The 1,153,433-nt window shown below is 42.9% G+C and overlaps 5 protein-coding genes across 12 annotated transcripts; 4 read left to right on the top strand and 1 right to left on the bottom strand.

Annotated features, from left to right (window-relative positions):
• Positions 1 to 53,890: 53,890 nt before the first annotated feature.
• On the top strand, positions 53,891 to 56,645 carry FADD (Fas associated via death domain). The gene is given in 4 exon segments (XM_054970254.1): positions 53,891 to 53,950; positions 54,298 to 54,605; positions 56,381 to 56,416; positions 56,419 to 56,645. Coding segments are annotated over 3 exon segments (561 nt in total). The 5' UTR covers positions 53,891 to 53,950; positions 54,298 to 54,307.
• A 31,641-nt stretch (positions 56,646 to 88,286) lies between these two features.
• On the top strand, positions 88,287 to 212,387 carry PPFIA1 (PTPRF interacting protein alpha 1). Of its 3 annotated transcripts, XM_054970190.1 has the most exons (30): positions 88,287 to 89,375; positions 90,735 to 90,998; positions 120,349 to 120,450; positions 123,796 to 123,960; positions 127,523 to 127,597; positions 128,686 to 128,787; positions 129,721 to 129,942; positions 132,575 to 132,721; positions 133,634 to 133,768; positions 134,617 to 134,700; positions 136,454 to 136,585; positions 136,950 to 137,012; positions 137,661 to 137,740; positions 137,965 to 138,112; positions 144,600 to 144,823; positions 147,846 to 148,080; positions 159,158 to 159,309; positions 168,070 to 168,242; positions 169,626 to 169,719; positions 186,187 to 186,268; positions 186,355 to 186,555; positions 188,446 to 188,508; positions 189,203 to 189,229; positions 190,045 to 190,220; positions 190,340 to 190,437; positions 191,430 to 191,605; positions 192,985 to 193,053; positions 202,115 to 202,280; positions 203,861 to 203,931; positions 210,805 to 212,387. In XM_054970190.1, exons 2-29 carry the CDS (start codon positions 90,735 to 90,737, stop codon positions 203,917 to 203,919), a joined length of 3,714 nt encoding a protein of 1,237 aa, XP_054826165.1. In that variant the 5' UTR covers positions 88,287 to 89,375; the 3' UTR covers positions 203,920 to 203,931; positions 210,805 to 212,387. The 3 variants fall into 3 exon arrangements, with proteins under 3 accessions (XP_054826165.1, XP_054826163.1, XP_054826164.1); XM_054970188.1 differs by lacking the exon at positions 189,203 to 189,229; XM_054970189.1 differs by lacking the exons at positions 188,446 to 188,508; positions 189,203 to 189,229.
• A 15,402-nt stretch (positions 212,388 to 227,789) lies between these two features.
• Positions 227,790 to 274,023, top strand: CTTN (cortactin). 4 transcript variants are annotated; one of them, XM_054971271.1, is made up of 17 exons: positions 227,790 to 227,808; positions 234,798 to 234,881; positions 235,290 to 235,363; positions 238,733 to 238,862; positions 244,364 to 244,474; positions 246,110 to 246,164; positions 250,005 to 250,115; positions 253,129 to 253,239; positions 254,346 to 254,456; positions 257,933 to 258,043; positions 259,927 to 259,982; positions 260,608 to 260,677; positions 262,264 to 262,412; positions 268,315 to 268,404; positions 269,550 to 269,733; positions 270,492 to 270,560; positions 272,242 to 274,023. In XM_054971271.1, the coding sequence occupies exons 2-17, from the start codon at positions 234,798 to 234,800 to the stop codon at positions 272,376 to 272,378; spliced, it is 1,653 nt and encodes a 550-aa protein (XP_054827246.1). In that variant the 5' UTR covers positions 227,790 to 227,808; the 3' UTR covers positions 272,379 to 274,023. The 4 variants fall into 4 exon arrangements, with proteins under 4 accessions (XP_054827246.1, XP_054827247.1, XP_054827244.1 ...); XM_054971269.1 differs by lacking the exon at positions 227,790 to 227,808 and adding an exon at positions 228,772 to 228,852; XM_054971270.1 differs by lacking the exon at positions 227,790 to 227,808 and adding an exon at positions 228,858 to 228,925.
• Positions 274,024 to 281,807: 7,784 nt separating this feature from the next.
• On the bottom strand, positions 281,808 to 1,110,979 carry SHANK2 (SH3 and multiple ankyrin repeat domains 2). Of its 3 annotated transcripts, none has more exons than XM_054971067.1 (22): positions 1,110,916 to 1,110,979; positions 1,031,091 to 1,031,319; positions 1,020,924 to 1,021,127; positions 1,000,135 to 1,000,206; positions 997,464 to 997,572; positions 997,115 to 997,266; positions 988,290 to 988,457; positions 931,595 to 931,711; positions 918,835 to 918,912; positions 887,371 to 887,437; positions 797,616 to 797,922; positions 764,329 to 764,498; positions 745,653 to 745,766; positions 630,139 to 630,214; positions 551,083 to 551,165; positions 549,455 to 549,579; positions 389,802 to 389,937; positions 386,464 to 386,544; positions 354,813 to 354,943; positions 328,024 to 328,135; positions 318,338 to 320,750; positions 281,808 to 287,837 (listed from the first exon to the last, which is right to left on the bottom strand). In XM_054971067.1, the coding sequence occupies exons 2-22, from the start codon at positions 1,031,292 to 1,031,294 to the stop codon at positions 287,264 to 287,266; spliced, it is 5,493 nt and encodes a 1,830-aa protein (XP_054827042.1). In that variant the 5' UTR covers positions 1,031,295 to 1,031,319; positions 1,110,916 to 1,110,979; the 3' UTR covers positions 281,808 to 287,263. The 3 variants fall into 3 exon arrangements, with proteins under 3 accessions (XP_054827042.1, XP_054827040.1, XP_054827043.1); XM_054971065.1 differs by lacking the exon at positions 1,110,916 to 1,110,979 and adding an exon at positions 1,100,087 to 1,100,193; XM_054971068.1 differs by lacking the exons at positions 1,031,091 to 1,031,319; positions 1,110,916 to 1,110,979 and having other exon boundaries at positions 1,000,135 to 1,000,201; positions 1,020,924 to 1,021,017.
• LOC129324076 (NADH dehydrogenase [ubiquinone] 1 alpha subcomplex subunit 3-like) lies at positions 443,166 to 443,554 on the top strand. The gene has a single exon (XM_054971069.1). The coding sequence runs from the start codon at positions 443,166 to 443,168 to the stop codon at positions 443,424 to 443,426; it is 261 nt and encodes an 86-aa protein (XP_054827044.1). The 3' UTR covers positions 443,427 to 443,554.
• Positions 1,110,980 to 1,153,433: the final 42,454 nt, after the last annotated feature.

Raw genomic sequence — 1,153,433 nt, 5'->3', positions numbered from 1 at the left:
AGAGCCCAGTCATCTTTAATGTCAGGTATGGTGCTTTGGATTGCTGCACAAATGTGGCATGACAAATAGATAACTGTTGTGATGCAGGTGGAAACCTAGAATCAACATGGATGGCCTAGAATAATAATCTTATATATGTATGGACTAGTAATATTTACACCCTGAGCACATCTCCTACTTTTTGGCATTTACTTATATTATTTCTGTGTCCTTGCATCAATTGCTGTTTCATTAGCCACCTTTGCCCTGAGGAGATAAAGCAGCAAATATATATAAATCAATACACACAGAAGTTTGGGGCAGATGTGCATTCCTGATGTGCATGACCTATATCTTCCCAGCATCGTCTATGCAGCTACAACCTGGGCAAAAATGCATCAAAGTTTATATACAGTATATTGTTAGTTTAGGTTCTTCTTAGTATCATACATTGAATTATTGATATGTTATATAAGTTGCAAATTAAAATTTATTTTAAGCAAAAGAAAACTTCATTCACAATCGGCCACATCTGGCAATATATTGCAAGTTAACTTACTGAATAATTTGTTACCAAACCAAATGTCTAAGACTGTTATATTTCAATACCAGTGGTTCCTTTCTGTGCAAAATAACTTAAAATGAATCCAAAATCATGACATAGTTGTATAATATTTATTAATTCCAATACAAAGTTTCTGATGAATTCATTTTTATGATTTATCCAAAAATCTCTTTATGTGGATTATGTTAATCAAATATTGTCCAAATGTTTAAAATCTAACCAAAGATTGTTCTTAATAAAGGGCTTATTTTTATTTTTAGCTGCTTTTTATATTTTGAGTTGCAAGAATGTTACTTAAAAGATTTCTTAAAAGTCTTTCATTGTAATAATAGTCGTGTTGCCCATTCCAGACATGAGATTCACAAAAACCAATAAAGATTATTCTTATCTGACTTGATCCAGCAATCGCCTTGAGCAGTGACCCGAGTCTTGCACATGTGGGACAGCATGTACATGTAGGCTGACAGTAGATCCTGTCAACAAGCTAAATGTAAGCTATGTGTATAAATACTCAGGGCTTGAGCATGCAGATGTATTCTGTCCAAGAAGAAATATAGTGTGGATCAAAAGTCCACGTTCCCACTGCATCTCAATACAGATGGAAGAGTTCTTATGCTATTTGGGAGACTGCATGAAATATTTTTTATATACTACTAGTTAAACACATCGTCTGAATTGGATCCAAAGTGTTTTTGGATTGGGTTATAAAGCCTCCTGTGCAATCATCAGAGTTATTCTGTTGTGGCCTGTAAAGTGTTGATGTAAATGGGACCTTGCCTAAATACTCACCCAGGTATTATACTACAGGTTATGCTAGCCAAAACATTCCTAATCCAGAATCTTTGCATACAGCTCTGTACACAAAACTTCTTGCCAAACAATTAACCAGTGGTTTCAGCTTTGATGGTGTTCATCACCTGTTGAGTTGGGAAATGGTTTGTGGGAAACAGTTCTACCAGTGCCCAACAAGTGACCAATATTTTAGGAGTTTATATCACTGACTAGCCATCTAGCCAGTGATATAAACTCTGGAGTTCTCTCTGGAGTTCTCTCGGCCCCACTCACCTCACAGGGTGTTTTGTTGTGGGGATAATAGTGACATACTTTGTAAACTGCTCTGAGTGGGCAATAAGTTGTCCTGAAGGGTGGTATATAAATCGAATACTATTATTATTATTATATTCTGAAAACAAAAAACAGGACATAAAGAAATTGTAAAGCATTATCTAAAAAACGTTGGCTGAACACAGACATTCCTGTAAATATTAAGGCTATATACTCATAAATGTTCCTTATTTGCTGAAATCATTAAATAGAAAAAAATGCTTATACTGGTTTTATAGTTTCTTCTGTACTGCATTTTTTGAAAAGAGTTTTGTATATAATACTGTATTAATACATAGAAAATTATGTAATGCTCCTTTTCATGGAATTTTTCTTTTTTAAAAAAGTAAACGCTTATAAATTTGCTCTAGTTTTTTTGTGTTGAATGTTTATTCAAATAACTAATAACCATTCATTCACACTTTTTGGACAAATACCATTCCACTCTACCAATTCTATTTGAGAAAAAATAATTGGTGAACTTGAGACATGAAACAAGTAATTGAAACAGTGTTTACATTTTAAGTTTGGCTATGCTAGATTAATAATGAATTAATAATAATAACTGCACTTACATACTGTTCTTCTAGACAGAATTGGTGCCCCACTCAGAGCGGTGAACAAAGTCAATGTTACTGTCCCTACAATGCACCTGTGGGGTTGAGGCTGAGATGAGTGACTTACCCAAGACCACCTACAGAGCTCACAGCACTAATGGGATTCAAATAATCAGAGTGCTGATTTTCATCCCAACCACTTAACCACTATTTGCTTTGGGCTCTGTAATTAGTAGTGAGGAGCAGGAGAATTTCCGTCATTACACAGTGGAGGATCTGAACAAAGTCTTCTGAAGAAAATTCTCCAAAGTATAAACATGTCTGGACCAATGTAACATATTTTCATTCATTTCTGTTTTTCTGCTGCACACATTTGTAAGGTCCCTCATCAGATGAGCTTCCAGAATGAGAAGTGTAGGTCTTGTTAGTTTTGGAAGGCAGATAGGCCATACTACACTGTATAACCCTTGTTCTCATAGTTCCAGCACCTTGTACATGTGAAAATGGACCTGCATACTGTATCAACTGGCACCAGTTTCCTAGGGTGTTAGGATATTTCCCTTTATCATTTCTAACAATATCAGCTTCTCAGTATTCCATCAGGCATTAACTGCTATACCACCCAGTTTATTTAGTGTCGGCTTTCAGACCTTATCAGGCAGGAACACCTGAGGGCCCATCTATTACCAACCACTGGCAACTTGAAGGTGGAGACGAGAGGGAAGAACTAACATCTGAGATGTTCCCCGCACCGTCAGCCATATCAAAAGGCAGTCTCAGCTTCTCATTCTTCTGTCAGGTCCCAGTGGATGCTGCAGTACTTGCGAAAGCTGCTTTCATGTATAGAAAAAAACATGCATTCTAGCAACTGGCTTAAATTCAAACTAGATGTATTAAACTGTAAGCTGCTTTGGAAGCCAATGTGGCTGAAAGGCAACATATGCATGCATTAACTGATCATAACAATTAATTCATTAGCAACACACAGTGGATTTCCATATCTTCAAGGCAGAGTAATGAATATTCGCTTAACTGTCACAACAGGTTCCCATGTGTAGTGCACCTGTTTCCTGTGGAAAACATCCCTTACCATGCACAGAAAATAACTTCTAGATTAAGGCAGTTTTGCTTGATCTGGTAATGTCTTAAATGCTAAGATCTCCTAGGCCTTCAAAGCTTCTTTATACAAAATGGGTATTAAGAAAAACACTGCAAGCTAGTCAACACCTTTGCACCATTTTATGGTATTGCCAAGAGGAGCAATTAATTGTGGACATAATTTCATACAATCAGATAAAGTGCTGATTATTGGGTGGTTGTGTTGACACAGTTGCTGTTAGACTGATGACAAAGCAGTAGAAAATGTTCTTCTGATACGAGGTTTCAGTTAATATTCCCCATGCAAGTGGAAGCATGTTGTGGTGTTGTGCCTTCCTGATGCTAGTCTGAAGAAACGTTCATTGAATAAAAGATTAGCCAATAAATTTAACTGAGACCAATTCAGCATTAAAAAAAACAGCAGTGATCATAAAAGAGGAAGGGCAAAATTATACAATGAGAAGTTTTAACTTCTGCAGTAGTTAAATGTTACAATATGGCCTAGAGCCAATGTGTAATGTTTAATGCAGTCCTTTCAACGGCACTGACTTAACAGAGTAAGGGTCATAGGATGGCAGCCAAATGGCAGTATTTACTGTCTTTGCCTCCTTAATAAGATATTCATAGGTTGAACACACTTTTTAAAGAAGACTTTTTAAAGAAGACACTCTGCCTACAGAGTGATTCTAATGCAATAACCAGATAATTGAAATGCCAAACAAAAACTGCATGTATGCAATGGAAAGGATGAAGGAGGTTTTTTGGAAGAGCAGTCAAACCACGCAGAACTGGAAAATGAGGCACTGGATGGAAATATCTAGCCAGAACATCTGACTTGGCACATATTTTATGTCTTTTGCTATGCTAGCCAGCATTGTGGGAAAGGCACTGAATTCTGCTTGAATGTTAAACACTGAAATCACTCACACCCTATTCTGTTAGCACTTGCTTGACTAACCCTATTTGATTTCCATACCACTGGGTTTCCAAGATACGCCACTACAAATAGTTGACAGTCTGAAATGGTTACAAAGTAAATAAGTCAACATTCCATTTTTAACCCTCCTGTCCATTACAGTATATTATTTGTTTGATGAAAAATATCCCTCCCAGAATCGCTAAGCGTAAGGGGCTCTGTCAACGTTGTACCATCTAAAAAGGAAAATATATAATACAAAATATTTTAGAACAATTTTAAATTGCTATTGTCTAGCAAGTTATTTCATGTTACTTATTCCAACTTCACTAGAATAAATGGTGAAACCCCCATGAATTTTAAGAAATTCACCCTGTAAACAAACAAAAATTTAGTTCTTCCAGTCTGAAAATATTTTTAGATTTTCCTTTTCCTTTTAGTTTCTCAATGGAGTTTCCTAAGAAAGTCTTTCTTCTTGTCTTATACTTTTGAAAACAATTTATATTGTTTAATACCTGCTTACAAATTCACAACCCTCCATGTCATTCTTACTTTGTTATTTAGACATGAAATTATTTTATTTTCCCATGATTATATGCCAAATTAGTAAAGAGTTGAAATAAATATTTTTTAAAACCCATAATTTACACTGCGGAAACACTTTTGTGGGACTTATTTAAAAAAACTAAAAGGCCATTCTTGCAATTTTTTTTCAACTTTCAGTATACTGATACAGTGGTTGGACCATCTAACAGGGAGCTTGTGTGACAGATTGGAAAGGGGAAATTGTTGCAGGCATAAGTAACTCCTTTTACTGCTAAAGGTCATTTTTTATGGCACATGCAAGACTAGAATCTGACTGCGATGTAGTTTTTTGGGAGCTATGTACAAGTTACTATTTCTTACCCTAACCTACTGTTTAAGTTGTGACACTGGTAAGCTCTTGACTATGGAAACAATAACCTACAAGTGCATCTGAAAGTTTTTTTTAAAATTTCTCTTATTGATGTTATTTATAGTCCACCTTTGCCCCCCAGTTGGAATAAAGAGGTAGACACAAGACTTGGGTAATAAAGGGCCACTTTTTATTTTTGGCAACATGAACTGCAACAACTAAAACCCTGGCAAGGGCCTAACCAGCGGTACAGGTCAAGCCCTGGGGTCACTACTCCTGGACCCCGCCTTGACCTGTCTGGGCGAGACCCGCTGCCCCGGATGCAAGCTATCCAAATGCATGGCTGGGATCTGGCCAGCCTGGCAGTTGGTTTCCCCCGTAAAGCTCCAATCACCCCGCCATGGAACATGAGGGAAGGACTTGTCCAGTGGATCCCACCAGGCAGCCTGCCCTCTCAATTGGCCGCTGTAAAGCATGACAGCCAATCCTAACAGTCCTCTAATATCCCCACCAATTAGGATCTGCCAAGGGTACTCACCGGCCCGCTAACATCCCCCCAACTAAATCCTGCCAGTGATGGCTCATACAGCACCACAGTAGCCAATAGCCACAGCTCCAACAAGCAGTACAAGGTAGGCAAAAAACTTCCTTCCCAGGTCCAATCAGGGAAAAAAGAAAAAATTCCTACCTGGCCCCCAAAAGGCGACTGGTTAAAACATGCACTGCCACTGGGCGGGCAGGTGGGCTGCACATGAGGTGGCAAGTGCTAATATGGGGACAGGGCTGTCCTGTTAAGGCAATTAGCCCCGCTCCCAACTATGTGCCCCAAAGAGGCTGGGGAATGCTGCTGCTTTTCCTCCACAGTGGCAAATGCGGTCCCCCAGCCTCAAGCCGCTGGCTGCCGGCCGGGTGGGGGCCGAATGGCCTCCCCAATCAGAATAAAGAGGCAGACACACGGCTTGGGTAATAAAAGGCTACTTTTTATTTTTGGCAACAACATGAACTGCAACAACTAAAACCCTGGCAGGGGCGTAACCATTCCCCCAACTAAATCCTGCCAACAATAAGGCTGAATCTTTGCTCAGGCCTTCGCGCCCTATAGGTGACTTACTGTAAGTCGTAGCCCTTGCCTCAGATCCTCTAAAAATATGTTTTTGCCTGCCACAGAAAGATGGACCCCATCTCCTGTCACAACAGAAGTGCATGGTGTGCTTGGCAGCCGCTCCCTCCGGGGGCCCCCGGCCCGCTGCGCGGCGGGCCGGGTGTCTTCGTCTTCGGATGGGGATGGGGATGGGGAAATTTATTTTTGGCAACCTCTTCTACATGCAAAACAAAACTTTTGTGGTACAAAGTTGTAATGTTACAAAATGGTAAAAATTTCATAAAATTGTAATTTTACTAACAAGCCAACTCAAATAAGTATATAGATAATTCAAACAGTATAGCTTCTATAATCATATTAGGCATAAATATTAAACATAACTTTTAAACATTAAGTAAAAACTATTAAATACTCAGTAGAGATGGGTTGAAGGTTTTATCTTAAATCCTGAGCAGCTTGAAACCTTCAATTGAGAACTGAAAACACATTTCTCTGTTTTAGAGAAACTGTTTGTCAGTACAAAATAAATGGGATGGATGTTTTTGTTGCACTCTCCCAACCAGGAGACAGACTCCTCCTAAGAGTTTAATGGCTTCTTTCATTAACAAACGCTAGTCTTTTTCATTAAGTGAGGTATCAAAATATAAATGTTTATTTAAATAAAACATAGAAAAATAGAACAGATGAACACAACAAGAATTAAGTTTCCTAACATTTCTTAATGAAATCTAACTCAGTCAGATTAACAATGAAATGCATTCAAGTTACCGTAGCACATATTACAAGGGTAACTTTCCTGCCTAGATCTTCATGAGATTTCTTTTGGCTAAAACCCCGATCTGCTATTTGGATTACCATTTTTATATATTATCTTATGCAGAAATCTAAGATCTTTTCATATGATAACATAGATAAATATCAAACCAATCATAATTTAATTCTTTTTTACTATTTCCAATCATGTGACATTCTACCTAGCCAAAAGTACCACTATGCCCAGCTGCAAGATAAGAGAGATGGGTAGTAAAAATGACAGGAAAAGTTACATGACCAGATCATCCTTGGTCTCTGCTAACAATTACAGAACATTTATCTGATACAGTTCACTATTTTTAATTGGCTGTCAAAGATAAAGAAGCACCTGTTATACACCATACTAGAAAAAGAACTACTTTGAAGTTCATACAGCGTTATTTAGAATGCATATGTTTCACTAAGTATGTGTTCTAAACCATAATCAGCAGTCTACTGGTTTGAATCCCACTACTGACATGAGCTCAGTAGGTGGCCTTGGGTCAGCCACTCCTCTCAGCCCCAGCTCCATTGTGGGGATAAGAATAACACTAACTTGTTTACTGCTCTGGGTGAGGCACTAATATGTGTAGAAGAGCGGTATATAAACACAGTTATTATTATTATTTATATTTCCATGACACCATCCCTTGACCTGTGAAATTAAGTATTTTGATAAATATGAAAGTGATACAAAATATAAATGCATTGCATAATGTGTGAGTGTACATATACAAACTTTAAAAATTGTATTGGATAATACCGCAAAGCATGATTACTGAGAAAGCTGCTTTCACTGCTTTCAGTGTGGAGAGCTGCTTGTAGATCAAAACAACCTGGCGAGCTGTCTTCATGCAGAGTGCACTTGATTCTCTTGGCTTTCAATTCTGCTTTCGTTCAGCATGGGTAAATCAATGTGTCAGCAGTAAACATTTGTATCACTCCTCTCTGAATGACCTTTTAAATTTTACTGCCTATCGTGTCAAAGCAATTAAAATTAACAATACAGTTACTAAGCTGTTAAGATCAATTAATGGCTCTTAGGCTTTATCTATTGATCTAGTGACATCTTCAAAACCCACTGATAACAGACTATACATACTTCTCTTCTATCCACAATATATACGCAAGGATTGATTACATATTCTTATCTTCTAAATAACGTATTTAAATGACATATTCTTATCTCCTAAATTAATTAGTCAAACTCTTTACATCAAGGATTTGTGAAAAGTTGTGGAAAGACTATGCTTGGACAGAATGTACACTGAGAGTAAGTGACATCAAACAAATTGGAAACTAAATAAATCACTTTTATTTAACAAAAATTTCTTCTGAAGTCTCTTTAGAAATTAAACAATAGAAACAAATAAACTATGTGGCATTCCTCAAATCCACGTGTAGGATGCTATGGAAGTGGTACTTAGAGGGAAATTAATCTCCATTGCCTCCTGTCATGAAGAGCAAAAAGAAAACATTAGAAATGAAATGATATCTAGAATAAGAAAACTAGAAGATGAACACAAAAAAGGCCGCCCAATCTATAAACTTACTTGCTTGAAAATTAAAGGAAAAAACCTCCTCACATTCTATACAAGCTATTAAAGGCACCCAGGAAAAACTAATTCTGTAAAATTAGCCGATGTATTTGCTGAATACTACCAAACCATTTGTACATCAGACAATCCTGACACTAATCATATTTTAAATTATTTATCATCACAGGAAATTATTTGTAAAAAAACTCACAAGAACATAAGCAATATCTGGACCAACCAATCACAACAGAAGATGTTACAGTCACTATCAAATCCTTGAAAAAAATAATAAAGCTTCAGACAGGGATGGATTCCCTGCCAAATTTTTACAAAAAAATACATTCACCTACTTTCAACTCCACTAAATGCCACATGCAACTCTGTTATGATAGGAGGTAGCATCCCTCTATCTTGGTCAGAGGCTGAAATAGTAGTTACTCCAAAAAAGGACAACGATATTACAAATACTAAATCTTCTCAACCAATACCCTTACTGAATCAAGACCAAAAGATCTTTACAAGTATATTTGCCAAAAGATTTTCTAAATTTAAATAACCAACTACATTCACCTTGACCAGACTGGCTTTATGCCAATAAGGAATCTTTTTGACAATACACGTAACAATTTAACTATAATTAATTTCTGTGAAGCATACAAAACCCCTGCATTACTTCTGGCCTTTGATATAGAGAAGGCATTTGATTAAGTGGAAATACCATATCTAAAACTTTTACTTCAAAAAATGGGTTTTGGTGACCAATTCTAAAATGATATTAATGCTCTTTATCTTTCTCCAAAAGCTACAGTTAGGACTAACAATGTACATTCGATAGATATCCATATAGCAAGGGGAACTAGACAAGGCTGTCCCCTTTCTCCATTGCTGTTTGCCATAACTATAGACATAGTTTGCCATAACTATAGACTAGGCAGCCGCCTTGGGCACAGACCTCAAGAGAGGCATAGTTTTATACAGATTACTTTCTTGAAAAAAATGCAACTAAGAAAACCTATTGAGCACCCCCTAAATGGTCCTGTCCACAAACATCAAGCAGCTCAAAAGCTCACCGTAACTTACTTACTTACTTACTTATTTATTTATTTATTTATTTATTTATTTATTTATTTATTTATTTATTTATTTATTTATTTATTTATTTATTTGATGTATACCCTGCCCTCCTCACAGATGGGCTAAGGGTGGCTAACAACATTAAAAAATACATTAAAATCACAGAAACATAAAATCAATAATATTTTTTTAAAATAATTAAAATAGTCCAGGAGCAGGCTATTTAAACAAATATTGGGAGTCCGTATACAGGCATGGCAGATGGCTGAGGGCAGCTCCGTAAGAAATGGTGGTCTTAGATGGAAGAAGAAGGACACTTGCTGGCACTCAGCCAAAGGCCCAGCAGAACATCTCCGTTTTACAAGCCCTGCAAAACTGTAACAGGTCACACAGGGCCCAGATCTCCAGCGGGAGAGCATTCCACCAGGCCAGGGCCAGGGCAGAAAAAGCCCTCACCCTGGTTGAGGCCAGATGGATGTCCTTTGGGCCAGGGACCACCAGGAGTTGCTTGTCTGCAGAGCGCAACACCCTGCAGGGGACGTAATGGAAGAGGCGGTCCCGCAGGTATGGAGGTCCCAGTCCATGAAGGGCTTTAAATACCAAGGTTAACACCTTGAACCGGATCTGGAACTCCACTGGAACCCAGTGCAGCTGGCACAGCACATGATGAATGTGCGCTTGGATGGGCGTTCCGGTAAGGACACATGCCGCTGCATTCTGGATCAGCTGTAACTTCCGGGTCAGACCCAAGGATAGTCCAGGATACAGTGAGTTGCAATAGTCTAGCCTGGAGGTGACCGTTGCATGGATTACTGTAGCCAGGTCCTGTGGTGAAAGATAGGGCGCCAGTTGCCTGCCCTGTCGAAGATGAAAAAAGGCAGACCTGGCAACAGTCATGACCTGGGCCTCCATTGAAAGTGTAGCATCCAAGGTCACACCCAGACTCCTCACCATCAGGGAAGGTTTCAATTGTACCCCATCAACAGCTGGGAGCCGGTTCCCAGCTCGATTGTCCCATGATCCAGACACAGAACCTCTGTCTTCAGGGGATTCAATTTCAGGTGACTCTGATGTAACCATACCGTCACAGCCTCAAGACCCTTGACCAAAGAATCCAAAGCAAGATCAGACTGGCCATCTGTAATGATTCCAAGTAAATGTGTGCACGTATCTTTAAATGCTTGATGAGATAGGTGAAGAGTGGGGGGTGAAGGAGATGGATGAGTGAGTGATATGTGTCAGGCTATGGCATTCCAGACTTGATAGTCTGTTTCACTCCCTTCTGCAAGAAGACGAGGTCTTTTGATTTCAAAAGGTTTATTGTGAAAGACAGCATTCAAGCCCAGATGTGCATATTCCAGGATTAGAGATCCTGGCTGAGCAAATCGTTGCTAGGAATGAATCATAGAGCAAAGGTTGTTACATTTCACACTCCCGGAGCCCAGCCTTCCCCCCAAGTTCATACAGCAAAACTTCTCAGAGGTGCGCTGAGCTGGCCAAGGTCGAAACAGCAGATAAGACAGGATCCTTTCCCATGGAATCGGCTCCTTGCAGGTGTTGCCTGGAGGGAAAGAAGTCTAAACACTACACGATTAAATATGGCGTTACTTAGGTTAAAACAGTTTCTGACAATATGATTGGTTGAGGACTGAGAGGGTGGGTGGAGTGAATGCAGTTTGAGACGGAGAGTAGAGAGAAAATTTTTAGTCAGAAGAAAGCAGGCTAGCTGTGTGCTGCCTGAATATGTTGAAGTGTTTATGAGAGAAATATAACCTGTGTGGAACCTGAACTGAGCATGTTTGTGAAAGGACACTCAGTCAGGGAAAGAGAGGCCAGCTGTGTGAATGAGAGTAAATGAAGTAACTTTAAGAACCGAGAACTACGTTTATGAAACCGATACGCTTCTCGACTAAATAAAAGTTTATTTTTGTTTTGCTATATCCCAGTATAGCTGTCATTGCTATATCCCATTCTTATCTTCAGGGCCACATAGAACCACGAAGGAGCCTGACGCTTAGGAACGTTACCAAAGGGAAAATTTAAATAAAATATCTTGGAATAAAATATTCCTGGTGGCAGCAGACTACCCAGAGAGTTAAGGGATAGATTAAAAGAAAAATCTACCCTAAAGAAAGTAAAGGTCATAACACCATCCATCAGCAGATAGAACTGAGTGTCATCCGCATACCAGTGACAACCTAGCCCAAAGCTGCAGGCTAACAGGGCAAGGGGGCACATATAGATGTTAAATAGCATCGGGGAAAGAATCGCCCCGAGGGATGCCACATACCAAAGAATGGTAAGCAGACATCTGTTCCCTGAGTGCCACTTTGTGTCCTAGATTGTGAAGGAAGGAGTTCAGCCACTGCAGGGCTGTTCCACGAATCCCCACATTGGCAAGGGAATGGGTCAGAAGATTATGATTGACCATGTCAAATGCTGCTGTAAGATCTAAAAGTATCAGCAGTGCCGACCCACTCCGGTCCAGGTGTCGCCGCAGATCATCTGTGAGGGCAACCAGAGCCGTCTCTGTACCATGGCCACGCCTGAAGCTGGACTGGAATGGATCCAGGATAGAGGCATCACCCAGGCATACCTGCAGCTGTTCCGCTACCGCCCTCTCAATTACCTTACCCAGGAACAGAATATTCGAAACTGGGCGATAATTGGCTAGATCAGCAGGATCCAGTGATGGTTTCTTTAAGAAGGACTGCACCACTGCCTCTTTCAGTGAGTCTGTAAAAAACCCAGAACTCAGAAAAAGATTAATGATGTCAGCTAACGGTGCCCAAATCCCATCACCACCACTTTTCACCAGCCATGATGGGCATGGGTCCAGTGAGCTCGTGGTAGGTTTCACAGCATGAAGGACCCTGCCCACCTCCTCCTGGGAGAGTGGCCTGAATTGATCTAATATCAACCCTGAGGACGACCAAGGGGCCTCCAGTACACATACTGTATCAACTGTGGTGGACAGATCCCAGCGGAGTGACAAGATATTATTCGCAAAATAGTCTCCAAAAGCCTCACAGCTTATTACCAAATTTACATTTTTATTTTTCCCATGTGTGAGGGACGTTAAAGACCAAATCACTCTGGAAAGTTGTGCTGGGCAAGAACTAGTGGACGCAGTGGAAGCTGCATAGTAGTCTCTCTTTGCAGCTTTCAGTGCCATCTCATAGGCCTTCATAAACGTCCTATAAGATGTTCTTGTCACTTCATCATGGAGTCGCCGCCACACTCGCTCTAGCTGTTTCAGCTCCCATTTGATTTGTCGTAGCTCATCAGTATACCAAGGAGCTACTCTAGTTCGGGGGCGGAGAGAGCGATCTCATCAATAGCTTCAGAGAAACGGACATTCCAGTCCTCTATCAGCTCATCCAATGAGCCACCAGGGGGCATCGGATCCTGCAGAGCGTTCTGCAATTCAATTGGATCCATTTGACTCCACGGGTGAGCATAAATCAGCTCGTCGCCCAAGCAGGAGGGGGTCATGGTGCCCAGACAAGCCCTCAGGATGAGGTGGTCTGACCATGGCACTGCTATAGCTTCATCCAGATCCACCTGTATCCCGAACCCAAAGATCAAATCCTGTGTGTGTCCTGCTCGATGTGTGGGCATTGATACAAACTGGGAGAGTCCTAATGCTGCCATGGAGGCTATCATGTCCATGGCCTGTGAGGAGGTAGCATCATCGGCATGGACATTGATGTCCCCTAAGACCAGAAGCCTGGGGTACTCCAAGGCCCCACCAGCCACCGCCTCTAACAGGCCAGGCAAAGCATCTGCTGGTGCGCTGGGCAATCGGTACACCAGACAGATGGCTATACTCTCCTCGGCATCCCACACCAGGCCCACACAATCAATGCCAGCAATCTTTGGCAAAGGGAGCAGCCTGATGGAGAAAGACTTGAATGAGCACCACTACCTCAACAAGACATTTCCCAATATGTAAAACAAATATGAGAAACCTGTACGATAAATGTGTTGGAATATATGTGTGTTGCAAGGTCTGAGATTCACTCATTATGGGGTTAATGTGTTTACCTACCATGCTATTGTTTAGATTGACCTGGAAGGGGAACCTGGCTCAAAGCCAATAATCTGCAAGCCCAGAAAACTTGAGTGTTTGTAAACTGTTATTGGTCAACAGGTCAGGTGATTTTCTTTCAGGGTCAAGAAGACAGAGGAAGAAGAAGATTCTCCATTCAGTTATCCCAGCTCTTTGTTTGTAACCAGTAGTGAGAATGTAGCTCCAGGCATTTGTTATTTTGTAGGCAATCCTGTTAACCTTTCTTCCTTTAGAAGTAAATGATTTTAAAAGCTAAACTCGTGTGCTGACTCTCTATTGATTCAAGATCCATTGCACCTCTGAAGAAAAGCTATTTTTTAACCTTTTCCCCCCAACAAAGTGGACCAGTTGAAGTAATTATTAAGGTGAAAAAGATGCTAGCGATTCGTGTATATTGTTCTTTGAATAACAGCAGTATGGTATGGCTTTGGATAGGCAATATGAGATCATTAACTCTCAAAAAAGGAAAACCTTATGAGTTATATCATCCTGCTTTCAGATAATACTGCCAGTCATTGCTGCATCTCAAAATAGTCTAGGAGACTCAAAATTATCTCAGAAGTCTCAGTCAACTTGAGAGGAACAATCCTTACTGAAACTACTCCTTTTTAGCTCTCCAGAGAGCCAGCTATAAAGAAGAAAGCAAACAAAGCAACTGCAGACAAAAGTATCTCCTTTTCAAGCACAACATAATTCTCTCTCTCATTGTCTCACAGCAAACATGAGAAGGGGGTGGGAGTAGAAGACAGTCTGTTGTGCCAGCCAGGAAAAAGGTGGGGAAATAGCTTCCAATGCTACAAAAAGAAACTTTTCAGCAACTTGAGGAAGCCAAGCAAGAAGTGAGAAGGAAAACAAAAGGGAAAAGGTGGGAAACTGTCTCCAGAGCTAAGAAAAAAACCCACTTCTTAGAGCAAACTGTATCCCAGCAACACCAAGAGAAGAGGCAGAATGGAAAACACTAAAATCTTCACAGCTATTCTGCTGTGTCTGGAAAGAAACGGGCAGAAAGTCAGCTTCATGGCTGCAATAAAAGGGAGGAAAGTAGGGAAATTCTGCTGTAGCAATGCACAGAGCATACTTGCTGCAGAGGAACAAGTGCAGGGAAAAATACCTCTGCACTAGAACCTACAACTATATAGTCAAGCTTTTAAGGTTTCCTCAAAATCTGAAAAACCTTTAAAGAGTTATGATGACCTCATCCAATCCTTAAGGCCACTTTTGGTAGGTGCTCGAGAGGGAAAACTGGTCAAGACCAATTTGTCATCTAAACCTGGGTTTGATCAGAGCTGTATTTGTGCTAAAAATGCTTTAATCTATGCCTATAAGTTAGTACTGAGAGCTGATGAAAAGACCAGACAAGATGCATATCGTTCTCTTTCATTTTTTAAAAAGAAATATAAATCACTGGTTGCCCGCTGTAAGAAAGAACATACCAGAAACCTGTGGGCCAATATAATTGAAGCAGCTACGAGCAAAAACTCAGTGGTGTTCTAGAAACTAGTGTCAAACCGTGCCTCCACAGCCGCCTCCCCCTTGGCTTCCTCTATCCCCCCCAGATAAATGGACTTCTTTTTTCGAAAAAATGTATGATGATCCTATTCAACCCCCTCCTGCCCTAACAATAGAAAATCTGGCCAAATGCCCCCCAGTTCATGCCGAAGAAGTAAAAGCTTATATTAGCCAGTTAAAGAATGCAAAAGCCCCTGGGCTTGATGGAATCTCTCCAGAATTACTAAAAACAAATAAGGACTGGTGGGAAACTTTCCTAGCCTCCCCATTTACTTATATTGATGAAACTGGCTACATCCCCAATGATTGGGGAATGGCTATAGTAGTCCCCTTCCATAAGAAGGGAAAGAAGGAGGATCCATCCAATTATAGACCAATCAGCTTACTAAGCATTGTAAGCAAGTTGTCTACGAAACATCTGCTGAAGAAATTTTTAGACTGGCTAGAACAGGAGGAAATAATTGCTGATGAGCAAGCTGGGTTTAGAGCTGGCAGGTCAACAATAGATCACTGCCTAGTAATGCAAAACCTTGTAGAGAAATACGCTACAGGAGACCAAGCATCACTTTACCAGGCATTTGTTGATTTAAAAGCAGCTTTTGACACAGTCTCTAGAAATAGACTTTGGAGGAAACTGCAGGCCTCCTCTATTGATAGGCGACTGCTGTCCCTTTTGGGGGCTATGCACAAGCAAACTGCCTTGAGTAAGGTGCAGCCGAATTGGGCATTTGACTGACCCCATTCAAACTTACAGGCAGGTGTGCCTTCTAGCCCCCTTTCTGTTTATCTTCTACATCAACAATTTGGTAAACCTTTTGAATGACCCTGGATTGCACCCTCCCAAATTAGCAAATAGGCACATTCACCTACGGCTCTATGCAGATGATGCTGTATTACTTTCTAGGACCCCCATAGGGCTGAAACGAGCCCTAAAAAAATTCTCCCAATTCTGTGATACTGAACACCTTCTAACTAATTACCAAAAAACTAAGATCCTGGCTTTCGGTAAAAATCCAAAGATCAGACGATGGGAGCTTCAGGGGCATCAGTTAGAACAATTTACCAGCTTCAAATATTTGGGTGTAGTTTTGCAAGCCTCAGGTACCAAAACAACACATAGCAGCTTAATTGCTGATGTGGGAGAAAAAACAGCACACGGTATACTGAAATTCTATCGATCACAAGGGGGGCAGTATGTACTGGCTGCGCTCAGATTGTTTAAAGCCAAACCATTGGCCCAATTAGTATACGGATCATTCTTGGGGCTGCCATCCTCCTCTTTCTCTCAACTTGAGAGAGTGCAGTCCAAATTCCTTAGAGCTCTATTACAAGTGCCCAAATGCATGCCTAACTCATGGTTTAGACTGGAAACAGGAATGTTAAGGGTAGAGGCCAGAATCACCATCCTTTCAATTTTCAAATGGCTGTCAGGGTGTCTAAACCCGCAACGTCTGCTCCCTCTGTTATTCCAAGACAAATTTCAATCTAATTGGCAAAAGGCAACTCTGAAATCCAACGTAAAAATACACTAAGAGATCCCAAAGGCAGATTCATATTTATTAAAGGCACTATAGAAAACCAAACTTACACATTTGGCTCAATTTATGCACAAAAACAAGACAGCCTAATGAAATTCTAAAACAAAGTTCATTAGAATACACGTATCACTTAGTATAATTTGCTCTAAACCATATTTTCATGACAAACCCACAGAAACAGCAGCAACATAATCTAAGAGTATAATGGAGAGCAACAAATAGAAACAGAAGGATTAAAAATAGCATGCTCACTAGGTTGGAGGCAAGTTCTGACGACAACAGGGCCAACAACAAAGATTCTCAGGTCAAACTCCATGGTCAAGTAACAGATTCCAAAATCAAAGACTGTGACCCACCAAGGCTCAGGCAGCCAGAGCCTAAGAGCTCACCAACAGCCAAGTCCAGAATGCCACAGTTCTGACTAGCTAATCCCATGCTAGCTGCGGCCTTATAAAGGGAGTTTCTCCTACAGGTGAGGCTGGGTTCATTAAGCTTCTTTCTCCAAGCTGGCTCATCTCTGCTACTCAGGAGGAGTAAATCAGATCCTGTACTGGCTCTCCTGACATTTCCTCAGCAGGGGGAAGGCCGTGGGCTGCCAGGCATGCACTCCTGTGCTTGGTCCATGCCTCTGCCCTTACCCTCAGCCTTCGCTGCTCCTGGGGTTCTTTGGGAGACAGTGGCAGTTCTGGCAGCAGGCAGGTTCATACTAAGGCCACCTGGCTTGATGACACTGTGGTTGTCAACCCTCCTGGAGATCCCCACAAATTACAACTGATCTCCAAATGACAGGTTTTAACATTCTCCGAAACATGGAGGCTTCTTAGGCTGGCCCATGTGGAATTATACCCCACATAGGTACTACCTGACAATTGATGCTAACCCACCTAGAGAACTCCAAGAGTTACAAATTATACCCCACTGAGGACCCTCCATATCTCCTTCCATTTCAGCTGAACTCCATATGTCCTATTTTACCTAAATTGGAGACAATGGTGGTATTGGCACCAGCACATGTGCTTGGTGTCAGGCCACAATCTTTGGCTGCGAATGTGGCGTGTCTCCAAGCACCCAGTATTAGACATGGCTTTGAATAAGGAAGTGGTGAAAATATAAGCCCTCTGAAACCCAAAACAATCTTTGGATCACCCCAAATCACACACCCCTGAACTCCAGAGACTGTCCCCTACAAGAGGACATGTGCTGGTGCTGATCCAGTCTCTGGTTCTGGACCTAAGGCCTCGAATGTGGCCTGTTTCCAAACACCCGGTATTAGACATGGCTTTGAATAAGCAAGTGGTGAAAATATAAGCCCCCTGAAACCCAAATAATCTTAGGATCACCCCAAATCACACACCCCTGAACTCCAGAGACTGTCCCCTAAAAGAGGACATGTGCTGGTGCTGATCCAGTCTCTGGTTCTGGACCTAAGGCCTTGAATGTGGCCTCCCTCCAAGCACCCTATATTAGACTTGGCTTTGAATAAGGAAGTGGTGAAAATATAAGCCCCCTGAAACCCCAAGTTGGCAACTATTGTAAGGAGGTGCTTCAGACACCCAGTTGCCAATACCCAATACCACCATTGTCTCCAATTTAGGTAAAATAGGACATATGGAGTTCAGCTGAAATGGAAGGAGATCTCCAGGTACGGCATGTCCAGGGTCAGCAGCCCAGCCCCCGGACTTGCTGACAGACAACGGCAGGGGGCAGCCGGGAGACAGCAGTTCAACTGCTCTGTCTGGCAAACAGAGCCAGAACCTGCCTACTCCAGGGGGAAGGGGCGAAAGGCCAAAGCCTCAGAAGGCTGGAGGGAGCAGGGAGAAGCCAGCTAGTCCCACCCCACATGGGGAAGAGAGGGGGCTAAGAAAGCTAGAGGAAAAGGGCCAAGGCAAGGGGAATAAGAACACAGCAACAGCCCAAACAGAGCCCTTACCTTCCAAGGAGGAGAAGCAGCCACCACAGCCCAGAGCCACACCCTGGCTAGAGGACAGCAGCCTGGCTCAGGAGGTGCTAGGAGCCAAGCCCCTCCAGGTGGAGCTGCCACAGGCATTCTGGGGGAGGAGATGGGTAGCCCCGCCCAGCATCAATGAACAGGCAGCACAGAAGCTGGCCAGGGCAGCTCCTCGCAAGCAAGGCCAGGCAGGCTCAGCAGCATGGAAGCCGTCTGGGGCAGCTCCTCGTGAGCAAGGCCAGGCAGGCTCAGCAGCACAGAAGCCGGCTGGGGCAGCTCCTCGTGAGCAAGGCCAAGGAGACCTCAGCTGGGGATGGCTCACATTCAACCCCACCCTGCCAGCAAGGCAAGGAAGCCAAGAAGGGATTAGTGGTAGGAGGGAAACACCTGAGGGAAGGCACAGCTGGGCCAAGTCAGGAGAGGGCACAAGCCTAGAAGGAGGGCGGGGCGGGGCGGGGAAAGGAAGCCCTATATAAGGTGGCTAGGAAGAGCTCTGAGGTGGTGGGTGTGAGTGAGGAGTGATGATGTGGAGGGAGAGCAGTAGGATGCAAGGGTGGAGGTTTGGAGGAGAGTTCTGGAAGGAGGAGATGAAGGAGGACACAGAGGGTGAGCAGGCCAGGTTGAGCAGGCTAGCGAGTGGACTGCGAGGGAGTCTGGGTGAGGTATACCGCTCCTCCTTCCACAGAGCAGGGTCCTGCAGAGTCCCTGGCCCCCCTGTGACGTCAGGAGCAGACCGCCCAGTGCCACGCCCAGCGGCAGCCGCGGCAAGCCCTGACACGGCAATCATAATATGGAGGGTCCTCAGTGGGGTATAATTTGTAACTCTCGGAGTTCTCTAGGTGGGTTGGCATCAATTGTCAGGTAGTACCTATGTGGGGTATAATTCCACATAGGCCAGCCTAAGAAGCCTCCATGTTTTGGACAATGTTAAAACCTGTCATTTGGAGATCAGTTGTAATTTGTGGGGATCTCCAGGAGGGTTGACAACCACAGTGTCATCAAGCCAGGTGGCCTTAGCATGGACCTGCCTGCTGCCAGAACTGCCACTGTCTCCCAAAGAACCCCAGGAGCAGCGAAGGCTGAGGGTAAGGGCGGAGGCATGGACCAAGCATAGGAGCGCATGCCTGGCAGCCCACGGCCTTCCCCCTGCTGAGGAAATGTCAGGAGAGCCAGTACAGGATCTGATCTACTCCTCCTGAGTAGCAGAGATGAGCCAGCTTGGAGAAAGAAGCTTAATGAACCCAGCCTCACCTGTAGGAGAAACTCCCTTTATAAGGCCGCAGCTAGCATGGGATTAGCTAGTCACAATTGTGGTATTCTGGACTTGGCTTTTGGTGAGCTCTTCGGTTCTGGCTGCCTGAGCCTTGGTGGGTCACAGTCTTTGATTTTGGAATCTGTTACTTGACCATGGAGTTTGACCTGAGAATCTTTGTTGTTGGCCCTGTTGTTGTCAGAACTTGCCTCCAACCTAGTGAGCAGGATACTTTTAATCCTTCTATTTGTTGCTCTCCATTATACTCTTAGATTATGTTGCTGCTGTTTCTGTGGGTTTGTCATGAAAATATGGTTTAGAGCAAATTATACTGATACGTGTATTCTAATGAACTTTGTTTTAGAATTTCATTAGGCTGTCTTGTTTTTGGGCATAAATTGAGCCAAATGTGTAAGTTTGGTTTTCTATAGTGCCTTTAATACATATGAATCTGCCTTTGGGATCTCTTAGTGTATTTTTACGTTGGAAGGGTAAATATTTTTACTTTACCTTTTCAACATAAGTTTTAAATTTCAGGCATGGGAGAGACGGAGCTCTTTCAAAGTGCTATCATTCTCTTCAACACCGACACCAAACCCTCCGCTTTTCTCCATTTCTCAGCTTCTTCTGGTGGTAGCTAGGATATTTCACCCCATGAAGTAGGTTCAGGTATTTCTGCTGTTCTTAGTGCAGAGGTAGTCAAGTCAAGTTTATTATTACAGTCTGCGACCAGTACATATAAAACCATTTGCAAATCAGTTTAAAAGCAGTTGAGACTGGATACCGGGGAAGAACAATGAATAAATATAAAAGTAAAAAAATAAGATCATCATAAATTAGTTGTTTAAGCTGCCTTATGTGATTTACGTTGCTTGTAGACCTGGGCACAGAATCTTGCTACTTGACATGGTGTCTGGTGATTCTGATCAGACAAAAGATAATCAAGTTTGATTTTATTTGAACTTCCAGGGAATCTTTCTACTAATGGACTGATGGTTTCCGCTCTAATTTTACTATGACTTGGGCAGTTGAAGAAGATGTGCTCCATTGAGTCAGTTTCTCTTAGGGGATAGGAGCAAAGCCTAAGAGTGTAATGGACAGCTTTAAACTTTCCTTCCAGAACGGCAGAGGGTAGAGTTGAACTTCTAGCTAAAGCAAATGCCCTTTTGGAGTTACTGGATTGAAGAAAGTAAAAATAGGCTGCAGGAGCGGCAATATATTTAGTAGTATCTGAAGAAATAAAACCTGGTGCTCTAAGAAAATGTTTGTCTTTCAATGTCTGTCACTCTCTGCTTAATGAGTGATTTTGCTCGGTCTAACCCCATGACTAGCAAACTTTGAGGGGAAAGACCCAATTTTCCCAGGGATTTCAGAGTCGCCTTTTGCCAATTAGATTGTCTTGGAATAATAGAGGGAGCAGACCTTGTGGGTTTAGACGTCCTGACAGCCATTTGAAAATTGAAAGGATGGTGATTCTGGCCTCTACCCTTAACATTCCTGTTTCCAGTCTAACCCATGAGTTAGGCATGCATTTGGGCACTTGTAATAGAGCTCTAAGGAATTTGGAGCGCACTCTCTCAAGTTGAGAGAAAGAGGAGGATGGCAGCCCCAAGAATGATCCGTATACTAATTGGGCCAATGGTTTGCCTTGCACACCGTTTGGCTTTACATACTGCCCCCCTTGTGATCAATAGAATTTCAGTATACCGTGTGCTGTTTTTTCTCCCACATCAGCAATGAAGCTGCTATGTGTTGTTTTGGTACCTGAGGCTTGCAAAACTACACCCAAATATTTGAAGCTGGTAAGTTGTTCTAACTGATGCCCCTGAAGCTCCCATCGTCTGATCTTTGGATTTTTACCGAAAGCCAGGATCTTAGTTTTTTGGTAATTAGTTAGAAGGTGTTCAGTATCACAGAATTGGGAGAATTTTTTTAGGGCTCGTTTCAGCCCTATGGGGGTCCTAGAAAGTAATACAGCATCATCTGCATAGAGCCGTAGGTGAATGTGCCTATTTGCTAATTTGGGAGGGTGCAATCCAGGGTCATTCAAAAGGTTTACCAAATTGTTGATGTAGAAGATAAACAGAAAGGGGGCTAGAAGGCACACCTGCCTGTAAGTTTGAATGGGGTCAGTCAAATGCCCAATTCGGCTGCACCTTACTCAAGGCAGTTTGCTTGTGCATAGCCCCCAAAAGGGACAGCAGTCGCCTATCAATAGAGGAGGCCTGCAGTTTCCTCCAAAGTCTATTTCTAGAGACTGTGTCAAAAGCTGCTTTTAAATCAACAAATGCCTGGTAAAGTGATGCTTGGTCTCCTGTAGCGTATTTCTCTACAAGGTTTTGCATTACTAGGCAGTGATCTATTGTTGACCTGCCAGCTCTAAACCCAGCTTGCTCATCAGCAATTATTTCCTCCTGTTCTAGCCAGTCTAAAAATTTCTTCAGCAGATGTTTCGTAGACAACTTGCTTACAATGCTTAGTAAGCTGATTGGTCTATAATTGGATGGATCCTCCTTCTTTCCCTTCTTATGGAAGGGGACTACTATAGCCATTCCCCAATCATTGGGGATGTAGCCAGTTTCATCAATATAAGTAAATGGGGAGGCTAGGAAAGTTTCCCACCAGTCCTTATTTGTTTTTAGTAATTCTGGAGAGATTCCATCAAGCCCAGGGGCTTTTGCATTCTTTAACTGGCTAATATAAGCTTTTACTTCTTCGGCATGAACTGGGGGGCATTTGGCCAGATTTTCTATTGTTAGGGCAGGAGGGGGTTGAATAGGATCATCATACATTTTTTCGAAAAAAGAAGTCCATTTATCTGGGGGGATAGAGGAAGCCAAGGGGGAGGCGGCTGTGGAGGCGCGGTTTGACACTAGTTTCCAGAACACCACTGAGTTTTTGCTCGTAGCTGCTTCAATTATATTGGCCCACAGTTTTCTGGTATGTTCTTTCTTACAGCGGGCAACCAGTGATTTATACTTTAAAAATGAAAGAGAACGATATGCATCTTGTCTGGTCTTTTCATCAGCTCTCAGTGCTAGCTTATAGGCATAGATTAAAGCATTTTTAGCACAAATACAGCTTTGATCAAACCAAGGTTTAGATGACAAATTGGTCTTGACCAGTTTTCCCTCTCGAGCACCTACCAAAAGTGGCCTTAAGGATTGGACGAGGTCATCATAACTCTTTAAAGGTTTTTCAGATTTTGAGGAAACCGTAAAAGCTTGACTATATAGTTGTAGGTTCTAGTGCAGAGGTATTTTTCCCTGCACTTGTTCCTCTGCAGCAAGTATGCTCTGCGCATTGCTACAGTAGAATTTCCCTACTTTCCTCCCTTTTATTGCAGCCATGAAGCTGACTTTCTGCCCATTTCTTTCCAGACACAGCAGAATAGCTGTGAAGATTTTAGTGTTTTCCACTCTGCCTCTTCTCTTGGTGTTGCTGGGATACAGTTTGCTCTAAGAAGTGGGTTTTTTTCTTAGCTCTGGAGACAGTTTCCCACCTTTTCCCTTTTGTTTTCCTTCTCACTTCTTGCTTGGCTTCCTCAAGTTGCTGAAAAGTTTCTTTTTCTAGCATTGGAAGCTATTTCCCCACCTTTTTCCTGGCTGGCACAACAGAGTGTCTTCTACTCCCACCCCCTTCTCATGTTTGCTGTGAGACAATGAGAGAGAGAATTGTGTTGTACTTGAAAAGGAGCTACTTTTGTCTGCAGTTACTTAATTTGTTTGCTTTCTTGTTTTTAGCTGGCTCTCTGGCCAGCTAAAAAGGAGTAGTTTCACTAAGGATTGTTCCTCTCAAGTTGACTGAGACTTCTGAGATAACTTTGAGTAATTGAGAGGGTGGTAGCAGAACAGCTGCAGGTATACCTGGGTGATGCCTCTATCCTGGATCCATTCCAGTCCAGCTTCAGGCCTGGCCATGGTACAGAGACGGCTCTGGTTTCCCTCACAGATGATCTGCGGCGACACCTGGACCGGAGTGGGTCGGCACTGCTGATACTTTTAGATCTTATAGCAGCATTTGACATGGTCAATCATAATCTTCTGACCCATTGCCTTGCCGATGTGGGGATTCGTGGAACAGCCCTGCAATGGCTGAACTCCTTCCTTCACAATCTAGGACAGAGGGTGGCACTCAGGGAACAGATGTCTGCTTACCATTCTTTGGTATGTGGCATCCCTCAGGGGGCGATTCTTTCCCCGATGCTATTTAACATCTATATGGGCCCCCTTGCCCCGTTAGCCCGCAGCTTTGAGCTAGGTTGTCACTGGTATGCGGATGACACTCAGCTCTATCTGCTGATGGATGGTGTTATGACCTTTACTTTCTTTAGGGTAGATTTTTCTTTTAATCTATCCCTTAACCCTCTGGGTAGTCTGCTGCCACCCAGAATATTTTATTCCAAGATATTTTATTTAAATTTTCCCTTTGGTAATGTTCCTAAGCGTCAGGCTCCTTCGTGGTTCTATGTGGCCCTGAAGATAGGAATGGGATATAGCAATGACAGCTACACTGGGATATAGCAAAACAAAAATAAGCTTTTATTTATTCGAGAAGCGTATCGGTTTCATAAACGTAGTTCTCGGTTCTTAAAGTTACTTCATTTACTCTCATTCACACAGCTGGCCTCTCTTTCCCTGATTGAGTGTCCTTTCACAAACATGCTCAGTTCAGGTTCCACACAGGTTATATTTCTCTCATAAACACTTCAACATATTCAGGCAGCACACAGCTAGCCTTTCTTCTGACTAAAAATTTTCTCTCTACTCTCAGTCTCAAACTGTATTCACTCCACCCACCCTCTCAGTCCTCAACCAATCATATTGTCAGAAACTGTTTTAACCTAAGTAACGCCATATTTAATCGTGTAGTGTTTAGACTTCTTTCCCTCCAGGCAACACCTGCAAGGAGCCGATTCCATGGGAAAGGATCCTGTCTTATCTGCTGTTTCGACCTTGGCCAGCTCAGCGCACCTCTGAGAAGTTTTGCTGTATGAACTTGGGGGGGAGGCTGGGCTCCGGGAGTGTGAAATGTAACAACCTTTGCTCTATGATTCATTCCTAGCAACGCTTTGCTCGGCCAGGATCTCTAATCCTGGAATATGCACATCTGGGCTTGAATGCTGTCTTTCACAATAAACCTTTTGAAATCAAAAGACCTCGTCTTCTTGCAGAAGGGAGTGAAACAGACTATCAAGTCAGGAATGCCATAGCCTGACACATATCACTCACTCATCCATCTCCTTCACCCCCCACTCTTCACCTATCTCATCAAGCATTTAAAGATACATGCACACAATTACTTGGAATCATTACAGATGGCCAGTCCGATCTTGCTTTGGATTCCTTGGTCAAGGGTCTTGATGCTGTGACGGTATGGTTACATCAGAGTCGCCTGAAATGGAATCCCCTGAAGACAGAGGTTCTGTGTCTGGATCATGGGGCAATCGAGCTGGGAACCGGCTCCCAGCTGTTGATGGGGTACAATTGAAACCTTCCCTGACGGTGAGGAGTCTGGGTGTGACCTTGAATGCTACACTTTCAATGGAGGCCCAGGTCATGACTGTTGCCAGGTCTGCCTTTTTTCATCTTCGACAGGGCAGGCAACTGGCGCCCTATCTTTCACCACAGGACCTGGCTACAGTAATCCATGCAACGGTCACCTCCAGGCTAGACTACTGCAACTCACTCTATCCTGGATTGCCCTTGGGTCTGACCCGGAAGTTACAGCTGATCCAGAATGCAGCGGCACGCATCCTTACCGGAACGCCCATCCAAGCGCACATTCATCATGTGCTGTGCCAGCTGCACTGGCTTCCAGTGGAGTTCCAGAACTGGTTCAAGGTGTTAACCTTGGTATTTAAAGCCCTTCATGGACTGGGACCTCCATACCTGCGGGACCGCCTCTTCCATTACGTCCCCTGCAGGGTGTTGCGCTCTGCAGACAAGCAACTCCTGGTGGTCCCTGGCCCAAAGGACATCCATCTGGCCTCAACCAGGGTGAGGGCTTTTTCTGCCCTGGCCCTGGCCTGGTGGAATGCTCTCCCGCTGGAGATCTGGGCCCTGTGTGACCTGTTACAGTTTTGCAGGGCTTGTAAAACGGAGATGTTCTGCTGGGCCTTTGGCTGAGTGCCAGCAAGTGTCCTTCTTCTTCCATCTAAGACCACCATTTCTTACGGAGCTGCCCTCAGCCATCTGCCATGCCTGTATACGGACTCCCAATATTTGTTTAAATAGCCTGCTCCTGGACTATTTTAATTATTTTAAAAAAATATTATTGATTTTATGTTTCTGTGATTTTAATGTATTTTTTAATGTTGTTAGCCACCCTTAGCCCATCTGTGAGGAGGGCAGGGTATACATCAAATAAATAAATAAATAAATAAATAAATAAGTTACGGTGAGCTTTTGAGCTGCTTGATGTCTGTGGACAGGACCATTTAGGGGGTGCTCAATAGGTTTTCTCAGTTGCATTTTTTCAAGAAAGTAATCTGTTTAAAACTATGCCCCTCTTGAGGTCTGTGCCCAAGGCGGCTGCCTAGTTGGTCTAATGGTAGCATTGGCCCTGTCTATAGTAATGGCAAACAGAAATGGGGAAAGGGGACAGCCTTGTCTAGTTCCCCTTGCTATATGGATATCTATTGAATGTACATTGTTAGTCCTAACTGTAGCTTTTGGAGAAAGATAAAGAGCATTAATGGCATTTTAGAATTGGTCGCCAAAACCCATTTTTTGAAGTAAAAGTTTTAGATATGGTATTTCCACTTAATCAAATGCCTTCTCTATATCAAAGGCCAGAAGTAATGCAGGGGTTTTGTATGCTTCACAGAAATTAATTATAGTTAAAGTGTTACGTGTATTGTCTGGTCAAGGTGAATGTAGTTGGTTATTTAAATTTAGACAATGTTTTGGCAAATATGCTTGTAAAGATCTTTTGGTCTTGATTCAGTAAGGGTATTGGTTGAGAAGATTTAGTATTTGTAATATGGTTGTCCTTTTTTGGAGTAACTACTATTTCAGCCTCTGACCAAGATAGAGGGATGCTACCTCCTAACATAACAGAGTTGCATGTGGCAGTTAGTGGAGTTGAAAGTAGGTGAATGTATTTTTTTGTAAAAATTTGGCAGGGAATCCATCCCTTTCTGAAGCTTTGTTATTTTTTTCAAGGATTTGATAGTGACTGTAACATCTTCTGTTGTGACTGGTTGGTCCAGATATTGTTTATGTTCTTGTGAGTTTTTTTCCCAAATTTCCTGTGATGATAAATAATTTAAAATATGATTAGTGTCAGGATTGTCTGATGTACAAATGGTTTGGTAGTATTCAGCAAATACATCGGCTAATTTTACAGAATTAGTGTGAGTTTTTCCTGGGTGCCTTTAATAGCTTGTATAGAATGTGAGGAGGTTTTTTCCTCTAATTTTCATGCAAGCAAGTTTATAGATTGGGTGGCCTTTTTTGTGTTCATCTTCTAGTTTTCTTATTCTAGATATCATTTCATTTCTAATGTTTTCTTTTTGCTCTTCATGACAGGAGGCAACAGAGATTAATTTCCCTCTAAGTCCCACTTCCATAGCATCCTACACGTGGATTTGAGGAATGCCACATAGTTTGTTTCTATTGTTTAATTTCTAAAGAGACTTCAGAAGAAATTTATTTGTTAAATAAAAGTGATTTATTTAGTTTCCAATTTGTTTGTCATTTATTCTCAGTGTACGTTCTGTCCAAGCATAGTCTGTCCACAACTTGTCACAAATCCTTGATGTAAGAGTTTGACTAATTAATTTAGGAGATAAGAATATGTCATTTAAATACGTAATTTATAAGATAAGAATATGTAATCAATCCTTGTGTATATATTGTGGATAGAAGAGAAGTATGTATAGTCTGTCACCAGTGGGTTTTGAAGATGTCACTAGATCAATAGATAAAGCCTAAGAGCCATTAATTGATCTTAGCAGCTTAGTAACTGTATTGTTAATTTTAATTGCTTTGACATGATAGGCAGTAAAATTTAAAAGGTCATTCAGAGAGGAGTGATACAAATGTTTACTGCTGACACATTGATTTACCCATGCTGAACGAAAGCAGAATTGAAAGCCAAGAGAATCAAGTGTACTCTGCATGAAGACAACTCGTCAGGTTGTTTTGATCTACAAGCAGCTCTCCACACTGAAAGCAGTGAAAGCAGCTTTCTCAGTAATCATGCTTTGCGGTATTATCCAATACATTTTTTAAAGTTTGTATATGTACACTCACACATTATGCAATGCATTTATATTTGGTATCACTTTCATATTTATCAAAATACTTATGGTTTAGAACACATACTTCTGCTGATTGTGGTTTAGAACACATACTTCGTGAAACATATGCATTCTAAATAACGCTGTATGAACATCACTGTAGTTCTTTTTCTAGTATGGTGTATAACTGGTGCTTTATCTTTGACAGCCAATTAAAAATAGTGAACTGTATCAGATACATGTTCTGTAATTGTTAGCAGAGACCAAGGATGATCTGGTCATGTAACTTTTCTTGTCATTTTTACTATCCATATCTCTTATCTTGCAGCTGGGCATAGTGGTACTTTTGGCTAGGTAGAATGTCACATGATTGGAAATAGTAAAAAAGAATTAAATTATGATTGGTTTGATATTTATCTTTGTTATCAGATGAAAAGATCTTAGATTTCTGCATAAGATAATATATAAAAATGGTAATCCAAATAGCAGATCAGGGTTTTGGCCAAAAGAAATCTCATGAAGATCTAGGCAGGAAACTTACCCTTGTAATATGTGCTACGGTAACTTGAACGCAGTTCATCGTTAATCTGACTGAGTTAGATTTCATTAAGAAATGTTAGGAAACTTAATTCTTGTTGTGTTCATCTGTTCTATTTTTCTATGTTTTATTTAAATAAACATTTATATTTTGATACCTCACGTAATGAAAATGACTAGCGTTTGTTAATGAAAGAAGCCATTAAACTCTTAGGAGGAGTCTGTCTCCTGCTTGGGAGAGTGCAACAAAAACATACATCCCGTTTATTTTGTACTGAAAAGCAGTTTCTCTAAAACAGAGAAACGTGTTTTCAGTTCTCATTTGAAGGTTTCAAGCTGCTCAGGATTTAAGATAAAACCTTCAACCCATCTCTACCGAGTATTTAATACTTTTTACTTAATGTTTAAAAGTTATGTTTAATATTTATGCCTAATATGATTACAGAAACAATACTGTTTGAATTATCTATAAACTTATTTGAGTTGGATTGTTAGTAAAATTACAATTTTATGAAATTTTTACCATTTTATAACATTACAACTTTGTACCAAAAACGTTTTGCATGTAGAAGAGGTTGCCAAAAATAAAATTCCCCATCCCCATCCCCAGACAGACAAAGACAAAGACAGCCGGGCCCCCGGGGGTCGCGGCTGCGCTGCTCCCCCCGACGCCCCCCGCCCCTCCTCCGCCATCAGTTATCAAACTCAGTTCAAGGTCTTGACTGTGACATGGCCTTGGCCTGGCATATTGGTAGGACACCCTGTTCCTCTATGTTCCACCACAGCAGCTTTGCTCACCTGATCAGGGCTGTCTTCAGATACCGTCGCGGAGGGAGGGAGAAAGCTGCCATTTGTCTACTGAATGTAAAGCCTTTGTCCTTCACATATGTGAGAAGCTGTTCTCTTCCACATATGTGACAGGGGGAGGTAAAACCCCACCACCAATCCTTGCCTTTTGAGTGCTGACGTCTACAATGCATGCCCTGGCTCCATTTTTTGGGGTTCACCAACCCACACTTTACAAACCAGTGGGTGAAGAAGACATCATTTGTGCATGTTATCTACCTACCTCTTTGTGGCTGCATGGCAGACAGATGTTTGGGATATAAACTTCCCTGTGTCCCAAATACCTGGTTCCAGGTCACAGCATTAGCAAATATGAATACTGTGCTGTCACAGGATGGCATTGTCAACGATATCAAAAGGCACTAAGAAGTACAGGAAAACAAACAAGGATGCAGTTTCCAAATAAGAGGATCAGGGTAGGGCATTCATCAGGGCAACAAATGATCTTAGTCTGCCATGATGAGGGCAACAATCAGACTGAAATGGATCATCTTTATGACGTGGCAACGGGGGTGGACAGGGTTGCCAAAGAAGCCATGGAAAATGGTTCTTCACCATTGGTCCCATCCCTCTTCCATCAACACTGCCTCATCTGGAGGAGATCCAACAGATAATGGGCTAATATGCAAGTACAAGCCAGCAGCAGGAGGCAGCACCACAGTGAAGCCAAGGACTATTGCTGCCTGTCTCCCTCAGCTCATCTTTGCCTCACTTGCCTCATCATTGGTCGTCTGTGGCTGATGTCTCTGATCAAGAGGGATCACTCATGGGGCAACTGAGGCAAAGGCAAGCCAAGTGAGGAGGATAGGCAGCAGCTGCAGCACCAGGCTTTTCTGCACCACTAGACCACTGGCTGATTCTTGCCTAGCCAGCCTTATTGGCCCTCCTGGCTGCCTGGGCACTGACGTGTGTGTGTGTGTTGTGTGCAGACAAGTGGTACCCCAGACCACCATCCCATAGGAAATTTTCTCCTAGAGGCCATAATGGCAAACCTGATCTTGCTTAGAAGCCCTTTATCTGTTACATTCTAGAGTATGATATTTGCTGCTTCACCATCCTCAGCCTCCCCATTCTTACAGTTACTGACTCCTGCTTGTGCCAGCAGATTTAGGGGTAATATCAGAGGATGGTGTGGTTTAGGAAGGAAAGGAACCTCGGTGGCATATAATGTCATAGAGTCCTCCCTCCAAAGCAGCTATTCCAGGGGAGTTGATCTCTCTTATCTGGAGATCAGCTGTAATTCCAGGAGAACTCCAGGCTGTATCTGGAGGTTGCAACCTTACCCAGTCTCCTTCTCTTCAAATCACCTCTGCTGTTCCCTCCTGTAGGCTTGAACCGTCTCTCCAAGCACCTGCTGACACTTTAGTCAAAACCCTCTTCAGATACCAATACTTCATGCAGCTTTCCAACCAAGCTGTCACGAATTTTTGCATCACTGATTTTGTTCACATTAATCCACTGTTCACTGTACAAACACACACACCCTTTGCATCATTTTTGCACTCACCTTCATTTTGACCCTCTAACTGAATTGGTCTATGGGAAGCAATCCTTAAAGTGGATTCCTTTTTTTGGTTTATTATATATATTAATCGGACATCTCTTGATTTTTTTTCAAATAAATAAACAAATAAATAACTGAAAAAACAGGACATATTTTTTATTGTTACTTGGAGCATCCAGCCAGGTAACTCCTCTTCGCCTGAGGCTAAGTCCCAGGCTACCAACAGATAATTGTTGGGGTGGAGGGAAGCGAAAAACATGGTCTGGGTGTGCTTTCAGTCCCGAGTCTGCAGAAAACTGCAGTCTGTTTTGTGCTGTTCCGTGAGCATATTGGCATAGAAAGGGTTAATTGAAGGGTGCCAGTCCAGAGTTTTCATTTCTAAAATATTGTTCTGGAGTGTCTCTAACACATCCCACTGTTTTTTGTAGCACTGGCCTTTCTTTAGTGCCCGTTCCGGGCTGTTTTGTGCTGTTCCGGGAGCTTTATGGCATGGAAAGGGTTAATTGAAGGGTGCCAGTCCAGAGTTTTCATTTCTAAAATATTGTTCTGGAGTGTCTCTAACACATCCCACTGTTTTTTGCGGCACTGGCCTTTCTTTAGTGCCCGTTCCGGGCTGTTTTGTGCTGTTCCGGAAACTTTTTGGCATGGAACAGGTTAATAAAAGCGGGGCAGTCCAGAGTTTCATTTCTAAAATATAGTTCTGGAGTGTCTCTAACACATCCCACTGTTTTTTGTAGCACTGGCATTTCTTTAGTGCCCGTTCCGGGCTGTTTTATGCTGTTCCGGAAACTTTTTGGCATGGAACAGGTTAATAAAAGCGGGGCAGTCCAGAGTTTCATTTCTAAAATATAGTTCTGGAGTGTCTCTAACACATGCCACTGTTTTTTGTGGCACTGGCGTTTCTTTAGTGCCCGTTCCGGGCTGTTTTGTGCTGTTCCGGGAGCTTTTTGGCATGGAAAGGGTTAATTGAAGGGTGCCAGTCCAGAGTTTTTATTTCTAAAATATTGTTCTGGAGTGTCTCTAACACATCCCACTGTCTTTTGCGGCACTGGCCTTTCTTTAGTGCCCGTTCCGGGCTGTTTTTTGCTGTTCCGGAAACTTTTTGCCATGGAACGGGTTAATAAAAGCGGGGCAGTCCAGAGTTTTCATTTCTAAAATATAATTCTGGAGTGTCTCTAACACATCCCACTGTTTTTTGTGGCACTGGCATTTCTTTAGTGCCCGTTCCGGGCTGTTTTGTGCTGTTCCGGGAGCTTTTTGGCATGGAAAGGGTTAATTGAAGGGTGCCAGTCCAGAGTTTTCATTTCTAAAATATTGTTCTGGAGTGTCTCTAACACATCCCACTGTTTTTTGTGGCACTGGCATTTCTGTAGTGCCCGTTCCGGGCTGTTTTGTGCTGTTCCGGGAGCTTTTTGGCATGGAACGGGTTAATAAAAGCGGGGCAGTCCAGAGTTTTCATTTCTAAAATATTGTTCTGGAGTGTCTCTAACACATGCCACTGTTTTTTGTGGCACTGGCCTTTCTTTAGTGCCCATTCTGGGCTGTTTTGTGCTGTTCCGGGAGCTTTTTGGCATGGAAAGGGTTAATAAAAGTGGCACTGGCATTTCTTTAGTGCCCGTTCCGGCCTGTTCCGTCTCGTTCCAGCTTTTACCCTGTCCCGTTTATTCAGGAACTACAACTTTGACAGAGAGAAGAGAAACAAAATAAATACTACCTCAGTAAACAGGGAGGAGGGACTTCCGGGAAGAAAAAGGAAGCAGGAAGTAGCCTAAGAATACCAGTCTGGAGACATGCAAGAAGGACAGAAGAGAGGAGGAAGGAAGGATCCCACTCTGCCAACTGTCTGTCAGACCCGTAGCCCCTTACAGGTATTCCTTGTCTTCTGCCTTCACTGTACACAAGACATTGTATTTCCAACACAGGGGCCACGATAGAGAATACACATTTATGGGCAGCTGTTGATTTTGCACAACTGCAGGGAAGCACCTGCAGAAGGCTCTGTTTAGATGAGCAAAGTGTCATGGCAGAGTGTAGGGAGAGAAGTGATCCCGTAGATATGAGGGGCCAAGGCCATAATGGGCTTTGTATGTGATAGCCAAAACCTTGAATTAAGCCCAGTAACTGATGGTTAGCCAATGGAGTGACTGCAGAGTGGGAGTAATATGTATGCTCCATCCAGATCCAGATAATAACCAAGCTGCAGCATTCTGCACAAACTGGAGTCTCCAAGTAGACTTTGAGGGGAGATCTCTGTACAGTACATTACAGTAAGTTGAGCCTCGGTGTTTCCATATCATAGTTCCAGGTGGCCAGATCAGCTGTGTCAAGGTAGGGGGACCATCTTCCAGGCTAGACTGAGTTTGTAGAAGCACTTTTTGCTGCTGTGTTAACTTGCTTTTCTTGTAGCCTGTTCCGTCTTGTTCCGGCTTTTACCCTGTCCCTGAGTAAACTCTCTTCATTCACTCCTTAATCAGGATCAAGATCATTCCTAAGATATACCAGAGCCTACAGCCCCCACTTTATGAAAGAGCCTGCCTGAACAAGTCAGGAAATCCCTCTCCATCCCACCCCGGACTTTCTGCAAACTGCAAAACTGAATTATTCAGGAGAGTCTTCATGCATCTGCTAAAGAAGCTTTCCTGGTGGGTACTCAAGAGAGGGCCTTTACTGTGACAGTCCCACGATTATGGAACAGCATCCCCAGGGAGGTGCACTTGGCCCCCTCACTGCTGATTTTCAGGAAGCAGCTGAAGACATTTTTATTTAGGACTGTTTGTATTTAACTGTATGTTTATGTTCCTTGGCAGTCCTAAACTGTGTTTTTAAACTTTGTTTTTATTCATTTTATTATTATTTCATTTATATTGTAAACTATCTTGAGTTTCTGCAAGGTAGAATGGTGGCTAAAATGTTTTAATCAAACAAGCAAGTAAACAAACAGTTCAGAGAGATGTAGTATACCATTGTGTACTGCCTGTTGCAGCAAGTATGCTCCTACTGGATAGTGTCCATGCTGTTAAGAGATCATATTTTATGCTGCTGATATAAATTGTGTATCAATAATTGGGTTTTTATATTATTTATAATGTTTATTTATTTATATTATTTATTTATATTATTTAACATATTTGTTGACAAAGCTGAAGTTGGTTCCCAGTTCCCAGATCCTTATTCGTAGTTCCTTATTCTTTATTCGCAAAGCCAAAGAAAAATATTGTGGGAAAACTGAAAAGCTTTAACCCCAAAATGAAGTTTGCAGGGGCACATATTATACATCTCCATATTCAGAAGACTCAGCACTCTAAGTGGACCTATACTGGGTCATCCTACAAAACCCAGATCTTGAGTAAACAGCATCAAAATAGGATGCCCCCAGAACAATTCAATAAGAAGAAAGGGGCGGCAGCTGCAGCAGAAAAATACTTTGGATCGCCCCAAATCACACAGATCTGAACTCCAGAGATTGTCACCTACAAGAGGACATGTGCTGGTGCTGATCCAGTCTCTGGTTCTGGACCTAAGGCCTCCTACGTGGCCTGCCTGGAAAAAAATTGTATTAGGCATTGCTGTGAATAAGGAAGTGGGGAACTATAAGCCCTCTGAAACCCAAAACAATCTATGAATGGTTTTTCCTAGAGGTTTACATAAAAGCCAAGTAACATGGGGGATAAGTTTGCACCCTGTGCAAGGTAATTCTCGCCCTGAAGATATCTGGTTTCCAACAGCAAACTTTTGAATCCATTACAGAAGGAACTATCTAAACCAGTCCAAGGCACATCCCTGATACCCACTTCTGCTTCCAAATGCCTCAACAGGATGGCATGGTCTACTGTGTCAAAGGCTGCAGTTAAATCCAGGAGGAGCAACAGAAACACATTGCTTGTCTATGGAGGTCATCCACTAAAGCCTCCAAGAGCCATCTCAGTCCCATAGCCTTGCATGAAACCTGACTGAGAAGGGTCCAGAGCACTACAGTTATCCAAGAAAACAACAAATTGGACTGCTATTGCTCTCTCAATCACTTTGTCCAGAAAGAGCAGATTAAATACTGGGTGGTAATTGGCCACATTATTTTCGTTCTGGGATGGTCTTTTTAAGTAGCGGGTTGATAACCACTTCTTTGAGTGGTTGGAGGAAGGAGCCTTGAGTTATTGACTGATTTATGGGAAGCTGTGTTAGCCTGTTCGTAACAGTAGAAAAGAGCAAGAGTCCAGTAGCATAGTGTCTGGAGGTGCAAGACCCACTCCCCCCACTCCCCAGACTTACCTTCGCCAAGGGAGGGCAATGAGGGAGACTTTTCGCACCCCAGCAGCCTGGCTGACACTTCCCGGCCTGAAGGGAGGCTGAAGGAGCCCAACAGAACAGCGGGGGAAGCCAGTCACACTGCAGCGTTTTGCACCAATTGGAGTCTCCTAGTTAATTTGGAGGGAGACCTATGTATAGTGTGTTACAATAGTCTAGCCTTGATGTTACTATAGCATGGATCCAGGTGGCCATGTCGGCCATGTCGAGGTACGAAGCCATCTTCCAGGCTAGAGTGAGGTTGTAAAAGTGTTTTTTGTAGCTGCCTTGTTTTTCTAGTAGTAGCACTGGATCCAATATAACCCCTACACTCTTAACTGCGTCTGCAAGGGCCAGATGAACTCCACCGAAAGTGGAGATTACAATGTCCTTCAAGATTTCTGCCTTCCAACAAGCATCATTTCTGTCTTGTCTGGGTTCAGTTTCAATTTATTTGTTTTTAGCCATTTCACTACAGCTGTCAGACAACGATCCAAGATTTCTACTGCATCCTGAGGGGACCTGGAAAGTGAGATATAGAATTGGGTGTCATATGCATATTGGTGACATCCAACTCCATAGCTGTGAATGAGTTCTTTACATAGAAGTTGAATAACATGGGAGATAAGACTGTGCCCTGCAAAACCCCGCAAGATAGCTCCCATTGTGGAGATAGCTGATCTCTTCAACTAAAGAGGCACTTTTTGATTTCTTCAGTATATTGAGTTAATCATAGAGGGGAACTGGGTGTTGCTTGATAGCTGATCTCTAACAGCAATCCGTCCCATGAGAAATGATTTAAACCAGTCCAAGGCACATCCTTTGATGCCCACTTCTGTATCTAGATGTTTCAACAGGATGGCATGGTCTACTGTGTCAAAGGCTGCAGACAGATCCAGGAGGAGCAATAAGGAGGCATGGCCTTTGTCTATCATCCACTAATGATCTCTGGCCAGTTTGGTGCAGTGGTTAAGAGCACGGGACTCTAATCTGGAGAACCGGGTTTGATTCCCCACTCCTCCACATGAAGCTAGCTGGGTGACCTTGGGTCAGTCACAGCTTATAGGAGCTCAGCCCCACCCACCTCACAGGTGTTTGTAGTGGGGATAATATCATACTTTGTAAATCACTCTGAGTAGCTGTTAAGTCGTCCTGAAGGGTGGTATATAAATCGAATGTTTGTTGTTGTTGTTGTGATGATGATGATGATGATGAAGATGATGAATGCTACTAGTGCTGTCTCTGTCCCATGCCCTGGTCTGAATCCAGATTGGAAAGGGTCTAGAGTGCTTGCATTTTCTAAGAAGATCTGGAGTTGGTCAGCTACTGCTTTTTCAATTACTTTGCCCAGAAAGGGCAGAGTAGAGACTGTGTGATAATTGGCAACATCATTTTTGTCAAGGGATTTTTTTTTTAATTGATGGATGAATAACCACCTATTTGAGCAGCTGGGGGAAGATGCCCTGAGTTAGTGATTGATTTACAAAGGACTTCAGTGATTCACTTATGTGGACCTTACTTGATTTTAACAGCCAAGACGGACACACAAGTAGTGGCTTTCTGTTAAGATCTATCATTGTAATTGGTTCAACATAGTCCAAATGTAAGCCAGATAGTGGATATCTTAAACAACTGAGATGGTTGTGAACTCGCTGATGCAATGGTTGCTGAGAAATAACATTTCTTTGCAGCTTTCATTTCCACTTCATAGGCCCTCCAGTGGGTTCTATAGCATGCTCTATCTGCTTCCATGCGGGTTTTCCGCGAACATCTTTCTAGACGTCTTCCAACCCTCTTTAAGTCAGCCAGCTCCATGGTAAACCATGGGGCTGGTTTCCAGCCCAAGGGCTGGAGGGATTGGCATGGTGCAATGGTATCAATAGTTTCAAGGAGCTTCGCATTCCATGCTCCCACAGTAGCTGCCATGGAGCATGTGTCTGGGATTCTAAAATCCCTCAAGGCATTTTGGAATCTAGAAGGGTCCATGAGCCTTTGTGGACAGATCATTTTAACTGGACCCCTTATTTTGTGGGGTGTTTGGGGCCATATTCACTTTTGCCCTCAGCAGATGATGGTCTGACCACAGTTCAGGCCAAATCTCTAATGCTGAAGCAAGAAGCAAGACTTTCCCTCAAAGACTCAGTGCAAAATATTAAGTCCAAGGTGTGACTTGTTCATGCATAGGGCCTGTCAGTGTTTGAGAGAGGACCAGGGTTGTCAGGGAAGCTATAAATTCCTGAGCTGCTCCAGACTTGGGACACTCAGGATGGATGTTGAAGTCCTTCTGAACAATAAGTTTGGGTGTCTCTAATACCATATCTGCTAGCAGCTCTGCCAACTCAGAAAGGGTGCTTATAGGGGAGCTGTGTGGTCTGTAAACAAGCAGGATACCCAGTCTATCTTTAGTTCCCAAAGACGGGAATATACAGTCAATACCCGCTATAGCTTCTGCCGGTAGTCTATGGAAGTTGAAGGACTCATGGAGGATAATAGCAACTCCTCCTTCCCAACTATCATAGTGAGGTTGAGGTAGGACCACATAACCAGGGGGAGTTAGTTGGGACAGATATGGCATTTTCTCTATGGTGGCTCCTACCCTGTGGAACAGCCGGCCTGAGGAGGTCAGGAGAGCCCCCACTCTCCCAGCTTTCTGCAAACGATGCAAAACCAAATTATTCAAAAAGGCTTTTGTATTGTAGGGAGGGGCTCTCAGATGCTTCACTAATGAGTTAGGGACCATAGACTTCACCACTATGTTGCCTTATGTACTACCTGTTGTCTTAAACATGTGCTTCTATGAGCTACTTGTGCTTCATGTGGTCTAATGTCAGCCCTAGACTTGCTTATGTTCTGTTTCAGCATTTCTTCAACTCTGTATTGGATTCTTACAAATGCTATGTCTTTGTAAACTTGTTTTTATTTATCCTATGACATTGTTTATGGAAATGTTGTTGAAATTGGCTGTACTGACCTCACACTGTGTAATCCACCTTAAGTCTCAGCGAGAAAGGCAGACTGCAAATAAATAAATAAATAAATAATATCCATCATTGTAATTAGGTCAAAATGATCTAATAAGTATTTATTTGCCCTCACCTAAATTTAAGATTCCCAATCTCCTGGTGGGTGCAGGGGATCCCCTGCTCTCAGCTTCTTCCCCTCACCATCACTTACCTGGCTGATTGGGGGAAAGGCATGGGAACAGAGTTCTTGGGGTACAATCCTGGTGTGGTGCAATGATGTCACTCCCAGGAGTGATGTCATCGCGCAGGCTCTGGGAGTGCTCTTCGGCTTCATGCTGGTCTGATTCAGCCTGTTTGGAGGCCCAAATTGGCCCGGCATGAAGCCCGGGAGCAGACCTCCAACAAAGACCAGGGTTGCAGAGGCAGGCAATGGCAAACCACCTCTGTTAGTCTCTTGCCATGAAAACCCCTCCAGGGGTCTCCATAAATCAGCTCTGATTTGAGGGCAGTCTCCACCATTCCAGGATAAGCTGCAAATGCCTCTGTATCAAAGCAACAATGAGAGCCACATGGAAAATGTCACCAGGTAGGTGCAGCCTCAGTAAACAGGAAGTGGTTAGCATAGTGGCAATGAAGTTGCCAGTTCAAACCTTGTCTCTGCTTTGAACTCATTAGGTGGCCTAAAAAAAGGCAATCTCAGCCCTTCCATCTACAATTTGGGAATAATAATGCTGCCCTCTAGTAATCTGTACAAAATGGTGTAATGTCATGTGCTCTGAGTACTTGGGATGTCGCCTTACGCACTTCCCTTAGTGCCTGTAGCAGTCCTTTCTGTTCAGAGGCAGAGAGATTGTTGAACCAGAAAAGAGAAAGCTTGTAATTCTGTGTAATAATTGTGACATGCATTTTGCATCATATAGGAGATAATATCCTAATCCTTGACTTTCCTCTTTTGCCATGAGTCATGAAGGGGAAAGTTCAAATGTTTGTTAGAAGTCTGTTAGAAAGGGAGTTGCCCATGCCTATTCAAATATAGGAGTCTAATCTTCCAGGCTGTCAATAAATGGCACAGGATATGAATACTAGGTTGGTCATTCATACTGAGTAAGAATGAATAAGAGAGCAAGTCATTTTTAATACTGCATTTCCTTTTTTAAAAAGCAGAAACAATTTCCTATTTTTCCAGTGAACCCAAAATCTAGTATGAAGTATGAAGTCTGTTTTCCAAGCAGCTAAGTTCCCATACTAATATTTCAATACAACTATTTATAGTTGTAAAGTTAGTGTATATATTGTCGAATGCAATGCAATGATAAGTGAAAGAAACAGTAGAGGATATAATAATGTAAGTACCATTTTATTATATGCAGTATATATCTGTCTTTAGAGAACAAACAGTACCTTTGTTATATCTAGTCTATATTTCTAGTCTTCATTTACTACTCTATTACTCCCATCCAACTACTAACTTAGGCCAACCCTGCTTAGCTTCTGAGATCTGGCAAGATCAGGGTCTCCTGGGCTGTCCAGCTCAGGATGCCCTGGAGTGTCCACATAGAATTTTTTGCACTTTCCTTGCCTCAGCCCCCCATGCCACCATAGTGCCTTTTCCAGTCTATTAAAAAAATCAATAATAGCTAAATTTCTGTTATAACAATCTACTGCAACCATCTACTAGTTTGTCTGAACTTCCAGCTTTCCTTTTAAAAATTATCTAGCCCTTTTCATTATGGAGATATAAGGGAAGAGGTGGAGACCCCTTGGCTGTCTTCTGGTCCAATTTTAGATCACTTCAGTCTGGTCTCCCAGGAGGATGTTGACAGGATCCTGCGGCTGGTGAGACCCACTACGTGCTCCTTGGACACCTGCCCCTCGTGGCTGGTTAAGGCCAGTATTGATGGGGTGAGGGCCCCGTTGGAGGCCATTATTAATCTATCACTGAGCTCTGGGGTTTTCCCCAGGGCATTAAAGGAAGCCGTAGTGAGACCCCACCGATCTGTCCAGTTAGCACCCAGTCTCAAACCTCCCGTTTCTGGGTAAGGTGATTGAGCGAGCAGTGATGGAGCAGCTGCAGGGTTTCCTGGAAGATATGTCGGTCCTGGACCCATTCCAGTCCGGTTTCCGCCCAGGTCACAGGACTGAGACAGTGTTGGTCGCCCTCACAGATGATCTCCGTAGGCATCTGGATCAAGGCAGGTCAGCGCTTCTGGTGTTGCTAGATCTCTCAGCAGCGTTCAACATGGTTGACCATGAATTGTTGACCCACCACCTTACTGATGTGGGGATCCGAGGGACTACCTTGCAGTGGCTTGTCTCTTTTCTCCATGGTCGGGGACAGAGAGTGGCACTGGGGGAGAGGTTATCAGCGCGCCAATCTTTGGTGTGTGGCATCCCGCAGGGGGTGTTACTCTCTCCGTTGTTGTTTAATCTCTACATGCACCCTCTCACCCAGCTGGCATGGAGTTTTGGACTGGGTTACCATCAATATGCAGATGACACCCAGTTGTACCTGTTGATGAATGGATGGCCTGGCTCTGCTCCCGAGGCCCTAATTAGAGCATTGGGGGCTCTGTCTGGATGGGTGAAGCAGAGCAGACTGAAGTTGAACCCCACAAAGACGGAGGTCCTATACTTGGGCCATGAGGGGGTAGATTTGGGGATTCAGTTCCCGGCCTTTGAGGGGGCACCACTTGTGCCCGTTTCATTGGTCAGGAGCCTTGGTGTGACGCTGGACTCCTCCTTGTCAATGGAGGCCCAGGTCAAGGCAGCTGCCAAAACTGCCTTTTTCCATCTCCGGTAGGCCAGGCAGTTTGCCCCCTATCTCTCAACCCATGACCTAATGACAGTGATCCATGCAACGGTCACCTCCAGATTAGATTACTGTAACTCGTTCTATTCAGGGCTTCCCTTGGGTCTGACCTGGAAACTGCAGCGGGTCCAAAATGCTGCTGCTCGTGTCCTGACAGGAATTTAATTCAGGGCACATGTGACTCCAATTCTGCAGCAGCGGCACTGGCTCCCCATGGAATTCCAGATCAGGTTCAAGGTTCTGGTTCTGACCTTATAAAGCCCTAAACGGACTGGGACCAGCATACCTGAGGGACCACATCTCCCCTTATGTACCTTGGGGGGCTCTTAGATCTGCAGGTAAACACCTTCTGGTGGTTCCTGGCCCCAGGGAGGCTCAGCTGGCCTTGACCAGGGCCAGGGCATTTTCTGTCCTGGCCCCAACCTGGTGGAACTCTCTGTTGGAAGACACTCGGGCCTGCCAAGATCTTGTATCTTTTTAGCAGGCCTATAAGACGGAGATGTTCCGCCTGGCATATGGTTGAGGCCAGCACTGGATCCATCTAATTAGCCTCCCTGCCGGTCTCCTGCCAGTGGGGGAGGAGAGCATATGGTCCATCTGCCTCCCCATGCCTGAGAAGTTAGAGTTTCACCAACCCACACCTCCACCCTTTTCTTCCCTTGCGTATGGTGGGCAGGGACGGGGAAGGGTGCACCATGTGGAATACTGAAATCCATGTTGGTACTGAGATGTATTTTATTGGTTTTATTTATTGTAATGTATTTATGATTGTAACCCACCCTGAACCTGCTTGCGGAGAGGGCGGGCTAAAAATCTAATCAATCAATCAATCAATCAATCAATCAATCAATCAATCAATGAAAAGGGGTAGCTGCTTGTTTTTTAAAAGGGAAGGCTGGGAATTTAGAGGAACCTAATCTATTGTTGCATTGTGCTATAATCAATATGATGCTATTACTGAAAAAAGCCCTGCAGTGACAAAGCAGGGAAGATGGTGGGACCTTGAAGGGGTTTTGAATAATGTACACTTTACTGTCCAGAATGCTTGCTAATGTGTTTGAACTGCACTCTTCTTAAAAAGGTAAGAGAAAAGCAAGTTTGGGAAGAGGGCCAATTGAAGCATGATGAGACCACATATTGTAAGATGCTTCTCTTTGTAGATATGCCTTGTAAACTTGTATTATTTACCCATGGCATTGTTTATGGAAACGTCCTTGATACTGACGGTACCAATTTCACACTGTGTAATCCACCTTGAGTCTCAATGGGAAAGGCAGCTTATAAATGACATAAATAAATAAATGCTTGCTTAGTAGTAGAAGTGGAGAAAAATGTCCACATAGAAGAAGCCCAAGGAAGCATTTCTAAGCAAACTTACTCAGAAGTAAATCCCATTGTATTCATTAGGGTTACCTCTCAATTATGTATTCTTAGGTCTGCAGCCTAAATATGCCAAATGGTATATTTAGTACTTCATGCATAGTTTCACAACAAATTCCAGGGATGACCAGTCACAAGTGTGTTTTGTGTGCACATAGGTAGACTGATGGTTGTTGCTATGATCAGCAAAAGACAGTAGAGACCCCCTCACCTATGCAGGAGTATACCGTATACCCTGCAGCTGTGGACAAGTTTACATTGGGACCACAAAGTGTAGCATCCAGACAAGAATAAAAGAACATGAAAGACACTGCAGACTTGGACAACCTGAAAAATCAGCAGCGGCTGAACATAGCCTAACTCAAACAGGGCACAGTATCTTATTCCAGGACACCAAAATATTGGACAACACTTCCAATACTTTGTCAGACTGCACAGGGAAGCCATTGAAATTCACAAGCATAAGCAAAACTTCAACAGGAAAGAAGAAACCTTAAGAATGAACAGAGCATGGTTTCCAGTTCTGAAAAACACCAGGCTAACAAAACACTCTATACCCGACAATAGCCCTGCAGAGAAGATTAGCACATCAAGCACCAATCCATATGCAAAAGAACCTCCTCAGGATACAGTGAAGCCTCCCGCCATTAGCATTCCACACCCTGGGAAACTCTTACAGGATGACTCAGCTCAACCCCACCCCTCCTGAGTAGATATAAATGACCTGCCAACATCTTTTCCACACTGTGACACTGAGAGATCTCTGTCTTTTGGTGCTACACCTCTGAAGATGCCAGCCACAGCTGCTGGCGAAACGTCAGGAACTACAATGCCAAGACCACGGCAATACAGCCCGGAAAACCCACAACAACCATTGTTCTCCGGCCGTGAAAGCCTTCGACAATACATAGGTAGACTGTTTAGTAAAATCTAAGTTCTATGCAATAAAAATATACAATACCCAACGAAAGATCTGATGTAACATTGGATCTCTCTCTCACAGCCAAATGGGCTCTGAGAGGGAGCAGGAAAGAGAGCTGCTGGAGCGGTGAGTCTTTTTCTGTTGCTTTCCTTAACTACTGGGAGGAATTGGCTGAGGTTACTGTATGGGAGGACAGTATTTGGGGGTTATTGTTGCTAATTCGAGAGTGTCTGTTTTGCCTGGGGCAGACTGCTGGCCCTGCCCTCTGCTGGATGAGGCTTGAATTGAATTAAGCTCCTCCCCAGAGGATCTTGCCCGATTGCTCTTAGCCTGTGGGTCTGGCCTGTGCGCCCTGTTAGAAGCTAAGTATCTCTTACATCTTATAGGTGTTAGGCTTTCCCCCCCCCCCTTCTGCCAACCTTTCACAAGTTGTCTTCTAAGGCAGTTTGGCAGGGGTGTTATCAGGGAAGTACCATAAAACCTGAACTACCTCTGAAATGGATTGCAGCAGCATGGCTAGGAGAGAGCTGAGGCAGTGACATGTACAGTTTGTAGCATGTTTGTATTCTTACCTGAGGGTAACAGCAACTACACTTGCAGCAAGTGTACGTTGGTAGCCATACTGGAGGATAAAGGGACTTGATGCACACTTGTCTATGCTCAGTTTAATAAGGGAAAGTGAAGAGTACATGGACAGCGCATGAAGCACTTTTCAGAGGGCAACATGAAGAGGGGGGGAAAGTATCTTAGGATTTGGAGGAGCACCCAATACAAGAGGCAGGCACATGGAAGAAAGTAACCCACAGGAGCAGCATTACCAGGAGACATTCTGAGCCTCTGATGCTAAGTAATCAGTTCCAGGATCTCCCCATAGATATTGATTCTGGACTACTGGATCAAGAGCTACTTCCCCAGACTCCTCAAATTTTGAAAGAAATTTCTCAGGCCCCTGTGGATGAGAGGACTCGAACTTCCATTCCTCAATGTAGGAGAAGGCGTGTACTGGTAATTGAGGACACTTTACTGAGAGGGGTAGAGCATAAAGTGTGCCAACCAGACTTGTTGTCTCGAGAGGTATGTTGACTATCAGGTACATGCATCCAGGTTGTGACAGAAAGGGTAGGAAGACTTATCAAACACACAGATTATTATCCCTTCTTCCTGATACATGTGGGAACAAATAATATTGATACATGTGGAAACAAATGATATTCTACTTTCGGTAGAATTAAAATGTATTATACTTTTTCTCCCCTTTTTAATATTTTTAACAAATACATACATATCATACATTGTATACACATCATCCACAATTAACAAATTCAATTTCTAGAAAATTCTACAGATATGCATGACTATATAATGTTATTGAAGAAAGGAAGAGGGAAGAGCGAACAAAAAAGAAAGAACAGAAGCTATAATATATAACTGAATACATTCAAATACATCCTTCTTTACTGTATTGAATGGATTACAAAATTTCTAAAAATTTACAAAATTAGACCAATTCCCAATGAATTTCAACAAAGTTCTCATTTTCATTCTCCAGAGATTTTCACCATACTAACTATGGTAATGTGCCACGGGAAATACCATTTCAGGTGATTTTATCTAATGCTCACGTTAAGATACCTGTTAGAGATTTTCCTAACTAGTTTCCTAACTAGTTTTCCCATTTATCAATGTGAATAGATATAGCAAGATCTCTCTTTCAGGTTTGCTTATAATCCTAGTGTATCTCTTCCATTTCTGAATATTAAAGTACATTTTGGCCAAAGACCTTATATGTTCCAATAAATTGTCAAATTTATTTAAAGTTCTAAATATATTGTGCATTCCAAGTATAGCTTGTATTCCATGTTTAACCTGAAAATACTGATAACTAAAGTGCCACAAAGCTCATTTTTGCTGTGACAGAATAACCCCATTGCTCCTCTGAAATTAGTAGGCTTTGCTGTGATTATTCTGAAGGTAACTATTTCCTGTCATTTCAAATTATTTGAGCTCCCTCTGCTGGAATTCAGTATATCTTGCTTCTTGAAAGTTGACAAGGTCACTCTAGAGCTTTAAGAGCAGGATTCAGGTCCAGTAGCACATTAAATCTTAAATTTTCATTTTCATTAAATCCAGTCTCATTCATTCAGAGAATCATAGGGTTGGAAGGTACCTTTAGGGTCATCTAGTCCAATCCCCTGCACAGTGACGAAATTCACAACTACCTCCGCTCCCCACACCCCCAGTGACCCCTGGTCCATGCCCAGAAGCAAAACATTCATTCATTTATTCATTCATACCCCACCTTTCTCCCAAATGGGGATCCAATGTGGCTTACATTATTTTTCCTCTATTTAATCCCACAACAACCTTGTGAGGTAGATGTATTGTCGAAGGCTATCATGGCCGGAGAACAATCAATCTTGTGAGGTAGGTTAGGCTGAGTGAGAATGGCTGGCCCAAGTTCAGCTCCAGCAAGCCCATGCCAAAGTGGGGATTCGAACTGGGTTCTCCCAGATCCTTGTCTAACACTGTAACTACAACACACTGATTTTCCCAAACATTCTGGGAAAACATGTATTCTTATCCAAAAAGAATGATTGAAGCGTCCAGGCCATTCTTTGCTTGTTTTCTGCAGGATGAAACAACAACAGCAAAACCAAGCATTTTTAGCACTGGATTGCTACAACTACTTTCTTTTCAAATGTTTACATATTATTAAGACCCTGTTAAACAAAAAAAGCAGCCACTTGAATCTGAATTCCAGCAAGAGGTCGCTATTAAATTTGAATGATTTGGGGAACTATATTTTTCTATTTTTCCTATAAAAAGTTGCATAAATATGAACATTTTTGGTGTTTGATTTTATGGATGATCACTGCCTTTCCCCATTCAAATCTATTCTCAAAACTCACATTTTCTATGAAAAGTTAGCCTTTATTATTGGTTTATTATTTTATGTATTTACAAAAATTATATGCCTTTTCTCCAGAGACCTGCTCCAAGTAGGGTTCCCATCCCACCTCTCAGGGCAGGGGATCTCCCGATCCCACCCTCCCTCCCCCGCGCCCACTTACCTGGCTGGCAGGGGGGTGCGCTCCCTGGGGCGGCCCCTCCCCAGGTGGCATGGTGCACCCCTGGGTGCAGGGCGTGCTACCATGCCACAGGAGCAGGCGGTGGCAGAGAGAAAGCAGGCGGCGTTTGCAAAAGCACATCACTCTCACTGCTGCCACTGCCACCTGCTTTCTTGCCACAGCCACCGCCGGCGCTCTGCAGTCAGCGCCGGCAGGGTCAAGGGGTGCAGTGGCAGCGGCAGCGGCAGCGGTGAGACAGAGCAAGCTGCCCGCTCTCTCTGCCCTTCCTCCCTGCGTGATGACGTCAGAAGTGACGTCATCACGCACAGTGGGTGTGTGTGCTTTGTGCGCGCAGGCACAACTATGACAACTATGAGGTAGGAGCCAGCGTCCCAGTCTCCCGCTGGGAGACTTGAGGGACCTGGCAACCCTAGCTCCAAGTAGCTTACAACCAGGGCCAGGGCAAGCATTTCTGGTGCCTGAGGCAGCTTCAGGGGTGTTGGTTCCCGCGCACATATCTGGACTGCATGATGACGTCACTGTGTGTGATGTTATCATGCGGGGCTGGGACAGTGCACGGGTGGCGTCCCAGCCCTCCCGTTCAGTTACTCCATGCCGCCCTGGCCACCTGCTGTGCCTGGCCCACAGCTGTATGCTGGTGGCAGTGGCGGCAGCGGCAGCAGCACAGAGCAACTGAGTGGGAGGGCTGGGAGGTTGCTCAATCAGCTGCCCCATGCTGCTGCCGCCAGCATGCGCTCCTGGCCAGGCGCAGCAGCTGCGGGCCAGGCACAGCAGGTGGCTAGGGTGGCATGCATGCATCCTCCCAGTCCTCCAGCTCAGTTGCTCTGCTCACTGCCCTGGCCACCTGCCGTGCCTGGCCTGCAGCTGCTGCACCCAGTGGTGGCAGCAGTGGCAGCAGCACCACAGAGCAACTGGGAGGCTTGCCCTGCGCTGCCACTGCTCACCGTGCATCCTCCCAGCCCTTCGGCTCAGTTGCTCCGTATGCCACCCCAGCTGCCAGCACACACTCCTGGCCGGGAGCAGCAGCATGGGGCAATTGAGCTCCATGACGTGCGCCCCTGCCCCTGGTGCCCCCTCCGGCACCTTAGCGCTTGAGGCGGCTGCCAGCCTGGCCTCAATGGGCGCACCAGCCCTGCTTACAACCAAGTTATTAAAACAATTAAAAATAAAGCCATTAAAATATTATAATAAAGAACATAGCCATTAAACACACACCCATGAAAAAAGGCAATGCCATTAAAACAAGCTAGGGCATAACAACAGCATAAATACACACTGAGCAGCCTAAAATGATGTAAATAAAAAAATCCTTGAGCCAGAAGTATTTATTTATTGATTTGATTTGATTTGATTTGATTTGATTTGATTTGATTTGATTTGATTTGATTTGATTTGATTTGATTTGATTTGATTTGATTTGATTTGATTTATACCCCGCCCTCCCCACAAATGGACTCAGGGTGGCTAACAACCTTCATAAAACAGTGAATCAATTAAAACCATAAAATCAATAATAATCTTTAAAAGGCTTTTTTGGGGGGAGTCCATATATGGGCATAGCAGACGGCCGAGGGCAGCTCCAGAAAAAGTGGTGGTCTTTGATGGAAGAAGGGGGACACATGCTGGCACTCAGCCAAAGGAGGAACATCTCCGTTTTACAGGCCCTGCGGAACTGTAACAGGTCCTGCAGGGCCCGGATCTCCAAAGGGAGAGCATTCCACCAGGCCAGGGCCAGGGCAGAAAATGCCCTGGCCCTGGTTGAGGCCAGATGGATGTCCTTCGGACTGGGGACCACCAGGAGTTGCTTGTCTGCAGAGCGCAACGCCCTGCAGGGGACGTAATGGAAAAGGCAGTCCCACAAGTATGCAGGTTCCAGTCTATGAAGGGCTTTAAACACCAAGGTTAACACCTTGAACCGGATCCGGAACTCCACTGGGAGCCAGTGCAGCTGGCACAGCACAGGATGAATGTGCACTAGGATTGGGGTTCCAGTAAGAACGCGTGCTGCTGCGTTCTGGACCAGCTGTAACTTCCGGGTCAGGCCCAAGGGCAGCCCAGCGTAGAGTGAGTTGCAATAGTCCAGCCAGGAGGTGACCATTGCATGGATTACTGTGGCCAGGTTCCGGGGTGAAAGATAGGGTGCCAGTTGCCTGGCCCGTTGAAGATGAAAAAAGGCAGACCTGGCAACATTCGCGACCTGGACCTCCATTGAAAGTGTGGCATTCAAGGTCACACCCAGGCTCCTCATCATTGGTGAAAGTTTCAATTGTACCCCGTCAAGGGTTGGGAGCTGTGTCCCCAACTCAATTGCCCCACAACCCAGACACAGAACCTCCGTCTTTAGGGGATTCAATTTCAGGCGACTCTGATGTAACCATACCGTCACAGCCTCAAGACCTTTGGCCAAGGAATCCAGAGCGAGAGCAGACTGGCCATCCATCAGCAGATAGAGCTGGACGTCATCCGCATACTGGTGACAACCCAGCCCAAAGCTGCGATCTAACTAGGCAAGGGGGCGCATTTAGATGTTAAATAGCATCGGGGAAAGAATCGCCCCCTGAGGACACCGCATACCAAAGAATGGCGAGCGGACATCTGTTCCCCGAGTGCCACCCTCTGTCCCCGATTATGAAGGAAGGAGTTCAGCCATTGCAGGGCTGTCCCACGAATCCCCACATCATCAAGGCGGTGGGTTTAAAGATTATGATTGACCGTGTCGAATGCTGCTGTAAGATCTAAAAGTATCAGCAGTGCCAACCCGCCATGATCCAGGTGTCGCCGCAGATCATCTGTGAGGGCAACCAGAGCTGTCTCCGTACCATGGCCAGGCCTGAAGCCAGACTGGAATGGATCCCAGATAGAGGCATAATCCAGGTATACCTGCAGCTGTTCTGCTACCGCCCTCTCAATTACCTTACCCATGAATGGAAGATTCGAAACTGGGCAGTAATTGGCTGGATCAATAGGATCCAGTGATGGTTTCTTTAATAAGGGCCGCACCACTGCCTCCTTCAGTGAATCTGGGAAAATCCCAGAACTCAGAAAAAGATTAATGATGTCAGCTAATGGTGCCCAAATCCCATCACCACTAGTTTTCACCAGCCGTGATGGGCACGGGTCCAGTGGACATGTGGTAGGTTTCACAGTACACAGGACCCTGCCTACCTCCAGGGAGAGTGGCCTGAATTAATCTAATATCAACCCTGTAGATTACCAAGGGGCCCCCAGTTCACATACTGCATCAACCATGGTGGACAGGTCCCAGCAGAGTGACAAGACCTTATCCGCAAAATAGTCTCCAAAAGCCTCATAGCTTATTACCAAATTTACATTTTTATTTGTCCCATGTGTGAGGAACATTATAGACTGAATCACTCTGTAAAGTTGTGCTGGGCGAGAACTAGTAGACGCAATGGAAGCTGCATAGTAGATCATAACATTTAAAAGATAAAATCCCTTATTTAAAAGCATGGGTTAAAATGAATGTTTTGGCGTGATACCTAAAAGAAAGGTCAGCACCACATAAGCCTGTGTGGTGCAGTGATTAGAGTGTCCGAGTAGGATCTGGCATAACTGGGTTCGAATCCCCACTCTACCATGAAAGCTTGCTGGGTGACTTTGAGCCAATCACACACTGGCCCAAACCCCCATAGGGTTGTTGTTGGGGATAAAATGTGAAGGCGAGGAGAATTGTGTAAGCCACCTTAGGTCCTCATTGTGGAGAAAGGTGGGAAATAAATGAAGTAAAATAAAAATAAATAATAAGGCTTGTGGGAGAGGACATTCCAAAGACGAGACACAACAGCCAAAAAAGCCCTGCCTCTTGTCACCGCTAGAGATGGACACAAACAGCAATATGAACTAAAAAAAAGCCACGAACAGTCCAATCAGCTGTTCGTGAACAAGCTGTTCGTGAGGCCCCATTCTAAACGAACAGGTGGTCATTGCAAGCCTCGCTCATTGCTGTTCGTTGCTATTCGTCAAGCCAGACAATCTGGCACCTGCAATCAATTCCCTTGGCAACCGGAGGCAGGGACTGCCTGAACTCTGTCTGAACTCCTGCTGTTGCCCTGGAAACCCCAATCTAAGCCCAATTTAGCTTGATAGGCAGGTCTTCCTTTCAAGTGTGGAGCTCCAAATTTGTTACAAGGAAGCAAAGAGCAGGGGGGAGGGGGGCTCCCAGCTCTGGTTTTGCAGACAGTGAGGGAGAGATAGTTGCTGTTGGCATTTTGAGAGAGAGACAGGGAGAGTGCATTGGAGCTTGAATTTTCTTTGTGTGTGGTGGGATAGGGTCTACCCCTTCAAGTTCCAGGGCTGCTGCCAGGCTCTGGGCCAAGCTATTATTTATTACTGATACCTTTCCTGCTGCCTGCTCAGGTAAGGTTTCTGGGAGTGGTGCGGCAGGGATCTACATGTTCCATGGCTGCTGCCAGGATCTGGGGCCAAGCTATTATTTATTATTGGTACATTTCCTGCTGCCTGCTCAGGTAGGGTTTCTAGGAGTGGTGCGGTAGGGATCTTGATGGCTGGAGGAGAGCCTGCTGGCCCCCACAAACAACGAACAACGAACATGTTCGTGAACAGGTCATGTTCGTCAAAGTTTGTTGTTCGTTGTTCATGGATGGCAACGAACAATGAACACCATGTTCGTGTTTTTTTCTGTTCGTGCCCATGTCTAGTCAACCACCCACATCACTGTTGATCCTAACAGAAATAAAGTTGGGTACTTCCAGTGGCTTACATTTATCTCGTTTCCTTGCATCTCCTTTCCTACTTAGTCCTCTTGTTGCCTTCCTTGCATCAAAGTCTAGATTGTCATCTTCTTGAGGCAGGGATTTCCCCATTTTTAAAATGTTATTCTGCAAGGCATCCACTACACTGAAGAAGCTGCATAAATAATAAACTATGGTTCTAAGCTTAAGGTGTATTCATTATGTTCTGTTATTTTATGCTTCTTGAATGATTTCATAGGTTTTCTGTGCATAGCTGTGCAATACATAATGGTTCATTTTTACATTGCTCATTATGTCTTCTACTGTGAACTGTTAACAAGGCTGAAGCAGAAGTTTATTCCCTATCTGTTTATAGGTCAGGGTTTTTTTTCTAGAAAAAGAGGTGGTGGAACTCTCAGGGAAATGAGGAAGAAATACACGAGATTCTTTGAAATAATATTATTTTCAAGCACTATTACCAAGTATTTTCAAGATGTTCTGGAACTCCATTCCACTGCGTTCCCCCTGGAAAAAAGCCCTGTCTAAGTACTATGAGAGAGAGAGAGTAATGTAAATTTAAAGTGTGCCTATACTTTTATAGGCAAGTGCTGAAGGCACTATGGGGCTAGCAACATCTGTCTCAAACTTGGTGAGTACCCACAATATAGCAACAAGAAGAAGAATTTTAGTGCGGTAAGTATACAGGGAGGCTTCATTTAAAAGGTAGGAAATAATTACTAAGGATGAGTCTTCAATTAAATCTTATGTGTTTGCCAGTTAAATGCCAAACTAAATGTTATTTGTTACATAAATCCAGACCAGTGCCTGACCCAACTCAGTGGCACACAGCAGAACTGGGTGAGTTGCCCTGAAAGCACTCCATTGCTCCATTCAACTCAGGAGTACTTCAAGGGGGGAAGAGGGGCTTTTGGCTTCCCATGCTGTTTTCAGCAGTGAAGATGGTAATGTTTGCCCCCTTCTCTGGCTCCACATCAGAGAAATGAGAAAACAGGAATAGGACTACAGAAATCTGAAACAAAGCATACAGTAATAGACATTAAACAATGCAGAAAATAAATAGGAAACAATGCACTAAGACCAGGATAATACATACAACAAACAGATAAAATATACTGTACACAGCAGTATACTCCATAGTCCCATTCCCTTTATTACAGCACCTTGTTATAATATAGCATTATTTTCTTTATAAAGATGCCCTCCTGAACAATTCTGTTTTATTTAATTGGCATGTCAGGCAGTGACTCAAGACCTCAAGACCTCTATCACATCACCAGGAGACTTAGAAAGAGAGAGAGAGAGAGCTGGGTGTGATCGCCATGGCATCCAATTCCAGTACTACGAATGATTTATCCCAAGGACATTACATAGAGATTAAATTGCATGGGAGAAGGATTCCCCCCTATGAACCCTCTGTAACCTCCCAGAGTGCCCTTCCAGCTCTCATTGCTGCACTTCCTTCCCCCCCCCCTCTCTTTCTCTTTTCTCTCCCTCCTCTCAGCAAAAAAGCAACACATCAGAGATAAGGACTGTTAGGAAATGAGGTCCCTCAAAATTTCATTGAGATAGATCTTTATTTTTCTTATTTGTTTGCTTTTCATCATTCGTATTCTGTTGCTTTTGTAGTACATTATTTACACTGCCATAATTAACCGTTTAACTTGTATCAATTAAGACTTTTGAGTCTCTGTTTTATTACTGACAAGCATCTTCACCTTTTGGGGACCCAAGTCAATGAGCTGTAAGAAATAAGAAGCTATCTGGCTGTTTTGATACCTCAATTAATTGGTAACATTTTCTCTTCTTCAAACTAGCTCAGGGACGGACGATTAGCAGTACCTTGGAAGTTTTTACTTAATATTCCTGTATGAAGACCAAAGGCTTGCTCCTGGCTTCTCTTCGCTGCAATTGCACACACACTTTGGCTGTGTCCTTATTATGCACCTCAATCTGATACGTGGACTCAGAAGAAAGTCCCACTTTGTCTTATGTAGCTTACTCCCAGTAAACTGTGATAGGGGTGCAACATTAAATTGCTTGTGAATGTTTTCTAGTGTCTGTGGATTAAAGTTATGTGTCAGAATGAAAAGGAACATGGCTTCATTACATGCAAGCAATCGAGAGTTACTGAAAATAGCCCAATATTATGGCAAAGCATTTGGAGCATCATCCTTGAATTCTGAGAGGAGAGGCATAAATGTTTTCCTTGTTTATTGTTGTTCCATTTATTAGCACATGCTTAAACCTCTTGCACTGAACTCAATTGGACTCAACAATGTCTAGCTTTGGAACTTTTACCCATTATAGTAATTTACACCATTTTTAATTGATTTATCGTATTTATTCTCAGTATTTATTCTAACTCTTCTCAACAGTGGCAAAAAAGAGTAACTAGAATCTGCAATGCAAACTCTTTAAAAGTAACGAGGTATGTGATATACATTTATCTTTGTGCGTAAGGATTTTCTATAGATGCATTTGCAAAAAAAGCAATACATTTATTGTATTTGTGCTCTAGCGCATTGAAAATGGCTTTTGCTGTAAAAGTTGAACAACACTGCCCTCTGCCGTGTGCTCTGCAGTTTTGTCGTGCCTTACATGTGATTACATGTGATTTTCGGTAAGAGACTAGCACTAGAGGAGGAGCGTTCTCGAGGCGGACGAGGAGAGTTTGCAGACCGGCTCATACTTTAAATCTGGAAGTATGTAGTGAGTTTTTGAAAAGTTATTTATTTTCTTCCTTTAGGATTTCTAGCAACTTTTTGGCTTCGTTCAGAGACTTATTTGGAGTTGGTCTTAAGTTTGGAAGGAGAGAAAGACTAGTTAACGTGAAGCACTCGGGCCTGCTGTAAAAGTGGAAGTAAGACTTTTACGAAAGTTGTAATTCCTATCCGGAGGAAACCGTTCTGAAATTTAATAGCACTTGTGACATTTCCACACACACACACACACACACACGGCCTATTGGTGGGAATGTGTATATTTAGAAAGAGGAAAAAAATGTGAAAATCGTCTGTGAGTATTCTAATGCCTCCCCTCCCTTCCCTAGGTTCTGGAGGATGGACCCATTTTTGGTTTTACTGAATTCATTTTCGAGCAGCATCTCTCCAGATGAGCTTTCTGATCTCAAGTTTCTATGCCAGTCAAAAATTGGTTAAAAAAAGTTAACAGCTATGGAAAGGGGCACTGAGCTATTCAACGTTCTTCTTGAACAGAATGTCATTACACCTTACAATGTAGAATTCTTAAGAGTGATGCTCCAAAGTCTGAAAAGAGAAGATTTGCTAATTCAACTGGAGCAGTTTGAAGAAAGTATAGAAGGTGATCCTGCTGATCAACTGGATATAGAAGAAAAACGTAGGTGGACAGGTGCTGCTTTTTTGTGATAGTGTTGGGTGAGATCCAGAAAGCTGATTGTGGACCTGGTTTGGTTTGCATAGATTTTCCTCTGCCACTATGTCCTTATGCTATATCCTATGGAATTCCAGAGTCTCAGCTGACCATCAGGAGCAGCTTTTCAGGGGCACCAGGGCTGCAATAGGATGGCAGTGCTGTCTGAATGGACCTCCATTTACCATTCTCTGGGTCCTGGATATCTTGATGTGTGCTGATGTCCACCAGAAAACTTTTCATAAAAGAAATAAAAGCTGGGGCCCACAAGGAATCACCTCGGAGTGGGGCAAATTTGGAACTCCCCTAATCCCACCACACCCCCATACATCAATTTACCCCCTCAAACACTTGTGACTAAGTTCAAAAAGCTTAGTGCAGCAGCTGAGTGTCCTTTAACGGAAAAAGATGAGCAGGTGGACTGGTCAGCCTGCTCAAATCTTTACCAGACCTGTTTTTAGGTCATTCTCCATACCTGGAGAGTCTCTTGAGTATTTCTGCATGGCCTGGTCTATGTTATAGTTGGGGAGGGGACATAGTTGGGGAGCCTGACATTCTGATTTGGTTTGAGAAGGATCAAGCTGCTCTTACAGCACAAGAGCCAGTAAAAAAGATTCCCACCTTTCTGGTGAAGATTAATATGCCTAGAACAAATATGACAGAAATAAGCATTGGAGCATTCTGAGGGTTGCCAATCTCCAGGTGGAGTCTGGAGATGTCCTAGAATTACAGATCGGTTCCCTGGAGTAAATGGCTTCCTTGGGGGGGTGGGGGTAGGATAAACTCTATTGCATCACATGCCACTCTCCATAAGTTTCACTCCAAAATTTCCAGGAATGTCCCAACTCTGAGTTGGCAACCCTAAGTTTTACCACAATTTCAACCCTATTAAAAACATAAAAAGCCAAAACTTTGTGCAGTTTCTGCAGGTGTTTATGAAACTATTGTTGAGGAAACAGTGGCTGCTGCAGAGGGTTTTTTTTTGTTATTTACTTCATTCAGACCCCACTTTTCTCCCCTATGGTTACCCAAAGTGGCTGACATCCTTCTCTCCTCATTTTATCCTCACAACAATAATGTGAAGTATATTATGCTGAGAGTGAGTGATTGGCCCAAGGTCACATAGCAAGCTTTCATGACAGAGTGCGGATTCAGAACTGGATCTCTCAGATACCACAACAAAAGATCACAAATTAAATAGCAGTTAAAACACTTCTTGATGTTAACTTCTGAACTTTCTTAGAGAAATGGATGAATATGTGAACAAGAGGAGGATTTTTTATTGTACTGTAATTTTGCTGCTGCTGCTGTTTTTCCCCTCATCCACAACTAACAAAATTGTATGGGAAGAAAGACTGGGAAAATATGTGCAGGTTGGAAAGTAATCCCAGTGTGGTCCACTCTGTACCTTGTTTTTTTCTGGTGCTTCTCCCTTTTGATGTGTTTCTTCAGTGGGGGGGGGGAGGAGAAAGGTTGAGGCCAGTTAATACAACTCATTTGTGAATGCCCAGAAACTGTCTAGCCAGTGTGAATAAAGAAATTGGAAAGTGGCAGATATCAGAAGCTCTCAGACTAGAGTCGTGCTGCAATCAGATAAGGGTTTAAGAACCACAAGCAGTTCAGAGAGTGACAGACAGGAGGGGTAATCACTCAGTGTTCTTTGACTTTGACTGAACATTTAAGTAACTTAAATGTTCTTTTGTGAATCAGTGATTTGACATGAGCCATAATTTCCTTTCTAGGTAAGGTGGAGAGAGCGTTTGAAATCATATGTGATAATGTTGGAAAATGCTGATTCGAAAACTTGAAATTTCAGGTACCAAAACTGATCGAATTACGGCTGCCCATCCATACAACTTAGAGGAACAATTGATGCAATCCCTTCTTGTGTGGAAGAAATTAAAAGGAAAAGATGCTAAGGCTGATGACTTAATAAAAGCCCTTAGGGCCTGTAAAATGAACCTAGTGGCAGACAAAATCAAAGATGCTTTACATCTGGTTGTCTAAAATGCAAAAAGAAAACAACAGTGGGAAGAAAACATTACTGAGATATTAAATGAAAAATAATCAGGAAAACAGCTGTTTGATCATTCTTTGATCATCATTGAATTAAAACTACTTTAGCTCTCTCGCTCCCAGAATGGCAGAGTTGGACCCCTGTGGAATTTTAGTTGCAAATCTTATACATGTTAAGGTAAAAATACACCTTACAGTATTTATAGTTCTGTTAAAAGTCAGTTTTATGGGAAATCCTCTATTAGTCCTCTTGGAGGACAGATTTATTACAACTGAGTGAAATGCAACCAAAATGAGTGAGTGAGTGGTTTTATTGTGGTCAAAGGCCAATTAAAGATAAATAACCAAAAGATGAAAAAAGATTGTAAGTATTATATGAATGGTAATGGACTGGAAGAAACTGTTCTGTAAAATCTTGCTCTTTTTTTTAAATGTATGAGGTCATGAATGACTACCTAGTTTTATACAAGCATTGGTGAAAGTTGCCTTCTTTGGACTTTTGATGAATTTGGAGCTTGAATGGTGTGGTACTGTTTTGATCTTTGTAAAACTAATAATGTGCTTGACAGACAGCTGCAAAAATATTTCCCATTTATGTTTGAAAATTTAATTCAACATTATTTTTCTATCAATAGAAGTCAACCTGTCTTTTTACATATTCTTCTTCTGTATTGATAATAATTTATATGATATAAATCCTGTGAATTGTGACTTTAAAAAGACTATTTTTAGTTGATCATAAATTTTACCATTGCTTTGAGTTCTAAGAATCACAGTCCTGTTTTGACAATAACCATTGTAGGACTCTCAGAACCAACATGAAGGATCATGACTTTGTCATCAAACAAGTATTACTTTGTATAAACCTCTGAAAACTTTTAGGGCAGCTGTTTCTTCAGTCATAATCAAATGTTATTGTTACTTACTAATTCTGATGTATTTATTGGGGGAGGAGGGAAGCGGGTTGACTTCATCTACTACGTTACATGCCTTCTAGGCCTGGCCGTATTTGCCCTGTGAAATAAGCCATTTTTAAAGGGAAAAGTGGTGCTTTACATGGAAAATGTAGCAGAGCTTCTGAGCTGCTGAACAAGCAAGTATGTATCCAGTTCAGGTAGTTAAGATCTTGCCTTTGCTATAAAATCGCTTGCTAACTTGTCTCTCTCTTTCTCTCTCTCTCTCTCTCTCTCTCTCTCTCTCTCAGTCTGTGCACCCCCTCCATCTTCAAGTGAAGATTTTTGCTATAAAATCGCTTGCTAACTTGTCTGTCTGTCTGTCTCTCAGACTGTGCACCCCCTCCATCTTCAATATTACTGACTTGCATTATGGGATTGTTGCAAGGAGAGCCAGTTTGGGGTAGTGGTCAAGAGTGCGGGACTCTAATCTGGAAAGCTGGGTTTGATTCCCCACTCCTCCACTTGAAGCCAGCTGGGTGATCTTGGGTCAGTCACAGCTTCTAGCTCTCTCACCCCCACCCACCTCACAGGGTGTTTTGTTGTGGGGATAATAATGGCATAGTTTGTAAACCACTCTGAGTGGGTGTTAAGTCATCCTGAAGGGCGGTATATAAATCGAATGTTGTTGTTATTATTATTCTGAGATAATGTACACTCATATAAACTATAGCATAATCTAAACTCTAAATATTACTGTAGTTTTTCTATATGGGTATGAACTGCCCTTTTTTAAAAAAACAGCAACAGTGTTGTCTGAATTTGCTGCATCATTTTCCTTTTAAAGGGCTACATTGCACTTTCATAGGATAGAGTAAGGAAGAGCTCAGCATGATCAACTTTACAATAACATAACCTATACATGCAGGGACACATTATTTTGTCCTTAGTGGCTTCACAGGAATTATCCGATGAGTGGCTGCAACAGTCTCATAACTGTTCTTTAATACAAGATGTCAATAACAATACGGGCGCTTAAAGGACTTGGGAATTACAGCATAGCTAGCAATAGCTGATTGCAGTTTGAAGGCTGGGTACCCTGAAATGGAGACCTGCATTGAAGGTGTGTGTGGCCCGGGCAACAAAGGAATGTACAGTTGCATTGTCTGAATAAAAATGAGGTGTCTGAACAAGAGCTAAGCATCTGTCCTTGTTCACAAGGCTGCTTCCCTCCACCTGTAGCGTCAGTCTCTCAAACACCTCTACAGCCCAGTCATTACAAGAGTAAGAATCAAAATAGTAATTATTTATTAGGCAGGGTGATCTTTGCCCCAAGGTGCTGGTGTCTTGTATGGATCAAATGGCTGTCTGGTTTGTGTATTATTAATGCTGTCCAAGCCTGCACATTTGAAATAAAGCCAGAAAAAGTTGTGATTCTTTTCTACATAAGTTGTAAGTTCTAATTCACCTCATTGGACCTTAGTTTATAATAGCAATAGTAGCTGTAATGTCAAGCGCGAAACTTTTCTTAAGGCAGGCAGCTGCTAAAGATTCAAAATGTTGTTTGAGGCATTTTGAGTGAAAAAGACTAGACTGACCATCAAAGATTGGATGGGAAACAAAGCCATTCGCCAGCATTTCAAAGCCTGAGCTAGCGTGAAGAAGTCAGTGGTGGTGTTGTGTTCACCTGTTACAGCACATTGTTAGTTTTTAAGACACTGTCAAGCTCCTTTTTAAAACTAGACTAGAACTATGTAATTGTCACAACAGAGAAATGCACCCAATGCTAACAATCTGTTCCAGGCCCTGGAGCTTCAGTGCATGCATGAAGCTCACTTTCATGCCTCTGCTTCCATAGAGGGAGCATATCCACATCCACAATTAGCAGTTTGTTATTTGTTCATTTAAATGAATGAGGTCATGTGCACAGAAGGGAGAGTTTGTGGAGTGATATGGAGTATTTTAGTATTCCAAGGGGTTCATGTTAAAATAGTTTTCTTTTTGATCTAAATGCACATGCCCCTAATGTAAAAAAAAAGTCTGACAAACAGATGAAGAGGAACTCCTGTAGCCTTGCACATTACATGCTAATGCTTTTTCTATACATTTTTAATTTTAAAAAGCCAAAGCCACTATAGAAGGAAGGAATTTAGAATGGAGAAGCAGGGAATGGGAAGATGTTTGGACAATATTTGGAGCAGGAACATCATATGCAGACCCTGTCTTCTTTCTATATCCAGTAGTATAGCAGCTGGCCCTTGTGTGCACAATGAAAGGTGTACAACAGAGCCACCTGCAGGCCTGGTAGAGTATCTAAATATTCAGGATCCCCCCCCCGCCCCAGAATTCAATAAAATATAACTTTGAACATTAACCAAAAAAGAGTGAGGTGGGACCTACTCTAATAAGGACTAAATATTCTTCAAACAGGATATAATATTGAGGCTGGCTAAATGCCAGTAAAAGGATAACGTAGGTGGGGAAGTGATACAAGCTTTTGAGAGCTTAGAGAATATTGGAGAGGAAGAGTACAGGGAGGTAACTGTCAGTCTTTATCTAGCCATGCAGTTCCAAAGACGTAAGGTATATCATTCCTGCTGCAGTCCATTGATCCCTCCCTCATAATTTTTTCCTGGGAGCAGTCCGAGGACCCACAGGAACAACACAGGGAGTAGAGGGGCGGGGGGGGGGGGGAGTCTGCAATGAGAAGGCAGAAATATAGAACTAGCAGCACCCTTTTTAAAGGAAATTTGAGTGCCCTTCGCTCTTTGAAACTAGGGTTACCAACTCTGGGTTGGGAAATTCCAGGATATTTGGGGGTGGATCCTGGGGAAGACAAAGTTCAGGGGAGGGGAGGGACCATACAGTAGTTGTCCAAGGGACCTGATCTCTGTGGAGAAGTTATTGATTAGTGTTGTGTACATCAGGTTAGCCTAGAATGCTGCCACAGTGGAATCAGAGATAGTGAAATGCTGCTTGCACTGGTGCTTCCTTTGCCAAATGGTGCTGCCACAAGCATCCTCCTATCATCTGTGTCCCAATCCTGCCCCCCCACCCCCCAATGAGCAGCCCAGCCATCATCTGGCACTGTTTCCATGCCAGTCTCTGTTGGGCTGGGGTGAGATGAGTAAAGAAGGGACTGGGGGAAGGAGGAGGGAGAGGGGAGGGCGGGAATACATGCTGCATCTCCAGTAAGGCTAACTCAGTATGACCAAGATGAGGCAATTTTACTGATTCTTGACCCCTTGGCAAAGACTAGGATTGGCCCACTCCTTTATTTCCGCCACATGTACTATCTCATGCCATCTGAGTAGCATTTACAGCTTGCTTATTACTTACTTACTTACAACAGTCCACTAGAAGCTGGCATTATTGACTTGATGGTCAGTCAAGAGGAATGGTTTACACCTGACCCAGGTGGATGGGTAACCCCGTGATATTGCCCTGCAGGAAGGATGCAGCTACTACAGCAGGGAGAAGGATCCAGATGAGGAAAGCTGTCCTAGCATTGAAGGGTAAACGGATGGAAGTGAGGAGTTGGGAGGTGGCTGGGCCACAGTGTGTTGGTTAACCTCTGAAGCTGGGAATTAAAGGAATCAAGGCATTAAAGTATATGCTTCACATTTCTAATGTTTGGCCTCATCTCTGACAATGTGTGGAAAAGATGGCCCTTCCCAGGGGAACATGGCCCCTGGCCTTGGCCTTGGGGGCTTCACACTCGCTAACATTCCTTTAAGATTTGATTGGGTTGAGCTAAGTGGGGAAGAAAAGAGGGTGGAATCTTCTCCTGTCCCTCATAGATGGTAGTAAAGGAGGCAGCAAGAATTCAGGCCCCTTGTGCCCTGGACTGGCAGAAATTCCTGCCACCTGTGGGGCACTAGTACTGTAGGCTGGCCACACACATGAATGCTGAAAATATGCTATATAAATATTATTATTGTAAACGATTGAATTGACTGATGCAATTTATTTAATTAATTTAGAAAAATTTATATCCTGCCTCTGAAGACAGGGTGAACTAAGGGCCTGGGGTTTAGAAGTAGCTCTGTAGTCTAAATTGTCTGAATCAATTTATTTTAATACATGTGAAGAAGGACGTAACATAAAGAACACATTTTCAAGTGTTACTTAACTTTGCCTTTGCTCTTCAAGTTTGCACATTTTGACTAATTGAGAGTTAACTGGCACAATTATTATATTCAGACTGAGAAATTGGCAGACCCTGAAACCGGTGTATAATTTATAAAAAACAGTATTACATGTAGCTGGCATACTTTCCATTAACTGCACATTCGGCTAGCTTTGTTGTCTGTAAACTCAACAAGCTAACACTTGACTGCAGCTACAAAGAAACTTTCACTTAATATGTACTCAGGGTATCTATGCCATGTTTTAATGACTAGGTTACTAAAGGGTAGAAAATGAGCAGAGAATTTCACATGAATCATGTGAATATTCTCTGAAGTACAAAAAGAACCCAAGAAAAGAAACATCCTATGGCTTATTTTTTGAAGATATTTTTTTAACAGTTTCCATTAATTGAGCTGAACCACTATGGAATATGAAATAAAATAGCAAGTGATCTGTGTACCTGAAAAAACAAAAATGAAAGCTGAACAGACATCATAGTTGTTATTCTTTAGAATTTATGTTGTTAATTTGTAAACTAGAAAGGATTCTAAAATACAGCTCCTTACGGTTTTAAAGGCTTGCATGAAATAATAATAGTGGTACCTCTTGCTCTGAACCATCAGCATGAAATCATAACTACTATTCCCCCCAAAAAGTTAAGCCACCAGAACTAAGATGTTAGTAGTCAGTGTCCAGGCCAGATTCTTCTCTGAATGTATGCCAACATTCATAACTGGCATACCTAACATACCTGAGAGGTTGGCTTGTCAACTTTTTTGTGGTTTTCTTTTTTTAAAAATCATGTTAATTATTGTAAACATATAGCAGTATCTTCTTATCAAAGCAATGTCTAATACAAAAATTTGTACAGAACCCATTTGGTTCAACAGTTACATAACACAAGTAAATTCAAAATGGGAAGCTTTTTTCCTTTGTTGCCTTGGAAAGCTGGATAGTTTCAACTGCTGAACTTCTGCTTGTCAGATGAGTTTTAGATGCCCAGGAATCCTATGAGAGAAAGTTACTTGACTTAATGGCTTAACTACACAGGGATCTCCTGTTCCCACCTCCTCCTCCCGACCCCACTTACCTGGCCAGGGCAGCGTGCCCTGGGCGGTGCAGCATGCCCCCGCGCCCTGCAATGGGCCCATTTGGGGCTGAATCGGGCTTGTGAGGGGCGATTCAACTCTTCAGCGAGTGCAGGAGTGCAAACTGGGCTGCCCTTTGACCTACGTGATGACATCACTTCCTGGAAGTGACATCATCACGCACACCAGAAGAGCACACACATAGAAGGAATGCTGGACACCGCAGATGGTGCGTGCCATGTTCCCAGTCCCCCACTAGGGGACTAAAGGGATCTGGCAACCCTAATTTGACCTATGAAGTCTAAAACAGCTTTTTCCAAGGTACGCAAAAGACCAGATTCTCCCGTAGATTTTTAAGACCAACCCAAGTGCCTTCTTAAGAAGATCATTTGTGTGTCCTAGGTCTGGACTACAAAGGTACCCACAGAGGAGTTTTTGATGGCTGTTAAGATTGTAGAATAATCCTTCCCTTAGAGATTTGCCTAAGATGGAATGTTTTTGATTTCTTGCTTGTCTTTGAAAACAACTGTTTTTCATTTGGACTGAATTAAACTAAGATTTTTTAAAAAATCTGACATATTGCTATTGGATGTTGTCTATGTCTGCCTGAATTTACTCCAGCCATTGAGAAGGTGGAGGGAAGACATGTCAATGAATAATTTTTTTAAAAACAGAAAATGTTAGCATATTGCATGCGAGAGAACTGTTTGCATAGGTGTCCCATTAACTGTAATAGCAGCACCTGTTCTTCCATATTTGCTGATTTTAAGCTGTGCTGTCCATATGTATCACAGTGCTGCATCATTCCTTTTGTGTGGGCAACAATTAGTTTGGACAGTGGAATAAAGGATCTGTAAGGATGACAGGCAACTCTCAAGAGGCTTCACTTCATGAGTAAAAGTTCTTTATTGATAAGATGCATCGTACACTTACACCATCCTTGCTAGGACTGGTGGCTACAGACAAGCATCAAGCAGATATAGGTTCCCCAAGGCTGCTCCTAATTCCCCCCTCCTTTCTCCTAACAGTCCTCTAACTCTGCAGACAGGAAAACAGGCTGTGTGATTCATGGACTGCTCAAGGTCAAGCAAGCTCCAAGGCTTGGGAGAGATTACAACAGGAACAAACACCTCCTGTTCCCAGTTTCCCACCCCAGGTTCAAATAACAGAATCACCCCAACAGCATCAGCTTCAGGATATTGAATATGACAGGTGATCCTGAGCACCTGACATGATCTTTTTCTTGCGATGTTTGTGAATGGATTTGAAACAGTATTTCTTGCTATGTTTGTGAGTGTATTTGAAGACAGCATCCACGCTCTTCATGTAAGCCAAATATTGAGCATAAAAAGTGCATGTTTCTGCTTCTGAGTGCTATGTAGATGCACATCTCTTTAAAATGGAACTAAATATTCTGAACTGTATGGTATACCTTAAGGCTCTTTGCAGTGCTGTATATCACACTGTTAATTACATAAGATCATTTCTTGGCTGTGATACGTTATTTTTATATAAACACTTTAATCAGCAACATCCTGCCTGGAACCTCTGATCCAGCAGAAGGTTCTACATGTTGGCAACCCTGTACGACCCACAAATCAAGGGCAGCCTCACTGAGCAGGCTGGTGAGCTCATTAGCTGGAGACATGAGCTGTCTCAGCAGGTTCAGCATTTTCAGGCCATGAGGGGGACACTGCCTCCAACAGAGGAAGAGGAGAGAAAGCACATCTGCTGCTCCCTCTGCCTCCCCTTCTAGGCAGAGTCTCCCCATTGCCACTCCTGAGATGTTTATGGAGATGGAGACAGACAGCCCCTCTGAAGCTCAAAAACCAGGCTTCAAGTGGATGCAGTGGTGAAGGACCTACCTGATCCTTACAAGTTGCATTCCACCAATCCACTGAGCTACTGTGCCAGGAAACAGTCTGGCTGGACATCTCTCTTGTGGCTCAAAGGATCTTGTCAGGCCCTCTGATGAGCTTGCAGTGAGTGCATTTTCCCCCATATGGGTGACATTGTCAGGCTACATCACTCATATTTGCTCCCCTGGAGAGCTGAACGATTGGTCTTTCCAAAGGTCAACTTGCCATCCTTCAACTATCCAGTCCTTTGACAGCCAGTCAACATGTGTTCACAAGCAAGTGAACACATGCTTGTGCCTGTATCCTTTCAGTCTGTGTTGGGGAGGTGGGAGGGATGTGCTTCCTCAAATTTAAAACTCACAAGTAGAAAGAATGGCAAGCAATCTATCTAAATTGATTGGCACTATATAAATTCCACATTCCAAACGGTGTCCCCAATATATATATATAAACTCTCAACGGAACCCCAGCACCTCTTGGCAGAGTTTGGTGCAGAAATTAAATACAGTGCCAAAAATGTTGTTCTTGCCACTCTCAAAAAGAAAAGAAAAAACAACCTACAAATATCATTGGAATGAGAAATGTTAGGAAAGTAGACAAAACAAGCAGAACGCACAGAAGCATCTGCAATGAAACTCATGAACACTGAGAGCCAATGTCATGTAGTGGTTAGTGTCAGACGAGGATCTGGGAGACCCAGGGTCAAATCCTCACTCTGTGATGTAAGTTCACTGGGTGATCTTGGGCCAGTCACACACTCTCAGCCTAATCTACCTTGCACTGTTGTTGTGAGCCAGTTTGGGTTCCCATTGGAGAAAAACACAAGGTATAAATGAAGAAAATAAATATTGTGGTGTTTCTTCTTTACAGGGGTGGAAGGGAACAAGAGTGCCAGTGATGAAGGGGAGTTGTAGCTGTGCATCTAGGCTACTCCAAGCCAACTACAATGTAGGCAGCACACTGCAGAAAGAGAACTTGGGTGCCCCACCCCCTCACTTTCTGAGGCCTTCCTTGGGGAAGTGATGTTGCTATGTGTATGTCTGCATGAGTGTCTTGCAAGGCCTAGCTGCCTTCCTACTGACTTGTCTGGTTGGTTTGGCTTGGATTCTCTTGTTTGACATTGGTTCTGTTGGGCTTGCCACATTGACCCTGGTTTTTCCTTGGCTTCGGTAGTTTGACATTGGATTTATTGGGTTGGAAACCAGAAATGGATTCTCTCATTTGACATTGTGTTAGGCTTTCCACATTGGCTCATGTTCTGCTAGGATTCTCATTTGAGATTGGTTCTGTTGGGTTTGTTGCTTCTGTTAGCATTTGTAGGTTTTTAACCAGTGGTTGCTCTTGTGTGTTTGGCTACTGGCATTTTTGCCCTGGAGAAAGCATGGAAGACGCCTTGTTCAGGGGCCCATAGAACTGAACCCTTTGATCCAATTCGCTTGAAATTTGCAGGTCTTTAGTGGGCAGGCAACACTGAATTCCCTGCAATTTTGGTGTTATTTGCTTGAAAAACAGCTGCCACTGCAGCCCCTCAACCCAAATAACTCCAGAATCCCGCCCTCCTATCCTATCATGACTCCCTTTTTCCAGCCCAGTGATTCTGATTCCAAGTGCTCGTAAGAAGAGCCTGAGGAGCCAAGGGCAAGAAACCTGGAGGACCAATGGGATCAGGGAGAGCCGGACAGTGCAGGGGCACCTGCTGACCATGCTCCAGCAGCACCAAAGGCCACTCTGCCAGAACCTACAAGAAGGACCTTGCCACTAGATCTCTGCCAGGTAGGATGTGAATCCAGGCCCACAGCCCCACCCTGCAAGAGCAGTGTTGGCCAAAGGCCCGAACCAAGACAGCATGAGGGAGGAGAAGTGCCAGACTGGCTGCACACAACCTCATCCTGGATGCAGAAAAGTGCTTTGAGAGTAATATCTCTTTGCAGGATCCTGCCCCCCCCCCAAACACCAGAGTCTTAGGAGCTTCAACGCCTGTCAGCGAGTGTAGCTATGCCAAATCAACTCTGATTATTTAGGCTGAAGCTTGAGAAGGCTTCCTTACTGGACCAACTGGTTTGCTAGATATAAGCCCTGTGCTGTAGTTCCAGGCTTCTATCTCCAGTGGAGCCTCCCAGGTCTTACCAATCAAGCCTGAGATTCTGCTCCTAAGGAAATTAGACCAGGAACTGGATTCCTTCCCCCTGCCCCCAAACCCCAACCTGAATCCTGAAATGGTATGAATAAATCTGAATATCCCTGAGTACTGATATGTATGTTTCCCCCAAAATAATTTTTTAAAAATTTCTGCCAGATACACATCCCTTGAGAACATCACCTGAACATACTAATTTAATTGGGGAGAGAACATACCTTTGGCTCTGTTCTTCAATTACTGCTGATACCAAGGAAAATTCAGGTTAAAAGCATTTGGTTCTTACAGCCAGGTTTATGGCTTTGGAACTGCCCTCAGTCTTGACCTATTAAGGGTGCTACATGAAAATTAGATTTTAAAATGAACTGCTGGCTTTGTTTGCTGTTTAAAATTAGGAGTACAACCACTGTTGTCAAAACACCTGCTTTCAGAACAGAGTTAATCTTGTTTTGGAACTATTATTGTCCCCAGCACTACAAAGAAAAACACTCTCCCTTAACTTTTCCTGTCCATTCCAGGAAATTCGATTGGAAAACTGGGAGGGGGTTAACAAAATGATAGTTTTGTGTATTGTGCCACAGAGGCATTATAGAGGGATGAAAAAAATTAAACTCGTGCATTTAAAAATGAACCTAGACATTTAAAACGTTACCCTAGAAGGGGAGTAGAGAAACTGTGCAATCCTAGATACCTACATCCTTCCAAGTCCATTGATTTCAATGGTCTTAGAAGAATATAACTTTGCTTAGACTTGCACTGAAATTCAATTACAGTATTCTGAATGTTTCCCTTTTATTTGTTGAATGCTTGTAGTATGCACATCTTCAACTGTTCAACTCTGGTAAAGAGGAAATTTTACATTCTTGACTCTCCGGAACAGGGCTAGAGCAACAGTGGAGAAAGACTCAGGATAAATCCAAAAAGGCATGGGCTAGAATTCATTTTCATGCATACTCCATAGTAGTGTTGCAGATGAAGAAACTATATTTCTCTGCCACCAGTGCATCAGCACTGTGTAGACTTGTGGAACTCTTCAGGGTGGTCAGGGGCCTATAGGAGGATGTAGACTGCTTTGCTGCCTGCTGCGATAATTTTGCTAATCATTTTGCAGATAAAATCTCTCAAATACATTACAACATAGACTCTACATTAGCAGTGAAAGGACCAGATTGTCCCAGGGACTCATTCCTCCAGTTGTGTGGGATACCTTTCAGCTTGTCCAGTCTGAAGAGAACAGGGAGTTTGAGACCAAGGCTGGCGCTTCCATTGAGGCAGAGCCAGCCCCCACCTCGGGCACTGAACTCTGAAGGAGGCGCTGTGCTGGCCCCCCAACGACTGGCATTCCCTGCAGTGCGTGCGCTCCCATGTTCTCGCACAGGAATTCTCCTCTCTTGGTGAAAGGCATTTCTTCTGGAGTGCAGAAGGACAGCCCTGTCTTCCCGCTCAGCCAGCGCCTGAGGAACTTCGAGTTCAGCCCCACCAGCGGGGACATTACTCTCTCTGCCCTTTTCCCCCTTCTCCACTTTCTCTCAATTTAAGCCTTGGGTGAAGCTTCCGCGAGCAAGGGACACTCTAGCTGGCTGGGGAGCAGCGAGCTCCCGTCTGACTTTTTGTCCCTCTTGCTCCCTCCTTTCTTTCTTGCTCCCCCCTCCCCATGTACTAAAAGGAATGACAGGACGATTGCCCATTGGAAATAATAGAAGAGGCTTGAAGGCCCATTGAAGGTAATGGGAGCCAGAGATGCCAATTTACTTGCCTGGGCTCCACTGAAATGCATCATAACACAAAAAAAGTTGCAAAGAAAATGTGGAATGGATTTTCCATAAAGGTCTCTGGGACCAGATGGAATACTCTGGGAGTGCAATGACAGCCCCCAGTGTGCAATGACAGAACCTAGCTATAGAGTTTGTGCTCCAGGACCAGGACAGATTTCAGAGTGGAATGACAGTCCTTGGAATAGGCTCACTGCTCTGGGACTGGAAGGACAGCCCCCAAAGTGCAGTGCAATGACAGCCCCTGGGAGTAGAAGCAGCATTCTGGGACTGGAATGACAGGCACCAGACTGGAATGACAGCCCCTGGGAGGAGCAGAAGTGTTCTGGGACTGGAATAACAACTCCCAGAGTGCAATGACAGCCCCTCAGAGCAGAATCTGTGCTCTGGGAATGACAGGTTGCACAGTGGAATGACAGCCCCTGGTAGTAGAGAAACATTCTTGGAGTAGAATTACAGGCACCACAATGGAATGACAGGCCCTGGGAGTAGCAGAAGTGTTCTTGGACTGGAATGACAGCCCCAGAGTGGAATGACAGCCCCTAGGAAAAGAACCTATGCTCAGGGACTGGAATGACAGGTCGAAGAGTGGAACAACTGCTCCTGGGAATAGGGTCAGGGCTCTGGGACTGGAATGACACCCGTCATTCCACACCCACTGCCATTCCAGTCCCAGACCACTGATTCTTCTCCCTGGGACTGTCATTCCACTCTGGGGCCTGTGTTGATAGATCAAGATGGGTAGCCATGTTTGTCTGTAGCAGTAGAAAAAAAGCAAGAGTCCAGTAGCACCTATAAGACTAACAAAATTTGTGGTAGGGCATGAGCTTTCATGAGCCGCAGCTCACTTCTTCACTACTGGATTCTTGCTCTTTTTTTGTGTTGTAATGCATTTCAATGGAGCCCATGCAAGTAAATTGGCATTCCTGGCTCCCATTTTCTCCAATGAGCCTTCAAGCCTCTCCCATTATTTCCAATGAGCAATCCTGCCATTCCTTTTAGTACATCCCTTTCCCCCTCCCTGGCTGGCATCAATTCTACTGCTCACCTTTCCTCAGGCTTTGGGGGGGGGGGGGCTGCTTTTGGTGGAAAGAGTGGCTGGTTGTGTGTGTACCGCCACAGAGGAAGTAGGAAGTGAGGTGAGACACACACAATTCCCTTTCAGTCCCTGTGCGACAGGTAGGAGCAAATCACTGTTGTTGGGTTTAAAGTTGTTGTTTTAAATTCTATTTTCCTCCCCCATCTCCCTTTCGTTCTCTCTCCCCCATGCTATTCTCCGATCTCAATGCTGCTCCCCCTTCACTCCAGTAGAGCAGCGCCCCGCACTGCACCCCCTTTATCACCTTCTAATTCCCTAGTTTAAATATATCACCCCACCTTCCCCCTCTCCCCCAATAGTTTATTTCAATATTTATACACCACATGCTTAGCTATCAGATGCTGTTCACTTCAAACCCAAGGCGGGGGGGGGGGGAGAAGGATGAGCATGGAGGGTAGTTCCCAAAAAGGATCTCTGACAAAGGTTATCAATATGTTAAGGCTTGGAGAGGGTCAGAGAGAAACAGCTCAGTCTCCCCCTTCCAAATATCTCTCTCCTCCAAGCAGGCCCTGTCAGAGAAGCCCTCCTTCTACTGCCAAGAGTCTCTGGGTTCAGAGAGAGGTGGGAGGAGGGAAACTTTTTTACACTCTCTCTCTCTCTCTCTCTCTCTCTCTCACACACACACACACACACACACACACAAAAGGAGGTGTGCTCAAAACTTCAATGCAAGTTGCTGTTTCTGCTCACAAAATAGATTTTTGGCTCACAATAAGAAAAACAAAGATTGCTGTTATTCTCTCACTTACATAAAAAAAATTAAAATTTAAATTAAGAAATAAAAATTAAATTAAAAATGTAAAAAGTTTCAAGTTTTCTGCTTTTCATTTTCCCTACATTTCTCCTGTTTTTTAAAAATTGGTTAGTGGGCGGGGGGGCACAAGTAGGTATCTTGCCTCAGGCGCCAGAAACCCTGGCACTGGCCCTGTTTGAGACCTACTACCTGCTTGTATGACTCTTTGCTTTCCAGGCTGCTTAAATCTCTGGGAGAGGGAAGCTGTTGGACTGGGTCCAAGAGACAATAAATGTATCCCTGAGAGAGGGGCTGGTTGCAGTTGTAGTCTCAGAAATAGGTAGTTCATTTTAAGAAGAGGACTGAACACTGTCCCTTAAGTTTCAAACTAGAGTTAGATAAAGAGGTCAGGGATCTTTCCCTTTTCTTTTTACTACCCTGGCGCTATCCTTTGATGTGCAGAATGCTATTCTTAGGGGCTTCCTCATCTTCCTCTCTTTGTCACACTCTCTATTCTCTTTTCCATCTTGACATCATGGATGCAGGGCTTCCTGTTCTACCATTCACTGGAATCCTTAGACTAGATAGCTAGAAAGAGCTCTATCTCTCATCTTTCCGATCATGTATGGCATTCCTACAATAAAAAAGTCTTATTTCCTTTCTAAAGCTTAAGACTCTCAGTGTAAGTCTGTTTCTCTCTTCAGTGTAGGCGCTACACCCCATGTTTCTCTGCTTACTATGCATCTCTGATAATGGCAACAATTGCCATAGATATTAGTGACAGAATTCCTTCTGAGAGTTGCAGTATTTTGCTTTGGGACAGAAAAAGACCCCTGCCTGTGCTACAAGGAGGGCATTCCTCAGTGGCTGCTGTGTTCAAAATGGAGAACAGATTGTTAAAGGAGGTGGCTGCCTCATTCCATTGTGTTGTGTTCTATATAGTGAAGTTTCACTAATTAAAACCACAGTTGCAAAATGACTTGTGCTGCAGCTACTCCTGTGTTTGACAAATATATCTTATTATGATAACTCCAGTTCAGTTATATAATATTTGGTGCATACCACTGCACTGATGTAGTTTGTTTCAGATCACTGTACCTATGTTTATTATTCATGGCACTCTGAAAACAAAGTTCTGTACAATAAATAACTTTTAAGAGAACTCCCACTCTCAAGGTAATACACAAAAATGCTTACTGCTCAGGGGATTGCAAATCTCATGAGGAGTTAACTTGGTCACATTCCCTCTCTGCAGTTTCATTTTGTTTATTTATAAACAAACAGGAAAACAAATAGTATAATACTCCACATTCTGAGGCTAGAATTATGAGTTCATGTGGCCCACTTAGGGCTCAGACCATCTCGGCTCTGGCCATCTCTGGTTCTCGCCTCTGGCTTCAGTTAAATACCTGAAATTGCTTGGAACTTTATTTCATCTGCTTCCACCAGCATAGAAAAATTATCCACATTGCTACTATGGTATTTTATTCAGCTGAGCTGAGCTGAAGGGGGAGTGATTTGAAATACTTGTCCCTTCTTACTCTAGTGCCCCCTCCCCCAACCAGCATGGCTGCTCCTCCACACTGGTCCTGCTCTGTAGGAATCATTCCTCTAGGGGTTGGAAAGAGTCACAGCAACTATCCACATACACAATGGAACAATACTGCTCATTACTAATCTATAAACTTGATAATTTCCATTTTCTTAAAAAAATTATTTTTGCCTGAGGATGTTGAAAATCCTCAGGCAAACCTCATATAAATACAGCAGTCTTGCCTTGATTTTTAAAAAGCTTTACTGTACCACATTTATTTTTTTTAATTCCATCATGTTCTTCAACACTAGAAAATATCTTGCAAAAGAAAAATAGTAAAACCACAATATGCCGTTAAAAACCCATCCCACCTAAATTAACCCAAAGAAACTACTGCCCCCTCAAATACTGGAAACTGCTTCCCAGTCCTAATTATCACACTAATTTACCTGTCAAATTAATAAGTCCCCAAAGAAGCAGTCAAGGGGCTTCATATTTTCAATGCTTCTGTGCATGGAAATATAGCACAGCAGAAATGTTCTATCTAGCCCAGTTCCTCCCTTGTGTGCCACATTTTTTTTCCAAAGGAACTTTGTATATTGGGATAGTTTCAGTTGGGTAGCCATGTTGGTCTGTAGTAGAACAGCAAGATTCAGGTCCAGTAGAACTTTAAAGACCAACCAGGTATCTGATGAAGGGAGCTTTGACTCTCGATAGCTCATACCTTGGAAATCTAGTTGGTCTTTAAAGTGCTACTGGACCCAAATCATGCACATTGGGAAGCATTAAAAATTATATCCTCACCCCCACCTGTAGCCTGATCACAGTCTATTCTACCAACTCAGGATTCTACCTTTCCATTCAGAGACAGGCCTTCAATTTCCTAATTTAGTACTGTACCAATTATTCAGTTATTCTTTTCCTGCCTGAATTTTCACATCCTTCCATATGCTGCTTTTTACTTTCCCCTCACAATTTGACATAATCCTGGTATGTGCTGAGTTTAATGGTTTTTAAGATTTTTAAAGTATCACACGTGTGCCTGTTTATTATATAACTATCACCTCCTTGTGGCATCTCTTTAAACATTTATTTTATTCGATTTATACCCCACCCTCCCCACAGATGGGCCCAGGGCGGCTAACATTAAAAATATATTAAAATAACAAAAACATAAAATCAATAGTAATTTTTAAAAAATCATTAAAATAGTCCAGGAGCAGGCTATTTGAACAAATATTGGGAGTCTGTATATGGGCATAGCAGATGGCCAAGGGCAGCCCCAGAAGAAGTGGTGGTCTTAGATGAAAAAAGGAGGACACCCGCCGGCACTCAGCCGAAGGCCCGGTGGAACACCTCCTTTTTACAGGCCCTGTGAAACTGTAACAGGGCCCACAGGGCCCGGATCTCCAGTGGGAGATCCATGCTACAATCTAACAAAGTAAAATTTCCACAGAAGTATGTTTTAGAAGTTTTGCAGGGTGACAAGGTAAAGGCCAGATGTTGTTGTCTAGAAATAAACCAAGTTTCCAGAGGCATGAAACATTCTATTCAAATCATATTTTGAAATATAACAGTGCAGTCGTAAACAGTTACACAGTTCCATGTTAATTGAAGTCAATGAGCTCAGAAGGGTGTAACTCTGCATAGGATAAAAATTAGTCTCAGTCCCAATTCTTGGTGGCATTTGACACAACGAGGGTAGCATTTGACACAATGGAGATAGAGCACTTAGAAGCAGCTCTATCTGTTGCCTCTTTCCAACAGGAAGTGTTTGCAGATTAATATTATTGCTGGTAGAAATATTCAAGACATTGCCTTTGATTGGGCAACATATATGATGAGGGGTTTTAAAGTGTTACACCTGCAGCATGCATTCCTGAAAGACTTTTTACATTTAAATCAGCAGAGCACATTTAATCAGTCTGTGGTTGGATTCCAACAAGCCAACTCAATGGTTATGCTAACAGGGCTGAGATAATCCTGTTTGGGAGGCTTTGTATCCTGGAGGGCAGCAATGGTACCCCCATTGTTTAGGTTATGCATCTTGTTAGTTCCTTGGAACTTGTACGGACATTTCCAGTGAAGTGTTCCCCATGTCCAGTAAAAAAAAATTGTTACTCAGAATATGGATTTTTAGAAATGCTTCAGTCAAAAGCAATTCCACTTTAACATGTCAGACTTTCCATCCCCAGATGAAATACAATATCCCCAGTATTTGGTATTAATACACTTAATACAAAAGTGTATTTGGTATTAAGAATTTTTTCACACAGATAATGTTCAACTCTTCCTGATCATTTAAAGGTAAAGATAGACATTACTGACCCATGGGGGACGTCACATCACAACTCAGGTCGTGAGCAGAGCTTGGGTTGTGGTACTGCAGCTTGCCACTCTGTGCCACGGGGCTCTTCCTGATCATTTAAAGTGTGTAGTTTTGCAACCTAACCCAGTAATGGTGTGCATGCATCCAGTACTCAGTCTTCTTAGCCTTTGACTGGAACTGCTTGCCTGTTCTTTTCAATGGAGGATTCTACTCTGTAGGAACATACTTTTCTTTACAGAGTTGCCTCCCTCAGTTAAATGAATGTGGACTGTTCATAAGCAGACATATATAGCTCTAAATCCTGGCAAAATAGGGTTGCCAGCACTGCTTCAACAAATACCAGATTTTGAGGGTGGTGCCTAAGGAGGGTGGAATTTATGTAGGATGCAACATCACTTCTGGAGTACACACTTAAGAATTTCCTTTTATCTCTTATGGTAAAGATCATACAGACATGGGGAAATTCCTGTCCTGTCACTATGGAAGCCATTTTCTAGCTATTTTTTCTTCCTCTTCTCAATTTCTTGAGGGGATTGGGGCGGAGAGCAGGGGTTTACCCATTGCAGGCGGGCAAATAGTAAGCCTATGGCAATAGAAAAATCAAGTGAACGTGCCTGTGTAGGCATGTAGTAGTCATGGGAAGAGCGCTTGAAACTCCCACAAACTTGTTCTGCCTTGTGCAGTATTCAGCCCCTCCCCTCCCAGCTATTGCTGGAAGTGCTTGAAAAGCAATGCTGGCTGTTTAAGCCTGTGTGTGGTGGTAGGCGCACATGGTCAACTGATGAGAGTAACACACTGAGGAATTTCCTGTGGCTACCATGTGGTTAGGTTGTTACATTTCAACTTTGCAAAAGCTGCATTTCCTTCATGTCTCTCTCCTTCTCTTTTCATACTTGTTTCAGATTTATGTAACAGTTCCCAGAGAGCTTGTTCTCTTCTGCCGCTGATAGTGAATCTGTTCTTTCTGCAATTTCAATTGCTGTCTTTGCATGTTCTAACCTGGTTTTAACTCTTTGAAAGGTGTGACATTACTGCTTGGGGCAAGTGTCTGAAGGACCTGTTAATTTCATAGAGATGTCATTCATATTCATTAGTCATGTCAGATCCTGACACCTTACTCTTTTTTTGTTCAAATGCCCAAGGGAAAAGTACAAATGTAAAGGCACTACCTATAACTTAGCCCACCCAAAATAGAATTGCTATTGATCAGAACAATATAATAATCCAAGGAAGACGTAAGCATGGAAATAAGACAAATCATTTTGGCAGCTAATTTTATTAGGAAACTTAAGAGAAACTGAGGAGTCAAAGATCATTTACGGAAAAGCACATTACAAATGTTGGAAATTACGTTATTCGTTGGTTTTTGCTGGGGTATGTCCCTTTTAATTATGTCACAGAGACTGTATAAACATTGCTCAGTGGGTGTGTGCTCGTTAAGATGTTAGGAAATCAAGTAACTACAGTCAAAGGTATGACCCACAAACCATAATTTATTTATGCCAGTTACCATTTTATTTGTTTCACCAAAATCAATGATAGTTTAATAGAAAATATACTAAAATAAGCAATTTGTGTCTGCGTTTGAGTAGGCATATTCCTTTAGTATTAAAGGCATATCACTGTTATGCCATGCATATTTACTTGGGAGTGAGTTTCTGTTGAATTCAGTGGGACTTACTTCTAAGTAAACATTCTTAGGATCAGGCTGTAAGGCAGACAGAGATAAAAATCCAGACAATCACATAAGGCATGTCTGCATGGCAGCTTCCCTTGTTCCTGGGACTTCAGCATAGAATCAGAAGTGGAGGAAGCGTACTTGAAAAATTAACTCACCAAAATGTCAAATACCCTATGCAGACCTGAACAAACACAGAGAGACAATTGAACACACAGAGTTCAGGCTCAGAAAGAAAGAAAAATGGTATAGAGAGACTGCAGTAGCAAATAGTCACCATTCTTCCAAGGGAGGCACCTGCATGAGAGAGCTGGACTGCCACATCCCACCATAAATAAGTACTTGGGATTTTTTAGTCATTATAGTGATCTTAGTAAAACCTTTAATCTGTTTTAGCTAAACTAGGGAAATGGCACATTGCTGTTATGGTCTCTGACCTTCCTATTGGAATTTTTATAAAATTACAATGCAAATAAGTAAGTTTTACTCTGCATTTCATATGCCTTCGGGCTTTTTGTTTAATATCTTTAAACAAGTCTAAGTATCTGCCAAGCGAACTACTACTTTGAATCGGAGCAAGTAGGCACCCCTCTTGAAAATAAATTCTAGCATAAAATTTTGACCTTAGGCCAGTAAGATATTCTAACCTACCTCATAGGGTTGTTGTAAGGATAAAATGCAAGAAAGGGGTACCCACTGATAAGAATAGTGGGATATAAACGAATATATATATATATATATATATATATATATATATATATATATATATTTAGTAACAGTAACTTAATGCTAAGGCATGATCCAGTAGTTAAGCACATTGAAGTTCCATGCATTTCACTGGGAAATCTTAAGATACACAGATCTCTCCAATGGGCAGCTCAATCCTATGCCCCGAGGCAGCATCGTTGCTTGTGCGTCAATGTAAAAAGGGCACCGCTCCATGGCTCCCTACGGACTTTTGCAGAAGTCCCACCGGCGCCCAAGCACAGCAAGACGCAGCCGCTGCCAGGAGCACCCGCCCGCCATTCCCCTGGCAACCCTGCTCACACCAGCCAATGACCACACCCATCCTCTGACCAGCAGGTGAGGGGCAAGCAGCGGCGCAGCCAATGGGGAGGCCGCGATTCCCTCTGCCGCCAATAGGGCCCCCCTTGGAGAGTAGGCATCCCTGCCAGGGAGGCAGGCAGAGGTGACAGTGAAGGTCTGGACTGAATGCCCATCCAGCCCCCATTTCCGATGAGGGCCAGGCCATGGCTGCAGCTTGGTGCACCTACAAATCTACACCGCTGCCATCATGAGAAACAGGTTCCCCCTCCCTGAATAGTAGGATCAGAAAGCCTTTGGGATCTGGAGAGGCGGGGGGGGGCAGGTTCTACAACGAGCGACAGGAATGCCCGTTGGAAACCACACGAGAGGCCAGCTCCCTGGGCCAGATTTTCCAAGCAAACAGCGAAATGGAGGGTGGTCCATCCTTCTGTAGGTGGAGGAGATCCGATGATGTCGCTTCACAGCCCCCACCTCCCTGCAGTAACTTCTGCCTTCCTCTCTGCCTGGCTGCTTATCAGACGGCAGCAGCTCAGTCCGAGAATGAACGTCCTCAGTGGAGCATCCCCCCACTCCACCCTGCCAGACATTCATGGGCCACAGTTCAATTTCTACCCCACTGCCTGAAATTACATTGAGGGGAGGAAGGGGGCAGGGAGCCTGGATGGGGCGCCACTTGAAACATTTGCAGGGACGTGTTCCGACAGGGAGTTGAGAGGCCAGCTACTGGAAATGTCAGGCAAGCATGCAAACACAGCAGTTTGTTGTTTTTCAACACGTTTTATTAAACTGGAAAAAGTGCCAATGTCCCTTGGCTGGAAAGGGAGATGCGGTCTGCCTTGGGATATTGCTCCCTGGTCTGGATCCGAATGGTGCTCGTGGAGGATGGGGGGGGGGTGAAGCAGACCTGCTCTGTTGTCTCCCGGACAAGTCACAACGTGCCTGCAAGAGAAAGAGACACATGTGCTGCAAGTAACCCAGCCCAATCCATGGCCGAGGCAAAGCCCACACTCTAACATTTGGGAAGATGGACATAGTAGAGAGCAGCAGCAGCCGCCCCACAAGTGCAGCTAGCGACCAGGTGATGCATGACCCTTTGGCGAGGAAGCACTCTGCCTTGGGGTGATTTTACCTTTAAGGGAGAAAGTCAACAGGTAGTTACAAACACCCAGTCAAGAGTAATTCTCTGGGCAACTGCCTCTGGGGCAGGCAGGGGCTGCTGCCATCATCCCCTCCCCTGCCAAGCCTCATCTGAAGAGGATAGCGGTTAGGAGAGTTCAGGTGATGGGGCAGCTGGCACAAATCAGTGAGCCGGGGTAGCCCCAGCCCCATCTCCTTCTCACCTGTAAGTGCTCCCTCGCTCCTTACTGAGCTGGAACTTCAGAGTCAGATAACCTGCAAGGAGACTAGAGTGGTTATTGTTAGTTAGCCAAACATTCTGGACTTTGCCCTTCTTCCCTTGGGCGAGTGCAAAGTCCCCCCAGTGCACTCAGTGCCCGCCACCGTATCCTCTCTCCCACCTCGTGCACAAAGCACCCACAGCAGACGGCTGACGGGCAGAGCCTTTGGCCGTGTGTTCACCTACCTGAGTTCATGAGCAGCGTAGCTGGACGTTTTGTAGGGTGCATGAGCAGGTGACTGGGTGCGGGGAGGGGGGCTCGCCCACCCTGGAAGCAGACGCGGATTGGCCCCTGTGGTAGTTCCCATCCCATGCTCCTTCGGGCCGCGGGGGCAGGGCTGAGCGGTGAGAGAGGGGGTTGAGTTTTCCCTTTCAATGGGTGCCTATGAGCTATGCCTCCTTTTTTCCTGGCGTAACTCTGCCGCGGGAGGGGGGGTGTTCCCAGGGCTGGCGTGGCTTAGGAAGCGGACTAACTTGCCCCTGCCCCCCCTCCATGCTGGCGTGGGGAGTTGCGCCAGACTTGCGCCTCCACCCAGCTGCCAAGCATGCCCACTGGCGGCAACCCATCTACGGTAATGTGCCTCGGGCGAGCGCTAGCAGAGAGAGGTTTATGTCCACATAAGCGCCACTTACGCCCATGCAAGGCTTAGTTCTCTCCCTATGTGGTTTCCACCCTGCTGCTTAGGATTGCACTGTCAAACCAGTAGGATTTATAGCCTATCAGTTGTATCATCTTATCTGTACTAATCAAACTTATGCTAGACCAACAGTCTTAAAAATAGCTTTTAAATTGCATTTTCTAAAAGTATAATCCACTGTTAATTTCTGTTGTCAAAGTGTAGTTCTGTGAATGGAATAATTTTTTTTTTTACATAAGCTGTTTTACACAAATTATGCTTTGATGCCTTAACCAATAACATTATTCAGAACTTTAAAAACAAAACATTCAGAATTTCTGTAAAAAAGCATTATTAATTAATCCAATACTGTTTGGGACTTTTGGGGAGGGGAGTCAAATATAAGAAAAACAGTTTTCAGTCTGTTCCCCTTTCTGCTGTACCTCATTGTGTAAGATAAGAAACAAACCCACTATATTCCACAATAAATTGCAAGGCTGATAATGGCTAGAAATTTTAACTTCCATTACTAAGATATCAGAATGCACATACCTAATGCATAGGCATTAGCGTGAGATACATCCCAGCGGTAGCTTAGCCTCAGGGTTCTCTTCTACCTCTGATCTCTTTCTCAACCTGCATCTTCTAGGGAAAGGCTACCTCATTGTACCAGAAAAAAGGGGGGTTGCTAGCGGCACAAAAAATACTTTGCTTCTCAAATCTTTCAAGGGACACTTTGCAGAGCACAGTCACAATGCATAGTCTTCTAACCAGCGCCCAAACTATACGCTTTATAATTTTTAACATAAAAAAAAAAGATTTGGCCCATGAGGGGCAGCATATATACTGATGGGCAATATGTGTAGCCCACTTCACAGGGTAAAACGCATCCCACATACCAGTTTTGGATTGGAAAATGGCACTGGGGAAAGGATGAAGCCCTTCTCCCCTTGCATTGTGGTCCCAGTCCAAATTGAGGCTTCACAAGCTTCCATAAGGAGTTCCCCTGCAGCTCACATAAGACTGTTAGAATTGAAGTCAGCTCTGGGGAACCCAGATGCAACAAACTGAAAATTGTAGTTTGGGTCCCAAATGACAAAATGAAAATAAGGTGTTTGGAGCAGGGCAGAGAATGGAAAAACTATGACAGCAAGTTGATTTTTCAGTACAAATTTTACACAATGGCTAGGGTAGCTTTAAGAATTAAAAAAGTATTAAGTAATATAGAACCAAAAAAATTTACACTAAAAGCATCTAAACCAATAAATAGATGCAATGGTATAATGACTCTAAACATGTATGTAGTACTTTATAGTATTCAGTTTCACATAATCTTTGTCATACCTGTGTATAATTATATAATCCTGTGAAAAGGTTTTTGTTTGAGACATCAGCAGATTCCCTAAGGTCACCCTAGGGGTGTTGAAAAAAATAATCTGAACAGGGATATCACAGCTTGTGGGGAAACGTCTTGTGTCCTGGAATTCATATCAAAGTTTACAATAATCAAATTTGCACTCTGTATATACTCAGAGAGTGCCAAGTACCTTTTATAGTCTAACAGGTATACAAGTGAAAAGGGGCATGGGTATGACTCATCTACCAGCATGAGAACCACCTACCTCCATAGACATGCAGATAGCCCAGTCAGGGAAGACCTAAGGTTAGAAAAGTCTCACTTAAACCATAGAGCCTAGGAGGCCAAAAGGGAAAGAACAAATGTTCCTTTTGGGAAAGGAAAAGAAAAAGATGTTCCACAAGGGGTGAGCAAGAGTGAGATTATAAATCCCCTCACCATGAGGAAGAAACTCTTTTAGCCAGGCCATTTTTTCTAGTGGCATGTGCTGTATGTAGTACCGGCACCTCTTTCCGCAGTATTGGCATTTCTTTTGGCTGGCAGACTTGGGCCTCCAAGGTAGTGAACATCATGAGTACTGCACCTTTTTTATGAAAAAGCACTGCCATTAGCCATCTTGCCTTCTTACCGGAAGCTATACCAGAGCTCCATTGCAATAGCAGCCATGACCATGAACTGCTGATCAAAAGTGGAAACCCACGTTATGAGACTAAGGTAATGGATCATTTCTGAAACTTACAACTTTAAAAATAGCCTATCCTTATTCTAACCATCTTTAGGATGCGTAGTGTTTGGGTTGGGAAACTGCAGTTTTGTCACCTTTCATTTGATCCTTGCTCAGTTTTGCTGCATACAAAGACCATGTGTTCTCTTATTAAACTTCTATTATGTTTGTGGTAGTTTGATCTCTGTACCCACGTGAAGCCCATTCAGACACACTCATCAAGGAGAAGTTGATCCCTTCATCCCTAGAGTGTATTAGTCCCCGCATTAGCTGGTGCAAGTGAAACAAGAAATGCAGAAATAAGGCAGAGCCTGAATTAGAATTGTGGTAGAGTGCTGAAATACCAGAGTCTTTAAGACTAGGTGGTGTAGGTTACATGACAGTAAGGAAGAAAAGGACCTCGCCAGGCAGAGACCTGGGACAGCTGTGGAGTTCCCAAGCTCCCATGTGGGCAGAAGTGGGGGCTTGCAAGACCATTTCCCCACACAGACAGCTCATTGCTCACACTCTTCATTATCAAATTGTTCTCAACTGTATAATGGTAAATGTTTTCCTTCAGATTTTGAAATAAATTTAGAATTAACAAGTAGAGACCTACAAAACTCAGGGGGGAAAGAAATGCCATCTGCTCCCAATTTCCTCTTTTGCTCCCTTTTCTCACCTCTTTCAGCACTTTTGCTCCGTGTTCCCACCCCATCACCACTTTTGTCCCCCTTTCCCATCCGTTACTGCTTCCTCTCTCTTTTTCTGCTCCTATCACCACTGATTTTCCTTTTCCCTTTGCCTGCACCTTAACAGCCACTTCCAGTCATTTCTCTTCCTTCTCTATGCCAGTTTAGCTTGGCAACCTCAGAATGCCATTTGTGATCTTGGTCAACATTCTCCGTTTTGGGGAAATCTTATCCCCACCCTTTTTAGTTATTGTTTGGGGATTTTTCTGTAAATTGAAGGTTCCCCTAGGTTTTTAGACATACACACCTAGTATCCGTACATGGTCCCATTGTGAGGATTTTTTGATCTGCGCTTCAGACCCTTTGTTCAGAATTAGAAATATTGACCCCCTGTCTTTAACAAGTAAGAACAAAGGAACAGCTCTGCTGGATCAGACCAGTGGTCCATCTAGTTCAGCATTCTGTTTCATACAGAAGCCAACTAGCAACCCTGGAGAGTTAACAAACTACCTGCCCTCTTATGTCCTATTTGCCAAAGATAAAAAGCAGGATTTTTGAGGTGTTGTGTATAAATATGTGCAAAGATGAATGAAGAAGTAGCCAGGATCAGTTCAATCCAAGGACAGTATTAAACAAAATAAGCAATAAGCAAAATAAGCAATAAGCAATAAATGTAAATATGAAACAATGTAAAAGGTTGGGCTTCCCCCCCACCAAGCTTTAAGAATCCCTGAGATCAACTGGCAAGTGCTAAAGAAAAAGAAGTTTTTGTCTTGTTCACTTTCTTTGAACTGCATCCTATGATTGCTTTGTTGCCTTAGATATTTAAGACAATGGAGCTTGTTGTGCTGATGATTGCTACCTACTGACATGTAGCATAGTTTCATGTGATCACAGCTAAAAATACCTTATAAACCAAATACAATGCACAATCTGTATAAAACAGCAATCTCTTAATGAACTTGCACAGCAGGCAGGAAAAAAAATAACAAAGCATTGAGAAACCTCTTATCAGTCAGGAAGTTATTACTAAACATCCTTCCATATAAAGTTTAATACTAAAAATGGGGGGAAATCACTTCCACAAAAAAGTAAATGAAATAATCTTGTTATATTTTATTACAGATGCACAACCATATTAAGGTATGGAGTATCTTATAAATGTGCCGTATTTTCCTCTGAACACCTATAAATATGCCACTGCTGACATTTTCAAGAACATTGTTCCCCATTCCTACTTCATTTGTACAAATGTTTAAGGTGGATAACATTCCATTGTCTACACATATTTATTTTGTAAACTGGCAATTCCACTAAACTGAGCTACTGTAATTGTGACATCCTTTGCATAGCAGGGAGGCCAAGTCAGCCACTCTGTTCTCCGATTCTCGCCACAGAGCCAAAAGACTTCAAGATGTCACATTTGAGAGCCATAAGCCCATGCCATCACTAGTTCCAGCAAGCTGGTAGAGGGATTCTACACTACTAACAACCATTTTGAGTCCTATCGGGAGAAGGCCAGGATAGAAATGACATAAATAATTTGCATAATGCAAAAGGAAAAACAAGCTATGTACCATCTGAGATTTTGCTTTTACACACCAAGTTCATATCTAGTTAACACACTGACTGACATAACCTTACAAATTAATACTAAATTGCTATTCATTGGTCAGGGCAAAAGTGTCTGTTGCCCTCCTGGGTCCCTGCTTGGTTAATGGCTTCCAGACCTGTCAAACTTTCCTTACCACCCACCGAGTTCCTCCTACTCCAGTTTCTTTATGGGCAGAGATTGCCCCCCCACCCGAAGGCTTTCCCCTGCCCCTGTTCTTTTAAGGGGGGAAATTGTGCATGTGATTCTTTGTAGTGAGGATCTTGTCTGCCAAGTTCTAGAAAGATAAGAGTGAAAGTGATTAAGACAGGAGCTAGTATCTCTCTAGAGCAGCGGTAAGTAAGGTGGCAGGCCAAGAGGGCGCTGAGGGCAACTGAGCCTGGCAGGAGCATTTCTTCTTCACCCAAGCAGGGCCAACCTCCTCTGCCAGCAGCATACTATATTATATGTTCTGCCATACCAGAACAACCTCCAGCACTGTTCCACTAACAAGAGCTTATGTAAAAACTAGGAATACCCTCACTGGCAACTGCTAGAAGGTAACACTTGTTATTTGATCATTGTAAACAAAAATTATTCCCAACGTATTTAGTTCTACTGAATGAAAACAAAAAATAGAAAGGTGTACACAAAATGTAAAGTGCACATGGTAAGTAGACATGCTAAGCAAAACATCTATAGCATGAACTGACATTTAAAGGATGCATGGGGACATTCTCTGGACCACAGCACAGCTTTGACTAGTCTCAGCCCAGTACAGCTACAGCCCAGGCTATAATGCTTTAGGAAACAGCAGTTTCAAAGTATAGCCTGTACATTTGTAAAAAGAACAGAGGCACAGGATATTTTACTGGTCTGCATGACAAAGCAAAAGAGACTGGAGGGTCACCAGGATGAGTAATATGTAGATGCTGTCTCGCACCTGTCTCATAGGCGATGCAAGAATCAGGTTATGGCCTGATTTAGCAATTCTTCAGTACACCTAACTCCTGTAGTACACAAATGCTGTATCATGGGTCGAGCAACAGAATGCCACTGGATCAGAACAAAGTACAAGTACCACAAGTGCTATTCCTTGAAAAAATATATTGCAGCGATTTCCATCACTGTTATGTTCACTCAGGAAATGACAGTAATTATAATCCATAAATCTTTCAGCAGTGTTACTTATCCCTTCCCATTGGTATTTCTACTATGCAGTACTTCTTGAATGTAATATTACTGTTCCCTCCCTTATTTCTCCAAGATGGTTGAATTTGTTTCTCTTCTTTTATTTAACATTTGCAGTTTTTCTTGGCTTTGCTGGTTCTGCTAAATAAATCAGTATACTAGCCATAACTTCATGCAAGTCATACTGAAAATGCTGAACAGCACATGGACTAATTTTGAATACCCCTTGATTTGTCCTCAGGTTTTGACAAGTCATCCAGGGACTCCTTGTGCGTGCAGCTCTGATACACATACTTTTTCTATGTACATAAAAACTTGAATATTGAGGCAGCTCCATGTTGCATATCCCCTACCCTTAATCTAAGAGCAGGAAATAAGGCTGCAGTATTAAAGATGATCTCCTGTGAATAAGCCCCATTGACTGACATGAGACTTACTTCTAAGTAGACCTGCCTAGGCTTGTTCCCAAAGCTTATTTGTGAAAGAACATTGTATATGGTTCCAAAACACACTCTGAGCTTTGGATCAAATCCTTCAGTCACAATGTTTCAATAAGCTGGGCAACACTATAAATGGACTGTCTGCTATATATACTTGTAAGAATTTCACTTGGAACTGTGACAACAAAAGGCTTTCTTTAAATATTTCAGTAATGGTGTAGCCTGCTGTTTCCTGTAGGTTTCCTTTCTAGTTTTCAGGACATCCGACAGCTCCTTATTCATCCAGTTATATTTCTTATGAGTCCTCTTTATCTTTCCTTTTCATCAGAATAGCCTGAAGTTGTGTTACTGATAAACCTCCTTCTACACTGACTGTTGGTGTGTAGACACATTTTCCCTTAGATTTTTTTTTCCAGCTGTGAAAATCTCTCCAGGTTAAAATATGTTGTTAAAGACATTTCTGTCCAGCTGTTCTTAGGTGGTTGGTTCAAACTTCAAGTGATCAACCAATTCCTCCTTTGTCATACCAAAACTAAAATTCTTTCTCACACAACTCACACACCCAATTTCCAGTGCAACACATTGTCAAACACGTAACGTATAGGTTAACTTTAAAGAAAGACTGTCTTTTATCCATTGTGTAAATAAAATTATTAGTCTAAACACTTTGTGTGATTTTGATATTCTTGACATCCTCAGTTGGAGTCTCCCCTTCTGCAGGGGCCCACTTTCTTAACTGTTGGCTAGTGAGAGGTCATTGCTGCAAAGAAGAACAGGAGCCATTGCCTCTCCCTTAGGTCAATAGTGGATCCTGTCCCCATCACCACACACAGAGAGGGGCCAGGCTAGTGAAGAGCAGTGTTCATTTCGACATTCTGGACCAAAGGAGAGGGTTGGTGGAAAGTGGAAGTAAGTGGAAAGACTGAAGAAGAGGAGCAACCTGCACACATTGCAAGTGATGCTGGGCACTCTGTTCTTTATGAAGGATGTCAACCAATACTTATTTAGATATTTATGCCCCTGCTCTTCTCCCCAATGGGGACAGAAAGCAGCTTCCAACGTCGTTTTTTCCATCACACCAACCCTGTAGTAGGCTAGGCTGAGAGTTTGACTGGCCCTCTGCTTTCATGGAAGGGAGGGAATTTGACCCTTGATCTCCCAGTGCCTAGCCCAGCACTAACTACTACATCACATTGTCTCTCTATTTATCTCCTTGCTCTGAAAAAATGCCAGTTTTATGCCATCTCAAGACCCCAGGTGCCTATTAAAATAGGCTAAAACACCTTATACCCCTCATCAGTGAGTATTTCTTCTCTACCAAAGCTCAAACCAAAGAACAGCTCTGTTTTGCAATCCCCTTAGAAAACCAGGAGGGTGAGTCTGCTTCCAGGATTTCCAAAATTATTGACCAGCAACCCCCTCCCACCCTCACTTGGATAGCCCAGGCAAGCCAGATCATATCAGATCTCCGAAGCTAAACAGGGTTGACCTTGGTAGTAACTGGATGGGAGACCTCCAATGAAGAGCAGGGATGAAGAGGCAGGCAATGGCAAACCACCTGTTAGTCTCTTGCCATGAAACCCCCACCAGGAGTTGCCATGTCAGCTATGACTTGACAGCACTTTCCACCACCATCCTCCTCCCATCTGTTTCTCCTAACTGGGTGGTCTGTAACAAACTCCCCACCATTGTATCAGCTTGTTTCTGCTTTTATGTTTACCTGGACACTTCCAACAGATATGTCACTTGCAACATTCCTTGCTGTTTCTTTTTTAGAAAGTCCTGTACTCATCATCTGTGAGGGGTATTCTGACCTTGAGAACGCCTCCATTAAGTAACTAGTATTTTGGTGTAATATTTTGTTTTCTCCATGTCTTTAGCATTCCTTACTTCCTGGCAATTTTTTCAGAGCAAGGAGATAAATAGAGAGCCAGTTTGGTGTAGTGGTTAAGAGTGTGGGACTCTAATCTGGAGAGCAGGGCTTGATTCCTCACTCCTCCACTTGAAGCCAGCTGGGTGACCTTGGGTCAGTCACAGCTCTCTGGAGCTGTCTCAGCCCCACCTACCTCACAGGGTGTTTGTTGTTGTGGGGATAACAACAGCATACTTTGTAAACTGCTCTGAGTTGGCATTAAGTTGTCCTGAAAGGCGGTATATACATCAAATATTATTTTTCTTTGTTTCTACTTGATTGTCCATTATAAAAATAATGCCTATGCTTACTTCTCAGTTGCTGAGAATTTTGCTACGTTTTGTTTTTTATTAGACTATTAAAATGTTGAGATTATACAGAAAATGGGGAGATAGGTCTAATAAACAAATTTTGTATTAAAATTAGGCGACATGAAGAAAGTTGCTTCATTTTGTAGCTAGTTTCTCTACATAAACAAGGAACAAATGGGGACAGGATCTTTCCCCCCTTAGTCTTGCCTATCTAATCTCGACTGGCACCCGCTCTGGCAAGAGGAGGAGCACTGCTGAGTTCTAAACGACACCCCACACGCACTAGCGGCATGTTCAAAAGCCACAGCAGCAACGTGTATTTTTCTTGTATAAACATTACCCACTAAAAAGTCCAGTAAAGGCCCAGTGCTGTTTCCATGGGGAAATATTTCGGAGAATTGTTGACGAACAAAGCACCAAGCGGACTCATGGGGCCACAAACCGTTGAAGCTGGAGTTATTTGGTCACGCAGCCTATGTATATTTACTTGGGAGGGAATCCTATTGCATTAGGCGGAGTTTAATCTCGAGTAAGGGCGCAAAGCATCGCAGCCTTAATCAGTATCTGTTCTTCTATCCTTTATCCCCGTCGCTCTTTCTGGATGCTTTTGAGCTCGCGCGCACAACACCTTAACGTCCATCGCTTCTACCCCAATGGCGAAAGCGGAGCAGGAGTACACCGCGCCCTCTGCGCCGTTACCTGCCCGTCTCCGTACCCTTCCGCAAACCGTCAATCCCTTCGCCTAAGAGCCTTTTTGTCACCTTTCCTCTGGCGTCTCGCCGCTTGCCACCTCTCCGGGTCCTTTTCTGGCTCACAAGAAGCAGATTTAGTGGTAGGAGACCGTGTGCACTCCGACTACGCTTATCAAAGAACGATAACGAGCAACGGATCACAGTCGTCACTACCCCCACAGCGGGATACGTGAACTCCCTTTGCCTCCATGAGGAAGAAACGCTCCTCGCCTCAGCCCAGTTTCTTGTTTTGAAAACAACGCGCGCCCGGGGCGGCTCCGTCGAGACCGCCCAAGTGCCGGAGGAAGGGGGGGAAGAGAGAGCTCCGTACGCGGTGCATTGTGGGCCACACTCTAGTTCATGCAAAAGCCGCAGAGGCTGCCGGGTAAAAACGAGCGGCGGCGACGGAACTGCGAGCGGCGACTGGGGGCCCGGCTGGAGGGAAGGGAGGGCTGGAGGGAGAGAGAGAGAACAGCTGAACCCTTGAGTTACCGTCTCCGTAGCGCCGCGGGGGACGCTACGGGCCCAGGCCGCTGCCGCCGCGAGATACAGCAGACTCCAGTGAGCCGCCTCGGAGCAACCTCGGATGTGCCACACCGGCAGCGGGAGCCGGGCTGGGCGGGCCGAGCAAGAGGGTGAGAAGCGGAGAGGAGGCCCCCTGTTCTTGCCGCGTCTCCCGTAAACCTTCTGGTGGGGGAGTCGCCCCTGCCCTCCTCGTTCGGTTCTCCGGGGAGAGGAAAGTCCACGGCCACCCCCACCTCCCTTTCGCTGCTTCTGACTTACCTCCGCCTCGGGGGAGGGGAATGGGTGGGCTGCTTCTGTAGGCTCGCTTGCTTTTCAAGGGGGGGCGGGCGGGCGGCTCCGTAACCCCAGAGAGAATCTCTGTAGCCCCCACGCCTCCTAAAGCGTCCCCGCCCCCATCAGCTAGCAGCAAAACCTCCACTGAGCAAGAATTATAAATACGCGAGAGAAGACCTGAGAGGCTCAAGGAAGGAGAAGACTGCACGCGGACTTAACGGGAGAGGAGGAGACGCCTCACGGCTCCTCCGGTAAGAGAGCGACCCCCTCAACTTTCTTTATGTCGGTGTCCCTTTAAAGACATGCCCTCGTGACTCGCAGTGAAGTTACTGTGCTGTGCACTCTTGTTTGTCGGTCTTTTCTCCCCTGCTCATGCGTCTCCCACCCGAACCCCTGAAAGACCTGTGGGCCAGGATAAGAAAGAGAGGGAGCTGAAGAGTATCTGTTCTGCTGCTCTGGAGAACTTGACTGGTTGCTGATAAGTTTCTCAATGCGATAATGTATTACCTTGGGTGAGTTTCTGTGCTGGAGACTTTTTAATGAATGGACATTGTGGTCAAGCTGGATGGCTGCTCTGCTGTTTGAAAGGTTTTTGGAAATCATCATGCCAAGTTGCTGAAAACAGCTGATATTGCTGAAAAACGTTGGCCTCTGGCAAAGCCACTTTGTTTCATCAAACAAAGTAAGTGAAGCAATGGGTGCTGTAAAAGTTTTTTTTAATTACAGCTGTAAAATATGACAGATCAATAGAGGATTCGATATATTACACCAGTTTTCTTGGGTAAGCTCTGATTATGTTGCTACATGTTTAGAATTAATTTTATTTTCATTATGTTCTTTATAATATAATTTTTAACGTATGGTGAGGCGAATTGTTCCCGTTGCGCAGCCCTTGAGCAAATTGCTTGCTTATGTTTAAGTGAATCATTACTGGCATCTAAAAAAAGAGCTTTGTTAGAAGAATTATTTAAATAAGTTAGTTGGTTTAATAGAAAATATCTGTTTTGTGGCCCAGTTAAGGGAAGTCTTAATTATTTTAAGCTATTCTGAAATCCTTGAAATACTGTATCACATAGAAATCCATATATCTTGTATTAATCCATATATCTTTTGTATTGAGAGAGACTCATTCTATAGCTTTCCTAAAGTGCTGGTAAATATCAACTAGTGTTTATTGGGGCATTCTATAGTCAGTTGCTTGTAAAACATGCTCTGCAAAGAGGGGATTTGTGTTTTTGTGGGGGTTTCTTTTTATGTTTTCAGGAGCCTCCTCCATAAGTGATGGCTGCATCTAGTTACAAAATGTTCTAATGCTTGCTCTGTGGTAGCAAACGTCTGCTACAGAGACTATGTGGCCAGCACAGTGAGCTCTAATTGAATGGCCCACATCCAGTCCTTTTAGCTGGTTTTCATGATGGCAGCAAGCAGCTCTAAGAATTTTGGGGTACTTTAATCTTTTCCAAATAAATGGTTGTACTGGAACCGTGGCTTATCATTTGGTTTATACACATCACATCAATATATCTTCCTGCTTGTTGCTGTTCTTTTAGTTCTAGTGTTGCAGCATCAAATGTGTGTACTCTGAATAAACAAAGTTATGTTAGCTACTGCCCCCTGGTTTTGTGTATGCTGTCACTAATGCAGATTGGAATTCCTATTCTTATCCATAAACATGTTTGAAAGGAATAGGACTAAATAGTTAAAATATAACAAATCCATGTTAAAAAAAATCTTGAGCAAAGGATTCTAGATGCTTTGTCTAGTTACATATATGTTGTTACATATAGTTTCCTGAACTGTGCTACAAGTGTACTATTCTGCAAGCAAACATGTTTGTTTTCTTAATTGTAGATAACAACTGTGATGTAATATGGTTGTAGAGGCTCTTGTCTTCTACTGCTTCAGCAGCATGTTCAGATAAGAGATGATTTGGAAGCCCTTGTTTTAAAACTTGGTATAGCCATTGCATGTAAAACTACTCTGGATTTGTAATTTTTTTGCGTTTTCAGTAGTATAACTAAGTCTGAAACTTCATTTCAAGATGATGTGCGAGGTGATGCCAACCATCAGTGAAGCAGAGATTCCCTCAGGGGGAGGTGGAAGCCATGGCTCAGGCTCCCCCCTACAGTCTGATGCAGATTCCCATTTTGAGCAATTAATGGTATCCATGTTGGAGGAACGTGACCGCCTGCTGGACACACTACGAGAGACTCAAGAGACACTAACATTAACACAGGGTAAACTGCATGAAGTTGGTCATGAGAGGGACTCTTTACAACGACAGCTAAATACTGCACTTCCCCAGGTATGTTTTAAATGAGCTGTCTTTTCAGAGTTCAGGTTTAGATCACTTCAGCAGTAATTGGGAGATGAAATAAAACATTGTTGAGATCATAAAATATTTATTCTAAACAGATCTCTGCTCATTGAAATTTTCTATGAAGTATAAAATGAAATGTTTATGGTGGATTTTCAGTCTTTGAAGTAGTGGCTCATCATCAATAATCACCCCTTTTCCTATATCATCCAGCCTGCCAGTTAAGATATGCCTCACAAGCCCTGCCTTCAGAGGTGAGATGGGAAGCCACCAGAGACAGGGTTTTTTTTAGTAATGGCACCTTGCTTGTTGAATGTCCTTCCCCTTGAGGCGTGCCTGGCACCTATACTGCTTTTTAAAGGTGCCAGGCTAAAATGTTTTCATTAACAGAATATTTTTAATGCTATTTTAGCTGGGAAACCAATGTTGTAAGCTGTCTGGATTTGTTTTTGTGTTTTATATTTTTATGCTGGGCAGGGGCTTTTTTAATGAGCTGGGGCTTTTAATTAATATCTTTAAATGTTTTATTTTATTTTGTAAGATGTCTTGGGTAGGTTACTAAAGAGGCAGCATTAAAATGTTCTAATTACATTTTAAATTAAAATGTTCTAATTACATTGGACGAAAGCATTGCTCATTGAAGGAAAATATGGTAATTGTTTCTTACACAATGGTAAAAAAGGTAAAGATGCAAGCACCGAGTCATTACTGACCCATGGGGGGACATCGTATCATGACATTTTCTTGGCAGACTTTTGTTACAGGGTGGTTTGCCATTGCCTTCCCCAGTCATCCACACTTTACCCCCAGGAAACTGAGTACTCATTTTACCAATTTCGGAAGGATGGAAGGCTGAGTCAACCTCGAGCTGGTTATTTGAAACCCAGCTTCCGCCAGGATCGAACTCAAGTCATGAGCAGAGCTTGGGCTGCAGTACTGCAGCTTACCACTCTGCGCCACGGGGTTCTTCCTCTTTTTACACAATGAAATAGTGTAAAATGAACAAAATTGACTTGCCTTTAAATATAGTTGTACCATAATCATAAATGTATCACACCTAGAATGTTTGGATTGAAAACATCAAACCAACCATCTAGGGGGCTGTAATTTTTTTTTTGAAATAATTATTACAAGATAGGGACTGCAGAAGCAGCAGCCATAGTGCCCTGCTTTGTTTTCCTCTCATGAGAAAATGCAGCAGAGCTCTGTTGCTGCAGCCAGTTTAAATAGTCTTTCTCTGCCAGGAAAGAGAGAGAAGTTGGTATCAAATATAGTATGGTGCTGTGTTTGTACACATGGGAAAATGTGGCATGTTGAAGTCACTCCTCCATTGGGCTGAAGAGAGTGCACCCATACATGGTACTTTATTCTGCTTCCTTGGTAGGGAAAATATTAGGGTAGTCGAGTCTCTGCAAACATTCGTGTTCTTGGAGTAAAGAGGTTTATCACAATGTGATATATGGAAGGTAAAAGGCATTCTAGCACATCAGAGGGTTGGCAACCGAATCTAGAGTATGTACTTTCTCAGCTTGTTACTTGATCTTTGTATGAAGCAAACAAATGCTGTATGCTAAATGTCCCTTGTTGACTAGGAATGTTAGAATACAAAATAGGGCTGCGCTAGAAAAATAGAACATACTTCAGTTTTTAAATTTGTTGTAGAATTCAGACTGGGGAAGTGGCCTTTGTATTGAGATAGCAAAGCAGAAAATGGTAACCATTCAATAAACTCTTTCTATATCCCCCTGCCAGTTATCAGGTAAATGATGTGTGCACAAGTCTGTACATGGACCATGTGTGAACTGTGGTGGTGAAAAACAGTTCTTACTGTCTCATGCCACATTCATTTCAAAAAACCGTGCCTGTTCACTACCATCAGCATATATAGTTTCCCTACTCTCTGATCTCGGCACAGTCCTTACTTTGGCATAATGAGTGACTCTGAAGTTTGGAAGGATGGGATGTGTATTTTTGAGAGGTGACTATGGTTAATTGCTTATTTCCCTAGTAGTGCCTTAGTATTAGGTCTCTTCAAAGTAGCATTTTAAAAAAGCATTTCTCTTAAATAACAACATGTGTGTCATGAGCTTTAATAGGCTACAGGGCTTATGGAAAACTCCTTATTTTGGCAGTAGGCTTAAATGTGAACATACTCAATAATTGTAGAAGTAGATCTCAGACAGTTTTTCATTTTTTAAAATGAGATGGGCGGAATGAGTATGTCATTCTTAGGAACCTGCCTCAAGTTTTATCTGGAAGAATGGCAGTATATAACCCTAAATAATGAAGGAAGCAGACCAATGAAGACCTGTCTTTTTGTATAAGATGGTGTCTCTTTAATAGAGTAATTGAGACTACACCATGGGCTGAATTATTCCGGATATTGGGGTTCATGCTTGGTTCTCCTGATATTTAACCTCAGAAAACAGCCAGAGTGCCCATTTGATGGATTGAAGCTAGGGAGGTTAATGTTTAGCTCTTCTTCCCCCTATTGTTTTCCAGTTGAAATTGGCTGCTCTGAGATTTTGTTTAGGTCTAGTTTAGGGGACAAAAGATAAGTGCAAACATGTGCCCCCCCCCAAATAAAAACAGCCCAGTGAGACCAGTTTCAGTTGAAAAAATGGCTTGGGAAGGAAGAGTTAAAACCCAGCTTCTTCAAGTACCACGGACTCAATTCATAAGAAGGTGGAACATGGCTGCTTTTTTAAAGCTAAATTACACGAGGTGGTGGTGGTGGTGGTGATGATAATGATGATGATGATTGACTCAATTTATATATAATCTGCTCTCCCCACGAGTAGACTCAGAGCAGATGACAACAAAATTTAAATCTACATCAAAATTTCCATTTAAAACCATAGAAAACATACAATTCAGCAGTAAAAAGCAGCACTAAGCAGCAGTCCTTAATACCCAGCCCCAATAAAACATTTCTAAAACGTTTCTATGAGTGGGAGGTAAGGGACAGCAATGGTCCTGCAGATGGAAAAGAAAACCAGGAAGGGGTTACACTCCCATTTCTCCAGATGGCCAGCCAGAAAGCTCATCTATGGCCCAGCCTCAGCCATATGCCTGGTGGAACATCTTTGTCTTGCACGCCCAGCAAAAAGATAATAAATCTTGTTGGGCCCAGGTCTCAACATGCAGAGAGTTCCACCAGGTTGGTGCCAGGACCGAAAAGGCCCTGGCTATAGTCAAGGCCAGGCGAGCCTAGGGCCAGGGTCCACCAGCAAGTTTTTATCTGCTGATTGGAACACCCTCTGGGGCACATATGGGGAGAGGCATGCTAGTCCCAGTCTGCTAAGGGCTTTATAGGTTAACCAAAACCTTGAATCTGATCTAGAGCTCCATGGGGAGCCAGTGTATCTGCCAAAGAATTAGTTATATGCACTCTATATGGTGTGTCCGTAAGGATGTGTGTGGCTGCATTCTGGACCCATTATAATTTCCGGATCCGGACCAAGGGAAGCCCTGTGTAGAGCGAGTAACAGTAGTCCAATCTGGAGGTGACCATTACCTGAATCACTGTCATTAGGTCATGGGTTGAAAGGTAGGGGGGCAAGCTGCCTGACATGCTACAGGTGGAAAAAGGCAGACCTGGCAATTGCTGTGATCTGGGTCTCCATCCATGAGACATTCAGAATCGCCCCCAGACTTCTAACTGTTGGTATGGGCATAAGTAATATCCCATCGAGGGTCAGGAGCTGGATCCTGGAACCCAGGGATCCATGACCCAAGTACAGGACCTCCGTCTTTGTGGGATTCAGTCGACTCTGTTTCAACCATCCAGACACAGCTTCCAAAGCTCTAGCCAAGGCATCTAGGGCAGAGTCAGACCATCGGCCCATCAACAGATACAACTGGGTGTCATCCGCTTACTGGTGACAACCCAGTCTGAAAACTCGCATGAACTGGGCAAGATTCAGGCAGTTCCAGTGTCATGTATTGTTCAGCTGTAATGTATTTCCTAGAATAACGCTGTTACTGAGTTCAGTAATCAGTAACTGGAACATTGTTAGTGAGTTTAATTATCAGTAACTGGAAACAGTAACTGGAAGAGGTAGGGGAACATATAGTTTCCTCTTATCCTGGGTATAGGGTGTAAAATCCAGTACCATTTATACTAACTACATGTTGAATATCGGTCTTAGTCTTAGTGCTTTCTTCAAATATATTTTAAATGTAATGATGACTGAATCCGAGAAAATGATTTCCTGGTACCCCATAGGTTTCTGAAGGATTGTAGAATTGCTTTCTGTAATGATACTGAGATGACAAGTAAGTAATTGTAAAATTAATAACATTATGTTTAGGACTCTGGTGTACAGTTTTCCAAGCTTCTAATATTTGGAATTCTCTCTTTGCACATGTTGAATTGAAATCAAACTTGAAATTGTCGAAGGCTTTCACGGCCGGAGAACGATGGTTGTTGGGGGTTTTCCGGGCTGTATTGCCGTGGTCTTGGCATTGTAGTTCCTGACGTTTCGCCAGCAGCTGTGGCTGGCATCTTCAGAGGTGTAGCACCAAAAGACAGAGATCTCTCATCTTTTCCACACTGTGACACTGAGAGATCTCTGTCTTTTGGTGCTACACCTCTGAAGATGCCAGCCACAGCTGCTGGCGAAACGTCAGGAACTACAATGCCAAGACCACGGCAATACAGCCCGGAAAACCCCCAACAACCATCAAACTTGAAACTTTATAAAAATTCATATTTATCTCAACTACTCCCACCTTCACCACAAGTTCTGCTTATAAGTACGTTATTGCCTTTTCTCATCAAAGTATACAGAGACCTGCTAGAGTCTGTTCATTTCCTTTATTGAAATTACACTCTCATTTTTTAATGAAGCAAGATATAGATAATCAATAATATAAATCCTACAAAAACAGAACACAGAAAAGCAATAAGAATTAGGTTTGCTAACATTTCCTAATTCACTCTGATTTTAAAACAATCAAAGTTTCTGTGAAATGCGTTGATTCCCATAGCAATGGTAAAATTCTCACCTAGATTCTCATGAGATTTCTTCCAATCAGAACTCTAATATACTATCTGAATATCTAAGATCTTTTCATGTGATAGCATAAACAAACTATGATTGGTTTAATGCTTAATATTCATATTTTCTATTGTATAACCTAATTAGCCAAAAAGTGATGTTATATCTAGTTTGCAAAACAAAACTATAAATCTGTGAGAAATGACAGTTAAGTTGGTAGATCACCATTGGTCCATTCAGCAATTGGAGAATATTAATCTAGATAGAGTCCACTATTTTTAATTGGCGGTCAAAGATGAAAGCGACACGTGTTTTAGTTATACAACATTCTGAAAAAACTCAAGACAGTTCATACAAAGTGCAGAAGGTCACCTAGAATACATGTGTATTGCTTAGTGCAATGTGTTTTTTAATCTATATTACTGCAACAGTTTGTTATGATAATCCAGAATACAAACTGCCTTTTGTCTGAACTGGAAATTTATGGTTAAATTAGATTATATTGGTCTACAGAAGAGACTGAAATCTTGGAATGTCTCTGATACTAATTATGATAAGTTTAGTTAATGTAGTGCAAGTGAAATATTAAACAATCCAAGGTAAGAAAAAACATTGGAACAGAAGCATGTTACAACTATTAAGTTTGGTATTAAAGACCTTCAGAGTTGTGTGTGTGAACATTTTTGATTTCACTGAAATGTTGCCTTAAATTACACAATGCTTCAATTCCTGAAAATCCTTTGACTAATAGGTTTTAAAAGGAGCAGAACTTTGAGAGAACTTGAAATCAGAAATGATTTGACAATACAACTCAGAAAACGTTTATTATGCACTTTAATCCTGTTCGACTCTCTTCTACTTTCAGTGAATAAAATACACCGAGTTGGCTCTAGAAGTATGTCAGCTGAAGGTGCTGATGGCCATGAATCCTTCCCGTGTTCTGCTCCCCCAGTCCAAACCCAGCTGTTCTTTCTGACCTCTGGAAAACATAGTACCAAGGTTATGGTACCTGTATGGACTGGTAGGTCAGGAGGTGCAGGAGAGAGAGTGAAGGGATGAAATCTTCCGTCATTACAGTTCATGGGATCTAACCCTTTAACTGCTTTGTGAAACTAGGACAGTGAGCCCATGTTTGAGTTTGCATGGGGCATTTGGTACTCTAGCCTTGTTTCCTGTGTTAATGCTAATGTCTTTTGAATAGGTAAGCTGTCTAAGCACACAACTATCTAAAGTCATGGGGGAAGAAGGGGTAGGCTGCAAACATTGTGAAGGATGTTCTAGGGTGAAATTATTTCTTTCTCTGGTCTTGGCTTGTGGCATTCACAAAAAACTTGTTAAATGCAAGGGAAATAATGTTGATGATTCAGTCAATGTTATACATTGGTAATACTGATTTAGAAGATGCACTTTCTTGATATGTTATATGATTATAATTCTTGCAGTAAACCAGGTGTTAATGTCTTTATTATACAGCAAAAAATGTTAACTTAGGCATAAGTTAATGGAATAAGTTAATTTTGTTCTTTTGACTTAACCTGTTTTCAGACTCAACATAATGTAGCATTTAATTATGCCAAAAAAAAGAACGGAACAGTATGTAGTGCTGAATAATTTGCAGTGCTAAAATTGAAACTTTCTGCTTTCAAATTGTAAATAGTAAAAATCTGGTCTTTAGTTTGAACATTTTCAGCTGTGTCAAACATGTGTATATCTGATTTTTGTTGGATTCTTAGCCGAAATTTAAAATAGTTTTTATGGGTGTGGCTCTACAATTCTGTGTCTTAACACTGAAGAGATTTTATTAAATCTCAGAGTAAAAGGTAAATCAGAGTAAAAGGTGAAAATATTCAGTGACTGACCAAGGACTTTTTGAATTAGTGAAATGTTTCATTTTAATTGTCAGACAAATATAACAAGTTGCAGTTAAAATCACAGCATGAATAAGCATGAGGAATACTAATGGTTATAAAAGAAATTGCCTTACTTGCTGTTAAGATGGCTGATTATAGTGATTTAGCTTATACAGAGCATGAACTGCGTGGAAAAGAATGTGAATATGTAAAGGGCTTGTTTTTTAAAAAACAAGGTTCATTGTATAGTTTTGCAAATAAAAGTGGAAAATAGTTTGTCCAATTAACTAATACCTCTAATAAACCATAATGCTATAAACAGTTCTTACTGCTAGACCTAAAGCAGGCAGCTTTTGCAGACATTTAAGCTATTTCCTGCATGACTGGATTTAGAATTTCAGGTTATTAAAATGCATGGCAAAACCTGCGTGGAGAAAAAGGGATACTTGAACCATTGTAAACAAAGTTTGTGGATAATCTTATTGGTCTATTGGTACAAGTCTTCCAAAACCAAGTTGTAGTACAACTTTAATAGTACCAACCTAATATCCCAAAATTGTGTGCAAGTTCTTGAATTTCCTGGAATTCATCATCAGGCTGGATATTCAGTCCCTCCTCCATATTATAGTAAGTGTCTGTGTTGCCAGGGGCAATGGTTCTTTTAGATTTGATGACTGATAGAATCATAGAATAGAATCATAGAGTTTGAAGGGGTCTTATAGACCATCTAGTCCAACCCCCCTGCCTAGTGCAGGAACAGCCTAAAGCGTCACTGACAAATATTTGTCCAGCTGTTCCTTAAAGACTGCCAATGAGGGAGAACCCACCACATTCTTAGGCAGCTGATTCCACTGTTGAGTTACTCTTAACGAGAAGTTCTTCCTAATGTCTAGCTGGTACCTTCCCTCCTTTATTTTGAACCCACTATTTTGAATTCTATCTTCTAGCAGTTGGTCTCTCAGCACATATCAGGGAAGTTGAAGCCTTCCATAACTACAAGCTCGTGTTCCTTGGATACCCTATTAAGCTGTTCACGGAGGGCATAATCCACCTTATCTCCTTGGTTAGATGGTCTGTATCAGACCTCAACTACAATGCTGCTTGTCCTTCTCTCCCTTATCTTCATCCAGATGGTTGTCACTCTCCTCTTCCAGTATTTCCTGATAATCAGTCCCTTTCCTCACATACATCATCACTCCACTTCCTCTACAACACTTCCTGTTCTTGTTGAATAACTCATAATAATAACATTCAGGACAACTTAACGCCCACTCAGAGAAGTTTACTAAGCGTGTTGTTGTTATCCTCATGACAATCGCCTTTTGAGGTGGATGTGGCTCAGAGAGCTCCAGGAATCTGTGACTGACCCAAGGTCACCCAGCTGGCTTCAAGCAGAGGAGTGAGGAATCAAACCTGGTTCTCCAGAGGATAGTCCAGCTGCTTTTAACCACTACGCCAAATGGGCTCCCATCATATCCATCCACATTCCCCCTATTTGACCTGGCCTTTCCAAGAAGGCCTTTGCTATTTGCTTTCCTTCTCTGAAACTCCTATGCCAGTTGTCTTCATTCCTCTATGATGTCAGTTTAAAGCCCTCCCAAGAAATCTCCCGAAGTCCCTTCCAAATACATTCTTCCCTATCCTTGACAGCTGGAGTCCATCGTGTGCAAGCAGGCCACCTTCAAGAAAACTTGGTCCATGGTCCCAGAATCCTAATCGCTCCTGCTGGCACCGTGAATGCAGCCACTGGCTGCATTCATAATCTTGTTGCCTTCATCTTCCTCTGACTGGCAGGATTGAAGAGAATACCACCTGTACCCCCATTCCTTTCCGTTGCCTCCCGACGGCTTCATAGTCAGCTCTAATGTGTTCAGTGGTGTTCATGGCAATGTCGTTTATTCTCACATGGACCATCACAAATAGGTAATAGTCTGTTGGTTTGACTAGCTTGGCCATCTGGTCTGTGGTATACTTGAGATTTACCCCGGCAAGCAACATATCTCTTGGACCATGGAGTCAGGCCTAGACAAATGATGTTCATACCCCTCAGTATTCACAAATCACCAAGTCTCTCCTTTTCCTTCTGATGGTATTTGTTTATACTTCTCTGGTGTCCCTACTTGTTCTTTCAGATCCTTCTTGTTGTACATCTGCCAGTGATTCGGTCATGTCAGCTTGAAATCATTTGCATAAATACTCCTTTGTTTTCATCCTAGAGTATTTCCCAGGTTCCTTTTTTCAGTTAAGCTGTGAGAAGAAGGAGAAAGAGCTGGTGGGGTCAAACTCAGCTCTGTCCTCTTAACTTTGTTCTTTTATCTTTTTTTTTTTAACTTTGAAGCTAAAAGCCCAGAAAGAGAAGAGAACTCTTTCTAGGCTTAATATAATCTAAAGTGGAGTTCATTCAAAGACCTTATTCGCTGTATCATCACTGTCACAGTGGACCAGTAGGACAGAACTACAGAGGGAAGTGACTCCCTGGTGTAGTGGCACAATTTCATCTATGCTCCTGCGGATCTTCTAAAGTTTTTAGTCTCACATTTTTTGACCAAAGAGTAGACCACAACTTTGCATACCATGATGCTTTACATTGGGCCCTCGATCTGTTCCTCTTGACTTTATGATGGGGCCATAATGAATCATTTCATGCCATACCCTAAAAATGGCCATGAGGTCAGGGCTGGACACATGATATTCCATACCCCTCAGCATAGAGTCACCAAGACTTTCCTTTGCCTTCTGATGTTATTTGTTTCTAACTCCATGGTGTCCTTACTTGTTCTTTTAGATCTTTGTTGTTGTACATCTGCCGGTGATTCTGTCACGTCAGCAAGGGACTGGAATCGATTTTTCAGCTCCAGTGGCACTGAGTGCTGTCTTGTTCTGCGCCTTCTGGCTCGTGCTCTAAGAATTAGGAGAATATTCTGTTTTATTGTTGCTTCTGCCGCTCTTCCCAGCCCCTTGCAGTGCCTGAAGACTTTTGTTGATGAAATTCTTTTTATTTGATCTCTTGAAGGGTACCAATCCATTCCTCCAGGCTTTTCACTTTTTCTTCTAGTAACACTATTAGCTTGCAATTATGACAAATGAAGTCCTTCTTGTCCTCAGAGAGGAAGACGAACATAGCAGACCCCCCCCAAAAGAATAAACCAAGAGTTGAAGGAAAAGAGAAGAAGCTAGCCAGCTTCTGTGTAAGCTCAGAGAACCACTACACAATAGAAACCTCAGCTCTGGTTGAACTGCAGGGTGGCGCTGTGCAACTGACCAGAACCAGGGGTCCATCTATTGTCATTTCTTGGGGTTCTGGGCAGCAGTATAGGGGCATAAGCATATTCTCTGTTCTGAAGTTGTTTATTTCTGTAATCTTCTTTAATAAATGTTTTCCTTCAACCCTTGTGTGTTTATTGTCATCAGATCTAAAAACCATTGCTCTTTGGCAACAGTGTCTTAAAGCTTGTGACATGTATTGAAGTTTGACTTCTGTGGCTTCAGCTCATAAACCTTTTGATTTGTCCTTTCCCGCACTTCAAACCATTGTAAACTCTTATGAGAGATGGCCTTCATCTCAGGGCTCTCACAAGGAAGTTGACAAGTACTTTAAGGTTTACTTAAGTAACAGCAAGCCATGGTTTGCCATTATGTCTGAACCATGCCTGTCCTTTAATATCCATATCCTTTAATCTGCAAAGACAGGGGTCATGTCAGGAATCATTTTTATACTGAGCCACACAGGCTAGAGTAATAGGCTAATGCTACGTTAAATATATATTGAATAGGATTGATGGCTCATCTTTGTCATGCCCAAGGCCTAGAGGCATTGCTGGTTAATATATGTTATGGCCACTGCTGCTTGTCTCTATCTTGGGCATATTTGTTGTAGAGGAAGAATTTGAAAGAAACCCTTCAAAAAGGTGCAGAAAACACATTTGAGTTTACAGCACTCTCTTCTGCAAGAGCCGTCAATCGTAAAAAAGATCTTGATGGAGATACCCTTTTAACAAGCCAACGGAGACAGCCAGTGCTGTCATGACTACACACCTCTGACATCAGGCTGCGGCCACCTATAGGCAAAATGCATCAGTGGAGGGGATAATGGTAACACCGTGCTCTCCATGGGCAAGAGCACTGCAGAGTGTTGGGGGGGGGGTCTCTGAAGGAAGCTATATAGTTGTGGTCTTGAGTCCTCTTCTGCATCCATGTCAGCTTTTATCAGGTGTACATAAAGGGAAGGAAACATGGTCCTCTAGCCATAGTACTAGCATGCCCAACAGCTCACTGTTAAAAGACACCCACATTTATTTTGGTCTTGATTTTGTATACCATTAAAGGGGGATGAAGCAAGTTCCCCTGTTGGCAAGCAGCTGGCCAAAATAGAAGGAACAAGCCATTTTTGAAACACTGAGCATCTTTGGAATTCTGATACAGTGGGGTGGGCACAACCCCAAAATGACTACCTGAGAAGATATAGCCAACCACAGAACTACATGCACCCCTACACACTTACTTATATGTAGGGGTGCGCGATTTGGGATTCTGATTTGGGGAACCCCCCCCCCCAAATTGTTCCTGATTCGGAAAGATTCGGAATTCCCAAATTGGGCCCAGCATTGCTGGCCGAATTTGGAAATACTGAGTCAAAGATTTCCGAAGCGGTTCGGATCACTTTGGAAAGCTTCAGGTCAAGTAGGAGCAGCCCACAGCACTTTTCTGGTTGTTTGCATTTGCAAACAGCCAGAAAGTGCTGTTTGCTTTGAAATTCCTTCCTCCCCTTCCCATAGGGGAAAAACATGGCAGGAGGGAGTTGGAAAGCCACTCTCCTTCCCCGCCCGTCAGCTGAAGCAAGCGGGCACGGGGTTTTAAATTTAAAGCATTCCGGCTGGGGTGCTTTCAACCCCCATGCCCTTTTGCTTCAGCTGACAAGCTGGGAAGGATCCTCCTTCCCCACCTGTCAGCTGAAGCAAGCAGGCACAGGGTTTGAAATGTAAAGCATCCTGGGGCGTGTGCTTGCTTCAGCTGTCTGGTGGGGCAGCCTCCTCCCTGCCTGTCAGCTGAAGCAAATGGCACAGGGTTTGAAAGTTAGTGTCCTGCTGCTTACTTCACCTGATGGAAGGGGAATGACGTGATTCTCTTGTCCCCCTCCCATTGGGTGAAATAAGCGGTGGGGCAGTACGTTTAAAACCTACACTTTTCTAGCTGCTTGCAAGTGTCTAGAAAAGTGCAAGAATCTTTTTTTGTTGCACATCCCTACTTATGTGTACTGTTTTATTTAAAATATTTTCACTTTACCATCTTTCTATGATTCCAACTACTCTTGAATTCCCCCTTCCAAACACATGATCAGCCAGCTTTCTTCTTGTCCAGAATTTGCATTATCTTGAAAAACAGAGCCTGCAGGGACAGGAACCTTTGCAGCTCCCTTCCTTTTTAGCTCAGCAAGCTTGCATTTGTTCGAGCCAGGGTGCTCAGGACAAAAAAGGCTTGCAGCATTGGGACCAGAGTAGGAAGAGGAGGTCTTTGCTCTCCCCTGTCCCACCAGGCCAGCCAGCTTGCTTTCCTTCGACAGCTGGGCATCTTTATGCTGTGGTTGCTGATTGCAGCTGCTGTAGAAGCAGAGTTTCCAATGTCCAATCAGAAGCCCTGCTTTACAAAAGCTCCACCTGGCCCCACCCACTTCTGGAAAACACTCAGTGGACACTATGGAACCCATGGGTCCTGTTCTGGGAGCCTGTGGGTTAGAATATGGAACTAAAATTGGGGGAGACATATTTAAACCACTGCTTACCATGAAACTCACTGGGTGAACTTGAAACAGTTGTATTGTTGCACCCTAACTTATTGGGCATTTGTGTGGATAAAACAGGCAGGGAAGTATGTATTGTGCCCTTCCTTACCTCCATAGAAGTGTTGGATAAAAACAGTTTTTTAAAATCAATAGTTCTCAAAAATGCTTGGGGCGGGGGGAACAAGACAAAAAACCTGATACCCAAGGATATCTTCTACCATCACTCCAACTATGGATAAACCTATTGCAGAAACTACGATCTTCCATATGGCTGTGCTCCATAAAATAACCGTGCTTTGCATATTCTAGTGGTTTACATTTGATTTTCAGAAGCAAAAATTTGGATTTCTCATTAAGATAATTTTCACAGCTCTCAAATCAAGTCTAATAGTCTCCCAGACTGTGAAGGAAAGTTCCCAAGCTTTCACAATAAGAACACTCAGACTCTCCTATGATTTGTTTTATTTGATAGTAGGTGATGTAGGGAAGGCTGTGAGGCATTTATCTATAGAACTTAAAATGGGTGTGAGAGAGAGGGGAGCTTTTCCTTTAGTAATTTCTCTTCCTAATTCACAATTGGAAAAGGTAGGTACATTAGTTAAAGGAAAACCCCAGTGCTTCAACTCTTAACAGATATCAGAATTAGAGAGACCTAGTTTTCAGTGAATTAAAAGTGTTAACTGCATTTTGCTTCTGGACAACCAAACAGAAATCAAATGTTCTAGGCTGGCATGTGCTGGTGACTCATGGTCTCTCTTTCACCCTTTTCTCCCTGCACAAGTAATTTCAGCATTAATTTATTCAGATTTAATTAGAAACAGCATTTTCCACAAGGCTGTGAACAAAATCTATGGATATTGAAGACTAAATTCTTTTGAGGCAAAGGTGGTTGAACTATAAGCTTCTTTGGGCAAGAACTGAGGGTTTTTTTTAGAAAGGCAAGTACACAGTTTAATAATGCTAACTGGCACTTCTGGAATTAAGCTTTTAGGCACAGTGCAAAAGTAAGTCTTGCAAGCACAAGACGTTATGTGTTTGGGCAGTATTTATTATTTCTGCTTATACTTCTTTTCCTTTACATGTTCTAAACATCACTAAGTATCACACTCATGAAGCCGAATCTACAGGAGTAAACCAAAATTTGTTAAAGGGAGTGCCAGATTTCTTGTTAATTATATATTTGTTAAAACAAATATATAATTAACAAGGAATCTGGGACTACTATCAAAGTAGTATGTGAAAGCATCAACTAAACTGTTGACAAGAGTAAACTGTCAAAAATTTAATATCCATAGAGCAAGGGTCTAAATAAATTGAAAGGTTTAAACCGTTTACAAGCGGCTCATAATTACTCCAAAAACTAATCGAACAATTTACAGTACAGTCCTAAACAGAATTACTCCAGTCTAAGCTCTCCGAAATCAATGGGTTTAGACTGGAATAACTTTTAAACGTGCAGATGAATTCTTTACAACCTCCAGTTTCATAAAAAAGATCCTTGTATGGTGAAATCCTTAAACTTCATATCTGAAGGTCTTAGAGCCAAGCTACAAGTGATGCCTGACACAAGGAGGACACATGTCAGATTCCTACAGGTTTTGACGGGAAGTGTAGGCATCTTGTCTGACTGCTGCTTCCAGCTCAGCCATGCATAATTTCCCGTCTTAAAACAGCTCCACAGAACTGCAGTTTGCTTCATTTTGGGAAAGATGAAAGCAAGGGGAGCTTGATTGGTGGAAAAGGAGGGCTTCCCTGGGATCCCCCGCCAGCCTCTTTCCTGTTCTTCCTGCCCATGCAGGAATCTGGAGGCATTGGTGCTTTTATTGGATTTAGTCTTGTTATAGTCAAAATTGTATCTCTCGTGTTTATATTATCAAAAATTACTGTGATACTTTTCTATGTCACACAATATCCATTAATTTTAAATGCCTTGTCTATAGCTACATTGTCTCAAATTTAGTACTGAGCAACCCAGTAAATAAATTTTCAAGATATTATATAAGATCATCTCTGTTTTTTTTCTTTTAGCATCCTTAATTTTATACATGTTCTTCTATTTTTATTATCTAAATCCTCAACTTTGTTTACTAAATCAGAGTCTATCATCATTTTTACACCTATTATTAATTTTCTATTAATTTTTAAACATTTTTCCTAATAACTCCTGAAAAATTCTTTCTTTAGTGTCAGATGTTATTTTATTTTTTCTCATCTTTGTTCACTTTTCTGCAGTCATAGTTCTATTGAACCTATTTTATTGTTAGTTCGACTGTATTTTCTTCTAAGTTTAACAAAAAAAATTCTTCAAAATGTTCTAAAGTAAAAATAGCCCTAATGTTCTCTAGAGAAAAATAGGTGATTCCATACTTGAGGCAACTGTAGTCTTTTCCCCTTTAGTCATTATCTCAATGTGGTCCTGTAAGCCTGTCAGTTCAGCTTGCTTGAGGCCCAGGAGCCTTGCTAGAAAAAAGAACTGGCAACCACATTCATATAACTTGTGTTCATATATAACTTGTGTTCATGATGCTGTTCAACAAGCATGTGGATTGCTGTACAGCCTTGTGTTTTGTTGGGGTTTTGTGGATAGGAATTGATTTCCACCCTCTGCTTGTTACTGATCTCAGATGTCTTCAGCATGCAGTTCACACAGGGAGGCAACAAAGAGGGGTGGTCCTGTGTTTGCACAGTTATGCTCTTGGGGAATGCACCCTCCTCCAGATCACTGCTGGCATCTGATAAGCCATTAAGGTGCATAACTGTAAGGAGGGGTGAGAGCAAGGATGGACTGCTCCAGAATGGAAGTGGCTGGTTACTAATGAGTCAGTGCACTGAGTGCCAGCCAAAATGGTGCATGTGTGACACAGCCAGTGGGCTTTCCAGAAATCTCAACCTCACTTGGAACTCCTGCTTGGGATTCTTAGCCATATGCAGGACTTGAACAAACAGCTGTGGGTACTCTATGCCAGTGCCTCCCCACTTCACTATGCTTTTCTATTCTGTCCATCCTGCTTGGTATTTATGGCTGGTGTCAGTATCAGGAAGGGTAGGGATTCCTGATACCCTACATCAGGGTTCTGCAGTGTGGTGCCTACCAAACTTTACAGAAAGCAGAGGTTGTGTGCGCGTGTGTGTGTGCATTGTAAGGCAGGATTTGTTATTGGATGACCTCATTCAAATGAAAAGCGTTTCCATGGCTGCAGTAACAGCCAGCCACTGGAAGATCAGGAGGGCTGATAAGCACCTGTGCTTTCCTTAGTGGATTCTATTCCCCCTTCAGATTTTCCCTCTCCAGAGGTGTTAAGTAGGTTTGCCAGGTCCCTATGCCATCCAGGGGCGGGGGTGGGGGTGGGGAGAGGGCCTGGCACTTATCTAGTGGTTTTTCACCCGTGCACGCTCTCTTGGAAATAAGTAATAAATATAGGTGAAGATGGGGGCAGATGAAAGCTAAGTTGTTTAGTAGGAAGGACATAGAGAAATGTGGGCATATGGGTGCTACCAGATAGAGAGAACGAGTAAATAGTGTGGGAAAGGGGATGTGGGGGAAGTGACATACCTCTAGCAAGTCCTTGCAGGTTCCTCATCACTCAGCTGGGCCTGGCTCAGCTGCACCATGCAACTGGGCCATAAAGGTGAGGCTGCCCGGGGTGGGGGTAGAGGGCAGACAGAGGTGGGTAAGAAGAAAAGGGAAAAGAGAGGCTATACAGGGAATGGAAAGAGAATGTGATGGGAGAGGAAGAAAGGAGTGTAGAATTCAGGTCCCCCACTTGTTAATATATCTAATTCTCAGCATTGGCAAGTCTGTGAACAGACCAAAACAAATCTTTCTATAAACCCTAGACAAGTCCCAGGTTTGCAGAAAACTCTGAAATCTAAAAAACACTGGGTTGCTAAAACCCTCCAAAATAATAGAAGCAGGACATGTATCTTTAAGAAAGAAATGCCTCTGTGGCCATCGCCAAGCAACCACAACAGTATTGCTGACCTTCAACACTTGGTTTCTGTCAGTACAGAGCAGGGGGATGGTGGCAGGTCCCTTTCCAGAGCTGTTTTGACCTTTGAGGGAGGAGCCAGGCCCACCAGTAACCACCAGGTTACTTGCTACAACCCAATTTGCTTGATTCAGCCAGGCCTGACTACTGTTCAGTAGCAGCAACTTCACAAGAAAAGGCCTTGTGTGATGGTTAGAGTTTCAAAGTAGGATCTGGGAGACCCACGTTTGAATCCCTATTCTGTGGAAGCTCACTAACCACTCACACATTCTAAGCCTAACCTACCTTATAGAGTTGTTGTGAGAATAAAATGGAGAGGAGACCGATGTAAGATGCTTTGTGACCTTCCCTTCCCAATTTGGCATTTTTCAAATATTTTACATCCTGTTTCTTAATATGAGTCTCTTGTAGACAAATTATATTACAATGCTGTTTAGATAGCCAATGGAAAATATTTACGTTTGAAAGGTGAATTAAGTCCATTTACATTCCAAGATATAATTTTGCCAATTTCTTTAAAAAAAAAAGGATTTGCAGGGGCATTTCATTTCCCCATGTATCCACTTAGCAACCCCCATATCTTAACCTTTCCTTGCTTCCTTCTCTCCTTCCCACCCACCAACCAATCTACTTTCATCAGTCCCCCACCCCCATCTTTAGCTATTTTCTTTACTTCTTTCTTTATAGCCCACCTTTCTCCACAATGGGGTCTCAAAGGGGGGAGGGAAAGGGGGGGAATTGATATCTAGGTTTAATAATTGAAATAATGTTTGTAAATGTGTACTCACCTAATAAAACAGCCAAAAAAACAATCAGGTCTAGTCATGAGATGGAGAGGTTTTTTATGGACAATGAAAAAGACTTACCTAAAAGATCTAGAATATGACCATGGAGTGCAAAATTCAAAACTCAAACCCTCTGGTATTTCCCATCTGTATCTGATATTCAAATCCTTCAACATTTGAACCAGTTCTCTGTATTTCTTCCTCTCCAACAAGACTCCTCTAGGTAGCTCTTTCATTATTCGTACTCTTTCCAGCAATTTCCAGAGGGTTTTGAAACTGTTTACTCACAATATCTTCTCTTGTTCTTTTCGTTGTGAATTGCACTATCATATCTCTTGGTAGATTTTTTTGAGCTGCATATTTTGAATTGATTCTGTACACCACATCCAGTAAAACCACAATTTCTTCCACTTCTTTATCCAAAAATTCTGCAAGTATTTCTGATATCTGCTCTTGGGCTGACTTTCCCTCTGCGTCTGGGACCCCGCGAAATCTAAGTTGTCTTTCCATGTGTTTACATTCCATCACGACCATTCTTCCTTGCAAACCCTTAGTTTCTGTTTTGAAAGAAACAGACAATTTGTCCACTTCATCCTCCATTACCTTCACTTTCAACTGCGTCGTTTGTAACTCCTTCTTGACCTCATCAATACTCTTAGTTACTTCCGCCACCTCCGATTTAAGTGTCTCTTTAAAGTCTTTCACCATGTCTCTTATCATATCTTTAATCTCCTTATTTCCATCCGCCACTTTCTTGTCCAAACTCTCCAACGCCGACTGCCACTCCTTCTTCAACATCGTGGGGCTGGCTTTACCTTGCTCCCACGAGTCCGCTCTCTTCCCCAACTCTGTGGCGAATGTAACTTATTTTTAAAATTAAATCCTTTATTTAAAACAAATTCTTCTCCAATTAAACAATTCCGGTATGCAAAATGGCGGGCATCTTTTCTCTATGGTTTTAACTTGAAGCTTCTGCCCTTAACCTTCTCCAAGATGTCCCACTTCCGCTTGAATTGAGGTCTTGCCCTTTCCCTTTTTCAAAATGGTGCTCTTCCTTTTCCGGGTTTCCCTTAACCGCCGCTTCCAGCCTGTTACTCTATTGCTTTGACGCACTTCCTGCTCCGTTATGCTTTTTCATAAGCTTTCCCATCTGAAAAAGCATAACCTTCAAGCAGTATTCAGACCCACCCAAAAAATACAACAGATACTACGATCAGCAAAAGACAGTAGAGACCCCCTCACCTCTGGAGGAGTATACCGTATACCCTGCAGCTGTGGACAAGTTTACATCGGGACCACAAAGCGTAGCATCCAGACAAGAATAAAAGAACATGAAAGACACTGCAGACTTGGACAACCTGAAAAATCAGCAGTGGCTGAACATAGCCTAACTCAAACAGGGCACAGTATCTTATTCCAGGACACCAAAATACTGGACAACACTTCCAACTACTTTGTCAGACTGCACAGGGAAGCCATTGAAATTCACAAGCATAAGCAAAACTTCAACAGGAAAGAAGAAACCTTAAGAATGAACAGAGCATGGTTTCCAGTTCTGAAAAACACCGGGCTAACAAAACACTCTATACTCGACAATAGCCCTGCAGAGAAGATTAGCACATCAAGCACCAATCCATATGCAAAAGAACCTCCTAAGGATACAGTGAAGCCTCCCGCCATTAGCATTCCACACCCTGGGAAACTCTTACAGGATGACTCAGCTCAACCCCACCCCTCCTGAGTAGATACAAATGACCTGCCAACATCTTTTCCACACTGTGACACTGAGAGATCTCTGTCTTTTGGTGCTACACCTCTGAAGATGCCAACCATAGCTGCTGGCGAAACGTCAGGAACTACAATGCCAAGACCACGGCAATATAGCCCGGAAAACCCACAACAACCATTGTTCTCCGGCCGTGAAAGCCTTCGACAATCAGTTTTGAAGATAGGCTAAAATCAACACAAGAAAGACTGAGAAATTAAATTCAAAATCCAAACTACTAAAACGAAAAAAGTAGTGAGCACAGTCTATTGCAGAACTCACCAACTTTTTTGAGCCTGTGGACTCCTTAGGAATTCTGACACAGGTGGTGGCTGCAACCATATGACCACTGCAGAAGGCAGAGCCAAACACAAAATGACAGGGAGTGAGGTTATGCATGACTAATAGTAACTCTTCAATATTTCTGGCAGAAATAAGGATTAGAACAGAATGGTTTGTGCAATTCTCTTGGCCCTCTAAGATAGGTGGTGGTAGAGAGTTCCATCAAGTCATAGCTGTCTTATGGAGACCCTTAGTGGGGTTTTCAAAGCAAGAGACTGACAGGTGGTTTGCCATTGCCTGCCTCTACAACCCTGGTCTTTGATGGAGGTCTCCCATCCAGTTACTAAGGAAGCTTGGCTCTGCTTAGCTTCTGAGAGCTGACAAAATCAAGCTTGCCCGGGCTACCCCAGTGAGGGCCCAAAGTTATATATGTTTTGAACACTTTAGTTCAGGTAAATCCACACTGTACTGCATGCTTAAAATTACTTATTGATGCATATTTGTATACTTGGGCATTTCCCCTCAGTGTTCATATGTTTCTGTGGAAGCCCTTACTCTTTTTTCTTTGTTTAATCAAAAAGCATTTTCTGCTGTGTGATAAAAAAGTGCATACAAATAATATCAATTGAATTTTAATCCTATATTCTTACATCCTCCCCTTGTTATTGTAAGCATGTTTCTAAATTCTGGAAAAATAAAAATGACACATTTTTCATTTGTGTTCTGATTGCTATATGTGCATTTTTATGTTTCCATTTGAAAATCCCAGTTTATAATGGTACAGTTTTGTTTATGCAATATTTTGCTAATTGAAGAGGACACAGAAGTGGTACAGTGTTTGCTGGGGGGGCGGTTCCCATATTTTGATGGTGGTTAATAATTTTGTAGACAGATACAGTATGATAAGACGCTGCTGAACAACAAGGACCTTCTGAAGCTCTGGTACTCCTATGAAAGTATGGCTCAGTAATAGTAAGATCTCTGTGAATTTGTCTGCAAACTTTAGGGCCAGAAATGCCTTTCACCAACTTTGATTAGCTAGTCAGCTGCAGCCTTCCCTGGACAGAAAAGATCTGGCCACTGTAGTGCACACCCTGGTTACAGCTAGATTAGATTACTGCACGCAGCTGCTCTTGAAAAGTATGCAGATAGAAACTTCAATTGGTGCAGAATATTGCATCCAGGATGTCGACTGGTGTGGGTTGTAGGGAATATGTTGCTCCAGTCTTGTCTCATCTTCACTAGTTCCCAATCTGTTTCAGAGCAGAATTCAAGGATCTGATGTCTAACTTTTAAAGCCTTGTATGTTTGAGACCAGCATACTTGAAAGATTGTTTATTCCCTTATGAACCTACCCAACCTCTACATCTTCTGAGGTTCGGTTTCATATGCCCTTGCCTTCTGAGATTAGGTGGATAGCCACCTGGGAAAGGACCTTCTCAGTCATGGCACCTGTGAAACTCTGCAGATAGCTTTTCATGCTCCTTTTTTTGCTATCTTCTGCCAGCAGGTAAAGTCTTTTTTCTTTCGTTTGGTGTTCCCTAAGCGATCCTTTCTTACTGCTTTTGTAGGTATATATTAGCTTGGTTTTAATTGCTTTAATGATGTGTTTTTGTTTGGTTTTAATGATTTTTAAGAAGTGTTTTTATTAATGTTTTTAATCTGTTAGTTGCCTTGGTGGCTCTGATGAAGGCAGAAAGAGGGAGCATACATTTTGTAAATAAATAAGTAGGGGAAACATACTGTTAGAATCTTATAGATAGAATAGACCATGTATCAATCTGTTAATTAATTTATTGACTGTGCAAATTTTCACATAGCCTTTCCCTTCCCCTAAACTATATTGACTATAAGTCTTGAATAGAATATGATATGCTACTTTATAAGTAACAAAAATAGTAACAAACATTTTCCTTTTGCAGCATTGAAACTTCACCAGAGAAGTGGAAGTCTAGCCTAAGCTGCTGTTTAACGTAGCTGTCTGGATGTTGGCATCCCCAAATACACCCCACATAAGTCCATAACTAGGAGTGTGGGCTGAGAAAATTTGCATTATAATTTCTGATCTGCACTTCAGAGGAAAATTTTTTACCGTGATTGCTTATTTCTGGATAGGATATTACTAGTTTAAGAGCCAAATCTGTGGTCCCCTCCCTTTTTGGGACTGTTATTTTCAATGGGAAATCTATTCAAGAGTCTGAGGCAGCTGTTTATAAAGCTAATGGCACCAAATTTGCACAGACCACAGTCCTCCCTCTATTCTAAAGTCCTGCTAAGTTTCAGGCAGATTGAACAAAGGGGGTCAGTTTTACAGATCCCCAAAGTAGATCCCTCTGTACAAGTGTACTTATTTCTGCTGATTTCTAAAATGTTGACAGCCCAGCAGGAAAGCTCCAGACCAGCCATTGTCATAACTTCCCCCTCTGCATTAATTTCATTTTCCTGCTCTTACAGTGACTGATTGACTTTTTCCTTTCTGCTGAAATCTATCTGTTTTCATACTTCCTTGTGGTTGTTTGTTTAACCAAGTAAGGTATGAAAATTGCAGTTTTTCCATTATTCCTTATAGGGAACTTTTTAGGGGGCTGGAGTAGTCGTTTTTCAACCAAATATCACCAAAATTATAGTGGTGTGTCTTCTCCCTGTCCTTCAAAGCACCCCCAAGTTTCAAGAATATTGAACAAAGGGTTAAAATTCTACAGGCCCCTGAACAAGCCTAGGCTTTCTGTTTTCAGAGGGAAAGAAACTCAAAGGTGGGGATGGCAGCTCTCTGCAACTTGGGATTGGCTTGGAGTTCTCTGTGCTCCTCCCTTCCAAGGGTCTGATTGGAAGGGAGAGATGCTATTTCCCAGAAATCAGTACAGTCAGAGAAAAACGTGCTCATGCTGCATGGTTGGTAAGCTTCGGAACTTGGAAAAAACAGATTTGGGGGTGAGGATTTTGTTATTCTCAAGTATCTTGAATATTGTGTTACTGTACCAGAGATTCGATTCAGAACAGTGATTTCCGTATATATCTTCAGCTTGGAAATTTCATTTTGCACACCCATATATATTACCTCATCCTTGGGGCTGTTAATAGAGGATTTTCAGGAAACTTGCCCCTTATTTTCAAGGGAGTCTGGCAGTTTGAAGTAGAGATGTTCACTGAAAAAAAAAATTGGCTGATTCGGTATGGTAATACTGAACTGGAAAAAAACTTGAGTATTCCCCAAATACCGAATTCATTCTCCAGTTCGGATTCAGTAAAGCAAAACAACTATCCCCCAAGTTTCAGGGAGATTGAACAATGGAGGTCCATTTTATGGCACCCCCAAAGAAGATGCTCCCAGCCACCTTGAATCTCCATTATTCCCTATGGGGAAAACTATGGGCACTATCTAGAAGACTGTGGTAGCATTTTGCAAGCAAAATCCAACAAATTTCAGGGGACCTATTCCTCACTGTCCTCTCAAGGTCCCCCAAGTGTTAGGGAGATTGCATCCTTGGGGGCCACCTTATAGCCCCTGAAAAGGTGCCCCAGTCACTCCATTTGTTTCTATTGTGAGGAAATACTCCAAGGTGAGTCGAGTCCCACTGCAGAAATATATGGACCAAAGCTGACATGGCCAGAGGCACACTCCCAAATACAACATCTGCACCAGATAGAACCTATCTGAAGCCCCTTAAAAAAACTCAAGAACCTGCTGAGCAGGCTGACCAGTCACACACTATTGTTCCCAATGTTGAGAGAACTTTTTAAAGTGCTTCCCCAAGGAGGGTCAATCTCGCAACCAGAGGCACACCCAAGCAAGGAAATGGAACCTCCATAACAAAACTGATGCAGAGAGGAAAGTTAAAGTAAACATTAAAACAGCATAATAGCATAGTACATGGTTTTTAAACCTTCCCACCCCTGCAGTGAGTAAAATTCTGTTTACTTAACAACAGTAGCATGCTTCATTTGAGTGTTTCTCTGGGTTTCCTCTGTTTCTCTGGGTTTCCCCTGCTTTCCCTAACAGCTCTCTCTGACTTTTCCCATCCTAGTGGCAATACAACATTTCTGGGGTCTCTGTTCTCAAATATCTGCAATTTGGGCAAACACGGGTTGCTGGTTTTGCAATGTGTACGTGTGTTCCGGGGTGGGGGGTGGGGTGCATTGTGCATTTGATGTGCCACTGAATCAGCTGTTCTTCTCCTGCTGGTTTTGCACTTAAGTTTTAAGTTTTGGGAAGAGCATTTTTCCTCAGCTCATAGACCCCCAGAGGATGTAGGCCACAAGTTTTGGGAAGAGCATTTTTCCTCAGCTCATAGACTCCCAGAGGATGTAGGCCGCAAGGAGGTCTCACTCCATTCACTTTGAGAAATTGAAGAGCCGCATGTTGGCCTTCAGGAAGAGCAACTGCTCAACTCTCCAGAGATATTGAAACAGAGAGTATCATGATTAGTATGCTTATCAATAGAGAAAAAACAATCGTGAAAACGTACTAAGTTAACCAGTCCAATATGATCGATCATTTAATAAAGCATTTAATAATAATATGTTTATTGCTTTTCCGGCCGAAGCCATAAGCCATACAAACACCAACAAAATATGAACTGTACACTTGAACATACCCAATTCACATAGACATAACTCGTCATTATCACTTTAAACTATAACCCATGAAAATCTTGTTTCTTTATCACCGTGGCTAAAAAGGAAGCCACTATAGCAGAGGTTTGATTGTCAGGAAAGTTATCAGACAATAACACTGAGATTGCCCAAGGAAGGAAGGGAAGCTTCTCTTTTAACATAGTAGGAATAATAAATCTCTCTCTTTCCTTACTCCACTTAGGGCAAAAAACTATTATATGATCCAAGGTCTCTAACTTTCCTTGTCCACAGTCACAAACTCGTTCAGAATAAGGGAGTCCAGAGAAACGACCAGAAAGCACTTTAGAGGGGAAGGAGTTAAGTCTAGCCAATGTGAAGGCTCTGCGTTGAGCTGGAATCTTTAAAGAATAGCAATAAGATGGAATAGCCTCTGGGGGTGAAATAAAGCATTTAAATCATAACTATGTCAAAATCATATGCTTTTGTCAAATATCAAGAATTACACACGTGTAGGGGACGTCTGAAAAGATGGATGCCTGAGAGCTGAGCTCTGTCCTACCCCACTCCAAATTCCTCTAAAATCCACATCTTAATGAAAATCACTCCCAGACCTGGGGAAGCACAATGAGAAGACTAAGAAGCAAAACAGCACAGTTGCAAAGCGTCTGCAGGACTTTTCCCCTCCAACCCAGGCTGTGACGGTTGAGCAAGCAATTGCAAGTAACGCAAGCAAAATGCAGCCAATGGGAAGCTAGGTAGGAGCTTTAATGAATACCCCTCCTGACTCTGATCTAGCAACTTTGTTTGCAAGCATGGGACTTAATATCTTAAATAAAAGGACAGATCTTATAAAGCCACTCTCTGATCAGATAGCTGACCTTCAAGCAAAAATGAATAATGTTATTTAAAAGACTAATAATGCGTTAGATATTTCTAACTCTTTGCTATCTGAAATTGCACTCTGCTGCAAGAGAAAGAAGAGATGCATGAAAGAATTATAAGCTTGGAATTAATAGTGTGCCAGCAGAATCTTAAATTTAGGGGGGGGGGGGTGAATGAGGAATTTACATCAAAACTAATTCTATCTTCGTTCTTAGCTAAATGGCTAGCCAGTTTTTTGCAGCCAAACAAAAGCACTCCAGTAATTTCCAAAGCTTATCGGGTGGGACCCCTAAAAGCAAACAGGAAAACTCCAAGGGATATTATAGCTACGTTCCCAGATTGGGAAACAAGAAAAAGAATTCTGGAGATTGCAAGAGAACAAAAACCGCTTGAGTGTAATGAAGCCCAAATCCAGATTTTTATAGATCTTCCCAAGGAGATATTAAACAAGAGAAGAGATCTCAAACTGACTACCGAGGCATTACGTGCAGCAAAAATAAAATATAAATGGATCAAATACTCTACACTTTACGTCCAATTAAAAGACAAATGTCTTTATGCATCAGACCATGAATCAGGACAAGCTTTAGTACAGAAACTGGACATTACCTTAACTGACTCATCAAAATCTGCACAAAAAACAAAACTCGCTCAGCCACCTACTCCTTATAAAGGAGCAAAATTCCAGTTAGAAACAACTGAGCAACAAAAATGGAAAGCATTCCAGAGTCAAGAAACACTGATCTTTTTTCTTTCCTTAAAAGCTGTATAAGTGGGGAAGGGGGGATAATCAAAACTTAGAAATCGTAGTTTAAAATGTAACAAGTAGTTCGTACTGCTCCAGCAGTACTGAGGTTTGGGGCGGGGGGGGGGGAGCCAGTTTTCTCTTGCTCCCAATAATGACAGCCCCTTGACATTGTACTTTTGTTCAACAGACCCAAAGGAGGATACTTCCCATAGGGTCTCTCAGAGGCTGTACATATATTCTATGTTTAGCATTTGGTATGTAAATTGCCAGCAATTTGTTGTTAATTTGAGTTGAGTCATTTTTGTGGGGTGAAAAGGGGGGAGGGAGGTATAAGCATATGTTTATTAATATTATATAGCCTTTTAGATGGGTGGTGGGTAGGGGATAAAGTTTTTACTGTTATTTTGTGTGTGTGTGTATGTGCGTGCGTGCGTAAGAATGTAGAAATTCCTTTTTCATAGGACTACTAATTTAAGAGAGATAGTCGCAAATTTATAAGCCCTACTAAATGTTGCACTGTTGCTATTTGTATTACTCAGTTATTTACTCTGGCTTCGTGTATCTTCTGGAAAACTAAGCAATCTTTATACTGCTAGTATAATCTATCAAGTTTAATAGGAATTGATCACTAATATTATACTATCACAAAATTAATAATCTGTTATTTTAGTACATTCACGGTTTAAATACATTTGTTTATGAAAAATGAATAAAAATAATAACAAAAAAAAGAATTACACGTGTAGAAATATACATTGAGTCAACCTCTAGAACAGTATGAAAGTCACCTTTAACAAATCTTTCTGTAATAATAAAGTGCTAGTGCTGGCAACATCCTACATATACAATTCATAAATACATTTCATAAATATGTAAATACATCCATAAATAGTTGAGTATTACACTAGTCCATATATTGTCACAGTCCCAAGGTCCAAAACAGCATGCTGAGGAATACAAGTATTAAAAGGTAAAGGTAGTCCCCTGTGCAAGCCCCAAGTCATTACTGACAAATGGGGGACGTGCATCACGACGTTTTCTTGGCAGACTTTTTATGGGGTGGTTTGCCATTGCCTTCCCCAGTCATCTACACTTTACCCCCAGGAAACTAGGTACTCATTTTACTGACCTTGGAAGGATGGCAGGCTGAGTCAACCTTGAGCCAGCTACCTGAACCTGGCTTCTGCCAGAATTGAACTCAGGTTGTGAGCAGAGCTTAGACTGCAGTACTGCAGCCTACCACTCTGTGCCACGGGGCTCTTAGATGACTGGGGAAGGCAATGGCAAACCATCCCATAAAAAATCTGCCAAGAAAAACGTAGTGATGCAAAATCCCCCATGTGTCAGTAATGACTTGGGTCTTGCACAGCGGACTACCTTTACCTTTTAATACTTGTATTCCTCAGCATGCTGTTTTGGACCTTGGGACTGTGACAATATATGGACTAGTGTAGTACTCAACTACCTTTACCTTTAATACAAGTATTAGAAATCCTTATTTCTAAATCTATTCAGAGATTCAATTCTAGATCCAAGCTGCTATTGTATGTTTAGAGCCACTTAGAGCCAAAACACACGAGAAGAAATACCTAGATTCAGCACGTGTTCTCTTACCTCAAGGTTTACCGGGATCTGTAGGCGTCCTGGAAGCTTAAAGTTTAGCATTTACAGAGCAGCAGGAAGGGAAATACAGGCGCCTGTATTTCCCTTCCCCTTCCTGCTGCTCTGTAAATGTTAAACTTGTTCTCTTACCTCAAGGTTTGTTGGGAAGTGTAGGTGTCTTGGCAGCTTAAAGTTTAGCATTTACAGAGCAGCAGGAAGGGGAAGGGAAATACAGGTGCCTGTATTTCCCTTCCTGCTGCTCTGTAAATGCTAAACTTTAAGCTTCCAGGACGCCTACAGAACCCGGCAAACCTTGAGGTAAGAGAACACGTGCTGAACCTAGGCATTTCTTCTCGTGTGTTTTGGCTCTTAATTCTTTCTTTATAGAGCCCAAAAATCAATCCTATGTGACTGGCTAGTCACCTTTAACAAATCATTCTGTAACAATAAAGTGCTAGTACTTAGAACATCCCACATGTACAATTCATAAATACATTTCATAAATACATAAGTACATTCATAACCCTGTGAGTCAAACAACTCTCAAACCAGTCTTCCAGGTGCAGTCAGTAAGGTCCAGAAGTCAGCAGCAGGAGAATCACCAATAACAAGGAATCCACGCATGCAGTCCAGAAGTCCCAGTAGGCCAGCCAAGTCACAGCCCAGAGTCCATTGAGAGAGGCAGGCCTGGCAGCCTTCTCTATCACCACCAGGCCACAGCAAAATGGAGGCTTACAAACCAGCAAGCCTCCAATCTAACTCCTTGCAGCAGTTTTAAAAAGGCACTCTCTTTCTTGAGAATCCCTTTGGCCAGAGAAGGAGAGCTGATACTAGGGTTGGCCACTTATTACTCCCCCTCCCTTCCTTGTTTCCCCTCCTCATTCCCCCTTCTGCCTCTGAATCACTCCAACTCCCTCCTCTCGCCTCCACTGGGTTAAAGAAAGGTGGGAAGCAGTGATTCTCTTGCTGTTGCAAAGGAATAGCAAGAAAAGAGAGTTGCCACGCCTTTCACATTTCACACCCAGAATTGGGTCCATAAAAATCAAGCTGTTCACCAGTGGGGAGGTGAGAGAATAACTTGGTATTCTGGTAACTTTTTCTCTTTTGCTCACCATAATAAATTAATAGTAAATATATGAAGTACTTTATGTTAAAAGCAGGTGCAAAACACACAGTTCACTGCCCCTGTATGTGGTTATGGTCACTTTAAAAGAAGATTAGACAAAACCATGAGAGCTAGATGTATTACTTTCTATAGTAATGATAAACAAAATTCATAAGATACCCTGTATTATCACAAATCAGTTTGGTTGCAGCATGTGTCATTTTGGTTCTTCTTAATTTACATAGATACTGTGGATTTTCTTTGGACCAACACTTGTAACGTCTTCTGTTAGCTCTAATATCTAGAGAGAGCTACTGTAGCATTATGGTTGGGCTGCAAATCAGCACTTTGCTGATTCAAATCCCATCACTGCCATGATTTCATTAGTAGCCTTGGGTAAGCCACTCTTGTCAGCCCAAGCTCCCCAAGTGTATTGTGCAGATAATAAGACACTGACTTTACCACTCTGAGTGGGGCACTAATTTGTCTAGAAAAGTGGTATATAAGTGAGTAGTAGTTATTGTAGTAATTATTAAATGGAACCCCAGGTTCAGAGGCAGTTTGGTAATGGACACTAGGTGGTGGTGTGTATGGTAGTGGAGGAGGTGGTATTTGCTATATTACCTTGGTCATTAGCTTCCTGAAAGTAGGCTGCTGGACTCAGTGTACCTTTGGGCTCAAGTTATATTTTCTGTCTTTGAAGGCAATTAAAAGTGAAGTATAAAGTTCCGTTCTAACAAGTTCACACCATGATGCCATTAATAAACAAGGCTGTATATGGACCAGTATGACTTGCTTAGTATAATAAACTTGTTTTATTGTCACAGTGCTATCTTGAGTGGGAAATGCAACAAAATTTCAAGGGGTAATGGTGCATTGTATATTTTCTTGTCTTTAGTCAAGATTACTATGTGACCTTGTGTGTAGTGCATATGGTTGGTGCCTCTATAACGAATGCATTATTGTCTTTCAGGAGTTTGCAGCACTTACTAAAGAGCTCAATGTATGCAGAGAACAACTGCTTGAAAGGGAAGAAGAAATTGCAGAACTGAAAGCAGAAAGAAACAATACAAGGGTTGGTTTGCTTTCTTCTGTGTGACCATGCACCCTTTAGATAGCTTGTATTACGTAGTATGCAAAGCAGAGAGGGATTGTTTGTCTTAAGCGTTACTTTCATTTGATATACCACCACAGCTAATGTTTGGGTAGTGATGCACTCAAATCTAAAAATGGCAGGCAATGAAATATCTTCCTAAGCAGAAATAATTATAGCCAGTTCACACTTGATGGTAGCATGTGAGTATCCCACAGTTCTCTGTGTTTTCATTACTATCTTTGATGGAGACTTCACATCTCCAATGATAGGTATCAGTTTGTACCAGGCATGGTCAGATGTGTAGTGAAACAACCATGAGAGTTTATACATGGTAATATGTTTAAAACTTTATAACTACACATTATGAAAGCTATTTTAATACCAACACCTGGTTTTTAATCCATTTTTAATTCAACTTTAATTATTATTGGAATAATTAATTCCTGGATATGTGTTGCTGTACTTAGAATTTTAATGACCACTGAGGAAGGCTGATATGGGCCGAAACGCGTCTGGTCAATTCATTTTTAGATATTATTCATGATATACTATTTGTTTGATGTATATATATGGTCATTGGCTTTTCCATCAATTTTTATGGAATTTTCAACTTCGTGTGTATTTTATAGGAGTTCTGATATTTAAACTTTTATACTTTTATTTTATGGTGTTTGTGTACACAATTTGTAATATTAAATTTTTATACTTTTATAGGTTAGCTTGACCCTCTTAGTTCATACTCTGTGTTTTCTCTACAGGAAACATAGGTGAAAAGTATGAATATGACGTTCTGGACTGGAACACACATATGTTCCTGGGAACACTGGCATAAATATAGCAAATATACATGATCTTAAAGCATGCATTAGACCTTACAGTTCAACATTTTCTTTCTAATTTAATTTAGAGTTCCAGAGTGCATTCTCAGAAGTTTCCAGCAGGCGTAACGATGACTTACCTATTTGACGCCTGATTTAACGCTAACATTATTAGAGAAATACAATAATGGAAATCCCCAAAAGTGCAGTCAGAAACCTGTACATTTAAACTGGTACCTCCTAAAAACACGGTTATTTTACTCCTCAAGGCATTGTTTTGCAAGTTTTTATATTTAATAGTTGCTTACCTGCTAGTTGGCTTTTTTAGCTGTAGAGGATTTCCCCTATTTGTGTTCAGAAAGATGGCTGAAGTATAATTCTAAAGTACTGAATTTTTTACAGTTCAAAAGTTCAACTCCTTAAAGGGTTGAGAAGAAATTTTTGTTTTTTAAAAAATCTATTTTTCTTTCATTAAGCCAAGTGAAGCATGACTTCAAATGGTCTTAGGGACAATTGTATTATCTTTTCACTATAGAAAAACGAATCATGTCAAAAAGGAAAAATACCTATAAGTTCTTGTCTGTTTAATGAGTTAATGGTGTATAATCAAATTAAGCAACTTAGGATAATGCATTAATTAGCTAGATGCACATAAGTTTAGATCTCTCACACCCATATATTCTTTATGGACTGACTTACCAACTACAGGACTACATAAGTTCAGTGCTTTGATCCTATGAACCCAAAATGGAAGGCGCTCATGACATGGAACTCTTTCCGTTCCTGCCACTGCTTTCTTTGTTCCCCCCAAAGCAGCTCCAGACCCTTGAACAGAGTTCGATGTGGAATGGGTTTGGAACAGTAATGCTGCTACAGACCCCATCTCCCAAAAACACTTGCTGTATTCTTGGAAGAGCCTGTGCAAGATAGGAAAGAATGACTTCCTGCTGAATTTTCTTCCTTACCAGCTGCAACCCCTCGTACTATATCTTCCTCTGACTTGCATCTAGACTAGCATTTCCACAGGCACAAGAATGGAGCATGACTTTCTGACTCCCTCCCCCTGGCTTAGCTGCCTGAAATGTCCTTCTGAGTTCTGATCTTGGGGAACAGGGAACCCTAAATAGCAGAACTGAGGGACTTTTCTGGATCCCATAGGAGGAGGGAGGTGGAAAAGTCATATTCTGCAGACTAGTCCTTATGTCTGTGGAAACGCTAGTCTGGAACTGAGTCTTTGTGCGTAAGAGTAGCTTGATCCTCAGGAGCAGCTTTTTTAGGGATAAGGGGGAGAGATTCAATCCACGAAACACTTCCTTTCATGGTTTGTAGAACTGAACCCATTGTCTCAATGGCATTTAAATTTAATGCTAAAAAATCTGGATTCTTCTGTGTAAATTATGTTAAGTAAGCAGTTTTTTAAATTGGAATAATTCAGTGTCTGGAAATATCGCAAAGAGTCAAGAAGTTAGTAGGGTAGTGAGGCCATGTAAATGAGCCCTTCTTTAGCTTAGGAGATTTGACCAGATGTTGCCCATGTCATTTCAGTTCTGTGAATACAAAAGATAAGCTCTCAGAAAAAGTGGGTTCAAACAAACACTGGGCTTGGGAAGCATACAGAAATTTGAAAAAAAATTGCTGACTAGTATCTAGAATAAGTAGGTTCTTACGTTTTTTCTTTTTCTTTTGATGTTGTTTCTTTCTTTACAATAAATAAAATTTGAACTAAACTGATACAGTGTTTTCTTTTAGATAAGAGTTCCTTCTCAGTTAGATTAGGTTCTCAGTTAGGTTAGGTGCCACCTCCTGGGAATGGTAGGCAGGGCAAAGTAACTGCCTGGTACTTGCTGTTCTCTCTCTGCCAAGGTATTGTGAGGTAGGATTAGCAGAAGCTCTCTTGAGTTCCATTTTTAAAAAGAGACACAGAGAGAAGGAAAAAAAGGGCAACAAATAGCAACAGCAAAAAGAGGGAGTTTGAGACAACAGCTCTGTCCCAACAGTAACAATAGTACCTCTTAGCTACTTAGCGACTGCACCACTTCCCACTGCACTTTACGCAGGACACTTTCCTCAGAAACCTTACCCCACTAGTAAGGTTTCAGGCTTTGTCTGTTGCAAGAAGGTAGAGAAGCACAGCTAACATGGTGTAGTGTTTCCAGTGTCTTACTTAGACCTGGGACAATAGGTTTGGGATCTCTGTTATGTCTTATAAGCTCACTGGGTGACCCTGGGCCCATCACAGTCTCTCAACCTAACCTATTTCATAAGGTGGTGGTTGGGAGACTAAAGTGGAGATGGGAAGAATGATGTGATAAGCTGGTTTGGGTCCTAATTAGGGAGAAAAGCAGAATATAAATTTAAAAATAAGCATAAGAACCATGGGAAGTGGCAAAGATAAACTGTAGGCATAAGAGTTGTTTCAGATAGCATGCTCTTCCCTGAGGAAATTTTCTTCCATACTATTTCCAAAAGCGTCTAGAGAAGGCCATTGATTGTTCTTGTTTTCCAGCTGCTGCTTGAACATTTGGAATGTCTTGTCTCGCGGCATGAGCGGTCTCTTAGAATGACAGTTGTAAAACGACAGGCTCAGTCTCCAGCAGGAGTTTCCAGTGAAGTTGAAGTTCTGAAGGCACTAAAGTCCCTATTTGAACATCATAAAGCCCTTGATGAAAAGGTAATGAAAGGTAGTTGCCGAGGTACTGATTATACAAGTTATTTATGAATTCGTTATGAAGCAATAACTAATAATTAGTATGATTGTAGATGAATAGAAATACGTTATTGTCTTGTCTCTGAGCTAATGATTTGATATTGCAGGAGGCATGTGGATTATGACTGGGATCCAAAAGGAAGTATAAGTTGTTTCTGCTCAGTGTTAGGGGAGTCCTTCATTTTCATCATTTCCTTCATGCTTCTGTAACCTCATGTGCCACATGTCATACTGTTCCAGTGGGTCTCCCAATCCTCAGGATCACAGAATGATCACAGAGGAATGCAGAGGGAAGAGGGATGTGCAGTTCGGGTTTCCAATTAGGAAAAATACCCGAATCAGACCCGCCTCGCAAAGGTTTGGGATTTCTGAAACTGCCCCAGCGTGATAGGTCCGTTTCAGAAATCCCGAATCAAAGATTCCCGAAGCTGTTTGTATAGCTTTGGGAAGCTTCGGGTCAAGGAGTTTAAATACCCATTTCAGGAAAGGGGCATTTAAACCCCTGAATCAGAGATTGTTCCAGTTACCCCGAAAACTCCCTTGCCTCACCTAAATTCTCCAGAGTGGTCTTTCTCTGAAGGCGAGACCGAGCTCTGTGACTTAGGGATCCCCCAAAGATCCATGGCACCAATGCTGGATCGAAGAACTTCCACCAGGGTGCAGATGGAGACTTCTCGATCTTACTCCTCTTTGAGTCTGAGAGATTGTAGCCATCATCAGTTGGATCCACGCCCTTAGTCAGAACTGGCACCATTATCTTATGCTCATCAGCATTGCTGCTCATGAGCATCAGATAGTGTTGGATCCATCACCTGATGACAATGTGGGCCAAACTTCAGGTTTCACATCTTTGAATCTTCTCAGAACACATGTCCAGGATGGCTAAAGCATTAGACCTGAATGTCTTCGTTAGATCCAGAGACAAAAGATAAGATTCTTAGATGCCCATTCACCCTCAGTTATAGTATTCCCCATTCTTGAATGCTTAAAGGAGCTGATTACTTACATAAGAGATAAGCCGACAGAGCTCCTTACTACATCGAAAAAGATTGAACTCATGAATAAGGTGAAAAGCAACACCTGGCCATCCCTGGTGAAGCACCCACCACCTTCTTCACTTGCTACTGAAGAGTGCAGCATCACTGTGTGGGTGTACACTCTGCTCCCCTTGATAGGGAGGGCAGGAAACTTGATGGTATGGGCAGAAAGCAATACTCTGTGTTTGCTTTAATAATAATAATAACATTCAATTTATATACCGCCCTTCAGGACAACTTAAAACCACTTAGAGCAGTTTACAAAGTGTTATTATCCTCACAACAATCACCCTGTGAGGTGGGTGGGGCTGAGAGAGCTCTGGAAGATCTGTGACTGACCCAAGGTCACCCAACTGGCTTCAAGTGGAGGAGTGAGGAATCAAACCTGGTTCTCCAGATTAGAGTCCTTCTGCTCTTAACCACTACACCAAACCTCTGCATTGATAACTTCCATACCGTTATGGGTGCTTACCAGCTGTACCTTTAGGAAAAATGGTCATCCTACATCTCTGATCTCTGAGGACAAGATATCCCTTGTCAACCTGCTGCAAACAGAGGTTATTAGACTGTCAAAGCAGCAGATGAACATGGGCAGTATAGGTGCAGAGTAATGACACTACAGAAAAAAGTTGCCCATTACCCTTAATATTTGAGTACTTATATAACTTGAAGTCAGAGTGTTTGACTACCACATCCCTAAATGTCCACCTGGCAGCCATATCTGCCTTCCATGGTCAAGTCAAAGGCAAGTCTGTTTTCTCCCATCAAAAATCCTGCCAGTTTCTCAAAGGAATGCTTAATCTTTATCTCCCAAGGGTGCCACTGAGTCCACAGTGGTCCTTGTCTTTAGTGCCGTCACATCTAATATTAGCACCCTTTGAACCCCTAGCCACTTTCACTTTGGAGCTACTGTCATTGAAAGTGAACTTCATGGTAGCAGTCATCTCAGCTAGGAGAGTAAGTGAGTTGTTAGTGCTCAAGGCTGACTCACCATTTCTCAAATGTCATGAAAACAGGGTGGTCTTCCATCTAAGTCTCCAGTTCCTACCAAAGGTTTTGTCTCCCACCTGTCTCACGATATCACCTTGCCTGTATTTTTCCCAAGCCCACAGCCCAGGGCAGAAAGAGCACTACACTCATTAAATATCAAAAGAGCGTTGTCATTTATTTGGATAGGACAAAGGAGTTTTGTACTGATCTGTATTTATTTGTGTGCTTTGGGGGCATGAATGCGGGAAAACAGGTTTCAGCTCAGACCATTTCTAGATGGATTGTTTCTGCCATCCAGTTGACATACCAACATGCTGCTGTCCAGAGCCCTCTTCATCTGAAGGCTCATTCTACCAGATCTAAAGCATCTTCTTCAGCCTTTTTGCAAGGCGTGCCGATATCAGACATTTGCAAAGCAGCTACCTGGGCCTCATCAGACACCTTTGTTAAGCGCTATGCTGTAGATGTCAATTCCACACAGTGGCCAGAGCAGTGTTACAATCTCTGTTTGCCGAAGAAGAGGAGGAGGAGAAAAAGGTTATAAATTCTGTTTGCCCTACTGGCACAACTTGCAGATGCTTCTTCAGTTTTTTATATATGTGCGTGTGTTTATGTATGTGTATATATACACACACACACTGTTACTGCTGCTCATTCTGATGTTAATAAAATATGCCTTGGAGAAATTCATCCTGCCTCCTCATTATTATATTATGTGTAGCTTGATAATCTCCCAGTGTGGGATTGCACAAAAGAACGAAGATGAAATAAGGTTGTACTTACCTATAACCATTGTTCATTGAGTTCTTCTGTGCAGGCACGCTCCCCCTACCCTGCTGTGAACTCTCTGGCAAGGTCCAGTATGAGGTCATGGCTACTCAGGAGAACTGAGGGGAAGGGGTAATTTCTCCTGGGTAGTCACATGGCCCTTTAGGTGTGACTGGGAGAAGTGGCCCCCTAATGGAGCTCTTTGGAAATGACAGAAACTTCTCCAGTTGGCAGGTCTGTGCACGTGCAGTCTCAGTGTGTGCCTACACAGAACTTGATGAACAATGGTTGCAGGTAACTACAACTCTATTTTTCATGAGCAGAATTAGATCCATTCCCCTATATGAAAGCTTTAGATTATTATCCTAGGTAGTAGAAAGGCTCTATTTATTCACAAACCAGTGTGAATTAATTGTAATTGTAATTTTAAGAAATGAAATTACAAGATAAAAAAAAGATTTACATAATCTTAATCAATCCACTGTGTCTAATTGACCACATTGTCATCTCAGATAACTAATGATTAGTGTAATGTTTTTGTCTTTGCCTTGTATGATCCAGAAGATAATCATATGTCAGTGAGTACTTTATTGCATTTAGGAATGCAAAAATAATGTGTTTTTTCCCATTATCAGAATTTTAAAAAACTGAGTTTGCAATCAAAACATCTGCATACATACTTTTCACTAATGCTGGTAGAATTTCTTGATGCTCACCTTTACTTTTTTCAGGTAAGGGAAAGATTGCGAGTAGCACTTGAAAGATGTAGCTTGTTGGAAGAAGAACTAGGTACTACACACAAGGAGGTACGTTAAAACAAAAATCCAACTTATTAACTCTGAGGAGTCCCCCGATTGTCTGTAATATAATGAACTGTGATGGGAAGGGGAAGCTTTGTTGTGTACATGGAAGTTCCTGTATAAAAGCACTGGTGCGTTTCATTCTTTCCAGAATTGTAAGGGCTGATTCAAATTTACTGCATAAGTGATATGATGAATGTGGTCATGTCAGTTGGCTCCATGCAGGTATGGTTATGCTAGGAATCAAATTCCTATGGGGTTTATCTGGATTCACTTGCCTGTGCAAGTAGCTTTCAATAGCAATGTTGCTACAGAAATGTTCCTGTTGGCTCAAAGAACTAGTTGACACTGCCATGTACTTAATATTATTTGATAAATATGGCTGTCATAAATCAGTCATCATGAATAGAAAAACATAGCACAAAAAAACTCTACTTTGAGTATACCTCAAGTATTTGATTGATAAATATCCTGTAAACATACTGTGGGAATTAATGTTAATTGTACTTTAATACTGTAGTGTTATATAGTTTGTCATGATGGCTTTTTGTCAGTTTTAGAAATACTGTTGCTGTAAATCATTAACGTTTTAAAAGATTTTCCTCCATATCCTCCTAGCACAAGGCATCCATGGTGGTTTACAAATAAACAACTAAAACCACAGTACAAACAATAATTTACATTTGCTTGCCATACCACGCAGCAGGTTCAGTAAGCCAGCACAGGCCCTTACCTTCCGTAATTCCACAAAACTCAGGCTGCAAGGGAAAAAAATCCATACCAAAAGGAATATAGAAGTTGACAAATTAAACCAAAACCATGAGAGAATAGAAGTGTTCACAGGTGCCTGAAACTAAAAAAACTAGGTGCCAATTAAGTAGCTGTGGGAGAGGGTTCCACAGTTAAGGTGGTGCTGTACAGAAGACCTTTCTGCACCTATGTGTACAGGGCCAGACTGAAGATCTCAGCTGCTAAGCAGGTTCACCTGGAAGTCTCTTAAATATCATGGCCCCAGAAAAGTTCCTTTTCTCTTTCAAAATGAATATCCTTCTGAATTATGTAAACTGATACAACATTCTCATTTCATATTTCAGTTAATGATTTTGAAAGAACAAAACAATCAGAAAAGAACGCAAGCTGATGGGATGCCTAATGTTAATCATGATCAGGAAAATACACCTAGCACTAATGGAAAGGTAGGTAGAAAATCGTTTATCCCAGTACCTCTTCATCCATTCCTTTCTGTGAAGAAATCTGAACACAGTACTGCTCTTAGATGTTACTTCCAGAACAAAGTAATGACTGAATATATACAACATTTATTTAAATGTTACCTCTTTTGTGTGTGTTGTGTGTGTTATGTACCATCACGCCATTTCCAATTTATAATGACCTTATAAATGAAGGTCCTATGAATTAAATGTCCTATCATTAACAGCCTTGTTCAGATCTTGCAAACTGGAGGACGTGGCTTTCTTTATTGAGCCAAGCCATCTCATTTTGAGTCTTCCTATTTTCCCTATTGCCTTCCACCTTTCCTAGCATTATTGTCTTTTCCAGTGAGTTTTTTCTTATGATGGGCTCAAAGTGCAAACGCCTTAGTTTTGTCATTTTAGCTTCTTGGCAGAATTCAGGTTTGATTTGATCTAGAACCCACCTATTTGTCTTTTTGACCATCCATAATATCCGTAAAACTCTATTCAGCACCACATTTCAAAAGATTCAACTTTCTTCCTGTCAGCTTTCTTCATTGCCCAACTTTCACATGCATACGTAGTAATAGGGAGTACCATAGTATGAATTATCTTGGTCCCCAGCTACACATCCTTATCCTTAAGGATCTTTTCTAGTTCCTTCTTGGCTGCCCTTCAGGTCTCAGTCTCTTCTGATTTATTGGTTGCAGTTTCCCTTTATCTCCTTTACCTGCCCTTATTTTCATCTTACGGGGAGGGTCATTTGAGAACCTGGAACTACTTCTCCCTGGAAAGTAGAGTGTGAATATACTTTCAGTTTTAATTTTTTATCCAGACTTGAATCATAATACCTTAACTTGGAAAAATTATTAGTGTTCAGTTAAATGTATTGTGCTGAAGTTTTAAAGAATAAAAATAGCTTCCCACCTCCCACAGAGATCTTCCAATGGTTCTCTGAGTCATGATGAAGACCTTGCTAAAGTAATAGAACTTCAAGATATCATTGAGAAGCAAACTAAGGAGCAAGCTCAAATGAAAGAACGTATCACTGCCCTTTCTAACAGAGTAGCAGAACTGGAAGAAGATCTTGACACTGCTAGAAAAGATTTAATAAAATCTGAAGAAATGAATACAAAGCTGCAAAGAGATGTACGAGAGGTGAGAAATTGTCAGTCTTAACTAATTAGTAGTCAGTGTTCTGGGACCTTGATTGCCCCTTGGCCTAAATTATTTGTGGTTTGGAAAGATGAAGATAATGTGTTGCTGTATGTGACATTTATTTAGCTATAAGCGCTGAAGTGCTTAACTTGCATTTAGAGTTGATTGCATTCCTTATAATTAAAAAATCTATTGTGTAGGCTTTGAAAACACTAAATCTTAAAAGTTTTGCTGCTGAAAAAATTACTTAATACAAGTTTCTGATAATTTTTTATTTTCATGTCTGATGAGGTTACTTCAGTGTGGGCTTATAATTCAGTAAAATAAATACTGATGGATATTAAAATAAAGAGGTCATTCTATGAACAAAGGACTAGAATTCCATCAGCACATAGGCCAGGATTCAAAGACCAACCTACAGTGCAATCCTATGTATGTCTGCTCAGAAGTAAGTCCCATTTTGTTCAGTTATGCTTACTCCCAGGTAATAGTGCATAGGATTAAATCCTTAAAGTTTACATAGTTTTATACCAGCTCTGTGGAATTCCTGACATTTTTCCTTTGAACAGCATGCCATATCACAAACTGCTTTTCAAAATTTAACATTACAGTTGTTTGCCGCAGCTCTTAACCTCAGGCAGATGCTAATGTTGAACTACTTGAGATAAAATAATAATTCTTTAACCAACAGCTTGTTTTATCACAATATCTTGTCATAGAAGTGTGGACCCTGTCATCATCCAGAGTGGGAGTGGGTGGCATCATCCACAGAACCCCTTTCTTGTGTAGCAAACTCCATTACCCCTTTTCTGCTTCCTTTCCGCCCAACAGACTTAGCCACTGTGTGCATGGAGGTTTGGTAAACCACTGCCACCCACCTGGCATTTGAGAGTTTCCTTTTACTTAAGGGAGCCCAGATTACCCCACCTTCCCCCTTGAATTCCCCTGCCTGAGCTGCTTGTATTGCAAGGGGAAGCTATCTGGGGGTGTACAAAACACCCCAGCAGATTTCAGATGTTCTATTAAAAGATCGCAGTCAAAATAGAAAAAGTCAAAAAATGAATACAAAACTGCTAGTAACTCTTCTCAGAAAAAGAAAGGCTTCCCAAATGGGAGGCTTTAGCAAAAAAGAAAACAAAAAAATATGCACTCGTAACTGAAGATAACCAGACAAAGGAGAGCAGTAAAAGGTTTCCTAATGGATCAGAAATTAACGTATTCCTTAACGCAACTTACATGTCCCTTACTCCTTTTATAGAACTGCCTGTTATGGTCCATGTTTTCCCAGCATGAGGGCACACATCCCACCAACAGCAGCCAACTGCTAACTAATCCAATGGAAAAGGTTATGGAACTTTAGAGATGGAGGGTTTTATAAATTCCTCATAGATCTTGTCCCATTATTCAGGTTTGGTTACCATTTCCCCAGAAATGGCCAATCCTGGACTTCTGTGGAACTCTAGGCAGGAAGAGAAGGATTACCCACTAAGGGAAAAATCCTCCATTAAACAAATATGAAAAGGCAAGCCTGAGAGCCTGGTAAGACACAGTTCATAACATCTGAGAGTCAGTTTGGTGTAGTGGTTAAGAGTGGCAGGACTCTAATCTGGAGAACTGGGTTTGATTCCCCACTAGACATGGGCACAAATCGAAATATGAATCAAATTTTGTGATGAATGAGGCCGATTCACTTATCGTGAAAATGCATTTTGTGGGGCTGTGTTCTTCACGAAATCCACAACTTTTGGGGCCGATTAGTTCGATTCATGAATGCCCGACAGGCTGCTGCTGATCCATTGATTCCCTAGGCAACATAGGCTTGGAATGTCTGCAGACCTTTTGTTGCCATGGAAATCCCAATCTTAGTCCACATAACCTTGATAGGCAGCTCTCCCTGCCAACCTGAGAGCTGAGCAATGCGGGTCTGCACAAGTTTACCTGGGAACTGTAGTCGGAGACTCCTTCCCTTCTCTGTTTCCCTTCTCCATTTTTAAGAACGGGATGGCGGAGTAGCGGCGGTGGCAGCAGCCGCAGCAGCTTCTTCTGCTGCTGCTTGCCAGCTTCAGGAACCCTTCCTTCAAGAACTTGGAGGTGGGTGGGGGGTAGAGGGCATGTCAGAGCGGCAGGAGGACGGGAAGGAAAAGTGAGCAAATAGAACCTGAAGAGAGGAAAACCCAAGCAGATCTGCTCTGCTTGACTTTTCTTCCAGCAGCAGCAGAAAGCAGGAGGATGGGAGGGAAAAGTCAGCAAAGAGAGCCTGAAGAGAGCTACTTGGAGGGTGGCTGGAGGAGAGCCTGCTGAAGTCTCCTGTGAGTTTGGCATCTCTGAGTATGAAGGGGGCCGTTATAGAGCCCCAGGATCTGACAGATCATGAGCCTAATGAATTGTTTTGCGAAACGGTACAATTTTGTGAAAGTTCGTGGTTCATGTTTCATGGAACGTGACAAACCACGAAACTCAGGGTTTGTTTTCCCCCGTTTCGTGCCCATCTCTAGTCCCCGCTCTTCCACTTGAAGTCAGCTAGGTGACCTTGGGTCTATATCCAACTTTCAAGACTTCCTATTAAAAATACAGTAATGGAAACCAGATGCCAAAAAAATTAGGAATTGCTGACAAATGCTTTCAATTTTAGGCCATGGCTCAAAAGGAAGATATGGAAGAACGTATCACAACTCTTGAAAAACGCTACCTCGCTGCACAACGTGAAGCTACATCTGTGCATGACCTCAATGATAAACTTGAAAATGAAATTGCTAATAAAGATTCTCTACACCGACAGGTAGTTACTTATGGTGTAAATGAATAGTGTAAAGCTTTTCCAAGTTATGATAGCATCCTATTCTATACTGAGTATACTTGATACAGGACAGTGTTAGAGACCCCTTTGTAGAAGTGCAAGTAATGTGGCAGCCACTTTTTCAGAGCCATGTTAATGTACTGACCTAAGTGTGATACCTAGCGAGGATTCCTAGCGAGGACTGACATCAGATCCTGGTCCCCAGAAGTAACATCAGTCCTCTTTAGGAATCTCCAGAAACTATGGTTTTACCATAGAGTTTCCAGCGATTTCTAAAGAATTGTGACAACACATGAGTTTTCCCAGAAGTGATGTCACAACATCACTGATAGCCATCCTTCTCCCCCATCCAAATCACTGCTCTGCCTGGTCTCTTGGCAACCCTAAGTTAGATGCTGGCATAACTAATAATTTACTCGGAGGCTTTGTTCATAGCTGGGCATGAGCCAAAGAATGAAGCTGCTTGTAATGGTATCAGCATTACGATCCACAATGATGATCCATGTCAGCGTCATGATCCAGAACAGCGTTTTAAAGAGCTTATTTTAATTATAAAAGTTTAATCTAGGTGTTCCGTTCTTGCTTTTGTAGTATGTCTTCAATGGTAGAAAAATTGTCCTGTGTTCTCAGAATTTTTTCATGTTTGCCCTTAGAAATAGACTGTGTGAGCAGTAGTTAGGTGTGAGCTGAGCAGTTTAATGTATGAGGCATCCCTGAAACTCACAACAGATTTTACCTTGCAAAATCTGTACTCTACAGTACTTGCATATTTTGGTGTTTGCTCACAATATGACTCAACCGGAGAAAAAAACTGGTGAAAGGAACATCTGACATAGATCACTATTTTACCTGCAGCAGTGATTATATGCAAACATCCTATATTCTTGTCCTTAGAGTGAGGATAAGAATAGACAGTTGCAAGAACGACTGGAACTAGCTGAGCAAAAATTACAGCAGACTTTGAGAAAAGCTGAAACTCTGCCAGAGGTTGAGGCTGAATTGGCTCAAAGAGTTGCTGCACTTACTAAGGTAGGAATACAATATGTAATATAGTGAAAAACTTTCTTCTCTTCAACTGAAATAGCTTGCTCTCTTACACAGTAATTTTTCCCTTGTTTCATGTTCTTGGGTTTTTTTGTTCTGGGTTAATAAAAACCCAGATAACTGTACACTGAGTTACCTTGTTGTTTAGCTCTGTGATATATGAACAATTCATGCTTTTAAATGTTTGGATATTGCTTGTGCAGCTCCTGTCAGCTCTGTTATAAAGTTGTCCTCTGACTTCTGTTGGATGTAGATTTGTATCCTGAAGCAGTGTTATATTGAATAGTTACAAATGGGTTCTCAGTGTCTTTTTCAGTCTTCATTCTTGTTTCTTCTGTTACTTTTCCTGTTCTTTATTGGCTTTTTAGCCTGACCGTTTGTCTTCTGGGATCTCTGCAGCTAAAGATACTAAACTGTTGGAACATACTTCCAAGCTTAGGAAGGTAGAATTTGCACAAAGGACAAACGTCCTTATTTCTGCTTGCTGCTTCTTGCTCCCCCCCCCCCTTTAGTACTAAAATTAGAGGCAATGGGGTGGGGGCAATATAGAGAAGAAACAATGCAAATGCATTTTCTTTTGTTGTAAGAAATGTGAATGCTAAGTCTCTTATGCTGAGACTTTCAGTTACCATCAGTCACCAAAGCAAGATGTTCCGGAGTGCAAGGGTTAATTGCTCATTGATACATGAATCCATCCCTTGTTTGCTGGGAATTGGCAATTAAACATCTTGCTGTGTGTGAACAAAACTGCATAAAGCATGATACGCTTGCTTGCTAATTTTTTTCTCTAGTACATTGAGATTCTCACTACAGTATGATTTTTAAAATGACAGGCTGAAGAAAGGCATGGTAACATTGAAGAACGATTGAGGCAGATGGAAGCACAGCTGGAGGAGAAGAACCAGGAATTGCTAAGGGTATGTACTGGAGTGACAACCAGTGTCTGTCTTTTAATTTTTGTTTGTTTGCCTAACTTTATGGTAACATTTATAGTGACAAGTAGGGGTGTGCACTGCTAAAAAAATTCAGGTTTACCAGAATAAAAGATCCGGAATTACCAGAATCCCAAAGCAGCAAGCTGTTTCGAGATTCTGGTATTTATCACACTTCAGTATGCTCTGTAAAGATTCGAAGCATACTGAAGTGAGGGGGAGCAAAAAACCCCACCCCCCTGGGGGAGACCCCCACCCCACCCCCACCCCACTTACCTGGCAGTCAGGGAGAGGGGAGGCCAATCAGCTGGGCAGCAGGGAAGCACAGAGCCGGCTCCATGACACCTCCTCTGCTGCCACAGCAACCACCTGGCTGGAGGCACGGGGGAAGAACTTAAAGGGTAGAAGGCTCAGCACCTCGTTTGCGAACGGGGTGCGGAGCCTTCTAGCCTTTAAGCGCTTCCCTTCTCCAGCTGGCTGGAGGCATGGTGGAAGAGCTTAAAGGGTAGAAGGCTCCGCGCCTCGTTTGTGAACGGGGCGTGGAGCCTTCTAGCCTTTAAGCTCTTCCCCTCTCCAGCTGGCTGGAGGGAGGGGGGAGAACTTAAAGGGTAGAAGGCTCCCCATGCCATTTGCAAATGGCGTGGGGAGCGTTTTTCCCTTTAAACTCCCCGCCTTCAGCATGCCCAGGAGGCCCTTTAATCTTCAGCTGACCCATGGGCCAGCTGAAGTTTAAAGGGCTCCAAAGCTTCCCAAAGCAACCTGAATCGCTTCGGGAAGCTTTGATTTGGATGTTCCGAAACAGGGACAGCATGCTGACCCCAATTCTGAAAACCTGAATCTTTACAGATCGGGTCCGATTCGTGCGTTTTTTCTGAATCGGGAACCTGGAGTGCACACCCCTAGTGACAAGTATAGCTTGTATTCCATGTACAATTAAACTAAATGGTTAGATAAGCTTTACCTGATAGGTGATTAACTGATTTATTTCAATGTTTATATCCCACTTTTCTCTCCAGTGGTACCCAAAACAATTTGCAACATCAAGAAAAAACAATATAAATTAACTCAGGCCCAGTGCAAACTTTTACACCTGGCTCTTTCAAAGGCAGTAGCTACACACTTCAGAACAAGTTCTCTTGGCTCATGCTCAAGCAACTGCTCAAGAAGGTGTTGCAGCTGGCCTTGTTTTAAATAAAAAAGTAGAAAAAATACATTAATGACTAGAATTGCTATCAACATACTGTAACATCTCCAAATAAATCCTTTCTTCACACATTCCTGTGGAAAGTTCCTCTTCCAGAATGTAACAAAAGGAAACTACCACAGAGCAAATAAACATTGTTCTTGTGTTTTTCCGCCCCTCTTAGAACAGTCAGCCACTTATAACTAAAATAGCTTATTTTATAACATTTTTAATGGAAAGAACCTCTTTCATCGTTTGACAAAATAACCAGTAACTGGGACTCCTGAGAGACTTCAAAATACCACACGGGACTGCTATTTTTTTCCTTGGACAGGCCCAATCTTAATTCTCATTGGGTAGTGGAAAACGTGTAGGCTTTGGAAAACCTTATACATTATGCTGTAGAAAACCAAGGAAATAAATGCAACATGATTATTTTGTTTTCTTTACTATATCTGTAAGTGAGACTATTTGAAATCATTGATTGTTCTATGTATATAAAAATAGTAGGAAGGTTAAATGTATGAACTATTTTTTCTTACTGTGTCCTTCTAGGCTCGACAAAGAGAGAAAATGAATGAGGAACATAATAAACGTTTATCAGATACTGTTGACAAACTTCTGTCTGAATCTAATGAGAGACTTCAGCTTCATCTTAAAGAAAGAATGGCTGCTCTAGAAGATAAAGTAATCACAAATGCTATATTTATTATTTGGAATGTAGTAATTTCCTGTAACAATGTATGTTTTTAAATAGATATTTATCCACCTTTTTAATAATGAGACCAATAACCAGTTGGAGAATGATATAAATAGCAGGAAGAACTGCACATTAGTGCTAGATTGTAAATCAAAACCAGATAGAGAACCTTATCTATTAAATATTCTGGAATCTTGCCTTAAGAAAGGAGCCAGACAGTTTAATAAAGTAAGCCAATGTATTTCAGAAGTAGCTATATATATATCTTTGTAGTAAAACTTCTGAACTTGAAAATGGCAAGAATTGAAGCCCTTAACTAGTAATGATGTTGTGAATTAATGGTTTTTTCAGAATGCCCTTCTTCGTGAAGTTGAAAATGTTAAGAAACAAGTTGAGGAACTTCAAAATGAGAAGGTATTGGCTGAAAATAAAACTTCTATAAAATAATATAGCTGTCATGTAATTAAAATGCATTCGTTTATAAAGTTTTTACATTTTATAAATGATTACTAATACTAACATTAAGAACACACATGGGAGATATTTTTATTTCACTATTTATTTGTGTTAAAGCTAGGCAAGAATTCAGAACTCGATTTTGCTGTTGAATCTTATGCTGACCTAGTGCATAAGGATAATACATGCTTATTTAAAATTACTAAATTAGAATAAATAAGAATGATACATACACAGTAGCTTTTTATTGTGTTTAGAACTGCTCCCAGAATTTTGGGCTTTACCCACCTTGCAGCAATGAAAATAGAACCCACTTTTTTGTATTCTCTAAGATAATCCTTGTTCACTAGCGTTTCCTCAAAATTATGCTTACAAATCAGAGGTATTAGTGCATTTATTCAGAGCCATTCTAGAAATAAATGAAGAATAAAGGGTAGCTGTTTTTTCAAGAGTATTTTGAAGTTCTGTTTTTTCATTGAAGTGGTGGTTAGACAAGGGAATTTGAAACTGCTTTGATGCTAAGTGTATGTTCTCATCAAATGTGCGTGCTTATGTTGGAGAAAACATAGTAAAATGAATTTATTTGGAACTTCTTTTTCTTTGCAGGATCAGCTAATATTAAACATTGAAGCAGTGAGGACTGAAAATGATCAAATGAGAATCAGGGGCCCTTCCCTTCACCATAGGTATAGGTTTTAATGAAGATATTTCTATGCTAGATTATTAAATTAATGAATAAATTTACTCCCTTTTTAAAATCTCTAACAGTGAAACCCTAAGGGTAGTTACTCCAATCTAAGCCCATTGATTTCAGTGAGCTTAGACTGGAGTAACTCTGCTCAGGATATCACTGTAAAACACTTAACAGTGTGTCCAGTAACGCTCAAGATGCTATCTACTTTTCTTTCAGTCGATCACATTTGGGCAGTGTTCCAGATTTTAGATATCCACTAGCACCTGCAGCCATTGTTGACAGCCAAACAGATTCTTACAGCACATCTGTGTTAAGACGTCCACAGAAAGGACGTTTGGCAGCTTTGCGAGATGAGCCTTCAAAGGTAGGAAAGCATTTAAAAATACTGTTAGAGTAACATTGTTAAAAGCCACTCTTGTCCTTTCGGAAAATCTTCCATGCCTTTGTGCAAGATGAGTTCATCTACGGTCTTCCTGTGCAGTCCCACATGGGACTGCGCACGCGCAGGCCTGCCGATACCGGAGATTTTTATAGCTCTAAACCACTAGGGGACGCTCTCGCCTCTAAACGCACATGCACGGCCTCTTTCCCGCCGAAACGGCTCCTAAGAGGCGGAGCGCCCCTCACATACCCTCAGTTTCTCTTTCGCCGCCGATCGTTGAGGTTTACAGCTCTTCCTTTGTACGCGATGTCGGAGACAGCCTTGTTCAAGCGATGTGAGACCTGAGATCACAAAATGACAAGGTCAGATGGTCATTCTGTTTGTTTATACTGCCTTAGAGAAACGCACAATACTCAAGCGTGCAAACATTGCCAAGCGTTTACCTCCAAGGCCAGGGCGGAACGACCGGATCGCCTGCATGCCTCCCTCTGGCAGCGTGTGATGTCTGTTGAGGATTCCCCACCGAAATCCTGTTCTGCTCCGTCTGCACCCTCTCATCCTCCCCGAGAGGCGTCGGGTTCCAAGACTCCGCGCTCCCAACCGTCCCCGAGTCGATCGGAGTCGAGATCCGGGAAAACAGCCACAGCACGGAGTTCGTTGGAACCGACCGCTTCGGTTCTGAGACCTTCTCGGAGTCGACCTCCTTCGACCTCTTCGACCGTTCAGACTTCACCTAGCCGTGGAGCCCGTGGAAGTAAGACTTCCTCGGTTCCGAGGATGACCCCACCGGCTTCTCAGGAGACATCGGATCCGAAGTCGAAAACAGGAACCGATGCTGAAACGAAAAAGAAGAAACGTAAACACTCCAACAAGTATGACAGGGCGGTGTTGGAGAGCCTGATTGCTGCTCCCCCGTCGGTTCCGATTGAATCCGTTTCTGCCCCTTCGGAGAGGCGTGAGGAGTCGACTGACCGCCCTTCTTCTAAGACCCCTCCTGCAAGGGTGACCCAGGAGGAAGATGTGACTCCGATCAAGAAGCCCCCTACACCATCAGGTCGGCCTCGATCAGCTTCTTACGGATTGGGCTCGGTTCGTTCTGTGAGGAGTCAATGGAGTCGGTCTGATCGTCGGAGCAGCCCTTGCTCCTTCCAGAGCCGTTCCAAGGATAGTCGGCGTTGAGATGAGCCAGTTACCCACTACAGAGAGGGCTCGTACTATTCGGACCGACAGTACAGAGGGGTCTCGTTGTCCCCCTCTTTTAGAGCCGGTTCCTACACTGGATATGATCGAACACCTCGTCCGTCAGAGGTGGTGTCTCCTCGGATCTGTGCTCGATACAGCGAATCCCCGCTATCAGATTCACCTGAGAGGGAGATTGGGCCCTCGGAGGAGGCTTCGCCCACTGATGATTATCGGGCCTATAACGAACTTCTGCAAAGAATGGCTAAGCCTTTGGACTTGGAAGTTACGTCAACTGAGTCAAATTCACTGATAAAATACTGCAACGTATTTATTCGGGTTCGACGCCCTCGATTGCTTTTCCCCTTATTGAGGGTTTCGCTGATCTTTGGAAGAAGTTGCACACTAGACCTCCGTCTGCTACGGCCACTAATAGGAAAGTGGAGAGTCTTTATAGAACCAAGGATGATGTACACTCGTTCCTTGCAGTGCACCCGCCCCCATCCTCACTTGTGACTGAGGAAATCCAGGCTCGACCTCGTCAGGGCTCGATGTCGGCTTCGGCTGACAGGGATAGCAGAAGAATCGACGCCATGGGCAGGAAGCTGTACACTTCTGCAACGATTGGCATCAAGGTTGCGAATTACACAGCTATGATGGCAGCCTACCAGCTTTTTCTATGGAAGAAGGTGGTGTCTTTCCTCCTGAGGATTCCCGAGGAACAGCATACTCTACTTCGAGTTATACAAGAGGAGGCTGTTCTCCTGTCTAGGCATCAGATCAATGCTGGTAGGAGTATGGCGGACACTTCCGCCAGATCGCTTCTCTCAGCTGTGGTGTTGCACAGGTATGCTTGGCTTCGCACGACTGCCCTTCCTGCAGAGACGAGAAATAAGGTGGAGGATTTACCCTTCGAGTACACCACACTGTTTTCTGAAAAGACTGTTGAATATCTGTCCAAAAAGAGGACTGATCGCCTGACTGCCCGCTCGTATGGGGTCCTGCACCAGGCCCCGTAACAGTCTTCTCGTCCATACTACCGCTCCTTCCAGCATGGCAGACAACACCGCTACCAGCCCTATCAAGGGTATGCTTACCAGCCTCACAGAAACTATCAGAGCCCGCAGTCTGCTTTTCCTAGACGGAGGCAGGGCCAGCGTCCTAAGCCTGGTTCCCAACAGCATCAGGCCAAGGACCAAAATCAATTGCACAAGCGATTCTGACAATCACAGGGACCTGACCCCACGTTTGGGGACAGGCTTAGTGCATTCTTGAGTTCGTGGTGTTTGATTTGTTCAGATGTTTGGGTTCTTTCTATAATCCAGTTTGGTTATAAAGTTGAATTTGTTGATTTACCTTATTTACATCTCCCTGTCTTTTCTTCGGACGTTCCACGATCCGAGATCTTAGGAGAGCTTTCTGCTCTATTACAGAAAGGGGCAATAGAGGAGATTCCTGTTGACTCAGCTGGGTTGGGATTGTATTCCAGCCTGTTTCTGGCGGAAAAGAAGGATGGTGGGCTACGACCTATCCTGGACCTTAGGGGCTTGAACAAGTTTATACGAATCTGTAAATTTAAGATGGTTACCCTACAAATGGTATTGACCTTACTGCCCTTGCAGTCTTGGTTTGCAGTCCTGAATTTGAAGGACGCATACTTTCATATTTCTATTTTCCCTGAACATAGGAAGTTTTTACGCTTTGTCTATGACCAACGAGTTTTTCAATATAGGGTTTTACCCTTTGGGCTAGCCACTGCACCTAGGGTATTTACTAAGTGCATGGCAGTGGTTGTGGCTCACTTGCGCCTTCAGGGCTGTCGCATATTTCCATATTTGGATTATTGGCTCCTGGTTGGCGACTCTGAGACGGATGTGTCTAATCAAGTGTCTCTCACGCTGACTTTATGTCTGCATTTGGGTCTTTTTGTTAATCAAAAAAAGTCTAAACTGATTCCTGTACGCTCCATTCAGTTCATAGGTGTAATCTTAGATGGTGTAAGAAATGCGGGCTTCTTGCCTGTGGATCGTGTATCTAAGATCAAGAGACTCATTTCTACCCTTAAAAGGTGTCGTTTTCAGTCTGTCCGGTTTATCCAGACACTGTTGGGCTGCATACCTCTACAACTGCGGTGGTCCCACTGGCCAGGTTATTTATGCGGCCTCTCCAACTATGGTTCAATTCAGTTTTTTCACCGGGCCGTGGTGGTGTCCTCTTTAGACTGGTGGTTGGAGGATGCTAACCTGTTTAGAGGTGTGGAGTTCGGACATCGACAAACTCACCTGTCTGTCACTTCGGATGCCTCCCTGTTTGGCTGGGGGGCTCACTGTGCAGGATCTTATGCTCATGGTTTGTGGGCTGAGTCTGAACGTAAGGAGCATATTAATATTCTTGAGTTGAGGGCAATTTTATATGCCCTGATCTCCTTTTCAGATGTCGTGCAGGACAAGTCCGTCCAAGTCATGACAGACAACACGACGGCGATGTTCTATGTCAACAAACAAGGTGGCACTGCATCTGTGGCGCTCTGCACCGAGGCGATGAGGCTCTGGAAGTAGGCCATAGATCACGCTGTGTGGCTGCATGCAGTACACATTCCAGGGGTGGAGAATTCCATGGCGGATCACCTGAGCAGGCTCCACAGGGACAACCACGAGTGGTCCCTCCAGGACAAGTATCTCACCCCAATCTTCTCCAGATGGGGGACCCCGGAGATGGACCTCTTTGCGACAGTGGAGAATCGCAAGGCCCCATGTTATTGCTCCAGAGGAGGCGTAGGCCCAGAATCACGTGGGGACGCGTTTCAACTAGGTTGGTTGAGTCCCCTGTGTTATGCCTTTCCCCTGTTCCCACTTCTGGCCAGGGTCCTCAGCAAGATCCAGAGAGACAGGGTGTCAGTCTTCTTGGTGGCCCCGTATTGGCCGAGGCAACCCTGGTTCCATTCTCTCCTGAGTCTACAGACTCAATCGATCAGTCTCCCGGTGGTTCCAGACCTCCTGTCCTGCGAGGGGGTGCTTCACCACGACACCGGGAGACTCAAACTGACAGCTTGGCTGCTCAGACCGGGGGTGCCTTTTCCTTGGCTGTGACTCACGTTTTACTAAATGCTTGGCGTCTGTCTACGAGGCAGTCCTATGCCCTTAAGTGGGATACGTTTTCTGCCTGGTGTCGGCAGAGGGATTTGGACCCTTTTCTGTCCTCCCTTTCTGATATATTGGAATTTTTGTGGGAGGTGAAACAGAAGGGATTGGCCAATACTTCAGTGAAGGTTTATCTGGCAGCTATTTCTGCCTTTCACCCTTCGATTGACAGGAAATCTGTATTCTCCCACTATTCTGCTAAATTATTTTTACGAGGGTTGAATAATTTGTTCCCCCCAATTTGGGCTCTGGTTCCACAATGGTCTTTACCCCTGGTTCTGACTCGTTTAATGTCCAAGCCGTTTGAGCCATTGGCCTCCTGTCCGTTACGTTTTTTGTCTATGAAGGTGGCCTTTCTGGTTGCGGCCACTTCGGCTTGGAGGGTGGGGGAGTTAGCGTTATCTTGCGAGCCTCCTTATCTGAATCTGCACCCTGAAAAGGTTGTTCTTCGAACCAAGGTTGAATTCTTACCTAAAGTGGTGTCTCGTTTTCACCTGTCTCGAACTGGTGCTGCCAGTTTTCTTTCCGGTCCCGACCTCAGAAGCAGAGAAAGCTCTCCATTCCTTAGATGTCCGCAGGGCCATTCTGTTCTATTTAGATAGGGTGAAACTTTCTAGACTTGATTCTAATCTATTCATCTGTTTTGCGGGACAGAATAAGGGCAAAAGGGCCACGTCTCAGACTATCTCAAGATGGGTGGTCCAGACTATACTAACTTGTTACACTGCTGCTAACTTGCCTTGTCCTTTGGAGGTGCATGCCCAATCTACCAGGTCCCAGGCGTCGTCAGCGGCTCTCCTCAGAGGTGTTCCTCTTCATGACATCTGCAGAGCGGTGACGTGGGCCTCGGCGGATACCTTTGTGATCATGGTGTCTCTCCTGCCAGGTAAGTATACCTTTGTGAGGCATTACGCGCTGGACATCCTAGATAGAACGGAGACAGCGGTGGGCACGGCAGTTCTACATTCCTTCTTTGAGTGATGCTTTGCCGTCACCTCCACCCAAGTATTAAGCTTTGTAATCTTCCCATGTGGGACTGCACAGGAAGACCGTAGATGAAAAACAGGTTTTACTTACCATAACTGTTGTTCATCTAGGTCTTCCGTGCAGGCACACATGCCCTCCTTCCTCGCTGACTCTCTTGGTACTTACCTTGTAGGGGGCGGCGAAAGAGGAACTGAGGGTATGTGAGGGGTGCTTCGCCTCTTAGGAGCCGTTTTGGCGGGAAAGCGGCCGCGCATGCGTGTTTAGAGGTGAGAGCGCCCCCTAGTGGTTTAGAGCTATAAAAATCTCCGGTATCGGCAGGCCTGCTCGTGCGCAGTCCCATGTGTGCCTGCACGGAAGACCTAGATGAACAACAGTTATGGTAAGTAAAATCTGTTTTTCTGCAGTAAAATAAGGGTTTGAAGACATTTACATCCATTATGTAGTTCGTGATCTTACGTATACCTTCCTAGGAATAAGCTCCATTGAACTTAGTGGAACTTACTCTGGAGTAGACATAACTTGAGCTGTAAGCTGTTGGGCAGCTCAGAAGTACTAATTGCTGAATGTGTTTCAACTGTACCCTAAGGCTCTGCATCTGGGATTTTGGGCACAGTACTAAACAGGTGACAGGGTTGGCTTTAGTGCTAAGATTTGTGTGACCCCAAAGGCAACTATTGAGTAGGTTTACATAGTCCACTGTAGCATGTATAAATCTGTGGAATAAAGTCTTTTCTCTACCTAGATTGCACTGATAAAAATACTCAAAATCTTGCTCTAGATACTGAAGTGACAGTTATTTCTGTCATGCAATTACAATGTTGAATTTATGCAGTAGTGCATACTTTGAATAAATATAGATCCAGATGGGTAGCTGTATTAGTCTGTAGCAGTGGAAAAAGCAAGAGTCCAGTAGCACCTATGACTAACAAAATTAGTGGTAGGGTATGAGCTTTCATGAGCCACAGCTCACTTCAGATGTATAAATATGTTAGGTTCATATCACTACACTAGTAATGTTTGGTGTTTTGGTTTTATTGCATTCTAAACATTGATTTCTTGATGGATAACCTACAGCATGTAAATGAAGTCAGATTAATTTTATATTTCTTTTAGTTAGTAGAAAAAATTGGTATTTCAAACAGAGGTCATGTGTGTTTAAACAGGTTCAAACTCTTAATGAACAAGATTGGGAGCGTGCACAACAAGCAAGCGTGTTGGCAAATGTTGCACAAGCCTTTGAGAGTGACGTTGACATCTCTGATAGTGAAGATGACAGAGAAACAGTATTCAGTTCAGTTGATCTCCTATCACCTAGTGGTCAGGCAGATGCCCAGACTTTAGCCATGATGCTTCAGGAACAACTGGATGCCATCAACAAAGAAATTAGGTATGACTTACATTTTTATCACTTTTTATTTTATCTTTATTTGCAATTATTTAGTACTTATTTTTATTATTAACATTTGATAATAACATTCAGTTTATATACTGCCCTTCAGGACAACTTAATGCCCACTCAGAGTGGTTTATAAAGTGTGTTATTATTCTCACCACAATCACCCTGTGAGGTGGGTGGGGCTGAGAGAGTTCCAAGAAGCTGTGACTGCCCCAGGGTCACCCAGCTGGCTTCAAGTGGAGGAGTGAGGAATCAAACCTGGTTCTCCAGATTAGAGTCCTGCTGCTCTTAACCACTACACCAAACTGGCTGTCATTGTAGCTTAGATTCCTTTCTCTTAATGTATAAAAATTATAGCCTACACACCTTTTTATTTTGTATATATATGTGATTATTGCACTTCGTCAGTTGGCCAAAACTTGAAAAAATAGTTCTAGGTTTAACTGCTTTGTATCTGCCATAATTCAGTTGTTGTCTTTTACTGGTGTTAATTCATTAGGCCTAAATACAGTTAGCAAAGAAGAGAAGCTTGTAGGAGACTCAGTCCTGTTATTTGTAACATAAGTTACAGGGTCACTTATCTACTTTGCTGCCTGCATTTTTCTCAGTGGTTTTTAAGATACATTTTTAGAACGCTGATGTCCATTTTAGGCTGCTCTTTAATTCACCTTTATATATATATATATATATTGGGAAACTTAAAAAAAAAGAGATGCACAGGACCTAAGAACAGATTGAAAAGCTACATAGCACACCAGCAGCTACCCTGTCGAGCCTGTTGGAGGTGGTAGCGGGATGGCCCCTGGAGCACTCCAGGCTGCTGGTCTTGGTTGACTTCAATGTCCATGTCGATGGTGCCACCTCTTCACAGGCTGCGGACCTAGTGTCTTCCATGGCAGCACTAGGGCTCTCCCAAATTGTTTCAGCTCCTATACATCAAGCGGGCCACACACTGGATTTGATCTTTGGGATGGGGATTAATGCCATAAAAAGGGTGCCATGGTCAGACCACTTTGTCCTGAAGGCTGGTCTGGGAATGCCAACCCCTTCCTGCATAGGTGGCGAGCTGATTTATGCTCGCCCGTGGAGACTAATGGATCCAATTGGGTTCCAGAATGATCTGCAGGATCTGATGCCCCCTGGCAGTTCGTTAGAGGAGCTGGTGGAGGACTGGTATGACTGTCTCTCAGAAGTCATCGACGAAATTGCTCCCCGTTGCCCTCTCCGTTCCCATGCCAGACTGGCTCCCTGGTATACAGAGAAGCTGTGACGGATGAAGTGGGAACAGACGGTTTGAGCGAGTGTGGTGGCAGAACTGGGACGGAGAGGCAAGAGCATCTTATAGAGCGTTTATGAAGGCCTATGTGGTGGCTGTGAAGATGGCAAAAAAGGATTATTATGCCACCTCCATAGCATCTGCAGGCTCACACTTGGCAAAATTGTTTCAGGTGGTTTGGACTTTGGTCTCCCTTTCGCGGGAAGACTGTCAAAATAAAAATTGGGCCATTAGCTGTGAGGCTTTTGGGAGCTATTTTGCAGATAAAATCTTGTCACTCCGCCATGACCTGCCAGCCACGGTTGATACAGTAAGGGAACTGGAGACCCCTTGGCCGTCTTCTGGTCCGATTTTAGATCACTTCAGTCTGGTCTCCCAGGAGGATGTTGACAGGATCCTGCGGCTAGTGAGGCCCACTACATGTTCCTTGGACCCCTGCCCTTCGTGGCCAGGTGGGCCAGCACAGATGGGCTGCAGGGCCCATTGGAGGAAATTATCACCTTATCATTGAGCTCCGGGTTTTTCCCCGGGGCATTAAAGGAAGCCATAGTGCAGCCTATTTTGAAGAAGCCAACTCTGGACCCCACTGACCCATCCAATTATCACCCAGTCTCGAAGCTCCCGTTTCTAGGTAAGGTGATTGAATGGGCGGTGGTGGAGCAGCTGCAGGTTTTCCTGGAAGATGCATCAGTCCTGGACCCATTCCAGTCTGGGTTCCGTTCGGGCCTCAGGACTGAGTCAGTGCTGGTCGCCCTCACAGACGATCTCTGTAGGCAGCTGGATCGGGGCGGGGCGGTGCTGCTGGTGTTGCTAGATCTTTCAGCAGCATTCAACACGGTTGACTGTGAATTGTTGGCCCACTGCTTCACCTATGTAGGGATTCAAGGGACAGCCTTGCAGTGGCTTGTCTCTTTTCTCCATGGTCGGGGACAGAGGGTGGCGCTCTGTCAGCATGCCAGTTGTTGGTGTGTGGTGTCCCTCAAGGGTTGGTACTTTCCCGTTATTTAATCTTTATATGTGCCCCCTCACTCAGCTGGTATGGAGTTTCGGACTGGGTTGTCACCGGTATGCAGATGACACCCAGTTGTATCTGTTGATGGACGGCCGGCCTGGCTCTGCTCCCGATGCCCTAAGTAGAGCTTTGGAGGCCATATCTGGATGAGTACAGCAGAGCAGACTGAAGCTGAACCCTACGAAGACAGAGGTCCTGTACTTGGGTCGTGGGGCTGCGGATATAGGGATCCAGCTCCCGGCCTTTGATGAGGCACCACTTGTGCCCATGCCATCGGTCAGGAGCTTGGGAGTGACGCTGGATTCCTCCTTATCAATGGAGGTCTAGGTCACGGCAGTTGCCCAATCTGCCTTTTTCCATCTTCAGCAGGCCAGGCAGCTTGCACTCTATCTATCAACCCACGACCTAGCAACAGTGATCCATGCAATGATCACCTCCAGATTGGATTGGGTTGCAAGATTGTGGAATTGTTGATGCCGCTGAAACTGGATTTTATGAAACTCTGATTTTATGGATTTTATTTTATTTATTACTGTATTTTATCCGTTTGTTGTAATCCACCCTGAGCCCACTTGCGGGGAGGGCGGACTAGAAATTCAGTAAATAATAAGAATAACAACAACATGCAACTGCTCTGTTGGTTATTTTGTTAGTTCGTAACTCGTGTTCATCTTGGTGTTATATCTCCTTGCTTAAATGAACAGAATGATTTCTTAATTCTTTAGACTTATACAAGAAGAAAAGGAAAACACTGAGCAGCGAGCAGAAGAAATTGAAAGTCGTGTTGGTAGTGGGAGTTTAGACAATCTTGGTCACTTTCGATCTATGAGTTCTCTTCCTCCTCCCTTTACCGGTGGCTCCCTTTCTGGTTCTTCTCCACCTGGCAGTGGCCGCTCTACACCACGACGAATGCCACACAGTCCTGCTCGAGAAGTAGATAGACTAGGTATCATGACACTAGTAAGTATTTCTTTCCCACCTTCCCCTTTATATTAATATGGGGGAATTTCCAGGGGAAAGCTATTAAAAGGTTTTTTTTGTTCTCCTGTCTTCTTTCTTGTTGTCTATGTACTGCTAATACCTACTGTGGAGCTGAAACATTTTTGTGGTTCTGCATCTGTATGTGGAGTGTTCCAGCTGTTGATTTCATTTTTTACCAAAACCTTTATCTGGAGGCTCTGCCTGGATCTTCTTGGCTTATTAGCTATTTGTGTGAGGTCTTTCCCCCCTCCCACCCCCAAAAAAAGGTTAAAAGATTTTTTTTTTGTATTTAATCTTTCTAGGGCTTTCCCCCAATTCACACCTCTGTTTGTGTTCTGATCTGACAACATATCATGCTAATGATAATCACTTCCTTCTCAACCCATCAGAAATTCTTCTACAGTGTACTTAAGCTAATTTTGCATATTTTGCATGAATGTCTATGTGTCATTTTTCAAATTTAAAATGATCATTCTATAGATAATCTTTGAGACCATTTTTGGTAACACAAATTATAATCAACTAGTCACAAAGCCTGTTGTGGGGAAAAACACAACGGGCTCTATAAAGGGGAGAGCGGGCGGGCAGGTATTGCCTCCTCCTCTGTGATTGATCCTGGCTGGGTGAAGGTGGGGGCGGGCATTGCCACCTGCTCTGCTCCTGGTCCCGGCCGGGTGAAGGGGGAGCAGGCATTGCCTCCTGCTCCACACCTGATTCCAGCTGGGTGAAGGGGGTTAGGCATTGCTGCCTGCTCTGTGCCTAATCCCAGCTTGGGCTTCCTGCTGCGGCGCACTCTCTGGAGGGATGGGCTGCCTCGTCTGGGCTTCCCTCCATAGCAGTGCCCTCTGGAGGTGCACCAGGGTAGGAGATAAGTTGTCAGGAATACAGTTTGCCTTTTATATAGTAGGATATGATTTCTGCCTCAAAATTCAGACTGCATACTTTTTCTGTGTAGTCATGCTTGCATATTGATTTTTACACTTTTGAATTTAAAAGATGTCCTGTAGTTAAGAAAGATATGTAAAAGAAGCCACCTTTATTGAGCAGTAGCATGTTTACCATATTATAAATTTTGTACTGTTTCATAGAGTACACTAAAAACAGACAAGCCTACAATAAAACTTCTGTTTCTGTAACTTTAAAACTGAAACTGTAGCTTCTTCTCCTGTAGCTATAAAATGTTTGTCAGATAGAGGGCAGTGTAACCTTCCATCATATCAAAGGGCTGAACTACACATTTTATTGTACTTGGAGCTATATGTGCAGTACTTTTTGTACATCTAGTTCCAAAATGGGGCAAATAACTCCCCCCCCCTTTCTGGATCAGGAAAATGGCCTGGAGGGCAAAGCCTAAGCTGAATTGATTTCCTGCATTCTTTAAAAGACCAGTTCCCTGCATTTGCTTTGTGGCTGTAGGGAAAGAGAGTTGGCTCAGAATGTCATGTGTTCACTGAAATGCTTTATTAGTATGAAGAATCCAAATATATGTTTGTGTGGTAACAAATGCATTGATGTATCAAACATATGTAAAGGGAATTGACATTCCAGAGTGGAGAGGAGAGCTCTTAGTCTGCTACTGATCTCATAACAGTGTTTAAAATATTCCCACTGTTATTTCTGCCCTGGACTTAATAACTGGTTTAGTTACTATGAAGCACCTCCTTAGGGACTCATACAACACGTTCAAGAAGCACTCTTATTTATACACGTAGGGTAATATTTAAAAGTACAAATGAATGTCTAGTGCTATTGTTAAATAATGAAGGAAGATCTATCAAATTAACCATTATTGAAGAAGGATCCTGGCCTCTTGAAGAGGCTTGATAGAAAGTGGTATACTAACTTCATACATGAATGAACAGTTCTGCAAACAGAGCCCTCTGATCATGCTAATGCTTTTAGGATAGAAGTATATTTTATTCTTCATAATGCGTTCACAGACAGTCTAACTGGAAAATGTTTCTTGGCTTTCCCCAAAGAATGTTATGACTGTTGCAGTCTTGTTTCATGTTGTATTAATGCTTTCTACTTTCTAGTAATCAGCAAATGTGCTTTATCCTTAATTTCTCTTCTTTGCATGCATCTGTCAGCCTAGTGATTTAAGGAAACACCGTAGAAAGGTAAATCTTAAGCCATTAACTTCTGCATCATTTCTGTTTTTTTTTTTAAGATTTTTATTGGGTGAGTAAAATTTAATATTACAAATTTTTTTATTAATACCCTCATTTCCATATTCCCCCACCCTTTTTCCTCCCCCCTTTATCTCAGACTTCCAACAGTTTTCCAACCCGCTGTCTAAATCTACTGCTTATATCTCTTTTTCTTTTCTTATTCATTCTAATATACTACTAAAATAGATATTATATGTTAAACTATAAAAAACCTAATAGCAAATTAACAATTACATCATGTTTCTAACTTATCTCTTCTCCTCTTGTAAAGATCGCCCTCTCTTCCCTTCTGCCAAATTAATAGTTATCTAGCCCCCACATTTCTCCCTTTACGTCCCACTTCTTTTCCAAATACTGTTTTAGTTTCCTCCAATCATTAAAGAATTCCTCTGGATTCTGTTCTCTCAGCTTTCTTGTCATTTTGTCCATTTCTGCCATGTACAGCAATTTTTGTATCCAATTTTCAATAGATGGTACTTCTTTTGTCTTCCACTTCTGGGCGTATAAAATTCTCGCCGCTGTTGTCATGTAAAATAGTAATGTTCTATATTGCCTGGGAATCCCCTCCATATTCAAATTCAACAACAGCAGTTCTGGGTTCTTATTTATTTGAATTTGTAAAATTGCAGTCATAGCTTCTGTAATATCTCCCCAGAACTGCTTTGCTACCTCACAGGTCCACCACATATGATATAATGAACCTTCATGGTTTTTACATTTCCAGCACTTACCTGACATTTTGTTATTCCCATATGCTATTTTCTTCGGCGTTAAGTACCATCTATATATCATCTTGTAAACATTTTCTTTAATATTAGCACAAGTTGATATCTTCAGTGTATTTTTCCATAAGTATTCCCATGCCTCCGTTGTTATGTCTCTATTGCAGTTTATAGCCCACTTCACCATCTGGACTTTAACAGTTTCATCTTCTGTATACCATTTTAACAAGATCTTATAAACTTTAGAAATCTTTTTCTTGCCTTCTTGTAGTATACATTCTTCCAGTTCCGAGTTTTTCCATTTAAATCCCGATTTTATACGATCCGAATCATATATAAGTCTTTAATCTGCCTATATTGGAACCATCCGTAATAAGATACATCTTCTGTTTTAAGCTTAATCATATTCTGCTCCATTTTCAACACCTCTTTATATGACACACAGTGTTCCCTATTATAAATTATCCTCGGGTCAATGGCTTCCATTAGCACCACCCACGTCGGGATACCTTCATCCAAATATTTTTTATATTTTTGCCAGACCGTGAAGAGACTTCGCCTAATATAATGATGCAGAAACGTAGAGTCCGCTTTAATTTTATCGTACCATAAGTACGTATGCCAACCAAAAATTTTTTATATCCTTCGAGAGTTAAGAGTTTAAGATTCTCTAACAACATCCATTCTTTAAGCCACACCAAACATATTGCTTCATGGTATATAGTCTTATATTTGGTAATTGTAGCCCCCCTCTTTCTTTGGCATCACATATAACTTTCATCTTCACTCGAGGCTTCTTCCCTGCCCATACAAAGTCCGATATTTTCCTTTGCCATTTGTCAAATTGCTTGTTGTCTCTTATTATTGGTATTGTTTGCAGTAAAAACATAATTCGTGGAAGTACATTCATTTTAATTACTGCTATTCTTCCTAGCCACGACAAAGTCAACTTATTCCATTTGATTAAGTCTCTATCAATTTGTTGCCACAGCTTTTCATAATTATTCTTGAATAAGTCAATATTTTTAGCAGTAAGCTCTATTCCTAAATATTTTACTTTATGTGTTACCTCACAGTTGGTAATTTCCGTTAATTCTTGTTGTCTTTGTTTCACCATATTCTTACATAATATCTTAGATTTTCTTTTGTTAACATAAAATCCAGCCGAATCACCAAATTCTTTTATCTTATCCAACACTCTTGGCATATTTTGGATTGGATCCTCTACAATAGCCATCACATCATCCGCAAAAGCTCTGACTTTGTATGTAAATCCCTTAATCTTCAAACCTCTTATGGCGTCGTCTTCTTGTATCTGCATCAATAAAATTTCCAATATCAAGACAAACAACAGTGGAGACAATGGGCAACCTTGCCTTATACCCTTCCGTATTTCCAGTCTCTTAGTTAATTCGTCATTTACTACGATTGCTGCACACTGGTCTTTATATATAGTTCTTACCGCTTGAATGAACTCTTTTCCCATCTGTAATTCTCCATTGTGGCGAACGTAAAATTCCAATTTAAATTGTCAACCACAAAAAAGAAACCAACTTCCTTTTCACAGTGTCTGTCATAGTATTCTATTGCATTTATTACAGTCCTTAGATTGTCTTTAATCTGTCTGTTTGGTAAAAATCCTGCTTGCTCTTCTGCAATAAATTCAGCCAGCCATTCCTTCAGCCTTTCCGCCAATATTTTCGCAAAAATCTTGTAGTCATTATTTAACAGTGATATAGGTCGATAATTTTGTACATTACATAGGTCCTGTTCTTCTTTTGGAATCAGTGATATATTAGCCTCATTCCAGGTTTCCGGAATCTTTTGTCCCTTTAAGATCCCATTCATCACTTTTTTCAGGAAAGGCACCACCTCTTTTGCCATAACTTTATAAAATTTAGCCGTTATTCCATCAGGTCCTGGTGCCTTCCCCAATTTAGTCGACTGTATTGCATCCATAATTTCTGTTTCTGTTATTTCAGCATTTAGTTTTCACTTCCACTTCTCAGATAGTTTTGGTAAGTCAATTTTGCTCAAATATTAATCAATACTATCCTCCTTTACCACTTTACTCTGATATAATTTGGCATAAAATTTATAAAATGCTCTACTTATGGCTGATTGATCCATTAACGTCTTATCTTCTTCTATAATCTTAGTTATCACTCTTTTTTCCCTCCTCTTCTTTAATTGCCAAGCTAAATATTTCCCCGGCTTGTTGGCACCCTCAAATGTTTTTTGTTTTAGTTTCTTCAATTCCCATTCCAATTCTTTGTTGTCCATTGCTTTTAATTGTTCTTGCAGAATCTTTATCTCCAAGTGTAGTTTCTTTTTTCCCGGTCTTTTCTTTAATTGAGTCTCTTTGATTTTTATCTTTTCCTGAATTTCTTTCCTTTTTTCTTCTTTTCTTTTTTTGTCTCTCGCATTTAAGTCCATTAAGACACCTCTCATTACAGCTTTGTACGTATCCCATACTTTATACATTGGTACAGATTTATCCAAATTATATTGTATAAAAAATCTGGTTTCTTTCTGTAACAAATCTAAATTGCCCTCCTGTTGCAGTAAATCTTCGTTAATTCTCCATCTAAATTTTTAATACATTTCCCAAATCTCCACATAACTGGATTGTGATCTGAGCTTACTTTGGGCATAATTTCAACCTCTTTAGTCCATGTTGCCAATTCCTTAGAGGCTCAGATCATATCAATTCTCGATAGCGACGAGTGCCTTGCCCAATAATAAGTAAATTGCTTGGCTTTGGAGTTATTTCTTCTCCACACATCCTCCAAATTTTCTTGTTTTTGTATTTCAAAAAAAGATTTTGGCAGTAAACCCCGTTTCTTTTGAGTCCCCTTTGTTTTCTTGTCTTCCTGTAAGTTTACCACTCCATTAAAATCCCCTGCCAGGATTATTTGTGAATAAATCATTCCGTCTAATTGGTTCTGTAATTCTTTAAAAAAATTGTCTTTAGCTCCATTTGGTGCATAAATCCCTACTATTAGTGTCTTTTGGGAGTTCCAAATAATTTCCACCACAATATATCTGGCTTCAGAGTCACTAAATATCATTTAGGTTGCAGCACCTCCTTGATATATAACACAACTCCCCTTCTGTTTTGCTGCAGCGACAAATTCTTTTCCTAATTTGTAATTTTTAAGTACTTTTGATCTTGTTTTTTAACATGGGTCTCTTGTAAACAAATTATATTACAACGTTGCTTGGATAGCCAATGAAAAAAAGTTTTACGCTTGGAAGGTGAGTTAAGTCCGTTTACATTCCATGATATTACTTTACACTCCATAATCAAATTCTGGGTCTTTTAGGTAAGTCTTTATCATTGTCCAACAAGAACATCTCCATCTCATGCCGCGATCTGATAGTTCTCCTAATTGCTTGAAATTCAAAACTCAGACCCTATGGAATCTCCCATCTATATCTTATATTCAACTCTTTCAAAATCTGAGTCAGATCTCTATATTTTTTCCTTTCTATTAGGATTTTTTTAGGTAACTCCTTCATTATTCTCACCTTTTTTCCTTCCATTACCAGTGGGTTTTGAAATTGCTTGCTCACAATGTCTAGTAAACTGCACAATCATATCTCTAGGCAGATTTTTTGAGCTGCATATCTTGAATTAATTCTGTACGCCACGTCCACATGTCTTACGAACTCTTCCATGGTTTTATTCAAGAATTCTGCTAATATTTCCGATATCTGTTCTTGGGCTACCTTCCCCTCCTTCTCCGGAACGCCACGAAACCTAAGTCATCTCTCCATATATTTACATTCCATCACCGCCACTCTTTCATTCAATCCTGTGGTTTCTGCTTTAAATGTAGTGGTTAGCTTCTCTGTCTTTTCTTCCACCTCGTTAACTTTTTGCCACGTCATCTGTAGTTCCTTCTTGACCTCGTTGATACTCTTTGTTAACTCCGACACTTCAGATTTAATTGTCTCCTTGAGATCCTTCATCATCTCTTGTATTACATCTTTTAGTTCTTTGTTGCCTTCAGCCACTTTCTTATCCAAATTATCAAATGCCGACTGCCAGTCCTTTTTTGACATCGTGGGGCTCGATATACTCCGCTCCCACGAGTCTGCTCTCTTTCGCAATTCCGTGGCTTAAATATTTAAGTTCCCAAATTAAATTTCTTGTTTTACTAGTATTTTGTCCAAAAGTTAGCGCTTTAACTGTCCAAAATGGCAGGCATCTTTTCTCTATGGTTTTAAATCAAAGCTTTGCCCTTACCCTTCTCCAAGATGGCCCACTTCCGGTTGCAATGAGGGCTTGCCCTTATCCTCTTTCAAAATGGAGCGCTTCTGCTTCCGCCTTTTCCTTCACAGCCGCTCTAGCCTCGCATCTCGATGTTTATGATGCACTTCCTGTTCCTTCCCCGTCATCGCACCGCCACTTTCTCTCGCGATGTTTCTCCGTTCCCACAGTTCGCTATCTCTTTAAACCATAGGTATGTAAATAATAATCCTTTCTTCGCCTCTAATTCTTCTCTAAAAGCTTCTTTTCATACAATTCTTTTACCAGGGTGAGCTTAATTAGTCCTTTTAAACTTTCTACTTCAGCTTTCTGCTTGAAATTAAATCCTCTAGTCCAATTTCAAACTCTTAGAAGAGATAACGATCTTTACCTTGCCGGGTCTTTTCTGGGTTGTAATCACTGTTTCAGATGTTCAGATTAGTCCAAATTAGTTACTGAAGCTTGGGTACGGCGATCCTATGCCAACTAAATGACTCCCAAGCTGCTGCAGAGATTTCTGCCACCCTTCTTTAGAGTGGGACCTCAAGGCTGGGAGGGGATCCTTTGCGTAGAACCCCCCCTCAGCCGAGATCTACATGCCCTCGGGGTCTCAAGCGTTCTTGCCTGCTCTACGCCTGAGAGCAGGGGGCCATGGGCGATCTAGCACCCCACCACCCTTGACAAACAGCAACTTGGACAGCTCAGCTCCCCGAACTGCGTCAGACCACCATGATTCCCAAGCCAGAAGTCCCTGCATCATTTCTGTTTTTGATATCAAAAAGAATTTTGGTGACTTTGGTCAGTGTGATCAAACCCGTCACAGCAGTATTACAATCTTTGTGCCACTTTGTACTGGTTGCTTGCTCTCAAAGCAAGCACTTTCCCTTCTGCTCTTCTTGTGACAACAGTTTCTCTTCGAAGAACAAAGGCAGGGAGGAAAGAATCACTGAATAGATAGGGCCTGTCGTTCTGATTTGAGAACTGCATGAGCTGAAACTCTGCATGCCTAGTAAGAGTATACTTATGTCCCACCCTGATGTGGAAAGATCCTCCATTGCTCATCCCATCAATTCTGCTGGCAGGGCTTTTTGCTAAATAGAAATACGCTGCAAAATGTTATTCGTGTGTATTGGATCACTAAAGTGGGGGCTGGGGGACAGTTGCATCTTCAGTGAAGATGCTTATGCAATGCATGCATATTAAAGATACCATGTGAGTCTGCTCTTTGCCTGGCTTTCTGTTTTAGTGGTTTCAGTTTATGCGGGGACATTATACCACAGAAAATACCTTTACCTGTATAAAATGGTAAAGAGTCCAGTAGCACCTTTAAGACTAACCAACTTTATTGTAACATAAGCTTTCAAGAACCACAGCTCTCGTCAGATGCATGGAGAGCTGTGGTTCTTGAAAGCTTGTGCTACAATAAAGTTGGCTAGTCTTAAAGGTGCTACTGGACTCTTTACTATTTTGCTACTATAGACTAAACGGCTAACTCCTTTGGATCTATGACCTGTATGAAATGTCTTTTAAATGGATAGTAGTAGATAAAACTGAATGAAAACAGTGAGTGAGTGAAAGACCTGGCACATATGTGTTTCTGATCCCAATGCTAACATATTGTTACAACTCATGTACCCCTCAAGACTTTGGGATCCAGTAGGAAGTGCACCATTTTTCCCAGTTACTCTGGGAATATTCTGCTCCATTCTTAATCTAGAAATTATTCCTTAAATTCTCAAAAGTACCAAAAAAGGGTTTGGTCTTCGGGATGCAATTAAAAGGAAAATTAGGGAAATGGCATTTGTATTCCAGCAGCATTTTCTTTTGAAAAATATTCACTCCAAATCTATTGTTTTGTTTTAAAAACAATTTTAGAGCAGTTTGGGGATTTTGGAGGCTGCTTATTAACCCTGTTTCATGAAAACCATTTCAAATAAATATGTTATTAATTGCAAGAAGCATTAGCTTCCTATAAACTATCACACCGTCTACTAACTTAAGCAAAAGAAGAAACATTTCTTGTTGCATATCTTAAGTTGCATGGTCTGTGTATTGTTTGAATTGAGAACTGCATATAGAAATGGCAATTGTTGGAATTATATAATTTGTAGTACTTCAAACTGTTTACAGAATGTTCTACCCTTAGTTGGAGATCAAGTAATTCTCAAATAATTGTTTTCTTTTAAAAGGTGATCAGGATGTTTATTCTTACTGCTGAATTAAATATGCTTAGCTATATAATAGATAAAAGTTATTTTCCTGCCAGAGTGCAGGCAAGCCTAATCTCATCAGATCTTGGAAACTAAGCAGGGTTGGTCTTGGTTAATAATTGGATGAGAGACCTCCAAAGAAGACCATGGTCACTATGCAGAGGCAGACAATGACAAAACACCTCTGTTAAGTCTCTTACCATGAAAACCCCCCAGCAGGGATCACCATAAGTCATAGAATCATAAAGCTGGAAGTTATCCAAGGGGTCATCTAGTCTAACCCCCTGCACAGTGCAGGAAATTCACAGCTACCTTTTCCTCTAGTGACCCCTGCTCTATGCCTAGAGGAAGGCAAAAACCTCCAGGTTCTTGGCCAACCTTTAAGTGGCAATCTGCATTACGCTGGGCATATAAGAAGGGCCACGAGAGTCAAGCACCGGCTCATTCTTTCATGTTCTCCCTCTCCTGATCTGCATACATTCATATTGAGTCATAGAATCATCATGGCTTTCAGATGGCCATCTAGCTTCTTCTTAAATACTTCCAGGGAAGGGGAGCCTACTACCTCCCAAGGAAGCCTGTTCCACTGAGAAACTGTTCTTTCAGGAGGAAGTTCTTACTAATATTTAGCCAAAAACTCTTTCGCTTTATTTTTAACTCATTGTTTCTATGACTTAACAGCACTCTTCTCCACTTAGACTGGAGCTGGTAGGATATCAGACTAAGAGAGATCCCCATTATAACATGAAGTGTTCACATGGGTATCTTTGGCCAGTTGTTCCACCTCTTTGTGTAGATTCCATGAAACTTCACAGGCTATTTTTTAAATAGCTTTTTATTAGTTTTCTCATATAGGAATAGGGGGGGACAGGGGGAAAGGTAGGTAGGTGATATCCAATATATATCATATAGAGTCTGCTCAAGTTAGAATTCTACTTATCTATATCCTTTCATCATAACATTTCATCAAACATTTAACTGTGATTATTAATAATGCATTACAGTAGTGTCTTCATATAGTTACTACATTCAAGTCACTATATTTGTTTTTTATCCATTCATAAAATGGTGTCCATGGGGCTGCAAAATCTTCTATTTGTCCTTTCATTAATGAAGTTAGTTTGTCCATTTCTGCATTTTCCATTATCTTCGCTTTCAATTCTTCTTCTCGGGGTATTATTGCTCTTTTCCAGAAGGATGCCAATAGAGTTCTTGCTGCTGTTACTCCATGGATTATAAAATATTTCTGATCTTTTCCAGTTTCTTCTGGTACACAATTTAACAAAAATATCTCAGGTTTAAAAGGAATTGTGCATTGTAAAATTTGTTGTAACAGATTATGCACCATTATCCAGAATTTGTGGACTTCTTTACATGTCCACCACATATGATAGAATGTTCCTTTCACAGGCTATTTTAAAGGTAAAATTAAAGAAGCCATTTTAGGCCTGTAGCTCTTGGGAAAGTGACAGAAAGTAAAAATGTGACAGAAGTGTGGTTGGTACTGTCTGTAAAGAAATGCCTGTGTTTTGTTGATGCATCGTTAGTAAGAAGATACCTAAGAAAAAAATACGTATTTATAAACTTTGTTAAATGTCAGAGAGGCAAAAAGAGAAAAATGAAAGATCAAGAATAGAACATTTTTAACTGTATAATTGAATGATTTGCACTAAACTTTTTGTATGTTTTTGTTGTTAGTCTCCAGTATCTAGAGATGAAGTTAGAGATGACAAGGCCACGATAAAGTGTGAGACGTCACCACCCTCTTCACCTCGATCCCTGCATTTGGATAGGGCCTATAAAGGAACCTTGCACACAGTGAGCCATGAAGATATAAGAGATCTCAGAAAGTAAGCAAATTCTTATAAATATTATTAAAACTAGAAATGTGTGACAAAGAGTGGTCAGTCTACCTGTCTTTCTTTAAAATCAATACATGAAGTCTCTTTGGATGTAGACTTCCAGCTTTCAGTTGTCTTCCCAAGCTACTCCCTGGAGTGCACTCTCCCCAATTTCCCTTGTTTCTTTGACTCTCCCTTCTTCCAACACTGTCTCCTTAAGCCTTTACTTTCTTCCACAGCTCTTTCCTCATATTCTTATTTCATAGCCTTCAACTCTTCTGCCTCTGAGCACCTTAGCTCTGTTTTCCCTTCTATGCCTCTAAGATTGTATTCCTGCTTAGCTTCCCAGCCTTTAACCTCTTGATATTTTTAAGATTCTGGCCTGTCACATAACCTTTCATCCCTAGGTTATATGAAAAGATTTTATCTAAAACTGCACAACCGGCTTGTCAATGTTCTGTGGCTAGCTTGTTTACCTTGAACAACTAGATTTGAATCCAGAAGTAGCTTTCTTTCAACAGAAAGATCCTTGCTTTTGGATTCAACATATTGTAAAATTTAATGAGATTACAGTCCCAAAACCTGTTTTTAAAAATACCATTCCAAAGAAATACTTACTCCTAAAGATGCTTATTCTGGTATTTACTACCATTACATACAGTGCATTTCTAATTGGGTCAATGAGTGGCACAAAATAACTCCAAAATTCTGACCTCTTCAGTTATACTAATATATTACCCATTTTTTAAAAAACTGCTAGTTCTTTAAAATTCAGATAGTGTTTAATCAGTACCAGTCATAGGTTTTGGATATTAGTCAAGTATTATGTTGGAGATCAAGGCTATTCAAACAGAGAATTCACTAGCCAAGACAAGTCATGCAAATTAGTACACCTTGTGGAAGTCTGCACGTTTGAAATCTCAATGCTTTTATAAAACATTGTGGGTATATGTTAAGTGACTGGAAGAACAGATTGTTATGTAGTGGTTAGAGCCTTGTATCTGAGAGATTCAGGTTTGATTCCTCACTCTGTCAGGGAAGCTTACTGGCTGACCCTGGGGCGGTCGCACCCTCTTACCCGAACCTACTTTGTTGTTCCTGTGAGGATAAATGCAGGAAGGGAGGACAATGTTATAAGAAACTTTGGGTCCCCATTCCCCAGTAAGAGGAAAATGTGTGTTATAAATATTTAAATAAGTAGAAGACTATTTTAAATATCGATTTCACTGGAAGTCAATGAGGTGTAGTTGTTAAAGTGTCAAACTAGGATCTGGGAGACCCCAGGTTCAAATTTCCATTTTGCCATGGAAATTCACTGAAGACAGCTGGACATAAATACTTTAAAAACCACCTGATAAGGAAATCCCTTATGACAATATGGGAAAAAATTGCAGCGCAAATATATGAGAAGACCCCTCAATGGGTCTCCCCATTAGGAGCATTCATTCAACCAAATGTATGTTCGGCAAGTAAAATTATTAGATATAAAGAGCTGCTAGATGATAAAGGACTACTAAAAAAAAAAAGAAGAATTACAAAACCAAGATGTTAATTTAGACTGGTGGTCAAGAGTGCAGATTGAATCCAGATACAATAAAGATTTAAAAATGGGGGGCTTTTATCTAGAACAAAAAGAGTGTGCTGGCGGCCTTAAAATTGTTTAGGGCCAAATCACTAACTCAGATGTTATACAGGTCACTTCTTGGACCACGAACTTCTTGTTTTGCACCTTTAGAGTTAGTTCAATCGAAATTTTTGAGAGCAGTCCTTCAAGTTCCAAAGTGTGTTTCTAATGCAATGGTTCGCCTTGAGACTGGCATGCAAAAAGTTGAAGCAAAGATCACCCTGCATTCCATTTTCCTATGGATAAGGATAAATTTAAATCCTTGTGGTTTATTATCCCTAATCTTAACTGATGATTTTCAGTCTAAGTGGATGATTGCCACTAGACAGATAGATATCGACAAGTAAAATGATAACTGTCTCATGTTTGTATGTATGTGTTGGAAAACAATAAAAAATATTTGCTCCCTCAGTCGGAATGAAAGGCAGACACAGTATTTGGGTTCTAAAATGGGCCGCTTTATTAAAATGACAACAATTAAATATAAACTACGGCAAGGTCCTAACTAGCGGTACAGGTCAGGCCCTGGGATCACTGCTGGACACCCTGACCTGTCTGGGCGAGCACCCGCTGCCCCGGGTGCGAGCCATCCACCAAATGGCTGGGACCCAGCCTGGCCAGGCGGAGTGGTTCACCCCTGTAAAGCTCCCCCACCCAGCCGTACGGCAGCGGGGGGAGACGGGCTTGTCCAGGAGTTCCCCACCCAGGGCATCTGACCTCGCAGCTGGGCCGTACGGCAGCCAGCCACTCCTGAAAGACCCCAATTCCCCACCAATGGGAAGGTGCCAAGGGTGCTCACCGGCCCGCTACAGATTTTCCCTAACTAAAATCCTGCCACCAGGGAATTACCTCAGTCCCACCATGCCAATTACCTTCCTCTTCTCACACTGCAAGGTAGGCGAAAAAACTCTATTCCCAAGTGCCAATCAGGGACAAGGAGAGAAAAATTCCTACCTAGCCCAAAAGGCGACCGGCTAATCCTGCACTGCAATAGGGTGAGGTGGGTGGGCCGAGCATGAGGCACAACTGAAGGCAATGGGGCGGAGAAGCCAGCGAAGGCTACAGGCTCCGCCCCCAATGCTAAGCCCTGGATGCCAGGGTGTGCCTTCTGCTTTCCTCCTTCCGAGGAAGCAAAGAGCGGCCACCAGCCTGAGTGGCCATTGCCACTGGCCGGGATGGCCGAATTGCTCCCTCAGTCGGAATGAAAGGCAGACACAGTATTTGGGACCCCAATTCCCCACCAATGGGGAGGTGGCAAGGGTGCTCACCGGCCCGCTACAGATTTTCCTTAATTAGAATCCTGCCACTGCAGAGGCCAAGCCTCTGCTTAGGCCTCAGTGCCCCACAAATGGCTTAAAGCCAGCCTAAGCCCCTGCCGCAGATTGTTCAGAAAAATGCTGTTGCCTCTGGAAGAGAGGTGCACACCATCCCCTTGGTAGAGGTCTGCAAACTTGGCCTGAATTTGCGGATGGAGCAAATAAATCCCCAACCCCTCTGTCCTAGCCTTGAATAGGGCGCTGTTGGCCATTCGCCTAGCCCGTTCTAAAGCGTTCTGGTCCAATACATCCTGCCACACCCGGCACAGAAGCATTGCAGACCAACAAATCAGGATGCCGGGTCAACACTTGCTATTCTCCAGCAAGTCATCCTGCACCTGCCAAGACAGGGCCATGTCCTTCATCAAACCCAGGTCATCATCTCCCAAATGAACAACCAGGATGTGTGAGCCAAGATCATTACCACGCGATAAATGACCAACGTGAGGCGGAGGTCCGCACCTCCCATCAAACCATCAGGCCACTACTTGCCTGGGTGGTGCAAGCCTGCGTGCGCCTGTAAGGAAGCAGCCATGCCTGTGAGCCAAGGTCATTACCACGTGGTGAATGACCAATGTGAGGTGGAGGTCCGCACCTCCCATCAAACCATCAGGCCGCTGCTTGCCTGGGCACTGCAAGCCTGTGTGAGCCTGTAAGGAAAGAGCATGCCCTGTGAGACAAGGTCAACACCACGCGGTGAATGACCAGCATGTGAGGAGGAGGCACGCACCTCCCCACTACCATCAGGCCACTACTTGCCTGGGCGTTGCAAGCCTGTGTAAGCCTGTAAGGAAAGGGCCATGCCCTGCGAGACAAGGTCAACACCACACGGTGAATGACCAGGACATGAGGTGGATGGAACCTCCCCTCAAACCCTCAGGCCACTACTCGCCTGGGTGCTGCAAGCCTGTGTGAGCCAAGGTCATTACCACGTGGTGAATGACCAATGTGAGGTGGAGGCACGCACCTCCCCTCTACCATCAGGCCACTACTTGCCTGGGTGTTGCAAGCCTGTGTGAGCCTTTAAGGAAAGGGCCATGCCCTGTGAGACAAGGTCAACACCACGTGGTGAATGACCAGCATGTGAGGTGGAGGCACACACCTCCCCTCAAACCATCAGGCCACTACTTGCCTGGGCGCTGCTAGCCTGTGTGAGCCTGTAAGGAAAGGTCCCTGCCCTGTGAGCCAGGTCAACACCACGCGGTGAATGACCAGGACATGAGGTGGATGGAACCTCCCCTCAAACCCTCAGGCCACTACTCGCCTGGGTGCTGCAAGCCTGTGTGAGCCTGTAAGGAAAGAGCCATGCCATGCCCTGTGAGCCATGCCCTGTGAGACAAGGTCATTACCACACAGTGAATGACCAACGTGAGTTGGAGGACCACACCTATATGACCAGGAGGTGAGGCAGAGAACTACATCTCCCTTCCAGCCACCAGGCCACTCAGGCTCTGAGATGGGGGTGTGCCATGCATGTCAGAACAGTCGCATCCTATCGCTGGACCTCCATGTACAGGCCAAGGGGACCCCTGGGCATAGCTCCCAGCCACCCTGGGGCCCAATAGCCTCCTAAGCCCCATTGCCGTTGGCTCATTTGCAAACGTGACACCTGTAAGATTTGTGTCATGAGCCATAAAGGCTCCTCATGACCCATCCTTAAGGGATTAGGCCACAACAAGGCAGAACAGCTGAAAGAAGTGTCACATCAAAGCTGGGAGGCATGCTAAACCAAAGTTGCCATGCCTCCCCTCGACCTAAACAGGTGTTCAGCAGTATTGAAAGCCCATTGAGTGCTGAGTAAAATGGCAAACTAGATTGCCCTGTACACCTCTGCTTTCCAAGCTGGGGAGGGGGGAAATCCTGAGGAATCCAGGCCAGGGATCCATCGGCCTCAAGGGCAAGCTAACTAGGGCTGCCATCAAAGACCTTCAAGCAGACATCGGAGAAGGCCTAAAGCACACCAACTAACAACAGGCCTCCCTCTATAAAGTGACTCAGTTAAAGGAGTTGAGAACCCCCCATACTTAGAGGTCCTCCCACATGCCTGCTGTAATCCTAAAACTGGGATATGGAAACCGTGGGATAATCATGGCCATGTTAAAGCTGCAGGTGAGTGTTACATGCCCCCTCAAGAAAAGAGCTGAAGCAGCCAAAAGCCACACCTGAGACAGAGCACCCAGTTGGCAGAGCCTTGCCCGTATAGGGATGGTCCTTGAATGACAACCCAAAAGCAAAGAGTCTGCAGGCAGGCCCCGGAGGAGGCAAAATGCCAACTCCGTGTCACCTTTCTGTGCAGCTGTGCACTGCTGATAACCTGATGGCCAGTCGAAGCATGTGTCCGCACAGGCATCATTTACTGGTCTTCTTTGGGTGGGAAGGGTGATGAATGGAATGAACTACAGCAGGCTGACTGGTACCTGACCAAAAAGTGGAGGAGACCAGCCAGAAAGGAGGGAGTTTCCCATCCCTAGGAACATTCTTCCCCAAAACAAGGCATTGGCACGTTTGGGAGATGCTCCATGCTGCCGAGGTACCTTCAGTTGTATAGGGCTGGGTCCTCATACCAGACTACTTCTGGGCTTCCCACAGATCCTCCAGCACCTGGCACCCACACTTAGCCACCTAGGGCAGGATATGGTGGACTGAAGCCATCCCTGAGGGACCTGGATAGGCATGACATAGCCAGTCCGTGCTTCAATGAAGGGTGTGTGTGTGTGTGCTGATAGGAACTTGAGTGGACAGCACCTAAGCTACCCCACCATATAAGCCCATTCACATAACCAGTCAGGACTAACCCTGGAATGTGCTAGCCAGGCCATGTTGGGTGGAAAGAGCCATGAGGTAAGGAGGCAGGGACTGACCCACAAGGCCCCCAATGGCCAAGCATACCCCAGCCAGGGCCAAATGGACCTACCATCACTGACCACCGGATACCTGCCATAGATACCGCCTCACAGCCATGCACTCTACAGTCTGGAATCCACTTCCCTGACTGCCAGCATGGCCGATGCTCCCATTACCTCCTTATTAGGTGGCTTCACTGCCACTGCTACCAGCCTCCTTCAACCATATCCATGTTGTTTTTCACATTTCGCCAGTCTCATCGCTGCCAGGGGTGCTGAACAATCCTCCTAGGCCATATGGACCCAGCTTTGTCACTCGGTTCACTGCCATGCAACCGGATTGGGTTAAGGCAGGCTAGCTCAGATCAGCTACCGTCCATCAGTTGCACTAAACTGTCAGAAAGGACAGATAACATCTTAGACTTCTGTGCCCCACATGACAACTTCTCAGTTTTCTGCACTCCCCCCTCCCCAGAAGATTCCCCACCTAGCTTCCTCTTCTGGGCCCAGGCCTTTCCTGGCATCTAGATGTGCCACTAGGTCCCTGATGCCACTAGTACTCAGCAGAGGAAGAAACTTGCCTCAGGGGTCTCCTGGTTGTGGGGCACATACATGCTTCCCCTTTCTTTGGAGACGCTTTGGATAGCTTTCTTTGGTGGCAGTCCACCGTGCTCTTACAGCAACCTACAAAGCCTGACAACCATGATGATTGTTCTCCAACATCAATTTGTTCTGTTTCTTATAAATGAAATGTTATTCATCAAATCCCACACACTGCCAATCAAATGGTTAACCTCCTCTCACCCTTCAGTGCCTCTTTCTTTGCACAGAAACCCAGTACTTGCTAAAACAGATGCAATAACACAATATGCCATTGGTGGCATGAGTAAGAAAGTAATAATGTGTGCTGCCAGCCCAGGTGTGAAACAATCTGCCCCTCAGATGGCTGCAATCCACCTCTGTTGCTGTAAGTACTCTCACCAGTATAGTAAAACAATGGGGTGGAGGAGGCCTAGATAGGCTGGAGGCCTGAGGGGGGCTGGACCTAACTCTGCCTCAGCCCTCCTGACTGATGGACACTGATAGCCCAGTATTTCCCTCATTCCTTTGGTCTCTTCATCATTCTCAAAGGATGAGTCTGCAGGTAGCTGCACAAGCCCCACCAAAATGACTGCAACTGCGAGTAAGCAGGAGGCAAATCAGGCCACACAAATGCCACACTCAAAATGGCCACTCTTGGAGCTGTGCATATTGTAGATGCCTTCATAACATGGCTGCACTGCCAGGCTAAGAAGGTCACTGGGTGCCCCTCTCAAAATGGCTGCACCCACTGAATAAACTGCAAAATGGCTCCAGCTGCCTGCAGGCCAAGGCTGAGCTATTGCTTCTAGAAATACTCCCTCCCGAGTAAGTGTAAATGGCGAGGGGGGATAAAGCTTAGGTGGAAGGAAGGGGGGGGACTACTAGAATCCACCCTGCTAGGCCAGTAGCAATAAAGTATGAACTAATCCACCCCTTAAATGGCTGCAACTCACCCCTGTGGCCTACAGCAAAGCCTATTGCTGCTGCTGCAAGTATTCTCTCTCAACGAAGTAAAACAGTGTTGGGGGGAGGGGGAAGGAGCCTAGGTAGGCCAGAGGCCTCAAGGGCTGGGCATAATCCTGCTTTATCCCTCCTGACTGATAGACAACAGGCCCCAAATGTAAATAAGGAGAAAAAAGTCTCTGCCAAACCAGTGAGCCTGGCGCTGGGCCCTGGCTCTCCTCATGAGGTCCAAAGGTAGCAAGCAGGGGAATAGCACAGCTTCTCTAAGGCAGCTGCTGCTGCCAAGCCCTGAGGCCCCTCAGTAAAACCAGCCTCAGAGGAGCTCGGCTGAGAGAGCTTGAAGTGAGCTCTGCTCAGGCCGAGCATGAGGCACAACTGAAGGCAATGGGGCGGAGAAGCCAGCTAAGGCTACAGGCTCCGCCCCCAATGCTAAGCCCTGGATGCCAGGGTGTGCCTTCTGCTTTCCTCCTTCCAAGGAAGCAAAGAGCGGCCACCAGCCTGAGTGGCCATTGCCACTGGCCGGGATGGCCGAATTTTTTTTAAAAAGAAAGAAATTTACTGGGTGACCTTGGGCCAGTCACATCCTCTCCTCCTAACCTACCTCATAGGGTTCTTGTGAGGATAAATGGAAGAGAGAAGGATGATGGGTCTCCATTGGAGAGAAAGCAGGGTATAAATGAAGTAAATAAAATAAAATTCAGGCAACATGGTAAATCATGGTTTGTGCAAACCATAGTTTCGAACTACAACAATGATTTGAACTTTCAAGGCAAAGCTGGTTTAGACCTGTTTATTAGCTCTTGTTTTCTTGTTTCACAGCACTCAAATTTGTAAGTTCACTGCTAGATTATAGAGACAGGAATCTCAGAAAATGGAATGATGGGTTGTAACTATGGTTTGTTAACTCAGCCATAAAGTCAAGATAGGGTTTCTGATTTTTCTTGCAAATTATGGCTTACCAGTTCAGACATTTATGTCCAACCAACCCTAATTGTTTCCTTAACCATCATTTGACATGATATTTGAATTGGCCAGTATCTTAAAGGCTAGAATATTTCTTGAATCAAAAATAGTAATTCTCAGGAATATGAACATTGTCAGATGCATATTGGTATAACAATATAATGACATTCAGTTGCAGATTTTTTAAAAAAAAAGTTGAAAAGAACCAGGGAAGAGAGATGGCTGCTACTGGAGGACTGGGGCAAGGAAACTGGGGGGAAACCTGCAAGGAAACCTGCAGTGTTTGGGCTTCAGAAACTTTATAGATTATTAACCAACATGTCAGTTACCAGTAACGTTAACTTGTATAGTTTCAGTTATGCAAACAGGCTTTCTTGTACTGCTTTTTGTTCATCTCTTGTCCTGAATGTTGGCATAGTTTGCTTTTTAATTTCAAAATAGTTGCAGACCACTGACTTAGAGTCATCTGTTCTTGTAGTTCTACAGGTTCCCAGGATGGACAAGTAAGCAATCCCAGCAGCAGTAATAGTAGCCAAGATTCCCTTCACAAAGCACCTAAAAAGAAGGGAATCAAGTCCTCAATTGGGCGCCTATTTGGTAAGAAAGAAAAGGGTCGTCCTGGACAGATCAGCAAAGAGAGCTTGGGTCAAGGTTGGTAACTTGTCAGCCAGAGTGGTTGTTTGCAGTTCACACCTGCAGTGTTCTGGTTTGTTGTCCTAGGTAGCAGAGCTATAGCAAGAATAACCATTAGGTATATAGTTTGATATTTCTTACCAAAGTAATGGATAACATACTATTAACAATATACTGAATATCTTGACTTGAGTGGAAAGCACAAATGTATGTGATGACAGGTTTGAAGCAAGCTAGGCTGTAGATCCTTTCATAACCAAACTCTCTGTAAACACACATTAGTTAGTATTTATGCTCAGTGGTAAGTATAGCAGAAGTGCATTTTGGCATGCTAACCATCATATAAACCTAGGTTAAAGTTTATGTCCTGACTAGGGGTATGCACCCGAAAAATATTCAGGTTTCACGCGTCGGGTTTACCTGAAGTGGGAAAACAATCTGGAATGACCAGAATCCCAAAGCATAAAGCTGCTTTGGGATTCGGGTGTTTAAAAGCTTCGGTATGCTCTGTAAAGATTTGGAGCACACCAAAGCTCAAAGCCACCCTTCTTGTGCCATCGTGCATCTGGTGAAGCCAGGCGCGGGGCGTTTGCAACTGATAGCACCCCTTCTCCACCTGTCAGCTGAAGCAACGCCCTGGGGGAAGCGCCCGTTTCTATGCTCCCGTTTGACCTGAAGCTTGCCAAAGTGATCCAAATCGCTTCAGAAAGCTTTGATTCGGTATTTCCAAATCGGGCCTGCAATGCTGGGGCCGATTCAGAAATCCCGAATCTTTACAGATCGGGCCTGATTTGGCTGTTTATTCCAAACCAGAATCCTGAATTGCACACCCCTAGTTCTGACCTCTCAATAACTTACTTGGTTTTGTGTAAAGTTAGATACTTTTCTCATTCAAAATATAAAGACTTACCTGTATTGCTGTGTAAGCTACTTCTGTATTTTGATACTTCTCTTGCAAACCTTTCAGCCATACTCTGCTTTATGAAGGGGAGTAGAAAGTATATAAATGTATTCTCAAATCTTGTAAGATTTCAGAATCTTCTGAACTACACATTTATATAAATTATCTAAAAGACCTGTTTGGCTGCATGAAATTTTCAAATCAACAAATAAATAGGGAACCTTGTATATGTTTGATTGCAATAGGAAATACCAGTGTTAAACCAGAGCTTCCTGCCATGGTGGTAGCACCAGGAGCTATCCTGACTGTGAAGGTTCTGTTCATTAGCTGTTGGTAATTGACCAGACCATTGGGCAGATCTAAATCATTCACTGTTTTACTTCAAATAAGGCCTAAGTGTGAACAAACTGTAGATAAAACAATATAAAATATTAATTACTTTCATTAGACTACATACTAAAACTCCAACAAGTACATGGTAGCTTTTTGAATTGTTGCAGTTAATGTAATGGAAGCAGAGAATTCAACTCAGGATGGTCTGGGGCTTGGCAAACTGGGAGGACAAGCAGAAAAAAATAGGAAACTACAAAAAAAGTAAGTATTAACACTATTTTCTCATCAGTTCTGATCGTGTCGCAATGTGTTGCTTTCAACTGTAGTTAAATTTCCATGTTACCAAGCATCCCACAATGATAACTTGAATATATGCCATACTCTTCCATAGCTCCACACTTTTCCTAGTTCTGTATCTTTCAGTGAAATCCTAAGCTGAGTTACTCCAGTCTAAGCCTAGGATTTCACTGTTTATTACTGAACCATGGGAACAGGTATGAATGTAAAATGGCTATAATGTGATTGTCTTCCTAGCCTTTATATCTGTGGTAATGTATATATATTGGTGCTTCCAGTGCATTTCTTCAGTTCACAGTTGTTCTATTATGTCATAATGTTTGGCTTGTATTAAGAAAGGAGTCAGTATTTCCTCACTTTCACATGCTTTACTCTTGAAAATGTCTTAGAAATGTCAGGTAGTCCAGTTGTTTGAGCCTTGATGAAATGAATGTGAGCTCCACAGTCACTGACTTTGTAGACCAAATTCAGGGTGCTTTTTATAGCCTTGTAAAAACTTCAGAGACTAGGGGTATACGATCTGGGTCCAGGAATCAGGAAAACCCCCTGAATTTATGCCTGTCTAGCTTTCCCAGATCAGATTAGAGAATCCTGGATTATCGGGCGCTAAGAGGAGCATGAATATTATTCAGTCACTCCATTGGCTACCCATCCATTACTGGGCTCAGTTCAAGGTATTGGCTATCACATAAAAAACTCTTCATGGTTTTGGTCCATCATATCCACGAGACCACCTCTCTCTATGTTCCACCACAACAGCTTTGGTCATCTGAGCAGTGCAGTTGCCACCTTACACATGGGGCAAAATCAAAAGCTGCACATATATGTGCATTCTCTGTGGTGGCCCTACTTTATGGAATGGTCTACCTGAGAGGTTAGGAAAGCTGCCACTCTCCTGGCTTTCTAGAAATGATACAAAACTGAATTATTCAAGAGGGCTTTTTACTCAGATAGGAGGGCTTTACTGTAAGGAAGTGGTTTTACAGAGATTCATCAGTAACGGGATAGGGAGGACTATAGACTTTACTGTCATTGCTGTAAGTATGATCCTGCTCAGTAGTTCTTATGCTGTTTAATATGTCGGTCTTAGAATTCCTTATGCTCTGTTTCAGCATTTCTTCAGCTCTGTATTGGATTTCCTACAATACAGGGCACACCGGTAACAAGGCTGTAGATACAACCAAAAACGCTGGTGTATAGGAACTACACGGTCACAATTTTCAATAAAGGATTTTGAATAAATTTTTTGGTATTTATATTAATTCAAAGTGCAACAGTGCTTAGTACTATACAAATAATTCCTATAACATATTAATGAACAACTGTAGCCAAGTCCTCAAGCACAAAGATAGATGAGTCCATGAGAATTGATATTCAAGTATATTGCACAATGGCCCAAAGGTGGCCTCCAAATCCAGCATGCTGGAGCCCAATAGATTCTGTAGCCTTCAGCTACGGGTTTTAGCCAGCAATTTTCAGTACCCGTTTCGTAAAGTGTTACTTCATCGGGCAATAATGTCTATCCGGATGGTCACTATAATTTGTTTAAACACTCATGACTCCATCAAGCTGTTCACAGAACAATGTCACACTGTGTAATCCGTCTTGAGTTTCAGTGAGAAAGGCAGACTTTAAATAACATGAATAAATAAATCTGAGTTAATCTGGAAAATGGTGTTTCAGCGTCTTGGCTGGCTGGTTCCCGGGGTTCTCCTGTATTTTTTTCCAAGAGGGAAGCGGTTTCACAGACCCCGCGCTGGGTTCAACTGGCACGGGGTCTGTGAAACTCTGAACCCGGCCACAGAACGGCTGGAAAAATTCGTTTGTTCTGTAAACACACATTCCCACGGAACGTGTTTTTCAGTGCAAACAAACCAGCCATTCCATACGGAGTTTCGTTCTGTGGTTTGTTTTGTACCCATTTCTAATGGAGAGCTGCTGGGTGCACCTTGTTCAGTGGCCCATAGAATTGGACTCCGGTGTCCAATATTCCTGAGACTTGGGGGAAGTCTTTAGTGGACAGTCAGGAGTAGGATCCCTGCAAATTTGGTGGAGTTTGCTTGAAAAATACCACCCTTCCCACCCACACCTCAGCTACCTGGGTAGATTTCCCCATAGGGAATAATGGCCCGATAAATTTGTGATTCTTTAATCTTGCCAAACTGGAGACTCTTACTTGGATTTCAGGGATCCTGAATCTTTTTGGTATCCTTGAAACCCGGAGCCAGATTAACCATTGGGGGGTGGGAGGTACACTCCTCTACCAAAAACCCTTGGTCCAAGAATTTAGACATGAGGCCCTATTACCGATTCTATCAAGGTGGTAAGAATCATATCAACTGGAAGGCACTGTTTTGTGGAATTTTCTCATGTGGAAGCCTTGTTGGATCTACACTCTTAGTATTTTTTTAAAAAATTCTGCCGGGCCTTTTTTGTGCTGGTTTTTGCTTTTAAACAAATTTTATTCTATCGGTAGTTAGATTTTATTGACTAAAATGCTCTGGAGAGTTGAAAGCAACTCTTTTAGGGAAGGAAAGGCGCAATAGTGAGAGAGTGGAAAAAGAGAGGCCTTCTGCAAGCCCTTGTGGGTTCTCTGTTTAATAGTGTTCTATTCTCAAGGCAAGCCTTGTTATCTGTTCAGAACACTGAGCTCAAAAATAATCTCATGTATGTGACCCTTATCAGGGGGAGCAAGGAACAGGTTAATTGAACTGTACTATATTAATTTTAACAGTATCTCCATGGCCATTCAACCCGCCACCAAACCTAGGTTTCATTGCATTGCCAGTGAGGTATGGACTCCAGTATGAGCAGCACATTCCATTAATTATGTCCCTTTTGTACGGGACAGCCCAAGATGTACATCAAAATGATAATTTGCTTTGGATCATAACACTTAACTGGTTGCTTTCAGACATAATATAAACCATATCCTGTTACTAAAATAAGTCTTGAAAGTTATTGGACTTGCAGGGCTGTCACCCTTCTCCCTTTACACTTGGTTTGGGAATTGAAGATACCCTGTTTTGCAACATAGTTTGTTCATCATCATTCTTCTGTGCAGTCCCACATTGGAACTGCATATGCGCACTGGCCTGCCACTTGGAAGATTTTCCATAGCTTTTAAAAAGCTCCATTAGGGGCCACTTCTCCCAAGTCACATAGATACCCGTTTTCCTGCCTGAATGGCCACGTGACTAATGGGAGGAGCGACCCCTTCCCTCAGTTCTCTCTGAGCCACTGCAAGGAGAGGAACCTAGCTTTTTTTAAAAAAAAATTTATTGGTGAGTACATAGTTATTACATACATTCCCCATCATACCTAATTTATTTCAACCCCCACCCTTTCCCTCCCCCCTCCTTATAGACTTCCAACAGCTTTCCAACCCTTAACCTATCTTATTACTTAACTTATTTTCCATTAAATTCTTCTAAATCATATATGTATTATATCTCTTACTCTAAGCATATTCAAATTCTCTTATATATACTATCAGATCCACTAATATATCCATTCTCCACATCACTATTTAAACTGTATATTTTTGATAAAATCTCTTAATGGTAATACTAGCTTAGGTTAATTAATAGCTAAATTTCCCCATTAGTGGTAAAGTTACTTCTCTCTTCTATTTAAGAAATCACAAATTAATAGTTCTCAAACTGCCACAGTCCTCCTTTCACATCCCATTTTTTTTCTAGATATTGTTTCAATTTCCCCCAGTCTGCAATGTATTCTCCTGGATCAAGGTCTTTTGAGTTTTCTCGTCATTTTATCCATCTCAGCCATGTACAGCAATTTGTAAATCCAATCTTCTGTAGTTGGTATTTCTTGTACTTTCCATTTCTACGCATATAAAAGTCTTGCTGCTGTAGTCATGTAAAATAACAATGTTCTGTACTGCATTGGAACATTTTCCATTCCCAAGTTCAGTAGCAGCAATTATGGGTTCTTATCTATTTGGGTTTGCAAAACCTCATTAATTACTTTAATTATATCTCCCCAGTATTGCTTAGCTACCTCACAAGTCCACCACATATGGTATAATGATCCTTCATGCTTTTTACATTTCCAACATCTGTCTGACATATTAGTATTTCCTCGCGCAATTTTCTTTGGTGTTAGATACCACCTGTACATCATTTTATATACATTCTCTTTAATATTTGTAAAAGTTGAAATCTTCAGTGTATTTTTCCACAAATGCCCCCAAGCTTCCATTGTTATTTCTTTATGAAAATTTATTGCCCATTTCACCATCTGGACTTTCTTCCGAGAGAGAGGAACCTAGCTTGTTTGCTCTGTTCATCTGTGATCTTTCTCCTGATTTTATATGGCTTCTTGGATCTATTTGGACTGTTTCTAACTATTCTCTGGATTATGTACTGGCTATTGTTGCTCTTGGTACTGTGTGAGTGATTTTTATTCCCTCATCATGTCTCAGACCCAGGCTCTTTTTAAAAAATGTGCCCCAGTGCTACACTAAAATGACACACTCAGACCGACGTGAATTCTGTCTCCTCTGCCCTGGTGAAGGCCATGAGGTTGGGGCCTGCTCTATTTGCCAACAATTAACACCCAAGGCAAGGAATGAGAGGGCCGTACGGTTTAAAGCTTTCCTGTGGGAACGAGTGTTCTCTGAAGCTGACTCCGTGGCAATGAAATCACCTGCTGATAAGGAGCAGGCATCACCAGATCTAAACAAGGCACGGCCTTTACTATCGCTGACAGACATTCTTGGGCTGGCTCTGTAGCAATTCAGTGGCAAGATCAGACCCAACTTTGGCAAAATCTAGTGCTTCCCGTGCTTTTTTGGATCTGAGGCATTCCTCCAAACCCCTGGTTAAAAAGCCTTAAAAAAAAAAAGCCAAACATACATCCCGATTGGAGTCAAAGTCAAGGCCAGAGTCGAGATCCACTTGGGATCAACCTCTGCAACATCCTGTGGAACTGGGGGAAGGATCTGAGACCAACAGGACCCAACTCTCCGGCTCTCATGGATCCGATAGCCAGCACTTCCCAGATTTGAGGCACTCGATGGGTGAACAACGTCAACATGCCTGTTGTGTACCTCCTCCATATCACTGCCATTGGCCAGGAGGCCCAACAGCGTTTCAGTATCCGGATCCGAGACCTTCAACGTCCTCAGGACGGGCATGGCTCCCTCCTCCATCACCTCCCCAATTACAGATTTATGATTCCGATGAGGAAGATAAACCGGAACCGGTGCCATCTGAAGTTGGATCCGAAATGGCATTGGATCCGTCACCAGATGAAAATGTGGCCCCTTCTGCTGGATCACTATTTGAAGATCTGAGGATCTACACCAAACAAATAACGAGAATGGCCCAAGCCTTAGAGCTAGATGTCGCCTCTATTGAATCTGCGGCTTCAGGCAAACTTCTTAGCAAGTTGTAAAATGATGCCCCTGCATTGGAAATGTTTCCTGTACTGGATGGACTGGACAAAATCATCCTTAAAACTTAGGAAAGACCTGCTGAATTGCCTGCAACATCCAAGCATGTGGAGTCCATGTATAAAAAAAACCAGGATATGTACCCTTCCCTGTTTAAACATCCAGCACCTTCCTCCCTAGTAACTAAAGAAGTTCAGCAACAGCATCCGGGGTCACATTCTGCACTCCCTAACAAGGAAGGCAGAAAACTTGATTCCCTAGGCAGACGCCAATATTTTGTCTTCGCCCTCAACTCCACGTTTGGGAGAAGCTTTATGACTACATTACTGGCCTCCCAGAAGATAAAAAGGCAATGGTGAAACTACTGCAGATTGGAGCCTTGCGGCTCTCAAAGCAGCAAATGAATGCAGGCCATCACACAGTGGAAACATCTGCTAAGGTGGCGCCATCTTGATGCAAAGACACTCTTGGTTGCAGTCAGCAACTCTATCATCCGAAACAAAGGCTAAGGTGGAAGAGATGCCATTCGAGGGCTCATCCTTGTTCACAGCAGGCACGTATGACTTGTCACAGAAGGAGAACCGACAGCAAAGTTGTTGGGTATAGTGCCCATGGAGCAACGTACCTACAAACCCAGGTACTTCTCAGGACAAGGATATCATCCTTACCAGCCACATGACAGGCCTTATAGGCAGACCCAGCAGCATCAGAGATCTTTCTACTGACTGTACCATCCTCCTCGACAAAACAGGAGATGTGGGCCTTATAGACTGAAACAACAACAGCAGCAAGCCCAAAGGAAGAGCAACCAGGGTCCTTCAAAACAATTTTGACTTGTTGCTGCCACTTCTAGCCCTGACTGTTCCTTTCGAAATTGGCTGTTGGCTTATCTACTGGAATGGAGTCGATAACATCTGACTCTTGAGTCTTAACCATTGTATAAAAAGGTTATGAGTTAGAGTTTGTGGCACCATCCAATGATGTAAACAATGTATTGAGGGAACTGGGAGATGAAATTCAAAACTTTCTTAGCAAGGGACAATTGTAGAGGTCCAGGATGCAAATCTTAAACCTGGTTTTTTTTTCCTATGTTCTTCGTTGTGCCAAAGAAGGATGGGGGGCCTTCGGCCCATTCTTAATTTGAGAGGTTTCAATTGGTACCTCAAGACTTCGAAATTTAAAATTGTCATGTTGGCTGCTGTCTTGCCATTTCTGAACCCTAATGATTGTTTTGCTGTCCTGGATCTCAAGCATGCGTATTTTCATGTAGCCATCAGAGAGGATCACAGAAAATACCTTTCCTTTAAATACCTTGATAGGGTTTTTCAATATACAGTACTGCCCTTTGGCCTTTCTACAGCACCCAGGGTATTTACCAAGTGTATGACTCCTGTTGTAGCACACCTAAGGGAGCAAGGTTGCTCCATTTTTCCATACTTGGATTATTGGCGCTGTCTAAAGAGCAGCTCCTAGAAAACATTTCTCTAGTTGTGAACACTTGTTTGCATTTGGGATTGGCTGTCAGTTTTAATAAATTTAAATTAGAACCCTCCTAAAACATAACTTATACTGGGGCAGTCTTTGACTGTGTACAAAAGGACCTATCTACCACTTGATAGGGCTCAGACCATCAAATCACTGGTATCAGTAGACTCCAAGAATCATTTTCAGCCTGTATGGAGAATACAGAGATTGTTAGGCCATTTGGCAGCATCTACAACTGTGGTTCCATTTGCACGCCTTAATATGAGGGTCTTACAAAACTGGTTCGTGAGACGGTACCAAGCTACGTCAGATTGACCACTAGTCAATTGAAGGCCAATCATTACACATTAATGTATTAGAACTTAAGGCCATCCACTTTGCTGTTGGCTCTTTCATAGCTGTATGTACAAATCCAGTCTGACAATACCACTGCCAGAGGCTACTGTGTGGAGGCTACTGCCATCTGGAACTGGACCACTGGCAACAATAACTCTTTACAGGCCATCCATATTGCTGGTTTGGACAATTCCAGAGCTGATGTCCTGAGCAGGGCCCTAGGGGCCAATCACAAGTGGTCACTAAACAAAACCTACCTCAACCACATTTTTGCCCGGTGAGGTGTTCCAGATGTGGACCTGTATGCTACGGCTGCCAATGCCAAGTCCCCAGTGTTTTGTTCCATGGCAGGGAGCGATCCCCAGTCCATAGGGGACGCTTTACAGCACACATGGACAGGGCAGCTGTTTTATATGTTCATGCCAATCCCCCTAATACCCAGGCTGCTACAGCAAGACAACACGGATTGCATTCTGATAGCCCCATTTTGGCCCAGGCAAATTTGGTGACCAAAGTTACGAGAACTATCCAAACAGACTTACATACAACTGCCATTGGCCCTGGACATACTCAGCTGCGGGGAGGTGTACCGCTACAACCCCAGCGCACTGCTCCTGAGAGCATGGTGCATTCACACAGGGACCTAACTCTGTCTTTGGAGGTCCAAAGAGTTCTGCTTAATGCAAGGAGACCATCAACAAGGCTGTCCTACAAGGCCAAATAGAAATGCTTTCTCCATTGGGCTCAGGCGTATATTTCTCCTTACATAATATCATGGAGTACTTATGCATGTTGAAGTCTGAGGGTTTAGCCTCAATGTTCACTTAGTGGCCATTTCGGCCTTTCACAAACAGGTTGAAGGGAAAACTGTGTTCTCGCATCAAACCTGTCATCAGTTTCTGAAAGGAATATTTAACCTGCACTCACCTGTGTCACCCCCTGTCCCACAGTGGTCCCTCTCACTTGTCCTGTCCCACTTATGCTGCTCACATTTGAACCTCTGGCAGCTTATTCTCTAGAATTATTGTTGCTCAAAGTGATCTTCCTAAAGGCTATCACTTCAGCCAGGCAAGTTAAGTGAATTGTCAGCACTAAGGTCTGACCCTCCCTACCTTAAAATTCATAGTAACAGGGTGGTCCTTAGACCCATTTCTTACTCAAGGTCTTACTGTGCTTCCATTTAAGCCAAGATACTTCATTACCTGTGTTTTTCCGTAACCCAGGGTCAAAAGCAGAAAGCGCTTCACTCTCTGAACCTTAAAAGAGTGTTGTCATTTTATTTACACAGAACAAAAGAGTTTCATATTGATCTTCACTTGTTTGTGTGCCTTGGGGGTCCAAATAAGGGTAAGCATGCATCTGCGCAAACAGTCTCTAGGTGGATTGTGTCTGCTATTCAAACTGCATATCAGGAGGTGGTGTAGAATGTCCATTGCCGGTCAGGGCACATTCAACTAGGTCTCAAGCATCCTCTTCAGCCTTCTTGAGGGGTGTGCCTGTATCCCAAATTTGTAAGGCAGCTACATGGTCTTCCTCAGACACTTTTGTAAGGGACTATGCAGTAAATGCTGACACATCACAAGATGTAGCAGTGGCAAGAGCTGTATTGCTGTCATTGTTTACATGAAAGAAAGAATATAAGTTAACTGTATACTGCAAGATGGTTGCATAAGGTTTTTTAGCATTTTAGGGTGTACATATGCATATATGCCTTTAACTAAATGTTTCTGACTATGATGCAATGTGTTTCATGTCCAATCTTGGTTCGTCATACTTTTGTAGTTGTTTGAGAGATTCTCCTTGCCTCCTTATTGTGTGTAGCTTGGAAATTTCCTCCAATGTGGACAGTAGAAGAGAACGACGATGAAAACAGGGTTGTATATACCTGTAACTATTTTTCATCGAATTCTTCTGTGCAGGCCCATATCCCTCCCTCCTGCCCTGCTGTGAACTCTCTGGCTGAACCAGTTGTAGTTCACAGCAGGTAAGGAGAACCAAGGGAAGGGGTCACTGCTCTCATTAGTCATGTAGTCATTTAGGCAGGAAAATAGGTATCTTTGTGACTTGGGAGAAGTGGCCCCTAATGGAGCTTTTAAAAAGCTATAGAAATCTCCTGAGCAGCAGGCCTATGCACATGTGCAGTCCCAATATGTGCCTGCACAGAAGAACCTGATGAACAACAGTTACAGGTTTTGTATCCACATGACAACTGGCCTATGATTAGCCTACAGGATTAATCTGTGGCAACAGAGGAAGAATGCATGTAAGCCTGTTTGGTATAATGTTAAATCTGACTTATGATTAAATCTGGATGCAGCTAAAGTGGCTTCTATATTTAAATGTTTACTATCTCTTCTAAAAAGTATCAAAATACTGTCTACCTCTGTAGAACGTATATTTTCTTTCATTAAAAGGATTTAGTCTCTTTTCTTGCTTGAATTCATCCTGCTTTCCTTCTCATCTCCTTTGTGTCCTTGATGCTAATAATCTGTTTCCTCAACATATTGCTAGTTTCAGGTGGGTAGCCATGTTCATCTGGGAGCTCTGGGACCAATAGTTGGTCTTTAAGGTGCTATTGAACTTGTATCTTGCTCCTCAATATATTACCTATACTTTTAAGATTTTCTACACAAAAACTATTAGAATTTTTAAAATTAATGCTGATTATATTATATCAAAAATGCTTGCCACTCCAGTAAAACTCTTTTGAGTTGCTATAGTAAATAGGTACAGCTATATGCTCATATCTCTTCTGAAGTTTATTTTTTGAAAATGTTACGGAGGCATTCTTGCTCTTTTCAATGGCTTGAATTCTAATTCTTCCATTTCCACATCATGTTCCTCCACTGCTAAGCACTTTTTACTCATGCAGACTAGCATCTATCAATGAGTTAGAAAGCACCTAGCATCAGAGGAACATGCTGTGCAGCAGAGAACCATCTGTGCTTTGGAGGACAGCATGGTGGAAACTGAAGAAAGGGTGAGGATCCAAGCCAAGTTCAGTAATTATCTTCCTTATTAGTGCACGTTTTCCCCCATTTTTGTCCATAGTGAATGCTAGTTTTTAAAAAATCTTTCTTTTACATTTTATTTCATTCATTGCTTTGTTCCTTTTTAATTTACCATTTGGTGTGGTAGTGCAAAATCAGGGTAAGTTTATTTTAATTAACTTGCACAGACTATGGATGTGTGATGTGTTGGGGAAATATTTTTAGGTAAAGATAGACTTGTATTAAATGTTAGTAGTACTATTGAAAGGATGCTGTTTCTTGCAACATAAACATTAACAGCATTTACTAAAGAGTATGGTGTAATGGTTAGCATGAGACCCTTCCAGGGGAAATTTAAATTTAAATCCCTGCTTGTGCCATACATTCTGTGATTTTTTGGGCCAGTCATTCTGTCATTTTTTTCTCAACCTAACCCACTTTACAGAGTTTGGTTTCTATGTGTGTATGTATGTATGTGTATGAGAGAGAGAAAAATTGGGAGCATTCCATGTGGATGCCATCTTGATCTCCTAAGGAGGTTGAGTATTAATGAAATAAAAGAATGAAATAAAGTTGTTAACATTTTCATAAGACGTAAAAGCAAGACTTTCTCGTTGAGAACATCAATAATGGTAGGCTCAGATCATAATCCAATCATGTGGAAATTAGGGAAAAGGAGAAAAAGGAAAGCATGGAGAATAAATGAGGACTTGCTACAGGAAGGAGAGAATATGGAGATGTTGAGAAGAGATACAAAGTTCTTCATACAATACAACGTAAATAAAGAAGTACCAACTGATAAAGTTTGGGACGCTTATAAGGCGGTTATAAGGGGCATACTAATGGACTTAAATGGTAAAGTAAGAAAAAAGAAAGAGGAGAAAAGACAAGAGATTGAGGAGAAAATAAAAGCCAAAGAAATACAGTTAAAAAAGAGACCAGGGAAAAAGAAACTATATCAGGAAATTAAAATACTTCAAGAACAGTTAACAGCAATGAATAATAAGGAATTGGAGTGGAATCTTAAAAGATTGAATCAGAAAGCGTTTGAAGGTGCAAATAAACCTGGGAAGTATCTGGCATGGCAATTGAAGAAGAGAAGGGAAAAGAAAATAATAAACAGAATTTGTGAAGATAATAAAACGTATTTGGAACAGACTACCATTAGTAGAGCCTTTTACAAATTCTACGCTAAGTTGTATAATAAGAAAGAGGTAAATAAAGAGTCAATAGCGTTGTATTTGGAGAAAATGAAACTTCCAGTAATTTCGGAAGCTTGGAGAAATAAACTGAACAGTGAAGTAACAGATGAGGAACTAAACAACGCAATACAATCTGCAAATCTAGGAAAGGCGCCAGGGCCAGATGGACTTACAGCGAAATTTTATAAGGTAATGGCCAATGAACTGGCACCATTCCTAAAAGAGATGATCAATGGAGTTTTAAAGGACCAGCGGATTCCAGATACCTGGAATGAAGCGAATATATCATTGATCCCCAAAGAGGGCCAAGACTTGACTAATGTGAAAAATTACAGACCTATATCGTTACTTAATAATGATTATAAAATCTTTGCGAAGATACTGGCGGAGAGACTGAAGGGGTGGCTTTCGGAAGTCATTGAGGAGGAACAAGCAGGCTTTTTGCCAGACAGACAAATCAGAGACAATTTAAGGACAGTGATTAATGCTATTGAATATTATGACAAGCGTTGTGACAAAGAGGTTGGTTTCTTCTTTGTTGATGCTGAAAAGGCGTTTGATAATTTAAACTGGGACTTTATGTTTGCCACTATGGAAAAGCTACAATTGGGAGAAAGATTCATTAGAGCAATTAAGGAAATTTACAGAGACCAGACTGCAGCAATTGTGGTGAATGATGAAGCGACTAAGAAACTGATTATAAGTAAAGGAACAAGACAAGGTTGCCCGTTGTCTCCACTGCTGTTCATTTTGGTATTGGAGATCCTGATGATACAAATACGACAAGACGAAGAAATTCGAGGAATTAAAATAAAGGACTATTCATACAAGGTCAGAGCATTTGCGGATGACATAATGTTAATTGTAGAAGACCCATTGGAGAACATGCCAAAAGTGATAGATAAGATTAAGGAGTTCGGAGACTTGGCAGGTTTTTATATCAATAAAAAGAAGTCAAAGATACTATGCAAAAATATGACTAAGCAGAAACAACAATTGTTAACGGAAATAACGGATTGTGAAGTAACAAGCAAGGTGAAATATTTGGGAATCGAACTGACTGCTAAGAATATAGACTTATTTAAAAACAACTATGAAAAACTATGGACTCAGATAGAGAGAGATTTGATTAAATGGAACAGACTAAATTTGTCATGGCTGGGAAGGATTGCAGCAGTTAAGATGAATGTGTTACCAAGAGTAATGTTTTTGCTACAGACAATACCAATCATCAGTGACTCTAAGCAATTTGAAAAATGGCAGAGGAAAATGTCAGACTTTGTATGGGCAGGCAAGAAGCCTCGAGTGAAAATGAAAGTTTTACAAGATGCAAAGGAAAGAGGCGGAATGCAACTGCCCAATCTAAGACTTTACCATGACGCAATTTGCTTGGTGTGGTTGAAGGAGTGGATGACGCTAAAGAACAAGAAATTACTAGCCCTAGAGGGATATAAAAAAATATTTGGATGGCACCCATACTTATGGCATGACAAAGTAAAGGCGAACTCGATGTTCCTGCATCACTATATACGGAGAAGTTTATATATAATCTGGAAGAAGTATAGAATTTATTTGGAAGAAGGAACCCCTTTGTGGGTAGTTCCTTATGAGGTGATAGATCCGAGAGCTGTTGATAATGAGCAACAATGTTTAACTTATAAAGAAATAACTAGAACTGAAGAATCCAAACTCAGAATTAAGACTCAGGAGGAACTATCACCGTATTATGATTGGTTCCAGTATAGACAGATCAGAGATTTATATAACTCAGACTCTGTAAAGGGAGGTATACGAACAGAAAACTCGGAACTAGAGCAGACCCTTTTTAAAGAGGACAAGAAAAGAATATCTAAGGTATACCAAGCACTGCTGAAATGGTATACTGAGGATGAAATAGTTAAAGGACAAATGGTGAAATGGGCCATAAATTTCAATAAAGAAATAACAATGGAGGCATGGGAATACTTGTGGAAGACTACAATGAAGACAACGACATGTACTAGTATTAAAGAGAACATTTACAAAATGATTTACCGTTGGTACATGACACCAAAGAAGATTGCGCTAGGGAATTTGAATACTTCTAATAAATGCTGGAAATGTAGGAAGCATGAGGGCTCCCTCTACCATATGTGGTGGACGTGTGAGGTAGCTAGGCAGTTCTGGGGGGAAATAATAAGAGAAATGAGTGAGATTTTACAATTTCAAATTAATAAGAACCCAGAACTCCTGCTACTAAACTTGGGAATGGAGGGAATTCCAGCCCATCACAGGACGTTGATATTTTATATGACGGCAGCAGCTAGACTTTTGTATGCGCAAAAATGGAAAATACAAGAAGTGCCAACCATTGAAGATTGGATCCACAAATTGCTGTATATGGCAGAAATGGACAAAATGACAAGAAAATTGAGAAACCTGGACTCAGGACAGTTTAACACAGACTGGGAGAAGCTGAAACAATATTTGGAGAAGAAATGGGAGGTGGGAGGAGAACTGTGGCAGTTTGAGAACTACTGAAGTACAATAAAATGTAGAGGGGGGTGACTTTACCGGGGAGGAGAAGAGGTAAAAGAGAATTTCTAAGCAGTTATGATATTAGATTGATATATATAGAATAATAAATAGAATATTGATAGAAAACAATTAATCATAAGGGTTAACTATAAGGATTGATTAACTAATAATATTTTCTTTTTGATTCCGTACAGTGTACCAAACCGAATATGTTTATATGAAGCTGTATATGAGTCAAATTGATTGATATCATATATAGACTTATGATTGAAGGGGAAGAGAAATACTAATGTAAACAAATATAACTAAAATAGAAAGAAGAAGATAGAATGAATAACATATAGAGTATAAGTTAAATTGGTTGATTTATATGAATGTATGGTTTACATAGTTTATGATATATAGAAATATTTGAAAGTGGAATAATGAGAAATGGGATAAATTGTTTATCCATTATAGAAAAAGGGACTCATAGTCAGGGTACAGAGTATCAAAAATAGTTAAAGAAGTCTTGCTTAGAATAAAGGGAGAATATATATTTGTTAGATAGAGGAATATATAAAGAGTAAGGGAAAAGGGATAAAGGGTTGGAAAACTGTTGGAAGTCAACAAAATGGGGGGGGGAAAGGGAGGGGGTTAGAAATTGGGAAATGGGAATATTGACTGTAATGTGTAAACATTTGATCCTAATCCAATAAAAAAATTTTCAAAAAAAAAAATAATGTTCTTCAAGATGAAGACACATTATCTTCCCTAAAAATCAGCTTTCTGGCAACTACTGATCCTCCTCTGCCATGCATAGCACCAGGAAGTGGTAGAGCACCTGCTTTGCATGCTAAAGATCCCAGGCTCAGTCCTTGGCATGTTCAGTTAACAGGGTGTCCAGAGACTCGGCCCACCCTATGGTTCCATTCTTCTCCGAAGGAACATGGATGACCACACTGCCTCAAGGTATGGCTCTTCATGCTGCTTGTCCTTCTCCTGAGAAGGTTGCAGCCCAATGCAGTGCCTCCCAGGGCGGCCTCCCTTGCTGCACAGCTCTGCTTTCTTCCAAGGAGGCTGCAGCCCACCATGGCATTTTCATGAATGTTTTCCTGTCACTGCTCTGGTTGCCCTCTTTCTGAAGAGGCTGCAGCCCACTGCAGCACCCGTTTGGGGGTCTCCTGGCACCACCCCACATATCTTTTCGTTCTGCATTTCTCCTCCAATGGAAGAAGGCAGGGAGGGGTGACTTGAAACCCCTCTCCATAACTGAAGTCAAGTCCAGGGCATGCAGCTTTGTGCCCCCTGACTGCTCCCCCCTCATATGTTGTTGCCTCCTTATTGGTGGTCCTTCAGCAGTTACTCCACAGCTTCTACCACCAACCTTCCCATGCCAAAGAGGACAGGGTGTTGGATTTCATCATCCTCATCCCCAGAAAGGATCCGTTAGTAGGTGATATACAAGACCCTGGGGAGCTGTTGCCAGAACAGATGACCTTGATAGACCAGTGGTCTGACTCAGAATATGGCAGATTCATGTGTTTATGTTTCATGTTGTTCCAAGGAATACACTTTTTTTAGTCAAAGAGGTCCTGCTATTTTGGGAAGCATTCTGTGTGAATCTGTGCAAGTTATTGTGCGCCAAAGAAAACTTTTCAAAATCTCCTGCAAGGGGTTACTCACTAGAAAAGTTGCAATGAAAAGGCTCCTTTTAAGCTCAGAGTTTTAGAAAAATGGAACAAGTAACATCAGCTGTACTGGCTACAGACTTTCCTTAGCCTGCATACATGGAACATAAGTTCATGCAAAAGATGCATAATGCAGTAATGAAAAAATGTGTGTACTAGTCTAAATGTTTTTAATAGAATGGAAATTAAAGTGAGAAAATCACTGAAAAAGTAAGCATGGCAGAGGAGTGCTTGCTGGTTACGGTGTAGTAGTGGTGAGGCTTTGTCTTATGAGTGGCTTTCTTTTCCTTGTGAGATTCAATATCACTGCATGTGCACAGTGGAGAGTTTTTTAAAAAATCAACTTTGTTATGGAATTGAATTGGAGTTTCATATATCTTTTGATGTTTAATAAAGTGAAATAACCCAAATATGTGTTCTGAAACAGTTCAGTATAAGAAATCAGTGCTAAGCTTACAAACCATTAATGGTGTTTATTTAAAATTGCATTCCAATATCTCAGAGTTGGTAAACTTAAACCATTTATACTGAAGAATTGTTCTCTGCTGCATCATGCTGTTATAGCACAGCTGTGCACAATAAATATTTTAAACTGAGAATTTCAGAAATGTGATGGAATTTGCTTTCAAAGGGAAGAGCTCTGTTCATTATACTAATGAGCTTAAAGATGTATTCACCTCATGCAGTGTGCTTTCCATGGCTCTGTAGCACCTATAAATATTGTGCTGTGCTTGTCTTATTGCTGTAGATGATCAGCAAAGGCAAATATGCTGAAGTATACCTTACTAAAAGTTAAATTTTGTTCTCATTTTTAGGCATGAGCTGCTTGAAGAAGCCAGGAGACAAGGGCTGCCCTTTGCACAGTGGGATGGCCCCACTGTGGTTGTCTGGTTAGAAGTAAGGATTCTTTTTACTGTATTGGTCACTACACAACAAAGTTTCCCATCTGTAGATAATGCTCAACACATTTTTCTCATTGCCAGTTATGGGTTGGGATGCCCGCCTGGTACGTAGCTGCTTGCCGCGCAAATGTGAAAAGTGGTGCTATTATGTCAGCCTTATCCGATACTGAAATACAGCGTGAAATTGGAATCAGCAATCCTCTACATAGGTTAAAGCTGCGACTTGCCATTCAAGAAATCATGTCACTAACAAGTCCATCTGCTCCTCCTACATCAAGAACGGTAAGAAATGCTGGAAGATATTGATGATATTTTATAGAACGCTAATTAATTCACTAGTTTCTCATTTATTTTAATATGTAGGCCTTCATCAGGAAAGCCAAATATTGTATCATAAAAAGTAAGATCAAGAAAAGCAAACTGACTGTTCCATAAAGTAAAACCAGCGGTCTAAAACGCTTTGCAAATAGGACATTTTTAAAAAATTAAGTAGCTAAACACTTTAATGTGGACACACAGCAAGTGTCAAATTGAAGGAAAGACGTACCAGTCTGCAAAGAACCATTGGAGTCCTGTGGTGGATCCATCATTATGAGCATGCTGAGAATGTTATCCAAAAATAAAACCTTTTAAACACTGATTTATTTTTTTGCTTGACAAGGAAGCTATTTAAGAAAATATTTTTGCCTAAGTTTCAAATACGGAAGTAGTTCTCCTTAAATTGGTAGACTAATGAGGCTACCATTGTACTTGTATATTGTGGGGGAGGGTAAAAAGATTTATCATTCAGGTTGTTTGCTCACTATATTCTTTTGCCCACTTTATTATTTTGCCTGCTAAAAGTGATAAGCTCCAGAGTAGTAGCAGTATTGTGACATTTAAAGAATAACAGACTCGCTGTTACATAAATTTCCATGGGCCAGAGCTTATTTGTCAGATGCAAGACACTGGCTCACAGAAGATTATGTTGCAATAACATTTCCCAGCCTTTAAAGTGCTACCAAGTTCTTTGTTAAGTTTTCTTAAAGTTCAGAATATAGATTATTGTTAAAATAAGAGCATGCTCCTAGCTGTAGTTACATACAACTGGTAGTGACCCTAGATTGGAATAGGCATCCCATCTGCATAAAGATAGGCATCTACCAGGTCCATTGAGGCCTGTATCAGTACTGCAATGTAGATGTACAGACTGATGCAAATCTCTGTCTAGATCTCACTTGTTGAATTGGAGAGAAGGAATATGGTGACTGTCTCTTGGGAATACTTTGTTGTATTTGTAGACTAGTTAGAAAGAAAGGTGACTGAAAAAGAACTTGGAAGGATCAAGGAAACTTGTATTTATGAAATAAGTTTAGGATCCTGGGGACCATTTTAAACCAAACCAGTATTGTTACCTATGTTATGGTTTTATAATAAGGTTATATTTTATTTGAGAAGTAATGTAGTCTTGAAAGGCGGTTCCCTAATTTGCTTTAGGCAAGGACATAAGAAATTAAGTTGTGTGTCATTAGAAGAATAGATTATATAGATCAAAATGATGTTATTGGATAAAAGCAAATGAAGTGCCTCAAAAGAATCTTCTTTGGAGTTGCTCAGTATATGTCTAAGCCATATTGCAAGCAGTAGTTTCCAATTTTGCTTAACCTATAACTTTGTACACTGAAGCATGGTTCAAAAGTAGTGACAACCGTGGCTTGGTGTTATGTGAAAAAGCTTGGAAGGAACCTCTCTCATGTACTCCTTTTTTTTGCATGTCATGGGCTAATTAATTATATTGCAGGTTTTCAAGAAATGGCTGATATATATAGTTCAGCAAATTTTGGTTTTGCTGAAAGCCAGCAGACATGTAAATAGGTCATGGCATGCAAGTAGAGGAGGGAAATGGAAGAAAGAATGCCATAAGCCCAAAATTCCTTCAAAGCTCGTTTGGTAGCATCAAAAGCATGATTTGGCTGTGCATCTGAACCATGGTTAAATTAGTTTTAGATGGGAATTATGTTTGCTAGTAGGTATACATCTTACATCAGTCTGTATTTAACAATCTAGAAACCATTGCTTTTGCCCATGCCTGCTCCTTATATGTACCTGTTGCTTATATATTCTGCAACCTTTCCTCTTTGTTACTGCTTTCCTTTCATTGGATGTGATTGGTTCACTATGGGGTCATATTAGACGACAGGAAATGTCTGGGTAACACATGAAGAAATGGAAAATCTTACATCTACTCCACAAACGGTTAGTTATAGCACTGAAGCTTCTGTTTTTGCAGTGCATTTCCCATTTCTTGAGTGCTTGTATCATGTGCCTCTGAAAAGAGTGGTATTAACGTAATCAATTTGGGGGCGGGGGTTATGACTGACTTTAATTACTAACCCTCTCTGAAACTTATAAATCGTACTATAAAATGCTTTTCCACAAAGAGGGAAGGGGGGGGGGTCAGGTGGGACAATTGTATTGTAGGCAAAGCCTATGCATTAATTTCTGAGTTGTGTGAAAATACTTTAATCTTTCACTTGAATTTATAACTAACAGCTGCTTCTTGTGTGGAAAAAGCAAATAGTACGTTGTTTACTTTCTATGATTATAAATGCATCCGTACAGAACTTTGAACGCATGATGCTTGCATTCTTAAATTATTAGTATGTCATTGTTGTGTCTTTGCAATATGGCTGTAATCTCAGAAAAGGCTACGTACAATGTTGAATGCTGTGATAAATTTACTAAAGGTTCCACAATCCAGGCAGCCATAAAACTGATATTGAGAAGTCTGTCTAGTGCATATTTAACAGGGTTTGCAGCCTTATTCTGTTTGATTAAGTGCCTCTTTCTGTGCACTAGATTATGGCCTTATTACCTTGAACTTGCACTACTAATCTTATAAGTACTAATATTTGTGTGTTCTTTTGCTTTTCTAATTACATAACATCAGGAAGATGAGGAAGGAAGCTGGGCTCAGGTTGGAGACTTTTTTCTCTTAAAATGATCTAGCTTAGAAGTTGACATCCTAACTTACTCTTAAAGCATATTCTTTGGAAATTTGTCACAATTATGTCAAGAAACTGTCCTTTGATGCTAGAATACAAAATCAGAGGTCCTGTTCCAATGTAACGTAGCTCCTTGGATTATTTTTATTTTAAAACATTTACCCAGTACCTGTCACCATGGGGTCAAAGTAGATTGCAGCCAGAGTATGGTCGGCAATGTTCAGAAACTTAACCAACGATGCTTGTGCAAACTAGTATTACAGAGAAGACAAATATTTTGTGAAAAATCAGCAATATGCTTAATCCACGCCTAAAATGCGTACCTACAACTTTTTTTACTTTCTCTGTATTCAGTTCCTGGCTAATCCATTCAGAATCAAATATTTTTGATTGAAATCTTCCTCATAGCAGCCACTTCCTTCTTCATGTGACAGCTGCTCTGTATACAAGAGTTTCATTGGTGTCTGCTATTGTAACCATGTCAACTATGAAAGGGTGGCAAATTTCTAGAAGATAAATAGAAAGGAACCAGGAAGCTACAGCTGATAATTACTGCCTCACACAGTCCCTAAGTATTTGGAAAACTGGCGTCTACTCCCTTCAAAGTTCACATATTTAGCAAACATCTGTGTACTCCAGCTGCTCTCTGAAGTGGCTCTAAGCTTTTAAGACACTGGTTTTCAGTAGTATAAACCCTACTCAGTGTGAAACAAGGCACAGGCTAATGGCTATAGTTAAAAGTTCCTTATTTTAAATTGCACTATAACTTTTTTCCATCTTCAAATAGACCTTAGCCTATGGTGATATGAACCATGAATGGATTGGCAACGAATGGCTTCCCAGCTTAGGACTGCCTCAGTATCGCAGTTACTTTATGGAATGTCTTGTTGATGCAAGAATGTTGGACCACTTAACTAAAAAAGACCTTCGTGGGCAACTTAAAATGGTTGACAGTTTTCACAGGTAAGTGGATGTAAATCTTATTGTTAATAGTGGGAAAGGCAGACTATAAATAAATGAATAAATAAATAGTAAGCATGTCAGGTGTACTTCCTAATGGCAATTTAAAAATATGTCAACAGAAATAGCTTCCAGTGTGGCATTATGTGTCTGCGGAGATTAAATTATGACCGAAAAGAACTTGAAAGGAGAAGAGAAGAAAGTCAGAATGAAGTTAAAGGTAATCATTTACTTGCCTCATTTTGGCTCTGTTTACTAACAGTATAATGAAATTGTAGCCTACTGTAGAAAAATAAACTGATGTATGGCTAGAAATCCTTTCTACTTGAATGCAGGGTCTTTGTGTCCCAGCTCCAGCCCTTGTCTGCTGAGCATAAGTGTCTCTTCTCACACTTGCTTCAGTACAGAAAGCTGCTGTGTTTCTATTTAAGCACTTACAAAAACAAAGGCTGAACTATGAAAGGCGTATCTTTTCAGTGTTCTGGCTGACGCAGCACTGCAATAAATGCTAATTATGAATATTCCTGACTCTTTATAAATGCATTTAATAGATTCCAAAATGTTTTTATATTTCTTTGAAATTCAAAAATAAGTTACTCTTCTTTTATATTAAATCTATATTAAGGGCTGTAAAAATTTCATAACATCCATCTAACAATATCAACTATGATCAATACAAAATTGGTTTAATTGATTCATGCTCAATTAAGTACTATGGCTTGGATCTTACGAAGTGTCAGTGGGGCAGACATTAGAGTTCTCCCTGCCCCCCCCCAATTGAGCTACTCTAAAAGCCACATAGGGCAGCGAGGGGGCGGGCAAAGCTAGGAGTAGGAAATAGAGTAAAATATACCCTCTCTCATACAGTCTTCGGGGGAACCAAAAAAGCGCTTGGTGGGGGCGGGGGGTGGTGATCTTCCCATTCTGCATATTCTTGTGCAGTTTCTGAAGGTCCTCATTCAAGATTCATTACGGTCTATGACAGAGTGTAAAGTTGACAGTTTATAGACTTCATGCTTCCTCAGTATGGGCTAGATCCAAAAAACTGCAAGCCGCTCTGCAAATGGAACGAGAGTTCACACAAGGGGGGATTACTCTGTTCTCGAAAGTAGCTCAAAAAGTAGCTCAAGTTCTCACAACTTTTGTCTTCTACTTTTACAAATTGTTGGTTATTTTGTGACTTCTTAGCATTTAATTTTCCCCCCTCTTTAGATGTCCTTGTCTGGAGCAATGACAGAATGATACACTGGGTGGTGTCAATTGGTCTGAAAGAATATGCAAATAATCTTATAGAAAGTGGAGTTCATGGAGCACTTCTGGCCTTAGATGAAACTTTTGATCACAATGCACTAGCTCTTTCATTACAAATACCCACTCAGAATACACAGGTAACATTAAATGAATTGAGGTTGGATGTTTTTCTTGTAGACATAATTAGATCACTGTGGTATCTAAAATAGGAGCAAAGAATAAGCTTTTATAAATTGTCCACTTTTTAACACTGAAAGATTTTTTTTGGAGTCATTGACGTTCTCAGGGAAACAGCTGCTGGCGAAATGTCAGGAACGACAATGCCAAGACCACGGCCATACAGCCCAGAAAATCTACAACAACTAAAATTGTCAGGGAAACTTTTCACATTTTCTCAGATATGTCATTGTCTGACACATCTGTTTAGATTGACTTTTCTCTATTAAACTTAATTGTTAAGATACACAATGATGAATTTGTGTCCAAGTGTATCAGCCACAGAAAGCATCCAAAACAATGGATTGGATACTAGGGACCACAAAGATAGCATGGAATCCGTTTTAAAAACTTTAAATTTTCAGAAAGCAAAGCCGATCGAAAGGTGGATAATGCTATAGTATTATACAGCCTAAATGTGTGGCCATTAGGGCTGTGCTATTCGGGTTTCGCTTTGGGTAAAGATACCCAAAACGGACCTGATTTGGAAAGCTTCAGTATTCCCAAAGTGGGGCCAGCATGCTGGCCCCGCTTCGGAATACCGTAGCAAAGCTTTCCGAAGCATTCGGAAATGCTTCGGAAAGCTTTGGGGCTTGTTTAAACATCACCCCCCGTACCTTGCGGTGGCTCCGGGCCAGCTCCTCTGCCGCCGCCCGAGCCTGCAGGGTGGTGGGGAAGGCCAGAGCCGCCGCCTCCAGCTCTTCCTGCCCTCAAATGGCCGCGGTGTGCTGGTGGCTGGCAGCCATTTGAGGGGCAGGAAGGGCCAGAGGAGGCGGAGAAAGCCCTTCCTGCCCCTCAAATGGCTGCCAGCCACCAGCATGCCACGGCCATTTGAGGGGCAGGAAGAGCCGGAGGAGGTGGCTCCGGCCTTCCCCACCACCACACAGGCTCGAGTGGCGGCGGGGGGCAGCAGAGGAGCCGGCTGGCTCCAGTCCGCGCTGCTTTGTGCCGCCGCCACCACCACCATGGTGGTGGCAGTGGCCCGCTGCCTAGCTGATGACCCTCCCGCCGCCAGGTAAGTTGGTGGGGGTTGGAGGGGTCTCCCCAGGGTTGGGTGGGGGGTGGAGAGGTCTCCCCAGGGGGGTGGGGTAGAGGGGTTGCCCCTGGGAGGGTGGGTGGTGGTGGTGGGGAGTTCCCCCCCTCGCTTCAGTATGCCCCGAATCTTTACAGAGCATACCGAAGCGATTCCCGAACCCCGAATCTGAAGCGGCTTGCCCTAGTGGCCATTGTTAAACTTTAATTTATAAATTTGATTTTCAAATGGTATTCCAAGTATTTTCATTTATTATTTTTCATTTAGGCTCGTGCTGTGTTGGAAAGGGAATTCAATAACCTTCTAGTTATCGGCACAGACAGAAGGTTTGATGAAGTGAGTTTTATTTATTTTTGTTGTTTTGTTTTAAGCTACATTTCTCCCAACCACTAAAAGTTAGTTGTACAGATCATAAGATAACGGTATCCTGAAGCATATCTTGGCTTTGATTACACAAAGCTTTTAAAAGTGAACAGTATATAAGATATGCCCTTCCCACATACACAGAGTGCAAAAAGATGCAGCAGTGGGCTTGCCACATAACTGAGCATCTCATCTCTTTATCGCTCTGCTATTAAAGCACCTAGGATTAAAAACAATCTCCCTTTTATAGACACGGTTGATTCAATGAGATCAAAGGTATTTATACTTGTATCTCTTTAGTGGTTTCTGTATCTTGATTTGTAAGGCGGGAATTCAGCATAAGATCTAATGTGGATAGAACATTTCTATTTCTCAGAGAATCCTCCATTAGTTAACTTTTTCATACATACTGGTTATGAATCTAATTAACAAAGGAAATTTAAATAGCTTTTTATTCTTGAAATCAGGGGTCATTTTGTAGAAAAAGAACTGTAGGAACTCATTAGCATAACTCATTAGCATATCTCATTCACATATGCCACACCCCCTAATATCACCGGAAGTGTGTCAGAAGGCAACAACCACCCCTCAGGCCCCTTTCCCCCAAAATCTCCAGGTATAAAATAAAGCAGAATGAACTCAAAGCAGTTTACCCTCCTCTGGAGAGCCAGCGCCAGCAGTAACTGCTTGATCGTCTTCGTCCTTCTGTGCAGCCCCACATTGGGACTGCGCAGGCGCAGGCCAGCCGCGGAAAAGATTTTTCTAGCTTTTAGAGATGTGAAGGGGACGTTCGGATCCACCGCGCATGCGCGCCGGTGTTCCCGCCAATTTTGAATGCATATATATCCGAACGTCCCCGGCATTCCCTCAGTTCCTTTTTCGCCGCCGTCGAAAAGGTTCTTCTTCTCTAGCGTTATTTGTCTCTCAGCGTCTCTTCGGAGTTTCTTGGTCTTTTTCCTGTGCTGTTCGGTATTTTCTTGTGTCCATCTGTCGGGGAATACTGTTCAAAATGTCTCAGACGTCCTTATTTAAAAAGTGTCTGAAGTGCGGAACGAAAATGACACACTCGGATGGCCATGAGCTCTGTCTCATCTGCCTGGGCGAGGGGCACGTCGTGGAGCGTTGTGCGGTGTGCATGTCTTTCACCCCGAAAGCGAGGAGCGATAGGAAGGCCAGGCTCCGTGCCTTCTTGTGGGATGCCAACCTTCTCCCCCCCAAGCCATCGGGCTCTTCGGGAGATAGGCCCCGCTCCGCCGCTCCGTCACCGGCGCCGTCTCGTAAGTCGCCAGAGCCGCTTCCATCGGAACCGACGGGGCAACCCGTTCCGGAGGCCCGATCTGACTCCGGTTCCGGGGATCGTCCTTCGAGTCGGAAGGCCAAGAAACGTCCGTCATCCAAATCGAAGCCCTCGTCCAAAACTTCGGCCACAGAGGCTTCTTCGGAGCCCCCGCCTAAAAAGGCCAAGGCCAAGTCAAAGGCCAAGGGCCGTGCTCCGTCCCCGGCTCCAACTGTGCTTCCCGGTACTCCGCCCAGACCGGTCCTGATAGCTGACGATGTGGTGAGTCTCCACACCCCGTCACCTCCTTGCACGCCTCCTCCGTCGGTTCCGGAGGAATTCCTGTCGTTCCCGCCTTTTTCGGAACCATATCAGCCATTCGAGCGTTCCCTGCCGTCTGCCCCGGCGCCTTCGGAATCCTCCGTTCCGATGCCGTCCGCCTCGTCGGTTCCGGCAACATTCCGCTGGCCTGCCCCGGTACCTGCTCCTCTACCTCCTTGCCAGTCTGTCCCAGGAGTGGGGAATATGGCCTCCTGGCAGGATTTTGTGGCCTGGTTCCAGCAGTCCGTGCCCTTCCTGCAGCATCCTTCGGTTCCGCAGCCTTCCGTTCTGGCTCAGCCGATTGTGCACCCTGCGCCTGCTCCTCCTGCGGCTAGCGTGCTGGTCCATTCCTCGGTTCCTATGCCTCGTCCTTCAGCCCCAGTTGATCGCCGGACTTCGGTTCCGACGCAAACGCCGGCAGAATTTTCAGATTCCGAGGATGAGGAGGGCCTGGCTTCCCCGTCAGAATACTCTTCGGATGCGGCTTCTGACCCTTCCCCGGATGACACCGTAGGTGGGTCCCGTTCGTCGTCCCCGAATGACGACTACAGGCTGTTCTCCGAGCAAATGATGCGGATGGCCGCCGCGCTGGAGATAGACGTCTCCTCCACGACCTCCAAGCCCAAGAGTAAGCTGCTGGAGGCACTGTATTCCGGGTCCCCCGCGTCGGTGGCGTTTCCCCCTGTGGAGGATTTCGTTGACAGCGCTCTCGCGCTCTGGCAAACACCGGCGTCCGTGTCCGCAACGGCAAAGAAGGTAGAGAGGTACTACCGTTTAAAGCAGGATGATTGCCCGTACCTCTTCAGTCATCCGAAACCCTCGTCCATCGTGGCTGAGGAAGGTCAGGCTCGGTTCCGTTCCGGTTCCTCGTCGGCCCCGGCGGACTGAGAAGGCAGAAAGCTGGATGGCATGGGCAGGAAAGTCTACTCGTCCGCGTCTTTGGGATTCCGTATTGCCAACTTCCAGGCCATAATGGGGTCCTACAATCTGTTCCTCTGGAAGCGGCTGTCCTCTTACCTTTCCGATCTCCCCGAGGATCGCCGCCACTTGGTGAAGGCCCTTCAGGCAGAAGCCGATTCCGCGGCGCGCTCGATGGCGACTTCGGTGGTCCTGCGTCGACACGCCTGGCTCCGGTCCACTGCCCTGCCGCCAGAGAAGAAGGCGAAAGTGGAGGATTTCCCATTCGAGGGGCCCCAGCTCTTCTCGGAGAAGACGGATGAGTCCCTCTCCCTGATGAAAAAGAATCAGCAGACGGCCAAGTCCCTCGGAGTCGCCCCCTCAGCTCAGTCGTCGGGTCCGAGGTATCGTTATGGTCGGTTCCGGTCCTACCAGACCCCTTACCAGCCTTACCAGCAGCGTCAAGGGCGCTTCTTTTCGGGCCAGTCCTACGGTCACCGATCCTATTCAGCCCAGCAGCGTCACTCTTCCAGGCGCTCCGGCCGGTCCAAGGGCAGGCAACAGCCCTCTTCACCCAAGCCTTCGACCTCGGTGCAGAAGCCCTCGGTCTTCTGACTAAGCCTGAACGCTCCCCTGTTGGCCTCTGAGGACACTCCCTCTACTGCCCGGTTCTTGGACAGGCTTCGGCCTTTTTTGCCCTGTTGGCAACTTGTTACATCTGACACTTGGGTCCTGTCTATTGTGGCCCATGGTTACAAATTGTTATTCGTTGATGCACCTCCCCTTTCTCTCCCTCCCCGTTGTTCTCCATGTTGTGATATTGTGTTACACAATAATGTTATAGAGTTGGTGAACAAAGGTGCTGTCCGACTGGTCAATGTCGCTACTTCCCCTTGGGGATTTTACTCGAGGTATTTCCTGGTGGATAAGAAGGATGGAGGTTCCCGGCCCATTTTGGACCTTAGGGGCCTCAACAGTTATTTGAGGGTTGAGAAATTTCGGATGTTGACCCTGGCACGGGTTATAGAGCTCCTGGAGGTTGGCGTTTGGTTAGCTATTCTGGACTTGAAAGACGCCTACTTCCACATCTCCATTTTCGAGGGCCACAGGAAGTACCTGCGGTTTGTCTATGGGGATTCTGTGTATGAATATACGGTGTTGCCCTTTGGGCTGGCCTCTGCACCCAGGGTCTTCACGAAGTGCATGGCCACCGTGGTGGCATACCTACGGTCCAGGGGATGCTTTATCTACCCATACCTGGATGACTGGCTCCTGGTGGGACCCTCAGCTGACTCTCTCCAGGCCCATATTGCCCTCACTTTGTCTGTACTGGCTAGGTTGGGCTTGGTGGTTAATGGGGATAAGTCCGTCCTTACTCCAGGCACGGCCATTAGGTTTATTGGGGTTCATCTCGACTCTCCCCGGGGCAGAGCCTTCCTGCCCCCCGATCGCCTGACCAGGCTTTCCTCCTTAGCCCGTCACTTCCTGCATAACCGTTTCCAGACTGCCCTTTTGATCCAAACGTTGTTGGGCCTTATGGCCTCCTCCACAGGGGTAGTTTTTTTCGCACGCCTGCATATGAGGCCTCTGCAAAACTGGTTCGTCCGGAGGTACAACCCCCTCACTATGGGCCAGCATCAGAAATTCTCCATCCCCAGGGTGGTGCAGCGCTCCCTGGCCTGGTGGACTGTCCCTGAGAACCTGTCCGAAGGTTGTCCCTTTGGCCCTTTCCTGGCAGAGGTCACCGTCTTTACTGACGCCTCCAACTTGGGATGGGGAGGGCGCTGTGGGCAGCTCTCAGCCCAAGGTGTCTGGTCCCCAACTGAGGCATCCATGCACATAAACCTTTTGGAGCTTAGAGCGATCCGTTACTCCCTTGCTTGTTTTGCAGATATCATTCGGAACAGGAGGGTTCAGGTCCTGTCGGACAATACCACAGCCTGCTATTACCTCAACAAGCAGGGAGGAACGGTCTCGCTCAAGCTCTGCAGGGAAGCAACGACTCTCTGGACGTGGGCCATGGTCAACAACGTCCTTCCCAGGGCCGTTCACATTGCCGGGGAGCTCAACACCGCAGCAGACACACTGAGCAGGGTGTTTCTACCTCAGCACGAGTGGTCCCTCAACAGGGTTTACCTCCACCAGGTCTTCCGATCATGGGGCACACCACTCATCGACCTCTTCGCCACGGCCCACAACAAGCAGGCCCCGCTGTTCTGCTCCCGGGCCGGAGTTGGCCGTCACTCCCTAGGGGATGCTTTTCAGATACCCTGGTCCCCGGGGCTCTTTTATGCCTTCCCGCCCTTTCCACTCCTGCACAAGGTCCTCTCCAGGATAAGGGCCTTCAACACCCACTGTATCCTGATTGCCCCACGGTGGCCCCGCCAGGATTGGTTCCCGCTCTTACTCTCCCTTTCACGGGGACGGTGCCTAGCACTTCCGCCGGCCCCGGACCTATTGACCAGGGACGGGGTCAGACACCACAATGTGGCAGTTCTGAGCCTGGCTGCCTGGCTCCTGTGCGCTCCGGAGTAGGCCTCTCCTCGGAGGTTCTTAAAGTCATTCTGAATGCCCGGAAGCCATCCACCAGGCTATCCTACCAGAGGAAGTGGTCACGTTTTTCCCAATGGCTGGCCTCAAAAGGGGTCTCTCCCTTTGATTGCCCTTTGCCTGTGATTCTCGACTACCTCCTATATTTGTGCTCACAGGGTCTTGCCTTCTCCAGCATTAAGGTCCACATGGCTGCGATCTCTGCTTTTCATGAGCAGATTGATGGAAAGACCGTTTTCACTCACTGGCTTTCCAAGCAGTTCCTAAAGGGCCTGTTTAAGACCTTCCCTCCTAGGGCCCCCGCCGATTCCTCAGTGGAGTCTGTCCCTGGTACTCTCCCAACTGATGCTCCGGCCCTTCGAGCCCCTATCCACCTGTCCCCTGCCCTTGCTCACACAAAAGGTGGCCTTTCTGGTGGCGGTCACGTCCTCTAGGCGTGTTGGGGAGTTGTCTGCTCTGAGGTGTGACCCTCCCTTCCTGCAGTTTTTCCCTGGTACGGTCATGCTCCACACTAGCATGGAATTTCTGCCCAAAGTGGTCTCCAAATTTCACCTACAGCAAAAGGTGGTCCTCCCTTCCTTTTTTCCAACGCCCTCATCCCCAGGGGAACGAGCACTACACACATTGGATGTAAAGCGTGCTTTATTGTTTTATTTACATCGCACCAAATGCTTCAGGAAGTCTCCTGCCCTGTTTTTATGTTACTCTGGCCCTCGCAAGGGCTCACCTGCTTCTGCCCAGTCCATCTCTCGCTGGATTGTGTCTACGATTAAACTTTGCTATCAGCATGCTGGAGTCCAGTGTCCCTTGTTGGTTACCGCTCATTCCACTCGAGCGCAAGCTGCTTCTGCTGCCTTCCTGCGAGGAGTGCCGCTCCGGGACGTCTGCCAAGCTGTGACATGGTCCACTGCAGACACTTTCATCAAACACTATTCTGTGGACGTGAATGCACGGCGTGAATCAGCTGTTGGCACGGCTGTCCTGCATTCTTTGTTCCAGTAGACACTCACACCCGCCCCCATTGGTGAGATGCTAATTATTCTCCCAATGTGGGGCTGCACAGAAGGACGAAGACGATAAACAGGGTTTCTCACCTGTAACTGTTGATCGTCGAGTCTCTTCTGTGCAGACACACATTCCCTCCCACCTACCCCGCTGTGAGTGCTTGGTTTCTGAGTTTCTCCGGCGGCTCAGGTGAACTGAGGGAATGCCGGGGACGTTCGGATATATATGCATTCAAAATTGGCGGGAACACCGGCGCGCATGCGCGGTGGATCCGAACGTCCCCTTCACATCTCTAAAAGCTAGAAAAATCTTTTCCGCGGCTGGCCTGCGCCTGCGCAGTCCCAATGTGTGTCTGCACAGAAGAGACTCGACGATCAACAGTTACAGGTGAGAAACCCTGTTTTTCTCTCTCACACACACACACACGTCATGAATGAAGCAGAATGAACTCAAAGCAGCTTACCCGCCTCTGCACAGGCCTCACCACTTGCAGGCCTGGAGGATGGGCCACATGGCCTCTCTTTCCCCCCATGCTCCCCCCACACGGCTGCGCCCACCCCAGGTTCCTACCACGGAATCCAGGAGGTGGTGATGGGTGGTGGTGATGCTGCTGCTGCCTCTGCCTCTACCTGCAGCTAAAGACACGGGCAGTGGGGAGGAAAAGGAATCATGTGGACGGGGCCAAAACCCACGTGACCTCTTTTCAGATGTTATGGAACGCCATTCCGGCGCGTTCCCCCTCCAAATGAGCTCTGCTTGAAATGTACATTATGACCCTGCATTATCCATGCCACGTCAGCCAGAGGTTTTAGAAAATGTTACAGAATGGGCTTATTTTGTTCCCTGTTTTGGATGAGAGACAAAGGGGATTTCAGTAGTAGTAGTAGTAGTAGTTGTTGTAAAATTCGATTTATATACCACCCTTTAGGATGACTTATCATCTGCTCAGAGCGGTCTACAAAGTATACTGTCATTATCCCCACAACAACAATCACCCTGTGAGGTGTGTGGGCTGAGAGAGCTCTGAGAAGCTGTAACTGACCCAAGGTCACCCAGCGGGCTACAAGTGGAGGAGTGGGAAATCAAACCCAGTTCTCCAGATTAGATTCCCGTGCTCTTAACCACTACACGAAACTAGCTAAGTAACAACACCGCATTATTCTTGAAATTAACTTCCCTCTTAGGAATTGACTCATTACATGCTGGTGGGTACTGGCTAGGGGTGTGCACTGAGAAAAATTCAGTTTTTCCGCTTCGGGTAAACCCGATCTATAATACCCCGAAAGACAAAGTAGCAAGCCTATTTTAATAGGCTTTAAATAGCTTCGGTATGCTCCGTAAAGATTCAGAGCATACTGAAGTGAGAGGGAAGCTGCCTGTTTCCCAACCCCCCAACCCCCCCATTATGCCTCCGTCCGCCACATCCCCACCACACACACCCCACTTACCTGGCTGTGGAGCCAGGAAGAAGACCACCTGGGCAGCGGGAAACCTGGAGCCGCCTTCTTTGCCACCTTAGCTGCCAGCTGGGCGGTGGGGAAGCCTGGAGCTGGCTCCTGCGCCACCTTTTCTGCTGCAGCAGTGGCCAGCTGGGCAGCGGGGAAGCTTGGAGCTGGTTCCTGTGTGGCCTGTGCCACCTTCTTCGCTGCCACAGCAGCCAGCTGGGCAACAATGAAGCCCGGAGCCAGCTCCTCGGTGGTGACCCGCACCGCCTTCTCCACCACTGCAGCGCCACGGCAGCCTTTTGAGGGCCAGGAAAGGCCACCACTGCCACCATTTGAGGGGCAGGAAGGGCCAGAGCTGGCTACTCTGCTGTGCCGCCGCTGCCGCCTCCAGGGCCTGCAGAGGCCAGCTGCCTGGTGGGGAAGGCCAGAGCTGCCTCCTCCGACCCTTCCTGCCTTCCATGGCGACCGTTTCAGGGGTAGGAAGTGCCTCCTCCTCCGCCATGGTGGCCATTTGAGGGGTGGGAAGGGCCAGAGCCAGCTGCTCTGCTGTCGCATCGCCGCCTCCAGGGCTACAGCGGCCAGCTGGCCGGCGGGGAAGGCCATAACCCCTCCAGCCTCCGCCTCCGGCTGGAAGTGGGGGGAGGTTGAGCGAAGTTTAAAGGGCTCTGCCGCTTGCAAGCGACAGGGAAAGGGCCCTTTAAACTTCAGCTGACATGCAGTGGGGATCCCCCTGCCTCCAGCTGAAGTTTAAAGGGCCCTGCTGCTTGCAAGCAGCAGGGAAAGGGCCCTTTAAACTTCAGCTGGCAGGCGGGGGGATCCCCACTGCCTGCCAACTGAAGCCAGCTCCAGCCTGAAGCTTCCCAAAGGTACCCAAATAATTCGGGAAGCTTTAATTCAGGATTTCCGAATCGTGGCCAGCATGCTGGCTCCTATTCGTAAATCCCGAATCTTTACAGATCAAGTCCAATTTGGGTATTTTTTCCAAATCAGAAACCCGAAGCACACACCCCTAGTCCTGGCTACAAAATGTCTTTTTCACACAAAAATTAGGGCCTTGAATTCTTGGCACTTTCAAGCATTGTTAAGAGTCATGGCTTCTTACCCACATTCTAGTTCAGAATATTGTGGTGCTATAATTGTTGAATGGTTGCTGAAAGCGCAAGTCGTGTTTCATGACATGGGTAGCAAAAGCATTGCTGACTTCCAGAATGACTGACATGACATCTGCTTAAAGTTGTTTTTAAATCTCCCTTATAAAGATGGGAAAACGTAATCCTTTAGGAACTAGGGAGAGACCTCTGAAGTTGTTTTCTTTGAGGAGAGATGTGATGTCAGGTTTTTAAAAGATCTTACGCAAAATGTTGGGAACTTCATCAGTTGAATGGCTGAGGTATGAAGTGCATATAATGCCTACAAAATCTGTACTTACTGTGATACTCTCTTGAATATTCTACTTATATTGTACATTGGATCTTAAAATGCATTGCTAGGATTAAAAATAAGCTGTCGTATTGATTTGCTATGCTTGTTTATTTGTCAGGATGATGATAAAAGCTTTAGACGAGCACCTTCATGGAGAAAGAAGTTTAGACCAAAGGATGTAAGAGGTTTAGCTGCTGGATCAGCAGAGACTCTCCCTGCAAACTTCAGAGTTACCTCCTCAATGTCTTCACCTTCTATGCAGCCAAAAAAGATGCAAATTGATGGTAATTTTTTTAAAGGCTGGTGGTTATGTTTGCCTGACAGTTGTAAATGAACTAGCTAAAGCATCTGCCTTCTTTGTGTGAAAGAAGACTTGTTTTGTGCATGATTTATAATGCCTTGGTCTGTGTTTGTTGAAGGAAGTCTTTCTCTGCTGTAGGAAGACTTGGTAGAATGGAGCCATAGGATGCAATCCATGAAACTATATAGTACCAATCCAGAAAGGACTGCTGCTGTTCATAATCCAGTTTTAGTGAAATTTCTAGGGGAAACTCCTCTAGCCTGTTGGATACAGACAGGGGTTATTCAGTAGCAGTTACTGTTTACTCTTTGGCTTGGCAGATTGTAATTATTACTTCCTCCTGATTCCTTAACCCTTCCATCAACTTCAGTTCTCTGCCACATCCCTTTTTTCCTTCTCTGCCCCATGGCTCCATTCTCTGTGCTTTCAAATACTGTCATGTCTTTTTTTAAAAATTATATTTTATTCAACATTTTCAGTATTTTTTTAAACAACAATAACAAACAACGTAGAATATTACATACAACAATCAGAAAAGTACACCTGTTACATGGTTCAGTATTCCTTATTCGGTTATTTGAGTGGCTGTTATGTAACAAAGATATATAGGAAAACGCTCTGTTAAACAAAATTTTTCCAAGTTTGATTACTGCTTAGTGATGTTCATATTAATATACCAACCAGTATCATAAGTATGCTAGGGAATAGTAGAGGTCATGTTTCCTGCTTGCATTTGTCATATTTTCATCTTTTGTTAAGTAATCTAGAACTGGGGACCATTGCTCCAGAAGTCGTATCTTATCTTTTAAAAAAACCTCCACTTTGAATTTCCCTTCTCCTTCTAGCTGCATTCCTATCATCTTCTCTTTTTCAAGTACAAAACTCCTATTTTATACATACTGCCTTCTCTACTTATACTCCAGCTTTCTGCTTTATCACCTACAGTTATGTTTTATTAGTATTTCTGCATTGAAACTTCTGTCTTCTGCAAGTAGCTGATAGCTTTGGTAGGTTACTGTATTTTTGTTTTGACAAATATGGAACCTCTTCTCACTTTTTTGGATGAGTCAGCCTACAAAATAGAAATATATCTGTCATTTCCCTTCCCCAGCCCCTTACATCTTCTCTATAAAATCTTTTAAGTCTCCTCTTCTTCTTCCTGGATTTTGTTCATATCTCCATTCCTTATCAGTGTGTCAGCTGGGGATATAGGCAGCAACTGGCTCAACGTTGTTTTGCATAGTGGTAAGAGACCCCTGAGTAAGACAGTGTTACATGAACTCATTGCAATATTCCAAGGGCCCAACTGTGAGTGCTCTTGGAGATGAGGTTGTTCATATACGGATTTATTTTGCCTACTGAGAATGGAAATTACATGCTGCTGTATGTCATGGGATGGTGTGTCTGGTTGTGATTTCCCCATCTCCCATAAAGTTATAGTGTGTCTTTAGTCAATATAGCCATGTATTTGAGTTTTGTGTGGCTAACTTCAATGTGTGTATTGAACTTGATTCTAACTAAACGCATGCTCTGTTCTGCATGTTTTCCTGATTGTTGACATAGGCAATGTATCTGCAACACAAAGACTGGATTCTGCTACAGTAAGGACTTATTCATGTTAAAGCCTTTCATTGGTAAGTAAGAGTGATAGCTTAATAGGATTTACTAGTAGGGGTGTGCAGCAAAAAAAATTTGGGGAAAAAATTCATAAATAAGGATTTCCGAAGCATCAAGCTGCTTTGGGAATTGTTATTTAACCTGCTTCGGTGTGCTCCGTAAAGATTTGGAGCACACCGACAAACTTCCCTGCCCAGCTGCTTATTTCACCCAATGAGAGGAGGAGGAGGGAGTAGTTTAAATCCCACTGGCTTCAGCTGCCTGGTGGGGAACTTCCTGCCAAGCAACTGATTTGGGTGTTAAAATGCCCCTTTCTGTGCCACTGCGCAGCAGCATGGAAAGAGGCATTTTAACCCCGCCAGCTTGACTCAGCTGCTTGGTGGGGACCTTCCCACCAAGCAGCTGATTCGGGGGTTAAAATGCCCCTTTCCATGGCACTGTGCAGCACCATGGAAAGGGGCATTTTAACCCCTTGACCCAAAGCTTCCCAAAGCAATATAAATCGCTTCGGGAATCTTTGATTTGGGGTTTCCGAAACAGACACAGCACGCTGGGGCCGATTCAAAAATCCCGAAGCTTTGCAAATCGAGTCTGATTCGGGTATTTTCCCCAAATCGGAAACCCGAATTGCACAGCCCTATTTACTATCACTAATATTCTAAGGTGCCTGTCTTCATACACATAACATTTAGAAAGTTCTTTTCTTGAGGAAAGTTTGCCTTCACAAAATGGAAAACCAGCAGGTGATTCTCCTGTGCTTCAGAAATGATGGTTGTGCAAAACCAGGTTGTAGGGAGGAGTTCTGCAGCCTGCTTTTTGTATCTGATGCAGGGGCCTTGAGGGCCAAGTTTGGGAAGACTCAACACTCCCCAGTAGCGTATCAGTGCTATGAAATTACAAGCTAATGCTTTTACAGTCTTAGTTCATCTTTATCCTTCTGAGCATACATTGGGACTGCACATTTGCAGGCCAGGTGCTCAAAAAAGTTTCTTTTACTTCTTTAAAACTCTGTTAGGGGTCACTTCTCCCCAAGCATGTAGGAGCCCACTTTTCCACCTAAATGGTCACATGCTCTGATGGAGAAGCAACCTCTCAGTTCTCTCTTAGCCGCTGTGAAGAGAAAATTCTTCGCTAGCTCTGCTCGTTCCCTGTCCTTCAGGTCATTTGGTGAGTTTCATCAATCAGAGATCTCACTGCTAACTCTGATAATTCACCATCACTTGTTCATGAGTTTTTGCTCTGAACACTGTCCCATAAGGCATTATTCAAAAAGTGCTCTAAATGCAGGGCAAAAATTATCCACACAGAATGTCATCATCGGCAATGGTGTCAGATCTCCTAAACCACCAACATACATCATTGAGTATGTTACCAAATCCATGGCAGGAAGCTCATAGTCATCACTGTGTATATTACTTACCCCCTCCATGCCACTGTCAATGGCCAGAAGATCCAGAGAAACACCTAGTGCCATTCACTTCTACTAGGCAAACCTAAATGCCTCTACCTCACTATTCGCAGCTGGAATATCACTTGGTAGTCAACTCAAGAGGAAGACCAACTTCCTGTGCATTATGAGGCTGGTTCTAAAACAGCCTCAGATCCATCCCCTGACAATATGGTTGGGTGTTAAGATCTGGTACTACTTATGAAGACCTTTGGATGTTTGCCTTCTTCACTGGTGACCAAAGATGTTCAGACCAAGCACTAGCCTGGTGCATGCTTGGCTTCTACTGATAAGGAAGGGAGGAAGATAGACTCCCTGGGCAGGAGGCAATATTCAGTCTGAGCCCTCAACCTCAGGATAGGCAACTATCAGACTATCATGGGGGCTTGTCAGCAGTACCTGTAGGAGAAACTTTCATCCCATGCTGATTCCCTGCCAGAAGTAAAAAAAGCACTAGAGAAGCTTTTGCATTCGGAGGCAGTGCATCTGTCAGAGCAGCAAATGAATGTGGGACATCACACTGTTGATAGATCTGTTGCCATCTAGGAACAACATGGCCGTTCAAAACAGTGCTGACTAGAGCTTGAACTCCCTACTGATCCTGTTATCTGGATAGATTATCACCTTAAGCCTCCAATTGGGAGGCTATAACATTTGTCACTTGGGTTTTAGACATAGTGAAATATAGCTACAGGCTGGAGTTTAAACAGGTACCTTAATGTCAATTGACTGAGGCTGCTGTTAATAATACAGTGCCCCAATTAGCATCTGAGATTCAGCCCTTATTGCTAAAGGAACAATTGAAGTGGTTCAGGATGGAGAGCCATAATGTGTTTTTTTCCCTAGTTTTTTCCTAGTTCCCAAAAAAGATGGTGACCCAAACAGTAACCTACATAGGTACTATGTTAGATTCTTCTGCAGGTTAAGCTACATTACCCCTTGACAGGGCCAAAGTGCTCAAGTCTATGGCATCAACTTTTTACAAAAACAATGTTTTCAATTAGTATTATGCATTCAGAGGCTGTTGGATCTAATGGCATCCACAACTTCTGTGGTTCCATTCGTACCTTACAGAATTAATTTATCTGGTCATTCAAGGTATCCATTCCCAAAATCACAGGTTATCTGTTCCATAAACAGTAATAAGGTTCTTAGCATGGTGGGGGAGTGATGACAATTCCTTTAATTGGGTCTCCACATCATGAAATCAGCCTTACCACTGATGTGTCACTAGAAGGTTGGAGTACACATTGCAGTGAGGCGGCCATATAAAATGTGTGGTCATCATCTGAAAAAGGTCTGCACATTAATGTTCTAGAACTAAGAAACAGGGGCGACCAGACTTACCTGGCGCCCGGTTGCTGCCGGCGGGCCGGGAGGGAGACGGGGAGCTGCAACGGCTGGGTGCCGGCTCGCCTGGGACGCCTGGGCGGGCCGGCGCCCAATCAGATTCAAACCTGGGGCCGGCCAATCCCGGCGGCCCAGGCCGGCCCCGGGAGGGGCGGGGATTGGCCGCGGACCTCAGGGCCGCGGTTTTCACCCAGGTCCGGCAGCTGGGTATTTACCCGGCTGCCGTCCCCGCCCTCCTCACTTTGGCTCGGACGGCGGTCTCCCACCCACCTCTCCCTCTTCTTCAGGTTTTTTATTTCTGTCACAACTTTGGCAGTGGGCATTGGGTCAGATCCTTTTTGGGGGGAGCTGGGGGCCTCCGGGCCCCAGGCTCCTCGGTAAGGAGATTCCCATAAGGAGTCTTGGGAGTGAGGCATGGGGATGCATGCCCAGCTCGGGGGCTGCCACGGCATCCTCACTCCCAGGTGGCAGGGGAATCACCCAGGGGTGTACACCCAGGTGATCTCCCCTTAAATGTCACTCCTTGGGTTCCCTCCCCCAGCCTGGGTCTGGGGGGGGGGTTGAGGCTCATCGGCTGTCAGGCGGGTCAGCCGATGCTTTTGCGGATCTGACCCACATGCGGCGCCAATACTCCTGGTTTCATTGCTGTCAATAAAGTTGTGGCCATGTTTTATCCAAATCTGTGTGTGGTCTCGGTTTGTTGTGGGTCCCCCCTGCTCCCTCCACTCGGCCTAGGCAGCAACCATACATTACGTTCTTAGATCTTTTGCAGTTATGCTTCAGGGCAAAGAGGTGGTGGTACGAACAGACATCACCACAGCAATGTATTACATCAACAAACAGGGTGATATTGCTTCTCTGACCCTTTCTGAAGAGGTCACTACTATCTGGAATTGGACAATTCCCAACTACGTCAATCTTCAGGCCGTTAGTATAGCTGGCTCAGACAACATCAGAGCTGACATTTTGATTAGAGGAATGAATTCTAACCACAAGTCGGCTTTGCAGGATGTATATATACAACCTGCATTCCTGGAATGGTGTTTCCCAGATGTGGATCCAGGTGAATGCACTCCCCAAAAAATCCGGGAAATCTGGATCTAGGGTTCTGGGTTCCCCCAAAAATCTGGGATTCCTGAGATCTGGAAAAGATTCTCTGATCTGGTTAAGACATCAGAGAATCCTGGATTATTTGGCAATTATTCCCTATAGGGAAAACCATCTGGAGGCTATTCGGAGGGGTGGGGGCTTAGGAGGCATTTTTCACTCAAACGCCACCAAATTTGCAAGGATCCTATTCCTGACTGTCCTCTAAAGATCATCTAAATTTCAGGAAGATTGGATCTCAGAGTCCAATTCTATGGGGCCCTGAATAAGGTGCCCCCAGCCACTTTCCATTGTTTCCTACGGGGGAAAACATTTCCAAGCAGGCTGTCAGGCAGAAACACACAGGGGCAAGGCTGCCAGTAGCCAAAGGCACATTTCCAAATGCAAGATGAAGTCCATCAGAGCAAAACTGAAGCAAGGGAATGGATGGAATCCCCCCAGAACCAAAGTAAATCAAGGGGCCCATCATCAAACCAGAGAATCATGACCAACAGAGAATTCCACCCAAACCAAACTGAAGCAAGAACCAACGTGAATCAAGGGAGCCAACATCAAACCAGAGAATCATGTCAAAACAGAGAATTCCACCCAAACTAAATGAAGCAAGGGATACTGTTTCAGCCAGTGTCACTCACAGAAGCCAGACACATAAGGAGAGCTCCTGTTCTGAATAGATTGGCCACCCACTTCCCCTCTTGGAAAAAAGTGGGAGAAGCCTAGGAAAGAATCAGCCAGAGGCTAAAGCCAGATTTCCCAGATTTACCTGGATTTATCCACAGGTCTGCATCTGGGTTCCCAGATCATATTCAGGATTCTCTGGTTTTGATTTGGGAAAGCTGGATTTAGCCAGATCAGCAAAATCTTGTCTTTTTTTCCTTATCCAGATTGCTTACCCCATATGGATCTGTTTGCAGCCGTGGACAATACCAAAGCACAGGTCTTTTGCTCCATGGCAGGAAGCAATCCACAGTCCATAGGGAATGCTTTCCAACATGTTTGGATAGGCTCCTTATTTTATGTATTCCCACCAAATCCACTCCTTGCAAAAATTATTCTTTTTGCAATCAAGAAGGACAGCACAAACTGTATTTTAATAGCAGCATTTTGGCCAAGACAAATTTGGTTCCCAAAACTTCTCAGGCTGTCCAAACAGAATTACACCACTGTCCCTCAGGTTCTCGACCTTTACAAGGGCAGGGTACTTCACCAGGACCACTAACATTACACCTCACAGCATGGCATATTCACGCTTAACGTTCGTGTTTTCTGACCATGTCCAAAATGTGCTGCTGAACACCAGAAAACCCTCCACTTAAAGGTCTTACTCTTCAAAATGGACATGCTTTACTGAGTGTGTCACTAAGAAGGCTTTTAAGTGACAGGCCTTCCCTCTAGCCCTCATTCTTGAATTTCTCTGTGAACTTGAAGCAAGTGGCTTGGCCACATCTTCCCTTAAACTGCATTTGGCCACTATTTCTGCCTTTCACGAACAGGTAGAGGGCAGATTGGTATCCCACCAAGCCTCTGATCAGTTTATTGAGGGGATGTATAATTTATGTCCCCTGATCTCACCTGTCACCCACAGTGTTTTTTGTCGCTGATGCTATCCTGCCTTATGTTGGCACCTTTTGAACAATTGACAACCTTTCTTTTAGATGTACTATTTAAAGCAAGTTTCCTTTTTGCTGTCTCATCAGCTAGAAGGGTCAGTGAGTTAGCAGCCCTTAAGGCAGATCCCCCCTATATCAAATATTGTGAGGAAAAGACGTCCTTCAGCCCAGCTTGGAACTTTGGTGTAAAGTGATCTCCCACTTTCACTTAGCTCAGCATATTACACTACTTGTATTCTTCCACAAACCAGAGTCAGAAGCTGAGAAGGCATTACACACACTGGATGTTTATTTGCTCAGAAGACGCTTGTTTCGTATATAGATCTCCATCTCTTTTTCCATTGTGGCCCAAATAAAGGTAAACTGGTCTCAGCCCAAATTGTGTCCAGGTGGATTGTTTCAGCTATCCAGTTGGCATACCAACAAGCTCCAGTTCTCTGCCCTCTCCGACCAAGGGTGCATTCAACAAGGTCTCAAGCTTCGTCTTTGGCTGTCCTTCACAGTGTTCTTCTGGACATTTGTAAGGCAGCCACATGGTCCTCTACAGACACTTTTGTCAAACATTTTGCTGTAGAAGTTAATTCCAGATGAGAAGCCACAGTTGGAAAGGCAGTCCTGCATTCCCTGTTTACAAAAAGTACAGACCAGTATATGGTTATTTGATTCTTCTATGCTCTAAGTAGGCACTGCTTCTTAAGATTGTTAAGAACAGTTTCTTAAGGTGTTTACTACAGTTCGGATTGTGATTTGCTTCTTATTGCATGTTTTAAATAAAATTATGTATTTGAGAGGGAGGGCAGATTCACCCAACCTTCTTTGTGTATAGCTTGGTAATTTCCCAGTGTGGGACTGTACAGACAAATAAAGATGAAAACAGGGTTGCACTTACCTGTAACCATTATTCATCAGGACTATCTGTGCAGGCACACATTCCATCCCTCCTGCTCCACTGTGAACTCTCCTGTATGAATTATCCAGTTTGAGCTTGCAGCATCTCAGAAGAACTAAGGGAAGGGGGTCACTTCACCACAGCACTTGACCATTTAGGTGGGATAGCAGGCTCCTATATGTGTTCAGGGAGAAGTGACCCCTAACAGAGCTTTAAGGAAGTGGGCCTGCACAGAAGCACTCGATGAACAATGGTTACTGGTAAGTGCAACCCTGTTATGTATACTGGAAAAAGAGAATCTGGACTACTGGCTGCCCCTCTCTTTGCCAAAGACCAGGAGGTTCTAAGAGAGGTTTTTGTTGGCCACCTTTGAATTGAGTGTAAAACTGAGTAGAGCATCATTCACCACTCTGCTTTGCTTGTAGCTTTCTGTATAGAAATCCAGTGCTGCTTAGAGCTGAACTAACATTTTTGTTTTTCTTTCCAGTTTATCCTCACTATTTCTACAGATGATCTGAAACATTTTGAACGCCTCAAAGACCATATTTTGGAAACATGAATCTGTTAATAATTGTTAAATCAATACTTTGAAATATTTTATTACAGAGTTTTTAATTAGCAAACAAATTTGTGAGTTCTATAGAAAAAGTATTTTAGAATTAAATGTTTCCTTATATTTATGTAAGGGTCTGTAAGTCTCATAATTACTTAACTGTTAGCATTCAGTCTATAAATCAAAATATTGCTAATTTTAGTCTTTTCAACTGAATGTACTCTAATGCTTTTATGTATATGTCCCTATAAGCAATATAGGGTTTTTGTAAATGATGCAGTTATTGTAATTATCAATAATGGTTTTTAATAAACGTGGAAGTGAAAAGAATTTTACTATCTTTGTAAAGGTATCATGACACCAAACAGTATATATATTTTGCCACTTGGAAAATGCTAGCTAGCTAGCTCTAAAATTCTTTTTTCTTCCCAGAGAAACATATGTATGTTAAAATAGGCATGGTACCTGATTCTGTTTCTGTTCATAAACTGTATCTTTTCCACATAGCATACAATTTTAGCGTGGATTTATTTAAGTCTTTTGTTCAGTATATCTAACTTTTCATAAAGTCCTAAAATGTGGGAATCATTGGGAACTATGGATCACACGTGAGCCCTAGTGAGCTCTTTTGTAATTGCTTTTCCTTGCTGTATTTGTACAGTCTGTGTTCATTGACTGAGCATAAGCCATAAATGAAAATATTTTCTATTAACTAAGAGTAGCTCCTAATAGTTAACAGGCAACAAGAAGTGATCTCCTTCTGTATTTTGGTGTGAAAGTGTTTGCAAAAAGATACTGATGCAATTCTTCTAAGCGGACCAATCATGCTGCACTGCAGTTTCATGACAAAGATGCTGATAGTGCAATATGTCTGAAGCATGAAGTACTGCAACTTTTAAAAGGCCTTACTTTTATTATGTCATCATTTGCATATATTTATAAACTTGTTTTAAATTCTGGACAACACTTTTAGTTGTTAATAATTTTAGCTATGTCAGGCAATATAAGTAGAAAATGCATAATTCATTTTTAAATAGCACATGAAGAAGCCAGCAAAGAGTAAGTTCAGATCATGGTGCATTATTTATTTGCAATAATATATACAGCATGTGTCTCTCTGTTTTGTTTTTGGCTCTTTTTAATTGTACAACTGAAATTTGTGTTACTGTTCTGTTTTTTTCTATTAACCTTTTCTGTGTACTTCTGATTATGTAACAAATTATGTACAGTCTAAATACTTTTGAACTATTTTTATCACAGTATTATTTATTGCTTTCTTTCAATAAAGTACTGAAGCATTTTTCACTGCCAGTAAAGTGCTGTTTATATTGTGATAGGGCTTGAATACTTCAAAGTTGAGATTTCAATAATTAATGCATTGTCATAAATGGCTTATGAAAATACCCATTCCTGGTTTCCTTGGTTTAAGCCAAGTGAACTTTGAAGGAACGCAGTCTGCTGTCTGTATTAGTTTATAGTGTAGCCCATGTGATTGTACATAATTGATTTCAAAAATCATATTTCATGCTAAAGATAAAAATATGACAAAAAATATAAAAGTTCCATGCATTTTGTAACTCATCTCTCCTAAATTCCAAGCCTGTTTGAAAAACAAGTGGCTGAAGACTTTCAACAGCATTTGGTTAGCAATCATCAGTGGAAGAGGTAGTGAATAGTAAGCCAGATATTGGGTGGAGGGGCAATTTTCAATAAACTAGAAAGGCCAGACTAACTGCAACCATACAGTTCATGATACTTCTAAGCACGCTTGTTTATTTTGCAATAACAGTCATTTTACATGTTTTCAAGAGACAAAGCACAAAATAAAGTGAGGTGAAATAGGGAACAAATTGATTAAAATTAAGATGTAGTGTTGGGTTTATTTACTTGAAAGAGAAATGTGAACAAAACAAAATGGTGGATTAGCAGGCAAAAGTAGATGTTGTATGATTTTTCCTTATCAAGTATGTGGCTGAAGTACTTTTTAAATTCCTTGTGTATGTAGAGATGATGTCTTGTCATAGTCAGGGTCATAAAGGATGGTTTACCTTAGTTGCTACAGTACAGTTATTTAATGTATACAGATAGTTAATATAACTATTTCTAGAGTTCTGTTGGTTTATATGACACTTTAAACAATAATGTGAAAAAAGACTGGCTCCAGACCCAAGCAGTTTACAGTTTAAATTTCAGAGGGCTAGAGGGGAAGAGTAGTGGAGAAAGAGAATAAACAAAGGGAAAGTCAAATTAACCAAGGATGAATGTAAGCCAATGCTGTGAGGCACACTTAAACCTTAATTTTAGCTTTGTTTTGAAGTCTATTGGAAATGAGTGAAACGAAGTTCATAGATAATTTCAACTAGTGTCACAATCCCAAATGGTTTTAAATATTGTTTGGTTGGTTGTTACTGTGGAGCTAAATAGAAAGAGACAGTTTCTTAGAGAGAGCTAGTGTGGTAAAGCACTTAGAATGTTGGACTAGGGTTTGAGTGACCTTGGTTTGAATCCCATTCTGCCATGGAAGCTTGCTGGGTGACCTTGGTCACACTATCTCAGCTTAAGCTACTTCACAGAGTTGTTGAGAGAATAAAATGGCAGAGAGGAGAACAATGTAAGCTGTCTTGGGTCTCCATTGACATGAAAGATAAAATAGAGTCGTGGATGAAAACTTTCAGTACCCGTCCTAAAATTTTAAATCAATGGTAACTGTAGAGATGAATATGTTGTGGTATATGTAACAGAATTTGTCGGTTGGTACACTAGATATACATTTTAGTAGCTCCATATCAGAAGTATGTGTGATCTGGCATAAAATGAGGGGTCTGTTCATGTTATTTCTGTGCATGCTCTCTATGATGATGCATGTCCAAAAACAGCATATGCCCTACATTGTTTTTAAAAAAATGTAGCTCTGCTGCATTTTTTGTTTCTTAAAAACAGTTTAAATACAGGACTGAAGTTCTTAGACTGCTATCTCACTGTTTTCAACAACTGCTTGAGGGTGCAAAACGTGTAATTAAGGCCCATGGAATGAATAGAATTACTGTTTCAAATGCCTTGTATTTCTGTGGAGGTTATTATGCTGCCAAATAAGAGGGCTTTAGCAATTGCTAGTTTGTGTTCAAAAGGGACAGAAGAAGGGGACATACTAAAACTAAGGACACCAATTGCCCATAGACAATACATGATTACCAACAGAGAATGCATGATTGCTCATAGGGAATAATGGAAACCATGCTTGCCTATAGAGAATAATGGAGAACACGCTTGCCCATAGGCAATAATGGAGAACACTCTTGCCCTTAGAGAATAATGGAGTCTACACTTGCCTGTAGGGAATAATGGAGACCATGCTTGCCCGTACGTAATAACGGAGCCCACATTTGCCCATAGAGGAAGGGGTGTTTGTGCGTTGTTATAGGCTTTGTAACTACTTTCTGCCTCCAATGTTGATGTAATTTTGGCTTGTTTCTTTTGTTTCTCTTTAAAAAGAAAAGATAATGGCCAGGGCACCTGGTTTGGGTGTTCACAATTTTGGACCCAATGGTAACTGCCTTACATCTCTTTTGCCAACCTCTCTTATTTGTGTCAATCAGGTTAGCCTTCCATCGTTTAAAGGAAGTCTTTTACTATTTATTGCTTTGACTTTATATATTAACCACACTGGCCTGCTCTTAGATTTGGCCAATCCCTTTCTAGTCTGTGATATACATTCTGTCTGTGCTTACATTATTATAGATTTAAATCCAAGCCTCATGGAGGGATTAGACCCTCCTGACCTTCCTTATAAATTTCCTTTTGACTACCTCCCCTTAATTTTTGAGAACTTTGGCTGTCTAAAATGAAATATTTAAAATTGGGTTTTGGTTGGGTTTTTTGGTCAACCTTTCAATAAGTTGGACTCCACTGAATTGTGATCACTGTTCCCAATGGGCACAATCAGCTCTACATCTCGCACCAGGTTCTGAGCATTACTTAGGACTTTCTGAATCACCTCTCCATTAGTTGGTTCCATGTCCATCTGTTCCAAGGAACAATCATTTAGATTTGCCTCTATGCTTGAGAGGAGACAGATGACAGGGTCTCAGTTAATGGCCTCAATCAATTACTCTCAGCATTTCACAATTAAGGATACATCAATCTCCAGTTTTGACACACTTATTTCCTTCACAGTTTTTCCTCTGGAATTGAACCCAAACAAATGAAAACCATATAAACTAAGCTTATTTGACCCATGAATCTGTTAAACATCTTTATTATGCTGTATAATAATTTACTGTGCCCCTTAGCTGAAGGATAAATGGACACAAAACTGACATCAAGAACCACAAAACTGAGAAACCTGTAGGGTAACATTTCAACCTCCCAGGGCGCTCAATGGTGGATGCTGGCCTTGTTGCCCACCTCGCCTTCTCTTTTCACAGGTACCACTTGCTATTTAACTGGGGTTCTGTGCAAGAGGTTTTCTTGCTTATGAGGAGGCTGTTGTGAGGGTAAGATGGAAGCTTGCTCACGAGGAGCTCATGGTGCTTCTCTTTGATCTGCAGCTGGACCATTTGGTGGATGCTGGCCTTGTTCCCCACCCTGCCTTCTCTTTTCACAGGTACCGCTTGCTATTTAACTGGGGCTCTGTGCAAGAGGCTTGCTTACTTACGAGGAGTCTGTTGTGAGGCCGAGATGGAAGCTTGCTCACGAGGAGCTCATGGTGCTTCTCTTTGATCTGCAGCTGGGGCCATTTGGTGGATGCCGGCCTTGTTGACCACTCCGCCTTCTCCTTTCACAGGTACCACTGGCTATTTAACTGGAGCTCTGTGCATGAGGCTCAAGCCTCTTGGCGTGAGCTGAAGGCTGGCCTGGGGCAGGCAGTCCAGGAGCAATCATCAACTACACAAAGTGGAGGACATGAGAGGATAGGAAGAACATCACTGTTATGAACTGTTCCTGAGATGCTTGTAACACCAACTCGATGCTGTTTGCTTAACTATACCATGATTGTAGCCCTAGTCTGTTACTTGAATTGATACCACCAGTATGCTTAATACTCCAGTATGTTGTTGTGGAGTCCAATCCTAAGCTTCTTACTACTTACTTCCTCTGTGGAAATGTCTGGCAAATTTCCTATTCAAGTAAAGTTGGGAGCTGGTAAATATGGGAGTAGGACTTACCAAAGGCACCCAACACAGTGCAGTAATGCTTGCTGCTTATCCAACCTCTCTAGTATTCCCTCTACTGACAATGGGGCCACTTTTACCCCTCCTGCTACAATAATACTATGCAATACCAGATCTGTTAGGAGCAAGGTTGCATGCATTGCTGGCATGTTGCAGGATGAGAAAATTGATGTGGCTTGCCTAACAGAGACTTGGCTGCAGGAAACTGACAAGATGTGTTTTTCCCAACTAACTCCCCCTGGTATGCAATCCTACACCAGCCTCACTATGGAAGCTGGGGCGGAGGAGTTGCTATTATTCTTCATGAGATCTCCAGTACAAGCTGTAGCTGGTATTGGTTGCATGCTCCTGTCTTTAGGAATTAAAGATAGACTGGGTATCCTGCTTGTTTACAGACCACCCAACTCCCCTATAAGCACCCTTTCTGAGTTGGCAGAGCTGCTAGCAGACATAGTGTTGGAGATACAAAGACTTACTGTTCTGGGAGACTTCAACATCCATGCTGATAGTTCAAAGTCAGGCCCAGCTCAGGAATTTATAGCTTCCCTGGTGGGACTTGGCGCCGGGAGGAGCTGTCAGTCCACGCTGTTTCCCTGTTCAATGGGCACCTGTGGGCTACGCCTGCTTTTTTTGTGGCGTAACTTTCCGCCACTGCAGGGGGTGTTCCTGTGCCTGGAGTGGCTTTGGAAGCGAACTAACTCGCCCCCTGCCCCTCGCCCTGCCCCCTTCCACACCGGCATGGGGACTTGCACCATACTTGTGCCTCCGCCTGGTTGCCAAGCATGCTGGCCGGCAGCAACCCATCTGCAGTAATGCACCTCGGGCGGGTGCCAGCAGAGAGGGGTTTACGTCAACATAAGAGCCATTTATGCCCCCGCAAGCCTCAGTTCTCTCCCTATGCACTCCCCCCTTTAGGATTGAGCTGCCCAAGTGATGAGATCAAGTCTTGTATTATTTGTGCTAGTGAGTACTCTCGCCATATAGCCAAAAAGATACATTTTGGCTTAAACGGCATTTCATAATTCGTTATTGAAGTAATATGTTGTCCTATTTGTTTCCAAAATGATTCTGTATAAATACATTGCTGCCAGCAGCATGCGTATGTTCCTGTTTTGCCAAGTTTTTTCCAGCATAGTACCAAGTTGTTTGAAGTTATTTTAGATATTTTCTGTGGGGTAAGGTACCAATAGTGAATTATATGTTTGTACATTTGTATTAATAACTGGGGAATTAATTAATCTTGATGACCAAACTTTTCCCCATTCTTTTGCAGATATTAATGTGTTGCAATGCTGCTGCAGATATTAATGTGTTGCAATCCTGCTGCCATTTTGTATGCAAAGACGTGTTACTTTTTCTATTTATTTGCATGGGTATATTGTATATTTTTGCTATTAAACCTTTCTTTCGTCAAATTTTGTCTTTGGTTCTTTCATTATATCTTTTATTTTAATCTGATTCATGAAATACCTTATTTGCAGATACACATACCACGGAATTGTTTGTTGTGATTTAGCTTCTAGTTTAGATTTTTCAATAATACCTTTCTCTGAAGCCATATCATTTAGCTATAAATCTTTTGTTATGTTACTGGTTATATGATTTACTGGGAAGTTCTCATACATGGTTAACAAGGAGTATCATGATATAGTTGGCAACAACTTTTGTTTATATTTATCCCATATTTTGATGATATTGCTAACAATGAAATTATTTTTGCACTCCTTAGGTCTGCATGTATTTTTAAACCATATTACTTCTTGTAGTGTTTTCAGAAGCCAAAGTGGTTGCAGCATGTTTATCCAGTCAGGTTTAGCTTTGGTTTGTAATATATGCACTACATTAGATATCATTATATAACTGGATGTCCGGATAGCTGATCATAGAAAATATTCTTGGTTGTTTATATTGCTATAAAAAGCTATTTACAATTGATTGCCATTTTTAAGGAGATTTATAGGAATGTCAATGGGGAGTGTTCTAAACAAAAAAATTAGTTTAGGAAGTATAAAGGATTTTATTATATGACATCTTTCATACCAAGCTAGATTAAGCTTGTTCCATCTATCTATATCTGATTTTATTTCCTTGATTTTTGAAGATGATTAATTCTTAGTCTATCTAAATTATTTGAAATAAGCGTCTCCAAATAAGGTATTTGTGATGTGGCACTTCCTCCTGATTATTAATGTTTAATGATAGAATTTGCGATTTTGAGTGATTTATTTTTAGCCCTGCTATCTGCCCAAATGAAGTCAATGTTTTTTGTAGTTCTGTTAGAGATGTTAGTGAATGTGATATATACAGTAGCATATCATCTGTGAACAGACATATTGTATAAGTGTTATTGCCAATTGTTATACCTCTGATTTTTTTGTTTTGCCAAACTAATTCAGCTAGAGGCTCTAAAGCCAACACAAATAAGATTGGTGATAATGGGCAACCTTGTCTTGTTCCTCTAGTAAGATTAAAAATATCTGATGTAACTCCATTCATACTTATTTTAGCACATGGTTGGGAACATATAGAATCTATTGCCCTCAAAAATTTGTTGCCAAAATTCATGTTTTGTAGTAATGTTTTTAAATAAGGTATTTCTACTTAATCAAATGCCTTTTCCACATCTAAGGAAAGAATGAGAGCTTCCGTTTTTAGTGTGATATATTTAGTGTTTTATAAAGATTATCTGTAAGGTCTTTTTTGGGTATAAATCCTACTTGATCTTGCTTTATATAGTTCTCTATAAATAAGTTAAGGTGTTTAGCTAAAATTGATGTGAATATTTTATAGTCTACATTCAAAAGCGATATCGGTCTATATGATCCCGGTTTTGTTCAATCTTTGCCTTGTTTTGGTATTATTATTATTGTAGCTGCAGATGCCAATTTTGGTAAAGTGCCTGTCTCTAAAATGCTGTTACATACTTCGCCAATAGGTTTGGCTAGAATATCTGGATATCTTTTATAAAACTCCGAGGGGAAACCATCAGGTCCTGCCACTTTATTGTCCTTCAGATTTTGTATTGCGTCCTTCACTTCTTGTATAGTAATAGGATTTTCCATTGTTTGCCTATATTCTTTAGATATTTTTTCAATTTCTTTTATGTTTGGTGAATCTGTATATAGGTATCCTGACTGACTCATCAATGCCCAGCCCAAACCCCTGGACCTAGAAATGTGAAATTTGGGGAGAATGTTCCTTTTGTGATGTAGAGGCTCACTAAGAAGGGATTTTAAGAAATTCGCCCCCTAAGGGGGTAAAAAGGCATAAAATGTGTTTTCCCATAGGGATACAGCTTCCCTGTGTGGCTGGGAGGCTGCTCACCCCCCCCCCCGCCAACTGCCAACTCAGCCTCCCTGAGGAAATTTGCATTTGCGGCCTTGATTGGTCATCATCCCAACATTCTAAACAGTATGCAGGACACATGCAGTACCTCAGGACACATTCAATGACTCCCAGTCATTGAATGTGTCCTGAGGTATAAATACAACTCCCAGTCTGCCCCTCTAGGGTTGCCAATCTCCCTGTGGGGCCTGGCTTTCCTGTGTAGCTGGCAGGATGATGGGTCAGCTGTGGAACTCTGTGTTCAGAGGTAAAAATCAGGCAAAGGAAACTGCAGACAGTTGAAGAAAGGCAGTACAAGACTCCTGAACAGGGATTTTATAAAAGTCTGTATGGCAGATGTCATGCAAGATCCCATGTCCCAGAGGTAGCTATGTTGGTCTGAAGGTATAACAGCAGGATTTGAGTCCTTAGAGGCCATCAAGATTTTCAGGGTATAAGCTTTGGGAGTCAAAGCTTCCCTTTTCAGAAGGAAGCTCTGAATCAGATTTCTGCTTTTTTTCAAATTCCAGTAATACATACCCTGTTGTGTTGTTTATTGAATGCCCCAGCTGTTGATTATATTGAATTACACTGTGTAATCCACCATGAGCCTCAGTGAGAAAGGTGGGCTATAAATTACACAAATAAAATAAAAACAAGGCTGCCATATACATCAGCGCTGAGTGCAAAGGGGGAAATATCAATTGAGGAAACTAGTTGTTGCAGTCATAAAACTGGTGGCTGGGACAGGGGAGACACTGACAAGTCCCAATAAACCTCAGCACAAAGCAACGCGAACAGAACGGATGCCTCTCTTTAAACAGCAGTTATTTTAATAATGACTCCAAGATTCCTACAGCTGGATCTAAGGATATCTTGAGAAACAAAGATTATATTCAGATTAAATTAATTGTATTAGTATGTAATCATGACAGAACAATTTTGCTTAGAATTATTTTAAAATTAACATTTGAATAAGGAAAAATACCTCAAAATACTTCATATTACAGAAGATGAGAAACATTAATTTTATTTATCTATTAGAAAATGCATAACCTGCCTTCTTTATTTGAGGTAACTTACAAGTTAAAACTGTAATCATGCACAATGATACCACAAAAATTACGAGGAAGAGTCATAAGTGCCTCAACAACATTAGCAAGGACTCATTGCCCTTGTCTAGTTCTTGCCACAGATCAGATAACTGATTCCATCTCTGTCTAACCAGGCTGAAGAGTACCATGGGAGTTGCTCCGGCAATACCTGCTCAGTTATTTTGCTAATGTAGTGGTTAACAGCAGCAGGACTCTAATCCGGATAACTGGGTTTGATTCCCCACTCCTCCACTTAAAACCAGCTGGGTGACCTTGGGTCAGTCACAGCTCTCCAGAGCTCTCTCAGCCCCACTTACCTAACAAGGTAATTGTTGTGAGGATGATAATACACTTGTAAACTGCTCTGAGTGTGGCATTAAGTTGTCTTGAAGGGCTGTATATAAATAAAATGTTGTTGTTGTTGTTAGCCTATAATTTACCAGATCTGCCTGGTCAGAGAAGATTTTTATGAGTAACAGTTGAACTACTACCTCCTTTAGTTCTTTTGGTAATTGTATCAAAAAGCTGTTGACTGTTCTGATTAGAAGAGGAGGTATGATCTCATAGTTGCTTTTAATCAACCATGATGAGCAAGGATCAAGTTTACATGTAGTGGCCTTTACAACCCCTGGAGCTATCCACTTCAGTGAGGAAGATCAATCCATACATTGATAAACAGTTGCTTCCAGAACTTCTGGTAAGGGATATATAACTAAAGAGACATCTAGGTCAGAATGGATGAGGGAAATTTAATTGCTAAAGAATCTGACAAAAATAGAGGTCCTCGTTTTGGGTTCAATAAACTTCTATTCATATTAAATCTTACATTTTGATGAAATTTGGCTTACTTGATAGTTATGATGAAGAATGCTTCATCTACTTCAAATGGGTTCTATGGCATGTTCCGTGACACTGCATAAGTATTCTACCAGTGATGTACTAGATGTTTCCCAACTTGATTCAGAAAACATTTCCTTAAGAAACAGGGCAAAGCATCTGTGAGATAATGGGAGGAGGTATCTGGGTCTTTAGTCAGTCGAATCCATGTTCAAACACATCAGATTTCAGGATATTAGAGAATCCAATCGTATCTTAGGTTATTTCTAAGGGTGTGCATTGAAAAAAATTCAGTTTCAAATATGGGAGTTCCAAATCAACTATGCACTGTTCATTTTTTTTCTGAGGCAAGGCTGGTTTGGTTCAAATCTGTTTGGTTTTTTTGTTATCATGAATTACAATGAGGGCTTCAAGGCTCTTTGGGGAAGCTGTTTTTGCAGTTAATGGCATCAAAATCACACAGAACACAGTCCTTCCTCTAAAGCATTGACCCATCAAGTTTGAGCACACTCAATGGGGTTCATTGTCTACAGACCCCAAAGAATGCTTGGGAAAGGCATCACGGCAAGTGTTGGACAGCTGCACATGCACACACTGTTCTTTTCAATGAGAGTGGGGAATTGAGGCTCTGGGGCAGCTGTTTTAATGTTTAACCAAAAACTGCATCAACCATTAGTCTCCCTCCTAGTCTAAACCATTTATCCACTTGAGTTTTTCCTCAAGCTCAATAATGCACACATACAACAAAGGACCTGTAGAAGTGAGTATCATCAGGTGGGGCAGTGGTGGCAGGGTGGCTCCCAAGCAGGAGAGTGCTCCAACCAGTGCAGTGCAACAACATTTTAAAAAATCCTGCTTCATGGTCACTTTTTTCTTTTTCTATACTGCCTGATCTCGTCAGATCTCAGAAGCTAAGCAGGATTGACTTGGTTAGTAATTGGATGGGAGACCTCCAATTAAGACCAGGGCTATAGAGGAAGGCAATGGCAAACCACCCCTGTTAGTCTCTTGCCTTAAAAACCCCACTATGAGTCACCATGTCAGCTATGACTTGATAGCACTCTCCACCACCACATACTGCCAATAAATTATTAGTTTTGCATTCTTCTGTTGCCTGTTGCTGTTACGTTTCTTTGTGCGTTGTAGTTTTGTTCCCACAATAAGGGGCGAATCCAAATCCTTCCTTTTGACGCTCAACATTCTACTGCAAAATGGGGCACTCTCACTGCCCTTCTTCTCCAACATCCAAGTGCAAGCAGGAAGGCTAGGGTTCCCATTCCTCTGTTGGAGGTAGGGGATCCCCCGCTCCCAGCCTCCGCCCATGCCACTTCTCACCTGGCTGGTAGGGTGGAAAGGCATGGGAACAGGCCTGCGAGCCCTGTACAGCACCTCTACTGGCATTCCAGACATGAGGAAGTGATGGATACAGGCCAATTTGATAAAAATCAGCTCCTAATCTAGTGTTTTGGAGCTGTTGCTTCCTTGTCACGTTCATGTTGCACTGGGAATGATGTCATTCCTGGCGTGACAAAGAAGTGCTCCAGAGCATGCGCATGAGGTGAGCCCTCCAGGTATGCACCCCCAACTCTTCCCCCCCCTTTTCAAGCTCAGGGGACCTGGTATTTCTCAGGCAGGCAGAATGATTGAATTCCCCTCTTCAACCTAAACGCACCTTATGTTTTCCCCATTCTCCTTTTGCTGTGGGGGCAGTCAGGATTGTTTTGAAAGGGTGGAGTAGGTACGTTTTCCATTTGATTCAGAAAAACAGAGAGGCCTGAAAGACTATGGAAGCAATCCTAAACAGTTCTGCTCAGATATGTCCCATGTTTTTCAAGAGTGCATACTCCCAGGGAAATGTCTTTAGAATTGCAGCCTATGATTGAAGTCCGTGCATCCCCTCTTTCAAAAGTTTCCAAATCTGTGAGGACCTGATTGGCAGGGACACAGTGCCATTTCCCAGGTACTGATGGGCGGGGGGGAAGATGCACTCGTACACATTGCACTAATGCACCCTTCCCACCAACAGAGATCATGAGGGCTTTCTCTCCTTGGGATACTGATATCCACCAGGACTATATTTTCAAGAGTTTCTAACACTCAGGCTGCAATCCTGAAGACACCTTCCTGGAAATAAGCTCCATTGAATAACATAGGACTTACTTCCAAGCAGACCTGCTTAGGATTACTCTCTAAGTCTCAGATCATCTCTCTCAGTTCAGCCAGGGCATACCCTGGTGATCTAAGGCCGTAACTATGTTACGGCAGCCATAGGTTTGACTGTCGATACCATTTTACAGAATTATTATTATTATTTATTTATTTATTTATTAAATTTATAGCCCGCCCTCCCCACAAGCGGGCTCAGGGTAGGTTACAGCAATAAAGAATACAAAAGATAAAAACACTAAAATCACACGTCTATGGATATACAGCCTATAATCAGGCTCAACAAACATAAATTCCAGTATACCAAATGGGCCCACTTCACCTTTCCTGCACACCATATAAGAAAGGTGGAAGTGTGGGCTGGTATTCTATAACTACTTGTCCATGAGGGGCAGATGACCATATACCCCCCCACACACACTAGTAGGAGACTGGCAGGGAGGCGGATTAGGTGGATCCCATGCTGGCCTCAACCATATGCCTGGCAAAACAACTTTGTCTTGCAGGCCTGCCAAAAAGATAAAAGATCTTGGCAGGCCCAAGTATCTTCTGACAGAGATCCACCAGATCAAGACCAGAATGGAGAATGCCCTGGCCCTGGTCGAGGCCAGTCAAGCCTCCTTGGGGCCTGGGACCACCAATAGGTGTTTACCTGCAGATCTAAGTGCTCTCCAGGGTACATAAGGGGAGAGGCAGTCCCTCAGGTATGCTGGTCCCAGTCTGTTTAGGGCTTTATAGGTTAAAACCAAAACCTTGAACCTGATCCGGAACTTCACAGGGAGCCAGTGTAGTTGCTGCAGGATTGGAGTTACAGGGGTGCCTGTCAGGACACGTGCAGCAGCATTCTGGACCTGCTGCAATTTCCAGGTCAGACCCAAGGAAAGCCCTGTGTAGAGCAAGTTACAGTAATCCAATCTGGAGGTAACCATTGCATGGATCACTGTCATTAGGTCATGGGTTGAGAGGGAGCAAAGTGCCTGGCTTGCCAAAGATGGAAAAAGGCAGACCGGGCAACTGCCACAATCTGGTCCTCCGTTGATAAAGAGGAGTCCAGCATCACTCCAAGACTCCTAACCGATGAAATGGGCACAAGTGGTGCCCCATCAAAGGCCGGGAGCTGGATTCCCACATCTATCGTCCCACGACCCAAGTACAGGACCTCTTTCTTTGTAGGGTTCAATTTCAGTCTGCTCTGCTTCACCCATCCAGACACAGCCTCTAAAGCTCTAATTAGGGCATCAGGAGCAGAGTCAGGCCATCCACCCATCAACAGATACAACTGGGTGTCATCCATATACTGGTGACAGCCCAGTCCGAAACTCCATACCAGCAGGATGAGGAGGCACATGTAATGGTTGAACAGCAAAGGGGCGAGTATCACCTCCTGTGGGATGCTGCACACCAATGGATGGCGTGCTGAGAACCTCTCTCCAAGTGCCACCCTCTGTCCTTGACCGTGGAGAAAGGAGACAAGCCACTGCAAGGCAGTCCCTCAAATCCCCACGTTGGCAAGGCAGTGGATCAACAATTCATAGTCTACTGCAAAAAAAATCCTTCAGCATTTTGGTCTTATTGTTAATGGACCTGGCATTATACAACAACAGTGCTGTAGGGAGGCAATTCATCCTCCTAGCCCCACAACCAGCATGCCTCGGGATGGGACACAGATTGGAAATACACTGAGCCCTACCACGTCTCCATGGCCTTCCGTTCCAAAACCACGTCCCACCACCATAACTCTCTCAACCCCAGAGCACTGGGATTCCAAGCTCCACTCTGGTCTCCTCCCTCACAACTCCCCCCCCAACCTCCACCCCATAACATAACCCACACCAATACAACACAAGATAACTCAGCTACCCTCACTTTACACCAGTATAAGTTTCAGTATACTCATAAAATTACCCCATAACCCCAATCATATTTATTGGGTGTAACATAACAGTCCCAGTTCAATTACATCACCCCTTTCAACTGGTTCACATCCACATACAATTAAGTAAGTCAACCCCCAGTACAAGAATTCCAAATGATCCCAGAAGATTTCCAAACTGCAGCCAATAATAAATCCACGACCTCTCAGCCAGTTTGGAGAACAACCCACAGTTCCAGCTCTTGGCCATCCAGCGCGATGAAACAGCTTGATTTCCCAAGTCAGCCTCCGATAGTTTCTCAGGCCACCTGTCTCCAAGTCGATACAGAGATATTCCAGCTTCCCAAATGGGAGGCAGGCAAGGCACAGAAATGCACCATGCCCACTGCATGAGCCCAGCACGTATCCCGAACTGCTCTCCCCAAATCTTCTCTTACTGTCCTCACTTCCAGTCGAGTTTGCGGCCCAGTTCCAGCAGCTGAAGCAGCATACTCTCTCTCCTCCGCTCCACCTTGCCGAACACCCAAGGTGCCTCTCCCAGGCACCATCCTCTGGCTCCTCCACACACCAGCTCCCAAACCTCCAGAACTGCCTGGGAGGACCTCATGCCTCCCAGTGTCCAGGCAATTGAGTAGCTGGTGGCGACTGAATGGGCGGCTGCACTGCCACTTGGCTCGGTTTGGCTCTTTGTTGAGGCATCGGTGTTGGGCTCGGCTCGGCTGCTCAGCTCAGCCTAGCATCTAGCTCAGCTCAGGTCAGCCACCCAGCTCTGCATTGGGTCATTTGCGTCAGGCTAGGCTCTGCCACTCACTCAGCGTTGGGGCGTCTGCATCAGAGCTCAGCTCAGCTAATGTTACCCCAATCTTTAAGAAAAGGAAGAAGGATGACCCGGGAAACTACAGGCCAGTCAGTCTGACGTCTGTTCCTAGGAAGATATTAGAACAGATTTTAAAGGGATCAATCTGTAAGCATCTGAAGGACCGCTCAGTGATCCGGGGAAGTCAGCATGGTTTTGTCCCTAACAGATCTTGCCAGACCAACCTGGTTTTCTTCTTCGATCGAGTGACCAGCTTACTGGATTGGGGGAACTCTGTTGACGTGATTTATCTGGATTTCAGTTAAGCTTTTGATAAGGTCCCCCATGACATTCTGATGGGCAAACTGGAAGACTGTGGACTGGACTATAGGACAGTTTGGTGGACAGGGAACTGGTTAGAGGACCGCACCCAAAGAGTGGTGGTCAACAGTGTTTCATCAGATTGGAGGGAGGTGTCCAGTGGGGTGCCGCAGGGCTCGGTTTTGGGCCCGGTACTTTTCAATATTTTTATCAATGATCTGGATGAAGGAGTGGAAGGGCTGTTCATTAAATTTGCTGATGATACCAAATTGAGAGGAGTAGCAAACACCCAAGAAGATAGAATTAAAATTCAACAAGACCTGAATACTCTGGAGAAGTGGGCAGCTGTGAATAGGATACAATTCAACAAAGACAAGTGCACAATATTACATCTGGGCCACAAAAATGGGAAGCACAAATACTGGATGGGGGAGACACTTCTGGGCAGTAGTATATGTGAAAGGGATCTTGGGGTAAGAGTGGACTGTAAACTAAATATGAGCAGTCAGTGTGATGCGGTGGCACAAAAGGTTAATTCAATCTTGGATTGTATCCAGGGGGCCATAGCGTTGAAATCGCAGGAGGTCATAGCCCCTCTCTATACTGCCTTGGTCAGGCCACACCTGGAGTATTGTGTGCAGTTCTGGAGGCCTCACTTCAAAAAGGATGTGGACAAAATCGAGAGGGTGCAGAGGAGAGCGACGAGGATGATCAGGGGTCTGGAGACTGAGCCCTACGAGGAAAGGCTGAGGGCCTTGGGAATGTTTAGTTTGGAGGAGATTGAGGGGGGGGACATGATTGCTCTCTTTAAATATTTGAAAGGCTGTCATTTGGTGGAGGGCAAGGAGCTGTTCCAGTTGGCAGCAGAGGGTAGGAACCGAAGCAATGGGCTTAAATTACATGCAGAAAGGTACTGGCTAGATATTAGGAAAAACTTTTTCACGGTCAAGAGTAGTTCAAAAGTGGAATCAGCTGCCGAGGGAGGTGGTGAGCTCCCCCTCACTGGCAGTTTTCAAGAAAAGGCTGGATGAATATTTGTCAGAGATGCTTTAGGCTGATCCTGCACTGGGCAGGGGTTGGACTAGATCAGTGATGGCGAACCTATGGCACACGTGCCACAGCTGGCACGCAGATCCCTCTCTGTGGGCAGGCAAGCCAAGTCGCCGATTGCTAGGTCCAGGGCTCGTTTGGAGGGGGAATGCCTGCAACGTTCCAGTAGCTCTGAGCAGAGATCACATGGGTTTTCGCCCTGCCCACGATTCCTTTTCCTCAAGGCTGCCTCCCTGCTGCCCATCTCTTTGGCAGCAGGAAGTGGAGGCAGCAGAGAGGCTGCTGGGGCTGGCTTTCTAAAGAAGAGTAAGCTGCTTTGATTTAACTTGCTTTACTTTCAGTTGTGGCTCTTGAGAGAGAGAGTGCTTGCAAGCAGGGCTGCTGGTCTAAAGAAGAGCAAACTGCTTTGATTTAACTTGCTTTACTTTCATTTGTGGGGCCTGAGTGAGTGAGTGAGAGATGTTAATTAGTTGGGACAACTGTATGAGTTGTTTTCTCTTAACTAAAACCTCAGTATTCAGGTTTAATTGCAGTGCTGGCACTTTGAAATAAGTAAGTTGGTTTTGTGTTGCAGTTTGGGCACTTGGGCTCAAAAAGGTTCATCATCACTGGACTAGATGGTCTGTATGGCCCCTTCCAACTCTTATGATTCTATGAAGCAAATATCCAATTTTTAAAGTGCTAGAACCAACACTTTATTTCTGACACGTGGGTTCACAGCGTTAATCAGACTTCTTTCCGGCTCGGGCAATCAGGATAGACAGGAGTCCAAGGCAGAAAAGAGAGGCGACCCTTCTTCGAGCGTTGGCAGAAGCGGTGAATTCACCTAGTCCTTTCTGCTCATTCATGACGGCTCTATTCGATGTGCCCGAACAGAAACGACAAAGAGCTGAAGGGCTGAACAGCTTCGCCTCCTCACTAAAGAAACGGGTTTTTAAGTTGCGCACAGAGAAAAGGGATGACTGGATGCCGTTCGGCCAGAAAGGCAGTTCGAAGAGCGTCATTCTAGCTGAGCGGTATCCCTTGAATCCGCGCATCGCCCGAGCAGGCGCACGAAGGTGTAGCCGAAACGGCCGAGCACTTTTGCACCGGGACAAGAATGTGCCAACCCCGCAGGTTCCTGGGCCAGTTTGTGGCGCAAGGTCCCAACCTCTCTCCGACGCCGCGCAGGAGCGGCAGTGCCTGCGGTTAGCAGCTCGCCCTAGCCATATCCCACCTGATGACGCGCCGCGATCAAAAACAGGAAATGGGAGCCTGGGAGAGGCGGAAATTGCAGCAGAAGCAGGCGCTGCGTCGCGAAGGGAAGGGGAGCCGCCTGGGCAGCCGGGAAGAGGGCTGGGAGGGAGCAAAGTAAGTGGCAGGAGCGCGGCTGCTGTGGCGCCCGGCCGGGAGGCAAGCTGCTTGAGCCTCGGCTTCCTTGCAGGTCGGGGTGCTCGCGTGGCCCTTTTCGCCGGCGGAGCTGCGAGAGTCGCGGCTTTCTGCGGAAGAGCGCAGGCGGGCCGGAGGGAGGCTGCCCCGGCTTTGATGCCAGTTCCTTCAGTCGTCAGGCTGGCGCACCCGGCTGGGGCGACGCCTTGAGGGCGTCGGCAGCGGAAGGGCGGGGGGGCTGGGAGTGGGCGCCTTGGACCCCAGCAAACCCGATGAGGGCTGGGATAGACTGACTCCCTCTCATTTGACTGCTCTTTGTTCTCCTAGTAACGCGGCAGTAGGTCAAAGGACTCGAGTTGTCCTTCCTTCCTTGTCTAGGATGCCCGCTTCAGGAGGAGGCGATCTGCCCCGCAGTCCTGCGTTCCCGTGCATCGCGACCCCTTCAGCAGCCATTCGGGGCAGGTGCTGGAGTGAACATTCTAGCGAATCTAGTGATTGGAGAGGGAGAATGGATTAGCCGGGACTAGTAGAAAAGTGCCGCGTGCGTGCGATTGCCTCTTTAAGGGATATGGACAGCTTCGTTACTGAGACGCCTCCCTAGGTTGTGATGGGCGAGCGTGTGCGCGTGCGTGCGTGTGTGTGTGTGTGTGTGTGTGTCGCACCCTTAAAGTTAGTTGGCAGCCTGTGGTTGCTGCCAAAGGACCCTCAAGAGTCTGTCTTTGTGATTGACTCCCTCTGTTTCTTAGCTGTGTGCTCTGAAGGCATCCTATGACAACACAGTGGTAGGAAATTCTATTGAAGCTGAAAATGAATTATTAGTAGTGAGAGATGTGAAGCAAGAGTTGGTTTAGAACTCAAGAGATAATTGTTGCGATGTGTTAGGGTGTCTTGTGCATATATTAGTGGCACCGTTGTGTCTACATTCAAAGAACACAGCAGGAAAGCTGTTGATGTCAGCGAAGGGAACTTTTGTGATACCAGTCAAGCTTTTAAAGCATGTTTTATGTCATAGATAATGGCAAAATATAAATCTTCAGTTCAAGCTACTGGATCACATTTTGTTACTTGTGTGAATGTAGATGCAAGGATGATGTGTGTCAAACCTGATCCTCTATAAATGAGAGGACCAGCCTTGGAGTCCAGTCAGGAATCGTGTTGCAGAAGTGGATGCTGTTTAGCAATGAATTGTCTAAGGGCCAAGCTACACATGACGAATGACACTTGAATGGCAAGTGTATTTCTCCCTGTTCACTTGCCCTCCACTCAATCCACTTGCCGTTCAAGTGTCATTCGTCATGTGTAGCTTGGCCCTAAGACTTGAAATTGGCTGTAACTTGGGTAAAATTTCTGAAGGAAAGTGTTTATTTCTGAAATGGCTGTTGTCTTGACTTCTTGGAGAAAGGGCTGTTTATAACTGGCTGTAGATCTGTACAAAGTTTATTTGTGCTTATTCTTCCACGACCAGTATAACTTATGAATTCACTTCCTCATCCCAAAATTGCTCACTGCAGCTATTCTCTTCCTCTCCCTGTCTCCTTGTAGTTATTTCCATCTGATCTTTATATGGAAGGTTAGGTTATCTTCAGATGACTCTTCATTGGCATATTATATGTTTGTGAGTGTATGTTTTTGAGGCCTGCTTTTCCACATAATTTCCCAGTGCAGCTTTCAGAAAAAATAAAAACAATAATTAATTATTTTCACTAAAATTGATAGCATTGTCAACGTAAACAGTAAAACCTAGATGAACACAAACACTAGGTTTTGCCAAAGGCAGATAGAAATAGAACAGCCATTATTGGGTCACTAGTAAATAGTAAGGCAGAGCACCAGGAGAAATCAAAGAAGGGGTCTTTGCTAATGGTCAGTTTGTGGGCAGGCTTTTATGGGAAAGACTCAGACATTTAGGACATTGTGGGCCCAAGCCAGCACTTCTTTCTTGGATATTAACATTAGTTACTCACTGGTCTGGTGCTGACATAATGCCGCCCAACTATCAAACCATGCTTTAGTAACTGGAAGTGCCCTGTGGACTTGTATTTCATTATCCTTTTCATCGCCATTCTCCTTCCAACTGAGGAAGTAAATCTGGTTAGCATTATGTCTGCACTAGTGTATTTATTTATTGTAATGCTGTGTCAGAGTATGAAATTATCATCCAAAGTGGGTTGGAAACTGATTTGGGCTAATTGAAAATGTCAGTGCAGATGTAACACTAATCATAATTATCTCCCAATCAGAAGGAGGTGTGTGCATAGGCGTGCATGTGTGCAAGAGCAGAGCACACAAGCCATGGTTTAATGTATCATTGTGTGATGAAAGGGCATAGGTTGGATCTTATGAACCCTAAGAGCTAGGATACTCTTCTTCCAGCAGTCTCCTGAGACCTCTAAATAGCTGATGCTCGCAGTGGAGCACATGGGACTGCTGTGAAGAGGGACAGTTGGGTGCCATTGTTCCTCCGTTGTCCCATTTTCTTTCTGAAGATGCATCTGTCTACATGGAGTCCCAATTAGAAAGGAGGACTATAAATAATTCAAAGAAATAAGAGAAGTAGGGGCAGTGTTGTCTGATTTTCCCTTCTTCTTGGTCTTTTTTTTGGCAATCTGTCCACAGTGTTCTGGTGATTCTGAACATCATCTTTTCAGGGGTCTTGGATGCTGTTGGAGGAAATGTCCAGGACTATGGGTGCCTTTTGGTTGCATCTATGGGATCCAACCCCTTGCTAATTACCCAGTGTTTCATCCGTCTGTATAAAATGAACAGAATACTCTGAAGTGACTTAATTGCTGCTGCTCAGATTTTTTGTTATCTTGCCTTCAGTAGCAGCCTGATGCATAAGAATGAGGAAGTGAAGCTGTTTCTGGCATGGGTAAAGCTTCACTGGCATAACTTCTGCCATGTCAAACTGCTGTTAAAGGCACATAAGCAGGGCTGACTTAAACAAAACTGCCAGCATTGTAATTAAAACATCCATCTCTGGGAATTTTCAAACCCAAATGAAGTATGAGTGCTTCTGTAGCAATCTTGCAATGAAATGTACAGTCCCAAATATCGCTGTTGTTTATAAAGTTTGTACTTGGCTCCCTTGGGGAGTGGGGTTTCTGTATGAAGGCAACCACTTTCCTTCCCTTTCCTAGCGCAAACCTGTAGGAATTCCTATGAGCTGTGGATGGATAGTGTGAAATAATTGTAGGTGGATTTTGCAACACCATCTATTGTGCTGGCTGCATGAAAAACACTATACACACTATGCACCATCTTCTGTTCTTAAGAAGAGAAGATAATGGCTGAAATCAAAAATTCTGTGGTTTCTGCTGAATCAGTAGAAAAAAGTAGCCAGAGGTCTCGAGCTGCCTTTCTTTCTCTCTTTTTCCAGAAATTGCTGTGTGAGTCAATGACTCATGGATATGGCATGGATAATGTTTCTCTCCTGCCTAGTCTGAAAGAAATCAGCCAGAACAGCAAACTGTACTGGAAATGTAAATCTGCTCTGCTGCTAGCCATGCCCTGTGGAAAACTAGAAAGGTTACAGCTGGAATGAAAAATGTAATATCTCTTCAGAACAAGTCTGAAAAGAGGCTAAAAGGTTTCTAGCATGGCAGCTCTAATCTTTTACTTAGGATCTTCCATTGGCAAGGCCATTTGTTGTTGTCCGCTGATTTGGGGGGAGGGTATATGGTGTTTGTGAAGCTGAAGTGACACTGGAGATAAAGGCTTTCAAACTCTCAGGTGGGGGGGGGGGAGCAAGAACATGCACCAGATAAGCCATGTGGCATTTATTTATTTATGCCATTTATGGTTCGCCTTTCTCATTGAGACTCAAGGTGGCTTACATAGTGTGAGATTAGAACAGTCAGTATCAAGGACATTTCAATAAACAATGCCATAGGGTAAATAAATGCAATTTACAAAGACATAGCATTAGTAAGAATCCAATACAGAGTTGATATGATTACAGCTTTCTGTCTTGGATGAAGCCCATTTTATGAAAAATACATTGAACAAGCTGTTTTAGTGATCATTTTCCATAATCATAATTCATACTGGTAGACACTAATTAAAAAAACAACAACCTGAAAAGTGTGCAAACGTGAGCTGGCTAAACTGCAATGCTTGTGTGAAGTCTTCTTTGAACAGTTTTCTCTTTTGTGGTTCGCAATGTGTTTTGAATGAATGAACCAAGCTTATGCATGCTGACTCTTAGCAGAAAGAACTTCCTCCTTTCCTTTGAAATGATGCCAGTGACTATTTCTAACTGTTGAATAATAGTAAAAAGACTTTTGAAAAAACAAACCTTGAATTGATCACATTAGTCTGAGGACTCAGCTTGCAATAATTAGGGGGAGGCTGAAGATATAACTACTGCCATTGTTAGCGGTATCTAACTTCAGTGAAACTACTGACAAACTTTTCAGTGTGCTGAATGGGAGAAACCCACAGTGGGGATGGGTTTGCCCCAGTGGGGTGGGTGCCCCCACCCACCCCACTTACCTGGCCGGCAGGGAGAGGGGAGGCCGATCCACTGGGTGGCGGGGAAGCGCAGAGCCAGCTCCTGTGGGGACCCTGCCACCTCCTCCGCCGCCTTAGTGGCCAGCTGGACAGCAGCGAAGCATGGAGCCGGCTCCTGCAGGGCCCCCACCGCCTCCTCCGCTGTCTTAGCGGCCAGCTGGGTGGCGGGGAAGGCTGGAGCCAGCTCCTGCAGGGCTCCCGCCACTTCCTCTGCTGGCGCCACAGCAATCAGCTGGGCAGCGGGGAAGGCCCGGATCAGCTGCTTGGTGGGGATCTCTCCGCCAAACAGCTGATCTGCAGGTTTAAATGCCCCTTTCTGTGCTGCTTCGCTGGCTGGATCAGCTGCTTGGCAGCAGCATGGAAAGGGACATTTAAATCCCTTGACCTGAAGTTTCCCGAAGTGATACGAATCGCTTTGGGAAACTTTGATTCGGGGTTTCCGAATTGATTTGGAAATCCTAAATCATTGCAAATCGCGTCTCATTTGGGTACTTTACCCAAATCTGAAACCCGAATCGCACACCCCTAGTCAGATTCTCTAATCTGGTTAGAGAATCCTGAATTTATCTGGCCATGATTCCCTATGGGGAAAACCATCTGGCGAAGGGGGCATGAGGTTGCATTTTTTGAGCTAACCACCAAATTTTCAGGGAATCTACCCCTGACTGTCCACTAAAGATCCCCTTTCCCCAATTTCAGGAAGATTGGCCCATGAGGTCCATTTCTGTGGGCCCCTGAACAAGGTGTCCCAAGCCACTCTCTGTTGTTTCCTATGGGGGAAACATTTCCAGGGCTGTCGAGGCAAATAAAGACCTCAAGCAAACCCTGGTGAAAAGCCATTTGCAAATGCAAGTCCCACTTCCAATGCAAGCTGAACCCTCAAATCCCAGCAGAACCAAACTACAGCAAGGAAACTTACATCAAACCAGAGAACCCCAGTGCCAAACCAGAGAATCCTCCCAAATTGAAGTGAGACAGGGGAGGGAGGTGATGCTTGCTGGAGCTGCAAAGTTTAAAAGGTGGTCTGAAGGGCTCTTTTTGAGCTTGGGCAGGAGTGGAGGGGCAGGGTGGGAATCCATTCACTCTGCCTGCTGCGTTCTGTCCCCTGCCTGCCCCGCACCACTCTCCTGCCATGGCATGAAGCTTGCCTCCACTTCACACCACCCACTTCTTGCTCATTCCCTGGCTGCTCTGCGGACTGCCTGCTTTTTCTCTATATAGGCAATGTAGCCGAATAATCTGGCCTGTCACAATTCAGCTCCCTGGATCTGACTTGGGACTCTGCGAAGTGATCCGACATAGCCGGATTATGCCAGATTGGCATAAATCCAATATTTTGCATGTTCACGAATCCTGGATCTCATACCCCTAGATGCAAATTCCTATCTAATGTAAGGCTGCTTCTCATATTTCAGATGTGGAAAGCAACTGCAGGCCACACCATCTCTGTCAACCAGGATGATGGTGCTGATGACTGGGAGACAGATCCTGATTTTGTGGTATGGTTTGTTTTGTTTAAACTGTTAACATTGCTACAGAGACATGTAAAAACTAGTAGTGACTTGACGCATTCAAATGGGAGCAATGCTTAATCAAAGCTTGAGGGACTCTATGTGGGTGTCTGTGTGTGAGTGAATGAGAAGGAGAATGAATGAATAGATAGATAATTCAGCTCTCTGCTGGACATTTTTACCTAAGGGACTTGCTTGAATGTTGTGATGTGAATGTGAAATTAGTTAAATTCAGTGGTAGCAGAGAAAAGGGGACTTATGAGCTCAAGGCAAATAAATATTTAAGACATGCTTGATCAATATTCTGCAGTCAATTGGGATTTTAAAGACCTCTTTACTCTCTCTATTGTGGTTAACATGTTGCTGTTGTGTAATCTTTATCAACGTCCTTTACAGAATGATGTGAGTGAAAAAGAACAACGTTGGGGTGCTAAAACTGTGCAAGGATCTGGTCATCAGGAACACATCAAGTAAACTACTTCTTTAATTGTCTTAAAACTGTGATTTTGTTGCTCTATAGTGCTTTATACATCATTTTTCTAGAGGAATAGTTTACAGGGGCAGTATACATGTAATCGGTTGGTATTTTAACCAAGATCGAAAACTTGTTAAGAGTTCTTTGTTAAGTGAGGAACCAATTTAACTTTAACTGCAGTTAACATAGGTGCATACTGTATCTCTTTAAGAGTAGAAGAAATGTTCATACAGATCTGTGAGCATCTGATCTCACCACACATGTTCCTGGTCTATTAATCATGGTTATGCGCCCTGTCCCTGTTTATATGTGCCCCAGCTGAGTGGATGTCTGTGGCTGCCCCTGTTTTTTTAGACAGCAAGGGCCAAACTAGATAACATTGTGCCCCCAGGTCCACCAGGGGAATACAGTGCAATTTTAGAGCTTTTTCTCAACTTAACTTTGCAAAATACTGCAGGGACCTGATCCAGCTGGAGACTGTGGCATGGGGTGGGGGGATGAAGGGCTCCTATATCCCCATTATGCCATTTTGGTGCCTGAAACAGCAGAGGAGTAGAGAGACAGAAGCCCCTTATCCCCGCAGCAGAATCAAGCCCCTGAAAAGTTAAAAAACAAGTTCTGAAATGGTCCTGTGTACTCCTGGGGTATATGGGATCATGTAGTTTGGCCCTCTCTTCTCCCCCCCCCCCCCCGTCTCCTTGACAAGGAGGGCAGAAATTACCCTTCAGCTGCATGAGAGAGAACTCTTCAGAGACACGAGAGCAAAATTAACAAGGTGTTTACAGTTTGTGAAGTATTAGTTCATGTTGAGTCTTAGGTTGAGACTCTGGCTAAAAACATTGCAGGCCCCAAATTCTTCCAGGCTTTTGATTTACCTGAATAGCTGGCTTCAGGGTTGTCTTCAAGGGCAGCTACTAGAGAGCAGTGCTGCAATAAAGTTTCAGTGTTATGAAGGCATAGTTGCTAGAGGTAAAAATTGAAAGGATGTTGCTTAGGAGTATGAAGCAGCTGAAGAACCGGTTTTCCTACTGTGCTCAACTTACTGTGCTTCAAAACATAGGAAAATTTTGAGGCAGTTACCTTCTCCTTAAGGGCCTGTGAAAATACTAACATTAAATATGTAACTGCATAACTACCTACATCTATCCCAGGAAGAGAGCTCTCCCAAGTATAGTCCAAAGTATAAGGGAAGGCACTTAAAAGAGAAAAGCAAATTATTTCTGTTACCAGGTGAAAGGATCAGTTGACTGTAAGATCTTAGGGTTTTGATTGGTCACAGAATTACTGGGAACCAATATGATGCAACTTCAAAGAGGGCGCATTCAGTTCTTGGATGCTTTGGATAAGGCATTTCTGGGTAAAGGTAAGGGAAAGTCTTGTATGTGCACAATTTGTTGCTCAGGCCACATGTAAAAAATACCCTGCTTATATTTTCCCATGTTCAAGAGGTCACACTAAAGTTAGAAACTAGAGATGGGCAGGAAATGGGAAAAAACCGAACCAAGTTTTGTGGTTCGTCGCGTTCCACGAAACATAAACCACAAACTTTCATGAAATTTCTCATTTCGCGAAACGATTCATTAGGTTCGTGATACGTCAGATCCCGAGCCCCTACAATGACCCCCTTCATACCCAGAGATGCCAAACTTCCAGGGAGACTTCATCAGGCTCTCCTCCAGCCACCCTCCAAGTAGCTCTCTTCAGGCTCTCTTTGCTGACTTTTCCTTCCCAGCCTCCTGGCCTCCTGCTTTCTGCTGCTGCTGGAAAGAAAAGTCAAGTGGAGCAGATCTGCTTGGGTTTTCCTCTCTTCAGGTTCTCTTTACTGCCTTTTCCTTCTCATCCTCCTACTGCTCTGACATTCTGTCCCCCCCCCCCTCCCTGCCTCTGAGTTCTCAAAGGAAAAGCCGAGCAGAGCAGATCCGCTCAGGATCTGCTCCAGGGACCTTAGGGGCAGAGGTTTGGAAGGCATGTCAGAGCAGCAGGAAGATGGGAGGTCGAGTGTCAGGGAAGGGTTCCTGAAGCTGGCAAGCACCGAGCAGTGGCAGAAGGAGCTGCTGAGGCTGCCGCTGGCACCACTACTCCACCATCCTGTTCTTAAAAATGGAGAAGGGAAACAGAAAGGGGAAGGAGTCTCTGACTACAGTTCCCAGGTAAACTTGTGCAGACTCGCATTGCTCAGATCTCAGGTTGATAGGGAGAGCTGCCTATCAAGGTTATGTGAGCTAAGACTGGGGTTTCCACAGCAACAGAAGGTCTGCAGATATTCCGGGCCTGTGTTGCCTAGGGAATCAATGAATGGGCGCCAGCCTGTCTGGCATCACGAAGCATTCATGAATCGAACGAATCGGCCCCCAAAGTCATGGATTTCGTGAAAAACACAACCCCACAAAACGCATTTTCGCAATATACAAATTGGCCCGATTCTCACAAAATTTGATTTGTATTTTGATTCGTGCCCATGTCTATTAGAAACATGAAACAAGAGCTAAAAAGTCACAGTAGCTCAACTGACTCAAGACAGCATGAAATAAATTTATGAAGGATAACAATGTTTGATCATTGTAATCCTCCCCACTTCCTCCTGGGCCATCGTATCACAAACCAAATTGTTCTGCAAAGTTTTGGGTTTGTGCTATAGTGGTTAAGAGTGCGGGACTCTAATCTGGAGAACTCGGTTTGATTCCCCACTTCTCCACTTGAAGCCAGCTGGGTGACCTTGGGCTAGTCACAGTTCTCTGGAGCTCTCTCAGCCTCACCTACCTCACAGGGTGTTTTGTTGTGGGGATAATAGTAACATACTTTGTAAACGGCTCTGAGTGGGTGTTAAGTCATCCTGAAGGGCAGTATATAAATCGAATGTTATTATTATTATTCTTTAGGAGATTTTAGCATTGTTTATTGGTTTTAATTTGTATCTGAGGGGGTTTTTTTTTGGAAAAGCAGTACATAAATCAGTAACAGGATACTCTGTGATAAATAGATGCACCCAGTCAATATTCTCTTGTGACTGCCTTTCCTTGCCTCAGCAAGAACTATGTAAACATGTGACGAGGCCAAGATGTTCTGCTTGAGAGCAAGAGAACTGCTGTGTGGAGTGCCAATAGTAGCTGTTATACTGGAACCTGGTCTCAGTAGTAGCAGAAGGGAACTAATATGCCTTAACAGCAGCTCATAGCTGGTAATGTTTTATGAATATAGTTCTTCTTCACTCCATCTGCACAAGCAAGGAAAGACCTGTAAATAGTTTGCATGAGTTTCTTGTGTGCTTTTAGTGATTCCTCTCTTGTATTCCATAGTGTAATTGAAAATATTTTTAAGGAGGGAAGCTGTAGTTCTAGTGCATTTTGTTTTTTGACTTTGAAAGCATTCATCAGTTGAGAGAGAATGTATTCCAAGAGCATCAGTCCCTCAAGGAAAAGGAACTTCAAACAGGACCAAAAGCATCTCATGGCTATGGTGGGAAGTTTGGTGTGGAACAAGACCGAATGGACAAGGTAAGCTGGCCCATGTAGGTTTCATTTGTAAATTTGTTAAGATTGCTATTGGGCATTCTTAGATCATGCCTTGTTGTGTTATCTGCAAATCTCTCATGCTTTTGTATGCTCTCTTGAAGGGGCCATTATTGAAGAAGGATAGTGGGCTAACAGGATGGTTTGATCTGGCAAATCAGCCATCTGCTTTCATTTCATCTAAGCATAAACCAGTGATGTTCATTTTTGTGCCATGTAGTGTTCTTTCATTCTTCCTGCTTGTGTAGCATATTAAAATTTTCAGTTCTTTCTAAATTGAGAGCACACCTAGATTGTAGAAAAGTCAGAAAACATTTTAGTATGAATGGAATTATTGGGATAAATCAATATTTCTACCAGTACCATATTGTTGGTTAAAAGCAGAAACAGTAAACATAGAAGAATTTTCTGTTCTGTAACAGTCCCTTAAATACAAGCTTAATAAACTGCAAGTTGTCAACATAATATTATTGATAAGTTTGCAATTTTCTTCTTTTCACTTACAATATGTGCTCAATTATGAATACAGTAAATCTCAACAATTTAAGCCTTACTGATTTCAGCTTGCGGGGAGAGGGGCTTAAGAATATATTTAAGTGGAATCATTGAGATGTAAATATGCTAAACTTTGCCATCTTACACTCTATATTTATTTTGTAAAGGTTTTCTAGTGAGTTGTTTAGTAGTTGATCAAAATCTCATTGTAGAGCCTCCTTCATAATGTTCTAATAGAACTAAAATAATTAAGTTTCATAAGGTTGCCTTTTGGCATATCACATCTGTAGCTGGAAACCAAGTTATTGAATGCTCTGAATTCCAGAGAGCTATGAACAAACTGCAAACATTGGAGAAGCTGCAAATATACAAAACTTTCCAGAGGCTGGTGTGTGCGTGTGTGTGCGGGTTTCCTCAAGAGTGCAATCACATTTTCCATATGCATATTATAGCTACTACAGAATTCCACAAAGATATGAATCCCCTCAAAATTCTGAATTTGATGTGTCATCTAGGGAACTCCCAAGTTTTGTCCTTTAGAACTCATTTAAGAATTAAACAGCTTTTGCTGCTTGTGCCAGAAGCTCTAATTGAATTTCCGTCTTTTGTGATCAGGCTTAAGGACTACACAACTCCCTTCCATATATTCCCAAAAAAGATCACTTGTGTTTCCGTACAAATGTACTCCCAAAAATTAAGAAGTCATCATTCTATGCAATTCAAGAATTTAGTTCTATACATATATCAGAGGCAAACTTGCTACACTAAAAGTTTGCCTTCCCCTAAAAGCAGAAATAGTGCATTTAGTTCCACCACCACCCTCACATGTTGTTAAACATACCCATGACCTGATGCCACAGCAATTTATCTTTCCCTACCCCTGTTCCATGTCCATCACTGCTATTGGTTTGGGGTTTGTGGAAAAAACTAAAATGTTATGATTTCAGGTCATGGGCAAGTTCAATTAGATATTAATTAGGGGTGTGCAGTTTAGGTTTTGGAAACCCGAAAAAAACCCGAATCACCCCGATTCGGGTTGATTCGGGGAAACCCGAATCGATTTGGGAAACCCGAATCGAGTCGGATTTTCCGAATCGCCATAACCCGATTCAATTCAGGTTGATTCGGGTTTTTCAATGGGAAAATGCCTCCATCTTCCCGGATGCCTGGGGGAGGCATTTTCCCACCGAATCAACCCAAAATTGGTGGGGACCTTCCTCTAACTCCCCTCTAACAACCCACCAAGTTTCAGACCGATTGGACTTTGGGGGGCCATGTTATGGCCCCCCCAAACCAGGTCCCCCCATCCTCGCCAAAGAGAGGGAAAAGTGAGCGTCTTTTTAGCTTGCTGCTGCTAATCTTCTTCATTATTTCCTATGGGGGGAAAATGAAGAGGCAGGCTTCCTTTGCCAGGGGTGGCATTTTGCATGCAAAATGCCACCCCTGGCAAAGGAAGCCTGCCTCTTCATTTTCCCCCCAGGGGCCCCAGGGGCCCTTCTCCCACCTCTACTCCCACCCACCACCAAGGCTCAGCCTGCTCCCACTTGGGGGGGGCATTTCATGGCCTCCCCAAGTAGGTGCTCTTTTCTCTACCACTGACAGCTGGGGGAGGCTTGTCTTGCCAGGGGTGGCATTTTGCATGCAAAATTCCCCCCAACCCTCAGGGGCCCTTCTCCCACCTCTACTCCCACCCACCACCAAGGCTCAGCCAGCTCCCACTTGGGGGGGCATTTCATGGCCTCCCCAAGTAGGTGCTCTCAGCCCCCAAAGTCCACCCCCTACAGCCCCACACAAACCCAATTCCCCCCCCAGCTGCCACACACAGACCCAAATCCCCACATTAGCCCCTCACAGACCCAAATCCACCCCCCAGCAGCCCCACACCCATAACCCCAGGAACAGGCTGGCAAAGGCCAGCCCTCTCCCTTTGTTCCCTATGCTGGGAACTTCTAAACTCTCTTTCCCTGGGCAATTCTGCACAGCCCAGGGGTGCCACAATGGTGGGCACACTTCTGAGTGCCAGCTGGTCCCTGTGAAAGAGCACCTGAACCACAGACACCCTCCCTCAAATTCCCCCACCACCTACAGAGATGGCTGGCCACCAAGCCCCATTGTTCCCTATGATGGGAACCAACTGCACAAAAAAGAATAAAACACGAACAGCACAAAATAAAGTTTTTAAAAAATTATTTTCTCCCTTTCAAAGTACAAGTAGGCAAAGCATTATGACACATTACACCAGCAGTCCCCCACACAGAAAAATAACACAACTCTCACTCAACATCAGAGAATCACAAAAGCACAATTCCTGTCAAAAACACTTTATTTCTTGAACAGCTTTAGGTTACACAGCAGGGGGGCACACCAAAGGGCATTCCAGCATTCCACCTCACAAAAATAACACAACTCACTTAACATCAGAGAATCACAAAAACACAATTCCTGTCAAAAACACTTCATTTCTTGAACAGCTTTAGGTTACACAGTAGGAAGGCACAACAGGGCATGAAAGCAGTGTACTACACAAAAATAACACAACTCACTTAACATCAGAGAATCACCCAAACACAATTGCTGTCAAAAACGGTGAAGTGGGTTGTATTATTTTGTGTAGTACACTGCTTTCATGCCCTGTTGTGCCTTCCTACTGTGTAACCTAAAGCAGTTAAAGAAATAAAGTGCTTTTGACAGCAATTTTTTGGGGTGATTCTTTAATGTGAAGTGAGTTGTGTTATTTTTGTGTAAGATACTGCTTTCATGCCCTTTGGTGTGCCCCCCTGCTGTGTAACCTAAAGCTGTTCAAGAAATAAAGTGTTTTTGACAGGAATTGTGTTTTTGTGATTCTCTGATGTTAAGTGAGTTGTGTTATTTTTGTGAGGTGGAATGCTGGAATGCCCTTTGGTGTGTCCCCCTGCTGTGTAACCTAAAGCTGGGTCAAAATCTAAATTCCATTTGAAAGTAGCAGAAAAAGGTAACTATTATAATTGATGGTACATTACTTTAGCAACAAACATCTTCCAGTTAGAAGTGCTCACAGCTAACTACTGCTTCTTGTAGGAATATTATGTTGCTATTCTACAGGAAGCCACCAGCCACTCCTCCTTTTTCTAAGTTTCCATTGAGTCTTAATAACTTCCTCCACATTTGGTTTGCACATTTCTTGTTGCTGCAGAACCGAGGAGACAGCATGAGCATATAATAGCCTTTTCTGGTGCCTGGTTTATCATTTCTGGATTTAACTTGTTTGCTCATAGGAAAAAGTGGTGGTGGTGGAGGAAGGAGTAGGCTTCCATTCCAAACTATAACTGAAATGGAAGGAAATCTACTTGATTATGGCACGGATGCTACGCTGCACCTGGATTATAAAAGTTAATCTTCATATCAAAATTTTTAAAGGATAATGCTACATACTAGAGGGGGGGGAGACAATCAGCTGAGAAGACCCCTGTTCTATACATGAGCTAGTTTCTCAAACCCTGTGTTCAGAGTTTACTTGTGTTAGTGCAGCAAGGAAAATATTCCTTTAACAATGTGTATCTCACTCTCAAACATACTTGGCTTTTGAAGGGGTTTACAATAATTTTTTTTAAAAAGCATGTTAATCTATCAGCATCACCATTCAAAACAGCAACAAAATCCTTAACATGGAGCAAGGCCTCAAAAGATGACCTCAGATGATTTATATGAGAGCAGGTAGTCCCTTTAGGTATCCAGTTCCAAACAATTTAGAGCTTTAAAGATAATAACAAGCACTCTGAATTGTGCATGGAAACAAATGGACAGCCATTGTAACGCATTTTTTAAAAATGGAGATGTATTTTCTGTACAATTAACACCAGTCAGAAATATGACTCCCCTCCTTCATTAATTCTATGCTGAAGTAACTACCATACTCTTTGGCTGCTATAGCACCTTCCATATCCATTAACACAGCTCTCCTTCATTAATTGTTAAGGATCAGAACCCATTTGATGCGTGCCACTACACAAAGCTGGAGATATGTCCTTAGTGGTCCTATTCTGTTTCACAGAAATCTACTCACAGGAGTGGGTGTATTAAAAAGAATCCCAGAGGGAACAAACCACCTAGTACATTTAACAAAGATTTTTTGCAATCTTTATTCTACTCCTTTCCCCAAATGATTAATAATAATCCTCTTCAGCAGCAGGAAGCAAAGCTGCTTTACCCATCCTTGAAGAAAGGGCTAATTACTGATGGAATGTTGTCATTATTTAACTAGGAAGAGGAGGGGTGCCAGCCATTCAATTTTTTTTTAAGTATCTGTCTAGCTCAGTCCAAGTGGAAAACTGCTGAAACAGAATCGGACAACAGGAAGTGAAATCTGCATCTGAAGTTTGCTTAAATAGTGGGGACTTTGACTCCTCACCACTTACCAGCCGGGGCTCTTACATACTAGTGGTAGTGCAGGAATATCTGTTCCTCTTGTTGACCTACATCTCTAGGTTGGTTATGTGCAGGAATGTGACCATTACTGTAACTTCCCTCGCCATAGATAATAGTTACATTCACATATGTCAAACAAAACATTATCCTGGTATGGCAGCTTGTCATTGAGTTAGAATTGGCTCCTTTAACAAACTGCGGTTTGTTTCTTGTCTTCAAACCTGGATTCTAAACTAGTTTTTAATGTTTAAATCCACAACAACCAGTGTTTAATGTTGACTTATAGTCCTGGGCCACAGGCATTTAAGACAAATGCAGGTTTTTAAAGAACCCTCTTCACATGTCACACAACGCGTTGTGGTTTGTTACAAAACCAGGAGGTTGACTGTCTTCAAGTTGCACATGAAAATAGGAGGGTGGGGGTCAACGTCTTCCGTGGTTTCTTCTTGGAACAAACATGGTTGATTTGGTTCTCTCAGTGTAGCCATTGGTTGACCTGGTAAATGTGCTGACCTCTAGAAGCTGAAGGGCAGCATATCTAAAGGATATTGTTATACTTACTTTAACCTATGTGTGTGTTTTTTCAGTCAGCTGTCGGTCATGAATATCAATCTAAGCTTTCTAAGCACTGTTCCCAAGTGGACTCAGTTAAAGGTTTTGGCGGGAAGTTTGGTGTGCAGGTTGATAGGGTTGACCAGGTGAGTTCCATGTACACTTCTAAAATTGCCATCAGTAGCTGCCTTTGATATTTAATACAAGTGTACTAACTGACTTTTCTGCAGTTAATGTGTAATTATCTTTCCCACTCATTCTCTTTTGCTTTATTTATATTTTTCTTGAAAATAAAGATAAGAACAGGCAAGCCTGATTTAAAAGAGAAGCTTTAAGGGGAAAACCCCAAATTGTGTGGACTGACTTGAGAATACATTGACAACAAGGAAGAAAAAGGATGTGTGGTGGAAGGTCCCCACAAACTCAACCCAAACAAGCAACAAAATAGAGGGGTCAAGTTACAACCTAAAATAAAATGTATTTATAAAGTATTTATAATAAATGTGTACAAATATAGATTATAAACAAGTTTAAAACATAAGGCCTGAATGGCAGGCTACATGTCACAATTGTGGCAGCAGACTCAGGACTGCACTCACACAATGTTATTGTACTGTATAGAAAAAAAATATACCAAATCAAATAATTATTCCATTACAAACTCTTAAAGCCCCCCCCCCCCGCCCCCCAAGTTCTCAAAACTCAATTACAAACTAACCTGTGGCTTGATTTCCAATGTATAAGGGTGTGTTACATCAATCCGCAATAGACATAGAGTGGCACTTTAACCTCAAAAAGCTCAGCTATATGGAAAGGTAGAAGGGTGATGCAATATCTGCTGCCACCATTGTATTTTATCACACAATACTAGAGGTAAATTTTTATTTGGTATTTTACCTAAAATAATTCTAGAACATAATGGTTGACTACAATATATTTAAAAAAATCTGCCCCCCCCCCTCTTCTTTTGTTGCAGCTTTGGATAAAACACCCGGGAGCATTTTATGATTGGTTTCTGTATGTGTGGGTGTGTTTGATTATAAATAGTTTACATTGAGGAAGGCCTTAGGGCCGAAACGCGTCTGGTTGGGTTTTGTACTGTACCATGGTCTGTTTGTATTGGTCATTGCACTGTACCATCATCTGTACATTGGGAATGTTCTAGCAAGTTTTAGCATATGTATGGAGCCTGCCATTCAGGCCTTATGTTTTAAACTTCTTTTTAATTTATATGTGTGCACATTTATTGTAAATACTTTATAAATATATTTTATTTTAGGTTGATCCCTCTATTTTGTTTCCTTGAGAATACATTGATCTAATGTAGATGGTTAGAATGAACATTATTCCAAACTTGAAACAAATTTGAGTAGTCCTTGTGTAATTAAAATAAACTTGAACCACACAGTTGATCGATCCTAGATGGTCAGATGTCTATGAAACTTGAGAATATATGTGGGAAATACGTTGTGCTAAATTTTTGATTGACTAAAATTTGTAATGCACAATATACAGTGATTATCTGGTATTTGTGTTTTGTTTTTTATTTTGTTCTGTAAACTACCTTAGGCATGTTGCTGCTGAAGTGTCATAAATGTTTTCTAAATAATTATAGTAATATTAATGATTTTACAGTTTCTTGAGTATATTGTAGAAGTTGATGCATCACAATAAAGGTGGCTGGTAAACACTTCAAAGCCAGTTTTTATTATTCTTTATTTAGCAATCTCCTTATACTCTTAATTTAGCAATACTCTTATACTCTTTTTTTTCCCCTGCAGTCTGCTGTGGGATTTGAATACCAGGGGAAAACAGAGAAACATGCTTCTCAGAAAGGTAAAACATTCTGAGGAATGTGCGTGCAAATCTTTTTACACAACTCATTACTGCAGGAGTGTTCTCTAGTTTTGTTTTATTTTTTACATGAAGGCTTATGGAACAGCCTGTCAGGTCTGTCACTTAGTGCTTTGATTAGCAGCTATTTTGGATTAAATTGTTTACCTCCGTGATAACAGAGGCTAACTCTCCCCCACCTCTTTTGAGATGTTAGATTATACAGGATCTCTTGTTCAAGAGGTGCTTTGTAATTTTGTTGCTCTAGACTTGGCTATCAATTCTACTGATCTAGTTCATTGCTGCTTAGACAATTGTCACATTCTTTGTCCATACTTTTCAGCTCCTAACATTCAGTTACCTGTCTGGTAGAGTACCTTTAGGTCTCTTACAGCAGAAGTGGACATGGTATAATTTCCATCAACAATAAGCTATTTTGCAGGAGTACTGATGGGAGGGGAGAGAACAAGACTTCTTCCATTGCTTTCAGCTGTTTGTAGTTAGTTGCCTTGAGTTTTTCTTCTGGAAAAAATGGGATATAAATGTAAAATAAAAAGTGGTAGATCTATTACAGAGGTTTGGGAACTCTATTCTTAAGGGCAATTTGTCTTAAGGGCAAATTCACACATGATATTTTAAAGAAATAAGGGATTTATTTTTTTGTGTTTGGAGGCAGATTTTACACTGTTGGGTCAAAATTCAGCAAGGCTATTCTTGGATTTAAAGTTACTTTGCAAAAAAGTAATAATAGAATCATTGTATTTCATTATTTTTAAAATTGACTACAACAGCTTTAACAACATCAGTTAAACAGTCTCCTTTTTATTCACCTTTTCGGAAGCAAGAATTCTTTGGCATGCATGGGTAGTGTATAGGCCAGTATAACTGCTTATCACCAGTAAGTTAGGTAGAGATAAGTGCTTCTCAAGAATAAAGACATGTATGTCCTGCGAAGGGAGCAGGACTGGCCTTTCCGTATTGCTAAATAGCGCTTTTTCATAGTTATGGGCAATCAGAATTTGTAAAACTGTTAGCATTGATCATACCCACTAGTATGTGGTGTACTGCAGGGGGCAATACTCTCTTCACTATTGTTCAACATCTATATGTGCCCCCTCACCCAGCTGGTGTGAAGTTTTGGACTTGGGTGTCATCAGTATGCTGATGACGCCCAGCTATATCTGCTGATGGACGGCCAGCCTGGAACGGCCCCGGATGCCTTGGAGCATGCTTTTGAAGCCATGGTTGGATGGCTGTGGCAGAGTCAGCTGAAATTAAACCCCTCGAAGACAGAGATCCTGTACTTGAGTCGCGGGAACGTGGATTTGGGACTCTGGCTCCCTGTACTCAATGGGGCGGTGCTTACACTGGCCCCAAGAGTTAGGAGCCTGGGGGTGATTCTGGATGCCTCCTTGCAAATGGAGGCCCAGATCATGGTGGTTGCCAGGTCGTCATTTTTCTGTCTTCGACAGGCCAGGTAACTCGCCCCCTATCTCTCAACTTGCGACTTAACTACAGTGGTCCAGGCAATGGTCACCTCTAGGCTAGACTACTGTAACCGGCTCTATGCAGGGCTTCCCCTGAATCTGATTCAGTGGTTACAACTGGTACAAAATGTGGTGGCACGGGTCATCACCGGAGTGCCTTGCACTGCACATAAAACACCGGTATTACTCCAGCTGCATTGGTTACCGGTGGAGTACCGGATCAGATTCAAGGTTTTGGTACTAACCTATAAAGCCCTATGCGGACTGGGACCGGCGTATCTACGGGACCATCTCTCCCTGTATGAGCCCCAGAGGATGCTTCGATCCAGTGATAAACAGCTGCTACTGGCCTCTGGCCCCAGGGAAGTCTGTTTAGCATCAACCAGAGCCAGGACCTTTAATAACAACAACAGCATTTGATTTATATACCGCCCTTCAGGACAATTTAATGCCCAATCAGAGCGGTTTACAAAGTATGTTATTATTATCCCCACAACACCCCCTGTGAGGTGGGTGGGGCTGAGAGAGCTCCAGAGAGCTGTGACTGAGTCAAGGTCACCCAGCTGGCTTCAAGTGGAGAAGTGGGGAATCAAACCCGGCTCTCCAGATTAGAGTTCCGCGCTCTTAACCACTACAGCAAACTTTTCGGTCCTGGCTCCAACCTGGTGGAACGCTCTGTCTAAAGAGATCAGGGCCCAGCTGGATAATTTGCTATCCTTCCGCCGGGCCTGTAAGATAGAGCTGTTCCACCAGGTATATGGTTGATGCTCTGGGCCTCCTTGCCAGCCACCTAGAGATAGCTGGGCCCCTACAAAGGGTATCTACCACCTAGCCATTGCCATATATTTCTGAAGGTGGTTGGGTGGCGGTTGCTGATGAAATCTGCTGCCCTGTGTCTTTTAAAATCTGCTGCTGTATTGCTTGTTGTGTGTGTTCTTTTTTAAATATTTAAGATGTTTTATTGGTTTTAAAGGTATTTGTATTTTACATTATTGTATTAATTGGAATCCACCCTGAACCTGCTGATGTGGGGAGGGCGGAATATAAATCGAATAAATAAATAATAAATACTGTACAGTAAGGCCACACAGATCACGGTGCCATTCTCCCTGAGGTACAAATACTTCAAAATGAAGTTGTAAGATACTGTGATCCATGGAGACTGAATGTGAAGTAACTGGGAACTATTAGCTTTAGGTCAAACATCAGAGAGCTCAAACAAATCCAAGGGCTTCTGTAAGCCCAGTAGGGTTTCTGACTGTATCACAAATGACATTTGAAAGCCCTCCAGGTTTAAAAAGTGGCTTGCCGCATGGTACGAAGGGCTGCTAAGTCCAAAGCCATGCTGCATGTACAGAATTGATTGAGTAGTTATCTAGATATGTGACCTTGAGGATTTGATCTCTCTAGTCTAATAGAGACAAGAAGCGGAATAGAGGGGTCAAGAGAAGCCAAAGAGATAGTTGAGGCTTTTCCCTATGTAACACTGGGCTCTAATTGACACTTCTAATGCATTTCCTTAGGGAAGTGCTACAGGGAGATTCAACATGCACAAAAAGTATGTATCCGCGAGTAAGTTCCAACATAAAGTGATCTGTTTAGCAATACATCCAGGAAATGTTTATGACCCCTATGCTTCCAGATGGAAAGCTGCATAACAGATGCTTTAAAAAGCATCTTTTATATCAAATTACATACATCATAAATGTAAAAGGTCTGTGCTTGTGCTTTTAGAAATTCAGCCATCCAGCAGAAACTATGTGAAAGAATCTTAAGCATTGTTCATCACTAATTCATTAGAAGAGCTTTGCTTTTAACAAGTCAGTGCATATTTTATCCTGCAGAAATGTTCCTGTAACTTTACTGACACAATGCCAAATGATTACCCTTTACTGTAGTTTAATTATTTTCTCATTCAGAATCATGTATATTCACTATAGCTGAAGAAATTAATATTTCCAACTCTTTCAATTCCTATTTGCATTTCAGTGTGGGAAACCTGAGATGATATGAACTTCAATACAGTAATGTGGCAATCCATATCTGTTCTTGTGAGTTAGATGTCATCAAAGAAAAGGTACTAGTTCTCTCCCTGTTTTTGAAGGGCTTTTATGGGAGAACATATCTTCATATTCAGATGGTCCCAGGTTCAATCCCTGTCATCTACAGTTTAAAGGATCTAGCAACAAGTGAAGTGAAAGATCACAGCCTGAGACCCAGGAGAGCCACTGTCAGCCCGAGTAGGCAGCCCTGACCTTGACGGATCCAGCGTAAAGCAGCTCTGTGTGTTCAGTTGTTCTGTTGGGCAGTAGCAATTTTGGTTACACTTTTATCATGCCTTGTTTCTCTTTCTCAGACTACACAAGTGGATTTGGTGGTAAATATGGAGTACAGGCCGACAGGGTAGACAAGAGTGCAGTGGGATTTGATTACCAAGGGAAAACTGAGAAGCATGAATCGCAGAAAGGTCGGTTGCATCATTTTGTTATCTTTTCATTTTGATCTGATATACTGTGATAATTTCACATATTCATAAAATAGCCCTTTTTTCTTAGATTTGTTTTTGCATTAATCCATCAGTTAATTTGTCTTTCTTGTCTTTGTTGAGCTCAAGTCTCACATTTTAGCTAATCCAGAGAAGATTTCCGATCAGAATTTTCTTACAATAAGTGTGTTAGAGAAACCTATCAAGTAGATTTTATAGAAAACATTAATATCTGTTGGAGATGGATCCCACAAGTTGTGATTGGAGCTCTAGTCATAGAAGAAATCTTTCCTCTGACAGTCTCCATTTGTCTCCCTTCCATCCTGTCCTAGGTGTCTTGATATCTGGATATGGCATTAGAGGGAATTGCTAGGACAAAGGAGAATTGGGGGGAATTGTTTCCCTTCACTTGCATGAGTGGAAGTGCCATTGCATTGGAGATGGGTAGTGGGTGGGAGGTTTTGATACAACTCATAGAGATCTGGCTTCTGGCTGCAACTGTCAAACACCAAGCAAAAGAATGTATAAAAAAGAACTGTTTTTATTATTTCGGTAACAGTAATATGAAGTGTTCAGGAACCTCCTAGGATTAATAGTTCATACTGTTGTTGTAATCCTGGCTCTGCTGAGCAGATTAAATTCCTTATTTAATGTATTCTGCTGCTTCTCAACAGAATGTTTCTATTGCTGTGTACAATAAAATGGCCACCAACACTTACACCTGGCATGATGAAAAAGCCATTATCTAAACATAATAAGAACACCACATCATAAAATCAAGCCCTAGAACCTTGAAAACATTTTGAGGGAGGGGGAACCACAATTATTTTCAAAAGACCAGGAAATCTAAAAGCACTTTCACCAGTCACAGTTTTTAAAAAACAGATGCTAGGCAAACAAATAGATGGAGGGGGAATTCTGGAGGCGAGGAGCCAAGATGGAGAAGTCCTAGTAGCTGGAAGCTTCATTTCTGAAGGTGGAGGATGCAGAGCACTGTTTCATTTCAAAGTTTTTATGGGTTTAGTTGGATGCACTTCAGCTATCCTGGTCCCAGACTATTTTGGGGTTTAATGGTAAGAACTAACTCGTTGAATTTTGCCCAGAGAAGTGTTTGAAGTTAGGGATGTTATTTCAGTACTTGAGAGAGGTCTTTTCAATATCCTACTCCGTTTTGCAACAACCAAAGTTCCTGAAGGGTCTTCAGATACAGCCTGACATTGAGGGGACTGCAGGAGTCTAATTTGTGTATGATGAAAGCATAGATAACCATGGCTAGGTCTTTTTTCAGGAAGAGGTGTAGCTGGAAAGCCAACAGAAGTTTGTTAATGGTGGTATGCAGCTGGGGTGAAACCTGAGCCTTCATTTGTCAACAGAGATGCATTAGCACTGCCCCCTACCCCCAGCTGCTTCAAGAAGACTGCAACTCCATTTAAAACAGACTGACGTCTCAGTCTTATCTGGACAGAGTTTCAACTTGTCCATTGTCATCTACTATGTTTCTTCATTTAATAATCTAGATCCAGAGGAGTTAGCTGTGTTAGTCTGTAGTAGCAAAATAGTAGAGTCCCGTAGCACTTTTAAGACTAACCAATTACAGTGTAGGTGGTTAGTCTTAAAGGTGCTATTGGACTCTTTACTATTTTAATAATCTAAGCAGAGCATCACTTTGTCTCACCAAGATTAGCCAAAAAGGATAACTTGAGTTGAGATGTCATCAGTATGTGGTTGACACTCTCTTCTCTGCATGAGCTAAATTTGACCCATCCCACAAGTCACCATTGAATCTTACATTTCTTTCTTTTTGCATCTTCAATCCAATGAAAAGAAAAATTGTTTCTTAATCCATGATGGTTTCTTAATCCATGATGGGAGCCAGTTTGGTGTAGTGGTTAAAAGTGCGGGACTCTAATCTGGAGAGCCGGGTTTGATTCCATGCTCCTGCACTTGAAGCCAGATGGGTGACCTTGGGCTAGTCACATCTCTGAAGCTCTCTCAGCCCCACCCACCTCACAGGATGTTTTGTAAACCTCTCTGAGTGGGCATTAAGTTGTCCTGAAGGGCCATATACAAATTGAATGTTGTTGTTATTATTCTTTTGAAAAAAAATCAAAGATGCATCTATGAATGCTAAATGAAAATAAGTTTCATAGCAGTAATAAAATGAAATGCATTGGACAAATCAGATGAAAGTTTAAGCTTGTGGTATTAAAGAGAGAATGCTGTGTGATAAACACTAAACACATCCTTGTTGTGCCATCAGACTTCCAGACTATCCCATGTCCCAAATCTTGTAGAGAGCTTTTAGTAAAATCTTAAGAAATAAGAAATGCAGGATAGACTGGCCTTAGGGAGGATGTTTTTCTGCTTCTAGATGAGGCAAGGTTCATCTTGCATTGATGTCATCTTGCATCAGTTGAATTCTAAATTGCATTTGCAATTTCTATAATTTGAGTGAAAGCTCTTTGTTCTGGAGTCCTCTGTAAATTTCCATGGACCTTGCAGTCTTCTGTCTCAATATGCTGACAGTGCTCTTCTATTCAACTTGGGTGATTTCTGTTACCACTTTTGGTCATGGAAAAGGATTGTGGTTCACTGAAGTCTAAAACTGTGATCCTCGAGACAAATTATTTGGTGGCATTGTGCTCATTTTCAGATAGTAGAACTTGTTCCAGTTTTCATTCCAGTTACCATACATGCTCCACATTTTTAAAAAAATGCACAGAGCTTTGTAGTTACTGCAGTAGACCAAATATAGTGGATTCTTCCCTAGCATTGAATATTTCAGTTTGTGATTGGACACTAAATGTTTGGTTGCCTCTATTTAACATACTATGTTCAGCTGATTCCCAATCAGATGACAACTTGATTTGATGTCTTTGATTTGTGATGGCTCTTTTGAGCTTTTAAAGTGGTGAACTAATTCTTCTAGTTTGGCCAGAAATAGTCAAGTATCTTGTTGTGCACAGTTATGAATGTTATTTTTTTTTACTTCCAGATTATTCCAAAGGTTTTGGTGGTAAATATGGTGTTGACAAGGACAAAGTGGACAAAAGTGCTGTTGGCTTTGAGTACCAAGGCAAAACTGAAAAACATGAATCGCAGAAAGGTTTTTGATTTTAATTTTATTCAGTGAAGTTCTCGGATTAATCTTTGTTAAACTTGACTTATAATCAATATAACGGATGCGTTAAACTTTGTTTTTGGAAACTCTCCCTTGGTTTCAAAAAGTCTTCAATCTTGAAACTATTTATCATATCCTAAATAGGTGGTTAAGGAGGACCTGCATTGTATCAGGGAGCCCTATTGAATGATAAAGCTACAGAATTAATTTCACAGCATATTTATTTATCTATCAGTTATTGTCCCCCTTTCTTACTGAGATTTAAGGTGGATTACACAGTACGAGTCAGTAAAGTCAATTTCAAAGACATATTTCACATAATGTCCTCCTTACTCTGTGCAGTTGTCAAAGAGACACTGACTTCTTGTGTCCAGAAAAAAAGATGCAAAAATCCCTGCTCTAGCTGCTGCTATGGCAAATGGCTACTACTCTTTGTTTTCTGATACAAACAACTATCCTCAGTAAGCCACATGTTTTAAAATAATCTGGGCTTCCTTGTCTCCTTGACTGCTGCTTCTAACACAGTCAGGTGGATCGCTGTTGGGTGATCTTTTCTATGTAGCTCACTGGTTTCAGCCATGCAGTTGCAAAAACACACTTGCCCCAAAAGAGGCTTGCAATAGCATAGTTGAGCTTGACCAAATTGATTGGAGATTTATAAAGCACAATGAGCCTTGTGCATAACCCATGGGCTTAGCAGTTGCCGTTGTTGTAGAATGCTGCTTTGTATGAATTGGACCATTGAGAACTGCTGAGATACATACACCATGATATCGAGAAATCTATGGAGCCAAGTAGCAGAAATTGCAAAATAAATTGAAGACCTTGTTTCTTTGACAGAAATTCTACTGAATTCAATGGGACTTAGCAAGTGTGCTGAAGATTTCAGCCTTGGTATACTAATATTTTCCTTACATTTCTGTTAAGTCTTCCTAATATGTTTACTTGCATTTTGCAAGAGGGTATGGACTCGTTGCTGTATTTCTTTCTTTTGTAGACCTAAAGTGGTTCCACTGCCACTTCAACTTCTTAAAAATTTCTGAGATCAAAATGAGATCACAGTAACCACTTGTGAATTTTTTTGTATATAGATTACACAAGAGGTTTTGGTGGAAAGTTTGGGGTACAGACGGACAGACAGGACAAGTGTGCACTCGGTTGGGATCATCAGGAGAAAGTACAGCTTCATGACTCTCAGAAAGGTGTGTGTAGATGTGTGCTGTAAGATGACACATAACATATGTTAGAATATGATAACAGTGTGGTTGGTATCAATTTTAGAAGCAGGGTATACACTTTTGTTTTGAGGTGGGTCAGTTAAAATATATACTTTAAAAATCCAACATCTAGGAAGATTATGAAACAGACATAGCATGTATGACATATACCCATAGGCATACATGAGTGGAGTCGAGTCCCTGTTTTCCCTCACCTCCTGGCTGCAGCCCCTTGTGGCATATGGCATGCTACTTCAGAGCTGCTACCCTCCCCCCACCCGTCTTCTGAGAATTGCAGTGAGTCAGGAGAGATGAAGCATAGCTGACTTGTACTTCTTCTCCTATTGTTCTTTCAGAATATGTGAGGCCACTGAGCAGTGCATGTCATACTTGCCTGCTTCTGCTGGCTTTGCCTTTTGAATATATCCATTGGTAACTTGACTCATCCAAAGAGTTAATTTACTTGCAAGCCCTCTTTCTGCCACTGGGCACTCATTACTCATTAGTGTGGGCATTCTCTACTCATGGTATTTATGACTAGAGATTCTACAAGGTTATTCTTTTCATATACCAGTGCTATGCTGTCTCAAGTGGCTTGATAATGCCAATTAAATGTGTGGCAGATTGTGATGAAGCAGTTGTTAACAATTTTGCCATGAGCTAGAATGTAAGAAGGGCCCTGCTGGATCAGTAGTCTATCTAGTCTAGTATCCTGTCTCGTGGCCACCTAGTTACTCTGGAGGGCCAACAATGGGGGCCGTGATGGAATGCACTTTAAAGAAGGTTTCCTAAGTGCAACAGTCAGAGAGCTGGAAGGAACGGAGTTAACAATTTCCTGGAATATGAACTTGATTGACAGGTTATTCCCTCCTTTCAAATTGGCCAGTCCAAACCAGCCTTCAGGATGCAATTGCTTGCTGACTGGATGTTTTAGAGAGAGCAATAGTGTGTGAGAGTCTTACAGGGAAGATCAGACAGGTTCCCCTCTGGCACAAGGGAAAATAAATCCTTTGCCTGAACTGTAACATCATTGTTTTGAGGGGAAATTCTAGTTAAGAATTCAAACTATAAAAGTCAGCACAAGCTGAAATCTATTTACACAGCCACAATAGAACTGAGGGTGTGTTTTTGGCAAAGAGTGAGTGGAGACTCCCATTCAAGCAAAGTGAAAAAGGTTAATTCTTCTTAGGAGGAGAAGATTAATTCCTGCCTAGCGTCTAAAGGGGATTTGGCTCTGAGGAGGGCCCCAGGTCTATTGTAAAGGGAAAATAGTTTTGAACTAATGTCAGGAAACTTGAGTTGTAAAAGGGAACATTGTGAAGAAACATTGTTGCTGTAACCAAAGTATTAAACAAAATACCTCTCAATATTAAGGATTAAGAACGTAGAAACTAAGCTTCAAGAAAACTATTTTGCTTGTGACTTAAAGAATATTCTGTTCCACCACAAATTTTACCTCAGCACTTTCATTCCCTATTGTTCTTATCCCATCCCTAAACAGAAGAATCTTCGAATCAATATTAAAGTATTTTTTATAAATATTATGTAAAGTTTTATATACAGTGAAAAAGTGCTCTGTTCAGATGATAAATAGTAATAAATACAATAAATAATTTAAATACAAAATTCATCTATCCCATCCATACATTTACAGCATAATAGCTCATATCCAATGATAGTACAATCTGTGTCAATGACAACAGTTCTTATATGATAAATTGAACAGTCAGTCCACCACAGGAAGATCATATAGCTGCCTGGAAAGCTCCTGAGGCTCCCACCGAAACTACAATGTATAAAGTGCGAAGTGCAAGAACAATATTCAATTCATTCTTTAAGGCGCCTTCTGTGTAGGTGTGGGATGCTGTCAGGGCTAGCTCTGCCCAACAATCTGCTAGCCGCGATTGTTTCAGTCCCAGAGCTTTTTCAAGGGCAACTATCTACAAACCAGACGACGATAGAACCAATGATAGCATATGTAGTTGTAAACAAGTACAATAAACATATTGAATATAAGTTACTTGGTGGTGACTCTCATTCATACATCGGATGTTCCTCTTCCTCCAGGGACGGATGTAATTTCCGTGAGGCAACGAGGCACTGCCTTGCTAATATATCTTAAAGGAGACCATACTACACACAAATTAAAGCTGTATACACATAAAATTGCACCCACCAATACAAATGGTTATATAAAACAAGTCCCAATCCACATTCAACCCAGATGGTGATCTCGAACCCAATTCAAATATCCAAAATGACTCCCGCTACAGAAGCAAACTCCCTGTTACCACTAAGTAAATTATATTCTACTTGTTTCCACATGGCTATATGCTCTTCCTGTTGTGGATTGACTGTTCAATTTACTATATAAGGACTATTGCCATCGATATGGATTGTACTACCATTGGATATGAGCTATTATGCTGTAAATGGATGGATAGGATAGATGAATTTTGTATTTAAATTATTTATTGTATTTATTACTATTTATCATCTGCACAGAGCACTTTTTCACTGTACATAAAACTTTACATAATATTTATTAAAAAATACTTTAATATTGATTGGGAGATTCTTCTGTTTGGCTTGCTATTGTATCTCCCAATAGGGCTTCTCTGTTGTTGTTGCTTATCCTATCCCTGCTTGTTCTATAAAATTGTTACTTCTTTGGAACGTTATACAGTCTCCAGTGCCATATCAGACACAGGAAGAGGGCTCCTGCTTTTCCTCCATTAAGTTTCTGGGCTGGACTAGAAAGCCAAAATTATAACTGCTTATCAGGGTGGGACACAAAAGAACTTTAAAACCGCAAATAGAGACATGGTATTTGGGGCTGCTCAGACAAAGCAGGCAAACTTGGATTTTAGCGGGGAAATCTGCCTCCGAGTAGGGGAGTGAAGGGGGAGTCCATCATAGGGACTTTAAGGCCGAGGCCTTCCCCTCATGTTGCCTCCTGTCACTGTCATTCAGAGGTTCACTGCCTTTGAATGTGGAAGAGAAGGAAGAAGGGGATTCAGACATATGACTTTTCCTAGCCGCAGTCTGAAGAACTAAAATGCTGGAAGGGCTGTACCCTGGACCCAAACAGGGAAGAGAAAATAAGCTTTACTAGGTATATTGTGGCCTGCCCTATTACTAAGGTATGGTTTGTCATTTCAGAAATAAAATAGGAATGTTACTTTCTTTGCTAATTGTGGGTGGGAAGGTGGTCATGATGGTAAGTTATAACCCTACATTGGGTCCAGAGAAATAATGCTTTTGGTATGCATAATGCAGTTCTTAATCAAAGCCTTTTGTTAAGTATGAGAGGTAAATAAGTGCATTGATTTTTAGTATTGCTGTTTAAAAGTGTTTTATGTTTTTGGCTTATTTGTTTTGTATCTAAATATGTTCCTCTCTCTTTTCCTTCCTTTCTTTCCTCTTGGTTCCCTTTCCTTATTATGCCCTGGATTTCTCAGACTATAAGAGTGGTTTCGGAGGGAAATTCGGTGTTCAAACAGAGAGGCAGGACCCATCTGCTGTGGGGTTTGACTACAAGGAGAAACTAGCGAAGCACGAGTCGCAACAAGGCATAGTTTCCAGTTGTAACTCTTCCTCAGTGCAGCCACTTCTAGCACAGGCTTAAGTTGCTTGCTTTGAAAGATTATTTGGTCAGCACACACCACAGAAAATTTAAGGCAACATTTCTTCTCATTTAAATTCATTTCACCTTAAATTGAACTTGAGTAGTTCAAACTAGGGATGGCCAACTTTTTTGATGAGTGTCTCAAACCACTATATGAAATAATTACTCTCCTGTGCACCAATGTCTTTCCCATAGGCTGGCCAGTGGACTGTCCTGTCCAGGAGTGCCAGTTGGCACTTACGATTTCAGCAACTGAACTGAGGTTTTGATTTCTTTAGCCATGTTTGAGAAGCTAAAATGTTAGATCTTCAGTATGGTCTACATACGTTGTGTTACTGTTTAAAAAGGAAATTATAAAAGATCTTAGGTTTGATCCAAACTTCTGCAAACTGAGTAAGAGTACAGAATTAGTTTTCAGTATCTTCACTCTCCCTCAGCATCCCCTTCTTCAAGAATGCTGTGGTGGGGTTTCAGCTGGTTTCTCTGTCCATAACTCCCTCCCACAAGTGCTTCATATCATATTCTGTAAGGATAGCAGTGAAAAAAGGAGGCAGTATACTCGCTCCATTTCTGAAAACCTTTAACCCAACCCCCACTCCCTTTAAATGTAGCTACTAAAACAGCATAAAAGCAGCATCATGCAATTCAGTGCTGATCACCTGCTGTGACATAGACTTTGCCACATCTCACTAGTTTTGCCTCTTTTGAAAGAGATCTGTGCGTGCTTTCCCCATGAAATATGATATAATTAGAATTCAGTTGCAATAGATGATAACCAGTAAGACCCTAGGTTGGTTCTGACAGAAAATGTATCTTGAGCTGACAGTTAAGGCTGCTGTTGTTAAAAAAAATAAAGTGATTACTGCATCATGCAGTCTCTGTTGATATTAAAATGGGGAACGCAGCATCCAGTGAATCTTAGGTCAGGATTTCTTCATACAATTTTTAATTCTCTAGCCATGTGTAGACTTCTTACTGAATATAAGATGAGGTAACCATGAGGAAAAAATGTTAGAAGGAACATTTTAAAGTTTATTTCTACTCTGTGTGTGTCTCTTATAGAAACTTGTCTGTCCTGCATTTAATTGTGCAGTTGTTGGGCAGTATATGGCCAATTGTTATGTTGTACGGGGTGAGCCCAACGTGCTATGAACCGAGTGAGTTCATGGAAGGCTTCTGTTGCCTTCCCCTTCCTGCTTTGGCTCTCCTGATTTTTACCATAGATCCCTCCTTGCATTCTAAGCTGTTGCCAGAGGTCCTTGATCCTCAGGAGTGTCTTTGGGCCCAAAAGGCTGCAGCAGGAAGGAAGCAAAGGCAGCTTTTACAAGCTCTCTCTGTTTGCAGTGTGTAAGATCTAGCTTGAGTTTTTATATCTCTTTATGAGTTGTTCTTCAAATGAATGAATTCTGGCAGTGGCAATTGATGCTCTAAAGTATCTCTGAGAGTACAGTGTCATGATTTACAAAACCTATAACAATATGGTGGAGTAATCCAAGGCTGTGCTGTAGAAGTGGTGTGTTACAGGGATGGCGCGAGCTGGGAGAGATCATTTTTTCCTTTGCTTCGCTGCTGACAACATCCATTTACTTTCAACCAATGAATGTGGAAGCATGACTATGACCCAATGTATCTTGCACATCTGCTCATGATTCTCTTGATGCCTTAAAAAGTATATAGCCTTGTTTTGCATCTAATTTGTTTTTCATTTTTCCTTGGCTGCAATCACTGGGAATTCTATGCATGCAGCTCCTCCTATTAGCCTTCTGTGTTTGATAACAGAAGAATTGACAACCACCTACAATAATAAACTTTTTGTCCTACTTCTAGACTACTCTAAAGGATTTGGCGGAAAATATGGTGTGCAGAAAGATCGAATGGATAAGGTATGACTTTAATTTGAAGTTTGCTTATGGGTTTAAAATGTTAAACTTATGTAGTTCCGCTCTTAGAAATTATTGTCTTTGAATGCAACCTCCTTACTGCAGTCCACTGACCAATGGGGCTGTTATTCCTCATGTGTCCTATAAACCTGGGAATTAGTTTCTCCACAAACCGAATGACTGCTCGGAGTGGGGAACATCTGTGACAGTTAGCACCTTCTGCTGGTGGATTGCACTTAGTCAAAATCCATAATGAATTTTTATTTGTTGCTTGAACTGGATGGATCAAATCAGTATCTGCTATTAGATCACAAGTATTCCATGAAGCCAGGAATGCCACTACAAAGGTGGCAGCAGAGCTTTTTATTTTGTTATGCTGTCTTTCTTAGCAAGGGTGGGGGCAAGGGCCACATATTTCCTAGCTCTGCTGCAGCTGGGGATTCTCCTACTTGCTGCCTGCAATGCGTGCATTCATTTCCTGTAACAGTTGACCAGTATCAAATCTCTGGTTCGCTACAGTCTCTTCTTGTTGTAATGATGATAATGATTGTCTTTTAATTGTCCAACCAAATACCTAAAGACTTTTGAAGCAAAACCTAACCCAATTACATTTGCCCTTTACTGATAGAATGCATCAACTTTTGAAGATATTGAGAAACTCTCATCAACTTATCAGAAGACCAAGCCAGTAGAAGCTGGTAAGATTATGTTTTGAAGCAATGTATTAATAAGTCATGAACAAATTCTGTAGTGGAAAATTTTAAAAAGGAAGGAGTGGGATAGACATGCAACCCACTAACCCCCTCCCAATAAAACATTGAGAAAAAATTGGTAGACGTTTATTAAAACTTGTGTGTCATTTCTTTTTAAGAATAGGTTTACCTATGCCCATTGTTCCTCAACATTTTTTTGGATTTTTTTCAGATTGTAATTTGTTCATGTCCAGCCTGGTTTGTTCTTGGGCTTGCATGCATCCTCTCCATCTTGTGCATGGAACAGAAATTGAAGGCTTCCTTGTTTGAAAGAATCAAGTTTTTCAGTTTGAGCTGAAACTAATCCTGATTAAGCATCCTGATTTGTAGACAAGAAACTAAGTGCAGTTTGTTAAAACAGCTGATTTGAATGTTAAACTGTATGGGGTTCTTTTTCCAAACCACGATATCTTCAATCTCGGCTCTATATGGGAGGGGAGGAGGGAAAGCGACAGGACATATAGGCCTGAAAAGATCACTGGGCTCCCATTTTGTCAACATAGAAGTATTAAGAACACCTAGGAGTCATTAGCTCTTTATTCTTGTGATAATTAAAGCAATAGTCAGTAATTAAATTTGCACTTTTTCTAGCTTGTGATTAGAGATGGGCACAATCCGCATTATGAACAAAAAACCCCACGATAATGGCGATCGCGCGATCGTGACCTGGCGGATTGTGATCATCCACGGCCAACAATCCAGCGGTCAGGAGAGGCCTGGATCGGAGTGTTCGGGCTCGATTCAGGGATCCAGACACTCAGGCACCAGCAATCTATTCCCCTGGCAACGGAGCCAGGGGAATGCCTGAGCTCTGTTTGCCCTCCTTCTGTCGCCCCCCGAATGGAAGCCCAGCTTTCCTTGATCAGCAGGGCTTCCTTCCAACCACGGAGCAGCAAAGCAGTCACAAGTTGGGAGAAGACACCCAGGGGAGGGAGGGGGAAGGGGGTGTTCTGTAGCCATGGGCACTCCAATCTGATCCCTGCAAACCCTGATAGGCAGCTCTGACGGCCAAACACAGACCTCCTGTGTTGCTGAATGGGACCCATGCTTATAAATAGCCGTGGTCTCCCAGGCTGGGTTTCACTTTCTGTGAGCAGTGGAGTGGGACACAGCTCTTGCTTGCTACTTACTAGACTTTGGAGAGAGAGAGAGAGACTGAGAGAGTCGGCCGCCGCCACAACTCACCTTCCCACATAGCTGGGAATATCAGCGTGCCCCACTTTGGCATCCACAATCCACTGTTCGGGAACGGGAGATGATCGGTGTGGATCATTAATTTGGGATTGGTGCCGGCGCCGAACCACAATCCGCTGGCTCATTAATCTTTTTTGGATCGTGCCCATCTCTACTTGTGATGTTTCTGGTTTAGAAAGGAGAACAAACAGTATTCCTTGGGGGAGTTAAATTACTTGTGATCTCAAACTGATGCTCGGTTTGAACTCTGATTACAGATCAGTCCTGGAATTTGGTTTGGAGATTTGTGTAAGAGAATGCCCTGTGAAATAAATGTTTCAATATTTCTAATGTTACAGTGAATTCTAAAACAAGCAACATCAGAGCTAACTTTGAAAATATTGCTAAAGAAAAGGAACAGGAAGATAGAAAGAAGGCAGAAGCTGAAAGAGCTCAGAGAATGGCCCAAGAGAAACAAGAACAAGAAGAAGCTAAGAAGAAACTAGAAGTTAGTAAAATTTTATTCATTTTCTTCCCTCTCCTCCAACTTTTTGAGTGAACTGCAGAAGTTATGGACAGATTCCAGAGTTTGGATGAAATTTAAGAATTTATAAAAATCACACCTGTTGAAAGATTTGTTAGCTTCCGTAAATTTTACGTCTTGCTAGAATTAATCTCAAAGTGGAAATTCCTCTAAGACTGACAGCTAGAGGGAATGAGACTCTAATGCTCCTAAAATCCATGCTTCCAGGCTGTCTCCTCAATATAGATAGTAATCACTGCTCTTCAGAAGAAGAAAATATTTAATGTGCTCCAATGAAGTATAAGCAAAAGGACCAGCTTGGCTTTTGTATGTTTGGGTAACTAAATTGATGAGACGAGAACACTGCTGGAAATTAGTTCAGATTTATTTAGTGGAATACTAATATCTATGCCAAAGAGTTCAAATAGTGGATTACAAGATGGATCTGAATGAACCACCTTCCCTCATGTGTTACTTGAAATGGAGACTAATCAGATTAGCATAACCTTCCGTTTTTATATGCATCGAAGTAGCAAGTTGCCATTTCAACCCTCCTACCCCTTTTAAGAACATGTCAGTATGAAATGTAAGCCCTAATTAAAGGTAGATTTTGGGTTCTGCTTTGGGTGCATCTCATATAAACTGGACTTATTAGAATTTTTTGGAGCATCCAGCCAATTCTGAAATGTTTCTTGGTTGGATTAGGTCTTTATGCACATGTCCTTTAACCTTTAGCACATAATATCTGATGTGCTAGAGGCCTTGTGGCCATTCTGACTTGAGGTTTTTTAGTCGCATGTAGTTATTTCAAAATCTAATTGATTGTCTGAAAGTAGTAGAATCCATACAGAGATATCAGATTCCAGAATGCCTTTCTAATAACACTACTAAAAATCATTTTTATCATAGAACAAAAGGTCTTAAATGATTCAGCTACCCTAGTGACAGTTTTTTTTGTAGTGCACCATCTAAGTTACTCAGCTTGACAAGTTGCCTTTGTAAAGCATTTTTGTGTGTAGAATGTGGAAGGTGGGGGAGGAGCATGCCAATCTGTAGTAAGAACTACCAGTTCAGCTATGCAGTGCTTATCTGTTCAGGATGATGGTCAAGCTTTTGATCACTTGGCCAATAAATCATCAGCGTGTAAACTGACCCATAGCCGCACTTAGTTTCCTCCATTTACAGTATTAAATCCTAGTCCAATTTAGAAAAAAACTCTTTTTCACTGACTGTCCCCTAATTTCTTATATATGGTTGCCTTCTGGACTGCATAACTATGTAATTGCATGCCCGTGTTTCATAGCAGTTTAAGATGTGCTCTCCTATCATCTAGTACTACTGCTGCTTTCGCTAATGGATGTGTTGATTGACTTCATTTTCAAATTGTTTATTTAAATTTACTGATGATTTGAGCTTACGTGCTCTTTTGCTTCTGAAGTCATGTTCTGCTGTCTGTTCAGACCTCAACCTGTTTTGCATGAGCAGAGTGCTTAGAGGGTCAAGTGTCAGTTTCCTCTGTTTGTGACAAACCATCTTGTCATCACTTTTTGATCAAGCCTTATAAGGCTAAGCACTTTTCAGTGAAGATTTGAGGTTGCCCTTAAGTATTTGAATTGTTCAGAGAAGCGATAGGTATGTTGGGAGACCAAAAATGTAAACTGCAGTTTGATGTGCATGCAGTGTTGGTCTTAGCTATGGGACAGCTGGCCTATCACCCAGGGCCACATGGGGGTGGTGGGAGAAGGGAGAAACTATACAGCCATGCCATACTGCACAGCTGCCTTCTTTTGCAGCTGTTGCTCAGTCAGCTGAGCGAGACCTGTGCTGCACAGCCACCCTTACCCTCTCATCACTGGCTGCTGCCTACAACTCCACAGGCCAAGCATGCGGGAAGGGGTGCACTGTGGATCCTGCTGTTGTGTGAACAAAGGGATTGTTGGGGGACACCAAGCTTGACTTTTCCCAAGGGCCTTTAATCACTAAGACTGTCCCTGGGTACATAGAGCAATTTTAAGTGACTATTTAATTCCAAAAGGAACAGATTTGAGAGGCTGGAATGGTTTATAGTTAAGAAAGTGTGAAGAGTTGGTCTCAGTGTTGTTTAACTAAGGAAGCCAAATTATTTATTTTCGTGAGAGAATATTGGTACCCATTCCTATATTTTTAAAAAAATTATTGTAAATGAAACTGATTTATTAAATGAAACTGGTTTATTATTAGTTGAATTTTTTTTGTTCCGTAAACAACTTTGATTTTTTTGTTATTTTTGTGCTTGAGTATTAGCCCATTTGTAAGCCTTTCCTGAAAAATCAGTGCAAGTTGCATCAACCTAACTAGTGAAGAGGGACTGCTGTTAGCCTCGGGGCAGGGGGGTCACTGAGTGTGTGTGGAAGGGGGGAGGTAGGTAGCTGTGAATTTCCTGCACTGTGCAAGGGATTGGAATAGATGACCCTGGGGTCCTTTCCAACAAGGTTTGCCAGGTCCCTCTGTCCTCCCACTGGGAGGGTTGGGAACTGGCACTTACTGCACATGCTCTGGCACCAACATGATGATGTCACTTCCATAAGTGACATCACCACGCCGGCCGCACAGCAACGCCTCTTCCGTAAGTGATGTTGTCAGGCCAGCTACAGGAGTGCTCCTGCGCTCGGCATGGAGCCAATTAGGCCCATTTGAGACCCAATTCAGCCCCAAACGAAGCACAATGATGTTCCTGTGGCTGGCACGAGGACGTCACTTACGGAAGTGATGTTGCTGCGCTGGGTGGGAGCGTGTGTACAGCGCGCACTCCTGAAGTGCCTGCTGGTGGTGGGCAAGCTCCAGGAAGGTTGCTAACCTTAAACGGGCTCCACCGGGAATAACGAACTATTAGCTAAACCAAAGAATCACCTGGAGGTTAAACAACAAAATCCTATATATCCTATGAATCTTGTATAAATATTTTAGTTTTTAATATTTTTTGTTTCTTATATATTAAAATGCAAAAGTGCTATGAACATGCAATAAATGTATATACATATACAAAATACAATAAATTTATGTACCTAATAATGAAACCATTCAATTATACACAATAATAAATAGTAATAAATAGCTATGAAAATGTTAAGTCACAATCTAACTGGTGAACAGTCAGTAGACAAAACTGGTAAATATCCGTTGTTTCACTGAAAACTCTCAAATATTTTGTAGGTCGTTGTTGCTGATGTAGACTGCAAGTAGACCGCATTGTCCCGTCAGCACTAACCAACATAGTGATGAGCTATTGTATTGTCTGTGACCGTTAATTTAAAAGCCTACGAAGAAGTTTTGATACAAAATGGGAATTTGACTTGAAAATATGCTGGCAAAACCCATTGGCTTTTTGATGTAGCATTTGGCTCTGGTGCTCTCCTATTTTGCAGCGGACTGTGGAGGTCACTTCTATTTGCAGTTTATATCAGCAACAATGACCTACAAAATTTTTGAGAGATTTCATTGATTCCACCAGCTTGTAACTTGGCTCTTTATTAAGAAGCTATATAACGGATATTGTGATACAACCTTAATCACTAAGATCCTACAATCTGCTTGCTGGCTTGCAGCAAGCACATTATATCTCCCCCCCCCAACCCCACCCCGGATACTGAATTCTTGTGCAGAATTTCTGAGTTGCAGCCTACATCTGGAACAAACTGGGGCTTAATATGAAACAGCAGCTTTGTTTGCTTTGCTTTGCTTTGCTTGATTCTGCAAGTTACTGGTCCCAAAAAAAAGGGTTACAGGACTGGGCTGCATGGAGCCGATTTGGCAAAAGACTTCCCCAGTGTTTCTTCTCTATGATGTTTAACTTATGTAGAGACAGTTCCTCTCTGAAATACTGAGCTAGCTGGTATGGGTGTACTATACAAGCATGGGTTTTGGAATACATTGTTATTTTAGTGTTCTTGTTAGTGAAACAAAACTGGACTATAGGCTTGCACTAGAGAGACTTTTGTTCTAGGTATGCTAAATACCCTTTAAATTTAAGAAAGAGAAGGGGCAATTTATTTATTTATATCTCTCCTTTCTCCTCAGTGGGAACGGAAAGCAGCTTATATTGTTTTCTTCTCCTTTTTATCCTCACAGTGACCCTGTGAGTGTGTGTGATTGGCCCAAGGTCACGCAGCAAGCTCACATGGCAGGGTGGGGATTTGAACCTGAGTCTCCCAGATCCTAGTTTGACACTCTGACTACTACACAACACTGGTGTAGTGTCTCTTTGTATTGAATTACAATTACAGGTGATTGCTTGTTGATGTCTGTAGTGTTGCTTTTAGCTCCTTGCAGAAATCTAGAGAAAGGTACAGGCCATACAGGCCAATACAGGACTATCTGGTGCCACCCACTTTGATTCCTGACTTATGCCATTTTTTTTACTTCAGTCACTTGTCTGTCTGCTACAAACCCTGTTGCCTCTCCAAAACAAAATGCATCACTACTATAACACTTGTCTCCACCACATATGGCAACAATTAAATATTGGAAACCACAGCCTGGGGACTACAAATGGAAATCAGTTCTGTCTCTTCCCTGCTCTGCCTGCTCTGTAGTGTGTCTGGCCTTGTTAGTGAGATATAAAGGGAAACCTTAAAGTTTTGTTCTTCTATAGAGATGATTATATTATTATTTCCCTACAGAAAACATTTGCTTATTTTACAGACAACACATTTTATTTACAGCAAAATTGATTTCATAGTCAAGGTAATGTTCAACTCATAGGTGTGACTACCAAGCATTTTCCTCATATTATAACAACTGGTTCAGTGCTATTATCCAACACTGAAAGACTGGATATGTTTCGTATTTTGAATATATGAACACTGTACACCTTACCTCTCTTCACATTGGCTCAAATGTGCAGAGAGAGGGGGGGCGGGCACAAGTGTGCCGGCCACCCCACCCCCACCCCCACATGATTGCTGGCCTTTGAGCATGGTGCTGTGCTAGCAGTCAGGCAGTGGTGGGGGCAGGGCCAGCGTGTTCATGCCACTTTCCCTCTCCATGCATTCAGTCAGTGTGAGAAGGGGTCATGTGCACAGGGCTATATACTAGAAACCTGGTCTATGAAAGAAACTGAATACTGAAGAGCAAAACTTCATCTCTAAAAATGAATGAAGGAAGCACTTTTGAGAGTTAAGTTTATGTAGTTTGTGATTTTTCATGCAAAGAGATCTCATGAAGTCATGTAGACAAATGCTGCTTCGTGGAGCCAGTGCTAAAAGTGCTGCCACAGTCATACAACTCATCCTTTGAAAGTGTCAGTAAATTGAGTCCAGCAAAGTGTTACTTGCAACATAGTTGTGTTGTTCCTGGGGCTGATCCTTCTGGAGGACTTGAAGGCATGTGAATAGCCCACAGTGTAGCAGTCTTCTTCTTCAGTTATTCTCTCAACTTGGCTGCCTTCAGTATTGTCCTTGTTTGTACTGCAGCACAGAGAGGAGTTACTTCCCCATTTTTGTTGCTTCTTGTGCACAGAATACTCCATGTGGAGCACTGAAAATCGGGAAATAACCCTCCTGCACTGTTTCTACCCAGGCTGGGGTGAAGGAGGCAGGAGCATTCCAAGCCTTTTATAAAAGAAGCCATTCCCCGCAGCTGCTGTGTGGCTGCAGAGAACATGTGTTGGTTCTGAGGTGAACTTGAGAAAAAGGTAACATCTAGTTTGGATCATAGTGTGAATCCACAAGTAGCCGTGACTGGGTTAATTGGTCTTATGCAGCTGGGTAAATCTACCCACAAATTTCCATTAAAAATATAAAGGTACTAGCATTGTTTTACATATGTTGCTGATTTGGCAAATTTCCTCTTGTGCTTGTATGTGATACTGTTCTAGTTGTAATATATACTTGGTGCTTTTTTGTCAAAGGAGCAAGCCAAAGCCAAGAAACAAACTCCTCCTCCATCTCCCACCCCACAGCCAGTGGAAGAGAAACTGCCTTCAAGTCCAGTCTATGAGGTTAGTTTGAAGAACGGAAAGAGAATGCTTCCGGCCGTTGCTTGCAGAGTGCAGTTTTCTCACTTCTTCCTTCTGTTGCAGCTTGAAATGCCACCCCCCTACTAGTCCTGCTCCTGTTACTTTCTGAAAACAATAGTTATAAGAATTAGTGATTGGGGTTTTTTTTCAAATTATGAACTATTCACATTATATTTACTGTTTAAGGCATTTATATAATTTTTCCCCAATTTCTGTAAGTAAGAAAATAATGGGAGAGAATAATTTTAAAAGGAAGCATAGAAGCAATGGCAAAGAATGAAATATGAGAATTACACATCTACAGTGGGAACCCGCAAGGACTTGAGGGGGGGGGGTGTTTCATTTTTTCCTCCTCTACCATGTCATCTTTTCCTTCCCTGCCCCCATAGCTTTTCCCCGTTTTTTTCTCTTCTCTCCTTCCCACCCACCTTTGACTGCCCCAATCTTTACCTTTCCCCCTTTCTTCCCTCTGTCGCCCAGTTGCATGGTGTGGAACCTGTAATGACTTGCTGGGGTATTTCACTTTCCCCTATATTCCCTTTTCCACACTGTTTCCTCTTTTCCTTCTCCTGGCAGCTTCCATACACTCATCTTCTCCTCTCTCTCCTTCAAACCCACCAAACAAACAACTTTTATCTGTCTCCATCTTCATCTATATTTACTTCATTTATTCTTTATTCACAATGGGGATGCAAAGCAGCTTACGTCATTCTCCTTGCCTTCGTATTAACATCACAGCAACCCTGAGAGATAGGTTAGCTGAGTTTGTGTGACTGGATTAAAGCCACCCAAGTGAGCTTCCACAGCAGACTGTGATTTTGAACCTGGTTCTCTTAGATCCTACTCTGAAACTCTACCCAATACACTACACTAGATTTTAGGGGATGGTGGTGGCCACTGTTGAACAGAAGCAAGCAGAGATACGGAGAGGAAACACACAGAACAGACGTATTAATCATTGCCACTCGCGTGGTCACAGCTGTTTTCATTGTGGTATGAATAATATAATGTAGACAATGGGAAACACTCCCACTCAGCAGTAGTGACACCCAGCTTGAAAATCTGAAGCTGTGTTTGAGATGCTGGCAGAGGGTACTTGTGTTCATTGCTGCCTTTCCCTCCTTTAGGATGCTGTTTCCTTCGAATCCAGCTACAAGAACTCAGATACAAATTATTCTGCAGTACATGAGTCAGAAAGCAATGGCAAAGCTGAAGAGTCTGACTACCAAGAAGCAATCTGTCAGCAGGAGCCAGAGTATGAATCTGAGACTGTTTATGAAGTGACTGGGGCACAAAGCCAGTATCCCGCAGGTTTGATAACTTCTATTTCTGACCAGGTCTCTTTGGTAGTCAGTCTATGGCAATAGTTTGGCTAATTGCACTCCTAGAGCTGCTGCTGTGAGATGCTGGTGTTAGGAAAACTGAGCAAATGATGAGGTAGCTTTATAAGTAGCTGATTTCTTGTATTGTCGAAGGCTTTCACGGCCAGAGAACGATGGTTGTTGTGGGTTTTCCGGGCTGTATTGCCGTGGTCTTGGCATTGTAGTTCCTGACGTTTCGCCAGCAGCTGTGGCTGGCATCTTCAGAGGTGTAGCACCAAAAGACAGAGATCTCTCAGTGTCACAGCTGATTTCTTACCTTCTAAAGCTAAGTAGGTCTGGGTTTGGCCAAAACTGGATGTGAGACTTATTGAGAAATCTCTTTGCTGTGTTCAGGTTCTTGGAGGAGGGGAGATACAACTGTAATACCTGAAATATTCTGGAACATTGCTCTTAGCATAAGGAAATTAAGAGAAATGCATGCTAATTTGCCTTGCAAGGCTTTTCTTGTTAGTAGTGCTGTAGGTAGGTGAATCTTGTCTTCAGATATATGTAAACTACCAATTCATGCTATAAAGATGACCATAAGTACTTGAAATCTGTATTAATGACTGACTAGGGATGATCTGATTACTGGGGAGACCAATTTTAAGTGCCAGGCTATATTGTAAGTGAATGAATTAAAGAAACCATTTCTCTCTCCCTTGTGTAATGTACTATAGTCATGCTGCTCTTCTTGTTTCTCTTTAGATGAAAATACATATGAGTATGAAAATGACCTTGGAATCACAGCTATAGCCCTGTATGATTATCAAGCTGGTAAGCTCTGCTTTTGCTTAGTCCTATAGTTCTGTTTGTTTGTGTGTTTCTGTGAAGAAACCAAACACTTCCAGGCTGTTCATTTTCTGCAGTTTCCCCAAATATAGGAAGCAAACATAACAATTGGCTGTGGATGCTGAGTCCAGCACTGGAGAAGTTCAGCTTTTCTCTCTTTTTTTCTTAACACATTTAGTCTTTCAATTCTAAACTGCTTCTAAGCATGTGGGTAATGTCTGGTGAAAAACCTCAGAGGTCAGGGCAGGTATGAAAAAAATTATGACATTTGCAAACGAAAGCATTTTATTTAGCTTACATGTGAATATCATTTTGAAGATTGTGTTCTTTTGCAGCCCTTCTAGCATCCATTTGGGGCCACAGCTGGCCTCCAAGATGTTGATTACATCTTTCAGATCCTTGCCCATCAAAGATATCCTGATGTACTACTAGATTCCTAATCCACCTTTTAAAATTTTCTTTGAAGATATTTCCTTGTCCTAATGGCATCACTGCAGGATTGCCAAGCAGTATAGCCTGAAGAGCCAGTTTGGTGTAGTGGTTAAGAGCATGGGACTCTAATCTGGAGAGCTGGGTTTGATTCTCCACTCCTCTGCTTGAAGCCAGCTGGGTGACGTTGGGTCAGTCACAGCTCTCCGGAGCTCTCTCAGCCCCACCCACATACTTCGTAAACCACTCTGAGTGGGCATTAAGTTGTCCTGAAGGACAGTATATAAATCAAATGTTGTTGTTCTTATTAAAATGTGTCTTGGGAAGCTACCTGTAGCTGTAACCCTCAGAGGTTGAATTGAGGCCGTAGTGCTGAACCAGGAACTGTGTGATACATAGAAGGGGACCTTAAGAAAGAGCTTCCAAATAGTTTGCCACTTTTGTGCAGCAATCCCTTTCCTCAGTTGTATCCTACTAGATCCTAGTCTAAAAGCCCTCTGCATGGAAACACTTCTTGGTGACAGCCCAAAATGGCACATGTATTACAAAAACGTTTGGTGCCAATAAATCTTGTATTTCTGCTAGCTTCTGCCTCTTGATGAAAACGATGAATAATATTTTACATGAATTATATAGACAACATAGTATAGGTTCAGATCTCCTCTCTGTTACAGAAGCTCACTGACCTTGGGTCAGTTGTACTCTCTTACCCCTATCTCTCAGGGTTGTTGTGAGATAAATCAGAGAAGGGGAGAATGGTGATGTAAGCTGCTTTGTGTCCTCATGTTAGGAAGAAAAGCATAAGCATGTAAGAGCCCTGATGGATCAGACCAGTGGTCCATCTAGTCCAGCATCCTGTCTTACACAGTTGCCAACCATTACCCTGGAGGGCAAGACATACTGAGCAAAGAGGCAGAGGCCTTTCCCTGAAGTTACTTCCTGCCACTGGTAGTCAAAGGTTCACTGCCTCTGTATGTGGATTTTCCCTTTAGTTACTATGGCTAGTAGCTACTGATAGGACCTATCCTCCATAATAGCATGGTATATCTAAATAAAATAGTCATACAGTAGTCAAACACCATCTGTGTTGCATCCCCCATTTTGGATCTAATCCAAGCGCCGTGTTGAATGAGGAGCTGTGACTTGCAATCTGAGTTTCTTTATTCTTTTGATTAAGTTTGGGGAGTTAATTTTATATGAGACACTGACCTGATAGTTGCTTATGCTCTCTCCACAGCTGGTGATGATGAGATTTCCTTTGATCCTGATGACATTATCACAAACATTGAAATGATCGATGATGGCTGGTGGAGAGGAGTATGCAAAGGCAGATACGGGCTCTTCCCAGCAAATTACGTTGAGCTGAGGCAATAGGAAACCATGTCTACCATTTATGCCTTAATGCTGTGATCATTCATCTGATTTTTACACTACAAATCATGTGACATTGTGGGGAAGAGAAAAAAAGGAGGTGTCTATACATTTTCCTTTTTATATTTAAATACTTTGCTGATGCTTTTACCAATGTTTACGGCTCAGAAATTGCTAATATATTGTAACTCTTATGTTCCCCACCACAGTATGTTCTCATAATTTTTTAACGTGTTCTGAAATGGGGCTTTTCCTTCTTCTTTGCCAAATCAGTGATGGTCATAAATTTTTTCCAGGAATTTTAGCTCTTTCTGACAATAATGCATGTTTCATTTGTATCTGTCCATGTACTGGATTACGAAGTCATTATGTCCAGCTATTCATGTACTGAACTCTGTTAGCTTTCCAGACCTTGGCTGTGCAAGATATAACATTTCCATATAAGGAACACCACTGGTATAAAAAGATAGGAAAAGGACCTGAGACTTGCAACTGTGGCAGTGATTCAATAGGAAAACTTTTTTTATAACATTGCAAGTAGGAAGGGTCCAGTGTAGAGAGTTTTAGTTTCTTGAGAACCAAGTGCAAAGTCCAGTAAAAAGCTTTCTTTTACAGTTCACCCTTCACTTCAGTGGTGCTTGTGCAAGAGAACTTCTTGAAGGTTATGGTATAAGTCTTTCCCTCTACAGGAGACTTCTAGCATCTTAACATAGCTTCCAGTTTGTTTTATGCTTTCTCTGTTGGGCCCAAAGCAGCATTTAAGCCCTTCACATCAACTTTTAAGTAAGTCTCTTCTTTGGGTGATGCCTGGGAAGATATCTGTGTGTTTTCAAGAGCCTTCTGCTTGCATTTGTATGCAAGCTTCCAGATAATTGCTTCCAGATAATTGCCTTACAGATAATGTGTGTAGAGACTTCGTTGCAGACTCAGATACTCATTTGTATGACTTAGCGGGGGCGATAAGGCCTGCCTGGCACTCAGTCTGTTTTGCAACCGCATGTCACTCAAGGAATGACAGTACAAATAGTTGGAAACCTTGGAGGTAATCTGTATTTCTAAGCTATGTATGGAAAGCTACCATGTTTTGTATGTTCAGCTGAAACTGCCAATAACTAACTAAATAGTAAAGGTGTGTCTGCCTTTTGCCAAATACTAAGCTGAAATTCTTTCCACTATTTCGATGGAATAATGAGTTAAAATTTGGTGAATTTACCACTCTTAACTATATAAGTATCCCTACCAAAGAGGATACATACATATGCTCAGTGTGCGTCCTGGCTTTTTTTTTTTAATTTGAAATGAGAAATTCAGGGAGGAACTGACCAAGCAAAAACCCTCTTACAATAAGGCCTAATGGAATATAGAAAATATTTGTATAAAATGGCAGTGTACAGTGTATCTAGAAGTAAAGCTCTTGGGATAGGAGGGAGGGATGATGTGTGGGGGGATGGGAATTGGCAGGTTGGGACAATCTTTAATATGAATGTCACCTTTTCATCTCCCAGAGGCTGCTTTCTGTCTCTCATTTTCACTACAACCACTACATTGGGTTTTATATGCTGTTTTATCCAGTCTTGCATAGGACATCTCATAGGATACATGTTTTTTTTTGTAAATTTAAGTATACAAATAAACTTTTGCAACCATTTGCACAGGATATTTATGTGTGTTAACTGTACTGAGGTATATGGTGTGGTCTGTGGCACAAATGTAGTTGTACTTAATGTTTCCAACTGGAATATATTGGCCCCTGTGTGGATAAAGAAAGCTGCAAAACTGAGCCATTTACACACAAGGTAGAAGTTTTCATATAGTTAGGAGACTCTGTGCTGAAAAGTGACTTCAAAAATTAAACAAAAGTGGGATGGGATTATGCTCCATAAGGATGAACACATTTGTCATCTAAATGGGGGTGGTGAAGATTGGGCAATTATATGCCTGTATTTCCAGATTATTTATCTGCCCCTTTACCCTAACTCAGGCCCATTGGGGGCAAAATTGGGCTGCACCTAACACACAGGGCCCGAGCCTGTCACATCTAACAGTGAAGAGATTGGCCTCCATTGTAATGAAAGCAGGAGTGTGCACCAGAAAAAAAAATCCAGAAATCTGGATCCAGGCAAGATTTATTTGACCATTATTCCCTATGGGGTGGAGCGTGGGGGCGGGGGGGAGAAGCAAGCAAACTACACCTGATTTGCCTAGATCCTTCTGACCTCTAAAGTCCATCCATGTTTCAGGAAGATTGGACCCTGGGGTCTAATTGGTGGGCTCCCAGACAAGCTGCCCCCAGCCATTCTCCATGGTTTTCTATGGGGGAAAACATTTCCAAGCAGGCTATCACGCAGAAAAACACAGGGGCAAGGCTGCCAGTGGCCCAAGGCACACTCCCAAATACAAGAAGAAGCCAAACAGAATCAAATTGAAGCAAAGGAACTGATGGAATCAATTTATGTTCTGCATAAATGTTCAGAAGTGGACTTTAATATATCTTATACTCAACATGGCCAAATCTATGGATGCTAAATGTCAGACTGGGGCTATGGACAAACAAGACAGATCTTTTTACAAATCTGAGAAATATCCCGTGTTTTCAGGAAAAAAATTAAATCTAAAAAAATAAAGCAAAATTGGGATGGTATCCTTCTCCATGATAGTAATGCCTGTAGCTTTAAGAAACACATGAGTTTTTTAGTGGGTGTGCTTAAGATTCATACAAGTTTTGTATAAATATATTGACTTCTGATATTTTATGTAATTTTATAGTGACTTGTTTGCTGTCTTAGATCTTTGTATGCCATTAAAGGTATTTGAATTGAATTGAGAAACATGCCCTCAGTGGCCGCTGCAACCACAACACTATTGCCAGTCTTCAAGCCTTGGTCTCTGTATATGAAGGGCTGTTTTGGCTTTTGAGGGGAGGACTCATCAGGCCCAGCAGCAATTACAGAACTTTCATGCCTCGCTAAGGCCTGGCAACTCGTTTCTATTCAATAGCAGCAATCTCAAGGAACCCAGTGTGGTATAGTTGTTAAGAGTTTCAGATTCAGAGCTTGGGAACCCTCATTTGAATCCTCTGTGGCCAGTCACATCAATCGAACCTACTTCACAGGGTTGTTGTGAAGATAAAATGAATGGAGTGAGGTAAGCTGCTCTGGGTTCCAATTGAGGGAAAAGGCAGGGTATAAAAAAGTAAAATAATAAATAGAGCTGAAGGGGCAGGGGGTGAAGGAATCAGGGAAAGGTGATGATATGGGTCTGCCAGGGGGAAGAAAAGAGTAGTAGAGGGAGGGAGATACAGGGGAAAGTGAGTTGTCCCCTGTAAGTCCTTGCAGGTTCCCCACAGTGTAACTGGGTCCAGCAGGTGGCACCACACAACTAAGTTTGGCAGATCAGCCTGCGTTGGGCAACTGAGGCCAGCCTAGGTCACCTTACCTCCAAAGCAGGGGCTGGGGGTGTCTGCAGGCAGGAAGCATCCCAGTTCTGAGTCCTGTTTTGCACATGTTTCAGACAGATGACAACACTTCCAAACAGAAGTGTAATTGGGGCATATGGAGCATGTACATTTCGCTGTGTGCTCTGGTAGCTCCAGGCATGCCTCTCCCCACTTTCCCCTTTGCAAACCAAGTGAGTGGGGCTGGGGGGGGGTAAAAAGTGAGGGCAGAGATCCCTCAGCTGCAACAACCCAGGGTTTTCTCAGGGAGACTACCAGGGAAGGAGGAAATGCTGAAGATAGGGCAATAAAGGTAGCATGGCTGGTAGACAGAAAGGAGAGAAGGAAGCAGGAAAAGGCAAGAGGTTGTGGGGGTTTTCATGGAAATTGATGAAGAAATAGTATGTGAGGAGAAAATGTGACACCCCCTACAAGTTCTTGCAGGTTCCCCATGTGTAAATGTATCTAATACTCAACATGGCCCCATCTGCAGAAACTTGTGGTCATGTATAGAGAACAGACTTGCAGGGGTGGGGGGTGGGGGGTGGGGGTAAGAGGACTTTAAAAAGCCCCCTAACTTCAATTTCTCAGGGAAAAGCTGTGACTTCTCAACACTATATTGCAAGATTTCACCAGCTATTTTACAGAATCAAGAGTGTGATGCTGCTATGAAGGCAACTGAGCAAATGGGCAGGCAGGAAGTTGGGAAGATAAGAGAGGCACCTCTGCAACCAAGGAGGCAGGCAAGCAAGCAAGCAAGCAGTAGGGAAGTCAAGAGAGCCAGTGTTGCTGCCGTGGAAGGCAACTGAGCTGACAGGCAGGCAGGAAGCTGACAGGTGCTGCCTCTGCCAGGGAGGCAACTGACTCTGCAGGCAGTCAGGTAGGTGGCTGAGAACCAGAGCATGGCACCACCATAGCTAGGGAGGCAACTAAGCAGGCAGGCAGCTGAAAGGAGGTTATGGTACTGTGAGAGAAGGGGGGGGGAGATAGACGGAGTGAGCTTGATAAGTGGGGGGAGAGGGGAGGCAGCAGGGGGAGGATGGGATGTTCCTCCTGCAAGATGTCATGGGTTCCTGTTTGTAATACACGCCCCTCAAGTGTACCAAATCACTTGCAAGTGGGAAGTATACAGGACTAAGTAGGGTTGCAAACTCTTTATTTTATTTTATTAAACTTCTATTCCACCCTCCCTGCAAGCAGGCTCAGGGTGGATTACATTTAAAAACAAATATAATTTCACAATATCTATAAAAATTTCATTCTGGGTTGGGAAATTACTGGAGGTCTTGAGAATGGAGCCTGGGGACAGCAGGGCTTGGGGAAGGGAGCAAGCTCAGCAGAGATGTAATGCCATAGGGTACACCTTCCAAAGCAGCTATTTTCTCTAGGGGAACTGATCTCTGTTGTTTGAAGATCAGTTGTAATTCTTGGAGATCTCCAGGCATTACCTGGAGGTTGGCAGCTTTAGGACTAAGGCATACACTTCTATAAATCTTGGGTAACCACTATGCTTATAGAAACAGCAATATCTGTGCAGATGTCATGAGGAAAACATCCAACACTCCAATAAAAAATGGTACCAGATCTTAGTTGGCTGTGGGAGGGAGGCGTTCTCTTCAGTCATTGCTTTGGGCTGAAAGCTCAACAGCTGTCCTTTCAACCTCACACTGCACTGATAACCTGACCAGTGGGTCTGCATGGTGAGCGGCAAAGGGCTGATCTAGGTGAGGAGATGGTGATTTCTCTCTGGGATGGGTCCTTGCAGCACTTAAACTCTATTCTATCAGGCTTCTTTCAAAGCCATTCTTGTTCAAGTTAAATAGGGAGAAAATGAACTAATTAAGCAGAATAAATGAACTGAACTTTAACAGGAAAACTGCAAATAAGCAACATAATCTAGGCTGTGGAAAGGAAAAGTAACTAGTGTTGGTTTGGAAGAACTGTTTTCTCTTTCTACCTTGTTATATGCCAAGAGCAGAACTATTTCTTCATAGTGTAATTGAAGGTTACTTAATTCCTTTGTGAGTGCTAGTTTAAAATATGTTCTCTTAATTTAATTTGAAACATGGGTTTATTGCCCTGAAACCACCAAGCTTTTAGCCATCATGAAGTTTATGAGGTGAGCTGAGTGAGGAGAACTTGAATATTGAAAGTTGGGGTATATCAAATTTTAATAATCTGATGCTTTGTAAAATAGAGTAATATGAAGATAGCTGAGTATGGCTGTAGGTGTCGGAAGTGCCCCATCCAAAGATCTCTGGAAAATACAGAATGCAGCTGCGTTTAAACTTCTCATTACCCACCCCTGCATATCTGACTGCCTTGTCACTACCAATTTGTCCTTAAATCCTCACAGGTGGATTGCAATAATGGCCGTTTCCCCACATCTTAAAATAGCGCCCCACTCACTGAATGCTTGTGGCTTTTCCATGCGATTTCTGACATCACTGTTTCCAAAAAGGGTGCAGGCAGTTATGATTCCATTTTCCAAAATCACGCAGAAAAGCCGCCAGCATTCAGCAAGTGGGGCACTATTTTTAGGACATGGGGAAATGGCCAATAACTCTTCTGTTAACTAGGCATTAGCTATGGATATAAGCAATTAGATGTAGGCAGCTATGATTCACCTTGATTTTATGCAGCATTAAACATGTCATCCATTTCCATTGGTGCATTTGTGCAGGAACCGCCTGATTTGTAATCCTATTCCCCATATAATTATGTTTTCTATTATTATTGCTGCCATACAGATGTTAAGCATTTCTTATCCCTTTGATCCATTTATGAATAATTTTTACAGAGTGATTATGAAATCTTCCAGCCAGAAACTGGGAAAAGATGGCAATAATTATTCAGCTATCCCACTCTCAGATCTAGGGGAGATGCAAGATCCAGGTTGCATCACCATAGGACGGAGTCCATGCCTGTAGACAGTGTCCTGGCCTTTAAGATATTATTGCTATAAGATGAAATTATCTTGTTGAAATAGGCAGTTTTTTAAAAAAAATTATTCTAAACATTTTCCCTTACAATCTCATAGAGAAAAAAACTTGGGGCTGGATATGGATAAAAAAATTACTATGGAATTTTATATGGAATTAGTTTAAATTATGTAGTTAAAATATAACCATGTGTTAACTTCTATGTAAATATGTGTTGACTTCCTAGAATGCATGCCTATAAAATTAGTGCATGCGAACAGTATAGGCTTATAGGAACATTATTTGATTTCCCCCCCATCTTTTTTGCCCGGGAGCATAGTGTGCTATACATGACACATACCCACACCCATAGGTATCTCAATCTAGCTAGGTGTGTGCCCTTCCAAGGTCACTGTGTGAAGCTGAGCGATAACTGGCCCAAGGTCACACATCTAGATGGCTCTAGGTGACCGTAGCAGAATAAGACACTATGTGCACATACATTGTGCATGTTTTTACATTCATTTACATAAAAACTATTTTCCGTGCTAATAATTGAATATATTCTCATGTTGTTTAAATGACTTTTAAATTTGGAGATGAATATTTGTAACTAAGATTTCATGGTTAGCATGTAGGTGCTTGTGATGGGTAGGTCTAGTTTTTCCATTAGGCCAATATAAGTTTCTCAAAATAAACAGATAAACAAACCCCCCTAACATGGGTTTCTCCTACACAGTAAGGGCAGATCCACTTCCAAGGGCTTGTTTGGTGTCCCCTAGAGGACTCTAAATTTGTTTTCCTTGAACAACTAGTACCCCTATGCCTCATGGTAAGCTTGGCCCAAAATGGAAGGCACTTTCAAAAGCAGTAAGTAATCAGGCATGTGGATCTCTAGTTCAAACAAAAGTCAAAATTGTACTCACTCCAGCCATTTTTCTTGTAGTTCCCGCTCCAAAATCTATTGTTCATAGTACAACCAACCTGCTAACAAATGATCTAGTCTACCTCTTTCTGGTGTTTGCACCCTTGTTAGCACATGCCTCCTCCCCCTCCTCCACAGGAAAAGGTAGTGTAGCTCATGCATATACAACTCAGGGCCAAAGTACAAGTGACAAATGACACAGGTTGGACACTTGTCAGCTTCCCTCAAGTTTTGATGGGAAATGTAGGCAGCTTGGTGGAATGTTGGACAAGAGACAGTAGAAAAGTCCATTGGACAGCAGTCGGAGAGCTAAGCTGCAAGACCAGGATTCCTACGTTTCCCATCAAAACTTGAGGGAAGCTGACAAGTGTCCAACCTGTGTCATTTGTCACTTGTAGCTTGGCCCTCAGTTTAGCATTTCTATTTACATTTTAGTTCAGGTGTGTGGGGAGGAGACGGACACATACATGAACACAACAGTCTCCCCAGCACATGAAGCAAGTGCTAGCCAGGTACTAATGGCCTTTTAGAGTTAACTTTAAAGCAAATTAACCTTGGAAAATATACCTTCTGTAGAGCATTGTTTGAGTGCTGATGCCATGTCTTTAAGAGTCTCTCTACTCAAGGCATCTAACACAAGGGTGCCCAAGTGCAGGGAAACACAATGTTAGATGGCAAGCATAGTTCAAAAAGACAGAGCCAAAGGCTCTGTCAATTTTGGCGGAGATTGCTCCTTAGCGGGTTTGTTAATTTCATCTTCGCCTCTCCAAAGCCTCTGTGAATTTCAACTCCCCTTCAGGGAGGTGAAGATGAAATTAACAAACCCTCTGAAGAGAGATTCCCCACCTGCTCCTGTAGAGAAGTGAAATTGACACCTTTTAAAACTATGCTTCCTGGCTAACATTGCACTCCCTACACTTGAGCGTCCTTGTATAAGATGCCTCGTGTAGAAAGACTCTAAGTAATCCATCTAAGGTTGCCAGCTCTGGGTTGGGAAATTCTTGGAAATTTTGGGGGTGGATCCAGAGTATGGTGAGGTTTGGAGACGGAGGGACCACAGCTAGCTTACTAGTCAGCATTATATATTTTTATATGGGCTATGGGTTTTTGCACCTAAAGCCTGTATTGTAAGAAGGCTCTAACTCTGTGAGCCATTTATATTCTATGGAGCATGTTGATAGAGTGGTCACATAGCCATACCCAGACATTCCCACTGATGGTACTCCTTTTCTGGGTGGGGTGCAGCAGGCAAAGGTCCTATGGCATTGCCAGATGTTCCTATTGGTTGCTGATGTCCTGCTGAGTTTGCAGATAGGTCTGGCCTGCCACTGCCATTTTTTTCAAACACATCATATCATGCAGAATTCTAAATCCAGTCCTATTAGCTGCCTCAATGGGATAAAATGGGGTGGAAATGGTAGCCTGTGGCTGCCATTTCTACCACATCATTTCCAGCTTCTTGTTACATCACAGTTGGGTGGAGGTTGTGGGCAATCCGAGTTGGAACTTCCAAAAGAAGAACTTCTGCCTCATCAATCATCTGAAAATGGGTAAGGCTTTGCAATGTTGACACTTAATATACATCCAAAACTATTCCTGTTTTCCAGACAAGAAATCATAACACATATTCAATTTTTTACAAAATGGAAACGATAGAGACAGTTGCTCACTGTGAGTCTTTCTACAATTTTAAGAGATGTTTAATTTGAGGTTTATAGTTTAGCAAGCATGTTTTAAAATTTAGGGCACAATCCAGTCAAAGATTAAGTACGGTGCCGCTGATTTCAAGGGAAGAGTTTTAATGTATTTATTTAACACAAATTGTGCCTTTCTCCAAGGGAGACAAGGTAAATTAACACTGTGCTTAATTCTACTACTGAAATCAATGGGACATTATGTTGCAAATGAAAATATCTTTCTAGTCAAAGAACATATATATAAGTAAAGTCTTACAAGGAAATTCAAAAAGGTGTAATTTTGAAATAGTTGATACCTTTATTTTAAACTATACTATGAAATATTCTCTACCAAATGCCAATAGGAGTCAGCAAGCGCACACTGTTAAATTTGTCTCAACAAAGTGCATTATTCTTACATGGTATCTTTATATACTGAACAGATGTTGTACAAATAAATTTGTTTCTGGGAAACAACTGAAACACAATTTTATTTAAATTTCTTTATTTTGCTTCAGTGACTAGTCAAGTCATAGATGTATTGAGTGAAGACTGCAAAATATTTAATTTTTTTCATCATTTAGTGCTTTAATACTTCTCTTAGCTGTGCACTGATGGAGTTCTTGGTTCAGAAAACAAGGCACTGTAACTACATTACATTGATGTTGAAATGATCCTTTTCATTAAAAGTACATCATTTTGTTACAACATAATTTATATACATCAGGTTTGTTCAATGCATCCAATGCACGTATTTTCCTTCTTGTACATTACTGTGCTCTGCTGCGCCAATTCAGTGTATGACTTACTGTTCGATGCTGGTATTCTTCTTGAGTACTATACCTGTTGATGCAGTCAACATCAAATTGACAAGTTGGGGATGGGGAAGGAACTACCAGTACAATATGTTTAAACAAATTTTGTTAAAGCTTGTTTATTCAAGAAACTGGTTAAGTTACTACAATTGAATACAACCTAGCTATAGAAGTTTTGAAGCATGGTGGATGCCCATCACCCTTTAAAAATCCCTCTTTTAATATGTTTGCAAGTATGGCAAAATATAGCTATAAGATACCCATATTTGTTTGTTAAAATATTACATTTTTTCCAGGTACTTGAAGATAACAAAATTACTGAGAATACAATCCTATGGAGAATTAAATGGGCATGGACTGGAGCAAATCTGCATAAAATTGCACTGCGAGTTTCTTAAATATTAGAAACAAGGGCCTTATCACAAAAATAGGCATGGAATCAAAAATAAGTCCCCAAATAAATCAAGTTATTCATTGTGGAATGTGAAACATAATTTTTTTAACCGATCCACTGAAGAATAAGTATTATGGATGAATCAACTAATAATATACAATATTCAACAATGTTTTTCTCAATGGAAAAGAAAATGAAACCCATTTGTAAGTATCAATGATCTCTAATGTCAGACTTATATTAGCTAAAACTGTAACTCTGATAATGGTGTTTGCCTTCCCTGCATCCATTCTTAGTATCTGTAAACATGTATTCTGTCTACTTATTCCTAATTTGGATGTGGACACAAATATACAAAATATTACTGAGTGGAGAGTGGGAACAGCCCCTCATCCTGCTCTGTGAGAGTGCATTATGCTCCTGCCTATACTCTGTCAAGACACTGGTCTTTATCCGTCTTTCATCAAATAGGCAAGCAACCCCCTTTTTTTCCAGCAAATGATCAGCACTGCCAGAGGCAACAATCATCTGGTGCCAGAGATTGTTGTGTGCAATTTGGTGATACACATGAGGATCTCTGGGATAGGCCCTTGTTTATCCTTTGTCATGTGCATTCTCCTCCAACAACATTTTAACAGTTCATCAGAGTAAACATTTAATATCTAGAATGGCAATTAACACCCTTTTAGGAAGCTCAGTACACAAAACCCTCACCCTTAGAAAAATGCTTAATAAAATAGCCCTCTGAGAAATCAAATCAGCCCACCTTAAATCAATGTTATCACAATATATCTTAAATTTCCCACAATGATAAAATAAGAAATTTAGAACAATAAATCCAATGTGCTTTTGCTCTGAGTCTAGCAGTTAGATGCAAAACTATTCATCTGGGTAGGTGCAGTTAAAGCATTTAAAACTGTTTCATACTATTATATAGCAAGTTTGGCAACTCTTTTTAAAAACAAAGGATTGAGACTGTTTATACTGTTTTGGAATCAGAACCACAACCTTAGTGCAATATGATATTTATTTCTTACAGTAATTTTGGTTGCCATACAAGAGTATTAAGGATTAGGGAAAGTGCAAGTTACAAGAGCTTGATTTTTTAAAAATCAATTTGAAATAAGAGGAATTAAAGCACAAAAATTACAGCAACATAGATAACGTGAACACAAGTTGTTACACAAACCATAGCAGAAAACATTTCTATCTAGAAAACGGAAAAAAATGTAATGGGAAAATTATTAGTATTAGAGGCTCATACACAGAGTCATTGCCAGATCAACTGGGTAATGCTTGTTTGTAAAGAAACGCAGAAAATCACCGTTTTTATTAACTTAAGTACCACAAATAACTAGCTTTTGTGATATGTAAATTTTGAAAATCAACAGTCACATATAGTCATTGTATAATATATGAATTAAAACTTAAATGTTCCCAGACTCCTAAAGAAAGGAGTCTGTGCAGTTATACACAATTTACATCTTGTGTGATTTTGGTATTGTATACACAAATATTACAGAAACTAGGCATGTAAATGCAATTTATTTAAATTACAGTATATAAACAAAATTTGTTCCTAAACCTGGAATATCATTACAAGATTATCTCTAACACCTTATTTTGCACCATCATAGTAGCAGGAGATTTAAAGGGCCATTCCTGCCCCCAACATTTTCAAAGTGGGTAATAATGCTAGGAGGCAACCCTGCATCCATTTCTATTGCTTTCTGTGATCAAACCATCAAACAGCGCTAAAGACTACTTCATCTTGGCAAAGGTGTATTTTATTGATAAAAGCAGTTCCTCACAGGCCCCGTTACTCTTAAGATCAATAAGACACAATGTAAAAATAAACTATTTCATTAGCTCTTTGATGTTTAAATCTCTTTTCTACTCATTATATTGTACCTACTATTTAAGTGCCTGAAAAAGATACATATGCAGGAGAGACCCCTTTTAAGAAAGGGATTAACCGTCACCTGTAACTTCTGTATATATCATCATAAATTTTAAACAGTAAAAGGTTAAGATTAACAGCAGCTTAAAAGTAACACCCCCCCCCCATTTTCTTTCACAATCATTTTTTAATTTCCTGGCACATATTATAGAGGTAACACCAACTGCATTCAAAGAAACAAAAAGGAGCATGGCGATTATGGTTTCTTTACTGAATTCTGCAATATCACCAAATGGAAGACAACGATGGCTGAATTCTTTTTTTTTCTTTTTTATATTTTTTCCAAAATATTTGATGGCTTTTTGTAGCCACTGAATATTTCAATGTTGTCCTACACATAAAAACCCAGGTAATTATGGAAATTTGAATACTTTTGCATTTAAGCTAGATTTTAATTACAAGGTTACTAGGAAGTTTCAAATGTAAATAGAAACCTGTGAAGAGTACAACAACAGATGTTAAGTCAAAAGACCAGTTTTTGCAGAATAGGGGGAGGGGAGAAAAGAGAGAAACATGAATATTCGTTTTTATAATTAACCACTGCATTGTTAATTGTAACCATGTTTGAAGAAACACTCATCTTCTGAAGAAGTTCTAGCAAAGATAGAAAATATAACACAGCTCTGCTGGTTCAGATGCATCCAAATGAGGTTGATTTTAAAAAGGTCAAGACTTAATAATTATTCCACAGAAATAGTAATAAACCACAAAAGTTTTTATTTTTTTTAAATTTCTAGCATTGAAGTGGCACAAAGGCTGCCCAGTAGACCAGCCACTTGTATTCTTAAAATATTGTGCTTATAAACTATCTGTACAACTATTTAAACTTGAAGTAAAGAAATATTGAAATTGCTAATCTTCATGTACTAATGTTAGGGCTGTTGCAGACCTAATTAGACACTTGGTTGTGAGGAAATAAAATTATAATTAGAGATAGGCTGGAACACATATTAAGGAAAGAATTAGATGCCTTCTAAAACTTGGGGCCTATTAAAAGTGTGGTAGTTTGAGAAGCTGCAGACTATTTCACTAGTACAGGCTAAACTGGTTCAATAACCTAGGAACTTCAAAACTTTTAATGTGCACTCTTTACAGTAGGGGAGAAGGTAAATTGAGAGAATACTGTTAATCTACAAAAATGTCATCAAATCCAAAATGCATAATGCTGAAAAAGCTGAGGTTTCTAAGATGTTCTCTGAACTACATAATCAGTTTTGAATACTTATCTCAAGTGAATTATCCTTTCCCGTTTATCAGTTTCAAAAATGAGCAGATTCACCTAAAATTCTACCATTCCTCATTTCCAATGATAGTTCACATAACAATAAACAACCAAACTGCAGAACTGTTAAACTTAAAAAAGTGCCTAATATATGTTGACTTAAATTGAAGCACCTTGAATCAGTTCCAATTAAGTGCTTGCAGAAGGTATTTTCTGATGCATATGTGACCAGGTCCCAGTTCATGAGATTACTCTTAGCTAGCAAAATATACACATGAAAAAAAAATTTAATTTTTTTTTCACACGTTTTGCTCATTTAGATTTGGACTTAGATGCACTATATGGTGGTAGTGGTGGTGGTGGTGGTGGTGGTGGTGCTGGGGAACCTGATCACCTCTTCAATAGTGACAAACTCTTGGAGGTCCCTCTCTGTGTCCAACAGGTTATACAACAGCATTGATTTGGTGTAGCAGGTGCACAAATCCCACTTTTATGACAGGATCTCTGGATTTGAGCCAATAGTTAAAATTCTGACCTTTTCACATCTTAAAGGCAGCTTCTTTTTATCTAGTATCCTGGGCTTTAGAGGAATTAAATATAGAAAGGGAGAAGGAAAGAGATTTGATGGTGCTTGAAAATTTCACAATAAAAGTCTTGTTAAACATGTTGTTCAGGGCATCATCCAAACCCTGTACACAAAAAAAAACCCTTTGACAAAGAGATTTGGATCAATTACACAAGTTTAAAAGAACTGCCATTTAATTGTTAACATCTCCAACTGAGAGAAATCTTTAAAAACATTTTAATGCAAATTCCTTATTATGCAGCTGGGGATATGAGCTGCATAGCTTCCACACATTCTACTGCATCAGATGTGAAAAAAGCATATAGGAATGCTGGCAACTTGAAAAGGCACTAAATATGAACAAAAAATAAAAGTCAGACAGAACACAGTTATGCTGAATGACCCAAACTAGCTTTACTGTTCACAAACAAGAAATAGAATAGCAAGGTCAGAAAGCTGTCACAAAGAAAATGTTGACGTCTTTGTTCTGAAAACCCTATGAATGCTGGGATGTGCAGATACTACAAAAGGTAGTTGGATAATAATACTTTCTGGAGAAAGGAAAAACACCTGTGGTTTTTACAGCAAAAAGAAACCATTCCAACAGAAAGATATTTTTAAGGGCACAGTTCATGGATATAAAAGAATAAATACCTCCCCTCTTATTGACAGAAATGGGAATGTTATTAACAATTGTGATATAGTAAGAACTTATGCAATTCTAAGTTAGAAATGTTTTCTTTATTTTTATTCTCTCCTCCCACCTTCTTCCTTCCTTCCTTTTGAAGTATATGGTCCCATTAATGTAACTCTGGGTTTTCTCCTGGGCATTAACCTCTATGCTGCCAAGTACCAGAAGCTATAGGGATGGATGCTTTAACTTTGTGGTACTTGTGAGTAGCAAAGGCAATTGGGGTGTTTCAGTACCAGCCCATCTCTATTTATAACAAAAGTTAGTGAGGCAAGAATAGCCAATCTTATCTGTCCAAAAGCTGTTTCAAAGCTCTTTCTATGTTCATTCTGTGACCAACTCTAGTCACTCCAAGGTCTATCAAGTCTTCCTTCTGAAGGTTTGGTAAGTGAGTGCCATCTATTTCATTATCCATAAAGGTCTCTTTATGTTCACCTAAGTTTAAACTTTCCAACCAATCTGCCACATCAGGTTTAGTCCACAGGTGGACAGGCTTAGTTGTAAAAGGCTTATTTGAGATTGGCTGTTGCAATATTGAGGGAGAAGGAGACCTGCTGCGCCCTGTGTTCAAAGCAAAGAGGTCCCCAGAAGGAGGCTGGCTGGGTAGGCTAAAAACATCAGAAAGAGTTGGAGAGGGAGATGCAACTGGAGCAGCAGCAGTCAGAGGAGCTGGTATGATGTCTTTACTTATCTCGGTTGGTGAAACCACTGGGCTTGGAGCATTTCTTGCTCCTGATGTCCTACTATCATAGTCTGGGGATCTGCTCTGCAGTGTGATTGGTTGGCTAGTTCCAGGCCGGATAGTAAAAGTGATGGTTGAACTTCGAGTACCTGAGACAGTGCTCATGACTTCTGTGCTCCTGAAATCACAAATAAATAAAATATTCAGAATCTCCAGAAATGGCATTGCAACTATGTAATTCATGATGCATAAATGCCATATTTAAAAAGTTATATGCATCCTTTGAATACCATACAACTTTATAAAAACCCAAATACTAGCAGAAAAAAGTAAACATTTTAAAATCCAAAGGCAACCTAAGATATACTATTAATATCTATCTAATTAATTATTGGCCAGTACATTTATGTCAAAACAAAAGCATTACCATGTCTCTAGAAGATGCTCATGCATAGATACGGATGAAGTTGAGAAGGAAGAGAGATTCTAGACTGGAAGCAATCACTAAGAATTTGTCTTGTTGTGCTCTTATTATTCTAATTTGTTGTGTAGATGATAAGCTTAAGTAGTTATTAGTTCATTTAGATAATGGCATGATAGTGAAGATAAGGTAGACCCTAAGATATATAGACCCCAAACTGTTATAGGTTTTAGTTATCAAAATCAGTGCTTTAAGGCTAGCCCAAAATACTAAAGGGTGCCCAGTAGAGATTCTGGAAGTGATTTGCCAGCTTTAGGAGGTAGGTTATTGTGTTTTGCACCCGCTGAAGCTTCTTAACAGTCACCAAGCGTAGCTCTACATACAGCACATTACCATGTTCTCACATACAAAAGTATGTGAAATCCATCACAGAGCCCAAACAACAACAACAAAAGCTGACAACTTCTGTTCAGGTGGAGCTGCCCCCCGCCAGCTTTGGGTAGTTACTGGGGAACTACAGGTGATGGCTTCCCTGGGTCTGCTGAGTCCATTTTAATGAATTTGTAGTTTTGAACACATAGCCACAAGGCACCCTCCAAAACAGGCATGCAGCAGGGTAGCCCTAGTTACATGAGCTTGCTTTCCTCCTGCTCTTGCCTCTTGGCTGGCAAGCCCTGCCACTGTCTCTGTGCTGTTAACTACACCCACCAAACGTGTTCAAAGTGCAAGAGGCAGCTGGGCTGTTAGTTGCGCCCAAGTGTGTCAATTGGTAGTCCTCACAGTATACAAAAATGAACAGATTTTGTATTATGAGCTGCCTTGTATCTTTCTTTTGAAAAGCATGGTTGAAGTGTTCCTCAGGAATAGCACTTAACTATCCTGGAAGGGGTGGGTGGGATTGCATTGTGAAAGCACCCAAATGAAACCACAGATTCTGCCCAGCTTACAGACCCTGCACAGGGTCCTGTAAGTGCTGATGGCATTTATGACTAGTCAACCAGCGCACTCAACTAGGACCACCCAGCTGCAAACCTATTCTGCAGGGGGGCAGCTCCTGGCTGTGTGTTAAATAATTACAAATCAATTAAAAATGTATTCAGCAGGCATAGGTTTAAAACCAAGGGAACTTGTAACTTGTAGTTAACCTGTCATTTATAGTCCCCCCCAGGTCATCCATGTAATTCAATAGATTCAAGAGGACCCCAGGACAAAAAGCCTGAATGACCAAAGAGGCAGCACACTACAATGACATGTCTTAATCTACACTGAGATGAAAAAAAGAAAAGACGAATGCTGAGAGTGCAGTGGGAAAGTGAAATTTATTGATGGAATACTAAAAAAGCTATCAAGCAACGGAGGCTCTTGCTAAAAACCCATATTGCAGAATATAAAAATAACACCCAACATTAAAATGCAGGTACTCCCCTGGTTAATCACTTTATTGAGCATAATAGTCATCCCACAGGAAGCAAAAGGTGTCTGTTCCACCCAACAACCAGGGCCAGCATAGGGTGAGATGTGTGCCCTCCCCTTAGGACGTTTCTGGACGAAACAACAGGCAACATTGCTGGCCCTGGTTGTTGGGCGGAACAGACACATCTTTGGGACGTTTTGCTTCCTGCAACACTCTTCACACCTGTTGAAGGAACAGGAAGACCTATTTGTGTTGACTAACATTGATTGAGACTTTTTCTTACCGTGCTGTTTATTCCTGGACTTGTTTCTGCTAGATTAGACTCCACTTTCGACTTCTTTGTTTTTTGGAATGGCTTTATTTGTGTGAATGTATGCTTTGGATACGTTTTTGATTGGTTTTTGTGACTTTCCATTTTGATTGTATTTAAATACATTATAATTTAGTAGTTTCATATATTTGATTGGCTATTTACTATTATTAATCTCCTTCACATACGGTTTGTTCTGTTCAAGTAGTTTTGATAAACTGCAGTGGCAATGGGGCTTCCACATAGCAGGCTTTCCTGCAGTTTCCCTGCTCCAGTGTCCAAGCAGGGGCCAAACTCACCCCTCTCCTGGGCCACCAGGGCTTTTGGAAGTTTGTTTTTCAAATGTCTGCACTAGATTCTGTAAAAAATAGTTCTTCAGAGGAGCTTTTCTATAAAGGTAGTAGGACTACACAGTAACAGAACTGTTCAGGAAGTTGCTCTATAAAGAGAAAGGGGCTATAGATTGTACCACTGTGTAGGGTTCCCAGGTGCCTGCCAGTGACGGGCAACCTGCCAAGGATTCCTTCCTCTTGTCTGCTGATTGCTGGTGATGACATTGCTTCAGGTAACACTGAAAGTGAAGTCCTTGAGGTGTGCTGAGGAAGGGAATGGTAAATGCTTGCACATACCCCACCTCCCACCAGTTGCCATTGTGTATAGGATGTATTATCAGTTCACAGCAAGTCTTAACCAGTGACTGTTTCATTATTTTTACTTATTTAATACCATTTTTTCTCATTATACTCACTCTTCATATCATGCCTAAATGCTGTGCTTATTCATATTTTGCTAATCCTAACCCTAGTACATTGCTCATTAGACATCTCCTCATACTGACTGAATTGGCCCACACTGTGCTTATTATATGTCTCTTTCTATGGACTGTTATCAACTTATGCTGTATATCCACTTTGAGACTCAGTGACAAAGGTTCACTAAAGAGTAAATAAATAAAAGTATTAATATAACATTATACCAATATGTACCATGTTTTCTGAATTACCAGCTTCCATTAAAAAAATCTAGCCCCTTCTGTCACAGAGATATGCCTTTGATCTTATATCTTCACAAGGGAAGGGGCATTTTTTTTTAAAAAAAAGGAAAGCTGGGAAGTCAAAGAACCTGGCACACATATTACTACAACATTATGTGTGTGACACACATAATAGAAACATGGAATGTAAGAAGTATGAAGCCAGGTAAGCTAGAAATCATAAAACAAGAAATGGAACATTCAAACATTTTAAGTCAGAAAACCACAAAGTGTTTTACTTTGGAATTACAAACTCAAAAGAAACGGTGTTGCTCTAATAGCGAGGCGAGACATAGCACAAGCAGTCAAGAGCTACAATGCAGTCTGACCAAGTAATATCAATCAGACTTCAGGGAAGGCCTGTTAATATAACCATCATTCAAGTTTGTTCCAATTACAGCTGCTGAGGAGGAAGAAATCAAAAACTTGTATGCAAGTGTCCAAGAAGAAATTGATCATACACCTAAACAAGATATGCTGGTAATCATATGTGACTGGAATGCAAAAGTAGGAGACAATGCAGAATCGAACATGGTTGGAAAATTTGGACTAGGATCACAAAAAGAAGCAGGAGAGCAACTCATAGAATTTTGTTACGCCAACAACCTGTTTATTGCTAATACATGCTTCTGGCAACCAAAAAGATGACTGTATACATGAAACTCACTGGGTGACCAATACAGGAACCAAATAGATTACATAATTGGAAGCAGAAAATGGAGAAACTCTATTTTCTCTGCTAAAACAAGACTAGAAACTGATTGTGATCAAGATCATGAGTTGCTAATATCAAAAATTAGAATAAAGCTGAAGAGAAACACTAACAAAATCATAGTGTCAAAATATAATCTAAATAATGTTACTGAAAAATTTAAAGACCACGTAAAGAACAGATTTGCAATACTAAGTTTAATTGATCATGAGCCAGAAGAACTATGGACTGAAACCAGAGATATTATCAAAGAAGAATGTGCAAAGACTATTCCTGAAGCCAAAAGAAAGGAGAAGTCTAAATGGATGACTGAGGCAACTCTTAAAATTTCTAAAGACAGATGAGAAACAAAAGCAAAAGGTAACAGAAATAGGGTCAAAATTCTAAATTTGCACAGAGTGTCATATATGCCTGCCTGCATATCTGACATGTATGTATTCTGTGTTATGCACTGATCCTCTGAGGGCATGGGACGTTTCTTATTGATGCTAAGCCAGTCGGTTATCTTGCAGGTATTTACTTTCTCTTTCCCTGCCTCTTCAAGCAAGTATCTTTGAATGCTAGCTATGGCCGGCTCGAGATGTATCCTTCTTGGGAACTGAAATTATTTCATTCTTTGCTCTGTCTAGCCTAAACCTATCTTCTCCCCTTCAACCCTCCTGGCTCCTTCGTGCCAGAACTTTAATGGTCACTGTCCTGAGGGTGGGAATCTTCCTTATAACTAGCACTACCAACCCCATTTATGTCACTTCTGCCAATACAGTTGTTTGAGCACCTTGAACTTGATGGATCTCTAATAAAGTTACTTCAACCAATACACCTGTGTGGTTGCTGTGGAGAACTTGGGGGATCTACCTACCAGGGACTGACACAGAGACAAAGAAATAAATTATAACCAATGCAAAGAAATAGAAGACAACAACAAAAAAGGAAGAACAAGAGATGTTCCAAAGATCCAAGAAATCAAATGGAAATTCAAGCCATGGCTTGGGATGCTGAAAGATCAACATGGAACTACAGTATTTCATCAGGACAAAATAAAGGAAAGATGGAAACAATACACTGAAGAACTAAACAATAGTGATGGAAGGATGACAGATACTTTTGACGAAGAATCTTTTGATAAGGAACTAGAAATCATAGAAAGTAAAAGCTGCACTCAAAGCAATTGGGAGAAAAAAAGCACCTGAAGTAGATGAAATACTGATACAGCTATTTCATGCTACAGAAATGGAGTCCATCAGAATCTTAACAAGAATCTATCGACAAAACAATGACCCACGGACTGGAAACGCTCAGTCTACAGTCAATTTTTTTTTAAAAAGGGGATGCCAAATAGAGCAGCAACTATCAGACTACTGTGTTAATTTCCCATGCAAGCAAAGTGATGCTCAAAATTATACAGCAAAGACTCTTACAATATATATAGAATGAGAAATGGCAGACTTTCAAGCTGGATTCAGAAAGAGAAGAGGCACTAGAGATCACATTGCAAATTAACCATGGCTAATGGAACATACAAGGGAATTTCTGAAGAAAAGCAACCCATGTTTTATAGATTACAGCAAAGCTTTTGATTGTGTGAATCATGAAAAGCTATGGAGAGTCTTAAAAGAAATGGAGGTGCCACAACATCTGATTGTTTGATGCACAACCTGTACTCAGGACAAGAGGCTACTGTCAGGACAGAATATGGGGAAACAGAATGGTTTCCAATTGGCAGAGGTGTCAGACAAGGATACATATTATCTCCCTACCTGTTCAACCTCTATGCAGAATATATCATAAGAAAAACTGGATTAGATTTAGAAGGAGGTGGAGTGAAAATTGGTGGAAGGAACATTAACAGTTTGTGATATGCAGATGACACTGGCAGAAAATAGTGAAGACTTGAAATTTCTACTGATGAAGGTTAAAGAAGAAAGCGCCAAAGCAGGATTACAGCTGAACATCAAGAAGACAAAAGTAATGACTACTGAGGAATTACACAATTTTAAAACTGACAATGAGGAAACTGAAATTGTTCAAGATTTTCTATTCCTTCGCTCAATCATCAACCAAAAGGGGGACTGCAATAAAGAAATCAGAAGAAGACTGAGACTTGGAAGAGCAACTGCGAGGGAGCTAGAAAATATCCTTAAAGATGAGGAGCTGCTGTTCCACGCTGCTTCTCTGATCGCATTTCCCAGCTTGGTCTCAGCCAGTGGGCCACTGTTGAGTGGCAGGGCAGAAGAGGCCTGCGCTGGTCTAGGTTGCTGCCGCTGTTGTTTGAGGGGAGAAGTGCCCCTCCGCCTCACATCCTGGTCGTGCATTTGGGAGGTAACGACCTGGGTTTGATTAAGGGCGTGGCCCTTTCTTGGCAGGTGCAGGACGACTTCCTGGAGATTCGGAAGTGATGGCCCGGCATCCTGACTTTTTGGTCGGTAATGCTTCTGCGCTGGGTGTGGCAGGATGCATTGGAACACAATGCTTTAGAAAGGGCTAGACGGATGGTTAATAGAGCCCTATTCAAGGCATTGACAGGTGGTTTGGGGATTTATTTGCCCCATCCGCAAATTTGGGCTGAGTTTGCAGACCTCTGCCAAGGGGATGGCATACACCTCTCTACAAGAGGTAATAGTATATTCCTGAACAACCTGCGGCAAGGGCTTAGGTTGGCCTTAAGCCATTTATGGGGCGCCGAGGCCTAAGCAGAGGCTTGGCCTCTGAGGTGGCAGGATTTCAATTAGGGGAAATCTGTAGCGGGCTAGTGAGCACCCTTGGCACCTCCCCATTGGTGGGGAATTGGGGCCTGTCAGGAGCGGCTGGCTGTAGTACGGCCCAGTTGCGAGGACAGACACCCTGGGTAGGGAACCCCTGGACAAGCCAGTCTCCCCCTGCTGCCGTACGGCCAGGTGGGGGAGCTTTACAGGGGTGAACTACTTTGCCTGGCCAGGCCGGGTCGCAGCCATTTGATGGATGGCTCGTACCCGGGGCAGCTGGTGTCTCACCCAGACAGGTCAGGGCAGGGTCCATGAGTGACCCCAGGGCGTGACCTGTACCGCTAGTTAGGCCCTTGCCATAGTTGATGTTTGCTTGTTGTGAGTTTAATAAAGCGGCCCATTTTTAGAACCCAAATACTGTGTCTGCCTTTCATTTCGACTGAGGGGGCAAAAGTAATGACTACTGAGGAATTACACAATTTTAAAACTGACAATGAGGAAACTGAAATTGTTCAAGATTTTCTATTCCTTTGCTCAATCATCAACCAAAAGGGGGACTGCAATAAAGAAATCAGAAGAAGACTGAGACTTGGAAGAGCAACTGTGAGGGAGCTAGAAAATATTCTTAAAGATGTCTCTCTGGGAACCAAAATCCAGATAATCTAAACTATGGTATCCCTCATTACTATGTATGGATGTGAAAGATAGACAGTGAAGAAAGCTGTCAGGAAGAAAATTGATTCATTTGAAATGTGGCACTGGAGGAGAGTTTTGCGGATACCATGGATGGCCAAAAAGACAAATAAGTGGTTACTAGATCAAATCAAGTCTGTATGCTCCCTACAAGCTAAAATGATAAAACTAAGGCTATTGTACTGTGGTCACGTCAGGAGAAAACAAGATTCTTTGGAAAAAATGCTTGGAAAAGTGGAAGGCAGTGTCAGGATGTCTCCTGTTATATTCTGCAGGCCTGTTTGATTCTGTGTGGCTCTGATGTTAGAAGCTGTTCTCTGCCTGGAATGTGGCAGCCTGCTGTTATCTCTTTCTCAGCCTGCAGTTTCTCTTTTGCCTGGGGAGCTGGGCCTCATGGCCTTGGAGTTTCTATCACATCATCTCTGCTTTGTCCTGTTGGTCATCTATTAAACTTAGCTGTTTCCTGAAGGGGGGTGGGAACTCTGGGGCTGGGCTTAGAATCCTATGTATGTTATGTGCTTATAGAGAAACACCATTCCTGGCAAGGAATGTGATAGAGAATGAACTAGTAGCTTATCAAATAAAATGCTTTCTTGCAGTTCCTGGACTCATATAGTAAAGTCTTTGAGAATTACTTGGCAGAACTTTATAGGCAGTAGGAAAAAAGGAAGACCTAAAACTAGATGGCTTGACTCAATAAAAGAAGCGACATCCTCCAGCTGGCAGGATCTGAGCAAGTCTGTTATTGATAGGACATTTTGGAGGTCTTTCAGTCATAGGGTCCTCATAGGTCAGAAGCAACTTGACGGTACATAATATACACACACTGCTGAATTTTTTTTAAAAAAACAAACAAAAAGGTCCTTAGGGAAGAAATGGCTACCACAGAGTCAGGGAAAAGGGCAGTATACAGATAGGAAATCCCCATTTCCCCACCTACCCACCCAGGAGCCATCCATGCTTTATTGCAATCTTTCTCAAAACTTTGGAGCAAAACAATTTGAGAAAGATCAGAGAAAAACCAAGGATGCAGAACAATGTTGGGAGAAAGCAGAAACATCTCTTGTGTCCTAACAGCATTGAACTCAGGCCACAGTTAACATGCGGTAGGACTGGAATGCAATCTAATGTAGGATGGTAAAAGTAGCTTGAATACAGAAAAATGCACATTAAAATGCACCCAAAGGCTACTATGGCTATGATCCAAAGATTTATTTTGGTACATGAGAAGAAAAAGAATGCAAAATTAAAGTTATTGCTCCTCCTTGGCTATCAGTGCTACTGCAGAGGGGAAGAAACTTCAGAGAAAACACGACTAATGGTTGTGGCTCCACACATACCTAAATAGATTCATTAGATTTTAGCTTAAATTATAAATACAGGATTGTCACTGGGAAGAAAACATTGTACAAAAAGAATAAATGAGCCATTTGATTACATGTGTCCTGGTGATTTACACAAAAAAATTATTTAGCAAAAATCATCATATTAAATGACATCCAGAGTGAAGTACTTTATCTTTAACAGAGCAACTGTTGGTTAAAAAATAAAATTGACTGTGAGCAGTTGAAATACAAGATTCTCTTCTAGGATGTTCAAATAAAGCTGAATTCATAGTTGTGAGTGAAAAGGAACTATTATAATAATGAAGGTAAACATCTTCTGACTGTGGCCTATTGAGTAAATTATCAATCAGCTGTCAATAGGTTTGTGAGGGGCATTGTTTTAGCCAAATTAACATTTGTGTTATGGCTGCTTATGTCAGGAACTATTTCACCTGTGAGCCTTATAAATCGAATGTTATTATTATTATTGAATCAGTGTAGAGTAGTATTTTATTATAAACATTCACTTCCTTTTACTACCCTGTACATAATATTATCTTAGATTAAAGTTAAAGTTTCTAGTTCCAGGTTAGGAAATTGCTAGAGATTTTGGGGTGGAGCCTAAGGAGTAGAGGTGGGCACAGTCCAGAAAATGGACCAACATTTTGCACAGTCCAGCCTGGTTTGTGGTTCGTGAACAGACAGTTTGTGGGACTCACCTTTTTCACCAATTTTGGTCCATTTGGGCTGGTCTGTTTGTCCATGGTCCGTGAGTCCAGACATCCTGGCGCCAATTTATCAATTCCTTAGGCAATAGACAGGACGTCCGCAGACCTTTTGCAGTCCTTAAAAACTTCATAGGCAGCTCTGCCTGTGAGCAAAGAATTCCCAATCTGCTCTATGCGAGCAAGGAGGAAGAATTAATTCCCTAGGCAACAGAGGGGTGGACATTCTGCAGCTAATCTTAGCCCTCAAAACCTTGATAGGCAGCTCTGCCTGTCAACCAGAGAGCTCCCATTCTGCTCTATGGAGCAAGGAGCAAGAATGAATTCCCTAGGCAACAGAGGGGTGGACATTCTACAGCTAATCTTAGCCCTCAAAACCTTGATAGGCAGCTCTGCCTTCTAAACAGAGAGCTCCCATTCTGCTCTATGTGAGCAAGTTAGAAGAATAAATTCCCTAGGCAACAGAGGAGTGAACGTTCAGCAGCCATGGCAACACTAATCTTAGCCCTCAAAACATAGATACACAGCTCTGCCTACCAACCAGAGAGCTCCCATTCTTCTCTTTGCGAGGAAGGAGCAAGAATTAATTGCCTAGGCCACAGTTGAGAAGGTGTCTGTGTGGTGAGTGAGGGGGCTCTTTCCCCACCCTTTTCCTGTTTAATTTTGCCTCATTGCAACTTTTTGGTGCTGCTAGCCAATGCAAGTTAATTGGCATTTGCGACTCCATTATCTACTGGAAGTTTCCTGGGGGTAGCTGCTTTGGGGGTCTGTAACTCGGACATCTGAAAGACAATCTTGACCAAACTTGGAGGATGGCTAGAGGAGAGGCTGCTGGAGATTCTCTGTGAGTTTGAGCTCTCTGGGTATGAAGGGGGGAGCCAGGGCTGCTGGAAGTGATGGACCATGGACTGACAAACTGGTTCGCAAACTGGGCTGGTCCATGAAAGGTTCGTGATCTGTGGTCCGTGAAAATTGATGGACCATGGACTGGTTGTCCATGGGGTTTTCCTGGTCCATGCCCACCTTTACTAAAGAGCATACAGTTTGAGGAGGCAAGGGACATCAGTGGGATATAATGCCATTGCCATAGCATCCATCTTCCAAAACAGCGATTTTCTCCAGGGGAACAGATCTATGTCACCTGGAGATCACTTGTAATTCTGCAAGATCTTCAGTGACCACTTGGAGGTTGGCAACCCTACAAAAAGTCAATGTGTTCAACTGACCTATTTATATATTGAGTTTACTGTCTCAAATCTGTTTTTGCAGCAAAGCATTTCTGTGGTGTTTTAAGAAGTGTAGCATTTTCTCTTAATTACATCCCACAGGGTCTAAAATAAGACTGATTCCCAAGTTAGTGAAGTTGGGAGTGCAAGCAAGTCATATTAACATGGGCGATTCCAGACAGCCCTCCCCATCCCGAAACGTTGCGCGTCGTTGCGCGGAAAACGCAAAATATCGCGTTTTCTCACACGAGTTTTGCACAACGTTGCGCAAAACTCACGCGAGAAAACACGATATTTCGCGTTTTCCACGCGACGACGCGTGACGTTTCGGGATGGGGAGGGCCGTCTGGAATCGGCCATGGATACATAACCATGACAGTTTCTCTGCTGATTTTCTTGCAGGTATGTGATGGGCCCAACCAGGAAGAAATTAAATTGCTTCAAACATGCGAATAGCCACACTGTGAGGTCTGAGACCAAAGGTAGGTGACTATACCTACAGCTGACTAGCAGAAGCAACTGTTAAAACCATCGTTGACGAGGCAAGAAGGGTGCCACCATTATGCACGTGGTGTTTTCCACTTGAATCTTGCTGAGTGCTCTGGGAATTAATGGAAGAGGTACAAATGCATAAAATACCTGATTTGACCATCTGATTTGAAATGCATCTCCTACAGATTTCTGCTCTGTCCCTCCCTGGGAGCATAACACTGAGGCCTTGTTGTTGCCTTTTGTGGAAAACAGATTTATTTCAGGTAGCTTCCTGTGGTTGAACATCAGTCTGATGTAACAGTTCTTTAACGATCACTTCTGATTGGTGGATCCTAGCCTGTGTAACCTGTCTGCTATGGTGTTGGAAGATCCAGGTATGTGAACAGCTTGGAGAGTCACACCACATCCAGGGCTCATTTTGAGGGGGAACGCGCAGGAACACTGTTCTGGCAGTTCCCCAAAGAGGTCACATGTCAGGTGGCCCCGCCCACCTGACTCTCGGCCATTTTGGGCCCATTTCAGCCTGGATTGGGGCCAAAATGGCCCGGATCGGGACGCTGACGGGTGGTGGATCACTCTCCCACTCAAAAGCAGCCCAATCCTGACTATTTTGGGTCCCTTTTTGGCCATTTTCAGCCTCTTTTTGCCATTTTGGGCCCAATTTTGGCCCTGAATGGCCAGGATTGGGTCCAAAACAGCCAGGATAGGTGATGTCAGGGGGTGTGGCATATGTAAATCAGTTATGCCAATGACACACTTCCGGTGATGGCAGGGGTGTGGCATATGCTAATGAGTTATCCTAATGAGTTCCTCCTGCTCTTTTTCTACGAAATGACTCCTGACCACATCAAACAACACAGTTCCAGATCTGAAGAGCTTCTTTGCATGGTGCCATGATTCAGTACCCCCCTGCCACTTGTTTAGATAAAACTTGGGGACAAGCTACAAGTGACAAATGACACATGAACAGCAAGTGGATTGAGTGGAATGCAAGTGAACAGGGAGAAATACACTTGCCGTTCAAGTGTCATTCGTCACTTGTAGCTTCGCCCTTGGTTGTACAGTTGTTTGTGTGAATTTGGACCGCTCTGTCACTTACCAAATCTGCAAAGGAGATAAGGGCATAACATATAGCACATACTTCCAGTACATGGATATGTAAACCTTTTTCTTTCTCTAGCCAGGTACTATATACTGAGATATGTTGGCAGTACACTCCTCATCCCTCAAGGGACACATCTGTGGTGACTGTCACATTGATTTTAGGAGAACAAAATACAACCTCTTTGAGTAGACGAGTGTCCTCTAACCACCATCTAATGACCTCACTATTGCCTGTGGGATAAAATGCATCTTGGCTTGAGAACACACAAGGGACCTTCAAAAACTAGAACTGAAGTGGTCTTATATACAGTCTTGCTAAAGGCATCACTGCTGTGTTTACAGCCATCAGGTCGAGCAACGTCTGTATCTTTACGGCTGACTGAAACCTTCTACATGACAGAGCATACTATCGTCTTTATCCTTCTTGGTCTCTCAAGAGGAAGATATGCTTTGTTTTAGACTGAATCTAACATGGTTCCTATGAGCTATATTCTGCGGGAAGGAATCATCAGCCAGTTGTCGAGATATGGATAGATAGAACTGCCAACTATCTGTAAATATGCTGCTACTACCGCAATGTATATTGTAGGTGCTGTAGCCAGACTGAAAAGGTAACACCTGGTACTTGTAGAGCTCTCCCCTGAATTGGAATCTAAGGAACGTTCTACATGAAGGATGGATGGATATATGAAAATATGCATCCTGGAGGTCCAGGATGGCAAACCAGGAACCTGGAGAAGTAGTTAAGTGACTATGGGGAGTGTGACCACCCTAAATTTCCATACCTTAACCCATTTGCTAAGGTCCTTAAGGTAGAAGATTGGCCTGAAGCCTCCACCTTTTTATTGATCAAGAAAAATCTGGACTAGTACATGTCCTGGATTCACCTTCCAGGACACGTACTGCCCCTTTGTTCAGTAATGTTAGGAGCTCTTTAGCTAGCTCTCGCAAAGTGTTACCAGTAGTGTTATGAGGGAGCAGCAGGCATGGGTATTCATTGAATTCTGTTTTATAGTCATATTGAACTACTTTTAGAACCCAGGAGTTTTATGTGACTGCTTGCCATACAGGAAAGTCTCTCTCCAAAGACTACTGGTTACTTCTCCTGTCAGAAGATTTGCTTCTGACCTTGGTTTTGTTCTTTGGAAAGGTGGGCATGTTGACCCTCCCTTGGTTAGTTAGCTTTTCTTCTGTGTTGCTGTGATGGTGGAACTTGGTATGAACAGTGATGATAGTTGATATTGCAGATATGGCTGGTACCTAAATTGCCAACCTGTGTATTGCTGGTGCTTTCCATATGGTCTAGTAGTAATTGGCTGGTGAGTAGAGAGCAGGATTCTGAAATATCTGGTGGTCTGATGGTATTTTCTCTTTTGCAACAGGAACTCATTGGTCATTTGAGAGAACAATATCTGCCCTTCAAATGGCTATCTTCCACTCCATCCCTCATCTCTATCGGGAGTGCTGTTGAGGACAACCAAGCATGTTTCCTAAGGACCACTTAAGAGGCCAGATCTCTCATGGAGGAATCTGCAATGTGGTGGCCAGCATTAATCTGCGGTTTGGACAGATGGAGCACCTCTTCCTGTAAAAAAATGATTAAGGGTCTCTGTTCTTCTTGTAAGTATTCATTAATATTGCCATTTTATTACATAGGAATATTTGATAGGCCTTCATTACAGCTATTTAATTTGCAATGTTTATGTTGAGTGCTGAAGACGTATAGATCTTTCTGCCTGCAGCATTCAATTTCTTGCCCTCTTTGCCGGCAGTGGTTGAGTATCCCTTCGTATTGCTTGGATTGCATCACCTCTGCAATCAGAGACGATGGGGAGGATATGTAAACAGGAAAGAGCAGTGGTCTTCCTTGGTTTTGTAAAATCCCTCAAACTTTCTCGATGTCAGTGAAATCAAGGCAGGTTGCTCACATAGATTTGACATCAGATAGACAAGATCCTTTATCATAGGGAGCACAATTGCTGAAGGGTTCCCAGAGTACATGTGTTGCAGAATCTTGTCCTTGGGTTTAGTTTCGGAAGAAGGTACATCAATATCTAATGACTGCCATCTGTAGCATCCATTCAGTATGTAGCCTGAAGTCATCTGTAGGAGAAATAGTCACCCTATCCCCTGCATTCTTATCTGGGGATGGATCCCATGGTGTACTTCGAGTCTGATCTGAGCCTCCTATGTCAACTTCCAAGTCCAAGAGATGAAATGACATTGAAGACCAAAGTGGAATCTGGTAGGGAGGATGACGTCGGTAGATCCTTGAGTGTATTGAATCCAAAACAGAACTGACAGACTCTGGGCGATAGACTTCTCCCCAGTCAGTGTTGGTTGGTGAAGGTGGGCAATGTTTGTACCACACCAGACACTGGTGAGAGCAGCAATCTCAGTGGGAACGTTGCTTATGACTCCAAACAATCAGCTATAGTCAAGGTTGAATTATTTTGCCTTCCTTCTCTGCAGATGATGGGGACGGTGACCTGGAGCACACTGATGGAGTGTGAGGGACCTCAATGATCTCTAGGTTGTCTGTTAGCACCTCAGGTTCGGTAACTTTCAGATGTTTTAACCTCGCTTTCTTAGTTGGAGGTTCCAAGGAACTTCAAGTGAGTCCTCTAGCCCCTGGAGAATCTGGAATGAGGATCTGAGTGAGCATCAGTGTGCCCTGGTGTTGAGGCAGGGGTCCTTGCTGTCGGCTCTGAGGATTCCCTGGATGTCGACTGCTGTTAGATCTGACTTGGAACTGTCAGATCCCATGTTTCTATAGTGCCTGGATGTGGGGTTCCCAAAGATATGAGATCCAACTGTTCAGTGAGCTCTGCCAAGGCAGATGACTTTGCTGCCGGGCTGTTAGAGCATGAGAGGGCTCTTTTCCATAGCACTGAGTTGAGTAGCTGTCTCTGAATGAGCTTTTGGCATGAAAACCTGGCAGTGCTTGCACACCCCAATGTTGTGTCCCTCTCCCAAGCAAAGAAGACATAGAGAATGTCTGTTTGTCCTGGTCATCTTAGTGCCACATTGTCAACACTTTACAATACCTTGAAAAGAGTGAGCATGCTACAATCATGCATGCTTCGATTGGCAGTGAAAGAGAAACTGAAGGGAAGGGCACTGCTTCTCCCAAGCACAGGCTGTTTGAGCAGTAAACAGCAGCACAGGCACTCTGGGAGTAGTGGGTGCCCCTTTTACAAGATTTAAAGCTACAGGACCTACTGATTGACAGGCCTCCACATATGCAGTCCCATGTGAGACTGCACAGAAAACTGACAATGAATTGAGTGTGCATCCTAAAACAGAATCTTTTACATTGCATGGTGGGCATGCAGGGGTTTCATAGCATGGGCTTGTAAATGGTCACTCATCCAATCACCTCCAGCAAGGAAGATTTACTGTCAAGGAAGATAGAAAAGGAAACCTTTGTGGACTGGAAGAAATGTGACTTTCTTATACTTTCAAGCAGTCAATGTGTCACAAATAACTAACATAGTGATGGGGTTATTTGTGAACCCATCTCAGTAATGTGAAGGAGTCTCCCACCAGTGCATCCAAATACTATTCCTTTACAGATAAAGTGGTTACATCTATTTTACATACTGTAGGGTCTCAAAAACAAATAAAAATCACTCTGTGAAGGCCCAAGTAAATATCTCATATACTTGCTATCTTTTATTCTGTTGAGAAAACTGAACTTTCTTTTTTTCTTCAAGGTGGCAAGATAAAATATAATTGGAATTCCAGATCAGAGAGGTGAAATAATACATGTTGTTGAAGGGAAGAGCATGGTGGCAGCAAACACCTCTCAAGCAAGGTATTTTGGTCGTTGTTCCTTAGTATGGAAAAAGTAGTTCAGGGTAGCCTGACGATATCAGAAGCTAAGCAGGGTTGGCCTTGATTAGTACTTGGATGGGAAACCACCACTGCTATGCAGAGGCAGGCAATGGCAAACCACATCTGAACACCTGTTGTCTTGAAAAACCCCGTAGGGGTCACCATAAGTCAGCTACAGCTTGATGACATATTCTACCACCACCATGGAAACACTTTTACACAATCATGTTAACATGGTTTATAACGGAGAAAAAAATACCTTGATGGGCAAGTGAATCAACTAGTCTGCATTGTAACACAGAAAGTACCAGTAGTAATTGCAAATCCTTTCATGGTGTATACAGATTCAAGTGGTAAATCCCAAATTAAATGACATCAAGGCAAGGTAATATTTTGGCCATTTTGGAAATAGAGTTATGGAATTATTAATGCTGAGTAATTCTAAGAGAATGTCCTGAATTGAACTACATAAGGATTGCGGTGAAAGAAGGATTAAATAAAGTTTTCTGTAGATTTCACTCTCTTGGATACAAACAACTGGAAATAGAACAACGTTTGCAAAAGGTATTTTTCCGATACCGCTTTTAATCTTAAAGGTGTGGACTGCAAGAGAAAACAGCAGTTAGCATAAACACCCCCCCCCCCCAGTATGAGTGCTTGCCCCTCTTGTTAAAGTGTATGTAGGGGAGCAATTTCTTCTAATTCTCTTATCCTCTGCAGCCCCCCCCCCCCTTTGGTATCGTTTCTGAGGGTTCCTAACTCTCAGGAACAGCTGGGGGTGCAGTTGATGAAGTTGGAAGGGGTGATTGGCAAATAACCTTTCCAGGAACTCTGCTCTTTATGACTCTTCTTAAGTTTGAAAAACTCATTTGTAGATGAGAAAGCACATTTGTATAACCAACCAACCTTCATCATTAGCCAATTTATAAGACTGAAAATTACAATTAAGCTAATAAACTAAACCTGCTCACCTGTTAAGCTAAACTGCTAATATTTCCTGTATATAAAGTTTTCATTCAAAGAGCAAAATTCTCCCAAACATTCTTTTGCACCAGCTCATTGACATGAGTTAGTTAAAAACATAATGAATTGTGGCATGATTCTATCAGGCTGCATAGCTTACCACCATGCAGTATCATGGAAGATGCCCAACAACATGACTTATCATCCCTTGCTTTTAGTTGCTGTTACAATGCAGGTGAAACAAAAAGATACGGAATGGAGAACTCCATGGCTCTTGTAATGCACAGTTCAGCTGAAATCAGCTGTCTGTCAAAAACCAGACACCCGGGTGAAATTCAGCTATTCTGTATCCTTGTTTCTTCTTAAGAGTTTCAGGTGATTACTGCAGCAATTGTAGACACCCCTTCTATGCAACTTGATAGCTGCAACTCAGAAGAACAACCTTAATAGTCTACCTGCTCCTAAAGTCTGGTTGCTCTGTAGATCTTCCATCTCTCCTCCTACCATCGACAATCAGGTCCTTGCTTTTAGACCTCTTTGTACTTTCTTTAGCCCACTGTCCTTTGGCAAGACTACCTCAAATTCCTGTCTCCCAAATTTCCCATAGCATATACCACTCTTGTCACCTCCCCTGGACACTGGAAGATTTCTCCAGAGCTTGCTTTCTCCTCAGTTTCTAGATTTCTCCATGAACATTTTGATGACAGTTTCCTAGGCAGATGGGAACATTTGTTCATTAATTAGAATGTTTGCAGTAGCTCAACCAGTGACAGACACATCATTACCACAATTCAGTTACAGACTGTAAGCAAAAGAACTGACTGATCAGTTCTTCCTTCCACCTTTACACTCTGCTTCCTAGAAATTATTGTTCATTTAAGAGTTAAAATTATAGTGTTTCAGGAATAACAGAAACCACAACTGGCATAATTCCTCTTGCAAACCAAGACCCGCAAAAGCTGTTTTGTGCTACTTTCATGATCAGTTGTAAGTGAAATGATAATGAGAGTTCCCCATGACACTTAATATAATGCTATATTCTCCATAAAACTTTGTTCACATGGGAAATATTCTACTACATGACTGAAGATCAAAAAATATGTGCTTCTGCTAGTATTTTTCTTTTGTCTTCAGCCAATTAATTACTTCCTGTTTTTACACCTGACTAAATTTTAATTACTAATTTTTGTCCCCTTGGAGAGGAGGAGGAAGGCTTAAATATTACTTTTCACCTTGTTACCAATTAAAATCACTGTTTCTATTTTTTAACAAGAAATATATTGATCAAAAACAATCCTAAAATCTCAAGAGTAACATAAATTTATCTCCTTGAATTTCAGGAGAGTTTGGAGGAGCCCAGGAGTAGGGAGGGAGAAAGAAGAATCGAGTCATGCTAAAAAGCTATCTTCTATAGGACACATGACCAGGGCTCATTTTGAGGGGGAACACGCAGGAACGCAGTTCCCAAAAGGTCACATGACAGGTGGCCCCGCCCACCTGACCCAGCCATTTGGGGCCTGTTTTGGCCTGAATTGGGGCTGAAATGGCCTGGATCAGGCCTCTGATGGGTGGTGGATCACTCTCCCGCTCAGCAGCGGCCTGATCCTGACCATTTTGGGCCCCTTTTCAGCCATTTTCAGCCCCTTTTTGCCATTTTGGGCCCAGTTTCGGCCCTGAATGGCTAGGATCGGGTCCAAAACAGCCAGGATAGGTGATGTCAGGAGGTGTGGCATATGCAAATCAGTTATGCTAATGATACATTTCTGGTGATGTCAAGGGGCATGGGATATGTTAATGAGTTGTGCGAATAAGTTATACTAATGAGTTCCTCCAGCTCTTTTTCTATGAAATGACCCCTGACAATGACTATCAGCTGTTAGTTGGCACTTTTGGTCCCTTTAAATTTTAAAGGGTTATTGTTTTTTATGGGAGTAGATCTGACTTTGGAACTAATACATAAAGGCCCTTGAAACTGTAAAGGGACGAGAAATGTTTACTAATCGCTGTTTGCCAGGAACCTCCCCCCTCCCTTCTTGATCCTGCTGCCTCTTGGGGGAGTGGGATTAAAAAATGGGTCCAAAATTCCAGAAAGAACACCCACTGCAATACCAATAAAGACACTTCCCAAATTTGGAATAATTGAACCTAGCACCCTCCTCAAATTCTGGATCTTAATACGATTTTTTAAAGGGAACAGCCATACGTATGGGTCAATGGGCGAGTGAGGAGGGAGAAGGGAATGAAATAGACCCCTTTCTCAGGGGAGATGCACTTGAGGAAGAGGAAGGAGAATTGATTTCATCTCCTTGTCCTTCTTCACCCTGCCTCCCCAACCCCTCTCTGTGAGTACCACAAACCTGGGGGGTGGGGGGAGAGCGAGCGAGCTGCAGAAGCTGAAAGAATGTGGGGAAATTGTGTGATCTCTGTGCAAATTAGTAAGAGACTGTCCTGTAAGATTTTAAAATAATGAAAATAATCTTTAAACAAAAATGACTAGCGTCTCTGGCTGAAGTGAAAAAAATTATACTTATTCACACATACACCCAGCTGATAATTTATTTATGAATAGCGCAACAGAACTAGACAGCTATAAAAGAACAAAAATTAATGGACTAACCTGTAAGGAAGGAAGGGGGTTAACATTAGCTCTGGAAACCCTTAATAGCATTTTTACAGTCTATACTGTACAGTGTGATACTACATTTTAATTTTTTTTTAAAAAAACCTCAAATCAGTTTCAAAAGATGGAGAAACAATCTAGAAAACACTAGACTGAGAGCCAAGCTACAAGTGACGAATGACAGTTGCCTGGCAAGTGAACAGACTCACATGTATTCCTCCCTGTTCACTTGCCATTCACTTGCACTCTACTTGATCAAGCAGAGAGCAAGTGAATGGCAAGGGAACAGGGAGGAATACACGTGAGTCTGTTCACTTGCCAGGCAAGTGTCATTCGTCACTTGTAGCTTGGTTCTGACAATGTTGTTTTCTATATCCTCCATAAAAACTGAGTGAATGAATGAATGATGGTCATATCAGACAAGCATGGAACTATGCTACGTAGCACACAATTCTTTTAACCACCAAGTCTCTTGACCACTCTTACCCCTTCTCTCTCCACAGCATATAGTCTCTGGAGAAATGCTTTTATTTGTGTCAAAACTTTCAATCCCGGTTTTAAAAGGATCTCTTAGCTAAGAACAAGTAGGAGAGAGGAGGGAAAGCCAGAAGCCTTTTAAGCCGCACCCAGTCATGGGCTTTAGTCATTCAGATGTGGCCAGAAGGCTTTCTGCTAAAAGCTGACCCTTCCAGGTGTGTGTGTGTGGGGGGGGGGAAGAGGTGTGGAGGATGAAAATGCCAGAAGGGATTATTCCTAGAACCTCCAAGAAAAGCCCCTTTGACCTGCACAGAGGTGAGCAATGAGAGAGAATAAAACCTCCTGGCACAAGGAGAGGGATCTCTTTAGCTGACTTGAGCTGGAAGCTAAAGAAGCTGGCTCTTTGTAGGCAGCAGCCATTGGCCATGTGGAGGCTGGAGGCCTAAGCCATGAAAGGTATGAGAACTTCTCAATATGCTTGCCTAAACAGAAAATCTAAATTAGGCATGAACTAAGGAAGGAAAAGAGGAAATGTGTTTTTATGCATTTCTTTTTGAGTTCCCTTGCTTGCTGTATTTAAAGTGTGGCTATTTTTTCTCTTTTCTTTAATAAATACTTTTTAAAAATTCTAAAATGCTGTTCTCAGTACTACATAGACTTCCACTGCTCAACCACACTATTTAAAACTGTTGCCACAGGAAGGGAGTGGTCTGTTGGTGCCCAATTGCAGTAAACAATCCCTGTAGTAACCAAGTGTCCGGGGTCTGGGTCCCAGCCCCCAGACTTGCCAGGAGGGAGCAGTGGGAGGCAACCGGGAGGCAGTGGCCCTACCACCCCAGCCAGCAACCAGGTCCAGAACCTGCCCACTCCAGGGGGAAGAGGCGAAAGGCCCAAGCCTCAAAGGGCTGGGGGGAGCAGGGGGAGACCAGCCAGTCCCACCCTCCAGAGGGAAGAGAGGGGGCTAAGCAGGACAGAGGCAAAGGGCCAAGGCAGGGGGAACAGGGGCCCAGCAACACCCCAAACAGAGCCCTTACCTGCCAAGGACGAGAAGCAGCCACTACAGCCCAGAGCCACACCCCAGCTAGAGGACAGCAGCCTGGCTCAGGAGGTGCTAGGAGCCAAGCCCCTCCAGGTGGAGCTGTCACAGGCATTCTGGGGGAGGAGATGGGTAGCCCCGCCCGGCATCAATGAGCAGGCAGCCCAGAAGCTGGCCAGGGCAGCTCCTCGCAAGCAAAGCCAGGCATGCTCAGCAGCACAGAAGCCGGCTGGGGCAGCTCCTCGCGAGCAAGGCCAGGCATGCTCAGCAGCACAGAAGCCAGCTGGGGCAGCTCCTCGTGAGCAAGGCCAAGGAGACCTCAGCTGGGGATGGCTCGCATTCAACCCCACCCTGCCAGCAAGGCAAGGAAGCCAAGAAGGGATTAGTGGTAGGAGGGAAACACCTGAGGGAAGGCACAGCTGAGCCAAGTCAGGGGAGGGAACAAGCCTAGAAGGAGGGCAGGGCGGGGAAAGGAAACCCTATATAAGGTGGCTAGGAAGAGCTCTGAGGTGGTGGGTGTGAGTAAGGAGTGATGGTGTGGAAGCAGAGCAGTGTGAGAGTGGAGGCTTGGAGGAGATGATGGAGGATGCAGAGGGTAAGTAGGCCAGGTTGAGCGGGCCAGTGAGTGGACTGGGAGGGAGTCTGGGTGATGTATACTGCCCCTCCTTCCACAGAGCAGGGTCCTGCAGTATCCCTGGTGCCCCTCTGATGTCAGTGCTGGCCCAGCTGGGGCCCCACCCAGCAGTGGCAGCGACAAGCCCTGACACCAAGGTAGCAGGTGATGGGACACAAAGCAGGGGTCAGAGTGGCAAGCCTGCACAGGGGGAATGGACACTCTTTGCCCCATAGGCAATTCCCTCAAAGGCCAAATAGTGGCAGCAGGCACAAGAGAGAAGGAATGAAAGCCCCTCTGAGGGTTGGTGGGGGGCACCAACTGCTACTGGTTACCCATAGACACCCCAGAGAGCAAGAAGGGGCAGTTCTCATGGGTCAGTGGGACTGTTCTGCCACATTTCCTCCTGATTTTAAGCACTGTCAAGTTTCTTCACAACCCCTTTTTACTGTGTGTTTTCTACCGGTTTCCTCAACCCTCTTTCTTGACTTAGGTTATCTTCCTCAGTCCATTGCTAACTCTGAAGCTTTACTTTAGTCTCCTTTCCTCTGGGTTCCCTGTCCTTTAGCTTTGGTACATTCCCAGCCAATGTGACATCTTTCTTCTTTCCTCACAGAAGCTGGACTGCAAAGTTTTTTTAATTAATTGAACTACTGGATATTCTGTACTACTCCATACTCTCAATCAACTAGTGGTTGCACCTTTACTCCCAACAAATACAACTCAATACAATACAGATAAAGCATTTAACCGTAGCATTGCTTTCAGTGGAGTCTGAACATACCTAATTTTTGCTTTCATCCTGTGGCTGTATTCCCTATATTTTAGTTTGCATCTTCTGTACATGTGAAGGAATGGAGTCAACCTACACAGTGCTACTAAAGTTTATGAACACAGCATTTCATGTTGAAAGCCAGACCTCTTTCCAAATATTAGAGTTTGCTTCTGACTGGCTAACAGTTTTGAATTAGGAAAAAGATCTATATATCCAATTCTGAAGTCCTGGTCTCTGTGTGGATATTCAAAGAAGGACAATGGGGCCAGCCATAATAAAGAAGGAAGATGCCTGCAGATAAGAAGGGAACCCCAAAGCATGCATAAAAATATTACTTTTCTCCATGACCATCATTGGGGGAAAAACCCTCCCTCAAACTGGTTGTAAAGGACTGTAAATCACACTGCTATAGGCACCAGGTAGCAGGTAGCATGAGCACCAGGGCACCAGGTAGCATGAGGAGAAAGTGCAGGTGCAAGACATTCTGAGAGAAATCCATTTCCTTACCTTGTGATGCTGGATCATGTCATATTAAATGCAAAGGCTATCCATCTGCCCCTCCTGAACCTGGGGTGCTTTTGATGTTGCTGAGGAGGAGACAAAGAGGTGCTTTGCACCTCCTATTGCTTCTAAATCCACCCAGATCCTGCAAATAGCCAAAGTTGCCTGAGCTTGGGAGGCAGCCAGACAGATGCATTTCTTCCTCCTCTGGGCCCCACAACCTTAGGAACCATCTTTTGAGTAAAGAGTTATGACTTTAAAGCACTTCTATCTAGGGGGCAGGAAAGTAGGTGGCCTACATCTTCCCTGGAGGGCCAAAAACAAAGCAGTATCCATGCTCAGTCTTCTGGCGGGCCTGCAAGACTGAGATGTTCCGCCAGGCATATTTTTATTTATTCAATTTATATACCGCCCATCCCCAGGGGCTCTGGGCGGTGAGGTTGAGGCCGGTCCAGTAGTCATCGGAAAGCCTCCCAACCAGACTTCTGTCGGTGCCGTATGATCATCTGCCCCCCCCATATGAGTTACAGTGACTGAAACGTCTGTTCCCCCTACTTTTTGCCCACCCCTTTGTGCATTATTGGCAGGGATGGGGTGTAAGGCTGCTGTCTGGGAGTGGTTTTAATTCTGCGGTTTTACTGAAGTTTTTAATGTAAATTATGTTTTACTGTTGTAACCTGCCCTGAGTCTGCTTGTGGGGAGGGCAGGATAAGTTTAATAATAAAATAAATAAAATGCTCAATGACCAGAAGAAGGAGAATAAGGTAGGAAGGCAGGTCTGTGTGAATACTTTATCAGACTACCACAATAGTGGTACCATATAGTTCCAAGGCTGTAGAAAATTCAGGGCCTTTGTTAAAATCAGCAAGTAGCTCAAGGAGTGAGGAAAATCCAAGGCCAAAGAGGACTTTTGATGAGGGGATTGTGCACAATGATCATCGTCTCCCCACCCAGCTCGGTAGGTTTTACCTATACAAGCGGAAGGAATTAGAGGATGATTCTCCGCTATGATTCCTCAAGGGACTCCTACTTATTTAATATGAATCACAAACAAAAGCAAAAAATAACAAATGTGATACAATGCATGGATTTAAAAAAACAGAAGGTACAGCATAGAATAATCTATGCCTTTTGTCAGACACTTACTTTATGGTACTTCAGCCATGACCCTCTTCTGTTAACAGCAATCATGAGAGCAAATAAAATGACAAAATGGAATGACTGAGACACCTTAAAAATTACAAGCAAAAGCATCTGCAAAATTTGCTGGCAAACAGTTAACAAGATGAAGTGACACTAAGGGACACAATAAAGTTCAATTTGTTCTTTTTTTAAAAAATCTCTCTTTTTTTAAAAATGATACTCTAAGGTCATGAAGTTCAAAACTGAAACCTCTACAACATCCTAATTTATAATAACATCTTGATTGACTTCTGACTTACCTGACTGTGACACAGTTATGGTGACCCTGAGGCATTCACAGTTCAGTACATCAGTGAAAGAGAACAGACCCCCTGGGTTCAGCAAGGACCCTGGCTTCAGCCAGGATATGTTATATGGTAAAGAATCCCCAGCATATGCCAACAACAGTCAGAACAGAATCTACCTTGAATACAATAATCAATAACAGTTTCATGTAGATGACAGTTTAACTATTGCTAAACCTCATATTAGCTCCATTGTTACAGCAGCAATGGCATGCTGAATTAGAATGAAGCAATAAAGTTACAGAACAAATTCTTCCCTGAACTATGTAACTTATTTTTTTCTCCTGACATCAAAGCTGCTTAATTTATTCTAGTGATACTATCATTATTCACTGGATCCTTAATCATTATAATGCCAAGCAACTACCTAGTTCAGAGACAGAATAAAAGCTGATTTATTTATCTGCTTATGGGGTGTTTGTGTACAGAGCTGATAATCAAAGGGAGGGGAAGAACTCAGAGAGATGATCAGTGGCAAATGCTTTTGCTAGGAATCATACTCTTCTGTTTAAATTAATTAATTTGATATGGTAAGGAAGTTTGATATGGTAAGGAAATGAGACTTTCCCTCTTAAGGAGCTTAAAGTAGTTTCTGAAAAAGAAATAGAGTGTTGCAGGGCAGTGAGGAGTAGAGATGGGCACGATCGGCATTACGATAGAAAAATACCCACGATAATGGTGTCCGCGCAATCGGGACCCGGTGGATTGGTTCCGTCCACGGCGACCGATCCAGCATTCAGGGGGGCTTCATAGGGGCTTGATTCGGGTCGATCGGTATCTGATCGTGATCCAGACACTCTGGTGCCAGCAATCTATTGCCCTGGCAACGGAGCCAGTGGAATGCCTGAGCTGTGTTTCCCCTCCTTCTGTCGCCCTGGAAATCCGAATGGAAGCCCAGCTTTCCTTGATCAGCAGGGCTTCCTTCCAACCACGGAGCAGCAACGCACTCACCAGTTGGGAGAAGAGACCCAGGGGAGGGAGGGGGAAGGGGGTGTTCTGTAGCCATGGGCACTCCAAACGTTTTTTGCTTTTTAAAAAAACGGGGCTTTGTAGGAGGAATGGCTGTTTTTCTGTCTGTCACTCTCTGTTTTTAACCTGCTTTTAAAACACTGTATTTTGTGGGAAAACCTCATTCATGGCTCTGTGTGTGTGTTTAAAATATGCTTTTGGAAGACTGGCTGCTTGCTTGCTTTTAAAATCAGGTGGGGAGGAATGGAGGATTCTGTCCCTGCTTTTTTTAAAAAGCTGGTTGAAACATGTTGACGGGGTGTGTCTCTCTATTTGGGTGTCTCTCTCTATCTGCTCTAAGTGTGTGTGTGTGTGTGTGAATGTCCCCTCCTTGAGGGGAGGCGGCTTGTTGCCGGGTTAAAAACTCCCCCCCCTCTGCTCTAAGTGTGTGTGTGTGAACGTCCCCTCCCTGAGGGGAGGCGGCTCGTCGCCGCCTCCCCGTGCCCGCCGTGCCCGGCGGTTGCCGCCACCACCCACCTTCCCACATAGCTGGGAACAGTGGGGCACCCCTCTGCTTTGGCCTCCCTGATCTGATCCACGGATCAGAAACGGGAGATGATCGGTGTGGATCAGTGATTTGGGGTCGTTGCCAGCGCTTATCCCCAATCAGCTTGATAGGTAATTTTTTTTTATTGTGCCCACCTCTAGTGAGGAGTCCCCGGGGCCCCCAGGCAAAGACTCAACCGAAACATCAGGCAGAAACAAATTATGTGACTTACCTGGGGTCATGAACCTTCCAGAGGTCTTTTGAAATTCTACACATACCCTAAACCCAATCTCAACAGCCCAGCACTTGTGGCACTTCATAGCCTAAAGGCCAGGACTAACTTACGTGGCCAGAGACTGTTTTATTCTCATCTCAGTTAGTGTCTCTATATCCAAGAATTTTACACAAGGCCACTAAAGTGAAGGGAGACGCAATGTTAGCTGGGAAGGGTAATTTGAAAAGACAAAGTGGGCAGATTGCTCCTCAGAGGGCTTGTTAATGTCATCTTATCTCCCCAAGGGGGAGGTGAAATTGACAGAGCCTTCAAGTACATTGGTGCATGCGTGTGTGCCTGATGGCAGTGGGGAGCTGCAAATGACTCAACCGCCCTCCATCCTCCTCCTCTACCAGTCTTCTGCAACCAGCCACATTGCAAGGGCTCGATCACATCACTGTTTGCTCAAAAGTCAGCTCTCCCATTTTCAATGAGATTTCCCCCCTTTCCGAAATGCACACCAGATTCATTGCAACTTTGAACAAAGCTTTGGTTGCTTGCAAGACAGAGGACACAAGACTGCAATCCTAATGATTTTTATGTTTTTTCAGAAGTAAGCTCCACTGATTTCAATAGGACTTAGTTCTGAGTAGGCGTGCACAGGACTGTAGCAGCCTTACAACCTGCTCCTCATGACCTTAGGCAGAGTTAGCCTGCCTTTAAGCAGTCTATACTGGGATGAGGCTGCATAAGATCCACACCTATCTTTCTCTTTCCCCCCTCTCTCTCGGAGAGCAATCCAAGTCATGATTACTTGGGAACCACTTACTGCCGAAGTGGCATCAGCTGGCTTGTTCCAAAGCAGAACCCCAAAACAGAAGACCAACCAAAGTAGCATGAAACTAACATACAATCTTTTGAGCTCTTCAGAAATCTTCACCCATGAATGGGGGAATGTTGACAAACTGATTTTACAAGCCATTTAAACTCCTACAGACTCTCGCTGCTGCTCTGGCCAGCCTGTGCTCATTTACTGGGGAACAAGTGTTAACACGAGAGTGACCGCTCTCCTTCTTCCTCCTCCTCTGCACACCTGAGAATAAATCCCATAGAACTCATCAAGACTTGCTTCAAAGCAACCCCGCAGGACGTCAGTGCTGCAGATCTCCGCCATCCTTTGCAACATTTACTTAAAAGTCTTGCATTTAGAGGGACTTGCAGGCAGCAGGCTCAGAGCAGAAAGGAGAAGGATGGTTGAGGCATTTGCAGCTCCCCACTGCCACTGACTGGGGAAGGCAATGGCAAACCACCCCGTAACAAAAGATCTGCCAAGAAAACGTCATGATGCATGATGCATCACTGGGTCAGTAATGATTCGGTGCTTGCACAGGGGACTATCTTTACCTATTGCCACCAGGTGCACATGCACGCACCAACACACTCAAAGGCTCTGTCAATTTCACCTCCCCTTGAGTCTCCCTTCACTTGCGCATCCTCATTTAAGATGTCTAGTGTATAGAGACTCTTGGTTACAGGTGTAACTATAACAGCCAAAATGTCACCCATTTTGGCTTTTATAGACAAGAAGTACAATCTCAAAAAAAATTGAAAAATTATATCTCTCCATCATTGTTGACAGAAGATTAATGCTGAAAGAAGTAGAAATCCAAAATTTATCCAATCTCTGAAGTATATAGGTGGCTGCAGTAGCAGTGCATTTTATGTTCTTTATTAGAAATAGCAGTAATAGTAGCAGCCATAATTGAGAAAAGGAGTGGCCACAAAAAGAGTGGAAAGTGGTTGTCTAGCGTGGGTGGCTATGACAAAGTGGTACCAAAAGTTGTGGGAAAGGACACTGGGGAGAGTTGTGTGTGAGGGGAAACCACAAGGTAAGCGAAAGCTCCCCTCCAAAGCCATGCAGTAGCCTTTTAGGAAGGTGGAGTTTTTGTACAGCATATCCCCTTTACCCTGGGAAAAAATTCTAGAACACAAAACTGGCAATATATCCACTGTATACAAAATTTGACCCCCCCTCCATTTGTTATATATATTGGTGTTAAATCTATGCTATAAAAGACAATGCCAATAAAAGAGGAAACAATTGTATTTAAACAAAAACTCACTATAAGAGTATTCTGATTTTTATGTGGCACTGATTTTATGCAGCACTCCAACAATTCAGAATTTTTGTTTTAAGTTTTTTTTAATGAGTTCTGTATTGGAATGAGTCTGACTGCATTTTAAAATCAGCGTATGCTTGTAAAATTGACAAGTTGATAGGGAATGTCACAGCATTTCAAAACAAATATTTAATCTATTTTTGGTTAATTCACATATTTTTTAGTTATGCCATGCTTTCTATGTCTCATAAGAACAGCTACTAAAAAGATAGGTGAATTGACTTCATAAAATGGTAAATCAGATTCACTGTAACACACCACAGAATTCAAATTCAGCTTATAATTGATGCTTTAACTGCCAGAAATGGAAGAAATAACCTTAATTTCAAATGAAATCTCTCTCTCTGTATATGTGTCACACATTGTGAACTTCATCTACAACAAACTCAAAATTATGTTACAGACTGCAGATCTCTATTACGAGACTGAGCATGTAGGAAGATATGAACTATACAATAAATCTAACTGTAGAACAGTGTTAAGTTTGTTGCCTCACCTTACTTAAAGCCACACATTTAGTTACCTGACTACACACTATCCATTCTTTACAGTATTACAAGCTGGAAATACTCCTGAAGTACACAAACACTAAGCAAAAAACATACTGTTTGCATCTTTAGAATAAGCTAGGCTAGAATGATTATTTAATCATCCTGATCCAGCAATCTCTTCATGACATGGTTGTTCCGACGAGTAAATGGATTTGTTCCACACCATACCACCCAAAATGGAATGTGCTTGCACGCAAACTTTGGGTATGCAAATCTGTTCCTCCACTCAAGTTAATGGAAGCCTCAGTACTGGGGAATTCTATGGGATTAATAACAAAATTCACACATAAAAACAGTTTGCAGAACTGGATGTTCTCTGGCTTCCTCCTTCCCCAACGGCTCCCTGATGTGGGGGCTGATACAAGAAATGGAGGATATTTATTTCCATGAACTCCTGTTCATGAGAGAGTGGATTCAATCATGTGTACTCACTGTCCCATATGTGTCATCTACTCCTGTTTTGAGATGGAAGAACCAAAGAGTTGAAGATGACTTAAGAATGCATGGCAGAAGAAAGGGGCTATTGTATCATTTCTGTTTCACAGGAAGCCACTTACTATTTAGCAAAAAGCTGAACTGGCTAGGGCCGAGCAATTATATTGTCCTTGACAAGCTGAGGATTTTTTGCTTTCATAAAGAAGAGTAATAATTCCTCTGTCCCAAGTTGCTATCATCTTAATGTGGAAGTTCTGTTATCTGCCATCATCTACCCAGTAATAATCCAGTACAGAGACACAATAGTATTTCAGTGATGTTATCTGCAGGGCACATTGGTTGAACACAGAGCCTACCCCCACATACTCCACCTTGCAGAGAAACAATTGGCTCTTCTATCCTTGCTCCTTTATCATGGATAATTTTTTAATAGGAGAGATGCATTATTATTATTAGCCAGAACATGTTTGGGTGTTGATGAGGAGGATTATCTTCAATAATTGCAGAAGGAGCAGCTTTGGCAGGTGCAGTTTTTTCGCCTCTGCCTCACAAGCTGCACCTACCACATTCCATTTCCTATACAATTTTTAGAGATAAAAGTACCCCATTTTCATTTGTCTGGTCACTCTAGGGAAGGTTAAAAGGCAGATTTCATTGATTTTCTTTCCCAATCAATTCAAGCTGAATTTATGTAAAGTGAAATGTTGTACTCCGCCCTGAGCCTGCCTGGCAGGGAGGGCTAAAAATCTAATATAATAAATAATAATAAATAAATAAATTCTAATATCCAAATAATGTATATATATATTGCTGACTCTACCTGAACTGGATATATTCAGACACCCTCTTAAACAAAAAAGAAGGTTGTGGTTTATTTGTGTGTGCCTTACTTTTCAAATACCCCCCCCCCCCCATATTAAAGATGTGATATTTCAAACATGGCAAATTGCAGTAAATATTTTGTAACAAACTAAAGTTATTCTGAATGGGATCCAAAGATCCCCATACATGGAACACAGCAGAAAAGGGGAAAGTCCTGATACATACATGGTACACCGCATACAACCTTTGGATTCTGGCTTCTACTTTATAAATTAAACTGTGTTTAAATAATCAGAAAAAGAAAGCAACAGAAGTTAACTACTGCATTATTCATTTAACTTCAGTAGATTTTTAAGAATATAAAAAACTAATACTGGAATATTAGGGCCATGCATTTTTTTGCAGAAATTTAGTAGATATTTAGTATATTTATCATATTCAATGCTTAATAAATGAAAAGCAAATTTAAACTTAAAAGTGGTATAAATTCCTTAGAAAATGTTAACTGCATTTACCTTGTACTAAGACTTGCAGGTTTTGTTCCAGTAGGTGACTCCAGTCCTTCCCCTGGCTTTGAGGATTTGTCTCTGTTCATTTGCTGGAGTATGGAATTCAATTCACTAATGACATTAGCCTTTGGGCCTGAGAGAACTGGGCTTTTAACCTCTGTTACATCACCCCATAGCTTAGAGGTCCTTTGCTGTACAATTTTAGTCATGTTAGGTTGTGCGCTGATAGGAGGTGGGGGTGGAGCAGGTGGAGGAATAACAAAACTATCTACAGTTTCTTCAATTAGCGCATCCTTGTAAAGTGCATTGCTTTTGTTGATTATGGGCTTCATTTTTGGCTTAGGAGGTACTGGGGGTTTGTCCACCAGAAATGTTTGCCCATCTGCATAGACTGTACAAGTATCCAAATTCTCGCCACCTTCTGAGGACAAGGTAGAGATGCTGGACACAGTTGAGATAGTGCTGGTTGTCTCTAGGTGATGGTCACTACTGCTTCGACTGTCCACCTCTTCAATCCCAGAGTCGGCAACATTATCAAAATTTTCAGGGGGTGGTAAAAATGAAGCAGGCAAACAGTTCGAAAGACCCACTGATTTCTTACCATCTATTGAATTTGTGGATTGAAGTGGGTTAAATGAAGCAGGCGGAGTTCCATTTTTTCTCTGTTTGAGCAAGTCTGTTAGCGCAGAACCTGGAACTGAACGGTCATCAGGGATATCAAAACTGTTAGCAAATTCCAAAGGAGGTGGTAATGGCTCAGTAAAGATAAAATCTTCATCAAGATCAACTGATGCTAAAGGGGGTGGAGGGATACGAAAAGGCAAAATGATAGGATCATCTACAGAGCCAACTGCTACAATAGTCTTGCAGGGAGAGGCAGGTTGCTCTGACATGCCAGCATCATCTAGTCTACTTTCTGCTGTATCTGTATTTTGCTGTGCATCTGGAGGAGGCTGTTCAATATTCACATCAATCTCAACTCTTTCCTCTTCATTTTCAGTGGTATCATTGGGCTGGGCTGTGTCTACTGTATGAACCATGAGCAAGCCAGCTGACTTCTGTTGTGAGGTATCAACAATATTTATCAGCATATTCTTCTTTTCTTCAGGCCTCCTCTCTTTCACCATATCTATTTCATATTTGTTTTCTGTTTCCTGCCTCCTTAGTGGACCACGCGTATTTTGCCTGGCGATTGTAGCTGTTACTGGAAAAGCGGTTTCAGTATTGGACCTCATCTTTGTATCTATATAAAGAGGTTTGTTAAGGTCCGCTTTACCAGATTCTCCTTTCCCAGGAATTTGTTGGGTTTGCTCTTTCATGGCTCTATCTCTGGCAGAAAGGGCAAGGGCTAAAGGTGAATTTGGATCCAGTAATTTTCCTGTAAGTGGATGAACATAGTTATCCAAACTGGACATACCAGCATTCTGAGTTGCCAGCACATTGTTTTCTGAAGCTACTGTTGTTGGGGCAGAAGAGTTTGGCATCCTTGCATCACTTTGATTACTCAGTTCATTACTATTACAAATATTTTCAGACTCTCTAGGTGCTGGTATGGGAGATGGTGATACAAATTGCCTAAAGTTGTCTTCATTACTAAACATTCCTTCATCAGTAAACTTAGATTGTCTCATACGTGGTGTTGGAGGTGTTAGCCCAACATCTTCATCTCCAAGATCCGTGGAAAGGAAAGCTGGAGAGTTACGCCTGGCTTCTAATCTTTTCTCCCTGTCCCTTACTGCCCCAGCAATAGCTGCTGCAAATGGACTACTGACAGTTAAGTTATCTTCAGGTCTGAGCTGCCCTGGTTGTTCTGAAGACTGTGGGTCAATTTCCATGCTGCTCCCTTGGCTACTTTTCCCACTACTACTGGTAGATGGCTCTTTAACAATGATGGTTGGAATTGGAATAGAGCAAGTTTTTTCTGGGCTATCCTCAACGTTAGACTGTTTAACTAGCATTCCCTTTCGTCTTGCTGGTTTGGCAGGGACATAAACTGCTTTGTTTGCTATTTTTCCAACTTCAGAGTATGGGTTTTCTGGCATCTGACCTCTCTTGTTTCTGAAGCTTGCCTGAGTTGCGGCATTTCTGCTATATAAGTCTTCAGAATCTAGAGAATAGCGGTCCAGTTCTCTTCGGTAATATATCCCTTTGTCCCTTATTGCCGTTCCCATATTTTCAGATCTACCTGAAACAGCTACCTTTGCACCTGAATTCTGACTGAATGCAGGCTTTATTGTTCCATAGATTCTAGACACTGGAGATTTGGGGGAGTTGTAAAGTGAGGGAGAAGGAGGTGGTGGTGATGGAGGTAAAGACTGTGGTGGTGGAGGGATATCTTCAGAGGTATCTGGCATAGATAGACTTCTAGTAAATTTCAGCATGGGAGGAGCCAAAAATTGCCGTTCTTCCTCTGTTATACCTTTAAAAAAATTAGAGGCTACAATTTTAAAATACTCCTTAACATCTATTATCACTGAAGACATAGTAAACAAGGTACAACATGTACTGTTTATATGCAATCTGCACCATATGGTTTTAGAATATGTTTGTACTCATGTCTAGTTTATACTTTGACTTGTTTCTCAATGTCCCTGTGCTGCTCATGGAGAATTTTCTTTTATATATATATATACACACACATAGACAGCTGTGTTTCCTTATAAACATTAGTGATTTTCTGAAGTGCGCATAAGAGAGGGAAAGAGTAGATAAGGATATGAAGTGGGAAAGATGGAAAAAATAACTCTATTTGTGGAAAGTAATAAAAATTAAAAAATTAAAACATTTATATATAAAGAACATCAGTTGAGAGGTATCACAAAATTTTCATGCTGAAAATTATAAAAGGAGTATTAATCATAATAGAATATGGCAATACGTGGATTTTATAAATACATGTAGTATTTTCTGTTTCAAGTGGTAAAAAAACATGTACCCAGGATATCCTCCTTATATAGACAATATTTGAAATCATGGATATAGCTCACTATCTGATTTATGCTTATAATTAGACTATGCCCAAAAGGGAACTATTTAGCGAAGGATCTCCCATCTATATTCAGATATTTTTACTAGATTACTTTCTTTTAATCAAATTATATAAGGAGGATTTTTAAAAAAATCAAGTGACAAAATTTAATCAAGGCAAGGAAGAAAAGAGAAAAAAGTGTGTTTCCCTCTGAGCTTAATTGCATTTCTAGCCCGCTTTCCCTGTAAGTGGGTTCACAGCAGGTAACAATATTAGTAATATTACAATGACAAAATACATTATGAAATCAACAATACAGTACAAGATATAAAATTAAAACCAAATCCAAGCAGTAATGCGAGATGTTAATACACCTCATCAGGAATTCATTAGGATAGAGATGGCAGGCTGCAGTTGTCTCAGCTAAACTGCGGACTAAGGCCCCAGCAGAGAGGCTGACCAAGTAGCTCACCCAAACCTCAACCACTACCATAGACCTCTCCACTACCATCTCCATCTTACAGGCCTGGTAGAACTGTAACAAGTTCCGCAAGGCCCTCCTCTCAATGGAGAGGGAGTTCCACCAGGCTGGCGCTAGGGCAGAAAAGGTCCTGGCCCTGGTCAAGGCTAGGCAAACATCCTTGGGGCCAGGGACCACCAAAAGATATTGGTCTGCCAAATGGGGAACATATGGTGAGAGGTGGTCCCATAGGTATGTAGGTCCTAGTCCATTTAGGGCTTTGAATGTCATTGTCAAAACCTTAAACTTGATCCAGAATTCAATTGGTAATCAGTGCAGCTGGCCCGGGACAGGTCGTATATATGCCCAAACTGATGTCCCAGTGAGGATGCATGCTGCTGCATTCTGGACCAACTGTAACTTCCAGATCAGCCTCAAGGGCAGCCCTGCATAGAGCAAGTTACCATAGCCTAATCTGAAGATGACCATTGCTTGGATCACTGTAGCCATGTCTCGGGTTGAGAGGTAGGGAACAAGCTGCTTGATTTGCTGAAGGTAGAAAAATGCAGATCTGGCAACCGCCGTGACCTGGGCCTCCATTGACAAGAAAGCATCCAGGACCTCGCCCAGGCTTCTTAACACCAGCATAAGTGACACTGATGCCCCGTCAAGGCTGGGAGCCATACTCTCAACCCTACCGATCCATGGCTCAGATACAGGACCTCCATTTTTGTAGGGTTCAGCTTCAGTCAACTCTGCTTCAATCACCCAGTCACGGCCGCCAAAGCCCTGGCCAAAGTATATGGCACAGCATCTGGTTCCCCATCTAACAGTAGATATAACTGGGTGTCATCCACATATTAATGACACCTGGACTGAAACTCTGAGCCAGCTGGGCAAGGGTGCATTTATATGTTGAATAACATCAGGGAGAGTATTTCCCCCTGGGCATACCAGTAGGTAGTGTGGTGAATTCTGCTCCCCAAGCTCCACCCTCTGTCCCCGATTGTGGAGAAAAAAGATCAGCCACTGTAAGGCCATCTCACATACCCTACATCAGCGAGGTGGTGGGTCAACAACTTATATCGGCTATCTGCATGGTGTACCAACTGCCTAGCGCACCAGCAGCTACCCTGCTGAGCTTATTGGGGGCGGTGGCGGGATGGGCCTTGGAGCACCCTAGGTTGTTGGTCCTGGGTGACTTCAACCTCCACGTCAATGATGCTGCCTCTTCACAAACTGCGGACCTAGTGTCTTCCATGGCACCACTAGGACTTTCCCAAGTTGTTTCAGCCCCCACGCATAATGCGGGCCACACGCTGGATTTGATCTTTGGAATGGGGATTCATGTGGATCTTGATGCTATAAAAGCAGTGCCGTGGTCGGACCACTCTGTCCTGAAGGCTCATCTGGGAATACCAGCTCCCCCCTGCATAGGCGGCGAGCAAATTTATGCTCGCCCGCAGAGACTAATGGATCCAATTGGGTTCCAGAATGTGCTGCCGGATCCAATGCCCCCTGGCGGTTTGTTAGATGAGTTGGTAGAGGACTGGCATGGCCGTCTCTCTGAAGCCATTGACGAAATTGCTCCCCGTCGCCCTCTTCGCCCCCATACCAGACTAGCTCCTTGGTATATGGAGGAGCTATGATGGATGAAGCGGGAGCTGAGATGGCTTGAGTGAGGGTGGCGGCGAAGCCGTGACGAAGAAGAAATATCATCTTATAGAGCATTTATGAAGTGGCTGTGAAAGTGGCAAAGAAGGATTACTATGCCACCTCCATAGCGTCTGCAAGCTCACACCCGGCAAAATTGTTTCAAGTAGTTTGGTCCCTGGTCTCCCTCTCAGAGGGAGACCACCAAATTGATAATTCGATTATTAGCTGTGAGGCTTTTGGGAGCTTTTTTGCAGATAAAGTCTTGTCTCTCCACTGCGACCTGCCTGCCACGGTTGATATAGTAAGGGAACTGGAGACCCCTTGGCTGTCCTCTGGGCCGATCTTAGATCACTCTAGTCTGGTCTCCCAGGAGGATGTTGACAGGATTCTGCAGCGGGTGAGGCCCACTATGTGCTCCTTGGACCCTTGCCCTTCGTGGCTGATGAAAACCAGCGTGGATGGGCTGAGGGCTTCACTGGAGGCCATTATCAACTTCTCTTTGAGCTCTGGGGTTTTTCCCGGGGCATTAAAGGAAGCCGTGGTGAAGCCTTTCCTGAAAAAACCAACTTTGGACCCCATCGACCCGTCCACCTACCGCTCAGTCTCGAACCTCCCATTTCTGGGTAAGGTGATTGAACGGGCGGTGGTGGAGCAGCTGCAGGCTTTCTTGGAAGATGCATCGATCCTGGACCCATTCCAGTCTGGCTTCTGCCTGGGCCATGGGACTGAGACAGTGTTAGTCGCCCTTGCAGATGATCTCCATAGACAACTGGATCGCGGCGGGTCAGGGCTGCTGGTGTTATTGGATCTTTTGGCAGCATTTGACACGGTTGACTATGAATTGTTGACCCACCGCCTTGCTGATGTGGGGATACGAGGGACTGCCTTAAAGTGGTTTGTCTCTTTTCTCCACGGTCGGCGACAGAGGGTGGCGCTAGGGGAGAGGGTGTCTGTATGCCAACCATTGGTATGCAGCGTCCCCCAGGGGGCAATTCTCTCCCCATTGTTGTTCAATCTGTATATGCACCCCCTCACCCAGCTGGCATGGAGTTTTGGACTGGGTTGCCACCAGTACGCTGATGACACCCAGTTGTATCTGTTGTTGGACGGCTGGCCTGACTTGGCTCCAGAACCCCTGATTAGAGCTTTGGATGTCCTGTCTGGTTGGGTGAAGCAGAGCAGACTGAAGTTAAATCCCACGAAGACGGAGGTCCTGTACTTAGGTCATGGGACGTTGGAGGGGGGGATCCAGCTTCTGGCCTTCAATGGCACACCATTTGTACCCGTTTCGCTGGTTAGAAGCCTTGGCGTGATGCTGGATTTCTCTTTATCAATGGAGGACCAGGTCGCGGCAATTGCCCGGTCTGCTTTTTTCCATCTTCGGCAGGCTGGGAAGCTTGCTCCCTATCTCTCGATCTGTGACCTGGAAACAGTGATCCATGCAACGGTCATCTACAGATTGGATTACTGTAACTCGCTCTACGCAGGGCTTCCCTTGAGTCTGACCTGAAAATTACAATGAGTCTAGAATGCTGCTGCCTGTGTCTTGATGGGTGTGCCTTTCAGGACGCATGTAACTCCAGTTCTGCAGCAGCTACACTGGCTTCCCATGGAGTTCCGGATCAGGTTCAAGGTTTTGGTATTAACCTATGAAGCCCTAAACGGACTGGGACCATCATACCACCTCTTCTCATATACTCCCCAGAGGGTACTGAGATCAGCCGGTAAGCACCTACTGGTGATCCCTGGCCCCAGGGAGGCTCGATTGGCCTCAACCAGGGCCAGGGCCTTTTTGGTCCTGGCCCCGACCTGGTGGAACTCTCTGTCTGAGGACACCTGAGCCCGCCAAGATCTTGACTCCTTCAGGCGGGTCTGTAAGACGGAGATGTTCCACCAGGCGTATGATTGAGCCATCAGGGTTTCCACCAAATGAGCCTTTCTCCCAGTCTCCTCTATGTCTGTAGGGGGTATTGACCATCTAATCCCCATATATGAGTGACCACACATGGTTAAGCCGCACCTCCACCTCCATCAGATGTTATATGGTTTTTATATGGTGAGCAGGTGTTTTATTAGAAAGCTGTATTAATTTATTGTGATTTTATCTCGTATATTTTATCTTCTGTTGTAACCCGCCCTGAGCCCGCTAGCGGGGAGGGCAGGATATAAATATAATAAATAATAATAATAGTTGACTGTGTTGAATGCTGCCATGAGATCTAAAAACAGTAGCAGTGCTGACCCACCCTGATCCAGATGTCTACGAAGATCATCCATTAGGGCAACCAGTGCCATCTCCATCCTATGTTCTGGGCGAAAACTGGAATGGAATGGATACAGGATGGAGGCATCCTCCAGGAATACTTGCAATATAGCCACTTTGGTGTAGTGGTTAAGAGCGACAGGACTCTAATCTGGAGAACTGGGTTTGATTCCCCACTCCTCCACTTGAAGCCAGCTGGGTGACCTTGGGTCAGTCACAGCTCTCCAGAGCTCTCTCAGCCCCACCCACCTCACAAGGTGATTGTTGTGGGGATAATAAATAACATAGTTTGTAAACTGCTCTGAATAGGTATTAAGTTGTCCTAAAGAGCGATATATAAATCAAACATTATTATTATTAATTGTTCTGCCATCACCTGCTCAATCACCTTACCCAGGAATGGGAGGTTCGATACTGGGCAATAACTGGACGAGGTGGTGGGGTCCAAGGATGTTTTTTCAGGAGAGGCCTTACTACTGCCTCCCAGTGATAAATTAACAATGGCCTCCAACAGGGGTTTCACCAACCATGATGGACAGGGGTCCAGGTGGTAAGTGGCAGGTCTCACAGCCTGCAGGACCCTGTCAATGTCTTTCAGGGTGGGTTAACTTAAGTGATTTAAAACGAGCCCAGAAGATGGCTAAGGGGGTCTCCAGTTCCATCATTGTATCAACTGTGGCTGGAAGGTCACAACAAAGGGATAGGATCATATCCAAAAAAATAGCTCCCCAAAACCTCACAGCTAATAACCAAATTGATAATTTGGTGATCTCCCTATGAAAGGGAGACTAAGGATTGAACTTTTTGAAATAATTGTGCTGAGTGTCTAAGCTCCTGTTCATCCCATCGTAGCTCCTCAGTATACTAGGGAGCCAGTCTAGTATGGGAATGGAGAGGGCAACGGGGGGGGGGGGGAATTTCGTCAATGGTTTTGGAGAGACGGACATTCCAATCTTCCACCAGCACATCCAGCAAGTTGCCAGGGGGGCATTGGATCCTGTAGAGCATTTTAGAAACCAATTGGATCCCTTAGTTTCCATGGGCGAGCATAAATCAGCTCGCCGCCTCTGGAGGGGGAGACGGCACACCCAGGAGAGTCTTCAGGACAAAGTGGTCAGACGATAGCACCACATCAATCATGTCTAGGTCCACATGAATCTCAATCCTGAAGATCAAGTCCAGCGTATGGTCCGCTTGATGTGTGGGAGCTGATACAAACTGAGAGAGTCCCAGTGCTGCCATGGAAGACAGGTCCACAGCCTGTACAGAGGCGGCAGAAGCTTGAGCTTCTGCATTGCAATCAGATCTAATTAAAAGGTTTTATTAAATTTATTTTCTTCAGAGCATACGTAGTTTTGTAGAAAAAAACCTTTCATCAAACAAAGTATTATTTAGTTAATTTTGCTATTTATTGTACTGTCAAGCTGCTTATCATATGAGCAAATACATTTAACATAATGTGGATCAATAGTAACAGCATATAGTATATAGAAGTGGGGAACTTGCAAGATCTTACTTGGGGCATCTCATATTTCCCTATATCTCTTCCCCACTTTCTCTTCCTTAGCAGCTGCCTAGGATTACCACTTTGAGTTTGGAAATTCCTGGAGATTTGGTGATGGAGCCTGAGGAGGGCAGAGTTTGGGGAGAGAGGGATCTTAATGGGCTGTAGTAATATAGAGGCCACCTCCCCCTCCCCACTGCCACCTGAGCATAAAATGAAGATGCTAAGCAGTGCTCAGCATAGAAGCAACTGTTGAAATGCATCATCTGCCACCCCCTGCAACCAGCAGTTCCATGCCTGGAAGCCTGAGCCCCTGCCTTGTACCTTCTCTCCCCTAGATTGCGGGGGGAAATGATGTCATTTTCTGGTGCCGTGGGGGAGCGCAGTAAGTACATTTTGGCCCCAGGGCCCCTGGCACTCCTACTCACTACCCACACTAATTGGTTTGGCCTGGTAGTAGCTATTGTTTAACTTGGCCTGGCCCAGCCCAGCCCAGCCCAGCAGCTGCCACTGTGCAATGGGCCTGATCTCTGCACTGCCTGGCCTAGCACCAGTCACAATACAGCAAAGCCAGACTTTTCCTGGGGTTGTGGGATTGTAAGCAAACAATGGTTTGCTTCTGCTAAGTGAAAACTGCAGAGGAAGTGAAGACACTGGAGGAAGACTCCTTTGGTTTCCTCAATTTGTGTTTGTTTAATAGCAATTTGTTGTAGACAATTTGAACTTGGCTCAAAGGTAAATCATGATTAATTTCATTTGAAGCAACACTGGTGAAGATATTTTAAGTAACAACAATAAAATCAGCATCTACCCAATACACATGTAGAGAGTGTTAGCTTACCTATTGATTTTTGTCTTCTCACTGTACCTCGAGGAACACCCAGAAATGGGCCTTGAAGGCTCCCCGGTACTGTTGGTGGCATCACAGCAATCCCTTGTCTTTCATATATTGACTATAAAAACAAAACACAGTATATATGTCATTTGCAAGTTTTCTTGGAGCAGCATGGTTGGCACCATTTCTTTGGTTGAACTTTTAGCATGCTAGTAACAGGTATATTTCTGTTCACATCATTTAGGGTGGATTGCATTGTTAAATTCTATGCTAGTGGTTCTTGCACTGGGCCAGATATAATCGACACAGTAGATAACCATGTAATTTGCCCAAGATGCATGGCCTGGATGGAAGAGTACATGGGAACCTGCAGAGGGCAGTAGCAGCCATTCAACACAAAATAATGTAGTAAGTCACTTTGAAATTCACATAAAATGATTGATTGCAATATGGAAAAATATAAGTGGTACACTGTTGAATCTCATAAGACATTCAAGATATTTTATCTGTCAAATTATAGGGAAACTGGAACTGTTTTCCCATGAGCACCCCCCCCCCCGGAGATTTTTACATGAGAAATACCAAGTGAATTAAGGCAGTCATTAATATGAATAATTGCTTACAAAATTGCAAACAATAAAAATAGTTTTTCAAAGGAACCTTTTTATTATTAGTAGGAGATGAGGGTTGTACTTAGCCAGACACATATGGTGCAAGCCAAGCCCCAGAGATGCTGCAAGGATCTCTGGAATTTGTCTCAGATTCAGATGGGGGCTATGTAGATCTGGGAGGTGATGGTGGGCATAAGCCAGGTCTGTTGCCCTCTCCTTAACCACAGACCATAGCAGTGCTGCCAGTGCTTTGGTTGTTTGAGCAGAGAGCAAAATGATATGGTATAAAGCTGTTTCCTATTCCTGCCTCTGTACATCTCCTTGCCCCTTGATACACAAGTGACATTTGGCATTAATATACCATAAAGTATATAAAGACAAAGATGCTTCCAGTGTGGCATAGTGATTAGAGTGTCAGACCAGGATCAGGGAGAAAATCCCTACTCTTCCAGAGAAGTAACAACCGCTCAGCCTAACCTACTTCACAGGGTTGTTGTGAGGATAAAATGGAGGAGAGAAGAACAATATATGCCCCTTTGGGTGCACATTGGGGAGAAAGGTGGGGTATAGGTACATTAAATACATTTTTAAAAATGGATCTAGGATAGGCTTAGCAGTGAAAAAATGGGCAGTAAAAGTGGGAGAGGGACGTGTGGGGATGGGGAAAATGACAGCAATGTCACTTATGGCACAAACCCAGAGGTTTGCATCAGCACGACACTCTAGCATTCTCCCAATCTTCTATGGTTTTACATCCCAGAGTGTCGTGTCAATGTGATAAACCTGGATAGGATGTTATTTATTTAAGCTATTCATATGCTGCTTTGTCAGCTTGATAGCTGCTCAAGATGGCTTACACTCAGTGTAATGCCACACAGCCATAATTATGAAATAATTTTAAACAACACAAGAGATTAAGAAGTTTGCAATAATAAAATCATAATTTAATACCATGGTAGGAATTTATTTTATAAGGCCTTCTGGAATATAATGTGTCATGCTTCAGATGACCCGTAATGAGGAGACCAGATACATTTCATGGGGTAAGGAATTCTGAAGATTTTGGGACAGTGTCTATAGATCAAAATCAGACATCTACATTCAGCTCTGGTAGCAAAATATCTTGGCAGCTGTTCTGATTCTGTGGATTTATTTAGATGTTACCACATTATTTAGATATAACATGGGTATTAACATCCTCTTATTTTTTGTTTAAACAATATAAAATTATATAATTTATTTATGGCATGCAGTCTGTTTTTTGTCGTGCCTGAATATTCCACCAATTTTTCTACTGTTTTCTGTTAAATGTTATTTTGTAACTTTTCCTTAATAAACTATAAAAGAAAAAGTAGCAAGAGGAAATTCATGCCCATCCTGATGCGACAAAATGCCTACTGTGTCCTATACCTGCTGCAGCCTCCAAACAGTCTTTCAGAGCAGACTGAAATGGAATGCATTATGTAACCAAAATCTATTATCACAAATAATTTTTTATGGATTATACCTACTTTGGGAGCTCAGACTATAAGTAGCACAAAACCTAATGTGGAGAAAATCTGTCACTACTTAGAAGGCAGAATTGCATGTTGGAATGAACTTCAACCAGTTCTTTGAGTTTCCAGAAATATGGAAGGGCTTTTCAAGGAAAGTATACTTTCTACAAAAAGAATAAGGGTAAGTTGTTTTATTCTTTAAAAAAGCATAGTTTGTTGTTATGCCTGCTGTGAAAACTAACACTGTTGTGTAAGATAATATGGAGATACAATGATCATAGGATATTAATGACCCATTTTCCAACACAACATTTAATACCTAGAAATAATTTAAAATGATATGACTGAAGTTTATACTGTGATCATTGGAGGAGATCACTAGCACTTTATTAGTTTGAAATTAGAAATCTCTAGTCCAAATGGTTTGTTGATGCATATGGCACTTTAAGAGGTGTTTTCCTTGTTAGTATGAATTTTGAAATCGGATTAATTGTATTAGTTAATATAGGAGTGCAAGTTATGTTGTTGTGAGTAAAAAACCAAATACTACTTTGACTTGTTTATAACACTTGTATTTATTGTTGACATCAAAAGGAACACATTGTAAGTTTCAGACCCATGGCTTCCAAACAAACTGCATTCCATCATTGGTTTGTTCCTTGAGGGCCAGTGCTGGTTGGATCTAATCCATTTGGGGTTTGCAGCACCAGCTTGAGGGGAGAGGGCAAGGGCGGAGAACAGAAAGCACAGAGACTATGATTGGAGTTAAAAAGCTCACAACTTTTATTGCTTATAGCTTACAAGAGTTTTGGCACCACGTGGGGCACAAATTTCAGATCAGCTAACCCGCCTGCCAGCCAATGACCCCTTCACCCCCTCAGACCGCCAACTGAGGGGGGGCACCATGAGATGGCAGAAAGTGGGACCCACCTGGGTGTATGCCTCTGTGTGGTTCCTTTGTCACCTGGGAGCAAGCATGCCCCAACAGCCCCCCAAACTGGGGTTGTCACTGGCCAGCACTGTCCCCAGGATCCTATAAGGGGATCCTTTGCTATGGAGAAACAGAGCACACAGGCTGTGTTTTCCCCCAATAGATCCGTGCCCAATTCCAGACTGCCACAAGAGCCCCCAAATGGCTCTTACCAAAGCTCCTAAAGCTGCAAGCCATCCTGAATGTCCTGTAACCAAATATCCTGTCCCCAATTGGACAGTTGCACCCCCTTCGGATGGTACAAAGCCTCCAGCTGGAAGGAGATGTCTGGGTGGAAGAAAATGTGACCTCTTGTCACTTTCACAAAATGTGCAACAGCCTTAGATGTCCACCACCTGGCCAAGTCCACTTTCTTGCGTGAAGCAGCACCCTGCCATGAGTGTCTCTTGAGTAAGCTCAACCAAAGTAACTGCCTCGCCAAAAAATGCTGCTGCACCAATCCCAAGTCTTCAATGATAGCATGCAATACGTCCAAGCCAGGCTGGGGGCCCAAATCATTCTCCCCAGCTGAATCATCAAGGTGTTCAGCAGCCCCAAGTCCTGCACACATTGGAGCACTGTGGGAAGGCATTTTATTGCATCCCTTGCACACTGATCCATCCCACCATGATAGCCCCATGAAGTCCAAGATGCTGGCTCCATCCTGAGCTGAGGCAAGAGCACATGGTGGAGAGCTGAAGCTAGAAGGTAAGGGTTTGTTGTCTTTCTGCCTTTTGCCTTTCCTAGCTACTGTGTGAGAAGCTGAGGGGGAGTGGGTTCTGTGTAGCTTGTTAGAGAGTGGTTCTGGTTAAGTTCTGTGTGAGGCTGTTGGGGGCTGAGTGAATTGCTGTTGTTTGCTGCTGGTTGCTGTTGCTCTTGGTTACAAGCCCCGCCCCCTAGTGTCCTGGGGCCCTGCTGGGCTAGGCAGGAAGGCACCTTTTGAAACAAAAGGCTCCTCCTCGCCAGAGGTGCGAGCCTTTGGCGAGAGCTAAAGGGCTCTTGCCCTGTGGCTCTTAGCCTGGGGATCTGCCTGGGGGACCTGAAACTCTGCTAGTATACTGGTTCTGCTAGTACTCTAGTATATTTGGAAGGCAATCATGTCTACTGAAGCCCCCTTCGCAGTCACCTGCATGGAGTGTGCCATGTTTGTTTTCCTCCCAGAAGAGAAGACAGAGTTCACTTGCCAGAAGTGTAAGCTGGTCAGAGTTTTGGAAGAAAAGGTTCAGAGCCTGGAGGAGAGGATCACCACCCTTCAGGAGATCAAGGAGGGAGAGGATTTTATTGACAACAGCCTGGGGGCTCCGCACAGCCAAGAAGAGGAAAGTCAAGGAGGAGGAGAAAGAGTCGATCTCCCTTCTGAGCCTCCTCTCAGATCTACAGTACAAACCCGAAGGCGTAAACGAAGAAGATGCTCTGGTCCACTTGAGCTCAAGAATCGCTTTGAAGTGCTAGAGATGGTGACAGAGGTGACAGTGGAAGGAGAACCGCAAAGATCTGGAAGAGGGAGTGCGGAAGACATGGGGCCACATGGAAGTGGAAAAAAACGGAAGGTGGTAGTCGTCGGGGACTCCTTGCTCAGGGGTATGGAATGCCACGTCTCTGGGCCAGATACCCTATTCCGAGAGATGTGTTGCTTGTCGGGAGCCAGAATTCAGGATATTACCGACTGGCTGCCAAAACTCATCAAGCCTGCTGATAAGTACCCGTTTGTGCTGATTCATGTGGGAACGAATGACACGGCTTCGAATACTGTTGCAAGAATTAAAGAGGATTATGAAGCCCTTGGAAGGCAGTTGAAGACATTGGGGGCTCAGGTGGTATTCTCTTCTATCCTTCCAGTCACAGGAAGAGGAGCACGCAGGGAGCGGACCATACTTGAGGTGAATCGCTGGCTGAGATGGTGGTGCCGGCAGGAGCGCTTTGGGTTCTGGGACCATGGGATAGGTTTTCTTAGAGAAGGCCTTCTAGCACATGATGAGCTTCACCTCTCAAGGGCAGGGAAGAAAACGTTTGGAACGAACCTGGAGAACTTCATCAGGAGAGCTGTAAACTGATGCCGCAAGCGGCAGAGGACGATCCACATGGCGACTCCAATGATGAAGTGAACACAGTGGGGACCCACCTGGGTAGGAAAGGTCAAACAAAGGTACAAGGCTACAAGTGTCTATATACCAATGCCCAAAGTATGGGCAATAAGAAAGAAGAGCTTGAGCTTCTATTGCAAACAGAGGGCTATGATATAGTAGGAATTACTGAGACTTGGTGGGATGTTTCCCATGACTGGAATGTGCTAGTGGATGGGTATGAGTTGTTCAAGAAAAACCGGAAGAGTAGAAGAGGAGGTGGAGTGGTGTTGTATGTGAGGAGAGGGCTTGATTGTCAAGAAGTTATGGAGAATGGGGCGGACAGCCCGGTGGAAAGTATATGGGTAGAAATAAGGGGAGGAAGGACAAAGGGTATTATTGTTGGAGTCTGCTACAGACCACCTGACCAGCGAGAAGAAATGGATGCTGCCCTCTTTGAACAGATTGGCAGAGTATCCAGCCATCAGAACCTTGTAATTAAGGGTGACTTCAACTTCCCTGATGTGTGCTGGGAGACAGGCTCAGCAAAGCATCATGAATCACGCAATTTCCTGACCTGCCTGGCCGATAACTTCCTTTTCTAAAAGGTGGAGGAAGCTACAAGGGGCTCGGCCATACTAGACTTGATATTAACCAACAGGGAAGAATTGGTAGATGAGATGAAGGTGGTGGGGACCTTAGGGGGAAGTGACCATGTCCTTCTTGAATTCCAGTTGCTGTGGGGAGCCAAGGAAGTTCATAGCCAGATTCGTAGGTTAGATTTTCATAGGGCCAACTTCAATGAACTCAGAGGCTTGATGAGAGTCATTCCGTGCGGGAGTGTGCTGGAAGGGAAAGGAGCGAGTGAAGGGTGGGCCATTCTCAAACACGAGCTGTTGCAAGCTCAAGCCCTCACTATCCCAGCAAGACGGAAACATGGTAAGGGCTCCAAGAAACCGATGTGGATGCACAGAGAGCTCCAGAATAAGCTAAAGGAGAAAAAGGAAATGTTCAGGAAATGGAGAGAAGGACAGACCTCTAAAGAGGAGTATATGAGGGTTACTAGGTACTGCAGATCAGCCATCAGAGATGCCAAAGCTCAGTACGAGCTGGGTCTGGCCAGGAGGGCTCGCTACAATAAGAAAAACTTCTACAGATATGTGACAAGCAAACGCAAGGTAAAAGAGGCAATTAGACCGCTGTTGGGAGTAGATGGAGAAACTCTGATGCAGGACAGAGAAAAAGCAGACAGGCTTAATGACTTTTTTGCCTCTGTTTTCTCCCTGAAGAACTCAGGCACATCTAGAGATAGTAGAAAATGTGGCAGGACACCTGAGTGGCTAATTGACATTGACAGAGAGGTAGTGGAGAGGCATCTGGCTGCACTGGATGAATACAAATCCCCTGGGCCGGATGGGGTGCACCCAAGAGTGCTGAAAGAACTTTCCAGAGAACTTGCAGAACCCCTGTCCATCATCTTCAAGGCCTCCTGGAGGACTGGGGATGTGCCACAAGATTGGAGAAGAGCGAATGTTATCCCAATCTTTAAGAAAGGGAGGAAGGATGACCCGGGAAACTACACGCTGGTCAGTCTGACTTCTGTGGCTGGGAAGATATTAGAACAGATTTTTTTTTAAACTATTTATTTTTCATTTTACAATTTACAATATTCATAAATACATATAACAATAATACAAGAAACAAACCTTGGAACGGTCAATAACAATAACAAAGCCAATGTAATAGACTACAAAAACAGTGCAAGGGGGAACAGTGAGGAGATATTCTCATAATATAGCTAAGAAGCTAAAAGTATTGATGTCAGCATTAGGCAGTTGATTAGTATTGTATAAGTAATTCAAAAAGGGCAACTATTGCGTAAAGAATGATGACTGATACTGTGGTTTATCAATAGAATGAAGGTGGTCTGCTATTTTTTCCATAATAAAAATATCCCATACTTTCTGAACCCACTGTTGTAGCTTCGGAAGCTTGTCTGATTTCCAGTGTGCTGCTAGAAGTATTTTTGCAGCAGCAAGTAACATAAATATTAAATTTTTCCGCACCTTTGGTATGACAGGGTCTTCCCAAAGACCCAGCAAAATTGATTCTGGAGTCATGAGCAGTTCATAATCTGTAATCTCCTTAATTTTCCTTGAAATTAAGTCCCAGAATGATTGGATCTTGGGGCAAGACCACCACAAATGGATATAGTCACCAATTTGACCACACTTTTTCCAACAGAGCGGTGTTAAATTGGGATTAATTTGGTGTAGTAATTGAGGAGTCATGTACCATCTCGACAACAATTTAAAAGAAGACATTTTGATATTGATTGCGTTCGAATTTAGAGGCTTGCCAGACCATATTGTGGACCATTGCTCCTCTGTTAAGGGGGTACTGCAGTCCGTATTCCATTTCAATTGGTACCTTAATGAGGATTGATCATTCTGTGAGTTTAAATTAGAATAGATGCTAGCTATGAGGCCTTTACGATGAGGTTCTATTTTTTTTAATAAACGTTCAAAATCAGAACAGATTTTAAAGGGATCAATCTGTAAGCATCTGAAGGACCACTCAGTGATCTGGGAAAGTCAGCATGGTTTTGTTCCTAACAGATCTTGCCAGACCAACCTGGTTTCCTTCTTTGATCGAGTGACCAGCTTACTGGATCGGGGGAACTCTGTTGACGTGATTTATCTGGATTTCAGTAAAGCTTTTGATAAGGTCCCCCATGACATTCTGATGGGCAAACTGGAAGACTGTGGAGTAGACTATAAGACAGTTCGGTGGATAGGGAACTGGTTGGAAGACCGCACTCAAAGAGTGGTGGTCAACGGCATTTCATCAGATTGGAGGGAGGTGTCCAGTGGGGTGCTGCAGGGCTAGGTTTTGGGCCCGATACTTTTCAATATTTTTATCAATGATCTGGATGAAGGAGTGGAAGGGCTGCTCATTAAATTTGCTGATGATACCAAATTGGGAGCGGTAGCAAACACCCAAGAAGATAGAATTAAAAGTCAACAAGACCTGAATACTCTGGAGAAGTGGGCAGCTGTGAATAGGATGCAATTCAACAAAGACAAGTGCACAGTATTACATCTGGGCCACAAAAATGGGAAGCACAAATACTGGATGGGGGATACACTACTGGGCAGTAGTATATGTGAAAGGGATCTTGGGGTAAGAATGGACTGTAAACTGAATATGAGCAGTCAGTGTGATGCGGTGGCAAAAAAGGTTAATTCAATCCATCGAAATCACAGGAGGTCATAGCCCCTCTCTATACTGCCTTGGTCAGGCCACACCTGGAGTATTGTGTGCAGTTCTGGAGACCTCACTTCAAAAAGGATGTGGACAAAATCGAGAGGGTGCAGAGGAGAGCAACGAGAATGATCAGGGGTCTGGAGACTGAGCCCTACGAGGAAAGGCTGAGGGCCTTGGGAATGTTTAGTTTGGAGAAGAGGAGGTTGAGGGGGGACATGATTGCTCTCTTTAAATATTTGAAAGGCTGTCATTTGGAGGAGGGCAAAGAGTTGTTCCAGTTGGCAGCAGAGGGTAGGACGCGAAGCAATGGGCTAAAACTACATGCACAAAGGTACCGGCTGGATATTAGGAAAACCTTTTTCACAGTCAGAGTAGTTCAAAAGTGGAATCAGCTGCCTAGGGAGGTGGTGAGCTCCCCTTCACTGGCAGTTTTCAAGAAGAGGCTGGATGAATACTTGTCAGAGATGCTTTAGGCTGATCCTGCACTGGGCAGGGGGTTGGACTAGATGGTCTGTATGGCCCCTTCCAACTCTATGATTTTATGACTCTGCTGCATGTTGACCAGCCCAATGGATGATGCTATGCCTGCAGATTCACACTGTCCACTGCCACCCTGTGGGAACTACAAACAAGAGGGGGTGAGTGAGATCGGGATGTATATAGGTCTTGTGCATGCCCGACTTCCATCTGCCTACTGACTGGATCTAAGAAGGGGGAAGGCCCAGGTCTGAGGCAACCATAACCACTCAGATCCTGAAGGAGTGGGATCTGAACCTGAAGGAGTGAGTGCTGAACTCGCTGGCAGGGAAGCTCGCTGCTGTCAAGGAGGAACTGAAGAAACTGAAAAACTAGAATTGGGCGAGGAGAGAACCGTTGGCATGGACCAGTAAGGGTCTGTCACCAGCCAGGCAGGCCTGGAGGTAGGCCCATAGTATCCACACTGGGCAAAGCAATGCCTTGGTGGGCCCCAAGGAAAAGTGCATACCTTACCCTGTCTGGTCAATCTTGGACTGGTGTAGATGAATGTAGGCCCGCTGACCCCAGACAGCCATGTCCCTGTGTTGCAAGGCATATCCGGATGTGTTATGCCAAGAACCTGCCACCAACTTCCCAAAGGCCTATTCCTCCAGCCATCTCTGAGCACATCACCACCCCTGTTAGTAGACGCCAAGGCCCATGCTGCCAGCCACTTCAGAGTGCACTTGTAGCTTGGCCCCCAGATCCCAGCCCTCCTGCCAGAGCAAAACCCCACTGTAGCTCTCCAAAAATGTGAGCCAGATCTGGAGATTGTCCCAGGTGCCCTTAGAAACTCAAACATAGTGGGGATGCAGAGGCTCCAGCTGTGGACCTTGTGAGGTGGGGTAGAAGGCCTGTCCTGCAGCCACTACCCAGCAGGCAAAGTTGAGGTGCTCGATTAAAGATTGGATTTCCCTGAGTATAGCCTTGGGACAAGACAGCGTGCACTGCAGGAGCTCCCCGAGGGCTAGAAGCTTGTCTGCAGGAAGGCAGGAACACTCGCCTTGAAGTGCCCGATTACAGACCCTTTTGAAATTACAAATGTTGAGGTGCCCGATTAAAGCATGGATTTCCCTTGACGAAGCCATGCCCAAGGGTTGCTCCATAGCTTGCACAACTGTCAAGGCCTTCAGCAACTTCTTGAAGTGGGTAGCTAAGGGCCAGATAGGGTGCCCTGCCCTCACATCACACACTACATGGATGACTTTCTGATAGTGGGCCCAGCAGGTGGCATGCCTGTGCTGATCATTTGGCTTCCTTCAAGGCTCTAGTTATGCAACTGGGTGTTCCACTTGCCCAGTAAAAGATGGAGGGCCCAGCCACCCACCTCATATACCTATAAATAGATCTTGACTCCGTGGCAGAGTGTTCCTGCCTTCCTCCAACAAGCTTCTGGCCTTCAGGGAGCTCCAGCAGTGCACTCTGTCCTGTCCCAAGGCTATACTCAGGGAAATCCATTCTTTAATCAGGCACCTCAACATTTGTCAGGTAGGCAGGCTGTACAACTTGTCAACTTGAGCAGGCTGTACAACTTGTCAGATCCTGTGAGGCAGGGATGCTCATGGCCAAGTGTGATGTGTAGTCAGCCTTCCACCTGCTACCAGTCTACTCTGATGATTTTTCTCTCTTGGGCTTCAAATTCAATAGAGCCTAGCACCTTGAACCTGATTCGGTACTCCACTGGCAGCCAATGCAGCTGGCGTAGCACCGGTGTAATATGCTCCCACACCAGTGCTCCAGCAATGACCTGCACTGCTGCATTCTGTACCAGCTGTAACCGCCGTATCAGTCCCATGGGAAGCCCAGCGTAGAGCGCGTTACAGTAATCCAATCTAGAGGTGACCATTGCTTGGACCACTGTAGTCAAGTCACGGGGAGACAAATAAGGGGCAAGCTGCCTGGCCTGCCGAAGATAATAAAAGGAAGACCTGGCAACTGCAGTGATCTGGTCCTCCATCTTCAGGGAGGAATCCAGAATCACCCCCAGGCTCCTAACTGTCGGGGCCAGTGTAAGTGCTGCCCCATCAAGTGTAGGAAGCCGGGGTCCCAAAGCCATCTCCCCACGACCCACATACAGGACCTCCGTCTTCGTGGGATTCAATTTCAGCCGACTTTGTCTCAACCAACCAGCCACAGCCTCAAAAGCACACTCCAGGGCATCAGGGGCCGATCCAGCCCGCCCGTCCAACAACAGATAAAGCTGGGTGTCATCCGCATATTGGTGACACCCAAGCCCGAAACTCCGCACCAGCCAGGCGAGGGGGCGCATATAGGTATTAAATAATAATGGAGAGAGTATCGCTCCCTGTGGCACACCACATACCAGTGGCCTACGAGATGACACTCTCTCCCCAAGCGCCACCCTCTGTCCCTGATCATGGAGAAGGGAGACCAGCCACTGCAGTGCTGTCCCCTGAATCCCCACATCGGCAAGGCGGTGGGTCAAAAGCTCATGATCGACCGTATCAAATGCTGCTGACAGATCCAGCAAAATCAGCAGTGCTGATCCGCCCTGATCCAGATGTCTGCGGAGATCGTCTGTGAGGGTGACCAGCATGTCCTGGGCGGAAACCAGACTGGAAGGGGTCTAGGGCCGAGGTCTCCTTCAGGAAATTCTGCAGTTGCTTCTCTGCCGCCCGCTCAATCACCCTCCCCAAAAATGGAAGGTTGGAAACCGGTCGGTAATTGAGCAGGTCAGCAGGATCTAATGATGATTTCTTCAGAAGAGGCTGTACCACAGCTTCCTTCAGCGCCTTGGGAAAAACCCCAGAGCTCAAGGACAGGTTTATAATCGCCTCCAAGGAATCCCAAAGCCCGTCAACACTGGCTTTCACCAGCCATGACAGGCACGGGTCCAAGGGGCACGTGGTAGGCCGTACCACCTGCAGAATCCTGTCCACCTCTTCCCCAAAAAGAGGGCTGAAATGATCTAATATGGGTCCCGAAGATGGCCAAGGGGCCTCTAGTTCATTATGAGACACCCGTTTGCGGAATGCCTCATTATAGTCAATAGGTGCATGGTCCCTGACAAGCGCCTGTACACACAGTATATTCACTAGGTGGTTGGAAAGGTGCCAGCCCGTCCCTAGGTAGGCCACCTGCACAACCCCCATAAAGACAGTATAGCCCTCCAACTAATTAGTGAAGGTGCGACCCACCTCCTCCCTCTATAGTCCCTTCTTATTCCATTCAGAGGAGGGTATGTTACACTCATCCTCTGCAAGCTGGATTGGCGTGGCTGCCCTTGCTCACCTGTGGGAGAGCTGCCCCTGCTGGAGGTTGCTGGCATTGGATCCTGAGCTGAGAGCTAGCCCCAGCTGACCCCTTGGATGGCACGGCCAACATCAGGTCTCCCTGGATTGTGCAGCTGGGAAAGTGCCTATACTCTGAGGAGGGAAGGCTGCAAGGCCAGAGCATCTGATGCTTTCCCCTGCTCTCTCACCATAAAGAGGGACTATACCCTGGCCCTTGGGCCCTGCTGTGAGCCCATTAAACTAAGGGGAAGTTGCTGCCATAGGGCCATGATGCCATGTTTCTTTGTGCTTCGCAGTTACGCTTCCACAAATCCTTTATTTTGATACTGAGGAGCCGCCTGCCAGAGTTGATGTGATTGGATCTGACTGACCTCCATAGTCAGCTCTGATCTTTGAACTCCAAAACCAAAAAGCTCAGAGAGAGCATTGTAGAGCTCTTCCCAGGTTTCAAAATTAAGAGCAAAATGTTCTCATAAAGGCCTTTATCTTAGCATCAGATTGTTTGCCACAGTGGACCTGCTGTCAAGTGGAGATACCTGCTGGAACTGTAACTAGCACTTATTTTGATGCTCTCTGCCTCTGAGTATCTGGTGTTCTTCAAAAGTTACTGTGACCTGAGTAGACCATGCATACCACATTACCATGATCCTTTGTGTTTGGCCCTCCATCTGTCTTGACTTGACACTCAGCCATAATGTTGTTTCATGCCATACCAAATACGTGATAAAGCACTAGCAGAAAAATGTCGGCAGGTGCTGCCATGCTGTCAACATGACAGCAGAACCAGTATCATTCACAGCAGCCAGGCAATGGGTTCAGCCAGTGTGGAAACACCACAGAACAGAACCGAGCAGTATCCATCCACAAGCACAAAGCATTCCGTTGCTTCAGTTTGCTCCTGAGCTAATTTGCAACAGTGTCCCTTGCTTCATTTTGGTTTTAGGGGGACTCATTTCTGTGCTTCAGTTTGCTTCAGTTGGGCTAAGTTGCACAGTGTCCTTTGCTTCAGTTTGCTTTGGGTGGAATGGATGAGATTTTTTGATGTGGTGCTGGTCCCCTTCCTTCACTTTGGTTCTGGAGGGATTCCATTCCTGTGCTTAAGCTTGGTTCTGTTGAGCTTTCTCTCGGATGAGCTCAGCTTGCATTTGGGAGTGTGCCTTGGCCATGGCGACCTTGCTCCAGTGTGTTTCTGCAATGGGAGACAGCTTTGACTTTTTCCCCATAGGAAACAATAGAGTGGCTAGGGGCGCCTAGTTCAGGGGCTCACAGAATTGGCTCCTGGGTCCAAACTTCCTGAAACTTGGGGCGTGATAAGAGGACAGTAAGTAGTAGGTCCCTGAAAATTTGTTGGAGTTCTCATGAAAAATGCCACCTCCAGCCCCCCTGGATAGTCCCTAGATACTTTTCCTCATAGGGAATAATGGAGAGTGGGTGTGGACACCTTCTTTGTGGACCCATAAAATTGGCCCTCAGGATCCAATCTTCATGAAACTTGGGAGGTCTTTAGAGGACAGTTAGGAGTAGATTCCCTCCAAATTTGGTGAAGTTTGGTTGAAAAATGATCCCTCCAGCCCATGGGATAGCTCTATACAAAACAATGGCCAAATTTTTTGGAAATATCCGAATGGAATTGGAGAATCAATTTGCATTTGGGGGGATTCCAGATTATTTCTAAGGGTCGGTAAAAAAAAAATCTGGATTTACTAAAAAAAATTTTGGTACACACCCCTAGTCAACAGTTTTAATTAGGACCCAGAAAAGATGAAGAAGCATATCCTGGTGCTTCTTGACCCATAGTTGGCTAGTTGTGGTGGCATCTAAGTAAAGGACAGCAACAGAAGGGAACTAAATGTGCAACCTGGTCCACACATGCCTGGGTCCTCCTTGGGGTGGCTCGCTTTGAACAACTGTTTATTATTTCTAATTTTCACCCAAACCTGCATAACATGAGCCTTTGCAGCAGCTGGGGACTGGGAGATTGAAGGAGACCCCTCCCTCCTCAAACCTGTGTATGCACACCCATAGGGATGTTGGTTGATTGCTGGTATTTCATTGCATTGTGCATAAAAGTGCACAGAAAGGGACTGGCAAGGCAATGCTGTCAGTGCTGTGCCGTCTGCTGCTCACCTTCCCAGTGCAAAGCAAGCCTGTTGCAAATTGATCCCTATGCGGATGAGCCACACAATAGCAAAGTCAATGCCATTGCCTGGCACAAAATGCACTCATGCACAATGTGCAGATTCTGCTTCCCACCAATGGAGCTATGCTATGGTTGTTGTGGGTTTTCCGGGCTGTATTGCCGTGGTCTTGGCATTGTAGTTCCTGACGTTTCGCCAGCAGCTGTGGCTGGCATCTTCAGAGGTGTAGCACCAAAAGACAGAGATCTCTCAGTGTCACAGTGTGGAAAAGATGTTGGCAGGTCATTTGTATCTACTCAGGAGGGGTGGGGTTGAGCTGAGTCATCCTGTAAGAGTTTCCCAGGGTGTGGAATGCTAATGGCGGGAGGCTTCACTGTATCCTGAGGAGGTTCTTTTGCATATGGATTGGTGCTTGATGTGCTAATCTTCTCTGCAGGGCTATTGTCGAGTATAGAGTGTTTTGTTAGCCTGGTGTTTTTCAGAACCGGAAACCATGCTCTGTTCATTCTTAAGGTTTCTTCTTTCCTGTTGAAGTTTTGCTTATGCTTGTGAATTTCAATGGCTTCCCTGTGCAGTCTGACAAAGTAGTTGGAAGTGTTGTCCAGTATTTTGGTGTCCTGGAATAAGATACTGTGCCCTGTTTGAGTTAGGCTATGTTCAGCCACTGCTGATTTTTCAGGTTGTCCAAGTCTGCAGTGTCTTTCGTGTTCTTTTATTCTTGTCTGGATGCTACGCTTTGTGGTCCCGATGTAAACTTGTCCACAGCTGCAGGGTATACGGTATACTCCTGCAGAGGTGAGGGGGTCTCTACTGTCTTTTGCTGATCGTAGCATCTGTTGTATTTTTCGGGTGGGTCTGAATACTGCTTGAAGGTTATGCTTTTTCATAAGCTTTCCCATCTGATCAGTAATTCCTTTGATATATGGCAAAAACACTTTTCCTGTAGGAGACTGTTTTTCCTTGGTTGTTTGATTCATCCTGGGTTTGATTGCTCTTCGGATTTCATTTCTGGAGTAGCCATTTGCCTGAAGTGTGTGGTTTAGATGATTGATTTCCTCATTGAGAAAGTGCGGCTCACATATCCGTCTTGTGCGATCCACTAATGTTTTCATTATGCCTCTTTTCTGTCGGGGGTAGTGATTGGAGTTTTTGTGTAAGTACCGATCAGTGTGAGTTGGTTTCCTGTAGACCTTGTGACCTAACTGAAAGTTTGCTTTGCGGATGACCAAGGTATCCAGAAATGGGAGTTTTCCCTCGATTTCTTTCTCCATTGTGAATTGTATGTTCCGGTGGATGTTGTTGAGATGATTCAAAAACCCCATCAATTCTTCCTCCCCATGGCTCCAAATGATAAATGTATCATCCACAGTAGAGACCCCCTCACCTCTGCAGGAGTATACCGTATACCCTGCAGCTGTGGACAAGTTTACATCGGGACCACAAAGCGTAGCATCCAGACAAGAATAAAAGAACACGAAAGACACTGCAGACTTGGACAACCTGAAAAATCAGCAGTGGCTGAACATAGCCTAACTCAAACAGGGCACAGTATCTTATTCCAGGACACCAAAATACTGGACAACACTTCCAACTACTTTGTCAGACTGCACAGGGAAGCCATTGAAATTCACAAGCATAAGCAAAACTTCAACAGGAAAGAAGAAACCTTAAGAATGAACAGAGCATGGTTTCCGGTTCTGAAAAACACCAGGCTAACAAAACACTCTATACTCGACAATAGCCCTGCAGAGAAGATTAGCACATCAAGCACCAATCCATATGCAAAAGAACCTCCTCAGGATACAGTGAAGCCTCCCGCCATTAACATTCCACACCCTGCGAAACTCTTACAGGATGACTCAGCTCAACCCCACCCCTCCTGAGTAGATACAAATGACCTGCCAACATCTTTTCCACACTGTGACACTGAGAGATCTCTGTCTTTTGGTGCTACACCTCTGAAGATGCCAGCCACAGCTGCTGGCGAAACGTCAGGAACTACAATGCCAAGACCACGGCAATACAGCCCGGAAAACCCACAACAACCATCGTTCTCCGGCCGTGAAAGCCTTCGACAATACATCGAGCTATGCTATGCTAGGGCTTCCGATTGGTTTATTGCCATTAAGAAAAACAGTTACAGATGCTGCCTCCTTTCACTGCTGGCCCTGCCTGTGCTGCCACTGCATGGCAAGAACTGAACCAAAACACACACACTTTGGGGTGAGGAAGGTGTTGTTATAGCTTTGTCTCCTGAATTTGTTTCACTGTTCCAGAAGTGACTTTAATGAACTGAAACTGCAATTTCCAGGTGTATTTCCATCACATTTTACATTTGTTTTACATACCCCTAGTGGTCAGATAAAGCTTTGAATGTTTACTAATGTTTACAATACTCTTATTGTGCTAGAATAGAGGGTTGAACTGTTATTGTACTGGATATTTACTTATTGTATTTATTGTACATGTACTTATTGTACTTGCACTGGAGTAGAATTGTTTGCTTAAAAGATCAAAGGAATAAACTGCTAGACGTGTTGATTGGGCAGAACAGGGACAGAAGTAGTAAGCTTTTTTTGTCAATAGAAGCTGATAAAAGACATTCTAGGAATAACTACAATAGAGTAAGTCATAAATCCAGGATTATTTCAGAAGAAGTATAGGAAACTGGAACTTATCAAATAAACCTACCAATACCAAGTCTTTCTTTAAATCAGTTTTAATTGTCTTGCCCATATCAACTCCTTAGTCATATTTAAATACTGAATAAGAACCTTATAAAATATGGGACTGGGTGAGTTAAGATGTGAACAAGTAAACTTGGTTGTCATTGGTAAATCATTCCTGTCTTCTTACAAGGCTGCAGTATCAACCATTCTGAAAAACAATGAAGAAGGCCATGAAAATATCTTCAAGGTCCCACAATGAAAGTTGTAATGCACTCCCCTCACCTCACTGTCCTTCTAAGAATAGACAAAACTGATAAAGAATGGTTCTGTAAGTATCTCTTGCAAAAAAGAAGGGAGCTCTGACTCTTGAAAGCTTATACCCTGAAAATCTTGTTGGTCTCTTAGGTGCCACTGATCCAAATCCTGCTGTATCTCCTGCAAGTAACTTAAAAATTGTAGACTCCTGAAATGTGTGCTATGTGTGCTGTGAAGTCGCTTCTGACATTTGGCAACTGTATGTATTAATGACTGCCAATCTTTAACAGCCTTGTTCAGATCTTTCTGTGGCTTCTTTTATTGAATCAAGCCATTTCATATTGGGTGGTCTTCTTTTTCCACTGCCTTCAACTTTTCCTAGCATTGTTGTCTTTTCAAGTGAGTCAAAGCAGCCCTTGCCACTTTTCGTGTGAGAACATTTTGCATGCCCCCTTCCTCTTCTGAAGTTAACAACAGTCTCTAACGGGAAGGGTGCCTCCTTCCCCCACACTTTAGTCCATGCATGCCTTGCACAACAATCACCTTTGAAGACTACCATCCCGGTGGACCATTTAATGTATGGATCATGGTCCCATAGCCAACGACTTCCCAGTACTGAGGGGTATTTGGCTACATCACTGACTATATATGTTCGATTCTCCCAATGGTCTCCCATTCCCGTAGCCGTAGGTTCTGTTTGATGTTGTGTGGGTTGCATACTGGACCCATCCATTTGTTCAAATACTATAGGGTCTTTGAGTTCAGTTACTTCTAAGCCCAGTCCATTTATTAGCGCTGGCGAGATTAAATCCCGTGAACATCCAGAGTCTATCAGCGCTTGCATCCGCACACGAGTCCCCCTTTTTGAGTTTAGTAAAGTCACTGGCATAAACAGTATGGCCCCTCTTTCCCTCACCTTCGGTGGTTCCTCTTTATTTTGGATCTGCTGGCAGGGACTTCTTATGGCAGGTCTTCCTCGTTTCCCGACGGTGGGATGAAATCCTCCTCCACCTCTGTGTGGGTTCTTCCGTATACCCTGGGCCTTCATCGGCATCCAAGCCAGCCTCTGGTTTTCCACGTTTTAGACCCTGGGTTCATCCCAGCAGTTTAGGGGTCCTGGTGGGTTCAGGTAGGAATTTGCTTTGTCCCCCCGTGCCCATTTTTTGGGGCATTGCGCTGCGAAATGACCCATGCCCCCACAAGTCAGACACAATCCTTGTGCTTTTCTTCCAAGTACTGAGACAGGGTTTTTTTAATTCAGTGGGCTGCAGCTCCTATTTGCGGTGGTAGGTTTCTTTGCCCCTCCTTGTTGTTGCATTCTAACAAGCTGCCCTACGTGGGTTCTATTTTCAACCTCACAGGCTAATCGAATCCATCCTAACAATGTTTGTGGATCATCTTGCATTAATACATGATCTAGTAGATTAGCATTTAGACTGTTTCGAAAGAGTTCAATTTTTACTCCCTCATGATAGTTTGGTATTTTGGTGGCTAAGTGCCTAAATTTGGCCGCGTATTCCCTGGTGGTCCTGGACCCCTGCTTGATGGTTCTGAGCTGGGTTTTGGCTCTTTCCCCCTCTAATGGGTCATCAAACTGGGCTTTGAGTGCATTTGCAAAAGTGTTTAAGTCCATTAGCTCAGGGGCTCCCAGGTTGTATAGGGTTACGTACCACTTGGCTGCCGCTCCTACCAGTCAAGATCTCAGGTGGTTTACTCAACTGTATTCCGATGGAAACAAATGTCCCCAATCCCAGAAAAATTCCATGGCTTGTACTATAAAAAATCCCAGGTTTTTGGGGTTTCCATCAAACATGGCTTCCAATCTGCACCAACTTTGCGGCAACCCCGCTGCAAGAGCTCCTGTTCCTTGTTGCCCCCCGCCTGTTGAATCGGGGCTGCTCCCATGGGGGGGGGGTTGCAAATGTCCTTGTGCCATGTGAGGTATCTGGTAGGCTCCATTTGCGCCCCAGTTTATCGGAGCAACTTGCGGAACCCCTCCATATTGCGGTTGCAGAATTTGTGCAAAATCCCTTGGAGCAGCGTGCGGACTCCCTCCACATTGTGGCTGAAGAACTTGTGCCTGGGTTCCTTGTGCTCCCTGCTGGATACTCCCTGGGGGACTCCCCCTTGGGCATGTCCATATTGTACTCCTGCCCCCGTTGGGACAAAACTAGGGGTTCTTTGTGGGTGGCCTGGTTGGAGCATCCCACTGGTTGCAACCAATGCTCCTGTGTTTGCTTGAGCTTGCATGGTTAGGGTCCTTGACACTCTCATCCCCATTGTAGTGCCAGGCGCTCCTGCGCCTCCCACAATTGGAGTTATGGTCATGAGGTGTAGGGCCCCGCTTGGGTCCATTCCCTCTCCCCAAGAGAGTGTGTTGGGGACTATTGCTACAGCGTATGGTGGAACCAATCCTGCCATCATTGTAGCTATAGGAAACTGTACCGGGGGGGGAATTACTTGAGTTCCCATGAAATGTTCTGGAGTTACGAAAATTGCCCCCCATTCCATACTTCCTTGTTCTAGTTGCAGAGCTCTCCCCTGCTCCTCTGGCAGTAGTTGTGTACTATATCCCACTGGCAAGTTCATCATGTTGTTCATTAGCTGGGCGGTTTGCTCTGTCCTCCTTGCCATTTGGGCCTCGAGGATTTGGTACCTTTCTTCCACCTCTCTTGGTTGCAGCATCTGGCCCCCAAATGGGACTGATGGCCCGGCCGCACTCCAAACCAGGGGATAGGTACCCTCATTGCCCATATAATCCTGGGAACTTTGCCAGTTGCCAGGGGTTAATCCATGGCCCCCCTGTATTTGTACATCCTCCAACAACAACTGTGTTGTCACCGCTTGAAGCATAGGTAGCTGCAGCGTCTGGTCCCATTCCTGGTTGTGTGGCCCAGCCACAGCTCCCATTTGTACATCCCCCAACACCAATTGTGTTGTCGCCTCCCGTGGCATAGGTAGCTGTGTCTGGCCCCATTCCTGGTTGCTTGGCCCAGCCGCAGCTCCCGTTCCCCACCAATTTGGTGGGTCACTTATAAATCCACCGCACTCTGCAGCAATCCTCGGGGTTAATCCAAGGTCCCCTGTTACTTGTAAATCCACTGGGGCTAGGGTACGTTGAGCATCCGCTGCGCTCCTCATCCAACCCTGGTTAAGTCCTGTTAACGCCAACAGGTCATATCTCATCACCTGGAGCTGTTCACTGAGGTAATCCAGATGATCCTCTTCTTTCAACTCCACCCCATCCACTGGCTCGGGAGAGTCCCAGGCGAGGAACAAGCTCCCCTGACAAATGTTTTTCCATCGCTGGTAATCCCTTCACGATTCTGGGTCTCGGTCTGGAGGGAGATCTGGAGGGGGCTCCAAACCTCATGGTACATAACTCTCCTTCTCCAAGGGGAGGCTTACATACTGTCCCAGTTCATTATCCCACCAAAATTCTGCTGCGTTTGTGGCTGTATTTTCCACTCCCCTCTCTGGAGTGGTCTGGGATGTTTCAATGGAAAGGTCTCCCATGGGCTCGATCCTCTGCTCATTCTCCGGGATGGAGGTTAAATGCGAAGCCCTGGAGCTGTCAGGTGCTCCCGTCTCACTCAGGCAGGAACCAAGCAGTGCTCCTCTCCACCTCTCCTTTTTCTCCCAGTTCTGAGGTGCCCATTGTCTGGGAGTTGGTAAGGTAGTCCATGTAAGATGGGTGACCCCTCTCCTAGGGATTGCCCCCAGTTCTATAGGAGTTCTTCCAGCAGCTGCACCTGATCCCAGATGCAGGGCTGGGTAGGAATTAGGGTCGCATGGCCCTGTTAATCCTGGGCCTGGCTCAAACGGCTGGAACCCAGTAGCCATTCTCCAGAGGTCACAGGTACAGAAGAAAAAGATGATTCTGGTCAAAATGTCAGGCTCTGCATGAGATCCCTTGGATCATTATAGCAAGACACAGGTCCTTGGTTAAATGACTTTTCCATATTCAGGTCCAAAGGTCTACTTAGGAGTAAGGTAAGCACCTAAGTAGGTCAAGTAGACGTTTGACCAGAATGGCAACATGGGAAAAATACATCTCTTTTCTACCCTGCTTGTCTTCCCCCTCCTAATTCCCAAACAATCCCTTGCCGCTTTTCCAGTGTGAGGACATTTTGCATATTTGTGCTATCATGCTGCGCCACTAAGAAGAAAGATGCATCGTAGTCTGAGGGAAAGTCCAAGTCGTAATTGTTGAGTTCAACAGATAGCCACCTGTGAAAGCCTGAGAAACCATTAGAATACTAGCAACAGGGAAATGAGTTACACCAGGATTATGGTTACAATAACTGGCATTAGAACATAAGCATCAGAATTAACATTGGCATGAATGAATGGGTACAGTCATACCTGACCCTCATGATGTGGCTGAAGTACAATAGCTTCAATTTTGTCATTTGAGCTTCTAGGGAGAATTCAGGCTTCTAGGGAGAATTCAGGCTTAATTTGATCTAGAAAAAGTTAGGTCCTCTTGGTGAAAAGTCCCATCAAGCCACAGACAACTTAGGGCAACCCTTTGAGGTTTTCAAGGCAAGAGAGGAACAGAAGTAATTTGCCATTGCCTGCCTCTGCATAGTGACCCTGGATTCCCTTGGTGGTCTCTCACCTGGGGACAATTCTGCTTAGCAGTCAAGATATGATGAGATCAGGCTAGCCTATACCATCTTACCTGGTTGGAAAAACACATTTGTGTGGATATGTACAGGTATCTTACAAAGTATGTGAATGCTCATTTTACAAAACAGTCCTCTTCTGCTCACCTGGTGTCAGAAAGTGTTGGGAAAGGAGGGAGGCAGGCAGAGTGATTATGTTATTTCCACTGCAACCTGTTGCTTCTGCTCACCTGGTGTCGGAAAGTGTCGGGAAAGGAGGGAGGCAGGCAGAGTGATTATGTTATTTCCACTGCAACCTGTTGCTTCTGGGTCATGATGGAAATGACACAACCACGGGAAGACATGGGCATGCATACATGGGAGAGTACCTGTTGCCCCTGTGCCCCCTGCCCCACCCATTTTGACTTGGGTCTGGCAACCCTGTTGGGAATCTATGGAAAGGTGGCATAGAAATGTTACAAACAAACAAACAAACAAACAAACAAACAAACAAACAAACAAACAAACAAACAAACAAACAAACAAACAAACAAACAAACAAACAAACAAACAAACAAACAAATGTTGGGTCACTTCCCAGATGAGCAGAAATGAGCGGAGAGCCTAAGCCAGCTGCTCTTTTAGCTGAGAGGTTGCAGAATAAGGGGTTTCTTCCTTACACTGAGGGTCTAAGTACAAAACAAAACATAGAACCTCACGGAAACCGAAATTAAGGTCCTGGACAAGGGGTTGGGGTTTGTCCCCACCCCACAGTACAATAGCTTCAGAACAAGGGTGGACCTCTTTAAGCTCATCAGGCTAATAAAATTAAGGAAACTGTTTGGTGATCAGCAGGTTTCCAAGAGGATGGGGGGTATTATATACCTGTCAACGTTTATCCCTAAAGTAAATGATAACCTCATTGAAACTTTCGAACGTCTGGTGGGCTTGGATATTGAGAAACTGGAACAACAACAGAAAAAACCTTGACAGAACTTAACTTTGTCAGAACGTAAGGCATTGGCATCTTTGGATGGGGATAGTTCCATAATATTAAAACCAGCGGACAAAGGTGGTAGAGTAGTGATTCTTAACACTGCAGACTACCTTAAGGAAGTGGAGTCTCAATTGAACAATGTGGAGAATTATAGTCCCATTGATAAGGATCCCCTAGCTGATATACAAAGGGTGATAAAGGTTGTGCTAGAGGAAGCACTATTAGCAGGAGAAATAGATGATAGCTCCTTTAAGGCTTTGATAAAAAAACTCTCCACGAACTCCAGTGTTTTACACACTTCCCAAAATACATAAAAAGAAGTACCCACCACCAGGACGCCCCATTGTGTCAGGTACCAATTCAGTTTTGGAACCTCTATCCTTTTTTTATAGATTATGCCTTGCAGCCTATTGTGCAGGGCACTGACACATATATTAAGGACACTACCTCTCTGATTAAATCTACTGAACAGTTATGGATTCCGTCCTGGGCTTGTCTAATGACAATGGATGTAGAAGCACTTTATACTTCAATTTCACACGAGGGAGCCAGGATGGTAATAGAAAATGTTCTCCATTCCAGACCCGTCAATAGTCCCCCAACCCATTTACTGTTGCAACTTGTTGACATTGTGCTAGAAAGGAATTATTTCCGATTTGTGGACACGTTTTACTACCAACGTAAAGGGGTTGCCATGGGGTGCCCGGCAGCACCCAGTATTGAAAATCTTTATATGGCGGACCTGGAAATGAAATCATATAGGAACACAGACATGAATCCTTTCCATCACAAAATTATATATTTCAAGCAGTACATTGATGATCTGGTCCTGGTCCTGACAGGGAGTGAACATGTTGAAGGGTTGGTGAATTGGATGAACTCCGTGGACAATAACATTAAGTTCACTTGGCAGATGCATTTGCAATGCATAAATTTTTTGGATGTGGTCATTTATAAGAAATCTCAGAATAGCTTGGGGGTAAGACCCTTTAGAAAGACAGCAGATAGGTGGTCTTATTTACATCACACCTCTTTTCATAAAACCAATCTACAACATAACATTCCTTATGGACAATGTTTGAGGATTAAGTGAAACTCCACTGGTGCTAGAGATTTTAATAGAGAAATGTGGAGAAAGCGAGAGGCGATCATTAGTAGGGGCTACCCACCCAGGGTGGGGGAACAAGCCAGGTTACGTACCATGGGGGTGTCTAGGGACTCCCTTTTGACTCCCACCATTAGGGAGACCTCTAAGAATATTATATGGTCTTTGGAATATTCTGCCTTGGCTCCCTGTATAGTGAATATCATTAAACGAAATTGGCATGTGGTAAGTAGCATTACTGGATGTGAAAACTCACCAGTAGTTGGCTTCAGGAGGACTAAAAACATAAAAGATATTGTAACACACTCTGATTTCAGGAGAGGGTGTCCACCAAGGTTAGCACCGGTTGGGCACTTCCCCTGTGGCCACTGCAATGTATGCCCTCTATCAGTGAGCATTGACACGGTTAAACATCCGGTGACCAAAAAGAACCTGTATACAAGGGATTTCTCCACAGGTATAACACCATTTGTGATCTATGTTATTGTATGTCCATGTGGGTTACTGTATGTAGGTAGTATGACCAGACCAGTCAAGCTCCGCATTCAAGAACATCTGTCAAAGGTTAGGAATAGAGTTACAGAGGCACCACTTACACAGCATTTCATCCAGTTCCACCAGAGTGCACGGGAAATGAAGTTTTCTTTACTCAGAGTACTAAATAATAAATGAGTCCCAGACGCCCGTAGAGCACTCTTACAGTTGGAGGCAGAGTGGAGTTTTAGACTTAACACTATGGCTCCTAGGGGCCTGAATCAGGAGATGGATTTCACTCCTTTTTTGTAAAGGTGTAGGTCCCTTTAAGACCGTTGGGTGCAAATAATTGAATGACTTGGTTTTTTAGATTTTAGTGGTAAAGGAGTAGGTTTCTTTAAGACTGTTAGGTGTAATTGCATGACTTGACAGTTTGTGTAATTGAATGACTTGACATTTTGTATTTAAACCCTGAGTTTAAGGGCTACGTCACACTGTGAGATAATGCAAAAGAAGATGCATTGAATTTGAAAGGAAACGAGGGTACTGTAAGTAGTTTTGCCATGATATGCACTAAGTGCCTGTGATCCGTGTGACCATTGATGTTGTATTGAGCATTTAAAATGGTTCTATGTACTGAATTTATATGTACATATATGTAATTGATTGCAAGCACTGATATGCTTCAATATGAGGAATTGCATGTTGGTGCAAACTTTCTGATTAGAATTGTATATCCTTCAGGCACACAGTAAAGGCTGGTGAAGAAGCAAGGTGCTGCGAAACGGGAAAACACCAAGGCCGGCAAACCCGTTGCCATCTTCCCACCGGGAGCTCACCCCCTCAGGGGTAGCTCGCTGGTTGGGAAACTGCACCGAAGGGGTGTTGCGGTAATGAAGATCATGTGCACACCGCAAAAATATAATGGAATACAATGTAATTTCTACTGCTGCAATTTAATCGTTGAGAAAGATTCTAGGAATGTACATTGGTTGATATAAATTATCTTACATGGTCTTCTTGGAGTGGGTTCTCCTTTCTTTGATGTTATTCAACTGAAGACCATTCCCTCTTGATACAGCGACTTAGGAAAATGGTATGACAGGAAGGCTTAAACTTCATCTTCCCATAAGCCATGGTTCCTGTCTGAATCAGACAGACTTAACCAAACTATTCACTCAATGCAAAGCTGTTGGTAGGGTTGCTAATTTCAAATTGGGAAATTCCTGAAGTTTTGGGGGGCCCTAAATATAGCAGGAGGCCAGAGTTTGGGGAGGAGAGGGAGCCAAGGGGGTATAATGCCGTAGAGTCCATCCTGAAAAGCAGTCATTTTCAGGAGATCAGCTGTAATTCTAGGAGATCTCCATGCCCCACCTGGAGGTTGGTAACACTAGCTGCTGGTGTTGCTTGGATGAAGGAAGAGACAAGACTTCATACTGTAACAAATTAAGATCAAATCTAGGAAGACTGTGACAAAAAGGGTCTGTGACAAAATTTGAATTAATATTTGGATATTCCATATATCTAGACATAATTCTGCAGCACAATACAGTAGCTCCTTGCCATTGTGGATTCATGAGTAATGATTTAACTTATTCTTGGTCTGGAGAGCACTCACACAATGTGGTCCCTGGCCTGTTTTTACTCCTGTCATGCCATCACTGTAATTGTTGTATTGTTAAAGTTTGCAGAAGAACCTTGCCTTTTCCATTTGCGCTGACACCAGGAACATATTCCCCTATGAATGGTGAGAGTTTAACTGTACAAGAAATGAGGAGCATGGATTTGAATTTGTTTATTTGCTTATTTCATTTCTACCCCACTTTGTCTCCAATGGGGACCCAAAGAAGTTTACACTCTCCCCGATTTTATCTTCACAACAGGCCTCTGAGGAGGTAGGCTAGGCTGAATGTGTGTGACAGGCCCAAAGTCACCTAGCAAATTTCCATGGCAGATCAGGTATTCAAACCTGAGTCTCCAAGATCCTTCTCTGACACTCTAACTGCTATACCACATTGGCTCAACACTTAATTTCATGACAAAATTTACTTCAAAAGTCAACCTCTAATGAGAATTTGAATCTTAATACTGTTACTCAGTGCAAGCATGTTATATCATAAAAGCCTAATCCTACAAGAAATAATTCCCATGGCTTGCAGCCAGACTCAATTTCATTAGAATCTGTAGTATAGTAGCTTTAACTCCTTTCTGTAAGGAGTCTCACTGTAGAAGGAGTTCATAGGCATGTGGGAATAGAAAAAGACCATAAAACAAAAAACACCTGAAAGTTATCCACTGCTATAAAGAATGTGAAAACTTCTTTAATTAACAAATAATCAAATTCTAAGCACAGTTATTGCAGTCAATACTCACATTCATATCTGTAGCAGGGGGAAAGCATCTACTAGAAGGTCGCTGTTTAATGGTTGCCACTCTTGAGTCCATAGCTGCATTGTCTGGAATTCTTGATGGCTTGGAAACTGGTACTATTTCATCTACTTTATCTGTAACATAGAAATATTTGCTAAAATAAATCTAATTTGTCCAAAAACTGAAACTCTAAATATTGCAATATTAAATAAGGAATTTAACTTTTTAAAAAGATGCAAAGAAAAAGGAGATTTTGGCATTTTAACAAGGCAATGCTTGAGCATCGTAAGTCGTGCAAGCCGAGCACTTTCATTGCTGCTGCGTCACATGCATGCTTTAGTTTTGTGCCTGCATGCATTTAATGTTTACTTAGTGTGACTCGAAAAACAATCCTCTTCTTCAAACCTTCAAAATGTGAAGGGAAAATATCTATATAGAAACGGAAAGAAGACCTTTAGAAATAGTATACCTGCAGAGCACTGTTCCATACAGCAGTCACCAGAATTTTAGCGATATTTTAGACAACAACAGGAATGGTTTTGAGTGCTCTTACCCTTTTAATTATTTTTGAAATATCTCCTGCTGTTAGCTTATTAGACAAAACGACCTAACATTACTAAACCAGCACTTTTTAATAGATTACAAATATACAAGTGCTTCATAATTTAGTATTTGCACAGACTTCTGAACATTAACTGCATTTTATTTAGGTCTAAGGAGGGAAAATTAACATCTCCAATATTACTTCCTCATATGCCTGGTAATTAGTATCTCAGGGCTAATTCTCATAGCCACATGGCTAGTACTGAACCATTTTCTTTCAGCCAATTACAGTTTCCCTGCATTTAGCCTCTGAGGAATTGGTCATACCAGACTTTCATCATGGGCTCACATGCAGCAAAATCTTTAAAGGATATATTAGTTGATGGATACCAAATTAAATTCTGTGATTACGATAAAAGTTAAGGTATGACCACTTCACTATGGGCAAAGGAAGGCAAATTAATGTAGGCTGGAGAAAACAACTCCACATGAACAAAGTTGAAGAAAGAATAGGCCCTCATCTTTAAATGACAAGGCAAAATAGAGGCCAGCAACATACATTTTATGTATGAATGTTATGGTTTAAGAAAAGTGTTTTCCAATAGCAACGATGTGGGACATCCTAATTGCAACCACAAAGCAAAATAAATGTAACTGATACTTTTTTTTAAGTCGCAAGATTTTTAAAATAAAAAATTAGACTGTAACTAGATTATAGCATTACAATGTGCATAACTATCTTAATCTTCAAAATAAGGCACTCCTTTAATCTAAGATCACATCAATTCAATCTGCACTTGGAGTAAAACTCAATCCCATCCTATAATAAAGTCATTAATTCTGTCTTTGCCACATTTTCTGTATTAACTTCTAGACCATGAAACTTGTTCATTATTTATCAACTACATACAGTACATCTGTCCCAATTTTCTACACGTATTTCCACCCATGCAGAGTGTTTTACTTAGATATCTGTTCTCAGTTCCTCACTGCTGAACAGCATATTCAACACCTAAGAATGTGGTTTGGAATGGGACACAGGCAAAGGGATTCTTAAGTAGCTCATCTAGTTAAATGCAGAGATGCATCCCAGTCCAGAGCCTCATATATGCTGCAGGTTGCATAAGCAGTTCCTGCATGTGTGGGCTTTTGCAGATGTAGCACCAGGATGCCTCTGCTACTGAACGGAATGAAGAAGATCGTGTAGCTGGGGAGAGTTCTGTGCATGCATCAGAGCCCTCAAGATCACAAAACAACAACAACCACAACAACAACCACAACAACCACAACAACAGGATCAGGGCAATGGTTAAAGAAGAGGAACCACACTTCTCTAGCTGAAAACATAACTGTCATGGGAAACAACATTCTCTGTTATCAGGAAGGCTCAATATAAACTGATGATGCCATAGAACTGGACAATGTAAGAGAGTGGCTTACTACTAAACATCAATATCTGCTCCCTATATTCTATATTTTTACTTGATTATTTAAAATTGAAAATATTGCATAAAATTTATACTGAATTTAACAATAATCCAAACTGTGTTCCCAACTATGACTGAAGCTTTCTGGTATGCAGCAAAACACAAACCTCAGTGATTTCATATTTGACATGTGGATATGCTGACATATCTACCAGCAGGAGATTTCATTGTAAGCCTCTTCAGCCCTGTTAATGATTTAGGTTCATTTGTGAAAGATTTTGAAGATGGAAATATTTGTTACTCAATGTCTGCAAACAATGTAAAATTCCACATAAAAACTCATCACCTTTATAACAGGACAGGTACACATAACTATATACCTAGCCGGACAATGAAAACTACAGGGACAGAATGAAGAGGCTTTGATAGACACTTGAAAAAACATGGACATATTCACTTAGAAGATGGAAAAACCATGCATACCTCTGACTACTGTTCTTGTAAGACACTGCTGGAAGACTGATCCCAGCAATGGACCTGACTACAATATCAGTCTTTTCTAACAAAATCTGACATTGATACCGTATATCCATTTGTGGGAAACTCTGTAGCTTGTTGATCTTAAAATTTTATTTCGGTTAGTTCCTTATTTCTCCTTACTCTGCAGTTTTCTCAATTCAAATTGTAGTTACTCTGTTCTTTTCCAATCATAGATGAGGATAGCTGATCAAGTTGGAATGGGGAAGGGAAAATGGGCCTTTGCTTAATAGAATAAAGAGGTATCTCAACTGAGCAGAAATTGTAACACTTAGAACTACTATGTGCCTGCCTGTAGGCTTGACACTTTGTTCTGGTTTTAAAATCAGCATACAGAAACAATAAAATGGGATGCATTAAATCCCAATAATGTAAATTTAGAAAACAAATCCAATATTTCCCTGTAATTTTATATTATGTATGAAGTCACTGGAGAAAAACTCAAACATATAAGTATTTGATAAGTTCTGCAGTATTTGCCAAATTATTAATATGCCACCCAATTCCAGCACACTCTTAGAGTGATGTAATACAAATAAATACATTTTCATTATATTGCAGAGTGAAGCTGCAAGGCCCTCTGGCCTTTTTGCTGAAGACTATCTTTTCAAACATACACAACGTAAGATTTAGGGCTAACTTTCAAAAAGCTGTGCAACTTGTGTTTGTGTAGGAGTTTTAAAACTAGGAACCTTAACAAAAGCTGTCAAACTGGACTTGATCATCAGGCTTGCTAGACGACATTTCGCTCTTGTCTTTAATACCATGTAATTTTGTTCGAATGTGTTTTCTTGCAGCAGCGAGAATGACTCTTACATGCTTGAATTTGAAATGTATTTATTTATAAAAGGTATCTGTAACATGTCAAACAAACAAACAAAAATAAAACAGGCACAGATGGGGCGCAACTGGGACACAGGTGCAAAAGGTCACACCTGACAGGGTGCATTTAAGGATACGGTCAAGACAGTACACCCATGGAAGTATTCTTAGTAAGAGTACATCTAACTCTAGTTTGTCTGAAGACATACATTTCAACCACAAATTGCGCCTGCAAAGTGCCTGCATCAGGGGTTAGCCCACACCAGCTGCATTTCAACATTAGCTCAGTCATTTAGCAAAAAGCAGCCACAAGCAAATCTTTCACTAAGGAACACATTATGGCTGGTTTGTACTGCAGCAAAATGCTTCCTGCTCCTATTTTGACCACCTTCAAATCTCAAAGAGGGTGGGGAGGAGAAAGACAGTCCAGAGATAGTTTGGATATATCCACAAACTTAGATTTAGGTATGGATTTGATAAATGTGCTTTCCTGACTCTTTAGGAAAGTTAGCTTATAGAAGCAGAACTGGGATGTCAAACAGGGTAGCAACCACTGTACACTTGGTTGCTAAAATTAGTGGCCTATATCCAAACACATTAAGAAAACTTAGGTGCTTAAGTTTTTGTAAGAGCAGCAGCAATTTTAGCCAATGCTCCCATCCTTCTGCAGATCACTGTATCTTCTTGAGGGTCTGCAAACCCTCACGTTTTGTTTAGGAAGATCCATAGACTGCAAAGGGAGGGGGAATCAGCAAAAATAACCATCCCCTCTTAAGAAAACTAAAGGACACTTTAAGTTTTCTCAGTTGCATTACTGGATATAGCCAAGATGTTTAAGCAATAATCTGGGATACCATTCATGGAAGTCAGTTTGCACTCCCCACATGCATATAAATATTTGTTTAATCCCACTGTGTCAAGCATCCCATAGAGAGGCAGTACCAACAGTAACAATAATAATTTCCCATAGTTCATTGTTCATTTGCCTTGCGTACTATGTTCACTATAGTTCCACTCAGACCACTCCAGCATCTGTAAATGAGGTGGTCTAAAGGGAGAGGGAAAAGTTCATATATTATCAGTGCACAGGTAATCTGTGATGCAAAGCTGCTTTTAAGACATTGTGGCACAGTACCCAACAGCATGTCATGACTCTTAAATTCTCAGGAGGTCTGGCTATGAGGAAGGTGGTAGCTTTGGCGTATACAATTAATGTCTGTGATACTACCAGGGATAGTTTCTCCCATGAATAATACTTCATTATGCAGGGAAAAAATTATATACAATAAACACATTGCTATTTTTAATCTTGTTCTTAGTCTTCAAACTCTCTCACAGGACAACTATGTTACCCACAAAACTGCCAGTTCACCCCCCCCCAAAGGAAAAAAAAGAAAAAAGAAAAAAAGAGGAGCTTTTGAAAGTGTAGTCTGTTCATGCGCCTACATAGGTCTTCTGGCACATTATTACACAGGTCACAAATGCTGAAATATAAGTACAGGCATGTTGCATATTATACAACTCTGCCAAGACATGTTATTTCCAAACAAGGGGCTAGAGATTAATCTGGTCAGACCCACAGAGGATAAGAATGATCATGATCCAAAAAGGCACTTACAGGCTAACCCCAACACCTCAGGCCAGCATGCCAGAAACACCAGGCAAATACTGATTGAACACAAACTTCTGAGGTGAATATTGCCAAGACCCACATACTTACCAAGAACTCCAGAATGCTTGCTCAGAGGGAATGGGGAGGGTAATGGAAAAAGAAAACTCAAAAAGCAGCTGTGTCCAGAAATGATTTGTATTTGTAAGAAAAGCAATGAATGTCTGGCACAGTGTAAAAAAATGCTCTCATGAAGCTAAAGTGAAAGAACAGAAGCAAATGTTCTTCAAATACCAGCAGCACACATTGTTAACAATGCAAATATAAACTACAAAATGTTAGACTAATCTAGTCAGCCAGAATACAATGTTAGCCAAATGTAGAAATGGTCAAGTTCTGCCACTCATGGCCTTATGGCTAAGAATTAAAAGGACAGGCACATTTAAAAAAAACCCTTAAAGTCCTATCACTAGTGTGATAAATTATTTCTTCTTCCCTCCCCCCTTTGTCTGACGCATGGGCATGGGCAACGAGGCCCGCTCTGTTATGGCTCTCTGCATTCGGCCACTGCGACGAGGCACTGTGGCTTGTGGTGTTTCTTGAGAGTCATTAATACCTTCATCCCCTGGTAAGTATGCAGTGGGCATTGCCACTGCATCCTCACCAGTCCATGTTGAGGCACTGGTTAACTCAACATGAGGGGCTGCTCTTTGGGAGATACGTGTTTCAAGGACCTGAGTCCTTGGCTGTTTTAGGAAAGCTAAAATCTCAGACAGGTAGTTATGAATGGCTCTTGTGGATGTAGCCACAATGCCTAGCTGCAATTCCATCCGGCCCATGGACTGTGACATGAGACCCATGGACTGTGCATGCTCCCTCTTGATATTTTCAAGCAGCTGCACAATCCTACTGTTGGTTTCCATCAATAACCTCTCCCCCTCGGTTAGCTGAGTCTGCCCTCTCCAACCCCGATCCCTAGGGACAGGCTGAACACCATGGTGCTCTTCGTTCATTCCATCATTTCCCTCCTCAGGAGAGTCACTTTCATACTGGGGAGTCCTACTGAGACACTGATCCCCTGGAGATTGTATGTCCATTGTACACTGTGGAGTCCTCTCTGGTGTTGGAAATCCCTCAAAATCTTCTCCAACATTGCTGTGCGTTTCAGATGATGACAATGGCCATGGCCAACTCTCTGTAGTTCTGGCTGGTGAGTCTTCATCAGAAGCTGGCACTGAGGATTCTTGCTCTTCTACAGGTGTGGATGGTGAGCTTCCTCTCTGGTGCCTGGGTTGTCCCGAAGATCCAGGAACCTCCCCATCTTGATCCCCAGTGACATCTGGCAATCAAATAGAGGAGCAACAACCACTGTATCTGAGGCCAGGAAGATGGAGGAATCTACATACATTGGACAACACACAGAAAGAAGCCAGTTGGGAAACCAGAGTGTTTGTGTTTGGGCAAAGAGTAGGGCAGTCTAAAGTTTAGAGACTGAATGGGGCAAGTAGCAGATGAAATTATTAACCACTATATATAATGCACACAGTCCTGCACCCACACACACAACTATGCTGGATCCCAAGGCATAACTTTCAATACACCTTATTGTGATTCTGAGAGTAAATGTCTGTGAACCTATCAAAAAGCTCACCTATGCATTGTAGTGATGTCACAGTCAGAAATCTCTGTGATGAACTTTGGGTCAATTTTCCAAGCGACCTGAGCTTCCTGTGGTGTCAGATGTGCTCCACCACTGGCTTGTGTGGCAGCCCTTGAAGCACTGCTTGCTATCTTCTCTTTTGTCCGGCGTTTCATCTCACCCTAAATCCCTTCCAGAATCATTGCCACAAAATCTATGTGACAATCCATCAAATATATCCTGTGAACAATGTCTCTGAGGTCTTTCCTATTTGACACATTTATTTCCTTTCTGTTATGTCTCCACCCCCTTCTGCTATTTCTAAATTGAAAATAATTATATAGTAGAGCATTGTTCACCAGGATGCTTTTTTATTGTTTGAAGATAATCTTTGCCATGTGCTTCCCCTGCTGACTTCTTGCCTGAGTACATTTAAGGGAAATATAAAACATGTGCTTCTGTATGTACAATGTAGTTTACAAAGAAAGGTTAAGTATTCCAAAGGGCATTTATCCAAGTATGTGGTTTAAGTACATATTTAGACTGAACCAGTTATGCACTAGAACACTTGAAAAATTATATAATTGATTAACTTTCTAATTAAACTGTCGTGTTCTGCACTCAGTGGATTGGATCCAGACTAAATATTCCAATAGCAGAATGGAATTTTCTGCCTCCCCCTTCACTGCAGCCTACTGATCACCACAACATGCTGCTCCTGAGAGACAGGGAACCCTGATGAATGACATGAGAGGAATCTGCAGAAGGGGGGATATGGTAGAAATCTGGATCCAACCCTATATATTTTTGTAGCCTTAGTGAGGAACATGAACAATCTTAAAATGGAAAAATTAAAACAAACCTTCTGCCTCTGAGAAAATTTAGCCATTTACATTTATCTGAAATGTCCACTGGAATGATGATGATAATCACTGCCTCAAGAAACCATATATCCCATTCTCAAGATGACATGTATGAACAGCATTATTCTCATTAAGGCTGTCTGTTCAACAACAATGAATACTGCTATTTACTACACTGGTGAACTGGTTGCTTTGTGTGGTTAATGCTAGGATGCTTCCTTCCACTTTACTGAAACTCAAACTGTATTTGTATTTTGTTAAGTGTAACTCCTGCTCATTGACACACACCACATGCTGCTCTTATGAACTTGATTTGGAGATATGTACTTGCGTCAGAGGGACATGGGTGTATGTATGTGCCAGATTAAGAAAACTTTTTCTTTTATGGATCATTTTTGATATAGTATCACATATTTTAGAGGTGGAGAGAGAGATGTTCCAGGTGATTCCCAGAGACAACTCTTTGCTCCAAAGTCTGAACCCCATCACCATAAGTCCATCAAAAATACACTGTACATTTCATAATTCAATATAACTTAAAATTTAACCCCAATAATTATTATGCTGTGAGCATCGATACAATCTCTCCATCTAGTAATTAAAGTATTCACATTCAAAGTATTCTTGTTTTGCTTGTGTTGGGATAGACTGTCCAGTTGCATGTTTATGGAAAGTGAGGATGACACTGTATTTGTACATAATGTATGGTCCTTATGAAAATGGATGTGGGGACAAAGTGGCATGCAAGCCTTTGATATTCTACTGCATGGATATTCTGAAAGGGAATTAATGAGGTAGTGTCAATGTAATACCCGCTGCTCTGGAATTTTTATTCACACCTTTGTTCCACCAGTACAGCAAGAGCTGTGACCAGTGATTCCAAACAGAGGTTATGATGTAAGATATTGAAATCCATTCCCCACAATTCGCTGTTAGGATACATATATCTGGGATCTCTTTTAATTAAGATGAGTAAAGAGCAGATTAAAAACTTTGACTGACTTTCCAGTGTATTGATGGCCTACTAATCACTTGTGAGCAAAATGGCCCAAGAATTTACCTGCCTTCTCTTCCGTCTTATTGGTCTAGAAAATTTCATTAGGGTGTCATAAAATATTTATATTGAGGAAATAAGTATTTTAAAATGGTTGTACATTATGGCGGCGGGGGGGGGGGATCTTCCACATTGTTATGCTAATGCTATCTGTTTTTAATGTAATGCCTCCAGTCATGCCCCAGCATGTAATAACTGTGAAGTCCTGACTGCTACATCACATTGAAATTATAGAGTCTGACTTCCTATGAAAGAATAACACTGGACAGCAAAATTAAATTCTGGCCCCAACAACCTTGATGAGACAATGACTCCTCACAATACAGCCATTGGCCACCCCTGCTTTAGAGATGGGACTTGTTATGTCATTGCATATACTAAGGCAGGCATTTCCCACATATGGAAATTTCCTTTTTCTGATATGAGCATTTAGAACAGACCCAGAAAAGTAAATAGTGGAACTGATGAAATAATAAACAAAACGTAACCCAACCCCAAATGATTTGTGAATATTGCAAGATAAGTAAAGTTTTAACATTCTGTGTGTACCTTGTAATTATTTGTTATTCATATTCATGGTTCACCTGCCAGTAGCGTCTGAATCCAATTTCACAAATTTTAAATATAAGTTTATCATCCAGAAACTGTTTGAATGTCTGCAGAAACATTTTTCCATTAAAATATTTCAGCTTCTTAAGTACAGACAAGAATCAATATTATCTGGCATGGTGGCCAACAACACAAATAACAAATACAGAAAATGTGTAGTTTGTAAAAAAAAAAAAAAAGACCTAAAAGCATTTTCTGACACTACTGTTGAATACTTATGAATCATGAATACATTCTAAGATATTGAAATTGATTTGTTTAACCTGACATTAACCAAGAAGGGGTTGAATCAAGAGATAACATTATTAACAACAAAAAGTTCAACAACCTCCCATTTTCAATTTTTATTTACATGGGGCACAGGGAAGAAAAATAATGTTGTAAGCATGACAAACTGATTTTCATTCAATCCATAATAGTCAAGGCAACTTAGGATAATGGTAGTCATCCATCTGTAGAATCCTTTTCTTGCTGTCTATAGGTTGACCTGATAAAGGTCAGGGCTGGAACTTGTTAAGATGATAACACCAGCTGCTATGTTGGTGGTGTGGAAAAAGTGTATTTGGTAGAATGGAGGCAATGGAAATTGGATATGCCTAGACACTATAGTACGGCTCAACAGCAGGACTGGATGGTTTGCTTCACTGATAATTAAGTCGATTTCTCTCCTAAATTAGGTGCCTCATAATGCAATCTTTATTTCATAAGTTTGCCAAGAGGCTTGTTGCCTTTGTATGAGGAGCATAAAAACATGGTGAACTACAGGGATCTAATGTCAATAAAAATATATTATGTTAATTAGCTTACACATTTTTCTTCTTCAAATTTAGTTTCACTACTACATTAACTTGTGGCCATGCTCAATGGGATGACAAATGAGAAGAGACTAGGGAACAACTTATGCCTAGTGCAGATATAACACTGCTGCTTTCTTCATCATGGGCAGTGCTAGTAGAGATAATAATTGTTATTTATTAGTAGTAATAATAATAAAATCAGCTGCCTTTATAAAAACCTGAAATAGTTGAACCATACAATAAAAAAACTCATTATCAATGCAAAATCAAAACATAATATTCTAAATGGAATTAAAATATTAAAGAAGGAAATTAAACTGGATGTAACACTAAAATACAGTTAAAGCCAATATGCAAAGAGAAAGGAAGAATTAATGCCAAAGACAGGACGAGAAAGGTGCATCTGCTCATGGTTCACCCCTCAATCTCTTACCTATGGTTAAGAGATCAGCAGCATTATATCTACACTGAGCCTCAGACCCCCATCTCTCTTATTATTGCCACTTGAATAATCAATATCTTTTCCAGTAGGTGCAAACACAATAGTATATTTCTTTGAAAGGAATATGGCTTTACGGCTTTATAAATATGGGCTCATGAATATTTCATAGTTTCAGTTTGTTCCAGCATGCAGAGTTCTCTACTATAAAGTAGTATTTGAGGGGAAAGACAGGTCTGTATCGAGAACCTGGTAGTTTAGGACCTTTTGATCTTTTAGTTTTCATCCCATTTTTTTAAAAATTCAAAACAAAAATTCCAGACAGTGATTTTGGTTTCTCTCAATCAGTCTAATGACATAATTTTATTTGAAACCAAGTGGACTGTTAAAGGGGCACATGCAAAGTGGCAGTGTTAGAATTCACATAATCCCTCTCCTCTGTGTAATCAGATGCATCGTTTATATCTCTGGTGAAGTAAACAACTGGAGCATTCATCTGGGCATGCTGTAATGACAACTTCATATACATGATGCACCCTCCTGCCTTTTCTGATGTGGTGGTTTGCATCAAAAGTTGTAACTTCTTCAGGGAAGCAAAACGATAGCCTTTATATATCTTTTTTACATTTGTTCATTATCTGTAGTTTGATCTTTCCCTGCTCTGCTGAATAATCTGTTCTGGACGTTCTGGATAGGATGTCTGTCAAATGTTGTCAATAGAACTATACCAGCTCCACAGATGTATGATTAGGACCATGGTGTTGGAATGCTGTTGGCTCCTTGTATCACAAAATATCATTATCACATTCACATGGCTATAGCACCCTGAGATTGTCAGTAAATGCAGAACACAATGCTTGATTTATTTTTGGTTTTAAATCCACATTTCTAGTTGTAGAAATCATGAACTTGTGGAAAGAGTACAGACTACACTGTACTTTTCATAATAAGAAATGTTTGTTAAAGAAAAAGTACTTAATTTGATTCATTGAGAATACTTGAGTTGTATGCCCATGTTCAGTCTTACCTGTCACTTGTATTGGAACCTCATCCCTACCCCAAGGTGTGCTGCTCTCAGAAGGTTCATCCTTTTAAGATTCCACCAGATTTTTCACTTCCACTATTGAATCACTTTGTTTCCTTATATATTCTTCCTCTCCCACATGAAAAGTAGGAGGAATGTGTCTTCTTGCTGCCAGATACGTAGATAGTTCTTTGGGCACAACAAATGTAGTTAGAAACAAAACAGCTGCAGCAGCACACTTGAGGAACTTCTTGGATCCTGGAACTGCACCTCTGCATTTGGGCCCATGTTTGCAATTGACCCCTTCATGCTGGTATACTGTTCAAGTTGCTTAGAACAGCTAAAAGTTTTTAAATACCTAGAACAGATACAGACAGAAACTGTGCCAGAACCAGTAATTTGTACAAAAACTGGGTGCAATATTCATTGCACCTTCATGTTGTAGCTTTATCCATGTTATCTTCATAAATGAACTATATTCACTTATTTGCAAGTGCATTTTTCACACTCTTTCCTCAGTGCACCTACTTAATGTGCTATAGACAACCAAGGACAAGCTATACATATAGACATCCTGGGCCTTTGAGGCTTGCTGACTACACAATGTAAAGTTCTGTAGAATTCCTTCACAACCTAAAGTTCTATATAAATCCTACAATACTAAGTGTAAAAATCAATCTGCTGAAGTAATCAGCAGGTTCTAGCTCTCATATCTCATGTCAGAGTAAGACTGCAGAATCCAAAATAGATTATTTTCTCAGTAGTATAAATTCAGCATAGTAAATTTATTCAACACAGTAAAAATGAGTAAACCAGTAAAATATCCCATGGTATCTCCTATGTGCTAGGAAACAAGGAACAACTTTTAAAAACCCCTGCTGTTGACAAAGTACTCAGTTATGTCTAAATATCAGAACACAAGTACACACTTAAAAGTCATCTAAAATTCTGTGCATTTCTTAAAAACATTGTCAGTTTCCTCTACAGGTAGACATTGTAGTGACAGTAGGCAAAAGCATTTATTTCACTTCGTCCCAGAGTAAAAAAGCCATTTTTAACAGATAAATAGGAGGAAGTGCATGGTGAGGAAAGGGAAGAGTGGACTGGGAATATGATGAAGAAAATCAAACTTCATTGATTTCAACTGGGGAAACTTAAGTCAATGCTTATCTTTCCCAATGAAATCAAAGGAAAGCATTTTTGCTGCTTCTACTCATGATGTTTCAATGACAGTTTAAATGTATGATGACTTTGATATTTTTCTTATTTCTTATAAAGGAATAGGAAAAATAAAGATCTCTTCCACAATACTGAAATACCTTCTTAATAAAAGACACTGACAGTGCCATCCTAAACATAGTTATATCCTTCTAAATCCACTTACATCACTGAGTTTAGAATGGGGTAATGTTGCTTAGAATGAAATTGCTTAGGATGGAACTGGTTCCCAAATGGTACATGTAATATTTCAAACTCTGGCTAATATTTTTATTTTTGAAATGACAGTATCTGGGATCCAAAGAGTACACATGGAATAAATTCCTCCACAAGTAAGTAGGACACTGTTGAGCTCTATTCCCAGCTGCAGTCTGTGCTGTGTGTTGGATGCTGACTAGCAGGTCACCTGGACTTCCTAAAAGGCTTTTTGGAAGATACAAATGGCTGCTGCAGGGACAGGAAGCTCAAAATGTCCTGGAGTACGCATGGTAGACACTTTGCAGTCCTTAAGACCTCATTCCAAACATACAATTTTAAACATGAATGCTTCTCATGTTTAGGACATTGTGCATGAATTTTAATTAAAGCTTCAAAAATAAGTCACTTTCATTTGGCTGGTATTTTTACTTGCCTTTTGGCTATTAAAAATAACTAGGCATAGTAAAGCAATTTCTTATCATGTAATAACTTAAGAGATAATTTTAAAAGACATGGCAACATGTGGCTATCCAAGTTCTTAAAGACTGAATCTATAAATCAATTTAACTGAGGTAGAGGTTTGCTGTCTGGTATGATTCTGTTCCAAATCTAATTTCCAAATATGTTTTTGGATTGCAGACTGCATATTCAAGTTTAATTTTAAATCCAAACAAATAACACAAAATGTAAACAACACAGGATATTAGGCATATATGTACACTGTGCAGCCACACTGTTTTAAATATTTATAATACTTATGTGATTTTAATTCTGTTTTTAAGTGTATGTATATCTTCATGTTTTATATCGTATGTAATCCGCCCTGAGCCTGCTATTACAGGGAGGGCGGAATATAAATCAAATCAAATCAAATCAATCAATAAATAAAAACAGCTCTTAAACAGAATTATATCAAGCTGTTCATTTCAAATGCAGAGCAGGCATTTTATAGCTTGACCCATAACCCAATAAAGTCTAAGTACTGGGATTTAAGACAATATGGTTCCACTGATAAATCAAAAAGATTGTATCAGCTTAAAATGAGGTGTTTCATTTTTGGTAGATATGTCAGATGGTTAATCACATTTACTCAGCAATATCCATTGATAGTAATTAAATGTGTGGATTACTTGGCTAATTTATTTAACATGTATATGTCAAAACAAATTATGTGAGATTATTTATTTATTTATACTTTTAGACCCCACTTTTCCATGTGGCTCAAGATGGCTTACAATAATAGTTTTAAAAATTCCAAATTGAAACCAAGATAAAATAACAGACCCCAAATATCTCCCCCCTTAAAAGATGCCTGCCATTCACACCCCATCAAAAGCCCTGGCAAATAAGCATGCCTTGCAGCACATCCTGAACATCTTTGAGGAGGGGCTCCCCTCAGCTCCTCAGGGAGCCCATTCCACAGAACAGGAGCCACAATGGAAAAGGCCCAGGTGCTGGTCAATGTCAGACTGGTCACCCTAAGAGATGAGATAACCAGCAAATAGCTACCTGAGGACCAGAGTTGGTACACTGGAACATATGGAAGGAGATATGTGGGTCCCAGATCACAAAGAGCTTTAAAGGTCATGGCCAGCACCTTGAATTGAACTCTTTATTGCTCTATAGAGCATTTTAGCTATAAAACATGGATTCTCTCCATACGTGAAATGTAAATGTGTTTGAACATGTGTAATCTGTAGTGAATTTGGACCAGGAATGGATTGTAAAGTTGAAATGGCCCATGAGGAAGCTAAGCTGAGTGTCCATTGAGCTGTGAACCAGAACTGCATGAGCCAACTGAATCCTGGCCAGTGGCTCCGCTTGCTCATGGCTGCCAGGGGCCTTCAGAGCAGCAGCCTACTGAGAATATTCCCAGCATGTTAAATGGCCAGTCTGCCCCTGATCTGGGTTTTAGTCATGAGAAATATTTAGATAAGAAGCATACACTGGCAGACAAACTTATGGAATAGGGATCTAAAACTGACCCCCTCCCTCCAGTTTCCACATAACATTAATGAGGCCACGAGAGTGTGGAGAAACAACAATGAGGCAACTGTCTATCATATCAAGATTCAGCTCCAGTTACGAAGAGTTCACTTATACGCTCTTGTATGTCAACTTACATATTTTAAGATATTTTAATTGTTTTACCTTTTATGTAAATCATTTTGAAGATGATTGTGTTGAGCTATGACATATAAATACAATAAACAAACAAGTAAAAATCATCTCAGTATGGAATCAGAAATGTAGCTGTAATTCAAGTTAACCTATGGTTACCTGCTATACAAAAGTAGGCAAACAGTTCTAAATCATAGTTTACCAGCATACTTGGAAGCCCAAACCATGTAAACTATGCTTGGCACAAAATGCACATTTGGTATGTCTACACACTAAGCTGAACTGTAGCACAGAATGCATTGTAAATGATGCAGTCATAAAGTAGATGACAATTTTAGCATTATCTAAGCAACATCTTTTTAAGAGAACTGGAAATAAATGTATGTATTCCTTGCTATATACTATACTAGACTGCGACTGTAAGAGATAAAATGATGATTGACTTATATCCAATGGCTGCTTTGTGCTGATGGTGGGCACTTCTGCCAATGGGGAGGGCAATTTCAGCTGATCCTTTGAACCTTTGGGGCAGCATTGGGGATGTGTGCCCCAATGAGAGGGAAAGAACAGCAATGTCTTCTCCTGCAAACTATATTCTGAGTGTAGCTTTTATTGGAAACAAGCCAGTATATATAAATACTAATACAAACACCAATACTAAAATAAGAGGTTGGATCCAAAGTTCTACATCCCCCTTCCTGCTGCAGCTCATTATGCCCCTAAAATGTTGGTGTTGGGGGCTAGGGGACTCTGGAACAGCATGGAGGGCAATATGGGGTCTATATTAGGAAGGAGGAATCAGTAAAATTATCTATCCCATTTTTTATCCTAACCTTCCTCTCATGAGCTTAAAACAGTGTATATGAATTGTCCCTCTTCCTTTCTATCCTCACAACTTATGATGTAGTTTGGGCTGAGAGGTTGTGACTGGCCCGCAATCACACACTGAGCTTCATGGCTTAATAAGAATTTGAATCTAGGTCCCCAGCTTTCTAACACCAGCACCACTAGATCTCTATACCTCCCCACTTCCGCTAGCAAAATTATCCTATCAGCAGAAGGCAATCCAATAGTTTTACCAAACTTCTGTGCTACCACTTTAAACACCTACTAATATAATCATATGACTCATAAAATTATTCTGCATACTAAAAAGGGCTCTGGCAATTACCATGTAAGCTTGAGTAACACAGTTTCACTCCATTGCATATTCACATATTAGTAAAATATCATACAACTCAAGGATAGAAAACTGACAGATATTCTTTTTAGCATGCTAGATAACCCAATTTTTCTTAAACATTTTTTTTTACTAAGCCTTAAGATAGCACCAAGGCCTCTTGGGCTGGATTCTCACATTTCTGCACTTAACACTAATTTGAACACTATCCAGTAGTCCCTCCCTACATCCTCTTCTAACCAAATTTAACATGGGAATGTTTGAAATTACTTCCTTTTGATTCCACTCTACTGGTGAGTTTAGGATCATGTTATTCAAAGATTTCAGCTGTCATTTTTTGTTACGACTTTTCTACTTTCTTAAAGAAAACGTCACAATAAATAAGTAAATTATATTTTTAAAACCCGTGCACAGTAAAAAAAAAGTCATGGTAAAATAACACTATTCTTGTTTTCTACTGCTGGATTATACTCCTATGTGATGTCTACCTTCAAATTAGGGTTGCCAGCTCCACATTGGGGTGTGAAACCTGGAGAAACCTGGAGAAAGTGGGGTTTGAGGAGGGAAAGGACCTTGGCATGGCATAATTCCATAGAGTCTACCCCCAAAAGTAGCCATTTTCTCCAGGTGAACTGATCTCTGTGGCCTGGAGGCCAGTTGTAATTCCGGGAGATCTCCAGCCACTACCTAGAGGCTGGCAACCCTACTCCAAATGCAGATTCCCAGAGGCAGATGAAATTCATAAAATAATGTGATGTGTGAATATATCCTTAAATGTGCCATACACTTGAAGGTTCATAATGCAAAAAATATTTTGCACAGCATAAGGAATAGTTATTAAAAAATTTAAAATTTCAAGAAAAATATTAAAAGGAAAAATGAAAATAGGATGGGAGAGGATAAGGAAATATACTTTTCCATCCTGGAAACAAGATGGTTTTGAAAAATAACAGCCATGGGTGGCAGCAAAGCATGTGGCATTTCAAAGAGCATATGAAGAGATGCATTTGGAAATGGTGTATCATGTTTTCAAACAGTGCCATTAAGTAATGTATTCATTAATTAAAATATGTATATCTCGCCTTTCCATTGGAAAAGATTCCAAGGTGGCTACAAATTAAAACTATTAGAACTAATTAAAATGTAATATAAAAAGAAGCCAGTTAAAGCAAATCAATCACACTAAATAACCAATTATCCAATCGCCACCCAAATAGAAGACAAGAATGAAGACATATTGGTCCCCCAAACATTCTTAATACCCACATTTTCACTGGTGACTGAAAGGCACTGAGGAGGATGGATGAATGGACTTCCTCTGAAAGGACATTCCATAGATGCAGTGGCACACTTGATAAGGCTCTGTCTCATAAGCCAACCTGCTACACCAGACAGCAGAGAGAGACAGAGCAAAGCCTCAGAGGTTAGGTTCATACAGCAGTTAACAGGAGGCAGTCCCTAAAATATCCTGGTTCCAGGCTATTTAGAGCTTTAAGCACAAGCACTTCAAACTGGGCCCAGAAACAAATAGACAGTAAACAAAGCTATTTTACATTTCACATGCCTTACAAAACTGGGCAAGCAAATAAAACAATCCACAAGATACCAAGAGATATTTATTTTAAAATTTTCATCACAAATGAACATGGAATTACTAACAAAAATAATAAGAAATGGCAGGAACGAGAGAACGCTGTTCACCTCCCTGGTACCTGAAAGAGAGAAAGGTGTTAAAAGCTTTGAAAATGCATTCGTTATGCAGCCCTTACACTCTGAATATATATTTTAAAAAATGCATTGTATTGACCGAGCTGCTCTTTTTTCAGCCAACAATTCCAGGAGTTCTTGCTGAAAAATGGCCACAAAAATATGACTTTGTTGAACACTTACGATTCCATTGCTTTATTTTCTCCTGCATGGCTTCTTCACTTGGATGGCAATGTCACCCTCAATAACTGTTCTGCAGTGAAGAAAGACAACTAAGTACTTTACATGTAGTGATGTAAAGCTAATTATAATTGTATGAATATTTGGGTCATTATAAACAGCAGTAAGAATGCCATCACAGAAGCGTGAAAAGCCCATGAATATTCACTACTGCTGACATTTCAACAACATTCCTGATTTTCAGCACCCAGTTTTGAAAATTTTGGATTTAGAGACACTTGGTACCTGTACCTATATCTCTTTGAGGTAGACCCGGAATTTCTCAGATAGTATTAGACATATTTAAAGATTTCTTCTCACAACAGTTATTTCATAGTTGATAGTTAATATTCTCATATATTAGAAAAATGAGTGAAATGTTTATTTGCTATGTCCATATAAATCTTGCTTTATCGTTATATAATCTCTTTAATAAATTACCAAAAGAGGGCAGAATAGTGACCCATGTAATATTTCAGTAAACATGTACTCTGTATATCTCCATAAAAATTTAATATTTCATATCCTAGCAAAGCTGAGATGTGTGAACTTAATTTTAAAAATGTCATTTGGTGTCACCAATTAGCACTTACTTACACAAATATCCTTCAGATTTTCCTTGTCAAACCAGTAGCTTCAGTATTTATCCATATTGTCCACTGTAAGATATTTGATGACGAAGACTTCCACGCAAAACCATGTGACATTATCCACAGATTTGAAGGTATGAGCTCTATTGAACTGGCGCTGTATTCATTATTTCTGTTCTGAAAGCTCTGTCATCTATTCCATGGGGTTGAAATAATAGGAACTGCCTTGTACAGTGTTTTCAAATATGAGGTGACATGTTAGTCTCAAATATATTTAGAAGTCAAGTACTTGATTTACTCTGTCTTCATTGTTCCAAATGCAATTATTTCACAAACTTTTTCCCTTGAAACAATGTAAACAGTATGACTGTGAACGTTCTCTCTTTTCAGTGCCACTAGTTTCTCTAAAAATAGCATTATCAGGTACTCTTCTGTTTGAGTACATCATGCTTCTTATTTAAAACTAGACCGTAATTCAGTTTTATATAAGAAGCATGATCCAATATTGTTCCATCCATAATCGATACCTTAACCATTTTTGCAGAATTAATATTTATATCCTGAAGGGTAACATGAACAAAATCAGAACGTTTTTAATTGGAAACAGTTGAAAACATTCCTGTTTAAGACATAAAAATCTTTGGTCAGCGCTAATCCAGATTTTTAAAAATGAACATGGGTTCATCTTTAGCTGGTAATTCTACACACTGATGTCTAGGAGTGCTGACAAATGGAGAGTAGAACTCTTTTAAGACTATAGTTGCATCTGCCAAGAAACTCTGAGATGAATACATAGTTATCCCCTGTCCTTCACAACGATTCCTGAGAGACAAGAGAAGTTGAGTGTATGTGATTGACTGACAGTCATCTAACGATTTGAGTTTGAACTTGAATCTCCTCACTCCTAGTTTAGCACTATACCATATTGACTCTCATGTCAGCTACAGGACTGCATCAACGTTTAAAGTTTCATTTATGGCTTCAAGAAATCTGACTTTGTGTAACAACGCAAATTATTTGCTATAATACACTTTGGAACCAATACAACTATAGAAATAAAAATATAAATAATTTAAAGGGTAGTATGAAAACTCACAAAGGCTAAAATCAGATAGTCATTGATATCAGTGGTAGTTTCTCATTGCCCAAGGAATTCATTTTATAGTCTGTACATAAATTGACCTGTTCTGTTGTTTTCCATCAAGATTTTGAAACTATTCCACTTAAACATTCTAGTAGCCTTACTATGATCACATCATCACCTGTTTAACTTTTTGGACTCAGTGCTGACTCAACAGATATTCTGTTAATACCTACACTGATTTAAAAAAACCCAAACACTTGGTTTTCAGCCACATGGAGTCAATTATTTGATGGAAGAATCCTATCCACACATGTATTTATTTGTGAATGCAGACTGGCTCATCCATGTCAATGAATAGGGAAGATCTGTACATTGGGAAACTCCACAAATGCAGACCAGTGGACCTTTCTAGATCTTTGACCCACCATTATCCCCAGATGGCAGCATGAGATGCTGTGAGCAGCAGTCATGTGACAAGAGAAGGAGGATCTTCTCTGGTCTCCAAACCTGCCTGTACTAAAAAAGAATTGTTTCCAGTGCTAAGTGAACTTGCCATCTTGTTGTTCTCTTGCATGCACAGAAGGGCAGAAGCCATGAAGCCTTTGCTCTGAATGTATACACACTAACAGCAAGGCCTTCCTAAAAGCAACAGAAGTGTCAGCTTTATCGAAGCTTTTGACCCAGAAGATATGGTTCTGCAACCTACCTATGGATCCTGATCCATGGGTGGAAGACCCCTGATACAGAGGACCTACTATGACTACTACTATAACCCTTGGTTCAAGGAAGGATATATAGGTATTGGACAGAGAAAATATATCAGTATGCAATTTATTCTACTCAAATTGTGTGTGAGAGACAACAATTACAAATGTTTTATCAGAACCTTCCTTTTCATTTATATTCTTTGCTTGATTTTAACCCCCCCCCCCTACTGCTCAGGAGTACAGTACAGAGCCTTATTCCTCATTTCATTTAACTATGGCTTTTATAAAAGAATGTAGCACTCCTGGCTGGCAGCAACAGCTGCTGTGGCCGGGGGCCATGAGTTGCCTCCCCGGAGGAGGGGGAGGCAGACGGTACTTTCCCAGCCATCTGGGAATGTGGTGGGAGGTGAAGTCGGAGGCCTTGTAAGGATGCTCTGTCCCTGACACCTCAGTTGCACCTTGTTCTCGACTTGAGAGAAGATGCTCAGTGTTTTTATCCTGGCACAAGGAGCGGTGTAAGCAGCATCTCTGCTCTGCAGCGCCGGCCTTTTGATGCACAGCTGTGAGAGTGAAGCTTGGGAGTGCAGTTTAGCTTGCATTAGCAGCGGCTCCACTCTGCAGCACCACTCCACTCTGCCCCCTTGCTGGCTTTTCAGTGTGCGGCTGCAAGAGTTGAGGCTTGTGTGTGTGGCAGTGGAGAGGTGCCACAGAAAGTGCGATCTGTCCCTGCTGGGGCTGTCAGGTGACACCGTTTTGTCCTCGAGTGTGGTGTTTTTGCCATGACAGTGCTACCACATGGGGTGCTTTAAGGGGTGGTGGGAACAGCTAGCGTAGCTTCTGTCACTGTGGCCTACTTTGGGCCCCTGTGAAGATTCTCTCCATCCCCCCCCCCCATAGGCCAGGCCGCAGAGGGTCGCTGTTGTCTCTCCTGGGCGGGCACCTTGGGTTGCTGGTGAGGCGTGCCTTGGCATTTGGGATTCCTGCCCACACTGTCTATCCATGAAGGGACCTGCGCTGTGGCTTCTGCTGATGGCTCCTGCTGGACGCACCTTTGCGGTGGCAGATGCGGATTCTGCTGTGGCTACATTGCTCCCCCCTCCTTCTTTGGTGCTTGGCAGTGGTTTTGCAGGCAGTTTGCAGCTGACCCCTCCCTTCTTCTTTGACAGCACTTTGAGGGCTGGTTGCACCAGACAAGGGAAGGGCCTGGTACCATAACCCCCCATTTCACTCATAGGGGGACCGTATCGGTTTGCAGCCCTGCCTGCCCCATTGGCCTGCCTTTAGGCCTGAATCAGGGCCAAGCAAAGGCCTGGTGGCCATTTTGTAGAGGCTGTGAGGGCCATCTTGTTTGCAGAGCACCAGTGGCCATTTTGTAGAGGCCTGTGAGGGCCATCTTATTTGAAGAGTGGCACTGGCCATTTTGTAGAGGCCTGGTTGTTATTTTATTGGGCAGAGCACAGGCACACACACACACCCTGGAGCAGGGGCCAGGCATGCCTTGCCGTTCTGCCTGTCCCCTTTGGCAAAGGGTCAACTTCGCCTGTATTCACTCTTGCCTCCTGGGTGGTTCTGCCCCCTGCTGGCCAAGCCATCAGGTCTAGTGGTCAAAAGTGGCAGGACACGACTCTGGCTGAAAAGGACATCCTAATGTGAGTTATAATGCCTCCCAAGAACGGCTCTGGTACCTCAAAGGGCAAGCAGCCCATGAAGCAGCCTGCCCCTGGGTGGCCCACGGTAGCAGTATCATCCTCAGATGAGGATGAAATGGGGCCTAGCTGGCAGGAATTGCTGAACCATATATCAGCATTGTAGCAAGCCCAGGATGCCTCTAGCATTATTCCAGGGACCAAATGGAAGAGGCTAATAAGGGCTGCGTTGCATGCAGGTTTTATTAATGATGTCTTGTCTCGCATTTCTGCCTGTGGGGGTTCGTCCGGCACAGGAGGGCCATCCAGTGCATCTGATGGTGTGGGACCTGGCAATCAACTTCCAGAGGTCTCGGCAGCTGATGCTGGTGGGTTGGAGGGCAATGCAGGTTGGACAATGGAGTCCAGACAAGTGGTAGTGGTGGTTCAGCCTCTGGAGTTGGATGGTAAGCTTTCTGGGCCCAGGCCACAATTGGGGTCTGTGTGACCATGGGGGCCCTGGGGTCAGGCAGTTGCCGCTGTGCCCCTATGCGCATCTCAGGCTGCATATGTGCAGCTGAGTATGTCACAAAACCTTAAGCTCAGGCAGTGCATGGCTGCAGTGGGGGCAGCCTTCCTTCATGGGGCAGCTGCCTGGGATGGCCAGATGGCCGGCTTTGCCATCACAGACCCAAAGGGGTATGGATCTAGTGGTGCCTTAGGGTTCCTTGTATGGGTATCCCTGGGCTAGCTATGAGTCAGTGTCCTTTAGGGCCTTGCCCTTTGAGGACACAGCAATGCCTCTTGGAGACCATCTGACGCCAGCAACCAGGGAAAAGATCCTTAAAGGGGAATATGTGGATGTCTTTACCCTTCTCTTCAGGGAAGTCGAGAAGATGGATAAAGAGGACCTAGATGAGCAGGATAATGGCTTAAGTGTCGCAAAGTGGATAGGATCTGGGCCAACTGGATTCCCGGGTTTCTAATTTATGCGGGTGTCATTGCTCATGTGCAACTTTAGAGGGTGGCTCCACTATTCCAGTACATGGACATAATATACAATGGGTATTCGGACTTCATTGGGGCAGCATGGCTGCAATATGACGAAGAATTCCGAATGTGCACCGCCCTTAACCTTTCCCTGCTCTGGGATCAAGATCACCAGCAGCTTTGCAGGTGATGTCCCCAGGATGGTCCAATGCAGGCGACTGCTCTGACAGTGGCAACTTGGTGCAACATTCCTCCATATCAGCTGGCACTTGCCCTTTAGGGGAGCCGGCAGCCCAGCCGCATATGCTCTGCTGGGAGTTTGCCTCACAGGGGGTATGCTCTAGGGAGACTTGTAAGTTCCACCATGCATGCCCAATTTGTGTGGGTCCTCCTGCCTTCACAGCATGTAAGTGCTAAGGACAAGACAGAAGGTGTGGAGCAGATGGAGCTGGGGCCGCCCAGATGCAGGTGGGCAAAGCAGAGGCTTGGCCTTAGTGGTGGCAGGTTAGAAATTGTGGGAAAGGAGCGGGCCAGTGACTATCCTTGGCACATCCCCATTGGTGGGGAATTGGGGTCTGCCAGGAATGGCTGGCTGCTTTATGGCCCATTTGCTAGGAGGACAGATGCCCTGGTGGGGAACCCCTGGACTAACTAGTCCTTCCCCAGCTTTACAGCCAGGTAGGGGAGCTTTAAGGTGGTGAACCACTTCGCCTGGCCAGGCCAGGTCCCGGCCATACGATGGATGGTTCACACATGGGGCAACGGTTCAGAGCGGAGGTCCAAGAGTGACCCCAAGGCCTGTACCACTAGTTAGGACCCTTGCTGTGTTGACAGATATGTTGTAGTAATTTTAATAAAGCTGCCCTTTACTTCCCAACTTTGGTATCTGTCTCTTCATTCTGACTGGGAGGGTGGCAAAGCTACTGTAACTCATATCGACTTATTAAGTTATAGACTACTATGTGTGCATGCCTTAATTCTTTAAAATATTGTCAGTCAAAAGAACAAAAGTCTTTTCCCGTCTACCAATATGATTTTAAAGACTGACAGCCTATGTGTTGGGCAAAAATGATGAAGGGAAAATATCAGCATAATAAATAGTAGTGCTGTATAAATATTGTTTTGAGAAGATGAACATTAAGTAAAGCAAAATGCCACATTTGGATTTTAATTTCTTAAAGACCTCTATAGCTCAGAGAGATGCCTTGGTAGGGAAGGGGACTAAACACTATGCTATTTGGTACTGTCTGCTGATGTGGATATGCACCTACTAGCAAATTTCCATGCTGCTAAACATGTCATGGAAATTAGTTATGCTTTGTTTCAGATAGATTTAATCTCTGTGCTCAGCTTTATGCTTGTTTAATTTTTTCTGCTACCATTCCCTATTATATCTGTTACCCTGAATGTCTTAACTGTTCTTTATTATTGTACTTTGCTCACTGAATGTCCTAGCTGTTGATTATATTGTATTTTCACTTGCACTGTGTAATCTACCTTGCAGCTCAGTGAGAAAGGTGGAGTATAAATAACAACAACAACAACTAGGTTATAGCTCTGATCCAGTGGTATGTACACAAGGCTCTGATTTATATATAAACTTACATTCAAGAAAGGGCCTCCTTATTCATTTTAATATCAAGCTTTCTATGTAATTGATAGCAGCAGTGACAGTGTGTGCAGCACATGAAGCTATACCTGTCACTGAACTGAAAGGGAACACCCCTGCCTAATCGTAGTTTCATGTAAAAGAGAGCAGAATTTTATGTAAGGAGGTCTATTATAAGTAGTATGGGGCTTGCTTTAAACTTCATGGGTTAAAATTTTGTTTTTAAAAACATATTCGTGTGTAAGGTTGCAAGGCTGAGCCTGGCAACCTGTGGGAAGGTTGGGGAGGGGGTGAAGGGACCTAGATGGTATGTGATATTGGCAATGTCACTATATCGCTACTGGGTACAACACAGATGTGACATTTGGTAACTCTAAGAATCACCACACCTTTATGGTAAAACTCTATTGTTTTACAATAGAATTATTGGGAGTTCTTAGTGCTACCCGTTGTCACTTACAGATTGGCCTTTCCACATGTTGTTAAAGCACCGGCCTACTTACTCAGTGCAGGTGGGTTTTTTTTCACAGATTCCAGATGCCTCCGATTTCAAAGTGGAAGCAGGCAGTTTGTCTTTCGTCTGATCAGCGTCCTTGACCCGGCACAGGAAAGAGTGGGAAATCCCGGTCTCAGAAAAGACGCTGATCAGACGAAAGACAAACTGCCTGCTTCCGCTTTGAAATCGGAGGCATCTAGAATCTGTAAAAAAAACCTGCCAACACTGAGTAAGTAGCCCGTTGCTTTAACAGCATGTGGAAACGGCCGTAGTATCTAGAAGTGACGTGCCTGTGTGAGTCACTAGACCAGAGCCTTTTTCTCCCTTTACTTTTCTCCCATCTCTGCTCAGAGCAGTGGTGGGCAACAGAGCAAATCACTGGGAGATTTTCTGTTATAAGCGGGCACATGGTAAGCCTATTCATGTGGCATGGACTAATTACCTGGCACACACCAATATTTTATATCAACATCTACATCTTTCAAAAACATATGTTAGTTCTCATAGATGTTAGAGCTGTAGAATGTGCACACGACATAAAAACGCTAAAACTGTTAATATGTGAAATGGCCCTGGGTTTGTGTGTGTCAATATGGTCTCTTGCTTCAAGAAATGTGTCAAGGGCATTTACTGTTCTTTTAAAAAAATCCAAACAAACAAAAACAAACTCCATTTATTGGCTAACTCATCCACATGGAAAACACTTCAGTTGCTGACACTAACAACTGGTTAAGACATTTTATTCTGTCATTGTTTCTATAGAACAGTTTCTAAGTGATAATGCACTGAAGGAAAAGCTGTGATGGGAACTCTTGTCCACCATTAACATGATTAGAAAAGAAAGATGGCTAGGAGAAGATTGAAACATTAAAGAAAAACTAAAAAATATACTTCAGCCAATTTACTTCATCTTTGTAAGATTACAGAGTAGTCCATGCTTTTGCACAAAACTATTATCTATATATTTCCTGTACTGAATTTCTTCTACCACTGTGACATCTAAAAGGATTAGTGGTACACTGTGCAAACCACTTAAAAATCAGGTTCCTTGTCTTAAAAAAGCAAGTAACATATAAAGGATGGGGTAGAAAAAATGATGCAGCTAAATATATGCCACCATTGTATACATATATTTATATTTAATATTACTACAAAATTTCAATCCCCATCTGTCTTTTCACTTAGCAATCAGCCATTGCAAGTTGTGAAACAGGCTCAGGAGGCATTGCAGCAGAGGTGGGTCTCAAGGAGATAAAGGAGAGGAGAGCTGTGACCTTATGGATCAGTTTAGGGAAGGCATTCCATGCATACGGGACAGTGTGGATTATGCTATGTGAAACCTGAAATTATGCAGAGCAGCAGTTCTCCAGGTAAAGAGTCAAGGTGTGTGTTTGAGATACCTACATTTGAGACAGAGGCAGTGTGGTTCTGTGTGAGTAACAGTTGGCCATTAAGGAGGCAAGTGAAATAAGTGATGCAAGACTACACCAAACTCCTGTTACTTGCCACTGTTTCTGAAGGGGTTGCTTCACATGTGACATTATTCCCACACTAAGGAAATTTCAGTGTAAGAAGAAGATGTATACACTCATGTACGACATATTTATTTTACCTTGATTACAAATGTTCTGAAGCTGTAGCAGAAGGTGCCAAATATATGTAATCATAGCAAAATAATCACAAAACGTTTGCAAGTGACATGAGCGCACATATTCTTTCCTTACATGGACGTTCTTTTATACAGGAAAACTGTCACATACAAAACAGCCTTCAGTGGTTGCCAGTTAGCACAGTAACTTTGAGGTAATGATCAGGGGACGACTGGGAAAGGATCTTAGACAGAAAAAGGAAAGGGAAGTGGGAATGAGAGGCAAGACAAAAGGAAGAAATGGGGTCAGTTATTTCAAATGTGCTTTCTCAGGAAATCAGTTATTTTTCTGTGTTTACAATTCATTATATAAATATCTAAAGTATAGCAATCATTATATGATTGACTAATTGAACCATTTACAACTGTGTTACTCCTTTAACATGAAAAGGTATAGGAAAAAACAAGTTAAAACAAGAGACAAAATGCTTCCCCTTACCCTTCTTCTTCCGTACTGAAGCTTGGAAATAGAAAGGGAATGAATGGTAAATCAAATCTGAAGAGAAGCCCCTTTTAAATGTAAGTCCCTGTATAAGTTGGTAGCACCAGTATTGAATATTTTAAAAGCTACGTCCTTTATCAAACTGTCTGTAGCATAAGCCATTCTGGCATTGCCCAAATTCCAACTCTTACTATGAAGTCAGTTTGTAGTAAAAGAAAGGATCATTTGGCTATCCATAACAAGAAGACTTAGTTTCAAAAATTAAACAACTTGTTCCCAATTTTAGACACCTGGAATTTGGGAACAAACTGTGGTCACTGGATAGGTCATTAGCCTGTGAGACTTGCTGCATATTCTTAAGGGTATAGAAATGCCTAACAATGAAGAGAATATCATATAAGAGAGAGAGGGGTGTGTGTGTGTGTGCTAAGGGCATAAACTAGTACCCAAAGAACTATGAAACTAGTTCTGCAAACTCAAGACTATATGTTACTTTCTATCAAAAAGCACCCCTCCATATCAAATTGGAAGCTGGTTTTGAAATGAAAAGGACTTTCAAAAACAGTTTATCATTAAGCACACGGTTTAAATGCCTCCCCTGAAGGAAGTCAACGATACCAGTGAACCACTGCAAGCCACTTGTTTGATCTTAAGCAGCTGTTTGAATCCCTATTATAATTATCAAATAGTGGGATTAAGAGGCAGGTCATAAAAATTATTGGACATTTACATGAACAAGAAAGGAAGAAATTAATATGAAGAGGCAGGCTATACATATACTGTGAATAATATATAACAGTCTTTCCTACACCCTTTCTTATAAAGAACCAAAGTTTAAATTACAAAATAAGATGTTTATTTGTACAATATATTCAGCTAATTGAACTATTTTTCAGCAGATGTTACTGATGAAACACACTTCATAAATTTAGTTTGGTAAGACAGTTTCTGTCATGCTGATCCAAGAGAATGAAAAATACAAAGGAACTAAGTATGTATCTTTTGTTGGATCAACTTCTGCTGATGAAAGAATATTCAAACCATTATCTGAATGACAAAGAACTCATTATTAGACAGAACAAGAGTAATCTTGATTTCTTGATCTATCACAACTGTCTACAACCCTGTTCTGGTTCATGTATATTATATTACATTATTGAAGTGTGATGTACTATATAATCTGAATATCCAAAATTAATCTCACTATCATTACAAATCAATTGATGGGATTTCTGCATTTTTGAAATTTCAGAAATGCCTTGTGTTGGTGAGCAATTATAGCAGATCAATCACAATAATTCTAGGGACAGACCAACTCTACCACTCTTAGCACTTGGCTGAGATGTTTAAAATATTTTCATGAACATAAAATTATACTCCCTGTGTAAGGTTCATGCTTGTATACTCTTACCAACAGAAGGCCTACTAAAAAGGTACTACTTTACTTATTCTAGCTAGCTTTTTCAGTCTAATTCTATGCATGTTTACTCAGGTGTATACACCTGTGAGTTCAGCTGCACTTACTACCAAGTAAGAGTGTATAGAACTGCAGCTTTAGTATAGTTAGCAGCTCTGGTAGGCATGCAAATGCATTCAATGAGCAGATTTTCCCAGCATGATTAGGACTGCCCTCGTCACTTCACATCAAGGAAAACTCCTTGAAATGAGCATATGATGAAAGTGAAATGGACAGCTCCAACAAGCTCCCTGGGAACATCCATGGAACTCTGGAACACAGCAAATATGAATATCCAAAACTGCTGGACAGGAGGAGTTCACAGTTTCAGTCTCTCATGTTATATAAACAAACCAATAGATAAACAATTTTTCTCTATGCTAAACCCCTATTAAGTTTCCTGCACTTTCATTTAAGGTCCTTCAGTTCTAGCTTCCATTTCCCCAGATGTTAGGTATTTGTGACAACTAGTCCTAAAAGCCCATTAACATTTTGTTTTTATGAGAACACTTTTAAGCTAACTAGGAACTTCAGCTGAGCAGAGGGGAGTAATCACCAGGCTGACCTGTTTAAACTAGTTAGTGCAATTGATTCCCACTTAGCTACCTTTATAGGTCTTCTACCTACTTAAGGAACAATTTTGAAACTTAGGAAACTGTCACATCTGAATCTTCATGCTGAACAAAATTAATATCCTCCCAACAAAAATCATAGTAATTCATTTTTGCTATAAAATTAAAAACATTTATCGTTGATGCTCAACATGGATAATTAAAGAAGATCCATTGTTTTTAATTTTGTAGGCAAAAAAAGAATTGTATTACTTTGTATCCAGATGATTTCCTTCAGAATGAAATGAGTTCCACATGGGGTGACTGGTGTGGCCTTAGGAAAACTATGTCCTGAGTCTCCAAATAGTTCCTGAGTAGGATGTTAAGAAAGTTATAAGGCAGCTATGTGAGGAATTAATTACATTAAGTACTACACATTGCAGTAGATAAAATAGGTCAAGCTTGGCAATGACGCCTCTCTGCCCAGGTAGAGGCTCAGAAATAGCTTAGAGTTGTCCTGCTAGAAGAAAAATTCACATTCTCAAAGATGGCAGGAAGAGTTTATTTTAAATGCACCACAAATATTAGTTCAGCCACTTAAAGGACTATTATTTTTATGGCTCTTGAGTGACTTCTCTTTGTTTTTCCTATAGACAAAAAGGTCTGTGCTATGATACAGGAACATGTTAAGAAGAATAATTTCACAATATTCTCAGTCATGCAGGAATTCTGAAGATTGAGCAGTTTCAGGGAGAAATGGCAGAATATTTTAATAAATGAAGTACAAAAAATGTAATAATAAAGCAATATGTGGCATAAAGCAAAAGCATCTTTCTGAGGAAAAGTATTTGTAATTAATTATTTAAATTTAAACAACAAATGGCAAAATAAGTTCTGCATCTGAGGGACTTCTACAGTTCATACCATCAAACAGTTTATCATTATTTGAATGTGCAGATTTAATATCCAGAAGCCTTGGTTTCCTCCTATAGACTTTTAACTCAATGAGTATTTCCATGTTTACAGGTTAGAAACCTGTGCTGGCTTCAAGTGAAAAGTTTCTATTATAAAACTGATTAATTTACTTGACCAGTAAGAGGTAATGGATCTCTGTATGAAACTATCAGATTTTAGGTCAGTGATGTGCTCCAAGCTATTCAGATACCTAATTTTTAAAGCTGATTATCATGCAATGGTTTTTCAGTTACCAAGGTATGAAAAAGCCAATTTATTCTTAATATCAAATATGTGTCTATTGGAATATTGTACCAAGAAATTTTGTTACATAGCCAGGGCTTTTTTTTCAGGGGGAACGCGGGGGAACGGAGTTCCGGAACCTCTTGAAAATGGTCACGTGGCTGGTGGCCCCGCCCCCTGATCTCCAGACAGAGGGGAGTTTAGATTGCCCTCCACGCTGCTGAGCGGCGCGGAGGGCAATCTAAACTCCCCTCTGTCTGGAGATCAGGGGGTGGGGCCTCCAGCCATGTGACCATTTTCTCCGAAGGCAACCCACTGAGTTCCGCCACCTCTTTTCCCAGAAAAAAGCCCTGTACACAGCTATACATTTTGCATTAAAAATGAGCAAACTGAAAGAATGTTATTGTTCATGCAACTACTCCAAAGATTTAGTTCTAATTAAATGTATAGATAATATTAGTTATAAATATATACATAATATTTGGAATGAAGGGCCTGACCCCAGAAACCATGAGTACTACAGCTAGCTGCTGCAGTCCTTGAAGTTTTCTTAACCAATTACTTGCTCTGCTAGTATTAAGTACTGGATGAAGGATGGTCCCTGAAATAAGCACAGGTCCCAACTGTAACCCCTACTTAAAAGGAGATTGGGACTATCAGAGATGGTAGTACTGATCTACATTAGTGTTCCTGTACCACACACAGACAGTCTGTATACACATCCTAGATGCTAGATGTGCATTCCCCCTGCAGTACCCTTTTGAGTTGATGACTGAACAGATCTGAGAGCAGAAACTTGTTTCCATATATGGATGGTTCTTGTTGAAAACTAGGTAGCTTACAAGTACAAAGCTCTAATTCTTGTCAGCTTTTAAATAATAAAGGCTAGCAGCTTACCTTTGTCCACTAATGAGAGGCCACAGAAATTTAAAATAAAACAATATTAGATAAACAGGTATTTTAAAAACAAAAAGCAAACTAATAAAATATACTATAGCTTGTAGTTGATGTGTAAAATAATGATGCATATAAAGTAGAAACACATTCTCTCGCAGAGCTGGAAACACAAAAAACATAAAAACCAAAATCATTCATGCTCATCATGCATACTTGGAAATCTCCAGAAATGCAACATTCCCATGTAATCTTTTCAATACCACATACTTTACAGGGTGCAATTCAATTTCAAACAATCTAACATTGTCTTTACATCTGCACTATTTCAGCATGCTAATTAAAAAACGCTTTCTTACCAAGCTCTTCAAGCTCTGAGGTCATTGACTTAGACCGCAAGGTCAGTGCAGTGGTTGGAGCCCGTTTTGGAGGTGGTGGGGCTTTGCATTAAACAGAAGGACATATATGTAAGTAAATGCATTTAAATTACTGCATGTTTCAATAGGCAAGATTCGTATTCAATCTCAAAATACATTACTAATAAAATAAAAATACATTTGTCTCAATGTATCTAAAACAGTCAGTTTTTGGAAACAAATATGTACTAGCTATTTACAGTAATTTCTAAGCATGGAAATATAAAAACAGCGCCATGATATGTATTTTGTTTTAAGAGATTTTCATGTTTTGTGTAGTCAGCTAAGTTGATGCACTTATCTGATAAATCTGCAAACATGAGATAGGATACAACAGAAGCCTGTAAATTATATAGTTCAATATCACACAGAGAACCCCTTCAGCACGACTAAAAGCAAATTAAATGACTTACAATTATCTGGTTTTGACCATGGTGGGACACAAAAAATGAACCAGAGAACCAAAGACACTCTTGAATAATTTTGCTTCCAAGACTGAAAAGCCATAGACTAATATTCTTAATATTGTAAATGCTGAAATTAAGTGAGGATGATGCAAACTATATTGAATGAAGGCTTGAACTAAACATATAAGCAAACACTTAAAATAAGAATTTAGATCCTTTGAACCATGAGTAAAAACCTTCAAGGTGAAGTGTATCTACATCCATTTCCACTTTCCCACAACAGCCTTCCATGACCTCCAAAAAGCATTACTGGGTGACAAGAGATCCCTATGGACAAGGAACTCCTTGGCACAGGGTGTTGAAGTGAGATGGGGCAATCAGGCAAAATCTCAGTCTTCCTCATCTATCCTTGCTGTACTCTGCTGGGTAGTTTTTGTTCAAGGGAATGCCTTTGTGGAAGCCATAGAGGATTGCTGTGGAAAGATGTGGAATATAAAATTCTGTGACCGTCTAGTGCTCACACTTTACAGGATCTAGCACAAGGATGCAATTTTCCATCCATACCTAATTCTCATCCAAAATGATTACCATTCAGAGCTAGATATACCTAAAAGTTTTTCAAAGATATCTGTGCTGCACTGAACCATTCAGAAGATAGGACCAGAGAAAAATGCTCACTGTTATATCATGTCAAAAGTGTATACTTCTGCAGAAGGTTTCCTTCTGCACTGCCAACATCCCTTTGTCTCAAATAACCTTCACTTGTGTGGTTATTATAATTCCTGTGTATAAAGTTGGCAGCAAGTTGAAAAGCAAGATACGCTTGGCATAATAAACAAGGTCTATGTGAAATATAGGCACAGAAAGGCATGTACACTGTGATCAAGAGGAAGTAATCAATTCATAAAAGCCACTAACCAAGATGCAGTTGCTAAAAATGCCACTGCTACCTGGCTTCTGCGTGACTTCAATAATCATATTCTCAAACTTCAAAGGAAGATGTCTATTAGCAACTATTACTAGCGCTGAGAAACTGGAAGACTTTGAAAGGCCTGAGAAAAAATATGATCTCATCTCAAAACAATCACAACAGGAATTTTTCAAATGTTCATGCTATTTGGATAAATGCTGTATTTCTAGGACTCTCTACTAATGATCAAGTTTGCAAAATTCAGAAAGATGTCTCTAACAAAAGTAGCTTTAGCTTTAAACCCTCTCAGATTTAATGCATTATAGCTAATATTTCATAATAATTTACAATTTATTTTCTTATCAACAATGAAATGGAATTTCCAAAAGCATGAAATTCTCACTGATTCCAGTAGAATCAAATTTAGGCTTAGTCTGAAGACCTTCTTATGTTCTAAAGCTATGTTGAAGATTTAAGACTCACAAGAAGTAGAGCCTTAAGCAACTCAGTTAGCATTAGTATTAAAATAGAATCATGGAAATTACTTCACAGCAGTATCAAATTTTGTTATTAGGAAAATTTGCAACATTGCCATGAAGGATGTATGACACCTGCATATATCTTATAACCAATACCAGGTTTGATATGTGTGTCAGAAGCAACCTGAGCTTCTGGGGGAAAACACTGTTACCTTTCCATGTCTTTGAGATAACTGTCAGTTTAGAGAAGCACACACAAACAAATTCTCTACATGTTACTGCAAAAAAAAAAAGAGAAACAAACTTCATACTAAAGTACTGTGCTTTTAATGCCCCTGATACACACTCAGCAGCATGAGAACATCAACTGTTGGTGCAATCCCATGCAGCTGGAGAATGATATATTACTCATAAGGGAGGTGCCAAATGAGCTTTTTCTCCCTGGTTATTTCTTTAATTCGTTTATACCCCCATTTTTCTCCCTTATGGGGACACAAAGTAGCTTACAATGTTCTTCCTTCTTCCATTTTTATCCTCGCGATAACCCTTTGAGGTAGGTTAGGCTGAGGGTTTGTGACAGCCCCAAGGCCACCCAATACACTGCCATGGCAGAGTGGGGATTCAAATCTGACATGCAATCCTATTGCAAGTTACTCCAGTCTAAGCCCACTGAAGTCAATGGACTTAGACTGGAGTAACTCTCTATAGGATTGTATTGTCGAAGGCATTCACGGCCGGAGAACGATGGTTGTTGTGGATTTTCCGGGCTGTATAGCCGTGGTCTTGGCGTTGTAACCAGTCACAGCTGCTGGCAAAACGTCAGGAACTACAACGCCAAGACCACGGCTATACAGCCCGGAAAATCCACAACAACCATCTCTACAGGATCGTACTGCCAGTCTGTCCGATCCTAGTCTGACAGTCTAATCATTACACCATGCTGGCTCTCAGATTGAGTCCCTGCCAAGAGGTAGGGTATTAAACCCATTCAAACTGACCCAACCTATTTGGTTACAATATTCACACACTTCTTAGCAGCTGAGCAGTTCAGGATTACACCACAAAAAGATGGAACCCATGTGATTGGGTGTGTATTTCAACGTCTCAGCGTTCTTGCAAATCAGTCCCTTTCTTCAGTATATATAATGTTATCAGACATGTATATATATAATGTTATCATTATATGTATATATATAATGTTATCATTATATGTGTGTATGTATATATATATATATATATATATATATATATATATATATATATATATATATATATATATATATATATATATATATATATATATATATATATATATATATATATATATATATATATATATATATATATATATAAAATGTTATTAGACATATTTGATAGTAGAATGAGGCACATATTTTACAACATGAATTCTAAACAGTTGCTCACTTAGGCTATTTTCTCTCTGGAAGAACATGAAAAACAGTTCAAACAATGAAGAGAATGTACCTTTCTTTCTGGCTGTATCATCTGGATCGAGATTCCTGGTTACTGTGACAACTTTAAGAACTAAGTGATTGCCTCCTTGCCGAATCATGTTCACTACCTGTCTGTGTCCAACTTTTACTACATTTTCATTATTAACCTGGAGGGGGGAAAAAACAGGATTAACTCAAACATATGCAAAATAACTAATTTAAAAAAATGATTGATTTAAAATATCCAGGAAATTAGAATATAGGCATTGGGTTGCTTTTTTTTTGCTAAACACTTAACATCATTATGTTTTCTACCACATATTTAACATAATTAACATAATTTAACATAATTAACAGCAAACTACTGAAATTCTTAAAGAAAGTTGCACATCTTGATTCTGGCCAGCCATACCTAAGCAAAGTGAAAGATGAGGATTGTTCAAGGACTGATGCAAGAACTGTTCAACTTTCTGGTTTTGTAGAAAATTATGATGTTAATTCTTGAATTTTAACTTCAGTGTTCTTTTCAATATAGTACTTAACTTTTATACTCCCTGCAAGTATGCAAGGATAAAGAAAGAAAGAATGCTAGTTTATCACTTAATTTTAATTTTTTAGGTGGTACAGCCATCACCTTTATGGAATTCCTGAAATATAGAACTTAAAGCAGCTAACCAAATCTACACACACTGCATATTTCTTTTTAATGTAAGAATTAGTAAAAACTAGTTATTACAGTACATTCCTAATTTTTTCAGGAAAAACACAGTTGTACAACAGATTAATAGGCTACTAATCACACATATGCACCATTTCCTATAAAAATGACAAATAGCTTAAGCGGCGCACCATCTGTTGGCATCATTATGTACAATTATGTTATTTAGCATTTGAACTAAGAACAAATTGATACAATTTCTCATGTTTTCTTCCAAAACATCTGAAAAATCCGTCTTTTGCTGAACGTGAAAAATGAGTCTGTTAAAAAATGATAGTTGTCATGAATTAGAAATATATAACAAGAATTTGGTAACACTCAGATTATGACTAGAGATGGGCACAAACAGCAATACGAACAAAAAAAAGCCACGAACAGCCCAATCTGCTGTTCATGAGCAAGCTGTTCATGAGGCCCTGTTCCCAGAGAACGTGTTCATTCCAAGCCCTCTTTGTGGCATTCGTCAGCTGTTCGTAAAGCCAGTCTGGTGCCTTTCAATCAATTCCCCTGGCAACATAGGCATGGACTGTCTGAACTCTGTCTGAACTCCTTCTGGCTTTCCTTCTGGCTTGTAACCCCTCAAAGTAGCTTCCAGCGGACAGTCCAGTTTTTGCCACTGTGAAAAGAAAATGACAGGAAACAGAGGGACCCATGGATCATGGCTTTCCCAGGGTCCAATTTCTCTGAAACTTGGGTGGGTGGGTCTTCAGAAGACAGTGAGAACTATGTCCCCTGCAAATTGGTGGGCATTGGACACTGGGAAGGTCAGTTTGTAACCCCTCAAAGTAGCTTCCAGCGGACAGTCCAGTTTTTGCCACTGTGACGAGAAAATGACATGAAAGGGGGAGACCCATGGATCAGCTTTTCTCAGGGTGCAATCTCTCTGAAACTTGGGGGGTCTTCAGAGGACAGTGAGGACTATTTCCCCTGCAAATCTGGTGGGCATTGGACATTGGGAAGGTCAGTATGTAACTCCTCAATTAGCTTCCAGCAGACAGTCCAGTTTTTGCCACTGTGAAGAGAAAATGACATGAAAGGGGGAGACCCATGGATCACACCTTTCCCAGCTCAAGTTCAGCTAAGTCCCAAGGGGGCTGTTCTGGCTCCCACAAACCTCCAACTACGAACATGTTCGTGAACATTTCATGTCCGTTGATGTTCATGAATCCCTGTTCGTGGATGGCAACAAACAACGAACATCGTGTTTGTTTTTTTTCCTGTTCGTGCCCATCTATAATTATGACCTGAAACCAAAGTATCACAAAGGGCCTGGGATATAATAGACAAAAGGGGAGGGGTGGCATTGCAGAGGCCTTGTGAGAGCAACTCTCTCTCTCACACACACACATACATGCAAATCTGCAATCTTTGATACAGCTAGGCTTGCCAGATTTCAGTCCTCACCTGCCGCGCCCACCCCAGAGAAAGGCAGCAGGGGTGATAAGTGCATGTGTGCAGACTTCTGGACTCCCATGTCACACTGGAAAATGACATTGTTTTCTGGCACAATGGGGGAGCTACAGGTCGCATTGAAGTAGGGTTACTAGTCCCCCTGCTCAGGGCTCCCACCCTCTGCCCCTCACTACCGTTTACCTAGAGGAAAAGGAGGTGAAACACATCTCCCGGGGCGTGCTCCCGGGTAGAGTAGTGTGCTCCTGTGCACCGCAGTCAGCTGATTTGGGCCCCAAAGGGCCAAATCAGCCCCATTTGGGGCCTAAATTGACTTGCTGTGAAACACAGAAGCACTCCAGGGCCCTCCCAGCAGTGCTCCTGTGCTCTGCAGCTGGCCAAAACAGGCCCATTTGGGGCCACAATTGGCCCACTGTGAAGTGCAGAGTACTCCAGGGCTCTGCATGATGATATCAAGCCATGGAGCGCTTCCAGGCATGGGCGCAGACTTCCCAATTTCCTGAGTGAGAGACTGGGGCTGAGCCAGATGGGTTGCTATGCTAGGTCCTTAAAAGAACCAGGTGACATTATAGGGAGGGGAATCTACTATATATGAAGGCAGGGCAATTGGGGATTTAGGGAGGGGGTCCCTACAAAATTAGGGGAACCCAGGCAATCCCTAACAACACTCTTGGGCTGGGTCAAACCTAGGAAAAAGTGGGAGTTGGCCAGTGGTTATAGTGGTATTTCACCGATCTCCTGCCGTGTCCTGTTTTTGAAATTTGCTTTTAGGATAGTCACTTTAAGATCTACAAATATACATACCTTGTGCCTAGGACAAATTAATGGTCACAAATTTGACACTAAGAAAGGCAACACAGAAAAGCCTGTAGGGGACCATTTTTAAAGTTTTTCTGGACATTCATTTACAGGAGTCTTGTTTGTGCCTTATTCAGAACTTAGTACTGAAATTTACTAAATAATGGCATCGCAGATGCCTTCATTTGGTAAATGCATGAAGTCTCTGAGCCAGGGCAGAACACAAAACAGTTGTTGCGCACTCAATTTCTGAGCAATGTACAGAGTTTAGACTAGTAGCAATCCTCACTTGAAACTCATAACTGAGTAGAAGCACATTTTGAGACAATTCAGAACATCACCCATAGCCATGACCCCAAAGAAACTCACAATTATGCCACTTAGGATTTTAAACTACACTGAATGTGTTTGATCTAAGTGATGTTCTTTGAATCAACTCATTAGCTATAACATTAAGATCAATTTCCTGAAAGATTGTTTATATTCATGAAGAAGTGTCATTTGTTTGAGCCTGTCTCATGCTTGACCGTAGAAAGGTCTTTATTCTATGAAGACATGAGAATTACCTTTCTGAGGTGTAGAAAGAAACAGGTATGGTAAGGCCTATTCTGATAAGTTTAGCTAATTCTGGTAGTAGCTGACGCAGACATTTCCCTTTGTCTGAATATTCTGGCCTGTATACAGTAGATGTTATATTTTGGTCCTTGGCAAATATGTGTGCATGTCTGCTGGGACAGGCTTGCCTGGGTTGTGCAGGCTGGGTGTAATCCCTGGAGCGTCTAACTTTTTGTAATAGTATTTCAAATTTGCCAAAGTGTTTTATAGCTTTTAATCTAAACAACAACCAGGCAAAGTAAGCCACAGTGAAATAATATTATTATATGCTTGAAACCAGTTAATGTTAGCTGTTGCTGCCTAGGTGGTGAACAATTGTCAATACACATCTACTTGACCAACTTTAGAGTATAGACATTTTTAAAAAAATGCCTAACAGACTTGCTTGGGCCATTAATTAACTTAAAAAAGGAACTCATTCAGCATCCACTTCAGCAAACACAGGAAATCATAGGCTTGAAGAAGACACAAAATATCTATTTACCAAAAGAATCCCCAAATCCTGCAGCAATACTTTTTAAAATTTCTATTTCTTCTCTAAGCATTAGCTAGTTGGTTGCCCCTTTGAAACTGTACCATATCATTTTAGGTAACAGCAAAATGAAGAGAATGAACATGTAAAGAGTGCACATTCTTGCCACTGTTCTCTCTGAGCTGCACTCAGGGCAAAAGGAAATTTTAAAAAGGCTCTGCTCTGCACACACACACACACCCTGTCTTGTTCATGCAGATGGGCTTTCTCATTGCTTCAGAGAGACAGCACCCGGGCTGTCATTTTAGGAATTGTCCTTTTCTTCAATAGATACCACCTCACCATTTAAAAATAGAATAGAAATTGAAAGAGGAGCTTAGGAGTGGCTGAAGCACCTCCCCCATGCACACACTACCATGAAAAAACTAACTGTTCTCAATTAATATTATATAGACCCATCCCACACCCAGCAAAAACCATAGCAGCAGCAAGCAAGCAAACAAACAAAACTATTTTAACAAGGAAACATAGGCCCTCCCCTTCCCCAGTGTTACAATTCTAAAATATAATGTAACAATAGTGCAACTGAAAAGTAAAATAAAATAGAGACTCACTTTTTCCCTATTAAAAGTTATAGAAACTGGTCCTTAACAGAGTAGCATAGATTGCAGAGAAAATGTGATGTGCGGATGGAGCATAGTGGCTAGTTTAAATGTGAGAGAGAAAGTAATAAACTTATACTTGCCTTAGGTTTAGAAAATAAGTAAGAATTCTTTATTATAGAAACTCCATAATTTGACAGAAAAGTGGAGAGATATATTCCTATCTACCTAAGTCTAAGAATGGGCATGGATGGCAGGACAAGTCCTGTATCCATGGTGCAAGATGGAGAAAAAAGGTAGAAGTGTGATAAAGGAGGAAGAGAAGGATGTCATGAGTAGGAAGTCCTGAGATTAGCAATCTACACATCAAAGCATAGTTCAGGGCAGTAAAGGAGAAAACAGTAAACAGATGCCCTAACCTTTCTGTCTTTCTAACTTTTTAGTTTGTCCTCTGCTGAAACCTGAGGAAAACGGCCCGTTCGGCTGCCGGCTCTGGCCGTGCCCACCGCAGGCCATTCTTTGCCTCCTCAGATGGAGGAGGAGACGATGCTTTCCCAGCTATCCGGGTCTTTGCTGGGGGGGGGGGAGCCTTTAGCCTGTTTAGGCGGCACCGCCTGCCCCAGCCGGTCGTTGCAAGTGCTCAGATAAGCAGGACGTGCACCTGCAGCGACAAGCGTAGGCTTCGCGGCGGCATCAGCGGCGAGCACAGTGTTGGCGGTGCTGCCTGGCCAGCCGACAAGCAAAGAGGAGGCTTGATCGCGGCAGCGCTCCACAGCGTTGCGGCAGTGGCTGCAGTGGAGGCGGGCTACGGAGCAAGCGTACAGAGGCTTCTGATGCTTGGTGCTCCGAGCTGCCTGTGGGCCAGGGGAGCGCGACTTCCGCACGCTGCATTAGCAGTGGTGGGGATCTTATTCCGGCCTGCCGGCGGTCCTTCTCTCCCGTTTTTTGGGGTGTTTGTGGGCCCTGGTATCGGGCAAGTGGGGGTGGCATGTAGCGTGGCGGTTCCCCCAGTGGGGACTTGAGGGTGGTTGGGGTGTTTTCTGGCCGGTAGGCATATGGCTTTGCTGGGCATGTTTGTGGCTACAGAGTGCCTGGTGGGAAGTGGTCATCCCCTCCCCACCCACCCATTGTATTTTTTGTAGCTGGGGTTTGGGTGATTTACATAGCCCAGCGCAGGCCCTGCTACCTTGTGTGTACCTCATTGTGGGGTAGCGGCCATTTTGTGGCGGGCTTTGCATGTTGAGACCTTTTCACAGAGGGGCCATTTTATAGATGGCAGCCATTTTGTGTCTGCCCCCCTCCCCCTCTGGAGTGCCTGCAGCCCCCCTTCTTTCCCTCTGGTAGTTGTCCTCTTCAGGGCATTGGGCTTGTATTAGGGATCATGCCACCCAAGAAGGGTATGGGCTCTTCAGAGGGGAAGCAGCCATGCAAGAGGACCCAGTCTAAGGGGCCCCCACCAGCCCTGTCCTCTTCTGAGGATGAAGATGGGGGTGTTAGCCAGCAAGAGATTTTGCAGCGCTTGACTGCTTTGAAGCGGGCAAAAGGAGTGCCTGGGCCTGCCTCCCAGAGTGCCAGCAAGAAGAGGCCAATTAGGTGGGTGTCTTGGGATGCCCTTAACAGAGATATATTAATGAGGTTATCTGCTCTTGAAGGTTGGGTGGGAGCTGTGGCTGACAAAGCCAGTGGTGCTCATTTCAGCTTCAGCCAAGGAGTGGTGGTGCCCATAGTGGAAGAGGAGCAGGTGGATATGGCAGAGGAGCCTCCTGTTGCAGTGGCAGTCGACCCAGTGAAGCCAGTGGGTAAGGATGGGTCAGCTCACCCTGGTTTTTTGTGGCCATGGGGACACCTGGGTCAGGGGGCTGCAGATGGGGCTCAGGGAGTGGCTACAGCTGCAGGTCTGCAATTCCCTGTGCCATGGCCCCAGGCTGGTCAAGCTCCTTGGGTTGGTCAGAGCATGGGTGCACATCTGTTGAGCATGGGTGCTTCCTCGACATGGGTGTGTGTGTGAAGCTACAGCTTTTCCAAGTTGCTATGGGGGATGGTCAAGGTTCCCGACTGCTGCTTGGGCCTGTTATCCATATCCTTACTTGAACTATGGCAATGTGCCATTTAATGCCTTACCATTTGGGGACACAGCCCTACCCCTTGTTGACCATCTAACGCAGGCTACAAGGGATAAGATACTTAAGGGAGAGTATGTGGATGTCTTTTCTGTTCTCTTTTGGGAGTTGGAAAAGAAATACAAGGATGAATTAGATGACAGGGACAAGGAGAGGCTAAAACGGAGGCGAGTGGACAGGACATGGGCCAACTGGCTGCCCAGATTCCTTATATATGCGGAAGTTTTGGCAAGGGCTCAGCCCCAGCGGGCTACGCCTCTGTTTCAATATTTAGATATTATTTATAAAGGTTATACTGGCTTCTCGGGTGCTGCTTGGATGCAGTACGACAAGGAGTTCAGGATGAGGGCTGCTTTAAATCCAGGCCTTCCATGGACCATATTCAACAGCAGCTTTGGCTGCGGATGATGTCCCCAGCGAAACCAAGTCCGGGGGACCCGTCAGACAGTGGCCATACTGTCCAGCGATCTTCTACAGCTACCATTTCCTGCAATATGGCGGGGCAGCAGGTTCAACCCCAGCTGCTCCGCTGGGAGTTCGCCTTCAAGGGAGGGTGTGCCCGTAAGTCCTGTAGGTTCAGACATGAATGCCCTTCTTGTGCCAGGCCTCATCCCTACAATGCCTGCCCCAAGGTCAGGCAAGGAGGGGGTGGCAAGAAGCCCGGGGGAGGTGGTGCTAGTAGCCAACAAGGGTTTGGAAAACGGTCCCAGCCCAGTAAGGCTGAGGGTACTTGAATGCCTGTTACGTTCATACCCCAAGGGAGAGGATGCCCTTTTCCTGTTAAGTGGGTTTACAGTTGGGTTTAGGATCCCAATTCAGGGACCGTGTTCCCCATTCATGTCTGATAATTTACGTTCGGTTGTTGGTAAGGAGGACATAGTTTGTCAGAAAATTGCTAAGGAGTGTGCAGAAGATAGGGTGCTAGGCCCCTTTGACAACCCTCCAATCCCCAAACTGAGGGTGTCTCCTTTAGGGGTGGTTCCCAAGAAGGCGGAAGGGGAGTTCTGCCTCATTTATCATCTGTCATTCCTCAAAGGGAATTCAGTCAATGATGCTATTCTGGAGCACCTGTGCTCGGTTAAGTAAACGTCATTTGATCAAGTGGTCTCAGTTGTGCACAGGTGTGGGGTGGGGGCAGAAATGGCGAAATGTGACATTAAGTCTGCATTTCGCCTACTCCTGGTACACCCTGAGGACTTTAAGCTCCTTGGATTCTCATTTGAGGGGAAGTTCTACATGGATCGTGCCCTCCCCATGGGGTGTTCCATTTCTTGTGCTGCCTTTGAGAGCTTCAGCTCCTTTCTGGAATGGGAATTGAGGCACCGGTCGCATTGTCGCAACACGGCGCATTATTTAGATGATTTTTTGATGGTGGGGGCAGCAGGATCTGGGCAATGTGCCCAGTTGCTGGCCACCTTTATGAAGCTTGTAGAGGAGCTGGGGGTCCCTTTGGTGCATGAGAAAATGGAAGGGCCTTCCCAGGTGTTAACCTTCTTGGGCATAGAGTTGGATACAGTCCAACAATTATTTCGGCTTCCCCAAGCGAAGGTGGACAATCTCAGGGCTAGGCTCCAGGAGTTTCAGTTTAAGTGCAAGGCATCCCTCCTAGAGCAACAGCAATTGGTGGGCCATCTTAATTTTGCCTGTAAGGCGATTGCCCCGGGAAGGGCCTTCTTGAGGCAGCTCTGTGATGCTATGTTATCACTGCACGCTCCTCATCATTGTATTCAAGTTACTAAGGATATGCAGGTGAATTTGGCTGTTTGAGCCGACTTCCTCAGGAATTATAAAGCGGTTACTTTTTGGCGTGAGGACTTGTTGCTTGAAGCTGAATTGCAGGTCACATCGGATGCTTCTGGCTCTACTGGTTTTGGAATGTACTTCCGAAGGCACTGGTGCACAGAACAGTGGCCGCCGGATTGGCTGGCACTGAGGTTACATAGGGATTTGACCTTTTTGGAATTTTTTCCAATTCTGGTAGCTGTGCACCTTTGGGGTGAGGAGTTGTCCAACCACTCTGTCCACTTTTGGTGTGACAATCAGGCAGTGGTGCATGTGATAAACTCCCTGACTTCCAGATCCTCCAGGGTCATGAGGCTGGTTAGGGCCTTTACATTGTTGTGCCTCCGGTAGAACATTTTATTTAAGGCCAGACATGTTCCTGGAATTAATAATGGTGTGGTAGATGCTTTGTCCCGCCAACAGATGGAGCATTTCTGGCAGCTTGCCGCGGAGGACGACCCGGAACCTGCACAGATGCCCCAAGAGCAAATTGAGCTAGTGAGTCAAGAAGCATGTCTGTGTCTTGCTGTGTGCATCTGTCATGTCATGTTACTGTAGATGTAAAAGATCTATTTGACAGGTCCTGGATGATGCAAGAACATCACCTGACTAAGGAGCAGAGATACTACCTACGTCACCTCACCTGATGTGCTGTGATTGGACACTGGGGGGTGCTACTGGGGGATATAAGCCAGCAGTGTCTTGTGCTGGAGTGGACCTTGTTCCATCAGGTGGCTAAATAAGGCACTCTCTACAGGGTTCCCTTTAGAGGCAAACACAAGTCCAGTGTCTGGAAAAGGAAACTTTATTGCAGAAAAGGTCCATTATAGTCCACTGTCCTGAATAGGAGACTCAGGATGGTACATGATCATTGTTACCAATGAAGGGTAAGCATAAGGTACAGAGTAACAATACCCATCTGGAGCAGCCTCCCCCCACAGTTCTCAAAACAACATCTCTCAGTCCTGGGAAGCTGCTTTCCCTCAAGGCCAATGCTTGGTGGAACGGCGTTAGACAAAACAGTCTCCATGGTGGGAATGCTGCCTGGGAACTGGTGCACCTAGGAGGAAAACACTCAAACACTAGAAGCATTAGAAAATGGAGTCAGTACAGTTTAGGTATACACTGGACCTGACATTCTGCCCCCCTTAAAATAAATCCCCCCCTGGTTTATATGGGTAGCGAATATGAAAAGCTTTGGTTAATCTAGGAGCATGAACATGTGCAGAGTTCACCCATTCATCGTAACCAGAATCAAAGTCCTTCCACCTAATGAGGTAAAAAAGCTGATTTCGTTTGAGTTTAGAGTCCAAGATTTGTTGTACCTCATAGTGTATTTGGTCGTCAATCAAAGTTGGAATGGGTGGAGCTTTGATGTGCCATTTGTTGTCGGTGGGAGCTTTCTTTAGAAGACTGACATGGAACGTATCATGCACATGGCGCAGATTCTTGGGCAAAGTTACAGCAACAGTCACTTTATTTATTATCTTGCGCACAGGAAAAGGTCCTAGGAATTTCAGAGCGAGTTTGCGGCTTGTCTGAGCTATTTTCAGATTTTTTGTGGAAATATACACATGATCTCCGGGTTGCAATTCCCATTCGGCCACACGATGGCGGTCTGCGTATTTTTTGTAATCCAGTTTGGCTTTTTCGAGGTGTTTCTTAATAAGAGTCCATTGCTGGGCCGCCTCCCCCCACCATGAAGATACATCTGGCAATTTGGAGGAATGGAGAGGGGGTGCGTCCAACGGGAAGGGATTGAAGTGGGCTCCGTAGACAATTTTGAAGGGGGCCTCCCCCGTTGAAGCGTGTACACTGTTGTTATATGAGAACTCGGCCAAAGGGAGGAGGTCCACCCAATTGGTTCGGAGGTGGTAAGACGGGCTGGTCCTGAGGCTGCTGCCCCGGTATGAGCTGCGGTCGAGGTAAGAGGGGCTGCAGCGGCGAGGGTTGGTTAGGTGGAAGGCCGCGCGGGCTTGCCCCTCCGGGCGTTGTTAATCTGGGAAGCAGCGGCTGGCCTCTGGGCGCTATTGGACCTTCTCCCGTAGGTTGCCCGACGGGGACAGTGTCTGGCGGTTGACGAGGGGCTCCCCCTTGGTCCGGCCGGACCTCAATAGGAGACGTAAGAGGGGGTATCACCGGTGTATCACTGGGCCTTTCTTCGCCTTCTGTAGGCCTTTCAGCGGGAGTCTCATCTGGCGGCGCATCCCCTTCCTGGTTAGGTTGTTCGGTGGGGGTTTCTCCGGGTGGCTCAACCGGGTCATCCCTTCTCGGTGGAATTTCCTGCTGCGCGGGAAGTTCCTCGGGTTGCTCTCCCGATTCGCCCGGATAGGTGGCCCCTTCGCCGGTAGGTGACGGCTGCTGCTGGGCATCCTCCACCGGATAGGAGATGACACTTTGAAGGGTAGCTATCTGTATCGCCATCTCTTCAGGGGATAATCTTTCCCCTGCTCCCATTGCCGAAATTAAATGGATGGCATGAGCCAAACTTTCTTCCATATCTATTAGTTTAGCTTCTAACTGTTGCATTCGACTTGCCCCCGGTTGCTCGCTTATGGAAGCTTCATTCGTTGCACTCACCGGGGACAAGGGGCCCCAAGGAGGAGGGTCCCCTTGGACGACTCTCGATCTCGCGGCTAGAATTCCCTTGGCCATACCCGTCACAGCCGAGATGCTGGTATCCACCGCATAGGTGCGACCTTGTATTTGCTCCCAACTTTGTTCAGGGACCTCCGTTGGCTCTTTCCACGGAGCAAGTTCGGAGTAATCCCAACTCAGGGCGCCGCGGCGAGACGTGTCCCCCTCCGTCTGCTCGAACGTCCTGTTCCAATAGCTCCATGATTGGCTGCTGTCTAGCTCCAGGACTGTTCCTAGGCTTCGGCGCCTTTCCATAGAAACTCGAGGATGGAGCCCACCTACCCGACGCTCTCTGGTTTCTCGGGGTCTGGCACCCCACTCCGACGGGGTAGGTACCGAAATCAAGGGGAGAGCGGTCGCTTTCAGCCTTGCCCCGAGATCGGCTTCGGTCTCGGCCCGAGTACTGAGGTCGATGAGAGGCGGGGTGGAAGTGGAGACTCCGTTTCCATTCCCGGCTGCTCCCAGCTCCTGGGAGTCTTGGGCTTGCACGGGTTGCACAGGTTGATTGTCGGGAGACACATACGGCTCAAACAAAGGATCCCTGTCCGGGACAGCCTTGGATTCCGCTGGGCCCGACTCAGCCATGATTGGTAACAAAATGTCAGACTGTGGCTAAATAAGGCACTCTCTACAGGGTTCCCTTTAGAGGCAAACACAAGTCCAGTGTCTGGAAAAGGAAACTTTATTGCAGAAAAGGTCCATTATAGTCCACTGTCCTGAATAGGAGACTCAGGATGGTACATGATCATTGTTACCAATGAAGGGTAAGCATAAGGTACAGAGTAACAATACCCATCTGGAGCAGCCTCCCCCCACAGTTCTCAAAACAACATCTCTCAGTCCTGGGAAGCTGCTTTCCCTCAAGGCCAATGCTTGGTGGAACGGCGTTAGACAAAACAGTCTCCTCCGGTGGGAATGCTGCCTGGGAACTGGTGCACCTAGGAGGAAAACACTCAAACACTAGAAGCATTAGAAAATGGAGTCAGTACAGTTTAGGTATACACTGGACCTGACAGGCGAAGCACTTTGACGCTGGGAACAAGAACCTGTAAATAAGTCACTGTAAAATAAACTGTACATACACCTGAGTGCTACTCGTGTGTGGAAGCCTCATTCTTAGCTCAGCCACAGTTCTAACCACGCTGCGCCAACAGGGTTATGGGCCCAGCACCGCGTGGCGAGTGTTGCAGGTTCGAGGAACTGTGAGCCGTGAAGTCCTGTGTGGCTTGGAGCTGGAGGCTACGGACGGTGAAGTCCAGGAGTGAATGTTCTGACTTGGTGAGGAGGAGTGCCCGGCAAGCTGTCCTCGCAGGGAAGCAGTGCGGAAGCAGGGAAGCAGTGCTTGGCGAAGCACTGTGACGCTGGGAACAAGAACCTGTAAATAAGTAACTGTAAAATAAACTGTACATACACCTGAGTGCTCCTCGTGTGTGGAAGCCTCATTCTTAGCTCAGCCACAGTTCTAACCACGCTGCACCAACAGAGCTATGGAGGCTTGGGAGTCAGAAGCGCTCAGGGCCATCTGGCTCCAGCACGTGGAGAGCCTACGTCAGAGCGGTAGGGCAGTTGGCGGAGTTCAGGTGGGAGGTCGGACTGCAGCAGTAGTGGCCCATCCTGGTGCACCATATTATGCAATTTTGCGTACATCAGAAGAGTTGGGGACTGGCTATAAAAACAATCGGGGGACAGTTGGCCGCATTGGCCTTCGTTAGCAAGGCTCGGGGATAGCCTGAGGCCACGGGTGACTTCCAAGTGAGAAAAATGTTGGAGGGGTGGTCCCGTAAGGGTGGGACTCACCCTGATTGCAGGGAGCTGATTTCTCCAGCGGTTTTGCGGGGGCTTTGCACAGCCTGGGCTGATATCTGTAGCTCTGATTTTGAGGCTAGGTTGTTCCATGCGGCTGCATTGGCGGCCTTCTTGGGGGCACTGCCCATTAGTGAGCTGGTGGCCCAGTCTGGTGCGGATGCATTGGGCCGAGCCCTTATGGCAAGGGATGTTAAGTTGGAGGGAGACATTGTTTCCCTCACGATCTGTAGGTTCAAGACAGATCAGAGACAGAGAGGAGCGACCATCACATTGGGGTCTTGTGCCAAGCATGAGTTGTGTCTGGTTTGGGCTCTGCGCAGGTACCTTAGAGTGCGGGGGGATGACCAGGGGATACTGTTTAGGCATGGGGATGGTCGGCCCTTGACCCATTACCAATTTTGGGCAGTGAGAGAGAAGGCTTTGGCTAAATTGGGTTTGGCGGGCATCAAATTCGGCACCCATTCCTTTCGGATTGGGGCGGCTTCGACAGCTGCGGCCATGGGGTACCCAGTCCAGTCAATTCAGAGGGTGGGCAGATGGAAGTCCTCTGCTTATTGAGCTTATGTTCAACCTTTGTTGCAGTTTTGAATGTGTTACTAATCGATTTTTCCTAGGAGCTGTGTCTCACCGAAAGTAACGAAGGATTTTGATCTGCGGGCACAGTATGGTATTTTGGGTGGCCCATCAAGTGAGGAGGATGCGGATCGGCTCCCAGCTTGACTTGAGCGAATGGGCAATGGTTGAATGGCTGGGCCACTGTGGCCTTAGGTGGCAGGGGCTGTTGCAGTTGTTATTCAGGGGCAGGAGTGGTCTTGGTCATTCACCTCGGAGGTAATGACTTGGGGCTTGTGCAAGGCAGTGCCTTGTCTATACAGGTGAGAATGGATCTGCAGGATATAGGTCAACACTGTCCAGATGTGTTGATCATGTGGTAGGCAATGTTACCTAGAAGGTAACATTGAGGCTGAGGACCGGCAGGCTATTGAGAAGGCCTGACTGAAGGCCAATTGGGCCATTCAGAAGGCCCTCACAGTGGGGCTGGGTATTTATTTACCCCACCCCTGGATCAGGGCCAAATTTGCCAACTTCTACAGAGGTGATGGGGTTCACCTGTCAGAGACTGGCAATGACATTTTCTTGGATGATTTGTGGCAAGGGCTCTGGTTGGCTTTAAGCCACCTGTGGGGTGCCAGGGCCTAAGCAGAGGCTTGGCCCTGGTGATGGCAGGATATATTTTGGGAATAGGGAGCGGTCTGGTAAGCACCCTTGGCACTTCTCCATGAATGGGGAAGAGGGGTCAGCCAGGAGCGGATGGTACTGCTTGAGACAGCTGCCATGCTGCGTGGGCAGACTGCCTTGGGGAACCCCATGTGCAAGTCCTTCCCTCACTGCTGTATGGCTAAGGTTTAGGAACTTGAACGGGGGGATCCAATTTGCCTGGCTGTCTGGGTTGCAGCCATCCACTAGGATGGCTCACACCTGGGGCTTCAGGGCTTGCACAGACAGGTTAAGGCGGAGGTCCAGTGGGTGACCACGTGACTTGATCTGTACCGCTAGTTGGCCCTTGCCGCAGTTATTAGTTGTTACAGGTTAATGTTAATTAATAAAGTGGCCCTTAGATTCAAGCTTGGTATCTGTCTCTTCATTCCGACTGGGGTGGCAAAAGGACAGCATCAAGTCCTCCTCTTCTAACATTCCCCAAATGTAAATTGGAGCCAAGCAAGTATGTAGGGCCCAACAGAGGCCTTGCAGCCTGAATGTTGCTACAGTGAAAATGGGTGGAAGTTGCTGCAGAGCGTGGAAGTGCTCCCAGGGGCAGCACAAGGCCCTGTGTACTTATGGAATAGTTCTGTGTAGTTTAATATGTCATGTTAAATTGCTTATGCTTTCTTTCAAAAAAAAATTCCCGTTCTATATGGGATTCTGCTTTTATTCAAATTTCTGCAATCCATAGTCCATTGCACTGTTTTTGAATGCATGATCATATTGACCTAACACTGTAATCTGCCTTGAGTCCCAGTGAGAAAGGCAGACTACTGCAAAGGCAGACTACCCTTGTTTCCCTGGCAACCTCTAATCCAAGGCAAAATATACAAGAGTTCTTCATCTCACCTTAAAATCTGAGCCAAAGCATACTTCTTTCCCTCCACACCCCAACTTAACTATCTGCTGATGTGGCTACGGTGACACAGAACAAAGGAGGATTTGTTTTATATTATTATTTATTATGTACATTATTTATAGTTTGCCTTTTGCACTGTTTTTGAATGCATGATCATATTGACCTAACACTGTGTAATCTGCCTTGAGTCCCAGTGAGAAAGGCAGATTGAACCTACGACCTTCTGCATGCATAACAGATGCTCTACCACTGTGGCACACCCCTCACTATGATAAGGAGGGTATACATAAGCCTGAAGCAAGTTCCTAATCCTCCTGGAAGGTGAGAAATATTATGTTTGAAATAATCAGCAGCACTTATGGTCCCATTTCATATCTCTCTATTTCCATTCCCAGACTGCAAAGTGGTAAGAGGAATGCAGAACAGTTAGCTAGATTAGTAGAGACTGGTGGTAGAAGAACACAGAAAAGAAGCAAAGGACAGAGAAAAATGATGGTCACTACTACATAAATGAGCAGGAAAGAGGGATCATTGTATCATTTTTTTAAATTGCTAGAGCTGTGCTGTGGTGTACTTTAAGTCTGTTGTGATCCGCCCTGAGCCCACTTGTGTGGGGAGGGCAGACTATATATTAAGGAAAATAAATAAATAAATAAATCCTAGACAAAGTGATGATTTACGGCCAAAGTAGATGAGATTCTGGGATTTCCATATATGAGCCCCAAAGATTTTTTTTTCTTTTAATAATATATTTGGGGACCTCCCTGACACTGCCCTTGATGATGAGAAAAGATTTCCTATAAACAGACAAACTTCCTAAATTAGCGTTCTGTCCATGAATAACAGCAACAACAACAACAACAGGGCTTATATACCACCCTTCTGGACAAATTAGTGCCACAATGAGAGCAGTGAATAAAGTCAATGTTATTATTATCCTCACATGAGAGGAGACACCAACACAGGAAGATGATCCCCAAAGAAGTAGGCATTTCCTGAACCAAAGCTACCATGTGCAAACAGTGAGGAGAATGTGAAAAATGGCCACTTCAGTTTCATGGGGAGCAGGCAGGGTGATCTGGTTTGTTAGAGCAGATGAAGTGGGTGAAATTTAACTGATATAACAAGTTCCATCTAATTCCTGTCAGAGAGAGGGCAGGAAGCTGTAATTTGATACAGAGCAGATACATTTAGAAAACTCATACAGACAGACACTAAGAAAGTAGCAGTGTACGAGAAGAATCATTATGGTTGGAAGGTGTGAGAATGTGATTGTGGGGATATTTTCCAGGCTAGCTGGGGAGTTTTGATTAATACATTAATGCATCAACCCACACATAAAGTGGCTGCTATTACAGTTGCATTTGACTTTCTCCCCCTCACCAACAAGATTAGCTGTAAATGGCTCCCTGATTCTGTGTACAGCTACTGCATTTACATATGTATGCAGATATGGTAAAAGAACTGTTACAAAAGGAAATGCTATAAGGTTCATAGAAAAATGATTTTAATTGATATCCTGTTGCTATTGATGTAGATTTTCTGACACAGCCAGTAGCAATTCAAAGTTTTCCTTTGATATGGCCAATTTTGAAAAGACCTCAAAAGAGAAAGATTCCAGCATATGAATTATTAAAAGGCAATAGATGTATATTCACAAAAGCAGCTTTCCTTCAGGAAGATGAAAAAAGCACATACTGTGAAGAAAACTTCTGTAGAACTTGTTCTGCACAATTGTCTTGAACAACTGATTGTGTGAGAAGCATCAAATGAATGAGAAAAAAATAGACAAAATTTACACTTTACAAACAATCAGCCATAGTTTCAGTTAAGCGGTCAACTCATCTCTCAGACATGGAAAGAGCCCCATCCCTCTCCCTGCCTTTTATTGACAGAAATCAAGGCTTGATGGCTGTCAGTACTATTATGGTTGCCTAGCAATGGAGTTATGGTCATAGAGAAGGTAAAATTGTTGTGGTTATCTAGCTACCCCACTCTGGCCAAAGCAGAAGACATTTGTTTCTTAAAGGTACAGATGCTGCTTCTATTATTGAGTGTGCATGTTAGCCACCCCATCCTTTTTTTTTAGGTTTCAGAATTTTCTGCAAACATGGGGCTTTTCTCAGGTTTGTAGAATAAACTGTCTTGGCTTCAAAGTCTGGATATAATATCTATTGATAGGCTTTATTGAGAATTAGATATATTAATGAGACAGATAAAAATATAGGCAAGTGATTAAAAGAATGAAGAAACCTGCTGAATAGGCACCACCGATTATTACTTGTTCTGAATGACTGTTTTGAATATAGTTTTTGATTTGGTGCTGAGAATATGCCAATGGATATAAATCAGCCAACATTTATTTTAGAAATTTTATTGCCTTTTCAGGGGACACTTAACTCCAACAGCAGTACAATCTCATAGCTTTCACTTAAAACACTGGGGGCATATCCTTTTTGTGGAAGGAAAATATATAGCAATGTGACTTTGTGAATAGTAGAAGGTTCATGGAAGGGAGGGCTTGTACAATATTTTGCTAAGAGAAGTCGCTTGAATTCTCTACACAAGACAATATTAGAGTTCAGTAGCACCTTAAAAGCCAACAAGATTTCCAAAGTGTAAGCTTTCAAGAGTCAAAGCGTCTTTTGGCCTTTCCCTTCTCTATACAAGAAACTGATCACCAAATCTTTGGCTGAACTAGCATATTTCTTGCCATTTCCTTTCAACAATTTGGCAAGATAATGAAAATGTTCTATGTCAGTGTTTCCCAACTTCTGGGCTGGCGCTCAAAAGTGGATCGCAAAGCCTCTGAAAGTGGGTCACAGGCCAGCCATTCCTAATGGTGACTCCTGTCCTTTGTACCTTTCTCCTTCTCTCCTTCTCTTCCTTTCTAGTGTCTCACATTCTTGCCTCACTTTCCTCCTTAATGACAATAAAGAGGAGAAAAAAGCTATCTGGTAACTAGTAACATTACAATAGTACCTGGAAGAAGTGCCTGGCGGGGGGGCTCCTTCAGCAGCCCAGCTTTTCCCAACTCCCTGTAGTACCTCACTGCCTTCTACCTGCTGTGGGAGATATACTTCACTGACAGTGCAATCCTGAGCAGAGTTATTTGCGTCTAAGCCCATTGGTTGCCCATCCAAGTCTTTACTCTGTTTAAGCTTCTGATCTGATTAAATTAGACTATACTATGCTGCCTTCCCTCCCATGTAAATACTTAAATAAGATAATGATGAGTAGCTGGTTGAATTCAGTACTGTGTTGTTAAACAGATGGGCTTAGACTGAAGTAATGCTGTTTAGGATTGCATTGTGAGTCACTTGCCACCCACCTCTTTGCTAACAACTGCCATCTTCCTGCATCTCCTCAACATGCCCCCCCCCAGCACCTTCTCAGTCTCTTGAGCCAGCCCTGGATGGGTCACCTTATGAAGTACATTTGGACTTGTGGGTCACCAATGCACTATGAACCACTACTTTATCTGCCTGCCCATTCTTTTTCTTCTTGTTTGCATAGAATCTGAGAATGCTAAAGCAGTAACAAAGTAAATATACCAAAAAGAAGCTTCTATCCCACCTCCCCCTCCCAAATGTCACAACTATTTTCAATTTTCACTTAAACTTCACCGCAGAAATTGACTTTGGAATCTTAAGTTCAAACCCAATATACTAACAACTGGGGCTTTTTTTCTGGGAAAAGAGGTGGTGGAACTCAGTGTGTTGCCCTCAGAGAAAATGGTCACATGGCTGGTGGCTCTTCCCCCTGATCTCCAGACAGAGGGGAGTTGAGATTGCGCTTCTTGCAGCTTGGCGGCACGGAGGGCAATCTTAACTCCCCTCTGTCTGGAGATCAGGGGGCAGGGCCACTAGCCATGTGACCATTTTCAAGAGGTTCAACTCCGTTCCACTGTGTTCCTGCTGAAAAAAAGCCCTGCTAACAACCAAATGGCAAAGATCTGAGGATACTTAAATCTAGAGACTGAAGCCATGAATGGACAAGACAGATATTCCTATACACCTGAAAAATCCCCCAGGTTCGGGTAAAAATCTGAAATCTTAAAAAAAAATACACTGAGAGGTTTTAAAAAACCCCAAATGATAAAAGGAATGCCTGTAGCTTTAATCAGATGCCTTCAGTGGCTGTGACTAGGCAACCACAACAATTTAGCCAGCATTTCAGGATTGATTGCTGTCAGTAAAAGGCAGAGGGCGGAGGGCAAGGCCTTTTTCAGGCCTTTTTTGGCCTTTGAGGGAGGACTCATTGGGGCCAAAACCACCAGCAACCATCGGGCGATTTCATATCACATGGCTTGCATTACTCACCCAGGCCTGGCTGCTTGCTACTTTTCAACAGCAGCCCCCCCCCCAAGCCAGTGAGTGTAGTGGTTAGAGTTTCAGAGTAAGATGTGGAAGACCCAGGTTCAAATCATTGCTGTACTTGGGAAGCTCACTAGGTGACTGATCTAGTCACACTCAGCCTAATCTACCTCTCAAGATTGTTGTGAAGATAATATGGAAGCAAGGAGAATGATGTAAGCTGCTTTGGATTCCCATTGGGAAAAAAGGCAGCATATGAATTAAGTAAATTGAGAAATATAGATGAAAATGGTGGTGGTGGGGAGATAAAAGTTTAGTGAATTTGAAGCAGAGAAGGATGTACGGAAAGATAAGCATATGGAAGCTGCCAGGAGGAGGGAAGATGAAATTGTGTGGGGAAGGGGATAGAGGGAAAAGTGAAATACTACCTACTAGTCAATAGTATTTCTTGACCAACTTAAGCAAGAGTTGGCCTCAGTTATCTGTACATTCTAAACTGTATTCAACTGAGAAGGGGGATAAAAAATCTTACAGCTGTAAAGTCTCCAATTTGATCCTCTTACAGCAATATTAACTTACGTTTTATTTGAAGGTCAGCAGTAATGAGTTATTGCTGCTTTTGAAATGAACTGTTTTTCACACAATTTAATTGCCCAGAATTTCAACTCTTTTGTTTCTGTATGATACGTGATACCATTTCACTCATGGCTCCTGTTCAGAAACGGAACTTAACTGAGATATTCATGATATATCTGTCTCTTGATCTGCAGGAACAATTCTACTTTCCATGTACAGTTTTTATTCTCTTACTAGCATTCCAGAAATGTGCTGTGCTGTTCAAATCTACCATGACAGCCTGAATCCAAAAAGCAAATTAGAAAAAACCCCAAACCTCAATTGGCTCAATATGCATATCATACAATGACAAATCAACAAAATCCTGCCAGGGCAAATATTACTCAAATCATTTTATATGATGTGATGTGCCTAGTCCTAGCTGCAGCCAATAACAGCATAAGACTGTTTCCCAGATCTCTGCCTATTTGCAATAAACCAAGTAGCCATATACATTCTAAAAGTTACAGGCCACTTATTTTTGTATCACTTTATTCATTGAACAATCCCCTAAACAGTTTAAATTTGAATGAAATTGATTTTCCAAGGATATATATTAATATTTTGAGTTGCTCACACTGAGTCCCTGTTGATAACATAGGCTGCATGATTAAATCATTCCCAAACTCCTGGAGAAAATTTTGGAATTTTCAGGCAAAACCCAAATCCCTTTTAATGCATAGGGCCATCCTATCTGCTAAGCAAATGAGAACTTGAACCCACAAGAATGATAGAAATAGCCCACAGTCCCCTTAATCTTCTTGGATGTGACCCAATTGGATTTATTCACAGCCTGCAAAAATCTCTCATTCTACGGGCATGGAAGCTTCATCAGAAACATCCATCTATAGTCTGCTTTGATGCCTTCTAAAAACTTGCTTGGGCCATAACATTTTAATTAATTATGAAGGATTGCAGAAATACAGGCATTGATACTACAAGAAACTGAAATTACTGTAATGGTTCTTGCCCATTGCTATGGTTATCTATAACTAAATCATGGTTGTTGTGGATTTTTCCGGGCTGTATAGCCGTGGTCTTGGCATTGTAGTTCCTGACGTTTCGCCAGCAGCTGTGACTGGCATCTTCAGAGGAGTCGCACAAAAAGACAGAGATCTCTCAGTGTCACTGAGACACTGAGTGACACTGAGAGATCTCTGTCTTTTGGTGCTACACCTATGAAGATGCCAGTCACAGCTGCTGGCGAAACGTCAGGAACTACAATGCCAAGACCACGGCTATACAGCCCGGAAAATCCACAACAACCATCGTTCTCCGGCTGTGAAAGCCTTCGACAATACATATAACTAAATCAGTTTAAATCTGAGATATATCTTGACCAGATTTTTCAGATGTATTAGCAGTTATTCAAACAAAAAATCAACAAAAATTGCCTGCTTTGACAACTGTCTACATTCATGCAAACCAAACTGCAATGGTACCTGGGATCTACTGAGGTATAACTGCTTACATAGATCACCAGATTAGCTCAGCAGCTGTCTACATTGGGCTGGCTTTTTATTGAATGTAGTGAAGTGAACCTCTGATGCGCGTCACAGTAGGGTTCATCCAGAGGCAAATCTTTTGTTATGTCTGATTCTACTTGTAGAAATGCTATTTTAACAAGGATGTCATGAACCACAAAACATGATGCATTGTGGTTGCCTTAGTGTAACCTTAGCTAGTTTATGAGAAAACATTTTCCTGTCGTATTTTTAGAAGCAGCTGTCAAACATGAAAGTCTGTAACATACTTGGGCTTTTTGTTTCTTTAATTTGTGTGCTTGTGAATCTAATGCCTCACTTAACAAGACCAATATGATGTTAGAATTTGCCCTCAGGGAAATTTGTTCCATAGCAACATATTTGAGCTACATATTTATGAAGCAAATGTATTTATGCAGTTTTTGAGTGTGGCACAAAGGGAAAGCAAAAAATCTGCTGCTGCTTTTTTCCCTTCCCTTATGATAAAGAAAACTACTGAACTGTCTGCAACACAAAATAAAGGTTATATTAAAAATCAGATTTGCCATTAATTGATAATTCATTGTCGAAGGCTTTCACGGCCAGAGAACGATGGTTGTTGTGGGTTTTCCGGGCTGTATTGCCGTGGCCTTGGCATTGTAGTTCCTGACGTTTCGCCAGCAGCTGTGGCTGGCATCTTCAGACGTGCAGCACCAAAAGACAGAGATCTCTCAGTGTCACAGTCCTCAACAACCAATTGATAATTTATTTTTTTTCTTTTAAAAAGTCATTTATCCTGAAATCTAGGAAGCTTAACATCAGCTGATTGTTTTCCTAACAATAAAACAAAATAATCATTTACACAATACAGTTTTCTTATGTAGCAATCAGTTTAGAGAAATTGCATTGTGATGGTTTAGACGGATTAATTGATAATTTATGATGGCTGTGTTTTCACTGACATTTCTGCTTCCTGTCCCATTCTGGCTGGTTGCCATCTGAGTAGTTTTTTTCATGTAATGGAGGAAATAAAAGAGAGGTTCATTTTTAACTTTCTTTTAAAAATTTAAACTGGAACCCAATTTTACATTCATTTTCATTTGAGGCTTTTTGAGCTCCAAAAGCAGTTTCTCTGAACACTGCAGCTGTCCTTGAATGCCATTTCTGCCTTCCTTTCCTTCCTCTTATTCTAATCAGCCAGAATTAATTCTATGACTTAGTGTTTTCTGCTGGCTCTGCCTTTTGACCCCTAGATCTGACCCAGGGAACATGAGTACTTCCCCTTGACCACACCACAAGCCTTCCATTGACTTCCTTAGTTCCCCCTCTCAGGTCAGTAGGCCCTGGGCCAGACTCCACCCCTTGGTGGAATATGTTTTTTCCATATTTGTAGCATTTCATGGCAACTCTAGTAGCACACCATTCTTTTGAATAATTTTCTATGGAATGTATATAATTTCTTAATTGTCTATTTAGTAGAGAAAAATTGTGATTAGAAATGGTAAGGGTAGTGGAAAGCTGAGGCTCCGATCCTAGCCCTGACCTAACTGTCTTGTTAAACATCAAAAACTTATGAAAGCCATGGGAAAGACGGGCAAGCAAGATAAAGCCCCCCTCCTCGCAAAACTCATCTGTAAAAGCCTTTTTTTGCCAGATGAGATGAAATCAAAACCAGAATCGCCATCTGGTAAGAACCCCAAAGTAGCGTCCTCGATCACAAGCAATGCATTGACAAAGCAAGATCATCCCTCCAAGTAACGGAAAACAACTTAACAGAAAGCTTACTGAAAAAATCCAAAAGTGCATAGATCCTCTTATAAGCCAACTTGGAGAAATATGGGAATCTTTAAATGCTGAGACTCAGACTGCAGAGACAGCGCTTGAATTGGGGGATTACCATGCAAAAGAAGGTGAGACAACTGCAAACTGTGGAAAACCAGCTGACAGAAAAGATTACACACCTTGATACTAAATTTAAAGCTAAAAATTTGAAATTTAGACGATTTAATGAAAACAAAAAAAAGGACAACTGATCTCTCTATCTTTATTTCATCATGGCTTACTTCTGCACTACAACTAGAAGATGGGGTTGCCACCAGCATCGATTCTGCATACAGGCTTGGATTGCTTGCTGCATCCAGATCCCAACCTCAAAGTGATATTCTAGTATGCTTTCGAGATATAGAACAAAAGGAAAAATTCTACAAGAGGCAGCAGGGCATTTGCTTTATCAAAATGAAAAAATATACATCTATCAAGATCTTCTAGCGGAAATATTCAGAAGATTCTAATGGCTAATGCATTAAGCAAGGCTAATATAAAATATAGATGGGTAGGATCCTCAGCTAAACTACATGTTCTTTATAATGGCTCCATACTCCAGGCATCGGATCTAGAAGAAGGATGCACACTCCTGAAAATGCTGAAATTGGATCTTCCAGAGGAAGCCCTTTCCACGACTCCTCCCAAGGACTTCAAAGAGTAGGAAATGGGGCAAAATCTCTGCTAAAAATCCTGAAAAATCATAGTTATACTGTGTCTTATGTATTTTTTTACTATCTTATCTGGGAACCAAGATCAAGATAATCCAAACTATGGTATTCCCCATTGCCATGTATGGATGTGAAAGTTGGACGGTAAAGAAAGCTGACAGGAAAAAAATTGATTCATTTGAAATGTGGTGCTGGAGGAGAGTTTTGCAGATACCATGGACAGCCAAAAAGACAAAGTGGGTACTAGATCAAATCAAGCTGGAATTCTCCTTAGAAGCTAAAAGGACAAGACAAAAGCTATCGTACTTTGGTCACATCATGAGAAGACCAAATTCTCTGGAAAAGTCAATAATGCTAGGAAAAGTGGAAGGCTGCAGGAAAAGAGGAAGACCTAAAGCGAGGTGGCTTGACTCAATAAAAGAAGCCACGTCCTCCAGTTTGCAAGATCTGAGTAGGTCTGTTAGAGATAGAACGTTTTGGAGGTCCTTCTTTCATAGGGTCGCCATAGGCCAGAAACAACTTGACGGCACATAACACACACACACACACACAGTGTAATTGGTATTGCATAGTCTGGTTAAACCCAGCGGTTGGGTTGCGGGAAGAGAGTTTGGAGGTTTCAGTCTATTTCCCCCTATATTAGTTAATACTGAAGTTCCCAAGCACAGGGCATATTTAGTGCCATACTATTCCAGTAGTTAAATTTTTAATTTTTACCGTATTGAACTGGGTCTTAGGCATTCCTAAACAGTTCTCTTTTTTATTTTTTTTATTATAAACACACTTGGGCTTACTCTTAATTGAGCAATGCATGCTTTTTTTCCTACATAGAGACGGAGGGAGGAGGGATATGGAATGGTTGCTTTTTTATTTTGGTTGAGATAGGATTGATGTTAAAGAAGGACTTATTCCCCTTCTAGTTTTGTGGGTTTGGTTTTTGATTTATTATTGGATATGCACTAAACTCTTCTGGGTCTCAAATTTTCAAGAAACATAGTTTAAATAGTGGCCTATTTTGAAGGCCTGAGTAGGCTAGATTTTAGCAGCGTGGTTTCATTTATAGTTGATGTTAAGCTGTTTGTCTCTATCTTTACCCTTTTTTATATCAACAATGAATCAAGATTAAAAAGTAGTTCCAATTAATTGCAGGGGTCTAAACAATAAAATCAAGGCCAAAAGAGTGCAACAGCCCTAACTCTACACAGACCTGCCATATTATTCCTCCAGGAAACATATCTAAAAAAACAGCATCTTAGATCAAATTGGTTTACACAGCAGTATCAAACTCCAGGCTCCTCTAAATCAAGGAAATAGTAATTGGCGGTGATTTTAACCTTATTATAGACCTAGAATTAGACAGAACTTAAAAATAAATAAATAAATAAAAAATCTGAACAGGCTCATCTTACAGATACATTTGAGCTTCATGACATCTGGTGTTACCAATGTCCAATAGATAGAAATTATACCTACGTATTACTCACATACTCATAAGATCCATACAAGAATTGACTATGGCTGAATCCACACGTCTCAAGTTTTCCACTTTTCCCCCGCCCATTATTCGCTTCTCAGAGAGCTGTTCACATACTCTTACCTCAATCCCACCATTCTCTCGTGTCTTTCGCGTTGCGCCTCAGACGAATTTGTCATGCATTCAAATGCTTCTCTTGCGTGGTTCTCACCATGGATGTGAACAAATAGAAGCATTTCACAAGGAGACTGCCCCCTTCAAACCACCCCACTTCCGTGTTTGCAGCCTTTCCGGAACACCATCCCTCTTTGCCGTGCAATTATCAAGCTTTTCCACTCTCTCCACAGCATGCCTGCCTGCCCGTCCTTTCCCTTTTTTTTAAAAAAAAGGGGACTTTCCCAGCATTGGTGCACAATCCCGGCCATAAATCTTAATCGAGGTGCTCCAAAATCCCCGCGGAGACATCAAGGGGTGGCGTCATTTCCATTTCCGTGTAATTTTTAGGATGCTGAACAGTCAGAAATATTGGTGGCTGTTAAAAAAATTTTTTTTTAACTGTTGAAATTCCCGTTATAGAGGAAATCCGTCATTCTAACATTACATTCAAGCACCAAATAATTAGTCTGCCCGTTTGGAGAGTTTGGATCACCCCCACCTTAAACATCAGTTCAAATTAGCCCACCAGAATAATGGTCCAATGGATTTCAAAGAAGAAGGCATTGAATAACATTAACCAACCACAGGCATCATAGGGGTGTGGCCTCACTATAGCAATTTAGCAAAAAAATGCTATAGCGGAAATCTGATGAAAAAATGGGGAAAAAAATGAACGCGATGTTGTCATAGGCGACGTCAGATCTAAACCTGCCCCATATTGCGCGATTCTACCAGGGATGTGGACGAAGTATAGCGTGAGGCAGCGGCAGTAAGAGAAGGGATGTGAACACAGACTGGGATATTGCGGGAATGAATCCAGCGCGATTAATGCACATGAAAAGCGGAAGGTAGGGAAGTGTGGATTCGGCCTATATTTTCTTATCCTATAACTTAGTAACTGGACAAAATTTTCACAAATTGATAAACTATGGACAGATCATGCCTGGACTAAATGTATGTTAACAGTAAATGACACAACTAAAAAACAAATGAATTGGAAATTAAATAAATCATTTTTATTAAACAAAACAGTCCATTCTGAAATCTTGCAGGAACTTAAATGATATTTTGAAATCAATTCACAATGTGGAGCCTCCCAATCCTCAGCTATGAAAGCTGTTATAAGGGGGAAATTGATTTCTATCCACTCCTATAACAAAAAGCAAAAAAGAAAACATTAAAGAGGAAGTTATAATTAGAAACAGGAAACTAGAAACTGAACAGAAAAAATGTAGTAAGAATTTATTGGCAACATCTGGCGGAAGGAAAAGTTTAGAAAATCTAGAAACTTCTCAAATCCAAAAAGATTTAATGTATTTGAAAAAGAAATACTGGTATATATCTTCAAAATCCTTGAAACTCTGTCATGGAAAGTTAAGAAAAACATTTCATCTAGAAGCATTAATTATGTCAAAGATTCTCAGGGGAAAACTCAGAGTAGCACTGATAAAATCATAGCCTCTTTTATAGAATACTACAAAAACCTCTATAAATCCGATAGCCCAGATAAAAAACAAATAATTATTTATCATCACATAAATCCATCAAAACAATTTCAGCAGAACATAAAAAATTATGGAAAATCCCATTACAATCCAGGAAGTAAAAGACACCATCAAAACACTGTGAAACAATACAGCAGCTGGCAGGGATGGACTCTCTGCCAAATTCTACAATCTCTACAGTCTCTACAGATTAGAGATGGGTATGAACCAGGAAAATGATGGTTCATGGCAGTTCATGGTTCATCACATTTCATGAACCAAGAACTTTCATGAACTTGCCCAGTTCGTGAACCGGTTCATTTGGTTTGTGCGGTTCATCACTTCTGGAGGCCATACAACACACACACACCCTTGACAGTCAGAGATGCCAAATTCACAGGTTGTCTTCAGTAGGCTCTCTTCCAGACACCCTCCAAGTTTGGTGAAAATTGGATTTTGGATGTCTGCGTTATAGACCCCAAAAAGTGAGTGTCCTCAGGAAAGTTCCATTAGATATAATGGGTGCCACGAATGCCAATTGGCCTGTACTGGCTCCATTGAAATACATTGCAGCACCAAAAAGTTGCAATGAAAACATAGAATGGAGTTAGAGAATCTTCCTGAGAATGGAATGATGGCTCCCCAGAGTGGAATGATGGTCCCTGGGACCAGCTAAACTGCTCTGGGACTGAAGGCCCCCAGAGTGAAATGACAGTCCCCAGGAGCAGCTAAAATGCTCTGGGGTTTGAATGATGGCCACTAGAGTGGAATGACGGTCCCTGGGGTTTGAATGATGGCCACTAGAGTGGAATGACGGTCCCTGGGAACAGATAAACTGACTGGGGCTGGAATGCTGGCCCCTGGAGTGGAATGATGGTCCCTTGGAGCAGCTAAACTGCTCTGGGGCTGGAATGATGGTCCCCATAGTGGAATGATGGTCCCTGTGACCAGCTAAACTGTTCTGGACCTGGAATGATGGTTCCCAGAGTGGAATGTCAGTCACAAGAGGGAAATCTCCTAATATAGACTACTCAAGGAGATCAAAACTGGGATTACAATAAAGCACCCAGAGAACCATATACATCTATTATTAATTTACCTCCAAGTTTTAAGATAATTTTTACATACACTTCATTTAATTACATGTACTAATTCACAATTCCATTCCCAATATTTTGTGTACAGTCCCTTGTGAAGTCCTCAAATGATTAATCCTTTTTATTTCCTGTTGCCTTTCCAGACCGCTCCGAGTAGATGGTATGGAGTTTACACACAACGTGTGTTCCCCCCGATGGGTAGACTGAAACGCTCTGCCGACTCATTTACTAAAGGCTCGTTTTGAGTATCATCTTCAGGCCACTCATTAGTTTCTTCCAATAATTCTTTTTCTTATCAAAGCTGCAAAGTAATCATGAATGGGGTCCCCATTCATGAAGAAGATGAAACTCGAAACGAGCCTTTAGTAAATGAGCCGGCAGAGCTCGTAGCCAAGTGAAGCGACAGTTTGGAACGCTGCATTTGATTGCCAAGTAACATTTTGGAACGCCGCATTTCATTCTACCCATCGGGGGGAACAAACGTCGTGTGTAAACTCCATACCATCTTCTTGGAGCGGTCTGGAAAGGCAACAGGAAATAAAACGGATTAATCATTTGAGGACTTCACAAGGGACTGTACCCAAAATATTGGGAATGGAATTGTGAATTAGTACATGTAATTAAATGAAGTGTATGTAAAAATTATCTTAAAACTTGGAGGTAAATTTAATAATAGATGTATATGGTTCTCTGGGCGCTTTATTGTAATCCCAGTTTTGATCTCCTTGAGCGTTGGCCCCCAGAGTGGAATGACAATCCCTGGGAACAGATAAACTGCTCTGGGCCTGGAATGATGGCCCCCAGAGTGGAATGAGTGGAATGGGGGGGCATCACTCACATCACAGCCATCTGGGCTCTGGGAAGGAGCAGGAAAGGGAGCTGCTAGAGTGGTAAGTCTTTTTCTGTTGCCTTCCTTAACTGCTAGGGGAATTTGCTGAGGTTACTGTGTAGGAGGACAGTGTTTGGGGTTGTGTGAGTGTGTGGAGCCTGCTGTAAAGTGGTACCAGTTGGAATGTTTCTGTTTGTCTTTTTTGCCTGAGTTGGAACTGATTGCAGAGGGGGATTGTTCCTGGGAGAGAGCAGGAAGGGGAGCTGTTGCCGCTGCTGCTGAGCTGGTGAGTTTTGCCTTTTCTTAACTGTTTAACTTTTCTTAACTGCTGGGGAGAATTGGCTGAGTTGCTATGCGTGGAAGGAGGAAGTCTGAGGAGTGAGGAACCAAGGGGCAAAGGCCTAGTCTCCTAGTGCTCCCAATAAGGTAAGTATACCAGCAGGGGATTGGGGGCTATCCTGTGTTTTGCACTGAGTGTCACATGTACGACTATCTGCCCACTGGGCAGAAGTCTTGAGTGTGTGCTTGGTGCAAGGAGCTCCTGGTTCTCAGGGAGCGAGTTCACACCATTGAGGCTGAGGTGGCTAATCTGGAGAAGCAGACACAGTCAGTCAGACACATGGAGAAGACTCTTGGAGACTTGTTAGATGTCTCCCACTCTGAGAATGGCTGCCCCACTATTGCATGAGAGTCAAGAAGAGACTGGGCACCATGCTGAGGATATGGTGAATATGCCCTCAGGAGGGACCTCTTTTTCAGTTGGTGAACAAGTATCCTTTCACACCAAGGAACCATCGCTGGGCAGAGAGGGAGGGGGGCTCTTGGTAGTTGGTGATTCGATCCTTAGGTGAGTAGACAGCCGGGTGGCAAACCCGCGTACTGACCGTATGGTGACTTGCCTGCCTGGTGCAAAGGTAGAGGACATCACGTGGGTTCTAGATAGGTTGGTAGGCAGTGCTGGGGAGGAGCCAGTGGTCATGGTACATGTTGGTACCAACAAATGTGGGGAAATGCAATTGTGAGGTCCTGGAGGGAAAATTTAAGCTGCTAGGCAGGAAACTCAAGGCCAGGGCCTCCAAGGTAGCCTTCTCAGAAGTACTACCTGTCCCATGCGCAGGGCCAGAGAGACAGGCTCAGATCAGGAGTCTCAATGGGTGGATGAGACGATGGTGTGGGGAGGAAGAGTTCAAGTTTGTGAGGCACTGGGATGCTTTTTGGAACAAGCGGGAGCTGTACAAAAGAGACGGTCTCCACTTGTCCTGAGAAGGAACCAGGCTGCTGGCACTTAAAATCAAAAAGGTGGCAAAACAGTTTTTAAACTGAATCTTGGGGGAAGGCCGACAGGAGATGAAATGTCTTTGGTTCGGGATGGTTCATCTCAAAGAGATGAAGGGTTAGCTGTTACTATTCTACAGGGAAATGGATTAGAGTTGTCCACTGAGACGGTGACAAACAATATGGACTGCCTGACAAGGTCTCGAGGCAGCAGGAGGAAGGTTGCAGGCTGAACATGCCTGGGAAATTATAGATGTTTATATACGAATGCTAGAAGTGCCCAAGGTCAAATCGTGGAGTTGGAATGCTTAGTGTTGGGGGGAAACATAGACATTGTGGGCATTACAGAAACTTGGTGGGATGAGGAAAGCCAGTGTGATATGGCAATTCCTGGATATAAATTATATCATAAGGATAGGAAGAGAAGGGTTGGAGGTGGGGTGGCCCTGTATGTCAGAGAGGGTATACAGTCCAGTAAGACTGAGAAGGTAAGAGAATTAGATTAGCTTCTGGAAATGCTATAGATTAGAATAATGGGCCCAAAAGGAAACTTAACTCTAGGAGTTTGTTATTGCCTACTGGATCAAAAGGTAGAGGATGATTATAACATAATGAAAGAAATAAGGATAGTGGCTAGATGAAATAACTGTGTAGTAATAGGTGATTTCAATTACCCATACATTGATTGGGTCAACATGTGTTCAAGTTGGGAGACAGAGACTGAGTTTCTAGGCACTCTCAATGGTTGTGCTATGGAGCAGATGGTTGCAGAACCTACCAGGGGAGAGGCAATCCTGGACTTGGTCCTAAGTAATGCCCAAGATCTGGTGAGACATGTAAAAGTGGTTGCACCGCTTGGGAACAGTAATCATAATGCTATTGAGTTCAGCATTTGCATAAATAGGGAGTTGCCCAAAATGACCAACACAACCACTTTTAACTTTAATAGGGGCAACTTCTCTGAGATGAGGGGGCATGTGAAGAAGAAACTGAAAGGAAAGGTCAAAACCCTTGTGGAAGCTTAGAGACTGTTTAAAACTACAATCCTAGCAGATAAAATATATACCACAGGTTAGGAAAGGCAGAGATAGGTATTAAAAAAGTCCTGCATGGTTAACAAACAAAGTAAAGGAAGCTATAAAAGGTAAGAAGGTTTCCTTTAAAAGGTGGAAAGCTGTCAGGTTCAGAATGCTTCTCTATATGTTGTAACCAAAGAAACTCCATTTTAATTCTTTTAGTGTTCTAAGTGCTTTCTTCACAGGTGCCAAGATGTTCCCTAGCAGCTATCTCTCAGAAGAGGAATGTTTTGGCTACAGCTTTTCCAGTCCTGGGAAACTTTCACTCTCTCAGCTTCAAAGGGATTGTTTTGAGAACTGTGGGGGGAGGCTGGGCCTACTGAGTCTTGATACTTCGTACTGTATTCTTTACCTCTCATTCGTAACAATACACGTGTACCAGCCCAGATATTGCATCTGGGCCAGTGGACTATAATAATAACAACAACAACAACAACAACAACAACAACAACAACAACAACAACAACAACATTAGATTTATATACCACCCTTCAGGACAACTTAATGCCCACTCAGAGCGGTTTACAAAGTATGTTATTATTACCCCCACAACAACAAACACCCTGTGAGGTGGGTGGGGCTGAGAGAGCGCCAGAGAACTGTGACTGACCCAAGGTCACCCAGCTGGCTTCAAGCGGAGGAGTGGGGAATCAAACCTGGCTCTCCAGATTAGAGTCCCGTGCTCTTAACCACTACACCAAACTGGTTGTCTTTTTCAGTAAATCTTTTGAAAACAACAGACTCTTGTCTGATTGCAGAAGGTAGTCTGGATACAACTGTTATTTAGCCACAGATCTGACATTTTGTTACGAATCACCTTTTTCCAATGCCTAAGCCGGAGCAGACGGATTCCAAAGCCATACCCGACAGGGACCCTTTGTTTGATCCATATGCCTCCCCCGGCTCTCAAGGACTGGAACCTCAAGGACCCGTTCAAAGAGGAACAGGGTCCTCTGTTACTACAATCTATACCCTCGCTCCCAGTAGGACTGATACTCGGCCCATAGCCGCCGCCGACCCGCTGATTTCCTTGCCGACGCCAACACAGTGGGGATCGAGGCCAAGGGACGTGAGGGAAAGGAGAGTAAGTACTGTGTTCAGGCAACCCCCGATGGAAGGCCGACGGAGTCTGGGAGTAATTGCAGAGCACACCAGTAGTCAGCCCTGGTATTACTGGGGATTCAGTTTCGTTTTCCCGGCCATGTCGGACGTTCCTCTCCGCAGGTCCGGGGAGAACTGTCTGAGCAGCCTGACTGGGCGGTTGACCCGTGAGGGTTAACCTCCAGGACTCCCAGTGAGGGAGCCTGGATCCGGGGCACTGCGGGAAGAACCCTCTGGAAGTAATGCAGGGGGTAAATTGCCCACTTGCTCCAATGGAGGCCGGCAGACTTGCGCAGCACCGCGTGTGCTGCCGGGCCATGGAGAATGGCAATAAGCAGATTTAAGGTGAAAGCCTGTAAGTAAGCGAATCCCTTCTGATTCTTAAGCGTATGCGAAGGATTGGTGGGAGCTGAAGCTAAGAAGGCGCGGATTTCTTCCCCCTTTACTGAGTTTCGGAACTCAGTTGGCGTCCCCCCCCAAGATGGCGATGAAAAAGCAGAGCCCAGCAATGAGTAAATCGGTGATGGCGACGCTATAGGGGAAGGGGGAAACTTTGGAAGAGTTGGTGAGACGAGCAGTTTTCGATGCTGTGCAGCCCTTTGTAGCGAAACTGAATGAAATGGGGCAAAAGGTTGATTCAGTGGAGAGCGAGGTGAAAGCCATTAAAGAAACAGCGACCGGAGCAGAGCAGTCTGCGCACGAGAACGCAGTACTCATGAAAGCAACAAGTAAGGAAGTGAAGCTTTTTGGAGAATTAATAGGATTGCAAGTGGACCGTGCCCAAACGGTATTGCGTCTTCAGAATGTAAAAGAGGAGGAAAATGAAAATTTAAAAGATGTGGTGTCTGGACTTTTGGCGACATTCGCAGAGGCAACTAAAGAAGAGTTAAAAAGCGACATCTTGGAGGTCCGGCGGACGTCTTCAAAGTATGTAATGAAGCGGCAGCTGCCTTACGAGATTATTATTGACTTTTCATCTAGGAAGACTCGGGACACCATTTTATATAATTCGTACAATGTGGACTTGGATTATTTGGGCAACAAGGTTAAAATTTTGAAGGATGTTCCATTTTTGGCTCGTAAAAGAAGATTCAAGTATAAAGGACTTGCGGCTTTCTTGAGGAAATGTGATGTGAAATATAAATGGTTGTTTCCAGAAGGCGTTTTGTTTAGTTATAAGGATCAAATTTATAAGATTACATCGGAATCCCAGCTGACAGACTTTTTGTCCAATCATCAGGAGTTCCATCAAGACGAACGTCCAAAGTCTGAAGGGGAAGGTGGGGGGGAGGAGAGAGCGGGCACAGCTGCTCCAGCTGCGCAGAGAGAATTGAGACCAAGACGCAAGGGGGGGGGAGAAGATCTGATCCTGAATATGGCTTGTACTGTATAAGATCTACTAATCTGATCGCATGTTAGAAAGTTAACTTTTAAGAAAAATTGCAGCATGAAGGGAATACAAGAGATGTAGTGTAGTGTTTATTGTTTGTATGTTGCTCTTCCCCTTTTCCCAGCCCCCCTCCGCTTCCCCCCCCCCTCTTTCTTTCCCTTGTATTTTTGTAGTTTTTTGTAGTTTTCCATGTTAGATATTAAAAAAATAAAAAAAAATTTCAACCCCCCCCCCGGTATTACTGGAATCGAGAGGCCGACCAGTTGGAATGGGATGGAAAATCGGGAGGCGCCTGCAGGTATGCAGAATATCAGTCAGAGCCTGTCAAATTTACAGAAAATCATCCCGCGGACAGAGACTGAGGGGCCGAGCCAGCTACCCCCTATAACCGAGGATCCGCCAGCGACCTGAGCAGCCACCGAATCCTACTCCGGATCTAGTTGATGACAATTCGACTGAAACCGAAAGAAGAGGAGGAAGAAGAAGTAGAAGAAGAAGGGGCTGGAGGGGGGCAACCACCAGAGGGGCCTCCGACAACCCCGTCTCAACCTGGGGGTACACCTCAGCGTCCACCAGACGAAGTTCCGGTCCTCACGCCGACAACGATTCAGCCGCAAGGACCGCCACACCTCCCTCCAACAACGTCCAAGGCGGGAGGACAACCATTTCTGCCAAGACTTTTGGCGCCGATACCGAGAGGCACCATTCCTCGTCAAACTCCGCTGCCGGGACCTATAGGACGGGGAACCACGCCTCGGCCTCTACTAACGCCCGGACTGAGAGGGACCCCCATACCAATGCAGCCGATTCTGAGAGGGCCTCCGCCGCCGCTGCAACCAGTGCCGAGAGGACCCCCTCCGCCAGCGCTACCCGTGCCGAGGACCCCCCCACCCGTTCAGCCCGTGCCAAGAGGACCCCCTCCGCCGCTACAGCCAGTACCGAGAGGACCTCCTCCATGGCTTCCTCAACCGAGGCCCCAACAACCTCCAGCACAACCTCTTCCTCAGTACCCCGATGGGGGACCTCATCAAGTGCCAGTTGAATATTACCCACTGCCTGCGCCGGTAAATAGGCCACCGGAGTTACCAATGGGGTGGGTAAAGCTAGAAGCCACATTTGATGGAGATCCTTCCAAGTTAGGATTCTTCCTCGTGCATGCCTTGCAATTCTTTAACCGGTGGGGACATTTATTTGGAGATGAAGCCAGCCAAATAGAGCATTTGGGATCTTGTCTACAAGGAAAAGCGACAGAATGGTATGTATCCCTTTATGAATTAGGGCCCCCTGAATTAAACACTCTACAAGGACTAGTAGATGCACTTCGAGCCCAATACGAAGATCCCTTAGAGGAGAGGAGAGCCAGGACTGAATTGCAGTCCATTAGACAAGGCAGCATGTCGGCTAGAGACTATGTTACAAAATTCTGACAGCTGGCCGCCAAATGCCCAAGGTGTGAGGAGTCCACCAAAATAATTCTATTCAAACAGGGCATGAATCCCAAGTTGTTGGACAGAGCTCTTATGCAAGATAATCCCCCCACCCTTTTGGGGTGGATTCAGCTAACTTATGAAGTGGAAAATCATATGCAGGAAGTACGCTTAGTCGAACAACAGCAAACTACTGGGCAAAGATGCTCTTCAATACTGGTGAGGGGAAGTAGGGGTGCTGGGTACGCTACCAGAGGAGCGAGAGATGCTAGATGTCAACAAGGATTGTGTCTGCAGTGTGGACAAAGTGGTCACTTTGCGGCGCAATGTCCGTACCGGCCTGTGCAAAGAACTCCGTTCCCACCAAGGCATCCAGCCCCCACCGCTCTACCCGCGCCAACCCGCCCAACACCCGCTCCAAGAGCAACGAGAGGCAGAGGGACTTTCCGTAGAAATCCTCCCGAGAGAGAGTTAGAGCTAGAAGAAATTATGGACTATGATTCAACAGCTCTAATCGGGGAGGAAAACCCTGAGAGTCCGGCCTCAGGAAACGAGATGGATCTATCGTAAAAGGACCCAAACGGCAGATCAAAGAGCAGTCAGTTCCTACTCCGAACAGATCTCATGGGTCCATACTCTTCATACCAGTAACGTTAGTTAATCCAGAAAGAAAAATGCATGTTCGTGTTCAAGCTCTCATAGACTCGGGCTGCTCTAGAGACATTATTTCACCGGCCCTAGTAAATGGACTAGTACTATCCATAAAAGAGCTGGAAACTCCAGTCATCTTTGAACAAATGGATGGCACTAATATGAATCCTGTCACTACCGAAACCGTGCCGGTTATCACAGGCATGGGACAGCATTGGGAGACAAGATCATTTGTAATTAGTGCTACCACCAAATATCCATTGATTCTAGGAAGCAGGTGGTTGTGAGATCACAACCCTTATATAGACTGGGCAGTTGGAAGTATCACCTTTTCCCATGATACATGTAAAAATCATCGCTGGAACCAAAATTGGGGCAACAACCCTACCCTCGTTGAGCAAGCTCTCCTAACTCAAGAAGAAATTAACCAAATACCTAAACAGTACCGAGCCTATATTCAAGCTTTCACCGAAGAAGAAGCCAATTCTCTACCTCCTCACAGGAGGACGGATTGTGCAGTAGAAATTTTACCGGGTGCATCTTTACCCAAAGGCCGACTGTATCCCATGAGTCCTAACGAGCGAGAGGAGCTCCGCAAATTCATTGACACAAATCTTCAAAGAGGATTCATCCGACCCGCTAATAGCCCGCATGCTGCTCCAGTACTTTTTGTTAAGAAAAAGGATGGTGGATTGAGACTTTGCACGGACTTTAGAGGACTTAATGCAGTCTCCTCCAGCAACGCATACCCCATCCCACTCATCCGAGATCTACTCAACGTCGTGGCACAAGGTAAGATCTTTACAAAATTGGATTTAAAAGATGCTTACTTCCACGTTCGTATAAGGGAAGGCGATGAATGGAAAACCGCATTTAATACGCCCCTCAGCCAGTATGAATACTTAGTTATGCCTTTTGGCCTGGCTGGGGCCCCTTCGGTTTTCATGTCCATGATCAATGAAGTATTGCATGAATTTTTATACAAAGGAGTAGTAGCGTACCTAGATGACGTCTTGATTTATTCAGAATCTGAAGAAGAACACATAGAGCTCGTAAAAAAAGTTTTAACTACTCTAATGTGTAACAAATTGCCTATTAAACTGTTCGAATGTGAATTTCATAAAACAGAACTCACTTATTTGGGATATTGCATCTCCAAAGATGGTTTAAAAATGGACCCGGGCAAAGTACAAGCCGTACAAGACTGGCAAACGCCCACTACCCGCAAAGAACTACAATCCTTCTTGGGCTTTGCCAACTTCTATAGAGAATTTATAGCGAACTTTGCTCAAATAACACTCCCCCTGACCGAACTGTTAAAAACCAAAGACAAAGGGGACCAAGCCAAAAAACCAAGTGCTAAATTGTCCTGGACGCCCGAATACCAAGCAGCGTTCAACCACCTCAAAACCCAGTTCGTTTCTGAACCAGTTCTGCAACACCCTGATGAAAATCGCCCCTTTGTAGTGCAGGTTGACGCCAGCAATACTGCAATTGGAGGCGTCCTCTTACAGCGGGGAGAGGACGATGTACTTAAACCCTGTGCCTTCCTATCCCGAAAATTTTCTGAACCAGAAAGAAATTGGAATGTTTGGGAAAAGGAGGCGTTTGCTGTAAAAGCGGCACTCTCTGCCTGGAGGCATTGGCAAGAAGGAGCCCGTTATCCATTTGAAGTATGGACGGACCACAAAAATTTAGAAGCCTTACGCAGCCCCAGGAGACTGAATGCCAAACAACTGCGATGGGTGGAATATTTCTCTAAATTCAATTTCACTTTAAACTTTTTGCCTGGCAAAACTAACTTCCTTGCCGATGCCCTATCGCGCATGCCTCAACACAGGAGCAAGAGGGAGGAGACAATAGACACCGTCTTTTCGCCTACGCAATTAGGGGGCGTAGTAACAATGCGCAGCCGCGCAGCCCAACCTCCTCAACCTGATCAAGGGTGGAGACTCAAACTAAAAGCTGAGGTGGAAAAGGAGGGGGGAACATACCCAAAGAAAAATTGCAACAATCTGAACAAGGAGAATGGCTTTGGGGAGACCGCTCTTATGTACCCAGCTGTTTAAGAAAAGAAGTATTACAACGCTGTCACGACTCCCCTACGGCTGGACACTATGGGTACTTAAAAACTCTCCATTTAGTGCAACGGCAGTTTTGGTGGCCGGGCATGCGCAAAGACATTTCCCAATATGTAGCGTCATGCCCCATCTGTCTTAGTGCCAAGTCCCACAAAGGAAAGCCACCAGGACTTTTACAGCCTTTAGAAACACCAAGCAGACCATGGGAAACAATATCCATGGATTTTATCACAGATCTTCCCCCCTCCAAGGGGCACAATTGCATTTTGGTCGTAGTGGATCTATTCTCCAAACAAGCTCATTTTATACCTTGCACCACTATACCTTCGGCCCGAAAACTAGCAGATATCTTCCTAAAACACATTGTAAAACTGCATTCTTTCCCGTCAAAGGTGATTTCGGACCGCGTCGGACAATTCGTTGCCAACTTTTGGTGGGAGCTTCTACAAATTATGGGAATTGAACAAGGTTTAAGTTCAAGCCATCATCCTCAAAGCGACGGACAGTCCGAGAAAACTAATCAAATATTGGAACAATTCCTCCACTGTTATATTAATTTTCAACAAGACAACTGGGTCGATTTGCTTCCCCTAGCAGAATTCTCATATAATAACAGTGTGCATGCCTCCACTGGAGAAACTCCCTTCAAAGTCGTTTATGGCTTCCACTTCAAACCCTTCCCGTTTGAAGCGCTTCCCCCTCCTACTTCAGCATCCAAAGACATTTCAGACTGGTGGGGGGAGGCAGCTCAACAATGGACTCTTATTAAAAAGCATCTCGACAAAGCCAAACAGGATTACAAAAAGTATGCTGATCGCCATCGTGTGGCCGAATGGGACTTACAACCTGGAGATCTTGTTTATCTATCTACAAAAAATTTAAAAGTGACTCAAACCAGCCGAAAACTAGCACTGAAATTTCTGGGACCTTTTCCTGTTCGTAAAGTAATCAATAAAGTGACTGTAGCCCTGGATTTACCAAAGAACCTACGCCATGTACATGATACCTTCCATGTCAGCCTCTTGAAAAAGGTTCCCCCAGCAAATCAATGGCACACCCATGCCCCTCCTATCCCTACTTTAATTGATGATCAAACCCATTATGAAGTGCAGCAAATTTTGGACTCTAAACTTAAAAGAAATCAGCTGTTTTATCTTATCAGATGGAAAGACTTTGACTCTGGGTTTGATGAATGGGTGAACTCTGTACATGTTCATGCTCCTAGATTAGTAAAAGCCTTTCATACTCGCTATCCTCATAAACCAGGGGGAGGGGCATTTTAGGGAGGGCAGAAATGTCAGGTTCAGAATACTTCTCTATATGTTGTAACCAAAGAAACTCCATTTTAATTCTTTTAGTGTTCTAAGTGCTTTCTTCACAGGTACCAAGATGTTCCCTAGCAGCTATCTCTCAGAAGAGGAATGTTTTGGCTACAGCTTTTCCAGTCCTGGGAAACTTTCACTTTCTCAGCTTCAAAGGGATTGTTTTGAGAACTGTGGGGGGAGGCTGGGCCTACTGAGTCTTGATACTTTGTACTGTATTCTTTACCTCTCATTCGTAACAATACACGTGTACCAGCCCAGATATTGCATCTGGGACAGTGGACTATAATGGTTGTCTTTTTCAGTAAATCTTTTGAAAACAACGGACTCTTGTCTGATTGCAGAAGGTAGTCTGGATACAACTGTTATTTAGCCACAGATCTGACAGAAAGCTAGTCGGAGTGAGGTATATAAAAGGGAACACAGGCTGTGGCAAAGAAATGCAAGTCTGTGATCAGGCAGGCAAAAAGGGACGATGAGGAACACATTACAAAAAACAAAGACCAACAATAAACATTTCTTCAAATATATTAGAAGCAGGAAACCAGCCAGGGAGGCAGTGGGGCCCCTGGATGATCAAGGGGGTAAAGGATTACTGAAGGACAATAGGGAAATGGCTGAGAAGCTAAATGCATTTTTTGCCTCTGTCTTCAGTATAGAAGATGAGAGGTGTTTGCCCACTCCAGAACCGCTGTTTTTGGAAGGAGTATTGAAAAACCTGAGTCAGATTGAGGTGACGAAAGAGGAGGTCCTATGACTGATAGACAATTAAAAAACTAACAAATCACCAGGCCCGGATGGCATACATCCAAGAGTTCTGAAAGAACTCAAATGTGAACTTGTGGATCTCCTGAAAAAGATATGTAACCTTTCATTAACATCTGCTTCCATTCCTGAGGACTGGAAGGGTAGCTAATGTCACCCCCATCTTTAAAGTGTTCCAGAGGAGATCCGGGAAATTACAGGCCAGTCAGTCTAACGTTAATACTGGGTAAGTTGGTGGAAACTGTTATTAAAGAAAGAATTAGTAGGCACATTGATGAACAAAAGTTACTGAGGAAGACTCAGCATGGGTTCTGTAAGGGAAGATCTTGTCTCACGAACCTGTTAGAGTTCTTTGAGGGAGTGAAGAAACATGTCGACAAGGGGGAACCAAGAGATGATGTCTACCGGGATTTCCAGAAAGCTTTTGATAGTGTTCCTCATCAAAGGCTGCTAAGTAAGCTCAATAGTCATGGTGTAAAAGGACAATTCCTCTTGTGGATCAACAACTGGCTAATGAATAGGAAACAGAGAGTATGGCCAATATTCACATTGGAGGGTGGTAAGCAGTGGGGTACCGCAGGGCTCCGTATTGGGTCCGGTACTTTTTAACTTGTTCATTAATGATTTGGAGTTGGGAGTAAATTGTGAAGTGGCTAAGTTTGTTGATGATACTAAATTATTCTGGGTGGTGAGAACCAGGGAGGATTGTGAGGCACTCCAAAGGGATCTGTCGAGGCTGGGCAAGTGGCCTTCAACGTGGCAACTGAGGTTCAACGTGGCCAAGTGCAAAGCAATGCACATTGGGGCCAAAAATCCCAAACATAAATACACAATGACGGGGTCCAAACTGGCGGAGACTGACCAAGAGAGAGATCTTGGAGTCGTGGTGGATAACTCGCTGAAAATGTCGATACAGTGTGTGATGGCAATAAAAAAGGCCAACACTATGCTGGGGATTATTAGGAAGGGAACTGAAAACAAATCAGCTAGTATCATAGTGGCCCTGTATAAATCAATGGTATGGCCTCATTTGGAATACTGTGTACAATTCTGGTCACTACATCTCAAAAAAGATATTATAGCACTGGAAAAAATGCAGAAAAGGGCAACTAGAATGATTAAATGGATGGAACACTTCCCCTATAAAGAAAGGTTAAAGCGCTTGGGGCTCTTTAGCTTGGAGAAACGACGACTGAGGGGTGACATGATAGAGGTTTACAAGATTATGCATGGGATAGAGAAGGTAGAGAAAGAAGTATTTTTCTCCCTTTCCCACAATACAAGAACTCGTGGGAACTCAATGAAATTGCTGAGCAGTCAGGTTAGAATGGATAAAAGGAAGTACTTCTTCACCCAAAGGGTGATTAACACATGGAATTCACTGCCTCAGGAGGTGATGGCAGCTTCAAGCATAGACAACTTCAAGAGGGGATTGGATAAACATATGGAGCAGAGGTCTATCGGTGGCTATTAGCCACAAAGTATAGATGGAACTCTCTGTCTAGGGCAGTGATACTCGGTATTCTTGGTGTTTGGGGGGGCAATCAGTGGGAGGGCTTCTAGTGTCTCAGACCTCCTGAGGACACCTGGTTTTGGGCCACTGTGTGACACAGAGTTTTGGGCTGGATGGGCCATTGGCCTGACCCAACATAGCTTCTCTTATGTTCTTATGTAATGATGGTCCCTGGGACCAGATAAACCGCTCTGGGGCTGGAATGATGCCCCCCCCCCAGAGTAGAATGACGATCCCTGGCACCAGCTAAACTGTTTTGTGACTGGAATGACAGCCCCCTGAGTGCAATGACAGCCCCTCGGAACAGAATCTGTGCTCTAGTACTGGAATGACAGGTTGCAGAGTAGAATGACAGCCCCTGGGAGTAGCAGAAGTGTTATGGACTAGAATGACAGCCCCCAGAGTGGAATGACAGCCCCTTGGAGTAGCAGAAGTGTGTTGGGACGAGAATTACAGTCCCTCGAGTGCAATGACAGCCCCTGGGAGTAGCAGCAGTGTTCTGGGACTGGAATGACAGCTCCCAGAGTGGAATGAGAGCCTCTGGCCATAGCAGAAACGTTCTAAGACTGGAATAACAGCCACCAGAGTGGAATGAGAGCCTCTGGGGAACATACTAAAATGAATGACAGGAATGTCCATTGAAAACAATATGAGATGCTTGGAAGGCACATTAGATATAATGAGAGCCATGAATGCCAATTGACTTGCATTGGCTCCATTGAAATACATTTCAGCACCAAAAAGTTGCAATGAAAATGTGGGATTGAGTTAGAGAATCTTCCTCTGAGAATGGGATGACGGCTCCCGGAGTGGAATGATGGTTCCTGGGAACAGAAAAAATGCTCTGGGGCTGGAATAGGGACAGAAGTACTCTTTGAGGGGACAGTCAAGGAGATGTTTTTGGGGAGACAGGAATATTCTTTTAAAGGACAGGAGCACAGAGACAATCTATGAGATGAGGTTAATCTTGGGAGGAAGAAAGATGTTCTTTGGGGAGACAGGAGTATTCTTGTACCTTGAAAGAACAGAGGTGATCCATGAGGGGAGGTTAATCCTGGAGGGGAAGGATACCTTCAGGGAACAGAAATCTTCCCAATGGGGCGGGTAAGGAATGGGGAGTTTGGAAGTCAGAAATGAAATGCCTTTTAATGTGGAAACAGACTCTGGGTGGGAGTTACCACAACAGCCAGAATCCATCTCCACAATGGCGTGTCCGAGAGGGAAGCCTTCCACCAGCAAAATCCACCTCCCCAACAGCGAGGGGAGGCTGGATGCGAGGATGGCCTTGGAATGTAGGTGCAGCTAGGTGCACACCCAGGTGTGCACACCCAGAAACCATCTTCCCAATGGGCAAGTGAGGGACAGGGAGTATGGAAGCCAGAAAGAAAAAACCTTTTAATGTAGAAACAGACCCTGGGTGGGAGTTGCCACAGCTGGACTCTTATCTCCTCAATGGGATGGGCGAGAGGAGGCTGGATTCTTGGTGGGAGAGAAATCATCACGAGGAGACAATGTGGGCATGGGGAGACTAAAAGACAGGATTCTTGGGGGTGGACAGACATCTTGAAGGGATTGATGTGGAAAGGAGGCTGATTTTGTGGGGGACAAAAATTTGGAGGAGGCAGATGTGGACAGCGAGGCATCGGCAGGCCTCGACATGACCATTTGGGAGAGGGCTGGCCAGTCCATAGAGCTAATGCCGAGCTCCTTTCCCCCCTGCAAAATGGGCCTAGAGGACATGATATCCTGCACCACATTTTTTTGCTTCACCAGACGAGCTGTCATCACATAGGTGGAGTTCCAAAGGGTGGGCATGTCCTAGAGGTGCTGGTGCTTGGGCTTCTCCTCCTCCTGTCTCTCATGCAGCTGGAGGGCAGACTTAATGCTATGGGGAAAGTGGGCAGCCAGACATCAGCAGCTGTCCAACAAGGCATGCATGTCCATTGTTCCCTGGTCCCAGGTGGGCTTGATGGTGCTACCCAGCCAAGAGCATCCCTCATGACCAGATGCAGCTTGTATGCCAGGCAGACAATGCCCTCAAGGGACATGGCATTCAAGGCTGCCAGCATGTTTCTACTGGCATTCATGACCATGTAGCCATGGACAATATCACCCACGGGTGCCCACTCCTTCAGTCCAGCCTTGATCACAGTGGCAATGTTCCTCTCTGTATGGTCCACATCCATCCCCCGCACCTGGAGCAAAACCACTCTGTAGCCCATCAGCAGGGCTGTCGCCTTCTCCCAGGGCCTTGAGTTTTCCCTGGTGATCCAGAGGTCCTCCAGTTGCCACCAGTGGGCAGTGAGGGTGAGATATCTGTGCTGATGGCTGCTCCACAGGTCTACTGTGAAGTTTATGGTTTGCCCTTGTGCTCTGGACGTGTTCCTGACCAGCTCAGCCACAGAGTGATAGAAGAAGAACAAGACTCGCCGGTCAATGGTCCGTCGCGAGGGGATGGTATACCAGGGGGCGAAATGATGCAGCAGCCAGCAAAAGCCCACATCCTCCACAATGGACAAAAGTAGACCGTCCAGGGCAATCATCTCAGTCAGTACACGAGTGCCCGCCTCCTGAGCCCTCCCCCATTCCTTTTGTTTGGCAGTGCGATTGACCCCAAGGGAACAACCTCCTGAATGGTAGCCTGCCTGCCTGCCTGGAAGGGAACTTCCACTCCCACACACAGCACTGTCAGTGAGAGTCTTCTTCCTTGAGGTGGGATCCCATTCCCCTCTCCCCCTGCTCAGAAGCCCTCTTCGTCCCCCACTGGATGGTTCTCATTGCTCTGGAGGCAACATACTTGGTTGGTGCCTCTGCAGATGCCTGTGGAGGGCAGTGGACAACAGGTGCTTGGGGTCCGAGCCACTATGCATCAGGTCATTGCAGGTCCTGCAACATGCCACACAGGGTTTGTTGGGGGTGTTTGGAAGTACTGCCAAAGTGTAGGCCTGAAATGGGGACTGGGAGTTGGTGGGTCAGGACGGAGGCTTAACTGCTTTTGTGTGTGTCTGGGCCAGGAGGACTGAGTGAGGGGTGTACTGCAGGCAGGGGAAACCCCAAGTGGTTGGGATGTGGAGGAGCTGCATATTTCTCCAAGACCCTCTGATTCATCAGCACTCTGAGATCCCTCCTCCTCAAAAAGTTTTTGCAGCTGCTCTTCCTCTGTCAACGCTAACAACTCTTCTGCCTCCTCCTTGATCCCCACAAGTGGATCTGGAAAAAGAGGCTCTGCCTCTGAAACCTCCCCACTAATGCTGGGCACTGGTGGGCCAGCAGGACGGGCTTGGGACTTTTTCTCCCCATGACCACCCTTGCCCCAACTCTAATCTTCATGGTGCTAATGGGTGTTGTGGTTGGCAAGGCAGCACTGTGTTGGCCCTCAGGTGAGGAACCCATTAGGCTTGGCCCCTGAAGCTGGTAGTGGCATAGAGACTAGGTGGGGTCAGAGCCCTGACCAACCACCCAGGCACCTTCCCAGCTGGGACTGGTGCTCTAAATAATAATGATACTGTTAATAAGTATAATATATAAAAGTATTCTGTGAGTCCTCACAGGAGCCCACTAGGCTTGGCCCCTGAGGCTGGCACCGAGAGAGGTGCTCAAAATAATAATAAAAGACTCCTCAGATGAGTAACCCAGTAGGCTTAGCCCCTAACCCTGGCTGTGGAACAAAAGCAGATGAAGCACCAGAATCTAAAGCACAAGCTTCAAATACCTCCCTCTGTGACTGAAAATCCAACAGCAGTTCCTCCCTGTCTAACTGCCTGCTGGAAACTGAAATCACTCCCGTGAGAGCTGGGAGTTATATACTCCTGCTCTCATTGAACAGAATGGGAGCTCTCTGTTTGGCAGCCAGAGCTGCCTATCAAGCTTTGGAGGGCTGGCATTGGTGTTCCCAGGGCTTCAGAAGGGCTGCAGAAGTCCATCCCCCCATTACCTCGGGAATAAATTGATCAGTGCCAGGCTGTCTGCAGTGACGAACCAAAAAATAAACTAAACTGCCTGAAAAATCATAGCGGTTCATTGCGGTTCATCAGAAATGCATGCTGACGGACTGCTGGTTCATGAACGATGAACCAGTCCAGTTTGTGATGAACTGTAGTTGGTATTTCAGTTCATGCCCATCCTTAATATAGATATACTCTTGGTTCCATTGACTAACACATGCAATTCTGTATTGTCAGATGGCATATTACCACCATCCTGGACAGAAGCTGAAATAATTGTCATGCCAAAAAAAGAGACACAACAATCCCAAATTCCTATCAACCTATCTCACTCGTGAATCAGGATTAAAAACTTTTTTCTGCCATCTTAGCTAAAAGGTTAGCAAGTTTTATCACTAACTATATACCTATAGATTAAGCAGGTTTTATGTCTTGAAGAAATTTAATAGACAACACTCCCAAAACATTGAACTTAATTAATTATTGTAATACAACTAAACATTCACCTGTACTACTGGTATTAGACACTGAAAAAGCATTTGATAAATCAGAGACTAGTTATTTAAAGCACTTGCTATATCATATGGGTTTTTATGAATGTTTTCTAGGTGCAATCAAGATTTTATATACAGCTCCAAAAGTTTCAGGTAAAATCAGTCTGTTCTGCAGACTTTTATCTATCTAGAGGCATGAGACAAAGGTGTCCTCTTTTCCCAATTCTTTTTGCTATTGCAATAGAAACTTTAGCCTCTACAATCAGACTCCATCCTCAAATTAAGGGTATTTTAGTTAAAGACAGAGAGTTTAAACTATGTTTGTTTGCAGATGATATCGTCCTTTATTTATCTGATCCTGTGAACTCTTTACAAATACTACAGCCAAAACTCTCTCATTTCAGTTAAATTACTGGATTATCTGTCAATCAGTCTAAAATAGATGTATATCCTATTAATCTAACACCATCCATCAGCAAAAATATTACAAATTTATTTCCCTAAAATGGATTACAAAATATTGGAAATATCCATGCATACAAATCCTTTTAAATTTAAATGATCTTTTAAAATATAATCACCTGAAATTACAGCAATCAATTTAACCACGAAAGATTGATGCATTCTAAATTTGACCTGGATGGAAAGAATCAATTAAATCTACAATTTTACCAAAATTTTTATTTTATTTTAGAGTCATCCCTATACTGATTTCTATTAAACTATGAAAGAATTGGCAAAAGTTATTCAATGATTTCATATGGAATAAAAAGAAACCTTAGATCAACTTCCAAATTATACATTGTTGCTCATAATAATTAGGCAGCCTCAACATCTCTGATCTGAAATTATATTATGTATCTTCCCGATTAACTTACTTGCTAGCAATGTTAAATAATACACATCAAGGTGAGTGGTTGACAATACAAAGCTTTTATATACATGCCAAAACACTACAGGAAGTGATTTGAAATAAAAAGGCTGATCATCCTCCAAACATATCAGACAATGTTTCTTTAACCAATACCTTGCAAATCTAGGACAGAAAAGACACAAATTAGCCCTACAATTTGCAACCTATGCAAGAGGGCGAGAGCACGGTGAGCAAACCAAATCCACAAGTGTAGCTAGAGGAAAACACGGCCACAACTTTATTGAATACAGCATGAAGAGGAGCATTGGCAAATCATATGGATCAGATCCCAAGCATTGACTGACCCGCCTGCCAATCGATGACCCCTCACCCCCTCAGACCCCAGCTGAGGGGGGACCAAGGAGTGGCATTAAGGGGGAGATCACCTGGGTGTAGTGGGTGTGCCCTGGCAGCCCCTGAGCTGGGCATGCACCTCCATCACCCACTCCCAAGATTCCTTATGGGAATCCCCTTCAAGGGGAGCCCGGGCACGCAGGTCCTGGCTTCCCTCAAAAGAGATCCGATCCAATGACAAACCACCACAAGAGCCATGCAATGGCTCCCACCAACGCTCCTACTGCTGCAGCCAATCCAAAAGGCCATCCATCAAATCCTGCAGCCAGATGTCCTGCCCCCAGCTGGATAGGTGAACCTCGTCTGGGCGATACAGTGCCTCCAAGTGGAAAGAAATGTCCAGATGCATAATGACGAGCCTCCCACAGCACAGATGTATTGTCCCATGGCCTGCGCCAGCCTCTGCCGGACCCCTTCAATCTTCTCCAGGCAATGGGCCCCATGCCACATGCATCTCTGTAGCAAGTCTGACCAGAAAAAGAATGTCCCAGGGCACAGCTCTCGCATATAGTCCAAATTGCACACATGGAGCGCTTCAGGTCAGGGCACTCTCACTTGAATAAATCATTCTCTCTAAGCTGGATGATGATAGCGTCAGGTGGGCCATATTGCTGAACCTGGATTCATTGACTGACCACAGGACTGATCCTAACCACAGGGATAGGAAAGGTGGCCACTGTGGCGGCAGTCCTGGGCATGCCTGCCCAGGCCATTCAGCACTTGGGCCATTGGAAGTCCAGGGCCTTCCGGACTTACGTTCTCCCAACATGCAGGTGGGTATACTAATTTTGGTTTGTTCTTGTCCATCTTTCCTCCGGCCCATGGAACCCCCCCTTGACCATGGTCAGTGATTTCAATGGACTTTATAACTGATCTCCCCCTTTCCAAAGGGAAGATTGTAATCTGATGGTGGCTGACTTATTTTCCAAGTGAGCCCATTTCATTCCGTGCTCTAAAATTCCAACCACCAAGAAATTAGCCAATCTTTTCATACAAAAGGTAGTCCAGTTCGTTGCCACCTTTTTGGCAGGAGCTATTGAAACTGGCTGGAATCCCAGACTGGCAAAAAAATACACTGCTACCAATACCACCAAGTCAGTCATACGTTGAATCACCCTGATATAAAGAAAGCATTTTCTCACAAAACAACTGATTTTGAAAATATATTAAAATTAGAATTTTCCAGTTATAAAAATTCTATCTCAAAACTTTATAAAATTTTAATCTCTGATGAATACTCAAAATCTCCTCCTTATGTGAAAGCCTAGAACACATTGTAACCTTGTAATTTCAGAACCACTGTGGTCAAAAATTTGGAGCTCATATATCTTTTCTATAAGCCCAGTCAATATTAGAAGCCAATCTTTAAAATTGCTAACTAGATGGTATCTAACTCCCTCAAAATTACACCATACAAGTCCATCAATTTCTCTTTATTGTGGGAAGTCATGTGGTGAAATAGGTTCATTTTCACACTGCTGATGGAATTCTGCATGTATAAAGAAATTTTGGCAAGACATAATATATCACATTAATAATTCTCTTCCAATGAAACTGGAACTGATATTGCTTAATTTTATGGACAGATAACAGATCTTCCAAAGAAAATGAAAAAAAATTAAGAGCTAACCTTTTGGCCATGGCCAAATTAATTACAGTCATGTTTTGGAAAACTGTAATCCTCCAGCTATTACTTTATGGCACAAGAAAATCTGGGACCATTACTTCATGGAGATCACTGATCAAATTTCTCACACTGATTTGGATCATTATTAGAGATGGGCACAAAACGGAACACGAACCAAAAAGAACCACAAACTGACCCAAGTTCATGGTTCGCGAACCAGCGGTTTGTGGAAGCTCATTTTCCATGAAAGTCCACGAACTGGTCTACTGGTTCGTTTGGTTCATGTTAAACTGATATCATGTTAAACTGGTCTACTGGTTCGTTTGGTTCATGTTAAACCACGGGGCATTTAAACCCGTGGATCAACTGCTTGTCAGGGAGATCCCTGACAAGCAGCTGATCATTTATCCTGCGAGGCTTGGCTGCCCGGCCAGGAGATCCTGGCCAGCCAGCCAAGCTCCACCTGCAGTTCAAATGGCCATTTCCCCGCCACTCCATGCGGGGCCGGCCGGGAGTTCCTGGCTGGCCAGCCAAGCCCCACTGTTTAAATGGCCATTTCCCCGCAGCTCGGAGCAGCAGGGAAATGCCCATTTAAAGAGTGGGTGAGGCTTGGCCGGCCGGCCAGGAGTTCCCACAGTTTAAATAGCCATTTCCCCGCAGCTTGCAGTGGCCATTTAAACAGCCCTGCTGTTTACAGGATCAGCTGCTTGTTGGGGATCTCCCTGACAAGCAGCTGATCTGCATGTTTAAATACCGCTTTCCATGCCGCTGCGAAGTAGCACAGAAAAGGGCATTTAAACCCATGAACCATGAACCGGTTTGCGAACTTGCCCCAGTTCATGGAAGTTCGTGGTTTGTGAAAATGCACAAACCACGAACCGCACAGTTCATTTTTTCACAGTTCATGCCTATATCTAATCATTATCATTCTAGCTTTCTAGAAATTTGATTTCCAGTTTTAGAGTATATGGCTAATCTGGGCTTAAATCTAGGTAAATCATACCCAGTTGATCCCTTTATTTTATAATTTTGTAACTATATTACTGTAATACTGTCATTATTTCTGATTTATATTGTTCCAACCTTTATAATATTGTCTTTGTATATAAATATTTAGCTTGTTGTTCTAAGCGCTATAAGTTGTTAACTGTTAAAGTTTTAAGTTTTACCCTGATAAATTGATACAAACTAAAAATAAAAAACTTGTAAAAATAAAAAAAATGGTAAGGGTACTTAAAGCTTAAAACTAAAGAACTGATTCAGATTACTTGTTTTTGCAAATTGCATAGTATGAGGAACCACTCTTTGGATTTAGAAGGAACTGGTTAGTCTTCCTTTAGGCCAATATATGATGTGCTGCTGTAACAATATGATTTCAGAAAGACAAGTTATACTTACTGAAAGCATCATTTTATTTATTTAATTTATTTTTATTAATTTAAATTTACGTTATTTATAGTCTGCCTTTCTCACTGAGACTCAAAGCAGATTATACAATGTAAGTCAATACAACCAACAGCTGGGACAGCCAATAAAAATGCAAGAGGGGTTGGACTACAAAAATTTGAAAACAAGCAGAAATCTGATAGAGGGCTGAAACAAAGCATAAGCAATTAAATATTACATTAAACAATGAGGAAATTTCCTAGTAGGAGCATACTTACTGTAATATTTTGCAATGTAATTAAGTTTGTGTTTTATTTGTGTATTAATACAGATTTTGAATATATGTTTATTTTGATTATTATTATTGTTAGAAGTGCATGGCTCTAAAGCTAGAGGGGGGGGGGCTGGATGGATGAGTGAAGAGTGCTGTGATTGGATGGTAGCTGTACCTTAGGGGGCAGTGTGAACTGCAATTTAAGTCAGATTACTGAAAGTATTCATTTTGTCTAAGTCAGGCAAATTGTGTAGAAGCCTTAGTCAGTCTGTGTGTATCTCAGAGCAGTTATTCTATCTAAGTCAGGCAAGTTGTGTAGAAAAGCTTGGAGGAATCTATCTGTCATGTCTGTGTACAGCCATGCCATGGTTGTCTGTTTGTTATATTGCTTGTGCTACAATATGCTGAAGCTATACTGCACTATTACTAAATTGATGTGTAACTCTGATCATCTGTAACCATTTTGCAGACGTTACTTCCTTAGGATCCAGAAAGGGCCTCTCCTGTTTTCTTAGAGAAATCTGCAAGTCTCAGCTAGCCGAGACCTTGGTATGTCTAGATGCCAGTTTTCACTCCTTTTCCCAGATGCTGGGAATTATGTATTGTATACCTACTGCATAGTCATAACTGAATAGGTTCTCACAGAACTCTTGTAGGCTTGCGCGCCAAAACCTTAACTATCATTTAGAGCATGGGGAAATCAACTATAACATAGATTGCTCGATTTGAATTGTTACTCCTGTCAAGCTCCGTGATGGAGAACAGACCTGAACTGCATAGATCCTAATAAAGCTGATTCTGCTAGAACCAACATGTGTTCACTGTGGAGGGGCTTGAGGGGTTTACCTGCCAGGGACTGACATTATATCTATGTGGATGAGTGGAGTGTTAGTGAAGATCTCTGAGAAAAATAAGTCTTTGTTACTGTATCTGTGAATATACTTTTAGGAATATGTAACTATTTTAAAAGCACTAAGCATATAAACCTATTCTGAAACCAATACACTTATCAATACTCTGTAACCATCAAGCCTATGTACTATAAATAAATTCTACTTCTGGTTAAACAATATGCCTGTTTCATCTGGAATATAAGCGTTTTTTTTACCTCACAGCTACCCCTTCCTGTTGACCATTCTGTTATAATACCATCAATAACAAAGTCTTCCTATAATACCGTCTAAGACAAAAGCCTTTGGTGGCAAGTTGACAACAAAACCTTCTGGGAGGCAGCAATATGTAGATCACACAAACAGGAAAAATGCCAAATGTGCTATTAGCACATTCTTGAGGTAAAAGCCTGGGTAAAGTAGAGAACACCTGAAGATTTCTGTGTGTGAAAAAAAAGGAGAGTTATTTGTGACCAGAGTCCTCTGGAGATAAAAATATAAGGTAATGTAAGGAAAAGCTGTAATAAAGACCCAAGATATGTTTAAAACAAAAATGCTACACTTACATAAATAGACAGTACGTAGTGGTATAGACACCAGTCCCTAACTCTTTACCAAAGCATCTTTCTGAACCTGTTCATTTCAGTACAGCCTTTCTGAGTAAAAAAGCCCTCCTGAATAATAGCACTTGTAATGATCATTCAATCTTCCAGGACATTCTATAGCTGACCTAAAAATAGCTGTCCTCAAACAGAGAATCTTCAAGGGGAGATTACAATGTGAGATTGCTGGAGTTTATTCACAAATTTAGAACAACATTCTCCCCCACCACATTGTACCATTGTACTGTTACATCATGACATCTTCCTTTGCTACACCCCTCCCATTGTACCTTTACATCCTGATGCCCTCCCTTTGCTACACTTCACCAACCTTTTCACTGGAATATAAAGGCTCAGGGATCTCCATTCTTACTAGTGTCTGAAGAAGGGAGCTCTGACTTTTGAAAACTCTCTTTAGCTTGCTCCAGGGCTATTTTCACTTTACAGTCCACCTCTGCACTCAGCTTGAGAACCCTAACAACCTCAAGCTCCAATGCCCAGCATTTTTTTCTTCAGACTTGGGACAAACTTTGAGTAGCTTGCCATGCTTGCTTGAAAATAGGCTGAGAGGCAGAAGGAGAATATAACTGTCCACATGTTCCAGGCAGTAGAGTACAGAGGCTCTTAGGAGGAATGAGTTGAATAGCACTTTGTAGCTCAGAGCAAAGAGATGTGTAGACTGGAATTCACTCAAAGAAGCCATTCTTTGTCGAATGATCTGCTGTGGCACTGAATTCAAAAGCAGAACATTAACTGAATTGCTGAATTGCTGAGGACACTGACAAGGTACCATGTTCAAGAACACTGGTAAGTTTGAATACCCAAATCTGTGGAAGAAATAAAGCACTTTGTTCTTCATCTGATAATTATGGAGGTCTACATAGGTCTACATAGAAAACACAGTAGGTTAGATCCTAACCATAGACTTAATGTTTTGCAGTGAGCCTTTAAGGCAAACCGTTTCAACATTGTTTCAACATTGGAGGTTTGGCCTGAACCATGGCCAGACCATCATCTGCTGAAGGCAAAAGTTAATATAGCCCCAATTCCCCACAAAATTGGGGGTCCAGTTAAAATGATTCGCCCACTAAGGCTCATGGATTCTTCTAGATTCCAAAATGCCTTGGGGGAATTTAAAATCCCAGACACATGCCCTGTGGTAGCTGCTGTAGGAATATGGAACACAATGCTCCTTGAAGCTACTGACACCATTGCTCCTTATCAGCTGCTCCGGCCCTTAGGATGGACACCAACCCCATGGTTCGCCACAGAGCTGGCTGACTTAAAGAAGGTTGGAAGAAGATGGTCGCTTTTAGCAAAATTGGTGTGTATCTGAAAAATGCCTGGGCCAAGGAACCTATTATTGTGGTCTCTTTTGCCATTGGCATCATAGCTGTGACAGTACCCTGGGTCAGCCCGTTGACTAAATATACCGGCATGATCAGCCAAGCTACACCATACACATATCCAGTACCAGTTCAGGATGATGGCAACATGCCCAATATTCCCTCCCACACTTGTGACAAGGAAGGCCCAAGCATTGAGTGGCTGAAGAACTTCTGAGACCTTGCAAAAGGCATACTGAGCTACAACTAAAGGGTCCACCAACCCACTGGCACCACACCACTACCTGCTGTTTTCTTGTAGATGTGTAACATACCCAGAGTGTAATAAAACTGCTGTGAATTAAAAAAGAAGAAGAAGAAGGTTGGAAGACGTTTAGAAAGGCGCTGGAGAAAAACTGATGCAGAAGCAGATAGAATATGCTACAGAACCCACTGGAGGACCTATGAAGTGGAAATGAAAGTGGCAAAGAAACGTTATTTTTTGGCAACTATTGCATCAGCTAGTTCACGACCATCCCAATTGTTTAAGATATCCAGATGCCTCCTAACCCCTAAACCTGAACCTTTACAGTCCCAGGAACTGCGAAGCCTTTGCTAAGTTTTTTGCTGATAAAATAGCATGAATACGCTCTGATCTAGATGCTACCTGCAATGCAAGCGAGATAGAAGAAATGACAATTACACCATCCAGCTTACATTTGGACTGGTCTGAACCAATCACTATGACAGATCTAAACAAGATCTTGATGTCTATGAAAACCACTACTTGTGCACTTGATCCTTGCCCATCCTGGCTGTTAACTTCAAGTAAGGACCACATAAGCGAGCCACTGAGGTCTATTGTAAATCAATCGCTAACTCAGGGCGCTTTCCCCGACAGCTCAAACAGGTGGTTATCCATTCGCTACTTAAAAAACCATACCTAGACAAAAAATGATGTGGCCAAATTGCTGAGTTTCTAATCTGCCCTTTCTGGGAAAAGTAATTGAGAGAGCAGTAGCTGACCAACTCCAGACCTTCTTGGATAACTCTAGTGCTCTGGACCCTTTCCAATCAGGCTTCAGACCAGGGTATGGGACAGAGACAGCACTAGTAGCATTAGTGGACGATCTCCTTCTGAATAGAGACAAAGGCCATGCCTCCTTACTGCTTCTATTGGATCTGTCTGAAGCCTTTGATACAGCAGGCCATGCCATCCTGTTAAGGCGTTTAGAAACAGAAGTGGGCATCAAAGGATGTGCCCTGGACTGGTTTAAATCGTTTTTCTTGGAGTGGACTCAAAGGGTTGCCGTTGGAGATCAGCTATCTCCAGAATGGGAACTATCTTGTGGAGTTCCGCAGGGTTCAATCTTATCTCCCATGTTATTCAACCTCTATGTAAAGCCTTCAGGAGAACTCATTTGCAGCTATGGAGTTGAATGTCATCAATATGCAGACGACATCCAACTCTGTATCTCATTATCCAAGTCCCCACAGGAAGCAGTGGAAATCTTAAATCGCTGCCTAACAGCCGTGGTGAAATGGTTGAAAAACAACAAATTGAAATTGAACCCAGACAAGACTGAAGTGATGCTTGTTGGGAAGGCAGAGATCTTGAAGGACATTGTACTCCCCACTTTCGATGGAGTTTGTCTGACCCTTGCAGACTCAGTTAAGAGCCCAGGGGTTATACTGGATCCAGCATTATTACTAGAAAAACAAGTTAAGGCAGTGGCAAAAAATGCTTTCTACAACCTCACTCTAGCCTGGAAGATGGCTTCTTATCTTGACACTGCTGACCTGGCCACTTTGATCCATGCTATGGTAACATCAAGGCTTGACTACTGTAATGGTCTATACATTGGCCTCACATCTAAGTTAACTAGGAGGCTCCAATTAGTGCAAAATGCTGCAGCTCGATTGTTATCAGGAGCGAGCAGGAGCATAACATCACTCCCATCCTACAGTTGCTCCACTGGCTACCCATCATTTACCATGCTCAGTTCAAGGTATAATTTATTACATACAAAGCTCTTCACAGCTTTGGTCCAGCATACCTACAGGACCACCTCCCTCCCTATGTTCCTCCACAGCAGCTTCGCTTATCTGAACAGGGTCTCCTGCAGGTGCCAGGCTGCACACAGGTGAAGTCAGCAGCAGCCTGTACAAGGGCTTTCTCTGTGTGGTCCCTATCCTGTGAAATGACCTGCCTGAGGAAGTCAGAAGAGTCCCCGCTCTCCTGGCTTTCTGTAAACAATGCAAACCCAAACTATTCCAAAAGGTTTTTTACTCAAATGGGAGGGCTATATTGTAGGGATGGAGTCTCAGGTGCTTCACTAACGAGTTGGGGATCATATACTTCATCACTATTTTTGCCTTATATATTATCTGCTGATTTAAATATGTACTCCTAAGTACAACCAGCACCCCATGTTGTCTAATGTTAGTCCTAGAATTGATTATGTTTTGCTCCAGTATTTTTTGTACTCTCTCTTGGATCCTTGCTAATGCTATGTCTTTTAAACTTGTATCTGTTTACCTTACGGTATTGTATTGAAATGTACTTGATACTTATTGTATTACCCTCATACTGTGTAATCCGCCTTGAGTCTCAGTGAGAAAGGCGGACTATAAATGATGCAAATAAAATAAATTAAATAAATATAAAATGCAAACAGGTGGTATTTTCCCCATCTTCCCCTTCCTTCAGCAGTTCATGGCCATAAAAAGGAGATGGGAGAAGACAACAAGGAAGGAGAAGAGCAAACTCCATTCCTCTTGAACCAAGCATCTCTTTTGAGAGTGGGTATGGAGTGCAGCTGGGGAAAGTTGGAGTGTGAGAATATCTACTTCCATTAATACTATGCACTCATGGTTATAATCAATATATTCTTAATCGATATATCTAATTCTAAACATGACGGGCAGTGAAATCCTTAAGGGGAGGGAATTGAATAGGAACCGAACTAAGGCTCGCGCTGGTGGAACTGGCTCCTACGTGGGCATAAATGCCCTTCCATCAGCGGCGGCATGAGGTGTACCACTGTCGCTGGGCTGCCGCCACCAGGAAGAAGAGGCGCCCGGGCGGAGGCGGAGAAGCGGCGTAGGGCCCCGCATTGGCGCAAGAGGGGGCAGGGTAGAGAGCAGGGCTCGAGTTAGTTCACTCCCTAAGCCCTTCCAGAAGCAGGAATGCCCACAGCAGTGCAAAAGAGCTATGCCACGAAAAAACAAGGCATAGCTGATAGGCGCCAATTAAACGGGGAAAACTCCGCCCCCTCTCCAAGCACCCCGACCCACCCCGCCCCCATGGCCTGAAGGAGCTTAGGATGGGAACTATCATGGGGGCCAATCCGCATGCACTTCCAGTACGGACGAGTCCTCCTCCTCGCACCCAATCACCTGCAGACACACTCTACAAAACATCCGGCCATGCTGCCCACACCCTCAGGTAAGTGAGCACTTGGCTGAAAGCTCTGCCCGTTTGCCGTGTGCTGTGGGCACTTTGAATACGAGGCGGGAGAGTGTGCCCACGGTGGCAGGCACTGAGTGCACTTTGGGGACTTTGCGAGAAAAGTGGGAGAAGTTTGCACTCGCTGAAGGGAAGAAGGGCAACGTCCAGACTGCCTGGCTAACTAACAATAGCCACTCATGTTTCCTTGCAGGTTATCTGACTCTGAAGTTCCATCTCAGTAAGGGGCAAGGTAGCACTTACTGGTAAGAAGGAGATGGGGCGGTGGCTAAGCCAGCTGGTTGATTTGTGCTGGCTGCCCCATCACCTGAACCCGCCTGACTGCTATCCATGGCGGGGGAGAGGACAGTGGCAGCAGCCCCTGCCTGCCCCAGAGGCAGATGCCCAGAAAACTACTCTTGACCAGGTGTTTCTAACTACCTGCTCGTTTTCTCCCTTAAGGGTAAAAGCACCCCAAGGCAGAGTGCATCCTCACCAGACGGTCTTGCATCAGCTGGTTACTTCTGCCGCCGCTGCCGCTGCCACTCTCTACTACGTGCATCTTCTCAGATGTTGGAGTGTGAGCTTTGCCTTGGTCATGGCAAAGCTTCTCCCCCCACCGTAATCCTCTGCGAGTGACATTCGGATCCAGCCCAGGAAGCAATATCTCACAGCAGTCCACATCTCAGCCTCGCCCCCGGGAGCGAGAAGGAGGGCTGCGTGAAATGCCTTGGCACTTTTTCCAGTTTAATAAATCCAATCCAATCCTAGCCATTTAATCGTGTCCGATCCTTGGCTACTCTGTAGATCGTATCCCTCCAGGCCTTTCTATCTCTGCTTCTTTCAATTCCTTCATGTTCAGTCCAGTGTCTTTCATGATGGTATCCAGCCAGAGGGTTTTTGGTCTTCCTCTCTTCCTCATTCCACTCACCATTTCTAGCATCATTGATGTTTCTAGTGAGTTGGCCCACATTACATGCCCGAGATAGCTGAGCTTCTGCTTTGTAATCTCCCCCTCCAGAGACATGTCAGGTTTTATGCGTTCCAAGACAGCTTGGTTTGTTCAATTTGTGGGGTTTTTTTCAGGTTCCAGAATTTTGAGACCATTATTTTCAATGGGGAATAAATTTGCAGCTGTTTTTAAAACTAATGGCATCTCATTTGCATTGAACAAAGTCCTTCCTATAATCAAAATCCATCTAATTTTGGATTAGATGGACAAAAGAGTTTGACTTTACAGACACCTGAAGCAGGTGTTTTTTGGAGCAGGTGTGCTTCTCTCCAGTGAGTCGTACGGGGGGTGGGGGTGGGGGTGGCACCGCACAGGCTACCAGCATTAAAAAAAATCATGTTTGCATCCATTTTATTGTAATCTTACATTGACTGATTGACAATTAAAAAAAAATCTCTACACTGAAAACTTGGTATTTATCATCCTTCCCTTTCATGGTCCGTTGTTTCCTTTCACAAAGTAAGGAAGGTTTCCTTTGAAGAAAAAATTTCACCCACCCTATCTCTACAATCGTTGAAAATAATTCACATATTTTTAACAACACATATTTTCCCAAGGTGTTTTTCATAATACATAACAATCCCAGACTTGTGTTACCATTCTATAAAATCAAGACAATGACCAGAAATGGTGATTTGGGGGGGGGGGTGGGAGTTTTGGAATGCACACCTCTAATATCTTTTATTAGAACTAAAACAGGATTTCACTTACTTGTAACTGTTATTCATTGCGTGGCCTTTAGTGCCGTCCCACATGGGATCTGTGCATACCCAGGCCAGCCGTGGATATTCTAAGATTCCTAGAGGCACGAGACACTCACCTAGCCTTTTTGTCCACCTGTGTAGAGAGCAGACTAGAAACCAAACCAAACCAAACCAATCAATATTTTCATGCTTTCTCTCCAGGTGCAGCTATAAAAGGGGGGTGAGTGGCTCCCTACGTCAGTTCTCTAAGCTGTCAGTACAGAAGGAAAGTTAAAAAAAAGAAGAAGCTCACAACAGGGAAGGAGGAGGGATGTGTACCTGCACAGAAGACCACTTGATGTACAACAGTTACAGGTAAGTACAACCCTGTTTTCATCACTGTGTTTTCTGCGCAGTCCAATATGAGAGATTAGTGAACTAACTTACTCCAGAGGAGAGCATGAAGCTCTTTATTGGAAAAGACTCTTTAGGACTGCTTTGCCAACAGCTGTGTCCAGTCAGGGGTCCATGTCAATGGTGTAATGCTTGATGAATGTCGATGGCTTTGACCAGGTGGCTGCCTTGTATAAGTCAACTAGAGGTATGCCCACTTTGAAGACTGATGAGGCGGCTTGAGCTCTTATGGAATGAGCTCTTATATGTAACTAGCTTGATACCTGTGCTTCGCTACGGCATTTAACTACTTTAAATCCAGTTATAATACTTATGGGTATGTAACATTTTTTGGTTTGTGGGTTTTTTAAATTTGGATTTGTAGTGTAACAGCATAGTACCCAAGCTTCACAAAGGTGTTTGAATAAAGCGAAGTGTGTTGATGCCAAAAATAATGAAGTGAATTTCAAAATGTAACATTTATTGAAGAGATTTTAAAAGGAAAAGATTGTAGTACAATAAATAAAGTGAAAAGTACATGATACAACCCTTTTTTTCCTACTGAAGGACCTATTTGTAGCCCACATTGGTGGTTTTCTCCTCAGGTGATAGGATCACCAGGCTGCTGGGTGAGCTCACTCTGGAGCAGGCCATGTAGAATTGCCCGTGTGAGAAGCAGTTCTCCCTCAAGTCAATTCTTGCCACCTTCAGTGTCTGGCCCTGGGACTTGTTGATAGTCATAGCAAAGCAGACCTTGAGGGGGAACTGCAGTCTCTTGAACTCGAAGGGAGGGGTGGTATGGTGGGCACTTTGGCAGGTTCATGTGAGAGGTTCGCATCAAAATGGCTCCTAGAAAGGTCATACACCATTTCCCCATGAAAATCTTAAAACTCAATTGCTATACTGACTTTTATATAAAATCCCTATTCAGGAATCTTGTATCGTCTTCCTTCAACTACATGCAGTTTTCTTTACCAGTTTTTTACCTCAGAACACAGTGTTCCACAGCTGACCAATCAGAGAGGGGGGGGGTGCAAGCAGGCAGGAGCCTGCCAGCCACACAGGAAAGCCAAGCCCCACAGGGAGATTGGCAACCCTGGTGAACTTTGAGGGGAAGACTGGGAGCCCCTGTATCTCCTCTACAAGCCCATGGGGGGTGTTGCATGGCAGCAAAAGTTTCTGGGGCCAGGATGGTAGTCAGAGGTTGTTCCAGGCCTGGGGGTGAGTTGTACTCTGGCTTCTGGGACAGAGCATCTGCTTTCTTATTCTTGGGACTGGGTACATTTGTGATCCTGAAATCAAAGTAGAAGAAAAATAACGACCACCGAATTTGCCTCTGGTTGAGACAGTGGGTGGTTTGGAGGTGTTCTAGGTTCCGGTGGTCAGTGAGCACTTGAACTGGGTGTCAAGCCCCCTCTAGATGGTGCTGCCAAACCCTGAAGGTTGCCTTTATCTCCAGCAGCTCCCACTCCCAGATAGTATAGTTTTCTTTGGCGGGGGTAAGCTGACAAGGGGGCTGTGGGATGCTTGAGGAGGCTGCGCATTGTGAGAGCACTGCCCCAATTGCTGTGTTGGAGGCAGATGCCTCAACTATGAAGGGCAGCTGGGGATCTGGGTACCAGAGTATGAATGAATGAATGAATGAATTTATTTGCGGTCAGAGACCATAACAACGACAATACATCCTTATCAATCAATCGATAATTAAATCCAGCGTAAAAATGTAAAGGACATAAAAAATAACATTTAAAATCTTATCTTAAAATGTATATAGTTCTCTGGGAACCGCAGGAATTCTAATATTTAAAACACATTGAAATAGTTAAAATCGTAAAAAGAGCAGGAGACTACGTACAGCGATTCTTTTTATTATGGAATTTAACCAAATAGAGACAGAATTTAGCTATTTGCCTGGAGATAGTTGGGTTTTCATCAATTAGGAGTTTCTTCAGGCAGGCCTTATTTGCCTCTGCAATTGGTGTGTCTAAGAGTGGGGAAATAAACTTGTCCCTATAGACTTGATGGAAAGGACAACAAAAGAACATATGAATAAGTGATTCCACTTCACCAATGGAGCAATGGCAGCGTCTATCTTCATATGGGATCTTTCTATATTTCCCTTCAATGGTATTGAAGGGATAACTTCACAACGGGCCAGGGTGAAAGCTCTTCTATAAGATGGGACATCCAAATGAGTGAGATATCTGGCCATACCCATAACATATCTAGATTCCCTAGGGGCCATAAAATGAGGAGATTGAGCTAAATCTCGTTGGCACTCTATGTCTCTCACCCTTTGTTTAACAATACTTTTTGCCTGGTCACTGCCCTGAGTCAGTAGGCTGGCAGGCAACATTTCTAGGTTGCTCTTAACCATCCGCATCCACCTAGGCTGGTAAGGATCTTGGTTTATTAGAGAGAGAAGGCCTTTTTGACTGTTATATATCTTGAGCCACTGATAAACAGAAGATAGCAATATTCTGGCTTCAATTCTCATTTGGCCTGTTTCTAGCTGTAGGAGGGCATTTGGCACTCCTGGGGGTAAATACGGCATGGATAAATTTGGACTGAACCTTCTCGAGAATTCGCTGATTATCTGCGGATATGCCCAAATTAATACCATATAGGAGTTGCACAAGGGCTTTAGCTTGATACAGCTTCAGTGCTGCCGGGACATATAAGCCCCCCTTAGATCAAAAAAATCTCGATAGCATGCACCGCCCTTTAAGCTCTCTCCGCCATCAGATTACAGTGTGCTGTATTAGCCCCCGAATCCTGTATAACCACCCCCAGGTAGATAAATTTATTTACTTGTTGAATTTGATTCCCTTTCAGGATCACTTCTTGGGGCATCTGCCAAATGCCATCACCTTTGTTTTATCAAAGTTGATTGTTAGGTGTTCTTTGTCGCAGTATGTTGTGAATCTATCTAGCGCCCTTTGGAATCCTAATGGGGTCCTGGCTAATAGGACTGCATCATCTGCATAGAGCAGAACTGGTAAATGGTGTGAAGCAAGCTTCAGCGGATGGAAATTGAGGTCAATCATATATTTTACCATGTCACTGATGTAATAATTAAATAACACGGGGGCCAATAGGCAGCCCTGCCTAACTCCTTTTAATTGTTCCAGTGAGTAGTCCCTGCCGGTTACATCTCACTATAAGATGATTCCTCATGCAGGGCGCGGATGAGAAATAACAATCTTTTATCTATGCTAGAGCCCTCTAGTTTTTGCCACAATCTCTGTCTAGAGATAGAATCAAAAGCTGCCTTCAAATCAATGAAGGTAGCATATAGAGAAGTTGGACATTCGTCAGAGTATTTTTCTATCAACTGTTGAAGCACCAGGCAATGCTCAACCATCGACCTCCCTACCCTAAAACTTGCCTGTTCCAGTGGAATAATTTCTTCCTGTTATAACCATATTTCAAGTTTATCTAAAAGGTGCCTTGTGTATATTTTACTGATGATGCTTAAGAGACTTATGGGCCTATAGTTTTCTGGCTCATTTTTGTTGCCCTTCTTAAATATAGGGACCACAATAGCAGTCCCTCACTGCTTTGGAATTCGGCCAGTTTGGTCTATGTACGTAAACAGGGTTGCAAGAAACTGCGCCCATCAATCTACATTCTCCTTTAATGCTTCAGGAGGTATTCCATCCATACCTGGGGACTTCCTATCTTTTAAACGGGCAATGTGGGCTCTTACTTCTAGGGGGCTAACCAGAGGCCATGCCAGAAAGTTCTCTATGCTTCCAAAGAAGGCAAGCTGACTATGGTCATCATAAAGATTCTGGAAAAATATCGTCCAGTTTTCAACAGAAATATGCATATCCAACAGTGAGGAGGACATCTTGGGCTTCCTATCGTTAGTAAGTTTCCAAAATAGGGCAGAATTATTTTGTTTTACTGCCTGAATAAGTTCCTCCCATAGATTCAGAGTACGCTCTTTCTTTTTCTGTTGTATAATCTGTTTATAGTTTATACCAGAGTACTGGTTGCATGATGAAGCGTTCCTTCAAGTTCTGGAATGCCTGGTTGGCTGCTGGTGTCCAGCAGAAGGGTTCTCGTGGCTGAAGAAGTCAAGTGAGTGGGAAAGCAAGGGACGCAAAATTGGGAATGAATGTCAGGGCTTGCCACAGCTGCCACTGGGCGGGGCGCTGGGCGGTCTGCTCCTGACGTCAAAGGGGGGCCAGGGATTCTGCGGGACCCTGCTCTGTGGATGGAGGGGCAGTATACATCACCCAGACTCCCTCTCACTCCACTCGCCGGCCCGCTCAACCTGTGCCACTCACTCCCCTTAGTCTCTGCCGTCTCCTCCTCTTTCATCCACTCTCCTCCTTGCCTTTGCTCTCGCTTTGCTTTGCTCCACTCCCACTCCACTCCATCACTCCTACTCAAACCCACCACCCCAGAGCTCTTCCCAGCCAGCTTTTATAGGGCCTCCTCTCACCACCCTGCCCTCCTTGCAGGTTCTGCCTGCCAGGCCGCACCCCTCCTTGGCCTCCCAGCATTGGCCAGGGCTGTCTCAAGCTGTTGCAGCTGGGGTAGCTGGCTGGGCTGCCTGGATCAGCAACAGCTGCGTCATGTTGGCTGGCTGCTGGGCCTCTCTGGCTGAGCTGATTTCTGAAGGTAGGCTCAGCTGTGGCCCCTTGGCTGGCTGCCCAGCTCTTCCCACAGAATGCCTTCAGTAGCTCCACCTGGAGGGGCTGGGTTCGGAGCATCTCCTAAGCCAGATTGCTGTCTTCAAGCTGAGGTGGAGGCTGAGGCGTGGCTCTGAGCTGCTGTGGCTGCTTCTCCTCCTTGGCTGGTAAGGGCTCTGTTTGGGCTGCTGCTGGGTCCCTATTCTTCCTGCCTTTGCCCTCTCCCTCTGTTCTGCTCAGCCCCCATCCTCCCCCTGGAGGGTGGGACTAGCTTGCCTCTCCTTGCCCCCTCTAGCCCTCTGGGGCCTTGGCTCTTTGCCCCTCTCCTCTGGTGTAGGCAGGTTCTGGCCCTGGCTGTCGGCTGAGGTGGCAGGACTGCTGTCTCCTGGCTGCCTCCCCCTGCTTCCTCCTGTCGAGGCCGTGGGCCGTGCCTCAGACCCCGGACACAAACCCCCTCTTAGCCTGGATGCTGTTTCAGGGGGGTCTGGCTCAAAGAGTCTTGACAGAAAGTCTGCGTCCATGTGTTTGGCCCCCTGGCGGTAGGTGATGGCAAATCGGTACGGCAGTAGGGACAGGTACCACCTCAGGATGCAGGGGTTGTGCTCCTTCATTCGGTGCATCCACTGGAGCTGTGCATGTTCCGTCACCAGCGTAAAGGGGTTACTGGCCAGATAATATTGCAAAGCCCCCACGGCCCACTTGATGGCAAGGGCTTCTCTCTCGAGGGTGGCGTACTTCTGCTCCACTGGCTGGAGCTTGTGGCTCAGGAACAAGATGGGCACCCTTTCCCCGTCTTGCTCCTGCATCAAGACCACCCCGAGGCCTGAGGCCGATGCGTCAGTTGCCAGGATGAAGGGCTTCTCAAAGTCGGGGTTCCAGAGCTTCGTGGTGTCTGACAGGGCGGTGCGTAAGTCTTGGAAGGCGGCCGTCTGCTCTGGAGTCCAGCTGAGGCGACTAGAGCCACCCTTCTTCAGGCAGTCCGTCAGGGGGGCTGCGAGGGATGCAAAATGGGGAATGAAGCGCCCGTAGTAGCCGAGGAGCCCCTGGAACCGCCTGAGCTGACGCTTGGTCTGAGGCTGGGGGACATCCCCAATGGAGGCCACCTTCTCAGGGGGAGGGCGGACCTGCCCACCCCCTATGACAAACCCCAGGTACTTGAGCTCTTGGAACCCCAAATGGATCTTCTTGGGGTTGGCCTTCAGCCCTGCCTTCTGGAGCGCGGTGAGGACTCTCCTCAGGTGTTGCAAGTGGGTGCGCCAGTTGGGACTGAAGATGACGATGTCATCAATGTAAGCCATTGCGAAGTCCCGACAGTCCCCCAGGACTTGGTCCACCAGCCGCTGAAAGGCAGCCGCTGCCCCATGGAGGCTGAAGGGCATGCAGCGGAACTGGAAGAGGCCCCAGGGGGTGGCGAATGCTGTCTTTTCCTTATCCTCGGGGCAAACTGGTACCTGCCAGTACCCTTTTGTTAGGTCGAGGGCGGACAGGTACCGGGCGGGCCCCCAATTGTCCCACCAGGACATCCGCCCGAGGCATGGGGTATGCGTCGAACTTGGCCACCTTGTTCAATTCGCGGTAGTCGACGCAGAAGCGGGTAGACCCGTCTGGCTTTGGCACGAACACGATGGGGCTGCGCCATTCACTACGGGATGGTTCAATCACCCCCAGGCACAGCATTTCCTCCGTCTCCCGGTCCACCGCCTCCCACTGCTTCCAGGGAATGGGTCGCCAGGTCGCCCGTGCAGACTGCCCCGGCTGGGTGGGGATGGCATGGTGCACCAGGTTCGTGACCCCAGGGCGTCTCGAAAAGAGCCTGGGCACTTGCTTCCACAGGGCCTGCAGCTGAGCCTTCTGCGCAGGGTTGAGCTGAGGGTCCACCTTTGGCTCCTCGAACTCCGGGGCGCTGGCGGTCCATGGCAGCTCGCTGTCCGGGACGTCTAAGGGGTCTTCGGCCAAGACGCACTCGTCCTCTGGCCGCTCATGCCACCGCTTTAGCAGGTTCATGTGCAGGATCCTCCGTCGGCGCTGGCCCGGCCCGCACTGCAGCTCATAGGTGGTGGGGCCCCACACCCTCCAAACTTGGTAAGGGCCCCTCCATGGGTTCCCCTCCTCCCGTGGGAACACCGAGTGGTGTACCAGGACCTTCTCTCTGACCTGGAAGATCCTCCTCCTTGCATCCCGGTCGTAGGCAGCCTTCTGCTTCATCTGGGTGCAGGTTAGCTGGCGGTTTGCCTCTGCCTGGGACTGCTGCACTCGCTCGCAGAACTGGCTTACATACTCCTGTATGGGGGGAGCAGGGCTGCTGGCATGGGGACTCCACTGTTGTGCCAACCAAGAGAGCATCCCCTGCGGCTTGCGCCCGTATAGCAGTTCGAAGGGGCTAAAGCTGGTGGATGCCTGCGGAGTCTCCCGGAGGGCGAACATGAGGGGGTCGATGTATAGGTCCCACTGGTGAGGCTTGACCCGCGTCATCTTCCTCAGGGCTTCCTTGACGGTCCGGTTCAGACGCTCTGCCAAACCGTCTGTTTGAGGGTGGTAAGCTGAGGTGAATACCTGCCGGATCTCCAAATTCCGGCAGAGTTGACACATGGCTTTGGCATGGAACGGCCCCCCCGATCTGTCAAGATTTCTTCAGGCAGTCCCACCATTGCGAAAAGCTTGGACAGGGCCCGTATCATCCCCGAGGTCTGCATGGTCTTTAGCAGGATGACCTCGGGGAACCACGTAGCATAGTCCACAATCACCAGGGCGAAGCGGTGGCCCTGGGGTGTGCATGGCAACAGGCCGATAAAGTCTATTGCGATGTGTTGGAAGGGCGTCTCCATGACGGGCAGCGGGGAGAGGGGGGCCTTTGGCGGGCATCGTGCTGCCACCCGCTGACAGGTGGGGCACGAGCGGCAGAGGGCCTTCACGTCCGTGTTCACGGAGGGCCAGAAGAACCACTCGAGGATCTTCTTCAGGGTCTTGGGGTGCCCCAGGTGCCTGGCCCAAGCGTGCTCATGGGCTGTGCAGAGGACTTCCGTTCGGTAGATTACCGGCACCAGTAGCTGGAGGACCTCTCCCTGGCCATTCGGGGTGTGGGCCATGCAGACCCAAACCCCTCCTTGCTTCTCGATGCGGGGAAGCCACTGGGCCCTTCGCTCGTCCCGCACTTGCTCCTCCTCACGAGCCGCCGTATCTCGCAGGCGCTGTAAGGACTCATCTGCACCTTGGGCGTCGTGGAACGGGCGGTCCGCCGGAGGTCTTGTGGGGTCTCCGGCCTGTGGTTCTGCCACCGGTCCCCCGGAAGGGCCCTCGCTGGGGTCGGCTGCCTCTTCAGCCTGCAGAGCCGCGGCAGCTTGTGGGTTTGCCAACGCCTCCACCGCATCCCTGAGTAACCTGGAGAACTCAGGAGCATCTTTTCCCAGCAGCATTGGGTGGGGTAAGTGGGCTACCTTGGCGACCTCCAGGCGGCGGAATGCCCCCAGGTATTCCACCGTGACCCAGACCATAGGACACGGCTGGGCATGGCCCATCATGTCTGCCACCGGGATCCAGCGGTGCACCGGGGCGGAGGCCGGGGCGAGTTGAGCGTGGATCATCGAGACTGCGCTCCCCGAGTCCAATAGTGCCTGTAGGCTCTGCTGGCCTATCTTCACTGTGGCGCACAGACTCTGCGTCCCCTTGTAAGCTGAGTTGCCTGGCGGGTTGATTTCCAAAGCCAATGCACATACGGCGGGCGAGGAGGCTGTGGGGGCGCAGGCTTGCATCCGCTGCTCCACCTCCTGCGCTAGCTCTGCCCAAGCTGCTTGGAAGGCCGCCGCCAGCTTCCTCCACATCACTTCCAGGTGTTCCTCCAGCCACAGTCTGAGCTCCGGTGGGGCTGCGGCATTGGGATATACCTCTTCGACCGGCATCCGCGTCAGAAGGACCTTCCCCGTATGGGCCACCAATTTGTCAGGGCTTGCCGCGGCCACCGCTGGGCGGGGTGCTGGGCGGTCTGCTCCTGACGTCAAAGGGGGGCCAGGGATTCTGCAGGACCATGCTCTGTGGATGGAGGGGCAGTATACATCACCCAGACTCCCTCTCACTCCACTCGCTGGCCCGCTCAACCTGTGCCACTCACTCCCCTTGGTCTCTGTTGTCTCCTCCTCTTTCATTCACTCTCCTGCTTGCCTTTGCTCTCGCTCTGCTCCACTCCCACTCCACTCCATCACTCCTACTCAAACCCACCACCCCAGAGCTCTTCCCAGCCAGCTTTTATGGGGCCTTCTCTCACCACCCCGCCCTCCTTGCAGGTTCTGCCTGCCAGGCCGCACCCCTCCTTGGCCTCCCAGCATTGGCCTGGGCTGTCTCAAGCTGTTGCAGCTGGGGTAGCTGGCTGGGCTGCCTGGATCAGCAACAGCTGCGTCATGTTGGCTGGCTGCTGGGCCTCTCTGGCTGAGCTGATTTCTGAAGGTAGGCTCAGCTGTGGCCCCTCCCACAGAATGCCTTCAGTAGCTCCACCTGGAGGGGCTGGGTTCGGAGCATCTCCTAAGCCAGATTGCTGTCTTTAAGCTGAGGTGGAGGCTGGGGCGTGGCTCTGAGCTGCTGTGGCTGCTTCTCCTCCTTGGCTGGTAAGGGCTCTGTTTGGGCTGCTGCTGGGTCCCTATTCTTCCTGCCTTTGCCCTCTCCCTCTGTTCTGCTCAGCCCCCATCCTCCCCCTGGAGGGTGGGACTAGCTTGCCTCTCCCTGCCCCCTCTAGCCCTCTGGGGCCTTGGCCCTTTGCCCCTCTCCTCTGGTGTAGGCAGGTTCTGGCCCTGGCTGTCGGCTGAGGCGGCAGGACTGCTGTCTCCCGGCTGCCTCCCCCTGCTTCCTCCTGTCGAGACCGGTGGCTGTGCCTCAGACCCCGGACAATGAACTGTTGGTAATAGTTGGCAATGCCCAGGAATTGCTGCACATCCTTCCGAGCATGGGGGGCTTGCCAGCTCTGCACAGCCTCGACCTTAGCTGGATTCATTTGGATTCCCCGGGGTGAGATCACATGGCTGAGGAATTCTACGGCTGGTACACGGAATGCACATTTTTCCAGTTTGGCAAACAGGCCATGCTGCCCTAGTCTTTGCAGCACCATGCGCACATGCTGGGGATTTTGAGATGGGTTCCGGGAGTAAATTAATATATCATCTAGATAAATGATGACAAACTGATCCAGGAGGTCAAGGAAAATGTCATTCATAAACCTGTGAAACACTGCCAGTGCATTATCCAGGCCAAACGGCATAACAAGGTACTCATATTGTCCATACCTGGTACTAAAGGCTGTTTTCCATTCATTGCCTTCCCATATGTGCACCAAATTGTAGGCTCCTCGAAGAACCAGTTTTGTGTAAATCTGGGTTCCCTTCACTCCCTCCCTTCCAAGAGATCGGAGATCAGGGGTAGTGGATACCGGTCTCAACAGTGATTTTATTCAGGGCCCGGTAATCGTTGCAGAGCCGGAGTTCTCCACTTTTCTTTTTTACGAATAGTATAAGTGCCGATGTGGGCATGGTGGAAGGGCGGATGAGCCCTCACTGCAGATTTGTAGTGAGAAAGTCCTGGAGTATGGCCAACTCAGGCTCCAATAATGAGTACAGGCGTCCCACTGGCAGGGGTGCACCGGGAACCAAGTTAATGGTGCAATCATATGGCCAATGAGGGGGGAGTTGGTCTGCTCCTTTTGCCTCAAAAACATCTCCAAAATCTACATATAGGTCAGGAAGTGCCAAAGATGCAGGTGCAGCAGCAGCAATTGGGACTGTGAGCAGTTTCTTGTGCGGGCATGGCTTCCAGAATTGACGGTCCATCTGGGCCCATCTAATGATAGGGTCATGGAGGCAGAGCCAGGAAAGTCCCAAAATGAGGAAAAAGTGAGGGATGCTTGCGACATCAAAAGAGGTATTCACAATCGTGCTAGATCTGCAGCAGGAGGTCCTGGGTCTCCTCAACCACTGGGCTGGGACGCAGCAGCCGCACATCAATGGCCTCAACTATGGTGGGGGTCCTTTTGGTCCGCAGGGGAATCTGGTGCTGTGCTGCAAATTTGGCATCCATGAAGCAGTGGAAGGCCCCTGAGTCCACCAGGGCATACACAGAAAGCCACTGGCTGTCAGGCAGGCCAAGCTTTACTGGCATAAGGAATGGTTTGGGATGGTCACTGGAGGCACTGGCCATTCCAACAAGTTGTTTAACAGGAGGCTGCTCCAGCCCAGTAGCTGGGGATTTCCTTTTTGCGGGATAGCAGGCAGCATAATGACCCGCCCCACCACAGTAACAACATAGGTTGTGGGTGTGACACCGCTCCTTTTTCTCAGCAGGCAAGTGGGTATGAGTCACACCCAACTGCACGGTTCATTGCTCTTTTCTGGCAAGGCCCTGGCGGGGATTAATGGCTTAATGCACGAGTTTGTCTCCAACTCTCCAGATGTCCTTCAATTTGTAGGCATAGGAGAATGAGCCCCTGCAGTTCCATGCGTCGTTCTAATCAGACCACTTCATCAAGTACTTTGTCAGACAGACCTTCCAGGTACTGGTCTACTAGGGCCGCCTCGTTCCAGTCCAGGTCCTGGGCCAGTAACTGGAATTCAGCAGTATATTGGGCTATGGTCCCATCTCCCTGTGTGAGGGTACATATCTTCTGGTTTGCTTTGGTGGCTTTCAGGGGGTTCACAAAGGCGGCTGTAATGTGAGCCACAAAGTTCAGAAAATCCCCCAGCAAAGGCAATTTGGACAGTAACAAGGGTGTGGCCCATCTTGCTGCCTGCTCCTTTAACAGGCTGATGACAAAGCCAACTTTGGTCTTATTCGTGGGTAAGTCTCTGGCCCGGAGTTCAATGTACAACTGGCAGTGGGCAAGAAATGCCGGGAATTCCTCCACATTGCCCTCAAAACTATCAGGAGGCTTTAATGGACACTTGGCAGGTGGAGGGGCGGCAGATGCCACGAGTAGGGTAGCAGTCTGCTGCTGCAATGTCACCAGTACCTGAGCTAATTGCAGTACCTGGCTCTGCAGTGTTGCAAGGCTCCCCGGGGTGGGCGCTGCCTCATCCAAGCCGGGAAGTTTGGGTGGAAGCAAACTGTCATGGGCTGGGCTTGCCCAAGCTGGTAGTCCCAAAGTCAACACAAAGCCCAGGGGGAGTTCAAGCTTCAAAAGCCAAGTCCAGTATGCAATTAGAGCAAGAGATTCACACCAGGGGTGTGTCCAGAATCCAAAAGCCAGGTCAAGTCCAGTCCAAGGTCAGTTGCCGATAACGTTAGGTCCAGGAGTAGGCACAAGCAAGATACAAGAGACAAGGAGTGGTTGCATGCAGGTAACACTTTGCATCCACACCTGGCAGTTCTTCTTGCTTGGCTTATATAGCCAGATGTGGTTTGCAGCCAGCTGCTGGAACTCCATCCTGCTGTTACTCATCATTGCTCTCCAGCAGCTGGCGTCAACTCTGGAGATGAGCACTGCACCATCTCTCCTGCAGTTCCAATCTCTGATGTTGCCTGTGGCACTCTTTGGATGTGGGTGAACCTGGGGGGGTGGAAGCCCCTGGCTGAGCTCCACCTGTTGTGTTGGATGCCCCTGGCTGAGCTTCTCCTGTGGTATTGGGGCCAGGGGATGCCGATGCATCTGTCTCAGCTGCTGGCTGTGAGCTCTGCTCCACCAGCAGCTGTTGTTCTTGATTACTGGCTTCAGCTGAGTCAGGGCTAGAGCTGGCTACATGAAGCTCCTCTTCTCCTGAGGAGTCCTGGCTGGCTACATGAGGCTCCTCTCCTCCGGAGAAGTCCTCACTCTCACCAAGTCCAGACTGGGCCACAACATAACCTTTGCCCTGGATGTGGTCACAGAATGTGGCATCCCATCTTCATTGAACTTTCTTCCTTCCCCAAAACCCACCCTCCCTAACCACCACCCTCAAATCTCCAGGCATTTCTTCCTTTTTGAAATCACCCCTAATACAAATATTTAAAATTTGCCTATGACAGAGAGATAAGACAGAAGAAAGAATAGGAAAGAAAGATGGGATATATTTCTTCTTCATTATCATTACCTTTTTCATGATCAAAGTCATAAATGATGAGCCATCATCTGCTACAAGGAAATCGTAGAGTTTACTGCTAGAGATACAATGTGATTTTACTAAAGCCACCAAAAATTTAGCCAAATATACTTTTTGCATTTTAGAATTTAGATATGTTTCCTTGGGTCCTTTATATATGGAATTACTCCTGCTATTTCTTCAAAAGTATCAAATGTTTCCAAAGTTAAAAAGTGACTGCTAAAATAACACTTTAAAAGCATGCAAAACATTTAGAATATATATAACAAATACAAATTAACAAACCAAAATTTAACCTTTCAGGCTGCAATCCGAAAAATACTTTCCTGCTAGTAGGCCCCCTGCATGAAATGGGACTTACTTAGGGTTGCCAGTCCCCCGCTGGAGGTGGAGGATCCTCCGCTCCCACCCTCCCCCTGCCTCTGCTTACCTGGCTGGCAGGGGAGGCACAGACCTCCCATAGGTGCATTCCCAGGTGGTGCAGCTTGTTCGCGTGGGCCTGATCCAGGTCAGATTGGGCCCAAATCGGGCTGGATTGGGCTGCTGTGGAGTGGAGGAGCACTCCCGCGCTCCACACTGACCCGATCTGGGCCGATTCAGGCCTGAATCAGGACAGATCAAGATGCTGCAGAGCAGAGGAGCACTCTCGTGCTCTACAGCAGCCTGATCTGGGCCGATTTGGCTTGGATCTTGCAGATCGGGCCCTATGGAGCGCAATTTGGCCCCCCTGTGCAGAATGGAAGTGCTCCCAGGATGGCCATGGCCCACACAATGACATCACTTCCTGGATGTGGACTTGGGAAGGACAACAGACCAGGTAGGTGCCAGGTCTCCCACCTCTCACTGGGAGGGCAGGGGGACCTGGCAACCCTAGACTTACTTCTGTCTAGACCTGCTTAGGATTGCTCCCTTGGAGTGCTATTTCTCTAACATTTTGGTTTCAGTAGATGAAAATTCAGTCTGGGCTTTATTCTCCCCTGGAAATCAGTGCTACTTAAGAGAGTTTAACTTTCAACTTTGGTTAGAATATCTTCAAACTGTATATGAATAAACATTATAAAATTTAAATAAGATTATCACTAAAACAGTATTGTAACAGATCCAGAAGTTTGTGGATAAGAAAGATAACTATCTAAATATTACTATAGTTTTCACAACATCATTATTACTTTTTTAAAAAGAAATATAAAAATGGCCATAACAGTCTCTCATGTGGACCTCTACATGAAATCTTGTTGGCATCCTTACTTATAAGGAAAACCTATATGAAAGACTGTTCTTCAAGTCCAGTATTTTTTTCTTTCTGTTCAGGAAAAAAAACCAACCTAATTCCTTGATAGTTGAAACAAAATAATGCCATATGGAGCCTTCCAATTGATCTTTGGCAATGTGAGAGGCTACAGGATGAGAGACAGACTCTTAAACAGATGGGTGATAGTTCATGAAGATCTTCTAAAAGACTACGTGCACTTTAAATACCACTTGAAAGGAAGAGAAAGCTGCCACAGCAATACAGGTATTTCCTTAACAATGCTGAAAAACTGATTTTGACACCTTTTTTTCCCAAAAAAAATGGCATAAAGCAGCTTACATTAGGCTGTTTGGCTTGAATAAGCTTGAGATTGTGTAGTGCAATCCTCATTAAAAGGAAAACAAAAAAGGAGTCTTGTGGCAGCCTCAAATAACATGGTTATCCCATTGTAATTTATAAGCATTAAAAGGAATAACCTCTTTCTATTATCAACGAAAACACAATTTGGGTAAAAATAAAATTATCAAATCAGCATAGCAAGCTGACAATCATGCAAGATATTGATCTTACATAGGTTTCACTATATAAAAACATCATTTTTTATTTCATTAAAAAAATACTTTTGGAGCGTTTTCTCTCATTTTTCTTTTTCAGCCAGGCAGACTCCTTCGTCTGAAGTTTAAATATCTGAAGGCTTAGTCATGCACTCTGTGATTTCTGCCTTTTGTCTTATGGTGTCATATTCAATTGTAAGGTCAAAATGAAGTATCTTCAGGAATTTGGAGGCATTTGTAATTACCTCAAAGCAGCATAGCACATTCTAAAAATGTAGGTGGAGTAGGGGAGCTCCAGAAACTGTCCCTTAACAAAGCATATGTCATAAAAATAAAGCTGCATCCTAAAAGAGAGAAGGAATGTACTTGCAAAGAACTTTTGTACTATGAATCATGTAGCGAAGCCAAGAGTGAACAGAAAAAGCCTTAACTACATGTCAGGCATGGGGGGTACTCTTATCTCCCATGATTAGAGGTAAAATGAAGCCTGTTCACACAATTAGGTGGCAGTGTTCCAGCCATGGTGAGAGCCCCATTAGCTACTTGGCCACTTGGCCAGGAGCCAGCAAGACAGACCTGGCCCAGTTGAGGGACAGGGATCAGGTGGGAAATTATGGAATTAAAACACAGGAGGAAGGGATTAAATGAGGGAAGTATGAGGCTGCAGTTGCCATCCAATGAGCACCAGCTCTTGGGGGAAGACCCACCTTCCTGTGAGAGCCAAGAAGCTGTGGATGGACCCATCTCCTCTCTAGGCTGGCCTTTAAAAATCAGAAAGAGATGAATGAAGATGGTCTTGGTTTCAGGAGCAGGAGGGAGAACCTACAGTTGAGGCCTTAAAAAGAGCAGGTAAGGAGCCTGCTTTATAGGACATTGGACTGACTGAAGAGAAGCACACTACAGAACCTGATGCATCAAATAGATTTTATAACACCATGCATTACTCAACACAAGAGAATGTTTAAAAATGCACAAAAGGGGAACATAAATTACAGAAAATTTAATAGCCTTTGTTCTTCTGGAGGGGAACAGAATTTAAAGTTAGCAAATATTGGAAGGATGAACATTTAGGTTTAGCTGACATGCTACCTAAATAAATTCCAGAGGAAAGGGGGGAGGGGATCTTCTGTTAAATTCACAACACTCAAAAGACACTGTTATAGAGAACATGTGTGGGAGAAGCTGCTGGGGTGTTTTTGTTTGGGATCCACTGGGTGCCTGCCACATTATAATATGTGGAAAACTAGTACTGTTGAATTAGGACGCTGTGCCTCATAATTCCAAATGAAATATATTTATTTATAGGTGAACTAAGTAAAAGAAGGATTTTTATTTTGAACTTGCTAATAGAGCATTCTTGAACAAGGGCAAGGTAGAATTTCAGTGTTCACTCGGATTTCAGTGTTAACTCTGTCTCTGAAAGGGTAAGTCTAAAGTTAAAGTTATTTTAAATTAGGCACCAACTTGGGTTCAGTGCAAGGACTCTTTGAAGACAACTCAAGAATCACCCATTTTTACCCTCTTCCTAGCAGCCATTTCTGACTCTGAGAAATTTATTCCCAGGATCATGTTACTCAAATGGACTAATAGCTGTGTGTGTCAAGAGGGCGCAATGGGGAGGGTGGAAATTTCCCCCTTGATCCATTGGTGGAGTTCCACTCATGCAAGATGCAGTTTTGCCTTCTTTCCACCCACCACTACAGGCTCCCAGCCCCTGTGGCTATTCCATCATGTGGATCATGTGACCCAGAAATAAACTTTCCCAGGTTTGGAAATGGCTGCTAGGAAAAAGGGAAGTCCCACAACTATCAGCACCTTCACTGATGAACTGTGGTATCCAATGCTGTTTTACTTCAGTTCAGAATCTTTCCTACACTTCACACATTAGCCTTGATGCTTATCCACAACTTCATATAACTTCTCAACATAAGCAACATTTTATTTCTAACAGTTATGCGCCCATCCTCCACTGCATTTTGAGCTCTTAATCAAGTTGCTGCTTAGGCATTTCATCTTATAACCACAGTTAATGTATATACTTACATATTAAGAGTATATAACTTGGCACAAATAAGCTACATAAAATGTGTTTCTAAATATACCAGGGTTGAGTTAGAGGCATTTTTCAAGAAAAACTCAAAGTCCCCATCAAAATAGCCCACCCATTTCAGTGTCATTCCAGGACGTGTGATTTGAAAAGGGTTCATGCATTCACAGTGAGTGCAGGACCCCATTAACCTTTTCTTGATTTGGCTTTGTGACTTCAGGTTGTAGCCAAATCTGACTATGTAGTGTCATCAGGAAGCCCCCTTTTACTTTGATTTAGCACTGTGAATATTTGATGTCTTATGCCTATGCATCCTTGGTTGCTTAGGATTGCCTCATGAAGAAACCCATTTTAATAAAAAATGATATGATGCTGCAGATATGGGAAAGGAGCAGCCGCAAAGCCACAGTGAACAGAATGCAAAACAAAAACAAGAAAAGCCTCATGTAATGGGGCATTTTGACCCCCACCCCCTACCCCAACCTTTGCTTTTACACACAAGTGATCCTATTCAAAAACTGGCACAGCTCTATTACGTATGTCTATTTCTTTGAAACTATCTGTAATATGATTTTGTGCATGTTTATTTGAGAATGAATTCTATTTAAGTCAATACGACTTACCACACCCCATCAGTATGTTATAGGCTTGACAGTCCCCAGTGGGGACAGGGGATCTTCTGCCCCCCACCATGTCTCACCTGGCTGGTGGGGGGGGTGCAGGAACGTGGTGATGGGGAAGAAGCTCACATGATCAGGACGAGGGGCACTATTGGCAGAGTAGCAAGCTCACTTACTGGAGGAGGCAGGTGTGAAATTTTCAAAGTACAAGACTATAGAGGACCACCTCCCCAACAGATGCTTAGCATCTCATTGACATTCACCCAGAGGTACTTCTAAAAAAGCAGGGAGGTTTTTACAAGCAGGAATGCAGCACGGGAAAAACAGCACTAAGGTGGGGAGAGCCGTGCAAGTTAAAGGACATTAAACAGACATGCACACAAGAGAAGAGTGTGATAGCCTCTACCAACCCACTAGTGTTGTGAGACCTGAGGACTAAAAGTCAACCCCTGGTAGAGAATCCCGACCAGGGCACTGGACACATTAACATTGTGAAACACTGGGGGTGGGGCATAGGTTAAAACCCACAATGTCCTTGTTCTTCAGGTGGAAGGGCTGTACACTAATGAAGCCCCAGGGAGGTGCATTAACAGCTAAACTACAAGAGACAGCTTATACAAATTTAAATGTGAGTTTTGAAGTATGTGTGCTCCAATGCCCCCATGTTCACTTTCCCCCAAGCTGAGCATGTGTCCTGTAACTTCAGTCTATGTGTGTAACTGCATTTGCAAGTGTCCATGGTCATAATCAGTGAGTTGCTGGTGAAGAGCGCCAGTTTTGGTCAGCGTGGGGGGAGCTGAGGGATGGTATCTCATGATGTACCTACTCTTTGTGCATGCTCAAATCTTCCTTGGCAATACAGAGGAAATTTGGTAAAATTCAGCCATTGTTTCCAATGGGAAACATGATTTGGGGTTTTCCAGGGGCCTGGAGGACCATTTTCAGACAGAATTTTACCAAATTTTCTGGGGACTTACTCCTAACTGCCCTCTAATGATCTTCCAAGTTTCGTGAAGATTGGACTTGGGAGGATTTTATAGCCCTCCCCAAGAAGATGCTGCCAGCCACCTCCAATCTCCATTATTTCCTATGAGGAAAACCATGAGGGCTATCCAGGGGGATGGGGGTGGCATTTTGCAAAAGAAATATACAAAATTTTCAGGGGACCTACTTCTAATTGTTCTCTAAAGACCCTCACATTTCATGAAGATTGGACCCTGGGAGGCCATTATCCCCCCCCCTCCAAAAAAGAGGTGCCACCAGCCACCTCCAATCTCCATTATTCCTTATGGGGAAAACTAGGGGAGCTATCTAGGGGATAGCTAATAAGAAGCAGTAAGAACAATGGGAGTGAATTTGTTTCTCTGCTAGTACTGAGCCATGTTTCTGGCTCAGAATTTTACTCCATGCTAGCTTATTTTAGATGACTCTGCTGGATTGGTGATATAACTGTTTGGTATAAAAGTGTGAGTTCTTAGCTTATAGAAAGCAAAAGCATTGTGAACTGCGGAGGGCAGTGTTAGGTCTAGAAGGGTATAATTCTGTTTAGGATTGCACTGCCAGTTGGTATCTCAGCCTTTGCCTAGTAGTTTGGCTCTGAGTAGGGGCAGTCTATTGCCTTTTAGAATTTGTAAAAGGGTGATAAATACTATTAATGAAGAGGTATAATGCAAAGAGAGGTAAATAGTTAATTATTTTCTTTACTAGTTTATATTGTTATTGTATATTTATTACTATGCAATAAATACGTTGTTTGTATTGCTGTCTCTTTTTTAGGAGGGGTCATTTTAAAGTCAGGGTCATTTGGTTTTATACAGAAACTTCTCTTTTTTATGGGGGGGGGCGGTCATCTTACATTCGGGGTCATGTTCCTTTCAAGTATATGATAACTAGGATACCAACAGAACATTTTTCAAGAAACATCATAAATTCGGGACACAATCCTAAAATCTACCTCTGAATGGATTACTATTGTGACTAAGCCACACTGTCCAGCCTGGTTTGTGGTACATGAACACACGGTTCATGGGACTTGCCTTTTTCATGAATTTTGGTCCGTATGGGCTGGTCCATAAGTCCATAGTCCAGACATCCTGGCACCAACCTATCAATTCCCTAAGCAATGGAGGGAACATCCGCAGACCTTCTGCAGTCTTTAAAAACTTGATAGGCAGCTCTGCCAGAAAGCTTCCATTCTGCTCTATGTGAGCAAGGAGCACGAATTTATTCCCTAGGGAATGGAGGGATGGATGTTCTGCAGCCATGGGAACACCAATCTTTGCCCTCAAAACCTTGATAAGCAGCTCTGCCTGCCAACCAGAGAGCTCCCATTCTGCTCTATGCGAGCAAGGAGCAAGAATTAATTTCCTAGGCAGTGGAGGGGTGAGAAAGGCATAAATGACATAAAATAAATAAATGCATAAAATAGGTTCCAGATTTGTCACTATTTCACTATAGGGCCCTAGTCCCTTTATCTGAACTATCTTTTGTAATATCTATACCAAAATTCCTTCTACACACCTTCAGCATCATATATGGGGACAACTGATTAAGGGACCAGCTTGAGGGATGAAGGGCAAGGTGACAGAAAACACAGCTTATGGAACCTTGGGGCCAAAATAGAGCTTGGATCCAAGCATCAGCTGACCTGCCTGCCAGCTGATGAAACCCTTGCCCACTCAGCCTTCCTGCTGAGTGGTGGGGAAGTGAACTGTGGGGTGACAGTAGTGGGATTCTAGATTGACATAAACCTCAGAGTGGATCCCTTGACACTTGGGAATGAGCATGCCCTGACAGCCCCCAAGCTGGGCTTGTTCCTATCATGTATCACACCTAAGATCCCTTAAGGGATCCTCAGCTATGGGGAAACAGTGCAGAAAGATCTGTGCCCAATGTCAACCCCCTCAAAGTTGTGACAAGATTAGAGCAACCAATGAAAAAAATTACAGAATCACATGAGAGACTCAGATGCCAGCCCAAATAAGGAATGTCCCCCAGCTGAGCACCAGAGCAAAAACCTAAGCTGAGGGAGGGATGGGTGGGACGCATGATGCATGTAAATACTGAAGGCGGCCTGACTGGGTCCAGAATTTAAGCCTGCTCAGTGGCCCTGAGCTCCCCAGGTTCACTGGCACAGCCTGCCCCTGCTGCTGATTGGCTGGCGGGGTGGTTGGAATTTTACTGACACCCATGCAGCTGCAAAGAGGCTGCTGGGAGCAACCCAGGCGAGAAGGAATGGTGGTCACCTCTTGGAGCTGCGAGGAGGCTGCTGGGAGCTGCCCAGACCAGAGGAGATGCTGCACCCTGCAAACAGGGGCCCCAGGTAAGTCTGGGGCCAGGGCTTTTCATAGTCTTCTTTTGCAGCCAACACTCAGTGACAGAAGTTTGCTTACCTCTCTTAATTAGGAATCAATTGTGCTCAGATGAAACTGTTAAACTCCCTTCCTACCCTCCCTCTGAGATGGACCACCAGCTGATGGAACCGAGATTCAGAACATGCTGGGAATATCTAATCATGGATATCCTAGCCTCTTCTTTGTTTTCAGCTTCTGAAAGAGCCCTTCCAAATGTGCATGCAAGGAAGTAAATCATGCATTTTAAATGTACTCCCATATTTATTTTAATAATTTATATCCTACTCTTTTCACCACAGGTGCTCAAGATGGCATGCAAACTATTAAACAATGATCACATATCTAAAATATTACATATTGAATGCACTTTTTAAAAACACTAGAAAATCCACTGGTACTGAAAAATCAGCACACATGGCTATCTGTGTGTATTCCATAATGGAGGCACCACTAAAGAAAAAGCCCAGTTTTGCTTACTAGTATGGTGCAATGTACAGAGTGTTAGATTTGAATATTTCAAGCACTTGGTTTAAATCTGAATTGTATTATGTCAGCACTAGTGGATTAATTCTGATAGAACACAAAGGAAAAAGTGGGCAGGGAGAGAGATATAAAGAGACAGTCAAATGATTTAGTCAAGATGTCCCAGTATGAAGTAGCAGGACAGAATTAGAACTTAATGAAGTGTAAGTTATTAATTTGATTGTGACATTCTTTTAACAGGATCACATTTATGGAAGGCAGCCAAAGAGGAACAAAACCCCAGTATAATAATTTGATTCTCGGTTTGACAAAATTAGGGGAGTTTGTCTTGCTGCAATTAACGAATCATAGTGGTTAGTGTGGTGCAGTGGTCAGAGTGTTGGGTCTGAATGTACGAGGCACTAGTTTAAATTCTTGCATAACTATGACACTTATTATGAGCCAAACTAAACATGACAGATTCCACAGGTCGGACTGACCCATGCATACTGCTGCCAATTTAAAGCAATTTAAAAATACTTCAAGGGCCCAGTCCTGATTGGGCCTGCAGTGCAGTGGGTTGAGGCACTCTTGTTCCCCCCTCCAACTTTTCAAGTGCCAAAACTGCCACATACCCACCCCCAGCTGTCTTAGCACTAGAAAAGGGTGGGGGAGAAGAGCGCCTCTAGTTTGGCCCTATAATTGCTGGAAAAAAGAACAAAAATGATGGTACATGAGGGAAAGGAGTTGTTTTATTCAGATATAATGTGTTTTGCTGATGCTTCTTCAGGGGGATCTGTATAATAGTATAAGGTAATTCCCACATTTTTCTCTGGCATACCATAACAGCTGAAAAAAGTACAAAGGAGAGCAACCAAGATGATTAAGGGGTTGGGAAAAGGCTAGGGAGTCTGAGACATGATGGATGTTTATAAAATTATTCATAGAATAGACAAAGTGGATAGACGGCACTCCCCCCCCCCTTCCAGTAACACTAGATGCAACACTGGTATTCAGAGGCTTGCTGCTTCTGTATATGCCTCTGCTTTGATGTCCTGTTCCTTTGACTTTCCTGGGCAACTGGCTGACTGCTACGAGCAACGGGATGCTGGACTAGATGCAGCACAGGTCTGATCCAGCAGGCTCTACTTATGTCCTTGTTTGCTTTAGGAAAAATCACTGTTACTCTATCTCTCAGAGGTCTGACCAACTGACTAAAACCTAAGCAAAGCTGCAATGCTATGCTTGCTTACTTTAGAGAAACTCCATTGTACACAGTGGGATTAATTTCCCAATTAGCAAGCACAGCATTGGGCAACATGTGCCAGTTTCAGTTTGGATGAACAGGCATGCTGTCTGAGGTAGCAGGAACTGACAGCTCAAAGGTAGGGAATTTAAATAGCCACTCCATAAGAATTATTGAGAGAATAAATAAGAATAGTGAAATGTATTTATTAGAAATTGTTGTGTTTAACATCATCAGTCGGAATAGTCACAATGCACTGCAATCACTTTATTGTCGCAAATCAGAAGTCTACTTCCTTTACACACATACCAATATTTCTTTTGCAACTCTGCTCATTTATTCATTACAAACTAGAACTGAAAATAATTAGATACAGGTTTACAGAGCAGCAAGATTAGAGTATAGTAGCAGTTTAAAGACCAACAAGATTTCCAGGATATAAGCTTTTGAGAGGCAAGCTCCTGAGTTTTCTGTCTCGAAAGTTCATACTCTGGAAATCTTGTTGGTCTTTAAAGTGCTACTGGACTCTAATCTTGCTGGTCTGTAAACCTCTTTAAGGTGCTATTAGACTCAAATCTTGCTCTTCTACTTAAGACCAACATGAGTACTCACTTGAAACTGTCTTATGCAGGGCTTTTTTTCAGGGGGAACTCGGGGGAACGGAGTTCTGGCACCTCTTGAAAATACTTGGCAATAGTGCTTGAAAATAATATGATTTCAAAGAATCCCGTGTGTTTCTTCCTCATTTCTCTCTTGAGAGTTCCGCCACCTCCTTTCCCAGAAAAAAACCCCTGGTCTTATGGAAGGTTTGACAAGCCACAGAGATGAAAGCAAATTTCTTAGCAGTACTGTTGTAATGCCATGCTCCCACCACTATCTCAGTAACATAATGGATCCATATGGACGACTTCTATAAAAGCTACTACCAATTCTAAAAAATATAACTTTTACATTGGAATAAAAGCCTGAACTAACCGGGTATCCCACATCATCCCATACAGCTTATCTTGCTGCTCTTGCTTTTCTAGTCATACCATGCAATGCTCCGTGGCAGCATTCCTCATTACAAGGCAGGAAGCCTTTATAAACATAATTTTGTGTACATGTGAAGATGCTGTGCTCACAAGTGAGAAATTGCATGTGAGCAGGGCCAGAACACTACGTATGTTGATTTCTTCATACCATATGTTGTTTTAAAAAGGCTTGACAGAGAGTGGTACAAAGCATTTCCCCTAAACAATGTATAATATTTTAATTAATCTGATTTTTTTGTTTCGGTTTTATAGTGCTGAATGCTTTGGCCACCTTCTTAACAGTACTATGTACTGGCTCATGTTCACACCAGTTCAGCTATTTGAACGGGAAAGAGTAATATATACCTGTGGGCAAGGAGAAGGCAGTACTCACGTCTGGAATAGCACATCTTAATATGTGGAATCGGAGCCAGCGTTCGCATATGGTGAGGGCAGCTGCCAGGGCCCATGGCTTTTGGTGGGGCCCATTTCTGTTGAAAGTGCTTCTCCTGAGCACTTTCATGCATCTCCTCTTTTTAATAGTTTGAAATTATTTTATATTGGCCGTTTCCACACGGCTTACCTGAAGCCAGGCCATGGCGCAACGTTGCGGATCATGCTGGGGAAAATGCGAAATATCGCGTTTTCTCGTGCGAGTTTTGTGTGACGTTGCGCAAAACTCACGCGAGAAAACACGGCATTTTGTGTTTCCCCCGGCATAATCTGCAACGTTGCACCATGGCCCGGCTTCAGGTAAGCCGTGTGGAAACGGCCATTTACACCATAAACGGATATATTTGGCTATAACTTAACATACATTCATTAAATCTATTCCTAAATAATAATATTCAATAAAATATTCAATACCTTAGTCAAATATCAGATAACAGTCTACATCTACCCAAATAACATTTTTAAAAGAGCATATTCTGGAAATTCCATTATGAAACCATTCCATGCATCTCCTCTGATGCGTCCACTCACACCCTTCCACTGCCTGCTTGTGAGTATTTTGTCACCTCTACTCACAGCTACATATGCTGCCTAGCACTGCTGGAGAAGGGTGTGCGGGTGGTACACAAAGCATCAACATTCCTGGTGGCCATGGCAGTGGCACTCCTAGCTTCACCCACCACTCAGCACCACTAGGGAAAGGGTGTGCAGGCAGTGTGGGCAGCTGTGAATGCAGGTGGTGTGGGAGCTTAAAGGAAGGATGCACAGGTAGGTGGAGGCTTGTAAATGGGAGGGCAAGAAGGGGAGGCTAGTAATGGGCATAGGGGACCTCCTGAGCACTTTCTGCCCTGGGTCCCCAAAACCTGGAACCAGCGGCATCAAGCTCCCAAGGATACCAGAGGGAGAGCCCACCCTGTTTTCCAGACTGACTGCAACCCTATTTAATCTATGCATGCAATATAATATGTTCAGGAGAAAATGTTGAGAAGGGGATGGTATATTCCTGGAGGCTGAAACTTTCTAACCTCCTGGATCTCACAGGGCAACATAACTATGTCCTTTTGTCACCACAGAGCACAGAAATTTTTAGGTAAGGTTAATTTCCTTTTTCATGTTCAAAAGCTGTGCTGCCTTCCAGGTTAGGTCCCATAAACAATAGCTTGCAGACAACAAGACTATTACTTGCTGCTATGCCCTCCTTCCGAATGTTATCTGTTTTATGATATCTTGTAAAGATGTGTTTGGACAGATAGTAATTGAATGTACACACCCAAACTGTAGCGAATAGAAGGATTAAACCACTTCTTCCCTCCACACACAGAAGTTTAAATTTTAAAACCATTGGGATGGACTAATTGTTGTCTGTTTGGACACTAAATGATACATATTTTTGAATGGATTGGTTCAAATCTTTCTCAAAAATACCAATGATTTATAGTTTTTGAATTTTCCTTAGGTAGTCCATAAAATATAAAAAGACTCAAAATCACTCGGTATTAGGGATGTGTACCGAGAAAATTTTCATTTCAGTTTCAGTTGGGTTCCAGAATAATTCCATTACTAGTTTGCTCTTGGTGGGCTGGTACCAGCTCAGATCTGATCGATTTTTTTGTTTTCATAAGTTTTGGCCTGTTGTGCATGTACATGGTGGTCATCGGCCACACATTCACTGACACACACTGTTCTTTTCAAAGGAGGTGGGGGAACAAGGCTCTGAGGCAGCTGTTTTCTTTTAAGATATGCATATTGTGATGGAGACAGTAAGACTGCAGATTTGTATTCAGCAAAATTATGTCCTTTGGTGCCACTGAAATATCTTTAAAAATCACGTGGATTCAGAATAGTAACTTTTATCAAGACCTTTTCAAGCCTGGACTCCAAATTTTGCTTATTTTCCATAGACCAGCAAAGCTATTGACTTTCTGAACAGTCAGCTCTGATTTGACATTTTTGCAGGTGTTGGTTGCAAGCAGACTGTTCAAAGGCAACAGTATCATACACAGAAAAGGAAACAGCTTAAAATCTGGGTCTTTATTACCCATAACAATTGAATTATAACCATTCTCTGCTTTCTGGATCTAGCTTTCATTAACAAAGCACACCATTATGTGTGCCATTTGCTTTAAAGTAACAGCTCCATGAGCCACAGTTTTCTTCCTCAGATTCAAAACCTAGCATAAAACACATTTTTTTCCTGTAATCTGTTTCAACTGGTCTTCGCACCAGTTCCAACACTGCAAGAGAATCTAAAGTATATTAGTTTACCTAGAAGTTCTTAAGTAAGCAAAATCAGCTGTGAAATATTCCTTTCAAAACAAACACTGAAGAAAACTGATCAGTTCAATATTATAGATTTGGATGTTGAATTAAATTTATTGTTGGATCACTTAGGTCTGTATTTTATCTTGGTAGGTAGCACATATGAGGAAATATTAAAAAGGGAAATGCTAGATGGCATATAACTGAAGAAAGATTAAAGAACAGCTTGCATTCCGTAAGCATCAAGATGCTTCTGGCTGCCAATCTCCTATATGGAGATGTTCCAATTTGACCAAAATAAGTAACAAAATATACTTCTGGCAACTCATGGTATATTCTGATTATTCTTTTATAAATTATAGGGGATTTCTCAATTAATGCAACAAATACTACTGCACTGTAAATATAAGTATACAAATGGGTAAGAAAGTTGTGGGGGAGATCCCAGGCTCTGCTTAACAACATAAATTCTGGAAGTGATGTCATCACACTGGCCTGTTTTGGGCCAAAATCAGCTCCACGCGAAGGGCAGGAACACTCTCAAGGCCAGTGCAATGACATCATTTCTGGAAGTTATGTAGTTGTGCCTTGCTAGGAGCACACATGTTGTATGTTTCCCCAGGTTGCCTACTGGTGGTGAGGCACAGGGGCAAAATGCCAGGAGTTTGCCTGCCATTGGCAGGCACCTGGGAACTCTACTTCCTCTTCCTATTTTTGTCCCCCTGCTGCCGTCCCCCCATCCTCCATCTCTTTCTCTTTCCTTCCTGCTACCCCTTTTATTGCTGTTGCCTCTCTCATCCTAGCTTGCTTACATCTTACTTCCTTCTCTGCCCTTCTCCCACTGTTTCTTCCAAAGCCTCTTTTCTTGCTTGCCCATTGCCTTTCTTTCCTTTGTTTGCTTGCCCACTGCCACCTCTCTCCTTTGCATGTCTCTCTTTTCTGGCCTGCCTGCCCAAACCACTGTTGCTACCTCCTTCTCCCATCATAATTTTCATATTCATTGCTTTCCCCTTATTTTGTTCTTCATATCCCAGTGGTGGCTATGGCTGCCTGAGACAAAACTTGTGCAAACCTCAAAATGGCAGCTGAGTCTGACATGTAGTGTCTTAAGATCTCATTTTGACCCAGCATGTCTCACTTTGTGTTTTAAAAAATGCATTCACTATTTACTGTTCTAGTATTCAGAAATTTATTGTCTCTGAACATGGCTAGTAGATAGTGATGGACCTATCCTCCATGAATTTATCTAATCTGTTTTAAAGCCATCTATGCTTTTGACCATTGTGACCCTTTCTGGTGTTCTATTTTTTCACAGAAAATGTGCTCCAACACCTTAATTGTCATGGCTGCAGTCTTCTGTACTTCTCCCATTTCTGGAATGTTCTTTTTGAAATATGGTGACCGAAACTGCAAACAGCACTCCAAATTAAAGCACACCACAGATCTATACAGGGACATTATAATATTGATGGATTTATTTTCCATCCCTTTCCTAATAATTCTGAGCATTGACTTTGCTTTTTGCTGCTGCCACATACTGACTTTGCATTTTCATTGAGCTATCTACTACGAACCATTACGAAAAGTTTGAAGAAGGACAATGTAATGAAATACAGTTACATATGCTAAAATGAAAGGTGAAAAATTATCAGTGGTAAATCATTTATATATATGGTAGATAACTTAAACTTTGTTGTACCAATACATGTTTCAATAGCCACACAATGTGGTGATCCAGGTATGCAACAGATAAATGTCATTTTCACAAATAAGTGTCCATTTAAATATTCAGAAAACTTGTTCAATGTTTTCTCTATTGATGCAATTTTTAAAAAAAAATTAGAAAAAAAATCACAGTTCATGATTTTGCATCAATTTGTATAATTTGTACAGATGGTTTCTGGTTACTCAAGATTTTTGGGACTATTGTGCTAATTGTTACTAGAAGAAGGAGAGGTTGGCACAAGAGAAAATGATACTTATTCTCTAATATGGAAGAAATTGTTGTGTATAGTTAATCTCTGTCATACTATTCATGTCTTCTTTGTGAGTATAAATATTCTTTGAAAATGTAATCTCCCCCCTCAACGAAATTAGTTCTGGCTCCCCTTCCTGGAATAAAAGCATCTGTGTTTTCAGTCTTCCAGCCAAAGGCATCATCTGGCCTTAAATAGGAAGTTTCTGGTTCATATGTTAATTTCCACCTTCTGGGAAAAAAGAGCATGAAAATATCTTGTCAACTAAATAATCCTGATAGAGATCCTAATACCCTTTTCTTTCCTCTGAAGGAAGAACTGAATGACCTAATATGAATTTTAGAGGGCAACAAAGATATGTTATGCACAAGCTTAAATGTATCAAGAAGCTGCTGCCCGCCCACCCACCCCCCAACAGAAAACTCACTCATGATTTAGGGTAGGCATGGATGAATCTCAGAATTCAGTCATCAGGGACCTTCAAGATGGACATTTACAAGATGCTTCTTTTAGCCCAAACTCCATCCACACCTGAATAAAATTTAGAGATCAAATTTCATAATTGCACAGCTAACTATGCCACTGAAACCAACAGATGCTAATTCAAGTCAAATAAGAATTAAATACTGAAAAAATCAGCTTGGTTATTTGTGTCAGATTTAATTTCTTTTACATGAGAATTCAAGTCCATATTTCTTTTCCTATGGATGATAAAGTCACAATACATTGGAAATATTTAGACCAAGAAGTTTGTGCCATAAGACTTTTGTCTGAATTTGAAAAGTGATGTGGAATAAAATTGTATTCAGGCATCCTGACAAACTGGAATTTGTGATGAGAATGAAGTTGGTTTATACTGTAGTTGTGCTTTTAAGAAAACCGATGCTACCTTTTCACTCAATTTGAGTCCTCAAAGCAGCAAGCAGTTTTAAAAAATTAAATTAAAATTAAAAACAATACACACACACATATAAAAACAAACAAGAAGGGACAATAAGAGAACACCAAACAAAAAGGTCGTCATGCTTTGACAGAAGATAACATTACAGGGGGACAGACAAATTCCACTGGAAAGAGAATTCCACAAGTTTGGCGCCTCAAACCAGAAGGCCCTTTCTTGGTTGCCACCCTTGTGCCTTGGATGACAGGACCCCCCAAAGCAAGGCCCCTAAAGATTACCATAATGCCTAGGTATGATCAGGGCTTTTTTTCAGCTGGAACGCAGTGAAACGGCATTCCAGAACCTCTTGAAAATGGTCACGTGGCTGGTGGCCAACCATGTGACCATTTTCTCCGAGGGCAACCCACTGAGTTCCACCACCTCTTTTCCCAGAAAAAAGCCCTGGGTATGATCATGTAGAAGTAGATGGTCTTTAAAGTATGCAGGTCCCAAATTGTACTTTGAATTGGTCCTAGAATCAATTTGGAAGCTAGTGTAGATGGAACAAGACAAGTGATATGACCCACTCCAGTCAATATTCCTGCGGCAGCATTCTGTACCAGTTGTAATTTACAGACACTCTTCAGTGGCAGCCTCACATGGAGTACACTACACAGAATCTAGATTCCATGTTTACTCCTCCTATCCCCTTGTAAGTGGAATTGTGATTGAAGACTTCCTGACTGAGGAAACCTTCAAACTTTAGGTTGTTGTGGCATCCAACTGCAGGCTCCTTAACTAATTGGAGTTTGTTGCTTTTGTGGTCACTAGGGTTCTAAACCATAGTAAGGTTGACCTACAGGGGATGGAGCTTGCTGGTGACATACTGACATCAGCAACAACATGCTGATGTCACTCCTCATGCACACAGAAGTGAAGTCAGCATATCATTGGGGATACTCTAATGAATGACAGAGTGCCCCAGCAATGTGCTGGCCTCATTTTTGAGTGCACAGGAAATGATGTCATTGTGTCAGGATGCTGCCCATCACCACCACCTCCATTTTACCATCATTTTCCTCCTGTTGGCCAGCTGAGCAGTGGCCAGAAGGGCCTGCTGCTGGTGAGAAGTTGGTAAGCCTAAACCATAGTTTAATTCAAGAGAATTAATTATAGTCAAGCAAGTCAAACTAACACCAGTACAAATGCAATCATGCTTGCCAATGTAGGACTGAATGTGCATCTCATATAATAAATTTATTTAAAAATAAGGACTCGATGACAATTGTAGCAATGAGGAGTGGGAAAGATTTTGGGTCAAAATGTATAAGACGTGCAGTCCTGTGTTAACCAGAAAACTAGTTGTGCACGCAACAGCAGCATTCAGTCTGCAGTGGAAACTCAAAAGGTTTTCTATAGCTCCTTCAAGTTCCTTTGCCTGGTCAGTTTTGTAGTCTGCATATCTTCTGAGTACTCCTGAAACACAAAACCTATTCTGCCCATAAAAGATACCTCAGTTTTTTCATTCCAAACCGACCTTCTGTATCTCTCACAGGAGCTGTGTCCGGGGTCAGCAGCCCAGCCCCCGGACTTGCTGACAAGGCAGCGGCAGGGGGCAGCCGGGAGACAGCAGTTCAACTGCTCTGTCTGGCAAACAGAGCCAGAACCTGCCCACTCCAGGGGGAAGGGGCGAAAGGCCAAAGCCTCAGAAGGCTGGAGGGAACAGGGAGAGGCCAGCTAGTCCCACCCCCCAGGGGGAAGAGAGGGAATAAACAGGCTAGAGGAAAAGGGCCAAGGCAGGGGGAATAGGGACCCAGCAACACCCCAAACAGAGCCCTTACCTTCCAAGGAGGAGAAGCAGCCACTACAGCCCAGAGCCACACCCTGGCTAGAGGACAGCAGCCTGGCTCAGGAGGTGCTAGGAGCCAAGCCCCTCCAGGTGGAGCTGCCACAGGCATTCTGGGGGAGGAGATGGGTAGCCCTGCCCAGCATCAATGAGCAGGCAGCCCAGAAGCTGGCCAGGGCAGCTCCTTGCGAGCAGGGCCAGGCATGCTCAGCAGCACAGAAGCCGGCTGGGGCAGCTCCTCACGAGCAAGGCCAGGCATGCTCAGCAGCACAGAAGCCGGCTGGGGCAGCTCCTCGCGAGCAAGGCCAAGGAGACCTCAGCTGGGGATGGCTCGCATTCAACCCCACCCTGCCAGCAAGGCAAGGAAGCCAAGAAGGGATTAGTGGTGGGAGGGAAACACCTGAGGGAAGGCACAGCTGGGCCAAGTCAGGAGAGGGAACAAGCCTAGCAGGAGGGCAGGGCGGAGAAAGGAAGCCCTATATAAGGTGGCTAGGAAGAGCTCTGAGGTGGTGTGTGTGAGTAAGGAGTGATGGTGTGGAGTGAGAGCAGAGCAGTGGGAGAGTGGAGGCTTGGAGGAGAGTTCTGGGAGAAGGAGATAATGGAGGACGCAGAGGGTAAGCAGGCCAGGTTGAGCAGGCCAGCGAGTGGACTGAGAGGGAGTCTGGGTGCTGTATACCGCCCCTCCTTCCACAGAGCAGGGTCCTGCAGTATCCCTGGCGCCCCTCTGACGTCAGGGCTGGCCCAGCTGGGGCCCCGCCCAGCGGTGGCAGCGACAAGCCCTGACAAGCTGCACTATTAATATTCTACAATCTATCCATCTCTCATAGCACTGCATATTTGTGTTCAACTGTTGACATTATAACAGCTCAGTTAAACATAACATACATCAAACAGCTTACAAATCTGTTACATGGGAGCACATAGCCCAAAAATGACATGAGGAACTGTGGTTGAGAAAAATGGGTGCTTCAGTATGCATGCAGAAGCACCTTCACTGGACAGTGGCCTATAAATAGATTTACCATGCCTCCTGCTATGGCGGGAGGCCTCCCGTAGGCAAGCCACCATTGTCTACCACCACTTGGGAGCAGTAGTGGGATAAAAATAAAATAAAAAAACAATGACATCATGGACATTGCCATATTACCCTGAAGTAAAAACAAGTGTTTTCTTCTGTATATGTACTTTGACTATATGGACTGTTAATATTCCTTTGGCGCAAGCTCCCACCTACCGATTCTCCTTTGACTTTTTTGGCATTTGCACTTTAATGGATAAGATTTGTTCCGGACAGTGATATTTTGTACAATTATATTTGCTACTGGTAACTGTATCTATGCACTTATGAATTCTTCTGTACAAATTGGTTCATAATTCTTGTATGTATTTTCAGCACTTTTGCACTTTGTATTGTAAACAATAGATTATACTCCAATTATTAACTATATTGTAGCCCTGGCTTGTTGTTTTTGCTAACTTGTACTAGGGTTGCCCTTGGTATTTCCCTCTATATTACCCTGAAGTGACAAAGCATAGCTTGAGGAATTCTGGGTTGTACCCTGAAGTGATGTAGTGACACTGGTAATGACACTGACATCACACGCGCCCTCCCTTGTCCCTGGTCCCAGTTCTGTTGGTTTCCAGATCAACAAATATCAACAAACGATTCCATTGATAAATATTGTGAAAGCAGATTTCAAAACAGTAAAAAGGAAAAGTAGGATGAGCATTACATGTGAAGGCTCGAGGGAGAAGCAGCTGGCAGGAAGGCAGGAAGGGCCTGTCTTAGAATGAATGGTCTAACTGTACTGCACACACAGAGGGAAGCTTGACAGGGAAAAGGAGGACTCCAAGTAGTTCCTTACACTACTTGTGTTTGTGGCTCAGCAGTAGGATTGAGCTCCCAAAACTTTAAAATATATTTTTTAAGATGACTTTCCAAAATGTCAAGCAGAAGACTGTTATGGTTTTCATTCTTCTATTTAAAGAGAAATGAAATACAAATTTGCAAATGGAAACCACCCACTTATGACAGTGACATTCATGGATGATCTTTTTTTTTGTCAATATGCCTAGACTCAAGGCATCAACAAATATTTTCATACACCCTTTTAATCACCCATTTTGTTGCTGAATTTCTAAGTTTCATTAGAAATGGAGAAGTAAAAATAAGCAGATGTTATTTAAAGACACTGCAAAAGACATCAGACCTAACCTTACAGAAAATGTCATCTTTTTATTCTAGATATAGACTTGGTCCAAACTATATGTTACTCAAGCTACATTAATACTGTATTATAGAGCCATGTCATATTTTCCAGAAAGATATTCCCCTGCTCCATAATCTACCAAGGCATATAGCAGAGGTCTCCAGTGTGGCCTACCAACAACTTTCCTGGCACCTGTCAAGAGCTTGTACAAAGTAGGCGGGGCCAGATGAATCTTTTGCCCAGCAAGGTTACTGATTGGTCATTGGAGATCTGACTGGCTCTGTAGATATTTAAAAAATTTGTTTTGCTGCCACCACAACTAGAGATGGGCACGAGCCAAAATATGGACCAAATTTAAGCACGAACCAGGCCGGTTTGTGGTTCGCGAACTGCTGTTCATCAGATCCCATTTCTGATGAGCTGCCACGAACTTTTAGGCTGGTTCGTTTTTTGGTTCGTGACTTCAGACAGCCTGCTGCCAATCAGGTTCCTAGGCAACAGGGGATGGACTTCCTGCAGACCTTCTGCTGGCCCGGAAGTGACCTTCTGCAGACCCGGAAGTGATGATTTTCTTACCTGGATGTGACGTTTTCACAAGTCAAACGAACCAGTTCGTGAACCAGGAGCAGGTTTATGAAAGTTCATGGTTCGTGAAATTTGACAAACCACGAACCGCATGGTTTGTTTTTTTCCGGTTCATGCCCATCTCTAACCACAACACAAGGATCTTCACTGCATGACTGACTGAAGACAAACTGTTTATGCAAGAACATTTTTAAAACAATATGTTAATTTTAAAAGGAATTCTGTTAAGCAACATGCAGTGTTGAAGATTTACTATGAGAATTATGCATAACCTCATTCTCTGACATTTTGTGGTTGGCTTTGCCTCCTATGGCAGCCATTTTGTTATTGCACCTGCATCAGAATTCCAAAGGTTCCACAGGCTCAAAAGAGTGAGAACGAGTATATAATAGATGGTGAAAGTTACACCTGGTACACTGACAGTGAACTCCTAAGCAGAGTTACTCCAGTCTAAGCCCATTGATGGTGTTACTGGGCCGTATCCAGTTTGTTCCGAAGTGTGTGAATTAAATTCCTAAACTAGAAATACATTCTGAGGGAGGAACTGAAGAGTAAGAAATGACAAAATGAACTGGAAAAGTTATGATACTTAATCCTTTTAATCAAGGATTAAACAATATATTTTTTGTGGAAGAAATGTGTACGTTATTTAAAAGGTTCAAATCTATCTATCTAAAATTTATTTTCTTGCCTAGTATCTAAAATCATTTCTTTAACAACCAAGCTCTTATCCCTCGTGGGCTTTGCCTGAAAGTGCCCTAGAAATATTCTGCCTAAAAGGAGTGTATACCTTTTGCTTTAGGAGAGATGTTTATTCTGGCTTGTTGACGTTGATTTAGATAGAATTCTAATGTTACGGGCCAAGGCTTGCATTAACACTGGGATCTGACTTTACCCATGGCCACTGCTGTTGGAAGTGACAGGCACCATAGTGGGATTCCCTGGCACTTGTGTTGTTAGTATTATATTATAATGTGTAATATAATAGTACTATTACTAATGATAACTTTTCTGTACAGTAAATATGGTGATTTTATCTCGCCTTGGTACTAAAGAACTTAAATTTGATAATGTGAGGATTTTGGGCTTGGTTCAAGTGCTCTTTGTCTATTAGTTACCAGCATCATTTCGGAGCAAAATTCATTCTTATTCAAAAATATATATACTCTGCTTTTCTTTAAAAATGTACTCATGGTAGCTTCTAATGCATTAGTTATAAACACTTCATAGATAGTGGGAAAGGGGCTGGTAGGTCAGACTCATTTTCTCAGCATGACAGTCGGGGGTAATCTCCTCAGCACCAATGCCCATGTTTATATAGCCCCGGGGGTAGGGGGACGACAATTCCAGATGTGTGGTTCAGCTACAATCAGTAACAAAACCCCATGAACTGGGATTTTATTGTAAACAGGATAAATATGGAAGTGCAGTATTATATCTTCTAAGCAACTTATTACAGGATTCCATTAATTTGTTTCAGAGATTTAGCTCTCTTTTTCAAGATATACAAAGGTTAGTTAATTGGCTTAAAAGGAAGGGGGGGGGGAGAGACACTGTTGCCATAGCTATAATTTCTCCAGTCTGCAACCACCTCCACTCCCCATCCTCCTACTTCTTTAAATTCTAGTATTTGAAACCTCTTGCTCTTTACAAAAAGCCACACATAGATTGCCACCTGCGCAGCTTATTATGCATGTTCAAAGTACTTGGGCTGAAAGGGACTAAATCTTCAATCTTTAATTAAGAGAAATTTGTCATCTATCCATACCCTCACATTTAACTATTATTTCAACTATGAAATCCTTCAAAAACATTACAACCTATTTGTTAAAAAATACCCATGCCATCAGTATAAATATATAATGTAAATAAAATATTTAAAAGTGAAACTAAAAAGAATAATTTAGAAAGTTCCTGGAAAACTGAGAATTATACAATGATTGTGTTAAAAAGGACAAATCCCACCTGCAGCCTTACAGGCTAAGAAAAATTAGTGTAGTTGAAAAGCAACTGTATGAAATGTGTATATGGAAGAAGCCATCTAGTACTAGTACTGGTACTAGATTTTAAAGACATTGCAGGCCAATGCCATTTTGTTCAATAATTTTTGCTGACCAGAGCATTAACAATCTATGTTTGTCAGTTTGCCTTTTTTCACTGTATTCTTTCACATCTATTCCATTTATTTCCCCCCAAATAAATTATAATATTAACGGGATATTTTATTCTTCCCATAAAATGTTAAGAAATTAAGGATGTTTCAGAGAATATATAAAACAGCCCAGAAGAAAAGATAGAGAAGATAGATGAAAAATAGCACAGAGCCCACTATGACCTACCAAGTCTAAGGGCACTCTGGGAACCAGTAAGGTTTCTGGGACTCCATGGACAGGGAGAGTGTCAGTACCTGGAATATGATGCAGGCAGTCGAATCAAATACCTTTATTGGCATAACAGCATAGACATGTACAATCAGCAAGGAGATTTTTAAAAAAATCCATTACCCCAACACTTAAACCCTTCCTCTCAGATGCACAACAAAGAAATTTAGCCACAAACTCAATGATCTCATGGTTATGGGTGGATAGGAGGAGGAGAGTCTTACTGTCAGATTGTCCTTCATAATTTTGAAGAAAAGGTTCTAAATAAATGGTGTGAATATCACAATAAAATAAGCAATACAGGAGAACAAGTTCAATGCTTTCTACATCCCTCAAACCACAGGCACAAAATCTAGTGGAGTAAGGAATTTTCTTAAACCTCCCATACAATATTGCAGAAGGAAGGACAGTAAAATGAACTAACATAAATGCTCTCCGAAGGTAGGGGAAGTCAGACAAGAAAAATACTCTGCCAAAGAGCCATTAGAGGAGATCTCCCATCTCAAAGGGGAGCATCTACCAGAGGCAAGGCTTCTCAGTTCTTGCATCTCGGTATCTACAAGTCTTTGTTTAATCAAAGCAAACACAGGCCTCTCAGGAAGGTAATCTAATTCGTGAAGGCTAAGCCCGATTACAGAGATTTCCCACCCTATGTTGGCTAACCTTACAGAAGACTGGGATTTGGTTAGCATGTGTGCAGTAAGACTATTAGGGCTGCTCCTGAAATGCAAATGCATCCAAAATTTAATAGTTATAATCCAGGCTTTTTCTCTAGGTGTCTTGGTCTCCAAACATATAGCCGCATAGGGCACACACGATGGCAGCCCTAAATTTTTTCTTAAAAAATTAGATTGTATTCGTTCAACTGATTTATTAAAGGCTGTGATCCAAACTGGAATGCCATAGAGCAGTTTAGCACTAATTTTGTGATTAAACACTCTAAGGGATGCAGGCAGTCTAATTACATGTATTTTCACTCTGAAGTAAGTTTTACTGTACTCAATAGCTTTAGAGATAAGTGTGCATTGGATTGCAGTTGGTCACAAATTGTACATGCCAGGCCTAGGAACTGAATAAACTGTAAGGAGGCAAAATAGTAGAGTCCAGTAGCACCTTTAAGACTAACCAACTTTATTGTAGCATAAGCTTTCGAGAGCCACAGCTCTCTTTGTCAGATGCATGGAGGGTGGTGAGGGGAGTGGGGAAAGGGTGAGCTACTAGCACAAGTTAAATGCCAGGCTCCCACTGCCCCCACTGGGAGAGTACGGGGACCTGGCAACCCTAGCCGGGGGGGGGGGAGGGGAGAGAGAGAGAGAGAGCTACTTATACCTTCAAAACAAAATATAATAATTTTTCAGTTATTTGAAACAGATGCATACAGCAAGCTTATCTAGTTTTTACATGCCATTTTATTAAAAAAAAAAGATGGCAGTATTTATTAATTTCAAGCATGGGTACAGACCTGTTCTATCCCCTCCCCAAAGATGTTTTTGGACTTCTAAATGGTCTATTGCTCTTGCATCAAATCCAGCCTTGACTGAGGCAGTCTGTAACAAATTCTGGAACGTTTTTGTCTTGCAACAAAAATATTGAGAGGTAGATGTAAGAAATTCTGGAATGCAATGACAACTCTACATAGAAGAAGAAAATGTGTAGTTAAGTGCACAGGCTAACAGGCTAAGCCTTAGGTGGAAGGGTGCTGAAGAACTCCATGCCTTTACAAAAGTAAACGGATGGAGAAATTCAGCAACAGTCCCTACATGGGGTAGATCAGTGAGGACAAAATGGAAGGCTGACCTAGGACTGACTTTTGAAGTTCACAAGACATGTTAAGAAAAATATAAAAATGAACTCTTAGTATTTTTTTGTTCATATGACTCTTCTCCCCTAAATTAATATTAATGTAAACAACTATATACAGATATCAACGTCCTAATATTATATTATCCAATTCCTGTTACCTTGTATATAAATGTTGATCTCACCATGCAGAACTGAGTTCAGATACAACTCCAAGCCATGATGTGAAGTTTCTGTGGGAGATCAGCTATCTCCAGAGTGAGAATTATCTTGTAGGGTTCCACAGGGCGCAATCTTATCCCCCATGTTATTCAACCTCTATGTAAAACCTTTAGAAGAAATCATTCGTTTCTATGGAATTGTATATCATCGATATGCAGGTGACATTCAGCTCTATATCTTACTATCCAAGTCACCATGGGATGCAGTAGAGATCTTGGGTTGCAGCCTGACTGCTGTAATCAAATGGCTGAAAGTGAACAAATTTAAAATGAACCCTGACAAGATGGAAGTGATGCTCACTGGGAAAGCAGAGGTCTTGAAGAACATTGTACTCCCAACTTTTGATGGAGTTCATCTGACCTTTGCAGACTTAGTTAAAAGCCTACTGGTTATACTGGATCCAGCGCTACTGCTAGAAAAGCAAGGCAGCTGCAAAAAATGAGTTCCACAGCCTTGGCAATACCAAGACTTGAATATAGTAAAGCATTGTATGTAGGTTTCACTTCTAAGTTAACTCAGAAAGTCCAGTTTATACATAACGGTGTGGCTCGGCTATTATTGGGAGCTAGGAGAAGAATATTACTCACATTCTCCAATCTCTCCACTGGCTATTTATCAGTTACTGGCCTCAATTCAAGATATTGGCTATCACATACAGAACTCTTCATGGCCTTAGTCCGGCATAGCTATAGGATTGCCTCTCTTCCTATGTCCCACCATGGCAGCTTTGCTCATCTGAACTAAGCCTTCTGCAGGTGCCACCATGCCCATGAGCAAAATCAACAGCTGCCCATATGCGTGCATTTTCTGTGGCACCCTCCACCTTCTAGAACAGCCTACCTGAAGACTGAGTAGGAAAGCTCCTACTCTCTTGGCTTTTCATGATGCAAAACTGAATTATTCAAGAGGGCTATTTACTCAGATAAGAGGACAGTACTGTAAGGAAGTGGTCTTAAAGAGATGCATATGTAAAGAGATAGGGACCATAGACTTTACTACTGCAAACTACTATATACTATATAGTAAAGAGTCCTGTAACACCTTTAAGATAACCTAGTTTATTGTAGCATAAGCTTTCAGGAATCAGAAGAGCTGTGGTTCTCGAAAGCTTACAATAAACTTGGTTAGTCTTAAAGGTGTTACAGGACTCTACTATTTTGCTACTACAGACTAACATGGCTAACTCCTCTGGATCTAAATAGCAAGGAGTCCAGTAGCACCTTTAAGACTAACCAACTTTATTGTAACAAACTTTCGAGAGCCACAACTCTCTTTGTCAGATGCAAGCTGTGGCTCTTGAAAGCTTCTGCTACAATAAAGTTGGTTAGTCTTAAAGGTGCTACTGGATTCCTTGCTATTTTGCTACTGCAGACTAACACGGCTAACTCCTCTGGATCTATGTCCTCTGGATTGCTATACTATCCGTTACTTGAAGTATGATCCTACTGGGTAGTTCTATTTTGTTTATGATGTCAATCAGCATCGCTTCTACTCTGATTCAGCATTTCTTCAACTCTGTATTAGATTTCTGCTGGTTTTAAATCTTTGCAAATTTGCATTTATATATCCTACTACATTGTTTATTGAAATGTTCTTGAAATTGACTGTACTAACTCACACTGTATAATCTGCCTTGAGTCTCAGTGAGAAAGGCAGACTATAAATAATGTAAATAAATTTTAAAAATAAGATATTGATCATTAACTACAGTTGCCAACATTTTTGGCAGAGTTGGCCTTAATATCTGAATGAGAAGCAGAAATTTAGTAGCTAGAACTTGCCTCATCACTGCATCCAGGGATGCTAAAAACACAAACATGAGAGCCACCTAAACTTACCTATTCTCTTGACTGCCATGCTGAGCAGTTTGCATCTGTGCCTTAGCTGCTTGTGCTACAGAGACAGTTGAGTTGTGCGTTGGTAAATAAGTGGCATTTATGGCCATTTCCACATGCTGTTAAAGCGACGGGCTACTTACTGAATGTTGGCAGTTTTTTTACAGATTCCAGACGCCTCTGATTTCAAAGAGGAAGCAGGCAGTTTCGCTTTCGTTTGTTCAGCGTCTTTTGTGAGAATGGGATTTCACACTCTTTCCTGTGCCGGGTAAAGGACGCTGAACACATGGAAGCCAAACTGCCTGCTTCCACTTTGAAATCGGTGGCATCTGGAATCTGTGAAAAAAACCCACCAGCATTCAGTAAGTAGCCTGTCGCTTTAACAGCATGTGGAAACAGCCTATAACTTGTAGCTTGTAGCTGCTTTTGTGCCTGTACATGGTTGAGTCATTAGAGTGACGTTTCTTAACTACAGGATCACTTGCAATTTGTCATTCTTTGTATCCTTAAGTGATAAACATTGAACATATAGCCACAAATGTATCCTTGAGTGTGACAATTTGGCTGCCATTCTTTTTAGTAGAGTACTATGTTACAAGTACAATATGCCATGGGACATATGTTATTTAGTTATGTAAGCTCAAGCCTCAAAGACAGAGAAGGAGAAGAAAGTGTTCCTCCTTAGACAGCTTATCACAAATGAAGTACTACTGTTCTTAAGACAAAGAGGACTGTGCTTTCCCCCTCTCATATGAGTGGATAGGAGCTAAACTGCCCACTCTACTCACTGAATGAACACCTAAAAATCACAATCCCAATAAAATTATTTATTTATTATTATTAACAACAACAACAACAACAACAACAACAACAACAACAACATAATAAAATTAATGTATCTGTCAAAGTGAACTTTGACCCTCAGACATTCATTCCCTGGAAATCCTGTTGGTTCTTAAGGTGCTACTGGACTCAAATTTTACTCCAATAAAATGAAAGAAGAGGAAAGGTACCTTCATTACTCTCTGCCTACATGATGTTATAGTGTCCTTTTTGTTTATCTCAAGGATTATGAAAGTCATCAATGGATTCATACAAACAATAGAGGAAGAGATTGCTGGGGAGTCTGCACAGCTGGATATGATAGAGAGCAGAGTAGGGTTGCAAACTCCAGACTGGGAAATTCCTAGAGATTTGGGAGTGAAGCATGAGTAGGACAGGGTATACTGCCATAGAGTTCACCCTCTAAAGCAGCCATTTTCTTCAGGGAACTGATCTCTGTAGTCTGGGGGGATTAGCTGTAATTCTGGGAGATCTCCAGGCCCCACCTAGAAGCTATATATGATAACCCAACCATGTGATCTGTTTTGAGACTCAGAGGTTGGAAGTAAGAGAGCAGTTTCCACCCAGATCCTGAGCAGACGAGAATGAGATTAGGATAGGCTGGTAAGTAGTAAAGAACAGTCATTATTTAAAAAAATGCTTCCATGCTCTTTTCTTTGTTATATGTACCCCTGATAGTTTAACATGTCCTTTGCATCTCAGTGCATTGTAGGGTTGCCAGCCTCCAGGTGGTGACTGGAGATCTCCCAGAATTCCAATGATCTCCACACCATAGAGATCAGTTCTCCTGGAGAAAATGGCTGCTTTGGAGGGTGAAGTCTATGGCTGAGGTCCTTTCCCTCTTCAAACCCTGCCTTCTCCAGGCTTCACCCTCCAAATCTCCAGGAATTTCCCAACTTGGAGCTGGCAACCCTAGTGCATTGAGCTGAAAGTGATGAAGTTACAGAGGTCAGACATGCTGCACAGAGATTATTAGTAACTATTTCTGCCATGTCATAGTAAAAGTCCAAGACACCATCAGCTTTAGAATGACTTGACATTTAATAACATTGTGTTTGTCACCATGCTCCTCCACTTCTGCAATTTGAAATGATTAATAGACATACATTTAGTTATCACACGAAAGAATCCAGATGGTTTTGAAGAGTCAGAGGAAATGGACTGATCATTAAGTAACTATATTTTGAGGTTCCTATGATAAAAAGATATGGAGGAAGACTATAAATGTAAGATGCAACCGGATCCTCTCAAACAGGATCTTCAAATTCATAGTGAACAAAATTAAACTCAAGAATTCAACAAATCTGCCCTTAGGTTCTACAAAATCCATACGAATGGGTAGCGTATAATGAATGGTATCCTATTCATGAATTCATTACATCCAACCCTACTGCACCAAGAGGGACAGATTAGTCTGCAGTTTAAGTATTGTTGTTCATCAATATAGCTTTCCCTACAGTTTAGTTCTTCATTATACAGGAAAAGTGAACTCATAAGTGGCATCAAGGATGGTCATTAACAAGAATCAAAGTACTGCATGATCACTGAACCATTTTAAGGACCCTCTCTGCCACTGCCCAGTAATTTGTTCCTGTTCTTTCCTCCAAGTTAAGGCTACTAAAAGAGCTGTAATGGAGCAAAACAGGAGAGAAAGATGTGCTTCTCCACACCTATTTCAGGCTTCAATTCATGGCAAAACTCTCAGACTCCATGTGTTTACTTCATCTTCTTCAAAGAAAGAAGAGGAGAAGAAGGCCCTCTTTATTCGGAACATAATATAAAGTAAAATACTGTCTTACAACACATATTTACAACAAGCCTTAATGTAATAATAGACTGAAGAAAACCAATGCTATTGTGAGCTACTTGAAATGACCTGCCAGCATAGGGATTTTTTTTACATTAGCAATCTCTATGATATTTATTTGAAGTAGGAGCACCATCCATCCATCCATCCATCTCATTTTTATCCTACCTTTCCTCTAAGGAGCTCTATACCATATATATGCTTCTCCCATCCCCATTTTGTCCTACAACAAGACAATGAGATAGGTTAAACTGAAAGAGAATGACTGTCCCAAAATCAGCCCAGGAACACCATGGAAGAGTGAGACTTTGAACCTGATTTCTAAGATACTAGTCCATTACTCTAATCTACGTTGGTTCTGTCTTCAAACTGACATTAAATGGTTTACAGCAAAGGGGCAGATCAGATACTCCCTGATGTACAAGTTGAATATGCATGGTCAAATCTTGGTCCTCTCTGCCTTCCTTGTCTGATCATAGCAGCATAATTGTGGGTTGGATTCCATCTATACAAATATCTACTTGCATATGAATTTATTCATGTAAGCTCTGATTCTCATGCAAGGTTTTACCTATGAAGGGAACAGCAAGCAAGCCCAAGAATCGCTCCACTGTATTCATTGCACCACTGTATTCAGCAGTGCAGTGTTTGAAGCAGCCTTACATCAGAAGAATTTAATATTATTTCATCAGAAAATTTTGACTGAGTTAATAAGAACTGTGGTAGCTTCACGGTGAATGAATATTGTTTGAGAATAGCTGAGGGAAAATGACCATTTACCAAGAGGTAGTTTACTACATTGGGCGCAGAGCCATGTAGGGAACATATACAGTATGTTCAAGAAGTGAAGAGACTTGCTTCATATCCACACCAGATCAGAGACCAAGGAGTGTTAAAGTCTTCCTTATCATGTGAAGTTAACACTACAGATGACTGGCTCCCCAAATGTCTATATGCCCTAAAGGTAAGCTACTGTTTAATGAATGCTCACCTGTATTCAACCACTGTGTAATAATATGCTATTTAGTCAAAATGCACAAAGATATTTTTAAAAGATTTTTGAGTATCAACAGACTCAGAGTGGACATTTGTTCAGTCTGTTCATTTATCACCCAAGCAGTGCTGTGACGGGTTGAATTGGCCCTGAATCTCTAAAGTGGAAGTATGTTGCACTTGCAGTTTTCCATTTGGATGCACTACTCTTAGGTAAATGGATCTAGATAGCTTTGGTATGCACTAAACTTCATGTATGAATTTCATACTGAAATTATTATAAAACTGCAGACAGTACTCTGTTCAGGGAGCACCATGCAGAGGGGGATAAAAATCAAGGGTTAGAAGCTATTCTGGCTTCCGTATCTATGGAAGATTTAATCTGGAATACTCCTAAAGAGAGACCAAACCTAATCTAAATGCTTCCACTCTTAAAATCTACCTTACAAATATGGGACATAAAAAGAACAATCATTAGCCCCCAACGTCTCTCCAATATCTTCTTTTTTACAATAAAAATGGTTAATCCCAGGCAACTCTAAAGAATCTTTCCCTTTGTGGAGAGCACAAAATTAACAAGACTATGGGATGTTACCACCAAAAATCCCTACTGGAGTCAACAACTAACGTCAAATTACCATGGTTTGAATATTTTCAGTTAAATCACTTAATTAATAGCCCAATGATACAAGCACAACTTAAAAAACCTCACACTGATTTTGAAAAACTGTTAACTGCTCATAGTAAAAAAGAAAAAGGTCTCATCTCTATTCTTTATAAAATCCTAAACTCCCAAAAGTGGAGTAAAAAGAAAACTATCAGCTTCGGTGGCAGTCAGACTGCAACACAATTATTTCCGACTCACAATGGTCCCAAATTTGGTCCTCAAAAATATCTTCCACTAATGCTATTAATATCAGAACAACCTTCAAAAATCATGCTTAGGTGGTACATAACCCAACTCAAGCTACACTACATAAATCCTTCATACGACCCACAATGCTGGTGTGGCTGCAAACAAACAGGCTCTTTTTTCCACTGGTGGTGGAATTGCCCTTTAGGGTTGCCAGGCCCCCTCAATCTCCCAGCAGGGGACAGGGGCATGGCACTTACCTTTGTGCCCCCACAGGCACGAAGAAGTTACTTCAGGGGTGACGTCATCACATGGCCGGGCGCTGCAGAACGCGCCCGAAATGAGCCGTTTTGCTGCAGATCAGGCCCAGTTCTGAAGTGCTGCGGCACGCAGGAGCATTCCTGCACGCCGCAGCACCTCAAAACAGGCCTGATCCATGGCAGAACTGGCCTGTTTTGGGGTGCTGCAGAGCGCAGGAGCACTCCTGCGCTCCGCAGCTGCTGAAAACGGGCCCGGTTTGCAGTGGATCAGGCCTGTTTTGAGCACTGTGGAGTGCAGGAGTGCTCCTGCGCTCCGCAGCGGCCCCAATCTGGGCCAAAACAGGCCTGATCCCAGCAGCACACGAGAGCACACTGCGCCGTGGGGGAGCACGCAAGGAAGATGCGCCCCCCCTGCTGCTCAGGTAAGTGGGGGCGGGGTGTGGGGAGTGGGGGCGGGAGATCCCCTGCCCCCACCGGGGGTCTGGGATCCCTATTGCCCTTTGATTTCACAAAGGAAATTGATCTTCAACATGATTGGGAAAATAACTGGTTATGTCATTCAACCACATTCTGAACTTGTTTTTCTTAATCTGTGGGGAAATGAGGACATCCCCATAATCCGAAAAGATATGATTTCAATTATGATCAGTGCGGCCAAAGCCATAATCACAAAATCATGGAAATCCAAAGTCCCATTCACAACAAAGCCTTGGATTAATAAAATATGGGAATTTCTCACAATGGAGAAAATCACAGACCACATCTCAACCGCTGAGAACCAGAACTTCCAATCCAATTTCTATGAGAAATGGTGGCCTTTTCTGGACTATATGGAAAAGCAAAACAAATACTTGAAGTCAATACCTGACAATCTCAAAGTTATAGCAATCTATTAAATTTTATGTTCCTTCATTGGTTTTTACCACATATATTGTAAATACTGCCCAGGCAATTGATACGCTGTTTTGAGTATATGTTTATATTCATACTGTTTATATAGTTATATGGTTATATATTCATTTTTTTTACTATTGTATATTGTTAAAAAAATTCAAAAATAAAACATTTTTAAAAAACCCTCAAGGGTTAGATCCAAACTCTAGAGAATGGCGAAAGTTTATGTAAGTGGGTCCTTCCAGCCTTGCCTTAGCAGCCCCCTGCCCCACCCATAAAAACTGGAAAGGTAGAAGATCTTTGAGAACAATGTGGCATGGAGGTTTTCTGCAAGAAGAGGGAATTTGAATCATCCTCTGTTCTTGTTTCATTCACCCAAGAATAGAGATGCAGAGCAATTTTGTTCAATTCCCCCTGCTTGCTGAAGACCTGCTCCATGGCACATGGCATATTGTTCTTGAAGGTTCCTTGACCCCGACCAACAGTTTTACAGGAGCATAGAGGGGCTTCTGTGAGAAGGATAAAGATCCAAACTTTCATAGTATATGGAACTTGAAAACAACCCCTAGTGTATTTCCAAATCAGCCTTCAGACTTATAACATAAAAGGAAACAAATGACAAAAACCCAAACTTTAAAAACAGAGAGTAGACATGGCATAACATGTTTCACTCAGCACACAAATTATTTTGCATGAGAGTTCCATGATGTTCTAAAGACACGTTTATCTCTTTGGTCTGTCCAAACAGGTTAATTTTTCAAACACAATATTCCTCACTCTGTGCATATAGATACATCATATCAGTAAGGCAATATTGATATCCCATCTTTCATGCATATTTCATACACTTCAGTCCTTTATTTAACCAATTCTCACAACCCCCCATACCTTGTGGGGTAGGAAAATATTATTCCTATGTGATAGATGGCCCGTAGGAAGTTAATAGAGAGTGACTTTGAATATTCCCTGAAGGACTTTTTTCTCTGTTTAATGCAAGGCAATACAACAAGTCTTTAAATGAACTGAACTGACATTTGAACTCAAGTCTTACAGTCTTATTTAAACATACTAAATTATCCAGAAGTGTGGGCAGGAGAACATTGTAGAAGTGCCTAAGGCAAATTATAGAAATACAATTAAAGAGATCGTCAGCAATCATATAATCTATATGAAATTCATATATGAAAGTTAATGCATAAATGCTATCTAGATTAAGCAGACCAACACCAACTTATCGATGTGGACAATCTGGGCCTTGTCTGCATGACACTTTTGCTATTGCCATGACTGGCAAATATCTGCACTTTGAACTCTGCTGATCAGATAGGCTTAGTACTACCCTGTGGAAAAAATGTGCATTCCACTTTTACAATTTTTAAAAATTTATGTGACTGAAAATCCTGCAGTTAGGTGCCATTGTTTGCAAGTGAAGGGGCTGTTTTCACTCGTTTCTACTTCAAGGCATAAAGTTTGAGGGATTTTTTAAAAAAAAATTTGCTCTATTATATTGAAAAACCTTAAAGAGATTTCAGGAGGGTAACAGAAATGAAGTCAAACCTATACATTTGTAGAGATTAGATAGAGTGGAAGAAACTGTTTATCATGAAAGACCAAATATTGTAGCACAAGAAAAACAATTCAACACAGCAGCAGGAAAATGAGGTAACTTGCAATGTAGACATGACCATAATAATCTAAACAGTAATATTACTCCAAATGAGTACAGTGCAGCTGCCACCAGGGATACTGATTATTTAAGGCCAGATTGAGTTTCTCATTCAACTGGCCAAATTAGTGAATTTTTGGATTTAATATGTCTAGTTGTATGTTTTCCATCAATTTATTTCAAATGTGGAAACTCTTTCTTGTCCATTTTCAAAGCACCCTGAGATATATGCAACAGTGGCTAGCATTAAATGCTGCAACGGCTGCCGTCCCATTCCTCAAGTCCTAAATCTTAGCTAGTGACACAATGCAATATTTGTTGCTAAGAGACCGTTGCTCTGAGTTACTAAAGGAGCAATGCAAAATAGAAATGCTATAGCAAGAATATTTGTTAAAGTCAATGTTGCTTATTTTTTGCTGGTTTCCCATTCACTTATTATATTTTATGTTCAAGACAAATGATATATGTTATTAATTGATGACTGATTTGAAGATTCCTTTTAGAATATCCTATTTTGTATAAGTAAGCTCTTTGTGACATGGGGGATACATGCTTGATAGAACATCTCTCCTGGTATGGAACTATATGGTAAGATCATATAGAACAGCAGCACATTTGGGTGGTGCCCCTTCACATTACAGTGTAACCAGCTGATATCTGTTCACATCTTTTTCAGTAGCTGCCCCAGTCTTATAGAATCTCCTTCTTGAAGAGTTCAAGAAGGTCCTCTTCTACATGTAAAAAAATATTCAGCTGATGGGCAGTGTGATGGTTAGTGCCTGATTGTCAGCACTTCTTTTGTATATTGTGACTGCACAGCTTGGGCTGCCACTGATTTTTTTGTTGTGCAGCCATGATATGTTGTGGGGTGGGGGAGAAGGAGGGAGAGCTGAGGAGACCTCTGCGGTAAAGACTTCCGGGATTGAATGCTGATCTATTATCCATGCACTCTGGCCTCTGCTTTGCTTCTGTTTAAACTCCAGCCACCAAAATATCTGTAAAAAGCAGGGACACAAGCTTTTATTAACTGGATGGTAGTGCGTAGCTTTGTATTCCCTAAAGGGTTTTATTTGTGACCCTTGGCACTTGATAGTGAGGTGGTTAGAAACCTTTTTCCCACAGCTGTTTTGACTTGACAAACAGCAGACAGATGGAACAGAACAACCACCAAATATTTATTTACAGGAAATAAGTTGTAGAAACAGGTAAAGATTTAGTGTGAAATGAATAATAAAAACAAATTGCTCTACCACCCAGATGTTATGTTTCCCCCCCTACTAGGAGTCCTGGTTGAACCTGAGCCTAAGTTAACAACACAGATGCTGAGGGGAAAGATTGATCCTTTTCATCCAGACAGGGCTTCTCAGCACTTAAGGTTCCTTTGAAACCTCTTTAACAGGCTGACAGGTTTCTACTCAAGTACTCGGCTGCTCTTTTAAACTCTCAGAGAACCTGGCCTCAGAAACTGTACTAGAAAAGTTAGATTTTGGATGGGCCCTTCACAGGGTGCTTGTTTACTTCCTTAAACAAATTTCCTACCTTACCTTGATCCCCAAATCCTAACTAAAAAGCCCAAAAAGCCTATCTAAGCTTATGCTGTTATCCACAGCAACCAAAAGCCGTGCCGGATGGAAATGTATCAGTTCTCCTTTTTAAAGCTAAGATGGCTCATTCCTAGCCAGGTGCTCGCTGATGGCGGGCAACTTCCCAATGGTTTGCCTGCTTCCCTGCTAGGGATTAGCAGGAGGTTGCAAGCTGCCCAGCTATTGCCCACCACTGGCAAGCACTCCAGGCACAAGTGTGGTGCATGTGCTCCCAGAGAGCGCAATGACATTACAGTGCTGGCTGTGGAAGTGCTTCTGCACTTCGCTTGGGTATAAATAATAACATTAATAATAATATCATTCGATTTATATACCGCCTTTTAGGACAACTTAATGCTACACATTCAGCGCGGTTTACAAAGTGTGTTGTTATTATCCTCATTACAATAGTAACTAAAAAAGAGAGAAACGTGGTAATTAGCACAAGAAAAGCAAAAATATCCACGTCTGGCTTACTAACACTAAAAAATCTATAATACAACCAATGTCAAGCCTCACAGTGGTATAAAGCAATTCACACAGAAGTACAAGGCTTAATATACAATTTCTTCAGTTTTAATAATTGCAAACCCTACTCATAGGCGGAAAACCATTCATACTAGTGCTAACATGGAAGTTCTATGCCAATAAATAAAGTGCAAGGTGTTTAAAGTGCTATTCATATATTCATATATTGCACAGAAGAAATAAAGTGCAAATGCAATAAGAACACCATATACACAAGTCCACTCAGTTATTGTAGTTTCCACAGCACCATGTATCCGCTTCGTAGGTAAGAATTTATCAATGTCAGTTTCCTCACAGATGGCTGTAATTCATTCAGAGTAATATTTTTTCTGATGAAATGGGTAATTCTTCCTCTTAGTAGTAATTCCTCTAACGGGTTGTCTAGATCCCAATTGCCCGTTTCAAATCATCTTTTTCAGAGTACAGTCCTTGGAGGAAAATTAATAGTAATAAATACAACAATAGAACAACAATCAATCAATATACCCGTGAAGTACAATATACTCACGTATTCTCATATATGAATAGCACTTTAGACACCTTGCACTTTATTTATTGGCATAGAACTTCCATGTTAGCACTGGTATGAATGGTTTTCCGCCTATGAGTAGGGTTTGCAATTATTAAAACTGAAGAAATTGTATATTAAGCCTTGTACTTCTGTGTGAATTGCTTTATACCACTGTGAGGCTTGACATTGGTTGTATTATAGATTTTTTAGTGTTAGTAAGCCAGACATGGGTATTTTTGCTTTTCTTGTTATTATCCTCATGACAATCACTCTGTGAGGTGGGTGGGGCTGAGAGAGCTCTGAGAGATCTGTGACTGACCCAAGGTCAGCCAGCTGGCTTCAAGCAGAGAAGTGGGGAATCAAACCCAGTTCTCTAGAATAGAGTCCTGCCATTCTTAACCACTACACCAAACCCCTGGACATGACATCATTGCATCAGTGCCAGGAGCATGCACGCTTTGCAAATGTGCGAAGTGCCTCCTGCTGGTGAGTACTGGGTCCCCTCTTCCTCCCCCGCTGGAAGGGTATGGGGAACCTGCAACCTTAACCCTTCCCATCCAGGAAAGTTCCAGGCATTCTGACTGGCTGACCAGTCTCTTAGGCTTGCTTGAGGGCAAAATTCCCAGACCTGATTCAGAGCCCTAGAGTTAGATGGAGCTGCTTTCCTCTGTGGAAAGATTAAAGAGTCTGGGACTTCTTAGTTAAGCAAAAAGACTTTGGAAAGACTTGAAAAAAAGTATCCAGGAGAAGCTCCACCCTGATGGCTTTTTAAAAGAGCTGCAAAACTGAGCTCTTAAAGGTGCTTTGAGTATCTTAGAGAAGAATCCTAAGAAGTTTTACTCAGTATCCTGCTTGGGCCTATTCAATGGGGTTTTCTCCAAGGAAAGTGTTCTTACGATTGCACTGTTAATATTGTATAAGAGATAAGGATATGTCGTTTAAATTCTTGTATGGCATTGGTAAAGAGAAATACATTAGTTATACTTTGTTAGCAATTTTGATTAGGGGTATGCGCTTAGGGTTTCTGAGTCAGGTAAAATATCCAAATCAGACCCGATCTGTAAAGATTCGGGATTCCCAAATTGGAGTCAGCATGCTGGCCTCAATTCAAAAATCCTGAATCAAAGTTTCCTGAAGTATTCGGGTTGCTTCGGGAAGCTTCGGGGCCTGAGTTTAAAGGGCCCTTTCCCTGCCTCTTGCAAGCAGCAGGTCCCTTTAAACTTCAGCTGGCAGGTGGGGGGATCCCCCCACCTGACAGCTTCCAAGCGGCAGGGCCCTTTAAATGTCCCAAACTCCCCAACCCCCACCCCCATCCGCCCACCCCCCAGCCTCAGCTTCCCACCCCTCACTTACCTTGGCCCTGCCTGCAGTGATGGAGGAGGCGGCGTGGGTGGAGGGGATGGGGGCTAAGTGGGGGGAGAGGGGTGAAGGTGGGTGGGGATGGAGTAGCTGGGACAAATCACTTTGGTACGCTCTGAATCTTTACGGAGGATACTGAAGTGATTCAAATACCTGAATCCAAAGCGGCTTCCTGCTTCAGGTTTTGGTCATTCCCGAATTTTTTTCCAGCTTTGGGTAAACCTGAAGCCAGAAACCTAAATATTTTTGGAGTACATACCCCTAATTTTGATGCATCTTGTTTTATTTTTATGTTATTTTCCTTATTGGTTTTTATCTGTGATTCTGTTGCTTGTTTTTATTTAAGCTATCTGCTTTGTGTCCTAGTAGCTTGAAGAGAAAGGTAAACTTGTATTAAAAAGAATAAAATAAAACTCCTAGAGTAAAACTCTTATAATTCACTGCATGTTTTAAGAGAAGAATAATTTTCAAGTCAATAATTATAATTAATTGTACCAAGAGTAGATCTCAAAGTTTTAGTTCTGATTCTGTGATACTGCACATATTTACTGTAAGTTCTACACAGATTTAAAGACCCAATTTTTTCTGTCATTCCCAGCATATGTCTTCAAATTAATGTTCTACTTCCAGCTGTCTTTCACTTCAAGGAGATTTTTATATGTACAATCACCTGACACAAACTTCAAAGCAGGCTAAATCAGAACTAACCATTCCTGATAATATTCAGATTGAAACTGGAGAAAAAACAGTAATCAGTCAATAAGCAGTTTTTGAGAAAAAAATTTTTTTAGAGAACCCTTTATATTAGGTCACTCACAGAGGATTCACACAGTGGAGTGGAAAAAGAAGTCTTTAAAATTCAGATAGAGGGTGGTAGGAGTATTTCAAATTAGATTGTCAGCAAAATAGCTATAATACATGTTGTAATTAGGTTGACAGAACATAGGTGCAAAGTGTATAAAATTAGCATCTGTAATGAGTGAAAAATTCTAAGTCCCAAGTCAAACCTGGAGCATCTATTTTTCCAAATTTGCAAATAATCAAGTGTTCTCAAGTTGGCTCTAAGGTGCTGGAACTTGTGTGGCTGGATGCAATGACATCACTTCTAAAAGATCATTCCTAATGGGAGTATCGGGGTGGGCTCCCCCCAGAGTCTAGTATTCTTGCAGGGACCATCTGGCAACCCTACTTGTATCTGGCAACACTAGTTGCACTCCCTACCCTGTGTCAGAATTCCAAAGGTACCCACTGGCTCATAAAAAAGGTTTGGGAACCCCTGCTCTATACAAATCAGTTCCCCTTCAGAAAATAACAGTTTCAGAAGGTGGATTCTATGGAATTACATCCCTGCTGAGTTCCTCCTTCTCCCCAAATTGCACCCTCTCAGGCACTGCTCTCAAATCTCCAGGAATTTCCCAAGCCAGAACTGGCAAACCTACCAGAGCATCACCAGTAGCTTTCTCTCTGAAGACAGGGAATATATACCAAAAATAAGACACCACTCTGAGATGCATAAAGCATAGCAATTTCACTGGAGTCCATAGCAACCCACCAATCACTGAGAGGCATGCCAAAAATGCCTTTGTGGCATATAGACAAAAGCAATCATGCACCTCTGATGTCAGGCTGCCATCCACTACGTGCATGTTCAAAGACAGAGGGAACATAGCAACCTCTGCTGGGAGTATCACCAGGTATTCCTCTGGAGTGAATAGACAGAAATGACTGGAGTTAGAGGTTAGAATGGTAACTAAGTCCTGCTCCAACCTGATGACATCAATTTTGTATACAATGCTAGAGTGACATCAACCTGATCCCAGTGGTGTGGCTTGGTACTGACATAGCTCAAGCTTTACAGATGCATTGCAATTATACACCAGCATAGGGGTGGTTGCTATTTTAATCCACTTGGAGGCAGGCTTAGGGTGGCATCCTTATTTTGATATTGTTTTTAGATCAATTTCCAGATTCCTGATTTAAAAGCAATAGAATGTTTTGCAATATAATTTTTACAAGCTTGACACTAGAAATTTGGATCTCAAAAATGGCTTCTTTGGTAGTGGTAGGTTTTTTTTTTACTGTGTATGTCTCTGGATCAGAAAATTTAGAACTCTTCTTTTTGTACTTTAACTCAAATGGTAACCTAAAAACATGGCTGACAGTTGTTTAAAGCACTTGTCCTTGCAAGATCTCATGATTAGAGATCAGCACGAACAGCAATATGAACTAAAAACAGCCACAAACAGCCCAAACAGCTGTTCGCTAACAAGCCGTTCGTGAGGCCCCCTTCTAAATGAACAGGTGGGCGTTGCAAGCCTCGTTCGTTGCTGTTCGTCAAGCCAGACAATCTGGCACCTGCAATCAATTCCCTTGGCAACCGGAGGAAGGGACAGCCTGAACTCTGTCTGAACTCCTGTTGTTGCCCTGGAAACCCCAATCTAAGCCCAATTTAGCTTGATAGGCAGGTCTTCCTTTCAAATGTGGAGCTCCAAATTTGTTACAAGGGAGCAAAGAGTGGGGGGAGGGGGTTTCCAGCTCTGGTTTTGCAGACAGTGAAGGAGAGAGAGTTGCTGTTCGCATTTTGAGAGAGAAACAGAGAGAGTGCATTGGAGCTTGAATTTTCTTTGTGTGTAGTGGGATAGGGATCTACCTCTTCAAGTTCCAGGGTTGCTGTCAGGCTCTGGGCGAAGCTATTATTTATTACTGGTGCCTTTCCTGCTGCCTGCTTAGGTGAGGTTTCTGGGAGTGGTGCGGTAGGGATCTACCCCTTCAGGTTTCAGGGCTGCTGCCAGGCTCTGGGCCAAGCTATTATTTATTATTGGTACATTTCCTGCGGCCTGCTCAGGTAGGGATTCTGGGAGTGGTGTGGTAGGCATCTTGATGGCTGGAGGAGAGCCTGCTGGCCCCCATGAACAACGAACAATGAACATGTTCACGAACAGATCATGTTCGTCAATGTTTGTTGTTTGTGGATGGCAATGAACAACGAACAACATGTTTGGGTGTTTTTTTCTGTTCATGCCCATGTCTACTCATGATAACTAGTTAATACATTTTTCCATGAGTTGGTGTTATGAGCAGTTCAGTTCCTCCATAAAATATAGCCAATCCACTTCCCTCTCTAATTTGGGTCTTTTTATTTTGACACTTTCAGGGTTTTGGTGGAGTGTGTTAATTTGTTCCCCTTTTCTGGTCACTTTATAATGCTTTCAAAGGAAAAAGTGATTTAATTGATAGATTTTAGTGAGTGCTATGTCTGTTTTCTTGGGCTGCTGTTTTTGGAAAATGCCTCATAAAATTAATTGTACAACTGAATACTTTTCCATTGAATTGAAAGAGAAAAGAGCAAGAGTCCAGTAGCAGAAACCTGTGACTCATTAAAGTTCATAACCTAGCACAAATTTTGTTAGTCCTATAGGTGCTACTGGACTCTTGTTCTTTTCTACTGCTGCAGACAGACTAACACAGCTACCCATCTTGATCTATTGAGCTGGAAAGTATTATTGGGGTCTCTGCAAACCAGGAGCTTTTGCAGTTACGGATAAATACAAAATCTAGTTAAGGATTTCTCTTCAAAATAATATCTAGGCTATCATTGCATTATTTTAAATCTGTGAGTACTTGAATCCTCTGCCTATCCACTGGATCCCATGCTTTCAGCTAATGGGACTGCCTCCCCCATTATGTCCTCTATAGCGCCTTGCGCTCTGCAGATAAGCAATTATTGGAAATCTTCTTCATGTGAATGTGAACGTGAATCATCAGCCATGATTTTTTCAGCTGTGTGTCTTCTCCCAACTCTCCTGGAAGGAGACTTCCCTGGCTGGACCAGGGAAGTCCTGCCAAGCCTCCCTTTTCAACCAACGCTACCTTTTCTGACTGGGGAGAAGCTATGCATTTAGGCTACTGCCTTGACACAAGCCAGAATGATCTAGCCATTTACATAAGCTTTCACCTTGTCAAATCCCACAGAATTCCAAGCACCATTATTTTTGCCTTGTAATCTCAAAGATGGCTACAGCCTTGATATTTACTTTCTGTTGCAAATGAAAATCACACAGTGAAACAGGGTGCCTTCTATTATGTCACCATAGTTATCTATAGTTGATTAGAACTTGAGAAGATTGAGGGGGCTATTCTCTTTTCCTCTGCAAGGAGTTGCTTTTGTGAGAACTGGTTTTACTGACTATCCTTTCCTCGATACCAGTAACAGAAATGTTGACTAGTCATTACTGGCTGATAAATCTGATCTTCCAAATAGCCCTCATAACTAATAATCAGAAAAGGGGATAAGTAAGATGCATTTCAGTATCATTTTTTAGAAGTACTCTTAGAGCCAAGCTACAAGTGACGAATGACACTTGCCTGGCAAGTGAACAGACTCACGTGTATTCCTCCTTGTTCACTTGCCCTCCACTTGCCTTCCACTTGATCACGAGCGCAAGTGGAGGGCAAGTGAACAGGGAAGAATACACGTGAGTGTGTTCACTTGCCAGGTAAGTGTCATTCGTCACTTGTAGCTTGGCTCTTATTTGTGTCTTTGTAGGGTTTCCATGTGCCTGCGAGCACTCCAGCAGCCAATGGGAGAAAGATTTTTTTTTAAAAATCAGAGATAGCATGACATTACTTCCCAGAAAAACCAGAAGCGTTAACACCTTCTAAGAATTGCTGGAAACTCTATGGTTTTGGAAAGTGATGTCATGCTTTCACTAACAGCCACCCCTACACGTTCCTGACCCACCCAGTCTCTGGTTTCCATGCTGGCAACCCTTTGTCTTTGAATATTACTTTACTAGGAAATGTTACATTTTAAAAAAATTAAAAGAAAAAAATGGCATCCCTGACCTTACTCAGGCTTCAGAAACTGAGTATTGCAGCAGCTATCTTTGATCTTTAATTTGCACTTAATAGCAAACTGGCCAATTCTACAACTGTTCAGTAATAGTTGAACAGAGGAGTAACTTCTTGAAAGTTAGTATGTTCTGTGTCTGTTATTTCTGGAAGACCAACCTACTAGTTAGTCTAGTAGGGGTCCTAGTAGGGAAACAGGAAATATTGTATTCACCTAGTATGGGGTGTCATTATCTCAGAAGAGACAGAGGCAATAAACACTGGCCTTATTTAGCCAGCTTGTGGCTACTGATGCAACTAATGATAGTTACAAATAGGTTGTTAACAGTCAAATGAGGCTCAACACAATGAAGGCTTTTAGAAGATCAAAATAAACTTGCTACATTCTCCTAGACAATTATAAATTAATGTATCTGAAGTAAAATAGACTGAAGAAAGAATTTGATTAATTCCTCACATGAGTAGTAAATACTTTTCCATTGATCACCATTTGTCCATTTTTAAAATTCCTATACAATTAATCTCATTTTGTTGCAAAATAAAGCATTGTATCACTTAAATAGTAAGATAGCTTTAGATTTACCATTATTAAAGAAAAAGCTGCAGAGCAATTTATTTTTTGCAGCTCATACTGTGAATCAATTTTGGTACTGAAGCCCATTAATGTGAACGTCATTAATTCTAAAGAAATTATTTAAGAGATTGTACACTGATGGAGTAGAACATATTATATTAAATGGCTTTTCAGCTGATTAAAAGGTAAAGTGACAGACATTTGATAATTGCAGAAGTCATTTCTCATAGAACTCTGATCTGTAGGACTGGAAATATCCAGCCAAGAGGATATTTTCCTCCCCGTGAGTAGAGTTCCCTAATTTTCTTGGCTGTATTTCATTACAAAGTCACTCTTGTAAGTTGGGAGTGGCTGGCTATCATGCATGTTTCCCATATAATATGTGAATTGGCTCCTTGACTTTTCTAGGTAGATTGGGGCATATTTTACACATTTTCTGCCATGGGAATCAGCAAAGTGCATCTGTTTTCCTTTTTAAACTCATATCCTATTTAATGTACTCCTTTTGAATACTCCCTTCCATAGTTGGTTAGTATTTTTATCACACTATATTTACCCTTGGGTATGATTATTTGAGAGGAATATTCTTCTCCATGTTGATTAATCTATTCCAAAAAAGGAGTCTTGATTCATACTTGTTCTGTTTGGGCTTATCTGGTAGCAGGTCATTCCTTGGCATCATTCTGGCTTTGTGGATTTGTCATCTTACTACATCTGGTGGGTGGAGATGGGCACAAACCAGCAAAAAATGAATCAAGCGGTTCATTGTTTGTTGTATTTCATGAACCATGAACTTTTACAAACCTGCCCCAGTTTGCAAACTGGTTCATTTGGTTCATGAAAACATCACTTCCAGGTCAGCAGAAGGCCACTTCTGGGCCAGCAGAAGGTCTATCTCCTGTTGCCTAGGAAACGGATTGATCGACGCCAGGCTGTCTGCAGTGATGAACCAAAAAACGAACCAAAGAAACCAGCCTAAAGTTCATGGGGTTTCATCAGAAATGGGCTCTGATGAATTGCCAGTTCGCAAACCATGAACCAGCCCAGTTTGTGCCGAACTTTGGTTCATATTTCAGTTCATGCCTATCTCTACTGGTGATTATTGTAAGTCCAGAAATTTCTGTTGTAGATCACACAGGTGAGAATCTTTGTCAGAGCCATTGGAACAGATGCAGCTGTAACATAGAGCTTGACTGTAGACAATGGATTGTTTGGTACATTTGGGATGATGACTGAAAGCATGTTTATGTTTGGCGATCAGTATGTTTTCTATATAAAGGTAGTTCTTAAGTTTCCATCATGTATTTGTACAGCAGTGTCAAGAAAATGTACTTCCTGTGCTGACTTGATTCATGGTAAGGATAAAGATAGATGATGAGGTAGAAGCTGCTGAAGGCCTGGTGAAATTTCTCCAGTGCTTCTTTCTCATGTGTCTGGATGATAAAAATATCATCAATGAATTTCAGGTACAATAAGAGAACACCACTTGTGGTGACATACAGCTCCCATCTCAAACCAGTTCAACTTATCATTAATGCTGGACAATGATCCTGCTCTCTCACAGACATTAGAAAGCAAACTTTTTATTGCCCACAGAAAGCCCCCCAACCGTAAACAACAACTCACTCACAACAATGCATGCCCCAGTATGGACATGAGCTCTGGGATCAGAGCCTGCAATAAACCAAGAGGCCAATTCTGTTCCCATATTCACTCCAACAACATAATCACAGGACCTAGCAGCACCAGCTGTGCCATCACAGGCTCATTCAGTTGTTCATCTTCCAACATTATCTATGCCATCAAGGGTCAGCAATGCTCGTCAGCTCTCTATATCAGACAAACATGTCAGTCCCTTTGCAAAAGAATGAATGGACATCAATTTGATATCAAAAACCACAACGTTCAAAATCTAGTGAGAGAACATTTCTGTTTGCCAGGACATTCCATCGCTGACCTCAGAGTAGCAATTCTGAAGCAGAGAAACTTCAAAAAGGAATTACAATGTGAGATTGCTGAAATTGAGGTTGTTTTTGCAAGTTTTCCTGGGAACTGAAGTCCTAGTGTCCTTTCTCTCTCTGTTAGAATCACTGCCTGAAGAGCCAGAGAAAGCTGGCGGCAGCAGCAGCTTTTGCAAATCATTCCTCCAGTCAAAAGCCTGCTCTCAACGATCTTTGGGGGCGGGCAGCTGCAACTTTCTCCCTGTGTGTCCTGCTCGGCTTCAATGACATGTCGGCTTTCTTCAGAGCAAGATGACCAGGGAGAAAGTTAGAATATAAAGTGACAAGTGCATATGTTGAACAAATACTTCCTATATATAAACTTCAATAAATACAATACACATACATAACATTCCAGTGCATCCAATAAATATAATAAATACCAGGATTATAATAAGTATAAAAACACACTAATAAAAAAGTATATACGGCTGTTAATCAAATTCAACAGTCCATAGATGAATTCTTCCTCTTGCAGAAATGGCAGGATAGTATTAAGGTAGCAGATGCCATTGGTGGAAGACGGACAGGTAAGTACAACAAAACATCTCTCCAATCTACAAGTAATGTTCCTATGTTCTATTCCCAGGTCAGATAATACCGACTGGGAGTACAGGGACCTCCCCCCCCAATCGCCCAACAAGAAGCCAGCCCACTTAACTCGTTTTGTATCCAAAACTTTTTCAAGGGCTGAAAAATTATCCAACTACACCTGCAGAAATAAAAAAGTACACAAACTATATTCTTGATCCTTATTTGTATGAATTACCACCTACTGTTATTATACCTATTAACATTTACTCACCTCAACCAAGAGAATCTACACCAATCACACCAGAGTGTTCTCAAAAGGTGAATGCTCAAATGACAGCCATTATCTGTGTCATCCCTTCTTAAAACATCATGCAATTAGCTGCTATCTATACATTTAAAGACATAGTGCATCTGAACTGCATCCCCTAGAACTAAATATAGCTGGAAAGATCTAACTCATTGTTTAGTCCCCCGGGGAACAGGGTTCCCAAATTAAATATCCACAGGGATTCCCACTGAAATAACTTCTGAATAGCCTTTCTGTGGCTGAGTTTTGCTACATCCAAAAATGTAAACCAAAAAATCATTCTCTCTGGAATGGAATTATACAAAATGTGCACCTAAAGGGGCACCCAGATTTCCATTCTGGAGATATGCGCCTGAATCCTGATCTAAAGCGGTCACATGGTGCTGCCAATATATAGCGGTGAGCATGTACATTCCACTAGGTAAACTACACCTGGGGTATTACAGGTCGAAAATGTCCTGAGATGAATCTGATCTAGTAAAAACCCTACCAGCAGCAACCAATGGGCAAATATTGTATTGTCCACAGGGAAAATGTCCCCATGGCATTTCTAAAGTCAGAGTGCACTAGAGCATCCTTGAGGCTGTGGGTGCATCTATAGGCAATGGTAGAAAGCACCTCGCATCCTGCAATCCCCTCAACAAGATGCCAATGCCGTCTTACAATTCTGCCAATACCATATGATAGTGGGGTGTAGACCACGGCCCATTTGATCCTAGCCGTCTGCATCTTGATCTTAATTGGAATAGAGTTCTCCTGTCCACTTGTTCTTCTCTCTGTCTGGCAGTGCTCAATATCCTTGTAAGGTACCCCTATTCCTGAAGTCCCTACAGAGAGATAAACTCTCTCTCTCATAATCTCTGTCCCTACTGGAATTCCTTTTTAGATGTAACAATTGGCTGTAAGGGATATTGTTATGCAAATGGACAGGATGAAAAGATGAGAAATGGAGATATGAATTGTGGTCTGTATTTAATACATACAGATCAATTTCAGTGGCCTCATACAAATACCAAAGACATATGCTGGGTGAAAAGGTACTGAAGACATAAAAAGTGGCCCTGAGACATAAAAAATAAGTGGTGATACATAATCAGTCTAACAAGTTTATTCAAATTAAATATTACCATTAATATGACAACTGTTCATACTACACATCTACATCAATATATGTGCCATGCTATGGATGACAGGAAGGATACAACAGATAGATCTCTGGACCATTGCAGCAAGACACACGTTCTTGGTCAAATGGCTTTTATTCAGAAATCAGATCATTTCCATATACAGATCCATACGACTACTTAGAAGCAAGGTAGACATCAAAGCAGCAAGAGTAGAAGTTGATAGGAAAGACATCGTGCGAGAGAAATTTCTCTTTTAACATAAAGATTGCTCCACCCCCAACCATAAACAAAGCTTTGGCGCTCTCCTGGTGTGAGAACGTTCCACATATCTGTGATATCAAGTTGAGTTACTAGGAAGCAAGACATATCATAGTCTGGGAAGGAACACAAGGTCATAAACATTGGAAGCGGTTACAGTCCAACAGATAAACACCCGTGAAAGCCTACGAAAGAAATAGTTATGACACTAGCAAAGTGATATTGAGTTACAGCAGGATGCATTTTGTTCAGTACAACAGAATCATAATTGGCATGGATGGGGCTCAGATGACGATATGTTACAGATAGTAGTATTATCTTTAAGAAAATATCTTGCTTGCAGTAGAACAGTCAAAAAACTGCAGGAGTAAAGTGGCAGAGATGTGGCAGAGTATAAAAGACCCACTAGCCCTTTAAAAAAATCTTCACGACTGCCCACAGGAACAACTACTTATTGTAAATTGGGTGATAATATACTGACAGTGTGGTTTAACAGATGTTAAGTAATATAGCAGATACACTGCTACTTTCAAGTGTACGAGATAAGTACGCCCTTAATTAAAGTATTCAAGGAAGCAACGTAACAGGATTTAGCTATCAACATGAAAATCTGAACATGAAATTCTGAACTGTGTAGGCTTTCAATTATTTTGCTTACCCTTCACTCACTAGGAGACGTCACAAGGTATCTTCACCTAGTTCATCTCCTAAAACTGATCTCCAGTTCAGTTAAAATAGATCAATTTTGTTCTTCTCTTTGTCTTACAAGATACTTGTGTGTTCTGATTAAAACTGGGGAGACATCAAATTATATCCTCAAAGGATATTTATTTCTCTTGCATAACTTTAAATCTATTTTTCCCCAAACAGGACCAAGTACAATTAAAATCTGCAGACAAACCTGTATTTCATCTTAAAATTCTCCAAATTTTAGATCAGGTCTCCTGTATTATGCCCTCAAGCATTTTTTCTGTTCCCCCTTTTATTGTTTGTTTTTTGCTTCTTGTTCTGAATATCTTGTCTAATCAAGGGATCTTGGAAGTCAAAAACCTCAATGGTTGTTGTGGGTTTTCTGGGCTGTATTGCCGTGGTCTTGGCATTGTAGTTCCCGACGTTTCGCCAGCAGCTGTGGCTGGCATCTTCAGAGGTGTAGCACCAAAAGACAGATCTCTGTGACAATGAGAGATCTCTGTCTTTTGGTGCTACACCTCTGAAGATGCCAGCCACAGTTGCTGGCGAAACGTCAGGAACTACAATGCCAAGACCACGGCAATACAGCCCGGAAAACCCACAACAACCATCGTTCTCCGGCCGTGAAAGCCTTCGACAATACAAAAACCTCATTGTTTTGTAATATTTCGGATGGTGCTAATATTTGTTTATTTACAAAATTTAAACTGAACACAGACAAGACAGAAGTGATGCTGGTTGGAAAGTCAGAGATCTTGAAGAATATAGAATCATAAAATCATAGGGTTGGAAGGGACCTCCAGGTCCAACCCCCTACACAGTGCAGGAAATTCACAACTACCCCCCTCCCCACACACAGACCTCCATTCCCAGAAGATGGCAAATACCTCCAGGATCCCTAGCCAAACTGTCCTGGAGAAAATTGCTTCCTGACCGCAAAGTGGCATTACCTTGCGTGCATAAGAAGGGGCCATGAGAACTAAGCACTGATGTAACCCTTCCTGCCCTCCCTCTCATGATCTGCATAGGTTCACAGAATAAGCATTGCTGTTAGATGGCCTTCTAGCCTCTGCTTAAAAACCTCCAAAGGAGAGCCCACTACCTCCCAAGGAAGCCTGTTCCACTGAGGGACTGCTCTTCCTAATGTTTATCCAAAAACTCTTTTGATTTAATTTCAGCCTGTTGGTTCTAGTCTGACCTGGGGTAACAGAAAACAACTCCACACCATCCTTTATATGACAGCCCTTCAAGTACTTGAAGATGGTTATCATATCACCTCTCGGTCATCTTCTCTCCTGGTCAAACATACAAAGCTCCTTCAACCTTTCCTCATAGGACTTGATCTCCAGACCCCTCATCATCTTCGTTGCCCTCCTCTGGACACGTTCCAGCTCGTCTATATCCTTCTGAAATTGTAGTGCCCAAAACTGAACACAATACACTAGGTGGGGTCTAACCAGAGCAGAGTAGAGTGATAACATCACTTCCCGTGATCTGGACAGTATACTTCTGTTGATACAGCCTAAAATCGCATTTGTCTTTTTAGCTACCACCTCACACTGCTGACTCATGTTCAGTGTATGGTTTACTAAGACCCCTATATCCTTTTTGCACATACTACAGCCAAGACAAGTCTCTCCCATCATATAATTATGCATTTGATTTTTCCTACCTAAATGCAGAACTTTACATTTATCTCTGTTGAAATTCATACTCATTTGCAGCTTGGCTATTATCAGACGCTAGGAAGAGCATGAATATTATCCCCATTCTGCAGTTACTCCATTGGCTACCAATCAGCTACCAGGCTCAATTCAAGATGTTGGCTATCACATACAAAGCTCTTCATGGCCTTGATTCATCATATCTATGGGACTGCCTCTCTCCCAATATTCCACCACAGCAGCTTTGCTTGCCTGAACAGGGCCTTTTGTGAGTGCCACCTTGCACATGGCCAAAATCCCATGAGCTGCCCATAAACGAGCATTCTCCGTGGTGGCCCCCTTTTTATGGAATGCTCTGCTTGAGTAGGTTAAGAAAGCTCCCACTCTCCTTGACTTCCACAAACAATGCAAAACAGAATTATTCAAGAGGACTTTTTACTCAGATAGGACGGCTATACTGTAAGGAAGTGGTTTCAAGAGATCTATCAATAAAGGGACAGGGAATCCATCAATAAAGGAATCAGGAGACACCACAGACTTTACTATTATTGTCGTAAATATTGAGGGACCACGGACTTCCCTTCTATTGATATAAGTACGATCCTATTGGGTAGTTCTTATGTTCTTTAATGTGTCATGGAATTGCTATACTGTTTCAACATTTCTTCAGCTCTGTATTGGATTTCTGCTGGTTTTTAAAATCTTTGCAAATTTGCATATATATTCCCATTAAATGTTTGTTTGTTGCCCACCTTTCTCCCTGAGATCCAAGGTGGATTACATAATGCAAGTGAAATACAATACAATCAACATGTAGAACATTCGGCTATCAAGTATAATAATGAACAACAGTTAGGACAATCAGTGAAAGATACAATAGGGTATGGCAGCAGAAAAATTGGAAAACAAGCATAAAGCCAATCATATAGGTAAAACCTTTCTAAAACAAAGCAAAATTAATTTACATGGCTTGTTTTACAATGTGGAAACTCCCTAGTAGGCATGTGTCTACATCAGCAGACAGTACCTAACAGAGTAGCAAATAGTCCCTGTCCCCACCAATACATATCTCTGAGCTACTTCTTACCACACAGTCCTATAATCTGGGTAGAAAGCCTTCCTGAATAATTCAGTTTTGCATAGGTTGTGGAAAGCCAGGAGAGTGGGAGCTTTCCTGATTTCTTCAGGAAAAAGGGTTTGAGGCCTAGGACCTAGGCCTGATTAATAGATTGCAGATACATAGACCAGACTAACAGATAACTGAGCTGTACCTAGGGTTGTTTAATTTGCATGTTTAGCAAAGGCCCATGGGGCATGTATATAAAAAAGAGGTCACTGTGACTAAGAGAAGTGGTGTTATACAGGACTAGGCTAGTTGGAAGGGAAGAGCTGCTGCTGCTGCTGCTGCTTGGAAGGCAAGGCTTGTTTCCAAGCTTTGGAGCTAAGATCATCACAGAGCTGAAACTACTGGTTGGAAGAGCTGAACTCTTCTCCCTGGAAGAACTGCAGTAGCTGGGAAGAGCTGAAGAAGCAAGAGCAGGAATTGCTGGCAGCTGAACTCATTGACTGCTTGAGACCAGCACCCTAGCACAGAGCTGCCCCACTTCATCTTGCCAGGAAAAAAGGGGAACTGCTCCTAGGGCAACAAGCAAGCCCCAGGATTCAGACAGCATCTTCACAAGAAGAGCACTGCTGTGGCAAGGCTTTCTAGATATTTGGGACGCTGTTCCAAGCAGTCTCAGGCCAAATCTACAGAACTGTCTGCACACTTTACCAAGGGATTGTGAGTAGGACTGTACTCTGGGGTCACTGGTTACTGATCCAATATTAATAACTTGGGGAATGTTTTCATAGTTGTGTAAAAATAAATTGCGTTTATATTTGAATTGGTAAACATATTGAACCTGGTCCTTGGGACTCTGGGGGTTTCATTTGTGGGGGCTCGACTGGTATTTATTGTGTATTTGTGAAATAGTGGTTGTTGTATATTATTTTAAACTGCTAAGCTACAAAATTGAATCCCAAAGATTGAATGATATGTGCCAAAGAATTAATGTAGGCCCCCCAAAAGCTATATTGGTTACCCAGTTGGCTGAGAAATATGATGCTGAAATTATACAGAGGACTTTGCAGGCTATTGAAAGTTTTTGTCAGTGCAAGGTAAGAGAGATGTCCTATAGATCTGAAAGCAAAACCTATGAGGCTGTGATTGAGCTGCATGTCCCAACAAGTATAATACAGATACCTTCTAGCCTCCATACAGAGTATGGGCAATGGGAGCTTGTGAAGGGTGTAGTTTCATCCCCTACTCAGGATGTAGCATTCATGAAAAAGCTCTCACAATTTTTAGAAAAGGAAGGGGAAAATATGGCTGACATGGAGGGACTGTTTACCACCCAAACCAGATGCCAAACAAGAAGTGCCTATAGCCCATATGGAAATGATACAAGCTATGGGAGAAATGCTAGGAAAGGTGATGCAGCCCCGTCCTGAGGCAGTGCCATATCGGAAGTTGCGACTCTTCTCTGGTGCCGTGCCCCCTGGTCCAGGAAAGGAAGAATATAACACTTGGGCCCAGCATGTTAAAGTGATGATGCAAGACTGGCCAGTACCAGAGGCTGAAAAGAGAAGACGATTATCTGAGAGCTTAAGAGGCCCTGCCATGGACATTATCCACAGCCTAATAATAAACAATCCCGGACGAGCCCCACAAATGTAACCCCCAGAGTCCCAAGGACCAGGTTCAATATGTTTACCAATTCAAATATAGATGCAATTTATTTTTACACAACTATGAAAACATTCCCAAAGTTATTAATACTGGATCAGTAACCAGTGACCCCAGAGTACAGTCCTACTCACAATCCCTTGGTAAAGTGTGCAGACAGTTCTGTAGATTTGGCTAGAGGCTTTGCCTGGAACAGCGTCCCAAATATCTAGAAAGCCTTGCCACAGCAGTGCTCTTCTTGTGAAGATGCTGTCTGAATCCTGGGGCTTGCTTACTGCCCTAGGAGCAGTTCCCCTTTTCTCCTGGCAAGATGAAGTGGGGCTGTTCTGTGCTAGGGTGCTGGTCTCAAGCAGTCAATGAGTTCAGCTGCCAGCAATTCCTGCTCTTGCTTCTTCAGCTCTTCCCAGCTACTGCAGTTCTTCCAGGGAGAAGAGTTCAGCTCTTCCAGCCAGTAGTTTCAGCTCTGTGATGATCTTAGCTCCAAAGCTTGGAGACAAGCTTTGCCTTCCAAACAGCAGCAGCAGCAGCAGCAGAAGCAGCTCTTCCCTTCCCTAGTATTTCCAGCTAGTATTTCCTGTATAACACCACTCCTCTTAGTCATGGTGACCTCTTTTTTATATACATGCCCCATGGGCCTTTGCTAAACATGCAAATTAAACAACCCTAGGTACAGCTCAGTTATCTGTTAGTCTGGTCTATGTATCTGCTGTCTATTAATCAGGCCTAGGTCCTAGGCCTCAAACCCTTTTTCCAAGTACAGGCTTACACAAGGGTTCCCAGATGAGGTCCAGAAAAATATTGGACCCTGAGGGGTGGCATTACTCATCCTTTTAAAAAAAGCACCATGAGTGCTTCCAACCCCTAGCGTGACGATGTCACTTCCAGAATGATGATGTCACTTCCAGGTGGGTAGCCTGGCTAGTCACTACTGGGTAGTGCCACAGAGGAGGTCGGGCGGCCAGTTGGCCACTCTCAGGTGGCACTGCGGAGGAGGCCACTCCTGGTGCCGTACAGGCCACTCCTGGTGCAGGCGCCCGGGCAAGAGGCCTACCACACCTGGGAGGTACAGTGCAGCTGCAGGATGCTGCCTGGGAGCTCGGGCTGGCTGGCCACTCCTGCTGGCAACACAGCCACAGAAGACCACCCAGGATGGCTGGCTTCTTTTCCAGGCTGGTAGTGGTACTACACGACTGCAGGAGGCTGTCCGGGCACTCAGGCTGACTGTGCACTTCTGCAGGCTGACAGTGGCACATGGCCAGAGGAAGGGAGAGGAAGGGGGAAAGGGAGGGGCCAGGTGTCCAGTTTTGGTGGAATGTTTTGTCCGGATAGTCTCTCCCCTGAATACCAGACTACCTGGGTGAAAACTGGAAACTTGGCAACTCTATGGGGGCTACCACAGAGAAAGCACGTGTGTGAACAGTTTCGTAACACATTTTCTTACTATTTCCAGTTGCTGTACATTTGCAGTACATCCTGGGCATCATTCAGGTTTTCAAAATGACATTTCATTTTGAAAACCTAAAACTATGCCTTTTAGATAAAATAAATACCTGAGAAAGCCACAGATACAAAAGGGGACAGGGCAGGAAATATAGAATGCATGGTAAAACTCATCCTAAAATTTATCTTTCAAAACTGATACAGTAATATATCACTAACATACAGATGAAACATTTGAAACATTTGAGCATAAGTGTTTTATTTAAGTGTTTTATTATATAAGTGTTTGCTTATTTATCACCAATGGCAGAGAATTCCATAAGTCATGAGCTGGATTCTACTGAAAAGCCCACAGAAGTAGCTGGCAGAGTGGATCTTTGCCAAAACTCTTATTTATTTTTATTTTATTTATTTATTAGATTGTTATACCGCCTCTCATTTGAACAATGTCTAAAGCATTTTACAAGTGAAAACAATTAAAAACAATTAAAAATTTTAAAAACAATAAAACAATAAATATTATATGTTAAACTAAAAACACAACCCTGCAATTAGATGGTCTCAGAAATACAGCCAATACTGAATAGCTCCTTATAACCTCCAAAAATTATGTTGGGAGAGTAGGGGAAGAGTAAAGTAGAGAGTAAATCAGATGAAGAGCGGGGCAATATTATGAGATTTCCCCTCCCCATTGCAGCTGCTTCTACCATGGTGCATGTTGTTTATGCGAGTACCTCAACCCTCAGCAAAGGATTGTATCTCTGCATAAACAGAAGATCTGCTCTGCCAACTTCTTTACATGATTTTTCTGCAGTACTCCTTCAAAAAATACATTGCTGAATGAACGGCACCAGTAAATGCAAGTTCACTTTATGCTGTCTAACATGACTCTGCAATAATTTTCAGTTCTAGGAAACATGCCTCTTTGAAATGTGCGTATCATCAGTTTTCCAGAGCCAAGTAATCGTCCAAATGTACTATCCAGCTTTTTAAATTTGATTATACAATGACCATCTAGAATTGGCAAATTACTCTGCATCAGAAAGTTCACATCAACAATCAGATGAATAGCAGGAGTGACAGGATTACTTTGACAATGTTTATTTTAGTGGTCCTTGGTGAGCAGAAGCAGTGACTTCCCACTGCTGTAGCCAAAGGTGGCTGTACACACCGTCACTTTAGCCTGTGGATCTGAATAAAATATAAGATGTACTCCCACATCAGCGAGAAAGACTAGAATTCTTTTTCCTGTCTACAGTGTTTGTATGCATGCAATTTGCAGATTTAAATAGTCATTATGTGCATCCTAGCTTGAACATTTCACCAAAGTTAGAATTTGGCATTCTTTAAAATGTGCATTTACAAACATATCAGCAAAAAAAAGGTGTTTGTACAACTCACAACAAACCTAAAAAAGAAAGTTACAAAATAAGAACAACTTTAGTTCAATTTTCCTTTTTTTTTTGCATCTTTCTTCACAAATCCTATAGTGTAGAATACTTATGGTTTTGAAGGCATGCATCTTGTACTATCCACCCTATTGTTTAACTATTTCCAAAGATAAGCTAACAAAGGTAGTCTTGGATTTGGAATCCAGGTGTTACTGCAGATGTATTGGCTTGACTCCATATGATTTATTTATTATAGACAATGGGCATGAGTAGCGTTTGGGGATGGCATTGTTCTTTTAGATGTATGGGTTTTAATGTTTGCATTCTACTACGGGATTTAATGTTGTATTTTAATGTTTGTATATAATTTGTTTCTATTGTCTGTATTTTATTTTAATATTGTATTATTGATTTTAATGTTTGTATTTTATATGTATGTTGTAAACTGTCTCAAGCACCAAACATGGTGGAGGGGCAGTATATAAGATAGATGAAGGAAGGAAGGAAGGAAGGAATAACAGATGTCATCACTGATGCTAAGATTGCCTTAACAACTGTGGTACAGATAAATGATCTAAAAGGTAAGGTTTGCAGGGACTTTAATGTTTTCAGGGATCTATGAAGATCACTGACCTCCAACAACTTAGGGATCCTACTGATTTCCAGAACTCTATAGAAGAATTTTCACTCATCTGGCTAAATTTTCTAGATCTAGTCTTGTTGATCCACGGAGCGGAAACTTGCCATAGACCTATGATACAATGTTTTTTAGGTGTTTTCTCTCATAGCACAGCGGTTAAGTAGTTTGGCTGTAACCCATCACTCTGCTGGTTCAACTCACTACTACTACAAGCTCAACAGGTGATCCTGGGTAAGCTGTTCCTCTCAGCCTCAGCTCCCTGCTATATTGTGGGGATAAGAACAATACTGACCTTGTTCACTGCTCTGAGTTGGGCTCTAATATGTCTTGAAAGAGAGGTACGTAAGTGCAGTTGTTGTTAGCACATTATTCCATACTTTGTATAGAAATAATAGCCTCTGAAGCAAAAGCTGAAAAAACAAACCACAATCAATAAACATGGATAAAACTTACTTGAAGTGGTATGCTTTGACGATGACAGGAGCCAAAAGGCGTATCTTCTCCTCCACCATCAGTTGTATAATGCCATGCAGCAGAACTTGTGAAGTAATGAGGGATTTCTTTAAAAGCATTCAGTTTGATTTGAACACTATGACTGATGCAGAATATAAGATGGAGCTTTTTTTTTTATTTTCACTTACTGCTGTTGTTTGGATTAGTTTCAAATGGACACATGAACCTGTCTTATACCGAGCCAGACCACTGATCTATCAAGATCAGTATTGTGCATTCTCACTGGCAGCAGCTCTTTAGAGTCTCAGATAGATGTCTATATCACTTACTATCACATCCTTTTAACTGGAGATTCTTTGGAATGAACCTGGGACCTTCTGCATGCAAACAAGAGAATCAACTGATTATATAATCTTAGTATTCCTGATTTGAAAGAGGTAATCAGGAGACATTGGCATCAGAGTGTATTAAAATTACTCTGAGTCATCAAAGGAAAATCCCAGTTATCTAAAGAAGAGAAATTTGGGGAGTACTTTGCATAGAATGTCTGTCTAGCAACTACCACCCTAGCTCCCTTAGAGGTTTCTCTGACTCATGAGTCCCGGCTAGGGGAGGGCTGAGGGCGCACCGTCAAGTAAGGAGCTGGGGAAGTGGTTGCCTCAGCTCATTCAGTCACACCATACACCTGCGCCCCCTCCCCCACTAGCCTCTGTGGTTGAGGCACACTGGAGGGCACGGCCTCTGCCTGTGACCTGGCACAGCCCATGCCTGCCACAGAAGTGGACACCCAGGGAGTCGCACTCAACACAGCTGGGGGGGGAGCTTCCAGTAGCCCATGTCAGCTCCCTGTTCAGACTCTCTAAGCTGGGCTCCCCTCCGGGCAGATGAGAGAATGCAGCTGCAGGTCAGGGTGACTGGGTGCTTGGTCTCGTAACTCCCCCACAATGTCAGGCACACAATCCTGTGACCGTTTCCCTCAAAGGATCAGGACTCCAAGCTGCTACAGGAATGGAACAGCCAGATGCGGAAGAGGAGCACTGTCCCACTGGAGGGGCATCCCTTGTCTGTTTGCTGGCAGCATCTGTGAGGACTCCTAGCTATGGACACCCTCACCTAGGACATGGCAGAACCAGTCATCGCCTGTGTGAGGCCAGGCCCCTCACCACATGTGTCTGATTTCCTTTCAGGCCAGTCATGACCCATCAGAGAGACCAAAGAGCACAGATGTTCCAGCCCCTAATAATCCTTTTTGACAGCCATCCTCAGGAGTCAGTCCCCAGGCAGCCTGTGAGTCAACCCCACTCTTGAAAAAGCAGCCTAGGGAATGCCTGGCCTGGCCTTGACTGCCATACAAACAGACCCAGCTCCCTTCTTGGCAACATGCATCCAGATATCCTCTTCACTTTTGGCTGTTCAATAAAGTATGTGTTGAACAACAACTCCTTCCCTGTCAGTTTGCTTGGCTGTGCATGAGAGTGCCCCCCTCTACTTCCCCGTATAGCTGCCCTTTCACACATCCCACCTGGCTCTGTGTTGGGACAGATGGGGTAGCCCCAAAGAGGCTCCAGGTGCCTTGGTGTTGCTCTGCTTCCAAAACAAGCAGTGTCCAGTGGCACCTTGGAAGCTCCATCCCTGCTGAGCTTCCCCCCCCCCTCAATTTCACTGCAGGCAGTGGGGTGAGACTTGGAGTATCTGGCAAGGGGGGGTACCATGGAGGACTCTCATTCTCTGACAGACAGCACTGCTGGTGTCTGATAAGCCAGGCAGAAGACTGCTGCATGTGGGGAGCAAGGTTGATGCTGGGTATGTGTGTGGAGCAACATCCTGCAATCACAGGGGCTGCTCCCCCACAAGGCCAGACCACCCTCCCCTTTACTGTTTGCAGATGCAGGGATGGACTTTGGGAATCTGGCACAGGGGATAGGATACTGACCCGCTTCTCCTTCCTGAGCAGTTTCTATAGTCCCGCAGGCCATCATTATCCTGGGAGCTGGGCAAAACTCTTGGGGTCCAGCCTGCATTCTCCTCGCATCTTTGCAAAGCAGTGATTTGTTTCATTGAAGCTGCCACAAGGCAATGGCCATTTGTCACTCCTATCACATCCAATAGGACTTCCAGCCAGAGGACACCACAGTCCTGCTCAGCATGGTGCAAGCAGGGGCCATGTACCAAGGACAAACTAGCTAGAACAGCCCTTGGAAGCCAAAGTCCTCTATGATGGAGAAAGGCTACTTGTCTCGGCAATCATCTCTGTGTTCTTCTGAGTACTGAGCCTAGTGCCATGCACACCAAACAACTTCAGTAGAAATGCTTGGTGTCCCTTTCCTATAGGAAACCTGGGAGGAAGAGTGCCAGAGGTGGTCGTGGGATGACCCCCCCTGCCAGTTTGCTAACAGCTGTGTGATACCAGTGTCTTTCTCCCCCTGAAGAAGCACCACCTGGTGGTGCTTTCTCATGTTGTTCCTGAAGCTGGTTGTTGAGAATAGACATGGGCACGAATTGAAATACGAAGCAAATTTCATTACGAAATGGGCTGTTTCGTGTATTGCGAAATAGCGTTTTGTGGGCTGCAATTATCACGAAATTATCACAAAATTCATGACTTTTTGGCCTGTTTCATTAGCTTCGTGAACAATTCCTAATTGCAGACAGGCTGGCGCCGATCCATTGATTCCCTAGGCAACAATGGGCCCAGACCTTTTGTTGCCATTGGACAGGGCTCATTTGGAGCCGAAACGCACAGGAACGGCGTTCTGGAAGGTCTAAAAAGAGGTCACGTGGGTTTTGGCCCCGCCCACGTGATTCCTTTCCCTCCGAGTGCAAGCAGAGTGGTGCTGGCCTGGGCTCCAAAGGAAGGCAAGGTGCTTCGATTAATTCTGCTGTGCATTTTTGCTTTCATTTCTGACGTGGGGGGGGGGAGGGAGAGAAAATGAATGAGTGGTGCTGGGCTCCAAAGGAAGGCAAGGTGCTTGGATTAATTCTGCTGTGTTCTTTTGCTTTCATTTCTGACGGGGGGGGAGAGAAAATGAATGAGTGGTGCTGGGCTCCAAAGGAAGGCAAGGTGCTTGGATTAATTCTGCTGTGTTCTTCTGCTTTCATTTCTGATGGGGGGGGGGAGAAAATGAATGAGTGGTGCTGGGCTCCAAAGGAAGGCAAGGTGCTTGGATTAATTCTGCTGTGTTCTTCTGCTTTCATTTCTGACTGGGCCGGGGGGGGGGGAAATGAACGAGTGGTGCTGGGCTCCAAAGGAAGGCAAGGTGCTTGGATTATTTCTGCTGTGCATTTTTGCTTTCATTTCTGACTGGGCCGGGGGGGGCGAAAATGAACGAGTGGGGCTGGGCTCCAAAGGAAGGCAAGGTGCTTGGATTAATTCTGCTGTGCATTTTTGCTTTCATTTCTGACTGGGCCGGGGGGGGGGGAGAATATGAACGAGTGGTGCTGGGCTCCAAAGGAAGGCAAGGTGCTTGGATTAATTCTGCTGTGCATTTTTGCTTTCATTTCTGACTGGGCGGGGGGGGGGGCGGGGGAGGGAGAGAAAATGAATGAGTGGTGCTGGGCTCCAAAGGAAGGCAAGGTGCTTGGATTAATTCTGCTGTGCATTTTTGCTTTCATTTCTGACTGGGCCGGGGGGGGGGAGAATATGAACGAGTGGTGCTGGGCTCCAAAGGAAGGCAAGGTGCTTGGATTAATTCTGCTGTGCATTTTTGCTTTCATTTCTGACTGGGCGGGGGGGGGGCGGGGGAGGGAGATAAAATGAATGAGTGGTGCTGGGCTCCAAAGGAAGGCAAGGTGCTTGGATTAATTCTGCTGTGCATTTTTGCTTTCATTTCTGACTGGGCCGGGGGGGGGGGAGAATATGAACGAGTGGTGCTGGGCTCCAAAGGAAGGCAAGGTGCTTGGATTAATTCTGCTGTGCATTTTTGCTTTCATTTCTGACTGGGCGGGAGGGGGGCGGAGGAGGGAGAGAAAATGAATGAGTGGTGCTGGGCTCCAAAGGAAGGCAAGGTGCTTGGATTAATTCTGCTGTGTTCTTCTGCTTTCATTTCTGACGGGGGGGGGAGAAAATGAATGAGTGGTGCTGGGCTCCAAAGGAAGGCAAGGTGCTTGGATTAATTCTGCTGTGTTCTTCTGCTTTCATTTCTGACTGGGGCGGGGGGGGGGGGATGAATGAGTAGTGCTGGGCTCCAAAGGAAGGCAAGGTGCTTGGATTATTTCTGCTGTGCATTTTTGCTTTCATTTCTGACTGGGTCGGGGGGGGGAGAGAAAATGAACGAGTGGTGCTGGGCTCCAAAGGAAGGCAAGGTGCTTGGATTAATTCTGCTGTGCATTTTTGCTTTCATTTCTGACTGGGGCGGGGGGGGGGGAGAATATGAACGAGTGGTGCTGGGCTCCAAAGGAAGGCAAGGTGCTTGGATTAATTCTGCTGTGCATTTTTGCTTTCATTTCTGACTGGGCGGGGGGGGGGGGCGGGGGAGGGAGAGAAAATGAATGACTGATGCTGGGCTCCAAAGGAAGGCAAGGTGCTTGGATTAATTCTGCTGTGCATTTTTGCTTTCATTTCTGACTGGGCGGGGGCGGAGGGAGGGAGAGAAAATGAATGAGTGGTGCTGGGCTCCAAAGGAAGGCAAGGTGCTTGGATTAATTCTGCTATGCATTTTTGCTTTCATTTCTGACTGGGGTGGGGAGGGAGAGAAAATGAATGAGTGGTGCTGGGCTCCAAAGGAAGGCAAGGTGCTTGGATTAATTCTGCTGTGTTCTTCTGCTTTCATTTCTGACGGGGGGGGGGGGAGAAAATGAATGAGTGGTGCTGGGCTCCAAAGGAAGGCAAGGTGCTTGGATTAATTCTGCTGTGTTCTTCTGCTTTCATTTCTGACGGGGGGGGGAGAAAATGAATGAGTGGTGCTGGGCTCCAAAGGAAGGCAAGGTGCTTGGATTAATTCTGCTGTGTTCTTCTGCTTTCATTTCTGACTGGGGCGGGGGGGGGGGATGAATGAGTAGTGCTGGGCTCCAAAGGAAGGCAAGGTGCTTGGATTATTTCTGCTGTGCATTTTTGCTTTCATTTCTGACTGGGTCGGGGGGGGGAGAGAAAATGAACGAGTGGTGCTGGGCTCCAAAGGAAGGCAAGGTGCTTGGATTAATTCTGCTGTGCATTTTTGCTTTCATTTCTGACTGGGGCGGGGGGGGGGGGAGAATATGAACGAGTGGTGCTGGGCTCCAAAGGAAGGCAAGGTGCTTGGATTAATTCTGCTGTGCATTTTTGCTTTCATTTCTGACTGGGCGGGGGGGGGGGGGCGGGGGAGGGAGAGAAAATGAATGACTGATGCTGGGCTCCAAAGGAAGGCAAGGTGCTTGGATTAATTCTGCTGTGCATTTTTGCTTTCATTTCTGACTGGGCGGGGGCGGAGGGAGGGAGAGAAAATGAATGAGTGGTGCTGGGCTCCAAAGGAAGGCAAGGTGCTTGGATTAATTCTGCTATGCATTTTTGCTTTCATTTCTGACTGGGGTGGGGAGGGAGAGAAAATGAATGAGTGGTGCTGGGCTCCAAAGGAAGGCAAGGTGCTTGGATTAATTCTGCTGTGTTCTTCTGCTTTCATTTCTGACGGGGGGGGGGGAGAAAATGAATGAGTGGTGCTGGGCTCCAAAGGAAGGCAAGGTGCTTGGATTAATTCTGCTGTGTTCTTCTGCTTTCATTTCTGACTGGGGGGGAATGAATGCTGGGTGGTGCTGAGCTCCAATGGAACACAAGTTGCTTGGAATTCATGCTGCTTTATTTTCATCTGTGACTTGAGAGAGTGAGTGAGTGGGTGCAAGCAGGGCTGGCTCTCCAGAGGATAAGCTGCTTTGAGTTCATTCTGCTTTAAGGAAATGCCTGGAAACTTTTGCGGGAAGGGGCTTGAGGGGTGGATGTTGCCTTCTGACACACTTCCTGTGATGTCAGGGGGTGTGGCATATGCTAATGAGTTATACTAATGAGTTCCTGCAGTTCTTTTTCTAGGAAATGACCCCTGCCATTGGAAACCCCAATCATAGCCCACTTAACCTTGATTGGCAGCTCTCCTGGCCATCTGGAAAGCTTCCATTCTGCTCTATACAGCCAGGAGCTGGGGGTCAATCGCCTAAGCAACCAAGGAGGTGGGCCTTTTGTAGCCATGAGCACACCAATCTAACCCTTCCAAATCCTGTTAGGCAGGTCTGTCAACCAACCACAGACCCCCTGTTCTCCTCTATGCCAGCGTTTTTTATTAAAAAAACACCTCTCTCTCTGCCTCATGCTTTAAAAGAGACTGAAAGAAGCCTCTTATTTGCAGCTCTTGGCCTTGCTGTGGGAAGGTCTTTAGGTGAGGGTGCCTTTTTTCATCCACCCTATCCCACCCTAGTCTCAGGCCTTAGCCTGGCTCTGGGCCCTGGAACCATAGACCCCCCCTTTTTTTTGCTTGTCTTTGTGTCTTCTCAATTATTTCTCTTCTCTTTTGAGTGCTCACTCTTGCAGTTTCCTTTGGTTTTAGTTTAAGGCCTCTCCCTCCAAGCCCAGTCCCAGGGCCACTGCCTTGCTGTGGGGCACAGTTTTGTGTGAGCTGCTCCTGAGGTCCCAACTCTCTTGCTTTCTCTCTCTTGCTTGTGGAGCACATCTCTGTGTTGCAGCTCACTTTTATTTTTGAGCACCCACTGCGTGCATCTCATTTTTATTTGAAGCACGTCTGCCACCTGGGCAGGTGTCTCTCTCTGTGTTGTTTAGGGGCTCTCCCCGCAAGCGCAGTCCCAGGGCCACTGCCTTGCTCTGGGGCACAGCTTTGTGTGGGTTCGTCACCTGAGGATGGAAACTCCTCAAAGTTATCTTGTTTCATTTGCTTCCAAGTTATTTATGTGTTTAGCAATATAAGGCATGGAACGAAGATCAAGGGTGGTTGTAGGGGGAGAAAGTGCACAGCTTGTTCTGGTTGTTCATCAGAGCCCAGCAATACTGGTGGGGAGGTATCGGAGGCACCAGAGACTCCAACTGCAGTAGATCTCCCTGCAGGGGCAGTAGAGGAGGCAGGTCTCATCTCTGGTGGGAGTGGAAATGGATCACAAAATTTTTGAGGAAGATGATGAGAGGGAATTTCAGGAGGAATGGCAGGGTTTTGGAGAGACATCCAGCTCCTCCAAATCCCAAACTCTTGGGACTGTCCCTGCCTGTAGTCTGCCCCTCACTCCGTCTTCCAAGCCCCGCGCCAAACTGCGGCCGGTAATCCTTTGTCCTCCTCCTGACTTACTGACTCCTGGTCACTGTTTTGGTCAGACACTGTGGCAGCATTTCCAGCCCCTTCCCAACAACCCCTGTGAGGTGCAGTGTTGTTCCTGCAATGCCCTGGTGTGTAGGGGCTGTGACCCCAAGCACCTGTCGTCAACCGCTCTCTGCTTGCATCTGCAGAGGCAGCACTCGAGCCTGCTGCCTCCGTAGCAACACGAGTCATCTGGCAGGTGGAAGAGGAGGGCTCCTGATCAGAAAGAACGGGGAGTCCACCCCAAGCAATAAGCCTTGCCCTTTGGGGTCGGGGACAGTGCCTATCAAAAGAGTCAGAGGGAGGGCTCAGGAGGCGGGCACTCGTGTGCTGGCAGAGACAATTGCCCTGGAAGGACTCCCATTGTCTATCGTGGACAGTGTGGGCTTTCAGAGGCTGCTGCGTCACTTTGCCCCCTGGTTCGTGATGCTGTTGCAGTGGACCATTGGCTGCCGAGTCATTCCCGCCTCTACCACAGCATGTGAGACATGATTGCTCGGGAGCTGTCACATGCCAAAGGTTGGACCATCACGGCTACCTTTCCCTCACTGCCCATGGTTGGCAACCAGAGGCCTCACCTGGGCCCCGGGGCGAAGTGCTGCCCTTGCAGCCGGGGTATAGAGTGGACATGCTCCAGGAACAGGAGATGGATGATGATCACATGGGGAAGAACATCATCGCCATGATCAAGGCTGGGCTGAGGAAGTGGGTACCTGGAGGTGATTTTGTCCATAGCATCATGGTCACCGATGCGAGAAGCAACATGCTGGCAGCCCTGAGATAGGCATCCCTCAATGGCCTTTTCTGCCTGGCGCATACGCTGCACCTGGTCATGATGGATGCTCTTGGGCTAGGTAGCAAGGTTAAGGGCCACCTGGGACCAGGCAAGGTTGTCCATGTGTGACCTGTTGGACAACTGCCGGAGTCTGGTTTCTCACTTCTCCCGCAGTGTGAAGTCTTTGCGTGAGCTGCTCCAGAGGCAGGGGGGCGATCCTGAGCACTACCTCTACCAGGACATGCCCACCTGCTGGAACTCCACATATGACATGGTTTGTCATCTGGTGAAGCAAAAAAATCTGGTCCAGGACATCATGTCGCCCATAGCTATTATGTGGGAGAGAGAGGTCAGCATCAGCTATGCAGACTGGTTGGCCCTCTCCCAGATGGTCCGTGTCTTTAAGCCCTTTAAGGACGACACTGAGCTCCTATGCTCATACCAGTCCAGCCTGGGACAGGTCATCCCCCTGATCTACGGGCTGGACCGGGTGCTGGACAATGAGCTGGAGAGTGAGGGCGGTCTTGCCCCCCGGGTCAGGGACTTGGTCAGGAGGTTGCAGGCAGGCATAGCCACCCGCTTGCATCCTCTCTGCCAAGAGCAGCCATACAGACTGGCCTGCATACGTGACCCCCAGATAAAGGGCAGCATTGCCATGTGGGACGGCCAGCTGCAGGACTGGAAGAAGGTCCTGTGCAGAGCAGTGCACAGATATCGGGCACACAAATTTATGCTCGCCCGCGGAGACTAATGGATCCAATTGGGTTACAGAATGCTCTGCGGGATCCAATGCCCCCTGGTGGTTCATTAGATGAGCTGGTAGAGGACTAGCATGGACGTCTCTCTGAAGCCATCAACAAAATCGTTCCCCTTCGCCCTCTCCGCCCCTGCACCAGACTAACTCCTTGGTATACAGAGGAGCTACAATGGATGAAGCGGGAACTGAGATGGCTTGAGTGAGGGTGGCAGCGATACTGTGACGAAGAAGCAAGATTATCTTATAGAGCGTTTATGAAAGCCTGTGAGGTGGCTGTGAAGGTGGCAAAGAAGGATTACTATGCCACCTCCACAGCATCTGCAAGCTCACGCCCGGCAAAATTGTTTCAAGTAGTTCGGTCCCTGGTATCCCTCTCAGAGAGAGACTGCCAAATTGATAATTTGGATAATTGATTATTAGCTGTGAGGATTTTGGGAGCTTTTTTGCAGATAAAGTCTTCTCCCTCCACCGCGACCTGTCTGTCATGGTTGATACAGTAAGGGAACTGGATACCCCTTGGCTGTCCTCTGGGCCTTTCTTAGATCACTTCAGTCTGGTCTTCCAGGAGGATGGTGACAGGATCCTGCAGCAGGTGAGGCCCACTATGTGCTCCTTGGACCCTTGCCCTTCGTGGCTGATGAAAACCAGCGTGGATGGGCTGACGGCTTCACTGGAGGCCATTATCAACTTCTCTTTGAGCTCTGGGGTTTTTCCCGGGGCATTAAAGGAAGCCGTGGTGAAGCCTTTCCTGAAAAAACCAACTTTGGACCCCATCGACCCGTCCAGCTACAGCTCAGTCTCGAACCTCCCATTTCTGGGTAAGGTGATTGAACGGGCGGTGGTGGAGCAGCTGCAGGCTTTCTTGGAAGATGCATTGATCCTGGACCCATTCCAGTCTGGCTTCTGCCTGGACCATGGGACTGAGACAGTGTTAGTCGCCCTTACAGACGATCTCCATAGACAACTGGATCGAGGCGGGTCAGCGCTGCTGGTGTTATTGGATCTTTTGGCAGCATTTGACACGGTTGACTATGAATTGTTGACCCACCGCCTTGCTGATGTGGGGATACGAGGGACTGCCTTAAAATGGTTTGTCTCTTTTCTCCACGGTCGGGGACAGAGGGTGGCGCTAGGGGAGAGGGTGTCTGTATGCCAACCATTGGTATGCAGCATCCCCCAGGGGGCGATTCTCTCCCCATTGTTGTTCAATCTGTATATGCACCCCCTCACCCAGCTGGCATGAGTTTTGGACTGGGTTGCCACCAGTACGCTGATGACACCCAGTTGTATCTGTTGTTGGACGGCTGGCCTGACTTGGCTCCAGAACCCCTGATTAGAGCTTTGGATGTCGTGTCTGGTTGGGTGAAGCAGAGCAGACTGAAGTTAAATCCCACAAAGATGGAGGTCCTGTACTTAGGTCATATGATGTTGGAGGGGGGGATCCAGCTTCTGGCCTTCAATGGCACACCACTTGTGCCCGTTTCGCTGGTTAGAAGCCTTGGCGTGATGCTGGATTCCTCTTTATCAATGGAGGAACAGGTCGCGGCAATTGCCCGGTCTGCTTTTTTTCATCTTCAGCAGGCCGTGAAGCTTGCTCCCTATCTCTCGATCCGTGACCTGGAAACAGTGATCCATGCAATGGTCATCTCCATATAGGACTACTGTAACTCGCTCTACGCAGGGCTTACCTTGAGTCTGACCTGGAAATTACAACGAGTCCAGAACGCTGCTGCCTGTGTCTTGATGGGTGTGCCTTTCAGGACACATGTAACTCCAGTTCTGCAGCAGCTACACTGGCTTCCCGTGGAGTTCTGGATCAGGTTCAAGGTTTTGGTTTTAACCTATAAAGCCCTAAACGGACTGGGACCAGCATACCTGAGGGACCGTCTCTTCTCATATACCCCCCGGAGGGTACTGAGATCAGCCGGTAAGCGCCTACTGGTGATCCCTGGCCCCAGGGAGGCTCGATTGGCCTCAACCAGGGCCAGGGCCAGGGCCTTTTTGGTCCTGGCCCCAACCTGGTGGAACTCTCTGTCTGAGGACACCCAAGCCCGCCAAGATCTTGTCTCCTTCAGGCGGGCCTGTACGGAGATGTTCTGCCAGGCGTATGGTTGAGGCCATCAGGGTTTCCACCAAATGAGCCTCCCTCCCGGTCTCCTCTATGTCTGTACGGGGTACTGACCATCTACTCCCCATATATGAGTGACCACACATGATTAAGCCGCACCTCCACTTCCATCAGATGTTATATGGTGAGCAGGTGTTTTATTAGAAAGCTGTGTTAATTTATTGTGATTTTATCTTGTATATTTTATCTTGTATATTTAACCCACCCTGGGCTCGCTTGCGGGGAGGGTGGGATATAAATATAATAAATAATAATAATAATAAAAGCGGGATAGAGGGTTGAGTGTGCAGCGGGAGGGTCGAGGAGGAGGAAGAGGAGCGGGAGGCTGTAAACAAGCTAGCCATCCCCAGCCATGAGAGCCCTCCCAACAGAGACCTCTGGTCATGTGTAGTGGGCTGTGCAGTTGACACCAGCAGCGTTGGTGCGTCTGTCAGGGTGGAGGACTTGGTGGAGGTCATGGTGCGAAAGTATCTTGCTGAGCCCACAGAGCCCCCCCCACACCAACCCCCTGGAGTACTGGGCACAAAAATATGCCATCTGGCTGGACCTCTCCATCGTGGCCACTAACATCCTCTCCTGCCCTCCTACCAGTGTCCAGAGCAAGCAGGTATTCTCCTACCTGGGAGACCTTGTCCATCCCCACGCACACGTCTGTGCCCAGACCTGGTGGATATGTTGTACTTTATTAAGGTCAACCTCCCCCTGCTTGGTACCCCTCCCTGGACCTGGACGTGTCTGGGCCCTGAGCCACCCTGGATCGATGTGTGTCCACCCGCCTACCGCCAGGCTCCAGGGAAAAGCTTCCTCCTGCGCTCCTGTTGCAAGGTCTCTCAGTTGCCCACTCTTCTTTTACTCCTTCACTCTTGTTTTCTGCCATTTTCCTGCATGGGAAGGTGTCTGAGTGCTGCTGCTGATTTGTTGGGGGGTTCTCAGTCAAAGCTGAGTGGGCACCTCCGCTGGGGGGATCACAGGACAACTTCTTTGTTTGTGTTCCTCTTTACTCTTTCTTTGAGGACCTGTCTCAAATGGCAAGGTGTCTGTGCGCTGTTTGGGTGTGGGTCTCGGGGCCACCGCCTGGCTCTGGGGCCAAGCTGAATGTGGGCACCTCCCCTGGAGGCTCACACAGGACAACCTTTTGTTTTTGTTTCTCCTTACTCTCTTTGAGCACCTGTCTTGAACCACAAGGTGTCTGTGCGCTGCTTGGGCACTGGTCTTGGGGCCACTGCCTGGCTCTGGGGCAAAGCTGAATGTGGGCACCTCCCCTGGGGGCTCACACAGGGCAACATTTTGTTTTTGTTTCTCCTTACTATTTCTTTGTGCGCCTGTCTTGAATGGCAAGGTGTCTGTGCGCTCTTGTACACTGGTCTCGGGGCCACACCTGGCTCTGGGGCCAAGCTTATAGGGATCCTCGCCCGAGGGCTCACAGGACTGATATTCTTTCTTGGAGCCCTTACCCTTAACTGTGAGGGGTCTGTGGGTTATGTCCCTCCTGCACCAAAAGTAAAGTGGTCCACCGTCAGGCTCTGACTGGGCCACTCACACGTCCTTGAGGGGGAAAGCCATGTCAGTTGGCCTGTAGCACTGTCAAATATCTCCTCATGGGAGGGGGCTGTTCCAATTGTGTGCTGCAGTAGGTACTGCCACAAACCAAAGATCAGGAGGTATCTGTCAATGCTGCCAACTACAACTGGTGGGTTTTACTGGCAGGAGGCGGTCTTATTTTGAACACTGATCCCTCTTGAGAGGGTTTGGAGGGCATCCATCGGTACCATCATGTCTGGAGGGTGGGTTCTGTCAGCGCTGGCAGCCACGCAACTCAGCACAGGGGAAGGGCATAGTTCAGCTGTGCTGCCCTGTGGTCTCCATGCCCAGAGGCCTTACTTGGAGAACCAGTGCCACCTGAAAAGGTGTGACCAGCGGGCATGATTCCGTTGTGTTGCGTTCCTCCCCCCAAGGGGGGGTGTCCGTCCATCTGTCCGTCCCACCTTCCCATGCACATCTCAGGGTGAGGGGAGATGCCCCCTGGCATTTAAATTTCCTCCCCCCCAAAGGGGAGGTGTCCAGCCGTCCCTCCCACCCATGCACATACCAGGGTGAGGGGAGGTGCCCCCCGGGCATTTAGAATTTCCTCCCCCCAAAGGGAAGGCATCTGTCCGTTCCACCCACCCATGCATGTCCAAGGGTGAGGGGAGACAGCCCCTGGGCATTTTTAGGATTTTCTCCCCCCAAGGGGAGTGCCGCCACGTATGGCAAATGGGTTCTCTCAGAAGCCACCACTCCTTTGCATGGGCATGTGTGCTGGGGCAGGTACTGCATGAGCTGCAGTATTCTGAGAACCTGTGCTGCCTGCAAACATGAGTAGGTGACCGGCGGCTATGATTCCGTTGCGTTTCTCCAGGGTGAGGGAGATGGCCTACCCTGGGCATTCTGTCCATCCGTCCCACTCTCCCATGAACATTATGGGGTGAGGGGAGACAGCCCCTAGGCATTTAGAATTTTCTCCCTCCAAGGGAGAGGCATCTGTCTGTTTGTCCATCCCACCCTCCCATGCACGTCCCAGGGTGAGGGGAGACACCCCCCAGGCATTTTTAGAATCCCCCCCCCGGGGAGTGCCGCCACGTATGGCAGGTGGGTTCTCATCAGCCACCACCACTCAGAACGGAGGCTGGGTATCTTTCTATCCTCGATGCTTCTTCCACAACAAATGTGGGACAGTATCCATAGGTACCGCCCCTTAGGGCACATCTCAGGATGAATGGCAAGGTTTTGGAGAAACATCCAGCTCGTCCTCCACATTACAAACTCTTGGGACTGTCCCTGCCTGCCATCCACCCCTCACTCCATCTTCCAGGCCTAGTTCCACGGCTGGTCCTTCGTCCGCCTCCGATCAAGCAACTCCCGGTCCCCGTTTCAGTCATGCACTCTGGCAGCACTTCTCTTCCTACCCTTCGCATTGACCTTCCCGATCAATGTATTAGAGGGTGAAGGGAGGAGAGCCTGCTGAAGTTTCCCTGCGAGTTTGGCATCTGTAGGTATGAAGGGGGCCGTTGAGATGCCCCGGGTTCTGACGAATCACAAAACTAACTAATTGTTTTGGCAAACATGTCAATTTTGTGGAATTTCATGAACTGTGATTTGTGGATTGCGACGAAACACGAAACTCTCATTTTGGTTTTTTTCTGTTTCGTGCCCATGTCTAGTTGAGAAATGATTCACACCCTTCCCTTGAGTGATCCAGGGCCTACAGTGCTGGCATTGTCCATACCAGAGGTCCTCCATCTTCTGGAAATGGTCCCAGACATTGGAAAATAAGTGAACCCACACTGCCCTGCAACTCCAGGCACCCAAGGAATTGCCTCCTGTGGGGTGCTTGGGCCAGACACATTGTGTCTAGGTTGGGCAGAAGAAAATGGCTGACGGTGAAAGGGTAAAGATGTGAGAGGTCCACTTCCACAATCTCTTCTTCCACCATCCTGTCCTCCTGTCTTGCCCTGAAAGGCCTGCTGCTGGCTTCAGAGGAAACTAGGGAAGGCTTAATGATGGTGGGCCCCTCCACCAGTTCCCCCAACATCTTCCAGGTTCCTAGGGTGAGCACGAGGGATGGGAAACTCACAACTTCCAAGCCCACCCCAAAAGACTCTTCATGCTGCTCTTCCTCCCACTCCTGGGTCTCGAACAACTGGAGGAAGGAGAGCATCAACAGCAGGCCTCTGCTCAGGCACCTGTGGTGGAGGTGGTGCTCCAGCAGCTGCCTCATGAAAGTGCATCTTCTTGTCACCAGAACCTAAGCTGGTGAATGGCAGCTGTGCTGGGACTGGCCTCCTCTTTACAGGTGGGAGGAGAGCTGCAGCTCTCCCCTCCCTCTCCCCTCCTTTAGTCTTAGCCCTAGCCTTTCCCCCAGGACCCCATTCTGCTCTCCTGTCACTCTCTTTCTGTCCCCTGGAACCTACACTAACTACTAACAAACCTTATTAAACAGATTACCAATCTATAATAATCTATAATAATATAATAATAACATACAATTTATATGTCGCCCTCTAGGGCAACTTAACACTCAGACCAGTTTACAAAGTATGTTATGATTATCCCCACAACAACACTCTGTGAGGTGGGTGCGGCTGAGAGTACTCTGGGAAGCTGTGACTGACCCAAGGTCACCCAGCCAGCTTCAAGTGGAGGAGTGGGGAATTAAACCCGGTTCCCCAGATTAGAGTACCAGCACTCTTAACCACTACACCAAACTGGCTCTCTACCCAAAGCACCTAGCCAAAAATGGAGAGGTTTTTTTTTAAAAAAAAAATCTATCTGCCTTCTCTGATGGACACACAAATCTCTTTTTTAAAGGACTTATTTAGATAGGTGGTGACACTACACTAGCAAGCAGCTTAATTCTTCTTCAGGAATCTAGCTACCCCTGAACCCCAATCTACAGGTAAGTATATGACAAAAAATGTACTTCTAATGTGCCTGCCCTGGCTCCAAGGAAGCCAGAGGGGGGAAAAGAAAGGCTAGTTAAATGTCATTAGTGAGCAGCCTATTATCTATGGAATTTGAGCAGAATCTGAATGCTTCTTAATTCCTACACAAGCCTATTAAATGGCAAAAAACTGTATGCTCTCCAAAAGCTACCAGTTAAGTTCTGCTTTACAAGACCTACAACAAGCCTATCTTACAAACACTTTTTAAAAGTTCACACAACCCTTTTGGAATAACCAAAGAACATCCAAACACCACTAGGCAATTTCAGTTAACAACAAGCACCCCAGCAAAACCCCTCCTCAGAAGAACAACCAACCAACAACAATTGAACACCAAAACCAAGCCAAACGTCTATGGCAAAAGATAACAGAATTCAGCAAAAAACATCAAACAAAGAACACTATAAAGAAACAGCACCTCAAGTTCCAATAACAGAGGGAAACAGCCTCCACAAAGAACAACCAGCAAAACCAGGTGAATTTAATAAAACTAACTGAAACTGTAAAACAACAAACAACAAACCACCCACAACAGGATAAAAAGTCCACATCAAGTCCAAAGTAGATCAGACCCAGGCCAGATCATAGAGAAAGAGAGTCCACAGTCAGCAGCAGGAAGAGTCTCAGATCTCTCCTGGCAGCCAGAGCACACACATCACACAAAATGGAGGCTGCTCTGAGGCAAGTCTGCCTATCTAGCTCCTTGAGGGCAGTTTTTAAAAGGCACTCTCTTTCTAGAGAATCCCGTTGGTCAGAAAAGGAGGGCTCCTGCAATTATTGGCCACTCATTCTCCCCTCCCTTCTTTCTCCGCCCTCCCTTCCCCCCTCCCATCTATGAAAAAAGGTGGGAAACAGTGTTTCTTTGCTGTTCCTTAGCAAATGAACAGTCCAGTTGCGATTACCAAAGTTTACCAAATTAACTTAAGTTCAGGAATACCGAATCTGCTTTGGTATTCCTTTTTGAGTTTGGTAATACCAAATTTACCGAATCAGGTAAATTTAAGTATTTTTAAAGGAATGCTGAACCTGAATCGCACATTCCTTGTTGGGAGTCCTCCTAAATCATGCCAGAAGAGGTGGCTGTTTACAAAAATGCTTTTTATTATTTAAATCTGACACACAGTTCTCCCTTTTTTTTTTTGTGGATTAAAGACCTTGCTGCCCTGATTCATGTGTCCTAACCTTGCAGATTAATTACTGCATTACATACTGCAGAGGTTTGCCACTAAAGATTGTTCAGAAGCTAGAGCAGGTACAGAATGCTATACACTGTCTCTTGACGTTAGCTGAGTTTTGACCATTTCTTTCAGCTGTACTTGTTCAATGAGAAGTAGTAATATTCTGGACTCAATGTCAATTGTGACATCTAGAGACTAGGTTATACTTTAGATTTTCTCTCTCTCTCTGAGATTAGCCAGTTAATGATCCTTTATAGCATCGGATGGTTCCTAGCTAAAACATTTCTTTCATAAAACTTTTACATTTCTAGGAATTGTAGACACTTTAACAATTCTCCTCTGCTGCTTATATAGACTGACCTTGTGGAAGTTTTTTTGTGTTTGATGTTATTACGTGTATATGATGTTCTATATTTCCATTGCTTTATTTGTTATTTTAAATTTCTAAACAGCCTTGAACATCTTTAAATGAAAAGCCTGTCTAGAAATTTGACTAACAGTGCAATCCTAAGAAGAGTTACTCCAGTCTAAGTGCACTGATTTCCATGGGCTTAGTGTCGTGGATCAGCCCAGTAGAGCAAAGAGACGCAGAGGACTCATCTGAGGAAGATGCAGCTGGCGAACCTGACTCAGATCCACAACCAGTGGCAGAAGCACTGCAGGAGGAGGCAGTCTCTGAAGGATCAGACATAGATCCACAGCCAGGCCCCAGCACATTGATCCCTCAGCGTCCCAGCCCTGGGCCAGAAACAGACAGCCAGGCACCTGCCAGGTTTCCCCCTGCATCATCAGAGCCACAGGAGCACCATCAGAGGAGGGCAAGGAGAGCCCTTCAAGCCAGAAGGTGTAGTGCCTTGCTAGTGGCTCAGCACTGGCACAGCATCAACAGTGATGATGAGTACCAGCAGGAGCAGGGCTTAGACAGCTGACAGGTGCATGATGCAGCACAGGTGGCTGAGCAGCATGAGGCTTAAAAGCAGCAGAGAAGGGAGTGGCTCTGTGAAAGCAACTCATCTGCTTACTACTAACTTTGCTGCTGTGTTTAGAACAGATTCCCTTGTCTCTAACCTCAGCTTGTGATTGTGGACATGATTCTAGAATACATCCTTTGGACTCAAAGCTGTGAGTGTTGTCTAACTCATGCCTGAACTTTGGAAATGATTTGTCCTGCTCTGAAAATTTGGGAACTTCCCCCTGCCGGCTGTCAGTGTGAGTCAGTAACCGGGACACTTAGACTGGAGTAACTCTTCTTAGGATTGCACTATAAATAAATGAATCATACATTTTGATAACTTAGAGTTAATTGAGATTATTGGAAAACTAGTTTTGGATCAAGACTGTAGCAAGTTGCAACTGGCATGCAACTTCCCATTGGTTTGCCTACAACAATAACAACAACAACAACAACAATAACAACAACATTCAATTTATACACTGCCCTTCAGGACAACTTAACACCCACTCAGAGCGGTTTACAAAGTATGTTATTATTATCCCCACAACAAACACCCTGTGAGGTGGGTGGGGATGAGAGAGCTCCTAGAAGCTGTGCCTGTGACTCAGCCAAGGTCACCCAGCTGGCTTCAGGCGGAGGAGTAGGGAATCAAACCCAGTTCTCCAGATGAGAGTCCTGCGCTATACCAAAACTCACTTGCAACACCATTCACATCCTCTCATACACCCATGTGTTATATAATATGTGGTGGCCAACAGAAAAGCTTCTAATATTAACATTTCAAGATTTTTATGAACACAACTTAAAATGCATGTAAAGGCAAGAAGGAAAGGTTACTACACACATTTCTCTCTTGAACTATAAAATTCCAAAAATGTTATAGCCATGAAAAAACTCTTTACCCATTTCTTTTCTGAAAAAAACACCTAATGTTTGGGCAACACTGAAATTTGAACACTTTTTTTTATCAAACCCACACTTATATTAGTGCATTAACAGCATAAAATGTATCATTTGCACACATACAACTGTACTATTTGGCATATTTAAAAAATATTTATGGAATTTAAAAGTATAAAGCAATCCTAAGAACACATTCCTGGGAGTAAGGCCTGTTTAAAAGACCTAAGTGCGATTCTAAGTAGACATGGGCATGAACATTAAAAAAAAAAACATGAACATGGGCCGTTTCCAGACAGCTTACCTTCTGCTGCTCCATGCTGCAACGTCGCAGCTCGTGCCGCGGCAAACGCGAAATATCGCGTTTTCTCGCGCGAGTTTTGCGCAAAACTCATGCGAGAAAACACGCTATTTTGTGTTTTCTCCAGCACAAGCCACGACGTTGCAGCATGGAGCGGCAGAAGGTAAGCCGTCTGGAAACGGCCATGGTGTTAGTTGTTCATTGACATCCATGAACAATGAACACTGACGAACATGATCCTGTCATGAACATGTTTGTTGTTTGTGGGAGCCAGCAGGCTCTCCTCCAGCCATCAAGATCCCTACTGCACCACTCCCAGAAACCCTACTTGAGCAGGCAGCAGGAAATGTACCAATAATAAATAACAGCTTGGCCCCAGAGCCTGGCAGTAGCCCTGGAACCTGAAAAGATAGATCCCTATCCCAGCACACACAAAGAAAATTCAAGCTCCAATGCACTCACCCTGTCTCTCTAACAGCAGCTCTCTCTCCCTGAAAGCCAGAGCTGGGACCCCCCCCCCCGGTCTTTTCCTCTTGTAACAAATTTGGAGCTCCAGTCCACACTTGGAAGAAAGACGTGCCTATCAAGCTAAATTGGGCTTAGATTGGGGTTTCCAGGGCAACAGCAGGAGTTCAGACAGAGTTCAGACAATCCCTGCCTGAGTTGCCATGGGAATTGATTGCAGGTGCCAGACTGTCCGGCTTGATGAACAGAAACGAACGAGGCTTGCAACGACCACTCGTTTGTTTAGAATAGGGCCTCACAAACAGCTTGTTCGCGAACAGCAGATTGGGCTGTTCGTGGGTTTTTTTTAGTTCGTATTGCTATTCATGCCCATGTCTAATTCTAAGTATACCAGCTTAGTTCTGTTCTCTTACAGTCAGTGGGCTTATAAGGGTACGGGCTAAGCACAATACTATTCATTCTAGAAAAAATAAAAAATACCTTTTTTGCAGTAAATGAAAAAATGTGAATTATTTGTACAGAAACAGTCTCATACAGTCACATAGTACTAGAAGTATGTTTGAATATCGAACTAAATAGTGTAACATTGAAAATAAGTTTAGTGCATCATCATATACATTACAGCATAATTAATTACGCACAAAATTAGTCATATTTAAATGAACAGATCTTTAAAAATATGTTGTACAAGTCTGCATTATACAATGGAATTATTATTTAAGGCTACAGATTGCCCTACATATTAATCACACTACACATTTTGACTGAATAACACCTATGCTTGTCATACACAGGTAGGAGGGCTGTACTGTAAGGAAATGGTTGAGAAGATGCTTCTTTAAAGAGATGGGACTGTAGACTATACTAGTCTGACTGTTACTGTAAGTATGTTTCTAGTAGGTTATTTCTGCATTGTTTAATGTGTCATGTTTAATTGCTTATGCTTGTTCAGCATTATTTTAGGTCTGTATCAAATTTCTGCTTGTTTTCAAATTTTATGATATACAAACCTTATTGGATTGTTTATTGGATGTTCCAGCTCATATTGACGTACACTACGTAATCTACTTTGAGTACTAGTAAGAAAGGTAGACTATAAATAACCAGTGCTTTTTTCCAGTGGAAACGCAGTGGAACAGAGTTCCAGCACCTCTTAAAAATGGTCACATGGCCAGCGGCGCAGAGGGCAATCTAAACTCCCCTGTCTGGAGATCAGGGAGCGGGGCCACTGGCCATGTGACCATTTTTGCCAAGGGCAATTTAAACTTTTAAAAACTCCCCCCTTGTTCCAGCTGACCCAAAAGGACATCATTGTGTGGTCTTGAGTTCCACCACTGAGCTCCATCACCTTTTTTCCCAGAAAAAAAGCCCTGTAAATAACATATATAAAATATGTAACCTGGAGTTAACCTAGTGCAGCCTTGGTCATATGTGATATTTGCTAAGTGATTGCTGTATAGCTTAAGGAGTTTGCAAGATATGTGGCCTTAAAAACAGTACCTAAAATTGTCTTCAGTTTTGGTGAAACATGACATATGCTGTCCAGGAGGAGTAGATCAGTAGAAAAAGTATGGCCCATATTTCTTACTGTTCATGGGAAGCTTTCTTAATAAAAGGCAGGACTGCCAAATTGGCAGCAACAGAAATTCTTGCAACTCACTCTATGCAGGGCTTCCCTTGGGCTTGATCCGGAAACTGCAGCTGGTTCAGAATGCAGCTGCATGGGTGGTGGCCAGAGCACCAATCACGGCTCATATAACACCTATCCTCCATCAGCTGCACTGGTTTGAGTACCGGGTCCGGTTCAAGGTTTTGGTGTTGACCTATAAAGCCCTATGCGGACTGGGCCCAGCAAACCTTCGGGACCGCCTCTCCCCATATGTTCCCTGGAGGTCGCTTTGATCAGCCACTAAGAACTTGCTGATGGTCCCTGGCCCCAGGGAGGTCCGCCTGGCCTCTACCAGAGCCAGGGCCTTCTCAGTTCTGGCTCCGACCTGGTGGAACTCTCTGTCTGAGGAACTAGGGCCCAGCAGGATTTGTTATCTTTCCACCGGGCGTGCAAGACGAAGATGTTCCACCAGGCATTTGGTGGGGGCTAGGCTGTCTTCTCGCCGGCCATACCACTGAAGACCTTCCACCACCCATGCAGGACAATGCTGTATTTTAATATTTTGTACCCGCCAATTTTAATTGTTTTGATACGATGTTTTAATGTTTTTATAGTGTTTTTACTGTTTTAAGCTGTTGTTGAACCGCCCTGAGCCCGTCTGACGGGGAGGGAGGTCTAGAAATGTGATTAAATAAATTAAATAAATAAATTTAAGATGTTGATTAAATATTAACATGCCATTATGAAGTTAGACATCAAATTTGCACAGAACATAGTCTTCCCTCTAATTTCTGTGTGTTTATAGGCTGTCAAGTCACAATTAGAGATGGGCATGATTGGCATTATGATAGGAAAATACCCCCGATAATGGCGTTCGCGCCATCGGGACCCGGTTGATCGGTGCCATCCACGGCAACAGATCCAGTGGTCGGGGGGGCGCTTCTTCGGGGCTTGATCGGGTCGATCGGTATCTGATCGTGATCCAGACACTCTGGTGCCAGCAATCTATTGCCCTGGCAACGGAGCCAGGGGAATGCCTGAGCTGTGTTTCCCCTCCTTCTGTCACCCTGGAAACCCGAATGGAAGCCTAGCTTTCCTTGATCAGCAGGGCTTCCTTCCAACCATGGAGCAGCAACGCACTCACCAGTTGGGAGAAGAGACCCAGAGGAGGGAGGGGGAAGGGGGTGTTCTGTAGCCATGGGCACTCCAAACGTTTTTTGCTTTTAAAAATAATGGGGCTTTGTAGGAGGAATGGCTGTTTTTCTGTCTGTCACTCTCTGTTTTTAACCTGTATTTTGTGGGGAAACCTCATTCACGGCTCTGTGTGTGTGTTTAAAATATGCTTTTGGAAGACTGGCTGCTTGCTTTTAAAATTGGGTGGGGAGGAATGGAGGATTCTGTCCCTGCTTTTTTTTAAAAAGCTGGCTGAAACATGTTGATGGGGTGTCTCTCTCTCTCTATTTGGAGAGGCAGGGATGGGTTAAAAACTCCCCCCCTGCTCTAAGTGTGTGTGTGTGTGTGTGTGTGTGTGTGTGTCTGTGAACGGCTCGTCGCCGGGTTAAAAACTCCCCCCTCTGATCTAAGTGTGTGTGAACGTCCCCTCCCTGAGGGGAGGTGGCGACAAGCCACCACCCACCTTCCCACATAGCTGGGAACAGCGGGGTGCCCCTCCGCTTTGGCCTCCCCGATCCGATCCACGGATCGGAAACAGGAGTTGATCGGTGTGGATCGGTGATTTGGATTCGTCGCCAGCGCGGATCCACGATCAGCTTGATCAGTAATTTTTTTGGGATCGTGCCCACCTCTAGTCACAATCAATCCCAGCAAGGGGCTTTCAAGCAAAGTGAGAAGCAGAGGTAGTTTGCCATTGCCTTCCACTGCAGAGTCTTCCTTGGTGGTCTCCCATCCAAGTACCGACCCCGCTTAGCTTCTGAGATCTGACGAGATTGGGCTATACCATACCAGCTTATCTCTCCCCTCTGATCTAAAGACCCCAAGATTAAAGTTTCAAGTAGATTGGACAAAGGGGTTCAAGTTTACAGGCCTGTGAAGTATGCACCTCTCTGAACAATCACATGTCTCTCTACTGTCTTCTAAAATGGAAAAGTGGCAACCTAGTAGGAAAGCTCCAGCTGGCCACCAGCATTTCTTTTAGAAAAGCTGTCTGCATTCATTTTATCTTCCTACTCTTACACTGACAATAACATTTGTTTACCTTTCACTGAAAACTGTATTTACCATTCTGCCTTGTTGTGGTCTGTTGTTTGTTTCCTTTCACAAAGTGAGGAAGGAGGGAGGGAAGGAGAAGGGGGGTGCTGGAGTGTCTGGGTTTCAACTGTCAACCAAATTTCACCAAAATTGCAAGGGATCTAGTGCTGCCTATCCACCAGAGATCCCTTCCCAGTTTCAAGGAAATTGGAGCAAGGGGTCCAAATCTATTGACTCCTGAACAAGGTGTCCCCAGCTGTCTTACTTTCAGATGAAAAAAATGGTTTTGCTCCCCAAAAGGAGGGAGTAAGGAGAAGGAGTGAGCCAGAATTGCAGCTCTGCCAGGCCCTGTACTTGGCATGTGCCGGCCTGGAGCTAATTTCCCTGAATCACCGCCTGGGAAATGTGGAGAATCAAAGGGGGGAAAAAAACCACTGCTGACGGTTAGCATCTGAATATGAAAAACGACACAGATTTTTCAGGTGGTGGTGGTGTGCTTTTCTTAATGCCTAAAAATCCCAGATTTGTGTAATCATTCTGGAAAATCATAGAAACAAGTGATTTTAGTGTATATTTTCAGCTTAGGAATTCTGGAATGCAAACCCTTAGTAAAAACCAACACCACCCTAAATGATAATGGCCCAGCAAATATCCAAATGCATCTTGTCCTTAGTTTCTGTACTCTGTAGGATGAACTCAAATGCATCCCATAACAGCTCCATTTTACAGATCCTCCAAAATATCAACAAAGTGAATTCCTTTTTTAGCTCAACAGAGAGGTTATTCCCTACAACAGGGGCAGCTCCTGGAAGACTCCACAAATAAGAAGTGATTGCAACTCAAAAAAGAGGCAAAAGTTATTGTGGAACAAAGGGCTACTGCATGGGCTTATAGCAATGTGGGCTAAAATCAAATATTTGGTCGCATGTCATGAAAAACGAACTGGACATTGAACCCAGAAACAAACTGGTACAAATGGGAAATTACAAAATGCAATGACTGTATTTACTCAAAAGGAAGAGGACCCTGAATTTAAAACAACCCGCTCTAAAAATGTTAAACACAAAAAGATTTTTACTATTGGACATACGTTTAACTGGGATGAGAATTTAAGATGACTCCCTCTTTTTGATGGCATATTTGGGGGGAAAACCTAGTCTTGCATTTGAGTAAATACTGTAGCATGCTTCTAGCTTTTGGCAGTGCAATCTTGCTCTTCTACTACAGATCAACCCAGCTACCCACCTGAAACTATCCTATGAAGAGTTACTCTAATCTTAGCCCACTGATTTCAATTGGCAGTAAATGACAGTATTGCATTTTGACAGTAAATGACCCACTGCATTTTGTAACAATATTTATTTACTTACTTAATTTATACCCCATCTGTCTCTCCAATTGGTACTCAGGGTGGCTTACATCATTCTCTTCACCCTCCATTTTATACTCATGATGAGGTATGTTAAGCTGAGTGTGTGTGATTGGCCCAAGATCACCCAACAAGTTTCAATGTCAGAGTGGGGATTTGAACCTGGTTCTCCCAGATCCTAGTCCAACACCTAGTCCAACACCATGCTGGCTCTTGTTGAAGTTTTGAAATAGTTTTAAATGGTAGCCCCTTGCTACCTTCTAACAGGTATAAAAATTAATGTTTCTGGATTGACTTGCCACTAAATCAGTTAGGATAAACCCCAACGAGAGAGCCACGTATATAGGAAAGGGAAAGCAAAAGCCGTGACCAACTGCCTAGGAAAATATCAAAAAAGTGTATTTGAAGCAATTCTATCAAAGTGAATTATACAATAAATACAATAAACATTCCTATGTCACAATCAATACAACTCTTTAGGGAAGCCCCGGTAAGCACCTCTCCACCCCGTCCAAGGAAGGGGTAACACAGGCTGCCCTAGAGTTCTTATTAGGCTATATACTAAGCCTGATTTGGAACAATGAATACAGCCAAATACAATTACAAATATGTGCAACAGTTAATGCAAAAGTAAATCACAGTGCCAATAAGGTCATAGGACAATAAATTCAATCACTAACTGCTGAAACCAATCAAATTGCAACCGCAACGGGTTAGCTAGCAAATGAACATCCCGTATCGGATTCTCCTTCTTCCAAGCAGTTACAACTGAAAAATACAAAATAACAATAAATAATCCATTCCAATATTGCACATATTCCCACAGCGTCTTGTAATCATATACTCACTTCTTGCCAACACGATTCACAAGTATTCCAAATCAAAAGCATAATGGCGGCTCGCTCTCAGGCGTAAGCACAGCCTAATAGAATGTAAATTCTTAAATACCATCAAGCCTGAAGGCACTGAAAGTAATTTAAAGCACCCGAGTCCTGATCCGTCCTCACAAGAAGGCAGTAAAGTCACAGTTTAAGTTTAGTCCCTTAGGTTCAACAGTACAAAGTCTGTGGATCCACCATGCCTCCTTCCTTCGAAGGTCCCTTTGCGCTAAAAGCGGGTCCTTGCAATTGCTTACATGAAGCACAGAATAAACAAAGTCCGTGTCCTGGTGGTTTTTTTCTTTAAAGTGAGAGACCATCGGAGCTTCCTCCACTCGGCGACGTATCCTGGAGCGATGTTCTTGAATCCTTGTCTTTATTGTTCTACTAGTACATCCTATATATACTAATTTACATACACACAAAATCATATATACAACATTCTGTGTATTACATGTGGAAAAGGTTTTCCAGTAAAGTCCCATTGCTTTAAACTGAAGAGGAGACATAACAAAATCGCATGTGTTGCACCTGCCACACTTAAAGTGACCCACTGGTAAGCAGGTTGCTGGTTTAGCCCTCCGCATATCAGTCCGAATCAAGTGATCCCTAACACTCTTGGTTTTTCTTAATGCCACTAATGGTCTCCCTTGGCAGCCCGGCAGGTCTTCAACTAAGGGCCAATATTTCAAGATCACTTGTTTGATGTTTCTAGCCAGGGGTGTATAATCCATCGCAAAAGCTGAAACATTAAAAACAGAGGCAGACAAAGTGGTCGGGGAGCTGAGGAGAGTGGAAGTGGTCAGTCCGCACAGCCCAATCAGCTCCCGAGGAAAAGGAGAAGAGGGGAGAGAAGCAGAAAAGGGGACAAAAGTGTTCACACTGGCATTAATCGGGTCAGCTGCGAATCAGCAGTGGCTTCAAAATTAAAATTGCGGTATGTCCGCAAGGGGAAAAATCGGGGATACCGTGGACTAAGAGCAACACTGCATCCCATGACTAGCTTGCAAGTTTGAAACTTCTGCAAACATGGGACACAAAAGAGGTACGGATATGAAAGGTACGAGTGTGAAAGGTACCTAAGTAAAGTGTTTAATTGCTGATACTGTTACAGGATGTCTCTCTTAAACATACGTCTGGGGAGTATCCAGTTATTTGGTCTTTTGGGGAGAAAGTCATTACTAATTTTAATTGTGTTAGAAAATTCATTTGTTTTGAGGATGCTTATGTCCTTTTAAATTATTTGCCCGTTTCTTGGAGACAAATTCTTGGAGGCTAATCAATGGTCAACAAAAATGGAACCTCTGTACCCTTACTGTAGCTAAAGGGCTTATATTATTACACTGGAGAGATAAATTCCACCTTCTGTAATTCAATAGATTGACGATCTAACAACTTTATCTGTATTTGAACATATGGCATCTAGACAACTGCAGATGGACTTACTTTTAGATATTTGGAAACCTTAAATGTAGGCCTACCATTATATTTTAATTTCCATTTTGTATGAGTTTTGCTTTAATATTTTAAAATTAATTTTTAAAAAAATGAATTACAATTTTAAATACTGGCCTGAGTTAAGTTGGCCTGAGTGAAAGTGTCAGTATGAAAAAAGCCCAAACATTATGCTGCTGGGTGACACCTTCCACATGCTACAATCCTCTTTTCTTTTTTCCTCTGATCCTGTAGGTCAGTGGGGTGGTTTCTATAAAGATTTTCCTAATATTTTCTGCTCCAAGGCATAGGGGAAAAAAGAGGGAAAGGGCTGTCAGCAGTGGTAGCTTCCGGCAAGTGGTTTGCTTCCTTTCCAGATTCACTCTGAGAAACTGCCATCTAATCACCTAGAGATAAAAGCCTTTTGAATGCCCGTATATGCTCTCATCATGAGTATATTGGCAAGATATGGTGAACACCCACGATGTGACAGTTTCATGCTGACTTCTATGCACCTATATGATGTGTGAATAATTTTAAAACATTTTAATTCGCAGGCACAGAACATATTTATATACTGAAAATTATGAAATAATAGCAACTAAAATTGAGTCCTCTTTTTCAAAGATTAAAAAAGATAAACACTCAAAAATCTGGCACAAAAGAATAACACTACTTGAAATTATTGAAGAATTTACTTTTCTTTAACAAAAATGGCACCCTTGCCATACGCATGAAGCAAATGGTTGATCAGAAAGCATATAATAATGTAAACAATAACATGTGAGTCACTGAAGATTTTCTATCACTTGGCAACAAGAGATAAGGTTAACTGTATCCAATATTATCATAATCAGGTGTCACAACAACAAAAAGTACATGCATGCCTCAACAATTTATGTTACTCCAAAATAGCTCTTTCTGGTATATAACATGAATATAACTTTTGAAAAAACACAAGCCCTCTAACTACCACATTACAACTGCCAGTAAAGCTTAACATCAATTGGGGTGAGGGGTGGAAGCTACATTATCCTTAGGGGGCGAACATATTGCAGGTGTTTTTTATTTCACAAATGAACTCTGGATTCAGCAAGCTAGTTATTTAGTACATTCCTTTTTAAAAGATGGCTTAAGTAACATGTAGAGCTTTGTGCTGGATAAAAATTAATGATTTTCCAAAGAAAAAAATTAAATTATAGCAATTGTCTCTTTAAAAATATCCTGGTTTACCTGAAAATCTGCATTTCATACTAACATGTTTATATGCAAGAATTATCTTTTAAAACTGAATCAGGATCAATCTGTATTTCAGCTGGCTCTCTTTTAAAAAGAGAGAGAGAGAGAGAGAGAGAGAGAGAGAGAGAGAGAGAGAGAGAGAGAGAGAGAGGTCTACATCTATGTTAAGCATTATATATTGTACAGTGCATTGGATTCTAAGCCCTGTTTCTGCTTACACAGTGCCCTTTTCTGTTACATAGGTAGTTCTCTGCTGGTGTGAAGCACTTCCCTCATGGAAGACCAATGTCTTTCGATAGGCTGAAAAGTAGTGCTTCAGAAACCTGCTCCACAGCAGAAGACTGTAATGGATAAAGATGAGTGCAAGTGGAAAGAAGGCTAAGGATGCAAGTCAGTTAGTGTGGGCTTTGTAACTGATTGAGGGTTTAGCAATAAGAACATAAAAACATAGGAAGAGCCATGCTGGACCAGGCCTATCTAGTCCAGCACTCTGTTCACAGAGTGACCTACCAGCTGCCTCTAGGAAGCCCACAAACAGGATGACTGACTGCAAAAGCATCCTCCTGACCATGCTTCCCAGCAACTGATATAAAGAGGCATTCTCCCTCTGGTATTGGAAGGAACAGATATCCATCATGCCTAGAAGTCATCATGACTAATAGCCAATGGTAGCTCCGTCTTCCATGAATTTGTCCACTCCCCTTTTAAAGCTTTCCAAGTTGGTGGCCATCACTACACCCTGTGCTAGCAAATTTCACAATGTATTTTATTTAAGAGATTTTTACACTGCCTCATTAGTGTCTTGCTCAAGCTGGCTTACAAACAGAATACTGGAGACACCCTGGATTGCAGTAGGATCTCAGCGAGCCCACTTGTATGATCTTGCACCCACATTTTATGTCCTCCGGCTGCTCAAGTTCTGCAGTGTATTCAGTTTCCAGATGATGACTATTTATGACAACATAGACAGTCACTTTCTATCTCAAGGAGAATCACCCTGTTATTCCTATCCCTTGCATCTGGAGAATTCTGGACCCCAGCACATTCCTATTTATTCATACTTAGAAGTAAAAATAATTCCATTCAAAACAATTTACTGCCAAACGAACGTGCAAAGGACCGGAGACAAAGCTTTGCTTTAGGCTGCACATGTACCGACAGCATTAAATGAATCCCTTGTCTCCAAGCAGATATAATTTTGCAGCATCAAATGCACGTGGGCTGTATAAAACAGGTTTTGGATTCCATTTGATGGCAAACCAGTATGTTTTAATTGTTATAGCAACCACTTAGTTTGCATACTTGCTCAGGAAATATATGAATTTGAAAATGGGAAGCGTGATTTAAATCAATCTATCCTAGCATATGCATACAAACAGCTGTTTATGTCAAAAGACCTTTGTTGTAGTTATGTACACCTATTCAAAGTCTCCTAAATACATTTAACTTCTATTATGCCATTCTCTCCAATACAAAACATTGTGCTATGCATCTTTTAGCAACACTGGAGAAATGTTACTGCAGCAGTACATGCTTAATCCAAAGAACCACACAACTTGCTCCACACACACAGGAAAGTTTTAAGCTTGTGACTCTTCAACAGCAGCTTACACATGTCACATGAGAAACTTTGTGATTTTGCACAGAGGGCTGGTGTTCAAAGAAAAAAGTAATATTAAGATATTCCAGCTGGTCATGCCAGTCACATACTTCAAACAGCTGTCTAGAACACAACCACTGAATTGGTGAACCAACTGGGATGCCCTGCCGTAAGTACTGGCTGGTTCTAGGATCAAAGGCTTGTGACTTATTTTCTACCTAACATCTAAAATCTTAATATAAAACTATGAATCCCATACAATAACCCCAAGGAAGCCTTCTAAATAGCTAGTAATTTGCTAATGTAAAAGTCACCACTGAACAAAACTTCAAGAGCAATAATGCAGAGAATTAGATCCTGAAAGAAACATTTAAAACACATTTTATTTTACAGTAGACTATTTCTGATAGATGCCTGATAAAAACTATAGGCTAAGGGCACACCAGATATGGAAGTATTCAAACTTTTAATTTAATGCAGAAGATTAACAAACAATATGAAAACTAAGAGACAAGAAAGACCATTAACTGTATGTCAGAGGTCTTCTATTAAGAATGGAGGGGAGATTAACACTATTCCAATGTAATTAACACAGAAGTTGCATTAGTAATTATACAGCTTAAGAGACATGTACACCATGTCTCCTATGTCTCAACTCTTCTCCACCATCCTGAAATTCAACAAATGCCAATCTTATAATTAGGAATCTAGGAAACAACATCACCATTGCTTAAAAGATGAACAAATGAAACACCAAAATAACATTCCCATGGCATGAATTCATTTTGTATAGATCAGATGTATGGTATAAAAATCAAGTTCAGAAATACATCATTGTAGTAATGTGTGATGACCTCTTTCAAACTGAAGGGAACACCATCCAAATTATAGTTTCATGTAAGAATTTTCACCAGCAGAATATCTCCAACATCCTTGTTAAGCAAAATTACTATAGAGTCTAATAAACACAAAAAACAAACCGTTTCAGAAGAGTTGCATCAGATACCTAGAAAATCTGCTCCCCACTTGGTGAAATACATTTATATCTATGCTCTAAGTCTCTCTCTCAAGCTACATTGCAAAGGGCATGAAGGCAGGGCCAGGAAACAACAGAGTCTAAGTCAGAGATTATATTATCTGTATGAAAAGAAGTATGTCACTACTACCAGACACACCTGTGACTGCATGTCCACTAGACTGTAAAGTCTAATTGTTACATCTGACTACTTACATATTATTTTGGACAACTAAGATCCATCCAAGTATCCTCAAATCAAAATTTTACTGGGGTGGGGAGTGGGGGCTACAAAGAGGTTGCTTTTTAATTGTAACATTTTGAGGCATTGTCCTACACCAATCTATATTAATACCATTTTTGTCAAACTTAAAATGGTACCCTAAAATAGAATGTACACTTGAGTAGTATTAAACTGCTGACACCCAGTAGTCAAAAGCAACAGTTTAAGCCTTCAGTGAAGCTTTGGTAAATTAACTGGACCATAGCTTTTTCCAGGACAGAAAGTGTTATTTTCTTTAAACATAATTCTCCTACCTCAATCAAAAAGTCTCCAGTTCTCAAGCCAGCTTGCCATGCTACCCCGCCTTCATCCACTGATTCCAGGTACTGCAAAGCAGGAAAGGCTGGAGTTGGGGTGAATTCTTCAATGGGCGTATCAGCTTTGGAAATAACAAGCGCCATTTTATTAATAAAAGATAAATTAGCATAATATGAAAAATAATTTTATAAAATGATTAATGCCAGACAAAAACATGCTAAGAAACATGAAATAAACACCACTTCCTCTTTTTCTTGCATATGAACCATCTCTTGGAATTAATATCTGGTCAGAAAATGTCTGAAGTTTAGCATTTTAAATGGTACATAAACAAAAGAAATTATAATGTAAACAATGTAATGAGAAAGGAACTGATGTTATAAATTATAGCTCTACTTGTTAGTAAGGAGTGTGAAAAAACAGGGTATTTCAAATTTTCAGACTTTCATGCATCTAACTATATAGATAAAACCAGAAACAGCATGAAACTATTATATTTATTTGTATGCTCTTACATATGTACAGTTTAGAGACTGATTCTGAAAAAATGACAGACCCCTATTACATTAAAAGATAGGCACATACTTAGATATGTGGCAGTTGGATATTCTGCCTAAAGAGCTGAGGAAGTCCTTGTGAAACTAGCATATATAAAAAGGGACTAGCCTCTGATTGCTGCATAGATAGCTCAGCGCCAGCTGACTGACACAGTGATGAAGTCACTGGGTTTCCAGAAGACCCCACCAAACATGCTTTTAGCCAGAAGGGTTAATCAGACATAGTTATATAGCTGGGGAAACCCAATAGGTGTTCACCATTCTAGTGAGTAATAATAAAATGGTATTTCAGAGGAAGGGTATAGAGAATCTTCTATGAGCATGTATGGGCTAGCCCTTGAAGCCAGGCAGCATAAGGGAAAGCCCATCAGCAACAGAGGGGTGTTAGTGTCATGAATTGGGATATACCACCACTTTTTAAAATGAAATACATAAAGAATGATACCCCAAACAATAAATATACATTTATTCATTACAAAAATCTACTGAAGTAGGTTTTGACATGAGAAAAGCTTTGGCACTTTTTAACACATGAAGCAAAGCAGCCCTAAGACAGAACACATACTAAAGGCCATTCAACATACATGCAGCTTCTGAAGGTATAAAAACGATCAGTTTTCATACTAATACTGCAGCAGTTTCAGTTAACAAGCCACAAACCTATTCTAAGCAAGATACCAGCATGATACATCTCTTGGCAATTGATTTTAATAGATTAATACTTCAAATGCAACAATTTTGTTATTTTTCTTCCAGGATGCTTACAGTTTGGCTGAAGTAAGCAGTACTGCACAGGAAATTTCTAAGCAAACTTCTCTTAGAATTACTGTACAGATCTGTTCTATTTTCAGTATTAAAATACATACACACAGAGAGAAATACATACACACACCCCTCAAAACTGCTCAATCAGAAACCAGTAAAATCCATGTCAGTACTGCTGCACTGAGAGAGCACTGTTGTCTAGCAACCGAATGCATCAAGAATAATTCCTGTTTATTTTCAGAATGCATACCATTTTTACATAGGCATTAACCTAATCACATAGATATATAAAAGCTACATACCTTTGGCCCCTCTGAGCACAAACCCAAATCCTTCATTGTCTTTTTTCTGCAGGACCACTGCCTTTTCTTCTATAATGCAGTCACTGTAGAGAGAATTCCGAGGATAGCGACCATTATTACATCCCTTCATCACCACTGTAGTAGCTGCTCCTCCAGTGTGTAGGTTCATCATCATCACAGCCAGTTAATCAAATAATATTGCGGTAACCAAACATGGGGAAAATATAACAGCAAACAACAGAAGAAGGAAGGAGACAAAGACAAGGCTTAATGGCAAGGGAGAACATGACAGTGCAACTTAACAGAAGGAATAATGCCGAGAAAGCAGAGGAAGAAACCATGCATGGTGATAGCTGAACAAATGTGTGATCATGTCATCTGTGTGCTAGCTAGGAGTCTAAAAAGAAAAGAAAGTGAACTGAATGACAGAATTAAAAAACTCCTCAATCGTGGATATACCAGATGCATCTTCTAGTGAAGCCAAAATGAAACCAACCAGAAGAAAAATGAGGCAGCATTTTAAAATTTTAAAGTTAGATCTGTTTGCTGTGTTAAGTAGCTAAAAGGCACAAATATATTCAGAAGCTATGCCTTGCATCAAAAGCCCTTTTTCAATCCTATTGAGTGTTGCATGCTGCAAGAATCCCACATGATCATCTGACAGCCTACAATGCTAACAACGTGCAGCTGCCTTGGCGTCATCAGCACAAATTTTCACAGCATCAAGAATCTGCATAATTTAAATAGTAACAAGGCAAGGATGTTCATGAGCACCTTTTTCCATAATTTTTTTTGTGCCTTCCTGAAAGCTACCTCAATGAAATGCTAATGAGCAGGTTGCTTTAAACTACAAATATTGGATTCTCTTTTAAAAAGGCAGTTTCTTAAAATTTCTTTGACAATGAATCTTGCATTGAAGATTTTTATGTTTTAAAAACCAGTTACTCATAGAATTGATTTAATTTAACAAACATCATAAATTGTAAGACAAATTTTTTCCCAGCTACTTCAATTTTGTAAAAAATTATATATAGATCAAATATTATTATAGTTATTTATTTTGAAACACATTTTTAAAACTCATTGGTACACAGCTCTCTGGCACAAACTGTTACCTATTAAGATATATTATTTTTATAAAGCTACAAAATATGGTAGTGTAGTAGCATAAAACCATTGCTTTAGCAATGATGGGACACAAGCAAGGTATGCATTTACCACAGAAATAATCTAAGCAGACAATTTAAAGAAAATGCTGAAATTCATGCTGCAAAAACATTTAATGCCATTAGGACTCACAAAACTAATCAGCTAAAGTTGCAATCCTGTACCCATTCACACATCTTATTTTAAAATGGAAATACTGGTATAAGATAACCAATTTCATAAGTGAAAGGGGGAAAGAAATAATGAATGTTTCCCAAACATTCAACAACTGGACCAAAAATAGCCAGTACCCTTTGGCAGAAATCCAGACAGCAGTTGGCAGTTATAATGGGACTTTCTCTGACAGAGAACAGGGGCAAATTGCCAGAAACTGTTGGTCCTCTGGCTGGTAGATAGGGCCAGGCTTTCCTTCCTCTTGTTCCTGATTGATGTCAATAAGATTTACGTACAATTGGATTTAAACTGATATTGAAGGTCAGAAAGAGATGTGTTAAGTTTTTCTTCTTCCAACTCCCTGCTCTAGTACAAGTCCCACAAAATAAAGTTTAGGTAGAGTTTTTTTTAAAAAATTATTCCATTATTCCTCTGGATAACTTACATGGTTCCCCCTGTTTAACCTCAGATCAAGCCCGTGAAACAGGCAAGTGAGACAACACAATCAGCACAATAGTCACCCAGGGAGAGTCAATGCAGAGGATCAAACCACACAAGATGAAATACACTTGAATTACACTCGAATTACATTCAAATACTCTCAAATTACAAAATACACTTGAATTACCCATGTAATTTGAGTGTATTTTGTCTCATGTGGTGAGACCCTGAGTGGGGATTTGAACCTGAGGATCCCCAGTCCTAGCCCAACCACAGCAGTCTGGTGAATAGTGAAAGCAGATTATTTCCAGAACCCAGTACGTTATATCCATGATAGAAAATTGAAACACACATATAAGTAAATGAGAGCCCTGAGGCTGCCACTAAAGCTGAGGGATATTATTCTTCCTCAATCTTTATTTGTTGGTTTAAAAAAATTATGACATCTTTCCACTCAGGGTCCTCAAGGCAGTGGACAGTTAAACCATTCAAACAAAATTTCAAATGCATATGTATAAATCAATAAACACAATTCAAACAAAAACACAGACACACATACATATACACGGGAAAGAGGGTCAGGGAGGGTAACTGAAAGGATGTCCAACAAAACAGAAAAGTCTCCATCAGCCAACAGAAGATAGTGATAGAGGAGGAAAAATGGATCTCCCTTGGGAGGGAATTCTATACTGTGGGTGCCACAACAGAAGGCTGTTCTTGGGTTGCCACCTGTCTAGAGTTGACATTTACCTGCTTATAGCAGCAGTATAGCACACAACTCCCCACCAGCAATCCCTGTCACCTACCAGCACTCAATGGAGCATCAGGAGGGAAATGATGTAGTGGCATTGCATAACGTCTCTGGCACCTGGAAGTGATATCACCAATAAGGTACCAATGCTCTAGGAATTTCCCTAATCTCTATGGCTTTTAACATAAAGATTGGAGAAAATCCTAGAGTGGTGCCACTTTGCAGCAACATCACTTCTGGATTCATAGACCTCCAACTTGGAGCTCAGTTTGCAACCCTATACCCATATAACCTTAGATGGCAGAGAAACCAGAAACAGGGGCTCCAGTTGGGTAGGTTCATATGGGAGCAGGAGGTCTTTAAGATATGCTGGTCTCAAACTGTATTGGGCTTTAAAGGTCAACATCAGCACCTTAACTTGAGCTCAGAAGAACACTGGGAGCCAATATAGGTGGAACAACACTGGAGTGATATGATCTCTACAACCCGCTCAAGTCAGAATTCTGGTTGTAACATTCTGTACCAATTGTAGTTTCCAAATACTTGTCAAGGACAGACTCATGTAGAGTACAAAGCAGTACTCTAATATAGATGCTACCTAGGAATGTACGAGTGTTCCTGAGTACTGACCACTGCCACCACCTGCTTATCTACTGGGATCCCCAAGCTATGGCCATGCTTCTTTAGGAGGAATGCAACCCTATTCTGAACAAGAGACACCTCAATTCCTGGGTCAGTTTTTCCTTCCACCAATAGCACCTCTGTTTCACCAGGTTTATGTTTCAGCTTGTTAGCCAAAAATGCCACCAGGCACCAGTTCATGGTTTTTACAGCCTCTCTGGAATCCATTGGAAGTGCAAGTTAGAATCAACAATTATATGCATATTGATGACAGGCCAGTCCAACCCAAATATATCATCTCTTCACATGGGGAATACTTTGTAATTTTTTTGGAAGAGAGTCTGTTTCCTCTGCACTTCGCTAAGCACTTTGTCCCTTGGGTTTCTCCCCTATGTCATCTGAATCATTCTTCCATTGCTCTGTGCTGCTCTTCCGCTGTTAATTTCTTAACACTTCCCCCCCATATCACACTGTCTCTGGAGCACTCCTCTCTTTCCTTAGATTCTCATTCTTTTTGGTAGAGCAGTTAGCAATATTACAGCAGTCCCACCAATCACCACTGGAGATATCTATGAGCCTTTGCCTGCATCTTCTGTTTACTCTGTCCCTGAATGATTTTTAAAGAAACGTTTATTATTGGAGCTTCAATTCAATTTCCACAATCATTTTCATGCATAGGACGTGCATCCTTTGATTATGTCATAATGGCAGCTCACAAAACAGGCGAGAAAGCTCCCACTCTCCTGGCTTTCTGCAAACTATGCAAACAGAAATGATTCTTTATTATTTTGCTACTACAGACTAACATGGCTAACTCCTCTGGATCTATAACAAATTATTCAGGAAGGCTTTTTTACACAGGTAAGAGGGCTGCACTGTAAGGAAATGGTTCAGAGAGATGCTTTGGTAAAGGGAGAGGGACTGTAGCCTATACTGTTGCTGCAAATATGCTCCTATTGGGTAGTTTCTACATTGTTTAACATGTAGTGTTAAATTGCTTACATTGTTTCAATTCTGTATTAGATTTCTCCTTGTTCTCAAATTTCTGCAACCCATACCATACTGTATTGTTTATTGAATGTCCCAGCTGTTGATCTAATTGACTCCGCAGTGTAATCTGCCTTTAGTTTCAGTAAGAAAGGTGGACTATAAATAAATAAAATAAAAATAACTGATCCTATACACTATGCAGTCACTCTCTTGATCTGGCATTTTGTTCTTGGTGGGATGAATGCAATCTGAGGGTGGAGAATGTGATGATGGTTCCTTTGTCAGATCACTGTTTGCTTGGGTCTAGACTTAAAAGAATACTAACACTCTGCAGGAGTATGGGATCTATTAAAATGACCTGCTCCCAGAGCAAGATGGATTCAAATGACTTTCTGACAGCTCATTGGGATTTTCCTGTTGTTATAGCTGGTGCTTCTGTCAATGCCCTGGTTGACCCCTGGAATGAGGAAATGATCCAATTGGTCCCAGGCACCCTCTTTCAAGTATTAGAGCTCAGACAATCCCTTGGTTTAAGGAGCTGCAGTCGATGAAAAGGGAGAGATGGCTAGAGGGGCAGTGAACAAAGACTCTGGAAGAATCTGACAAGACATGAGTGAAAGGTCATTTTAAAGTGTACACCTTGGCAGTGATGGCAGGAAAAAACCCTGCACTTTTCTACCACCGTTGTGTCTGTACAGTGTAGGCCAGTGGAGCAGTTCTGGGTGTTCAGAGGCCTGTAGTGATCTGACCTGCTCAATGGCCCACTGAGACCAGTTTGCTCAATACTTTACAGATGAAAAGTCTCAAATCCATACCAACTTGAACTGTACATTAGCAGTGACAGGATCAGATAGTGCCAAGATGCTGACTCGTCCAGATGTTTGAGATACTTTTCAGTTTATTCAGTCTGAGGAAGTGGACAGGATCATCGGAAGTCTGAGGCCAACCTCCTGCTTGTATGACCCTTAAATTTGCCCTGAGGGCTGGCTGGCTGTGTCTGAGAGGTACTTAATGCTTCCTTGCATGAGTGGGTGGTCACCACAGCCTTGAAACAGGCTGTGGTGCACCCATTTCTAAATATGTTTGCCCTGGACTCCGGAGATCTTAATAACTATCAAACCGTCTCAAATGTTCCATTTTTGAGCAAGGTGATTAAATGGATGTTGGAGAAGCAACTCTGTTGATTCTCCTGGACCTCTCAGCAGCTTTTGATACTCTCAGTCATGGTATCTTTTTAGACCGCCTGCCTGGGATGGAATTGGGAGGCACCATTTTCTGGTGTTCTGGTCCTAGTGGAAGGGAAAGTTTCAGAAGGTGGTGCTGGGAAACTACTCCTCAATCCCTTGGCCTTTTGCCTGTGGAGTCCTAGAAAGCTCCATCTTATACCCTATGTTCCATCAACATGAAATTGCTGGGTGATGTCATCTGGATGTTTGGACTGAGTTATCATCAATATGTGGATGACAGTGTTGTATCTCATGCTTCCAGCTGATCCCAGGGAGGCTGCAGAAACTCCAACCAGGTGCATGGAGGCAGTTTGAGAGTGGTTGTGGGCTAATAAAGTGAAGCTTAATCCTGACAAGACATGCACGCTGCTGGTGACTGGAAGGTATGACCCAGGATTTAAGGCGTCACCCATTCTGGATGGGGTTGCATTCCTCTTGATGGGACACATCTGTAGTTTCTGGGAGCTCTTGGACCCAGGCCCACCACTGGATAGGTGTGTCAGCTGTGGCCATGTGTGCTTTTACCAGCTTCAACTTGTTAGCTAGCTGTGGCTTTCCCAGGCAGAAAAGATCTGGCCACTGTGATGCATGCCCTGGTCACATCAAATTTAGATTACAGCAATGCACACTGTGTAGAGCTGCTCTTGACAAGTGTTCAAAAACTTCGATTGTTGCAGAATGCTGCAGCCAGGATTTTGATTGGAGTGGGTCATAGGCAGCATATCACTCTTTTTTTGGCCTGTCTACACTGGTTCCCAATGTGTTTCCAGGTACAATTCAAGGTGCTGTCATTGACCTTTAAAGCTCTATATAGTTTTGGGACTAGCATACCTGAAAGATCAGCAATTCCTGTATGAACCTACTTGACTACTGTAGTCATCTTCAGAAGCCCTGTATGAAGCCTATTTGACCACAGTGGTCATCTGCAGAAGCCAAACGGGCTGAAATCAGCTGGGTGCAGAGCACTGGAGCACTCCTGGGGCACCACGAGGCCTGCATGATGACATCGCTTCCCGGAAGCGATCATTGCATAACCTGGGAGCGCGTGCATCAAAAAAGGCGAGTGCCAGATCTCCTGCCTCCCACCTGGAGGGTAAGGGGACCTGGAAACCCTACTTGTATAGTTTCTCTGTTGCTGCTGTGGCTGCTAATACAGCACTCAGGTAATGGGGCTTCTACATAGCAAGTTTCCCCGGTCGTTTTTAAATCAATTATTTGATAGAATTATAACAATATATCATTATACTGAAAATGCATCAGGTTCTCTGAGTTCCAGCGTTTTATTTTTTTTGAAAAAGTAAGTCCCCAGCCCATTTCATTGGGGAGATATGCTTTTTTCCATATATCTGCATAAGGAAAGGGGCTAGAGAGCCAGTTTGGTGTAGTGGTTAAGAGCACGGGACTCTAATCTGGAGAGCCAGGTTTGATTCCCCACTCCTCCACTTGAAGCCAGCTGAGTGACCTTGGGCTAGTCACAGTTCTCTGGAGCTCTCTCAGCCCCACCCTCCTCACAGGGTGTTTGTTGTGGGGATAATAATGACATACTTTGTCATTATAAACCACTCTGAACGGGCATTAAGTTGTCCTGAAGGGCGGTATTATAAATCGAATGTTGTTGTTGTTGTTGTTAGAGATTTACTTTTTTAAATGAAAGCTGGAAATTCAGAGAACCTGATGCATATTTTGGTATAACAGTATATTGATATAATGTTATTAATTGCTGATTAAAAGAAAAAAGAACAAAAGTGTGCAGTAGGGAGAGGAAATGACTACTGAAGAGAAAATGGGTGGGTGGGGCCAGAAAAATCTGAACTTTTCCAACCATACTACAGCTCCCTGCCCCCAGGCTTTGCTGTGATCTTGCCCAAAACTGAAGAGCTTTGAGAAAGATCAGGTTTGAGAAAGGTCATAGAAAAGCCAAGAGTCAAGGAAGTACATGAATAAGTACATGGGGAAGTACATGGGGAAGCAGGAAAAAAACCCTTCCAAAGCAGTATTGAACTCAGATCAAATAATTCATATGGCAGCACCCACATGTCAGCCTAAAAGGGTTGCCAACCTGCTAGTGGTGGCTGCAGAGCTCCCAGAATTACAATCAATCTCCAGGCCCAGTAAGCAGTTCCCTTGCAGAAAATGGCTGTTTTGGAGGGAGGAATTTCCCTACTCAGAGTTGGTAACCAGCCTAGCTCAGAGAAGAACAGGAATGAAATTGAAGTTCTGTGGAAGAGCACATAATTTTTGTGTACAAGGTCTATGGTTCAATTCTCATATATACCTCTGAAGACATAAAGATCATTTCACTTCACTGAGACCCATTAGTCAAAAGTGATTCTGGTCTAAAGACAGGTTTATAGCTACTTCTTAAGGGAGCATGAAACTAGAAGGAGAAGCCTTCCAATTTCCAAAACATGCTCTCTCTTCTTCCCTCTGATTGTAGTAAACTCTGAGATACTCTTTACACAGACAGCATGACCCCACCTATCTCATTCAACTATCTCATAGAGAACAAAACAGGGTTGCATCTACCTGTAACTGATGTTCATCGAGTGTTCTTCTGTGCAGGCATGGGAACTGCGCATGCACAGGCCAGCCGCGGATGTATTAAAGCTCCAAAAGGCGCGAGACACTCATCTGGCCTTTTCACACACTTTTTGAGTGGGAGCGGCTATAAAAGGCAGGGTGAGCAGATCCCTCCCTCAGTTCACTAAGCCACCAGTGAAAAAGGACAGATTAGTATATTTAAAGAACACACGGTGGTGAAAGAAAGGAGGGATGTGTGCCTGCACAGGACACTCGATGAACAACAGTTACAGGTAGGTGCAACCCTGTTTTCATTGTCATGTCTTCTGTGCAGCCCCACGTGGAAGAGTAGCGAGCTAACTTCCCCAAGAGGTGGGCGTGTTGCTCATCATCATAAAAAAAGACTCTTCAGGACAGCCTTGTCAACTGTAGCATCCTGTCTGGAGTCTGTCAATTGCATAGTGTTTAATAAAGGTGGACAGAGTCGACCAGGTGGCTGCTTTGCATAAGTCCACAAGTGGAATGCTCAAACTAAACACTGACGAAATCAACTGGCCCTTTGTCGAGTGTGCCCTGATGTTCAAAGGGCAAGCCTGTCTGGATTATCCATAACACTCTCTAATAAGCCACACCAACCAGTTGGAGAAGGTTTGAGTAGTGGCTTTCTGTCCTTTTTAGTTCCTTTGAAGGAAACAAATATATTAGGGTCCTTTCCGAAGGTAAGAGTCCTGTCTAGGTAAAAACACAGAGCAAGCTTGATGTCCAATGTGTGTAGGAGCCCAGGATCTATGGGGGGGCAGCGGGGGGTCGCCTGACATGGGCACTGTCAAACAGAGGGCGCCAGAGCGGCTGCTGGCCAGGAGCGCGTGCTCCCAGCCCTCCAGCAGCAGGACAGGCGGCAGCACGAGAGGGCTGAGAGGCTGCCCGTGCCAAGCTGGGCACCTGCCATGCTGACAGGGCAGCCAGCATGCCATGCACTCATGGTCCTCCAGCAGTGGTGTGGATGGTGGCATGGGAGGGCTGGGAGGCCACTCACGCCGTGCACCTGCAGCGCTGATGGGGCGGCTAGCTGGCCATGCGCTCACAGCCCTCCAGCGGCAGCGCAAGTGACTTGCTCCCAGGGGCTCCCTGCAGGATGACATCACAGAAGTGACATCATCACGCACTTCTGGGAATGCGCGCATGCTTCATGCGTGCTCAGAGGGGCAGGGGTGCCTCCAGATTTGAGATGCCCCGGGTGCTGGCAACCCAAGATACGGCTCTGTAGGAACCTGTCAGCTTCTGTAGAAGGTGAAGGACAAAACACTGGTAGAGTAATGTCCTGGTTGAGGTGAAAAGCGGAGACCACCTCAAGAAGGAACTGGAGGCTGGGATGGAGAACTACCTTGTCTGCAAACATTCTAAGGAAAGGTGGATCATACCTCAGGGCTTCCAGTTCACTCACCCTCCTGGCTGATGTAATGGCCACTAAGCAAGCCATCTTAGCTGTCAGAAATTTGTGAGAACAAGTAGCAAATGGCTCGAAAGGCTTATGCATGAGAGTTGTTAAAACCAAAGACAGGTTCCACTGAGGAATGGGTTTGGACACAGGAGGGTAAACATTAGCCAAGCCTTTAAGGAAAGACTTGCATTCTGGTTGGGAGAACAAAGACCTATCGTTCATTCCCTCATGATAGGCCGAGATGGCTGCCAGATGGACTTTCACAGAGGAGTTAGAGAGTCCCTGGTTCTTAACTGGACCAGATAGTCTAAGACAGATGACAAGGGAGTCAAAGAAGGGCCTAAGCCCTGTTGAACTGCTCAAAGGGAGAAACATTTCCACTTCCCAGAGTATCGGGTAGAAGGCTTTCTAGCCTGTAAAATTATGTTTCTGATCAGGGAAGAGAACTCTAATCTGGAGGGGATACTAACCAAGCTGTCAGCTTCAGAGTGTCTATATGGCGGGAAAGAACCACGTTGTCCAGAAGAAGGGTTGGTGACAGCGGAAACCGATATGTCCTTCCCTGTGACATTCTGGACAGGGTGGAGAACCAAGCCTATCTTGGCCAATGAGGAGTGATTACAATCACTGATGTCTTCTCCCTTATTTTGCTAAGTGTTAAAGTAATGAGAGGGAGAGGAGGGAAGGCATACAGCAGACTGCCTGACCAAGAGATTTGGAAAGCATCTCCTAGAGAGGACTTCCCTTTGCCTGCTTGAAAGCAATATTGGGGACCCTTCTTGTTAAGTGTGGTAGCAAAGAGGTCTATAGTTGGAAACCCCCAGTTTCAGAACAAGAGTTAAAGGAAGTCCATATGGATGGACCATTCGTAATTGAGATCCTTGGACCAACTCAAGGCATCTTCCAGAGTGTTGTCCTCCCCAGCGATGTGGATGGCTGTGAGGGAAACCTGATGTTGGATTGCCCATTCCCAAATCAGGGCAGATTCCAGGGAGAGGGACAGAGAGACCGTGCCCCACTACTTGTTCAGATAATGCATTGCAGTTGTGTTGTCTGTGCAGATCTGAACATCCTTGCCACTGACAAGGTGGTGGAAGGCTTTTAGGGCAAATTGGATAGCCCTTAGTTCCAGAAGGTTGATGTGAAACTTTGACTCGCGTTGAGACCAAAGGCTGTTCACCTAATTGTCTCCCAGAGTAACCCCGCCACCCCGACAGGGAAGCATCTGTGTAGAAGAAGAGGTGAATGGGGCTGACGCTGAAGGGGGTCTCTACTGTTAGGTTTCATTCATCATTCCACCATGATAGGGTTTTGTGAATAATCCTTGGAACCCAGAACCGCTTAATGGGTTCTGGTAGTGCGGATGAAATACCCTGACAAACCAGTTTTATAACAGCTGGAGCTGAAGTCTCGCAAACGAGACTATAAATGTCAGAGAGGCCATAAAACCTAACCGTTTTTGAATTTCCCTTGTGCTTTGATGTCTAAAAGAGCGCACCTTGTTCAGAGTGACTTGGAACCAAGTTATACATTCCTTGGTGGCAAAAACCCAAGCTATTGGGGAGTCCAACACTGCTCCTACAAATGTTACCTTCTGTTGTGGAACCAAGGAAGACTTCTCCAAATTGACTCTCAGACCCAATTGTTGGAGGATTGACAGTACTAATGAGGTGTGATGAGAGACAGTCGCTTTGGACTGGCCCACAATAAACCAGTCATACAGATAGGGTAATATGGTGTATCCCTTCTCCCTGAGGTGGCCCACTACTACTGCCATAACCTTGATGAACATCTGAGGAGCAGAGGAGAGACCGATAGGAAGGACCTTCTATTGGTATCTTTCAGAACCGCATTGAAAACGGTGATATTTTCTGTAAGAAAAATTTATTAGGACGTGAAAGTAAGTGTACTTTAAATCTGCAGTAACAAACCAACAGTGGTTTTCCAAGAGGGGTAAAACATCTTTTAATGATAACTTTCTGAACTTCCTTGGAACAATAAATTTGTTTACAAAATGGAGATCTAAGATGGGGCGGGAGCCCCCTGACTTTTTGTCCACTATGAAATTGTGGGAATAAACTCCCTCGGAACCAGGGGATGGAACCGGTTCTATTGCCTGTTTTAGCAATAGGGAGTAACATTCCCAAATTATTGATAGTACCCAGAGCTCCTGCGCAATCTTCTCCCATGCAGATAAGGATAGAGATTGACTGGCAGGGAGGGAGGAAGACAGCTTGGTGTCAAAAACTTTGTTTGGTGGAGCCCAACTGCTCTCTGGGGTTATTGAAACTGTCCTTAGACTTGGAAGCAGCATGTTGTTGGTTCCAAGGGAGATGCTGGTTCTGTCAAGAGGGGAACTGATTGTATCTGGGGTTGTAATGAGAATAGGGTCTAGAAGGGAACCAGTGTTTGTATGGAACAACCAAGGTAATCCCTAATGACCTAGCAGTCACTGTATCATCCTTAAGTTTCTTAAGTGCATCGTCAATGGTTGACAAAAAAAGATCATTTCCCTCAAAGGGAAATGATCTTTAACCTGTGATGTGGAGCTAATGTGGTGGTTCTAAGCCACACATACCTCCGAATCATGATGGCGGAAGCCATAGTGTTTGTGGAGCAATCCCCAATGTGTCTTGAAGTGAGAATTTGTTTCTTTGAGAGCCAAAGGGCTTCTCCTTCTAGAATTCTGTGAGACGTTTCTCATTAGGGATGAGACTTAAGGGCCAATCTTGTCCCATGGGAACAATTGATACCTTGCCATAATGGCTTCATAATTGCCAGTATAGAAATTTATGGCTGATGAAGCATAAACCTTTCTCCCCAAAATATCAAGCTTTCTGCCATCTTTATCTGTGGGGGCAGAATGACCAGCACCCCGTGACAGACCCTTTGCAGGGTTTCTGTAACGATGGAAATTGCAGGAGGATGGTTGAACAGGAACCCAGCCTCATCTTGCTTGGTATAATAGAGCTTAACTAGCCTTGAGGTCAGTGGCATGGATGTTGGCATAGACCAAACCTCTTTTGTAACGTCTATCATCTCCTGCATTATGGGGAACACCACTGGGCCAGTTGTCTTGGAGTGGAGAACCTGGATCCAACAACATCGCAGCCAAACAAGTTACTTTGATTTTTAACGACCTTGCCATTCTGAGCAACTGCTCAGAGTAGAGGCGAAGGTCTTCTGTGGCAGACACAGCAGAGTCCTCTGGTTTTTTTTAATTTTTAATTTTTGAAAGAGTTTTTAAAAAGTTTTTAACCACAAACACAACAAAAAACCACATAAATAACATTTCAAATAGGTTACTCAATACATATGATAATTATAATGGATGGCACATCAGATGTATCCACTTGTCCACAATAGCAAATATTTCTTAAAGAGTAAAGAGGTCCAAAGAGCAAGCAAGTTTTGACTTTGTTCCACTAGAAGTCAAATAGTCTATAATTGGTACCCAATCTTCCCAGAAGTTTGATTGTAGGTCTGGCAAATCCATTAATTTAAGATTGTATGAATTTTTTTCCATAAAAAATAAATCCCATAATCTGTCATGCCAAGCTGAGATGTTAGGTGCTGCTGGGTTCTTCCACATGGATGCTATTGTAGTTTTAGCCAATGAAAGTAGAGACGCTATATGCTCTCTAGGAGCAAATGGTAGATCCTTATCCAACCAGAGGTTTAATAAAATTAACTCAGGCTTTAGAGGAACTTCATACCCAGTAATCAATTTTATTCTGTTTACTACATCTATCCAAAAAGCTTTGATAACTTTGCATTCCCACCAGCAGTGAAGAAAGGAGCCAATTTCGCTGCATTGCTTCTAACATAAGGGAGAAATGTTTTTATTACAGTAGCTAAGCTTCTGGGGTGTAATGTACCACCTAGTTATCATTTTTAGTGACTGAGTTCTGATATTGATGGACCATGACTTGATAATTGATGAGGACCAAATTTTAGACCAGTGAGCCTCTGAAAATTTGAAATTACAGTCCTTTGCCCAAGCCGTTTGATAAGAAAATGATTTGGGTTTAGGGCATACAAGTAAAATTTTGTACAATTTGGACAGAAGACCTTTGTAATTATTCCTGGCTGGCAAAAGAAATTTTTCAAAGTCTGTTAAGTTATGATTTAAAGATTCTTTCAAATTATGCTGATTGAATAAATGACTAACTTGAAAATATTGAAACCAAGGAAGTTTATTATCAATTTTAGATTCCAGTTGCTGTTTTGACAGCATGAGCCCCTTATTTGATATGTCTATTAGTCTGGTTAAATTGCCTGATTTCCAGACAGTATAGGAATCTTGGGCTATAGCTGGTTTAAACCATTCCTGACCCATAAAACAAGATAGAGGGGAGATACCTGGGGCTAAGCGAAATCTGTGCCTGTCCCACGCCTCCAAAGTAGCCGGTAGAAATGTTTTTTTTAATAAGATGTGGGCATTCTGAAGCTTTATTCCAAATGGTTTCAGAAAGATTTTTGGGAGTCGCGTATGATTGTTCTATTTTCTTCCAGTCTGTCTGAAAGTTGTTATCTAACATAAGGCTTAAATAGGTTAAATGTGTTGCATCATAGTAAAGTTTTATATCGGGTACTCCCAGCCCCCCTGTTGAAATAGGGTTACGCATAACATGATGCCTAAGTCTCGGTTTTTTCCCTTCCCAAATAAAGGAATTTACTAGTTTTTGCCAGATATCTAAGGTTTTAAATTTGATTCTTATTGGCACAGCTCTAAGCAAGAAGAGAATTTTGGGGAGGATAATACCTTTAACCAAATTAAGTCTTTCCAACCATGTTAAATGAAGATTTTTCCAACTAGCTAGCATTTTGGAGGTAGTAAAGAATTGCTCTTCATAATTATAAGACCAAAGTTCACTTAATTTGGTAGGTATTTTAATACCTAAATAGCTCCAATATTTTTTGACCCATTTATACTTATGATTATATTTAATGAATTGGATGCTGTCCTGATGTAGATTCAGAGGAAATAATTCCGACTTACACTGGTTAACCGAAAGGCCAGAGATCTGGTTAAATTCAAATAGTGTCAAATGAATGTGAGGTAGGGATTGCTTTGGGTTGCTGATGTATAATATATCATCTGCAAAGAGGCTGATCTTAAATTCATGGTTGTTTTTTGTAATGCCCTTTATGTCCGTGTTTGCTCTTATAGCTGAAGCCAGGGGTTCCATAGCAATGGCAAAGAGGATTGGGGAGAGGGGACATCCCTGGCTAGTTCCTCGTGAAATGTGTATTGTAGAGGATTGTGTGTTGTTGGTTCTAACTATAGCTAATGGTGCAAGGTACAGGGCATTAATTACGTTCATAAAATATTCCCCAAAGCCCATTTTAGTCAATAAAAGTTTAAGATATGGAACCTCCACCCTATCAAACGCCTTCTCTATATCCAATGTAAGAAGTATTGCCGGAGTCTTATTTATATCGCACCAGTTGATTATGTTCAGAGTTTTCCGTACATTGTCAAATAAATTTCTGGAGGGCATAAATCCTGCCTGATCTGAGTGGATGTATGTGGTTATAAAGCTAGCTAGTCTGTTTGCTAAGATTGACATAAATATTTTTTGGTCTTGATTTAGCAGGGAAATCGGTCTATAGGATCTGGTGTCCATTTCATCCTTGTTCTTTTTATGTATAACCACAATTTCTGCCTCTTTCCAAGAGGGTGGAATACACGCAGACAGTAGAATCGAATTACAAGTTTGTGTAAGAGGTCCTGAAATTAAATCTATATATTTTTTATAGAATTCAGATGTAAATCCATCTTTACCTGGAGATTTATTGTTCTTTAAAGATCTAAAAACTCTCTGGATTTGGTTTCGTTTTCTCGGCCATGTCGGACGCTCCTCTCCGCAGGTCCGGGAGGAAGCGCCCGAGCACCCTGACCGGGTGGCTGATCTGCGAAGATTAGCCCCCAGGACTCCCAGTGAGGGAGGCAGGGTCCGGAACGCTGCGGGAAGAGCCCCCTGAAAACCAATGCGGGGGGTAAATTGCCCTTTTGTTCCTATGGAGGCCGGCAGACGTGTGCGGCACCTCGAGTGCTGCCGGGCCATGGAAAACGGCAAAGAACAGAACTAGGCGGAAGCCTGTAAGTAAGCGAATCCCTTCTGTTATTACAAGCGCACGTGAAGGAGTGGTGGGATCTGAAGCTAAGAAGGCTCGTTCTTCCCCCTCGCTGAGTTTCAGAATTCGGTTGGCGGTCCCCCCCCCTAAAATGGCAGCGAAAAAACAGAGTCCCACTTTGGGCAAGTCAATTTCGGCTGCCCTACAGGGGAAAGGAGAGTCGCTCGCGGAATTGGTGAAGAGGTCGGTTATCGAAGCCATAAAACCCTTTGTTGACAAGCTGAATGAAACAGATCAAAGGGTGGGCTTAATTGAGAGCGAAGTGAAAACCATTAAGGAAGTAGCGGGGGGGCAGAGAAGTCTGCTCGGGAAAATGCGTCACTTGTGAAGGCAACGAATAAAGAGTTAAAGCTGGTGGAGAACCAGCTGATCGGGCTACAAGTGGAACGAACACAGACAATTTTGCGCCTCCAGAACGTGAAAGAGGAGGAAAATGAGGATTTATGGGGTCTGGTCTCGGAACTATTGGCGACACCCGCGAAGGCAACTAAAGAAGAGGTAAAAAGCGCCATTTTGGAAGTCTGTCGGGCTTCTTCAAAATATGCAACGAAGCGTCAGCTGCCTCGCGAGATCATCATCGATCTTTCATCTAAAAGGATCCGAGACACTATCCTATACAACTCATATAATGCGGATCTGGACTTTTTGAGCAATAAAGTCAAGATACTGAAAGACGTCCCATTTTTAGTTCGGAAAAGAAGATTTAAGTATAAAAAGCTCGCAGCTCTTCTGAGGGAACGTGGAATAAAGTACAAATGGCTATTTCCGGAAGGTATTTGGTTCAGTTTCAAAGATCAAGCTTACAAGATAACATCAGAAGATCAACTAAGGGATTTTGAGGACAAAAATCCGGAATTTCAGCAAGACACCAAGCAAGAAGAAAAGGCGAAGTCTGAAGGGTGGGGGGGAAACGAGCACTGCAGCTGCAGTTGCTCAGAGAGAATTGCGTCCAGGGCCCAGGAGGGAGAGGAAGACTTAATTTGAATTGTAATTTGTATTTAGCAAGGTCAACCACTCCATCAATATCATACAAAGCTGTAATTTTTTTTTTAATAATGGCAGTATGAAGGGAAAGCATTCTGTGTAGTATAGTGTTGTTATATGTTGCTGTTTTTTTTTCTTTCCTTCCCCTGTCCCCTTTCTTTCCCTCTGTATCGTTAGTTAATGTAGTTAATAAAAAGAATAAAAAATCTTATTTAAAAAAAAAAGATCTAACAACTCTCTGAACTTCTGCAATTAAAATAGGTTGTTCCATAATTGCTTTGTGTTCAACCGAAATTTTTTGTATAATATTATTTTTTGAAAGGTAGTTGTTTATTTTATCATGGTCGGGATTGTTGGTAGTATAGAGAGTTTGGTAGAAGTCAGCAAAAATGCTGGCAATATCTTGTGACTTAGAACGTAGATTGCCATTTTTATCCTGTATAAATTTGATTAAATGAAGGTTTTTCTCTTTTACTTTTTTTGCCAGTAGCTTTTGAGATTTAGGTGACCGATGCCAATATTTTTGTCTAGTGTATAAAAGTTGTTTTTGTATTTGGGAAGTCTCTATATTTTCTAAAATTTTCCATTCAATAAGCAGTTGTTTGTATAACTTCCCAGAGCAAGACCTTTTATGTTCATCTTCTAGGTTCTTGATTTTGGCTATTGTCTCTGTTCTGATTTTTTCTTTTTTCTTTTTATAGTAGGTGGCCAATGAGATTATTTTCCCCCAGAGAACCGCCTTCATTGTATCCCAAACATAAATTTGAGAAACCCCACAATCGGAGTTTAACTCCATATATTGCTTAATCTCAGAAGATATTTCTGAGGAGATTTTAGAGTTGAATAAAAGTAAATTATTTAACTTCAAATTTAGTTGTGTCTGCTTTTTATTGCCTAAAATACACTCTGTCCATGCATGGTCCGTCCAGAGTTTCTCCCCTATAGTAGATGAAATAACCTGTTTGGCCAATTTAGGTGAAAAAAATATATAATCTATCCTTCTGTGTATGTTGTGGATATGAGAATAATAGGTATAGTCCCTTACCACAGGATTCTGAAGACACCATATATCCAAAAAACCCATCTTAGTCATTAAATGTGATAGTGCTGAGGCTCCTTTCTTTTGTGTGGTGTGTTTGCCCTTCTTTTGAGATTTGTCGGCATCATAGTCCATGATAAAATTAAAGTTTCCTGCAGTAATTATTTCACCAACTGCAAAAGATTGTAATTTGGTTAATACATTTTCCAAAAAAGAAATTTGATTTTGGTTAGGTGCGTAAATAGTTGCTAGCGTAATTGGATTCTGATCCAAATGACCTTTTACAAATAAATATCTTCCAAGAGGATCACCAAGGGAGTTAGACACAATGAAGTGTAGGTTTTTTGCAATCAAAATTGCTACGCCTCTAGATTTGGATGACCGAAAGGACTGTAATTGCTGATTGAACCAACCTGATCGCAAGGCAGGTAGGCTAGACTTTCTTAAGTGTGTTTCTTGTAGAAACAGGAAAGAAGGCCTGAGTTTGGTCATTGCTGAGGCTACTCTCTTGGCCTTGATTTTGTTATTTAGCCCTCTGCAATTTACAGAGACAATCTTATAATTTTGCTGTATCATTGTGTCTATAAACTAAGGATTGACTTACATATGGTTTTCTCTTGCCTGAAAGTCCAACCTTATTATCTAGAAATAGCCTATTGATCCAGCAAGTTCCTTCACAAACTGAGGCCATTCCCTTAGCCATAGAAATAATAATATTTACTTGTAGAATTGCATTAGGAAGCTGTAAACAGTACAGACAACTGAGTATATTCCAAGAATAACACTTTACCCATTTTAAGGTATCTGTGTGGAGCAACCAAGCTCTTGATAACTGGATAAGTGAGAACATAACTAAAGAACTATTTACAATTGACCCCCCCTCCCCTTGTCCTGCAATCCCAACCAAATTAAGAAAATTACATACAAACTAACATTCATATATAATCCAAACACATAACAAGACACACTCCTGCTCCCTCCAGCCAACCCTCTCTGGGATCTTTTATCTTTGAGGATAACTTTCATATCAGCTTGAGAGAGGTAGAAGAGGCTGAAACAAAAATAACCAATGTAAAACAGCAAAAAATAAATATCCCATCCTAAAATCAACCTTGCACTGGAGGTTGAAGTAGCAGGAGACATCGCCCCTGCTCCTGGAGGGAAATAACAAAAGGAAAACAGTGAGGTATCTCTAGAGTACTCTTACCCCCACCCACCCCACCCCACCCCAGCTTAATAAGTACTATCCAGGTTGAATTTGAACTCTTTACAAAGTAGTTAGAGAGAATTTAACTGCAGTGTTCAAGGTCCACTTTTGGGGGGGATTTTTCTCCATTTGTCCAATATTCCTAGGAATCTTGACTCTTTTGCTGTTGCCTTGGACCCAACTTCAGTTTCAATCTTTAATTCTAACTCTTGTAGTAGCATTCGGCCTTCTTCCACATCTTTGGCATATTTTAATGAGCCTTTGTGAAGCACAGAAATTGTAGCTGTCGAGCCTGCCCACCTATATTTAATGTTTGCTTTTGATAGAGCAGTTGTAATGGGCTTCAGCTCTCTTCTCATTCTCAGAATTTCAGCAGGCAGGACTTGAAACACTTGAATCTCTTTATTTTGATATAAAAGGTGTCCCTTTTTTCTGGCTTCCTGAAGGACTCTCTCTTTTGTTCTGAAATCGCAAAAGGTAACTAGAATGTCTCTAGGGAAAGTACTTCTGTCTGAAACTTTGGATCCAATCCTATAAGCCACATCAATGCTTGGGGCAATTCCTTCTTCAAGCTGCAGTACACTAGCTAGCCATGTGGCTATAAAGATATACAAATCAGTAGCTGTTTCCTCCTTTTCAGGAATTCCCCTGACCTTCAAATTTTTAGCTTCTATTTTCATCTCCAGGTCCATAACTTTGGCTGCAAGTATATCCTCTACAACCATTATTTGCTTAGTTTCCTCTTGCAGGGAGAGACCCAATTCCATGGCTTTATCTGCTGTCTGTGTAACTGCTGCCACAGTCTCTTGAATATCCTTTAGTTGTTTGAAAATAGGTTCTAGACAGCTGTCTATTTTTTTAGCCAAGCTTGAAGAAATAGAGCAGGAAATACTCTGCTCTAGGGCTTTTAATGATTGTTCAAGGTCTCGCTTCGTCAGATAGTCAGCATTAAGATTGCTGTCAGCCATTTTAGGTGTCTTATCAGCCTGGGGATCTTCTGATGAAAGCAAGTCTCCTGGGGTAAAATAAGCTTTAACTGAGGCTGCTGGGGAGGCTTACCTTTGCTCCCCCCTGTCTTTCCCATGATTTCCGAGTGCTTTTTAGGTTGATAAAGCTGGATGAGGCATGGGACGGGATCAGAGCCTCAGAAAGAAGCACCCACCATTATTGATCGTGATGCTCCACCCCCCAGCAGAGTCCTCTGTAATGCATTTGGGAGGGTATGGCTTGAATGCCATGTCAGAACTTAGAATCGTCTTCAGTCTGCATTGATGGATCAAATGTCAGTTCCCTAGACCCAGTGTCTTCTGGAAATATTGAGGAAACAGAGGGCACCCTTGTTTTTGTGACTGAAGGATGAAATTCCTCAGAGTAGTAGTCCTCATGTAGGTAGGCAGAGGGTAGAGACCCGGAGATCCTTCCATGCATAAGCGTAATAATGGTAAGGAGAATCATAAGGGTAAGGAATACATGGGCGTCTGTGACTTCTAACAATGTCAAGACAACTCTCGGCGTCAGTTGGAACCAAGGAAGTTGCTTCCTTCTGTGCAAGCTGCAGCAGGGAAGGTGGCAACAGTGATAATGGCACTCTCAGGTCTGAGAAGTTTGGAATCTCGCCTTCTATAATGGCAGGAACCGAAGCCAACTGATGTCTCGGAGTCGGTGAGGGAGTTCTCGGAGCTGCAGGTGGACTGGACACCACGGAGACAGATGGAGCTGAAAATCGCTTTTTCTTTTGCGACTTCAGAGTTGGCTGCTTTTCAGTATGCCTCGACTTAAGCTTGCCGGTTTTTTGATAGCGGCTCGGATGAAAACCGAGATGGGCCAGAATCTTTATGAACTGACTGGTTCATATTGTTGGTGCTTGGAGCCAAAGTAGAAGGAACCAACTGGTTCTTATTATCGGCATTTGGAGCCGAAGTAACAGATACCGAGAAGGCCCGGGGCACTGCGATCCTTTTTTTAGCAGCTTTCATCAGTTCAGAATCAGAGACACCTTTCAGGGCTGACTCCCATAATGCTGTTTTTAGGCATAATGCCCTTTCATGTTAGGCCTTTGGCCTGAATTGTGTGTATACAACACAGTGCATGGTATCGTATGTCTCTCCTAGGCACATTAGGTATTTCTCGTAATGCCCATTAGATTGGGCCATCTTCGATCCACACAAGGCACTTCTTGAAGAGCACCTTCAAAGTCATCTTCTCACTTTCTTTCTTCTTGCTTGGATTCAAGGAGGAGCTCGAAGCATATCCTTCTTCAGTGGTGGCTAAAGAAGAACTGAGGGAGGGATCAGCTTGCTCCACTTTTTATAGCTGCACCCACTCAAGAAGTGCATGAAAAGGATGGGTGTCTTATGCCTTTGGGAGCTTTGATATGTCCGCGGCTAGCCTGCACATGTGCAGTTCCCATGTGGGACTGAACAGAAGACACAATTATGAACTCAGCCCTTGGGATGCACATGGGTATTCTCTCTTCACTGGGGGCTCCAAAGGGGGGGGGGGGGAACGTCCTGATTTAAATTTGTTTGTACTGCATTCAGGACTAGGACTAGGACCTTTTGCTGTATTTCTGCCAATACTACAATGATGTACCAAATCAGAGGGGTAAAGTATTGTAATATGTTCAAATACTAAGCTGAGCTGTATGTGTTTTAGAGTTCCCAAATCTGCCTTGAGAATTTCCTGCATGGTTTGGGGAGGGGATGTGATTCTATAATAACTGTCCCACAAAGCTGCTATTTCCTTCAGGGGACCTGATCTCTGCAGTCTGGAGATCACTCGTAATTTCAGGAGACAGCAACATTTGTGTGTAAGGGTAATTAAATCACTTAGATGCAAAATATTAGGTTTTAACTCACAGTGTTATATTAGAAATGCTCAAGAATGAGGTATGAAGTATGTAAATCCTTTTCAATGTTGGCAGTACATGAAATATTTTTAAAACAATTAGAAATCACACTAGTCATCCATACTCCTATACTACAAGGCTTGCTGTTATAGAAGGAAAGGATGCAACTGGGAACACCAAACTTCATTAACTTCTTCCAAAATACTGTCTGGCTAAACATTTACGAGTTATTGGTATGGATTTTCTGTAGCCTCCTCTCCAGCAACAGGAGGATAAAATTAAAGTATAATCTTATATAATGCATATACAGAATGTTAAACTGAAGGTTGCAATTGAGTAAGTCCTAAGGTAATTTCATCAGTAAATATTGTAATATGAAGGACAGGATCTGTCACTATAGGGCTGGGGAAGGTATCTATTTATAGCCTCCTCCCCCCCATGAGCAGAGGAACAAGTGGATGATCCTAGTAATTAACAACTTCAAGATTTAAGACCCTGCATTTGATTGCTTGCATTTCCCTAGACATTGATCATCCAGCTGTGCAAACTGCTGCTATAAAATATGCAATGCAGAAATAATTCAGGATAGAAAATTATTTGCCGTAGGATACCAATAGTGCATTTGGTCTTTCATTCCCCTCCCCCTGCACTCCCCAGTTTAAAATGAATATAAAAGCATAAGCTGTTTTAGAAGCTTCAAAGACTTCATTGCAATTTGCAAGCTTGAAACAGTTTCAGATTGCAATGTAAGGATGTTTTGAGACATCACTGCCAGCCCTCATGGCAGCCTGGGTCCATCTGACCTAAGTAGCGGACAGCACAGCACCATAGGATGAGCTGATCTAAACAGCAATACCATATTATGTCAGCCTATTCCTTTTTATAGGTTGCAACTGACCCAGAAACAAGCTTGGTCAGTTGGAGCTGATAAGGAAGAAGAGACTGACATGATAAGTAGTATTATGTTTATATAATGCCCCCTCTTATGCGCGCGCACGCACGCGCACACACACACACACACACAATTCTACATTGACAGCAATGCAAGTGAGCTGCATCCATGTTGCTATGGGTGTTCTGAAGAACAACACTGAACAAAATCAGTAATGTATGTATTCCTATAGCTAATATCACAAAAAAAAACATCATCTTACACATAGGATGAAGAAAGAACAGGACAGCATGCACAAATTCTATTATGCATATTTTTCAAACTACTGTTTAGTTTTTTAAGAATATTGCTATATGTAAAAAAATACAAAATCATTCCTCAAATTGGGAGGAAGGGCAGCTGCTGTTTATTTTATAGCAAGAACTACTTGCACAATTGTACATGCATTTTAGAAACTAGTTTGGTAAGGCAAGTTCAGTTTTACATTTCTGAACACAAAAAAGATATGTTTTCCCCATTTAAACCCCATTCCATGTTATTGTTGACTTTAAGAGGTGAACAGGAACAAAACGTAACTGAAATAGCATTTGATTTTCCTCAAATGAAGTAAGTCAATAGATTCAGGCAGGTATCAGTGTTAGTTTGTAGAAGTAAAACAAAATTAGAATAGCATGGCATGGCATAGCATAGCATAGCATAGAATAGAATAGAATAGAATAGAATAGAATAGAATAGAATAGAATAGAATAGAATAGACAAAAGCTTATACCCAGGAAAATGTTGTTGGTCTTTAAGGTGCTACTAGACTCAATTTTTGTTCTATAATTCAATAGTAAATTTATTAAGGCAAGATTTTTAAAAGAAAATTTTATAAATAAAACAAAATATCATGAGATGTCCAGGAAACAGGACATAGCTACTCTATTCATGTTTCCATGTATAAGCTTTTGTGAATCAAACTTGATAATCAATAATTGCACAAAAATAGTAAGTTCAGTTTAATGGTAAGGAATTAGTGGTTTTCTACAGAATGTAGAAACGAGCATTAATTTAACTCTTCGTTATAGCTGAAATAAAGACTGTAGAAGTGCTACCCTAAACAAAGTTATATTCTTCTAAGTTCAGTGAAGTTAATGAGCTTAGAAGGTTGTAACTCTGCTTACTATTGAACCATTAGGTTGTATATGACCAACAACTTTCACAGAAAGAGGAGTTAGGAGAGAAGCAAACTCCCTTGTATCACCTGATCTCAGCTGAGGTCCAGTCCTAACTGTCATGTTATCTTCTAATCATCCGCAGTGGCACAGCAAAACAAAAAGCAGGCCAGCAGCTCCCTCCTCTGTCAAGCCTTATGGCTGAGTTCTTAGTATTACTTTTCAGTAATAAAAATCTACATTTACACCTAGAACCTATTGATCTCTTCAGTAAGCCTTGGTACTCTGTCCCCTTTCATTCATGTTTAGATTGTTATGCTAACCAGTTTGTCCACTTTCTGAGAATAAATATACACATTGAAATGAGAGACATAAGTCTAGGAGGAGTCATCAGAATTAGAGATAAGAGAAATAAGTCATCAGAATTAGAGATATAAGAAGCTTTCACTGTTATTTTTGCAGATATTTTCATGTTGGCGAAAAGTGACATTGTTATCAAAATCATATAGATCAAGAGGAGTTAGCCATGTTAGTTTGTAGTAGCAAAATTAGAAAAGAGTCCAGTAGTACCAACTTTACTGTAACATAAGCTTTCGAGAATCACAGTTCTCTTCTTCAGATGCATGGAGGGTAAGAAGAAACTGGTCAGATATATAGGTGGAGAGGGGAGGGGGGAGTAGATGCAATCATTGGCTTCTGATAATGGGATCAGTTACTTCTGATAATGAGATAACCATTCATAGTCTCTATTCAATCCAAGCCTGACTGAGTCAAATTCACATATGAATTCCAATTAAGCACTTTCCCGTTGGATTCTGTTTTTGAAAGGTTTCTGTTGAACTACAGTGACCTTAAAGTCCTTGATAGAACATCATGATAGATTAAAGTGTTCTCCCACTGGTTTCTGGATGCTGCCATTTTTAATGTCAGATTTGTGTTTCTGGGTACTAGTCTGGCCCTGTTGATTTGTTTCCTCACTTCATTTGGTGGGCACTGTAGCCCCAAAAGTGCTTACCTGGTTTGTGGATTTTTAATGCTTACCCAGGACGCCCTATTGTTTTAGGAATTGGAACTATCACAGTAGGAGTCTCAGGATATATGGACTCTATCCTCAGGCCTTATGCCACCAGCACACCCAGCTACTTACAGGACACCACTGTCTTTCTCAGGAAAATACAGTCCATTGACAACCTACCAGATGACACCATCCTAGCAACCATGGATGTGGAGGCTCTGTACACCAATATCCCACATGCAGATGGACTGCAAGCCATCAGGAATATTATCCCGGACAAAACCACAGCACACCTCACCACTGAACTTTGCCACTTCATACTCACTCACAATTACTTCAGATTTGGTGACAGCTTATATCTACAGGTTAATGGCACAGCCATGGGAACACGCATGGCACCACAATATGCTAGCTAACATATTCATGGCGGACTTGGAGCAACACTTCCTCAGTTTCCACCCACTGAAACCACTCCTGTACTTAAGATTCTTTGATGAAATCTTCATCATTTGGACCCATGGGAAGGAAGCCCTTGAGAGATTTCATCAGGACTTCAACAACTTTCACCCTACTATCAACCTGAACCTGGACCACTCTACACAACAGGTACACTTCCTGGACACCACTGTACAACTACATAATGGACAGATAAATACCACCTTATACTGGAAACCCACCAACATATATTCATATCTACATGCCTCCAGCTACCACCCTAAACATACCACTCAGTCGATTGTCTACAGCCAAGCCTTACATTACAATCGTATCTGCTCCAATGCTCTTGATCGGGACTCCCATTTAAGAGATTTACAACAAGCATTTTTGGGGCTACAGTACCCACCAAATGAAGTGAGGAAACACATCGACAGGGCCAGACTAGTACCCAGAAACAGCCTGCTCCAAGTCAAACCTAAAGGAACTAACAACAGAACACCACTGGTTGTCACCTATAGTTCCCAGCTCAAACCCATCCAATGTATCATCAGTGATCTACAACCCATCCTGGAAAATGATGCCTCTCTCTCACAAGCCCTGGGTGGAAGACCTCTCCTTGCCTACAGACAGCCCCCCAACCCTAAACGACTTCTCACTTACAACCATGAATCAGCTAGCAGAGTCACCAACACAGGTACCAGACCCTGCAACAAACCCACATGCCAGGTCTGCCCTCATATCTACCCAGGAAATACAGTTACAGGACCCAATGGTGTCAACTACACTATCTCTGGCTCTTACAGCCAGAATGAATAGAGCATGGTTTCCAGTCCTGAAAAACACCAAGCTAACAAAATACTCTACATCCTACAGTAGCCCTGAAGAGAAGATTAGCATATCAAGCACCAATCCATATGCAAAAGAACCTCCTCAGGATACAATGAAGACTCCCTCCATTAGCATTCCACACCCTGGGAAACTCTTACAGGATGACTCAGCCCAAACCCACCTTCCTGAGTAGATATAAATTACCTGCAAACATCTTTTCCACACTGTGACACTGAGAGATCTCTGTCTTTTGGTGCGACACCTCTGAAGATGCCAGTCACAGCTGCTGGCGAAACATCAGGAACTACAATGCCAAGACCATGGCTCTAGAGCCCGGAAAATCCACAACAACCATCGTTCTCTGGCCGTGAAAGCCTTCGACAATATATAGAGTATATAAAGTTAATTTAAACAAGAACCAGCACTTATTAATCAACTATCCAAAATATATAAAACATCTCAATCATAAAAAGTACAAATGCTTACTCAAGTGTAGACCCATTCAGACAGATGATACAGCTGGAAGCACTCAAATAGAAACACTGGAAAATAGTTATAAGTAGAGACATACAGTCTCTTACAATGCAATCCTATGAAGAGTTACTCCAGTCTAAGCTCATTGAAGTCAATAGGCTTAGACTGGAGTAACTCTCCATAGGATGGCACTGTTAATTTCCAAAGTGCCAGTGCCTATAAATACCCTAGTAAAGTATGCCAGAAGAAATAAGTTACCAATATATGAAACATAACAGGTCATAAATAGATCAATACAATGCCTACAATGTACACACAGAACATCGCAATCATATAAAGTGCAAATGCTTACTCAAGTGTAGACCCATTCAGATAGATGATACAGCTAGAAGCACTCAAATAGAAACATTGGGAAACAGTTATAAGTAGAGACATACAGTCTCTTAATTTCCAAAGTGCCAGTGCCTATAGATATCCTAGTGGAGTATGCCAGTAGAAATAAGTTAACAATATATGAAACATAAACAGGTCATAAATAGATGAATACAATGCATACAATGTACACAAGTTTCTCATACTGCTTCATCTAAATTCAACAAGAATATATATGTCATATATACGAAATGAATAATAACTCCAAAAGTATATGAATGTTTATAAGGCGAGAGTCCATAGATGTCCTGTTGAAATTCTTAGTTCGTCCTTGTAACTATACCAATGGCCAGACTCGTGTCATTCTTGCCGTTTCAAAGGCTACATTTACCACATAAAGTCACACCAATTTACAGTAAAGGAAGAAAAATTCTTCAGTTTGCAATAGGTACTTTATTTCTAATTCAGAGTCATATGGAGGTTATTTTTTAATTTGTTCAATGTAACTTCGCAAATTTTTCATGGCTACTATTGGTTTTATTTATCCTTTACATGATACTCTCCTGTTGCTGCTAGATCCTAGCCTTGACATATATTATTCCAGATTCATTTAACAATAAAATTTACTTCCATATATATGTTTATATTCACCCCTTGGTAAAAAGAAACATTATCCCTTTCTAGATAAAGGGAAACTGCTTAATTGCATAGGACTTCTATTCCAGATTTTGATGGTGACAATAATCTAGTTCTGTGCTGAGAACTCTGACTGACAGACTCACGCTCACCATAGGTTCTCATTCAAAGCATCATTTTACTGATGAAGATACTGGATATTTGCTCAACACAGCAGTCTTAGCTGCACAATAAAACATGAGCCTTTATTATTTTTTTCACCGATCCCATTAAAACTGCTGTTTGGAAATGTAAGGGAGCATTGACTCTTGAAAATTCATAACCTGGAAATCTAGTTGGACTTTAAGGTGCTACTAGACTCGAATCTTAGGATAATTCTTCACAACTGTGGGTATTTGTTGCATCACTAGTCACTGACTAGACCTGCACCATGAAACCTGCACTGTTCCGTCAGGTTACTTCCAGGCACAGTTAAAGTTGTGTTGTTGATTCTCAGTGTCCCGAAAATTCCAGTTCTGCTGTTCTTGGGTGCTGGTCTGCAGACCAGGGATTAAGACAAATCCTTGCAGAAGAGATCTAGAGGGATTCACAGACCAGGACTACCAAAGATGTCTCTGCCATATAATCAGGATGAAAAGAGTGTTGTTGGAAGGTTATGATGACACCCATCTCCAGATCTAGAAACTAAAGACTTACATTTCACACCCTACAAACTTCTTTAGTTGTTTTTTTTAAAAAAAAATTTATTTTTATAATTGAGCTTTTGGGACCTCTTGATCTCCTAGTCCTCAATGAAGGCAATGCCTGGACTGTACCAGCATTCACTTGGCCTATCATGAGGAGATTACAGACTTGAAAAAGCCACCCAGTTGGCTTGATGAAAACAATGAAGAAACAGGTTTATTTCAGTAGCATGTGTGGCTTGGTTGTTTCTTTGTTTTCCTTTTCTTCAGCCCTCTCAGGATTTCAGTAACATAGTTACTGGGGTCTGAGAAAGAGTAACAGTTACAAAGCAGGTTTCTTATTTGATTGATTCAGACTTATGACATGGAACAGAAAGGCTTTTAACTGTTTTTGACAGGAACAGCAAATAAACCCTACCTGTAGACCTTTGGAAATGTATGCTATTGGGTGGAGCAAAGTGACTAATTAATTAGCATACTAGGAGTCTGTGAATGTAGCTACTTTGCTCACTGCAAATCTGGTGGGTTGTGAGGCATGAGGGCTGATTATTTTTGAACTAGTAATAGGAGAGTGAGAGCAGCCCTTGTGTTTGTTCCATATAACTGCATATGATTGTTGAAACTTCTCAGCTGAAGAAGCTGGAGCTGTGACAAAAGCAAGGTCCACTATATTCTCCTTCAGGACCTTGCTTCTGAGCAGGCCTTCCCTCCTGGCCTCTCTTCTTGGCTGAGGTCACTTCCTGGAAAGGAAACTGAGCCCAAGACTCTCTTTCAATTGGAGCTCATTGCTTCTGGTATGGGCTTTGTTGGTTTCTGTTGCCTGAAATCACTTCCTAGGGAGGAGGCTGGCTCTGAGATCTTCTATTCAGATTAGTGGCCAGATCCTGCATGAAACAGTACTTCCAGGAGCTAGTTTGCCAAACTATGTTTGCTAGGGGACCGTACTTGCAAAATCCAGGACATTAGCTGAGAGCTGTACTCCTAATGAACTGTTAGTAAGGCCCTGACTAGAGATGGGCACAAACAGCAATATGAACAAAAAAACCCCACGAACACCTCAATCTGCTATTCGTGAACAAGCTGTTCGTGAGGCATCATTCTAAATGAACAGGTGGCCGTTGCAAGCTTCGTTCGTTGCTGTTCGTCAAGCCAGACAGTCTGGCACCTGCAATCAATCCCCTTGGCAATTTAGGCAGGGATTGTCTGAACTCTGTCTGAACTCCTGCTGTTGCCCTGGAAATCCCAATCTAAGCCCAATTTAGCTTGATAGGCAGGTCTTCCTTTCAAGTGTGGAGCTCCAAATTTGTTACAAGGGAGCAAAGAGCACAGGGGAGGGGGGATCCCAGCTCTGGCTTAGTTTGCAGACAGTGGAGAGGGAGAGAGTTGCTGTTGGCATTTTGATAGCAAGAGTGCATTGGAGCTTGAATTTTCTTTGTGTGTGGTGGGACAGTGATCTACCCCTTCAAGTTCCAGGGCTGCTGCCAGGCTCTGGGACCAAGCTATTATATATTATTGGTACGTTCCCTGGTGCCTGCTTAGGTCAGGTTTCTGGGAGTGGTGCAGTAGGGATTTTGACTTGAATGATGGCTGGAGGAGAGCCTGCTGGCCACCACAAACAGCCAACCACGAACATGTCCGTGAACAGGGCCATGTTCGTGGTTGTTCGTAAGTCCCTGTTCGTGGATGGCAATGAACAATGAACATCATGTTCATTTTTTTTCTGTTCGTGCCCATCTCTAGCCCTGACTTGATAGGCCATCGTTGATTTTCAGATTTTGAACCTTTCGTCTGGGAAGGGAAACAGTTTGGGAGAATGGGAAGACCCATATCCAATTGTGCAAATTGTAGTTCTCTCTATTACAATAAATACAGTTGTTTTGCTCTAACCAAATGTGTATGAATTAAAAGGGGAGGGGTTAAAGAGAAGACCCTTGACCTTGAACTTAGCTTTAGTCCCAACTCCTGGGTTACATATTTATATTCTAAATATATTTTACATATTTATATTCTAACGGACTTCCTGTCTAACTAGCAGACAACTTTCAACTCTGTCAGCTGGCCAGTGAATTAAACCATGTAACAAAAACAGCAATCGCTCAAGGAGATTTCACCTCCTTGAGCTCTTGCTCTTTTTGTTATATTGTTGATTAGGAGGTTTCCTTCTCTTGTTTATTTCAGCAAGTTAAACTGCCAAACTCCTCCTGAAATTCACCTTTTTATGTACAGCCACTGATTTTTCTTTTTTCTTTTAAAAGAGGTATTTCTTTGCCCTTTTGTCCCTCCAGTCCTTTCAATCGGTTTATGTTGCAGACCACATGACAGTGTTCTATTAGGAGTATAGGAAGGTTTGGGATTCGGTTTCATTTTCCCGGCCATGTTGGACGCTCCTCTCTGCAGGTCTGGGGGGAACCGTCTGAGCAGCCTGACTGGGCGGTTGACCCGCGAGGGTTAACCCCCAGGACTCCCAGTGAGGGAGCCTGGATCTGGGGCACCGCGGGAAGAACCCCCTGGAAGTAATGCAGGGGGTAAATTGCCCGCTTGCTCCAATGGAGGCCGGCAGACTTGCGCAGCACCGCTTGTGCTGCCGGGCCATGGAGAACGGCAATAAGCAGATTTAAGGTGAAGACCTGTAAGTAAGCGAATCCCTTCTGATTTTTAAGCTATGCGAAGGATCGGTGGGAATTGAAGCTAAAAAGGCGCAGACTTCTTCCCCTGCACCGAGTTTCGGAACTTAGTTGGCGCCCCCCCCCAAGATGGCGACGAGAAAGCAGAGCCCAGCAATCAGTAAATCGGTGATGGCGACGTTACAGGGGAAGGGGGAAACTTTGGAAGAGATGGTGAGACGAGCAGTTTTCGATGCTGTGCAGCCCTTTGTAGCGAAACTGAATGAAATGGGGCAAAAGGTTGATTTAGTGGAGAGCGAGGAGAAAGCCATTAAAGAAACAGCGACCGGAGCAGAGCAGTCTGCGCACGAGAACGCAGTACTCATGAAAGCAACAAGTAAGGAAGTGAAGCTTTTGGAGAATCAAATAATAGGATTACAAGTGGACCGTGCCCAAATGGTATTGCGTCTTCAAAATGTAAAAGAAGAGCAAAGTGAAAATTTAAAAGATTTGGTGTCTGGACTTTTGGCGCCATTCGCAAAGGCAACTAAACAAGAGTTAAAAAGCTTAAAGATCTTGATCCAGGACAGTTTAATGCAGACTGGGAGAAATTGAAACAATATTTAGAAAAAAAATGGGACGTGAAAGGAGAACTGTGGCAGTTTGAGAATTACTGAAATGTAATAGAGGAAGAGAGAAGTGACTTTACCGGGAAGGGGGGAATTTAATTATAAAATCTAAGCTATTAATGGAGTTATGATAAAATCGAAAATTATAGAGCATTAAATGGATGTTTCACTATGGATATATAAGATTAAGATAGTTAGATACTATTTACAATATATAGCTTAAGTAAAGAGTATATAAGGGATATTTGAATATAACAATTACCTTACTGGTTTAAGAGAAGCTTAGAACAAGAAATAGTAAAAGATGGATGTGTAATAGAGTATCAGAGTCTAAGACAATATTAGAGTTAGGATGATTGTAGAAAGTAAAGAGCACAGGTGACTGCAAAGTAAAATGAATACAATGTTATATTTTTAATATCTTGATTGTTAATATATATCATTATGCTAGTATTATGTAGAATATATGGTTTAATCGAGGCATCCAAAGGAAATTTATATTATAGAGTATTTTTAGCAGAGATTAAACAAGCTTAGAGAAAAGAGTATCAAATGTGTGTATAATAGGATATGTGAGATATTAAGTAATTAAATAATAAGATAGACTAAGGGTTGGAAAACTGTTGGAAGTCAACAAAAAAGGGGGGAGGAAAGGGAGGGGGTTAGAAATAGATTTATAAGGGGGTAATGTATGTTTTGAATGATATTATAATCTAATCCAATAAAAAATTTTTAAAAAAATAAACAAGAGTTAAAAAGCGATATTTTGGAAGTCCGGTGGACATCTTCAAAGTATGCAATGAAGCGGCAGCTGCCTCGCGAGATCATTATTGACTTTTCATCTAAGAAGATTCGGGACACCATCTTAGACAATTCGTATAATGTGGACTTGGATTATTTGGGCAATAAGGTTAAAATATTGAAGGATGTTCCATTTTTGGCTCGTAAAAGAAGATTCAAGTATAAAGGACTTGCGGCTTTCTTGAGGAAATGTGATATAAAATATAAATGGCTGTTTCCAGAAGGCGCCTGGTTCAGATATAAAGATCAAACTTACAAGATCACATCGGACGTGCAGCTGACAGACTTTTTGTTCAACCATCAGGAGTTTCAGCAAGAAGAAAGTTCAAAGTCTGAAGGGGAAAGTGGGGGGGAGGAAAGAGCGGGCGCAGCTGCTCCAGCTGCGCAGAGAGAATTGAGACCGAGACGCAAGGGGGGGGGGGAGAAGTCCTGATCCTGAATATAATCTGTATAGTATAAGACCTACCAATCTGATAGCATTTTAGAAAGTTAACTTTTAAGAAAAATTGCAGCATGAAGGGAATACAAGACATGTAGTGTAGTGTTTCTTGTTTGTATGTTGATTTTCCCTTTTCCCAGTCCTCCCTTCCCTTTTCCCCCCCCTCCCCTTTATACTTTTGTAGTCTTCTGTAGTTTTTTTATGTTAAATATTAAAAAAATAAAAATAAATAAATAAATAAATAAATAAATAAAGGAGTATAGGAAGGTTTGGGAAGACGTTGCCTGCCTCTGAGCATGTACAGAGTGAAATTCTGAAAATTTTCAGAACCCTCCTTCCTGCCCCCCTTCTCTTTGATCAAAATGGAATTGATTAGAAACTTAGTCCAAGTTCTTAAAGGGGGGAAAGATGGATCATTGGATGTCAGGGAGAAACTTGGTAAAGAGGAATTAAGACGATTTCTCTTAACAACCCTAACTGACAGCAAGGCTTAAAGAGACCAAGAAAATGTCTCATTTGGGAAAGTCTTAAATTGCTGCATAACATGTACTCCAGAAAGAACTGGTTAGAAAGTATCTATGATAGGTTTCGTAAGGATGGTTTCTTGAACTGGGAGATAATTGCTGCCTTCTTAAGACAAGACTTCAATAAATTCCCTGCCCAAGTAGATACAAGGTTCCTAACTACAATTAGATCTAGTCTTCCAGCCTGCTTTCACTAGCCAGGAATGATAAGTCTTTAGGTACCTGACTACATCTTCAAGGACTCCAGGCTGAAATCATGACAAGTCAAAACAAAAAGGAGATCGATGCGTTACCTCTGGCTCACACTCTGTTCCAGCTTCAACATCCAATTATACTAGATATAACCAATTTTATTCCCAATTATTTGGCATAAAAGTTACAAATGACTGCCAATTTTTTCTTCTTTGGATGGACTACCCTGAATACAAACCAAAACATACCAGACTTTCCGAAAGTAGACTCAGACTTATTAAAAATATACCATCAAAGAAGTAAGACAGAAACATATTTGGAACTCACTCTGACTTAATATCCATTATGTGCAAAGACATAGTTACGCTGCCACAATACTGACAACTTGGAAAAATCTTCAATAACCTAGTTTTGTCTTAGAGCCCTCAAATATGAATAAGCCTATCAACACTAACTGATTATAAATGAGCAGATATTTTCTCACAAGGTATAAATAAAATTTAGATCAGGGAAACTTGTATTAAATATCAAAATCTACCAAAAGTACTATACAGAGTGCTTCAAGGACAAATTGATTTAGATATTTCCAGGTCTGTCTGATACAGGCAGATCTTTATTATTGCAGCGTTATTCTGAAGTCATTCAGATGCCAGCTTATAACAATGCAGAAGTAAGTGATTCTGAAAAGTAATGTTCTGTTGAATAGACAAAGACTGGGTTTCCTAGGTATGAGCTTAATACACATATTCCTGATGAGTTATTTTACTTTTGTTCAGATGTAACAACAAGAAATATTTTGTTGTTAGGGGAATAAATGTTAGCAGTCTTTAGTCTTCCTTGCTCTCTCCCCCTCCTCCCCTTGCACATGGTTCGAAGACTCAACATTTCCTGGTTCACCATGATTAAACCATCACTTGGAATCCTGGTTTGTAGACAAAAACAAACCACATTGTCATTTCATGTGATTTGGACATCATGAATAATCAGTGTTCCCTTCCTTTCTCTTCTCCCCATCACTCTCTACAAATAGTGTGAAAATTGGGGGGTAAGTGAGGGGGGGAAACAAAGCTAGGAATTAGTGATCTGAAACCCAACCTCCAACCAAATGTGTATGGGATATATAATGGGAGCTAGTGTAATTAATATGTTACACTAGCAACAAAGCCCGTTGTGGGGAAAAATACAACGGGCTCTAGAAAGGGGAGGGCAGGAAGGCAAGTATTGCCTCCTCCTCCATGCCTGATCCCAGCTGGGTGAAGGCAGGAGGGCAATCATTGCCACTTCCTCTGCTCCTGATCCCTGCCAGGTGAAGGCATCCAGCAGGCATTGCCACCTGCTATGCACTTGATCCTGGTAGGGTGGAGTGGGGTGGGCATTGTTTCATGCTCTGCTCATGATCCCAGCCAGAGAAAGTGGGGGGGGGGGGGGAGGCATTGCCAACTGTGCCACTCCTGATCCTGGCTGGGTGAAGGAGGCAGGCATTGCTGCCTGTTCCGTGCTTCATCCCAGCCGGGTGAGGGGGGGGCAGGCATTTCCAACTGCTCCACTCCTGATCATGGCCAGATAAATGGAGGTTGGGCATTGCCTCCTGTTCTGCACCTGATTCTGGCCAGGTGAAGGGGGTGGGCATTGCCACCTGCTCCGCTCCTTATTCTGGCTGGGTGAAGGGGGGAGCAAGCATTGCCTCCTGCGCCATGTCTGATCCTGGCCAGGTAAAGGCCAGGCCACCTCTGCCACCTCCTCTACTCCTGATCCCAGCCGAGTGAAGGGGAGCAGGCATTGCCACCTGCTCTGCACCTGATCCCGGCTGGGTCAAGGGTGGCGGGCGTTGCCACCTGCTCCCCTCCTGATCCCAGCTGGGTGAATTTGGGGGAGGGCATTGCCACCTGCTCCCCTCCTGATCCCGGCCTGCACTTCCTACCACGGTGCACTCTCTGGAGGGACAGGCTGCCTCCCTTGGGCTTCCCTCCATGGCAGCACCCTCTGGTGGCACAGCAGGGTAGGAAGTGAGTTGTCTGGAACATGCTTACTCTTTTATCTAGCAGGATTATTTTGAAGACTTAATATTTTGAAATACAAAAAGATTTCTTAATGCTACTATACTATAGTAGTACAAATAACCAAATAGATGATAGATGCCAGTCTCTGGGGAGTATACAAATAGTAAAATTAATGTCAGCTACTATCCAAATTGCATTTTTATTAACACTCATAAATAGAAAGAAGTCATAGATAATATTCTTGTCTACCATTTTTAAGAGACAATGGGTAATATCCTATGGTAATATCCTATGAACCTTTCCCATATTTTTCTTCCCCCAGCAGTCTCTTTTAATCCTCCAAACACAGATTTGGTAGGTCATGGAAACTGCATGGACAAAAAGTTATGAATATTTAGAGGCTGTGGTCAGGAGGGAGAATTCTCTATCTTTTGCTTACAGAGCTTCTGGCATTCCACTGGGTTTTTTAGAGCTAAATTTTTATTTAAGGCAGTTAGTTAAAAATGAAAAAAATAAATCTGCATCACATCAGAATGAGAGTCACTTCTCAGTGTCACTTCTAATAAGAATGCTATGATGTTCCTTCATCCTTAAACACCAGAAATGGAAGCATTTTTTTAAAAAATTCAAAACTAACTAACTTGTTTATTTACTTTAGAGGGGAAAGGTCATGTGAAATTAGGGGGTTCAACATTTCTGAAGTAATTCAATATCTCTTTCTCTCTGTGCAGTAAAATCAGATCATGCACAGACTTCAGTTCTAAAGTTCTTTACAAATACTTAAAGGCTTCTTTTTTGAGGCTTTTGTTCCCTTGTTTTCCCCCAAGCACTTTAGTATACTTTCTTTTACTATTCTCTTTCTATTCTGGAGTTAGGAATGCTGGTACCCACTTTCTGGTACCTCAGTCCCATTCTCTTCACACACCAGTGCTTTCCTTCAGTCTTTAACTGGATCTGAAGGTCTCCAGAGGCAGTTTCCAACCACACCCAACCTGGGATCTCTTCACTCTCCAGAGCTACGTCCCTGGTTGACTGGGTAGGGAAAATCTCCTCTCCTTAGAAGGAGATTCCCCCTTTTCTCTGGCCCATTTGGGAGTCTGCCAACTTTCTCCAGTTCTCCTGCTGGTGTTAAAACTGCTCTCCATTAGGACTCCATCTCCCAACTCTTCATACTAGATTCCTCAGACTCTCCTCTTTCCAGCTCATGCTATCCAATCAGATCCCTTGGAGCAGCCTGTCACTCAAAGCTCTCTGTGTCCATGAGGAATTAACCCTTAATGGTCCTGTGGCTGTGTGTATAAAGCACTTCCTGCCTTTTTTTAAAAAAATGTCTAGTCTATCACATATCCCATCCTTAGAGACCATTGCTTCAGGGGAGGTTCTCACAAGCCTCCCTTGTGCAATGGGTGAAGCATGTGGCTGCATATTATTTTCTGTTTACATTAATACTCATAGTTAAACATCTGATACCAACATATCTATAACATTCAATAGGCATACTAATAGGTAAACATCTTATACCAACATATATAAAACATTTAATAGGCATACCAGTAGTTAAATTTCTTATACCAATGTATATACAACATTCAATAGGCATATCAATTTGCCTCTGCAACCTCCACCCTTAGGTGTTTCTGGAGAGTACATTTGCGATGACATTTTCCTTCCCTTTTATATGTACTATGTCAAAATTATAATCCTATAACTGAAGATTACATTTTATCAGTTTACTGTTTGTACTCTTCACCTGGTTTAACCAGCGTGAAAGTGAATGATCAGTGCACAAAGTGAATTTCCTTCCCTAAAGGGATGGTTTTAACTTACCTATGGCCTACACTGTTGTCAAACATTCCCTCTTTAGGTGTTGCTCTTTTTCCACCAACTTTCTACTAATGTAAATGAAGGGATGGTAATCTCAATCTTCCTCAATCTGATTTGACTTGGTCCCTATCCCAATATTAGATGCATTGGTGTAGAGGATAAAGGATTTCATGAAATCATGAGTCCTTAACACTGGCTCTGTGCTGAATACTCTTTTTAGGTGGTCAAATGCAGTTTGGCATTCTTGTGTCCATGTCACTGTATTTGGAAAGCATTTGTATGTTCACACAAAGGAGTAACGATGGAATTAAATTCGGGAATGAACTTCCTATAATAACCCACGATGCCTATAAATGCTCTGATCTGCCTTTTATTTGTAATACCAAACAAAACAAAAGTGTGACACCACACGAATAGGGTGCAATACTAACCTAGGAAACAATAAATAAATACAGAAATTTAAATATTAAATACAAAATGTTATTTTAACTCAGTCAGGGTAGTAAATTGGCAGTTAAATCGATATGTTTACAAAATATCACATACAAAGGAGCTACACTATGGGGATTCAGTCACCAGGTAAGTATGAAATTCTAGTAATAAATGTCAATTTCAAATTCCATGTAATGAAAAGTTTATACTATTGCAGGTGGAGTCAATGTAGAAGGAAATACACAAGGCAGAGCCATGATGCCCTACACGCAGCACCGGCTTGTTCCACTGTTTCGTCACCATCCAGAATACAGTCAACACAGTCAACACCGGTGTCTTCGTGCACTGTGTTGACTGTATTCTGGATGGTGCTTACTATTGATTGTTTGCTTGCTACATGACTTCTTAACCATGTGGTGAGGTGGAGGCATTTCGCCCCTGAGGAGGTCCTTTGTGATGAAACAGCAGAACAAGCTGGTGCTGCGTGTAGGGCGTCGTAGCTCTGCCTTGTGCATTCCCTTCTACATCGACTCCACCTACAACAGTATAAACTTTTCATTACATGGACTTTGAATTACTAGAATTTCATACTTACCTGGTGATTGAATCCTCATGGTGTAGCTCCCTTGTATGTGATATTTTGTAAACATCTCGATTTAACTACCAACTTACTACCCTGAGTTAAAATAACATTTTGTATTTAATATTTAAATTTCTATATTTATTTATTGTTTCCTAGTTTGGTATTGCACCCTACTCGTGTGGTGTCACGCTTTTGTTTTGTTTGGTATTTCGGTTGAGTAGATTCCTCCCTTATCTTTGCTGCCTTTTACTTGTGGCTATAGACCACTCCTGTATCACTTGCACCTTGCTCCAGTCAGGTTTTATAATTTCCCATCCAAGCACGTGCCCTAGGTACTTCATGTGGTTCATGGCTATTTGACACTTGGAGGCTTTCACAGTCAACCCAGCCTCCTTATTCTTAGAAATACAATAGCCAGATATTGAGGTGTATGATCCCGGTTTGGCTGAAGATGGAAAGAGCAAAGTCTTTTAGCCCTGTTAACAACTTACCAATCAGGCTCTGGAATGTGGCTAGAATGTGCCTAAGCCCAAACTCTAAGACCATGGACTTAGAATCCTTCTCTGGTCAGAAAAGAGGTTTTGGGTTGGTTCTCAGAATCCATTCCCACCTGCCAATCATTAAATCAATGGTAGAAATTAAATGTGCAGCCCCAATGGTTTCCACCAGGTCATCCACCCTTGGCATCGGGTAAATATCTGGGACTGTAACCTTATTTAACCTTCAATAGTCAAACAAAATCTCACTGTCTGATCCAGTTTGAGGACTGAAATATCTGGTGAAGCCCAAGGACTTCTGGAATGAACAATGAGTTCAAGGTTCAACATTTCTTTAACCTCCATCTCAACACTGATGGCATTTGGGCTAGTTACTCTATAAAGTGGAAGAGAAATAGATACTGCCATCTCCAGTATCGATTTTGTGTTCTCCCTGGGAAACTGGAAAAGATGGTCTGATATTCAGTTAAGACACCCTTAATGTGCCATTGATGGTCTTCAATAACAACAACAACATTCAATGTATATACCGCCCTTCAGGACAACTTAATGCCCACTCAGAGTGGTTTACAAAGTATTTCATTATTATCCCCACAACAAAACTCCCTGTAAGGTGGATGGGGCTGAGAGAGCTCCAGAGAACTGTGACTAGCCCAAGGTCACCCAGCTGGCTTCAAGTGGAGGAGTGGGGAATCAAACCCGGCTCTCCAGATTAGAGTCCCGCACTCTTAACCACTACAGTTTGGTGTAGTGGTTAAGAGCACAGGACTCTAATCTGGAGAGCCGGGTTTGATTCCCCACTCCTCCACGAAGCCAGCTGGGTGACCTTTGGCAAGTCACAGTTCTCTGGAGCTCTCTCAGCCCCACCCACCTCACAGGGTGATTGTTGTGGGGTAATAATAACACTTTGTAAACCGCTCTGAATGGGCATTAAGTTGTCCTGAAGGGCAGTATATAAATCAGTTGTTGTTGTTGTTGTTGCTGCTGCTGCTGCTGCTGCTGCTGCTGCTGCTGCTGCACCAAACTGGCTCTTAGTCAAGGTAGGTGCCAAATTCACTCCAAACTCACCTTCTCCTAACCTGTCAATGCAATTTCCTCTTTCTGCTCTCCTCTGGCCATAAGGACCAGGTTACATCTATCATGGTAAGACTTAAGCCTGTTCACATGAAACATTTTACATTGCCCCCCTTCAGAATTTATGTTTATCAGATAGTTTACCTTTGAAACCTTATTTACAACTCTAAAAAGTCCTTCCCAAGCTACTTCCAGCTTGTGCTTTCTTCAGGGCTTCAACATGAGGACTTGGTCTCTTAGCTTAAAGACTCTCTCTCTGGCTTTAGTGTTGTATTTATTTATTTATTTTATTACACTTCTAAACCGCCCTCCCCGTCAGACAGGCCCAGGACGGTGTAATAACATACGGTGTAACAATATACGATAACTATTAAGAACAATAAAAACATTATAAAAACATTAAAACATTATTCCAAATACAATAAAATTGGCGGGTATAAATATTAAAATACAGCATTTTAGATGCAGGGTTTGGCTCTTGCATCATGCTCTGCATCACACTTATGAGCTCCTGCATGGGTGGTGGATGGTCTTCAGTGGTATGGCCGGTGAGAGGACAGCCTAGCCCCCACCAAATGCCTGGTGGAATCTCTCTCTCTCTTTTTTTTTAATTTTTATTGGGTAGGTGAACATAAGTATTACATATAAAGTCAACTTCATTTTGTTCTCTATATATCAATTACCTCACAATTACCAATTAATATATCAATTACCTCACTATATATCAATTACCTCACAATTACCAATTAATGCTGTTGGGGGTCAAGGGAGAGGGAGGGAGGGTGGTGGAATATCTCCGTTTTGCAGGCCCGGCAGAAAGATAACAAATTCTGTCGGGCCCTAGTTTCCTCAGACAGAGAGTTCCACCAGGTCGGAGCCAGGACCAAAAAGGCACTGGCTCTGGTAGAGGCCAGGCAGACCTCCCTGGGGCCAGGAACCATCAGCAAGTGCTTATTGGCTGATCGAAGTGACCTCCAGGGAACATATGGGGAGAGGCGGTCCCGAAGGTATGCTGGGCCCAGTCCGCATAGGGCTTTATAGGTCAGCACCAGAACCTTGAACCGGACCTGGTACTCAACCGGTAACCAGTGCAGCTGATGGAGGATGGGTGTTATATGTGCCATGATTGGGGCTCTGGCAACCACCCGTTCAGCTGGATTCTGAACCAGCTGCAGTTTCCAGATCAAACCCATGGGAAGCCCTGCGTAGAGCGAGTTACAGTAGTCTAATCTGGAGGTGACCGTTGCCTGGATCACTGTTGTAAGGTCATGGGTTGACAAGAAAGGGACAAATTGTCGAGCTTGTCTTAGATAGAAAAATGAGGATCGAACAACCGCTGCGATCTGTGCCTCCATAGACAGGGAAGCATCCATGACCACCCCCAGGCTCCTCACTCTCAACACCGGCGTAAGTGGCGCTCCATCAAGAGCGGGGAGCCGGAGTCCCGCACCCATGGACCCTAGACCCACATGCAGGACCTCTGTCTTCGAGGGATTCAGTCTCAGCCAACTCTGCTTCAACCATCCAGTCACAGCTTTGAAGGCACGTTCCAGGACAAGTCGGGCCATCCGTCCATCATCAAATACAATTGGGTGTCATCTGCATATTGACGGCACCCAAGTCTGAAACTCCGTACCAGCTGGGCAAGGGGACGCATATATACGTTAAATAGCAGGGGGGAGAGTATTGCTCCTTGAGGGACACCACACACCAACAGGTGGCGGGATGACAACCAGGTCATCTGTTGTACCAGGTCTTCTGTTTCTGCTGGGCCCTTTGCATGTTATTCGCTGCAGCTGCTCTCAGGTTCTCTTGTAGCTCCTGAAGATAGGTGACTACATCTCTATTTTTGATGTTCTCTCATCCTGTCCATGCTTCTTTAAGGATGTCTCTATGTCCTCTTGCCTGATGTACGAACAACAGCTCTAAAGAACTAAAACTGGAACTTTCTTATGGCACTTCACGATAACCAAACAACAGATGAAGTCGTTGATCCTGGTTGTTAGGCTATTTCACAGCGGAAGTCTTCAGCATGTGGTTCAAGGTGCCATTCAACCTTTCATTCAGTCCATTTGCTTGTGGTGGTAAGCGGCAGTGGTAAGTTGTTTGATTCCACTTGCAACAGCTCCTGCATCACTTGGGACATGAACATGGTTCCCAAATCCATGACCATCTCCTGTGGAAAACTTAGCCTGGTGAACAACTTCAGTACGGCTTCTGCTATGGTTTTCGTGTTGATATCTCTTAAAGGTATTGCTTCTAGGAACTTTGTAACATAGTCCACTATGGTCAAAATATATTTATTCCCCCTGCTGGGTTGCTCTGGTCTGACAATATCCACTCTGATTTTAGAGAATGCTTCAGAGACAACCAGTACAGATTGTAAGAGTCCCTTCATTTTGTCTTGTACCTTGCCCACTAGCTGACATGCCTGACAAGATTTGCAAAACGCCCTTATGTCTCTTCCCATATTGGGCCAATAAAATCTGGCTTGCAACCTATCTCTGATTTTGTCGAAGGCTTTCACGGCCGGAGAACGATGGTTGTTGTGGGTTTTCCGGGCTGTATTGCCGTGGTCTTGGCATTGTAGTTCCTGACGTTTCGCCAGCAGCTCTCAGTGTCACTGAGAGATCTCTGTCTTTTGGTGCTACACCTCTGAAGATGCCAGCCACAGCTGCTGGCGAAACGTCAGGAACTACAATGCCAAGACCACGGCAATACAGCCCGAAAAACCCACAACAACCATCATATCTCTGATTTTGTTGATCCATAGACGTCCTGCCATAGGTGTCTCATGGGCCAGCTGTCTCCCAGACAGCAGCACATTTATGCGTCATAGACACTCTATACAGTCCCTGTTCTATTCTGATCTGGAATTCTGGATCAAGTTCAAGGTTTTGGTTCTAACCTTTAAAGTCCTTAGCAGACTGGGACACACATACCTGCGGGAGTGTCTCTTACCATATATCCCTTGGAGGGTGCTCCGTTCAGCTAACAAATATCTGCTGGTGATCCCTGGCCCCAAGGAAGTTTGCCTGGCCTCAGCCAGGACCAGGGCATTTTTGGCTTTGGCACCAGCCTGGTGGAACTCTCTTTCTATTGAGACCAGGCCCCAGCGGGATTTGTTTCGGGTCTGCTGGGCCTGCAAGACAGAGATATTCTACCATGCCTATGTTTGCAGTTGAGGCATGAATGAATTATCCAGCCAGCCTCCTAATGGGAGGACTTGAGCCTCGCTCCTGTTCTTGCTGGTCTGCTCAAAACAGCTTGCTACCCCCGTCTCACAATGGTTGAGTGTATTGGTTGTGCAATATTGAGTGCTGCATCTGGAAGTGCTTTCTTGTATTTGTAGCATCTCTGATGTATTTTAGTCTACATTATTGTATGTATTATTTTTTTATGTATCTGGATTGATGTTGTTACCCGCTCAGAGCCTGGGCCATTTTTACATGTCTTTAAAATAGCACAAGACTCACCGAACACTGGTGGCTTCGTCGTGTGATTTCTGACATCACCCCATCATGATGCTGTTTTTATGGCACCCTTGTAACTGCCTGCACTCGGGTGACATTAGAAATCGTGCTATGAAACTGCCAGCATTTGGTAAGTCTTAAACTAGTTTAAAGACATGTGAAAATGTTCCTGCTTGTATGGAGAACAGGATAGAAGTTTAATAAAATAAAAAATATTAAGATCTTGAATAGTCAAGGACTTTCAATAGTCACTTCCTGAGAGGTTTCCATCCTCTGTCACAAATCTTGCAAAGTTTCATCTTGCCCTTGCTTCTTGAAGAATTCTGCAGTGAGGATTCCCTGACACAAGCTGTCTATATTTATCTGTCTAGGCTAAGTTTGCAAATCTTCTGCTAGGTGGCTACAACTGGTATTTGTAGCAACCCTTTGACTGTCAGGCCTTGTCTGCTACCCTGAAGCCTGACTTTGTGACCTACTCCTGGTCACTACTTTAACCACCCTAGCCTGTCAGGTCAGGTCATTTCCAAACAAAATGGGAATGTCTAATTCTCCCCATACTCCCACAATCCATTTTCCCTGGAATTCTTTAGGATTTCTAGCTCCAGGTTGGGAAATTTCTGGAGATTTGTGGGGGGAAGCCTGGACAAGGTGGGGTTTGGGGAGAGGAGGGACCCCAGTAGGGTATAATGCCATAGATTCCACCCTCCTAAGTTATAAATAAATCATTATGTAGGCCCCAGAAACCTAATTAAAGGATTCCATGTTTGGGCTGTTAGCATAGTCTACCGTGTAGCATAGGAAGCGTGATTATAGGTGGTTGTGAGCTTGTTCTGCTATCTGCTCTGTGTGTAGGAATGAAAATAACAAAAGCATATACTTGGCTTATATTTAGGAAAGAAATAAGCGTTCTTTATTGCAGGACCTCCATACTCTGATAGGAAAAGAGGGGAGATAGATCCTAACTACCTTTCTAGTCCAAGGATGGACATGGATGGCAAGGCAAGGCATGCTTCCATGCTGCCAAGATGGAGGGAGGAGAAAGAGAGCGGTATTGCCTGGAACAAAGCCAGGAAGAGAAGGAGTGAGAGGGAGGAAGTCTGGAGGAGGAAATCCTGAGAATAGCAATCTGCATATTAAAGGACAGTCAGAGAGTAAACAATAGTAAACAGTAAACAGAGTGCCCTGACCTCTCTAGCTTTCTAACTCTTTGGTTTGTCCCCCTCTGAAACCTGTGAAGAGGGACAGCGATGGATCCTCCTCTTCCCACACTAAGAAGCTATTTTCTCCAGAGGAACAGATCTCTGTGGCCTGGAGATCAGTTGTAATTCAAGGAGCTCTGCAGCCACCACCTGAAGGCTGGTAACTCTACTTTATACCTCACAGAGAGTTCTGCCAACTTTACCACAAACTCTGGGCCACTGATTCCCTTAATCCTGTATGTTTTTTCTGGTAACTATTGTTCTTTCTTTAGTAAGTTAGGCTTTATTAAGGTGACTTCTGCCCTGTATCCCCCCAGCCTATTACTTCTTAGTTGTTTATGTCTACAGACTCCAAGTATTCAATGTTTAAATCCTCCTGCACTTTCCAGACTTGTAAGACTCTATCTGGTCTCTCTGCTTAGGCTTTTTCTGGAACAGGGTCTAAGGGGACTTCTCTGATGGCTTCTGTCTTTCCAATTAGTTTGACAATCTTAGCTGAGGTTTGTTGTTTTTCTTTCTCTAACTTTGGACAATGGATAAGGTTTGGGGCCCAAATCGGCCCCAAACGAAGTGCGGGAACTCTTCTGTGGGCAGCGCAATGACATCATTTCCAGAAGTGATGTTGCTGCGCCAGTTGGGAGCGTGCGTGCGCGGCACACTCCTGAGATGCCTGCCAGTGGGCCTTCACATAGCCCTCTTCCTGATAGTTAAAGCACACTATCCTTCCCTTCCTATTTGGTTCAGTCTTTTGCATTGTAGGGTTGGTTTTAAATGGTTCAGTTTTCTCTGAGGTACCCCAAACTTTATTTTTCTTGATGGGGGCTAGGGAAAGAGTCCCAAGTCCCCTTCTATCTTATCCTCATGGACCGTCTTTAACTTTTTATCCCACAGACACCAAGTTGTGTGGGTACTTGTAAGTAAAACTGCCCTAAGCCTATTAATTGCTTCAGTTTTTCAAATGTATGTACTTTACTTTCCTAAACCTATCTGTTTAAAGCTCAGTCCAAATGTTATGCCCTGCTTTCTTTTAATTTCCCTTAAAGCTTCTTTACTTTGTTCAGTGGTCAGCCCAAATCTAAGTCTGACCCTCTCCTTTAAAAGCAAATAATTTGAGGTTTTCTCATCCCTCATCTCTGAGTATACTTCACTCTGTCCTCCATCTGTGGGTGCAAATAAAACACTCTATCCTCATTTGGAACTCTAAAATCTCTACAAGTTCATTCAAAACTGAAGAGAAATGCCTCTATATTCTCTTTTTGATAATGTGGAAATTTCTTTTGTTCGATTGAGGTACTTTCCCTACCTCTCTGTGGAAGCAGCAAGTCTGCCCTTAACTGAATTTCTTTCATCTTTATATTAAACATTTTAGCTTCTCTCTCTCTTTCCTGCTGTGCCATTGGAGCTAATTCTTTATCCTGATCTGCCTGAATTTTGGCTAACTGTATTTGTTGTTCTTTTTCTGCTTCAATTCTGGCTTTTCCTTTATCTGCTTCAATTTTTGCCAATTCAATTTTAATCCTCATAATTTCTACCTCCTGACTAGGATTCTCTTCAACAGATGTTTCCTCTCCTTTACCCCCACATGCCTCTCTTGGTCTATGTGGTGGTACCATTTCTAACAGGAATTTTGTAGCAATTCCTCACAAATTTACAAAATATTTTCTTATTTCAGTTTATATCTGTGGTGGGACAAAGTAGTTGAGGGGGTTATTTTAGTATCACAGAGCTGCCACCAATTATGACATTCCCTCATCCTTAAACAACAGAAATGGCACCAGAGGCTTTAAAAATATTCCAAAAATAACTAACTAGTTTATTTACTTTAGAGTGGTTGAAATTTTTTTATAAACTTTTATTAGAATTTCTAAAATAATTATGAAACATACAATGAGAAATAAAGAGAAAAAAAGAAATTAAGAAAGACAGAAAAAGGATAAAGAGAAAAGGGGGGAAAGCGTCTAAATAACATGTACAATTTTTCCATTTGAAGAAATAAAAAAGATACTTATTCAACACTAATTTTAAAATTACCATTAAATATCATTAATAAAATTTCCCCCTTTCCATCTAAAAATTCCTTCCTTCTCCCTAATCTTTTTTGCGTTAAAAAGGTTTTTTTTTATTTTAATGAAAAGATTAAGATCCTATTAAGGGGGGGAAAGGAGAAACAAAAAATAGTATAAGAAGAAAGAAAGAAAAAGTAAAAAAAGATATTTTCAGTTTTCTCTACTTGAACCATGGAACTATTTTCAGTTTTCTCTACGACACATACAACACCATTACAAACAATATACTTGTAGTCTTACTAAAACAAGTACTTACCCTTTTCTAAATTTCTCCTTTTGTTAAAATTATCTGAAATTTATCTTCTTATAGGTCAAATGCCAAATCATCAGTTCATTTTTTTCTTTTTCACATAGAAAGTTAATAAGGGGTTTCCAATTCATAGTAGATGTAGACAATGTTTTATCTCTAATCAAAGCTGTAAGTTTAGCCATATCAGCTAACTCCATCATTTTCATAATCCAGTCATCTATTGAAGGCAGTACTGCACTTTCCCATCTTTGTGTATATTGTGCCATTGTCATATATAAAAATAAGATACTATAATTATTTTCCAACTGTTTGTCCATTAGTCCCAACAAAAACATTTCTGGTTTAAGTTGTATGTTAGTCTTCAAAGTTTTTTGTCTTATCATATGCATTTGTGACCAAACTTTTTTTGCTTTAGGACATGTCCACCAAGGGTGATGAAATGTCCCTTCATGTTGTTCACATTTCCAACATTTACTTGAAGTACCTTTGGCTATTTTAATTAGTTTATCTGGAGACATATACCACTGATACATCATTTAATGAAAATTTTCTTTTAGTGTGGAACTCAAAGTAAATTTGAGCCCCTTTATCCACATATTCTCCCACTGATCCATCTGTATGTTATACCCAAAATTTTTAGCCCATTTTATCATACAATCTTTAACACATTCTTCTTCCATATCAAATTTCAATAAAAATTTGTACATTTTAGAAATAACATGGTCATCATTTGTACATAGTTCTTTCTCCAATTCTGTATTTTATGGTTCAAAGCCCCACATTTTTTTATCTAGTTTAAATCTTTCTAGTAATTCTGCATAGAAAAACCATTGACATTTGTAACCTTTTGCTATTAAGTATTTCCTTGTCTTCAATTTGCAATCTCCTTAAGACAAATCTATTAAGTCTCCGTAAGTTAACCACTTCTGTTTGTTTACCATTTTGCACCTATAAAGAGCTTCTTATGTTGAAATCCAAAGCAATATTTTCTGACACAGTCTTGGTTTCTATTTGTTCCATATTCTCAAGATGGCTTGCCTAATATAATGATTTTTAAAGTCAATACAGACCTTTGGTATGTATCATACCATAGATAAGCATGCTATCCAAATCTCAGGCAATGTCCTTCCTTTCCTTTCCCTGTAACTTAACAGCCTACAAGCCAAATGTCACAAACCCACGTCTCAACCTTGGGCTGATCTTCCCCTACCCTGAGGTAAAACTTCTGTCTGAGACTTCAGGTTCTCTATAGCCCACACAATACTTAGGCATTCCCTTTCAATGACAGAGAGATATTGCTCTCTGTCTACAAGTTTTCAGCTAAGGTAAAGGATGGGGTGTGGCTGACCATCCTCTCCCCATTGGCTTAACACCTCCCTATTACTTAGATTGGAGGCATCTGTATATAAAGTAAATGTCTGAGTAAAGTCAGGTGTTCTCATCACTGGCTTCATGGTTAACATAGCCTTGAGATATTGAAAAAATTTTTGACACTCTGGGGTCCAATTCACCTTGTCTGGTACAGATTTCTTTGTACACTCAAACAGAGGAGCAGCAATGGAACTGAGAGATAAATCTCCTATAATACCTTACTACTCCTTTGCTCTCACTGAGTGGCTTTATATAGTTCTCCCTGTCTGATAGCAGGCACTACATCTCTGAATCTTGAGATGTACTTGTTTTCTTAGTGCTAAATTTTGGTTTCTGAATTTTGAATCTATTTGATCCTTTCATGTAACCTTTTGAATTACTGGTTGGCATTCTTGTACAGTTTATATCATTTGGATGTTCAATAAGAAACAGATAGCAGACTATTCCCCTGATGGATATTATAATGCCAAACACTACAAAATATAGAGCCCAGTAGGTAGATATACAGTAGCTAGCTATTAAGGATCCCACAATATTCCCTACTGAAGTGTGAGAATTCCATAATCCCATTATTAAGCCTATCCTTCCTTTCTCTAACCAATTGCCAATGCACATTAAAACTGCATGTAGTAGCCTGTGATTCCATTTTGATAAGCTAAAGACCGAAATGTGTCCCAAGTCATGCTGGAACCAATTCATTTGGCACTGAGCAGTAGCAAATAAACTAAGGCTGCATATATAGATGCTTTATTAGTTTAAATATATTTATTAACAAGAGTTGATAGAATCAAACAGTGTTGTATGCAGTTGTAGCCTTTTCGAAAGCCAAACTGCTCTTGCCGAATTATGTTATATTCCTCCATCCAATCTATCTTAATTGTTAAGAAGGCAGCATATATTTTATTCAATAGAGGAAGTAAACTGATTGGCCTATAATTGGAGAGATCTGATCTTGCCCTCTTCTTATAAATAGGAGTAATTAATATCAATTTCCAGTTTTCATTAATTACTCCAGTTTGGTTAATTTTTGTAAATAAGGGGTCTAATAGTTCTGCCCACCAAGCTGAGTCCAACTTGAGGAGTTCAACTGGAAGAAAGTCGTACCTGGGGGCCTTTCCAGTCTTCATTTGTTTACTTATGGCTAGAGCTTCTCTTAGGGTCATTGGGGGGCATTCAGGTAACTGTGTGATATTAACATTGAAAGAAGAGGTGGGGCCTCTCACAGTGTCTTTGAACTTATCTTCGAAGTAATTTTCCCAGGTTGATGATGGGATATCAGAGGCTAAGTTGGTACCTCGCTGAAAAGATCTAAGTTCTTGCCAAAAGGCTCCCTCATTTTTCTCTTTAAATAATTTTAAGTCTGAAGTGGCCTGCTTCTGTATGTTCTCTCTCTTTTCACTTAATTAGGTTTTTAAAATGATGTTTCAAAAGAAGGAAAAGACTTTTTCTTTTAAAGTTCCAAACTTCCTCCATGCAGCATAAACTTTTTTTTTTTTAGCTCTAGCTTATTGTGAGGCTCCTCCCTCACTGGCGCCCCCACCTGATGGCTTGCCATCCTACCAGCTCTCCAGGCAAGTGTCCTCCGGCCTCAGATAGGCAGGGAAGGGGGTTGCACTACCTTGTTCCTTCTCCTGCCTTGGGAGTAACAGCACACTCCAGCTGACTCTCCCTGCAAAATATTCCTCAGTCCTCACAGGAACCTGAATTTAAAGGCTTCCCCTTGCCCCACCTCCCTGGCTCTGCTCCCAATCTCCACCCAGTCTCCCCGACTGGCCCTGCTTCCAGCCTATCTGACAAGAGTAATCAAGATGTGAGTATTACAACAACCATCCCAGTAAATACATCACAAAAGTGCTCACTGGCACAAAACAGTTTTATTCATTGCCATTCTTTCCCGATAGTCCTTCAGTAGTTTGTTTGTTAGCTCAGGAAAGCCTCCTACTTTGGTTTGTTCCTGATCCCAGCTGGGTGAAGGCATGAGGGTGGGCATTGCCACCTGCTCCCCTCCTGATCCCAGCTGAGTGAAGAGGTGGGGGGGCATTGCCATCTGCTCCGCTCCTGATCCCAGCTGGGTGAAGTCGGGGGGCAGGCATTGCCACCTGCTCTGCTCCTGATCCCAGCTGGGTGAAGGCAGGGGGCAAGCATTGCCACCTGCTCCACTCCTGATCCCAGCTGGATGAAGGCAGGGGGTGGGCATTGTCACCTTTTCTGCTCCTGATCCCAGCTAGGTGAAGGTGGGGGCAGGCATTGGTACCTGCTCCATGTCTGATCCCAGCCTGGGCTTCTTACTGTGGCATGCTATCTGGAGGGACAGTCTGCCTCATCTGGGCTTTCCTCCATGGCAGCGCCCCCTGGAGGCACACTAGGGTAGGAGGTGACTTATCAGGAAAACGGTTTGCTTTTTATATAGCCTGCGTGAAGAGTGTTTCATCACACATTTCCATGTTTTGCCACCTGTGCAACTTTGCTTCATGAACTAACTAATATACTCAATAAGCACCTTGTAAAATTCATCAACCAACGACATGTGTAAATATGCATTATATGTTATATGAAGATTGCTACTAATAGTCAAAATATAATGACAAGTTAGTGATTCTTAACTGGAACCATACCATACAACTGGATCAGCTGAGGTACACATCTTGGGAAGCATTTAGAAATCTTGGGGCAAATGGAGGGCATTCAGGATTTTATGCATCCATGCCCCACATTCCAACGCTTCTAATGGGTAGTAGAGGATAAAACAGGGTTAACATACCTGTAACTTATGTTCATCGAGTTCTTCTGTGCTGACACACATGGGAACTGCGCAGGCGCAGGCCAGCCGCCGGAGAATTTTCTAGAGCTTCCATGGCTCCGAAGGGGCCGTTTGTCGCGCGCCTCAGCGCCCGTTTTCCCGCCCAAACGGTCACATGCTCCTCCAACGACCAACGGCCCCTTCCCTCAGTTCTCCTTTGCTGCCGCTTGACCAACACACTCAGCCGTAACACCTTAAAATACATCAGATTCCGTTACAGCCACCACATCTCCGTGCATTGGAATTCACAGCGGGGTAGGAGGGAGGGTTGTGTGTCAGCACAGAAGAACTCGATGAACATAAGTTACAGGTATGTTAACCCTGTTTTCATCTTCGTTCTTCTGTGCCTCCACACATGGGAGTGTACCAAGCTTCACACAATGAGGAAGGTGGGGTGAAGTCCAACACAATTTTATTGAACAAACAAGAATAACAGAACAAACACATAGACATATATACAGTCCTACAAGATGTGTAGAAATATATACGTACTCAGTATTTACATAAACTATATACAGAAATATATATATATATATATATATATATATATATATATATATATATATATATATATATATATATATATATATATATATATATATATATATATATATATATATATATATATATATATATATATATATACACTATAGTACCCAGCAGGTACGCAAGGAGCCACATCCCAGACTCCCCTAGGAAAAAAGGGAGTGTAGGACAGCCCTGGCCACAGATACATCCTGTTCCGCATTGACATCAATGGCATAATGCCTGACAAAGGTGTCTGCAGAGGACCACGTAGCCGCTTTGCAAAAGTTAGCCAGGGGCACACCCCTGAGGAGTGCAGAAGAGGATGCTTGGGACCGCGTGGAGTGGGCTCTGACATGAAGCGGGCAAGCCACCCCTGCCAGGGAATAGGCCTTGCTAATGGCTGTCACAATCCATCTAGACAGGGTCTGTGAGGAAGCCCTGTTACCCCTGTCCTTGGCCCCAAAACATACAAACAGGTGAGGACTGGAGCGAAACCCCTTCGTCCTATCCAGGTAATAGGCAATGGCCCTCTTTAAATCTAAGGAATGGAGGGCCTTCTCCCCTCTAGAGGAAGGGTGAGGAAAAAATGCAGGCAGCGAGATATCCTGCGAGAGGTGGAAGGCGGACACCACCTTGGGCAGAAAACTCAAGCTGGGACGCAGGACCACCTTGTTGGGATGAAACACAAGGAAAGGAGGGTCAGACCGCAGCACAGACAGCTCACTGACCCTTCTGGCCGATGTCACAGCCACCAAGAATGCCACCTTGTAAGACAAGACATCCAAGGGGCAGGTAGCCATAGGTTCAAATGGGGGCAACATTAGACGTGAAAGCACCAGGGACAGCGACCACTGAGGCACTGGCGCCGACACAGGTGGGTAAAGGTTGAACATGCCCTTAAGGAACTGGCGGGATTGTGGGTGAGAAAACACTGTAACACCCTCAACTCGGGTGTGAGCAGCCGATATCGCTGCCAGGTGGACCGTGAGGGAGGAAACCTTCAAGCCCAAGCCCTGCAAGTGGCACAAGTACTCGAATACAACCCCTAAAGGGCTGCTGTCAGGCACCACTCCTTTAGAAAGTGCCCAAAGTTCAAACCTGCGCCACTTGGCCGCATAAGCGCGCCTAGTGGATGGCCGATGGGCGTTCAGGAGGACCCTCTGTACTTCGTCAGTAAAAACTACAGGGGAGGAACGATCCGCCAAGCCGTCAGGTGCAGCTTCCTGGGGTCGTGGTGGACTAGGCTCCCGTTCAGGAGAAGGTCTTGTCGGGGGGGCAGACTGACATATGTCCGTTGGGACATCCGCAGGAGCTCCGGGAACCAAACCTGCCGTGGCCAAAAGGGGGCCACCAGGATGCAGTCCGTCCCGTCCTCCTCTATCTTGCACAGGACCCTGGGGATCAAGGGGAACGGAGGAAACATGTAATGCAAGCCCCGCGTCCACGTAAACTGGAAGGCATCCCCAATAGAGAGGGGGGTCGCTTCCCGCCCTGGAACAGAACGTGTGGGCCTTGGTGGTTGCCGCAGTGGTGAACACGTCTATCATCGGATGACCCCACATCTGAAAGATCGGCCCAATGCACTCTACATTCAGTTCCCACTCGCGGTCCAGGAGAAGGACCCTGCTGAGGGCATCTGCCCGGGCATTGTCTGACCCAGCCACGTGTATTGCACGAAGCGATACGCCATTCCTGATTGCCCACTGCCAAGTGAGCGTGGCTTCCCGGCACAGGGCCATGGACACTGTGCCCCCCTGCTGGTTTACGTAGTACATGGCAGTCGTGTTGTCCGTCTGCACCAACACCTGGCGATTTGTCAGCAGTGCTGTAAGGGACACAAGTGCGAAACGAATGGCTCTTAGTTCAAGCACATTAATATGGAGGGTCTTTTCCCTCTCAGACCAGACATCCTGCACACATACATCACCACAGTAAGCCCCCCATCCCAACAGAGAGGCATCAGTGGTAACCGTGACATCATGATGCTGATACCCAAAGGGGGTACCTTTAAACAAGTTGTCATCAGACAGCCACCAGTTCAAGGAGGAGAGGATGACCCTCGGGATAGAGAATTTGAGGGACGGAGGGTGCTGCTGAGCATCATACCTCCGCACAAACCAGTTCTGGAGAGGGCGCATCCGCAGCCTAGCGTAGGGCACCACAGAGGTGGCCGCTGCCATATGCCCTAGTAAGCACTGAATAGTGCGCACGGACTGGAAGCGGTTCCTTTTAAACATGGACACCAGACCCCTCAGGGACCGAGCCCTCTCCAAGGGGAGCAGAGCCTTACCCCTCACAGAGTCCAGCAGTGCACCAATGTAGGACACTTTGCAGCTGGGCACCAGTTTGGATTTTTCAAAGTTCACCAAGAGCCCCAGACGCTGGCAAGTGCTAAGTACCAAGCCAATGTCCTGCACCAGGCGAGACTCAGAGTCAGCCACGATGAGCCAGTCATCGAGGTACGGAAAGATGGTACAACCTTCTTCCCGAAGGAAGGAGACCACAGGGGCCACACATTTTGTGAACACTCGTGGGGCCGTGGACAGGCCAAAGGGGAGCACCGTATACCGGAAAACCCTTTGTTGGTAAACGAAGCTCAGGTATTTCCTGTGCTCCTCCCGTATTCCCACATGAAAGTATGCGTCCTTCAAGTCGAGGACCGCAAACCAATCCCCCTGTTTCAGCAAGGCGATCACAGCCGCCAACGTAACCATCCGAAATTTGGTCACCTTGAGGAAGGCATTAAGGCCCCTCAGATCTAAAATGGGACGTAGGCCCCCATCCTTCTTGGGGACCAGGAAGAACCTAGAGAAGAACCCCCTTACAGAGTCCTCATAAGGCAACTCTTCCACAGCACCCTTGGCCAAAAGCGACACGATCTCCGCATCCAGCTCGGCCATAGTGTTATTGACAGCTGTCAGGGGTGAACTGCACCTAGGCAGCTCAACAAACTCCAGCCCGTATCCTAATTCAACAATCGTTAAGACCCATGAGTCAGATGTTATTGACTCCCACTCAGAGAGGAGTGGACTTAGTCTGTCCGAGAAAATCGGTGATACGGCTGGCATGACCCGTCAATATTGCCTCCCGGCGCCGTGCTGATCCCTCTGCTGGGCCGGCGGCTGCGACGGGCGAGGCTTGAATGGCCTACGCCTCCTCTGCTGCTGAGCAGGAGGGTAGGGCCGCTGCTGGTAGGCTGGATACTGCTGGAAAACCAGCCGCTGCTGCTGGTACCTACCCTGGAAGTGGTAAGGGCCGGACCGGGGAGCGTACCGAGGCCTGGAGGCGGGCTTGTCTGCAGGAGCCAGACCCAAGGACCGTGCCGTCTGCCTATCTTCCTTCTTCTTTTTAAGGGTCTCGTCGGTAGCCTTCGAAAACAGCGAGTCCCCCTCAAAGGGCATGCTCTCCACCCTGGAACGCACCTCCTGGGACAGGGCAGTCGATCGCAGCCAGGAATGTCGCCGATGGACCACCGCCGAAGCCATCCCCCGAGCAGCAGTGTCGGCAGCGTGGCTCCCAGCATTCATTTGCTGCTTAGACAGCTTGACAGCCTCAGTTTGCAGGAGGGACACCACAGCCTTCTGCTCAGGTGGGAGGTCCCGAGTATAGGACGCCAACTTCTCCCATAGGTAGAGCTGGTACCCTGCCATAATGGTCTGGTAGTTGGCAATCCTCAGACCCAGTGAAGCGACGATGTACTGGCGTCTACCCATGGCATCCAGCTTCCTGCCCTCTTTATCGGCAGGTAAAGAGGAATGGCCCGACCGTCGGGGGTTGAATTCCTCCGTGACCAAGGAGGAAGGTGGAGGAAGGTGGAGGGTGCTTAACCAATGCCTGCCAGGTGCCCAGTTTGATCTTATACAGCTGCTCTATGCGCTTTGACGTTGGAGGTTGGTCACAGGGCACCTTCCACACCCTCTCCACGATTTCCTCTATACCTTCAAGCATGGGGAAGCCAATGGATGCCGGATTATCACCGTAGATCCGCTTGAGGAGCTTGTCCTTGGTCTGCGGGGCTGCCGAAGAGATGTCCATCTCGAGGGCCTGAGCCATCCTTGCCATCTGGTCGGAGTAGATGCAGAGGTCCTCGTACGGTGAACCCGTAGCTGGCACCAGATCGTCAGCCGGCGATGGCTCGGACCAGGACTCCGATTGGTATTTGCCGAGGCTCTCCACCTCCCCCTCATCGGAACCGAGCTGGGATTCCTCAACCTGGACTGGAGGGGGAACCCACGCTGGCCTCGATGTCGAAGGCCTCGGTTTCGACATGGAGAAACCGGCAGGTGCCCCTTCCCAGTGGCAATGGTACGGTGAGGGAAGGTAGGAGGCCTGTCGATGTTGGGACGCAGCGGACCTGACGGATCGGACACTGTCCCCGGACTGACGCCGCTCACGACCGACAGCAGGCGAAGAAGGCCGGGCAGGAGATGGACGGCTCCAAAGAGGCGACGGGCTCGGTTCCAACCTTGGGGATCGACGGGCAGGTGATGGTCGGCTCCGACGGGACCGCGGGCTCGGCTCCGGCCCAGACGAGAACTCTGCCTGTACCGTCTCGAAGGCCATCGGATCCGGCACCGGTACGGAGACCTCCTCCGGTTCGGGGGAACCCAGATGAGGGGAAGGAGTGTGAGGAAGCACAATGACTTCCTCTGGAGGAGCGGGACGCGGGGACCGGCGATGCTTGGTCTTCTTCTTCTTTTTAGCTGGTTCCGAAGAAGAAGACCTCGGAACCGACGCGCTCCTCGACTTCGAAGGGGACCTCTGCTTCGACCTCTTCGCCTTGATCGGGATCGAACCGGTCGTCGGTTCCGACCGGGGACTCGGTACCAGGATCCTCGGTTCCGAAGTCGGTCTCGGATCCGACCTGGTGGATGACGCGCTCCGGGGCGGCCGCGCCGACCCCTGTGCTGGAGAGGCCGCTCTCGACGCCGAGGCACTCGGGGGGCACGGTTTCGACCCCGACCTCGCTGAGGCCACCGAGCCAGCTCTGGATTGCCTTCCGGCAGAGGGGCTAGGGCCGGCCTTGGGTGGCGGTAACGGAGTGCCCTCAGACATAACCGACTGCCACAACGAGGAGTTCAGTCGGGCCCTGCGATCCTGCCGGGCCTTGTTGGTGAAGCCCTGGCAGATCTTGCAGGCCGACACATTATGGGTCTCCACCAAACAAAAGAGGCACAGCTCATGGCCATCGGTCTTGGCCATCTTAGTGTGGCATTGAAGGCAATGCTTGAAGAGAGCCGTTGAGGCCATCTTCAGGGGCACGCGAGAGAAGGGTCAAAACGGTCCGAGTCGTATTACCGTCCGAAGTCCGAAGTCAAGAATCCAAGATCAATCAGTCAGAAAGCACGAAGCACAAGCACAGAGCACGAAGCTCAAACGTTCTCTCCAAGCGGCGGCAAGAAGAGAACTGAGGGAAGGGGCCGTTGGTCGCTGGAGGAGCATGTGACCGTTTGGGCGGGAAAACGGGTGCTGAGGCGCGCGACAAACGGCCCCTTCGGAGCCATGGAAGCTCTAGAAAATTCTCCGGTGGCTGGCCTGCGCCTGCGCAGTCCCCATGTGTGGAGGCACAGAAGAACGAAGATGAATATCCCAGCTCCTAGATTTCTTCCCAGGACCTTTAAAATACAAGTCTCTGTGTTGGGCCCATAATGTGCTGAGCATCCTTTTCAGGTCTAGGGTTGGATGATGTTGCTAGGGCAACTATTTTAGAGTTGAACAGTCTGGTGTATACCTGTGTCCCAGTTTAGCACAGCACTCTGATTAGAAAGGAAAAATGAGACACACAAAGAGAATCTCAAAAAGAAATATTCTTTATTCTCCTAAAGGAATAGCTCAGTGCCCACCTTGCTATATGCTGACAACCTTGTCTTGCTCTCCAGAACTCAGATTGGTCTAAAGCGAGCTATCAAAACATTTACTGCTTATTGTAACAGTGAACTCTTTAGAGATAAATAAATAAAAATCCAAAATCATGTTATTTTCAAAGTCAACAAAATGATTAAATAATAGATGGAAAATTGGATGTGAATTACAGCCGGTCAATGAATTCAGATATCTAGGAATCATGTTCCAGTCAAATTTATCTTGGTTCAATATCTTAAACAGAAAATTGGCTTAGCTCTATTGTCTTTAAGGAAATTCTTCTTCATCCAAAGAGCTCGATATGTGCCAGCACTTTTCAAGGCATACAAGGCTCTTGTGACACCATGCATGTTGTATGGTTCCCAGATGTTTCCTGGGTCCAATAGAACAACTTGACAAACTCCAGTTAACCTTGTTTTACAAAATACTTCCTCTACCACCAGGCATAGCCTCTGCAGTCATACAACTTGAACTGAGCCTTCCAAAAATCTCAGCATGGGTCTGGAAAGCCATAATCAGCATTGTATTTAAAGCTGACTGCAAAATTCTGAAGATGTTCCAATTTTCATTAAATCAGCAGCCCACTAGTGCTATTGGTCAAAGTAGAATGGAACTGCGGACATGGAAATAAACCAACCAGGCCCATGGAACTCAAGAATTTTAAGTGAAAAAAGATTGAAGAGAAATTTGGAAAACTGGAAGGGAAAATGACTAAACAAACCAATAAACTGGAAGATTTTTTTAAAAACTTAACTACCCAAGTTCAACAAGTTAGTGACAGAATGGATGTTTTGGAATGTAAAATGGAGTTATCAAGCCAAGAGATACTAGGCAACAAAACAATTTAGCTGAGTTGGAGCATTACTTATAGAGAAGCTGTATAGAAAGGACTGGGACTTCCTTCAAAAGAATGCTGCGCAAAAATGCTTTATTCCCCACTTAATGTGGGAATTAAGTATTCTACCCAGTTTGACCTGCCTCATTATCTCAGTATGCTGGTAGTTCCAAAACACGATTGCATGCTGCAATGCATTGCCAACAGCCCAGATGAAAGGCTGTTTGCAGAGCCAGCCTAAAAGGCTGATGCACAGGGCAGGAAAAACCACGCTGATGCTCGTTTTTGGAGAAAAATTGGTCACAACTTTATTGGTTACAGGATTAAGGAGCTATGGCTGTGTAGGGGCATGGATCCCAGCATCGGCTGGCCCGCCTGCCCACTGATGACCCCTCACCCCTCCAGCACGCCTGCTGCAGGGGGAAAACCCGGAATGGCGGTTAAGGGAGTCACACTGGGCGGTAGCCTCTGCATGGCAGGCCTGCTCTGTCAGCCCCCCGAGCTGGGCTTACCACTGCCAAGCCTGGCCCAAGATCCTTTATGGGGATCCCCATCTATGGGGAAACAGTGCCAGCCGGCCCTCTCTTTCCCCGACGGGATCGGTGCCCCACGCCCAAACCGCCAACATAAGTTGTGACTATTAACTTGACAACATGTGAACCTCAATCGTTTCAATGAGTAAAACACTACAATGCATACGCTTAACTTGCCTGCTCTAACATCCATGTCTAACTAACTTATTCCCAAGGTAACGCTTACCCAAAAACCTGAATCAAGCGGAGGGTGGGTGGGGATCGCTGTTCCGAGGCCAACTGGGCTGCAAGCGGCCGGCCCAGGAATTTATATTTTTGGGAGGACCTGAGGGAAAACTTCCCTTCTCAGGTCGGATAACCTCCCTTTATTCTGATTGGTTCCCGCCCGCCCGGCTGCCCCGATTGGCTGGCTGCACCTTTAAAAACTACATTGCCCAGCCTGCATTGGGAGCCGCGCGACCGGGCTGGGCCAGCCGAGATGCCGTTCCGCCCTATTCCTCCCCGCCTTGCAGCCCTGCAAACGCCGGCGCGGGTAAGTTCCGCGCAGGGTACTTCTCAAGATACCTTCTGACTAGCGCTTCTGTGACTGCCCTTTGACTCACCGTCTCAAACCTTTTTCCAGTGTCCAAAGCACGAATTAGCCAGTGAAATATTTCTTTTAAAATGGCTATTGAAGTACTCAACCATTCCCGATTCTTTAAGAGAAGACAACTGTTGAGTAGCTTTTGCAAAAGCTACATTGTGGACATGGCAAACTTTTGTTTTACAGTTATTTTTAATTCTTAAATTTTGTTTTAGCCTATGGGCTGTTAAGCTTGACTAAACTGTTCATCAAACTATATTCCCCTAGCAAGATTCAAGTCCAGAAAGCTGGAATGCAAGGGAAAGAAAAAACATGACTGAAGGTTGTGAAACAGCAAGATTAAAATCCAGTAGCACCTTAAAGATGAACAAGTTATTTAGGGTAAAAACTTTCAAGAGTCAAAGCTCTCTTTGTCAGATACAAGTGTTGTGAAACAGTAATGCAGTACTAACAATGCTACCCTTGTTTGTTGCCTGATTGGGGAGTCTAAGAGCAAACAGAGATGAGTCTGTGGGGCTGTGATCTGGGGCAGAAGAGAAGGAAAGCTGGTCCAGGACAAAGGAAAAATTGAAATCATAACCTACAATGTTGGGAATCCAAGTGAGGAACAAAGGTCCAAAAGCCAACGGAGGGAGTGTTCAGTGTTTTAGCACAGAGGAGAAATCAGCTGCAAACTTGGGGAAGAAAGCTGTGGTGTTAAATGTTACCCTGGGACCAAGAGATAGTGCATGTATACAGCCATTCATACACACACATTCTGACCTCTTGGAACCTGAGCCTCTGCATACATAGATTGCAGACTGGTGTAGTATTTTTCCGTAAAATAATTTTATTTTTTATTTTATTTATGTCATTTATAGTCCACCTTTGTCACCAGGGCTCAAGGCAGATTACATAGTGTGAGATCAGTACAATCAGTAGCAAGGGCAAGGGTAGGCATTTCCACACAGTGTCAAGGACATTTCCATAAACAATGTCATAGGGTAAATGAATACGAGTTTACAGAGACACAGCATTAGCTAGGATCCAATACAGGGTTGATGGATTGCTGAAACATAACATAATCTATTATAGGATTGACATTAGACAACATGAAGCACAAGCAGTATATACGAGAACATATTCAAAGCAACAGATGGTATGTAAAGCAACATAATGGTGGAGCCCATGGTTCCCAACTCATTGGCGACACATCCGAGACTCCCTCCCCATAATACCGCCCTCCTATGTGAGTAAAAAGCCTTTTTGAATAATTCAGTTTTGCATTGTCTGCAGAAAGCCAAGAGTGTGGGAGCTCTCCTGACCTCCTCAGGCAGGCTGTTCCATAGGGTAGGGGCCACCACAGAGAAGGCCTGTGTGTGGGCTACAGTTGATTTTGCCCATGTGCAGGCTGGCACCCGCAAGAGACCCTGTTAGGATGAGTGAAGCTACCTTGGAGGGACATAGGGAGGGAGGCGGTCCCGTAGTTATGTCAAGCCAAGGCCATGAAGAGCTTTGTAAGTAATAATCAGTACCTTGAATTGAGCACGGTAGGTGATAGGTAGCCAATGCGGTGACTGCAGGATGGGAGTGATGTTCATGCTCCTGCTTGCACCTGCTAACAGTCGAGCTGCAGCATTTTGCACCAATTGGAGCCTCCTAGTTAATTTAATGGAAGATCAATATATAGTGCATTACAATAGTCAAGTTTTGATGTTACCATAGCATGGATCCAGGTGGCCAGGTTGGCTGTGTCAAGATAAGAAGCCATCTTTCAGGCTAGAGTGAGATTGTAGAAAGTATTTTTGCAGCTGCCTTAACTTGTTTTTCTAGTAGTAGTGCTGGATCCAGTATAACCCCTAGGCTCTTAACCGAGTCAGCAAAGGTCAAACAAACTCCATCGAAAGTGGGGAGTACAATGTCTTTAAGAATATCTGACTTCCCAACAAGCATCACTTCGGTCTTGTCTGGGTTTAATTTCAATTTGTTATTTTTCAGCCATTTCACCACGGCTGTCAGGCAGCGATCTAAGATTTCTACTGCATCCTGCAGGGACCTGGATAGTGAGATATAGTGTTGGGTGTCTTCCGCATACTGATGACACCCAACTCCATAGCTGCAAATGAGTTCTCCTAAAGGTTTTACATAGAGGTTGAATAACATGGGAGATAGGATTGCACCCTGTGGAACCCCACAAGATAGTTCCCATTCTGGAGATAATGAGACTAGAGGTGGGCACAATCCAAAAAAAATACCGATCAAGCTGATCATGGATCGGCGCCGGCGATGATCCCAAATTAACGATCCACACCGGTCATCTCCTGTTTCCGATCTGTGGATCGTGGATCGTGGAGGCAAAAGCGGAGGGGTGCGCCGCTGTTCCCAGCGATACAGGAACGGTGGCTGATGCCGGCGGCATCTGTGTTTGTGTTTGGCTGTCTGTGTTTGGCCGTCAGAGCTGCCTGTCAGGGTTTGCAGGGATGAGACTGGAGAGCCCATGGCTACAGAACACCCCCTTCCTCCCTTGGGTGTCTTCTCCCAGCTGGTGACTGCTTTTCTGCTCTGTGGTTGGAAGGAAGCCCTGCCGATCAAGGCAAGCTGGGCTTCCATTCGGGTTTCCAGGGCGACAGAAGGAGGGCAAACACAAGTCAGGCATTCCCCTGGATCCGTTGCCAGGGGAATAGATTGCTGGTGCCTGAGTGTCTGGCTTCCCAATCCGAGCACGATCGCCCCGATCAAGCCCCGATCCAGCCCCCCTCCCGACTGCTGGATTGATGGCCGTGCCCAAGCATGATCCGCCCGGTCCTGATCGCACGATCGCTATTATTGTGGGGTTTTTTCGATCGTAATGCGGATCATACCCATCTTTAAATGAGACTATTCTTTTAACCTTTATTAACTATAAATTGATAGCTTGAAGGCAGGACAGAAAAGAAATTTAAAAGGGCAGTTGGCAATCAAAACATTTGATAGTTAAAAAATATTTAAAGTATCTACTCTAATAAATCCTAATGCAACACTCAATAAATTATTTGATAATTAGTATGTCCAAGGTGTCTGAAGAAGGGAGTTCTGACTCTTGAAAGCTTACACCATGAAAATCTTGTTGGTCTTTAAGGTGCCACTGGACTCCAGCCCTGCTCTTCTACTGCACAGTAACATGGCTACCCACCTAAAAATGTCCAATCATGTCTCATTAGTCAAGTCCGTGAGAGAGCTGTGTGGAAGCACACAGGTGTCTGAAGAACATGAGAGAAAGAAAACTAGATGAGAGCGGGAAAGAGAATGAAAGATAATGCAACGAGGAGGCTCAGGGATCTGAGTAGGAGAGTTACACTGGGTGTCAGGCTATGGACCGATCCCTGGCCCATTTGCAGTAAGACACAAGTACTTAGTCAAATGGATTTTATTCAGAAATCAAATAAGTTCTATATAAACGTCCATAGGTCTACTCAGAAGCAATATAAGCGTCCAAGCAGCATGAGTAGAAATGGACAGGAATGACGTTATGAGAGATACACTTCCCTTTTACCCTTCTGGTTACTCCTTTTCTCCCCCCTCCCAATTATAAACAATAATCTGATGTTTTCTCTGTGTGAGAACATTCTACATATTTGTGATATCACGAAGAGTTACTAAGGGGCAAGACACAGCATTGTCTGGGAATAAGCACGTCATAAACATCTGACGCCGTTACAGTCCATCAGATAAACACCTGTGGAAGCCTGAGAAATATAAGTCATGCCGCTAGCAAAGTGGTATTGAGCTAAAACGAACTACATTGTGACCAGCAGAATATGAACAAAATTGGCATGGATGGGGCTGAGACATGACACTGGGGACATGGACAAATGAGGGGTGGTGACAGAAGGGCATGAGGGGGGTTTGGGGAGAGAGAAAAGGAGGCTTGATGGTGAGAAACAGATTAACATTGTCAGAGCAGTTGGGAGGAAGAGCAAAGGGACCATGGGCTGTGGTGAGAGAAAGAAGGAGATATTAAGAAAAAAAGAGAAATTTTATCATAGCTGCCAATCTGAAGAGCACATGTTGTCTCCTTAGTGGTGATGGTAGGCTTAGATGGGAAAACCTGTCCTAAAGTGTATGGCTAAATCTGAGATCTTATATATTTAACTTCCTGTCTTGAGTGTGTGTCCTATAATAAGGGAGTCAAATTAAGTTAATCATCTTTCCTAGTTTCAGGATCCAAGACATGAATTCTATTTTGTTAATATTTGTTTTGGACAAAGCTAACTGTGACCTGAGATTGTTTTGGTATTCTGATTAACTCAAAAACAATGATGGAACATTTGGTTACAGATAATGTTGGACATCAGTTTTTGCCCTTATAAACTCAGATAGGAGGGTGGTTTGCTCTGTTTAAGGAATTAGACATTATATTGTCGAAGGCTTTCACGGCCGGAGAACATTAGTTGTTGTAGATTTTCCGGGGTGTATGGCCGTGGTCATGTCATTGTAGTTCCTGACGTTTCACCAGCAGCTGTGACTGGCATCTTCAGAGATGTAGCACCGAAAGACAAAGATCTCCCAGTGTCAATGTGTCTAGACATTGTCTTAAGAACAGCTTAGACATTGTCTTAAGAACAGCTTAAGTCTTATGTAATATTAGTCCTCTGTTGTCACAAACACTAGCCACTATTATGGCTGGAATCTGAAATGATCTCAACTAACCAAGGTGCTTGCTTTCAAGATTAACTTTCTTGCAAAAAAGTGCTTCCCTTTACATTTTTTCACCATTTATTTCCTTTGAGTTTCGTCAACCTGTTTCTTCCTCTGGCCTTTTTTTCTATGGGTCTAAAAGGAAGGAGGGTGCCTTTCACTGCCCCTTTTTATATATTCTGAAGTGGCCTGAGGACCTAGACAACTAGTATAACAAAAGCCAACTACAAAGCTGGAGAAGCTTAATATGCCTTACTTATAGGCTCTGACGTGGCTAGACTTCTACAGGGGATTCTGTCATTAGCACAATTCTGTGCAGAACTTAGGATCCAAAGCAGAACTTAGGATCCAAAGCAGATTGAGGGTGTGGGCTCTGGTTTCCCATTGGTGGATATGAATTGTGGGCACTAAACTCAGGAGAGGGACATTTCGGGACTAAACTCAGGAAGGGATTTGGGGAGGCTGAGTGGTGGCTTCAAGACATTTCCCTAGGTTTGGGATTGGGTTACTGGGGTAGGCTGAATGGAGTCAAGAGTTCTTATCCAGTCTAGCACCCAGTTTCCTTTCTTTGATCAGAAAGATACCCCAGGAAGCACATAAAAGGGTTATCAAACTTTCCCCCAACATCTGTCACTTGCACTTGGTATTCACTGGTATGCTACTTTTAAATAGGAAGGTGCTGTTTAATTATCATGGCCAACAGCCATTGGCAGGACTATCATCTATGGATCTATTTGTATTTACCATCCACTAATGGAATGGTAGACAGATGCACACATATCAGATCCTTATTTTCCAGTTAACTGAACTGGTGGCTGGCCTCCTGTTTGTCCAACAAGATCACAGCACTTTACCCTCACTGTTGGAAGAGGAGATTCAGTGCTGTCCCTTTCCTCAGGTTTCAGAGGGAGACAAACCAAAGAGTTAGAAAGATACAGAGGTCAGGGCACTCTGTTTACTGTTTGTTGTTTATTACTCTGATTTTTCTTTGATATGTAGATTGCTATTCTCAGGATTTCCTCCTCCTGACTTCCTCCCTCTCACTTCTCTTCCTGGCATTGTTTCAGGTTCCTCCTCTCCTCCCTCCATCTTGGCAGCATGGATTCAGGACTTGTCCTAGCATCCATGTCCATCCTTAGACTAGATAGGTAGTTAGGATCTGTCTCTCCTCCTTTCCTATCAGAGTATGGAGTTCCTACAATAAAGAACTCTTATTTCTTTTCTAAATGTATGCAAGTGTATGCTTTTGTTATTGTCTCTCCTGCACACACAGCAGCCAGCAGAATGAGCTCACAGCCACCTATAATCATGCTTCCCATGTCAAGCAATAGAATCTGATATTGGCCCAAATATGGAATCCTTTAATTAGGTTTCTGGGGCCTGCATACGATTTTTTTATCAGGTCATGGGTCCAGCTTCAAGTTATTTGCCCATTGACTAATTTAAAGGTGGAAAAGAGCAAAACAAAAGCTGTGCTGAGTGTTTTACTAATTGAGCAGAGAAACTGCAATTTACAGAAGCTCAGAGAACAATAGGGAAAAGATGAGCTCAGGAAACGACGGCGCTGGGGCTGTATCTTCCAGCAGCTCCCAGCCAAACTCCCATTCTGCTTCCTCAGATGAGAGGTCAAGCTGGAAGGATCTCCTGCCTGGAGCCTGGCATCCATAGGAATGTCTAAGAAGTGGGAACTTCAAGTGATGGAAAGAAGCCTTGGAACTCTCCCTCAAACTTCACAGCATACTGGAGGTAATTACTGATGAACGCTCTACTCCTACAAATCCCCAGTGGAAATTTAAAAATCAGAAAGCACTCTGTCTAATGAATGGCACCCTTAATGAGCAACAAAAGGCAGTAATCCATAGTGCCAAAACTGCCAAACAGAAATTTGATTTATTAATTTCTCTACATAAGAGATCTGGTGGCCTTATGTGAGCCAATTGAGAGGAAGTCTGGCAGATACAAAATATAAAGAGAGAGAACTATTCAATGACTGCTTTGGCAAGTTAATGCATGTCTTCAACCAGTTATGCTGGAAAGCCCCTCCCAGAGGAGGATCAGCTGTTTGTGTTATACATTTCCTTACCAAATAGCTTTGCTAGTATGATCAGTAATTTGGAAACAAGTAATATTACTTTATTTGCCCAGGTGGCAAATTTTCTGCATCAGAAATGCGATCGAAGGTGTGTATTGTGTGATCCTGATCAGGGCCAGAGGGCCTATTGAGGCCAGGTAGGCGGTGGCTGCAGGTGCGGGGTGCCGGAGGGAGCACCGGAGGAGGCACGGCGGGCGGGAGCGCGTGCCACAAAGCACCAGCCTCCTATCCCTCCCACCCCGCGTCACTGCCGCTGCCAGCACAAGCCCCCAGCCAGGCGCAGCCCCCACAGGCAGGCATCTGTGGCGGCGCAGGCAACTGAGCGGGAGAGCTCGGAGGCTGTCCGCCGCAGCAATCGGGCCGACGGCGGCGCGTGCGCTCCCGTGATGACGTCACGAGCGATGTCATCACGCAGGCCGGTGTGTGTGTGTGTGTGTGTGCGCGCATGCTCATGCGTGCGTGGGGGCGCCCGGCCGGCCACGAGCGTGGTAAACCCTTGCGCCGCCCCTGATCCTGATAGAAGTATGTCTATGGAATTTGCAAACAAACTCCATTTTGGGAGCAGGAGAGGGAATGCACGTTTCAGAGAGAGAAAGAGAATGGATCAGATTTCAAGTGAGCTCAGCCCTCCGTGGCCAGAGAGGCAAAGGGAAAGACTTAGTCATTCAATTTGCGTGCGAATTGGTCACAGAACCAGTGAGTGCTATGCTAATCGCCAACCTGTCAGAGGCAAGATTCAGAGATAGAGAGGAAAGGATTTTGGAACAGAGCGGAGAGAAAGCATGTTTAGGAGAAAGCATGCTGCTGAAGAAAGCAGAGTTAAAGGGAAATCTCACTATTCCTACAATGTTGTAATAAGTGATGAATTTACAAGTAGCAAGTTCCTTCTGGACTCAGGATCAAGCTCCCATTTTATAAAATATGCATGATTGTTTGATGAATGGAAGGAAATTGATGAGATTCCTGTTGAGAATGCTGAAGGGAAAACTTGCCTAGTTTCTAAAATAGGGAACGTTGTTTTAAACTGTAAACCCCCAGAAGGGGGAACAAGTGAACTACTTCTGAAGGATGTACTTTAGGTATCTGATCTCAATTTGAATTTAATATCCCAATCAAAGCTTGATTTGGAAGGCTATGTATTTAAACACAAAGATGGAATATGTATAATCTCCCTAGATGGAGAAGTTTATGCTATGGCTACATTAGAAAGAGGTCTCTATAAAGTGCAAGAAAGAGACAGAAGTAATTCAATACCTGCCAAGGACCAAGCCAATCTTATTCAGCCCTGAGCAGGAAAACTTTGTCTGTATCAATGGCATAAAAGATTTTCACATGCAAGTTATGAACATATTTTGCAAATGCAAATGGAAGGCCTAGTAAATGGACTTGATCTGGAAAATTGTCATGTACCTAACCAGAAATGTGAATGTTGCATAATTTCTGAAACTATTAAACCGCCTTTTCCCAAAGCAAAGTAAGCATAAAACAAAGAAGCCACTTGATTTAATTCATTCAGATACCTGCGACTGTCAACCTGTACAAACTCTAGGAAAGAATAAATATTTTGTTACATTCCTTGATGACTTTTCAAGATACACAGTAGTATATCTCCTCAAAGAAAAATTCCGCATGTTGGACCTCCTTAAAGAGTTTGTAGCTATGGTCCAGAATAAATTTGAAAGGAAACCACAAATCATACACTCAGATAATGGTGTAGAATACATGTCTAATGCCACACAGCAATTCCTGAGATAGGAAGGCACAGAACACCCAGACCACAGTAGCCTACACTCCTGAGCAAAATAGAATTGCAGAGAGGAAGAATAGGACACTGCTAGACATGGTGAGATGTATGTTGCATGATGCTCAACTACCAAACCAATTTTGGCGAGACATAGTCGTGACTGCTACATATTCACAGAACAGACTGCCAACTAACAGTGCAATCCTATGGAGAGTTACTCCAGTCTAAGCCCATTGAAGTCAATGGCCTTAGACTGGAGTAACTCTCCATAGGATTGCACTGAAAAGCTACTGGAGCTACCCCATTTGAACTTTGGCATGGCTATGTACAAGTGTAAAACACTTGAGAGTGTTTGGAAGCAAGGCCTATTACATTTCATAGAAGAGAGGCAAACTAGATGACAGAGCTTTACTAGGAATTCTTGTTGGATATTCTGCACAAAGCAAAGGATACAGGATCTATGATCCACAAACCAGAAGAACCATTGTGAGTAGAGCTGTATATTTCAATGAAAGTGAGAAGGCTACATCTGGAGAGGGGGCCACCACTGAAGAGAACAGCCAAATCACATATCCTGATTCAGATGAAGAACCAGGAGACTCTATGATACACATCACTGGCACATCAATTGCAACTATAGTACCAGATGGTTCACCACCAGAGACACCTGGCCCACAAGAGGCCCAAAGTCCACCGGAGACATCTGACCCACAAGAGGAACAGTGCCCAGAGTCATCTGACCAACCAGAGGGACAAAAAAATGGATGTCCTAGAATGCACCAAAATCCAAAAAAATATCCTTTACTTAAAACAATTTTGGTTGAAAACTTCTAAGTCTATCCATTGGCTTGCTCAAAAAGCCAATCAAAAAAAATTCTTCCAAATGTATAGAATGCATAAACAATCAAGCAGGTAATCTGATCTCTGACCGTGCAGAAATAGCACAAATTTTTGCTGGCTATTATTCCAATTTATATAAAACTGACAGATCACTAGAAAGTGATATTACTAATTTTTTTAAATACTTCCCGCCTAAAAGTAAACGTAGCTCAGAACATCAAGAATACTTGGATCAACCGATAACTAATCAGGAAATGTTAGAGGCCATTAAAAAGCTCAAAAATAATAAGACACCTGGCAGAGATGGACTACCTGCCGAATATTACAAAAAGCTAGCTATCCAATTAGTCCCACCCTTAGTCAAAATTTGTAATTCAGTTCTGCAGACAGGTAATCTACCTGACAGCTGGTCTGAGTCCAGAATTATAGTCATCCACAAAAAAGATAGTGATCCAACCAAACCCCAATCATATTGCCCAATTTCTCTAATCAATCAAGATGCTAAAATTTTCACCTCAATTCTGACCTCTAGATTAAATAAAATAATCAGCCAATACATAAACAAGGCCAATTTGGCTTCATCCCCAATAGATCCATTGCTGACAATATTAAAAAGACCTTGAATATTATCAAATCATGTAAAAATAGAAATTTGGAATCTTTGATTTTGGCAGTAGACATCGAAAAAGCATTTGACCGTTTGGAAATTCCTTTTTTGAAATCACTATTTTTTTTTAAACAATTTTTTTTATTTTTTTAAAAAAGCCAAACAAACAAACAAACAAACAAAAACAATGTACAGAAGTAAAATAGAACAACAACAAAGTCTTAGTGAACTATATACAATTATATGCATAGATGTGAAATTTGTGAAATGCTTTAGTTTTTATACAGGAATAAGGAAATTGGATAATAAGCGTCATGCCAATATAGTTAAAACAAAGACAACTAGCATTTTTTTTTTCAATTATTTGATAGTCGTTGCTTCAAATCTGAGTAACAAAAAGTAAATGCTTAGGTGGAGAGTGATTTGTATTGGAAATGAATTCAAGGAATGGTAACCATTTTGCAATAAAATCAGTTTCTTTCAAATAGTGTTCACTCTGGTATAATTCGTCTTGTATTTTTTCTTGTATATAGTGGTCCCTTATTTTTTCTAACCATTTTTCTGCTGTGGGAACCGTCTTTGATTTCCAATGTAAAGCTAGCAAGTTCTTAGCTACAACCAAAAGGTTGCTAATTAGATCTTTTCTTATTTGTGGAATTTCGAAAGTATCCCATACATTCAAGAATATGATCTTTGGATCAAGGGGGATTTTGTAGCCCGTTATTTCTTTTATATAACATAATATATCATTCCAAAAAGGTTCTATTCGGGGGCATTCCCACCAGCAATGCTTAAACGTTCCTATATTTCTACACTCTTTCCAGCAGAGCGGAGGATTTGTTTTAGTTATTAGTGAGAGTTTTCTTGGTGTTATGTGCCATCTGTGAATGATTTTGTAATTTTGGATTTGGGAGGTAACTGTCTTAGGTTTTAGAAGTTTGCAGTCCATATTTCTCTCCATTGTTCAGGTGTTAGCTCTATGTTGCAATCTAAGTGCCAATTTGTTTGGCATTTTAGAGTTTGAAATCACTATTAATAAACATGGACTTCGGCAACACGTTTCTCAATGCTATAAATGCCTTATACAAATGCTCCAAAGCCCATGTTAGAGTCAATGGTTATGATTCACCAGATTTCAACCTCACCAGAGGTACCAGGCAAGGTTATCCCTTGTCCCCATTGTTATTCGCACTTTCAATTGAGCCCCTGGCAGAGGCTATTAGATCGGATCCCACAATCCAGGGTATTAAGTTGGGTAACAATGACTATAAAATTAGCCTATTTGCAGATGACCTTGCAATATATATTACCAATCCTAAACCATCCCTCCAGGCTCTTAACCTAATCTTTAACAACTTTGCCTTGGTTTCAGGACTTTCAATTAATCCTGTAAAAACAGAAATTTATCCAATACAGGTCAATTTTTCCACTTGTGAATCTATATCAGAATTATTCCCTTACAAATGGTTAGACAAGCCATGGAAATATCTGGGCATTTTTATCCCAGAAAACCTAGACGAGCTGTATAAACATAACTATGTGTCATGTGCTATCAAAATCAGTGCGCTTCTTAAGGCCTGGTCCAAACAACATTTTTTATGGACAGAAAAAATGGGCCTTATCAAAGTTATAATATTGCCCCAATTTCTCTTTCTTTTTCAGAATCTACCTATGTTCCAAAGCAAACTCTCAAATTATGGCAATCAACCTTGAATATGTTCATTTGGAACTACAAGAAACCCAGAATTAGCTTCCCTATACTGACCCGCTCATCTCAATCAGGTGGATATGGTCTTCCCTACCTCACATCATATTACAAGGCAGCACAATTGAAAAATATAATCTCTCTTAAATCTAAACACCTTAAGGATTGGACTGCCATTGAACAGCATGAAATTGGCCCCATACCAATTGAGGACTTGATTTTGATATCTCCTAAAAATAGACCAAAATCAATTGAAACATTTTTATTTTTACACCCAGCGCTAATGACTTGGGACTCACATAGAGCAATATTAGCACCTAAAATATCTCCCGTCTCCTCTTTTCTTAACCAAGAATGGTTCACCCCAGGTAATTCCCCCAATGCTTTTCCTATATGGAGACATCTTAAGCTTACTAGACTATGTGATATCACAACTAAAGCCTCTTTAATTCCCAAATCTACACTAGAAACAAACACCACCTACAAATTACCATGGTTTGAATATATGCAATTGAATCATCTAGTGAATAGTCAACTACTACAGACCCATATAAAAAGAAAATACACTGATTTCGAGAGACTTTTAGTCTTGCAAAAGGGCTTATCTCTTTTCTTTATAAATTTTTATGTTCCTGTTTTTGTACAAAGGAATCTAGATACCAGACTACATGGCAACTAGAATGTGCTTCTGCAATTTCTGATTCACAATGGGCCAAGATCTGGTGCTCCAAAATCTGCACAACCAAAGCAATTAATATTCAAACCTCATTCCGCAAAATTCTATACAGATGGTATTTCACTCCCCTTAAACTGCATCATATTAATTCATCGTATGATCCCCATTGTTGGCGAGGCTGTAATCAGATAGGTTCCTACTTCACTGTTGGTGGACATGCCCTATAATATCCCAATTTTGGTCTAAAATACTAATGATGATATTGAAAATCACAAACTATAATGTTCCTCAATGCCCCAAAATTGTGCTCCTCAACTTATGGGAAGATCCCAGTATCCCAAAGATTCGTTAAGAACTCATCGCAATCATGCTTGTTGCAGCTAAAGCATTCCTTACAAAATCTTGGAAGTCAAAAACCTTACCATCTATTCAATCCTGGTTTAATTAACTATGGGACTAATCTAACTATGGATAAGATAACAGAATGCATTTCTCTGATAGAAAATCCCGATTTCAGTTCAGATTTTTTTCAAAAATGGCAACCTTTCCTAGAATTTATGCAACAAAATGACAAAATACTACAGTCACTGCCTTAAAGTCATAGCAATTTATTAGTAACCATTTATTACAGTACAATTGTTGTAGAAATTGTTTTAATTTTTGTACAATTCACACAGTAAATGTCTCAAACTCCAGGTTTCCACTTAAACTTCCTGCAATTGTTATAGTTGTTGTAAGTGTTATATTTGTTATGTTTGTTAACCGTTGAAAAAACTCAAAAATAAAAAAAATTTAAAAAGAAAATTATCTTTGCCTATACACCAAGCAGAAGAATGGCAAATGGATTTATCTGCTGATTTATGTTGATGATTTAATTCTGGCTTATGAATATCCAGATGACAGCAAAGAAGTTGTACAAAACCTAAGCAAACATGTTGAACTCAAGCAACTTGGTTACATCACTCATTACCTAGGCATGCACCTTTACAGAGAACAAGATGGAAGGTTCCTTATTAACCAAGAGCAAAAGACCAAAGATCTTATATCCTTCATGAGCATGGAAGATGCATACGCAGTTGCTACTCCTATGGACCCAAGCTATGTAAAAGATCTAGATGACACTGAAAAACTACCAACAAACAACAAGTATCATGCTGCCACAGGCAAGCTACTCTACATCAGTACACTAACAAGGCCCGACATAAGTGCTGCAGTGAGCCTACTATGCAGAAAGTCTTCAGCACCAACCTTCAAAGACTTGAACGCAGTCAAGAGACTTGTGAGATACCTGAAAGGTACAGCACATTTCAGGCTCAAGCTACCAGCTAACAGCAAACCTGAACTAATCGTGTACATAGACACTAACTATGGAGAAGACTTGAATACCAGATTATCTACCAGTGGACATACTTTCTTCTACGGAAATGGAATGATAAGTTGGACAAGTGAGAAGCAAGAAAGAGTTGCTCAGTCTTCAACAGAAGCTGAATATATCTCAGATGGACTACGTTGCCAAGAAATAACATGGCTAAAGAGACTACTAGAAGATCTTGGAATACAGATCTCACAACCTATAACAATCTATGAAGACAATCAAAGTTGTATCAAGTTCTCACAGAGAGAAGACATTCACCATCGTACAAGACACATTCATCCGAAGTATCACCTTGTGAAAGAACTACAACAGAAAGGCATTGTGAAGATGATATGCTGTCAATCCGAGGAGATTATTGCCAACGCCCTAACCAAGCCGCTACCAAGATTTTGCTTACAGACTCTACGAGACAAGATGTATCTCATAGACTGATTAAAGTGACAGTGAGGGGGAGTGTTGGAAAAGGAAGATTCAGTGCTGTCCCTTTCCTCAGGTTTTAGAGGGGGACAAACCAAAGAGTTAGAAAGATAGAGCAGTCAGAGCACTCTGTTTACTGTTTGCTGTTTACTGCTCTGACTGTCCTTTGATATGTAAATTGCTATTCTCAGGATTTCCTCCTCCTGACTTCCTCCCTCTCACCACTTCTCTTCCTGGCATTGTTCCAGGCAACACCTCTGTCCTCTCCTCTCTCCATCTTGGCAGCATGGATTCAGGACTTGTCCTAGCATCCATGTCCATCTTTAGATTAGATAGGTAGTTAGGATCTCTCTCCCCTCCTTTCCAATCAAAGTATGGAGTTCCTACAATAAAGAACTCTTATTTCTTTTCTAAATATAAAGCAAGTGTATGATTTGTTATTTTCTCTCCTGCACACACACCAGCCAGCAGAACGAGCTCACAACCACCTATAATCACACTTCCTATGCCAAATGATAGACTCTGCTAACGGCCCAAACATGGAATCCTTTAATTAGGTTTCTGGGGCCTACATACAATTTGTTTATCACTCACTCTCTCCTCTTATTAAACCAATCTTTTTTGTTGCCACTTCTCCAATTTCTTTATGACTTTTAAGAAATTGTTATCCAACTGAACCTTTGAAAGGGTGGCTATTAGGGTTGCCAGTCCAGGGTAACAACCCCCAGGAGACGTGAAGCAGTGCTGCAACGAGTGGTGTTGTACTGATTCTGTGACCATTGTGCCAGTGCAACACTCTAGGATTTACAATCCTAGAGCATCACACTGACATCACATTTGAGATTGTGTCAGAAGTGATGATTTCTGGATTGATGGATTAAGGGTTTTTGACATTAGAAAAAAGAGCTGTTAGTTATTACTTAGAAAAAGTGAGATTTGACATGACACGAATATTTGTTTTGGAGAAAATGGAAACCTTTTAGTTTAGATTTATTTATTTATTTTTACCCCGCCCTCCCCACAAGTGGGCCTAGGGCGAGGTACAACATTGGTTAAAATACAATTTAAAATCAATCAGAAACAGATAAAATACTGTGCCCCTTTTGGGGCAACCAGCGGGAGTGGACTCTCCATACCCCTTATAGAGGGAGACCGGTGGAAGGCTCAGCAATGATGGGCTAAAAATTAGCCTCCACCATATGCCTGGTGGAACATCTCTGTCTTACAGGCCCGCCTAAATGATACAAGATCCTGGCGGGCCTGAGTGTCCTCAGACAGAGAGTTCCACCAGGTTCCACCAGCCGAGCCTCCCTAGGGCCAGGGACCACCAGTAGATGTTTTCCAGTTGAATGAAGTGCTCTCTGGGGCACATACAGGGAGAGACGGTCCCTTACGTATGCTGGTCCCAGTCCGTTTAGGGCTTTATAGGTCAAAACCAACACCTTGAACTGGATCTGGAATGCTACTGGGAGCCAGTGAAGCTGCTGCAAGATAGGCGTAATGTGTGTCCTATACAAAGCTCCAGTTAGGACACGCGCAGCAGCATTCTGGACCCGTTGAAGTTTCTGGATCAAGCCTGAGGGCAGCCCTGCATAGAGCGAGTTACAGTAGTCTAACCTGGAGGTGACTGTTGCATGGATCACTATCGTTAGGTCCTGGGCCGAGAGGTAGGGTGCCAGTTGCTGGACCTGTCAAAGGTGGAAAAAGGCCACCTGAGCCACAGTCGCGATCTGGCCCTCCACAGACGAGGAGGAATCCAGAATCACGCCCAAACTCCTAAGTGATGGTACGGGCACAAGTGGTGCCCCCCCCCCCAAAGGTCAGGAGACGGATCCCTGCCTCCGACAGTCCACGGCCCAAGTACAGGACCTCCGTCTTCGCAGGCTTCAACTTCAACCTGCTCTGTTCTACCCACCCAGACATGGCCTCCAGAGCTCTCAACAGGGTGTCAGGGGCAGAGTCAGGTCTGCCATCCATCAACAGATTGGTTTTGTTGCTTTATTTCTGTATTATGTATGTTTTTGTATGTTAATTAATTGTTTTTGTCTATTTTATAATATATATGTAATTGTAGTTTTTTTAAGGTTTCTTTTTAATTATATAAAACTTTTAATAAAAACAGAAGAGATGTCACAGCATCAGCACACCACCACCACCACCAACAACAACAACAACAACAACAAAGCCTTTATTGGCATATCTCATGTTATCGATACAGGCAGTAAACAAACATAACGGTAACAAGGGTAATTTGAGTGGAAGCAGTTAGATGTTTTTCAATCAATCCTTGATTACCAAACTTAAAAATGGGGCTACCTTTTCAGTTATTTCGGATGACGAATCATTCATAAGATGGTACATCATTAAGGCCTCTGAATGGCCCAGCATATTGGGTCTAAAAGTACAGAGGCATTCATCAGGTATAACAGTTATCAAGGTGCAATGAGATTCCATACAGGAAGACATCCCACAGGTAAGCTTTCACAAGTAATTGCAAGGTAAGTATTAGAGAAGTCTTCATATAAATGTATCCAATTTTATGTTTTATTGCAAGTGGAGCCGGGGCACCGAACGCAGACCCGCGTCGCCCAACATGCAGCGCCGGCTTGGGTCTGATGTTTCATCAGGCAACCTCTTCAGGGGCAAGAAACATCCACCATACTATAGGAAATGTTAAATTATAATGGATCTAATAAATATGCAATAAACAGTTAAAATACAGATTGCTCTCTTTTAGTTATGTAATAAATATTCAATAAAAACTTAAAATCAACTGATAGAAAAGTCAAGCAGTTAACAAATGACGGCTCCCAGACTCATCTGGGAGCTTGAGTTGCAGGCAATGCGGGGGAGGCGAGTGGGGACATGGCACGGTGGCCGCCATGTTGTGGAGGGGCGGGGAGTGACCAGGGGCCAGGTGAGCACGCCCAGCCACATCCGATGTGGGCCCCTGGTCTGAGAAGCTGGCCCACGCCCCTCGGCATTTGGCTCGTGGTGGCATCCCACCCAGCCCTCCCTTTTGTCACAACTTTGAAGTGAGTAAGTAGTGGATTAGAGCATTGGGCACCAATCCGTTTGGGGGAAACAGGGCCCTCAGTCTCAGTTTCCCTATTATGGGGATCCCCATAAGGGGTCTGGGGAGTGAGGAATGGCCAGTGCATGCCCAGTTGGGGGCTCTCAGTCCACCTCACTTCCAGGTGGCAGGGGATGATTCACACAGGGGTGTACACCCACGTGGCATCCCACTGACTGTCATCCCATGGTTGCCCCCCTCAGCAGGGGTCTGAGGGGGTGTGTGGGTCATCGGCTTGGCAGGCGGGTCAGCCAATGTTCGGATCCGTGCCCTATGCGCGCCTTTGCTCCCTGAGCTGTAATCTCAATAAAGTTGTGGCCTCTTTACCTCCAGGATTGTGTCTGTGTGGTTTTTGTCGCCGTGCCCCCTCCCCGCTCTCCTCCCCCACTAAGCACTCGCCTGCAATTTCTAGCACCATACAATGTACAAAATACCCTCATGCGCGCTTTGCACAGTATGTTACTTAGGAAGGAGGCACAGTGGATACATACCTTAAACACTCGGAAACCCAATGGTCTAAATAGTGAACTAGATTAGACTAGACTTTTTGGTGAAAACTTTTAGAATTTTTAGAGTTTCACACTGATGATTCTTTAATTGTACATTGCTGTCAGGTCTTTTTAAATTGCTGTGTCTGTATAATTGCAGAGGCGTTATATTCTCACCTTTACTAATGGACTACATAAGGACACCGGATGTGATTCATTTGACTACGACGTAATTGACTAGATCGTATGGTGCTAGAAATTGTTAACTGCTTGACTTTTAGGTAAGTTGATTTTAAGTATTTATTGAATATTTATTACATAACTAAAAGAGCAATCTGCATTTTAAGTATTTATTGCATGTTTATTAGATCCATTATAATTTAACATTTCCTATAGTATGGTGGATGTTTCTCACCACTGAAGAAGTTGCCTGATGAAACATCAGACTCAAGTTGGCGCTGCATGTTGGGTGATGCGGGTCTGCATTCAGTGCCCCGCCTCCACCAGCTCCACCTGCAACAAAGCATAAAAACGGCTACATTTATATGAAGACTTCTCTAATACTTATCTTGCAATTACTTATGGAAGCTTACCTGTGGGATGTCTTCCTGTATGGAATCTCATTGCACCTTGATAATTGTCATACTTGATGAATGCCTCTGTACTTAGAGTACTTTGTATTAGTGTGTTGACTGAGAATGTAATTCTGTGATTCATAAGAGAGCTTAGCTTCAATAAGAGTAGTTTGTATTAGCGTGCTGACTGAGATTGTAATTCAGTGATTCATAAGAGAGCTTAGCTCCAATATACACGGATTTAACTTTCCAGACTTACACATTTAATTTTGTGAATTTTCCTGCTTGTGTGGTTTCACATTCTACAAGCATGTATATGTAGCTTTACCTAGACAGTGTTTAACAGGAGCTCCCTTGTTCTGTTCTTACAAAGTATTCTCCTTCTCCTAACTATAGTCTTGATCTTTTACTAAGCTTACTATATTCCTGTTTTTGTATCTTTACCCTGCACCTCCTTCCAGTCTAATATGATCCTTTTCAAAAGGGTCTGGCCAAACCTACCTGAAGAAATGTAGTGAATATCTAACACATCATATTTTCCATATTGCTTTACATTTCTTTCCATAACTGTTATTGTGATTACAGATAGCTTTAGGGATTTTTCCACAGTTTGCCAAACTCTTAACACCACACAGAAAATACTTCTCATGTTGATGTATATTTGATATTAATTCCCACCAGTAAATACAACCTAGCATTTAACACAGAATGACTTCTACTTTTTTGTTGTCCCCTTTTTTGTTGTCCAGTGTCTGAAATCCTTCCCTAATTTTTCAGCCTGCTTTGGAATAAACTATCTTTAAAAGTTTGCACAGTTATGTGCAAAATGTTGCTGTTGAAACACACTGATGCTACAAATGCTTTATACAGTTCCATTTAGTTTAAGCAACAAGATCCACACACTGAATTGCACTGTTATAACTTCATATGTATCACAGTTTATCAAAATGGCATAATTCACTTTAAATTTGTTACACAATTACGTGTCTAACCATGCAATCCTAAGTAGAGACATACCCTTCTAAGTCCCTTAAAGTCACTGTAAATCATTAAAGTTACAGCATTTCAATCATTTTCTTTTGCTTTTGTTGTGTAGTTGCAACAACCCTAAAATACAGATGGGAAATGGCAGGAACAGAGCAATGAGGCCCTTCTGTCAGAGATCAATGGGATGCCAGCAAAATGGGCGTATTAGGCTGCATTGGATCAGATGTTTTCAAGTGGCATTCAGATGCAAGATACAAAGACAGTAAGTAGAAAAGGGTATTGACAGAAAAAAGAAACAAAAAAGAGGGGAAGTTGGGAGAGAAACAGAGAATAGTTTTGCAGCCCCTGCAGAGGAGTTATTTGATTAACTTGCCAAGCTTTCATGGATAAGAAACCAGCAGCGAGATCCCATAAACATTATCCCCAGAAATAGCCTGGTATCCCACAAGGCTATCCATTAGAGGCCTTATACAGTAAGAAACAACATTTATAGCTAGAATGATAAATCATTTATTTTTATTTTGGAAAGACTGCCCTCTATCTTAAGAGTACCATGGCTAAAAATACATAGGCCATACCTGGAGTGGTCTTAATCCAAGTAGGAATTAAAGTTTTCACAGCTTTCTAAGTTTTGAAAAGGTTTATTTTTAAGTACAAAAAAAAGTGATCATAACATTGCTAAATAAAAGAAAGGCATCTTACCTTGAAGCATCAAGGCTGTCATATGATCCAACAGTATAGTGTCTAAACAATTTCTTTGTTCTATCTGCTCGAGTTTCTGTTCAAAATGAAGACAGAGTATGTTGAATAATTTTCTATTTCTACAAAAGTAACCATGCATTCTCACTTTATAAATTGGAGTCATTTACACCCTGGTTATATGGCAATTAGTACTATGGTCCTAAAATTTACTAATATTAATTTGGGCTGGGGAAAAAAAGCAAATGTCTGATTGTGTAATATTTATAAGCAAGTGTGCCACAAGAGACTCTCAATACTCTTATAATGTAAATATTCAGAGGACATTCCTTTTCATATTGGAAATCTTTCAGAAAACACAAAGAAGAGGCCAAAACTAGAGTTACAGGCCAAAACCAGACCGAAACAATCCACCACCACCACCCCTTCTACCCCCACTCATTACTCATGTTCGTATGTTACAGTGAACACATGTACATCTAGCCTGTACGTACATGTATCTGTAAGAAAGTGCCAAAATGCTTTCACTTTATAAAGGAAACGGGGAACAAGTATCTGGATAAAGGTGGGGTTTAAACCACATGTTCAGCTGCACATGTATTGAATGTAACATGAAAATTATTCAACAAACATATAAAGGAAAATCTAATGTATGCTGTACACAGATTGCATGTGTGTTCACTGTAACTTGTAAACAGGGCCACTATCACAATGTGGAGGGCATGCTAGTAGCCAAAGCCCCCAGTGACATTTGCTAGACTACTTCTGCTGATCCAGAGAAACACAGATGCTTACAAACAATTTCTGGACACTTAGTCTGAATAGGACAACACTCAGAATAGATGACAGAGAATAAAAACCCTATAGTAGGTAATACATATTTCAATGTATTAAATCTTGAAAAAGATATATTAATATTTTCTGACTATGATAGCAGCTACCCTGAACAATCTTTCAGTGATTAAACCAAGATAGTCTCATTCCACACAACAGCTGTGTAAAAGTGCCATGGCAACCCCATAGGGTTTTCAAGGTAAGAGACATTCAGAGGTGGTTTGCCATTGCCTGCCTCTGTGTACTGACCCTGGTCTTCCTTGGTGGTCTCCCATCTAAATACTAAACAGGGCCCTGCTTAGTTCTGACAAACAAAATCAGTCTCACCTGAGCCATCCTGGTCAAGTCTTACTTATAACTAGTTACAGACTTAGGTTGCTATATTGGCTATGGGGGAAGAGAAGAGCGGGAGGGCTCTTGGACAACTGCAGGAATCTTTTTCTCAAAAGGCCCATTCCCATACTCTGGCCTCTCCTTATCTGTTTTTTAAACCTCAACCACCCACATACAGGTAAAAGGGAGACGCAACCTTAGACTAAAGAGTTGGTAGCATTTAAACTATATGTTCCCTATAGGTTTCTTATTTGGGACCGTACTAGTATAAAATAAGTTATGCTTATTTTTGAGATAAGTATGAAAATCCACTCCATAGATATTTGAAAGGTGAGACAAGACTCAGATGGAGATAAACAACAAAGTTTTATTTAACAGAAAATGAGGTGTTTAAAAGGGTAAAGATTTTGTATGGAATACTTCAATATATAAAGTAAAACTGGCTCTCAACTTCACCCACAGAGTTTTCCAATGGGAGTCAATTAATTGTAACTGAATCTCAGTTATTTAATTACTTCAAAAAAAGGGGACAGGGAGGATTGCTGGCAGCCATGGAGGCCTGATCCACGTTCTTTGTCCGCATACTCCAGAGGCCTGGATGAAGTCACTTCCAGTTGAAAAATAGAAGCAACAGGGTCTCAGTGGAGCAAAATTGGCACTAAAAATAGCATTTCTACTATGTTTGAGGTTGATTTGGCCCCACTGAGATGCCCGTAGTTTCTAGTTTTCAACCAGAAGTGTGCCATTGGAGCCTCCAGAGCATGCATGCATACCATTTCACCATATACCCTGGTGGCATCCAGCCTGCCACCCCACTCTTTTCCCCTCCACTGACTAAGTGAGTGGATTCGGGAGACAAAAGCTGGGGGATCCTCCCATTGGGGGGGCTGGCATCTCTACTGCAAATAAACACTAAAAAGAAATTTGGTTCCTTTCTCCAGTTAGGTTACCTCAGCAACAGAAACCTACTACCACAACTGACAGGATTACTGCTCGGGTTCAAGGTTGTCCTTTTTAACACAGAGATCTCCTTTTCACAGAACCTGTACCTGAAAGTTAAGCATGCTGATACCATGGCCAAGTTCACCTATAATAAAAATTAATTGTATGCTCCTGGACTTAATACAAGTAGTGATTTCTTATGTGTTTGCTATAAGCAGTTCACAATTACTTAGTAACTTTGAGAAACTGTGTTTAGTTTGAAAGCAGGTACTGAAAGCAAGAATTCAGAGCTTTGTCTCAGAAGATATAATAGCATTGTTTGTTTGTCAGATACATTCAGTCAGAAAGGAATTCTTAAAAGGTAACATACTCAAAACAGTGGCTTATTCTGTAGTGTCACACATGCACAAATGTGATATGAGCTGACTTCGCACTAAAAAGGTGACATGCATACTGAAATTTCTAACTGCGACTTATACTATGAACCAATCATATTGTAATTAAGTACACATGCTATAAAAACTCTGCTGCTCAAGGGAGGAGCCAGAGGGAAACAATTTTGGGGGCTTCTAAAGCCTGGTTTCCCTCCTGCTGTTGCAACAATGAAATAAATCTAACACTCTTCTTACTCCTGGCCTCCAGTGACTTATTGGGTGGGGCACTGGAGGAGATGGCCTTTTTCAGGCATAACAGTGTTGGACCCTTAAAAAAGAGCTTGTTTGTTTCATTAAAACACATTTTCTTCCCTAATCTTGTCCCGTATCCTAACTAAAACCCAAAATAAAAAAAAAATCTAAGTTGATGCTCTTATCCAGACTCCAGGTGGTGGCTAGAGAGCTCCTGGAAATACAACTGATCTCTTGGCCATAGAGATCAGTTCTCTTGGAGGAAATGGCTGTTTTGGAGGGTGGGGTCTATGGTATTATTCCTTGCTGTGGTCCTTCCCCTCCCTAAATCCTGTCCTCTCCAGGCTCCACCCCCCAAATCTCCAGGAGTTTTCCAATCTGGAGCTGTAAAGCCTAAGAGATTGGCGGTCTGAGGAAAAAAGTTTTCTCTCCCCCTCTTCTTAACTGAGGCAGGCTCACACCCTTCCATCAAGGGGGGTTCCATGGGCCGTGTTTGGCTGACAATCACTGAATTTGCATGACGCCAGAATTACAAGGATTGCAGTTTAGATTTTTAGGGATGATTGTCACAGCTGCACCCACCCACCAATGGATATTATGCTAAAGTTCAACTGTAGTAATCATTGCAACTGGATTTTTCTGTGTGGACAAGACAATGCAGCTATGAATTATTGTTGCAGTGTGACAATAGCACAGTATCCAGTGATGTGGAGATTCAGCCTTATTGGGTCATAATTTTACTCATTCAGCAGATTGTTTTGAACTGAAAGTTGTAAAAATATACAAGTTTTCAAAGTTGAATATTCTGCTCTTTTTCATTGAGAACTATGAACTACAGAGAAGAAAATCCTAACTACCACCTGACAGTTCAGCTATGGTGCAATTTTTAAAATTAGGTATAAAATATTTATTCTATTTCCTATTGCAAAATTAATAACTTTTATATTACAACATGGCTGTTAAGTCCCCCCACATGGGGCAAGAGACTCCCCGCCCTGAGCTCCTGTTAAACACCCTGAGCTCCCAAAGGGTTTTTTAAAAAAATCTTATGATGATGACGACAACTACGACAACAACAACATTCAATTTATATACCGCCCTTCAGGACAACTTAATGCCCACTCAGAGTGGTTTACAAAGTATGCCATTATTATCCTCACAACAAAACACCCGGTGAGGTGGGTGGGGCTGAGAGAGCTCCAGAGAACTGCGAGTAGCCCAAGGTCACCCAGCTGGCTTTAAGTGGAGGAGTGGGGAATCAAACCCGGCTCTCCAGATTAGAGTCCCGCTCTCTTAACCACTACACCAAACTGGCTCTCCCAGGTTGGTGCATGAAGATGTCTGATGCATGAAGATGTCACTTCCAAGGAAAACCTGGAAGTGACAGTGGTAGCTCTAGGAATCACCAGCAATTTGTGATTCGTAGAGCTACATTACTTCCAGAATTTCCCTGGAAGTGACATCATCATGCTTGAGAAGCAGCCCTCCCCCACATGTCCATGCCCCAACCATCTTCCTGGTTGCCAAGCTCAACCTGACAAACCTATTTTTACAAATAGAAAAGGTACTCTGTTCAATTGTTAACCTATCAACCACTTTTTATCTTCTGACATTGATATCTATCAGCATTTCACAACACTTAATACTTTAAAAAAGGTCTTCGCCATCACATTATAATGATGCAATGAAGCTTTAAAAGTTTTTCCCAAGCACTGAATATACTTTTTTAAAAAAGTCTTCCAACTCTTGGAAGGCAATCATCCCTAAAGGCCTGCCTAGCTCCAGGTTCCTGATCCAGTCCTGGAGGTTCTGCATCAAGCAAAGCCCCAGAGCCTGGTCAGCCAATCAGAGCCCTTGGAACATCACTGGATGGGGCAGGGAGCAAGACATCTCAGTTTAAATAGAGGAGCATTGTTACATTTTCCTTTGGGCAGGGAGATTATGGCTGAGGATAACAGTGTAAGATTAGTCAGGCTTTTATTTTGTGCTTTTAAATTAGTATTTGGGGTCAGGGCAGGGTAGGAATCTTGTGGATCACCAGAAGGTGTTTGTTGGCAGACCAAAGTGCCATCTAGGGAATGGCGAAAGGCAGTCCCGCAAGTATGTTGGTCACAGTTTGTTACGGGCTTTAAATGTCATAGTCAGTACCTTAAACTTGACCCAGAACTTGACTGTAAGCCAGTGCAGCTGACACAAAACAGGTTGAACATGCATCCTAACTGGAGTCCTGATAAGGATACGTGCTGCTGTATTCTGGACCAGCTGTAACTTCCAGATCAGTTTCAAGGGCAGCCCTGCATAGAGCAAATTACACTAATCTAATCTGGAGATGGCCATTGCTTGGATCACTGTAGCCATGTCTCGGGTTGAGAGGTAGGGAACAAGCTGCCTGATCTGACGAAGATAGAAGAATGCAGAACTGGCAACCACCGTGACCTGGGCCTTCATTGAAAGAGAGGCATTCAAGACCTGAACTTCTGGTTGGGGTAATGGCGAGACCGACATGATTCGGAACTCCGGATCAACCGAGGTGCTGTTTTTCGGGCTGGTGGGGCACCCAGATCGCCCACAGCCTCCGGATTTCAGCTAGAAATCCAGCAGGAACGCTTGTAGCCCTGAGAGTGAAGGGTCTTGGCGGGTGGGAGGCTCTGAATTAAGGGCTTTTCTCCCAAGCCTTGAGATCCTCCTCGGAGAAGGGCGGCCAAAATCTCTGCAGCAGCTTTGGGAGTCATTAAATTGACATAGGCTCGTTGTTCCCCAAGCCTCGGGAACGGAATTGAACAGAATTGGACGTTTGAAGCAGTGAGTACATCCCAAGAAGTTTATGCTAAGTTAAGATTACTATCTCCCCCAATGGACTGTTTTACTGAATAAAGACCGAACTTTTAAAAGAAAAGACTGAGTTACCAAGCTGAAGAAGTATACTAAAAAACTGAGCAGTTTAATTTGAGTTGTGACAGTGAGAAAAAGTTAAAAAGAGCTAAGAAGAATATTGTTTTGCATACCTGTGGTTGGGGAGATAGCGACGCGGTGTGCGGATCGTGGGAATCAGAAGGCGGGACGCGAGACAGGAAGTAGAGGAGAGGAGATAGAGAGAGCACGGCGAGGGAGATCAGGAAGACCAGGAAGACCCGGAAGAAAAATAAAGTTGGAAGAGGAAGTGAAGTACCCACCATTGGAAGTAAGGGAAAGGAAACGGAAGCAAAGGATTCACCTTTGGAAGTAAGAGAAAACCATCGATGTGACAGTATTACCATAGAGAAAGATTGCCTGACATTTTATATCATAGAGAGACATCGCCTGACATTTTAAGGGTAAGGGAAGCCTCAATCGCCATTTTAACTGAGGGCAAACGTTTAAAAATTTTGATATATAAAAATAGAGACTTGAATTAAAAAGAAGACGGAGTTAAGAAAGAGAGCTGATTCGTGGGGACCCAAGGCAAGTCCGATGGCCTCCAAAAAAGAAAAGGACTGGCAGGTTGCCATTGAGAATTTGGATAAGAAAATAACAGAGGGAAATAAAGAGATTCGGGAGATGATACAACAATTACAGCAAAACTTAATGACGGAAATGAAAGAAGCGATTAAGTCGGAGATCACGGAAGTTAAAAAAGAGATGGAGGCAATAAAAACAGATTTACAGAATACCCAACAAAAGGTGCAAACGCAACAGATGGTGCAGGATGGGGAGAAAAAAATGGAGGCTATACAGGCAGATACTGTGGCTATGGGCGAAAGAATGGTGATGATGGAATGCAAAACAATGGACAGACAAATTCGTATGAGGGTGGTCCCGGAAAAAATGGATGGATCTGCCCTTAAACAAGTAGCTGAAATATTGGCAAAATTTTGGGGACAAACAGAGGAGGAAATGATGACTCATTTGGATATCGTGTATAGAGTCAACTCAAAATATGCAGAACAAAAGAACCTACCAAGAGATATTATTGTCCAATTGACCACTAGGAGAATGAAGGAGGAAATTATTAGAAGACACTTTGAAACTCCACTGGAAATAGCTGGGACTCGGATTCGAATCATGAAAGAAGTACCACGTAAAGTGCTCCAGGATCGGAAAAAGTATAGAGATTTGACACAGAAGCTGAGGGCAGCTGAAATTAGATATAGATGGGAGCTGCCAGAAGGAGTGACTTTTGAATTCCAATCAGGGAGACAAGTGATTAAATTGAAATATGCAATGGATGAATTTCTGATGGAGAATGGAAAAGACTTTCCTAGTTCATCCAGATTATAATTATGGAGTATAAATTAATTTCATGGAATGTTAATGGATTTAATTCACCCTCTAAACGAAAAGCTGTGTTACATTGGTTATCTAAACAAAGAAGTAATTTGATGTATTGTCGAAGGCTTTCATGGCCGGAGAACGATGGTTGTTGTGGGTTTTCCGGGCTGTATTGCCGTGGTCTTGGCATTGTAGTTCCTGACGTTTCGCCAGCAGCTGTGGCTGGCATCTTCAGAGGTGTAGCACCAAAAGACGGAGATCTCTCAGTGACTGAGAGATCTCCATCTTTTGGTGCTACACCTCTGAAGATGCCAGCCACAGCTGCTGGCGAAACGTCAGGAACTACAATGCCAAGACCACGGCAATACAGCCCGGAAAACCCACAACAACCAAAGAAGTAATTTGATTTGTTTACAAGAGACTCATATCAGGGATCAAGATGTTAAATATTTAATTAACAAAAAGTTAGGAAAGCAATTTGTTTCGGCAACAAAGCAAAAAAAGAGGGGAATTGTTATATATATAAAAGAAGAATTGCAACCTAAATTAATAGTGTCAGATAGAAATGGAAGATACCTGGCTGTGGAATTTTCATGTAATGCAAAAAAAACTTTGGTACTTGGACTATATGCGCCAAATGGCTCTAAGGATATATTTTTAAAAGATTTACGAGAACAAATGGAGCGATGGACTTATGATCAGGTAATTATAGCTGGAGATTTTAATGGAGTGTCAGATTTGCAACTGGATAAAAGTTCATCAACAAGTAAAGTAAGGACGGGGAAATTACCAAAGTCCTTTTTTGAAATTCAGGAACAAGAAAATTTAGATGTTTGGAGAAAATATAATCCTAAAGTGAAGCAGTATACTTTTTTTCAACTAGTCATCAATCTTTTTCCAGAATAGATATGATATGGGTGTCTAAAGAATTGGTAGTGTTTACAAAAGAGACTGATACATTACCGAAAGTTAGCTCGGATCATAATCCTGTGATGTGGAGATTTGGAATGAGACATAAGAAACGGAGATGGAGAATTAATGAGGATCTTTTGAGTGACCCAGAATGTGTTGAGGTGCTTAGAAAAGAAACGACGTTTTTTATTCAGTGTAATGTGGATAAAGGGGTGTAAATGCACATGGTCTGGGACACTTATAAAGCTGTAATTAGAGGTGTGTTAATGGACTTAAATGGTAGAGAGAAGAGGAAAAAAGAAGTGAAATTAAAAGAGATCCAGGAAAAAATTATTCAAGTGGAACAAAAACTGAAAAAGAGGCCAGGTAAAAAGAAATTGTTGTATGAAATAAAGTTACTGCAAGAACAAATTAGGGCTATGGAAAATAAAGAAGTGGAGTGGGAGTTGAAGAAAATGAAGCAAAAATCATTTGAAGGAGCTAATAAACCAGGGAGATATTTGGCGTGGCAATTAAAGAAAAAGAGAGAGAAAAGGACAATAAGCAGAATCATAGAAGAGGGGAAGGAATTATATGATCAAGCGTTGATTGAGAGAGCATTCTATAAATACTATGCCAAGCTATATCAGAAAAAAATAGTGGATTATGAAAAGATAAGAGACTACTTTGATATGATTGATTTACCAAAGGTGCCGGAGAAGCTGAAAGAGAAGCTTAGTGCTGAGATAACAATAATGGAAGTGCTACAAGCAATACAAGCTACTACAGTTGGCAAAGCTCCAGGACCAGATGGAATTACAGCAAAATTTTATAAAGTGATGGCGGAGGATCTGAAACAAATGATGCAAAAAGTAATGAATGAAATACTGGAAGGGGTTGAGATGCCAGATACATGGAATGAGGCTAATATCACATTGATACCGAAGGAGACATTAGACTTAAGTAACGTTAAGAATTACAGACCAATATCTCTAACCAATAATGACTATAAAATATTTGCAAAGATATTAGCGGAAAGACTTAAGGCTTGGTTAGTGGAATTCATAGATGAAGACCAAGCTGGCTTTTTACCGGAAAGGCAAATAAAAAATAACCTACGAGTGTTGCTGAATGCCATTGAGTATTATGATAAAAATCCAGGGAAGCAGGTTGGTTTTTTCTTTGTGGATGCGGAGAAAGCGTTTGACAATTTGAACTGGGATTTTATGTTTGCAACAATGGAGAAGATGCAGATGGGAGAGAAGTTTATACAAGCAATAAAGGCAATATATAAAAACCAATCTGCAAATATAGTTGTCAACTCAGATGTGACGAATAAGTTGGAAATAAGGAAAGGAACAAGACAAGGGTGTCCGCTTTCCCCACTTCTGTTTGTAATGGTATTGGAGATTTTACTTAGGCAAATAAGAGAAGATAATTTAATAAGAGGACTGAAGACAAAAGGATTTGAATATAAAGTGAGAGCTTTTGCTGATGTTATAATGGTGATAGTGGAGGATCCAATAGAGTGCATGCCAAAATTGATGAAGAAAATGAAAGACTTTGGAGATTTAGCGGGATTTGTAATAAATAAGGTGAAGTCCAAAATTCTGCGTAAAAATATGACTAAACAACAACAAAAGGAGTTGATGGATAAGGTGGAATGTGAAGTAGTGAACAAAGCCAAATACTTGGGAGTGGAAGTTACTGAGAAAAATATTGATTTGTATAAGAATAATTATGACAAGTTATGGCAACAAATAGATAAAGATATGATCAGATGGAACAAAATGAACTTGTCATGGTTAGGTCATATTGCAGTAATTAAGATGAATGTTCTTCCAAGAATGATGTTTTTATTACAGACAATACCTGTTGTTAAGGATAGTAAACAATTTGAAAAGTGGCAGAGAATGATTTTAAATTTTGTTTGGGCTGGAAAAAAACCCAGAGTTAAAATGAAAGTACTTTATGATGCAAAAGAAAGAGGAGGTCTACAATTACCAAATTTTAAACTATATCATGATGCGGTATGTTTGGACTGGTTAAGGGAATGGTTGTCATTGAAGCATTTGAAGTTATTAGCACTGGAAGGATACAATAAACTATTCGGATGGCATGCATATCTATGGTATGACAAAGTAAAAGCAGACTCTATGTTTTTACATCATTACGTAAGAAGAAGTTTGTTTGCTGTATGGAACAAATATAAGAAATATATGGAAGAGTCTATACCAATGTGGATTATCCCTGCAGAAGTAGTAAATCCAAGAACAGAATATGCAGCGGAAGACTGGTTGACATATAAAGAGATTCTTGAGATAAAGCAGAACAATTATTTGCTTAAAGGCAGTGATGAATTACCATTCCAATATGGATGGTTTCAATATATGCAGATAAAAGACTTATATGAGAAAGACAAAAGGAAAAATGGTTTTAGATTACAAAATTCTGAGATTGAGAACTGTTTGCTTCAGGGGGGGAAGAAAATAATTTCTAAAATATATAAGATATTACTGAAATGGTTTACGGAGGAGGAGGTTGTTAAAGTTCAGATGGTCAAATGGGCAATAAATTGTAATAGGGAAATTTCAATGGAAGCTTGGGAAAAGGTGTGGAAAAATGTAGTTAAAATTTCAGCATGTACCACTGTGCGTGAAAATGTATATAAAATGTTGTATAGATGGTATTTAACACCGAAGAAGTTGGCCAATGGTAATAGCCAGATGTCTGATAAATGTTGGAAATGTAAGCAGCATGAAGGTTCATTCTATCATATGTGGTGGACTTTGATAAGGCTAAGCAGTTCTGGGGGGATATAGTAAAAGTTATGTCAGATATTTTACAAAGGAATATAAATAAAACCCCGGAATTGCTGTTATTATGTATGAACCTAGAAGATTTTGATAAAATGGACAGAGTTATGGTGTTTTATATGATCACGGCAGCCAGAATGCGTTATGCACAGTTGTGGAAGACTCAGGAGATACTATCTATGGAAGATTGGATTTTGAAAGTTTTGAATATGGCAGAAATGGACAAATTAACAAGGAAATTGAAAGAACAAGAAGAACTAGAATATACATTAAGCTGGGAAAAATTCAAGAAATATGTGGAGAAAAAGTGGGACATGAAGGGGAAACTGTGGTCTTTGGAGAACTAAAGGGGAGATAGAAACTTACTTAAGGTCAAAAAGGGGTATATTTTATTGGATTTTATTGGATTCGTATGGAGTTACAGTGTTATAGTAATAGGTATTTAAGGAATAGTATGTTACACATATATATGTATCTTTTTTAGTTAGTATATTTAGTTGTACTTATTATATACTTATATAATTTTTATATTTTTAATTAAGATAAGTAATATAGTAAGTGTAGATAGTTAAGATGAGTAAAGAGATTTGATTAGTATGTATAATATAGATATACAGTATAGACTTTAAGAATCTATATGATATACTTTTTAGATTAAGTTGGGCATGGAAAACTGCTGGGAATCACTAGAAAAAGGGGGGAAGGATGGGGAAATTGATATGGGGTAGATAATGTTAATGATTTTTGTGTATGTTTGTGAACCCATCCAATATATTTTTTTTAAAAGAGAGGCATTCAAGACCATACCAAGACTCCTCACTGTCAGCATAGGTGCCAGCAGTGCCCAATCTAGGACTGGGAGCCATGTTCCCAAACCTATCAACCCTTGGGCCAGGTACAGGACCTCCATCTTCAAAGTTGTCAACTTCAGTACACTCTGCTTTATCCATCCAGTCACAGTTACTAACATCGTATCAGCTGGAAGAAGAGCCAGAAGAGAAACAGGCCACATATATCTGTTGTTATTTCCCCTTAACTGACCAACTTTTCCCACCACCATATCTCCCCCTACCCCACACATTATGAATTGAGTCACCATTTCTCATTCCTGCTATAACACAGAGTAATGAAAATAACTCCCCATCAAGGCCACTGGGGCTCAAGTGAAAGATACAGGAGGACAGCAGCCTTTAATATCTATGTTCCCCACAGTTGTGTCACTGTAGGAAAAGTGAGTCAGGTCCAAGGAACCAACTCATTACAAAAATGTATTGTGTAGTTTGGCCCAAAGTCTACTCATAACCAAGAGGGGCATGCAAAAAGAAAGTTTCCATTTCAATTTTGGTGCCAGGGGGTTCTGGAACAATTCCTTTCCATTACTAGTTTGTGGCCAGTGCTGGCTCAGAACTGATCGGTTTGGTTTTTTCCATTTCGGTCCATTGCATATACGTTGGTTGCACATGTGCAAATGCACACTGTTCTTTTCACAGGGTGGTGTTGGGGAAACAAGGCTCTGTTTTCATAGTTAACCCAAAAGAGCATCAACTGTTGATCCCCTTCCTAATTTAACTACTGATCCATTGAGTTTTTCCTCAAGCACAATAACACACACACACACACACAAATGGACCTGTAGAAGGTGATTGTTGGTGGGTGGAATAGCAGGACATTCCCAAGTAGGAGGTCACTCCAACAAATATAGTCCAGCAATATTAAAAACAAGCCCGCTTCATGTTCACCTTTTTTCCTATAGTGCCAATAAATTATTACCTTTGTATTCTGCTGTAGCCTTGTGCTTTGTTCCCAAAATGAGGGGTGAATTCCAAATCCTTCCTTTTTGATGCTCAGTGTTCTGCTGCAAAATGGGGTATTCTCTCAGCCAATCTTCTCTATCAAATGCAAGAAGGTAGAATGGCTGGCTAAATCTCACCCACCCAAACAGACCTATGTTTTCCCCATACATTTTCCTTTTGCTGAGGGGAAGGCAGGATTGTTTTTGAAAAGGGGGGTAGATACATGTTTGGCATTTGACTCAGAAAAAGAGAGAGTCCTGAAAGTCTATGGGCACAAACCTAAACAGGTCTATTTAGATGTAAGTCCCATGTTATTCAATAGTGCTTACTCCCAGGGAATTGTCTTTTGAATTGCAGCCTATTGAAGTTTCCCTTCTAAACGTTTCCAAAGCTGAAAGGAGGGGAAGGATCCCCCTTGTAAGGACCAGATTGGCAGGAAGGGAGTGAATGCCATTTCTCGGGTTGCTACGGGGTGGGGAAATGCACTCATGCCACGTGTATTAGTCTCATTCCCCTTTCCTGCTGATAAGAATTAATAATGTAAGGTCTCTCTCCCCTTGGAATCTGATTGGTGGTGTTCAGGAAAACAAGCTTCTGCCCTGCCATGCAAGCCTAGTGCCTCCCTGCTGCTAGAAGGTATAGATCAAAACAAAACACACAAACTTTTTGGCAGGAGAGGCTCATTACAATTTAGTTTCCTGGATTTGGTTCAGCATTCCAGAAGATACTTTACTGAGCCAAACCAGTGAGTTCTGTGTGTAATTTTGGCTCTTTTTTCCCCATTATGCACATCCTTAATACCCATGTTCTTTAAATAATATCAGACCCTGGTTAGCATTACTGTTGGGACAGCTGTAATGTTAAACCAGTTAAACCTGACTAATGAGGGAAAGAGAATAATAGGATAAATGAACAATTCCATATCCCATTCTTAACCATGGATAAAATATTGACAAAATTACAAATTCACCTGGCCTCTGACAATAAAATAGAATGAATGGGGTACAAAAGATTTCCATTGTACTCCTGATAAAATAGTTTTGATGTGTGAACTATGCCTAAGATTGATTCACATAAATCAATAGAAATATCATCTACACTGAAATTTCTCAATGCCGTTAACAATTTCGTAACACCATAAACTAGAAAGATTTATTTCTTTATACCTCCTACTTTTTTATAGTGACTTACAAGTTCTCTCATCCTCCATTTTATCCTCAAAACAACTCTGTGGGGAAGGTTAGACTGAGTGACTGGCCCAGTGAGCTTCCAGCAAGCTTCCATGATAGAGTGATGATTCAAACCTGGGTCTTCCAGACCCTAGTCCAACAGTAACCACTACATCATGTTGGCTCTTTATAAACCCATTCTTTATATTAATAAATGTTTTTTCTAAAATAAGCTCCAAAGAGTTCCTGTGGTGATGCAGCAACAACCTGCAGAACAGCCAATTTACATGCCAAGCTACTACATTTGAGCAGTCTTCGTAGAGAGCAGAGTCATAAAATTTCAAGTAACTTCATGGCTGTCATTTCACATGAAGCAGGCCCATATCCTTTACCAGCTGAGTGTTTCACCAAACGACTGAAAGTTTTAGTAAATGATTTCTTACATTTTATAGTGCTTTAAAATAGTCTTGATGCTTACATTTATCGAAGTAATCTTTATAACAACCCTTTAGTGCCTTGAGGAACAACCCTTTAGTGCCTTGAGGTTGTGAGAAGATGGCTTGTTTAAAACCAGGCAGGAAATTAATGGCTGAAATAAGGTTGTACCAGAAACTTTCCAAATGATAGTGATACTATTAGTCACTATCTGTAGCAGCTTTCTGCATTTTCTGCTCTTCTAAGTATTTCTTAGTTACTATAGTTGCACTTTCAAGGAAGCCAGCACCACTCCGTCAGAGAGACGTTTATAACCTCCTGGATTCACTCAATCAATTCACTCCAGCTTCAACCAAGAAAGGCAAGGATTGAGTCTAGATGTGGTGGGGTACATGTGTGTATGTGTATAATGTGCTGTCAAGTTGCACCTGACCCCAGCAAGGTGTTTTCAAGGCAAGTGAGAATCAGAGATGGTTTACCATTGCCTGACTTTGCAGAGTCTTCTTTGGTGGTTTCCTATCCAAGTACCGACCCTGCTTAACTTCCAATATCTGACAGGATCAGGCTATACCATGCTGCCTTCCGTTCCTAGTGAGGTACATACTTAGCAGCTTTTTCACTTCAATAGAACTCACTGAAAGTAATCTACACAACTAGGACCAGAATGCACTCAGATAAAATTCCAAGACTGAACTGAATTAACTGTGGAGTTCAGGTTGCAGCAGATAGATAATAGAGGTTCCAAGAGTACAAGAGTCTAAAACTCACCAAGTAACAGTTGGTCTATGACAAGGGCAAAGTGAAAAATCCATTCATTACCAATCTACATGGCCCCAGAAAAGACCAAATCAAGTGTATGTCCAGTTATATACATTAGAACCAAAATATTATGTGATAGCCCCATAATTGTCATTATGGTAATTACGTCCGGGGTGCACCTATCAGGCACTATTTGCATGGACATTGAAGTCCCTATGGATCACAAACTTCAGGGTTCTCAATGTCAGTCTGAGATTGCCTCCATCAGCTCAGGTAGAGGCCAATTCCGCACGATCAGCTTTGATCGGACTTTCTGTGCAGTCGAGCCGTAGTGGAGTAGTACGAATTGACTGCTCCCCAATTCTGCATCAACACAGTCATTTCACATTGACATTCCATTTCTCTTTGCCCAAAGTCAATCATGCAGAATTGGCCTTGTAAAAACATCATTTTATCATCGGTTTTTGCAGGGGAAGTCGACAATGTCTTCCCCTTTAAAAAAAAAATTTCCCCCAAGAAAAACGTTGCTACGCATAAACATAGCATCAAACAAACAGATCTGATAGGTTAGAGCACTTCCCGCCGACATCATGGAGAGATTATTGGATGTTGACATTTGGAGGGAAATTTGTTACTGATGACCAGGGCTTTTTTTCTGGGAAAAGAGGGGGTGGAACTCAGTGGTGGAACTCAGGATCGTACAATGACGTCACTTTGGGTCAGCTGGAACAAGGGAGGAGTTTTTTAAAGTTTAAATCATGCTTGGCAAAAAATGGTCACATGGCTGGTGGCCCCGCCCCCTGATCTCCAGACAGAGGGGAGTTTAGATTGCCCTCCATGCCGCATGGTGTGGAGGGCAATCTAAACCCCCCTCTGTCTGGAGATCAGGGGGTGGGGCCACCGGCCATGTGACCATTTTCTAGAGGTGCCGGAACTCGGTTCCACCGTGTTCCAGCTGGAAAAAAAAGCCCTGCTGATGACTAACATTTCACCCCGCCTCAACCTTTCCCACCTTTCTTTCTGATCAGTGTGGTCGGAAGTAGATCTTTCCTGTGAAAACGAGGGCTCAAGAAGTGATTATACTGTCAGTGATACACGTGATTCTTCTTGTCATGAAATCTACAATTGATGCCTGTACTATGTTCATGAAAAAAATGTGTGCCAGAAGGCGGGTTCTCCTAGAGAGCTCACTCTATCAGCAACCAAAAAAATCGCAAATAGAACACCTGAATGTCAGGATGAGTACTTGGTGACAGCGGCAAAAATGGATTCTCTCTGTAATCACTGTTCCACGTTGCTACTGGGTATATCCACGCAGTAGGGATTGGTGTGTCGCACTCAGGGCTGGCTACAACAGGCAGGTGGCTCACTGGTACTGCAGATGGTCCCAAGGTTAGTTGCCAGGAAGTCGGTAGCTACGGAGCCAGCAAACGAGAGTCCAGAAGTCAGGCCAATACATTAGTCAGAGAGAGGAGCAGGCAGGAGGGAAGTCAGAAGGCAGGCCGAGGTCAGAGTCCAATCAATCAAGAAGCAGAGCAGGGCACAAGGCAAGGCAAGGCAAGGCAAGGCCAGGTCAGGTCAGGTCAGGTCAGGTCAGGTCAGGTCAGGTCAGGTCAGGTCAGGTCAGGAGCTTCCAGGCGCAGAGCTCCGGTCACAGGGAGTGGCGAGCTGAATTGTTTCCACACTTGGCTTCTTCAGCTTCTCTCTCTTATACTGTCCTAACGAGGAGCAGGTGTTGTCTCTTTGCCTGATAGCCCCAGCCGGTGCTGTGCCTGCAAATGAGCACTTTTCCTCCTCTCCCACAGAGCTGCCTTTGCTTTATTTTTCCTCTTCTTAGGTGGCCCAGGGAGCTCAGGTTTCTCTTTTGCTCTGGGAGAGTCTTTGTCTCCAAAAGCCTCTGCAGAGGTTTCTGGCTGCTCCTGCTGAGTTTCCTCCGGAGCAGCAGCTTTCACGGCTGGCTCTGGCTCTAGAGTAGCCCCTTCTGGGTCTTCCTGCTCGTCCTCTGAGGAGGACTCTGGGGCAAGAGGTAAGATGGCCAGTCGAGGATGAGGCTGACTCATGACATGGTGGGACAATTTTGTTTCGACGTTCTGGGATGATGAGCTTTAGATACATAGCTTCAGAATGACAAGGGCAACCTTTATGGAGATTGTTGGTGTGCTAAAGGAAAAAATAACCAGGCAATCCACCATTATGCGTATGTCCATATCAGTGGAGCAGCTTGTGGCTGTCATGATTTCGTACCAGGCCAACTCAAACACTTCCTGTGAAGTTACCAAGCAATTCAGAATAGGTGTTTCCACTGTGGCCAAGATTGTTGTGGAAGTCTGCTCAATTATGGAAAAAGAACTTCTCCAGAAACTGTTTGCCTTGGAAACGAGGTGAGAAAGGTAAAACATCTCAATTAATATTGAATGCAATTTCATGAATGGTTAATGCAGTGGTGTTAATTTTGAGGGTGGCTGATGTGCTATGTGCTTCAAAATTTAGCCAAGGAAGCAATGTATCTCCCACAGCAGTTCAATATGTTGCTGTGTGGCCCACCCACCTTCACATCAACGTAACTTTTTAATGTCATGCCGAATCTACGTTTTAACGTTGCTTCATGTTATCTCCTGTCAAACTGAATTTATCTATTACTGCATACAAAATAATTGGAAAACATACTTAAGCTTTTTTCCCTTTCTTATTAATCCTTAGATCATGGATGGGTTCCTAGAACTTGGATTCCCACATTGTATAGGAGCAGTGGACAGGACACATACACCCATATGTCAGCCAGGGGGAAGAAATGAGTATGGGAACAGGAAAAAAATCTGTTCCATTCTTGTGCAGGGTACAGTTGACCATTCTGGCCACTTCATTGATGTGGAGGTTGGCTGGAGTTGCTGCAATCATAATGCTTTTGTTTTCAATAATTCTGCACTGTCCACAGCCATGGACGCAGGCAATTTTGTACCTGGTAATCCCACAATTACAATCTATGGTGTCCAGGTGCCTCCACTAATCATCTCTAACGCGGCTTACCCAATGAGAAAGTGGCTGATGAAGCTGTATGGAAAAACTGGAAACCAACTTGAGAGACATTTTGATCGGAAAATGAACAGAGCGTGGATAGTGATTGAATGTGTGTTTGGCCACTTGAAGGCCCAATGGCATTGCCTGCAGGCCAAACTCACTGTATCTATGGACAATGCCATTTCCATTATTACCGCTTGTATTATCTTACATAATATCTGTGAGGGAAAGAGACATGAGTTGCCGGTTGAATGCCTAAGTCCTGAGCCACTGCAGGTTCCAGGAGAGGAAATGGTTTATGACAGAAATGATAGACATCATCTTGATGAAGGAAGTTGGTCAGGGATGCTGTGGCAAGATATCTATATGTAGACTGCTGTTAATCTTATTGTAAATAGTTACCTGTCACAATTCACTGTTCACTGTTCATCAGATTTTGATTGCTTAAAGTTAACATGTTCATTCTCTGTTTGGAAGTATTAAAATTGTCTTTCTGCTACACCATTTGTCAGTGTTCATTTTTGTAACTTAATGCGGCTATGGATTCCTTATTACAGCAATACTCTGTGTGTTCCCTTGAAATTGCAGATAGTGCTTTCACTGTCTAGAAAGGGGTGAGTACAGCTTTAAATGGAAGAAGAAAAGTACGGAGGGGGTGGGCTTGCAGACAGGCATTCCAATTGCAAACTGAGGAAAAAGGATTGAGAGTAACATGATCCCAGGTAACCAATCCTTCCTTAGTAACTGTAGATACACTGAAACGCTGGTCTGTAGGTCTAAAAATGGCTGCCAGACATAGAGGAACTTTCTGGCAAGCTGCAGAGGTGTCTCTTCTACTTAAAATTGTTTTGGATGCTGGCCATACTAGAAAACTGATGGCCAACACACATCTAAAAAATAGAGGCATCTACAACAGGATTGCTAGAGAGCTCTCCTCTCATGGATATGCACATGCAGCTGAACAGTGCAGAACAAAATTTAAAAGACTTAAATGTGACTTCTTCAATTCCTTGGAGGCATGGCAAGATATACCATGGAGGAGTGGCCAGATAAGGTACCACGAGGAGATCATGTGGATATGGGAGGCAGCGGGGAAGCCTCGCTGGGAGGAGAGGCACCATGAATAATAAACGGTCTTGTGTTGTCTGATACTATACCCATAATTAATTGATCTCAATGACTCTATCACAACTGGGGGGGGCAGCTTTGACGGTGAGCCATGCAGAAGCCATTATCTGTTGCTCCCATGTCTCTCGCTCTTAAAATAACTTTAATTTATTAATTTGAAACAAATTAGTCTTAGAAAATGCCTTCTAAGGCTTCAAAGACTAAACAGAAACTAAATAATGTTGGGGGAACTTCTTCATTAGAGGACTTTTTTGCTTCAGCAGAAGCAGCCAGCACCTCCATAGCCTCGTCAAGCCACGGAGATATAAACAATGCAGGCTCACTCCTAATGACAACATTCTTATTAGAAGCCTAGGAGAAACAGTGTCAAGAATTAAAACAAGATATAATGGACATGATAACCCCTTTAGCTCACTGTATGGATGAACTGGAGACTCAGCATAAGCAAACTGCTCAAAAAGCAGAAGAAGCTTTAAAGAAAGTTGCCGGCTTGGAAAAAAAGATTGAAATAACTTTGCAAGATGGCTGGTCCAGAGAAAAAATCACGATACTGCATTCTCATTTAAAAATTTAAAATTTCATGGGTTTTCATCACACGCTGAATCAGAAACCACCGCTATTTTTATGGTGTCCTGGTTAGCTACTTCGCTAAAACTGGAAGAGGGGGTGATGCCTTTAAATGTGAGCCTACCAAGTTGGCAAAACAACAAATATTTCTGAGGCAGCCTCTCCCAGTAGAGATATAGTGGTGGAGTTTGCTGATTATTGGACCAGGGGGAAAATCTTGATGGAAGCATGTCAGCAGAATGGCTTGGAATTTCAAGGAAGTAAGATATTTGTATTTCCTGACCTCCCTTCCGAAATGCTCAAGATTCGTAGAGGCTTAAAACCCACTATTTCTAAACTGCAGGCAGCTGGGGTTAAATATCGTTGGCTATGCTCTGGCAAAATGTTTGTGGAGTATAATCAAGCTCAATATATTGCATATGACCATGCTTCTGGAGCAGCTCTACTATCTGTACTGGGACTGTCTACTTTAGAGCAAGTGGGAACTAGAGCTGAAAAAAGAAAGACTCAATCTCATAGAATCATAGAGTTGGAAGGGGCCATACAGACCATCTAGTCCAACTCCCTGCCCAGTGCAGAATCAGCCTAAAGCTTCTCTGACAAGTATTCATCCAGCCTCTTCCTGAAAACTGCCAGTGAGGGGGAGCTCACCACCTCCCTAGGCAGCTGATTCCACTTTTGAACCAATCTTCACTGACTTCAGCTAAAAGCAACAAATGTTTTATTACTGAAGAAGCAGAAGATGGAGAAACTGAAATAGAGGGACTCTAAGTTCTAAACTCTGAAAAGTCTGGAGGTGTTTCAATTAGTAAGTTGAATATGTAACAATCTTGAATTTTCTGAATGCAAGGAGCTGGGGGATATGGGTAGCAATTAAGTACGTGCTCCCACATCACAGGCCTATGGGTGAGGCAGAATTTCTTTTTTGGTCTTCTTTCCCAGCCCATCACTTGGGCTTCTCTACACCTGCTCAGTTTTTTCGAGTCTCTGTACATACACCTGCCTGATAATTAGTTGTATTATATGGTTTAATGCAAGAAGACAGAAGATCTCGAAGAACCTGAGAAGTTAGAGATTGTTGATTGTATCATAGCATTTAGAAATGATCGTGTTGTAAAGTTAAGTAAGGGAAAAAGAACATAGCTTAAATATAGGACCAGCAATGACACTGTGCTATCACTATCTATCACTATACTTCCGAGGCACTTCCTGAAATGGCAGTCTTTAGACATACAGAGCGTCCTACAATGCATGAGGGAAGCTCAGGTTAGCCTACTTAACTGTTCACATCCCTTTAATGGAAAATAAGCTAGTGACTGTTGCACACTTTGGGGGGGCTAAGGTACTTCTTTTTCCAATCAGGGATCACAACTCCCACCTCAGAGGGCACATCACAACAAGAGAGAGGCCCCCAAACTCAATGATTTTTTAAAAAATTAAGCAGGAAATGCAGAGTTTTTGTTTTCCTAGTTCAATTGGAACAGGTTATTGTTTTATAAAAGGTCTGAACGTTCTCTGAAGAAATAAGAGACTCATTTGAACACTTTAAAGTCTAAAAAACTTTAGTAGAGGAAAAGCCAAAGGATCTCTGTCTGTTAACTGTACATAGTTTTCTACAGAGTGTGTTTTTAATAATTGTTCAGAACAATGAATGTATGCTTACATACAGGGGAAATTCTGCATCAGATGTGGTGCAATTAAAGTTCAGATTGAACTTTATTTTAAATGCAGGTGCCGTGCCTTTTTTAAGTATAGAAGTTCAGATTGAACTGATTTTCAGAGCAGTACTTAATTATTTTTGATTTTAAAAAATATCAGGGTTCAAGCATGGGTGCAATCTGAAATTGCTGTATCTGAAGTGCCTTTGTTATATTTATGGTTTAACTATCATGGTTCAGATTGAGCTAATTCTCAGAGCACTACTGGTTTCTCTGGGTTTTTAAAAAAATCCAGCAGCCATGCTTTCAGCTTTAGAAAATTAAAACAGTGCTTTAAAACCAGCAATATTGTTTTATTAAAGTGTCTGTAGTTCAAAGGTCAGATTGAAGTGAGTGTAAACATCAAAACATTATGCAAATATTTTTTTTTAAAAAACCCAGAAATCTTGTATGAAGTGCAGATGTTGGAACTATTTTCATTTATCAGCACCACAGCACATTTGTTTACTTAGAAATGAGTAAGCTTTTCACATTAAAAAAAGTTTAGCAAATTTTTTTTAAAAAACTGTAAATGTTTCATAATAAATGCTGCACACCATGATTGTCGTTTGCCATAACTGCAATGTAACTTGAGAGTAACTGAAACAGTATAGACCCTAGAGAAACAGTACACAACAGTTAACGTCGTCTTTTATGTGGCAAAGGTTTTCTTGAGGGTGTGACCATAACTTGAGGGCAGTGTTCACGAGCAGGGAGCACTGGGACAGGATTTGCTACACTGCTATTTGAGTCTTGAGAATTTCCAAGTAGCACATTGCCCAGTGAAGTTAGTGCTTTCACGGCACTTTCAAAAGCAGTTAGGTTATGACAAAAAGGTCCCGTGTAGTTTGGAGCATCATTGTCCACCTTCCCCCCTCCTGCACCATTGAACAGCAATATGGATAATGCAGAATGAAAGTAACGTTTGTGTGTTGACACATTGCTTCACTTCTTTCCACCCTTCCCTCCTTCAGATTAGTCCTACCTGTTCTCTCTGCAGAGCAGGTCAGATAGGGGACAATAAAGCCTTGTCAACTTACCATGCTCAGAAGCAGATGAGGACTAGGGGTGTGCACTTCGGGAATCCAATTCAGGTAAAATACCTGAATCGGACCCGATCTGGAAAACAGGGATTTCCGAAGCCTGCAACCGTACCCCTCCACTCTCCCTGCCGCCTCCATTAGCCCTTAGGTGTCAGGGACATCCCTGACACCTGCGGGCGAGTGGAGGCGGCGGGGATTGCAGGCTTAAGCCAGCAACCACCCCCTGCTCTCCCTGCTGCCTCCATTCGCCCACAGGTGTCAGGGATGTCCCTGACACCTGCAGGCTAATGGAGGCGGCAGGGATCGCAGGCTTAAGCGTGCAACTACCACCATCCCACACTCCCCACCGCCTCCATTCGCCTGCAGGTGTCAGGGACGTCCCTGACACCTGCGGGCGAGTGGAGGCGGCGGGGATTTCAGGCTTAAGCCTGCAACTACCACCACTCTCCACTCTCCCCGCCACCTCCATTCACCCGCAGGTGTTAGGGACGTCCCTGACACCTGCGGGCGAACAAAGTCAGCGGGGATTGCAGGCTTAAGCCAGCAACCACCCCCCTGCTCTCCCTGCCGCCTCCATTCGCCCGCAGGTGTCAGGGACGTCCCTGACACCTGCGGGAGAACAGAGTCGGCGGGGATCGCAGGCTTACGACTGCAACTGCCCCCCCCCCTGGACGCTCTCCCCGTCACCTCCATTCACCCGCCGGTAACAGGGACGAGGAGCTACTCATCTCTGTTACCGGCGGGAGAACAGAGGCAGCACCGCGGCGGGAATGGCAGGCTTCAGCCTGCAACCACCACCCCTCCCCGCCTTCTCCATTCGCCCACAGGTGTCAGGGACGTCCCCAACACCTGCGGGTGAATGGAGGCAGTGGAAATCACAGGCTTAAGCCTGCAACCGCCCCCTCCCGCTCTTCCTGCCGCCTCCATTCGCCCGCAGGTGTCAGGGACATCCTTGACACCTGCGGGCAAGTGGAGGCAGCGAGGATCGCAGGCTTCAGCCTGCAACCGCCCCCCCTCTCCGTGCACTCTCCCCGCCACCTTCGTTCACCCGCCTGTAACAGGGACAAGGAGCTACTCATCCCTGCTACCGGCGGGAGAATGGAGGCGCGGCGGCGGCAGGGATCGTAGGCTTCAGCCTGCACCTCAGGAGGAGTGCGGAGGAAGAGGGCAAGCCCACCACCCAGCTGATGTCTCTCCCGCTCTCCCTCCAACCAGGTAAGTGGGGGGAGGGGTTGCCCCAGGGGGGTTCCCCAGTGGGGGTGGGAGGTGGGGGTGAGGGAATTGCCACCCTCACTTCTGTATGCTTTGAATATTTACAGATATTCAAAAGTGAGTAAAACAGCATAATTCCGAACCGGCTTGCCACTTCAGAATTATGCTATTTCTGACATTTTTTTCCTGTTTCGGGTAAACCCGAAGCGGGAAACCCAAATATTTTGGGGCTGCACACCCCTAATGAGGACCTTAGGTCTTGCATGTTGATGGTTTGACAACTGTGTGAAAAAAGCTCTTCTGATTCCTTCATAATCGCCATGCTCCTGTCCTTGGCCACCTCAACCGTTTGAAAGGACAGACTCCAGGCCACATGAGGAGGTTTGATGCCCCTAAATATTTGATGCAGCTGGTAGTATAACGGGCAAGAAGCTGGCACATTACCCAAATGACAGTTGTGTGCTACCACATGCTTGTACTCCTGATGGAGGGCTTTCTATTTCATTCTACATTCTGTTGCCATCCTGCAGTGTCCCCTTTCTTTTATCTGCTCTGATATTCTCTCGAATATGTCGATGTTTCTGTGTGAAACAGAGAGGGCCTCTTGTACTTTCGCCTCTCCTTATAAATCTAGCAAGTCCTTCTCTCTCCATAAAACTCCGTGACCACAACCGCTGTTGCCCCTCCATCATGCTTTCCCTCTGCTTCATGAGTCCACAGCAAGCACCGAGTTCAAACTTTGCCACCTTGAAAAGTGGAGTCGTCATTGGACAGCTGTCATCACATGACACTGGATATGTATCTGCATGGACATGTAGATATATAGAAACGTTTCTACTTTTTAATAATTTTTTTAAAAAGAGAAGCGGAACTAGGATGGGAATGGGGAGGGTAGTAGGAGTGGTTTGTAAAACGTGATCGACCAATCAAAATATGGTTGCTTTGAGGGGCAGGAGAATAGGGCACGGGTGGGGGAATGTCAGATAAAAAATTTCACATGACTGAAATCCCTAATCCGCAGCAAACGGACAGATAAATTGTGGAAAAACAGGTTGCGGAAAAACCAGACAAAATCTGCATTGACATCCAAGTTGCTACTAAGATCGCCTTCTTACATGTGGAAACACAAAGAAAAATCAAGGACATTTGGAAGCTGAACCGCGGAAAACCACTTTGTGCTGAATCATCAAGAGATACAGTTGGACTGAGGTTTCTGCTTGGTTTCCAACTCCATGAATTTAAAAATCTTTTCTCAAGTTACACGCATATCACAGTAACGAGGCTCTCAGCTTCTACAACTATCAAAACTGTTAACAATTGCATCAAGGAGTACGGAAATCTTCCTGGCAGAACAGAACAGATTTGAATAAAGTTGTATTTGTACTTCTTTGGTAAATGGGATAAAAACACTTTTCACATTATAAAATCCTATGTATGTCCAGATGTACATTTCCTTTTTGTGTCACAGAAGGAGGATCATACCAGCACATCTTTTTTATATATTTTATGAAATGACAATACCTTGAAGATGTATTCAGTCAGAAAACAATCTAAGGACTCCTGTGAGCTTTTTGCATGGATGAATCAGCTACAGCAGAAAACTAGTTTCTAAAGCATGATCTCAAAAGTCTATTATAGTATTCAAAGTGGGTGGGAGGAGCAGCTAACTGCACTAAGATAGACAGCATTGTTCTGCTACTTGGTGTCTCCAAAACAAACATCCTACAAAGCAAGCATTTGACTGTGTTAATTGTAGTATCCTTTTAGGAGCCTTTGCAGGACACTTCAGAATCTCAGACAATTATAAAGGAAAAGGGAATGATATTTCTTTTAGGTTCATTAGGAAATTTTTTATCCAGCAGATAGCAATTGTAGGAATTTTGCCTGTCACTCTCATCGAAAGAAGGAATAAATTCCTGAGAGTTATCTTACTCCTTGGAGAATAATTCTGAAAAAGTTACTTCTACCACTAGGTTTGGCACAGAAGGCTTGGGACGACCAGTAAAATTGAGTAACTGGAAAACTTAAAAAGGGAAAGAAGAACCAAACTTTCAACTATGGGTGTTTCATTATGCAGAGATTTATTTGGCTTTTGATATAGTCTTCTTTGGTTTCAGACATTCTCTTAAGTAAACAGTGTATGCCTCTGCTAAATTTCATAGGACCACAAATGGGATATCCCTTTATTCCACACTATTTCCCCCCTTTTCCTATTGTTTCATTGGAACATTACATAGACCTTGACAGACACCAAACTTGCCCCTGCCCTATCCTATCCTCCAATTCTACTGGACCCAAATCTTGCTCTTCTGCCTTTTTTAGACATAACACACTCCTTTTCCTCCAAATGATGTCGTGCAACCCTTTTGCCATCTGTATTGGAGCAAGCACCATTGGCTCTTTCCTCTCTCTTCCTTCTCCATTATCTACTCTTAAAAGCACATGAAAGAAGGAAGAACTTTGTAAACTGCTGAACTCTGCTCTGTCAAGTAGTTGTTGCAGAAATAATAGAGACAGATAATCTTACTACATAATTGAGTAAGCATGTTTCAGACAACTCACTTTATACCACGGTGCACCACCAGAGGGTGCTGCTGCAGAGGAAAGCCCAGGTAACTCACCATATCGCTCCAGAAAACATGTCATGGTGGGAAGCCCAGGCAGGGAACCGGATCGGAGCAGGTAGCAATGCTCTCCCCGTGCCTTAACCCGGCTGGTATTAGGTGCGGAGTAGGTGGCAATGCCCACCCACCACCTTAACCCAGTTAATATTAGGAGCGGAGCAGGGGGCAATGCCCACCCCCCCTCATCCAGCTGGTATTAGGAGTGGAACAGGTGGTAATGTCCACCACCACCTTAACCCAGCTGATATTAGTACCGGAGCAGGTGGCAATGCCCGCCCCCATCAGGCATCTGGTATTAGGAGTGGAGCAGGTGGCTATGCCCGTCCCCGCCTTAAACCAGCTGGTATTAGGAGCAGAGCAGGTAGCAATGCCCACCCCCTACATTAACCCAGCTGATATTAGGAGCAGAGCAAGTGGCAATACCCACTCCCCTTCAGCCAGCTGAGATAAAGAGCAGAGCAGGTGGCAATGCCCAATGTCTGCCTTAACACAGCTATTATTAGGAGTGGGAAGTTTAGGAATTGTAGTTATGAATGGATTTGTAACACTGTTTGAAGAATTATTAGGAGTGGAGCAGGTGGCAATGCCCACCCTCTCCTTATCACAACTAGTATTAGGAGTGGAGCAAGTGGCAATGCCCACCCCCCACTATAACCCAGCTGGTATTTGGAGTGGAGCAGGTGGCAATGCCTGCCCCCTTCACCCAGCTGGGATCAGGAGTGGAGCAGGTGTCAATGCCCTCCCAGTGCCTTCAGCTGGGTGGGATCAGCTATACAGCAGGAGGCAGTTCCCTTCTTCCATTCACCCAGCCTGGACAGGAAATGGAGCAGGTGGAAATTCCCACCTCCTTCAACCTACTGGAATAAGGCACTGAGCAATCAGCAATGCCCACCCCATCTTCACCCTGTCAGAATCAGGAGCCAAGCAGGAATCAATCTCTGCTCACCTTCAACCTGCCAGAATCAGGAGCAGAGAAGGTGGCAATGCCCCCACCCCCTTCACTCAGTTGGGATCAGAAGCAGAGCATGTAGCAAAGCCCACTGAACACCTTCATCTGTCGGGATCAGGTGAGAAGCAGAAGGTAGTGCTCGCTCCTCCCTTCACCCAGCAAGGAACAAGTGGCAATGCCCACCCCCCTTCACCCTGCTGGGATCAGGCTTGGAGAAGGCAGTAATGTCTGCCCCCCTTCACCTAGCTATAATCAGGTGCAGAGCAAAAGGCAATGCCCATTTTCCCTTCACCCAGCTGGGATTGGGAGTGGAGCAGGTGGCAATGCCTGCCTCCCTTTACCTGGCCTGTATCAGACCTGCAGTAGGTAGCAAAGCCCACCACCCCTTCAAGTTGCTGAGATAAGGTGTGGAGCAGGTGGCAATGCCCATCCCACTCCTTCAGCAGCCAGGATCAGTGACAGAGGAAGAGGGAATGCCTGCCTGCCCACTCTCCCTTTTCTAGAGCCCGTTGTATTTTTTTCCCACAACGGGCTTTGTTTCTAGTCTATATATATAAAGGCAAGTGTCCTGATAGCCTCATCAACTCTCAGCCCAAACTCCTGGACCTAGAAACATGAAATTTGGGGAGAACATTCCTTTCATGATGTAAACACCCACTAAGGAGGGATTTTTAAAAAATTGCCCCCTAAAGGGATAAAAAAGGGTAAAATGTGTTCTCCCAAAAGGATACAGCTTCACTGGGTGGCTGGCAGGCTCCTGCCTGCTTGCATCCCCACCCACTGCCAGCTTGGCCACTCTTTCCTGATTGGGCCAGTCTTTCAAGGTCATTTGCATATGTGGGCTGATTGAGGCTTACAACTAGAGATGGGCATGAACCTAATAACAGACCAAAAAACCCCACGAACCAGCCCAGTTCGGGGTTTGCAAACCAGGGTTCATGGAAGCTAATTTCCACGAACTTCCACGAACTGGACTACTGGTTCGTTTGGTTTGTATTAAAGGGCCAGTTTAAATGGCTATTTCCCCGGGGGAAATGGCCATTTAAACTTTTCCTGCCGCTTGCAAGCAGCAGGGCCCTTTAAAGTATCAGCTGGAAGGCAGCAGGGGGGGATCCTCCCTCACCATCTGCCAGCTGATACTTTAAAGGGCCCTGCTGCTTGCAAGCGGCAGGGCCCTTTAAATGGCCCAACCCCCAGCCCCCAACCCCCAGCCCCTATCCCCAGCCCCCAGCCCCTATCCCAAGCCCCAGCCCCCCACTTACCTTCTATCTGATGCTGGGGTGGTGAAGGCCTCCTCCGCTGCCCTGCAGGCCCGCACAGCAGTGGAGGAGGTGGAAAAGGGCCCTTTCGCCCCTTAAATGGCAGCTGCAGGCATGTAGGGCAGCGGAGAAGGCCAAAAATGCCCTTGCTGCTCCTCAAATGGCAGCCATGGCAGCCATGGCTGCCATTTGAGGGGCGGAAATGGCGTTTTTGGCCTTCTCTGCTGCACAGGCCTGCAGGGCAGCAAAGCAGGCCTCCACCACCCCAGCATCAGAGGGAAGGTAAGTGGAAGGCTGGGGCTTGGGGGGGCTCGGGGCTGGGGCTTGGGTTGGAGATGGGGGGCTGGGGGTGGGGGCTCAGGTTTGGGCTATTTAAAGGGCCCTGCCTTGCAATCAGCAGGTCCCTTTGAACTATCAGCTGGCAGGTGGCAGGGGAGATTCCCTCACCTGCCAGCTGATTGTTTAAAGGGTCCTGCCCCTTGCAAGTGGCAGGAAAGGGCCCTTTAAATGATTAAATGCCCGTTTCCCTGCCGGAAAGGGGCATTTAAACCCCACTAACCACGAACTTGTTCATAACTGGGCCAGTTCTGTGCCAGTTCGTGGTTCGTGGAAACCCCACAAATCATTAACCCCATGGTTCAGTTTTTTTCTGGTTCATGCCCATGTCTACTTACGACATTCCACACCTCATACCCCCACCAGAGACAGTTGGAACACAGAGGTTATTTGCATATGTGGCCTAATTGGTCTCCCCCCCCCCCCCCCGCCACATTCTAAACAGTATGCGGTTGCTGTTGGGAGGCATTGAATGTGTCCTGAGGTAAAATGCACTTCCCAGTGTTCCCCTAAACGTTCACTAGGGTTGCCAACTAAAAATCACACACACAAACCAAAAAATGTTACATACCCATAAGTATTATAACTGAATTTAAAGTAGTTAAATACTGTAGCAAAGAACGGGTATCAAGCTAGTGTACAATAAAGTATTGGCTAAGCATCTTATGAAAACGGTAAGCGTCATGCTAATCAGTTGACAAATAACTTTTGAATGTGATCTAATTCCTTCTTGAACATTACTCTTAAAATAAAACTGAGAAAGATAAAACTGTATAAACTTACATGCTTTTACAGAATATGTGCCTTCAGATTAAAAGGTAGCAGGATTTAGTTCTTTATAAATTAGATTCTTTTGATGAGAGTGCTAGAAATGTCTTTCAAATATGAAACTCAAATATGAGTTTAATATTTTAATAATTTAAACTGTTGCCTTTTCTAACATTTGAGACAGTCTAATAGCTATGATGCTTATTGAAGAGTATTAAGTACAGCAACTGACAGACAAGATGACCCCTTAAACATTTATTTATTTAGAACCACCTTTCCCAGAGTCTCCAATGCAGACATTTGCAGTATTTGTTAAAAGAAATTTAAGAAAAATTAAAATATAGGGTGTTTTATTTCCTTTTCTTTTAACCTTTGTATTCTTTGCAGTCCATTTCAGCAGCAGTATGTTAGTCACCAAGGAAACCAATGTGGGCTGATCTTCGATTGGATGTGTTGTCACAATGTTGCCACAGTTGTGGGCAAAGTTTAATGACAGACATGAAAATACAACATGGAAATATTAAAGCTTATCCTACAGCAATAAGTACAAAAAGTTCTATTATTATTCTTCATAGAATAACTGCGCAATCCCAAGGGGTGGGTTGAAAGCGCTCAAGGAGTGAACTAAGGTTTAGGTCATTGTAATGTGGACATACATGGGCATAATCCCCCCTCTGCTGGTGGCTGGGTGAGGCGCACCCTCACTGCGGCCAGGCGGCAGCGGCCAAAACAGGCAATTGGCCAGAGGTGTGAGGTGTAAATTCCTGAGCTGGCACTGAAGGGGGTGGGCTGGGGGTGGGTGGGCCAGGAGTTAATCAGCTCCCTAAGCCGCTCCAGGCCTGGGCACACCCCCTGCAACAGCAGAAAGTTATGCCGTGAAATAAGGTGGCATAGCGCATAGGCACCCATTGAACAAGAAAACTCAGCTCCCTCTGCACCCCACCCCACCCCACCCATGAGGCCCAGTGGAGCATAGGATGGCAATAACACAGGGACCAATCCATGTGCGCCCTCATGGTGCAAGAGCCCCCCTTCATGTGCCCAAGCAGCTCACTGGATGCCCTATATAACTTCCAGGTGAGGTGCCCATGAACCGAGGTAAGTTGGCAGGCGGTCAGAGGCTCTGCCCAGCTGCCCCCTGTCATGGGAACTTAGAGCTATGGGGACTTTGAGTGTGAGGCAGGAGAGGGTGCTCACAGTGGCAGGGCATGAGTGCACTTGCTTTAAGGGTGTCTCTTAGGCATAGTCTCATGTGTTTTCTAGGAAATTAATATGGACATCTATAACAGGCTCTGTCCCTGCAGCTAGCAACAGAGTGACAATCCCATAAGTTGGACAAAGTGGAGAATTATAGGTAGAATAATGTCCCATTTATGAAACAGGATGACAATCCCAGTGATGGCTCTGTTTGAACAGCACCTTCCATTAGGTTCAATAGAGTTCCTCCTATGACACCCTTGCTCCTTTTTAACCCTAGGAAGAGCACCATCTAATTGTGTTGGCATCTCCCGCAATTTCTCCTAAAATCTCTTGAATAGTTCCTGTGTCCTCAGTTCCAATGTCATGAGGGGATGGTGTCTGGAACTGGAATCAAATCATGTAACTTTTCTAAGATTGGTCATACAGAAGATGGAAATTGCTTGGATGTTCAATAGACATGAATTGTCCTTTCCTTTGGATTTATCTTGAAGAGAATTCCTGGTATGATGATGGTAGGTTTAAGATATCTTTACCACCTAGAGCTTTCTGCCAAGAGGTAACTTTGAGACTCAATGCCATACCTTTCCCTTTGGCAGAAAAGGTATAAAGAATATTGGATTCCCCAATACACCCAAATTATTCAAGTTTGTCCAGGAATCACTGCATCAGCAATTTTAAAGCCAGCTGGTTTCTCCCTTCTAGTCTTTCCCAGACTTTTATTCCCCAGGCAGCAAAGGCTGGGGGCAAAGAGGCAGGAAGGAGGGAGAGTGAGGGAGTGACCAATGGGTGCTGGAGCACTAGTTTTTTGGCCAATCAGAGGGATTCTTTGATGGGAGAGCCTTTTTCAAATTCTTGAAAGAACATAAAAGCAGGCCTGGCTCACAGCAGTAAATGAGCTTTCTGGTGACTGTACTGTATATGTGCTCTTATTCTGGCTGCTCTGGGAGTCCGCCTTTTGGATTTAACACTACCTTTTGGATCTGCACTTTGGATTACTGTGCTGCAGGCCTGCCTGGAGGACCACCTGAGGAACTTCTGCCTGATCTGAGACCTATAGACTTAATGTTTTTTGGGGGGGGGGGATTGGCCTGGTGTTGGATTGGGGATGGATAAGGCAAGGGTGGGGAAAGGGACAAACTTTTTCTTTCCTTCTAAGCTTTATTTTTAACCATTATTTAACTGCTTTCATTGTTTTGGAGGTGCTTTTGCTTGTTTTCTAGTGGTTGTGTAATACCTGTAGCTGTTGTTAGGGGCAGATTCGCTTTAACTTGTTGGTTTAATATTTAAATAATGTTGTTATTTGGTATATATTAAGAGTTGCTGTTGTGGGGGGCAAATATATTTGGATTCCCAAATAAAACCCAGACTTGAATACTATAGTGGTACTTTTGGATTTGAGTATCAGTAATACCAAATATATATGGTACTCCACATGCCCGTATTGAATAATATAGATTTTTTTTTAGTGCACTCCCCTAGTTTGCAAATTGGGCATCTAAAAACACAGAATTAAGATCTCGTTGTGCAATTTTTGCTTAACATGAGAACACTTTTTCAATAGCTGTTTTTGTACCAATTAAAATACAGAGACCAATTAACAATTAAAAAAATATGTCTTCTTTCACACAATGTAGAACAAGTTTGAAGATTCTCCTAGTGTACCTATTCTCTACAGCAGCAAAAAGAGAATCAAGTGAGCTCCCCTCCTCCTTCCACATGAGCTGAATGCAAAAAAAATCATTAGAGGAGGCCATGGAATACCTACCATTCTGATACTCTCTAGAATTTTTCTCAGGTGGCCTGTGCATGTGCAGTTCTCAGTAGCAATGTACCATCCTACACACACTTATACCTTGTCCACTGAACTTAATGCACTTAAAATGATGTAACTCTGTTTAGAATAGCACTGTTAAAGACTAGTTCTACATTTTTTCTCTGAAGTTGTGTTTTTTTCTTTATTAATATCTAAAATTATCCACTAAACTTTTTTTAAAAAAGTAGATCATCAAATGTGAGGAGGACACCTGCTCCTGTTTTGTTATGGATCCTGAGCACGCATGCACATAACTAACTGGAGTTTTGTTGCATGTGCTTTGCAAAAAAACAGCACAGGTGCTGCCATCAAAGAGTCAGTTTTACATTATGGTCTAACAATTCTCTGTGAACATGCACCATTCTCACAAAAGAATCAATGTACAAATCTATAAGCTTCACTCCTGTAATTCTTCTATTGCTTTCTTGAAGCAAAAGGATTGTGCAACAATATGGATGCATACTTTTATTCTCAAGGTCAACCTACATTTTGAAAAGTTTGGTCCTGTAAGGATTTCTAAAAGGGTGGAAAGGTAATATCCTCTAGAAGATATCTATTCTGATGCAGTTACCGTTCATTCTGAATAAGTCTTCAGCATCCTTTTGTGCAGGTAAAAGTATAATTACCAAATGAAACATTTGCTTGAATAAGAGAAGCAGCTTGTTCTCTGTAGTGATTGTATTCCGATTGTATTCATATTATATATTTGGCCTTTTTCTCCACTCTTTTGGAGTATGTCTGCTTTATATTTTATTTTCAATATATTCAAATATGCCTCAACAATGTGCCATATGATTGGTATTAAGATATAAAAGAATAATGCCATCTATTGGATATTAATATAAATGCCTACAAATTATTCAAGGCTAACGCCTATATTTAAATCCATCTCTCTCACATATTACCTGTGATTCTGCTTAATGTTGTCAGTCAGGGTTTGTTACTATAGTAAATAACCAATTCAAGTTGAAAAACATTGCTGAATCATTTTTTCCCCAAACTGAACATTTTTTCTACTGAAAGCCAAATATTTACATAACATGTGACTCCAGTTTTCAAAGAACATCATAAATGTTTGGCACAAAGAAGGACAGTCATTAGGAGTGAATAATATAAAAAATTCACAATTCACAAAGAGAAGGGATTTTATTTTATTTTATTTGGAACCTAAACTAATATTACATCGTATTCCCATTGCTTAATGTGGAGGAACTGCCACCCTGTACTGGAAACTAAAAATCAAAACTTGAATTAGAATCTCAATTTATTGGGGAAGCACTGAGGGGGAAAGTGTAAAAATCAACTCTTTTACTATATTGATTGTTTTTTATTAATTAGGCCTCCTAAATGTCATCTATTATTATTAATTATTTTGTAGGGGATATATAATCCCTTTTCATACTTCTAGATCATCAAACTATTCCTAATACAACATACAGGCCACAGGTCAGAGAAATACACAAGAAGATCTATTCACAGACTGGAACACTATCCACATCATCTTGAGAATTAACTTCAACTCCACATTAATTACCTTTACATTTCTTTACACTTAATGCCCAGTCTTCAAAAATGGCTTGTAGGAGCTAGTGTTTGGAGTAGTTCCCTGCACATGTAAAGGTATGATATAATATTGTGTTTTTTTTAAACTTAGTAATAAAAATAGTCCAAGTAGTATTTTTCAGATGAAAGCATCTATGCCTAAATAATCACAAAACTGTAAAATAAGTATCTGTGTAGGGAGAAAAAGCACAATAGTTTTCTAAGAGCGTGAAAGCACATATTTGCATGTAATATTTGATTGCTATTGCCAAGGATTAATTTACAAAGGATTTTAACTTTGAAGTAATTGCTACCTTAGTTAATACTTCCTTTTACAGAAAAGTGCTGCACGCTATGGAACAGTGTAAGATGTGAAGGGAAATATTTGTTATCTTTAGACTTCCATACACCCCCCCCCACCTCCAACATTCTGTGTACTCTTTTATGTACACAGAAGTTCAGAAAGCCAAAAGAATTACTAAAATTACTTTTTGGAAAAGGGTTAATGTGATCTGAGTTCTATTCAAAAAAGTGATGTTTGACAGTCCAGGACACATGAGATAACCAAATACATGATTACTTGTCTATAACTCAGTTCATTAATGTCCAGTAGATAACTGTCTTCACTCAAATAATAAAAGCAATCACAGGCACTCTTTTGAAAAATGTTAATGATTCTTTGCCCAAAATATGTGCTGTTCTAGGATTTTGAACAAAAACTTGAAAAAAGTTTAAGATCTTCAATTTTCAAAATATACATACTTCTCAACAATGAAAGAATTTAATGTATCTATAAAGTATGCTATATTTTATATCAGAAGCAATTATACCAAACAATGCAAGAAACCATGGTGATAATAATTCTAAGCATATTTACTTGGAACTAAATCCTACTGAAATGAAGCGGGCTTATCTTTGAGTAAACATTGTTGGAACTGGACTGTTAATTTAATAATGTGAAGAAGAGTAATGCATCACAATGAAATTTTTACTTCTCATTTTCAGAGCCCCCTCCACATGTAGCCCTGTTATCAACATTGACAAACATGTATATAATTATGCTTTTCAAAGTTACAAAATACCTCCAAAATGAACTTTCTTCTTGAATCTTGAGTTCTCAGCCATGATTTCTAACCTAGATGTAACCATCTCAGTTGCATTTGTTGTGTTTCTGCATCCCCATCAACGTACAAAAACATAGTTCCCGGTTTCCAAGTTAGTTGAACTGAGTTTCTCAGACCTACTATGAAAGCTATAAGGATCTTCAAATAAAAGACTCTTTTGTAAAGAAGGGAAAAAAGGCTTCAAATTTTCTTAAATCCATAATGATGCCGACAGCAAAAACAACTTTCTGAGATCAAGCCATTCAGCTTGATAAATAAAAAATAACAGTAATTTTATACATGTTGTAGTTTCAGCAATACAATCCATATCCTTCCAGTTTCACAATGTACCACGAGAATTTTTTCCATCTTTTAGAAAACGTTTCCATGGAAATGCATCAGTCACTAATCTAAATAAGTGCGGGTGAAGGACGCCTGAAAACCTGGAACAATTACGCATGCCATTAGAGAAGAGAGAGAATGATTCAGCCCAGCTGTACCATGTTACTAATAGCTATCATTTCTGCATTTCGGTTGTTCTACACTAAACAAAATCTGCTGTAGCAGCTTTGAAAACCCACTCTGCTTGCCCTGTCTCTAACACGCCCATAATAAAAATAACCTTGATGAGTGCATGCTAGGAGTTAAAGCTCTTCAGATGCAAATCCCCTCCCACAAATGCCAAAAATGCTCGTTTTGCCAGGGCTTTTTGTTAGTTTCCTCATCTAAAACATAGTTATTTTCTAGTCACCAATACTATATGAAAGGAATAGTTTCCTTGATTTATATAAAAGCACTCCCTAGCCATAAAATAAATCCATTTAGATATACAAATCAGATCTGCTAAGGATATCATTTATTTTTAGCTACTCAAACATCATCATAACATAAATCAAATGGAGGGTATAAGAGAGCATCCTATAGCACATGACTGAAAGAAATATGTATGGTTGTACTAAGCAACAGGATAACAGTGAGAAACTAGTAGCAAGTAACTTACATGATCCTGGAGTTATGTTATGAAAGAGGGCTCTTGATTAACTTGCAATTAATGGTGAATTTCACACTTATTCCTACGATCCAAAAAGCACATCTGCATATTTGTTGTTACAAAATTGCAAATGGTTACAAATAAAAGCATGAAAAAAAATAAAATGTCTAGAATCCACACAACAATTTAAACTCCCAAATTCAAAAGTAGTGTGGTACTCGGCAGATGAGCAGTTTAAAGGGAAAATGCTACTTGGTGCCTATGCAGTTTCATCCCAGTGGGTAAAAAAATATAATCAGAAGTAATGCCCTTTCAGCAACAATTCTCCTTCTCTCTGCATTTTCTCCAATTAGGAATAAACAAGGAATAATTTACTTTCCAATGCACTCCCAACTGAATCTCATCTTTTGCTCCTGAGATTATAGAGAACTACATTTTACTTCACAGGAACTCAAAATCACTTCCCTTATAGTCAATGTTACTGTCAGTAAGTGTAATAGCCTGATTAAAATAAAAACCATAAAAACAAGTTGATTGGTAGCTTTGGCAAACAGTACTAACTGCAACCTCAAGAGAACAAGAGCCAATAATTAACTGATACATGTATGCCCAGGTAACAGTCAAGCTATGAAAAAAAACAGGAAGAAATTAATTAAGGTGGGAAAAGAAGGAAAAGGTAGAATTTCAAAGCAACAGTATCCCTGGGTAGACTCTCACTGTGACAACTGTACAACACACCATGATATAAGTTTGCCAGCCTCCAATGCCTGGGATTCTGCTAGAATTATGACTGATTTGCAGGGTTGGAAAATTTAGTCTGGTGCTACAATTTACGGTACCACTTACTTGTAATTTGTGCCCTCACAACTTGGCTGCTATACTGTTCGCCACCTTGAGTTCAAGGAGAGAATGTGGGATGGAAATGTTTTAAATAAATGAATAAAGTTTACTACAAATCAGGTGTGAAGAAAAAAAGAGCGCGAAACAGTACAAGTAATACTGGAATGTAACAGGTTGACTGTCCTCAAAATCTTGTCTATGAACTGTAGCAAATCCAGATTTCAGTTAGTGTGAAATCAATCATTTTCTCAATAACTGTGAATTAATCCATCATTTCCTCTGTCTACTTAAAAGATTGCAAGCTACAAGTTAATAGACATATCACAAAAGACTTCAAAGCTGATATTATACATAGGAAGAGTTTCATGCAGACTTTGCATTTCCAAACATGTTGGACTCAAAACATCCACAAAAGCAAAATTAGTATTTTATTTCACACCATGCGTTTTGAATAAGCAAAATCATATGGCAAAGCTTTGAAAGAGTTTATTCTAAGTTTCATTTTGGGTTGCCAACTCTGGGCTGGGAAATTCCTGGAGATTTGGGGGGTAAAGTCGGGGGGGGGGAAGTTTGAGTAAAGTATGGACTTCAGTGGGGTACAGTGTTAGAGACCACCAGGGGAAATGATTTCTCTAGCCTGTAGATGAGTTGTAAATAATTCCAGAAAATCTCCAGGCCCTATCTAGAGATTGGCAATCCTAGCTGAGCTAAAATGGGGCATTAGTGTAAGTTTTCTCTCTCCAGTTACTGCATGATTGTGGGGATATGTCTGTTGTTACAATTTTTTCCCAGTGGAAGTAGTACTGAAAAGGACAAGCAAAGGGTCACAGGGTTCATGAGCCAGACCCATTTAATTAAAAATCTTATCAGCAGTTTCCCCCACCTCAGAAAATGCTGACCTGTTTAAGCCATTTGGCAGGCCAAGAGTGAGAGTCAAGCTACAAGTGATGCCTTACACAGGTTGGACACTTGTCAGCTTACCTCAAGTTTTGATGGGAAATGTAGGCATCCTGGTTTTACAACTTGGCTCTCCATTACAGCTGCAAGACCAGGATGCCTACATTTCCCATCAAAACTTGAGGGAAGCTGATAAGTGTCCAACCTGTGTCAGGTGTCATTTGTAGCTTAGCTCTGAGAAATCCTACAGATAGGGTATAAACACTAACAAGTCTAGTGCTACTCAACATACTTCAAAACAGCAAAGGCAATCAAAGCATGGGGGAAATACAGGGCAGAATCCAAGCATTTCAGAGAACTGAAGATCAAAGAAAAGGCTGTGCTGAATTTTAATATGTAAAAAAGAAATCACGTGAAAAGGAACTTTCAGGCATCTGAAGTGCCATCTGAAAGGAAGTCTGAGGCTACATTATTTTTAGAGATGCTCAAACACCAATCAGTTTGGCTCAAGTCCTGTGTGAACAGGGTGCCAATTGTTCAATGATCAGTCTGTCTGTTCATTGACCCATTCATGGCTGTTCAGCAGGTTGCTTCTTTGTACTCCTTCCTAACATTACAGTACAGTGCAAGTAGTTTTTCCTGCAGTTGTGGCAACCATTTTGCTTGCTATGCCATTGGAGAGTTTTCCAATGACTAAAAACAAATCAAGAATTGCTATTGAGAAAATGCACACTAACTTTCTAAACATCCATTGCTTCAATCTGGATATAATGAGTGGGATCCAGACTAATTAGGGTTGCTGTTCTCATGGTGGGGGCAGGGGGTACCCTGCTCCCACTCTCTCCCCTGCCACCACTCACCTGGTCTGCCACCACTCACCTGGTTGGCAAGGGGGGAAGGGGGGGTTAAAGGCCTCCCAGCTGTGCTCCTAGGGCAGCGCAATGATGTCACCTCCGGGAGTGATATCATTATGCTCCCCCGAGAGTTGTGCTTCACGTGAGCCAATTTGGGCCCCAAATGGCTCACTGCAAAGCACATGCATGCTCCTGAGTATGTGTGATGACATCAGTTTCCAGAAGTGATGTTATGGAGCAGGCCCAGGAGCATGTGCGTGCTTTGCACACATAGGAAGAGGAAAGTATAGTGAGTGTCAGGTCCCCCCCCTCCCGCCAGGAGGGTGAGAGGATCTGGCAACCCTAAAGCTAATGTTTCTGTGGGAGCAAGGATTTCCATGCCTAGAACATGATTTTTCACCCTCCCCTCACAGCAGCTTGAAATGCTCTACAAAATCATCTTCCTGGTGGTACTCTCGCCCCAAAACAGGATTTCAGGGGCCATTTCAGGATGCCACAGAAAGGGGAGGAATGGAGAAATAGTGCTATGTGGGAAGAAATCCTTGTGCCTACAGAAAATCGAGTTGGGATCCAGGTAATTAGGAGTAAATTACATGATGGTAAATTTCTATTGGACGTGAAATTTCCTAACAGAGCAGTTCAGAAGTACTGTCAATTATGTAGGGGTGGGTGAACTCTCCCTCACAGGAAGTCCTCAAGCAGCCATATGTTGCAGATGTGGATTAAGGTACAAATTGGACTAGGTAGCCTATAAGGCTGCTTCCAACTATAATTACAAGGTTGCAATATATTCCTTATGGGAGGCTAGTGGGAAAAGAAATGTACTCCTGTGTTGCTGAGGCAATTAGGCCATGTTCCATACCTTCTAGTGCAGAAAATAACAATGCTCTCATACGCAAGAATATAGTGAATATTGTCCAAATTCCTTGGAATGTGGGACACTATTCTACTTCTCCACTCAGTGGCCTAACACTTTGAACACTACCTACTTGCTGATGACCAAAAAGAGCGGGCCTTTGGAGGGATGGGACAATTTTTTCTTAAAGTTCCTTTTCAGCTTGCCCCTCATCAAAAGGTCATGTTTTCATTTGTATCAGTGTGATTTGACACCTCATTATGTGGGAAAGACTACAAATGACTGCCTCGCATATTGCTAGAGGCAAATTCTTAAGCCATTGCAACAAGAGCAGAATTTGCTTGTACTGAAGCCAACAAACTCTAGCCAGTCAAAGGCTTTCACAGCTGGAGAACGATGGTTGTTGTGCATGTGTTTTTGCCATATATCAAAGGAATCACTGATCAGATGGGAAAGCTTATGAGAAAGCACAACCTTCAAGCAGTATTCAGACCCACCCAAAAAATACAACAGATGCTACGATCAGCAAAAGACAGTAGAGACCCCCTCACCTCTGCAGGAGTATACTGCATACCGTGCAGCTGTGGACAAGTTTACATCAGGATGACACAGCGTAGCATCCAGACAAGAATAAAAGAACATGAAAGACACTGCAGACTTGGCCATCCGGAAAAATCAGCAGTGGCTGAACATAGCGTAACTCCAACAGGACACAGTATCCTATTCCAGGACACTAAAATACTGGACAACTCTTCCAACTACTTCATCAGATTGCACAGGGAAGCCATTGAAATTCATATGCATAAGCACAATTTCTTTCTTTTTTTTTTTAAGAATTTTTATTGGATTAGAAACATATAATAACAATTATAATCACATTCTTTAATTTTTTCTAATTCTAACCCCCTCCCTTTCCCCCCCCTTTTTGTTGACTTCCAACAGTTTTCCAACCCCCTATCCACTTTCCCTCTACTCCCTTCATACTTATTTTATTTATTTATTATAATATACTTTCAGATTCTTCTAAGCACTATTTCCACTTCCTTTCACATATAGATTGTCATATAAATTGTCATATAAATAAAATCCTCTTAATCTATCTTCTTCATTAAAACTACTAGTAATATTCATTTTGATAACCTGTGTTTTATCTTACTCCTTCTATTCTCTTCGATATGGGACAAACAATTTGCCCCCCTTTATACATCAATTCCAATACTGCTATACACATACTTATTATACACACTTATTGTCATTTACTTAGGCTTCTATTCTATATATTGTTCTTTATCTATACATATACCATAAGTCTAACAATTAGACCTATCTTTAAATTTACGTATGTATGTATATATTCACTCTATGTTATACGGTTATCTTTCCAAAAAATATAGATTAGTTAATTTCTATCCCAATAATTCTCATAGTATCAACACTATTGCTACTTAATATAATACTTAAAAGTCATATAAAGTTGCTTAGAATTTTTCCATTAACTCTCCACCCCCTCGGTATAGTCACTTCTCTCCTCCTGTGTACCTCAATAGTTTTCAAACTGCCACAGTTCTCCTCCCACCTCCCATTTTTTCACCAGATATTGCTTCAGCTTTCCCCAGTCCGTGTTAAACTGCCCTGGATCAAGGTCTCTCAGTTTTCTTGTCATTTTGTCCATCTCCGCCATGTACAGCAATTTGTAAATCCAGTCCTCAGTAGTTGGCACTTCTTGTACTTTCCACTTCTGCGCATACAAAAGTCTGGCTGCTGCCGTCATATAAAATATCAATGTCCTATGTTGTGCTGGGATGTCTTCCATTCCCAAGTTCAGTAGCAGGAGTTCTGGGTTCTTATTAACTTGAAATTGTAAAATCTCACTCATTACTCTTATTATTTCCCCCCAGTACTGCCTAGCTACCTCGCAAGTCCACCACATGTGATACATTGATCCCTCATGTTTTTTACATTTCCAGCATTTATTAGACATATTCGAGTTCCCTAGCGCAATCTTCTTTGGCGTCAGATACCAACGGTAGATCATTTTATAAGTATTCTCTTTAATATTGGTACATGTCGTGATTTTCAATGTATGTTTCCACAAGTATTCCCACGCCTCCATTGTTATTTCTTTGTTGAAGTTTATAGCCCACTTCACCATTTGCACTTTGACTATCTCATCTTCAGTATACCATTTTAACAACACTTTGTAAACCTTGGAAATTTCCTTTTGGTCTTCTTGTAAAATTACTTTCTCTAATTCTGAGTCCTCCATCCTTATCCCTCCCTTCGCACAGTCTGAGTAATAGAGATCTCTAACTTGTCTATATTGAAACCAGTCGTAGTTTGGAGACAACTCTTGTTGCGTTCTTATTCTTATTTTAGAAGATTCTATTTGAGTTATCTCCTTGTACGTTAAACACTGTTGTTCATTGTCGACCGTTCTTGGATCTATTACTTCATATGGAACCACCCAGGAAGGAATTCCTTCTTGTAGGTATTCTTTATACTTCTTCCAAATTGTAAAGAGGCTTCTCCGAATGTAGTGATGCAGAAACATAGAATCTGCTTTTACTTTATCATACCATAGGTATGCATGCCATCCAAATAATTTTTTGTATCCCTCTAAGGCCAGCAGTTTGTGATTTTTCAACATGATCCAATCCTTCAACCATACCAGACAGATTGCATCATAATAAAGTCTCAAGTTGGGCAGTTGCATTCCCCCTCTTTCTTTTGCATCCTGTAACACTTTCATTTTCACTCGAGGCTTCCTGCCTGCCCACACAAACTCTGATATTTTCCTCTGCCATTTATCAAATTGCTTGGAGTCCCTAATGATTGGTATCGTCTGTAACAGAAACATAACTCTTGGTAACACGTTCATCTTGATTACTGCAATTCTTCCCAGCCATGACAAGTTCAGTCTATTCCATTTAATCAAATCATGCTCTATTTGAGTCCATAATTTCTCATAATTATTCTTGAATAGATCTATATTTTTTGCAGTCAATTCAATTCCCAAATACTTCACCTTACTTGTTACCTCACAATCTGTTATTTCCGTTAATAACTGTTGTTTTTGTTTGGTCATATTCTTACATAAAATCTTTGATTTCTTTTTGTTTACATAGAAACCTGCCAAGTCTCCAAACTCTTTAATTTTTTCTATTACCTTGGGCATGTTTTCAATTGGATCTTCCACAATTAACATTATATCATCTGCAAACACTCTGACCTTATAGGAAAAGTCTTTTATCTTTATACCACAGATTGCATTGTCTTCTCGAATCTGCATCATCAAAATTTCAAGAACCAAAATAAACAACAATGGGGATAGCGGGCAACCTTGTCTTGTACCCTTTCCAATAATCAATTTTTTAATCAGCTCGTCATTCACCACAATTGCTGCACTCTGGTCTCTATAAATTTCTCTCACTGCTCTTATGAACCTTTCCCCCATTTGTAGCTGTTCCATGGTGGCAAACATAAAGTCCCAGTTCAAATTGTCAAATGCTTTTTCAGCGTCTACAAAGAAGAAACCAACCTCCTTATCACATCGCCTGTCATAGTATTCTATAGCGTTTATAACTGTCCTTAGGTTGTCTCTAATTTGTCTATTTGGTAAAAAGCCTGCTTGTTCTTCTCCAATAACTTCGGCCAGCCATCCCTTTATTCTCTCCGCCAAGATCTTTGCAAAAATCTTGTAGTCATTATTGAGTAAAGAGATAGGTCTGTAGTTTTTGACATTGGTCAAGTCCTGTCCTTCTTTGGGGATCAATGATATATTTGCTTCACTCCAGGTATCTGGGATCCTTTGGTCCCTCAAAACACCATTGATCACCTCTTTTAAAAACGGTACCAGTTCATTGGCCATTGCCTTGTAAAACTTAGCTGTAAGTCCATCAGGCCCTGGCGCTTTTCCCAAGTTTGTTGACTGTATTGCCTTCCTTATCTTTTCTTCTGTTACTTCGCTGTTTAGTTTAACTCTCCACTCCTCGGAAATTACTGGAAGCTTCATTTTCTCCAGATATGCGGCTATCGCATCTTTATTCACTTCTTTCTTATCATACAATTTAGCGTAGAATTTATAAAAGGCTCTGCTAATAGCGACCTGTTCCAAGTGTACTTTATTGTCATCACATATTTTATTTATTATCTTTTTCTCCTTTCTTTTCTTCAATTGCCATGCCAAAAATTTCCCAGGTTTATTCGCCCCTTCAAACGACTTTTGATTCAGTCTTTTAAGATTCCATTCCATTCTTTGTTATTCATAGCCGTCAACTGCTCCTGAAGGATTTTAATATCCTGATATATTTTCTTTTTCCCTGGTCTTTTCTTCAGCTGTATTTCTTTGGCTTTTATTTTTTCCATAATCTCCTGTCTCTTCTCCTCTTTTTTCCTTCGAAGTCTTCCATTTAAGTCCATTAATACACCTCTGATTACTGCTTTATACGTGTCCCATACCTTGTTGGTTGGTACTTCTTGATTCATGTTGTACTGTATGAAGAATTTAGTCTCCCTTCTCAACATTTCCATATTTTCTCCCTCTTGCAACAAATCCTCATTTATTCTCCATCCTTTTCTCTTAGTTCTTTTTCCAAATTTCCACATAATTGGGTTATGATCTGAGCCTACCATGGGCATTATTTCTACTTCCTTAGTCCAAAGTACTAAGTCCTTTGAGGCCCAGATCATATCAATACGCGATAAGGTAGAATGTCTTGCAGAGAAAAAGGTATATTGTCTGCTTGTGGGATTCTGCGTTCTCCACACATCTTCCAACGCTTCCTGTTGCATTAATCCAAAAAAAGTCTTTGGTAATAGTCCTCTTTTCTTTTGTGTAGTGGCTGATTTCTTATCCTGTTCCAAATTCGTAACTCCATTGAAGTCTCCTGCAAGTATTATCTGATCATATGAAAGTTCATCTAGTTGCTTCTTTAAATCCTCAAAAAAGCACTCTTTAGCTCCATTAGGTGCATATATTCCAATCACCAACACTTTCTTTAAATTCCAAATACATTCCACTGCTATAAATCTGGCTTCCCCATCTCCAATTATCACCTTTGGCTGCAGCTCTTCTTTTATATATAATACCACTCCCCTTTCTTTCTTTTTTGAGGCCGCTACAAATTCAATGCCCAATTTACTTACTTTAAGGTATTTTACGTCCTGATTTCTAATATGAGTCTCTTGTAAGCAAACTATATCATATTTCTGTTTTAATAGCCAGTGGAAAATGCTTTTTCGCTTATTAGGTGAGTTGAGTCCATTTACATTCCACGATAAAACTTTGCACCCCATATTCAAAGCCTTGTTGTTGGTAAGTCTTTTTCATTGTCCGTCATGAACCTTTCCATTTCCAATTCAGATCTGATGCGCTTTCTTACTCCTCCAAATTCAAAAGATATCCCTTCCGGTAGTTCCCATCTATATCTTACTTTCATGTCTTTCAAAGTCTGGACTAACACTTTGTATTTTTTCCGGTCCAAGAGCACCGATCTGGGTAACTCCTTCATAATGATAATTGTCTTGCCATCAACTATCAGTGGATCTTGAAATTGCTTAGTCACTATCATTTCCCTTACATTCCTTGTCGTAAATTGCACGATCACATCCCTTGGTACCTTTCTCTGGGTCGCAAATCTGGAATTTATTCGGTACACCACATCCAGGAAAGCCACAACCTCCTCCTCCTCCTTTTCCAGGTATTCAGCTAACACTTCAGTCACCTGTTCTTGTGCTGTCTTTCCTTCTACTTCCGACAAACCTCGAAACCTCAGCTGCTTCTCCATATATTTACTCTCCGCAACTGCCATTCTTCCCCTCATTACTCTCATATCCGTTCGCTGCGTCTCTGTAAGATTGTCCATCGCCTTCTCCACATCGTTAACTTTTTGCTGCGCTGCCTGCAAGTCGGTTTGTATCGTCTCCATTCCCTTTTTTACTTCTGCCAGCTCATTTTTAACTGTCTCTTTGACATCTTTGACTTCTTTCACCAACTCCAATTTTGTTTCTTTAAGCTCCTTTACCATTTCACAAAATTTTTTGTCCAAGTTCTCTATGGCTGCTTGCCACTCTTTCTTCGACATCGTGGGGCTTGATATACCTCACTCCCACGAGTCTGCACGTTTTCTTAGCTCCGTGGCGTCCAAATTGATAATCCTTTTAACTAATTTAAAAGTCCCGGTCCTTTAAATAAACAAAAATCACTCCGAAAATCCAAAATGTCGGGCGTCTTTTCTCTATGGTTTCTCTGTACCCTTTTGCAATCCAAGATGTCCTACTTCCGCCCTTGCTGAAGCCAAAGCCCTTCCCTGTTCAAAAATGGCGATGCCCTTCTTCCTGTCTTCCAGTAGGGGCCGTCTCCTTCTGGCGACTCTATCACTATTACGTACTTCCTGTTTCCCGACTCTCCGCTGCAGCTCTCGCGATGGTAGAAATTTTCCCACAGCCTGCTATCGATTCTCAACCACAGGTATGATAAACAAATGTCCCTTTTCTTAAATTACTTCTTTTTACTTAGTCCTTTTTGCAATCTATTTCTTGCCAGGTTTCCCCCTCCTTATAGTAAGTCTGTTGCAGTTTAAAAAGTCCTTTTAAAACTTCGTTACTCTTAACAGTCCATCCCAATTCAGGAGATAGTGATCTTTACCTTTTCAAACATCTTTCTGGGTTGTAATCACTGCTTCAATCTTAAGTTCTCTTTCCGTTTGTTTTCCCCCTGTTGAAGCTTGGGCACAAAGGTCTTATGCCAGCCGCACTGGCCCCGGGTCTGCCGCAGAGATCTATGCCGACCTGTCAAAGGGTGGGACCTCAAGGGTCGAGAGAGAGTCCTTAGCGCAGAACCCCCCCTCGCCCGAGATCGACGCGCCCTGAGGTCTTTGAGCGTTCTTTGCCTGTTCTCCGCCTGAGAGCAGGTGGCCGGGGGCTATTTGTGCCCCTCCGGCCGCTGAAACGGCAGCCCGGTCAGCTCTGCACTTAGAGCTGCGTTAGACCTCCATGGATCCCAAACCGGAAGTCCATAAGCACAATTTCAACAGGAAAGAAGAGACTTTAAGAATGAATAGAGCATAGTTTCCAGTCCTGAAAAACACCAGGCTAACAAAATACTCTATACCCTACAATAGCCCTGCAGAGAAGATTAGCATATCAAGCACCAATCCATATGCAAAAGAACCTCCTCAGGATACAGTGAAGCCTCCCTCCATTAGCATTCCACACCCTGGGAAACTCTTATAGGATGACTCAGCCCAACCCCACCTTCCTGAGTAGATATAAATTACCTGCCAACATCTTTTCCACACTGTGACACTGAGAGATCTCTGTCTTTTGGTGCTACACCTCTGAAGATGCCAGTCACAGCTGCTGGCAAAACGTCAGGAACTACAATGCCAAGACCACGGTTATACAGCCCAGAAAATCCACAACAACCATCTAGCCAGTCAGTCAACCTACCATCATACATCACATTAAACAGGCGTTTAATCAAACCATATAATCAAACTAGGATGTTTGAATGCAGCCACTATCTAGTATAAACAGATTCCTATCTAGTACAAACAGAGATGCAGATAGCAAGGGAAGGAATCTATTTCAAAAGCATAGTTTAATCTGCATGATAGTATTTGTGACATTTCCTAATTTTAGAATTGCATCAACTGGTAAACATCAAGGTTTTAAAAGTAGCCATGCTTAATGCTGGGATCAAAAGAAACAACTCATTTTTAAACTGTTCAAGAGAAGCATTATATGTATGATCCAAATTTTATTTTTATAATAAAATAACATGTTTTCAGCAAAAGGTTTTTGCCATATTTTTAAAAATTTAAACACTCTTATACTGTGCAAGCATCTTAAAACACTAGGAGTAATGGAATGAATGAGAACATAAAACCCCATGAAACAAACAAGCCTTTACAGCAGGAAACCAAACTGAATCTAAATATGGTCACAACAATAGCAATCAGCTTACTGTTCAGAATAAAAATTAGCAAAGCTGAGTATCTATACTCTGCCAGGGAAGCTTGCTGTTGACCTTGGGCCAGTCTGGGCTGGGAAATTCCTGGAGATTTTAGAGTGGAGACTTGAGAGAGCAGGATTTGGGGAAAGGAGGATCCTCAGCAGTGTATAATGTCATAGAGAGCACCATCCAGAACAGCCATTTTCTCCAGGGAAATTGATCTTTGCTACCAGGAGATCAGTTATAATTCTGGGAGATCTTCAGTCACCACTCGGAAGCTGATAACCCTAGAGCAGTCACTCTCTCTCAGCCTAACCTACCTCACTGGGACTAAGGAAGAGATATTCAAGTCAAAGCTGCTTGGTGGAAGGAAGGGGAGAGGACAACATCTGCATGCCCTGTAGAGTGCTTCTCCCATGCTGTAATCATCAGCTGAAGCTCTGAGAGTTGAAGGTGAACATTATAAAACTAATCTTTATCCAAATATAACACAGGAAATACATTTGACTATATATGTGATTTCAAACTATGTCTTCACTACCCCTCATGCAGTTAAGACTGCAGCAAAGAGGCAGTCAGAGAAGGCCATTGAATAGTTTCCTGCAAGCTAGGCTCCATTCCAAGTCTCCATTCCCACAACAGTGTTACCCTTGTGGAGATTTAAAAAGCAGGATTGTTAAAATAGACTAGCAACCAGTGTGGTGTAGCAGCAGGTCAGGCAGCTTGCCCCTACCTTTCAACCCATGACCTAATGGCAGTTATCCTTCAGGTTACAGTAGGCCTCCAGGTTGGACTACTGTAACTTGCTCTACTTTTGTCAAAAATTCAATAAGGGGTCAAGTTCTACAACATTATAAGAAGAAATTGAGAATACAGGAAGTTGGAATTATTATTTTAAAGGAGACACCACTCAGAATCTTGAGGAAATGAAGAGATGATGTATTTTTAACTGAAAAACTGAAACAGGAGAAAATCCCATTTAGATAGGACATGTTGGAAGGAGTGAGTTTTACTTTTGAACAGCAGAGATTCAGGTTGAATCAATTTCAAAAACAAGAGATTTTTTGGAAAGATTTAGAAGAGTTTTCCAGAAGATCCACAACTGCCCTCATTGGAACAGAAAGAGGAGGAAGAACAAGAAGATGTGGACTCTGATAATAATTAAAACCCAAGTAAGGATTACAAACGCATAACATGCTCCTCAAAAATGATGGAAAATATTTCATTCTTTGAAAAAATTGAGAGTTGATATAATTTCCTTACAAGAAACACATATCAGAAAAAAAGACATCAAGTATTTGGATTATAAAATTTTGGAGGGAAAATTTGTCTCTTCAGACAAATAAAAAGAATAAAAAGAAAAATAATAAAAGAAAAATAGGGTGGTGTTGTATCTAAAACTAGCACTGAAACTAGAACCTGTAATGTCTGACAATCACAGTAGATTTGTGCTGGTGGAGATGACATTAAATGAGAGCAAAATTTTGGTGGTAGGAATCTATGCCCCAAATGAGGAAAAGGGAACATTCTACAAATATCTTTGGGGAAAAATGGTGGATCAGTCCTATGAAAATTGTTGGCTGATGGGTGATTGGAATCGTGTAGAAAACATAAAACATATTCAAGGCAAATTAAAGGTTTGTTGTGACATTATTGATAATATGGGTTTGGTGGAAGTTTAGAGAAAAAATGGGGATTCAAGAGAATATACATTCTATTCTGAGAGACATAAATCTTTGTTATGTATAGATATGGTCTGTGTATTGAAAAATTTGGAGACCAGAATTGTTGAAGTGGAGATATTGCCAAAGTCCTTTTCAGACCATAATCCTATAAGGATAGGTTATACTACCAAATCTAATACATTTAAGAGGCAACTAAATGAATCTTTACTATAGAAAGAGGCAATTGTTGAGGACTGTAAAAAAAGGCTGAAAGAATTTTTTTGAATTAAATTTGAACAAGGGTACAGAATTGAGAATGGTTTGGGATGCAAACAAAGCATTTATAAGACGTGATACGTCATAACTCAGAATTAAAGGGGGGAAAGCAGGAAAAAATGCAAGGTATTCTGCAAGAAATTTTTTTAAAAGAGGAAGAATTTAAAACCGTGCTGGGGAATGTTAAAGTGCAACAAGAGATAGAATGCTTGCAAAAACAGCTATCAATGTTAACAGTAAGGGGTTTAGAGAGAAAAAACTGAATTATGCAAAAAGAGAAATTTCAAATTTGCTAATAAACTGGGAAGGTTGTTGGCTTATTGACTGAGAAAAGAGAGAGAGAAAATAGTCTTAAAATTGCAAGATGGGAACATTATGCTAACATAAAATAGGGCCATCCAAAAGACCCTTTTAAAGTATTATTCAAACTTGTACAGAAGACAGGGTATTTCTTTAAAGAAATTGAATGATAACTTAACAAAACAGAAGCTACCTAAACTTATGGCGGAACAACAGGTGATAAACGACCCAATAACTATTCAAGAAGTGGTAGAAGCAATCAAAAAGATGAAAACTTGGAAGTCATCAGGCCCCTGATGGGCTATCTGGCCGATACTATAAATGCTTTGAAGATGAGAGTACCCTTGCGGACTTCCGGTTTGGGATTCATGGTCTAACGCAGCTCAAAGAGCTGAGCTGTCCGTGCCGCTGTTTGTGGAGGCTGGAGGGGCGCAAACTGCCCGCAGCCCCCTGTTCCCAGGCGGGGAACAGGCAAGTACGCTCAAGGACCTGAAGGCGCGTCGATCTCGGGTGTGAGGGGGGTTCTACACAACGAGCCCCCTTCCACTCTTGAGGTCCCACCCGAAGAAAGGTTTCCTAAGATCTCTGCAGCGGCTCTGGAGTCAATTTCTGGCATAAGACCTACATGCCCAAGCTTCAGTAAACTAGGAAGGGAATCGGAATTGATTGGATAATTGAAGCAGCGATTACAATCCAAGAGAAATGTCTAAGAAGGTAAAGATTGCTATCTCTCAGTACGGGACAGATTATAAAAGGGAGTAAAGAGATAAAGACAATTTAAAAACTGCAAGGGACTTGTTGCATATAGGAGAGAACTCCGGCAAGTTAAACTTTTAAAAAGTGACATTATAAAGAGAGCTAAACACGGAAAACTGATTATTGTTTACATACCTGCGGCTGAGAGGAGATAACGAACTGTGAGAAAGTTTTAACATCGCGAGAACTGCCGTGAAGAAAGGAGGAACAGGAAGTGCGTCAAAATCATAGAGAGATTGGAGAGAAGCGGTTTGCCAAAAGCGGAAGTAGGGAGCCACCATTTTGAAGAAGGGCAAAGTTGTGGCTTCAAAGAAAACGGAAGTAGGCCATCTTGGATGAGGGTAAGGGCGATTACCTCAATATAAAACCATAGAGAAAAGACGCCCGACATTTTGGACTGCATAAGCATACATTTTTAAAAATAAGCTGAACTGAGACACTTAAAAATAATAGAAAGGAGTAAACTATCGCCACGGAGTTGAGAAAAAGGGCGGACTCGTGGGAGCGAGGTAAATCTAGCCCCACGATGTCAAAGAAGGAGTGGCAAACCGCGCTGGAAAACTTGGACAAAAAAGTTTCAGAAGGAAACAAAGAGTTAAAAGAAATGATGCAAGAAAACTTTAAAGACGTTAATGAGGCACTCAAATCGTAGATGGCAGAACTCACAAAGAAAATTGATCAAGTACAGAACGAACTGCAAGCTACACAGCAGAGAGTAAATGTAGTAGAGAATACAGTTGATACTTTAGCTGATGTGCAGAGAACAGAGTTGAGAGGAATGAAGGGAAGAATGGCTGTAGCGGAATGTAAACAAATGGAAAAACAACTTAGAATGCACGGAGTTCCGGAAATTACAGGAAAATCAGCCCAAGAACAGATTTCAGAAATTTTGGCAGGTTGCCTGGGAAGAGGAGAGGAGGAAATTGCAGCTTTCCTGGACGTGGCATACAGAATTATCTCAAAATTTGCAACACAGAGGAAGTTACCAAGAGATATGATTGTGCAATTTACGACCAGAAGTATAAGAGAGACAATTGTAAGCAAACAATTCCAAGAACCACTAGAAGTCGATGGGAAGGTGGTGAGAATTATGAAAGAACTGCCCAGATCGGTGTTGGTGGAGCGGAAAAAATACAGAGAGCTGGTCCAAATGTTAAAGGACTTGAAAATCAGATACAGATGGGAAATACCGGAAGGACTGGCATTTGAATTTGGCGGAACAAGGAAGAACATCAGATCCGGTCATGAGATGGAAGTGTTTATTAGGGACAACGAAAAGGACTTACCAAAAAGTACACGAATGTTAAATATGGAGTGTAAAATTATATCTTGGAATGTAAATGGACTTAATTCACCTTGTAAGCGTAAGGTCATTTTCCATTGGCTTCTAAAACAAAAATGCAATATAGTTTGCCTGCAAGAGACACATATTAGGAAACAGGACTTAAAGTATTTAAAACTGGCAAAATTGGGAAATGAATTTGCAGCTGCCTCCAAAAAGAAGAAGAGAGGAGTTGCATTGTATATAAAGGAGGAGCTGCAGCCTAAATTAATTTTAAGTGATGTAGAAGCCAGATATTTAGCGGTGGAAATAATTTGGAATTTAAAAAAGATCCTGGTGATTGGAATTTATGCACCAAATGGTGCACAAGAAAAAATTTTTAAGGACTTGCAAGGACAATTAGAGGAGTTGACTTATGATCAAATAATTATGGCGGGTGACTTTAATGGAGTTGCAAGCTTAGAAGAAGACAAGAAATCTAAAATTGCACAGAAAAAAAGAGGACTTTTGCCAAAGTCATTTTTTGTGATTAAAGAGCAAGAAAGTCTGGAGGATGTATGGAGGAGACAAAATCCTAAAAATAGACAATTTACCTTTTACTCTGCAAGACATTCTACATTATCAAGAATTGACATGATCTGGGCTTCCAAAGAATTGACGTTGTGGACTAGAGACATGGAAATTATGCCTAAGATAAGCTCAGATCATAATCCAATTATGTGGAGATTTGGAAAAAATACAAAAAAAAGAGGATGGAGGATAAATGAAGATTTGCTGCAGACAGAAGACAACATGACGTTGCTGCGAAAGGAGACCAAATTCTTTATACAATACAACATGAACTAGGACGTGTCAACTTATAAGGTATGGGACACTTATAAAGCAGTAATTAGAGGAATACTGATGGACTTAAATGGGAGAGATAGAAGGAGAAAAGAGGAAAAAAGAAAAGAAATAATGGAAAAAATTAAAGCCAAAGAGGGGCAACTTAAGAAAAGGCCAGGGAAGAAGCGGATATATCAGGATATAAAAATATTGCAGGAACAATTGACGGCAATGAGCAACGAAGAATTAGAGTGGAATTTGAAAAAAATGAACCAAAAGACATTTGAAGGGGCTAATAAACCTGGCAAATACCTAGCTTGGCAATTGAAAAAGAAAAAAGAGAAGAAAACTATAATTAAAATTCGAGAGGAAGATAGAACATTATTAGATCAAACAACCATCAGTAAAGCCTTTTACAAATGTTATGCAAAACTGTACCAGAAAAAAGATGTGAACAGAGGTTTAATAGAGGAATACTTGGAGAAAATGAAACTACCAAAGATGTCGGAGGAATGGAAAGAAAAATTAAACAGAGAAGTAACAGAGGAAGAAATAAAAGAGGCCATCCAGTCAACGAAATTGGGGAAAGCACCGGGACCGGACGGACTAACAGCAAAGTTCTATAAAGTCATGGCTAACGAATTGGCACCTTTTTTGAAAGAGGTAATGAATGAAACTATGCAAGGCCAAAAAATTCCTGATTCATGGAACGAAGCTAATATATCATTGATTCCAAAAGATGGATTGGACTTGACCAATGTTAAAAATTATAGGCCAATTTCGTTACTGATTACAAAATATTTGCAAAAGTTTTGGCAGAAAGAATAAAAGGATGGCTGGTGGAATTTATCGCAGAGGAACAAGCAGGATTCTTACCTGACAGACAAATTAAACACAATTTAAGGACAGTAATAAATGCTATTGAATACTATGATAAGCATTGTGATAGGGAAGTTGGTTTCTTTTTCGTGGATGCAGAAAAAGCTTTTGATAACTTGAACTGGGACTTTATGTTTGCCACTATGGAAAAGTTGCAAATGGGAGAAAGGTTTATACAAGCGGTTAGAGAAATTTACAAAGACCAAAGTGCAGCAATTGTAGTGAATGAGGATTTAACTAAAAAATTGAAAATAAGTAAAGGAACAAGACAGGGGTGCCCATTGTCTCCATTGTTGTTTATTTTGGTTTTGGAAATATTGATGGTTCAAATACGAGAGGATGACACAATTTGAGGCATAAACATAAAAGAATTTTCCTACAAGGTCAGAGCATTTGCGGATGACATAATGTTAATAGTAGAAGATCCAATCGAAAACATGCCAAAGGTAATAGAGAAAATAAAACAATTTGGAGATCTAGCTGGATTTTACGTTAATAAAAAGAAATCTAAAATACTATGTAAGAATATGACTAAACAAAAGCAACAAGAACTGATGGGGATAACGGACTGTGAAGTAACTAATAAAGTAAAGTATTTGGGTGTTGAACTGACTGCGAAAAATATTGATTTATTTAAAAACAACTATGAGAAATTGTGGATACAAATAGAAAGAGACTTGATAAAATGGAATAAATTGAACTTGTCATGGTTGGGAAGAATAGCAGCAGTAAAGATGAATGTTCTACCACGAGTGATGTTCTTGTTGCAGACAATTCCAATTATTAGACACTCAAAATAGTTTGACAAATGGCAAAGGACAATTTCAGACTTTGTGTGGGCAGGTAAGAAGCCACGTGTGAAAATGAAAGTACTACAAGATGCGAAAGAAAGAGGTGGCTTCCAACTGGCCAATGTAAGACTATATTATGAAGCAATATGTCTGGTATGGTTAAAAGACTGGATAACGTTAAAAAATCGTAAACTGCTGGCCTTGGAGGGACATAAAAAATTATTTGGATGGCATGCATACATGTGGTACGACAAAGTAAAAGCAGACTCGATGTTTTTGCACCACTACATTCGGAGAAGCCTCTTCACAGTCTGGAAAAAATATAAGGTTTACATGGAAGATGGAATTCCTTCATGAGTGGTCCCATATGAAGTAATAGATCCGAGAACCGTTGACAATGAGAAGCAGTGCCTAACATACAAGGAGATAACACAAGTACAACACTCAACGCTAAAAATAAAAACAGAAGAAGAGTTGTCTCCTTGTTATGGATGGTTCCAATACAGACAGATTAGAGATCTTTACAACTCGGACTGTTTAAGAGGAGGCATAAGAATGGAAAACTCTGAACTAGAAGAAGTGATGTTACAAGAAGGCAAGAAAGAAATATCTAAAATTTATAAATTACTTCTGAAATGGTATACAGAGGATGAAACAGTTAAAACCCAGATGGTGAAGTGGGCAATAAATTTTCACAAAGAAATAACAATGGAAAAACACCTGCGGAAAAACACATTGAAGATTTCAACTTGTACGAATATTAAAGAGAATGGATATAAAATGATCTACAGATGGTATTTAACACCAAAGAAAATTGCGCTAGGGAATACAAACATGTCAGACAAATGCTGGAAATGTAAAAATCATGAAGGGTCACTGTATCATATGTGGTGGACTTGTGAAGTAGCTAAGCAATATTGGGGAGATATAATTGAAGGAATTAATGAGATTTTACAAATTCAAATAAATAAGAACCCAGAACTGTTGCTACTGAACTTGGGGATGGAAGCTGTACCAAAGCAGTATAGAACATTGTTATTTTACATGACTACAGCGGCAAGACTTTTGTATGCGCAGAAGTGGAAAGTACAAGAAATACCAACTACAGAAGACTGGATTTACAAATTGCTGTACATGGCAGAAATGGACAAAATGACAAGGAAGCTTAAAGATCTTGACCTAGGACAATATATTGTTGATTGGGGGGAATTAAAACAATATTTAGAGAAAAAATGGGATGTGAAAGGAGAATTGTGGCAGTTTGAGAATTTGTAAAGGGTGATGGTGTAAATGGAGGAGAGAAGTGACTTTACCATTAAGGGGGAAATTTAACTATGATAATCTAAGCTAATATTATGATTAAGAAAATTCGAAGTAAAATGGATATATTAGAAAATTTATACTATATACTATATATATTATGATTTATGGTACTAGTATAGGCACTGTACACTATATTGGGATGCTATACTTTAACGCATGCTAGGTTACATTGTATGGAATAATATATAACAAATACTATATTGATAGTATACTATATTGATCGTATATTGGATAGAGAATATGCATAAAAGAATTAGAATATGGCTAGAGCAAGAGACATTATAATTTAAGTGCTATAGATAAATACATGTTATGTTATATTACGTTAGGTTATGTCATACTTTAATGCATGCTATGTTATGTGGTAGGGTACAATATACAGTAAATATTATACTGACAGCATAGTTGAAAGAGTATTTGTATAAAAGAATTAGAATATGCTTAGAGTAAGAGATACTATGATCTGTGTGTTGAAGAAAAATATAAATGAGATAGTATTAAGGAAAAAAAGGGGGTAAGGGTTGGAAAGCTGTTGGAAGTCAATAGGGAGGGGGAGGAAAAGGGTGGGGAATAGGACTAATTAGATATGAAGGGAATGTATGTACTAAATTTTAAAGTTTAAACTCACCAATAAAATTTTTTATAAAAAAAAAAAAGATGAGAGTACCCTTGCAAAATACAATGAATTCAATTTTATTGGTAGGAAAGATGCCAGAGACTTGGAAAGATTCTATCATTACATTGATACCCAAAGAAAGGCAAGATTTGACACTAGCAAAAACTATAGGCCTATATCATTGCTGATGAATAATAACTACAAACTATTCTAGAAGAAATTTTAGAAGAAAGACTTAAGTACGCTCTCAAAGACTTTATTCATGAAGATCAAAGTAGTTTCTTATCCAAAAGACAGCTGAAAGACAATGTCAGAACTGTATTGGATGTAGTGGAATATTTGGATAAACACAATGAAAAGCAAGCAGCTCGAATTTTTTTGGATGCTGAGAAAATTTGAACTGGGTTTTCCTGTTGAAGTTTTAGAAAAGATGAATTTGGGGGAGAATTTTATAAAATGAGTGAGATCAGTCTATACTTCACAAAATGCTAAAATTATTGATAATCGAGAATTAACTAAACCATGCGAGATTCTAGAAGAAACATGTCAAGGATGTCCGTTCTCACCGCTCCTTTTGGTGTTGGAGGTTTTGAGTAGAGACATTAGACAGGAGGAACGGATTAGAGGCATAAAAATTTTTAAGAGAGTTATACAAATTAAGATCCTTCACAGATGATTTAGTTTTAATCCTGAAAGACTCATTAGAGAGAATTGAACTATTGATGGAGAAGTTGACTGAGTTTGATACTCTGGCAGATTTCAAAATAAATGAACAGAAAACAAAAATGTTAATGAAAAATATGGAAAACCAGGAAAAACGGATGAAAGTAAGTTTTAAGGTTGAAAAAAGGTAAATGTCAGATGCACCCTGCCTATCTGCCATGTGTGCCTGTTATACTCTGTATTATATTCTGGGCCTCTGAGAATGTGTAGAGAAATATCTGTGTAGCTGTCTAACTGTGCAGCTGAGAATCGCTTATCTTGCAGGTGGCTACTTTCACTTTCTCGACTGGCATGCGAAAGTGTCCTTGAAGTGCTGGTCGGAGCTGTATCTCCCTGAGACGTGAAATGAGCTCATCCTTGTCTTCCCCTCCCCCTCCCCTTTCCAACCTTCTAGGCCCTGCATGCCTAAATTCTAACAGTCCTTATCCTAGGGCAGAAACCTTGCCCAATAACTAACATTGCTTTTTCCCCTTTACGTCACTTCTGCCAATCCTGTAGTCTGAGTGCACTGATACTGATGGCTCTCTAATAAAGAAACTTTAACTGGACTCTTGGAGTGTCTACAGTGAAGTAACTGGGGATCTAACTGGCAGGCCCTTACAGTAAAATATTTAGGTGCTGATGGGGATAGACTGTATGCTATTTCAACATAATTATAGAAAGAAATTAAAAAAGAAATGTTAAGATAGGATAGAGTAAAATTGTCCTCATTGGGGAGAATATCAGTTATCCAGATGAATGTTTTACTTAGGATGTTATTTCTCTTCCAGACAACACCTGTGTTAACTTCAGATGTACCATTTAAACAGTGGCAAAAGGATATTTCAACATTTATATGGCAAGGAAAAAAAACAAGAGTTAAATATAAAATTTTACAAGATGCCAAGGAGAGAGGCAGCCTAGGTTTACAGGATTTGAAGGTGTATTATGCTGCTATATGTCTAATATGGATGAAGGAATGGATGCTTCCGAGAAATGAGAGGCTCTTGACATTGGAAGGTCATGACCTGAAATTTGGAGGGCATGCTTATTTGTGGTATGATAAATTAAAAGTCAACTTAGACTTCAAACATCATTATATTAGGAGAGCCATCTTAAGTATTTGGAATAAATACAAACTGAGATTATCACAGAAGACACCACTTCGGATTTCAACACCGGAAGCATTCTATAGAGGTGAAATGACTACTGAACAGGGATATACACAAATAAGGCTTCCACGGGATAACAGGCAAAAATCAACAAGACTAACAATATTTCAAATGATTTATCCATTTAAAGTGCAAAGGCAGCTGATCCAAGGGGAGGGATGCTCCTTTGCCTGCCACATTGCAGTGACAGGGAAAGGGCATTTCCCTCCCCCCTTTGATCAGCTGCTTGGTGGGGATTTCCCCATCAAGCTGCTGATCCCGGGGTTTACAATGCCCCTTTCCATGCCACTGCGCAGTGGCACGGAAACGGGCATTGTAAGCCCTGGCCAGCTTCCATCTGTGGCTTGGCAAGCCACTGATCCAAGGGGTGATGATCCTTTCCACGCCACTTCGCAGCAGCGGGGAAAGGGCATTCCTCCCTTCGATCAGCTGCCTGGCCAGGCAGTGATCCAAAGTGGCGTTAAATGCTCATTTTCCCACCCTGCTGCTTCTTAGTGGCATGGAAAGGGGCATTTAAACCCCATCCGGTTTGGATCAACTGCCAAACAGCTGATCCTGGGGTTTAAAGGCCCCTTTCCCTGCTGCTTTGCAGCGGCATGGAAAGGGGCATTTAAACCCTTTGACCCGAAGCTTCCCAAAGTGATAAAAATCGCTTCAGGAAGCTTTGATTTGGGGTTTCCGAATTGGGCCGAATTTGGAAATCCTGAATCTTTGCAAATCGGAAACCCGAATTGCACACCCCTAGTTCCAGGTGCATATGGAGTCACCCCTCTTTCACTGAACTGCTGACTGTCCTCCCTCAGGGGATGGAATGAGTTGCAATATGTTGTCCCATATGTTGTCCCGACAGATTGCTAGCTAAACTTCTGTTTCATTCAAACTTTTTCAAGGTGATATTCAATGCACCACATTGGTCTCTCCATGACTGTGCCATGGAGCAGAGGTTGTAACATCAGAAGCAAAAGAGATGAATGTGGAAGTCAGAAGAGTCCCCACTCTCCTGGCTTTTCGTAAACAATGCAAAACCAAATTATTCAAAAAAGGCTTTTTACTCAAATGGGAGGGTTGTATTGTAGGGATGAGGTCTCAGATGCTTCGCTAATGAGTTAGGGACCATAGACTTCATAACTATATTGCCTTACTTATTATCTACTGTTTTAAATATGTACTCCTATGTACCACCAGTGCTCCACGTTATCTAATGTTTGTCCTAGAATTGATTATGTTCTGCTTCAGTATTTTTTCTGCTCTGTATTGGATTCTTGCTAATACTATGTCTTTTAAACTTGCATCTGTTTACCCTATAGTATTGTTTATGAAATGTCCTTGATATTGATGTATTGTCGAAGGCTTTCACGGCCGGAGAACGATGGTTGTTGTGGGTTTTCCGGGCTCTATTGCCGTGGTCTTGGCATTGTAGTTCCTGACGTTTCGCCAGCAGCTGTGGCTGGCATCTTCAGAGGTGTAGCACCAAAAGACAGAGATCTCTCAGTGTCACAGTGTGGAAAAGATGTAGGTCATTTGTATCTACTCAGGAGGGGTGGGGTTGAGCTGAGTCATCCTGTAAGAGTTTCCCAGGGTGTGGAATGCTAATGGCGGGAGGCTTCACTGTATCCTGAGGAGGTTCTTTTGCATATGGATTGGTACTTGATGTGCTAATCTTCTCTGCAGGGCTATTGTCAAGGATAGAATGTTTTGTTAGCCTGGTGTTTTTCAGAACTGGCAACCATGCTCGGTTCATTCTTAAGGTTTCTTCTTTCCTGTTGAAGTTTTGCTTATGCTTGTGAATTTCAATGGCTTCCCTGTGCAGTCTGACAAAGTAGTTGGAAGTGTTGTCCAGTATTTTGGTGTCCTGGAATAAGATACTGTGCCCTGTTTGAGTTAGGCTATGTTCAGCCACTGCTGATTTTTCAGGTTGTCCAAGTCTGCAGTGTCTTTCATGTTCTTTTATTCTTGTCTGGATGCTACGCTTTGTGGTCCCGATGTAAACTTGTCCACAGCTGCAGGGTATACGGTATACTCCTGCAGAGGTTAGGGGGTCTCTACTGTCTTTTGCTGATCGTAGCATCTGTTGTATTTTTCGGGTGGGTCTGAATACTGCTTGAAGGTTATGCTTTTTCATAAGCTTTCCCATCTGATCAGTAATTCCTTTGATATATGGCAAAAACACTTTTCCTGTGGGAGACTGTTTTTCTTTGGTTGTTTGCTTCATCCTGGGTTTGATTGCTCTTCGGATTTCATTTCTGGAGTAGCCATTTGCCTGAAGTGCGTGGTTTAGATGATTAATTTCCTCATTTAGCAAGTGCGGCTCACATATCCGTCTTGCACGATCCACTAATGTTTTCATTATGCCTCTTTTCTGTCGGGGATGGTGATTGGAGTTTTTGTGTAGGTACCGATCAGTGTGAGTTGGTTTCCTGTAGACCTTGTGACCTAACTGAAAGTTTGCTTTGCGGATGACCCAGGTATCCAGGAATGGGAGTTTTCCCTCGATTTCTTTCTCCATGGTGAATTGTATGTTCAGGTGGATGTTGTTGAGATGATTCAAAAACCCCATCAATTCTTCCTCCCCATGGCTCCAAATGATAAATGTATCATCCACAAACCGGAACCATACACTAGGTTTGTGGGGTGCTGATTCTAGAGCTGTTTTTTCAAAATGTTCCATGTAGAAGTTTGCTATAACTGGGCTGAGTGGGCTCCCCATGGCCACCCCATCCATCTGTTCATAGAATTCGTTGTCCCATTGGAAGTAACTGGTTGTCAGGCAATGGTGGAATAAGGCTGTTACATCCTCTGGGAAAATCTGATTAATAAGTGCAATAGTGTCTTTTACTGGAACCTTGGTAAACAGGGATACAACATCAAAACTGACAAGTATGTCTTGTGGATTGAGTTTCAGAGAACTGATTTTGTTGATGAAATCTGCTGAATCTTTGATGTAAGACGAGGTTTTCCCGATGTGGTCCTGCAGGAGATCTGCCAGATGTCTAGCTAATTCATATGTCGGTGAACCAATGGCACTCACAATGGGTCGGAGTGGGACTGAATCCTTATGTATTTTGGGGAGTCCATATAGTCTAGGTGGCTGTGCTTCAGTCTTGCATAGTTTTCTGTGCGTGTCGGGATGTAGTGAGGAATTCTTGATCAGCGCATTTGTTAGCCTGGTGATTTTGCAAGTGGGATCTCGTTTTAGTTTTTTGTAGGTGGAGGGGTCCAGGAGTTCCTTAATCTTCTTTTTGTATTCCTCTGTTTTCATGATCACTGTAGCATTGCCTTTATCAGCTGGTAGAATGATGATGTCTGGATCTGCATTGAGGGTCTTGATGGCATTTTTCTCTTTGCGTGTTATATTGCTGGTGGGAAGCTTTGCCTTTCGTAGAATCCTGGCTGTCTCTCCTCTTATTTCCTCAGCTTCCTCTTCAGGTAGATGACGAATGGCAGCTTCTACATTTGCAATGATGTCTTCCACAGGAATTCTGGTGGGGGTGACTGCAAAGTTTCCTCCCTTTGCCAAGATGGAGGTTTCTTCTGGTGAGAGTTGACGGTCTGTCAGATTGATGACAATGCGTGCATTGTCGAGCATGGGGCTTGTCTGTCTTTTTTCCTGTAGTTTGTTAAACTTCTGCTTCTGTCTGGATGTGTGGTTGGTAAAAACTTGTTCCATCTTCCTGTAGGTGAGATTATCAACCTTGTCCCAATCCTGACTTCTCATTTTATGGCTGGTGTTGATATGTAAGCAAAATAGCTCCTTGTCTGTGGCAGCAAGTTCTCTGCGGGTAGTGTGGATTCTCTCACGTAAGAGGGCCTGTTCTAGACGGTCATAAATGCGGTTCGCCTGTGTGGTTTTGAAGATTCTTTTAGTTGTGAGAAAAGATGGAATAGTTCTTGTGTCCCTGCAGCGTAGAAGAAAGGTTAAAGAACAGAGTAGATGTGCTTTCTTGTTCCGAAGTGTTTCCAATCTCCGGGTCTGTTGGAATGTTTCCTCCCCGTAGAGGTGTTCGATGTATTGTCGAAGGCTTTCACGGCCGGAGAACGATGGTTGTTGTGGGTTTTCCGGGCTGTATTGCCGTGGTCTTGGCATTATAGTTCCTGACGTTTCGCCAGCAGCTGTGGCTGGCATCTTCAGAGGTGTAGCACCAAAAGACAGAGATCTCTCAGTGTCACAGTGTGGAAAAGATGTAGGTCATTTGTATCTACTCAGGAGGGGTGGGGTTGAGCTGAGTCATCCTGTAAGTGTTTCCCAGGGTGTGGAATGCTAATGGCGGGAGGCTTCACTGTATCCTGAGGAGGTTCTTTTGCATATGGATTGGTACTTGATGTGCTAATCTTCTCTGCAGGGCTATTGTCAAGGATAGAATGTTTTGTTAGCCTGGTGTTTTTCAGAACTGGCAACCATGCTCGGTTCATTCTTAAGGTTTCTTCTTTCCTGTTGAAGTTTTGCTTATGCTTGTGAATTTCAATGGCTTCCCTGTGCAGTCTGACAAAGTAGTTGGAAGTGTTGTCCAGTATTTTGGTGTCCTGGAATAAGATACTGTGCCCTGTTTGAGTTAGGCTATGTTCAGCCACTGCTGATTTTTCAGGTTGTCCAAGTCTGCAGTGTCTTTCATGTTCTTTTATTCTTGTCTGGATGCTACGCTTTGTGGTCCCGATGTAAACTTGTCCACAGCTGCAGGGTATACGGTATACTCCTGCAGAGGTTAGGGGGTCTCTACTGTCTTTTGCTGATCGTAGCATCTGTTGTATTTTTCGGGTGGGTCTGAATACTGCTTGAAGGTTATGCTTTTTCATAAGCTTTCCCATCTGATCAGTAATTCCTTTGATATATGGCAAAAACACTTTTCCTGTGGGAGACTGTTTTTCTTTGGTTGTTTGCTTCATCATGGGTTTGATTGCTAAAACGAGATCCCACTTGCAAAATCACCAGGCTAACAAATGCGCTGATCAAGAATTCCTCACTACATCCCGACACGCACAGAAAACTATGCAAGACTGAAGCACAGCCACCTAGACTATATGGACTCCCCAAAATACATAAGGATTCAGTCCCACTCCGACCCATTGTGAGTGCCATTGGTTCACCGACATATGAATTAGCTAGACATCTGGCAGATCTCCTGCAGGACCACATCGGGAAAACCTCGTCTTACATCAAAGATTCAGCAGATTTCATCAACAAAATCAGTTCTCTGAAACTCAATCCACAAGACATACTTGTCAGTTTTGATGTTGTATCCCTGTTTACCAAGGTTCCAGTAAAAGACACTATTGCACTTATTAATCAGATTTTCCCAGAGGATGTAACAGCCTTATTCCACCATTGCCTGACAACCAGTTACTTCCAATGGGACAACGAATTCTATGAACAGATGGATGGGGTGGCCATGGGGAGCCCACTCAGCCCAGTTATAGCAAACTTCTACATGGAACATTTTGAAAAAACAGCTCTAGAATCAGCACCCCACAAACCTAGTGTATGGTTCCGGTTTGTGGATGATACATTTATCATTTGGAGCCATGGGGAGGAAGAATTGATGGGGTTTTTGAATCATCTCAACAACATCCACCTCAACATACAATTCACCATGGAGAAAGAAATCGAGGGAAAACTCCCATTCCTGGATACCTGGGTCATCCGCAAAGCAAACTTTCAGTTAGGTCACAAGGTCTACAGGAAACCAACTCACACTGATCGGTACCTACACAAAAACTCCAATCACCATCCCCGACAGAAAAGAGGCATAATGAAAACATTAGTGGATCGTGCAAGACGGATATGTGAGCCGCACTTGCTAAATGAGGAAATTAATCATCTAAACCACGCACTTCAGGCAAATGGCTACTCCAGAAATGAAATCCGAAGAGCAATCAAACCCAGGATGAAGCAAACAACCAAAGAAAAACAGTCTCCCACAGGAAAAGTGTTTTTGCCATATATCAAAGGAATTACTGATCAGATGGGAAAGCTTATGAAAAAGCATAACCTTCAAGCAGTATTCAGACCCACCCGAAAAATACAACAGATGCTACGATCAGCAAAAGACAGTAGAGACCCCCTAACCTCTGCAGGAGTATACCGTATACCCTGCAGCTGTGGACAAGTTTACATCGGGACCACAAAGCGTAGCATCCAGACAAGAATAAAAGAACATGAAAGACACTGCAGACTTGGACAACCTGAAAAATCAGCAGTGGCTGAACATAGCCTAACTCAAACAGGGCACAGTATCTTATTCCAGGACACCAAAATACTGGACAACACTTCCAACTACTTTGTCAGACTGCACAGGGAAGCCATTGAAATTCACAAGCATAAGCAAAACTTCAACAGGAAAGAAGAAACCTTAAGAATGAACCGAGCATGGTTGCCAGTTCTGAAAAACACCAGGCTAACAAAACATTCTATCCTTGACAATAGCCCTGCAGAGAAGATTAGCACATCAAGTACCAATCCATATGCAAAAGAACCTCCTCAGGATACAGTGAAGCCTCCCGCCATTAGCATTCCACACCCTGGGAAACTCTTACAGGATGACTCAGCTCAACCCCACCCCTCCTGAGTAGATACAAATGACCTACATCTTTTCCACACTGTGACACTGAGAGATCTCTGTCTTTTGGTGCTACACCTCTGAAGATGCCAGCCACAGCTGCTGGCGAAACGTCAGGAACTACAATGCCAAGACCACGGCAATACAGCCCGGAAAACCCACAACAACCGTCCTTGATATTGTATTGAAACGTACTTGATACTGATTGTACTAATCTCATACCGTGTAATCTGCCTTGAGTCTCAGTGAGAAAGGCAGACTATAAATGACATAAATATCAACATTTATTGTACAATATTTATTGAATATTTATTGCATATTTATTGTGAATTACTTATTAGGAATTATATTATTAGTCTGCAATGGTGATATATGACCTGTAGTTGTGTGTTGGTGGTTGTGTTGAAGTGTTGATATGGTTACTGTTAAAATTATAGTTCACTGTTATATGCACTTTTCACTTTAAATAGATAAATCATTTGAAATATTGTTTGTTTAATTGTCAGTTGATGGAAATGTTAGTCTTGTTGATTTTTACTAAACAGAGACTGACTAGAATTCTAACAAGGAGATTGTAAATTGAAGACAAGGAAAGATTTAACAGCTAAAGGTTATAAATATCAATGGTTTTTCTATGCCCAACTTCTAGAATGGTTTAAATCAGTTAAAAAATTATGAGGCTTTGGTTATGAAAAGACAGAGTTTGAAAAGAGCTTTGTACAAATGACGAACAAAATGTATAAACTTTTGTTGAAATTTGAAACGGAAGAATGTGTGAAAGATTGTGCGGTAAAATGGGCTAAAAATTTGAGGTATAATATACAAATGGACCAGTGGGAAAATATGTGGGTAATGGGGCTCAAATTCACTTTGAGTCCCACACTTAAAGAAAATTTTTATAAAATGATATATCAGTGGTATATCACTCCTCAAAAATTAGCAAAAATAAGTAAAAATATGTCAAACAAATGTTGGAAATGTGAACAACATGAAGGAACATTTTGTCATCTTTGGTGGACTTGCCCTAAAATAAAAAACTTTGGTCACAAATTCATATGATAATACAAAAAATGTTGAAGATCAATATACAATTTAAACCAGAAGCCTTTTTGTTGGGACTAATGGATAAACAGTTGAGAAATAAACATGGTATCTTATTTCTATATATGACAACAACGGTTAGGCTTTTATATGCCCCAAAATGGAAGAATACAGTATTGCCTTCAATTGATAAATGGATTGTGAAAATGACGGCGTTAGTGGAGATGGCCAAACTTACAGCCCTGATCAGAGATAAAACATTGTCTACCTTTATGATTGACTGGAAACCCCTTATTGACTTTCTGCATGAGACGAGGGAAACAAACTGATACTTTGTGGTTTTGATTTTTAAGAAGATAAATTTGGGAAAAATAAATAGCAGGGGGGCAGTATTGAAAAGATAAATTTTGGAGATATTAAAACTAAAAGTATAATGCTCATTAAAATGTGATAGGTGTTGTCTAGAAAAATGGAAAATGAAACGTATTATTTTTCTTTGTTATTCTCAATCTGTTCTTTTTCTCATTTTCTTTTTTCTTTACTTTTTCTTCTATTTCTCTGCCCTTTTTATTGGGCTTTTAATCTTATTAATAAAATAAAAAATATTAAAATGTTAGAAAATTTGATGAGGACTGGGGGAAAAAAGAGGAGGAGAAGCAAAGGTGTCAGAATATACAAGAAAGGACTTGTGTAAGGTCAGGACAGTTACCATAAACATTATGATCTGAGACTTTATTAGCAAGGAATCTTACAGCATTGAATTAAAAAAGGGTAGGATTGAAGTGTTAACAGACCTTATCAATCTTGAAAATCTGGACAATATTCAACTGATACGATGGGTGGCAGAGAAAAAAGTCTTCATCACAGCCACTCCACAGGCCTGTAAATGGACTCTGTGGCATGTTCTATCTGATTCAGTACAAGTTTTCTGCCAATGATGCTTGAGCCTTTCTCCTGCTCATTTTTTCTCTCCCATCCAAGAAGCCTATTAGGCAGAGGGAAAGAGTGCCAAGGAACTACCATGTATATTATCCCTCCAAAACTATCTATTCCAGGATGTTATTAAGACATCAACAATGTCACCATTGAAATTGCCCAAATCCTTGTTCTGGAATTCAGTTGGATCCATTTGTCTCTGGAGTGAACCATACTAACTGGTCTCCTACCCATGTGGATGAAGGGTGATTAAATCCAGAAGATCATGATGTGACCATAGGCTTTAACTTCATTTTATTAACCAGATCATCAGAAATGTGTTGTTAGAAAAGTAAATTAATCATATATTAATGTGTGTTGGATCCAATAAAATCTGTAACAGTTCCACGGATGCTGGGGAGGAAACATTCATACAAACTTCATCTTCACCCTCATTGTGCCCTATTTTGGGTACCCTCTCTTACTCACTAAGTGAAGATCATTCACCAAATTTATTTATTTAAGATATTTATATGCCTGCAGGAAACAACAATGTAAACATGGTTTTATAAAGTAAACATTAAAAAAGATAGAAAACACCTTATGCCCCCAATGGCATAATACTCCCTCTCTGCTTAGGCTCAAACTACCCCCCAAATTACTAAAGCTGTATCAAATATATACCCAGCTGAAAATTAGATCAAAAAGTGTCAAAAAAAGGTGAATGATCTAGGAATATAAACCAATGCTATGTTTTCCCCAATCATGAGGACAAACTAATACAATCTACTAGCATTAAATTGTGAAACTGATACATTAGTTTTTGGTGCTGCTCTGGCTAGAGGTACTTTTTGCTACTAGTCATGTCATAATATAGGCCTAAAAAAAATAGCCAAGGCCAGTGTCAAAAGTATATGAAAGTTTATGAAAGCATGAATTTAACTGCCTCCAAAAATATAATGGAACACTGCTCACCATGTAAAGAAGAGGTGAAAAGTGTGTGTGGGGGGGTGGGGGCGGGGGGAGAGACTAAGTATATTCTTGGCCAACAAATATCAAGAAAAAAATAAAATTAGTATAATTAACTGTAGAAATCATTTTGGTAAAATAAACGTTTAACAGAAATTTCCCTGTCACTAGAATACAAGTGCTCACACTTCAAGAATTTTTTCTTTTGCAAAAAGATCCAGGGAAAAAATTGCATGTTCTGTAGTGGATGTCTTACTTAATATCTGTTCTCGCCTCCCACATTTCTGCAACTAAGTTAAGCTTAAGAGATAATTCAGTCACGATATATGTTAATGTAACCTAACTGAAGTTAATAGGACTACACCAGTGTAAGTGATCAGTGAACTGTTCAATCCCCAGAATAATTATTTCACTACCATCTGCTTTTCATGTCAAAAGCAGTCAAAAGCATTCACACAGCGTCTAATGAAAACCTTGTACAATGCATTACTTACTTCGCAACTTTAAAAACCAATTGGTTCATTCAGAAAGGTTATGTATAAAACAGCTACTGAAGAATAAATAAGAGTAAAAATAGTATTTTCATGCATTATTAAACTATAGATTGGTATGGACTTTGCTACCTGGAAAGTAACTTATGTATCCATTATTCAACATATATGAAGATTCACATTTTTAATATATCAAGAATCTCAATTAGTTAACAAATTAAACATTCTCTTGTTTTTGACAAGATGGTAAACTTTCTTTACCATCATCTACAATACCATGCAACAACCTAACTCCAGTAGGCTTACAAGATTGCCCACTATATCATACCAAGATTGCTCCAGCCCCCAAGGCCTAGCTGCTGCTCTTCATTCCAGTGTGACCAAAAATGGAGGGTAAGAATATCATGAAACATAACCCCAATTGTACCTAGAAGTGATGTCCCAATGATCTAAGAATTCCTCATATCGCTATCATTTTTTTACCACAGAGATCAGGGGATTCCTAGAGTGCTGTGGTGTCACTTTCAAATACAACAGTAAGTGTCATCACAATATTGTACCATGTTGCTTTCCTCACCCACCCACCCTTTTTGGCTCATGCTAGAGTGAAAGGGCCAGCATGGAGCCCTAGACCATAGGCATGTTTTGTCAAAGTTTCACTTACTCAGAAGGACTTGATTCTATGTAAGAGTGCAGAGAATTGCAACCTAAAACTGCAACCTAAATATCCTCACTCTTTTCAAAGGTCTACCAAAAAGATAACTCTTACATCCTCCTTCAAAAGATAGTCTTCATTTTTCTTTAAAAGAAAAAAGAAAAATAACTGAAAAGGCTAAGATTTTTGTTGAATACGCAGTATATGTAAACTATGTAATCTCAAACAGAAAAGAAAGATCTAAACTATCCCTTCAGTTTCTACTACGTACAGCTATAGCAAACTATAAACAAATAACCTAAAGGAACATCTGTAAGGATAGGAGACCTATAGACAACTTAAAGCGATTAAGTTTAACCCTTCTCACCCCCACCCCCTGAAGTACATAAGACAACAGTACTGAATGCAGGATTCTCTTTGTATTTTAACAATTTACATGAAAATGACCTAAACATAATCTATAGAATTAAACCAAAAGCAAGAGGCATGATTGTCTTAACCTGTGAAAAATCCCTGAAGAGTTACGCTACTAGAAACCCAAATGAATTGTCTTTCTCCACGCCATCAAATGGACATGGGGGCAAGCACAAATTCATGATGCTGTTAATAATATTTGGAAATCATTTTAAATCCCATGAGGATCACAATACCCAAAGCAGCTGCTTCTCAGCATATGGCTCATTATGGCTACTCTCATAAAAAGCCTTCTTAATTCAGCTAACAGAAATATTCACAATGGAAGTCATTCACTGAATCAATTTGCATTCTGAGAGTTCAGTTTCTCTTCCTAGACCCGAGTGGATGGTAAAATATATGAGCTGATATTTGACAAAAATGTTCATTACTACTTTTGTTACAAAATTATAAAATAATTCTATTTAGTTTTTGAGATGTGATGTTATATGTGTAAAAGTGTCAGATACAATTCCCAATTCATATTAAAATATGAAGACTCTCAAATTAAAGTTCTTAGATGGCATGATAAGCCATGTACACCTCACTATTATAATATACCCTAGCTACAATTAGAGGTGGGCACGAATCGAATTACGAAACAAAAAAAATGCACAGAACTGGCCAATTTGTGGTTTGTTAACATGCGTTCTGTGGGACTGCGTGTTAATGAACCCCCACGACTTTTCAGGCCAGTTCTGTGCGTTCCATGATGCCTCTCAATTGATTTTCTAGGCAACGGAGGCCTGGAATATCTGCAGGTCTTTAGTTGCCATGGAAACCCCAATCTTAGCCCACCTTACCTTGATAGGCAGGTCTCCCTTCCAACCGTGGAAGGGAGCCAAGAACCAGGGGGGAGGGACGAGCCTTGTAGCCATGGGAACTCCAATCTCATCCCTCCAAACCCTGTTGGGCAGCCCTGACTGCCAACCAGACAGCTCCTGTTCTGCTCTGTCACAGTGTTTGTTATATAAGGCACTGCTCTCTGCCTCCTGCTTTCAGTTTCAGCAGACAGTGGGGGAGAGAGGAGCTATTGCTGGCATTGGAGGGAGAGAGAGGGAGAGTGGAAGGGAGCTTGGCTGCTGCTGGCTGCTGCTGGCTGGTTTGTGGAGAAGAGAAACTGAAAAGCCTCTTCAGCTCCACTCTTGGCATTGCTGGGAAGGGTACCTTTTCCTCCACCCCATCCCAGTCCCCCAGCTAGGGCCTGGGCCACGTGGCTCTGCTTGGGGCCTACCCTGACTGAGGCCTAACCTTTTTTTTCCTGGGATTTTCTTTATTTTTATTTATTCCTTCTGGGTTTTCTGTTTTGTGCACCACAGTTGTGCCTGCAAAGGTCATGCCAGGTGGTGTCTGTGTGGGATGGTAGGGCTCTACCCCCCTGGTCTCAGGGTCACTGCCAGGCTCTGGGGCCAAGCTCAGTGGGCACCTCGGCTGAGGGCTCACACCGTTCTTTGTTTACTATCTTTCATTTTTATTTTTTTGTGTACCTGTCCTGCCTGCAAAGGTCAGGTCAGGTCTCCCTCTGTGGGGTAGTAGGGCTCTACTCCCCTGGTTTCAGGGCCACTGCCAGTCTCTGGGGCCAAGCTCAGTGGGCGCATATTGAGGAGGGCTCAAATTCTTTTTGTGTTTCCCAGTTAATTTTGTTTAAAAGCCTATGAGCACTATAAAGCTTAGAGCAGGGGCTAAGGGTGTTTGTGGGGGGAAGTGAAATAGTTGTCCTGGTTGCCCATCCACCAGCACTGCTGAGGGGGAAGACTTGGTGGCACCAGAGACTCCGACAAAAGAAGATCTACCTGTGGAGGCAGTGGAGGAGGCAGAAGAGGTCTTACCGTTGGGGGGAGAGGAGGAACTCTGAAATCTCTTTGAGGAGGAGGGATCTCAGGAGGAATGGCAGGGCTTTACCTCCACCCCCTCCCAACATCCCAAACCCTTGGGGCTGTCCCTGACTGCAGTCCACACAATCTAGCTCCACACCGCGGCTGGTAATCCTCAGTTACTCTCATGACCCAGCTCCCAGTCCTCATTTCAATCTCACCATCTGGAAGCACTTTTGGACCATTCCCAACGAACCGTGTGGCACGGTGCCACTCCTGTGATGGCGTAGTGCATAGGAGCTGTGACCAGGGGCTGTGGTTCCAGATGTCAGAGCTTGTTTAACCTGAGTAAAGCCATGTTTAATTCTGTAGTATTTAGTCTGTCTTTCCCTCCAGGCCTCAACACCTGCAAGGAGCTGAGTCCATGGGAAAGGAAACTCTCCTATCTGTCTGCTCGACCTTGGCCAGCACATCATGCCTCTGAGAAGCTTTGCTGTGTGATTTCAGGGGGGAGGCTGGGCTTAGGAGTGTGAAATGTAACCATTTTCTTTTCATGAGTTATTCTTGTCAATCCTTTGGTCGGCCAGGATCTCTATCCTGGATTATGCATACTAGGAGATGAATGCTGTATTTCACAATAAACCTTTTGAAACCAAAAAGACCTTGTCTTCTTGCAGAGGGGAGTGAAACAGACTATCAACTCTGGAGTAGCATAGTCTGACATTTTGACAAGAATCACTCCTTTGAAGTCTACAACCCCCTCACCCAGGGCAGATGGATACCGAGGATTCCTTGCTTGATCTACCCGTCCCTGGCCAGGAGGAGGATGACTCTCTACCACTGGTACCAGCGAGTGGGTTGGGGGAGACCCCAGACCCTACTGAAGTACCTATCGAGGCACCTTACGAAGTCCCCGGAGGGAGAGTTCCTGAGGAAGGAGAGGGAAGGTTGCCTGGCGGAAGAGCTGAGCAACCTGATCCGAGGGTAGCTGGCGCACGGCCTAAGGTGCGAGAGGCTAGCGGACAGAGTCAGCTAATTTCACTGCCGACTCCGAGGCAGTGGGGCTCCCGGCCTAGAGAAGCGTGGGAGAGGAGAGCGGGGACCATGTTTTCCCGGTCAATGATTGACGTTCAATGCCAATCATCATGCTGGGGAAGGCCCCAGCATCATATGGGATCTACGGAGGGCTACCCACACGCTGGAAGAAACGCGGGCCAGCACCCAACCCTGGTACAAGTGGAATGTAGATGTGGGCCGCCTTGAAGAGTGGGATCCCCGAGGTGCGGACAGCCTCCAGGACTGGGAAACCACTAGACATGAACTTATGAGCTGGGATTACTCCAATGTGAACTCAGCCAAAGCATGGGAGCGTCGTCGTACCCGACAATTAGAATATTGGACCCAAGCAGTGGATACTGGGATTTCGGCAATTACCGGACTAGCGAAGGGAATATTAGCCGGTATGACCGAAGAAGAAGAACTACGGATGCAAGGCGACGCCACATTAAGCCCAATACCCCCTGATGGTAGCAGAGGAATAAGTCCCCAGGAAGGGGGGACAGTTGGAGGTGCGGAGGGGCCCACAGAACCATGGCCTTCAGATTTTGTTCCACCCCGGTCGCGAGGAACTTCTGAACCCTCTGAGGCCAGTTATCAGGGAGGGGACAGAGCAGCGCAGGAAGCCGCTGAATATCATCGATGCATGGAAAGTCGAATGGAGGCGAAGGAAGATGAATTAGCTCAAGCTGTATTCCTTATTGGTGAGCTGGTGAGAGGGCAGAGAGAAGGGCGAGCGGCGGTGGATCAAGTTGGCGGTGGATCAAACACCATCGGTGGCACAGGGGCAAGCACCAACGAATGTCCCAAGATCGGTAGCTACGCAATCCACTCCGGGATCCAGTATGGGCCCGTCTCCGCTACCGCAGCAACAACTGATCATTCCAACACCGAGAGCAACGTCTGCCCCGCAACAACAGCAAATGGCTGCACAAGTGTCGCAAAAATCCTTGCCGACACCTCCTGCCCCAACTCAACCAACAACCACTACTCAAAGCATTCAACAGCCGCCGCCGTCGGGCCAAACTGTCCCTCCACGACAGCAGCTTCTTCCACCTCTGAGACAATTACCTTCACCTCCACCTAGGCAGGTGGCACCTCAACAGCCCTCGCCATTACAAGCACCCCCAGGAGCCCCAGGGACACTTCCGAGAGCCCCGCCGCCTGGGAACCCACCAAGACCTAGGTCGATGGGAGTTCCACGAGGGCAACCACGGGGAGTACTGCAAGGGCCAATGCATCCACCTCCTCCACCACCAGTGTTGCCAGATAGAAGAAGCGAACTGGAATTACCTTGGGGCTGGATTAAATTAGAAGCCACTTTTGATGGAGATGCATGAAAATTGGGATTTTTTTATAGTTCAAGCACTTCAATTCTTTAATAGATGGGGGCATCTGTTTCCAGATGAGGAGAGCCGAATCGATCATTTCGCATCAAGATTGGAAGGCAAAGCGGCCGAATGGTATGTAACTTTATATGACTCTGGTGTGCCGGAGCTGGATACTTTACAAACTTTTATGGCGGCGCTGCGCGCACAATATGAAGATCCTCTGGAAGAGGACCGATCTTGTACGGAATTGCAAGTACTGCGGCAGGGCATGCAAGCAGTCAGAGAATATGCTGCTAAATTCAGACAATTGGTAAAGGTACTGGGACTAGCCCACGGGAAGCATACAACGATGTTAATTCATTATTTAAATTAATTTTGATAAAGATTTTCAATATTTAAAGTGCAAGTGCTGTAAATAAATTTGGTGCAAGATAACAAGTATATACAATACTTCAGTTCATCAAATATACAGTCAATTAATCGAAATATAGCAGCAACAGTTCATTTACAATCTTAGTCCATTCCACTAGAACAACCGGGTATAATAATTGTCCAAATCCTGTCTCCGTTGTTATTTCTTTCTTCAACTGTGTGTTTTAACGTGTCCTCCCAACAAATGGAAAAGCCGCGGAGTTGAAGCTGGCAAAGCAATCCTCTCAGCACCCGATCTGGGGCCGGCTGAAGCACAGATTTCGCAAAAGCTTCCTCAAGAGCAACCGCTCTATTAAAAACACATACAAGCATTCAAAAACCATCGAAAGGTTAAACATTAAATTTTCTGCCTTGTCCTTCAATTTGATCTCATACTCTGTAGAAGGCATGGATGCCTGAATAGATTCCACAGTGGTGGTAATATCCTGAAGGAATTAGAACAGGAGGTGAAATTATTTGAGAACTGCACTAAGGAGCTGAAAATTAAAAAGTTCAAGCGGGACACTCAGGATTATGTTAACAGCAGGGTGTATAATTGGTGGAACTTGTACAATAGGAATAAGGAATCTAAAAGACGGGTCACTTGGGCAGACCCTATGACGTCTTTTTCAGATTTAGAAACATCAGGGGTTTCGGACAGCTCGGGGGATGAGGGCACCAGCTCTCATCACCTGCGGAGCCGCACCGTGCTGACAAGAAACAAACAGCCTTTTTTAGAGCGGGGCAGGAAAAAGACTTTTTACAGGACAAAGCAGAAAATTTAGTGTTTAACCTTTCGAAACACCTTTTAAGCCCAATGGAACATGCGGTCCTCAATAAGGGCTTGGGCTTTGTGCCAACACCGAAATACTCAGCATTTCAAACTAGGATAGATCTTTTTAGATTGATCCGTCTAATCAAATTGAAGGCTTACTTTAGTAAGACAGAAGGAAGTAGCATAAGAACGGGACAAGAGCTTCCAAAGCGGCTCAAAACAACCTCCACTTTCATGCCTTCCATCTCGGACCATAGGATAGAAACCTTTGAACATATGGTCTTGAGGGAAATTAGGGCATTAGAATGTAAACCATTTACTGCCTGGCAGAATTTATCGTCTGCAGAGAGGCGTGCTATCACTTCACTAAGAGAGGATAGGTCTGTAGTTATAAAACCGGCGGATAAAGGGGGAGGTGTGGTGATCTTGGACTATGATGCATATATCCAAGAGGTCATGAGACAACTAGGAGACACTACCAGCTATGTCCAGGTCCCTAGAGATCCTACCGACCATATTAAAGGTCTGATAAAAATTGTGCTAGATGAGGCAAGGGAACTGGGTGAAATAGATGATTCTCTTTATATATCTTTGTTTGCCCCGTCTCCATGAGTACCCTTATTCTATGTGTTGCCTAAGATACATAAGAATATTTTGCCCCCTCCTGGCCGTCCGATCGTTTCCGGATGCGGGTCTATACTAGAACCGTTGGCCATCCTTTTGGATTCGGCTTTACAACCGGCAGTAATGGCGATTGGTCCACTGCTAAATGACACCCGAGATTTCATCCAACGGATAGAGGGCCAGAATATGGGGACAGACAGTGGGTTCCTAACAATGGATGTCAACTCGCTACATACTATTATACCTCATTAGGCAGCAAGATTAGTGGTGATGGAGGCTTTGGAATCGCATCCAGCAGATTCTCTCCCCTCTCATTTTTTACTTCAGTTGTTGGATTTAATACTGGAAAAGAACTATTTTCGCTTTGGGGACTTTTTCTATTTTCAACTTAAGGGTGTCGCCATGGGCAGTTCAGCGGCACCCTGCATAGCGAATTTATTTATGCAAAAATGGGAGAATAGCCATATCCTCCACCCCTCTAATCCCTTTTGGGAGAATATAGCCTTTTATTTTTGTTTTATAGATGACCTTTATTTTGTATATAGAGACATGGAGAAGGCCGAGGACTTTTGCCTATGGCTTAATGAGAGAGATCACAATGTGAAGTTTTCTTGGAAGTTTAGCCGTGAGGAGATTGATTATCTTGATGTTGTAACCTATAGAAGCTTGGACAACAGGATTAAGGTTAGGACGTTTCACAAGGAGACCGATAGGAACTCCTTCTTGGAGTTCAGCTCTTTTCACCCTAGACACCTTAGGGAGAATATCCCTTTTAGCCAGCTTCTCAGGATAAAAAGGAATTCATCCACTAATGCTGATTTTGAATGGGACGGCAAGGAATTATGTAGGAACTTTTCTAGGAGGAATTACCCGCAAAGGGTGATACGGTCGGCTTGGAGGAAAGCCAGCAGTGTGGATAGGGATTCCCTGTTTGAACCTAGGCCACCAGGCGAAACAGGCAGAATAGTTTGGTCTTTAGACTATACCCCAATGGCTATGGCAATTAAAAAAATAGTGACTCGCCATTGGGAGCTACTGTCTGACATTAGAGGATGTGAGGAATCACCAATGGTGGGTCTACGTAGGACTAAGAACTTAAAAGGCAGCCTGGTCCGCGCTGACGCAAGACTTAGTCTCACCTCCCAACAACAACAGCTGCCGTGGGGCAATTACAAATGTGGTCATTGCCAGGTGTGTGGAAATATGAGGGAATCTAAGGAACTGGTGGTCAAAAATGTAACATACACCTTTAAACACTTCGCAAATTGTCAAACCAAAGCAGTGATCTATGCGTTGCAATGTCCATGTGATTTATTGTATGTTGGCTGCACCTTGCGGCCAATTAAGGTGAGAGCACTTGAGCATAGCTCACGTATCCGGAACAACATTCAGGAAGCCCCTTTGACAGTACACTTTAAAGAAAAAGCCATTCAGACCATGATTTTGAAATTATCATTTTGGAGGTGGTGAGGGGCATGCAGGGCTCCTTAAAAATGATCCTCCTCCACAGGGAGGTGTTTTGGATATTTAAGCTGGACACGATAAGACCAAGGGGTCTAAATAATGAATTTCTTTTGAGCTGCTATTTGTGACTAAATCGCCCTTTTCACAGAGAAAAATAGGAGGATAACTTTAAGAGGATGGTCATATGGTAATTGAATCTTCTATATTTTGTACTGCGGAACAACGGGTGGGTGTGCGTTAGAATACACCGCCGCCTAGACTGGGTTATCCAACCAATGAATTCTCCTTGTATTTGCCGTGTGAGTATGCTTGTAATAGAAGATGAGGGAATTTAGAATATAACTTATCAATCTTTGGGATGGTTTTTGAATGCTTATATGTGTTTTTAATAGAGCGGTTGCTCTTGAGGAAGCTTTTGCGAAATCTGTGCTTCAGCCAGCCCCAGATCGAGTGCTGAGAGGATTGCTTTGCCAGCTTCAACCCCGCGGCTTTTCCATTTGTTGGGAGGACACGTTAAAACACACAGTTGAAGAAAGAAATAACAACGGAGACAGGATTTGGACAATAACTTTATTATACCCGGTTGTTCTAGTGGAATGGACTAAGATTGTAAATGAACTGTTGCTGCTATATTTCGATTAATTGACTGTATATTTGATGAACTGTATTGTATATACTTGTTATCTTGCACCAAATTTATTTATAGCACTTGCACTTTAAATATTGAAAATCTTTATAAAAATTAATTTAAATAATGAATTAACATCGTTGTATGCTTCCCGTGGGCTAGTCCCAGTACCTTTACCAGTTCCTTAAGGGAGCAGCCATTTTTTTCGATATACAAATTCAGACAATTAGCAGCTAAATGCTCCCACTGTGAAGAAGGGACGAAAATAGTAATGTTTAAAGGAGGCATGAATCCCAGATTGCTGGACCGGGCGCTAATGTAGGACGATCCACCAACCCTCCTCGGTTGGATCCAATTAGCCTGTGAGGTCGAAAACCATATACAACAAGTGCGGCTGGTAGAACAACAACAGGCTATGGGGACAAGAAGAACCCCGATAATCCAAAAGGGAGGAAGAGGGGGACCCCTGACCCGCGGGCCTAGATACATGTTGGCGACAAGGACTATGCCTCCAATGCGGTCGAAGTGGGCATTTTGCAGTGCAATGTCCTACCCGCTTGCCAGCGCAACCGCCTTCCACTCAGGCGCGACCCGTCCCAGCCCCGAGAGCAAGCCGAGGAAGAGGAATACCGAAACGCAACCAGCCAGAAAAGGGCTTGGAAGCGGAAGAAGTTTTGATGGAGCTTGACGTGCAACCCACTGAAGAGGAGGAAGAAGTACCCAGCCCCCAGTTGGGAAACGAGATGGATCTGTCGTAAAGAGACCCAACCGGCAGATCAGGAAAGAAAACTCCCCCCGAGAGGTGAGAGAAAAAGGGTCTATCCTATTCACACCAGTTATTTTACTAAGCCCCAAAAGAGGGACACATATATGTGTACAAGCATTAATTGATTCTGGCTGCCCCAGAGACATTATAGCCCCAGCCTTAGTAAATGGATTGGATCTAAGGGCTAAAGAACTGGAAAATCCCATTATATTTGAACAAATGGATGGCTCCAACATGTCTCCAGTAACCTTAGAGACTGAACCAGTACCCACTGGTATCAAAAACCACTGGGAGAAAAGATGCTTTGTGATAAGTCAAGCAGCCAAATATCCCTTAATCCTTGGCAGTCGGTGGTTATGGGATCATAACCCTCATATAGACTGGTCTAAAGGAATAATAGACTTTAGCCATGATAATTGCAAACATCATAACTGGCAAACAGAATGTGGGAAAACAAAACCCCTAGCAATGGATGTCGCACTTCTAACTAAAGAAGAGTTAAACCGCATCCCTAAAGAGTATAGAAGTCTGCAGCAAGCATTTAGTAAAGAGGAGGCTGACAGTCTTCCCCTCATCGCGCCACCGATTGCGCCATTGAAATCCTACCAGGAGAGGAGCTACCCAAAGACAAACTGTATTCTATGAGCCCGCTGGAGAGAGAAGAATTAAGAAAATTCATTGACAAGAATTTGGAAAGAGGATTCATCCGCCCGGCTAACAGCCCGCATGCAGCTCCTGTGCTATTTGTAAAAAAGAAAGATGGGGGCTTAAGACTCTGCACAGACTTCAGAGGGATCAATGCAGTGTCGGAAACCAATGCTTATCCCATCCCACTCATCAGAGATCTACTCAACGTCGTGGCGCAAGGTAAGATCTTCTCTACATTGGACTTAAAAGATGCTTACTTCCATGTCAGAATTAAAGGGGATGAATGGAAACAACATTCAACATGCCCTTAGGTCAATATGAATACCTGGTCATGCCTTTTGGCTTGTCTGGCACCCCATCAGTATACATGTCCATGATCAATGAGGTACTACATAAATATTTGTATAAAGGAGTGGTCGTGTACCTAGATGATTTAATTTTAATTTATTCAAAAACAAAGGAAGAGCATGTCATATTAGTATGGGAAGTACTGACTACGTTAATGTGCCACAAACTCCCTATCAAACTTTCCAAATGTGAATTCCATAAAACCAAACTAGATTATTTGGGCTATCGCATTTCCGGGCAAGGACTAAAGATGGATCCTGCCAAAATTAAAGCTGTACAAGAATGGCAAATACCCCGTACTCGTAAACAGTTGCAGTCTTTCTTGGGGTTTGCCAATTTCTACAGAGACTTTATAGAAGGATTCGCTCAAATAGCCATACCATTAACCGAGCTCTTAAAAACTAAAGGAAAGGGGGATCAGACAAAGAAACCCACTACTAAATTAGAGTGGGATCAAACTTGCCAAGCAGCCTTTGATGAACTCAAACTCAAATTTACCTCGGAGCCCGTCCTGCAACACCCAGACGAAAATCGACCCTTCATAGTGTAGGTTGATGCCAGCGATGCAGCCATTGGGGGTGTGCTTCTGCAAAAAGGGGAGGACGGGAAAACCAGACCATGCACGTACCTGTCTAGAAAATTTTCAGAAGCAGAACGGCATTGGAATGTATGAGAAAAGGAAGCCTTTGCCGTAAAAATAGCTCTCACAGTGTGGCGTCACTGGCTTGAAGGGGCTCGACACCCTTTTGAAGTGCGGACAGATCACAAAAACGTAGAAGCCCTGAGAAATCCCAGATATCTTAACGCTAAACAACTTTGATGGGCAGAATTCTTTTCCAAGTTCAATTTCACTCTAAAGTTCTTGCCGGGCAAAACTAACTTCCTAGCAGACGCTCTTTCGCGCATGCCCCAACATCAAAATAAAAAAGAGGAAACCATTGACACCGTTTTCACCCCCCACCAACTGGGAGGAGTGGTTACCACTCGCAGACAAACGGCGCAGAAGCGAGAGGCTGAAAAGGGGTAGAGAGCAAAAGTGAAAAGTGAGGTGGAAAAAGAAGGGGAGGGAGCGCCCAAAGCAAAAATGTCTCAAACGGCGGAGGGAGACTGGCTAAAAGAGGATAGATTGTACATGCCAGCTAGCCTCCAAAAGGAAGTTTTACAGCGTTGTCATGATGCTCGCACCGCAGGACACTTCAGTTACTTAAAAACTCTCCACTTAGTACAAAGGCAATTTTGGTGGCCAGGTATCAGGAAGGATGTTTCCCAATATGTATCCTCTTGCCCTACCTGCATAAGTGCCAAAACCAGGAAGGGAAAGCCCCCGGGACTCCTGCAGCCGCTGGAAACCCCAAGTAGACCTTGGGAGGTAATTTCTATGGACTTTATTACGGATCTCCCTACCTCCAGGGGCTGATCCTGTATTTTAGTGGTTGTGGACCTATTTTCCAAGCAAGCACATTTTGTACCTTGCACAACCATACCCACTGCCAAGAAACTAGCAGAAATATTTATGAAACACATTGTTAAACTACATTCCTTTCCCTCTAAGGTGATATCCGACCGCAGCGGACAGTTTATTGCCAATTTCTGGAAAATGCTACTTCAATTAACTGGGATGGAGCAAGGAATCAGTTCAGCATTCCACCCGCAAAGTGATGGACAGTCGGAAAAAACTAATCAAATATTAGAACAATTTCTCCGATGTTATATTAATTTCCAACAAGATAATTGGGTGGAACTTCTTCATTTTGCAGAATATTCATACAACAACGCAGTTCATAGTTCAACAGGGGAAACTCCCTTTAAAATTGTGCACAGATACGATGGAAAAGCTTTTCCCTTTGAGCTACCACAGGGAAACAGCCCTCAGGGGACTTACATCAATGGTGGACCTCCCTTAGCTAACAATGGATGGCTATACAAACAGCCTTGAACAAAGCTAAAACAGATTATAAGAAATATGCAGATCGCCACCGTGCGAAAGAATGGGAATTGCAACCGGGAGACAAAGTATACATTTCAACGAAAAACCTTCGAATGGACCAAGCCAGCAAAAAATTGGCTTTGAATATTTGGGACCATTTCCTGTTAAACGAATAATAAACAAAGTAACTGTAGAAATCACTCTACCAAAAAACCTTCGCCACATCCACCCATCATTCCATGTAAGTCTACTAAAAAAGGCCCCTGCACCAGACCAATGGCATCCTACACCCAATACTCCCCTTCCAACCATGATCAACGATAAAGTTCACTACGAAGTGGAAGAAATATTGGACTCTAAAATTAGATGTAATAAGCTGTTTTGTTTAATTCGCTGGAAGGACTTTGAGGAGGGGTATAGGGAGTGGGTAGAATCTATCCATGTAAAAGCCCCCAGACTCCTTAAACAGTTTCATCAGATATACCCTCACAAACCGGGGGGAGGGGGATCTTAAGGGTGGCAGAATGTCAGAGCTTGTTTAACCTGAGTAAAGCCATGTTTAATTCTGTAGTATTTAGTCTGTCTTTCCCTCCAGGCCTCAACACCTGCAAGGAGCTGAGTCCATGGGAAAGGAAACTCTCTTATCTGTCTGCTCGACCTTGGCCAGCACATCATGCCTCTGAGAAGCTTTGCTGTGCGATTTCAGGGGGGAGGCTGGGTTTAGGAGTGTGAAATGTAACCATTTTCTTTTCATGAGTTATTCTTGTCAATCCTTTGGTCGGCCAGGATCTCTATCCTGGATTATGCATACTAGGAGATGAATGCTGTTATTTCACAATAAACCTTTTGAAACCAAAAAGACCTTGTCTTCTTGCAGAGGGGAGTGAAACAGACTATCAACTCTGGAGTAGCATAGTCTGACACCAGATACCTTCACAGCACACCATTGGCCGGCGAGTCGTGCCCGCTCTCTACCAGTGTATGCAGGACATGGTCTGTAGGGACCTGTCAGGTGCCAAAGGCTGGACCATGCACTTCACAGCAGATATGTGGAGCGGTTGCCATCATGGCTACCTCGGCCTCACAGCACACTGGTGGCAACTGAAGAACCTCTGCTGCCCCAGGTCAAGACCAGGGCCCCCGAACAAGGTGCCAGTCTTGGGGCCGGGCTACAGGGTGGTTCGGCTCCAGGCATGGAGGATGGATGATATTCATACAGGGAAGAACATCGCCAACATCATCAAGGAGGGTATGATGGAGTGGGTGCCTGCAGGGGGGAGGGGGGTTGAGCGTGGCTTTATGGTCACCGATGCAGGAAGCAACATGCTGGTGGCCCTGAGAGAGGCCTCCCTTCCGGGCCTTGTCTGCCTGGCACATAAGCTGCACCTGGTCATGAGGGATGCTCTCGAGCTAGGTAGCAAGCCAAGGGATGCCTGGGATGAGGGAACATTGGCCATGTGCCAATTATTGGACAGCTGCCGGCATGTGGCTGCCCATTTCTCCCACAGTGTGACCTCTTCATGCAAGCTGCTCCAGAGGCAGGGGGAGGGGGGTGATCCCGAGCACTACCTGTTCCAGGACATGCCCACCCACTGGAACTCCACCTACAACATGATCTGTCATCTACTAGAGAAAAAAAACCTAGTGCAGGACATAATGTCATTGGTAACCATTCTGCAGAAGGGAGAGGAGCTCAGCCTCAGCTCTGCAAACTGGCTAGGCCTGTGCCAGATGGTGCATGTCCTGAAACCGTTTAAGGACACCACCGAGGTGCTCTGCTCCTACCAGGCCAACCTTTGTCAGGTCATCCCCCTGATCCACAGGCTGGAACAGGTGCTGAGCAGAGAGCTGGAGCGTGAGGAAGCTCTTCTTCCCAAGGTCAGGGACCTGGTCAGGAGGTTGCAGGTGGGCATGGCCGCCCACTTGCATCCTCTTTGTCAGGAGGCGCCGTACAGACTGGTCTGCCTCTGTGACCCCCGTATCAAGGGCAGCATCGCCATGCAGGAGGGTGAGCTGCAGCAGTGGAAGAAGGAGCTCCGCAGACAGGTGAGCAGGTTCCAGGCCGAAAAGGCAGGATGGAGGAAACAGGGCAGGGGTGAGCGGGAGGAGGAGAGTGCACCCCAGACGGACCCACTTGAAATCTGGTCGTCATCAGTCAGCTGGGTGGTTGGCGCCAGCAGAGCAGGTACGTCTGTCACAGCAGAGGACTCTGCGGGGCCCACAGTTCGTGAATGCCTTGCTGAGCCCACCAAGCCCCCCCACTCGAACCCGCTGGAGTATTGGGCTAGAAAATCTGCCGTTTGGACAGACCTCTCTGTTGTGGCCACCAACATCCTCTCCTGCCCTTCCACCAGTATCCAGAGTGAATGGGTGTTCTCCCACCTGGGAGACCTCCTCTATCTCCGCCGTGCACGCCTGCACCCGGATCTGGTGGACATGTTGTTCTCCATCAAGATCAACCTCCACCTGCTTGGCTATCCCTCCCTGGACATGGACTTATCTGGGCTCTGAGCCACCCCAGTCAATCAGGGTCTTAATTTTGAGGTCCAAGCTCCTCTGCTGCAGGATCAAATTCTCAGGGCAACTGGCTGGCTCTGGGGCCAAGCTCTGTGGCCACCTCAGCTGAGGGGGGTCACCTTTCTTTTTGAGTTATTCAGTGCTTTTTATTTTGTGCACCTGTCCTGCCTGCTCATGTCACATCTCTTTGTGTGGGATGGTAGGGCTCTACCCCCCTCCCTGGTCTCTGGGCCACTGCCAGGCTCTGGGGCCAAGCTTAGTGGCCACCTTGGCTGAGCGGGGTCACCTTCTTTCCTTTTTAAGTCTATTATTCAGCTCTTTTTTATTTTGTACACCTGTTCTGGTTGATCAAGTCAGGTCTCTCTGCATGTGGTGGGGTGGTGCTCTAGGAATCTCAGGAGGAATTAAATGGGTTTGGAGCAACCTGCCCCCCCCCAACATCTCCTCCTCCGGTGTCTGTCCCTGCCTGCAGTCAACTACTCTCTCTGTCTTCCAGCCCCAGCTAGCGGTCCCCTTTTCCAGTCTCCCACTCTGGCAGTACTTTCAGATCTTTCCAAACGACGCCTGTGTGACACAGTGCCATTCTGGCAGTGGCCTGATGTGTAGAGGCTACTGTCTCTTATTTTGTCCAATTCTCCTGCCAGCTCAGGTTGGGTGTCTGTGTGTGGCAGGATAGGGCTTCCACGCAACGGGGACTGCTGTCTCCGTCCCTTCTGGGAGCAACTTGCCGCTATCCCTGGGACTTTGTCTCTCCCCCCCCCACGGGGGGAAGGGGTTCCGTCCTCGCCACCACAGCCAGCAGGTGGGTCACGTTGCCGATGCTTGGTACAAGGGACACTGCAGCACATACAGTTGTGCAGGATGGTGGAAGGGTCCCCTCTCATGGTACCTGGTGTATTCCCCCCCCTCTAGGTGGGAAGGTATTCCGTCCTCACTGCCACGTCCGGCAGGTGGGTGATGTCACCGATGCTTGGTACAAGGGACTGTTGCACATGTAGTTGTGCAGGATGGTGGAAGGGTCCCCTCTCATGGTACCTGCTGTAGCCCTCCCCCATACCTAGGGGAGAAGGCATTCCATCATTGTTGCTATGGCCAGCAGGTGGGTCATGTCCATTACCACTGCTCCTCCTCAACAAGAGGGACGGCGCTGCAAAAGAAATTGTAGAACACGGTGGGATGGACACTGATCCATGGGATCTGTGGTCTCCTCTGCGTCGGGGGGGGGGGGGGAAGCGGTTCCATCCTTGCCACTAAGGATGGCAGATGGGTCATATCTGTGGCCACATCCTTCCATGGTCCCTATCGGGACTGACTGTCTCCTCTGTGCTGGAGGCGAAAGTGCTCTGTCCTTGCTGTCATGGCTAGCAGGTGGGTCATGTCTATGGCCGCATCCTTCCACAATCCCAGTCCCTATAGGGACTGTGCTGGGGGTGAAGGGGCTCTGACCTTGCCACCACAGCCAGCAGGTGGATCACAGGGTGGGTGTCAGTATATCTGTCCGTCTGTCCCTCCCTTCGGCTGGTTTTGGCTGTCCCTGTGAGTCTCTTGCCAGGGGGGAAGGGGCTTGTTTGGCTGTGTTGTTCCTTGTTCTCCCTGCGGTGGCCTTTTTTTGTCGCTCTGTTCTGCCCACTACTTCTGGAAGGTGGATTCTGTAGGTTCCTGTTGGTCTCAGTGTGGAGGCCTTATTTTGTCAGCCTGTGCCTTGTCCGTAGTTTGTCGGCCCCTCTCCCTGCTGGGCTGGAGGGGGGGGTCCTGCGTTGTTGCCATCTGCCCACCATGGCTGGACAGTGAGTTTTGTCAGTGACCACGTCTTCTTGGGCAGCGGGAGTGGGGGCTGACACTGTTCTGAGCATGTTGTGTTGTTGTCCCAGTCACTCCTGCCACCCACCACAGCCAGACAGTGGGTTTTGTCGGCAGCCAAAATTTTTACGGCCCCCATGCATGACATGAGAGGGCCATGAGCCCCTGGTCTCAGTGTGGGGCCCTTATCTTGTGACCCTGTCCTGCTTGGCCCCGGGTCCGTCCCCCCTCCCCACCAGTGTGGAGACTCATTGGGCAATCCTGTCTGCCTTCCTTCTTCATAGTTTGTCAGCCCCTCTCCCCGCCAGAGTGGAGAGGGGCCTTCTTCCTCACTTCCTGCTGTCCACCGCAGCAGGACAATGGGTTTTGTCTGTGGCCACATCCTTCAGGGCCTGAGGGGTGTGTGACCCTGTCATGCCTTGCCTAGGGGTGGAGAGGGGCTTCTTCCTTTCTTCATGCTGTCTGCCACAGCAGGACAATGGGTTTTGTCAGTGACCGTGTCCTCCAAGGGCCTGAGGGGCCTTTTTTTGTGATCCTGTTCTGCTTGGCCCCAAGTCCGTCACCACCTCTCTCGGCCAGGGTGGAGAGGGGACTCGTTGGGCGATCCTGTCTGCCTTCCTATTTCTTAGTTTGTCGGCTCCTCTCCCCGCCGGGGTGGAGAGGGGCCTTCTTCCATGCTTCCTGCTGTCCGCTATGGCAGGACAATGGGTTTTGTCAGTAACCGCATCCTCCACGGGATCGAAGGTCTGTATTTTGTGATCCTGTCATACCTTGCCCAGGGTGTGTCAGCCCCTCTCCCCATCAGGGTGGATAGGGGCCTCGTTGGGTGATCCTGTCTGCCTTCCTTCATAGTTAGTTGGCCCCTCTCCCCACCGGGGTGGAGAGGAGACTCATTGGGCAATCCTGTCTGCTTTTCTTTATAGTTTGTAGGTTCCTGTGCCTGCTGGGGTAGAGAGGGGCCTTCTTCCTTTCTTCCTGCTGTCTGCTGTGGCAGGACAATGGGTTTTGCCTGTGGCCGCATCCTCCAATGGCCCAAGGGGCCTTATTTTGTGACCCTGTCCTCCATGTTCAGCGGTGGGTCTGTGGCCCCTCTCCCCAACAGGGTGGCCTTCCTTTGTTTCCCTGTGCTGCCTGGCCAGATGTCCATCAGCAGCCCCTCTTCCTCTGCCCACAAGGAGAGGGTGGCCACTGACAAAATCTGTCGTCCTTTGGTGGTGGCTGCCCGTAGAGGTGAGGGGGCAGGCAAGGGGTGCCACCAGTTGGGGGCAAGCCCTCATGGAGAGGGCAGCCACCAACAAAACCTGTCATCCTTCAGTGGTGGCCACCCATAGAGGCGAGTGGGCAGGGGGGTGCCACCAGTTGGCAGCGAGCCCGCATGGAGAGGGCGGCCTCCGACAAAACCCATCATCCTTCAGTGCCTGACTGCCTCCCTGACATGGCCCACATTTGGGGATCCCCTAGTGAATTGGCATGGATAGCTCCAATTGTATTGAATGGGACTTTCCTGGGGGCATTGGCTTTGGGAGTCTATAACTCGGATATCTGTATTGGAATCTTGTCCAAACTTGGAAGGTGCCTGGAGGAGAGCCTGCTGAAAACTTCCTGCAAGTATGGGCTCTCTGAGCATGAAGGGGGCTACCCTGGGCTCCCATGAACCACAAACCATGAACCGGTTTGTGAACTGGCCGAAGCCCGTTAAAGTTCATGTTCCGTGTTTCGTGAAAATGAATGAATCATGAACCTCACAGTTCAGGGGCTTTTTGTGGGTGCCCATGTCTAGCTACAATATTTCCAAGCAGTGGATGCAGCACTAACATAAGTTAAAAATATATGTAATTCTTGAGTGTAAGAAAAAATAACAACTCTATGTAAACAGATGAAGGAGGAATATACTTTTTTTATACCTGTTGGTAGCTCTAGAAAGCTACTTTGAACCTCCTTCCTGCAGAACTCATGTAAAAAGCCCACAGTCAAGATTAGGCTTGCCAGGTGCATGCCAGTGGTGGGCAAACTCAGGAAGTGACATCACTTACAGCTCAAACTCAGAATTGGTCATATGGTTGCTGCAAGAATCTCAGATTCACTCCAAAACTCGATAGTAAAACCATAGATTTTAAAGTGATACTACAGTGCCATGCCCATTTTTCCTCAATGGCTGGCAGTGGCAACCCCAATGTTTTCTCTCTGGGAATGCCTACACACTAATGATAAATGTCCACTCTCTGCCCAACCCAAAGTGGAGCAGGCTGCCCTAGTCCCATTAGCAGAACTGATTTTCTGAGAAAAAGGATCGCAGATGAGCTAGAGAGAGAGAAGGCCAAAGTTTTTTATTTTAAAGGTTTTTTGATGGATACATTTATAATTTTGATATATATATATACTGCCCTTCAGGACAACTTAATGCCATATTCAGAACGCTTTTGAGAACCACAGCTCTCTTCATCTGAACCACAGCTCTCTTCGTCTAACAAAGACAGCCATGGTTCTCAAAAGTTTATGCTACAATAAAGTTGGTTAGTCTTAAAGGTGCTACTGGACTCTACTATTTTGCAACTACAGACTAACACAGCTAACTCCTCTGGAACTACATTCAGAATGGTTTGCAAAGTGTGTTATTATTATCCTCACAACAATCACCATGTGAGGTGGGTGGGGCTGAGAAAGCTCTGAGAGAGCTGTGACTTACCCAAGGTCATCTAGCTGGCTTCAAGCATAGGAGTGGGGAATCAAACCAGGTTCTCCAGATTAGAGTCCTGCTGCTCTTAACCACTACTCCAAACTGGCTCTCTTTTAAAGTAACAGTTTATTTTTCTTTTCGTTATAGAATTGTGAAATAGTGAAACAGCTCAATGATTCAATGCATGGAAAGACAGTTAGCTTCAAAATAAGTGCTTGTGTGCTAAAATGTTTTTTTAACACAGTTAATTCTGAAGGGGCTTTTAAATTTCAGTTTTGTGTTTTAGAGGGATGTTGTGTTGTTGCGCTTTTGTGGGAACACAAAAAAAGAACTGAAAATTCAGTATACTTATAATCCACTTAGAAGGCTCATATAATTAAGTTATTACCTTTTCAGAACAGAATAACATTCTAGAATCAGGAGCCCATTTGGGTTGAGAGGAGAGATAAAGTACTTAAAATTTCATTCATAATTAAAAGATAATGACAACAGTACGATAAGGCTGCCACCTTAAATTCCATGCCTTATAAGCAACACAGATTCTATGTAGTCCCTTTGCAATGTAAGCTCCATACCCCTGTACTTTCCCTTATTCTTTTAGCCCCAATTCTCTGCTTAACATATGAATATGTGAATTACATCAAACTGCATTCTTCATGCCCCCTCTGCTGACAATCTGAAATGTGAATCAAGGCATGGAGATTCACAATATGATAGCAGCAATCAGCACTGTAAGTAATTCTAAATATTTCAGCAGGGCAGGCAAGGATCCTTTGCCATGGGAAGGCTATTTTCTGAAGCCTTTCCTTGGCAAATATAATGTATTTGCCAAGGAAATCACAATTTGCCAAGGCATCACAAATGTATTGTAAAATTTCCTTATAAGAAGTTTCCAAAAAGTTTATATACTTCCAGCAAGCAATAAATTTGTTGTTTGCACAAAACCAGTGAATAAACTGCAGATTTAATATTGCATACTACACTAATATTCTGCAGATTAAACAATTCTGGCAGATCTACTAGTATCATTTCCCCAGGTCAACATGCGGCTCATAGTTCACATCAGACTATCATTGTCAGACAGGCATATTACATTTTCTAGAGCATCTTGGAATCCAATCGGCTCGGTGACCAACTAAGAATTAACCAAGTGAACTGCTTTACTGCCCCAAAGGGAACAAGCTAAGGCTCTCAAGGGGTAAAAATTCAACCACCACAACAGTGTTTTTTCAAACTCCCAGTATCTGAAACAGCAAATTCAAAGCCAGTGCAGACCAACAAATTGTACTTCATGTAATTTATTGGATACTCTTCTGCCTTGACCCCCAATAGCAAAGAAAGAAATAACCAGTCTTATTACAAATCTCAACAGTGGTAAGGCTCCCAGCCCCAATTTTATAGTTAATAAACTTTTTAATAATAATATCCTCAGTTGGAGCAAAATCTTAGCCCCCTTTTTTCAAATATGTGTAATTCTGGCTCCATATCACAATCTTGGCAGAATTCGATAATTATTCCAATCCATAAAAAGGCAACTATTTGCTTCCTGATAATTATAGACCGATTAGTTTGCTTTCCTATCTAGGTAAATTATTTACTTCTTACCTGCTAATTAAATTACAATCTTGGTTGCTAGATAACCAGGTTGCTTCCCTGATGTATATATGAGATGAATTGGGAATGTTTTTGCATTTGAATTGTGATTTCTTTTTGTGGCAACTGCCCAAAAGAAGGACAACAGAAACAGGACGGAAACACTAGTACCCTCGTTGCAGTTACACTTCAACTATGGAATATTTCCTCCTTTGAACTTGATGACATTTCCCTTTGAAATTTGTATATTCGGTATCTTTACATTGTACATTACTTGAAACTTGAGGCACTGTCGCTTTATATTTACAAGCACTGGTCATTTTCTTACCTATATTTATTGATACCCATTGCAGATAAGCATATTGCACTTTATTATTGTACTTGATTATTGCAGTATCTTTGTAAGTTTGTGACCTTTATTGTTGAATGTTTGATTAACTGTGAAACCTCTGAGTTTCTTTGTGGCAGTCATGCTATGAGGTTTAATGAATACATGAGATTAAAAACTTCATTTAATATTGTTTATTTCTTTATTTAGATACATTTTTTTGTTTAGTTAATTGTTCACAGTGCCTGTGCTGCTTTCACTTGTGAACCTTCTCTGGAGGACAAGGCTTGTACAGTAATTCCTCTTTAGACTGATTTTTTTTTTAAATTCTGTGAAGGAATGCTATTTGTATCACTTAACTAAGGATGGTTTTTGAAGTTCTTGGCTAAAATAGTTGATGACAGGCTTCCTTTGAGTGCTTTAACCAAACAGACTATCCTTCTGCATGCAAGCTGATTAAATCTAATGTTCCACATTTCGATAAATTGACTACTGGCTGTAGCGCTTGAAGGGTATGCTCCATATATTATTTAGACCTTTCAGTCCCAAAGACCTTACCTACTTCTTGCAAGTTTCTAACAGTTCCCAAATACAGAATATTAGTCTCCAAGGCAAGACAAACAGTTCAACCCTATGCAGAGTTACTCCAGTCTAAACCCATTGAGATCAATGGACTTAGACTAGAGTAACTCTGCATAGGATCGCACTGTAAATGTTCTGCCATTAGGGGAAATAGGAGGAAGGTTCCTAGGAATTGATGGTTGTTGTGGGTTTTCCGGGCTGTATTGCCGTGGTCTTGGCATTGTAGTTCCTGACGTTTCGCCAGAAGCTGTGGCTGGCATCTTCAGAGGTGTAGCACCAAAAGACAGAGATCTCTCAGTGTCACAGTGACAGTGACACTGTGACACTGAGAGATCTCTGTCTTTTGGTGCTACACCTCTGAAGATGCCAGCCACAGCTGCTGGCGAATTGTCAGGAACTACAATGCCAAGACCACGGCAATACAGCCCAGAAAAAACCCACAACAACCATTGTTCTCCGGCCGTGAAAGCCTTCGACAATACATCTTCCTAGGAATTCCTTTCTCTAAGCGACTTTGTGACTGTAAATCTGGGGAAACATACTATCTGGCACTTTTTAATTGATTACAACAAATATAATTTGGCTTGTAACAAATGGATCACAATCTATATCCAAAAATGGAGTCCTGTTGCAAAACAAGTGGTTGTAGCTAAGTTATTGGCAGATACCAATCCAAACACTGACTCAGAATCACAGAGTTGGAAGGGGCCATACAGACATTCTTGTCCAACCCCTGCCCAATGAAGGATGAGCCTAAAGCATCCCTGACAAATATTCATCAAGCCTCTTCTTGAAAACTGCCAGTGAAGGGGAGCTGATCACCTCCCTAGGTAGCTGATTCTACCTTTGAACTACTCTGTGAAAAAGTTTTCCTAATATCCAGCCAGTACCTTTCTGCATGTAATTTAAGCCTGGTGCTTCGAGTCCTATCCTCTGCTGCCAACTGGAACAGCTCCTTGCCCTCTTCCAAATGACAGCCTTTTCAAATATTTAAAGAGAGCAATCATGTCACCCCTCAGTCTCCTCTTCTCCAAACTAAACATTCCCAAGGCCCTCAGCCTTTCCTCATAGGGCTCAGTCTCCAGATCCCTGATTGTTGTCGTTGCTCTCTTCTGCACCCTCTTGATTTTGTCCACATCCTTTTTGAAGTGAGGCTTCCAGAACTGCACACAGTACTCCAGGCAGTATAGAGAGGGACTATGACCTCCTGGGATTTCAATGCAATGGCCCTTTTGATACAACCCAAGACTGAGTTTGCCTTTTTTTGCCACCGCATCACACTTATATTTACAGTCCACTCTTACTCCAAGATCTCTTTCGCATACACTACTACCCAGAAGTGTATCCTCAACCCTGTATTTGTGCTTCACATTTTTGTGGCCCAGATGTAATACTGTGCACTTATCTATGTTGAATTGCATCCTGTTCACAACCGCCCACTTCTCCAGAGTATTCAGGTCTTGTTGAATTTTAACTCTATCTTCTTGGGTGTTTGCCACTCCTACCAATTTGGTATTATCAGCAAATTTAATGAGTAGCCCCATTTACCCCTTCATCGAGATCATTGATAAAAATATTGAAAAGTACTGGGCCCAAACTGAGCCCTGTGGCACCCCACTGAACACCTCCCTCCAATCTGATGAAACACCATTGACCACCACTCTTTGGGTACAGTCCTCTAACCAGTTCCCTATCCACCGAACTGGAGGGAAGAGAATTAAAGACTCCCATTACTGCTCCAATGAAATTGGTAGACTCCAACATTTAAACAAAATTTGGCCTTCAGTGTATAGTTTAGCTTTTACCCATAACGTTAATTAACACATCATTATTCAAATATTTGTTGCTAGACAGACACTGAATTTTTTGTTCTTCAATGGTGTGGACACCAATTGCCTGACAGAAGAGAATACTAGATGAAGATGAAGAGTTTAAAAAGAGTTTACAAAAAATTCTTTAACCGCAGTGTTAACTCACTTAATGAATGAAATGACAGGTAATCATACCAAATAATCAAATGTTAAGCTCTACGCATTTCCTCCATACTTCAAGCAAGTTATCTATCTTTTTCATGTATTGTTGAAGGCTTCCACAGCCGGAGAACGATGGTTGTTGTGGATATTCCGGGCTGTATATTCCGGGATATTCTTGGCACTGTAGTTCCTGACGTTTCTCCAGCAGCTGTGACTGGCATCTTCAGAGGTGTAGCACCAAAAGACAGAGATCTCTCTGTGTCCACAACTATCTTTTTCATGTTTAACATTTTGAAAACACATTCATGTGATTAATAAATTTGAAAATGAAACTTTTAAAACTGTTGTTTCTTGCCACACAAATTAATGAACCACCATTTGGTAGTATTTTGCCGCATGTTATGAGTGGCCTGCCAAATCTTATCACCACTGCCATCTCTGGTAAGGGTTTAGTAGCATTCAGCATTCCCACCTCCACCTGATTGGCTTTTGGAGAAACTTTTTCCCTACCTGCTTCACAATGTCCTGGAAGAAGGTTTAGTTAACTGGGCATGGCCATAGGCTGTTAGGCCATGACTAATTGGCAGAAATAGCACAGGTTGCTTGTTAGGTATGGAGAATTAGCAAACACCCTGAAGCATCTAGCAATAGTGAAGAGCATGTCAGGATGGAACAGGCCCTCACATACCTTACAGATGGGTGTGGTGGGAAGCAGCTCCCTTGGTGTGGAGCAGCATCTTTCCAAGGGCCTTATGACACCTCTTGGTACATAGTGTATGTGCAGGCAAGCATAAACAAGGCCAGCAGAAACACTGGCCACATTTGCAGCCAGGGTGGATCCACCCATAAAAGTCACCAACACAGGTTTTTATTATTATTGTTGTTGTTGTTGTTGTTATTACAGCTCACAAACCATACAGAAGCAGGGGGGAAAGAAAAAAGTTATATGAATACCAACATGCTATTTCCACATACATCTAGCACAACTAGTACAACTGACAATCTAAGAAATATTTTTCAAGTGAATTATGCATAAGACACCATCTCTGCCCTTATTCTTATTGCAGAGTACAGAAACATGGCTACATGTACAGTAGTTTTTTGGTCAACCCCTGCCAAAAACATTCTGAGAGTCTGCTACTCAGAAAGCAGTTTTTATCAGGTTCCAATAAATCCAGATGTGCCTGTAGATAAAATCTACAATGGAATAACACATGAGCCAGAGATTTTATTGAGTTATTGTAGGGACAAAATCTACAATTAGATGGAATATTTTTGTATCTTCCTATCACCAGTGCAGATGGTAGCATGTTAAATCTAGCCAGCATGAAAGCCTGGCAGTATCTTGGGATGGTTAAATATAAGCATCTGTCATTATGCTGTAAAGAAAATTATTCTGATCACTAATGAAGCTGGACCCAGGATCTAAAAGTTGCTAGCCATACCAGATTTTTAAGTTATGTAAGACCAATGAGAGCCATAGATGGTGCACATCTAGGCACTTTAAGAATTGTTCTCAAAAATTTAGATTGGATTAATTCAATAAAAGAAATAACTACTTGTACCCATACTGGTGATGCATATAAAATCTGATTTATAATCTTAGTAGTAAATAATTGGAGTGCTGTAGGGATATACTGTATACCTGCCTATACATAGAATGTTACGGTTGCTTCAATTTCCCTTTTAGCCTTTGCTACAATTGATTCAATATGCAATTTTCCAGCATAGTTTTATTGTCATAATCTCTAAGTGCCCTGTTGTGGATAGCCCAGGTGAGCCTGATCTCATCTGATCTCAGAAGCTAAGCTTCTGGTTAGTAATTGGATGGGGAGACCTCCAATGAAGACCAGGGGTGCAAAGGCAGGCAATGGTAAACCACCTCTGTTGACTCTTGCCATGAAAACTCTGCCAGAGGTCACCATAAGTCAGCTATGACTTGAGCAAAATAGAAAAGAGTCCAGTAGCACCTTTAAGACTAACCAACTTTACTGTAGCATAAGCTTTCAAGAATCACAGATCTCTTCATCAGATAAATCTGACAAAGAGAACTGTGATTCTCGAAAGCTTATGCTACAGTAAAGTTGGTTAGTCTTAAAGGTGCTACTGGACTCTTTTCTATTTTGCTACTACAGACTAAAACGACTAACTCTTCTGGATCTATGACTTGAGGGCACTCTCCACCACAATCCCTAAATATTTATATGACTGAACTTGTTTTCTTATATATTTCCATATTACCTAACTATTTAGTGGGTGAGTGGTCAATCCAAAGAAAATTATTTTAGTTTTATCAATATTTATAAATATTTCATTTTCAGAGCAGTATTTAAATGTCTGCAAAGTTCACTTTAGTCCCACCTTTGTTAATGAAATATCATATCTGCATATGACGTAGAAATTCTTTTCTGGGAAAAGAGGTGGTGGAACTCGGTGGGTTGCCCTCAGAGAAAATGGTCACATGGCTGGTGGTCCCGCCCCCTGATCTCCAGACAGAGGGGAGTTTAGATTGTCCTCCGCGCTGCTGGCACGGAGGGCAATCTAAACTCCCCTCTGTCTGGAGATCAGGGGGCGGGGCCACCAGCCATGTGACCATTTTCAAGAGGTTCTGGAACTCCGTTCTACCACGTTCCTGCTGAAAAAAAAGCCCTGCTTCTAGTAATAAGCAATAACATTGATCAACTATTTAAATAAAATTAGTTGAACTCATACATCTGCCTTGTGTCTTATTTGGGGGGCTGACAAAAATAACTATAGCAATACCTAAGTATAAGTCCTCAGAGATTGGGTCTTACTACACAGATCAGAGAAAAGAACCCAACATTTCTTGCTTCTGTCTGCCTCTGCACCACCTCCTATACTCCTCCAATCTGCTCTCTGATTAGAAAATGTGTCTTTCTACACAAACACTAAAACTATAGCACTAAAATATAATTTTAAGTGTAATTATTAACAGGATTACAAACTGTGATAATCCTCAAAAGAAAGCTTTAAAAACCTTACTCCTCTTAAGTGAAATCCTAAGCAAAGTTACTTCAGTCTAAGCCCATTGAAGTGAGAGTGACAGGGGAGTGTGCCCCTGTCTGAAGGTACCACTATGGACTGGGGAGAGGAACTGGACAAGGCCAAAACCTCTCCTTCTATTCCTCCTTACAATGAACCTTCTACAAAGCAGGTACAAGCAAGCACTGGCAGCTATAGGGCATCCAGGGCAGTTGCCCCAGACCCTATACTGTGCAGGGGCTCCCATCCTCATGCAGCTGTCCCTGCCTGCTTTCTCTATGACTGTCATTGCACTGACTGAAGATGTGAAGCCCAGTGGCTGCATCACCTGACCACCATGCAGCTGCCCTGCCTCTGCTGTGCAATGGCTGCATTGAGGTGAGGGGCAGAGGGAGAAGTAGTACAGCACCCAGTGAACCAGCCAGCCCTAGCCAGGTACCTGAGCAAAATGAGTTGCCTAATCGGTGTCAGGTCTGTTGCCCACAGTCCCTCCATCTTCATGAGTTTTGCAATCATCTTCTGTGTTTGTGTCTAGTTTTTCACATAAGCTGTCCAGCTCCTGGGAAGACTGCACTCTCATCTAAGATGGCTCACCACAGTGGCCTTGGGACAGTTACTTCCCACTGTCTCACTGACTATACCCAGCTGGTTGGGCACCGAGGGTGGGGGGCTTACAGAGAGGGACTGAAACTTTGTAACAATCATTCCATATGTCATTCTCAACAAGAGCCCTGTGTACAGCCAGATGCTTTTAATTGCCTCTGTGTAACCTATGGACATATTTATGCTGAAACTATGATATCTCATTAAAGAACCTTGACTCAAGAGAGCTTGGATTTCTTGTTGCAAGGGGTGGGAGTCAGCTCCAACGTATCCTGTTCTCCATAGACTGACAATCGGGCTGACCGGCAGACAAGTGAGAAGGCACCGTGCGAAACCCTCTCCTTCTATGTCACAGACCTCCTCATTGTTCCCAAAAGGACCCATGTCTATGGCAGCCAGCTGACCTTACTTTCTGACTGGCTGATGCACTAGGCTGCAAATGTGTAAGAAGTCAGCATACATAAGCAGCCATACTCACATTGTGCACTGCCTGCTGCTGCACAGCAAACAACCCATTGGTTACTGAGATATGTGATTATTCAAATGCTGAGCATTCCAGAATGGATGCAGAGGAAAAATGTCTTATGAGGGCTGAAGCCTTGCACATGGTGGTAGATTTATTTCTGCCTTAGTGCTTTTAAATACCTTGAGTGTATGAGTACAACGAGATAAGTCTTGTGTTTTCAGGTGGGATGACTGAGCTTTGGAAGTAGTGATTTTCTACCACTATGGCTTGGGCTTGGGCTGTGGGGAGCATCCTTGACTTTTGCCCAGTGCTCCAGAATCACTAAGACCACCCCTGCAACAAGGTATTTTTCTGACTGTGCCAACAGGCTGATTCTTGATAGCTGAAACAGCACTAGCAAGGAACAACCTTACTTATATAGTTAAGAACTCTACCCGAGCCACTGAGCTAGCAAAGTGATTGGGAAAACATTGTGCCTCGGAATGCCAAACAGGAGCAATGCTATGAAGCATGAAGATGGGCTAAGTGTTCTGCCTGGACGGCATGCTGGTAGTAGAGATGTCTATTGAATCACCTTCCTCCCTTAATCCCCTAGGTAAATGGAAATTTAAAGACAGATGGAAAATAGAAACTGAAGAGAGAGTACATTCTTGAGGATTGGCCAGATCTGGCTAGGCTTGTCTACTGCCTGGAGGGAAAATATCCTGTCCCTTTCATAGAAGTTTAATGTGCATAAATGAGCAACTGAAGCTTTTCATGGCATGGAGATAAGCAACAACTCCAGATAAGCAACATTCCATTAACCCTTTATTAAAGGGGCAGGAGTAGCCATTTTTTTCTCCATGTGGTTGGGAAATCTAAATATGACATGACCAGTTCAGATACAAAAGTCAGGAGTAGAGGTGGGCACGAACCGAATTACGAACCAAAGTTTGGCATGAAACAGGCTGGTTCGACGTTTGCGAACCAGCAGTTTGTAGGACCCCATTTTCATGAACCGCCATGACTTTTTAGGCCAGTTCGGAGGTTTGTATTTGGTTTGTGAAGCCAGAGAGCCTAGCGCCGATCTATCAATTCCCTAGGTAATGGAGGGGTTAGCATCTGCAGACCTTCTGCAGTCTTGGGAACACCAATCTTAGCCCTCAAAGCACTGATAGGCAGCTCTGGCTGCCAACCAGAGACCTCCCATTCTACTCTATGAGAGCAAGATGCAAGAAACTTTAATTTCCCAGGCAACGAAGGAGCTAGACGTCTGTAGCCCTGGGAACACCAATCTTAGCCCTCAAAACTGTGATAGGCAGTTCTGGCTGCCAACCAGAGACCTCCCATTCTGCTCTGTGAAAGCAAGGAGTATATAACTCCCGTCTCTCAGCCACGTGGTTTCACTTTCCAGCAAGCAGAGAGGGAGTGAGGAACTGCTGTTGGAAGTTGGAGTGAGAGAGGGAGGTTTTTGGAGTTGCTGCTTAAAAAGAGACTGATAAAAGACTCAGGACTCTGACCCCACCCCAGTCTCTGTGGCAGCACCAGCCTCAAGGGCCAAGACTAGTGATTTCCTTGGCTGAGGGCTCTTCTTATTAGCTCCATGAGGGTTGGAGTAAGGGGCAAGGGTGGTCATGGAGGGAAGAAGTTCCAAGCTCATCCTGCTGATCCACCAGTGCCCAGCAATAGCTGGGAGGTCTCAGAGGCAAAGCCTCTTTTTCATGATCTGCTTGTGGGGATGGAGGAGGAGTCAGAAGAGTTATCAGCGTTGCCAGAGGAAGAGCAGCTGCTAAAACTTTTCGAAGAGGAGGAGGGATTGCAGGGTGCATCAGGTGGTCTTGCAGAAACATCCATTTCCTTCACATCCCAACCTCTTGTGGATGCCTCTGCCTGCAATCCACCCCTCACTCCATCCTCCCAGCCCAGTCACACCTGTCCCAGTTCCCGTTTCAGGCCCACATTTTGGGAGCACTTCCTAACCCTCCCCAACGAGTCCTGTGTGGCATGTTGCTGGGGCTGCAATGCCCTGGTGCGTAGGGGCTTGGACCCCAAGCACCTGTCATCCACCACCCTCCACAGGCATTTGTTGCCTCCAGAGTAAGGAGAACCATCCAGCGGGGGGACAAAGAGGGCTTTTGAGCAGAGAGGAGGGGAACAGGAGTTCACCCTGAGGAAGAATCCTAGCACCAAGGGTGCTGTGGGTGGGAGTGGAACTTCCAGCCAGGCTACCCTTCAGGCAGCTGTTCCCTCGAGGTCAGTGGCACTGCCAAGTAAAAGAAACAGATAGGGCTCAGGAAGTGTCATGGGCTCTGATTCCTCAGAGGATGAAGACCTCATGGAGGATGACAGGGGAGAGAGTATTCCAAGCTCCTCCAGAGTCAGCCACATGGAGGACCAGCAGGGAGTGGAACAGCAGGAACTCTTGCCAGAGCAGGCTGAGGAATCCAGGGCAGAATCAGAGACAGAAGCTGTTCCCTTACCTGCACCAGCAGTTGAGACCAGGGCAACATCCCCACCAAGCTCCCATGAACCTGAGAGGCAGCGTAGGGTGCAGCAGCGTCTTGTTGCTCAGGAAAGGAGACGGAGTGCGAGGTTTCAGGCACTCAAACAGCAGCGTAGTGACCTTGAGTCCTAGCAGGATGCAGCACTGCCTTGGAGGCGATTGCTCTTAAGCCAGGATGCCCTTTCCCTCAGTGCAGAAGCTCCTGCGCAAAGACCTGCCCGGTTCTACTGCGACCCAGCTCTGCTCTAGCTGCTCTTTTGGCTCTGAGCTTTCGGATTTGCCTCCCTGGACTATGCTCCCTGCTTGTTCCCCGGTCGGCTTAGTTGAACTCCGGACTTCAGTGAAGCTGGTGTCGGATTCCCCACCTGCATTCCAGCACAGGAAGCCAGCACTTGTGTGGTGGTGGAGATGATTGCCCTGGACAGACTACCTTTGTCCATTGTGGAGGATGTTGGCTTTCAGCAGGTGCTGCATCATTTTACCCACAGGGATACCATGCCCTCACAGCAGACCCTTAGCGGACGAGTCTTGCCATCCATCTACCGCTCTGGGGTAGAGCTGGTCTGTAATAAGCTGCAAACCATGCACATCACAGAGGACTTGTGGAGCATCCATCAGCACAGATACCTCACCCTCACTGCCCACTGGTGGCAACTGGAGGACCTCTGGAGTCCAAGGGTAAAATCAGAGCCCCAAGAGGAGGGGACAGCCCTGCTGCTGGGCTATAGAGTGGTTCTGCTCCAGGCTTGGGGGATGGATGAGGACCGCATTGCCACTGCAATCAAGGCTAGACTGAGGGAGTGGATGCCCGTCGGTGATGTTGTCTGTGGCTACATGGTTATGTACACTGGTAGAAACATGGAGACATCCCTGAATAACACATCCCTTCAGGGCATTGTCTGCCTGGTGCACAAGGTGCACATGGTTGTGAGGAAAGCTCTTGGGCTGGGTAGGACCTCCCCACTTGGGACCAGGGAATGCTGAACATGCATGCCTTGTTGGACAGCTACCAGTGTCTGGCTGCCCACTTTCCCCACATCATTAATTCTTCCCACCAGCTGCATGAGAGGCAGGGGGAGGAGGAGCATCCCACGCCCCAGCTCTTCGAAGACATGCCCACCCATTGGAACTCCACCTATGTAATGATGGCTTGTCTGTTGGAGCAAAGAAATGTGTGTGCCCATTTTGCAGGGGGAGAGAGAAGCTCAGCATTAGCTCCACAGACTGGCTAGCCCTCTCCCAAATGGTCCATGTCCTGATGTAAGGATCTCCAAAGTAACCTTCAAAAGACTCCACTGTTTGTTAATAAGAGCTTTGGTTGTTGTGGGTTTTCCGGGCTGTATTGCCGTGGTCTTGGCATTGTAGTTCCTGACGTTTCGCCAGCAGCTGTGGCTGGCATCTTCAGAGGTGTAGCACCAAAAGACAGAGATCTCTCAGTGTCACAGTGTGGAAAAGATGTAGGTCATTTGTATCTACTCAGGAGGGGTGGGGTTGAGCTGAGTCATCCTGTAAGAGTTTCCCAGGGTGTGGAATGCTAATGGCGGGAGGCTTCACTGTATCCTGAGGAGGTTCTTTTGCATATGGATTGGTACTTGATGTGCTAATCTTCTCTGCAGGGCTATTGTCGGGGATAGAAAGTTTTGTTAGCCTGGTGTTTTTCAGAACTGGTAACCATGCTCGGTTCATTCTTAAGGTTTCTTCTTTCCTGTTGAAGTTTTGCTTATGCTTGTGAATTTCAATGGCTTCCCTGTGCAGTCTGACAAAGTAGTTGGAAGTGTTGTCCAGTATTTTGGTGTCCTGGAATAAGATACTGTGCCCTGTTTGCGTTAGGCTATGTTCAGCCACTGCTGATTTTTCAGGTTGTCCAAGTCTGCAGTGTCTTTCATGTTCTTTTATTCTTGTCTGGATGCTACGCTTTGTGGTCCCGATGTAAACTTGTCCACAGCTGCAGGGTATGCGGTATACTCCTGCAGAGGTGAGGGGGTCTCTACTGTCTTTTGCTGATCGTAGCATCTGTTGTATTTTTCGGGTGGGTCTGAATACTGCTTGAAGGTTATGCTTTTTCATAAGCTTTCCCATCTGATCAGTTATTCCTTTGATATATGGCAAAAACACTTTTCCTGTAGGAGACTGTTTTTCCTTGGTTGTTTGATTCATCCTGGGTTTGATTGCTCTTCGGATTTCCTTTCTGGAGTAGCCCTTTGCCTGAAGTGCGTGGTTTAGATGATTAATTTCCTCATTGAGAAAGTGCGGCTCACATATCCGTCTTGCGCGATCCACTAATGTTTTCATTATGCCTCTTTTCTGTCGGGGGTGGTGATTGGAGTTTTTGTGTAAGTACCGATCAGTGTGAGTTGGTTTCCTGTAGACCTTGTGACCTAACTGAAAGTTTGCTTTGCGGATGACCAAGGTATCCAGGAATGGGAGTTTTCCCTCGATTTCTTTCTCCATTGTGAATTGTATGTTCAGGTGGATGTTGTTGAGATGATTCAAAAACCCCATCAATTCTTCCTCCCCGTGGCTCCCATAATAGCTTTATTGAAAAGTTGCTAGTTCATGACCTTACTGGGTTCATTGTCAGGAATGAGGCAAATCCAAGTATCAAGAAGATACATCATTTGCAGGTTAACATTTCCTCTTCCCCTTTCTAGAAGCTGGCTAATCCTGCTGGGAACTATCTGTATAGGGGAGGACACAGGGTTCAAGGTTATGTGGGCTCTTTTCCCAGCACCCAGGAGCAAGAATTCACATCCTGGGAGAATAAAGAAACACAGCTGCAACAGACAGTCATAACATCATAACCTCCAACCCCAACCCCTCAGGTATGGGTATGGCAGATGCGGTCAGCATCTTGACACCTGGAGTCATTTCAGGAAACCACTGACCTCCTCTGCTCCTACACAGTCAGCCTGGAAAGAGCCACCACCCCCCGATCTGTGAGCTGGACCAGTTGCTGGCTAAAGAACTTGAGCAGGGGGAAGCCCTTCTTCCCAGAGTCAGGAACTTGGTGAGGAGGTTGCAGGCAGGCATGGCCGCCTGCTTGCATCCTCTCTGCCAAGAGGGGGTGTACAGACTGGCCTGCATCTTTGACCCCTTTATAAAGGGTAACATCACCATGTACAACACTGAGTTCTAGCGATGTACACAGGACCTCCATGGAGAGGTGCACAGGTTCTAGGCAAAACCATCTGGCCAGATGGAAGAGGGCACAGAAGAGAGATTGTTGGTGGCAGCAGAGGAGGCAGATCAGCTCAGTGCCCAAGGCTGTGCTAGCCCACCCAACAAGGCCCCCCTTACTGGTCCACAGTGGTGAGCCAGAAGGTTGGTGGCATTGGGGAGTCCACATATGCCTTTGCAGAGGATTAAGCGGAGGTGATGGTACAAGAGTACCTTACTGAGCCTCCCAGCCCCCAACTCCGATCCCCTGGAGTACTGGGCATGAAAAGCTGCCATCTGGCCAGATGTCATCTGTGGCCATGAAGTTCCTCTCCTCCCCCCCCCCCAGTGTCCAGAATGAGCGGATATTCTCCCACCTGGGAGACCTGCTCTGTGCCTGCCGCTCACACCTGGACACCTGGTAGATCAATTGGCCTTCATAAAGGTCAATCTCCCCCTGCAATTCCCGGACCTTGGGAATTAAAGATCCAGGTTCCTCCACATTAGAAGTTAATCTTGCCCCTCCTCACCAACAGCTGTCTGAGGATATCATGGCTCTGACCCCCCCCCCCCAGCCTCTGTGCCACTGCCAGGCTCAGGGGTGAAGCCTAGTGGGTTCCTCAACTGAGGGCTCCTCTTTACAGCACCTGTCCTGGCTGGGAAGGTGCCCAGGTGGTGGCTCAGGGCTCTGACCCCACCTTAGTCTCTGGGCCACTGCCAGGCTCAGGGGTTCCTCATTATGGAATGCAATGCTGTTCCCTCATGGTCTCTTTCCCCCAGGATTAACCTCCCCTCATGGATCACCTCTGTCTTTTCCTGTCAAAGAATATGTCTCCCCAAAGAACATCTTCTCCTCCCCCCCCCCCAAGATTAACATCGTCTCATAGACTGTCTCTGTCCTCCTCTCCAAGAACATCTCCTTGACTGGGGGAGGGTGACAAGGAGGGCCTATAAAGGTGGACAGGGATAAGGAGCCGGTGATGAGTAGTTGAGAGTGAGCGAGTGAGTTAGAGAGATGAGAGCGTGACAAGATCAGAGAGAGAGGGAGCAACACTGGCCATCCCAACGGAAGGAGAGAGGGATCCAGGGTGTCTCCAACTCCTCCCTCCACATCTGAGGCTTTCCTTGAGCCACAGCCACTGCCCAGGCCAACCTAGAGGGTGTGCCACTCCCAGGCTCCAACAAATCCAGCCAAGAGCCTGACACAAGTCAATTGGCATTCATGACTGGCTCCCATTATATCTAATAGAACTTTCTTGGGGACATCTGCTTTGTGGGTCTATAATGTGAACATCTGAAATGCAATCTTTGCCAAACTTGGAGGGTGGCTGGAGGAGAGCCTGCTGAAGAGTCCTTGCAAGTTTGGCATCTCTGACTGTGAAGGGGGGCATTCCAGGGCCTCAGGAAGTGACAAACCATGAACCAAATGAACCGGTGTGTGAACTGGGACAAGTTCACATGGTTCGTGGTTTGTGAAACGTGACGAACCATGAACGGCATGGTTCAGAATTTTCCCAGTTCATGCCCATGGAGGTATCTTAAGTTGAGCTGGTTACTCACTGAGGTTAACTAATAGAGTGAATCCTGGTTGGATTATGATTATTGACATTCCAGTGCAAATCTCTCGGACTTAGTTTGAGAGCTTAACATTATTCCAGATCTCAGTGATATGGTATAACTGGTGCTGGTCCTTTCCACTTCAGTATGCAAGTGGGGCTCATATGACTGAATCTTCCTCTATCAAAGATCAAAACAAACCAAACTGTTTGCACATAAAAATCTAATGGAATGGAGAATGGCTCTAGCCTTGCCTTCTCACTGATATGCAGGTCCTCTATGTGAACTTTATTTGCTAAAGGGAGTATTCCATCAGGTGAGCCTACATTACAAAGTAAAGTAGTACAGTTCAGACACTGATTTATTGCTTGAAAATTAGGCCACTGAAATACCTTGGTTCCATATTACCTATAAAACTTCAAGGACCAAAAAGCATTATTTTTCAGACATTGAAAAATATCCCCGCTCCTTCACTTGAAGCCAGCTGGGTGACCTTGGGCCAGTCACAGCTCTTCCAGAGCTCTCTCAGCCCCACCCACCTCACAGGGTAATTGTTGTTGTGGGGTATGGTTGCCAGGCCTGATTCAGCCTGGATCAGGCCCAATTTGGCCCAATTCGGGCCTCTGTGGAACGTGGGAGTGCCCTCAGTGTGGCCCACGGCCATGCGATGATGTCACTTCCTGGAAGTGATGTCGTTGTGCAGGCCAGGAGGACGCACAACTAGGGAATACCGGTTAGGTGCTGATCCTCCCATTTCGCGCCCAGGGGGTGGGGGCACTTGGCGTCCCTATTGTGGGGATAATAATAACATATTTTGTAAACTATTCTGAAAGGTATATAAATCAAATGTTTTTTTATTGTTATGTGAATATAACTATTTTCAGAGCTCCTTATTCAGGCAGCATAATATTAGTAGCACTAATTCCCCCTACCATAGCTAATCAATCTTCATAATTTTAAAGAAAAAGTAACTCAGTTATTGCTAAACACCCTTAAGAGAGAATCATATATGTACAAGGAAAAGCAAAGACATTCTTAGATGAAGCTTCATAACACTGAATTTCTTCTATTTTATACTTAAACAATGCCATCTAGTGATCATTTTCATAACTGAACTGCTAGAGCAAGGTACATGAACAATCATTGTTAACTGATACACATCTGATGAAATAAACCCCTTACCTACAGCGTTTTGTGCCATATAACAACCTGTTATTTATGCTGCAAGGGATAATAGATGTACTGCATAGAATCTAATTTCAAAAAGTTATCAACAACCCTATGGACAACTTGATTCAATTCATATAAGCAGGAAGTGTTTTATACCTTTGACAGTGTAATCCTAAGCAGCGTTACGCCAGTCTAACCTCATTGATTTCAATGGGTTTAGACTGGAGTAACTCTGTTTAGGATCGAAAAGAGTCCAGTAGCACCTTTAAGACTAACCAACTTTACTGTAGCATAAGCTTTTGAGAATCACAGTTCTCTTCGTCAGATGCTACTACAGACTAACATGGCTAACTCCTCTGGATCTGTTTAGGATTGCACTGTAAGTATCTTAAAACTAAAAGATAGGTAAAGATGAACTAGGGTAGACTTGCCCTAATGCTGTCATATTGTATTACAGAAATCTTCTTTACTTTTGAAATTGGGAAGCAGAGCAGCTGCAGTTTTTTCTGTAAGTTTTCCCTCTGATACTGTACCATTCTTTTGCACCTGCTGCCATAAGATGAAATCCATGTGGTCTAACACAGCAAGATGGATCACAGGTAGAAGGAAAATGTATGGGAGAAACCACAGTTGCCTCATTTCCCGACTCAGTCACAAATTTAAAGGGAAAGGAGGAATCTATGGATTTCAGTTTAACCATCTTAACTAGTCTTCAGTTTGAATGGTTGTTCTCTTCCTCTTCTTGAGTAAGAAAAAGAGAAGAACAAATCACCAAAGTCTAGATATTCTTTCTTTGTCTGCTGGTCTTCTCTGTTATTTTTTTTTCTTTTTGTTGGCAACAGGAAAGAGGTCATTTTGAAGCCCACGCTAAAGTATTTCATATAATTAAAATGCATTGCATGATTGTTTAAAATTTATTTGTGATGGACATATAACAAAAATATATAAGCAACTAAACTGAATATCTGGACTTATCAAAAATATATTCCCCATGAAAATAATACTTTCTGTGACACACAACATTATGTCAGGATACGTATCTGGGTGGTGTTATCACTGGACCTGCCCTACAAAGCTGGTTGCATGAACTCTGCATGCTGTACTGAGTGGTCATTATACACTAAAGTACACTTGTTTTGCTATCCAGTGTAAATTTGATCTTGGGATATTTTCCTATGCATAGCACTAATGGTTCACACTGTTCATTGTTTTTGGTATTTGATTAATTGTACATTGTTATTTCCTTTGTCCAGCAATCAAATCAGAACATTTCCTGACTTTAATTAATACTGACTTCCCATAGGAGGATGGAAGTCAATTTAAGACAAGAGGCATATGTTCAGTTTATCACTAGGGGCTGTGGCTCAGAGGTTGAGTTTCATCTTGGTGTGCAGAAGGTGCCAGGTTGAATCCCCGGACTCTCCAATTAAAAGGACCAGGCAGTAGGTAATGTGAAAAACCTCTGTGTGAGTTGCTGGAGAGCTGCTGCCAGTCTGACCTTGATGGACGAATGGTCTGATTCAATATAAGGCAGCTTCATGTGTTCACGTGTATTCAATTAAATATTCATCACTTGTTCAAATTTACTCTTAATAAAGATGCAACACTGAATCCAAGGTCTCATTAAGAAGCTTTCTTTATATTGAGGCTACTAATCCTACTTAGTCAGGATTGTACTGCATGGCTATTTTCTCAACTGCAAAATGCAATGGAGGGCTATTTAGGTGGTCTCTCAGATTCCGGGTTCTAAAAGGCCATGGCCTGCCCTGAAAGTGAGGTTCTACTGTAATGGCACTGACAAACTTTCTGTTTATTCAAGCAAAGTCTCTCACTGTGTACCTGCCAATGTGACTTTAGCTGTGAGGCAAGGAGAGAAGAGCAATGACAATTTTGTCTCATACAGCTGTATTACCAGTCTCTTCTTTGATACATATGCAGATTGCATTAACACACACAAAAATCCAAAACTTTAAGTCCACTATTTAACTGTTTTATGTACAATTATTTGGGAAGAAGTTACAAGTGCATGTCTGCAAATTCAATATGAAAAGTTTGAGCAGAATAAAGACATTAACTTGTAAGGAGAATAATATACATCAGTTTACTGAATAGCAGCTTGTGTGGGAAGGGCCTACGAAAAAACTGGTATCAAGATAAAGAGGGAAATCTGTAGAGTTTTAATCCTTTAAATCAGCAGCTAATTTTAAAGTTATAGGCAAAAGCATTGGACTGTAACCTGGCAGCCACTGATATTGCCCCATCATAAACATGTTTCTTATAAGTAGACCCTTTTAATTTAATTGGATTTCCTATCAACAGGTTTAAGATTATAGTTATAAAGTACTATAAAGGCAAACATAGCATAAGGTTGAGGAAAGACCACTATTGTTAATTTGTGAGATTTTGTGTATTTTTGACAGATATGCCACAGAACAACAAACTGGTTGTGGTATTACATCCCAGAAACATGTTATTTCTATTCTATATTTAACTTATTTATTTATATTTATTTATTTGATTTATATTCTGCCCTCCCCACACCAGCAGGCTCAGGGAGGATTACATAACTTGTTTTGTTTTCTTCTATAGTTGTCCAGAAAGGACAGCCCTTCATAATTTTTATCAGTTTCCAAATGTGAAATAGCTCACTTCTTTGTAAACAATAAAACGTCTTTTTAAAAAATCGCTTAAAGACAACTGTCTAAGGATACAGGAATTTGATTCTCTCCATTTTCCTAATAACCTTTTCTGGTCTGTGTTTTTGGTAGCTTCTACGAACTACATACATGCAACAAAACTATTTTCAACAGTTAACTTGGCTCTTTCTTCATGGGGAAAGGAAGACTTACAATTAAAAAGCAAATACAAACGTTATTCCACCAAGTCATGTTGCTCAGCTCTCTCCTGCATGCCTCCTTACTGTTCTAGCAGACTTCCTGGGGGTGTCAACAGGACTGCCAACAGGCCTGGAGAAAAACTAAGTTTAATATGAAATTATTTAGCAGGTGATGCTATTTACTTCCATGTCATTAAATACATCAACTACTCATTTCTATACATTAATTTTTTATTAAAGAGACACAACATCTTTCTCCAGGTTTGTTTGCAACCCTATTCCCACTTAAAGCTATTTTCCTGCAATGCCCCAACCATCCTTCTCTCTAAAATATCCCGTGTTGTCTCGAACCTTCTTTATTTCAAATTTCCTGTTATTTGCATATCACTGCTCCACCTCCCTCCTGTATCTCTCACTTAGTTGGTGCATGAAGTGGGCCCTACTTATGCTGAGTGGGATACTGAATGATTTTTGATAGTTTGAATAGGCTTGCATTTTGCTGATAATATTTCTCTGGGTGTTTCCCAGGTGTTATGGTCCTTATTTTTTTATTGAATTGTTTTAAATTTTTGTCAACTGCCTTAGATATCTGGTTTGTACACAGTAAAACACGATACAAGTATTTTAAATAAATATAATAGCAATCTCACCAACATAGCAAACAGTTTGGCTGATCCCATATAGCAGTAGCCATGGTGGGAGGGAGACAGATATACTAGACAAACTTTCTGACACAAAGCTACAAAAGCCTTCTGTCACTTTCTTTATACTCTTACTTTTTTACATATTGAAGCTCAAATAATATATCAGTGAACCTCTTAGATGAGTAGGCAAGAACCACGGAGCAAAACGTATTTGTGCATGCATTGAACATCCAAATAGATCCCTCTCGCTGGAGCCCCTGCTGTCCTATATCAAAGTTGGGAGCTTGATTAACCTCCATTGCAACACAGTGACAAATGGCAGCATATTATCTTGACCATGGGATACTGATGCATGGCAACTGGTCATTTTTGTGGGAGAAAATATAGGGGTGCTTTGAGGCATATTAGGGTGATGGCTAAACATATTTCCTGCCATTTTTAATCCTAGAGTTTGGGAGAGGGCAGGCTTTCCCTATTTCTTAACAGTGCTATCGTAAGCAGAGTTACACATGTCTTAGTCCAATCAAGTCAAGTGAGAGTATTACTAATTTATATAAGTCAGTTGATGCCATCAACTTATTTGAGAGAAGGTAAGCAGAAGTATAGATTATGTCTCCTTTCTCAAACCACTGTACAGATACACTAATAAGAAATGCTGCTGTTCTACAACTGTTAGACACATCTGTGGTGCAAATAAGTGGGGACAGTCTGTAGAAGACTGAAGAAGGCAACATTAAGCCCACTACTGACAAAGCAGTGCAATGCCAGAGATCTGAACTTTCTTCATCATTAACATTTCAATTTGATCATGTTAAATTCTTTTCACATTTGAAATGCGGGCTACTATACATTAATTTCTAATTCTGATGTTTTGTGTTTTACAACTAGGGTGAATAACAACAGGTAAAGCTACTGGGAGCTGCCCTTTGAATACCAAGAATAAATTCAGTAGGAACTGTAATCCTCACTTATGTTGAGTGACAAAATGAGTTGGCAACATAGCTTCATCCACTTTGCATGAAGAGACAGCACTACTACATACTCTGAGTGGGGCTACACTGGAGCCATCATGGTGCAACCTCCGCATCAGATGCTTCCAGTAAATTTGTCAAGATTATGATGATTTTCTTTATCTTTATCTCTTTCCCCTGTTGACAGTTTTTATAAAGGTCTTTCGGATTTTCACATAGAAGCTTTGAAACCATTCTTAAATAATTGCCTATAGATTGGAAAAGTACAGTGAGTGGGTGCAAGAAAGTCTGTCAGCAACAATGTTGCTGAATCTCTTAAACATGAAGGGCATCTTTATGGCTCCAGGACAACCATGTTCCCAAGATTCACGGTGCTGCATGAATCACAGGCATTAATTATTATCACATGGAAAACTGACTGCGGTTTGTCTGCTGTTTATGGCTGCAAAGAGAAACTTTGGATACAGTAGAGTAAGAACCCCATTATGCTCCATAAAGATGTCATTGGCTAGTGCTGATTACAAGTTGCTTCCCATTTGTGAGTATTAGACTATGTATGTGTTTGATCGAGAGTATGAACTTTTACAAAATATGCAGAAACAACTTGTTCAACTTATTTTCCTTTGGATGCCAGTAATGTTATATATCTGAAGTAATGTTTTTTATCAAATCAATATCAGGATTCACATAACATTAGCTTGCACTCTTCCTAAAGGATGTAGGCAATATGTTTTACTAAACTGAAACAACACAATGCTTTTCTAGAACAATTTCAGAAAGAGTTGAGTGTCTGGAGAAAGCATACTACAACTATTTCCATCATTAGTGGTCTAATTAACCTTGCTTTAATTAATGTCACCATCTATTTTTTTCTTAAAACACAACTTAAGTTCATTTGGAAGGTTCTGCCCATGAACAAGACAGCTATCTGTCTTGTAGGAACTGAAGTCAATAATAATTTTTTGTTCACGGCAAGGAAGTCTCCTCCTACATGTGTAAAGCAGTCACTAAATTTCATCTACACTACTGAGTTTAATTAATTTTGTCCTTTGCGTCTGATGACCCAGTTTTGTAGGAGGCAGAACAGACTTCTGCCCTGCTCCCACTGTACTGCTGAAAACGATCTGTTCACTTTATTCTACAGGACTCAGAGCAAACCTGTTATTCTCTGTATAGCCCTGCCCTGTGTTCTGTTTCTACAGCATAGTTCTCAATGAGATGGAAAACCTGTGCGTGATGGACTGCTTTTTTAAAAAAAGCCTGGAAGTGCTGTACAAACAGCTGAAGGACTGTTAAAGGTTAATCCTTCACACATACACACACAGAGAGAGAGAGAGAGAGAGAGCTTTGAGTGACAGGCTACTCCAAGGAATCTGATTGGGTAGCATGAGCTGGAAAGAGGAGGGTCTGTTTTCAGCTCTAGCTGAGAGGAATCGGAATTGAGTGTGAAGAGTTGGAGACATAGGCCGAATCCACATTACCTCCGCGCGTCCCGGTGTTGCGCTAAATGTCCGCGAAACACCCGGAAGTATAGCGTCTTTCAAGCGCGATTTCAGAAATCGCGCTTGAAAGACGCTATACTTCCGGGTGTTTCGCGGACATTTAGCGCAACACCGGGACGCGTGGAGGTAATGTGGATTCGGCCATAGTCCTAACTGAAAGCAGTTTATCACTGACAGGAGAACTGGAGAAAAGCTGGCAAGGAAGTTTGGGAAGTAGATGCAGTCTCCCATTTGGGCCAAAGAAAGGGTATGGTTCTTCTAAGGAGAGAAGACTTTCCCTACCCAGTCAAACAGGGAAGTAGCTCTGGAGAGTGATCAGGTGTGACTGGAAATTGCCTTTTGGAGACTTTAAGATTCAGTCAAAATCTGAAGGAAAGTACTGTTTGAAATGAAGGGGATCGGGGTACTAGAAAGTGGGCACCAGCATTCTTAAACCTAAAAGAAACGTAGAAAATTAAAAGAAAGTGTACCATAGTGTTTGGAGAAAACATGGGAACAAAAGCCTCTAAACATAAGAATTTAAGTATCTGTGAAGACCATAAGACCTAAAGCCTGTGCAGGTGCTGATTTTATCTCAGAGAGTTCTATGCTGAATTACCTCAGAAATTTTCAGTCCCTGATTTCACCTGACCTTTCACCTCTAAAATAAATAAAATTGTTAGTTTTGAATATTAAAGATGTCTCTGGTGCCATTTCTGCTGTTTAAGGACTAACTAGAAGAAAAAAGAAGGCGGGATCATCATACTGTGTTTGGGTCCTACCATTTCTAACTGAAGGTGGCAATCACATGACTGACCATATGCACACAAACAGGGTGAAACCTTTCTAATTCCATTGCATTCAATGGTCTTAGAAGGTATAACTCTACTTAGGACTGCACTGTGTATATTCCTCAATACAAAAATAATTCCCTTCATGGTACATTACAAAAATGACTAAATTATGGATTTTGTTCCTAAGAAACAAATAACATTTTTGGAATGTTATTTGTTTCAAATATTTCCAGTTGTTTCAAATTATTCATATATGCCATCTAGCAAGTTAGAGATATTGGGGCATACCTATAGTACTCAGTCACCACTCTTCATATGAAAGAGTGTTGAGAACTGTAGTTTTATAGTGAGTGTCCTGGCCCCTGGGTATTGTCTTAGAACTTCTCTGCCTCCTATGTATAGAACTATCCTACTCAGAAACCCCAACAAGATGGCAACAATTGTTAGGCATCTCCAGATTCACAGTGCTGCCTGTCTACATTACATACTGCCACATAAAGTGCTTTTAAGAAATGAAGGATGGAGTAGATAACTGTAGTAGTTTAAATCTCCAAAGCTTTTAGTACTCAAGACTCAAGGACTGTTCACTTCATTTTATTTTAATTGGCAGCATAAGTTTGTGGGGGGAAATGCTTTTTGTCCTCAGGAGATGGTGGTAAAAAATTTAACAGTCTTCAAAAATTGAAGACAGCAGTAAGCAAACAAAAAAGGAAGACTATATAGTGCTGGAGGCTGGAGAGAGAGACCATTCTTGGTCTTCTTTTGCATTAGACTCAATTCCAGGGTCTTACTTTCCTTCATAAGCCTTCTCCAAAGCAGCCATGTTCTCCAAGACTTCAAAGAACACTCCTCCTCCATCTCTTCCCCAGCACTGCAGACTAAGATTGACATGTTTGAATGCGTTCTGCATATTAGAAAAAGCTCCCTACACATATAGAAATAATATATCAGGGGGAAATGCTTGCCCAGCTACAGAAAAGCAGACAACCACAGATCCCTCATCTTCATCATATCTGGTATGGTTTTTATAGACTCTATAAACATTAAAACAGCTATACCCTGAACATGATTGTATTTGGGCATTCAGCTAAGTCCCCTTTCCAGGCAAGATTCCAAGAAAAGAGACAGGAGAGGAAACAAATGAGATAACCAGGGTGTCAAAAGCCTCTTAGAGGGAATCTTAATATTTGGACTTCATTTATGATCTGTTCACAAAGCACTAAGCTTACCAGGCAGCTGCCAATAGCAGGTAAACTCCAAGCAACTTCTGTCTCCCACCAATCACCAACTGATAAGTGGGAGGAGGTAGGACTGGGAGATGAGCCTGAGTCTGAAGAGGCACAAAGCAAAGTAGATGTAAGGCTGCAGTCCTGAATGATGGCATCATTTCCAGCACAACACAGACACTTCTGGCATCATGCCCTATGTTTTAGGCTGATTTTTAAAGAATTGGCCCTGGCACGATGTCAGAAGTGACAGTGTTACACTGGAAATGATTTCATTAGTAGGGGCCACGTGCATACCAGGGTAAGTACACACACACCACACTCCTACCAGTTGCTTGTGAGGGGAGGGCTAGCAACACTATATAACACCTTGTTTATTCTTAATAGGAGAACGATAGGTAAACCTGATAGATACAAAAATCTTCTTATAACAGGGAAATAGCTTGGGCTCCAAGTAAGAAACAATGAACTGCTATAGCAAGGTTTGAATTTAGTAGCACTTTAAACACCAACAAGATTTTCAGGGTATACATTTTTGAGAGTCAAAGCTACCTTTGTCAGATATTACCCTGAAAGTCTTGTTGGTCTTTAAGGTGCTACTAACTAGACTCAAACCTTGTTATTCTATTGCAGACCAACATGAAATTATCTTCAATGAATTGCTGTGTTAAAGAAATACTGAACCCTACAATGTTATTTGGAACATTCAGTATTTATTTCTAAACTGTGGAAGCTTTGATATACTGAAGATATGGTGTGAGTTCTCAGATTTTATGCATGTTTTTGACACTTCTCATCTGAAATCTTTTAATAGCCCCAGTACATAGGACTTAATCACTAGTCTCTCCACCATTCTTAATTTGTTTTTCAGATTTCTTTAGTCCGAAGCAGAGATACACTTTCTAAGCACACTTATATAAATTGACTTAGAAAGATATAACTCTTCTTCAGATTACAATGTTGCAACCTATGTGCCATGTGCCAGCTGGGTTCCATCAAATGATACTGTCATGTATGCCTGCAAACCTGCCATTAATGTGTTTTGCATTTTGTACTGATCATAACTGTTTGCTAATCTGATTTGCATTTGGTAGTGATCATAACTGTTTGCTAAGGTTGTATTCTGTATACTGTATAAATCATCAGAGAATGTGTTAACTGCTAACATGTAATGTACTGAGCCAGTGGGGGTTGACTGTTATCTCTTGAAAGTATTTACTTTCACTTCTATGGTAAGTGTCCTTGGAAGCAAGCTGCCGGCAGCGAGCAATGTATCTTTTCTCATTGATTGGGATGATTTCATTCTGTACTTTGTCTAGCCTAAACTAATCAGTTCCCATGTAACTCTTTGGGGCTTTTGCACCAGAATGTCAACGGACCCAAAGGGCAGGACATTTCCCTATAATTAGTAGTGCCCTTTTTTGAATAGCCACTTCTGCCAATTGCTACCTTTGTGTGAACATCTTGAACTGTATGGATCTCTAATAAAAGTTACTTCAACCAATGCGCCTGAGTGCTTGCTGTGAGGGACTTGGGGATCTAACTGCCAGGGACTGACAGATACACGGACTCTTTCATTTGGTTGGAATGGCCACAACTTTATTGAATTTACAGCCTTTTGGAGCATTGGCAAGGCATATGGACAGCAGATCCCTTGGCATCGAAAGGCCCTTTTCTGTTCAATGCGTTATTCCCCAGCCCTAATGCTGGCTCCATGGGACAGCAAGTCCCATGAAGCCAACCGATGCTTCCCTATTTTATCTCCATAATTGCCCTCCTGATCCATGTCACTCTGCTGGGAAATATTTGTGTTGCTGAAAGTTGGTTGAGTGGCCAATGGGATTGAGACCCTACTGGGGCAACTAGCTGGCCCTCAGTGGCTCAGTTCCTGGCACCATCTCAGCAATCAACTATGCTAGGTCTAAATTAAATTACTGGGAAGAAGAAAACATTAACCTTGTTATTTAACAGGTGATGCTCATTTAAAATTAGAAAAAGTAACAAAAACTAATGCCTTTTAATTTAAAATATGCAGGAACTTTGAAGCTAGCGATATTTGTCAATGCAAGTCATAATGACAATACTTATGACATTTTGCAGTTTGGGGAACAGTTGTTTCTCCAAAGCAAGCAAAAGGAATTCTTAATCCAAAAAAGAAATTCAAAAAATGTAAAGCATCATAAATTCAAGACTTCACATCAGATCTCCTGTAATTTACAAGAAAGAGCACTTAAGTTCAACCTTTTCTCAGTCTCTCTTGGACTGCACAAGGATGGGAGATTGCCTGCCATAGCAGACAAAATGGTAGCTCTATTGTGTTACATTGGCAAGACTGTACACATTGCATTTAATACCTTGCATAACCAGACATGCAATATGTATCCAAGGAAAATGTGTTATCTAAAGGACAGCTTCACATCTAGTGTAATTTCATTCATACACCAAACACCAAACTTCTTCCAAGTGTTTTACCAATCCAGTTGCTGCCACACAGTGCTAGAAAGCAAATGAAGTTGTATAAAGAACTATATGATCAACATCTTTTTGATAGTTTACATTTATACTAATTTCAGAAAAACTCCTCGTTGAATAATAACCAATAAATTCATATCTGCAATAAAATGTAAGCTTTTGATTTTTTGATATGGAAAAATGGAACACAATGTATTTACTATTGATTAATGATCCCTTCTAAAGTACCATCTTACCTGGCTTGCTTTCATTTGGTTTACATTGCACTTCTTCAATACATTCTGCAGGAAACCATCCAACATGTCCTCGAGTGCTGCCTTCCCAGAATCCACCTTCGCCAATGCTTAAAACTAAGTATAAAACAGGAAAACATTATTAGGTGTTTGTATTTTCATTACACAAACTTAAAAAGTAACTTTATCAAAACATAAGACCACAGTCAAGTCACTGGCACCTATGTGACTGGCATCACTGACTAGATGACTATCAGAATAAAGGTCCAGAGATACATATTATATTCATTTATTTAAATTATTTATAGCCTGCTTTTCTTACTGGGACTGAGGATGGATTACCCAATATAATCAAAGCAATCAATAGGAATTGCAGAAATTTGAAAAGGAGCTGTCATCTAAATAAATCATAAGTACTGAACATGACATATTAAACATTGCAGAACTTTGTATTACTTCAGTAGAAACACAATGCATTTTCCTGGACCAACCTGCTATAATGCAGCTTTATTTCTCTCCTGGCTTTTAGCAAACAATGCAAAACCAAAATATTCAAAAAGGCTTTTTACTCAGTTAGGAGGGCGGTATTGAGGGAGAGGGCCTCAGATGATTCGCTAATGAGTTCTGACCATAGATTTCACCACCATGTTACGTAAATATTATCTCTTGCTTCAAATATGTACTCCTATATACTCCCTATGCTTCAGGCTGTCTAATGTCAGTTCTGAAATTGATTGTGTTCTGTTTCAGCAATTCTTCAACTCCGTTTTGGATCCTTGCTAATGCTATGTCTTTGTAAACTTGTATTTATTTATCCTATTACATGGTTCATGGAAATGTCCTTGAGACTGTATGGAAATGCCTGCCCTTGTCCTTGCTACTGAGTGTACTAATCTCACACTATGTAATCCGCTTTGAGTCTCAGTGAGAAATGTGGACTATACATACATACGTACGTACGTACGTACATACATACATAAAATTTCCTTTATAAAAATGCCAATAGTATGGGTGCTTTTCTTATCTAATCAGGCAGTCCATTCCACAGGGGTGCGGTGGCACTACAGAGAAGGCATATATATGGGCAGTTGTTGATCTTGCCCATCCACAGGGTGGCAACCTGCAGAAGTCCCTGCTCAGATGAGCAAAATTACTGTGGCATGAGATAGATGGAAAAGTGGTCTTGTATATATGAAGGTCCAAGATGATGAAGGGCTTTGTATGTGATACCCAATATGTTGAATTGAGCACAATAAACGATAGGCAGCCAATGGAGTGATGCAGAAAGGTTATAATATGCGTGCGCTGCCTAGCTCCCAGTAATAACTGAGCTGTGACATTCTCGACTAACAGGAGTCTCTGAGTTGATTTCAGGTAGAGACCTATGTAGACTGCATTGTAGTAGTCTAGGGTCCAGCACCAGCACTGGCCTTCAAAACCCGCCCCCCCAGTGCTCCCCACCCCAACAGCTCACTGCTGGGGTACTCACCCAGTGGCAGAAGAGCCTGAAGGGACAAAGACGACTGTAGAAGCCTGCAGCAACAACAACCAAGCCAGCATGAAGGCTGGGAAGGCTGCATTAGCAAGCAGGCAGGCAGGCCCAACTGGCACAGAAACCAAAGGAATGGGCGGTGTCCACTGGGTCCTAGACTCCACCATATTCACAGCTCAGAGGAAGCCAGGAGCCCCAGAGCAGAGGAAGGCAGCCACAGCCAGCAGCAGCCAGGGGCCCTGTGGAGATAGGAATTAAGCCCCAACAAGTGTGGCTGCCTAAGGCAGCTAGAGTAGTCACTCAATTGCTGGGCATGGGACTAGGGGGTGGAGGCTGGAATTGGTGAAGGGATAAAGGAGTAGTCATCTAACAATCTGGGGAGGAGTAGATGGTGTCTGATCAAGAGCATCCAGGGGTCAGAACTAGTCCAACAGAGGAAGGATTCAGGTGCTGCTAACCCCCTACTCTCTTTCTGAAGCTTGTGATGCCCCAACCAGCCAACCGGGGTCACCACAGCCATGGCCAACCAGGCTGATAGGGGTCCAGACAAGGAGAATCCTCACATCTAGTCTTGATGTTACTGTGGTGTGTACCCAGGTGGCCAGATCAGCTGAGTAATGGTAGGGGGCCATCCTATGTAGGGGGCCATCCTATGTTTTAGCTTCATCATTTATAGTTCATCTTTCTCACTGAGACTTAAGCTACAAGAGATGAATTACACGAGGGAGAGCACATAAAGGGAGTCGCAATGTTATCAGGGAAGCTGAATTTTAAAAGAGATTAAAAGGCTTTGTTAATTTCCCCTCTCTACAGAGTCAGGGAGATCCCTGCTCAGAGGGTTTGTTAATTTCCTCTTTGCCTCCCAAAGGCTCTGTCAGTTTCACCTCCCTTCTAAGAGGCAAAGAAGAAATAAACCTTCTGAGCAGAGATCTCCCTGGCTTTGTTGAGAGGGGAAATTGACAAAGCCTTCTGATCTCTTTTAAAACTCAGCTTCCCAGCTAACATGGCTACTCCCTTCATGTGCTCCTTCTCATGTAATTCGTCTCTTGTAGTTTGGCTCTGAGACTCAAGGCAGATCACACAGCGTGAGTCAGTACAGTCAATATCAGACATTTTAACAAAAATGTAATGGCTATATACATGCAAATTTGCAAAGATTAAAAAATCAAATTTGCAAAGATTCAAAAACCAGCAGAAATCCAATACAGAGCTAAAAAAATATTGAAACAGATCATAAGCAATTCCATCACGGACATATTAAGCAACACAGAAAGTAACCAATAGGCTCATATTTATAGCAATAGTAGTCTGCTAGGCTGGGTTCAGAATAACCCATAGGCTCTTAAGTGAGACAGCAAGTATGTGGGGGCACAGAGTGCAAGGCAGATCTTAACTGGTGGGCTGGACAGTACAGGAGAAGTACCCTGTCCCTGATCCCAAACATGCTTCAGAAAGTCTACTGGAAATGCTGCACTGGTATAAAGAAGGCAAGATGCTAGGTGTTTTCCCATGTAGAACTAGTGATCTTACTTTTGAGGGAAAAAACCCCCTATCAGCTGCTATAGGAGAGCTCCTCTGCCACAGAGCCACCACCTGCAGGGCCCTCAGCGGCTAGGTGGCTGGAGTTGCTGACTCCACAGGCAGGCCTCTGAGGGGCTGCAGAGCCAGTGGGGAAGCTGTGGGGGGATCCCTTGTGCTTTGCCCCACCATCAGCTCCACAGGCAGGCCTCTGAGGGGCCATGGAGCTGGAGGGGGGCACACCGTGGATCCATAGCCACCACCAAGGTGGCAGGAAGGCTGCACAGGAGGAGCTCCCCCATGCTTGCCTCCCCCTAGACTCTGCAGACAGGCCTCTGAGGGGCTGTGGAGCCGACAGGGAAGCCATATGGGGGGGCTCCCATGTGCTTTGCCTCTCCACAGGCTCCACCAGCAGGCCTTTGAGCGACCGCGGAGCTTAGGGTTGCCAGCCTCCAAGTAGTGGCTGGAGATCTCCTGGAATTACAACTCGTCTCCAGGCCACAGAGATCAGTTCACCTGGAGGAAATGGCTACTTTGGCAGGTGGACTCTATGGAATTATGCCATGCCAAGGTCCTTTCCCTCCCCAAACCCCACTTTTTACAGGTTTCTCCAGCTTTCACCCCCCAGATCTCCAGGAATTTCTCAACTTGGAGCTGGCAACCCTAGCGGAGCTGGTGGGGAGGCTCAGCATGGCACTGCAACCACTGCCAAGGTGGCAGGAAGGCTGCGCTGGGGGAGTTCCCCAATGCTTTGCCTCCTCGCCAGCTCTGCAGGCAGGCCTTGGAGGGGCTGAGGCTCCACAGCTCCTGCCAACTTTGCAGGAAGACCGGGGAGAGCTGTCCCATGCTTCGTCTCCCCGCCGGCTTCATGGCCCATCAGAGTCCTGCCCCCACCAATTCACTTTTTATCCTGGCACAGGCACACCACAGGGCCCTCAGTGCGCCTGCACCAAGCTAAAAAGTGACTCATCAGTAACATGGTTTGCCTTTTATGTCTTAGGATCACCTATGCTATCAATATAGACATTTCTAAGATCTTTAATATGTGAAATTAATATAAAATTTGATTGGTCTTGGATTTAGCTGTTTTTTTATATTTTTAATCATGTGATGTTTTGCTAAAGCCAATTTATGATGCCGTTGCACACCCGCATAGATAAGACTATAAATCTTTACATGTGTTAAAAATTACTAGATTTACAGATTACAGGTAATCTTTTCTATCAATTAAAACATCATTTATCTACTTTTTCAACTACTTTTAATGAATTAAGATAAAAGAACAACTATATTTTTCCACAACATGTTAAAGAAATACATTAAAGGTCTAACATGGTTTACTAAAATATACATGTATAACTAGAGTATATATGATCAAAACCATGTTTATTACAAGACAGAGAAGAGGAGAGTATTGGTGTGGTTGGGCTCCATGCCAGCAGCCCTTGGGGTCTTCACTGCCATTCCCTGGCAGTAGAGCCGGTGGATGGTCTCCTTCCCTCCCTGGGTGCCAGTGGTTTCTAGGGAATGCCTTGCACAACTTGGCAGTTTTAGGACATTGGGCCAGATCCTCTGGGGTGAATTGTGCTGGGTGGGTGGCTTATTACCCTTTTCAGGTCCTGCTTAAAGGATGTGGGGGGAAGCCATACAGTATGTGCCAGAATGATCCATTGCAGAATTCACCCTGGGTGGCAGGGACTATTAGGGTCATGCCCAAATGGGTTCTATACCTCTTGCCATCCCATGGTGCACAGTCAACAGGCTGAGGTGGCATGCCATCAAACAGCAGGCATGTCATTCAATGCTGGAGATCCATGCCCTATGCTATGCCAATGCTCCAAAGTAGGGGTGTGCGATTTGGGTTTCCGATTCGGGTAAAATACCTGAATCAGATCCGATTTGCAAAGATTCAAGATTTCCGAATCGGGCCAGCATGCTGGGCCCAATACGGAAACCTCGAATCAAAGCTTTCTGAAGCGATTCGTATCGCATCAGGAAGCTTCGGGTCAAGGGGTTTAAATGCCTCTTTCCGTGCTGCTGTGAAGCAGTAGGGAAAGGGAAATTTAAACCCCGGGATCAATGGTTTGGCAGGGAAATCCCCACCAAGCAGCTGATACAGACCAGCTGGGGTTTAAATGCCCCTTTCTGTGCCGCTGTGAAGTGGCAAGGAAAGGGGCATTTAAACCCCGGGATCAGCAGTTTGGCGGGGAAATCTCCACCAAGCAGCTGATCGAAGGGGGAGTTAAATGCCCTTTCCCCGCCGCTGCAAAGCAGCGGAAAAAGAAAGGAAATGTCCTTTCCCTGCTGCTTCGCAGCAACAGGAAAAGAGCATTTAAATGTTCCTTTCCCTGTCGCTCCAAAGTGGCAGGGAAAGGAGCTCCCTTCCCTTGGATTGGCTGCCTAGCCAGGCAGCTGATCCAAGGGGGGGAATGCCCTTTCCCTGCCGCTTCACAGCAAAAGGGAAAGGAACATTTAAATTCCCTTTCTCTGTTGCTCCAAAGCGGTGGGGAAAGGGCATTCCCCCCCTTGGAGCAGCAGCTTGCCAAGCTGCTGATGGAAGCTGGCTGGGGTTTACAATGCCCCTTTCCATGCTGCTGCGCAGCACGTTTTCCTCATCTCACACAGAAAGTCAATAAGGGGTTTCCAGTTAACCATAAAGGTAGACAATGTTTTATCTCTGATCATGGCTCTAAGCTTGGCCATCTTCACTAACTCTGTAATTTTCACAATCCATTCGTCGATTGAAGGCAATACTGTACTCTTCCATTTTTGTGCCTAGCCACCATGGTCATATATAGAAATACAATACCATGTTTATTTCCCAACAAAAAGGCTTCTGGTTTAAATGGTATATTGATACCATGTTTATTTCCCAACAAAAAGGCTTCTGGTTTAAATGGTATATTGATCTTCAACATTTTTTGTATTATCATATGAATTTGTGACCAAATTTTTTTGCTTTAGGGCAAGTCCACCAAAGATGACAAAATGTTCCTTCACGTTGCTCACATTTCCAATGTTTGTTTGACATATTTTTACTCATTTTTGTCAGGAATGATATACCACCGATACATCATTTTATAAAAAGTTTCTTTAAGTGTGGAACTCAAAGTGAATTTGAGCCCCTTGACCCACATATTTTCTCATTGGTCCATTTGTATATTATATCCAAAATTTTCAAGCCCATTTTACCACACAATCTTTCACACATTCTTCTTCCATTTCAAATTTCCACAAATGTTTAAACATTTTGGAAAAAACGTGTTTGTTATTTGTACAAAGCTCTTTTTTCAAATTCTATCTTTTCATAGCCAAAGCCCCGTCATTTTTTATTTGATTTAAACCCTTCTCAAAGTTAGGCATAGAAAAATCATTGACATTTATAACCTTTAGCTATTAAATCTTCCGTGTCTTCAATTTACAATTCCTTGTGAGAATTCTAGTAAGTCTCCGTAAGTCAGCCATCCCTTTTTAGTAGTCATTTCACCTCTATAAAACACTTCCTATGTTGAAATCCAAAGCGGTGTCTTCTGTGATAATCTCAGTTTGTATTTATTCCAAATTCTCAAGATGGTTCTCCTAATACAATGATTTTCCAATGTCAAGAGCCTCTCATATCTCAGAAGCATCCATTCCTTCATCCACATTAGACATGCGGCAGCGTAATACAACTTCAAATCCAGTAAACCTAGGCTGCCTCTCTCCTTCGCATCTTGTAAAACTTTATATTTAACTCTTGGTTTTTTCCTTTGTCATATAAATGTTGAAATATCCTTTTGCCACTGTTTAAATGGTACATCTGAAGTTAACACAGGTATTGTCTGGAAGAGGAATAACATTCTAGGTAAAACATTCATATTGAGAGTGGATATTCTCCCCAACAAGGACAACTGTACTCTATCTCATCTTTTTTTTTTTTGAGGATGTCTACTAAGAATTTATTTTGCTTTATATTTGTCCATTGATTTCTTTTTTTATTCCATATTATTTCCTGAGTCGTGTAGGGATAGTACAGTGGGATCAATATTTGTATCCAATCCAGTTCTTTTTTATCTTGCAGCAACTGTAGAGCATTAACTAATCTAGATGCAACTGCATATATCTTTAAGTCAGGGTAACTAAAACCCCCTTGATGTACTTTTTGTCTTAAAGTGGCAAACGATATTCTTGATTTCTTTTTATTCCATAAGAACTTGTTTAATATTGTTTGCCATTGTTTAATAATTGCTTGTGGTGGCGTTATAGGAATTGCTCGTAAAAGAAAAAGTATTTTGGGGAGAATAAAAGATTTTATAATATGGAATCTATCTATCCAAGTGCACTGTTGTCTATTTCTTTGCTCCAGTTCTTGTTTAATTTCTTTGATCTTTTGATAATGATTGTATTGTAATAGCTGATCTAAGTCAGCTGGAATATTTATGCCTAAATATGATAATGACTTGTCTGCCCCATCGATAGCTAAATTTAGAGGATAAGAAATCCTTCATTTGTAATGAAATGTTTAAAGGCAGTATAGTGGATTTGGACGTATTTATTCTTAAGCCAGACACTTGTGCAAATTCCTTTAATACCTCATGTAGGTAAGTCAATGAACTCTCAGGGTTAATAAGGAAAACTAACATATCATCTGCAAACATATTAAGTTTATATGTTTTAGATGCTATCTCTATTCCTTGTATTTTCTCCTGTTGCCGAATTGAAATTGCCAGAGGTTCCAGAGCAAGTGCAAACAGGGTTGGAGATAAAGGACATCCCTGTCTTGTCCCTCTTGAAAGTATGAATGTCTCTGAAGTCATTTCATTTATTTTAATTTGTGCTTTAGCTTGGGTGTAGATTGTTCTGATTGAATTTATAAATTTTGTGCCAAATTCCATAATTTTCAGTAATTCAATTAAACATGTTATTTCTAAGGAATCAAACGCTTTCTCTACATCTAATGATACCAGTAATGTTGCTGAATGTTGTTGTTTGCAGGCTGATATAATGTTAAGTGTTTTGTATATGTTTTCCGTTAGGTCCCTTCCAGGGATAAAACCTGTTTGGTCTTGGTGTATATATTCTGTAATAAATGTGTTTACCCTTTTTGCCATTATTGCTGTATAAATTTTATAATCTTGATTAAGCAATGATATTGGACGGTATGAAGCTGGATCCTTTGGGTCTTTTCCTTGCTTATGAATTACTATAATCGATGCTTCTTTCCAAGACAGAGGTTGCTGTCCCAAGTTTAATAGTGCATTGCATGCCTCTGTTAAAGAATTTAGAATGTTATTAAGAAATTTCTTATAAAATTCCGGAGGGTAACCATCCGGTCCTGCTGCCTTGTTGTTTTTTAGTCTTTGTATTGTTTCTCTAACTTCCTGTGTTGTAATTGGGTTTTCTAATATTTGTCTGTGCGTTTCTGCAAGTTTTTTTAAATGTTTATGATTCTGAAAATACTGTTTAATCAGGTCTTCAGTTGGATTCTTTGATGTGTAGAGTTTTTTATAGTATTCTTTAAAGGCATGTGTTATGTCTTTGGGCTTGTGTTCTATTTTTCCGTTCGTGTTTTTTATTGCTATTATTTGTTTTGACATTTGTTTTTCTTTTACCTTCCATGATAAAATCTTTAAATTTTTGGGTGTATTATACCAGTATTTTTGCTTTAAATATAAAAGGTTTCTTTTTATTTGATCGGATTCTATGATTTCTAATAATTTACGTTCATGAAGTAGTGCCTGATAAGTTTTTTTACTCCCTGTTTTTTTATGTTGCGCTTCCAATTGTCCTATCCTATCCATAATTGCTGTTTTTTGTTCTTTCTGTTGTTTATTTAAATGAGCTGTCAAAGAGATAATTTGGCCCCTTAAAACTACTTTGAGTGCGTCCCATCTCATATGAGCCAATGTATCCTTTTCATTGTTATCTTTTAAGTATTGGGCTATAAATTGCTCTATCTTTTTGCTAGTTTGGTCTTTGTTGAGTAAGACTTTATTAAGTGTCCAAAGTTTTGTAGTTATAGTGTCACTTCTAATGGAAAACATGCAGCTTGTCCAAGCATGATCTGACCACACAATATTTCCTATTTCTGGATTTACTGCCTTTTTAACTAGTCCATGTGATATTAATATGTAATCTATTCTAGTATGTACTTTATGTCGTGGTGAATAGTAAGTGTAATCTCTTTCTTGGTCATGTAACTGTCTCCAAATGTCTACTAGCTGAAATTTATTTATAAGTTTTTCCATATAAGTTTTATTTTTATTTCTTTTGCAATGTTTATTGTTAAGATGTGATCTATCTAGTGCGTGGTTAATTATGTAGTTAAAATCTCCCCCGATTATCAGATCCCCTTCCTGAAATTTATTGAGACTATGAAATGTTGCCTCCAAGAATGCCAATTGATTTGTGTTTGGAGCATATAATGAAACTATTGTGTACATCTTCTCTTCTATAAGCCCTTTAATAAAGAGATATCTCCCTAGTTGGTCTCGATATATTGCTTTTATTGTAAACTTTGTATTTTTGATATAAGTATCGAGACTCCTCTTGCCTTCGATGTACCTTTTGCATGTATTTGCTGTTGTATCCATTTTTCTTTAAATTCTTGTCTGTCATTATATCTAAAGTGTGTCTCTTGAAAAAAGAACTATATTTGGTTTTAATTTTGTTAGATTTGCCATGATACGTTTTTTCTTAATTGGATTGTTTAGTCCTCGTGCATTATAAGATATAACTTTAATGTTATGACTCATTCTTGCGTTTAATTATGTTTTCACCACTACTTTTCCTATTTTGTAACTAAGTACCACTTATAGCGCAAAAACAATATTTGTATTAAACCACTTTATAACACCAACTGAGTTTTCCAAACTATACTTATCTCAAAAACAGTATCTATATTTAAACACTTATTAACACCTAGTATATTATCCAAACTTTCCTTTACAGTTATAGACTAGTACTTATAGTTCTGTATATGTATTTAGTTTTCTCTTTTTTATTTACAATTTACCCTTCCCTCCTATTAAATCTCCCTCCTCCCTTTCCCCTTTTCTTTGTTCCCCTCCCCCTCCCCCTCTGTTCCCTCTTCCCTTCTCCTCCCCTCCCTCCCCTCTTATTTAACATACACACAATCCTGTTCTCTCTAACCTGTGATTACACACCTCACAGGTTATTGGTATTTTACCAACCCGAGAACAGAAAATAACTATAAGAGCTGGATGCTATACCATCCTATTCCTCCCCCTCCCAAATCCCTGTTAGAAATTCTTTTTGTTATTCCATTTTCTCACAACCTGTGTTTCATTTCTTCCATATAAAGTTCCATCAGTTAGTTCCAGCGGACTGGAATTTTAATGTTCTTATGCGGTGATAAATCTACTGGCATTCTTCTTTTTTGTGAATTCTTCTCTACGTCCATTGAGGTTTCAATTCCCACTTCGTTTAAAAATGCTGTTCCTGATTCTTGGTCTGATATTCTGTAGATTTTGTCTTTATGTTTGACCTGTAGTGTAGTTAAGTTGCTCCAATTGTAGTTGATTTTAGCATTTCTTAAAGCTTCAGTAATGCCTTTTAAGTCTCTCCTTTTGTTCAGTACTTCTGGGGATAAGTCTGTAAGGGCTAATATTTGAGTACCTTTAAAGTCCAGCCCTCCCCTGGCTCTGGCTGTTTCAAAAATCTTTTTTCTGCTATTTCCATTCGGGATTGTAGCTATTATGTCCCTAGGAAATTTTCTCTTTGCATTATTTCTTATCCCCACTCTGTATGCATTTTCTATTTTCATATCTTCCTCCTCCTCCATCTGAAGCTGCGTCTGTAGCCATGAAGCTAAAAAATCAGACAGGTCTTCATTGGCATTTATATTTTCTTGGAATCCCCTAAATTTGATATTCCTCTTTCTCGCTGCCATTTCCAGCCTTATTATTCTTTCCTGAAAATTTACATTTGTTTTTTGTATTTCTTTAACTTCAGTCTGTACAGTACTGCTGATATCAATAGCAGATTTAGCATCCTGCACTGCTTTACTCAGTTCGATTTTCATTTCAGCAAATTGGTCTTTGAATTGCTGTGATAGCATTGACATTCTCTCAAGGAGATTTTGCTCCATCTGCTGGATTAAGCTTGTAACAACATTCTGCTGTTGGGAGAGTTGATTATTTTCTGTGCATTTAGTTGCGGCAGCCATTTTGTCTCCCCCTTCCTGTTTCTTAACCAGCTTTGTTGCTGCCTCCTGACTCGAAAAAAACTTCTGAAAGTTTTTAACAGCTTTTACCTTTTGCTTCTTCTTTTCATTCGACTGTTTTTTCATACTCTGAGTGATTTTCGTTTAGTTGTGACGCTTTAAAGCAGGGATTTGTGCTGGGGAGGAATGGAGCTCTAGCAACAAGCGTCCATTTTCCTCTGCACCGACGCCACGCCCCCCTACTCTATCTCATCTTGACATATCTGTTTTTAATTTCTTTCCATGTCTTAACATAATTATTTTTGAAATAGTATACAGTTCATCCCCGTCAGCATGATACCTACAAAATTTGCTTTTTTTTCAACCTTAAAACTTGTTGTTTTCATCAATTCTTCCTGGGTTTTAGTATCCATGTTTTTCATTAATATTTTTGTTTTCTGTTCATTTATTTTAAAATCTGCCAGCGTTCCAAACTATGTCAACCTCTCCATCAATATTTCAATTCCCTCTAATAGGTCTTCTAGGATTATAACTAAATCATCTGCAAAGGCTCTTACTTTATATGACCCTTTTTAAAATGTTAGGCCTTTAATCTTTTCCTCCTGGCTAATGTCTCTAGTCAAAACCTCCACCACCAAAATGAAAACGTGCAGTGATAAACAGACACCCTTCAGGTGTTCCTTTTGAATCTCACACGGTTTAGTTAATTCTCCATTAACAATAATTTTAGCATTCTGTGAAGTGTAGATTGATTTCACCCATTTTATAAAATTCTCCCCAAAATCCATCTTTTCTAAAACTTCAAACAGGAAAACCCAGTTCAAATTGTCAAAGGTCTTGTCAGCATCCAAGAAAACTAGAGCTGCTTGTTTTTCATTGTGTTTATCTAAATATTCCATTATATCCAATATAGTTCTGACAAAGCATTTATAATATCAGCCAGATAGTCCATCAGGTCCTGGTGACTTCCCAGTTTTCATCTTTTTAATTGCTTCCTCCACTTCTTGAATCGTTATTGGGCTGTTCATTACCTGTTGTTCTTCTGTAATTTTAGGTAGCTTCTGTTTTGTTAAGTAATTATTCAATTTCTTTAAAGAAATATCCTGTCTTCTGTACAAGTTTGAATAATACTTTAAAAAGGTCTTTTGGATGGCTCCAGGGCATTTTTTTCTCCAGGCAGTTGGCTACCTTCCCAGGTTTTTTTTTTTTTATAAAATACTTTATTGTTTTATTCCGAATATAACAACCCGTCGTCGACATCACCCGTGTAGGGACCTCCAGGCGGTAGATACATAAATATTATTCTATACAATATTATTTCATGTTCACAATTACTCCCTGTACAACTCATTCCACTTAGCCTTATAATTAAATTAACCTCTCAATTTCCTATTAACCGACTAATCATCTCAAATTGTTTAAACGTTTCTAAGTACCCCACCATCCTTCTAAACCAAATCTCCTCTTGTTCTCTAACCTTTAACCCATTCATTCTACGTATCTTCATCGTAAGGTACTCTAAAACTATTATATTATTCATATTTCCCCTCCAGTGATTAATCGTCAATTCCTCAGCTTCTTTCCAATTCCTTGCTACAACCTGTCTTGCTGCTACTAACATCAAATTTATCCACTTATATTCCTCTCTTAACCTTAGCCCTATTCCATCCAAATTAATAAGTGCCATTGCTTTAGATATGCTTACCCTTCTTACTATCCTCGACATTTCCATACCAATTTGATCCCAAAACTTTTTTACTAAAGGACAGTCCCAACACATGTGACTGAACGTTCCCAATTCTCCACACTTCCTCCAACAATTTTTACTCCCCGATTTTGAAATATAATATAACTTAACCGGTGTATAGTACCATTTATGTATCATCTTCAGACCTTGCTCCTGCATTAACCTAGATGTAGTAACTAAGGGAGGTAACCTAAACATCATTTCCCACTCTTCATCCCTAATTTTACCTTGAATATCTATTTCCCAATATTCCTTCAAGAATTCTCTCGGTGACTCCCCTGTGCCTAATAAAACCTTATACAATTTTGAAACTATTTTTGTTTTATCTTCTCCATACTCTTTCACCAATTTTTCAAAGGGAGTAATTAATCTTTTACCAATATCATTAATTTCTTCCTCCTTCAACAAGGAGGAAATTTGGTTTTTTTGCAGCCAATTAATCCTACTCAAAATATTATTCTCCTCTTCCACCATCCCTTCTGTTCCCCACACCTTTTTCAACTCTGTAATCGCCATCTTCTTTAATTTATCTCCTACCTCCTTTGACATTGATCCCCTCAACGGGGCAAATTTATCATAATACCACATTTTGGTAAGAGGTGATATCCCTGGGGTGAGCTCTTTTTTCCACTTCTCCCATACCCAACAGGGTCCCTGAAAAGTTGATAATTTGTCGCCTATCTTCTTCCTCCTTTTCCTCCTATCAAACAAGCTTTCCTTTCCCCCTACTACCTCAAAATTTTCCCGTTCTAGCCAACCAATGTCTTCTCCTAACTCACCCTCCAACCAAGTCATTAGATGCCTTAATTGATATGCATCGTAATACAAACTAATATTGGGAATCCCCCATCCCCCATCTTTTATTCCATAATATCTATACCTACCCGCCGTCCTTGGTTTCTTAGATGCAAAAACAAATCTATCTATAGCTCCTTGCCACTTCTTCAATATATATCCTGGTATATGCCAAGGTAGTACATAGAAAAGGTAAGTCAACCTAGGAACTAAAAACATTTTAACCATAGCATTCCTTGTACTAATTGAATCTTTCCTCCTCCCCCAAACTCTCATTTTATCTTGAATTCCACTCCAAATTCTTTTAAAATTATATTCAAATTTTTTTTATCATTCCTAGGAATATTAACCCCTAAATACTTCACCATTTTGTTTGCTATAGGAATCCCCAAGGTTTTGGAAGCTGCTAATTGTATTTTTGGTTTAACATTAAAACACATCATTGAAGATTTTGAAAAGTTCACTTTCAACCCTGATACCTCTTCAAATTCCTGTAATACCTTTTTTAACGGGACCGTTGTGGACTCCAAATCCTTAATTGTCACCATCATGTCATCTGCATACAATGTTAACAGATTCCCATCTACTTTCCCTTTCCCTGGGACTTCAAAACCTACTATTCCTTTATTCTTTTTTAATTTAAGCACCAACGGCTCCAGTGCTAAAATAAATAACATAGGAGATAGAGGGCATCCCTGTTTCGTACCACTCAATACTTGAACATACCCCACTGCTGATCCACTAACTCCTACCATCGCCTTGGACTTGGTATATATTGCCTTAATCATGTTTTGAAATTTCACCCCAAATTTATACTTTTGAAATATATTTTCCATATACGTCCAATCCACCAAATCAAACGCTTTATAAATATCCAACGCCATAAGCGTAAGAGGCAATCCCTTATTTTTAGCTAAATAGATCATACCTATCACCTTCCTAACCGCTTCTACCAAATACTTCTGAGGCATAAACCCAAATTGATCTTTCCCTATCAATTGTGTTATACATTTTTTAAGCCTCATTGCCATAACTTTTGCAAATATTCAATAATCCATATTGGTGATAGAGATTGGCCTATATGAATCCCTTAGAGTCTGATCCTTTCCCGATTTAGGGATTAACACCAACCTCGACTCTAACCATGTAGGTGGGGTAGCGGATCCGTCCAGAATTCCCTGAAACACTTCAGTCACATGTGGCACCAATATGTCCTTAAAATGCTTATAAAACGCCGCATTGAACCCATCTAATCCAGGTGCCGATTGCCCGTTCATAGAGTCTATAGCCATCTTAACTTCTTCTTCCATTATATTCTTATCTAATTCCCATCTACTTTCCTCACTTAATTCTGGGAATTCCACTCCCTCGCAAAATTGTTCTATATCACAATTTTTATTTCCTTTATTTGCATACAGTTTATTATAAAAATCTAAAAAGTTCTCCAATATCTTTTTAGGTTCAGTTTCCAACTCCCCTTTATCATCCCTAATTGCTCTTATGTTTTTTCTTACCTGGAGATTCTTAACTTTATTTGCTAATATTTTCCCTCCTTTCCCTTCAAACTCATAATACTTCTGTTTACTATACCATAATTTTAAGGTGGTCCTGTTAACATCTAATACATTCAGCTCTTCTCTTTTCCTATTTACTTGTTCCCTATCCTTCTTCTTCTTAGATTTCCTGAATTTCTCCTCCAATACCCTAACTTCTTCTTCTACTTCTTTAATCTTCCTATCTTTACCTTTCTTCAATCTCACCAAATTCTGCATACATACTCCTCTTACAGTAGCTTTCATTGCTTCCCATCTTATTGTCAATGATGTATCTGATTTTTTATTCTCCACAAAATAGCATTCTATTGCTTTTTTAATGTTACTCTTGCTTACTTCGTCTACAACTAACCATGGGTTAAACTTCCAAAAATAAGGCCTATTAAAATGACCTACTTGCAAGAACACTGAGACAGGGGCATGGTCTGTAATCTTAATCATTCCAATATCCATATCTTTTACCCAATTCCTTACTTCCTGAGAAATTAAAATACCATCCAGTCTTGAATAAGTTCCATGTACACCAGAGTAGAATGTATATGAATCATCATTAGGATACCTTTCCATCCAAAGTTCCAATAAACCAAATTTCCCACACATTCTTTTAAATTTCACTACCTGTCCTTTTTAACACTACTTTTCCCTTGCAAATTAATATTAAAGTCGCCCCCTACTATCTTAATATGAGGCGAGAAATTATCAAGCTTCTGCAAGTACTTATAAAATACATTCAGCTGGTGCACATTAGGGAGGTAAATAGAAGCTAAGACCACCGGCTCTCCCTCAAGGTGACCTTGAACAAAAATAAACCTTCCATTCTTGTCTCTCAATACTTTATCCTCAACAAAATCAACCTTGGAATTTATTACTATTCCCACCCCTCTACTTTTTGAGGAGCCTGGAGCAATAAATTTCTTTCCATTCCCAAAACCAGGAAAGTTCACCTCTTTCTCCCCGGCCTTGTGTAACTCTTGCAGAAACACCACATCAGATTTTAAGTCCAAAATATATCTTCCAATTCTCGCACGTTTCACCGAATTCCCCAGCCCTCTCACATTAAGAGTTGTACATATAATATTTACATTCTTTGTCATATTACTATTAACCATTGCTCTTTCCCATTCCTCTTCTGTTCTCTACCAGCCTGGCATCCTTGTCCCCCACATTCCATAACCAACCCCCCCTGACAGTGCCAATCTACCCCACACCTAATCACCCAATCCCCCTCTGCCCAGCCAAGAGAAGGTTTATATGCCAGAATTCTTGGCATATCTCTTGTATATGAAGTTCTTCCCAATATGCAATCATACCCTTTCTTACTCCATTCATAGTCCACCCATCCACCCCATTTACCCCAGACTACCAACCATTCCACAATCACACACTCCAACCATACCAACATTATCCCAACCACTCTCCATTCCCCCCTCCCCTTCCCAATCATCCCTTTCCCATGCCAATCATCCAGCAACCCCATGCAACCATATTGGGGGGAAGAACCAAGGCACCAGCCCCACTAAATATAAACAGAAGCTGTCCATGCTGAGCTATCCGGTTCTTTATTCTTCCTTCCTTCTTCATTAATCCTTCATTTCTTATTCATTTCTTAGCCTTAGCCCTTTCTCTGAAATCCCAAGTCTTTTTTTCATCTTTATTTCTCTTCTTCTTGTGTTTCTGAGTGCTCTCCATCTCCTCTTCCAAATCACCATCTTCTTCTGACTCCCCATCAGGAAATTGCTTATAGTCTTTAGGCAGCTGCAGTCCCACATGCTTGAATAGAGCCACCATTTGCTTCTGATCTTCTGCAACCAAAGTTTCTCCTTTATGTAACAGCCTTAAGGCAAAGGGTGCTATTCTCCAACTGTATTTCATTTCCTTCTCCTGCAGCACCCTAGTAAACATCCTTAAGTTCTTCTTCCTTGCAATTGTTTCCTGTGATAAGTCCTCAAACACCATCACTTTGTTGTCCTCATACAGTAATTTATCAAGCCTATCCAAGGCTTTCATGTCCTTAAGAACTTGCTCCTTTAATGCATATTTTCCAAAACACATTACCACATCTCTAGGCCTCATCCACTCAGCCGTCTGCTTCCCCACACGATGAATACGATCAAAAACTTCCTTTGAGATTCCTAACTCCGGGAGCATTTTAGCCATCCATTCCACCACCTTCTCCATATCCTCTGTTTCTGGAATATTTTTCAACCATAGATTTGACCTCCTGGCCCGGTTTTCCAGGTCCATTAGTTTATCCTTCATATACTTGTTATACTTTATCAACTGTCTGGACTGTTTTTGCAATATTACAATTTTCTTCTCATTTTTCTGAGCCAATTCCCATGCAGAGCTCACCGTTCCTGCCATTTCTTCCACGGTGTCTGCTAACTTAGATATTTTTTCCTCCACAATTTCTGTTACAGCTTTGATAATGCTATGTTTTGCCCCCTCCACAGCCTTTTTAACTTCTAACTGAAAGTCTTTAGGCTTCGTTACCTTAGTTTTGCATTCCACTTCTGATTCCGAGGACGCCATATCTATTACTCTCAGCTTGCTAATTAATTATCAGCTCGTTCTTCAACTCTGCCAAATTCCAGACGCTGCCAAATTCCAGACTCTTTTTCCCTCTCACTTCACAGCAAACAAGATTAAGGGTCTTCAGGGCTTGGTTTTAACATTTTTATCTCAGAAGAAGGAGTTTCTTTACACTTTTTTAGTCTTTCACCAGGAGCTCAGCCGCGACACGTCTTTCCTCTCAGCCAAGCATGCCACACACCCCGGCTACCTTCCCAGTTATGTAGGGAAATTCCCGAAGGTATACAGAAAAATATTTTTAAATTAACCAAAAGGGAAAAAAACCTAAGAAAATGGGAGTGGTGGTGACTATTCTCCAGAGTAAAAAAAATATAAGAGCAGTCAAGTTTTAGTTAAAGGAAATCCAGATATATGAGGGAAAGACAGGGAGAGAGAGAGAGGAACATTAACTTTTCAAAGCACTGAGTTTCTAAAATCCAGGAGGGGAACATTTGAAGGATGGAGAGGTCTTCCACATCATTCCTCCTTCCTGCAATTCATTGCAAAATCCCAGCTTGTAAATTACATATTTACAATTGAGCTTATTTACTATTTACTTAAAGGTATGCATCATGCTGATAAATCTATATGTGTTAACTTAAAATATGCATCACAAATCAGCATAAAATGCTTGAATTTTTATGGGAACCAATTCAAATGGAATGAGAGGGTATCATACCAGTCATTCAAGTGTAGATGACCTGAAATGGAATTGAAATGCATTGACAATAGTACTAGATCATTCAGAACCAGTACTGACGTAACAAATATATATGTTCAATTGCCATTTGTATAAAACTGATAAGGATAATTGAGAATACCGAAGAGGAAATACTAACCTTTTATTCTGTCCCCTTTGTGCAAATGAATCTCCCCTTCTCCTTGAGGTTGATATGGCTTCACGACAATAAATAGTCTTCCAGGTACAGCACTATAAAGTTTGCGTTTGGGACCCTGATAATCCAAGGCAGATATAGTATCCTTGTTGGCACTGGGGTTGTAACTGGCACTGGAGGGAGAGATAAATGAACATCATTAGTTTTACCTTCTAAACTACATTTTTTAAGTTCATGATCTGAGGCTGAGTTAACCAAGTTGCCACTACCTTATAACTACCACTGGTCTATATAATCCTTTTTAACCTTTAAATAATTTTTAAGTAGAAAATGCCATTGAATTATAATATTTTTTCAATGCAAACATGAAAAGGCAATAAATGACTGCTGGTTTGCAACCCACTAAAATAAAATGACAGGCACACACACACATGCGTGTGTTCATACACACACACTGTATTATTCAGGTGCCTGAAGAACTGAACGGTTAACACTGCAGGTTCTTATGAATGAAGGCAGCCCCTCAGATTCTCTGTTCCAAAACTGTTTAGCCTTTAAAAGTCAACACCTGCATTTTGCCTTTTTTTTTATCCTCTGATTCTCCTCCACCCCAAAATCAGTGGATCTTGTACTTTAGATATAACATGCAGTTGAACTGTGGAACTCAATTTGGCTAGTAATGCACCTGGTTTTGACATCACAGAAATAAATTAACAAGAAGGTAGAAACATTATTTGATGGCAGTGTTAACTGCATTGCCCTTCTCTGCATGTCTGCTTGAATGAGGTGAAGTTGGTTGGGATGAAGAAGAGGGTTTTCTTACAAATGGTCCCTCTGGCTTTAGAATCCCCTGCCCCAAGGGACCTAGTTAACTCTTCACTGAATGACGGTGACAGATCTTTTCCAGGTGGATTGTAATGAGGCTCGAACCGAGTGCAAGACTTATGGTTATGTCTTTTTTCTCCTTGGTGCTGTTACTGTTTTTAAGGTTTTAACTGTGAACGTTCCTTTTTTTATCTGTTTAGTTTTTTAGTATTGTTTCCACTGATTTGTGGATGAAGTTGAAGTTATATAATTTCAGGTTGTTCTTAACGTTTCTGGCTACATTGTCTGCTTTAATTTTCTATTTTGAATTTTCATTGTTGTAAGCGATATTGGACTCTTCAGTAGAAGGGAAGGGCATAAGTATAGTAAATAAGCAAATACATGCAAATACCTGTAAGAAATCCTCAACATATTGAAATAGTGGGCTTCAGTTATAAGATAGAAGACGGCAGTGAATTCTTTCATTTCTTTTCATTTTTCCACTAAAATTTGCCTTCCAATCTGCTTTTTCTCTTCTAGCATTTCTATGCATTCAGGTAACTAAGGATAATTCTGAGAGAAAAGGGACATGGGGAGAAACCACTCTCTCCCTACATTGCTCAGGTCTGAAGGCTACTTTCCTTTCAACAAGTTGGAGAAAATTCTGCCAGCCGGCCAAAGGCCCGCCTTCAGGCCGGTGGCAGTCATTTGCCCCGCTGGTGGAGGAAGGCAGTGATTTAGCCAACCCTCCTTAGAGGGCTTAGCCATTGGGGGCGGAGTTAAGCAGCACTTGCTGATCCTCCGCCCCCATTAGGCATTCAGTTTCGCCTCAGCTCGGTGGAGACAGGACATCAGTCTGCCTTCCAGGAGCTAGGCCTGGATGCCTCCCGGCAGTGAAGCAACTGCAAGCCCATCCAGTTTACTTGGGTGGGGGCGGGTGGTGCTTCTTAGGGCCGGCTGGCTCATGGCGGAATAATTTTTTTTTAAAAAAGAAGAGGGATTAGAAGCTATAAGTCTGTGCTGTTTGTAGTGGGTGGTCCAGCTAAACAGTCTGTGCTGTTTGTAGTTGGTGGTCCTGACAGCACGGTGAGGGGTGGGGCCGTTGAAGTGGGCCCCTGTGGAGCGCGTGCCGCTTAGTGGCCTTGAGAGCTGCTCACCAGCTTCTGCCCCCCCCCCTGTTGTTAGGCTGTTGGGGCAGGCATTATAAACAGCCGGCTGGAAGGGCGCCATTTTAGGCATAAGCGGCCGCCATTTTAGGGATCCAGCCCTGTATAGGCCTGACAACGTCAGAGCTTTTGCATAGCCTGGCCTATCAGTGAGTTGGGGATAAATATAGGCATTGGCGGGGAGTGAGGAGATAGTGTGCCAGGAATACATGTATAGCAAAATTGAATGAGATAAATGAAAATTTAAAAAAATTAAATAAATAAAAATAATAACAGTAGGGGTTCAATAGGCTAGTTTATAATTGGTTAGGTTGCAATCAGGCTTGTTTACTGCCTATTTCACAGACGGCCACTGGGTGGTGCTACTGCACTATATTTGGTCTAATTGGTTAAGTTACAATCAGGCTTGTTTACTGCCTATTTCACAGATGGCCACTGGATGGTGCTGCTGCACTATATTTGGTCTAAGTTTGGATATATAGATCACAGGTTAGACAGCTTAGGCTTAAAGACAGTTACTGCACCATGGGTCCTAAGAAGGGAGGGGGGAAATCCAAGGGTAAGCAGCCTGCAAACAGCCCTCCTAAGCGGCTGGCAGTAGCAGTTTCTTCAGATGAGGAGGACGATACTGCAGTAAGGCAGGATGTGTTGGCTAGAATTGCAGCCCTGGAGCAAGCCAGATCAATGGGGCCTCCTCCTGGGTCTTTAACTAAGAGACTGGTGAGGGTGGCATCTAAAGCTTCTTCGCTTGCTAACATCCTTTCTCGTTTGGCTGCTCTGGAAGGTACTTCTGCGGAGGCTGCTTCGCTCCCTTTAGCTACTGTGCCAGCTCAGGTCGCTGAGGAAGAAGCGGTGGAGCCAGCGACGATGGAAGAGGACTCGGGCTGGTCGGGTGATGCAGGCCAATTCGTTCTGGTGGTGCAGCCGCCCGAGGCTGATGGTAAGTCATCCACGCCATCACAGCGGGGAACCTGGCCTTGGGGCCAGACGGGCTTGGCTGCTCAGAGCAGTGCCTATGGACAAGCAGGTGCCGCTCAAGGTTCCAGTGGAGCTGAGCTGTGTAGGGACTGGGGTCCCTGGGCGCAGGAGCCAGAGCCCAGCCATTCGCATGGCTTGGCTGGTTGGCCCTCGCCGCCAGCACACATGCCGGCGGGAATGGGTTATGTTCATCCTTGGGGCTCCTACTTTGGGATGCCTTGGCCTAATTATGGGGGGGTTCCATATAGGGCCCTCCCAGTAGGCGACACAGCGATGCCGTTAGGTGACCATCTCACCCCGGCAACGAGGAAGAAGATACTGCGGGGCGAATATGTGGATGTTTTCACCCTTCTCTTCAGGGAGCTGGAGAAGAAGGATAGGGAGGACTTAGAGGATCGTGACAAGGAACGCCTTAAGCGGCGGAAGATTGATAGATCCTGGGCTAATTGGCTGCCGAGGTTTTTGATATACGCCGGGGTCATAGCTAGAGTCCAGCCATGGAGAGTGGCTCCGCTCTTCCAATACATTGACATTATATACAGGGCACATTCCAAGTTTGCTGCGCCGGCTTGGTTGCAGTACGATGAAGAATTTCGCATGAGGGCGGCCTTGAATCCGGCGTTGCCATGGGATCAGGTGCATCAGCACCTGTGGCTACAGTTAATGACCCCCGCGAAGTCTTCGGTTGGAGATCGGTCAGATAGTGGCCACAAAGTTCAGCGGTCCGCCCAGGGAGCTGGGGGAGCGACCTAAAGCAATTATGGCACCCGCACCCCTGCGGGGCAGTCGGTTCAGCCCCGGCTGCTTTGCTTTGAGTTCACGGCAAAAGGGGTGTGCAATAGGAAGAACTGTAGATTTGTCCACGAGTGTCCGTCCTGCAGAGGTCCCCACCCCTTCAGTGCGTGTAGAAAGCAGCGCCCTTTTGGAAGGAGAGGGGGTGGGGCAGGTGGGCCGGCTGGGGCTGGTAAAGGGCCCCAGCCCAATAAAAGTGAGGGTACTTGAGGCCATGTTGGCCGATTACCCTAATAGGGACGATGCCTGATTTTTGTTAGAAGGGTTTTTGTTTGGTTTTGGAATACCTTTTCAAGGGGCGAGAAAGCCTTTTATGTCGCCCAATTTGCGTTCCTTAATAGGAATGGAGGAGGTAGTTAGGAGTAAAATCGCCAAAGAATGCGCGGAGGGTAGGGTTTTAGGCCCTTTTCCCTCCCCTCTGGTGCGCAATCTACGGGTCTCCCCGCTTGGGGTTATGCCCAAGAAGGCGGCAGGTGAATTTCGTTTGATTCACCATCTGTCTTACCTTAGAGGAGAGTCAGTGAATGACGCCATACCCGAGCACCTGTGCTCTGTGCGTTATACCTCCTTTGACCAGGCGGTCAAGGTCATTAGGTGTTGTGGCCCTGGGGCGGAGATGGCAAAATGCGACATTAAGTCTGCCTTTCCCCTTCTCCCTATGCATCCTGCGGACTTTGAGCTCCTGGGATTCTCATTCAAGGGCCAGTATTATATGGATAGGGCCCTCCCAATGGGGTGCTCTATTTCATGTGCTGTCTTTGAGCGTTTCAGCACTTTTCTAGAGTGGGCCTTGTGTCAGATGCGAGGTTGCTGTGACTCCGCCCACTATTTAGATGATTTTATCATGGTGGGGCCCCCACAGTCTGGCCAATGCCACGGGATGCTCAGTGCTTTCGTCCAGCTAGCTGAGGACCTAGGCGTCCCACTAGCGCATGAAAAGACAGAAGGACCGGTGACGGTCCTTACTTTTCTAGGCATTGAGCTGGATACGGTCAACCAGCGGTCCAGGTTGCCCGAAGTGAAGCTCCTGGAGCTGAGGGCACGGATAGGTACCCTTTTGGGCAAGAACAAGGTTTCTTTGCTTGAGCTTCAGCAGGTGGTGGGCTACTTAAACTTTGCTTGCAAGGTGGTGGCCCCTGGTAGAGCCTTCTTGAGGAGGCTATGTGAAGTGATGGGAAGACTTCGTCTTCCGCATCACCGCACGTGCATGTCTCCGGGGATGAGGAAGGATTTAGAAGTATGGAATCAGTTCTTACAAAGTTTTAACGGTGTCTCCTTTTGGAGGCAGGAGCTTTTGCTTGAAGGAGACCTGCACGTCTCTTCAGATGCATCCGGCTCCATAGGTTTTGGGATTTATTTCAGAGGCCATTGGTGTGCAGAGCAATGGCCTGATGATTGGGTAGGGGCTGGCATTAGCAGGGATTTGACATTCCTGGAATTTTTCCCAATTCTGGGGGCAGTTTACTTTTGGGGTGACGAGTTGGCAAACCACTCCGTGCACTTTTGGTGCAACAATATGGCTGTGGTCCAGATAGTGAATTCACTATCGTCCAAGTCTCCCAGAGTTATGAAATTGGTCCGTGCCTTTACATTGAGGTGCTTGCACCTTAACATTCTGTTTTTAGCTAAGCATATTCCAGGACTGAACAATGAGGTGGCAGACGCCCTGTCTCGTCTGCAGATGGACCGATTTCGTCAGCTTGCCCTGGAGGCAGATTTGCTGCCGACCCAGGTTCCTCCAGGGCTTTGGAGGATTGGGAGTCCGAGGCCTTCAGGGCTATCCAGTTAGCCTTGGCTCCTAGCACCAGGAGGGTCTACGACAGAGCGGAAAGGGAATTAGCTGGGTTTAGACGGGAGGCTGGGCTTCCCCAGGAATGGCCTATTAAGGTGGGGCACTTAGCTCATTTTTGTGTTTATCAAAAGGGGAAGGGGCACAGCATCAAGTATATCCGCAGCCAGCTGTTGGCTTTGGCCTTTGCCTCTAAGGTGCAGGGCTTGGCGGACCCCACCGGGGATTTCCGCATCAAGAAGATGCTGGAAGGGTGGTCAAGGGAGGCCACCACGCCAAGGGATAGGAGACAGCCCATTTCCCCGGATATATTAAAGGGGTTGAAGGCTATGTGGCCCAGGGTGTGCAACTCGCCATTCGAGGAGGAGCTGTTTCATGCAACTTCTTTGACTGCATTTTTTGGTGCCCTTAGGATTAGTGAGCTGGTACCTCAGTCCCTTAAAGACAACTCTGATTGCGCCATAGCTGCGGCTGACGTTAAGTTTCTGGGGGACAGAGTGGCTCTTAGGATTAGGCGTTCTAAGACCGACCAGGCTCAAAAGGGGGTGGTTTTGACCATCAGCCGATGCTCGGCCGTTGATTTGTGCCCAGTGGCGGCCTTGGAGGCCTACGTGAAGGCACGGGGAACGGCACCGGGGGCATTGTTTTGTCATGCCGATGGGTCCCCGTTGACTAAGTATCAGTTTTGGATGGTCACGGGAAGAGCATTGGCTAAGCTGGGCCTCGGTGGGTTCAAATTTGGAACCCATTCATTTAGGATAGGTGCTGCGTCCACGGCGGCAGCCATGAGATATGCTGGGATGGAAATACAGAAAGTGGGGCGGTGGCGATCTGGGGCTTATAAGGCTTACGTTCGGCCCCTGATCGGTAGTCAATTGTGTTGAAATTGTTTCTTTTTCAGGTGCTGCTGTGTGGCGGGATCGCGTTCGGATCCTGATATGTGGCCATAGTATGGTCTTTTGGGCGGCACACCAAGCGAAGAGGACCCAGGCGGGGTCCCAGCTGGGACTCAGCAGATGGGCCACCGTTGAATGGCAAGGCAGGAGAGGCCTGCGTTGGGCAGGCCTGCTGCTGTTGCTGTTTGAGCGGCGGAGTGCTCCTCCCCCGCACATATTGGTTGTCCACTTAGGTGGCAATGATTTGGGTCTCATGAAGAGGGTTGCCTTGTCCTGCCAGGCTCAGGATGACCTCAGGGAGATCCAGAGGAGGTGGCCAGGTGTCCTTATCTATTGGTCGGCGATGCTTCCGTGCCGGATGTGGCGGGAAGCGGTGGACCACAGGGCAGTAGATAGGGCCAGGTGGATGGCCAACAGAGCCCTTTTTAAAGCCATGATGGGTGGTTTGGGGATCTATTTGCCTCATCCGCAGATCCGGGCCGAGTCTGCTGACCTCTACAGAGGGAATGGGGTTCACCTCTCATTTAGAGGGAATAGGATTTTCTTAGATGACCTGTGGCAAGGGCTTAGGTTGGCCTTAAGCCAGCTGTGGGGTGCGGAGGCCTAAGCAGAGGCTTGGCATCAGTGGTGGCAGGAGTTTTAGTTAGGAAATAATATGGAGCGGGCTGGCGAGCACCCTTGGCACCTCCACAGTGGTGGGGAATTGGGGTCCACCAGATGGGGACAGCTGCCGTACGGTTCGCCCCGTGGTGGGACGCCCTGGGTGGGGAACCCAGGCATATGCTAGTCTCCCCCCGCTGCCGTTCGGCCGGGGGGGGGGAGCTTTGCTTGGGTGAACCACTTTGCCTGGCCAGGCCGGGTCCAGCCACTGGACTGTTGGCTTGGACCTGGGGCAGCGGGTGTCTCGCCCAGACAGGCAGGGTGGGGTCGGGAGCGACTCCAGAGCCTGTCCTGTACCGCTAGTTAGGCCCTTGCTGTAGTTGATGTTTGATTGTTGATTAACTTTAATAAAGCGGCCCAAGTTTATAACCCAAATGAATGTGTCTGTCTTCATTCCGATTAGCGGGGCAAATGTTCACATATAATATTTAGTTTGCGCTAACATATCTCGAGAATACTATGGTTTTTGTGTGGGATGGGTGAAACTTTAAGAAGATAAGAGGTTGAAAGGAAGATGTGAACATTAAACGAGGATATAGTTGCATTTCTCAAAAGCTTTAGTTGTCAGGTTGAATGAATTGTGCACTTATTTATAGACATGTTTTTGGGTCCAGGTTTTAGTATGGATGGGAGCTGAGGGGAGGCACACAGAGGTGACACTTCTATTAATATCAGCCATTATTATTACTATTAATATGATGCAAAAGTGCTGTAGTGGTTAGTGTGTCAGACTATAATCTGGATAGCTAGGTTCAAGTCTCCACTCTGCCATGGAAACTTGCTGTGTGACCTTGGGCCACTCAAACACTATCAGCCTAACCTACCTTATAACTTCTTGTACAAATAAACTGGAGCACCACTTTTGGTCACAATTGAGTAGAAAGATGGTCTATAAACGGAGTACACAATAATAAATATTAATATCATCAGAGTAATGGATTGAAAGAAGTATGGTGGCGAGATGTTTTAAGTATGTGGGTCCTGCAATAAGTCCTGAGGCAGACACAGCATTGGAAACCGTTCTTTATTAGGTAAACATGTTGCAGCTTGCCCACTTGCTCTGATTGAGCTAACACAGGAAACAACTGAAGCCCATTTAGAGGCTTAACATGGAACATACATGCCATGAACAAAACGAGATGGAGACTGGAGCTCCAACCTTTGTGTGCTGTGCCACCTTCTAATCTTTTCCCCAATAACAGATACTCCGGATGTCATTAAGGGTGTGTGATTTGGAATTTGTAAACCAGCAAAAGAGCCAGGTTTATGTTAATTCAGCATAATCTGGCTATGCTGTATCACATTAAAGAATTCTGGATTGGATTCAGGGAATCAAAGTGTGATGGGTTGGATTATTTGGCCACAGAAAGAGCAGCCAGCCAGCAGAGCAGCAGCAAGAGAGAGGGCAACATCAGGAGAGCAGAACAAGGCTGATGGGCGACAGAATAGCAGCCAGTCCAGTGAGTGAGAGGGAGGCAAGCCTTGCACTGCAGCAGGAAAGCAGTGCAAGGCTGGTGGGTGACAGGAGGCATCAGGGAGAGTGGAGTCCCATCCTGCCCCTCCACCCCCACCAGAGTTCCAAAAGAGCCATTCTGCTTTTAAACTCTGTGGCTCCGGAGAACCTCCCCCCTTGTGTCAGTAAGGATTCTCTTTTACATTAGGTTCTCTAATTTTACATTGGGAATCTCTGTTTTTAAATTTTTTTATTGTTTGAATGTTTAGACTAACTCCTTTGAAAATGAGGCCCATAGTGGTTTAGAAACATTAAAAACCACAATAAATATTATACATTAAAAGACTAGAAAACATATCAACAACATTGAGGAAAATCCCACAAGAATACAACCAATAAAACAGTGTAATTCCAATACATTGGTTCCCTTGCTTCATTTTGCTTCTGTTGGGCTTGGTTAGTTCAGTTTGCATCAGGAGTGGAACTTGCATTTGGGACTGGCTTTTGGCCAGGGGTTGCCTTTGTTTAACATTTCCGTTTTCCTGGAAAGCCTTGGAAATGTTCCTCCCATAGGAAACAAAAGAGAGTGGCTAGAAGCATCTTGTTCAGGGGCCCATAGAACTCGACTCCAAGGTTGAATCTTCCTGAAATTTGGGAGGTCTTTAGTGGAGAGGAAGGAGTAGATTGCCTGCAAATTTAGTGGAGTTTTCTTGAAAATCCCCCCTCCAGCTCACTGGATAGTTTTCCCCATAAGGAATAATGACCGAATAAATTCAGGGTTCTCTAACCAGATCAGAGAATCATATCCAGATGCCAGGGATACTATTTTTTAAATATATCCCTGAAACCTGGATCCAGATCACCTGAATTTTATTTTGGTACACACCTCTAGATATCATGTCATATGAGTGTGCCTACAGAGTTGAAAATGCACTGTTTTTTCTCTATTTTCATTCCATTACCCTGCTGAGACAAACTGTGCCAATTTCACTGGATTTGGATTGTTTGTTCTTTATACTGGCTCTCAAGACAGGATTCTGTTGGTGTACCACACACACCACTATAATGCCTGACATTACCAAACTAGTATCAGGATTGGAATTGGAGTTGCCCAAATTACTGGTTTTGAGGGATGTCAACATCTATGCTGAGGCTTTGGGATTTAGGAACAAGATATTTCTGGCTGGAGTATAAAATCACTTAGAGTGATCGACCCTTGAAGAAAGATGAATCCAAATAGTTTCTTGTCGCAACTAGAAGATTTTCCATCTAGTATGACTGGTGATCATGCTGCTGATTAGTAGACTTCTGGAATAAAGAGGCCTTGCAAGCAGTCTCTATTATTAGTAAGTTGCCAGTTGAATGCTGCCACAACCAGTGGGAATAACATCACACAATGACTCAAAATGTTATGACATCTTTTCCAGTTTGTACCCAGAAGTGACATTATGACACTCTAGGGATGTGCTTGTCTCTATGGTTTTTTACTGAAAAATTTCTAGAGTGTCATGACATCATTTCCAGGTATAACCTGAAAGTGACATGACATCCTGCACTGTTGCTCCCCACTCCAACCCTTTGCTGCTGCTGAAGCAAAGACACCCAGTGGGGCCTGGAGTTCAGGGGCAAAAGCTTGCCCATCACTGCCAGAAGGACAGCAAGCTTAATTATTTGACCTCTCCCATATGGTCAAAGTTATAAAGTGTTCAGGTTATCAGAACCGGGTGTTATGAAGCAGCTGGAATGACTGCCTGGATAGATGGTGAAGAGACACTGGTGATGGAGGCAAAGAACGCTAACTTCTCTACTATTATCACATGCATGAAGTGTCATAATTTGCTTCAAATTGCAAGAGGCTTGTTGTATCTAGCCCCCTGAGAGCAAGTAGCAGATATTTTGGAAACTCAGTATGATCAATTTGCTAAGTATGTTGTAGATAAAATTGCTCACATTCAATCCAATTTGGATACTGTTGGATATAATGTTGGTCCAGTTCTATGGATTGTTTTAGCTGGTCCAGTTTCTATGTATTTGTTTCAGCTTATGCAATCTGATGACATGTACATTCTACTTGTCAAGGCTTATTATTAGCTTATTTTTTATTAGATCCTTACCTTTGGTGATCAGTAAAGTCTGCAGGAGAATGGTAATCTCAATGGCTGACAGAGTCCATCAATTAGGGTTGCCAACCTCCAGATGGGGCCTGGTGATCTCTTGGAATTTACACCTGATCTCTAGACTACAGGATCAATTCTGCTGGAGAAAACGGCTGATTTGCAAGGTGAATCCTATGGCATTATACCCTGGGGAGGTCTCTCTCCTCTGCAAACTGTACCTTCTCTAGGCCCCACTGTGAAATCTTCAGGAATTTCCCCATCTGGTAACCCAACTCCCTATGAAGGACCAAGTTTGCAGTTTGGCTATGCCAGAAGTATCCAGGATGCACACCAGCTGTAGCTTTTTCCAGAAAAGGTGGACCTGGCCACAGTGGCAAATGCCATGGTGTGCCCTTCAGGTGGCTGCCTTTAAAGAAAGTTCAGAAGAATCAACAGGTTCCAATTTTCCCTAGGATGAAAAAAGAGGGTTGCTGTAGTAAACAGATTATTCCCACCTGCCAGTTACAATGGTTGCCAGTTTGTTTCTGGGATTGATAGAAGGTGCTGGTGATAACATCTGAAGATTTACGAAGTTTAGGAGCTGTTTGCTTAATGGAACGCTTCCTCGTCTATTTACTACCGTGTGCTTTAAGGTTGGCCATGGGGGCTCACTTGCAAAAATCACCAGTTGGGATAAGGGGGATTCATATGTGGATGTTCTTATCTCCCCCTTAACTCCAAAAACCAATCCCCTCTGACTGTGGGCAACTTTTTTCACTGGACACCTTCTGGTACAAGTCAATTTTATTTTTCAGGAAAATCAAAAAGAGTCCAGTAGCACCTTTAAGACTAACCAATTTTATTTTATTGTAGCATAAGCTTTCGAGAATCAAGTTCTCTTCATCAGATGCCTGATCCGAACTGGTCAAATACAGAAGAGGAGGATTTGACCAGTTCGGATCAGGCATCTGATGAAGAGAACTTGATTCTCGAAAGCTTATGCTACAATAAAATAAAATTGGTTAGTCTTAAAGGTGCTACTGGACTCTTTTTGATTTTGTAACTACAGACTAACACGGCTAACTCCTCTGGATCTATTTTTCAGGAAGGCTTCTTGAAAAAAACTTTCCTATGGTACTCTTAAATTTTTGACTGTTAATTACTGATGTTTAGTTTTAAATTGATTTTATGTAGTATTTTTAAAAACGTTTGTATACCCCCTTGGGCATTAATTTTAAAATATAAAGCTAGAGCATAAATATTCTAATTAAGTAAAATTAAAATATTTCTTCTAAATAAAATAAAGCAGATTACCATATGCCACACAGATAGTCTTTGACTATGGCAATTGTTTAGGGAACAAAAGATCTGAGAACCTAAACTTCTAATGAATATACTATCCAATTTAGACCCTTATGAGTAAACTGATTTCCTACTATGAAGCTATTTTAAAAACTGTTACTTGATTTTTCAGTTGCCATTCTGTTATTGTTCTATTTGCCTTTTCTGCCACAGCAAGATTTTACCAGGCAACTTTATTTCCAAAGTCCATTTTTAAAATAAATACGTTGTTTGAATATGCAAGTGCTTAATGTCTGATTTCAATTACCTACAGAAAAGCAGGGGTGTCAGTATTACGACTGCTCTGATTACATTGCCTACCAACGGAAATTTATGTGCAATCATTATATAATTCATCTAGAGACTTTACAAATTTAGAACCACATTTGGATGTATCCTCCTGATATTAAAACTGACACAAGAAGAAGCCTTCAAAGTGTTCCTATAAAAGCAGTTGTAAAGGACTGCATTTTTTAAAAGCTTAGAAGTGCTGTACAAACAGCTGAAGGACTGTTAAGGGTTAATGCTTCACATAAACAGAGTCTTGAGTGACAGACTACTCCGAAGAATCTGATAGGGTTGTCATGGCTGTACCCCTACATCCATGCCATTGTTCTATGTGTTGAACCATTGCTAATGCTGTACTTTTATTTCATTTTGCAAATGCTCTAACTCTGATGGTTTTGTTTCTCCCTCTAGCAGCCCTGAGAACACAGCTGTCTTATCTTTTCTTCTTTTGAAGCTCACCAAAGTGACCTTGTGCTGTCTAAAACGTTGCTGTTGAATCTTATGCCTCTTTGTCCTGTCTAGGCTGATGTATAAACTCCAGAAGAAGTTCCCAGACCCTTTTCCATGCAAACCTGTGGTCAAAGTGGGAGGGGAGAAATGAGCTGTATTTTTCCTCAAGTCTCTATTCCTATTGTGGGAAATGGATTTAATGAAAGAGATTTTATGTACTTTTATGTGCCTTCTATGACTGTTGTGCACTTTTAACTATTCTCAGGAGCTAATGTAGTATTTGTAACGCAACTTGCAAGAAAATGAGACTTGAAACAAAAGACCAAAGCAGAATGTATGTTATACATGTAAATCACTGTGAGAAGTAAGATCAAAGTACTGTGAAGCTTGCTACCTAGTAGATTGCGCTTAATAAGCACCTGCTTGTTTCCTGACACCTGTTCCTTACTTGATACAGAAAACCCTTTGTGAAACTGTCCATGCAAAATGTTGCAATGAAAGCTAGCTAGATTAGCAAAACCTCTCAAGGCTGAGAGAAAACCACAAATCAGAGAATGGGTACTGAATGTAACTTTAAGTACATTCCTAGGGAAGGGAGAGCACCTCTCTCCCACGGAACTCAGAAAAATATTCTCCGCTTAAAGCCGACAAGGTCATCAGAAGCAACAACGGGACGCCTTTACTAAATGTTACACAGACCAAAGGAATGGACATGAATGAGAAGCCTATGAAAGAGATGTGTGGGAAAGGAAGAAAGATGTTCCTTTCAGAGACAGAACCAAGGACAGATAAGATAAGAAATGGCAATCAGTAATGTTGTAATTGTGCTGTTGACCTAAGTTGTTTCTTCCAATGAGAATACCATTAGACACTTGTATCATGAGAGGTGGTTGCCCACTTGAGCCAATGGGGGCCACTGTATTTTCTGAGCCAACAGAATAACAAATATTATAATTAACCAAAAGGTATTAATTGCTTTGTACTGCTATTGTAGATTTGATGAGCGTTGGGCACAAGGGGACCTTTTACTCTTTGTGTAACCATCGTTCCTCCATCGTTTAATAAGTGGTTATAGATTGCTTCATCCACAGGACTCTGCATCTGTCTCTTATAACGATTGGCTAAAGGGACATTTGGGACACCAGTTGTGTCCAACACTATCAAGGAAACGTGTACTGCTTAGATGCTTTCTTGCCTCTGAGTAATTCTATGGACACATATATGGAAAGATTTGATTTCTGAATAAAACCATTTAACCAAGAGCTTGGACTTCTTGTTGCAATGGTATCAGGGACCTGTCTACCATATCCTGTCATCCATAGCCTGACAGGGTAGCATGAGCTGAACAGAAAAAGACTTCTGAACTGGATGCTGGGAAGAGGGGAGTCAGATTTCAGCCCTAGCAGAGAGTACTGACAGTTTCAGGATTTCAGCCCTGACTGAGAGCAGTTTAACACAGACAGAACTGGAGGAAAGTTGGAAAGGAAGTTTGTGAAGTCAGAGAAGACTCCCATTCGAGCCAAAGGAAGGGGATAGATCTTCTAGTGAGAGGAGAATTTCCACATCCAGTCAAACAGGGAGTTAGCTCTGAAGAATTAATTAATCCCTGGTCTGATGTGGTTAGAAACGGCCTTTGGAGACCTTAAGGATCAGTTAAAAAATCAAGACAAGGACTTGTGTGTCACAAACCCTTGTTTAACTCAGGCTTGGGCTGACCTTCCTCTACCCTGAGGTAAAACTTCTCCTCACTGAGTGTATGAAGCTGAATACTCAGCTGGGAAGCCTTTAGTAGCACGGTTGAGGTTTAGTTTCAACTTTCTTTCTTGTCCCACCCTTAAGGAACATATAAGTGGTATGGTTACCCAGCCAAGTTTAAGTAGTGGAAAGATCAGGGGGTTGCGCTTCCTTTAGAAAGGAACTGGCACATGAGACTCAGGGACAGGGCTCATTTGGAGCCGGAACTCACAGGAACGGCGTTCCGGAACCTCTAAAAATAGGTCACGTGGGTTTTGGCCCCACCCACGTGATTCCCTTTCCTGGGAGTGAATGCCGAGTGCTGCTAGACTGCAAAGGTGCTTGCATTCATTCTGCTCTGTGCTTTTACGTTCATTTGTTCGGGGGGTGGGGCGGGAAGAGAGAAAAAGCATGAATGCCGAGTGCTGCTGGGCTGCAAAGGAAGGCAAGGTGCTTTCATTCATTCTGCTCTTTTACGTTCATTTCTGACTGGGCAGGGGGGTGGGGAGAGAGAAAAACCATGAATGCTGAGTGCTGCTGGGCTGCAAAGGAAGGCAAGGTGCTTGCATTCATTCTGCTCTTTTACGTTCATTTCTGACTGGGCGGGGGGGGAGAGAAAAAGCATGAATGCCGAGTGCTGCTGGGCTGCAAAGGAAGGCAAGGTGCTTGCATTCATTCTGCTCTGCTCTCTTACGTTCATTTCTGACTGGGCAGAGGTGGGGGGGGGAGAGAAAAAGCATGAATGCCGAGTGCTGCTGGGCTGTAAAGGAAGGCAAGGTGCTTGCATTCATTCTGCTCTGCTCTTTTATGTTCATTTCTGACTGAGCAGGGGTGGGGTGGGTGGGAAGAGAGAAAAAGCATGAATGCCGAGTGCTGCTGGGCTGCAAAGGAAGGCAAGGTGCTTGCATTCATTCTGCTCTGATCTTTTACGTTCATTTCTGACTGAGCAGGGGTGGGGTGGGTGGGAAGAGAGAAAAAGCATGAATGCTGAGTGCTGCTGGGCTGCAAAGGAAGGCAAGGTGCTTGCATTCATTCTGCTCTGATCTTTTACGTTCATTTCTGACTGGGCAGGGGTGGGGGGGTGGAGAGAGAAAAAGCGTGAATGCTGAGTGGTGCTGAACTCCAAAGGAAGGCAAGGTGCTTGCATTCATTCTGCTCTGTTCCTTTAGTTTCATTTGTGACTGGGGCAGGAAGAGAAAATGAGTGAGTGAGTGCAAGCCAAGTGGTGCTGAGCTCCAAACTAACACAAGCTGGTTGGAATTCATGCTGCTTTATTTTCATTTGTGACTTGAGAGAGTGAGTGAGTGGCTGCAAGCAGGGCTGGCTCTCCAGAGGAGGGTAGGCTGCTTTGAGTTAATTTTCCCTTAAAGAAATACCTGGAGACTTTTGCTGAAAGGGGCCTGAGGGGTGGATGTTGCCTTCTGACACACTTTTGGTGATGTCAGGGGGTGTGGCATATGCTAATGAGTTATGCTAATGAGTTCATGGAGTTCTTTTTCTAGGAAATGACCCCTGCTCAAGGAGATTCAAAATGAAACAGAAGGTTTATTTACAAGTAGGTAAAATAAGACTTCCGGTTCGGGATCCATGGAGGTCTAAAGCAGCTCTAAGAGCTGAGCTGTCCGTGCCGCTGTTTGTGGAGGCTGGAGGGGCACAGATTGCCCGCGGCCCCCTGTTCTCAGGCGGAGAACAGGCAAGTACGCACTGTACCTGAGGGCGCGTTGATCTCGGGTGGTGGGGGGCTCTAAGCAACGAGCTCTCTCCCGCCCTTGAGGTCCCACCCGAAGACAGGTTTGCTAAGATCTCTGCAGCGGCTCAGGAGTCAACTGTACTGGCATAAGACCTGCATGCCCGAGCTTCGATAAGCAGTAAGGGAAACGGATTCGTTTGATTAAAAGAAGCAGCAATTACAACCCAAGAAAAGACGTTTAAGAAGGTAAAGATTGCTATCTCTCAAACCGGGACAGATTTAAGCAAGCAATAAAGTTTAAATCTGGATTTAAAAACTGCGACAGACTGATTAAGTGAAGGGGAAGATTCCGGCAAGGGAAAATTTAAAAAGTGACATTTTAAACTGTAGTTAAGGCGGAAAATTGGATATTGTTTACATACCTGCGGTGGGAAGAGATACTGGACTGTGGGAAAGCTTGAATATCGCGAGAACTGCTGCAAACATTAAAGTAACAGGAAGTATGTCAGGACCATAAAGAGACTGGCAAGAGGTGGTCTGTGTTAATACAGGAAGTGGAAGTTCGCCATTTCAGAGAAGGGCAAAGTTTTGGCTTCAATGAAACAGGAAGTAGGACATCTTGGAAGAAGGTAAGGGCATTTGCTTCAAGTTAAAACCATAGAGAAAAAACGCCCGACATTTTGGACTGAGCAAAACAACTTTTAACAAAAACTGAGTAAATTGGGACTTTTAAAAGCAATTGGAAGTAATAAATCAGCGCCACGGATTTAAGGAAAAGGGCAGACTCGTGGGAGCGTGGTAAATCTAGCCCCACGATGTCGAAGAAAGAGTGGTAAGCTGCGATGGAGAATCTTGATAAAAAAGTTTCTGAAGTTACAGAAGGCAATAAAGAGCTCAAAGGTATGACACAGGAGATGGCAAAAGACTTTAGAGACTTTAAAGAGACACTTAAATCGGAAATGGCAGAACTGGTAAAAGACGTATCAGATACGCAGCAGAGAGTTAAGGTAGTAGAAAACACGATGGATCTGCAGAAGACAGAGATGAGAGGATTGAAAGCGAGAGTGACCATCGGAAAGTAAACAAATGGAAAAACAACTAAGATTTCGTTCGATCCCAGAAACAGAGGAAAAGACCGCCCGAGAGCAGATTACAGAAATTTTGGCAGAGTACCTGGGGAAGGAGGAAGAGGAAATTGCAGCTCTCCTAGATGTGGTGTACAGAATTAACTCAAAATTTGCGTCTCAGAGGAAGTTACCAAGGGATATGATTGTGCAATTTACGACAAGAAATACAAGAGAATTAATTGTGACCAAACAGTTTCAGGATCCACGAGAAGTTGATGGAAAGGCGGTAAGAATCATGAAGGAACTGCCCAGATCGGTGTTGTTGGAAAGAAAGAAATACAGAGAGCTAGTCCAGATGTTAAAAGAAATGAAAGTAAAATACCGATGGGAAATACCAGAGGGACTGACATTTGAGTTTGGTGGAGCAAGAAAGAGCATCAGATCTGGCCAGGAAATGGAGGATTTTATTAGTAAAAATGAAAAGGACTTACCAAAACCCACAAAACCTTGATCATGGAGTGTAAAATTATATCTTGGAATGTAAATGGACTAAACTCACCTTGTAAACGTAAGGTTATTTTCCACTGGCTTGTAAAACAGAAATGTAAAATTGTATGCCTACAAGAGACACATATTAGAAAGCAAGATGTAAAATATTTGAAAATGGCAAAACTTGGAAAAGAATTTGTAGCTGCCTCCAAACAGAAAAAGAGGGGTGTTGTGCTGTATATAAAGGAGGAACTACAGCCTAAAGTGGTGTTAAGTGATGTTGAAGCTCGATATTTGGCGGTGGAAATAATTTGGAATTCAAAAAAGACGTTGTTTTTTTTTATTTTTATAACTAACAATACAGAAGGAAGGAAGGGGGGCAGAGGAAGGGAGAGAAAAAAACAACAACAACATATAACAACTACACTACAAATAATGCTTTCCCTTCATACTGCCATTGTTTAAAATTAAAACTTTGTAAAATACTGATGGAATGGTTGACCTTACAAAATACAGATTGCTATTCAAATTAAGTCTCCCCCCCCCCCCCGGGCCTCGGACGCAGCTCTCTCTGAACAGCTGCAGTCGCCGTGCTCGTTCCCTCCTCCCCTCCCCCTTCAGACTTCGAATCCTTTTCTTCTTGCTTAGCCTCTTGCTGGAACTCTTGGTTTTTGCCCTCAAAGTCCCTTAGCTGATCTTCTGATGTTATCTTATAAGCTTGATCTTTGTAACTAAACCAGATACCTTCCGGAAATAACCATTTATACTTTATTCCACGTTCCCTCAGAAGAGCTGCAAACCTTTTATACTTAAATCTTCTTTTCCGAGCTAAGAATGGAACGTCCTTCAATATCTTAACCTTGTTACCCAAAAAGTCCAGATCCGCATTGTATGAATTATATAGGATAGTGTCCCGGATCCTCTTAGATGAAAAATCAATGACGATCACACGAGGCAGCTGACGCTTCGTTGCATATTTTGAAGAAGCCCAATGGACTTCCAAAATGACACTTTTTACTTCTTCTTTAGTTGCCCTCGCGGGTGTCGCCAATAGTTCCGAGGCAAGATCCTTTAAATCCTCATTTTGCTCCTCTTTCATGTTCTGGAGACGCAAAATTGTCTGTGTTCGTTCCACTTGTAGCCCGATCAGCTGGTTCTCCACCAGCTTTAATTCTTTGTTTGTTGCCCTCACGAGTGACGCATTTTCCCGAGCAGACTTCTCTGCCCCCCCACGCTGCTTCCTTAATGGTTTTCACTTCGCTCTCAATTAAGCCCACCCTTTGATCTGTTTCGTTTAGCTTGTCAACAAAGGGCTTTATGGCTTCGATAACCGACCTCTTCACTAAGTCCTCGAGGGACTCTCCTTTTCCCTGCAGGGCAGCCGAGATTGACTTGCCCAAAGCGGGACTCTGCTTTTTCGTCACCATTTTTTTGGGGGGGAGACCGCCGACCAAGTTCTGAAACTCATTGAGGGGGAAGAAACCCAAGCCTTCTTAGCTTCAGATCCCACCAATCCTTCACGTATGCTTGTAATAACAGAAGGGATTCGCTTACTTACAGGCTTTCGCCTATTTATTTATTTATTTTATTTATTTATTCAATTTATATACCGCCCATCCCAGGGGCTCTGGGCGGTGAACAGTTAAAATTGATAAAAACAAAAACTAAAATCAATATACAAATAATAAAACAAATTAACAAGGTGCAGTGGTGGGGAGAACCTTCCCCACCCCAAAGGTGGGAGGCCGACATGGCACCGCCCCCTTCAATCACCAAATGCCTGGCGGAACAGCTCTGTCTTACAGGCCCGGCGGAACGATAATATGTCCCGCTGGGCCCGGGTTTCCATTGACAGAGCGTTCCACCAGGCTGGGGCCAGGACTGAAAAAGCCCTGGCCCTGGTTGAAGCGAGGCGGGCTTCCTTAGGGCCGGGGACCACAAGTAAATATTTATTCGCTGATCGGAGCGATCTCCGGGGAACGTACAGGGAGAGGCGGTCCCGAAGATATGCCTAGTTCTGCTCTTTGCCGTTTTCCATGGCCCCGCAGCACTCAAGGTGCCGCGCACGTCTGCCAGCCTCTGTAGGAGCAAACGGACAATTTACCCCCTGCATCGACTTCAGGGAATTCTTCCCACAGCACTCTGGACCCTGCCTCCCTCACTGGGCGTCCTGTGGGCTAACCTTCGCAGGTCAGCCACCCGGTCAGGCTGCTCAGACACTTCCTCCCAGACCTGCAGAGAGGAGCGTCTGACATGGCTGAGAAAACGAAAACGAATCCAAAAAATTCTTTTTTTTTCTGCCAAAAAAGACATTAGCGATTGGAATTTATGCGCCTAATGGTGCAAAAGAATTTTTTTTTATGGATTTACAAAAACAGTTAGATTAACTGTCTTATGACCAAATAATACTGGCAGGCGATTTCAATGGAGTTACAAACTTGGAGGAAGACAAGAAATCTAAGATTACACACAAAAAAAAGAGGACTATTACCAAAGTCATTTTTTGCAATCACGAAACAGGAAAGTTTAGAGGATGTATGGAGGAGACAGTATCCCAAGAATAGACAATATACGTATTACTCTGCAAGACACTCTACACTATCAAGAATTGATATGATCTGGGCCTCCAAAGAACTGTTGCTCTGGACTAAAGAGGTGGAAATTATGCCAAAGGTAGGCTCAGATCATAATCCAATTGTGTGGAAATTTGGTAAGAATAGTAAAAGAAGAGGATGGAGAATAAATGAAGACCTGTTACAAATGGAAGAGAATATTGCGTTGCTGCGAAGAGAGACCAAGTTCTTTTTGCAATACAATTTGAATAAAGAAGTATCGACAAATAAGGTTTGGGACACATATAAGGCCGTGATCAGAGGGATACTAATGGACTTGAATGCGAGAGACAGGAGGAAAAAGGAGGAGAAAAGACAAGAAATTATGGAAAAAATTAAAGCCAAAGAGATTCAGCTCAAAAAGAGACCAGGCAAAAAGAAAATATACCAGGATATAAAAATACTGCAAGAACAGTTATCGGCAATGAACAATAAAGAATTGGAGTGGAATTTAAAGAGGATGAATCAGAGGTCGTTTGAAGGTGCAAATAAACCTGGGAAATATTTGGCATGGCAACTAAAAAAGAGGAAGGAGAAGAAAATTATCAGTACGATACGAGAAGATGATAAGTTATTAAGTGATCAAGTCGCTATTAGTAGAGCCTTTTTTAAATTTTATGCAAAATTATACCAAAAAAAAGAGGTGAACAAAGATTCAATAGCAGAATATTTAGATAAGATGAAACTTCTGACACTCTCTGAAGAATGGAAAGAGAAATTGAATAAGGAAGTGACAGAAGAAGAAATAAAAGAAGCTATTCAATCAATGAAATTGGGGAAGGCGCCAGGCCCGGACGGACTAACGGCAAAATTTTATAAAATAATGGGCCAAGAATTGGCACCTCTCCTGAAAGAGGTGATGAATGGTGCTATGCAGGATCAAGGGATTCCTGATTCTTGGAAGGAGGCTAACATATCATTGATTCCAAAAGAAGGACAAGATTTGACTAATGTTAAAAATTATAGACCAATTTCATTGTTGAACAATGATTATAAAATATTTGCAAAGGTGTTGGCGGAAAGAATTAAAGGATGGATGTCGGAATTCATTGCAGATGAACAAGCGGGATTTTTACCTAATAGACAAATTAAAGACAATCTGAGAACAGTAATAAATGCTATTGAATACTATGATAAGCATTGTGATAGAGAGGTTGGTTTCTTCTTCGTAGACGCAGAAAAAGCATTTGACAACCTGAACTGGGACTTTATGTTCGCCACCATGGAAAAGCTGCAAATGGGAGAAAAGTTCATACAAGCAGTTAAAGGAATTTATAAAGACCAAAGTGCAGCGATTGTAGTGAATGTCGATTTGACAAAAAAACTGAAAATAAGCAAAGGCACAAGGCAAGGCTGCCCATTGTCTCAATTGCTGTTCATATTGATTTTGGAGATATTGATGATCCAGATACGAGAGGACGATAGAATTCGAGGTATAAAGATAAGAGAGTTTACCTACAAGGTCAGAGCATTTGCGGATGATATAATGTTGATTGTAGAGGATCCAATTGACAATGTGCCAAAGGTAATAAAGAAGATAAAGGAATTTGGAGATCTGGCTGGTTTCTTTGTAAATAAAAAGAAGTCGAAGATACTATGCAAAAATATGACTAAACAGAAACAACAAAAACTAATGGAATTAACGGATTGCGAGGTAACAAACAAAATAAAATATTTGGGAATTGAACTAACTGCAAAAAATATAGACTTATTTAAGAACAACTATGAGAAGTTGTGGATACAAATAGAGAGAGATTTGATAAAGTGGAACAAGTTGAATTTATCATGGTTGGGCAGAATCACGGCAATAAAAATGAATGTTCTACCTCGTGTGATGTTTCTGTTACAAACGATTCCGATTATCCGAGACTCTAAACAATTTGAAAAATGGCAAAGAAAAATTTCAAATTTTGTGTGGGCAGGCAAGAAACCACGTGTTAAAATGAAAGTGTTACAGGATGCGAAAGAAAGAGGTGGCTTGCAACTGCCCAACTTAAGACTGTATTATGAAGCAATTTGTTTGACATGGATAAAGGATTGGATAACGTTGAAAAATCGCAAACTTCTGGCATTGGAAGGTTATAAGAAAATATTTGGATGGCATGCATACCTATAGTACGATAAAATAAAAGCAGACTCTCTGTTTCTGCATCATTATATTAGAAGAAGCCTCTTCACAATTTGGAAGAAATATAAGATGTATCTGGAAGATCAAATCCCCTCTTGGGTGGTCCCGTATGAAGTAATAGACCCGAGAACTGTCGATAACGAACAGCAATGCTTAACTTACAAGGAGATAACACAAATACAACATTTAATGCCAAAAATAAAATCAGAAGAAGAATTGTCTCCTTGTTATAACTGGTTTCAATACAGACAGATTAGAGATCTTTACAAATCGGACTGTTCAAGAGGAGGAATAAGAATGGAAAACTCAGAATTGGAAGAAGTAATGCTACAAGAAGACAAGAAACAAATTTCAAAGATCTACAAGATACTTCTAAAATGGTATACTGAAGATGAAGTAGTGAAAGTACAGATGGTGAAGTGGGCAATAAATTTTCATAAAGAAATAGCAATGGAGGCATGGGAGCACTTGTGGAAGAATACAATTAAGATTACAACGTGTACAAATATTAGAGAAAATGTATACAAGATGATATACAGATGGTACCTAACACCGAAGAAAATTGCGCTGGGGAACGCTAATATGTCAGATAAGTGCTGGAAATGTAAAAAGCACGGAGGATCATTATACCATATGTGGTGGACTTGTGAAGTAGCAAAGCAGTACTGGGGAGATATAATAGAAGTACTTAATGAGGTGTTACAAACCCAAATAAATAAGAACCCAGAACTGCTGCTACTAAACTTGGGAATGGAGAATGTTCCAGTGCAAAATAGAACATTGTTATTTTATATGACAGCTGCAGCAAGATTACTGTATGCGCAGAAATGGAAAATGCAAGAAGTACCTACTGTAGAGGACTGGATTTACAAATTGTTGTACATGGCAGAGATGGATAAAATGACAAGAAAACTTAAAGACCTGGATCCGGGACAGTATTTGGCAGACTGGGCGAAATTGAAACCATTTTTGGGAAAAAAATGGGATGTGAAAGGAGAACTGTGGCAGTTTGAGAATTTTTAAAATAAGACAATTTAAACAGAAGAGAGAAGTGACTTTACCATTAAGAATTTATATCTATTTTAATCTAAGCTTGGATTATAATATAGTAGAAGAGGGGTGAAATTTAGAACTGATTTTGTAAAGAATAAGATAGGGAGGTTAGGATAAGTAATACCTTTTTTAGAGTATATGAATAAGGGAATAGTTAAATAAATATACTGATGGGGCATACTATATATACTATTATGTTAGTGGATCAGATTGTATATTATATAATGAATGTGTAGTACGGAGTTGTATGCTGTGCCACATTGGTGGCAGGGCACACAGTACGGGTTTTAATACATATTAAATTATGATAGTATATTTGATAGAATATATGTTTAAAAGAAATAGAATATGTTTAAATTAAGATTTTTGTTATATATTATATTATATTATATTATATTATATTATATTATATTATATTATATTATATTATATTATATTATATTATATTATATTATATTATATTATATTATATTATATTATATTATATTATATTATATTGGTCTGCTATATTGAGGGGTATAAGATCTATACTATATTGATAGTATAACTGGTAGATGTATATTATACTGATAGAATATTTGATAGCATAATTGATAGAAGTATACTATATTGATAGGATATTTGATATATATGATAGAATACCTGGGGGGAAAAAATTAGAATGTGCTTAGAGTAAGGGATTTATTAAGTAATAAGAGGGGTTAAGGGTTGGAAAGCTGTTGGAAGTCGATAGAGAGGGGGGAGGAAAAGAGTGGGGGATAGGGTTAATTAGATTTTGAGGGAATGTATGTATTGAATTTGAAAAGTATACTCACCAATAATTTTTTTTTTAAAAAAAATACAAGTAGGTAAAATAAGAAGGCATGTAGGCAGGTGTTTAAAACTGAAATAACGTACAGGTTTTTGAAATGAATACTTTACTGGTATGAGGCACAAAACAGTGGTTCTTAAGTTGCTGGCTTGTATGAGAGATGATGGTGTTATCAGACTTAAAGATGTTAAAGTGAGTTCTTTTTGAAGTTGGAACTCCTTCACAAGTTAGGTGCTCCAAGTTTAACACCTATACAGCCAACTTCACCTTTTCTGCAGACTTCAGGGTACTCCACTGTGTCAAAACCCTTTTAAGATACTGGGCAGGAGTTATGCCCCAGCTATAACCTTGTTCCTGGTGCCAAAGGGGAGACTTCTTTCTACCCACTTCCTTGGCCTACTATAATTCCCAGATCTCTTGTATCTACACAGGAAGTGTTGTCTGCTGTGCAAGAACTAAAAGTGCTAATTAAACGTTATGATTTCTCTTGTAAGGGTACACAATCCCTTTACTTCCTCACACTGAGGACTCTCTGACTGACCCTCTCTGGTCAGAAGCCAAAGTCCAACTCTCCAACTGTCAACCCCTCCCTCTGGTAGCACCAACTGTTACCTCAACATTCCACCACCAACTGCCATTTCATGCTAGCCACAAAAGGGGGCATATTAATCCTCCTCCCCTCTTTACTGCCCAGCAATCCCAGCATTTGATGCTGAGTCTGTCACATGGTGTTTCAAGAGAAGGGGTTTGGGTACTGGAAAGAGAGTACCAGCCTTCTGGAAACTAAAAAGAGCAAGAGAATACTCAAATAAAGTGTACTAGAGTGATTAGGAAAACACTGAAACAAAAGCCTCTCAACAGGCTTTTTTCTGGGAAAAGAGGTAGTGGAACTCACAAGAGGGAAATGAGACAGAAACACACAGAAGAAAACTGTTGCTGCTTTCAAATACCCCGCTGCTTTTTTCAGCTGAGGGGAGGAAGAGGGGGTCCCTCCTCCCTCTCTCCTCAGCTGAAAAAGCTGCTGGCATTTTAAAACAACTTTTTTAAGCTGATGGAAGGGGAATATCCCTCCTGTCAGCTGAAAAAAACTGCCAGCTTTGAAAGCAGCAACACTTTTCTGGTGAGACAAGAAAAGTGCTGCTGCTTTCAAATGCCCTGCTGCTTTTTTCAGCTGAATGGAGGGAGAGGAGAGTGTCCCTGCTTTCAAGGCCCATAGCTTTTTTCCCCAGCTGATGAGCTGAAAAGCAGCGGCCTTTGAAAGCAACACTTTTCTTGCCGCTTGCACAAGGCAAGAAAAGTGTTGCTCTTTGCCTGAAACTAAAGAGCTGGATGCCTTGGGCTCTGCACAGGAGGAAACAGGATCAGGGGGTGAGGCCACCAGACATGTGATTACTTTCAAGAGGTGCCAGAATGCCATTCCACAGCATTCTGGCTGAAAAAAAGCCCTGCCTCTCACCATAAGGATTTAAGTAAACAATCTAAAATGACAATCTAAAATGAAAAAAGATATAGTGCTAGAAGACAGGGCCCCCAGGTCGGACGGCACTCATTTGGCTACTAGTGAAGAGCCAAGGACAAGTTCAAATAGCACTATTCTTAATCATGGGACTGGATTAAAGCCAAAAGGATGTCCAGTTGCGGATGTGAATAGATGCAAAAGGAACATCCAAAGCTATGCAACACACATAATAGGAACATGGAATGTGAGAAGTATGAAAACAGGTAAGCTAGAAATCGTAAATCGTAAAACAAGAAATGGAATGTATTGTCGAAGGCTTTCACGGCCGGAGAACGATGGTTGTTGGGGGTTTTCCGGGCTGTATTGCCGTGGTCTTGGCATTGTAGTTCCTGACGTTTCGCCAGCAGCTGTGGCTGGCATCTTCAGAGGTGTAGCACCAAAAGACAGAGATCTCTCAGTGTCACAGTGTGGAAAAGATGTAGGTCATTTGTATCTACTCAGGAGGGGTGGGGTTGAGCTGAGTCATTCTGTAAGAGTTTCCCAGGGTGTGGAATGCTAATGGCGGGAGGCTTCACTGTGTCCTGAGGCGGTTCTTTTGCATATGGATTGGTGCTTGATGTGCTAATCTTCTCTGCAGGGCTATTGTCGGGTGTGGAGTGTTTTGTTGGCCTGGTGTTTTTCAGAACTGGAGCCCATGCTCTGTTCATTCTTAAGGTTTCTTCTTTCCTGTTGAAGTTTTGCTTATGCTTGTGAATTTCAATGGCTTCCCTGTGCAGTCTGACAAAGTAGTTGGAAGTGTTGTCCAGTATTTTGGTGTCCTGGAATAAGATACTGTGCCCTGTTTGAGTTAGGCTATGTTCAGCCACTGCTGATTTTTCAGGCTGTCCAAGTCTGCAGTGTCTTTCATGTTCTTTTATTCTTGTCTGGATGCTACGCTTTGTGGTCCCGATGTAAACTTGTCCACAGCTGCAGGGTATACGGTATACTCCTGCAGAGGTGAGGGGATCTCTGCTGTCTTTTGCTGATCGTAGCATCTGTTGTATTTTTCGGGTGGGTCTGAATACTGCTTGAAGGTTATGCTTTTTCATAAGCTTTCCCATCTGATCAGTAATTCCTTTGATATATGGCAAAAACACTTTTCCTGTGGGAGACTGTTTTTCTTTGGTTGTTTGATTCATCCTGGGTTTGATTGCTCTTCGGATTTCATTTCTGGAGTAGCCATTTGCCTGAAGTGCGTGGTTTAGATGATTAATTTCCTCATTGAGAAAGCGCGGCTCACATATCCGTCTTGCACGATCCACTAATGTTTTCATTATGCCTCTTTTCTGTCGGGGGTGGTGAACGAGATCCCACTTGCAAAATCACCAGGCTAACAAATGCGCTGATCAAGAATTCCTCACTACATCCCGACACGCACAGCAAACTATGCAAGACAGAAGCACAGCCACCTAGACTATATGGACTCCCCAAAATACATAAAGATTCAGTCCCACTCCGACCCATTGTGAGTGCCATTGGTTCACCGACATATGAATTAGCTAGACATCTGGCAGATCTCCTGCAGGACCACATCGGGAAAACCTCGTCTTACATCAAAGATTCAGCAGATTTCATCAACAAAATCAGTTCTCTGAAACTCAATCCACAAGACATACTTGTCAGTTTTGATGTTGTATCCCTGTTTACCAAGGTTCCAGTAAAAGACACTATTGCACTGATTAATCGGATTTTCCCAGAGGATGTAACAGCCTTATTCCATCATTGTCTGACAACCAGTTACTTCCAATGGGACAACGAATTCTATGAACAGATGGATGGGGTGGCCATGGGGAGCCCACTCAGCCCAGTTATAGCAAACTTCTACATGGAACATTTTGAAAAAACAGCTCTAGAATCAGCACCCCACAAACCCAGTGTATGGTTCCGGTTTGTGGATGATACATTTATCATTTGGAGCCATGGGGAGGAAGAATTGATGGAGTTTTTGAATCATCTCAACAACATCCACCTGAACATACAATTCACAATGGAGAAAGAAAGTGAGGGAAAACTCTCATTCCTGGATACCTTGGTCATCCGCAAAGCAAACTTTCAGTTAGGTCACAAGGTCTACAGGAAACCAACTCACACTGATCGGTACTTACACAAAAACTCCAATCACCACCCCCGACAGAAAAGAGGCATAATGAAAACATTAGTGGATCGTGCAAGACGGATATGTGAGCCGCGCTTTCTCAATGAGGAAATTAATCATCTAAACCACGCACTTCAGGCAAATGGCTACTCCAGAAATGAAATCCGAAGAGCAATCAAACCCAGGATGAATCAAACAACCAAAGAAAAACAGTCTCCCACAGGAAAAGTGTTTTTGCCATATATCAAAGGAATTACTGATCAGATGGGAAAGCTTATGAAAAAGCATAACCTTCAAGCAGTATTCAGACCCACCCGAAAAATACAACAGATGCTACGATCAGCAAAAGACAGCAGAGATCCCCTCACCTCTGCAGGAGTATACCGTATACCCTGCAGCTGTGGACAAGTTTACATCGGGACCACAAAGCGTAGCATCCAGACAAGAATAAAAGAACATGAAAGACACTGCAGACTTGGACAGCCTGAAAAATCAGCAGTGGCTGAACATAGCCTAACTCAAACAGGGCACAGTATCTTATTCCAGGACACCAAAATACTGGACAACACTTCCAACTACTTTGTCAGACTGCACAGGGAAGCCATTGAAATTCACAAGCATAAGCAAAACTTCAACAGGAAAGAAGAAACCTTAAGAATGAACAGAGCATGGGCTCCAGTTCTGAAAAACACCAGGCCAACAAAACACTCCACACCCGACAATAGCCCTGCAGAGAAGATTAGCACATCAAGCACCAATCCATATGCAAAAGAACCGCCTCAGGACACAGTGAAGCCTCCCGCCATTAGCATTCCACACCCTGGGAAACTCTTACAGAATGACTCAGCTCAACCCCACCCCTCCTGAGTAGATACAAATGACCTACATCTTTTCCACACTGTGACACTGAGAGATCTCTGTCTTTTGGTGCTACACCTCTGAAGATGCCAGCCACAGCTGCTGGCGAAACGTCAGGAACTACAATGCCAAGACCACGGCAATACAGCCCGGAAAACCCCCAACAACCAAGAAATGGAATGTTTAAACACTGCAGTCGTGTGAGTGAACTAATGTGGACCGACTCAGGGCATTTTCAGTCAGAAAATCACAGTGTTTTACTGCAAAAATGAACTTTAAAAACCCGGTGTTGCTCTAATAGTGAGGTGAGACTTAGCAAAAACAGTTAAGAGCTGCAACGCAAAGTCTGATCGAGTAATATCAATCAAAGAGGGGGGGTTCACTTCCTCCAAACCAACACAAACTAAGCCAAAAAAGGAAGTGTGCTAATTCTTAAATTGATTCATATATATCTGATACACTAGAATGCAATCAATTATTTACAATGAAAATTAATGTTCAATTAACAAAGACTGTGAAAGAACCAGTGAAATCACATCTCAACAACGAAATCATATCTATGATAATTTCTATAGATAGAGAGATGTTCATAGGAAAAGTCCAATTATTTAAAGTCCACGAAGATCCCAAAAAGCATATCTGGGAAGCTAAACTGCTGGTAATTCAGCTGGTGGGTCGTGATTTCTTGACCACGAAGCTGTGCAACCGCGATGCCGCAGAAGAAGAGCAGGGCTGGTTGTAAGGTTGACACAGAGCAGTGGAACACACTATTGGACTTTTCCTATGAACATCTATCTGTAGAAATTATCATAGATATGATTTCATTGTTGAGATGTGATTTCACTGGTTCTTTCACTGTCTTTGTTAATTGAACATTAATTTTCATTGTAAATAATTGATTGTATTCTAGTGTATCAGATATATATGAATCAATTTAAGAATTAGCACACTTCCTTTTTTGGCTTAGTTTGTGCGAGTAATATCAATCACCAGTGACCAATACAGGAACCAAATAGGTTATATAATTGGAAGCAGAAGATGGAGAAGCTCTATTCTCTCAGCTAAAACAAGACCAGGAGCTGATTGTGATACTGATCATGAGTTGCTAATATAAAAAAATAGAATAAAGCTGAAGAGAAACACTAAAAGAATCATAGTGCCAAAATACAATCTAAATAATATTCCTGAAGAATTTAAAGACCAGGCAAGGAACAGATTTGCAATACTAAGTTTAATTGATCGTGAGCCAGAAGAACTACGGGCTGAAACCAGAGATATGATCAAGGAAGAATGTGCAAAGACTATTTCTGTAGCCAAAAGAAAGGAGAAGCCTAAATGGATGACTGAGGAAACTCTTAGAAATAGAAATAGAAAGAAATAAAGAGAACAACAAAAAAGGAAGAACAAGAGACTTGTTCCAAAAGATCCAAGAAATCAAAGGGAAATTCAAGCCACGGCTTGGGATGCTGAAAGATCAACATGGAAATACAGTATCTGATCAGGACAAAATAAAGGAAAGATGGAAACAATACACTGAAGAATTATGCAAAAGAGATGGAAGGATGACAGATACTATTGATGAAGAATCTTTTGATGAAGAACCAGAAATCCTAGAAAATGAAGTAAAAGCTGCACTCACAGTAATTGAAACAAAACACCTGGAGTAGATGGAATAGCAATAGAGCTATTTCAAGCCACAGAAATGGAGTCCATCAGACTCTTAACAAGAACATGTCAGCAAATATGGAAAACAAAACAATGGCCCACAGACTGGAAACGCTCAGTCTACATTCTAATCCCCAAAAAAGGGAATGCCAAGGAGTGCAGCAACTATCGGACAATCGCATTAATTTCCCATGCAAGCAAAGTGATGCTCAAAATTATACAGCAAAGACTCTTACCATATATGGAACTAGAAATGCCAGATGTTCAAGCTGGATTCAGAAAAGGAAGAGGCACCAGAGATCACACTGCAAATTTACAATGGGTAATGGAACATACCAGGGAATTTCAGAAGAAAATCAGCCTGTGTTTTATAGATGACAGCAAAGCTTTTGACTGTGTGGATCATGAAAAGCTATAGAGAGTCTTTTAAAAAATGGGGGTGCCACAACATCTGATTGTTTTGATGCACAACCTGTACTCTGGACAAAAGGCTACAGTCAGGACAGAATATAGGGAAACAGAATGGTTTCCAATTGGCAAGGGTATCAGACAAGGATGCATATTATCTCCCTACTTGTTCAACCTCTATGCAGAGTATATTATAAGGAAAGATGGATTAGATCTAGAAGAAGGTGGAGTGAAAACTGGTGGGAGGAACATTAACAATTTGAGATATGCAGATGACACCACATTACTAGGAGAAAATAGTGAAGACTTGAAACAACTACTGATGAAGGTTAAAGGAGAAAGCACCAAAGCAGGATTACGACTGAACATCAAGAAGACAAAAGTAACGACTACCGAGGAATTACACAATTTTAATGTTGACAATGAGGAAATTGAAGTTGTTCAAGATTTTCTATTCCTTGGCTCAATCATCAACCAACAGGGAGACTGCAATGAAGAAATCAGAAGAAGATTGGGACTTGGAAGAACAGCTGTGAGGGAGCTAGATAAGATCCTTAAAGATAAAGATGTCTCTCTGGGAACCAAGATCAAGATAAAAACAAACTATGGTATTCCCCATTGCCATGTATGGATGTGAATGTTGGACAGTAAAGAAAACTAACAGGAAGAAAATTGATTCATTCGAAATGTAGTGCCGGAGCAGAGTTTTGTGGATACCATGGACAGCCAAAAAGACAAATAAGTGAGTACTAGATAAGCCTGAATTCTCCTTAGAAGCTAAAATGACAAGAGTAGAGCTATCGTACTTTGGTCACATCATGAGAAGACAAGATTCTCTGGAAAAGTCAATAATGCTAGGAAAAGTGGAAGGCAACAGGAAAAGAGGAAGACCTAAAACGAGATGGCTTGACTCAATAAAAGAAGCCACGTCCTCCAGTTTGCAAGATCTGAGCAAGTCTGTTAAAGATAGAACATTTTGGAGGTCTTTTATTCATAGGGTCACCATAGATTGGAGATGACTTGACGGCACATAACACACACAACACACAGTCTACAACATAAGAACTAAAGTCTGTGCATGTACTGATTTTAATTCAGTCACACCTATATTGAGTTACCTCAGACATTTTCAACACCTGATTTCACTTGACCTTTTCCTCTCTATGTTAAATAAAATATTTTGTTATTTTTGAATTTAAAAATGCCTCTAGTGCCATTTAAGTTCTTTAAGTCAAAAAGGGAGGGAGTGTCATAGCAGCTCATAAAGATTTCCAACACATATTAAATACTTGTCCTCCAGAGTTCTCAAATGGTCTTGTTGAACATTCTAGTCAGGAATATCTTGTAGTAATATTTTTCCCTATTGCTGTCCATTTAGAAATGAAGCCTGGAAGATGTCTGAGCACGCAGACTAGTATTAAAAAAAATGAATGTATTGTGGAGGACATACGAAAAGGAAATAACAAGTAAAGAGGGAATAAAGAATCTGGTAATTCTTGTGGATCAGAATAGGAGGAGGCATGTCCTCCAGAAAATCTGAGCTAAAATAATTGATTAGAGAAGAGTTTAGCAATATGTTAATGTACTTAGGAATAATCCTAACTGCTGTTAGAAAGGGAAAAAGCATATAATGAACAAAATAAGCCACGTGATACTGTGTCTACTCATGCTATACATTTCTCAGTTAGTTTTGGAAAATTGATATGGATGTAACTTTGAAACCTATATTTTATTCATAGAAACTCCAGTAGGAATCCTCTAAATTACACTACATCCTGTATAGACTACAAATCAAAATGAGACTAAAAAATGTACCTCCTTCAGCGGCAATCGAAACAGGGTTGGTTCACCCTGAATCACAATCAGTTACTACAGGAATGAGTATTCTCCTTCCTACCCTTGTACAAATGTAACTGAAGTAGTGACTCTTGATTTAGAACGAGCCACAATTTGCTATTACATTCAAACTGGCCAACTATAATGTCTGCTAGTCCTTCAGGACTGCAAACTAGCTTCAACTCTAGTTGCAATCCATGAGTGTGGCTAAAGTACATGCCATAGTGTGCTGGTTTGGATGAAAAATCAAACAATAACTTGCACTGCACTATAGTCAATAATTGAATTTTAGTATACAATGGAACTGGGGAGGCAGAGTGAAGAGGACGAAGCACATGGGCGCAAAACTTGTTCACATATTACCAAACCACGATTTGATGCTATGATTGAACTAACTCATAGATGGGTGGGCTATTCTATTTCTTTTTAATATATGTTATTATTTGAATCCTTCTTCGTGACTTGACCTTAAGCCATCTCTAATTATTTTGCATTCCAAAATAAAATGCCGGGAAACAGTCTTGTTTTTTGATGCAGAGCTGTTTACCACAAAAGTAGTTTGCTGACTCAGCAAGTCTAATTTTCAGGCGTAGTCTCACATATATATATATATATATATATATATAAAATTACCTGACGTGCCGGGGTTGCTGCCGCTTGGCATCCTCTCCTAGTCTGTTTAATGATGGCGAGCGGCTCCGAGAGGATGAAGTATAGCTCCCAACAGTTTTCACAGTTCCATTGGGATTATTCTGCATCTGTTGGAGTAGGTGAGGCGAAAGGCTACGGTGTGAAGAAGCTAAAGAGGAGGCTGACCAGTCAGGTATATTGACGTTGAGGTTATTATCACTATTGGATCGTAGCAAGACACGAGGTGCTCTCAGGGTGCTCTGGGGCCTCCGTCTTCTATTTGAGTAGGTAGGAGCTTCTCTAAATGGCACTGAATTAGAAGGAGAAAAGAAAACAAAATGTTTCTGTGGTAAACACATATGATTTTAGATATGGTTTAGCATTCCAGGTGGCTTTCCCTCATTCTAATATGTGCGGGGAGGGGACTTTGTCTTGGCTGACAGTCTAATAAAAATGATAATCTACAGGGGTGAAAAACCACAAGTGTAAGATGGCAAAAGAGTCAATAAATAGTCCAAAAAATTGAAGGTCAAGTGAAAATATATAATCTACATGTGAGGTGTGTAAAATACTCATCAACTTCAATAGAAAATTACAAAAACTGTAAACATAGCAATCAATGATTATTAAGTAACACAGAGTAATTTTTGTTAGGAATACATTCAACAGGTAAGTGAACAATACAGCTGGTGCGGCAGAGAACTCCAGTCAGGAAGACATCCCTCAGGTAAGCTTCCACAATATCATGCAAGTAGGTACGTTCTATATTCATATTGATGTTCTTTATGTTATAATTCTTTTTGCATTCTTGCAAAAAGGACGTCAATAGACATTTCCGTGTCACCCGACGTTCCCGTGTCACCTGACATACAGGGCTCTGCCTGGGAGCTCCCTACCATAGGGACTTAGAGTACAAGGCAGGAAAGGGTGCTTGCAGTGGTGGGGCAAAAGAGTGCAGAAGAAACCTGATGTTTCATTGTAACAACCTCCTCAGGGGCAAAAACTAGGTCCACCAGACAAACATTACACAGTAAACATCTTACAGCACTGTCAAATTAAAGAATTAGTCTTGGCGTCCTCACCAATATCCTTGCATGATATTGTGGAAGCTTACCTGAAAGATACACATAAGAAAATTCATTCTCCCTTCACTGCAGCTAGCCCCACCCAAGCAACCCAGTGGATCATAGGATGCTGACTACCACAGGGACCAATCCGCTTCTGTCCCTGTGGTGGCCAAGCCCCCTCCCTGCACCCAATCAGCTCTCCGGGCACCCTACATAACTGCCAGCTAGGGCGCCTATGACCCTAGGTAAGTAGGGAGGCAGCTGGAGGCTTTGCCTGGGAGCCCGCTACCATAGGAACAAGGCAGGTGCTTGCAGTGGTAGGGCAAAGGTGAAGGAACTGCGAAATTTGGGGCTTGCCTTGCACTTCCATAGGGAAAGAGAGCTAAGTCCAGGATGTCTGACTAAAAACTACTAACTAAGTCCCCTTGCAGGTTACCAGTCTCCTGAGTCCTGGCTTCGGGAGGAGCGATGGCACACTGACAGGTAAGAAGGAATTGGAGAGATGGCTGCTCCAGCTTATTTGTTCACACCAGCCTCCCCTCTCCCCTCACCCATGTCCCCACAGATGCCAGCCTCCACAGTTGAGGCTCGCCAGGGGGGTGCAGCCCCTACTTGTGAGCTAGCACAGCCCATGCCTGCCACAAAAGCAGTCACTCAGGGAGTTCAACACAGCTGTTTCGGGGTAGCTTCCAACAACCCATGTCAGGGCTCCATCCAGACTCCCTCGGCTGTGTCCCCCCTGAGAGCAGAGGAGAGAGCATGGCAGCAGATTAGGGTGACTGGGTGCTTGTTCTCATAACTCCCATGCAATGGTGGGCCCCACAACCCCGTGACTATCTCTCTTACAGGATCAGAACTCCAAGCTGCAATGGGAACAGCCAGATGTGGATGAGCATTTTCCTACCATAGGGACATCCCTTATTTGGTTGCTGGCAGCACCTGTGATTACAGAGCTGCCATTCCTGTAAGCAGCTGGCCCCGGCCTCCACCATATTTAATAGCTCTTTGATAGTTTCCTGTGATATAAAAATCACAAGGCTCCTGGATTAATGCAGCCTGGTCTTGAGAAGGGGAATTCCAGCCAGAGTTGCTGAGTCCTGCCTGGGAGATTAAGGCATGAATGGAATGCCATGCTAATGCAGAGGACTGAGGTGATTTGATTTACTGCCTCCCCAGCTGCAGGTGTGAGCGGTGATAAGAAAGGGACTCATTGTGTCACCCCGCTTAGCACATTCCAATAACTTCCTTCCATGATGAAATCCCCACCCAGAGATCGAGGATCAATCAATCAGCACTGATAAATTTAATCTGTCTCAGGGAACATGCATTTTCATATTTAAATTCATCAACCCAGCTCCAGGGACATTCATTAGTAAACTGCCCCTGTTGTGAGGCAGCAGGAGAGACTTTGCATTTCCTTTCACACATCCCAGCAGCAAGTAATCAAGGTAATCAAACCTTTGTAATTCCCAGAGACTGACCTTTACAGGCTTTGTTCCAACGGCTGAGAGGGCTCTCCAGCCTCAGGACATGTTTTGCCCTATAAGAACCAGGGTTCCTGCTCCATTCAAACTGTGCATGCTTACTGGATTCAAGCCCTGCTCCCTTAGGGCCACATCCCTAAGTCTTTTTCTGGCTGAGAACGCTGGACGTTTGAAGCTCTCTTCCTCCGTGCACTACTCTACTCGCTGAGATTGGTAAATATACTTCCCCGCTCCCTCATTCTGTTCCATTTTCTGACTGGCTTCCTAGGGCTCTCTGTGTGTGTATCAGCCACTTTTAATTGCCTCTTATGTGTATGTTGGTTTTTCCTCTTAAAATAAAAATACTCCTTTATTTAAGCCCCAAGTCTCGTCTGCTACTTTGAGGGAAAGAGCCCATAAATACTGGTGGAGTTGTCTCACAGTTACCCCTCTCGCATAGCCTTGCTCCTTGCTGCTAATTCTCCCTACTTACTCACAAGGAGCCCTATTCAAGGTAACACCCCTGGCCACAGACACTTTACCAGGACATGGCAGACTCAGCTGTGGCCTGTGCAAGGCCAGGCCCCTCATCACACGTGTGCCTGTTTTCCTTTCAGACCAGTCACACCCCATCAGGGAGACTGAGGAGCACAGGTGTTCTAGCTCCCAGTAATTCTTCTTGACTATCATCTGATCCAGCCCCAGGAGTGGTTCCTCAGAAAGTCTGCACATCAACACCGCTTCTGAGAAAGCAGCCCAGGGAATGCCTCTCCTGGCCCTGACTGCCGTGCTCCCTTCCTGGCTGAGGGAAGTTGGCAACACATGTCCAGATATCTTTGTCACTTTGGGCTGTTCAATAAAGTCTATGTCAAACAACAACTCCCTCCTGTCTGTTTGCTTGCCTGTGCATGACAGTGGTCCTCCCTTCACTTCCTTGTAGGGCTGCCCTTTCACACATCGCAGAGAAGGTTCTCAGGCTCTGGGCTGGGACAGATGAAATGGTCCCAAAGGGGCTCCAAGTGCTTCTGTGTGGCTCTGCTGCCAAAAGGAGCAGGCGTCCAGTGGCACCTTGGAGGTACCAGACCTGCCCAGCTTCCCTTCCCCCTGATTTCACTGCAGGCAGTGGGATGGGCCTTGGAGTGTTTCTGGAGGGGGGCAGCGCCACAGATGACTCTCATTCTCTGAGAGTGGCTTTTCCCTGCCACTCACAGCAGTGTCAACTGCAGCAGCCCTGCAACTAGTGGATTCTGCCAGCATTGCCTGGGCAACTACAGAGCATTCTCTACTGGCCGCACCTTGTCAGATGCAGCCCAACAGCACAGCTCTCCCACAAAAGTCCTTAGGGAGCAAACTGGTGTTGCCACAGTTACGCAGGTGTGTGGGCATGGGTACCCAGTGGTATCCACATACCATATTACATCAGTGAATAGATGTAATATCGTATGGAAGCAGAAAACTTGAAAACAAGCACAAAGTTGAGCATAGAGATGAATCTTTCTGAATAACTGATTTACATGGCATGTTTAGCAACATGGAAACTCCTTAGTAGGCACATATCTGCATCAGCAGACAATACCCAACAGCACAGCATATAGTCTCTGTCCCTACCAAAGCATGTTTCAGAGATATTTCTTATGACACAGCCCTATAATCTGAGCAGAAAGAAATGATAAATTATTTCTGGCATTCACCAACAAATACAGACAATCCCAGATTTTTATAAAAGCATATAGTGCATTGTTTGTGGTACAGTCAATAGAAGATAATTTTTTTATGCTACAGCCCTTCTCCTATTCATCTCTTCTACCTTCTAACACTATTTTTCATATTTCCGTTATACTGAACCTGTGGAAATGCCCCTCCTCCTCAGGCAAAATCACAAGTCCACCAACAAATTAAATTTTCAGTAGACTTTGGCTGCATCCCTCAGTAACATATTTAGGATAATAAACTTGCTCCAGCACTTCAGTAAGTACGAACTTGTACAGAATAAAACAGTATTTCATTAAAAAGTAAAATATTTCGCATATTAATACATATAGTGAAGATTAGTGCAAAAGATCCATTTTAAGATTAATATTATTCAGGGTGGGGAGGAGCAGGGATTTTTTGAGCCATAATGCCCAGGAGTGCCATTCTGGCACCTCTTCAAAATCATTACATGACTGGTGGCTCCGCCTACTTGATTCTCCTTGATTTCCCCTCCTTGATTTCCCCTGATCCTCCTTGATTTCCCCTGCCAGAGGCAGAAGGGAGCCACCCCGAGAGAGCAGGCTGGGCAGCTAGGGTCCCCAGATGTGGGGCGATCTCCCGGGGGAAGTCCCTCCTGCCAGCTGATTGAATTTTCAAAAATGGCAATGACACTCTAGGAGTCTTCCTCCTAGTCTCTATGGTAAAGCTACCATAGAGATTAGAAGCCTTATACTTGCTTTAAAAGAGGCTGTGCACACAGCACCCTCCTGGTTTGCTGAGAGGAGAGAGTGGTGGGTTTAATCTTCTCTCACAATGTTCTTGGGCCCCACAACCCTGAGAGGGGGGGGGAGGGAGGGAGGGAGAGGGAGAGTGAGAGAGAGAAAAAGAGAGAGAGAGAAAGAGTAAGAATGAGAGAGAGAGTGAGAAATAGAGAGAGGGTAATAGTGAGAGTAAGAGTGAGAGAGTGAGAAAGAGTAAGAGTGTGTGTGTGTGTGTGTGTGTGTGTGTGAGAGAGAGAGAGAGAGAGAGAAAGAGAGTGAGAGTGAGAAAGAGAGAGAGAGAGAGAGAGAGAGAGAGAGAGAGAGAGAGAGAGAGAGAGAGAGAATGGCTCGAAGATTCCATGGCAGAGCGGGGATTCAAACAGGCATTTCCCAGATCCAAGCCCAATTAAAGTATGCCCATTTTTAAGTAGGGCTGCCAACTCCAGGTAGGGCCTGCAAATGTCCCAGAATTACAACTGATCTCCAGACATCATAGAAAATGGCTGCCTGTAGTGCGTGTGCATCTGGTACCGGTGATTTCCACCGCCTCTATTTCCAGAAAAAAAGCCCTGTCACTGGGATGGTCTTACATGAGCCATTCCTTCTTACTTTCAGTTGATTTATTGCTCAGAAAATCTACATGTAACTTTATGAGCACTCCGTAAAAGTACTATATAAATAATCAGGTATTATTATACCTCTCTGTAGTCAAACAGGAGACAAAGAAAAGTTGCAATTCACACACAGGAAGTTGGTGCAGGGTATCAAAGATTCAAGAATTCACCTAACCAATCATTTTTATATATACTTCACATCTTGATTTTACTTTGAGACTCACTTTGGGCCTGAGCTATCACCATCAGTTGGCAGATCTTGGGAAGGGTTAATTATCCCTTGGTTATGTAGCAGAATCTGCATAATTGAGGTTGGGATGGGAAACTGCTGCCCATACAGATTCTTCCTGAAGAATAATACAATGATGGCAGAAGCTGTAGTTGGTTTTTTCATTCACTATTCTTATTCAGAATTATAATGATAAAAATGTGTTAGTTGTCCCTGCATAACCTGTGCCTTCCCAGCAAGCAAGGATTCTCACTTCTTTTATAAGTACAATATTGGGGTTTGTGTTATGCTTGGAATCAGAGTTTTACCACAGATGCTGCTGACTAGAGGTGGGCATGATCCAAAAAAAAATACTGATCAAGCTATTCGTGGATCCGCTCTGGCGACAACCCCAGATCACCGATTCACACCGAACAAGTCCCATTTCCCATCGGGGATCAGGGATCGGGGAGGCCAAAGCGGAGGGGCGCCCCCCCAACACACTTAGAGCGGGGGGGAGTTTTTAACCTGGCGACAAGTGGCCTCCCCTCAGGGAGGGGACGTTTTCACACACACACGCACTTAGAGCAGGGGGGGGGAGTTTTTAAACCCATCCCTGCCTCTCCAAATAGAGAGAGACACACACCCAGTCAACACGTTTCAGCCAGCTTTTTTAAAAAAGCAGGGACAGAATCCTCCATTCCTCCCCACCCAATTTTAAAAGCAAGCAGCCAGTCTTCCAAAAGCATATTTTAAACAGGAAGAAAGTAAAACCAGGATCCACATGGATCCTTGCAGATCCTATGGTTTTTTAAATAGGAAAAACACAAATGAAACATCAAATCACATATCACAGCCAGGTCCACAGACTGAAATATAAAAAACACAGATCCAAAAATATTTGGCGCTGCCACGGTGAAAAAACATGAATCTGAGACACAGATCCTCATGATAATTCATATGATTTTTACATTGAAACAAAACAAAAAGGCTGTCATATTTTAGATCTTTTGGTCCTGTTTGTGGCATTGGACATGATCTGGGACAGTATACTGGATTTTGGGTGGCCCCATGTAAAAATCAAGAGGATCCATGAGGATCCGTGCTTTTGAACCATGTTTTTGCACCGTGGCTCTGCCACAAAGCTGTGGATGAATGATTTTTTTGGTCCTATTTGTGGATATGGACATGATCTGGTTTTGTATGGTGGATTTTGGGTGGCCCCATGTAAAAATCACAAGGATCCATGAGGATCCATGCTTTTAGACCATGTTTTTGCACTGTGGGAGTGCCACAAAGCGGTGGATAACTGATTTTTTTGCCCCTTTTGTGGCAATGGACATGATCTGGGATTGTATGGTGGATTTTGGGTGGTCCCATGTAAAAACCTAGAGGATCCATGCGGATCCGTGCTTTTGAACCGTATTTTTGCGCTGTGGCGGTTCCACGAAGTAGTGGATGGCTGAATTTTTTGGTCCCATTTGTGGCCCCACTTTTGGGTGGCCCCACTTAAAAATCAAGAGGATCCATGTGGATCCGTGCTTTTTTAGCATGTTTTTGTGCCGTGGCAGCGCCACGGATTAGTGGATGCATGATTGTTTTGTTGCTGTCTGTAGACTAGGACATGATCTATAATACGACAGCCTTTTTGTTTTGTTTTGTTTCAATATAAAAATCATATGAATTCATGAGGATCCGTTTAAAAGCATCAGGATCCAGCTTTTACCCACTCCCTTTTAAACACACACACAGAGCCGTGAATGAGGTTTTCCCACAAAATACAGTGTTTTAAAAGCAGGTTAAAAACAGAGAGTGACAGACAGAAAAACAGCCATTCTTCCTACAAAGCCCCAGTTTTTTAAAAAGCAAAAAACGTTTGGAGTGCCCGAGGGCAAACACAGCTCAGGCATTCCCCTGGCTCCGTTGCCCCAGGAATAGATTACTGGCGCATGAGTGTCTGCAATTCCGAACAGAAACTGATTGATCTGATCAAGCTCCAAACAAGCAAACCTCCGACTGCTGAATCGGTTGCCATGGACAGCCCCGATTAGCTGAGTCCCGATGGCGCTAACGCCATTATCGGGTTTTTTTTTCAAATCGTAATGCTGATCGTGCCCATCTCTACTGCTGACTAAGTTACTGACAGGATGTCTCCTGTCATACTCTGCAAGGCCTTTTTTGATTTTGTGTGATTCTGATGCTAGAAGTTGTTCGCTGGAATGTGACTGCCTGCTCTTATCTTTTCCTCAACCTGTGGTTTCTATTTTGCCTGGGGAGGCCTTGTATTTTCTCACATCTCATATCTCCTGTGTTCTGCTGTTCATCTATTAAACTTCTGATGACCAAATTGAATTCCAGTTGTTGTCACTGAGTTCTTTTTTACAATCTATGCTCCAAGCTTTTTGTTGTGTTGTAGGCACTGTCCAAATTGTATTGTTTAACAATTTGTAAATAAATGATATCATTCCTTTGGCTGCGTATTTATTTTTTATCAGAAGGGATTCAAAGGGGGTAGGGTCTCTGTCCATTAAAGTATGGAGATTTTGTTTTGCCACCATACGATGGACCTGGTGATATTGTATCCAGGGAACACTAGTTCCAAGTTTCTCAGTTATTTAATGTAGATATTTGCTTATTATGGATAAGCAATAGACCCCTTTGTTTCTCCATAACCTAAAAGTATTGTGGGATTTTCCTGGTACAAACCATTTCTGTCCTAAGAAGGCTTGGGCTGGAGAGATGCCTGGGGCCAGTATCTTCCTAAATTTGTCCCATATTGAAAGGGTAAGTGATAAGAAAGGATTGGTTAATGTCTTTTTTTTGCCGATCCTTGGGATTGTTCCATAGTACTTCTTTTAGATGGGAGGGAGATGCATAAAATTGTTCTATATAGTCCCAATATTTATTGGTGTCTTCAGCAGCATAGATTAAGATATTTTTGAGTTGTGCTGCACTGAAATACATGTTCAGGTTGGGGAGGCCCACTCCCCCTAACTTAGTTGAGCACGTTAAAAACAGAAAGTTTGTTCTTGGTTTCTTCTTAGACCAAATAAATTTGGTTATACTTGTTTGCGAAACTTTCAGTTCATTTTGTTTGGTAGGAATTAGAAGATTTTGGAAGAGGAATAAAAATTGTGGAAGAATAGTTGATTTAATCAGTGCTATTCTTTCTATGCATGATAGGTTTATTTGTTCCCAATTTTTCGTGTTTTTAATTTTATTGTATAATGGTGTATAATTGAAATCAAAAAGGTCCCTTAGCTCAAAGGGATGTTGACCCCTAAATGCCTCCATTTGCTTGTCACCTGCTTGAACTGAAAGGATTCTGAGATTATTTTGTGAGTCTGAGGTTTCAGATAAATAAGATAAAGATCTGTTTTTGAGTGGTTAATGGAAAACCCAGAGATGTCAGAAAAATCTTTTTTTTATTATTTTTTTTTAAAAAAATTATTACCTACATTAACTAACAATACAGAGGGAAAGAAGGGGGGCAGGGGAAGGAAAGAAAAAAAAAACAGCAACATATAACAACACTACACTACAAATAATGCTTTCCCTTCATACTGCCATTATTAAGAAATTAAAACTTTGTAAGATATTGATGGAGTGGTTGACCTTGCAAAATACAGATTACAATCCAAATTAAGTCTTCCTCCCCCCCCTGGGCCTCGGACGCAGTTCTCTCTGAGCAGCTGCAACCGCAGTGCTCGTTCCCTTCCCCCCCCCCTTCAGACTTCAAATCCTTTTCTTCTTGCTTGGTGTCTTGCTGAAATTCTTGGTTTTTGTCCTCAAAATCCCTTAGTTGATCTTCTGATGTTATCTTGTAAGCTTGATCTTTGTAACTAAACCAGATACCTTCCGGAAATAGCCATTTATACTTTATTCCACGTTCCCTCAGAAGAGCTGCAAACCTTTTATACTTAAATCTCCTTTTCCGAACTAAGAATGGCACGTCCTTCAGTATCTTAACTTTATTACCCAGAAAGTCCAGATCCGCATTGTATGAGTTGTATAGGATAGTGTCTCGGATCCTCTTAGATGAAAAATCGATGATGATCTTGCGAGGCAGCTGACGCTTCGTTGCATATTTTGAAGACGCCTGATGGACTTCCAAAATGGCGCTTTTTACCTCTTCTTTAGTTGCCCTCGCGGGTGTCGCCAATAGTTCCGAGGCCAGATCCCTTAAATCCTCATTTTCCTCCTCTTTCACGTTCTGGAGGCGCAAAATTGTCTGTGTTCGTTCCACTTGTAGCCCGATCAGCTGGTTCTCCACCAGCTTTAACTCTTTATTCGTTGCCCTCGCAAGTGATGCATTTTCCAGAGCAGACTTCTCTGCCCCCCCGCTACTTCCTTAATGGTTTTCACTTCGCTCTCAATTAAGCCCACCCTTTGATCTGTTTCATTCAGCTTGTCAACAAAGGGCTTTATGGCTTCGATAACCAACCTCTTCACCAAGTCCTCGAGCGACTCTCCTTTCCCCTGCAGGGCAGCCGAAATTGACTTGCCCAAAGCGGGACTCTGCTTTTTCGCTGCCATTTTAGGGGGGGGGAACCGCCGACCAAAGAGATGTCAGAAAAATCTTAAATGTTTTTTGTTAGATCATGAAGGGAAAAGCAGGGTCACTGACATAGACAACTACATCGTCTACAAATAAGCTTAACTTGGTAGTGACTGTGCCAACTGTGAAACCTTTTATTGTGAGCTCATACGGATGGCTGACTCTAGTGGTTCGATTGATAAGGCAAACAGGATAGGGGATAAGGGGCAACCTTGTCTTGTTCCTCGAGTTAAGACAAGGTCCTCTGACCTAAAATTATTGATGTTCAGTTGGGTTATTGGACGTCTATACAGGGCTTCAATTGCTTTCAGGAAGTTGGGCCAAAGCCCATATGTTTCAAAACTGTTTTTAGATAGGGGATTTCTAATTTGTCAAAGGCCTTTTCTGCGTCTAGTGCTAATATGACAGATTCTAATTTTGTTCGGCAGCCATAATTGATTATATTCAACGATTTCCTAATATTATCTGACAACGATCTGCCTGGCATAAATCCTGTTTGATCAGGATGGATGTAGTTTAGTGTGATTTTGTTCAAGCGAGATGCAAGGATGCTAGAAAAATTTGGGGGGCCATGGTTCAGAGATTGGTCTATACGACTCTGTTTTGGTAGTATCTTTACCTGGTTTTGGAAGCACTATGACCTTGGCCTCACTCCATGATTGAGGCATTATGCCTTCTAACAACACATGGTTACATGTGTTAACTATGGGTTGCACCAGTTTTTCGTTGAATTTCTTGTAGAATTCTATAGGAATCCCATCCCTCCCCGGGGTTTTGGTATTTTTTAGGTTTTGAATGGCAGCCAAGACTTCCTCTGTAGTAACAGGTTGGTCCATGAAATTTAGATGGTCTTGGGAAAGTTGGGGGTAAAGTTAGTATCAGATAATTTTTTTTTTATATTGTTTATAACAAGGGTGCCAGATTGGTAAAGTTTTTGATAGAAATCCCTAAAGGATTGGACAATTTCTTTTGTAGTGACAACCAGTTTGCCTTGTGTGTTTCTTATCTGGTGTAACATATTAGAAGAGACCTTATGTTTAGCTCTCCCATAAAGCCAACAAACAGCACTGGGAGTTTTCATTAAAAATGACTGTTTCAGGAATTGTAGGGTTTTTTGAATTTTTGATGTTTCTAATACTTCCAATTTTTTATGTTCAATATTCAATTTTTTGTGGTTTTTTGCCTCCAAATCTCATGTTTCTTTTCCAGAATGGAAATTTTTGTTTTGAGTTCCAATATCAATTTTTGCTTATTGGATTTGAATGCAGTGGCCAATGAGGTAAATTTCCCCGAGCACAGCTTTAAAAGCGTCCCATATTATGTCCAGAGTTACACCACAGTCATTGTTCAGTTCAAAGAATGTTTCAATTTCATTTGACAGTGCAGAGCAAATACCTTGATTCAGAAGCAAGAGCTTATTCATAGACCAATTGGGACCCTTCCCATCCGAGATGCTATTTGTGATGAGACAAATTACAGAAGAATGGTCTGACCAATTTCTACTGCCTATTTCAGATGAATAGACTTCAGCCAGTAGTGTTTTAGAAACCAAAAGAAAATCTATACGGGTGTAAATTTGATGCACTTCAGAGAAGTAGGTAAATTCTTTAGCACCTGGATTTAAAGTTCTCCAGACATCTGCTAAATTAAAAGAGTCTAATATGTCTTTTAACTTTGATGCCTCTCCTCTTTTTCTTTTTGATTTAGTTATTTTATGAGTTCTGTCTAAAGAAGAGTCAATTATATGGTTTAGATCTCCCCCAATCAAAGCACTCCCCTTCTGGAATTTAGAAAGTTCTTTAAGTGTATTTCTTAGGAAGTTTAGTTGATCACTGTTTGGTGAATAAATTGATGCTAGAGTTCGGGGGGACCCATCAAAGTTGCCTCTATCAAATATGAAGTGTCCTTTAGGATCAGCAAGTGCCTCTGCGTTATAAAAGGGTGTATTTTTAGCAATAAGTATTGCCAGCCCTCTGGCCTTAGAGGTACCAGGGGCTTGAAACGAAAGAGAAAACCAGTTTGAGTTTAACACATTCTTGACTTGATTTCTATAATGTGTTTCCTGCAGAAAAATGAAATGAGGGGTGCGTCTTACTCAGCTCATTTGAAATTCTTTTGCATTTTATCAGGTTGTTAATCCCTCTGCAATTCCAAGTTATTGCTTTCCATGGCTTTGCCGTACTGTACACTTTTACACTTACGAGAAAGTTATTGACTTGTAGATTGGGTTCACTACCTCCAAGCTATGTACTACTAACTATGGCTAACAAATAAACTATTAACTATTCAACAATTTACTCTACTACCCTAAAAACCTTATGTAAAAACACTATTTATCCTTATTTAAGTTCTAACCACTTAACTACTAAACAACAAGATTCAATCTAACATACTATAAACTCCTTTAATATTCAACAAACTAAAACTAGACCTCTACAGAGGTCTAAAAACACAGGGCCCTAAATATTACTAGGGGTGCAGGGATTAAACACTTCCTCCCTGACCTGTGGTTTCAAACATAAACTAGGGGGGAAGTGAGAAAGGTTTAGATCTTATTATTTTCCCCCTACCTCTCTCCCTCCTTTTGTGTCAAAGTGGAGTTTAATCATTGGCCAATACTGTCATACTAAACACAAACACAGACAAACAGCAAAAGGTCTTCTGTCTTGTTTCCAGAGCAATTCAACTGAGGAGCCACTTCTCTTGCATTTTTAGGACAATTCAGTCCCAGGACAGTTGGATGTTCAAGCTCTTCAGGAGGTCGTAACCTGAGTCTAAGTTTGTCACCTGATGTGTAGAGCCATCGAAGTGCACTGATATGTTGGAAGAAGGACTCCAATGAAAGCAGATGCCAGCAGTCACGAGCTTTTCTGTTATTGGCTTGAGTTGCTTCCTCTTTTCCAGTGTTTCCTGAGACAAATCCAGGAGAACTAGTATTTTTTTTTCCTTTGTAGGTTAGTGAGTCTCTCTGACAGGCTTCTTTTAATATTTTTTCTCTAGTCCTCGGATGAATGAACTGAATCAGAACATCTCTTGGGCAGTTGAGATGTGCTCAAGTTGGTGCACCAAGCCTATAGGCTTTTGCAATTGCAGGAGCCATCCTAGATTTAAGGTGGTTGCCAGCCTGTTAGCAATAAGAGTAGCTAAGTCAGAATTTTCCTCAATATTTTCCAGAAAACCTCTAAGTTTTAAATGATTTTGTCTCCATCTGTTATCCAGAGCAGCAGCTATTTTCTCTTGCATTAACATGGTGTCTTTTTGCAAAAAGGATACATCTGCCTGCAGAGTCTTGCTCAATTCCATAGCAGACTCTGCAGCTTTAGCTGCCTCCTTAAGATTTTCCATCAGTTCTTTAATCTGCTTTTGGAGAGGCTGAAGAAGTTCTGAAGTTTTAGTTGCAAAGAAAGCTTGGAGACTGTTTTTTCAAGTCAATCAGGTCTCTTTTGGTTAGAGGAGCATCCTCTTGAGTTTTCTGAGTTGGGTGTTTTATTATCAGGCGCCATTTTAGCCTCTCCTGGGGCCTGTGCTGCCTCTGCATGCGTTTGCCCACCTGATTCTAAAAATGGCTTCAAAGACCCCACATTTTTAGCAAAAGGCTTGCCTTTACCTGTTAAGGTTTTGCCCGTGACTGGTAAGTTTTTCATTTTTTGATTTAAGTTGTTGTTTTTAGCATTGGAGGGAGAAAGATCTTGGGAGTGTCTTACTCACGCATCTGCCATCATGGCTCATCGCTCCGCCCCCCAAAGACTGATTAGTTAATGTGGAGATTTCCTCATCCAACACAGCTGGCACTTACATATGCAGGTTAGACCAATTTGCATGCAGAAACATGTTTACATGTATGGACTCCTGTTTCTTGAATCAAGGTGAGTGGATACAATACAATATATGTGACATCAGTGTCAAAATTCTCATTGACTCCATCAACCCAGAATGTACCTGCCAGTGTTAAAAAAAATCTACAAAAATGAAATTCAGAAATTGGGTCCTCCTTTTTTTCTGAACTGAATGTTTTATATTTATTGCAAATAACCAAACTACTGTGTGAAGGAATTCAAAGTAATATGTTTTACAATGTAGAAATTAAACAATCAATCCGATTATTTCATTTCCAGTTACTGTGTTAAGAAGATCTAAATCTTTGTTTTAATATCTTACAATACAATCCTATACATTTACGCTCAGGAGTCAGACTCACTTTATTCAAAAGAACTTACTCTCAGATAAGTGTGCAGGATTGCAGCCTTAGCAAATCAAATGAAATCACAGATCTTGTGTGTGTGTGTTTTCATTTTTGAAAGCAAAGTTATAGGCCGTTTCCAGATGGCTTACCTGCCTCCGGAACGTTGCGCCATCTTGCGGGGAAAACGTGAAATATCGCGTTTTCTTGTGCGAGTTTTGCGCGATGTCACGCAAAACTCACGTGAGAAAACGCGATATTTCACGTTTTCCCCGCAAGATGGCGCAACGTTCCAGAGGCAGGTAAGCCATCTGGAAACGGCCATAGTATTGTATATGTATAATATTTACATTGTATGTAGCCTAGGTGTCCCAAAGAGAGTTCATTTATTTATATATCTGTATATCTAATCCTCAATAAGGCCATATCCAAAGACTACAGCCATAAATAGACAAGACAGATCTTTCTACAAACCTGATAAAAGCACAGGGTTTGCAGAAAAAGCTGAATTTTTTTTTAAATTCACTGGAGAAGGGGGGGTTAAAAACCCAAAATGATAGCAGCAGTGCTTATAGATGTAAGAAACAAATGCCCTCAGTGGCCATTGCTAGGCAACCTCAACAGTATTGTGGGCCTAGATTTCTCTCAGGGAAAGAGAGGGGGAGGTGAAGACCTTTTCCAGGGCTTTTTTGCCATTTGAGGGAAGACTCATAGAGGTCAGGCCCAGCAGCAACCATCAGGCAACTTGCTACTATGTGACTTGCATGACTTACCCAGGCCTGGCAACAGCAACCATCACACAAAGGTGGTGTGGTGTAGTGGTTAGTGTTTCAAGATCTGGAAGACCCAGTTTCAAATTCCATGAAAGCTTACTGAGTGACTTTGAGTCAATCACACATTCTCAGCTTAACTTACGTCTCAGGGTTCTTTCAGTTTCAAATTCCATGAAAGCTTACTGAGTGACTTTGAGTCAATCACACATTCTCAGCTTAACTTACGTCTCAGGGTTCTTGTAAGGATAAAATGGAAAAGTGAAGACTGATGTAAGCTGCTTTGAGTCCCCATTATTGAGAAAGAGGAAGTATAAATATCAATATAAGAGAAACAGAGAAGGAGAAAAGGGGAGAAGGAAAATCAATATCAATATAGTCAGACGGGGAGGGGGATATAACATACATTGGTGGGAGAGAAGGAAGCAAGAAAAAGTAAGGATATGGGGTTACCAGGAGGAGGGAAGGAGGAAAAAGTATGGAGAAGGGATACTGGGGAAAGTGAAGTGCCCCCCACAAGTCCTGGAAGATTCATCAATATGTAAATAGGCCCAGACTAGACAAGTGGTTTGCACTGCGCAACTCAGTTGTTTTCCCAAAGAGGGTGTGTCAAACGAAGGAAAGGCGAGAAAGCTGAACACAGAGAAGATGATAAAGGTAGACTGACTGGTAGGTGGGAAGAAGAGAAGGAAGTAGCAAAAGGAGATGATATGGGGTCTTTCAGAGAAGGAAAAGAGGAAGTAGTGGGGGGATAAGATTCCCCCCAGAAGTCCTGGCAGGTCCTCAGCTTTTTTATACTCGCTTGCGGGGAGGGCGGAATACAAATTTGAAATAAATAAAAAATAAATAAAAATAAAATAGCTACATGTTCCTAATGTAGGGTTGCCTGGGGCACATGATTGGTGATATAAGCATAATGACATATCTTTTGGTGTCAACTGGAAGGGACACCGTTACACTGGAGTGATGTTCTAGCAGTTGACAAACACTCTTATAATTTAACTATAGAGTTTGGGGTAAATGCTAGAATGTCACCAAATGTGATGGTGTCACTTCTAGGTCACATCAGAAGTAACGACATCATACCAGGGATGCTGCTGACTGTACTCTATACATTTTGCCCACCATTTTCATCCTGTCATCCAGCTGAGCGGAGGCAGGCACAAGTGGTGTGTATGTATGAGATCTGCTGCCACCATTGGGAGCTGGCAACCCTACTTTAATATCAAGGACATGACCAAGTGTGTTAAAAACTACATCTGGTTAGACAATGCAAATTCGGGTACATAATTTTTTAAAATACAATATTCCTTCATTCAGCATTTTCTTGACTGCCCTATTGACAATTAATTAACTTCCTATGACCTAGCCTTTCAACATTATATATTCTGTAATATATTATATGTGATATATTTTTAGACAAGTACTGCTTTCATAATTACAAAAAGTGAAGGCAGCCTCTGGAACAAATAAAACATCTTAAGATATATGTTGATAAACAGGAGATACTAGGAAAGATTGCAACTACATATGGGGTTAAGTTGGCAAAATTCTGACACTACTAGATTGTTGCGTTTGACTGTCAGTATCGTAGTTAAGGCTTTTACAATATACTTCCTCATAATATCAAATAGAACCCTTATCCTTTGCAACTTGTGGACAATTAATTCTGTATTACAACAAGTTTTCATAAATGCTATTGGACTGAACTTCAAAGAACTTAACCAAGGATATTTATATTTGATTTGATTCAATTCCAATTAATTCAGTGGATGGATTTCAGTTTAACTGTACAGTAAACTAAAAGACTAAAATGGCTTGTATCCAAGTATTCCAACGTAACTTGCTAGTAGACTTTACCGTAATACCTCACTGCATTAGGAATTCCAAATTTCAGGAGAAAGAAACCACACCAAAGTGATTTCTATATTTTTCAACGAATCCCTTTCCACACCATCTGACAAGCATACAAGGCTTTTAATAATTCTCACAGAGTTCATTTTACTTGGTGGTAACAAAATGTGCTTTTAAAGAAAATTTTAAAATATGAGACAATAGTTTAAAAATTCTGAGAAGTATGAATGCTATCAATAATATATATATATATATATATATATATATATATATATATATATATATATATATATATATATATATATATATATATCATACTATTAATAATATACTATATCATATAATAACATCAATAATATACTATATATATCATGATACTATATATCAATATACTATCAATTTCCACAGGCCAGTTTGGCTAGGGATTCTGGAGGTGTTTTGCCATCTTCTGGGCATGGAGCAGGGGTCACTGGGACAGTCGGGGTGGGGTAGTTGTGAATTTCCTGCATTGTGCAGGGGGGTTGGACTAGATGGCCCTAGAAGTACCTTCCAACCCTATGATTCTATGAATTAAATGGAATATCAGTAATAAAAGCAAGCATACACCTGGACACAACTGTTTCTTCCCTTTTCCCATCTCAGTTTGCACCCTGCAAATGGTTAGATTTCTGAGATTTTTCTGGCATGCACTGTTTATTTTATGTTCGCAATAAACATATAAATACAATTCAAAATTACAGAACATGAATGGATTAATCTTTTCAGAATCAATTATTTTTCCAACTGAAATTATTACAGAATCTGCTGTTCAGAGAAAGACACAGAAGCATGCTATTCTTTCTTCTTCTAAGTATTTCTCATATCTTATGAATTAAATAATATTTTCATAATCTGTTGCAATGTTATACCCCAAGTGCATAAACGAGACATTTGTGCGTATTCACTAACATAAATCTAAGAAATTCCTTCCCAAACAGACATGTTAGAAAACCACAGAGAATTTTCTATAAATGGAATGAGGCTTCTGTAGGAAACTAAAATGAACAAGTCACACACAAGGTCTATAAGTTGTATAAAAGGACAAACTAACAACATAAAAGAATTCTGGAGAAGATACAGAAAGAATTAAATATAATGATACAGTAACTAAGCAGATCATATTAAGCATACATAAGAAAATAGCAGGTCTTGAACGTCAAGTGCTTTGCACTCAGTGCTTACCTTCTTTCTTTGTTAAGGCATTTAACAAAGACTTCATTTTCCCTTTTACTTTAGCAGCAATCCCCTCATTATATAACCATTGCTGAAATGAGAGAGGAATAAAAGCTACCCAGTTTCTATGTGCTTTAACTGCCTGAGCCCTGACATAAGCAGCAGGTTTCTGGGCACTGTATAACTACAAGCATAGCTGGGCATGCAGCACCCAGCATTCTGGTGACAAAGCCCACCCCACATTCTGTCTGTCAGCTGAGACCCAACTGTGCACAGACTGGAGCTGCTCAAAAAATCTTGCTATCTTTCGTAGTATTAGTCATGTGAACACCACCGGCACTGTCTTTCAGACATTCTCCTGCTTTTGTAACTGAGTCATTTATAAGTAAGAATAGAGATGACTGAAGAATGGAGAAACACTGCTGGCTGAGTGGGGTCAAGATTAACATTAGGCGGGGGAGGAAGAGCAGTAATTCATTTTATCTCATGGCAGCAATTCACAGCTACATTTAGGAGAGGGAAAATCCTAAAAGTGGTGGGAGCTATGGACCTGATATACACAGTATTCAAGCCCCAAAGGTTTCCTTCTACTTATTCTCTGTTTTCTAGCAATGCTTTTTACACCCAGCTGGTTAGTGTCTGTTCATATACAATTAACAGTTTCCACATTTCACACCATTTCTGAATTAAACATCTGTACAAAAGTGACAACCAAGATTTTTTAAAAATATGATCGCTTTTTATACCATATCTTCTTCACTTTATGGACATTTTTTTCTATGAAAATGCAGATTTTTTGCTAAAGAAATCTTAGCATTTTTCACAATTAATAAAAATTCACTTTTTGAAAACAGCTATACATTTTCAAATTTGGAGATATTTTCATGGATCCTTTAGGATGCATGTGTAAAAGTTCCAAAGAGGTAAAAAAGCAATGGCACTGAACTAAAGTTGGGAGGAAAGTGCCATCTTAAATGTATAATGTCTTGAAAATGGCATATTCTGGCCTGTCATTCACAGAACTTAAGGCACAGATGTACAATAAATCTATGTAAATTTCAGCAGTATCAAAAACAGAATCAAATCAGTGGTTTGATTTTTAAAAACCACCCTAATTTGAATCATGGATAATAATTAATACTCTACTCCAGTAGTATCATTTTGTTTTTGGCAAGGCATCTGTGCCTTGCCAAAATCTTTAATTTCTAATTTAAAGCCCCTCCTTCAGAACAAGATTTTTTAAAGTTCAGAATTTATTTCCAATACCAGCTAATATCAAATAAAGCAGAATTATTTTAAACAAAGGCTCTTTTGCTGAAAAGGGCACTCACTATAACCAGAGATCATTTAAAAGCACTAATGGAATCATACAACCCTTTAACCCACAGAACCAGCCACAATATTCAAAGCCTTGTCCTAAGAAAACTGCACCCTCTAATGGCTCTAATTTTCATGCCATATCTAAATGTCATCTTCTAAAGTAGAAGCCCAAATAAATACCACAAAGTGGCTGCCTAACAAAAAGTATGGAAATGTTTATATTCTTGATATTTTTCATGCTTTGATAGATTCCAGCAACCTGTCATTGATTATCAGGTAACTATAACTACTCACTGAAAAAAGCAAAGCAACTGACTATATTATATTCTTTTAAATCAGAGGTGGGGAACGTCCAGCCTGCGGGCAAGATACTGCCTGCGAAATCATTTGGTCTGGCCCGCAGGGCTGGCTCGACCATTGAGGCGGAGCCAGCAGCTGCCTTGAGCACAGCTCTCTGAAGGAGGCATTGTGGCCCATGCCAGCCCCCAATGACCCCCCCGGCCCAATCCGGCACCAGCGCCATGGGCCACACAGCACAGAAGCAACCAGGCTGTGTCTGTTGCTTTGTGCACTTGCGCCTCTGGTCTGACGCGGCGGCAGCACTGCGGGACGCATGGTGCAGTAGCAATCAGGCTGTTGCTTTGTGCACTTGCGCCCCCCGGCCTGACTTGGGTCACGCGGTGCAGAAGCAATCAGGCTGTGCCTATTGCTTCATGCACTGGGTGGGTCAACCAGGCTGTGCCTATTGCGAAGGTCAGTTTTTAGCCCCTCAAAGTAGTTGCCAGCAGACACTCCCGTTTTTGCCACTGTGAAGAGAAAATGACAGGAAAGGGGGGGAACCCATGGATCATGCCTTTCCTGGGGTTCAATCTCTCTGAAAGTTGGGGGGCCTATAGAGGACAGTGAGGACTATGTCCCCTGGAAATTTGGTGGGTATTGGACATTGGGAAGGTCAGTTTGTAGCCCCTCAAAGTAGCTTCCAGTAGACACTCCAGTTTTTGCCACTGTGAAAATGACAGAAAAGGGGGGGGACCCATGGATCATGCCTTTTCCGGGGTTCAATATAGCAGGCTAATTTTTAAGTTGATAATTTTGTATGGCCCGTGAATGATGTTATAAATATCCCAATTGGCTCTTGGCAGAAAAAAGGTCCCCCATCCCTGTTTTAAATATAAATGCTTAATTTTTCCTTACTGACTTTCCTCCTCAAGAGCTTCAGTGTAGAAGCATTCTAATATAAATTAGATACTTTAACTATTGTCTAAGAGTCTCTATACATGAGACACCTCCCTGAAGGTACTGTCAATTTCACCTCTTCAGTCTAAAATTGTGTGGGATCGCAACCAGAGGACAGTGAGGAATGAAAATGTGCTGGAGCTGCCTTCCAGAGCTGGGCTTGGACCTGGAGACTTTAAAATGAGCTGAAGTTTCCCTTCTGGCATTTCACAGCCCCTTCACACAGCTCCAGTGTATAGCAAAGCCTTTGCTCTGCCGCCAGCTCTGTCTTTTTAAAATGCCTTTCCTGGCTAACATTGCATCTCCCAATGTCTTCTTCTCATGTCAGATGTCTTGTGTAGAGAGACTCTAACTCTTTTGTTTCTCCTAATCCACTACAAATGGGGAAATAAGAGACAAAGAGGTTGTGAACAGAAGCTGATTGGATGCTGTTTAAAAGTTGGGTGGGAATATTAATTGGAGCTTCAACTGAAGTTTGCATGAACGGGGGGGAAGTGGCATTAGAACAATGGAGATCTGATTAATCTTGTATTAGTAAGGTATTTTAAAGAAAAGAAATCTTTATTCTGTGAATTGGCTTGCAGAAATTAGGAATGCTAGAGGGAAAAAGGAAGCAGGAATGGGTGGATGGAAATGTACACGTGTAAAGCAGGGACTGTAGACTCAGCCTCTTCCTGTACGTCACTTATTTAGATCGCTTCAGTCTGGTGTCCCAGGAGGAAATTGACAGGATCCTGAAGCAAGTGAGGCCCACCACATGCTCCCTGGACCCCTACCCTTTGTGGCTGGTGAAGGCCAGCATGGATGGGTTAGGGGCCCAATTGAAGGCTATTATTAATCAATCATTGAGCTTCGGGGTTTTCCCTGGAGCCCTGAAGGAAGCTGTGGTGAGGCCTCTCCTGAAAAAACCATCTTTGGACCCCACCGATCCGTCCAATTACTGACCAGTCTCGAACCTCCCATTTCTGGGGAAGGTGATTGGGCAAACAGTGGCAGAACAGCTGCAGGTTTTCCTGAAGGATTCTTCTGTCCTGAACCCATTCCAGTCCAGTTTCCACCCAGGACACGGGACGAAGACAGTACCGGTTGCCCTCATGGATGAGCTTTGCAGACATCTGGATTGAGGCAGGTCAGCGCTGCTGATTTTGCTGGACCTTTCAGCAGTGTTTGACTATGGTTGACTATGAACTGTTGACCTACCGCCTCGCCGAGGTGTGGATCTGAGGGACTGTCTTGCAGTGGCTCGTCTCCTTTCTCCACGGTTGGGGCCAGAGGGTGGCACTCAGGGGGAGCTTATCTGCACACCAGCCTCTGGTGTGTGGCATTCCACAAGGGGTGATACTCTCCACCTTGTTATTCAACTTGTATATGTGCCCCCTTGGTGCGAAGTTTCAGAATGAGTTGACACCAATATGCAGATGACACCCAGTTGTATCTGTTGATGGGCGGCCAGTCTGACTCTGCTCTTGATGTCCTAGGAAAAACTTTGGAAGCTGTAGCTGGATGAGTAAAGCAGAGCCGGCTGAAGTTGAACCCAGTAAAGATGGAGGTCCTATACTTGGGCCACGGATTGCCAGATTTGGGAATCTGGCTCCCGACCTTTCATGGGGCACCATTAGTGCCTGTCTCATCAGTCCAGAGTCTTGGAGTGATACTGGATTCCTCCTTATCGATGGAGGGCTAGGTCACAGCAACTACCCAGTCTGTGTTCTTCCATCTTCACAGGCCAGGCAACCTGTGCCCTATTTGTTGACCTGCAACCTAATTACAGTGATCCATGCAACGGTCACCTCCAGAATTAATTACTGTAACTCGCTCTATGCAGGGCTTCTCTTGAGTCTAACCCAGAAATTACAGCGGGCCCAGAATGCTGCTACATGTGTCCTGATGGGCACATCATACAAGGCACATATTACTCCCATCCTGCAGCAGCTGCACTGGCTCCCCATCGAATTCCAGATTAGATTCAAGGCTTTGGTTTTAACTTTTAAAGACCTAAATGGACTGGGACGAGCATACTTGTGGGACCGTCTCTCCCTGTATGTACCCTGGAGAGCATTAAGATCGGCAAATAAGAACCTAATGCTGGCCCCTGACCCCAGGGAGGCCCGGCTGGCCTTGACCAGGGCCAGTGTTTTTTCAGTCCTGGCCCCATCCTGGTGGAACTCTCTGTCAGAGGACACCCGGGCCCACCAAGATCTTATATCCTTTTGGAGGACCTGTAAGACAGAGATGTTCCACCAGGCATACAGTTGAGACCAGTCTTTGATCGTCTAGGAACCTCCCTACTGGTCTCCTGCCAGGAGGACAATGTTATCATCTGCCTCCCTATAAGTGCAGTCAACGGATTATTATAAACTGTGCCCCCCCACTCCTTCTGTTCTGCTGTTTTATATAATAATTGGGAAATTGGAAGGGGGCCGCCATCTGAAATTCTTGTATTTATGGTCTTTTTGGTTTTTACCTGTATTTATATGTTTTAATGCCTACTGAGCATGTTATTGTAATTAAATAAAATAATAAATAAATAGGTTTTGAAAGTCTGTTTGTCCCACCCTGACACACAGATATAATTCTGGCTTTTTAGCCCAGCCCAGGAACTTAATGGGGAAAAGCAGGAGCCATCTTCCTTTTGTTGGAAATGGCACTAGAGACTGTATAACATTCAACAGGTAATAATATCTTTATTTAACAAGCAGGGATAGAGGAAGTGTAGTCAGGGGATGGAAATGCAGAGGTAAAATTTTTGCTGGTATTACAGAATACACTTCATGTAACAGGCAAAATAGAATCCTTGAAGCTTATTTTTATATATTCTTGGTTCTTAACAGTGAGAGGGGTTTTACTTAGTAAGTTAGGTACAACAACGTTTCTTCAGGAAGTTTCCTATGACAGTTCTGATTTTCTAGAGTTAGTCACTTTCTTTGTGCACCTAACTTGCTCCTTTCTTGAAACTAGAGAGTATTTACTATCTCCTGAGTAGTCTAAAACTGTTTTCCCTTCACAACAGACCTGGATTCCTTCTCAGAGCTAAACCCGCTTCAAACCTGGGCCAGAATTAATCTTCTCCTCAAAAGATACAATCCCTCTTTTTTTGGCTTGAAAAGGAGTCTCAACCAACTACCCAATCACTCTCGCCAAAACATACTCCCAGTTTTCTGATGTCTGTGTAAAGCGTACTTCAGCTTATGCACTTAGACTCTGAATTCATAGACAGAATTCTTCCTCAGAACAGTAATACTACAGTTAAGGCAAAGGAGTCCATTTTGGATTTTTTGATTACTTTTTTCAAGGGTTCCTGTTTGGCATGTAAAAAATCCTTTAAGATATGTCAAGCATGCAAAGGGATGTTCACAAATAGTAATTTGGGTAGGGGGAAAGCTTAAGGAGGTTTCCCATAAATGAAAAGCTTACCTGTATCAAGAAGCAGTGCAAAGAAAGACTTAAAGAGTTTGTGTCAGGGAACTAGGAGTGGATTATTCGGGGGAGGGGGGATCATAAACTGGATCTTGTCAAATCTTTTAGTTCTGTTTTCAACTTGTACACACACTACTTTGTTCTCAGTTTTCACCCATCTAACTATAGATGTATATAAAGTATCTGTCAACTTAGGGTAACCTTGCAGCTGATGAAGTGAGCCTTGGCCCACAAAAGTGTATGCTGTGGTACATTTGTTAGTATTTAATGTGTCACAAATTTTAGTTGTTTTGGCTGCAACCAGGGCTGGCTCGAGTTTTTCCAATACCATAGATAGGGAGGTCAGGTTTCCGGCTTCAGCACCTCCCGCCCCATGCCAGCTCTACCTATCGCCATTTAGCTGAATGGTTGGGCGGAAATGTGGGGACAATCAGCATCACACTGACACCATGATGTCAGTTCTGGTGAAACACAGATGTGAAGTCATTGCATCAGGTGATGCTCTAGCATTTGCCCCATGCAACGGTCACCTCCAGGTTGAACTACTGAAACTTGCTCTATGCTGAGCTGCCCCTTGGTCTGCTACAGAAGCTACTGTGGTGCATATCCTGACTGGGACTCCATTCTGGTTACATATTACACCGGTTTTGCGCCAGCTGCACCGGCTCCCAGCTGAATTTATTTGTTTGTTTGTTTGTTTATCTATTTATCTATTTTTGTATTTATTTCATTGGATTTCTTTTCTACCCTTCTCGCAAGCAGGCTTAGGGCAAATTACATCAGAATTCTCAATCAGGTTCAAAGTTCTGGTTCTAACCCTTTTTTTTTTTTAGAAAATTTTATTGGTGAGTATACTTTTCAAATTCAATACATACATTCCCTCAATATCTAATTAACCCTATCCCCCACCCTTTTCCTCCCCCCTCTCTATCGACTTCCAACAGCTTTCCAACCCTTACCCCCTCTTATTACTTGATAATTCCCTTAGTCTAAGCACATTCTAATTTTTTTTCCAGGTATTCTATCATATATATCAAATACCTTTATAAATTCCTTTAACTACTTGTATGAACTTTTCTCCCATTTGCAGCTTTTCCATGGTGGCGAACATAAAGTCCCAGTTCAAATTGTCAAATGCTTTTTCTGCGTCTACGAAAAAGAAACCAACCTCCTTATCACAATGCTTATCATAGTATTCAATAGCATTTATTACTATTCTCAGATTGTCCTTAATTTGTCTATTAGGTAAAAATCCCGCTTGTTCATCTGCAATGAATTCCGACATCCATCCTTTAATTCTTTCCGCCAACACCTTTGCAAATATTTTATAATCATTGTTCAACAATGAAATTGGTCTATAATTTTTAACATTAGTCAAATCTTGTCCTTCTTTTGGAATCAATGATATGTTAGCCTCCTTCCAAGAATCAGGAATCTCTTGATCCTGCATAACACCATTCATCACCTCTTTCAGGAGAGATGCCAATTCTTGGCCCATTATTTTATAAAATTTTGCCATTAGTCCATCCGGGCCTGGCGCCTTCCCCAATTTCGTTGATTGAATAGCTTCTTTTATTTCTTCTTCTGTCACTTCCTTATTCAATTTCTCTTTCCATTCTTTAGAGAGTGTCGGAAGTTTCATCTTATCTAAATATTCCGCTATTGAATCTTTGTTCACCTCTTTTTTTTGGTATAATTTTGCATAAAATTTAAAAAAGGCTCTACTAATAGCGACTTGATCACTTAATAGCTTATCATCTTCTCGTATCGTACTGATAATTTTCTTCTCCTTCCTCTTTTTTAGTTGCCATGCCAAATATTTCCCAGGTTTATTTGCACCTTCAAACGACCTCTGATTCATCCTCTTTAAATTCCACTCCAATTCTTTATTGTTCATTGCCGATAACTGTTCTTGCAATATTTTTATATCCTGATATATTTTCTTTTTGCCTGGTCTCTTTTTGAGCTGAATCTCTTTGGCTTTAATTTTTTCCATGATTTCTTGTCTTTTCTCCTCCTTTTTCCTCCTGTCTCTCGCATTCAAGTCCATTAGTATCCCTCTGATCACGGCCTTATATGTGTCCCAAACCTTATTTGTCGATACTTCTTTATTCAAATTATATTGCAAAAAGAACTTGGTCTCTCTTCGCAGCAACGCAATATTCTCTTCCATTTGTAACAGGTCTTCATTTATTCTCCATCCCCTTCTTTTAGTATTCTTACCAAACTTCCACACAATTGGATTATGATCTGAGCCTACCTTTGGCATTATTTCCACCTCTTTAGTCCAGAGCGACAGTTCTTTGGAGGCCCAGATCATATCAATTCTTGATAGTGTAGAGTGTCTTGCAGAGTAATATGTATATTGTCTATTCTTGGGATACTGTCTCCTCCATACATCCTCTAAACTTTCCTGTTTCATGATTGCAAAAAATGACTTTGGTAATAGTCCTCTTTTTTTGTGTGTAGTCTTAGATTTCTTGTCTTCCTCCAAGTTTGTAACTCCATTAAAATCGCCTGCCAATATTATTTGGTCATAAGACAGTTCATCTAACTGTTTTTGTAAGTCCGTAAAAAAATTTTCTTTTGCAGCATTAGGCACCATTGCACCATTCCTGTTTCCTTGAAGCCAAAACTTTGCCCTTCTCCGAAATGGCGAACTTCCACTTCCTGTATTAACACAGAATGCCTCTTGCCAGTCTCTTTATGGTCCTGACATACTTCCTGTTTCTTTAATGTTTGCAGCAGTTCTCGTGATATTCAAGCTTTCCCACAGTCCAGTATCTCTTCCCACTTCAGGTATGTAAACAATATCCAATTTTCCGCCTTAACTACTGTTTAAAATGTCGCTTTTTAGATTTTCCCTTGCTGGAATCTTCCCCTTCACTTAATCAGTCTGTTGCAGTTTTTAAGTCCAGTTTTAAACTTTATTACTTGCTTAAATCTGTCCCGGTTTGAGAGATAGCAATCTTTACCTTCTTAAGCGTCTTTTCTTGGGTTGTAATCGCTGCTTCTTTTAATCAAACGAATCCGTTTCCCTTGCTGCTTAATGAAGCTCGGGCATGCAGGTCTTATGCCAATACAATTGACTCCAGAGCCACTGCAGAGATCTTGGCAAACCTGTCTTCGGGTGGGATCTCCAGGGTGGGAGGGAGCTCATTGCTTAGAGCCCCCTACCACCCGAGATCGACGCGCCCTCAGATGCAGTGCATACTTGCCTGTTCTCCGCCTGAGAACAGGGGGCCACGGGCAATCTGTGCCCCTCCAGCCTCCACAAACAGCGGCACAGACAGCTCAGCTCTTAGAGCAGCTTTAGACCTTCATGGATCCCAAACCGGAAGTCGTTCTGGTTCTAACCCTTAATGGACTGGGACCAACATATCTGCAAGACTGGTTCTCACCATACGTTCTCTGAAGACTGCTTTGTTTGGCAGACAAACACCTACTAGTGGTCCCCAGCCTCAAGGAGGTTCACCTTATCTCAACCAGAGCCAGAGCTTTCTTGCTCGGGCACCAACCTGGTGAAACTCTCTGTCTGCGGCAGCCTAGGCTCATTCAGATTTGCTAACTTTACACTGGGGCTGCAAGACAGAGATGTTCTGCCAAGCATATGGTGACTGAGATGGGCGAGCTGTCCAAATTTTCCATGCTGGCCTCTTGCCATGAGTGGGGTGGGTGTCCTGCCTGACTCTGTATCCATCTATAACCAGCTACCCTGCCAATGGGCTTGTTTAGGCTGAACGGGTAGTGCAATATGTGTGTGGCTGTCTTACACATGGTCCTGTCATTGATTTTATATTTATGCTGGCAAGTTTTATTATTGCATATTTTGTAATTGTATATTTTACGCTGTTGTGATCCACTCTGAGCCTGCTTGCAGGGAGAAAGGAACACAAATTTAAATTAAAAAAAATAAAGACTTTGGGGTTGAAATCTACAGCATTGTCTTACATGATGATGTAACTTCCGAGTCATGCCTGAAGTGATTTCACCACATTGCTGTTGAGGTCCCTCCAAGATAAGTCTCCTGCTGTTTGCCAGCCTCTGATTCTCGAAAGCTTATGCTACAGTAAAGTTGGTTAGTCTTAAAGGTGCTACTGGACTCTTTACTATTTTAAAATTGCAAGAGACAGAAGAGAAGCAAAAATGACAGAATTCTAAATGCAGCTTTTCAGCAATTTATATGCTGAAAGATTACAACAAAAATTATTATAATAACTAGTGCAAAGAAATAGAAACGTTCTTTTCTATTACGGTTCATTCAACCCAGTAGTCTCGAACAGCCACTAAGAGTTTGTTTAGGTAGTTAATGAGAAGCTACTCTCATAATGGTAGGTTTACGCAGTTGTTTTGTCATGTTTCCATATTTCTATAACAGCAACCAAAAATCTAGCAATCCTGTATGTAACCCAATCATCTTCATTGCTAGTGCAAAGAAATAGAAGACAACAACAAAAAAGAAAGAATAAGAGGTCTGTTTCACAAGATCCAGGAAATCAAAGGGAAATTCAATCCATGGCTAGAGATGCTGAAAGATCAATGTGGAAATACAGTATTAAATCAGGACAAAATAAAGATGGAAACAATACACTGAAGAACTATACAGAAGATGTGAAAGGATGACAGTTTCCTTCAAAGAAGAATCTTTTGATGAAGAACTGGAAATCTTAGGAAGTGAAAGCCATGCTCAAAGCAATTGGGAGAAACAAATTACCTGGAGTAGATGGAATACCAGTAAAGCTATTTTAAGCTACAAAAATTGAATCCATCAAAATCTAAACAAGAATATGTCAACAAATATGGAAAACAAAACAATGGCCTACAGACTAGAAATGCTCAGTCTAAATCCAATTTCCAAAAAAGAGGATGCCAAAGAGTGCAGCAACTATCAGACCATCACATTAATATCCCATGAAAGCAAAGTGATGCTCAAAATACTACAGCAAAGACTCTTACCATATATGGAATGAGAAATGCTAGATGTTCAAGTTGGATTCAAAAACAGAAGATGCAGTAGAGATCGCACTGCAAATTTACGATGGCTATCAGGAAATCTCAGAAGAATATCAGCCTGTATTTTATAGATTACTGCAAAGCTTTTGACTGTGTGTATCATGAAGAGTTATGGATGGTGTTAAAAGAAATTGGTGTACCAGAACATCTGATTGATGTGTAACGTGTACACTGGACAAGAGACTACCATCAGGACTATCGCCCTATCTCTTCAACCTATACACAAAACATATCATAGGAAAAACTGGACTACATTTAGAAGAAGGTGGAGTGAATGGGGGAAAGAACATTCATAATTTGAGATATGCAGATGACACTACATTACTGGCAGAAAAAGTGAAGACTTGAAACAATTACTGATGGTTAAAGGAGAAAGTGCCAAAGCAGGATTACAGCTGGACATCAAGAAGACAAAAGTAATGACTACTGAAGAATTTCACAATTTTAAAACTGACAGTGAAGAAATTGAAATTGTTAATGATTTTCTATTCCTTGGCTTGCTCAATCAACAAACAAAAGGGTGACTGCAACCAAAAAATCAAGAGATTGAGACCTGGAAGTGCAGCCATGAGGGAACTAGAAAAGATACTTAAGGATAAGGACCTCTCTCTGAGGACCAAGATCAAGATATTATTTACCATTTACCATTTACCTATAGTATTTACCATTTCTATATATGGATGTGAAAGTTGGACAGTGAAGAAAATGGACATAAAGAGAATTGATTTGTTTGAAATGTGGTGCTGGAGGAGAGTTTTGTGGATACTATAGATGGCCAAAAAACAAACAAGTGGGTTCTTCAAGCCTGAATTCTCCCTAGAAGTTAAAAGGACAAAACTGAGGCTATCATACTTTGGTCACATCACGAGAAGACAAGACTCACTAGAAAATATAATAATGCAAGGGAAAGTGGAAGGCAATAGGAAAAGAGGAAGACTGAAGACAGGGAAAAAAATGGCTTGACTCAATAAAAGAAGCCACATCCTCCAGTTTGCAAGATCTGAGCAAATCTGTTCATGATAGAACATTTTGGAAGTCTTTCAATCATAGGATCACCTTAAGTCAGAAATGGCACATAACACACATACACACACATACACTATTTAGGTTAGGTTCAATACATACTGAGATTCATGTTTGAATAATGGAAACCCAAATTGCCCATTAGTATTGTTAAATGTATTATTGATCAAATTAAGAGCCAATAATCTTACTGTTATATTTCAATGTGTTGTGTTGCATTTCATACCTGTTAAGAACAATGACTTTAAAACTAAAATTGTTACTTAGACACAGAACCCTGGATTTGATGCTCCAGAGAATTTTTCAGTGTGTTATAAGCACTGCTCGCCTGCAAAGAGCAATTCATCCAGTCTCTTGTGCCACACATTACCATCCTCAAGATGGCCAGGGGAACTACTACTGTCAAGTACAAAATTGTACTTGTGACCTCTTTTTCCCTTATCCCAGGGCTGATCAGACTCTAGAACAGGGCTGGGCTGATCCAGCAGTGAACAGCGAGTCCAAGGCAAGGATCTTTTAAATGAGAAAGCTTTATTGAAAACCATTTATGCATACTAGGCTAACCTCATTCATTGGTAATGGAAAGTGGAACTCTACTTAGCCTAACTCTGGCCCCCTCCATCATAGGACTGATGATGTCAAGTTATTTCTGTCCCTTCTCTGCTCCTTCACCTCTTTTTTGTACTTCCCCTAACTCTGCAAACTGAAGGTGCTCCGTTTTTTGCTTGATACTGGATGTCCCCTGTGTTGACACTTTTGTTGTTCTTTTCATCGGCCCCATCAGTCTCTGTTGTTTTATCCTATCTTGTCATGCTGCTGGGGGAGGGAAGATGAAGAGGCTGACTACACAGAGAGGTTTAAGCACATAATACATGCATACTGGAGCGAAACAAGCTGTTTCAGGTCCAGAGTGTAGTCTCTTTGATCTTCAGCCTACTTCTGCTGTAGTGTTTTGCTCCCTTTACATTACCTGTGTATTGCTGCTTCCCTGATTTCCTTAGTGTTCTCTTAGATTTTGACGGCCTCCCAAAAAGAAGGCTTAGTTATAGATAGTAGAATGACAGAATGTTCAGCTTGTGAAGGGTGGCTGTGAGGTTAAAAAAGGGATCCTATATTCCAGATAAAACAAGCAGTTTACCTAGCCAAAACCCCAAATTACTTGTAAGTACATATATGTAATGATTTCAGAGTAATTTAAAGTGTATTGGTTTCAAAATGGTTCATAAACTTGGTGATTTCAAAACAGGTAAAGTTTCTTTAAATGTTTCTTCACAGACCTGGTCACAAAGACTGTTTTTCCACACAGTTGCCACTTAGGCCAAAACAATAAACTTGCTTAGTCACAAAGACTTATTTCCCTCAGTTGCCACTTACAATGATTTCATTGACAAAGTCAAACACACAGGCTTCATCCCACACCACTTCAGAATAACACTGCTTTCAAACACCAGATTTCCATATTGACCCACTCTGGCTTCCACACAGACTATGACTGACTGACTAAACTTTTCTTCTTCACTCTGACTAATCTGTGCAAGCATTCTCTATTTCTGAACATGGTTTAAGAAATTATCAATGATGAATATACAGAAAAGAAAATTCCCTAAACAAGAAAACTTCTAATTATATTCCATGAGCAAGGGAAAGTGAATATGAGAGAATGTCAAGGAAGCATTCTTCATGCCTATCATGAAAGGAGAGTTGTCAAGAATGCAGCCTGTGTGTTGGAATGCCATCCATTTCAGACATATCCCTGCCTGTTGCCGGACCTTCAATCCACTAGTAATCCATAATCAACCTGCATGAACTCAGAAATGAGACCTCTGTGTCTCTCTCTATGAATTTAATTAAAATATGATTTAACTATAATACAAAATAAAATATAACAAGAATATAACATTAGCTATCTTTAGTGTACTTAAAAATAGCTATAGAGAAACAATGAGATAATGTTTACCCATCAGTAATACCATATTCACATTTGAGCATTCCTTCATCTTTAAAGTGGCTGCTTACAGAATATGTAATATGCTGTATGTTCAGAGTATTCATTTTAGAAGGGAGAAGCTGACTTTATACACTGAGGTTAAAATGATACTCTTAAATCTAGAATCCACTTTCCAAGTTAGTACATCCCTATCGTGTCCAGTAATTTCATCTGATCACTTGAAGGGCCTCCAAATAGAGCTCCATCTAGTTCTGTCATCAAAAATATGTGTTTAGATATGACTAGGGAAAGATGAGAGTGAAAAGAAAGGAGAGAGCAGAAATCAAGTAGACTAATAACCACCTGAAAAACAAATATATCTTCCTTTCTAGTCTTGGTATCTGCTCCTATGGAGACATCATTCTACAATCATCGTTTTTTTGAGATATTTTAAAAGCCTTCAACAAAATATCTCTTTAATTATGGTGCTCAAGAGTTGATTCAGTGTTGTTTGACTGCATGGCATATTGTTTTACTTTTATGTGTGAGCGTAGTTGGTAAATAATAGGACAAAGCATCTGTGTTTCAAAATGCTGGTAGTGTCAATAGTATTCAGTTGCTCTGATGGCTATAAATGGCATGTAGGAAGGAAGGCTCTTAACCAGCAGGGATGATAATGCAACCTTTATAAATACTGAATAACACCTACAGTGCAATCCTAAACAGTTATATCCTTCTAAGCCCATTCATTTCAGTGCGCTTAGATAGGTGAGTAACTATGTATAGTATTCCACTTTTAGTTTATCACACTCCTCAGACAAATTTTAATGTCATCTGTGAAGGAACAAGTGCATTTCAGATATTTAAAACAACTGTCATTTCTTTTCGCATGTGCAAGATTCGCTGTTTTTCTATCTTTTGTAGTTAAACAATCCACTACTATGATAGAGAGCTGCTGAACAAGAAATAGCTAGCATATGGAGGCTGGTCCATTTGTCTTTGGTTGGCTGAATACATGGGAAAGATATTAGGGATAGATATAAAGACTTGTGTCTACACAAAAACACTTTTGTTCATGAGTTTCATTTTTGGATTAGATATAAGTGTGCTGAGCATATCCACATTATGATTCCAGGTTGAATTTCTCACAGCAAGCCAGTTGATAGAGTAATAGCCCTTGCTCCCCTGTTCCATTCACTTGAAAATATGCACCCTCCTCCAGTGAGTCCAGTCCAGTCAAGAGTCCCAATTGGCTCAGAGTCTACTAGATATACTGGCTGAGGGAGTTTCCTGTAGACTAACAGGACCAGAGGTCCAAAGAGACCAATTGCAAAAATATTTTTTTTTAATTTTTCTATGAAAGTGCAAGTGCTATAGTGCAATATATTAGACAAGAATTCTAAATTGTTCTACTTCATACATATAGACAGCAATATAACACCAATGCTTAACAATTCCGTTTCCACAATGACATCATCTGAACAGATAAAGACCAAATGTATACGTCTCAAAGTCCAATGATTAATCTGTTTTTTCTTCTTTTTTCAGGCAAGCACCGTCAGCTGGAGAAGATGGAATGAACGCCACGGGAGCCAAGGAGGAAACTAAGGTCTTCTGGGCAGTTGGCAACGGGTGCACCAGCAGTTATAACAGCCCGTTTCGTGTTGTCTTGCTTTATCAAGCCATTGATTTACAGCATCATCTTCAATACATGAATTCACACTTCAGCATTGGTTAGTTTCTTCCTTTGAGTTGACCATTGTGGTTACATGACTGTTGGTGTTATATTGCTGTCTATATGTATGGAGTAGAACTTAATTTAGAATTCTTTTTTTTTAACAATTTTTTTAATTTTTTTAAAGAACCAAACAAACAAACAAACAAAAACAATGTACAGAAAATTTAGAATTCTTGTTTAATATATTGCACTATAGCACTTGCACTTTCATAGAAAAATAAAAAAAAAATTTTGCAATTGGTCTCTTTGGACCTCTGGTCTTGCTAGTCTACAGGTTGCTTAGACCTTCCCTCCGTTTTGTTGGATCTATATGAGGGAGTTTCCTGCCAAGCGCAAGTGCCTCACTATGTGTTTGTGCCGTCAAGTCATTTCTGACCTGTGGTGATCCTATGGATGAAAGACCTCCAAAACGTTCTATTATTAACAGACTTGCCCAGATCTTGAAAACTGGAGGACATGGCTTCTTTTATTGGTTCAAGCCATCTCATTTTAGGTCTTCCTCTTTTCCTACTGCCTTATTTTCTTTTCCAGTGAGTCTTGTCTTCTCATGATGTGACCAAAGTACAATAGCCTCAGTTTTGTCATTTTTACTTCTAGGGAGACTTCAGGCTTGATTTGATCTAGAACCCATTTATTTTTCTTTTTGGCCATCCATGGTATCTGCAAAACTCTCCTCCAGCACCACATTTCAAATTAATCAATTTTCTTCCAGTCAGCTTTCTTCATTGTCCAATTTTCAGATCCATACATAGTGCCTCGCTAACGGCTATAAAATTCCCTTTATGTGGGATACTTGAATCTAGGGAACCTTGGACAGCTCCTTAGTGAGCAGTGCACATTCCTGAACTGTAGTCAGGGAATGAGAAGCAGAGGTCTGAAGGGAGGCAAATCAAATGTCTATGAGAAACCACACAGAGGAACACTGGATTATGTTTATTTCAGTTGGAGACCGTGGTGGAGGAGCAGCAGGCCTTCTGCCAGAAAAGAAATACTTTGGCATCACTGATCACTTTCCTTTGTGAAGATGCAGTCTGGAGAATAAAAGCAATGAACAAATTCCTGAAATTCCCTTGATGAATTAAGTGGGTAATTGGAGGACACATTTCAGTCTAGAACAGATCAGGATCCTTCCATCACAGTGTTGAGGCAGATTGGTACAGAGATTTCACTGGGCCAAAGAAGTTAAAGTTTGATTAGTGAAAGTAATGATCCACCATGTGCTGCCCCCTGTACTATTTATCCTATATCTCATTCAAGGGGAATCTCTGTTGGGTGAGCTCAGAATTAGAGGTGTTTCCCTATCACTCAAAAGCATACTGAGCACAAAAACAAAGAAAGTTATTTTTTTTTTTGAAAATTTTTTTATTGGGTTAGAATATTATTATTTTTACATTACATTCAATTTTCCCCAAATTTTTCATTTCTAACCCCCTCCCTTTCCCCCCCTTTTATTGACTTCCAACAGCTTTCCCACCCTTTGTCCCTTTTCCCTTACTTCTATCAAATTCCTCTGTCTAAAACAGATATACATTCTCCATTATATTAAGCAGTACATCTTTAACTACTTTTCTTTTTATGCACCCAAACTGTACGTCTTTAGATAAACAATTTATCCCATTTTCCAGCTTTGAATATTTCTATATATCATAAACCTATATATCATAAACCATAAAAATCTTACATTTAAATCAAACAATTTGACTTGTTCTCTATATATTACTCATTCTATCTTTTTATGGTAATTCTATATAGCTCATCACATAGTCAATCAATCAATTTGACTCTTCTGTACATTCAGTTTGGTGCATATAAATCTTATCAAAGAAAGAAAATATTGTTAATTACTCAATCCTCATATTTAAACCTTATCATTAATTATTTTCTATCAATATTCTATCTGTTAACCTATACATATCTATATATATATCAATCTATCAATCTAACTGCTTATAAATTCACATTTATCTCTTCCTCCCCCGGTAAAGTCACCCCTCTCTTTTATACTTTTATTATACTTCAGTAGTTCTCAAACTGCCACAGTTTTCCTCCCACCTCCCATTTCTTCTCCAGATATTGTTTCAGCTTCTCCCAGTCTGTGTTAAACTGCCCTGAGTCCAGATTTCTCAATTTTCTTGTCATCTTGTCCATTTCTGCCATGTACAGCAATTTGTAGATCCAATCTTCGATAGTTGGCACTTCTTGTACTTTCCATTTCTGCGCATACAAAAGTCTAGCTGCTGCTGTCATATAAAATATCAACGTCCTATGATGGGCTGGAATTCCCTCCATTCCCAAGTTTAGCAGCAGGAGTTCTGGGTTCTTGTTTATTTGAAACTGTAAAATTTCACTCATTTCTCTTATTATTTCCCCCCAGTACTGCCTAGCTACCTCACACGACCACCACATGTGATAGAGGGAGCCCTCATGTTTCTTACATTTCCAGCATTTATTAGAAGTATTCAAGTTCCCTAGCGCAATCTTCTTTGGTGTCATGTACCAACGATAAATCATTTTGTAAATGTTCTCTTTAATATTAGTACATGTCGTTATCTTCATTGTAGTTTTCCACAAGTATTCCCATGCCTCCATTGTTATTTCTTTGTTGAAATTTATAGCCCATTTCACCATCTGTGTTTTAACTATCTCATCCTCAGTATACCATTTCAACAGTACTTGGTATACCTTGGATACTCTTTTCTTGTCTTCTTTAAGAAGGGTCTGCTCTAGTTCCGAGTTCTCTGTTCGTATGCCCCCCTTTGCAGAGTCCGAATTGTATAAGTCTCTAATCTGTCTATACTGGAACCAATCATAATTAGGTGATAGTTCCTCTTGCGTCTTTATTCTAAGTTTAGCTACTTCAGTTTTAGTTATTTCTTTGTACGTTAAACATTGTTGTTCATTATCAACAGCTCTCGGATCTATCACCTCGTATGGAACCACCCACAAGGGGGTTCCTTCTTGTAGGTAAATTCTATACTTCTTCCAGATTGTATATAAACTTCTCCTTACAAAATGATGCAGGAACATCGAGTTGACCTTTACTTTGTCATGCCATAGGTATGCGTGCCATCCAAAAAATTTTTTATATCCCTCTAGGGCTAATAGTTTCTTATTCTTTAATGTCATCCACTCTTTTAACCAAACTAGGCAGATTGCATCATGATAAAGTCTCAGGTTGGGCAGTTGCATTCCGCCTCTTTCCTTTGCATCTTGTAGAACTTTTACTTTCACTCGAGGCTTCTTGCCTGCCCAAACAAAATCTGATATTTTCCTCTGCCATTTTTCAAATTGTTTAGAGTCTCTGATGATTGGTATTGTCTGTAGCAAAAACATTACTCTTGGTAACACATTCATCTTAACTGCTGCAATCCTGCCCAACCATGACAAGTTCAATCTATTCCATTTGATCAAATCTCTCTCTATCTGAGTCCATAGTTTTTCATAGTTATTCTTGAACAAATCTATATTTTTTGCAGTCAGCTCAATTCCCAAATATTTCACCTTACTTGTTACTTCACAATCCGTTGTTTCCATTAACAATTGTTGTTTCTGCTTGGTCATGTTTTTGCATAATATCTTTGACTTCTTTTTGTTAATGAAGAAACCTGCCAAGTCTCCAAACTCCTTGATCTTATCTATCACTTTTGGCATGTTCTCCAGTGGGTCTTCTACAATTAACATTATGTCATCCGCAAATGCTCTGACCTTATATGAATAGTCCTTTATTTTTATTCCTCGAATTTCCTCGTCTTGTCATATTTGTATCATCAGAATCTCCAATACTAAAATGAACAACAATGGAGATAACGGGCAACCTTGTCTTGTTCCTTTACTAATCGTCAATTTCTTGGTCAATTCATCATTCACTACAATTGCTGCAGTCTGGTCTCTATAAATTTCCTTAATTGCTCTGATGAATCTTTCTCCCAATTGTAGCTTTTCCATAGTGGCAAACATAAAGTCCCAGTTTAAATTGTCAAACGCTTTTTCAGCGTCTACAAAGAAGAAACCAACCTCTTTGTCACAACGCTTGTCATAATATTCAATAGCATTGATCACTGTCCTTAAATTGTCTCTTATTTGTCTGTCTGGCAAAAAGCCTGCTTGTTCCTCCTCTATGACCTCCGAGAGCCACCCCTTCAATCTCTCCGCCAATATCTTCGCAAAAATTTTATAGTCATTGTTAAGTAGTGATATAGGTCTGTAATTTTTCACGTTAGTCAGGTCTTGGCCCTCTTTTGGGATCAATGATATATTCGCTTCACTCCAAGTATCTGGAATCCTTTGATCCCTAAAAACTCCATTCATCACCTCTTTTAGGAATGGTGCCAGTTCATTGGCCATTGTCTTATAAAATTTAGCCGTAAGTCCATCTGGCCCTGGCGCCTTTCCTAGATTTGCAGATTGTATTGCCTTGCTTATTTCCTCATCAGTTACTTCACTGTTCAACTTATTTCTCCAAGCTTCCGAGATTTCTGGAAGTTTGGTTTTCTCCAGATATGATGCTATTGATTCTTTGTTTGCTTCTTTTTTATTATACAGCTTAGCATAGAATTTATAAAAGGCTCTACTAATGGTAGTCTGCTCCAAGTACGTTTTATTTTCTTCACAGATTTTATTTATTATTTTCTTTTCCCTTTTCTTCTTCAATTGCCATGCCAAATATTTCCCAGGTTTATTTGCACCCTCAAACGCTTTTTGGTTCAGTCTTTTAAGGTTCCACTCCAATTCTTTATTACTCATTGCTGTTAGCTGTTCTTGAAGAATTTTAATTTCCTGGTATACTTTCTTTTTCCCTGGTCTCTTTTTTAACTGTGTTTCTTTGGCTTTTATTTTCTCCTCAATCTCTTGTCTTTTCTCCTCTTTCTTTTTTCTTGCTCTGCCATTTAAGTCCATTAGTATGCCCCTTACAACCGCCTTGTACGCATCCCAAACTTTGTTGGTTGGTACTTCTTTATTCACGTCGTATTGTATAAAAAACTTTGTCTCTCTTCTCAATATTTCCATATTCTCTCTTTCCTGTAACAAGTCCTCATTTATTCTCCAGGCTTTCCTTTTTCTCCTTTTTCCAAATTTCCACATAATTGGGTTGTGGTCTGAGCCTACCATCGGCATTATTTCTACCTCCTTAGTCCATAACGCTAAGTCTTTTGAGGCCCAGATCATATCGATTCTTGATAATGTAAAATGCCTTGCAGAATAAAAAGTAAACTGTCTACTTTTGGGATATTCTCTCCTCCATACATCTTCAAGAGTCTCTTGTTGAATCAACTCAAAAAAGAGCTTTGGCAATAGTCCTCTTTTCTTTTGTGCTGTTGTAGTCTTTTTGTCTAGTTCCAAGTCTGTCACTCCATTGAAGTCTCCAGCAAGAATTATCTGGTCATATGCAAGATCGTCTAACTGCTTCCTTAAATCCTCAAAGAAGCTTTCCTTTGCACCATTAGGTGCATAAAGTCCGACTACCAACACTCTCTTTAAATTCCAATTGCATTCCACTGCTACAAATCTAGCTTCCACATCTCTCATAACAAATTTTGGCTGTAGCTCCTCTTTTATGTACAACACCACTCCTCTTTTTTTCTTGTTGGAGGCCGCTACAAATTCTTTGCCCAATTTTCCAGATTTTAAATATTTTACATCCTGTTTTCTAATGTGGGTCTCTTGCAAACAAACAATATCACATTTTTGTTTTAGTAGCCAATGAAAAATATTTTTCCTCTTATTCGGTGAGTTTAGTCCATTTACATTCCAAGATAATACTTTACACTCCATATTCATAGTTTTGTTGGTAAGTCTTTTTCATTGTCCTTAATAAATCGCTCCATCTCTCGCTCAGATCTGATGCGTTTTTTTGCCCCTCCAAACTCAAAGGACACTCCTTCCGGTAGCTCCCATCTGTACCTGATATTCATGTCCTTCAAAATCTGAATTAGCACTTTATATTTTTTCCGGTCCAATAACACTGATCTGGGCAGTTCCTTCATTATAATAATCGTCTTGCCATCAATCTCCAATGGATCTTGAAACTGTTTTGTCACAATCCTCTCTTTCATGTTTCCAGTTGTAAACTGCACAATCACATCCCTTGGTAATTTCCTCTGGGTTGCAATTCTCGAGTTCACATGGTACGCCACATCTAGGATAGCCACAACTTCCTCCTCCTCCTTCCCCAGGTATTCAGCCAACACCTCAGTCATCTGTTCTTGCGCTGACTTCCCTTCCACTTCTGGCAGACCACGAAAACGAAGCTGCTTCTCCATGTGTTTAGTTTCTGCAACTGACATCCTCCCCTTCACCAATCTCATCTCTGTTTGTTGCGTGTCTATTAAATTCTCCATCGCGTCTTCTACTGTTTTAACTCTCTGCTGCGTTCCTTGTAATTCACTACGAATCGTTTCCATACCTTTTTTCACTTCTGACAGCTCCGACTTTACTGTCTGTGTAACCTCTTTAACCTCTTTAATAAGCTCCAATTTCGTGTCCTTAAGTTCTTTAAGCATATCTACAAGTTTTTTGTCCAGATTTTTATCCAGATTTTCTATTGCCGATTGCCACTCTTTTTTCGACATCGTGGGGCTTGCTTTAGCTCGCTCCCACGAATCTGCTCTCTTCCTTAACTCCGTGGCGTAAAATTAAACGTTTTTTCTTTTTTCAAATGTCCCAATCTTTGCCAAAATTAAATTTTAAAGTGTCCAAAATGTCGGGCGTCTTTTCTCTATGGTTTCTCTATGTTGTTGTAATCCAAAATGGCCTACTTCCTCTTCCGCTGAAGCCGCGACCCTTCCCCTTTCAAAAATGGCGATTCCCTACTTCCTGTCCTTCGGCAAGGGCCGCTTCTCTCCAGCCACTCTATTGTTGTTACGCACTTCCTGTCTCCCGTCTTCCCACAGCAGGTCTCGCGATGGTGTCTTTTTCCCACAGCTCCAAAACCACAGGTATTCAAAACAATAGTCCGATTTCTTTAATAACTTCTTTAAACTTAGTCTCTTTTAAAATACAACTCCTGCCGAGTCTTCACCTCCTTTTCACTAGTCTGTTGCAGTTTAAAAATCTACTTTCTTTCCTCTCTGTTTTTGTCAATCTGTCCCGTATCAAAAGATAGCGATCTTTACCTTCTCTTCACTTTTCTCGGGTTGTAATCGCTGTTTCGATCTTAAATTCTCCTCTCAGCTTCCTTTCCCAATCGAAGCTTGGGTATGTAGGTCTTATGCCAGCCGAATTGGCCCCAAAACTGCCGCAGAGATTATAGCCGACCCGTCGCAAGGTGGGACCTCAAGGATCGGGGGGAGACTCGTGGAGCAGAGCCCCCCCTCGTCTGAGATCTAACTCACCCTAGGGTCTTGAGCGTTCTTTGCCTGCTCCCCGCCTGAGAGCAGTCGGCCGCGGGCTATTTTCACCCCTCCGGCCGGTTAAAACGGCAGTCCGGTCAGCTCCGCGAATGGAGCTGCGTTAGACCTCCATGAATCCCAAACCGGAAGTCCAAAACAAAGAAAGTTATTGATGTGGTGTCGAAGGCTTTCATGGCCGGAGAACGATGGTTGTTGTGGGTTTTCCGGGCTGTATTACCGTGGTCTTGGCATTGTAGTTCCTGACGTTTCGCCAGCAGCTGTGGCTGGCATCTTCAGAGGTGTAGCACCAAAAGACAGAGATCTCTCAGTGTTACAGTGACACCATTATTGATGTGGGTTTATGGTTTTTCTGGAGACGGGGGAACGGGATACAAAAATAATAGTGTGTGTCTTAATGAGATGGGAATAACTGAGGGGAGTCAGAACATGAGGCTTGTAGATTTCTTCAAGAGGCCTCCTTACTCTTTTTCGCATAATCCAAGCACTGGTCCAAAGAGAAGGAAAAGAAGGCAAGGACAAGTTCACACAGCCACTGCTCAACAAATGTGCTCATTTTTCTTAGCATTGGGGACAGATGTTCTTTTCAGAAGACAGTGTCAAAGAAGGAGAAAGGTGAAGAATATTATTGCTGCTAATGTCTACTAAGATGTTCCCTTGTGCTCTTCTGAAGGAAGTTGCTTGTAATTTATCTCACCTTCCTCTCTCCACAGCAGTTTTGGCTTGATTGGGAACCAGTGTGGTGCAGTGATTGGAGTGCTGAACTAGGACTCTAGGAAGAGCTGGGTTCAAATCCCAACTTAGCCATGAACCTCACTTAGGGCAGTCACCATCTGTGACTTCAACCTGCCTCACAAGGTTGTCGTGAGGATAAAAAGTAAAACCATATTCCACCCTGATCTCATTGTAGGCACAGTGGGATTAAAATGTAATAGATTGTTTAAATCAAACATGTAAAACTCAGCCTTTACTATGAGGAAAGCTTTACACAGTAAAAAGTAACAGGAAGGCTCGTGTTTATGGGCAGGAAATGCTCAGACAGGTGAGTCTGTGGGCCAGAGAAGAAAAAGAGACTCTGGGACCTACTGTTCAAAGTTAATTGGCCCCTGTTTTTGGCTTTCGATCTCTATTTTTTGCTTCATAGAATTCATTTCCTTGCTAAGTTCTACCCAAAAGAGAAAAAGCTTGAGGGTACAATTTTAAAAGGCAAGATGTTTCAGAGGCAAATTATATCAGGTAACAATCTATCACAAATATATCCTTTCTTCTTGGAAAATAGGGAGAAATTCTGAGGTGCCGGCCTTTTACTTCTTAAAGTAAGCATTTTAAATTGTATTACTAGGCTGCATTTCTCCTTCACAAAAATAACTGTTAATGAATCATACTTGTATAAATAACAGATGATTAAAAAAACTCACAGCAGTGATTAGGGGTTATCTTTGTACAAATATGAAGGTGTTGGTAACATTTGTAATGTTCTGAATGGTCAGCCCCATTGAGAGAAGAAAATGAATATATGTTGAGATGGATAAATAATTGAATTAGCATTTGGAATTCTATGCCAATTCATAGTAGGAAAAACTGTAATATACATGTTGGTATATTTGGAACAGTCTTTTTCATTAGTCTGTAGAAATAGGCAAGCCTCCCACACCTAAGGCACTACTCAGAATCAGGTTTGGGTTAACTGAGCAACTTGCTAGTAAACTGGCAAATGACTCTGGTTGTTCCAAGCCCAGTTCCAAGGGCTCAGAATCCTACTGTGCTCTTGAGATGTCATCAGGATTGCCATGTTATTTCTCAAGCAAGTACAGCTGCTACTCTATAATGGTGATGACAATGGAGGGAGGCACGTAATGAGTCAGCCATCTGGGAGAAAACAGTCTATCTTGCTCCTCTTTCTCTGTACCCTCCCCAGAGCTGGGTGTCATGGGCTGGGACAGCCCAAGCAGAGTTGTCCAAGTCTGGTCTGAGGTCAGAGCACAAGTCCAAAGCCAGGAGTGTGTACAAAGTCCAAAGTTCAGAATCCGAAAGCCAAGTCAGGAGGTCCGTAGGTCAGTTACCAGTCAGAGTAAGGGCAATCCAGAAACAAGGTCAAGGCACAGTCCAGGGGTCACACAGCAAGGCAAGATCCAGCAGAATGGTCACAGTCAGAGCACAATTCTGACATGTTGCTTCCACACTCCTGGTCTTCTGTGGCTGGGTCTTATAGACAGGCTTGGTTTGCAGCCAGCTGCTTGGGAGCTATCCTGTGCTCACTCCTCATCACTCTCAACAAGCATCTGGCATCTGGCCAGGAGGCACGCACTTTGCTGCCTCTCCTGCAGTTGCACACACTGCTTTTGTCTGTGGCACTCTCTGCGTGAGGCTGGAGGTCTGGGCATCCTAGGCTGTGCTTCACCAGTGGTGTTGGAGCTGGAGGCCATTGGTGCCTCTGACTCAACCGCTGGCTGAGGACTTTGGGCAACTGATGGCTGGGCTTCACCGGTGCTGTTGGAGCTGGAGGGTGTTGGTGGTATTGGAGCTGGCTCAGCTGCTGGCTGTGGACTCTGATTAGCCAGCAGCTGATCCCTGGCTTCTGCTGAGTCAGGGCTGGCTACACGGAGCTCCTCTTCTCCTGAGGAGTCAGGGCTGGCTACACAAGGCTCCTCTCCTTCTGAGGAGTCCTCACTTTCAATGAGCCCAGACTGGCCCATGACACTGGGTGCATCACTGAACATAGGTTCAGTCTGCTGGTACACTCTGGCAAATGTTGTCAGGGCTCCTGAAATGGAATAATGGGTGCTGGGGACGAACCAACAGGATGTAGTCTGTACTGCCATATCCTACTATATAAAAGGCCAAGCATATTCAAGACAACTCATTCCCTACCCTGGTGTGTCACCAGAGGGAGCTGCTGTGGAGGGAAGCTCAAATGAGGCAGCCAGACCACCAGAAAGTGTGCCACAACGGGAAGCCCAGGTCGGGATCAGGAGTGGAGCACATGGCAATACCTGCCCCCACCTTCACCCAGCTGGGATCTAGAGCAGAGCAGGTGGCAATGCCCATCCCCCATCTTCACCCAACTGGGATCAGGAGGGGAGCAGGTGGCAATGCCCGCCCCTCCACCTTCACCCAGCTTGGATCAGGAGAAGAGCAAGTGGCAAAGCCCATCCTCCACCTTCACCCAGCTGGGATCAGGAGACCGGGTGTCAATGCCTATCCTCTGCCTTTATCCAGCTCGGATCAGGAGCAAAGCAGGTGGCAATGCCCACACTCTGCCATCACCCAGGTGGGATCAGGAGCGGAGCATGTGGCAATGCCGTCCCCTGCCGTCATCCAGCTGGGATTAGGCACAGAGCAGGTAAAATGCCCATCCCCCTTCACCCTGCCTGGATCAGGCCTAGAGCAGGAGGCAATTCCTGCCCCCAACTTTACTCAACAGTGATCAGGAGTGGAGCAGGTGGTAATGCCCAGCTCCCTTCACCTAGCCTGGATCAGGAGCAGAGCAGGAGGTAATGCCCACCCCCAACTTCACCTGGCAGGGATCAGGAGTGGAGCAGGTGGCAATATTCACCCCCCCCCTCACCCAGCCCAGATTAGGTGTGGAACAGGAGGCAATGCCCACCCTCTATTCACCTTGCCAAGATCAGGCACAGAGCAGTTGGCAATGCCTGCTCCCTTCACTCTGCTGGGATCTGGTGCAGAGGAGATGACCATGGCCACCCCCCTGCCTTCATCCACTTGGGATCAGTGATGGAGGAGGGAATGCCTGCCATCCTCCCTCCCCTTTCTAGACCCCATTGTATTTTTTCCCACAAGGGGCTTTGTTGCTAGTCTATAAATAATGTGGCGGAGGGGGGGGCAGAAAGAAGTGATATTCATTAGCTGAGGTAACGGCTGTGAGGTTGCTCTCTGAAGAAGCCTTAGAAGATGGCAGGGCTGCTGGGGGATCACTAATTCTGAGTTTTGTTCCTGTTGGGTGAGTGGTTAGGAAACTGCACCTGAGTGTAGGAGGCTTGGATTCTAATCCAGACTAGAGAACGGGGAGAGATTGTGGCTCAGTGGTAGAGCAGTTGTGTCTGGAGATGAGCCTCCCCACCTCAGGGGAAGACTCCCCAGACTCCCCAGCGAGACCCCTGGAGGCCAGCCACGATGCAGCAACTCACCTCTGGACACGGTGGTGGACGAGCGGCAGGGACCCAAAGGGGAAGAAGCCCCAGGCAACGAAGGCCGAGTGACCCAAAGACCTCGCAGCAACTGTCCCAGCAGAGCCAAGACGGCAGTGCGGGTGGGACGAGACAGTGGCGGCAGGGAGAGAGTGACACAGGAGCAGGAAGGCCACTCAGCCCCCCCCCCCCCCGGGCAGCCACCAACACGGTAAAGCAAGGTCGAGGAAGCGGCTGGGAGACCAGCGGGATGCTTCCCAAGCCAGCGCGTCCCGGCCCGGAAGGACTCAAGGGCAGGGCCCCGTGATGAAATGCTGGGCCCTACGCCAGGGAGGTGGGACTGGCCTGCCCTCCTGACATAAGATAGGCTAGCTGTGCAGAGTTATAGGCAGGGTATGGGGGGGAGCTGCAACCAGGAAAAGGAAAGGGCTTAGAGAAGGGAATAGGGAGAGAAAACGCCCAAGGATTTACACCTGGGTGCAGGTGGGGCCAAGTACTCAGGCCTGCCTTAGCACAGGTGATTGGCCTTACTGTGGGCGCTGGCGATTGGGGAGCGGGGAGGAGCTTTCACTAGGGGGAGGGTATAAAGAGGGCACAAAGGCTCCTGGCTGGGGAGGAGAGGACAGGCATGCTGACCCTGCTATAAGGGCAGCCATCTGCAGGTAGAGGAACCGCAGGGAAGGGCTTGCTACCCTCCCTGCTGGAACCCGTACCCATCTGAGGCCAAGCAAGAGGAGCCCAAGCCCTTGCCAGCACACAGGCCGCTGGCACAGCTCTGCAGGGATCCCAGGCTTGTCACCACCCCAAGTCGCTTGTGCAACCACTAGGAGTCACGACAGACCCCCGACAGGCTGGCCCAGACAGCGGGCCACGTCACAAGTTGCTTGGTATGCAAAAGGTTGCAGGCTCGATCTTTAGCATCTCCAGTTAAAGAGATCAGGTAGTAGGTGATGTGAAAGACCTTTACCAGAGACCTTGGACAGCTTCTGCCTGTCTTAGACAATATGACCTTGATGGACCCATGGTCTAATTCAGTATAAGGCAGCTTTACGTGCTCATGTGTGACTCTGCCTCCTTTTTTGCTCTTGCTCAGCCTACTGCTGAGCAAAAGGTGAGCTTTGGCTTGTCACCAGCTTCTCCTGTGCTGGTAAAATCTCTTGCTCGAAATCTGCCATAGGCACACCTTTCTTCACTGAACTATTAGGGGAATGACAGGATTGCCTTTGGTGAGGATATACTTGTGTGTTCTATTATTGCTGCTCCACTGTCTTTTATTTCCCTTGCCTAGGCAAAGGCTGGTGCTCTTAAGTCCCACCCTGGCTAGGGTTTCAACCCATGGAAGAAAGGGTCTTGGATGGTTCATTGTGGTTGTTTGTGCTGAATGAGCTACTGGAGCATGAGAATGCTGTGGCCGGGGTTGGCCATGTCTCCTCCCCTATATATCTGCCTGGCAAAGGATGACTTGATGGCAGGCAGGGACTCAAAACTATCTCTGTGGAGCATCCTGGATTATGTTAATTCCTCCTGCCACTCACACCATCAGCTTCCTTGTTAGGAGGATTGCTGCTCTTCTCTCCCTGCCTTCTTGTACTCCACTCATGGATTGCAGCTATGTGACATCAGAGGGCCATGGCAGAATTGATGGCCTGCATCAGTGTGTGCCAGTCATTGAAGAATCAGCAACACAATCCTCCACATTGGAGAATGTCAGTGTGGTTGCTATGGATTCCATCACCATCATTATGCTCTTCACAGCTTACCAAGGGGTGTTTCTGTATGTTAGGTGCCCTCTGCAGAACAGTAACAGGATGCTGACTAGCAATGCAGGTGCCACGTGGAATAGAGAGCTTAGAATGAAGTGGCTCAGCACCCCCACCCCAGTGCTACTTTCCCAATCTCCATATCTAGTGTTTAATTTTAGAAAATTCAAAAGATCCTAATCATAGATCTCCTGCATCACATCTAGTTTGGCCATCTTGTAGTTTCTTTCAAGACTACATTTTATATGAGTAGAAGGGTGATTATATGAATGATTAGACTTGAGTATGTCAATGATTGTCAAAGCAGATGCCGGCTGCCTACTCTGAGCTATCAGTTCACTGTCATAAAGGCTTCTGTCAACATAACAAGAGAAAAACAACTTTGAAAACGTACATGTTTTGTATGAAATTATTACCGTGTAGGCACTGAATCATGATAGTGAGAAAGATTAGCTGGAATAGATCTCTATGATGTTCAAGTGAAGCAACCCCATGTAGCCAAGCACTACTTTCTCTTTCTGGAAATCTAGTTGATCTCTAAGGTGCTACTGCTCTGGAATCTTGCTCTTCTACTACAAACCAACATGGCTACTCACCTGAAACAACACTTCCCCTGTGGGTCTCACCAAACGAGACAAAATACCCTCAAATTACATGGGTAATTGGAGTGTATTTGAGTGTAATTCAAGTGTATTTTGTCTCGTGTGGTTTGACCCTGTGTCACCTATGGAAGGTGAAGGAGTCCCATATGCTGTATCTCAACTTTCCCTTATAAAGTGAGTCCAAAGTACCTCTTAACGTGGGAGGCTCCTAATTAAATAAAAATTAGAAACGCTGATTTTGCTGCAAAGACAGAGGATAAGAATGCAAACACATGCCTTAACGTACTATAGCAGGTTTGTCACAAGCAACTACAGCATCTCACTTTCAAACAGTCTGATATATCAAATCAAAAAGCAAGTTTTCTGTTCAAGGAGAGTCAATGCACTGAAATCAAATTCAACATGAATGACACATTTGTTGTTATGGATCAAGGGAGGGGGTCCTTTCTTTCCTCTCTCTGATCCCCTCAATTTCTCCTACTAGAGCCAAAGCCACCCCAAATAAAAGAAGTTTTCTTTTCACCAGTTGCTGGGGAAAGCTGGTTAACTTCTGAGCGTGTACAGATTTCTAGCATGTGATCAAACCAAGCCATGCAGGCCACAACTAACATTGTTTCTTAACCAGGAAAGGTTTTTATTGAGCTACAACAGACTACAAATATAAAGCATGCAATGGTTAGGGAAAATAGATCTTGCATAAGTTTTGCAGCAACAAAAGAAAATTTAAAAAGTTGCTACTGTCTGTCACTTTAAGGGCTGCCATAGAGTACCTTCTTCATCTCCTACTTGAGATGGGCGCTAGGTGCCTGAAGGAAGAAGCAAGCCTGGCCAGTAGCTTCTGTCGTGTGACTTCAAGATCTCACCAGAATAGCACAGCTCCTCCGTTGTACTCATTTTCCAATGAGACAAAGGAAAGAGCTACAAGGCGTGCACACTGAAAGTGACAACTGCCTCCAAAGGGGTGGAGAGGGAGCGTGGGAGCATATGCACACATAGCATATGCACAGGTGGTGGTAAGGACCTCACTGTCCCCGCCTCCTCCAAACTCCCAGCCTCCACTTGGGCCCCTGGAATCCCTGGGAACCCTACCAGAAACCTTAACGCAACTTATAGCTCTTCATCCCCAGCATGTCTGGGAGAAGCTGGGAGAGAAAAAAGGAGCTAAAGGGTCTTGATTTCCTTGTCTATAGGTGTGAAAAGTAACAGTATAGCTAGCTAGAATATTTCTCAAGAGCCCAGCACTGAGGAAAGAGGGGACTAAGAGTTGCAACAAAAGGGTCTGAGTTAGAGCAGCCCTTTGTTTGGGGTCTCCCTTCTCTCTCCACTGGGACACTAGGTTTGAGCTGTTCTTCTACTCTACACTGGGGCAATTGGGCTAAGCCAAGGCACATTCTGTGTGTGTTTGTGTGTGCATGTGCACCTGAGTAAAATCCAAGCAAACCAGTCATGCTTCTGGACTCTTCCTTGTAGTTCAATAAACTACCTTTCTCTTACGTTTGGGTGAATGTGGTGATTCTAGGTTTGCTAGAAGCCAAGATTCTGCTGCCTCTCCTGAGCACAGCCTGATCAACCCAGTTGGGGCCAGGGGCCAGGCATCCTGGACTAGCCAAGAGCCTTGTTTTGGATATGTTATGATCAGGAGGGGGCACTTTTCACTCCCTCTCAATCGTAGGTTCCCCACCATCACAACTGAAACAGGCTTGATCTTTTCTCCAGCTGCTGGGAAGCTGGGGAACCTCTGAGCATGTACAGAGTTCTAGCAAGAGGAGAAGGCATGCAAATGAGGCTTGGCACAGCTTGTCTTAACCAAAGAAAGGTCTTTATTAAATTACAGAAGACGAAATTACATGGAACACAAGAATATATATGGAAGGGAAGTACACATGGCTACAGCTAATAAGAAAAAGAAAACCCCAAAATCTAAGATGTATCTGTCCCTTTAGAGTCCCTTACCTAGTACTTAAGGCATCCCCTGCTGAGATGGGCATTCAGTGCTTGGGGGAAGGTGAAGGCAAGTCTGCCCTTTCAGATCCTGGTCCCTCTCTTAAAACCAGTCTCTCTCTCTCTCTCTCTCTCTCTCAGCTGCCATGGCTAGCTGGCTCCCTTGTCATATTCTGCTTATTCTCCTTGTCTCTCAGGCCTCTGCTTTTATGATGGTACCAAAAGGCTAGAACAACCTCTCCTAGGATGTCAGTTAGAGCAAATGGTCTTTATTTACTGTTCTAGCTTTCCCAAGACTGGATGTGAAAAGATCCAGAGGAGTTAGCCGTGTTAGTCTGTAGTAGCAAAATCAAAAAGAGCCCAGTAGCACCTTTAAGACTAACCAATTTTATTGTAGCATAAGCTTTCGAGAATCAAGTTCTCTTCGTCAGATGCATAGTACAGAAACTGGTCAGTTTCTGTACTATGCATCTGACGAAGAGAACTTGATTCTCGAAAGCTTATGCTACAATAAAATTGGTTAGTCTTAAAGGTGCTACTGGACTCCTTTTGGATGTGAAAAGGTGGATCACAGGCCATATTAATATAAAAAGGCCATATCCCCATCATGGCAGAATATAATTAAAAAAAATCCTAACTTTATGTTGATGGGGTCTAAAATGGCTGAGACCAAGACTGAAAGACATTGTGGGATTGTAGTGGAAAATTCTATGAAAATATTATTTTGGTCTGTGGTAATAGTGAAAAATAATATTAACATTCAATTTATATACCGCCCTTCAGGACAACGTAACACCCACTCAAAGTGGTTTACAAAGTATGTTATTATTACCCCCACAACAATCACCCTGTGAGGTGGGTAGGACTGAGAGAGCTCTAAAAGAGCTGGGACTGATACAAGGTCACCCAGCTGGCTTTAACAACTTCTCTGGGCTACACTTCAAAAACCACTCTCTCTTTGTGACTGTGTACTTTCTTAATCAATGGCTATCCTGGCAAGCACTGAAACTCTTCCAAGCATCTGTTTTTACTCTTCTGCTGAGATTGAAGTCTTCCTGCAAGCTGAAGCAAAGTCTCAGCCACAGCTACAAAGAGGAGGGAAAGGGGCTGTTTGAATGGTTTGTAAAGGAAACAAAACAGGAAGTTCCTAAGGCATATACATTTTCTTCCAGTTGCCAGCTACTGTTGAATATGTTAGCTACAGAGCAACCAACTTGCAACATTTGCAAAGAAAAAGAAAAAGCTACAGTTTCACAAGACTGTATACTCATAGTATGGGATAATTATACCATATATCACAAGTCTGCAATAGAAGACTTTGCAGGATTTGTGAAGAAATAACTATAGGAGGAGTCACCATTAGAGATGCGTACAAACAGAAAAAAACCAAACATGAAATTCGTTGTTCATTGTCATCCACGAACAGGGACTCATGAACAACCACGAACATGACCCTGTTCACAAACATGTTCATGGCTGGCTGTTCATGGGGGCCAGCAGGCTCTCCTCCAGCCCCCATCCAAGTTTGGTCAAGATCCCTACCACACCACTCATGGAAACCTGACCTGAGCAGGCGCCAGGAAAGGTACCAATAATAAATAATAGTTTGGCCCCAGAGCCTGGCAGCAGCCCTGGAACCTGAAGGGGTAGATCCCTATCCCACTACACACAAAGTAAATTCAAGCTCCAATGCACTCACCCTGTCTCTCTATCAAAATGCCAACAGCAGCTGTTTCCCCCTCTCCACTGTCTGCAAAGAAAGCCAGAGCTGGGAGCCCTCCTCCTCCCCCCTGGTCTTTGCTCCCTTGTGACAAATCTGGAGCTTCACACTTGGAAGACCTGCCTATCAAGCTGAGGGCCAAGCTACAAGTGACGAAGGACACTTGAACAGCAAGTGTATTTCTCCCTGTTCACTTGCCCTCCACTCAATCCACTTGCTGTTCAAGTGTCATTTGTTGCTTGTAGCTTGGCCCTAAATTGGTCTTAAATTGGGGTTTCCAGGGCAACAGCAGGAGTTCAGACAGAGTTCAGACAATCCCTGCCTACGTTGCCAAGGGAATTGCTTGCAGGTGCCAGACTGTCTGGCTTGACGAACGCAACAACGAGGCTTGCAACAACCACTTGTTCGTTTAGAATGGGGCCTCATGAACAGCTTGTTCGCGAACAGCAGATTGGGCTGTTCGTGGATTTGTTCATATTGCTGTCCGTGCCCATCTCTAGTCACCATTGTACTAGCTGTGAACTCGAGACAAACACTTCTTGTTATTTCAGGAGGAATTAAAGCTGATGTTGCAACCCTGCATCAAATCACCATACTTTCAGAATAGTTTCCTAAAACACTGTTTGAAGAAAAATATGCGGGAATAACTTACCAGTTTCTTAATTAAACTCCTGTATGTTTTTACATCTAGGTATTCTAAGTGATTTCTTTTAAAGAATAGTTACTTGTTGTCAAACAAAATGTATTGAAAATACTTATCATTGTAAGAGAAAAATAGGGCCATACAGAGAGCCTCTACAAAATAATATTGCAGGTGCAGCAAGCTACGAGTTTGATGAACAGAGTAAGCAGGGTGGGCCCTTAGTTGAAACTAAAATAGGTAGTATTCTATTGCCCCGTATAGATCTATGGTGTAAGTTCATTTAGAATACTGTGTGTCATTCTGGTTGCCATATATAAAAATTGATATTGCAGACCTGGAGAAAGCATGGAAGAAAACAACTCAGATAAATAAGGGCTTGGAGAACACCTCTCATAAGAAGAATAGCTAAAAAGTTGGGGACTTTTCAGTTTAGAAAAAAGAGGTGGGATGGGGACTTGATAGAGGTTTATAAAATTATGCATGAGGTGAAGAAAGTGAATTAAGAGAACTTTTTTTCCTCCTCCATAATACTAGAACCCTGGGGCAAACAATAAAACTGATGGGCAATTGGTTCAATACCGACAAAATGAAAATACTTCTTTACTCTGTGTAATTGCAGAATTCACTGCCAGTGGGTGCAGTGATGGCCAGAGACATGGATGGCTTTTAAAAGGGGGTTAGAGAACAACAGGTCCATCAATGGCTACTAGCCATGGTGATTAAAGGGAACCACCATAGTCAGGTACAGCAACCCTCTAAATAGCAATGCTAGGAGCCAACATCAGAGAAAGGCCTTTGCCTCTGTGCCCTGTTAGCCCACTAGAGCAACTGGTTGACTACACTGTGAAATAGGATGACGGGCTGGATGAACCACTGGGCCAATTCAGCCGGGTTCTTCTTATGTTGATCTAATTGACCTCAGATGCTCAAAAATTTATAACAGGAAGCAGGAAAAGTTTCTTCCAGGTTATCAACAGTTTGTGTCTGGAGCTCCTTGGATAGGCCTTCCTAGAACCTGTCTTGCCCTTGCTTCTTTCTTCCCCTCCTCCCGTCTCATCCTGCCCCCTTTCCTCTAAATATGTTCTGATATGAATTCTTTCCAGTCCTGCCTTTCTTTCCCCTGCCTGTTTGGCATGGTTTTTCTTTTTTCCAGTAATGCTTTCATCTCTCAGGATTTTGAGAAATTCTGAGTTATACAACTTATATGCTGAAAATCTCATTACAACCTGGTACTATTTCATTTGCTTCCCTCCCTTTGATATCAAATATCAACTGAATAGTCTCAACTAAAATGTCATCCTAAATAGAGTTACAGAGTTGACTACAATGCACTTAGAGTACTATAACTCCTGTTTAGGATTACAACTTTTGTGGTATTGCTTTATAACCTGCATCCAATGGATGCTTCAGCATCTCCTCAGTGGGCAAAAGCAATAGGGTAGACCTGAAAAAACTCTGAGCCATTAAGATAAATGAAGTTTTCCCGTTATGTTTGATGAACCTCCTGATTTTTGCTGCAAGAGACTGCAAGAGACGGGAGGAGGGGTTTCAAACACTTAAGAGGCCAAACTGCATGATGGGTGGTTCACAAATTATGCAAGCCTTGAGTAGGAGGTATCAAATAGCTTATTACCTAGGTCACCAGGTCTCCCTCTCTGGTGACATACCTCCTACCCACTGCTATTTCTGCCTGTTGCTGCCCAGCTGAAAGGCAAGGGAGGGAAGGTCAAGCAAAACTGTGAGGGGAGGCACGATTGGCATTGCCAAGTACTATGATGTCACTTCCGGCATGACATCATTGTGTTGGGCAACACTCTCAATGCTCTGTTTAAACTACAGAATTCTGAGTGAATGCCAGGTGACACTGGAAGGCAAGGGAGGGAAGGTCAAGCAAAACTGAGGGAGGGGGGCACAACTGGCATTGCCCAATACCATTATGTCACTTCTGGCATGACATCATTGTGTTGGGCAACACTCTCAATGCTCTGTTTAAACCATAGAATTCTGGGTGAATGCCAGGTGACACTGGAAGTAACATCACTGTGCTAGGGGTGCCACCAACAATATAAATCCCCTCCTCTCCCATCTCCCACTGGTTGCCAGCCATAGGCTAGCAACTCTGGTAATGACAAGCCCAGAGAAGCTGGCATCATCAAATCACATTCTTTTAATAATTTAATATAGAGTAGAAAAACATATCTGCCATTTTACATGGCAATTTCAGTTTCAAGTATTATATCACATACATTAAAAACCTATCCTTATTACAACAGGGTAGTTTTGTTATCTATATTTATATGTTTATATCCCACTTTTCTCCCCAGTGGAGACTCATTGTTGGTTTGCTTGTGGCATCCTAAGGACTAATAAATGTATGCCAGGATACATTTGTTAGTCTTTAAGGTGCCACAATATTTTTCATTGTTTTGGCTATTCATATTGGTTTCTTTATTTTTAAAGCTTTCTTACTTTTTACTAGAAGTTTTTATTCACCCTTCATATTTACATTTTTTAAAAATTTAAAGCAGGGCTGATTTAACCTAATTCAGACATAACCCAGAAAATTCTAAAACGCTGACAAGCTGTTGATACATGTTATTATAGAGATGTCTTGAATGCGAACAATCAGTAAAAGTTAACTATGAGTGGAGCACTGTAATCTGATACTAGATAAATTCAGCCTCTTTTTGGTCTCATAAACAATTGCACTAACTACATTTACTTTGCTATTTTTGAAGGGGAAAATGTTTATTTCACTGATGATGCAGTGTGATGGGTGCATTGTGTAATGTCAGAACTAGGGTAAATCATGTAATTTTAACACTCCTATAAAAAGGATAGAGCTTGGAAAATGTTCGCTTCAGAGCCTGAATCAAGTTTCTATAAATCATGACTTTTTTTTATCTGACAACTTCAACAAGTCTTGCTGTAACTGATTTTGCTATAAGTATTAGTTAATAAGGAGGTATCCTATACAAGTTGCTATTTGTCTTTTTCTAAGAACATTATAATCCCTTAGTTAATTGGATAAATCTCACTCTTTGATCAACTGCATTCAGAAGAGTGGGTTCATAAGTAAATTTAATATTAAAAATACCTTCTAGAAGTGCAATCCATAACAGAGTTACATTCATTCAAATCCACTGAAGTCAACGTGTTTAAAAAGCTTAAGTGTTTAGGCAGACTGGACTCTGGGGCCACATAGCAATTTATTATTATTTTTTAAGTACAAGTTATCTTTCATTATTCCAGTCTCCACATACGCACACAGAGATTCAGCAACGAAACAGAGTGTGGGTATTGCCAACATCTCCCCAAAACAACTGGTTTTTTAAGACTCCCTCCACCACCTCTAGTTTGCTTGGGGGGGTTTGCCATTGAACATGAATAAGTTATTTTCAGTGTGTTCAGGAGCACCTTTATCTGGTAAAAGTAGAACAAGTATATATACCCCTGAGTTTTTAAAATTTCTCATGAAATAATCATCATGAGAGTTACTGACAACAGAATTTTTTTTAAAAAAACAATCAATTCTCAAGGCACTGCAATAAAAACAGAGTAAGGTTTAACTGAAGATTTTCATTACAAAGACTGTAACAAGAATAGAAATGCACCACAAATGAAATCTTGACAACCCATAATTCTGGCAACTCCACAGCAAAGAGAAATAAACCATCTATGCAAAAAAAAAAATCCGTAAGAAGAACAGAAAAAGAACTCTGCTGCATCACAGCAAAGGTACTTGGAAGGTGCTTGTAGAGGAGAATCCTCTTGGCTTTTCCTTCCCACAACACAGCCCATATGATCCACAAAAAGCAGATGCCAGGAGACAGGGATCCTTGCAGACAGAAAGCTGTGTGGCACTAGAAGGCTACAATGAGGAAAGTATACTAAACAGAGCTTGCTCCACTGAGCTTCTTCTGTCAGAGAAAAAACATGGGGGTGATTTCACCCAACACTTTCCTCACTACAAGCCCTGAGCCACATGCCATTACGTCAAAGCGTTCCCCAAATGCAGCGTCAGCTTTCCAGGGGTCATAAGAACACAAGAATATCTCTGCTGGATCAGATCAGTGGATCATCTAGTCCAGCATACAGTTTCACAAAATTGCAAATCAGGAGCCATGGAAGGCCAACAAATAGGGGATAGAGGCCATGATGACCCTCACCCGATGCTGCCTCTCGGCACTGGTATTCAGAGGTTTACTGACTCTGTATATGGAGATTCTTTTTGCTCATCTTAGCTAGTAGCCATTGATGGACCTCTACTCCATGAATCTGTCTAATCCTGTTTGAAAACAATTTACATTCATGGTGATAACTACATTCATTGGCAGTGAATTTGTTTCATTCATTTATTGTTGCAGTCCTTAGACCAAGCATATAAAAATACTTATTTAAAATCTACATTTAGATAAAATAATAAATATAAATATAGTATAAAACAGCTACATTACAATCTAAATATCACAAAATTTCCTTAGCATGAGTACTGCCTTACAGAAGCTGGCTGCTTGGTAAGTAATCTTGGGATATCTATTGGAAAGAAGAAATGCAAGTCTATCTTTTTCTAATTTCCACTGATTAATTAGTAATCAAGTAAAGAAGTGTTAACTTCATTCGGTGCCCCCAAGTTCCTAGATTTATGGGAGAAGGAGAAAAAGCTCTCTCCACCCCATGCATACTTTTACAAACCTTTATTATGTCCATCTGTAGCAATAATCATCCCCTGAAGTCCCCACCTCTCCTCCAGGGCTCTGAACCAATCCTTGTGATTTTGACCTCAGGAAAAACCAAGCGATTGTCAGCCAATCAGGGCCCATTGAGTTCCCCTGGATGGGAGGGGGTGAACCAGCCTCAGTTAAAAAGGGGGAAGAGAAACTTTTTCTTCATACTGAGAATCTGTCCCTCTCAATAAAAATATTAGTGAACGCAGGTTTTATCTATCTGGATAAGAGTGTTAGCTTAGACAGTGTTGGCTTTTAGTTAGGATATGAGATCAGCTTAGGGAAGAGAGCTGGGTCGTTTCCACACGACTCCCCACTGCTCGTAACAACCTGGAATATCACAAAAAAAAAAGTAGAAGATCGCGCAAATCTCGCGCAAGAAAACACGATCTTCCGTGGTTTTTTCGCGATATTCCAGGTTGTTATGAGCAGCAGGGAGCTGTGTGGAAACGGCCCTGGTTTTAGTGAGTCAAACAAGCACCTATGTTCTAGATAAGTGTCATCAAGTCACAATCAACTCATGATGATTCCTCATGGGACTTTCAAGGCGAGAGATTAGTAGAAGTGGCTTGCCGTTGCCTTCCTCTACATAGCAATCCAGGTCTTCCTTGGTGGTCTCCCATCCAAATAGTAACCATGGCCAACATTGTTTAACTGTGGGGAGGGTGGGGTATAAATTTAAATAAATAAATAAATAAATAAACTTCCAAGCTCTCATGAGCTCAGTCTAGTCTGGGCCATTCAAGGTGCTTGCCTCTTTTGCCATTGACAAAAGATTCCATTGCTTCGATGTCTGGTATCCTATTGCTGAAACATTTAAAGAAATGTAATTGTTTTTATACTTTCACTACTTTGTTTCTAAAATTCCTTCTTTGCTTACTTTATCATAAACTTCATTTTATTTGGCCAGGATTTGTGCATTTTCAATAAACCAGATTTAACCAGGTTCTCTTTCTTTCTCTAGCTTCCTTAACGCTACTGTTCAACCATGCAGGAATCTTCTCTGACCTGTTCTACTTTTTCTAATTTATCCTCTGAATTCTACTTAATTTTCTGCTTTTCAAAATAAAATCACGTTTCCAAACAGCTTTCACCTTTCTTGCTCCCTCTAACATCTTTTAACGAACTCCATTATTTTTGAAAAATCCCGTTGTAAAATTTAATGAAGCTGAATTGAAGTTCCAAGATACATTTTCACCTATATAACATGCTGTAATTAAGAGTGTTGTAATCACTACTCCCAAGCAATTCAGCAACACTGGCATCTCTGATCAGATCCTCGGTAGTTACTCATTTAAGAGCTGTCTCTCAGACTCTGTTCTAAGTAAAAAGTGCTAGACAAACATGGTGGTCCATTAGTAAAAAAAAAAAAAATCTAATTTATTTAAAAGAAAAATTACTTCTTGTCCCTAGAAATGTTGTCTCTTTGTAATCACATTTCCTCAGTAAACATAAGGATAACTGAAGCAAATTATTATCATATTTGCTCTAATGAATGCCTCCTTGATTTCACTGGCCGTTTCAAGATCACCATCAAAGCACTGGCCACAGAAGGCAATAATATGATCTCAATATTTTATGCCTCCATAAGGCTTTTAATTTATTGCAATACCATTTCAAATGTAATGTTCAGCCAGTGCAGCCTTGTCTGTCTTTTCTACTTATTTTTATATCCAGGAATGACTGATTATACCCCTTGGATTATCACCAATTCACCAGGCAAGCTTAACTAAATACCATACTGTATTACTACAATGTGTTGTGTCTCCTTTTAATCTAAAATAGTTCAAATCTGATAGTTTAGTCAACAACACATTCATGAAGTGGGGAAAAAATAAGCTACCAGTGGAAATTTATTTTATTTTCCACTTATGCACCATGCCCACTTCTGCCTGCAAGGTGGTTAGGATGAGAGATTACAAACAGCCCCAAAAGAGCTCCATGTCCCAGTGCAGATTCAAACACTGATTTCCTTGATCCAAATACACTTCTCTAGCTGCAGTGGTCTCTAAGCTCCTTTGGATATTCCATAGAACTGATGAGAATAGAAACATGAGCAACTGCTGAGGTGGAACGTGAGGCACACTGTACATTTCTGTGATCTAAAAGGATCACGACTGTTGAATAGACATGGGCATGAAACACAAAAAAACCGAACCATGTGGTTCGTGGCTTGTAGCATTTTCACAAACCAGGAACCACGAACTCCCACGAACTGGGTAAGTTCACGAACCAGTTCGTGGTTTGTGGGTTTTTAAATGCCCCTTTCCGGCCGCTTAGCAGCAGCAGGGAAAGGGGCATTTAAACCCCTGGATCAGCTGCTTGTCGGGGAAATCCCAACAAGTAACTGATCATTTAAACAGTGGGGCTGTTTAAATGGCCACTCCCAGCAGCGGAGAAAAGGCCATTTAAAGAGCGGGTGGGGCTTGGCTGGCTGGGAACTCCTGGCTGGCCAGCCAAGCCCCACCTGCTCTTTAAATGGCCATTTCCCCACTGCTCCGAACCGCTCCCAGCCAGCCAGCCAAGCCTCACCTGCTCTTTAAATGGGGCCCAATTAAAGAGCAGGGAAATGGCCATTTAAACTGTGGGTGGGGCTTGACTGGCCAGCCAAGCCTCTCCCACTCTTTAAACGGGCATTTCCCTGCCGCTCCGAGCGACGGGGAAAAGGCCATTTAAACTGCTCTGAAGATGACTTAGGCTGGCCAGTTGTGCTGATATGTTCAGGTTTTTATATGTATTTTAAATTGTGTAATATTTTTGAATGTTTTATGGTTGCTAATTTATAATAATTGTTTTATATATTTTAACTGTATGTGCCTGTAATCCACCCTGAGCCTGCTGGAAATGTGGGGAGGGCGGAATATAAATTGAAATAAATAAAATAAATCTAGTTGTTCTGTCCATTAGTATACCTTATTACTACATGAAAGGAGCCCAAATATTATCAGGGGATCAACTGGGTATATGACACTCAGAGCAGTAGGATGTATATGAAAAACCCAAAAGACAGAATTTGTAATTAGAGTCAGTTTTAGTTTATGGTAAAGGCAATCAAGATTTTGTGTACAAAAGGAAGAACGCTCCCTGTTTGAATTGGATTAAACACATTCACTTAAGCAAACAAAATTGGTTGCATTTCCACTGAGGCATGCAGATCTGTGTGATATTCTCTGGCCTTCCCCATGTGATGGCATCAGAATTGAGAACCTCCTTTCCTGGCCCTGGAATTAAGAGGCTGGTCCTCCTGAGTTCTGGAGGCTGTGATTTCAAGGATGAATAGGGGGGGGGGGTTGGGGGAAAACCCCCACAAACTCAACCCAAACTAGCAGGGGAACAAAATAGAGGGGTTAAGTAACAACCTAAATATATATATTTAAACTTGTTTTTAATCTATATTGGTGCACATCTATAATAAATACTCTCTAATATATATATATATTAGAGAGTATTTATTATAGATGTGCACCAATATAGATTAAAAACAAGTTTAAAACATAAGGCCTGAATGGCAGGCTACATATAAATACTAAAACTTGCTAAAACATCTCAAAATACAGATGATGGTACAATGCAATGACCAACACAAATAGACCAAGGTACAGTAAAAACTGACCAGATGCATTTTGGCCCTAAGGCTTTCCTCAGTGGTCAGTTGTAAACAATTTATGATCAAACACACCCACACATATAGAAACCAATCATGCAATGCTCCCGGTGTTTTATCTAGAGCTGTAACAAAAGAAGAAGGGGGGAGGAAATTTTTTAATTAAATATAGTCCATTATTAAGTGCTAGAATTATTCTAGGTAAAATACTGGATCAGAATTTACCTCTAGTATTGTGTGATAAACTACAAATATTGCAGTAGATCCAGGACTGCATTCACACACTGCTCTTCATTTATTGTTGTACTCTAAAGAAAAAATGTACCAAATTAGAAAATTATTTCCTAACATGCTCTTAATTGACCCCCCCAGGTTCTCCAAATCCAATCACAAACCAACCTGAGGCTTGGTTTCCAATGTATAGGAGTGTGTTACATCAATCTGCAGTAAAGATAAACTGGCACTTTAACCTAAGAAAATTCAGCATATCTTCTTATCACATTGGAGACATTGCATCACCCTTCTATCTTTTCATATAGCTGAACTTTCTTAGGTTAAAGGTCTCTTTGCCTTTCTGTTTTTACTTTTCTGGGAGAAGGGTGTGTTTGGCTCAGAGTAGGAGTATTTGTGAGGGGGTGGTGCTTTTGCTGCCAGTTTGGCCCTTGCCAGTGATAGGGTGGCAACCAGTCTGCTGCTAGTGAGTGTGTCCCCTCCAGGCTGTGGAGGAGGGCCTCTCGAGCCAAATGCCTCTGTCGGGGTACCACAATTGCAGCTCTGGGCTACTCTAATCCATAGATAGCTACATACCAACATAACAGCATATCCCAATTCCCAAGTAGGAAAATGCTAATATCCTTTGAGCCATGATAATTGTCAACAAACAGAAAAATATTTTTCCACATGTTTTTTACACCAAAGCCTTCTCTTACAATGTATCTACTTGTAGCGGGCAAGTGGAGATTGATATTATTCCAGATCATTGTGATACTGATAATGGACCTAAGGAGACTACTGAGGGCAGCTTTGAATTTTCAGGTTTTAGATTATGTGAATTTTTTATAATATATATGTTAAATTAATATATTTGTAATACAATTCTTCTTCTTTTCCCCTAAGCACTTCAGTACTCCAAAAGATACCACAAATGGCTAATTTTGCTTCAATATATTCAATGTATGGCACAATGATTTTTACTTTTGCTATAATAATCTCAAAAAACAATTATTTCTAACCCAAATGTTAGTTCCTCTGCTTGTATACATAAATACAAAAGTCCAAAGATCAAAATGAATAGTTGAAAGTCTCCTCAAGAGTCATCTAATTCAACTACACTAAAGAAGGATTAACTGTATGGCCAAATCTTCTATATTTTTTAAAAAACCCAGTCTCTCTTAAAAAACCCGTAAGTGAGGTCATCCTTCAGGCACTATGCTATACCAGCTCACTAGAAGGTGAAAGGTGCCTAATGCAATTCCATTTTGGAAGCTAAGCAAGTTTTTGTCTACCTAGTGCCTGGATGGAAGATGACTTGGGTCAAATATGCTATTTCAAGCTTGCTTGAGGAAGTGCAGGATAAAATACAACAACATTAGGAGCATTGTCCCTAAGAATTCTGGCAAAAGGACTGTAAATGGAAAATGTTAAGGATTTTGCAAAGACTTAAAAGTAGAATCAATCTTGAGTACTCTTAAAATATAGGGTGGACACTGAATATGCAGGATATTTGTTCTATTTGGTATTCCAGACAGTAATTACTATAGCAACTGCCGCATTGCATAATGCAGAGATACTGATCTTAGATAATCTATTGAAAATGAGTCTATTCAACACGGTTTCCGCCCCAAATTACTGGTATTGTTTCCTCAGAATTTTGTTTTAATAATTAAAATCTGGAGATTTGGTAAGATATATTTTCAAATGCATGTGACTGCCTACTAGACATGGGCATGAACAGCATTACGAATGTAAAAAAGCCACGAACAGCCCATTCGGTGGTTCGCAAACAAGCTGTTTGTGAGACCCCATTCCAGATGAACAAGTGGTTGTCACAAGCCTCATTCGTTGCATTTGTCCACTGTTCGTGAAGCCAGACAGTCAGGTGCCTTCAATCACTTCCCTTGGCAACGGAGGCAGGGACTGCCTGAACTCTGTCTGCACTCCTTCTGTCGCCCTGGAAACCCCAATCTAAGCCCAACTTAGCTTCCAAGTGTGGAGCTCCAAATTGGTTACAATTGGTTACATGGGACCAGAGACTATGGGGGAGGGAGGGGGTTCCATAGCCATTGGCCCTCCAATCTTATCCCTGCAAACTCTGTTGCGCAAGTCTGACTGCCAACCACAGATCACCTGCTTTTCTCAATGAGACCTCTGGTTATAAAAGAAAGCGTGCTCCAAGCTCTGGCTTTTTAGTTTCAGCAGACAGTGGAGTGGGACACAGCTGTTGCTAACCTTTTTGGGGAGAGACAGGGAGAGTGCATTGGAGTTAGGATTTTTTCTGTGTGTGGTGGGTGGGATAGGGAGCTATGCACTCTGGTTCCAGGGCTGCTGCCAGGCCCTGGGGCCAAGCTCAGTGGGCACCTCGGCTGAGGGCTCACACTGATTATTAGTGCCTGATCTGGTCAGGTTTCTAGGAGTGCTGGGCTACAGCTCTACCCCCTCTCTCTGGTTCAAAGGTTGCTGCTAGGCCCTGGGGCCAAGCTCAGTAGGCACTTTGGCTGAGGGCTCACACTGATTATTAGTGCCTGATCTGGTCAGGTTTCTGGGAGTGCTGGGCTGGGGCTCTACCCCCTCTGTGTGGTTCCAGGGCTGCTGTCAGGCCCTGGGGCCAAGCTCAGTGGGCACCTCGGCTGAGGGATCACCCTGATTATTACTGCCTGATCCGGTCAGGTTTCTGAAAGTGCTGGACTAGGGATCTACCCCCTCCCTCTGATTTCAGGGCTGCTGCCAGGCCCTGGGGCCAAGCTCAGTGGGCACCTTGGCTGAGGGTTCCCCTGATTATTAGTGCCTGATCTGGTCAGGTTTCTGGGAGTGCTGGGCTAGGGCTCTACCTCCTTCCCTCTGATTCCAGGGCTGCTATCAGGCCCTGGGGCCAAGCTCAGTAGGCGTCTTGACTGAGGATTCACAGTGTTATCTCCTTTTCTTTCCTCCTTAAGTCTTGTTTGCTGGCACAATGAGGCTTCGGGCAGGGGCCAAGGGTGGTTGTAGGGGGAAGTGCAAAGATTGTCCCATTTGCCCCGTGGGCAGTAGTACTGGGCAGGGCTCTGGGGCAGGAGAGACTCCCGCTCCCCAAAAATCACCTGTGGGGGCTGTGGAGGAGACCAAAAAGATCTTGCCACCAGGGGAAGAGGAACTCTTTAAGCTGTTTGAGGAGGAGGGCGAGGGATCCATGGAGGAATGGTTGGGGTTCGATGAAACATCCATTCTGTCCCCATCCGAAACTCCTGGTGCCATCCCTTCCTGCAGTCCACCCCTCACTCCATCTTCCATTGCCAGCTGTATGGCCGGATCTGTGCAGAGCGAGCCAGTGTTCTTCTGCCTGGGAGACCTCCTCCATCCCCGCCGTGCACATCTGCACCCGGACCTGGTGAACATGTTAACCTTTGTCAATGTCAACCTCAACCTACTTGGGTATCCCTCCTTGGAACTGGACCTACCTGGGCTCTGAGCCACCCCAAGTCTACTGTGGTTCTAGGCCAAGCTCCTGTGCAGTGGGCTCCAGCCCTTCTCGGTTCTCAGGGCTGTTTCCACGGCCGGTAACTCGTTGTCCTCCTATCTCAGACAAGTTCCTGTTCCCTTTTTCAACCTCTCCCTCTCTGGATGGTACCAATACAACCCTTCCCCACAACTTGTCCTGCCCATCACGTCATCTCCCTGACAAGTTCCCGTACGTTCCCTCTTTCATCCTCGCCATCTGTGGATGAAACTGGAATGACACTTCACAACGACCTCTCCTGTCCTGCCCATCCCATCCTGTCTGCAAAAGCAGGAAGGTGGGTCATATCAGCTGCTGCTGCCTTTGGACACAGGGGACTACCACGGCACTTCTGCCGCCTTTGGGCCTTTCTAGTCCCGCTCCACAATGTGGCTGTGGCAAACAACCCTTTCTCCTCCTCTCCACGACAAGGCCCTGGACGTTTCTTCTTTCAACCTCTCCCCCTCTGGATGGAACCAGTACGACCCCTCCCAATGACCTCTCCTGTCCTGCCCATCCAGTCCTTTCCACGAAGGCAGGAAGTGGGTGATGTCAGCTGCCGCCACTTTTGGCCACGAGGAACAGCTCAGCTGCTGTTGCGCATGTGGTTGTACGGTACCGCACGGTGCCCTATCCATGGCACCTTCTGTCCACACTGAGCTGGGGGAATGTGTCCCGCGCCACAACTTGTGTCCTTTCCGCGAAGGCAGGAAAGTGGGACATGTCATCTGCCGCCGCTGCCCCGCAACTCAGTGAGTTTCTCAGCTCATGGTTCACCAGTGAAGGGGCCTTCCTGGTCCTGCTCCGCAATGCGGCCGGTAACCCTTTGTTCCCCTCTCCCTAACAAGGTCCCGGTCCCTCTTTCAACCTCTCCCTTTCTGGATGGTGCCGACCCTTCCCCATGACTTGTCCTGCCCATCGCATTCTCTCCCTGACAAGTTCCCGGATGGTCCCTCTTTCATCTTCGTTCTCTGTGGATGGAACCAATATGACCCTTCCCAATGACCTCTCCTGTCCTGTCCATCCTGTCCTTTCCGCGAAGGCAGGAAAGTGGGTGATGTCAGCTGCCACCGTTTTTGACCACGAGGGACAGCTCTGCTGCTACTGTTGATAGGGTTGTACCGCATGGTGTCCCCCTTTCCATGGCACCTGCTGTCCCCTCTGAGCAGGGGGGAATGGGTCCCTCCCACCCTTTCCATGAAGGCAGGAAGGTGGGTGCTGTCTGCTGCTGCTGCTTTTGGGCACGAGGGGCAGTTCAAAAGCTGTTGCTGATACGGTTGTGCTGCACGGTGCCCCCCTTTCCATGGCACCTGCTGTCCTCTCTGAGCAGGGGGGAATGGGTCCCTCCTACCCTTTCCGTGAAGGCAGGAAGGTGGGTGCTGTGCTGCTGCTCCTTTTGGGCACAAGGGACAGCTCAAGAGCTGTGGCACATATGGTTGTACAGCACGGGGGCCCCTATCCATGGGCACCTGCTGTCCCCTCTGAGCAGGGGGGAATGGATCCCAGCCATGACACCCATCTTTTCTGCAAAGGCAGGAAGGTGGGTGATGCTGGTGGCAACCTGCCTGTACTGTCTGTACAGGTAAGCTGTCTCTGAGTGGTGCAGATTCTGTGGAACTGCTGTCTTCTGTAGGGTGCGCTGAATAGGCTGCCACATCCATGATGGCAGGCCAGTGGGTAATGCGGGGGCAGCCCACAGTTCCCCACGTGGGCACCTACCTGTCTGCCCACAATCCCCTTTCCTAGGGGAACCGATGCCTCCCCCGTGATGGGGGGGATGAGAAGGCATCCTCCACCACCTCCATGGCCAGCACATGAGCCTCTGCTTCTACATGTTAGGGGCTGGCCCCACCTCCCACCCTTGGTTCTTTCCTTCCACAGACACATGGGGTGTGCCAGTGGTGAGTGGCCAAACCTCCCACCCCCTAGAGGGGAGGCGGCCCACCACCACCTCCCCCATCCCGCCATAACCCACCATTGTACCTTGGTGGAAAGTAGCCTCTGGGAGGCCTTGCGGGTGGGCTCATGGGGGTGGCACTGGTGAGCGGCCAACCCCCCCATGCCCTAGAGGGGAGGTGGCCCACCTTCGAGTCCACCACTTGTACATGAGGCCGAAGTCAACTGGTGGCTCCAATTGTGTCGAATGGGAGTTTCCTGGGGGCATCAGATTTGGGAATGTATAACTCCAAGATCCATATTGCAATCTTGACCAAACTTGGGTGATGGCTGGAGGAGAGCCTGCTGAACAGTCCCTGTGCTGAACAGTCCCCTCTCTAAGTCCAACGGGGGCCTTTCTGGCCCCCATGAACAACGAACAACAAACATTTTTGTTAACGGGACACGTTCATTACTGTTCATCTATTCGTGTTTGTTGTGGGCAATGAGCAATGTACAGCGTGTTCGGGTTTTTTTCCCATTCATGTCCACGTCTACTGCCTACCCCCCACCCGCCAAATTAGAGAGCTTTGGAGTAAAATTGTGTATTGATTTCTACATGCTTCAGTTAATTTAGTCACATAGTTGTTGGGGCAGCAATAGTCTTGAGCTTGACCTGACTAAATGGATTCAGGATGTGCACTGAAATGATTACAAGGAAGGGGGGAAAGGCTGCTTATATTACTTTTATATCTCTTAACAGAAGTCCATTTCACAAAGGGATTTTCTCCCTTGGTGGAACACAGCATTATTCAAGAGCTTCTACACAATGTTATGCTCCTTCTGATTGCCTTATCTCAAAAAAGAGAGTGCCAAACTGGTAAAAGAACAGAAGAAAGCAACTAAGATGATTAACAGGTCATGAAAGGCTGGAGAATCTGAGACATTATAGTCTAGGGAAAAGACAGTTTAGGGGATACAAGATAAAGGCTTTTATAATTATTTATGGAATGAAGAATGGAAGATTTGTGTTTCACTCACCGTGAAGCTTCCTTTCTCTGTGGTCCAGAAGTGGGTCAGTCAGACTCATGGGAAGTAGCTCCTCCTCTTGTGCAGGGTCGGATTGGCTTAACAATCCCAGGTAGGAGGGGCTCTTCCCTGGACCTCCAGTTCCTTTCCAAGCCCACGATCTCCTTGCTCTATGCTGCTTATGCTGGAATACCATCTTGTTACCTGCTTACATCCATACTGAAAACATGTATAAACTCAACAACCTACATTAAAACTATTTATATCAACACTTAAGATGTTCCCCTCCCCATCTAAGAACTACTGGGCGGGTTTTGACTGACCCACTCCTGGACCACGGAGTAAGGAAGCTTCACGGTGAGTGAAACACAAATCTTCCATTCTCCCATTGGTCCAGGAGTGGGTCAGTCAGACTCATGGGACATATGTCTAGCAGTGAACTACCGGGTGGGTAATTTCTTATACTATGCCTTCAGGACGTGCTGTAGCACCCTCCTCCCGAAGGCCGCTTCTGCAGACGCTATTTGGTCTATCTTGTAGTGCTTGGTAAAGGTATGCACCGATTTCCAAGTGGCCGCCTTGCATATCTTTTCCAAGGTTGGAAAAGCCCTATATGCTGCCGAGGTAGCAGTGCCCCTCAAAGAGTGGGCAGTAATCCCCTCAGGAGGGGACACCTTACTCGCTTTGTAAGCTAGAACAATACAGTCCCGGATCCATCTGCTCAAGGTAGATGTGGATACCTGCGAACCTACTGAACTCCTCCTAAAGGAGACAAACAAGTTCTCCACCTTACGGATGGTCTTAGTCCTCTCAATGTAGTAACTCAAGGCTCTCCTAACGTCTAATCTATGCCATTCCTTCTCTTTACTATGCTTAGGGTTAGTACAAAAAGAAGGAAGCACTATGTCCTCACCTCTGTGAAACTCTGAATTTACCTTAGGGATAAAGGTTGGGTCAGGCCTCAAGACTACCCTATCAGCATGGAAAATGCAAAGTTCCCTATTTACTGACAGTGCCCTAATTTCTGATACCCTTCTCGCAGATGTTAGTCCTATCAGAAAAATAGTCTTGAGTGTAAGCTCTTTAAGGGGGCAGAGCGCCATGGGCTCAAATGGTTCTTTAGTAAGTGCAGAAAGCACCACATTAAGATTCCAGGTTGGGAATCTATGCACCTGTGGAGGGTTTATGAGCATGGTTCCCCTCATAAAGCGCCTTATGTGAGGGTGTTTAGTAAGAGACCTCCCTTTTCTAGATCCCCTCACAGCCGAGATGGCTGCCAATTGTCTCTTCAGGGTACTAGTGCTCAGTCCCTTGTTCAGACCCTCTTGCAGAAAAAGCAGAATGTGTTTAATGGATGCAGTCAAGGCGTTACAATTCTTCTCTGCGCACCAAGCTGAGAGCACCTGCCAAGTCCTGTCATAGCTCCTGTTAGTTGAGTCCTTCCTAGAAGCTAACATGGTCTTTATCACTTCTTCTGCATAACCGCATTTCCTCAGTTGGTCGAACTCAACCGCCAGGCTGTCAGTCTTAGCGACGTCGGGTCTGGATGCTGTATTTCCCCTTGTTTCAGCAGGTCCGGTCTGTAGGGTAGCTCCCAGGGTTCTGTTCTCGAGAGTCTCATGATATCCTGGAACCATGGTCTCCGTGGCCAGAATGGGGCCACCAGAATCACCTCCGCCTTCTGCTCCACTACCTTTTGTATCACTCTGCTGAGGATGCTGACTGGAGCAGTACGCGAGGCCAGTCCTCGCTCAGGGCGTCGGTTCCTACAGCCTCCTTTTCTTCCCACCTGGAGAAGAACTTTGTTACTTGCCTGTTTGAGGTTGTCGCAAACAGATCCACTTCTGGCGTTCCCAACCTCCGGCATATCTGTCTGAACAACTTGTTCGTTCAGCTTCCACTCTGCTTGGTCCACTGAGTTCCGGCTCAACCAGTCTGCTACCGTGTTCTGTACCCCTGCTAAATGCACTGCTTTTATAGAGAGGAGATGTGTCTCTGCCCATCGAAAAATCTCCCCCGCCTCTCTGTTCAGCCTTGGGGATCTGGTCCCGCCTTGCCTGTTCACGTAGGCCTTTGCTGTCATGTTGTCTGTCCTTATCAGCACATGTTGATGCGCTAAGTCTTCTTGCATCTCCCGTAGTCCGAACTTGATGGCTCTCAGCTCTAGTAGGTTTATACTTTGGCCTCTTTCCTCTGTTGTCCAGGTTCCCTGGCACATCCTGTCCATCATATGGGCACCCCATCCCGACAGACTCGCGTCTGTCGTTATGATGGTCCTCTTTGGGTCCCTGAGAGGCATGCCGTCCCTGAACCTGGCAGGATCCGTCCACCAACTCAGCTCCGCTCTCAGGGGCTCCGTTATCTTTACCCATTTCTTCTGTTTGCGGGCTATGACCGGTTGGAAGGGTCGTAGGAAGGTTTGGAGCGGGCGAGTGTGGAAGCGTGACCAACTTACAATGTCCTGGCAAGATATCATCATTCCTAGGAGTTTTGCCAGGAACATCACCTCTACTGTTTTCCTGCTTTGTATCACGTTTATCATCGTGGTTATCTTTTGTTGTCTCGTCTCTGATAAGAACGCTCTGTCCTTCGTTGTATCTATGGTTACTCCCAGATGAAGGATTTTCTGTGTCAGAACGATGCAGCTCTTCTTCCAGTTGATCACAAATCCATGTTCCTGTAGGCAACACGTCGTTTCCTGCACTGCCATCCTCCCCGCTGAAAGGGAGGGTGCCTTTATCAGCAGATCGTCCAGGTACGGGGACAGGGCTATCCCCCGGACCCGGAGCACCGCTATCAAGGGCACCAGCACCTTGGTGAACACCCTCGGAGCCGACTTCAGCCCAAACGGCAGTGCCTTGTATTGATAGTGTTCTCCATTGTAGGTGAATCTGAGATATCTGCGGTGAGACAGACGGATGGGTATGTGAAGGTACGCCTCTGACAGGTCGATTGAAGCCAGGAAATCGTCCTTCTGAATCGCCCCTACTGTTGTCTTTAATGTTTCCATTTTGAATTTCCGGGACTTTATGAACTGGTTGAGCCATCTTAAGTCCAGGATGGCTCTTACCTCTCCGTTTTTCTTTGGCACAATGAAAAACACTGAGTAGACTCCCCGGTTCCAGAATGGCATCGGGACTGGTTCTATTGCTCTTATTGATACCAGGTGTTGAATGGCTCCTAGAATCTTGGGGTGTTTCGATTCCAGGTGGTGTCTTGGTAACGTGACTAACCTCGAGGGCGGTTGCTTTTCGAATTCCAAGGAGTAACCCTTGGATACTGTCTCCAGTACCCACTTGTCCGATATGGATCTTGTCCATTGGGCTGCAAACTCTTGTATTCGTCCCCCAATGTAGACGGTCTCCCCGCTCTCTAGATAGTCATGCCTGGTTTCCTTTCTTCTGGCCTTTCGACTGCTGACTCTGTCTTCTGAAGTTGAAGTGTCTGTTGTCACTCCTAGGCCTTGTCTGCCATCGGTTCCTGAAAGATCTATCAGCTCCCGAACGAAAGGAACGCTTGGAGTCTCGAAAGGACTGCTTATTCTTGCTCTTGAAGTCGCGTTTCTTGGATGGCAGGACCTTTTTCTTCTCGGAGTCTTCCACCAGGAACTTATCCAACGCATCACCAAACAGCTTGGACCCTGAAAAGGGTATGGCTGCCACCTTGTTGCGTGCTGGGGGGTCCATGTCCCAGTTTCTGAGCCACGTATTACGTCTCGCTGTAATATTGAAACCCATGGCTCTTGATGACATCTGAAAAGAGTCCATAGAGGCATCTGCCATGAAAGCTGTAGTCAGGGCTAGCTTCTTGATCACATTTCTGAACTTCTTTGGTATCTCCTTGCCTGCCTCCACCAGCTCTGAAGCCCAGGTGTAAGCTGCCCTGGCGAACAAGGAGCCTGTGGCCGAGGCTCTTAACGATGCTGCAGACGCTTCGAAGTTCCTACGCAGCGCCTGCTCAATCTTTTTATCAGATGGGTCCTTAGGCATGCCCTCTGCATCCATAGGCAGCACGGACGTAGTAGCCAAGCTGGATATAGGGTCATCCACTGCTGGTAACTTGATCTTCCTTGTAGCGTCTCGCCCTAGTGTATAGAACTTATTGAACACTGACTGTAAGGCCTTTGGTTTTGCTGGGTTATCCCACTCTGCTTTCAGGATGCTGTGGAACATAGCTGGCAAGGGCACCCCAGTCTGAGGCTGTCCCACCTTGGGGAGAACTTTCTCACTGCCCTGTGGATAAGATTGATCCGTGTCCTCTTTCCCTACATCCTTCTGGGCAATTTCAAGCGTCCTCAGGACCTTTGGTAATAGTCTAGAATATAGATCCTGAGGAAACAGTCGAATGTGCGTCGAGGGCATTGTCTCTTCCTCTTCCTCTGACAGTTCTTCGTCAGAATCTGGCTCTTGAGCCGAAGCTTCAGAGTCAGAGTTAAGTTCCTCAGACTGGCTAGATGACTCCTCTGTCCAGTCCATCTCCTTTCTCCTCCTCTTGGACCTGTGGAGGGAATCAGACTTCGCCTGCCTTTTGCCTCTATGGGAGGCCAATTTTTGACTCCCCTTAGAAGATGAGGTTTTCCTATCTCTGAACTCTTGTACAACTGCTCTGAGTTCCCTTCTCATCTCACCCCTCATCCAGGCCATTAAATTTGCTTTTGCCTCTTGGCCAGATAGATCCACATTAAAATCCTGGCTCACTCCACTGGGGCCTTGTACTGACTGTGGGGAGAGGGGTGAGCTTGGAGTATCCAGGCTGCTTAAGGCTCCCTCTGCTGCTCCTGCTTCACTCTGCCCTGCCTTGGAAGCCATTCCCGCCAAAATCTTCCCGCCTGAGGAAAGACAAAATGGCGCCCAATCAGAGGGAGACAAACAAGCAAAAAGGGGAAGGGGGGGAGGTGTGAGCCTAGCCGCCGTTGAAGCTTCCCGGGGAGCCGTTCCCAGCACCCCCTGACTCACACTCTCTAAAAGGGCTCCAGGAGCTGAAGCCTCCCTGGTTGCGCCCTGCTCCCCTCAGGTCCCCGCCAGAAACACGGCTCCCTACCTTCTGCCGAGGAGCCGTGTCCACTCAGAAGTGCTGCCGCCGCCGTTGCCCGTGCACCCGGAGTACCGAGGTTGCTTTTCGGGCCGGCTTCCAAGATGCTGGCGGACGCGCTGTTCTGCGCCGCCGCTGCCGCCGCCGCCGCGAACGCCTGCAGCCTCCCGCACGCGTGTGAAGCTTCCACGCGCCTGCTGTCTCCATCGCACGCCGCTTTTGCCGCTGCTTTTCTGGCTGCTCTCCCAGCCGCTCCGCACGCGAGAGGGGTGGAGGGAGCAGGGTAGGAAGACCAGGTCTTTCCTTTTTTCCCTTGCTCTTCGCGCCACCGCGGCTCTTCTTCTTTTCTTTTCTTTTCTTTCTTTCTTTTTTTTTAAATTGGGATTGCTTTGCTCACTGGAGCTAGCCAACGCACAACCCTGCAAGAGCAGGGCCGGAAAAAACTGGAGGTCCAGGGAAGAGCCCCTCCTACCTGGGATTGTTAAGCCAATCCGACCCTGCACAAGAGGAGGAGCTACTTCCCATGAGTCTGACTGACCCACTCCTGGACCAATGGGAGAAAGTAGATACTACAATAATACTAATAATATACTACAATTTGGGGGGCACACAATTAAGTTGATGGGCAATAGGTTCTTAAACCTAAACTACTTTTACTGAATGACCAACATAAAATGCATTATTTGTAACTTAGCTATCGTATAAAATTGTATGATTTGGCATGTTTATAGAATTTAAAAGTATCTTCATTTTCTGTAAGAAAAATTTCAAGTATAACTAATACTTGAGTAAGAGTTGCAAACTGATGTATACTATTTAGCCATACCATCTGTATATTTAATTTTTGCCATTTAAGAGGTAGGGAAAAATGAAAGTTGGAAAGAAAATCCTGTCAAAATTCAAAGAAAGTATATTAGTTGGAAAGAAACTCTATCATAGAGTCAAAATAGTGACTACAACAGGTTTGCATAATAAGACAAACTGTAACACTGAAAATATTTAAACCTTAAATAACGTACTATCATTAAACATCTAATAGCATGTTATTTGTTGTCAAAATTATTTACAATTAAACAAATACATCCTGAAATAGTTTATATATCTACATTATTATTTTTCCAGTGCTCCCTTAATTTCCCAGTTTTTCCATTGGAAAAACTGAAAAAGTCCTCAGACTTTTTCAAGCTATACCTTTCATGTACGAAAAACCTTGCATTAAGAAGCATTTTACTCATTCTAAAAGAGAAAATATTTTATTGGCTTTTTCCCCTAGGGCTCCCCCAAATTCTCTAGTTTTTCTGTTGGAAAAATTGAAGAAAAAACCTTGAAAAATGGGGGGAGTGTTTTTCTGAATTACTTAGGGTTTTTTCTGGGCCTTCACATCTCTAGCCGGGAGGAAGCACTGGGGGAAGGGCTTGACTTCTGTGCCCTGTTTGTTTGAGTCCATACAGCAAGACTCTTCTTATGTTCTTATATTCCAAGCACAGCTTATGGGGCTCCTAGGGCTTAACCTTCCTTGCTTTGACTTAAAGGGGAAATGATGAACCTTGTGAAAGTTCTGCCCGCAGCCAATCAGGGCAGGGGTGGAGCTAAGTACCACCTGTAAAATGGCAAAACTTACTTCCATTTTCTCTCCCTTTTCCAGCTCTTTACGGGTTTTTTTTCTTTAATGGCTGAGGGGCAACCTCTCAGTGCTATGGTACCGGGGGGGGGGAGGTTGCCATGTTGCAGGAGGGCTCAGCAAGATTCTTGTTGGGTTGGAACTTCTGTATCAATGTGACAAGAGAGAAGGAGGTGGGAAGGTGCCAGCTGGAAGTGGTGTAAGGACACTCAAGTATAAATGCTGTCCCTGCCCATCTCTAACCTGCTTGCCACTGCTTCCACTGTAGTGTCACAATTTTGCACCCCAATGTGGAACAAGCCAAGTTAACACTTACTGCCCTCATCTGATTTGCAGTTAATACCATTTCATTTAAAAACTGGAAACTTCTTCTTAACAAGTTTCTAGGGTTGTCAGCTGAATACTTGGAACTAGCGGGAGGCGGGAGGGGGCAAGGAGCAATGTTGCATGATGATGCACAGTGTCATGATGTCACTTCCAGATTCTACTTAGAAATAATGTCATAACATTTCTTAGGGTATCATGACATCCTTTCCAGGGACAAATCAGAAATGATATCACAACATCATGAGACGTTGCTTCCTGCCCCTTGCTCCCTCTGGAGCATAGAGTCTGGCAGGGCCAGAAGGTTAGGGATGATAGCTTACCCACCACCCCCAGATGCATGGCAAGCCTAGCTGTTTTCAATCAGTCAAGGATCATTATAGGCAGCACGATAATATCACATAGCTATGCAGCCAATCAGAACCATCTGACTTGATATCATTATGAAGGCAAATCAAAGTGAAGACCATAATTTCTACCAGTATCATAGACTTGTCAATTTCCTGGGGTGGAAGGGAGGGCAGGGCTGAACATGGTCCAGGTCCATACTTAGTAATCTATATGAAATTATTTCAATATGAAATTATTTATATATCCAAAACCACCTGCTATCAACAATTATTCATGTAGTTTTAAAAATATTTTTTTCACTCTGTGAAAGGAAGCAGCCAAAATCTAAATAAAAATCAGGAAGATTTGTTACATCAATTAAAACACATTTATTATTATAAGTAACCAGAGGGAGCACTGAAGAGTAGCTAACTAGAGAGAACCAATGAGAAGAAATACATTCAGCCTCTGCACTGCTTGAAATCTTCTACACTGTATTTATTTTTTTCTGATTGGTACTGCCTGGATGAACTCATTAGCTATAATGTCAAGCTTCATCTCCCAATTTATCTTTTTAAGTCCATGTAGAAGAGCCATGTAGTTGAGTCTGGCTTGTCTCATGCTTGACTGCAGATGAGTCTTTATTCTATGGAGGCATGAGAATGACCTTTCTGATGTACACAATGAAACAGGTATGGTGAGGCTAATTCTAATCAGCTTTGTCAGTTTTAGTAGTAGCTGACACCAAGACAATTAGAGAAAATATTACATTTGTGTATGAAAGGAAATACTTCCTCCCCCTCTCTCTTTTTCTCACAACTATCCTATGTGGTAGTTAGGTTTAGAGTGTGTGACTGGCTCAAGTGGGGATTGAACTCTGGTTTCCCCAATCACTGTCATCTCTCCAACACTCATATACTGGATCCTCAGCATGAATCTCCACATGCATCTCAGAATCAAGAGTAAAGACTGGGTTCTCAGATATCTTGGTCTGAAAATATGGGAGCATTTGTTGGTTCTCCTACAACTTCCAGGGATTGAACAAGGGATTGGCTCCGCTTATCATCCACAATCAGACAGACAATCCAAACGCACAAATCGGGTGCTTGAACAGTTCCTAAGATGCTACATTAACTACCAACAAGATGATTGGTTGGATTTTCTTGATTCCGCTGAATATGCGTATAACAACTCAGTACATTCCTCAACAGGAGCTATACCATTTAAAATAGTACATGGATATGAAGGAAATGCTCCATCTTTCGCTACAGCCCTTGAATCCTCACAGGGAGGAGACCTGGAGGAATGGTGGACTAAATTAACTTCCCAATGGGGAATCATTCAAAAGACTTTGGACAAAGCCAAGGAGGATTACAAAAAGTTTGCAGATAAAAACTGCTCAGAGCCGTGGGAGCTGAAGACAGGAGATTTTGTATACATCTCCACCAAAAACATAAAAGGGGAGCAACCTAGTAAAAAACTTGGATGGAAATACATAGGTCCTTTCCCTGTAAAGTAATTAATAATGTGACTATAGAAATTGAACTTCCAAAGAACTTAAAACAAATCCATCCTGTGTTCCACTTCAGTCTTGAGGGCTCCCCCATGAGATCAATGGCATCCTGAAAAGGGCCCCCCTCACACAATGTTAGTAGATGGACATGTTCACTATGAAGTGGAAGAAATCCTTGACTCCAAGATTAAACACAACAAACTCTTTTACCTGGTCAGGTGGAAAAACTTTGATGATTTGTACAAGGAGTGGGTGGAGAAATCCCATATGAATGCACCTAGACTGATTTCTAACTTCCATAAACGCTATCCTGACAAACCTGGCCCTTAGGGAAGAGGGCCATCTTTAGGGATATATGTCTATACCCATCCATCCATGCCAAGTTTAATTCTGATTTAGAAGCTTAGTCTAGTTATTGTAAACAGAATCTTTAAGGTGACTTGATTTCCTGTTATTAGTGCTCTGTTTCTCAGGCTTTCACAGGTGGTTATCTGCTGGACTCCAATGTTTATGACCTTGCTTTTCCTCTCAGACTATGATATGTCTTTTGTCCTAGCAATGAATCATGATAGCACAAATATGTAAAATGTTCTCACCAAGAAAGAGCGGCAAAAGATTATTTGGAATTGGAAGGGGGAGGAAAACCAGGGTAGAAATGAAATACATTTTCCCCATGTTGTCATTCCTATCAAGCTTCTGCTCGAGCTGCTTAGATGCTTGCCTTGCTCCTAAGTAGATCTATGAACCTGAATATGGAAAAGATCTCATTTCTGAATAAAAGTCATTTAACCAAGGACCTGTGTCTTGCTATAATGATCCGTTGGGAATGGGGCCTCACGAACTGCTTCCTCGTGAACAGCAGATTGGGCTCTTCGTGGGTTTTTTTTGTTCATATTGCTGTTCATGTCCACCTCTACTGAGGATACCAAAATCTATGTAAACTACACTATTTGGTCCTAGGGTTGCCAGGTCTCCCTGGCATCTGGGAGAGAGGATTACCAGGTCATGGGGGTTCACCAGTTACGTCACTACATTCACAGCAATGCTCTGACATCACTTCTGATGTGCCTGGAAGTGACAGCAGCACAACTACACAATGCTCTGATATATGGGCAAAAGTCTATGGTTTAACAATAAGAGTTTTTCCCAAACACTAGAGCATCCCCAGCTTCTCTCAGCGATGTGCTGAAATCACTTCTGGATGCATAGGCACTGATGTCAGCATGTTAGAATGCTACCCACCCCACCCGTTTACTATCATTTTCCCTTTGCAGGCTAGCTCAACAGAGACAGGAAGCCCTGGCTGGTGACAGGGAATTTCCTGCCATTAATGGGGGAATTACAGACAAAACCAGGGCTGTGAAGAGAAAACTCAATGAATACACATTAAGAACACTCAAATTATCAAAAATATAGTTATAATGCGTATATACAAAATAATCCAAGTGCTAAAGTAATCAAGATGTGAGTATCACAACCACCATCCCAGTAAATACATCACAAAAGTGCTCACTGGCACAAAACAGTAAAGGGGGGGGGGATGCACGCAGGCACCTCCTAAGAATTATACAACCTAAGGGCAGCAACACTCAATTACAACAATGCAAGGGTGCACACTGGCACTTCCATTCAATTAGGCAGCCATGAAACGGTTTACAAGGAATACCGTCCACAGCAAAAACATTTAAAGGGCGAAAATGTCCAATAACATCAAGCTGCAATTGAAGAAAAGAGGCTGTGAAGAGCTGAAGGGGTCCAACGCCAAGTCAGCAAATTCAGCCACCTCATCAGCCACAGGACGGGATATGCCAGCATACGTAGTATTAGCCCGTTTCGTGAATGGATCACTTCTTCAGCAGGCACGTGTAGTCTTATTGCAAATAAATAATTTTACAATTACTACATAAACATAGTAAACGACATTATTGCCATAAGCCCAAAGCCCAAAGAGCCTTACTCACTAAATCCCTGTGGAACAGTTTTGCATACTCTCTCAGTGAAGCTGCCAATTAGTCACAGACTCTGTAAGTTCCCTGTCAGCCAAACAGAATATTTATGTGTAGTACTTAAAGGGGCCTCCTCATTGTTGAAACTACTGAAGGCGTGTGTTATTCCCAGAGTTAATGGGAAAAGAAATGGGGGGGGGGAAGCAAATTAGCCAGCAGGGAAGTCATTGGGAGCATAGCTTTATAAATAGCACGTTAGGTCCAGTGAATTATTAAGTCCAAATGGAGATAGTGTGTTAAGCTTATGAATCCACCGGGATTCTAATTGTAGTAGTCTCTGGTGTGCGTTACTAGAGTTATCACCGTCTAACGCCTCCAGAACCATGACCTGAAATTCTCTTTGACCCCCATGCTTCTGCCAGAAGTGTTCAACTAGTGGAGCCTCCATGGTTTTGGGTTTGACTCTTGATAGATGTTCCTGAATCTGCACCTTTAAGGGGCGGGTGGTGCTGCCCACATACAACAAACGGCAGCTACACCTAATCAGATAAACTACCATTGAAGTATTACAGTTGGAAAACTTATGTGATAGCAGAGGTTTTCCTGTTCTAGGATAGGTGATCTCTATCAATTTCATCATTAGAGGACAAGTGTTACAATTCCTGCAAGGAAAATGTCCTTTTGGGAACGACCTCTCTTCCTTCTCTGTATTAAAGGAGGAATGCACCAAGATGTCTCACAAGTTTCTTGTCCTTCTGTAACCAATAGATGGCGCTTGGTCACAACCCATGATGTTGGCTACCAAATGCCAATGCTTTTTAACCACTCTACTAATTTCAGGTGCTAGGTGTGTAAAGTCCAAGGCCCACTTTATCCATTGAATGGGACTCCTACATTTTTGTACTAGTAATTCTGCTCTGGGGGTATGTTTTGCTCTCAAATTTGCCTCCTGCACGACCTTTATAGGGTATCCCCTATTTATAAATGCTCTATTTAGTACCTTACTGCCAAAGTTGTAATCTGACCCCCTGGACGAGTTACGTTTGATCATGAGAAACTGCGAAATGGGAATATTTCTCTTAAGATGTTGCGGATGGAAGGATGAGTAATGTAGATATGAAGATCTATCAGTGATTTTTCTGTAAGGACGGACTCCCAGAGAGGAAGGTGTAATTTTAAAGATAGTCACGTCGAAATAGTTAACTGCAGTGGTACTCCCCTGCCAAGTGAATTTTATATTAGGATTATATTATATTCATCCATATGACCAAGGGTTCTGAATACATGGCTTCATCCACCAGGGCTATGATGTCATCAATGAATCTTTTGTACCAAATAATGTGTTTAAAGAATGGATTAATCCTATCATTTAGTATAAATTTTGCCTCACGATCAGCCATGTAGAGGTTGGCAATACTGGGGGCGGCAGCGCACCCCATTGCCACCCCTTTTATCTGATAGTAGAACTGTGTCCCAAATTTGAAATAATTGTATTCTAGCAATATATCCAGAATATTCAGGAGAAGGGGCGTGCTAGGATGTTGGTCCCTCCTTGAGTATAAAGCAATTTCCACCACCTCTCGTGCCCCCTCATGCGGGATCGATGTATATAAGGACGTGACATCTAATGTCATAAGAAAAGTGCTTTGAGTGATGGTAAGAGATTCCATTATATTTATTAGAGATAAGGTGTCTTTAAGAAAAGCTGGCGTTTTTACCACTAGTGGTTGCAGAAAGCTGTCCAAAAATTTGGCCAGCAGTTCCAGCACAGTGTTTGACCCGGACACGATCAGGCGTCCCGGTGGGGGATGCCCCTCTTTGTGAACCTTGGGAAGTGTATAGAACATGGAAGTACGAGGCTGGGGTTAATCAGCGCCCTGTGCAACTGATCATTAATCTCACAGTTCACGAATCCCTCATCAATAACTATTTTGATGACCCGTTGAATCCGTGGAAGAGGATTGCTGTTAATAGGTTTATAATCTGTCCTGTTTGAAAGTTGTCTATTGACTTCAAACAGGTAATCTCGGGTGTTCTGCACAACGATACTCCCCCCTTTGTCAGCTGGTTTTATAATGATGTTCTCATCATCGTTTAACTCTTCTAATGACTCCCGTTCTAGTTTTGACAAATTATCCCATGGGCGTCTTGCTCTGGCTTCCAATATTTGTATGTCTCTGAGCAAAACGCTCTCAAAAGCATCTATTAAAGGGTCCCTTACATCAGGGGTGAAGGTAGACCTAGGTTTTAAGGGCGTCATTGTTGGCTCAGTGGACTGTTCCCCAAAGTACTTTTTTAATTTTATAAGTCTTATTAGTTTAAATATGTCAATTCTGGTTTTAAAGGAGTCATATATGGGGGTGGGAACAAAGCCCAACCCCTTATTAAGCACCTCTCTCTCCAAATTGGTAAGTTGTCTATCGGAAAGTTCAAAACTATGTCTTCCGCCTGCCTCGGCATTGAGGGCGTGGGGGACCTCCCCCTAAAAAATACCCTGAGGAGTCTCTGCTAGTGGGTCTACTTCTGAGGTTACGGCCCCGGTAACTCTCATCACCTGACGCGTCTGATTCTGACGGCTCACTGGTTTCAAACTCTGAGTGGGACTCCACCAGGTGAGCCCAAGAGACTCTTTTCCGGCGGTTAGGATCATCTCTCCACGAGTAAACTCTACCACTATTGTAATCTCTCTGGTCTCAGTTAAATTTCTTCAGTTTTATTTCCCTTAATTTGTTCTCAGCGTCCTTTACCAATTTATCAAGGTCCCTCTGCCTGGCAGCACTACCCGCTCCTTAAAGGTGCGGATTCAGGAACATCTATCAAGAATCAAACCCAAAACCATGAAGGCTCCACTAGTTGAACACTTCTGGCAGAAGCATGGGGGTCAAAGAGAATTTCAGGTCACGGTTCTGGAGGCGTTAGACGGTGATAACTCTAGTAACGCACACCAGAGACTACTACAATTAGAATCCCTAATTTGCTTTCCCCCCCCCCATTTCTTTTCCCATTAACTCTGGGAATAACACACGCCTTCAGTAGTTTCAACAATGAGGAGGTCACGGCCCCTTTAAGAACTACACTGCGGGCTGCGGGCTAACCAGGCCCCTTTAAGAACTACACTGCGGGCTGCGGGCTAACCAGGCGAGGGGGCGCATATAGATGTTAAATAGCATTGGGGAAAGTACAGACAGGAACATCCCTTCCCCTATTATCTTTACAAAAACAAATAATTCAAGGTTTTGGCTATTACTTACAGAGCCCTTCATGGCTTTGGTCCATCATATCTATAGGATTGCTTCACTCATCTGAACAGGGCCTTCTGCAGGTGCTACTCTCCAGTTAGCTGCCCATACCTGTACAATCTCTGTACTGGCCACCATCTTATGGAATGGTCTGCCTGAAGAAGCCACTACTGGCTTTCTGAAACTGTGCAAAACCAAATATTCAGGAGGGCTTTCTTATATAAGCAATAGGATTGTACTCTAAGGAAATGCTTCAGAGAGATGTAGTACTCTGTACTTGGTGCTGCAAGTATGTTCCTACTAGGCAGTTCTGTGTTGTTTATTGTATCATATCAATCTGCTTATGCCTTGTTTCAGCATTTTTTTCCAACTCTGTATTGGATTTCTGCTTGTTTTCAGATTTCTGTTATCCTTACTCTATTGTACTGAATATCCCAGTTGATGATTGTATTGATTTATACTGTGTAATCTGCCTTGAGACTCAGTGAGACAGGCATACAATAAATAACATAACTAAAAATAAATAAATAAATGTACACAAATGAACTCGCTAAATTGCTATAAAGACAAACAGGAATGATTGAGTTTGACAGCCTGAGCACCTTCATAATTAATAGTTTGCATCCTACCACCCTTTTCTCAACAAAAAGTCAGTTCCATTGGAAAAGGCTTCAAATGTTGCTTAGCAAAGAATAGAATACAACTACTGCATTTTCAAAATTGAATTAACAAAGGCACAATGATTAACAATGATTGTGAAAATCCTTGATTAATTTTGATCAAATATATGCACTGATATAACTAAATAACTACATCAAGATGGTTGATAAATTACAACAGTGACTTCTCTGATAAAATCATTAGCAAGTGTGGGGCAACTAATCAATTACTGTGGATCCAGTTGTATCTTCTATGGGGACATGGAGAGAGAAAAGACATCAATGTACACGTGGGACCACTTAAAAGAAAGAAAACAGAATCCAGACCAGAAGGAATAAACAGAATAAAGTGCACAGAAGCCCGACTTTGGCATGCCCAGAATTTCCCAACCTGGAGCTGGCAATCCTAGGGGTAGAGAGGAGTGTTACAATGAATTTGGTGTTACACTTTTCCAGGGTTAAAAGCCAACGTAGGAAGGAAAAGAACTAAATTAAACGTGAGTGTTCGGTCTACATGCTCAAATGCAAAACTCCCACAAAAATGTGGGGTACTCAATTTCAAAAACCAAGGGGGTACATGGGTAAAAGGAAAGAAACCTCTCCACACTACTGTTCCTTCCCTCCTTCCCTCCAATATACTCTTCTGTCATCTAGAACCAGTCCCTTACTAGAGACCTGGTTGCTTAACTGCAGAAACCTCGGAAGAAAATTCTTCACCCATGCTTCCTTCCTCTTTTTAAAATTAAACACGCCTTCTTTCTACAAGACTGGGCAAGGTTCCATGTTTAAAGACTAGAATTGTATTGTCACATATATAGGTGCCTACAACCTTTTGTGCATAGCAAGTAACTAGAGCCCATGGGTGGGGAAGATCAAACAATGGAGCCTGCAATGCTAAAGATTTAGCATGTAGGAAGGTACTGTCATGACATAAAGAAACTTCTGTCCTTCTCTCTATCCTGAGTAAAACAGACAGGAACAAATAGCTCATCTGTTTTCCAGCTCAACTAATTAACATTCTTGTATGGGCATCTCAAATGAAGTGTTCGATATTTTTCCATATTTAAAAATGCACATAAATAATACTTTCAAAAGAGAAAAAAGTAGTAAAAGATTATTTTTACAGGACAACAGATGACCAAAAAGATAACATTTCAAGATTAACACAGCATATTACATATAAAATATAAACCATGAAAACCTCATTGCACTTTTATCTTGTCCTAATTAAAATAAAATCGTCTATTACCATACGAAATTCACTTTACCACATGAATAAAGGTTAAGATTACTCATAACTGAAATGGTGAATGAACATGGCTATGAGACATGCTTGCTGCTGCTGCCCTTTTAGTTCTATTAAGTAAGACAAGATAAAAATAGAGCAACTCACAACATGCTGCTCACTGTGATGGGGATTTATATCCCTTTCTATTAATTCCCTTTCAGTGTTTGTAGCTTCTATTGGTTTGAACCTTTTATTTGCTTCTATGAAAGATATACAACTGCAGAAATCTGATTTAAAAAAAACTCATTGCTGAACAATTCTTCTGTAAAATCTATGCTTAAATGAATAGAATGAAATCACACAGCAGTTAATTCTTGATCAGCAACCAGTAATACTGACCTCAATCGCTCCAATTTCAGAATAAGTACTAGAAAATCAAAAGGTAGCATAAATAGCACCATTACCTACCCTTTAAAAACATAAACAAAATGTATTTTTCATCATAAGCACTATGTCTACTGCCCTGATTTTTGGAAAACAAGTATACTTTTCTTTATTCCATAGCAAACACCACATACTAAAAACACATAACATACAGAATAAGCTTAACAGCCATTTGGCATTCACAAAAATTTAAATTACAAAAAAAAAAAAAAAAACCTGCTTGAAAACACCCACAAACCATCACATACACACATCTCTGCATAATTATAGAGGAATACAAGAACTCTGACTTGAAGCCTAGCAACAGTATCCAAGTATTAGTTAGTCTGCTAATCAACTACCAAAACTCACACCACCACCTCGAAGTGTTTCATATTTTAAAATAAAAACCCTCTTGTTTCTATCTTCAGAGCTGCTGAAGAGAAGGCATATGATGAAACAAACCTTGTTCACTTGAGGAGGAACAACCCATGTCACTTAATCCATCTGATAATTCCTCTCATAACAAAGAGCCAAGACAAAACAAAAAAAAGGTTTAAAAATAGGATATCCAAGTCAAAGGATCCTTGGTTGGCAACATACTTAATATATGCATAGCTGTATCTAAAGAGAGCTTCAAGACTTCTATATATATTATTGCTGCTTTTTTGTGTCTCCATCCTACAGAAGCCACAGTAAATGCTTTGCAGCAAATGCTTTCTAAAGCTTCTGTGCTCATTTACTTGCAGACAGCTGTAGACTGGATGAAAACAATCAGGGATTAACTTTTCTATTCATCACCACTCTTAATCCATTACTTCCCCTTCAGTTTTCAATATAAATAAATAAATAGAAAATAAACATAAAATTTTATGACTAATATGAAGAATAGAGAAATAACATGTCAGTCAGGTGAAGCTTAGCTGGACTGCTCGTTAAAGACTTTCAGAGATGCAACATTGTTGTCAAAACATAAATAAAATGGAGCCAAGTATGTGATGAGCTATAAAATCTTTCTTGATCTTGGTAATAACTGACAGAGCCTTGATACTGAAGTAAGAGCTCTGATATAGCAATCAGGTTTATAAAAGTACATTTTGAGGATCTAGGGATCTAAAGAATTTGATAGGCTGCATTTAATGTAATGTTTAAAATATATACGACAGACAGGATACTTCTTTTATATATATGTTTAGATATACATGATTAGATATATAAACAATAAAAATATCATCTTTTCAAACCCATTTCTAAAATAAAATCTTGAAATGTCATGTTCAGTTTTATTTTTCCCCCTTCTCAGTTATATCAATTAAATGAAGGATTTTGCATTCTAATATGAAAGTCACTCATTTTGGAATAACACCAAGAAATCCTTTCTTTATACTGTAAGGATGAGTCCTATTAGGAAATAACCACAATGTGTCATAGCAATTCATGTGACAATACAGTATTCCCAAACAAAGTCTCAAGAGATTGTTATTTGCCCCTCAGGAAAGCCCCACGGGGGAGATCAGGAGCAAGCCCACTCCAGCCCTCTCTGTCTTAAATCTCCCAGGGTGAGAGGAGACCTCACTCTCAAATGAGTTCTTATAGGAATAAGGGAGAAGTAGGGAGCGTAAGAGAGAGGAAAAGCAGCAGGGCATAGCCCAATCTCATCAGAGCTTGGAAGCTAAGCAGGGTCAGTACTTGGATGGGAAACCACCAAGGAAAACTCTGCAGAGGAAGGCAATGGCAAACCACTTCTGCTTCTCATTTGCCTTGAAAGCCCTTTGCTGGGACTGCCTAAGTCAGTTGTAAGTTGATGGCACTTTATACACACACAGGCAGTATAGGGGAGCAAGTGAGTTTGAAGTATGCACGCAAACTTTCTCTGGGAACAACTGAGAGCAGAATATGATCCAAACAGAACATTAAGCCATAAGAAGATACTTAAAAAGCCTATTCACTATGCTGGCCAAGTAGATGCCTCTAGCAAGTAGATGTCTCTGGCCAAGTAGATGCCTCTGGGAAACACACAAACAAGGACATGAAGGTTACAGCCCTCACAGTGATATTGCCCCTCAACAATTAGTATTCAAAGGAACACTGCCTCTGGACATTGAGGTTCTATTTAGCTATCATGGCTTGTAGGTAGGGTTGTCATATGCCCACTGGGAGAGGGAGATTTCCTGCCCCCAGCAGGCACTGCAGCATCCAGTGAGAGAATTTTTTAAAAAACCATTGGTGGCAAGATGACGTTTCTTCCAGGAAAAACCTGGGGGTGACGTCACTCCTCTCTAGGAATAACTGGGAAGTTCCTGATTTTATGTAGGAAAAGCTGGGAACTGTATAGAATGTTCAGCGATTCCTAGAGAGATATAACATCACTTCCGAGTTTTTCTTGGAAGTGACATCACACCGCTCCCTTTTGACCCCGCCCCTGTCTTCTTCTGATTGCCAGGAGAGGCTTGGCAACCTTGTAGCTGTTCATAGAATTATTATCCATGAATACAACTATTCTGTATAATCCTGTGTGCAGTATATTCTATTTTATTTCAAGCTGGTACACGTTTATTATTAGGAATGGTTATCTTTCAAGGTTTTTCTCTGTGACACAAAGCTTTAAAAAAACTGTAAGATATGGTTCATGAATCCCCATCTAATTGTAATCAAACTGAACAACATAAAATCTGTGATGAAGGTTTAATTGAGTTTGATTATCAGCAGATGCTCAGAAAATCTACCATAGATCTTGGTTATACAAAGGAAAATAGAAAAGCTATCAAAGGGAAAGGTAGTGTTCCAGTTCTTAGAATGTAGCTTTTACTAAATATTTTAATGATAGTATTACAAATTATCAGTCTGAAGGTCAAATAAGTCAGAGAGGATTTTTTGCTTTCACCAAATCAATCAAAGGTTAACAATGCAAGAGAATAAATCAAGGATAAGTTAAAACTATTTCAGCACTAGGATGTACCACATGTACTTTCCATACTGAAATGTTCTCTGGCTGTACATATGAAGGTAGGCAACACATCTGAGAACATGATGTATTCACTGTGTACCTCTGTATGGAACACAAAGGACTATCTGAAGATTATGCCTTCCACTGGGCTTTTCAAATGTGTTGCCTAGCTAACCTATTCTAAGACAAGATAAATCTTTATTAAAATATGGCCTTCCAAAGAGTCCTTCGTTCAATTTTGAATTAAATATTTTGTATATGTAGAGGCTATTAAACACAGTAGGTAGTACTACTGAGACATATTTTGGGGTGTTAATTAGCTTTTAAAATATATGCACATTGCTTTTATCTATATGCCTAATATATGCAAGATAAAATCTAATTTGCTCTAATCAACCATGATCTTAAAAACAAAACAAATCACCTTGAAAATCAGCAACAGCAGATAGAGATACTAAACACCTCTAAAGGCTATTAAACATTTTCCCAAAGCAAGAGCAGAGCAGCCCATCCTAAGTGAGGACACTGCAAAATTGTAGCATGACAGCAGAGAAAGCTTTTCCCCATGCCCAGGTAGTGCAGTTTCATAAGAGGGGGAATGCAGATTATTTTCACTGCTGAGGCCTCATAGGGGGAAAGTGCTCATTGATATACGCTGTACTAATAATACAAAATGATATATTTCTACTTCCATCAGTCATATCTTTTCCCTATTCCTTCAAATTCTGCAAAATGGAAACAGTTTATATCTGCACAAAGTCACATTCAGCTGCATTGCATTACTCTTAATAAGAATGTAGACACTCCGGCCATCTCAGCCAGTGGCAATAGCCACTTAGGCTGTTGGCCGTTATTTGCCTCCTCAGAAGGAGGAAGGCAAACGGCGTACCCGGCATCTGGGGCTCAGCTCGGGGGCGGAGACTGTAGCCTTAGCCGGCTTCTCCGCCCCCTGCTGCTTTAGTTGCGCCTCGTGCTTGGCTGGAGCTGGACGTGTTTTTCGTCAGCTCTCCAAGCACAAGGGGTGGGGACAAGGTGAGGTTCAGCCAGCCAGGGGATAACTGCTGCCGGAGGCAAACGAAGCTGCGTTGAGGAGCTTCGCTCCTGAAGGTGAAGCAACGAGGCTGGTCGGCGGGCACTGCTGACCACGGAGGCTAACATCAGCGCAGCGTGTGGAAACGCTGTGCTTGTGGGCCTCCGCGGTGTGGGGTGCCTTCACTCGGTGGAGGAGCTTGGTTGACAGAGTGCCTGTTGCCTGTTCCTTCAGCCGGGCGCGGTTTGCATGTGGCTGTTTGGTGTGGTTTTCTTAGAGCGCCATGTTTGGTCGATGGAGGGTTTGTCTGGCCAAGTCAGGCCGTGCTGGTTGTGCGCCGCAACTCAGAAACAGTGGCTTGTGCAGTCTGCGGCCACGGCGTTATTGAGCGCTCCTTGAAGGCATCTTTACAGGGCATCTTAGTGTTCCCTCAGTTTGGCCCCTTAATCCTTGGCCGTGCCGCTTGCCCTGGGCCTGGTTAATTGTTGCCGTGGCATTAGGCCCAGCGGGGGTCATGGCACAGGGTGCTCCCCCGTTGCGGTGGTAGGCCTATCGGCATTGGTGATTAGGGCATATTCAGGGCAGTTGGTGGGTGTTTTATAACCCACCCCCCACCTCTGGTTAGTTTACAGGATTACTTGCCCATAGAGACTGTTAGCATCCTAGTTCCCTGGCTCCCTTCCCTGTGGGCCTCCCTGTGCTGGGCCTAGGTGGTTTGGTTACTCTTGGTGGCCACTTTGTATAATTAGTGACGGTGGCCATTTTATTTTTCGTCTGCACTGAATTTGCCTACCTTATCTCCTTTACACCATTTAGTTTTGATTTGTGGTGTTATTAATTTGGGAGTTGGAATCATGCCGCCAAAAAAAGGGGCAAGCAGCCTGCTAGGTGCCCCACTAAGAGGCCTATTGTGGCATTGTCCTCGGAGGAGGAGAACAATGAGGGTCCAACCAGGCAGGAAATTTTAGTGCAGTTGGTGGCACTCGAGCAAGCTTGTGGTTTGCCGGCCCCCATAGGGGGTGCAAAGGCCAAAAGACCTGTTCTGGCTGTTTCCAAAGCTTCTCTAACTGATATTTTATCTCGTTTGATGGTGTTGGAAGGAACATCTAGCCAAGGCAGTGTGTTGAGGGTGCCAGAAGGGGCTGCAGCTAATGTGCAAGCTACAGAAGGTGTTCCTGAGGACCCAGAAGCCCCAGCGGAGGAGGTTAGCTGCACAGCAGAGACTGGGCTGGTGGCTTTGGTGGTTCAACCCCCAGAGGCGGACGGTAAGTCATCTAGGCCCCTACAGGGGTATGCATGGCCTTGGGGGCAGGAGGTCAGGCCTCTGCCCCTGCATCATTGGGCACAGCACAACCCACCTATGCTCAGCCGGGATCACAGGTATCTGGCCAGGCCACTGGTGTAACAACTAGCTGGTAACAATGGGGCCAGCCTGCATTTTCTGGGCAATTTACTGCTCCCCAAACACATTGTGGTATGGGGCTGGTTGTGCCTTGGGGTTCCTATCAGGGGATCCCCTGGGTTAATTACCGGATGGTGCCTTTCAGGGCATTGCCCTTTGGTGATATGGCCATGCCTTTAGGAAACCATCTTACCCCCACTACAAGGGAAAAATTTTTGCGGGGTGAGTATGTGGATATCTTTACCCTTCTCTTCAGGGACCTGGAGAAGAAGGATAAAGAAGAGCTGGATGAAAGGGATAAGGAGCGCCTTAAGCACCGAAAAATTGACAGGACCTGGGCCAATTGGCTTCCAGGATTTCTCATTTATGTGGGAGTCATTGCGAGGGTCCAGCTTTGGAGGGTGGCTCCCCTATTTCAGTATATGGACATCATATACAGGGGGTATACTGACTTCACCGGTGCAGCTTGGCTGCAATACGACGAAGAGTTTAGAATGCGAGCCGCCCTTAATCCATTGTTGCCGTGGGACCAAGTGCATTCTTAATAAGAATGTAGACACACTTGTTTCATATAGAATGAAAGTCTAAGTTTATATGCTGGTTTATATATCTTAAGAGTTCCATGGCGCAGAGTGGTAAACTGTAGTACTGCAGCCCAAGCTCTGCTCACAACCTGAGTTTGATCCTGGAGGAAGCCGGGTTCACATAGCCAGCTCAAGGTTGACTCAGCCTTCCATCCTTTCAAGGTCGGTAAAATGAGTACCCAGTTTCCTGGGGGTAAAGTGTAGATGACTGGGGGAGGCAATGGCAAACCATTCCAAAACAAAAAGTCTGCCAAGAAAATGCTGTGATGTAACATCCCCCCATGGGTCAGTAATGACTCGGTGCTTGCACTTTACCTTAACCTTTTTATATAGCTTACTTACCAATATCTGTTTCCTTGTGATTCTTGATATATTCGGCAAGTTCAAAATTTCCGGCAATTATTGCCACCTGAAAGATCAAAGAATAGTATATGTTTACTATTTCAGTACTAAGTGGCATATCCTGCAGGTATATGTACTTCAATTACTTGAAACATATATGGGAGGACATCAATTAGATATTTTTTCAATATTATATCCCTGAGTTATCATGTGCGAGCTTGTTTCTTTCACTATCTCCTCTTCAAGCTGTCCGTAAAATAGCTGATTTGCATTATCATAAACACTTGCAATATAGGGCTCATTTAGTCCAGACACAATTCATGGAAATAATTTCTCTCTGTCGGCCACAGAATGATCAGAAAAAAATGTCTAGTATCAACTCCAAATATTAAAGTATTCTTCTGATAATATGCAACCATTTTAATCAATATGCTAGCAAATAATACATCATAACCCACAAACATGGAAGGCATGCTGGAGGAATTTTATGAAGAAGCTGCAAAAAGTTTTAAAATGTACTTCAGTCTGAACTCTGTATTTTTGTGTTTAAAAAAACCTGCTCCAAATTTTGATGTATACATGTCTTAGCAGAAAAAGGGAGGATTGATCAAGGCAAAAGACAATACTGATCTCCTTAGAATTATATTTCTCTTAAGTAAAAACGGGTTGGGTTGGGTTCAACAAAGCTGCTTTATGCATATCAAAGTCTTGAAAAATACCATATACATATCCAAACAATACTACAAACTGCTTTGGAAAGTCACAATTTTAATTACATTATTTCAAGCATTTTTATCCCACCATTCTCTAAAATTTAGGGCAGCTAACAAGAAGAAAACAAATATTCTCTCTATGGCATTGAAGGCAGCTGCTCAAGAAACCAAAGTCCAAAGACCTCTAGGCTGCAAGGAACTAGTTGTACAGCTTTCAGTCCTAGCTTGAATCTAAAACAACAAAATTTCACTACTAGTTTCCTACAGACATCCATTGGGAAAACTGCTGAATCAGTCAGTGACTGTGTTCCACATTGTAAAAACAGTTATAAAATACTTACATCCCTTACGTGGTAGCAAATCTACTGTCTGGTACAACAAGACTGAAATCTAGAGCCCAGAGCTGAAGACTCCAAGGCCTTGCTCAGTCCATTATTAGAGTGTCCTGCACATGAAAGGGCTTGATCTTTTCTGCCTGACATCACCACCCTCCTGATGGTCAGCAAAGGAATTAAAAATGCATTGGAGATGCCAAGGAGAACTACATGAAGGTATAAATCTGTTCCCTTCAAACTGGGCCATTCAGCCTGAAAATCTTGTTGGTATTGTAAAGACTGCTATACCTTGGTACCTGACCCCTAACTGTATTTCACATTGCCCCTTGCTTGTACATTGGAGTGACTGATGAATTCTTATTTCTTCCCTTTCCCTGATGATGCTGTTTCTCCACCTCATATTGCCCTCCATGGATCCTGATTTCTGGCCTGAGATCCTGCTGATACATTACCCAATCTAACTTCAAGGAACCTGTCTTCACTCCCAAATTTAGACTATTCTATTCAGCTCTCCGTAGCCTCATACAGCTTCAGCCTCAGACCTCACTGATAACAAATTGCAGCATATGGCGTAGAATCACTCTGTGGGAACTTTGAAAGGAGAGCCAGTGTGGTGCAGTGCTTAGAGTGTTAGACTAGGATTTGTGGTAACCTAGTTCAAATCTCACTCTGCCGTGGTAGTCTGCTGGATGATTTGGGGTCAGTCAGACACTTTCAATCCAACCAACTTCTCAGGCTGTTGTGAGAATAAAATGGAAGAGAGGAGAACAATGTAAGCCTCTTTGAGAACCTATTGGTGAGAAAGGTGGGTTATAAATGAAGTAAATAAATACATAAAGGATTCAGGATGCTGATAATTTCACTCTATGAAATTATTGAGCAGTCGGGTTAGAACAGATAGAAGAAAATACTACTTTACACAAAGGGTGATAAACACATGGAATTCGTTGCCACAGGAGGTGGTGGCAGCTACAAGCATTGCCAGCTTTAAGAGGGGACTGGACAAATATATGGAGCAGAGGTCCATTAGTGGCTATTAGCCACAGGAGATAGATGGTATTCTCTTTGTGGGGAGGTGGTGCTCTGTTGTCTTGGTGCTGGAAGGAAGGCAGTGGGAGGGCTTCTGGTGTCCTGGCCTCACTGACAGTCCTTTAGATGGTACTGGATTTCTAGCCACTGTGTGTGACAGAATGTTGGACTGGATGGGCCACTGGCCTGATCCAACATGGCTTTGCTTATGTTCTTATGTTCTTATCCTGTCTTGAAGGAGATGCCACTACCCAGGGATGAGATGTAAGCCCTATTGGGGAATGCTTGAACACCTGTTGGTTTGGCTCATGTCCTGTTCATGAGTTGCAAATAGATATTGTTCAATGGATTGTTTGACCTGTTTGTTGCTATTTGGCAGCTAGCTCTTCTGTGCTCCTTCTTAACATTCAGTACAGCAAAATCAGTTTTTCATATATTTACATCCTCATACAGCCTAACTGAGCTCTATTTCTCCCCTCCTTGCTGCACCATTGCTCCAGGAGGCAGAAAATTGTTTAAATAGACTGTCAAAAATGATATAAATCATAAACACGGTATTTAAAAAACTCCTACCATTCCATGTTCACCTAAGTAGCCTTTAGTGGCATTTGTTTGGTGAGGGGGGAAGAATGCAAACCTGTTTGGCAGCTGTTTGAGTCTTGTGGTGCTGAAACAAACAGATTGGATGATCAGCTGGATGCTGGGGGAGCAGCTATGGCCCGGCATCTTTTATGTGGTACTACATAAGTGGAGAGATGTTGGAATGCAGGCTCAGCCATGAAAGGGTATGACTGCATACTCTCATTGTCCAGTGCTCAGGCCAGACTTGGGAACCCTCCCAAAGCTGCACACCCCAAAAACAAGGCTTATAAACCCACTATCCATCTCTGCCACCTTTAGCACTCTCCCAGCAATGAGGAACCAGGCAGCGAAGGCACTAACAGGGGCCAGGTATGCTGAGGAAGCCCCAGGTGCAGGAAGCTCAGGCCAGGCCTCAGTAGCAGGAGGCAGGGCAGGAGGCAGCTCCTGGGTCCTAGCTACCACCATCTTGCCAGCCAAGACTCCAGAGAAGCCCCTTACCTCAGCCCATGAGAAGCTCAATAGCCCAGCAAAAGGGATAGGGAACAGAAGGAAGAGACAGATGGCCACCCCAAGCAACAGACTGATGGCAGCAACGATGGCACCAGGCCACACCCCAACCCAGAGGCTGGCAGAGGAAGGGCAACAGCTGAGCAAACCAGCAGGCAAACTAGAGGAGATTGGAGATAGTCAGGAGAGCGGATAGAAGAATGGCCACAGGTGTAGCTACCTAAGACAGCCAGGGCAGCAGCTAGGTTGCTGGGGGCAGGATTAGGAGGTGGAGCCTGGGAATGGTGAAGGGATAAAAGGGAAGTCCACCCACAAATAGAGGTGAAGGAGTTTGGAGGAGAGCAGTACAGAGTGAATTCAGAGCACAGGCAAGAGAGTAGTGAGGGACACCTGGGCAGTGTTAGCCCACCCCATGCTCTTGTTCTAAGACCAGAGTCACCCAGCTGGTACTTACCAGGTCAACAAGGTTGTAGCTGAACCCGCTAAGGCAGGGCCAGGGCAGGGCCTCACACTCATGCAGAAAACCATGAACCACTTGTTTCTTCAAGAACATAAATGTCTGATTGATTTCAAGTCTGCTTCTTTGCAGCAGTGTGTGCCCATTTTCAGCTGCATCCTGGTAGTCAGTCTTGAAGGAGAAGCAGCATGGATAACTGTGGCAGTGACTTCAGTGTCAATGCTTATAGATGTGGCTATAGGAAAAGTGTTTTCTTCTTCAAGAAGGTTTGGAGGAAGGAAGACAGTTGCTTGTGCACTGATGTGATACAGGCTTCTTTTCCAGTTCCCACATGCTGCTTCTTAATTAGGGCAAGATGGCCACTTTTAAAAGGCTTCTTGCATTTTATCGCTTTCTGGACATTGCTTGTTCACTAGTGTCTTTAATTTGGTGGTATCTTTCTTAATCTTCTGCATACATTCTACATGAACTTCTATTACTGTGCATTGTATATAATTTCCAAATATCCTGAAGGAATGTGATTCTTTTCACCCTCCCTTCCTTTTAATTAATCCCCTGATTTTTGAGAAGTTTCATCTCCTGAAATCAAATGTAGTCATGTTGGACTTCCTAGGCAACTTTCCATTCACATAAATGTTTAACTTAATAGTATTGTGAACACTGGTTGCAAACAGTGCAACAACACGTCTTGCAGCAGGTCTTCAGCACTTCCTTCTGATCAGCTAAGCCTTCAACATACTTCCCCTTCCCCTCCTGGAGAAGAAGCCTTCAAAAACTGTTGGTGCTGATGATGAAGGCTATTGATTTTGAAGTATATGAGAAGATTGTAAAGGTCAAGCAGGAGTAGCTTGCCTGTCTTCAATTTGGCCTTCAGAAACTAACAAGATGGGGATTGGAGACAGTCTTGTATTACATTGAGGAGGAATCATAATAGACAGTGCCATATCTGCTCCAATATTGGTAATGTCAATGATGGAACCATGGCTGGAGTTTGGGAGATGTATGTAGGAGCCTCAACGAGGTTTGTGCTGCAGTTGGGACTGAGGAAGACTATTGATGAAGCTTTTGATTTCTTGTTTATTGAGAAACTAAATTCAGACCCTGCACTTTGATGCCTTGTGAGGAGCATGTGAAATTGAGTCGATGATCTAGGGGGATGGTCTAGAAGCAGTCCCCTTCACTGAATGATCTGAATGATTGTTACAGCAGATGCTACAAAAAGAGCAGCCTCAATGAGGTAGAAGGGTCTGCAGTGCCTTCAAAAATCATGAGGGCCTTCTCCCAAGAAGATAGCAAGAAGTTCTATTTCTGTGAGCCTGCTTTTCACAGTGCACACAGGAATCAATGTGGTATTGTTTTCCCAAACAGGGGAGGCATCAGTCATGACTGTCTGAAGAGTGGAATTTTCTCTGTGCACACTATATATAAGTATTGATACTATATACAGCTATCTAACTGATAAACTACATATACCCCCAATACAAAGAGAAAAAAAGCTCTGACAGAAAGAGTTCTTATCGACATATTCCCAATCAAACTGACCAGCAATGCACAACTTCTTCCCTCTGAGCAATCCAATCTACATCTCTAAGGGGAAGAGGTTTTCATGCAACTGCAGAAGTTTCCAAATCATAGCTCTGCGTAGGCACAAAGACCATTAATGGGATACACAGACACCACAAAATAGTAATTTTACATTCTGCTAACAGAATTGTCTTCTATTAACAAAATCAAACTTTGGAGCCAATCTGATGACTTTGAGGCTGTATATAGTTACATATAAATAATATGACCTTGCATACAAGTAAGTTACTGATCATATCAACAAGTGTTAGAAATACTTGTAAATACATTTTGATGAGCTTCAGCTTTGAGCATCTATGTTCACCACTGGCAGCTGCCACTGAAAGTGTCAGGAGAATTTGTAGTGCTGACAAGACATTTGGGAAGGCATCACTCATTTCAGTATCATCGATGTACTACAGAACATCTCTAGGTAAGCCTTTTCCAGAACGTAGAATGTGCTGGATATGGTCCAGCTCCAAACAAAGATCTGCACCATTGATGCTGGAGTGGTCGCCATCACTGAAGGATCTTTGACAATCAGAGAGTGGTGTTTCCTGTGGTTGCTTTTCAAGATTGTACAAGAATCCCCAGATTTTCACATGAGATTCAAGCTGCTCAAGTTGCTCTTCAGTTGAAAAACAAACAACATCTAAAAGAGTGTAGAACTCCCATGTGAAGATTTCTTCTGGAGTACTGCACTCTTCATCATGAGTCTCATATTTAAACTGCCTCTTCTTACGGCTTTTATGTGGGGGCTCCTTGAAAGCCACATCCTATTCAAGGGCTTCTGTAGACTCTTGTGTGGTGGTAACTGTTGCTGCATAACAATTTTTCCTGTACAATGTGATGAACTCTGCACATTTCTTCATAAGGGAGATTCCAGTTACAATAGCCATTGTAAGGCATTGCATTATGTTCCAATATTCACTTGGAACATAATATTACACCATACTATGATGGATATCAGAAACTTGAAATCCATCAATTAGTCTACTAGATATTGTGCTTCATGGGGAAGACCTGCATCTGCTTGAGACAATTCTACTATTTCCATCAGAGCAGTATAACTGCTTCTGTTTGATATTGAATAGGCTTCACATTGTCTATTGGACATTCCCAGCGGGGGGCGGGGGCCCCAGGTTTCCCTGGGCAGTGCTCAAACAGGCCCATTCCCTTTAAAGTCACCGCCTACCTGGCTGTCCGCCCACCCCCCTTTTTTCATCCTTTGTTCCCCTGTCCACCCACGGGGACACGGCCTTCTTTTCCTCCATAGGGATGGTGCCCCCCTACACACTTTCAGTTTGTCAGTGTACTGCACATGGCCCTATCAGCATACGGGCTTCCAGACAAAGATTTTAAGGCACATTCATTTAGGATTTGTGTGGCCACCACTGCCTCTGAGATCAGCCCGTCAACCACTTGTGTTAAAGGGATTGGTTGCTGGCGCTCCAACACAGTCAGGTCATACATTAGGCCTGGTGATTAATTCCCACTCTTTTTAGTTTCCTCAGGCAGGCACAGGCTGCTTTGGATCATGGAGCACAGGACTGCACATTGGACGGCCTGCAAGAAGATCTGGTCGGCGCTCAGACCTGGGACTTGTAATATCCATCAAGTGGATCGGTACGAGGGGGATGATGTGGAACGCCCTGCTTCCTCATTTCCTATGGCTGACCAGGCAGATGGGGATGCCAGATGCAGTAGTTCTGAAACTCAGTGAAAAAGACTTGCCCAAGAGGACCAGGCTGAATCTACTGCAAGTCATGTTAAAGGACCTGGAGATGCTTCACATTTGCTATCCAAATATGCAAATCACTTTATCAGATCTGCTGGAGCACTGCTTGTGGCACAGGGCACGGGTGGATGACAGGTAAATTTGGCCCACAGGCGCCTGTCTAAGAGGGTGGGGTGTACCATGATAGTGACAGGGATGGAAGCCAGGTGATTCATCACATTTCATGCCAGTTAGAGGCACTGTACTGCTGGATGGGGTGCACCTGTCCAGCTGGGAACAGAACATATGACTGCAAGGCATCAAGGATAGCTTACTGGGTTGGTTGCGGCTTTGGGAGCTTTGGTGGGAACTATTTTGGAGCTCTGGTGGCAGTTCTGGCATTGGGCAGGGGGGGGGTAACAGGGCCTGTGTGCACAGTTTCCCCATGGATGGGGATCCCTATCTTGGACCAAGCATAGGCAGTGGCAAGCCCAGCTCGGGGCTGCCAGAGCATGCGTGCTTCCAGATGAGGGGGGAAACATGTAGAGGCCACCGCCCATTGTGGATTTCACTAACTGTCATCCCACAGTTTCCCTTTCAGCAGGCGGGATGAAGGGATGAAGGTCATTGGCTGACAGGCGGGTCAGCCAATGCAGGGATCCACGCCCTACACTGTGCCAACGCTCCTATCACTGTAACCAATGAAGTTGTGGTCTCTTTTCTCCACACTATGTTTTATGCGTATTTGATAGCTTGCCCAAACACCCTCCGCCTTTGAGTTGGCCCCAAAAACAGATTCCTTTGATGATGAGGTTGCAACTTAAAGTAACAGACTGAAAGTGACAGCCACAGGGTACAAATGAAGCTTGTCAGTTCATTTGTAAGTAGTCTTGTCTGGGACACCCTCCTTTTCTCCCTTCATGTTGGTGGCACTATCATAATCTTGGCAGTGGCAATCCTTAATCTTGTTTTCCTTCAGTGTTCTCATCAAGAGTTCCATATGTTCTTGTCCCGTGCAATGAAATCTTAAGCAGTTACTCCAATCTAAGCCCACTGGTGTAACTCTGCATAGGATTATACTAGTGGATTCCTAAACTGCCTTAAATCCTAGGAAATGTTCTTTTACACAGATTTTCCCTCCATCTTCATCCACAATCTTATTGTAGATGACATCTTTACAAAGTGACTTACATCAGGTGTGCAATCTACTTTGGCAGAGTAATATTTAGCTTTGTTCAACCTAGATAACCCAGGCAAGCACAATCTTGTCAGATGTTGGAAGCTAAGTAGGGTTGGCTTTGGTAAGTAATTTATTTTTTTTATTTTTTCAATTTATATACCCAGAGGCTCTGGGCGGTGAACAGTTAAAATCGATAAAAACAAAAACTAAAATCAATATACAAATAATAAAACAAACTAACAAGGTGCAGTGGTGGGGAGAACCCTCCCCCACCCCAAAGGTGGGAGGCTGACATGGCACCACCCCCTTCAATCACCGAACGCCTGGTGGAACAGCTCTGTCTTACAGGCCCGGCGGAATGATAATATGTCCCGCTGGGCCCGGGTTTCCATTGACAGAGCGTTCCACCAGGCTGGGGCCAGGACTGAAAAGACCCTGGCCCTGGTTGAAGCGAGGCAGGCTTCCTTAGGGCCGGGGACCACAAGTAAATATTTATTCACTGATCAAAGTGATCTCCGGGGAATGTACAAGGAGAGGCGGTCCCGAAGATATGCCGGTCCCAACCTGCTCAGGGCTTTAAAGGTAAGAACCAACACTTTGAACCTGATTCGGAATTCAACCGGAAGCCAGTGCAGCTGGCGCAGGACAGGTGTGATGTGTGACTGGTAAGGTATACCAGTCAGGACCCGTGCCGCCGCATTCTGGACCAGTTGTAGTTTCCGGATCAGGCCCAGGGGTAGCCCAGCGTAGAGTGAGTTACAGTAATCTAGCCTGGAGGTGACCGTTGCATGGATCACTGTAGCCAGGTCCTGGGGCGTCAGGTAGGGGGCAAGTTGCCTGATCTGACGAAGATGGAAAAATGCAGACTTGGCAACCGCCGTGACCTGGGCCTCCATCGATAGGGAGGCATCCAGGAGCACACCCAGACTCTTTACCACTGGCAAAGTTGCCAGTGGTGTCCCATCCAGGGCAGGGAGCTGGATCCCAACATCTGGCAGCCCCCGTCCCAGCTGCAGGACCTCCATCTTCACTGGGTTCAGTGTCAGCCTGCTCTGTTTCAACCATGCCATCACAGCCTCCAAAGCTCTGGCCAGATTGTCTGGGGCCGTGTCTGGTTTTTCTGTCCATCAACAGAAAAAGTTGGGTGTCATCCGCGTATTGATGACAACCCAGCCCAAACCTCCACACCAATTGGGTGAGGGGGCGCATATAGATGTTAAATAACATCGGGGAGAGTATCGCCCCTTGGGGAACCCCGCACACCAAAGGGTGATGGGGCGATAGATCTCCCCCAAGCGCCACCCTCTGTCCCCGACCCTGGAGAAAGGAGACCAGCCACTGTAAGGCTGTCCCCCTAATCCCCACGTCGGCAAGGCGGCTGGCCAACAAATCATAGTCAACCGTGTCAAACGCTGCTGTGAGATCAAGTAACACAAGCAGCGCTGACCCGCCTCGATCCAGATGCCTGCGAAGGTCGTCTGTGAGGGCAACCAAGGCTGTCTCCGTCCCATGGCCAGGACGGAAGCCAGACTGGAATGGGTCCAGGACTAGAGCATCATTCAGGAATTCCTGCAGTTGTACCACCACCACCCGCTCAATCACCTTGCCCAGGAACGGGAGGTTCGACACTGGGCGGTAACTGGATGGGTTGGTGGGGTCCAAAGATGTTTTTTTTCAGGAGGGGCCGCACTACCGCCTCCTTTAACACTCCTGGAAAAATCCCAGAGCTCAGGGAGATGTTAACAATGGCCTCCAAATGGTCCCGTAGCCCCTCCGAGCTGGCCTTCACCAGCCAGGATGGGCAGGGGTCCAGAGGACAGGTGGTTGGCCTCATCCCCTGCAGGATCCTGTCAACATCGTCCTGAGAGAGCAGCCTGATATGGTCTAATACGGACCCAGAAGACAGCCAAGGAGTCTCCAGTTCCCTTACTGTATCAACAGTGGGTGGCAGGCCACGGCGAAGGGACAAGATTTTACTCGCAAAAGAGCTTGCAAAAGCCTCGCAGCCAATAGTTGAATTAAGTATTTGGTTGTCTCCCTGAGAGAGGGAGACCAAGGGCTGAACTGTTCGAAATAATTGAGCCGGGCGTGAGCTAGCTGACGCAATGGAAGCAGCAAAGAAATCCCTCTTTGCTGCTTTCACTGCCACCTCATAGGCTTTCATAAATGTCCTATAAGATGTTCTTGTCTCTTCGTCGCGCCCCCGCCTCCACACTCGCTCTAGTCGTCTCAGAGACCACTTCATCTGGCGAAGCTCCTTGGTAAACCAAGGAGCTACCCGTTTGCGGGCTCGGAGAGGACGGCAGGGGGCAATAGCGTCAATGGCTTCGGAAAGACGGCCATGCTAATCATCCACCAGCTCATCTAACGTACTGCCAGGGGGCATCGGATCCCGCAGAGCCGCCTGGAAACCAATTGGATCCATAAGCCTCCGCGGGCGAGCGTAAATCCGCTCACCGCCCACCCAGGAAAGGAGCGGCATGCTCAGACGAGCCTTCAGAACAAAGTGATCTGACCATGGCACTGCATCATAGGCATCCAGGACCACCATCATCCCTGCCCCAAAAATCAAATCCAGCGTGTGACCTACTTGATGCGTGGGAGCCATAACAAACTGGGAGAGTCCTAGGGCCGCCATGGAGGACACCAGGTCAATGGCCTGCATGGAGGCATCGTCATCAGCATGGACGTTGAAATCCCTGAGAACCAAAAGTTTCGGGAATTCCAAGGCCCAGCTGGCCACTGCCTCCAAGAGACCAGACAGGGAAGATGCAGGTGCAGTAGGCGGTCGGTACACCACGCATATTGCCAACCTCTCCTCGGTGTCCAATGCTAGGCCACCACAATCAATGCCAGTAATTTTTGGGGTGGGGAGTGGTCTGAAGGAGAAAGACTCCCGAATGAGCAAAGCCACACCTCCCCCCAACCACTTGTCCGGGACTGGTAGAGGACCGTATAACCTGGGGGGGCTAGTTCTTTCAAAGCGACCGTCTCGCCCTCCCTCACCCATGTCTCGGTCACGCAAGCCAGGTCCACATTCAATGCTGCAAAATAATCTTGCAGCGTTTTGGTCTTATTATTTATGGACCTGGCATTGCACAGTGCCAGTGTCGGAGAGTGGTTTAATATTCTAGCCCCACAACAGGTATATCTTGGGATGGGATGCAGATTGGAAGGGCACCAAGCCCTACCATGTCTCAGTGCCCTTCCCTTCCATAATCTGCTCCCACCACCATACCTCCCGCGTCCCCGGATCACTGGGATCCCCGACCCCAAGCCGGCCTCCTCACCAATGATCATGGTGCTAACCCACCACCCTCACAAAATCAACAGCCCACCAACTATCACAGACTAAGCTATCAAACATACACAAAACCTCAATACCCTACCAAATTAACAACATAGACTACAATAACTAACACACATAGTATAAAAACAATAAACAGTAACAAGGCGAGCAGTCCCCTAGCAGCAGTCTTATAGGCTGGAGCAACAAGGGGCGGGGCCGGGCAGATGGAAAGCCCAGCCCTTGATGGAAGCAGCTCCCTTGGCAGCAGCAGCAGCAGCGCAGGCTACAACATCCTTTGTAGGCTGGAGCAGCAAGGGGCGGGGCCAGGCAGATGGAAAGCCCAGCACTTGATGGAAGCAGCTTCCTTGGCGGCAGCAGCAGCAGCAGTGCAGGCTACAACAACCTTTGTAGGCTGGAGCAACAAGGGGAGGGGCCAGGCAGATGGAAAGCCCAGCCCTTGATGGAAGCAGCTCCCTTGGCAGCAGCAGCAGCAGCAGTGCAGGCTACAACAACCTTTGTAGGCTGGAGCAACAAGGGGTGGGGCCAGGCAGATGGAAAGCCCAGCCCTTCATGGAAGCAGCTCCCTTGGCAGCAGCGGCAGCAGCAGTGCAGGCTACAACAGCCTTTGTAGGCTGGAGCAACAAGGGGCGGGGCCGGGAAGATGGAAAGCCCAGCCCTTGATGGAAGCAGCTCCCTTGGTAGCAGCAGCAGCAGCAGTGCAGGCTACAACAGTCTTTGTAGGCTGGAGCAACAAGGGGCGGGGCCAGGCAGATGGAAAGCCCAGCCCTTGATGGAAGCAGCTCCCTTGGCAGCAGCAGCCAAGGGAGACCTCCCATCCAAGGGAGACCTTGGATGGGAAACCTCTAAAGAAGCCCAGGGTTACAATGCAGAGGTAGGCAAATGGCAAGCCATTTCTGTTCGTCTCTTGTTTTGAAAATCCCAGCATAGTTTGCCATAAATTGGTTATGATTGAGAGTACTGTCCACCACTACTACCAACAACAACAATCTGTTACCTATAGTGTTCTAACACTTTGTGGGATTAAAGATAATCAATTCATTCTGAATTGTTTTCTTAAAGCAGTGGTCATTACTCTCCTTTGAAGATATTCATCTTCCACTATCTCATCATACTTGCCAAGCAGCTATAGGAGCCACAGAAAATTTCACTGCTGTGTGTAAATAGCTTCTTCAATCCCCAGAATCCCAAGAAGTTTGATGCCAAGAATACCATAACAGCCATTAACAATTCAAGCACTTACCTCCAATACTGAATTTCTGCTGGTGCTCTGAATCAATGGACTTGTTTAAACTAAGCCTGGATTCTGTTTCCATCCACTTGCAGTATGCAGTCAAATTGCTGGATGAGTTTTCATACTGTTTCAGAATGTCATTTAAGTGTTTCCAATCACTAGTTCAGTATTCCCAAGTAAGGAACTGGTAGAATTGACTCTTGGGAATATTTTGTAGGAGAAACAAAAAACCTTGTTGGCAATTCTAAAATATATAAGCCAGCATCTTTCCCACTTTTTCTGACCATTTTCTAAAATCCCTTCAGCAGAAGTTTTGAGAAATGACATTTGTGGGAAAAGCCGTATCTTCAATTTAACTTGTCCCATTGGAAAAACTACATCTCTAAGCAGCTGTATTACCTGTGGCAACATTGCAGGATTACAGTACTAATTCTAAGTGTGGTCTGTTGTGATTCCCTCTGTAGTACTATTTCATGTGGCCTCTGATTGGAGGCAGAACTCTCATCATCTTCTAAATTCATAGAAACCTGATCTATTCCACTATCTTCTTTGTGCACTCACACATTAATATTACCACTGCATGAAAAACCAACTGTTTTAGGAGATGGAAGTAATTCTGCATTATTACATGTATTATAAAAGAGTTCTTTTCAAAGTTTGATTTCACTTTAAACTTCTTACCAGGCAAGTCCAACTTCCCGGTGGATGCTCTCTCGCGCATGCCCCAACATCAGAGCATGAGGGAGGAGACTATTGACACGGTGTTTTCCCCCAGCCAATTGGGAGGTGTGGTTACTACACGTAGCCAAGCAACCAAAAAGCAAAATAGTCTCGAGGGGTGGGGAGCTAAAGTGAAAAGCGAAGTGGAAAAGGAGGGGGAGCGAGCGCCCACAGGAAAAATGACACAAACGGCAGCTGGAGAGTGGGTTAAGGGAGACAAGTTATACATCCCAGCTAGCTTAAGAAGAGAGGTGCTGCAACAATGCCACGACGCCTGAACCGCCAGTCACTTCGGATACCTAAAAACATTGAATTTAGTACAAAGACAGTTCTGGTGGCCCAGTATCAAGAAGGACGTGTCCCAGTACGTAGCTTCCTGCCCTACTTGTATAATGGTGAAGCCTAGGAGGGGGAAGCCCCCGGGACTTTTACAACCACTGGAAACCCCCTCTAGACCTTGGGAAGTCATTTCCATGGATTTTATCACCAGGCTACCCCCCTCTAAGGGTAGCACATGCATTTTAGTAGTGGTGGATTTGTTCTCAAAACAAGCTCACTTTATTCCCTGCACCACTGTACCGTCAGCAAAGAAACTTGCCAGCTTATTCATGAAACACATTGTAAGGCTGCATTCTTTTCCTTCCAAGGTGATATCGGATCGAGGAGCACAATTTGTTGCCAACTTCTGGTGGGAGCTTTTACAAGTGGTGGGCATTGAACAAGGATTAAGCTCCACCTACCATCCCAAGAGCGACGGACAATCGGAAAGAACTAATCAAGTGTTAGAGCAATTCCTCAGATGTTATAGCAATTTCCAACAAGACAATTAGACTCAAATTTTTCATCTGGCCGAGTACGCCTATAACAACTCGGTTCACAGCTCGACAGGAGAGACCCCATTTAAAATTGTGCATGGATATGAAGGTTTGGCATTCCCCTTCAAAGTACAGCCAGAATCCAAGCACTCTGGGGACTTGGGAGAATGGTGGACCTCCTTCACAGAGCAATGGACTGTAATTCAAAAAACTTTGACCAAAGCAAAAGCAGACTACAAAAAGTATGCCGATCGCCATCGTGTGGCGCATTGGGAATTACACCCCAGAGATAAAGTATATGTTTCTACTAAGAATTTCAGAACAGAGCAATCCAGTAAAAAACTGGAGTTAAAGTATTTAGGGCCCTTCCCAATTAAAGAGTAATCAACAATGTGACAGTAGAACTGGAATTGCCAAAGAATTTGCGCCAGGTCCACCCTACCTTTCACATTAGCCTACTCAAAAAAGCACTTCCCCCAGATGAATGGCATCCTGAAAAGCCAGTGCCCCACCCAACAGTGATAGACGGCCAGATCCACTATGAGACAGAAGAAATCTTGGACTCCAAACACAGACACAACAGGACTTTTTACCTGGTAAGGTGGAAGGACTTTGAGGAGGGGTTTCGTGAGTGGGTGGAGGCTTCTCATGTAAATGCCTCTAAACTAATTGCTTAATTTCATAAAAAATACCTTGAGAAAGCAGGGGCTGAAGGGTGAGGGGAGGGGTCTTAAGGGAGGCAGAATGTCAGAGTGTCAGTTTGCTTGTCAGTTCTCTAGCCACAGTTACGCCATATTAACATGCTATAATCTGTAGTTGTGTAGTTTTCCTCCCTCTAGGCCCAGGTGGTGCCCAGGCCGCATATATCCATGGGAGTGAAGAGTTCTTATCAGCCCATTCCGGCCGATGACCCTGACGTCCTTGTCTTCCCATGCCTTCACAGACAGGACTAAGGGGGGAGGCTGTGAATGGGTGTTTGAAGTGTTGTTACTTTCATTTCATGTGTCATTCTCAACAAAGCTTTCATTCAGCCAAGGGCCTCAAGCCCTTGGATTGTGGACACCTGTATCCTGAGCTTAATCTTCCAATAAACCTTTTGGAACCAAGAAACCTTGTGCTTCTTGCAGAAGTGGGGGGAGACGAACTCTAGATAACTGGGATTCCATAGTCTGACACTGTTATAACATAGATAGCCTACATTTCCCAAAAGGCCCTGCTTTAGCCTGCCCCGGAAAAGGAAGAACTCTTCCACTAACAAATAGGGTAGCTATCTGACTGAAGCTACGCCTACAGACTTTCCCCCCACCTCAATGTAATGTTGGAAATTCCTGGAACTTAGCTGTTTAATTCTCTAGAAGGACTGGTTTCAGTAGTCTCCTTGAGATTGCTACTGATTTCTGGAGATTCCAGGTCCATTCTAGAAGGTTAACAAAAGGGGGGAAATAGGGATCCCATTCCCCCAGTGAGGGGGGAATCCCCCAGGGAACCCATTCCACCTTTTGCCCCCACCACTGCCTACCTGGCCAGTGGAGGGGGGTGGGTGGGAAGGAGAGGAACAGGCCTCCAAGGGCTGGCACAACAAAGTCACTGACATAATTTGGGCCCATTTGAGGCCCAAATCGGCCCACTGTGAAGCACTTCCCGGAAGTGACGTCATCGTGCTGGTGTGGGACTGCACGCAGGAGGAGCATTCTAGGAGAAAGAAGAAAGTAAGCTCCAGGTCCCCTCCTCCTGCCAGCAGGGTAAGGGGACCTGGCAACCCTATGGGAGAATGCTACAGGGATATGGAGGGTGCCATCAGTGACAATGTGACATCACCTCTGAACAGAGGGAAGAAGAATGAAAAAGCTACAGCCTGGGATTCCAGAACTGAAGTAGGAAAAGAGCACTGACAGAAAAGAAGCATTTGATAGTTACCTTGTCTGGTTTGTCAGCCTCCTTGAGAGGTACTGGAGGCGAAACTGGAAGCTGCAATGATGCAAGGCAGCAGCTCTGCACCCCTCTTGCCTTCCAAGGGAGAGAAGGTGGGGCCATAGGTGGAGATGCTGAGGTCTGGCCTGGATCCAAGCCCACAGCAGCAGGAGGCAGAGGCTCCAGCCTCTACCTTGGGGCCCAGAAAGGCCATGGCAACACAGCAGGAGAACACATCCCTGGCAGAGTCAGCTTTTCTGGCTTCAACTACCAGGGGAAACATGAAGCCCCACCTTTGTGAGAGACAGTGGTTGCAAGGAGCTCAGGGCTGGGGGTGGGAGCAAGAGGTCTCACTGGCCCAATTGCCTGGCAGCCCAGAAGATTCTCTCCAATGGGAGAACTGGGATGCAGAGCCTGGAGTGGACCCACCCCTGGAAGAGCCTTTAAGAGGCCTGGGAAGGAGGCTGTGGACCTGATGTCTTCCATGGCAGCATTAGGACTCTCCCAATTTGTGTCGACCCCTACACATCAAGCAGGCCACACGCTAGATTTGATCTTTGGGATGGGGTTAAATGTGGATCTGGAAGGGGTAGAACTGGTACCATGGTCAGACCACTCAGTCCTGAAGGCTCAACTGGGGATACACCCCCCCTTGCAAGGGCGGTGAGCTGATTTATGCTCGCCCGTGGAGACTTATGGACCCGATTGGGTTCCAGAATGCTTTGCAGGATCCAATGCACCACGGCGGTTCATTAGATGAGCTGGTGGAGGACTGGCAGTGCCGGCTCTCCGAAGCCATCGATGAAATCGCCCCCCCCCATCGCCCTCTTTGCCCCCGTGCAAGATGGGCTCCCTGGTATACAGAGGAGCTATGACAGAAGAAGCGGGAGCTAAGACAGCTTGAGCAAGTGTGGCGGCGATCTCGGGACGAAGAGGCAAGATCATCTTATAGGACATTTATGAAAGCCTATGAGGTGGCGGTGAAGGTTGTGAAGAAAGAGGTTTATGCAGTCTCCATTACATCAGCTAGCACGCCTGGCAAAATAGTTTAATGTGGTACGGTCATTGGTCTCCTTGCCAGAGGGAGGCCATCAAATTTTGAATTCAGATATTAGCTGTGGGGCTTTTGGGGGCTTTTTTGCTGATAAAATCTTGTCTCTCCACCATGAATTGCCAGCCACAGTTGATTCAGTGAATGAGCTGGGGACCCCTTGGCCATCTTCGGGGCCAATATTTGATCATTTCAGCCCACTCTCTGGGGAGGAAATTGACAGCACCCTGCGATCAGTTAGGCTCACCACATGTCCCTTGGACCCATGTCCATCGTGGCTGGTAAAGGCCAGTGCCGAGGGGCTGCAGTCCTCGTTGGAGGCCATTGTTAACCTATACTTAGGCTCTGGGGTTTTTCCTGGGCCATTAAAGGAAGTTGTGGTGAGGCCTCTTTTAAAGAAACCATTGCTGGACCCCACTGACCTGGTCAATTACCGCCCGGTTTCGAACCTCCCGTTTCTGGGAAAGGTGATTGAGCAGGCAGTGGTGGAACAGCTGCAGGGCTTCCTGTAGGATGTCTCAGCCCTAGACCCCTTCCAGTCCGGGTTCCGTCCAGGACATGGGACAGAGACATTGCTGGTCGCCCTCACAGACGATCTTCGTAGACATTTGGATCAAGGCGGCTCGGCGCTTCTGATATTATTGGATCTGTCGGCAGCATTCGATAAAGTCGATTATGATCTTCTGACTCACCGTCTTGCCGATGCGGGGATATGAGGGACTGCCTTACAGTGGCTTGTCTCTTTTCTCTCTCTCTTTTTTTTTTATTACCTACATCAACTAACAATAAAGAGGGAAAGAAGGGGGGCAGGGGAAGGAAAGAAAAAAAACAGCAACATATAACAACACTACACTACAAATAATGCTTTCCCTTCATACTGCCATTATTAAAAAATTAAAACTGTGTAAGATATTGATGGAGTGGTTGACCTTGCAAAATACAGATTACAATCCAAATTAAGTCTTCCTCCCCCCCCCCCCGGGCCTCGGACGCAGTTCTCTCTGAGCAACTGCAACCGCAGTGCTCGTTCCCTCCCCCCCTTCAGACTTCAAATCCTTTTCTTCTTGCTTGGTGTCTTGCTGAAATTCTTGATTTTTGTCCTCAAAATCCCTTAGTTGATCTTCTGATGTTATCTTGTAAGCTTGATCTTTGTAACTAAACCAGATACCTTCCAGAAATAGCCATTTGTACTTTATTCCACATTCCCTCAGAAGGGCTGCAAACTTTTTATACTTAAATCTTCTTTTCCGAACTAAAAATGGAACGTCCTTCAGTATCTTAACTTTATTACCCAGAAAGTCCAGATCCGCATTGTATGAGTTGTATAGGATAGTGTCTCGGATCCTCTTAGATGAAAAATCGATGATGATCTCGCGAGGCAGCTGACGCTTCGTTGCATATTTTGAAGAAGCCCGATGGACTTCCAAAATGGCGCTTTTTACCTCTTCTTTAGTTGCCCTCACGGGTGTCGCCAATAATTCCGAGGCCAGACCCCATAAATCCTCATTTTCCTCCTCTTTCACATTCTGGAGGCGCAAAATTGTCTGTGTTCGTTCCACTTGTAGCCCGATCAGCTGGTTCTCCACCAGCTATAACTCTTTATTCGTTGCCCTCACGAGTGACGCATTTTCCTGAGCAGACTTCTCTGCCCCCCCGCTACTTCCTTAATGGTTTTCACTTCGCTCTCAATTAAGCCCACCCTTTGATCTGTTTCATTCAGCTTGTCAACAAAGGGCTTTATGGCTTCGATAACCGACCTCTTCACCAAGTCCTCGAGCGACTCTCCTTTCCCCTGCAGGGCAGCTGAGATTGACTTGCCCAAAGTGGGACTCTGCTTTTTCGCTGCCATTTTAGGGGGGGGGGACCGCCGACCAAATTCTGAAACTCAGCGAGGGGGAAGAACGAGCCTTCTTAGCTTCAGATCCCACCACTCCTTCGTGTGCACTTGTAATAACAGAAGGGATTCGCTTACTTACAGGCTTCCGCCTAGTTCTGCTCTTTGCCGTTTTCCATGGCCCGGCAGCACTCGAGGTGCCGCGCACGTCTGCCGGCCTCCATGGGAACAAACGGGCAATTTACCCCCTGCATAAATTTCAGGGGGCTCTTCCCACCGCGTTCCGGACCCTACCTCCCTCACTGGGAGTTCTGGGGGCTAATCTTCGCAGATCAGCCGCCCGGTCAGGCTGCTCGGGCGCTTCCTCTCGGACCTGCGGAGAGGAGCGTCCGACATGGCTGAGAAAACAAAACCGAATCGGCTTGTCTCTTTTCTCAATGGTCGGGGACAGAGGGTGGCGCTTGGGGAGAACTTGTCATCCTGCCACCCTTTGGTGTGCGGGGTCCCGCAGAGAGCAATACTCTCCCCTTTATTGTTTAACATCTATATGCGCCCCCTTTCCCAGTTGGTGCGAAGTTTCGGACTTGGGTGTCATCAATATGCAGATGACACCCAGTTGTATCTGATGATGGACGGCCGGCCCGGCTCAGCCCCAAATGTCCTGGAACATGCTTTTGCAGCCGTGACTGGTTGGTTGAAGCAGAGTCGGCTGAAACTGAACCCGATGAAGACGGAGGTCCTGTACTTGAGCCATGGGGGATTAGGTTCAGGACTCCGGCTCCAGGCCCTCGATGGGACACCATTAGTGCCAGTTCCAAGGGTTAAGAGCCTGGGGGTGATCTTGGATGCCTCCCTAAAAATGGAGGCACAGGTCACAGTGGTTGTCAGGTCCTCTTTTTTCCATCTGCGGCAGACCAGGCAACTTGTCCCTTACCTGTCAACCCGTGACTTAACTACAGTGATCCAAGCAATGGTCATCTCTAGGCTAGATTACTGTAACTCACTCTATACGGGGCTGCCTTTGAGCCTGACCTGGAGATTACAGCTGGTACAAAATGCAGTGGCGCATGTTATTATGAGAGTGCCAAATAAGGCGCATATAACACCATTCTTACGCGAGCTGCATTGGTTGCCAGTGGAATACCGGATCAGATTCAAGGTTCTGGTATTGACCTATAAGGCCCTGTGTGGACTGAGACCAGAGTATCTATGGGGACCGTCTCTCCCCATATATTCCCCAGAGGAAACTCCAATCAGGGGACAAACAGCTGTTGGTGGTCCCTGGCCCCAAAGAGGCCCACCTAGCCTCAACTAGAGCCAGGGCCTTTTCGGTCCTGGCTCCCACCTGGTGGAATGCTCTGTCTGCTGAAATCAGGGCCCGGCAGGACTTACTATCTTTTCGCCGGGCCTGCAAGACAGAATTGTTCTGCCAGGCATATGGCTGAGGCTGGGCCTCCACCAGCCTGGAAAAAAGGGGTGTATAAAACCCTCCCTGTGAAGGCTGTCCACCATCTTGTTTTAAATGTGTTGTTTTTAATGAATATGACTTTTTAATTGTTTTTTAATTGTATTTTTAATATGTTGGTATCCGCCCAGAGCCCGTTTGCGGGGAGGGCAGAATACCAATTTGAAATAAATAAAAAATAAAAATAAAAAATTCTCCTGAAGCAAGCATGCTCCTACATTACAGCATGTAAGTGGAATGGCATCTTCATCTGGGTTATTCAGTTCATTTTAGTTTTAAGAAACTTGGTTCACATTATTTATTACTGAGAGAAATGATGTTACTTTAATCAATATATTCTTGGTTCATTTCCATTGATTTCAATGAGGAAAAATTAACATTCCCTGGAAAAACTAACATTCCATTGTGGTATGTCTCCCTGTGCGAGACAGAAATTAAATATCCATGTGCAACCCAGAAATTTAATTTCCTAGAAAAGGATGGCCATTTTGCCTATCTGTGGAAAAATTGGCAGAGTGGATTTCTTGGATGTAAGGTACAGCTTCTGAAAATGTAAGCCCAATTGGGTGGGAAAGAAAAAGTTTTTCCAGCTTTCCAAGAATCTTCAAAGCAACAGATGAAAGCTTTCAAACAAACATGGGGCATGTGGGCAAGGGGAGGAAAACCCTCCTTCTCCTGAATTACCTCACTTTGCTTTGTTGATTCCATCATTTTTCCCCAGTCAAGCATTAAAAATGCAGTCAGGGTTTAATCATTGTGCTGTGCTCCAGTTTTCTTTTAATGACACTATTCTATTTCTTTACACATAAACAGAGGTAGCCTACATTTCTTTCATACTGCGAAATATAAGCTGCTGGGAAGATGTCCCTGCCAAAGAGCATTATTCCTTCAGGTGTTTCTGTGCAAAGCATACTTTAAAATTCTATCAATTATTGCATTGACCCCACTGTCTTAGGCAGACTTTCATGATTAAATAAGCAGTGTGGCTCTTTTTGCTCCTTATTGTCTGTACTGTTCTAGTGGTATATCTGCCTACCTGCCGGGGCACTTAATGCTCTTTGAATGCAGTGTTGCAGAGTTCCTATATACAATATATCCGTGAATGTACCTATAATTTTTGCATATAAATAAGTTTGAGTATTTTATTTCTGCTTGCTAATGTGGGTTTTTAAAAAATGGTTGCTGTGAATTTAAATGCAGGACTCTGATAAACGAAGGGGGAGCTAGATGGGTAAGTGAAGTGTAATCTAATTGGACTGTAGCTGTACTCTAGGGGGCAGAGTGAAAGTTTTTCAGTCACTCTCTGCATACCTTAGAAAGAGATTGCTCTAGCTGAGTCAGGCAACCTGTATGGATCCTGAATTTTCTGTGTTTCTAAGAGATAGTATTTATTCTGCCAAGTTCAATGAAACAGTGCTCCTAAGGGAGTCTGTGTCTGTGTATTTTGGAGAAAAATATTTATTCTAATTAAGTCAGGCAAACCATTAGGAGCCTGAGAGAATCTGTGTCTGTGAAAGTTAACCAGTCAGGGGATTATGGTTAAGTCAGCCTCTACGTATTTCAGAGAAAGGTTTCTGTCTAAATGAAGCAAACTGTGTAAAAGCCTGAGAGCCTAATTCTGGAGTAAAAATTGGCAGAAGGAACATTAATAATTTGAGATATGCAGATGACACCACATTACTGGCAGATAATAGTGAAGACTTGAAACAACTACTTATGAAGGTTAAAGGAGAAAGTGCCAAAGCAGGATTACATCTGAACATCAAGACGACAAAAATAATGACTACTGAGGAATTACACAATTTCAAAGTTGACAATGAGGAAATAGAAATTGTCCAAGATTTTCTATTCCTTAGTTCAATCATCAACCAAAAGGGAGACTGCAACGAGGAAATCAGAAGGAAGAGCAGCTTTGAGGGAGCTTGATAAGATCCTTAAAGATAAAGATGTCTCTCTGGGAACCAAGATCAAGATAATCAAACAATGGTGTTCCCCATTACGATGTATGGAAGTGAAAGTTGGACAGTGAAGAAAGTTGACAGGAAGAAAATTGATTCATTTGAAATGTGCTGAAGGAGAGTTTTGCAGATACCATGGACAGCCAAAAAGACAAATAAGTGGGTACTAGATCAAATCAAGCTTGAATTTTCCCTAGAAGCTAAAATGACAAAACTGAGGCTATTGTACTTTGGTCACATTATGAGAAGACAAGATTCTCTGGAAAAATTAATAATGCTAGGAAAAGTGGAAGGCAGTAGGAAAAGAAGACATAAAATGAGATGGCTTGACTCAATAAAAGCGACGTTTTCCAGTTTGCAAGATTTGAGCAAGTCTGTCAATGATAGGACATTTTTGAGGTATTTCATTCATAGAGTTGCTATAGGTCAGAGGCAACTTGACGGCACATAACACACAAATCAGGCAAATTGTGAATACACCTGGGTCAGTTTGTGAATATCTGAGAGAGAGATTAAACCTATCTAGGTTAGGCAAACTGTGTGGGAAAGCCTGAGAGAATCTATGTCAGTGTGTATAAGATAAAAGTTTATTCTGTTAGACCTGTATGGAAAATTACTCCATGTGACTGAATCTGTGAATATACTCTTTAAGAAGATAAAATTATTTTTAAAACCATCAGGCTTAAGAACAATTCTGAAGCCAATATGCTTATCAAAACTCTGCAACTGTCATGTTTATGTACTTATAAATAATTTCTACTTTTGTTTAAGAAAAAAATATCCATTTTGACCTCATAACCGCCCTCACATGCTGACTGTTCTGTCAAACTTCCATCTATAACATGCTTTCCTACATTACTAGTTAAACTGGAGGTCTAAGGTGAAAGCCTTTGGTGGCAGAGAAAGCCTTTTGAGGGAGTCAGGGAGCCAGCAATATAAAGGTCACACAAACACAAAAGGGAAGGTGTTTCAAGGTAAAAGCCTGGCTAAAGTAGAGAACACCCGAAGCTCTGTGTGAATGGAAATAAAAAGAGAGCTGGTTGTGTGACCAGAGCCCTTCTGAAGTATAAGTTTAAGGTAAAGTGAGGAGCTCAACTAAAGATCAAAAAGCAGAAGTTAATTAAAAAGCAGAAGGTAATTAAAAATAAAAACAAACAGCAAATCATTACTAAGCAAACTGTTATAGTACCTAACATTTTTTTCCACTAGGCAATATTCTTTGCAAAGACAGTATTTTTGTTATAAGATTATGTTACATCTATACTTTAAAGCAGCAATTCTAGACAATCTTCAAAAGTTAAAAACATTTAGATGTAAAATAGATGGCAAGCAACATTAAAGATTCATTGTTGAGTGGGTCATATTTAGCAACTTACTTGCCTGCATCTGAATTCCAATTACATATTACAAGTAAAACATACAAGGAATATCTGAAAACCAATTGAATATGAGAATTATCTTTCTCTAAATTATTATTTAACTATTATACAAGTATTTGCAAAGTTTTTTCAGTTTAAAAATCTACCATTTTATCATATTCTAGTTATTTTATACAGATTTTTGATATATTGTAATTGCATCTATATTCTAGTCCAGAATATTAAATCTAACAGTTTTAAAAAGAAGTATTCCACCATTGCTAAGGAACAGAACTCATTATTTTCTGCACTAAACAGCTAGCTTCACTGGGAAAAAAATTCAATAAGAAAAATTAGACACTTTAAAAATGTTTAACTTTATGGATATCTGAATGTTTTACATGCATATCATCCAGTGGGTTTAAAAATAGCAATGTTATTAATTTGTAAACTGTTAGAAGCATATTTTGCACAATTAGCCCATCTCCAATCAAATTAAATTTTCATTTCTGCTTCATTTTTTCTCTTTCTGCTTTCTCTTGAAAAACATTTACCTTTTAGATGCATTCACTAGGCTATCTTGTTGAATGAATTTCATCTTCTGTCCTTGATAATACAGAGTACACAACCGTTATCTTCCTTGCTCTGGTCTTTTAAATGTGATTTTTTTTCTACTCCTGAAAAATTCTTCACTATAAAAGCATAATGATACTGTTCCAAAATTTAGCAGCACATGTGGTATACTGTGCATAGAATCTCTCCTAGCAACTCTAGCTTAGTGTCTTTATTCTAGCTATGATTCATGGTGCCATCTGTAGTTAGATATTGACAGGCAGTAGTCTTAGAATAGCTATTATACATTTGTTCAACAATTAGTTTTAGCATCTGCAAACATAAATCACAGGAAACATCGTACAGTATTTTATAAAGAATGATAACATTATTTATTCAAATACTTGCCTTTTCACTATAAAACTATGTGAAGATAAATGTGTTTATTGTCTACATTTCAGAAATTTACAGACACTTTAGAAGTGTAATTACTACCAAATAGGGTCCAAAGAGGGTTCCTCTAGTTTAGGAGTAGGCAACCCACAGCAGAAGTATCAACAAAGACACACCAGACCACTTCTGCTTGGTACCCAGGGCGAGATCTCCACCGAAGCAGCACTGCAGGGCCAGTGATGTGGGAAAAGCTTATAACTAGGAGCGTGCAATTAGGTTTGGAATTCGGATTAAAATATTGAATTCTGGCTGATTCGGTAAAATCTGGGTATTCAGAATCAAAAATTACTACTCATTCTACATTATTCCTTATGAGGAAAAATATCTGGCGGCTATCTGTTTACCAGGGTGGCGACACACAAGAATTTTAAAACCACAAAAAGAGACACACTACTTGGGGCTGCTCAGCCAAGACAGGCAAACTTGGATTTCAGAGAGAAAATCTGCTTCAGAGTGGGGGAGAGAATGAGGGTCTGTCATAATCACATTTAGAGTAATTCAGCAGTGGAATCAACTACTTAGAGATGTGATGGGTTCCCCCTTATTAGCAGGTTTCAAGGAGCAGCTGGACAAATACTCGTCAAGGATGCTTTAGGCTGCTCCTGCATTGGGCTATGGGCTATGATTATTCCAACTCTATGATTCTAAACGATCTTGAGCAATGACTAACAGAATAATAAATTTAAAGCCTTTAGTGGACTGGGACCAACATATCTGAGGGACTGCCTCTCATCGTATGTTCCGCAGAGGGCACTTCGATTAGCTGATAAACATCTATTGGTGATCCCTGGCCCCAAGGATGTTCGCCTGGCATGCTGGTACACTCTCCCTGTTGAGACTAGGGCCCTGTGGGAATTGCTACTATTCCATTGGGCCTGTAAGATGGAGATGTTCCACCAGGCCTATGGCTGTGGTTGAGGCATGGGCAAATTATCCAGCCGACCTTCCTGCTGTGGCCTTTTTTGGCCTCTCTGCTCTGCTAGTTCGATATTCGTTAACCTGCCTTGTCGTACCTCATAATATTTGGGTGTTAGAGTATACTGTTTGTGAAACTACGAATGCCACATCTTGGATACTATGGTTTTAATTTTATTCCTATTTATTTTTTATGCTTTATCTTTTATTGTACTGTTGTAGACGTTGTAACCCGCCCTGAGCCCACTTTCGGGGAGGGCAAGCAATAAGTCCAATAAATTTAATTAAATTAATTTCTAAAGGAAAATATGCTGGACAGAAATTTAACAACCGACAAGGTTATATTTGGATCACTATTTAGCATCAGGTAGGGAAGAATCTCTCCTGAAAATTATTAACCAGACTGCAAGTTAAAAGAGGTAAAATCCAATGATTCCTAAAAACAGTTAAAAGAGGACATTCCAATATTTTATGAGACAAAGTGTCACTTTTACCCTGACCACAGTGATCTGAATATGGAATGTGGAATATGGAATATAATGAAAAATACCATTCAGTACTTCAGAGGGGTTAGCATTCAATCAAATTAGGGCAAATACTCAAACATATTGCAAAGCCATTAAATGTCTCATATATGACATTAAGGACTGAGGAGGTAAAATATCAAAAAAGTTGGTCTAACAAACTACAAGCCCATATCACCAATACTATTGTAATCAAGGTTGATAAGAATGCTTAACAATAGATAGAGACTCTGCCTTACCCAAAGCACAACAGTGTCTTTGTAAGCCCCAACTGTCATAACCTGGCTTCTTCATCCAACAATCTTCATCCAAGCAGAATAAGAAATTACCCCCTTTCTGCCGTGTAATTAGATTTTGCCTTTAACCCTCTTCTTACACCCTCTGGGTAGATTGCTGCCACCAGGAAAAGTTAATTTAAATTTCCCTTTGAATAACATGCCCAAGCATCAGGCTCCTTTGTGGGACTATGTGGCCCTGAGAATAGGAATGTGATATAGGAATAACATATACTCTGGGATGAATTTTTTAAAAAGTTTTATTTTTACAAGAGGCGTATCATTTCACACTCTTACTTAAGCCTGATGGCTTCAAAGATAGTTATCGGTTCTTAAAATTTCCTTACATAGGCTCAGTCACATAGATATAACTTTCTCAGGCACACACACAAGTTTGTCTGCTTCAGATAGATCAATCTCTCAAATATACATAGATGTTCTTTCTCAGGCACACACACATTCTGCTTTGGACAGACACACACAGTGTCTCTTACAGACACACACAGTTCAGGCTTCCACACAGGTTACCCAACTTAACTAGAATGGGAATCCCCTCAGGCTTCCACACAGGTTGCCTGTCTAAACCAGAATGCCTTTTTATGTCTCTGTTCAGTAACTGAAAACTGCAGTTCACTCTACCCCTAGAGCGCTGCTACTATCCAATCAGATTTCACTCCAGTCACACTTCTCAACTCCACCCACACTCTGTCATTAAACAATCATCTCACTCACTCACCCCTCTCTTTCATCCCACTCTTCTTCTGTATCACATCAATTATTTAAAGAAACACACACACATTTAAAATCATTACAATCTCGTTTAAGAAAAAACAGCAAACCTTCCATTTCTGTGGCAAAGATGATCTTTATTCTTAACTTAAAAGAGCTGAGCTATGCTGTAACTTCAAGTGACTTTTGGCCTAATTCAATCTTAAGAGATACATTTGAGACACAGTGAGGAATGCCTATCATCATACATATAAACTGGCAATGAGGATAATCAAAAGATTCTGTAATCACCGAGATCCAAATAGCAACAGCATAGAGTAGCTGTAGAATTATTTTAGAATTAAATACCCAGATTGCACCTGGCATATATCCCCCCCCCACACACACACACCTTGTAAAAAAGAGTGTGATATCACTCCACACACTTACACTGGGGGAGCCAAGACAAGTCAGAAGAGAAAACAGTTCCCGAATAACACAACCTCTTAACTTGCTCAATATCAAAATTTGCTATAGTCCATTTGCAGAGACCTAAGTGGCTATTTTTGGAGAAAACCAAGATTTTAGATTTGTTGTAATTTATTTTCAAATCCCTGTCTAAGCAACAGAAACATCTTAATAGTCTCTTCAGGCCTATCTTAGTTCAGGATAGAAGGACTGAATCTCCTTCAATGCCAGCTAAGGGGTGTGAAGAGGCTTCTTCTGCCCTCTTTTATCCTCAGAACAATACAGCCATGTTCCCCTTGATACCCCTTCCCCACACTACTAAGAAATGATCTTGGAAGAAACAGACAACATGCCATCTGTCTTTTCCTTTCTCACTTCCTCCTCCCCATTTTAGCCCAAACCTTGCTTCTGGGAGAGGAGAGAAGAAAGGATGGAAGGTGCTCTAGCTGCTTCCCTAAGAACAGTTCCAAGGAGAAAGGAGGGTGGAGGAGGACTTTCCTTGTCGAAAAGGGCTACCTATTGGTGCTAGCATGAAGGAAGGGGAGTCAGATGATATCTTTCTGAGCTGCTACCAGAGGTCCCCCAACTCCAGCCCTCCTCCTTTCTTTGGCATCCTTGTTAGCCAGCAGCCACTTGCCATTGCAAATGGAATCTTAGCCTCTCTCTGCCCCACCAGATGGGCTGCACAAACCCTTCCAGGAACCAAAGTAGCTTGCTTCACTATGGTCTCACTGCTCAAGTCCACCAGGGTGTGATGGAAACTGTGTAATCAGAAGAGATTGCTGATGGCAGAAAGTACCATGGATGAAGAACACCCTAGTGAGCCCAGGTGGTGACATAACAAAGCTGGGCACTGCAGCTCCTGCACTTGAGGACTTGATGTGTGCCAAGGAGGACTGCTGCTGCCTGACAAGGGGACAACATGAGGCCAGGGAGGTATGGGCAATGGCAATGGGACAAGGGCTGTCAGCATCAAGATGAATAGTGCTCCACAAAGGGAGCGAAAATTTGGTGGAGGGGTCCCTCTGGGAGGAAGCTTAGGGAGAGAGGGCCCTCCAGGGCAGCAGCCAATTGGAAATTCTCTTGATAACTTAAATGGACATTCTACCTCTTGGATTTAGACTTTTAATCTCTCTCTATGATGATATTCTTAGCACTGGAAAACAGAATGAAAACCAGTTTTTATAGCACAAATAACTATGATGATTGCATTAGGCCTGCCCTTCCTCAGCGTCACTCAACCAATTAGAGTTCCTAGGGCTGAGCTATTTGTTTCCAATCACTGCATTTTCTCACTAGTGGTCTGAAACAGGGTCTACATTCCAGAATTCCCAAGCTAAAAAATATAAACAACAATCACTGTTTCAGGTCACCCCCACCATGATTTTCTGGAATGGTTACGCATACCTTCGTTTCCTAGGTATTATGGGGAGAACACCCTGAAAAAGTCTTTCTTTAATTTGATTCTCTGAATTTCTAAGGCAGTGACTGGGGGAAGGTGGCTCCTGGTTCGTGCAATGCAGGTGCAGGGCCTAGCAGAGCCCAGCAGTCCTGGTCCACTCCTTCTCCTTCCCTCCCTCTTTCATGGGGGCAGGGCCCTTTTTTCCTCTTCAAGTAAGATGACTTGGGGGCATCTTATTCAGGGACTCATTGGTCTTTAATGGGCATGCAGCACTTGCTCCCCGGCAATTTTGGTGTCTTTTGGTTCAGAAATAACCACTGCATCCCCCTGGTACAAGTCCCCCATATGGAATAATGGCAGAGCTTCAGTACTCCTTCCCTCCCTCCTTCCTCACTTTATGAAAAGAAAGAAACAACAGACTACAACAGGTCAGTCACTGTAAAAGCAGGAAATGAAATGAATGCAGTCAATTTTTTTTTAATGCCAGTAGCTGGCTGCTGCTCTCCAGATAGGCCACCACAGGACCACCATTTCCCCTTCATAGGAATCAGTAGGCAGAGGAATCCACCTGTGCCAAGAGGCTTATTTTGGGGGGTCTGTAAAATCAAACCCCTTTGGTCAATCTGCTTGAAACTTATGAGATGTTTATATTAGAGTGAGAACTAAACCCTATAGCATGAACATAACAATTTATGGTTTGAATTTTTCAGAGAAAGCACATTTGTATGGGGTATTGTTTAAAAAACAGACACTCCTTAAAATGCCTAACATGGAATTCCTAACTATTTTATGATTGCAGTCCTTTTATAATTATCAGCCCCTAACTAAAAGTAGAGATGACAATTTCAATACCCTTCCATTAACAGCAGAAAAGAAAGCCCATTATCACAACTTAAAGTAGAAGCCTTTTATTTACTTTGGCACTTTCCCACAATTATCAGGATAGCTCTGTTTTCCATTTTTATCCAAACTAGACCAAAGTGATATTCTCTCTTTCTCTCTCCCCGACATACATACACCAAATAAAATTCCAGATAATCCTTTCCCCCTTTAACTTTTCAAAAAGGGTATTTTAAATTACAGGTTTGATAAAAATTAAATGCAGTATCTAAAAATAGCTAATAAATGTGGGCACTTGATATTTTGCTTCGAGTTCCCTATTGTAACATACTGATTACAGGATTAGAATTTAGCATGCAAAATCCCATTAATTCAAGAGAACACTTTGTAATTTGGTAACCGTGCCATTTGTATTTTCTGATCATGTGGTCAAATAAAATAAAAATAGACAGCAATTGCTCAAGAAAGGCAGATGTAATAAAAACTGGGACTGTACTGTGCTTTTTCTTCCCAAATTAATTTACAAGTCTATCATTAATCTTGCCACTCTGTGTCCACACCTCCAGAAATGTAAAATTTCTGGGCAGTTTGAAAACCTGGGGGAAAGCTTTTTTCCTAGAAAATTGAATAGGGAGGAATGGAAATATAGGGCGTTTTCACACGCCTGTAACCTCCGGAAAATCACGCAAAACTTACGGCACAAAGCATCTTCCTAGCACGATTTCCCATTATGTCCCACTTAATGGCGCAATTTCTGATGTCATTGCACCATTAAATGGGATCGTGACAGGAAATCGCGGTAGGAAGACACTTCATGCCGTAAGTTTTGTGCAATTTTCCGGAGGGTTACGGGGGCAGGTGAAAACAGCCATATATAATGTTTACTTTATTATTATCCAACCTAAACTTATTTTACTGCTTTAATAACATAAAATGCATATAAAATAATTGATAAAATATTGGCATATTTATGAAATTTAAAAATATATACGTTTTACTTTTCTACAATCAAAATTGCAAATATACACAATAGAGAGGGGGAAGGAAGAAGGGAGAGCTACAAACTGCTACACTCTATGCTTTCCTAGCATATATATCTTCATTTTTGCCATCTTAGAAGGAGGAAAAAATAAAACTTGTATACAGAAAACACAATGTTTGTAGTAAACAAAATTAAGTGTGATAATAGGACAAGAATAATCTCATATAGTAACAACAGGATTAGCAACATGTTCATATATTGAGTTAAAAATTTTAACATGCATACACTGAATTATTCATTAGCAAACTATCATCATACACATTTTAAATGTAGAGAAAATTAATCTCATTTAAACAATAAATATATCTTTGAAAATATCTCGGATTTCTTCAGTTGTCAACAGAAATTATCATTCTCTAATGCTGTAATCCACCTTCACACTATACATTTTGAACTGAGTAAAACTTTGTCCTAAAAAGCATTTCACTCATTCCAACATCTATACTTCATCTATACATATACATCTATTCTTCAGTCATTCCATGGATAAAAAGCATACATCTTATTCATAAGTATCAATGTAAATGTTTCAGTTTAATTTATTTTTACCTGAAAAGGAGATTGACTGTTATAGTTCTTTAATTCCTTATTGGCTCCCCGCAACAACAAAACTCTTGTACAGCTGTCCTATAGATTTAAAAAAATATGTTAAAAATGTTCTCACAGACAGAACTGTGGTATTTAATGACAGTAAAGGCACAAACAAATGAGATGAAAATGACAAATAGTTCATTTATAAAGACAGATTGCATATGTGTGCGTTCCCAATTCAGATTAGAGCCATGTAGGGAGTGAAGAGGTTTTAAAATCCTTGAACTTCCTCACAGTTTCATTCATCAAAACTGCCCTCTTCCTGCACAGTTATTTTAAAGGGGAAAAGTAATTTATTTTAAAAATCTGTGTTTCAATTAGCAAAACTGAGAGGCAATTGATAGATTAAATCCCCTCTCACTATGGCTGCCAACTCTGGGAAATTCCCACAGATTTGGGGGTGGAGACTTGAGAAAGTGCAGTTTGGGGCAGGGAGGGACCTCAGAAGGGTATAATGCCATATATTCCACACTTGAAAACAGCCATTTTCTCCAGAGGAACTGATCTCTGTAGTCTAGAGTTACAACTGATCTACAGACTACAGAGATCAATCCCCTTGGAGGAAATGACTGCTTTGGAGGGTTAAATTTCCCACACTGGGTGTGGCTTGAGAACTAGCCTAGATGCAGAAGTAAGTGTTTGAGTCTTCTTTCACTTGCTTTGCAGTTGTGTATCTCTCACAGGTAACAATGAGAGCTACACATGGTAGTTCTATACCACCTTTTAATAACTAGTGCCAACTTTAGTACCTTAGGATTTTTAAAAAGCATACTGGCAGGAACACTATTTTTCAAATACCAATTATTTTCAAAATTCAGAGATATTTTAAACATACCAGGAAAAGGAACTATATTTGCTTTGACAGAGCTTTTAAATTTAAAGTAATAATTAATTAACAAGCAGATGCTTTAACAGATGTTTCAGAAGTTATAACAGGCTTAAATACTTGTATATTTCACATGCAGGCAGTACTAGATGCACAATACCTATAATAATGGTTATTTAATAAAATCATGTGTGCAAGTAAGATAAAACCCTTGTTTGTCATAAATTTATTAAGTTGCAATATTTATACCCTTTGACAGAACCCTTACAAGATAAAATCCTACATAAAACCACAGAATGTTCAGAATAAATTATCCATATTAAAAGCATAAGCATAAAAACTTAAGAACCACCAGCAAGTAACTAATTTCTAATACATGAATAAAGAAGACCCCCCCCCCCCGAGGCTGAAACACCAAGCTTAAAAGCACCTGCAGATAAAAAGCACAGGATTATAAAATACTTTGAAGGTGTTGTCCTGTCCTCAAATTACACCAGCCAGACAATTACAGGACTGGAACTGAAATCTTTGCAATGTTTTAACAACAAGTTACAGGACATTTGGGCTGTTAGGATATTTGAACTGCAAGTTATATGGCTGGGGTTTACAGCACTGTAACTTTAAGTGGGGTTTACAGCATCTTAGCTACAGGCATGTTCAATCACATTTCTGATCAGATTGCATTTTTGTCCAGGTAAAAATTTATGCTAAAACATCTGGTTGTTTTGATGCACAACCTGTACCCTGGACAGGAGGCTACCTTTAGGAGACAGTATGGGGAAACTGGTTTCCAAATAGAAAAGGTGTTAGACAAGGTTATATATTATCTATCTGTTCAACCTATATGCAAAACATATCATAAGGAAAGAGAATTAGAGTTAGAAGAAGCTGGAATGAAAATTGGTGGAAGGAACATGAAAAATCTGAGATATGCAGATGACACCACATTACTGGTAGAAAATAGTGAAGATCTGAAATGGCTACTGATGAAGGCTAAAGGAGAAGGTGCTAAAGCAGGCTTACAGCTGAACTTCAAGAAGACAAAAGTAATGACTATTGAGGAATCATACAATTTTAATGTTGACAATGAAGAAGTTGAAATTGTTAAAGATTTTCTATTGTTTGGCTCAATAATCATCCAAAAAGGAGAGTGCAGCACAGAAATCAGAAGGAGATTGAGACTTGGAAGAGCAGCCATGAAGGAAACAGAGAAGGTTCTTAAGAATAAGTATGTGTTACTGGGGACCAAGATCAAGATAACCCATACTATGGTATTCCCCATTACTATGTATGGATGTCAAAGTTGGAAGGGAAGAAAGCTTACAGCAAGAAAATTGATTCATTTGAAATGCACTGGAGGAGAGTTCTATGGATATTAGTGGACTGCCAAAAAGACAAATAAGTGGGTTTTAAATCAAATCAAGCCTGAGCTTTCCCTAGAAGCTAAAATGACAAAAAGGAGGCTACTGTAGTTTGGGCGCATCATGAGAAGACAAGACTCACTGGAAAAAACAATAATGCTAGGAAAGGTGAAAGGCAGTAGGAAAGGAGGAAGACCCAAAATAAGATGGCTTGACTGAATAAAGGAAGCCACATCCTCCAGTTTGCAAGATCTGAACAAGTCTGTTAATGATTTGGGAGGTGTTTCATGCACAGGGTTGCCATAAGTCAAAAGCAACTTGAAGGCACACAACACACACACACATTTATATTGCTTTTCAAAGGAATATCAAAGGAACAATAATATATGTAACTATATATATATATAACTGTTACATATATATATGTAACTGCTCATTAAAAAAAGAAAATGCACTTACGAATGCACTTACGTTTTCTTTCTGAATAGTGACAATAAGAGACATTTCTAGTTACTTCCATTTTCAAGCATGTTTACAAAAGTTTTAAGTTTTTGTTGATAAATTCATTAATTAAGATAGCCCAGGCAGCAATAGGTTTTCTTCACTTCTAATGTTTTAAGTTCAGACTGTTTTTCAATCAACTATATACGTAAGTTGTATTACTGCCTTATCTTTTCTCTGTGTGCATGTTTTTGTTTTGTAAACTATTGAAATCTTCAAGGAATTTCCTGACTACTTTTTCTTGCTTGTTATTTGCAAATGTTAAGTGGTTTGCATATACGATTCCAGGGGTGCACTCATAAAACTGTTGGAAATTGCAATGTCTGGTGTACTGCAGCAGCAAGAAAGGAAGAAGAGCCTTCCATGCAGGGGGCAGTAAGGATCACTTCGTTTGGACAGTGAGGGCAGCATCTCTCTTGTTTCCTGGGGGTCATTTCCTTGTCTTGTCTTCTATTGGGCTAAACAGGGCAATATCCTGCTTCTTCTCTCTCCTGCCTTATTCATTCTCTCTACAAGATGTAGTCAGATAGCAAGGACTCTATCCTTATCTCTCCCTCTTCACTATCAAGTATGTATTTCCTCAAATAAACTTTTTGCCTCTTTAATCAGCACAGTGTAACTTCTTCTCTGTTTACACTCAGCTAACAGGGCCCAGGGCCCAGACACACATGTACTGAAATTAGAGAGAGCAATTAACTCTTCCGGAGCTCAGACAGCTGCAGGCTAAAGCATAGCATGGCAGACAATAGAGGAAAGATGGCGGCCTCCTGGGGAGCACAGCAGGGGTTCTATGTTGACCAATTGAGTGATGAGAATTACCCGATTTGGTCAGAAAGGATCAAAGCTCGACTCATTGAACTAGACGGGTGGGACGCAGTGAAAGATTCAAAACCTACCGGAGACCCGCAGAAAGAAGCCAAATGGGCCAAAGACGATAACAAGGTAAGAGCCATTATCATTAATGCTTTAAGTGATAAACAGCAGTTAAGAGTCATTCATAAGCCAACTTCTGGCGAAATGTGGGAAGCTCTTGCAAATATGAATAAGCAAGAATCAGACCAACCTAGTTTCCTTCTTTGATCGAGTGACCAGCTTACTGGATTGGGGGAACTCTGTTGACATGATTTATCTGGATTTCAGTAAAGCTTTTGATAACATCCCCCATGACATTCTGATGGGCAAACTGGAAGACTGTGGACTGGACTATAGAACAGTTTGGTGGATAAGGAACTGGTTAGAGGACCGAACCCAAAGAGTGGTGGTCAACAGCATTTCATCAGATTGGAGGGAGGTGTCCAGTGGGGTGCTGCAGGGCTCGATTTTGGGCCCAGTACTTTTCAATATTTTTATCAATGATCTGGATGAAGGAGTGGAAGGGCTGCTCATTAAATTTGCTGATGATACCAAATTGGGAGGAGCAGCAAACACCCAAGAAGACAGAATTAAAATTCAACAAGACCTGAATACTCTGGAGAAGAGGGCAGCTGTGAATAGGATGCAATTCAACAAAGACAAGTGCACAGTATTGCATCTTGGCCACAAAAATGGGAAGCACAAATACTGGATGGGGGATACACTTCTGGGCAGTAGTATATGTGAAAGAAATCTTGGAGTAAAAGTGGACTGTAAACTAAATATGAGCAGTCAATGTGATGCAGTAGCAAAAAAGGCCAATTCAATCCTGGGTTGTATCAAAGGGGCCATAGCGTCGAAATCGCGGGAGGTCATAGCCCCTCTTTATACTGCCTTGGTCAGGCTGAACCTGGAATATTGCGTGCAGTTCTGGAAGCCTCACTTCAAAAAGGATGTGGACAAAATCGAGAGGGTGCAGAGGAGAGCGACGAGGATGATCAGGGGTCTGGAGACTGAGCCCTACGAGGAAAGGCTGAGAGCCTTGGGAATGTTTAGTTTGGAGAAGAGGAGATTGAGGGGGGACATGATTGCTCTCTTTAAGTATTTGAAAGGCTGTCATTTGGAGGAGGGCAGGGAGCTGTTCCAGTTGGCGACAGAGGGTAAGACCCAAAACAATGGGCTTTAATTACATGCGAAAAGGTACCAGCTGGATATTAGGAAGAACTTTTTCACGGTCAGAGTAGTTCAAAAGTGGAATCAGCTGCCTAGGGAGGTGGTGAGCTCTCCTTCACTGACAGTTTTCAAGAAGAGGCTGGATGAATATTTGTCAGAGATTCTTTAGGCTGATCCTGCACTGGGCAGGGGGTTGGACTAGATGGTCTGTATGGCCCCTTCCAACTCTATGATTCTATGATTCTATGAATTAAAACAAAAGTTCTGCTTATTAAACAATTGTATTGAATTCAAATGCAGCCTCAACGAGACCCAAGGGAGCACATTTCAAATTTTATGGAATTATCACAGAAATTAAAAGGTCGTGGAAAGGAGATAGAGGATGAAGATTTGTCAATAATTTTATTGAGTAGTCTTATAGGAATGTTGTGCATGTTTTGGAAATGCAGGAAAACTCAAGCCTGAATTATGTGCTTGCAAAATTAGAAGAGGACTTAGCAAACAGTTCGATAAAAATCAGTCCAATGAACATGCCCTGAAGATTAGTTCAAGAAGTGATTTCTCCTGCAGTTTCTATGGGAACAGGGGCCATCTAAAAAGAAACTGCCAATTTTTTGAATCACAAAGGACTAGCAGTGGTTTCTAGCCATGATGGAAAGAGACAAAGGGCTTTAGGAATGCAGATAAAGCCCTATCACCTAATGCTAATAGCTGACCTAATGATGGCAGATCAAACAGGAGCTGTTTAAATGTTGCCCCAAAAGATGAAAGTGTATTCCAATGGACAATTGATAGTGGATGTTCAAATCATTTATGTAAAGATAAAGAGTTATTTGATGAATTGAATACACATCATGAAAGGTTCTGTGCTGCGAATGGACATGCCCTGATTGCTCAAGGGCGAGGCCATGTGACTGCGTATTGTGCGCTACCTAGTGGCCAAGTTAGAGAAGTGCAGATTATTGATTGTCTTTATATACCCAAATTGAAAAGCAATCTCCTATCCGTCTCAGCCATGGCTCAGAAGGGGATAAATACTGTGTTCAAAGGAGATAAATGTTCTATTAGCAATGAAGTTGAATTCATTGCACAAGGCACATTAAAGGATGGACTGTATATGCTTGATTGCTCTGAAAGGAGAGTGAATCTAGTTAAAGGATGCAATCACAAGAATTGTTCTCAGCTTTTACATAGAAGGCTTGGCCATGCTAACATAGACTATATATATCAGCTTGAAAGGCAGAATCTGACTAATGATTTGCAAATGAGAAAATGTCTTGATGCAGATAAATGTGTTTGCTGTATTCAAGCCAAAGGCACCAGACCTTCTTTTACCAAACAGAGTGAGAAGCAAACCACAAGACCACTAGACCTAATTCACAGTGATGTTTGTGAACCAATGGGAACAGAAACACCCAGTGGAAGTAAGTACATTCTGACTTTTACTGATGATTTTTCAAGATTTACTGTAACTTATCTGCTCAGAGAGAAGAGCCAAGTACTGGAAAAATTCAAGCTGTACTTAGCAATGGTACAGAACAGATTCCAGAGAAAACCAATGGCTATCCGCACAGACAATGGAGGTGAGTACATGGGGAAGGAGATGACAAGCTTCCTAGCAGCTGAAGGAATAGAGCATCACCTGACCGTGCCCTATACGCCCAAACTCAACAGGATAGTGGAGAGGAAAAATTGTTCTCTCACAGAAATGTGCAGAAGTATGCTCCAAGAAGCAGAGCTACCTCAAAAATATTGGGGAAAAGCTGTCCACACTGCTACCTATCTGCAGAACATGCTGCCTACAAAGGGTGCAAGCAGCACACCATTTGAACTATGGTACAACCACAAGCCCAATGTAAGGCATCTGAGAGTGTTTGGATCAAAGGCCTACACTTATGTTCCAAAGGAAAAGAGGTCTAAGATGGATCTCAGAACAGATGAAGGCATATTTGTTGGATATGCACTGGGATGCAAAGGATACCGAATCCTCAACCCAGAGACAGACATGGTGAAGATTCACAATGTGGTATATATTGATGAAAAAGAGAAGGCAAGCAAGCCAGACACCAAAGAATCTACACCAAGAGAAGCTGATGCAGCACAGTAGCCAGAGATTGTGCAACTGTGGGACCTGACTGAGACACATGAGACATCTGCAGAGCCCACAGAAAGAGAAGGGGAAGCACAGCCAAGTGTCAGACGCTCAGCCAGAACAAAGGTAGGATGCAAACAGAGGATGGTAGGATGCAAACAAAGGAGTTCCACCAATGAAATTTTCCTACCTGGCAAAAACAGAAGCTGTACCAGAACCTTCTAGCTGGGAAGACATATAAGGAATGCCAGCAAGAGAAGGAGAGAAATAGAGAAAAGCTGCAAAAGAAGAAATTGACTCTCTGATCCAGAACAAGACATGGATTCTCACAGAACTACCACCTGGAAAGAGGATGGTAGGATGCAAATGGATCTTCAAAACCAAACTTGATGCAGGTGGAGAAGTACAGAAGTACAAAGCAAGGCTAGTTGCAAAGGGATATTCCCAGAAGTATGGAGAAGGCTATGATGAAACCTTTGCACCAGTAGTGAAACACACTTCAGTAAGAACACTACTGAGCACAGCAGCCAAAAGGAAGATGCAGGTGGAGCATCTGGATGTGAAGACTGCTTTTCTACATGGAGAGCTGGAAGAAGACGTGTATATGACACAGCCTCCTGGATTTGAACAGTCCAAAGACAGAGGACTTGTTTGCAAACTGCAGAAGAGCATGTACGGACTGAAACAGGCTGCAAGGGCCTAGAACCAGAAACTGAACCAAATGCTCATCAAAGAAGGATTCAAGAAAGACGACGCAGAACGCTGCCTGTACTCAAGAAAGCAAGACAGCAAATGGACTTTTATTCTGATTTATGATGATCTTCTTCTTTGTTATGAAAATCAACAAGATTGTGATGAAATAATTCAGCATCTGAACCAAGTGGTTGAGGTAAAGCGTCTTGGAAACGTCAGCTTTTACCTCGGCATCCAGATAGAGCGAGAAGAAGATGGAAGCTATCTTCTCAATCAAAAGCAAAAGATTGTGGCCTTCCTAGACTACATGGATATGAAAGATGGAAAACCAACATGTACTCCAATGGAAACAGATTTCCTGAAACAAGATGGAAGCAATGAACTTCTGAGAAACATCAAAGTGTGCAAAGAAGCAATTGGAAAACTGCTCTACATAAGTACAGTAACCGGACCTGACATAGCAGCAGCAGTTGGAATACTGTGCAGGAAAAGTGCATCACCAAGTGTGAATGACTGGCAAGATACCTAAGAGGTACTGCACAACTGAAGCTCAAATTACCAGCAAGCAACAATCCCAGACTAGTGGGATTCATGGACGCTGACTGGGCAGAAGACACTACAGTCAGAAAGTCTACCAGTGGACGAGTGTTCTTCTACGATGGAGGAGCAATCAGTTGGGCAAGCAGAAAGCAAGACCTTGTAGCAGCATCAACTACAAAAGCTGAATATATATCAACAGCAGAAGCATGCCAAGAACTCAAATGGATTCTCCAACTGTTTGAAGATTTTGGGATAGATGAACTCAAACCTATACAACTTTTTGAAGATAATCAATCTTGCATAAAACTTGCAAATACAGAAAGAATTGGATCAAGAACCAAGCATATTGACATAAAGAGTCATATTGTGAGAAATATGCAAGAAGGGCTTGTTGAGCTACAGTACTGTCCTACAGAAAAAATGATAGCAGACGTTCTCACCAAGCCACTTGCCAAAGAGAAGTTTCAAAGTTTACATGAAAGACTGAGCTTTGTGGACTTTGTACACATTGAGAAGGGGTGTTGGAAATTGCAATGTCTGGTGTACTGCAGCAGCAAGAAAGGAAGAAGAGCCTTCCATGCAGGGGGCAGCAAGGATCACTTCGTTAGGACAGTGAGGGCAGCATCTCTCGTTTCCTGGGGGTCATTTCCTTGTCTCCTGTTGGGCTAAACAGGGCAATATCCTGCTTCTTCTCGCTCCTACCTTATTCATTCTCTCTACAAGATGTAGTCAGATAGCAAGGATTCTATCTCTCCCTCTTCACTATCAAGTATGTATTTCCTCAAATAAACTTTTTCCTCTTTAATCAGCACAGTGTAACTTCTGCTCTGTTTACACTCAGCTAACAAAAACCTCCTCCTCTTGTGCTGCCACAAGAACTGAAGCAGCTCAGAGGAGCAGAAAGCAGCTGCATTCTCCTGGATGGGAGATGGAATGCCACTAAAGGGTTAATGGAATACAAGGCTCTTAGCAGACTAGCTTCAGCTCATCCCACATACCCCGGAGATATGCAGGAATCCTGACAATAAAAGTGCTTGAGAACTACCCCCCTCCCATGACACCCTTCTGATCTCCCTTCATCTTTTTCCTAATCAAAGGTTAAATTGCCTTTCCTATCCAATCTTCCTGGGTCTTCCATCAGCTCTAATTTGTTTATTTTACAATAGGAATCAACATGCATCTGTTCCTTTGATCCACATCAGGACTTAAAGCTGTGCTCTATCCCTCTGTCACTTTCAATAGACAAATGTCCGGTTTCCTTACCACCTCCTGGAGAGAAACATCTCATGCCTTGTTTTCTCCTGGATAAAACTTTTGAATTATTGTTATTGGGGGCAAGCAATACTTTCCTGACTTATGGTCCATTTTATAGCATAAAATGGACCCGTCTAAGCCCAGTCTAGTGTGCAGCTTTCTGGGACACACAGGGGTCACCCTCAAAGCCAATCTGAGCATCTCTGCATTAACGATGGACATTCAAAACTGTTTTCCTCTGCAGACAATACTATTCTTCTAGATGGTAACTATTCTCCAATCCCTCTTGCCCTCTCCAATTTTCCTACTGCCTTCCTAGAAATCTGTGTGTGTGCGTATGTAGAAATATGCTCTAGTGCTTTCCTGTATGCTTTACTTCTTGTAATCAATAAAATTCATTACTGTTTTGGAAGAACACCTGACTAGTTATTTCCTCTGAGGGTTGGGACCTGTATACAAAAGTGCTGATCCTGCTGGTTGCCCCTCTCGCTGAGCCTCTCCTTGCTGCTAATTCCCCCACAAAACTTGCAAGGATACTCATTGGAGTAACTCTGAGCTCCTTGGATTATTCTACACATACTTGCACCATTTAATCAGAGGCTGAGCCTTTCGGGTAAACCAAAGGATGAGAGCCAAAGGGCTCTTGCCCAGTGGCTCTTAGTCTGGGGCCCTGACAAGCTTCTAAAGCCCATGATGTACACTGAGCTGCAGTGGACTGGTGAACACTCCTACTTTCCACATGGAGCCAAACTGTCCCAAGAAGAGCCTAGTCGACCGTTTCTGTTTGGAGGGAGGGTGGGAGTATGCCATTTTGTTGTCTGTCTTATACCAGGTGAGAGCTGGTTGTCACTGTGTGTCTGTTCTGTCCAAATCCAGGTGAGAGCTGACATCTGGACTGTAATGTTAAAGTGTAATAGTTTGTTTAGTTTGTCACCTGCTGGCTGGGGATGTATCTGGGGGAGCAGAATGGGATGGGAGATGGTGCCACGATCAATGTGTGGAGTAGGAGGATACAATGGTGGAAGAACAGGCCAGGTACGAAGAAGGGACAGACAATCGTGGGCTGTTGTCCTTTCTGATTTGTCTTGCAGCCAGGGTGACACTGATGATCTTGTTGGGCTATAACATTTTGCTTTTAAATGCCAGATCATTTACAGACGACAGAGTGGCCATCCAGGATTTAATTCTGGATGAGAGGGCTGACCTAACTGTTTTTGCATTCTTGCTGTATGAAAATGGAAAAACATGCAGATTCCCCTAAAGAAGCTTTATTGTGAAATGCATAGGGAATTTTTATTTGGATAATAAATACTCTTCTTCATTTGCATCATTAGCTTTTGCCTATTTTCTTTCTCCTTTGATTGGTGCAGCCCTCCTGTTTTCTTCTTACTCTGATGTTAAATGTAACATTCTTGAATTTAGGGTCCAAACCCCCGTACCTTAGAACCAATTCTGAACTTGACTAAGGAATTAAAAGATTAGTAACTATAGCTGACAGAAAATATACCAGATATAAAGACGACTACGTGTCATACTGGACAGGACAAGTTGTTGTAAGCCAGAGAAAAAACAAGTTAAGAAATGTGTGGTTAAACTGGTAGAGAGCCTCTGGTTCATGGATGTCTGAAAACTTGTGGGGATAGCTTATGCAAAGTAATAATTTAGAATACAAACTACTGTTTGAAGCATCTTCCAAAGATCATCTGGAGGAGGGTGGAACACGAGTGGTTAGGAACTGCTAATATCTTTACTAAGCCTTTGTTTCATGTGTACACATGAATTTAAATGTCTTGGAAACTTTTTTTAAGTGGACCATCTAGGCAATGGAAGCTCAAAGAAATCTAGTGAAAAATATATCATCCTAAGAAACCAGGCACGTTTCTATACTATCCAACCACAGCAAGAGCAAAGCTAAGCACAACCACTGCTGGCTTCCTCCTTGCCATCCTCAGCAGTGTAGCATGGGTTTCAGGCACCTGGGGCAATTCCTGGCGGGTGGTGCTCCTGTCACCACATGTTCATGCGCGCAAAGCGCACACTCGCACTCCCAGGACTGCATGATGACATCACTTCCCAGAAGCGCACTCCCAGCTAGCAGTCGCTGCAGGAGCCGAAGGGACACCTCAGTGCCTTCTTTGATGTGCTTCCCAGGCTTGGGGTACCAGCAGTGGGTGAGTGGTATGGTCAATAAGACTGGAGTTTGGTTGAACTACAGGCAGAGATGGGATCATTTAAAATGCCATGACTGGAATTTCAGCCAGGTAGATGTCATGGCCAATGGTAGACTATGTGCACAGTCAAGAGGCAGCCATGCCCCATTTAAACTTGTGGAGAGGGCTCTTCCTGTAAGAGAAAGGAACACACCCTGTGCCTCAGGTATAAAGGCCTCAGAGGCAAGCTCCAAGATACAAGGGGGAGAGCACTGGACAAGGAAGAGGTGAACAGGGCTGAATGTCATTCTGAGGCTAGCCAAAGAAGCCTTTAAAAGTGAGGTGCTGGAGGTCATGTTGGCTCAAGATCTCAACACTTTAGCCTTTATTTCTCACACAAGAAAACTCAGACTTCCCTTCTTCCCAAAGACTTCTCTGCATTCTTTACAGGCTCTCCATACCTGTATCTCTGACATTAATCTTTCTGCCACAGGCAGTTGATTAGAATGCTTTCCTGGCCACAAACATCAATTCTATTCTCCCACATCACTCTTCATACATTGCAGCAGTTACTTATTTAAAACATTACCAAAGGTTACTAGGGGAGCTAGAAATTTCCTTTTCCTTCTTCTATTTTCTTTCTCTAGGTGCCACACTTGTCTCAGAGAAGAACCACAAGTGACAAAAGGCACAGATTGGACACTTGTCAGCTTCCCTCAAGTTTTGATGGGAAATGTAGGCATCCTAGTCTTGCAGCTTGGCTCTCCGACTGCTGTCCAATGGACTTTTCAACTGTCACTTGTCCAACATTCTGCCAAGCTGCCTACATTTCCCATCAAAACTTGGGGGAAGCTGACAAGTGTCCAATCTGTGCCTTTTGTCACTTGTGGTTCTGCTCTCAGCCAGCTCTGTCCTTTCTCCAGTTGGAATACTCTTTTGTGCTTCTGCTCTTGGGAATGTTAGGCTGAGGAGAAGTCAGTCAGACTTGACCTTAGCAAAAAGCGAGAGTGGCTGAGGCGTGTTTGGTTATAGTTACAATCCTTTTAAGAAAATAATCCTTTTAGGAAATGAAAATGTCTGAGAATCAAAACCAAAATGATAAAAAAGCACAAACATTTAAATTATAGGCTGTAATAATGAAGAATAATAAAGCCTCCATTTTCATTCTAATCTAACTTTTTTGGTAATTAAAAATAAACGTAAAAATAATTCCTGCAACTTTCAACATTTCTAGTGAAACATATATACTATTAAAAGAGAAACTATAATAACTAACCTGGTTGTAAAGTGCACATATATGTAATGCTGTATTTCCAGAGGCATTCTGCGCTCCCATATCCGCCCCATAAAATAGAAAATGTTCTAAATGCTGGACATGGCCATATCGACATGCCTATAAAGATTTAACATTCATATTTTAAGTATATCTCATAATTAAACATTGTAGTTTTGCATCATAAAGCGTTTAGCTTAATGGAATATTTCTTTCAAGTATATTGTGAAACATAAATATGGAGTACTATGTTATAGCCAATACACACAGAATCTTTTGTACAGTGCAATGAGTGTTACAGAATATGCACAATTGCATAACCCCCCTTTTCAGAAATTCTACCTGGCTTGGAAGTAAACAATCTGACCCTTATTTCAATGTGGACTCTAAAGTCATGTCATATTCCAAGACTGGTCTATAACACATCTAAAACATTTAGATCAATAAGACCAAAGCAGTAAAAGAATAAAGGTAACTTTCACAGTTCCTTTGGTGAAGGAAACTTGTGGTAGCATGTTCCTATTCTGTTAATTTCTATTCAAACCATTTTCCAAAATAGCTATACTCTGTAGCTCTCCAATATTTGGTAAAAGACTAGATAGAAGAATTGTACATTAATAACCTGCATATCAATCGGTTATACTGAAATAAAATGTTGCATCATCAAAATTAGATACTTTAAAATAACACTGAAGTATCAAAAACTTTTATATTTGACATGATAGTAAGAAACCAATAAGAACTTACTGGGCAACTATGTGAAAGAAATTCCCTCAGAAAAAGAGATAAAATCTCTGCATGAAAATTCCCCTCAAAAATTCACTATTAAAACAAGGAGCATATGCATATGAGCTTGGGGGGCAGTATTGCTGCTGTGGATCTTAAGAAGGAAACATATTTAGGGGGGAGTTTGCCTACCTCTAACTGATATTCTTTGAGTGATCATCTGTACACAGGGCCACCATCAGCACATGTCAAGGTGGGGCAGGACTCTCTAACCAGAACCCCCAGGACATTGAACCAGCCCTGTCTGTACATTCACACTGATAGACTTGTATCTGCTCAGAGCTTTGACTAAGAAACTTCTAGAGCTAGCTGTTAGCACAAGTCTTCTCTCATAGAGGCATAGCCTCATTTGCAGATGCCCAAGAGGAGGTCATATCTTCCCACTAAATTCCTTCCAGAAAGGTTATGCTGCAGCAAGTGAAAGCACTTGCTGAAGGAAAGGTGGGCTGATTGTGTGAATCCAGAGACAACTGCTCTAAGAAGAACAGAGCAACCTGGCCTCTGTGCATCAGCACTTATGGGTGGGTGCAGGAAAGCTGGAAGAGGGTACCAGTATTCCCAGAAGAAAAGAATGTTGAGCACTGCCCAGTTGAGTCATTAATGCTAGACATAAGAATAAGGAGTATAGTTTTAAACAGGAATGCAATCATGAAATTGTACCCGTTAACCTAAACCCATAAACATACTAACACACGTATGTGCACGCACACATACACATATATAAAAACATATTTGGAAAAACAGAGAAGTGTACAAATGAACCAATAGAGATAACTGTGCAGACAGAATGTAAGTCCCTAATTTATTTTAGTTTATGTGACATAGTCTTGCAAATATCTTGGAAATGATGACTGCTCCTTTGTGGGTAAAGTTGATTCTTTCTTTCTGGACTGTGTACAATGGAAGTATTAGGAAGAGAGACATTTTTACTGTGGGTGTGTTGGAATAAGACACTGTGGCCTAATTTGAATGGAAAGAGTAAAGACTGCTTGCAAGTGGAGAAAGGGCTTGATACTTTGTATAGTTTCTATATAGTGTCTGTTCATCCGTTGCTATGGAATTGGCCCCTCCCTGCAGAGAGTGGAGATTCCTTCTGTGTCAGTTAATATGTCTGTTGCTGTAAGTGCCTCTTTCTCCTGTGTACAAGTCATGAATATGTATCTCTCACAGTCTGTTCTTTATTTTACTGTAAATAGTTATTACATGAAATTTCTATTTATCTTCTTACATGATTTTACTTCACACTGGATTCTTCTGTTGACTCTGCTATATGGTAGTATAAACTGCACTTGGTGAGTGAAGGGATACTGTCCCATCATGAGGGTTGTCAGGGATATTTAATTATATCTCCCCCCTCTCTCACAAAGGGGTTATGGGTCCAGTCAGTGAAGAGAAGTAAATATCTGCAAGATAAATAAGAGAAGACACCACGGCCACGTATTTAAAGGCAGTGAAATCACTAGAGCCTGCTGTGCCTGTTCTAACCTCCAGTAACTATCCTTTATGGAAGTTCAGAATGAAGAATGAGCTGGTGAAGAAGGATTTGTGGGAAACAGTGGAACAAATCCCACCAGAAGAAGGAGCCCAAAAAGTGAATTGGAAAAATAAGACAGGAAGGCAAGGGCAGAAATTCCAACTTATGTGAGTGATAGTGACTTACACCACATAAGAGATTTTAAGACTGCCAGAGAACTGTGGCTGGGACTGAGAGAATTATATGAGAGAAATTCACTGAATGAAAGATTGTATTTGTCAAGAAAGTTGTTTAATTGAAAAGTAAATGAAGGAGGTGATCTAGAAAAGCATATAAGTGACAGATTTAATGGATCAACTGAATACCATAGGCAAGACATTTGATGAAGAGGACAAAATCATTTTAACTTTGTCAAGCCTGCCAGAAAGTTACAGCTCTTTGATACATGCACTAGAGGCTAAAGATGAACTTTATATGAAATATGTTGTCTCATGACTTAAGGAAGAGGCATCTAGGAGAGCAGAGAAGGCAGCAGAGAGTGAGACACACTCCATGGGATCCATGGAGGTCTAACGCAGCTCCACTTGCGGAGCTGACCGGACTGCCGTTTTAACCGGCCGGCGGGGTGAAAATAGCCCGCGGCCGACTGCTCTCAGGCGGGGAGCAGGCAAAGAACGCTCAAGACCCTAGGGTGAGCTAGATCTCGGACGAGGGGGGGCTCTATACAACGAGTCTCCCCCCGATCCTTGAGGTCCCACCTTGCGACGGGTCGGCTATAATCTCTGCGGCAGTTTTGGGGCCAATTCGGCTGGCATAAGACCTACATACCCAAGCATCGATTGGGGGAAGAAGCTGAGAGGAGAACTTAAAATCGAAACAGCGATTACAACCCGAGAAAAGTGAAGAGAAGGTAAAGATCATTATCTTCTGAGACGGGACAGATTGATAAAAACAGAGAGGAAAAAAAAGTAGATTTTTAAACTGCAACAGACTAGTGAAAAGGAGGGGAAGACTCGGCAGGAATCGAATTTAAAAAGAGACTAAGTTTAAAGAAGTTATTAAAGAAATGGGACTATTGTTTTGAATACCTGTGGCTTTGGAGCTGTGAGAAAAAGACACCATCGCGAGATCTGCTGTGGGAAGACGGGAGACAGGAAGTGCGTAATAACAATAGAGTGGCTGGAGAGAAGCGGCCCTTGCTGGAGGGCAGGAAGTAGGGAATCGCCATTTTTGAAAGGGGAAGGGTCGCGGCTTCAGCGGAAGAGGAAGTAGGCCATCTTGGATTACAAAATCATAGAGAAACCATAGAGAAAAGACGCCCGACATTTTGGACTCTTTAAAATTTAATTTCTATAAGAAGACCGGGACATTTAAAATAGAAAAACGTTAAATTTTACGCCACGGAGTTAAGGAAGAGAGCGGATTCGTGGGAGCGAGCTAAAGCAAGCCCCACGATGTCAAAAAAAGAGTGACAATCGGCAATAGAAAACCTGGATAAAAACCTGGACAAAAAACTTTTAGATATGATTAAAGAACTTAAGGACACGAAATTGGAGCTGATAAAAGAGGTTAAAGAGGTTACACAGACAGTAAAATCGGAGCTGTCAGAAGTGAAAAAAGGTATGGAAACAATACGAAGTGAATTACAAGGAACGCAGCAGAGAGTTAAAACAGTAGAAGACGCGATGGAGAATTTAGCAGACACGCAACAAACAGAGATGAGATTGGTGAAGGGGAGAATGTCAGTTGCAGAAACTAAACATATGGAGAAGCAGCTACGTTTTCGTGGCTTGCCAGAAGTGGAAGGAAAGTCAGCGCAAGAACAGATGACTGAGGTGTTGGCTGAGTACCTGGGGAAGGAGGAGGAGGAAGTTGTGGCTATCCTAGATGTGGCATACCGTGTGAATTCGAGAATAGCAACCCAGAGGAAACTACCAAGAGATGTGATTGTGCAGTTTACAACACGAAATATGAAAGAGAGGATTGTGACAAAACAGTTTCAAGATCCATTGGAGATTGATGGCAAGACGATTATTATAATGAAGGAACTGCCCAGATCAGTGTTACTGGACCGGAAAAAATATAAAGTGCTAATTCAGATTTTGAAGGACATGAAAATCAGGTACAGATGGGAGTTACCGGAAGGAGTGTCCTTTGAGTTTGGAGGGGCCAAAAAACGCATCAGATCTGAGCGAGAGATGGAGCGATTTATTAAGGACAATGAAAAAGACTTACCAACAAGATCATGAGTATGGAGTGTAAAGTATTATCTTGGAATGTAAATGGACTAAACTCACCGAATAAGAGGAAAAATACTTTTCACTGGCTACTAAAACAAAAATGTGACATTGTTTGTTTGCAAGAGACCCATATCAGAAAGCAGGATGTAAAATATTTAAAATCTGGAAAATTGGGCAAAGAATATGTAGCGGCCTCCAACAAGAAAAAAAGAGGAGTGGTGTTGTACATAAAAGAGGAGCTACAGCCAAAATTTGTTATGAGAGATGTGGAAGCTAGATTTGTAGCAGTGGAATGTATTTGGAATTTAAAGAGAGTGTTGGTAGTCGGACTTTATGCACCTAACGGTGCAAAAGAAAGCTTCTTTGAGGATTTAAGGAAGCATTTAGACGATCTTGCATACGACCAGATAATTCTTGCTGGAGACTTCAATGGAGTGACAGACTTGGAACTAGACAAAAAGACTACAACGGCACAAAAGAAAAGAGGACTATCACCAAAGCTTTTTTTTTAGTTGATTCAACAAGAGACTCTTGAAGATGTATGGAGGAGAGAATATCCTAAAAGCAGACAGTTTACTTTTTATTCTGCAAGGCATTCTACATTATCAAGAATTGATATGATCTGGGCCTCAAAAGACTTAGCATTATGGACTAAGGAGGTAGAAATAATGCCTATGGTAGGCTCAGATCACAACCCAATTATGTGGAAATTTGGAAAAAAGAGAAAAAGGAAAGCATGGAGAATAAATGAGGACTTGTTACAGGAAAGAGAGAATATGGAAATACTGAGAAGAGAGACAAAGTTTTTTATACAATACAACGTGAATAAAGAAGTACCAACCAATAAAGTTTGGGATGCTTACAAGGCGGTTGTAAGGGGCATACTAATGGACTTAAATGGTAGAGCAAGAAAGAAGAAAGAGGAGAAAAGACAAGAGATTGAGGAGAAAATAAAAGCCAAAGAAATACAGCTGAAAAAGAGACCAGGGAAAAAGAAGGTATACCAGGAAATTAAAATACTTCAAGAACAGCTAACAGCAATGAGCAATAAAGAATTGGAGTGGAATCTCAAAAGACTGAATCAAAAAGCGTTTGAGGGTGCTAATAAACCTGGGAAGTACCTGGCATGGCAATTGAAGAAGAAAAGGGAAAAGAAGATAATAAATAAAATTTGCGAAGATAACAAAACGTATTTGGAGCAGGCTACCATTAGTAGAGCCTTTTATAAATTTTACGCTAAGCTGTATAATAAAAAAGAAGTAAACAAAGAATCAATAGCGTCATATTTGGAGAAAACCAAACTTCCAGAAATCTCGGAAGCTTGGAGAAATAAGTTGAATAGTGAAGTAACTGACGAGGAAATAAGTAAGGCAATACAATCTGCAAATCTAGGAAAGGCGCCAGGGCCAGATGGACTTACGGCTAAATTCTATAAGACAATGGCTAATGAACTGGCACCATTCCTAAAAGAGGTGATGAATGGGGTTTTAAGGGATCAAAGGATTCCAGAAACTTGGAGTGAAGCGAATATATCATTGATCCCAAAAGAGGGCCAAGACCTGACTAATGTGAAAAATTATAGACCTATATCGCTACTCAACAATGACTATAAAATTTTTGCGAAGATATTGGCGGAGAGATTGAAGGGGTGGCTCTCGGAAGTCATAGAGGAGGAACAAGCAGGCTTTTTGCCAGACAGACAAATAAGAGACAACTTAAGGACAGTGATCAATGCTATTGAATATTATGACAAGCGTTGTGACAAAGAGGTTGGTTTCTTCTTTGTTGACGCTGAAAAAGCGTTTGACAATTTAAACTGGGACTTTATGTTTGCCACTATGGAAAAGCTACAATTGGGAGAAAGATTCATCAGAGCAATTAAGGAAATTTATAGAGACCAGACTGCAGCAATTGTGGTGAATGATGAATTGACCAAGAAATTGACGATAAGTAAAGGAACAAGACAAGGTTGCCCGTTATCTCCATTGTTGTTCATTTTAGTATTGGAGATTCTGATGATACAAATACGTCAAGATGATGAAATTCGTGGAATAAAAATAAAGGACTATTCATACAAGGTCAGAGCATTTGCGGATGACATAATGTTAATTGTAGAGGACCCATTGGAGAACATGCGAAGAGTGATAGATAAGATTAAGGAGTTTGGAGACTTGGCAGGTTTCTTCATTAACAAAAAGAAGTCAAAGATATTATGCAAAAATATGACTAAGCAGAAACAACAATTGTTAATGGAAACAACGGATTGTGAAGTAACAAGTAAAGTGAAATATTTGGGAGTCGAATTAACTGCAAAGAACATAGATCTATTCAAAAACAATTATGAAAAACTATGGACTCAGATAGAGAGAGACTTGATTAAATGGAATAGATTGAATTTGTCATGGTTGGGCAGGATTGCAGCAGTTAAGATGAATGTGTTACCAAGAGTAATGTTTTTGCTACAGACAATACCAATCATCAGAGACTCCAAACAATTTGAAAAATGGCAGAGGAAAATATCAGATTTTGTTTGGGCAGGCAAGAAGCCTCGAGTGAAAGTGAAAGTTTTACAAGATGCAAAGGAAAGAGGCGGAATGCAACTGCCCAATCTGAGACTTTATCATGATGCAATCTGCCTAGTTTGGTTGAAAGAATGGATGACATTAAAGAACAAGAAACTATTAGCCCTAGAGGGATATAAAAAAATATTTGGATGGCACGCATATTTATGGCATGACAAAGTAAAGGTCAACTCGATGTTCCTGCATCACTTTGTTCGGAGAAGTCTATACATAATCTGGAAGAAGTACAGAATCTATCTACAAGAAGGAACCCCTTTGCGGGTGGTTCCATATGAGGTGATAGACCCGAGAGCTGTTGATAATGAACAACAATGTTTAACGTATAAAGAAATAACTAAAACTGAAGCATCCAAACTTAGAATAAAGACACAAGAGGAACTATCACCTAACTACGATTGGTTCCAGTATAGACAGATCAGAGACTTATATAATTCGGACTCTGTAAAGGGAGGTATACGAATAGAGAATTCGGAACTAGAGCAGACCCTTCTTAAAGAAGATAAGAAAAGAATATCCAAGGTATACCAAGTACTGTTGAAGTGGTATACCGAGGATGAGATAGTTAAAACACAAATGGTGAAATGGGCTATAAATTTTAATAAAGAAATAACAATGGAGGCATGGGAATACTTGTGGAAAACTACAATGAAGACAACGACATGTATTAATATCAAAGAGAACATTTATAAAATGATCTATCGTTGGTACATGACACCAAAGAAGATTGCGCTAGGGAATTTGAATACTTCTAATAAATGCTGGAAATGTAAGAAGCATGAGGGCTCCCTCTATCATATGTGGTGGTCGTGTGAGGTAGCCAGGCAGTACTGGGGGGAAATAATAAGAGAAATGAGTGAAATTTTACAATTTCAAATTAATAGGAACCCAGAACTCCTGCTACTGAACTTGGGAATGGAGGGAATTCCAGCCCAACACAGGACGTTGATATTTTATATGACAGCAGCAGCTAGACTTTTGTATGCGCAAAAATGGAAAGTACAAGAAGTGCCAACTATTGAAGATTGGACTTACAAATTGCTGTATATGGCTGAAATGGACAAGATGACAAGAAAATTGAGAGATCTGGACTCAGGGCAGTTCAACACAGACTGGGAGAAGCTGAAACAATACCTGGAGAAGAAATGGGAGGTGGGAGGAAAACTGTGGCAGTTTGAGAACTACTGAAGTATTGAAGTAGAGGGGGGAGACTTTACCGGGGGGAGAAGAGATAAATGTGAATTAATAAGCAGTCAGATTAATAGATTGACATATATATAGATATATATAGGTTAACAAACAGAACATAGAGAAAATAATTAATTATAAGGACTAAATATAAGGAGCGATTAACTAACAATATTTTCTTTTTTTTCTGACAAGTTTTGTACCAAACTGAATGTCTGAAGATATAGATGGGTCAAATTGATTGACTACGTGAGGAGAGATATATAGAACTATTATAAAAAGATAGAATGAGTAATATATATAGAGAATAAGTCAAATTGTTTGATATAAACGAATGTATGATCTATATGGTTTATGATATATAGAAATACCTGAAATTGAAAAATTGGGATAAATTGTTTATCTAAGATGGAAACAAAGGCTTACAGTTTGGGCATATAATGTTAAAAATAGTTAAGGATGTACTGCTTAGAATAATGGAGAATATATATTTGTTTTAGATAGAGGAAGCTAATAAAAGTAAGGGAAAGGGGACAAAGGGTTGGAAAGCTGCTGGAAGTCAACAAAAAGGGGGGGGAAAGGGAGGGGGTTAGAGATGAAAAATTGGGGAAAATTGAATGTAAATGTGGAAATAATGGATTCTAACCCAATAAAAATTTTTCAAAAAAAAAAAAAAAGAATGAGCTGGTGAAGAAGGATTTGTGGGAAACAGTGGAACAAATCCCACCAGAAGAAGGAGCCCAAAAAGTGAATTGGAAAAATAAGACAGGAAGGCAAGGGCAGAAATTCCAACTTATGTGAGTGATAGTGACTTACACCACATAAGAGATTTTAAGACTGCCAGAGAACTGTGGCTGGGACTGAGAGAATTATATGAGAGAAATTCACTGAATGAAAGATTGTATTTGTCAAGAAAGTTGTTTAATTGAAAAGTAAATGAAGGAGGTGATCTAGAAAAGCATATAAGTGACAGATTTAATGGATCAACTGAATACCATAGGCAAGACATTTGATGAAGAGGACAAAATCATTTTAACTTTGTCAAGCCTGCCAGAAAGTTACAGCTCTTTGATACATGCACTAGAGGCTAAAGATGAACTTTATATGAAATATGTTGTCTCATGACTTAAGGAAGAGGCATCTAGGAGAGCAGAGAAGGCAGCAGAGAGTGAGACACAAGCATTTTCTGCACAAAGGACTGAATATAATTTTAAACATAGAACCACTTTACAAGGTGCAAACAAGAAAGATAAAACTAGAAAATGCTTTTCTTGTGGAAAAACAGGTCATTTGTCTCAAGACTGTGTAAAACAAAGTGGTGTTAGCAAAGTAAAGCAACAAACTAGAAGCAAAGGGCACATGAAAAAATGTTTCTGTTGCTCACCAGAATAATTTAATAATTTCAGAGTGTGGAAGAAATAACCATATTAATACTAAATCCTTTGGTTGGATTATTGATTCGGGCGCTTCCATACACAACCTGTAATTCTGAATTCTTCAAAGAACAGAATGAAACCTCATCAGATGATGTCATAATTGCAAATGGCAATAAAATAGCTGTTCAAGGAAAAGGAGAAGGCTTGCTTAAATGTGTAGCAGGAGGAAAAATTGTCTACAATGAGGTGAAAAATGTGGTTTACTTACCAGAAATAAGAGTTTGTTAAGTGTATCTGCTTTGACCAAGCGTGGTTTTAATATAAATTTTAATCGAAACAGATGTACAATCACTAGAAATGGTGTGCTATGTGCTCAAGGTTTTGAAAATAATAGAATTTTTGTTCTAGATACAGGTCAAGAAAGAGTGAATTTGGTCAAACAGTTCAAGTGCAAGATGTATTCATTTGTGGCATAAAAGGCTTGGTCACAGAGACTACAAAGTAATACAAGACATGCAAAGGAAAGGTTTGGTAAGAGGAATGGAAATTAAATCTTGTAAAACTGACTTGAATAGGGAAAAATGTGAAAATTGTCTGTTGGGGAACAAGACCTTCTGTCCCTAAACAAAGTCAGAGAATGTATTGTCGAAGGCTTTCACGGCCGGAGAACGATGGTTGTTGGGGGTTTTCCGGGCTGTATTGCCGTGGTCTTGGCATTGTAGTTCCTGACGTTTCGCCAGCAGCTGTGGCTGGCATCTTCAGAGGTGTAGCACCAAAAGACAGAGATCTCTCAGTGTCACAGTGTGGAAAAGATTAGCACATCAAGCACCAATCCATATGCAAAAGAACCTCCTCAGGATTCAGTGAAGCCTCCCGCCATTAGCATTCCACACCCTGGGAAACTCTTACAGAATGACTCAGCTCAACCCCACCCCTCCTGAGTAGATACAAATGACCTACATCTTTTCCACACTGTGACACTGAGAGATCTCTGTCTTTTGGTGCTACACCTCTGAAGATGCCAGCCACAGCTGCTGGCGAAACGTCAGGAACTACAATGCCAAGACCACGGCAATACAGCCCGGAAAACCCCCAACAACCAAAGTCAGAGAAGTTCAACAAAACCTTTGCAGCTTATTCATACAGATATTTGTGGGCCAATTCAACCAATGTCATGTGGACAAAATAAATATATATTAACATTTATTGATGATTTTTCCAGATACTGTGTAACTTATCTTTTGAAGGAAAAATTAGAAGCTGCGGAAAAGTTGAAGAATTACGTTTTGAGTGTTGAGAATCTCTTTGGGAGAAAACCACAAAAGATACTTTCAGACAATGATGAGTTTGTCACACCACATCAAGTCTTATTTGAATAAAAATGGAATAGAGCACTTGCACACTGTACCATTTACCCCCGAACAAAATGGAGCGGCGGAAATAATCAATATCTGATGGAAATGTTTAGATGTATGTTGACAGAATCTAACTTGCCACATGAATATTGGGGTGCAGTCTATTCTGCAACATATTTGCAGAATAGACTGCCAACAAAGACTACTAATAAGACAGCATTTGAACTTTGGTTTGGAAGAGTGCCAAACATAAGTCACATTAGAACGTTCGGGTCAAAACATTTTGCATATGTGCTAGTGAAAAAACACTCCAAACTTAACAATAGTGTCAGACTACGGAATCCCTGTTATCTAGAGTTCGTCTCCCCCTTCTGCAAGAAGCACAATTTCTTGATTTCAAAAGGTTTATTGAACGACTAGGCTCTGACACAAGTATCCATATTCCAAGGCCTAGAAAGGATCTTGGCTGAACACATACATTGTTGAGAATGAGAGAAGAAAATGAAACTGGTGATACATTAAACCCTGCACTCCCAGCGTCCCCTCCCCCCCATCTTCCAGGGCGATAGGAACTTTGCTGTGGGAAGGCTTGGCCCGTCAAGGTCTCTGGCTGTAGAAACAGATAAGAGTATTCTCTCCCATGGAAAGCGTGGTCAAAATAACACCTGGACCTGGAGGGAGAAAAAGACTAGCAACTACAGATTAAACATGGCGTAACTCTGACCAAGGAACCCACAATGTATTAGATACATTCTGCCCCCCTTAAGACCCCTCTTCTCACCCTTCTGGTCCCGCCTTTTCAGGATACTTAGAATGAAATCTAGCGACGAGCCTTGGGGCTCTGACCTGAGAAGCTTCCACCCACTCCCGAAACCCCTCCTCAAAGTCCTTCCACCTGACTAGGTAAAAGAGTTTGTTATGTCTGCGTTTTGAGTCCAAAATCTCTTTTATTTCATATTGTACTTGGCCATCAATAAGAGTTGGATGGAGTATCAGTTGTTCTGGGTGTCATTCATTTGGGGGTGGTGCCTTTTTCAGTAGGCTGATGTGAAATGTGGAGTGTGCATGGCATAGATTCTTTGGGAGTTCGAGTTTTGCGGTCACTCTGTTGATTACTTTCTTAATTGGAAAAGGTCCTAAATATTTCAACCCTAATTTTTTGCTGGCATGTTCCGTTTTAAAGTTCTTGGTGGAGATGTAGACTTTGTCCCCAGGCTGCGATTTCCACTGCTCCACACGATGGCGATCAGCGTATTTTTTATAATCCTCTTTCACTTTGGTTAGAGCCTTTTGAATTAAGGTCCATTGTTTGGAGATGGACGTCCACCAATCTCCCAAGTCTCCGGCTTGCTTGCTTTCTGGTTGTACGTTGAACGGAAATGCTACTCCTTCATATCCATGTACAATCTTAAAAGGTGTTTCTCCTGTGGAACTGTGGACCGAATTGTTATACGAGTATTCTGCTAAATGGAGCAGCTCAGTCCAGTTATCTTGTTGAAAATTAATGTAACATCTGAGGAATTGTTCTAACACTTGATCTAGTCTTTCAGACTGTCCGTCACTTTCGGGATGGTAGGCGGAGCTTAATCCTTGTTCAATGCCCGCCATTTGTAAAAGCTCCCGCCAGAAGTTGGCAATGAATTGTCCCCCGCGATTGGAAATCACCTTGGAAGGAAAAGAGTGCAATTTTACAATATGTTCCATGAACAAACTGGCCAACTTTCTGGCTGTAGGCACGGTGGTGCACGGAATGAAATGAGCTTGTTTGGAAAATAAATCCACCACCATTAAAATACATGTGCAACCTTTTGAGGAGGGTAGATCAGTGATAAAGTCCATAGAGATCACCTCCCAAGGCCGATTAGGAATTTCTAGGGGCTGTAGCAATCCAGGAGGCTTTCCCCTTCTGGGTTTGGCCATAATGCATGTAGGACAGGAAGACACATATTGCGATACATCCCTTCTCATTCCTGGCCACCAAAATTGTCTTTGAACCAAGTGTAAAGTCTTTAGGTAACCGAAATGGCCCGCGGTGCAGGCATCATGACATTGTTGTAACACCTCTTTTCTGAGGCTGGCAGGAATATAAAGTTTGTTTTCTTTAATCCAGTCTCCCGTTGCCGTTTGAGACATTTTCCCTGTGGGCGCTCGCTCCCCCTCGTTTTCCACTTCGCTTTTCACTTTAGCTCTCCACCCATTTGGCTTACTCTGCTGTTTGGTTGCTTGGCTACGAGTGGTGACCACACCTCCCAACTGACGGGGGGAGAAGACAGTATCGATAGTCGCCTCCCTTCTGCTTTGCAGTTGGGGCATGCGTGAGAGAGCGTCTGCTAAGAAGTTGGATTTTCCTGGAGGAAAATTTAGGGTGAAATCAAACTTTGAGAAGAATTCGGCCCACCGAAGCTGTTTAGCATTAAGCCTTCGGGGTGTGTGTAAAGCTTCTAAGTTTTTGTGGTCCATCCACACCTCAAACGGATGACGTGCCCCCTTCAGCCAGTGCCGCCACGTAGAAAGGGCTACCTTAACTGCGAAAGCTTCCTTCTCCCAGACATTCCAATTACGCTCAGCCTCAGTGAATTTTCTAGACAAGTATGCACAGGGCTGCATTTTTCCGTCCCCCCCTTTCTGCAAGAGGACTCCTCCAATGGCCGCATCGCTCGCATCCACTTGTACTATGAAGGTTTGATTTTCATCTGGATGTTGGAGGACCGGTTCAGAAGTAAATTGGCCCTTCAATTTCTCAAATGCTGCCTGGCATTCGGGCCCCCAGTTAAGCTTGCTTGTGGGCTTAGCTGTTTGTTCTCCCTTCCCTTTTGTCTTGAGTAAGTCTGTTAACGGGAGGGCGATCTGGGCAAACCCCTCAATAAATTGCCTGTAAAAGTTGGCGAAGCCCAAGAAAGATTGTAGTTGCTTTCTGGTAGTAGGGGCTTGCCATTCTTTCACTGCTTGGATTTTAGCAGGATCCATTTTTAGTCCTTGTCCTGAAATGCGATAGCCCAGATAGTCCAACTCAGTTTTATGAAACTCACATTTGGACAATTTAATAGGGAGTTTGTGTTGTATCAGGGTGGTCAAGACGTCTCTGACCAATTTAACATGTCCCTCTCTGATTTCAGTAAAAATTAACACGTCATCCAGATAAACGACCACTCTCTTATATAAAAATTTATGTAGCACCTCATTGATCATTGACATGTAAACGGCAGGTGCTCCGGATAAGCCAAAAGGCATGGCAAGGTATTCATATTGGCCTAATGGCGTATTGAACGCAGTCTTCCATTCATCCCCCTCCCTGATTCTAACATGGAAATAAGCATCTTTTAAGTCCAACTTTGAAAAGATCTTACCCTGCACCACCACGCTTAGCAGGTCCTGAATCAGGGGAATTGAATAGGCACTGGTCATGGATACTGCATTGATACCTCTAAAGTCCATGCAAAGCCTCAACCCCCCATCTTTTTTCTTTACGAATAGCACTAGTGTGGCGTGGGGGGAGCTAGCCGGGCATATGAAACCTCTCTCTAGGTTTTTATCTATGAACTTTCGGAGCTCCTCTCTCTCAGCTGGGCTCATGGAATAAAGTTTTCCTTTGGGCAGACTTTCTCCTGGGATCAGTTCAATCGCACAATCAGTTTTTCGGTGCGGGGGTAAGCTGTCCGCCTCCTCCTGGCTAAAAGCTTGTGCTAGGTCTCTGTATTACACTGGAATCAGGTTGAGTTCTTCTGCGGAGAGTAATGCTACTTCTATGTTCAATGAGGCCTCTTCCCCCCACTCTGTTTGCCAATGATGGTTGCTGCAGTATTCCTGATCAAACACAATCATGCCTTTAGCCCAGTTAATGTAAGGGTTATGATCCCAGAGCCATTGACTTCCGAGGATGAGGGGATATTTAGTCACTTGGCTGACAATATAGGACCAGCTCTCCCAGTGTTTACCCATTCCCGTGGGCACCAGCTCCGTCTCTCGGACAGATGGGTTCATATTGGAACCATCCATTTGCTCAAAGATGATCGGACTTTTAAGTTCTCGGGTTTCTAATCCCAAGCCATTTACCAGGGCGGGTGCAATAATGTCTCTAGAACAACCCGAATCGATTAAAGCCTGTACCCAAATATGAGTTCACCTCTTTGGATTAGTTAGCATTACTGGTACAAATAAAATGGCCCCTCTCTCTCTCACCTCCGTTGGGGTGGACTCCTGTGTGATCTGCCGTTGGGACCTCCTCACGACAGATCCATCTCATTTCCCGATTGCGGGCTGGGCACATCCGCCTCCGCGAAGTGGACATCAAGCTCTATTTGCACTTCTTTGGCTTCCAGCCCTTTATCTAGGCGGCCCCGTCTTGATATTCCTCTACCTCGACTGGTTCTCGGGGCCGGAACTGGGTGAGTGGTTGGGGGAGATGGTTGGGCTTGAACTCGAAGAGGGCACTGGGCTGCAAAATGCCCACTGCTTCCACACTGCAAACACAGTCCTTGCCTCCATCAGGTTTCACGAGCTCCTCTGGCTGGTGGCATTCCACGGGGCCCTCTCGCTACAGGCGGTGGTCTTCTATTTCCCATTGCCTGTTGCTGTTCCACAAGGCAGACTACTTGGGTACGGTTTTCCACCTCACACGCTAATTGTATCCAACCCATAAGAGTCGGGGGATCATCTTGCATTACAGCTCGATCGAGCAACCTGGGATTCATTCCATTTCAGAACATCACTATTTTTGTCTCTTCTTCACAATGAGGGCACTTGGCTGCCAACTGACAAAATCTGGCCGCATACTTTCTCACGGGTTGAGATCCTTGTCTGAGAGTTTGCAGCTCGGTATGTGCTCTTTTCTCCTCTAAGGGATCTTCATATTGGGCTCTTAGTGCTGCAATAAATTCCTGTAAAGTATTCAGTTCCGGAGCCCTCGAGTAATATAGAGTCACATACCACTGCTGCTTTGCCTTCCAGCCTGGATGCTAAATGGGCAACCCGGCTCTCCTCGTCCGGGAACAGATATCCCCACCGATTGAAAAACTGGAGGGCTTGTACCACAAAAAATCCCAGTTTGTGGGTATCTCCGTCAAAGGTGGCCTCCATCTTAATCCATCCCATAGGTAGCTCCGCTCCACCTTGCCGACCCTGGATAGTGGTGGAGGGCCAAACTGCGGTGGCTGTTGTGCCTGTAGTCAGAGGGGAGCCGGCACCCATCCCGGGACCTGCTAAGGTCTAGGCGCTGGTCCTGTTGGTCCTGCCAGCGCCTGCCCGCCTGGTCTAGCCTGTCTCATAGGAGGCACTAAATGTCCCGCTGGAGGAGCTTGGGCCCCACCCTGCGCTCCTGGACCCACGGGCCCTGGAGGTGGCAGCAACGGGATCAGTTGCGGCAGCGGCTGTTGCAGATGCAGTGGTGGGCCTGGGGTGGGTAACTGGCACGGCAGCAAAGGCTGCAGGGCCGGCGCAGGCTGCACCGGTGGCAGCGGTGGCAGCAAAGGCTGCAGGGCTGGTGCAGGTTGCACCGGAGGTTGTTGTGGCTGTGGAACTTGCGTAGCTGGCGGTGGCACAGGTTGTTGGGGCCCAGGCTGGGCTTGAACCTGTGGCTGGGGTCCTGGAGCAGGTAGAGCAGGGGGAGGCTGAGCTCGAGCATGTGCCCCTGCTGCCTCTCAGGCTCGAGGAGCTGGCTGGGTAGAGCCCTCACCCTGCACCAGCAGGCTGATTAGATAGACAGCTTGAGCCAAGTCCCCTTCCATCACATCCAACCGGCCTTCCAGTCGCCGGTAATGGCAGGAGTACCGTACTCCGTCTCTTCCTCCTCGGCCGGCACCGTCTGATCCGGCAGGAGCAGGGTCTCCTCCCAGTCACGCTGCTGTCTATCCGCTTCTTCCACGGCATCACCTGAAACCCCTGGCATCCAATCTTCACTGGACAAAGTCACCCTCGTTGTCTCCCTGGGGCTTTCTTCTTCTTCCGCAGCACTCGCCAAGCAGCCCTTAGCCATTCCCATAACTGCAAGTATTCCATACTGCACCACATGGGCATGATTTTGTAAGTGGTTCCAATGTGGGTCTGTGGCTTGGGCTCCTGCACCCATGTCCCAAGTTCCAGTTGAACCCACATCTGTGTAATCCCAACTTAAGAGTTCATTGCGCGCAGGCTCCCAGTTCTGAGGCCCGCTGGCCACCCCTCGGTGGACATCCTCCACCAGGCGCCCGGCCTCCGCATCCCATCTGTACCACGGTTGGGAGCTGGTCTGAGTAGCGCCCACCGAGAGCGTGGATAGGCGACCTGTTTCCCAAACAGGTCCTCCTGTTGCTCCCTGCTCTGTCGACCCAATGGTCCTACTGAGATCAATCATCGAGCGGGAAAACATGGTGCCAGCTCACCTCTCCCTGGTTTCCCAGGGTCTGGAACCCCACTGCCAAGGAGTTGGCAATGATATTAGCTGTTCACGTCCACGGATCCCACACATATTTGGTTGAGCTCCTTCAAGGATCGCTCTGTCCTGCCCAGTACCACCGGCAGGCAATTCTTTAGTCCTGGCACCCTCCTGTCCAGGCACAGATGGATCAATCAGGTTCTCGCTGGTATCCATCCCTGGGTGAGGGGTCGGGGGAGTAAAAGCTGGGATTCTCAACAAAATGTCAGACTACGGAATCCCAGTTATCTAGAGTTCATCTCCCCCTTCTGCAAGAAGCACAATTTCTTAATTTCAAAAGGTTTATTGAAAGACTAGGCTCTGACACAAGTATCCATATTCCAAGGCCTAGAAAGGATCTTGGCTGAACACATACATTGTTGAGAATGAGAGAAGAAAATGAAACTGGTGATACATCAAATCCTGCACTCCCAGCCTCCCTCCCCCCCATCTTCCAGGGCGATGGGAACTTTGCTGTGGGAAGGTTTGGCCCGTCAAGGTCTCTGGCTGTAGAAACAGATAAGAGTATTCTCTCCCATGGAAAGCGCGGTCAAAATAACACCTGGACCTGGAGGGAGAAAAAGACTAGCAACAACAGATTAAACATGGCGTAACTCTGACCAAGGAACCCACAATGTATTAGATCCTGACAAATAGAACTGAACTGGGAATACTGGTTGGATATGAAAAAGGATGTAAAGGTTATAGAATTTTTAACAAAGAAACAGAATAAGTGAAAGTAAGAAGAGTAGTATATTTTAAAGAATTGCTGTCTTGTACGTATGTTCCTAATTGGAAATTTTTTAAAGAGGAACAAATTAATATTAATTGGCCAACTGAAGAGGATGGAGTAAAAATATTCTTAGAAGACGAGAAAATAGAAAGCAAGAATTCAAGTACAGGGAATTCACAAAGAGAAGGGGAAACAGAGACCGAGAAAGAAACTGAATGTGGAAATTTGGAAGAGCAAGCAGAACTTTCTATTAGACGTTCATCTAGAATCAATAAAGGAGTGCCAGCAGAATGGCTGTCATACACAGCAAAGGCAGTACAGAATAGTGAACCAACAACATAGAAAGAAATAGACAAATTACCTGCGGAAGAAGCAGCCAAATGGATGACAGCAGCCAAGGAAGAAATTGAAGCATTGAATAAAAATACTTGGATGCTTACTAAATTGTCAAAAGATTAAAAGGCTATTGGTTGTGAGTGTTTAAGAAAAAGTTAGATCAGAGACTTCCAGTTTGGATTCATGATGGTCTGAAGCAGCCTAAGACTTGGGCTGTCCGAGACACTGTTTTTCTTGGAAAGCGAGGTGCTCCAACACCCGTTTCCACCACAACTTCAGGGAGAAGTTGGGCTCGAATGCTACACCCCCCCCCAGAGCGTGTGATCTCGGTGAGGGAGGGGGTTCTGAATCAAGGACTCCCACTACCACCTTGAGGTCCCCTTGGAGAAGGGTGAGCTTCTATCTCTGCAGTGCCTTAGGAGTCATTAAATTGGCATAAGATCATCAGAACCAAGCTTCAGTAACAGCTTTTACCAAAGAATAAGCAAAGGAAACAACACAGACAACCCGCAGAATCAGCAAAGGTAAAGATCGTTATCGAACTTTTAAAAACGAAACGGCAGTAAAAAGACCAAGGGAAAACAAAGTAATGGACAGAATATAAAAGAAGAGACGCTTAGTAATAGAAGCAGAGTACAATTGAAGATGCTGGGGAAGTAAATAAGGACAAAAATTTCAAAAGAAATATTGTTTATACTTACTGCGGTTAGAACTGAGATAACCAGCATGAGAAAGCGGAGGGGGGACTGAAGAAACATCGCGAGACAGGAAGTTAACAGCAGAGCAGACAACTGGATTCCTAGCAAGGACAGCAAAGTGAAAGGGGATTGACAGAAAAAGGAAGCAAAATAAGTATACCACTGGGAGGCAACGAAGGTAACAGGAACAGGAAGTGCGCCATCTTAAGTAAGGTACGAAGTTAAACCAGAAATCATAGAGACGTTGCAATGGTACCATAGAGAAAAAACGCCCGACATTTTGGATTTTAAAAAGGCTTTCCCCCCCTTTTCTTTAAGAAATTTTAAGAAAAGGCAAGGTTTAAACGATTCAACACGGATTTGAGGAAAAGAGCAGACACATGGGGAGGCTCAAAACCGAGCCCCACGATGGCCGGGGGAAAAGGAGCAGATAAGGAATGGCAAATTTCGGTGGATGCTGCGACTGAAGGACTGGGAAAAAAAGTGACAGAGAATCACAAAGAGTTGTTACAGAAGATGCAAGAAATGTTGGCAAAGGATTTTAAAGAGATGAGAGATGTTATTCAAGCTGATGTAGCTGCACTGGCAAAAAAGATAGAGGGAGTAAAGGAAGATTTGCAAGTGACAACTAAAAAAGTGGAGCAGGTGGAACGAAAGACAAATGACATAAAAGCAGAAATGAAACATGAAAATCAAGTGATTCAGACAAGAGTGGCAATGATGGAATGTAAGGCGACGGAAAAGCAGTTAAGATTTTGTGGCATTCAGGAATCTGAGACTCAAACCACACAAGAACAGATGACAGAGATATTGGCAGAATTTTTAGGGAAAGAAAAGGATGAAATAACAGCAAATATGGATTTGGCGTACAGAATCAATTCGGCTTTTACACAACAGAGAAAGCTACCAAGAGATATTATTGTGCAATTAGTGACAAAGAGAATGCAGGAAGAGATCCTTAAGAGGCATTTTGAAAAACCTTTAATAAAGTAGGGGAGTAGAATCAAGATCATGAAAGAAGTCCCAAAACGGATTCTCCAAGAGCGGAAAAAATATAGGGAATTGACCCAGAAACTAAGAGACAAAGACATCAGATATAGATGGAAAATTCCAGAAGGTCTAAGCTTTTACTACAAAGCCTTGAGAATTATCATCAAAACAAAGGAGCAAATGGAAATTTTTTTACAGAAAAATGCAGAGGACTTTCCTGGACTATTGAAAATGTAAAATATGGAGTACAAATTAATATCGTGGAATGTGAATGGACTAAACTCACCTCAAAAGAGAGAGACAATTTTTCATTGGCTAAAGAAGTAAAATTGTAATATAGTATGTCTACAAGAGACACATATTAAAGATAAAGACATAAAATATTTAAAAAACAATTGGGGAAAGAATATATATCAGCGTCTAAACAAAAGAAGAAAGGAGTAGTGATTTATGTAAAGGAGACTGTAGAATCAAAATTAATTTTTCAGGATCAAGATGGAAGATACGTGGCCGTGGAAATAAATATAAATGCAAAAAAAATATTGGTAATAGCTCTCTATGCGCCGAATGGAGCAAAAGACCAATTTTTTAAAGACTTATTGAATAAATTAGATCAGGATGTATTTGATCAGATGATATTGGTTGGAGATTTCAATGGTGTGGTGGATTTGCAATTAGACAAGAAATCAAAAACAACCGTTAAAAAATCAGGGAAGCTACCAAAAACTTTTTTTGAATTAGTTCAACAAGAACATTTGGAAGACGTATGGAGAAAAGAAAATCCGAAAAGTACTGAATTTAAATACTACTCCGCAAGGCACTTATCATTTTCAACAAATTGATATGATTTGGGCAACAAAAGATTTGACTCTATTGACAAAATAAGTGGAAATCTTACCGAAGGTGAGCGCAGACCACAATCCAATGTTATGGAAATGGACAATGGGTCGAAGAAAATTTAGATGGAGAATAAATGAGGATTTATTACAAAATCAGGAAAATTTGAAGTATTTGAAAGAAGAAACTAAGCAATTTTTTGTAACAAATAACTGTCAGGGCTTTCCGCCACTGCCGCTGGGTGTGGCACTGGGCGGTCTGCTCCTGACATCATAGGGGGGCCAGGGATGCTGCAGGACCCTGCTCTGTGGAAGGAGGGGCGGTATACCTCACCCAGACTCCCTCTCAGTCCACTCGCTGGCCTGCTCAACCTGGCCTGCTTGCCCCTGGCCTGCTTGCCCCTGCTTGCCCCTGGCCTGCTTGCCTCCTTCTTCATCCCCTCCTTCCAGAACTCTCCTCCAAACCTCCACTCTTGCATTGCACCATTCTCACTCCACATCATCACTCCTCACTCACACCCACCACCCCAGGGCTCTTCCCAGCCAGCTTTTATAGGGCTTCCTTCTACTGTCCCACCCCTCTTCCAGCCTGGTCTTGGGCTGCAGCAAGCAGTTGCAGCTGGGGTAGCTGATCTGGCCCCACTGACCAGCACCAGCTGTGCCTTGTTCCCTGGCTGCCCAGCCTCCCTGCCTTGGCTGATTGCTGAAGGCCTGTCCAGCTGCAGTCCCCTGGCTAGCAGCCCGGCCTCCCTGGCTGAGCTGATGGCTGAAGGTGGGTCCAGCTGCGGCTCCTTGGCTGGTTGCCCAGAGCTTCATGCAGAGTGCCTCCACTAGCCCCAACTGGAGTGGCTTGGCTTTTGGCAACTCCTGGGCCAGGCTACTATTTTCTAGCTGGGGCGTGGCTTTGGGTTGTTGGGGCTGCTGCTGCTTCTCCTCCTCAGGTAAGGCCTTTGGGTGGGTGACTGCTGGGCCCCCAATCCCTCTGCCCTTGCCCCCTTCCGCCTTGCTTAGTCCCCTTTCCTTCCCTAGGGGAGTGGGACTCACTGGCCTCTCTCTGTCTCCCCCTGCCTCCTGAGGCCCTGGGCCTTTGCCCCTTGCCCCTGGCACCGGCAGGTTCTGGCCCCATTTGCCCATGGGAAGGGTTGGCCTGCTGTCCCCCAGCTGCCCCCTCTGCCTGCCAGTCAGACCAGTTGACCTGCTGTCAGCCGGCCGACCAGTTGACCTGCTGTCTGCTGGCTGACCAGTTGACCTGCTGGCTGCCCCCTCTGTATGCCCGTATGCCTGGTTGACCTGCTGTTACCTCCTACCAAGTCTGGGGGCTGGGACCCAGACCCCGGACAATAACAACAATGAAGTCTCAACACAGATGGTATGGGATACCTATAAGGCTGTAATGAGAGGAAATTTAACCTTACTTAACAGTAAGGATAAGAAAAAAAAGGAGGAGAAATGGCAAGAAATTCAAGAAAAAAAATATAAAAAAGAACAATTGAAGAAAAGACCAGGAAAAAAGTCGATCATACAGGAAATTAAAATATTGCAGGATCAAATAACAGCCATTAGTAATAAAGAGCTAGAATGGAAGTTAAAGACATTAAAGCAGAAGTCATTTGAAGGAGCAAATAAACCAGGAAAGTATTTAGCCTGGCAACTGAAAAAAAGGAAGGAAATGAAAATTATTAATACAATAATGGAGGAAGGTAAAGAATTGAAAGATCATCAACTAATTAAGCATGCGTTCTTTAAATACTGCGCTAAATTATTTCAAAAGAAATCTGTGAATGTACAAGATAGGTATTTAAGGAATGCCTACCTACCAAATGTACCAGAAGAGATGAAACAGAGACTGAATGCTCCAATAACAGAAGAAGAAGTCATACAGGCAATTGAAGCGGCTAAGATTGGGAAAGCACCAGGACCTGATGGGATCACAGCTAAATTTTATAAAGTAATGAAGGAGGACCTAGTATCGATTTTAAAAAATGTAATGATGAATGATATGCTTCAAGGAAAGGGTCTCCCAGATACATGGAATGAAGCTAGTATTGCACTGATCCCAAAAGAAAGCCAAGATTTGACAGAGTTGAAAAATTATAGACCCATATTGCTTATAAACAATGACTACAAAATAATGGCAAGAATACTGGCAGATAGGCTCAAAATATGGTTAATGGATTTTATAGATGAAGATCAGGCCGGATTTTTACCAAATAGGCAGTTAAAAGACAATTTGAGAGTAGTGATAAATGCTATTGAATATTACGATAAGCGACCTGATAAGGAAGTTGGCCTTTTCTTTGAGGATGCAGAGAAGGCCTTTGACAATTTGAACGGGGATTTTATGTTCGCAACTATGGAGAAGATGGATCTAGGTAATGAATTTATACAAGCAGTGAAAACAATTTATAACTTACAAAGAGTAACAATATGTGTTAATGACGACCTGACAGAGAAGTTGGAAATAAGGAAAGGAACCAGACAAGGAAGTCCACTATCACCGCTTTTTGTTTGTGATGGTCTTAGAAGTATTTTTGAGGAGGATTAGAGATGATAGTATAAAAGGAATAAAAATAAAAGGATCCTCCTACAAATTGAGAGCATTTGCAGACGATATGATGTTTATAGTGGAAGACCCTCTACAAACCTTGCCAAGACTGCTGGACAAAATAAAGGAGTTTGGAGATTTGGAGGGTTTCTACATAAACAAAAAGAAGTCAAAAATAATAACTAAAAACATGACTAAGAAGAAACAACAAGAATTAAGTGAATTAACAAACTGCAAAGTGGTACATAGAACTAAATATTTGGGGATAGAGCTGACAGCTAAGAATACAGACTTGTTTAAGAATAACTATGAAAAGCTCTGGACTCAAATTGAAAGAGACATGATAAAATGGAATAAATTAAATTTGTCGTGGTTAGGTCGAATTGCCACAATTAAAATGAATGTACTGCCCAGAGTGATGTTTTTAATGCAAACAATTCCAATTGTGAAAGATAAGAAACAATTTGAAAAATGGCAGAGGAAGATATCAGAATTTGTCTGGGCAGGAAAGAAACCAAGAGTCAAGATGAAAGTTCTTTGTGATGCTAAGGAAAGAGGAGGAATGCAGTTACCTGATCTAAGACTTTACCATGAAGCGATATATTTAGTGTGGCTAAAAGAATGGGTGTCTTTGACCAATCATAAGTTATTAACATTGGAAGGACATAATAAACTATTTGGATGGCATGCATATATGTGGTACGGGAAGCATAATATGGATGCAATGTTTCAGCACCACTACCTGAGAAGAAATCTACTGTCAACCTGGCTCAAGTATAAGAAATTTATAGAGCTAAAGAAACCACTTTGGATTGTTCCAGCTGAAGTAATCAACCCAAATATGGAATATCAGGGAAAGGAATGGCTTACCCTCAAAGAATTAACAGTATTAGAAAATGATGGGTTGAAACTTAAGAGAAATGAGGAGTTGCCATTTAAATATGGTTGGTTACAATATAGACAAATTAAATATTTATTTGATTCAGAACATAGAAAGAATGGTTTTAGAATTAAAAATTCAGAACTAGAGGAACTATTATTGGGGGATAATAGTAAAGCAATATCTAAAATGTACAAGTTGTTATTGAAGTGGTTTACAGAAGATGAAACAGTCAAGGAGCAAATGGTAAAGTGGGCCACAAATTGTAATAAGGAAATAGCGATGGAAGCATGGGAACAACTACGGAAAAATACCTTAAAAATATCAACTTGTACCAGTATTAAAGAGAACGGTTATAAAATGCTGTATAGATGGTACTTAACACCGAAAAAATTAGCCATAGCTAACAGTTATCGAATAAATGTTGGAAATGTACGGAGCATGAAGGTTCTCTATTTCATATGTGGTGGACTTGCCAAAAGGCTAGAGACTTCTGGTCTAGAATATGTGCTGAAATGTCTTTGATATTACAATACAATGTCCCTAAAAATCCAGAAATATTATTACTATCTTTACATTTAGAAGATGTTAATAGAAATGATAAGATATTGTTGTATTATATGATAGTAGCAGCAAGAATTTTATATGCTCAATATTGGAAAAAAGAAGAAGTACCGAATATTGAAGAATGGACAAGGAAGCTGTTGTACATGACCGAAACGGACAAATTAACTAGAAATCTGAAAGAGCATGATTCAGGAATTTTTCTGGAAGACTGGAAGAAGTTTAAGAAATATTTGGAAAAGAAATGCGATGTTAAAGGACAATTGTGGTCTTTGGAGGGATTTTAAATTTTATTAAGTAAGATTTTAACGAAGGGAATATATATAAGATCTCTACCATGGGTAACATAATTGTATTATAGTGAAATAATAATCTCTATGAATAAACGGGGGGTTTGAGTGTTGTTGAAAGTCAATAGAGAAAATGGGGAGGGGAGGGGGTGGGGTTATATATTTAGAAAGGTTTAATTTAGATAAGTTGTATGTATTAACCAACTACTGTATATCACCTCATTCAATAAAATCTATTTAAAAAAAAAAGTTCGATCAGGATGGTAATGTACAACGATATAAGGCAAGGTTAGTGGCAAAAGGGTATACACAACAATATGAAGAAGATTATGATGAAACATTTGCTCCTGTAGTAAAGTACAGTACACTTAGAGCTTTGCTTAGTGTTGCTGCATTTAAACAACTGCATGTAGAACTAGATATAAAGTCAGCTTTCTTAAATGGAGAAACTGAAGAACTGTATATGCAACAACCAGAAACCAGAATAAGTCAAGAACTAGTTTGTAAGTTACAGAAAGGAATATATGGTTTGAAACAGGCTGCTAGCACATGGAATGATAAATTAAACAAATTGCTTTTGCAACAAGGTTTTATACCAAGTAAAGCTGATCCATGTCTTTTTACAAAACAACAAAATGGAAAAATAATGTAGATGATATGATATTGTGTAGTGAAAACAAACAAGAATGTACAAAAATTGTTGAATGTTTAAATAAGGAAGTAGAAGTTAAGAAACTTGGTAATTTATCTTACTATTGGGGTATGTAAGTAGAAAGAGATGATAGTTTTCTTCTCAATCAAAAGCAGAAAATTGTTCACTTGATAGAGTTTATGGGTTTAAATGAACCAAATGTTGTGACAACTCCAACGTGTACTAATTTCATTTCAGAAAAGGATGAAAGTGAACCTTTCCCTGATAATGAATTGTACAGCATGGTTATAGGGAAATTTTAATTTTTAACCAATATGTGCAGACCTGATATTGCATCTGCAGTGGGTATACTGTGTAGAAAAGTGACTTCACCCACTAACTGGGACTGGAATGCACTAAAAAGGTTAGTGAGGTATTTGAAAGGCACTATTGATCTTAAGTTAACAGTCACAACAAATCCTAAATTAGTAGCGTATACAGATGCAGACTGGGCTGGAGACAGAACAGATCGTAAGTCTACAAGTGGTTTTGTATTTTTATTTGGAAATGGAGCCATAAGTTGGGCTAGCCGGAAACAAAACTCAGTAGCTTATTCTATGACTGAGGTAGAATATATTGATGCAGCAGAGGCGTGAAAAGAAGCACAATGGCTTAGCCAGATTCTAGAAGATCTAGGAGTGGCAAATTCAGAGCCTATTAAAATTACGGAAGATAATCACAGTTGCTTGAAATTAGTCCAATCAGAGAAAATAAATGCACGTACTAAACACATACATAGAAGATATCTTGCAATAAAAGACTTATGTTGGAAAGAGTTTATTGAAATGGAGTATTGCCTAACATTACAAATGATTGCTGATGTCTTAATAAAGCCTCTAAGACAATTTTGAAATACTGCATAATGAATTAAATGTGGTCAATTCAAATGAGGCCCAGTGAGAAGGATATTGTTGGAATAAGACACTGTGGCCTAATTTGAATTGAAAAAGAGTGCTTGCAAGTGGAGAAGGGGCTTGATACTTCATATAGTCTCTGTATAGTGTCTGTTCATCCGTTGCTATGGAATTGGCCCCTCCCTGCAGACAGTGGAGATTCCTTCTGTGTCAGTTAAGATGTCTGTTGCTGTAACTGCCTCTCTCTCCTGTGTGCAAGTCATGAATATGCGTCTCTCACAGTTTGTTCTTTATTTTACTGTAAATAGTTATTAATTGAAATTTCTATTTATCTTCTTACATGATTTTAGTTCACACTGGATTCTTCTGTTAACTCTGCTATACGGTGGTATATCCTGTACTTGGTGAATGAAGGGATATTGTCTCATCATGAGGGTTGTCAGGGATATTTAATTATATCTCCCCCCTCTCACAGGGTGAAATCATAATCATCTGGGAGTCTGAGTGCTATGAAGTGGTTTAATTTGAGACACATTTCTTGTGACTCCATAGCTTCCAGTCTGTGCTGTAATCATTGTTCCATTTATATATGCGACTTGATATGGTTCAGGATAGAAGGGCAGTGAGAGTTTGTTTCAAAGCTGAATGTTCTTTATAAAAACCATGTCTCCTGCTTTGCAAGGTACTACTGCAGCTCACCAGTGCTGGTTAGGATATTGCTTCCTTATGAGCTCTGCCTTATCATATTGGTGCAGGGATGCATTTTTGCATGGGACATGCATCTGAGACAATTTTTTCTGTATCTGTCTTCCAAACATAAGGGTTGCTGATGCCATGCCACTGCAACAGAAGAATTGTTTGGTAACTGTGAAAAAACTTTAATAGGGGCTTCCCCACACACTGGTTTTCTTGGAAGTTAATCCACAAGGATTGGTATCAGTTTGGGTATGGTTCTTCTGAATATCTGCCCTACCTCTGCATTTTTACAGTTGTGGGGTTGGTTTAATTTTCTTCTGCACAAGCCATAAATTATCAGGGTTTTCAAACAAGAGTGCAACCTTTCTCCTTGAAGAGACCTACAACAGACATGATCTTCATGAATACTTGAATGGGGGGGGCAAGGAGACCAAAGTGGAGAACAGTGTATTGGTACTTTTTGGAGCCACACTGGAAGCGCAGAAACTTTCTGAACTCTATTTTTACTGTAATGTGAAAATTAGTGAGAATGTCAGGTGGTAATGGTTCTGAAGTAATATTGAAACCAATATGGGAGACATCATCGGATTGAACAGCAGCTGTCTCAGGAGCTGCAGGTGTAGAAATTGCTTTGTGTCTTGGTTCCGAGCTGGGCGTCATATACGTTTCTTTCTCCTGATAATAATAATGATGAGGGTAAATAAATGGGGTGCATTCATACCCATATGCATATTAACAATGGTGTCATGAGCCAGCCCCAGCCTGCCATGCCCACCGTCTTACCACTCACCATCGCGTCCTCTTTGGAGGACGAAGAGCTGGAGGAGCTGGCCTCCACACAAGATGAGCCCTTGGTGGAACAGCAATCAGAGTGGCAAGAAACGCAACCAAGGACCTCTGAGGAAGTCTCTGGGGGTGGGAGTGTTGAAGGAGTGCTTGCCTATGTGCATAGTGTCAGGTGGTGCTAGACTTCGAGGCTGGGGTGCTAGAATCAGAGGAAGAGGCAACACCTGAGTCCCAGCTTGTTAACTGATCAAGGGGATAAAAGGAGCATGCTGAACAAAGCTTGGCATGGAAGCAACCTTGCTCGCCGCTCCCTGTGTCCTGCATTCAAGTGCCTGGAAGCTCTTGACCTCTCCTTGCATCCTGCTCCCCACATCCTTGCCTTATGACCGCAGCTCAACTCCTGGACTTGCACCTGCCTGTCTTGCTTTTGGACTGCCTTGCCTGTGGATTGACTTGGACTGTTGGACTTGCTCTTTTCCCTACTCATGCACAAACTTGGACTGCCTGACCCGTTAGTGGGCTGTCTGGTCTACCAGGTGCCTGCAACTCAGCCCTTGGAGGGCACCCTAGTCCTTGAGAACAACAGATGGTAAGGAAAGGTATATGGTGAGTACTGGAGCCAATAGCGGTGCCTGAGAAGGTAGGATGGTTCCAAGCAATTGTCCTCACTAGCCAGCACCATCAATTCCTTTTGAATACCCAACATAGTACCTGGAGACCAAGGCAGAGGGGAAATGATTTTCATCCTTCTTACAACTCAGAGATCTCAACCTCAGACAGTAATGGTGGCAATGCGAACTGATGTCTCGGGGTTGGAGAAAGCGTTCTTGGAACTGGTGTTGTATCTGAAGGGTAATCCAGAGCCAGAGCCAAGGAGGAAGGACTTTTTCTTCCTGAGGGCCAGTCCTGTAGAAGGTGAATCAGACTTTTCAGGATTTTAGTCTTCGTTTTTGCTTTCTTGACTAGCAGCTCCAATTAGCTCCTTGATGGAACTGAGGCCAACACTATTGGAACAGAAGTATCTTTGGAAGCCGATTCAGGGATTAAACCCATCAGTGGAACAGAGGATGTCATTCAGGACACCCTGTTTCCCTATCAGTAGCTGCTCAATCTGAGGTGGAACTTTTAAGAGCTGATTCCCATAATACAGCCTTAAGCACAATGCCCTTCAATTGCATGCTTTTAGTATGAATTGCTTCCATAGGATGCACCTCATTGTGTCGAGCACGTCTCCCAAACACATCAGGCATTTATCATGGCCATTGGATTGGGCCGTCTTTGTCTCATAGCAAGGCCATTTCTTAAAGAGTGCCTTCAGTGCCATGGAACCAAAGGCAGCAGTTTGTGGATCTGAGGAGGGGAGAAAAGAACATCCTTATTCAAATGTGGCAAAAGAAGAACTGAAGAAAGGAGCCACTTGCCTGCCTTTTTATTGGCGCATCAGGAGAAAGTACATAAAAGTGATGGGTGAGCATCTTGCTCCTATAGGAGGCCTCTTGCCTCTCTAGGGGCTTTTGGAACGTTCACAGCAGGTCTGTGCATGCACAGTTCCCATGTGTGCTTGCACAGAAACCAAGACAAAAATTGTAAGTTCACTCCTAGCTTTAGCAAAAGAATGGATGACTGCATGGGCCTCAGGATTCAAATGCTGTAGAACATTTAAAAGATTTTTCCACTAGCCTACTATAGACAGTCTTGATAATCATCTGGAAGCATGAATCAGCACATGCAACAATCTCTGTAACCTGAAGAAAAAGAGCTTTGGGGACAATGTATGTGAGAAAAAAGTTGACGTGAGCTTCAACTGTGTTTGTAATTTCATGGCTGCTTATTGGTGCATATGTGGGATGTCTTTATAAATAGTCACCTGGTTTATGAATGGGCATCCATATAAGTACAGATGAAAATGAGAACATGACCAGGCTACCACAAGAGCCTCCCTCTCTGTTTGAAAATATCATTGTTCAGTGAGTGAGAGGCCTTTCTCACATGGGCAATGGCCATGCTAACACTCTATGTGAGAACAGCTCCCAGGCCAAGAATGTTGGCATCCACCAAAAGTTCAGTTTCTTTGTGTGAATGAAAGTATGACATGTCTGCATCACTTGCAAGGCATTTTTTAAGTCATTAAAAGCAGTTTGATGTTTTCCTGACCACTCTTACGGTTGGTCTTTCTGTGCGAAGAAGCAGGAGAGGCTGCAAAATTGTGGCTAATCTTGGTATGAATTTGCCACAATAGTCTGCAAGGCCTAGCAGGCTGTGAACTACAGTAGAATTTGTAGGTATGGCAGCAATATCTATAGCCATCACTGGGGATGGGGGTGGCATCAGCAGAAATATCATCTTTAGAAATGATACATCCAAAGAATTTCAAGGTGAATGTTTTAAATTCACATTTACTTTTGTTTAAGGTCAAATTGCTCTTGTGCAGTCATTATAAAACAGCAGCAATGTGCACATTATGCTCTTCAGAATCAGATGAGGTACCAAATACCAATACATTAAGAACCCCTAGAAGTCCAGCTAAAACCTCACAGATAGTATTTTGAAATATTTCTGAAGGTAAAGATATACCAAAACTGAAGTGCTTGCAGCAGCCAAGCACAACATGTTTAAAAAGTTGTGACAGTTCAGCTCTCCAGTGATGTAACCACAGTGGGAATAATGATTTTTTTGTTTGATAGCCTGCTTACATATGCACATATCCACATAAATTCATATTTTGAGTGGTTGTTTAGGTTTTTTGGCCACTACTACTGCAGAGCACCAAGGGGTGGGGTTTCCTACACATTCAGTGATGTTGGTTGTTCCCGATACATTAATTCTTCTTCAACTACTTTTCTGATAGAGAGCCAAACCATCACTTGCACACCGCAGCCCACTCTAGACAAGATATGGTATCCCATGATGCACCTTCTCTTCGTACATGCTCCAACCTTCCTCTGCAGCTTTTATGAGATGGAGATTTGTTTACTCAATTGGCTGTGTCAAGGAAAAAACCTATCAGGTTTTCTGCAGGGTGTGTGTGTGTGCTAAAAACGGGAGTTCCACACCTTTGCTGAGATATTGCAGCTTGGTCTGCCAGGAAAGGGGGCATCTATGCAAAGGGGGGTGGGCAATCCCCTCTTTGGGAGCTGTGGCAACATTTCTTGCTGTCAGCCAGAATCAACTCTTTCCTGCCTATTTGTACCCAGCCACCTCCAATTTCCATTATTCCCTATGGGGAAAACTATGGGGGCTATCCACTGGGATGGAGTGGCATTTTGCAAAATAAATCAACCAAATTTTCAGGAGACCTACTGCTAACTGTCCTCTAAAGACCCCCCCCCCCAAGTTTTAGGGAGATTGGATCTTGGGCAACCATTTTATGGCTCCCCCAAAGAAGGTGTCCCCAACCACCCCATTTTTTCCTATTGTGGAGAGAAACTGACAGCATCTGCAGAAACCCATGGATCATGCCTTCCCCGGGGTTCAATCTCTCTGAAACTTGGGGAGTCTTTAGAGGACAGTTAGGATGAGGTCCCATGCAAATTCTGTGGATTTTGCTTGCAAAATGTCACCCCAGCCCCCTAGAGAGCTCCCCTAGTTTTCCTCATAGGGAATAATGGAGATTGAAGATGGCTGGGGCACCTTCTTTGGGGGCCTTTAAAATGCCCCCCAAATTCTAATCTTCATGAGACTTGGGGGGTCTTTAGAGAACAGCTAGGAGTAGGTCTCCAGCAAATTTGGTAAAATTTGGAATCAATGACCAGTTTTACCCAATTTGCTCTATATTGCTGAGCCAAACTGGAGAATGAGTACCCCCACCCTATCCTTTTCAGGTTCACGTGTTGCCACAATCTTTCTTCCCACCTCCTCCTTATCCTGACCAAAGATGCTGCATGGAGAGGAGGAGGAGGAAGTTAAGTGGGAAGGAGGGGGCAGGTAGGAACAGCCATGATTCTAAACACTTGTATAGCCTCGTGTAATTCATCTCATCTAGTTCAGCTCAGAGTGTGCTGCTGTGATCATTTTGATTAGTCCTATGACAATAGCCATATCATAACTAACCGCTATATCAGTGCCATCAGATACTACATATGCTGGGAATGTGACAGATAAATCCTTGGAACATGGCATCTGTTGATAATGGCTTTGAAGTTTTATAGGCATATATCTTTACAGTTGTGTTTCAAGATTAGGCCCTCAAATACATCATGTTGACTGATGTACCAGTGTCAATTAGAACTTGAATTGTGTGCCCTTGTATGAAGATACGACAACATGGCAGACTATTTCATGTGGAAGCAGTAGCCTGTATGGAAAACACTGTATACACATATGAGTTGTCTTTTTCTGGAGGATCAATTTGAAGAATGTTTTCTTGGTTTGAGTCATGAAGGTGTATGTTTGAGGCATATTGTGATGATCTGTGGACCCCAGCATAGGGATTTCATATTCTGCAATTGTGTCAAAAAGCACCTTTGGCAGGGAAAGTGCCTCTGTTTGGATTGAATCCTCAACAACTGTATCAGGTTATCTGTGTTGTCTTCATGGTCAATTGTGCTTTGAGTGATTTATTGCAACCATGGGTATATCGGCTGGTTCCTGCTGAATTGTTTCTACAGAACATGCGCATTTTCTGTTTGTGCTGAGCATCTTCCTTCCTCTATTATCTAGCATGGCTTTCCGATATTTTGATTGCTCAATTAGTGTTCAGTATTTTATTGAGATTAATCTGAGATTCTTGTTAAATTTGCCTCCAGAGTATGGCTGAGGAACATCCTCCTATTATTTGTGCCTTTAATTCATGGTCAGTTATTGCAAATGCATATGAATGTGTAAGATAACATAACCTGATGAGATATTCATCTGTACTTCTTTTTGTTGTGCTTGATAAAAAGTATATTGTTCAAAATCTATTTTTGTGTGGTTTAAAAGAATTAAGTGCTAACTTTGTTTTTTCATAATCACTGCTGTTTCTTTTTGAGTAATGTTCTGAAAATCTGGTGTACTTCACTACTTGTAAAATGGAATAACATTGTCCATTTGGGGGTGAGGTCATCTTCTTTCGTCGCAAGAAATAAATTTTCCAACATCTCAAGATAATGTTCCCATCTGGGCCCCAACGTATACTGGAAATACAGGAAATGTGGAGAACATGTTGAAAACACAATTTCTACTTGAAAAGCAATAGAAGAGAAAAAAAGGTTTTCCTCATGAGCTGAATAAGAGCCAGCTGTAGGTCCCAAAAGATACAGATGGTGTTATTGGAGACTGAAACCTGATTGGGCCCTTGAAGAAATGCTTAGTAAGGAATTGGATGAAAAGACAGCATCTCTAAATCAGAGCATATGAAGTCAAAAAGGGCAATAAGCAGACCTTGAGAGATCAGTGTGCTAAACCAAGAGAATATAAATGGAGAAGGTATTCAAGGGCAGAAACCTTCATACAGGTGGATGGAGTACATCTCTGCACCCGACATAGGTGTGAAAAACACTTCCTCTTGCTGTCATAGGACTATCTGTAGACTGACTGACTGGTATTCAGAAATATCTTCCTCAGGCTATTTGAGGGCAATGGTCTGGAACTATCCTCCTGGCCACTAAGTACCTGTCTGGATTCAGATCTTGCCATGATGCTGATGTAGGGAGTTCTCCCATGAGATCTATCAGTTACTAAAATTTTCTAGAAGGTGGTAACTGATGACACAGAAAGTGCAATGCTAGACCAATGATCTTGAAGCAGAATGCCCTCTGATATATGAAATCATTAGTCTCCTTTCTAAATTACAAAGTCTGTACAAGGCATGGATGGTATTTCCGTCTGTTCACACCCAGCCCCAGAACAGTTAGAAACTTAGGAATTGTTCACACATGGTGGGGGAAGGAAAGACAAGAGAAAGCAGTAAGGAGTCAACTGTTTAGGCAGAGAAAGACAGTTATCCCAAAATAGTGAAGGGATACTCCAACCACTGTCATGTCCTGGATGAAAACCCTTGGGGCAACATGAGGGTGAACATCTAGCTCTGGTAACCACAATTTAAGATTTTGTGGTAGTAAAGGTAGTCCCCTGTGCAAGTACCGAGTCATTACTGACCCATGGGGGGGACGTCACATCACGACATTTTCTTGGCAGACTTTGTTATTTTAAGCTTGCCTTCAGGACTGAATGTGGAAAGCTACATAAAAATAACAGAATTATTAAAACAATGTAATAATTATCACCACGAAAAGAAGCCAGTTAATTTCTGCCCTGATAGTACTCCAAAAAAAAAAAAAAAAGGAAAAAGTTCATGTGTCTATGTGTTACAGACAGGACTGGTTCCAGCTCTGCCTCTCCTCAGAAACAGCCAATGAAAGCTGGCAGAATGCTAGGCCAGTGACAGTTGGAGTCGGTTGGAAGGCAATTTCTGAGGGAGAGAAGGTTTTTGGATGCTGCTGAGGAGAGGCAGTAGAGATATTGCTGGCTGTTAAAACCCGTTTTGATACAACTAACCATTCTGTGTGTATGCACAATGTATCTATGTGTTTACAATTATTCTACTTTATGCATCTTGTAAATAAAGTTTATTCTTCTTTCTGTTTTAACCCTAGAGTTGTTGGATGAGGGGAAATAAAACACACGTGCAAAACTCAAATACTGTGGTTACGACAAACGGGCCAAGATTAACTCAATGGCGGCAGCATAAAGTTAACTCTGAGTTCCTTTTCTTCAACAGTTCTGGGCAGTAGCTGGCTGCAGGGAAATAAAATATAGGGAACAGGCTGCCTGTCTGATGGAACCTCTGTCAAGAGGAGAGAGAGGACCAGGTGTGGATTTGGACCAGAGCTCTCTGTCTGATATATTGAGGTTAGACAGGTGGTGTGTTGTGACCACCCTTACTGCCTGGGAAGCCCCCAGACCTGTGGAGAGAGGTTTATGGTAGGTGGTGGTATCTAAGGGAGTCACATAAAGTCTTCGATCAGTGATAGGATACAGATCCCAAAGCAAAGGTGGAGTACCGAATGAGGTTCAAGGTTTTGGTACTAACCTATAAAGTCGTATGAGGACTGGGACCGATGTATCTGTGGGACCGCCTCTCCCCATATGAGCCCCAGAGGACTCTTCACTCAAGCAATAAACATCTATTAAAGATCCCTGGCCCTAGGGAGGTCCACCTGGTGTTGACCAGGGTCAGGGCTTTTTCGGTCCTGGCCCCAGCCTGGTGGAATCCTCTGTCTTATGAGACCAGGGCCTGGCAAAATTTGTTAGCATTTTGCCGGGCCTGCAAGATGGAGCTGTTCCGCCAGGCATATGGTTGATGCTAGGTGGTCCCCCCCCCCAGTTGGGGGGGATAAACTATATGCCCTCCCGTCCAATGTCACCTTCCATCTCTCACATATTTTTCTGGTAAAAATGCTTTATAGATGGTGAAAGGTGAGCATCTAAATTATGTGCTGCTATGTTTCTTGCTTTTTATATTTATATAGATGTAGTATTTTTAAATGATGGTATGTAGTATTTTATGTTTTTAATGGTAATAATGGTTGAACCGTGCAATGTGTTTTTAAGCCTTGTTGTGATCCGCCCTGAGCCCGCTGGTGTGGGGAGGGCGGACTATTAATTGAATAAATTAAATTAGAATTAAATAAGTTCTTGCAGCCCTACTGCCAGATGACAAAGGGGGATAGCAGTGGAGTGTTCTTTTGTTGCTCAATCTTTGTTAGCTCTTCTTTGGCAACTTGAAGTCTGGTTCTTCCTTCAGGATACAATTCAAGGACCTCATCTTCCTGGGACTCTCAATGTTGTGCACAGGATATCTTGCTAGTGCTTTTGATTCTGAGTGGTTGAATGCCAGCCATCTCCAGCAATCAGGATAGTAGCTTTTAGCTTGGTTTAAAAAGTGTACACGAGCTCATCCTTTTCTTGCAGTGGTGTTGAATCGAGACTCTTTCCCTCTTTCCCTTGGAAATGGATGAGTTTTCATTCCATCTGGGTTCTCATAAACCTTCAGGGTTTCTGTTACTCTCTTTGTAGAGTTTGGCCCTGTATCCTTTTTCACAGGAGAAAACCGTGATGTAGTCTGACCTCCCTTTTCATGATGCTTAGGAAGATCTACTGTGGACTTAGGCAACACCGCTCTGGAATTTCCTTGAAGTGTGCAAAAGAAAGACCTAACAAACTGCATGACTGGAGCATTATGCTCCAGGTCTTACTTTAAAAAGTGTAGATGCAGATACCTTGTCCAAAAGAAATGGAGGGACAAGAAGTGTGTAAATATGGGGCAAGTGGAAGTATATTATAATGATAAAAATATGTTTCATTTACAGGAAACCCCAAAGCGGTAATGTTTGTAGAGCTAAGATAATGAAAATGTTATAGTATAGTTTTTATCTGGGTTATGTACATATATATAAGGAGGTAAAGACCCTCATAGTTGCTGGAAGAAACCTGAAATTCAGCCTCCGCCTTTGCAATGTCTATGAGGAGTGAGTTATGGACAGAACTGGTTCCAGCTCTGCTTCTCCTCAGAGACAGCCAATGGAAGCTGATGGAATGCTGGGCCAGTGACAGTTGGGGTCAGTTGGAAGCTAGTTAGTGAGGGAGAGAAGGTTTTTGGATGCTGCTAAGGATGCTGCTTAAACTGGGAATAATTAATGGGAATTAATCATTCCCAGTTTAAGCACAATATATCTTTGTGTTTCCAGTCATTCAGTCCTACTTTATAAATCTTGTAAATAAAGTTTATTCTTGTTTCTGTTTTAACACTGGCTGGCTTGAAATTGTTGGATGAGGGGAAATAAAACACACGAACAAAACTCAAATACACTGGTCATGACAAATGGGCCAAGTTTAAATCAATGGTGACAGCATAAAGTTAACTCTGAGTTCCCTTTCCTCAATAGCCCCAAGTAGTAACTGGGTGCAGGGAAGTAAATATAGGGAAAGGGCTGCCCGTCTGGTACACCCTCTGGGAAGACGACCCAGTGTGGATTTCAGTCAGGATTCTGCCTGATAAATAGAGTCTGCATGTCTCCAGATTGTGCTCTCTAAAGGGGCTATGTTGGCCAAGGAGGAGGTGGGTGGCTGAGGTCTATGAGGTGCCTGCCAGGAACAGAGGAGAAGAGGAACTCTGGAGTGTTGTGAAACCCCCACTTTTTTCTATGGCTCTTTTAAGTTTCCTTCCCCTTTTACCATCTTTCTGTCTCACATTGCTGATTTTCCAGTGTGTAAAACAATCACCAACAACTCCTGGATCCTAACCATCATTAAACTGGTGTACACAATAATAGAGTTTGCTTCACTGCCCTTCTCCAGAGGATTCAACTTTACTCCACCCAGTCCCATCATTCTCCTCCATATGGACTCTTTCAAAACAAATGTTTTGAGGAGTTGGAACTAATACTGGAGGGGGGGACCTCTATCAGCCTTAGGCTGATGCTTCTGCAATGCCTTCTAGCACTGGTGTTCAGAAGTTTACTGTAGCCATGAACACTAGTAGCTCCTTTCAGACCTATGCTCCATGAATCTGTCTAACCCCCTTCTAAAGCCATCAACACAATCTCTGGCAGCAAATCCCACAATTTAATTACTTATTGAGCACAGAAGATCTTAATTTTGTTTGCCCTGAACTTCATTTTGTTTGCCCATCAATTTCATTGTGCCAGTATTATGGCAGAGAGAGATTTAAAGGAACTGAGTAAGAAGACATGACTCTTCTCCCTTGAGCATGCACAGTCAAGACTATGCCTCTGATGACCTCACTACATGATAACACATTCACAGCTATGGAGTTGGTCACCAATATGCAGATGACACCCAACTATATCTCACTATCCGGGTCCCCACAGGATGCAGTAGAAATCTTGGATCACTTCCTGACAGCAGTGATGAAATGGCTGAAAACAAATTGAAATTGAACCAAAACAAGACGGAAGGGATGCTTGTTGGGAAGGCAGAGACCTTAAAGGACATTGTACTCTCCGCTTTCAATAGAGTTCACAGAATCACAGAGTTGGAAGGGGCCATACAGTCCTTCTAGTCCAACCCCCTGCCCGATGCAGGATAAGCCTAAAGCATCCCTGACAAATATTCATCCCACCTTTTCTTGAAAACTGCCAGTGACCCTTGCAGACTTGGTTAAGAGCCTAGGGGTTATACTGGATCCAATGCTATTACTAGAAAAACAAGTTAAGGCAGCTGCAAAAAATGCTTTCTACAACCTCACTCAAGCATGGAAGATGGCTTCTTACCTCAACGTGGCCAACCTGGCTACCTGGATCCATGCTATGGTGTAAGTAGTCGGCCCCATCCTCCACCATTTTAATATAGGACTGTGATATAAAAATCACCGGGCCCCTGGATTAATTAATTAATTAATGTTATTTATATTCCGCCTTTCTCACTGGGACTCAAGGTGGATTACATAGTGTGAGATTAGTAATTCCAGCCGGCAGGGCAGAGCATTTCTGAGTCCTGCCCGGGAAATTAAGTCATGAATGGAATGTTCATGCTAATTCAGAGTGACTGTTGATTTACTGCTCCACCAGCTGCAGACGTGCGACTGTGACAAGAAAGGATCTCGTTGAGTCACCCCACTTAGTACATTCCAATACCCTCCTTCCATGATTGCATCCCCCACCCTAAGATCAAGGAGCAATCATTCAGCCCTGATAAGTTCATCACTCCTTTGGAACACCTAATCTAAACTTCTAAATTCATCAATTCAGCTCTGGGAAGATTAATTAGCAAACTGCCTCTTTACAAACCTCCAGGAGAACACACCGCATTTCCTTTAACACACCCCGGCATCAGTAAAAGTAATCAAAGCTTTTGTCATTCCCAGGAGATGACGTTTAAGACCTTTATCCCAACAGCTGAGCCCCCCCCCCCCCCGCCAGCCTCAGGACATGTTTTGCCCTATAAAAACAGGGCTTTTGCCCCATTCAAATTGTACACGCTGTGCATGCATTCCTGGATCTGAGCACTGTACTCTTAGGCTCACTTTCCCTAAGACTCTCTCTCTCTCTCCTGGCTGAGAATGTGGGACATTCGAAGCTCTCTTCCTCTGTGGACTGCTCTACTCTGAAATTGGTTGCTCTACTCTCTGGATATGTAATTATTGCCCCCAAATCCCTCAAACCTATTCCACTTTCACCACTGCTTTTCCTAGGCATCATGTGTGTTGTGAGCAATCTCTTGTGTGTGTGAGTATGTGTGTTTGAGTTTTCCCCTTTTAATAAAAACACTCCTTTTTACAAGACCATAAGCCTCATCTGCTTCCTTGGGGAGGGATCTCCCCATAAATACTAGCGGAGATCCTGTTGTTACCCCTCTTGCATAGCTTTCCTTCTTGCCGCTAATTCTCCCTACTCACAAGGACTCCCATTCCTGGAAATAATAGTAACATCAAGACTTGACTACTGTAATGCACTATACATTGGTCTCCCATCTAAGTTAACTAGAAGACTCCAATTGGTGCAAAATGCTGCTGCGCGACTGTTATCAGGAGTGAGCAGGAGCATGAACATCACCCCCATTCTGCAGTCACTCCATTGGCTACCTATCAGCTACCATGCTCAGTTCAAGGTATTGGTTATCATATACAAAGCTCTTCATGGCCTTGGTCTGGCATACCTATGGGACCACCTTCCTCCCTATGTTCCTCCATGGCAACTTTGCTTATCGGAACAGGGTCTCCTGCAGGTGCCACCCTGCACATGGGCACCATCGGTGCCAGGGTTTCTGGCACCTGCAGCCACCCTCCCATGTGCGTGCACGAGCACGCGCACGTGCTCCCCAGACTGCGTGATGACATCATCACATGATGACATCATAGAGCAAAGCCGGGGCCATTGGCCGGTGGGTGGCTGGAGCGGCACAAGGAGGCTGGCTGCGCTCCGCACGCCACACGCTGTGCCTGGCTCACGGCTGCTGTGCCTGGCCGGAGGCGTGTGGCAGTGGCGGCGGTGGCAGTGTGGCACTGGCTGGTGGCAGCAGTGCGGGCCAGGCACCCCCTCTGGTGCCTCCTCCAGCTCCATGGAGCCCATGGTGCCTGCCAATGCCTCAATGGTGGCACCAGCCCTGCACATGGGCAAAATCAACAGCAGCCCGTACACAGGCTTTCTCTGTGGTGGCCCCTACCCTGTGGAACAGCATGCCTGAGGAAGTCAGGAGAGCCCCCTCTCTCCTAGCTTTCCACAAATGATGCAACACCGAATTATTCAAAACAGCTTTTGTATTGTAGGGAGGCAGTCTCAGATGCTCCATTAATGATTTCGAGACCATAGACTTCACCCATAAACTTCACCACTATGTTGCCTTACGTAATATCTGTTGCTTTAAATATGTGCTCCTATGTCAGCCCTAGAATTGCTTATGTTTTGTTTCAGCATGTCGTCAACTCTTTATTGAATGCTTCCTAATGTTATGTCTTTGTAAACTTGGGTTTATTTACCCTACGGCATTGTTTAGGAAATTGTCCTTGATATTGACTATACTACTCTCACACTGTGTAATCCGCCTTGGGTATCAGTAAGGCAGACCATAAATGACATTAATGATGATGATGATGACGACGACAACCACGATCAGCTTTTCTTGGGTATCTGTATGAGACTGGATTTTAAATATACACTAACAACTTTTTCAAATTCTCCCCCTATCTAAGGAAGCAAGAACATTTCATTTATTTCCAAAGTGAATCTAAGATTGCTACGATTTTAGCAATTAATAATAGAAATAAATCTAGAGTGGCGTGATTTGTCATAAAGCCATAAAATAGTTAGTCCTTCTATGATCTTTATTTAAACTCTCTAAAATAAAAAGTATCAATGAGTCTACACATAAGCTATAAACTGAGACAGAAAACCATGTGTATTCTCACTCATCATGAGCACTGCAATATAAAATGCAGAAGCCACCAGATGGCACTGATCATACTTTTAAATCATTTTTGAAGTGCCACAACAAATACTTTTCTTCGTGTGGGAGATTTTTAACACAACACAACAGAATTTTGTCTTAAGGTAGAACTATAACCCCAATGGCAAAATGTGTGATTTTTAAAGGCAGCTCAAGGGTTAAACTGATTTTTTTTTCTTAGCCAGTGCCCATAATCATAAAATACATTTTTCTGGAGGTTCTATGGCACTATTTGCATAAAATTTGCTAAGTTTGGGGAAACAGCTATTATTTATAGCATTTTATTTTTAAAAAGTAGTAGGCTGTGCTTCAGACAAATACTAACTCTGATTAGAGAAGAATATCCTGAATTTCTGATGTGGTATTTTCATCTCCTTAATTAAAAAAAAACTAGGAATTAAAAGTGACCGTAAACACTTGAACAGGACACATTATGTCCTATTCACCTCTACAGAAAACAGTAAGGTTTCTGTCTCTCTGTGAGCCTATGAATGTTTATCAGTAAACAACGATGTTAGTAAAATGTGTGGAAACCAAGTTATGAAGAAGGGTGTCTCAAGAACAGTTTTGACTCTCAAAAACCTATACCCTGAAGATCTTATTGGTTTCTAAGGTACCACTGGACTCAAATCCTACTGGAAACCAAGTTGTGATTCATGGCTTCTTCACTATGCCAAGACATTTCACACCTTCCACCACTGATAAGAGCAAAGGGGATTGCTTTACATTGTTATGAATGATTACTTTGTTCTTACTGAGTGTCTACTGCTCAATTAGCCTACATTCTTGATGTAAACTAACCTGAGTTGTCTCCAATTACAAGCACAGAAAAGACTGCTTTAGAATTCTTTTGATAGTTCCCAGTACACCAAGAGGGCAGGGTGCACACAGAAGAACCTTTTGAACATAAAATTATGAATAAGTGTATTAATAAGTGTGAGAATTCACAATGAAGGAAATAATAATCTTACAGTGCTAATTCAAAGTTCCCAACTGTTCTAAGCATCAGAATACCCAATAATCTTACTGTGATTAGTATGTATCTGAAAGACTACTCTGCTAGAGGGGTCTTGGAACTAGCAGGGTAAAACGTTCAGAAGGCGTGATCTTGATTAAGTTAAAATATGTGATGTCAGTGTCCAAATGTTGAGGTTTTAAGTGTAAAGAAGTATTTAAGCACTGAGAGAACATGCTAGATGAAAAACATGTGCCTTGGCTGCAAAACACAGCAGACACAATGATCTTTCCTCCATTTCCTCCATAATCCTAGGGCTGCCAGCCTCTCTTATCTTGACAGCAGGGGTCAGGGAAGTGACAGGTGGGCAATGGGCCCCAATCTGAGGTTCTTGGTTGTATGCTTTGTGCACATGCATGCTCTGGAGGTCTCCAGCGGTCACTATTTTTAAAAAATTATTTTATTACTGCAAAACAGAAAAAATTAAGTAACAAACAGAAAGAAAAAGAAAATAGTGCTGACTACAAAAACATTATTGGGAAATCTGTACGTAAGTACATAAAAGACTTGCAAGTATCTAAAAATAAGTCCATATGCAATTGCCTTCTATATGTGAAAACAAAGAGTCCAGTAGCACCTTTAAGACTAACCAACTTTATTGTAGCATAAGGTTTCGAGAATCACAGTTCTCTTTGTCAGATGTGATATGTGATAAGTTTAAATGTTAATAAGTTTATAAAGGCTTTAATCCAGTGATTTACAGGAAGTGGGCTTTTATCTTTCCAAATGTTGAAGTATAAATCTTTTAGCAACAGTAAGGGCATGGAGGGTCCATTTCTGTTGATCATCAGATTCCAAGAGACAATCAAATAGTTTAAAAGTACATAAAAATCCTCAAAAATAAATGAGTTTTCTAACACAAAATTAATATGACTAATAACTTCCTCCTAAAAGGGCTGAATGACTGAACATGTCCAAAGCATATGCGTAAGAGATACATCTTGTGAATTACAGTGCCAACTGTCAGACACTGTGCTTAAACCTTAGTAAAAAAAACAGTGTGGTGTCCAATATACCCTAAACATAATTTTTGCTGTAAGTTGCAACTCAAGCTCCATAGTAGCAACAGGTACATGGCTTAAAGCCTTATCCAATTGCTTTAGCAAAATTGGACACCAATTAGGTCTCTGGTGATGTCACCTGGTGTAAAACCAGAAGCAGCAGCATCTCTTGAGGGGCAAATCAACCCCAAATATTGCATTTTCACTATATTGAGACCCCACAGCTTCCAGTTTTACCTTTTAGGGCATTTTGGGCGCACATATGCATGCCATTTCACCACATGCTCTGGGGCTCCCATCCTGCCTCTCCCCCTCCTTTCTGTGAGCACAAGGATTTCTGCCCGCAGAGTGCAACTTTCTCACCACTACCTTCAGTAACCTAAAATGCCCCCCAAGTCTTGTTCCTGGGGGCAGAACCCTGGGAACAAGTTTAGAGTCATTAGGGGAAGTTTGAATGCTACTCTCTATAGGCAGAAATCCGTGTGCCCATGGAAACACTGTTCTGTATCCAAGCCACAAACTTTTTTTCACACTAGTGTATCCGCAGCTATCATGTCTGCCACATAAGTATGAAGTTAACCTGAAAGATAAACTACATGTTATCTTAATGATCTCATCACCAATGCATGAATCTAATGGAGTTAGAATGTATGATTAAATTATTAGTCCAACAAACAATTTGGACAATTTTCTGTTTTTAAAACAGATCACTAAAATATAGCACACATTAAACTTGTTATCCTTAATAACTGAATGGTTTCGATACTACTGAAGGATTTGTATGAACATTCTTCTGGATCAATTTGGTATTAAAAATAGGGAAGATTGATGTGAAACTTTGACTACTGTCTCCACCTGAAGCTAGATTACCCTAATAAGTACATATTCCTTACTTCCTGAACAAATAACATTTCTAGCACTAAAAGCCACATAGACACACCCAGGATTATGGCTATTATGGAGCTGAACAATCTTAGCATTGCCTAATTAAACTGAGATATCCCACTGGGTAGCTCAAGAGGGCACTAGAAGCACTGAGATGAAGTAACAATCCCCTGCTTTCTCATCCTAACGAGACTGAAGCAGATGTTTCCACCTGCTGCATTCTGGAGCCTATTCAATTGTTACTATGAAAGAGTGCTATTTATAAAGTAAGATAAGACATAACATATAAAGCTTAACTTTCTTCCTTTTCAACAAACATGCACTAAAAAGAAAGCAGTGCTCGAAAATTGTTAAAAAAATAAACCAAAGCATAATCTTTGAAAATTAAAGCAGCATCTCATATGGCAGAAATTGTGACTATCTCATTATTTTTAATATGTCATTCCATGTAGCATATCTACATTTTTTACCTAATAGAAATAAGATTTAGATCATTGTCACCAGAATTTTTTAAACATAAAGAACATCTAATATTTGAAAAAAGAAAAAGTCATTAACAGTGCAATCCTAAGGGGTGCAGGGAAAGTGAATAGGAACCGAACTAAGGCTTGCAACGGCAGAACTGGTTCCAACGTGAGCGTAAATGCCCTTCCGTTGGTGGTGGCACAAGGCGCTGCACCACTGGCAGGCTGGTGCCGCCACAAGCAAGAGGGGGCCGGGCGGAGGCGGAGAAGCAGCGTAGAGCCCCGCGTCGGTGCAGGAGGGGGCAGGGAGAAGGGCGGGGCTGGAGTTAGTTTGCTCCCTACGCCCTTCCAGAAGCGGGAACGCCCACAGAGGCGCAAAAGAGCTATGCCACGAAAGAACAAGGCATAGCCCATAGGTGCCCATGGAACAGCGAAAACTTGGCCCCCTCTCTGAGCACCCAGCCCCACCCCCGTGGCCCGAAGGAGCATAGGATGGGAACTATCATGGGGACCAATCAGCGTGCATTCCCGGCATGGACGAGCCCTCCTCCCTGCACCCAATCACCCACAAATGCACCCTATAAAACATCCGGCCAGCACTGCCCGTGCTCTCAGGTAAGTGAGCACATGGCTGGAAGCTCTGCCCATTTGCTGTGTGCTGTGGGCACTTTGAATGCGAGGCGGGAGAGAGGGTGCCCACGGTGGCAGGCACTGGGTGCACTTCGGGGACTTTGCGAGAAAAGTGGGAGAACTTTGCGCTCGCTGAAGGGAAGAAGGGCAAACAATAGCCACTAACAATAGCCACTCATGTTTCCTTGCAGGTTATCTGACTCTGAAGTTCCATCTCAGTCAGGGGCAAGGTAGCACTTACTGGTAAGAAGATGGGGCGGTGGCTAAGCCAGCTGGCTGATTTGCGCTGGCTGCCCCATCACCTGAACTTGCCTGACCGCTAGCCATGGCGGGGGAGAGGATGGTGGCAGCAGCCCCTGCCTGCTCCAGAGGCAGTTGCCCAGGAAACTACTCTTGACCAGGTGTTCGTAACTACCTGCTCGTTTTCTCCCTTAAAGGTAAAAGCACCCCAAGGCAGAGTGCATCCTTGCCAGAAGGTCTCGCATCAGCCGGTTCCTGCTGCCGCTGCTCTCTACTATGTGCATCTTCTCAGATGTTGGAGTGCGGGCTTTGCCTCGGCCATGGATGGGGCAAAGCCCACGTGTGTCTTTCTCTCGCAGGCACGTTGTGACCCGTCTGGGAGATGACTGACCAAGCATGTCTGCTCCCCCGCCCCCCATAATCCTCTGTGAGTGACATTCGGATCCAGCCCAGGAAGCAATATCTCACAGAAGAACTATCCTGCAAAAGTCGATAGGGTGCCGTCCAGCACCACCCCATTTACACCGGTGCACGAGCGACGGCGCTGTCTGGGGGGTTAGGATTGCACTGTAAGATTTAAGCTGTACCTTCTAATAGGAGAATTATCCCCCCCCCCGCCCGGCCGCACTATGTTCACAAAAATCAGTTCAACAGAGCCACTTATTAGGTATTTGTGGTCATATGAGGGACTCAGCAAGTATGCATAAAATATGATTTTGTAAATCAACTGAAGGAAAAGACACCACTATACACACACACACATACAGTGGAACCCCATTCTTAGAAAAGAGGAAAGGATGGAGAATAAATGAGGATTTGCTACAGGAGGGAGAAAATATGGAGATGCTGAGAAGGGAAACTAAGTTCTTCATACCACATAATATGAATCGAGAAGTACCAACCAATAAGGTCTGGGATGCATATAAAGCAGTGATTAGAGGCATACTAATGGATTTAAATGGAAGAGCACGAAAGAAACGAGAGGAGAAGAGACAGGAGATTATGGAGAAAATAAAAGCCAAAGAAATACAACTAAAGAAAAGACCAGGTAAGAAGAAAATTTATCAGGATATTAAAATTTTACAAGAGCAGTTGACGGCAATGAACAATAGAGAATTGGAATGGAATTTGAAAAGAATGAATCAAAAGTCGTTTGAAGGTGCAAATAAACCTGGGAAATATTTGGCATGGCAACTGAAGAAGAGAAAAGAAAAAAAGATAATAAATAAAATATGTGAGGACAATAAAGTGCATCTGGAACAGACTGCCATTAGTAGAGCCTTTTACAAATTTTACGCCAAATTGTATGGGGAAAAAAGAAGTGAAAAAAGACTCAATAGCGACATATTTGGGAAAAGTAAAACTCCCAATAATCTCGGAAGACTGGAGAGTCAAATTAAATAGTGAAATAACAGAGGAAGAAATAAAGAAAGCAATACAGTCAACAAATTTGGGAAAAGCGCCAGGGCCTGATGGACTTACAGCAAAATTTTATAAGGTAATGGCCAATGAGCTGGCGCCATTTTTAAAAGAGGTGATCAATGGTGTCTTGAGAGACCAAAGAACTCCAGATACTTGGAGTGAAGCTAATATATCACTGATCCCTAAAGAGGGACAGGACTTGACAAACGTTAAAAATTACAGACCTATTTCCTTACTTAATAATGATTACAAGATCTTTGCGAAGATCTTGGCAGAGAGGCTAAAGGGATGGCTAGCTGAGGCTATTGGGGAAGAACAAGCTGGTTTTCTTCCAAATAGACAAATCAGAGACAATTTAAGGACAGTCATAAATGCTATTGAATACTATGACAGGCGTTGTGATAAAGAGGTTGGGTTCTTCTTTGTAGATGCTGAAAAAGCGTTTGACAATTTGAACTGGGACTTTATGTTTGCAACTATGGAACAGCTACAAATGGGAGAAAGATTCATAAGAGCAGTTAAAGAAATTTACAGAGACCAAAGTGCAGCAATTGTGGTGAATGATGAGGTGACTAAGAAACTGACTATAGGGAAAGGTACAAGACAAGGTTGTCCCTTGTCTCCACTGTTGTTTATTTTGGTATTGGAAATTCTGATGATACAGATCCGAGAAAATGATGCAATCCGTGGAATAAAGATAAAGGACTTTTCCTATAAGGTCAGAGCATTTGCAGATGACATAATGTTAATTGTGGAAGATCCAATTGAAAACATGCCTAAGGTAATAGATAAAATCAAAGAGTTTGGAGACTTGGCAGGTTTTTTTGTAAACAAAAAGAAGTCAAAGATATTGTGTAAAAATATGACTAAACAAAAACAACAGCAACTTATGGAAATAACAGACTGTGAAGTAACAAGCAAGGTAAAATATTTGGGAATCAAACTGACTGCAAAAAACATAGATCTATTTAAGAATAATTATGAGAAATTATGGACTCAAATAGAGCAGGACTTGATTAAGTGGAATAGATTGAAGTTGTCATGGGAAGAATTGCAGCAGTTAAGATGAATGTTTTGCCAAGAGTGATGTTTTTGTTACAGACAATACCAATTATTCGGGACTCTAAACAATTTGAAAAATGGCAAAGGAAAATATCGGAGTTTGTGTGGGCAGGCAGGAAACCTAGGGTGAAAATGAAAGTGTTGCAGGATGCAAAAGAAAGGGGTGGAATGCAACTGCCCAACCTGAGACGTTACTATGATGCAATCTGTCTGGTATGGCTGAAAGATTGGATGACGCTGGAAAATTGCAAATTGCTGGCCTTAGAGGGATATAAAAAACTGTTTGGATGGCATGCATATTTATGGTATGACAAAGTGTAAGCAGATTCTATGTTTCTACACCACTATATTCGGAGAAGCCTCTTCACAGTCTGGAAGAATATAAAGATTACCTACAGGAAGGAACTCCCTCCTGGGTGGTTCCATATGAAGTAATTGATCCAAGAACGGTCGATAATAAGCAACAGTGTTTAACGTATAAGGAGATAACTCAAACAGAACTTTCTAAAGCTAGAATAAAGACACAACAAGAGCTGTCCCCAAACTATGATTGGTTTCAATATAGACAAATCAGAGATCTTTATTATTCGGACTGTGCGAAGGGAGGAATAAGAATGGAGAATTCAGAATTAGAGAAAGTAATTCTACAAGGAGATAAAAAAGAAATTTCAAAGGTCTACAAAGTGTTGCTAAAATGGTATACTGAGGATGAGGTAGTTAAAGTGCAAATGGTGAAGTGGGCTATAAACTTTAACAAAGAAATAACAATGGAGGCGTGGGAATACTTGTGGAAAAATACGTTGAAGATTACGACATGCACTAATATTAAAGAGAATGTTTATAAAATGATGTATCGTTGGTATCTGACACCAAAGAAGATAGCGCTAGGGAATTTGAACATGTCTAACAAATGTTGGAAATGTAGAAAACATGAGGGTTCTTTGTACCATATGTGGTGGACTTGTGAGGTAGCTAGGCAGTACTGGGGGGAAATAATAAAAGTAACGAGTGAGATTTTACAATTTCAAGTGAATAAGAACCCAGAACTCCTGCTACTGAACTTGGGAATGCAAGATATGCCAGCACAATACAGGACTTTGTTATTCTATATGACAGCAGCAGCTAGACTTTTGTACGCGTAGAAGTGGAAAGTACAAGAGGTGCCAACCATTGAGGATTGGATCTACAAATTGCTGTACATGGCGGAGATGGATAAAATGACAAGAAAATTGAGAGACCTTGACCCAGGGCAGTTTAACAAGGACTGGGAGAAGCTGAAACAATATCTGGTGAAAAAATGGGAGGTGGATGGAGAACTGTGGCAGTTTGAAAATTACTGAAACACAATGGAAGAAGAGGGAAGTGACTATACCGAGGAGGGGAGAGTTAACTGAATAATTCTAAGCAAATATCATATTGGATTATTATATAGAGTATTAGTAGTGCTATTATTATAAGAAATGTAAGGATAAAAGCTAAACTAAATATCTTTCTGACGTAAATAATAGTTGCAAAAGGGTGAATGGATACATATCAGCAGGTGAAATGTGGAAATAATAGATTGACTTATGTTAAACGAATATATGAATGGATTACTCTAGTTAAATAGCTCTATAACGGAGAAATTAGATAATTATATTGGATATGATATGTAAAAGGAAGTAAGGAGCAACATATATAGAATATAAGTCAAATTGATTGATTTATTATGAATATCTGCAAAGTTTATAGAAGTACTAGAAAATATGTATAAGGTGGGGCAAATTGCTTGTCCCATATTGAAGAGAGTAGAAAGAGTAAAATAGAGTATAGGTGATCAGAATGAATATTATTGAAAGGAATCAGAAATAGCACAAATATGATAGATAAGCTTAGAAGAATTTGAAAGTATATTATAATAAATATAGTAAAATTCATATGAGTAAAGGGAAAATAGATGAGGGGTTGGAAAACTGTTGGAAGTCAACAAAAGGGGGGGAATGGGAGGGGGTTAGAATTGGAAATTTAAAGGAATGTGAGTGTAAATGATATGATACGATATATTTCTAATCCAATAAAAAATTTTACAAAAAAAAAAAAAGAACCCCATTCTTAGAAAAGCAGTGTGGTTGGATACAACCCACTGAAAGAAAAAAATTAAATTGAAATTGAAAAGCATATAAAAGCCCAAAAGGCACAATAAATAAAGCAAACTTGCTAATAGAGGAAGGAAAATAACATTCATTTTAAGTAACACGAGACACTAACTACAGCCCCAAGTAATCAGAAATGAAGATGTGTAGAACTTTTTTAAAAAACAAGAAAATGTCCAAAGAGATGATGACAGGACATCCAGCACAACACACTTTAACAAGGGAAGCATTACAAAAGAAATAAGGTTATGGAAGAGAAAGAAAGAAAGAAAAAAAGTTGAGAAATTGTCTCTCTAATGAGCAAAGATGAGAAGCAAAAATCGTACAGAACAGTGTGACAGAGTTTATTGAGAATGTTGCTGAAGCATCCAATATACCTTGTTGAAACACTGAGCAATTTTGCATATTACAAAATCCCTTGTGTCCCCTACACATTTGCCCCAGTCCTGTCAACCAAACCTATGTTGGGAATTTCATGCTCAGCACTCAATTCTTAGGCACAGGAGGGCCCAATTAGTATAATGACTGCAGCATACACTGAATGGAGGCTTAAGTGTCTCTCCCCTCCCCTCATACCATTCTCCCAACCTGAAATGATGACAGGAAGCTGCTTCCTTAAGAGGAAAAGCAGCAACTCCCCAGGTCTGTTTCAGATCAGGAAAATGGCATGGGGCAGGGAGGTTTCAGTCCCCCTTCCCCATGCACTGTAGTTCTTGTACTCCTGGGAATTAATATTTGAGCATGGAACTCCCAGAAGACACCTGCCAAGAGGATATATGAAAAACACAAGGCTTTAATAACATGTGGCTCTTAGAAACTTTCATACAGCTAAAAACATTGTAGTTTTGATACAGGCAACTTAATGCATCCATATCAATAATGTTCTGCCAAACATTTCAGCTGTGAGAAATATGCTGTCACATACTATGATGTCACAACTAAAAGGTCATTATCTAATGTTTTTACAAAATCTCTCAACTGGTAACCATCCTCTTTCACCAAGTTTATTGGAGAACATTCATTGCTATAACTGTATACTTTCTTTTGTATCTGCAGCAGCCAATTTTAAAATTCCACCTGGACAGGGAGTATATTGTTTTCTTTTTTTCTTTTTTTAAAATTTTTTAAATTTAGTTTAATTAACTAACTAACAATTAACAATATAACATTATAACAACATAGAACAAGCCAACAAGCATACATAAAAAGTGCATCTCATAAATATTGGAACTTTAACATGTTATAAATATTAATAAGAAGTTATATAACTTTTAATGCTAGAAAAACTTAACTTTAGTTTAGGGTAACCAAAGAAATGATAGATGTTTAGGAGGATGTATATCATTGACAATTAAAAATTCAAAAAAGGGAAACCATTTAGTTACAAAATTACTTTCTTTCGGACAGAGTTGTGATTGATTAATAATTTCTGAAACCTTTTCTTGGATATAAAAATCCCATAACTTAACTAACCAACTTTCAATAGAGGGGATTTTAGGTGATTTCCAGCTAGATGCCAATAGTGATTTAGCAGCCATTAAAAGATTACAAACTAACTCTTTCCTTATTTTAGGGATATCTATAGTCTCCCATTTGTTCAAAAAAATTAGTTTTGGATCTAAAGGGATAGAATATCCAGTGATTTCTTGTATATTTGTTAGGATTTCCTTCCAAAATTTTTCAACATACAGGCAAGCCCACCAACAGTGTGCGAAAGAACCCACTCCACCACACCCTTTCCAACAGAGTGGAGAACGTTTTGGAGAAATCAAGGAAAGTTTCTTGGGGGTTAAGTAACATCGATGGAGAATTTCATGATTGGACTTTAGTAAAGATAATATTAGATTGTAATAAATTGGAAGTCCAAATTGCTTTCCATTGAGCTGCAGAAATTTCTGAATTACAGTCCAGCTGCCAATTCTGTTGGTATTTTGAAGGTTTGGTTTTGAATGTGCTTAAGAGCACATTGTATAATTTAGATATTAGTCCCTTTTGGCTCATGTTTTCTTGATTTAAGATAGTCTCAAATTCTGTCAGAGGTGCTTTAATAATTTGCGTTACCTTAATGTGGTTCATCATGTGGGCTAATTGGAAATATGTAAACCATTGTAATTTGTGCTGTAATTTTTGCTCGATTTCTGACTTGCCTAATATGCCTTTGGTTGAAGAGATGTCAATTAGCCAGGTTATGTCATTTCGTTGCCAAATTTTTGTGAAGACTATGGATTGACCAGGTAAAAACCAATTTTGGCCCAGAAAAGATGACTATCTTGATATGTTAAGCAAAATCTTTTTCCTGTGTTGGTTCCAGTTTGTCAGCATAGCAATAAAAAATGGGTTATTAATACTTCCTGTCAATTGATTTTCTTTACCATTCCAAATTGAACTTTGAATTATTGATAGTTCTTTGTTGGGGAGTATAGATTTGAATCAATCTGAAGAACTTGTAAATTTTAAGATTTGTATGATATTTAATAATCGAATCGAGATTTGATAAATATTTAAATCTGGATAATTGAATCCCCCGTTTGAGTGTTTTAATCTGAATATGGAAAGCTATTCTAGGTTTCTTCCAATTCCATAAAAATTTATTTAATAAGCTGTGCCAATTTTTGATTATTTTTTGAGGGATCAATAAAGGGATTGCTCGAAGAAAAAACAGCAATTTTGGTAGTATGAAAGTTTTAATTATATTGTATCTTTTGAACCAAGTGGGGTTCAATTTATTCCATTTATCTAAATTTATTTTGATTTTTTTAAAAAAAAAATTAATATACCGCCCATCCTCAGGGGTTCTGGGCAGTGAACAAGTTAAAATCAATAAAAACAAGAAAGCAACAATACAAAACAATAATGAAATAAATTAACCAAGTGCAATGGTGGGGAGAACCCCCACCCCACCCCAAAGGTGGGAGGCTGACATGGCACCACCCCCTTCAATCACCAAATGCCTGGCGGAACAGCTCTGTCTTACAGGCCCGGCGGAACGATAGTATGTCCCGCTGGGCCCGGGTCTCCATTGACAGAGCGTTCCACCAGGCTGGGGCCAGGACTGAAAAGGCCCTGGCCCTAGTTGAAACAAGGCGGGCTTCCTTAGGGCTGGGGACCACCAGTAAACATTTATCCGCTGATCGAAGCAGTCTCTGGGGAACATACAGGGAGAGGTGGTCCCGAAGATATGCCGGTCCCAACCCGCTCAGGGCTTTAAAGGTAAGAACCAATACCTTGAACCTAATTCGGAATTCAACCGGAAGCCAGTGCAGCAGACGCAGGACAGGTGTGATATGTGACTGGTAGGATATACCGGTCAGGACCCGCACCACCACATCCTGGACCAGTTGTAGTTTCCGGATCAGGCCCAGGGGTAGCCCAGCGTAGAGTGAGTTACAGTAATGCTTTAGGCTGATCCTGCACTGGGCAGGGGGTTGTACTAGATGGTCTGTACGGCCCCTTCCAACACTATGATTCTATGATTCTATGAATCTAGCCTGGAGGTGACCATTGCATGGGTCACTGTAGCCAGGTCCTGAGGTGTCATGTAGGGGGCAAGTTGCCTGATCTGACGGAGATGGAAAAATGCAGACTTGGCAACCGCCGTGACCTGGGCCTCCATCGACAGGGAGGCATCCAGGAGCAAGCCCAGACTCTTCACCACTGGCAAAGTTGCCAGTGGTGTCCCATCCAGGGCAGGGAGCTGGATCCCAACGTCTGGCAGCCCTCGTCCCAGCTGCAGGACCTCCGTCTTCACTGGGTTCAGTTTCAGCCTGCTCTGTTTCAACCATGCCGTCACAGCCTCCAGAGCTCTGGCCAGATTGTCTGGGGCCGTCTGGCTGGCTGTCCATCAACAGAAAAAGCTGGGTGTCATCCTCGTATTGATGACAGCCCAGCCCAAACCTCCGCACCAACTGGGTGAGGGGGCGCATGTAGATGTTAAATAACATCAGGGAGAGTACCGCCCCTTGCGGAACCTCGCACACCAAAGGGTGATGGGGTGATAGATCTCCCCCGAGCGCCACCCTCTGTCCCCAATCCTGGAGAAAGGAGACCAGCCACTGTAAGGCTGTCCCCCTAATCCCCACATCGGCGAGGCGGCTGGCCAACAAATCATAGTCGACCGTGTCAAACACTACTGTGAGATCGAGTAACACAAGCAGCGCCGAACCGCCTCAATCCAGATGCCTGCGAAGGTCATCTTTAAGGGCAACCAAGGCCGTCTCCATCCCATGGCCAGGATGGAAGCCAGACTGAAATGGGTCCAGGACTACAGCATCATTCAGGAATTCCTGCAGTTGTACCGTCACCTTATCAAAAGCAATGTTATGATTGAGTTTCAACAAGTTCTTCAGGTTAGTGGGAATATTAATGCCCAAATATGTTATCTGGTCATGTGACCATTGATAATAGCAATTCTTTTTAATACAATTAGCTGTATTAGGTTGCATAAATACTGGAAGTAACTTTGATTTGGAATAACTGACAGACAGACCTGAGAGGTGGCTAATGTCTTCTAATATTTTTGAAGAGGTTTTAATGATTTGATTGGATCTACTAAATAAATAAGTCAGTCATCGGCAAATAGACTTAATTTAAAGTTATTTAAAGTTGTTGATATACCTCTGATTTCATTAGTATCACTAACTTTTTCTGCTAATTTTTTCTGTTCAATGGAGATGGCAAATAAAATTGGGGATAATGGGCACCCTTGCCTCATGCCCCTTTGAATAGAAATCTTTTTAGAATTAGCACCATTCATTTTAACATGAGCTGATGGATAGGAATATATAGCATCAATTAGTCTTAAAAATTTGAGGCCAAAATTCATCTGTTTCAATGTTGATTTGAGATACTGAATTTCAATTGAATTGAAGGCCTTTTCTATGTCAAGGGACAGAAAGCCAGACTCCAATTTGTTTGTTTGACAGTAAGAAATCAGATTTAGAGTTTTGTATATATTATTCATCAGGTCTCTGTTTGGAATGAAGCCTGACTGGTCTAGATGGATGTATTGTGAAATAAAAGAGTTGATTCTCTTAGAAATAATTGTGGCAAAAATCTTGTAATTCTGGTTCAGAAGCGATATTGGTCTATATGAATTTGGCTTAGTGCTATCTTTACTTTGTTTTGGAATTACTGTTATGGTTGCATTTGACCAAGATGGTGGCATTATTCCCTGATCTAAAATTATGTTACATGTATCTGTCAAAGGTTTGCTTAATTGCATTGCAAATGTTTTGTAGTACTCAGCAGGGTATCCGTCAGGACCTGGTATTTTATTATTTTGTAATGATTTTATTGTCTCTAATACTTCCTGTTGTGTGATTGGGTTATCTAATAGATTGTTGTAGTCATTGTTCAATTTTTTAAAGTTTTTGCATGATTGTAAAAATTTATGTATGAATTCTTGATTCGGAGATTTGGATGAATAGAGTTGTGTGAGTATACTGTTTTCAAAGACAAGGAATGGTATATCATAGTATTACAAACGTACATGCCAAATTGCAGTCTGTCATCCTAATCAACGTTCAAAATTTTTAAAAGTTGTAATTAATGTATAGTTTAAGAGGGGAGAATAGAACCCCTACCCCAAAACAGGGTTATAGTCTTGCTACACCTGATAGTAAAACAGGTAGTTTATGAAGGCTTCTCAGGCAATAAAATATGGCTTCTTAAATTAACCCAAAGGAAAAGACTGTTCCTATGGCCTGATGAAAATTGGACATGGTCCAGGAACTATAGAATACCGAAAACAGTTGAGAGTCACTTAAAGGGAAAGGGGCAACAAGCCAGCTCAAGTCAATAAAATTCTAGAAAAGGATTTCCACATTTCCCCCATTCTTTCAATTCCTCATGTTTCTTTCATGTGTCAAACATTTGCATTGTCTTGTTTGGTGTTCTTTTATCCTCTTGGCCTGTGTTGAATCTTGGTACCATTTTCTTTCTTTGTCTTTACTTTTACTACAGTCAGCCTCATTTTACCATACATAGTTGTTTAATTCTACTTGCTTTTATTTACCAACGTCCATGGCATCATTCAAGCAGATGCAACACTGTGATGTCACTAATAAAATCATACAGGTCACCACAGCCAAAAAGATTAAATGATAGTATATATGGAGAAAACAAAAAGGAAAAGAATAACACTGAAACAACATGAATGTTAACATGTCCAATATTACTGAAAATGTATTTTAACACTCATTAAAAGAACAAGCAAATTTTGTTGGTGCTGGGCACGTAACGGATTATGGTCATGCTTGTACACTCTCCATCCCCATCCCTTCACATGGTGCACAGATTTTGAAGACAGAAGTCCAATGAATTTTACTTAGTCATGACATCCAAAGGCATGTACCTGTACAAACTGGAGATTATTTCTTCCTCACATTATAAATCAAGGTTAAACCAGTTAAAAAGGATTAATACATTAAATCCAAGTTTAGAATCCCAGTTTGCAGAAAGAAGAACAAACTCATATTTCTCTAGAGCCTCACATTCCAGCCCCCCTGGAATTAGATGAATTTTCTTCAATTTTCACGTGCCACGTGAATGGAGAGCTGATTAGTGACAGCATTCATGGGCATGACCATTAATCAGGTTTGTGCTTATCACAAATAAACAGAGGTTTGTTCTCAGTGTTTGAATGCACTGCCCTTAAGGCTTCAAAAAATCTTTCTTACCTGGTGAATTTCTTGCCATCCATTTTCATCTTTGCATCCAACAATAGCATGTTCATGAAGTAACAACTCACAACAGTAAGGATCTCCCCCAACAACTGCTGTATGATACAATGGTGTCAGACCACAGCTGTCTTTGTAGTTTGGAGATGCTCCAAGCTCTAACAAGGTCTGAAAGTAAAGATGAATTTTGAAGACTGTATGAACAAGTATGTAAACATGTAATGGACCAACATACTTGGAAATATGCTGCACTGAAATCAAAAGGACTTACTTTTGATTAAATATCTTTAAATTTATGATAGTAGGTTGCAATCTAAAACACATATAATTAGAACTAATTTCCAAGAAAAACTGGGGTTTATTTCCAAGCAAATATGCTTAGACGGGGAATTAGGAAATAAAAGATTTATAAATCAGTTATCTGTTCATTACAACATCATAGGAGACAGAGGCATTCTATATAAAAATGCATAGGAAAAGGGGAACTGTGAAAAATCCAGGTTAGTGTTCAATAACATAGTAGTAACGCAAATTAATGTTGTGTTTTCCAATAATTCACATATTCCAAGAGTTCAAAATATTGTGGCTGTATTACAACTAGACATGGCCACAAACAAGAAAAAAACCCGAACACGCTGTTTGACGTACGTTGCCACCAACAAACATGAACAGATGAACAGTAAGGAGCATGTCCCGTTAACTAACATGTTCAGTGTTCGTTGTTGGTGGGAGACTTAAGAGAGCCCATATTCACAGGGAGTATTCAGCAGGCTCTCCTCCAGCCATCAATCAAGTTTGTCCAATACAGAGAGAGTCACAGGAAAAGCATATCCGAAACAAGAGTGAACCGTGACTTACTTACTATACTAATTAAAGATACAATGTAACAAAATATCAAATAGTCTTTATACAAGAATCAAAGTCAACTGAAAACAAACTCTAAATGGTTATGTAGCTGGCAACAGTCAATACATAGAAGGTGTAGTATATGAAGCAGCTAGCAGCAGCATACAAAAACAATATACAAAGTGCAAAAGTGCTTAGTCGATTCTAAATTCTAAAGTGCAAGGGCTAGCTTCAACAAATCACACCTCCTTAAACCACAGAGTATACACCCAACTTAATGAGTAACAAACCAAGATACAAAGTATAAGTCAGTTTCAATAAGTATCACAAGGCTTATAGCAATTCATACATCAAGAAAATTCAAATGAAAGAAAGCAACTGCAATGGGTTTGCTAGCGAGGAGTCCCGTTTCCGATAACCCCTTCCTCCTGGCAGTTACCAAACTGTAAAAATAATATACAATTCATTAGTAATCCAATAATCAGAGCTTAAAAACACATTTGTATCTGAAACATACTGGCCCTTTAACATCTGTTTGATTGATTGTTATTTAAGATGTATTGAGTTGTGCTGAGCACGCACCATTGAGTGAGCGGCCACAGTGCATGAAAACTGATATGTAACTGACCATGATTCTTCTTTGTATGTTTCAGATACAAACGTGTTTTTAAGCTCTGATTGTTGGATTCTTGAAACAGGAACATATCTGTGAATTGGGGGCCGCGGCCAGGCCAACACACCAGGATTGGGTCCAGACACCACAGCTACCTGCACTGCAGATAAAGCAACACAATTAGTGTTGTTGGATTTACAAATGCAGGGGGACCGCGGATTAACCCCTGGTAATGAGCGTGCTTTGGTAGATTATACCATCGAGGAAGAGACAGACTCCATGGAATCAAGCGACTTAAAGGCTGCGGCTGGGCCAGCAATTCCTATCGGGGGCCATACACCGCAAACCGTGAGAGACGGGATGCATCCGACTCAGGAGGAGCTAGCCCACGCCTTGAGGATACAACAAGAATGGGAACAAAACCTCCTCAAAGGACAAGAGAACATAAATTCACCGGAGGCACCGATGAGGACAGTGATGGGAGCATGTGGGGAACCAGGGAAACCCCCTATCCTGCCGCAGCTGGGGACAGCGCCACAAATTGGACAAGATCCAAAAACTCTATAGGGATAGTGCCACTGGAAAGGGGAGGAGCGCTTTTAATGACTCCCGTGCAGTTTGCAGACGACCAAGTAGTCCCCTCAATTACACAGTTCCCAGTAGTAGCAACAGGAACAGAGGGAAGGAGTCTCATCCCACCTTCGCCCCTAGTGACTTCACCGAATATACCCTTCCGGGGAGTAGGAATGGGTTCATATGGGAGAGCACAACCATTGACTGTTCCTCCGATCATGGGCAGTGCAGGGGCGCCAATTGCCACAATGGGGATGAGAGTGCCAACGAACGTACAGACTCAAACTCCCCTAACAGTATTGACAATTCCCACTTTACCACCCCAAGGGGAGTGGGGCCCTAACGAGGGGGAACCCAGCCATTGAGGGTCCTGCCTGCTACAGCAAGCACAAGGGTATTGGTTGCTGCCGTAGGGATGAGGGTGCCCCAAACCGGCCAACCACAAAGAACCCCTGTCATCATTCCAATAGGGACAGGAGTACAAATAGGCCACCTACAACCGGGGGGGTCCCACAATATACCCCCCTCAGGGTACCCCAAGGGTTCAAGTGCAAGCCTTCCACCCACAATATGGAAGGGTGCCTTAAGCCGCTCAATTGCATACGGAGCAAATGGAGCCTATCAAATACCCTTTATGACACAGGGACATATTCAACTACCCCCCCCCCCGGAGCGGCCCCAATCCAGCAGCCAGCACAGCATCAAGAAGCAGGAGCTCCCATGATGGGACTGCCACAAGGATGGTTCAAATTAGAAGCCACGTTTGATGGGAAGCCTGGGAACTTGGGATTTTTTATAGTACAAGGCAGGGAATTTTTCCAAGATTGGGGACATTTATTTCTTTTGGAACACAGCTGAGTGAACCACTTGGGGTCTCGAGTGGAAGGAGCAGCAGCCGACTGGTATATGCCTTTGCATAAAATGGGAGCACCTGAGTTATATGACTTGAATGCTTTGATATATGCACTAAAAGCCCAATCTGAAGACCCATTGGAGGGAGAAAGGGCTCAAACAAAGCTCAGAACCATAAAACAGGGGTCCAGACCCATAAGAGAATATACTGCCGAATTCAGGCAATTAGCCACCAAAGGTCAGGGCTATCATGAAGGAGTAAAAATTGAACTTTTCTGAAATGGATTGAATTGCTGACCTATAGAGCATTGATGCAGGACAACCCACAGATTTTGTTAGGTTGGATCCAATTAGCATGTGAGGTTGAAAACAGAACCCAAGTGGTGAAGCTCGTAAGAATGCAACAACATGCAGGGCCAAGGAGGCCAACCACTGCAGACTGGGGACATACCCCGCAGGGCCATGGCCCCTCATACCAAGGACTGAGAGAGAGTCATGATGGAGACAAGGACTATGCTTACAATGTGGGGGTGTTGGACATTTTGCCACACAATGCCCCATAAGGCCAGCACAGGGGAGAAGAGGCCAGGGCACACCAAAACCCCCGGGGGGCCCTAAACTGCCAGGTCGGAGATTGCCTCCAAAGGGTGGGAAGCCAGAGACTGGCTTGTATGCTGACAAGAGTCCCGGAAATACTGAGGAACCCACACAAAAAGAAGCTGAGGAGGAGTTTACCCCGCCGTCGGGAAATGAGACAGACCTGCCATGAAAAGGCCCCGACGGCAGGTCTCTAAGGAGCCCAAACCACCAAAGGTGAGAGAAAGAGGGGCCATACTATTTATGCCTGTGATGTTACTAAATCCAAAAAAGGGGACTCGTGCAGGTGCAAGCCTTAATAGATTCCGGATGTTCCTGGGACTTGATATCGCCAGCCTTGGTTACAGGACTTGGACTGGAACTAATAGAACTCAAAGACCCTGTAGTATTTGAGCAAATGGATGGGTCTAGCGTGAATCCTGCACCCTATAAAACTCAGCCAAGGTGCCCACTGAGCTTGGCCCCAGGGCCTAGCAGCAGCCCTGGAACCAGAAGGAGGGGGTAGAGCCCTAGCCCAGCACTCCCAGAAACCTGACTTGATCAGGCACTAATAATCAGTGTGAGCCCTCAGCCGAGGTGCCCACTGAGCTTGGCCCCAGGGCCTGGCAGCAGCCCTGGAACCAGAATGGATAGATCCCTATCCCACCCACACACAAAAAATCCCAGCTCCAATGCACTCTCCCTGTCTCTCTTCCAAAAGGTAGCAACAGCTCTGTCCCACTCCACTGCCTGCTGAAACTGAAAGCCAACCTGGGAGCACAGTGCCTTTTATAACCAGAGGTCCCATAGAGCAACACAGGAGGTCTGTGGTTGGTAGTTGGAACCGCGTAACAGTGTTTGCAGGGATGAGACTAGAGTTCCCATGGTCACAGAACACACCCTCCCCCTCCCTCCCCCCTGGTGTCTGCTCCCATGTAACCAATTGTAACCAATTTGAAACTCCACACTTGGAAGGAAGAGCTGCCAATCAAGCTAAGCTGGGCTTAGATTGTGGTTTCCAGGGCGACAGAAGGAGTGTAGACAGAGTTCAGGCCGTCCCTGCCTCCGTTGCCAAGGGAACTGATTGAAGGCGCCTGTCTGGCTTCACGAACAGTAGACGAATGCAACGAATGAGGCTTGCGACAACCACTTGTTCATCTAGAATGGAGTCTCACAAACAGCTTGTTCACAAACTGCCGATCGGGCTGTTCGTGGCTTTTTTGCGTTCGTAAGGCCGTTCATGCCCATGTCTAACTACCACACAGTTCTGTTCAATGTTGTAAATTTCAAATACTGGTGAATTAAAGCACAAATGAGATTCATAAACACATAGTCTGAAGGCAAGTAGAACAGCAAAATTTATTAAAGCTTAAAAAATAGCAATCCGTTGAAACTAGTATTCATTTTCAAAAACTAATAAATAGCTGTTGTATTCTTACTTCCTCCAGAAAGTTAATAAGGCAAAACTTCACCACTCCTTTTTCCTGCAAAAATGGACTCTTTGTAAAAAGCTAGTCTGGCAAGTTAAAAGCCAAAGACAGACATGTGAATTAAAACACCCATTGTGGGTTCTGATAATTAACTCTGACCAAAGCGAGTGAAGATGCAGAGTTTATTGTCTATAGCCATAGGCCGTCACAAATTTTCCAAACATCACATCAATTAATAAACAGTTAGCTTCTAGTATCACAATTTAAAAAGGTTAATTAAAATTAATTAAAACAGTACAGTATACCAAACTATCGCAGGAGTCACGAAACAGCCTCATTTCATGGTAACCTTAGATCTTATCTTCTTGGTTGCAAGTGCAAACTGAGAGATTCTGTAAGACACAGAATCTTGTTATCTGTGTCAGATAACAAGAACACAATCTTCTCAATTTCAGAATATGTGTTTGTGACTGGTAGGATTCTGGCCAAGAATTTAGCTCTGGGTACACTGTATAATGTACAGTAAAGTAGGTTGTGGGGAAGGTTCTCCACTGTAGATGATCCACAAATGCAGCTGCAGTGTTCTATAGAGATGTGAGAATAACACCCTGCCAAAAGAGCTGATTGCATCATCTGAAAGCACAGAGCAGTGAAAGACACTCTGAGATTATAATGAGAAATGCTGGCTAGGTAGGTGGCTCTTAAGTGATCAAATTTAATTAATTTATACCAAGGAGCTGCCTTGGATTTTAATATTGATAGCTGGTCCATCACTGCATCTGACTTGTAAATCCATTCCCTAAGTGGGAAGTTGTTGGCTGAGACCCCTAACGGGTCGTCAGGGATGGTGTACCTTTGGCAAATGGTGGAAAGAAAGCCAGGGCATGTGGGGTCGTTAGAAAGTAATAAATTTGCTGACTGGCAGCTTAGGAAGTCAGAACTGGAAAATTTGATCCTTTTCCAGTACTTTAAAACTGCAAGGTGTACCCACGCCCTAAGGAAGGGGAGTCCTGTTTCCGCTCTCATCAGAGCAGCGGGAGCGCCTTTGGGTAAAGCCAAAATCCGTCTCAAAAACTGATTTTGGATTACCTCAAGACTGGTTAGAATATCCTCCTTCCAACCCCACACTTCAGCTCCATACAAGAGGTATGGGACGACCTTGCTCTTAAATAATTTCAGTGCTGGATCTATCAGTTGACCCCCCCCCCCCTTTGTATGAAAAAAACATATGATTGTCCCTACAATTCTTAACGTTGAGGATTTAACCATCACCAACTGTGTCTTCCAATTCAGTCTCTTTAAAGGTTACCCCAAGATATTTAAAGGAGCTGCATTGTTGGATTGGGATGCCAAGGATGCTCCAGCAGGAGATTTTTGGCTTTCTCCTGAAAACCATTACTTTTGTCTTTGTGTAGTTGTCATTGAGAGCTTCTTCATTACAATAATGGTCTAATTGATCTAAGAGTCTCCTCAAGCGTTATTCTATGCAGAGACTTCAATGTGAAAATTGGGGCGGACAAATTTGAGGCAAGAGAAGGTGTGAACACACAGATTGCTACGAACACCCATTTCCTAGAGTGCTCAGCAAAGGATTCAGTGGTAAACAAGTTTGGCCTTAAACTGCTGAATCTGCTTTCTCTGTCCAACTTGTATATTTGCACGGCAGCTCTTTTGATTCTACAGGGGGGTCCTTTACATATGTGGCGACGTCTGGCACTAGCACTGTTGACTACATAGCCATATCTCCTGATCTATTGAACTGGGTTTTCAACTTCGAGGTTTTAGATCTAACATTAACTGACCACTGTCCCCTGAGACTGTCTCTTGCCGCCAATTAACTCTGACCATTTCCTTCATCCACTGTTCTATATAGAGCAACATACAATGTGTGTGGGTTATGTGCTGTCAAGTCACCTCCGACCTATGGCGACCCTATGAATGAAAGACCTCCAAAACGTTTTATCATTTACAGACTTGCTCAGATCCTGCAAACTGAAGGACGTGGCTTCTTTTATTGAGCCAAGCCATCTCATTTTAGGTCTTCGTCTTTTCCTACAGCCTTCCACTTTTCCTAGCATTGTTGACTTTTCCAGAGAATCCTGTCTTCTCATGATGTAACCAAAGTACGATAGCTTTAGCCTTGTCATTTTAGCTTCTAAGGAGAATTCAGGCTTCTCTAGTACCCACTTATTTGTCTTTTTGCCTGTCCATATTATCTACAAAACTCTCTTCCAGCACCACATTTCAAATGAATCAATTTTCTTCCTGTCAGCTTTCTTCACTGTCCAATTTTCACATCCATACATGGCAATGGGGAATACCATAGTCTGGATTATCTTGATCTTGGTTCCCAGAGAGACATCTTTATCTTTAAGGATCTTATCTAGCTCCCTCACAGCTGCTCTTCTGAGAATCAATCTTCTTCTGATTTCTTCATCGTTGATTGATGATTGAGCCAAGGAATAGAAAATCTTGAACAATTTCAATTTCCTCATTTTCAACTTTAAAATTGTGTAATTCCTCAGTAGTCATTACTTTTTGATGTTGATGTTGTCATAATCCTGCTTTGGCACTTTCTCCTTTAACCTTCATCTGTAGTTGTTTCAAGTCTTCACTATTTTCTGCTAATAATGTGGTGTCATCTGCATATCTCAAATTGTTAATGTTCCTCCCACCAATTTTCATGCCGCCTTCTTCTAGATCTAATCCAGCTTTCCTTATGATATACTCTGCATAGAGGTTGAACTGATAGGGAGATAATAAGCATCCTTGTCTGACACTCTTGCCAACTGAAAACCATTCTGTTTCCCCATATTCTATCCTGACAGTAGCCTCTTGTCCAGAGTACAGGTTATACATCAAAACAATCAGATGTTGTGTCACCCCCATTTCTTTTAAGACTCTCCATAGCTTTTCATGATCCACACAGTCAAAAGCTTTGCTGTATCCTATAAAATACAGGCTGATTTTCTTCTGAAATTCCCTGGTATGTTCCATTCCATCTTTGTAAATTTGCAATGTGATCTCTGGTGCTTCTTCCTTTTCTGAATCCAGAATGAGCATCTGGCATTTCTCATTCCATATATAGTAAGAGTCTTTGCTGTATAATTTTGAGCATCACTTTGTTTGCATGGGAGATTAACACAATTGCCCAATAGTTGCTGCACTCTTTGGCATCCCCCTTTTTTGGAACTGGAAAGAAGACTGAGCATTTCCAGTCTGTGGGCCATTGTTTTGTTTTCCATATTTGTTGACAGATTCTTGTTAAGATTCTGATGTACTCCATTTCTATAACTTGAAATAGCTCTTTTGAATTCCATCTACTCCAGGTGCTTTGTTTCTCCCAATTGCTTTGAGTGCGTCTTTTATTTCACTTTCTAGGAACTTCATCAAAAATTCTTCATCAAAAGTATCATCCATCTCTTTTGTATAGTTCTTCAGTGTATTGTTTCCATCTTTCCTTTATTTTGCCCTTACCAGATACTGTATTTCGGTGTTGATCTTTTAGCATCCAAAGCCGTGGCCTAAATTTCCCTTTAATTACTTGGATCTTTTGGAACAGATCTCTTGTTCTTCCTTTTTCTCTTCTGTTTCTTTGCACTCTTTTCCTCTTCTATTTCTTTGCACTGGTTATTATAATAGATTTCTTTGTATCTGTGTGCAAGTCACTGAAAAGCTGCATTTAGAATTTTGACCCTATTTCAATCAGCTTTTACTTCTCATCTATCTTTAGCAATTTTAAGAGTTTCCTCAGTCATCCATTTAAGCTTTTCCTTTCTTTTGGCTACAGAAATAGTCTTTGCACATGCTTTCTTGATAATATCTCTGGTTTCAGCCCACAGTTCTTCTGGCTCACAATCAATTACTTAGTATTGCGAAATATTCTTCAGGAATATTATTTAGATTGTATACAATATGCCTCTGAAAGAATTTACCTTCAGGGTTACTTGGTTCTTGGCTCTGGCTGCCTTGTGTAATGCTGTCATGCCATCTTTGGCTCTGTAATCTAAATGAGCACCTCCATTTTTTAGAGTTTTTATCACTTCAACAGCATTGCCAAGCTGAGCAGCCAAGGTTAGTGGGGTTTCTGAAATGGACAAAAATGAAAAGAAGCAATTAATTAGAGAATTCATATTTTAACTGATGACACGGTGTTCTACAAGTCCTTTTTAGACACTTATAGAAGATTGTTTTAATCAAATCCAGACTCTTCACACACTAAGAGTTTCTTGTATTAGAGTTACCGAAAATTTATGTATTTCCTTTCTACCATTTATTTCATACCTCCACTTTCTAAGTCATGATAGTTAGGATCAAGTCCTCGGTCCAGCATCTTTGTTATTTTTTCAACAGAGAGATGGTGAACATGGTCCATAAATTTTCTCAGATTAGCCTGTAAAAACATTATGCAAGATGTTTTATTACTATAAAATATACATTTCAGCTACAAGCAAAATGTGAAATTTGAAGGTATGTGCATATGCTCATAAAAGGGTGCATGCTGAACATGTAGTGGAGCAGCTGGGGTCGAATACTTCCTAAATTATCATTTATCACCCTACGTACATTTTGATTGCATGCTTCAAGCAGATAACTCTATGAATACTTCTTATTTATATATCACAGTAAATACATGTTAGTAAACTGAGGCAGGTACAGAACAGGAAGTCATATAATCCCTTTATTCCAACTCACATTCAGTGTACACACTTTTGTATATATATGTACACAGCATGCATCCAAATTATTTGTAGTCTAAATAAAATAATGTCATTTATAACCACATGAGATCAGTACATGTACGAAGTTATTAAGATGTACCATGGGGTTTTCTATGCATGCATTTTCAGTCTTGGGATAGGGCAAGATCTGAAATTAGTGACTAAAACAAATAAGAGAATAAGTTAAAAGGGATGTATTTCCTTCTCAAGAGCACCTCACAACATAAACGTTTGGCTTTTAAAAGGCCATAGCTTAACTGAAAAAACTGCACCTTAGGTCAGTCATTCTGTAACTCCTGGGACATAACAGAGTTATGAAGGGAAAGACAAGCAGCTGCCTCCTTCAGTCTATCAGGATAAGCAATCCTAACATTCTTCAAATGCTTAGAATTCTTACCCATGGGGCCCAAATGCAATTTTCCTTGTGACCCCCACCTTTTTGTACAGTGAAATCTGGATCTGGTGTGAAATATCCGAGTACCTCAAGTTCTTAAAGAACTGGAGCAGTCTATTATACAGCATGTGGATCCTATGGAACAAGCCCTGCCCTGTAGCTGTTCTCATAATGTATGCCTTTAAGGCGGCCCTTTAGCGATTTGGTATTCCAATTAGCCTCCCTACCTGACTCTAAGTTTTGCCTGCTGTGATAGCCATTAGAAAGGTTTTCAACACCTAAATTATCATCCATACAAGACACACCATTTATTTATAGTCTGCCTTTCCTGCTGAGACTCAATGAAGATTAAACAGAATAAGGCATTTCAATCAAATTTCATGAGACATCCAGCAACAATGCAATGTTATTCCAGCGTAACTCCAGTCTAATGCCAAGGAAATCAGTGATCTGATTATCAAGTTACACACCTGCAGAGAACTAGTATTTGCAAATGTGCTAGTCTTTGCCTAGTAGTCTTAAAAACTCTGCTGAACTACTGTTCAGACAGCACACTGCATGTTCTATCAAAATACACCTAGTATACCTGGGTCCTAATCTCTTGAAGGGTAACATACTCCTTTGGATTAACCCAGACACTAACATTGCAATCCTAAACAGAGATACTCCAGATTGGAGTAACTCTCCACAGGATTGTACTGTGAGAATGTTAGATTTTCTTTGTAGTAAAAGGACCAATTTTTTAAAAACATTTAAAAGTTTCCACTTCTGGCTGTTTTGGATCAGTGAATAAGAAAGTCTCACTTGGAGGCAAAAAAAGGAAAAAAAATCCACTCAGCCTTGAATAGATCAGCTCACACTTTCACACTTGCATTATCTGATGGATGGGGCAAAGTAAAGTGCATCTGTGGCAGGGAATTGAGGGATGTGTGGATATCTCTTTGAGAGATCCAAAGGCTTAATTGCCCTCAAGCAAACTACATGGCATGTTGCCATATGCCCTTCCTCAGGCTCAATGCAAAAACTTCCTCCTTATGCAGAGATGGGGAAAGGGTTGCCAGATCCCCTTACCCTCCCAGTGGGGTGGAGGAGAACCCGGCACCCACCTTTTCTCTTTTCTCGTGCGCGTTTGGGGCCCAAATTGGCCCAATGAGAAGTGCGGGAGCATTCCCAGGGCCTGTGCAATGCTGTCACTTCCCACCACCAGCCAGGTTAATGGGGGCAGGGGGCGGAGGGTGGGAGCATGGGATCCCTGCCTCCACTGGGGGACCTGTCAGCCCTAAGTGCAGAAAGAGGAATTCTTGCTTACATGGAGGTCCTGTTTATAAAATATTTCTTCCCAGGACTATATCCAGGCACAGACACAAGTTTCATCACTCAGGGCTAAGGTTTTAGAAACTGGAATTTTCTCAAAAGGTAAGAGAGATCCAAATAAACACAGAATTCCCAAGTTCAATCATCCAGTTTTTCTTGTGAAAAAATGAGAAAAATAGGCCATGAGGAACATAGAAAACTAAAGCATGCTCTGACTTTCTCTCTAGGTACATCTCTAGAGAGACAATATCATCTGAACAAAGGCCATAATGTCACAACATTGGAAAACTCTTGTGAATAATTCATTACACTAGCTTCTTTTTCTGTTTGACTTCAGATAAATGGATGTGCATAGGATCACAGCTCATTGATATGCAGACTGCAATTTTCATTTTATTTTCTTTGACATGTTATTAAAATAAAGAGTTTTAATAAAAAGGTCAATGATTACATCTGAGACTAGCAACATTTTCTGGTATTTTAATGTGTAAAATGCTGTGCAATATTTCTACAAAATTGGATGTACCTTGGTATGTAGCTTGGCTAGCTGCTTCTCATCAAGATTAAATGGCTTATACACTCTTTTCTTGTATCTAAACTGAAAAGACAATAGAGAAATTAACTGTTATTCTTCATTACAGAAATAGTTGTGTGGGGAAAAAAATAGTTATGGTGACCATTCTGAAAACTGTCAGCAAATCAGTCAGTGTCTTGAGGGTCAGTTAGGATAATCAACTCCAGGTTAAGAAATTCCTGGAGATTTGCGGAATAGAACTAAGGAAGGGCAGGGTCTGGGGAGGGAAGGCACCTCAGCAGGGTATAATGTGATCGAGTCTACCCTTCAAAGCAGCCATTTTCTCCAGGGTAACTCATTTCTGAAGTCTGGAGATCTGTTTTAATTCTGGGAGATCTCCATGCCCTACCTAGAAATTGGCAACCCTAGGGTTAGTTCACATAAGAAATAAAATATTAAGATGCTAACTTATGAGTTTCTGGTAACATGGATATCTATGAACTCTCCCACTGAAATGAGTATTTTAATAGTTTCCTATATGGATTTCTGTTGGAAATAACATATTGACTTTCAAACTCTACAGAGTTCTTCATTAAATGTTCCTGTGTATAAATACTCAAACACTTGGCTATGCTCACCTAGCAGAAACATATAATACCACTATTGTGGCACAAGAAAATTCACACCAAATGGGTTCAGTTTCTTTCAGTGCAACATCTTGTTTCTCAATTCTAGTCAACCATATAGAAACAGGCTGTCCTGCATTCTGCAGTCAGGCCCAGGCAGATTTTCTCAAAGTGATACCAGACCCTTGCTGCTAATATAGGGCATATAGGCTGTGAGGTAATTGGCTCCAGCTGCCCTGACAGAAGTTTCTGGAGTTCTTGGGGTGGTGCTGTGCACTGGCCTGGATCCTTAGGTGGTGCAGCTGTGTGCTGGCCTGTGTGCTGTGTGCTGCAAGAAAGCACTTCCCTCGGTGCCCTGCTACAGTCCTACAGAGGGACTGTGTGCAGCCACTCTGGCACTTCACCTCCTTTTTGACACCTCTGTCTGGGCCTTCCACTGCCACCATTCCTGTGGATTGGGAGAGGGCCCTGGGGGGAGTACAGGCCTGGGATTTGAATCATGCCTGGAGACCTAGCAGCTGCTTCAAGGGCCAGTGGTACAGTTTCTCTTGCAGACACTGAGAGAGTGTCCTTTGATGCTGCTGGTTCATCCTCAGCAGGCCCCTCTGCAGTGCCAGGACCTCCCTGGTCTCACTAGTTATCCTCAACCACCAACCTGGGCTCTTCAGGCTCCTCCCCAAGGGAGAATTCTCAGTCAGAGGCACTGAATTGGTTGGATGGTGTCACGACACAGGCTGTATAGCAAATGGGCCAATCAGTAATGATGATGGATTGTGATTGTTATATTTTGCTTGATTTTAATTATTTCAAAATGTGATTTTATTATGTATGTTTTAATTTGTTGGCTGCCTTGGTAGCCCTTATGAGGGCAGAAAGATGGGGTATAAATTGTGCTAAATAAATAAATAGTATCACCTTGGACACAAAGAGGTAGCAGCTGGAGCCAAACAGGGGTCCCAGTTCCAAATAGATAGCTGCATTCTTTCCAACTCATCACTAAGAAATTACGTGTGTGATGTCAGAGAAAATTAACCTTGTACTGTCCACAAGGGAACAGTCAGCTCTTCTGCAAAGATGAATGAGAACTTTGGTTGCAAGAGATTGTTTCTGCCACCACCATCCTCCTTCTTTCTCTCTCCGTCATTCTCTGCTTGCAGAGGATACTTTCAAAATACATCTGCACTAGCATATCAACTAACCTAATTATATCTGAGATTTGAAAACATTACAATTCTATATTCTTGTCTCATTCTTCCTTTAAAAATAACCTTACTTTTTACAGAATTGCTCATTAAAATTCCACTACAGCTAGTGCTCATGCTCTCAACACGCTACAATTTCCTACAAACTAGTAATTATACATTGTGACCCAAGACAAAAATAGAGTAGTATTTACTAGATGTTATTCAAAAAATTCCATGAAGGAGATGAGGAAAAGTGTTCTGAGCAATATATTCATCTTTTATACGATGTGTTTGAGTGCTTAGGGATGGGGGAAGAAGGAAACGCTAGGGTTGCCACCTTTTCCTTCTAAAAATAAAGTCCCACCACCACTTTTGCTTTCCTACCCACATCTCTCTTATATCCCATGAAAGATTAGCCCCATGATGCTAGGGGAAAGGCCTCAGTCTAGGCATTCCCTCCTGGTCCCCTGACTGGTTAGTTGTGTGACAACTTGTCCCTAGGAAAAATCCTACAAAGATGCTGACAGATTGTAAGGAAGGAGACTGTCCAAATATCTACCCCACTCTTTAAAAGGCCCTATTAATGGGGTATGATACACATCCTGTCAAATGGTAGAAGCTGAATGCAATCTTTCCTTCCTGAAATACCTGTTAGAATTAGTATAACAGGTAACAGGAAGCCACAGCATAGCATTTTGCTAGAATATACTACATTTTGAATTGTACTTTCCTTGGACTATTTACTTGTCCCCCCTTCCCCAAATCACAGATGAAACATCTGTTCTCTTTCTTAGCTTTCTTCCTCACACAGTGACTTGAATTCCCTTTCTCCTCTCCTTCAAAAGTCCATAATTTCCATCCCAGAATGTCATACATTGTCATATAAGAGAGCTGTTAAAGCTCAACTGATCTATCTGAAATATATTCAACAGCTGCAGCTCCAGCCAACAAGTAACAGGAAAAAAAGAAAAACAATAAAGAAACATCCAAATGAAAGTGACAAGAACTTAGAGCAAAAAACACCTTCTATTGGATTTCAATTTGTCTATAGCAAGAATTTTCTGCAATCTGAGGCATATAACGTGGCCAGAACAGTCTGGGAGAGGCTGTCATCTGCCCACTAATTTAAAAAAAATCTTTAGACAAAAACAATGCAGCCCATTATCACCCAATCCTTAATCTGCCCTTTCTGGGCAAAGTGGTTGAGAGAACAGTGGCAGACCAACTCCTGGCTTTCACTCCTGTGTTTTGGATCCTTATTAGACATGGGCACGAATGGAAAAAAAAACTGAACATGCTGTTTGTTGTTTGTTGTCAAAGACGAACACGAACAAACGAACGGAAATGAACATGTCACATTAACGAACGTGTTCAGTGTTTGGTGTTCGTCGGCATCAGAGTGGCCCCCTTAGCACTTAGAGAGCCCATATTCACAGGGAATGTTCAGCAGACTCTACTCCAGCCATCAACCAAGTTTTGTCAAGATTGCAGTAAAGATCGTGGAGTTATACATTCCCAAATTCGACGCCCCCAAGAAACTCCCATTCAATACAAATGTAGCCACCTTCCCCATTTCACTTTGGACCTGTGCGGTGGACCTGAAAGCCGGACGCCTCCCCTGTAGGGCCAGACACCTCCCCTGCTCAGAACATAAAGCAACTGCTTCAGAGCTGCCCCTCGTGGCCAAAACCAGGAGCACCAGGCAGCACCCACCTTCCTGCCTTGACGGAAAGGGCTGGATGTGCAGGACAGGAGAGGTTGGGAATGGTCAGAGTGGTTCCAGACAGGGAGAAGTTTAAATAGGGACCACCAGCCCCAAGAACTGAGTGGTGATAGAGCAGTCCACACCACTCAGAGACACCTTTCCTGCGCAGGCAGGGCAGGAACTTCAAATAAGTGGCACAGGCTCCCACCAGCATCACCCACCTTCCTGCTTTCACGGAAAGGACAGGAAGAACAGGACAGGAGAGGTCATTGGGAAGGGTTGAACTGGTTCCAGAGAGGGATAGGTCAAAAAAGGGACCAGGAACTGGGAAGATCCCAACAGTTGCGAGGCCTCCTCTGAGCAACCCACTGATGTGCTCAGTGGTGGCAGCTGACATCACCCACCTTCCTGCCTTCGTGGAAAGGATGGGGTGGGATGGGCAGGACAGGAGAGGTCGTTGGGGAAGATCGGAGTGGTTCCAGAGAGGGTCGGTTTCATAGAGGGAGGGGGAGCTTGATGGGGAGAGGAGGACGAAGAGGACCCCAACATCCACCGTGTCGGATTGCGCAGACTGCTCCGGCATAGGCTTGTTCACCCCTCTTATGTGGTAGTAGAGGCTGTTGCCGGCATCACCCACCTTCCTGCCTTTGCGGAAAGAAGGGGGTAAGCAGGACAGGAGAGGTTGGTAGGGGTCAGAGTGGTTCCAGAGACAGAGAGGTCGACAGAGGGAACATCCAGGACCTTGACGGGGAGAGGAGGACAGTGGGTTGCTGCTGGCTGCATCATGGTGCAGGACTGGGAATACCCCTTCGTTGGAGAGTCATGGGCCAAGAAATCCACTGAGTCGTGGGGTGGCAGTGGCAGCTGACTTGACCCACCTTCCTGCCTTCATGGAAAGAATGGGGTCAGCATGGCCCGGAGAGGTTGGGAGGGGTTGGAGGGTTCCAGAGAGGGAGCGGTTGACAGAGAGAATGTCCAGGACCTTGACGGGGAGAGAGGACAAAGGGGTTGCTTGTCACAGCTGCATCACAGAGCGGGACTGGAAAGGTCCAAGACGGCGGCCATGGCATGGTATTCCCCCGTGCACGAAGGTGGCAGCAGCTGACATGACCCGCTTTCCTGGGGGATGGGCAGGATGGGATGGGCAGGACAGAAGCGGTCCTTGGGAAGGGTTGGAGCAGTTCCAGAGAGGAGGGGTCAAAAGAGGGAACATGGGAGTACACAGGGAGAAAAGGACAAAGGCTTCCTGGACGCATTGAACAGCATGACAGGGATGGAAGACCCCAACATCCACCCTGAAGGAGTGTGCAGACTGCTACTGTAGAGGCTTGTCTGCCTCTCCTGTGTCTAACTGGAGACTACCACCAACATCTGTCATCTTCCTGCCTTTGTGGAAAAGAAGTGAGTTGTGGGACCCATTCCCCCCATGCACAGGGGCAACAGCAGGTGCCCATGGATGGGGGCACACCTTACCTTGCTGCAAAACTGTATCTGCGAAAGCTTTTGAGCCGCCGCTCATGCCAAGAAGCAGCAGCAGCAGTACGGCACCCACTTTCTCACCTTCAAGGAAAGAGTGAGAGGGACCCATCCCCCCATGCCCAGAGGGGTCAGCAGGAGCCCATAGATAAGGAAACACAGGGCCCTATCATCATCAGCAGCAGAGCTGTACCTTGTGGCCAAAAGCGGCAGCAGCTGATATCACCCACCGTCCTGCCTTCATGGAAAGGATGGGGTGGGCATGACAGGAGAGATAGTTGTGAAGGGTCATTCCGGTTGCAACCGCAGACAGCGAAGATGAAAGAGGGACCATCCGGGGAATTGTCAGCTAGGGGACAGGATGGGCAGAATAGGTTGTGGAGAGGGGTCGTATAGCTGCCATCAAGAGAGGTAGAGGTAGAAAGAGGGACCGTTGGGGAACTTGTCTGGGAGAGAAGGACCACAGGTTGCCAGCCGTGGAAGCAGCCATGAAAACCGAGGAGCGCTGGAGCCCACTGCACAGCACCTTGGCCGAGAGCCACAGTAGACTTGGGGAGGCTCAGAGGGGAGGTAGGTCCAGGTCCAAAGAGGGATGCCCTAGGAGGTTTAGATTGACCTTCACGAAGGTCAACATGTCCACCAGGTCTGGGTGCAGATGTGCGTGGTGGGGACGGAGGAGGTCTCCCAGGTGGGAGAACACCCACTCACTCTGCACACTGGTGGGAGGGGCAGGACAGGATGTTGGTTGCCACAATGGACAGGTCCAGCCATACGGAAAATTTTCTCGCCCAATACTCCAAGAGATTAGAGGGGGGGCTCGGTGGGCTCTGCCAGGTACTCTTGTACCATAGCCCCTGCCAAATCCTCCACCGTGAGCGATTCACCCACTGTGCTGCGTCCAACTACGCAGCCCAACGACAAAGCCCAGAGATCAAATGGGGCTGTTTGGGTGGGTCTCTCCTGGCATGGCTCTCTTCCCAACTCCCCCTGCCCCTCCTCCTCCTGCTCGTCCACCTGCCCCTCGCCCCTGCCTGGTTCCCTCAGGCCAGCCTTCTCTTTCTGGTAATGGAGAACCGCTTTATGGAGGTCCTTTTTCCAGCGCAGCATCTGACCTGCCCGCATGGCGATGCTGCTGTTGATCTGGAGGTCACAGCGGGAGGCCATTTGGTACGGCACCTCATGGCGCAGAGGATGCAAGTGCTCAGCCACGTATGCCTGGATCCTCCTCACAAAGTCCCGGACCCTGGGGAGCAGCTCTTTCTTGCGCTTGAGCTCCTTGGCCAGGAACTGGTCAAGCCCATGTATCAGGGGGATGACCTGAGCCAGGATGGCCTCATAGGAGCACAGGAGCTTGGTGGCCTCCTTAAAGGGTTTCACCATCCAGGACATCTGGGCAAGGACTCTCCGTTCCATGGAGCTGAGGCTCAGCTCCTCTCCCCTCCTCAGAATGTCTGTGGATGACAGGATGTCCTGCAATGGGCCTCTCTGCTCCACCAGACGAAACATCATGTCATAGGTGGAATTCCAGTGGGTAGGCAGGTCCTGAAAGACATCGGGGTCCCCCCCTCCCTCCGCCTCTGGAACAGCTCACAGGAAGAGCTGATGCTGCGGGAGAAGTGGGAAACAAAGAGGCAGCAGCTCTTCAGCAGATAGTGCGTCCACAAGGTTGTTCATCCCAGCTGTCCCTTGGCTTGCTCCCCAGCCCAAGCACATCTCTCATCACCAGGTGCAGCTTGTGCGCCATGCACACCAGGCCCGGGAGGGATGCCTCTTTCAGGGGTGCCAACATGTTGCTTCCCGCATCCATCACCATGAAGCCGCAGACGAACCATTCTGCCCTCGCTGTCCACTCTCTCAGAGCCGCCTTCATGGTGGTGGCGATGTTCCTCTCAATATGAACATCATCCATCTCCCGGGCCTGAAGAAGAACTATCTGGTAGCTCGATGTCAAGCATGGCGCCTTTTTCCAGGGACCAGTTCTTGACCTGGGGTGGCGGAGATCTTGTGGTTTCCAACAGTGGGCAATGATGGCAAGGTACTCATGATGGCAGCCGCTCCAGAGGTTGGCTGTGAAGTGTATGGTACAGCCTTTGGTGGCAGAGAGCTCCCTGAGCACCATGTCTCACACAGACTGGTAGAAGGCAGGCAGGACTCGACACCCAACAGTGCCCCATGATGGCATGGAAAACCATGGGGTAAAGTGCTGAAGCAGCCTTTGGAAGCCCATGCCATCCACGATGGGTAGGGGGAATCCTTGGAGGGCAATCATCTCCACCACCACATGAATGCCCGCCTCCTGAGCCCTTGACCTCACCCATTACAACGGCACTATCCCCGACCCCGATGGAACAACCTCCCCAAGGGCAGCCTGCCTGACCGTTACACTCCCGCCGGCAGCACCCTCGAGGCAAGGCTTCTTGCTTGGGGTGGATTCCAGTGACCCTCCCACTGATCCTGGCTCAGAGGAGCTGGTAGCCCTCTGTCTCCCCCTGCCGGAAGCTTCACTGGCCAAGGACGGAGATCACAGGCTCAGGTGGTGTATCTTTAGGTGCCTGGTCAGGGTCGTCGATGACAGGTGCTTCGGGTCATTGCCCTTACACACCAGGCCATCACAGACATGGCACTGCACCACATAGGGGTCTTCGGAAGGGCCCAGAAGGGCCTCCATACAGCCAATTTGAACCATGGCCCGCTAACTCTTCCTGGGGAGGGAGGATGAAGGATTACTGGCTGCGCTGTGGAGCTGGAAATGGAAGACGGGGTGAGAGGTGGAGTGCAGGCAGGGACAGCACCAGGAGTTTGAGATGGGGACGGGATGGATGTTTCATCGAACCCAAATCATTCCTCCATGGATCCCTCAGCCTCCTCCTCCTCAAACAGTTTAAAGAGTTCCTCTTCCCCCGGCAGCAAGAGCTCTTTGGCCTCCTTCACAGCCCCCACAGGTTATTTTTGGGGAGTGGGAGACTCTGCTGCCCCAGAGCCCTGCTCAATACTGCTTCCCATGGGGCAACCAGTACAATCTTTGCATTTCCCCCCACAACCACACTTTGCCCCCACCTGAAGCCTCGTTGTACCAGCAAACAAGAAGGAAGAAACAAAAGGAGACAACACTGTGAGCCCTCAACCGAGGTGCCCACTGAGCTTGGCCCCAGGGCCTGGCAGCAGCCCTGGAATCAGAGGGAGGGGGTAGAGCCCTAGCCCAGCAATCCAAGATACCTGACCAGATCAGGCACTGATAATAATGTGAGCCCTAAGCCGAGGTGCCCACTGAGCTTGGTCCCAGGGCCTGGCAGCAGCCCTGGAACCAGAGGGAGGGGGTAGAGCCCTAGCCCAGCACTCCCAGAAACCTGACCAGAGCAGGCACTAATAATAATGTGAGCCCTCAGCTGAGGTGCCCACTGAGCTTGGCCCCAGGGCCTGGCAGTAGTCCTGGAACCAGAGGGAGGGGTAGAGCCCTAGCCCAGCACTCCCAGAAACCTGACCAGATCAGGCAGTGATAATAATGTGAGCCCTCTGCCGAGGTGCCCACTGAGCTTGGCCCCAGGGCCTGGCAGTAGTCCTGGAACCATACCCAAGCATCGATTGGGGGAAGAAGCTGAGAGGAGAACTTAAAATCGAAACAGCGATTACAACCCGAGAAAAGTGAAGAGAAGGTAAAGATCATTATCTTCTGAGACGGGACAGATTGATAAAAACAGAGAGGAAAAAAAGTAGATTTTTAAACTGCAACAGACTAGTGAAAAGGAGGGGAAGACTCGGCAGGAATTGAATTTAAAAAGAGACTAAGTTTAAAGAAGTTATTAAAGAAATGGGACTATTGTTTTGAATACCTGTGGCTTTGGAGCTGTGAGAAAAAGACACCATCGCGAGATCTGCTGTGGGAAGACGGGAGACAGGAAGTGCGTAATAACAATAGAGTGGCTGGAGAGAAGCGGCCCTTGCTGGAGGGCAGGAAGTAGGGAATCGCCATTTTTGAAAGGGGAAGGGTCGCGGCTTCAGCGGAAGAGGAAGTAGGCCATCTTGGATTACAAAATCATAGAGAAACCATAGAGAAAAGACGCCCGACATTTTGGACTCTTTAAAATTTAATTTCTATAAGAAGACCGGGACATTTAAAATAGAAAAACGTTAAATTTTACGCCACGGAGTTAAGGAAGAGAGCGGATTCGTGGGAGCGAGCTAAAGCAAGCCCCACGATGTCAAAAAAAGAGTGGCAATCGGCAATAGAAAACCTGGATAAAAACCTGGACAAAAAACTTTTAGATATGATTAAAGAACTTAAGGACACGAAATTGGAGCTGATAAAAGAGGTTAAAGAGGTTACACAGACAGTAAAATCGGAGCTGTCAGAAGTGAAAAAAGGTATGGAAACAATACGAAGTGAATTACAAGGAACGCAGCAGAGAGTTAAAACAGTAGAAGACGCGATGGAGAATTTAGCAGACACGCAACAAACAGAGATGAGATTGGTGAAGGGGAGAATGTCAGTTGCAGAAACTAAACATATGGAGAAGCAGCTACGTTTTCGTGGCTTGCCAGAAGTGGAAGGAAAGTCAGCGCAAGAACAGATGACTGAGGTGTTGGCTGAGTACCTGGGGAAGGAGGAGGAGGAAGTTGTGGCTATCCTAGATGTGGCATACCTTGTGAATTCGAGAATAGCAACCCAGAGGAAACTACCAAGAGATGTGATTGTGCAGTTTACAACACGAAATATGAAAGAGAGGATTGTGACAAAACAGTTTCAAGATCCATTGGAGATTGATGGCAAGACGATTATTATAATGAAGGAACTGCCCAGATCAGTGTTACTGGACCGGAAAAAATATAAAGTGCTAATTCAGATTTTGAAGGACATGAAAATCAGGTACAGATGGGAGTTACCGGAAGGAGTGTCCTTTGAGTTTGGAGGGGCCAAAAAACGCATCAGATCTGAGCGAGAGATGGAGCGATTTATTAAGGACAATGAAAAAGACTTACCAACAAGATCATGAGTATGGAGTGTAAAGTATTATCTTGGAATGTAAATGGACTAAACTCACCGAATAAGAGGAAAAATACTTTTCACTGGCTACTAAAACAAAAATGTGACATTGTTTGTTTGCAAGAGACCCATATCAGAAAGCAGGATGTAAAATATTTAAAATCTGGAAAATTGGGCAAAGAATATGTAGCGGCCTCCAACAAGAAAAAAAGAGGAGTGGTGTTGTACATAAAAGAGGAGCTACAGCCAAAATTTGTTATGAGAGATGTGGAAGCTAGATTTGTAGCAGTGGAATGTATTTGGAATTTAAAGAGAGTGTTGGTAGTCGGACTTTATGCACCTAACGGTGCAAAAGAAAGCTTCTTTGAGGATTTAAGGAAGCATTTAGACGATCTTGCATACGACCAGATAATTCTTGCTGGAGACTTCAATGGAGTGACAGACTTGGAACTAGACAAAAAGACTACAACGGCACAAAAGAAAAGAGGACTATTACCAAAGCTTTTTTTGAGTTGATTCAACAAGAGACTCTTGAAGATGTATGGAGGAGAGAATATCCTAAAAGCAGACAGTTTACTTTTTATTCTGCAAGGCATTCTACATTATCAAGAATTGATATGATCTGGGCCTCAAAAGACTTAGCATTATGGACTAAGGAGGTAGAAATAATGCCTATGGTAGGCTCAGATCACAACCCAATTATGTGGAAATTTGGAAAAAAGAGAAAAAGGAAAGCATGGAGAATAAATGAGGACTTGTTACAGGAAAGAGAGAATATGGAAATACTGAGAAGAGAGACAAAGTTTTTTATACAATACAACGTGAATAAAGAAGTACCAACCAATAAAGTTTGGGATGCTTACAAGGCGGTTGTAAGGGGCATACTAATGGATTTAAATGGTAGAGCAAGAAAGAAGAAAGAGGAGAAAAGACAAGAGATTGAGGAGAAAATAAAAGCCAAAGAAATACAGCTAAAAAAGAGACCAGGGAAAAAGAAGGTATACCAGGAAATTAAAATACTTCAAGAACAGCTAACAGCAATGAGCAATAAAGAATTGGAGTGGAATCTCAAAAGACTGAATCAAAAAGCGTTTGAGGGTGCTAATAAACCTGGGAAGTACCTGGCATGGCAATTGAAGAAGAAAAGGGAAAAGAAGATAATAAATAAAATTTGCGAAGATAACAAAACGTATTTGGAGCAGGCTACCATTAGTAGAGCCTTTTATAAATTTTACGCTAAGCTGTATAATAAAAAAGAAGTAAACAAAGAATCAATAGCGTCATATTTGGAGAAAACCAAACTTCCAGAAATCTCGGAAGCTTGGAGAAATAAGTTGAATAGTGAAGTAACTGACGAGGAAATAAGTAAGGCAATACAATCTGCAAATCTAGGAAAGGCGCCAGGGCCAGATGGACTTACGGCTAAATTCTATAAGACAATGGCTAATGAACTGGCACCATTCCTAAAAGAGGTGATGAATGGGGTTTAAAGGGATCAAAGGATTCCAGAAACTTGGAGTGAAGCGAATATATCATTGATCCCAAAAGAGGGCCAAGACCTGACTAATGTGAAAAATTATAGACCTATATCGCTACTCAACAATGACTATAAAATTTTTGCGAAGATATTGGCGGAGAGATTGAAGGGGTGGCTCTCGGAAGTCATAGAGGAGGAACAAGCAGGCTTTTTGCCAGACAGACAAATAAGAGACAACTTAAGGACAGTGATCAATGCTATTGAATATTATGACAAGCGTTGTGACAAAGAGGTTGGTTTCTTCTTTGTTGACGCTGAAAAAGCGTTTGACAATTTAAACTGGGACTTTATGTTTGCCACTATGGAAAAGCTACAATTGGGAGAAAGATTCATCAGAGCAATTAAGGAAATTTATAGAGACCAGACTGCAGCAATTGTGGTGAATGATGAATTGACCAAGAAATTGACGATAAGTAAAGGAACAAGACAAGGTTGCCCGTTATCTCCATTGTTGTTCATTTTAGTATTGGAGATTCTGATGATACAAATACGTCAAGATGATGAAATTCGTGGAATAAAAATAAAGGACTATTCATACAAGGTCAGAGCATTTGCGGATGACATAATGTTAATTGTAGAGGACCCATTGGAGAACATGCAAAGAGTGATAGATAAGATCAAGGAGTTTGGAGACTTGGCAGGTTTCTTCATTAACAAAAAGAAGTCAAAGATATTATGCAAAAATATGACTAAGCAGAAACAACAATTGTTAATGGAAACAACGGATTGTGAAGTAACAAGTAAAGTGAAATATTTGGGAGTCGAATTAACTGCAAAGAACATAGATCTATTCAAAAACAATTATGAAAAACTATGGACTCAGATAGAGAGAGACTTGATTAAATGGAATAGATTGAATTTGTCATGGTTGGGCAGGATTGCAGCAGTTAAGATGAATGTGTTACCAAGAGTAATGTTTTTGCTACAGACAATACCAATCATCAGAGACTCCAAACAATTTGAAAAATGGCAGAGGAAAATATCAGATTTTGTTTGGGCAGGCAAGAAGCCTCGAGTGAAAGTGAAAGTTTTACAAGATGCAAAGGAAAGAGGCGGAATGCAACTGCCCAATCTGAGACTTTATCATGATGCAATCTGCCTAGTTTGGTTGAAAGAATGGATGACATTAAAGAACAAGAAACTATTAGCCCTAGAGGGATATAAAAAAATATTTGGATGGCACGCTTATTTATGGCATGACAAAGTAAAGGTCAACTCGATGTTCCTGCATCACTTTGTTCGGAGAAGTCTATACATAATCTGGAAGAAGTACAGAATTTATCTACAAGAAGGAACCCCTTTGTGGGTGGTTCCATATGAGGTGATAGACCCGAGAGCTGTTGATAATGAACAACAATGTTTAACGTATAAAGAAATAACTAAAACTGAAGCATCCAAACTTAGAATAAAGACACAAGAGGAACTATCACCTAACTACGATTGGTTCCAGTATAGACAGATCAGAGACTTATATAATTCGGACTCTGTAAAGGGAGGTATACGAATAGAGAATTCGGAACTAGAGCAGACCCTTCTTAAAGAAGATAAGAAAAGAATATCCAAGGTATACCAAGTACTGTTGAAGTGGTATACCGAGGATGAGATAGTTAAAACACAAATGGTGAAATGGGCTATAAATTTTAATAAAGAAATAACAATGGAGGCATGGGAATACTTGTGGAAAACTACAATGAAGACAACGACATGTATTAATATCAAAGAGAACATTTATAAAATGATCTATCGTTGGTACATGACACCAAAGAAGATTGCGCTAGGGAATTTGAATACTTCTAATAAATGCTGGAAATGTAAGAAGCATGAGGGCTCCCTCTATCATATGTGGTGGTCGTGTGAGGTAGCCAGGCAGTACTGGGGGGAAATAATAAGAGAAATGAGTGAAATTTTACAATTTCAAATTAATAGGAACCCAGAACTCCTGCTACTGAACTTGGGAATGGAGGGAATTCCAGCCCAACACAGGACGTTGATATTTTATATGACAGCAGCAGCTAGACTTTTGTATGCGCAAAAATGGAAAGTACAAGAAGTGCCAACTATTGAAGATTGGACTTACAAATTGCTGTATATGGCTGAAATGGACAAGATGACAAGAAAATTGAGAGATCTGGACTCAGGGCAGTTCAACACAGACTGGGAGAAGCTGAAACAATACCTGGAGAAGAAATGGGAGGTGGGAGGAAAACTGTGGCAGTTTTAGAACTACTGAAGTATTGAAGTAGAGGGGGGAGACTTTACCGGGGGGAGAAGAGATAAATGTGAATTAATAAGCAGTCAGATTAATAGATTGACATATATATAGATATATATAGGTTAACAAACAGAACATAGAGAAAATAATTAATTATAAGGACTAAATATAAGGAGCGATTAACTAACAATATTTTCTTTTTTTTCTGACAAGTTTTGTACCAAACTGAATGTCTGAAGATATAGATGGGTCAAATTGATTGACTACGTGAGGAGAGATATATAGAACTATTATAAAAAGATAGAATGAGTAATATATATAGAGAATAAGTCAAATTGTTTGATATAAACGAATGTATGATCTATATGATTTATGATATATAGAAATACCTGAAATTGAAAAATTGGGATAAATTGTTTATCTAAGATGGAAACAAAGGCTTACAGTTTGGGCATATAATGTTAAAAATAGTTAAGGATGTACTGCTTAGAATAATGGAGAATATATATTTGTTTTAGATAGAGGAAGCTAATAAAAGTAAGGGAAAGGGGACAAAGGGTTGGAAAGCTGTTGGAAGTCAACAAAAAGGGGGGGAAAGGGAGGGGGTTAGAGATGAAAAATTGGGGAAAATTGAATGTAAATGTGGAAATAATGGATTCTAACCCAATAAAATTTTTTCAAAAAAAAAAAAGTAGTCCTGGAACCAGAGGGAGGGGGTAGAGACCTAGCCCAGCACTCCCAGAAACCTGACCAGAGCAGGAAGTAATAATAATGTGAGCCCTCAGCTGAGGTGCCCACTGAGCTTGGCCCCAGGGCCTGGCAGCAGCCCTGGAACCAGAGGCTGGGGCTAGAGCCCTAGCCCAGCACACCCAGAAGCCTGACCAGATCAGGCACTAATAACCAGGGTGAGCCCTCAGTCGAGGTGCCCACAGAGCTTGGCCCCAGAGCCTGACAGCAGCCCTGGAACCAGTGGAGAGATAGATCCCTATCTAACCACACAGAAAAAATCCCAGCTCCAATGCATTCTCCCTATCTCTCTCCCAAAAGGCTATCAACAGCTCTGTCCCACTCCACCGCTTGCTGAAATTGAAAGCCAGAACTGGGAGCGCAGTGCCCTTTTATAACCAGAGGTCTCTTTGAAAAAAGCAGGAGGTCTGTGGTTGGCAGTCAGAACTGCCAAAAGGGTTTGTAGGGATGAGATTGGAGTTCCCATGGCCACAGAACACCCCCCTCCCTCTCCCTCCCCCCGGCCCCATGTTACCAATTGTAACCAATTCGCAGCTCCGCACTTGGAAGAAGACCTGCCCATCAAGCTAAGTTGGGCTTTTACTGGGGTGTCCAGGGTGACAGAGGGAGTGCAGACAGAGTTCAGGCAGTCCCTCCCTCTGTTGCTGAGGCAATTGATTGAAGGCACCTGAGTGTCTGGCTTCCCGAACAGCAGACGAACACAACGAATGAGGCTTGCGACGAAACGGGCTGTTCGTGAGTTTTTTCCATTTGTAATGCTGTTGGTGCCCATGTCTAATCCTTATCAGTCTGATTTTAAGTCAGGCTATGGGATGAAGACAGCTTTGGTTGCTCTGATTGAGACAGCCATCTGAACGTAGACAAGGGCCATGCTTCATTGTTGCTGGGCCTGGATCTATCTGCCTGTGACACAGTAGACCGTGCCATCCTGTTGAGGCACTTGGAGGCTTAGGTAGATACCAAGGGACGTGCCTTAGATGGATTTAAATTGTTCCTCATGGAACAGACTCAAAGGGTTGTTATTGGAGACCAGCTATCTTCAGGGTGGGAATTATCTTGCAGGGTTCTGCAAGGCATAATCTTCTCCATTTATTCAACCCATACGCAAAGCCTTTAGGAGCATTTATGGAATTGGATGTCATCAATATACAGATGATACCCAGCTCTATATCTCACTATCCAAATCCCCTGGTGATGCAGTAAAGGTACTGAGTCACTGCTTGACTCCTGTTGTCAACTGGCTGAAAGCAAACGAATTGAAATTGAACCCAGACAAGATTAAAGTGATGCTGGTTAGAAAAGCAGAGATCTTGGCTTTGTGCTTCTGACCTTTGATGGAGTTCAATTGACCCTGGCTGGCTCAGTTAAGAGGTTATATAAGACCCAGCACTGCTGCTAGAGAAGCAAGTAAAGGCATCTGCAAAAAAAGGCCTTCCCCTAACTCAAACCAGCCTGAAAGATGGCTGCCTACCTTGACATGGCTGATCTACCCAACTGGATTCACACAATAGTAACACTGAGACTAGAATACTATAATGTGCTCCATATAGGCCTCCCCTCAAAGTCAACTTGGAGACTCCAGCTGGTACAGAATGCTGCAGTTTCTTTATTCTCAGGAGCTAAACATACACATCACTCCTATTCTACAGTCAATCCATTGGCTGCCCATCAGTTACTGGACTCAATTCAAGGGCACGACTATCACATTCAAAGATTTTTATGACCTTGGCCCCTCATATCTGTGCAACTGCTTCTCCCTCTATGTTCCGCCATGGCAACTTCACTCATCTGAACAAGGCCTTCTGCAGATACCATCCTGCAGTTGGGCAAATCAGCAGTTGCGCATACACGTGCTTTCTCTGTGGTAGCCCCCACCTTATGGAATGACCTGAGGAGGTCAGGAAAGCTCAAACCCTTCTGGTTTTCCACAAACTAGGCAAAACTGAATTATGCAGAAGGGCTTTCTACACAGATTATAAGGCTGTGTCATAAGAAATAGCTCAGAGAGATGCCTTTGTAGGAACAGAGACTATAGACTAAGCCACTGTCTGCTGATGTAGATATGCCTCTACTAGAGAGTTTCCTCGTTGCTAAACATTCCATGTTAACTAGTTATACTTTGTTTCAGAAAAATTAATAATAACAAATATAATAGTTTTTAATTCAATATTCCTTTTCTAGTGATACATTCTTTGTATAGAGAAGTTTCCTGCTGCACTTTGTGTATTTTATGGGTGAGAGATCACACAGAAACTGATGTACGTTATATAATAATTTAAAAATTAAACTTTACTATTTGCTTTTTTCCTCATCCAGAAGACATAAATCAAATGCTTGCAGTTCAATCCTATATAGGTTATTCCAGTCTAAACCTACTGAAATCAATGGGTTTACATTGAAGTAACACGCATATTACCTGGATAGCCCAGGCAAGTCCTATCTTGTCAGATCTCAGCTGCTAAGCAGGACTGGCCTGGTTAGTAATTGGATGGGAGACCTCCAAAGGAGACCAGGGTTGCAGAGGCAGGCAATGGCAAACCACTCCTGTTAGTCTCTTGGCTTGGAAACCCCAACGGAGGTTGCCATATGTCCGCTATGACTTGTTGGCACTTTCTACCACCACCACCAAACTAAAGTAACTCTGCACAGGACTTCAAGGTCAGTTTCAGGGGGTAGTACCTGGCAAGTAAGTATCTTTTATCTCAATGTCAGCACTTTTCAGCACTTTTCATTAAACTTAATGATAAAGATTTACATTATATCTTATCTTACTTAATAACACTCAAAAGACCATAATTGTCCTTTAACATCCCATCTTTTTTCTAAGTATTTTTTCAATTTCCCCCAGTCCTCAAAAAATTCCTTTGGATCTTGCTCTCTCAGTTTCCTTGTTAATTTGTCCATTTCCGCCACTCTTTGTATCCACTCTTCAGTTTTCGGTATTGGCACAGAAATGTTTTAAATAAAACAAATACATAAAATAATAGCTACTATAAATGAAGTAAAAATTAAAACAAATGATGTCTAATATTAGGCACACATATCTTTAAAAACAATTCCAGATATTCTTGTGTAATTCTGTAAACATTAACTGTAGGAGCAGGGAAAGCCCAGCAGAGCATATTTCTATTTTCTATTCTTGGTCAGACTAGAATTTTGTGGAACTGGGAGAGACAGGCACTTGTAGAGACAGCTTTTTGCAGCCTCTGCAATGCTTGTTTCACCCAGGTTCAGCTCCATAAACAGCTATGGCCTGGGTAAACCTATATGAAAAAAGACCCAGGGTATCTCAACTAGCTTTACCCAGAGACAGTGTCCTCTTCCTCCAACAGCTACCACCACAAGCAGTAGGGTCTGTTTCCACTTAAGTTTGCTAAGACAGATGTGAGCAGTAAACATTTTCTTTAGTGAATTTTCACAGTACTGGTGTGGTTTGATGAAAAGCAGTGGAATGGTTTTAGGTCTTCTTGAGAACTGTCTGACTACCCCTTATGTTAAAATTTAATGATTTCACAAAATCACAGAGTTGGAAGGGGCCATACAGACATTCTAGTCTAACCCCAGCCCAATGCAGGATGAACCTAAAACATCCCTGACAAATATTCATCCAGACTCTTCTTGAAAACTACCAATGAAGGGGAGCTCACCCCTCCCCTCCCCCCGGGGAGCTGATTCCACCTTTGAACTACTCTGACTGTGAAAAGGTTTTTCCTAATATCCAGCCGGTACCTTTCTGCATGTAATTTAAGCCCATTGCTTCGGGTCCTATCTTCTGCTGCCAACTGGAACAGCTCCTTGCCCTCCTCCAAATGACAGCCTTTCAAATATTTAAAGAGAGCAATCATGCCCCCCCTCAATCTCCTCTTCTCCAAACTAAACATTCCCAAGGCCCTTGGCCTTTCCTCGTAGGACTCAGTCTCCAGACCCCTGATCAACCTCATCGCTCTTTTCTGCACCCTCTCTATTTTGTCCCCATCCTTTTTGAAGTGAGGCTTCCAGAACTGCACACAATACTCCAGGTGCAGCCTGACCAAGGCAGTATAGAGAGGGACTATGACCTCCTGCAATTTTGATGCAATGGCCCTTTTGATACAACCCAAGACTGAGTTTGCCTTTTTTGCTATTGCATCACACCGACTGCTCATATTTAGTTTACAGTCCACTCTTACTCCAAGATCTCTTTCACATACACTACTACCCAGAAGCGTATCCTCCATCCTGTATTTGTGCTTCACATTTTTGTGGCCCAGATGTAATACTGGGCACTTATCTATGTTAGATTGCAACCTGTTTACAACCACCCACTTCTCCAGAGTATTCAGGTCTTGTTGAATTTTAACTCTATCTTCTTGGGTGTTTGGCACTCCTCCCAATTTGGTATCATTAGCAAATTTATTGAGTAGTCCATTTACCCCTTCATCCAGATCATTGATAAAAATATTGAAAAGTACCGGGCCCAAAACCGAGCCCTGCGGCACCCCACTGGACACCTCCCTCCAATCTGATGAAATGCCATTGAACACCACACTTTGGGTGTGATCCTCTAACCAGTTCCCTATCCACTGAACTGTCCTATAGTCCAGTCCACAGTCTTCCAGTTTGCCCATCAGAATGTCATGGGGGACCTTATCAAAAACTTTACTGAAATCCAGGTAAATCATGTCAACAGAGTTCCCATGATCCAGTAAGCTCATCATTTGATCAAAGAAGGAAACCAGGTTGGTCTGACAAGATCTGTTGGGGACAAAACCATGTTGACTTCCCTGGATCACTAAGTGGTCCTTTAGATGCTTACAGATCGATCCCTTTAAAATCTGCTCTAATATCTTCCTAGCAACAGAAGTCAGACTGACCAGCCTGTAGTTTCCTGGGCCATCTTTCTTCCCTTTCTTAAAGACTGGGATAACATTCGCTCTTCTCCATTTGAAACAAACCTGTCTCCTTTCCCCCCACAAAATAAGTGATGAGGTTTAACAAGTTAATGTGTATCTACAGGGTACCGTTCCCCTGCCTGGGGCAGGTGATCCCCTGCTCCCACCCTTCTCCCTGTGACCACTTACTTGACTGGAAGGGGGGATCGGTCCCCAGGGCACCCCCTAGGTGGCATGGCACCCCCTCCGGGCACCACAGTAGCCTGATTCGGGCTAAAACGTGCCCAGCAGCAGGCCTGTTTCAGGCCGAATCATGCCCCACAGTGGGCCAATCCAGCCTGCGGGAGCTCTCCAGCCGCCCTTTGACCCTCATGTGATGCCTCACTTCTGGGAAGTGACATCATCACACAAGCTGGGAGTGTGTGCGTGCTGCGCTGTTGAATACCACAATCCAGGGCACAGCAAGGTAGGTGCCAGGCTCCCAGGCTCCCACCGGGGGAGTCAAGGCACCTGGCAATCCTATAAATCTGCCTCAGAAAATACTGAGAAAAATCAATACAGTACAGACAGGATGCAGGAGAACGTTGTGTGAGTTTTCGTTCACACAAGGTAACTGTGAGACCCAAAAGGCCAAGCCAGTGCAAATGCAAACTGAGCATTTGCCACAGAATCCTCTGTAATGATCATTCACCCAATTTACAAAAAAAAAATATTTTATTTATTTAAAACATTTATTAGCTACCTTTCTACTTTGCAATAACTCAAGGCAGCTTACAAATAATACAGTTTAAAGATGATATCAGGAATTTTTAACATGTATAGTGAAGAAAGTGCTCATGCAAGAGCCTCCCCCCTCAAAAAAACTATAATGTTAGGGGCAATGCTGTGAATAAAGTACCATTATGCATCTAGTTATAGAGTTACCAACCTCCAAATGGGGCCTGGAGATCTCCTAGAATTACAAGTCTCCAGATTACTGCCTGGAGAAAATGGCAACATTGGAGGGTAGATTCTACAGCATTATCCTGTTGAGGTTCCTCTCTAAACAGCACCCTCCCCCTGGCTCCACTCTCAAATCTACAGGAATTTCCCAATCAGGAGTTGGCAACCCTAATCTAACATTGATGTAAAAGTCTATGTTTCCTCAGATAGACATGATTTTCAGGAGAGCAAGCTTACCTCTGTTCCTGAACTCTTTCACATTAAGAATAGGAATGCATACAGAGAGCTTTCATTAACACTAAAGTCAATGGGAAAGCTTCAACTGCCAACCATAAGAAACCCATTTATGTAAAATTTATCAGATCTTCACACCATCTACAGCATCACTCCCAGATTATAACAGCTTGAAAGGACTTTGAGATGCAAAAGATGTTTTATATTATTGCATTTATATCTTTTATAGTTACCATAATTTTTTCATCTATCTGATCTTTAAATAAAGGATTGCCCATTAACATACCTCCAAGGATGGAACACCCTTATTTCCTGGTTGTGGATATTCCATAAGAAGTCGTTCCTCATCCAAAAACTTCCCATCTCTCCCATTGTTAGCAGGCTGGAATAAGCCATAATTGAGGACATCTTTCAAACTCTGATTCAATGTGCAGAGAATTCTCTGCTTTGCTACCCACACTGAAGCTTCAGAGTTAAATCTAATACATTTCTGTAAACAACACATGAAAGAACAAAAAGGTAAATAAATTAGTACATACAATACATAAAATAAAACTAACAGTACTAGTATTCCTATACACAAGATGTAACATGAATAATATCAGTGTTCTTACATCAGATAATTAATTTAGTTATTTATTTCTATTGTTTGGTACCATGCAAAGGCTATTGTTCACACAAAGCACATATTTTTGTATATCCCACTCCACTTTTTACATAGAAAGATATAGATAATACATATATAAAAACAAACATTTATACCTATTTCTTTAAGTCAACCTGATATATCTCATATATTAGTTGTGAGAATAAAATAGGGGGACTGACAATGCACTCCACACTGAACTCCATGGGATATAGGAGCAAGGAAAATATTAATTAATGCATTTAAAGAAATAAAGTGCCATTTATTATCACTCAGAAATGTGTTAATCAATTACAGACGCAAATCTAAGAACACTTTCCTAGGAGTAAGTTACATTGATTAAAAAGAAACTAACTTCTGAGCAGACCTGTTTAAGATCACTCTCTATATGCAGTGCAATAAAATCTAACAACTTTGATTCTCAACACAATTCTAGAGCATCTCATCATTTCAAATATACCACACCAGAGGAGTGAATGCACTGCTAAGTCACTACTACTGAGATGCTGCTTAGATGAAAGAACAGGCTTGCCCAATCCCCCACTATAGTGGGGGGATCCCCTGGCCTCTGCCAGCCTCTGCTCCCTGCTGCCACTCACTGGCTAGTGGAGGGGAAAACACCTGAAAAGGGTAGAGAGGCAGGCCACACAACATTCATGTGCCAACCCATCACGCAAAAAAAGATGTCATTTCCAACACAATTTAGAAGTGATGGGTTGCAACATCACTTCTCTAAAAATCGCTCCAAATGTGGGAAGGGATTGTACTTACTACCAGTACAAATGTGATTGCTCTAGAATTTTCTTTTACGTAGCATAAATGTGTGTGTTCCGTTTTTCTCATTGAAAAAATTGGGGAGCAGTGAAAAAGCTCCTATGAAATATTTTCTCTTTTATAATGAGTGAAAAATTTTGTAAGGCAAGATTTTACCCACTAAAAATATATAGCATGAAAAATCTACAGCATTAGATAATGATATTCCCTAGATATACTGTAGATATATTCCACATATTTCAATGGTATGTTTTTTATTTAAATATGAATATTTTGGCAATAATTACTACAGTGTGCTATTGTGTGTTTTATGATGATACGTTATTAAAATTTCAGTGTTTTCAATGTTATTATAAACCTTAACTTGATATCCAAAATTGCTGGTGGTACTGTTGTGACTATCCTTGACCCAGATAACACAGGCAAGCCTGATCTCATTAGACCTCAGAAACTAAACCAGGTTATCCTTGGTTAGTAATTGGAAGGGAACACTCCAAAGAAGACCAGGGTTGCAATGCTGGGGCAGGTAATGGCAAACCATTTCTCTTAGTCTCTCGCCTTGAAAACCCCAGCAGAGGTGGCAAAGCACCATTAAGTCAGCTAAGACTTAATAGCACTTTCTTCCACCACCACTGTTGTGGTGACTATATGAGACTGTTTCTGACCAAATAATTCACTTTCTTTTGTTTATTACATTTTTTCTCCACTTTTGCCCCCTACTCTCAGATGTTACAATTTAAGATACGTGTGCTAAGGCAGCACTGAGTGCAGCAGCCTGCAGCTCTGTTGTTAGTATGTGGTATATTTACAATTTTGCTTGTAGGTAGAATTGCCAATCTCCAGTTGGTGGCTGGAGATCTCCAGGAATTGCAACTGATCTAAAGGATACAGAGATCAGTTCCCCTGGAGAAAATGACTGCTTTGGAGGGTGGACTCTATGGAATTATATCCTGCTAAGGTCCCTCCCCTCCCCAAATACTGTCCTCTCCAGACTCCACTCCCAAAATCTCCAGGAATTTCCCAACTTGGAGGTGACAAACCTACTTATAGAAAATAAAAGCACATACAATTTTAAATTCTGTACATATTCCAAATAGTATAATTTTAATGCTAAGATTAGAGGTGGCCACGGTCCGCATAACGGACCTAATTTCGTCACGAACTTACCCAGTTCGTCCTTCACGAACACACGGGCCATGGACTTGTGTTTTTCTCACGAAAGCGCCGAACATTGGGGCTTTCTGTCTGTGTGTCCGTTGGCCCGTCATGCCAGGATTCCCGCTCAAACAATTTCCTAGGCAATGGTGGAGCCACCTTTCCCGTTTGGAACACACCAATCTTAGCCCAGGAAACCTTGATTGGCAGGTCTGTCAGCCAAACAGAGATCACCAGCCTTTCCGCATAAAAGACAAAGCGCGCGAAGCCCCGCTGCATTTTGCTGGTGCAGGGACGCAAGTTAGCTTCTAAGCTTAGCAACTGCTTGCTGTGGGGAAGTTCGGGTTTTGTGAGAGCACGGCTTGTGCCTTAGGACTTTGGGGCTTCTGGTGCAAGAGAGCTTTCTCTTTTCTCCATTCCTGTTTAATTTTTTTCTCCTCCTTTCTATTCTAGTTTTCTTGAGAGCACTTTTTAAAAAATCCTTTTACCGCACTATCGGGTTACTCTGATTTCTTTCTGCATTTTGAGTCCTTGGGTTCTTCTCAGGCTTATTCCCCCCTCCCCCCCCCAAATCTCTTCCTTTTTTCTGGGTTGCTGGTGGGTTCTATTGTGCTCTGACGCCACCCACTCACAGACTCACAGTGGGTGCAAGGCAGCTTTGGGCGTTGTCTGCTTGAGTTCTTGCCTTCTTTCCCCCACATTCTTTCTTGGCTGCTGATGAGATACAAGGGGAGGGAGACTGCTATTAGGCTCTGTGAAACACCCACAGTCTGATGACCGGCAGCACGCTTTGGGGCGCTCTCTGCTTCACTTCTTTCTAAGCCTTTTTCACTCCCTAAATAGTGAGTGACTTGGGGGGACATTTCCAGCCTGGCTTTTGAGGTGCAAGGGGGAGACTGCTACTGGCCTCTGTGAAACACCCACCCTAGGACCACTGGCAGCACGTTTTGGGGGGCTCTCTCTGCTCACTTCTTTCTAAGCCTTTCACTCCCTAAATAGTGGGTGACTTGGGGGGACATTTCCAGCCTGGCTTTTGAGGTGCAAGGGGGAGACTGCTACTGGCCTCTGTGAAACACTCACCCTAGGACCACTGGCAGCACATTTGGGGGGGCTCTCTCTGCTTCACTTCTTTCTAAGCCTCTCTAGAGTGTCTTTTGTGGTGCATTCTTCCCTCAACTGGGGTCCAGCTGGGTGCCACTTGGCTCTGCCCTACCCTGCTCCAAGCTTTTGGGGCTCTGTGCTTCATTTAAAATTCTCACTTGTTTGTAGAGATCTTTTCTCATAGCTCCATGAGGGTTGGAAAGAGGAACAAGAGTGGTCGTGGTGGGAAGAATTGCAAAGGTTGTCCTGGGTGCCCATCAGTGCCCAGTACAAGTGGCACCAGGGACAGGGAGACCTCAGAGGCAGCACCTCGTTCTACAGATTTGCTTTTGGGGATCAAGGAGCAGGCAGAAGAGCTCTTAGCATTGCCCACTGAGGATCAGCTGCCAACACTCTCCGTGGATCGATCTCAGGGGGCACCGGAGGGTCCGGCAGAAACATCCAGCTCCTTCCCATCCCAACCTCCTGTGGCTTCCCCTGCCTACACTCCACCACCACCCCCGGCCCAGCTGCACACTTCAACCATTAAGGCTTTGTTCTCCTCCCGAGCCACAGATTCCTGGTGTCTGGTGTCTGTTTTAAGTGCTTTGGCAGCACTTCTGAACCATCCCAAATGACCCGTGTTTGGTGCGTTGCCAGGTCTGCAATGCCATGGTGCGTAGGGGTGTGGACCCCAAACGCCTGTCATCCAGTGTCCTCCGCAGGCATCTTCAGAGACATCACCCAAGCCTGCTGGCTCAAGAAAAGCCATCAAGCAGTGGGGTGAAGAGGGCTGCTGAGCAGGGAAAAGGGCAAGTGGAACGGGAGTCCACCCCTAGTAAGGCTCACACCCCTGAGAGCGCTGTGGGTGGGAGTGGAACTTCTAGGCAGGCCACCCTTCAGGAACTTGTTCCCTCTGGTTCGTCCCTGCCAAGCAAAAGATTCAGGGGGAAAGCTCAGGAGGCAGGAACTCATGTACTGGCTGAGATGATAGCCCTGGATGGACTCCCTTTGTCTGTGTTGGAGGGTGTGGGCTTTTGCAGGGCAATGCATCATTTTGTACCCTGGTTCACGATGCCCTCATGGCAGACTGTTGGCCGGCGAGTCTTGCCCGCCATCTACAACTGTGTGGCAGAGATGGTCAGGAACCAGCTGGCAAGGGCAAGAGGGCGGACTGTGCGCTTCACAGCAGACAGTCCTGCTCTTGCAAGTGCAAGGACCCCTCTGAGGGTCAATCCCCAAAGCCCAGTGACAAGTAGGACAGTGGCCCAGGTCAGAGCCCAGCCCCTAACCCAAGCAAGCAGACACACAAGCCCTGTCCCTGGTGTCCTCCTCCTGATGACAAGCCCTGTCCCTAGTATCCTCCTCCTGATGACAAGCCCTGTCCCTGGTATCCTCTCCTGATGACAAGCCCTGTCCCTGGTATCCTCCTCCTGATGACAAGCCCTGTCCCTGGTATCCTCTCCTGATGACAAGCCCTGTCCCTGGCACCTTCTAAGTACTTCCTCTTATTCTTTATAAACTCTACTACTTCCATTATAATTTGTATGTTGACAAAACAGTCTAAGGCATAACTGTTATCCCTTTCTGGCGAGGCAGGAAGGTGGGTGAGGTCGGCTGCCGCCAAGTTTACGCTAAGATGGAACTTCAGGTGCGGTCACCTGGCCGGTGTGGGATCAGGCATCCCCCGGGTGAATGTGGCCTCCTTTCCCCCCCTCGGTGAGAATACCAGTGCACTCTATTTTGGCCTGTCAGGAACGGGGGGAACCTCCCCCACCTCCTGACGACACGTCTTGTCCCTGGTATCCTCCTCCTGACGACACGTCCTGTCCCGGGTATCCTCCTCCTGACGACAAGCCCTGTCCCTGGTATCCTCCTCCTGACGACAAGCCCTGTCCTGGTGTCCTCCTCCTGACAACACGTCCTGTCCCTGGTATCCTCCTCGTGACGACAAGCCCTGTCCCTGGTATCCTCTCCTGATGACAAGCCCTGTCCCTGGCACCTTCTAAGTACCTCCTCTTCTTCTTTATAAACTCTACTACTTCCATTATGATTTGTATGTTGACAAAACAGTCTAAGGCACATGATGAGCTTCCTTGATTGAATGCATCATGTTCGGTGAAGTGGGTCAATCCTCTGAGGGTCAATCCCCAAAGTCCGGTGACAAGTAGGACAGTGGCCCAGGTCAGCTTGCTTGATAGCAAGCAAGCTGACACACCACGTCACTGAGGTGGGACTCGTTGTCCACTGCCCAAAGAGGCTCCCTCTGAACAGGGTAGCATAAGTTTCCCTCAAGGTGTGGAAGACATCCTTTCCCTCCCTCCCGTGCCTTCCATTCCAGCAAGGGGCCTTTGAATTGCTACATGATCTCCTGTTGCGGAGTTGGCTTTCACTCAAGTACATCCATTCATTTCCCATCATGGAGAGTTGGTCTCCCCGCCCCAGGGGAGGGCATCTATTGTTGATGCAGCCCCATGTAGGTGGGTTTTGTGGGCAGCCATCTCTCCTGGACAGGAGCACAAGTCTCCCTCCTTCCCCCAAGGGCAGGTAAGGGTCAGTCAGAATAGGGGAGAGGAAGTTGTTGTTTGTCTCTTTGGAAAAGGGATAATCAAGGAGTGTTACATGAGAATCTTTGGTGGGGAAAGTCGACTCAAGTGAAAATCTGTGGGAAAACCAAGGCTTTTCTGAATCGAACCGGTTCTCGACATGGTTCTCGAACTGGGCCAGTCTGTTAAAAAGTTCGTAGTCCATGGTCCGTGGGAGTCCACGAACCCCAAACCGGCGGTCCGTAGGCGAATGCCGGTCCATGCCCATCTCTAGCTAAGATAAACAATGCATTTTATGCTTTAAAGCGATAAAATTAACTTTAGGAAAATAGATATTGCATATATTTTAACTGTTTCCAAAATTTCTATTTTCTTTCAAAAACAGAGGGTAACCCCCAGATTTAGACTGGAGTAACTTTGCATAGAATTTCACTTTAAGTTTCTTTTAAAAGAAATACAGCAATACCTCTGCTTTCCAGGAAAGAATTTCTGAAGTCTAGTTTACTAAGGTTTATAAGTATTCAAACATTTGGATTATTCAAATACTTGAAAGAAGTATTCAATTTTATACACTTGCTCTGAATTATCATATAATATGGATTAGAATGTGAGCTTCCAGCAGAACCTCCAGCCTCAATGCTCAGCTTCTTAATATGTCCCTGCAATTCGTTGCCACCTGCTGGAATGCAAAGCTGATAAACAGTTGAGAACTGTGTATACTTTCAAAAAAGAATCAAAAGCCATGTTTGCATTCTCTGCCATTGCTAGGATTCCCAGTTGACCATCATTGGAAAGCTATCTCCCAGCAGTTTACTCCATTGCCCACCAATTGCCAGGAGGTGGCAAACTGCCTGGCAATTGCCTGCCACTGGCAGGAAACCTGGGCAAGTATACAGTCAGTGCATTTGCAGCAAGGCACAATGACATAATTGCATCAACAGCATACATGCATCCATGCTTTGCAAAGTACAGAAGCATACCCACCACCAGCATGATGATATCACTTCAGAAAGTGACATTATCATGTTGCCGCCAGAAGCACGCACACAGTTTGCGCAAGTGTGAAGATCATCCTCCCAGTAAATGCTGGATCCCTCCCCACCGGGCAACCCTAGCCCTTGCCCCCTTCTTTGATCAGTCAAAGGATTTGGATACATATTTAGACAACTTGCCAGGGAAATGACTTCAGTCTTGTGGCTGTATTCTTCTCACTTTCTCTCTGATTACTCCACTAATAAATGGATGAAATTCATTTACAAATAAAACAATTTCCTAATTTTCTCATAAACTGACAAGAAGCAATCCACTTCCTGCCTCAAACAGGAGCTTGAAATTCCTGTTTTATGCCAGGGCTGTCACTAAGCTCATTCCTGTATAAAGCAGGAGGTAGGCATAATCTAATGCTTTACATCAGAAAGGAGGAGAAGTGACTCTTTCCACTTCCCAAGCAAGAGTGCACAGGAATGTAAATTAAGAAAGTGGAAGTATTCAGTCCCCTTATCTGTACACCTCTTTTGATTTACAAAATCAGGACTAGAGATGGGCACAAACTGAAATACGAACCAAAATTCATCACGAACCTGGCCGGTTCGTGGTTTGTGAACCAATGGTTTGTCAGAGCCCATTTCTGACAAACTGAGAGAAACTTTAGGTTTAGTTTGATTTGATTTGATTTGAAACTTTAGGTTGGTTTGTTTGATTCATTTTTGATTCCTCATTGCAGATAGCCTAGTACCGATCAATCATTTTCCTAGGCAACCGGAGATGAGCTTTCTGCAGTAGAGGTGTGCACCCGGGTGCTTTTCAGCTGATGGGAGGGGGGTTCCCCATGACCTAAAAAAAGCACCGGCATTTGAAAGTAGCAACAGTTCTCGTGTGCAAGAAAAGTGTTGCTGCTTTTAAATGCCGGCTGGAACGTTAAAGTGTTTCAGTATCTGTTCTGCTTCCCATGTTTGCAGGTCTGCTTATTACCTGCTGGCTTTAAAAGCCAGGAAAGAGCTAAATGGCTGGTTTTCCCTTCCTCCTTTGGGGTATGCACACACTCTCTTTTTTCCCCCAAATGCAAGAAAATGTAGCAATGTTGTAACATTGTAGCATTGCAACACTGTAACATTACTTCCCTGCCACTTTGTTTCCAAAGGGCTGTGCAAAACGCTTGGGGTTTTTTTCTCTTTGCAAATCCTGAAACATCTTGGAGGAAGGGAAAAGCAGCTATTTAATCCTTTCCTGGCTTTTAAAGCCAGGAGGTAAGTGCAGTAATGTACAATGTTGCAATGCTACAATGTTACAACATTGCTACACTTTCTTGCCTTTGGGGGAAAAAAGTGTGTGTGCGCATACCCCAAACGAGGAAGGGGAAACCAGTCATTTAGCCCTTTCCTGGCTTTAAAGCCAGCAGGGAATAAGCAAACTTCTGCAAACATGGGAAACAGAACAAGCAGCAGGTTTTTTCAGCTGATGGGGATTCCCCTCCCATAAGCTGAAAAATGGCTGGCATTTAAAAGGGGGAAACCGGAAGCTCACACCCCTATTCTGCAGACCTTCTGCTGCCCCAGACATGATGTTTTCACAAACCGGTTCGGGAACCGGGGCAAGTTCATGAAAGTTCGTGGTTTGTGAAACTGTATGAACCTTGAACCTCCCAGTTCATTTTTTGTGGGTGGGGGGTGGGGTTTATGCCCATGTCTAATCAGGACCCTTCCACCTCATTTTATCTAGAAAAGTGGATAAAAAATAAATAAGAATGGCTACTTCCATCACTTCTAGGTTGATTCTATGTTTCTGCAGCAGTTAATATCAAACAAGTGCTAGAATCATACTTTCAGTCATAAGTAATCACTTAATTTACATGAATTCTCCAACATGATTTGTATTATCTGACATAATTTTAATTGAAATGTATTTATAGACAATGCAACAATTTGTCAAACAGAAGAACAGCAACTCTACTATGAATTATTGTGTATAACCTTTACCAAAATTTGGAAAATGCATATATAAGCAAGAGGAAACCTGTTTCCAGGCAATTAATCATGAACTGGGACAGTTCAAGATCCAGTTAAAGGTAATCATTAACTACTGGCATATGTTCAACAGTAAAATCATTAAAGTGACCTTAAGAAGTTTGGGTGATGTATTTAATTTTTAGTTCTCAATCTAATGGCACAAATTCAGCCAAAATTAAGTTATTTGGCATCCCACTTGCTTCAGTGGGAGAGTTAAGTAAAAGACTTCAATTAGATTTGAAAGTACTTTTCAAATGGCTGGTTCATACCTTAACAGTGCAATCATATTCAGAGCTGCTCAAGTCTAAATTCTTTGAAATCAGCAGAATTTAATGGAATAACTTTGCACAAGATTGCACTGTAAACACCTTTAAATTTCTGATACTTCAGCTTTAGGCCTAATTATGCTGGCATTGAGTGAAATATCACTGGTGACCTGAAATTTTGCCCTGACTTCTTTCTGCTGTATAAAAAGATTTTTTCTAAATGACCATTATGAATCTAAGTTTAATTCGTTCTGAAACTCTATAGACAATTAAAAAATAGCAAAATTACATTATTCAAATGAAAACTGGTGGAAGGCAAGGACATTTGTACATTTTAATCAGCACAAACTACTTACATTTTCCTCTGATGGGCCATATGCCAGCCATTGCTTTGGAGAAAAACACATTCCTTGTTTAGTTTTTCTCCACACTTAATAAGCCCCATTGCTTAAAGAGAATGTTTATGAGAAACGGAGTCTTTATTAAAGATTCAGCACACATTCTCTGTTTTAGGGAATATAAAAGAGCTCAAAAGCTACCTCTCAATTCTTTTTAAAAGATCTTGACAAACGTTACTAAGGAACATAGGGATATAAACAAAATAAAGCCACAAAAAGTAAGGAAAAGTTTTCTGTATTTTAGTAGCTGTTCTGTTCTACTCACTAAGTATGCATGCATGCAGAAGTGACTTTCAGTCTACTACTTATTGAAATATTATGCACACAGTACAGTACACACTTGCCTTACTGAATGCAGATAACGTAATTTTTCCAAAATTATTACACAAAACAATGGTTTCAGGTAAAGCCTCTATATTTTTTTTGAAAAAATCTCTCCCTCTGTCACACACACAAACATACACTGCCTAAATATTTTTATTATTAAACATTCTGAACAGATCAGACATATTTTAATTAATTATTTCAAATTGGTCCATTAGATGGTTTTGTTCAATGAATTTTGTCCTGGAGTTCTCCTTACCGTTTGCTGTAAATCAGGAATTATTATTCGTATCACTAATGTGTTACTCTGAGCGTCATCCATCCTGCTACTTGGTTTCTCTGCTGTAGCTCTAATAGTATCATAAATGGTTTCTTCTTTGGAGCTGTCTGATTCAGATTCCACTGAATAATCCGAAAAACTCTGAGCCATATCATCTTCACTTGAGGTCGGGCTGCGAGGCATGTTCAGTACCACTTAATGCATTTGTCTGAAAATACAAAGGACAGGGGAAAAGCAAATTATGTAGGTAAAATGTTTTAACGTATTTCTGTTAGCACAGGGGCAGGAGCATCCATGCATGCATCTTTTCATCTACTGCACTTTATGAGACAATTGTCACTGCTTTACAAACATTTTAGCAACTGGGTGCTGGCCACCCACAACCCAGTATGGATTTCCTCTTATCCAATCTCCCTAATTTTGTATTCCCATATTCTAATAACTGCTATGGCACTGCCCTGACACTGTCCAATTTTTTTTTAAAAAAAAAACCTCAGGCAGGTAATTCACTGTGAAAGTGAAGAGGAAGGGGACATTTAATTTTATTCAAACATAACACACACCTTCTCTTTCAGACATAATAAAAAAACTAGAATTGGGGTTTTGAAACTGTACAATATTTAGACATTCTGTTAATCTATCCTCCTAACTCCTGATAACAATCAAGTTGCCGTGTTCTGCACCAAATGGTGTCTTCAAGTTGACTTTGATGGGAGACCAATGGAGCCTGCATCCAACGAACCAGGCATCAGATCCTGCAGCTCATTCTGGAAATCAATTGGATCCATTAGTCTCCATGGGTGAACATAAATTAACTTGCTCTGTTAGAGCATGACCTCACTCACTGAGATTTTGTGGTTGGCTCCTGCTCTTGTGGCAACCATATTGCAGTTATACATACTACCTTGTGTCAAAATTACAAAGGTGCCAATAGGATCAAAAAGGTTAGGGATCACTGCTCTAGGAGCTCCCTAGGAGTCATTCCCCATTTGCTTACTCTGACCACCCCATTTAGCCCCCAGTTACTTTTTATAGTGCTAGGGGAGAGTAGGAGGTGCCCATTAGGGTAATGAAAATCACAAGCAGTAAAAATCAAGAAAATAACTGTTTCCAGGTCTTACTTCTGACTTTCTGGAATGAAAATGCTAGTTCTGGGTGGTAGTAACAAAACCCCTCCTTAACAAAAATCCAGGTTTTTTTCCTGAGTTCCTCCATTTACCAGCAATGAAATATGAGCTCACATTTCACTTTGAATCTGTATTGATTTCTCCCCTCCAATCAGATAGTTGCAAGGGAGGAGTAAATCCCAAAGAGAGCTGTCATTCTCCACACACCCCCTCATTCCCCCGCCCCTTGTGGGCTAGAGACTTTTTTCCTTGTGAAAGTAGAAATGCCTAATGACGGGGGAGGCAGGGGCACATAGAATTCAAATCCTTGCCCTATTGGCTTCAAACATCGGGGTTCTTTGAAGGACAGGCAGAAGACACTCCACTGTAATTTCAGTAATATTTGCTCAAAAAATGACTCCAGCCCCTTCCCCCAGAAGTCCTCCATAGAAAATAATAGACATAAAATTATGATTTACAGTTTGCAACATAATAAAGCGGTTGTACATCAATAAAACTAATGCCACAGAGTGGACTTCACATATACTCCAATGGCTAGATCTTTCTGTATTCACCTACACAAATAGTGACATTCTTATGATTCAAATAGGGACAAATTAATGAATCTTGTGAGAAGGGGCTCTCAAACCTTGCGACTTTTGTCCACTTAAGAGTCTATACAGGTTCTGACCATGGAAGGCCAGGTTGCTACACAGAGGCAGGCAATGGCAAACCACTCTGAACATCTCTTGCCTTGAAAACACTGCAGGAATCGCCGTAAGTTGGCTGTGACTTGACAGCACCTTCCATCACCATCACCACAAAGAGGCTATACAACCTCTGCATAACACTAAAGGTGCCTAAGGATATCAGATATCATTAAAAAGAGATTGCATTGATATCTTCTAACTTTTTGATCCACCTTTTAGCATACATATAGCCACAATAGCACTAACAGTTAGGCAAGTTTTCAAAGAGCAGTGCCAGAAATTTCTAGATAAATGCTTAAATACTATACAAAAGATTATGCAAGAAATAGCTAACAACATGATACAACCATATAATCAAAATAAAATTTTAAAAGTGAGCAATTATTCTATAAACTAGATAGAACGTAGTTTGATATGTCAGACTTGGTTGCAAATGACCGTGAAGATGTGAGAAGATGCTCTTCACTCATTATTCAAAATCTCACCCAATCTGAGAGGTAGTTAAAAGATTTTGTAGATATTATGCAAGGTTGACAAAAGACAACTTATTTGCTCAATATGCCCTTTAAAGAACATGCAATGGTAGATATGAATTGTGGCCTCACAAGTCTGCCTCCATACTGGCTCTGGCTCTCCCTCCCCCCTCATAACCTTCCCCCTAACATGCAGTTCTGATTCACCTTCCATCTTCTAGATTTTTCTACAAACTTGAGGGTTGTCCTGGATTTTCAGAAACCAATGTGCTGACTTCATTGTATAGCTGCTTTAATATACATGATTCTTTAGCTATCTTCTGTAGCTATCAGATATAGGCAAAGATTTTGTGTGTGTGCGTGTAAAGTGTCATCGAGCAACCAATTTATGGTGACCACTGCTGGGGTTTTCAAGGCAAGAGGCTAACAGGGACCATTTGTTATTGCCTGCCTCTGCATAGCTAACTTACTTGATTTTTTTGCCTTTGTTACTGAAAGAAAGCATGTCTGTGCTTTCAACCTCTTACACCTGCATACACAAATAACAGGAAGACTAATATACTGTAAGGGAAAGGGCCCAAGGAAATTAAATAACATTTCCAGTACAAAGGTACAAAAAACTTACAAGCCCCCAGCCCCGCTCTTACCGGGGCCCGGCGTTTGCGGGGCTTGCAAGCAGGGGAAGGACAAGCAGGAGCGGCTCCTTCCACTGGCCCCAGCTCTGTTATGAGAGGCAATTCCCAGCCAGCCAATCAGTGGCTGGCTGGGGAATTCAACTGTGGTTCCGTTGCTGGACCTGAGGAAAGAAGTTTTCCCTCAGGTCCTCTCGCAGCCCACTTAAGCCGGGGCCGGAGCGCGTGCCCATCAGTCAGTTCCGGAACTGCAAACGGAGCAGTCACACCGATTCGCAGCTCCGGACTCCTGGCTGTTGGGGGACGCGTCGGCCGGCCATTTTCCCCTGCGCCCCGCTGCAGCGGCCCGGAAAGGGCCTGAGGGGAGAAATCTTCCCCGTTTGGGGCAGCAGTGGCACAAAAGTCGGCCTGTCGGCCCTGCGCCGTTCGGGTCGGGCGACGGATTGTAAACCATGGGGGAAGGACACGGCCCATTAGGCGGCGGGTTCATCAGGACCAGGGCCTCGCTCGCGGACGGCCCAGTTACAGGCCCCAGGCCTAGCCGAGGGATCACCCTCTGTGGGGCGGGTGGTAGGGCCTTGGCCGTGTGATAAGGCCGCAGGCTCCAGGGCCTTGCCCACCTACGGCTGCAGGCCCCAGGGCCTTGCCCACCAGACGCCTGGTGGTAGGTCTCAGGCCTAGCCCAAGGCATCACCCTCTGTGGGGCTGGTGGTAGGGCCTCGTCTGTGTGATAAGGACGCAGGCCCCAGGGCCTTGCCCATCTAAGGCTGCAGGCCCCAGGGCCTTGCCCACCAGAGGCCCGGTAGCAGGTCTCTTTGTTAAGGTCACATTCATTCCCACGAGCTGCCCTCATCACAAGCCGGGCATAAGGCAGCGTGTAGCATGTCATATAAGAGGGCAGCAACAGCCCTTAAGGGCAAGAGGATTCCCCCTGGTAAGACCAAGGCCCAACAAAAGGGACAGCCCCGGCATGGGGGAAGCGCCACAAAGACCCATAAGGCTACGCCACCCTCTGCAAGGGGCAGGGCTCAGAGTGCAGAGCGCAGCCCTCTAAGGGATACGGTACAGGGGCAACATGCCCCTAGCCGGGGCAGGGCCACTGCACCATAGAATAGGGCTGGTGCAGCTCAAGTTGCTAGAATAGATAGACATGACAGCCCATCGGCTGGCAGGAACAGGCCAGCCACTAGGCATGACAGCCCATCTGTTGGCAGGAACAGGCCGGCCACTAGGCTTGCCTCAGGAGCTCTGAGGCGTTCACAGGTGCCACCTGTGGTGGCCGGTTCGACCAAGCCAAGGGCAGGGGCTGGGCGGCGTTTGGCTGCTACATGGAGGGGGCGGGAACCCGCTCCTGTCAGGTCGCCGAGGCCTGATGTCTCTTCGCGTAAGGGCTCTTCTCTGCGGGGCATTTCCAAAGCACTCCAACAGCTGCAGGAAAGGGTAACTAGGATGGAGGCTTCCAGCTCTTCGGAGGGGGGAGGGCCTCAGCCTCTGAGGTTGAGGGCTCTCTGGGTCGCGAAGCAAGCCCGAGTCCAGCGTGGGAAGGGCCTTCCAGGAGCGGCCGACTGGCCTCTTCACCACCTATTGATGAGTCCTCCAGCCCGGACGCCAGGAAACGCCCAGCAGTAAAAAAGAGAAGAGGCGAAAGACCCGAAAAGTGCCGGGATGACTCAGAGACACCTTCTTCCTTGAGTGAGTCATCCTCAGAGGAGGGGGACAGGGACTCGGAAGGGGATTACTGGGGGGTGGCTTCTCATGTTCCCAGGATCCCGTCTTGGGCGGCCCATAGGTGTTCCACTATGGGCTCTCGAACACCAGGCCCTGGGGCAGTATGGGGGGGAGGAACAGAGTGTGGAGGCAACTCACCCCACGGGGACCCGCGGGGAAGAGGATGACCCCCCCGGGGGCCCATTTATCTCGCAAAATGCATAGGCGCATCTTGGATGGATATTATGTGGACGTTTTTTCTCTTATACATCCAGAGGCGGAGGAGGGTCTTTCCCACCCCCCTTCCAAAAAGCGCAAGGGAAAGGATAAGAAAGGAGAGGCGGACAGGACCTTTGCCAACTGGATGGAAGGCTTTATGGTACTCATGGGGGTGGTGCAGCTGGCGTACCCAGAAAGGGGGTGGCACTTGTTGAGTCATGTGTCTAATGTATTGCGGGCCAGGGCCCTGGCTGGGGAAGGGGCAGCTATAGATTATGATGAGGCCTTCCGGAAATGGGCTTTGCATAATGCCTGGCAACGGTGGGATTTGATCAACCAAAAATTGTGGTTGTTGTTGGTTGGGCCCAGCATGCGAGGTAGGACTGACTCCTCTCGGCAGGGGCGCTGGGGCACCAGAAGAGACAGGAGGGCCGTCTGTTGGGAATATAATCTGGGCAAATGTCACCGCACTCGCTGCAAATTTGAACACTTGTGCTATGGGTCTCATCCTCGATCCTCCTGCCCCTGGGGGGGCTCCAATCAGCCCTTTCGGGGGGGCCGGCCCTCCAACGCAGGTGCCCGTAAGGAGGGAGGTTCCACCGGCTCCAATTGCGCTGCCCCTCAGCTTACTTCCGGCAGTAAGTAGCGGGGATTCCCGGGGACTGGCCCTTGCTCCCTCTCCCATTCGGAAGGAGGCACTGTGCCCTCTCTTGGATCTCTATCCCAACAGGTCGGCGGTGGATTACTTATGGGCAGGGTTTAATGTTGGTTTCCGCATCTCATTTACGGGTCCCAGGGTGCCCACTATTTCTGGCAACTTAAAATCCGCCAGGGATATGCCTGAGGTGGTTGCCAGTAAACTGGACAAGGAGCTCATGGCCGGGCGGATTGCTGGCTCCTTTGCGGCACCTCTATTTTCTAATCTCCAGGTGTCACCTTTGGGGGTGGTCCCTAAGAAAGCCCCAGGTGAATACCGTCTTATTCACCATCTTTCTTACCCCAAGGGGTACTCGGTCAACGATGCCATTCCACCTGAACTTTGCTCTGTATGCTACGCATCCTTCGATCATGCGGTGCGCTTGGTTAGGTCTTGTGGCACCAGAGCCCTTATGGCTAAATGCGACATTCAGTCCGCATTCCGGTTGCTGCCTGTACACCCAGACGATTTCTGTTTGCTAGGCTTTACGTTTGAGGGCTCCTGGTATGTGGACAAGGCCATGCCCGTGGGTTGTTCCATTGCTTGTGCGGCCTTTGAGGCTTTTAGCACCTTCCTTGAATGGGCAGCCAAGGGTTGGCTAGGGTGCCCTCAGGTCATGCACTACCTTGATGACTTCCTCCTGGCAGTGCCCCCTGGGGGTCATGAGTGTGCTGACAGGTTGGCAGGTTTCCAAGGTCTCGCCGCAGAGCTGGGGGTCCCTCTGGCGGGGGAGAAGACAGAGGGTCCTGCCTCCCAGCTCACCTATTTGGGGATTGAGTTGGACTCCGTGGTGGGATGCTCCAGGCTTCCCCTGGATAAGATCTCAAAATTGCAGGAGCTCATATGGGACATGTTGACTCAGCCCAAAACCACGCTAAAGGGGTTGCAGTCATTGTTGGGGCACCTCAATTATGCATGTAGACTGGTTTCCCCGGGTCGTCCCTTCTGTGCCCGTTTGGCCAGGACCATGTGTGGGGTCCCTTCCCCTCGGCACCACATCAGGGTCTCTAAGGGTATGAGAGAGGACCTCTTGGTTTGGCTAGATTTCTTATCCCGGTACAATGGGGTATCTTTCTGGCAAGACGCATGGATTGCATCTCCGGCTCTGCAGGTTCATTCTGATGCCGCCGGCAGTGGGGATTTTGGAGTTTACCTCAACGGCCACTGGTGTGCCCAGCCTTGGCCTGCCCAGTGGGATGGGTCTGGCTTGCTGCGTGATCTTACATTCCTGGAGCTTTTCCCTATTCTGGTAGCCGTCATCATCTGGGTAAAGCAATTCCGGAATAAGAGGGTGGTGTTCTGGTGTGACAACTTAGCCGTTGTCAAGGTATTAAATAAGCAATTCTCGTGCTCTGAGCGGGTTATGCTTCTGGTGCGCAGGTTTGTCCTGGTGTGCCTTGAAAGTAACACCTGCTTTTCTGTAAAGCATATAGCAGGTACAGATAATGGCATCGCAGATGCATTATCTCGCTTCCAGACAGAGCGGTTCCTTGCCTTGGCACCGGAAGCACGTCAGGACCCAGATCCATTCCCGGAGGACCTCTGGAACCTTGGGAACGTTCCATAGTGCAGGGAGTATTAGCATGTCGCTCCGTCTTCACTGAAAGCGTACCAAAGGGCCCTCACAGGTTTTATAGCCCTTTCTGTTAAATGGGGTGGGTCGGGCAGGCTTCCTACCTCGGAGGTTCTGGTGCTTCGTTATTTGGCCCACCTTCGGGAGAGAGGTTTTGCCCCCAGAACCATGAAGTGCCACCTAGCCGCCATTTCCTTTTTCAGCAAGGCATGTGGTCTGCCTGATCCCTGTGCAATTTATGCAGCTCGCAGGGTGATTGAAGGGTGGAGGCGCATTACCCCCCCTCCCTCGGATACCCGCCGACCCATCACGTATTCTTAAAGGGCTTATCCGGCAACTGGGGGGCATCTGCACTTCAGCATTTGAAGCGCTGTTATCTGAGGCGGCGTTCTCGTTAACCTTTTTTGCCGCGTTCCGGGTGGGGGAGCTGGTGGCAGGCTCCCGTCATGAGGTAGGTCGGGCCCTCCAGTTTGGGGATGTTTCCTTGCTGAGCAGTGGAGTTCTAATACATCTCCGTTATTCAAAGACAGATCAGCGGGGAAAAGGGACCCAGATTTCCCTGGGTAAGTCTCATTCCGGACCGTGTCCCTTAAGGGCTCTCAAGGCTTACATGGGCATACGCCCCATAGTTGGGGGCTTCCTGTTCGTTCACAAGGATGGGACCCCCTTTCCCATTTCCAGTTTGTCAGTGTCTTGCACTTGGCCTTGGACAGGGCTGGTTTGCCAGCCCGGGATTTTGGAGTCCACTCTTTTAGGATAGGGGCTGCCACTGAAGCCTCTGATATTGGCTTGCCCCCTGGGCGCATGCGGGCCATCAGCCGGCGGCGGTCCGGGTGTTACAAGACATATCTCAGGCCAGAGCTGGTACTTAATACATCTTCTTTTTACCTCCTTCAGGCCATCGCAAACTGGTGTGGATCATGGGTTTGCGGTCCGGGTGTTACAAGACATATCTCAGGCCAGAGCTGGTACTTAATACATCTTCTTTTTACCTCCTTCAGGCCATCGCAAACTGGTGTGGATCATGGGTCATAGCATCATCTTCTGGGCGGCCCGATATGCCAAGGCATCTGGCTGGGGATGTGATCTAGGCCTTGCACAATTTGTCACCATAAAATGGATCATATCGAGGGGAATGACCTGGAGTTCACTGATGCCTCATTTTCAACGTCTTGAAGAGCGTGAGGGACCACCGGACGTGGTTGTCTTGCAGCTAGGGGAAAACAACCTGCCCAGAAGAACCAAGTTGGAAGTATTACAGGACATGTTATGGGACTTGGGTTTGCTGAGGGATAGTTATACAAATATGATGCTAATTTGGTCTGCTCTGCTTGAGCGTTGCACTTGGAGGGGAGCCCGGGATAACTCTAAGGTGGACTTGGCCCGCAGGTGGCTATCCAAAAAGGTGGGTCAAGTTGTTAGGGATAATGGGGGACTAGTAATAGATCACCCTGACATTTCTTTCAGGATTTCGGCCTTGTATCGCCCGGATGGAATGCACCTGTCCAGCTGGGTTCAGGACATATGGTTACAGGATGTCCGGGACAGTCTGTTGTGTTGGTTGCAGGATTAGGAGCTTTGGCGGGGATCCATTTGTGGCTCCAGTGGCGGTTGGGCATGGGGCACAAATGTAGAATGGAATCCACATTGTTTTTAGTAACCCGTATAGGCATTTTGTCATTACAGGTTGTAAGTTATTTCAGGATATACTGAGAAATTGAGGTTGTAACTTGCAGGTGTCACCGATTTGTGATGAGATCATGGATGTTATTGGTACCTCCCTGTATTGTAAATCTTTTTAATTAGTGCTAGTATAAAAATGTGAATGCTAGGAACTGCATCACGTAGGAGTTTTCCACGTCATTGGGTGAACTGACGGTGTGCCTGTTAAATGACTTTGGATGGGTGAGCACATGTAGATGTTTTAGCAAGACTATTGGTAATGTGTAATATATAAAATAATCAATCAATGTACTATTAGAGAATATATAAATGAGCCAAAATGAATTTATGTAATATTTATTCATTTTTATGTAGTTGTAAATGGTTGCTCCTGAGGAAGTCCGTGGGGACGAAGAACTAGTTGGAAATTGCCGGCCTTAGTTCCGGGCACCATTGAAGGTTCCACTTTTCATCTTGGAACAAACCATGAACTTGTTTAACCAGCTCCTGAAAGGACTTTGATATAGTACAAGTCATTAATTTGCTGCTGCACCCCTTGATCCTCCTGGGGAGGATTCTTGAATGATATATGTAATATAAATTATATGCTGAAACTTGTAAAACGAAGATAAAAATTGGCTGCAATATTGTAATATGCTATATTAAAAGAATGATTATGTATATGTAATATATGATTGATAAATAATTGTTTTCCCGTTGGTCTTAGGACCTATATTTCTGGAAGTGTTACATCGGGAAAAGCCAGTTTTTTCACGATTATACTATTTCTTCAGCATGAAAGTATTGTGATAGTCCAGCTACTAAGTGAAATAAATTTTATTTGTGAGACATATTCAAGATGAAACCCAGATATTTAGTGAGATTCTTTTTATGAGTATTTCCTGTATAGAAGGAGAAGTTCCCTTTCCATCATACAGACAACAAATAATTCAGCTTTAAAATATTAAAAATAAGTATAATAAAATATAGATAAAATGTTAAAAGTTACTTCTCACTTTTCCCAAGTTAACTTGAAATCATGGCTTTTAAAATCCTCTAGCAGCACTGGTAAGTCATAAACACAATCGTTTCACTCTTTAAGGAATTCATCAGGTCTTTCATATATGTATCATCATAACTAATTCTGAACATGGCCCTAGAATGTGGATCAACAAATCCACAGATTAGCATCCTGTACAGCAGAAGGGGATCTTTCTGCAAACGTGGGAAAACTCCTAGGTTTTAAAAAAAAATTAAAAAGAACAAAAGGTGGGGGAAGTTTTAAAAATCCTTAAACCACAGCTTACAGAGGAAAAACCAGCCACTATTTTCTTAGCTACTGAAGCAGCTGGCCACAGTAAAGAAAAAATAAAGCACTGATATAGCATGAACTAAGCAGGAGAGTGAGTGAGGGACAGTTGGAGCGAGGAAAGAAAGAGATGTCATGGGTGAGCAAAGACAATCGGGATGGAAGGACCAGGTGATGGCAGGCAGGACGAAGGAAGAATGATGCCAAGCCAGTGAGTGAGTTAGTCAGGTGAGTGGTGGTAGAGGGAGGAAGCAGTGCAAATGAACAAGTCAGTCAGTAGTGGCAGAGATGGAGGGGAGAGATGGCAGGAAGATTAGAAGGAGGGGCCAATGGTAGATAGAGGGTAAAATGAAGCTGCAGACTTGTGCATATTGCAAATATAGATATCTACAGGGCTGTTTTTCTGACCTTATGAGATTGAAGTGACATGAATATAAAAAGATGAATTGTTCAAATAGTAATCTTGAGAAGTTTTTTGCTTTTAAGGCAGTTTTACATCTACAGCTGTGTAAGTGCTGTTGTAGGAAGAAATGCCCTACGAACATGGCACAAGTCAAACCAGGACCAACACTGCTTAAGATTGCATCAGAAGTTATACACATCTGCAGTACAAATGGTGTAAGTTGGTTAGAAATGTGTTGTACAGTTACCCCAAACTGCATAGTTTAGTTGCACCTTCAAACTGCAAATATACACTAGTATGGACAGAATATAAATGCAAAAGTAAACTCCATGGATATGAGCAAACTTTAATGACATGACACTTGTTTCAGCCGTGTAGGCAAATTCACAATAATATTCCTGATATTCAAGTAAGGGCTTCATTATGGTACTCTGGAGTTCACTAACTTCATATCATTATGCTGTTGCTAGTGCTGAGCTATCAGCCTGAGCACATGCAAACGCACACAGAGAAGGACAATTCTGACCTTTCTTTTCCATATCTCCTAGCTACAGAGAGAAGAGGATAATTAAGTCCTTTTCATAAATCATGTCCACCGGACCATATCTGTTCCTATGACTTACTGATCTCAATCTGTCTTGTTGTAGACAGAGTAAAGGACAGAGTGAATGTAAGAGGAAATCCTCTTCTAAGTCAATACAAAGGTAAAGAAATGAAATTCACAACTGACATTAAAAATGCAGGCTCATAGCCACATATGCACACAAAACCAAAATCAAGAACTGTGTGTCTTCTACTTAGAGAAGACCTTAGATCATCGGACAGCACAGGTTTTTTTTCCTTTATGAGAGCTAGCATGGTGTAGTAGTGAGAGTATTGGGCTAGCATCTCGATGAGCCAGGTTCTAATCCCCACTCTGCCATGGAAACTTGCTGGGTGACCTTGTATCAGTCTCACACTCTCAGCCTAACCTACCTCACAGGGTTATTGCGAGGATACAATGGAGGAGAAGAAAATTATGTAACCCACCTTGGGTCCCCATTAGGGAGAAAGGTGGGGTGTAAATAAATAAATAAAAATTAAGTATAGCTTTCTCCATCATTCCATAATAGTAGATACCTTTTATAGCTTAAATTAATCTATTAACATATTTAGGTAATGCCTGTAAAAGCCTAGTGGAGACAAACATTAGTGAAACTAGACAGCATATTGCACATTATCTATAATTAATATGTGAAAAGGCCTTTTTGTTGGTTTGCTATTTCTTGCTACATTAATTGCTTATCAGTTTTAATGTGGAATTCTAGTTCTTGAAACTCTTTCAAGCTTACAACAATACTGTGGCACCTAAGGTGAAAAGGAAAATTTATAGCATATATCAGACATTACTACATTCATCCATTGCTTTTGATTATGAAGTAGTTCTCATTCGTGGCTGTCTGCCTTTCCCATTTTACAGGCTGTATAAATGTCAGGAACGTGAATAGAGAGAAAAGAGGAAAGGCATTCTGGAAAAGAAAGCAAAAATAACGCTTTAAACTCTCATCAGTAAAAGCCTATACAATATGGTTTGAGCAGTGCTGATACCTATTCCTGATATTTAAGAACTGTTAAAGTTAGTTATAGAGTGCATTTTCAATCTGAACTATAGCTAATGACATAGATGTAACCAACACTGATTCTCCCTTCTCACTATCCTCTCCATGATGTATGCATACTGCTCCCAAGGGTTCACTGACCATCAGCAGCAGTTTTTCAGGGCTTGCAACAGAAAGAGAAAAAATAGCAAGCATCTGTTCCACAAGTGATATTCTGCATGTGGTTCTTGGATCTCTACCCCTATTTTGTGAAATTACAACTTCAGATAATGGTACTTTTCACACTTGTACTTTACAGTGTATCCGTACCAGTTTCACTTCCCATGTTTGCAGAGGTTTCACACTTGCAAGCTAGTCATTGGACGTAGTACCGCTCATAGTCCATGGTATCCCAGATTTTTTCCCCTGCAGACATAGCACGATTTTAATTTTGAATCTGCAGCTGACTTGCAGCTGACCCGATTAATGCCAGTGTGAGCACTTTTGTCCCCTTTTTGCTTTTCTCCCCGCCCCCCTTCTCCTTTTCCTCAGGAGAAAGTGGGATCTGACCATACCCATTCTCCTCAGTTCCCTGACCGCTTTGTCCACCCCTTTTATAACATTTCAGCATTTGGTGGCAGTGTAGTGAAGTGTCCCCAGCCCACCCCACTGGCTGGTAGCAGGGAGCTGGGCACCTGCCTGGCTTGGCCCGAGTGGGGAAAGCAGAGCGTAGAGTGGGAGGGAGGCAGGCAGGGCTGGGGTTGCGGGGTGCAAGTGTGTGTACTTGCCTTCTGTGCCCCGGCGCCTCTGTCCGAGCAATGCCCCTGAAGAACTCAGGCTTGGCTTAGTGAGCAGCCTCGGTGAGGGGGGGGCCTTCAGCTGTGCAGTGCACAAGGTCTGGGGTGGAGCTGACTTCGCTCATTTGCCTCTAGCCCTTGCCAAATCCCGGTGAGTTTGTGAACCGGGAATTATCTGCAGCCTGGAGCGAAGGAGGGCAGAAGGCTGGGAAAGAGCAAGGGGCACAGGGGACTCTCCCTCTGGCAAAGCCTCCACTCAGCTTCCCTCTTCTGGCTCCCATCCTTGCCCCCCCATCTGCTCCTTAATCCTGCTGCTGTGGCTTCCTCTTAAGCTTCCTCATCACATTTGAACTGTTTGCTTCTCTACACCACCTTCTCCTTTTCCGTGAGATGATTAGTCTGTGTGGATCCAATAAAAACCCTCATCCTCAGCACCCCATCGGCTTTTTCTGTATTTCTAAAGGACAGTAATGTTTCAGTGTTGTGCATCTTTTTTTTTTAATCAATGGATAGGAAGCAACGCTCTTACATTACTGCTGTTTGAGAAAAAGGTGCCGCTGGAAATTACCACCAGTAGATATGCTATCTGGCTCTGCAAAGAATCACTTCAGTTCATTTGAACATTGGACACATTTCCCTTTTGATTTTTAGTGCTCAATATAAATGATAATGATGGCCTTAAAAAATGGCATTCGAGCAAGCATGGGGAGGCTACATTTTCTCCAAAAAGATCACCACACCCCACCCATTTAGGATTCATGTGATCGCATGAGACCAATGGTGGCCAGAAAATTCGCTGGGCAGGGACAATCAGCTCTCAACACCCCTCGGTGCTATTTTCAAATATGAGAAGTAAGGGTGCGCACAGAGATGCAGTATTTATGTGCATAGGGAGGGCTGGGGTTTCAAGTGGTAACGTCACAATGTTACAATGCATGCGCAAACTTTTTTTTTTTTAAAAAAGGTTGACATGTATCCAAAGCCCACAAAGCCTGCAACAAAACCGGGGCTTCGAAGGGAATGTGAAACAAAACACAGGACGCCAATTTGAAACTTCTCGGACAAGTGTGAAATGCACAGGTGCCGAGCCGAATCTGTTGTGATTGTGGCAACTCCTCAGAAATGGCGCGTTAACCTGTGAGTGTGAAAAGTACCAATGTTCTTCAAACCATCAGGTCTTACAATCCCTCCCAGCTGTCACTAAATTAATCCCATCCAGTCAAGTATTGCACCATCCTAAAGATTTGTGCAGCTTAGCTGGAATTGGGGAGGAAGAAAAACTATAAAGAGAGAACATAAAATACATAAGAGATAATGTCCCTACACGAAATATACTGCCATCCTAAGCAGGTAGTTTCGGGTGGGCAGCCATGTTGGTCTGCAGGTATAGAGCAAGATTTTGGTCCAGTAACGCTTTAAAGACCATCTAATTTTCAGGTTATGAGCTTTCGAGAGTCGAATGTTCTTTCTTCAGATACATTTAGAAGTGGAAGTATATACCAAATGTATCTGAAGAAGGGAGCTTTGCTTCTCGGAAGCTCATATCCTGGAAATCTAGTTGATCTTAATGAGCTACTGGACCTGAATCTTGCTATCCTAAGTAGTGTGATACACTTCTAAGACCACTGAAGTTGATAAACTTAGAAGGATGTGTCTCTGCTAGTCACTGCTACGGTATATAATTAATTTCAATCTCTTAAAAGGTTTATTTTTTAAAATGTTAATACAGTATAAATTAGGACATTTAGTTCAAATTTAAAGTTCCCTATCTGTTAAAGTTTAGGGGGAGCGGAACCCAGCCTAAAATAATTCAATCTCTTCCATCCTTTAATACAGGACAATAATTCTGGCAATCACAAATATCTAAGCCAAGAAAAGAAATGAAAAATGCTTTCTGACAAACGTATATTAAATGTTAAGTATTTTCCTAGAGAAAGCAAATGTAGCTTTTCACAAATATTAAACCATCTCAAAAAAGATTCCAAGCTATTTGAGTAAAAGGTAAGGTAGCAAAACAGTTGTATTAAAAGATACAGTGATAGTACTAATTTTGCTGAGTTCTTTCTGAGCATCTCCTTTAAGTCTTGTTAGTGAAGAAACTGATAATTTCAGATTGCAAAGCTAAACAGGCTCTTCTAAATATGTAGAAGTCAACTCCTAATATGAATTGTCACTGTACTACCCAATACTTAGGGTTGCCAGGCCAAGCCAGGCAACTAACATAAGAGGTGGGAGGTAGGTCGGGTTGCCAGGTGTCTCGTTTTCCCCTGGACAGTTTAATATTTTGTGGGACTGCCCAAGAAAACTTCCAAGAAAATACCAAACTTATAAATGGCAGATGCTTTAGGCTGATCCTGCACTGGGCAGGGGGTTGAACTAGATGGTCTGTATGGCCCCTTCCAACTCTATGATTCTATGAAAACAAATAACAAACAATACAGCAGCAGATTTTAAAAAGATATACAGCAGCAGATTCCTCCAGGAACCACCACACAACCACCTCCAGAAATATATGGCAAAGACACTGGTTTTCACCAGCCATGATGGACATGGGTCCCGGAGGCAAGTGGTAGGCCTCACCGCTTGCAGAATCCTGTCCACCTCCTCCCCTGAGAGAGGGCTGAAATGATAGAATATTAACCTCGAAGACGGCCAAGGAGCCTCTAGTTCACATATTGTATCAACTGTGGCCGGCAAATCGTGGTGGAGAGACAGGACTTTGTCAGCCAAAAAACTCGCAAAAGTCTCACAGCTAACGGCTGAATTCAAATTTTGATGGTCTCCGTCTGATAAAGAGACCAATGAATGTACCACATTAAATAGTTTGGCTGGGCATGAGCTAGCTGACGCAATGGAAGCTGCGTAGGATTCCTTCTTCGCAGCTTTCACAGCCACCTCATAGGATTTCATTTGCAACCTATAAGATGTTCTTGTCTCTTCATCATGGGATCACTGCCACACATGCTCCAGATGTCTCAGCTCCCGCTTCTTCTGCTGAAGCTCCTCTGTATACCAAGGAGCTCGGAGGCTGCAGGGACGAAGTGCAGGGACGGAGTGCAATTTCATCGATTATGATGATTATGATTGTGATTATGATTATTATGTCATGCTGTTCCTGCAAGGGGGGGAGTGACACATGTACATCCACCTTTGTAGACAGAACCACTTGAGGAAGCTTGAAGTAAAAAGCTCTGCCTAACCAAACCTCCCTTGGAATTTTGCTCCAAAATCTAATTGCGGAGGTTTACAAAAATTATATTGGAGATGGAGAATTGCCCTGCCCCTGCATGTACAAAGTTCATCTACACACATTTCCCTATACATAGAGAAGGGTAGAGAGTAGAGATGGACACAAAACGAACCACAGAACAAAATTCCGGCTGGAACAGCTGGTTCGTATTCAAAGAACCATGTGTTCTGTTGGACCACGATTTTCCAAACCAAACGAACTTTTCTTACCATTCCATGGGCAGTTCGGACACTTTTGGCACCAAAACACTCCCTCTCCCAGGCAACGGTGGCAGTCTTTGAGTTGCCCCCAATCTGAGGCCTCCATGCTTGATTGGCAGCTGTCCCTGCCAACTAGAGAGCTCCCACTCTGGCCCATCCAGCCAGGAAAAGGGGAGGGAGGGTTCGAATCTCTAAGGCAACTGAGGAGCTGGGCCTTGAGCAGCCACGGTAACACCAATCTCTTCCTTCCAAAACCACATTAGGCAGGTTTTTCTGCCAACCAGAGTGCTCCTGTGTTGTTCAATCTTCTTGGCTTTTTCCATAAATAGGGGAAGCCGTGTGATTCCTGGTTTCAGTTTCTCCAGAGTGGGAGAGGGAGAGGACGGAGAGCTTGCTGGTTGTAGTGTTGGGAACTTGGGAGGGATCTTTGGCCTGCATTTCTGGCTGCTGGAAAAGGGGCTGAAAAGCCTCTTTTCTCTTGCTGCCTTTCTTACTGCGGACTGGGGAGGTGTTTGGGTCTTTTTTTCCTTTCTTCTCCCCCATCCTAGTCTTAGCTTTTCACCTTCCCCCCTCACAGCCTAGTTTTAGGCCTTTGAGTATTTATTTGCTTTTATTTTTCTCCTCTGCTTTTTGAAGGCTTTGGTTTCTGCGGGTTTGTGGCCTCCCCGACCCAGGGAGCTTCACTTTTATTTGCTTTTATTTCACTCTTTCTCTGCTTATTGGAGGGTCTCACTTCTGGTTTGTTTTGTGCCCCCCACCACAGGGAGCCCGCTTTTTCTGTTAGGTCTCTGTGTCCACTCGTGTGGGTGTAGTGCAGTTTTCCCTTTTTCTGCACACCCCTTTAGTGCCCTTTAGTTTTCTTTTGCGCGCCTCTGCAGCAGCCAGTGCCTGTGACTGGGTGGTGTTTGGGGGAGCTTGTGCCTCTGGTGCGCCGACTCAGACCTGCATGGTTGCTCCATTGTCTCTGCTGTGCACACCATCAGTGCCCACACTGTTTTTTTTTAATTTAGAGCCCCTGTCCAGTTGGGGACAGTGACTGGGTGGAGGTGGTTTTGGGGGCTGCCCGCTGACTCACAACTGCACAGGTACTAGCTTTACTGTCTTCTCTGCAGGCTCCCCACTTGCACGCTTCTCTAGCGCAGCTCACCTTTGCTGTGCGCACGCACACCATCAGCGCACACACTGTTTTATTTTATTTTGAGCCCCTTTCCAGCTGGGGACAGTGTCTGGTGGAGGTGGTTTGGGGGGCTGCCCACTGACTCACATCTGCACGGGTACTAGATTTATGGTCTGCAGGCTCTCCACTTGCACGCTTCTCTAGGGCAGCTCGCTTTTGCTGTGCACACACACACTGTTAGCACACACAGTGATTTATTTGTGAGCACCTGTGTAGCTGGGGCTAGTGACTGGGTGGAGGTGGGTTTGGGGGCCAGGGACTCTTGCCTGCTCGCAGACTCACACACCTGCATGGTGTTGCTCCACTGTCTCCGCTGCGCACACCATCAGCACCCACACTGGGTTTTTTTTTATTTAGAGCCCCTGTCTAGCTGGGGACAGAGACTGGGTGGAGGTGGTTTTGGGGCTCAACACCCCAACCTCAGTGGCAGGGCCACTTCTTGCCGCCTCACTCCCTTACTGTCGAGTTTGTCCTCAATTGTCCCCAGTGGTTCCTCTCTGTTTTGGCTTTTGTTTTACTGCACCACTATGAAGCATTCCTTGCTAGGCAAGACTGGTCATGGGAGGAAAAAGGGCAGAGTATGTGGCCCGTCGGAGGCTGGCAGCAGTTCTGGGGTGGGGTGGGGAGTCTGTCTGGCAGCAAAGTCTCTCACTTCTATCCACAGAGCCTGTGGTGGAGGCAGAAGTGGTGTCTCCTACGCTGCCAGGAGTGGACCTGGTGAAGCTGTTTGCAGAGGAAGAGGGATCTGAGGAGAAATGGGCGGGGTTAGGAGCATCATCCCAGTCCTCTGCATTAGAAACACCAGGGACTCTCCCTGTCTGCAGCACACACCCCATTCCCTCTTTGTGGACTAGCTCCATGCCACGGCAGTCATTCCTTCGATCTTCTCCCAAAACACTACCTGCCAGTGCCCGTTTCGACAACTCAATTTGGAGGCACTTTCAAGTCCTTCCCCATGACCCTTGCTCAGCGCGGTGCCATCATTGCAAGGTGCAGGTGCATAGGGGCACTGACCCCAAGCACCTATCATCCTCTGTTCTCCGCAAGCATGTGCAGAGGCACCACCCGAGCATCTCGCTTCCGCCACTACGCAAACCACCTGGTGGGCGGGTGAGGAGTCCAGAGCAGAGAGAAGGGGGGTGGGGAGGGGAGTTGATGGCCAGCAGGAAGACTGGCCATGAGGGTGCTGTAGGTGGGAGTGGTACGGCAGGCTATCCTCTAGGAGGTTGTCCCCTCTGGGTCTCTGACACTGCCCAGCATAAGAGTCAGGAGGAGGGTTCAGGCAGCATACACTGGAGTGGTGGCGGAGATGATCAGGTTGGATGGGCTCCCATTATCTGTCGTGGAGGGTGTGGGATTTAGGAGGCTGGTGTGTCGATTCGCTCCCTGGTTCTCAATGCCAACACAGAGGACCATTGGCTGGTGAGTCCTGCCCACCCTCTACCAGGCTCTGAGAGCAAGGGTTGTGAGGGAACTGAAGGGTGCCCAAGGACAGACCGTCCAATTCACGGCAGACCTCTGGAGCGGCCGTCATCATGGCTACCTCGCCATCATAGCCCACTGGTGGCAACTGGAGGATCTCCGCTGCCCCAGGGAGAGGTCAGATCCCCAGGAGGAGGTGGCCCCCTTGGCGCCGGGCTATAGAGTGCTTCTGCTGCAGGCAAGGAGGATGCACAAGGATCATACGGGCAAGAACATTGCCACCACGATCAGGGATGCACTAAGGGAATGGGCTCCCGCGGGGCAGGTTTCCTGCAGCTTCATGGTCACCGATGCGGGAAGAAACATTTTGGTGCCCCTGAGAGAGGCATCCTGAGACGGCGTGGTCTGCCTGGTGCACAAACTGCACCTAGTCATGATGGATGCTCTGGGGCTAGGGAACAACATCAAGGCCAGCTGGGACCAATCGACATTGTCCATGCGTGCATTGCTGGACAGCTGTCAGCGCCAGTCAGCCCACTTCCTGCGCAGCATCAAGTCTTCGCATGAGCTGCTCCAGCGGCAGGGGGAGGGGGGTCCCGACATGGTGAGTAGTCTGGTGGAGCAAAAGAACCCTGTTCAGGACATAATGTCCTCGGTACCAGTTTTGCAGGGCAAAGAGGAGCTCAGCCTCAGCTCCACGGACCGGCTAGCCCTCTCTCAGATGGTCCGTGTCCTGAGGCCATTCAAGGACACCACCGAGCTCCTGTGTGGCTACCAGTCCTCTCTGGGGCGGGTCATCCCCCTGATCCATGGCCTGGACCAGGTCCTGGCCAAAGAGATGGAAGAACAGGACCAGATGGCTGTTGTGGGTTTTCCGGGCTGTATTGCCGTGGTCTTGGCATTGTAGTTCCTGACGTTTCGCCAGCAGCTGTGGCTGGCATCTTCAGAGGTGTAGCACCAAAAGACAGAGATCTCTCAGTGTCACAGTGTGGAAAAGATGTAGGTCATTTGTATCTACTCAGGAGGGGTGGGGTTGAGCTGAGTCATCCTGTAAGGGTTTCCCAGGGTGTGGAATGCTAATGGCGGGAGGCTTCACTGTATCCTGAGGAGGTTCTTTTGCATATGGATTGGTACTTGATGTGCTAATCTTCTCTGCAGGGCTATTGTCGGGGATAGAATGTTTTGTTAGCCTGGTGTTTTTCAGAACTGGAAACCATGCTCTGTTCATTCTTAAGGTTTCTTCTTTCCTGTTGAAGTTTTGCTTATGCTTGTGAATTTCAATGGCTTCCCTGTGCAGTCTGACAAAGTAGTTGGAAGTGTTGTCCAGTATTTTGGTGTCCTGGAATAAGATACTGTGCCCTGTTTGAGTTAGGCTATGTTCAGCCACTGCTGATTTTTCAGGTTGTCCAAGTCTGCAGTGTCTTTCGTGTTCTTTTATTCTTGTCTGGATGCTACGCTTTGTGGTCCCGATGTAAACTTGTCCACAGCTGCAGGGTATACGGTATACTCCTGCAGAGGTGAGGGGGTCTCTACTGTCTTTTGCTGATCGTAGCATCTGTTGTATTTTTCGGGTGGGTCTGAATACTGCTTGAAGGTTATGCTTTTTCATAAGCTTTCCCATCTGATCAGTTATTCCTTTGATATATGGCAAAAACACTTTTTCTGTAGGAGACTGTTTTTCCTTGGTTGTTTGATTCATCCTGGGTTTGATTGCTCTTCGGATTTCCTTTCTGGAGTAGCCCTTTGCCTGAAGTGCGTGGTTTAGATGATTAATTTCCTCATTGAGAAAGTGCGGCTCACATATCCGTCTTGCACGATCCACTAATGTTTTCATTATGCCTCTTTTCTGTCGGGGGTGGTGATTGGAGTTTTTGTGTAAGTACCGATCAGTGTGAGTTGGTTTCCTGTAGACCTTGTGACCTAACTGAAAGTTTGCTTTGCGGATGACCAAGGTATCCAGGAATGGGAGTTTTCCCTCGATTTCTTTCTCCATTGTGAATTGTATGTTCAGGTGGATGTTGTTGAGATGATTCAAAAACCCCATCAATTCTTCCTCCCCATGGCTCCAAATGATAAATGTATCATCCACAAACCGGAATCATACACTAGGTTTTTTTGGTGCTACACCTCTGAAGATGCCAGCCACAGCTGCTGGCGAAACGTCAGGAACTACAATGCCAAGACCACGGCAATACAGCCCGGAAAACCCACAACAGCCATCGTTCTCCGGCCGTGAAAGCCTTCGACAATACAACAGGACCAGCTTCTCTACAGGGTCAGGGACTTGGTCATGAGGTTGCAGGCAGGCTTGGCCACCCGCTTGCATCCTCTATGCAGGGAGGACCCATACAGACTGGTCTGCATATGCAACCCTCGTATCAAGGGCAGCATAGCCATGAGGCAGGGAGAGCTCCACCAGTGATCGAAGCTCCTGTGTCAAGCGGTGCGCAAGCTCCAGTTCCAGCGAGTGGAGAGGAGGGAAGAGTGTGCGGGTGAGGGGATGGAGGGGGAAGAAAGGGCGGTGGCGGTGCACAACACCACCAGGGGACAGGAGAGCTCTCCCCACGAAGACCCACCCCCATTCTGGTCCTTGGTGGTGGGCTGGGCAGTCGGCGGCAGCAGGGTTGGGACTTCTGTCACGTCGGAGGACTTGGTGGACGCCATGGTCAAAAAGTTCCTAGATGAGCCCCCCGAGGCCTTCCCCTGCAACCCCTTGGAGTATTGGGCGAAAAAATCTACTGTTTGTTTGGCCAGATCTCTCGATGGTGCCCACCAACATCCTCTCCTGCCCCCCCACCAGTGTCCAGAGCGAGAGGGTATTCTCACACTTGCAAGACCTCCTCCGTCCACGACGGTCACATCTAGATCTGGACCTGGTGGACCAGCTCTCGTTCATCAAGGTCAACCTCCCCCTGCTCGGCTACCTCTACATGAATCTTGAGTGTTCTTCTGAGCCCTGAGCTGGCCTCTCCTTTGCCACTGCCCACCCTCAGCCTCCGGCCCAGAAAGCCAAGCCAACGCATCTAAGATCACAGTCCAGGCTGCAGGGCACTTCTAATGAGGGCTCGCTGAAACATGTTCAGGTTTTCTTTCCCCTTCAATGTAGACCATGTTAGGAATAGCATTTTCTTTCCCCCTTCTCTTTGAAGCACGTTTTCCTTTTCTTTCTCCTTCCATCTTTCTTTGAGCATCTTTCTCAAATGGGAAGGTGACCATATGCCGTCATTCAATTACTTCTTCTTCTGGAAGGAATATTATGCAGCGCCTGCCCAGAATGAGGAGGGGTGTGTGGGTTCGGGCACTGCAGGGCCATAACTGAGGACAGGGGTAGAACCCTTTCTGAGCGTGTTCTGTGTTGTTGCCTGGAGGCCCTGAAAGAGGCATGTGTTGAGGACCCAGTTTGCCTGCTGCGTATAAGCTGGCCCCGCTCATGCTGGGATGCGCACCAGGAAGGGTGGCGGGACTTTGAATAGCCTCCCCCCAAGGAGGAGGAGAAGGCATCCTTCTCCTTTGCTGCAGCCAGTGATGTCCGTGTCCAACGCTCCTCGGCACGAGGGACGGCTTTGCACATATAGTTGTACAGTATTGTGGGAGGAGTCCCGTTCAACAGGACAGGCTGTCTCCTCCATGCCAGGGGAAAGGGGTTACTTCTGTGCCACCACAGCCAGCGGGTGGGTCATGCTGGTGACTGGGTGGGACATGGTCTCCTCACACCCTGACCGCAACCCACCACATCCAGTGGGTGGGTCAGGGACTTGCCTCCATATCTGGTGGGTGGGACGTTCAGGTGACTGCCTCCAGTGTTCCACGACACTGCTGTTCCAGGTCTGGCCAGCAGGGTGAAGGGGTTCCTTCTCTGTCACCACAAACAGCTGGAAGGTGGAACCTGCTGGCGGCTGCATCCTTGGTAGCTTCCTGCATGGGAATGTGGTCTCCTTCACACAAGGGGGAAGGGGTTCCTTCTGTGCTGCCACATCTGGAGAGTGGTTCATGGCAGTAATGGCTACCTGGGACAGGGGCAGAACCATTTTCTGAGCATGTTCTGTGTTGTGTGCCCCACCCTTGGAAACCCTGAAAGTGGCTCTTCCATGTCAGTCCTCATCTGGCCCGCTTATTTTGTCAGCCTCTACAGCCAGTCCATCACTCCTCCACATGAGGGAGGAGAGCGCATGATGTCTCCATCCTTCCCTGACCACAACCTGCCACGTCCGACAGGTGGGTCATGCTGCTGTCTGCCCCCACTATTCCACACCGGCATCACGCCATACATTGTTCTTCCTGGGCCGGCTGCATCCGAGCCGTTTATTTTGTGCCACCTGTAGAACCAGGATGTCGCCCCTCCATGCGAGGGAGGGGAACACACAATGTCACTTCACTGCTCTACTCTCTTGTAAGGAGGGCCAGGCCAGCCCCTCCCTGAGTGGGACCCGCCTCCACGTCCGGCTGGTGGGTAATTCAGGTGACTGCCTCCAGTGTTCCACGACGCTGCTCTTCCAGGCCCGGGCTCATCTGGGCCAATTATTTTGTGCACCCTTCTCCTTTGCCATGGGCGGCAGGTGGGTCAGAGTCAGTTGTGTCAGACTGTCAGTGGCCATGTCCAATGCTCCTTTCAACGAGGGGCAGCTTTGCCACCACATCTGGCAGGTGGGTCATGCCTGCGGCCTCCGCTCCTCTGGACGAGGGACAGTGTTGCACATGAAATTGTATGACAGATTTTCAGGGGCCCCGATCCATGGGACTTACTGTCTCCTCTGAGCCTGGGGGAAGGGGTTCCTTCATTGCCGTCGGCGGGTGGGACATGGTCTCCTCACACCCTGACCGCGACCTACCACATCCAGCAGGTGGGTCAGGGACTTTCTGTCACGGCCAGTGGGCGGGACATTCAGGTGACTGCCCCAACTCTTCCACACCTGTGTGATGCCATACACTGTTGTTCCTGGTTCCTGGAATGGCCATGTCTGAGCCACTTATTTTGTGCTCCCTGTACAGCTGGGCCATCATCCCTCCATACGAGCGAGGGAAGTGCACGATGTTGCTTTGCTGCTCTGCTCTCCCACGGGGGAGGGACAGGTCCCCCCCCAAACGCAACATACCTCATATGGCAGGTGGGTCAGGGACTTGCCACCACAGCCAGCAAGTGGAACATGGTTTCCTCACATCCTGACCACGACCCACCAGGGCCAGCGGGTGGGTCAGGGACTTTCCGCCACGTCCAGCGGGTGGGTCATGCCAGTGGCCACTGCTCCTCTGCAGAAGGGAAGGCGTCATGCCGTGCCAGTGCACTGCTCTTCCGGGTCCATCCCCGTCCGGGCCTATTATTTTGTGCAGCATGTTCTGCCACTTGTAGCCCCTCCATGTAAGGGAAGGAAGTGGACGATGTCGCTTTGCTGATCTGCTCTCCCGCAGGGGGAGGTCCAGGTCTCCCCCAACCCTGACCGCAACTAGCCACGTCTGGTGGGTGGGTCAGTGACTTTCTGCCACTTCCAGTGGGTGAGCACCACTTCCAGTGATACTGGCGACAACCTCCACCGCTACACGCATGCGTTCAGCTACATGCTGCTCTCGTGGTCTGGCCTCTTCCGGGCCGCTTATTTTGTGCTTCCTGTGCAGCCGGGCCGTCTCCCCTTCATTTGACAAGGAGAGGGCACGATGTTGCTACATTGCTCTGGTTGCTCCTCTCCTTGGTTGGCCTTGTCAGGGCCACTTATTTTGTGCACCCAGTCCAGCCTAGCTGGTGCCCCTCTATGCAAGGGAGGGGCGAGCATGATGTCACTGTGTTGCTTTGCTTTCTTGCAGGGGGAGGGCCAGGTGTCCCCCTCCCTGACCGTGATCTGCCACACCCGGCGGCTGGATCACACCAGCAACAGCCGCCACTTCTCCACGCTGCCGTTCAGCTGCATGCTGCTCTCCTGAGCAGACCATGCCTGGGGAAATTGTGTGGAGCACCTGTCCTGTCTGCTCACCCCCTCCCACCCAATGGGGGGAAGGGGTCCCGTCATTGCCACCATGGCTGGCCGGTGGGTGAAATCTGCAGCTGCCACATACTATCCCGGGGACTTAGAATGGCCTCCTTCCAAGGTGGGGAAGGTATCTGTGACTGCCGCCTCGTCTCAGAGGTGTCTTATCTAATTCTCGTACTCAGAAAGTGTGCTAATGTGTAATTAGGTGAAAATATGCAGGAATGTGATATCAAATACTGTGATAATGTGCAAATATTCAACAAATTATATGAAATGCTACGATGGACGTGTGATGCAAACTTGAGTTGGTTTGGTCAGCAGCCACATATTCTAGGGAAGAGGGGCATTATGCTGTGGGATGATAATAGGATACCGCGAACCCCACCAGCGGGGCTTAGAATAGCCTCATCCCAAGGAGGGGGAGGTCTCCATCAGTGCGCCACATCCAGGAGGTGAAGTTTGTCAGCTGTCAGTACCTCAATGTTTCTTGGCACGAGAGATGGGTGTGTCAATCAGTCTGTTTCCCATCCAAGGAGGGTACCCTGCACACCATCCATGGGACTTGGGGGCCTTTTGGGGAAGTAACTCTCACCCCCCCCCCGACAACGGGGAGGAGGGGGTAGCTGCCAACATGTCCCACATGCCAGACGTGTGGTCACCCATGTGGCCATGCGGATGGGCACAGGGAGTGCTGCCAGGGGGCAGCCAGACCCCCACCCCGAGTTGGGAGGTGGCTGGATGCCTCCCTGCCTGAGCCTGCCCACAAGGAGGGGGCAGCCACCGACATGACCAACAGCACTAGACGTGCGGTCACCCCTAGGGCCAGGCAGGCAGGCACAGAGGGTGCCGCCGAGTGGGAGCCAGACACCCCACCCCGAGTTGGGAGCTGGCTGGACACCTTCTTGCCTGAGCCCACCTGCAAGGAGGGGGCAGCCGCCGACATGACCCACAGCGCCAGACATGCAGTTGCCCCTAGGGCCGTGCAGGCAGCCACAGGAGAGTGCCGCTGGGGTGGCCAGAACCCCCCACCCCAAGTTGGGAGGCGGTCAGACACCTCCCCATCCAAGCCTGCCCACGAGGAGGGTGTGGCCACTGACATAACCCACACGCCAGATGTGTTGTTGCCCCAGGACCATGCAGGCAGACACAGGGGGTGCCGCCGGGGGGCAGCCAGACTTCCTCCCCACCCCAAGCTGGTAGGCAGCCTGACAGCTTCCCGCCTGAACCTGCCCGCAAGGAGGGGGCAGTCACTGACATGATCCACACGCCAGATGTGCGGTCACCCCTAGGGCCATGTGGGCAGGCACAGGTGGGTGCCATTGGGTGGCAGCCAGACCCCCCTCCCTGAGTAGGGAGGTGGCCGGACACCTCCCCAAGCCCACCTGCAAGGAAGGGGCACTGCCAACATGACCCACATGCCAGACGTGTGGTTGCCATTAGGGCTGCGCGGGTAGGCCTGGGGTGCTGCCGGGCGGCAGCCAGACCCCTCGCCCTGAGTTGGGAGGTGGCAGGACGCCTCCCCAAGCCTGCCCACAAGGAGGGGGCAGCCACAGACATGGCCCACATCTGGGGGTCCATCACTTCAAATGGAGGCATCAGGCAATTGCCATTGATGGCTCCAATTCTATGTGTCACGGGCTGGGCCAGCCCAAGCAGGGTGGTTCAAGTCCAAACCTCAACACCAAGTCCAGGGGGAATTTCAGGATCAAGAGCCAAGTCAAAGCAGTGGTCAGAGCACGAGCTAACGCCTGGAGTGAGTCCAGAGTCCAAGAGCTAGGTCAGGTACAGTCCGAGGTCGATTACCAATATCGTCAGGTCCAGAAGCAGGCACGAGCAAGGTACACGGAACACAGAGTGGTTGCAGGTAGTCGACACGTTGCTTCCACACCTGGCAGTTCCCTCAGCTGTTTTTTATAGCCAGGCATGGATTACAGCCAGCTGCTGGGGCTCCATCCTACTGCTACTCATCATCACTCTCCAGCAGCTGGCGTCGGTTCAGGAAGCAAGCACTGCTCCGTCTGTCCTGCAGCTCCAGCCTCAGCCTTTGTCTGCGGCGTTCTTTACGCGTGGACGAACCTGGGGGGGTGGAAGCCCCTGGCTGGGCTTCCCCTGTGGTGCTGGCAGTCCCTGACTGAGCTTCCCCTGCGGAAGTCCCTGGCTGAGCTTCCCCTGTGGTGCTGGGGCTGGAGAGTACTGATGGCTCTGCTTCAGCTGCTGGCTGTAGGCTCCGATTAGCCAGCAGCTGTGGCTCCTGATTACCAGCCTCTGCTGAGTCAGGGCTGGCTACATGGAGCTCCTCTTCTCCTGAGGAGTCCTGGCTGGCTACACGAAGCCCCTCTCCTCCTGAGGAGGAATCCTCGCTCTCACTGAGCCCAGACTGGGCCATGACACCATGGGACTTTCCTGGGGGCACCAGCTTTGGGGCTCTATAACGTGGAGATCCGTATTGCAATTTTCATGAAACTTGGAGGGTGTCTGCAGGAGAGCCTACTGAAAACTCCCTGCGAGTTTGGGCTCTCTGAGCATGAAGGGGGCCGTTCTGGGTCCTCCCGAACCCCAGACTGGTTGGAATTTGGGTGAATTCGTTAAGTTTGTGTTAAGTTTGGTTCGTGGCATTTTCACAAACCCAGAATCACAAATCCCCACAAACTGGGGCAAGTTCAAGAACCAGTTCATCATTCCTGGTTCGTGAGGTTTAAATGCCCTTTCCGGCCGCTTACCAGCAGCCAGCAGTTTAAAGGGCTCTTTCCTGCCATTTGCAAGCAGTAGGGCCCTTTAAATGGCCCAAAGCCCACAAAGCCCAGCCCCCCACTTACCTTGGCTCTGCTGCTGGGGTGGTAGAGGCCATGGCCCAGCAGCAGTGGCTCCAGCCTCCACTGCCCTGCGGGCCCACAGCCTCCTCCCCCTCCTCCATCGAGGGGTGGGAAGGCACTTTTCAGCCTCCGCTGCTGTGCAGGCCTGCAGGGTGGTGCAGGAGGCCAAAAAGGGCTTTCTCGTCCCACAAATGGCACTGTGGCCTCTTCCAATGCCCTGCGGGCCTGCCAGCTGATAGTTTAAAGGGCCCTGCCTCTTGCAAGCAGCAGGAAAAGTTTAAATGGCCATTTCCCCGCCACTCCAAGTGGTTGGGAAATGGCCATTTAAACTGCCCCTTTCCCTGCCACTTTGCAGCAGCACGGAAAGGGGCATTGCCCTTTAAAACAAACCAAATGAATCAGTAGACCAGTTCGTGGAAATTCATGGAAATGAGCTTTCACGAACTACTGGTTAGCGAACCACGAACCAGGCTGGTTCGTGGGTTTTTTTGGTTCAAATTCAGGTTTGTGCCCATCTCTAGTAGGGACAGGGCTGATAGATCAAAAACAACTCACTCAAGCTGACCCACCTTTTCCTTCTTTGTACTGTAATAACCCACAGACCAATGCAGCTAGCTGCTAACCCTTTAAGCAACTGGACGTGGAGAGAAAGAAGCACAAATGAGCCATGCCCCACTGTCTCTTCACTTCCAAAGTCTGGGCGTACCAGTTGGAGACACTGGGGAGGCTGGGGAAGAGACTATTCATCTCACTCGCAGCTGCCTCAACCAATCAGTGCCTTCCCCAACCTTGGGGTTTTTTTGGAGGGGGGGTAATGAGGTAGCAGTGACAGAGGCACTTCTAAGGGGAGGGGGATTCTTGAAAGCAGCAAGTTCTTTCCCACTGAGCCAGCGTGCAAGGACAGCCCCAAAAAGCCCTGAATCTCATCTTCCAACAACCACAAGCCTTTCCACCATGTCTCCTTGAAAGAAAATGCTTCCAATGCTAACAGCCCTGTGCATGCTTACTTGCCACTGGATGCCATGGGTCTTACTCTCAAGTAAGGATTGCCTTCCCTCCAAGTGTCAAGTTAGCATAGGAACGTTGGTGGAGCTCCCTTGCTTGGCTGTTGGGAAGAGATAGCGGCCTGCCCTGGTGCCCTCTGCATAAGAAATAAGGCTGCAGAGTCCCACAAGGTTTGTAGGTCTCGTTCCCCACAGATGTACCAAGGATGTACTTTGTAGTGCCACATTAAACATGCCTGCCTTTAAGGTTCTGCAAGACTTGCAAAATTTCTCCTAAGAAAGCATGCCTAGAAGTGGAACCCAAGTTTGATCCTATGCCTGCTTATCACTCACAAAGAAGTCCCTTGAAGCTGCCTTTTCCTTAATTAGACCTTTGGTCTATCAAGGTTAATCCTATCTGGCAGTGGGCACGTTGCCCACTGACCCTGAGATGCTGAGGATTGAACCTGGGGCCTCTCAGTGAGATATGGCTTCCCCACATGAGATTCCACTTTCCAAATGGCTCTGATTGCAGCTCTGGACAACTCTGTTACTTCCCCCATCCCCACCAATAAAACCCCTGGCCGTATCCTAACCAGGTACGTACAGCTCAAAATCCCATCTCATTGACTTAATGGCACTGACTTTCAAATGAGAAGGCAACTTTACACACACTTAACAGGAAATACACACTCATGAGTAAAAACATAAGAGCTCTGCTATATCAAACCAGTCTATTTCTTACATTTCTATCCCACCTTTCCTCCATCACGGAATTCAGGGCAATGTTTGTAAGATTCTCGGGTGGTCTCCTGTCCACATACAGGCCAATTAAGTCCTGCTTGGTTCATTTTAACAGTGTTCTTGACTGTGCAGCAATCCAGATGGTGGTTTTTTCTTTCAGCACCATTGTAAGCAATAATTTATGCAGTTACACTGTTGGTTGTAACTTTTGCTACAGGGCAACAATAAGATATTTTCCCAGTCATTTCCTTCACAACAATAATTAATATTTTGTAAATCATTTGCTATATCTGGATTTCATTCTCTAGAAAACTTAAAAGGTACTAAATTATGCCTTTATGTACCCTTCTTACTAATATATGGTTAGTATTAAAGTAGCAAGATATGCCTCTTATATATTTAAAATATTTACATATCAGTTTTCTCAGATTCAGCAAAACTATACACAACTATAGTAAAACAAAATAAACAATAAACACCCTACAATAAAGCATTTCTTTATCCTGAATAATAGGGCAAGTTAAAAATTTAATAGATGAAATACTGAAGAGTGCAATTTCCTTTAATCCATAACTCACCAACAGTAAATTTGGCCAGCCATGTCCATGAGAAATCTCTAAAGTTTGCAGAATCTGGTTTATATGTTAGATGGAAAGCACTCATAGTTCCATAGAGAACATAGTGAGGTTCTTAAGAAATGTAGCTGCTGTGAAAAACTGAAACACTCTGGTATGGTTGTTGTGGGTTTTCCGGGCTGTATTGCCGTGGTCTTGGCATTGTAGTTCCTGACGTTTCGCCAGCAGCTGTGGCTGGCATCTGAAGATGCCAGCCACAGCTGCTGGCGAAACGTCAGGAACTACAATGCCAAGACCACGGCAATACAGCCCGGAAAACCCACAACAACCATCGTTGGTGGTTGTTGGTGAATCGATGGTGAGGCCTCATTTGGAGTACTGTGTACAGTTCTGGTCGCCACACCTTAAAAAAGATATCATAGCACTGGAAAAAGTACAGAGAAGGGCAACTAAAATGATTAAAGGGTTGGAACACTTTCCCTATGAGGAAAGATTGAGGCGCTTGGGGCTCTTTAGCCTGGAGAAAAGACGACTGAGGGGAGACATGATAGAGGTTTACAAGATAATGCACGGGTTAGAGAAGGTCGAGAAAGATGTGTTTTTCTCCCTTTCTCACAATACAAGAACTCGTGGGCACTCTATGAAATTATTGAGCAGTCGGGTTAGAACAGATAGAAGAAAATACTACTTTACACAAAGGGTGATAAACACATGGAATTCGTTGCCACAGGAGGTGGTGGCAGCTACAAGCATTGCCAGCTTCAAGAGGGGACTGGACAAATATATGGAGCAGAGGTCCATCAGTGGCTATTAGCCACAGGAGATAGATGGTATTCTCTTTGTGGGGAGGTGGTGCTCTGTTGTCTTGGTGCTGGAAGGAAGGCAGTGGGAGGGCTTCTGGTGTCCTGGCCTCACTGACAGTCCTTTAGATGGCACTGGATTTCTAGCCACTGTGTGTGACAGAATGTTGGACTGGATGGGCCACTGGCCTGATCCAACATGGCTTTGCTTATGTTCTTATGTTCTTATGTTCTTAAAAACCCACGAAATTGGCGATCGCGATCCGACGGTTCATGATTGTCCACGGCCAACGAACCAGCGTTCGGGAGAGGCCTGGTTCAGTGCATTCAGCTGCGGTTCGGGAAGCCAGACAGTCAGGCGCCAGCAATCAATTCCCCTGGCAATGGAGCCGGGGAAATGCCTGAACTCTGTCTGCGCTCCTTCTGTCACGCTGGAAACCCGAATGGAAGCCCAGTTTACCTTGACCTGCAGGTCTTCCTTCCAACCACGGAGCTGCAAAGCGGTTAGAAGTTGGGAGAAGACACCCAGGGGAGGGAGGGGGAAGGCTCTCAGGCTGGGTTTCACTTTCTGCTAGCAGTGGAGTGGGACAGAGCTCTTGCTTGCCACTTGCTAGCCTTTGGGGAGAGAGACTGAGAGTATAATTCAGCTTGGATTTTTGTGGGAGTTTCCTGGGGGCCTTGGATTGGAGAGGGTGTAACTCCAAGATCCATTTTGCAATCTTGTCCAAACTTGGGTGATGGCTTTAGGAGAGCTTGCAAAACACTCCCCGGGAATATGGGCTCTCTAAGTGCCACGGGGGCCGTTCCACGCCCCACGAACCATGAACTGTTTCGGCAATGGAAAATGTTTGTTGTGGTTCGCGACCTTGGGATCGTTGTCAGCACCGAACCATGAACCGCTGGTTCGTTAATTTTTTTTGGTTGGTGCCCATGTCTAGTTATGACTATGAATCAGATAGACAACAACATATTCCCAGCATCTGGGAAGAGTAGCTGAAACTGGCATTTAGATACTTCAGGGTTACAGCTAGCCGAGACATATTTCTCTAAGATAAGGGAAAGCCCCTTGCTTGGGTCCTCTGTAACAACTGCACTACAGTTATGCAGGAAGAGAGAGAATGCATAATATTAATTAATACACATTAATCCAGTAGCATGACTTTAGCATAATATCAGCAGTAGTAAACAATAATTGTCAGCAACACAATCATGGCATGTATGTAGACAGGCAGACATGACAGATATTTTGTCAATGCTTTTAGCAACGCTTTCAACATCCACCAATCAGACAACAGCAGCTGATGACGCCCCTGTGAGTGGCACACACTGGCACAGCCAATCACTGCTTGCTGATCAGGACTCCCAACCTTCCATAGAAACCTAGCAGATAGGGAGGGAAGACCAAGCAGCAGCATAACCTCAGGCAAGGGCCTGATTGGCAGTTAAAGTGCTGCCCACATACAGCCATCCCTGCTCTGAGCCACCTCCTTGTTCTCCTGGAAAAATAAAAATCTTCACACCTGTTCTCCCTTTGCGTTTTTAGGCTTGTAGAGTCAGTTTATTTTGTTCTGTACATGCCTTTAAATAATCAGGATTTTCAAGAGATGGTGCTGTTGTCAGTGGCATCATCATTGATGTCACAGCATCCCTTTTTATTTTTTGCACAGGATTGTAAAATTATATCAATATAAAGGCTGAATTTTTCTTTAAAGAGATTGAAAATGAACACATGGGCCCCTCCCCTCCTTTACACTGACAGAAATTGGCAATACTGTGTTGTCTAGCAACCCCCACTGAGAGCATTCAATTCTTAAAGTTATAGGCTCTGCTTGGATATTCTGGGGGACTTGAACCCTCCAAATGTACTTTTTTCCAGATTTCAGATATCTTCAAACCTGGAGCACTTTCAAGTTTGTAGTATAGTCTGTTTCTGGCTTCGAACTCCAGGTTTAAATAATTACAGATTTGTCTACGTTGAGAATTAGATATATTGATACTTGTATATAGCAGCTGTAAATCAGAGCAGCCATTAAAAAAGTCTCTCTAAGCTATGTGTATATTAAGAAACTTCTATTTTTTAGATAAATACTGAAGATATAGTTAGTGACAGTTAAAAATTACGTATTTTGATCTCACAGCTATATGAGGTCTCACCAAGATGGTAATAGTAACAACAACAACTGCTGCTGCTGCTGCTACTGTACTTATATAACACTTTTCAAGAGAGATTATTAGTGCCCCACTCAGAGTTAGGCTTGTCAGTCCCAGGCCTCCATCCTGTGCTGCCTCTCACCAGGCTGGTGGGGGGAAGAAAGGTGTGGGAACCTGGTGTTGTGGGTGAAGTGTGCTCCCATGTACCCTGCACATGCCCTGCTGCACCAGGAATTACATGAAAATTGGCCACCAATTTAGAGTTTGGGGCCGATTTTCACTCAATTGGCCCTGAGCGACCCATTACTTCCACGTTGCACCAGGAACAGTCATACCTGGCATGGCGTGGGGTGCCCTGGAGCGCATACGTGCTTTGCACGTGTGAGAGGTAGGTGCTCCCCACAGACTCCCTCTGCTCCATCCCCTGGTTTGACCCCCCAGGGGCCTGGCAACCCTACTCAGAGAGGTAAACAAAGTCAGTGTTATTATTATCCCCACAATACAGCTGGAGAGCTAAGGATGAGAGGAGTGGTTTACCCAAGGCCATTTACTCCCAGGGATTTGTTCAGTCAACTGAACAATAGGATTATATACACAGGAGTAAGTACTTTGAAGGAATGCAGTTCATATCACTGACAGGAATAAAAAAAAAATGAGAGCAACAGACCAGAGAATTCCTTTATAGGTCAAATAATATTTCTTTAGAAGAACCAAATAAAACGTGTTCCTGACACTTAGGTGTCCGCCAATCGCCTAGCAATTGATGGGAGGTGGCAAGCTTCTGGAGGTTGCCCACCACCAGCAGGCACCTCAGGAATGTGTGCTGCATGCACGCTCTCAACAGGTGCAGCAACATCACTTCTGAAAGTGACATAATCCAGCTGGCCGTGGGAGCATTCCTGCACTTCGTTTGGGGCTGATTTGGTCTCCAAACAGGCCGAATTAGCCGCATGCAGAGCGCGGGAGCACTCATGCAGCCGGGGTGGTGATGTCACTTTCAGAAGTGACATTGCCGCATCAGTCCCGGGGCAAAGAAGGATCTCATGCCAAACACAATGTAAGTGCCAGAGACTCTACCCTCCAAGTGGGAGCGTAGGGAGACCTGGCAACCCTAGAGGACACATGTAAGGAGGCTAGATAAGCCCCCCCCCCCCGTCTTCCAGGACCAGGCCTGACCCTGTCCTCCACTTTCAAGGTCAGTGGAGCTGGCAAACCTACCAAAATAAAGAAATTTGCATAAAATGTAATTTTTGATGTATTTGCTGATATTTATTCTCTGAACTATCTTCCCAAGAAAACCTTTGCATTAAATATAAATTAGATGCTTTTTCTGTTGACAAGTTCCTTCTCTTAGTTCACTGAGGATCAATCTACTCCTATATCAGGTAGGAAAAGGAGGTCAAGATTAAAAGGTTTTCTTTAACCTCACCCACTTTAAGTTATTGATAAAGCACCATTTCTTTCACTATTGAAATTAGAAATTTAAAACGTTACTTTGGTGATGCTTGCTGAAGGGAAAGGGTGGATGGGTGGGAGCAAGGAGAGATAAGGAAGAAAGGGAGGAAGTCAGGAATGTATTTTTGGGGAGGTGGAAGAAAAAGATTGTAGCCACAATGCTTGGAAACACTGCTTTGTGCTTAGAGACAACCTGCCCCTATATTCTAAATATGTGGGGAAGAACAAGGATGTAGTCATTGAGTGTCGAAACAAAGGCACATAGTCAGAAATACTTTTTTTCCAATTTCTTTCCTCAGTCCTGCTAATGAAAACAAACCTTGGTGACATCTTGGAAAAAATAAATAAGGAGGGAGCAAAATAGTCAAGGAGAACTTGTGTACAACAGTGGGTTAAAAAGCATTGGACCCAATACCGACCCCTGTGGCACCCCACTGCTCACCACCCTCCACTGTGAGAAGTGCCCGTTTATACTCACTCTCTGTTTCCTATTAATTAACCAGTTTTCGATCCACAAGAGGACTTGGCCCTTTATCCCATAGCTACTGAGCTTACTTAGGAGCCTTTGAAGTTCGTAATGTGGTTCGTGCCCATCTCTAGTCATAACTAAGTTGATTCTCTCAGAACTTGTGTAAGCTTGCACGCCAAAAGTCTAGCTGTTGTTTGAAGCATGGGAAAATGAAGTATAACAGAGACTGCCTGAATTGAATTGTCACTTCTGTCAAACTCTGTGATGGAGTGCAGACCTGAACTGTATGGATTCTAATAAAGCTACTTTTTATGGAACCAACATGTGTTCACTACAGATGGGCTTCAGGGATCTATCTGCCAGGGACTGACAATATCTGATCTTGCTTTAGGTTTTCTACACTGTGAATCTGCAAATGTAATTCAATTCAAATGAACCACTTGTTTTCATTAAGATTTATCAAGCAAATGCATCCAAGTGCATCAGGCTACAAATTCAGAGAAGAGGCGCATAATATATGGAACGCAATCAGGCCTATATAATTTGATGATCTGCCATCTCTTTAGATCAGGGGTGGGGAACCTTTTTTCTGCCAACAGCCAACTGGGATATTTATAACATCATTCACGGGCCATACAAAATTATAGCCTGCTATATTTGGTCAAACATTTAATTAACTCACCCCTAATGTAATGGCTGGAACTGCTTCTCTTTGGTCATTTTCTCTTCACAGTGGCAAAAACTGAAGTGTCTGCTGGAAGCTACTTTTAGGGGCTACAAACTGACCTTCTCAATGTCCAATACCCACCAAGCGCACGAAGCAATAGGCACAGTCTGATTGACCCACCAAGTGCCTGAAGCAATAGGCACAGCCTGATTGACCTACCAAGCACACGAAGCAATAGGCACAGCCTGATTGACCCACCAAGCGCCTGAAGCAATAGGCACAGCCTGATTGACCCACCAAGTGCATGAAGTGATAGGCGCAGCCTGATTAACCCACCAAGTGCATGAAGCAGTAGGCACAGGCTGATTGCTTCTGTGCTGTGCGTCCGGAGGCTGCCGTTGGGCCAAGAGCACAAGCACACAAAGCAACAGCCTGATTGCTTCTGCACCACACATCCCACAGTGCTGCCGCTGGGTCGGGCCGGGGGCGCAAGCACATGAAGCAACAGGCACAACCTGGTTGCTTCTGCACTGTGCAGCCCGTGGCACTAGTGCCAGGTCGGGCTGGGGGGTCATTAGGGGCTGGCATGGGCCACAACGCCTCCTTCAGAAAGCTGTGCTCGAGGCGGCTGCTGGCTCCACCTTAATGGATGCGCCAGCCCTGCAGACCAAATGATTTCATGGGCTGTATCCGCTCTGCGGGCTGGACGTTCCCCACCCCTGCTTTAGATGGTAGATAAAATTCTAATAAAAATGACTTTTTAAAAAGTGCATATAATCCCTGACAATGAGCTGGCTTGTTACAGCACAGCAACCTTTATTGGCATAAATAATACAGACAAAACAGGAGAAATCATATAATCAAGAAGATTGCAATTGTATATATTCTTATTTGGAAGTGTCCCAGTGGAAAAAAAAATCTTATGGGTAAACAGGCATAGGAACTGCAAAAAGGGGTGAAATCGGGAAAAGAGACAGACAGTATAATAGGAGAAGGGGAGAAAATACTGCAAAGAAAGAATGGTTTGGAAAACCAGAAGGCAGAGAACACTGGAAAGAAGAGGAGAGGAAAAATGGAGGAAAGCGAAAAATGCAGAGGTGGGGGGAGACCTGGGAAAAGAAATATGTAAGGAAAGAAGAAAATGGGGAAGGAAAGAAAAGCCTGGGGGGAAAGGAATAAGAGTGAAAAAGTGGGTAGAAAATGGAGGGGAAGAAAAGCCTGGAAAAACAGAGAGGAAACGGGGAGGTGATTACCTGAGGAGAGAGATGGGGACCAGAATGGAGGGACAGGATTTTCTTCTCTTAGAGTTATATGGGTCCCCAGCTTGTGATATCTAAATCCATGGAACAGCAGTATCACCTTTGTAATGTTGCCAACATTTTTCATTAATAGAAGGTATAGACTGCCTGTGCCTTTAACTATTACATCACTAAGCAAGATTCAATAGGTACAATTTTTCACATAATAACAGATCCATAATAGAAATGCTGTACTTAATGGTTTTTTCCTGTCATGTATCTGCTAAAGGTCAAGCGCTAAATTGAAGATAGAAGCCTGAGGTCTATTTCAGTTTTTTGAAGTCAGTGAGAAAATCCACCTTGGAATCCACCACACAAACACTTGTTTGTATGAAGTGGACTATATATTGGGTCATTAGGTCTCCCTGTCCTCCCAGAAGGATGTAGGGGACCCAGCACCTACCTTTTCCATTGTCTGTTGTGCATGTGCAAATCACACATGCGCTCCTGGGCCCATGCAATGCCATCACTTCCAGGAAGTCATGTCATCATGTGGGCTGCAGCCGTTCCAGGGAGCACTCCTGTGTTCCATGGGGGGGGGGGGCGATTCAAGCCCAAATCGGCCAGGATCCCGCCCAAATTGGCCTAGAACAGACCACTGTGGCCCAATCCAGGTCCGATCCAGGCAGATTTGGGCCCCATCCAGGCTGAATCAGACCTGCAGGAGCATGCTGTGCCACCTGGGAGCATGCCCCAGGAAGCCTGTGCTTCTCCTGCCAGCCAGGTAAACAGGGGTGGAGGGTGGAGCATGCATGTGGGGGATCCCCTGCCCCCCCCAGGGGACTGGCAACCCTAACTATACAACAAAAAATTTACACAGCTGAGAAAGATAGTCACATTTAATACTGCACTTCAGTGTTTAGTTAATGTGCACTATTTAACAATTCTCTTTTACAAATCACAGATAACATAATTCAGGGGCATCCCTCTACTAAAATTCTTATAACTATGAATGGACATATAGTGCTGAATTTTGCTACAAAAACAGTCAAATGAATTATGTGACTAATGGTAATAGCAAATCAGAAACTAAATATAAATTGACTGTATAAAATTGGTTCAAAGGAGGTAAAAGTAAGAAAGATTTCTCATCTAATATATGGGAAGCAAAAGTATAAACCTGTTAAGCTTTTTGCTTGAATAATTTGCTCATAAGTAATCTTTATTTTTAGCTTATTTATTAAAAAATTTCTATCCTATCTTTCCTTGTGGTTCAAGGTGGCTTGCAAATCGTAACTCATAATATTATAATTTGAAATCAACAAAATAAATCCTCCCTAATGGACAGAAGCTTAAGATGGCAAACTGTTTTAGTTAAGGCTTCATAATTCCTAACAGAAAGGCATTGAACAAATTTGGATATTAAGAAAGGGCATTTAAATCAGATTATATGTTTTGATGCAAACAAGATTTTATTTTTAAAAAATTATGAAAAAATTATGAAAACTTCCAGGAAAAATATACACAGATCAAAAAGTGTACATTTCCATATGGCAGATAGAACTTTCAGAATAATAGACGGGGTTGTCACAATTGATTTTTTGACAGAAATTCTGCTACTGCTACATTTTGGTGACAATGAATGCACATTTTATGGCCCTAGTTAACGTTGGAGACAGATAGACTGTGTGCTACTTTTGCTGTGTGTTTTTAAATGCTGTCACCTAAATATGTTGCAAAATATAAATCACTATACTGATAAGACTGCCTGACACATTATAGCAAAATGTCCTTTCATGCAGAAACAGCAGATGTACATATGCCCAGAGCCATATGTGGCTATGCTTCCCAAGTTAGTGAATTAATAGTGACATCCTAAACAGTGTTACTCCAGTCTAAGCCCATTGATGTCAATGGATTTAGACTGGAGTAAGTCTGCTTAGGATTTCACTGTAAATTTCCTAAATAAACAAATAAAAACCCTGGTATGTTCTTTTCACAAGCCTTTAACTCCGTGAAATAAGGCAGTTGGAAGCAAAACGTAACTTGAATGAGAAATACTTAAAAACCATCAAAACAAAAATTATACTTTATTTAACATATAATGCTTTCAACAATTCAAGATACAAAAGAAGGAGAAAAGGTTGAAATGAACCAAAAATTGAGCAACGTTTAAAGCATTCAGTACTAACAGCAGCTAGAGAAATAATGACACCAAATCTTACTGGCAATGAGAAATGGCCAAAGGATAGCATACTCCCCTCATCCAAACATCCCTACCTCTCCTGTGCAATTTTTTCTCGTACCCTCTCACAACCAGCCATAATCTCAGTTAAGCTCCATTTGTTAGTATAATTAACACTATATAAGCTCCACTATTAACATGAACAGCAACCTAATATTACAAATTTGTTTAAAATCTGTTTAACAGCACCTAACATTCAGCACGGTTAAAATTGCTAACTCAAGCAGCCACGATGTATGCCATTTACTTCTATAGCAGAAAATAATGGGCTGCATTCAGGTACATAGTTAAGGTGAGAAAAGATTCTAAATATCTAGGTTCAGGATTGGTTTAGCTTATACACATACTACTGCCAAGATTAGCACTTTAATTTCTGCTACAGAAGAGACTTACTATCACACTTAGAGTGCACATGGAGATACTGATGAAGTTAAAGCAAAAGCATTCCACAGCACTGATACTGATCACCAGAGTGTCAGAGGCAGTGGACAACTTTTGCCTCCTTTCCCCATTACTTCTATGCCAGCGCATACATCTTCTTGAGGCTAGGATAGCACAGCATTTTAGCCCGTTCCTGTTACTTTTCATCATCCAATGCTATAAGAGCTGGTTCACATGTTATATGAAAATGGGGAAGGAAGGACAAGCAGTCTTCTTCTTTCACCGCTTCTGCTGTTATGTGAGAAATAGGATTCACACCTCACCTATGGTGATATGAATTAAATTTGACTTCAAAGTCCTCACCACATCCTACTCCTACCCTATCCCTGAAGTATTCCTAATATCATTGATATCTACTAGTGTTTTTGTATCATTGTAATTCTTTTATATTTAATCATTTAAAAAGTGATTAGTCTGCTTTTAGCCTTGACATGGAAAGCCCAGGAGAGCCTGGTCTCATCAGATCTCAAAAGCAGGTCGGCCTTGGTTAGTATTTGGATGGGAGACCTTCAACGAAGACCAGGGCTGCAGATGCAGGCAATGGAAACCACCTCTGATGGTTGTTGTGGGTTTTCCGGGCTGTATTGCCGTGGTCTTGGCATTGTAGTTCCTGACGTTTCGCCAGCAGCTGTGGCTGGCATCTTCAGAGGTGTAGCACCAAAAGACAGAGATCTCTCAGTGTCACAGTGTGGAAAAGATGTAGGTCATTTGTATCTACTCAGGAGGGGTGGGGTTGAGCTGAGTCATCCTGTAAGGGTTTCCCAGGGTGTGGAATGCTAATGGCGGGAGGCTTCACTGTATCCTGAGGAGGTTCTTTTGCATATGGATTGGTACTTGATGTGCTAATCTTCTCTGCAGGGCTATTGTCGGGGATAGAATGTTTTGTTAGCCTGGTGTTTTTCAGAACTGGAAACCATGCTCTGTTCATTCTTAAGGTTTCTTCTTTCCTGTTGAAGTTTTGCTTATGCTTGTGAATTTCAATGGCTTCCCTGTGCAGTCTGACAAAGTAGTTGGAAGTGTTGTCCAGTATTTTGGTGTCCTGGAATAAGATACTGTGCCCTGTTTGAGTTAGGCTATGTTCAGCCACTGCTGATTTTTCAGGTTGTCCAAGTCTGCAGTGTCTTTCATGTTCTTTTATTCTTGTCTGGATGCTACGCTTTGTGGTCCCGATGTAAACTTGTCCACAGCTGCAGGGTATACGGTATACTCCTGCAGAGGTGAGGGGGTCTCTACTGTCTTTTGCTGATCGTAGCATTTGTTGTATTTTTCGGGTGGGTCTGAATACTGCTTGAAGGTTATGCTTTTTCATAAGCTTTCCCATCTGATCAGTAATTCCTTTGATATATGGCAAAAACACTTTTCCTGTAGAACAGGAGGAGCAGGGCCTTTGGAGATGGCTTGCCTCATTGAAAGTTCTTCCTGAGAGAGTTGAGGCCACCTAATCTGCAAACCCTTCAGCTCCTACTAAGGTAGCTTTTCTCTGTCACCTCTGCTGGTACTAGTGAGGCTTAATTTCTAAGCTATGTATGTCTTTTATAAACCTCTGACAGGATGGGAGGTAACTGTTCCAGCCTCAGTGGCACCATACCACTTTCTGGCCACCTTCCACTCACATAAAAGGGTTTTCTTTACTTTTTATTTTTGAGGAATTTTTGTTTTTATAACAATAATAAATATAACATTTCAAACCCAACATTTAAACTATATCAATATATACAACTACATACAAAAGCAAAGTTCCATGATTTAATTGTATTTATGAATGTCCACTGACAGACCTACACATCTGAGGAATAAGGCCCCTGTAGGAACTGTGGTGCTGATGGAGAGGCCTGCTGTAGGTTTCCTGTTATTATTGTTTTATTTTTTATTATATATACTATTTATAGTCCACCTTTCTCACCGAGACTCAAGGCTTCTCATCATGCTTGTTCTGTTTCTGTGTTAATTTCATCTGCTTGCCTGATTGATGTTGTGGCCGCATTATTCCCTTTGGTAATTTGCTTCACTGAGTGCGGGACTCTAATCTGGAGAACCAGGTTTGGTTCCTCACTCCTCCACTTGAAGCCAGCTGGGTGACCTTGCATCAGTCACAGCATCTAGCTCTTTCAGCCCCACCCACCTCACAGGGTGGGGCTGAGAGCCAGTTTGGTGTTGAGAGCCAGTTTGGTGTTGAGAGCCTGGTGTTGAGAGCCAGTTTGGTGTAGTGGTTAAGAGCACGGGACTCTCATCTGGAGAGCCGGGTTTGATTCCCCACTCCTCCACTTGAAGCCAGCTGGGTGACCTTGGGCTAGTCACGGCTTTCTGGAGCTCTCTCAGCCCCACCCACCTCACAGGGTGTTTTGTTGTGGGGATAATAATGACATACTTTGTAAACCACTCTGGGTGGACATTAAGTTGTCCTGAAGGGCGGTATATAAATTGAAGGTTATTATTATTATGTTATTAGGTTGTTTTGTTGTGGGGATAACAACAACATACTTTGTAAACCACTCTGAGTGGGTGTTAAGTCATCCTGAAGGGTGGTATATAAATCGAATGTTGTTGTTGTTGTTATACTTCCATGAATAGTTTATGGAACAGTTTGTGGAAGATAATTTTATTGGTTTGCTGTTCCCTCAGCTCCCTGTGCCTTCCTGCTAAAAAGGTGCTGCTTACGATCAGGCAACACTCCAGAATAATATGCCATGTGTCTAGGGATCCCAGGTCTCCCAGTGGGGGTGGGGGAACACCCACTCCAACCCTCCACCCACCACCACCACTCACCTGACCAGTGGGGGGGAAGGCAGGAGAAGAAGCCTCCCAGTCACAGTCCCAGGACAGTGCAACAACATCACTCCCGGTAGTGACATCATTGTCCCCCAAGGGAGCACTCCTGCACTTTGCAGCAGGCCAGTTCAGGCCCCAAACAGGCTGAATTGGGCCTGTTTGGGTCATAATCAGTCCACTGTGAAATGTAGGAGCGCTCCCACCCATGCACTATGATGCCACTTCCTGGAACACTTTGCATGTGTGCTAAGACATTCCCCAAAGGTAAGTGCCAGGTCCCGCCTCTCCTGCTGGGAGGGTAAGGGGATCAGGCAACCCTACAGGCTGAGGAACCCTACATGCTGCAACAAGAATTAGCAGAAATTGCCTTATTATGTAATCAGAGCATGTTGTTCCAGAGGTTTCCTCAGCCTTCAACAATGGCTTTTGAGGGATGCAAGGATCTACCATTGATACATGTGTAATTTATACCTCCTGATCACTAGAAAAATCTGAAAACAGGGCATTTGCATTTCTGTGTCTCAAAACAGTTGATTCAAATTATCACAGATAGTCTAACTGACTCAAACTTTATCCCAGACACCTAGAATGGCACACAATTAATACAAGATACAGTGATTATAGGAAACTCTGAAAACTGGGTGCATATTTTTGCACTTAATTGACAGACTTTGAACATTTATTTTATCTCATAGCAGTGGTCAGTGTTCCAGCATGAACAAGGCAAGTCAGGAATGGGATGAATGTTGTGCTATGGGACTTCTGTTTCCTTTGCATATTTGGGTTTAGGGAAGGGGATACTTACAGTAAAGACTAAAATATAGATCTATGCTTGAAAATGCAACCTTGATATACTAGTTAGTTTATATACTAGTTAGTTTCAAACAAAAGCCATATCCAGATTTTCAGTTGATGATTAGTGAACATTTGTGGGTAGAAGGGGGATTGCATATACCACCATGGTCCTCAGACTTCACACTGAAAAAGACTGTAGCAAAAAGAAATCAAGCCCACCTACAGTTTAGATAGAAACACATCTCTGCTTCTCTGTTTCTAAGATTTATTTAATTAAATTGTTTCTTATCTAAATAGGAAGGTGAAATGTGTTGAGATTAAGAGACACCATAAAAAAGCAAATTAAATAAGGATTGAAAATCCTTATTTAATACTGAAGGAATGATAAGTGATTAAGCTGAAGGAATGATACGTGATTAAGCTAGCTGTTGATTACATGAACTATGAGCGGTTTCACACAGAGACACTAGCTTGAAAGTGCAAGTAGTTCATCACCAATAGAGACACTCTGACATTGCACATACTTTTCCCAGAGAAGTTTATTAAAATTGTCCTCGCAGAGTATGGTATCACTACAGCTGGATAGTATCTCTGCAGACCACTTAACTTAGCCCTCAATGATCAAGGCATAGTATTTAAAGAAGGCATGAAGGCATAGTATTTAAACAGCATTCATACAGTAGGCTCTCTACCAGGTTAAGCTCAGTTTTGCAATTTGTATCATGTACATCCTTGAAAGCTGAATGCCGGCTCAGCTGCCATGTTTATCCTATCAAGCTTCAGAAGGGCTATTTCTCCCCACCAAAGTATTGATAATAATCAGGTTTCAAGATCATGTTTCTCTTAAAATATGTTTTACAAAAATATAAAATATTCAGTCACATTAAAACAGTATCAAAAATTAGTAAGATTTCTGCTTGCTTTCAAATTTCTGCATATTTGCATGTGCATATCCTTTTGCATTGTGTATTGAATGTCTTATCTGCTTATTGTATTGACTTACACTGTATAATCAGCCTTGAGTCTCAATGAGAAAGGCGAACAACTAACTAACTAACTAACTAACTAACTAACTAACTAACTAACTAACTAACTACATAAATAAATAAATAAATAAATAAATAAATAAATAAATAAATAAATAAATAAATAAATAAATAAATGAAGTTGTTTACCTAAAGACCATAGATCATTTAGAATCAGGCAGAAAAGGAAGGTTTTTACTTTGTCATAAAGGAAACATGATATAACTACTTGGGCTTCTAAGAAATTCCATGATGTTGATAAAAAGACTGAAAATTGTAGATGCCAATCCTGTATCAGCCTATAATGGAATTCAGAGCAAGTCCTCATTGCCAGATCTAGTGAGTGGGGTAGTATGTTTTCAATGTTTAAAAGTGTTGTATGTTCAGCTTTCTTTATATTAAATACACTCAGACATATTTTAAAAACAGTTAGAAATCATGTCTGAGGATTACAGTGGAAGGAGTGCTGTTGATGACACTATGGTACTCTCCCCACTTTTCCCCATGCTGTTTGAACCATATCGAAAAGTTGCAGAACTGTTTTTTCAGAGATCATGGGACGGACTTCTGTGCTTTTTCTGTTACTGTGGTAGCAGCACTGGGCCTTTCATGTGGCAGGTTTCCGGTATTTGCCCTGCCCCAGTCCTCTGGCAGTGACCACCCCCCACCCCAAGTGACTGGGGCTTTTTTTAAAAATGGCATTTGAATATCCTTACTTCATTATAGCAAGCTGTCTAAGGTTCTCTGAAGTCCTAGCTTTCCTTCCTTAAGAAACGTCTCTAGTTCCTGTAATTGCAGAGATATAATGGGAAATGTGTGTTTCTGCAATGAAAGAGGCTAGAGATTTTCTTTTTAAAAAAAAGAAAGCTAGGGTTCACAGAGCCTGAGGACCATCACAGTGGAGGCAGTAAGCCACTGTCACAACAGCCATGCTGCTGGTCCATTCCTTAAGGAGAAACCATACTATCTGGACACCAAGCCACAAAAGCGATGACCACGCCAGCATAGCCAGCTACTGCCCCATCGTGCCCACAAGATATCACAGGGGTGTCATGGTGCACCTGTGATGAACAGGGGGAATCAACCAAATACAGGATGGCAGCCACAGAGAGCCTTTCCCAGGGTCATGTGAAGAAGAAGCAGGGAGGGGCAGACCCACGTAGTGGTAGGCCATGCCTGCACCCTCACATCTTAAACACACATATTCCACCAAACAGAATGGAGGCAGTGGCCCAAAAAGGAGAAGGGGCCCCCACCACCTGACACACTAGCACTCAAAGCATGACTGGCTGTGCCTTGGTCATCGCATGCTGCCCCAAGAACAAAGGGCCAGGTACAGGAGTTCAGAAATTAGCACAGAGGTATTTCCCAAAACCATAGATATGTGGGGGAAGAATGCTCCCGGGGGTCAACCCTGGGGACCCTAAAAATCTTGTTGAGTCTCTAAAGTACCACTGGCCTGAAATCCTGCTGTTCTACTACAGACCAACAAGGCTACCCACCTAAAACTAACCTCATTAAGGACCCTTTAAACTATCAGCTGGCAGACGGGGGAATTTACTCTGCCCCCTGCCAGCTGATAGTTTGAAGGCACCTGCCACTTGCAAGGCAGGGCCCTTTAAATGGCCCAAACCTGAACCCCCAGCCCCAGCCCCAACCCCCCCTACTTACCTTCCCTCTGATGCTGGGGTGGGGGAGGCCTCCTTCGCTGCCCTGCAGGCTCACGCAGCAGAGAAGGCCAAAAATGCCCTTTCCACCCCTCAGGGCAGCAGAGGAGGCCTCCATCACTCCAGCATCAGATGGAAGGTAAGTCGGGCGGCGCTGGAGCTTGGGAGGGGGTGAGGGGCTGGGGGTGGGGCCGTTTAAAGGGCCCTGCTACTTGCAAGCGGCAGGTCCCTTTAAACTATCAGTTGGCAGTCAGCGAGGGGGGGATCCCTCCCACCTGCCAGCTGATAGTTTAAAGGGACCTGCCACTTGCAAGTGGCAGGAAAAGTTTAAATGGCCATTCCCCCTGGGGAAATGGCCATTTAAACTGGCCCTTAATACGAACTAAATGAACCAGTAGTCCAGTTTGTGGAAGTTCATGGAAACAAGCTTCCATGAACCCTGGTTCGTGAACCCCAAACCGGGCTGGTTCATGGGTTTTTTTGGTCCGTATTTAGGTTTGTTCCCATCTCTAGTGTCAGACCACGTATCTCTCAACATACCTTATTTCTTCTTCTGGCACAGTGTTGTTTATTCTGACTGGAAGAAGCTTTACAGGGGCAGAGAATAACCTTTCTCAGCACCTTCTAGAACCTTTATCTGGAGATGCTAAGAATTGAACCTGGGATATTATGAATACAAAATAATTTACACCTCTTTATCCCATATGACTACAATGCATTATTTATTTATTTATTTATTTACTTACTTCTTTGTAGTCTACCTTTCTCACTGAGGCTCAAGGCAGAGCACACGGTGTAAATCAATGAAATCAATAGGGTGATATGCCTAATTAGCAAGGTAATAGAACTGGGATTACAAAAAAGAGTGGTAGCAAAACACCTCCACAACAGCAAGCTTACTAGACAGCAAGCTTACTGGACCATTAAAATAGATCAAGATGGGTAGCTGTCTTTGTATGTAGTAGTAGAAAAGAGCAAGAGTCCAATAGCACCCATTAGACTAACAACATTTGTGGCAGGATATGACCTTTCATGAGCCACAGCTCACTTCCTCTGAGTTGTGTCCTGTAAACAGTAAAACTGAAAAATACTTGTCTGTCAATAAAGAATGGTATTTTGAAAAAATAAAGATCAGGAGTAAAAGAATAGAGTTGCAAGTGAGAACACAGTTGAAGTTTGAAAAACTGGGAGTGGACAGAAAAAAGTGTCAGACATTCAAGAATACTAGATAAAAATGTAAGGCAATACTTTCTAAAATAAGTCACAAGTACATTGGTAGTCATGTGTATGATGGGCTACACTTATAAAACTTGTTCCTCTCTAGATTTCTCCTTCATTGGGAAGCCTGTGTGTGTCAAAACAAAATTGTACGGAAGCATAAGCAGAAGATTAATATTTAGGTTTTGTTGCCCCTTCTTGGCAAATATACAAGTAGATTTTCTCCAGAGATTTACAAAAATATAAAAATTATATTTGGCAAATTACAAAAAGGAGGAACCTAGGACAAATGAAGTTCAGTATAATGTACTTTGGTTTATAATTCAGGAATTTTAAAAAAATGAGTCTCTTTGATCTAGTAAAAAGCAAACAAGGAACTGTTTTCCTTCTATGAGGTACACAATTCCTCATTTCCATGGTACGAGCATGTAGAAGCCAAAACATACACAGCCTCCTTTGAAGCCATTTAAAGGGCAAGGTATTACTGGGAGTACAAAAGAATGGGGCAAAAGACCATTTGAGGGGAAAGTGAAACATTAAGTAATGCACAAGTCCAAATGTCATTGTATTTTGTAAATCAGCTCTCTCAGGTTATATAACATTTCCAAGTCACCCATAAACATTTAATAGTACAAATAAAAACACTTATTTTTTAAAAAAGACATGAAAATCATTTAAATTCTGATATTACTTGAAAGTGTTCCTTGTTCGAGTCTGATTCTTAGGATAGAGATTTTACTGATGTAAATTAATATAGCTTTGTTGATTTGAGCATATTTGAAGTAATTTATCAAACATCAGGTATGAACATACACGTCTAAAAAGCTCCTAGAGAGTCCTATTTTATTCTGCCCACCTATTTTGTACAATGCCTAACAAGTTAAATAGGATTCATGCTGATGTCAAAATTATGCCATTTTCAAAACCTGAAAACAGAATGACAAAATAAAAGAATAGCGAAAAGCAAAGAGTTATTTTTATCAAAAGCTAAAAGCTCCTGAGATAAATGACTATTTAAATATTTGTTAGGTGAAAATTTCTCTTAGAAGAATAAACAGAAGATGATTAGGAGATGCAATCCCTTCCAATCCATTAACCACCAAATTGAAAAATAAGCATGTTTTTGCAATAATGTCTTACACAGCAGGAAAGAAGACTAGCTCCAAATGTGAGGTGGATGGTGTGACAGATAGCATCTGATTGGATAGCATAAGCTTGAAAGAGGAGGGTGTTTTTTCAGCCCAAAGAGTGTGAAATCCAGTCTAAAGAGATGGTGATAGACTCCTAACGAAGAGCAGTTTGAACATTGATAGGAGAACCGGGGAAAGTTGGCAAGGATGTTTGAGAAGTAGGTGTAGACTCCCAAATGGACCAAAGAAAGGGTACAGATCTTAAGGAGAGGAGATTTTCCCTACCCAGTCAGACAGGGAGTTAGCTCTGATGAGTGAAGAGATCCCTGGTCGGGTGTGGTTGGAAACTGCTTGAGTCCTTTAGATTCAGTTTAGGACTGAAGTAAAGCTCTGATGTGTGGAGAAAAGGGGATTAGGGTACTAGAAAGTGGGTACCAGCATTCCTAACTCCAAAAATGACAGAGAGTATCAGAGTGTTTGGGGAGAAACAAAGGCACAAAAGCCTCAAAACCTAAATCTTTAAGTAGAAGGTTCTGTGAAGAACCTAAGAACTGAAGTCTGTGCATGTTCTGATTTACCTCAGGTGTGTGTGTGTGTTTTGAATTAGCTCACAAATTTTCAACCTCTGATTACACCTGACCTTTCCCATCTCAAATAAATAAACGTGTTAGTTATGTTTGAATTTTAAAATACCTCTGCTGCTATTTCTGCTGTCTCAGGATGAGGGAACATCATAGATGAGTTTTAGGTAAGGCTGCTTAGGCAGCAGTAATCTGTAGGTCTGCACACCAGCAGCTCCATAGGACTACTGTGAGCTGCCAGTTCTCACAGAGGTTCCTTCCAGTTACACTATAAAAATACCAACATTTCCCTCTAACATTCTGTGAGGCTCTGTGCAGATAACTAAGAAGTTGACATGTATGGTGTGGGGTGTGGAGATAATAACATAGTATGATAACATAGTATATCAATAGGCATTTCGCCTCAACAGAAGAGCAAATGAATTAAGATCAATTAAAAGAACAGAGATCAATATTTATTGTCTTTTATTAAATAATAATTTACCTTAGAAAAGTAATTAAGGTCAATATCCCACACGCATTCGCATGCAGATTTTGAAAATTAAAAAGCATAGTGTACTGCAAGCAATAATGCCCTCATAGGTTGTTTTCGGATGAATTAATTCTAACATTCTAAGTTAAGATTTCCCTGAAGATTACTTCAGTAAATTAGTGCACGCACACACAAATCTCTGCTCCAGTTTTAATAAGAGCGTTACATAACTGAGCTTTTCCTGCCCAAACAATAAAACACATTAAATCTTAACTATTAGCATGTTTTAAGTTTAGGGGGAAAACTGGCTAGTCAGAGCACAAAATGAGAAATGAAGCCCACTAATTTTACCAACTACAACCTTGTATGATGCGCTTCTAAGCCTATACTGGAAAAAGGGTTTGGGGCCTAGGATCTAGGCCTGATTAATAGACTGCAGATACATAGACCAGACTAACAGATAACTGAGCTGTACCTAGGGTTGTTTAATTTGCATGTTTAGCAAAGGCCCATGGGGCATGTATATAAAAAAGAGGTCACCATGACTAAGAGGAGTAGTGTTATATAGGACTAGGCTAGCTGGAAATACTAGGGAAGAGAAGAGCTGCTGCTGCTGCTGCTGCTGTTTGGAAAGTACACACCAATACAAGGAAGTGTGCCAACACAGCTATTATTATTATTGCAGCACAAGTAAATTATACAATCAATATAATCAATATAAACACAACAGTTTCGATTCCATTCAATACAATGTGGCTGCAAACTTGTTCCAATAGAATGAGAGAGTCAAGTCCCATATATTAACGGAACCTCTTTATCACAGGCTGCAAACGGTGCCAATTGAAGTTAATCGGTGGCGTCCAAGATTTATGAGCTCCAAGGTGGCGACGAGCTATACCGGTCTATTCCTTTCGGCTCGTTTCAAACCCAGTTCTTCATCAGGCCACCAGTGTCCTACAATTTATATCACAAACTATCAGAAATCAGCCCAATATTGGCTGCCCCTGCGTTTAGAATCGAAACTGTTGTGTTTATATTGATTATATTGATTGTATAATTTACTTGTGCTGCAATAATAATAATAGCTGTGTTGGCACACTTCCTTGTATTGGTGTGTACTTAACTATTGTGGAAGTGTAATCTTCTCCCTTTGTTTTGGTTGCTGCTGTTTGGAAGGCAAAGCTTGTCTCCAAGCTTTGGAGCTAAGATCATCACAGTGCTGAAACTACTGGTTGGAAGAGCTGAACTCTTCTCCCTGGAAGAACTGCAGTAGCTGGGAAGAGCTGAAGAAGCAAGAGCAGGAATTGCTGGCAGCTGAACTCATTGACTGCTTGAGACCAGCACCCTAGCACAGAGCTGCCCCACTTCATCTTGCCAGGAGAAAAGGGGAACTGCTCCCAGGGCAACAAGCAAGCCCCAGGATTCAGACAGCATCTTCACAAGAAGAGTACTGCTGTGGCAAGGCCTGCTAGATATTTGGGACGAGAGGGGGGGTACCAAGTACTTAACAAGGGCACTCTTGTTGCACCTGGTGGTGGGATGCTCCTGCATTTCGCAGGGGCCAGTGGGACTCCTGTGAAGCACAGGAGCATGCCCACTGCCAGGCATGATGATGTCACTTGAGGGAGTGACATCATTGTGCCTGGCAGAAGCATGCCCACTGCGCTCTGGCCGGGAAGGCTTTTTGCCTCTCGGGCATGTTCCCCTGACCTTTTCCCCCTGCCAGCCAGGTAAGTGGCAGTGGGGGGCAGAGCTAGGAGTAAGAAATCCCCCGCACCCACAGTGAGACTGGCAACTCTAGTGAGCTGGCCTTCAGCTCCCCAGTTGTGGTGGAGAAGGCTGAACCAGCTGGGCCAGGCACTCCTCTGGTGCTCAGGCAGCCAAGTAGGCCTGCTGCTTCCCTGAGTGGTCTGGAAGCAGGGGGAGGAGGCAAAGGTAGTGCAGGAAGCTGGGCAGGCCAGCTGGCCACTCCTCTGAGACTCAGAGGCTGGGCAGCTTGGAAGCAGGAGGAAGAGGTGGAGGCAGAGCCAGTGCAGGAAGGCTTGCTGCTGCTGCCACCAGCTCATGGACGCCAGCAGCCAGCCACCCCTCCTACCCCACACTCAAAAATACCAGACATTTATATGTCTGGTATGTTAACTGTGTTTCCTCTTGAAAATCCCAGAAAAAAACAGATTGTCCAAAAGAAAACCGGACACCTGGCAATCCTAGGTAGGAGATACCATTTTTAACGTTTCCCCATGTACAATCATTTTTAATGTTTTCCCTGTTGATATCTAAGTGTCAAAAGCCAGTGTGCAGAGGCTTTAGATCAGAACGATCAGTATGACAGGTAGACACATCAGGTGACATAGAGTCAGATGGTTAAGTTAAGAGTCAGGAGACCATGAAGTGAATGACTCAGCTAAACTCATGCATGTATCTGATTGGGTGTCTACATGTATATATAGCTACTATGTACAGTATGGTAGGGGCTTCTTGCAAGTCCAGGTGTAGGAGCACTTTGTCTCTCTGGACTGTAAACTTGTATATATTGCTCTTAATCCACCTATAAATAAATTGTCTTATACACCTTTACTAAACAAACAAGGTGTGGACTCTTTGTGGATCCTCCTTAAGCTGGTGCAGTCACGCTGAATACACACTATTCAACAGGGCTATGGGCCCAGATAGACTGCGCCAAGCTGAGGAGGCTCTACTGAAGTAGAGACGCAGTAGAGTCGGTGGTGGATGTTGGCACCTGACGACCGCGGTCCCTCGGAGGAGGAATTATTGGCGGTGGACAGTGTCAGTGACCTGGAGGAGGAGGAGGCAAACGAACTCCCTCAGACCAGTGCAGAAGCAAGTATGGCACAGAGTACGGTCGTGTTGGTGGAGAAGCTGACCTCCGTGAACTACTCCATTTGGTCGTTGCATATGGAGCATTTTCTAAAGAGAGAGGGGCTGTGGAAAAGTGTCAGCAATCCCCCAGCAGCTCCCAATGATGCGGAAAAGATTGCAGATGAGCGTGCTTTAGCTCATATCGTGCTGGCTGTGGGAGATGATCAATTGCTTCACATCAGGGACTCAGCTTACCAGTTCAAAAGCCTGGGAAGATTTGAAGCTGATCCATGCCAGAACATCTGCAGGGTCATTAATCATGCTGACACATCGCCTCTACAGACTTGCTCTCAAGCCGGGGGAGAGCATGCAGAAGCATATAAACAGTTTGACGGAATGTTTCCAGCAACTGGCTGCTCGTGGAAAGCCCACGGAAGACTCTGATAAAGCATACATTCTGTTATCAAGTGTGCCTGATGTATATTTTCCTCTTATTGCAAGCCTTGAGAGCCTGGAGCCAGATAAACTCACTTATTCCTATGTTACGTCTCGTCTTCTTGAGGAAGAGGCTCGTGTTTCAACATACGGAGGCTGGCGTTCAAGGACGGAGCAACGAGCAGACGGAGGGGCCCATCGAGGGGTTTCAGCCACTGACGGCAGAGGAGTTGCTAGCAAGCAGCGGGAAGTCACCCAGCTGTCAGCAGCAGCCGTGAGAAGATGTTACAGTTGCGGCTCCACTTCTCACCTTCGTCGTTTTTGCCCGGACAGGAGAAAACAACAGAAGCAGAAGCAAGGACGTGTACAGGAGCCTCGGTTTCCGGATGAACATGTGAGGCTGGTCACTGCATCTACTGCAAATACGTGTTCCCAATGATTACTGGATAGTGGCGCTACTGAGTCCTTCTCCCGATCTGAGGAGGTGCTGTATGATTTACAACATAGCAACCTGCAGTCCGTGTTGTTGGCAGATGGGAGAGAATCTTCAGTGAGTGCTATGGGAACTTTGCGGTTTACAGCTCTGGAGGACTTTGCACCTGTGTATTGTGTTCCCTCTTTGGACCATAATCTATTATCAGTAAATGGGTTGACCCAAAAGGGGTTTGAGGTCCGGTTTGTGGGGGACAAATGCCAAATAAGCAAAGCTGGCAAGGTTCTAGTGAATGGGGAGCTGAAAAACAATGTTTATATTGTAGAAAATAGGCAGGCAAAGGCTGACACGGTTACAAACAAGTGTAGCCATGACAATTGTGTGCATTTATTGCACAGGCGTTTAGGGCACGCTAGCTTTGGGGTTATAAACAAAACTCTAACACTCCTGAAGGGAGAAAAGGTGTCAAGCTGCTCAGAGTTCCTAGACTGCACTGTTTGCAAAGCAGTCAAAACAAAGGCATTCCCTGTAGCTAAGAAAAGTGGCCGGGTGTCTACAAAGCCACTTGAATTAATTCACATGGATCTGATTGGTCCATTCCCCAAAAGCCATTCTCAAAATTGTTATGCCCTGGTCCTAACGGATGATTTTAGCCGGTACTCATGGCTGTATGTTATGAAACACAAGTCTCAAACTTTTGATTTGTTTAAGGTTTGGGCAAAAAGGGTACAAAAACAGTTGGGGCTGGACATAAAGGCCATCCAGTCTGACCAAGGGGGGGAATTCATGTCTGTAAAATTCTCTCACATGGTGTATTGCACAGGGTAGCTAATACAAGTGTGCCACAAGAAAATGGTCTGGCAGAAAGGCATGGTGCCATTATACAAGAAAAAATGGCTGCTATGTTAGCTGATGCTGGTTTGCCAAAAACTTACTGGGCTGAGGCAATTATCTGTGCCTGTTATGTGGTAAATCGTCTGTGGTCCCGTGCTGTGAATGAAATACCTTTTAGGTTACTTTTCAACAGGGACCCTAATCTAAAGTTACTAAGGGTGTTTGGCATGACTTCTTGGGTGCATATCCCTTTAAAACAGCGGAGAAAAGGGGGCCCAGAAGCCTCTAAGATGATATTCATTGGATACCAGAGTGGCATGAAGGCCTACAGGTTCACCAATGAAAACAAAAAGGTATCTTATAGCCGGTCCGTCAGTGTATGTGAACATGCAAGTTGGAAAAGGCTTCACGGGTATGAGAGTGAAAGCCAGATTGCATTGCCAGTTACCGATGAAATGCCTGAAACAAGTCCAGAGGGGGACGTGAGTGTGAAAGAGGAGATTAGTTCTCCAGCCAGGCAGGTAACACAGGACACACAGAGGTCTAGTCCTCCTATATGTGTGTCCAGTCGTCCTAATAAAGGTGTCCCACCTCAAAGGTATGGTTTTGAAGCTGCAGCAAACTGTGTACTGGCTAAAGAGCCAGCTAATTATTCAGAGCTTCTCACTTATGAGGGGGAAGAGAAAACAGCTTGGCTCGAGGCCATGAAGGCCGAATATCAGTCTCTGACTGACCATGAAGTGTTTACAGTTGTACCTAAGCCAAAAGACACAAATATTATTGGTTGTAGGTGGCTGTATAAGGTGAAACGACTTCCCTCAGGTAATGTGCAGAGGAAAGCTCGCTTGGTAGCCCGTGGTTTCTCTCAGGTACAATTCCAAGACTATGACCAGGTATTTTCTCCTACTGTTAGGCCTGAAACAGTAAAATTAGCCTTATGTATGGCAGGGGCTCAACACAAAAACATAGATCATTTTGATGTCTGTACAGCCTATCTCCATGCTCCTATACAGGAATGTTTATACATGGAGCAAATACCAGGGTATGAGGTGTCAAATAAACATATGGTGCTCAAATTAAACCAAGCTTTGTATGGGTTGCGTCAATCACCACGAGCTTGGTTTCAATACCTGTCACAATCACTAAAAGCAGCAGGCTTTGACCATGGCAAAGGTGATGCCTGCATATTTACAAAAATGGTAGGAGGTTCAGAAATCCAACTCCTTATTTTTGTAGATGATATATTGTGTATATATAAAACAGAAGAACAATTATGTTGGTTTAAACAAATAGCTAAAGATATTTGCAAAGTGAAACATTTGGGTCCTATCTCCAACTATTTGGGAGTGCAAGTGTCAAAAACCCAGGACGGTTTTTTCCAACTGAATCAGAGAGATAAAATTACAAAGTTGCTCTCAGAGTATGGATTAACTGAAGCACATGGTGTGTCCACTCCTATGACTACAGGGTATATCAGGGAGCCAGATGATTTTCCCTGGGAGGATGTACAGAGGTATCAGTCATTGGTGGGCAGTCTTTTCTATCTCTCATGTTGGGGCCGTCCAGATATAACACAAGCAGTAAACATGCTATGCCAAAGGTGTGCTAAGCCTTTCCATAGGGATTGGATAGCAGCAAAACGCGTCTTAAAATATCTAAAGGCTACTCTCAACTTTTCTTTGGTTCTAAAAGCCACTGAACCTATGCAGATCACTATGTTTTGTGATGCTAGTTGGGCAGATCGCCCTGACGGTAAATCCACTACAGGACTAGCCATATTTGTAGGAGGTGCTCTCATTGCACATAAGACATTAAAACAGTCTTTGTTGCCACATTCATCTTGTGAAGCAGAGTTCGCTGCCATGAGCCAAGGTATATTAGAGCTGGAAGTGATACAACAGCTCATGTCTGACATGAAAATGCATTGTGCAGTACCTATTGCTGTTTATGGGGATAATACAGCAGCATAACAGTTAGCCCAAGATGGTGGAATCAAAACATGCAGTAAACACATCTTAATCAGGTATCTGAACGTAAGATGTGCTGTAGAGCAAGGATTCATAAGATTGTTTAGATGTACATCTGGTGACAATATAGCAGATGTGTTCACTAAAAGTCTGCATGCTGTACCATTTGAACGATTACGTGATGCCTTAAACTGCTCTCATACTGGCTTGGAGGAGTGTTGATATCTAAGTGTCAAAAGCCAGTGTGCAGAGGCTTTAGATCAGAACGATCAGTATGACAGGTAGACACATCAGGTGACATAGAGTCAGATGGTTAAGTTAAGAGTCAGGAGACCATGAAGTGAATGACTCAGCTAAACTCATGCATGTATCGGATTGGGTGTCTACATGTATATATAGCTACTATGTACAGTATGGTAGGGGCTTCTTGCAAGTCCAGGTGTAGGCGAAGCACTTTGTCTCTCTGGACTGTAAACTTGTATATATTGCTCTTAATCCACCTATAAATAAATTGTCTTATACACCTTTACTAAACAAACAAGGTGTGGTCTCTTTGTGGATCCTCCTTAAGCTGGTGCAGTCACACTGAATACACACTATTCAACATTCCCATGTACAATCTCCTTGAAATTAAAAACAGAATACCAGGGAGAAAGATTATCATTCATCACGCTTCCTGGTATGGTAGTTTTTTATTTGTCATGAGTTCTTTATAAAGGAGCGCAAAAAAAATGAGTCCCCACCAGCAACTTTACATGGTACAGTCTGTTCACCCACCTCAGCAATTTACCATGTTGTTTCCACCTCATTCAACTGTCTTTGTAGACAAGGCCAACATTATTTCTTGGAAAGGAGTTGGGTGGGTAGATTAGGGAAAGCAGAGATAAAAGTGTTTGTAGTTATATTTGGGACTTGAAGGAAAACAGGAACTGTAAATAAAAGAGCATAATATAGTAATGTAATTCCTCAAGATTTAGAGAGAAATATTGAAGTGATGGAATTCTGAAAGAATATCCAGGTTTAAACAAAATGTAAGCCTCCCCACCTCCCAATTAAGGTTACCAACTGCCAGAAGAGGACTGTAGTTAACTTGGAATTTCAGTTGATCTGCAGTTTACAGAGATCAGTTCTCTTGTCCTCCACAGCAGCTGGACCCCAAACTCTGCCTTCCCTAGGCTCCATCCCCATATCACCAGGATATTCCCAAACTGGAGTTGCCAGACCTACTCCCAATCCCAGTCTCTTTGCCCTAGATTAACCAATACAGGCATTGCTGGGAATAATTTCTTCTTATAGAGCCCTCTGGAGTCAATGTCTCTGTCAAATGCTGCACAGCCATCAACAGATAAGAACTCTTGTTTGGGGGGACCTGATAATTGAACATTCATTGTCACATCAACTAGCCACTGCTGGGAACAGGGTGTTGGACTTCAGCATTTATTCAACTCTGTATTGGATTCTTACTAATGCTATGTCTTTGTAAAATTATATTTATTTACCTTATGACATTGTTTATGGAAACTGACTACTAATCTCACGCCTTGAGTCTCAGTGAGAAAGGCGGACTATAAATGACATAAATAAACAAACAAACAAACAAACAAACATAGTCTTCATCTGATCCAACATGGACATTCTTATATTATTATGCAGAGTCATTAATGCCCTCAACTATTACTTTACACAAATGGTGAGAAACTAGTTTAAATTAGTTTAGCCATCAAGCAATGCACTTCAACTCTCTATTGGACAAACAGGTCAGTCCATTCACGAAAGAATGAATGGACATAAATCTGATATAAAAATTTTATAGCATTCAAAAAACCGTGGCAGAACATTTTAATCTCCCAAGACATTTCATCACTGGTTTAAGAATAGTAGTTCTCAAACAGAGAAACTTCAAAGAGAAGACTGCTCAAATTAAATTTATTTGCAAATTTGAAACAATGGATCTTCCAGGGTTAAATTGGAACATAGGACTTTTCTTGCATTACAGATGCTAATTTTATGGACTTTGCATCCCTGCTTTATCAAGGTAATTACAACATGTTATAAAGTTAGCTTCCTGACACTTTAATTTACAAAACCCCTCCCACACTCTGCCTGGATTATAAAGACTCCTTCCTTTTTCCACTCCTTGTATCTGACAAAGGAAGCTTTGATTCTCGAAAGCTCATCACACCTTGGAAATCTAGTCTTTAAGGTGCTATTGGACTGGATCTTACTCTAGTTTAAATTAGCTTCTGTTTTTCAATGGGATTATCTAACTGCAAAACTGCCATTACAAAAGTATTTGCCTGCTATCAATACCTGGCCAAATATTAACCCGAGCTCTTCAGATTCCTTTAATAACTTGGCCGTCGTCACACGGACTTCTATTTAGCGCGAAAATGGCGCAATTTCCCGGCAAACACCCACCTTATTCCAACACTGATGCGATTTTCTCTCTTCTGCTTTGTGCTTGATAGTCGCGATATTTTGCACCTCAGTGTGAATGCCTCACATCGATGTTTTTCGCCTCGCCACACCATAGGCCCACCCTTTTTTTCTCTCCTCAATCCCAGAATCCATTTCTCCCGCGACTCCCCTTTTTTTTTGTAATAATGTCCTTATATCGCTATAACGACATCACACAATGAACATTTTCTGCTGAAGAAAACAAGTAAAAATGACTGAATTGCCATTAGAGAAATTTTTATTTTAACCCAAAACCACACCTCGCTAAAATTGGCCGTGTTCAGTCATTTTCCGGGGTTTTTTTTAATTACGATGTTATAGCGATATAATGCCTTTAATTTTTTTTGCGTGGGAAAATTTTAAACTCCGCAACCATTCTATCCGACTTCCGCTTTCAGTTTTGCGTTACCGAGAGGATCTTAGGCATGGAAGACTGCAGCCTCATCCAGCTGACAACAACTTAAGTTGTGCACACAGATTTCAGATTATTCAGGAAACAGCAGTAGATTATTCCATTATAGCAGAATTAAATGCCAAAAAAAAATTTTTTAAAAAAGGGGGAGGAGCTGCTGCTGCGCCCATTAGAGAGAATGGAACAGAGCGCTTAGGTGTGGACAGCCGGGAGCGCGAAGAAACGTGAGGTGACCCTAAGAAATGTTACTGTGCCGATATCAGCGATGACGCTATATGCTGTAAATTTAACGGAACAGATGCCCGTGTGACGATGGCCCTTGTTACATTTTACATGAGCTGGAAATCAGAATGTGATACAGAGCAGGTCACACAATAGAAGCCACAGCAAAATCAGAACAAAGCTTATTTTTAAAATAGTTTGATTTTATTTAACAAATGTGCTTAAAGAACATTTGTTAGTCTTTCCTTCTAAGAGGGAGCAAATAGACTCCACTGTTTCAATTGATTGTGTTATATGCCCATGGCAGCCAGTTGTATTATGTGAACCTGGATTTGTAGTGGAAAGCACTGTAAAGGAGGATTTCCAGGGTTCAGCACTTAGAGTTCAAGGGAGGAGGAGTTAACAATGGCCTGGAATAAGAGCTTGATCGGCAAGTATGACATAAGTCCCACTCATTCCCCCATTATGAGGTAGATTTTCCCTCCAAAACAGTCAAGATTACTTGCTGTGGCTGGGCAGGCTCTGGTAGCTTGTCTCTGGGTATAATTTTAAGCTCCTGTTGCCCCACACTTTAAAACATATATCCCAGCCCAAATATTTGGTAGGGGAGAAGCAAGAGCCTATGTCATCTTTAAATGAAATGGCACTAGTGGCTGAGTAAAGTTCCAAAGGAAACAGCAGGTTTATTCAACAGGCAGGGTTTGTAAATAGGTAGGCAGGGAAAGAAAAGCTGAGTAAATTTTGATTGCAGAATAGAATACTTCACAAGCATTAGGCGCAATAATCTTCTTAAAGCTTAGTTTAGTAGTTACAGATCTTAAAAGTAAGAGGTTGGTAGTTTCAGACTTAGTTTACTTTAACAAGATTTCTTCATAGATTTCACTTTACAACTTAGGTGTTCTGGATTCAAAACAGCACTCTTTTCCCTTTACACCAGACTTAGGGTTCTTCTCAGAACTAAACCCCCCATTTTAGACATTGGGCAGGAATTATTCTTCTCTAAAAGATATAACCCCAAATCACTTGGCTGAAGGGGAATCTCCTTTCACTACCCACTTCTGCCAACAACACACCCATAGTTCTAACTTATCTGTGTAAATTAGTGCTGGCTTTCACACTTAAGTACTTTAACTACTGTCTTCCAGAAACCTAAAGCCATCCCCGTTAGGGCAAACTTTTCCTTATCCCTCACACAGAAGATTATTAGACTGACCCTCCTTGTCAGACTCCAAACCTCAACTCCTGCAACAGTTCTTTCAGTATCAGTTGTTACCTTCTCACTGGCCAATCACAGAGAGCAAGGGAGCAGTCTATCAATTGTTCTCTCTTTAGGCAGTTTTTTAACCCTTTCCTTTGTACTCTCTGGGTGCTGTACTTAGTAAATTGTTTCTTTAAAAGCCCATTCCATCACAGCAGGCTTCTCCCTTCCCTCTGATTGGCCAATCAGAACCTGCTTCAGGATGAGAGAGTTGTTGACAGGATTTTTCGGCAGAGTGTATGTGTCTGAAAGGGAAGGTCAGATAGCTTCCCCTCTGGCATAAGGAAAAAGAAATCTGTTGCCCTAACTGTAACACCAATGTTTGGGGGGAGAATTTTTGATAAGAATTCTAAGTATAAAAGTCAGCACATGCTGAAACCTGTTTACACAGCCACGATATAACTGGGCGGGGGGGGGGGGGTGTTATTGGCAAAGAGGGTTTGGGTAGTAACTGGAAACTCCCATTCTAGCCAAGTCAAAAAGGATTCATTCTTCGTAAGAAAAGAAGATTAATATCTGCCCAGTGTATAAAGGGGGTTGGCTCTGAGGAGGACCCTGGATATGATGGTTGTTGTGGATTTTCTGGGCTGTATAGCCGTGGTCTTGGCATTGTAGTTCCTGACGTTTCGCCAGCAGCTGTGACTGGCATCTTCAGAGGTGTAGCACCAAAAAACAGAGATCTCTCAGTGTCAGTGTGGAGAAGATGTTGGCAGGTAATTTTCTCCACACTGTGACACTGAGAGATCTCTGTCTTTTGGTGCTACACCTCTGAAGATGCCAGTCACAGCTGCTGGCGAAATGTCAGGAACTACAATGCCAAGACCACGGCTATACAGCCCAGAAAATCCACAACAACCATCGTTCTCCGACCATGAAAGCCTTCGACAATATATCGACCCCGGATATGTTGTAAAGGGAAAAGTTTTGAACTAACGTCAGGCAACCTGAGTTGTAAAAGGGAACTCTGTGAAGAAACATTGTTGCTGCAACCTAAGTAATAAACAAAACACCTCTCACTGGCTGAATCCACATTACCTCCGTGCATCCCGGTGTTGCACTAAATGTTCGCTAAACACCCGGAAGTATAGCATCTTTCTAGCGAGATTCAGAAATCGCGCTTGAAAGACGCTATACATCTTGGTGTTGAGCGAACATTTAGTGCAACACCGGGACGTGCGGAAGTAATGTGGATTCAGCCACTATTAAGGAACAAGAACATAGAAACTAAGTTTAAATAAACCTATTTTGCCCGTGATTCAAATACTATTCTATTCTATCAACAAATTTTACATCCACAGTTTCATTCCCTGACTGTCCTTATACCATCCCTGCCTGTTTAATAAATTTGTTGGGTATTTTTGAATGTTACACTGTCTCCAGTGCCATTTCCCACACAGAAAAAGAGGGATCCTGCTTCCCCCCCCCTCAAGTTTCTGAACTGGGCTAAAAAGCCAAACTTGTAACTACTTATCAGGGTGTGACATAAAAGAACTTTAAAAGCACAAATAGAGACATGATACTTGAGGCTGCTAAGCCAAAGCAGGCAACCTTGGATTTTGGCAGGAAAATCTACCTCAGAGCGAGGGAGTGAAGTCCATTATAAGAGTCCTTTTTCTCTCTTACATACATTCCACTCTTGAATACAGTTCCCTTATTTATACAATTTTACCTATCCTGCACACTTCTGCACATATCCATCTGTCCTAAGATTCACTGTGAGGCAGTGGCCAGAGTTTCCCCAAATGAATCATATCTGCCCCCACCCACAAGTTTACATTTTAAGTAAAATTCTTACATTTAGTACACAGAAGGAAATGATAAGTAAAGATATCAGGAATACCAAGAAACTGAGCCAAAAAGAAGACACCACTTCAGAAAGGCAAGCAATAAGATGTCTGAGACACTAACAAACAGAACTAAGGAGCAGGGATTCCTCATCAGATTAAACCAACACCCAAGTATCAGAGGGGGGAACAAACTATTCCATTTTAATATATACAATAAATACACCACAGATGGGAAAGAATCAAGATTGGTAGCCATGCTAGTCTGTAGCAGTAGAAAAGAGCAAGAGTCCAGTAGCACCTATTAGACTAACAAAATTTGTGGTAGGGTATGAGCTCTTGTGAGCCATAGCTCACTTATTCAGATCTTTTTCTTCTCTCAGTGGAGGAAAATTTGTAGCTCTAATTGGATTCTGCTCCTCCATCTTTCCTGCTTTTATCTAAAAACCTTTTAAAGTATTTATTTTTAAATAAAGAAATAACCTTAAGTAATGTTAATCATGGATCTCCCATTTAATCATGTTCAGATTGTCCATGCTAGGTGCTGAACTATGCAGCCTGGAACTTTAAAATAAGTTTAAATATTAAACATCTTTTTAGTATAGATTATGTAGGAGTTGTGAGAGTTTTATTTATTTAAAAACTTTCTATCCTACCTTTCCATCCATTTAGGACTCAAAAGCCAGAAAAACAGAACAAAGACATTTAAAAAAAACTTCTAAAACAGTAAATATATAAAAACAACAATTAAAAAAATAAGGTGGGTATCTCAGCGATTGCCAGACAAAACATAAGGGTATCAACCTCTGGCAGAAGACAATGATAGAGGAGGACTGACTAACCTTCCTGGGGCAGGAATTCTACAGTTTTGGTGCTTTGATCAAAAAGGCCTTTCTTGGGTTGCCACCTTTCTAGCCTCAGATCACCAGGACACCTGAAGCAGGACCCCTAAGGATGACCATAGTGGTAAGATAGGTTTATATGGGAGTAGGCAGTTTTTAAGGTATGCTGGTCCTAAGCAATATAGTGCCTTAATCAGCCCCTTGAACTAGAGCCAGAAGGAAATTGGAAGCCACTGCAGACATATTGATATGGTCCCTATGACTCACTCCAGTCAACATTCTCACTAATCTCTTTTTATCCAATAGTAGACCTAAGTCCAATACTACCCCCAGACAAAAAATCTGCTCTGTTAGCAGGAGTGCAATCTCATCCAGAACAGAATACACCACAAGGTTTGAAGGAGTTAGTTGCAGGATTATGTTATAATATTATGTCATCCCATCATGTAGGAGTTACTTATTAATACTTTATGCCCAAAGCTAGGTTTATCATGTGCCTGTATATGGTGGGCAGTCTCCAGGCTCCCTTATGTTGTATCTGGAAGTGAAATGGGTAGTTCTAGGAATCTTTGGAAACTCTAAAACCATAGAGTTTACCACAGAGTTGCAGTGATTACTAGAACTACCTATTGTTGGCATCACATACCCTTTCATGTCCCCATCCCCATCCCTTTTGCTGGTTGCCAGGCTTGGTTAGGCAACCTTAACTTTTGTTGTTTGAACAGTAAGATACTAAATAGCACAATTTGAAAGTGTTGTTACAGGAGGAAGTTCATATAGCTGGTCCAGGTTTTTGGTAAGATTGAAAACATTTAGGGTAATAGCATACTTATTTGGGATTGGCTGTGGAACTAGTAATTATAATCAATTCACAGTGAAATAATTCTTTTGGACCTATGAAATTTTAAGATGTTTGAGCTAGAATGTGCCCTAGAAAACTGATTAAAAATCTTTCATGGTAGGTATCATATGGGGATAGAATTTTTCCTTCAAATGAAAATTCAGAGTTATGAAGGCACAGGGAAAGGAAGCAACTTAACTATTTTATGAGATATCAAAACTCAAGACTCTTCAAAATGTCTGAGAACTGATTCTCAGAGAGTAAAATTTCTCTACCCATTTCTCACAAAGACACGTTTAAATTGTTTTCCACTACTAAGTCAATTTGCTCTAAAAAGTCAAGAGCTTACAAGTTTTCTTCACTCTAGTTTCAGAAAGAAGTAATTGTCAGCTCTAGGGATGGCAGTCCATGGCAGACAGACCCCAAACCCCTCACAGCAAGCACTCCAGTGCATTGGTTGAAATGTCTTTATTTAGAGATCCATTAAGTTCATGGGTACATCCATAGAAGGGAAAGTTGGCAGGAATGATTATACAGGCAAAGGCACTATTGATATAGGGAGTACTATTCCCCCCTCCCTTGGAGCAGTTTGCATTTAGGTGCAGAAACCTAAGAAGTTGCATGAGAACACAATAGCTTAGTCTGGATAAAATGGCAGAAGATTACAAAAAAATCGAAGTCTTTCTCTCTCCCCTGGGAAACGGTTACATTTCTGGTTCCAGCTGCAAGGCCAGTGCCGCATATTTTCAGAACTAACAGGCTGGTTACTTTCCCTGTGAAATCAGCATTAGTACTTTCGTTTTCAGGCAGGCCAAGAATGGCATGAGTATGGGGCTACGTTACAAAGTACAACTATGTGAGCATGGCATGAAATCATACAGTAGATCAATACAGTGAACAGATCAGATCAATACATCATATCAGAGAATACATCAATGACATGGGTGTGTGCATTCCGTCAGATCAATACACTCAATCAGAGAATAAATCAATGGCATGGGTGTGTGCGCACATGACAGTAATTTAGCTCTATCAGACCTTCCACATAGAGTATTATCTGCAAAAATGCTATTTTGCAAATGGGATTTATGCAAAGGAGGCTTTTAACTGGGTGAGATTAAATTAGGCTCACTTCTAAATTAAGCAAGAAAAGCAGACACAAAAGTACTCTTTCTTTCCTCACATTTTTGTGACATTTGAATCAGATGGTAGATTTTCTGAGTTTAAGCATTTAGATTTTAAATAACTAATTCCTATATTACATTTGTACATCTGTAGATCAGCATTTTTGTATAGCGTAATATGGGAATAGCCATACAAGTATATTTTTGTACTGATATGTGTATCAAGATGTTGATCACAACATCTATTTCCTGCTCTGTTAAGAAATAACCCTGACTGCTTCCATGCCCTCACCACAGCAACAAGTAAATAGCAAAAGGCAGGAATGATGTCTACATACCCTGTCCCCATACCATCTAAACCTGTTGCCACCCCTCCCTATCACACTGGCACTTTGCACTGGGAACCTTTCACAGCTCAGACTCGTTGCTTAAAGTTCTTTACAGAGCTGGGAGGGGGGATGTGGAGCTTGGTTCTCCTTCACCGTGCTGATCACAGAGGAGCGTGCAGATGGACACTCCACCTGCAGCCACTCCAGTTTCCCCCATTTATTTATAATCCACTTTTCTTCCCAATGGAGACCCAAAGCAGTTTACAATACCAAAGTCTCCAACAAAAACAAACAGGAGAAAGTGGAGAAGGCTTCTCAATGAAGAGCAAGTCTGATCCAGTAGACATTCTGTACTTGGACTTCCAAAAGGCTTTTCACAAGGTACCTCACTAAAGACTGCTGAATCTGTTTCGTGGTTATGGGATAAGAGGAGAGGTCCTCTTATGGATTAAAAATTGGTTTAAAAGGAAGCAGAGAGTAAGAATAAATGGACAGTTCTCATAGTGGAAGTAAGCAGTGGGTCCCACAAGGATCAGTATTGGGACCTATGATTTGGAATTGAGGGTGAGCAGTGTAGTAGCCAAGTTCACAGATGATACCAAGTTATTCAGGATGGTGAAGACCATGGTGGATTGTAAAGCACTACAGGAGGATCTCTTTAAAGTGGGTGAGTAGGAATAACATGGCATGAAGTTCAATGTTGTGAAAGATGAGGCACTCCTGAAAAAAATCTCACTGTAAAACAATGCTGATGGGGTCTATAGTAGCTGAGACTGAGGTTGAAAGAGATTTGAGGGTTGTAGTTGAAAGGATGCTGAAAATGTAGACTCAGTGTGTGGCAGCTGGGAAAAAAGGCAAGCTCTGTTCTAGGAATTATTAGGAAAGAGTGAAAATAAAACAGCCAATATTCTAATGCCTTTAGGTTGCCAGCTCCAAATTGTGAAATTCCTGGAGATCTGGGAGGTGAAACCTGGAGAAAGTGGGGTTTGGGGAGGGAAAGGACCTTGGCATGGCATAATTCTATGGAGTTCATCCTCCAAAGCAGCCATTTTCTCCAGGTGAACTGATCTCTGTGGCCTGGAGACCAATTGTAATTCTGGGAGATCTCCAGCCACTACCTAGAGGCTGGCAACCCTAGATGTGGCCTCATTTGGAATACCACATGCAGTTCTGTTCACTATCTCAAAAAAGGATACTGCAGAGTTGAAAAAAGTATTAGAATAATCAAAATTATTAAAGTGTTGGAGTATCTTTCCTATATGTCCTAAAACGTATGGCAGTTACCAAAACTGTGCATTTCTAGAATGGGCATCACAATATCATAGTAAATAGCTGGAGCAAATGTACACTTTAAAGATGGAAGGCTTACACTGCCTTTCTGTACAGTTCGTGGCTTCAGTTCTAAGCTGGCTATTCACTTAAATATCCATGTTAGTACATGATGCATTGTTTTTTTGTTTTGTTTTTTTATAAACCTGCTACCTTTGTAATTATTCTATTCCTGGTTAAAAATTAAAAATAAACAAGGTATAAGTAAATAACTTCAGCGGTTAACATTCAGAGAACTGCTATTGGTTTGTCAAAGGCCCAGAGAAAATTATTACTACTTTGTTTTTAACGAACAAACTGCTCTTGAAACTTTTCTCAGTTTCAAAAACTGTTTTGCCATACAGGATAGAAAGCTGCTATTTGGCAAACTCAAGCCTGAATTCCCTTCAAGGGTCTAGAATGAGTTATGCAATTCTTAGATATAATTAAAATATTAAAACTTGTTTTCATTCTTAAATTATATATTACTATTATTCACATCAGTCTTTATATAATAACAATGTAATAAGATTGCCAAAGGCTATACTTTACTATGGCATGAAATTAAAGGGCTTCAGAAGAGTAATTATAGCTTTTCGTTGTTAAAAATCCACTTCTAATATCTTTTGTCAGAATAGGTAGTTTTAAAAAAGCACTTCATAATGGCTTTCCATTGTGCAGTCTTGCAAACACATCAACAATAAGAGAAATTTCAGACACAAAAGCTACAGTTAACCAAACTTCAAGATGTGAAAAGTGTGAGTACTGGAAAGAAAATTTTTAAAAAAATTAACTTAAGATCTTGACTTAGGAAACATGTCCACTTAAATATATGTTGTTAACTCTATTCCTCTATGCAGGGAAACAAGTGCAATTATTACCATTTCATGATTTCATATTGATACTTTATTAATAAAATCATGGTATTACTAAGGGGCAGATTATACGTTACAAAAGAGATCAATAATTAGATCTCCTCTCATTTTTTTCTTATACTGCCACAGATTTGGGGACTTCTGAATTTCATTTGAAAAGTGATCGTGCTTTATCTCTCAGGCTTTCCCATTAAGTAACTTTAACATTAGAAAAGAGCAAGAGTCCAGTAGCACCTATAAGATGAACAAAATTTATGGTAGAGTATGAGCTTTCATGAACCACAGTTCACTTCTTCAGATAAAGCTAGAATGTGGGTCCATCTGTGAGTGATACAGGTCCATCTGTGAATGATTGCAGAAGCTGAATGATAATAGCTGGTGAATGACAATGGCAGGTGTGATTGAATAGGGTGGAGTATGCAGAGGGCTGCCTGGTGTTGAGAAATCAGTATTGGTAATGAGACAGGAAGCCTTTGTCTCGATTCAGTCCAGGTGGATGCATTGTCTTGAGCTTGAGACTGCAATTCAGCAGTCTCTCTTTCTGATTTTGTTTTTAAATTCCTCTGCAGGATAACTGCTACTTTTAGGTCAGCAACTGAATGTCCTTGAAGTTTAAAATGTTCCCCCACTGGTTTTTGAATGGTTTGAATGTTTTGGTTCACATGTTAGCAATGTTCCTCCACTTTCTACGTTGGACAAACTGGCCAGTCCCTTCGACAAAGAATTAATGTACATAAATCTAATATCAGAAACCGAAACATTCAAAAACCAGTGAAGGAACATTTTAAACTTCCAGGACATTCAGTTGCTGACCTAAAAGTAGCAGAGGCATTTCAAAGGGAGATTAGAAAAAGAGAGTGCTAAATTGCAACTGATAACGAAGCTCAAGACAATGCATTCACCTGGACTGAACTGAGACAAAGACTTCCTGTCTCATTACCAATGTGATTTCTCAACACCCACCACCACTCTGCATACCCCACCCTATTCAATCACGCCTGCAATTGACATTCACCAGCTACTATCATTTGGTTTCTGCAATCACGCCACTCTCCAAGATATAAGAACAGATGGACCCACATTCTAGCTGTATCTGAAGAAGTGAGCTGTGGCTCACGAAAGCTCATACCCTACCATTAATTTTGTTAGTCTTATAAGTGCTACTGGATTCTTGCTCTTTTCTACAGACAGACTAACAAGATGATCAAGATGATCTAACTTTAATATGAACGTTTGTCGTTTCTAAGAGAATAAATTCAACTGATTAGAAGCAAAAATCAACAGTGACTATCTGGCGCACAACATTCTGCATAAAACAAAGAGAAAACTGGATTAGTAAAACTAAAATGCTAAATTTACAAAAAAGAACTTTGATACATACACGCAATTCATTTTGAAAAAGGAAAATGGTTAAGTTAGCCAAAGGAAGCACACTTCACTTTCAAGCAGCTTTAAACAAAGCTGTTCAAAATGTGTGACTACATACTGAAAACAAGAAAAGTCTGAAAAAAATGAAAGACTGAGAAATATTTGTCACCTCTTCTGCCAAAAGATTAAATATTTGGCAAAGTAGTGACTGTTCTTTATTCTGCAAAGAAGAGTAAATGATTACACTGTAGCTCTGTTGAGTAACTTTCTTGAACATAAGCAGGGATTTGATCAGACAGTTTCATAAGAACTTTTGATCTGTGGACTGGCACCATACCATTGTGTCTTACCCCAAAACAAAGAAAACTGAAATCGATCAGTGAAACTGAAGTCGCTGAGCAACATGAGAGAGTGAGATCATGTTGGTGCTGGCTGCGTAATGCATTTGTCCCTTCTTTGAAATGCATTTAAGTTGTCAAGAGAATTTCTGTACCCCCCTGCCATCCTTCAGCTTTCTAGTCTCCAAAATGTTGTTTTATTGATAGAAACCTTACCTGTGCCATGTCTCAAGCTGACAATCCTCAAGTCATCAGTTTCTAAGAGCTAGCACACAGAAAAGGAAAGGTATTTCAAAAAGCAAACATTCCCTGGAGCACTGTGACTTCCAGCTGCAAACGCAGAACAATAAACCTGAGCCAGGTTGTCAGGCAGCCTAACCTCCTCCCTCCTCTGCCAATCACAAAACACATTAAAGCCAAGTGGTACACAGGACAGGCTGGGGGAAAAAATAAGGGAAAAGTGCAAAGGAGTCAGAAAGCCTATATGGTGGGAGACTGTGCCTTTGGAGCAGGAAAGTGGAAACAGGAAGCAACTGCACACAGAGCTGAAGGAAGGGAAAGAAGGGAGAGCAGAGGAAGTACCTTAATACAAGTATATCCTAAAACAAACCTTAAGGACTTAATGGTGATAAGTCAAAGGTTTTATCTTAGGTCCAATTTAAATGTGATACTGGTAGATCAGAAGAACTTACTGATGTGACTTTGTACATTCTTGGTGTTTCAATTTTATGCATGCAAAGTGTGTATGTACACAACATTAGTGCAACACTCAGCTGAGATGTAGATCTCTGGTGTACTGACATTGCAGCATGCATAACGGCTGATGGCCAAGTTTAAATGAGGCACTGGGCACATGCAAAATTACACAGATAACTTCTATTCTACCAGTCTCATGTTTAAATCAGCATTTAGGTTGGATATACACATTGAGGGGATAGGCAGAACTCTACAATTTTAAACTACAAATGGAAGATACCAGTTTTGAATGTTCCCCCATATAAAAACACCCTGCAAAAAGAAAACAAGTGTTATTGATTAGAAAGGTTCGGACTCAGTCCTTAGCCTGTTGCTATGCTTTTCTATTTGAAGGGAAATTTTAATACAAGAGAGCACTGAAGAAACAACTGGAGGGAGAGTTCAAGGAGGAGTGATGTCATCACAGGCATGATGCCATCACATCCAGAGAAAACCCAGAAGTGACAGTGGGTAGCTCTAAGAATTGCAACAAATGCTACCGTTTTATTATAGCATTTCTGGGCAGTGATTCCAAGAGCTACCCTCCATCGCTTCCTGTTTTTCTCAGAAATGATGTCATCATGCCTATGATGCAGCTGAGTTATTTCTGTTTTTCCCTCACTGCTGCAGCAGCAGTGGGCAATGGGAGCTCAAGGCAGGGGAACCCCTATCCCAACTGGAGGATGGCAAAACTTTCCTCTCTTGCAGTATGTACAGTCAATTCTACCACTTCAATATTCTGTTCCTCATGTGTAAACCAGATCAAAATGAGTACACGAAAAAATTGAAAGAGGCGGCTTTTGCTACCTTCTCAAATGCTTTACTTTTTAGTATGAGGCAATATTGAAGTGGGTACAAAAGCTATGTTGCGACATCCTAGCAGTGTAAATACATGAAGCTAAGATGATACTCGAAAACTTGTATAACTGCTTCCTTATATAAACAAATAAGTGTATTATCTATTTTCCATTCACATACCCACAGTCAGAAATATCACCTTTAAAAGGGCAGTGGAATAGAGAAGATGTTCTTGGAAGCTTCCAGACAGCCTCAATATGCTGGTTTCATTACTGGTCATTTCCTTTTAAAAAATCATTTCCACACAGCTTTGTTAACAAGCCCTTGCTGTCCTCCTGACTTCTTTCCATTTTTTCCTACTCTTTCTCAAACCTGCTTTCTCCCAATCTTTTTTCCAGAAACAACTTGATATTTTTTTAACCTGTTTGCTATGGCTGTACCAATTTTCCTTGCCGTTTTGCAGAGTAGGCAGTTAACCTTTTTTTAAAAAAATTGCGTGCCAGTGATATATCAGCACAGCAATATACCATGCATACCATGCATGTGCTAAATGAACTAGCATGGCCAATCAGAATGTCAGAAACAAGCAGCTAAGCCTTTCCTCACAGTCACAAAGAACATGCCTTTTAAAAACACACTCTAACTCTGTGCCTGTGTGACATTTTCAAGCTCTGTGAACACTGCATGGTAAATTCCTTTTCAACAATATCTCCTAAGCCCAGCAATCAGCCATGATCATGCTTAAGCATGTTACAGTGTGATCACATGGGGTTTTGCCTCAGAGCGGGACCACAAGTGACGCCTGACACAGGTTGGACACTTGCCAGCTTCCCTCAAGTTTTGATGGGAAATGTAGGCAGCTTGGCGGAATGTTGGACAAGTGACAGTTGAAAAGTCCATTGGACAGCAGTCAGAGAGTCAAGCTGCAAGACCAGGATGCCTACATTTCCCATCAAAACTTGAGGGAAGCTGACTAGTGTCCAACCTGTGTCAGGCATCACTTGTGGTCCCGCTCTCAGTTTCCATGCGGTGGAAAGCAGGTTCCACCCAGCATCATGGTACATTGCTAAACCTGGCTTTCCCCTGGCTTTTTTCAATCTTTCCCAAAGTTGCTCTGCTGCAAAGTTTGGGGAATGATCACAGCAAAGCCTGGATGGCTGTTGTATGGGTGGGAAAGTACAGATTTTCCTGGTCCCACCCACATAGCAGCCATTTCCCCTTTCCTAGTCCCCACAGTGATTTTTAAAGTTTTTTTAAAATGGAAGTTTATGTAACAATATATTGCTATATCAACTGCTGGTAAAAAAATTGATTAAGCCGCCCCCCCCAGACCGTGGGGGAAAGAACTAACCACCACAGGAAGTAGGGGGATAAAAATACAGGGACGCCCACAATCTAGAAACCTCACTCATTGTCGCAGTGCAGATCTGGCCAGAATGGTCAGATCCCCCACTATAGCAGGGATTCCCTGCTCCCCAGCCCCCACCAGCCTCTGCCCCCTGCCAACACCACCTCACAAGCAGGGAGAAAATGAACCTGGAAAGGTTGGAGGCAGGCCTGAGACACATGCAGAAAGCACATGCACCCCCATTGCACTAGAAAATGACATCATTTCTGGCATGATGCAAAAACAACAGGCCACTAAGTCTGGGGCTGATTTTTAGGGAATTGGCACGCACATACAAAAAACCCACCACTACACCCCACCATCCACTCTGTCCCCCAGTCTGGCCCCGAGGGAACCTGGCAACCCTGGCATTGGCAGTTGGAGAAACAATGGGGCTTTCAAAGACAAGTATCACCATGCAGGACAGCCCCTCCGTTGTAGCCGAGTAAAACAGAAATCAAATGGCATCTTTAAGGCTAACCAAGATTATTCCAGCATAAGTTTTTATGAGTCCCCCTTCTGTTCACCAGTATGATGCAATTTAATTTGCTTTTGAAAAAGTGGTGACTGTCTTATGAAAGCTTATGTGGCAAAAAGAAAAAAGAAATTGGTTAGTCTTAAAGTTGCCACTTGATGTATTTTTTATATGTGGAGATTGAGGAATGACTTGAGGATTTCTGATATTTGTAATACAGTATTTTGTCATACAACTTCTTATTCTATGTATTATTACACATAAACCCATATATTATATTACTTGCAGAGAAAACTTGCAATATTATTCTACGCTATGTTGATTTTTTCCTTTCCTAATCTGTCTAGCTGAACAAAGTCAAACAGGGCTCAAATGATGAACACAAGAAAACATATGTCTGTAAAATGGTCTGAAGTAGGAGTATATGTATATGTTAGTTAGACCAATACCTTCCCTTCTATACTCCCATCCAAACCCACGCCTTTAGTGAACTGTTGTTTGCCTTAAAAAGTATGTTTTGCTTTGAGGCAAAGGGCATGGCTTTGTTTCAAGGATGAAAATGCAACATTATCTGTATTGGATTCCCTGTGGAAAAGAGAGCACTGCTATATTTGTAACATTTACTTTATTGACAAAAATACAACTGGAATACCAGTAGAGGCAAAATGGCACTCTTATAGGAAAAAAAGGTCTGCTACCCTGCATCAGTTCACCAAAGAGAGACCCTAAACTTTGAGGTGCATCATCAAACTCACAGCAGTCCCTGTTTGATACTGACTCATCTCAAACTCAAAACCTGCTGATCCTTCATGTATGCATTCCTTCAGCCTGGGCAAGGTTACCTCCTCCAAGCATTCATGGATAATTAACAGAGCTATTGGGGAGAATTAAAACCCACTGAGGGAACATGAGCTGAATGGTCAGCTAGCATCTATGGTATTGGACACAAAGAAGTAAAAGGTACTCTAGAACTGGCTCACAAGACCCACAAAACAATTAGTGCTACTTTTAATACCAAAATCCTAAACAACAGGCATCAGTGTTGATGACATCTTTATAAGAATTTCAATTCTATATGAGAAAACTGACATCAAGAGAAACCACAAAAGAAATTGGAACATTTGAATCAAACCAAAGTTATTATAAAATATGTAATGTTTTGCGGATACAGATGGAACTGAACAACAAACATTTATGTACAGAAAATAAAACTTACAACAACTTAAATGTTTTGTGTGGAATAATCAATACAAAATGTAAAGTTTCTCTCAACTTCACTCCCCAGAGGGAAGATCCAATTCCTTTTTCTCCAGGCAGGGTTCCTCAGCGTTCCAGGTTCAACCATCACCCTTTTTACCACAGCTGACAGGCTTAGTACTCAGGTTCCAGGCTGCTCCTTTAACTCACAGAGATCCTGGTCACAGAACCCACCCACCCCCCAGAAAGTTAGATTTGACAGGCTCTTCACAGGGGGCTTGTTTATTTCACTAAACACAAGTTTTCTTCCCTAATTTGACCCCAAATCCTAACTAAAAGCCAAAATAAAAAGCCTGACTATGCTGATGTCCTTATTCAGGGCTGCAATTTACCTGTCTGAGACGGAAAATATCTCTTTTCCCTTCTTAAGCTGAGGCTGGTTTATCCCATCCTAGCCAGTGGAGTTCCAGGGGTTCTGTCTAACTGGCAAGCACTATCTGCATAAGGATTAAATTCACAAAGATTGGTTCTGAGCCCTGGAAGATAGGCAGGACTTTGGGAATGATTGCCAAAACAACTTTTGCATGAAGGCACATGATGCAGTTCTGTTACTGAGAGCCAAGCTACAAGTGACGAATGACACTTGCCTGGCAAGTGAACAGAGTCACGTGTGTTCCTCCCTGTTCACTTGCCATTAGCTTCCTTCAGCTTCCTGGTTCTAGTATTCTGTTCGTGCAGTTTTAATGTAGTAGTGAAGCCTTACCTAATCATTCATATTTTGTCTGCAAAAGATAATCTAATTAAAGAATTGAAAGACTTGGCAAGTGAACAGGGAGGAATACACGTGACTCTGTTCACTTGCCAGGCAAGTGTCATTTGTCACTTGTAGCTTGACCCTGAAACTAAACAAGCATGGCCATGAAAGATGCCTGAAAATCATATATGGCTGGAAATCTATGACTGGCTCATATGAGCTTGCCCATCCTGGTTGCTTAAATCTGCTACGGGGTGGCAGGTTGAAGCATTAAATGCCTCTTTGAAAAAGTTAAGTGGTTCCCCCAGATATGAAACAGGCTATGGTGAATCCACTTCTAAAGAAATCTAATCTGAACCCAGAGGATTTAAATAACTATTGTGCAGTCTGAAATGTGCCATTCTTGAACAAAGTGACTTCAAAGATTTCTGGATGAAGTGAATTGTTTGGATCCTTTCTAATCTGGCCTCAGGAGGACTGGTTATGGGACTGAAACAGCCTTGGCCCTGGTAGATGACCTGCACTAGAAGATGAACAGAGGGAGTACAGCCATGTTGTTTTCCCAGGACCTCTCCATGACGTTACATTACATACCATCAGGGCTTTTTTTCAGGGGGAACGTGGTGGAACGGAGTTCCAGCACCTCTTGAAAATACTCGGCAATTGTGCTTGAAAATAATATTATTTCAAAGAAACCCGAGTGTTTCTTCCTCATTTCCCTCTTGAGAGTTCCGCCACCTCTTTTCTCAGAAAAAAAACTCTGCATACCATTGATTATAGTACCCTTCTACACCAACTGTCAGGGTTGGGGCTGGGAGACACAAGTCTGCAGTGATTTCAGAAGGCAGAGCAAAGTTCCATCTTGTCTCCTGTGTGTCTCTACATCTACATGAAACTACTATATGAGTTCATCTGGAGATCTCAGCTGGGTTGTCACCAATACACAGATGACACTCAGCATTATCAGCATGACACTCATGCTTTCAACTGATCCCAGGGAGGCTGTGGATACCATGAACATATGTCTCAAGGCAGTTTTGGGATATGAAGGTAAATAAACTGAAATTTAATCCTGACAAGAAAGAGGTGCTACTGGTGGCCAGAAGGACTGACCTTTTTCCTCAGTATGCCCTTGGCTCTGTATTACATGGTAACATCTAGATTAAATTATTGCAATGCTGCAAATATGAAACTACCATTGAAGAGTATATGGAAACAACAGTAGACATAGAATGCTGTGAGAATGCCATAGGGACCATATATCACTCCATATGCACTCAGTTCAAGGTGTTGGTGTTTACCTTTCAGCTCTATATGGTCTGGGACATGCATTGCTTAAAGATAGCCTACTCCCATACAAATCTACCCAACCATTACAATCATCTTTAGAGGCCTTGCTTTGGGTGGTTAGGTGGCAACCCAAAAAAGAGGTATCTTGACCAGAGCAGCAAAATTAGGGAATTCCTTCACCAGGGAGATTCATCTGTCACCCTCTATCATTTTTCTGTTTCATTTAGTGCACCCCTGCTTGTGTCAGTTTTATTTCTATGTACTGTTTTTAAAAGTCATTTGTTTTCTTTAATTGTTGCTGCTGAGGATCCAAACTGGGTAGAAAAGCAGCATCTAAATGTTTTAAATATATAAAACTAGTAAATAAATATATAAAACTAATAAAGCCATTTGTGGGGGGAAATACAACAGGCTCTAGAAAGGGGAAGGCAGGTAGGTGGGCATTGCCTCCTCCTGTGTGACTGATCCTGGGTGGGTGAAGGGGGGTGGACATTGCCACCTGCTCCAAGCTTGATTCCAGTGGGTTGAATGGGGGGATTACTTCCTGCTCCACTCCTAATCCTGGCTGGGTGAAGGGAGATGGGCATTGCCACCTGCTCTGATCTTGATCCCAGCTGGGTGAAGGTTGGGGGTGGCCATTGCCCCCTGCTCTGCACTGATCCCAGCTGGATGAAGGCAGAGGCAGGCATTGCCCTCTGCTCTGCACCTGATCCCAGCTGGGTGAAGGCAGCGGGTGGGCATTGTCACCTGCTCCGCTCCTGATCCTAGCTGGGTAAAAGGGGGAGCACATTGCCTCCTGCTCCGCTCCCGATCCCAGCTGGGTGAAGGCGGCGGGCGGGCACTGCCACCTGCTCCCTTCCTGATCCCAGCTGGGTGAGGAGGGGGTGAGCATTGCCACCTTCTCCGCTACTGATCCCTGCTGGGTGAAGGCAGGGAGCAGGCATTGCTACCTGCTCCGCTCCTGATCCCAGTTGGATGAAGGCGGGGGAGGGGAATGGAAATTGCTGCTTGCTCCGCGCCTGATAGTAGGCTAAATACATAAGCACCAATGAATTCCTTACAGTGTCCAAGGTAAACAGACACATTACATACCCAAGCAAAGGCAATATGTATTTTAAATACAGAAAAATATTGGTTTAATTAATATGTAGTTTTTATTTATTAGCATCAGTATTGCTTTCCAGCAGAAAGATCTGTTTTAGTTACTGACATTTCTGAGATATGAAGCAACTCCTATTTTTTTCAAAATTTAAAACCTAAATATATATAGGGCTCCCGGCCCTCGATGGGGCACAGCTTGTGCCAGTTCCAAGGGTTAAGAGCCTGGGGGTGATCCTAGATGCCTCCCTGAAAATGGAGGCACAGGTCACAGCGGTTGTCAGGTCTTTTTTCCACCTGCGGCAGACCAGACAACTTGTCCCTTACTTGTCTACCTGTGACTTAACTACAGTGATCCAGGCAACGGTCATCGCTAGGTTAGATTACTGTAACTCGCTCTACGCGGGCCTACCCTTGAGCCTGACCCGAAGATTACAGCTGGTGCAAAATGCAGCGGCATGCATCATTATGAAAGCACCAAATAGGGTACATCTTACACCAATATTGCGTGAGCTCCATTGGTTGCCAGTGGAGTATCGGATCAGGTTCAAGGTCTTGGTATTGACCTATAAGGCCCTGTGCGGACTGGGGCCAGCGTACCTGAGGGACTGTCTCTCCCCGTATATTCTTCAGAGGACTCTCCGATCAGGAGAAAAGAAATTGTTATCAGTCCCTGGCTCCAAGGAGGCCCGCCTGGCCTCGACCAGAGCCAGAGCTTTCTCAGTCCTGGCTCCTACCTGGTAGGACACTCTGTCTACCGAGACCAGAACCCGGCAGGATCTACTATCTTTCCGCCGGGCCTGTAAGACAGAGTTGTTCCGCCAGGCTTATGGTTGAGGCTGGGCCTCCGCTGGCTGGAGGATACAACATCTACTCCCCTCCCTATGAGAGCTGCCCACCACTGTTCTTAAGCTGCTGCTATGTTCAACTGTATTGTTGCACTATTTGTAATTAACTGTATTGCCGCCATCAAGAAAAAGAGTGCTGCTATTTTTTATAGTTTTGTATGATGCTTTTAAATGTTTTATATGGAATGTTTTAAATGTTTTAATTGCTGTTATCCGCCCTGAGCCTGCTTGCAGGGAGGGTGGAATACAAATACGATAAAATAAATAAATAAAATAAAATTTTATATATAAAAAACTTCTCCAACACTTCTCCAACACAAAAGTTTAGTGAAAACATATTAGAAATGGACAGTGCCCCACCAAACAGTCAGGAGATGCTGAAGGTGTCACCACTAGGAGTGTGCACCCCAAAAAGTTTAGGGTTTCCTGCTTCAGGTTTACCAAAGCAGGAATAAGATTCAGAAAAACACGAATCCTGAAACAGCAAGCCACTTCGTGATTCAGGTATTTAAACCACTTTGATATGCTTTGGAAAGATGTCACTTCTTATAGAGTTCTTACTAATTCTAAAATGTTCCATAATATCACTATCAACATATCTTGAAAGAAGAAGGTAGTTACATTAATTAAAAACAAAGGATTCTTAATATGATCTTAAGCAAAACACTTTCCCATGGATAATTGATGGTGGACTATGTCTAAGACTTCTTTCCTTGCCTGTTTGTGGTGCTGCACATGTAAACTGGAGATGAGAGGCAATAATTGGCACTAAACATTCAACTACACTTTAGATTCATCCCATAATTGATGTCCATGATACTGTTTTTGCGATGTGACTGGGACAACACACAGAAGCCATATAGCACATAGTGTGGAAATACTACTATTATTACAACTATGCAATGTGACATCACCAAGCCATACCACATGACATCACTGGACCCTCATCCCCATCCCCATCCACGCCAGGCCCTACACAATGAAACTCAGCGTTTGGGGTGATGGGAACTAGGCAACCCTAGCCCCCTTCCTACTGTACTTATGCCCTCTTGACATAAAAATTTCTGGCTACAGGCTTGCTTCAAACATTTCTGTGTGATAGATACAGATTTTTTTTCTATTACCTTTTGTATCTTCACAGTGGCAAAAACCGAGTCTTAGGCCATGTCACCTAACTGCTAAAGATGCAGAAGCACTGCCAGAAAAAGGCAACAACCGTACTAGTCCTATGTTGGCCACTTCCTAAAAGAAGCAATGTGCCTTTAAAAGCTATATAAAAGTTTTCCTGTCATTCTGTCTTTATGGCAGATGAAAGAGAGGGCAAGTAAATCTTTTCCTTGTAAAAATTTTCATTTCCAAAACAGTGCACGGTTATCAAAGAGCTCTTCCAGAGGTGCCACCTGGTGTTGAATTTTTCTAGTGTATTCATGGCCCATTTATTCTTCTATATGAGTTACTTCCAATGGGTCTTACTTGCAGAGTACATAGAAGTCTTTGTTGCTAAACCACAGGCACTTAGTAATAGTAACTGTTGAAAGACAAGCAAGAACAGAGGATTGATTTACAGCACGGAGTGATTTTTCCGTTTCTTCACTTTTTAGCTTTTCTAGCAGATGAAGAAAGCAATTCCATACACTTGTTTACAGATTACATACCATTCAATCAGAAATGTGCTGTGCCGCTCCCTTTTATGTGTACCACAACTCCCTCTTTCCCACTGCATCCTTCTAAACTGGCAAGGGACTAAAAAAAAGTATTTTCAGAGATAGTATACATTAATTAGGAGAATGTCTATACAGGAAAAAATGTTTGCATAGCTTTATTATTCTTCCCATTCACAAATTATAGTCATGAATGTGTGTGACAGAGCATGGTTAGAGTTTCTCTCAGCAAGGATTAAATCCTGAGGCTAAAATGCAAACAGTCATTTCAAAAACATCACTGGACTTGATCGCATCAAGCAAACTTGTTTTGAGTCCCACTATAAAATGTTGTTTATAGGGAAGCAAATCTCACTGACTTCAATCACACTCCCAAGTAAATAAGCACAACATTTCTGTTAAAAACTGAGGTGCCTCCTTCTCCACTGTAACAAATAAGGAGTTGTTTTCGCAGTATTTATTCATCCATTCAAACAGCCAAGATATGCTGCCGCTGAATTTCAAATTATTGAAATTATTATCTGCATATTGACTAGGAAATAAATCCCACTAAATTCAAGGATGCTTACTACCAAGTTAATACGCATGGCAGCCTTAAAAGTTCACAGAGAAAACCACAAAGTAGGGAAAGAAATTAATGGCCCGAGAATTGAGGTTATCTCCAACCTCCTAAAGATCAAGCAAAATACCCAGAAGGGCGGGGAACCTGAAGGCAGGAAAGCGCCCCCACAAACACGCCCAAGCGGCTTGGCTTACTTAGCCCTTGCCTTTCCTACCTAGAGCACGACCTGCCGCTTCTTACCTGTTTTAAGCAGTCCAGTGGCAGGCTCGGGCTTGGCGATCTTCTTCGCGGGCGACTCTCACCCCTCCAGCGTCCGCTGCTACCCCAGTCTCAGTTCAGCGGGGTCGGCTCGGCTGCCCCCTTCACCACAGCCTCTGTAATCCGTCATGTTACTGAGCAGCTTGACCGCGGAAAAGTTGGCCCAGGAATCACAAAGGCACCGGTGCAAACGCCGGCGCGCCTCGCAACTTACTGGGAGCGCCTGCTTGGGGAGGGGGGAGGAGGGCGACGGCGAGAGCGCGCGAAGTCCCTAGCGCCGCGCTCCCCTGCACACGCGGAGAATGGATGCAATGTGACAATAGGCCACCGCTGCCCCGCTTCTTCTCGTGCTTTCTCAAGGGGAGGCGCGCTCTGTTCACGCCTCGCTTCCAGCAGCTCAACCCTAGATAAAGGAATAACACAAGCTCTGCAGCCCAGCCGCGCTGTGCCTCCGAAAAGCTACATTTCCTGAGGGTCCGGATGACAGAAAGCCAATCTTTCTTTAGCTCTTATATACATATTGGCAGGCAGCCCGCTCTCTCACACGCTCACACTCCACAGAAAGTGGCTGAGGAGGAATGCAGCCTTCTCCTTTCCTGCTGTTTCCCCAATTCACCTAGGAACAAAAGATGAAGGAGCCAGTCAAGTGGGAGCTGACATACTAGAATCTGTTCTTTATGTATTTGATGGATTTATCTACCACCCTTCTCTGTTTAAAAATCCCCAAGGTGCTTTACAATAATAATAAAATACAGCTTAAAATCAGAGTAAACTTAGTCAAGTCAATAACTATAATTTCCAGTCCCAATAAAATAATTAGATAATAAAATAAATGACAGTGGTAGAAAATAGATCACAGCAAATAGCCATAAACCAGCACAAATAGGGGGGATATTATGATAAAGAAGATATTATAGTTAAACAAAAAAATATATTAAGCAAATTCTGAGCGAACAATTGGATCTTAACCTGACACTGGCAGCTTTGATAGGACAACAAGAAGGACAGTCCATAACCAGGGCACCACATCAGAAATGGCCATGTCCTTGGTGGTTACATCTCTCCCTTCAGAAGATGACTCAGTATGGAAGAAAGTTCTGGACCCACTCAGACAGTTTAAGGCAAAACATAAGAACCAGTACTTTATAAATGAATCTTGAAATAAATTTCCAAATGCTGAACTCTTTAAACGTTAGCAAGATATATGTTCTCTACCATTTGGACTCTGCAAGAAATCTCACTGTTGTATTCTGGGATAGTTGGAGTTTCCAAATTGTCTGAAAAGGTAGCCCCATGTTGGAGTAATCTTACCTGGAAGCGATTAGAGTGAGGATTCTTGTGGCCAGACCTTGTTTTTCAAACAAGGCTGCATGTTTAGCTGGCCAAAAGAAACTATAAGTTACAGATAACGTGAGCATGTCTTTCAAACAGCAGCAGCACCCCAAAAAACTGTGAACTTGATCCTTTAGTGGGAGTGCAACCCACAGACTGTTTCAACTTTCTGATTGGCACCATCATCAAACAATAGCTAATGCTGCCGCTAGTGTAGAATGCTGGAGCTAGACTGCTAGTTGGAGCAAGCTATCTGGAACATGACCCCGATATTACAGCAACTACAGTGGCTACTGATCCACTCCTGAATCTAATTCAAGGCATCTGAAGGACTGTCTTGTCCCATATTTTTCTGCCTGGAAGTTAAGATCACAGGAAGATGCCCTCGTGACAGTCCAATCAATTAAAGGAGCTTGTTTGGTGAGTTCACCAAGCAGAGAGAGGGCCTTTTCAGTGGTAGTCCCACAATTATGGAATAGCCTCCCCAGAGAGTTGCACCTAGACCCCTCACTGTTGAGGCAACTAAAAATGTTTTAAATAAATAAAGAAAAACAGCACAACAGTCTTACCTAGACTAAACTACAGCTTACTGACTCTCATCCAGACCACTACTGCCTCCAGACACAGATTCATATTACATTTGTCATTGACACCGTCCTCATGTGTCAATATGTTCCAGACTCAAGCACTTTTTCACTAACTATGTCTAGTGTGCTATTATTCTGATTATAATATATATGGGAGACAAGATTATTTTCCCAAGAACCTATTTTTCCCTGCACTTATATGAAAAGGGTACATTTTGATTAATAATATACGTTTTTAAAGGTTATGTTCTGTTTTCTGAGCTACATTCAGAAATGGCACAATCCAGATTAAGAGAATTCTCATGCATTTGCATGTGTGGCAATTAAATAGTTGCTTTAACATTTCTAGTGTCTTCAAATACAAATATAAAACCTGCATTAGAATTCATTTTTCCCTACATTAAGAACATTCAGAAATGATGCAGCCTTACTGTCACACCTACACAGAACTTGGCCTTCCCTCAATCAGGTCCCACGTTTACCTGGCTGTATTAAAATAATCAGAAAAAAAACAAATTATAAATAAGGATTCATTTAGCAAACTCAGCTATGAGCTGTTGCAAAGCAAGGTCAAAGAAAGGTCAGAATTTCTCAATAACATTATCTCCAGCTACACTGTCCCAGATGATCTGCTCCAGCCCTCAGGGAACAATTTTGACCTGCAGAAGTAGGTTTATAAAGGTAACCATTTAATTGACAATGTGTCAATTACCCAGACAAAGGTCACCCCATGGTACACATTTATTTTAAAAAAGAGCATCATAGAGCCTCTTACCTGTTCGATATTACTGCACACAATCTCAGAATAGCATTTACTTTTCTGACTATCACAAAAGAAAATGAAGAAGAAATATAAGCACCTATGTGTGCACAGACAGTTTTTAAGAGTATAGACAGGGCATAAGATATTAATTATGAAAATTAATACGTTTTAATGGTACCAAGATATTGTTCTTTATTTGCAATCTAAGAAGATGCATTCAGTTATAAGAAAACTTCTTTGAGTTCATAATATGAAAGTTACTCTAAATGTATGTCGTGGAAAACTTATTTAATACCTTTGTAAAATGGCAATTTTTCCTGGTTTTGTAACTGTTTAAATAAAACAAATTGTGAGGGGGGAAAAAAGAAAACTGAAGGCCAAAAAAAAATAGCATTTACTTCATTGAGTTTCCAAACAATGCCAACTGAGTTATTTTTAGATTTGTACTCACAATTTAGATCGGTACTCTCATAATTCTGAGCAGTAAATCTGGATCTTGCTTGTGAATTGAATGATTGTAATGTTGTCTATTTCAGAATTTTTTTTAAAAAAATGGTTGTAAATTTGCTATATACGTTTGTAAAGGCCAATGACCATACACAATAAATTTACTTACCTACCTTTTATTCTGATTACAATATATATGGGAGACAAGATTATTTTCCCAAACAACATACTTTCCTGTGCACTTGTATGAAAAGAGTGCATTTTGATGAAAATGTACATTTTTAAAGATTATCTTCTGGTTTCTGAGCTACATTCAGAAATGGCACAATCCAGATTGACAGTGCATTGGTTTCAACGGACTTAGACTGGAGTAACTCTTTTTAGGATTGCACTGTAAGAGAATTCTCATGCATTTGCATGTGTGGCAGTTAAATAGTTGCTTTAACATTTCTAGTGTCTTCAAATTCAAATATAAAACCTGCATTTGGTGCACTAGAATTAGTTTTTCCCTACATTAAGAAGATTCAGAAATGATTCAACCTTACTGTCACACCTAGACTAAATTTGGATGTACCATTTACAGCCCCTTTCCCACTGTTCATTTACATATATGAAAGACAAGGCAAAAAACGCTACACCAGATGAGCCCTTGATATGAACTTTGACAGGAGAGGGCATTTCTTCACATTTGCCAGCCAAATATACCTGTCTCTACCAGAGATTAAAAAGCTTACTGTCAGCCCTGCTTTTATCTCACATTCAACTACCTTGCCTTAGTAAATTAGTAGCAATAAAAACAACATCTTAGCAACATTACTTGTTCCACCCTACCTTTCGGACCATAACCTTCATTCCTCACTACTGTGCTTGCTATTTTAAATGAACCCAGTCTCCCAGCCTGCCCTTTACACTTGGAATTTACTTTTAGAAGACTGTCATGATACCATTTTCCTCTCTTCTTTTACCTCCCTCCTTATAACCCACATTTTTTTCTGTTAAGTCTCTTTCCTTGTCTTCATTCCCAACAGCAATATATGTGATATATAACTGTATTCCTTCCTCATTAGTTTTTCTCCTTCTGTTCATTCTCTTCTTTCAGACTCCAAAGTCCCTGGGACTGGGATTTGTCCTTTTTATAAAACAGCAAGTATCATGGAATGATTTACACAGATGACATAGTAAACAATACTGAATACAAATAACGATGCTGATGTCATTTAAATACAGGCATTAAATGCATCTGTAATTGTTCAGACCCTTTTCAGATACACAAGGTACAAGTAATTAGGCTATTGTCCTGCATTTCTGCTTCTGCTCTTTATTAACTCTTTCTACTGCCAGCTGTAAGTGAAAAGCGGATAGGAAAGTTTACCCCAAACTTAGAAACAGAAAATAAAAACAGAATTGAATCAAATTGAATTGAAGATTTTTTTCATTCCATCTAAATCAGTTCACCAAAGCTCTTGAATTTTCAAAGCATCTGAACATTTTTTTCTTCCAGTTGACATGAAGAAACTGACTAACTAAATCCTGTTTCATAACTTCAGGGATGCAGATGAAAATAGGACAGCATGGTTCAAAGTGAGGGATTCCTTTTATTCTGTTCACAGCAAATGCTTTGAAATCCATGAGTTAAAAAAGGAAAGAAAATCCCAAGTAAGTATATTTGTTCTTATTCTCCCAGAACTTCAAGTGTCCTAAATAAATATTACACACATATAACAGTGAGGAGCAAAAAGAGGAAAAGCTTGCATTTTGCCAAGAGATTGGCCTCCTCTCAGAATGTTGTTTGAGCCTGAGAGACTTACTACAGTGGTGGTGGTGGAATGTGCCATCAAGTCATACATGACTTATGGTGACCCCTGGTGGGGTTTTCAAGGCAAGCGAGTAACAGAGGTGTGGTTTACCATTGCCATTTATAAGAATGCAGAAGATTCAGAAAATAGGTGTCCATATTTTTAAATACACACAGTGCAAGTCATACTAATATCAAATATTAAAAGGACATGCCAGTTTACTTCCGTTAAGGATCCTCATAAGTCTTATTATTCGATGCCCATTCATGTGCATTCTCTGTGATGGCTCCCACCTTGTGGAATTGCTTACTTGAGGAGGTCAGGAAGATCCCTATACTTCTATCATTCTGCACAATGTATAAAACAGAAATGTTCAGCAGGGAATTTTTTAAAAAAGATTACAACTGTAGTAGAATGGAACAGTCTAGGAGAGCACCTTTGTAATTGGAATGAAATAATCAAGGGCAGAGCAGTTGCCACTCATTCTGCCTTGTGACCTATTTTGTAAATAGCAAGTAATAATTGTAAAAAATAGCTTCTTTTGCATATCTGTGAAATTTGTCATTTGTACATAGTAAGCTGCTTTGGGTACATAGTATGTGGAGAAAAGAGGGTTAAAAGTGTCCTAAATAAATATTACACACATATAACAGTGAGGAGCAAAAAGAGGAAAAGCTTGCATTTTGCCAAGAGATTGGCCTCCTCTCAGAATGTTGTTTGAGCCTGAGAGACTTACTACAGTGGTGGTGGTGGAATGTGCCATCAAGTCATACGTGACTTATGGTGACCCCTGGTGGGGTTTTCAAGGCAAGCGAGTAACAGAGGTGTGGTTTACCATTGCCTGCCTCCGCAACCCTGGTCTTCATTGGATGTCTCCCATCCAATTACTAACCAAGGTCAACCCTGCTTAGTTCCAAGAACTTGTGATATCAGGCTTACCTGAGCTATCCAGGTCAAGGCAGTTATTACAGTACAAATCCAGAAAGACATTTTAAAGTAGCCACCAATCGTTTCTTGAAAAGATCAGTGCAATTAATTCTAGACACCACAATGAAAATTAACACGGAAAACAGTAATTCCATGATATATATCTATGGTTCTCCGGTACATTGCGATTTTACTGTTTTAGCTCTTGAGGCACAGCATTGTGCTGGAACAGCTGATTACCAATCATATGGAAAGTTACTTTATATTAACAACTTCTCACATGAAACAGTATCCATATGGTTTCCTTTGGCAGCTACATTGTTTTTTTAACTTATAAATAACAATCCACATGTTTTAAACCTGATATGTTAATATCAGGTTTACATAAGTAGGGACACCCTACAGGAAAAAACTGGCACTGCTACAATTAACATCTCGTTGTCAGCCTAAGGACATTACAACCTCCCATTGGCTAGATCCAAATAAGAACTAAGACCGGTTATTCTCCAGTCAAGTAGCATCATTATATCTAACTCTTGATATGACCCCAAATGTTGATCCTTAAATAGGCAGATCAGGGCCAGGTAGAGGGGGGACATATTTCTACAAACCTGGGGGAAGACCCCTAGGTTTGCAGAAAAATCCCAAACCTTTCAAAAAAGCAGAGGGCAGACAATTGTGTCCCAGCCTTTGGAGCAAGCAGGCAGGGAGGTAGGGAGGAAGATGGCAGGGGAAGAGAACAGGTGGGAAGCTTGGAACCTGCTGCCACACCACCTCCACTATCAAGGCAGCAATGCTGCAGCTGGGTGGGGGTGACAAGGAGGGCAGGGAGAGGAGCAGGGAGTTTAGTGGGCAGGCACAGTAATGGCTGCTGGTGGCAGTGAGCAGCTGAGCAGGTGAAGGGAAAGAGGGCAGACAGAGCAGTGGGGAGGAAGAAAGTGAATGATAGAAGAGGGCAGAACTAGGATGCCACTGCCAGTGGGATTCTCCCTCTCCTGCATTCTAGGGCTGCTCTAAACCCATCTCATGACCTTTCTCATGATGCTACATGTATGTGTGATTTCAAAAGTATAACTTATATCATATACATAAATTAAAGTTAGACTTTGGGGGCATACATTTTTGTTTTAATCACCCTAAGAAATTCTTAATAATAAATAAAGTTTTGTTTTTTAACCTTTATCCCTTAAACTTAAATATTTTGACTATCCTGAATTTCTGGGATTGTCATTGTTACTAGGGATGTGTGCTTTGGGTTTCCAATTTGGGTTTTTAACCCAAATTGGGCCTAATTCAGAATGATTAGGTATTTTTGAATCAGCCCCAGCATTGCTAAGCTGATTCAGAAATACCAAAGCAAAGCTTTCCAAAGCACTTTGGGATGCTTCGGAAAGCTTCAGGTGGAGCGGTAGCAGTCGCAGCACTTTTTTAAAAAATTAAATTTTTTCACAAAAATGAGAGCAGCGAAGGGAAATAGATTTGAAGAAGGGGGGATAGGAGGGGAAAGAACGAAAATCTCACTATATAGTCTGCTTGTAGCAGCACTCTACACATCTACATATCATTTTATATGAGCCCCATATGAGCCCCAGAGGACTCTGCTCAAGTGACAAACATCTGTTAAAGATCCCTGGCCCTAGAGAGGCCCGCCTAGCATCGACCAGGGCCAGGGCGTTTTCAGCCCTGGCCCCAACCTGGTGGAATGCTCTGTCTTGCGAGACCAGGGCCCGGCAGGACTTGTTATCATTTCGCCAGGCCTGCAAGATGGAGCTGTTCCGCCAGGTATATGGGTGATGCTGGGTGGTGCCCCTACCCCCTAGTGGGGGGGGTGAGATTCTGTGCCCTCCCACCCAAAGTCATCTCACATCTTTATACGATCGCTGTAATCTGCTCTATAGATGGTGATAGGTGAATGTATAACGTGCTGCTATGTTTTTATTGTTGATAGCTGTATTTATATGGTGTTAATATATGTTTTAAATGAATGATATGTATTATTTATATTTTTAATGGCTACTGCTGATGAATTGTGTAGTATGTTTTAAATTGTTGTGATCCACCCTGAGCCCACTTGGTTGGGGAGGGCGGACTATAAATTTAAGTAAATAAATAAATAAAATAAATACATTTCATACTACAGTTCAGTCAACTGTAATAGATGAAAACAAGTTACATTAAAGCCTTCATATCCTTAATACATTTAAGTCCTTATATTTATTTTTAACCCAATTATAAAATAGAGTTCATGGTCCAGCAAAGTCCTCTTCTAGTTGTCCTTTCAATAATGAAGTTAATTTGTCAATTTCTGCATTTTCCATTATCTTCACTACTAATTCTTCTTGCAAAGGTATTATTTGACGTTTCCAGTAATATGCTAATATAATTCTAGCCGCTGTTACTGCATGTATTATGAAGTATTTCAGGTCCTTACTCGGTTCATCTGGTATGCAGTTCAGCAAAAACAACTCTGGTTTGAAAGGTATTGGATGTCAGGTTCTGACTATGTTTTATATATGTTTAAACCAAAGAGACTCCATTTTAATCCTGTCAGTATATTAAGAGCTTCTTTTGCAGGTGGTAAGCAGTTCGCTGGAAGATCTCAGGGAGAAGAGGAATGTTTTGACTACAGCCTTTCAAACCTTGAGAAACTTTCACTTTCTCACCCTCAGGCCAATTGTTTTGAGAACTGTGGGGGAGGATGGGGCCTGCAGGGAATTGCTATTCTGTGCCTCAGCTTTTACCTGTCATTCGTAACAATGCTTCACTATCAGCCAAGATCCTTGTATCTTGGATTGTGGACTATAATGGTTGTTTATCTTCAGTAAACCTTTTGAAATCGATGGACTCTTGTCTCATTGCAAGGGGTAGTCTGGATTGCAACTTTTAGCAAGCCACAGTCTGACATTGAAACCTGTAAAATTATTTGTAATAATGTGTGCACCATTATCCAAAATTTATGTATATCTTTACAGGTCCACCACATATGGTAGAACGTTCCTGCATGTTTCCCACATTTCCAACATATATTTGACATATTTTTATACATTTTAGCAAGTTTATCCAGTGTTAAACATCTCATCTATAAAACATCTCATATAGATTCTCCTTAAATGTAATAGACTTAGTTATTTTAACATTCACTTTCCATAATTTACTCCATTGTCTTGAATCTACACTATACCCAAAATTTTGTGCCCATTTGTTCATACATACTTTTACCCCCTCATTTTTCATTTTCATTTGCATTAAGAATACATACATTTTTAATCAGTTTTTCATCAGAGTCACATAGCAATTTTTCAAAAACCTTTTGTTCTAGGTAGAAGGCTCCCAATTTTTTATCTTTAGTATATCTAGATTCAATCTGGGCCCTTGACCACCAGTCTAGGTTGATACCTTGTCTCAGTAGCTCCTCCTTTGTTTTTAAAGTTCCTTTCACATCTAACAAGTCTTTGTATCTAAGAATTCTATCTGCAGAAAATAGGTTTGGGTATGAAAAAGCTTCCAATGGTGAGACTCATTGTGGTATCTTGGAATATATGGAAGATACAATTCCTTCCCATACTGTTGTAAGGGATTTTCTTATCAATTGATTTTTTAAATATTTATGTCTGATTATTTTCCCATACCATACAAATGTGTGCTAACCTAACTGTAAATCATGTCCTTCGAGAGCCAAAAGTCTTTGATTTTCTAGTAAAATCCATTCTCTCATTCAAACTAAACAGCACACTTTATAATACATTTTCCAATCTGGTAAGGCAAAACCTGCATTTTCTTTCAAATCTTGCGGTGTTTTCAGCTTCATTCTTGGTTTTTTCCCCTGCCAGATGAATTTGGATATTGATGGATATAGATTTGGAGGTTTTTTATATACTTATTTTTATATACTAAACCTATGCTTTTTCATAGGTTAATACAGATGGGAATAGTTTGGTATAGGAAGATAATGTGTGGCAGTACATTCATTTTGATGGCTGCAGTCCTTCCCATCAATGAAAGATGCAGGACTCCTCATCTCTCTAAATCTTTTTTGATCTCTTGAAGCAGTTTCATATAGTTATCTTTCAGTAACGAACTACATTTTGAAGTTATTCCTAGGTATTTTACTCTCTTCTCTAGCTGGAATCCAGTCAATCTGATTAATTCCATTGCTTTCAAGGCTGTTTCCAAAACATTTTTCCAGGCTGGCAATGTGGCAACTAAGTGAGTACCATTATTCTGATTTCCCCCACCCCACCTTTGACCCACTGAACATGTATTGCCTCTTCTGAACCTTTGGGACAGCAAAAGATGGAGATTTACACAAAAGTCCAAAAAAGAGACTTTTTAAAGAAAGGTTTGTGAATCCTATCTTTTGAGATTACCAAAGAAACAATCAGGAACCCCTTTCCCAAATGGGGGCTTTGAAGATGCAGCTAAGATGGGGTCTACAAGGAGCTTAGCAATATGACAAAGAAAGCACTCTGCACATGCACAGAGGCATTCATGTGTTAGGATGTTCCAAAGATAGTATTGAATAAAGGTTCTGAAAAACAGCCCTGGAGGTTAAAGAAAGTGGAAAGCCAGTTAAAGTACCCCATAGCAGAAAATGGAGCTGCTCCCAACCTAGGCAGTGGGCTCTTATTTGTCTCCAGTACTTAAAAGAGAGGTTATGGTCTTCAAATTGCAATACCGAGAAGGAACAGCCAGTCCAAAAAGACCATGTAATATGCACAGTAATGTAAATTTCATTGGTAGTCAATGTACAATTTAAGAATCTGATCCACTAAACAATTAATTACAGCATGTACAATTAATAACATTGTTTTTCCACAGGCACAGAACCTTCATAACCGCAAAGATGCTCATATGCGGCAAACGATGTTTCTAGCCGCCGAGTTGCTCCCCAAGGAGGCTTATAGAGAAATAAGCTAGAGATGATGCATTGACTTCTGAGTTGGAAAATGGAATATTTATGTTGCATTCTTTAAAGGCTGGTGAAGAAGCAAGGTACAGCGAAACAGGGTACCACCGAGGCTGGCATACCCGTTGCCATTCTCCCTCTGGGAGCCTCCCTTGGGGAGCAACTCGGCAGCTAGAAACATCGTTTGCCGCACATGAGCATCTTTGCGGTTATGAAGGTTCTGTGCCTGTGGAAAAACAATGTTATTAATTGTACATGCTGTAATTAATTGTTTGGCGGATCAGATTCTTAAATTGTACATTGACTACCAATGAAATTTACATGACTGTGCGTATTACATCGTCTTTTTGGACTGGCTATTCCTTCTCGGTACTTACAAGAGAGGTACCAGGAAACATGTGCCAAGCCCCATCCTTGAATTTCCCAATTCCAGATATAACCAGGCTGGTTGTGATTACTGTAGGACTAAATGCATTTTAAGGGCAAACTAAGGTGGGTGTTTGTTGTTTTGAAGGGAACTTACTTCCAGAGAGAAAGCAAAGAAGAAACAAAGGGGGGAGAACCTGTGGAAAAGCTTAACTCTTTCCTTGCCTGCCATTCCTCCACTCCAGACAGCCTCTCCACCAAACACGTCTAGCGAACAGAGCCTCCCAAAGGCAGAGCTGCTGTCCTCCAGAGAGCGAGGGGTGAGCACTGCTGCCAGCCTCTTTTGCTCCCTCTCTGAGAGCCTGACAACTTCTGCCAAGGCAGCTGGCCCTCAAGAGAGGCCTGGCTCAGTACTTACACTGCCCACCCTGCTCCCACAGCAAGTGCTCTGCATGCATGTGTGCACGCACAGCAGCAACCACCTCGCTGCCGCTTGCTCTCGGTGCAGTCGGGCACTCTGTTGAGGAAAGAGTGGCAGCTGATGGCCAGGCTTGCTCTGCATGTATGCACGCGTGTAGAAGCCTTGATGCTGCCGCCTGCTTTTTGGTGCTGCCTGGGTCAAGTGACCACCCTGCCTCTCCCCAAGATCTGGCTCAGCCCAGCAATGAAGCTCCACTATTGGACGTCCCCACTCACATGATTGTGGAGGGGGGGGGGTCAATCTAGCGAGCGGGCCTTCACTGCTGCCACATCTTCCATTTTGTTAGCCCTCACAACATGGAACCTGGAAAATCCTTTGAACTGTAAAAGTAGGAAATAAATGAAATTAATAAATGAAATCTTCATCCAAAAGTTCACAAATTTAGGGTGTGCGCAACCAGTGAGTAAATGTGTTTTTATTGCATGGACCAAAGCAATGTGGCAAGGTTGCAACCCTTTTTAAAAAACCCTTCAGCATTCCAACACTTCAAAAATTAAAAGGGTATGTGTGACTTCCTCTGGTGCTCAAAAGGTATTAGTGGACTACCTGTGCCTCTGGTCTGCTTAGAAAGTACTGCAAAGTAAAGCCGTGGTAGAAGGAATATGACTGCAATAACACTCCTTTTTTTAATTAAAAAAAGGCAGGAAAGGAGTGCAGAGAGCTGGGGAGGGTGAAAGTAATTACAGATGGGCAGTCAACCAATCAGCTCCTGGGGAAAGGAAAGGGCAGGGAGGAGAAGCAGAACTGGACTAAGAGTTCTGTGCATAGATAAGACACTTTGACTTTGGCTTAAAATGGGATTTTTAAAAAGTTGTGGTATGTCCTCAGGGGGAAATGTCAGAGGAAAGCAGAGAAACTTCGATTCTGCATCTCATGCCTCCCTTACATGTGCAGAACTCTGGAGATCTTGAGAAGCAGGATGGAATCTGAACCACTGCAATTTAACTGTATGGAAAACACCATAGTGAGAGTGTTGGTCCAACATTCCATGAGGTGATAGATCTGTCTGGACTGTGCCATTGTAATCTGCAGAAAGAGATTTAAATAACTGAATGCTAATCAAGGCTTATAGAAATCTAGCTGTGTAGGAGAAAAGTTCTAGGGTAGTCTTCTCCTTGGCTGGTGGCAGTAGAGATTCTGGGGTTGCTCTATCAGTATGTTGCATATGCATGCTATTGAGCAGGTAGCAGTGTCCAGCCTGGGAGCAGGCAATGACATTCCTGACCTGTGCTAAGTTATGCTATACACTTAGCAGCAGTGCACATGCATGTTGCAGAAATTCCATCTCCTCGCCTGTCCTGACACACTGCAGTAAGGGTACATTTTCCCTGCCTGGCAGGAAGCACTCACCAGTGGAAGCTGGTTGTCCTCCAGCAAACCTCTAGAGCTACCACTAACTCAAGCAGAGACCACAGTTTACCAACTCTGACATTGGTCAGCCATGGTGAGGCACAAATTTGATGTCCTTGTACATTTTTTCAAAAATCATAACTCATTGTGACTTCATCACATCACTACCATTTAATTGGATCTAATATTAAGGAGAATTCAATTATGCTTATTTTCTGACTATAAGATTTCATAATAGCACAATTTGGTTTCTAAAACTAATAAAGAACCAAAAGCAAATTATGAAGCAACACGTACATCAATATTTTAATCTGGAGTTAATGGCAAAATCCATCCTTAGAAAAACTTGATTAGCTGCAGTGATTTGTTTATCCTATAATGGCTCGGATATATCGAATGTACTTATCTGGCTGTGGCTGAGGTAGGATGGTGAGTGTAGATGTACTGAGGGAATAAACAGTTTATCCGGTAATAACTGATTATACATGACAATGAAAAAATTACTAATAATGGACTTAATCATTTCTAAGCCTCCTTTTTATTTTCTAATGTCCTAAGAATATGTGCTACTGTTTTTTTAAAAAATTATGGGTTTATGGAAGCAAATATTCTTTCCCCCCTTCAGCTCCCTGTGATTTCACAAAAGACAATGTTGATGGTCAGAGGGCTAGCACAAAAAGGAGTGGATAAATCTGTACACTCCTCCTCCTCAGTCCAGCCCTGTGGCATATAGCATTTAGTTGAGAATTGTGGGTCAAAGGAGAGGGAAGGGAAGAGCTACCTCAGCGAACCCCTTGCAATTCACAGGATCCAACCCAAACCAGACAAATTACAGAACATTTATGAAAAGATTAATATATAAATCACAAAAATCATAGTTGTTGGCAAGAGAATTTAAGAGTGCTACCAGCAGACAAAGTTAAATACTTTTCAGAACAAAACTGATGCAAAATTAATTTTAGGATAAAAATGAAAATCCAGAAAAGACTCATATATTAACGTTTGCTATATTTTGAGCTAAACAGAAGAAGGCCTTTTAGTTTCATTTGTACTTTTGAGTACAAATTAGGTTGTACTGTAACATTATAATGAGAGATCATCATGTAGCAACTTAGTTGTGCTGCGGTCTTTATTTTCCCTTTTGTTTCTGTAGGGCCACTCCAGTGAAAAAAGTAGTATGAAATACATATATTAAAACTGTTCCAATGTAAATAATAGAAAATATAAGTAATGTTAGTACTGCAAATAAAAATATTTGTAGGTCATAGCAGCAATACATGGATGCCAAATTTGCAAACGTTTCAATTTCAGTTTTATCTGTTGTGATCCTTGATCAGCCATAAGCTACAAACAAGTCAACAATATATAAAAAGTAATACATGAAAGAATAATACATTCTATAAGGGATTCATATTTCTGTTAAATGAAATTGTTAAAATTCTGGACCAATTGCTTCCTTGTTGAGCTTGCTAATCAGTTCCACCTCTTTCTATTATGCCAATAGGAATGCTGTCATTATTTTATTTATACTTCATTTAATAACAACAACAACAACAACAACAACAACATTCAATTTATATACTGCCCTTCAGGACAATTTAATGCCCACTCAGAGCGGTTTACAAAGTATGTCATTATTATCCCCACAACAAAACACCCGGTAAGGTGGGTGGGGCTGAGAGAGCCCCAGAGAGCCATGACAAGCCCAAGGTCACCCAGCTGGCTTCAAGCAGAGGATCTGGGAATCAAACCCAGCTCTCCAGATTAGAGTCCCGTGCTCTTAACCACTACACCAAACTGGCTCTCTCCCTGGCTTTCTCCCCAGTGGAACCTAAAGCAGCTTACATCATTCTCTTCTCCTCCATTTTTTCTTCACAACCCTGTGAGGTAAGTTAGGATGGAGTATATGACTGGCTCAAGGTCACCCAATAAGCTTCCAGGGCAGAGCGAGGTCTCCTATATCCTAGTTCATCACTCTGTCCATCACACCACACTGGCTCTAATGCCATCATTGAAATATAAACTATGAAATATAAACCATAAACTATGAAATATAAACTATAAACTCTATCACTATAGTTATCTTCACTAGAAGTCTGCAATGATAAATTGGTGGCAAACGTTCATATCCCTGAACCAGGGCACATCACCCCTTGTTACCCCCTAAAACAGAAAATGAATTCATGGAATAAAGTTGAGATAGAACTATCACTCCTTATAAAATTTAAAATTTAAAGATTTCCAGGGCTTTTTTTTCTGGGAAAAGGTGGTGGAACTCAGTGATGGAACTCAGGATCGCACAATGATGTCACTTTGGGTCAGCTGGAACAAGGGGGGAGTTTTTTAAAGTTTAAATTGCCCTTGGTAAAAATGGTCACATGGCTGGTGGCCCCGCCCCCTGATCTCCAGACAGAGTTTAGATTGCCCTCTGTGCAAGTGCATACATAATAAGTGCAAATTCCCAGATTAATTTTAACATCAGCCACTGACTTAAAACAGTTTTTGCCAGAGGTTCTTAAAGCAATAGTATAATCATATAACATATATGAACATTCAATGACCATCCACGATCCTAATATGCCCAATAAATACAGTAATCGCAATAAATAATCATACATACATAGAAGAATAAATATGGGTATACAACTCTCTAATACAAATACACAATGGTAAGTAGGAATGTAGAAAGGCTGAAATCCGTTACTAGACGCCATTCCTGAAAAGGGTGGTGGAGGTGAATGGTAACAATATGCCTCCCCTGTGGTATAATGTAATTTCCACCTTTGTATCTTCTTCGTGGCTGTCTATGTTTTGTATTCAGTTGTTCTATTTCTTCTCACAGGTACAACAAGTCGTAGCACTCCACAAATGATCACCTCCTGTTCAACATCTACAGAAAACATGGTGGGGGGAGACCCCACTGTACCCCAACAGTGTGGGTACTTCCAAAATCCCAACAGGATGTTAGTTACTTGCCTGGTTTGTAACCACTTTCTCAGGGGATAACTTTCAGTTTTATTGTCCAGCAATGTTCTTAATCAAGTTCCTTCTCTCGGTCACTGAGCTGGTCATTTTGTAGTTACCACCTGGAGGCTGGCTACCATAGAGGAAACACAAAGATGATCGTCATAAAAAAGGCAGTAACTTGCCGAGAACAATAATTACTATCGAAAGGCTAGTAATGTGCAAAATTAACTTCCTTTTCCACCACTAAGAGTAACAAAAAGGTATCCAATTACCAAATGATCAATTTACATTCCTGTAACTGAAAACTGATTCTTCATGTAGCAACACAAAGGCACAATTACAAGATGGTGAACTTTTTAACTTGGGTGTCTTCAAGCCCTACTGTTTTGTTATCAAAATATAAAAATGCTTGCACATTAATGCTAGAAGTGTTTCTTCTGTCAGATGTTGACTCTCTGTACTTCTCTGGCAACTACTGAATCCCTGGGTTCCTCTCAGACGGAGTTTGAACTGGAGTCCAGTTTAAGAAAACTACAGGATGCTATAAGCTGGCTCTGTTCCACGGCTCCTATTGGTCTCTTGCCTCTAAGTAGAGTTCTCTGTTTTCCAGCTGTACCCTATTTTGTTTATTTTGTACAATCCACCCACATTATGGGTGAAGAAGGGAGCTTTGACTCTTGAAAACTTATACCCTGAAAACTTGTTGATCTCTAAGGTTGCACTTCACTCAAATCCTGCTGTTCTACTGCAAACCAACACTGCTATGTACCTGAAACTACCCACATTATGATCACAATTAGGATCTCTTTTTAGCCTTTTGGCTACCTTCCTGTCTGACACCAATTGTACATTTGGTTTGTTCAGATACTCCCTCCCACCTATCTAGATCCCCATGACATTTTAGGGTAACAATACTCACCAGTACTGAGTACCAGCACCTTTGAGGGAGAACTCTTCCAAATCCTAAGGGGGTAATTGGTGGGAAATGGCACAGTCTTATACATGAGAACTGGCATCTTTTTTTTAAAAAAGTACTGCGAGTCCCCATAAAGCTTTGAAATACTGAGTGCTGCTAAAGAGAGTCAGATTCAAGTAAAAGAGGAGGCAATATGTTTAAAGCTGTTGAAAGGCTGTAGCACTTTGCCATTTTTCTTTAAAAGGAAAACTACATGCAAACCTCATGGGTAAATTATAGAAAGTGAACAGCCAATTTAGGTTTTATAATTCGCATGAGTGAACTCCCTTTGGCTCTATAATAAACAAAAGCGGAATGTTCATGTCACATTGATTATAATTTTTCGTGTGACAAGCTGTTTGCAAACCTATTCACAAGATGTCTGTGTTTTTATTTGCATTTTATTCCAGAGTATAGAGCTAAAGCTAGAAAAAGTTCTCAAAATCCAAATTTATGTGGGAATTCTTTACTGTTTTCTCATCTTCATCAAGTATATGTATATATATATGACAGTCAATTAGCATTTATTTAGAAGGCAAAAAGTATCTGATAAAACGACCTCATTTAGAGGAGATAACCATGAATCATTATTTCCAAATGAAATTCAAGAAGCAGTGGTAACTGGAAACAAAAAGTTAATGAATGTATACTTTGCAGAACAGTGCATCAGACCAACATACCCATTCAACACATTCTGCTTCAAGTGTATTGGTTTTACAACTATTTATGTTGTTAACCTAACTTTAGAAAAGCCACATCAAACATATTTTTGGAGAATGTAGCTCTTCTGATCAGGGCCTTCTGCAGGTGCCATCTTCTTGTGGCTCCCACCTTATGGAATGTCCTGGAAGACTCCCATTCTCCTGGCATTCCACACGCTATGCAAAACTGAATTATTCAGGAAGGCTTTTTTACACAGGTAACCTCAGTTAGTCTCTTGCCTTGAAAATCCCATAAGTTGGTTACAGCTTGATGGCACATTTCATACACATATGCAATAAGGCTGTATTTAACAAAATGGATCAGCAAGATGCTTTGGTAAAGGGACAGGGACTGTATAGTACCTATTGTATAGTGTCTTTTACTCTAAGTATGAACTTACTATGTAACTTCTGTATTGTTTAACATGTCAAACCTTATGTTTTGTTTCAGATCTGTTTTCAGATTTCTGCTTGGTTTTAGATTTCAGCAATCTAAATCCTATTGCATTGTTTATTGGAAGTCTCATCCTGTTTGACTTACACTGCATAGCCACATTGAGTCTCCATGAGAAAGCATCGCTATAAATAACATAAATAAATAAATAACAAAAATCAGAACGTATGATAGATCCAGCACAAGACTTGAAAACCCAGATGGTGCTCTTCCAGTAGATAAGGGGGTTGAAGGGGGTGGTGCCATGTTGGCCTCCCACCTTTGGGGTAGGGGGTTCTCCCCACCATTGCACCTTAATATATTTGCTTAATTTATTTTATTGTTTATTGTATGTTGATTTTAGAATTATTGTTTTCTTGTTTTTATTGATTTTAATTGTTGTTCACCGCCCAGAGCCCCTGAGGGTGGGCGGTTTATAAATCAAATAATAAAGAAATAAAACAAAATAAATAATTTTTTAATAATCCGTCTCGTTAAAAAAAGTTTAGTATATTCTGGAGAACTTGAAAGTGTCTTGTTTTGTGATATGCTGATTAGTCCTAATTAAAAAGATGTTGTGCTGTTGTTTGGGGCATATTTATGTGGTCCAGTACTGCCACATATAAACTTTGCAGCAAGCAATATGTCTGCAGAAAGGGGACGTCAGGACCCTCACTTTGAGTTTCAGCTAATTAGAGCACAAATAGAAAAAAACCTTGAAGTGAATGTAACCAAACACAGGTGACAGCACATTGTTTATATATTTATTTAAACTTTTTATTTAATTATTTAAACATATTTATATAAACATGCCTGGGAGCAAAGGGGGGTCCTTTGGTTTTATTAATGGGATGCTGACGGAATGAGGGATGACCCTCTTTCTTTTCTCTGTTTTTTATCAGTCTACATTTTCCGACTAAAAGCGTTAACTCAGGACAAGAAGTTAGGCTGAAGCCAAAGCCACAGTCTCAATAAAGAAAATGAAGGTAGCACAGTCTTTAACCAGACTGGTCCACATGGAATATTGATCTGGAAAGACCTTGGTGTTTGCACAGTATGTACAGTGCACAGTCCTGCTATATCCACTTATTTAACACTGTCTTCTGGATGACTCTGGTCAGGCTTTAAATAGATATCAGCATGCACTTCAGAAGCCCAGAGAGTCTAGTTAGCTTTCCTATATCAAATCATTTAACTCCTGGCTAGAAGTCTACTACAGATAATGCCTTAGGTTCATTACTGAGTATTATACCCAAGTAACACAATTACGGAGTCTCTGCTTCTCTTCTAAGCTTTTATTATTACAACATAATTATTCAGCATTCTTAATATCAGCTCAATCAAGAGAAAATCATATCATCCATTATAACTACATAGATCATTCAAAGAGAACAATCACATGAGTCCAAAAAAGTATCTTACCCAAAGATACGAAGGTCACAGGCTAGAAGCCCCTTCTAAAAAGAAGGTCCCAATAAATTCGGCTTGTCATATTTATAGGATTTCAGAGCTTTCTCCAACAATAGCTGTCTGTTCTGCTTTAAATGGGTCATATTCTTGGCTAACATCTTCTATATATATATATATAAAGACAAGTGTCTTGACTGACTCATCAACGCCCAGCCCAAACCCCTGGACCTAGACATGTGAAATTTGGGGAGAACGTTCATTTTGTGATGTAGAGGCTCACAAAGAAGGGATTTTAAGAAATTTGCCCCATAAGGGGGTAAAAAGAGGTAAAATGTGTTTTCCCATAGGGATACTGCTTCCCTGTGTGTCTGGCAGGCTTCTCTTCCCCCCGCCCCTGCCAACTGCCAACTCAGCCACTCTTCCCTGAGGTCAATTGCATATGCAGCCTGATTGGTCATCACCCCAATATACTAAACTGTATGCAGTTGCTGTTGGGAGTCATTGAATGTGTCCTGAGGTAAAAAATATACCTCCCAGTCTTCCCCTCTAGGGTTGCCAATCTCCCTGTGGGGCCTAGCTTTCCTGTGTGGCTGGCAGGCTCCTGCCTACTTGCACCCCCCCCCCTCCCTGATGGGTCAGCTGTGGAACTCTGTGTTCTGAGGTAAAAATCAGGTCAAGGAAACTGCAGACAGTTGAATAAAGATAGTATAAGACTCCTGAATAGGGATTTTATATTAAAGTCAGTATGGCAACTGAGTTTTTAAATGTTCCTGGGGAGATGGTGCATGACCTTTCTAGGGGCTATTTCAATGTGAACCTCTCACATGAACCTGTCAAAGTGCCCACCACCCCACCCCTCCCTCAGTCCTACTCCACCTCACACCTCTCACAGCCATCACCTCTTACTGCTGCCAAGAAGCCTTCTGGTAGACATGCAAGATACGCCAACACTAAAAGGAGGAAGCAACTTAGAGATAAGGCAAAGAAATATGCACATCCTACTCCTGCAGTGCACTGAGCAGCAGTGGCCAAGTAGCAGGAAGATCACCCTGAAGTGTACAGAGCAGCAGAGTTTCTCTATGAGCAAAGCAATCCTGGAAGATGAGTAGAGAAGCACTCACTTCCATGGAAAATCAAGGCTCTCTCAGGCATGGCATGCCTTTGCTGCCTCTTAACCTCATCCATGCAGAAACATCCCCGTTCAGTATCTCAAAACAAAGCAAAATGGCCCAAGTGCTGTGGAACTGTAAGCTCATTGTTTGGAATGAGAGCACCATGGCGCTTCAGGGATGTTTTGAGGCACTGCACATAAACCTCAAAGATATCAGGGGCAACGAGAGAGCGATGCGGGGAGTCACAGTGCTGCTGGCTAGAGACTTCTGTAGACCCTGCCAGTAGTCCCAAGGGAAACTCGAGCTAATGAGGTTACCGTGTGTGTCAAGGCATCATATCTGTGGCCCCTCATCAGGAAACTCTCACTAAGAATGAACATGAGGGTCAACTTGAGAGGCAAGGTGTCCGCTGGGGAATTCTCTGAACTCCTACTAAAAAATAGGGGACGGAGAGTATCCCGAGTCCAAGGGAAAGGTGACCATCCCTACAGACCTGGGCACAGTAGTGATGACCCTATCAGACCTAAAAGCCACAATATACCCTGATATCACCACTATCACGGAGAAGTTCATGGACTGGCTGTGCAAGCGTACCATCCTGATCTCCAAGAATGACAAGGCTGCCATCATTAATGAAACACTACTTAACTCCCTCGAAGGGGCAGAAGTGGAGTACAGATCTGTGGACTCAGTGGTGTAAATGGATGACGCAGTCCACTGCCTCATGGAGTTTCTCAACATGCTCAGCCCTCCTGGCTTCCCACCCCACAAGCTTCTCTTCAGAGTGGGGGCTCCAATGATGCGGCTCTGGAACCTCAATCCACCCAAATTCTACAATGGCAGCAGACTGCGAGTGAAAGCCCTCCACAGGAATGTCATCGAGGCCACGCTGTTCCCCGGCAGTGCTCGGGGGGGGGGGATTGGTGTTCATACCACACATACCATTCATGCCATCAGATAACCTCTTTGAGTTCAAGAGATTGTAGTTCCTCCTCAATGTCTGCTTTGCTATGACTATCAACGTCCCAGGGGCAGATATTGAAAGTGGCAGGAATTGACTTGAGGGAGGACTGCTTCTCACATGGGCAGTTCTACATGGTTTGCTGCAGAGCGAGCTCACCCAGCAGCCTGGTGATCCTAGCATCTGAGGGGAAAACCACCAATGAGGTCTACAGAGAGGTCCTTCAGTAGAAAAAAAAGGTGTTTTTTTCATTTTATTGCACTACAATCTTTTCTTTTTAAAATCTCTTCAAGAAATGTTACATTTCAAAATTCACTTCATCAGTTTTCGGTATCAACACGCTTTGCTTTATTCAAACACCTTTGTGAAGCTCGGGTACTATGCTATTATACTGCAAAACCAACTTTTAAAAAAAACCCACAAACCAAAAAATGTTACATACCCATAAGTATTATAACTGGATTTAAAATAGTTAAATACTGTAGCGAAGCACGGGCATCAAGCTAGTCTATAGTGTCCTGGCTGACTCATCAATGCCCAGCCCAAACCCCTGGACATAGAAATATGAAATATGAGGAGAATATTCCTTTCATGATGTAAACACCCACTAAGAAGGGATTTTAAGAAATTCACCCCCTAAGGGGATCAAAAGGGGTCAAATGTATTTTCCCAAGGGGATGCAGCTTCCCTGTGTGGCTTGCAGGCTGCTGCCTGCTTATGCCCCCGCCCACTGCCAGCTCGGCCACTCTTCCCTGATTAAGCCAACCTTTCAAGGTCATTTGCATATGTGGGCTGATTGGAGCTCACAATATTCCACACCTCATCCCCCCGCCAGAGACAGTTGGAAAACAAAGTTCATTTGCATATTCAGCCTGATTGGTCCTCACCCCGCACATTCTAAACAGTTGCTATTGGGAATCATTGAATGTGTCCTGAGGTAAAATGCACCTCCCAGTCTTCCCCTAAGAGTTCCCTAGGATTGCCAATCTCCCTGTAGGGCATGGCTTTCTTGTGTGGCTAGCTGGCTCCTCCTGCTTGCATCCCCTTCTCTCTGATTGGTCAGCTGTGGAACTCTGGTTCTGATGTAAAAATCAGGTAACAGAAACTGCAAATGCTTTGCTTTAATTATTATTATTGATTGATTGATTGATTGATTGATTGTATTAGATTTTTAGTCCGCCCTCCCCACCGAGTGGGCTCAGGGAGGAGCACAACATTTTAATTTACATAAAAACACATAAAAGCAGATAAAACATTACAATAAAATTTAAAACACTACATACAATAAAAACTTCGCCTCAGATGGTAATGGAAGAGTTACTTCATTTCAGACATGGCCCATATATACATATCTATAGATATATATAGGGTGGTGTATTTATCTCTTCAAGTCAAGTCTCTATGGTTGGCAGGGGCTCAACCTAGCCTCTGCCATACGCCTGGTGGAACATCTCTGTATTACAGACCTGGCAGAAGGATAATAAATCCTGCCGGGCCCTGGTTTCATCAGACAGAGAGCTCCACTAGGCCGGTGCCGGGACCGAAAAGGCCCTGACTCTGGTCGAGGCCAGGTGAGCCTCCCTAGGTGAGCCTCAAACACCTTCGTCAAGCTCGGGTACTATGCTATTATACTACAAAACCAACTAAAAAAAACCCTAAACCAAAAATTTTATATACCGATAAGTATTATAACTGGATTTCAAGTAGTTAAATACCGTCGCGAAGCACAAATATCAAGCTAGTATTATCATAACTTCAAACACCAGACAAGGTTATCCATACAATTATAGAATCATAGAACTGAAAGGGGCCTTACAGACCATCTATTTCAGCCCACTGTCCAATGCAGGAACAGCCTAAAGCATCCCTGACAAGTATTCATCCAGCTGCTTCTTGAAGACAGCCAATGATGGGAAACCCACCACATCCTAGGCAGCCAATTCCACTGCTGAATTCTTAACATGAAGAAGTTTTTCCTAATGTTCAGTCCGTGTCTTCCCTCCTATACTTTAAACCGATTGTTTCAAGTCTTATTCTCTGTTGCCTCCTTCCCCTGACAGCCTTTTAAATACTTAAAGAGAGTATTCATGTCTCCCCTCAACCTCTTCTTCTCCAAACTGAACATTTACGAGTCCCTCAATCTTTCCTCATAGGGCTTGGTCTCCAGGCCCCTGATCATCCTGGCTGCTCTCCTCTACACTCGTTCCAATTTGTCCATCTCCTTTTTGAAATGAAGCCTCCAAAACTGTACTGGGGCCTGATTAATGTGGTATATAATGGGACAATGACATCCTGTGATTTGGATGTTATGCCTTTGTGGATATACTTCAAGACTGCATTTGCCTCTTTTGCTGCTACATCACACTGACTACTTATATTTAGCTTTCCATTCAGCCATATCCTAAGAACTTGTTCATACTCACTGCTACCCAGAAGTGTATCCCTTATCCAGAATGCATGCTTTGCATTTTTGTTATCCAGGTGGAGAACCTGGCATTTATGCATGTTAAATGGCATCTTATTCAAATATGCCCACTTTTCCAGTGTGTTCTGATCTTGTTGAATACTATCTCTATCTTCAAGAGTGTTTGCTACTCCTCCCAGTTTGGTGTTATCTGCAAATTTGATGAGGAATTCCTTCACACCCTCATTCAGATCATTTATAAAAATATTGAAAAGCACTGGGATCAGAACCAAGCCATGTGGCACTCCACTGGATACCTCCCTCCGATCAGACATGATGCCATTGACAATTACTCTTTTTGTGTGGTTATCCAGACAGTTCCCTATCCATCTAACCATGCTAGTGTCCAGTCCACTGTCCTCTAGTTTACCCATCAGAACATCATGAGGAACCTTGTCAAAAGCTTTACTGAAATCCAGATAACCTACCTCAACAGCATTCCTGTGATCCAGTAAGCCTGTCACTCGATCATAGGAGATGAGGCTGGTCTAGCAGGATCTGTTGGCAACAAATTCATATTTGAAACATCTTAAAATATATAAAAATAGTTCATGCTACCTCTTATCTTAACAAAGGCTATGTAAAATTAGCGATTACAAGTTTCTCATACATATGAATATCTTTTGGCCCTCAACCAATACATTCATTCCTGAATTCTATTTCTAACTTCTGTGAAGTTAGACATTCTTGCCATTCTCAGATGCTCTCTGCACCTGGACCTTAATACATTGTATATAGTGATCTTAGTCAGACAGCTCTTCTAATCCACCCAAGGCCATGCAACTGTGTTACTACACTATTTTGTGCCCCTCTCCTAGGTTGCTCTATTCTAGGTCTCTAGAATCCCCTTGTGGCATGGGTAAAGAGTTTTAATCAGCATCTGATGAAGTGTGTCTTGGTGCTTCTTGACTCATTATCTTGGGTTGACTTCTGCAGTCACAGTTGGCTAGTTGTGATGGCACCCAAGTGATGACATCTAAGCAGGTCCACACATGCCTGGGTCCTCCTTGGAGCAGCTCTCATTTAATAATTATTATTTCCATTTATATCCCACCATTATGCTCAATCAGGGCCACCAAAGTGGATAACAATTAAAATAAGCATTATAAAAATACATTACAAAACCAATTAACTAAAAATGATTTATAAACAACAAGACAGCAAATTAAAACATAAGGCAAGAAGAAGGGATTATTTTATTGCCAGACAAAACAAAACAAAAAATCTTCATCTACTGGCAGAAGACAGTGATACACATACCTTTCAAAGATTATTAGTTCTCTCATCTTTTGAATTACAAATCCAGAACGTGTACACCAGATCAATAAACACTGTGCATTTTCCCTCTCTCAGCTTTGCTCCAATATTATTGGCATATGCCTAGTTCCAGATTGAGCTGAAGTCTCTGACTGACCCTTTGCCATAAATCAGCTACAAATTGACAATGCACACCCACACACATATTGCAACAAAGTAACTACTACCACCTGTACCTAACCAGCAAGCGTAGGGATGATTCATACAATACTGTCAGTTCAAGTTATTGCATAATGCTTTGGATGAAAGTGAAAATCTGGAACAGCCTGCCAATTGAAATATTCCCCTGGTTCATTGTTATTGAACCAAACAAAGGAGGAAGGCTGCTCCTAGACTGAGGATTTTTTGGTTGTTTAATACTAGCAACTATGCTTACCCCTGCCAGTTCAAATGGCAGACTAGAGATTAGCAGGCTAAGTGCAGGTTAATCAAAACAGTACTGTGGCAGAAATACATAGTGTTAGTTTGCATTTTGCTTTTTCCTACATTTCTAGTGATAAAATGATTAACTTCCATAGGAAATGTTACTGGCCACAAAATACATCTGTAGAATCAAATTGTTGGTGAACCAGGGATTGCAATAAATTGTAACATGAACCCAGGGAAAGTACTATGCAAACCCTAACCCTACCTATATTTCACATTATTTCTCTTTGAAATTTAAATTTCATGTACATTCATGTCATGCCTGTTTGCACTGGCAAACCCTGATTTACATGCATAAACTAAGTTGGTATCATAGATCTACCTACACATGAAATGTAGGGAGCCAGTTTGGTGTAGTGGTTAAGAGTGCAAGACTTTAACCTGGAGAATCAGGTTTGATTCCCTACTCCTCCACTTGTAGCCAGCTGGGTGACCTTGGATCAGTCACAGCTTCCCAGAGCTCTCTCAGCCCCACCCACCTCACAGGGTGTTTTATTATGGAGATAATAATGACACACTTTGTAAACTGCTCTGAGTGGACATTAAGTTGTCCTGAAGGGTGGTATATAAATAGAATGTTCTTGTTGTTGTTGTTATTAAATCAATAGATTTCAGTGAAATTGAGCAGTACAGTGGGATATATTTTGTTGATATTGTTAGGAAATGTACTACAATTATACAAAACATATTTTGTAGTATTCAAGCTCCATGCTTGAATTGCCCATAGGAGCAAGGGCCTATGTAGGCTTCTTTCAACTACACACGTTGAACAGGCTAGCATGAGGAAAGTCTCCATACCCTCTGGTTCTCCTCCTAGCAACCTAGGTCTTTATTTCTATTACTAGGCCTGGAGGTAGAAGTTCATCCCAGCTCAGTATGCACCTCCACCCTGATATTAATGCTCTTCAGTTGCTCTAATATATTGTCTACCATATGCTAATAGGTTGGTAATGTCCCAATGTACAGCTTGCTCGGTCCCTGTGTCTCTGCAAAGCCACCCATCCCTCACTTCACTTCTGTGTCAAGAAACATGTGATGGGGGGAGGGGACAGGAGAGAGAAAAAGTCCTAGTAGAATCTGCCTATATATTCTCAATTCTTCCCTTATTCAAAATTACACAAACTGAGGACTATTCTTAGAATGCCTTCTCGTGGCTCCCTTGTTCCAATCATAGTACATTCTGTTCTCTTGAGACCAAGTATGTTATAGTGGATAGTTAAATTTGGACGGTCTGGGAAATTCATGTTGAAATCTCTGCCCATGCATAAATCTTATTAGGGTTCTATGTGCAAGCCATGGTTTCTCATCCTAATCTGTTTACAGGGATGTTGTGGGATAAAACAGGACAAGGCCCATGTATACCACTCTGGGCATCTTGGAAAATATAAATATGATAAATAAAAATTAGAGCCCCCGCAGATCGATTGCAGCTTTGAATATCTGGTTTGATTCATGCCGTTATTAATAGGTTTAGAACTATAGTTGGACAATGAAGAAAGCTGATAGGAAGAAAATAGATTCTTTTGAAATGTGGTGCTAGAGGAAAGTGTTGCTGATACCGTGGACAGCCAAAAAGACAAATAACTGGGTTCTAGACCACGTCAAGCCTGAATTCTTCCTAAAACTAAAATGACAAAACTAAGGTTATTGTGCTTTGGTCACATCACGAGAAGATAAGACTCTCTGAAAAAGTCAATGATGCTAGGAAAATTTGAGACGGTAAGAGAAGAGGAAGACTCCAAATGAGAAGGCTTGACTTAATAAAAAAGCCACATCCTCCAGTCTGCAAGTTGCAGCCTACCGTTAAAGGGGTGGAGAAAGGCAGGGAGGCAAGGTGGCAAGAACCACTGACACAGTTGACTGGAGCAAAAGGAGGTCACAACTTTATTAGAGTATACACAGCTTATGTAGCATTGGCGATGCATAGGGGTCGGATCCTGAACTTCATCTGACCCACCTGCCAGCTGATGAACTGCTGCGCCCCCTCAGACTGAAGCTGGGGGGGGTGGCAGCCAGTGGGATCCACGTGGATATATATACCTGTGTGAATCCCCTGCTACCTGGGAGTGAGTATGCCCCAGCAGACCCTGGCTAGGTGTGCAGCACCATACCTCACTCCCAAGATTCCTTATGAAAATCCCCTTACTGGGGAGACTGGGCATGCAGGCCACAAAGCTGCAACCAGCCCAAAAGACCATCCCTGACATCCTGCAGCCAGATGTCCTGTTCCCAGTTGAACAGGTGCACACCATCTGGGCAGGACAGGTTTCCATTCGATGAGAAATGTCCAGGTGTAGAATCACCAATCCCCCCCCACATGCTTGCCCAGCATCCTTGCCAATTTCTGCCTGACAATGTCTACTCTGTCAGGGTGATGCGCCCCATGCCATGACAACCTCTGCAACAAATCTGACCACAGCAAGCGGATCCGTGAAAGGTGCTCGAATTGGTAGTCCAAGTCCTGTGTCATGGCATACTTCAAGTCCAAGCCCAGCCACTTGCCCAAGTCATTTCAAGCTGTATGACCACGGCATCAGGTGGGGCCAATGCAACAATGGCACCAGGGACTCCCACAGCATTCTTCTGACACCCAGCCGGGTGATCTTGACTCACCATTCCAAACTGAAGTGCAGACCCCATCCCAACGGTGCACCATAACAACAAGCCCAGTGCACAATACTGTGCCCAACAATCCAGACAGACTCATGTATACCTAGAATGGCTAATCAAAAACACAGCATTAGTGGGAATTGGCAAGAGCTGGACAGATGTAAAACCAATAAGCATGGGACCTCCAGTGCCCAATGGCCTGGATCTGAGACACACAGAGGCCCAGGTCTGCAGCCACAGTGGCAGCCCAATCCAGAAGGAATGAGTCCTGAACTCCATATGTGGAAGGCTGGCGGCCACCAGACATGACTGAATGAGGCAGACAAACTGGAACCGAGTTGCCAGTGATCTGTCCTCATGGACCAGGAAGGGGCCAGGTGGCGGCGGCGAATTGCCAGATAGTCCCAAACTGCCTGGACAGGGCAGAGAGGGTCACTCAAGGCTGCCCACAGCCTTATCCATTCACCTTGCCTGTTCTGATTGGTCTTAGAATGCTGGACCATGAGGGTGACCTCCTGAGCTGAGAGGGAAATGTCCTGGAGCGCCAAAGCTCAACCTGAGATGTTGGTGCGAGAGTGAGCAACTAGTTCACTTATGGAGAAGGCCAGCAGGAAAGCAGTCCAGGAAAGCTGGCCTTCAAAGACAGACCAGCAAATGGTCAGGACCTGCTGTTAGATCCTGCACAGTACGGACAAGGTGACAGGGCAACGCTGGTCGAAGGGATAGCGTCATGTGCTTCCAACCCTCTAAAGCTCACCATGCAGCAAAAGAGTTCCAGGGGTTAGAGAAACCATGGGTCTTGCTAAAGAAAGAAATGGAAGCTAGGTGTGTACCTATGGTCCAAGGGGAGAAGCCCCACTCCCAGAAGTGAGCCAAATAATGAGCACCATGGTCTGCAGGGCAGGCCAGCTGGAGGACCCCCCTGAACTTGTAGCAAAAGACAGGGACTTGGCCGAGGCTGAGCAGTAGGCTTGCAGAGTGGATGGAACAACGGAATTGAGCACTCCCTGGATTATTGTTTGTTCCAAAGCTGCCAAACATCCTCTGGGAATGGGTCTGGGGTGTACTGTGTAGATGGGACCAGGCTGAAGAATCTCTTCATATGAAATTGAGACAAGGCATCTGCCACACTGTTATCTGTGCCTGCTACATATCACACTGAGAATGAAATGTTAGCAGAGAGACAAACCAGCTCAAAGCAACGTATAAGACGCATGACCCACTCAGAGCAAGAGGACTGACTATTCAAAATGGGCGTGATAGCCTGGTTGTTGCACCAGAAGCACACCAGTTTGTTCCTGAGCGGATCCTGCCAGACCACCACAGCAACCAGAATAGAAAAAAGCTCCAGGAATATCAGGTCTTGCAAGATGCCTGACCAGGCCCAGAAGGCAGGCCCCTGAAAAAGACTCCAAACCTGAGGCTGCCTGCCGCATCCAAATGGGCCTGCAGGTCAAAGCCTAAATCCCAGGAGCCCTGCCAAACGGAGACTCTATTGTACACAGACAAGAAGGACTGGCATACCCTGAGGTATTCCTTGATACCTCTTATGAGATGTATATGATGGTGGCAGGGGGGGGCAGTATCTCTTCCCATAGTCTGTGCAAGATGTGCACAGAAGGCATGCCCCAGGGCAACGACTCTGCAAGCAAAGTTTAAGTGCCCTACGAGGGACTGGAGCTCCCTCAGAGTGCACTTTTGTCAGGCCAATGCCTGCATTACGAGGACTTGCAGGTGTTCTAACTTATGGGGGGTGGGCTGGGACAGCCCAGCCACAGAGTCCAGTTCACATTCTTGGGTGCAATGGCCATCGGGAACAGGCAGCCTGGAAGTCATATTGTGGCCACCATGCCTTTGCCCCCTCCTACCACCCCAAAGGCCACAACTAAACCCCAGGTGAGTTTGGGGTTGGCATAGCTGAGCAAGTCTGTTAACGATAGAATACAGTATTATTACAGTATTACAATAATACAGTATTATTCTGTGTTAATGGTTTGATTCATAAAACATATAGAAGCATTTTCTAATGCATACAGGTTTTACAGGATTCACAATATTAATACTATTTGCATATAAAACAGTATTTATAAAAAGATTTATCAAGACAAATCAGTTATTACAACTAATATTTGCTGCTTTATTAGAACTAAAGTAATGGAAGGTGAAGAATGCCAGACTAAGTAATGGAAAGGATGATAGCCTCACTGATGAGAGTAGCCAGCTGAGAAATATAAAATTACACTTAGCATAAATCTTGATGTTTGAGGCATTATTGAATTAATTGACCCAGCATTCATATGCAGTTAATATTAGTAATGACAATGAACACAAAATAGCCTGCTTCAGTAAATGGCAAAACTTCTGTTGAGCCTAATGGAGCTGAAGTATGCCCAATATATCATACTGAACTAGATGATGTTAGGTTTGCAAATATCCAAGCCCTTAAAATAATTGGACAGAAAAAATGTGGCTTGCCTGTTGTCTGAGGCTGAGTTCTTGAATTACAACTGGCATTCAGACTACAGAGATTAATTCCCCTGAAGGAAACGGCAGTGTCAAAGGGCAGATTGTACGCATCACATCCTCACAGAACTCTCCTCCCTACATGCCACCTTCCCCAAGCACCTCCTCCAAATCTCCAGGAATTTCCCAAGCTGGAGTTGGAAAACCCATGCAGCCTTAGGCCTCAATACAGCCTTTCCCTCACACGGGCCTCAGGCCTTGCTGCCAATTTTCCGGCAGGACTACATTTCACAGTAACGCTCCAGCCTCAAGACTGGACTGGAGAAAATGGAAGGGGAAACGTTGTTAAATAGGCATGTCAGTAGGGCTATGAGGTCCCCCAGTGGGGGCAAGGGATCCCTTGTCCCACCCTCTGCCCCCATCACCACTCACCTGGGGGAGAGGAGTTGGGAGAATAGGTTTCTGGACGTGCTACCAGAATGGCATGATGATGTCACTCCTGGGAGTGATTTCATAAGACTGCCCTGGGAGAATTCCTGCGCTTTGCAGCAGGCCAATTTGGACCCCAAATGAACAGAATCAGGCCTGTTTGGGGCCCAAATTGGCCTGATGACATCACTTCCTGCACACAAGGACATTAAATATGTACGTTTCAGGTCCCCCCTAGGGTTGCCAGCCTCCAGGGGATGGCTGGAGATCTCCTGGAATTACAACTAATCTCCAGGTGACTGAGATCAGTTCTCCTGGAGAAAATGGCTGCTTTAGAGGATGAGCTTTATAGCATTACCATTCTGAGGCTCCTCGCCTCCCCAAACCTCGCCCTCTCCAGGCTCCACCTCCAAAATCTCCAGGAATTTCCAAACCTGGACCTGGCAACCCTAGTTCTCCCCCTCCCCCACTACCAGGACGGTAAGGGAACCTGGCAAACCTAATTGCCAGTAGGGTTGCCAACTCTCAGTTTCTCTGTAAAAAAGCACAAGCATTATATATGAGACTTCTATTACAATTAGCTATTACAATGCGGCCAGAATGTGTTGGGTTTATTAAATAGCACTGCCATATTACAGACAGCCCTTTCCTTATTAACAGAGTGCTTCTCCTGAACCTCAGTGCAGCAGCGTGGCCTTTCCACGCTATCTTACAAATTGCACACAGAGAGCCTCTTCTTCAAGTTAAAGAACCAATAATGGTCTATTTATTTATACAATTTGACAGAAAAATTTGAGGTAAGAAAAGGTACACGCCAAGGATATCCACTCTCACCTTTGTTGTTTGTTATGGTTTTGGAAATACTGTTAAGACAGATAAGAGAAGATCAAAGTATCAAAGGTATAAGACTTAAAGGCTTCTCTTATAAATTTAGAGCATTTGCAGACGATGTGATGTTTAGCACTGAAGACCCGGTTCAGACATTACCGTTATTGTTAAACAGGATCAAGGAATTTGGAGATTTGGCAGGTTTTCATATCAACAAATTAAAATCTAAATTGCTCTGTAAAAATAAGATGAAAGCGAAACAGGTTGAATTAATGAATCTCACAGAATGTGAAGTGGTCCAAAAAACAAAATACCTGGGAGTAGATTTAACAATGAAAAATATAGACCTATTTAAGAATAACTATGAAAAACTGTGGATGCAGCTAGAAAAAGATTTGATAAAATGGAACAAATTGAATCTGTCATCATTGGGTCGTATATCAGTTGTGAAAATGAATGTATTGCCAAGAGTGATGTTTTTATTACAAACAATCCCAATTGTAAAAGAGAAAAAGCAATTTGATAAATGGCAAAGGAAATTATTAAACTTTGTATGGGCTGGGAAAAAGCCAAGAGTTAAGATGAAAGTGTTGTGTGATGCAAAAGAAAGAGGAGGCTTACAATTACCAAATTTGAGACTATATCATGAAGTGATATGTTTGACATGGTTAAGAGACTGGGTAAACTTATCTAACCGCAAGTTGTTAACTTTGGAGGGCCATAATAATCTTTTTGGCTGACATGCATATTTATGGTATGACAAATATAAAATGGATGGTATGTTTCAGCATCATTATGTAAGGAAAAATGTTTTTTCGGTCTGGCAAAAATATAAAAAATATGTAGAGGAGAAAAGGCCTTTATGGATTATTCCGGCAGAAGTGATAAAACCATATACAGAACACCAAGGGGAAGATTGGATAACATATAAGGACTTATTGTTGATAGAAGGAGACATAGTTAAAATGAAGAAAGAAGAAGATCTACCTTTTAAATATGGATGGCTACAATATCGACAAATTAAAGACCTATTTGAATCGGATAAAAGGAAAGTTGGTTTTAGAACCAGAAATTTAGAACTAGAAGAGCTTCTGTTAGGAGAGGGAAGAAAGATAATTTCTAAATTTTATAAATTGTTACTAAAATGGTATACAGAAGATGAAGTGGTTAAGATTCAAATGATGAAATGGGCATTAAATTTTAACAGAGAGATTACAATGGATGCATGGGAATACTTGTGGAAAAATGCTATGAAAATATCTACATGTGTTAACTTAAAAGAAAATGGATATAAGATGATGTATAGATGGTATTTAACACTGAAAAAATTAGCAAATATGAGCAATGCTATGTCAAACAAATGTTGGAAATGTAAACAACATGAAGGCTCTTTTTACTATATGTGGTGGACTTGTGATAAAGCAAAACAATTCTGGTCAAAGATGTACGCAGAAATGTTAAAAATTATGAAGGGTAATTTACCGAAAAATCCTGAAATGTTTTTGTTAGGACTTAATATGGAAAATGTTAATATAACGGATAGAACATTATTATGGTATATGATTGTAGCAGCAAGATTACTGTACGCGCAATATTAGAAGCAAGAGGAGATACCAGAAGTTGAAGAATGGATACAAAAACTGCTGTACATGGTGGAAATGGACCAGAAAATTGAAGGAACAAAGCTCAAATGAATTTCTAGAAGACTGGGAAAAACTTAAAGAATATTTGGAAAATAAGTGGGATGTAAAAGGCCAATTGTGGTCTATGGATAACTTTTGATGTGTGTATGATAATGGGGTTAAGTTTTATGTAAGAACTTTACCTTTGAGAATAAGGAGAAGTAATAGAATAGAATAGAAGGAATATTTTAAGAATTAAAAGGGTTTTAGTGCTGTTGGGGGTCTAGGGAGAGAGAGGGACGGAGGGTGGGAAATGTATATTTTAATTGATAATTGTAAGGTAATTGATACTTAGAGAACAAAATGAAAGCTGACTTTATATGTAATACTCATTTTAACCTACCCAATAAATTTTTTTTAGAAAAATAAAAATATTTATTTATAGAAGTACATTTATTTATAGAAGTGCTTTAACTTAAGTATAGTGGAGAGAAAAAGTGACTAACTAATCTAGTTAACTAGGATGGCTTCAGATTGATAAAAGACCATTTGCTTCATTTGTCCCAGGAGGAGATACCCTGCTGCTTCTCCTGATGCATGCAGGGAAGAGAGGAAGGAAGAAGAAGGAAAGAAGGAAGGAAGTTCCCTTGGACTACATTCTACCAATCAGAGAAAGTGAGTGATAGTAGAGTAGGCAGGAAGAAGACTGATACTAGCCTATCTATCTAACTCTATGGTTCTTGTCTTGAAGGTTTGAGCCAGAGACATCGCCAATCCCTTTTTCTAACAGAATGTCCTTGGCAGATGGCTGCCAGGTTCCCCTGTGGGGGTGAGAGATCCCCCATTCCCAGCCTCTGCCCCTCCGCCACCACTCACCTGGCCAGCAGGGGGAAAAGGTGGGGTCAAGCCTTCCAGGCACATTCCTGATGCGGCAATGTAAGTCCTAGGAGTGATGTCATTGTGCAGGACGTAGGAGTGCTCCTGTGCTTTGCACCAGACTTATTTGGGCCCCAAATGGGCCTGGTGCCAGGAGTGCACACACAAAGAGTGAAAAAAGGTGAGTGTCGGTTCCCCCCACCTCATGCTGGGAGAGTAAAGGGACTTGGCAACCCTACTTTGGTGCAATGATGGAAGCTGCAAACAATGCTTTCTCCGTACAGTGGTTAAATAAAGTTTGGTTTATATGGACAATTAATAAGATTTTGATCTATAGGTATCTATGGTTCAAAAGTTCAAGATTCACTTCATGAATTCAGGGATTCATAGTCATTTTTGGTTACTGATTGGAATAGCCAAAAAAAGTTTGGTAATATTGGACCTTGTTTAATGTTTGTTGGGGTGTTTTTACTTTAATTGATGTGGGGTGTTGGTAATTAAGTTCAAGTTTTGTTTCTTAAGAGAAGCCTATTACTATTGTTCAGTGTTGGCTGTTCTGCTTGGTGTGTTTATTGTAAAATTTTAATTAATAAAAGTTATAATAAAAATGCCAAACGGTGGAATTACATAAATAGATAACAGTATAGTGAGAGCAAGACAATACATACAACAAACATGGTAGTGTTTCATTGCCTTTATTAAATCAATCAAATCACCTCAAACCATTGTATTATATTGCCTTTATAAAAATAGTTTCTCCATATGGTTCCCCATATGGTTAGGAAATATTTTCTAAAATATTAAAGTTAGAATTTACAATAAAATGTAGTATAATCCTATGACCATGTTGGCAAGTCTAACATATATATGAATTAAACTACTTTTCCACTTCTGTGACTTTTTGATCAGGTGCAGATAACAGTACAATACTAAGTATATTTATGCATCAGCCCACTGACATACGATGGATTTAGAATGATGTAACTTTGCTTAGGATAGAACTGTAAATTCATCTCATTGTATGGAAAAAGAGCTACAGACTGTCACCCTATCTGGTCTATTGCAAACAGTTCCTACTTGGTAAATCATTGTCAGTTTTCATCCTGAGAATGGAGCTAGAGGAAAAGGGGGAATAACATACTGTAGTTCTTTAAAGAACTACATGTCCCTATTCCTGAACTATTAAATTTATACGTATGTTATTAGAATGAAACCCTGTCCCTCACTATGTCTTTTCAAGTTGTTTCAGACCACCAAGGAATGATTATTTCTTCTAAATAAAGCAGATGAGAATGTAGGGTATCCTCACTTGACTTCATTCAATATGAACATCTTTGTAGATAAGACAAGACAGTAGCTGAAGGGAAGATACTGCTGTACATAGAATGTATGTGAATAATACAAGAGTAAAGCACTTGTTTCTAAATAAACCAGTAATTCACAAGTCTAACAGTGTGGTTCTGTTCATGTTTGTGTGTGTATTGCGTGCCATGAAGTCTCTTCCAATTTATGACAACCCTATGAATTAATGACCTCGAAAATGTCCTATCATTAACAGCCTTGCTCAGATTTTGCAGACTAAGGGCCATGGCTTTCTATAGTGAGTTATCTCATTTTGGGTCTTCTGTGCTTCCTACTGCCTTCAACTTTTCCTAACATCCCAGTCTTTTCCAGTCGGTCTTGTCTTCTCATGATGTGACCAAACTACGATAGTCTCAGTTTTGTCATTTAAATGCTAGGGAGAACTCAGGCTTAATTTTATTTAGAACCCACTTATTTGCCTTTTTAGCCATCTATTCTATCAGTGGTATCTGTAAAACTCTCCTCCATCACCACATTTCAAGTGAACCAGTTTTCTTTGCATAAGATTGCAACCTAAGTTACTTGTGCATAGCAGAGTCTAGTTTTGTTTTTATTCTTTTGTCATGAGACCACACAAACTTTTAAGTTACACAGATCACTTTATTTAGCAGAGGACAGGACCTGTTCTCTGCCACTTCTGTGATGGTCATCATCAGTAATGGTCAGATCAGACTAGGAAAATTAAATTGCCAGGTCCTTATGTGGGCAAATGATAAAGGGACAAGAAAGTTAGAAAGAATATTCCTGTTTCTATTGTCAGATCCTAAGCATGTGGAGTTCTAAAATATCTAGGCAATATCCAAGGATTCCTTTGCACATGTCCTGTTTTCTTCTATTACTGAAATCATTCTGTATGTACAAAGAAATGCATGAACAAATGAAGCAGCAGCCTTATTACATACTGAAGCAGACACTTGGTCCATCAAAGCTAGTATCGTCTACTCAGACTAGCTGCCATTCTCTAGGGTCTCAGAAGTCTTTCATGTGACCTACTTCCTGGTCCTTTTAACTGGAGATGCCAGGGATTGAACCAGGGATGCCTGCACACAAATGACTGAGCTGTAGTCACCCCCTGAGCCAGTTAATCCTTCTATATTTATGCTTATAAAAGAGGTTAGTGAAATGCTATTCCGAGAGCAAATAATTCAGGGGCAGCCTTCTGTTCTTATATTTCACTATAAAACATCATTCATGTTAAATAATTTGATCTTTTATGTAATCCACTATGCTAGAATATCATATTTAAACTCACAAAACTACAATTTCTATGAAGGGGAAACCTTACGAGAGCATTTAAGTTACTGTAATATGGCAATGCTATTTCATAATAAAACATTATTTCAGTCTCTTTCAACATACTTCATGGTTCTGACCACTGGGACATAACCAATGATTCTGGCCAATGAAAACTCTGTAACATGTATTTTAATTATTTGTCCTTGGCCTTGAAACATTCTCCATTCATATATGACTAGAAAAACCCCTTCTGATTACAGAATCTCCCAGGCTAGTTTGGGTAGGGATCCTGACGGTATCTTCTGGGCATGGAGTAAGGGTCACTGGGTGTGTATGTGTGTGGGGGGGAGGTATTTATGAATTTCCTTAATTGTACAGGGGGATAGACTAGATGACCCTAGAGGTACTTTCCAATTCTATGATTCTATTCTATGACTAGCAAACCCCCTTCTGGTTCCAGAATTCCTTGTCTATACGGCAAGGAAGTTCTTTCACCAAGCTCGCATCTATCAAAGGCACAGACTTTGTATAAGCCAAAAGGTTCCACTTACAGCTATATAAAGTATGTTTAAAACTTACAAGAAAAAGAAGGCACCATATAGCATTATGCTAGAATAAGAATGATGGATGCTTATAATATTATTACACCTTTCCCACCTATATGTAGTTCATTGTCTGTTCTAGCTTGCTTATCTGGGAGCCAGTGATGCATGCAGCAGCTGTTAGGAAATAGTCCCAGTTCATTCTGGCCTATTTAATTTGAGCATTTTAGAATGTTTTCTCTGTGCCATTGTGTGCCCTCTTATGAATTATTTCAACAATACGTTTCCAAGCTGTTTTGTCAAAAGATGACAGGTCTAACTTGAAACACAATCTTACTGATTAAATAAAATTTAAAGGGAACACAAATAGCTGTTAAGCTTCTATTTTTCATCCAAAGCCGCCTGTGAAATTTACCTTGAGCCTAGGGTTGCCAGGACCCTTCAACCTCCCAGTGGGAGGTTAGAGGCCTGGCACACATGTTGTAGGGGGGCATGTGTGCACATGCCCGTGCAGCGCATGTGTGTGCGCTCCCAGCAAGAGTGATGACATCATTTTCAGAAAGTGACATCATCGCGCAGCTGCCCTGGGAGAGCGCCAACGCTCCACAGGGGGCTGATTTAGGCCATATGCATGGCCCAGACCTCCCCCCATCTCACCTATTCAGTAGGCCGGGAGGCAGCGAGGAGCCTTTGGAGCCTTTGGAGCCATCAGAGAACAGCTTGGCGGTGGCAAGGGAGAAAGTCTAACAAAGTAATCCATTTAATCCAGATAATCCAGATAATTTCCAGAATGGTTTACATATTATTCACTATCTTGATACCCGTTCTTTGTTACTGTATTTAACTACTTTCTTTTGCCTGATTTTTCCCTCAGAACACAGAGTTCCATAGCTGACCAATCAGAGGGAGAGGGGTGCAAGCAGGCAGAAGTCTGCCAGCCACACAGGAAAGCCAAGCCTCACAGGGAGATTGGCAACCCTAGTGAACTTTTAGGGGAAGACTAGGAGGTTCATTTTATCTCAGGACACATTCAATGACTCCCAATAGCAATTGCATACTGTTTAGAGTGTGTGGGGGGGGGCGTGACAAATTAAGCCACATACGCAAATGACCTCTGTGTTCCATCTGCCTCCAGGGGAGGGGGGGATGAGGTGTGGAATGTTGTGAGCACCAATCAGCCTGCATATGCAAATGACCTTGAAAGGCTGGCAAAATCAGGGAAGAGTGCCCAAGCTGGCAGTGGGTGGAGGCGCAAGCAGGCAGCAATCTGCCAGCCACACAAGGAAGCTGTATCCCTTTGGGAAAACACATTTTACCCCTTTTTACCCCTTTAGGGGGTGCATTTCATAAAATCTCTTCTTAGTGGGTGCTTACATCATGAAAGGAATGTTCCCCCCAAATTTCATGTTTCTAGATCCAGGGGTTTGAGCTGAGCATTGATGAATCAATCAGGACACTTGTCTTTATATATATAATTTTTTAGTTATAACAGTTAAAAAAATGAACACTAACATTTAAAAAGTCAAATACCAAAAAGCTGACATCTTGAGAACTGAATGCCATTTATGCTCCTTGTTTATGCGTAGTTAAATTTGTGCCATGAATATAAACTTATAAAGTTAAATTATTTTCATTTGTCAGCCAACCAGAGAAGTAAAAAAAGAAATATAATTTTGAAGTCTTCTTATAAAGCAAGTTAGTGTCTCCTTGTTGTATTTATTTTTTTAAAAAAATATACCCTGCTTCTCTTCTGGTCACCAGTACTCAGTGAAACAAGTTAAAGTCTCAGTTCACAAAAACGCTATAAAATAAGAATAAAAAAGCAAAACATTACCCAATTTCCATTTATGATCTACTAAGAAAATACTGGAAAAGCTCTGCTTTACAGAGCCTTCAAAAACTTTTGGGGCTTTTCTTCAGGAAACCTGTTCTATACAACAACAGTTGCCACAAGAAAGCCCAAGACTAAACAGATTATTAGTGATTATTATTATTATGAATCACTAGTGTTGTCAGCTTCCAGGTGGGTTTTGAAGATCTCCTAGAATTAAAACTGATCTCCAGACTGTAGATCAGAAAATGGATGCTGTGGAGGTTGTACCTATGGTTCAAACCCTACTTGGGCAGAAAGAACAGACAGGCTAAAGCCCTGGGTCCGACTCCTACCCCACCCCCCACAAACAGCAGCAAGTGGAGCTGTGACAGAGCCCCATGCCATGCCACCCAGATACTGAGTCCATGTGCATCTGGCTGGCATTTATGTAGGGGCATATGATTGGGTACTGGGGAATGAGCTTGGCTGCAGACAGAGTGTGAGGGGATTGGCTGTGGTTGTAGTCAGCATCCTGTTCTTCTCTAGGCCATTTGGATGGGACTGTGCATGGGACGGGGTTTGACTTTTCCCTTTGAATGGGCACCTATGGGCTACACCAGCCCTGACCTGGATAGCCAGGTGAGGCTGATCTCGTCAGATCTCTGAAGCTAAGCAGGCTCAGCCTCTGTTAGTCTTTTGCCATGAAAACCCCACCAGGGGTTGCCATAAGTCAGCTATGACTTCAGGGCACGCTGCACCACCACGGGCTACACCATCTTTTTTCATGACATAAACGTCTGCTGCTGTTTGAGGGCATAACCCAGCCTGGAGCAGCTTAGGAAACTGACTAACACCCAGCATGCCTCTTGGCCCACCCACTCTCATGTCATGTTACTCCTGAAACCTGACAGCATCTTGGCAAAGCGGGCCACCACTGGTGTTCAAACCTAGCAGGGCATTGCTGGGGAGCAGCATTGGTGTAACACAGGCTTACGCCAACATAAATGTGATATATGTTGATATAGGGGTTAGTGGGCTCCCTGAGCATTGGAGGGGGGCTCTTAGGATTGCTCTAGCAGTGGGGGGGAAGGGTTCTTCCATTATAGCAGGTCTATAGAGAGGCAACATATACATTTTCTAAATAAATAAATAAAAATTAAGATTCCTGTGTGGAGGGATTTGATTTGTATAGAGGAGCACCTAATCATGTGAGCTCCCACTAATAATCTGAAATGGTGCAGTTTAGATATGGATTTACTACCTCAGTGGAAATAAGGCCTAAGACCCAGATAGGATTCCTATAACAACAAAATAGCAGTTGTCACACGATGTTATTCTGGTGCTGTCGTTGCAAGTTGCTCTATTTCTTCTGGCCTCTTTTCTCAAAATATCTAGACAGCTCTAGCAACGTGCTTATTTTGTTCCATTTTGTGACTTAACAAAGGATCATCCTAGAAATATGCCCTTCTCCATAGCTATGCCAACTTGGTTATTAATGTAAGCAGCAGATCAGAGGGACTACTTTGCTTCTGAGTGACTAAGGTTATACTGCAGTTAGACATCTTGATCATGTTGTATTAGGATAGCAGTATTCCTTATATTTGAAAACACAGGGTTTAATTCTATGCAATATCAGCATAGAAGCAGATTTTTTCCATGTCTCCCTTCCCCCACCAGCTTCCTATGAACCTTGAAAAAGCAATGCTAAGGGTTAGAAGACCAATATGGACAAAAATACATACATCACAGGTGGCTGCCTGGGACAGGGGAAGGCAATCAGAATTGCTGTACCTTTTCCTATTTAAATTCTTATTCTTTTCAAGTTTATAATGCCTCAGCCCAAAGCAACAAATATTTTCCAAAGTCTGCAAATCAGAAAAAAATAAATGATGACGTTGCATAGATTTATGCAAGTTTTCCCAAATTGCATTTAAAAAATCCCATGCTTCAAATCTGAGATTTTGGGCTGTAGAATCTAATGAGCTATATAGATAGCTTTATTGTTCTTTTACATATAACAGATAAATTGCTATTTCTCACAGAGAAACTGTGTTAAATAGTGTTATAGGATTTTTTGAAACTATAAATTCATATGAATCTGTTACTATTAACTGACTGATGCAGCCTTCCATTTCAGAGCCTTTCAGAATCAGAGTGTCAGTTATGCATGGTTTCTGCAAATCAGAGCACTCCCAGCTGCTGCTTTCTGTGAATTTAGCTTTGGGAAAATAGTGTCCCAGTTTCAAGCTGCATTCTGGGATATGTAACACAGGCCAATTAATCACTTTTATTCTCTCAAACATTCTCACCTTATTTTGTCTTTGATCTGACTGATATGCAAAACTGGGTCATAATCATACCCACAGGAGTTGGCACCTGTATTAAATCCTTAAACAGCTGTTATAGTTACTAAAAAAGTGAGACAGAATAAATGGTTGGAGGGATGGAGGAATAAGAGCCCCTCTGTAGCAAACTACATTTCCCGTTCCAGAGACTGCAATCTGTCCAAGCAAATGGTTTTTTCATACAAAAATCAGTCATGCCTCTAAATGTCATCTGTAGAAATGAACACCTTACCTGGAATTCTGACAGTTTAGGTACATCTCAGTTTGAAAGCTTGAGCACAAGTTTGTGCAATGAGCTTTCAGGAACAAAGCCAAGGCTTGTATCTAAAGCTTTGTGCACAGAGCTCCACTCGTGCACCAGAGCTTTCCCTTACTCCCCTTCTCACTACACTCTGTGGTACCTGTTGAAAATCACTAGGGGGTGGGAGATAGGGAGCCTTCCAAAATGACATGCAATGCAAATGTACCTGGAAAATGGGAGACATCCCCTCAACACACACTTCTACAAAATGGAGACCCTTTTGCTCATGTTAGAGATTCCTTGCTAATATGTGTAGTAATTTCTGTTTTCATAGTTCTGGGTATCAGATGAAAGAAGAGGTTTATTTTTAAATCACTAAAATAAGAAAGAACAATAGACTGATACAAATTAACATTGTCTTCAGACTTGTGG

The sequence above is a fragment of the Eublepharis macularius genome, chromosome 2, assembly GCF_028583425.1.
Source record: "Eublepharis macularius isolate TG4126 chromosome 2, MPM_Emac_v1.0, whole genome shotgun sequence".
Taxonomy (NCBI): Eukaryota; Metazoa; Chordata; class Lepidosauria; order Squamata; family Eublepharidae; genus Eublepharis; species Eublepharis macularius.
The sequence above is the reverse complement of the archived record's forward strand: the minus strand, read 5'-3'. Positions and strand labels throughout refer to the sequence as shown.

Coding starts and splice junctions, on each gene's coding strand:
- LOC129324076 (XM_054971069.1), top strand. CDS start 443,166: ATGGTCGCTTTTAGCAAAATTGGTGTGTATCTGAAAAATGCCTGGGCC.
- CTTN (XM_054971271.1), top strand. CDS start 234,798: ATGTGGAAAGCAACTGCAGGCCACACCATCTCTGTCAACCAGGATGAT. Junction 238,863..244,363: donor AACAAGACCGAATGGACAAG/GTAAGCTGGCCC, acceptor GTGTTTTTTCAG/TCAGCTGTCGGTCATGAATA. Junction 269,734..270,491: donor ACAAAGCCAGTATCCCGCAG/GTTTGATAACTT, acceptor GTTTCTCTTTAG/ATGAAAATACATATGAGTAT.
- SHANK2 (XM_054971067.1), bottom strand. CDS start 1,031,294: ATGCCTCGCAGCCCGACCTCAAGTGAAGATGATATGGCTCAGAGTTTT. Junction 745,767..764,328: donor CAAAGGGGACAGAATAAAAG/GTTAGTATTTCC, acceptor TTTTATACTTAG/TTTTAAGCATTGGCGAAGGT. Junction 389,938..549,454: donor CTGGAGACTTTTTGATTGAG/GTAGGAGAATTA, acceptor TCCCCCCTCCAG/GTTAATAATGAAAATGTAGT.
- PPFIA1 (XM_054970190.1), top strand. CDS start 90,735: ATGATGTGCGAGGTGATGCCAACCATCAGTGAAGCAGAGATTCCCTCA. Junction 120,451..123,795: donor CAGAAAGAAACAATACAAGG/GTTGGTTTGCTT, acceptor CTTGTTTTCCAG/CTGCTGCTTGAACATTTGGA. Junction 168,243..169,625: donor CAAAGAGAGCTTGGGTCAAG/GTTGGTAACTTG, acceptor GAATTGTTGCAG/TTAATGTAATGGAAGCAGAG.